The sequence below is a fragment of the Leucopleurus acutus genome, assembly GCF_964270905.1.
Source record: "Leucopleurus acutus genome assembly, chromosome: 5".
Classification (NCBI taxonomy): Eukaryota; Metazoa; Chordata; class Mammalia; order Artiodactyla; family Delphinidae; genus Leucopleurus; species Leucopleurus acutus.
In genome coordinates, this window is record NC_139147.1 from 92,481,987 (window position 1) to 93,538,564 (window position 1,056,578).

Here is a 1,056,578-nt window from a genome sequence, read left to right on the forward strand (position 1 = left end):
GTTACTGCTTCACAGTTGAGTTTAAAAAAAAAAAAGGAAAAGAAAATTTTAGTCTATCAATATATATATAGCATTTTGGAACAAATGGTATCATTTGTTTTCCCATTTCTCATATTACTGTTCTTTCTCAAGCATTCCTAAGTGGGCAGGTTCAGATTTTGCATAGTTTATGTAGAAGTAAGACTATGTACAACTGTTGATAAATTTCCCAGATTGATATGGAAAAGAAAAAGGCTGCTTATCATAACTATTTGGGAATCCAGTATTCCATGACGGTTAAAACAGTTAAATTTCAGCATTTCTCATGTAGATTATTTTTTTCTACTTCCTTGCATCATATTTATCTCTCCTACTTTTATTGTTGGAAGGATCCACCATGTATCTTGCAGAGTATCATATGCACAGGACATCAACAATCATAGTCTCAAATAACTATAATGGCCAGCAAGACAACATAAATGAGTAGGAAATAAGGTGATCTGAAAAGTGTCTACTCTTGAAATGGGCAGCTGCTATGCTACTCCAGCCAACTGAGGGAAGGCAGATGAGTGTTATTAAATCAGGTGGTTCCTTATATTAAAAAATTCCAGAAAGTCAGGGTTATACATGAAACCCCTTGATTTTTATTTGTGAGCCACCAACTGAAGTATTTTTCAAATGCTTTACAGACCAAACAGAGCAAATCTGCAGGTGAAACCTGACCTGCCAGTGTAATCTTCTGTAGATATGTTCAACAAGTACTCATTGAATGAATGCTTATGTACAAAACTAACGAGTTGAAAATCAAATCATGGTTTTCTATTAATTACATTCCAATAGTAGAGACTACTTTCTCCAGAAGAAAATGTTGGCCTCAGTCCACTAAAACACTGCTTAAAATTTTAACATTTACATGAGAATCATTCTTCTTTTATTAATGGGAAGCATAGGCAAATCTAATTTTAAAAATGACCCCTGAAGACGTTAGTCAAATGGATAATCAATTCACTCTTATAGATGCCTTCTCATATGGTATTAAAAGGATCACACAGCCAGCATTTATTGGCATTCTTGTTTATTTCTTGTTACTTAAATAACAAGAAGTTTAAATGTTTAAACTGCTCAACTTCATCCTTTTCAAGAAGGCATTTATAACTGCTATCAGCCAAACTGATACCTCTTTCTTTGAATTTCTATAGCCCTTATTTGTTGTATGTCATTTAATCATATTTCCAGGCTTCAAGGGGTTTCTTGACTAATAGAAGTGAAATATCTATACAGTGAAGCAATGGAAAGAACAACAAACTTGTTATTAGAAGATCCAGTCAGATTCAAATTCATTAATTGTGAATTAATTGTGAATATCAGAAAATTGGATTTCAGAGCAAAGAATAATACGAAGGATAAGGGGTTTTATAATGATAAAGAGGTTAACCCCTAATCAAGAAAACATAATAATCCTAAAGATTTATACATCTAATAAGGGAATATCAACATATGCCAGACAAAAATTAATAGAACTTTAGGAGAAATAAATAAATCCATAATTACAGTCAGAGATTAATCACAGAGCAGAAAAAATCAAAATAGAAATATAAAACAATAATGAAAATCAATTATTCTCTGAGAAAAATCAGAACAATTGATAAACATCTAAAATGATGACAAAAAAAGGAGACTCAATACAAATTAACAGTATCATTAGATAAGATGGAAAACCTAACAAGAAGACAGCAACTACCAGAGTTCATTCAAGAAAAATAGAAAACCCTGTACAGACCTATAGCTATTAAAGATATTGAATTTGTAGTTACAAACTTCTCTCACAAAGAAAATAAGATCAAAGAAGATCTAAATAAATGGAGAGAAAAATCCATGTTTATGTACAGGACAACTCAATATTGTCAAGAGGTCATTCTTTCCCTACTTGATCTACAGACTCAATCCCAATCAAAATCAACAAACTGATTCTAAAGTTTATATGGAGAGGAAAAAGACCCAGAATAGCCAACACAATATTTAAGGAGAGGAACAAAGTTGGAGGACTGACACTACCCAACTTCAAAACTTAACTATAAAGCTAGAATAATAGAGACAGTGTGGTACTGGTAAAAGAACAGACAAGTAGATCAATGGAACAAAACAGAGAGCCCATAAATAGACCCAGATAAATACCGTCAACTGATTTTTGAAATAGGTGAAAGGCAATATATAGTGGAGAAAAGATAGTCTTTTCAACAAAGAGTGCTGGAACAGCTGAACGTCCACAGGCAAAAAAAAAAAAAAAAAAAAAAATTAATCTAGAAACAGAACTTACACACTTCACAAAAACTAACACAAAATGGATCACAGACCTAAATGTAAAACACAAAACTATAAAAACCGTAGAAGATAACATAGGAGAAAACCAAAGAAACTAAGAAAACTCCACACCCAGATACCTTAACTTATGAATTCTGTCACACATTTAAGGATGAAATAATATCAATTCTACACAAATCCATCTAGAAATTGAAGAGAAGGGAATACCTTCCAAGTGATTCTATTAGGCCAACATTACACTGATACCAAAACCAGGCAAAGACTTAAAATAAAACTACAGAACAATAGCCCTTATGAACACAGGTAAAAGGATCCTAAAAAAAAAATTAGCACATCTAATCCAACATTGCACAAGAAGGCGAATACATCATTACAAAGTGGGGATTATCCTAAGAATGCTAGGTTAATTAAACATGCAAAAATCAATGTATTTCATCATATTAACAAAAAGAAAAAAGTATATAAACCATTTTAATAGTCAAAGAAAAAGCATCTGTCAAAATCCAACATCGTTTTCTAATAAAAATTCTCAGAAAACTAATAATAGAAGTCAACTTCCTCAACCTGATAAAGGGAATCTGAAAAATCTACATCTATCATCATATACGTCTGTGTGAAAATCTGAATGATCACCAACAAAACAAGAATGTCCACTCTCACCACCTCTATTCAACATGGTACTGCAACTTCTAGCCAATAAAATAAGAAAAATAAGTAAAAGGCATTTAAAATTAGATAACACAATAACAATATCTTTGTTTATAGATAACATGATCATCTATGTTGAAAAACTGCTGGAATCTATAAAAAAGCCATTAGCACCAAAAAATGAGTTTAGGAAGTTGCAGGATACACTTTAATATAATATTGGAAAAATTAATTTTATTTGTATATGCTAGAAATAAACAACAGAAACTGAAATAAAAACAATACCATTTACAATCATATTAAAAATATGAAGTACTTAGGGGAAAATCTGGCAAAATCGGGCAAGACCTGTACATTGAAAACTTTATTTATAAAAGATGACCTAAACAAACAAAGGGATAAACTTTGTTCGTGGGTCAGAAGACTCAGTAGTGTTAAGATATCAATTCTCCCCCAAATTAATCTATAGATTCAACATAATTCCAACCAAAATTCCATCAGGCTGTCTTAAAAAAATTGAAAAACTAATTCTAAAATTCATGTGTGAACTCAAAGGACTTAGAATAGCCAAAGCAACTCTGAAAAATTAGAAAGTCAATCCTACCTGATTTCAAATCTTATTATAAAGCTACAGTAATCAAGACAGTATACTATTGGTACAAAAATAAGTGAATCAATGGAATAGGATAGAGATTCCAAAAACAGATCCAAATTACATGAACAAAATATTCTGGAAAAGGTAATTAATTCAGTAGAGAAAAGATTTTAAGCAAATGGTGCTGAAAAATTATAAATTTACTTGCAAAAAAAGGATTCTAATCCATACTTTACACCATATATAAAAATTAAATCAAGGTGGATCACAGCCTTAGCATAAAATCTGGGACTAAAAATTAAAGAAAAAAAATAAAGAGAAAGTGACCTTAGATGAGGTTAGATATGACACCAAAAGCATGATTCATAAAAGAATAAAATGATAAACTAGATATCATCAAAAAATAACTTCTATTATTCAAAAGACACTGTTTAGGAGAACAAAAAGACAAGTCACAAAAGAGAAGAAAATAGCTGGAAATCATATAACTGATGAAGGACTTGTATATAGAACATACAGAGTACTTTGAAAACTCAACAATAGGAAAACATACAATCCAATATAAATTTTAGCAAAAGATTTAAGCAGAAACATCACCAAAGAAGATATGTGGATGGCAAATAAGCAAACGAAAAGATGCTAAAATCATTAATCATTAGGGAAAAACACATTAAAATGGCAAGATATTACCACTACAAACCTATCAGAATGATTGAAGTTTAAAAGACTAACCATACCAAGTGTTGGCAAGAATGTGGAAGGACTGGAACTTACATACATTGCTGATTGGAATGTGAAATGGTCAATTTGACAGGTTCTTGAAAAGTTAAACATATATCTGCCATAACATACAGCCATTTAACTCACAGGTATTTACCCAAAATAAAAGCAAGCATATAACCATACAAAGATTTGTACACAAATGTTCATAGGGCTTTACTCAGGATAGCAAAAAAACTAGAAACAGAAAGACCTGCATGTGAATGGAATTGTAACTATTGTCACAAATAACACAGATGAATCTCAAAATTACATTGGATGAAAGAATAAGAGTTCATACCATAAAATTCCATTTATATAAAACTGTCAAAAATGCAAACGAATACAGAGTGATAGAAGGCAGAGCAGCTGTTACTTGGTGATGCAAAGAAAGAGATCAAGAGAAGTGGGAGGGAGGGATTACAAAGAGGCATGGGGAAATGTCTGGGGATGATGCATATGTCCACTATCCTGATGGCTATGAGGCTTGGCAATGTATAAACAAATCCAATCTTATCAAATTATATATTTTAAGTAGGCATTGCACATTGTGTGTCAATTATATCTCAAACTGTTAAAAGAGAGAGAGAGATGCATCCCTTACCAATCTAAGAACACGTGATAGAAGAATTTTGTAAGAGCTTTTTCTCTTGATTACCATAATCAAAAGCAAATGTTAAGTCTAAAACGAAGTAACAGACCACAATTTTCTCCAAGTCATCCATCCTCTATCAAAATTCCTAGCACAAACAGTAGTAAAACAACATTTAGAATGTTAAAATAAGGCTAAAGGTCCTCTGACTCATGATAATGGACAGACTTTCTCATGGAATCCCTCCAATATCGAATGACATGAATAAAAACCAGTTCTCCATCTGGATCAATGATACAACAGTTTCTGAAACATTCTTACTTTAAGTCTTTGATCATGTTGTCTCCCCAACATGGAATTCTTGCCCCTGACTTCTTTTGCTCCATCCAAATGCCTATGATTCCTTCAAAACACATCCCAAATGCCATCTTTTCTATTAAAGTGCTCCTTGATGAATATAATCCTTCATTCCAGGAGTGGGAAAACTACAGCCTGGCCTGCTGCCTGTTTTTGTAGAAGTTTTACTGGAACACAGCCATACCCATGAATTTAGGTATTATCTATCTATGGCCTCTTTCATCATACAATGGCAGAGTTGTGTACTTATAACAGAGACTGTATGGCCCACAAAACCACATATTTACTATCTGGCCTTTTATAGGCAAAGTTTTCTGATCCCAGTTTTATTCCTTTAAATTCTCACATACCTCTCTTAAGCAGCATTCATTATATTATTCATCTTCTTAACTTATGTTTAAGATCTTTAAGGGCAGGGAGTCAATTGTACAAGCACCATGCTGTGCTTTGCGGCAGTTCTCAATAAACATCTGTTAAATCAGACAATTTATGAATGAAAAGAGTTAAATCAACCGCAGATACTCACTAGGAATAGCTTTTAATTGTGGAATAATAAGAGTGCACTGCTTTCATCAGGTTAGGCTATGATACTGCAATAACCTTTGCCTTTAGCTCAAAGAATTTCAGAGTTGGAATAGGCTTTAAAGCTCATCAGATCCAATCTGCTCTTTTTTTACCTGAAAAAACTGAGGTCCAGAGAGTTTAAGCGATTAGCCAAGGATAAATTAAATATTGTTAGAACAAAGACTAAAACTCATGTATGCTAGAGATAATGGAACAGACAGGTCCATGGTCAGGCTTCAAGAGATAGGCTAACTCCCTAAAAATGTATAGCTGCAAAATTTTGTGTATGTGTATGTAAACATCTTCTTGGAAAGGATTTTTTATATATTCTCATCAGAGTCAAAAAAAGTTCATAATTGCAAAATGGTTAAGAAAAAACAAAACTAAGGAAAAGATATTCTTTGGAGAATTACTGATTGTTATCATCTAGTTAAGTAACAAAGCCATGACTGGCCCACAGGTCTAATCATCCCTATATTCTTTATTACATCCAAGGCAGAAGCCAATACACATTCTACCAGTTTAAACAGCCACTGTGAGTAGCAATTCAAGCAATCCAGGTATCCCTCTTTATTTTCCCCTAAGGATACTTCAGTGTATAAGTACTTCTGCAGTACTTATCAAAACAATCAAATCAAGATTGTGTGTGTGTATGTACAGCAGGGGGGTGAGGGTAGGAGTTAATGTGAAAGTAAAAAGGTGTATATTTCCTATTTTAAGTAATATTCCAAGGAGGTTATTTGGTATGCATGAAGAAAAATAATTTAATGAGAGATGTCAAATAATTTATTATCATTATCATTCTATTTTCAGAAAATCTCTGTCAAAAAAATCTTCCAATAAAATGAATCAATGAGACTGATAATACAAGTACAAACTCAGCATGACATAAAGTTTCTGTAGATAATGATACTTTCAAGAGTGATACTTGTATCAAAGAGTGATACTTTCATGTAAACTAAATACTAATGTGCACTGCCTCTAAATAGTAGCATTACTATTGCCAAACTTATCAGACCACACTTAAAATTGAGCTTAAAAACCTGTTTGTTACACTACTTAAAACAAAACAAAATAAAACAAAACACTTACTTGAAAGTTCTACTGAAAGGAAATTAGCAGTAAGAGAATTGGTTAAGGAGATGAAAAACAATATAAACATACAAAAATTTCACTCATATTACTCAAAAAAGTATAAAATACTTAGAACTATTGTTGACAAGAATGGTCACAGAACCTTTATGAACAAAAAACTAAAATCTTATTAGAGGATAATGGAAAGATATTTAATGTTTTTGAATAAGAATTCTAAATATTATTTTTAAAGTAAGTCTCTCAATGTTACTATGTATATTTAATGAATTCCCTATTAGAATCCCAATTTTTGTCCTTTATCAAATAAAATTATCTTAAATTTATATGGAGGAATAGATGCCCAAAATTTGAGGAAAAAAAAGTTTTGGAAGTCCTAGCCACAGGAATCAGAGAAGAAAAGGAAATAAAAGGAATACAGATTGGAAAAGAAGTAAAACTGTCACTGTTTGCAGATGACATGATACTATACATACAGAATCCTAAAAATGCCACCAGAAAACTACTAGAGCTAATCAATGAATCTGGTAAAGTTTCAGGATACAAAATTAATGCACAGAAATCTCTTGCATTCCTATACACTAATGATGAAAAATCTGAAAGATAAATAATGGAAACACACTCATTTACCATTGCAACAAAAAGAATAAAATACCTAGGAATAAACCTACCTAGGGAAACAAAAGACCTGTATGCAGAAAACTATAAGACACTGATGAAAGAAATTAAAGATGAAACAAACAGATGGAGAGATATACCATGTTCTTGGATTGGAAGAATCAATATTGTGAAAATGACTCTACTACCCAAAGCAATCTACAGATTCAATGCAATTGCTATCAAATTACCAATGGCATTTTTTACGGAACTAGAACAAATCATCTTAAAATTTGTATGGAGACACAAAAGACCCCGAATAGCCAAAGCAGTCTTGAGGGAAAAAAACGGAGCTGGAGGAATCAGACTCCCTGACGTCAGACTATACAAAACTACAGTAATCAAGACAATATGTTACTGGCACAAAAACAGAAACATAGATCAATGGAACAGGATAGAAAGCCCAGAGATAAACCCATGCACATATGGTCAACTAATCTATGACAAAGGAGGCAAAGATATACCATGGAGAAAAGACTGTCTCTTCAATAAGTGGTGCTGGGAAAACTGGACAGCTACATGTAAAAGAATGAAATTAGAACACTCCCAAACACCATACACAAAAATAAACTAAAAATGGATTAAAGACCTAAATGTAAGACTGGGCACTATAAAACTCTTAGAGGAAAACATAAGAAGAACACTCTTTGACATAAATCACAGCAATATCTTTTTTGATCCACCTCCTAGAATAATGGAAATAAAACCAAAAATAAACAAATGGGACCTAATGAAGTTTCAAAGCTTTTGCACAGCAAAGGAAACCATAAACAAGACGAAATGACAACCCTCAGAATGGGAGGAAATATTTGCAAATGAAGCAACTGACAAAGGATTAATCTCCAAAATTTACAAGCAGCTCATGCAACTCAATATCAAAAAACAAACAACCCAATCCAAAAATGGGCAGAAGCCCTAAATAGACATTTCTCCAAAGAAGACATACACATGGCCAAGAAGCACATGAAAAGCTGCTCACCATCACTAATTATTAGAGAAATGCAAATCAAAACTACAATGAGGTATCACCTCACACCAGTTAGAATGGGCATCATCAGAAAATCTACAAACAACAAATGCTGGAGAGGGTGTGGAGAAAAGGGAACCCTCTTGCACTGTTGGTGGGAATGTAAATTGATACAGCCACTATGGAGAACAGTAAGGAGGTTCCTTAAAAAACTAAAAGTAGAATTACCATATGATCCAGCAATCCCACTACTGGGCATGTACCCAGAGAAAACCATAATTCAAAAAGACACATGCACCCCAATGTTCATTGCAGCACTATTCACAATAGCCAGGACATGGAAGTAACCTAAATGCCCATCGACCAACGAATGGATAAAGAAGTTGTGGTACATATATACAATGGAATATTACTCAGTCACAAAAAGGAACGAAATTGAGTCATTTGTTAAGATGTGGATGGATCTAGAGACTGTCATACAGAGTGAAGTAAGTCAGAAAGAGAAAAACAAATATCATATATTAATACAAGTATGTGGAACCTAGAAAAATGTTACAGGTGAACCGGTTTGCAGGGCAGAAGTTGAGACACAGATGTAGAGAACAAATGTATGGACACCAAGCGGGGAAAACCACTCTGGGGTGGGGATGGTGGGGTGCTGAATTGGGCGATTGGGATTGACATGTAAACACTGATATGTATAAAACTGATGACTGATAAGAAAATGCAGTACAAGAAAACAAACAAACAAACCAGAAAAACCCAACAACATCAAAAAAAAAATGTTGCTGGAAGCCTCTATTATCAAATCATGGACTTAACAACAAAGTGCATCAGATAATATGATTATTATCAGATAGATAATCTCCCCAGTAATGAGACCAAGGATTTGAGAAAGGGGTCAATGGCTTAAGAAATGGTACTGGCAAAACTAAATATATGTCTTGAGGAAAATCAAATTAGATTACAATTTTACGTCATATCTTTAAAAATTTAGGATTAAAGACTTGAATATAAAAGGAGAAAACAATAAAAATCCCATAAGAAAATACAGCACATTCTATGTATAATAAAGAGTTTTGAAAGACTTTCATGATCAAGAATGAATTTATTATAAAATTATCAAAGTAAACATATTTATTCAAAGCTTTGAAACTTTTGTATGGCAAAAGATATTATGAACAAACTCAATCAACAAACTATAAATTTAGGGAAAATATTAAATAAAGAGAGTAAACTCTATGCTATAAAGAATTCTTAAAACTTGGTAAGGCAGATATGAACACCCAGTAGAAAAATTAGCAATTAAGGGGCTATTTACATAAAAGAAAATTCAAATTTCATGGGGAAAAAACATTAAACAGAAGCTCAAACGCAGAGATTTGTAAATTAAAATAACAATGAACTGTCATTTCACACCTATCAGATTGGCAAACACTTAAAAGACAGATTACAACCATTATTAGTGTAGATGAGCCAAAAAGTGTAGTCTCATACATAGCTATGATAAATGTTAAAAAAAAAAAAAGACATTTAAAACAAAATCTGGCATTTCTTTAAAATATATGTTAAATGTTAAAAATATATTTATTTTTAATTACCCATGAATACTATCATTGAATATCTTTTCAACTGATATCTAATACACATTTATTAATATATTTTAATGAGGTTATTTATGAGCAATATATTTTTATAGAATTAGAGGGAAAGAATATATCGCAAATTATATCTGATTTCTAAAACTGACATATTTTTTATCATGGTTTGAACAAGTAATAATACAAACATTTTTTCTATATCTATTGGGAATAGTTTAAATGTCAATCTTAATAGACTCTAGGTATTTGTGTAACCACAGTACGTAAGAGAGTACTGCTTTTCTGATGCTTAAATTCTCGGAAACACTGTTAGAGACTGTCACCAGGGGGAAGTCTTGTTTTCCAGAGGCTAAATTTAAATTAACATAAATCTTACAATTGTACATTTCTATGAATAAATATATCTCAGAAGACACAATTCAAAACACAAGACAAAATTCCACCTTCTAATTCAGTCATAAGTTTCTGAAAACACAACCAATCAACATTTGTAAAATATAATGTTAAAGATAATTTTGTTTTATATCATAAGTAGATCACAGTTTTCACATATAAAATGGAAAATAATAAGCCATATTTTACTTTAAATAGCCAATAATTAGGGTATTTTTCTCTTTAGCTAAATATAGAAACCACTCAATTCCTCATTAAACTCCTCCTGCATAGATAATCAATGACCTTACTCCATTAAATCTATGAAACCTCTTTACTTTTTTACCACCTTCATACTACAGTTGTTCCTTAACAGTTTCCATTGAAATACTCATGGATAACAGTGAAAGAACTTGTATAGTTCCTTAGGAAAATTATTCACCTATTCTATGATGTTTCTGAACCAAGAATATTAAGTCTCTTTAGCTCACTGACTTTTCCAGTTTTAATCCTTCCCCAGAGGAAATCTATCTGTGGGTAATTTTTGCTCTAGGGCACTTGCAGATTTGTTCCAGATAATAGGAAATGAACAGCTAAGTTACAGCATGCAAATTTCTGCTCTGGTAGCATGTTTCTTAATGCCATAGCTCTTATTATTTCAAAAACAAATTAAACAAGGGAATTCTGTAGAAAGCCAATTAACCAATTTAAGCAGCAACTTAATACAAATCACTGCCCCTTACTTTCACCCAACATGATGTTTTGTGATTCTAAGATGTCAATGTTTAAGTGCACATCTGTAGCAAGTGACTGTTTAAAAGTGACTCGAGGTGCCTACACAAGCATTCTACTGGGATGCATATGGTAAATGTAAATTTTGATTTATTTTCACTTCCTACCTCTGTCATGTGGTTTCATTCTTTTAGTGTCGTATTATAAACAAAATTGGAAAAAAATGTGTAGAAAGAGCACAGAGCTAAAAATCATCAGAATGAGATTATAATCCCAGGTTTATATCAAGGAAACTGTATTTGGTCCAAACACCAGTTACACGATGGCCATAAGGAAGGCTACTTCATAATTTCAAGACTTTATGCACATTTTGAAACAAAGTTAATGTATATGGATAATTTTGCTGTTTGTTTTTCTCTTTAATTATCACAGAACTTTAGTCCTGATTATGAGCCATTGGGGTCAATTTCAACAGGAAATATTTAGTGAGACCCAGCTCAAAAGACATCTGATCTTTTGCTACACCTTCCCTAGACAGAGTTTCTTCGGCACCTCCTCCTCAGTAATTCCCATTTAAAACACTTAGATTTGTTGAACCATGTTCAACCAATCTGGGTATAATTCATGAAACCACTTCAGTCAATAAATAAACATGTAACCAGGTGTCAGCAGAAAAAAATAAACACAACATAATAACTATTGACAATGACAAGTAAATAATGGTTTATAAGAACTAATTCATTTCTAAACATTTATTTACTACTATTTAAAATTAACCTTAGCATTTCTATAACATGCAACATGTATAGTTTATTTCAAAGTTTATATAGTACAGAAACGTTTTAAGAATTGTACTCATTTATGATCATTTATATTCCTAGAAAAAAATTTTAAGTGTAAAGTGAACGGACAACTTGAATAAACTTTTAGAAAATTAAGACATTATAATGAAATATTAGAGAGATTAAATTATCTACAAAACAGATATAAGGGCTTCCCTGGTGGCGCAGTGGTTGAGAATCTGCCTGCTAATGCAGGGGACACGGGTTCGAGCCCTGGTCTGGGAAGATCCCACATGCCGCGGAGCAACTAGGCCCGTGCTCCACAGCTACTGAGCCTGCGCGTCTGGAGCCTGTGCTCTGCAACAAGAGAGGCCGCGATAGTGAGAGGCCTGCGCACCGCGATGAAGAGTGGCCCCCGCTTGCCACAACTAAAGAAAACCCTCGCACAGAAACGAAGACCTAACACAGCCAAAAAATTTTTTTAATTAATTAATTTAAAAAAACAGATATAAAACTAAAGAACAGAGAGGAAGACTGAAAATGAAAAGAGCAAAGTACCACAGGACAAATAAAAGCATTAAATGAAAATAGCCAAACACAGGAAAAATATAACTGATCTCTATAAAGCTCTTAGATATTATGTACCTCTCCTGCTGTTCCCACTTCATTCTATCAGTAATAACTGTGGTTTTTATGTCAAAAGAAGACTGTTCTATTTTTAGCCTTTGAATAACCATTAAAAAATCACAAGGACAGATATTTGGCAAAACCTGCTTACACTTTAATAAACTTGCATGGGGTCCTTGACAAGTAATGATGTTATTCTCATAAGGATTTGATTATTTCATTTACTAAGTATTATATTTGAAAAGAATGATAACACTTTTGTGTTAAGAATGTACAACTGAATAAGATGTGTTAATACTGTTGGTGTTGATTTGTAAGATCTGCCAACACAGTATATGTTTTCCCCTCACAGAGCTAGAGATATGTATTCTCTGGAATGGCATCTCTGGTATCTCTTAACCAGTTTCCTCAGCCCATCTCCCTGACTAAACCCCCTCATAACAGAGTTTCACTTTTTATCTTAATACCCCTGCACTTAGATAAGGCGCTATATATTCTAGGGGACTCATTAAGTCTGTTTTTTGGATGAACAGATGAGTGAATGGACTGATGGACTAGGCTTACAAAGGGAAGAGGAGGAGGAAAGGGGGGAAGAAATGCTTCATCCCCAGTCTGTGAATTCCTTGAAAAGAGCTCATTCTTATTCATATTTATCATTTTAGCAGTTAACTGTGACATCTGGCATATATTAAATCTTCAAATAATGTTTGCAAAATGAATGAGTGCATGACTTATGTTAGAATTTCACTGAGAATGTGATTCTTACAAGTGTAAGTTTGTATCATTAATTAGAAACTTAGTTGATGCTTTCATAGAATATTATTCTCTTCTGTTCTAACTTTAGCCCCTATAACTACTTTTTTATGAGACTAAAAGAAACATTTCATAAACTATACAAAATATTACTCATTATTTTTACGATCATCCCTTATATACCTTACTCATTCACTAATTTAATATTTTCTCTAAACTGTATTTTATATATGCTGTAACATATTGTCTACTTTGTTTTCTGCAAATAGTTCACTTTCTTTCCCTTTTAAATACTTTATGTTAAGAAATCTTACTTTAATTAAATCCGTTTATCTTTTCCCTAATGATGTGTTTCTTTGCTTTTAGAATTTGAAATTCCTTTCCCTTCCAGATGTTTGATATTCAATTTTACTTTTTCTAATGCAACAGTGGCTTGATTTCTTTCTCACTCTGCTATTAACCAGTTGGAATTTATTTTGCTATGAACTATGAGGTGAGGATCTAAATATTTTCCTAATCCCCATGAAATAGTCCAAACGCCATTTATTAAATATTATTTTGCGGGACTTCCCTGGTGACACAGTGGTTAAGAATCAGCCTGCCAATGCAGGGGAAACGAGTTCGAGCCCTGGTCCAGGAGGATCCCACATGCCGCGAAGCAACTAAGCCCGTGTGCCACAACTACTGAGCCTGTTCTCTAGAGCCCACAAGCCACAACTATGGAAGCCCGTGTGTCACAACTACTGAGCCCACATGCTGCAACTATTGAAGCTCGTGCACCTAGAGTCCATGCTCCACAACAAGAGAAGCCACCACAATGAGAAGCCCATGCACCACAACGAAGAGTAGCCCCCGCTCGCCGCAACTAGAAAAAGCCCATGTGCAGCAACGGAGACCCAACACAGCCATAAATAAATAAATAAATAAATTTAAATAAATAAATAAAAATAATTATTTAATAAGATGATTTGTGAGCTCTTATAAATGGACGCACTGATCACCAAGAGCTGTCATGAGTTCTTTAAGAGGTCACACCAGATTTTAATTTTCTTTTATTTTTTAATTAGAATTACTAACCTGGAAAATTATAGACACATCAAAGTTGCTAACAGTAATATCAACACTCATTGAACACTTACTTTATGCCAAGAATTGAGTATTATCTCATTTAATCCTCACAATAATCCTATGAGGGAAAATATTGCCATTTTAAAGATAAAGAAATTGAAAAAAAAAAGATGAGGAAATTGAGTCAAATAGACAGTAAAGCAACCTGCCAAAGGTCATGGAGTTAGTCAATTATGGGTGTAGTATTCAAACCCAGAACACTGCAGAGGTTTTGTTCTTTTTTTTTTTTTTTTTTTTTCTGTACGTGGGCCTCTCACTGTTGTGGCCTCTCCCACTGCGGAGCACAGGCTCCGGACGCGCAGGCTCAGCGGCCATGGCTCATGAGCCCAGACGCTCCGTGGCATGTGGGATCTTCCCGGACCAGGGCACGAACCCGTGTCCCCTGCATCGGCAGGCGGACTCTCAACCACCGTGCCACTAGGGAAGCCCGAGGTTTTGTTCTTATAACCACTATGCATATGGCCTCATATAAGTGGAAAAAATTTGATTAAGGCTCTCATGAAATTATTATAGAAAAGATGGAAAATATTAGGCTGGATGACCTTTCCGTTAGGTAGTTTCAAAGTTGGCTAAACATTTGCCCAAGACTCTGACTGATCAGTAGATCTTTATCAATGTAGAATGTTTCTAGTATAGTGCCTTGTGGTTCTATATTTGGACCCAAACTATTAACAATATTGTTATCAGTGAACTGGGTGAAAACACAATAGGCTTATAAAATATTTTCAGATAGCATACATCTTGGAGTTATAACTCATCTTTTAGAAGGCAGAAAGAGTAACTTAAAAGGACCCAAAGTGTTTTAAGGAACAGCTTATATTTACATGTTGAAATATAAAAGAAACAAATACAAGGTTTCACCTTTAAGTTACAAAAATCATTTTGAACAGATAGAATGTAAAACAATAACCTGCCATCTTAAACTATCAAATTGATAGGCACCACAAATAAGAGCACTGTTGGAAGGCACTTGGGAACTTTTTATAAGATTTGAAAATATGCCTGTCCTTTGAACCACCAATCCTATTTCTAGGGATTGTTCATAAGAAAAAAATGCTGGAGAAGGTGTGGAGAAAAGGGAAGCCTTCTACACTGTTGGTGGGAATGTAAATTGGTGCAGCCACTATGGAGAACAGTATAGAGATTCCTTTAAAAACTAAAAACAGTTACCGTATGATCCAGCTATCTCACTGCTGGGCATATATCCAGAGAAAACTCTAATTAGAAAATATACATGCATCCCAATGTCCACAGCAACACTATTTACAATAGCCAAGACATGAAGCAACCTAAATGTCCATTGACAGATGAAAGGATAAAGATGTGGTGTGTGTATATATATATATATATATATATATATATATATATATATATATATATATATACACACACATACATACATACACACAATGGAATACTACTCAGCCATAAAAAAGAAAGAAAGAAGGCCATTTGTAGCAACATGGATGGATCTGGAGATTATCATACTAAGTAAGGCAGACAGAGAAAGATAAATATCACATGATATCACTTATATGTGGAATCTAAAATATGATACAAATGGACATATTTACAAAACAGAAATAGACTCACAGACAGGGGAAACAAATTTATGTTTCCAAAGGGGAAAGGGGGTAGAGGGATAAATTAGGAGTTTGGGATTAGGAGATACAAATTACTATATATAATATAGATAAACAACAAGGATCTACTGTTTAACACAGAGAACTATACTCAATATCTTGAGTATACTCAAGATACTCAATAACCTACAATAAAAAAGACTATATATATGTACATAAATTATGTAATTTAACATATATACACATAATTGTGTATGTGTATAAATTGTATATGTGTATAAAATTGAATCACTTTGCTGTACACCAGAATCTAACACAACAGTTAAAACAAATTACAGAATCAGTGAATGATGGGGCCATCTATACAATGGAATATTCTTCAGTCATTTAAAACGCCTCTGGAGACAAATGCTTGACACAGAAAGTTGTTTACAACATAGTTCAATGAAGTAATCATTATAAACAGCATGCAAAATGGATTTCATTTTTGGAGGAAAAATAAGAAAGAGAAAGGAAAGGAGGGAGAAAGTAAAAGGAGGGAGGACGACAGTGAAACAGAAAGAAATGGAAAGAAAAGAGGGAAAGTGAATCTACTAATAAACTTTTTTTTCATTGTGTTCCATTCTAATAAATGCATTGTATATCTTCTTCCACATATAGAAGTGCTTAATTAAAACACAGATACAAGTACTTAATCGAAACATTTTCATGGAACAATACTCACTTTTTCTGTGTATAAGGCTGTAAAATATTTTCTAATTTATACTATTCTATTTCTTTTTTTAAATGCTAGTTGTAATTAACTAAGTTAACTTCACAGCTGACTTAACAGGTAGCATCCTACAGTTTGGAGAAACACAGATCTAGAGAATGCCTGCAAGGATACACAATGATGTATTAATAGAGGCTATAATAAGTACAATTTGGAATTTCTTTTTTGCTTTTCTATTTTTTTAACTTCTATGATAAACAAATGAGAAATACAAGAATATTTTATGTAAGAAATAAAAAGTACTGTAGAGATAGTAATTGTAGAGACAGTAATTAATAGCAGTTCATGTGAAAAATATCTAGTTACTCTAATGGACCTCTAGCTTAAAAATAAGACAACAATGTGCATTAGCTGCCAGTAGAACTCGTATATTCTTAGCATTAAAACATACATACATACATGCATGCGTGCACACACACACACACACCCCATGTAAAACAAGGCAGGTTTATTTACACAAGGCTCTACTGGTCTTTGTATATTGAGATCCTTGTGTTCACTTCTGCATACCATGCTTCCACTGAAGAACCTCTACAGGAGAAACAGTATGATAGAGTCTGTAAATTATATAACATGAAGAACATCAAAGGAACAAAGGATCTGTAGCCTGATGTCTTTTCAAATATCTGAAAGGCTTTTATTTGAATAAAAATCACAGAATAGAAATAAAATTTAATGTATGGAAGTCATGGAAGAGGTAAATCTGGGTGGATTTTAGCTTTATATAAAGAGGAATTCTAGCACTTATTTAAGAATGGTATGCACTGCCTCAAGTAGGAACTATGCTCTTTACAATGTTCCTCAACAATCTGACCCTTTATTTCAGAAAATTGATCTAAAATTTTTAGTACCTGTAGGCTAGTAACATATCCAGTTCCCAGATCTCTGTCCCACCCTAGACAGATCTTTTTTGGGCTTTCTCACTGTACCTAAATGAACAGAACTAGCTCCCTTGGGAAGGTAATCAAGTGCCTATCAATGGCAGTGTTCAGACACACAAACGATAACCAGTAAGTGGGGATACTGTAGAACAGAACTTCTACATCAGAGAGAACTGAACTAGCCAATCAGTACATTTTCTAAAATAAACAGATTTATATTTTAATGGAGAAAAATCTCCTTTGCTCATTAAAATTGACATAATTTCATAAGGATAAAATTAGGATTCCTAAGAGGGAGTTTATAGTGTAATTCCTAAATAAAAATATTTTGGCTCTATCAAATGCATTTGTAATTCTGTGGGAGGTATTTTATGTGCTTACAAGCATATATGAATATATATTATTTCATTCCCTTCTTTATACACAGGAGTCTTAACACACACAGTGTTCTGTACTTTTTTTTCCACATAGTGATGAATTTTAGAGAATTTTTCATTTCAGTATTTAAATAGCTTCAACATTTTATATAGCTACATAGTACTCCATTTTATAGCAGTACCATTGTTCATTTGACCACTCCATGATTGATAGTTATTCAGGATGTTTCTGTTCTTTGCTATTACAAACCATGTTGTAACAAATAACCTTATAAACACATCATGCCTCATGTGTAAGTATACCTGCAGGGAGATATATTAAATATATATAATAAATACTATATTAAAGGGAATATGTATTGGTAATTTTCATAAACATTAATAAATTGCTCTCCAAATGACTGACATTTTAGAATCCCACCCACAATATGGGAGGGTCTGATTTCCCTCAGCTTCAACAACACAGCAATTCCACAGTGTTTTAATGTGAAAAGCCTTACATTTCAAGATAGAATATATAAACCATAAAGAAAAAATGTTCTAGAATCCAACAACACATTAAAAGGATCATACACCATGATCAAGTGGGATTTATCCCAGGGATGCAAGGATTCTTCAATATATGCAAATCAATCAATGTGATACACCATATTAACAAATTGAAAAAGAAAAACCACATGGCCATCTCAATAGATGCAAAAAAAGCTTTCTGTCCTACACAGTAGACAAAATTCAACACCCATTTATGATAAAAGCTCTCCAGAAAATGGGCAAAGAGGGAATCTACCTCAACATAATAAAGGTCATATATGACAAACCCACAGCAAACATCATTCTCAATGGTGAAAAACTGAAAGCATTTCCTCTAAGATCAGGAACAAGATAAGGATACCCACTTTCACCACTATTATTCAACATAGTTTTGGAAGTCCTAGCCATGGCAATCAGAGAAGAAAAAGAAATAAAAGGAATACAACTTGGAAAAGAAGAAGTAAAATTGTCACTGTTTGCAGATGACATGATACTATACATACAGAATCCTAAAAATGCCACCAGAAAACTACTAGAGCTAATCAATGAATCTGGTAAAGTTGCAGTATACAAAATTAATGCACAGAAATCTCTGGCATTCCTAAACACTAATGATAAAAAATCTGAAAGAGAAATTAAGGAAACACTCCCATTTATCACTGTAACAAAAAGAATAACATACCTAGGAACAAACTTACCTAGGGAGACAAAAAACCTGTATGCAGAAAACTATAAGACACTGATGAAAGAAATTAAAGATGAAACAAACAGATGGAGAGATATACCATGTTCTTGGATTGGAGGAATTGATATTGTGAAAATGACTATATTACCCAAAGCAATCTACAGATTCAATGCAATCCCTATCAAATTACCAATGGCATTTTTTACAGAAGTAGAACAAAGAATCTTAAAATGTGTATGGAGACACAAAAGACCCTGAATAGCCAAAACAGTCTTGAGGGAAAAAAACAGAGCTGGAGGAATCAGGCTCCCAGACTTCAGACTATACTACAAAGCTACAGTAATCAAGACAATATGTTACTGGCACAAAAACAGAAATATAGATCAATGGAACAGGATAGAAAGCCCAGAGATAAGCCCATGCACCTACGGTCAACTAATCTATGACAAAGGAGGCAAGGATAAAAATGGAGAAAAGACAGTCTCTTCAATAAGTGGTGCTGGGAGAACTGGACAGCTACCTGTAAAAGAATGAAATTAGAAAACTCCCTAACAGCTATACACAAAAATAAACACAAAATGGATTAGAGACCTAAATGTAAGACTGGACACTATCAAACTCTTAGAGGAAAACATAGGAAGAACACTCTGACATAAATCACAGCAAGATCTTTTTTGATCCACCTCCTAGAGTAATGGAAATAAAAACAAAAATAAACAAATGGGACCTAATGAAACTTAAAACCTTTTGCACAGCAAAGGAAACTACAAACAAGACGAAAAGACAACCCTCAGAATGGGAGAAAACATTTGCAAATGAATCAACGGACAAAGGATTAATCTCCAAAATATATAAACAGCTCATACAGCTCAATATTAAAAAAACAAACAACCCAATCCAAAAATGAGCGGAAGACCTAAATAGACATTTCTCCAAAGAAGACATACAGATGGCCAAGAAGCACATGAAAAGCTGCTCACAATCACTAATTATTAGAGAAATGCAAATCAAAACTACAATGAGGTATATCATCTCATACTGTTTAGAATGGGCATCATCAGAAAATCTACAAACAACAAATGTTGGAGAGGGTGTGGAGAAAAGGGAACCCTCTTGCATTGTTGGTGGGAATGTAAACTGATACAGCAACTGTGGAGAACGGTATGGAGGGCCCTTAAAAAACTAAAAGTAGAATTACCATATGATCCAGCAATCCCACTACTGGGCATATACCCAGAGAAAACCATAATTCAAAAAGACACATGCACCCCAATGTTCATTGCAGCACTATTTACAATAGCCAGGACATGGAAGTAACCTAAATGCCCATCGACAGATGAATGGATAAAGAAGTGGTACATATATGCAATGGAATATTACTCAGCCATAAAAAGGAACAAAATAGGGTCATTTGTAGAGATGTGGATGGATCTAGAGACTGTCATACAGAGTGAAGTAAGTCAGAAAGAGAAAAACAAATATTGTATATTAATGCATATATGTGGAACCTAGAAAAATGGTACAGATGAACCAGTTTGCAGGGCAGAAATTGAGACACAAATGTAGAGAACAAACATATGGACATCAAGGGGGGAAAGTGGCGGGGGTGGTGGTGGTGTGATGAATTGGGAGATTGGGATTGACATATATACACTAATATGTATAAAATGGATTACTAATAAGAACCTGCTGTATAAAAAAAGTGAATAAAATAAAATTCAAAAAAAATGTTCTAATATGTCCAACATTTATTAAGCTAAGAGAGTGCAGTGAACGATATACTAAAAGCAGCACTGGGAATTAAGACTTCACCAAAGTGCTGTGAAGAAATGAAGCAAATTATCACAAAAACACTAACCTAAAGAAGTATATTTCACAATGGACACCCAGATATCCTGTGTGTGAAACCCAATCTCCCTTAATAAAACCCTTCAAACCCAAATTCTGTTAAGGTTGGTCCTGAAGGGACAGTCCTTACGTGGGGTCATATGGCTTTAAAACAACTACTGCTTCCTAGGATTTTCTCATTGGGAGTCCTACTAATTTTGCTTGACACACCATGCTGCTAGGTCACAGTAGACATATTCCAGAAAAATAGGAATAGTGTATCCTTCCCTTGATCCTTTCCTTAATAGCACAAATGAAACACAATTACCAGCCAGCAGGATACAAGTTAAATGCAATGGGCAACTAGTAGTGGTCACCTAAATTCATTTTCCCTTGCTTCATAGTAACAGAGTTTTAGCTCAGTGGCCAAGCATACAGAGACTATACTTCCCAGCCTTCCTTGCAGCCATGTGTAGCCATGTGGCAAAGTTCCAACCAATGGAATGTGAAATTTTTCAGGCACTTTCTTAAAAGGAAATTGTTTGCCTTCTACTTATGCTTTCTCCTATTTCTCAAACTAGAATGCAGAAATGGTAGTGACCCAGATCTAACTTTGCAGACAAGGACAACTTCCTCCTAGACTACAAAGTAAAAAAATGTAACAAACTTGGGACTGGTAACCTTGTGAAACTAACCACTTTGACAACCTTGACTACCCTACCCTACTATTGCTATGTCAAGGAGAAATAAGGTTCTATCTTTTTTAACCCAATGGGTATCTTTGTTACAGTAACTTTGTCTCTCAAATACACACACAAACAGATATACACAAACATATGCACATACACAAAGATTGGCCAAGGGAGGTATTAAGAAAAGGTAAAAATTTTTTAAGTACAAATAAAAGAAAAAAGGTGTGTGTAGGTTTAGGCATCAGGATATAAGACTACAACTAAGAAATAAAAATGAGTAAAAATTAATAAACAGAAAGAAAATAAAAAACTGACAGAAACAGAAGAATGACATCAGAAACAGATATTTTTTGTGCTCAGAAAATTGATGTTATTGCAAAAGCATTAGAAAGAAAAATACACTGTAGTTCAGACATCTTGTTTTATATTCAAATAATTACTTCTCACAAGCAGAAAAGCACAGTAACTCAAATATAATTAACTGTATTTGGAAATATTTAAATACACTTAAACTTACAGTGAATTATAAAACAAATATGTTATCTTAGCTTGATTAAATAATGACAAATAAGAATTTAGCAGAAAAGATACTGAAACTCACCCAGTAAACATTATTGAATATGTACTAGACAGACACTTGTGCTGGATTTGGGGATACAAAGGTGAATAAAACACAGTTCTTGTTTGGGAAAAGATCACTAGCAAATGTCACTAATTGTGTTGATATATAAAGGTAAACATTCTTCAGTTCTTGTGTCAAAATTACTTTATTATCAATTTTTTGAACAGTTATTTTTTAAAAGCACACAGAGAATTATACATACACACTCAATCTCTTTAATACAATGATCCTTCAAGAAAAAGTTTTCACTGTGTTTAAAAATGAGTTTCAAGACAAAAAAAATTTATTTTGAAATGTAATGAAAATTCACATTACATATACTTTAAAATTATTAATCCCTTTTTTTTTTTTTTTTTTTGCAGTATGCGGGCCTCTCACTGTTGTGGCCTCTCCCGTTGTGGAGCACAGGCTCCGGACGCGCAGGCTCAGCAGCCATGGCTCACGGGCCTAGCCGCTCCGCGGCATGTGGGATCTTCCCGGACTGGGGCATGAACCCGTGTCCCCTGCATCGGCAGGCGGACTCTCAACCACTGCGCCACCAGGGAAGCCCTATTAATGCCCTTTAATTATTAAAGCATTGTTCCAGAAGTAAGATATTGAAGTTTGTTAGGCCTTTATATATAAACTATCTGCTCAATAAAGACTGTAAAATACTTAAAAATAACAGCATGTACTAAATTATTCCTTTCTATTCTACATGAATTTATTCTAATTATTACAGGAAGGAAAATACTGGCAAACACCTTGCTATTTCATTTACATTTTCACCTGAAAAGTGAATCATAGAATAGGATATCTTAAAGTGTTATCTACCTAAAAATGACAAATATTTAATCTAATGAAAAATAATCTATAATTAATCTAACAACATTCACTTGGAATTTGCCAAAATCAAACATTTTATTTGTTTTAACTCACTTTAATGCATTAAAATTCTGGAGTAACTAGCTGTTATATTAGATAAATTCTGTCAAGTGAAAACATAATTGTAACAATTTTATTCATTTTAAAAAACTGTTTGAAGCTTATAAACTATCCTACCATTGTTATGTGAAGGAGAAATAAGCTTAGATCTTATTTAAGACAATGCAAATGGCTCACTGATGACAACACCCCCCCAAAAAGTGCCAGAAATTACAATAATATAAGAAACTAAGGCAAAATTATACAAAAAAAGAAATGAAACTAACAACCAACTTTAAAATGATCATTTTAGAGTTTAACATATGAAGTTTTGTACTATGAAACCTGTTATTATGTAACTTTAAACTAAAAATTGTTACAGATATAGGTTAGAATAAGATATTACAATCTCATAAGTATTACTTCTTTAAATATAAAACACTTTTTAAAACCTTGAACATTAGTTTGTGGAATAAGCCTACAAACTAAAAACAATAAGATCTAAATCAAGAAAATAATAAAGGTTAAAATCAAGAAATATTATAGCTCAGAAATATGAGGTTTTCTGGAATTCCTTATTTTTTTCCACCAATACATATATCAGCATCCTAATTTCCAAATATACCTTCTAACCTCTAGTGATTACTTTTAAATTTATTTCTTTCTCAACTTTGCATTCTTCAGCAACTTTTACTTCTTTTTAAAAAGGCACCTGAGAGAGTAAATTTCAAAATCTGACTACAAAAAGAAAAAAATTGGAAGATAATTAATCATTAGTGTATAGCATTAAATTTAGTTTTTAGGATTCTCACAAAAAGAACTTCAGATATACCTTCATATCAGGTATTCTTCACTCAACCTATTGGCTTTCTCCCCTTTGAATATGATAGCTATTTTTCAAAATAAAAGAGTGTATGTAAAATCATATCAGCTTATCTAATCACCCTTCAACTTGACTCCCAGGCTTCCTGTCAAGCTTGCCTATAAAAGTCCTTCTCAGATAGCTGAAATTTTTCATTATTCTTTTATCCTTTTCTCTCAATGTTCCAACACTGTTACTGTTTCCAGCAAATGGAAGGCTTTTTACATAGTAGGACAAAAGCATACAGAGCAGAGATAGTTGAGACCTCTAAGCAGCCCTTCAGGTTCTTCCCCACAGGAGATAATGTGCTATAATGCAGATTTCACTGACTCTCTGCAGGATCTCACAAAATCTGCAAATCCCTCCTTGCAGACCCAGCAACAAAACCATATTTTCCTAATTGTCTCTTCTGTACAGTTGTTTGTTTTATGTAGCATTCTTCTAAAGAAGGTGATTCACTGTGCACAAGTTATCAGAGGCTGAGCAATTACTTTTACTTTTAAACTCTGCATATTTCCAGGGCTAATTAAAGCCCAGAAATTTATAGACTGTTCACAGTAGCTTTGTAATATAACAGAACACTGACAATGAAGCAAATGGGATAACAGAATTACCATGTTTATAAACCAGAATCTACTAGCACCTCTACATTATCAATCAATTAAAAAGAAAACAAATAAACCTCAATTTTGTGGGACCCTTCCCTATTCTAACTCTGCAATATGAATTGACTTGTTTTAACTAACTTTGTTGTGTGTTAATACTTGTTCTAAATGGTCCCTTCACCTTTCCTTACTTTCACTTCAAGAGCATAGTGAGAACTATTGTCTCCTAATTCAAAGATGCACATACACTGACACTCACCTCTCTACCAACAACTGACTTAATTCCCTAAACTATCTCAGTCTTGTCAATTTTGAATCCAGATTTATCTCTATTTTTCAGAGCACCAGCCATTTTAAAGAGATTTCCACATTACTGAAGATTTTTCCATTTCATCTTAGCAATTTTTCATTGGTTTTCATAGTACCTCCATATTTTTATTCCTAAAAAATATTTTTTAAAAGTCCTTGGTATCCTCAATAAATATTTGTTAAATATTTTAAGAACTGCTCCATTATTAAAATAGCCCAAAAAATCATACAGAGAGGAAATTTTCCTTCTGATTTCAGTAGATGTGTGAAAATAAAATGATTATATATTCTGATTTGATTTCCATTTGGAAATATAGTGCTGTCTTTGTGTTGAGTTCTGAAGAATTTTCCACAAGTCAAGGATACATGCTCTAATAATCATTCCTTTATGGAAGTAAGGAACAACATTTAAGAAGAAATATTTAAAGAAAAAATATTTAAAAACAAAAATCAAGGTTTTTCTATGGGCAAACTAATATTTTTCTCATGCCTTCCATGTAAAACAATGGTATTAAATGAATAGAATATTAAACATTAAAGCTGCTTTAACAATAAAACCCTGAGAAACAATAAATCATGCCTTGTTTCATGATGAATTCCTAAAATAGTCTAAATGGAATACAACCATAGAACACACAATTCATTATATCCATTTCAAATTATTCTTTTAATGAGATGTAAAATTCATAGACTATAATGCCAGATAAGCTATTTATTCTTTAAAGTAATTTTAACATATAGCTATTAGAAACACAATAACTCACACACACAGTTATTGTCTTAGAAGTTCCCTCCCCCACCCCCCCACCAGGGATCGAACCCATGCGCCCTGAAATGGAAGTGTGGAGTCCTAACCACTGGACTGCCAGGGAAGTCCCTCTTAGAAGTTCTTCAAAGTACATGAGGGAATTGTGGTATAGAAAGTCTAACGCTATCAAAAAGCATCTTGTTAAATAAAAATGTAAACTAGTTTATTATCATATATTATGACTATTTCCAGAAATAATCTTAACATTTAATTAATTTATTTTCAAAATAAGCCTGTGTAATAAAATTTATCATAAGGTTAGGAAAAGGAATGTTGAAGAAAGTTTCCCGAAGAAATATATATTATTTTGAATAGCAATCTACTTTTGCACAAAGTAGTACTTTTTCCAACATGAATAAAAAGATCTTAAAGCAGGGAAAAATCCACATAACCTTATCAAGGGATCTAAGGACCAAGCATTTTGCTCAATAATCTTGTCCACAACACTATCCATCTTTTCCTACAAAATGAAAAATATTATTGAAAAGAATAATAAACTCAGATAGGTCCCATATAACCAATAGAATGTTTATAATATAATACTGACAAACTGTTGCTGTACTCTTGAAACCAATAAAAAATACATTATGAGTAAAAAAATCAATACTTAATTCATGCAACCATCAGTATTAATACTGGCGTAAAACACTTCATTTTGCATACAACTGAAGTAAAAAACTTAACTAGTGAAAAAACTATAGTGAACGCGTAGTATTTCATTCCTTACATTCTATTTCGCATCTTTGCATATATTTTCTAAAGTATATTTATGGCTCTCAAGTTGCATAAGGACCTCCTGTTAAGGTTCAGGGTAACCTAACAAAAGGAGCCATATGTACTTACCTTTTACAGTCACAATACATCCATCACAACTAAGCTGAAGCTGCCAGACCAGTCATAGAGAACAAGGAGTTTTTCAGATTACAAAGAACAGGTAGGGGAAAATTCCAGGAATTAGCCAGCATGTAATTGAGGGGATGGGAGAAGAAAAGGAAAATCTAATCCTAAAAAGAATCTCTTCAATAAGCTAACTCAATTGAACAGAAAAGCCTCAAGAAAACAAACTTCCATTAATTTAAAGATTGAATATTTATGCAAACAACTTGAATGTCCAGCAACAGAGAAATAGTTAGATTTACTATGGCCAAGTCAGATGATATACAATGCAGTCATCAATAATTACACTTATAAAGTTAAAATAATATTTTAAAAATACTCTATACATGTTATGTTGAAAAAGCAGAATGTTAAAATATCTGGTATGATCTCAAAAATATAAGGATAAAATAAAATAGAAAAAAAATCAGAAGTAAAAAATACCGAGATTTTAACAGGACATCGCTGGGTAGTGAATTATAGGTGACATTTTTTTCTGTTTCTTTATATATTTCTAGGCTTTCTAAATGTTCTGCAATGACTATATTATTTTGATCACTAGAAAAAAGTTTATAAACATAAAATTTTTCAAAGAAAATATTCTCTGAAAGTCAATTTGAAACTAATGTAACAAATCAGAGTAATACTCTATTTTTAAATAGTTGTACAGTTGACACTACACTTGAACAACATGGGTTTGAACTACGTGGGTCCACTTATACCTGGATTATTTTCACTAAATACATACCACAGTACTACACAATACGCAGTTGGTTGAATCCACGGATACAGTACCATGGACATGGAAGGCCAACTGTAAAGTTAAAAGTGGAATTTCAATTGGTGGGGGGCAGAGGCGGGGTCAAGAGGAGGGATACGTGCCCCTGACCCTCAAGTTGTGCAAGGCTCACCTGTACTGTGCTCTCAGAAAATAACACAAGTAAACAAGTCTTATATACATGATCTATATCACCTGGATCTTTCTAACCAAACTTTTTCAAATAGAAGTAAATGCTAAATGCTTCCATTTTTCACACACTGCTTTTATATATGAACAAAAAAGCCAGCCAAACACAAAACTGATCTTTGAGTTATTTCTCTTCCTTATGCAAGAGGAAAACACATTTAGGGCTTATATGATATGGAGAAGAAAAATCAAAAATAGTTCTTAGTATGCTTTATTCTGTATGCTTGATTCCAGATGCTATGACTCAATGCACTCTAGCATATCCACTTATTATGGGTGATTATTTATGGATGTTATTTGTGGAGGGAGAGGGGGAATTGCTTTTGGTTTTGTCTTGTTTCTTCATTTTGCTTTAGCAGCATGTGTTTATGTTCCTATAAAGTCAGATTATCTAGAAAGCGGGTTTCATTTTTTTAATCCTGGTATATGTTGCCATTATCCCACTAACATGTTGACCCAACTTTCCAAAAAATTAAATAATTTTTTCACATCACTTCATAATTACAGACCATGTACAATATAACATGCAGGTGGTTTTGAAAACATGAAAAAAAGGCAAGATTGCTGTCATTAGGTGCTGCACTATCACTTTGTAAAGCTTCAGTGGAATCCCATTTCAAAGACTGTATCCAAGTGAAGACACTATCTTTGAAGCTTAGAGTGGTATACTTGAAGATCACGAAGCATTTTAAAAATCAGCATTTTAAATTCCTGTTTTGAGGGTAAAACACTCAGTGATTCCATAACTGGGGTAAGAGTACCAAATGAATCCTGTGCAGACAGCAAGAATTCCAAATAAGCATTCTTCCAAGTCACTGTCTACTGCACGTTCTTCACATGTAAACCTTATTTAACACCAGTCCTGAGAAAACCAACTAAATAAACAGTCTTCACTTTCATTTTCCCCATTTCCCCACTATCCTCAAATCTGACATCTCCTCCACTTTAAAACACACTTGTCTCTTAACACCTCTTTCATTCCAGGCATCTAGCCCCAAATGTCACCCAGTGGTTTTATTATAAGAGGCCTCCTCTGGGCTTTTCTCCCTGAACAGCACTATAGATTCTGGATGAGCATCTCCTACACCTTTTGGACTTCACGGACCCATAAAGCTAAAAACAAAGCAGAACAAAACAAAACAAAAAATGTATATATATGAGAGTATTGATATAGGGTTATCAACTTTTTCTCAATAATGTTACTAGAAAGAGTAGGACAGATTTGATTATAGAATAAAAGAGAGTGGAAAAACTCACTGCATAATCCTTATTTCCTCATTTTGTTAAAGACCAGTGGAAATTTCCTAAAAACCTTGCGAACCACTCTTCTGGACCATCCCTCTTCCTTAGAACCCTTCTCCCCTCACTCTCTTGCCCATTCCCTCAGGTTTTCCTCTGCCCTGGAAGAATAATGGCTCGCTAGTCTACCTTCATAGCCCCCTAAGAGATAAGAGAGGCTTGAAGAAAATATTAACTAAATTAGGAAGCAATCCTGAGTCGCTTAGTAGCTCCACTAGAATAATGTGAAATAAAGAATAAAAGTGCACTGAAAGTGCTTCTGCACATTTTAATAAAACACTGGGAAGGCCATTACTTGTAACAAAGTTGGTGTTTTTATTTTTAAACACCAATATGTGGATTTGGATAGTGGAAAGGGCCTGGATTGTAAGCCAGAACACCAACTTCTAGTCCCAGCTTGGTCTCATTTGAGTCAGACCTATGTGAGTCTGAGAAGGTCATTTAATACTTCTTTATAAATGAAAAGGGGTAAACTAGACAACCTCTTAAAGTAACTACACCTCTAAGAATAGGAATAATGTTCTCTAGAGAATACAATTAATTAAATGTAAAACAGTGTCAATTTTTGTATCCCAACACTTGTGCTTACTTATTAGTTTTACTTTAATTAGTTATATATTTCCAAAAAGGATGTGATGTGGCTTCTAATGAAGGACACATAAGACTGTTATAGCAAAAAAAAGTGACATTCTAAAATTATTACACTTCTTTTTTCAAGTTTACCAACCTCATTTTTCACACTCAACATTTTCAATATCAGTAGAAGAAGAAATAGAGTGAGCTGAAAATGGAGTAGGCAAAATAAACTTTTGAAAAAGCAAATCCTAAATATATGTTATAAGCTACTGCTATCTAATAATATTAGCATCAAACCATCATCTCTCGTCTATGTAATAAAATATAAATCAGAGTCTCAGATAAAAACAGTTTTGTAAATTAAAAAGAAAAAAAAATAGGGGCTTCCCTGGTGGCGCAGTGGTTGAGAGTCCACCTGCCGATGCAGGGCACACAGGTTCGTGCCCCGGTCCGGGAAGATCCCACATGCCGCAAAGCGGCTGGGCCCGTGAGCCATGGCCGCTGAGCCTGCGCGTCTGGAGCCTGTGCTCCGCAACGGGAGAGGCCACAACAGTGAGAGGCCCGCGTACCGCCAAAAAAAAAATTAAAATAAGACAAAACAATATCTTACCATTTAGTGGCTTTTATTTTCTCATTCCTCCAAGTACAATAAAAGTTCTGTGAAAGGCAAATCAGGGTATTCGTTTTTTCTCTCAGCAAAGAATAGCTCTCAGTGTTTACTGAATTTAACTGAAGTGACCTGAATTCTAGGCCCAAATTGTCTACAGTTATCTGTTATCACTATAAAAATAAAAAATCCTGATTTCCTATATCCGTCCCCAAACCCTGTTTCAGGCCATATATCCCTATATTTATTTTGCGAAAAAACACAGCCAAGCTGATTTAATCTTTCTATTTCTCTACTTTTCCCCATGCCATCCCTACCGTGCAGTGTAACTCGTTGCCTTTAAGTGTCCCCAGAAGTGAACATGGCCCCAGCAGATGACATTCCTGAGATCTACATGTGACCCATTTATAATTAAGTTCAGCTCCAGTTCTGTTATTGACCTTCCCTCATTCCTGTTTAGCTCTTCCTGCTTAATACAACTCTTGAACATCTTTTATACTCTCAGGCTTCCTGCTTCTTTACTCACAAAGTTCTCCTTATCTACTTATATCAAGTGTCTTTGGGGACTACCTCAAAACAGACCTCCCTTGTATGACCCTAGGAGTCATGGTCCTCCTCATTCCTGCCCCACTTACCCACCCACCCATTCATACCCTCCCAAGCACACCTACCCACCCCCTCCACCCATCCCCACACACAAACACACACAATGCGTGCGATATCTCAAAAAGGGGCCAAACTTGGCCCTATTGGCTATTCTCAAACAGTTTCAGGTAAGGAAATCCTCACTTCCTATCTATTAGTCTATCTTCTCCTTTCAGTGCACCAGCTTTGCTTAAGCAGCAAAAGGCAGTGAAGTTGTAAGATGAAGTTGTATCTTCAACCCCCAATCACACCTGATGTGAGCTTAGGCAACCTTTGTGTGCCTGGCAAAGCTAAGTACAGGGATACTTATGAGTTTATAATCTATTTGGGGAAGTACATCTTCACAAGGGATGTGGGGGAGGAATTCGGGAACAGCTTTGGTTTGGGCTGTTATGTTACAGCACATTATAGGTACTTAGCTTTTGTCATGAAGACAAATTTATTTAAAAAGTTTAATAAGGGGACTTCCATGGTGGCGCAGTGCTTAAAAATCCGCCTGCCAATGCAGGGCACACGGGTTCGAGCCCTGGTCCGGGAAGATCCCACGTGCTGCGGAGCAAACAAGCCCGTGCGCCACAACTACTGAGCCTTTGCTCCAGAATCCGCGAGCTGCAACTACTGAGCCCACGTGCTGCAACTACTGAAGCGCTCACGCCTAGAGCCCGTGCTTAACAAGAGAAGCCACCGCAATGAGAAGCCCGCACACCGCAACGAAGAATAGCCCCCGCTCGCCACAACTAGAGAAAGCCTGCTCACAGCAACGAAGACCAACACAGCCAAAAAAAATAAATTAAAAAAAAAAAATTTAATAAGCACACTCTGGGCAATATAATGATAGACAAGGAGGCAAAGAATAAAAGACGTTGTGTCTGACCATGTGGCAAATAAAACATGGCAGGGGTGGGGGATGAAGATACATTGAAAATGGTGCTAATAAAGGCAGCCATATATACAAGGAATATAGGACCACAGTAGAGGGAGTGTGACTGGCTCTGGGGAAAAGGGGTGGGGACATTTACAAAAAGAGATATGGCTGGATATACGAGCATCTCTCATTTAGGGAAGGGAGAAAGGCATTCCAGGCAGAGTGTCCACATGTGTGTAAAGATGGGAGCGTAGAAGGAGGATTACTTATATCACAAAGTGTGTTTAGGATAAAGGACAGGACATGAGGATGGAGTCTTTAATGGAGGCCAGATTATAACTGGCTTTGTTCAGTGGGCTAAGAAGTTTAGCTTCATCCCAAAGGCAGTGAGGAGCCACCAAAGACGTTTCAGCAGAGGAGTGATAGTATTAGATGATCAGATATCAAACAACTGTTGGTGGATGGTGACTTGGAAAATCTTCCCGGTCTTTCACCCACAAAGAAAGCCCCTCACTAACTTTCCTTTGGGAACGAAAAGCCCCTTACAGCTTGACAAAGAACACAGAACAAAATGATTTCATCCTAACCCATATCTGATCTTTTCCAGGTCCCCTTCCCCATGTCTGGGGAGAATGAGAAAATGGGGAAAAGAAAAGGGAAATAGCATTTACTAAGTATTAGGTGCCAGGAAATGTACTAAGTGCTTCACATACATTACAGTATTATCAATTTAACTCCAAAACAACCTTCTGAGGTAGGTAAAATCATTTCCATTTTAGAGAGGAGAAAGCAGAGGCCAAGAAGTTGTCAAAAATCACAGAGTAATAGAACCAAGGTAAAAAACTGGGATTTAAACCCAGACTTGACTAACTTCAAATATACTCATGAATGTAGTTTCCTCACATGCCATCTTAATTTATTCTTACAATAATCCTTACATAGTCGAGTGTTACTACTATCACTTTATAAATAAAGAAATTAAAATTCTGAAAGGTGGTCATACATATAAGTGGGCCAAGGAGATGAGGTGCAAGAGAAAGACAAGGCAGATGTCGTAAAGACATTTTTAACTGCTTAAAAGTGAGCTACTGAAACAGATACCAAACTTGACAAGATTCTTCCTTAATCCCTCCACTATCCTTAACACTGCATTAATGAACATTGTTTTATTGGTTATGTTATTTTTGTCTATATTAAAGTGAAGGAATAACTATGTAGAAACAAAAATGTACATGTTATGAAAATAGGTAAAGATTGTTTTTCACCACCCCCCCAAAAACATGTAAACCAAAAAGAAGACATGAGAAATAGAGCAATTCTAATCAGAGATAGAAACTAGTAATAATGGCAAGTCCATTTTTATCAAACATTAATTTAAAAGTTTTGTAACTGGGCTTCCCTGGTGGCGCAGTGGTTGAGAGTCCACCTGCCGATGCAGGGGACACGGGTTCATGCCCCGGTCCGGGAAGATCCCACATGCCACGGAGCGGCTGGGCCCGTGAGCCATGGCCGCTGAGCCTGTGCGTCCGGAGCCTGTGCTCCGCAACGGGAGAGGCCACAAGAGTAAGAGGCCCATGTACCGCAAAAATAAATAAATAAATAAAAGTAAAAAAAATTAAAAAAAAAAAAAAAAGTTTTGTAACTACTTTGTCCTAAATACACTCTGATGGGTTTTTTGTTTTTGTTTTTGTCATAAAAATGCTTAGAAGAATTCAAACTGGATACGTACTAAGAAGAGTTTAGATTATAATACAAACACACCAAGCTTCTATTATGTAGTCTTCTGCTTGCTTTAAAATTGAATTCTTAATAACAATGATATGAAAAATCACACAATTAGATTTTTACATTCGATACTGAGCAAGTAAGAGAACAGTTGCTTTTTTATAGATATACACCAGGCAGCAATGAAGTCAAGAGCAACTTTCTCCACTCAAGGGAAGAACTGGTGATGATGAGTCACTTGAGTCTCACTAATGTCACTGTCTCTAATACTGGCAATAAATAAAACCCTCAGTACCAGCAGAATCCATACCAACATTCCCAAATTGAGGATGATACAGAAGTTAGAGACACATGGCAGCATACCATGCTAATCTTGGTAAAAGTAAAAACCAAGCCACCCTTTCTTTCTATACTTACACAATGTCAGTTTTTTTATTAACTTTAAAAGTGTTTGACATTTAATAATCATTAAAATAGATTTTTTTCATTCTAAGTGAAATTAGGATTTGGGGGGGGAATTACATCATTTTCAACTGCTGTAATAGAATAAAATATATTTGACAAAATGAGCATGCTCACTCTCTGCCTTGCCCTTCCTGTGCACCCAACTCAAATTTAGTAAAGCAAATGAAAACAATATCTATAGTTATACATATATAATGCTGTTTTCACCTTGGAAAATTGATATGGAACATAATGAAGATGACAATAATCTGGACCTAATGTTTAACTATCACTACAATAATAATATTATGAAGATTATTCAGATAGCAAAGCAAAAACTGAGAAGAGAAACAGGAATTCTTTGCTTTATTCAGATAACCTAAAAAGATTGGGGAAGGACTAATGGACAAGCAGCTATTACTAATTACAGTACAAATTTTCAATAGTATCTCCAAAACTCCAAAAATACTTTATTGCTTGTATAGCTGAAAACCGTACAGAAGATAGCTATTTTTTACATTCAAAGTCACAAAGTTTCAAATAAATGAAGTTAAAATATCTTGTAGGGGCTGCCCTGGTGGCGCAGTGGTTGAGAGTCCGCCTGCCGATGCAGGGGACGCGGGTTCGTGCCCCGGTACGGGAGGATCCCACATGCCGCGGAGCGGCTGGGCACGTAAGCCATGGCCACTGAGCCTGCGCGTCCAGAGGCTGTGCTCCGCAACGGGAGAGGCCACAACAGTGAGAGGCCCACGTACCGCAAAAAAAAAAAAAAATATATATATATATATATACACATATATATTATCTTGTAAATTGCTAAAACTAAGATCTATGCAAACTGTAATTTAACAATACATTTACACTGTACATATGACAATGAGAATAAAATCCCAGATCATGATTGCTGAAAATACTTCTGAGAAAAACTATCAGGAAGGATTTCTGAGGCCCTAGTAATAGAATAATTATTCTCACATAATCTGATTAAACAAAATAAGAAAGTGAGTGATTCTGACATAGCTGTAGACATGAACATTTAATAGCACTTTTGATAATACTGAAATATTATTTTTCTCCAACTCTGGGTTCCCCAGGAAGAGACAAGTCTGCTTGACTACTTAGGACCTTAAACAAGATCCCTCTTTCTATTTGCTCCCCCATTTTCTCTTTTTTGTCCAGGCAATTACAGCACACATATAAGGATTAGTCACAAAGATGGATGGGACCACATGGTCCCTACCTTCAGGTATACGAATGTCTAACCTTCCAAAACAAAGGGTTTTTTTGTTTGTTTTGTTTTTTGTTTTAATTTATTTATTTTTGGTTGCATTGGGTCTTTGTTGCTGCACGCAGGCTTTCTCTAGTTGCAAAGAGTGGGGGCTACTCTTCGTTGCGGTGCGTGGGCTTCTCATTGTGGTGGCTTCACTTGTTGCAGAGCCCAGGCTTCAGGTGCACGGGCTTCAGTAGTTGTGGCACGTGGGCTCAGTAGATGTGGCTCTTGGGCTCTAGAGCACAGGCTCAGTAGTTGTGGCGCATGGGCTTAGTTGCTCCGCGGCATGTGGGATCTTCCTGGACGAGGGCTCGAACCCGTGTCCCCTGCATTGGCAGGCAGTTTCTTAACCACTGCACCACTAGGGAAGTCCCAAAACAAAGGTTTTTGAAGACAACTTGAGATTACGCCTTCAAAAACTTCTTTCACAGATGACTTGATCTGTTATAACTATTTTTTTTAATTTATTTTATTTTTGGCTGCATGGGGTCTTCATTGCTGCACGCGGGCTTTCCCTAGTTGCGGTGAGCGGGGGCTACTCTTCGTTGCGGTGCACGGGCTTCTCATGGGGTGGCTTCTCTTGCTGCGGAGCACAGGCTCTAGGTGCACAGGCTTCAGAAGTTGTGGCTCGCGAGTTCTAGAGTGCAGGCTCAGTAGTTGTGGCGCATGGGCTTAGTTGCTCCGCAGCATGTGGGATCTTCCCGGACCAGGGCTCGAACCCGTGTCCCCTGCATTGGCAGGCAGATTCTTAACTACTGCGCCACTAGGGAAGCCCCGTTATAACTATTTTGATTATTTAAGCTCTCCTGCAGTGTAATGATAATATTTCACCTTTCTCTTACATGGCCCAAAATACAAAACAATGTAGCATTTGTGTAAAAAATCTCAAAAACTAGAAATAAGAAAGTGAATAATTCCTTTACTAGATTAAATTCCTATGATTTTTCTTAGTATCTCTTTTGCAGGGTACTGTAAGAGGGATCTCTGTGGTGATGAAATAGTTCTATATCTTGATTGTGGTGGTAACTGCATGAATCCACACATGAGAGAAAATGACAGAACTATATACACAAACTGTACCAATGTCCACTTCTAGGTTTTGATATCATACTATAGTTGTATAAGATATAACCAATGGGTGAAACTGGGTAAAGAGAACACAGGACCTATCTGGTACTATCTTTGCAAAAAAAAAGCGGGGGCAGCTTCTCACAGAAATCATAATATCTCAATGCCAAAAGTATAGGAAAAACATAGAAAGAGTAAAGAGGAAAATCATTCCCGCAAATTTAAAAGATCAGTGTGGGTAAACATCAGAACAGCAAGTAAACCAAAGCAGGTGGACAATGGTTATAACCTGAAGATTTGATGGGACTGATTATAAGCTTCTGAATATAAGCTTAATGGGACTAAACATGTTGGGAATATGACAACCAAACTACTATCTGTATGTCAACCCATATCCTTTCCTGGGGTCTGAAAATATATTCTATAAAGACCTACTATATGCAAGAAATTATTTTGAAGTCTTAAACTTTATTTTAAAAACTACATATTTTGCATTGGATGTCATAGTCACAATCTTTTTATGATCTTAAACATTTAATTTACCATATAAGTGACTTAACTACTTCCTTCAAAAAAAATTGTTTAGTGTATTTGACATTCCAAGAAGATAGTCATGTTTACCTGTGGCTTGGAGCCTTCCAATATAGCTCAGAGTACCCCAGTTGGAGAATCATCGTCTTATTTTACAGCTCCAAAGTGGTGATTTACAAATCATTTAGGCTGGCCTACTCGGAGGTAGACACTAGACCCCTGGTGATTAGGCTATCTTGGGGAAAATTCTTAGAAGAGGGATAACTGCTAGCACTCTATAATTTCAGCTGTGATTTACTGGAAAAGGGCTTATCCTAAGAACCAAGTACCTCCTGTAAACAGAGCCTCCCTGGGAAATATAACTCAAATCCTATCTCATCTCAACAAGAAGCAATAAAGCAAGCATTTTCACAAACATACACACACAAGAGTAGGCTTCCTGCATAATTGGCAGCTGTTGTGCTTGAAAACACCTGGTTTTTAAAGTTTTCTGGGAATTTAGGAAAATTAAAGGAAAGGGTCCAAGACTACAAGCCTTCTTAAGTCATTCCCAAACAGATTCACATCTCTTGAGAAGGTCAGATAAAGGATGCTTTTATCACCTAAATGTAATTAAAAATTCAAACTGACTTCTACAACCAGCATTTCAGAAAAGCGTTACAGTGCACCAGAAGGTGTTTACTTTGGTTTGAGCACTCTCTGAGAGTTCTGAAGCCTAGCGGGGAATATGTTTCAGGTTTGGTTCAGAAAAGCTGAACGTTCCCCTCTGGAAGCTGACTAGGCTGTGAGTGCTTCTTAGAAGCAGGAGATGCTCCAAGAGGTTGTCAAATCATTGACTGGTGTGTTAAATTGAAAATAAATAAATTTTTAAATCATTACTATATACAGAGAGAGTATAATTTGTTTAAAAGTGTTTCTGCTTTGTGTTTTATGTTTTTCCTCCAGTAAGTGTAAAAAGATAAGGAGACCCAAAGTATATTTAGGAATACATTATTTGAGGTTATTTTTTCACCAATGATAACTGGACTCAATGCACAGGAGTAAGAGAGCACAGCCTAGGTAGAGTTATAAATTTACCAACAGAGGCTGGACCAATATAATAAAGCCCTAAAACTGAAGAAGTTCATGAATAATTTTCTATGCGAAGGTTGTAAAAAAGCAAAAAGCTATCTGTAATACAGAAAACATTCATATGTGATATTGTATGGAAATGGAAAAGTCAAAGGGTATAGAATTTTCATTATCTGTTTTTAAAGGATTCATAACTCTTCTAAAGTTTTTCATGACTGAACATCTAAAACATAAAGTATCTGTAATATACTCCTAACCAAACTCGTAATTAATACTGAGAGCAAATTCCCATTATGAGTAAAACCCAACATTTTAAAAACTGAAACCACATTTATAAGCAAGTAGTTGGGGAAAAATTATGCTGAGCTCAAAATACAAGGTTTCTATGAAAGATAAATCACCTTTCTTATCTGAATTGCTCAGATCAAAATATCAAAACAATTAAATCACAATTTTGTCTGACATCAATATCCCATGCAACAGTGCAAAACAGACAACCCTGATTTCGGGCATACTGTTTGCTTTTAACTGGCAAACAAATTGAACAATGAATCAAATTTTGCTAGAGAAAACATGAGGCACACTGCCAGATCACAGAGGTCAAGGAATTCATCAAGACTCGCTTTCTATACAACTGTATGTTTTTGGCTAAGGAAGAAAAGAAATCACCCATTCTCTCATATAAATACAAAAATACACTAACATAAGGACAGATATTTAACTGCTTCTACATCAAATGTGACTAGAAATCACATATAAAATGAATCACACTGATTTTATAGTTATACGTGCATGAATTTTTATGTATACATATCTTATATGTGTTCGTATGTGTAGACAGGATAAAGGGGGAGATTAAAGTTTTGTGTTTACAAGCCTAGTTCTTCCATGTTGCTATCTCATCTATTTCTTTGAATGTGCCATGTAAAAAGTTACAGCATCATACTTTTGAGCTGTAGGAAGCCCTAAAATGATCTTGGGCTACCTGCTCATTTTTCAGTTAAAAAAACCAAAGGCCAGAGAAGACAAAGGACACAAAAGTGAGCTAGGGACAGAACTGGGACTAGAACTCTGGGCCCCTGACTCCTAATCTTTCGCACCAAACAATCATGTCATATCCTAATGACATGGACTCCTGAAAACTCGTAAATATTGTCAAAAGAAACAATAATAGACTCCTATTGGTATATCATTTTATGTTTATTTTCTTTTTAAGTACAGCGTTCTACTTTCAAACATCCACTAAGGCTTCATGAGAAAATTATGATGTACTAGAATTTTCTACCCAGGCATATTTGGATTTCACACACTATTCACCTCTAATGTACATTCAGGATTAGTCAGCATCCTAAAGCCTTTACATCTATAATCACAATATAGAACTTTACTTAAGTGCAAATCATTGATTTATGAATTTTCATTCTCTAATTGACTAAATTTTTTTCATATATATATTTTTCTATGTATCTAAAGGAAATGCAACATTACAATTAAGGATATAGATGCTGTAACAGGATTGCCTGTCTCCACTACTTAGTACTATGTAACCTTGGGCAAGTTAATATATGCCTTAGTTTCATTTGTAGAAATAATAGAACCCACCTAATAGGGTTTTGGTGATGATTAAATGAGTTAGTACATACAAACCAAAACAACAGTGCTGGCTCTTAGTAAATGCTCAAAAATTACTAACTTTTAGTCAGCTAATAGAGTAACATATTGGAGCTAAAGGAATATCAGAGACCATATAGAACAGGACTTGGCAAGCATTTTGTAAAGGGCGAGAGAGTAAATATTTTAGGCTTCTCAGCCACACCATCTCTGCCTCAACTACGAAAATATAATCTATGACAAATGCAGACACAGACAATAAACTGATGGATGTAGTTGTGTTCTAATAAGACTTCACTGTTCATGAAAACAGGTAGCAGGCTGGATTTGGCCTGAGGGCCAATGTTTGCAGCCTCCTGATGTAGAATAACAGCCACACTCTACTGAGAAAGTAAAGAACAGAGAGGTCAGTTGAGTAACAGAAAGTCAGCCAGCAAAGCACTGGCAGGTACAGAACTAGAAGCAAGAATTCTACAATTGGCTCAGTTCAATGTTCTTTCTACATCTCCACATAGGAGAGGTTTCATGAAATCTCCCTATCCCGATCTACAAACAGAAACAATTACTCCCTTCCCTACTCTCACACAACATACAAGTTTGGCAGAAAACTGATAGGTTTTGAAGAGTGATAAGCACACTGGAGTTCATTATGCTATTCTTTCTACTCTTGAGTGTCTGATAATTTCCACAATAAATTAAGAAAAGAAAATCAAAGCATTCAGTTCTCTTCATATGGCATTTACCAATTCTTCAGAATATTTGTGTATGTTCTTTTCTTCTCTACTAGAGACGGTAATTTGAAGGCAAGGATCATGTCACTTGCATCTTGGTATCACCATTTCTTGCCAAGACCTCACACAAAACCCTATTTTATAATTATGATTTAATAAACAAATGGTCCCTAAATAACTGAAGGAAAGTCATGTCAAACAAGGTACTATTTCCAACTGCAAAATTCTCTCCACCTTGTCCAGTGGCTTAGTATCCATGAGCGGTGTTGTCAAAATGCTCTTTCCTTACACCCAATTTGTTGCCAATACAGTTTTCATTACATCATTTTCAAAATCCAACTGAAATCTATTCCTAGCTAACATCTCTTTCCAGGTCTAATACCGCCCCTCCATAAGTAGATTCACCACCAGCAATAACACGGTTCTCTATTAGATCACACTTGGTACTTAAAAAGTAAGCTATCTCTTTGATATGATAATAATATTTTTAGAACATTACTGTAGTTAGCCAGCAGCAATGGAGGTAAGATTCAATGTTTTTACTGTCCTCACCATAGCCTTTCTCAGACTTCATGATATAATCTTGCTTACCTTACTTCCCCCTTCACCTCTAGCTACCTTCTATTTTATAATCTCAACTTTCTTTCTAAGTCTTCTCTCAAGCAGAAATTCGAGAAATTCTGAGAATCTCAAAGTATTTTCTCATCAAATACATCCGTGACCAAATGGGAAAAAGATACCATTTCCTACAAATTTCTTATGCACTGTGTGCCACTCATCACAATGAGAAGGAATCCAAAGAGAACATGCACACACCCCCACCTGCGCCTGTGTCCACACAGTTTTTCTTCTCTCTTATTAGTATAGATAAATAGCCCATAAGCCTAGAAACAGATAGCCTCTCCTGTTCCATCCTTAGAATACTGCTCCCCTCTCTCTCTCCTGCATCATTTTTCCATCTCTACTGACTCTTTCTCAGAAGCATAACATACTTTTTTTTTCTTTGCGCATCTTTAAAACTCTTTATATCACATGGCCCTCCAACTAATGATCCAGTTCTCTCCTTTCCTTTTCAATAAAAATCTTCAAGGGATGTACACCATTACCCTCTAACTCCTCTGCTTCTGCTGCTTTGCCAAACATTCCAAACAAGGCTTCACCACCCACCACTCCAAGGAAACTGATATCATCAAGGTCATCAATGATTTCCTTTGCTAAATCAACTCTCAATCCTCAACTTTGACAATCTCCCTACTTTTTCAAACATTTCCTTCATTTGGCTTCTGTGATTCCACACTCCTGCCCTTCTCCTTACCTAGCATACAGCTAGCTCTTTTTCAGGATCTTTTGCTGGTAGCTCTTCATCTCTTAATGTTGAAGGCCCCCAAGGCTCAGTTGTTGGTCCTCTTCAGTTTTCTAACCCCACATATTTTCGATGAATCTACCCTATCTCTTTGCTTTTAAAACCAGTTGTAGGTTGAAGAATCCTAAATGCATATCGTTAGCCTGGCCTTCAGACCATCTGCTTGACATCCCCACTTGGATATTTAAAATGCATCTAACCCTTAATATGTCCAAATCCAAATTATTAATCTTCACCACCATGTCTTTCTCCTGCTATCTTCCCCATCTCAGTAAATGTAAATTCTATCTTTTCAATTGCTTAGGTGATTGAGTTCTCCCTAATTTCTTTGCTGTCACACTCCATATCTAATCTGTCAGCAAATCCTGTGGAACATACTATCAAAGCACATCCAGCATATGAACTTTTCACCACCTCCACAGTTACCATCCTGGTCTAAGCCACCATCTCTGTCACATGGATTATCATAATTGCCCAACTGGCACCCCTACTTCTGCCCTGGCCTTCCTTCAATCTGTTCTCAACACAGTAGCAAGAGTAATGTAATTCAACAGTTCTGTTGGACTGTTCTGATCAAAACACTCCAAAGGCTTCCATATCACTTCAAGTAAATGCCAGAGTCATTACAACAGCTTACTAGACCATGCAGTACTATCTAACCTCTATTTCATTTAAGACCACATAACCTACTTTCCTCCTTCCTCTACACCACTCCACTACACTGGCTTCTTTGAACACACCAAAATGCAGGGCCTCTGCATTTTTATCTTCTCTGAGACTGAAAAACTCATGCCCCAAATATCACCTGGCTCACTGCCTCATCTGCTTCAAGTCTACTGAAATGTCACCTACTCTGGGGGCCTTCCCTTATAATCATATTTGAAACTGCTAAACACATGCACACACACCTTTTCTTGCTTTATGTTTCTTCATAGCACTTAGTACAGGTATACCTCATTTTACTGTGCTTCTCTTATTACTTCACAGATAATGCATTTTTTTTTTTTTTTTTTTTACAAATTGAAGGTTTGTGGCAACCCTGCATTATCAGATGATGGTTAGCATTTTTTTTTAGCAATAAAGCATTTTTTTTAAGATATAATGCTATTGCACCCTTAATAGACTGCAGTATAGCATAACATAACTTTTTATATGCACTGGGAAACCAAAAAATTCCTGTGACTTCCTTCATTGCGATATTCCCTTCATTGTGACGGTCTGGAACCAAGCCCGCAGTATCTCCAAGGTATTCCTGTACAGTATCACCTTATATTTTTCTATGTATTATATATAATGTTTCTCTCCACTAGAATGTAAATTCCAAAAAGGCAGTACTTTATTCCAGTGCCAAAAACAATGCTTGGCACACAGTAAACATGATAAATATTTGTTGACTAAATTAATAAATGAGTATTGAGCTCTCTATGTGAATCTGATAATGCTTTTTGTAAACAATAATTGTACCATTTCACTCTTGTTGGTCCTATAATAGTCTGTAATACTCTTTGTATGGTACCAGGAATCATAAGATCATTCTTGTGAAGAGGAATTTCTCTTACATTCCCTGTAAGTCCTGAGATCAGAGATTACTGCCAGTTGCAAAGATGAAAAACCTGAGTAGTTTGAGGTGAAAGTTTTTTTTTTTTTTAGAAGATGTTGGGGGTAGGAGTTTATTAATTTATTTATTTTTGCTGTTTTGCGTCTTCGTTTCTGTGCGAGGGCTTTCTCTAGTTCTGGCAAGCGGGGGCCACTCTTCACCACAGTGCACGGGGCTCTCACTATCGTGGCCTCTCTTGTTGCGGAACACAGGCTCCAGACACGCAGGCTCAGTAGTTGTGGCTCACGGGCCTAGTTGCTCGGCGGCATGTGGGATCCTCCCAGACCAGGGCTCGAACCCGTGTCCCCTGCATTAGCAGGCAGATTCTCAACCACTGCGCCACCAGGGAAGCCCTGAGGTGAAAGTATTTTTGAAAGATCTCTTCTTTCTATTAAGAATTCTTAAAGGGGAAAATAAAGAAAATGAGGAAAATTCTACTCAAATATCAAAGCCCAGTTTCAAACCTAACCTTTTCTTTAATCCTTTCCTCCCCCATTCACCCAGAGCACTTGGTACCTCTATCCCAGTGCTCACCATGGTCCCTTCTAGGTATGCACTCTCTGGACGACAGGAACTGGATCTCTTTTCTATCTTAGTCCTTCACCAGCTCTCCATGATTGACATTCAAAGAAATGTTAGTGGATTGAACTGAATGGAATGAATACTACAAGAACCTATGATGTAACTGCTTGTTCGTCAAGATGTAGTCCATCAACAGAAGCAACACCATGCTCTAAGTTCCTAAGGTTGGTTTCAAACAAACCCTTGTCCTCTGTACAGCATGGCCAACTGAGGCAACAGGACACACAGTCCAATAACTTAATCACACATACAGGTCCAGGATCCAATACGCTGCTCCTCAAGATGCACAAGCCACGGTAAGCAGTCTTGCTAAGGACGACAGAACAGGAAAGGATACTGTCTGTGTACTTGTTATTCTAACAGTGCGGGGCAAAAGAAGACAAGACACCAAAGGATGAGATACCCAATAAAGAGGAAAAATAAAAATAATACTAGTAAGTGTGGATAAAGAAAGGGGGAGGGAGGACTAAAGGATGAAGAGGATGGGAGAGTGAGACCGTGGGGGAGATGTGGTAGTAAGAGCCAGACACTAGGGTAGAAAGCAGCGCAGGCGCTAATCACAGGCTGCTCCTTCAACATTCTCTCCTAAACTTCCTAGAGCAAGCGACGGTGCGCGTCCTCAAGAGAGGCGTTCCACACGCGAGGGCGCCCCTCGGGCGAGCCATCCCTAAAGCAGGGTCAGCAGCGCCGCTGTCTACCCCGGCGGGCGTGCGTGCGTGCGTGTGTGAACGGGTCAGAAACGGGCGCTCTGGAGCTGCGGGTCTCTGCACTTAGACGACCGGCTTCGGGAGATGAGCGGGGGCCGCGAGGCGGGGCTGCGGGCTGCTCCGGCCGGCGCGTGCCTGGGAGCGGCCGGAGCCCGGTGCCCCGCGCGCCGCCCCTCCAGGTCGCTCCCGCCCCGCCGCCGCCGCCGCCCGAGCGCCCCTCCGCCCGGGGACCTGACACCCGATCGGCGCGCCGGGACCCACGCAGGGGTGCGGCCCGCGCCTCAGCCTCGCCGGTCCGGTCGTGGGGACGGGAGGGAGAGCCGGACGGCTGGGCCGAGGCCGCGCCGCCTCCGAGCGTCGAGCTGGTTGGGGCAAAACTTTGGAAACAGAAGGACTCGAATTACCTGAGCGGCGCGGGCGCGGGCTCGTCTGCGGTACGGCTGCCGGGCGCGGGCCGGGTTTTCAGCAGCCGTAAAGCGGGAGGAGCGCGCGAGCTCTCGCCGCCGAGCTGCTGCCCCGGCGCCTCCGCCGCGAGCGTCAGCCGCTTGGCAAGGAGCGGGCTGGGCTGAGTCATAATAGAAGACACGTTTGCCGAGCGAAGCGGGAAGGGGGCTTGAGGAGCCTTGTTAAATGGCAACAGGCTCAAGAATAGGGAAGGTTTTCTTTTTTTAAATGGGCAAAACTGGAAAACTTGCCCCATGGTAGGAGAGAGATGAGCTTCTTTTATAATTTGAATATATTTTACAAGTACTTTTCTATATCTAATAAGACTTCTTAAAGATTACTTTTTTAAGTGCATTGCCTCCGGACAGGTAGCTAGCTGGGTATAGTGCTGAGCCTCGTCCCTTCCAGCTTCAGGACCTTATTCTGCAAGTTACTTGAGTTCGTACCTTTGTTTCTTTCATCCCTTGAACGGGGTAATAAAGGCATGTCCCTCGGGCGGGAGAATATTGAGAGGGTACTTGGCATTGTGCTTGCAGTTTGCACTTACTAAAGCTTAATTATGAGTGAAAAATAAAAGGGGGGATAAGTGAACAGCTTTAAAAGGAAGAAGACAGAAAAATAAGGCAAGGATTTTTTTTTCACGAGGGATAAATGAGACAAATGTCTCAATGGAAGAAAAGAAACTGGAACCTTCAAGAAGCAAATGAGGCCGAGAGATGTAGCTGAGATGGGAGAGGGAAAAAGGGGGGGGGGGGGAGGAGAAAAACCAATAAAACTAGGCCCAGTGGCCAGAAAGCTGAAGCTTCATGGGGGGAAGGGAGGGGGAGTGTTTATTCGCTATTTAGAAAAGCATGACAAACTCCCTCTACTGAGGGAGATTTTTTTAAATATTTAAACAAACAACTGTTTGAAAATGAGCCCCACATGAGGAGCCTTTGCTCCAATGAATGAGATTTGGCAGTTCTGCAAAATGAGGAAATTCTTCCCGTGCTGCCTCCTAGGGGGGTTGAGTCATCAAACCATAGCAAAAATTAGTGGGCTGGATTCCTGAAAGGCATGCCAGATGGATGCATTCTGCTTAGTTTTAATAACTGTATTATGCTCCCTCTGTATTGTCAATTTTGGAAGAAAGGAATCTGAATAAAGATTTGAGGAGTGAACTTGAAAATAAAAGCCAAACTAGTTACTTAATGTATGCGTATCCACCCACAATGAGCATGCAGTTAACGATTCCAAGTAACAATTTCTCCCACTTTCATTCTCCCTCCCCTTTGCTTCTGCTTTCACTGTATTTCTACTTCTGTTATATTATTTTTGTACAATGGAACTGCCTAGGGGAAAGGTGATTTTAATTAATACTAAGGAATGGAAGGAATTTTAGCTAGGCCTCTGTAAGTAGGGTCAAACTTTTTGAAAGGAAGAGTTTTCAGTTGAAGTGTTAATGAGAGTAAGGGTAAATTGACAGATGTGAGATCAGAAGTTGTTTTAGACAAACAAGAAAACAGTAATAGAACTGTTGTGCAAGAATCAAAAAGAAATCAGAAACAGTTCTAGTCCGTAAATAACTGTAAGCACCAAAGGCTAGAGGAAATTTTTTCTATCAGATAAAGAAAGATGGGTGCCTTGCTCTACCACCCAGCCTTTCAAATAGAAATAAAAGAAAGAAAAAAAGAGAGGAGAAAGAAGAAAAAACAACATAGAAAAACCAAACAAAGAAAAACCTCTATCAGATTCTTGTAGAAGAATTTCTACAGATTTGCATTTTCCTAGGAGATCTCCTACAGGGTAAAATACTTGTAGGTGCCTCTTTCGGTGTAGAAGCACAAGCAAAATATTTGAGGAGATTAAATTTTGTAGAATTGGGGAAAACCCTAAGTAAGATAAGAATCCCACTCTGTTTCTGTTTTGCTAAACCTTGGGGCTGAGGCAAACAGACTATCATTAAACCTGTATTAAAGTGAAACAAAGAGATAAAATCTCAAATGGTGTGAAGCCCTTAAACTAAAAGGAGCAAGAAAACAAAACCCAAGCCCCAAAATAGAGAAAGATTAGGAAGATTTTCTAAGGGAACCTTTGAACTTTCTGCAATGTGAATACTTACGACTTGCTTTAGACAAATAGACAATATAAACTAAAGCTGAGAACCAAGAAGATCTGGTCAGTTCAGATAAAAAAGCCTTCCTTGCCTGAAATGTTTTGGTCTGAGGTAATTCCATTCATTTTAGGTAGAGGCAAAAATTCCTCACATGATTTTGTGTGCCCATAAACACCTCAATCACCTGAATCCACTTGAATGCACTTTTTAGTTTGACTTCTCGCATTCTGTAAACTAAACCTTGACTCAAGGCCTTTTGAGCATTTTGTGAATTTATCCAAAAGTAGATTTAGACTAGTAAGCGTTTGCTTTTAAAACTTTTAAATCCATCATTAACTAGTGTTAATAATGTAAAGCATAGAGTGATCTGCTTTTCAAGGCGTTTTATAGATAGAACAGTTATAATTAAATTATATCCATTTGATAACATTACAAGTCCCTTTTACACAACTGACTTTAACCTTAGTGTGTTAATATGATTTTTATTTAAGATTTCATATAAGATTATATTGGAAAGGATTGATTGTTTTGACTGCAAAAGACTATTGTTCTTTCTAACTTAAATCTTCAGGGTAGTAAGGATTTCATGTCACATTCTGAACAGTGTTACAACATCATCTGTTGCTAAATTACCATGTAACAGAAGCACTAGTTAAACAGGTAGAAAGCTTTAACAAATTCATAGTTTTCTAAACTAATTTCATATACTAAAGACTGTATCAGAGCCGAAGTGAGATTCCCCAGCCAAATTTGAACTTTAGCTGAGAACACTGTGTTCCAAGATTGCTAGTTAATCCAGCTCAGTAGGGGAGGACAATCTTAAAGATACAGATCCTTGTTCTGCCCTGTCAACAGCACATATGTACTTATGGAATCCATTGTACGTATTTTAGAATAGGTCTACATGAAACTATTCAAACCTGAAAAACAGCACTCTGGTCACTTTAGACAATTGCGGTAGGTTGAAGAATGGTCACTTTATGGGTTTGGTTTTTGGGCACTGTCACAACTAGAAATTCTCAGGTAATTAAAATTTTCATTGGAAAAACAAACAACTTTAGGAAATAGGCATTCTCATACATTTCTGACTGGAGTATAAAATATTTTACCCCCCTACAGAGAACTCTTTAGTAACAATCAAAATTACAAACACCAGGATTATATTCCCCTGGAACCACCAAATTGCTTTTGGGAGTTGATGCTATAGAACTAATGCATGTACAGTATTATTCATTGTAATAACAAAAGTTTGGAAATAACCTAAAAGTCCATCTATAGGAGACTGGTAAAATTAATTATAATACATTCATTCAGTAGAATGTACTATATGCAGTTGTTGGCGGAAAAATAAAGAAACAGAATGAGGAACTTTTCTGTAAACAGGTTTGAGAAATAGAACAAGATATATAAAGTGAAAGAAAAACAAGGTACGGAACAGTGTGTAAAATATAGTACCTTTTGTATAAAGAGGAGATATGGTTATATTTACTTGCACATGCATAAAGAAATTCTGGAAGGAAACATAAGAAACTAGCAATAGTTACTCATATAAAGGGGAGCTCAAATGTGCTGACTGGACTGAGAATGGGGTGCAAAGAGACTTTCACTACATACCTTTTTGTTTTCTTTTGGGGGGCTGTGTAAATACATTATCTGTTTGAAAAATCAGGTTTAAAAAAAGAAAACAAATGCTAAATAGTATGCATAATGTGTAAAAAGATAAAGTTGGAAAAGTTATTTTGAAATTGAATAATCTCCCTGTCATAATCCCAAAGCACTGAAATTTACTATTAAGAATTCCTGACTAAACTATAAATTCTATTTACATCTGTTTTGACTATAAAGGTCTGTACTAGTTGAAAATATCAGGTAAACCTTCACACACAAATAAAATTCATATTCATTTCTCTCTAATGATTTTAAAGTTCCCAGTAATAGAGAAATTAATGCATAAAGTACAGTGTATTTTATGGTAATAGACTGTCCATTTTCTTTTGCTGCAAATACTGGATAGTAAGTAGCAAGTACTAATATTTTAATTCTGTAATGACTAAAAGAAAATACTTCTTACATTAAAGTACCTTTGGTCTGCAGACTCTCTGTAATTGTTAACTATATAAAGTCCCTGCTATTTCCAATGCTTTTCAAGAAATTAATGGCCTCAGTGTGAGGAACTCAATGAAAAATAAGTAAATAAATTCAAATCACTCGGCTTACAGAGTGTTTTGAGTTTTTGCAGAAATTTTTTGTGTAAAGAAAGTTACTTAGCTGAGAAAGTGACATCCAGGAGGTGTTGACAATGTGTGTATGACTTCTTGAATATTAAGCAGGGTGGCAGAAGCTGTTCGTTTCATTGATGTTGGTGTGCCCCATACATTTCTCAGCCTCCCATGCAGTTATATTAGTCATGTGACTGAGTTCTGACCAATGCAGTGTGGATGACAGTATGCCATGCTGTCTTTATTTGTTGAGCCGGATGGTTGGAGAAACTTCAGCAGAGGATTCTAAGTACTGTATCTCTCCATATCAAGTCAGCAAAAATAACCACACTCTTTAAAGAGAGGCAATTTCATATCAAGGCAATGATTACACAGAGTGTAATCTGTGAAGCTGAAGAAGTAGAAAGGGAACACTCAGGTAATTCAGAGATAATTGCAGGCGACAGCTACCACCTCCTGGTATTCATGCTTGTACAATAACCTCCCTTTGAATATGGGCTGGATCTAGTGATACTTCTATTGAACAGAATAAAGCAGAAGTAATGAGATGTCACTTCCAAGATTAAGGTATGAAAAGACTATAGCTTCTCTCTAAGCATGCTTTCTTTCACTCTCTCCTGGGTTACTCATCTGGGGAGAGCCAGCTGACAAGCCATGAGGCAGTCCTGTGGGGAGAAAGTCTCCTGTGTCAGGGAAGTGAGGCCTGCCAAAAACCATATGAGAGAGATTGGAAGCTGATTTTTCCTCCCAGTCAAGCCTGCAGATGTGACTGCTGTGCCTGCCAACAGTTTGAACGCAACCTCATGAGAAACTTTGATCCAGGGGCACCAAGTTAATGTCTCCCCATTCCTGACCTGTAGAAGCTGGGAAACAATAAATGCTTTAAGGCACTAGTTTTGGGTACTTTGTTATGCAGCAGTAATAAATGCACTAGGAAAACAAAAGGGAAAAGATGGATTACCAAAACCTGGGAACTCAGAGAGTGACCATGTGTGATTGGGTTCTCAGTCCTCTGAGGAGGAACTACATTTTATGGTTACCTCATAAAGGTGGAATGGACTCCCTCCCAATTATGGGTGGGATGTAGAAGCTGATAACACTACACACACCACGAGAATTTGAGAAAAAGTTGATGACACATACAAGGGAGCCCTGGGGAAAGAAGAGTAGGCTCACGTAGGTTCATGCTGACTTGGGGGGAGACAGAGGGAGTGATTGGGCCTCTAGAATGCCTCATAGGCTCTCTAGGGGTGTGGGTCTGGGGAAAAAGTTCCTGTGCATGGGCTGGAGATTTGCAAGGTGTTAAATTGCCCACCGGAGTGAAAGGAGGAGGCACCCTAGGCTTTCTTATCAGCCTGTTCACAGATGGGGCCAAATAGGAAAGGGAGGGTGAGGCTTAAAGTCAGAAATCAAAGATCAAAAAGTGAAGTCAGAGCTCTTTGTTACAGGGTGTCTCCCAGCTATTGCTCGTACCTTAGGAGCTCAGAACAGGGTCCCCAGAAGAATGGTACTCTGACCTCTTAACAAGGGGCATGTTTGGCTGCAGCTGATACCTCTGAGAGAGCAACGCAAGACCAGTTTGGTGAGCAGCAAGAGACAACTGAGACCTTATCTGCTGCTGCTCAAACCATGCTGACAGGGAAGAATAAAGTCCCTTCTCTCCTCTTTTACTTTCCAAAATCCCTTTCGTGCTGCCTGTGAGTAGAAATTCATCAGTGTCTCAGAAATGCAACCTATCCTAGCCCCAGCATCATGGAAGACACTGTGGAAGGGTGGATTTGGAGCAGAGTCCATGGGCAAACACCCAGCACATTCCTCACCTTTGTCATCTCAGCATCTGTGCACATCTCTCCTCACATTTTTTTCACTTCTATAGCAATAACTTCATGCTTCTGCATTTATTCAAACAGCAATACTCTCACCTTCTCCCTCAAAAAAGGAGACACAGACAAGAGCAGCAACATCACCCTTCTGATTTATTAGTTAGGTTAGTTCCTCTATTGGTTCAATCATAAACCCACCTTGAATACTCTATAACTGAACATGAAAGTAAAAGTAATAACAATCATCACCAAACTTTATTTAAAATAATAAGGACATAAGGAGGAAAGAGGGAAAATACTATATACAAAATGCTGGAGTCCTTGTTTCTGTAACCAGTCAGGAGAAAGTTGATAATTGTAACTTCCATTATCCATTGTACCTCAGCTGGTATCTCTGCTGGTTATGGTTATTAAGCTGGTAGAATGACTCAGATCTTTATTCCCAAAGAATTTAATGCCTCAGTAATTCTGTCTTTTTTGTGTTTCTATAGTTTTCCATTAATTTTTACTATTAAATATGTACATGGTAAGTGGTAACCCAGAGAAACTGCTGGGTTCCAGATATAGTCCTCTCTGGACATCGTATAGCAGCAGCCTAATTTCTCCTTGATAATCAAGATCAATCGCTTCAGCTAATTAAGTATGCCCCTCATTGACCGTTAATTCAGTGATATGGAAACCTCAAAATGGCCAGCAAGAAGTCTCAACTTCCAATTCAATGGAATAGTAGTCATGTCCCTTGGTAGTACCATTCCTTAGTTCCTTGGAAATTGAGATCACTAAATCAGAAGCATCCGAAGTTTCAGGGATGGGAAGCAAACTTTTGTAAGCAGATAACTAGGTGTAGTCATGAGAGAAGCCACTCATATTTCTCCCTCTAGATTCCTGGAGCCATACACTCCAACTTTGGGAGAAACAGCATCATGTGTGCTCAAAACATATACTGTATGCTGCATCCCAGTCAGTGACATACATGGAAGAACCAGTGAATATCATTCTGCCTCACTTATTTTGCTGTGAAACAATGTTGTGTGGGATTTCAAGATGGTGAATGTAGGTGTTCTGTAAGTCCATGAATGGTGCTGCTGGCCAAGCATTGCTGGCAGGTAAAGCAAATCCATACCCAGAATAAATGTGCCTTCTTGTGATGTCCAATCCCTGTACCCTCCATAGAGGAGCCATGAGATGAAAGGAGCCTGGGACCTTGACCTTCTGCTTAGAGGAGGGCTACCAGAGAGCCACTGAATCTAGAACATCCGCTTTGGACCTTGTGTGTGAGAAATAAACTTTTATTGCATTAAGACACTGACATTTTGGTGTTGTTTGTAATAGCTTTTGGCCTATTTTGACTAATTCAAGCAACAAATTTCCCTTCAATGAGAAATAAAAGAATTTTAAAGATCCATGAAGGAACTAAGGACTTGGTTATTATACACAAAAACTTTATTCTTTTCTTTAACATATAATATTAAGAAACATTTTTCTATGTTTGATCTATGAATTAAGTTTTCTATCTTCATTCAGAAATGATTTTCTATGTCTGAAATAATGAGGATTTCTAAAAAAATTTTATTACTACTACTGTTTATTATTACTATTACTATTATTATTACTATTACTATTGATTGATTTTTTTTTCAAAATATCAATATCCAAGTAGTTCAAAGGATTTCTTTCTATCTGTCTAAAGGATATGTTTCATTAAAGAATCCGAGAAGGACTATTCATGAAATCAAAATTTTAATTACTCAAAAACATTAAACTGAAGTTTTCTCTATTCCTCTTTTCCTCTAATGCACAGTATAATTTGCTTCTTTCCTTTTTTTACTTTTGGTATTCCAGAATGATTTACTAACTAAAAGAATAACTGTATAATTGCCAGTTTTCTTTTTCATCACATTATAAAGCCTTTAAAATATGTTCACATCTTGAAAATCCAATTTTTACAAAAATTATTGATACATGGCTAGACTGTATGGTGGAAAAGAAACTTGAGAATTTCTCTTTTCCTGCTCTGTCAATATACCAAATGATCCAGAAGAAAATATTAAATGGTATGTACAACCCAAGCTCTGTTTATTGGATGGATGGCTTAGCATGAATACCTGTGAGACTTTTCCATACTAGAACGTGTCTTAAATAGCTATAAGCAAAACACTCTTAATATAATTTAGAGTCTTCTTTGAAATAGAATAAAATGATCATCTAATGATTAAGAAAAAAGAAGTCTACTAGAATACAGAATGGTTTGAATAACTTAATAAACCTTGCAAAAGGTAAGGACAAGAATGGTTTGAATAACTTAATAAACCTTGCAAAAGGTAAGGACAAGATATTACATAACACTTGCCCTCCAACTTTCTTAATATAGTATATATATTTGAGGTTTCATCACTTTCATGATTTTTCCATTAAGTATACGATATAACTATTGATGTAACTTTCATATCTTCCATACTAGCATTCCAGTTTATGCAATGGACATAACTTCTTTTTCCCCTGCCATATGTCCTTGCCTTTGGGAAAATGGTTTTCTCCACCCCAGATGAATTTGATAGAACTATCTGGAAAAGAGCCCTGACTCCACGACCAGAGGCAAATTCTTTTTTTTTTTTTTAAGTTATATTTAGCATTCAGGATTTCGTTTTTAAATTTTATTTATTTATTTATTTAATTTTGGCTGTGTTGGGTCTTCCTTTCTGTGCAAGGGCTTTCTCTAGTTGCGGCGAGCAGGGGCCACTCTTCATCGCGGTGCGTGGGCCTCTCACTGTTGTGGCCTCTTTTGTTGGGGAGCACAAGCTCCAGACGCGCAGGCTCAGTAGTAGTAGTAGTAGGCTCACGGGCCTAGTTGCTCCGCGGCATGTGGGATCTTCCCAGACCAGGGCTCGAACCCGTGTCCCCTGCATTGGCAGGCAGATTCTCAACCACTGCACCACCAGGGAAGCCCAGAGGCAAATTCTTGATCCATGAACACCAATTATAATTCTTAAGTGACAAAGAGTTGAAAATCTCTAGAGGAAAGCAGAGTTGAGACAGATATATCGGCCCTAGCCTCTGTGCACACCCTTAAGCCTCCCAAGCACATGAGCCATGAAACCCTATTTTCCTTAAAAAGGTTTCAGTTGGATTTCTGGCATTTGCAACCAAGAGTCCAGAAATCAAAGCTTTCACTTACCACCCTTTTACTGGTTATTTCATCATGCCTTCTAACTTATATTTTATTTATTTATTTATTTTCTTGAATTTTATTTAATTTACTTTTTAGAAAGCAGGTTCTTATTAGTCATCATTTTATACACATCAGTGTATACATGTCAATCCCAATCTCCCAATTCATCCCACCATCCCCACGCCCCTGTGGCTTTCCCCACTTGGTGTCCATACGTTTGTTCTCTATATCTGTGTCTCAATTTCTGCCCTGCAAACTGGTTCACCTGTACCATTTTTCTAGGTTCCACATAGATGCATTAATATACGATATTTGTTTTCCTCTTTCTGACTTAATTCAATCTGTATGACAGTCTCTAGATCCACCCATGTCTAAACAAATGACCCAATTTTGTTCCTTTTTATGGCTGAGTAATATTCCATTGTATATATGTACCACTTCTTTATCCATTCATCTGTCGATGGGCATTTAGGTTGATCCCATGACCTGGCTATTGTAAATAGTGCTGCAATAAATATTGGGGTGCATGTGTCTTTTTGAATTATGGTTTTCTCTGGGTATATGCCCAGTAGTGGGATTGCTGGATCATATGATAATTCTATTTTTAGTTTTTTAAGGAACCTCCATGCTCTTCTCCATAGTGGCTGTATCAATTTACATTCCCACCAACAGTGCAAGAGGGTTGCATTTTCTCCACACCCTCTCCAGCATTTGTTGTTTGTAGATTTTCTGATGATGCCCATTTTAACTGGTGTGAGGTGATACCTCATTGTAGTTTTGATTTGCATTTCTCTAATAATTAGTGATGTTGAGCAGCTTTTCATGTGCTTCTTGGCCATCTGTATGCCTTCTTTGGAGAAATGCCTATTTAGGGCTTCTGCACATTTTTGGATTGGGTTGTTTTTTTTTTTTTCTTTAATATTGAGCTGCATGAGCTGTTTATATATTTTGGAGATTAATTCTTTGTCTGTTGATTCGTTTGCAAATATTTTCTCCCATTCTGAGGGTTGTCTTTTTGTCTTATTTATGGTTTCCTTTGCTGTACAAAAGCTTTGAAGTTTCATTAGGTCCCATTTCTTTATTTTTGTTTTAATTCCCATTACTCTCAGAGGTGGATCAAAAAAGATCTTGCTGTGATTTATGTCAAAGAGTGTTCTTCCTATGTTTTCCTCTAAGAGTTTTATAGTGTCCGGTCTTACATTTAGGTCTCAAATCCATTTTGAGTTTATTTTTGTGTATGGTGTTAGGGAGTGTTCTAATTTCATTCTTTTACATGTAGCTGTCCAGTTTTCCCAGCACCACTTACTGAAGAGACTGTCTTTTCTCCATTGTATATTCTTGCCTCCTTTGTCATAGATTAGTTGACCATAGGTGCGTGGGTTTATCTCTGGGCTTTCTATCTTGTTTCATTGATCAATATTTCTGCTTTTGTGCCAGTACCATATTGTCTTGATTACTGTAGCTTTGTAGTATAGTGTGAAATCAGGGAGTTTGATTCCTCCAGCTCCGCTTTTTTCCCTCATGACTGCTTTGGCTATTTGGAGTCTTTTGTGTCTCCATACAAATTTAAGATTCTTTGTTCTAGCTCTGTAAAAAAATGCCATTGGTAATTTGATAGGGATTGCATTGAATCTGTAGATTGCTTTCAGTAGTATAGTCATTTTCACAATATTGAGTCTTCCAATCCAAGAACATGGTATATCTCTCCACCTGTTGGTATCATCTTTAATTTCTTTCATCAGTGTCTTATAGTTTTCTGCATACAGGTCTTTTGTCTGCCTACGCAGGTTTATTCCTAGGTATTTTATTCTTTTTGTTGCAGTGGTAAATGGGATTGTTTCCTTAATCTCACTTCAAGAATTTTCATCATTAGTATATAGGAATACAAGAGATTTCTGTGCATTAACTTTGAATCCTGCAACTTTACCAAATTCAGTGATTAGCTCTAGTAGTTTTCTGGTGGCATCTTTAGGATTCTCTATGTATAGTATCATATCATCTGCAAACTGTGACAGTTTTACTTCTTCTTTTCCAATTTGTATTCCTTTTATTTCTTTTTCTTCTCTGATTGCCGTGGCTAGGGCTTCCAAAACTATGTTGAATAATTGTGGCAATAGTGGAAATACTTGTCTTTTTCCTGATCTTATAGGAAATACTCTCTGTTTTTCACCACTGAGAATGATGTTTGCTATGGGTTTGTCATGTAGGACCTTTATTATGTTGAGGTAGATTCCCTCTATGCCCACTTTCTGGAGAGTTTTTATCATAAATGGGTGTTGAATTTGGTCAAAAGCTTTTTCTGCAGCTATTGAGATAATCATATGTTTTTTCTTCTTCAATTTGTTAATATGGTGTATCACATTGATTGATTTGGGTATATTGAAGAATCCTTGCATCCGTGGGATAAATCCCACCTGATCATGGTATATGATCCTTTTAATGTGCTGTTGGATTCTGTCTGCTAGTATTTTGTTGAGGATTTTTGCATCTACATTCATGAGTGATATTGGTCTGTAATTTTCTTTTTTTGTAGTGTCTTTGTCTGGTTTTGGTATCAGGGTGATGGTGGCCTCATAGAATGAGTTTGGGAGTGTTCCTTCCTCTGCAATTTTTTGGAAGAGTTTGAGAAGGGTGGGTGTTAGCTCTTCTCTGAATGTTTGATAGAATTCACCTGTGAAGCCATCTGGTCCTGGACTTTTGTTTGTTGGAAGATTTTTGATCACAGTTTCAATTTCTTTTCTTTTCTTTTTTTTTTTTTTGCGGTACGCGGACCTCTCACTGTTGTGGCCTCTCTTATTATGGAGCACAGGTTCCGGACGCGCAGGCTCAGCCTCCATGGCTCATGGGCCCAGCAACTCCACGGCATGTGGGATCTTCCCAGACTGGGGCACGAACCCGTGTCCCCTGCATCAGCAGGCGGACTCTCAACCACTGCACCACCAGGGAAGCCCCACAGTTTCAATTTCATTACTTGTGATTGTTCTGTTCATATTCTCTATTTCTTCCTGGTTCAGTCTTGGAAGGTTATAGCTTTCTACAAATTTGTCCATTTCTTCCAGGTTATCCATTTTATTGGCATAGAGTTGCTTGTAGTAGTCTCTTAGGATGCTTTGTATTTCTGTGGTGTCTGTTGTAACTTCTCCGTTTTCATTTCTAAATTTATTGATTTGAGTCCTCTCCCCCTTTTTCTTCATGAGTCTGGCTAATGGTTTATCAATTTTGTTTATCTTCTCAAAGAACCAGCTTTTAGTTTTATTGATCTTTGCTATTGTTTTCTTTGTTTCTATTTCGTTTAGTTCTGCTCTGATCTTTATGATTTCTTTCCTTCTGCTAACTTTAGGTTTTGTTTGTTCTTCTTTCTCTAGTTCCTTTAGGTGTATAGTTAGATTGTTTATTTGACATTTTTCTTGTTTCTCGAGGTAGGCTTGTATAGCTATAAATTTCCCTCTTAGAACTGCTTTTGCTGCATCCCATAGGTTTTGGGTCATCGTGTTTTCATTGTGATTTGTCTCTAGGTATTTTGTGATTTCCTCTTTGATTTATTCAGTGATCTTTTGATTATTTAGTATCATATTGTTTAGCCTCCATGTGTTTGTGTTTTTTATGTTTTTTTCCCTGTAATTCATTTCTAATCTCATAGCATTGTGGTCAGAAAAGATGCTTGATATGATTTCAATTTTCTTAAATTTACAAAACTCTGTCATGTGGTTACCCTTAACTACAAGATATCTGGAAACTATAATCTTTAGTTGGGCAAATATGTGGCCACTTAAAACTTTATTATAATACATGGAAATAAGATAATGAAAATAAGAGACAACAATGAATCTACTGCAGATCTCAACAGAGCCAGAAGCTTCAACAACATTCATTTGCTTATTTGTATTAATTACTTTAGACTTAGAGTATGAGAAAAGAAGGGGAGGAAAATGGAAGTTAAGTCATGATGTTCCTTATGTTGTCTTTTTATCCCTTTTTGTAAGTATTAGATGAAACAATACATAAAATGTATCCTGAAGATTTCTATAGTGGGAATGCTATCTATTATAACATTTTTAATGTTAGTATTAGTAGTATAGATAGATGTGATAGATTGAGTTATTATATTTAGGTATTCATTTCCTCATCTTTGTAGGAAAATTTTACATCCCTACAATTGCTGCAATTACTATCTCAATCCCAATTTTTAGTCCTTAGCTAGTTCTTAGACCCACAACTCATTGGCTGAAAAAGAGGCATCTCAAGAAGAAGAACTCAACAATATCACAGCAAGTGTATACAGCCATGATTCCTCCATCATTATTTAAAGGTATCTATGGCTATTTACTTAGATAAACATACTCTGGGGAAAGAGAAATGCACGTATTGAAGAATTTTGGCTAAAGGGTCTGTATTTATGCTGGACCCAGAGTCCCATCTTGGTTCCCTCAATTAGAATAGGAGACCTGGTTAATAATCACAGCATATTGACAGGTCCTATGAGGGGAAACCTCACTGTCATCAGTTCAGGTGTGGGTGTAACCAGAAGACTTTGTATATGGAGGGTCATTGTGATGCAAAAATATTTGCTTTTGACTTGTTCTAAAATATCCATCCAGTAGATGATGAAATGCAAAGAGAAACTCACTATTAAGACATTTCTAACACTAATGTCTAAGTTAAAGTTTCAGGCAGGATTCCCCAGCATTCTGCAGAATGAAATTTTAACTGCAGACCTATTTGCTGGATGAATCCTGAACTCATACAATCACCCCAGAGTGTGGTCCATGGGGAAATAATTCCCCTGGTTAGGGTAAATTTTCAGCAATTGTTTTATATCCTTAGTATTGAGGTCTCCAGAAATATTTGCCTGAACTGCCCTGCAAATAGGAATTATAAGGGGCCAAAAGTTGGAAGATCTGGTGGAGAGAGTGTGGGTACTGGAGCTACAAATATCTGCATTAGAATCCTCATTCACTTCTCACTAGTTGTAGGACCTATAGTTGATAATTTTTTTGTGTTACACTTTTCCTATTCAAATTACGCTGTCATTTCTCTCTTTCAATAGGACTAAGATGGATATACCATCTGTAAGAGAAAGCTATCCAGAATTCAAAAACAGCTCCTGGCATACTACTACTGAACTCAGATAGAAACTGAGCTTCTGACCTGAGAGCATCAAATACCCAAGTAGTAAAAATTATCAATCTTGACCCATCAAGTCATAAAATTGGGCGAGCCCTGTAGCAATCTGTTGTAAGATGGAAGTGGTCTATCAATGTTCAGGCTCACATATGTCCAGAGAATATAAGTAACCTATAAGAACAAATGGCCCAGACTCCCATGTCAGCTGCAACTGCTGTATTAACAGCTCTCCTTCAGCTTCTTGGGAGGGGTTCTCCATTACCAGCTGATAGAGGAGGGAAGTTTGGACTTGATTCATGAATGGATTTTCTTGGCATATGGTTGCAAGCTGAAAATAAACTTTTTTTTTTAACCTACATCTCCTACTCCAGAATGGTCCTGAAGGAGGTAAGGGGAAATCCTCTCAAAGGGCAGAGCTTCAGCCAGGGCATCTGGTCATTTACTTTGTGTAGAGAGAGAAGTGGTCCAAAGTGAGGGTATAACTGGACGCTTAGGCAGTGCTGAATGGGTTAGCCGTTTGGTCAGAAGTCTGAAAGGAGCACAGTTGGAAGACTGGGGACTGTGTTTAGAGCTATGACAGCGGGCATACAGTGTGAGCATCTTTGTTTAGCATGCTAACGACCCTCCCACCCCCCGCTTCCATCCTTTTATGCCATTTCTCATTAAAGCACCAGATCATTTGTACTGCAGAATTTCTCACATTTTCCACTGGACTGGTTATATCAGTGTGGTATTAATTAACATGTTCCTTCACACTCACGTCTTTACAGTAAGCTGACAGCAGATACAGACTTGATTAGCTCAGCTTTGTTTTCTCTCTCTCTCTTTCTCTTTTGGATAAGAAACCACAGAAAGATGATATTATGTGTACTACCTATTTCATCTTATCAAGAACATAATATGATTGTCCTACTTTTGAAACTGTGCACCTCAGATTGGGACTTGAACCCTCGTGTCCGGACTTGAACCCAGCCAAAACCCAGATTGGGACTTGAATCCACATGGCTGGGACTCGAACCCGGCCAAAACCCACAGTCTTCCAACTGAGATCACACACTTGGTTTCAGGACTTAATGAAGCTCAGGTTCTTGACGTCTCATTGCAGAAAGAATTCAGTGAGAGACAAAGTGATAGGTAAGAAGTGGATTTATTTAGAGAGAAACACACTCCACAGACAGAGTGTGGGCCATCTCAGAATGTGAGAAAGGCACCACCGTATGGGGTTGTTAGTTTTTATGGGAGTGGGTAATTTCATGGGCTAATGAGTGGGAGGAGTATTCCAGCTATTTTAGGAAGGGCTGGGGATTTCCAGGAATTGGGCCACTGCCCACTTTTTGATCCTTATGGTAGGTCTTGGGACTGTCATGGCACCTGTGGGTGTGTCATTTAGCTTGCTGATGTGAGCTTGCTGATACTGAGGCTCAAGGTCTAGTAGAAAAAGTCGACTAGTCCACCATCTTGGATCCATTTGGGTCTAATAAGTTTGTCCTCTGGCTATGTCATTCTTTCAAAAGTTGTGCCCTGCCTCCTTCCTTCCTTATATAAACCATATATATGATTTATATATGTATAAATCACATATATATGAGAGACATATTTTGATATCATTTTGATAATGATTGCAGACATTGTCTTTTCATTGCAGTTTCTTGCACCTTTTGCAAACCGTGCTAGAAAACAAATATTTTTTTAGAAATAAATAAATAAAGCATAAGTTTGTTATTTGTTTTACTTATCTATTTGATTTTATATTTGTATCTCTTCTGTTACTTTGAAAAACCTTGTTTCTTAATGATATAAATATAATTATTCATTTGCTTTATCAATGTGCATATATAATACATATATTAGTTTCAAACTAATAATACCATTATATGAAATACCAGAATAATGATATCAACATTACCATTCACAAGAACATTGAATACAATTTCAGTGTGCTTTTGGTATTGTTTCTTTGTTTCCCTTAGGATATGTCCACTAGGGATGTAGAGTCAAAATACTGTGTTTTAAACTTATTTGGAATAATTCTTGTCCATTCAGTTATGGTACCAACCAGATATACACTTAGGTTGACAATTTGTCACTTAGGTTGTTTCAATTTTTTTTCAAATTTGGGGCATGGTTTGTTCTGTCATCCTGATTTATTATTTTTTCAAAAAATATGTATGACATTTATATAATTCTGTATTCAAAACTAGCTTTCATCCTGAGCTGTCTCTCCTGTTCTCTCTTTTCTCGTACAGGTAAACCACTTTTATTCATTTTTGACCTACCAAGATTTTGGATTTGAACCCAGATAGTCTGGTTCCTTAGTCCATGTTCTTAAAATGCTGGATTGAAACTGCCCCATCAGAAATTACCAAATCTTTTTTAATTGGGGGGAGTTGGGGAGGCATGTGCAGTTGAAAATTGCATGTATTTGTACCCAGTTCTTAAGATGTAAACTTGGAAAATATCATTCCTGGGCTCTCCATAAGTTTCACCCCCTACCTGTACCTCCCAAATTCAAAACCACCAGGCAACAGCTAAAAGCCTCTTTTATGGCTTTTTGTATTGTTCCAAAAGCTTACAGTCTTAACCCAGATACCTACTTTATAGATTCAAAGCATGCAAGCTTTGCAGATATTCTTTTGAAGTTTGCATTTATAAGCCTTTGTGTACCAGCCTCTGTAAATTTCCATGTGACCTGTCTGAACTGCTTGAAGACAGAGTATGAACAAACATTACAAGCTTTTTGTGAAAGAGAATGTAGGTTCCATATAAAAGATTTTCCTTAAATCCAGTTATATCTCCTTTAACCATCCCTGTTCATTCTGACAAAGTTTTACTACCCTAGGTTACTATCACATTTCTCTCCTCTCCTACTTCCTGACTGTTAAACTGAAATTCTGTAAAGAAAAATATCAGTAAGCAAAAACAGAAACCAAATTTGATAGCTCCAGTTATATTTTATCTCCCTATTTCATGCAACAATAGACTCAACCACATCATCCTACATTAATTTACTGTTTGTGTTAGAGCTCTATATATTGGGGTTTTTTTGTGTTTTTGTTTGTTTTGTTTTTTTTAATTGTTGACTCTCATGTTAAGATTGAATTTCCCTAGACTAAGTAGGATATTGGTAATTCATATTTCCAATGTTCTTCATTAAAAAAAATTATCCGTGTCATCATGTGCAAGTTACTTAATTTCTCTGTGCCTAAATTACCTTAACTGTAAAAGGGAGATTATAATATGTATTTCCCTCATAGCAGGGATAAAATGAGGGAATACATCAAAGCTTTTAGATCTGTGCCTGGTACAGATAATTATTTTTGCACTCCCTCCAACACCAAGAGAGCTATTTATTTTATTTATTTATCCACCAGAACACTTTATCCCTTTTCCTAATAGTTGGATAGTTTAAATGCCTGATTTAAACTGAGTTTAGCCTCTACCCATAAAAGAGAATGGTGGTTAATGATAGTCAAGAGATGGGGCAGGAGATCAAAATTATTGGAGTTATTGCAAATACCTACTTAGGACATACCTCAGGTACTGGACAGACTGAGGTAACTGGGGTACTGAATAGACAATCAAATTTAAAATGAGAATCTTTTATGAGTAAGTAAGTCCCTCTTCTGCCCTCTGGCCATCATCATGAATTATTTGTGAAACTAGAAGAAGGTCATGGTCAGCCGGGGAGCATCACTTGACTGTCACTAAGTAGAGAGTGGCTGATCTAGAAATTATACCAATGACTGTCAACCTATTATATCCAATGGCTCCCCTTTTAACAAATATTTTGAATATTCTCCTTATTGTGTTAAAGTTAAATTCATAGTTAATATAGCTTATCTACACAATAACAAAATTAATGAATCAATATAAGGGATATAAGGGAGAAAAAAATGCAATTTACAATAAAATAGTATGTACTTCAATATGTGAATGTTCCATCTCCTTAGTTACTAGACTATATAACAAAGTGGACAATTGTTTGTACCATATGTACAATAATTGTGAATGCTATAACCACAAATCTGGACTGATGAGACATGTTTTAATGACAAATCAAGTATATAAGTAGCATTGTCACTGTGAATTTCAGCAATGGTGAACACTCTTAGTTAAATCTTCCCTCAGTTTACACAGTATTAGCTTTATTGGAAAATTCAATATATGTTAAACTTGCAAGAAATATAGTTTTTTTTAATATATACAATGAAGTTAGGTTTCAGAGTCCTACTGTTATAAAAAGGTTTTTAATCTATGGGAAGATTTGGTGGTACATTTTAAGGTCTTATGGGATGTGGGGCAGTGCTTATTGTGCAGAACGTCTAACAGCCCTTCTTCCACCCAAATGAATACCAGTATCATCTACTAATCTTTGCGACAAACAACATTACTTTCCCCTTCACTCCAGTATTTCCAAAACCTCCCCTAGAGGGTAATACTAAGAGGAGAGAAAAGTGCCAAAACAGCATAAGTACATTACATGGATTAAAGAATCTCCATTTTTTTTCTCATTGCTAGAAAGATATGATAAGCAACACGTTACTCTATACCTAACTGTCATCTTGGAGAGATTTCTGGGATAGCAACAGATATCTGAGAAGTTAGGGATTTTTACCTGAAGAAAATAGGATCTAATGATGTTGCTTAAATTATTACATAGAACTAAATTTTTCCCCCATTATACATTAGGTGAGGAATTATGGTTTTTCAGACAGCTTAGCTGTACCCAAGAAATAGTTGTCAATAGTGTATTTTAATACCTCAGGGAATAAGCTAATTGCAAAAGCTAACTGCAATATGGAGGCTACTTGTGACCTAAGGGAGAACAATCTTCATGGACTTCTGTGTTGCCATGGGAGATATCCTTGGGAGACAAGGATATGGAGACAAAGAAGCCTGGCTGTGAAAAAAAAGAAAAATGTCTTTTCTCTTACTAATCTGCCTTTTGTCAGTGTAATTTGCAGGCCCCCAAACACTGAACATAAGAGGGTAGTAAAAAAGTATTGTTCTACCCTGACAATGGCATACTAACTAGCAGGAGATGAGAAGCAGAGAAGATTTTTTTGTTTTTGAAGATGGGAGAAACATAAACAGGTTTATTTGCTATGGAGAAAGTGTCAGTAGAGAGGAAATGGTTGAGATAATGAAGAGTGGAGCTGATCAATTAAGGGTGCATGCCGCAGGATGAACTGGTAAGCCACAGTGAAGGGATTTCTCTTTCCCAGGGAGCAACTGTGGAAGTCAAAGCAAAATATTTGGGGATTTGGAATCAACTGAAGGGAAAAGCTCAGGAATTCTTGCATTTCATTCAACATATTTAATCATTAAATTTGGATTATATTTTGAGTAAATCTTCAGAGGGTTTATTAACCTAGTTTCAATTAATTCTTCATACTTGTTTTTTTACTGAACTTTTAAAGTATAACATATATAAATAAAATTGCCTAAATCATAAAATTATAGCTCAATGAAAGGAATAAACCCCTATAACCACCAGCCAGGTCAAAAGACAAAATATTACTAGCACCCTCAGAAGTCCCCTCTTGGCCTCTTCAAGTGACAGTCTCCCCTCAAGGTTGACCATTAATCTGACTTCTAAATCATAGGTTAGTTTTGCATGCTTTTGAACTTTATAAAATATATGGAATTATACAATATACTCTTTTTTGTCTGACTTCTTCCACTCAACATGTTTTTGAGATTTGTTGTGCGTGGTTGCAGACTTTTTATTCTCATTGCTGTATAGTATTCCATTGTGTGTATACACCCCCAGGGTATATATCCATTCTACTCTTGATTGTCATTTGGGTAATTTGTAGTTTTAAATATTATGCATAGTACCACTATGAACATTTTTGGTTTTGCCTTGGTTTACACACTTACATATTTCTGTTGGATATAGACTTAAGAATAGAAATAAAGGGTAAGTTGGTTATTTTAACTGCCAAAATTTGTTGACCTGTTTTACTAGCATGGAGAAACAGTGACATCTGGTGCATAAAACAATGAATTTCAGGTTTCGGTATATATTTGAAATTTTTTAGAGAATCTATTCTTAAAGGTGATATGATGTCACAAGAATCCATATGTACAGTGAGCTTATAGTTCTTGTATCCGATATTAAAATTAATCTACAATGTATTCACTTTGAACACAAAGAATTTAAGAATAAAATTCTTAAACTCATAAATAATTGATAGGTCAAGTAATTAGGTAAGATTAACAGATTTATGGAAGAAATGCTATTTTGATGTGTACTAATGACAATATTTTAAAATGCAAATCACTATCCTTAATGTTACCACAAAGTGAAAGGCTTTAAGGTTTGTGAAATACGCAATTTTCTTTCTAACCTAAACTAAAAAAGCTTGAACAAAACAAAATACAAGTATACAGGGATACTATGCTTATAAGGTAATTAAAATGTAAAACTAATTTATATGTTGGAATTTTTTAGAATAATTAAGGAAGTTCTCTGTCCCTTTATAAACATTTCTAGGTCTGCTGAAAAAGCTAAGCTTTAAAAAGAAATACGTTATATGATTAGAAAACATACAAGTGCATACTACTTTACTTTTATGTTTGCATGTAATCTTTGTTACAAAATAGATGGATGGGTCACGTACATTCTTTAGGGCATTACTTGGTTATGTCTACAGTTCTAGAAGGATGGTAGAGTTTTTTTCCATGACACCATGAAGCTCATGTATCAAGGTTTATCACACTGAAACTTAATGCTCTTTAACATTTATTCCACAAATATTTATTATAACCTTTTATCTGCAAGCATATTAGCTAGTGGAGTCCTAGATGAAGTTCCCACTTTCTCCCCCCTGCCCTCCTGAACTCCCTCCTATCCTTTTCTTCCTTTCTTCTATCTCTCTTTAATGTGAGAGAAACATGAGTAAATTTAAATGCTGACAAAAAAAATTGATTACTGGAGATATTGAAGACACATGAGAGAGCTGGAGTGATGGATGGAGCAGAGAAGGCAGAAGAGCAACAATGGAGGAGTAAAAGATAAAAGTAGAGCGACAGGAAGCTGAGGAAGATTTGGTTACTGTTTTCTATAAGTAATGATTGAGTTCATATTCTGAAAGTGACATTGGAAGAGGTATCTTGGTAGTTTGAGAAAATGAAGAAAATTTGTGGTAGTAATTGTTGACAACTGGGGAAAGTAGGAGCAACTAGAGGAAGTATAAAGGATTCCTGAAAAGCACTGAAAGCCCAGTTGAGGCAAAAGATCTTGAATTGTAATGGCGCTAATTATCAGCAGTGCTTATCAAGCAAAGTTTGGTCAGAGAGGAGGAGGATAGGTGAGATGGGTTGGGTTGAATTTTTTAAGAATATATATAACAAAAGATAAATGGGCCAGAGAGATAAGGGTCTAAAGGATAATTATGAAAATATTTCATGGAGTCGATGTGGGATCTGAAGATAAGGGGTGTTTCGCAGATAGATTACAGATAGATTTGATGGAGCAAGAGAAGTTTCATGATTCTTCAGTACTTGGAAATTAGATGAAGACAAAGTATTATGGTAATAATGAAATAGGAGAGGTGGAAGGACGAGTGAGGTTAAGGTGAGAGGAAAATTGTGAATTGATGACTTTATGAAGCATTTGCAGTGGTGAGTGCAACAAGAGAGTATGGCAAATGTGAAGTGGAAATGGAAGTCATTGGAAGTGAGGAAGTCATTAAATGAGAGGCAAAGATATTAGATGGACGTTGGTAGATAATCAGAATAGCTGCGGAACTTAAGCAAGTCTGAGTGATTTAACAAAGCCCTTAATAAATGAGGGACAGTGATCGGGATATTAGTAGATGAAAGTATATTGGTGAGGACCAAAAGTAAATAAATGAAAAAATTAATAATTTTCAATAGAAGAAAATTAACTGATTAATACGCCTATAAAACAATGTCTGAACTTACAAGTAATAAAATGACTGTAAATAGAAAAAATGAGAAACCTTATATTTTATCTATGAAATTATCAGAATTCTAAAAAATCACTGTCAAGGGTGTAATGAAATAGACACTTTAATAAATGTGAATGTAAACTATTGGAACATTTTGGAAAGTAATTTAACAATATTTATTAAATATGTATCAGTAAACTTTGACCAGGTAATTCCACTTCTGGGAAACTATTATAAAGGGATTGTACAAAATAATTTCAGTGTTACTTAAAATAATCAAAACTGAAAAGAATCCAAGTACTTAACAAGAGAGGAAATTCTTCTTGTGTAATGTTAAGTAGAAATGTATCTTGCAATATTAAATATACAATATGATCAAATTTTTAAAAACCAAAACCTATGCATTAAAAAAAAAAAGAAAAAAGATTGGAACAAAATGTCCTAAGAAGAAAGAAAAATAATACTTTTTCCTCATTTAAAAATATTTTCTTTTGTGATTTTCAAAGTTTCTCTATTTAGTGCTTTATTAATTTTTACTGGAAATGTAAAACCAAGTTTATTAACAGTAGAGCCAACCACCAACAGCACTACCACCAACAAAAATTCTAATGGGTTAAAAATATAAAATAAAATCAAAAGAAATGTGAACCAAATAAACAAATAAAATAAGAGAATGATAATCTAAATTAAGATTCTAATGATATTTAAAAGTGGAATTTCATAGGTTGATTTGAAAGTTATTCTTGAGGAGTAAATGAAAAGGGAAACATACATTGTCAAGTTTAATTTGGTAGAGCCTATTTATAAGTATCTCTAAAATTTTTAAGTGTTTAGACCCTTTGACACAGCAATTCCACTTTTGGGATACAAACTTTAAAAATTGTTAGAACAAGTGCAAAAGATATATTTGTAAGGCTATTTAACATAACATTATTTCTAATAGTAAAATCCTGTAAGTAACTTAAGTGCCTTTCACTGAAGAATGGTTAAATATATCATGCTGCTTCTGTTATGGAATGCTATGCTGGCTCTGAAAAGAATGAGATGTGATATGTGACATTGATGCAAAAGATCTCTAAGACATAGGTGAAACTCATAGCAGTCCTGGCTTCTATCAACAGGTGAAAAAAAATCATAGGAGTTCTGGAGTATCAGACTCATCCTCCTGCTGATAACAATGATAAAATTCTGGGGAAAACATTAGAAACAAGACTGTTTAAAGGCAACCAAAATCAGAAACTGGAGGGAGTTTGAACCTTGGAAGAAGGAGACCCCATACAGATTGACAAAACTCATTCTCTGTGTATCTCCTTATTCTGATTTCTGAAAATTCTAGCTGCACTTGTCTCTAAGCTCTCTCCTCAATTCAGTGAGACTGTTGGACCCTTTTTGCATTTGCCTTCCTTATGCCAAAATCTGGGAATAATTTCCAGTCAGAGGTCAGGGCCATGATAGGACTCACCTCATTTGATTTCCTTTCTTAAGGATCACAGATCTGTCTTCCTATTGCCCACTATCTGAAAATAGTTGTTTTCTATAATTTTTCCACTTTCTAGTTGACAGCAAGAGGTAATTCTAGACCATATTACATCCCCATGCCTGTAAGTAGAAGTCTCACCTAGAATTTTAGATCCAGCAAAAATATCTTTTGAAAATGAAAGAAAAATAATACATTTTCAGTTAAATGGAGGCTGAGAGAACTTGTTGCCAGAAGAATTTGCCACAGTACAAGATAATGCTAAAGGAATGTCTTCAGACTGAGGAAATTGATACCAGATGGGAATTCAGGTATATAGGAAGGAGTGGAAAATAATGGAAATATTATATGCACAGGTAAACACAAAATATTAACTTAATTACTTTCTTAAATTCTTCAAGTCATCAAATACTTAAAAGAAAAATAAAAGCAGTATATTTTGAGGTTTATAACACTTTCAGAGATAAATATGTGACACAGTATCACAAAGGAGAGGGACAGTGCAAACTGAATTTTACCACTATTTCTTACACAATATGTGAAGTGACATAATATTAATTCAAGAAGACTGTGATTGATTAAGGATGCATACTATAACCCCTAGAGGAAACATGTTAAAACTCAAAAAGCTAAGCAAAGCAAAACTCCACAAAGCTGTATTAGCTAAACAGCCCATAGAACAGACAGTACGAGATATTAAAAATTTTATTAAATCAAAAAAAGACATAAAGGGAAGAACAAATAAACAAATAGCAAATAGAAAGCAAATAGCATGATAGTAGATTTCATCTCAATTACATCAATAATGTGAATTCAGAGTTTATAAAATGCATAAAAAAGCAAATCCTGGTCTTCCCTGGTGGCGCAGTGGTTGAGAGTCCGCCTGCCGATGCAGGGGACACGGGTTCGTGCCCCGGTCTGGGAAGATCCCACATGCTGTGGAGCGGCTAGGCCCGTGAGCCATGGCCGCTGAGCCTGTGCGTCCGGAGCCTGTTGCTCCGCAACGGGAGAGGCCACAACAGTGAGAGGCCCGCGTACCGCAAAAAAAAAAAAAAAAAAAAAAAAGCAAATCCTAACTATTTGCTGCCTACAAGAGATCCACTGAATAATAATAAAGACAGAGTGAACATAAAAAGATGGAAATACACCAAACAGTAAACGTATGAAAGCTGGTATGCTATAGCAATGTCAGACAATACAGACTTCAAGACAAGAAGCATCGTCAGACTTAAAGAGAGTCCTTTTATAATCAGGAAAAGATCAGTTCATCAAGACATAAAAATCCTAAAGTGAATACATTTAATATTTCAAGGACTCCCCTGGTGGCACGGTGGTTAAGAATCTGCCTGCCAATGTAGAGGACACGGGTTTGAGCCCTGGTCCAGGATGATCCCACATGCCACAGAGCAACTAAGCCCGTGTGCCACAACTACTGAGCCCGTGGGTCACAACTACTGAAGTCTGCGCGCCTAGAGCCCATGCTCCACAAGAGAAACTACCGCAATGAGAAGGCCACGCAACACAATGAAGAGTAGCCCCCGCCTGCTGCAACTAGAGAAAGCCCACATACAGCAATCAAAACCCAAAGCAGCCAAAAATAAAAATAAAAAAATTAATTAATTAAAAAAATAATGATAATATTTCAAAATACGTGAAACAAAAATGGCCAGAATTAAAGGGAGCAATAGATAAATCCCCAAAGTTAAAGATTTTAATACTTCTTTCAGTAATTGGTAGAATAAGTAGACAAAATATCAGCGCAGATCATCATATAAGATTTGAACAACACTATAAATCAACATGATCCAAGTGACATTTACAAAACACTATATCCAACAACTGCTAAATATATATTTCTTTCAAGAGTGCATGGAACATGCACGAAGATAAATCATATGCTGAACCATAAAACAAATATTAATAAATTTCAAAGTTTTGAAATCATGTTCCCTGTCCACAACCAAATTAAATTAGAAAAAAGTAGCTGAACAATATGTGCAGTATGATCTTATTTATGCTAAACAATATTTTTTAACATCTTTATTGGAGTATAATTGCTTTACAGTGGTGTGCTAGTTTCTGTTTTATAACAACGTGAATCAGTTATCCATATACATATGTCCCCATATCTCTTCCCTCTTGCATCTGCCTCTCTTCCACCCTCCCTACCCCACCCCTCTAGGTGGTCACAAAGCACCGAGCTGATCTCCCTGTGCTATGCGGCTGCTTCCCACTAGCTATCTATTTTACTTTTGGTAGTGTATGTATGTCCTTGCCAATCTCTCACTTCCTCTCAGCTTACCCTTCCCCATCCCAGTGTCCTCAAGTCCATTCTCTAGTAGGTCTGTGTCTTTATTCCCGTCTAGCCCCTAGGTTCTTCATGACCTTCTCTTTTTGTTCTTCTTCTTCTTAGATTCCATATATATGTGTTAGCATACGGTATTTGTTTTTCTTTTTCTGATTTATTTCACTCTGTATGACAGACTCTAGGTCCATCCACCTCACTACAAATAACTAAATTTCATTTCTTTTTATGGCTGAAAAATATTCCATTGTATATATGTGCCACATCTTCTTTATCCATTCATCTCTTGATGGACACTTAGGTTGCTTCCAAGTCTTGGCTATTGTAAATAGAGCTGCAATGAGCATTTTGGTACATGACTCTTTTTGATTTCTGGTCTTCTCAGGGTATATGCCCACTGGTGGGATTCTTGGGTCATATGGTAGTTCTAATTTTTGTTTTTAAAGGAACTTCCACACTGTTCTCCACAGTGGCTGTATCAATTTACATTCCCACCAACAGTGCAAGAGTGTTCCCTTTTCTCCTCACCCTCTCCAGCATTTATAGTTTCTAGATTTTTTGATGATGACCATTCTGACTGGTGTGAGATGATATCTCATTGTAGTTTTGATTTGCATTTCTCTAATGATTAATGATGTTCGGCATTCTTTCATGTGTTTGTTGGCAGTCTGTATATCTTCTTGGGAGGATGTCTATTTAGGTCTTCTGCCCATTTTTGGATTGGGTTGTTTGTTTTTTTGTTATTGAGCTGCATGAGCTGCTTGTAAATTTTGGAGATTAATCCTTTGTCAGTTGTTTCATTTGCAAATATTTTCTCCCATTCTGAGGGTTGTCTTTTGGTCTTGTTTATGGTTTCCTTTGCTGTGCAAAAGATTTAACGTTTCATTAGGTCCCATTTGTTTATTTTTGATTTTATTTCCATTTCTCTAGGAGGTGGGTCAAAAAGGATCTTGCTGTGATTTATGTCATAGAGTGTTCTGCTTATGTTTTCCTCTAAGAGTTTGATGGTGTCTGGCCTTACATTTAGGTCTTTAATCCAGTTTCAGTTTATTTTTGTGTATGGTGTTAGGGAGTGTTCTAATTTCATACATTTATATGTACCTGTCCAGTTTTCCCAGCACCACTTACTGAAGAGGCTGTCTTTACTCCACTGTATACTCTTGCCTCCTTTATCAAAGATAAGGTGACCATATGTGCGTGGGTTTATCTCTAGGCTTTCTATCTTGTTCCATTGATTTAAGTTTCTGTTTTTGTGCTAGTACCATATTGTCTTCGTTAATATAGCTTTGTCGTATAGTCTGAAGTCAGGGGGGCTGATTCCTCCAGCTCTGTTTTTCGTTCGCAAGATTGCTTTGACTATTCAGGGTCTTTTGTGTTTCCATACAAATTTGAAATTCTTTGTTCTAGTTCTATGAAAAATGCCAGTGGGGGGCTTCCCTGGTGGCGCAGTGGTTGAGAATCCGCCTGCCGATGCAGGGGACATGGGTTCGTGCCCCCATCCGGGAGGATCCCACATGCCATGGAGTGGCTGGGACCGTGAGCCATGGCTGCTGAGCCTGGGCGTCCGGAGCCTGTGCTCCGCAGTGGGAGAGGCCACAACAGTGAGAGGCTCATGTACCACAAAAAAAAAAAAAAAAGAAAGAAAGAAAAATGGCAGTGGTAGTTTGATAGGGATTGCATTAAATCTGCTTTGGGTAGTAGAGTCATTTTCACAATGTTGATTCTTCCAATCCAAGAACATGGTATATCTCTCCATCTATTTGTATCATCTTTAATTTCTTTCATCAGTGTCTTATAATTTTCTGCATACAGGTCTTTTGTCTCCTTAGGTAGGTTTATTCCTAGATATTTTATTCTTTTTGTGGCAGTGGTAAATGGGAGTGTTTTCTTGATTTCACTTTCAGATTTTTCATCATTAGTGTATAGGAATGCCAGAGATTTCTGTGCATTAATTTTGTATCCTGCTACTTTACCAAATTCATTGATTAGCTCTAGTAGTTTTCTGGTAGCATCTTTAGGATTCTCTATGTATAGTATCATGTCATCTGCAAACAGTGACAGCTTTACTTCTTTTCCAATTTGTATTCCTTTTATTTCTTTATCTTCCCTGATTGCTGTGGCTAAAACTTCCAAAACTATGTTGAATAAGAGTGGTGAGAGTGGGCAACCTTGTTTTGTTCTTGATCTTAGTGGAAATGCTTTCAGTTTTTCACCATTGATGATGATGTTGGCTGTGGGTTTGTCATATATGGCTATTATGTTGAGGAAAGTTCCCTCTATGCCTACTTTCTGCAGGGTTTTTATCATAAATGGGTGTTGAATTTTGTCAAAAGTTTCTCTGCATCTATTGAGATGATCATATGGTTTTTTTCCTTCAATTTGACGATATGGTGTATCACATTGATTGATTTGCATATATTGAAGAATCCTTGCATTCCTGGAATAAACCTCACTTGATCATGGTGTATGATCCTTTTAATGTGCTGTTGGATTCTGTTGGCTAGTATTTTGTTGAGGATTTTTGCATCTATGTTCATCAGTGATATTGGTCTGTAGTTTTCTTTCTTTGGGACATCTTTGTCTGGTTTTGGTATCAGGGTGGTGGTGGCCTTGTAGAATGAGTTTGGGAGTGTTCCTCCCTCTGCTATATTTTGGAAGAGTTTGAGAAGGATAGGTGTTAGCTCTTCTCTAAATGTTTGATAGAATTCACCTGTGAAGCCATCTGGTCCTGGGCTTTTGTTTGTTGGAAGATTTTTAATCACAGTTTCAATTTCAGTGCTTATGATTGGTCTGTTCATATTTTCTATTTCTTCCTGGTTCAGTCTCGGCACATTGTGCCTTTCTAAGAATTTGTCCATTTCTTCCAGGTTGTCCATTTTTTTTGCATAGAGCTGCTTATAGTAATCTCTCATGATCCTTTGTATGTCTGCAATGTCACTTGCTACTTCTCCTTTTTCATTTCTAATTCTATTAATTTGAGTCTTCTCCCTTTTTTGCTTGATGAGTCTGGCTAAAGGTTTATCAATTTTGTTTATCTTCTCAAAGAACCGGCTTTTAGTTTTATTGATTTTTGCTATCGTTTCCTTTATCATTTATTTCTGATCTGATATTTATGATTTGTTTCCTTCTGCTAACTTTGGGTTTTTTTTGTTCTTCTTTCTCTAATTGCTTTAGGTGCAAGGTTAGGTTGTTTATTGGAGATGTTTCCTGTATCTTAAGGTAGGATTGTATAGCTAAAAACTTCCCTCTTAGAACTGCTTTTGCTGCATCCCATAGGTTTTGGGTCGTCGTGTCTCCATTGTCATTAGTTTCTAGGTATTGTATGATTTCCTCTTTGATTTCTTCAGTGATCACTTCGTTATTAAGTAGTGTATTGTTTAGCCTCCATGTGTTTGTATATTTTACAGATGTTTTCCTAAATTGATATCTAGTCTCATAGGGCTGTGGTTGAGAAGATACTTGATACAATTTCAATTTTCTTAAATTTACCACGGCTTGATTTGTGACCCAAGATATGATCTATCCTGGCGAATGTTCCATGAGCACTTGAGAAGAATGTGTATTCTGTTGTTTTTGGATGGAATGTCCTATAAATATCAATTAAGCCCATCTTGTTTAATGTATCATTTAAAGCTTGTGTTTCCTTATTTATTTTCATTTTGGATGATCTGTCCATTGGTGAAAGTGGGGTGTTAAAGTCCCCTACTATGATTGTGTTACTGTCGATTTCCCCTTTTATGGCTGTTAGTATTTGCCTTATGTATTGAGGTGCTCCTATGTTGGGTGCATAAGTATTTACAATTGTTATATCTTCTTCTTGGATTGATCCCTTGATCATTATGTAGTGTCCTTCTTTGTATCTTCTAATAGTCTTTATTTTAAAGTCTATTTTGTCTGATATGTGAATTGCTACTTCAGCTTTATTTTGGTTTCCATTTGCATGGAATATCTTTTTCCATCCCCTTACTTTCAGTTTGTATGTCTCTCTAGGTCTGAAGTGGGTCTCTTGTAGACAGCAAATATATGGGTCTTGTTTTTGTATCCATTCAGCCATCCTGTGTCTTTTGGTGGGAGCATTTAGTCCATTTACATTTAAGGTAATTATCGATATGTATGTTCCTATTCTCATTTTCTTAATTGTTTTAGGTTCGTTATTGTAGGTCTTTTCCTTCTCTTGTGTTTCTTGTCTAGAGAAGTTCCTTTAGCAGTTGTTGTAAAGTTGGTTTGGTGGTGCTGGACTCTCTCAGCTTTTGCTTGTCTGTAAAGGTTTTAATTTCTCCATCAAATCTGAATGAGATCCTTGCTGGGTAGAGTAATCTTGGTTGCAGGTTTTCTCCTTCATCACTTTAAATATGTCCTGCCAGTCCCTTCTGTCTTGCAGAGTTTCTGCTGAAAGATCAGCTGTTAACCTTATGGGGATTCCCTTGTGTGTTATTTGTTGTTTTTCCCTTGCTGCTTTTAATATGTTTTCTTTGTATTTAATTTTTGACAATTTGATTAATATGTGTCTTGGCGTATTTCTCCTTGGATTTATCATGTATGGGACTCTCTGTGCTTCCTGGACTTGATTAACTATTTCCTTTCCCATATTAGGGAAGTTTTCAACTATAATCTCTTCAAATATTTTCTCAGTCCCTTTCTTTTTCTCTTCTTCTTCTGGAATGCCTATAATTCGAATGTTGGTGCATTTAATGTTGTCCCAGAGGTCTCTGAGACTGTCCTCAGTTCTTTTCATCTTTTTTCTTTATTCTGCTCTGCAGTAGTTATTTCCACTATTTTATCTTCCAGGTCACTGATCCGTTCTTCAGCCTCAGTTATTCTGCTATTGATCCCATCTAGAGTATTTTTAATTTCATTTATTGTGTTGTTCATCGTTGCTTGTTTCATCTTTAGTTCTTCTAGGTCCTTGTTAAATGTTTCTTGTATTTTGTCTATTCTATTTCCAAGATTTTGGATCATCTTTACTATCATTATTCTGAATTCTTTTTCAGGTAGACTGCCTATTTCCTCTTCATTTGTTAGGTCTGGTGGGTTTTTATCTTGCTCCTTCATCTGCTGTGTGTTTTTCTGTCTTCTCATTTTGCTTATCTTACTGTGTTTGGGGTCTCCTTTTTGCAGGCTGCAGGTTTGTAGTTCGCGTTGTTTTTGGTGTCTGTCCCCAGTGGCTAAGGTTGGTTCAGTGGGTTGTGTAGGCTTCCTGGTGGAGGGGACTAGTGCCTGTGTTGTGGTGGATGAGGCTGGATCTTTCTGGTGGGCTGGTCCACGTCTGGTAGTGTGTTTTGGGGGTGTCTGTGGACTTATTATGATTTTAGGCAGCCTCTCTGCTAATGGGTGGGGTTGTGTTCCTGTTTTGCTAGTTGTTTGGCATAGGATGTCCAGCACTGTAGCTTGCTGGTCCTTGAGTAAAGCTTGGTGCTGGTGTTGAGATGGAAAGCTCTGGGAGATTTTTGCCTTTTGATATTATGTGAGAGCTGGGAGGTCTCTTGTGGACCAGTGTCCTGAAGTTGGCTCTCCCATCTCAGAGGGACAGCACTGACTCCTGGCTGCAGCACCAAGAGCCTTTCATCCACACGGTTCAGAATAAAAGGAAGAAAAAGTAGAAAGAAAGAATTAGTAGAAGTAGAAAGAAAGAAAGAAAGGAGGGAGTGAGGGAGGGAGGAAGGAAGGAGGGAAGGAAGGAAAAAAGAAAGAAAGAATATAAAGTAAAATAAAATAAAGATAACATATAATAAAGTTATTAAAATAAAAAATAATTATTAAAAGAAAAAAATTAAAATAAAACAAAAAAAACCCGGATAGAACCCTAGGAGAAATGGTGGAAGCAAAGCTATACAGACAAGATCTCACACAGAAGCATACACATACACATTCACAAAAAGAGGAAAAGGGTCAAAAATCATAAATCTTGCTCTCAAAGTCCACCTCCTTAATTTGGGATGATTTGCTGTCTATTCAGGTATTCCACAGATGCAGGGTACATCAAGTTGATTGTGGAGCTTTAATCCGCTGCTTCTGAGGCTGCTGGGAGAGATTTCCCTTCCTCTTCTTTGTTCTCACAGCTCCCAGGGGCTCAGCTTTGGATTTGGCCCCGCCTCTGCGTGCAGGTCGCCGGAGGGCGTCTGTTCTTCGTTCGACAGGACTTGGTTAAAGAGGCCGCTGATTCGGAGTCTCTGGCTCACTCAGGCCAGGGGGAGAGAGAGGCACGGAGTACGTACGGGGCAAGCCTGTGGCGGCAGAGGCCGGCGCGGCGTTGCAACAGCATGAGGCGCGCCATGCGTTCTCCCAGGAAAGTTATCCGTGGATCACGGGACGCTGGCAGTGGCGGGCTGCACAGGCTACCCGGAAAGGGGTGTGGAGAGTGACCTGTACTCGCACACAGGCTTCTTGGTGGCGGCAGCAGCAGCCTCAGCGTCTCATGCCCGTCTCTGGGGTCCGCGCTTTTAGCCGCGGCTCGCGCCCGTCTCTGGAGCTCCTTTAAGCAGCGCTCTTAATCCCTCTCCTCGCGCACCAGGAAACAAAGAGGGAAGAAAAAGTCTCTTGCCTCTTCGGCAGCTCCAGACTTTTCCGCGGACTCCCTCCCGGCTAGCCGTGGCGCACTAACTCCCTGCAGGCTGTGTTCACATCGCCAACCCCAGTCCTCTCCCGGCGCTCCGAAGCCTCAACTCCCAGCCCTGCCGCCCCGGCGGGTGAGCAGACAAGCCTCTCGGATTGGTGAGTGCCGGTCGGCCCTGATCCTCTGTGCGGGAATCTCTCCGCTTTGCCCCCCGCACCCCTGTTGCTGTGCTCTCCTCCGCGGCTCCGAAGCTTTCCCCCTCCGCCACCCGCAGTCTCTGCCCGCGAAGGGGCTTCCTAGTGTGTGGGAACCTTTCCTCCTTCACAGCTCCCTCCCACTGGTGCAGGCCCCGTCCCTATTCTGTGTCTGTTTTTTCTTTTTTCTTTTGCCCTACCCAGTTACGTGGGGAGTTTTTTGCCTTTTGGGAGGTCTGAAGTCTTCTGCCAGAGTTCAGTTGGAGTTCTGTAGGAGCTGTTCCACATGTAGATGTATTTCTCATGTACCTGTGGGGAGGAAGGTGATATCCGCGTCTTAACTCTTCCGCTATCTTGAAGCTCATCCTCTCTTGTTTTTATATTTTGGAAGTGATATATGTTTTATTATGAGTGTCTTTAAAAATATGGCAATGGTTGGTAAAGAAATATAGAAAATGAAATAAAACTCTAAATTAGGAGGGAACAAGTAAAGAAAGAACAGTAACTTAAAAATCAGAAAAAAATAAGTAGAAGGACAGGGAAAGGGAGAAAATATTAAAGTAAGTAGGAAACAAAGTAAGATGAAAGGAATAAAAGCAATTATATCAGGTACCTAAATATGAATGAAACTAATTTTCTCATTTAAAAACAGAAATGACACTAAAAAACAGAAATTACAATTAAAAAATAACTAGGTATATGTTGTTTATAAGAAACAATGTAGGGGCTTCCCTGGTGGCACAGTGTTTAAGAATCTTCCTGTTAACACAGGGGACACAGGTTCGAACCCTAGTCCAGGAAGATCTCACTTGACGCGGAGCAACTAAGCCCGTGCGGCACAACTACTGAGCCTGCACTGTAGAGCCCGCGAGCCACAACTACTGAAGCCCGCATGCCTAGAGTCTGTGCTCCACAACAAGAGAAGCCAATGCAATGAGAAACCCGTGCACCACAATGAAGAGTAGCCGCCAGCTCGCCACAACTAGAGAAAGCCCATGCACAGCAACAAAGATCAAATGCAGCCAAAAATAAATAAATAAAATAAATAAATTTATTTAAAAAAAGAAACAATGTAATAAAGAAGGTGTAAGGTGATAAAGAAAGAGGTTGTTGAAGAGATACCAGGCAAATAAAACCTGAAAACAAGCAAAGGTACAAGATAGACATATTTAGCTATATGAACATATTAAGGGAAATAAGACATATTGCCTGGAAAAACATACCATAAACAAAGTTGACAGTCTGATTATAGATAATAAAGCATATTTCAAACAAACATATGATAGATAAAAATTTAATGTCTATTACACAAAGAACGCATATAAATTGATAACAAGAAAACAAATATCCCAATAGAAAAAATATCAGAATATTAAGATTCAGTTCATGAAGGAGCCCATCTAAATGACTGCTAAACACTAATAGTGTGTTAAACTTCCCTAGTAGTAAGGAGAATGCAAATTTAAAAAAAAATGAGCTACATACATTTTACAGTCATCAGACTGGTAAACTTTAAAAGTAGTAACCCCAAATGTTAGTAAGCATGAGAGGGTAAAGCTATATACAGCTGATGGAAATGTAAAAGCTTACAATCTTTTTGGAAAGCAATGTGATGATAGATTTTAAATTTATATATATATATATGTATGTGTATATATATACACACACCCCCCTTCGGTCTAGCAATTTTACTCTTGGAAATCTATTCTGTAGAACTAAAGGGAAACATGAATATATTATTACAGCATCTTTCCTAATGTTAAAAAAACCAGACGCAAGTAAATGCCTCTTGATATGGGTATGTTTGAATACAGTTTTAAAGAGAAGACTTTTTATTATGGAAAATTTAAACATACATAAAAGTGAACGACATAACACAATGAATCCCTATAAATTCCAAATCACATGGAAAATTATGACCATTTTTTCTGGTTTTATCTTATGTGTCTACCCTCCAATTTTTTTTTTCCTGGATTATCAAAAGATATCATTTCACCCATAAATACTTCAAATAAGAATTCTTAAAAAAACCACAATATCACTATACCTAGGAAAATTAATAGTAATTCATTAATATCTAACATCACTTGTTGTTCAAATTTCCTCTTTGATTCAAAAATGCTTTTTACAGTTGATTTGTTTGAATCAGAATCCAAACAAGACCAACACATTTTATCTTGTTGGTTTATTTCTCAAGTCTCTTTTCATCTGTAAGAGTTCCCTGCCTCCTGTTTTATGCAATTTATTTGTTGAGAAAACTTGGTTATTTGTTTTGTAGCATTTTCTACATTCTAGATTTAGCTGTTTGTTTCCTTGTGGTCTTATTTAACATACTACTTGATTCCTCATTTATTTTTTCTTGTAAACTAGTCAGCCATTAGATCCTGAGGGTCTACTAGATTTTAGTTAAATTATTTAGATAGAAATATTTCATAGGTGGTGCTAAATACTGCCTGTTACAACACATTTGTAGGCATATAATGTCTAATTGTCCCACTTTTCAGTGTTAACATTGATTACTGGGTTCACATGTTATTGGTATGATCACCAATCTAGTCTTCACCTAAAGGGTTTAGCATCCATTGATCATTATTTTCTAGATCCATTATTTCATCAGGTTTTCTGGTTTAATACATTTCGGAACATGTATACCATGAAATAGTATTTTGCAACTATTACAAATAATAATAGCTAATGTTTTTATGGAGATTACTTTGAGTAATGTTCTGTTCTAATCACTCTTTATCGATAAGCAGATTCAACTCAAGGGTGTTGTTCTTCAGGATTTTGTCAATTGGAAGGCATCTTCTTCCAATCCTACCTAGAAAAAAAACCAAAACATTTCAAAGACCTTGTAATTTTTCACCCCATTCCAAGGATACTGGCTTACACCAATAGCCATAGTTTCCCATTATTTTATCTTTCTTTACCTAACAGTTGCTATACCTGGTTTCTAGAACTTATGTACTGAAGACCTATCCTAAGCAGAACTCAAGGTTGTACAACAGAGCATACAGCATAGTTGATGGTTCGCAAGTTTATATCTCCAGTTCTGAACTCTTACCTCAAATCCCAAGCTCAAATATCCAACTACCAACTGTTTATTAAGCCTCTTAAACTTCACAGGTTCAGAAATTGCAAACAAAATTGTAAGCATCACCTCTCTACCTCTAGCTCTTTTTGTACCATTCTCTTCCTGATTTATTGCACTTTGCCACACTGGCCTTCTATTTACTTGAAAACACCAATCTTGTACCAAACCCAGGGGCTTTCCACTGTCTGTTCTCTCTGTCCCAGAAACTCTTCCTCTGATTTATACATTGCTAACTTCTTCACCTCATTCAGGTCTCAGTTCTAATGTCATGTCCTCAGTGGACCCTTCCCTGACTAAACTAACTCAAGCAGTCCCCTTCTCCATTTTTTAATATCCCACTATGTTTCATTTTATTTATGACACTTTCACTATCGGAATTTTTATCTTATTTATTTGTTATTGTCTGTCCCTCTCCACTATTCACATACTCTATTAGAGTAAGAACATTATCTGTCTTCTTTACCATGTATCTTTAGGCAACAAGAAATTACTGTGTGGTACACAGTAACTGCAGAGTATCAATTTTGTTTTCAATAAATTATTGAATGATATTATTTTTCAATGAGTCCAACACAACCAGTGTTTTAAAACTGTAGAACATATCACCATTTCTTGTGTTGAGCATTAAAGAAAGTAGTTGGTTTGTTTAAAGGCCATGTTGTACAAATAGTATGCATCTTTAATCCCTAGATTCAAATTAAGAGTGGTATATTGTGGCATAACGGATTTGAAACCTACAAACGAGAAATCAGATTCATATCTTCTGTTTCACTCTCACCCTGTGTTTTTTTCCAATTATAACTTTAGCCTCACTTTAGTTTGCCCTCCCCATAGATAAGATTTATTAAGATACCCAATTACAAAATTATCCTTGTTTTCTGACAGCACTCAATTCACAGCAAAACCCTACTTCCTTGGACTCTCTCCAAAATCACTCAACCAAAATCCAAATCCTTTAATAAGTTCTTTTTGATACTCTCTTACTGAGACACCCCAGGATTCCCCATGATGTGTGTTCTCTCTTCAGGCAACTGGTAATAAACTCAACTTGTTCAATTACCTGTGTTCTTGGGTCTTTGGCTGGAGGACACTGTTGCACCTGACAGCTTGTTACACCTGGTGGCAAGTGGTAAAATCTCATCTATACCCAGGTAACCCCATATAAGGGAAATTCAAGGACTCCTCCTGGGTTACTTGACATAGCAGTGATACACTATACACCTAAGCAGAGAGCTGCAGCTGCTAAGATCTGCTGTTAGAAATATTATGTCTTCTTCCTCCAAAAGACCACAGCCCGGTATCTGAGGGCAGTGACACTGAAACTATAATGTGCGTATGAATCACCTGGAGATCTTGTTTAAAAAATATACAGGTCCTTTCAGTAGGTTTGGATGGGATCTGACATTTTACATTTTTAACAAGTTCCGGAGTGATACTAAACTTTGAGTGGTAAGTTTTTAAAGGACCTAGAGACCCCTACTCCCCTTTTCCCCTTAATGAGGATGCTCAGATGACTCCCAGATAGGTAAGATGTAAGTTATGTCCTGAAATGATACAATTCTCCTGCCCTTTCTTCCTGTTTTGGGCCAAAGGGTAGAAAAAGGTGGAAGCCTTTGTATTTAAATTAGAAGTGTATATATGCTTGTGTTCCTATGCTTTAGGCACAACCAAAACCAAAAAAATATTTGAGATTGATTTGTAACAAGGTGTGTTACCTGAGTGTTTTTGTTTGGATTCCCCCAGAAACAAATGCTGAGGCAAAGATTGAGAGTCAGTGGGGAGGTGATTCCAGGAAACACCAGTAGGGAAATAGGGAAGTAGGCAAGAAAAAGAAGGAAGGCAATAGAGAGTAAATTATCAAGCAAGTTACCACTGTGGGCAACAGGAAGGTAATCCCATTAAAGAACTCTGGAGGTCTGTGCTGACCATACTTTAGAATTACCTCAAGAGAGGGGTGAGTATTCTTCATTGGTTGAGGCTTGCTTCTAGGGCCATTAACTCCTATCACTTTTGCCTAGTGTTGAGGGGTGAGTATTTTTCATTGGTTGAGGCATGCTTCTAGGGCCATTAACTCCTATCACTTATGCCTAGCGTTGAGGGGTGAGTATTCTTCATTGGTTGAGGCTTTCTTCTAGGGCCATTAACTCCTATCACTTTTGCCTAGCGTTGATGGCAAGTCTATTGGGCTACCAGGCTGGGGTGGGGTGGCAGACCTCCATTAAGGAGTGACACTTATTCACAATAAGCAGCCTTCAGCTTAGAGGTGAGCACTGAGAAGCTGTGGGTGGGACTGGACAGCACTGCTTCCTGAGCAGCAGAGGCCCTTCACTAGTACACAGGTGAGAGGTACTTCATCTATTACCATCAAGAAACAGATGTTTCTGATCAAGGGAAGAAACTGCCTGAAGCTAGCTTCCGTCACCAACAACCTTCTCCATTGAGAGTTGACAGTAGGGCCTCCTGAGAGACCCTGAGGCATCATTTCAAATGGCTGAGACCTTGCTTTTCAGATAAAAGCTCTGTTTTCTTTATCCTCAGCCACCTATCTATCTAGTAATACCCATTCTGCAAATCTAACCAGGTGAACTCTCCACATTCTTTACAAGCAGTCTATTCATGACTCTTGGTTCAGCAATGAACTGTATGATAATTCACACTCTCTCCATTTCTTTCCAGTCTCCTTTCTCACTACCACAATTGGAGAGGCATATGGGCTATGATGCAGTAATGATCCTATTAACCAACAGTTCTTTAAAATGATCCCTCAGGTCATTAATCTCCTACAAAGCAATCCTCCTAGATTGTTCCCGAAATGCCCTTGAATCGTCTAACGTGATGCTGGGCTGCTCCCCTTGGGCACATCCCACGAGCCAGGCCTGTAGGGACTGACTTCAGTTTTCACCTCAAACTCTCCTTCTGCTCAGATGTTGGGGATACCTCAGAGCGCAAGAAAACTGGGCTCAGGCCACGGGTGTTTCTAAGACAAGACCAAGGAGGAGGGAATAAGGGGTTGTGGGGTTTTTTTTTTTTTTTTGAAGAATATCTGGCCTCTCATGCTTACAGAAGCCTCCATGCCACAGACTTAATCTCGAGACATAGATCTATATCTGCAGCAACGTCCACCGCCAAGGCCTAGGTTAGGCCACAGCTACTAGCGTTACACTTGGTCCCAGAAGCTTCTAAAATTGTTGCTTTTTCCTTCTCCTCTGGGATAAAATTCAGTATTAGTGAGAAATCAAGGAAAGGGGTCGATGAACTACTGTTCAAGTGTCTCACATACAATTAAATTTCCAAAACTTCCACAGCTCATATTAGTTAGAAAGCTCCTGCTTTTGCTGCTCTAAATGAGAATGGTTTGCTAATTTTAACTCAGAAGAGTGGTTAGGACTCTGCGGTTTCACTGCTGAGGGCCTGGGTTCAATCCCTGGTCGGGGAACTAAGATCCCTCAAGCAACACGGTGTGGCTGGGGGGAAAAAAAAACCTTAACAACTCCAACACAAATGTTGAAGATCTTTTTCCTCACTCTTGATGTTGCCATGAATTAAACTTTCAGATTCCTGTCACCCTTATAATTTTCACTCACTTGGTTGATCTAGAGATTTCCATAAGCTGGTCCGAGCTGCACATAACATATCCAGCCTGGAGACTGAATCCTGAGAATTCCCTTTGCCTTTTCCTAGTAGCCCTGTGCCATGGGAGCAAGGATGCTTCGTTCTGGCTTTGGCACTATTGCAGCTTCTCGGTACTCAGGACTGACCTTCCAGGATGTCACTTCCCTCACTGGATAGCCTTTCCCACATCCATACTTTCCCTCTCCCCATGCAGTTGTCTATGCAGAAAAGGGGATGACCCAAAGAATTTTTTTTTGCCCACCAAATGCTAATCATTGATATTTCTGTCTGCTTTCAGCCTCATGCCTCCTTCCAGTTTTCTGAGCAGATTCTGTTTCCAGATATTTACCCCACAAATGTAGGTATTGTTATCATTATGTTTTCTTACATATGTGGCTGGTTTATGCTATTCCCTTTGCTTACAGAGTATGCCTAACTCAGCTGCATCAATTAAGATCCATTCTTGTGTCTTTGAGAACATCCATATTTCTACCTTTTTCATCAAAGTTTCCTTTATCCTTTGAAAAGTACTCTGATTCATGTTTTTTCCCAACTTAAAATATTGAAACTTAGGATAGTACTGGTAGGAAAAAGCATTAACAAACACTTAATACTGCCAATCCTTCCATAGATGGGGATATTAAGGCCCAGAAAAGTTGTGACTAAGCAAATGCCGAAAGCTAGTTAGTGGCAGCGCTCAGACCTGAATCCGATATATCATAGTTGTATCAAGTGCAGTTTCCTCAAAGAGAGAAGCCCTGTGGGTTGTAAGCACCGGAATTTTTATCAACATAGGACACATCACATTCTGTCATTTATTTATCAATACATGTTTTGTTGTCTTATGTCCTCTCTGAGATTGGAAGCTCTTCACAGGCAGAGGTTGAGTCTCCCTCATTTCTGTATTTCCTTTATTATTAGGCACAGTACCCTGCCCTGAGAAACAGCTGGTGCTCACTAAATGTTTAACCAGTAAACAATGCATGAACAAATGAGTGAATGCTCTTTTGCTAACAGTTATAAGGCAATACAGTTTAACTGGAAGAAGTAATGGATGGTTTGGTATGCCAGTTGTTCTGTACCACATTACCTAAACAGATGGTTAATTTAAGTAATGTGAGTCAAACCAATGTTTTGTCATCACATCGACAAAAATTGGCTCATTAACTGGATTGTTCACTTCCTAGTTTGTGGCTTTGAGATCAAATAGATAGAAACTCATAGTGTTTTGCATTTTTCCCAAATAAAGCAATGTTTAATTGGGTGATCTTGACCATGTAAATTAAAGTCCCCTTGGGTCTTCTGCTTTTCATCTACTAAACGGTGTAGTCAATTCTACCCTCTCATTGCCTCACAAGGAAATTACCATGCCAACATTTTTAATTAATTAATTAATGGCTGCTTTGGGTCTTCGTTGCTGTGCGCAGCCTTTCTCTAGTTGCAGTGAGAGGTGGCTACTCTTCATTGCAGTGCGTGGGCTTATCACTGCGGTGTCTTCTCTTGTTGCGGAGCATGGGCTCTAGGCGCGTGGGCTTCAGTAGTTGCAGCATGCAGGCTCAGTAGTTGTGGCTCGTGGGCTCTAGACTGCAAACTCAGTAGTTGTGGTACACGGGCTTAGTTGCTCTATGGCATGTGGGATCTTCCCAAACCAGGGCTTGAACCCATGTCCCCTGCATTGGCAAGCGGATTCTTAACCACTGCACCACCAGGGAAGTCCAGCCATGGCAACATTTTTATAAAAGAGGATTTTATGGAGCGAAATAAAGGGACAAGTGGCCCAGTTCCTATCTCTTTCCAAGGAAGCTTGTGTAAACGAATGGTTTTATTCTAATCTATCAACCCAGCTTTGTGTTAGACTTTGGCAATTTGTGAGGCATGAACTCCTCAGCATCATCCTTATTGTCACATCCTGACTCTTTGGTTGATTTACTAAATAATGTGATTACAAATAAAGACATTTGATGGATATTCTGGGGTTCCTTGGGCTATAAGACACATACACACACACACACACACACACACACACACACAAAGAGAAAGAGAGAGACAGAGGTATTTGCTTTTGAATATCTTCAGACTCCTTGGAAATTGGATTTCTGGGTTTTGCCAAAAAAAAATTATTGACTTAAACTGGCATATAATCTATTCTTGTGAGTTGTCAAAGGGAAGGTTCTCAGTTTGAGTTCTAAAGGGGATTATATGTTCTAAAAACCTGACCGACTCATACTTGATGAATGTTGCTTCTTTCTCTTCATGCCTTATACCAAATCTGTTGAGTCTTAGTCTTCTCAAGCTTTATCTGCCTCTATTTTCTCCCTCCCCTAAATCATCGTGTACATTACTATTAAATCTATCTTCAAAAAACACATCTTTGATAAAATCCCTCTCAAATACCTTCAATCATTTATTATTGGCTATATCAGGGTTGGTAAACTATGGTGTGATGACCAAATTCAACCTACTATTTTCATAAATGAAATGTATTAGAACACAGACATGCTTATTTATTTTCTTATTGCCTATGGCTGCTTTGGTATTATAGCAGCTGAGTTGAGCGGTTGCCACAGAGACGGTATCCCCCACGAAACCTAAAATTTCCACTGTCTTACCCTTTACAGAATTAAAGAAAAAAGTTAGCTGACCTCTGAACTACAGGACAAAATAAAAACTCTACAGCCTGGCATTTATGGCCTTCTGTAAATGGTAGTTAGTGCATAGTGGGTGATCAATAAAAGTATAATATATGTAAAATTTTATGCTGGAAATAAATCCTGCTCTATTAATTCCTAGCTCAGTCTCTTAGCTTCAGCAGTCTCCTGTCCTATGGGGAGACAGCATACAGTGAATTGTCAGGGCATGTACATAGCCTGTGCAGTCCAACATGCCTGGGTTCAAGTTCAAACTTTGGCATTTAGTAGCTGTGTGACTTTGACTAAGTTAGTTTTCTTTTCTGAATCCTGGTTTCCTTATTTATAAAATGACTTCAAGGGGTTCTAAGAATAAAATGAAGTAACATATTTAAAGTACCTAGTACAGGGGACTTTCCTGGTAGCGCAGTGGTTGAGAGTCTGCCTTCCAGTGCAGGGATCCCTGGTTGCGGAACTAGATCTCACATGCATGCCGCAACTAAGAGTTCACGTGCCACAACTAAGGTGGCTGCCTGCTGCAACTAAGACCCAGCGCAACCAAAATAAAAAATATTAAAATACCTAGTACAGTGCCTGAAACATAATAGTTCACACTCAAGAAAGCCTGTTGCATAGTTTCTTGATTAGTCCAGGAGCTAGGATTGACTGGAAAACATGGTATATTTGTCAGCTTGCGCTGACATAACAAAATACCACAGACTGGGTGGCTACACAACAGAAATTTATTTTCTCACAGTTCTGGAGGTTGAGATACCCATCAGGATGCTAACCAGTCTGGTTTCTGGTGAAGTCTCTCTTCCTGGCTTGCAAATGGCCACTTTCTGGCCATGTCCTCACATGGTGGAATAAGAGAGAGAGAGGGAGAGAGAGAGAGAGGGAGAGAGAGGGGGGGGGAAGAAGGAGAGAGGGGGAGAAGGAGAGAGTGCTCTGTTGTCTCTTCTTATAAGGACACTCATCATATTGGGTCAGGGTCCACCCTTATGATCTTATTTAACCTTAAGTATCTCCTTATAGGTTTTATCTTCAAATACAGTCACATTGGGGATCAGGATTTCAATGTGTGAATTTTGGGGGCACATAATTCCGTCCATAGCACATGGCATACAGAGAGTGGTGATTCAGGTTGTATTTGGTGGATTGGCCATTGTGTCTCCCACAGAGTAGATTTAACCTTTAAATGAGGTGTGCATTTGGTTTTCAAATTTCAAAACCATGACATCTTAGCATAATATAACATTTATGTATATTGTTAAGCCGCAAAACATATTGTAGGACTATGTATATGTGGTAGGATTACATTTTTGATAAAAACATACAGAAAAAAAGACTGGCAGGATATATATGCACAAATTAAATGAAATTATTACTAAGAAGTAGGATAATGGGCAATTAGGTTTTTTTCTTTCCTGCTTTTTATATAATAAATATGAATTGTGTATTTAAAAGTAAAGACGTGAATAGGAACATGATTAAAAAACTTAAAATAAGTACAAAAAACACACATTCTGACAGTGTTCAAACTTTTTAGTTATTTAGGTTTTGAAGGTGAAATTCCCATAACATAAAGTATGCAAGTCAGTGGTATTCTGTACATTCAAATGTTGTGCAACTATCACTTCTGTCGATAACTTTTAAAAACATCTTTTTTGAGGTATAACTTGCATGTTATAAAATTCCTCTATCTAAAACGCACAAGTCAGTGAGTTTTATAAATGTAGAGCTATACAACCAAAACTGAAATCCAGTTTTAGAACATTTCCATCACCACAATAAGATTCTTGTGTACATTTAGACTTTACTTACATTTTCACTTCTAGCTCCATGCAAACACTAATCAACTTTCTGTCTTCTTAGATTTGCCTTTCTTAGACATTTCACATATATGGAATTACACCAAATGTAATCTTTTGTTTTGGCCTCTTTCACTTTATGTAATATTTTTGAGGTTTATCCCTGTCGTAGTAAGTATCAGTCGTATCAAGTATCAGTGTTTCATTCCTTTTTTTTTCTTTCCTCAATAGTATTTCATTGTATGGATAAATCATATTTTGTTTCACTCATGAACACTTGAGTTATTTCTATATTTTGCCTATTATGAATAATTCTGCTATAAACATTCACATGCAGGTATTTGTGTAAACAAATAATTTCATTTTCCTTGGGTAGGATCTTAATAGTGGAATTACTGGGTTGTATGGTAAACTTATGTTTACTTTTTCATGAAACTGTCACATTGTTTTCTTTATAACTTGGTTTTTAATTTATACAAGCATGGGACAAAAACAACTACATCATTGCTTTCATAAGTTGTGTAGCCTACGGTGAGTTCCTATGGCTTCTACATCTGTTTCCTCATCTATAAAATAGGGACACACATGGAACTTATACCACGGAACTGCTATAAGAATTAAAGGTATAATGTGTTAAACGCTTAGAAAGTGATTTATATGGTTACATGTAGAAATATTTATAGCTATGTGTTCACAGACGTGTTAGTGTACATGCATATATTTCCTTGTTCTTTCAGGTAAGAGGAACTAGAAACAATGGCACACTTAGAGCTCAGATCTTGGTTTCTAACCCCATTCTCCAATAAATGTATCCAGGGCTGCTTGGAGAAATGGTTGATTCTAGGAATAGAGAGGAAACACACAAGATGATCCTAGAGAATCTACTAGTGCCAGAAAGTAAGGAAGTGTTTAAAAAGAACAATAAAAAACTAATAATAGGGGTATGTCCATGGGACAAAAGAACCAACTGAAATAGCTCTCGATGGCTAAAACTAAAAAAAATTTGAGCACCGAAATACACAAAGTAGTATTGGATTATAACCCAAAGTATAAAATAAATATCCATAAGACCTCACAGATACACATTTTCAAAAAGTAAGTTGATGAAGAATTTGACATGGAAGAGTAACTAAGATAAAGCCCAGGGTAGGGTTAGTACAAAAATTCCATCTTATTCTCTATGCTTCTATAGATGGACTGCATATTTCTTCTGAGTTTCTAAGCAGTCAAAACAGAGAATAAAGTAAGTTACAGGACTCCTAGAAAATAGAAGCATATGTAAAAAATCAAGTTACTTGTTCAGGGGCTTCTCTGATGGTGCAGTGGTTAAGAATCTGCCTGCCAATGCAGGGGACGTGGGTTCAAGCCCTGGCCCAGGAAGATCCCACATGCCGCGGAACAACTAAGCCCGTGTGCCAAAACTACGGAACCTGCACTCTAGAGCCCGTGAGCCACAACTACTGAGCCCACGGGCCACAACTACTGAAGCTGGCGCGCCTAGAGCCCATGCTCCGCAGCAAGAGAAGCCACCACATGAGAAGCCCTTGCACCACAATGAGGAGTAGCCCCTGCTTGCTGCAACTAGAGAGAAAGCCAGCATGCAGCAATGGAGACCCAACGCAGCCAAAAATAAAATAAATAAATAAATTTATTAAAAAAACAAACAAAGAAACAAAACCAAATTACTTGTTCAGGAGAAGGCCAGTTTCTCTTGAAAGTGAGATTCAGGAGACATTTCTTTCTTTGGTTCTTACAACATCCTTGCAATAAATATAATAAGGAGTTTTAATAAGATCTTTTACCATAGACTAATTAATAATAAATTTGTTTAATTTCTTTTGGCATATGTACAAGATAGTGTTTATAGGGACTACATAATCTGTACTAACCTAAAATCTAAAACCATTACTTTCTGAAAGAGGAGGTTTTGATTTAGTTGAAGTCTTGAAATCATAGGTGGCAGAAACTGGCAAAGAGTAAAATATTTAAACATTACTTGAAATTTTATTTAGTTTTACAATCCTGACTTTCTCCTAATTATTAAGAAATTGACTTGTTAGAAACACATATTTCCAATTTCAATCCTGGGTTTCATATACATGCATTTAAGAAATGGTTAAGACCCCAGCTACTGACATTAATCCCTCCTTTTAATACTATTGCATCCTCTTCTGGCTATAAACCTCTGCCTATCTTCAGCTGCTTGCACGACTTTATCTATAAGCCAAATTGTTCCAGCATTACTTAGAATAGGTTGCTTACACATTGAAAGGCAGGGGTTTTCATCAACTGCCAGCATTATTCTGAACTTTCTAAGTAAGATGGGCTTGTCTTTCCTAATCTACTGGAGTTGTACAGCAAGGCTGTGAGATCACACTGGAAATGGGCAATGGGTGTCCCACAGGGCTCACTTCCAGAGGAAGAGCTAGGAGCTCTGGTGGGGTGGCTCACACAGCATTAGGTCTAAGGAGAAAACCAATCTATGTTCACCCCCATTGAGGATTGATACTGGGAGGGCTCATTTGTTCCAAGAGGGGAAGAAGCACTACAGACTCCCTGCTCTAGGCTGTGTGGGTTCTTATCATTTAACTCATCATGGGGCGTCCCACAGACGCTGACCTGGAATTATTCTGGAGTGAGACTACAGATGCTTGTGACGGAACTCTGCGTAACTGCTTCCATCAGACATCACATTTTATTTTTTAAACATCTTTATTGGAGTATAATTGCTTTACAATGGTGTGTAGTTTCTGCTTTATAACAAAGTGAATCAGCTGTACATATACATATATCCCCATATCTCCTCCCTCTCGTGTCTCCCTCCCACCCTCCCTATTCCACCCCTTAGGTGGTCACAAAGCACCGAGCTGATCTCCCTGTGCTATGCGGCTGCTTCCCACTAGCTATCTATTTTATGTTTGGTAGTGTATATATGTCCATGCCACTCTCTCACTTTGTCACATCAGATATCACATTTAAATTACATTATGTTTTAGTCACTCAAATACATTTCTGTAAACAGAGCTCCTGCTTGACTTGCAACACTTCCATTACTTGTAACATTTTATCCAAAATGGGAGGCTCTATCTAAGGAAGTGATTGGCAAATTGACTGAGGCTCCCTTTCCTTGTGTTAAAAGACCAAGACCTATACGCTCTTCACTGTGTAATTTAGTAGTCTATGATTTTAATGATTGTCTTAGATCCAGTCATTTTGTCAGGTATCAAATAAACTCCAGTTGAAATGAACATTACCCTCTTGGTGTTTGTCAGTAGGGTATTATTTAATTTAAGATAGATTTAGCAATTCCCCTTTCAAAGCTTGAGCAGATACTTTAACTGAGAAATGAATTTTTCAAAGTATGTCCTTCCCTACATCAAACCTCTGTTATGCTGTGTTTTATTTCCACAGGGAAAACATTTCTTCTAATGTAATTGTGCTTTTTAAAGTGCAGTATCACTTGGGGACATTTTTTCTTATTTTTTTACCTAGGAACATGAAGAGAACAAGATAAAAATAACAATCAGCAGAGTACTTTCGTAAAACCTAAATATTTCTATTTAAAGCAAGCTCTTTTAAGGTTTTTATTGATGGATAAGAGTAAACATTAAGATACACTAGAATGGTAAGGTACAAATTAAGTAGACCAGAACTTCAAATATAAAAGTAGTCAATGAGTTCCTAGAGTGGAAGGAAAACAATTGTTATATAACTTTGAAAAGTTAATTAGGAAAAGTAAATAATTTTTTAAAATAATTTTAAAAATCATCAGGAAAAAATAGAGTCTCCTCTACTAAGGAGATTCACTTTTACTTAAATTGTTATCAGAATCCATATTCCATTCTCTCTTGCCACTTTTAGCAAGTTTGCCTGCCTTATCTTCTTTTTAATATCTTCTATCTCTTCCTCTCTGCTAGCTACTTCTATAAACATTCTAAAATAATCTCAGGTCAGAAAACAACTTCCTTTGATCCTGTTCCCTTCTGTGTATTGCATTATAACTTCTTTCATTGACCTATAAACATGGTGAAACTTATTTACCAGTCATGTTTCAATCCTTTGCAAACTGTCATTTTCAACTGTATTTGATTCATTATTAATTATCTTCATATTGTCAGATCTCTTTAAGTTATTGTTTGACATGAACTGTGTTCCCTGTATGCACCCCATCCCTACTTCCCACATGAAATGTCTTCTCTCTCTTGGCTTCCTGGATAACATTGTATATATTTTTCCTTCCTTTTTTTTTTTTTTTTTTTTAACTGTAATGCTTTTAAAATCTCTTTCTTTGAAGTCTCCTCTATTGCCTGGTCCTAAAGTATTGGTTTGCTCTCCCCAGCCTTCTCCATCTGTGCTAATGCTGAGTGATCTCATCTATTACCAGGGCTGCAGCTCCCATTACTGTGGTGATGAATACAGAATCTAAATGGATCAGACAAAGGAAAGTGGGACTACTTTAAGAAGGAAAAGTGGACATTCTGGGTAATAAAAGTGGAAGGATAATTGTAGACATTATAAGAGAACACTCAATACAGTTAATTACAAAGTAAATTTATAGGCCCTAGTTATTTAAAAAAAGAAAATTAACCCAAGGCATTGAATTCAAAGCATGTAGAAAATAATAGAATTACTTAAATTAAGATAAAAGAGTCATCATAGTATTTTTGAGCTCAGAGATGCTCCCTCCCCCTCTCTGGATAGAGCAGGAATCTCTTGGCCTGTATTCCAGGTGGTGTGTACTAAACGATAGAAAAATGTCATGATATGGATTTTTTTTTTGCTATGATTACAAGTTATGAAGCTTGTGGGATAGGGAGAAGAACCTAGAAAATAACAAACATCAGTATTTCTAAATCACCCATAATATATGCTCTTTCTACATCTCGAAGTGGTAAAATAAGATGAGTAGGCAGATCAGTTAAGACATTAAGACAAAGGGTCCAGGACTTCATTGCTGATTTATTGAGAAGTGTATGCTTCAATGTTGAAAGCAAAGCCTGAAAAAATTGCCTGAGTCAGAAATGGGTTTTGTGAGCCAGCAGTAGCACGGCGGACAGGCAGTGCTGCTTCAGATGATAGCCAGGCTTACAGGATGGGGGCATAGAGAGTACAGTGTACTATTCATACTTAAAAGGTAAAGGGAAAAAAGAACTCTGATTAAATAAAGTCATACAAGTGTTTACTAACAGACAGTATTAGAATCCAGACTTCTGTCTAGTGGGCCATCATACCAGGCAGCTTCTAAAAAATGAGGAGGAATTAGAGCACCTTAAGGAAGTTCTTTCTGTTTCAAAACCACTTTAACAATGGTTTGCCCCAACCAAGTAGACATCAACATTTATTAAACAACATGCCTTAATTCACAGGGCAAATGCTAAGTTATCAAGCGTGGCTGACAAATGTCTTATTGCTCCTTCTACTGTTCTGCTCCCTGGAGCCTCTTCAGCATTGTTGGCTGCAGGAACAATTCACTCCTTTTAAAATTCTCTAAATTTACAGCTGAGATGCTCAGAAAATCATTCATCACATGTAAATGAACAGACTGATTGTCCATTCCAAAACACTGAAAATCTTGGGAAAAACAGGAACACAAACTTTCCTTGAAGAATGTAGTGTCTTTGCTTTGTGGGCCTCTCCATTTTAAGAGGCTCTTCATTCTAGATAACTCAGAGTCCATTCTCATTTGACAAATCATGTAGTTTTTTTTCTTTTTTCAGTGAGATTATTCTTTTGCAGACTTTCCTTTCTCATTTAGCTTGATTATTAGTAACTTAGAAACACTTACAAATGTCGTAAATGATCCAACTTAATTAAAAATGCAATATAGATGAGAGGTGTATATTGAATGAGATTTTGTAATAAAAGAAGTCAATCTTTGAAGGAGAAAAGCCCACTTCATACACAGCCCTTGCATAAATTGACTGCTCTTGGGAATTCCCTGGCCTTCCAGTGGTTAGGACTCCGAGCTTTCACTGCCAAGGTCCCTGGTTCAATCCCTGGTCGGGGAACTAAAATCCCACAAGCTGTGCTGTGTGGCCAAAAAACAAACAACAACAAAAAATTGACTGCTCTCTCTGTAGCTCCATCCTCCCAGCACAGGAAATCACTTCATGGGTGCTGTACAAAGACTTGGAGCTTTAAAGGATAGGCTATGTTGATTGAGTTTAGGTATTGTTTTTTATTTCATTTTTGTTATGCTACCTGAAATTCTTAGAATATTTGGGCTCAAAAATGAACACTGATAAAATTGCAAACATTTATGTGAACGGTAAATGGGTTTTAGGTATTTACATGTTAGTATGAACTCATTTAATCAGGTTGCTTGCCTCCTAAAGTCAGCTGGCCCTTGGCAATATTTGTTTTTGTTTGTAGAAAGGAAAGCAAATAATTTGAAAACATGAAACACTTTGGTTGCTGTGGACCAGGCCTGTGTGGGCAATATTGTGCTACAGGAAGAATATTGAAAATAATTTTAATGAATTACAAGAAAAGAGATTTCTCAAAAAGTATCCTCTGTTTTCTGTGCGGGAGCTTGTATGCACATACACACACGCATGCACACACATACACACAGAGGCTATATTCAAGATCTCTGCTCTGTCAGGAAACAGAACTCAGGGAATAACAGTAGCACCATAAAAATAAGCTATATTGTGGCTTAAACAGCTTTTATGGACTGGCCTTTTAACACCTTTCTGAATTTCAAAGTACAGACGAAAAAAAAAAAAAGAACATTTTCAATATAATTGGATTATACATTTTAGAATCTCTAGACACCATAAATAAAAGGAGAGTCTCCTGGATGTTTTATATAATAAGATTATCTTTAGGGTTTAAGCATCCCAAAAGAGTGGCTCTCTCTTGAAGAACTGGAAAGTTTTCTTTTAATCAGATAATTTTTGTTCCAGTCTCTAATAAATTCAAATTGGAGCCCTAATCATATTAATAAACCTGGTTCTTAATATGTTATTGGCTTATATGTCACTCATTTCTTTTTATTATTTTGATTTTCAACTTCTAATTACGCAACCTAAGTATAAGCTGCCTTAACTCTTTTTTTAAAAAAATATGGCAACCAAGAAAAGAAGGCAGAAGAAACAGGATATTATTGTAAATTATGTGCTACGTGTTACACACGCATTACCTCAGTTATTTCTCCCGTCAGCCTGTGACATAGGTCTTATCACCCCATTTTTATAAATGAAGCTGGGTTCAAACAAATCTGACATGACAATATTGATACTCAGACTTCTCTGTATGTAACTACTTTATTGCACGAGTGAAATTCTGATAGGTTATAACCAGGACACAGCTTTTTTTCATCCATGTTTGCATTCTTAAAAGGTCCTTTGCATCTCCCCCTCACCTGATCAGGAGATGGCACAACTTTCAAGTCACTTTCAGTTTAAGAATACTTTTGATAATCAGGTGTTAACAAGTCTGATCCTTCTTAAAACAAATCTTCAAACGTCCATCTGATTCAAAGCTCTTCCCCTGCCCTAGCTAAGGTCAGAGCTGGGCATCAGAGATCGGAAGTGAGAAAGCTGCTGTAGGCTTTTTACCCCTCTCCATTTACTCGGCACTTGGTTACTTCAATGTATTCAGTGTGTGTGGGGGGGCGGCCCCAGTGGGGGCTGGAGGGGGTTGAGGTAGGAGGACAAAGCAATGTCTCTCTTGCAGTAGCTCTATAGTTCATCTCTCGGTGTCCTCTCTGACGGCACACTTCCAAATGCTGGCTGACACAGGGGATTCATGCTCTGGCCGACTCCTTGAAACTTCCCTTCTCTTACAGCGAGGAACATTTCCAGCTTCTTCCTGAGGGATACCCTTTTGGCTGGGGTCCATCGATATGTTTTGAACCCTACCTTCCAAGGAATCCATTTGGCATGAGGGAACTCAAACCTCCTTGCTTCACAAAACAATAGAAGTGCCGTCTGCTTCCCACTACTGCCCTCTCTACTTGCCTTGCAAATCAAATCAGTTCCACCATCCTCCCACCTTTAACATTCTCCAGGTGAGAGGCAGCAACCAGTTTCCATGTTTGTATAGGTCCGGGGAATATATGTCAGGTTCCCCAAACAGCCAACCGGGGAGTGAGATCCCCAGTGTGCCCCTTTTAGACACTCCTAATATTTATGTAATTCTCTTATTCTACTTATCTTGGTGTGGAGGGGGGAATACTTCAATAAGGCTGATGCCTCTTTACCTTGGTTACCTCTCTGATGAACTAGTGTTCTTTTATATAGCTAGGAAGTAGGGGTTCATTGCTGCACTGCTTTTGCTGCCTTAAGTTAGTCTCACATGGATGTGTCTAACACTTTTCTTTAGAATGTAGGAAGTACCTATCATCCATTTTTCTCAGACTTGGGGCTTCAGCTGAAATTTAGAGGCAATAGGACAAGCCCTAGCTAACACCCTGTTATATTGTTTTTAGAGTTAATATTCTTTTCACTATAACATGCTGTTTCCCAAAATTTGAGAGGCACTACACATGGCTGGCTCCAGGAAAGCTGTAGGAGCAGGTGAAGCTGTCTTTCCTTCTGGGCTGTCTCCATCTGTCCCTAACCCTTGTATGCCCCATCTTACCCCTACCAGAAAGTAAAACAACAACAATGACAAAAACCGAAAACAAACCAAAAACAAAAACAAAACGCAGGATGTTTTCATTGTCCATTGCTTTGCATTTTAATAAACAATTTTTAGTGTGAAAAAAAGAAAAAAGTCAGATCTACTCCTATTTTTCAAATGCCCTGTAATCTATGAGTTCAATATGAAAATAAATGCATATATAACGTATAAAATGAGCAGACCTTACATTGTGAAGCTCTTTTCTACCTCTTTTGTCTTTTATGAACATGAGATACATACTTTCTGCTACAAATATAATAATTGAATTACAACTATAGATCGTCAAAATGTCAGGATTTGCCAAACCCAGCAATATTTCTATGGAAATAGTTGCAATCGAGCATTAAGGACTTTACCACTTTATTCTAGTTTCTTTCCAACATGGCCACTAGTTGGCCAGTAAATAGTGTTCTGCAAAGAACCACTTATTGAAAAAAGGTGTAGGTCTTATTTTTGGCCTTAGAACTACATAGCTGTGTGAGCTTGGCAAATATGTTAACCTCTCTTCCACTCAGGGTTCTTATCATTAAAGACTCTAAGTAATCTTTATAGCCACAAAATGTTAACCATGCACAGAGTGCTCAGATGAACCATTTCAGTGAAGCACTGAAATCCTTCTAAATAAAACCAGAGCCATTGAAGCTGCTAACTAGAAAATAACCCCTGAATGATAATAAGCCTGGACAAGCCATTATCCAGGATGGGTTGCTTTGAGTTCAGTAAAGTGAAGTGTTAATCTAAGCAGTTAGTTCTTCAGAGTTTCCAGAGACTAAAGAGATGTATACCAACAGATAAGCACACTTACAAAACATGTTATTTCTTAAACTGAAAATGCAGTGTGTGTGTTCACTAGTATTCACAGAATATTATTAATAATATTCTGAAACATTTTCACAAGTACTGGACTAATCTTTCTAGATAGATGTGTTTCAAAATATGGATGAATGACCACTAGTTCCAGGATAAAACTCCATGGCATGAATTACTCTGACCTCCATAACTTGACCTCTGCTAACCCCTTTCAGTCTTGTCTCTCGCCTTGCCCTGACTCAGACTCTGTCCTTTGGCCATGCTCAGCTACTTGTTCTTGCTTGAAACACCAGGATGTTTTAAGCCTCCACAATTTTTCACAGGCTGCTCCCTTTGGCTACCATTCTAGTTATCTACTGCTGTGTGATAAATCATGCCAACACTAGCAGTGGTCAGGAGAGTTGGTGGTGCTTAGTTAGGTGGTTCTTGCCCAGTGAGGTCTATGCTGTGGATACAAAAAGATGGTGTCTGGAACTGGAATTGTCTGAGACTTGTTAATTCACATGCCTTGTTCCTGGGCTCAGAGGACTCAAGCAGCTGGTATCTGGAACAGTTGGCTCCTTGGGCATCTCTCTATGTGGTCTTTTGAATTGGTCTCTCCAGAATGGCAGCTTCAGGAGGGTCAGACTTTTTACATGGTGTCTTGGGCCTTCAAACATACATGTCTCAAGTGAGCAAGAGAGGTGGAAGCTATATCATCTTTTAGGACTAGCCTTACAGTAGTCATACAGTGTAATTTCTGTTGCATTCCATGCATTAGAAGTGAGTCACTAAGGACAAACAATGTTCAAGAGAAGGGTTATTAGATTCCACCTCTTGGTAGAAAGAGTGTCGAAGAATGTGGGGATATGCTTTCAGACCACTGTATATAGCAAATACCTGTTATCTTTCAAGACAGTCACCTCCACTATGAAGCCTTTGGACCATGTTCATGTCCTACCTTATTCCTTTCCCTTTTTCAAATTGATCATTTGTTCCATTGTACCTCTACTCCTTATACCTGCTGTTATTACTACATGTATGATTACATGTATTGAATAAGACATATGAGAGTATATGTGAAGCTTATGAATACTAGAAAATTTATTTATTACAAGCCAGATTTGCTTTCCAAAATGATATTAAAGAATTTTCCAAAGCTGAGAACATTAGGCTTTGGGCATTTTGAAAAATTACAAGTTGCTTACTACTGTGTCTGTATTGAGAAACAGGTGACTAGAAACCCTAAACTTATTTTCTCTTTGCTAGAATTATGGTCATTGTAAGTAAAGTGTCTTAGCCTACATTAATACTCTTAGTTTTGAGGCAGTAAAAAAAAAAATTAGAGAATAATGTGGAATACATTCATTTTCTTTCTCTCAAAACTTTAGTCCATGTTAATCTTGTAGATCTTCCAGTGCTGATTACTGTGAAAGCCATCAAAGGTCCATAAAAGCCCAATCCAGTAATGGAGGAAGGAACTTTTCCAAGATGAATTTGAGATGTGATGGATTTGCAAAATATAATGGCTAACTTCCGGGCAGCTGTGTAATGAATGATAAGCAGAAGTTAAGCAATGCACTTCTATTTGCTTTAGATTTATATGTTTGCCTTTTGGATACATGCTGGCCATTGAAATTGACAGCATTAATCTTTGGCATCTTCATTTCATCTGCTATATAAAAGTTAGTTAAAAAGCATGTTGCAACTCTCACCCAAATTAGTAGAAGCAAGGTTATTTATATATATATATTTTTAACATCTTTATTGGAGTATAATTGCTCTACAATTGTGTGTTAGTTTCTGCTTTTTTTTTTAACAGGGGTTATTTACATTTAATTTTCCCAAGAGCTAGACTTTTTACTTCCTATGCATTCCTTTATCAATATTAGCACCTTGTATGTTGAGAACTTTTCAAAAGTTGAGTAGTTTACTGGCATATTTGGCAACTCAAGGTCTCTGGCACACGCAGTTGCAATTGCATGGGGAATGGGTAATTATTCTTTAATAGGAGAAGAATAGTAGGGGTCACATTTGGCTCAGAGTCATGGGTAGCATTTTCATTAAATATCACCTTGTAATCAGTACTCACTGCACACTTTAGCAAGACAGCTGATGAGGAAGGATGACAGAACAGGGACATTGCCATCAACAGGCAGAGCACGCACAGGCTCAAGAGTGTAATTTGGTTTGACTAGTACTTGGAGACACTTACTGTCACATTATGCCACCCTACAACTAAAAAAGAGTTTAGGGGATAAAAACTATTGTTTAGGGGAAATGTGTGGTTTGCTGATGACACACACTTCAAATTCTGTTCAAATAAAAGCTAAGACAAGTGAGAGATCCCATCCATTCTATTGTGCCTTCAGGGAAATTTAGGACACAATCCCACAATTTCATAATGTTTCCTCAGGTAATGCATGTAATAGCATCCTTCACTCAAGTCAAGTGATACGAAATGAGAGATACTACCTAATCATTGAACATAGAGGGAGGTAGAGGCAGGGCTCTTTTACTAATCTTTCTATGCCTTTACAAATAGCATGAAGAAAACTTTTACACTGATTCCCACCATACTTGTTTTGTATATTTTTAATTTTTTCGGTTCAGAAATTGTAAAAAAGATGACCACTCATTTATATTCAGATATTTTCATTCTAAATATGTTTCTTTGTTATTTCTGGTGTGTTCATAAAATGAAAAACAAAACCCAAATCCCAACAACCCAGGTATGCATGGTGTTTAGTGTCGGCGCACATGGACGGCTTGAGAAGATTTATCCCGTTCACAATCTTCATCAGCCACGCTCTTCTCCTTAAGCTTTCCCCAAACAAACATATGTGCCAATAAAACAGAGAGCGTGCACGGCCGACACTTCTCTCCACTAAGTCTCTCAGCCTCTGATTCCAGCCAAATTACTGTCTACAAGTCCTTTCTATATAGAAATTTTCAAGTTGCCACTGTTTACATAATTTTCATTAGAACACTTGGCTCCCATTAAAAACTTCCCACTTCTTCAAATAGATATTTGCGGCATATGAGAAAAATAATATCTGGATATTTATTATTTATACTAATTTATGATTTAAATTATGACAGAAGAGGTCTGGGATAAAAACTATTGAAAGAGCATAAAAGGATGGGTAAGGTCATTAATGTGTGATATATAATACTTGCTTGAAGTAATTTTGGAGGTTTTTATAAACTTATTTTGAGGGGAAATTCTCTCTTTACTTCACGCTTCATGCTTTTACTAGTTTCTTATCTGTATATTGAGTTAGAGTGATCAGTTGTTTGTGTATGATTTCAGCCAATGGCGGCTTTCACTTGCTCATTAGATGGGAAAAAAGAATAGGAAATAGGCAAAAGATTCACTTCAAACAAGGAGTCACAGTTTGGAAAGTGATAGATAGCAAACACAGACTCCTTTCCTTATCAAGGATGGTCTGTCATAATTTCCCTTTTCCTACCTATTGTTTGTTTCTAATTTGACTTCTGCCTTTCACATGACCTTAGTGGCTCTGTGTAACCTCTTTTATTTTCCCTTTATTTTCTTAAACTGTGAGATATATTATACAATGCATAGAACATAATGTAGTTTAAAAAATAATTATACATACCCTGTATCCACCATCTACACCCAGTGCTGAATCACTTCTAGCCCCATTCCTCAAGTTTAAAATTTTAGTGGGAAAAAGAAGAAAGTAAGTGACCGAGAATAAAGAAATGATATAGATATTTTAACAGATACATGCCTATAAAGAGAGGACACCAAAAATAGGGCATGGTCAATTGCATTCTTTGGAAAGAGGAAGGAAGAACAGGGATGACTTCATAGATTAAATCAGAGGTGAGTCTTAATAGACCAATAGGCTATTGCTGAGTGAACAATGCGTTGGTATAGGATTCTAGGCAGAGAAAGTGCAAACTCCTGACGTGTGAAAAATCTTGGTATATTTCACAAGTGGGATTGTGAGATGTAGGGCAGGGAGAGGGCCTTAGTACCTTACATTTTCTCCAGAATCTCAATTCTGAAATTTGAGTGGGACAAACCTGGAGGCAGAGTGACCTGATAGAAGGTTGTTTGGGTAATCCAGAAAAAGATTACGGTATGGATTAGGGAACATGGCAACACTATGCCAATTCAAGGACTTTTAAAGAGGTACAATTTTAAAGAAGTACAATTTTCAAGAATTGTTGATTAATTGGATCTAGAGAGTAATGAAATGAGGGTACAAGAATCAGCCCCAAGTTTTTATTCTAAGTGATGTCGCTTAGGTTGATGGTGATACCACTAAGTAAGATAGAGAGAAATTTCAGTAAAATTGCTTTATAACATGAATTTGGATATAATGGGATTTATGATTGGTTCCAATCCTCCTCCCAGCCCCAGGGAAAGAGGAACATGAGGAAAAAAAACAGGGGGCAGGAATATGGAACAAAGCATAGTTGGGAAGTGAGTGCCTTTTGATCATTTGAGCCTTTTTCAGTCAGTGTATGGCCATCTGTACTCAATATATGTTTCACTATCTTTACTTTTGTGCCTATTACAATTTTATAGCATGACTTTTTAATTAACCTTACAATAATGTGACCTTGAATTTTAGCCAAAGCAATTTTTTTGACTCCACATATAGCATTTTGGTGGGGTTCTGCAGTATGTATAAGTAGGGGATAGGATCAAAGATGTTGAATTGAGTTTTTGTGGTGCTTATCACGCATGAACATGGAATTCATTAAATAGGTATATGAACACCTATATCTGAATATCAAAACTGTTTGAGATGGAAATACAGATTTGGTGGCCATCAGTGTATATTGGTACTTGAAATCATGATTACATTTTTTGTGGGAAACTGACATTTTAAGAGTAGATGGAAGAAGAACCCACACAGAAAACAGGAATAAAACATTTCAGGGGATCAAATGAATACAGAGTCATGGGAACTGAGAGAACAGGAAAAGGTTTTGAGATGAAAAAAGCAAGATGGTAACATAAGACTCGAAATTTCCCCTGTGTTTGATTATTAGGAAGCAGTTTGTGGTCTTGGTTAGAGCCATTTTAGTAATATTCTGGGGGTGGAGGGTAGATTGTAGCGAGCTGAGAAATGAATGAAGTTAACAAAGTGAGACTGAGTGTATTCTTTCAAAATGTTTGAATGAGAAGGGGAGGGTAGGATTTGCAGGTAGTTATTCAAGTAGGTAGGCTCAGGAGGCTTCAAGATGGAGGAAACTTAAGCCTGTTTGTGGTGCCAGGAGCTGGAGAGAGGTCTAAGCCTCAGGAGAGAGAGAGAGAGGCTAGACTATTGAACAAATCTCTTGGATATTGACAAGAATTAGATCAAGTGCCAGGATGGTAGATTTAGCCCTGAGAAAGAGAAGGAACATCTCTTTCTCTAAGGTTAACCGAGAGGAAAGTAGGATAAATTTGTAGATCAGAAGTAATCAGAAATAGATCAAGAGGAATCAGAAGGAAAAAGTGACCTTGGCTGATGGCCTCTATTCTTTCAGAGAAATGGGGGGAATGTTGATGACAGACCATCAAAAGAGCTCTTGAATGCAAACTAACAAAGATTCAAGGCTGTTTGGTATGTGTTAGTGAGAAAACTACTGAAATGTACCAAAGTGCCTTATGTTTTCTTAAGTATTGTTAAAAAAACACCCTGTTGTCTTGATTACTAAAAAGAAGTTATGAGAAAAAACTTGCTGTAAAAAAAGTAGCACTAGACTGAAGGTCTGGAGACCGGCTTCTGACTATAGTCTGGCCGTAGTTCTAGCTCCATTATATTAGAGGAGCCAATTTAAGAGGTTTCTCATCTAAAAGGGGAGAATTGAACTAAATAACCTCTAAATGTCCTTCCTCATACAAACCTAACTTTATCTGTTTTGATTTTGATTAAGGCAACTAAAAAGGGTGGAGAAATGTTTAAACCACACTATTTAATTTATATGCCCATGTCGTTCTGCGGTCACCTGATAGCAGGAGACAAACTATAGTTTTAAGTTTGGGGTAGAATTTTTTATTTATTTCAAAAATATTTATGACATACCTACTTTGAGTCAAACACTGTGTTAGGTGTTGTGTGAATAAAAAGATGTATTAGATGGGTTTAGGTCCTCAAGGGAGCTTACAAACTAGTTAAAGAGTGGAATATCCATCTTTCAGATGCTGAAACTATAAAACCAAGACAGGAAGAGACTATGAACATTCCAGGACTGAACATAACAGGGTAGATAGTCTTTGTTCCCAGGCTGTTTGTTAATTGCCACAAACATTTGCTGTTAATTGGCCAGGACATTTTCCAGTTCAGTTCATGTGATGTGCTGCTAGTTCCCTCTTGTCTACTAAATCTGTTGTCACCATAGCCTGGAGAGATTCTGAAAGTACCACAGAAGACTACAGAAATGTTACCTCCCTGCAGAGGGAATTGATTTGGGCATGAACCCATGAGCAGTTTAATGTCATTCAGCTTATGCCTTGTGTTATCCTTGCGCTAACCAGACTCTGCCATCAGAAGCAGGGTTGCTGCTTGGGGCTAAGGGTTGGAGGTTTCAAGGGATAGTATTCTATTAAACTTGACACTAACTCATCCTCTGCTTCTCTGCAAACCAAATGAATCTTCAACCCTCCCACCCTCCCTCTCTCTTTTCTTCCCTGTCTTCTTTCCTGCCATTCTCTGTCTCTCTCTTCCTGCTTTATTTGCTCATGTACTCTATAAATTTTCATCCCAATGTTATTGGTCCTGTGCTAGGTGATAAAGGTGTAGAGATAAAAAGTATGGTCTTTTTCTCATAAAGCTCATAGAGGAAGAATAAACAAATAAACAGTAGGAATACACCTCTGTAACTGTTCAGGCAGTATTGTGCAATAAAGAGAAAGAGGAGTGATCCGCATAAAGAGGAAAGAGGGCAGGGATAATGGTGAGGGAAGACGTTCTGAATGGAGTCTTGAAACGTAGCTGTGTGTGAATATGTGCATATGCTTATGCTTTCTGGGGAGACGTTACTGCATCTTCAGAAATTCTGAGGCAAAAAGGGCCACATGTGGTAGAATTTGATAGAGGTCTGAACATTTTGTTTCTGCTCCAAATGGTGGGAGAAAGTTGAACTTCAGTCCTACTTCGGCCACTCACCTGCCAAACTAGAGTATATCCATTCTTCTCTCCTATTCTCTCAAATCCCTCTCCTCTTCAATTGACATTTCAGCAAGGAACACCTCCTACACACACACTCACAGGTCTCAGGACCTTGTCTTAATCTATTTGCACTGCTCAACAGCAACAAAAAAAAAGTAACTTTCTTGTTGTTATAGAGTATATGTGCTCATTTTTACTAGTCAGGCTGCTGATGAGAACAGGACAGGGTCATTAGGGGAAGTTCCAGTGGTTTGGAAGGGCTATAGGGTACAAAGAAAAGAGTGCATAGTATGAGGTTGGAAAGGTAGATAGAGGTCAGATGACGAGGTGCTTAGTATGCCATTCTAAAGAGAATGGATCTTACTCTGAAGGTGATGAGAGCCACTGATGCTATTCAAGGAGGGAAAGACACAATCAGACCTATATTTTATAATGGCCATGATTTATTCTGAATCGTGAATCATACTTCATAGTATGTAGTCAAGAATTTGGCATTGCCCAAAGAGAAGTCTGGCTTTTGTTTTCAGCTTCTTGGAGGTAATCCGTGTCATACCTGATAGAATTATCTTTGTTCAGAGTGGGGGTGGCCATACCAGATTTTAGGGTGGGGTCAATCACATCTGATAATCTTAGGGTCGAGACTGGTTATAACAGAGAGACCAACCTTGTGATTTTGGGTGGGGTCATGTGGTATCAGTCAGACTGGAGGCTGAGATCAATGACATGGGTAATCAGTCAATCCTATGTAGGGACTTCTCTGGCGGTCCAGTGGTTAGGACTGTGTGCTTCCACTGTAGGGGGCACAGGTTCGATCCCTCGTCAGGGAACTGAGATCGCGCATTCAGCATGGTGTGGCCAAGAAAAAAAGAAAGAAAAGAAAATCACACCTGTGTAATGGAACTCCAATAAAAATGATGAATTCTGATGTTTGGGTGAGCCTCTCTGGTGGCAGTGCTCCATGACTATTGCCACATGTTGATTCTGGGAGAGTAATGCATCCTGACTCCATGGGGAGCAGACCAAGGAAGCTCACATTCAGAACTCTCCTAGACAGTAAGTTTTATGAGTCTTTTTTATGAATTATTAAAACTGATGATGGCTTTGGGACACCGCTCTTCCCCTACCCAGCCCCCCTCCCCACCACACACACACTGCCAAACTCGCAGCTGGTGTAAAAATTGAGGTCAGTCTTGGGAACTGTGCCATCTGACTTTGAGGTTGGCTGAAACTTCTTACACATAGGAGTTAAAAGTAGAAGCTTTGGAGTCACACTTGAATATAAATCCGCGTTTGATTACTTTTCAATCTGTGTTACCTCTCAAACCTTTACTTTCTTCATCAGAAGCAGATGCCTTTGGTGCTCTGTGTCACCTCCCCTTAGCTTACCTTGGGTTTAGCTGCAGCTGTGCTTAATAGTTCCACGTGAGCTCAGGCTCACTTTGCCCTGGTAGTAGTCCAACTCAAGTGTATGGTGTGTATCTTTTCTCTTTTTGTCCCTGAGCTGTAGGAGCCTCTCAATCAACGCAAAAATGGCCCAGGGCCAGTCCTCTAACAAAGGGGGATGGCAGATGTGGTAAATGGCTCAAACTCTTGTCTTTTGGATGGCCATTTCTTGGAGGCCTTCTGTTCATTTCTCAGATATTCCAGCTCCTGTTGCCTATAGAAGCAATCATAGCAATACACCTTAAATTGGCTCTTCTTCCCTCCCTCACTTCTGCTTTTCTCACCTAAGACCTTTCTCATGCTCTATTTTAGAACCTAAACTACAACATTATCACACTGTTGCTATGAAGATTAAGTGAGATACATATTTATTTAAAAGAGGTTTAGTGCTTAGTAGATAAAAGCTGCTATTAGAACAGGACACAAAACGAGCTAGTGTTTATGTGGTTGGAGAGAAGGAGATTCGTTTGAGAGATTTGGGGTATTCATCTGAGAGACTTAAAAGATACAGCATGGGTAAAATATATGGTTAAATATGCTAAGGGATAGCGGGAAAGCTGAGACGACTTTGACAGTCTTTGAGGAAGTGACTGTGAGAGAGAGAGGCAGGTTTCGTGGCGGCAAACGCCAAATTTAATATCTGACGTATGAAGCTTGATATTCTTGCGAGTAGACAAGTGTGACTGTCTATTATGATGTTCTTTCTACATCTCTACAACTAGAAAGATGGGTAGTCTAAAAACCAAGTTACCACTGATCCTAAGTGACCCTCAACATCATCAGAGAGATGTATATAGAACAGAGGTGGCTTCCCTGGTGGTGCAGTGGTTGAGAGTCCGCCTGCCGATGCAGGGTACACGGGTTCATGCCCTGGTCCGGGAGGATCCCATGTGCCGCGGAGCGGCTGGGCCCGTGAGCCATGGCCGCTGGGCCTGTGCGTCCGGAGCCTGTGCTCTGCGGCGGGAGAGGCCACAGCAGTGAGGGGCCCGCGTACCGCAAAAAAAAAAAAAAAAAAAAAAAAATAGAACAGAGGTTACCAACTGGACCTGTGGGCCATTCACATAAATGGCTTTTGTTTGGTCTGCATAGTGTTTCCCCACATATTGGTATTTTTATTTTTTGTTGTTTGTTTTATTTATTTTTGAATCATTTTCTAAGTGATTTTATATAAAAATCAAGATTTCCAGTTTTTCTTAAAAACAAAATCAGCTTAACGTCACTAAGCTTGCATTTCTGAATGCCAACAGTCAGATGGGCCTGAACAGCTTGTCACCTTTAGAATAGGACACGCTTTCTTCAGTTGACCACAGGCCATTCCACCTGCCTTTAGACCGAGGGTCGATTGTTATTTACAAGGCAGGCGTTTTCTAGTTTTCTTTATAAAAGAACCGTATCACTCATTTTTGTCATATGTTTGCTTCCTTGTAGGCATTTGTGTTTGAAACTTCTGCAAAATAAGAGCGTGGGGAATGAAGAAAACCCTGGGCAAGGTTATATTTTAAAGGATGGGTGCTTTGAAATAAGGTCCAAGAAAGGAGCCTGTGCTGAGTTGAATAGTTTCCTGTCAAAATTCATGCTCACTGGGAACCCATGAATGTGACCATATATGGAAATAAGCTCTTTGTAGATGTAATCAAGTTAAGATGAGGTAATATTGAGTTAGAGTGGACCCTAGATTCAGTATGACTAAAATCCATATAAGAGGACACATACACAAATACGCATGCACGCACACACATGCACAGACAAAACACTGTGTGATGACAGAGGCAGGGATCGGAGAGATGCATCTACAAGGAGCACCAAGGATTTCCAGCAGCCACTAGAAGTTAGGCAGAGGCAAGGAAGGATCCTCCTTAGAGACTTTGGAAAGGGTATGGCCCTGCTGACACCTTGATTTTGGACTTGCAGACTCCAGAACTGTGGGAGAAGAAATTTCTTTTGTTTTAAGCCACCTATTTTGTGGTACTTTGTGATAGCAGCCCTAGGAAACGAATAAGGGTAAGATGAAGAAAAGAGGAGATCAACAGAAAAGCCAGTTCAAGGCAAAGTGTGTCATTATTATGATCAAATGCTGAAAAGTGGTCAAATAAAATAGACTGAGATTGGTAGAAGTGACAAGTAGGAGTTTAGTGATGATGCTGGGAGGATCCCTTTCAAGTGAGTGATGGGAGTGAGTGGAAGCCAGAGGGAAGTGGGCAGAGGAATGAATTCAAAAGATGGTGACAGTAAGTAGATTCAAGAAGCTTCTCTTGCAAGGAGATGAGAGCGACAGAATAATTGAGGCACGTAGAACTTAAGGAGCAAACATAACTTCTTAAAAAAGAGAAATACTTTGCATATCTGTAGTGACCAATTGCCGAATGTGCCTACGGATCCACTCAGCACCCTTCTCCGACTGCTCTATCAGGAAGTCGACCTGTATGAATCGCATCATGAGCGCTCGTGCACTCTGACTGTTGGTGAGTTTTGGTCAATGGGAGGCACCAGCAGAGGTGGAAGCATTGTGCAAAAGTGAGATCAAGGTATTTATTGCCCAGCCTTCCTCCCTGCTGGTGTCATGGGTTAGCAGTGGCTAGGTGCTCCACAGCTTTTGTCTGGTGATACTCTCCCACAGCAATGGTTCTCTCCCCACCTTCTGGTAACTGCTCCTTCCTCTTCCCCCTTCAGGCCTGTGGGTGGGAACCAGAGAACATCACTTTCTTTTGTTGGTTTCCCTTTACCCTTCCCCTATTCTCATATGCAATCCCTTTCTTACGTGTTTCAGTTACTCCATCTGAATGTTCACCTATTGGAAAGAAGCCCATGAAAAAGGCAGTACATAAGGATTGAGACAATAATTGATAATAATATATGTAGGTAATATATGTAGGAAAATCCAGAGAAGTTGAGAAAACATGACTTTTGGAATCTCTTTCTACTTACAGTTGATCCTTCACATAGGTACCAGAGTGATCCCTTTAATAACATTGATTCTCTACCCTGAGCTTACAGGGACTTCCCATGTTAGAGTGAAGCTGCAGCTTTCCCCATGACATCCAAGGCTTATATGATCTGGTCCCCAACTAACTCCCTGACCTCGTTTGTTTTTACACTCCATCTTGGTCACTCTACAGTAGGCTTCTACTCTCCCTCTTATTTTCTCAACTAGCTTCCTTGTTCTTCCTCGAGCAAGACATGCATATTCCCTCCTCATAACCTCTGCATTTACTGATCCCTCTGCCTAGAATGTTCTCCTGCAGACATTAAAGTGGATTACTTCCTCACTTGATTCAAGCCATTGCTTGATGTTACCTATCAGAGACAATTGTAACGCCTGCACTCTCTAAAATGGCAATATATATCTGCAAGCATCACATCTGCAGAGTCCAGATGAAGATTCACAATATTAAAAAAATCCCCAGATTCTCTTATCCTCCAAATGAGTATTGTCCCATTTTTATCCTTCAAAACATACAAGGTGTGGTGGCCACAAAAATGCCTCTCTAGGATCTCTAACTGGGGAGAATATAATTCCTGTATGGCCCTAGCTGCTGTGCTCTGAAATTCAACAACACATTCATGACAACACAGCACTTTCTGGGGGCTGCTCCCAGCCGGTGACTGAGTGCAGCAGGAATACTAAGGCAGGCCCAGTCTTGTGGGATGTGGGACTTGTCTGATGGACAACTTTGCTTTGAGGACTCCCATTGACATTGCTGGATTATTTTAGAAGTGCACCCTAGTCTAAGATTCTTCTATCCGAACTTCATTCCTTCTCTGTCTTTTGTAAGAACCAGGCTTACATTTAGTCTTGTGGCTCCTCCAAGCTTCCCTAGCTTCCTCCTCACTTTCCCTCATAGGCACTCATCCTTGTCAATCTTTTCCACATTTAACTCCATCTCCCTGTCTGCTGCTTGCAGAAACTGGAATAACACATAAAGGAACTTTCTCCCCAGGGCTCAAGGCACACAGCATTGCCTCTTGCTCAGGTCTTTGCTTTCCTAGAAAGCATTTTGATGACAAATCCCAAGGTATTTACAAATTCACTCCGCAATCAATAACTTCCAAAGAGGAGTTTCTCCCATATTTTTCATTAGTGTCATTATTCTAGTTTCTGACCCTTCACACTTGTCATATTTCCCTCCTTTCCATTCTAGTTCTCTCCACTGCCAGAGAAAGCAAAGACCTCCACCAGTTTTAAGTCATGAAACTTGGCCTGCAGGCCTCCTTTTTTTGAAGGGACTACAACACATCACCAGCAGATGATGGTGAACTATGTACATAGGAAGCAGGCTTATTGTTTAGAGTATATACGCGTGTGCATGCATGCAAGCACATGCGTGTAAATGAGATTTGTGGGCATCCTAGAAATGGCAACGATGAAGAGAAATTTGGTTGGATGTGGCTGAGGTGCCAGGTTCCTTCAAGTCCATGCTCTGCTAGCAAACAGCACATGACCCCTGATAATTCCCAGTTTGCAGTTTTCTTTCCTTTCTCCTGCTTCTGGGGTCCTTTCCTGTGTCCTTCTCAGGGGTCTCACTTTAAAATTTTTCTTCCTTCCTTCTCACATCCTGCATCTGTTACCTCTCAAATGGGTTCTTCTGTGAAGCACATAAGCATGCTTAATTATCTCCCAATGAAACAAACAAACATGTAAACAAACACATAAACAAAACTATTTTCTATCAAAAATGTAATCCTACCACATAAACAAACAAAAACTCAAAAGACCATACCTTCTCTACCTACTTCACAGGAATGTTATGGGGGGACATGGGTGTAAACTCCATGCAAGTGGGGATTAGGTCTGCTTAATCTGTGCAGCATCTCCAGCCCCTTGCCTGCTACCTGGAACATGACAGGAAATACATAAGCAAACAGACAAATGAACAGTTATGAAATGGATGAATAAAATGAGATAATACATGGGCTTTGAAAGTGGTGTTCAATATAAATAGAAAGGCATATATCATAATTAATTTTTATCTTCTTTTTTGAGTAAACTTTTGCTGAGCTATAAAGTACATGCAGAAACATGCACAAACCACAGCATAGCTCAACGACTTTTCAGAAAGTATTCATGCTTGTGGAACCAAGACCAAGATCGAGGAACAGAATATTAGTGACACCCAGAACCCCAGCCTTCCCCACCTTGTTCCCTTCCAGAACCTCCTCATACCAAGCTCTCTTGTATCCAGCTTCACTGATGAGATTTTTTGCTTGGGAATTTCATGCATATTATTCTGTGAAGTTATCTATTCTCATGGCTATGCAATATTTCATTGTATGAATAGGTGACAGGAAAGGAGGGGGGCAGGGCTCAACCCTTAAAGAATGACACAGCTGTTGAGAAAAACTGGATACGACAAAAACTGGTTAGAACTGATGAGGCCCAAGATGGCAGAAGATTTGATTCCCAGTAGACCTTGAGCCTCCTTATGAGCTCACTGTAACACATTAGCATATGCTAAGTGACACACCCACAGGCACCATGACAGTTCTGAAGCTGACCATAAAAGGCCAAAGAATGGGCAGTGGCCTTCTTCCTGGAAATCCCCACCCGTTCCCCAAAATAGTTGGAATAATCCTCCCACTACTTAGCCTATGAAATTACCCAGCCCATAAAAACTAACCACCTCCACAGCCCCGGGCCACTGTCACGTTCTGAGATGGACTCCATTCTGCCTATGGAATGTGTACCTCTCTCAATAAACCTGCTTTCACTTTACTATGGCTCGCTCTTGAATTCTTTCCTGCACGGAGCCAACAAATCTTACTTGGTGGCCTGTCCCAGGAACTCACCCGAGACCTGGGACATGATCATTCTCTCTTGTCCCATTTTCCTGAAACAAATATTCTAAAATTTAGGAATCAGTTCTACTTTTGATAGACATTAGCTTTATCTCCAGGTTTGGCTACTGTGAATAGTGCTTCTCTGAACATTTTTGTATGTGTCTTATGTTGGATTATATCCAGGAGTAGAATTGCTGGGTTATATAGCTGTTTTTTTAAGGCTATGTATTAAAATGCCTCCTGTAAACACTCCTAAAACATCTAATGAGTAATAGAAACTCAAATCCACTAAAGTAAAAAGGATTTTATTGCAAGCTACACAAATTCCACAGAATTCAAAAAAATAGAAAATTACTAAGAGCAGACATATAAATTCATAAAGCACAGCATTTGTGTTTAAACCACACTACATATTTTAATAGATCCAGAGCACTTAAAATTTTATAACCCAGAAGGATGCTTATGAGGAGGCCACTCAGTCATCAAGAGCAGATTAAATTGTCAGGGTCATGTAATATATTTTAGGAAATTTTCTATTAAAAAATTAAAATATAATCTGAATCTTAATAAGGAAAATATTTAGCAATGTGGGAATATCTTCTACCCCAATCTTACTTTACTCAGGAGTCGAAATAGCTGCTAGTGTTTTGAGAGGAAAAAAGCACACTTTTTGTATGGTGAGGAAAAATATAATGGGGAACACTTAAATTTACTTTCAGCATATTTCAAATAAAGTATATTTTCATATACTTTAAATATACATTTTATAAGAACATACATACAGTAACCATTTAATAAACATATTATTGTATTTATAAATTATGTAATTATCTTACATATAATATACATATAATGAAGTACAAGTAGAAGGACTTTCATTAAAATGTGTTGAATATCTACACAGTGCATATAATATACATCATGTAAATTTTATATTCATCTACCTACACTATTAAAAATTCTATTGGCCACACAGTTCCTCACAGGTGATTAATTTGTGCTGGAATCTTTATGCTGATTTCCACAGTGATATCCTACCTACATCATAAGGGAAGTAATTACTGTTTTCTGTAGGTGCTTATATAGGTGACCTTGTGCTTTGTTATTCAGCCTTCACTGAAATATGTCATGAAGTGCAAGAGAGAACGGGACTATTATATTATTAGATAAGCATACCTGTCCCCTGGCTAGTTCAAAAGGACATTGTAAGAATTAATGAGATTATATCATTGAAGTACCTTTAAATACTGGAAAAATTCAAACGATGTAATGGTTATGACTGTAAAATAATCACCAAAGGTATATTTTGGGAGTTTGATTGTATTCCATTCAAAAATTATTAAGTCAATAAATTAGCTTTATAATGTCATTTTTACTAAATTCAAAGGGTAGAGTCTTGGATTAATTTAACTTTTGTGAGAGACACCTTTTCTATGCAGCAAGATTCTTTCAGTGGCAAGTCTGAAAACACAGCCCAAAAGGGCTTAACTATTATAGGGAATTGATTGGCTCAAGTAATTGAAAAGGCTGCGGGTGGTATAACTTCAGGTCTGGCTGGGTGCCAGAGGATGGAGCAATGAAATGGCCACACTCGTCTGTCTGTTCTCAGTCCTGCTTCCTCCTAGGTTATTGCCATTTTCAGGCAAGTTCTCCTATGTAAGAGCAAACTGGGTCAATAGTAGCTTCAGAGGTTTTTTAACCCATGTGGAAACCCCAGAGGAAACAACAGCTTATCTCTCCCAACAGTTTTATGAAAATCCCCAGACTGCTTTGGCCCACAGTGGTGATGCATTCCCCACTGTGGTCAGTGTAATGTGACTCTGTTAGCCAGGGCTGGGCCGCCAGTGGATCCAGGAGTCGATAGTTTCAGCATTGTCTGATCCATAGAGTGAATGGGAAAGGGCTCTCTGCCCAAAGGAAGAGCAGGTGCTGCTACCAGAGGATGAGACTAAAGGAAAACTCAGCAAAGGACCAAGTTTTCTGTCATCAGTGTGAAACGTATAAATCAGAAAGTCCAAAAAAAAATTCTTCCACCAAACCCAGCTTTTTTAAAAAAATTTATTTAATTTATTCGGTTTCACCAGGTCTTAGTTGCAGCAGGCAGGCTCCTTAGTTGTGACACGTGGGCTCCTTTGTTGTGGCATGTGAACTGTTAGTTGCAGCATGCATTTGGGATCTAGTTCCCTGACCGGGGATTGAACCCAGGCCCCCTGCATTGGGAGCGCGGAGTCTTATCCACTGTGCCACCAGGGAAGTCCCCAAAGCCAGTTTTGTTTTTAACATTTCTTGAATATTGATGAAACATTTAATAGTCTGTGCCTAAATGTTCTGCCACTCTAAATTGCCTCCTGTATTTAGCAAAACTACTTGTCAAAATCTCATTGACTTTGTATTTCCGATTCACTGCCATGTTCTTCCCCAGCAAGATCACAACTGTACATGTGTTAATCAGGATATTTGGGACCCATAATCGAACACAATGAATACATAAGACAAATCGGATGACCCTGTCATGTTCAAACACCTATTAATTAGGAAGCTGTGAGGTTTCAGAGAGCAAGTGACTTGTTAAAATTCCGTTAGAGGAAAACTAGAAGACTAATCAACTTGATTTTATCTGTAGAAGAGATTCTCCACAAATAAATAATTAAAAAGGAATTTAGAGCTTCAAGGGGAAAATTCAAAATCTTATAGAATAGTAGAAAAAAGTAACAAGGGCAAAGAAAGTCAAATTACAACAGATGTACTTGTTGGTGGGTCATTTGAATTTTGCTGGCAGGATAACCCCAGCAGGAGAGGTATTTTCACATTGTTTAGCAGAGGCCACAGCAGGGATAAGGAGTTTTAATCACTTTATTAGAATTGCAAAGTCATCAAAGGAGGCATGGGCATGTGAGAGCTATTTGTAGAAATATTCAGTGAAATGCTTTTGTGACCACAGAAATAATGGAAAGTAGATGTTCGTGGACACATTAAGAGAAAAAAATTGATTTATCTTGGCTGAATAGATGAACTCACGAGATTCTCTTTGGTGAAGGAAAATAATTGTTCTGAAAATGAGGTCTTATGCTGGCAGCTTTAGTGCACAATCTTGGACCATCTACTCCAATTAAGTTCTTATGCCTCTTTGGTAATGGCGATTAAAATATTAATCTACCTTATAATGTTGATTGTAACATATAATCTTGAACATAGTTTTGAACTACTGTATTTGGGATTCTGCTTTTCCTACCAATAATTTCTCTTTCTTTTTTTTTTTTTTTTTTGCGGTACGCAGGCCTCTCACTGTTGTGGCCACTCCCGTTGCGGAGCACAGGCTCCGGACGCGCAGGCCCAGCGGCCACGGCTCATGAGCCCAGCCGCTCCGCGGCATGTGGGATCTTCCCAGACCGGGACACGAACCTGTGTCCCCTGCTTCGGCAGGCGGACTCTCAACCACTGCGCCACCAGGGAAGCCCCCTACCAATAATTTCTTAATGAATTTTTTTTAACCTAGACACAAGAGATCTTGGTGATTTTATAAACCTATCTTTGATATGTAAAATCTGCTGGTTCATTACACCAATCTCATTTATAGCTGAGGTTCAAGAAAGTCAAAGTGTGCATAGCAGTGGCTAGGTTCAGTTCGGCACCTATCACCACAGGCCAGGTCACTTTTGTGCAGCTGGGTATGGATTAGTTTTCAATTGCTGTGAAACAAATAATCATACATGTGACAGCTTAACATCCATTTGTTACCCCACAGTATTTTAGGTCAGAAGTTCAGATGTGGAATGACTGAGTTCTCTGTTCAGTGTCTTGCAAAGTTGAAACTGATGTGTTGGCCAGCTGTTTCTTCACTTGGAGACTCTGGGAGAAAATTTGTTTCCATGTTCATTAAGCTTGTTGGCTGAATTCAGCTCCTTGTGGTTGTAAGATTGCAGTCCCTGTTTCTTTGCTGGCTGTCATGTGGGGCCTTCTCTTTGCTCCTAGAGACTGCCAGCATACCTTGCCACATGGCTCCTTTTAACTGCAAATCCAGCAATGGGGAATCTTGTCAAGCCTTTCTTATACAGTGAATCACAAACATCAGGAAGAGCCCAGTCTCTTTCAAGAGCTCACCTGATTAGGTCAGGCTCACCCAGGATAATCTCTCTTTCTTAAAATCAACTGTCCCATCTAATATAACCTAGGGCTTCCCTGGTGGCACAGTGGTTGAGAGTCTGCCTGCCGATGCAGGGACACGGGTTTGTGCCCCAGTCCAGGAAGATCCCACATGCTGCGGAGCGGCTAGGCCCGTGAGCCATGGCCGCTGAGCCTGTGCATCCAGAGCCTGTGCTCTGCAACAGGAGAGGCCACAACAGTGAGAGGCCCGTGTACTGCAAAAAAAATAATAATAAATAATAATAGTAATAATATAACCTAATAATGGGAGTAAAATCCATCATATTCACAGTGTCAGGGATTATACAGGCTATGTACCCCAGGGAGGGGGCATCTTGGGAATCATCTTGGAATTCTGCCTACCAGAATATATCTTTCTTTCACCCAAACGTAGGTGGCTAACTCGATAATGGTCTATATTTCAAGCAAAGTATTTTCACTCCAGTTTTCAACCTGTTTCTACTTATCTATCACTGCCCTCCCTCCCCACAGCTGTGAAAATTGCCAGGCTATGACACAATATTAGGTAGTGGTTTCCAAATTTAAGTATGCATGAATCTCCAGGAAAATATTAAATTTGCCGATTGTTGGCTACCAATCCTAAGAAATTCTGGCTCAGTAGGTCTCAGAGACAGCCCAGGAATACATATTTTAATAGTGATTCTGATGTGTCCATTCAGCAGAACAGAATTCATGAAACACTATGGCTTCAGCATCTGTGCTGTGATCTTGGCAGTCTGGCCACACATGCTCCTCATAGCCTGGCATACATAGCATTGTTCAAACTTGAAAACTGGAATTTCTGAAAATATTTGAGGGCTAAATTTGAGATCCTCTCTATCTAGTCCTGAAAATGACAAATTACTTTAATGTAAAGCAACTTTGGATGAGAAACATAAAACAAAAACTATACATACATATATATATATATATATGTAACAGAAGAATTACTTTTTAAAGAATTTTAATGTTGTTTCTCTAAGTGTCATTATTAAAAATGTTATCTTTAAAAAAACAATGACAGCAAGATTCTTTTTGACCCACCTCCTAGAGAAATGGAAATAAAAACAAAAATAAACAAATGGGACCTAATGAAACTTAAAAGCTTTTGCACAGGAAAGGAAACCATAAGCAAGACCAAAAGACAACCCTCAGAATGGGAGAAAATATTTGCAAATGAATCAACAGACAAAGAATTAATCTCCAAAATTTATAAGCAGCTCATGCAGCTCAATAATAAAAAAACAAACAACCCAATCCAAAAATGGGCAGAAGACCTAAACAGACATTTCTCCAAAGAAGATATACAGACTGCCAACAAACACATGAAAGAATGCTCAACATCACTAATCATTAGAGAAATGCAAATCAAAACTACAATGAGATATCATCTCACACCAGTCCAATGGCCATCATCAAAAAATCTAGAAACAATAAATGCTGGAGAGGGTGTGGAGAAAAGGGAACCCTCTTGCACTGTTGGTGGGAATGTAAATTGATACAGCCACTGTGGAGAACAGTATGGAGGTTCCTTAAAAAACTACAAATAGAACTACCATATGACCCAGCAATCCCACTACTGGGCATATACCCTGAGAAAACCATAATTCAAAGAGTCATGTACCAAAATGTTCATTGCAGCTCTATTTATAATAGCCAGGACATGGAAACAACCTAAGTGTCCATCATTAGATGAATGGATAAAGAAGATTTGGCACATATATACAATGGAATATTACTCAGCCATAAAAGGAAATGAAATCGAGCTATTTGTAATGAGGTGGATGGACCTAGAGTCTGTCATAAAAAGTGAAGTAAGTCAGAAAGAGAAAGACAAATACCGTATGCTAACACATATATATGGAATTTAAGAAAAAAAAAAAGTCATGAAGAACCTAGGGGTAAGACAGGAATAAAGACACAGACCTACTAGAGAATGGACTTGAAGATATGGGGAGGGGGAAGGGTAAGCTGTGACAAAGTGAGAGAGTAGCATGGACATATATACACTACCAAACGTAAAATAGATAGCTAGTGGGAAGCAGCCGCATAGCACAGGGAGATCAGCTCGGTGCTTTGTGACCACCTAGAGGGGTGGGGTAGGGAGGGTGGAAGAGAGGCAGATGCAAGAGGGAAGAGATATGGGGACATATGTATATGGATAACTGATTCACGTTGTTATAAAGCAGAAACTAACACACCATTGTAAAGCAATTATACTCCAATAAAGATGTAAAAAATATATATAAAAAAACAAAAAAATGTTATCTTTTTTATCTGTGCTATGTCATGTTAGATTTACATTAGACAATGTAAGGCATTCTTCATTGTGATTAATTGTCATGAATATTGACTGCATTTTGCTTTTATTCATACATAATGATGAACATGGAACAAAACAAGAAAAAAATGTTGTAGACTCTGCACTCATGCTGAAATAGACATTGTATTTTGGGATCATCAGTTAAAGCCTAAATACAGAGGCAAAGTCTTGATATATGGATAGAAATGAGAAATGAAAAATAAAAAATAGCACCATATGAAGAAACACATTCAAAAAGAATGCTTTTTTTGGACAGTTTTTTAGAGTTACACTATAGGATTGTTTCATCTTTTCTAACTCTAGTGACTTAAGTTTTATTCATATTTTATTTTCAAGACCTTTCACCCCATCATTAAATTAAACCTTGTTTGTCTCTGGAAAGTATTAAACTCTTTAAACAAGAAATGTGTGCATTTCACCTAAGACATTTGCAATCAGGCATGCAGTAACTCCCTCTTGATTATGCCACTTTTTGAAAAACAAGGTAGTAGATACAAATTCAGATACTCTCTTTAAGAATTGCAATCCATATAAAATACTTACTTTGTTTCACCTGATAAAATGCAAATAAAATTTTTCAATTGCCATTAGTACCAATGATTGTGGTAATAAATAAATATGAATATCCAGCTTCACTTTTACTTACCCATTCATAGAAACCAGTATAAGATTAATTTATCAAATTTCATGCCTGCTAATTCTACTATTAGATAAAAATCTTGGCTTTTTAATAGCAGAGTTCCATTTGATATCTAAACATTGTATATGATATTGTTATTGAAATTTATTAATTTCAAAATATATGTGATAATATATGATGATTACCAAAGTGAATTCTAGAACATATTAATTTGGCTAGTATGATTGAAAATGTAGCATATATCAGGGTGTTTTTTTTTACCATTGCATTTCCATATGAAGTTTCTCCCAGGAAAAAAATTTTTCCCTTTTTTTCTTTCTTTTTTTAATTTACATTTTCCCAAGTCATCCCTCAATGAATTGAAAGGCAGATTTTTTTCCTCCAGTTCAGATCTTTCTTCAATATCTCCCTTAGGCACATGTCCCTTTCTTTTCTATACACTTCCCTCTTTTTCTTCTTGGTTTAAGTTCCTACGGTCTTGAATTTTCACTAAGTTGCTGGAACGTAAAAGTGGTAATTTAAAAAATTTCCATAATCTTCATTACCTTTCTCATCATCCTTATCACCTGAAGACAAGGCATATGAACTTCCTCCTCCTTTATTGAGTAAAACCTAAGCTCTCATACATAGACTCCCTCTGATTTCTTCTTCTCTGCAACTCAAATTATATTCATATAGCATGTCCTGCTTGCTTGACAGAAGAAATGCCTTGTCATATTAATGCTAATCCCTTTGACTATGGTCCAGATTCTAAATGATCATGTCTCTTCTGAGAACTGTTCAATCTCTTGCTTTTGGATCTTCAATTTGACCACTAACTTTTTCTCTTTAGTTGTGTAAGGGAGGAAAAATAATTTTCCCTCTACCCTATTAGGTTCTTGGCTGAGACCCCCATGTAATAAAAAACAGATTAACAGGAGAAAAAAACAAACAAACAATTTTAACTCCTGGTACGGCCCCCTTTCTAATGTAAATTTCCCTTACAAAAGGGAAACTTCTACTGTTTTCAGAACTTCTTTTGTGTCTGCACTTTTTCAAAATAATCAGCTCAAAATAATCCTTATGGGCTTCCCTGGTGGCGCAGTGGTTGAGAGTCCGCCTGTCAATGCAGGGGACACAGGTTCGGGCCCCGGTCCGGGAAGATCCCACATGCTGCGGAGCGGCCCACATGCCGCGGAGCGGCTGGGCCCGTGAGCCAAGGCCGCTGAGCCTGCGCGTCTGGAGCCTATGCTCCGCAACGGGAGAGGCCACAACAGTGAGAGTCCCGCGTACCGCAAAAAAAAAAAAAATAATAATAATCTTATGCCAAAGGGCATATTTTGGAGTGGCACCTTCTGCTACCCCTCAGCTTATAAACATACTCAAATCTCTATTAATCAATTTTCCCACAAAGAGCCAAAATTACCTCTGTAGACCACCAAGTTTTCTTAAAAGCATAGTCTACATGAACTCTCTCCATTTCTGATCTTTAACCAACAATCTCTTGCAGTCTGGCTTTTCCTCTCATGAATTCCCACTTTCCTTCTGAAACATTTATCTTCTGGTCTTTTCTCTTTCTATTCAGTCTCTGCTCATTTTGATATTGATGATTCCATCCTTTTGGAAACATTCATATAGATTAATATCACTTGGATGATATTCCAGCATCTTTCTTTTTCTATTATTTTATATCCATCTCTATTGCTATTCTAACTTAGTCTTCTTTGTTTCCTCTTACAATGTATAACTATAAATATCAGGGTTCTAGTTTTTGTCTCTGGCTGTTGCCTTTTATTCTATTCTCTTTCTCTTGGTGATTTCATATATGATGATAACCAGAAAAATCACTTCCTAATCAGATTTCTCTTAGCCTAACCTCTCTCTTGAATTTCAAAATCACCTTTTCAATTGTTTTGTTGAATATTTCACAAGGATGTCCTGCCTGAATCAGAATTTCAAGTTGTCCAGAACTGCCACTCTCATCACAGTAGTCACATTTCCAGAATGGTGCTCCTTCCTCTTCATCTTTATGTCCCTAGTACTTGGGAAGGCTTCAACATATGCTGAATAAGTTGCTCCCTCTCTATCAATGGTCTTTCTATTTTACTTGTGACTTAGGTTAAGGCCATAGAATTTTCTGCAAATTCTTCCTTTTCTTGACCATCAATATCAAGAGGGTCCTGTCAACTCAGTCTTTCCAATATCTCTTGCTGTCATAGTCTTTCTTTCTATTGCTTTTGCCCTCAGTTGCTAAAATGTGAGTCACTAGAGGGTAGGAATGTTAGACTGTTTTGTTCACAATTTTAACCTAACCACCTAGAAGAGTACTTGGTATATAGTCATTGTTCAATAAATATTTGTTGAGTTGGATTGAATCAAAGGTTCATTGTTTTTGTTGTTGTTGCTGTTTTTTATCTGCTTTGTTTTTTGTTTTTGTTTTTGTTTTGCAGGGACTATTACAATAGACTTCCATCTGAACTCTCTGTACCCAGTTATTTCCCTAATCCATCATGCATGTCACGGTCACTTACAAACTCCTCCTCCTCTGTCTTGGTATACAAATTCTTATTCTCTGAAGTATATGCCACTCTTTATTCTGACTCATAGTGATCATTTACCAAACTTCTGGTTATTCCCAAACATCTGTCCAAGATAGAGATGCAAAAAACTCATTTTTCTTTTCCATTTCAAATTTTTCCATCACTGAGAGTACATCAGTATTTATGTATATGACCCTCTACATCAAATATCACAATTTCTAGCTCACTGTATCAACCTTCCAGAAACTCTTGATTACCTTTTAGCTTGTTGAAAGTATACAGGACTTTGCTGAGGTATCTCTGTATCTTTTAGTTTGTCCAATGTATTTTAAGAAGGTTTCACCTAATATCAAAAAATAGCTTTCATAGCCTATCTGAGCTTTCATAATCCTTTGGTTCCATGAAAACAAACTGAATACCCACAGAACTGTGTCTCTTTCTTTCTGATAAAGAATGGGATGGGGTCAGGAAGCTCATTTTTAACCAAATTACAAGTTATTAGCTTAATATATGGAGAAGATTATATTCCATAAATGATACTGCCAGACATTGTAGAGGACTGTGTTCTTATGAATAGCTCTCTTGGGAAAAATAAATTATTTCCTGCATTTGAGTTGCCAATCCATTTATGTTAAACTTTAATCAGGTTAGCAAGACTTTATTTCTCATTTTACTCTTTGCATTATATTACTATAAAGTGATTGGCTTTGTAACTATATGATGCATTTTGATCTTGCTTTATGCTCTAGATCTGTGTTTTGAAAGAAAAAATGTTATAAAATGAACATCGTGATTTAGAGCCATGTTTCTGTTTACATCTGTTACATTTCATTCTCATAGGATTCCTTTGTCAATAAGCAGAATATGTTCCTTGAACTCTCCTCCATATTTTGATTATAATTTGCATGACTTTTGATGTCCCACGTGTTACAAAGCAACCCAGAGGTAATTCCCTTTTTACATTATGTGAAATTATGAGTTATTATCACTAAATATCATTTAATAGTTTAAGGTATCACCTTGCTATTATCTGCAGTCTTGTGCAGAAGGTTTGGATTAGAAATGTTATGAATAGATAATGTTGCAAATCGAGTTCATGAACATTAACGGGCATTTCCTGTATTACCACAGATGCAACAGTTTACATGTTTTAATTCTGACTTGATTTAGAAACTACTAAGGTGAGTTATTTAACAACTGACATTTAAAAAATCACCAAAATTAAAATTAAGAAAGATAATAAAAAGAGTATAAAACTTTTAATACAGTGGAAAACCTTAATGAGAAGGATAATTTTCTGGAAAAGTATAAATTGCCAAATTTGAATCAGGAATAATTTAAAAAATATAATTAGAAAAATACAGGGAACTTGATAATATAATAAAATAATTATTCTAGCATATATTTGGAGTAAGATGGCTTGTTGGCCAATTATTTAAAACTTAAAAAGACATATAATGCTTATACTACATAATATATTACATGGTATAGCAAAAAGGAGAAAACTATCCAAATTTATTTTTGAAACTGGAAAACCTTGATATTAAACTTGACAAAATAAACCCAAAACAAACTCTAGGTCAGTATCATTTAGAAATATATATGTATAGATTATAAGCAAAATATTAGCATGTTGAATTCAACTCTGCATTAAAAATTATCATCTATCATGACCAAGTAGAGTTTATTCCAGGAAATATAGATGATTCAAGCTTAGGAAATCTATTAATATAATTTATCACTTCAAACTGTCAAGGGAGAACTGTCTTTTTTTTTAAATTTATTTAATTAATTAATTTATTTTTGGCTGTGTTTGGTCTTCGTTTCTGTGTGCAGGCTTTCTCTAGTTGCTGTGAGCGGGGGCTGCTCTTCCTTGTGGTGCGTAGGCTTCTCATTGCCGTGGCTTCTCTTGTTGCAGAGCACAGGTTCTAGGCGCACGGGTTTCAGTAGTTGTGGCACATGGCCTTCAGTAGTTGTGGCATGCGGGCTCTAGAGTTCAGGCTCAGTAGTTGTGGCACACGGGCTTAATTGTTCTGCGGCATGTGGGATCTTCTCGGACTAGGGCTCGAACTCGTGTCCCCTGCATTGACAGGGGGATTCCTAACCACTGCGCCACCAGGGAAGCCCTGGAGAACAGTCTTATCATCCTTCACATTGAGTCCAAAAAAAGTTATTTCCTGAGAATATTTGTAAGGAAATTCAGAAAGAAACATGCTTACTTAAAAATCATAATATCTACTTTGATCAATAGCTCATGTCATGCTTAATGGTGAAACACTTAGAAAATTGCCTTTAAAAGTCATGAACAAGATAAGGATGGCTTCTGGTTGTCAGTTCTAAAGGAAATATAGCCAGGATCCCTAAGTCTTCTAATCTCTTCCAGTCATCAGTTGCTGATATAGTTGCTGCTGCCTACCCTTAGTTTTGACACATGAAATGTGATAGCCAAACTGATACCTTTTCTTGTATGTTATGGCTTCAACCATGCTATCATGGAGGATGAATGAATGTGAAGGATCAAACTTTAGCCTGTTATATGGTGTACCTACTAGTGAGAAAGGAGTCAGGCAAGCAGGAAGTCCCACGGGTCTTAATATTATTAAACCATCCACATTAGATAAAAAAGAGAAGAGAGATACACAGAGGGCAGAGAAAAAAAAACTCTAAGTGAGTGATCCTTCCTAATCCATTTCTACTTATTTAACCTATCTGTTAGTATAGTCTAGGTTTTGCTGTTGTGACAAATTAACTCTGAAATCTTAGATACTCAAGTAATAAAAATTTGTTTCTTGTTTATGCTGCATTTTCAGTGAGGATTGATATGGATATTGCTTCACTTAGTTACTCAGGGACCTAGGCTGATGATGGCTTCACCATCTTGTACCTGCATCATCTGGCACATGTGGTCTCCTTGGATGGTTTGGCCAAAGAAGATAAAGAATGGACGTTGCTCACGGGCTTTTTATTGCCTCAGTCTAGAAGTGATTAGTGTCGTTTCAATCACACTTCATTGCATAGAAAGTAGGACCCTTTAGAAGAACAAGTGGGATATTTGTTGACCATTGCTGTCTACCACAAAGATTAAAACTAATCCTCTTTGGAACCTCCCTGGTGGTCCAGTGGTTAAGACTCTGCACTTCCACTGCAGGGGGCTCGGGTTCGATCCCTGGTCAGGGAACTAAGATCCTGCATGCCCCACAGTGTGGCTGAAAAACAAACAAACAAACAAAAAAACTAGCCCTCCTTGGTGGCCCTCTGGCTCTAATCAGTATACAAATGAGATTGCACTGGCTGGGATGGAATAAAGGTTCAAAAAAAGTGGAGTATTTATTAGTTCAATTATTCCTTACTGTAAGTAACTGTGACCTCCCAGGTTTTACTAATAAATTGATTTGAAATGTAAATACCAAATATATTCTGTAATTGTTAGCTTGACCAGCACACTCTGCTTATGAACAAGCCATAGGAGATGCCAACATTATTAGAAAGTTGAGGTGAGCCTAGATTCAGAAACAGGAATATAGTTATATGATTTTACTTATAGTAATAGTAACAGTATCACAACAACAGATACTACTTGTATTAATCTTCTATAGTTGCATAACAAATTGACACAAACTGAGTGGCTCAAAACAATACACATCTATTCTTACTATTTCCACGAGTCAGGAGTCTGATTATGGTTTAACTGGGTCAACTGGTCAGGATCTCATTATGATGAAATTAAGATATCAGCCAGGGCTATAGTCTCACCTGAGGTCTGAGGTCCTCTTCCAATCTCACTGACTATTGGCAGAATTTATTTCCGTGTAGGTCTGTTAGGTCCCCATTTTCTTGCTGGTTTTCAGCCGAGGACCACTCTCAGCAACTAGAGCTTGCCCTCAGGTTCTTGCCTATGGCCATCTCCTCTCATAAAATGGCAGTTTGCTTAGTCTGTGAAACCCGCAGGAGAATCCTCCTAATTTTAAAGGACTCACCTGATTGTGCCTGGCCTATTGAGAATAATCTCCATTTTGGTTAACTTATAGTCGACTGATTAGGAATCTTAATCATGGAAGTGATTACTTCATCATATTCACTGGTTCCTGCCACACTCAAGGGGAGGTGATTATACAGGGTGTACATGAGAGAAGGGAATCTTTGGGTCCATCTTCTTATTCAGTCTACTATACTCATAATATTTATTGAGTATATACTTGTGCCAGGCATCATGATAAGCATTTTACATGCCTTATCTCATAATTTCATCTCACAAAACCCTATGAAGTAGGTATTATTAGTCTTATTTTATAAAAAATTGGAACATCCCAGAATAACCTGCTCAAAGTATCACAAGCAGCAACTGCTGGGACAGAATTTGAACCTAGGTTTGAAGGACGCAAAGTCAGTCTGCTTCACCTCTATACTACATGTGTTTCCTTTTACTGCCACCTACTTAATAGAACAACTGTTGGGTGTGCCGAGCACTACTGCCCTGGACATCGCTTGTGTTGGTGTTGGGTGCTTTGTCTTTTCTCTATGCACCCTTTATGATCACAACCTCTTCTGATGGACATATTCTTTAAGGGTTTAGACTCAAGTGCTACTGACCCTTGAACCATTCTGTTTCCTTGGGAGGGCTTTGGTTATCTTTGACTTGATCCATCCATTTAAAAAATTAAAAAAAATTTTCTCTCTCTCTTTTTTATTGAGGTATAATTGATTAACAATATTATATAAATTTCAGGTGTGCAACATAGTGATTCACAATTTTTAAAGAGAATCCGTTTATAGTTATTATAAAACATTGGCTATATTTCCTGTGCTGTACAATGTATCCTCATAGCTTATTTATTTTATACATAGTAGTTTGTACCTCCTAATCCCCTATCCCTATCATGCCTCTCCCCCCTTCCCTTTCCTTACTGGTAACCACTAGTTTGTTTTCTACATCTGTGAATCTGTTTCTTTTTTGTTATGTTCACTAGGTTGCTTTATTTTTTAGATTCCACATATAAGTGATAAAATACAATATTTGCATTTCTCTATCTGGCTTATTTTACTAAGCGTAATACCCTCCAAGTCCATCCATGTTGTTGCCAGTAGCAAAATTTCATTCTTTTCTGTGGCCGAGTAATATTCCATTGCATGTATATACTACATCTCTTTTATCCATTCATCTGTTGATGGACACTTAGGTTGCTTCCCTATCTTGTCTATTGTAGCTAATGCTGCTATGAACATTGGAGTGCATGAATCTTTTCAAATTAATGTTTTCATTTTCTTCAGATATATACCCAGGACTGGAAGTTATATCCATCTTTAATGTAACTTCCTGAAAGTCTGTTTATTTTATCATGCTCCAGGTATTCTCTACATATACAGAGTTGTGGAAGGAGACGTGAAGAAAAGGCTGAAGACTAGAGTCCATTTCAGAAAATTTCCAATTTTTCTTACAGTAAGAAATCTTATAGGTACTGATCTCTGAGAAAGAAGGATGTCTTCTTAAGTAGAGTTGTTGTTTTTAATCCAAGTATATGGAAATCTTAGTTTCACAGTTTATCTCTTTTGAGGATGTATCTTCTAAGTGTTATGAAGTTTACTTGTGGTAGTTTCTAAAGAACTGCACAAGATGCCTGGCACAAGGTGAAACTCAGAACTTGAAACTCAGAGCTCTCATCCATCTCTGTAGCGATCTGTGTGCTCCTCTGATTCACTTAATCACTAATTCTCTGATTTAGTATTCCGATGATGATTCTCAGTTTGAAAATGAGTACACATTTCAACTAGGACACATTTTTAAATAATTCTTTTTCTTTTTCCCCCTACCTTTTCTATGGGGTTACACATCCTAAGAAAGATTTTTGCTTACCTCTTACTCATCTCCATTCCCTCAAATCATTGTAATGAACCACCTTACTGGTAGAAGTAGATACTATCTTTTGGGTGTGCTGTTGATGAAAAATTGTTTGAGAATTATTGTCCTAGAAATTAAAATTATAATGGAATCTGTTACTCAATTTTTGAATGGGAAATATAGTTGCAAAGAAAACAATGCATAGATTAATAGCTGTTAAATTTTTTACTATTTTTTCTAAGGCTGATTGTGTTCTCAAAAATCTGGGGGTATGGGGCTAGCATTGTTTTGTTTGTTTGTTTGTTTGTTTGTTTTGTCATGCCCATTAGTTCTAAGATCAGAGATCTTAGTTCTCTGATCAAGGATTGAACTTGTGCCCCCTGCTGTGGAACCACAGAGTCTTGACCACTGGACCACCAGGAAAGTCCCAGAGTTAGCATATTCGTATGTCACTAACTTCAGAAAACAGAAGGTTTATAAGAAAATCTTGGAGCTGAAGTCACAGAATTTTGGAGGTTGCGGCAGAGTATCCCAGCTGTGGCCTCTGAATGAGAAACCCAGACTCCAACCAGTGACCCTCTGAGAAGAATATGAAGAAAATCAGGAGGGGAGTTATTTATGTATAGTCAGCTAATTAAAAAAACATACAATAGGTGGTTTAGCAGACTTGAACATTAGGGTTTGAAGCTTTACATTTTATGAAATGGAGTAAGTATTAGATAATTATATATTATTTGGATTAAGATGATATTACTTTGGGGCAAAGATGGGGTAGAGGGACGTACTCTCTCTTTGGGGCCAGACTTTATGGATTCTAATCCCCTCTGGGTGAATTAACTGGAGCTAGTTACTTAACCTCTGTGTTTTCTAATCTATAAAATGAGAATAGTAGTAGCATCTACTAAATAGGGTTATGTGAGGATCAAATTGATTAATGTCTGTCAAAGTACTCAGCATACTGCCTGACACATAGTAATTAATTGATGTTAACATGGTGCCATTAATGTAGTAGGACAACAGAGTCAGTTTTGAGAATTAGGAATAGTCTAGGGGTGACTGCTACATTTAGTGTATAAGGTGGGCTAAGGTCACTTGAAACATTTCAATGGCTTCTAAGCAATATCAAACAGCATTTTTAAATGACTTTGAGGCTGGAAATAATTCTCATGAAGGTGCAGGAAGTGTTCAGGAATAATCCTAACAGGGAAAAACAACAGCCAGAAAAGACTATAAACTTATAAATACACTGGGTTAACTCCAGGAAGAATACATGACTGGTAGTGTGGGTCACAAGATTTAACCTCTAAGGGGAGTTGAAGTGTTCCCACTCCTTCTGCCACATTAGTCTTCGGGAAGAAGGATTTAGATATAAGAGAAATATAAAGTGCAACCCTCAATCACATAAAAATTTAAGACAATGGCTTCGGGCTTAATTTGGTTGTGGGAGAGATAAACATTACAAGTAAAATTGAATCCATCATGAACACTTTCAGAAGCAAGTTGAGTAAGAAACAAACGTATCAAATCTAGAAACAAATTAAATTGATTCATTTAATCTTTCTCTTACACCCCTCTGTAGGCTCTCTCCTTAATCTTTCTTGCACTGTGCTCTTTGATTCCTTTCACTAGCATTTGTAACATATGATAGGCCTGGGAGAACATGAGAAGTCATGCAAGAATCTGGGTGTGTTCAGAGGAAAGAGTAGTGAGGGCCACACTTGCCTGTCTTTAAGCCTTGTATGTAAAGTATGGATGCTTACATCTGGTCCAGTTCTCTTGATCAGAGGAGACCTGATTGAAATACCAATCCAAAGCACCAGTTGGAAGTAAAGAGCATGAAGGAGCTTTGGGGTCTAATATATATACTACAAATGTGGGGTTAGTTAATGATGTGTGCTTTGAAGTGTTTGGGGTCCTGTTATTTTCCTTTTACATTACATTTACATTACAAATACTCATATTCACATTGTCCTCAAATTTCTTTTCGATAAGTAGAGATAATATAAGTTGATTCCTGAAAAACCCACATCTAATATCTCTCTGGTACAGAGGCTGCAAAGCTGAACACCTACCACAGGAGTAACCATGTAACCCAGTGACAGGTAAGCATAAGTCCCCAGGAGGGCTTTCTTTCATAATGAAAAGCAAAATCTCACCAAGAGAAAGCCCTTCACCCCTTCACTTTTCAGTCCTTTCCCTGCTGGGAACACAGAAGTAATGCCTCGGGCTTCCCTGGTGGCGCAGTGGTTGAGAGTCCGCCTGCCGATGCAGGGGACACGGGTTCGTGCCCCGGTCCGGGAAGATCCCACATGCCGCGGAGCGGCTGGGCATGTGAGCCATGGCCGCTGAGCCTGCGCGTCCGGAGCCTGTGCTCCGCAACGGGAGAGGCCACAACAGTGAGAGGCCCGCATACTGCAAAAAAAAAAAAAAAAAGAAGTAATGCCTCAAGGGGGAGCAGCCATCTAGAAATGGTGATGGTGATGCAATAAAGACAAAAAACCCAAGCACAAAAAAGCAGAGACAGAAAAAGCAGCTGCTAGGCAGATGTGTCATCTTCCCAACTTCTTTAGATAAACTTTTAGTTGACATATAACAGATATAGGAAGGTACAGAAGTCATAAGAACACAGCACACATCTGTGTAACCACTACTAGAATCAAGATAGTATTAGCACCAGTATTAGCACCTCTCATACCCTCTACCTGTTATTATCCCCTTCCACAAAGGTCATCACTATTGTCTATCATCATTAAATAATCATTAAATAATTTTTAAATAATTATTATTTTAAAATAATTATTTGTTTTAAATAATGAGTATAAATAATTATTTATTCATCATTAAATATTTTTTCCTGTTTTGGAGCTTCATATAAATGGAATCACAAGATATATGTACTTTTTTTGAAAATTTAATAACCATGTGGCCAGTTATTACAGTACTGGGAATACAGTACTCAGGAGCTCATGGAGCTTATGTTTTAGTGGAAATAAACAGAAAATAAAATAAGTAAAATAAATGTTAGATGATGATAAAGCATTGCAGGGAGATGGAGTACGTTGCCGGGGGGCCCGGGAAGATTACAATTTTAAATCAAGTGGTCAGAAAAGGCTGCAGTGAGAAGGAGACATTTTAGCAAAGGCCTAGGGCATGGGCAGGCAGACCGAGATTAGGAGTCTGGATGTTTGCCAGAGTACTCTATTAGCAATAACATGTTCATGACACATAATAGTACGAGCTTTTCTGTAGGGTAAGGGAACACGCAACAGTGTTTCCTTCTTGTCTTCCTGAAAGCTTTTTCACCAGTCTTTCAGACTCTCATTTTTCAAGACCAAGTGATGGAACTCCATTTAGCAAAAAATGGGGAGGAAGCAATCCTGACAAGATCGAAATTTACAACATGAAAAGGAAGGTGGCAGAATTGGATTACTGACAAATGGGACAGGGGGCATGTGGCATTGAGCCCTTTGCCTTCCTTGCCTACTTATGGGGACTGCGGTCTATGGATTGGTGAGTGTTTCTTTTCAACCATAAAAGGACACTATGCAAACTGATGATGCTTTGCTCTCACTGTCTATTCTAGCAGCCCCAGCTTCACCTCCAGTCCAGGTCCATTTCAGTCCTCCTTTACACTGCTGTCAGAGGGTCCTTTCTAATATCTAAATGTGATCCAGTCCTTCTCTCCTGAAGCTCCTTTAGGTAGAAAACTCTCATTAGGATTTACAAGACCTGTCAAGGTTAATCTGTGCCTAAATTTCAAGTCTCCTCTGTCATATTTCTGCCACATGACATCGAATTCTAGCCAGAGGCTGCACCCTTTTGCCTTTCTGCATGCTGTTATATTTTCTTAGATGTCCTCTCTTCTTTCTCTTTCTCAGTAATGTAGGGGAATATCTCTGCCATGGCTCCCTGGCAACCTTGCACATATCCACATAGATCATGCAGGCAAAAGCTTGAGCCACAGCTAATCTGAGTCTTGGCAGAATGCCTTTTGTTCTTTCCAGGACTTGAAAGGATGAGAGGCTTGTGAGAAGAAGCTATGAGGTCATCTCTCACTTTCTTCCCTATTTCCCTGGGAGGCTGTTGGGAGACAGTTTCTCATCACCTCTGATGAAGTATGAGGCTTTCTGTCCTATCTCCTTCAGAGAACAGCTGTATAACACCACTTAGCTACAGTCTAGAATTGAGTCTTCAGCAGTAGGTTATCCCACAATTCATATAGCAGTCAACCAGCACCTTTTTGTTTTCCTGTCACCCTTTTTGGTGTGTAGGACAAAGACCCAGGGAATTGATATTTTTAGTTATTCTTTCTTTCACTGTCAGTGTAAGTAATAAGCTTCCTGGATCTAACTGTGGCTTATTATATCTTTACTGACTGAGTCACTCAGGGCTTACCCTTGACCCTTGCCTTGGCTCTGCCTGGTGTTTTGTGCTTAATAGATAATTCCTGACTCCTTCAATTCCCAACTCAGCCCTCTCCTCACTCTGAAGCCTTTCTTGTCCCACAGAGGTTGCCTTAAATACCCCTCCCCCCACTTTTATTATATCCGTAAACACCTCTATCCTAACAATTAAGACATAATTAATCTACACCTGCACTGTCCACTGTGGTAGCTATTAGCCAGATGTGACTATTAATTTGACTTTATTAGACTTGAAATTTGTCTAATGGATTACAAATTTTTTTTTTTATAAATTTATTTATTTATTTAGGCTGTGTTGGGTCTTCATTTCTGTGTGAGGGCTTTCTCTAGTTGCGGCGAGCGGGGGCCACTCTTCATCACGGTGCGTGGGCCTCTCATTGTCGTGGTCTCTCGTGTTGCGGAACACAAGCTCCAGACGCGCAGACTCACTAGCTGTGGTTCACGGGCCCAGTTGCTCCGCGGCATGTGGGATCTTCCCAGACCAGGGCTTGAACCCGTGTCCCCTACATTGGTAGGCAGATTCTCAACCATTGCGCCACCAGGGAAGCCCGATTACAAATATTTAGTGTGAACAAAAGTATAAAATTTTCTTGATACTTAAAAAATATTGATTACATGTCGAAATAATACTTTGGAACTGTAAAATTGAGTATATTATTAAAATTAATTTTACCCATTTTCTTTCTTTTTTTTAAATAGACTTTATTTTTTAGTAATTTCAGGTTTACAGAAAAATTCCCCAGAAAGTACAGACAGTTTTTCATGCCTCCTCTACTCCCAGTTTCCCCTATTATGAATATCTTGCATTAGTGTGGTACATTTGTAACATCGATGAACAAATATTGATGCATTATTATTAACTAAAGCCCACGGTTTACATTAGGGTTTACTCTTTGTGTTGTACAGTCTATGGTTTTGACGAATGCATAATGTCATGTGTCCATCATTACAGTATCACACAGAATAGTTTCTCTGCCATAAAAATCCCCTGTGATGCATCTATTTATCCCTTGCTTCCCATCAACCCTTGGAAACCACTGATCTTTTTTACTGTCTCCTTAGTTTTGCCTTTTTCAGAATTTCATACAGTCGGAATCATACAGTATGTAGCCTTTTCAGACTGGCTTCTTTCACTTAACAATATGCATTAAAATTTCCTCCATGTCGTTTTATGGCTTGATAGACAACTTCCTTTTACTTAGTAAGTCTAATTAAAGATTTGTCAATTTTGCTTACCTTTTCAAAAAATCAACTCAGTTTTATTGATTTTTTCTTTTCTCTATTTCATTTATTTCTGCCCTAGTTTTTATTGTTTCCGTCCTTCTGCTAACATGGGACTTAGTTTATTCTTCTTTTTCTAGTTCCTTGAGGTGTAAAGTTAGGTTTTTTATTTGAGATCTTTCTTCTTTTTAATGTAGATGTTTATTGCTATAAACTTCACTTTTAATACTACTGTTGCTGCATCGCATAAGTTTTGGTATGTTGTGTTTTCATTTTTATTTGTCTCAAGATATTTTCTAATTCCTCTTTTGATTTCTTTTTTTAATCCATTGATTATTCAAGGGTATGTTGTTTAATTTCCACCTATTCGTGATAGACTTTTAAATGAATATTTTAGTATATGGCTTTCATGATAATTGCTTTTTAAATTTGTATGCCTATGGGACATTTAGCAACTCCTCTCTTCTCTGTAGCATCCCATGCCCATCTCTATAATATACATATCACATTCCATTCTAATAGTTGCTTATACAACTGCACACAGCAGCCTGGATTGAGAGTACATTGAAGGCACATTCTCATCTAGTCTTCACAGTGCCTAGCTCAGTGTTTTGGTGGCTTATGGTTTGCTGAATGTTTGCTGAATCTGTGAATAAGTTAATGGATTTAAATATTAGTGGTGTCACGTGTGTTCTAACATCACCAATCAATAAACATATGTGCCAGGAATAATTGTATGCCATAAATGTTGAATTCAGAAAGCCAGCACAATTTTAAGAAGCATGAGGGTTTGAAAGGAGAGAGTGACATCCATGTCTTAACCCTAGGAAGCACAACAAGTAATCCGTGTTTGAAGGCATGAATAACACTTCATTACAAAAGTCAATTTCCAGGACTTCGCTGGTGACGCAGTGGTTAAGAATCTGCCTGCCAATGCAGGGTTTGAGCCCTGGTCCGGGAAGATCCCACATGCCGCGGAGCAACCACAACTACTGAGCCTTTGTGCCCCAATTACTGAAGCCCGAATGCCTAGAGCCCATGCTACGCAACAAGAGAAGCCACCGCAATGAGAAGCCCACGCACTGCAACGAAGAGTAGCCCCGGCTCACCGCAACTAGAGAAAGCCCGTGCGTAGCAACAAAGACCCAACGCAACCTAAAAAAAAAAAAAGTCAATCTCCTATCATATCCCTGGAGCAGCTAACACAGGAATTGTCAGTTTTCAACCTATTTGCAATTGTTTTATTTTATTTTCCTCTTCAAGGGCAATATGGATTTTAGTAATTTTAGTGCTCTAGAGAAGCAGCACATTTGAGCATAAGCCTCTGTTCAAATAAAGCAGGTAGCTGACCCTTTAATTCTCTGAATGTTATATTATTTTTTTGTTGTTGTTTCTCTCAGTGAAATAAAAGACGGGAAAATTTTTAGAAAAAGTTTAGGGGCAGACAGTGCTCCAGAGGAAAAGATAAAAGGAAGAAGTCTGGAGAATTCATATAAATCAATCGCTCACTGCATATCACTCAGCCTACAGCAACCAAAGCAGTTTTACACTTGTAAAACCAATATGTGATATTATATTTCAATTTGCTTTGGACAGATTTTAAAGATAATTTGCTTTAATTTAATTTTTAAGGTTTTACATATTTCATCTAATATCTATATACTCATACAATCATAAATTTATTTACATGAAAGGGTTTTTCTGTCACCAGAAAAGACTTTTGTCTATACCTATATATTCTTTGCCTTACGTTTAATTTTTACTTGTCTAGATTTGGCAAGCCTTTATTCCTACTAATCACAAATAGAGATTCCCAGCTGTATTTAAGGAATTGAAATTTTTTTGACTCAGATGTAATTGACACATGCTGCTTGGTGATAAATCATGCCAATAATTCTCTCTTGAACCTGACCAGAATAATAGCATACTTAATAATGTAACAGAAGTTCATGGGGGAAAACAATGGTTCCATAGAGTACCAAAACAAGAGCGCCAAGTGTCCTAAGTAATTTGACTGGGAAACCTTATGGAAGAAAATGTGAGGTCATATTATGAAAGAATATTTTTTTTTGGTCCTTTATAAAATTTCGCCCTTACAGTTTGCAAAATGCTTTCACATGTCTTTTTTTTTTCAACTCCATATTATTATCCTCATGAGTCAGAAGTTCAGAGAAGTTAAGCAATGTCTGCAACATTTCTCATCTCGAAGATGTGGCAAATATGGCAGTTGAACTCATGTCATTCAAGGGCATATTTTACAGACAAACTGTTAGGAACATATCTGTTCAGTGTGTGTTTTATGAAACATGTCATTCAGCCTTGAGAAGAAAAGCAGAAGTACCCTATTTCCTAAAACAAACCAACAAATCCCTAACAACAACAAAGTACATCCATTCATAAACAAATTTCATTGCCAGCACTAAAGTAATTGGTACATCAGTTTCTTCCAAATCTCTTAGGGCCTGTAACAGAGTAGTATTATAATGCTTCAGTTGATGTTGTATGGAATCTCCTTGCACTAGCATTCTGTAATGGCATAAGATCAAAAATTTATTTTTGGAATCCTTGTTAATCGCTTTCAAAGTATCAGCTACTCACCACAATGTCACTTCTGAAAGGTAGTTGTTAATATTTATAGAGTTCTCGTATATGTTAGATTCTGAGCAGTATACAAATGGCCTAAATCTCTGTTCCCTGGAGCAGTAGTTCCCAACATTACACCACCAAGAGCCCTTATTGTAATTTGTCTTTCCACTGACGGTTCAGACAAATATTTTGTCTTCCAAGTAAACTGTTTACAATAATTTACTGTGGTCTTATATTGGGAAAATAGAATTTTTCTCTAAGGATTTTTCAAATATTTAAGTTAGGATTACCGTGGCTATTTCATGGATGTCTGGGTTCCAAGAATTCTAGATCTCTTGTGCCAAGGTTTGGTTCAGCTCACACAGTCAAGTGCACAGAGCAGGCAGCACCTTCCTAAAGGGTCTGGAGTTGTAACATTTACTCCTTTGCCTGGGCACAGTCCATACCCTAAAATTCCCTCATTTTCCTTTGGTAAATTGAACCTAGACTCCAGAAGGGTCTTCTGTTTTATTCCAGAAGTAGCTCTGAATGAAAGCTAGCGTACACTGCATTTCTCTAATGATTAGTGATGTTGAGCATCCTTTCATGTGTTTGTTGGCTATCTGTGTATCTTTGGAGAAATGTCTGTTTAGGTCTTCTGCCCATTTTTGGATCGAGTTGTTTGTTTTTTTGATATTGAGCTGCATGAGCGGCTTGTATATTTTGGAGATTAATCCTTTGTCAGTTGCTTCATTTGCAAATATTTTCTCCCATTCTGAGAGTTGTCTTTTGGTCTTGTTTTTGGTTTCCTTTGCTGTGCAAAAGCTTTGACGTTTCATTAGGTCCCATTTGTTTAGTTTTGTTTTTATTTCCATTTTTTTAGGAGGTGGGTCAAAAAGGATCTTGCTGTGATTTATGTCATAGAGTGTTCTGCCTATGTTTTCCTCTAAGAGTTTGATAGTGTCTGGCCTTACATTTAGGTCTTTAATCCATTTTGAGCTTATTTTTGTGTATGGTATTAGGGAGTGATCTAATCTCATACTTTTACATGTACCTGTCTAGTTTTCCCAGCACCACTTATTGAAGAGGCTCTCCTTTCTACACTGTACATTCCTGCCTCCTTTATCAAAGATAAGATGACCATATATGCGTAGGTTTATCTCTGGGCTTTCTATCCTGTTCCATTGATCTATCTTTCTGTTTTTGTGCCAGTACCATACTGTCTTGATTACTGTAGCTTTGTAGTATAGTCTGAAGTCAGGGAGCCTGATTCTTCCAGCTCCAGTTTTCATTCTCAAGATTGCTTTGGCTATTCGGGGTCTTTTGTGTTTCCATACAAATTGTGAAATTTTTTGTTCTAGTTCTGTGAAAAATACCAGTGGTAGTTTGATAGGGATTGCATTAAATCTGTAGATTGCTTTGGGTAGTAGAGTCATTTTCACAATGCTGATTCTTCCAATCCAAGAACATGGTATATCTCTCCATCTATTTCTATCATCTTTCATTTCTTTCATCAGTGTCTTATAATTTTCTGCATACAGGTCTTTTGTCTCCTTAGGTAGGTTTATTCCTAGATATTTTATTCTTTTTGTTGCAGTGGTAAATGGGAGTGTTTTCTTGATTTCACTTTCAGATTTTTCATCATTAGTGTATAGGAATGCCAGAGATTTCTGTGTATTAATTTTGTATCCTGCTACTTTACAAATTCATTGATTAGCTCTAGTAGTTTTCTGGTAGCATCTTTAGGATTCTCTATGTATAGTATCATCTCATTTGCATACAGTGACAGCTTTACTTCTTCTTTTCCAATTTGGATTCCTTTTATTTCCCTTTCTTCTCTGATTGCTGTGACTAAAACTTCCAAAACTATGTTGAATAAGAGTGGTGAGAGTGGGCAACCTTGTCTTGTTCCTGATCTTGGTGGAAATGCTTTCAGTATTTCACCATTGAGGATGATGTTGGCTGTGGGTTTATCATATATGGCCTTTATTATGTTGAGGAACGTTCCCTCTATGCCTATTTTCTGCAGGGTTTTTATCATAAATGGGTGTTGAATTTTGTTGAAAGCTTTCTCTGCATCTATTGAGATGCTCATATGGTTTTTCTCCTTCAATTTCTTAATATGGTGTATCACGTTGATTGATTTGCGTATATTGCAGAATCCTTACATTCCTGAAATAACCCCCACTTGATCATGGTGTATGATCCATTTAATGTGCTGTTGGATTCTGTTTGCTAGTATTTTGTTGAGGATTTTTGCATCTATATTCATCAGGAATATTGGCCTGTAGTTTTCTTTCTTTGTGACATCCTTGTCTGGTTTTGGTATCAGGGTGATGGTGGCCTTGTAGAATGAGTTTGGGAGTGTTCCCCCCTCTGCTATATTTTGGAAGAGTTTGAGAAGGATAGGTGTTAGCTCTTCTCTAAATGTTTGATAGAATTTGCCTGTGAAGCCATCTGGTCCTGGGCTTTTGTTTGTTGGAAGATTTTTAATCACAGTTTCAATTTCAGTGCTTGTGATTGGTCTGTTCATATTTTCTATTTCTTCCTGATTCAGTCTTGGCAGGTTGTGCATTTCTAAGTATTTGTCCATTTCTTCCAGGTTGTCCATTTTATTGGCATAGAGTTGCTTGTAGTAATCTCTCATGATTTTTTGTATTTCTGCAGTCAGTTGTTACTTCTCCTTTTTCATTTCTAATTCTATTGATTTGAGTCTTCTCTCTTTTTTTCTTGATGAGTCTGGCTAATGGTTTATCAATTTTGTTTATCTTCTCAAAGAACCAGCTTTTAGTTTTATTGATTTTTGCTATCGTTTCCTTCATTTCTTTTTCATTTATTTCTGATCTGATTTTTATGAGTTCTTTCCTTCTGCTAACTTTGGGGTTTTTTTGTTCTTCTTTCTCTAATTGCTTTAGGTGCAAGTTTAGGTTGTTTATTCGAGATATTTCCTGTTTCTTAAGGTAGGATTGTATTGCTATAAACTTCCCTCTTAGAAGTGCTTTTGCTGCATCCCATAGGTTTTGGGTCATCGTGTCTCCATTGTCATTTGGTTCTAGGTATTTTTTGATTTCCTCTTTGATTTCTTCAGTGATCACTTTGTTATTAAGTAGGGTATTGTTTAGCCTCCATGTGTTTGTATTTTTTACAGATCTTTTCTTGTAATTGGTATCTAGTCTCATAGCATTGTGGTCGGAAAAGATACTTGATAGAATTTCAATTTTCTTAAATTTACCAAGGCTTGATTTGTGACCCAAGATATGATCTATCCTGGAGAATGTTACATGAGCACTTGAGAAGAATGTGTATTCTGTTGTTTTTGGATGGAATGTCCTATAAATATCAATTAAGTCCATCTTGTTTAATGTATCATTTAAAGCTTGTGTTTATTTATTATCATTTTGAATGATCTGTCCATTGGTGAAAGTGGGGTGTTAAAGTCCCCTACTATGATAGTGTTAATGTCGATTTCCCCATTTATGGTAGTTAGTATTTGCGTTATGTATTGAGGTGCTCCTATGTTGGGTGCATAAATATTTACAATTGTTATATCTTCTTCTTGGATCGATCCCTTGATCATTATGTAGTGTCCTTCTTTGTCTCTTTTAATAGTTTTTATTTTAAAGTCTATTTTGTCTGATATGAGAATTGCTACTCCAGCTTTCTTTTGGTTTCCATTTGCATGAAATATCTTTTTTCATCCCCTTACTTTCAGTTTGTATGTCTCTCTAGGTCTGAAGTGGGTCTCTTGTAGACAGCAAATATATGGGTCTTGTTTTTATATCCATTCAGCCAATCTGTGTCTTTTGGTGGGAGCATTTAGTCCATTTCCATGTAAGGTAATTATCGATATGTATGTTCCTTTTCCCATTTTCTAAATTGTTTTGGGTTCGTTATTATAGGTCTTTTCCTTCTCTTGTGTTTCTTGTCTAGAGAAGTTCCTTTAGCATTTTTTGTAAAGCTGGTTTGGTGGTGCTGAACTCTCTCAGCTTTTGCTTGTCTGTAAAGGTTTTAATTTCTCCATCAAATCTGAATGAGATCCTTGCTGGGTAGAGTAATCTTGGTTGCAGGTTTTCTCCTTCATCACTTTCAGTATGTCCTGCCATTCCCTTCTGGCTTGCAGGGTTTCTGCTGAAAGATCAGCTGTTAACCTTATGGGGATTCCCTTGTGTGTTATTTGTTGTTTTTCCCTTGCTGCTTTTAATATGCTTTCTTTGTATTTAATTTTTGACAGTTTGATTAATATGTGTCTTGGCGTATTTCTCCTTGGATTTATCATGTATGGGACTCTGTGCTTCCTGGACTTGATTAACTATTTCCTTTCCCATATTACGGAAGTTTTCAACTATAATCTCTTCAAATATTTTCTCAGTCCCTTTCTTTTTCTCTTCTTCTTCTGGAACCCCTGTAATTCAAACGTTGGTGCATTTAATGTTGTCCCAGAGGTCTCTGAGACTGTCCTCAGTTCTTTTCATTCTTTTTTCTTTATTCTGCTCTCCAGTAGCTATTTCCACTATTTTATCTTCCAGGTCACTTATCCGTTCTTCTGCCTCAGTTATTCTGCTATTGATCCCATCTAGAGTATTTTTAATTTCATTTATTGTGTTGTTCATCGTTGCTTGTTTCATCTTTATTTCTTCTACGTCCTTGTTAAATGTTTCTTGCATTTTGTCCATTCTATTTCCAAGATTTTGGATCATCCTTACTATCATTATTCTGAATTCTTTTTTAGGCAGACTGCCTATTTCCTCTTCATTTGTTAGGTCTGGTGCATTTTTATCTTGCTCCTTCATCTGCTGTGTGTTTTTCTGTCTTCTAATTTTGCTTATGTTACTGTGTTTGGTGTCTCTTTTTTGCAGGCTGCAGGTTCGTAGTTCCTCTTGTTTTTGATGTCTGTCTCCAGTGGCTAAGGTTGGTTCAGTGGGTTGTATAGGCTTCCTGGTGGAGGGGACTAGTGCCTGTGTTGTGGTGGATGAGGCTGGATCTTATCTTTCTGGTGGGCTGGTCCACGTCTGGTGGTGTGTTTTGGGGGTGTCTGTGGACTTATTATGATTTTAGGCAGCCTCTCTGCTAATGGTTGGCGTTGTGTTCCTGTCTTGCTAGTTGTTTGGCATAGGATGTCCAGCACTGCAGCTTGCTGGTCGTTGAGTGAAGCTGGGTGCTGGTGTTGAGATGGAAAGCTCTGGGAGATTTTTGCCATTTGATATTATGTGGAGCTGGGAGGTCTCTTGTGGACCAGTGTCCTGAAGTTGGCTCTCCCATCTCAGAGGCACAGCACTGACTCCTGGCTGCAGCACCAAGAGCCTTTCATCCACACGGTTCAGAATAAAAGGGAGAAAAAGTAGAAAGAAAGAATTAGTAGAAGTAGAAAGAAAGAAAGAAAGAAAGAAAGGAGGGAGCGAGGGAGGGAGGGAGGGAGGGAGGAAGGAGGGAAGGAAGGAAAAAAGAAAGAAAGAAGATAAAGTAAAATAAAATAAGGTAATATATAATAAAGTTATTAAAATAAAAAATAATTATTAAAAGAAAAGAAAATAAAAAACAAAACAAACAAAAAAACGGACGGATAGAACCCTAGGACAAATGGTGGAAGCAAAGCTATACAGACAAAATCTCACACAGAAGCATACACATACACACTCACAAAAAGAGGAAAAGGGGAAAAAAATCATAAATCTTGCTCTCAAAGTCCACCTCCTTAATTTGGTATGTTTCGTTTCCTATTCATGTATTTCACAGATGCAGGGTACATCAAGTTGATTGTGGAGCTTTAATCCGCTGCTTCTGAGGCTGCTGGGAGAGATTTCCCTTTCTCTTCTTTGTTCTCACAGCTCCCAGGGGCTCAGCTTTGGGTTTGGCCCCGCCTCTGCGTGCAGGTCGCCGGAGGATGTGTGTTCTTCGCTCCGACAGGAGGGGGTTAAAGGAGCCGCTGATTCGGGAGCTCTGGCTCACTCAGGCCGGGGGGGGGGGGGGGGGGGGCGGAGGGAGGGGCACGGAGTGCGGGGCGGGCCTGCGGCGGCAGAGGCCGGCGTGACGTTGCGATAGCGTGAGGCGTGCCGTGCGTTCTCCTGCAGGAGTTGTCCCTGGATCCCGGGACGCTGGCAGTGGCGGGCTGCACAGGCTCTTCGGAAGGGGGTGTGGATAGTGACCTGTGCTCGCACACAGGCTTCTTGGTGGTGGCAGCAGCAGCCTTAGCGTCTCATAGCCGTCTCTGGGGTCCGCGCTTTTAGCCGCGGCTCACATCCGTCTCTGGAGCTCCTTTAAGCAGTGCTCTTAATCCCCTCCCCTCGTGCACCAGGAAACAAAGAGGGAAGAAAAAGTCTCTTGCCTCTTCGGCAGCTCCGGACTTTTCCCCGGATTCCCTCCCGGCTAGCCGTGGCGCTGTAATCCCCTGCAGGCTGTGTTCACGCCACCACCCCCAGTCCTCTCCCGGCGCTCCGAAGCCTCAACTCCCAGCCCTGCCGCCCCGGTGGGTGAACAGACAAGCCTCTCGGACTGGTGAGTGCCGGTCGGCCCTGATCCTCCTCTGTGCGGGAATCTCTCCGCTTTGGCCACCGCACCCCTGTTACTGTGCTCTCCTCCGCGGCTCTGAAGCTTTCCCCCTCCGCCACCCGCAGTCTCTGCCCGCGAAGGGGCTTCCTAGTGTGTGGGAACCTTTCCTCCTTTACAGCTCCCTCCTACTGGTGCAGGTCCCGTCCCTATCCTTTTGTCTCTGTTTATTCTTTTTAATTTTGCCCTACCCAGGTACGTGGGCGGGTTTCTTGCCTTTTGGGAGGTCTGAGGTCTTCTGCCAGCATTCAGTAGGTGTTCTGTAGGAGTTGTTCCACGTGTAGATGTATTTCTGGTGTATTTGTGGGGAGGAAGGTGATCTCCACGCCTTAGTCTTCCACCATCTTCCCGGAAACCCTTTCGGCAGGCATATTCTTAATCACTGCACCACCAGGGAATTCGCTACATAATATTCTTAAACAGTGGAATTTCCTCTTGAAAATTCTGGTTGGTTCCTGTTCCAGATTGGTCAGAACCATTGTTAGTAAAGCAGATGTATATATCACACTAGCTTAGGTAGTTGTTCTATTTACACATTTAAGAAAAATTGTAAAATACAAAATACATTTTAAAAGGCATAAAACATAAATATATAGGTAGTTGAATTATTGTATACACCAACATCTGTGTAGCGACCTCTCAGTTCAAGTAAGAGAATGTTGTCCGCACCCCTGAACCCCTGTGACAACTCTCTGTCTCCCCCTTAGAAGTAACCACAGTTCCAGCTTCTGTGGTGATCAGTTCTTTGTTTTATTTGATAATTTTCACACCAAAGATTGAACTCTTAAACAATAGAATTTAGTTTTGCTTGTTTATGAAGAGAGCATATTTTTGGCTAGAAATGATTTAGCATTTGCAGAAGCCCAGGTCATCACCATTCAGTACTGATTAAGCACAGCCAACATGCTCCACTGACAACATGAGAGGCAGTGTCTTCCCCCCAAACAGCTTAGCTGTGTCTTCGTTAACAAGAAGTTAATTGATTTTCAAGCAATATTTTCTACCATTTAAACTCTTTTCCTCTTGATTCCTTCTTTTTAATCTCCCTTCTTCTTTAAAAATGTCACTGGGTCTTCCCTGGTGGCACAGTGGTTGAGAGTCCGCCTGCCGATGCAGGGGACACGGGTTCGTGCCCTGGTCTGGGAGGATCCCACTTGCTGCGGAGTGGCTAGGCCCGTGAGCCATGGCCACTGAGCCTGCACGTCCGGAGCCTGTGCTCTGCAACGGGAGAGGCCGCAACAGTGAGAGGCCCGCGTACCGCCAAAAAAAAAAAAATGTCACTGGATGTAAAGGTTAAACATAGTTCCATAATAATGCTTTTTTTTTTTTTAAAGTCATGAGCTAGTTCTATATTCATGGCTGTAGACTGTTCCAACCTTGACTTTGATTAAGCTAATCAATTGCTGTTTCCCTACACAGCAGTGCGACTGGCAGAAGCTGGGAGGTATTGATTAGTTCAGTCTTGCTGATGTCTGTAGACTGTTGAGCTGTTTGAAAGAAAGTTGTGGCTTGGACAACTCTCAGTACCATTCTGCCATCTCCTGTGTAGGCTAGTCTATTGATCTCGTAAAACTTATAGATGTACTTCAAATTGTTTTACTTGTACAAACCAATCTAAGAAGAGTTTAGTCCTTTAAAAAGCAGCTGCTGGGCATAGAGAGGCTAAGAGTTCAATACCTCAGAGTATTTGGGGCTAGTAGATAAAAATAAAGTTAGTTTTCTTCAGATCAAAAAAGACTAAAGGGACAAAGAGTCCAGCACATTAATAAATGAGACATGGCCGTTTCCCCTGATCCCAGATATTAAAGTTGCTTTTCCAAAGTAAGAGTTTTATTCTTCAAGAGAGACAAGGTCATGTGGGAAAGAAAAAGATCAGAAAATGAAAGGTGATGTTACATCAGAGTAGTAATAATTAATAAGTCTTGCTGGAAACACTATGAGAAATGTTGAGAAAGTAAAAAACATAATTTTAAATGACTATTATAATCTAGAATGTTGTTTTAAAAAGAAAAAATACTTTCAAAGACAAATTTGCATGTGTTCAATCAGATATAGCTCAGTTGAAATTAGATTAAATACCAGATGTACACTAACTGATTTCAGGGCATGTGGGATTAATCTTTTTTAGTTCATCATGTGAAAAAAGATAGGTCACCCTACGGCCAATGTCTGTTCCTTATTTTGGGAACATTATATAACAACATGTTAAAAGACTTTGTGGTATGGGAAATTTAAAATATATATAAAACTAAGATAATAATGACTCCGTGTTTCCATCACCCAGCTTCAATAATGATCAACTCAGGATTAATTGTTTTCAACCTGGACACCACATAATTTCTTTAGTAAATAATATTTTAACACTCATCTCCAAAGACATGGATGTTTATTGCCATTTTCATAGTTACCATTGATGTTTTATGTTCGTAAAATCCTTTCTCTCAAATAATTACTCTACTTTCTCTTCTCTCTCATAATAGTTCTCAAACATTAGTGTGGGTGAGAATCATCAGGAAAGCATCTAGGATAGAGATCAAGAATGTGTAGTTTAAACACACATTCTGGAAATTTTGATACTGTTGATCTGTGGGACACACTTCGAGAAACATGACTTTGGAAATTCATAGTAGAGTTTCAAAGTAATTCAGTGAGGTTAAAAGTAAAGTATTTCATGTGAAGTCCACTTTTAAAGTTGTTTTCTCTGTGTTCATCGTAAATATTAATATTTAGAACTCATCAATGTTCTATTTGCCATTTCCCCTTGTGATAATTTTACATTTGTTCTCTGTTTAAATGACTTTCAAGTTTCATGTAAATGAGATGTATATGCTATACTCCTAAATAAATTGAGGATTTATCCCTTCGTTTAGGAGGTATTAGTTTTAGAAAGCAGTCGTTTCTGATCCTGTCTACAATATTTGCTATGGGGATTATTAAATATTTAACTTTATACATTGCATAGCTGAAGCTTTATAAATTGCATAGCTGAAGCACTCTTCAGGAAAGATGAAATAAATTTGGGTTTCTATTAGAAAAAAATAAATACTAGTTCAATACAAAAAGGCATTCCTCTTATTGGTTAAAGCAAAATTAGAAAATCATTCTTCTGGTAGAGGAATGCTTGGGATGATCTACTTTGTCTTTCTGTCTCGGCCCATGAAGAGAGAGGCAGACAAATAAAAGATAAATGGGGAGACTTAAAAGCCAAGCTAAAAACCTTTGGCCAAAGTTCTGGGAGTAGAAGGATCATTGTGAAGAAAAGCTAATGGTTGCTCTTTTATAAGTTGTAAGTAAGCAGGGGTTCTCACTAGAAAGAGAAACAAAAGCTTTCCCTGTTCAAGAAAGTTAAATAGACTTTGAAAAACATTCTCAGCAAGCATCATTATAAAGGATTTGGATCTCTATTGGCCAAAAAGAGAAGTCTGACAAGGAGAGATATGTGGTCACCAAAAATTACAAAAGGAAAATGAAAATCATCCTGCTTTTAAGATGAAGGTAAGTGTAGAATTTGCAAGAAGATGCAAAGACCATCTCACACCAGAGCCTGTGGCTGCTTAATGTCATTCTTATACAGTTACAAGTATGTTTGAGGTCCTCCTTGGTCCGCAGTTGTACAAGTCAGCTGGAAATTATTAGTGGATGTAAAAAGCAGATGTGGCACTGAAGTTTGAAGGAAAGCAGTGCAAATGGAACTTATAATTTCCATGGAAGAGAATATTGTAGGTAGAGGAATGCAGGGAACTATATTCAAATTCTATGGTGTCAAGTAGATGTACCAGGTATGTGCTAGTAGGCAGTATAGGATTAAAAATTCTCTAATGATCAATGGATATGTTCCACTAGGTCATCAGTTTGATTTCTGAGTTGTGGATGTGTTAATGGAGCCTGAGAGCTTCTTAAATAGTACTGTCAAAAGCTGGGAGACATTTGGAGCAAACATACCCTTTTTTTAGAATATATCTGCTTAAGTATTTGGTTGTAAAGTGTCATAATATGTGCAACATACAGCCAACTACTTAAGTCAAAAGAGAGAGGCATAAACAACTGTTGCAAAATGTTAACGACTGGTGAATCTCAGTGAAAGGTACCATTTTTTAAATGCTTCTGGGGCTTTGAAAATTTTGAAAATGAAAGTTGGAGAGTAAAAGAAATAATACAAGCATGTTTATAAATATAAAGGTAAATACCACATAAAACTAGTCAAAAGAGTTGAAATTGATTGTCTCTGGAGAGAAAAACCTGATAATAGTGGCTGTCTGCTGTTTTTCATTATATGACTCAATACTATTTGAGTCTTTAAACACTATGAGTGCAACACTTTGACTAAAAACCAAACACTGGCTTTAAATGAAAAAAAGTCAAATAGGCACACTAAGAGATCAGATTGCCAGATGCTTCATGGAATCAGAAAACCCATTGATAAATATGCTGGAGCAGTTTTATCTACGTGTATAAGGAGAAAAAAGTATACCATCTCAATTCATTGAGAATCACTCCAGAAGAGGGTGATAGCCATATGCGGGACAAGTCAAAGATGAAATACAGGGAGTCTGCGTGTCAGGAGAGAGGACAGCATTCCCCATGGCCACTCAGTTCAGTCTTTCTTAAGAGATAATACAAGATAATTTATTCATGAAGGATTACCCGAGCTAAGCTATTTCCCAAATCAAATGAAATCATTACATGCTTTTACTGACATAGGTGACATAGGTCATCGTCTATACCTCAGCTTCATGGGCACATTGTAGGTGCCCTAGAAAATTAATTTGCTAACTACTGGTTCTTGCTCAAGAGGTCAGAGATCATTTGTGGGTAGAGGAACGCAGAGAGCTACCTCACGTTTTATGATTGTAACGGAGAAAGAGCTCACCATTCTGGTTGTTTATGTTTTCATTTTGTTGTTACCTCTTGAACAAAAACACCAGGTGCCCTAAGAAGAGGGGGAATCCTGATGATATACTTATCTGTGTTCCAAAAGTTGTATCAATGTGCTTTGAAATGGCCTCAGCCTTGATCTCTAAAAGGAAGTATCAGTCATAGGTGATGGCCAGGGTGGACACTGCACCATTGAGCAGCTTGGCTGGTGTGTGAGTGATAGGACTAAGTAGTTGATATGCTCCCGACATACGAATCAATGGAGACAATCGTCAATTTCGACAAGCGATTTAGGCTGACATGACCAAGGTTTGGACCCTGATGCTGCTGGATAGTTCTGAATCTTGGTGCCAGTGAATCTGGGCTGCCAGTCCCCTGTCTCTGCTCTGTTACTCCATTCTTGTTCCTGGCTGAGGTGCCAGAACTGCAGAGCTTTGTGGACTTCGGATCTTGCCTCCTGTCAAAGCTGGTAAATGACCTTAGTGGCTGTCTCCTTAGAGATTGTCAGAAGCTGCAGCTCAGTGCTGAGCTGCCTTGGAGGCCGTGCAATCCTAACAACTTGGCTTAAAGATGGAGGAGAGATCCTGACCCACATCAGTCTTTGTGCAAATAAGAAATAAACCTTTACTATGTTAGATCATAACTAAAGATTCGGTATCTTTATTGTGACAGCTAAAGATGATTATCCCCATTAGATGCAATATGACTTGGAGAAAGAAGTGGAAGATCTCCAGTTCCACAGTGAATCACTACAAGGCATCAAAGACTTCAGAGTTACTGCGGAGATAAGGATGCTGAGTTCTACAGTGAGAGAGTAGATTCCACATCTGTGATTAGGTCGTGGTTCCTGGCTGGCAGAATTGGGTAGGAGACTTCAGCAACTGCCACAAGTCAGGCTCTGCAGCACATCTCAGTTGCTGCTTGGGGAGAGAAAAATCAGTCACTTAAAGAGAGAGAGAGGCTCATGAAAGATACTACTCCAGGGTATTCTGGTTGTGTGGGTCCCAGACATCTTCCTGGAGACGGGATATCAAATACCTGCCTGATCTCCAGTCCTGGATGAGGAGGGGACTATGGCAGTCATTGGGCGTTTGGTCTCAGATCCATTGCCAGACTTCTCCTGATCTGTATCACAAGGGATTAACCCTGCTGGTTTTCATTTGGTTTGGCCAATGGAGGGAATTGGCAGAAAATTGAAAAGCAAAATCAAGAAGCCAGAGTTCTGTTCTCCCTCTTGTACTCTGACTTGGGAGATGTTTAACGTAACGGTTGTGCCTTTTCTTGTGGCACCAGCTTACCGTTCAGTTTACCCCCTGGTGGTATTTGTTCGTATCAGGCATCCCTGAGTCCAGGGTTCTAGTAATTTCATATTCTTTTTTAAATCCCTGCAGCCTGAGGGGTGATAGTAGCTTTCTGCTGTTGCTAATGTTAAGGGTTCTCTCATCACCCATTTTGGTTGTGCATCTTTTCCAGCACATTTGTAAGTAGTTCCCTGTGTTTAAGGTCCCTTTGAACTACATGTCAGGAGCTCTGTTTTGCTAATTGGGCCAGGCTGACTCGGACTGTAGACCTTGCTGAGGTCCCAGGACCCAGAGTTGGATAAGGCACCAGAATGGAACTCTAGATATAGGGGGAAAGACAGAGGGTGATGCCATTGGATGTGTGGGGAGATTTGGAAAAGTGTCCTGGAAGAATGGGACACTGAAGGAGAAAGATGTCTTTTATGGGATACCCACATTTGAGCTGTTAGGTAAGGAGTGTGCATTTTCTGTACCCTGTTAGCCGTGTACTTGGGAAATCCTCAGAGTACCTAACTTTTCTCTTACTCACTCATTAAAAGGATCTGAATCTGAGTTTCTCTCCTAGTGAACAATCAGACTCCTGGTGTCCAGGGCAAAAACTAGACCTCAGTAATATAGAAAGTTGTCTCTGGAACATCTAAGTTGGTTTTCTTAGGTCGACTGTCTCTTCCATCCAGTTGGTTTGCCTTTTGCAGATGGTAAGGCCCTTATGCAGACTCTGACCCTCTTCCTAGGAAAGGGATAGAACTATGCCAATGCTCGAAAAACTTGGACTTAGGTTCACAAATGTAATTATTGAAGTGAAAAATAGAGACTTTAAGTAAGTGCCTGTGTGTGTTTGTAAAGAACGAATGATGTCATAATATCCTTTAAAAACCTCAAATATAGGTTCCCAGATTTTCTACTTATACGTTCACCATTCACACTGAAATGTGAGAGCAAAGAAAAGAAAGAGATGAACTTAAATGCCATGAACTTAAATTTGTTCTAAGCTTTTGGAGAGAAGATACAAATTGCTAAGGAGGAACTTTAAAGACAAACTGAAAAACACTCTATTTCATTGTAGCATGCTTCATTTCATGGGTTTTTAAACTTAACCACAGCGATATGTACTCGTGGTGGCAGAGACGTTCCACAATTGTTTGCACAATTCCACTCAGGCAAACTGGGTCAGGCAAGGAGGCATGACTGAAATGACAAATCATCCGAGTTCTCTTTCAATTCTTCCTCCTCTCTAGCTAGTCATCTCTAACCTATTATTTAAGGCCACCTCAAACCCTGCTTCTTTTGTACAAATTTTCTTCTTTGGGAACGCTCTGCTTTTTTCTAACCTGTTTGGTTTTACTGTTGGCACCTGTAGTTAGCACATTACGCAGTAGAAAATTTTATTCCAACTTTTTTCCATTGTACCTTGTAACACATTTTTTTCCTTCAGATATGACATCACTTAAATTGAAAAGAAAAACCATGGGCGCAGGCATGTTGAAAAGAACTCAAATAATACTAAATAGTTATAGTTAAAGTGGTAAGTCTTTCTATTTTTTCCTCTCCAGGACCATTTCCTTCCCAGATGTAACTACGTGAACTCAACTTTTTCACATGTGTGCCTTCATGCTTCTGTGCCTTTGGAGTCGTTTTTTTCTCTACCTGGAATGTGTTCTCACATTCTCTGCCCATCTTTCAAGACCCTGAAAAGCGACATGCTCTGTAGACTCTTCCTTGGTGTGCTCAGTCAGTGTTTTTTTCTCTGTACTCATTTCATTCTGCCCTGTTTTGCAACAAGCTCTTTACATATCACCTTTACTATAGTATGATATTCTTTCCTTGAGGGAAGGAGCCTATTTTATTCATCTTTGTATCTCTTACAAAATCAAACCCAGCCACTCTTACTACATACTTAGGTCAATGAACTAAATGTATATGATATAGTATATCCATTATCTGTTTTATGAGGCTTTGTCACAGCCAGACGGGCAGCATCTTTGGGACAAGGCTTGAGACTTTTTGCTTTCCTACTAAAATAAAAATGAAGTTAGTTAAAGTATTACAATCACATCTTTCTGTATGTTTTGCTTTTTTAAAGAGTTCTTTAATTTACAAAAATTCATTTGAATATCACAGCATCCTATATCAGTAGGCTGCATTGGTGTAAAGTAAAAAAAATAAATGATCTTTTACATGGTCTTAGAGTCAGTCAGACCTGAGTTTGACTTCCTTCTCAGCTATCTGTAAGCTATGGGATCTTGGGATAATTCTTTAATCTCTCTAAGCCTCAGTTTTCTCATATTAAGGCTAAAAATTAGTCTTACAGAATTGTTGGGAGGAAAGAGTGACATGTGAGTATAAAGACATGTGATACATATTTGACACTGCACATAAGTGAAGATACCTCTCCCCATCACACTGCCTAGGAAGTAGAGCCTTAGATGGGCTAAAAGATTGTCCAGGGCCACATGGCTGGCAAAGGATTGCAAACAGTAACAAAAGCAGGAGTGGAATCAACGCGTATGCACATACCTGTTTCCTTGTGCTTTAACTCTGGGCTGAGACTGCACATTCCTGGAGGAAGCTGGAAATTCCTCACCTTTGCTATCATCCTGCTACCATGCAAACTCCATAACCTAAGATACCACTGCAGCCTGCTGCTTCCTGGTGTGATGATGAATCTGAGGTTCTCAGAGGTTAAGAGACTCGTCCAAGGTCAAACAGCTATTTAGGAGCCATGTCTACCTTATTGCCCTAGCTCTTGCCTCGTGTGCCTGAGACACTGTGGTTGAATCTGGATGGACCCTGGGTGGAGGAGAGAGCTGCAGCTGCGGGAACAGCAGCACTAGGCCTAGCTCCAGAGCATCACACAGAAAGACAGCAACTTGGTATCTCTTGGCAAGCCAGCCTCAGAACACTATGATAAGAAGGAGGAGGAGGGTAATTAAGATGAGGAGAGTGAAGACTCAGAGGGCAATGAGGTCATCCAGGATATGGACGAGATGAATGATTACAGTGAGTAGCCTGATGATGGAGAGTCACTGAGGTGGACCTGGAAGACAACAGACAGGATCAGGACCAGTGGATAATCGAGGTAGACAGGGCAGGGTATCCCCAGGGAGATTCCATGCCAGCCAACGTGCTCCACACCCCATGCAGAACCAGCTGCTGGTTGTTTAGGAAAAACAAAAATGAAACACAGCAAGAAAGACTTCTGCTCACCTGTTCTACTCAGGAGGAAATGTCACACTCAAGCCATCTCCGATTAAGAAAATACAGATAATAAAGTTGTAGGTAATTTATTAAATTACAGAGATTTATCTGTTTCTCATGAGTGAATATCTAGTTAACATAAATTGGTTAAAATCATACATCCAGTAATTGAAATTGTTACCCATGAAGTGGAACTAGGGAGAAATAGATATTAACCTGTAATGCATTCCACTTCATCCCAACACATTCTTTCTGCCAACTGCACTCTCTCTTCTTCCCATACTAAGATTTGTACAACTTAAGTTGGAAAAAAGTAAGAAGTGTGTTTAGTGAAAAAAAATAAACCCTTATATGCATTCAACCACTATGCTCCAGTATAAGGAGCCTGGAAACCCTTTGGATGATTGGCTATTTATGATCTCATGGAAAGTGATCAGAAGTAAAAGAAATAAGAAATGTATATGGGCTTGGAGCTCCTGTGATGTCATAGAAATGTTTGCTGGAAGGATTTTAGGAGACAAAATTCAGAGCAGTTTCTGAAATTTCTATGCTTTAGATCAGAGCTTCTCAAATTTGTGAGGTGGATATGAATTACCTGGGGATCTTGTGAAAATGCAGAATCTGCTTCAGTAAGTCCTGGGAAGTCACTAGTTTTCCCTTCTCTTACAGGCTCCCATGTGTGCTGATGTTGCTGGTCCTCAGACAGTACTTTGAGCAATAGGGCTCTAGACCATGTTGACCATTTCTGGGTTGCTGAAACACTGAGATCCCCTAAAATAATTGCTAATATTTGCATTTTGAAAATAGTGGTTTTATCTGGATTAATGATGGTGTAGAACCAAAACATGAGTCAAAAGTAAACTCCAGGATGAGCTTCAGTCATAGTGAAATCAGCTTTAGAACTTGTCTTAATCCATGTGACGATAAGCCTACATTCTTTCTTATGTCTGTAAGTGCTGAATTATTCATACGAATGCTTCAGAGCAGCCTTCTATAAATCAAATGGCGAGAATTGAATTGGGAATTGTAATGGTGAGAAATTTTGAGCTCCTAACCTGATTTACCTGGGCACTCTCTCAGTTATCTTTCTTTTGTTCTGACCTAATCATTCCTGGTGATTTAGCAGCACCTAAATATAGCCCCAGAGACTCTTTCATTGCAGTATGTGATTTTTAAGCTCTTTGATTTTAAAGCCTGGTCAGATGGATGTTAGAGTCAAAATTGAAATCTCAAGGTGTCATGTCAGAGACTTTATAGAGAAGGTTTGCAGTTGGTTCATCCAAATGCTTTTACTTGGTTCACAAGGTTGGGCTAATATGACTCTCTCATAACAAGTTATTTGTGATAAAACACCTGATCCGACTCGTTTGACAGCAATATTTTATTATTCCTTTTAATGAAAATACAATATTCTCCCCACTTCCCCTCAGGACAACTTGGTTTATGTAAGGATTGAAGTATTTTATATGGATGATAATCATTCACTTCTGTTGATTTTCTATTGATAAATAGATCCTGAATATTAGAGACTAAGAATTTGACCAAGAACCCTGATACACTGATTAGAGTAGTAAGAAACTGAGCACATTGCAAGTTACAAGCAAAGCTTTAAAAGTAAGTTGAAATAATTGTCAATATAATACAGGTGTTTTTTGATGATATAACAAAAAGGTTGGCCTTTGATAATGCGTTGTCTTAACTGTCTCACAAGGTTGCTGTGAGGATCACATAGGAAAGTGTCTTTGAAAGTGATCTATAAAGTCTAAATAGTATTTCTGCCTTAATTCTCCCCTTCTACCAATCTATTTTACATAAGACCACCACAGGAATCTTCTTAAATCATCAGTTTGATGTCATCATTTCCCAGTCCAAATACCTCCAGATGCCCATTCCAACCTCCTTCTGATGAATTGGGTTTGGCTTCCCTTGGCATTTAAGAAACCTCATGCTACCTTTCTAGTCTTATCACCAGTTATTTTACTGTTCTAATCTCATATTCCAAGGCTGTTGGGTTATATCTGATCTCCTCTGAGTTCCTGGACCAAATTTTCCACTGTCTCCTGGATATCTCCATCTGGTTGTTGCATAGTGATCCTAATTCCAAAGTGTCCAAAACTAAGATCATAACCTTTCCTTATATATTTCCTATTATCTATTTAGTTGCTTAAGCCATAAAATGGGGAGTTTGGGGGGGTTGTTTTGTTTTTGCTTTGTTTTTTTACCTACACCTCTCTCACAAGCTCACTGTCAATGAGCGATGGGAAGTTTTCCTTTACCTGCCCTTCTCTCATAGGCACACCCTCTGTGTTACCCATATCCATTAACTCTATCATATCCATTAACTCTATCAGACATTTTTTTCAGGCCTAATATCCTGTGGTTCTTTTAGTGAACAAATATTTATGAATCACCCGCCATGTGTTGGCTACTGTATACATTTAACTACAAATTTGGTGGCTTAAAACAACACATTATTTTACACTTCCAGAAGTTAGAAGTCCAACATGGATCTTACCAGGTTAAAATCAAGGTGTAGGCAGAACTGTGTTCCTTCAGGAGGCTCTAGGGAGGACTCCACTTCCTTATCTTTTTCAGCTTCTAGAGGCTGCCTGCATTCCTTGGCTTGTGTCACTTCCATCTTCAAAGCTACTGATGGTGTTGGTCCAACCTGTGCTTCTGTTGACACGTCTTCTCTGACTCTGACTCTCCTGCCTCTGGCTTTCACTTATAAGGACATTTGTGATTACATTGAGGTCACACCTGGATAATCTCTCCATTTCAAAATCTGTAGCTTAGTCACGTCTGCAAAGTAACTTTCGCCGTATTAGGTAACACGTGAACAGGTTCTGGGGATTAGGACATGGATGTCTTTGGTGGGGGCAGAGGTGGGTAGGTGAACATGATTCCATCCACCACAGCTATCTTCCTAAGCAGTGTGAACAAAAAAGTCAACATCACGATGTAGTTCCTGCCCTCAAGGAGATAAAAGACAAAGCAGTTAGATGAGTGGGCAGCTACAGTATTCTGTAATTACTGCTGTGGAATTATAATAAAAACTCTGGAATTTCTTTGGGAATCAGGGAAGACTTTGGAATGAAGTGATATCTAAGACATGACTAAAATTCGATTTGAGGTTTTTGTTACATCTTAGGAGGGAGAATAATGGCACCAAAATAAGTTTGGTATAGCAATTTAGACTCTAATAACATCAATCTGATTCTCTCACTTTTACAGTGGTCATCAGACTGGCTTAACATAGATATTAGTTCTGCTGCAAAGATACAAATATGGGTACTGTATGTACATACTATGTTTATACACATAATCTTCATGTATGTGCAACATGCCATTTAACAGCTAGTATAAGCTATAGAACCAATACATAAATGCAAGGCAATTTTCTATGGGCAAAGGGGAATAGCAAATCAGGCACAAATTCTGCTGTCCGGGAACTCACAATTCAGAAGGGATACAAGACATGGGCATACATCTTTACAAAAATATGAGGGAGAAAGAGATGACTGTCATAAGAGAGATACAGATATAATATTGTGTGTATACAGGGCTGGAAGGGAGTACTTTCAAGTTAGAGGAAGCAGGGAAGACTTTGCAAATAATGTCTGATTTGAGCTGGAGTATTGAAGGATGGGTGCTTGGGCTTTGGTTACATTGGCGATGAGAGAAAACGTTAAAAAGTCATGTGCTCCACATTGCTCTTAAGTAGAGGAGAGGAACGTTCCTGCCAGATATCTTTGAGTCTTTGAAACATCAGTTGAACAGATGTGAATTCTAATTACAATTTCACCTGTACCAAACAGAATTATTCACACATTTCTATTGCTCCCACCAAATCTTCAGAAGGATTTCTGCTGCAGTCTGGTAAGGAAAATGTATAGAAATAACTCACATACTTCCTTGTTAGAAAAGGAAAGATTAAGAAATTCCCAAGGGGGAAAAGTACTGTTACTGAACATTTTCTAGAGGAAACACAGAAAAATTCGGAAAATTATTTTACAGTAAATCATTTAGTACATATTAAGCACTGGCACTCTGCAAAACACTGTGATAGATGATATGGGGAATACAAATATTTTAAGACATAGTCTCTATTTTTAATCCATCTATTTTGGGAGAAAAAACAAGAGATTGAGTACATGATAAAGCGATGTATGGTTCACGTTACATGGCTAGGAGATAAATCGGATCAATTCTAGTGGGTCTGATTTGGGAATGCTCATGAGAGAGAGAACACCTGAGTCTGACCTGGAAGAATAAGCAGGGTTACAATAGACGAAGGCATGGTCAGAGGGCTGGAGGGAGGGTAAATTTGTAGGGATGAAATTCAGGCAAATAGAGCTGCAGGTGAAAAATCACAGAGGTAGAATAGTCAAGTCATTGTCAGGGACTTCCATGTCATTTTCTTTCCCCAAATCTGAACTGAGCAGTAATCATGGGGAGTGAAACTGCAAAGAAGATGGTCCCTGACTGATGAATTTATAGCCTTGAGGAAGGTACAGAGAAAGACAATCAAGTAAAGTGTGATTTATATTGTGGCAGAGACAAAACAGAGAGCCCAGTTTTTGCCTAGTTTAGAAGTCACCAAGACCAGAGAGAGCTACCCAGAGGATGTGGTCCATCTGAGCTGAGTCCTGAGGGATGACTTTGAGTTGGCCAAGCAAAGAGAAGGAAGATGGAGATGTCTGTGCAAAGACCCAGAGCAGAGAGACCAGGAGCACAATGCATTTGAAGAACTTCAGAAAATTTCTTTGTGGTTGAAGTCTAGGCTTTTGGGAGAAGAAGATGAAGAAGCTTATTGATGGTAAGCAGCAGCTGGATCATACAGGATTTTAGAGACGATGTAGAAGGCTGTTTTAACTTCCAGATTAGAATGATTGAGAGTCAAAACTATAAAATGTCACTGGGGATTAATAAAGATGTTACAGATGAGATAGATATGAGATACATGAAAGGAGATTCCTTAGAAACCTGTCTAACTGGGAGGGCACTAAAAGTGGGCTCTACGAATGCATTGCTATAGAGAACAATAAGGAAAACCTACTCAGGAGTAAAGTCGAGGTGAGAAAGACTAAGTAGTGCATCTGAGGAGAAAGGGCAAAATAAGTTACAAATAGGAAAAGAAAGGTTGGGGGCCATGGAGGGCAGGAGAAATGAGGGAGAAACTCAGGATTTGCAATGAGATGTTCATTTACATAGAGGTGAGTATAGACAAAACTATGTAGAAGGAAAAAAAAAACCCACCAAAATAAAAAGGTAGGTAGAAGGTAGCCTTTGCAATGGAGCCACCTTAGCTGGGTAAATGCAACTTGACGGATCTTTTTATCTAATGTACAGAAGAGTGGTTTGACAATTTGACCAAGATATTTAAGGCTGAATCCTCACAAGAAAAAAGCAACCTCATGAGTCTTAATTCACCTCTCCACTTTACTGTTTTTTTGGTCCACATAGCAAAGAAAGGACAAAATATTTTCTGATAGATTAGCATAGTTACCTCCATGTCAAATGTATATAGAGCTATAGTATTATGTTTCTTGGTTTTTGGTAAAAAGAACTTTCTGATTTAGGACAGGGAAAGAAAATGTAATTTCACATAGAATTTGAACTGTGGAAAATTCAAGGGGAAATTGATGAGATTGAATCCTATCAAAGAATACTGTCTTGATGACTACTTCCTTCCTCTTAAGAATGATGGTTTGTCAGCTTCAGCTCTAATTTTGGGGGGGCCTCAATCTTTTCCCATAGTTTTAGAGCCCTTGGAACAGACATATGTGCTTACTCTTCAAAGAACCTTTTGGTTGCCAGGGGGGATAAATACTTAAACTTTTCTCTCTTTAACACATCTTTTCACATCTGCTGGGCATCCCAGTTCCTTCCCCTTTCCCTTCCTCACCTAACTCTCCAAAAATGTTTATTATAAACTGTGCACACGTTGCTAAGCTCTTTTATTTTGTCTCCCAAAACACTGTGTAGACTTTGTGTAGAACAGCAACCTGATGTAGACATAAGATATATGAATATTAAGTGTACTTAAATCATCAACTAAAGGGTTCCTTCTATATACAGTCTTGCTCACACTGTACCCAGTTAACCTTTTATCACTTTTTAAAACATACACAGCTTCATGGCATGAGCTCATTCATCTTTGCTAAAAGGCTTCATGGAAATCTGAACAAAAGTAGTTTCCATTAGATATTCTCCAACTCTAATGTGGATCCTTTCTTTTATCACTTCCTTTTAGTTTTTACTTTTTTTAAATAGCTAATAGCTGTTCTTAAGCTCTTTGGGACTTAGAGTAAAAAAGCATAGTTATAAGTCATATAGCATTAGCAAAGTGTGGTCCCCAAGAATCAACCTCAAAAAAGATGGCCAGAAAATTAGAGTTGCAACAGACATCTTGGGCAATGGATAAAGAAATTAAGCAAGCAATTAAATAAGATCTTTCTCAGTAGCAGGGGAAAAAGTGATTCGAGGACTGTCTTTTGCTGTACAATTTGGGAAGAAACTCAAGACCATCATGTAAGGTATCTTAAAGATGTCAAGACAACCACTCTTGTCTTTAAGATACCCTACTTGGGAGACATCCCATGCAATCTTGTGGCAACATTTATTAAGCATTTGGTTTAGGTCTGTAAATCCAGGTGCAGGTGAAGATACACTTTTGTTGTTGCTCTTTCCTGACTCCAACCTAGATCAAACTACTAACACACCACAATACTTTTCTTACTACTGATTTTCTTCTGATTATAGGGCCAGCAAATTTGTTATTTTTAAGCTAGTTTGATAGTGAGTAGCAGTTAGAAAATATGGTCTGTAGATGTAAATATACTTAATAACCCAAAGCCCTATGATGGCACCCATGTGCAGACTGGGATCATAAGCCAGAGGACCTTCCCTTCACTGGCTAGAGAGTTTTAAACTCCTTGGGAATTTCCCATCTGGTTGTAAGATGTCACATACTAAGGAAACAGGTAGGTTTCGGTCATAGGCATGGAAGGAGACAGAGGTAGTAACGACCTACATGTGGTTTAGCTAACATCTTGCTCTTCTATAGTCTTGTAGATTTCAGTAGCTAAAACTAAAAAGTTCTCAGTTTCACAATACAATAACATTCATTTTACTCAGGTCTGAAATGAATTAAAATCTTGACTTAGCTGGGGAAAAAAACCCCCCAAAACCTAAATTCCTCCTTACCTGTCACATCAATATAAATTTCAGATGGATCAAAAAATTGAACTATAAAGAATGAGACTGTCAATACAGAAGATAATATGAGCAAATTAAAAAAAAATATTGGAATGCGAAATGTATTTCTAAGCAAGACACAAAATCCAGAAAACATAAAGGAAACACAATACACTTAAATAACAAAACACAAACATTTCTGCCCAGCACAAAATAACATAAAATTCAAAGGAAAATTGAGCAAAATTATTTACAACACACATGACAAAAAGTACTGATTTTATTTATCTATAGAGAGCTCTCATAATTCCATATGAAGAAATTAATAAAGAAATAGAAAAAATATACAAAGTAAAGACTTTTAATATAAAAAGAAATACAATGGCTTATAAGCATAAGAAAAGATGCTTTACCTCAATTTAAAAATGCAAATTAATACAATAATGACATTCCACTTATAGTAAAATGGAAAAGATAAAAAAGTGATAATTACATTTTTGGCCATAGTGGAGGGAAATGGGTACTTTAATACACTGTTGGTGGGAGTGTAAATTTGTATAACATCTTTGAAAATCAGTCAGGAAATAGTCAAAAAAGAGAAAATATCCTTTGATCCAACCTTTCTACTTGTAAAAATTATCCCTTAAGTGTACTTCCATTCATGTGCACAAATATATGTTCAAGGATTACATTCCATTTCTTCTAGCACTTTTTGTTTTCCTCTGTATCAACAATGATCATTTTATTTGTTGCTTAGTTTTCTACATCCTTCTCAAATTCAGCAAAAAATTATACAATCCATACAAATGACATTCTTTTTACATGATGAAACATATCAGATACTCCATCAGTTTCAATTTTATTCTACAGACCTCTCTATTGGGGTCCCCAGCATCACACTCTGAGCGGGACTGGTTGTTCTCTGGCCTCCTGAGCAGTCGTCCTGGCTGTTCCCTCCCTCTGTCTCCTGGATCCATGTCTTCTTGGACTGATACATTGGACTAATATTTTGTTTATATATAAAATTCTAAGTAGATCATCATTTCCCCTAAAAAATTTGAAGGCATTTGTTTCCAGAGCTGACGTTGAGAACCACTTCTCTTTCTCTCTGGAAGCTGTAGAAACTTCTCTTCTGATGCCCTGACATTTCATGACTGTGTGCCTTGATGGGGTGCTCTTTCCATCCATTATACTAGACAGTTGGTAGGCCCTTTCATTTAATAAACTCATGTCCTTTAAGGCTGAAACATTTTCATGTATTACCTCTTTTATTACAATTCTTTTTATGTTATTGTAAATTATGATACAGGTACAGAAAAACCTCATGAAATAAATGTTTATTTAATAATACATCATTGTATGAAAAATACTCTGGAAAAAACCACCCAGATTAAGAAATAAAACTTTGCAGACCACCTCAGAGGTCCTCCACATGCCCTGTCCTGATCACAACTTCTTTCCTCTCCTTTAAATTAACACCATCTTGGATGCTTGTTACCCATCTTGCTTTTCTTTATAATTTTATCACCCAGGGATACTTCCCCAAGCAGTTTTTTTGTTTGTTTGTTTTTGTAACTTTCTTTTAATCTACAGAATATCTCACCATATTTTTTTCTTGAAATTTGTTCATTGAAGAAGCCAGGAAATTTAATTGATAAAATATCCTATAGTATGAATTTTGTTGTTTTTATCCCCATGGTGCATTTTAAGCTGCTTCTTTGTCCTATGTATTTCTTAGTAGTTGGACATAGAGACTTCATCAGATATAGGTTCACTTTTGGGTACAAGACCTCTTCAGAATTGGTGCTATGAATTTCCATCCAGAGGCACATCATGACTGGTTGTTTCTATTTTTATAATGATACCAATGCTCAATAGTTAGCTCTATTAATTTATTGGAAGTGAGAAAATCTGAAATTCTAATACAATGATCCTTCTTTTATTAGCTGAAATAATTCTATAACGAGTAAATTTCTTTCATCTATGATTTGGCTACCTAATTACATAGTTTATAGAAGAATGATAGGACAAATTCTTTAATGCTTCCTTTTATTTATCGTTTTCAGAACAATGAGTTGAATTCCAGTTATCCTCCATAAGTGACAGGAGAGTTTTTTTTTTTTCAGCTGTTATTGACTTATGGATTTCAATTTGATTTGTTTCAATCAATTGAAATGATCCTTATTGATACTCAAATCGTCCCATCTTTAGATAGTGAGATCTTCAAGGAGGCTCCTGAGTCCTTCTGATATATTTATAGAAGTCTTTGACAAGATGTTCCAGATTCATCTCGGACAGTTTGTTCCCCAGGTGTCTCTCTCTGTTTCTCCCTCTCTCCTTCTTTGTCTCTCTCCCTGTGATTTGCTTTTAAAGTAGTGACTGTTATTTCAAGACCACAATGTGAGCTCTGGAGATTCTCATTGCTACTGGCTTGGTCATTATTTGCTTAACTTTTTTTTAGTTTTTATTCTGACACTTCTACTTTAAAATCCAAACCACAGGGCTTTTACTTAACCTATTCTATCTTGCATCAGAATATCCTTTCTTCTACATTAAGATTGCTGGTTCTTTACAGATGAACCTGTTTGCAGGGCAAAATTGAGACACAGATGTAGAGAACAAAAGTATGGACACCAAGGGGGGGAAAGCGGCCGGGGGTGGTGGTGGTGTGATGAATTGGGTGATTGGGATTGACACGTATACACTAATATGTATAAAATGGATAACTAATAAGAACCTGCTGTATAAAAAAATAAAATAAAATTCAAAAATTCCATAAAAAACTATTGCTGGTTCTCAAAACAGTGGGGATGATAGAATTAGCATATCACAATATTCCTCACTTGCTGTATCCCTCATAACAGGTAACAGTTTCAGTGTAGCAGTAGCACTATTACCAACACCAATATGATTACTGAAAGTAATGAAAATTTTTGCATATGATTTTCCTATTCTCACATTTTTTATAAATGTATTATGTCTACATTGTCAAAGTATATAGCCATTGTCTAATGTACTCTCTACCTTATAACCCTCATTTAGTCATAGTTCTTTGAATGAATATATATTTAGTGTTCATCATAAGTCCTTACATCAGTGTCATCTTTCTGTTTGTCTGAGGTCACTTTCTGCTAAATTTCTCAAGAAGTGTTCATGGAAACAATATTCCCTAAGCTCTTGAATGTCATTAATGATTTGTCTATGGCCTTCATACTTGTATCTTAAGTAAAGTTAGTTTATGGCTCAATATAAAAATCATTGGCTCGCATTCTCTTTCCTTGAGCGTCTTGCATATGCTACTCGATTTTCTTCTGGCATAAAGCGTTGCTTTTGAAAACTCTGATGATAACTTAATTATATTATGAGACTATCCATCATAAGAGACTTGATCTTTTTACCTGGCTGTGAATGCCCAAAGAATTTTTTTCTTTGATATTTAATAATCTTAATAGAATATGTCTTAATGTTAGTCATTTTTTATCAGTTTTCTCAGATACTCAGTACATCCTTTCAAAATGTAATTTCAAATCTTTTTCTATTACATTGAGAAAATTTTCTGTAATTATACTTTTATTGTATTTATTTTGTTCTCTGTTCTGGTTTTCTTTTTGGAAGATTCCATATACACATATGTTGAGTCTTGTTTGCCTCCTTATTTGTCATTTATACTTGAATCCTTTTTCTTCTTTCTTTTCTTTTTTATTTTTGGACCTTTTCTCCTTTTTACCTCTATTTGTCTTGAGGCATTTTTTAAGTTTCTTAAAGCATTCTTTGCTCTTGTGTTTCTTTCAATTTAATCTTCACGTTTGAAATCATTGTTTCTTTTATTTACAATTATTTCTTGAGTTCTATTAAGGCACTTTTTAACCTCTCTAATTCTGATTTATGTTATTATTTATAGTTTGTATTATTTCCTTAATATCATTTAATTTATCTAATTTTTATCATCCAGAAGCTTTATAGAAATCCCAATCTGTAATCTCTTCTTCTTTTCTTCTTGTTCTGATGGATTTATGTATTTTTCATCTCTCATATTTTTGTGAGGATTAGGGAGAGGGAAGAAACAAAGACATGTTTTCAATCCACAATATTTCATCAGCGCCATTTTTCTTGTGGGTTATTTTCCTATTATTTACAGGAGATTTCTATTCAACTCATTAATTAATCTTTCATTGCTTACATATGTTGTAAATATTTACTTTCAGTGTGTGCTTGTCATCATTAAAAAAATCTTATCTGAGGTATTGAGATTTTAATTTCAATTCTTAACCTTCCATTTATAGTTTATACTATTTTATTTCTTGTTTAATAAATTCTTCCCTACTTCAAGATATGACAATATTTTCGTATGTGTTCTTCTAAAACATTTAAAGTTTGCTTTTCATATTTTTATCTTTAATTTATGTGGGATTAATTTTTGTGTGTAGTAAGACATAGAGATAATTTTCTGTCATGTAGGTAGTTACTGTTAGCTGAAGAATTTTTCCTTTCCCCTTGATTTGTAATGTTACTCTGGCATACACCAAATTCCTCCTTTTTCATTGATCTATTTATGAGTTCACTGTTTTTCTCCATCTATCTCTCTTAATTGATACTACACTGTTTTAATTACCACAGCTTATTAGTAACTCTTGAAATATGGTAGGTGAAGTTGTCGCTCCTTATTCTTTTGCTTCAAAATGATCTTGGTCATTCTTGATATTTACCCCTCTAAGGTCTGGAAAGAAACAAATATACTCTGCTGCAATTTTGATTAGAGTAGTTTGGATTCATGGATAAATTGGAAACTTATTTTTATTTACTTCAGTTATCTCATAAAGCAGACCTACTGTGCTCCCATGGAGCATTTCCAGATAAGTTAAAAAAGAATATATACATATTCTCCACGTCCAGACATAGGCAATGCACATTTGCACCTGTTCATATATGAATGGAATATTCATAGAAATATATATAAAAACTAGTAACTGTCATGGGGAAGGAATTGAGATCTGAAGTGAGACAGATGTTTACTTTTCACTGTAAAATATGTTATACTATTTCAATTTTTCTACTTTGTTCATGAAGTAGTTTTTCTATTAAATGATCCCATTTGAAGAGTACAGTTGTCTTGCCTAAGCCAGCATCTTAATTATGACAGATGATTAGTGTAATAATTGGGGAAAATATTGAAGTGGCAAAACCACATTCTTTTTTTGTGATATCTTCTACCATTTACCACAAAGCTCTAGCCACTCAGAAATCTTTAAATAGAAGTTCTAGGGTAATTACCCCAATTTTCTTACTAAAGATGACTATGATGTCATTCAAATATTTTTTTATCTGATAATGTCTCAGGCTATGTGTGTAAACAAGATGAAGAATTAATCATTTGGTTGCTAGTAATGGGTGAAAAAGGCTATAGTTTATTCACTTTTCTATCACAAATAGCTCAGTGACTTGTATGTAAATGATCTTTAATAAGTATCTTTTTAAAGAATGAATTAATGAATAAGTGCATAGAAAATGATTGATAGGTACTGTGAGGGTGATGTGTGGTGGTTTGTTGTGGGGTGTAAATACAGAACCTAGAATATAGCAAGTGCTCAGCAAATATATCTATTGCTGTTCTCAGTACTATACATACTACTATTCCTATTACTCCAGAGCTTTGTCCTCAACTTAACTCTGGACAGTATTTTTTGTTAATGATCTGGGTAAAGATAGAAGGATGTTCATCATTTTAATGGATTTCACTCCTCTTGAATGGAAAGAACTTCATAGGCTAGAACAATGTGCTGAATCTAATGAAGTGTCATTTAATAGTGTTCAGTATCCTAAAGATGAGGTAAAACTCAAATTATCAAGGACAGGGTGAAGGTAGAATTTCCTTAATGGCTGTATGTGTAAGATTTTAAAGAGTCTTAGTAAGGAGTATGTCTCAGCCTGAATTACTAGTGTGCTGTGGCCACTAAAGAAGATGATACTATCATAGATTTTATTTTAAAAAATATTTTCTACAATGAGGACACTTATAGTGGTGTTCTGTGAAGTAAAGATCAACCTATACTTGAAACATTTGTTTTGTTCAACTCTTGACATCATACTTCCTGAGAAACTTAGTTTGGTAGGATATTCAAAAAAGTGTTCAGAATGGTGTATTGAAAATAGAAATTCTTCCTTTGAGAAGAGAATGACTCATGGAAGATATAATAGCTGTCTTAAAATATTTAAAAGGAAGTCAGATGATGGAGACTTTATGACTTTTAGGGAAAAAAAAAGAACAATAGATCAGTATAAGGAAGAAAGTCCAAATGGTCCCAAACGTAGCCAGTTGCTTTAGAATTCCTGATTCATGGTATTGTGCAATGATAGGGTTCACAACCACATGTTAGGATTGTAGTAGAGGATTAAGGAATTAGTTACGTGGTTGGATCAGGTAAGCTTTAAGCTGAGTATTTCGTATTCCATGATCTATTTTGGCCTAATATAGGGTGACTTCAGATATGGCCATATTTATTATTAGGAAGCATTATTATACACCTGCCTCTGTTGATGGACTTGCTCAATAGAATTCATATAATATTGTGGGAACTGAACAAATGTTGTTTTATCTTTACTATTTTTAGACCTATCAAATAGATAAAACAAGATGTTGCATAATGATGTGATATAGTTGGTAGCACAAAAGGTGATCTGAGCAGTTTAAGTGTTTAAAACTATTCCTAGTGTGGCAATAATTGTTATTGGGTAAATCACAGAGTTGGTTCATGTGTCTAACACTCAGTACATTGTCTGGCACACGTTGGGCACCACTTGTTGAGTGAATGGATGGCTAATTCCTCTCATTGCTTGATTGGTGATCACTAGCTTCCAACCTGCCCGAAGCACCATTTATTTAATTCACCTTAAGACTTTCCCCACAAATTCTACATCCTTGAAGAAGGAGGCATACATAATAATGGAAGAAGGCATGGGAATGGAAGCTGCAGGAACTGGTGGGGAGATCTCTGGCAGTGCAGAGGAAGTCAGCTCTGAGAGTGAGGCTGAGGGTTCTCAGGAGAGAAATAGAAATGTTTAAGGGGAGATTCAAGGCAACTCTCCAGGATGGGGGCAGTAGAGAAAGTACTTCAAATTATGGCACTCCACTAGAAAAGATTGCTTTCATATGAACATTTATAGAATATATTTGGGACATCTCTTTTGAGCTCAAAAATAACATTCTGTAACCTGTAAGGAAATGTAAAAATGTAATGAAAAAGTGTAATCATATAAAACAACATGAAATCCTACTAAACATCAAAATCCTTTTGTGGAAAGTGAAACTCTTAGAATGTGTTTTTGAACTGTTTGTTTATTTGGTACTGATGGCTATATGTGGTCACAGAGACCAGCAAGGCCATGACAGTTCTATTTAGCAGTTTGAAAATATTGGTCTTTAGACCATGCATGGGGAAATTCTATGATGTCCTAATTGTTTACTGTACTCTTATCTTGGATGATAGTCAGATGAGAGATGTCCACACTTCACGTAGTCTTCCCTACAGAGATCATTATTGATTAGATTGTACAAGACGAGAAATACATATCTCTAGATTTTATTTTTGTTTCTAGTGACACAATTTGACAAAGACTTGTATCAACGATTAAATTTTGTGCCTCTTCCTAAACATTATGAATCTTGTTCTCTAAGGACAATAGATTATGGTTTAAAGGGATTTATTTAAATCCCTTTGTGCTCTTTTTAAGTAACTGTCATATATCTCTGCTTAAAAAAAAAAAGCTATTTGGAGGCAAGAAGTCATTAATTAAAAATTGAGAAGTTTTTCTTCCTTTCTTTCTCCCTCTTTCCTCACTCCTTCCCTTTTTCATTTTCTCTTTCTCCTCCCACTTTCCTCTCTCTTTTCTGACAAGCTGTGTAACAACTGTATCCAAGTTCCCAAACTTTTTACCCTCCAAATTCTTTCCCTGCCTTCACCAAGAGGTGAACAGACCATAAAATACTGTTTCCATGAAATCAGAACTGTCAGCACATGTGTGGGCAAGAGAAAGGAGTTGCAAGGGAACATTTATCTTGGAAATGTTTTTGTGTGTGTCAAACAGAGATGAAATTATTTCTGAGTTTAAAAATGGTCAACACAACTTGGAAAACATGGCAATATTTATTCATGATAATAAACCTGTTTTTAATGAAATCCATGGATGTCCAAACACAAACTGAATCATGACAACCCAATGGCCTTTTGTTACAAAAAAATGACATATGTCCCATTAATTTGCTAAATGATACGAGTGCAGAGAAGGATGAATCAAAAACACTAAAATCCTTTTAAACACACCATCTAATATAGATATCAATTCTGGAAACGGCATTCAAAAATAGTTCCTCTGCTTTAATTTCATCTGCTGATTTTTTGTTACTGTACTTTTACAAATTTCTTTAAAGCTCTAATTGTCATCATTCATTTCAACACAAAACTGCTAGCACTTTGGCTTGACTTTTCATAGAGGACTAAATTCTATCACACTAATACATATGTAGGGAGGTATACAATGTCATTTGGAAATATATGAGTCTGAAAGGGCCATCATAAATATCCTACAAACTATATAGTTCATAGGCTATATATACCACATGGTATATATGATGGTTGACTAGATAAAATTATATACCTGTCTGATTTGATTGTCCCTAACAACTTCAGACTTCTTTTACATTAAAATTACTTATTTGGCAGAAAAAGTTTAAGTTTGCTAGAGATTTAAGTTTCCACACGTACAATTAAATCAAATTCCTAAATAACTGTTGCTTTTCAAAAATTCACCTTGCTCTTTTCCAGAAGTCATTTGGACCCATTTGATAACATACAAAAATCAAAGTAAATGCAAGAAAAGACCTTTCTAAATAAAATTTTCTTATTGTTAACTTATAACATGGTCACCCTATTATAACTTTTAAATTGAATTATTAGGATCTGCAGATTTAAAAAAGACAATAATGTTCATAAATAAAATTCTAGAAAGAAAGGCACTTATGCCCTGCACATGGTTATTCCAGTCTGTAGATGCTACAACCCTTTTCAAATGAAACTGGTTTCTGGCCTGCATACAAATACAGCAAAGTGCCAGAATAAAATAATATCAGAATGCTTATGAAAAATAATCAAGTTTGTTACCAAATGTTTCACATCAGTAGGAAATTTCTTTAGAGACTTCTGATGGAAATTTGAAGTGTATGCTGTTATATCAAGTGCAGGAGAGGTATAAGGCTGTTGGAGAAATTTCCTTAGTTTGTTGACTCAAAAGCCAAAACAATTGTTGTAACAAAAAGCTTGACAAGATAATGAATGATAACAAAATCTCGTCAGGGAAGTGCCCATTAATTGAATTTATTTGGGAGCATGTTTCACATGTATAACCAAATTATCTAATTTTCACTCATATTAAAAAGTGATAGTCTATAACAACTAATTACTAGAAATGAAGGGAAAGGCCAGTACTTTGAGCCAATAACACAGAGTAAAACAAATATCAAAGGACTGCCACCATATTCGACAGCTTCCTAAGAATTCCATTCATCATTTTGCCCTATGAAAATATTTCTGTGAAACTCGCCAAAGAAAAGAATCCCAGTAATTTCTATGTAGTAGTGTCTTTAAAGCTGGAACACAAAACCACATTCTCTGAATCCTTTCATTACATTAACATGTGTCAGTATAAGTGTGCCAACAGGTGAAATAACTGAGAATAATATGTTATAGATAAAACAATTGAGTTCTGGTATTTCTTTTCTGTAAGAAGATTAGTGCCATCCTTGTTTTCTTCTTTAGTATTACGTATGGTTGATTGTTTTTTAAAAAAATTTGTTGCTGTTTTTATGTTATACAGATAAAAAAATTGAATTAAAGAATTATTATGGTCAACTTTTAAATTTGAAATGAAGAATGAAATAATCTATACTTTACTCAGATTTTCTACTTTGAGCTATTAGCATGATCTCTCCAGATTCAAATTGGGTATTTTTAATGCTTTAGCAAATGACTTTCCAATTTCCTAAAGTTAATAATGAAACTCATGATATGTCTGTAGCAGTCAACTAGATTTTGTTCACAGTCAACATATTCAATAAAAATTTAAAACTATGAGATCTGTCATTCTTATATTGCTAATGCCATCCTCTAAAACAACATTAATCTGTTGGAAAACATTTGGCAAGAATTTTGTATACTAGCAAGACAGTGAAATGAAGTCAATTTTGGCTTAATGTTTGTATAAATTGTAAGCAGCCTTGACTATTTGCAGTTTCATCAGAGGCAGGAAAATCTGAAGTAATAAGTGATGACAGGAATATTCTTTCAATTTTGCAACTTTTTTTCTAAAGAAAATTATCATCTAAATAAATATACTTTAAACATATTGGGTAAAATTTCATAACAATATTCAAAATATTTCTTGCATTTAAAATTTATGTTTCAGCTTTAAAAACAGTTCTTAATGTTCTGTTTATTGTGGGACATCATTTTACATTCAGAAAACTAGCTGTTGTAATTATAGATCTAGCAACTAACACTCATTCACAATGACTTCATCACGACCTGAAACAGTAATAAAACCTAGAGCTGCTTTATCTTCCACAGAGTTGATGCTACATTAATTTTAAAAAAAAGAATAGGGCTATGCTTTGTTTTCCTAAATCATTTCCCTAAATTAGTATAAAATAGATGTCTGTTATGGTATAGCTATGTAGATCAAGTAACAGATAAGTTTAGAACAACAGATAGGTAGATAGATATAAATATGGCCATCATTAGAATATAATAGAATGGTTTTGCTAAGTGAAGTAATGCATGTGAAAGATTTCATTTATATCTTATTTTGTTGTCATTTCTATTTCTGTTTTTATCTTTTGTTTAATCAATACAGTAAAAGACAGTTTTCTGATTAAACAATATTTCAGATGTTAAAACAATTCTTATTTGTTTACACTGGCAGTTCACAGTCTAAAAGCATAACCAATCAGGCAAAAACTGCACGTAGACTGCTCTGGATTTTGAAGACTTTTTGCTTCTAACAGATTTTTATTTGAAGTTACGGAGCGATATCTACATTTTACTGATAGTTAATAATTGGGAGGGGGAATTATAAGTAAACAAATTCCTTGAAAGAGAAGATTTTTTTATCTTTAGTGTTAGCTTAATGTCTTGCTCAGCACTTTAAAATTTTCTTAGAAGGATAACTTTCTAACCACTACTTTATGATAATTTAATCACCCTTATATTGTGAACCTAGCTATCCTATTTCATGAATATTGCACATTTATTTCCAATAGACCTGTTCCTTGATGATCAGAATTGGAACCTGTGTTTCTAACTGAAAACAATTGGCACATTTTATTTCCACACCACTTTCACATAAGAGGTATTTAAAAATACAAAGCTAGTATTTTTTTCATGAGTTCCTGGGCTTAAAAATTCAAAATATTAAAGTTTCATCAGTTTCATCTTAGATGAGACTTGCTTTAAATACACGGTGTGTTTTCTGTAGAAGTTACCTATATGTCTTCAAAAACCTGACTTGTCTAGAAAAATGACTCTCTGAGACAGTCATGTTTCTTTTTCTGTTGTTGTTCTTGTTTTTTAAAAAAAGACAAAACAGCAATAAACATTTTAGCTCTTTAATGAGCAAAGATCATGTCTCTTAGCATTGGACTAATAGTCATTATTATCTTTATTTCACGCAATGACCAGTGACATGGCCAAGATGTACAAAGTTGTTTCCATCAAGTAGTATACAATTTTTTTTTGTATAATAAGCTTTCATTCTTGAAAAAGAGTAACTGAAAAGAAAGGTTTCTGTTACTGCAGTTAGTTTGTCAGAGAAAGTTCTTTGCATTATCTTACAAACTATCAAAATTGCTAGTCATCTGAAAAAATGTAAAAAAAAATCACATAACTTTAGTCTAATAGAAATATAGTACAGGTAAGAGAGAAAGTATTTATCAGGATGTGCTCTTTAAGTCCATCTCAATTTTTTTTAATACAAATGTACATCTGATTACATATACAAACATTTGGAAAGGTCTGTGATATACTGTTACTGGTAAACAACAGGGGGATGAAGAGTTTCCTGTGGTCTTAGAATATTCATTTAAAATCACACGCATGTGTAAGACTAAAATCCTCCAGGTGTTGACTCTCCTTTTAGGTTTTGCATCTACGTTGCACTCTACTGAGATTGCGTGAATAAACCTCAGCGAGAAAGATAAGTGACGTGAGAAGGGACATAACTTTATATTGAGTTATTATTAGTAAACATTTTGTCATGCAACATGAGTAAATCAATGAACTGAGAACTGTAATCAGAGTGGTAATTTGGGGCATCCTTATATCATAAAAGACTAGTAAGTAACTCTTTGGACACACTTCACCTTACCAAAAGGAACAAAATACAGTAACAAAAACCACAGCAAAGTATAGATCCTGCAACACATGTCCAATTAGGGTTATATTTCCATGAAGTACTTAGATGGGAATGAAAAGAATATTAAAAATATAGGAATTTTTTTTTCTGGGATTCATATCAGCGAGTATTCACCACTATACCTATAGTTTCTTCAAATACCTTTCATAACTAATTCCGTCTATTATCAAAACTACTGTGAATTATTTTATTGTAATTACTTTTGCCCCTTAAAATCTTCTTTAGGTTCTGCCAATTGATGGAGGAAGCTTCTATTAAAAACTCCAATGGGATGAGAAGAATTTTAATTACAGCTTAATCAGCAGCACAGCCACCAAGCATATAAATTATCATGCACATCGTGCTAAAAATATCCAGTTTCCTTTATCCCCACAACTTTATACTGACAGCACTTATGTGATAATGTTGTACCTGCCAGTCTTTAAACTTCGTTGTTTTACTGGCAAATTTCAGCATGAGCCTCCGCTAAGGCCATTAACAGCATTGGTGCTTTGTGTACTTATCCAAATATGTAAATATGGTCTACACAATAAAACAGCTCCAAATAAAAACTGGTGAAAATTATCTGACATTCCATTGGTGTGTCCCTTGTGCATATTCATGGTTGTTTTTTTAATTTTTTCTATTTTATATTTCAGACATAGTTCTTTCCTGTTTGGTGTTCCACATGCCTAATTCCATCATGTAACATAAATCTTCAAAAAATTAATTCTTGAATGTGAATGAAAAAGTATCATTCAGAACAATTGCTTCAAGCAATTGAAATTCATTTTTAAAGTTGATTTGTGTATATATGTACAATTCATGTTTTTTTCAAAGCCCCCAAAGTTCTTGATATGTATATTCACATAGTATTCCTCCTTATTTAAATAGTAAGCGTCTTGTAGGTTGAAAGCCAAGGAATCTTCAGCAATCTTTTACTGCAATCCATCAAAAAAATAGAGTTTGCTTCTCTTATCTGGCTATACCCTGGTTGTTGAATGTGAGTGGGGGTGGGGATGAGGATGGGGCAGAGTATTGTTCTGTCCTCCGGTAAATGTATTGAATGTGTGTAAGGGTTGAATCCCTGGTATAGTGTTGGGAATCATTGTAATGGTGTTGGGTGTCATTAAGGGAACATCATCAGGTGACCTCCTCATAGCTAGTGTGTAATCTGGGGGGCAGGCGGTCCGAAGAACCACCTCATGTGGATGGATGGACTCACATTCATGATCCAAATCGGTGTGCTTCATTTGGAGGGACATGATCTCCTCTTCTTGTGCGTGGGTCAGATCATTCGTAGTCGTGCGCTGAGGGCTGCATCTCCTGTGAACGTCATGTCTCCTCTTATCCTTTTTGTAGTACAGGGCTGCAAAGGCCAAGATGTTCAGAAACAGCAGTGATGCTCCAACTGCAATAGTGACGCTCAGCTCTGTTGAGTAGTCCCTTTGATCCACTGAAAATGGACTCGGTTGTTGTTTGGGATCATCCTGCTTGGCAGTGGGAAAGGCTGATGTGACAGATACAGAATTTTTTCTCGTAGGTCTGAAAGTGATGTCAGTTGATGGCACTTTAGTTGTTGTCGAGGTATACTGAGAAATGTCATTGAGATTATGCAGATGAGGTACCAGCTCCAACCAGAGGTTTACTTTATTGGCTCTGTAATGTTCTTTAACTCTTGGTTTTAATCCGATATGGAGATAAAGTTGGTCTTTCTGGGAATATCTGGTCCATGCTACTTCTTCAAAGCGGTTGGGTTTGGTATGGATGAATTTTGTGTCTTGAGGGACTGGTTGATTTGGGTCGCTAGAAAAGAGAAATTATGAGAAAAAAATTGTTTTATTCTTTTAAAAATCAAAACAATACTGGTTTAACATCTAATTGAAGAGGGTGAACTCAGCCAGGCTTTAGACTATGTTTTAACATAACTTGGGTCAATTTAGAAATATCAATCCCAGCTCAGGCAGGTTGTTGGATGATAATGTAGTATAAGTAAATCTCACATTCTTGTTCTCTCTACCCACGGGCTGCTGTATACCCAAAGATTTAAAAATTCATGTACATATGAGTTGTCTCATAGGCAAGCTAGCAGAGACAGCATTGGAAAAAACTTGGCATTTGGAATTGGCAGGTGAGGATTTGAGTCCTGATGCTGCTGTACACTAAACATATGAATATCCAGGTAAAGCTCTCGTAGCCTATCGTCCCTTTTCTGTAAAATGGGATTATAGTATCTGAGCTGCTCACCTCACAAAGTAGTTGGGAGGATCAAAAGGCATACAGTACTGTAAATTGAAAAGTCTTTATAAAATATTTGTCACTATTGAATAACAATAATAAGAAGTCCTGTGTAATTAAAAAAACAAGATAAATTTAATTATTGAGTAATGCAATAAAGGTATGACTGTCTTAAACTTTACAAAGGAAGAATAAAGCAGTGATTTTTTTGAAACACCACAAATATAAATTTTGAATAAAGGAACTTAATGTATTGTTGGTATTAATCTATTAAATTAAATCATTTGGACACAAAATATGTATTTTTTAAGTGCTTAAGAGGATATTTTAATTAAATTATAGCAAACTTCATTCCTTAGGTACATACCCAGTTTTAGCAAAATTTGTCCAGTATGTCATTACGACTGCACTCAGCATCACATCATTTTTGGAGAAATTGCAAGGAAATAACTCTGTAGGTCCAATCATGGGGATTCCTAGTACGTAGGGAACCTCATCACCATGAGCTGCATCAGCCCAAGCTGGAACCTGATCCGTTTGGCAATGATGGTAAAAGGCATAGAAATATGTGGGTGAACCAAAGTTTGAGTGAAGATCTGCTGTAGCTACAGCTGGTGCCACCCACTGATGGTCCGTAAACAAAGCTAGTAATGTCTTCCTTCTGGTTTCAGGGTTATGACGGTCAGCCCAGTCAGTATACATGAATTTAATGGTTTCTCTCAAAACATCTTTGCCTTCAGGGTATCCATATAAGTTATCAACAAAATTAGAAACAGCAAAGTCAAAATCACTAGCGGAGATACCATCATCGCTATCTACTATATTTTCAACAAATTTTAACCCTTCCCCTTGGTTAACTCCTAACATTATATCATAGTTGAGAAACTCTCCTTGCTCCATCAGTATCTGAGGATCATCTGGTATTACATCACCATCAATCACAGGTCCAAAGGCTATGTGGTATCGTGCTGGTTGAATATCTTGGTCAACAAGTTCTTTGTAAGGCTTCTTCTGTAAGCATTCCACTAACTCTACTGTATCTGAAACATTGCAACCAACTTTTGTGGCCAACATTCTAGCATATTTTGCAGGTTGGAAACTAACAGCCCAGCTGGAAAGGGCAGTTCCACTTTGAGCTATTGCTCGTTGAAAAAGTCCTATAGGAAAAAACAACAAAGAGTTTCAGATGACCTTTGAATAATGCTGTGGTAAAACAATAAAATCTGATATTTGAGACATGTCCCAGATATGACTCAAGAAACAGGGAGATAGAGACAGTTTTGCTTAAGAGAAGGTACATAAAGTCATCCCCAGGGTATAATGAATTCGAGAGGTGGACATTAGTCCTCTGCTTTGAGTAGCAACTACTTTGGGATCAAGACATCTAAATTGTGCAATGTCTCAAAAAAGCAGTAAGCAAGGAGAGAAGGAGAGTGTGGAAATACTTGGCCCAAGTATTTATTTGCTCAGCATGTAAACACCTACGCTGTTACCATAGCCAACCAGATGCGGCTAACTCTCTCCCCTTTAATTCATCATCAGACTTTGCATTGTCTTTTGAGTATATTTCCTGCAATTTGGCTGCAAGCATTTCTTCAAAATGGCTCTGTGTGTTTGTTTTAATCAGATTTTATCTGAAACAAAATTGTTCAGACCTCACATAACTACTGGGGCTGGGTATTTGCTAATACCCTGGGGATGGCCCTAAAGGCACACGAAACAGAATATTACTTTAGACATACTCTTTCCAGTTCTTTATGTCAGACATAGTATGCTGAATATTCATCTTTCAGAATAAGTTATAACATTTGAAGTATTTTCACTAGGTTAAAGAAAAAGCCATCAGCAGAAGGATTTAGTGGGGGGGGGGGTGATTTAACTTTCTCCACTGTTGAATGTGCACTGCTTTATTTTATCGTAAAAGATGAAAAGTACATGGTCCACTGCTTTTCACTTAATTACATTTAAGAATTATAAATCATGGTCCCATATGCAGCTTGATAAGAGCTGCATACCATTCAAATTTATAAATGAACTTTACTTATTAAGGTATTCTCTAATAAAATTCTTGTTTTAAAAATATAATTTATCTATTTTATTTAAGAAATTACATTTATTGTCAATTTCCAAATACAGCTTTGTAGTTCAGTTATTCAAACACATGTTCAATCATTCATATGTGTTAATGTGTAAGAACTCTTTCACAGAGGTGTTAAAGTAATGACTGAATTAGAAGCAAAGTTTTCATTTTTTCTCCAAACACATATATGTATTCAAAATGTCTGTAATATGTTTCTAGATAATTATAAAAATATTCAAAAAGTCAAACAATACTAATTTAAATTTGTTTTGGTTTCTGACATCTTTATGAACATATTTTCAGTTTGCTAGAGCAAAGTTTGCCAGAGCAAATAATATAAATACAAATAATTAAAAAAAATTATATAGGCTATGTGTTTGTCAACATTTGCTCAGAGAAATATTGTACTGCTTAAAAACTTTATAGCTAAAATAAGACTTCTATAAGATTCTTTCCCATTTTAGGGACTTAATGACATTAATTAAATATACCAAAAAAGGTTTTAAGGACAATACACATCACATTTGATATAGTCTGAAATATGCCATCTAGATGATACCTGGAAAAACCACATATTCTGTTGTCAGCGAGAGTGCTTGTTATGTGTGGTTGACTCCTGATAGATACAGGCTTGAGCATTGTTGCAGCTCTGGGAAGTTCCCAGACCTTAAAGTCTATGTCTGCAATGGAGATAAAATTAGCCTGATGATTTCAAGACCTCTTCTGGGCATCTCCTGGTCAATTCAGGCAGCTTTGCTAATAGAGATAAACTTATGACTAGATCAAACGTAAGTCCATTTATCTAGCCAGGCATGGACAGATTTCCTTGAAGAGTGTGATGGAATGCTATATTTTCAATTGTTTGCATAGCCATTTGCCACTGTTTACCACATTATGAGTTGATGAATAGCAATGCTAGCTGATGAACTAACTGATTCATCTCTTTATGCAATGCTAGTGTTATACTGGCTGAAAATGGCTTTGGTGCCCATGTTCACTTTTACATTTAGAAAAAGTTTTAGAAAAAATCAGCACAAAGAGCATTTGAGACCAAATGATCCTAAGAAGTCTGAACAGATTGTCCATTGTTATCCTAGATAAGTATTGGCGTTAGTATAGTCCTCAGGCTAGAACAGTCTAATCTGTTCAATTAAGAAAAACAACAGCAACGAAGTTTGTTATTTCAAAATAAGTCATTTCACTACAGACCAAAATCTCTATACAATTGAAAGAGTTCTCACACATGTGTCATTTTGTCATCTCGGTTCAGAACTCTACTAATACAAATGAGATGTTACATAAACTATGTCTATAAATTAAGTCAATAATAATATATGATCCTCCAAATATACAAACTCATTTAATGACTGTTATTTTGAAATTCCACATTAATGTGTCTTTAATACCAAAACCAAATATTCTATGTCTGTTGCTCATATCATAAAACTCAGTCTTACAAATTAAGAAGCTTCATGAATTACAATTGACAGTGTATACTTTTGTGGATATTTCAAGTTAATAATGCTTTAAGAATGGGTGACTAAACTCATGGTAAAATGGGATTCCATCAAGACCAGCACGATAAGCCTTGGGCAGGCATTTTGGAAAACGGATGTCAAGGCCAGAAAATGGAGACAAGAACAATATTTCATGGATTTAAGCACCCTCAGTGCTCCATGCTGCTTTGCCAGCCTTCAGGGGAAAAAAAATGAACACTTTTGGAGTTGAAAATAGAAAAAGCACAAATTCAAACATATTTTTCTTTTTAATCAAAAGCTCTACTAGTGACCTTGATGCTTTGACAATTTTGGATCACGCATGCAAAATAATCAAACTCCATTCGCTACTCAGACAAGTGAAAATCACGTTTCCAGACAAACTAGCTTACAACTGCCTCCGTATTATCTTCATACTAGTAAAGGGTTTAAAACATCTACTATCTAGAAAATAGATTATATACAAGCCTTGCATTAAAAAAAATAATTAAAAAAAACCCTTGTCTTTGATTTTGATTACTGAATAAACAGAGATAACAGAACTGTGAACATCTTTGATTTTCCCCAAAATCACCCTTTGGAGGAGAGGAAAGTAGTGTAATGTTAATTATTCTGAAGTGTGTTTGAAAGGGCATCCATACCAAGCTCCACAGGAGACAAAGAAAAGAGTTTGACAAAAATTTAAACATGCATAGAGAAGCTGAAGAAACAAAGTTGTAAACAGTTATTGAGTTCAACCTAACAGTTTAAACAGAGAAATATATACAGAGCATCACATACTACTGATGGTCGTGGCATGCAGACACCAAATTTGTCAAAATTTGCAACCTGCATAATACCTTTGGTTGAATTGCTCCAACGGTTACCTTCAGAATAATGGGATAAAGTCAGCAGATTGACACATGAACCCCCAGCACCAGATCCAAAAACAGTGATTCTTAAGGGGTCACCACCAAAGAATCCAATATTCTCACTAGTCCATCTTAAAGCCTGTATGAGATCAAGGAGTCCATAGTTTCCTTTTGCAGCCTGATCCCCTGTGCTCAAGAAACCTGGAAAACAGAAATAAAAAGACATCAAAGAACACCCTTTTGAGTTGACATGAATCAGATAGACATCAAATTTAAATAAAATTGAAGCCTGTGTTCATCAAGATGAGTACAATCCAAGTTCTTTAGTAAAAGTTTATTTCCCACCAGAATAGCATAATTTACTTTAGGAAGAATAGCAGAGACTAAAATCTGAAAAATGACATTTATCTTCCCCAGATGTTCCCAAGTTATCCAGGTAACAGGTAACAGGGGGCAGATAAAGAGAATGAAAACATTCTGAAAGACCTCAAGGGAGATATTCTAGGGGCCAAGTTACCTGGTGGAGATATTTGGGATAGTATCATGGGGTGTATGAGAATGTGTTTTTGCATAAATACTGTCAGTCCTCAAGTTGCTCGTGGTCTAATATGGTTGGAATTTAAGGTATGTGTGGCAGAGTGGCAGGATATGACAGTATAGAGCAGGGGTATTTTTCCAAGACTCGTGCATAAAATTGTACGCAACTCCTTGCATATATAGATGTATGCACATTTTTACTGATGATGCCCCATGGTTAAGAATCACTGTACCTGACGTAATTTGAGGTTACATTTTAGAACGCCCTGAATGCTAAACTGAGGAGATCTGCTCAACTAGAAAACAGTGTAGAATATTTGAAGATTTTTGAAAAGTTGAGATTCATATTTCTCCAGTACTCAAAGCTCCATTTTATAGTGAATTTAATAATGAAAAGAAATATATGTTGAATAATAGAAAGAATGGAGGTGGTGAGACATTATAAAGATCTAAACTGATAGAGTGGAAAAGGCAATTGAAGAAAAAAGAAGAACAGTCTAAAATTAATGAAAAGAAACCTCAATTAAAATAGAATTGGGAGGTCAGAAAGGAAAGCGCTCATGCCCTATGACAATAGCAGAGCTCAGCAGGAAGAACAAAAACTTTCCTTGCCTGGCAAGAACTCAGCCAATGAGAGACTCTCACAGCTCAGCCAGTGAAAAGCCACTCTACTTCAAACTCTCAATTCCTCCAATGGACTCTTTGTTTACTACAGCCCTCCCAGCTTCCTTTTTCCCCTTTTAAAAAAGTTCTCTCCTTGCTGTGAGGGGACTTGCATGTGGCTTGCCATGGTTGTAGACCCAAACAGCAATTCTCTCTTGATCCCAAACAAACCCATTTTTACTGCAGAAATAGCTGGCAGTCTACTTGTTTTAGGTCAACCTTTTGATAGCCTGCATGGGGATCAAGAGAAGACCCTTGATGACTTCCAGGTTGGTGGCAAACTAGTGTGATACCCTCATTGAGCCTGTTGTTACTCACTGCTTTACTCGCCTGCCCTGGAATTGAAGAGTAAGTTTTTCTCCACTAAAGTGTCTGCTCTATTTGCATTTTGAAGTCCTCCAGGTTTTACTGGGGATCTGTTTTTTTTTCTTTAATTTAATTTTTTTATACAGTAGTTTTTATTAGTCATCCATTTTATACACATCAGTATATACATGTCAATCCCAATCTCCCAATTCATCACAACCCCCCCCCCCCCGCTGCTTTCCCTCCTTGGTGTCCATACGTTTGTTCTCTACATCTGTGTCTCAATTTCTGCCCTGCAAACCGGTTCATCTGTGCCATTTTTCTAGATTCCACATATATGCGTTAATATTCAATATTTGTTTTTCTCTTTCTGACTTACTTCACTCTATATGACAGTCTCTAGATCCATCCACATCTCTACAAATGACCCAATTTCGTTCCTTTTTGTGGCAGAGTAATATTCCATTCTATATATGTATCACAACTTCTTTATCCATTCGTCTGTCGATGGGCATTTAGGTTGCTTCCATGACCTGGCTATTGTAAATAGTGCTGCAATGAACACTGGGGTGCATGTGTCTTTTTGAATTATGGTTTTCTCTGGGTATATGCCAAGTAGTGGGATTGCTGGGTCATATGATAATTCTATTTGTAGTTTTTTAAGGAACCTCCATACTCTTCTCCATAGTGGCTGTGTCGATTTACATTCCCACCAACAGTGCAAGAGGGTTTCCTTTTCTCCACACCCTCACCAGCATTTGTTGTTCATAGATTTTCTGATGATGCCCATTCTAACTGGCGTGAGGTGATACATCATTGTACTTTTGATTTGCATTTCTCTAATAATTAGTGATGTTGAACAGCTTTTCATGTGCTACTTGGCCATCTGTATGTCCTCTTTGGAGAAATGTCTATTTAGGTATTCTGCCCATTTTTGGATTGGATTGTTTGTTTTCTTAACATTGAGCTGCATGAGCTGTTTATATATTTTGGAGATTAATTCTTTGCCCGTAGATTCATTTGCAAATATATTCTCTCATTCTGAGGGTTGTCTGTTCGTCTTGCTTTTGGTTTCCTTTGCTGTGCAAAAGCTTTGAAGTTTCATTAGGTCCCATTTATTTTTGTTTCTATTTCCATTACTCTAGGAGGTGGATCTAAAAAGATCTTGCTGTGATTTATGTCAAAGACTGTTCTTCCTATGTTTTCCTCTAAGAGTTTTATAGTGTCTGGTCTTACCTTTAGGTCTCAAATCCATTTTGAGTTTATTTTTGTGTATGGTGTTAGGGAGTGTTCTAATTTCATTCTTTTACATGTAGCTGTCCAGTTTTCCCAGCACCACTTATTGAAGAGACTGTCTTTTCTCCATTGTATATCCTTGCCTCCTTTGTCATAGATTAATTGACCATAGGTACACGGGTTTATCTCTGGGCTTTCTGTCCTATTCCATTGATCTATATTTCTGTTTTTGTGCCAGTACCATATTGTCTTGATTACCGTAGCTTTGTAGTATAGTCTGAAGTCAGGGAGTCTGATTTCTCCAGCTCCGCTTTTTTTCCTCAAGACTGCTTTGGCTATTCGGGGACTTTTGTGTCTTCATAAAAATTTTAAGATTTTTTGTTCTAGTTTTGTAAAAAATGCCATTGGTAATTTGATAGGGATTGCATTGAATCTGTAGATTGCTTTGCGTATTATAGTCATTTTCACAACATTGATTCTTCCAATCCAACAACATGGTATATCTCTCCATCTGTTGGTATCATCTTTAATTTCTTTCAACATTGTCTTATAGTTTTCTGCATACAGGTCTTTTGTCTCCCTAGGTAGGTTTATTCCTAGGTATTTTATTCTTTTTGTTGCAGTGGTAAATGGGAGTGTTTCCTTAATTTCTCTTTCAGATATTTCATCATTAGTGTATAGGAATGCAAGAGATTTCTGTGCATTAATTTTGTATCCTGCAACTTTACCAAACGCATTGATTAGCTCTAGTAGTTTTCTGGTGGCATCTTTAGGATTCTCTATGTATAGTATCATGTCATCTGCAAACAGTGACAGTTTTTCTTCTTCTTTTCCAATTTGGATTTCTTTTCTTTCTTTTTCTTCTATGATTGTTGTGGCTAGGACTTCTAAAACTATGTTGAATAATAATGGCGAGAGTGGACCTCCTTGTCTTGTTCCTGATCTTAGAGGAAATGCTTTTAGTTTTTCACCATTGGGAATGATGTTTGTTGTGGGTTTGTCATATATGGCCTTTATTATGTTGAGGTAGGTTCCCCCAATGCCCATTTTCTGGAGAGGTTTTTTTTTTTTTCCATCATAAATGGGTGTTGAATTTTGTCAAAGCTTTTTCTGCATCTATTGAGAGGATCATATGGTTTTTATTCTTCAATTTGTTAATATGGTGTATCACATTGATTGATTTGTGTATTTTGAAGAATCCTTGTATCCCTGGGATAAATCTCACTTAATCATGGTGTGTGATCCTTTTAATGTGTTGTTGGATTCTGTTTGCTAGTATTTAGTTGAGGATTTTTGCATCTATATTCTTCTGTGGTATTGGTCTCTAATTTTCTTTTTTTGTAGTATCTTTGTCTGGTTTTGGTATCAGGGTGATGGTGGCCTCATAGAATGAATGTGGGAGTGTTCCTTCCTCTGAAAATTTTTGGAAGAGTTTGAGAAGGATGGGTGTTAATTCTTCTCTAAATGTTTGATATAATTCACCTGAGAAGCCATCTGGACTTTTGTTTGTTGGAACATTTTTAATCACAGTTTCAATTTCATTACTTGTGATTGGTCTGTTCATATTTTCTATTTCTTCCTGGTTCAGTCTTGGAAGGTTATACCCCTCTAAGACTTTGTCCATTTCTTCCAGGTTGTCCATTTTATTGGCATAGAGTTGCTTGTAGTAGTCTCTTAGGATGCTTTGTATTTCTGTGGTGTCTGTTGTAACTTCTCCTTTTTCATTTCTAATTTTATTGATTTGAGTCCTCTCCCTCTTTTTCTTGATGAGTCTGGCTAATGGTTTATCACTTTTGTTTATCTTCTCAAAGAACCAGGTTTTAGTTTTATTGATCTTTGCTATTTTCTTTGTTTCTATTTTATTTATTTCTGCTCTGATCTTTATGATTTCTTTCCTTCTGCTAGTTTTGGGTTTTGTTTGTTCTTCTTTCTCTAGTTCCTTTAGGTGTAAGGTTAGACTGTTTATTTGAGATTTTTCTTGTTTCTTGAGGTAGACTTGTATTGCTATAAACTTCCCTCTTAGAGCTGCTTTTGCTGCATCCCATAGGTTTTGGATCATTGTGTTTTCATTGTCATTTGTCTCTAGGTATTTTCTGATTTCCTCTTTGATTTCTTCAGTGATATCTTCGTTATTTAGTAATGTATTGTTTAGCCTCCATGTGTTTGTGTTTTTTATGTTTTTTTCCCTGTAATTCATTTCAAATCTCATAGCATTGTTGTCAGAAAAGATGCTTGGTATGATTTCAATTTTCCTAAATTTACTGAGGCTTGAATTGTGACCCAAGATGTGATCTATCGTGGAGAATGTTTTGTGCGCACTTGAGAAGAAAGTGTAATCTGCTGTTTTTGGATGGAATGTCCTACAAATATCAGTTAAACCTATCTGGTCTATTGTGTCATTTAAAGCTTCTGTTTCCTTATTAATTTTCTGTTTGGATGATCTGTCCATTGGTGTGAGTGAGGTGTTAAAGTCCCCCACTATTATTGTGTTACTGGCGATTTCCTCTTTTATAGCTGTTAGCAGTTGCCTTATGTTTGAGGTGCTCCTATGTTGGGTGCATATATATTTATAATTGTTATATCTTCTTCTTGGATTGATCCCTTGATCATTATGTTGTGTCCTTCCTTGTCTCTTGTAACATTCTTTAAAGTCTATTTTATCTGATATGAGTATAGCTACTCCAGCTTTCTTTTGATTTCCATTTGCATGGAATATCTTTTTCCATCCCTTTACTTTCAGTCTGAATGTGTCCCTGTGTCTGAATTGGGTCTCTTGTAAACGGCATATATATGGGTCTCGTTTTTGTATCCATTCAGCAAGCCTGTGTCTTTTGGTTGGAGCATTTAATCCATTAATGTTTAAGGTAATTATTGATATGTATGTTCCTATGGCCATTTTCTTAATTGTTTTGGGTTTGTTTTTGTAGGTCCTTTTCTTCTCTTGTGTTTCCCACTTAGAGAAGTTCCTTTAGCGTTTGTTGTAGAGCCAGTTTGGTGGTGCTTAATTCTCTTAGCATTTGCTTGTCTGTAAAGCTTTTGCTTTCTCCATCAAATCTGAATGAGATCCTCGCTGGGTAGAGTAATCTTGGTTGTAGTTTCTTCCCTTTCATCACTTTAAGTATATCATGCCACTCCCTTCTGGCTTATAGATTTTCTGGTGAGAAATCAGCTGTTAACCTTATGGGAGTTCCCTTGTATGTTATTTGTCGTTTTTCCATTGCTGCTTTCAATAATTTTTCTTTGTCTTTAATTTTTGCCAATTTGATTACTATGTGTCTCTGCATGTTTCTTCTTGGGTTTATCCTGTATGGGACACTCTGCACTTCCTGGACTTAGGTGGCTATTCCTTTCCCATGTTAGGGAAGTTTTTGACTATAATCTTTTCAAATATTTTCTCGGGTCCTTTCTCTCTCTCTTCTCCTTCTGGGACCCCTATAACGTGAATGTTGTTGCATTTAATGTTGTCCAGAGGTCTCCTATGTCAGCCTATGTCTTCATTTCTTTTCATCCTTTTTTCTTTATTCTGTTCTGCAGCAGTGGATTCCACCATTCTGTTTTCCAGGTTCACTTATCTGTTCTTCTGCCTCAGTTATTCTGCTTCATTCCTTCTAGTGTATTTTTCATTTCAGTTATTGTGTTGTTCATCTCCGTTTGTTTGTTCTTTAATTCTTCTACATCTTTGTTAAACATTTCCTGCATCTTCTCGATCTGCCTCCATTCTTTTTCCGAGGTCCTGGATCATCTTTACTATCATTATTCTGAATTCTTTTTCTGGAAAATTTCCTATCTCCACTTCATTTAGTTGTTTTTCTGGGGTTTCATCTTGTTCCTTCATCTAGTACATAGCCCTCTGCCTTTTCATCTTTCCTATCTTTCTGTGAATGTGGTTTTTGTTCCACAGGCAGGATTGTAATTCTTCTTGCTCCTGCTGTCTGCCCTCTGGTGGATGAGTCTATCTTATTGGGGATCTATTTTAAGGCTTTCTTCTCTGGCTACGACTTTGTTCTGTATGCAAGTACTTGTTTGGCACTTATGCCTGATTTTTGAAATTGGGCTTTTTGAATTGGAACTGTGCTCACCTTTGGCAGGATTCCTTTTGGAACGGGGCTGGCTGTTTATCCTGGGATCGCCTAGCTTTTTGCCCATCCTTCAGGAACAGGGGCTGTTTCTTTAGAACTGTGCCAGTTCAGCTTTTGACCCAATTCCTTTTATAATAGGGGTGTTCCATTGGCACTGCACTATTAAGCCTTCAGCCTGACTCCCTTCAAATTGGGCTGCTCCATTAAAGCTGTACTTAGCATACTTTGGCTTGGCTCCCTCTGGACTAGACTGTTCCTTTTCAACTGGCTGGTATTAGGCCTGCAGGCTGTTTGAGCTCTTTGAGTTGCTTGAGCTGTTTAGGCTGTTTGAAAATGATTCTTTTACTCTAGGTTGAAACCTCTGAGGAATGGGATCCCAGTTAACTAAACATTTTGAGCATGCCCCACTTACAGGGACCTTTTGACCAGTTTTATGTTTAAAAACTATGGTCCTGGGGTTCCCTGGTGGCGCAGTGGTTGAGAGTCCGCCTGCTGATGCAGGCGACACGGGTTCATGCCCCGGTCCGGGAAGATCCCACATGCCGCGGAGTGGCTGGGCCCGTGAGCCATGGCTGCTGAGCCTGTGCGTCCGGAGCCTGTGCTCTGCAACAGGAGAGGCCACAACAGTGAGAGGCCCCGTACCGCAAAAAAAAAAAATAAAAAACAAACAAAAAGAAACAAACTATGGTCCTTTTATTCAAACAGAAAGTCACAAAAATTATAATCATCCTCATCAGTTCACTTAGTCCCATGTAATTAATTTTCTTTTTTCATCTTGATCTTTTGTTAGCACTTTTATGAATTCATCAGTTTTACATTAGAGTTCTGAAAATGCTTATTCATTCAGTTCAGCAGTATAGTCAGTTACCAGAAACCTGTACTTGTCAGAGTCTTTTCCATGAATTCCTTGAAGGTGAAACCCTTTTATAGGAAAATATTTGCAAAAGCATCAGAGTACACCCAGAACTGTCTGTAAATGACAAAAGACTTAAAAATGACCACAATTAAAGATTTGATGAAAGTTCATAATAATGCAATTGACAACAGAGGCAAAAAATATACAAATCAATTTTCACTGCAAAGTAAAGGAGCTGTTACAGTGGAGGATTACTGGACTGAATGTCAATATTATGACATAGTATGAGTGTTTCGTGTTTGGTAATTGCAATCATTTTTGCTTTTGTTGTGGTCATCCATTTACAATGCTTGGTGTCAGTTTATCTCTTGTAAAAATAAAATACAGGGTCTCTGTGTGTGGAAAAAAAAATGAAAATAATAAATATTAAATAAATAAAAAATAAAAGAAACCCCAAAAAATATGGTCCTTCCTCACATACCTTTCTAACTAATGGACCAACCTAACTAACGGTGATTTAGAATATCAATGGCCATTATGGGAAGCTTTTGAAATCCCCAAACTTAGACTTTTCTTGAAACTGAATTGGGCAACCATAGCTCTAAAATTTCCAAAAACTGAATGTAATACGTACTTCAATTGGTATTTTGAAGCTTCCAAATGTTATCAGGAGCCTAAAATTGCCTCTTAGCAAAATAAGAATTTTAAGATTAACTGAGGCAGGGCTTCCCTGGTGGCGCAGTGGTTGAGAGTCCGTCTGCCGATGCACGGGACACGGATTCGTGCCCCGGTCTGGGAAGATCCCACATGCCGCGGAGCGACTAGGCCCGTGAGCCATGGCCGCTGAGCCTGCGCATCCGGAGCCTGTGCTCCGCAACAGGAGAGGCCACAACAGTGAGAGGCCCGCGTACCGCAAAAAAAGAAAAAAAAAAAAAAAAAAAAAAGGTAACCATGCGCTTTATTAAGGCCAGCCAACTAATAAAATCGTATCTCTTTAGACTTGTTAAAGTGATATTATATGCTTGTATGAATTGTTTGATTTTTGGTGCTATATCCAAACAAAACTTTGTGGCTCAGCTAAGGGCACAAAATGAAGAAAGTTAAATAAATTGCTACCTTGAAAGAGCCACAGTTTGCTAATTGTCCAACTTATGTGCATTGGCAGTATTCTTTATACCTTGCTATTGAATGAAGTATTCATTTAAAGTTCTTTTTAATATCGACTCAGCTGTCATGTCCTTAACAGCAGAATCGTTTCAGATCACTCTAGCTGTAACTTTACATTTGTATTCAACTCTTTAACTTACTTGACTCACGACTACAAGACCATGAAAAAATTATTACTTTTAAATTTAAGGCAAACTTACAAAATTCAAAATTACAGTTTTGTCAAGGATGATGTCACTGGCTCATGTATCCACTACATTTGCCATTCAACTATGTGTTCAAATATAATTTACTTAATGTCATTCCTCCCACCTAAAACTTCATTCTATTTTTTAAAAATCTCCAAATATTGTTGTACCTACCTACATGGAACTACTACTGATCTGATTAATTTGCTGAGCAGATTTGGCTTCAATTTGATGATTACCTGATTTAGCAACTAGGATTACTTTCTAGGTATTACTGAGAAACCACGTAATTGATCATAAGTCCACAGGCCCTTGGAGTAGAAAAATCAGTTTATGCCTAAAATAAATTGGGAAAGGGGAAAAAAAGTAAGGAATTACTGTGACCAAGGTATTGGCTTGGGTTACCGATGCACAGTGAACTCAGATAGCTCTCTGATAGGCAGACCCTAAGGAGTGTGGGAAGAACTAAGTTAAATTGTCTGGCAGCAGCCTTGCAACTTAGTGGTTGACCCAATCTGCAATTCAAATCTCTTACAATACAACCATACAGGCAACATCTTTAGAATGTAAAACGAAAGGAAAGAATTGTGTTTCTTAGTAGGAAAAAATATCTAAACATATTCAAGGAGAAACCTGGGATTAGGAAAAATGCAGAATGTTTACATTTGAGATGACATCTAGAATGTTAGAAGTTTAAGATATCAGGGATTCTATACTTTCTTTTCTTCGGGAGGGGGGAGATTTGAATGTCTATGTTTATTGTGTTTAATTTCTAAATGTGTTAAATAGAATATATATACATTTTAGATTCTACAGTATGTAATTCATGATATACAGAGTAGAAAAGAAATCTTTTGTGCTTATCAATGCTGTTGTCTGGATACAGATGATTGTGGTTGACTCCTTGAGTCAAATTGATAAAGCACTTCAAGAGACCATAATGACTAGTAAAAAGCCAGCCTTGCAGACATGAGACTTTGAATAGTAGTGAGGCATCCTTCTAGGGACTTGGAAATATGGATCAGCAAATTAGCTCATTAAGAATTTTGCACCTTTAACATAACTGAATTTAAAACTGTGGGAATAGTAGCTCAACTTCTCTGGCTAAAAATACACTTGGAAATCCCACGTGCTAACTCTCCCTATCTTCTTAGTTACCAAGTCAAGTCAGTTCTTCCTCTGCATTATGTTTCTGTCTTCTGTCTTCTACTCATGTTACTGACTTAGTCTGGATCCTCCTCTTTTCTTCTTAGACCCATAAAATCCTTCTAACTAGTCACTCACCCTTCAATCTTCCAGCAAACAAGATTCCTTTTTTTCTGTCCGCAAACTCACTTTTGAAAAATACTCTGTTCTGATGGGGGACACTGTTATACCTAAATAAAACTCTCACTGGGAATTCCCTGGCAGTCCAGTGGTTAGGATTCCATGCTTTCACTGCTGAGGGCCTGGGTTTGATCCCTAGTGGGGGAACTAAGATCCCTCATTCAGCATGGCACGGCCAAAAAAAAGATATGGGAAAACCCTCATATTAATACATAATTGGATAGTTTCCCTTTATATTTTTGAGTCAAGATTGTTTAAAATATGATGGCTTAAAATTCCTCAAATTGGATTGGGGTCTGTGTAGGGAAAAAGAACACACAGCACCATTTAATTACCCATCATCCCTACCTAGCTTCCTTGCTGGTGTGTTCTCTTGAGAGCTACTGTCCAAATTCTTCTTGGAAAGTGACAAAAGATAAAGTCAAAATAATTTCCTTTTTGTATGTATACTCTGGAAAAAAACTGCTGTAAAATGAGGCTGATATCTTAATATCATATAACTTTTTCTAAACTTTTTTATTTCTAAACTTTTATTTCTAAATAAAAACTTTTTTATTTCTAAACTTTTATATTTTGGTGCATTTTTTTATTTGTGTCTTGTGAGATAGTTTGCTTTTTAATGACCCATCTTTGGGAAGAGCAAATTGAGTTACTGGCCAAGGCTTTTATTCCTGGTAGCTGAACATGAAGGAATACAATAGGAAAGAAGGTGACTGCTAACAGATGCCTGGAAAGAAAACACCTATAGATATTTCTAAGTCCCCAAAATTCTCAGTATTTTCAATATTTTCAAGGTCAGTAGGTGAGATTGATCCTTCTATATTATAATTTAATTTTAACATTTTGTGATTCCTTCCCCCAAACAGGACTAAAATATTTATTTTAACCAATTTCTTCTGAATATAGAGAGTAATAGAGAGGAAAAGGCCATGATTTGCTTAGCCCTGAGTTATGCATGATATTTCCATTACAAGAAGGGCTCAAGATGCTGGGGAAAAAGTCATCCCCAGCCCCAGCTCCAACACCTTCTCCTCTATTCTCCACCCCAACCTAAGGTTGTTAATGTTCACACTTCTTGGTCTGCATGTCAAGAAAAGCTTATCCAACATCCACTGAATTAGGCTATTGTGTACTTCTTGTCTATTTGAATCTGGACAACAAACCTGTACCAAAATTGAAAAAATTTCTGTGCTTTCCGAATAACCTTTTCTCACAAAGAAGTGAAAAAAGAGAAGTTTCACTTTTAAAAGGCCTACTGAGAGAAAAGAAATCACATTGTTCATTTCTAATTGTTTTGATTATGCAGGAATGCGTCTAGCAATTTAAATGCATACTTTACTTTACAATGCGGGACCCATAGTGGTTGCCATATAAAGAAAAATTTTCACGAACTATGTAATTTAGACCTATGCTATATTGCCTTAGGAACAATAAGGACTATAAAAATTTTTGTAAATATCTAACCATCTAACATATATTTTGGTCTTTCTCATGCACTCCATTGCAATGTGTGTGTGTATGTGTGTGTACTTTGTAAATTATAATTTGTATTCATAATTTGCCCATCTTTATTTTTTCTGGATTGGGTGTTCCACTATATCTGCCCCAAATGGCCATGCTATACCTGTTTGCTGAACAGGCATTAATATATTACAATTCTGTTACCACATGGAGACAAACAACTAAACTTTCCAAATGAAAAAGGTCTGTGTGTATTTCTTTGATGGCAGCAGCAGAGTGAAATTTAGGAGCAAACCCTCTCAAGCAGCCAATCTCTGGGGAAAATACTCTTAGACATAAAGTGGGTAGCAGTAATTTTAAAGGGAGAAAAATAGGACAGTACTGGGTAAGGCCTACATGAAAGAAGAGAACACATGGACCAGCAGGCTGGCCCAGAATATTGGCCCAGATTATTGCCCAGGGACACAGAATTTGAAAGGCATTTGAGCTTTTCTCAGTAGTTGGTGTTGTGAAAAGAGCACCCGGACGTAGTAGGACAACTTGGGTGTATAAGAAAGTTACAGTGTGAGCACTTTTGTTAGCTCCTCTGAGACTATTTCCTAGTAGACAGTGTTAACAATCACAGTTCTACCCTGCACAGTTATCATTATTAAAGGAGATAATGTTTTTGGTGCACAGGAGGGCTTAGTGTATGTTGGGTAAAAATGCTTTGGCTTTAATCAACTAAATTTGACATTTTCTTTATCACTTATTAAAAAAATAAACCATTATTCCATTTTTATTGAAAATCAATACAAATTTCAAAAAAATTAAATGTTTGAAAATTATAAAATAGTTGAATATATATATATATAGACAACAAGGTTAAATTTACCACAGAGGTTTAATTGTTCTACAGACTGCAGTTGGTGAGGCAATAGAAAATACCTATGTTGCCCTCTAAGTCTTATTCAGGTAGTAAGGGTATTTGCTATGATATAAGCCCATTTAAGGAATCCCACTAAGGGTAAAGGACATGTTTGTATTCACTGCAGGTAGTGCCTTAGAATTTCAAGTCAAACATCTAATTGGGTTTATTGTAACGAGAACAGTTTTGTGAACCAAAATACTATGATGTTGATTAAATAGAAGACATTGTGAAACCCAGGGTCTTCCCTGGTACAAATCCTTTCCCTGTCACCTGTTTCCTGTTCGTAGGAAACAGGCTTCATTCAGCCTCTGAGACCTTCCCTGAGTTCCAAAGGGCAGATTCAAACAGTTGCTAATCAGGGAAGTGAGGGAATGCAGAAGCAAAGGACGAGCAGTCAAGAAACAGTAGTGCAGCGATTAAAGCGGTATCCTGATTCTTGCTTAAAGAATATATATAACACTTTGAGTTCTTCTGCTGGAACTAAGGCCCACACTCAGGTGGAAGATGGTAACTTCAGGCTGAGCCCAAGATTCCTGGAGCACCGCCCTGTTACCTCATCACCAACCAATCAGAAGAAAGTCACACACCCTGCCACCCTCACCCTAAATTTTCCCTGTAAAAACTTTTCAGGGAATTTGAGTTTTTTGAGCATGAGCCACATGTTCTCCTTGCTTGGCCCTGCAATAAAGCTTTCTCTGCTCCAAACTTCAGCGTTTCCATTTGTTTGGCCTCACTGTGCACTGGGCATAGGAACTTGGTTCAGTAAAGGCTCTGTCTTGACTTGCTGATGGCTCATTATTTTAGAATGGTTAGCAAAATTGTTAACAATCTTAAACTGTAGGAGGAAATAGAGAAAAAAAAGAAGACAAGTGATATTTGAGTAATTTTGACAATTATAAAACAAGCAGCAGTAGTCAACTGCACAGAGCTGGGACCTGAGTGGGAAGGAGACAGGTGGTGTTCCTCAATCCAACACTAGCTGACCCCTGAGAAGGACACAGATAATAAAAAGGGAAGAACAGGACATAAAGTCTGGGCAACGAAAAAAGCTGACAAAACAACTTACTTAATTTCATACTAATATTGACCAAACCAGATTCTTTTTTTTTTTTCCTGAGATAATTTTGTTTTTAATTGAAGTATAGTTGATTTACAATGTTGTGTTAGTTTCTGGTGTACAGCAAAGTGATCCAGTTATACATATATATACATATTCTTTCTCATATTCTCTTCCATTATGGTTTATTACAGTCTATTGAATATAGTTCTCTGTGCTCTACAGTAGGACCTTGTTGTTTACCTATTTTATTTTATTATTTTTTTTTAACATCTTTATTGGAGTATAATTGCTTTACAGTGATGTGGTAGTTTCTGCTTTATAACAAAGTGAATCAGCTATACATATACATATATCCCCATATCTCTTTCCTCTTGTGTCTCCCTCCCTCCCACCCTATCCCACCCCTCTAGGTGGTCACAAAGCACGGAGCTGATCTCCTTGTGCTATGCGGCTGCTTCCCACTAGCTATCGGTTTTACATTTGGTAGTGTCTATATGTCCATGCCACTCTCTCACTTTGTCCCAGCTTACCCTTCCCCCTCCCCGTGTCCTCAAGTCCATTCTCTAGTAGGTCTGCATCTTTATTCCCATCCTGCCCCTAGGTTCTTCGTGACCATGTTTTTTCTTTTTTTTTAGATTCCATATATATGTGTTAGCATACTGTATTTGTTTTTCTCTTTCTGACTTACTTCAATGTGTATGACAGACTCTAGGTCCATCCAGCTCACTACAAATAACTCAATTTTGTTTCTTTTTGTGGCTAATATTCCATTGTATATATGTGTCACATCTTCTTTATCCATTCATCTTTTGATGGACACTTAGGTTGCTTCCATGTCCTGGCTATTGTAAATAGTTCTGCAGTGAACATTTTGGTACATGACTCTTTTTGAATTACGGTTTTCTCAGGGTATATGCCCAGTAGTGGGATTGCTGGGTCATATGGTAGTTCTATTTTTAGTTTTTTAAGCAACCTCCATACTGTTCTCCATAGTGGCTGTATCAATTTACATTCCCACCAACAGTGCAAGAGGGTTCCCTTTTCTCCACACCCTCTCCAGCATTTATTGTTTGTAGATTTTCTGATGATGGCCATTCTGACTGGTGTGAGATGATATCTCATTGTAGTTTTGATTTGCATCTCTCTAATGATTAATGATGTTGAGCGTTCTTTCATGTGTTTGTTGGCAATCCAAAGCAGATGCTTTTATTTTATTTCTACCATCATAGGATTTTTTGAGAAGATAAACATCAGTATAAGGTATGACTAGTAAAATCTGCTCTTTATTAAAAAACCAGCTGTTTTTATTATAGTCTTCTCTATTAAAAGCTAATCTGACTGATTTAATGATTTTAATACTCTTTAGTTTTGAAAACTTTCAGTGTTACAGGAACATTTCAAAAAATAGAATAAAAAATGACCATGTATCCCTTCACCCAGATTTCTCACATCCTAACACCTTCCTTTTCCCCTCCCTTCCTTCCTCCCTTCCTTTTCTTCCTCCATCTTTCCTTCCCTCCTTCCTATCAAATCTGGAATCACATGTTGAATTTAGTTTTCCATTTAATCTCCTTAACTTCAAACAGTTCTTTGGTCTGTCTTTGTTTTTCTTGACTTCGAAATTGTTTTGAGAAATACAGGTCAGTTATTGTGTAGAATGTCCCTCAATTAGGGTTTATCTGCTGTTTGCTCATGATTATATTTCCTCAGCTTATGAATTTTTGCAGAAAAATCATAGAAGTAATGTTGTTTTTATCTCAGTGCATCATAACAGGGGGCACTTGGTTGATTTGTCCCGTGACTGTTTGCCAGGTTTTTCTACTACTAACTTATTTTCCCTTTCCAGTTAGTAAGTATAAAGTAGAGAGATTATGTTGAGACTATGTGAAATCCTGTTTTTCATCACACTTTCATCCACTAATTTTAGTATCTGTTCATGATTCTTATCTGAAACAAATATTAATTTTACCACATTTTATTATTAGTTGGAATTGGCTGTAAGAAAAAGGTTTTCTTTCTCCCCAATTTGCATTCATTCATTCATTCCTATCATTATAGCCTCATGGGTTCTTATTTTATCCTGGGGGTTATAATCTTTTACTATTATTATTTATTTTGATGCTTAAATTGTCCCATATTTGGCCAGTGGGAGTCTCTCCATACTGGTTCCTATGTCATTTTGACACGTATCCATCATCTTTGAGCACATTTTTACTTCTCTTTGATGCAGTAAAATAGCATTTTTTGCAAGAAACCTTTAATATTTGGGGTCTTTAACTTCCTTTTGGTTAAAATTTTTGAATAGTGTTTTCATATATAAAGCAATAAAAAATATTTAGTAATTACAAAATTAAGTAAACTTACAAAGTAATTTAGTCAAGTGTATTAATTAAGATTACAAAAATTGATTACAAAAAATTTTAGTACTTTCAAAAAATAGAAACTGAAGCATCCTGAATTTTGGAGTATAGGATATCTCATTTGCGAAAAAGTGGCATATAATGAGGTTAAAACTGCTAATCTGGAGCAACACTAATCTCACCAATACCACATATAGAAGTACCAACACACCATTACACATACACACACACACACACACACGCACACATCAAACAAAACAGGTAGCGATAATAAATCTATAACTCTCCCTAGCAAAAAATAATTTTAATGACTTAAAGTTTGAGGATTATGGAAATAGCATGGTAGTTTGAATAACCTAGATGATGCCAACAGAATAAAATAAAGGCAATAAGGAGAACAGGGGAACAACTCCTTCCTTGAACACTTCAAATGTACTTTGAAAACTGTAAAAGACAGGAAAGATAAGATATATACAATATACAATATATATGTATATCTTATCCATATATAAGATATATGGTTTAGCACCCAATCTCTGGGTTATCTCTACCTGAGCTCTTGCCAAAGTGTATTATCACTGGTGTATAGGTCTATCTCCCTGAGTAAACAGAAGCCATCTTTGTGTTCCTGACACTTAATTACCATTGAATAAATATTCCATGAAACAATCCATAAATAACAAATGAATGAATTTCCTAGTAGAACTTTTATCACTATGCTCTCTTGCCTGATGGAGCACGTAGCTAAATTTGTATAGTGCCTTCAGTTGATTGTCAAAATACCCTAGGAATGCGATAATATTAATATACACTATATTTAATACATTTAGAACCCCCTTTGTCCGTTTTGAATAAAAACTTTCTTTTAAGAAAAAGCCTAAGCACTATAATAAACTGGAATATTCCCTTTAAATCTCAAAAGTCACCAAAATACTACAGTCATTGCAGTTAGCGAGAACCTGGCTTTGATTGCATCACTTCATCACTCTCATCCACTGATTTTTCTCTGCAGAGGACCACTGTTTTTTGGCTTGCTTAAGTGGTCAACTTCTACTCAGTCTCCAGGGCTCAGCTCAAATATTATTGTTGGGAGAACTTCAAACACAGCTAGTCCACTTTCCTCTAAATGCCCAGTTTACTCTGGACATTCTTTTGTAAGTATATACGAACACTGGATTGTAATTATTTGTTTGTCCCTATCCCCAGATGGGGCACAGTACCATACAAATAGTAGGTGTACAGTAAATGTTTGTGAAGTTAAAGATGGCTCTTTCTAAGTACCTTTGATTCTAGGAAAAAATAGTTAAAAATACATATGGCAAGAGAGAATTAGTTAATGATTTTTTTATGCAAGCCTAAATATGCATATAATTGGACTATCCTGGTTTACAAATACCAGAAAAATCTAGCACCATTCCTGATGTTATATAAACACAATCACTAAGTAAAAACTGAACATTCACAAGATAAACCTAGTGAAGGTAATATGTTTACTTTCCTCTAATACAATTATCCATGATTATAGGCATAATAGTTAGATTCAAAGGCGAAAACCAAGAATGCTGTAAGTATTCTACAATAAATGATCTAGAAACATATGTCAAAAGAGAAGTCTCAGGTTAAAAGTAGTGAAATCTGCAATATAAAGAAAATTACACTAACTTACTTCCCAATAATCAGATCTCTGATTAAACTTGAATGAAAATCCAAATGTCTCACTCCTGCAAATTTTAAATTATAACGATTTTTTTAAAACCTAACGTTTCCTAGGAAGTTTCAATTAGGGGTTCTTAAAAGACAAGCTTGTGAACCCTAGATTAGGGCCATATGGCATGCATTTTGGAGCAGCTGCTAAGTGTATACATAAAGGCACTAGAACAGAGACCCAAAATATCCTGAGGCAAATCACTAATTCCAGAGTCCAAGGTAGCAGCACCAACAGCCAGCCTAGGGTAATCTTATTTACTGATGCCAAAGGGATATACGATAGGTCTTGATTAGATGTTAACAGTAAATCCACCTAATATTGAAAACTGGCATAAATCTTTGCTTTTGGATTCTACTGAAGCCTAAGTAGCTTGGTGATATTGGCCCCTGCAATGCATCAGAAATATTGCCTGAAGCCCCAAATCTATTGCTGCGTTAACCAGTGAAGGCTCATCATAGAGGAAATTATTCGTGTAACTTGGCTTTCAGCTGAGAAATTCTTCAAAAGTTTTCCTAGCCCAGCAATTTTTACAGTAGCTAATATGGATCTTCAGCTTAGAGGGTCACGGAATACTGTTTAATAGCGAAGGAAATATTGAAACAAGTAGAAGGTCAATTGAGAAGAAGCAGTGATCTGAATCTCCCCCAGGGTGCCCTCACATTAAGCTTGGATTTGTAATTGAAAATAAATCTTTCATGTCTGGGTGACAAGTCCGAGGTCCTGTCCCGGGTGCAGTTTTCACGAAGCATTATATTTTCCAGCTTGAAGTCACTGTCCTTTTCAGCTGCTTTTGACCTGCAATGTTACAGTAGGCTGTTGGCTGCCAAGTGATTAGCTGTTCAAGAAAAAAGTGAAACTAATCACCGTATTAATGTACATGAGGTGAAATGAGAAAGAATCTGAGGCTTGGAGGCACAGAGACTGATGTTACAAGCTGTGCAGCGAGGCATACTCCCCCGGATCCGGTGGCAGAATCAAACCCCAGCGAGGAAGGGTGACATTTGGCAGAGATGCTGCAAGAGACAGTTGCTGTGGGTTGAAGTGACAGCTTGACTTTCTTGCACTTAAATGTAAAGAGTTAGTCCTCTTTTCAGAGTAAAAAGAGCATCCTGTTATTATGCCACTTAGCAAAAGGCATACAAGGGCAGAATTCAAGTTTTTTTTTTTTTTTTTTTACTTTGAGGTTTGTAAGGGAGCCACATTGAAGAGAAAGTATGATTAAAAAAAATGCTAACTTACAAAGTACTTCTGCATCAATTTGTAGTTTCTGAGAAACCGATATATAGCCTATCTTCCCTCTGTTAGAAATACCCCTTCTTTCTCTTAGAGAATCAGATAATTGTGGAGATCAATTAATATCACAAATATGAATCTTTTAATGAAAATTAGTTCACTGAATCAACATTCATTGGGTACCTACTTTTTCCCAAGCACTCTGCTTGTTACTCAGTGTACAAAGTCTAATAAGACATGTCCTCTGTTATTCAGAAAGTTAGGTTTTATTCAGATGTCTCTTGAATATATTTCTTGGCCTTCCTGCAGTCTCAACATTGAGAAAGTATGTGAAAACGATTCTTCGGAATCTATGTCTGGGAAATCAGAATGTCTGGGGAAGGAGCCCAGAATCTCCATGTACACTAAAATTTGAGAATTCTGATGTCTTAGAGGTAAAGAGTGTAAGGAATTCCTACCAAAAATATTAGGGCTGGAAGGAATGTTAATAACTAGTGTAACCACACAGTTGTACAGATGAGAAGCTGAGGATCAGAGAGTGAATATAAATTGCATGATGTCACACAGCTGTTTAGAACTCCAGGTTTCCTATCTTCTAAGCCCCATGCTTGCAAAGGGTAAGAAATAGGTTGTGGATTTCTTTACTCAAACTTATTCACTACATTGTCTGTTTCCTCTTCTTTTTGCTTTACTAATCAACTATTTCCATGTAATAGTGTTTTGTGTTATCGGACTATGATGGCAAAAGTTTGCTATATGAAGCTATGTGCTCTGTTGACCTGTTCTCCAGACTACCTTTCATCTGCCCTTTATTCTAGACAAGAAGGGGTATTTATTCATGCAAAAATCAGGTCTCCCACAACAAAAAATGAATGTGTGAAGCCTATTCTATGTACCTTTATTAATTTTTCTTGCAGTTAAGAATGCCGATTATTATCTACAAATTATCCTTACATTTCCAAAGGAAAGGAAAAACTGGATTTTAAAATGTGGGGCAATAAAATCCTTAATATTACTTTTAAAGTTCTAGCTACCTTGGGAAGAAAAGTTCTCTTATCAACTAATTTTATTATTCTCTTTGCTAGGAAATTCTTTTCAGAGTTGAAATATCTATGTAGTTCAAGCCAGTTTCCTTTTGTTCTGCACTCTGAGATGCTAAACATCTGGTGGGTTCTTCTGGCAGGATATTCAAGGAAAATCTTTACTCTTCAGGCAAAACAATCCAAATTCTTTTTGGTCTACATTGTATGAAGATATTCCCCGGCTCTTATACAAATGGATAAATACATAATATAGATGAATATTTGTTGATCAGAGCCAAGTTATAATAGTTTAATTTGCAATTTATTTGAATAAAGTTAATTATAACAAAAGCAATGTTATAAATTCTACAGAAAATAATTTGCTTTTTAGGTTTTTCACCTCTATCCATGCCAAGAGAAAAATCATCATGCAGCATGATAAGGATTTTTTTCAGCTTATCTAAGAGGAGAGGCCGCTGGCATACTGCATTTGACCAGCTCTGCCCTGGTACCATAGGGTTGCACATAAACAGGGCCACCTGTGTGAGGAAATTGTCGCAGCACAAGGGATTTGGTCTGCAGGGGGCGCCTTTTTCTAATTTGCACATAAGTGCATTATGAGTTAGTGGTAGCTGGTCCAAGAGGTCCACAACACGCTTCCTCCAATTGTTTAGGATTATATTCGTGTGTAAACAGGCTTAGACTCTTTCCCTATCCCACGATTCTTAGAAAGAAAAAAAAATTATACTCTGCAAACTGTTCCAGTATTAAATGCACATTATTTGTAAAGTTTTCATTTCTTAGTAATCATTTCTGTGAATATTTTAGAGTTATAAAAATAGCAGTTTTCTATTTTATACATAGTTTCCTTGTGTTTCTTAAAATTAGAGTTGGTTAATATTACTAGCATCAAAGATAAAAAATGCCACCAAAGCACACATGGTGGGCTGACTCATAAAAAATAGCCCCCGTTACAGGTGCAAGTTTGGCAATAGAGCAAACCTTGATTTCCTCCTCAGCTGAGCTGGTCTAGTTATACAGTGTAAAACAAAAAAGCCCTTTCCTTATTAAAAACAGCATGTCAGATCCTGCCCAGAGAAACTTCACTCAGAGGAACAAGTACGGCTTCGAGGGTAAGAAGGGGTGATCAATGTTTGATTATATATATCCCAGGTCACAGCTGCTCCTTTCCTGAGCTGGGCCACAGCTCCTCTTAAATTATTTGTGATCAGAAGTAAAGAATGTTAATTTCTCAAACTTCCAGACCCAGCACCAAGTCTGTTCCACTAGTATGACCTCCTTCTCCTTCTCTTTTTTTCAGCCTCTTTGATTAAGCCAGGTCAGACTTCTATTCCTTTTTTTTCTCCAGAGTCTTCCTCCAGGCTTTCAGTTAAGTCGATGTCCTTCTACTTGTGTTTCCTCTACCATCTGAAAGTTTCTCTGCATTAGATTCTCACTCCTCAAGCCGCCATTTTTTCTTTTAACAAAACCCTTTCCCCTGCACACAAATAAACCCCTTAATTTAAACCAAATAAATAAAATTTAAAATATTTTAATATATATTATAATAAATTATGTTTTTATTTTAATACATATATAATTATAATTATATATATATATGGTCTTTCCAGAATATGGACTAATTACATGATTTTTAGTAATACCAATTCTAATATTATGTAGAAATTAATAATAATTCTTGTCCTATGTAATATAACTAGAATTTATTGAGAACCTTACACTATCCTAGGCTCTTGGCTAAGTACTTTGCATACCATGTTTCATTTAATCTAGATAATGACCCTGAATAGTAGATAAGAGTTTGAGGTCACCTAGTGAGTTATTGACAGAGTAAGATAAAGGTTTTGTCCTAAAAAAAAAAATGCACTTAATATTTTGATAAAGAAGTTTGCCTTTACGTATGATCTTTTTTTAAGCCAAATATTCATCTGCTGTAGCAACCTAAAGGATGACTTTTCCTGGGCTTCTAAGCATTTCTCTTCTGAACACTTAACTTTTTTCTCCCTTAACAAATCATCCAACCTACATAACCTCCTTTTCTTCCTTGATAATATAATCTTCTCCTTTCTATAGGTCACACATTGGAACAAATGCATGATCCATTTGTGAACAATGAAACACAGCAGCCTCCTTCTTACGATACAAAAGGCACAATCAGAGAAGAGAAAAATAACGAAGCAAAAAAGGAAAAGTGAAGGAAACTCCTCTGGTTTTAAACATAACTCAAGAGAAAATTTGTCTTTCATCAAAAGTATTTCCGGGCTAATGACTTGTGGTTTCTTCAGCCTTCATGTAAGTAGAATAGGACTCACTTTTCATAAAGTAGGTAAGTGGATAAAGTACTTATTCATTTCTACATTAATTTTAAAGGGAATGTGAAATAGCTTCACTTGAAATCAGCACTCATCTCAGAGAAAGCCAGCTGTCAGTCAGAGCTCCTGGGGACAGAACTGTCTAGTCTTATTTCAAGGAGGGGCTATCTATGTTCCCTGGTCATGTAACTTAAAGAGACTGGCATTGGATCTTTGCCTGAGTGCTCCATTCTTCATATCTTCTATATAGGACCATACGGTTCTGGCGGGAGGGGGCTCTCTTAATTATAGTCATAACATACCTTATAGTTCAGCTCAAGGGAGAATGCACTGGAGCACGTGCAGGCACAACACTGGGCACCGAGTTTAGAGAGGCATGGGAAATAAGCAACACATACATTGGAACAATCACATTATAATAAAAATGAAGGACGAAACGCAGTTCTCAGCTTATTGCTGTTCTTAAATGAAGCAGTGACAAAATATTAAAGGTGGGGGAAGGGCACTATCCATAACAGGTATGTTTTTAACATCTAGAAACTAGGACTTCAGGTGTACAACATTTTATTCAGAGTCTAAGGCTGTACCATTAAGAGACAAATATATGCGCACTAATACAACTGTTACATTCCCTTGAGGGCTCCTTACACTGTCATCTGAAACTTTCCATTGTACGGAGAGCCCTCACAAATCTTTTGGACATGGAAAAGCCACAGAGTAGAGGGCAGAGAAGCAAGGGTGGGGAAAATGACATTATGGAAGTAATATAAAGAACTCTAATATCAAGGCTGTATATGGGATTATAGTGTCCATTTTTGGTTCTAACCTCCCACGCTATAATCTGAAATACAATCTTTATATTAGAATTCTTTATTTTGCAGTACGTCCCCAGTACACTTCCTAACAAACCATAAGTACTCAATAAGTGTGTGCTGAATTGGTGACTGTACATATTTATTGTGGATAATCTTTATAAATACATGACTCTTCCATATTAGACTATAAACATTTGAATGAGATGGAGGGGAGAGAAAAAAATTTCAGCTTTGTATCCCCTGCCAGCCTTTAGCACACAGTAGGCCATGATTTGTAAAATGATACAACGTATAAATGAATTTGAGTATCATTTCTCCTAGCCAGTTTGGGGTCTTGACTTTGCTGTTCCCTCTGTGCATCCCCTCACTTGCTAATGATCTGGCTGAGCTCCACTTGCAAAGCTGAAGGTGGAGCTGGAAGCCTGGCCCCTACCAGATCCGAAACTGAACTGACTGTGCAGTGATCCACGTTGCTTGCTAACACAGCCAATGTGAATGATTGAGGCATTCCCGGTCTGTTTATTTCTTGTGTACAGACACAGGCTAAAAACATGTCCTGTGGATGATTATGTTTTCAAGAATCTGTAATTTACATACATCACACATTGGCAAATTTTCAGGCAAATTTATAGACACTCTGAGTCCTTATTCAGATGAGGTCAGACATTGGAGCAAAACAGAGCAGTAGCCATCGCTGTGGAGCCTGAAACAGCTAGTCTTTCACAGGCGGGAGGTTTCCGGCTGAGATGGCTGTTAGTGACTTCCTGCCATAGCTGTGATGGACTGTTGGCGTAAGCTTGCTATCTCATCTTCTTTATTGGTGAATGATGAATGCAAGTTGGTCTAGCTGACAGCTGTCTACTACGCAGGGATTATAGATAACTGTGAGTCAAGTTAAAAGATCGGAGAGACTTCCCTGCTGAACTGATAAAATCATTTAGATAAGAAGTCTGAATAAGAGGTAGAGATGTGAGAGAGAGCTGGGACGAGAGAGACCCGTCACAAGGCCCTTCGTACAGGTTTTCAGAAATAGACTCTTAAGAGAGAAATGGAGGTGGGCTTTTCTTTCAAAGACATTGAATATACCTTCTGCCAGATAAGGATGAAGAACCCATGTTAAGAAGAAACTCAATGATTGGTGAGCCTGTTGAAGTGAAGGATTATTTGTACAATTTCCAGGAATTGTGTATTCCTAGGGCTTACCATAAAATAGGCTCTCAATAAAAGTCCATGGACTTGAACTGAAAATGGACACAGTACTGTCAAGACTAGAGAATCATATTTGATGCTGGTCTCTAAGTAATGCCTAAAAACATGGACGATTCATAAATTTTAGTGGCATTATAAAGAAGCATAGATAATCTTCCCTAATGCATGACTGATTTACAGTAATTTAGAGAATGCTTAAGATGTATCAATCTTCAGACTTGGAAATGCTCCAATTAAATAGGCTTTTGAGCTATTGGTTCTTGAGGATTATTCTGGCCCATCTGCCTACCTGGCCCATAACATAATACTGTTAAGGATCGATGGGCATTTAAGTTGAATTAGCTCAATTTACTTGTCACTTTCCTAAGGTAGACTAACCATGCTCTCTTTGGTTCCGACTGATTCCATCCAACAGTGTGGCCCTGCTGATTATCAAGAGCCATTTTTCTTCACTGCGAGAAACCTAACCACCCATTCATTCATGAGTGTAATTCCTCTAGAATCAAGAAAATGTCTTATTAAAACTGAAACTAGGGCCATCCCAGTGAGCATAGCCTTGCCTATTCTTCCCACAAAATTTCGTCTGTGTGTGGAAAGCTGGATTTGCAATTATAACCAGTTGGATTAAGAGATAAAATCATATATAGAGCAACCAATACAACTGAAAGATGAATGACTTCATTTTCATTAAATTTGACTAGGCAAAATAGATAAGTAAGCGTGTGGTGGGCATCTTGCCATTTCCGCATTTCTTTTAGAGCTTTTTGCTTTCTTTTAATCTCAGCAGGCCTTAACCAGGGTCAGCACTACCACTCTCATTTCTGAAATACTTGTTTTGGGACTAGCTAAATAATCTGGTGAATGACTATTGAATGCCTAGGAGACACTTGGTGTATATCCCTAGGGCTTATCACATAATAGGTACTCAAATATACCTTGAATTGAATAAAAAATGGGCACAATTTTGTCAAGGCTAGAAAATCACCTTTGACGTTAATCTCCAAGTAATGCCAATTAGGTTCCATATTAGATAACATATTAGGCTACCATACCAGGTAACATTTTCATGTAATAGGAGACTTTTGGATATAACATTCAGAGCTGGTTATGAGTCTTAAGAATGTGAAAAGAAATTGGGCAGAATATTTGACTCAAAACATAAATTGATCAATTTGTCCATATAGAGAACTTATGAAACTTACTTTTAGAAAACACCTAGAGGTATAATCCTTGATATAAATAATATTTACTAGTAATATGGAGAATTAGGGAATAATTTCATCATTACTTTACAGCCTTTGTAGAGCTTGTATCTATATCTGTTCAGTTACTGTGTGTTTAGAGACCAGATTTATTTTCCTCATGGTTTTTAATTCCAGGTAAAAACTATTCAAACAAGAATATTTTCCCAAGTGACACTGGCTAGAAAAAACAGAAGACCATAGTTTTAAATCAGTTGCCTATTAATATTCATCAGTTATTGGAAGTATATTCTTCCAAGTTTTTAGAATTGATAGAATGGAATGCCTAATATAGAGTTCACTCTTGTTGCCCTTCCCCACAATCTCAACAGAAAGCTTAAGTCATGTTTCATATATTAAACAACAGCAGCTATGTAGAATTAGTTTAAAAAAATAGGGTGGTTGTCTTTTGAATTAAATATCACGGGGACTCTAAATGCCACTTTGAAAAAAAATGAGTGCTATGAATCTACGCTTTCCAAATGGAATCTGGGGAGATTAAGCTACTGCTGGCTGCACATCTGTTACACAAAACAGCTGCATCAGAGGGTATGGATTAAAATAGCAATAGACTGTGCAGATGCTCTTTTGGCTGTAGAACATCCTTATAAAACACCTAGTCACACACAGTCTCCCTCTAATTTTCTATCAACAATTTAAATAAATACAAGATGTCAGACAATAGTCCCAGTTCAGGGAAAAAAGGGCTTCAATTCCACCCAAGTTAATTGAGGCTAGAATCATTCCTGTGATATCTATGGCAATTTCACATTTGTGCATTTCAATTAAAGAATAATAAGAGTGCAAAGTAATTTAAACTCATAGATTAGATGTCTGTGAAAAATTACCGATTAACTGAAAGGTGGCCTCTGGAGTGCTCACCAAACATTTTAATGGGGGTCTCTCTGTCACCTCTTGTCCTAATATCTGGTCAGAAACTAGGAATACTCTAAATCTGCCTTTTAAAAGATTCAGTATACCTGTTTTGCACATCTATGACTTCGCCTTTTAAAAATTCTCCAAAACACACTGTTTTGCAGTAATAATTTTAATCTCCTCTTATATTTCTATTGTTTTCCCTACACTTTTTTTAAATTTCAATTCTTCAAGTTTTACTTAGCGTTTTCTTCAATAAGGTGACAATAAAAAGACATTTGGGGGGGAATAATGTCGTTATTCAAATGTTCTGTATTGTATTTCCACCTCAATGAGCATACATAACTAACTCTCAATGAGGAAATGTGGTGTTCGTAGTAGAGACCAGATTCTTAATTACTGCTTTCTCCAAACTAGAATTTTAAGTCTTAGTTGATGATGATTATCATGTAGAAAGTTTTGTGCATAATATTTGACCATTTTAAACTCTCCACAAATTAAGCAGGAGGATTATCCCTTGATTATCAGCTCTCAAATCAGTACTATCTTCTTTAAGTGTCTAAAGACATGGTTAAGAAACATTAAATGAAGAGAAAAAAAAGACTAAAAATAGCTTTATTGAAATCGTTACTCCCTTTCCCTTCTTCAGTGATTGTCTGAAGAAAAACAAACTAAAACATAAAGAAAACCTGCACTTATTTTATTAGGAAAGAAAATGGTCTACTTTCAGTTGTTAGTAATTTCTTCTAAGAGATGAAAGACCACAATTAAACACAAGTGAACCAAGTTGACTTTCCCCCTTTCTCTGTGATGATGGAAGTGTCAGAGAGCCTGGACCTAACAAGTCAGAAAATCTGGGTACTAAGGTGAGTTCTCCCACTTATCAGAGCTGTGAATTTCAGTGAATATATTGCCTCTTGCGAAACAGTGTTCTCTGAAGACTGGGACAACACCTCACTAGGTTGTTGTGTTGACTAAATGCATTAACATGTGTTGACCCCCCTGTGCTAAGGGCAGTTGTCATTTTTATAGGGTACTTTTCAAGTAGGATCCCAGAAAAACTTTTAAATGTTTATTTCTATCTGTAACAAGTATTTTGTGGTTCTTTTTTTAAGAATAAGGAATTATATATACTGTAATTAGTGAGAGCCTGAAATATCACCAACCTAACATGACTTCCAGAGAACATATTAGGCAAGTTTAAAAAGAAGCTGGGACAGAAAACATTATACAGAGGGGGATTTGAAAGAGATTTCGAGAAAGAAAAGACCCAGGGGTAGGGACCCGGCTAATCTAATGTTAGGTAAAAATTTCTGAGCTTACAGTCATGGTTCTGAGTTATGGTTCTGAGTTTGATTTGGAAGTCTTGCTTTGTGGCAGCAGCTTATTTATATTGCTGACACTGTTTATTTAAACCTGTCATTGCCATAGTGACTGTGGTCTCCAGCCTGCCCACCCACAAGCCTGAAAAGCCAGTTAAGTCATTCTGTGGGCCCTGGACCCTGGAACACAGACATGTTTAAAAGGAGGAATTTAAGTATGATCTTTGTCTTCCTTGAAGCAAAGGGTTATCAAAGCAGTAGGCAAAGGGCATACTTGTTTTAGAAATCAGAAATGTTTGTAAGCGAACATTTAAATACCCCAGTGCCTTGGGCCTGTTTAGATATTCTATTCAGCTTTGCAAGATTTGTGATTAAAAATGGTGTGTGATTAAAACAGGCCCAACACACCCTCTCTCAACTTTCCCTCAAATAATGAAAAAGACATAGAGAAATAAAACACTTTAAATGACAATAAAAATCAAGTCTGAAAGTTAGACTATGACAAACATCTTGGAGAACTTTGAACTGATCATAAAGTTGATCAAACTGGATTTTATATATTTAACACCTATACATCATTTACAATATAGCTAGCAGTCTAAGCAACTTACAAATGTTGACTCATTCAATCCTGATTAATCTTATTAGGTCAGTATTATTAACTGATAATTATTATTATCAGCTCAAACTCACACAGTTGATAAGTAGTAGAGCCTGGATTTGAACTCAGATGCTCTGACTCCAAAGTCCATGTTCAAAACCAACATACTCTGCTACTGTGAAAACCAGATAAAAGACTACTTTTTGGAGCAGAGTTGCAGTGCTGCACACACAGCCAAACTGGCAAGGATGTGTGTGTGGGTAGGTTTATTGGTTTAGAACCTGTCTCCCCAAAAGACTGTAAGATGCTTGAGGACAAGAGCTATACTGATTTTGTTCTCTTATGTAAGTTAAGTACCAGGAAGGTGTTCAAAAATAATTTTTTTTGTATTGGCAAATAAGTGTATGCCTGAATGTTGGTTGCTTAGAAAACTGTTTCCAAGGACTCCTGTCTCAGAAGTCCAAGGTCAACATCTGGTGGTGAATTCATCTCTCTACTGCATGAGAACTACTTTAAAAATTTTTTAATTGTCTCTGTTTTTTTTTTAATGAAAAAAGCAGTGCATTAAAGAAAACTTGAAATCTGTAAAAGAAAACAATAAAAACATAAAATGGAGAAAAAAAACCACTCAGTTATTACTAGAAAGACAGAAAAACTGTCTTAGGTTTGAAATAAGAATTTTCAAAAGATACAGAGAGCTGCAATTACATTTTCTAGTAATTAAAATGATTATAACAGGACTTTATTCACCTCTGCTTTTCTAGGTGGAAAATAAAGGAGAAAAAAAGATGTGGTGTTCAAAGCATTGTGTAACTCTCAACACTAAGTTCTGTAATTGTTAGCAACTGTTAGGCTAGGATAGCACCTGTTATTTTAAGTAGACACCAGATAAGTCATGCGAGGCCATCTTAGTTGTAAAGTGGAAGGTGTGGCACAAAGCGCACATCTTGGAAATTGGTGAAGTGTGGAAGCAGAAGACAAAGAGCTGAGGAAAAATGTAGAACCTAGTATCTCCCCTAGGTTGCAGAATTCCCTGACAAGACAGTTTCCACCTGGACTCCTGAGTTGGGACTGAAGTAGGGAAAGAACCATAAACTCTCTTACATATATCATGTACTTGAGTTCTTACTTTGTTTCAAGATGAATGCAGGTGTGGTACTAATTCCGAGCCCTTGAATATCTGAGAACAGGAATTTTGTTGTGTGTAATGTCCTTGGGTCACAATGTTTTTGCCTAAAACTCTGTGTGTGCTGCTCTGTTGTCTTCTGGAATGAAGTTGGATATAGGGCTTGGTTTTTTTTTGTTCCTTTCTAGGTATCCTATTGTGTGTTGGTTTTCTTTATATACTTTATTTGGGCGGGGGGTGAGAGTATGCATTTTTTCAGTCTTTGTAATTAAAAAAAAGTTTTAGGACTTGTCTAAATGTGGGTATCTCTTTTTAGCCTTTGCTTGTAATAAGAAAAGCTCTCTCAATTTGGTTACTCATTTTTTTCAACTCAAGAAAATTCTTCCATAATACATTTCTTTATGCTTCTGTTCCAATTTTTATATCTTTCTTAGAAAACTCTACTATTCTAAAGTTAGTTTTCTATGTTTTGAACATCATACCTATCATTTTCTCCCTCCTCATTGCAACTCTAGTCTCTTTTTTTCCCTAGATTATAAGTGGGCTTTTAAAGTATAACCTCCACATCAATGAATCAGTTTTCTACTGTATTGATTCTACTCTTTGTTAACATCAATCATTGTTGACTTAAAATCTGCCACTTTAATTCTCTTGATATCCTTCCTTATCTCACCACCCATTTTAAAATATCAGACTGATGTCTTTTATTTCAATTTATTTTTTCCAAGTTGATTTATACCTCTGTTGCAGAGGTAATATATTATACATTCTAGGAAGAATGTCAAATTTCTAAAATTATATTCTGGTTTCTGTATCATTTTCAAAGGTCTGCTTTTCTTTCAGTATGGCGATACCTTTCTTTTGCTTGATAATGTTTTTAAATAGGAAAATATTTTTTCAGTTTTGATGTTTTCTCCTTTTTTTCCCCTTGAGCATGGGATCCAGACCTGGAATCTGTCAAATTATGAGTTTTGACTTGTTCTTAGTCCTACTCAGTCAACTGGCAAAATTCCCTTCTTAGATCTAAGACTGAATAGCTGGTTAATGAACGTGCTCCTTGACCTGGTTTTCAGCAGTTACAATTTTACAGACTGCCTCAGTCTCTATCATGCTAAAACACATAAAGAAATAATAACTATTGTATTAGCTAAGATTCTTTTAATTTATAAGAAGGGAAAATGTTTAAAGGAATCAAGCAAAAAAAGCAACAATAATAAAAGGAATTTATTGGGTCATATAATAAAATAACTAAAAAGTAACTGACATCGTGCATGGGTTAATCCAAAGGTTTAATCTCCTCTACCATCAGGACCCTCTCTTGCATAAATTCTAGATACAAGCAGCCAAGAGGATATCAGTATAGTACAAATATGCTAGATGCCAAGATACAAATTCTCGGATTTGGGCAACACATTCTGCCTTTTAGCTATAGGTATGAAATGGGTATGTAACTAGCTGGTAGGTTATCAAAAATCAGAGCCAGGACATTTCACCCACCCTATTGAGTAGTAAATATTCAGTCAGTGTAGATGACGTTCCATTTGAGAATAAGAAAAGAAAATTAGAGACACTGAGAGAAAGAGACAGAGAGAGAAAATATCTGCATGACTGAGAGCCAGTGCTTATCTCTAAAAATTTTTACTAGGGGGATTGGAAAACAAATATGGACAACACTACTTTGCATTCTTTGTGTGGTACAAAAATATATAGTATATGAAGTTGGATTAGGAAGTTATAAAGATAAAATAAGTCTGAACTGAAAATGCAATCTGCAAGGAGGAAGAAAAACTTAAGAAGCTCCCCTATAATAAAGCATAAAGGGCAACAATACAAAAACGAAGAAAGGAAAGAAATTAGAGTTTCAGAAAATGGCTATGTAACCCGAGAGTTATAGATATACATTTATTTTAGAGGAAAACATCATCAGGGCAATTGCAAAGAAGGCGATTAGCAAGTGCAAATTAGCAGGGCAAAAATTTAAGTACAATGATATTTCCCTGAGTTTAAACATCAGTATCATAATGGCCTAGAATAAAAAGATACAAATATATAAACACCTACTAGAACAAAATGTTTGAATCACAAGTATAATTAATACATCCTACTGTCAACTATACAGGTAAAAAGGTTTCCCAGAAAGGAATGAAAGTCTGACTAGCAACTGACTACTTTGAGACATGAACTATCTGGAGACAACTAAAAAGGTGCTACAGAGTTTCGAGGGCAGGATATCAACCGATGGCTAAAAATTTTTATCCTAATTAAATATTTATTCACACATGAAAGCAAAAGAATGAGAATTTCAGATATGCTTGGCTCAGAAATTATGTCCATTTTGCAGCTCTTCCTTAAAGATGCATTCCAGCTAACTGAATGACGAATTAAAACTCAGAATTTAAAAACTGGAAAAATGTATCATTAAAGGACTGGTGTGATGTAAAATTATAAAACATAGTTAATACTCTAAGTAACTGTGGCTTTGGATAGACAAATGAATAAAACATAAAACATTACTGGAATAGAAGCTGTTTAAGCTGTAAATAAAAATTAATGTAAAATTTTAGGTCTAAACAAGTAGATAATATTAATAAGGCCTTTGAATGGAGGGCAGCAAATAAAGGTGAAGATAACGTATTTGAAATTCTTCACATTAAATTAGGAAAGCAAAAAAGACTTTAATTTTTGACTTTACCCATGAATTAACTATAATATGACTATTGTTTCTAATTTCTTAAACGCAACTCACTATTTAGATCTTCTGCCCATTTTTGGATTGGGTTTTTTTTTTTTTTGATATTGAGCTGCATGAGCTGCTTGTATATTTTGGAGATTAATCCTTTGTCAGTTGCTTCATTTGCAAATATTTTCTCCCATTCTGAGGGTTGTCTTTTTGTCTTGTTTATGGTTTCCTTTCCTTTGCAAAAGCTTTTAAGTTTCGTTAGGTCCCATTTGTTCATTTTTGTTTTTATTTCCATTTCTCTAGGAGGTGGGTCAAAGAGGATATTGCTATGATTTATGTTAAAGAGTGTTCTGCATATGTTTTCATCTAAGAGTTTTATAGTGTCTGGACTTACATTTAGTTCTTTGATCTATTTTGAGTTTATTTTTGTGTATGGTGTTAGGGAGTGTTCTAATTTCTCTCTTTTACATGTAGCTGTCCAGTTTTCCCAGCACCACTTATTGAAGAGGCTGTATTTTCTCCATTGTATATTCTTGCCTCCTTTATCAAAGATAAGGTAACCATAGGTGCGTGGGTTTAACTCTGGTCTTTCCATACCATTCCACAGTATGGAGGTTCCTTAAAAAACTAAAAATAGAACTACCATATGACCCAGCAATCCCACTACTAGGCATATACTTTGAGAAAACCATAATTCAAAAAGAGTCATGTACCAAAATGTTCATTGCAGCACTATTTCCAATAGCCAGGACATGGAAGCAACCTAAGTGTCCATCGACAGATGAATGGATAAAGAAGATGTGGCACATATATACACTGGAATATTACTCAGCCATAAAAAGAAATGAAACTGAGTTATTTGTAGTGAGGTGGATGGACCTAGAGTCTGTCACACAGAGTGAAGTAAGTCAGAAAGTGAAAAACAAATACCGAATGCTAACACATATATATGGAATCTAAAAAGAAAAAGAAAAAATGGTTCTGATAAACCTAGGGGCAGGACAGGAATAAAGACACAGACGTAGAGAATGGTCTTGAGGACAAGGGGAGGGGAAAGGGTAAGCTGGGAGGAAGTGAGAGAGTGGCACTGACATATATACACTACCAAATGTAAAATAGATAGCTAGTGGGAAGCAGCTGCATTGCACAGGGAGATCAGCTCCGTGCTTTGTGACCACCTAGAGGGGTGCGATAGGGAGTGTAGGAGGGAGACGCAAGAGGGTGGGGATATGGGGATATATGTATACATATAGCTGATTCACTTTGTTATACAGCAGAAACTAACACAACATTGTAAAGCAACTATATTCCAATAAAGATGTTAAAAAAAAAGCAACTCACTAGGATTCAAGGTACATGTTTTTTTGTGTTTTGATAACTGATGTACCTCAACTGCCTAGAACATTTCCTAGCATATAGTAGGTGCTCAATTAATATTAGTTGAATGAATTAATGAACTTACTTTTAGAGTTAGAAGCACAGTGTGTATGTGCATTTACTTCTGTAGATTTGGAAACACCTGTACTCACTGGAAAACTAAAAGTAAACCGAATCCATACAATAAAAACTACTAAAATAAAGATAACTATCAGGAATTATAACCGAGATAAAGAATAGAAAACACTAAAGCTAAAATACATACAGCCAGGAGAGAGGCGATGATAATACATATAAATAGGATAAATTCTACTTTTAAAAGATGAAGAATTTCTGACTGGTTAAGAAACAAAATCCAGATACATGCTGATTATAAGTAGCATGTAAAAAATATAAAAAATGGATTGAGAAACATTACAAGGTTAAGAAACTAAAAGCAAGCATTGAGGGCAGTATTAAATTTAGATAAAGTAAAAGTCAAGAAAGAAAATATTAAATAAATAAAGAAAAATCCACATTCTGGATCAGAGTTATAACCTACATTGAAAATAGTTGTCATGAATATTTACATGACAAAGAGAATAACATTAAAACATATAAAAATAAGCCTCCTAGAAATATAACAATTTTACAAATTAATAAGGGAAACACTGGTAGAAGAACAATTATTTTAGAAGAATTTTATGTAACTCTTTGAGCATTTGACAGACTATGCAGTAAATATAAATGGGCACAGAGAATTTGAATTACATGATTTGAATTTTGTGATGTTTGGATTACAGGTTGAATTACTTTGCCTGTATTATACCATAAGCACCCTACAGAGAACACAAGTTCAACGACCTATGTCATATTTACCAAAATTGATCACATGCTAGGCCCCAAACCTTTGTAGATTTCAAAAAGCATATCAATAATATTCATTCCATCATTTATTTATTACTATTCATTGAGGGTCTACTATGTACCAGCAATCTTCCAAGCATTGGAGATACAGCCATGAACAACACAGACCAACTCCTGCCTTCTTGCATTTTAATTTTAGGTGAGGGAGACAGCAATAAACTAATAAGCCAGTAAATATATTGAATATCAGAAGGTGAAAAGTTCTACAGAGATAAATAAAAGGAGGGTAAAGGGGAACAGGGGGTGATGATTTTGGAAGAGTTCAGTTTATTCCTTGTCTGTTTGGGTCATTTTTCTCAAATCTATTCTTAGTTCTGCTCTTTGGAATGAAGCCTTTTATAATTTTATATAAGCTATCTGACCATCATACAGAGGATAAGTTAACAAATCCACACTTTTAATATTCAAGTAGCAACCATAAATCCTATTTTTAATCACAAAGGACATAAATCAATAAAATAGCAAGCCTATTAAGGAGGATTTTCCATTTTTAATTAAAACACATCCCCTATTTTACTTTCTCTGGGTCTTAGGAATCTGAAGTTATGATGTATCGGACCAGGATATTATAAGAGATAATAGGGTAACATGTACTAAAAAAGGTTTGTTAAACCACTGAGCTGGGGGTCACATTATCTCACACAGATACAGAGAAGTGCTGGAGTGTGAAGAAGTAACTGAATTAAGAAGTATGTGCTCTCCACTGTTCCTTTTTCCTCACACCAGTTTCACTGAAGTTAATTATTATCACTGCCTAGAACTGAGGTCTCAGCCAAGAAGAAAAGTTCAGGGGAAGGAGCTGGAATGAGTGGGAGTTACAGATTTTGAATATACCAAGGAGGGGTAAGGAGGTGGACAATTCTTGTTTAGTTCCCAGTTTCATTGGGTTAAATGTTCTCAAGAGTAGATTTCTAAATGAATTTAGGGGAGACATCCTTAAACTTCAGAACATATGAATTATGAATTCTCAGCCCAAGTCAGTGACAAGGTTGATAAAATTCAGATCTAATGCTCTTCACGTTGGCTTGATGATGTGTTAATGCTACAAACAAACAACAAACTAGCCATCATTAGAACGATGAGAGTTAACGATTGCCTTTTTTTTTTTTTACACAGTCCAGCAGGACGGGATATAAAACATGCATCAGAGGAAGAAATGTGAAGGGAAATTGTTTAAAAATTCAAGATACAAGATAATTTTAGGAAGAGAAGGTTTTCTTATATATTTAAAAATTGCAGTTATAAACTGCACAATTTTATTTTACATTAATTTGGTGCTAAAAGCATAACTGAGTGATTTAGTGGGGCAGGACTAAGTTTCATATTCTTTTATTCACATGAAGCTTAAAGTAGATTACTGAAAAGAAATACAGAAAATTAACGTTTAAATGCCCACATAAAGAATAAAAGGAAAGAGAAACTATATGTCAACTTGTCATAGGCACAACCAAAAATAAGCTAGAAATTAGCATATAATACAGATTGTAATAAATACTGAATTTGCATTATTACCAAAGAAGTAAAAGGCTGGGGTGGTAATGGTGACCACTCTTCAGAGATTTGTATTCACTAAATGCCATCTTCAGTGCCGGACTCTCTTGCGGCTGAAATTCCCATACTTGCAAATCATTCCTTTGGCTCAAGAGAATACTCATCTAAAGGTTCAGCTATCATTATGCATAAAGCCAAGGAATGTGCAACTCCATAATTTTATAGAAGATCAACCCAGTCTTAGAAAGGCAAACCCATTTCTCTACGTAACTGCCAGGAAGAGGAACCTTGGGGATGGATCGAGATAAGGAAAGAGGCAAGTGTGGAGCACGCCAGCACTGGCGAGGCCAGCTTGACTTAGAAGCGATATCCCAGTTTGGGGTTCTGGGGTGACAGAAAGGTATGAGAGCCCTGGATATCAGGAATCATGAGTGTGGAGACCCCAAATTAGGGAAGAGTGATACTTTGCAGAGAAGATGGAAAATACCAAAGGCAAAATCCTCTCCTTCAATGCCACTCGTCAATGCCATCTTGTTGGCAGCCTGCAGTCTTGAACATTGAAGGCAGATTGCTTTGGGAAACTGTGGAAGAGTCTGTTATCCAGACTACTTATCTCCCCTCACTTCTACCATAAGTATTTCTTTTTTGTTGTAAGTTAGTCACCCATATTTAGACTCCTAAGGCCCTAATTTTCTCCATTCCCCTGTGTAAAGCCACCATTAACAAGCTGACTCATTGGAAAGACTGATAAACATCAATCAAAAATTTAATTTCATTTACTAAATATTCATTTTTGAGCACCAATTCCTAGGTACTCTGGGAAACAGAGACATATACGATCCAGTCTTTGCAGATCAATAAGGAACACAGACCTACAGTAAAATATAGTATGAAGAGTGTAACAATAAAAGGTGTAGAAAACAGTGAGGTAGCACAAAAGAACTAGGGAAAGATTCCTTAAGGACCTGATATAGCTGGTTTGGGCAGGATAATAAAAACAAAAGCTAGCATTCGTTGAGTATTTTCTATGCTGTTGGTAGAAGCCATATTATGAAGGATCATATGTGCCATCTTAAAAAGCTTATCTTTTAACCTTACACCATGAGGAGTTGCAGAAGGGCTTTAATAAGCAGGGGAAATAGGAGGTTACATGGATCTTCTGTCAATTTGGCATCCACATGGAAGGTATATTGGAGAAATGTAAGGCTAGAGAGAGGGAATTTATTTCAAAGGCTATTGGATTACTTCTAGTGTGGTATGATGTCACCTAAAACTAAAGCCATAATAATGAGAAGGGAAAATAGTAGACGGTTTGTTGCAAATAAACAGCAGTTTAATCTGCTACTCTTCAAGGTATATTTGCATAATTTCAGGGGTTACACCTTCACTAAACTAGGGCATTTTGAGAATGAAAGGGGACACTATTAACAATTGTATCTAGACAGGAGGTATAAAGCAAGAAGGACTATTCTAGGTAACCTGTTTAAATTAGTTTTAAGAAACTAGTGGTAAACTGACAGAGGTCACTTAGGGGTGGAAAGGAAAGAAACACCTCAGAATACCTAAGATACAAGCGGTCAGCTCTGAAGGACTGCCCTGCTGAAACCTAACTCAATGTGTTTTTTGGAAAGCAGAAGGTAGATGTGCATACTTCTTCATCTATGACTATCAGATATAAAGCTACCCAACATTTAGAAGCTTCCAGACTTACTGTAACCACTAACTTTTCACTGGGGCGATTTCTCAATACCACACACTTCCCCCTGGCTCTAGTATACTCTTCCTTGGGACATCCCCTAGTTCTCTCTGAGCTCCTCAGAGGGACAAAGCTGAAGGGGCAGAATATTCCATTAACCCAGCTGGACTGTAACTGATACAGCAGAAGCTTTCAAAAAACTCTCCTTAGAGTTTGAGCAGCATGAAATTTAGCAACAAGTCAGATGTGCTTTTGAGCTGCTGCTGGACAGCAAGTTGACACTGAGATGAGAGGAGAAAATACCAGAAAACACTCTGTGCCAATGGAATTTCTTCCCCTTTGAATTCATTAGAAAACTTCCTGCCATGTGGATTAGGGATTAAATTAATTTCCATAAGCCAATCATATGTTAATATTTTTGAATACTTTGCTGTGTTTCATAATGTCATTTGTAATCACATTTCCATAGTTTTAAAAGGCATTTAAGTGACAGTAATAGCAGTACATGCCATTGTTGGAGAATTAGGAAAAAGAAAACTATGAAAATGAAAATAATTATCCATCATTTCTTCATCCGAGTACCTACTGTTAAATGATAAGAGAATTTCTTACATTTATATACACAATATGTACAACTTTCATTTGGCTTTTTCATTTAAAATTGTATCAGAAATAATTTCTTATACCATTAAAGTCACTTAAAAGTATAATACGTAATAACAGGATAATACTTTGTCTTATAAGTGTACTATAATCTATTAGCTATATCTTTATACTTAAACGTTTAGATTAATGACAATATTTCACTAAAACAAATAATGCTGAAGTAAACAGCTTTGTTCATAAATCATTTTTTTCTATATTCTGATCATCTTTAGATTTTTAGTAGTGAAAACACTGGGAAGAACCCTATTCATATTTTAAGGTAGATATATATTATGAAATTTCTTTCAAGAAAGTTTATATCACTTTACACACCAATACTTGTGAATGTTAGCTCCATATCACTGTATTAATCTTAGCACTGGATATTATAATTTTTGTAATCATCTCTGATAACTTCATGGGGGGAAATGGCATCTCATTTTCTTTTAATTCATATTTCTTTGATTTTTTAGTGAGGCTGCAAATTTTCTCATGTTGTTCATGAAAACGTTTAAATTTTCTTGATTGAAATTTTCCAGGAAAATATTCATCTCAATTCTCAGTCAGCTTTTGAGATTGAATGCAGTGTTTTTTCAAGTTTACACTTCTCCAATGATGGGGGCTCAGGAGGCACAGAGGAAGTTGCTGTGCACACAGTGGGTGTTCAAGATATATCAGGGTGAGAGCCTTATTTGAACCTTGCTACACTTTCACCTAGGAACATGGGAGCCCTTCACGTGAAAGAAAATCTTCTGGAAAAAGTGTATTGGAAGACTATAATGAAATGGGGGAAATTTTTTTTTTTTTTTTTTGCGGTACGCGGGCCTCTCACTGTTGCGGCCTCTCCCATTGCGGAGCACAGGCTCCGGACGCGCAGACCCAGCGGCCATGGCTCACGAGCCCAGCCGCTCCGCGGCATGTGGGATCTTCCCGGACCGGGGCACGAACCCGTGTCCCCTGCATCGGCAGGCGGACTCTCAACCACTGCGCCACCAGGGAAGCCCGGGGAAAAATTTTTTAATGAGAAGGAATTTAAGCAGTTTTCTGAACTTCTTTTAATTCATCAATTTAGGATGAGTGTGTTTCCTGTCAAATTAATATCACACAAGAACTGGAGGCTCAAGTATATTCTGCTCAGACAGGAGTGGAGAGATAGGTTCCCATATGCAGGCAATATAAACGACAATAACAGGCTTAGGGAAACCAGGCCTAAGAATCAGTAGTCACCTTCCTACTGAAAGAAATCCTTCTAAAAGTGGTATCACAACATCACAATTACAAAAACATGAAAATTTATTATATCCTTTTGTTCTTATTGAAAACTTCCTTGAATTAATTAGCAAATCCTACAGATACAATATATATATCTGCTAGTTGTTTTCTTTTTAAGCATTCATTGGTGGGAGAACTTTGCCTAAGACAAAGATCTGAAAGAAAGTGTATTATACCTCAAATCAAGCAACTAAAACAAGCATCATTCCAATTTTATTGATTTGGGAATTATATAGTTTGATTTTGTTACAAATTTGTAAACTGAGAATTTGAGAAGAAGGGGAAAGGGATTGGGTGGGTGTATATCATGAGCCAGGCTTGATGGAGATCTCAGTCCCATTTTAGTCCCATTTGAAACACAAATTTTAAGAAACTTGCCCAAGATTACACAGTTAAAACATGGCAGACTCATAATTAAAATCTACTTCTGTCTGGCAACAAAGCACATTTTCTTTCTGTCTCTCAGGTCTCCTATAAGTCCTTTAGAAATAGTAGCTCATTTAATTTTCTTAATAATTCTATATGGTGGGAACTATAATTACCCTTAGTTTACTGTGGCGAAGTTAAAACACAGAGAGGTAAAGAATTTACCCAAGGCCACACAGCTAGTAAGTAGCAGAGCTAAAAATTAAAATCCAAACAGTCTGAGGCTATAGTCTGTGCAATGAACCATAATGTGCTATGGAAACAAATGGAATCGCTGATCTTCAGTGGGAAGAGGACACTACAGACTAATTTCTATGTGGTAACACCCTCCAGGAAATTAATTATCAATGTGTGCTTTATAATCTATATAATACAATGGTCTACCTACATGATATATGTGCTATTTCTTGGTTCCCACAGAAACCTCACAGACTAGAAAAACCATGTTACTATTTCATCACTACATTTGTATAAACATACTTATTGGGAGCAGGCATACTCTGAAGAAGAGCTGTGGAAAGGATGGGCATATTTCATGCTGTAGTTTGAAATGATTTTTTTTTTTTTTTTTTTTTTTTTTACAGTACGCGGGCCCCTCACCGCCGCGGCCTCTCCCGTCGCGGAGCACAGGCTCCGAACGCACAGGCTCAGCGGTCATGGCTCACGGGCGCAGCCGCTCGACGGCATGTGGGATCCTCCCGGGCCGGGGCACGAACCCGCGTCCCCTGCATCGGCAGGCGTACTCTCAACCACTGCGCCACCAGGGAAGCCCTGAAATGATTTTTTTTTCCACCTGATGTAGATAAAGGGCAAATGGAATTTTATTTGCAGGAGCATATCATTGTGGAATTAAAATAGCAACTATGTAGTTATCACATGCTGAATAGCATCTGTGTCACACTTACTTTCTTCAATAAGTGGTGCTGGGAAAACTGGACAGCTACATGTAAAAGAGTGAAATTAGAACACTCTCTAACACCATACAAAAAAACTAACTCAAAATGGATTAAAGACCTAAATGTAAGTCCAGACACTAAAAACTCTTGGAAGAAAACATAGGCAGAACATTCTATGACATAAATCACAGCAAGATCCTTTTTGACCCACCTCCTAGAAATAAAAACAAAAATAAACAAATGGGACCTAATGAAACTTCAAAGCTTTTGCACAGCAAAGGAAACCATAAACAAGATGAAAAGACAACCCTCAGAATGGGAGAAAATATTTGCTAATGAAGCAACTGACAAAGGATTAATCTCCAAAATTTACAAGCAGCTCATGCAGCTCAATATCAAAAAAACAAACAACCCAATCCAAAAATGGGCAGAAGACCTAAATAGACATTTCTCCCGAGAAGATATACAGATTGCCACCAAACACATGAAAGGATGCTCAACATCACTAATCATTAGAGAAATGCCAATCAAACTACAGTGAGGTATCACTTCACACCAGTCAGAATGGCCATCATCAAAAAATCTACAAACAATAAATGCTGGAGAGGGTTTGGAGAAAAAGGAACTCTCTTGCACTGTTGGTGGGAATGTAAATTGATACAGCCACTATGGAGAACAGTATGGAGGTTCCTTAAAAAACTAAAAATAGAACTACCATATAACCCAGCAATCCCACTACTGGGCATATACCCTGAGAAAACCATAATTCAAAAAGAGTCATGTACCACAATGTTCATTGCAGCTCTATTTACAATAGCCAGGACATGGAAGCAACCTAACTGCCCATTGACAGATGAATGCATAAAGAAGATGTGGCACATATATACAATGGAATATTACTCAGCCATAAAAAGAAATGAAACTGAGTTATCTGTAGTGAGGTGGATGGACCTAGAGTCTGTCATGCAGAGTGAAGTAAGTCAGAAAGAGAAAAACAAATACTGTATGCTAACACATATATGGAATCTAAAAAATATAATTTTTTTTTTTTTGCAGTACGCAGGCTTCTCACTGTTGCGGTCTCTCCCGTTGCGGAGCACAGGCTCCGGACGTGCAGGCTCAGCGCCCATGGCTCACGGGCCTAGCCGCTCCGTGGCATGTGGAATCTTTCCGGACCGGGGCACGAACCCGTGTCCTCTGCATCGGCAGGCGGACTCTCAACCACTGCGCCACGAGGGAAGCCCTAAATATGGTTTTGAAGAACCTAGTGGCAGGACAGGAATAAAGACGCAGACATAGAGAATGTACTTGAGGACATGGGGAGGGGGTAGGGTAAGCTGGGACGAAGTGAGAGAGTGGCATGGACATATATACACTACCAAATGTAAACTAGATAGCTAGTGGGAAGCAGCCACATAGCACAGGGAGATCAGCTCGGTGCTTTGTGACCACCTAGAGGGGTGTGATAAGGAGGGAGATGCAAGAGGGAGGAGATATGGGGATATATGTATACATATAGCTGATTCACTTCGTTATAAAGCAGAAACTAACACACCATTGTAAAGCAATTATACTCCAATAAAGATGTTAAAAAATAAAAGATATTTTACATCCTCTTATATACATGGTAAAGAAAATACATTGATGTCTTTAGTTTTGTTTCCTTAGTCCCTACTATGTAGTAGGTATCCTACAATTATGTGCCTTTGGGGATGAAGGTAAATGATCTACGCTAACAGAACAATGATTAGACTCATAATTGCGCCAAATCTCTGTTATGTGGAACTGCATGACATTTGATTTGCAAAAGTTGTTCCATCTGACTTTACAGGAAGATACACTGATGATGTATCATTTTAATTTCTCTCCTGAGCACTCACTGGAAAACAGTAGCAAATGACAAGGTTGTTTATTTGTTACAGTAGTGCTCCTCCAAAATCAAATGAACAAAGGTAATCTTAATTTCATGAATCAATTTTCTTAATAAATACCTACATAATTAACTGAGGAATTCCCTTTGGAAAAGCCAACTGAGAAATGATTTCAATATAAGGAAATAGAAAGAGAAAAAACACAATTCTGAACTAATATCCAACTTTCTCACTACTATCAAATATGATGTAAGAACTTTCATAAGCATACATACAAATATATATTAAAAATCATTTAAGGGCTTCCCTGGTGGCGCAGTGGTTGGGAGACCGCCTGCCGATGCAGGGGACGTGGGTTCGTGCCCCGGTCCGGGAGGATCCCACATGCCGCGGAGCGGCTGGGCCCGTGAGCCATGGCCGCTGGGCCTGCACGTCCGGAGCCTGTGCTCCGCAACGGGAGAGGCTGCAACAGTGAGAGGCCCGCGTACCGCAAAAAAAAAAAAAAAAAAAAAAAAAAAAAAATCATTTAAGTATATATAATGTGCAAATAATGTCAGATTTGATTCTGTTATTTGTGCTCATACTCTGGCCAAATTTAATGGCAACAAACAAAATTATATTTTTAATACACTTGGTATATTTGTATGACAAATAAATATTAGATTATGATAGCATTAATTTCTTTTTCCATCTCTGTACTTTAAATATAATTCCACTTGAATTAATTAAATAACACTATTTAATAAATATTTTTAAAAGACTTGGAAATCTAGGTTCCAACACTTGAAATATTTACCACCAGACATCTATTAGTCTTTAAGAAATTTTCTTTGCCTTTTTTGGTCACAGTTTTCTCATCTGTAAAATAAACAGGTTGAACTAGATGAGTTCTGAAACTCTGTTTCTGTTATAAAAATTATACTCTTAAAAAATATGACTACACTGATAAATTATGAAATAATTGGAAGTAAAAATAAAATAATTATATTAAGTGTTATGACTACTGTGTGCTGTAGATAAATCAAGAGGAGATTAAGGAACTGAAAACATTCAAATGAGTTTTGTGAACTTCCATTGACTTTTCTAATCTTTAGATTCCTCCTTACTAAAATGGAGATGATAGTAAAAATCTTAATTTTTTTTTCCCCAGTAAGTAGCAAGAGTGGGTATTCCCTTGGGTGGCTATGTTTTAGTCACAATTTCAAGGAATTTGGTTGACGTAATGAATTCATTGTGTTTAAAATTACCTAAGTGTTCAATTAGCTAATTGTACAGGTAATAAACATTGCCTTATGTTTTTCATATACTGTCTATGTGAACCTGGCAGGTAAGCGTAACAATTGCTCGTTCCCATTTACAAATTTAAGTAAAGCCTATGAAATTAATCCTTATTATCCTTAACTTGCCTATTATAAACCTTACTAGACCTAGCCTGGAATTATTTTCAATATTTGAGTCACTTAAAGTCAAGGATCCTATCTCTATTTGCTTTTAATTTTTGTATACCAGTAATAAATAACCGGGTCTTTTAAGATGTAACTTCATTAAAACACATGCACTCCTTTGCAGCTGGGACAAATGGAAAAAGTCATCACCTCCAGAAGTGAATAATTCCCTGAACTGCCAATTTGGATAGAAAGGCCATAATCAGGCAGCCCAAGAAATGGGGGGAATATTCACAAAGGAACATTTCAGCAAGTCACTTCTTCATTTTAGTGTTGTTTTAAATTTTAGTGGATGGTATATAGCCCTTTTTAATTGAGTAACAGACATACAGCACCTGGTCCTTATGTTGTAAGATACTTAAAAAGTAGGGGAAGTAACAATAAAATTCAATGCATCATGAGTTTAGTAAAAGCTGAGCTCAACAAAAACTAGCCTAAAAGCATCTTATATATTGTCTTTAATAGTATCCCAATGTTACAGCAACATTGAAAGTCACATTCAAACTAGAACTTAAAATTACCACTTCTGTGTCATGCTAACTGAACCCGGAAAACAAAACAAAAACAAAAGAAACAAAACACAACTCTGGAGAAAATCCCTCTCACAGTATGGCCTGCTTAGCTCTTCATACTGAGCTTGGTCAAGGTCTTGCATTATATGAGAAATGGATGGTCACAAATACACCTCGATAATGAGGGGGGAGCAGCTAACAGTCCATCTCTTCCCTCTAGATAGTATATGCCTTTAATTAGAAACCATGTACTTTCTTAGCATCCACGATCATTTCCTAGCTGTGCTTATAAAGAACTTCCACGCTCTCTTCATAACAGAGACAATTCCAGCCATCTGTCTCTTTGAACAGATTTTGATGATCCAGGGGGTAATTAAGTCTTGGCGGCCATTAGTGAGTTTCAATTTTATTTCATATAGGAAACATGACATTCAGTATAAAGGAGAAAACTATATGGAATTTTGTGATGATGTCTACACAACTTCTAATAAAATAAGGTCTTTATGCTTTTTTGCTATATTTCATACTGGTATTTCTGCTCTAGAAATCTTTTCCTTGATGTGCGTAATATATCTTGCTTTTCTAGAGTTTAATTATAGTGACACACACAAAAAAAAAACACAAAAAGGACTCAAAATACCCCCCAAAATGAAGATACTCATGGTCCTAACTATAAATCTTGTTTTTCTGCACCCTTATATTTCGTTTTTCTTTTAAATACCCATTCTTTTTTAAAAAAATTAATTAATTAGGGCTTCCCTGGTGGCGCAGTGGTTGAGAGTCCGCCTGCCGATGCAGGGGACGCGGGTTCGTGCCCCGGTCCGGGAAGATCCCACGTGCTGCGAAGCGGCTAGGCCCGTGAGCCATGGCCGCTGAGCCTGCGCATCCGGAGCCTGTGCTCCGCAACGGGAGAGGCCACAACAGTGAGGGGCCTGCGTACCGCCAAAAAAAAAAAAAAAAAAATTAATTAATCAATTTGTTGGCCGTGCTGTGTCCTCATTGCTGTGCGCAGACTTTCTCTAGTTGCGGCGAGCGGGGGTTACTCTTCGTGGCGGTGAGCAGGCTTCTCATTGCGGAGGCTTCTCTTGTTGTGGAGTACGGGCTCTAGGCACGCAGGCTTCAGGAGTTGTGGCTCGCGGGCTCTAGAGCGCAGGCTCAGTAGTTGTGGCGCACGGGTTTAGCTGCTGCACAGCATGTGGAATCTTCCCAGACCAGGGATCGTACTTGTGTCCCCTGCATTGGCAGGCAGATTCTTAACCACTGCGCCACCAGGGAAGTCTCCTCCCTTATCTTTCTGACTTGCAAAAATAATCTAATAATAATAATACAAGGATAGACCAACAGTACAAGGCATATTGCATCACTTTGGTTGTTTATGTTGCAAGTTGGTTGGACCAAATGCTGGTTGTTGAATTTCTTCTCCCCTTGCCCATTACACAAATTGAAAGTCCATGGGATCTCTGGAAGGGTTTAGTGGCATCTGAAAACCCTTAAAATTCTGGGCATACTTTTGTTTGTCTGGAGAAAAAGGCTATATTTTTCATTAAAATTTCAAACAAGATTCAAAACTCCTGTCTTGGGATTTTTTTTTCAGAGTATTATATTGTAACTAACATCTCAGACTGCACAGACAGCCCTTCCCAACTCAGGTATTGAATTAATGAGATACTTAGGACTGTTGTCATTTTCTGTTCTGGGAGAGGGGAAAAGGGCAGCAGAGATGAGGAAAGAACCTGCATCAAACCTAAAATAAAAACAAGGGCTACTACTTGGAAGGTTTGGGTTTTCCTTTTGATTCAACCTCTGAGAAGCTCTCTGAATTTGGACACATCAACTGTCTCCTCTTGGCCTCAGGTCCCTTACCTCTAAACAGAGTGTGCTGGGCTATATCAGCGATGTTCAAAGCATGTTCTGTGAAAAATCCTGGGGGTTCTGGAAAAGTATTTGAGTGACTCTCCAACGATGAAAGACTAGTGCAAAAAAAGTTCAGTTAGCTTCACACATCTCCTAAAGGGAAAGGTAGAGATGGTAGATACCAGACGAGTGTATGTATATACACTTGCTTTCTGAAGACAACAGCTTTAAGTTAATGCCTTTGGATTTCCATGTCATCCCTTTCTTGAGATGTTGAAACTGTTCAAACTTCTAAAATATTTTATATTTAATATTTATAATTTTATTAATATTTTATATTTAGATCTATATTTTATATCTTATATTTATTAGTTTACAATTCTGTTTCCTCTGCTGGATTGGAAGTAACTCAGGAGAGGCATTATTTCTTGCTCATATCTAGAACCTAGAAAGTGGTTGATATATGGAAGGAGAAAGATAAGCAAACATCATTAAATAATGTATGCAACAGGATGGAAGCTGGGTTAAACGTCATGAGACAGATGAGAGACAAGCAGCACTATCGGAATTATCATGCAATAATAGTCCATGCGGTGCGATAGACAGTTGGGGTTAAATTCGAGAGATATTTAAGAAGTTGAATACTAATGACTTGGTGGCCAACTTGGTAAGAGATGTAGGAGAGTCCAAAATAACTTTTTGATTTCTGTATTAGGGTCTCATAAACCAGGAGAGAAAATACAGAAGGAAGAGCAATTTGGAAAGTAGTGATGATTTGTTACATTATGGTCATGTTACTGGGAGCGCCAAGTCACGCAGCCCTTTTGTGTCTCTGGGTATACTTTGTGATTTGAAATGCAAAATGCATTTATTTCTGTGGAAAGAAGTCAACAAAGTTTGAAAAACATTTCTTGGAAAAGTACACATGAGATATTCTGTTGTCAACAAAGTACTTGTTCTGGATCTAGGACACACATTTAGAAGTCAGCAAAAGACATCTGGCTGCACACACTGATTTGAGAGTTACCAGCGGGCAGGTTGGTTGAAAGCAGGTGAGTGGGTGAGATTAGGAAAAGGCAAAGTGAGAAGGAAGAAACCCTGTAGAATAACAATATTAAGGGACTGACAGGGGAAAAGGAGACAGGGAAAGAAAGTGAAAGTGAAGGAAGAAGACCAAGCTTGTTAGGAACTTAATCGCGTGTGATACTTTGGTTTAGTGCCAAAAAATTACACAGATTTGAACCTTCCCTTTATCATCAAGGACCAAAAAAGGCATTCACCAGATTAACAATAAATATAAAAAGCAGAAGCGCACACTGATTTGGCACAAAGGGAGAATAAAGCGCATATTTAGTTAGGAAGGCAAGGGTAGATGTGGGAGGTTCTGGGGGTGGGAACAATGTGAAGTTGTCAGCTCTCCTCTGATCCATGTGAGAACCCTGTGAGGAGAAGGTAAACTATTCTCAGTAATATATGGAAGAAATATAAAACCTCCGAGGGAGTCGAGATTGGCTACTCCCCTCTCTGGTGGCACAAACCATGTAAGAATCCCAGCAAATAAGTTCCATGAAACATGAGAATTGATTTTGAAAATGTGAAAAAATTATTAGTGGTACATTTTAAAAAGTAAAGTATGACCTTAGAATAGTAAAAGGCTAAGGGGAAAAGTGATATTTTCAAATAAACACTTCCATTTGTATCAATTCAACAACTCTGTATGGTACAATAGATACAAACAGCAACTGGGATTGTCTAATCAACACCTGGGAAGAAATGGAAGAAAGAAGTGGATCAGTGGTGTGCATAAGGGAGATTACATTTACATGTGTCTTGTGAACATGAAAAATGGAAGAGAATTGCAAACTCAGAGAAAAGCAAACTTTGCTTGTCCAAACAGGAATCTTATTTGGCCATATATATTGACTGCGCTGAATCTAATGAGTTCTTGTGCCAATGCAAAGTGGACCCCAAACCTAACCTAGGAACCTTTTATGCAAAAATATGATTAAGTGAGACAGCACCATGTTGATTGTGAAATAATAAGTTATTTACTTTGCAAGCCACATACTACGTCGGTTTACTATATGAAATAATGTGTGCATAGATTTGGGGCAGGGAGAAGGCTCTGATTTATCAGTTTTCTAAACTTTGAATCAGATTAGCGTTTGCCTACCAAGTTTCTATACAGAGCAGAAGAATGTACTCTTAAGCCTAGAAGTCTTTTGTTAGTTGAAGTGCTTGCAAAGTAAAATACAAGAAGGAATTCACAATCTGCATGAGTTTTTCAGAAAAGAAAATGTTTATGTATGTCTGTGTTAAGTACTGCTGCTCCAGGAAACTGGTTTTAAATAAACTTCAAGGACTGTTCATGACACCAAGAAGTTGAGTGACTTGTCCAAGGTCATTTGGTAAATCTATGTCATTGTTATAATTGGAACACAAGACCACCACCCATTTGGAGTCTTTGCTGTAGTCACTGTCTCTTGATGCCTCTGACTTTATGAGGATAATGCTATAGAAAAATGACTCCTGTAAATTCTGTTGTCAGTCAGTAGGAGCTGGCAAAGCGCCCGTGCTGATGGCTTTCTTGATCAGAATGCAGTGTAAACAGGCCCACACTCTGGCTTATAAAACAAGCTAAAGTGTCGCCTGCTTCCTTACCTCATCATTTCTAGAATGGTACTTATCTTTCAAGCCACAAAACAGTACTGATGCCAAGGCCATAAAAAGTATTATATGGTTCTGCCTGCCATCTTTTCAAGGTGGGCTGGCAAAGCAGAGGACCACAGACAGAAAAATGGAGTAATAAAGTTTAAATAGTAGGCAATAATATTAATCTGCTGTGCTGCAGATTAAGAGATTGAACCAAATCCCTGCAGTTCTAATTGGATTTTCCTGTGTTTCCTACAACCCTTAGGGCTTTACCCTGATAAGTCCTATTTTTGCTTGCCATTTATTCCCCATGAATGACTCGCTGTAATGGATTTATGTGTAAAAACACACAAGTGCTTGTACTGCCATAGAATTATTTTGTGGTTTTCTTTGCAGATTGCTGGCAAGTTACTTTCTAAAAATCAAGTAATTAATACACTGAATTGCTGGACTGATTGCTGCCTAAATATTTCATATGCATAATAAGATATAAGACTATAACTCAGGTACTGGGAAAGCACAATCATGTGTAAAGTGATGCCCTAGAAAACCATATTATGATAAGACTAGGAAAATAGATCCATACATCATATGGACAATGTCTGAGGTAATCAACTGTAAAATGAAAGAGGAATAAAGCTTTAGGTACACATATGTCAGGTATATTTCTCAAATCCGTGAGATCATTCTCACATGGTCAATTCGCTATTATTTTTGGAATAATGCTATCTTCCTCTAAATTTGTCTTCAAGTGTGTGTGTGTAGGCAAAGAGTACTTTTGTCAGGATATTCTGCACTTAAGGATCAAATCACTGCTTGGTTATGATTCCACTAACAACCATGTTTGCTCCAGTTATAAAACATTAATTATATATATTCCTAGGTCTAGATCAGAGGTGGAGAGTGTGTGAAATAGGGTCCCAACAGGTGCATCTCTGCAGGAGATCGCCATACAAATTTACAACCAAATTTTTGATTAACTGGGCCTGCTCAATTTGTCTGATATTATCATACAACTAATGATGCTTCTAGTTTTCTTCAGTATGTTTTTAATTTTGATTTAGTCTGGTACCACCCCTGAAACTGCCAACCTCTGGTGATTTGCCCACCAGATCTCCCCGAAAATTCCCACACTCAGCTGGGTGCCCAAATTTTCTGCTTCACACTCTCAGGGCAAAGTCTCTGCTCTTCATCTTGTGGTGTCTTGTCCTTCAGATTTTGTGGACACCTTAATCCTGATTGCCAATGAGTTCTGCATCATCTCTCTGCCTGGTTCCTTCCTGCTACAGTATCCATGATATTTCTAACTTCTTCCTTCCACTGTCTTCCTGATGGTTTCTACCTGATACCTGGTGGCTGCTTTCCCCCACGAATGCTGACATCTGGAAAACTGAACTGCAGTGAGCAATCCCGCTTATTTTCTGATGGGATGTCTTGTTTTTATGCTGTTGCACTTGAACCAAACATTCTCTGACTCTCCTGGTCTTTGCTTCCAACTGTGACTAGTGATTTCTAACCATCTACATCAACAGACATTTACAGAGCATCTGTCATGTGCCAGGGTATTGGACTAATGGTGATGCAAGGGTGAACAGACAGCAGCCCTGTTTTCCAGGAGCTGATGATTTGTCCAGGATAGATCTGTTTTGTTGTACTCCTACTATGTACCACGTGGTTTACACTTAAATCTCACAGCTGTGGTTTTCTAGGCTTGGCAGGCTTGGTAAGATCTGAGATGTTTGCTAAAATGTCAGAGATCTGGGCTGCATTCCAAATTTATTGAATCAGAAGCTTCAGGGGTGGGGTCTAGGAATCTGCCTAAGAAAGCAACCACTATGATTATGTGATTATGGAGCAGATGATCTGAGGACCCTATCTTGAGAAGTACTTTCAGAACAAGTCTGTGGAGTAGGTTTATTAATCCCCTGTTTACAGATAGAGATACCAAGAAGTGGAAAGTTATGTAACTTTCCCAACTGAAGCGTGGAAGAGGCAGGGTCAAAACCTAGTCTATCTGGTTTTAAAATCCTTGGCATTTCCACTCTACTCCTTCACAAAGCCTCTTACCTGTCTCTTCCATGGGTCCTGGTTTCCATTTCAGAGTGGTCTCCCGAACAATCTGTGTGATTAGGGCACTAGCTGGCACTATTAACAGCTGCAATCGTTTATTTTATGTGTCCGTTTCACTGGGTCATGGGGTGCCCAGACATTTGGCCAAACATTATTCTATATGTGTTGTTTAACAATACTTTCTGGATGAGATTAACATTCGAATCAGTAGACTGAGTAAAGCACATTCCCCTCCCTAATGTGGGTGGACCTTGTCCAGTCAACTGAAGACTTGAATGGAACAAAAGAACTGAGAAAGAAGGCCCGACTGTTGAGCTGGGATGTTGGTCTTTTCTGGTCTTTGGACTTTGGACTGAAACACTGGTTCTTTTGGGTCTTGTGCCTGATGGCTTTTGGACTGCAACTACTGTCAGCTTTCCTGGGTCTCCAGCATACAGATTGCAAATCTTGGGACTTCTCAGCCTCCATGATTGCATGAACCAATACTATATATATACTGTGTGTATGTGTGTGTGTGTGTGTGTGTGTGTGTGTGTGTGTGTGTGTGTGTGTGTGTGTGTGTGTGTGTGTGTGTATTCTTTTATTGGTTCTGTTCCTCTGTGGAACTCTGACTAATACAAAAGCATTAGAAAATAGGGAACCACCTTTTGGGTATCTTGACAAGTTACCTGAAATAAAGTTGGGTATCTCGTACTTATTTGAAAGAGGGAAGACTGAGTATGAACAAATATGGCAGAAAATCATCTAGGTCAGAATGAGTCACCAGCTGAACATAAACCAGAATTGTTCTGTCAGAACTAGAGCACCATCTCAACCTCGATAAATGGCAACAACAGCCAGAGGCAATCCTCCCACTTTAGGGAACTGATGAAATGCTTCCAAACAACAGAAGAAGGGCTACTGTCATCTGGATCCCTGCACAGAGTGGGAAACTTAGAGGATGTCAAGAACCAAGAAACTACAATTACAGTGAATTCTATGGGGGAAAATAAAGCTTGGGAAATGTTGGTTACCTATCTGATCAAAGGCTTAATGATGAATGCCTCAATTACACTGTTCTGATACACTTCTCTTCAGAGTGGTCTTATTTTTGAAGGGACACATTGGCCTCCATCCAAGAGTTTTCCAAAGATGAGAATGCCTTTTTTGAAGGAGGTCTACAACATGGACCTTGGCTGCAATACTACATGAGGTGAAGTTCTCAAGGACATAAGTGCTGTTTATTGAAAAAGCAACTCTCTGTGTCGAGGGGCAAAGAAAAAGAGTATTTGTGCTAGGAAATATTTTGGTTAAACTAAGAAAAATTTATAAGACTCAGTGAAGTAAAGCAGCATCGTACTTAAACCATTTCTGAAAACCTCCTTACTATTCCTTAATCTCCCTCAATGAAAAATGATGCAGCAATTATGGAAAAAAGCACAAAAAACAAAAAACCCGTATTGGGAGCATTTTTATTATCTGTCTTAAATCCTCCCTACTGCAACTTTACCTTATTACTCTCAGGAAGGTAAGGGGTGGTCAGAGAATGGTATTAGTCATAGTTTACTTGGTAAGAGATATTCCCCTGGTGGCAGGTTCTATTACCATGAATATTCTCATTTTAGCCTTGCTTGATTATTTAAAGGGAACTTAAGTGGTATGGATTCAACTTGTCTAAAGCATTAATTTTTCCCATGAAAAATATAGTATAAGCCATAAAAGTATTGTGAGAGGGCCAAAGACAATTTTCTGAGGAAATTATTCATTAACTTAATTGACTTTAAATTGCAAAACTCTGCTTCTAAAGTTCATTTATCTTCTGGCGCAGGCAAACTTATGAAGTAGGTAAAGTCTTCCTCACCACCCTCACTCTTTTCGCCGGCATAGTCTTTGGGTGGCCCCCCCTGCCCCCTCTGATGCCTGATATGTTTCTGTGGTCTTCTGGTTGACCAAGGATTTTTCATCATTGCATCTTACTTGGGGTTGCCATAGTGGCTTCATTCCATTCTCCTTCATATTTCCTCCCTGCCCTCTCACCCTCCCCCTTCACTTCATACAAACTTTTCAGCCCTCTTTACCATTCTTCCAGGGTTCTTGCTTCCTGCTGGGGTAAGGTCTAACTAATCTGATAAACAACTTTGTGTGTTAATGGAAACTGCTATGGATTGAATTGTGTCCCCCCAAAAGATATGTTGAAGTTCTAACCCTCATTACTTCAGAATATGACCTTATTTAGAAACAGGTATAATTAGTTACAGGTGTAATTAGTTAACATGAGGTCTTCCCTTGCCTTTTCCAACGTCTGGTAGCCTTAGGTATTCCTCAGCTTGTGGCAGCATACTCCAGTCTCTGCCTCTGACGTCTCATGGTGTTTTCTTTTCATGCATCTGCTTCTTATAGGACCCCAGTCATATTGAACTTATGGCCCACCCTAATAGAGTGTGACCTCCTATTAACTAATTACACCTTGTTAATACCTGATTTCAGAGTCCTAACCTCCAGAACTGTGAGAGAATAAATTTCTGTTACTTTAAACAACCACAGTGGAATACTACTCAGACATGAAAAAGAATTAAATTTTGCCATTCGCAGCAACATGGATGGACCTGGTGGGCATTATGCTAAGTGAAATAAGACAGAGAAAGATGAATACTGTGTGATATCACATATGTGGAATCTAAGAAATACAACAAACTATAGTGAATATAACAGAAAAGAAGCAGACTCACAGATATAGAGAAGAACCTAGTGCTTACCAGTGTGGGGAAGGCACAAACTATTGGGTGTAAGACAGGCTCAAGGATGTATTGTACAACACAAGGAATATAGCCAATATTTTGTAATAACTGTAAATGGAAAGTAACCTTTAAATATTGTACAGAAAATTTAAAAATTAAAAACAAATAAAGCACTTAAAACAGTAAATAAACAACCAAGTTTGTGGTACTTTGTTGTGGCAGGCCTAGAACACCAATACAGAGCCTAATTTGTTAAAATGTTATTTCTGAATAACTTGCATATGTCTATTACAATAAGGCCTTCAGTAGACATAGCAGAAGCAATCCTACTAATGATGTGACTCAGGTACCTGACAGGTCAAGGGGAAAGGTATTTTGAGATGGAAAGGGATGTGTGGCATCTATCAACCATACATGACAGATCCTGGTGTCAGGGTTCTCTGAGCTTACCCAATCTCACAATCTGACATCTAAACTATCCTAAGTATTGCTCTTCCTAAATACTGCAAATACAGAGGGGAACATGGCCAGGGATGTAGTTATCATTGGTTGAGAGCCTAAAGTATCAGGCGCTCTTGTAGATCCTTGGTCTTCTCCTGCAATTTTGCTCCTCAGACAGCCTTCTCCATTTTAGGAAGGGGCACTTCCCTCTACCCATTTGTTCAAGGCCAACATAACTGACAGATGGAGGAAGAGAAATATTTGTTCCCCTTGAATTCTCAGCACCTTGCATAGTGCATGGTACAGAGCATGTGTTCAAAACCTGTTTGAAAGAATGAATGAGATAATGATCAGTCTGGAAAACTTGAACTGACTTATCCTCCTGATAGGGGTCACCTGTCACCTGTACTGGGGGAGCCCTATGTCTCTCTGTTTAACTCTCTCACTGGTTCCATGAAGCCTTTTTAAAAATCTTAGAATGCAAACCCATTTGCTGATGACAGGATGTATAGAGGGAGGTATAAGGAGTCAATGGGAGGAGTCCAGATACTGGCCTCAGCTCAGCTACTAACCAGATCCCCAAACCTGGACAGGGCACAATTTAACAGGAATTATTAATGAACACCACACTGCAATTGCAAGTGAATTGGAAATCCAGTAAAATTGGATTTCTAATCTCTGTACCGCCAAAACTTCACCCGTGGGGTTTTCATGAATCTCCTCTGGGTCACAGTTTTCTCTTCTGAATATTAAGGAGATGTGAATATTTAAGAGGAAAGCATAAAACCATTTGGTTCTGTGGGGTAAAGGGGTCTGCAAGAGTGAAAGGAAGGGAGGGAGGAAGGTTGTCATGCTGGGAAGCTGGAGTAGAAAAGATAAAAACACCATTTTATTTGGAGCCAGTGATGAGTGTAGAAATAGTTTTCTTTTACTGTCCTCAAGTATATTCACTGGCAACACACTGCCCTTCTGTTAGATTTCCATGGTTTTCTGCGACCTACATTTGCTATAATGTTTTACTGACTCCTTCATTTGAATTAGCTGCTTTTTGTACATGCCTCCAAATGCCATTATGAAGCACTGAAGCTCGAGACCATCTATCACAGTTACAAGGCATATAAAAGATGACAATCGTCAGTCACATATCTTCACTCTTCCTGAAACAAAATTTTCTCAGTACAAAATAAATACTTTCCCTCCTGCTAGCTTAGCTAAAACGTATACTCCTAAAATGCAAATAGTTCTCAGATTTTTATATGAAGGAAAGTATTCAGTGTGTTGGTTCAATCATAGGCAGGAGATATAATTTTAAATAGTGTTTTTATTTTGAGGCTTATGCACAGGCTTCTGGAAGTATCACATTTCTATTAGTGGGACAGCAAGTGGCACTCATATGCTTAAAAATTTCTCCAAAATGTTTTTAGTTTCTGTCTTGAGCATTCCAGAAGCCTATATAATAATAGTTAAATCCAACCATAATTTGTTTCTTAGGCCAAGAAAGAAATATTATAAAAATAGGAAAATATAAATTTTATAATTTGTATTTTATTATAAATAAATGTTATAAAATCACTGGATTTTTGAACTGGAAGAAACCCAAGATATGTTCACTGTTAAGTCAGATGACGATTTGAGGTTCAAAGTTTAGGTCATTAACCAGGGAAAACTCCTAATTAATAATAGCTCGACCTGAAATTCTGAAGTCTTGACTTTGATTAGAGCTCCCTGTCAATTCCATCAGATTCTAACAGTTTAAATAATTAATTAAACATGGCAAAAACTACTCATTGCCACCGAATATTAATTTTTCCCTTCTTTTTCTGATTTTATTCGGGGCATCCATGCATCCAATCAAAACACTGCATTTCCCAGTACATTTCAGACAGTAACATTTAAGTGTAAGGATTTGGTGCAATTTCTAAGAAGCTGCCATCTTGGATTGTAAAATGACCTTTAAGAAGGAACTCAGGCTAGGACTATAGAATCCTGGGTTGCTGATAACCATAGATCTACCCTACTGATCATCTGTGAACTTCTTCTACTTGAGAAACAAATGATCACCTTTTTATGAGGCACTATATTTTGGGTTTTCTATAATATTACATATAGTCAAGACTAATCTAACTGCTCACTAGCTTATTCTGTACTTAAAAAATAAAAATAAAAAAAACCAAAACAAAACAACTGAAAGCTTTCTAAAAACTCTCAGTAACTGAATGTTTAGGAATCTGCCATCTTGGATAACCAAAAGGGGTACCAAAGGGTCTTGTGAGTATGGCTCCATTCTTAAAGATATAAGCATTATCTCAAAAGATAACACTACAATATATGCCCATAAATGTGTTAAGTACTTATTAACACTTTTAATAGGGACCATTGTTGTTGCATGGCAAAAAAGACTAAGTTCACTAATAATTGTCTGTTTCTATAAGCTAGTTTCACAGAAATTTACTAAGCATTTCAGAATAGCTAATATAAATACAGGTGAATAATTGCATAATTTAGAAACTCAATATAACATGTGTTTATCTTAAACATATATGAGAGTCCTATTTTTAACTTTTGAAAAATTATACTTTAACACAAAAATTAACTACGTCTGTGGGCAACTATTTCATCAGAATTTTATTAACATTAAAAATTGTCTACAACTCAAATGGTGCATACTCAGAAAGGTAAACCATAGGGATTTTGAAAGAGGGAGAGTTATCAATTTTTTTTTTCACATTGCTTCTTGGAGGATGACTAATGCACCCCCCCACTCCCCAATTTTCATAGTCTATTCCGCACAATGTGCGAACCTGCTACACAGTGGGAGGTTGCAGATGGAATTAAGATGGCTAAATTGCTAGCCTTAAAATTAGGACATTATCTTAGATTAGGCAGGGTGGTCCGGTGTAATCACAAGGGTCCTTAAATGTGGAAGAGTGAGGCAGAAGAGAAGGTCAGAGTGATGAGATGTGAGAAGGACTTGACCAGCTGTTGCTGCCTTGAAGTTGGAGGAAGGGAACATGGTTGGCTTCTACAAACCAAAAAAGGCAAGGAGATGGATTCCTCAACTAGATTCTCCAGAAGGGAATGCCGTCCTGCTGACACTTTAATTTTAGCCCGGGGAGACTTGTGTCAGACTTCTGATGTACACAATTGTCAGATAATAACTTTGTGCTGTTTTAATCCACTATATTTGAGGTAATTTGTTATAGCAGGTATGGAAAACAAACTTCTCTGCATTTAAAAATGCCATTTGTAATAAAGCTAATAGGGGAATACAGTTTAGAGCCTCAAGTTCTTAAGCTGGGGGTTGGTAAGGAGAGGGAAAGCAGTACAAAGACTTTGAACTTAGCCTCAGTTTTGCCAATTATCAGCCAAGAGACTAAGAATCTCATTTCCTTTGAGCCTTAAGCTCTTTCCAGCTTCTAAATTCTATGACATTTCAGGGTCTCAGAAAATTTAGTCATCGGGGAAAATCATCTCCGACCTTTGCTAACATCAGTCACCTCACTAATCCTGCCTACAGTTCTCTTTGAAGGGCACAGTATTTTTCCAGAAATATTTGTTGTACACCTACTGTGTACCAGGCACTCCTCAAGGTGTTGGAGATACAACAGTGGGCAAGATAGACAAGGCCCTTAGTCTCATAGATCTTTTATTACAGTGGAGAAGAGAGAAATACACAGGGAACAAATATGAAAATCAATGTAAGTTCAGATAGTGATAAGTAAAATGAAGAATATCAAACAAGGGGATGTGACAGATAAAAATTGGTGTTAATGTGTAAGAAAGAGGTCAGGGAATATAGGCGATGTGACTTTTATGGAAATAACATATGAGCTCAGAAGGAAATGTTAAGGGGAAGCCTGCCTGTCATGTGACAATCTGAGGGAAGAGCATTCCAGGAAGCGGCAACAGGAAGTCCCTAAGATAGGGATGACCTCAGTGGGTCTAGAAAGAGAGATAATGCCAGGGTGCCCAAGGCATAGCGATCTGGGTGAGCAGAGGAGGAGATGAAGGGTGGAAAGGTAGACAGGGTAGCCAGTGGGGACATACCAGTGCGGTGAACATCATCCTTCTCCAGAGTGACAACATGCCTTCTCAAATCAACACGTATCCCATCTGATCCAACCACTTCATTAAACATTTACCTGCAGGAATGTGTCTACCCCTGTGTGATGGAGAGATCCACTAGAAAATACAGGGTAAATACTATATTCATGGGGACAAGAACTAAGTAACAACAAACTTTGTGATGTTCTTCCATACTCTGATTTGAAGAATGTATAATGCAAAGGGCTAAAGATTGCAATACGAAAGAAACAGAGTAATGGTACGGTCAAAGGGAAGGATGAAGGAAGAATTTAACAAATCATCAAAACAAAAGTAGCAGCACCTCAGTTAAAAACATAGAATTACTACCTACCTATATCACTAGGGTAAGACACACATTGCTCCCTGCCGCAAATGTACTAAAGACCTTCACAAACACAGACGAAGAAAGAAAAATGAGTATTCAGTACTTTTGCGGCTGTTGGTGATTTCCTTTGGGTCTTTGCTGATTGAATTGAGGTTCTAGGCACTGTGCTTATTTTCTTAACTCTTGAGATTGATGAATTATCATTCTTTTTTTACTCTGTAATGGCATTATCTAGTAATAATGGTACACTTTTGATGGCAAAATATAGACAGCCGGTCAGATTTATAAATGCAAGTTACCTAAGGCCAGCTAATGTGCCAGCAATACTACAGAGGATTGGGGAACTTTCAGTGAGCACTTAGACTATATCTGATCCCAGTCTTAGCTCTTTGAAGTAGATCTGATCAGATTTAAATTAGGTGTTTGAAATGGGGGTCATGTCAGCTACAGTAATGGTGAATCATCTGCCTTGGCCTACCATTTATTTCCTCCTCTTGTCTGAATAAACTCACTGTTAAGCTGTGGTAGCAAACTGGATCACGCTCACCCTGCTCTTTGCTTCGTAGATTTAGTACAAATTTGCTAAGACAAAGTTTGACTTGATTGAATTCAACTGAGTCTTCCCACCTCTCACAGACTACCCTCTGTTTGAAATGAGGATAAAAAGTCAGACTGCTGCTTCCCTTTGGGTGGTCAGGCAGGAAGCACAGAATTGGAAATGAATGATATTTTCATGATCTGGAAATAATGGTGAGCGGATGCCTTTTTTATATCATTCATTCATATTCCCCAAAGGCATTCTTAAGAAGTCTCTGTTAAAATAAATTGATTTGCCTTTTGCGAAAGCTTTGTTTTATAATGTGTCAAGGGGTTTGAAAAATATAGGCAGTATTCAAAGAAAGCAAAGCAAACACATGTGGTGCTTGCATTATTTACCAATTAGAATTTGGCAAGCACTTCTAGTTTGCATATATTTGTATTAAGAGAAATTCATTTATACATCGTTAACAAGAGTATTAATCAACTTTTACTGAAGGTCTAGAATATGTAAATTTCTATGCTTGGCACCATGAGGGGTTCAGAGAGGAAAAAGAGATTATAGTTTGGCCAGGCAGCAAGACACACAAAGAATTAATAGTTATAAAAAGTACAAGCAAATGTCTGTGGGGACAGTTATTTCTGTCTTACTTGGAAAATAGGATAAGAAAATAATCCTGGAGTACAAAATGTCCTTATAGTAAAAATGTCTCATAATCTGTGGCACCTATGTACAGGAGCCATATACATTTGGATTATAAATAAAGTCCATTCAGTTCACACACTTAGCTTGGCAAGACAATATGAATCAATTTCTTTGTAATAAAAAAATACTAATTTCATTTCTAATGGAGCTAAGAACATTACTGCATGCATTCTGTCTGTATCCTTGTACTGGTGCATTTGTTGGACAGATAAGCACTGAGTGCCTACTACAGGCCAGGTCCTGTGCCTGAGGCTAAGAATCTTTTGGGGTCTCATCCTATGTAGGATCTGGGCATTGCCATTATATTGAATAGAATAAAAGGTTACATTGGCCAAGTATGTTGTCTTTGTTCATAATGACCATGTTTTTTTTGGTAAATTTTGCCCTCTTCATCACAGATGAGCTGTACAAAACACTGTAGAGTCCTCATGGAACCCCTACAAGTCTAAATGCCAACCTACTAGGCCTGAGCACCCAGGTCGTTTTTATTTACTGTTCTTTTCACTCTTTTCAGACCTACTTAGTTCTCCAGAGGTATAAATCCTCAAAACATAAGCACCATTCATTTTTCAAATCTCATCGGGCTGGAAGAAGAGGAAAGAGAAAAAAGAAGTTTTAATATCCTTTCACTTTTCCCACAGAAGGCTAAATCGGCAGCTCTTGGGGCTGGGCAGGGTTATTTTACCCATTGTGAGTCTTTGATGTGTGTAACTCTGAAAGCAGTCCAGAGTCTAGGGAAAGGGAGGATAAGGCAAATATGCAGGAAATCATACTTCACACTCCCAACAAGAAATATGGAATAATCTAGGAGGCTCATGCCAATCGAGTATCAAGTTTTTTCCAGTCCTGTACTAGGTCTTGCTGGGTAAATAAAGGCACATCTCTGCCTTCTAAAGCCTATTAGTTTCACAAGAATAGGAACATCTGGTGCTGCCTGGGTTCTAATGCTCTTTTCCCTTTTCCACACAGGTCTTCAGAATGCTACTTAAGAAGGGAAGCCCAGCAAGTAGTTCTCAGTAGAGATCTTAGCCTGCATTATCTCACCAGGAGATGAGAAGAAGGTCTGGGAAACTCCAGGAGGCAAGTTCTCTAGAGCACTGACAGGTGTCCAAAGCAGTTCAGAATGAACAGCAGTGAGAGGATGAGTCTAGAACATAAGGCACTCCTTCCTTGTCTGGGAGTAGGGGACCTCAGTAGAGAGCAGTGATGAGAGGTATTGAGGAAATAAGGGGTTTGAGCGGAAGCCAAGGGAAGTGAGTCAAGGGAAGTGGTGTGAGGTAAAAGAAGGGCTCTCTCCGGAAAGATGGAAGGGTGTTGTAGCTAAAATGCAATTCATAATTTTGTCAAGGATCTGCTTCCGTGGTGCCTGATATTGCCTCCTCGATCTGGACCTGCCTCCTTGACCTTGGTGGCTGACAGCTGATGTGAGCCTGGAGAACACCATCTGAGTTCACTCCCCGCACCGCAGACACAGAGGAGACCAAAGGAGGAAAGGAACACGATGCCTCCTCAAGGCCTTTGGAGCATCTGCTCAGGAGATGACCTGGGATTATTCTGAGAATGCATGCTGCATTTTCTTGATTTGAAATCAAATCATGTGTTCTTACTTTTGGTTTGAAACAAATATGGTCAACATAGCTAAAGGGTTCTGGTAGACTCATTTGGACTTTAACAGTTGAGGTGTTTGCCCAGTTGCTCCATTTGTTATTCTAGGTTCTAGACTAATCAAATTAACCATATGACTTCCATATTTACTTCACTATGTTGATTAAAATATTTAATAAAAATAATCACAGCCACTGGCTATTGAGCACTGGATATCAGGCATTATATTGAAGCACTTTACATGTAGTTATCTCAGTAACCTTCACAAGAGCCTTGTAAGGTTGAACTTATTGAATAAAAGCCCTGACAAATAGTCTTTAAAACAGAGTCCTTCTCTACAATATATTGTGGAAGCATATTAAAATTAAAAGAGCACACATTTACTAATCAGAATTTAAGTGCTACCGTATTTCTTATTTAAAAATATATACAATGTGTAGTCATCTGTCTCAATATTTTCTTTTTAAATGCAAAATCATAGAAATTAGAAAGAGGGATATACTTTCAGGTGGTTTAATTATTTTACTGTTGTAAAACTTAACTTCCAAATGCCTATGTTAATACAACTTAAAAAGAAATACAAAAGAACTGCACATATATAGGTACTATGACTGCAAAAACATATAAAACTCCTGAAGAGTTGAAAACTTTAAAAATGGCTGCTATAATAGAAAAGAATGAAATAAAATAATGCCATTTGCAGCTACATGGATGGACCTAGAGATGATCATATTAAGCGTAGTAAGTCAGACAGAGAAAGGCAAATACCATAGGATATCACCTATATGTGGAATCTAAAATATGACACAACTGAACTTATCTACAAAACAGAAACAGACTCACAGACATAGAGAACAGACTTGTGGTTGCCAAGGTCGGTGGGGGGAAAGATGGACTGGGAGTTTGGGATTAGCAGATGCAAACTATTATATATAGAATAGATAAGCAAGGTCCTACTATATAGCACAGGGAACTATATTCAATATCCTGTGATAAACCATAAGGGAAGAGAAAAAAATGGCAGCTATAATATAAGCATTAAAATATTTTCAGTAACAAAAATATAGTTACTTTGATGTTTCAATGTTAACTAAAGTTAAAATGTTCATTTATTATTATGTTTGGAGAGTTGTACAGACTAATTATAAAAGAAGTGTTGAAGTAATTGTGAACAACGGAATTCTAAACATCTCCATTTTCTTTTTGAAAATTGTAATGATATAATATTTAGCTTTAACCTCAGGCTAATTGTATTCTGAAAAGGGAATATGACAGAATCAATGTTAAGATTTTCAAGGGCTTTGATTTCAATATCTTAGTTTTCTTAAGAGGGAAATTCAGTGGATTCCTAAGGGTAAACTTACCACAAATATATTTTCATGTCACTTGAGATATCTGTTGAACATATAAAAATGGTTTTTTATTTTGAATCATATTGAAATTAATAAAAGTGCCACAATAATTTGCTAACTATTTGTGTTAAGCATAATTAAATAATTTCTGGATCAAGAGGCTTTGAGGCCATATGATCACGTGACTACTTTTCTAAGTTCCATTTCTGCCAACTCATTGCCGGTAATCACATTTAAATCCTTCTTTAATAAACCCCTGCAGACTAAGATATGCTATCTGGAGGTGGGTAATCCAGAAGGATTTACAGGTGGCATCTAAAAAAAAAAACCTGTTTGAAGTTTAGTTAATATGCATTTTAATATTTTGCCTGCCTAGAAATTCAAAAGTTGGAAAGTTGTGGTAGATGATATACTAAACTGTCTTTTGGACATAAAAGAGTATCCGTGTTAACAACAAAGTCTTCATCTGTGAAGCTTTTCTAGGGTGTTAGTCATAGAAACACCATAATCTTCTATAATTTACCATGCACAGATACAAATCCAACTAATCAGATTACATTTTTTGCTTCCTTATGAGCTTATACTGTCTCAGAACTTTCACCCCAAGGTTTATTGTTTAGGAAAGAAAAAACCCTATATTTAGTGGAGAAAATACCAACAGAATCTGACACACTCCACTGAAACCACAAGGACTTCAGTTACCACTCATGAATGAGTTTATCTTATGAACTAATCCAGTGACTGATCAGCTGAAATGTCCAATAAAGACTTCTTTACATCAGTGGAAACACAATTAATCCATGCTTTTGCTTAATTAAATTTTAAGTTAAAAATTTTTTTTAACATGCAGAGACTACTTCGCCCTCCGGAAACACATATAGGGTGTTGTAGAATCTTGAAATATATTCTGATTCATTGTCCTTAAAGAACAACAAAACTACTCTGGCATTAGAAGTTATTAAAGACTTGAGCTAATGATATGCTAATTTTATGAAGTTTTTAAAAAACAAAACAAAACCCCCCACTACTGTAAAAAAAATTAGAGATTTGGAGAAATAAACCATATTTAATTAATGATTATCATCTGATTTAATTTTACTTATGGAGATATAAGTCTGTTTTCTCTCACGTTTAATAGAAAAGTAAAAAACCTGTTTTGGGCATGAGTTCCTTTCCTTAAAAATCTTAATATTATTGCTTCAAGAAAAATATCTGTACAGTCATTATAATTTTAAAATAGAAGTTCTGTATTATCTGAAGCAAATTATGATATCTACCCAGAAAATCTGTTTTGTGTCTATGTTGCTATGGAAATGTTTTTTTTTAAATAAAGAATGATTTGATTAAGTCTCTGATAATAACAGAATAGCCACGGCTTTATCACTCGAATCTAGAAATTCTGTAGAAGTAGACCTAATAAAAAAACCTGCCTCTTTCAAGACCTTGCTTCATGAGAAATTCCACAACTCCTAGTCTATATTCATGTCAGACAGCATCCTATGTTGATGATGCTGGAGGAGAGGGGATGGAAGGGTGTTCTCTGGTCTTTCATCCAGTTTCTTCATATATCTGGGTACCCTGGATGAATCGGAGCTATATCTGCCTTCTGAAGCTGAAACAGCACGGTTGATGATGGGATAACAGTGCCCTGGGCAAGGGAAGAAAGTTCTAAGACAAAACACCACAGGAAACATCCACCTTGAGCTGTCCCAGAACAAATGTGCCACCAACTAATCTGCCAGGTGAATGCTTACATCCTCCCGTCACTCTCTGCCCACCCCAGGACCCTCCAACAAGAATTCTAAACATCTCTCAATGAAGGAAATCCTCAGTAGCAATTGGAATAGTAACCTTTGCCAGACTGCACAGGGGCAGAATACTACTTCTCTTGTCTAGGTCACTGCAGCATCAGGGAATTTCTGCTAGGGGGGGATGTGAGATGGTGGGTACCCATGCCAAGAACTCTAATAATCATAGGAGAAGAGATCTTAAGTGTGTGTTTCAGTAAGCAAGCCCTTCATACAGACATATCTGTTCAGTGACACATTCAAATCTGTCTGCAAAAAATTGTAAAGGAAGTGTTTTCTCTTTTATAAGAAAAAAAAATCCAGAAGTTTAACAAAAAAATAAGGGCAATTTACCTGACTGATATGTATCAATACTCACTGAGGGCTAAAATCCTGCCCTCCGCCACTCCTGTGCAACTCACTGACTTTCGTGAGGGCCGGCCAGATATTTAGTCTCAAATAACAGCTTTTTTAGATGAGTCACACTCAGGTTCTCCTCTACTTCTTCCCCACAGTAACATCAGAATATTTCATCTGCATCTCTGTTGCCATGGAAAAAGGAACATTCTGAAAAGCAGGCAGGATTATGAGTTGAAGGCAAAGCCTAATAAGTAGGGGACAGAAAGAACTCAGGTTGAAAACATATACGTACCACAGCTAATATTACAGAAAAATGGCAACTTGAATAACAAGGAAAATAGAACAGAATTCCATTGAATCTTTGACCTTTTAGATAAAATACTTTGAGTTTCAAAACTAGTTTTCAGTTTTTTTTTTTTTTTTTTTTGTCTTTTGGGTTTTTTTTTTTAATAGTAGAAAAGCATCCTCATGCTCAGGAATAAAGTAGGCTCACTATTTTCACCACCTGGCGCATGGCTGGCAGACACAAGGCCATTGTGCAGCAAACAGCAGATAATTGGATTCCATCTACACAGTGAACCTGCTAGATCATCAGCAGTCTTTTCAGTTGGAAATAGACGTGACTAAGAGATGCCGGGAACCAGCCTCTGTATTTAGCTTAGCGGAGCAAGAAGGTTTGTGTGGGACCCAGGTCATTTTATCCCAAATTCCTCAGGTACCATGGGTATTGTGCATACAAGACACGTGTCAAGGGAGAGAGATAAGAAAAAAGAGAGACATCAAGAGATAGGATGTGTCAAGATAGTAAGACGAGAAAAAAGAAGTGGATTGAGAGTGTAAGAAGCAAAAGGAAGAAACAGAAATGGGAAAAGAAAGATGCATAAGAGAAAAAGAAGGTATGATCAAAGAATAATGAGCAGAGAGAGGAAATGAATGGGAAGAAATATGAATGAAAAAGAGAACACAAAGGGGAAGAAAATCTGCCTTCAACAAGAAACTTCACCTAAAAGGTCTGGGAAAATTAGGTAAAGGAGAACCACGGAAAGAAGTAAGTTCAGTGCATGTTAACATTGTCATAGACTCATTATCTTGTCCATTTAATGAGGTTTCTATTCCTCACACCCTAAGCATGTAACCCAGCAAGACACTATGGCATCTTCCTGGGACCGACCCCTGCCCCCATGTCCTCTGCCTGCCTCTTGTTTGTAGAAAAACTATAGTGTCCCAGGCCTCTCCTGAGTCAAAAAAGCCTGGCTCAGAATGAATGACTGAAAGGATGTGAATATGTAGTGACACAAGGAACAGTCAGGCCAGCAGAACTTGTAACAATATCTGATGCACATTTCCTGAGTTGTTTTACAGATACCAAAACCCCTACACAATGGAAGACATTAACTACTTGATGATCATGAACTCATAGCCCTCAGACCTACTGGAGCCTGAGGATCGATAATGTTAACCGCTGTGACACCACCCTGTTACCGCACCTTCAACCTATCAGAGAATTTTTCACAAGCTGATCACAAACCCAGTGACTCCCCTCCCTACCTGGCCTTTAAAAGTGCTTTCCTGAAACCTATCAGGGAGTTTGGGTTTTTGAGCATTAGCTGTCCTGGACTCCTTGTCTGGTGTCTTACAATGAATGCTGCACTTTCCTTCACCACAACCCGGTGTCAGTAGATCGGCCTTACTGCAAGCAGGTGAGTGGAACCAAGTTTGGTTCAGTAACAGGCACAAACTTTAGTTGAGAGTGGATGGCAATCCTGGTGGGAGATATTTATGTGTGACAAATCTCTTTCAAGGTTGCCCTCACCTTTTACATTTAAGCTCTGAGAAGAACTTGAGGATTTTCTGACATCTTGATCCCTACTTCTTGTTAGACCTCATTCATCCAAACTTACAATCCCTGGATCTCCAGGCTGCAATTTAACCCAACTGTCCACAGGGTGAGAAAGCTGTCAGTGACCCACCATTGCTGAGGGGAGGTGATGCCATGCAGTAAGGAGAAGAGTAAAGAGGTGAGAGACCTGGAATCAGTCTCAGCAGAGCCACTAAGGAAAAGAGACCTTAGCAGGGGTGAGAACAAACAAACCAGTTTCTACCTTCGGGATCTAAGCATTTACACATTCTGAGGATACTACTTCTCTAGATGAGCTAAAAAGGTTATCAGCACTTTGGACCCCCACGCTATTGAAATATTTCTTCTGATAGCTAAGGAGAATAACTAGTTAGAGGAGGGCTAACTGGTCTTTTTAAGGTCGACTAAGATAAAGTTGCCCACTTTAATGGCTGAGAGGGAGGCTGGAGTGAGATTTTAGTCCCAGATAAAAGCCCATAGAAGAGGAAAGGGTTGTTAATATTATTACCTTGTGACCTTTATTAGTTGAAATTAATCTTTCCTCAACATTCATAGCACTGTCTCTGAAATCTTATTCTACTGAAGTATTTACCACTTTCCGCTATGTGTACCAATTCGCACCTCATCGCGTCCGATAGACTGTAGGGACGTTCAATGCTGAATCTGTGTCTGATTAACCTTAATGCCTTCCACAGCACCTAGATAGAGCCTGTGCACAGTAAGCACTCACCTTACATTTGGTGTATAAATGACAGAAGCAGTAGAGGAGGTCTGTTTCTGGGCCAGGATATGAAGACTTAAGCTCTGTGCTGATTTTGAGACAATTGAATTGAGAACACAGAATTCAAGCCTTAGAAGTTGAGTGGCCAGTGTCTGAGTTATTATTAATAATAACTATAAATTACTATCATGTGCTAGGAGCTTTCAAAGTTACATTTCCTCCCAGCATTGACACTGAAAGGTAGCTGTTATTATTTCCACCTTACAGATGAGGAAACAGGGAGTTAAGTACTTTGTCCAAGGGGCCATAATGAGTAAAGGGCAGAGGCCAGAGGCAGAATTCAAAGCCAGGGCTGTTGGTGCCTTAGTACTGGAACCCACGCCCTCTGCTGGCCAGACCAGGAACTCCCAAACCTTCCCTGTCAAATCTGGTCTCCAGAGAGAGGTCTTCATGCCTAGATGTCCAGAAAAATGGTCACTGGCAGGGGAAAAAAATGGCAGACGAACTTGACTATAATGTGGGCTTTGGACAGATGTGTATATGTGTGTGTGCATAACTGTCTGTAGGAAGAAAAAAGGGAAAACGTTAGTATGTCAATGCTAGAGAGCTCTTGGGATTATAGGTGACCTTTGTGTATTTTCCAAATTTTCTACAGTGGATATGCGTTACTTTTATAATCAGAAAAATATACTAAAATATAATTTAAAGCAGTTTTCACAACAGATTGCTTTAATAAACATACAAACACACTCACACATGAGATAATGGTAATTATTTTGAAGGTTGCAACCATGGATTTTGTGGGATTTTGACTGACCATATCTATTTCCATTTCCTAATAGTAGGCTCAATTGTCTTTAGGAAACATATGTTGTCCTCACTGAACATAGCCTAGCAGGATTGTATTCCAGTTTCCTCCCTCTCCTAGCATTTTTTCAAAGTCAAGCTAATCGGTTCCTCCTTTATTAGAATTTGAATCTAGAATTTCAGTAGAGCAGCAAACAGGTTGTAAATATTTGGAATTCACTCATCTTGGTATGGCTCCCCTGACCACACTGTACCTGATATAAACTGTACCTATAGTTCTGTCTTACTTCTCCAGCAACATGACTTGGTTCTTGCATTTCCAAGCTTGGTCCTCCAACCTCCCTGTGATTCTGTGGCCTCCCACTGTATTTCAGTACATTTCCTTTTGCTTAGGGTAGTCAGAGTTGTCTTCTGTTTCTTGCAACCAGAGATCACTTCACTTGTATTTAATCTATAGGTTTGAAGAAATGGCTAAAGAAAAGCTCATTAGCTTATTAGTGTTGGCTTCAAGATGTACAAGAATTTTGGCTCATTATTAGAACACAACACATGCACTACATTGCTGAAATGTAGCCTTGTTTTTTCAGTCCTATGCTCTATTTGTTAAAACTGTTTACATAAAACTTTCTCACTTTCTGTGGGTATGGCCTACTCAACATTTCAGCAAAGGTGATAGCTGAAAAGGATAGTGATTTTTTTGCCATTCATGGATCCGCAATAACAAGACACGCTACAAAATACTTTGTTCCAAATAGATCAAATGAAATATTCATTAAGAGCATGGACTCAGGGGCTTGACCACCTGAGTGGTGTAATTAATTCCTACTTCTCCACTTGCAAGCTAAATGACCTTGGGAAAGCTACTTAACCTTCAGTTTTCTTCACCTGTAAAATTGAGATAGTAACAGTTCCTATTCATAGAGTTGTTGTAAAGATTAATAAAGTCAACATATTTAAAGCACTTAAGATAGAGCCTGGCATATACAAAGTTCTACGTGTGTTAAGTTAATTTTTTCTACACACTGTTGATCTTGACAATGTTGATTATTGGCCGCTATTTAAAATGTAACTGATTTATTTTTCACATTATAACTTAAGTGCCATATGAGTATCTGTTATAGAAAATAAACCCCAAAATATTTCAGGGTGCTTTTTGATCTATGATCAATGAAAATGCTGCAGAAAAGAGTCCAGTCTATAAAAACACACCAAAACTCTAAAGAAATAGCAACTTCTGTGCATGAAAAGTTAGGATCAGTAGTCATGGTAGATGGTTATAATAATTTTTTAAACATATATGTATTTTAACTTATAGTCTTGCATACAAGATGTATCCAAGATGATAAAACTCAAATTGAGAACTTTTGAAAATAAATTTCAGTTTTACTTTAGTTTATAAGTGAATATTAATGAAAATCTAAGTAAGTATAATTTTGGATGACTATTGGGGGATTTTCAGATTACCTATAATGTGAATAAAATAAGAGAAAAGTTGATACACAGAATTATCCTCTGAATTATCAATAGCTATAAAGTTATGTTAGGTTCTGGAGATAAAAACTGAGTATGACAAAATCCTAGATTATAGAAAGTTTAAAAACTACCACCAGGTACACAATAGGCATTTGTGAACGAAATGATGCTACTTAACTGAATGCATTACATTAATGAAAATCTTTTTAGGAACCAAATTTTTAAGTTTATTATTGTCAGTCTATGCCTTCTAGAATAGTCTACCTATATACACTGCTAAAGATTCAACTTACAAATTTAGAGCTGCATCTTTTCTAGTTAATCCTCATCAGATTAGGAGTTCAATGACCTTCAATATTTGGGGTCTAGGAGTTAGGTTTACTCTCCAGGCCTGGCAATTGGTGAACCTGAAATGAGCTCGCTGAACTGCAGCCTACCGCCAATCTGTATGAATGTTTAGCCATTCTCCACTAGTAGATTTCCACTTTAACCTCTGATTATACTTCATCTCCCCTAAAACAGGCAACTTTTTCTAAACTGTAGCCTGCATCACTGGTGGTTTCCAAGAGTTGGGCCATGTGTTCTGTACCTGCTGTTCTTTAGTGACATCTCTTCTAACCTAGATGAAACATGTGGAATCAAGATGATGTGGCACATCAGGAGAGGGCTATTGCTTGTACACAGACACTTGGCCTGTCTTGTACAGTCAATGGGTTTGACCCTAGAGAGTTCCCTAAGTCCCCACGAAGTCCAAGTCCAAATTCAGACTTGATATTTGGCTGGATGTACAATCTCATAGATTAATTGGCCCCCTAATATCTGTAGTGTCTTTTCCTGGTTTATTAATCTGTTTCTTCAGATTGTCACTTTGAGTGTTAATATAATAAACGCTTAATTATTCATACATCTACTTACTGCAGCTTTTTAACTTGTGTTATAATGATACAATGATAATTGCTGTTAAGAATTATGCCTCTGAAATATCATCAATGATATCTTTAAAAGCTCCATTTTCCAGACACAGAATCCTGGGAAAACTGGCAGAAGTGAGCAAGGGGTGAGAATTCTTACCAAAGTCAGCTCTTTAGATCTCTATCTGTGGTGCCTGGTCAAGAGAGGAAGAATTATGCTCACTATTCAAACAAAATAAAAAGGGATTGTGTGAGCTGTGATGAACAAAAATGCATAGTTGGAGACCGCCCTGCTGTGTTATCCTTTATCTCATAAATACCCCAGCCCCTTGTCTTCTGGGAGCCAGATTTGAGATTTGTTCTCCTGTCTTCTCCTTGGCTGCCTTGTGAATAAGCCCTGTCTTCACTGCAAACCTTGTATATCTCAGCATTTTGTCTTGCTGTGTTTCTGACAAAGGGAACCTGGCTTGGATAAACTGCCCAGAAAAGAAAAATCCAAGACACCAGTCAGATTTTTGCCACAGTTGTCTATGCTGTGTGACTGACAGGGTCTTGGTGCTCCAGCCAGGAGTCAGACCCGAGCCGAGAGCCGAGTTCAGGACTTTGGACCACCAGAGACCTCCTGGCCCCATGTAATATCAATCGGCAAGAGCTCTCCCAGTGATCTCTGTCTCAATGCTAAGACCCAGCTCCACTAAATGACGAGCAAGCTACAGTGCTGGACACCCCATGCCAAACAACTAACAAGACGGGAACACAACCATACCCAAGAGCAGAGAGGCTGCCTAAAATCATACTAAGTTCACAGACACCCCAAAACACACCACTGGACGCAGTCCTGCCCACCAGAAAGACAATATCCAGCCTCATTCACAAGAACACAGGCACCAGTCCCTTCCACAAGCAAGCCTACACAACCGACTGAACCAACCTTACCCACACCAGAAACAACAGGAACTACGAACCTGCAGCCAGCAAAAAGGACACCCTAAATACAGTAAGTTAAGCAAAATGGAAAGACAGAGAAATATGCAGCAAGGTATAAAAACAGCAGACTAAACACATGAAGAGGAAATAGGGAGACTACCTGAAAAAGAATTCAGAGTAATGCTAGTAAAGATGATAGAAAATCTTGGAAATAGAATGGAGAAGATACAAGAAATGTTTAACAAGGCTCTAGAAGAACTAAAGAGCAAACAAACAATGAAGAACAACACAATAAATGAAATTAAAAATTCTCTAGAAGGGATCAATAGCAGAATAATTGAGGCAGAAGAACGATTAAGTGACCTGAAAGACAAAATATTGGAAATAACTGCTGCAGAGCAGAATAAAGAAAAAAGAATGAAAAGAATTAAGGACAGTCTCAGAGACCTCTGGGACAACATTAAACACACCAACATTCGAATTATAGGGGTCCCGGAAGAAGAAGAGAAAAAGAAAGGGACTGAGAAAATATTTGAAGAGATTATAGTTGAAAACTTCCCTAATATGGGAAAGGAAATAGTCAATCAAGTCCAGGAAGTGCAGAGAGTCCCACACAGGACAAATCCAAGGAGAAACACGTCAAGACACATGTTAATTAAACTATCAAAAATTAAATACAAAGAAAAAGTATTAAAAGCAGCAAGGGACGAAATTGAGCTATTTGTAATGAGGTGGATAGACCTAGAGTCTGTCATACAGAGTGAAGTAAGTCAGAAAGAGAGAGACAAATACCGTATGCTAACACATATATATGGAATTTAAGAAAAAAATGTCATGAAGAACCTAGGGGTAAGACAGGAATAAACACACAGACCTACCAGAGAACAGACTTGAGGATATGGGGAGGGGGAAGGGTGAGCTGTGACAAAGTGAGAGAGAGGCATGGACATATATACACTACCAAACGTAAGGTAGATAGCTAGTGGGAAGCAGCTGCATAGCACAGAGAGATCAGCTCGGTGCTTTGTGACCGCCTGGAGGAGTGGGATAGGGAGGGTGGGAGGGAGGGAGACGCAAGAGGAAAGAGATATGGGAACATATGTATATGTATAACTGATTCACTTTGTTATAAAGCAGAAACTAACACACCATTGTAAAGCAATTATACCCCAATAAAGAAGTTAAAAAATAATAAAATAAAATAAAATAAAATAAAATAAAATATAAGCAGTAAGGGGAAAGCAACAAATAACATACAAGGGAATCCCCATAAGGTTAACAGCTGATCTTTCAGCAGAAACTCTGCAAGCCAGAATGCAGTGGCAGGACATTTTTTTTTTTTTTTGCAGTAAGTTGGCCTCTCACTGTTGTGGCCCTTCCCATTGCGGAGCACAAGCTCTGGACACGCAGGCCCAGCGCCCATGGCCCATGGGCCCAGCCGCTCCGCGGCATGTGGGATCCTCCCGGACCAGGGCACGAACCCGTGTCCCCCGCATCGGCAGGCGGACTCCCAACCACTGTGCCACCAGGGAAGCCCAAGCAGGACATTTTTAAAGTGCTGAAAGGGAAAACTCTACAACCAAGATTACTCTACCCAGCAAGAATCTCATTCAGATTTGACAGAGAAATTAAAACCTTCACAGACAAGCAAACGTTAAGAGAATTCAGCACCAACAAACCAGATTTACAACAAATGTTAAAGGAACTTCTAAATGCAGGAAACATAAGGGAAGGAAAAGACCTACAATAACAAACCCAAAACAATTAAGAAAATGGTAATAGGAACATACACATCAATAATTACCTTAAATGTTAATGGATTAAATGATCCAACCAAAAGACATAAACTGGCTGAATGGATAGAGAAACAAGACCCGTATATATGCTGTCTACAAGAGACCTACTTTAGACCTAGGGACACATAAAGACTGAAAGTGATGCGATGGAAAAAGATATTGCATGAAAATGGAAATCAAAAGAAAGCTGGAGTAGCAATTCTCATATCAGACAAAATAGACTTTAAAATAAAGACTATTACAAGAGACAGAGAAGGACACTACATAATGATCAAGGGATCAATCCAAGAAGATATAACAATTGTAAATATTTATGCATCCAACATAGGAGCACCTCAATACATAAGGCAAATGCAAATGCTAACAGCCATAAAAGGGGAAATCGACAGTAAGACAATAATAGTAGGGGACTTTAACACCCCACTTTCACCAATGAACAGATCATGCAAAATGAAAATAAATAAGGAAACACAAGCTTTCAATGATACATTAAACAAGATGGACTTAACTGATATTTATAGGACACTCCATCCAAAAAACAGCAGATTACACTTTCTTCTCAGGTGTTCATGGAACATTCTCTAGGATAGATCATATCTTGGGTCACAAATCAAGCCTTGGTAAATTTAAGAAAACTGAAATCATAACATGTATCTTTCCCGACAACAACACTATGAGACTAGATATCAATTAAAGGAAAAAAATGTAAAAACTACAAACACATGGAGTCTAAACATTACACTACTAAATAACCAAGAGATCACTGAAGAAATCAAAGAGGAAATCAAAAAAAAAAAAACTAGAAACAAATGATGATGAAAACCTGATGATCCAAAACTTATGGGATCCAGGAAAAGCAGTTCTAAGAGGGACGTTTATAGCAATACAATCCTACCTCAAGAAACAAGAAACATCTCAAATAAACAACCTAAGCTTACACCTAAAGCAATCAGAGAAAGAAGAACAAAAGAACCCCAAAGTTAGCAGAAGGAAAGAAATCGTAAAGATCAGATCAGAAATAAACGAAAAAGATATGAAGGAAACGTCAGCAAAGATCAATAAAACTAAAATATGGTTCTTTGAGAAGATAAAAAAAATTGATAAACCTTCAGCCAGACTCACCATGAAAAAAAGGGAGAAGACTGAAATCAACAGAATTAGAAATGAAAAAGGAGAAGGTAACAACTGACACTGCAGAAATACAAAGGATCATGAGATATAACTACAAGCACCCTATGCCAATAAAATGGACAACCTGGAAGAAATGGACAAAATCTTAGAAAAGCACAAGCTCCTGAGACTGAACCAGAAAGAAACAGAAAACATAAACAGACCAACCACAAGCACTGAAATTGAGACTGTGATCAAAAGTCTTCCAACAAACAAAACCCAGGACCAGATGGATTCACAGGTGAATTATACCAACCATTTAGAGAAGAGCTAACACCTATCCTTCTCAAACTCTTCCAAAATATAGCAGAGGGAGGAACACTCCCAAACTCATTCTATGAGGCCACCATCACCCTGATACCAAAACCAGACAGTGATGTTACAAAGAAAGAAAACTTCAGGCCAATATCACTGGTGAACATAGATGCAAAAATCCTCAGCAAAATACTAGCAAACAGAATCCAACGGCACATTAAAAGGATCATACACTATGATCAAGTGGGTTTATCACAGGAATGCAAGGATTCTCCAATATATGCAAATCAATCAATATGATACACCATATTAACAAATTGAAGGATAGAAACCATATGATCGTCTCAACAGATGCAGAAAAAGCTTTGGACAAAATTCAACACCCATTTATGATAAAAACTCTCCAGAAAGTAGGCATAGAGGGAACATACCTCAACATAATAAAGGCCATATATGGCAAACCCACAGCCAACATCATTGTCAATGGTGAAAAACTGAAACCATTTCCTCTAAGATCAGGAACAAGACAAGGTTGCCCATTCTCACCACTTTTATTCAACATAGTTTTGGAAGTTTTAGCCACAGCAATCAAAGAGGTAAAAGAAATAAAAGGAATCCAAATCAGAAAAGAAGAAGTAAAATTGTCACTGTAGATGACATGATGCTATTAATAGAGAATCCTAAAGATGCTACCAGAAAAGTACTAGAGCTAATCAATGAATTTGGTAAAGTAGCAGGATATAAAATCAATGCACAGAAATCTCTTGCATTCCTATACAGTAATGACAAAAAATCTGAGAGAGAAATTAAGGAAACACCGCCATTTACCACTGCAACAAAAAGAATAAAATACCTAGAGATAAACCTACCTAAGGAGACAAAATACCTGTATGCAGAAAACTATGAGACACTGATGAAAGAAATCAAAGATGATACAAACAGATGGAGAGATATACCATGCACTTGGAGTGGAAGAATCAACATTGTGAGAACGACTATACTACCCAATGCAATCTACAGATTCAAAGCAATCCCTATCAAACTACCAGTGGCATTCTTCACAGAGCTAGAACAAAAAATTTCACACTTTGTATGGAAACACAAAAGACCATGAATAGTCAAAGCAATCTTGAGAAAGAAAAAAGGAGCTATAGGAATCAGGCACCCTGACTTCAGACTATACTACAAAGCTACAGTAAACAATACAATATGGTACTGCCACAAAAACAGAAATATAGATCAGTGGAACAGGATAGGAAGCCCAGAGATAAACCCACACACATATGGTCACCTTATCTTTGACAAAGGAGGTAAGTATATACAATGGAGAAAAGACAGCCTCTTCAATAAGTGGTGCTGGGAAAACTGGACAGCTACATGCAAAAGAATGAAATTAGAACACTCTCTAGCACCACATACAAAAATTAACTCAAAATGGATTAAGGACCTAAATGTAAGGCCAGACACTATAAAACTCTTAGAGGAAAACATAGGTAGAACACTCTATGACATAAATCACTGTAAGATCCTTTTTGACCTAACTCCTAGAGAATAGAAATAAAAATAAACTAATGGGACCTAATGAAACATAAAACCTTTTGCACAGCAAAGGAAACCATAAACGAGATGAAAAGACAATGCTCAGATTGGGAGAAAATATTTGCAAACGAAGCAACTGACAAAGGATTAATCTCCAAAATATACAAGCAGCTCATGAAGCTGAATATCAAGAAAATAAACAACCTGATCCAAAAATGGGCAGAAGGTCTAGATAGACATTTCTCCAAAGAAGATATACAGATTGCCAACAAACACATGAAAGGATGCTCAACATCACAAATCATTAGAGAAATTCAAATCAAAACTCCAATGATGTAGCACCTCACACTGGTCAGAGTGGCCATCATCAAAAAATCTACAAACAATAAATGCTAGAGGGGGTGTGGAGAAAAGGGAACCTTCTTGCCCTGTTGGTGGGAATGTAAATTGATACAGCCACTATGGAGAACAGTATGGAGGTTCCTTAAAAAACTAAAAATAGAACTACCATATAACCCAGCAATCCCACTAGTGGGCATATACCCTGAGAAAACCATAATTCAAAAAGAGTCATGTACCACAATGTTCATTGTAGCACTATTTACAATAGCCTGGACACAGAAGCAACCTAAGTGTCCATCGACAGATGAATGGATAAAGAAGATGTGGCACATATATACAATGGAATATTACTCAGCCATATAAGGAAACAAAATTGAGTTATTTGTAGTGAGGTGGATGGACCTAGAGTCTGTCACACAGAGTGAAGTAAGTCAGAAAGAGAAAAACATATACCATATGCTAACACATACATAAGGAATCTAAAAATAATAATAAAAAAAGGGTTCTGAAGAACCTAGGAGCAGAACAGGAATAAAGACGCAGACGTAGAGAATGGACTTCAGGACACGGGGACGGGGAAGGGTAAGCTGGGACGAAGTGAGAGAGTGGCATGGACATATATACACTACCAAATGTAAAACAGATAGCTAGTGGGAAGCAGCTGCACAGCACAGGGAGATCAGCTCGGTGCTTTGTGTTCACCTAGAGGGGTGAGATAGGGAGGGTGGGAGGGAGACACAAGAGGGAGGGGATATGGGGATATATGTATACATATAGCTGATTCACTTTGTTATACAGCAGCAACTAACACAACAATGTAAAGCAATTATACCTCAATAAAGAAGTTAAAAAAAAACCCTCCATTTTCCAAACAAGTGGGATCATAAACTTGCTTGTTTACTCTATTTTGAACATAAAATTCCAATAATTATTACCTATTATGGAAAGAAAGCAGTCTAAGTGTTAAGACTTCTGTGTTTGCATCCAGGTCTGCGTGGAATAAAAAATATGACCCTGAGTAGGTCACTGAATCTTTCTGGGCCTTTTTTTCCCTTTATTTTTTGAGTGAAGAGGTTGTACTTTATTATCAACAAGATTCTTCTTAGTTATAAAAGGTAGTGCTAAATCTATTTATGTTTATATCTATATCTATGTCTATATCATCTATACCTATCAATCTAATTTCTTTTCAAAGAATTTAATTCTTTCTCTACAAATAGTGTTTTTACATCACAGTTAGCTTTAGTTCTGGATATAACCTAAATAATTTGATTTAGTTGAAAGCATTGAAAATGGATAGGTGGAAAATGTATAAAAGAGAATAATAGAGATTACTTCTCAAATTTAGAGTAAGATTTTGCACTTTTGGTATTGGGGGAAAGTTTTAGAAAGTGAATCTGAAATCCAATTAAGAAATATGGTGTTCCTTTAGTATAAATAAATAGAGGAGCATCATGATACAGTGAATAGAAGCACCATTTAACAATGGTGTGGTGTGGAATTCCATGGGTAAATATAAATGAAGAAAAATAATAAAAAAACCTAAATTTATTCTAAGCTCTGGGTGACTCTTGGCTTTTAAATTAATTTTAAAAATAAACAACAAATGGAAAACCTTATAATACCAGAAAATAATTTTTTAATGTATATTATCTGAAGCAACACTTAAAAATAGTAATGTTATACCAGATAGCACAGTAGTGCTTTTAGAAATGAGAGATGGATCATCTTTTTGGCTTTCTCTTCATAAAAGCACTTATTCATTCACTCTTCCCATATGCCCATTTACACTATTTTTCCATGGCAGGATGGAATAATCTTAATCATAACTCATTTCCCATATAATAACAATATGTCCATCTCTCACGAAAACCCATCAGGAGACATAGGACTGATACTGGTGGAGTGGGAAGAAGTTTTTGGGTTGTGTAGGCCTCTGAGAAAACTGTTCCTACCTTTATTTCTGCTGCCTCCTGAGACCTCACAATTCAAAATCTACTTCTTTGGCTTAAGCTCATTTATCTCTCACTGAAATATAAATACCCCTGGAAAGAGTATCATCATTAAACCAATGATCCCTTTCCAAACTGTGGTGTGGAAGACTTTAAGGTGAGAGGCTTTTGAAGCAGAGGATATGTGGGGAAGGTACGCTAGGGAATCCGAAGAGCAGAGAAGTCTAAAGGAAAGGGAGAAAGTTGGAAGCAACCACAAGACAGAATTATCCCATTTAATAGTTTAGCCAATACTGGCAATGATTATTCTTGGACAAAGTCTGAAATATCCCCAACTCCATTTTTCTATAATATGGTCATCTTCTTTGTTCCACTGTACCAACTGTTCTGTGTCATCTTATAGATGTTCATATGTGGCTGGGTATTTGATATGGTAATTTTGATGAGGCTATACCAAAATGTAAAACTGCCAATTTGCCAATAGATATCTTTTATGGTCATCCTATCCCTCACTCTCACTTTCTCACTAACCTCTAACCTATCACTGGTTCTCACCCTATATTTGAACCTTATTCTACTTCTCATCGTATCTGGCACGAGGCATGTGGACCAGGGTTCATATGTGGTCTGTTTATAGACTACTAGGTAAATTTAAAAGGCTGATATTTATTTATTTTTTAGATTGTTTCAAAATAACCCTGGCAGCAAAACAGCATGTGTCCCACAGTTGCTGGCAAATAATAAAAGCTTAGAATATGTTTTTCAAAAATATGGAGGAGGGCTTCCCTGGTGGCGCAATGGCTGAAGAGTCCGCCTGCCGATGCAGGGGACACGGGTCCGTGCCCTGGTCCAGGAGGATCCCACGTGCTGCGGAGCGGCTGGGCCCGTGAGCCATGGCCACTAAGCCTGCGCGTCCGGAGCCTGTGCTCTGCAACGGGACAGGCCACAACAGTGAGAGGCCCGCGTACCGAGAAAAAAAAAAAAAAAAATGGAGGAGTAACTATGTGTGTCTCACTGATTAGATTGAATTCAGCTAACACTTTTTGAATACCTCTCCTGGGCATTAGGCATTCTCCTGGGCATTGTGAATGCAGAGACAACAACAACAAAATGATACCAAACTTCTAGTAGCTTAGTGAGGGGGGCAGACAATTAATTACATACCAATGAGGTAAGTATTTTAATAGTGGCAAGTTTCGAAGGAGGAGTTAAGTTTAAGGACAAAGGGGCATAGGGCTTTTTTTCAGTTTTTTAGCAGGAGATGAGCAATAACAAAGTCCTTGAGATGTGGAAACACAAGTCATTCTGGGGAATAGTGAGTAGTCTGTGTGGTCAGAGTTCCTTGGGGGAAAGAGAGTGGCAGGAAATGAATGTGAAGGGAGGAAGCTCATAAAACATGCTCTTTATTGGTCAAAAAAAAAAAGTTTACTAATCTATCAATAGTTCTTTGTGGAAAGCACTTTGGAGAACACATACGACTATACAGCTTTCCCCAAGAGCTTGCAGGCCAGTGAGGAAGACAAGACAAAAACACAGAAAAACTAAGCAACAGTAATCATGGCAGGAACTACATTGTCTGTATTATATGTTTCTCTGGGAGCCCAGTTCAATGCTAAGCCCAGAGCAGCCACTTAATAAATATTGAATGCATACTTAAATAAATATATTTCCTCTGTTAACTTGTTGAGAAAAAAATTCATGAGTTACAACATCTGCACAGTATCACTGATTTCTATAAGAATTTAATCTTCTCTTAAACTGCATCTTAGCTAGGACACCTAAGCACCTAGTTGAAAAGGTAATGTTCCCCGAAGAAATTACTAGTCATCAAGTAGGCAAAAAACCCTGGTCACTTGAGTGAATTCAATCATTTTTCAAAAATTAAATTGAGAGTAAATAAGGTTTCTGTTTAAGACTGAATTTTTCAAGTCAAAATTTCTCTAATGTGTTTCAAAAATCCTATTACAGTGTATCTTCTATGATCTCTTCAAATGAAACATTGTTTTTTTTTTACAATCTGACACTGTCAAAAATAAAACATATATCTGCTCTGGATATCCTGCTACATGGCCAACACACAGTGAAATTTCAGGGGTTTAGGCACAGTAGAAAAATTGAAGTGTAAGTATTATAAGCCACAATCATGTTTGTTTGTTTGTTTTAATAAACCTCTATTAAACTGTATGGACAAGTAGTTCTAATAGATGTCATTTGCAGGACTGAATAAGGAACCCACCTGAAGTAAATCTGAGAGACAGGTACCATGCTCAAACAGTCAGGTTATTTTATTTGAAGACAGACCTTTGAAACTGAAAAAAAACAAAAACCCGAAATCTGAAAGTCTAGGTTCAAGCCCCAATGCCTGGAATACAGCTTCTAAGTATTCTCAATGATTCCACTTGATGCGTTATTGCAGTTGTAATTTTGCTAAGCAGACAGTGGCTGTCAGAACTTTCTTCATAGTTTCAGCGAGGCTGTCTGTTCAAACAAGTACATGAACACTATCAAACAACGTGTGATTTGTAATTTCATTTTTGGCAGGGAACACGTTTTTACATAATGACAGGCCATAGAGTTGCAAGCCAGCCCCCTTTTTGATCTCTGTCAAGAGAAAAACTGGGAGGCAAAAATAACTTTGCTCATTTGTCTTTTGCTTATTAGCTGCATAATTTGACTAACAGCTTAAAAGGAAGCATAGCTGTACCACTCACTATGTACTAATAAATAACTACATACCGTATTGATTACTTCTTCTCATGTGCATAGCAAAGCAGTAATTGTGACACCAAATGCTCCTTTCTAATAGCAGGTGGAACTCCGATAGGGCAGAAATATGTTAGGGAGATCACTGTATAGGTCTGGTTATTTGCATAAGAAAATCTCCCCACAATAAATTTCTGGAGAACAGAAAGTGGATTTCTAAGGAAGACTTGATCTATGAAGGGCCAAACAAGTCTGGCAACTTTGGCTTCCTTTCACAATGCATGCCATTCTTACCACATGCAAAAGCTTCTGTTAACTGAAAAAACAAGTGTAATATATTGGGTTTATGTAGGAAAATAAGTTTTATAAATACATCTGTTATTTAAACATAAATACATATTGATATAAAATATGCAAATATATTTATATAAAATCTGTGTAAGTTTTATATATAAGTCTGTATTACATATTATATATAATACATGATATACATAAATAACATATAAGTATATACAGTTTTATAAATATAGAGTTATATACACATATGATTTATTAGTTGGCTGTATATAACTGATACCTAAATAAGTTAATATATATATAGCTTATATAATATATTACTGTCAACAGAAAGAGGAGAGAATAGAATAAAATCATAGCAAGTATCAGGTATCTCTGCTCCCAATCAAACCCTTAATATTTGCCTTTGGAAAGACAGATTTCTAGAAAATCAGTTCCTTTGGCTATGTGAAGAGTCAAATGTGACATTCCCTGATAACTGTATGTAGATCAGAACCTGTTTGGGCACAAGGGAAAGGATTTTGGAAATGTACAGATACCACTAAAGTGATGTGAGCCTAAGGTATTTAGGTAAAAACTATACACAGCCAACGAATAAATCATGTGCAAACCAGTAACTGTATGTAAACATAATGAACTTTCTTCCTTAAATGTGTACACATGCACAAATGAATATACTAATGATTAGAATAAAATAATCTTGGTGAACATAACGTACATTAAAAATATCTGATGTTTTTATAATCTTTTATAATCATATATAATTATATATACATATTATATAATATATATAATTATATATAATTATAATCTTTTATTGTTAATTTAAAACTAATTGTACTTCTCCAAGTGCCTTAAAAAGTTGCATGTTTTCATTTTTTTTCTAAAAGTGGTTACCTTTTATAATACTTTCACAATAGGATGAGGGTTTTGGTTTTTATTTTTGGCTTTTTTAACAGTCCAAAATTCTGGTAGGTGCTATTTTTTTTACTTGATATTTTCTTTCTTTTTAAAAATATGGAGCAAAAATTGCATTTGAAATCATAAACAAAAAAGTCTAAAACTCTTATTCACTGTGCTACTTAAATACGACTCAACAAAGTAGAAAACATACTTTCTAAATCACATAATAATTCACTTTTAGAAACTGAATTGTAGTATAGCGCTCAAGTGTTGTACCTTTTCTACTCTTAAATCCCAAGTGGTATCATGTTCTCATTTATTGAATGCCCCTGATATTCAAGTCACCTAGCTGTAAACTGGCTTCCCTCCCAGCCTAATAACTTGGAGACTTTTTGTAAAACAATTGTAATATTAAAAGTCAGACAAGTGACCCAAAAATGGTCCTAGAGGGCAGGCCTGCAATTTCCTGATTCACAATTTCCTTATTCCTTCATTTGTTAAGTTTCGCACCATCAATTTTTATACTGTTGCTGTTTTATCCTGGCCAAATGGTTGTTGAATTTTAATGAACTGTCTCCCTTTGACAAATGAGTTGTTGTTTGATATATTACATTAGGGATATAGAGAATAAACTACTTATGGATACTAGATATTTGGATAAAATACATTTACATAATACTAGACTATTAGTGTAATGAGTTTTATTAGTTGTAAAAAAGATAATACACAGCAGATTTTGAAACCTGCTGAAGAATGATGGACATATATATAATTTAAATCCCACTACCTCAAATGCAATGGCAAGTTCTTTCACATAACTTGAATTTTTTTCCTTTCTTATGGTGCTAGGAAAATTTCACTTTCATGAAATAGAGTCGAAGGATGGGGAAAGTTTTCCTGATTATTAACAATTACTTAAATAGGGTGGTAGTTGAATGCACTATTAATGGAATGAGTTAGATGTTAAAGAGTAATTTAAAAAATTGAGGACACTGGAGCTATGCTACCCTTCTCCCATAATGCTTCCATTCCACTAGGGAAGGGTGATATTTTTTCTCTCATGTGAGGGTGTACGGCTTGGATTAAAAGTACTCTGTGCTCTGTGCCTTCCATTCATACTTGATTTCAAAACAAATTTACTCAAACACAGTTGCAGTAAAGGAAAATGTTTCAAGCAAACTCCCACATCCTCAGAAGCTAAATGGCCCAAAGGTTCAAATACCAGCACTTTAAAAATATTATTATATGCTAATTATGGGCATGATGACGAGGCACTTCAAGATTCTGAAGTGCCTTTCTAATCATTGTAGAAAGAGGAAATTACACTTGGTATGACTTTAAGTGTAGGTATGTTATTTTATTCTAGCTATAGTAAAAATTCATATACTCTAAATATAATAATTTCCTCCTAACCAGAACACTTAATTTCCATTAACATCAGGTGGTGATTAAGGACCCTGCTGGCTCTTTGAAGTGAACTTAAGTCCGTTCTCTACTCTACCACTGACTAGCTTTGTAAACACGGGCAAGGAGCCAAGATTCTTTAAGCCTCGGTTCTCTCATCTGGAATACAGGATAATCAAACCTACAACTTCCTATTGTTTTGAGGATAAATAATACAATGAAGATCCAATACATGGAGCACATGATGGGTTTATAAATAGTATTAGTTGTTCTTGTTGTTATTTAGCACTGGGGAGGCAGCTTAGCGGGGTGGTTAAGAGCAAGGACTCTGGGGGCAGATAGACTTGGGTTCCAATCCTGGTCTTGCTATATCCCTGCTGTATGATCTTTGACATTCTAAGATTTCTAACTCTGAGTTTCCTCCATGGTGGCAGGGAGCTTGCAATAGTTCCTATTTCATAGGATTGCTGTGAGGATTAAATAAGATGGCACATGAAAGGTACTTATTACACTAGCTGGAACATAGCAACTACTCAGTGAATGGTAGCTCATGTTTTTGACCTTATTGCTGTTATTATTTTTACTATAATTGGCTATTATTTTATGCCTTTTCATTTCTCGAAACTTTCTGGGTGAAAAGATACTTATTTTAAACAAATTCAGATGACCATATTTCATAAAAATACAAAATATAAAGCTAAAAACCAAAAGAACTTTAGAAAAGCATAAAGTGCAATACAAACATGCGATATTATCATAAATACTATTTTTATTATTAAAATCATTCGGCAGCTGTTAGTTCTGCCTTCAAAACTTTGTTCTCTTTGATAAACATCATTTAAGTATTTACATTCTGGAACTCAAATAGCTATTTTTAAAAACTGTTTTACAAGTTTTTTAACTTTACTATTGAATAAAACTAGAATATATTCATTCAGTAATATGTGGTTTGATTCATTCATTCCATAAATATGTAACAAGTGTCTATTGTGTTCTAAGAGCTGAGCTTAGAGGATACAAAGGTAACTGAAGCATTGTCCTTGGCATCTAGGACATCCTGGCAAACACATAACATTAACTTTTACCAATGAGAAAATCATGAGTAGAGGTTAGTGATTAGGAAATGTTTCTCCCAGGAGCCCATCAAGTCAAGGTGGAGCTAGAAATAGTTAATGTCATCATTCATGACTTCTAAGAAGCTCTCCAGTTAGAGGCCTCATCCTAAGATCTGCAGGTTTTTTTGGGACCCTGTCGGATTTGGTTGACTCCCTATCATGGTTGCCAAATTTCCTAGGCAGCTCTCTGCTTACAAATCCCCAACCTTCTGATCTGAGTTAGTAAGCATGTCACTTTTTTTTTGGCTGTGTTGGGTCTTTGTTGCTGTGTACAGGCTTTCTCTAGTTGAGGTGAGCGGGGACTACTCTTCATTGCGGTGTGCGGGTTTCTCATTGCAGTGTCTTCTCGTTGCGGAGCACAGGCTCTAGGCCCGTGGGCTTCAGTAGTTGTGGCACACAGCTCAATAGTTGTGGCTCGCAGGCTCTAGAGAGCAGGCTCAGTAGTTGTGGCGCACAGGCTTAGTTGCTCCGCGGCATGTGGGATCTTCCCGGACCAGGGCTCAAACCCGTGTCCCCTGCATTGGCAGGCGGATTCTTAACCACTGCGCCACCAGAGAAGTCCCACTAGGATGGGATTTGAAGTTGTTCTTCTCTCTGGCCCCTGATCTAGCTACTAGATGAGGATAAAATAACCAACCATTATTTCCACAGGTCTGGAACCATGTTTAAGACAGGATACATCATGAAGGAATTGACCTGATTTGAGATATAAAGAATGGCTACTTTCACACTTACCCCTCACTGAGTCCTGGTCCTGTGGCCCCTTTCTTTTTTATCGCTCACCATGATGTTTGTACATATTTTCCTCTACTAGTTAATTATTCCTGTGAGAGCAGAGACCATTTATATTTGTGCCATCCCTCCCCACGGCACCTAGCATGGTACTTCATACACTGTAGACGTTTAATATTTAGATAAATACAACTATTAAGAAAATTAATAACCTACACCAAATCTCCCGGCCTTTGGAATTATTGTGTATAATGTTAACACGCTTCTTCTTACACCTTGCCTTTGCGTTTTCTATATCTAAATCTTATCGGTCTTTCTGTCTCAGATAAAATTCAGGTAATCCATACAGCAGAAACATCATTTCTCTAAACTTAGAAAGCACTTTGCTTTGTGCCAGGTACTGGCTAAGTGTTTCATACGTGTGCCAGGAACAGAACAATGTTAAGGTAGCACATGCTTGTCTCTTTCATACTCCACCAGAGGGTTTGGCTTTATTCAAATTATAGCTCAAGAATCCAGAAACAGAAATCAGTATTCTTCATTTCACAGATGAGGAAAATAAAGCTCAGAGAGGTTAATGTATCTTGTCTGATGTCACACAGCTCCTAACATGGGAGGCAAGATACAAATCCAAGGCTGCTTTCCCAGGTCTGTGCTCTAAACCATTGTACTAAATTTATTCATTCCTGCTTTGTAACTAATATATACATATCTGAAGTTCCAGAAGAGACCATGTTCTTTGAATTCAGGTTCATGCACGATTTACCTCTACATCCCTCAAAGCACTTAGCACGTGGTCTTGCGTAGTAAGTGCTCAATAAATATCTTTGGAATTACTATGTTTCATTTAAGCACTGACAATCAAAGACCTGCTTTCATATTGATTCCTGAGCCCCTTGGAGGACGGAAAAAAGTAAAGAAGGTAACCAAACTTGGAGAAGTAAAAATAATCCCTTCTGACGTGACAGGGTGGAAAACTATGCTTTGAGAACCATCACTGGCTGGAAAATATAAACTAGACTCTAGTCTATCAGAAATGATAAATTGGATATGCTAGTCGATGTGTTAGGTCTGATGCACAAGCATTAGGCAAAACTCCTGCAATCTGTTCTGATTAGTCTACGGTGATGTTTTTCTCCTTGCATAATGTAAACTACCTACTATGAGAAAGTGAAAGAAACTCCATTCCAATTCCTTAAGGTCACAAAAATACTAAAAGAAAATAGTGAAAGAGCTGAAAAGGCTGACACCAAATGTAAAACTAAAAGCAATGGGACTCTATAGAACAACGGGTGGGGGACAGGGAGAAAAAGATAATTGAGATTTTGTTTTAGGAAAAGTTACTTGAAATAACACAACTTTCTCAAGCACAAGGTGTAAATGTACACATAAAGTACATGCTTCAGGATGCTTTATTGCTGAGAGTCACTTAGGGCCTTTGAAATAGCTATCTTTCCTTTCTGAACATTGACTCTGCTAGTTTTATTAATATAGTTTATTTCCTGTTTTATCATTTGTTTCATTTACCCAATAAACATTTATTGAGTGCCTACTATGTTCTAGGCTTTATGTTAGGATCTGGAAATACAGTGAGATTAAAAGTCCCTGTTCTCAAGGAGGTCACAGCTTAGCATGTGAAGACTTAAATATAATGAAGAAAGTACAATGTAAGGGGATAAATGTAGTTTAAACCTTTGTATATAAACTGTATGGAGCATCAGTATTTCAGCAGATTTTTTTTTTGTTAATTTCTATCCTAGGCCACCATTGCCAGTAATTATTTAAAAGTATGCCTACATGCCTCATTACTTTCCATTCTCATCTTTTTTTTTTTTTTTTTGTGGTACGCAGGCCTCTCACTGTTGTGGCCTCTCCTGTTGCGGAGCACAGGCTCCGGACACGCAGGCTCAGCGGCCATGGCTCACGGGCCCAGCCGCTCCGCGGCACGTGGGATCTTCCTGGACCGGGGCACGAACCCGTGTCCCCTGCATCGGCAGGCATACTCTCAACCACTGCGCCACCAGGGAAGCCCCATTCTCATCTTTTAATACTTATTTTAAGTGCCATTAAGATTTGTAACTTTTTCATGTATCTAATATTTACATTCATTACTTTGTCATACACACTGAGATCCACTCAGATTTGAGCATTCACTCATTTATTCATTCAACAAAACTTGCTTGATTACTTTGTTGAATACGCACCGTGATTGAACATGCTGAGGTATATGGATGATAGTACACAATTCTTTCCCTCAGGAAGCTCATAGTCTAAAACTGCACTGTCTGATACAGTAGCCACCAGCCACATGCGGCTGGTTAAATTTTAATTTTAATCTATCAAAATTCAGTAACATAAATTCATTTCTGCTGTAACAGCCACGTTTCAAGTGCTCAGTAGCCAATGTGGCTAGAGGCTCTTGTATTGAAAAATACAGAAATAGTTTCATCATCACAGAAAGTTCTACTGAGCAGTGCTGGTTTAGAATATGTGGGGAGGTTAGTAGAGGAGTTGATAGGTTGATTATATAGAATCATGGCCTATGGAGAGAATTGTTAATAGATGTACAGAGTTGGATGCAAAGTTGAGGATCTGGAAAGGTTTCACAGAGGCAGAAATGTTTGGGTCTCAAAGGACAGAATCAACTAAGTTCAAGGAGGCTTAAAACAGCACAATGTGTTCAGGGAGCTGTACAGCAGGGCCTCTGAATACAGCTGGGCAGGTTGTGCGTGTAGCAATTCTAAAGGGTCCCACTTAAATCTTAGTTGTGCTACAGGCACCTGGCTGTGTATTATACTCATTCCTGTCTCTAGATCTATAATCACACCTTTCCTTGACTCCAAAGAGCTTTACATCTCCTCATGTCTCTTCACTCTGGACTTCACTTCATACCTAGCTCCTCCTGTAAGTCTTTTTCATCTTTCCATCCCCAACCCATAAAACCAAGGCTGAATTGTAGAACTTCGCAACACTGAATCCCAACAGCACTTTCATTCTGAGCTACAGGATAGAGCGTATGTACTAGCTTCCACAGTTCCTCACTGTTTGTATTGTCTTTTGTCTACATTTTAATGCCCAGGAAGGTAGGCAGTGCCTATGTGTCTGTTTCTTCTATTTCCTTCAGTGTAGTGCTCAGCATATAGGCAGATGCTCTGATTGACTGATCTGGTAACTAATCATAAATCATTTTTGTTCGACTTCAATAAGTATTGCATTTATAACCTGGTAAAACACTCTAAAGTATTGGGGGTAAAAAAGATTAAAATGAAGGATGATATAGAAAAGTAATATTACAATTTTGGGGGGAAATAAATTACATATATTTAATTGTTATAGAAGAATTATCTGAAGTAAACTTGAGGTTAATACTTACATAATGTGACACTATTCTTTACACGATAACTGCCCATTGATGTTTCTATTTACATTAATTTTGATTTAGTGCTTTTTGTTTGGAGTGAGATGTACAGAATACTTTTAAGTCATTTTACTTATTGTCAAGTTCCTTTCATATTAATGATGTAAGATTTCTGAGTAACAATCTGATAATATAATTTATTCAGTGTAAATGGCAAGTAATCTTTTCATCTGTTTGCTTATCACTATATCTAATATTTTTGACTTTTATATTTTTTCTATTGAGAGGTGGTCTAGAAAAGATGCTAAAGATATTTTCTCTTTTACCAACGTGGTCATTTATGTGGCTTTCTTAGGCGTTGCTATGAGGCATGATTTATTTTTATTCAGGATCATCTTTGAATTGCTCCCTGACATTCAAGGTTGAGCTTCGCTTTCAACTGAAAAATAATAATTCATATATGTTGTCTATAAGCCCAGCCATGCCTTCTGTAAATAGGGGGAACGTTGACTGTTCTCACCATGAGACCCTCATTTCAGTTCAATCCAATATCTGAGACACGACTTCCAGGACTTAGGCAAATAATAAGTGACCTGAAAATAAGGAGTATTTACACACTTTCCTGCCTTTTCTACTGATTTCTGGAGGTGAGCTCAGATTTGGTAGGATTTTTTAGGGCAGCTTAAATTACGAATGTCCTGTGCATCTGTGCATGTGTGCATGTGTGTGTGCATGTGCAGGAGAGCAGAGACAAGTGTAAGTGACAAATATCTGTCCTCCCTCTCCTGTTGCAGGGTGTCCTAGAATTTCCCTCCTCTACTTTCTTTCTCCTCCCCTTTCACCCCAACATTTGCTTCCTCCGTATATTGAAAAGTCATCCCAGTATGTATTGGTTTTGTTTATTAGTGCTGTTATAAATTGTTTTTTATAAGTGAAGATATTTAAGTAAGTAACTAGTTGGGATTTATTCATTCATTCATTCATTCATTCTCTTAGCCAATGGTTATTGAAGCACCTTCGATATTTTGAACAAAGTCTTATAGGTAGAAAATGCAAAGAAAGATGAGATTCAGATCCTTCCAAATAGAGGCTCATATGGGAGCAATGGCATCAGTGGAAATAAATAGAAGAATGCAATCAAGTGTTTTGTGCTATGGAACTAAAAGGGGCACTGAGACACCTAATTCTGCCTTGCATGACAGACAGGATAGACAATGGGGCAGGGTTTCCAGACAAAGGCAGCAGCCTGTGAAAAGCAGAGGTAAGAAAGCATGAGGTAAAGGCTGGCAAACACAGGTTACGTGTGGTGGAAGTGGTGGAAAGTGAGGCTAGAGAGCTGGGCACTGCTCCTGGGGGACAGATCTTCAAGTCTGGAATTTATATGGCAGGTGATGGGAAGACACTACAGGGCTTTAAGCCTACGAGTGGCAACATCAGATTTGGATTTTATACAGATCTTTCTGAGTGTACTTTAGAGGACAGATAAGAATGGAGTTGGGAAGAAGAGAAGCAGTGCTGCGGAGATTCACAGGCTTTAACGAGCTGAGAAGTGAGCCAAGTCCAAAACTGACTGGAATAGGGCACAGACTTGCATCTTCTCAGCTTACATTCTTTTCTCAACCTGAAGACTTTCTCATTCTATCTCCTGCTGCCTCGGAACTCTGCCTGCCCTTAGAATCTTCACTGTAAGGCCACTCTAAGTCACTTAATGGGTTTTACTGTCTTTCTACTGAAAGGATGGTGCACAGGTCAGCGACACAAGCATCACCTGGCAACTTATTGGAAATGCAAAATCTCAGGCATCACCCAAGACCTACTGAGTCTGTATTTCAGTAAGACCCCCAAGTGATTTGCATGCATGACACACTTTAAGAAGCACTTTCTAACGGTTCTCCATGCCCATATGACAGTGTTTTGGGAGTAGAGTGGCACTTTCTATGCTCTGCTTCTTCTGACTCCCCCAAAGCACATAACAGTGCATATTGTTGGCGGGTAGCAGGTATTTGTTGGTTGATTTATTTTCAAAATAAGAGGGTTACTTTAAACAATTCAGCCATTTCAATTTAATAGGCATTTACTGCAACTGGGAGACCAGTTAAGAGGTTATTGCAATATTGTCCAGGTGAAAAATGAGGTACTACATTAGGGCAATGTTAGTAGAGATAAAAAAAGAAGGGGCAAGGGAAAAGAAATATTTTGAAGGAAACATTGGTAGGTTCTGCTAATTACAGATATGAAACGTGAAGGTGAGAGGAAGTACAAGACCTATGGTGAGGTGAATATAATCACTTACTGATTTTACTGGCCAACTGAAGCCTGGATGAGATCCCAAGTTTATTCAGAACCATTCTTTCTACATTTTTCTATCTGTATTTTTCCCAGTCAACAAATATTTATTGAGTCGGTGCCTTCCAGAAAGCAGGCTCTTTTCTAGGTGTTGTAGATAAAAAGGCTTATCCTAATATTATTTGGTCTTTGCCCTCAAGGAATTTACAGTCCAGCGGAAGAGACAGAAAAACAAACTGACAACTGAAATAGAATGAAGTAAGTGCTATGATAAAGGTAACAGCAATGGGCTGGTGGCCCTGAGAAGGAATATTTAATCTAGATTTGGGATGCATGATTTCAGAAAATGCTTCTCAGAAGAGGGGACTTCCCCAATGAGCCATCAAGACCTAATAAATAGCCAGGTATATGTGCATATGTTCAGTGGATAAGATGGGAGGGTGGTGTGGACTCCCAGAACACAAAGGAAACCACGCAGAGAAGGCCTGCGAGAGGGTTTGTTCAGTAAATTTATGTTGTTCCATGTGGCAGTAGTATGCTGTGTCAAGAGGAGGTTTGCTATATTGAAAACTACAGGTAAATAATGTTATGAAGTGTCACTCGTCTGGTTATTGCAGATCAAGGTACACAGTAATTTCTTGCAAACCATGTCTCTCATGTGAAAAACACAGCAACTTAGTGATATCCTTGCTCCTCGTTTGCAAAGAAATAAATCAAATATAAATCTGTTTTCTCTGCAAGCCAATCTCTTGTTAGACTCTTGTTGATCTTTCAAAACCCATTTAAATACCTCTTTTTTCTTTTTAAAGAAGCTAAACCATATTCTTTCTCCCTTTTCCATAGTTCCCAAGTTTTCTGTACCTCAAAATTCATAGGCTGCCTTTTCTCTTTCTTATAGTCTGAGTCTTCTAATTGCTTATGATATCCAGGAAGTAAGGAATATTATCTTATTTATTTTTATAAACATCGCAGTCATTGACATCATGCTTGGTACAGAGTAGGCGCTCAGAGAACAGATGTATTATCTCAGACAAATTAACTGGATTCTTAATTATTGAATGAGGCAGATAACTGATGAAGGTGAGATTTACCATCTTTACAGGAATAAAATTAAAAGTGAGCTTTTCCCACATTTGCTTTATATGTATAAATCATCAGTAACTTAACACTAGGCTTTAAGGGGCAAAGGATTAACACCTTTGCCCCTTCATTAAAGCCATTTGTACCCTGTAAAATATTTCTGACCACCACATCTGCTTTTGCTATAATGGCATGACATTTCTCTACAAACAGTTCAAAAACAGACTTGCACTTGTTAATTTTCTTTGTTAGCTAAATGCAACCATTCAGCTAGGTCAAATTCGCACGAAAATTGGACAACACATTGTAGTCTACAGGAAAGAGAAAGAAAGAGTGATAAAGCTGCAAACTTTCCTTCAGTTACTGGTGGTTTCTTTTTGTGAGGGAACGATTGCCCGCGATACTAGTGTCCTTGATATTTTACTCTCATCTCCCTAATGTATGCTAAAAGGCACTCTCATTTTTGCATTGTATTTAATTTTTCTTTCATCTCTAACTCTTCTTTGACTTTTTTGCCTCCTTACTAAATTGAAAGAAGGTGGCTGCGTTCTTTTCATATAGAAATGGCGGCGTGGGGCATAAATGGTTCTTGACAGCTCTTTTATTTTATTTTATTAAAGGAAAATAGATGGTCTCACTGAATCAACTTGGGATGATATTGCTATAATTCTGTCACTGTTTTGGAAAGAATGTCCCTCCCAATCCAGGGCATCATAAATGATTAACTATGAGTGCAGATCAAAACTTCACTAGGTGGCTTCTACAGGAGGAGGTCACACATTAAAAGAAGGTGTTGTAGGGTGGCCTTGTGGATGTTGCCCCTTAGAAATGGATTTCAAATTAAAATTCTCTTCTTAAACTGTTAAGGATCTTGTGAGAAAGCTGAGATCACATTTGGATAGCAGTCTTAGGGTAATAACCCCCAGAAATGTTCCATTTCGCTAGAGCTGAAACATACTCATTTGTCTAAAGCAGTGTAACTACTCTGGGTTTGTCACAGACTCTGCATTGCCCTCCTTCCTCTCAAGGGTTGACACGGTATTCTTTAAAAATCAACAGAATAAATGTATTAAGTTTAAAATACATTTATACCATACTAACCTTTCTTCTTGCCAACATCTAACAAATAATCTTAAGGTGGCATGATCTCAGTCGGGGAGACTAAAACAATCTACTTGATGCTTGACCCTGACTATATATACAGCAGAAACTGTCTGAATACTGATGTTTTTCATTATTCTATTGCAACACTCCAATATATTTTCTCTCCCACTGCAGCCATCACTTTCTCAAATACACATATTCAATTTTACCTACCCAAGTCTTTTCTGCAACTTATGTTTCTAAATAATCTTGTAGGTACACACAGACCTTGGAATCTCATTTATTCTTCATAATGAAGACAACAAGGTAACTGATATATAGCCAAAAACTCAATATCATCCTATCTAAGCTTTAATAGTTTAAAATACTATTCTCTTATGAGGCAAGCCATTTATTTTAAAATAAATACGGCATTTCTTATATCACAATCTTGGCCCTGCATTTGTTGAATATTTGAGGAATCTAATGACAACCTTTAGTTTATCACTATGGTTATCATAATTTCACTACGAATAATAACCTACTGACTTTAAAAAATAATCTGAAAAACAATGATATGGTAGTTGAAATGAGTTTGAATTGCATACACTTTATACTCTCCCCAGATCTATCACAGAATGGTTTTATAACCTTGGGAAAGTCACTGAACCTCTCAATATTTCTATTCTCATCTCTCTAAAATAAAGATAATAACTTCACCTTATCATCTACTTCAGTGATGAAGGTGTGAAGACTCATAACCACAAAAAGCACATCAGGCTTTATGAAAGCCAGACTCAGGATAAATATAAAGTATTTTTGAGAAAGAGCACATGAAGAGTTTGTAAGTACAAAGACCAAGTTTTTATAAAGTCTCTTGGAAAAAGAAAATACATAGAGCAAATAAATCATACCTCGATATTCATTTTCTGAGGTATTTCTGTGTCCACCATATCCCCTGCATTATCAGTTCAGTTGAAGGACCTGAGGAAATTTTTACATGGCTGCATTTAGCATTCAGCTATGGCTTCCCATTGCTAGGCAGTGAAATACTCATCTTCTACTTTATGCACCGGATTTATTGCTTCTAATGGAAGATTTGCATTTGTTCTAAGATTACAAATAACGATTAAGCCAAAGTAATTACTCTTAACCTCAATTTGTAGCTCTTGCTTGCAGCAGGGCACTTTTATCTGTTCTATTTCATTTCTTTTCTTCTTTTAGGATTAAAAAGAATAAATTTTATTTCATTTTTTTTTACATCTTTATTGGAGTATAATTGTTTTACAATGTTGTGATATGTTCCATTTATTTTCATTCTCATTTTGGTCTGGTGGTATTTCTAAATAAATCAATTACAGTAGATGTTGGAACAGTTCTATTGAATAACACCTAGGCTGACTACATACATTGTGTGGAGAATGGAGAAAATTATAGCTATAATTCAATTAAAAATGAAAGCATACTTCAGGGGTCAGTTATCTGAATAAACCAAGGGAAAAATCTTTTTGCCCTAGATTAGTTAGTTTCTTCTTCTTTCCGCTTATTCTTGTGAGTACAGAGATAGCACTTTAAGTGGCAAATATAAAACAAATAATGCACTGCCTGCTTTATAAATAATTTGTGAATACTCCACATAGTATGTAGAGCTTCCTTTATCAACAACCATAATTGGTAGAAATCACTAATGACTATAATAATTGTTAATCTTCATCAAGAACTTCCTACCACGTCAGGCACTATTAAGCCCATTACCTTTTTTTATACCTATTTTACAGATGAGAAAACTGAGGCAAAGGGAGATTTAAAGAACTTGCCCAAATTCATGAAACTAGTGTGTGGCAGAGCTTAGAATTCATCTTGGGCCTGACTCTGGAGCCTGTGTTCTCCTCACTTCACTCTTCTACTTTCCCAGGATGAGCCAAATGCCTCACCGAGCAGTATTGTTGTCTGAAATGTCATTACGTCATGGTTAAAGACTGACTGCAGCATGAAGAATAAAGCGTAAGTTAATTAATTGTGACTATGCTTTTACTTCTACTCTCTAGACTAATATTTCTCAGGAATATAACACAATGAAAGGTCATGAGTGATATTGTGACCGTATGGAAGTATATTAAATTAAAAACCTTGCATTTTTAAAATATTGAGACTTGTTAATAAAAGAACCATCTCTTACTTGATATCCAAATGATTATTCCTTAACTATAAAACTGAAAAGAATTGTGTTCCATAAATTTCAGTAATGTTCTCCCTTGCTGAAGACAGTGCCTTGTACTTAGTTATTTCTTCATATTTATCACATACAGTACATATATATAATCAATAATGGAGCTTATGAATAAAGGGGTCAAACAGAATTTATCACCAGTCAATATGGCCACTCCTTCTAATCATAATACAAATGAATGTTTCTCAGTAGATATTAAAATTTTATACTCATTTATTTTTAAAGTAGCTTTTTAAAACCCAAAGCTATAAAATATGTACTGTAGGAAACTGGGGAGAAATGAAATGTAAAAAGTAGGAAAAAATCACCCACAGTACCCTCAGTTGGAGAAAAATGATACATTTCCTTCCAAATCTTTTCCATGAATATTTTTGTTATTGAAGTAGAGTGTCTATATAGCCAAAAATTCTGAAATAATTTCCAAATTTTCAGTATAGTGCACAGTTAAATTACAAGAGTATATTTTTCTAAACTATTTCTATGTTGTACAATAGCATCATTTCAAATTAAATATTTATAACTTGTCAGGTTGTAAAAATCTCCTTCTCTAGGGTTGACTAGATAACTCTTTATCTGATGTGTTCCATAAAATTTAGCACTGAGCAGTTAAAAGTTTGCGTGGATTAATTTTGAGTCATCAAAACTAAGGCAACTTTCAGTTGAGGCAAGACATACACATTATTAGGAACTCTCCTTTCTGTACACATTATTAGGAACTCTCCTTTCTGTCTGTATGTTATGCATATAAATTATGGCTAAATGATATTAACTGTGAGTGTGCATGAGTGTCTGAATGATTGCATGTGCACACTTGCATTTAAAGATGTATGCTTGGGCTTCCCTGGTGGCGCAGTGGTTGGAAGTCCGCCTGCCGATGCAGGGGACACGGGTTCGTGCCCCGGTCCGGGAAGATCCCACATGCCGGGGAGCGGCTGGGCCCGTGAGCCATGGCTGCTGAGCCTGCGCGTCCAGAGCCTGTGCTCCGCAACGGGAGAGGCCACAACAGTGAGAGGCCCGCGTACCGCAAAAAAAAAAAAAAAAAAAAAAAGATGTATGCTTTTGATTTTTCGGTCCAATTAAAATGATGTTACTGGTCACTGTTCTTTTCCCTTTGGATAGCCAATCTATATCACAAAGTCATTATTCACTGTTCCTTCACTATTTTGCACTTGAACAGGCAAAACAATTTACAATCTTTCTAAAAAAAAAAAAAAATTCAGAATACTAAGCTGTTATGGCTTCCTCCTTCCCAAGGAGGCAGTCTGTTCAGTAGAGAAAGGGATCTTACAGCTGATGGCCTGCAGAAAAGCTGTTTACTATAAACACAAAGTCCTGTTTTTCCATACATCATGGTTGGAACTTTTAAAATGCCTCTAGTGATTTATCTTATTTATATCTGTGTACAACTAGAGTTAACTTAAGACAGTTTTAAACATCGTTTGAAAATTTTTACTGTAAAAATTCTGAATGTTCATGTAGGTAACAGAATTAGGAAAATTCTTATTTGACTGCTTCCTATATTTACTTGATATAAATATATTTAATGAGGCTTTACTAGGGTACTGTAAGGTAAAAGGTGAAGGGTATTTTGCACTTAAAAATATACAATTGCATTTTCCTATTTCCCGACATGACTTGTAAACTACATCGTAAAATACAATATTCAACAAAACTGATTTCAGAGCCAGAAATTTGACCCCAAAACAGAGCTCATGGATGTGTGTTAAGTACAAAACCCTCCTAATAATGTACTCCTTGACCTGTTTGTGGATGTGGTTTTAATACAGAAAACACATGCTGAGTGTGGTGAATGGGAAAGACAAATCTAATATTTTCACCACAGGTGGGAAAAGAGAAATATTACAAAGATTTTTCATTGGCAATCACACCAGTAATAAGCATGGCAGAGTTGTTCAGAATGCCTTATAATATCTCTAGCATGGATCCACCCATGATTGGCTCTTTATTGTACTAGGATTGCATTACTTTGGGCAAGTCTTTTAACCTCCTCTGAGTCTCCTTTTCCTCACTCTGAAAATGGTGAAGAAGATTTGTGGTCCCTCACAAATAATTTACAATAATTAAGTATCGAAGCACTTTATAAATGCTAATACCTTCTGCACATGTGAGGTAGAGGGGTTAGTAGATAGCACAGGGCTCTGGGAGTGGAATTTTAATGATAATCTTCCATGCAATATCCATGTCACTAAAGTAGTGAGCGGATATTTTAAAGACCAGAAGAGCTTCGAAAAGAGATATTTGGCATAATAGAGAAAGCCTTGGGAAAACTCTTGGCAGCCAAAGATCCAAATATCCAAGTTTAAACCCTATCTAAGGATTACATTAGAATTTGGAGTCTAGCAAGTAAATTAGGAAGATGTTATTATATTGACCAGAATGATGAATAATTTGGCATAGAAATAAAAGTTTGGGAGAAGAATGACAGAATTGACTTACTGTCACCCAAGCTGGTGACCCTGACATGTGGAATGTGAGCTTCTCAAGGCCACAAAACTTGGAGTGAGAGGTGAGAAAATTGGTGACAAGGAGAGTCCTGGGACTATGAAAGAAGAAGTCAATTGATGTAACTAAATGTTTCAAGTTTGGGAGTAATGTCATACCTGAAACTTCAAAATCGTGAAGTAAAATATGATTTGAGGTGCTGGTATTATGAGAGCTCTGAAAAATGCTTATGAATTCACTTTACCCAATTTTATTAGTGGCCTTAGAAGAAAATTAAAGACTTTAATATTAAATTTTCAGCATAAAAGATCTCTTTAAAACACTAAATGAGTTATTAGAAAAGGGTCAAAACTAGTTTACAAGCTTATATTCCAAATCAGTGTTCTCTTTCCCATAGCATAGTGTGCCACTATTTATTTTTAATGAGCAAATCCTACAGTTGGAAAATGGTGCAGAGGGGGGCATATTCAGGGTAAGAGATATAACAGACTTTGTCCTAAAACTCATTTTGTTCATGATGCTATTTAATTTAGGAACAAAATAGAGCAGCATAGGCAAATTAAAATACACATTAACTCTTGCAAAGTTCATGTTTTTCATACAACTCTCTAATGACAATCAATAAGAGACAACTGATTTTAAATTATTTTTCATAGAGTTGTATATTTATTGAATTTGCTTGCAAAAACATTTGACTTTATTATTCTCAAAAACATGATGTTACTATATTTTTCAAACTGATTTCTTTAGAAAAAGAAAGAAATTAACTTAGAGATTTAATCATATAATTGTCTACCTATTCTTCCAACAAACTTATTAAAATCCTATTAAATGTCAAGTGTCGAGTAAATGGATAACAGGACTCATGACTGCTTTTCCTTAATAAGAATGCAAATTTTTCTTTCACGTTTTTCATGTATAAATATGTAAACAGATATATTTAAGTTTAGTGACAAATCTGTTACCCAATAAGGATACAATATGCAGAAAGTAGTTAATTAAACATTTGGGTTAACAGAGCCATAGCATACATATGTAATACGTTACTGAAGAACCAAAGTTCACGTATTATAAAACCTATTCTGATATTACTTAAATCTTTTCTTTAATTCAGATGATCCAAAGTCTCTTCAAGACGTTGTTGAATACGGTGGTCACTGTTAACGCACGTTAGCTGGTATCATCATTTTAAAACAAAAAGAAAATTCCATCTTGCGAACTAGAAAACTTTGGTGGCTACTCTCACGTGTATATAATTCAAACTAGAGCTGGAAGGTATAGTGAGTTTTCCTACTCATCTATACCCTTTCAAACCATTATTTCTTTCATTAGGACTAAAACAATTTATGAAAGAGGCCTGTTTGAAGCACTTTCTTTCCTGTCAGCCTCTGGGCTGATGATGTAATACAAGAATCCATCATGGAGCCAGGGAGCCCTGTTGATGGATTACAGCAGTGGTTCATCCACCTGCCGCTCTGCTCTGTAATACACCATTACTGGGGCACAAAAGCAAAGTAGCTTTTAAAGAAGTAAAGATTCCAGGAAAAGCACTGTTTGGATTTTATTTTTCAATCTCAAAAGATATTATTAAAGGTTGTAGCAGGTGAGAAATGTTGATGGACAAATTGAACAAAACTTAAAAGTTATCACAGAACAGAAAACAAAGTTTTCTAGGTTCTGATTCATATGGAAATTTACTTTATATATTAAAGAAACAACGTAAGTTTGATTAGAGAGCTTAGAAATAACTATGGGTAGTGAATGATGATCTCGTGAAAGGAGGAAAAAGAAAAAAATTAACTTCCTAACCTTCGGAAGAAGGTTGGTATTATCCCCAGTCCTATCTAGAAAATATTCTAGTCTAGTAGATAGTGGTGTCCTGTAGTTAGTAATAATCTTAATACAAATAGCACTTAATGAGAATTCTCTTTGTAAGGTTTAATCTCATTTGTTCTCCACTATAAAATGTAGATTCAAGGAACTTGCTTAAAACACATGGCTAGCAAATGGTAGGGAAAAGATATAAACCTAAGCCTCCGGACTTTAAAACCAGTGTGGTAGAGTACAAAGAGAACAGATCTGTATATATCTTCCTCTTAGGATTGGGTGTCAATAAAGAGTGATAATTCATATACCTAATCCTGTGCCTGACAGAGAACAAGCCGAAGAATTAAAGTGATTTTTTTTCTTTCCTTTCCCTCATCCTCATGTAATCAGATGCCTCTGCCTTGAATTACAGGCTATTATAACATCCTCGATGTTAACCCATGGAGAGTTTACATATTCACAAGATGGTAGAAGAGCCATTAGAATGCTTTAAACTCATCATGTTTCTTAGTGCAAATCCCTAATCCGGATCCACAGCCATTTTATCACTGAGGACAATCCAATCGTTTCTTTGGAAAATAATGAAGTAAAATTTAGAAGAATGAATACAAAATCTTGAGTAAATTCAATAAACAAATCACGCGATACAGAACTGGACATAATTCAGTTGATAGCAGTTGATATTAAAAAGCAGAACTAAAATATTTGTCTTATAGATTACTTTCTTAATGAATGAAAAACTATGAAGCAGCTGCTCTGGAAGTTAACGAAATGGGAAGAGCTTTTGATTAGAGTTTATAGTCCTGTCAAACTCAATCCATACCTGGATTACTTGGTGCGGATCTGGATGTTTCATTTTGACAAACTAAAGAATGATGTCAGAGTCCGGAAGCCATCTCATGTTAGTAAGGCACAGAAAAATGGACTACATAGAGCCAGGAGAAGGGGGGAAAAAAAGCCCTAAAAAGAACATGAGAGTTCTAATTTCTATTTGTGGGTGAGGGGTACAGGGTAATCATGTTTATATTTCTCAGAAGTCATAGCTAGGACACATTGTATGAGATACTGGGGGGCCAGATTGTTCCTCACTTTAGATACTAAATTGTCCTGAAATAGGTTCTGCTGCTTTTTTATGTGACTACCGAGGAAATTGTTGAACTACATGCTGGAAGATTCCTGTACTGGATGTAGATTTGGATCAGTCCTCTAAGCCCTTCCAACCCTGGAATTCCTGATTTTGTGGAAGCAGATGGAAGCTGAGGCTCACGATGATGAAAATCTTGAGTCATACTGAAACAGCCTTTTATTTTACAAAATATTTTTGGTGTTTTGTCAAAATCGGCGATGTTTGTGGGAGTGTTTTCCACGGTTTATATTGTGGCAGAAAAAAATTGAGAACTTCTGGTCTAATCTGTAGGCCTTGTTTATTAGGCTTAAGGAAAATTAAAGAAGACAATTAGAACTCCAGTGCTTTTTAAAAATTGGTATAGTGTAGCATTACTTTCTTTTATTTGAAACTGTAACACAAAAGAGACAGCCCATAGAAATGAAAATATCTCAGGCTTGTATTTGTGCTAATATTAATCAACAGGCTCAAGAAATTTTATGGAGAAGAGAAATGAAGAAAATTTGGAAACTTCCTGTATTAAGCGCTCAAAGTCTCCCTAAACACATAGTGAATCTTGGTCAGTGGCTGTTAAACATCCTGAACTTCTCAACAGTAGAAGGAATACTTGACATCCTGTGCATATAGTCAGAGGGGAAGCGATAAATCAGTCATTCCTTAATTTCCCTTAAGAGTACTAATAGGTAGGGTAAGATATCATTGTTTTTCATTATAGCTTAATAAGAATTCACCATTTTTTAATACCTCTGGTGTTTCTTCATTTATTTTTAAATACTAGTAATATGCTTTCATTTTTTATTGTGGAAGACTTTAAATAATAATTAAAGTCCACTTGTGTATCCACTATAACTCATATAACTCAACTGAAATGACAACAGTATAAACAGTTATGGCCAAGTAATCACATCACAGTCAATGACAATCACATCAAAATTGCTGTCTGGCTCATAGTGATTGTAAGATGCCATCAGCTCTTAGAATTGAGTCAAAACATAGGGGAAAAATTGTCTCTGTATTGATGAAATGTGATATATGCAGGGAAATTGAGCCTGGCATATTCCTCATGTGCCTCAAACTATTTTATGTAAAGGTACAAATATTCAATGGCAATCAACTCTTCTTAATAGATTGCTATTTTAATGCCATGCACTTGATCAATGCAAAGAAAAATATACTATAATAAAAATAAAAACAATTAAAATTTAAAAGCTTATTTTTAAAAATTCAAAATGGAAATCTCTTTCTCCGGTTTAGAAATCTGTTCATCAGAAAATTAGGCCCATTTACTTAAGATCTTACTACCATCAAGATAGTTGAAATTTCTAAGCAATATGCACAGTGCTGAAATTAATATTATATTTCTTTATTATTTAGCTCTTTAGTTTTTTGCACAAAGTTCCTAAGTAGAAAAAAGTAACTTCAGTAGATACTATGCTCTTTTTCCACAAGTTTTCTGGATTCTAAATAATGTCAATTCAATAACAAAAACTAACCTTATAATACTTTACTTTAAAAATTATATTAAAACTTAATTATGTACAGAGAGGAGTAGTAGCTAAGTATTTACCAATTAAATGGTGACTATAATAAAAATTGGCTAATACTTGTTAGAAGTTAATATTACTTCTTAATCAACCTGTAACTAATATATTGATTATATTCACTGCAGAAATTTGTCAATGAAGTGAAACATTTAATTGAACCCTATTTTTGGTATTGTTCTCTCATATTTTTCCACCAAAGAACTTTGGGGTAAAACTAAGTTTAGTGCTTTTTTTTCAGTTGATTTAAACTAACAAACAAACAAATAAGGAACAGTTCACTCATTTCTTCTACTTCCCACCCCTTACCACTGGCAACAAGCAATCCTTTCTCTGTATCTATGATCTTGTTTTTGTTTTTTACATTTAATCGTAGGAGAGATCATATGGTATGTGGTATTTGTTTTTCTGTCTCCTGACTTACTTCACTTAGCATAATGCTTTTGAGGGCCAACCATTTTGTTGCAAATGACAAGATTTCATTCCTTTTTATGGCTGAATAATATATGTATATATATATATATCACAATTTCTTTATTCATTCATTTATTGATGGATACTTAGGTTGTTTCTGTATCTTGGTTGCTGCAATGAACATGGAGGTGCATTGGTGCATATATCTTTTCAAGTTAATGTTTCTGTTTTCTTCAGATAAATACCCAGAAGTTGAATTGCTGGATCATATGGTAGTTCTATTTTTAATTTTTTGAGGAACCCCTATAGTATTTTCTATAGTGGCTGCACCAATTTACATTCCCACTAATAGTGCACAGGGGTATCCTTTTCTCCACATACTCACCAACACTTGTTATTTCTTGTCTTTTTGATAATAGCCATTCTAACAGGTGTGAGGTGATATCTCATCACGGTTTTGACTTGCATTTCCCTAATGATTAATGGTGCTGAGCATCTTTCTGTCTACCTGTTAGCCATCTGTATATCTTGTTTGGAAAAATGTCTATTCAGATCTTCTGTCAACTTTTTAATTGGATTGTCTTTTTTGCTTTTTTTTTTTGCTATTGAGTTGTATGAGTTCTTTATATATTTTGGATATTTAAATCAGCCATTTGGATATCTGTTGATATATATTTTGCAAATACTTCTCCCATTCAGTAGGTTGCTTTTTCTTTCTGTTGATTGTTTCCTTTGTTGTGCAGAAGCTTTTTAGTTTGCATTAGCCCCAGTTGGTTAACAGTTTTGCTTTTATTGCTTCTGCTTTTGGTGTCCTATTAAAAAAATTGTCACCAAGACCTATGTCAAGGAGATTACCACTTATGTTTTTTTCTAGGAGTTTTGTGGTTTCAATTTTCTGTACAAGTTTTTAATCCATTTTGAGTTAATTTTTGTGTATGGTGTAAGACTATGGTCAAGTTTCATTCTTTTGCATGTGGTTTTCCAGTTTTTCCAACACCATTTATTTGAGACTGTCCTTTCCCTGTTGTATATTCTTGGCTCCTCTGTCATACATTAATTGAGCATATATGTGTGGGTTTATTTCTGGGGTCCCTATTCTGTTTCATTGATCTATGTGTCTGTTTTTACACTAATACCATACTGCTTTGATTACTATAGTTTTGTAATATAGCTTGAAATCAGGGAGGGTAATGCTTTCAGCTTTATTTTTCTTTCTCAAGATTGCTTTGGCTATTTGAGGTCTTTAGGGGTTCCATACAAATTTTAGGATTATTTGTTCTATTGCTATGAAAAATGCGATTGAAATTCTGATAGGGATTAAACTGAATCTGTAGATTGCTTTGGGTAGTATGGACATTTTAACAATATTAAATTTTCTAACCCATGAACATGGAATATTTTTTTCATTTATTTTTGTCTTCTTCAATTTCTTACATCAATGTCTTATAGCTTTCAATATATAGGTCTTTCACATCCTTGGTTAAATTTATTCCAAGATACTTTATTATTTTTGAAGCAATTGTAAATGGAACTATTTTCTTAATTTCTCTTTCTGATATTTCATTTTATTTCAGTGTATAAAAACACAACAGATTTTTTGGTTTTGCTTTTGTATCCTGTAACATTATGAATGCCTTTATTACTTCTAAGAGTTTTTCCTCTCTACATGCTTTTCATTGTAGAGCATGCTGTCATGTGGTGGGCTGGTTATAAATGGCTTTTCTTATGTTGAGGTATGTTCCCTCTATACCTGCTTTATTGAGAGTTTTTATTATAAATAGATGTTTTTGTCAAATTCTTTTTCTGCATATATTGAGATGATCATATGTGTTTTTATCCTTCATTTTGTTAATATGGTATATCACATTGATTAATTTGTGGATGTTGAATCATTCTTGCATCCCTGAAATAAATCTTAGTTGATCATGATGTATGAGCCTTTTAAAGTATTGTTGAATTCAGCTTGTTGATATTTTGTCAAGGATTTTTGCATCTATGCTCATCAGGGATAGTGGCCTATAATTTTCTTTTCCTGTCATAGACTTGTCTGGTTTTGGTATCAGGGTAATACTGGCCTCATAAAATGAACTTCCCTCTTCTTCTACTTTTTGGAAGACCTTGAGAAGGATTTGTATTAATTCTTCTTTGAATGTTTGTTAGAAATCACCAGTGAAGTCATATGGTCCTGGACTTTTGTTTGTTGGGAGGTTTTTGATTACTGATTCAATCTCCTTACTAGTAATTTGTTCAGATTTTCTATTTCATCATGATTCAATCTGGTAGCTTGTATGTTTCTAGGAATTTATCCACTTCTTATAGATTGTCCAATTTGTTGGCATATAATTGTTCATAGTAGTCTATTATGATCCTTTGCATTTCTGTGGTAACAGTTGTAACACCTCTTCTTTCTGAAATGACTTTTATACAAGCACATATAAGCACACATTTATTGAGCACATAGTAGATACTCAATAAATATTTCCCTTTCTTGATTTCCTCCAGAAGCTTCTGGTAGACACTGCCTAAAACTATGTGGAAGCCAAAAAATAATATTTTCCTTCCTAAGTAAATATTTTACTTCTGACATATGAAAATCTGCCAGTGAGAAACAGTTTTCAGGTGAATTGTTTTGGTTGTTATTGCATTTCTAAGCTATGATCCACGAGCATGAATATTATTCATACAGTTTTCCATCACAGATTTGGAATTGCTTTCACAATCCTTTACTCAACTGAATAGGAAAAGGGAAAGATAAAGAAAACACAAAAATCTACATTATCAGGTTGTTTAAAAATTGGTCACTATTTGTTCCATAAAAATGGAAGTGACAAAATATGTATGTAAAGGAAGTACTACAATTGACATTTAGTTATGTTAACCCTTTAAAGGCACACTAATCTTCAGTTTTCTCGTGTTGCCACATTGATTCAAGAATGGAACTATAGATAACACTAAATAGAATTTTCTCCTAACAACTGATTAAATCCAGAGATATTTCAGTTAAAATGTAGCATAACAATAAAATTCCACATAGGACTTTATATTCTGCAAAGTACTTTCACAAATATTCTCAATTAATGGCTAGATAAAAAGAGAAATACATTGCAGTGAGCAGGAGTATTTGGTGTGAAGAGGCTGAGGTAGGATGTTGTGTTTCCAAGACTTTGGAAGAAGATCACCTGGGGAAGGTAATCTGATAATGTTGTATAGAAAGACTGGATGGGAGGAAGAGTTGGAACTGGGGTACTAATGTTACAGCAGACATATGATGTGGTGAGGTCTGGCCCAGACTGGTGGCAGTAACGTCAGGAACAAATGCAATTACAAAAGTAGAAATAATCAGATGTGTTTGCCTAGAGGTAGAAGTAGGAATGAAGTGACAGGAGAACAAGAGAGAAAGTTGACGATCACTCTAAGAAATTGAACCTATGTGGCTAAGAATATGACATAACCATGGAGAGTAGTAGGAAAATAACGGGAAGGGAAAATGGTTTTGAAGAATTACCTGATATTAAAAAGTAATAACAGCAGCCCTCATACAAAACTTACTACCTGCCAAACATTTTTCTTAAGTGCTTTACATTTATTAGCAAACTTAATCCTCAAAAACTTTATGTACAGACAGCCAAGTTGGCATGATTTCAGTGAAGTTAGAAGTGCAAAAATTGTTGTTCTGGAATTTGATACTGACTGCCCAAAATAAACCATTTTCAGTTCTTCAGTTGCCATTGTTAAAGGTGTATATTATATTGATCTGTTTGGAAGTGAGATAGCATCACACTACTTGTAGGGTCAAGCACGAAGTTTAGGAAGGAGATGGGGATAAATATTTATAGAAAAAAGCAAAAAATGTTCACTTAAGGCATTATGCTTTGCAGTCATCTCCTCCAAAATACTTCACAAAAGTATAAGAATGAATATGGAGAAATGAGATATCAGCAAATCAAGTAAACCTCTTGTGGAAAAACAAATGTTATATTATAAAGATGTTCTTTAACCTCGATTTTATTATATATAAGGTATACAGTGGTGGAGGAGGCCAAACAATCTTACCAGTAGAAACAATATTTAAATAACTGATTACTATAATTAAATGTAAAAAAAAAATCTTTTTCCTTCTTTCTTTCCTTTTTTTTGGAGGGATGGAAATACTGAAGTACTTGGGAGAAAGAGACCATCAGGATCTACAGGTCTACAATGTTCTCACAAATGGCTCAGATAAAAAATGAGAGAGAGAATGCCAATGTGATAAAATATTAACATTTGAAAAATCTTGATGAAGTTTTTTGTATAATTCTTATAACACTTCTGTAAGTTTGAAATTATTTATGAAGAGAAGTTGAAAAAGAAAAACAAGTAATGGATTCTGTTCGTAGAGTCTGTGCTTGTGTGTGCATGTATCTATTTGGGGGTTCTGGAGCTAGGTGAAAGGAAAAGAATCCATGCTAACAATCAGGGAATAAATCCCACAAGAAACTGATTTCATCTGTTCCATTCTAAGTACTTATGAAATGATATTGCTATGGTTGTAACACTGCATCTAAGAGAACGAAATCAATCCCCTGTGGAGGCTGTCATGGCATCTTGTTAAATGCCTTCTTAAGGTTAAGCATAATAAGAATAGTTGAAGAGCAATGTCTAGTGGATAACGGCTGAAAAGCTCATTGGAATTTCAAAGGAGAGGGATAACAGGTGATCACTTCCTTTGATGGTTATAGTACAAATAAACTGGAGTCAGACTGGAAGCCTAACTTGATTAACACAGCAACCTCACAGCCTAGAGAACTTGTCTCTTGCTGCCTCTCTAAAGTTTTTCTCTTCTGTGTGATCTTCTCTTTGTAAATATTTCTTCCCTCTCCACCTCTTTTAGAAAATCTCTTTCCCTACTGAGCTTTCTTTCTCTTTTCCTCTCCCAGATGTTCATTAGATCCTGTTTCTCTTTCTTATCTTTCCTGTCTGTATAATCAGAATAAATTGGCCTTTATAAAATTGAGTTGGTGTATTTAGTGAATACAATGTAAGCCTTATCATATTTAGAACTGAGTTTTTAAAAATGTTTCTCTCAATTAAAAACTACCCTCAAATTGCTATTTCCTTGGATTTGGCCCTTTGTTGATTTGTTTGTTGGTTGGTTGGTGGTTGAGTGACACTTATCAGTTCTAAAAATGGATCAAAATTTAACTGTAGTCAGGTAGGTACAGACACCAAAGATGAAAATCTCTCAAGTATCTTATTTCATACTGGTTTTCAGAGTGCCATAAATTCAGAGAACTGTGGATAAAGAATAGGAAGTCTTACTTTTGTTGTTGTGGCCGTTCCCTAGGGAGCTAGTCAAGATATTTTACTACAGATAAAATGGTGTCCAGTGCATACTGGATGAATATCAACCTGGCTATTCCTGAGTTGACCCAGTGGTTACTCAGGAGGGAATTCTTCTCTACCCCTCAGAAAGGAAATTTTTATATCTTCCATATACGTTGTGAAGACTTCAGAAACAAGATTTTAGAAAGGAAGACTAAAAAAAGATAAGGGCATCCAGGAGTTGTGAGCAGCTGTTATGGTCTAGATTAACATAGAAGGTGACAGGAAAGACCTGAAGAATGACGAAAATTGATTTATAAGGTGGAATTCAGGAGCTCAGACATGATGAGCCTGACGTGTGTATTAAGTAAGCCTTGATAGTTTGATTAATGGCTTTTTCAAACTGTAGTACATATATCCTGCCCTGGCTCCCCTCACCCCCTTCCCACCTCCCCAGCCCCTGACCTTATGAGATACATATACACCCATACAAAAAACACTGTTCCCCATAAGTGTTTCTCAACATCAATTTGTTTTAAATTTTGGCATTAATTGTAAATTTTGCGCAAAACTCAGACTTTGTTAGTATTATTAATTTCATATTTTTAAATCTGCACATTACGGATTATATTTACCTCTTAAAAACGAGGACCTCCTTAAGTGAGATACCCCCTTATGTTTTATGTTAGATATCTTAACATCATTCTTAAAACGATTACCTTTAATGTATATAATTTTAACATATACATTATATGTTAACATAACATAATTTTATAGGAAAAAACTCACTCTTCCTATTGAAAGATGAGTAATTATATGAAGCCACTGAATGAAAAGGATTTCTAAATATTCCATTCAAATTTGATCATCTCATTTTTATTCAGAAAACTAGGGGCATTAAAAAAAACAAAACAAGGGCTTCCTTGGTGGCGCAGTGGTTGGGAGTCCACCTGCCGATGCAGGGGACACGGGTTCGTGCCCCGGTCCGGGAAGATCCCACATGCCGTGGAGCGGCTGGGCCCGTGAGCCATGGCCGCTGAGCCTGCGCGTCCGGAGCCTGTGCTCCACAAGGGGAGAGGCCACAACACTGAGAGGCCCGCGTACCCAAAAAACAAAACAAAACAAAACAAAACAAAATAGGTCAAAAAGAAAACCAGGTGCTATGGACTAAGTTGTGTTGTTCCTTCTCCCAAATCATGTGTTGAAGCCATAGCCCAAAGGTGATGGTCTTTGGAGATGGGAGCCTTTGGGAGATAATTAGGTTAAGATGAGGTTGTGAAGGTGGGACCCTCATGATGGAAGTAGTGTCTTTTAAGGAAGAGATACAAAATACCTCCTCTCTCTCTCTCCCTCTCAGTCTCTCTCTCTCTCTCTGCCTTCTGTCCCTTCTGTCTCTTTCTTCTCCCTCTCAGTCTCTCTCTCCGCCTTCTGTCTCTTCTCTCTCTTTTCTCTCTCTCTCCCTCACACTTTGCCCACCCCAACCCCACAATGTGACCCAGTGAGAAGGTGGCTGACAAGGGGCCCTCATCAGGGAACCAAATCAGCTGGCAACTTGATCTTGAACTTCCCAGCCTCCAGAACTATGAGAAATAAACGTCTGCTGTTTAATCCACCCAGTCCATGGTATTTGCTTATGGCAGTCTGAGCTGACTAAGATACCACACAAGACGGTGAACATATTTCTGGAAGCCCAGCTGACCCTAATTGAAATATCTCCTGGACAGATTTCCCAGAGAAATGAACTATTCTGGAAATAGCTGTTAGTTTAAAAGGCTTACTGTAGTATTACGGCAGCTGACTGGCTTAAATGGTATTCCTAAAGCCACCATCCAGCACACAGCATGTTTCAGCTGCCTTTACCCCATATAGGCCTTCGAGGAGAAGAGAAGCGGAGCATGATGTTATTTATTAAAGAAACACAACTTTTTTTTTTTTTTTTTTTTTACCAAAGCCGCTACCATTGCTCTTTATGCCTTGTCTGGTTAACGCTGATGAATTTTCTTCTCACAGCCTGTGTACCATGCTACTTAAAATAATCAATATGTGCCTTGAATTTGGCCTCCTGCCAGTTTATGTTACCACGGAAAGGCTAGATTACAAATGAAGACGGAAACAATTGTAAGGAAAAAAATTAAAGGAATAACATTCTTTCTGTAAGCGCATAAAATGGATTTCACTAAGATCTACTTTGCTCTCTGAGAACCACGCAGTGTTTCCTTTACATTACAAAAAAATGTGAACACACACACACACTCCAGCTCTTGCCACCCTTACTTTTTTTATTCATTTTGATACTTCATTATTCACTTTGCATGTTCTTGCTTATTTTCATTGCAATTTGTGCTATATACTACTTCTGTAACATAAAACAACTCTAGCCAAGGAGACATTCCTTTTGTCTGAAAATGAGAACTAAATGGTAAAAAAAATCCATTACACCCTTAGTAGCTATGCTATTTGACATCTCATTGAAACCTGAAAAACATACCCGTAAGATTTTCCCATATTGTCTAGTGAAAACTTTGCAAGCATTTTTTCACAGTATATTGTTCACAAATGCTTCATTGTCCCCTGACAAATGGTCTGTAGCGAATCTCTAAAATCTTTTCTCACAGTACTACGGCCTAAAAGATTCATACCATCAAACACTGCACCTCAAAGGCTAATGTCTACTGTCCAAATTTCAAATACCATAGTCTAATAAAAATTTTAAAAGTCCGAGCGCCTCTCCAGGGAGCAGCTGTCAAGCATCTCTTGAAAGAAAGAAACGTAAACAGCCTCCACCTAGAGCACCAATGTCTTGTCTTTGAAAAAAGACCTAGTAAGGGCAAGGTTTTTTTAAATAAAAAAAGAAATTCAAGTTATTCTAGTTGATGTTAAAATGATGGGCTTTTGATCTCTCAATAACCGAGGAACAAAAGTGTTTCAAATATATCAGATGTATTCAGGAAGGAAAATGAAAATCTTTTATATACACACACAAGCACATATACACAAACATATACACACATATAGATTCTATTTTGGGAACATTGTGGTTTCTTTTTAAGTGCTTTCATTGCCAATTTTCTGTGCAAAGTCTGATTTATTCTGCTCATAGCTGCATTTCATTAAGTCAGGGCTGCCCTGGAGACAAAACAAAGTTCATTTTAGTTCAGCAGCATTTCACATTTTGCCCTCCTCTCAACACATTTCATAAGTGATCCTTCATTTACACTTTCTGGTTCAGTAAAATTCCTTGTAGTTAATATTTCTTCATAAAATATCTGAAAATTCCTGTGTAGAAAGGACCAAACCGCTTTCTTTATGTCATCTACAGAACAATTTACTTGAGGACAGAGAGCCCTAAATTAAATTGGAAAAGTCACCACTTATTCCACAGAAATGCAACCTCATTTTTCCTTTGTAGAATCTTAAAGTATATTATACTATCGCTCTAATAGAGAAATTTATTTAAAATCAGTTTAATATTGAAGTTCTTTATAAAATGAAGTGTAAACTATCTCTCTTGAGATTCATTTTCTGTCCAGGATCCTTCTGCTAACTTCTGCTTTGAGAAGAAAAATATGCCATCTTAAAGAATAATGATAGTTTTAGACTCCTTCTTAATTCTCTAATAACCTAATATAATTCAGTGAAGACCTTCAAGATTTTGCCATGAGCCATTAACCAAGTATGGAAATGAATCACAGTTACATTTATTTTGGCTACGTTGTGACTCTTCTGTAAATGCCAAAGATATCCAGGGTTTTCTCTATTTGAGAAAACCCTGGATAGCCATTTTGAATTGGCTAGTGGTTGGAAAAATGGTGAGGCTTTAAAGGGACAAAATTCAGATGAATTCACTTACATTGTCTGCATTTATAAATGAAGTGATTAAATTCATATTCATCCATTATTTCTTAGCCAAATTATATTGATAATTTGATTGGACCCAAATATTGTAAGCTATTATAATCTAGTACTGTTTAAGAAAAAAAAACTTAAAAAATAACCATTTGGCAATTGAAATTTGGTAATTGAAAATGCTACTCCATAAAAAATATATAAACATATAAACATAAAAATATAAACAGCACTCACTTAAAAATTTTAAATCCTTATGGTTCAAAGTGCAGCTGATTTAAAAATATATATATATCCTACAACATATTGTAGTTTTGTTCTGTGATAATGTGCCAACTTCAATTCAATTTAAATTTAATAAAATCATAAGCATTTCAAAGATGTTTGCTATTTTAAAATCATGAAAAATTAAGTATAAATATGAATGTAATTATTAAGTTGTACAGTTGACATTGTAGATAAAGATGGGAATTCCCTGGCTGGTCAGAGGTTAGGACTCCACATTTCCGCTGTAGGGGGCCTGGGTTCAATCCCTGGTCGGGGAACTAAGATAAAAGATAAGACTAGCCAGACTATATGCTGTTTTAGTATAATTTGCTCTGTAAGCAAAATGCTACATATATCTATACCTATGGGTAATTTAAATACGTTTGGGAAAGTGAATATCACCACGTCTATCTATACATTTTTTTCAAACCTGAGGGAAATTGAGTTGAAAATTGTCCTTGAAATGTTACCTTGCTTATATTAAGTACACACATTACATTGACCATTGGCCTATAAAATACAACTGTCATAATTTGTCAAAATTATAAATTGCGGTAAGTTCTAGGACATGCTGGGGAAGACGTAAGAGAGTAACGTTTTAGAGATAAACCTCTTCAAGGGAGGACCACTTAAACTAAGACTTGAAGATAGAGAAGTCACCAACAGAAGAACCTAGCTGCCCACGTGGAAGACAAACACGTGAGCTGGTGTTTTCAGGCTGCCTGGAGTGTAGTGAGACAGAGAGAGGAAAGAATGAGGTCAAGTTGGAAAGGTAGGCAAGGGCTAGATCATACAGAAACTAGTAGAGACTGGCAAGGAATTTGCATTTTATTCTAAATGCATGAAAAGCTATTGTAGACTTATAAGCAGATGAGTAAAATGATTTTATAAACTTTTTAAAATGATCATACTGGCTAATGCCAGCAAAAATAGACAGTGGTCACAGCAGGTGGTACATAGGAATAGATGGTTTAGGATCATCATGTTACATTAATTATCTGGATTTCGTAGTTGAATATAGAATTGTTTAAATTTTCCCATAATATGATAGAACTCTCTGGATCCTCAATGAATACTACATATGAAGGCCTAAATGATATGTCCTTTAAAACTAATATATTTGGTAAGCAAAATACTATTCATCTTTAAATTATTTTATTGTTTCATTGAAATTGAGAACATCTGGTTCTTTCCTTCTGGTGAAGAATCCTAAGTATGCTAAATATGGTTCAGATGATACATTTATATATATATAAATATAGATAAGTAGGTAGGTAGGTAGATAGATATTATAAGTACGCTATCTGAATAGTATATGGTACTTTTGGGGCAGGCCTAGATGAAAAGTTTAGTTCTACTTTTCTTTAAGCAGTTTAGCATTTTAGTTAATAATTTTTATTTCCCACCATTGTATTTTGCAATTCAGAAGAATAAAAAATTCAGACCTGGGACTTCCCTGGTGGTGCAGTGGTTAAGAATCCTCCTGCCAATGCAGGGGACATGGGTTTGAGCCCTGGGCCGGGAAGATCCCACATGCCATGGAGCAACTAAGCCCGTGCGCCACAACTACTGAGCCTGTGCTCTGGAGCCCACGAGCCACAACTGCTGAGCCCATGTGCCACAACTACTGAAGCCCACGCGCCTACTCTCACCGTAACTATAGAAAGCCCGCGTGCAGCAACGAAGACCCAATGCAGCCAAAAATAAATAAATAAAATAAAATAAATTTATTTAAAAAAAATCAGACCTATTTTGGTTGGCTGCTTTTGCACATGGTTTGTGGTTGAAGCCTTTTCTTAAAGTTTTGATATGAAAACTGATATACAGAGGTGTTTTTGTATATGTATTCTTTCCTTCATAGCCATTTTTTTTCTATTTACATTATGAGGTCAAAAAAATGCTAATAAATGTTCATGAGATATTCTTTTTCTCAGCTAACTTTTAACTAGGAAATGGGTTTTTGAAATAAATCTTTTGTGCACTTGCAGTGTGGGAATCAGCTAAAGAGAAGAAGAGGAACTCTGTTCAAAGACTTTACGAATATCTGGATCCCTGTTTAATACACAATGGTTCAGGCAGCATATTTCACCTAAATCAGTCACTCAGTCCTTGATGCAAAAAACTTTTTAGCACTAGATCTCACAAAGAAATCCGTCAACAGAACACAATGATCTGAATAAGTCTGTACCAAGCTGTGCTTGTTTTCTGGAGGCTATGTAAAGGTTTACAAAGACCAAATATTCTAGAGATTCCTGGGAACTTAATCTGTCTGTGATCAGTTCTTATGAGAAATTTATTTGGGAACATAAATATGTTCTACCTTAGAGGCCTGAGGACAATTCAACATTCCAGAGAAATGCAAACACACACATACTATGGCTGAGATGTCAGAAGAATGTTTGAAAGATTGTGCACACGATCAGCATGTTCAACATGAGAAACTATTTCAAACACCTGTGGAGGTTGTCAGGCAGTAATGAAGGTAGAAAGTAAAATTTTTAAATATTAGCATGTAGAGATCGATTGATAATCGATAGATAGACAGCAAAACGTTATATATATATATATAAAATACAAAACAGCTTTTTCTAAACTTGTATAAGTAAAAGTGAGGAATTAACTTCTTTTATGTAACTCACTGTTTCAAAATGAAGATTGCTTTTGTTGATTTCTATGTGTAAAGGCCACCACTTGCCAATATATGATATCACAGCCCTGCTCTGTTAGACGTACACTTAGAAAAGAAAGAGGGAATTATGTGAGCAGTAGAAATGTTTCCAGACTTGGGGAAAACATGTCTACGGCCCAGGGTATTCAAAGGCAGAGGAGAGTACCTGCAATGTGGAAAATGCTGTTAAAGACAAATGACCTGTTATCTATCATATGTTGTTCTGGTTTTGACATATAAATCACTTCAAATATTTTTAGAATTACTTGGGTTAAAATTTTTGAATTTTATTCAGTTTATCAAATATTTGTTCAGCACCTATATCATTTAAAGAAAGTAATGAAAGGTTTGAAAGCCATAAAAAATAAAAACCTGTCTTTACATTAAAGGATGTTTATTTGAAATGCAATTGAAGATATACAGGCTAATAACTATTAAACAAAGCAGAGAAATTAGAGAAGAAGATAGGGACAGACTAAATGTTCAAAATACAGAAGTTCTTCTCTTTGGGAAGGAGAGGTGTATGCAAACCTCAGGATAAGTTTCACTTGGCTACTGAAATGGAGGTTTTTAACAGGTGAAGATGTCAGAAGAAGAAGATATTTCAGAGGAGTCCTATGAGGGAAGATGAAGATTTAAGAGAGGATGTTAAATTTGGGTTACAATAAGTGTTTGTGGCAGATGCTACTGGTGATTGCTCAATACTTCTGGCTAGGGCATCACTGGGATCCAATTCTGGCCAATTGAACCCTGGTGGAAATTAGGGAGGGGCTTAATGTTATCTGAAAAGTTTTCCTTCTTATTAAACATAAAAATATGAGAGCTAGATGAGGTCATGACTGCTGGATGAAATCACACCTTAAGAATGTCGTTATTCACCAGGTCCTTGCAAATACAAGTATTCTATTAGTGTACATACAAGAAGAGTAGGGAAAAATGTCAGAAAGAGCTTATGTACTGTTGCAACAGGTTTCAGATGGTATACTATGGCAACCTGTACTTCATTTGGTAGGTCTATAATAGCAGAATAGTATAATTGTGGAAATGTGTAGTATAAGTAATAAAAGCTTTACTGCTGTATTGTTCACACGTATACTTCGGTCAGGCATATAGCAGGTGCTAAGTAAATATTTGATGAATAAATGAAGGGTTGAAACCACACAAATAGTTATTATAGAGTCTTCAATAATTCTTAATAGCTTAACATCTTTGACCCCTATTTAATAATCCTACTTGGATTTATAACATGTAAAATTTCTTAGAATACATGTATACGTGTAGTTGGTATCTGAATTATCAAGATCTATATACTTAAGTGGGAGGACACAATTAACTGCTAGTAAATTCAGTTATGCTGCTGAGTATTAATTATATGTTACTGAAAATGAATTTAAAGGAATATATGCAAGAGAGTGGGAAGCAGAGAAAAAAACGTAAGTGTAGCTATTGGATCATGGTAATTTGTCATATATTTCCAAATTAGCTAGGGGACAATTTCATAAGTTTATATATTTATGCATATGTAAGTAATGGGGAAATACCTTCCATCTAGGAATCATTACTTTTACTCTACAACTTCTATAGATAATGTATGGCTTCCGCAAGATTGTCCAGGACATATTATGTCACTTTTGAAATCTAAATAAGTGAAACTGAATAGAAAAACAGTATATTCATAAGTGACACATTTTCCTAAGGCCTTTTTTGTTAATTAGAAAAGGGGTGCAAAAGTGGGAAAACACCCATACCCCTTAATCAAATTGGAGAATAGCTGATGTTCGTCACTGACAAAATTAAAAATTCATTGTTCAGTTCAGTAGCTTGAAACCCTGTTATGTCACATTCTTCACTGAATGACACACATTCTTTTGTAGAAGTGTTCTTCTGCTAAATGCACACCAGAATGTTGGTAATTGGGGCATGCAAATTTGTTCTGCAGCTAAGAACAAGAGGAGGACTTAGAAGCTATTTTAACGTGGTAGTACATTTATGTTTAAAGTACAATAATATTCATGTCATTATCATGTATTATTCATATGCAGTGTTTGAAGTGGAGGTCTTTCCAAATATATTAAGAAACTCTTATTCACAATAATCTAATTAATTCCCACACCCTCCCTTCCTCTGGTTTCAGCAAGTATAAATCTTCAGGATGAATTATATCACAGCCTCTAAACTGGCACCTCATGGGCCAGATCCAGCTAGCAGTGTGTTTTGTTTTGCCCACACGGTGTGTAATATTTTAAAGATTATTTGCCAGAATCTAGAAATAGGAAGCTATTACACAAAAATCTAGATTTTCAGTCCCTTTTGTAAAAAAAATCAGAAGAGCTGGCAACAGGGAGCCTACACTTCTCATGCCAACGACTTGCTGTAGCTCGGTAGGCCTGTAGGGGACACCCTTGCGCTCTGATTCCATGCATGCCCCACTGCACGTGACTTGTCTTCCTTAGGTCTAAAGAGGACTTCTCCAGGCTCTGGGAACACTTAGAGCAACTCATGACATCCTTACACGCAGCCCAGTTCAACTTAATAGTCTATGGTGTTAGTTGTAGTTTGGCGTGAATAAAAAATACTGGCTACATTTGGAATGCTGTTTCTGTAACTGGGGATGAATGATAAAGCCAATCTCAACTATTAGGGGGGTTCACTGGGTATCTATATCCATAAAAAGTCTTGAAGAAACAAAGTTTTCAATTCTGCTTAAATAGGTGTTTTTCACCCTTGTTAAAGCACAGTGTCCATGAACCGATTTTCTTTCTCTCATAAACCTGTTCTATGTAAACCCTACTAAGGGAAAGAGTATACCATAGATTTCGGATTACTGTTTTAAAGGCCCACTTTTTGTAATTCAGATTCATGTCAGCTATTGTATAACAACAAATTTTATTTGAATTATCTTCAAATATTTGAAAGTATTTGGTTTGATTTAAAATTCAAACTACTAACACTTTTATTGATACCTAACATTTATTGAGCAATTACTACTGGTTATAAAATAGTGCTGATATCTTTATATGCATTATTTCATTTAATCTCACAAAATCCATATGAAGTATACCCAAATTTTACAGCTACAGATTAAATAACTTCCCTAAGGTCTGAAAGTGGTAAAGTCGTCTTGAGGCCACTTTTGTTAGATTTCAGAGTCATGTTTCTTAACCACTACAACAGTGTGAAAGAAAGACAAGAAAGAAAAAAAAAAAAAAGAAAGACTGCAAAGGATAAAAGAAGGAAAGAAGGAAAAAAAGAATAGAGGAGAGTAGAATAGAATAGAATCGATTAATAGAAGAGGTTATATTTTGGCACCTGTATATATTAGTGGTAAATTTTGACTCTGAAACTTTTGATGCAGTTATAAGATTTGTGTGTGTGTGTATATACATGTGTAAACATGTGTGTGTACATGCTAGGAATAATGTAAAATATTCTCTTACTGGAAATTTGGTCAAAAAGTTTACAGCCACTGCACTAGAGCATATTGTCTCCACCTGTTAGAGCTGATCATATTTAATGAAATTGTGTTACTAGTTTAGGTAGATACGGAGTTTAGATTTAAACATCTTTTTAAATACATTATGTTCCTTTAGCTTTATAGTGCAAAAAAATTACTAAAATGTATTATAATTTTACAAACTAAGAATAATGGTAGTATCTTAGATTTCAGGGAATTTTTTGGTACTTTAAAACAGAATGTTATTAGAATAAAATCAATGTGCTGCAAAATGCAAGCAGCAATGTCAGAGATTTAAGACTGATGCCTCATTTAAAAAAAAGTGCAATATGTTTCTTCAATGTCTTTTTGTATAACTATTTTGTCTACTTTATCTTATATGCCTTCTATCTTCTATGAATACAAGGTAGACACATTAATTAATCAAGCAACATTGATTTATTCAGCTCTGTAGATGTTGTTTAATCAGTAATTAATTTCTGCTGTGAAGAGTTTGTTAACAAATCCTAAATTCGTGTCTGATGGAGAAAAATAAACACACTGGAGCTTTAAATAACTGTTGAAGGAGGTAATTGAGAGGACGTGACTGCCTTGTCCTGAGAACTGGACCTGGGCAATTAGAGGCTCCTCAACCCCTCCCTGTCCTTGGAATGTACATCCTGCCCACTGTTCCCACAGCGGGAGCCATTTTCAAGGGCGCAGCCTCGAGACAGCGATGTGTCGCTAAGACCATCTGGACAGTATTTGTGACTGAACCCAGGTAAGGCCTCTATATACACTTTTAAGATGCTGGTAGGAGGGGTGTAAAGATCTACTCTTCTTGTGGCCGCCCAAGAGGAGCCTTGTAAGGAAGTTCCCTTGCTAATTAAATCTGCCGTCTACCAATCTGAAGTGGTCTGCCTTTTTCTTCAGTTTCTCCCTACCCTCCGTGTAAGGGGGCCTGTTTGGGAACTAATAACTGACCATAAATTCATACTTGAACTCCTTCTCTGTGGTTGTGCCGACAGGTGTGTTGTGGAGAGAGGCTTTCCACCTCGATCATCTCCATCAGCACCTCACAAAGTTCACCCTGAATAAAGAAAGCTAGATTTTAATCTAATACAAGTCTCTGCTTGCTACTTCTTAGCCAGGCTACACAACCACCGAGGCCACTTGGAGCAGAGAGATAATTAGAGGTGACATCTTGTGGAAAAGCAATTGCATCTTATGATGCAATAATAATTGTAAAGTTATGGCCAAACATCAATCATAGCACCTTAGCTTCTGTGGTTCTCTTCACTTTGGTTTCAGAGCTTGGAGTTTTCATAAAACACAAACTTCCCAGTGGCTAACTGTGGCTTCAATTGTCTCCCTGTTCTACGTAGTCTGTAGCAGTCTATAAAAAATATATATATAATTTTATTATCTTATAAATTATTTTATATCTCTATTCTACATGATAACATGTATTATACATTTTGTAATACATAACTGTGTATTATAATGCATTACTATTTATTATCAACATATATTATTGATAGAAATTAATGTATATATATTTGAAGATTACTGACAATTAAGAGTAGTACATACAATCATGTTCTTATCCTGATCGCTATTTCAAAGGTCCTAAAGGCTCTATCTGATCTAGCTGTTTCCCAACTTTTAGACCTCTTGCTATGTTTTAGCTTTTTGGCCTTTCTTTCTTTTCTTAGAACAACCGAGCTCATCCCACCTTATGGCCTTTGCTTGTATTCTCTTTGGGTGGAACATTCTGTGTTCAAACAGTCACATTTCTAGTGTGCATAGGTACTACTTGAAAGAACAGAAAATGTATCTAGAAAATGTGAACACAAACTCACCCTGTGACACAGAAATTCCATATCCAGGTACATACCCATAGAGAAACACATATGCATCAGATAAAAAGCATGATTTAAAAGAAGTGATCAGAGCTATGTTAGCTGTAATAGCAAACAAGAAGAGAACAAACAACTTGAAAAAAATCCAAATGTCAATAGAGAGCAGGATGGATAAATACACTGTGACGAATTCACACACTGGAATATTATAACATAGCACTGAATATGCATAAATATGCATCAGCATGGATGAATATCAGAAACAAAATGTAGACCTAAAAAAGCTAGTTGCAGACAAACAGAAAAAGCTATGATTTATAACATTTTAAGCATGGAAAACTAGACAATCGTATACATGTGTGTGGTAAAATCATTAGGAAAACTAAGCAAATGACAAACAAAATTAAAAATGGTGGCAAATTCTGGAGGTGGTGGTAATGGAGAAGTTGAGATCAGCAGGTATATGAAGGCTTCAAATGTTTTATTTCTTAAGCTAGATTTTACACATTTGTGTATTTTATTTCTATATATGTGGTATAGACATGGAATAAATAATATAAATAATAATATTTTTATGTATTAAATTGGCCATCCGTCCCTCTGTATTCATCATGTTTTATTTTCTCATACTTATCACTAACTGAAATTACTATATTCATTTACTGATGATCTGTTTATTGTTTGTCTCTCTACTTTTCCCCACCAGACTGCAGGATAAAACTGGTACCTGGTCTCTCTGGGCTCAAAATAAGAGAGTATCTTGCACTTAGTAAGCACTGAATATACTAATCTGTTGATTTAATGAATCACTAGTGGATATGTATTACAGATATATTAACTACAGAGTACTGTGAGGGAGACATTTTTTAGGTATTTATATATTGATCCTGTAGGGGCCTTAGATTTTAATTGGATTTATTTATATCTTCAGCGAATCAAACCATTTTCTCATCAAACTGAGTTTCCTGTTTCTGCACCCATTGCTCTTCCTTGAATAGCTGACCATCGAAACGTGTGATTTTATTTTCTTCATGGGAGGCATTTTGAATTTTGACATCTAATGAATCCTAATGTGACAAGATGAAAGATTAGGAAACACTTTAGCAACCCTCCTCTCATCTATTCTATCACTGGATAGGAAAATTACTCGTAAATTTCCTGAAGGATGTAATCCTATTCCTGTTAACTGCCTGAAAAATAATTTGCTTGTATTAAAGGAATGACTTTTTCTTGTTAATTTCTTAATGAAAAACAGTGTGAAAACTATTACTTAAATGGCATGGAAAAGCCAGAAGTACTTAATTACTAAAGGAAGACCAGAAACATGTTAAGTGAAGTGTAACAACAATTATAAAATGGGCCAAGAAGCCATTAAAGAACATTTAGCATATGTATTTTAAAATTTTGCTTTTGCTCAAATTGGACTCTTTGGCTGTTTAATTATTTCAGAAATAATAAATGATAATACTTTAATGTAGAGATTAAAAATAAATTCCTAACATCATTCCCAAGAACTGAGTCATTAGCTAATTTTTTTTTCCAATCACAGTTATAAAAAAATCCATTCAACTTTTGGCTTTACAATTTATGAAGTAACCTAATCTTCCTTCTCAGCTTTTTCCTCAAAATTTAATCACTGTAAAAAATTGCTGATTAAAAAAATAATAATAATCCACAAGACAGAAAACTGAAGGAGATACTACCAACCAATAGCAATCACAGATTTAATGCTGCAGAGAGGAGAAACACGACCTACCATAATGGGATGTAATAGCTCAGCCCCAGGTTTCTGGACTATAGTGCTGGAGTCTGAATACTACTTTTGCTGCCCAGGCACTAACCTTCAGAAAGTTACTTTTCTTTGTCTTGTTTCCTCATCCATAATATGAGGATAATAATAGCAGTCCTTGTCTCATAGAGTTTTGAAGGTTGAATGAAATAATACATATAAAATACTTGGAATACCCCCAGCATATAGTATATGTTTTACCATTGGTTATCTGAAATACAAAACTTTAAATGTCAAGATTAATGTATTTGACTCTTAAGTTCTGAGTGAAAGAAATGATGGGTGTCTTACAAAATATCTCTTGAAGCCTAACAAGACAATGAACATGTCTAAAAAAAGCTGAGAAAATATATTAGAAATAGTCAAGTTAGCATATAAATTTATCTGGCAAGAAACCATGGATCAACTCTATGCTTAAATTCTTATAAATGTTTTTTGCTTGTCTAAAATACAGGATGTCTTTAAAGTAGGATAAAATAAATAATATATCACAAGTCACCTGAAAGGTATAGCTAATATTTCTACAGAAGAAAAGTATCTGGTCAACAGAAGGAGGAGACAAGCCACAGACTAAGAGAAATTATTTGCAAAAGACACAAATGATAAAGGACTGTTATCAAAAACATAAAAAAGAACTCTTAAAACACTACAATAAGAAAAGAAACAACACAATTAAAAATAGGCAAAAGTCCTGAACAGCCTCCTAATTAAGGAAGATATATAGATGACAAGTAAATTTATGAAAAGATTAGGGAATTGCAAATTAAAACAACACTGAGATAGCATTACACACCTATTAGAATGGCCAAAATCTAAAACGCTGACAATACCAAATGCTGACAGTGACTTAAAGCAATAGGAACTCTGAGTCATTGCTGATGCAAAATGGTACCCACTTTGGAACACAGTTTGACAGTTTCTTATAAAACTAAAATATTCTTATCATACAATTGAATAATTTTGCTTCTTGATATTTAGCAAAATAAACTGAAAACTTATGTCCACACAAAAATCTGCACACAAATGTTTAGAGCAGCTTTATTCTTAATTGCCAAAACTTGGAGGCAACCAAGATGTCCTTCAGGAGGTAAATAGATAAGTAAACTCTGGTACATCCAGACAATGAAATATTATTCAGCGTTAAAAATAAATGAGCTATCGAGACATGAAACAACATGGAAGAAACTTAAATGCATATTACTAAGTGAAAGAAGCCAATCTGAAAAAGCTACATACTGTATGATTCTACCTATGTGATAGTCTGAAAAAGACAAAATTATAGACACGGTAAAAAGATTAGTAGTTGCGAGGGCTTAGGGGGACAGACCACAGTATTTTGGGGGCAGTGAACCTATTCTGTGTGATACTACAATGGTGGATACATGTCATATATTTGTCCTAATTTTGTCCTAATTTGCTTGAATCCCATGGAATGTATATCACCAAGAGTGAACCCTAATGTAAGCTATGGACTTTGGGAGATAATGATGTGTCAATGTAGGTTCATCATTTGTAACAAATGTACCACTCTGGTAGGGGATGTCCATAGTGGGGGAGGTAGTATATATGTGGTAACAGAAGTTAATGGGAACTCTTTGTACTTTCCCTTTAATTTTGTTGTGAGCCTAAAACTGTTCTGAAAAAATAAAGTCTATTCATTAAAAAAAAGTATCTGGCTTGTAGATATCGACTAAGCAATAATACAGTAATGTTAGCAGAATATAGAATCTAATTTTTCTGCATAAGAATTTGAAACTAGGTATTGAAAGTATGTTTTGCTTATATATGCTTTAGCAATGATTATAAAACAACTAGAAAATTAAGTTCAGATAGACAAACAAAAAAGTTGCAAGTTTACTGCCCAAAATTAATCAACTAGGTGATTTAATTTTTTTACCTTAAATACCTGGCCCTTCTTTTTTATATTTTTGTGAACACCCAAAATTGAGGAAATAAAGATTGAAAATTGAAGTGATATACTCATAAAAACATTTACAATTATACAGTTATTCAGAACAAACTAAATATTAAGCCAAGAGTTGTATAAATTAGTAATAGTAGTGAATGTAGAATAAATTATAATTTAAGAATAATGATATCAATAACCTATAATGGAATATAATCTGAAAAAAAAATGAATCACTATGCTGTACATTTGCAACTAACACAATTTGTAAACCAACTATACTTCAATTAAAAAAATAATTATATCATTCTGAATTGCAACTTTGAGTTAAGCCTTGAAGAGGTAAAAAATAACCTTATTAAAAATAATTTGCATAAATTTTGGCAACCAACATTTCTTTCTAGTAGCTTGAATTAACAAGAGACCCTATTCCTTGGAGACTAAATTTTTATGCCAAATTTCAAGTAATTTCCATATATATATATATGGCAGTTATATATGTATATGTATACTTACATATATATTCATATATATATATATATATATATATATATATGAAAACAGGCAAATTCTACTGAGACCAAACTTGCTATCTGTTACGCTATTTTATTTACCCCAGTGTCAAGTTATTTGTATTTTATATTAAGCATTATGTTAGATTTTAGGGGACCTGAAATTTCCTAGTGTTCTGAATGATGCCTATAGATTAACGGATAGAATGGTTGGAAAACTGTCAATTCTAACTTTGAGTCAAATGGATTAGCAGTCCAACTGGAATGATCAATTTCTTCTATGCTAATGGTGTTAACAAGCAGAATGACACTTGACCAAATATTACCAGATAAATGGTTTCCAGAATAGTTTGAGCACCATATGTAAATAAAGCCTGTTTTTGTTTCTTTCTAGAAATCAGGAGCTGGAATAGATGTTATTGCCCTGTTCTGCCCAATAAAACCAGAGAAAATGACTTCAGTTTTCAGTATTTAAGTTCCCCCACATGTAAAATAGCTGAAATAATACAGACTATTCTTTTTTTTACCCAAAGAAAAGTCAAAATTAATATGTCTGTACTGATTCATTACACATATTTACACATATTTGTTATACCAGGACATTCAATGACAGATAGTATTTCTGGTGGTACATCATAATAATCCTTCCATGCAAGATTTTTGAAAGTTGTTTCATATCTATGACCTTGTCTGAGATTTTTCAATGTTCCAGCAAGGTTGTCAAAATAGATATTAGTATTCGCATAGAACAGATGAAAACAACTGAGGTTCAGAGAGTTGACATTGCTTTCCCACGATCATTTCGCTAGTAAGTTAGGTGGAGTCTACATGAAAACCTAGGTTAGTGACTCCTAAACAAATCCTCTTAGCTGCAAAATGATGTTGTTTACATTCTTAATGTTAGAGTGCAATATTTAAACAGTGTTAAGAAACTGCGTAATTCATATTTGTTTGTGATTTTTTTGTGTTGTGGTTATTGGTGTATTTCATTTTCTTTTAGGTCATGTAGAAACATATTCCAGGAGATATTATTCAAGGCAATAAAATTTACAGCAGTGTTTCCCAAACTGTTCAGTGGGACACATGTTCTGTGAGACTGAAGTTAATGAGTATTCCAGAAAAAAACCAGATTCTACAGTCAAATTAGTTTGGGAAATCTAGCATATTAGTACCTTTTGAACAGTCAGTGTACTAAGTCCTGCAGTAAAGCTGCCTGTTTAACTTTGTTACGTATCCCTCGTGCACCGATGATATAACTTAAATTGATTTTCTTATGGACTGAATTAGAGTATAATTGACCTTAGAACAGTTTGTGAAATACTTCTTTAGAGAAAATGTCATGAAAAATAAATTATTTGTAGTCTACTTTTTCTAGTAAAAACGCCTTGACTTGTCACTAGTTATAATGATTAAATTATCATCATTTTAAGCACTTAGAGGGCAGATACTAGATGTTGCTCATCCTCTTCTTTCCTACTAACTAAAAATTGCTGGGCACACAATGGTAAGTTTGTTTTTTTTTTCATGCACCTTTATTGGAGTATAATTGCTTTACAATGCTGTGTTAGTTTCTGTTGTACAACAAAGTAAATCAGCTATATTCATACATATATCCCCATATCCCCTCCCTCTTGAGCCTCCCTCCCACCCTGCCTATCCCACTCCTCTAGGTGGTCACAAAGCACCGAGCTGATCTCCCTGTGCTATGCGGCTTCTTCCCACTAGCTATTTTACATAGTATATATATATGTCAATGCTACTCTCACTTTGCTCCAGCTTCCCCCTCCCCTCCCCGTGTCCTCAAGTCCATTCTCTATGTCTGCGTCTTTATTCCTGCCCTGCCACTATGTTCATCAGTACCATTTTTTTTTTTTAGATTCCATATATGAATACAATGATCAGACATTTATGGAGTTACTATGAGGAACATGCTACTGCATTAAAAGTTAAAAACAAATTATAACCAATTTGTAATAATTTTCCTTGAATTGAATAAATAAGTGACAAGGAAAAAAGATGAGAGCTCTAACCTTGAGATCTTTCTCCTCTTTTCAGATGAGAATACAAATGCATCCTACTCTGCAAGAGACCGAAAGAAGAGGCAGAAATCACATTTCTCCTGCAAAATCCCCACTTGAACAGGGGAAAATTGGTTCCACTATTGACAAGATAAACTAGAATTATACACAATCACACACACATTTCTTTAAGTAAGATAAATGCAATATAGCACCGTGGGGAGGGGCAGTGCATTGACTGAACACTTACTTTCATGAAAGAAAGTGTGCGTATCTTCAAACATTGAGTGTAACACTTTAACATCTTTAGCAGAATGTTATGGCTAAACTCTAACTCTCATGAAGGCAGAGACTGTATTTCCTTCATCACACAGTACGTGGAACTTGGCTGACATATGGTAGACACATGTTGTATGAATGGATGAATGAATGCGTGTACCATCAATCCTTCCCTTTTCAGTATCATTTGATTAGTTTTCTCACTGGGCCAGAGAGTTAAGAGTATCTTCAGTTGAAAACTCCTACTATTTTCTTCTCAGAGTTTTTTCTCACTAAATAATTTTTCAGGAAAACACTCTTTAACCAAGAGGTGAAAAGCAGTGACATATAATACACAGTATTGTGTATCTGGTTAAATCCTCAGGCATGGAGTTGCACAGCAAGATAATTGCAGGGTTAGATCACTGCAAGCTATGCTAGTAAGTCTGTGCCAGGACCAAAATGGCCTTTAGGTCCTATTACAATTCTGAGTGATGGCTCCTCTTTCGTCGTATCTGACCCTAGAGATATTTAAGGAACCTAGAGAGTTTTGCGTAACACAGGAATCCAACTCCCTGTCCCAAAGTCTCATGCAAAGCTGACCTGCCTACAGCAGACATATTTTCAAATGGAAGAGAGCTAGTTTATTCACGGTAAACTGAGTTGTTTCACTTGAACCTAATGAAAAATGTCAAGAAAAGAGTATTTCTCCCTTGCTTCTAGTAGAATCCCTTCCCCCAACTTCCTCTTAATAATCAGGTGGTCTGTACTAGGTATGCTTTTCCTAAAAAAAAATTATAGTTAGATAATTTTCACTGTCAGAAAAATGTTGCTCTGTCTACCCCGTAAGTATAAAGTTTTCCTTATATTTTACCTGCCTCTGTAGCCTCGGAATTCAGTGACCTAAGTCAAAATTTGATAATAGTGAGACACATATGTTTAGCGTTAGGGTTCATGAAAAGTCTTGAGTATTCATTTGACTTGGTTCCTTCCTATAGCATCTTAAAAGTGGAGGTAACAAACGCCAATAATATAAGTATTGCGATGTGGCTTTTATTTTCCTGTTCTGAACATTAATGTGAACCCACCAATACATCAGACACATTTTCACAGCTTATAGACATCTGCCATATCCTGTGAGTTGCAAAGTATTCAGTAATCGAGGACTGTTTCAATCTTATGATTTTGGAATTATTTGCAGATTAAGCAAAGATCAAAGCCCCCTATGTATGTGCATAGCTTTAAACACATTAGAACAGAAACTAAGCCATGTTGGTTGAGAAAAAAAAAAGGAAGGTAGAATTTTAAAATTTAAAAACAATAGTCTGCAAATAATAGTCATTTTTCTCTTTATTGAATTTTAATTTCCAATGATACCCTAATATCTATTTCTTTACTTCACCAGATTTGATCTAGGTCTGAATCTTAAAAATGGCTTTTCCAGAAGCTACTAGTTTAAAATAATAATTACTTAGTCAAGATAGTTCTGTACATTTTATGCTACATACTTAGTAATAGATAAACTTCAATTTTTATTTTAAATTAAGCTAAAGCATCAGATGATCTCAGTGATCATTTCAGCACTGGACCCTGTAGCCCCTAGTATTTAACAGGCCATATTTTGAACCCTACAGGTGGGTACATTTTGTTCTGTGAAAGATCTGGAGATGACAGAATATATTTTTAAACGTCAAAACTGTTAGAACTTTAAACCCACTTACCCAGAACTAGAGTAAACAGTAAAGCTGGCTATTTCAAAAATATATGTGGATTATTAATAGGAATCATTAAAACCTTCAGAGGATTAGAAAAATATTTGCTTTCAACTATGTATTTTATAGGAAACTACCCCCCTCTCCAAGCATATTTAACACTGTTAACCTTCAAACACATGTTACACCTTCCCATCTTCTGCTTGTCATTAGGATGTGACAGAAAACAAACCTACTATATGTTCTAGCTAACTACTCACAATCTTATTTGCAAAAAAATACAAATAAAAGTTGTACCCTATCCACTTACTCAGTATTTTTAGACATTTACCTAACACATGATTTAAAATAAAGGCTCTGAGTAATATAATCTTCATGAAATTGCCTCAAAAGTGGTTAACTTAGGAAACCAAATGTCTGATTAAGATGCATTAGAAATCTTAAGAAACAATAATGTTAGAAGTGGGATGATCAGAATGATAGCTATTATAATAAAGATATTAGGAAAATGGTTTGAATAATCTCAGAACTTTGGCAGAACGTTAAATTGCCTTTTTCTATATCAGAAGTAGCTACAATTGTTTCTGAAAGGAAAGAATAAATAGCAGGTTCTTGCAGGGAGAGCGCCAGCCCCTCCAGGAAGACAAGAGGGCACAGCCCTGGATCTCTCTTGCATACCCTTTGGAGAATTTGCTTGATATCTGGGAAGACGGGATTAGACCCTGGCCTCTGCTTGCACCTGGGCACCCAGCTGTACTGCCACTGCTCAGGTAGCATTTCACTGTGTCTGATAAATTGATCAAGTCTTCACTCCCATGGTAGCATAAGAGAGTTTCTTCAAAATTGCCGGGGCCCACACTATCCAGCTTCAATTCATTTACTCAGAAGCTGCAGGCTCCTCTGGGCTGTCCAGAAATATGAGGATAAGTCAGGTTTCTCTTAGTACTTCACATACCTCAGTCTCTTTATGTAGTGTCATATTGGGTACCCACCATGGGGTCGGTTACTTAGCCTCTTAGTACAAAGTCAGGAAGGGGACAGGACATCTCATTCAGGTTCACAAAGAAATATAGCTTTTCTATTCCAAAGTCTTAAATGCTGATATAATTTAAATTATAAAGATTCCCAAAACGATTTAATTAATTTTTTTGGCTAAGTAAATGGCTTCATGTACATGAAAGTACTGAGCTGATAACCAAAGAAGATGGGCCATGTTGCTTTCTCATTTCTCTCTTTTTCTCTCATAGACTGTGTAAAAAGTGTTCATTTTTACCTCACCAATTCCTCATAATCTTTTCATTCCTTAATGTTTTGCAAACCGGCTTTCCCATTCATCACCTTCTAAAATGGTCCTTTTGATTCTCTCCTTAGTCTGTTGACTACTTTTCAGGTTACTCTCCTATTTCTGTTCTTGAACCACAGCCATTCCTTCTTGGTCTTAGAGCTACAATAAAATAATTTGCCCTCTTCCTTCACCTTCAAGATCAAAACAGAGGATGAGGAATGCCTTGCCTAAGAAATTATTAACAGTTTAAGACCTTATTGGTTGTAGCTGCAAAGTATTTTCTGGGTATTGGAATAACCAAAAGAGTTACCCAGGTCTATTTCCAATGCTTAAAAAGGCTCAAATAAAAAATGTGTGTGGGTGTGTATGTGGGGGGTATGTATGGGCTTGTGGTGTGAGGTTGTGTGTGCTAATAGTATTGGGGGGGTATTGTATGGGGCGGATGGTAGGGGAAAGATTTTAAAAATCACTATTTTTTATGATAAGAAATATTCATTCCATTGTGAGAAAGATGGCCTTGCTAATTAAGAAGGCAGGTAGGAAAAAGTTTTCTTTCGTAAGATTGACAATCTGCTTCCAAAAAGTTATTGTTTATCTTTGCGAAGTGTGTGAATTTGCTCCTACAGTCAGAGGAGTAATTAAGGTCTTCACTAGAGGGCAGACCTACAAGGGGACTAGGCTGGGAGGTCTTGTCCACCATAGACTATTTCGCCTGACTGGGAGTGCCAAAGCCTCTTCCCCCATCCTCCATCTCATTGGTACCCAACCTTCCACCCACCTCCTAACAAAAGTCAGAACTGTGCTCGATTCAAAGGGCAATATCCCTCCAAGAACTAACTGGCAGGTCACCCAGGGATTAATTCACACTGAATGTTTTAGACGTGAGACTTGTACTGTTGGGAGAAAGAGAGATGGATCCTGAAGGAGAGATTAAATAGATGGGATTGCCTAAAAAGTAGTTGGAAATTTAGATGGCAAAGGATAGAAAGACATTTTTCCAGTGAGGCTCAACCTAAAGATAAGGAAACAGGATAGGCTCTGGAATCTTTTATGATCTGTGAAGGTTTTAATTCCTTGGCTGCTTTCTCTTTGGTTTTACATTTCTCCCCTTCCAACATACAATTAATGTTACTGACCACATGACCTCTCAAAATTCCAATAAATCATAAAATCCTTATTTTAAAATCAAGAAGTGGGGCTGAGCTGACATGGATGGAATGAGAATGGATTCATTGGCAGAAGCTGAGTAGAGTCTGAGGTGACCATGAGACTTTGTGGTACCCAGGAATTCACAGCAAGTTTGGGGAGGGTGCTGGACTTTCCACAAATCATGGACTAGAGCTTGAGCCTAGCTTATCTGTGGCCAAAGGACAGAGTGACCCTAGCAGATTCTTGGATTCCATGCTTGGTGAACATTCCCTATGGTTCTCTCATCTACTCCCTTGGCACAGAGCACTGAGTCTTATACCTAGAACATAATCATTTGCCAGATTGAATTTCCTTATTGAGATCACTTAAAATAATCTATTACTAGATAAAGAACAGAATCATTTTCCTGACACCTGAGGCAGTGACAGAGTCTACTCTGAACACTGTTAAGCCCACATTGACTAGCAGAGTGCCCTGAACTCCGGGAAGTGCTTAGTAAATGTTTATTGATGATTAATCCAAAAGGTTCCAGAAGATTTACAGGAGGTTACAAACAGACTGAAAAAAAAAAAAAAATCCATAAATCCCTCAAGACAGGGTCAGTCTTACAATCTTATTTTCTCTGAAGCAGTTTTAAAAGAAAAGTTTTCTTTAAAAGAAAAAGAAATTTTCCTTTCCATGAAAGGAAAATTTTAAATATCCTATGTTTATGATACAGGTTTGCAAATACAATCAGAATGCCAAGTATTACTATAAAGGGCTTGATTTTTTTGGTTTAACCTTCCCTTTTCCCCCTTTTTGTTATGAAGAATTTCAACAACAGGAAGTTGAAAGAGTAATAAAATGAGTGCTCATATACCCACCGTCTAAAATCAACAATTAATATTTTACCATGTTTGCTTGCCCTCTCTCTTGCTCTCTTTCTTTCTTTCTCATTCTGGGAGGGACTATTTGAAAGTAAATTTCATACATAAGTCTTTCTCTCAAATAATTCAGTTTTCATCTTCTAAGAATAAGCATATTTTCTTATGTAGCTAGAATATCACTATCACACTTAAAAATACAATTCTGTAATATCATTCAATATCCAATTCATATTCAAATATTCCCAATTGTCATTAAAATGTCTTTTATAGCTATTTTTTAAAACCAGTATCCAATAAAGGTTCCCATATTGCATTTGTCTGTTATGTCTAGAGCAGTACCCCACCAGTTTTTTCTCCCATTACATTGACTTTTAGAAAAGACCAGGCCAACTGCCTTGTAGAAGGGCTTACAATCTGGATTTCTATGTTTCCTCCTGGTTTTAGTTAACCTGTGCCTCTGTCCTCTGTACTTCCTGTGAACTGGAAGTTATATCTAAAGGTTTGGTTAGATTTAAGTTAAATAGTCTTGGCAAGAATACCCTATAAGCAATACTTTGTTCTTCATATTACTTCAAATCAGAAGGCACATAATGTCAGCTTATCCCTCTATTAATGAAGTTAAATTTGATCTCTTGGTTAAGGTGGTTCCCACCGATTTCTCCATAGTAAAATGAAGTTTTCCCATTTGCAATTAATAAGTAATCTACAGAGTAATACCTTGAAACCTTGCAATTATTCTGTTACCACCACTCCCACCCCAAACTTTCACATAATGGCTTTAGCATCCATTGGTGATCTATCAATTGTTTCACTGGGGATTACTCAGCATTTTTTATTACTACTATAGACACAAGTGACATCCTAGAGGAAGTGTAAAGAGGAAGCCAAACCATTAATAAAAATGTTTTGTCTTGAACTCATTTGGAAGCCTCCATATCAGCACAGGACAGATAAACAGCAAGGTCCTACTATACAGAACAGGGAACTATATCCAGTCTCCTGGGATAAACCATGATGGAAAAGAATATTTTAAAAAAATGTCTATATGTGTATAACTGAGTCACTTAGCTGTACAGCAGAGATTGGCACAGCACTGTAAATCAACTATACGTCAATTAAAAAGAATACCAAAAACACACACACACACAAACAGATAGCAGATGGGATATGTCAACCACATAGTGGAACATATTTGCTTCTATGGAACAGATATTTGAAAAATAGTTCAAAGATTTAGGGAAGTTTGAAGAGGATAATCTTTACAGTTTGTCATTATGACCACTTTGGTGGTCTTCATCAATTGTTGGTTACTTAGTCTATGAGAATCTGCAACAGTTTGATAGCAAGCATATTAGAATCACCTCCCATGAAAGAATAAACATAGGAGGGGAAAATCACATAAACAGCAAATACCTTTGAAGTATGAACAATAAGATCATAAAAGTAATTTAAACTAGAAAGACAAAAGGATATCTTCAAGAATGGAAAGAATTCCTTAATTTCTCTAGTTCAGACCGTTTTAACACTACCAAAATCAAGGATTGAATGAGTACAAAGCGATGGGAGTCTTTGACATGTGAAGAAGCACAGCTCATCTGCAAACCTGAGTTTGTGAGTTAGAGTTACCCAACTGGTTTAGTCAGCCTGTCATTTTGCAAGCTTATCTTCTGGTTTTATGATTTAAGATAGAAATATGAGGTTTTCCTTTATTGTTTTTTCTGAATATAAAAATTGGATATGCCATTAACAGAAATTATAAAAAGAAAAACAAGGATCACTCCTAATTATGCCTTCCAGACATAATCTTTTCTAATATTTTGGTATATATCATTCAAGATGTTTTTCTATACATACATTTTTTTTTTTTTGCGGTACGCGGGCCTCTCACTGTTGTGGCCTCTCCCGTTGCGGAGCACAGGCTCTGGACGCGCAGGCTCAGCAGCCATGGCTCACGGGCCCAGCCGCTCCGCGGCATGTTGGATCTTCCCAGACCGGGGCACAAACCCGTGTCCCCTGCATTGGCAGGTGGACTCTCAACCACTGCGCCACCAGGGAAGCCCCCATCCACTTTTATATGATACTCATCTGCTTGTATTAAGTCTTTCATCTCCAGATTTGACAACAGGCTTAACCACACGTATTTGGACATGTCTGCATTGAGGATTGTTTCCTATAATGTCTAGGTAATAGCCTCAAACAGATGCAGTTGTTCTTTTGCTCTTCACAGGACAAGGACACACTCTGAAAATAAATTTGGCTCTAATTTCCTTTGTTTCCTGTTTCTATTTTGATTTCCTAAGCCTGCTGTATTTGGCAGGCAGACACATTTTCCAGATGAGGCAGTGAGGAAGGCAAGAATCAGGACATGTTTTATGATGTTCTTTTCAGGTTGCTTTACGCAGCACCATATCTAAAGAACCCAGCCTTCCTGAATGTCCACACATGTGGCTCCTTTATGAAGCCACTGAAATAGCTCGCCCCAAAATGGACAAGTGACAAGCTCCCAACTGAGCAGGTAAAGCACTGCACTCGGGGTTCTCTAAGGTCCTTCAGTTTGACTAAATGTACAAAGACAAGAACTACACTGACTCTGGGGCTGCTTTTAAAATGGGTCAATAAACAATCACCATTCAATCAGAACAGCAGTGAAGAGACTGGATGTATTCAAAGGCAATTAAATGGAGGTGAGAGTAACCTTCTTTCCATTTAACTGAGCTGTTGTAAGGATCAAGTGAGAATCCAAATGAAAATGTTTCAGAAAATGTTAAGTGTAATTCCTATCTATCCAACACATTCTCTAAGTATTTAACTAGTTTTCATGATTCCAGCCAGAGAGAAGCTAGAAATATTACCCAAATTATTACCCTTCACAAAATTGTTAGAATTCCCTCTTAAAAATCAAATGTAGGATGGGTAGCAAACTGCTGGCTCTCAGGTCAAGCTTGATCAGTAGATGTATTTGGTCAGAGCATACTTTTCATTTCAATGGACTAGTCATCAAATTTAAAAATTCAGAATGTTTCCCCCCAAAAAATTTGAACTTCTCTTCTTTATTGAGAAAGTGGGAGATTTGGGAGCCTGATTTCTCATTTAGCATTCATTCATTCATTCAGTCACTCATTCAACAAATATTTACTGAGGTTCTACTATGTGCCAGGCACATTTCTAGGCATTAAGAACATGACAGAACAAAGTAGGACAAAAATCAGCTAAAAGTAGCAGGAGCTGCTACTACATACAAGAATATGCTCTTTAGTTTTATCAGAGCCATACCATCAGAGCCATACCATTACATTCTGACCATCAAGCTCACTATATTCATTTATTTTAACTATCTGGTCCCCGTAAACATTTGTGTTGGAGGTGCCTGCAGTACACCTGCAGTTTGCACATATTCATTCAAGTTGTAGAAAGAGACATTTAATGGACCCAAATTATTCATTCTTAATAGTACATGAGGGATTAAGTTAGGAAGAAAATTGCTGTCTGTTATTAAATTCAACTCAAGCCTCTATTGAGTCTCTGCTACATATACATTCCTGGAGAGGGTAGTCTGGGAATTGAACCTTGGAAGGAGGGGAATTTCCACAGTAGGATGCATGGGAGGTATATGCCATTTCAGGAGAAGGTAGTAGAACCGGCACATTTGAAAATGTTGAAGAGACCAGTTTGGCAGGAGCATGGGATGAGGGAGAGAACAGCACTATTTCATGGCCCTACACATGCTCCAAAAGGTACTATTGTCACTCTGTCCAAAAAATTAGCAATCACAGGTAAACAAATCCTCCAGAAAAAAACAGGATAACAAAGAATCAAGTGGTTTTAAAATATTACGTTCTTATAATACCTATATAATAGAAAATGAGCAGTATACTATACCTGTAAAGCTTTGAAAGGGAGAAAAACAGACAACTGAGCAGTTTTTAAACATCTACATTTGGTCCCAAATAAATTCCCTCATACTTGGGCATGACTGAACCATGCAGATAAGAGTTCTCACACAGCATTCCAGTATATTAAGTTTGATGAGTCATGATAGTAAAGTACTTATTAAGTCTTGGCTTCAGTCTAAGAAACATTTTTAGCTTGTTCGTGTGTCAAAAATAACCTCTGAAATCATATTTTTCCATGACATTTTTGGAAAGGATGATAAGATATACCCTATTGTGTATGCCTATAAACTGTATTACAAACAGAAGTGAGTGTGGTAGTTAGGAAGTTAGAATGCCATGCTAGCACCTGACATTTTGTAGTTCAGAAAAGAAAACTTCTGATGTCTTCAGGGGCCAAGAAATCTCTTCTTCATCAACGTGCAACTTGTTTATTTTATTTTAGTAAGGACTGTGTAAATACCATGCACCTAGGGCTAGATTAGGTACAATGGAAATGGTAGCTTGAAGAAATCAAAGAACTTGTTGTCAATGAGCTCGTGATTTTCAGGGGTCTAGTTTTCCAATGTGGCATTTGCACAAGTTTAAGGAAAGGCAGAGTATCTCATTATCTATTCTCTTCTCAGTCCCAGGGTAAGGCAAGTTTTCATTATTGGGAGTGGATTGACTCCTAAACTATATTAGCAATTATGATGGGTACAATTAACTGATAAAGAATTTATTATCACTTACAGTACCCTAAGAATTAAATTTGATATTTATTTAACCTTACTCTGTACAGCACACTGGGCTGAAAGGGATACAAAGAAATAATGAAAGTCGCATTCAACACTTGGCTCATCTGTACCTGTCACTCCGCTAGACACTTCATGAACATTATAATTTTTAAACTATGACCGAGGTCTGTCGGGTTGCAAAGTCTATTTTCTTTCCCTACACTATGCTCTGGTGCTTGCCCTTAGTGAACTCATAAATCCAGTGGGAGAGACAAGGCTACTACATACATATAAAGCAGTAAGAGAATAAACAGAATCTAGTTCTGTGGCCTTGATTTTAATACCAAAACAAACAAACAAGTAGCAACAACAACAAAACCAAAACCAGTTTAGGGAAGGGCTTAAGTGGCAGAATAGAAGTATAGGGCTCTATGTCTCCAACATCATAGACTTCGGTTGAAGCCCAGATTTGCCCTTACCCTTTCCAACTCTGTGACCTTGAACTCTGATGCTCAGTTTCTTCATCTGTCCCACGACAATAATATGTAATGCACTGTAAGAATTAAAGCTAGATGTAAAACACCTTGCATAATGTCTGCCCCAAAGCAGAACCTCTGTGTCATGCAATTCAATGGGCATTTTCTGCCTCACGTTAAATGACCTACATAATTTTTGACAAAGTGACTGGTGACACCTCTCTAGAAACATCTTCATTCCTCATGACCTGAGATTTCAGTCTTAAAGCTTTCCTCCTACCTCTCTGGATACTTCTTGATTTTTTTCAGGGCTCAGTGCTGGATCTTAGTCTGCTTCTTTTATCACCGTACTCTCTTTCTATAGAATCTCACATACAACCATGACATATACATGTATATTCTGATAACTCCAAAGGTATTTCAGAATTCAACCTTGCTTTTGAGTCCCAAAGTGGATTATACAATTGCCTATTCAATACCTCCACTGACTGTCTACTTGACCAGTTCCCAAGGGGACTATGTCCACACCTGAACTCTGTGTATCACACCAACTCCCCCAACCAGTTGAAAATCCACTCACACCATACCTTTACTTTAAGCACTTCATTGGTTTTCCATTGCTCTTAGAGTATAAAAATTTTGCCTTTGCCTACATTGCCACACTGTAATTTGCCATGTAAGTATTTCTCCAGCTTCATCTCATGCCATTCACCATCACATTCAATAATCTTCAGCTAGACTATTCTTTTTTAAGTTCTTCAAATACCCCAAGTTCCTTCCTGAGTCACACGTTTTGCACCTATTGTCCTTCCTACCTCTTTGCTTAGTAAATTCTTTGTCAAATTTCAAGTTTTAGCTTAAACTTTTCAGAGAGACCTCCAGGAACCTCCAAATTAAGCAGACTAAGCTTGGTTCTTTTGTTACGTGCTTTCATAGAACTCTGTATTTCTCCTTCCTAATACTTAGAGCATTCATTTATATATATATATATACATATATATATTTATATATATCTTCCATCTCCCCCTGAAGAGTTGCTTCATAGGGCAGCAACTGTTCACCAGTTCCAGTCTATCTCCCCTACCCACTACAGAGCCTTATACAAAATAGGGGTTCAAGAAACATTTTTAGTGGATCAATGTTCAATGTCCAGTGGATTAATGTTCAATGTCCAGCGGATTCAAGAAATGGTGGCTATTAATAGAGCAACAATGATACTAGTTACAATGTATATTAATCTATTAAGACTGCTATAACAAATACCACAAACTGGTTGCCTTGAACAACAGGAATTTATTTTTTTATGGTTCTGGAAGCTAGGAAGTTCAAGATCAAGGTACTGGTCAATTGGGTTTCTGGCTTGAAGATGGCCACCTTTTTGCTTTGTCCCCACATGTCAGAGAGAGAGAGAGAGAGAGAGAGAGATCTCTTCCTCTTCTTACAGGGCTCCAATCCTATTGGATGAGGATGCATTCTTATGACCTGATTTAATCTTTTTTTTTAAATTTTTATTGAAGTTTAGTTGATTTACGATGTTTTGTTAGTTTCAGGTGTATGGCAAAGTGAATCATTTATACATATACACATATCCACTTTTTAGATTCTTTTCCCATACAGGCCATTTAATCTTGATTACCTTTTAAAGACCCTATCTCCATATATAATCACACTGAGGGTTAGGATTTCAACATACGAATTTTAGGTGAATACAATTCAGTCCATAGCATAATGTTTCATAAAACAGGTAAGACTTAAGATGGGCCAAAGTATATGGGAGGAGAAGAAAATTAAAGTACATAGTATATATTACAGATTTTAAAAGCCAAGACGAAGTGTTGATTAGTGCAGGAGGCATTAGGAAATAACAGCAGGTATAGGCAGGATGGATCAGATGGGTTCTGGCTATGATATTCAACCATGCATAAGGCATGGAAGCAAGAGCTTCAGTAATGACAATGGGAATAGATGGAAGAGAGTCATTCTAGGAAAATTTTTCACAGAAAGAGAAAATAAACTTATAACAGCTTGGAAGAAAAAATATATATATTTATGACTCTATGAGGCAAGAAGGTGAAAAAAGCACTATAAGAATGAGGAGGCTGTGAAGGAAAAAATTTTAAACTAGAGTAGAGATCTCAAGGTAGACCAGCAAACAAAACAACACAGCCACTTGACAACAAAACTCAGCACTGATTGCCCATGGGCAGAAATCTGACCACCACACCAGGTACAGGAGCTCTCTGCTCTCTATCTCCTGTAGTTCATCAGCAACGAATCCCAATGTTCAGCTGACCATAATTTTTCTGCCTTTGCCACTGATTTTCATCTTCAAAACCTACCTGCAAATGGCTTTCTCTTTGCCTTGGGGTTCCCAGTTATGAATCCTGGTGAGCTGGTGTGGTATATTAAGAAATATATTTGGTCTTTGTTTCTGATTCCTAGGACAAGAGCTTCTGAAACCTTTGGAATTTCCTTAGTGATGGGAGTGTCTTTTGTTATTCATAAGGAGCCCTTTGAGCACAGCTGAATTTATGCTAATGAGGTGACAGGGTAGGGTCCCTAGATAGCCTCAGGATGGGGCTGGTCATGGGAAAGACCAAGCGACTGGAGGGGTTCTCAGCCCCACCCACCGCCTCCAGGAAGGGAGGAGGGCAGAGAAGGCTGGAGATTGAGCTCTAGAAAAACTCTTGAACAAGCAGATTTGATGAGCTTCTGGGTTAGTGAATATGTGGAAGTGCTGGGAGGGTGTGCACCCAGACATAGCAAGGAAGCTCCACGCCTTCTCTCCCATGCCTTGCCATATGCACATCTCCCATCTGGCTGTTTCTAGGTAGTTTCCTTTCATAATAAATCAGTTAATTAAAGTACATGTTTCTCTGAGTTCTGTGAGCCATTCTAGTACATTATCAAACCTGTGGAGGTGGACTGTGGGAACTCAGAATTACAGCTGATTGGTCAGAAGTATCCACGACACCTGAATTTGAGATTGACATCCACAGTGGGGGCAGTCTTATGGGACTGAGCCCTTAATCTGAGGGATTTGATGCTATCTGCCGGTAGACAGTATCAGAATTAACTTTGTAGGACACCCAGTTGTTGTCTGCTGAGAAATAAAGAATTGCTTGATGTAGAAAAATCCCCACACATCTGGTGTCATGAGAAAAAAGAAGAAAAATCTAGTTTTCCCTTACAGTTAGAGTCAACACCAAAGCGCCTCAGGTTAGGTGAATTTATCTCAGATTGAACATCTATGGTTATACTTACCAACTACCTAAATGCGTAACTGGTAGCATTTGGCATCCCCATTCTTGGTGGCTCCAAATTATGCTCAAATATCAGTGAATATCTGAATATATGCTTACCATCTTAAAAAGGTTCCTCCTTATTTATTTGAAGGATGGGATATGTATTCATTGATTTGTGTATCTTTTATTTTTGTCTTTGTTTTTAAGTAACATGCTGCTGCAACAAAATTTTTTGGTACATCTGTGACTACAGAATCTACCAACATGTAAGCATGCCATGTATAAGCATGGCAGATCCAGCTATAAAAAAAGAGAAGAGAAATCTCTCTTCTCTCTGTTATTTAAAAACCATAAACTAAGCAAGGCTAGGCATGATTTTCCGTGTGACAGAGAAGCCAGAGCAAGCAATCTTCGCTTTAGGAGACCTAGCTCTAGGTTTTGGCTTAAAAACAATGTCATTGCTGAATTGAAGGGCAAATTTGCCACACGATAATCATGGGGATGTCATAAATTGCATTCTTTCCTTCTCCCTGAAGAGGTTATTATAGAACAAGGATTATTTTGAAAATGTCATCAGAGAGGTGGAAAAAAATAATCTCCCCCTCTAGGTAGAAGATAATAAAAGACTAAGGGATCCTGGTGGATTTTCAGCTAACAGAGGGCACAACCTTCTTTCAGTTAAAGCAAGAAAGAATGCGGCAAGGTTACATCTCTTTTGTACAACCCTGCTATTTTTATTTTATGGTTATCAAGCCTTTCCTTCATGCTCAAGCTCTTATAGAACATGCAGAAAGACAGTTTTCAAAATGGGTTAAAGTTTTAGGTGAAAAAATTTTTTCTCTCAAGAAGGTTACCTCCGGAAAGAGAAAAAACAATTAGATGCAGGCAGCATTACACAGATTGCTATGTTTTTATGGATACTGAAAATAGACAGTATGACTGGGCTTGGGAAAAATGTTTACCCATTTTTCTTTTCATCTAGTTCCTTTATTCCACAGGACACTTCAAGGCAGCACGATTAAGAGCCAGTCCACAGGTAAAGGGATTTCGAAGAGGAAAAAGAGAAGTCTTTACTTGTGAAAGATGGGAAAATTTTCCACATATATGAAATAGGGTAAAAGAATAGATGGAGGAGAGTGTGGGTGTAAATTAGAAGCAGTAAAGTCTGCTTGATTTAAAAAAGAAACTGACAAGTGTAAGAATAGTGAGTTCAGTTTCTCATATTTATATGCTCATGTAAGTTCAGTTCTACAAAGAAAAGAAATTAGAAACATGCCCTAGTAGTACATCCTAAGCTTTGATTTTGTCCCCATAAAATTCCATGTACCTGAAATGATGGGTGCTTTAACAGATGGGTGTATAGATCCTGAAGGTGTTGAAGTTCAAAAGTGAAAACTAGTTGTTTATATTTGATGGAAAATTCCATGGTAATATTGGAGACTTGAACATCCAGAAATGAATCTATTAGACTAAATTTTATTAACATAGCTATGAAGCAAAGCTTAAAAAATTTTTTTAAAACACTTTCCTGTGCTGAAAGCCTACTTTATTTTTTTTTAAATTTTATTTTGTTTTTTGAAATACAACAGGTTCTTATTAGTTATCTATTTTATACATATTAGTGTATATATGTCAATCACAATTTCCCAATTCATCCCACCACCACTACCACCAATTCCGCTTTCCCCGCTTGGTGTCCATGCATTTGTTCTCTAAAACTTTGTCTCTATTTCTGCCTTGCAAACTGGTTCATCTGTACCATTTTTCTAAATTCCACATATATGCGTTAATATATGATATTTGTTTTTCTCTTTTTGACTTACTTCATTCGGTATGACAGTCTCTAGGTCCATCCACGTCTCTACAAATGACTCAATTTTGTTCCTTTTTATGGCTGAGTAATATTCCATTGTATATATGTACCACATCTATTTTATCCATTCATCTGTTGGTGGGCATTTAGGTGGCTTCCATGACCTGGCTATTTTAAATAGTGCTGCAATGAACACTGGGGTGCATGTGTCTTTTTGAGTTATGGTTTTCTCTGGGTATATGCCCAGTAGTGGGATTGCTGGGTCATATGGTAGTTCTATTTTTAGTTTTTTAAGGAACCTCCATACTGTTCTCCATAGTGGCTGTATCAATTTACATTCCCACCAACAGTGCAAGAGGGTTCCCTTTTCTCCACACCCTCTCCAGCATTTGTTGTTTCTAGATTTTCTGATGATGACCATTCTAACTGGTAGGAGGTGATACCTCACTGTAGTTTTGATTTGCATTTCTCTAATAATTAGTGATGTTGAGCAGCTTTTCATGTGCTTCTTGGCCATCTGTATGTCTTCTTTGGAGAAATGTCTATTTAGGTCTTCTGCCCATTTTTGGATTGGGTTGTTTGTTTTATTGATATTGAGCTGCATGAGCTGTTAATAAATTTTAGAGATTAATACTTTGTCCATTGATTTGTTCCAAATATTTTCTCCCATTCTGAGGGCTGTCTTTTCATCTTGTTTATAGTTTCCTTTGCTGTGCAAAATCTTTTACGTTTCATTAGGTCCCATTTGTTTATTTTTGTTTTTATTTCCATTATTGTAGGAGGTGGGTCAAAAAAGATCTTCCTGTGATTCATGTCAAAGAGTGTTCTTCCTATGTTTTTTCCTCTAAGAGTTTTATAGTGTCTGGGCTTACATTTAGGTCTTTAATTCATTTTGAGTTTATTTTTGTGTATGGTATTAGGGAGTATTCTAATTTCATTCTTTTTACATATAGCTGTCCAGTTTTCCCAGCACCACTTACTGAAGAGGTTGCATTTTCTCCATTGTATATTCTTGCCTCCTTTGTCAAAGATAAGGTGACCACAGGTGCCTGGGTTATCTCTGGGCTTTCTATCCTGTTTCATTGATCTATATTTCCGTATTTGTGCCAGTACCATATTGTCTTGATTACTGTAGCTCTGTAGTACAGTCTGAAGTCAGGGAGTCTGATTCTTCCAACTCCATTTTTTTCCCTCAAGACTGCTTTAGCTCTTCAGGGTCTTTTGTGTCTCCATACAGATTTTAGGATTTTTGGTTCTAGTTCTGTAAGAAATGTCATTGGTAGTTTCATAGGGATTGCATTGAATCTGTAGATTGCTTTGGGTAGTATAGTCATTTTCACACTATTGATTCTTCCAAGGACAGGGTATATCTCTCTATGTGTTTATGTCATCTTTGATTGCTTTCATCAGTGTCTTATAGTTTTCTGAGTACAGGTCTTTTACCTCCTTAGGTAGGTTGATTCCTAGGTATTTTATTCTTTTTGTTGCAATGGTGAATGGGATTGTTTCCTTAAATTCTCTTTCGGATCTTTCATTGTTAGTGTATAGGAATGCAAGAGATTACTGTGCATTAGTTTTGTATCCTGCAAATTTACCAAATTCATTGATTAGCTCTAGTAGTTTTCTGGCATAGGATTCTCTATGTCTAGTAACACGTCATCTGCAAACAGTGACACTTTTAGTTCTTCTTTTCCAATTTGGGTTCCTTTTATTTCTTTTTCTTCTCTGATTGCCTGTGGCTAGGACTTCCAGAACTATGTTGAATAACAGTGGTGAGAGTGGATATCCCTGTCTTATTCCTGATCTTAGAGGAAATGCTTTCAGTTTTTCACCACTGAGAATGATGTTGGCTGTGGGTTTGTCATATATGACCTTTATTATATTGAGGTAGATTACCTCTATGCCCACTTTCTGGAGAGTTTTTATTATAAATGGGTTTTGTCAAAAGTTTTTGTCAAAGAATTTTGTCAAAGATTTTGTCAAAGAATTTTGTCAAAAGTTTTTCTGCATCTATTGAGATGATCATATGGTTTTTATACTTCAATTTGTTAATATGGTGTATCACATTTATTGATCTGCATATATTGACGAATCCTTGCATCCCTGGGATAAATCCCACTTGATCATGGTGTATGATCTTTTTAATGTGTTGTTGGATTCTGTTTGCTAGTATTTTGTTGAGGATTTCTGCATCTATATTCATCAGTGATATTGGTCTGTAATTTTCCTTTTTGGCAGTATCTTTGTCTGGTTCTGGTATCAGGGTGATGATGGCCTCGTAAAATGAGTTTGGGAGTGTTCTGTCCTCTACAATTTTCTGGAAGAGTTTGAGAAGGATGGGTGTTAGCTCTTCTCTAAATGTTTGATAGAATTCATCTGTGAAGCCATCTGGTCCTGGACTTTTGTTGCAAAATTTTTTTTTTTTGCGGTACGCGGGCCTCCCACTGTTGTGGCCTCTCCCGTTGTGGAGCACAGGCTCTGGACGTGCAGGCTCAGCGGCCATGGCTCACGGGCCCAGCCGCTCCGCAGCATGTGGGATCTTCCCGGACCAGGGCACGAACCCATGTCCCCTGCATCGGCAAGCGGACTCTCAACCACTGTGCCACCAGGGAAGCCCCAAAATTTTTAATCACAGTCTCAATTTCAGTGCTTGTGATTGGTCTGTTTATATTTTCTATTTCTTCCTGGTTCAGTCTCAGAAGATTGTGCTTTTCTAAGAATCTGTCCATTTCTTCCAGGTTGTCCATTTTATTGGCATACAGCTGCTTGTAGTATACTCTCCTGATCCTTTGTATTTCTACAGTGTCAGTTGTTACTTCTCCTTTTTCATTTCTAATTTTATTGATTTGAGTCCCCGCCCTCTTTTCCTTGATGAGTCTGGTTAATGGTTTATCAATTTTCTTTATCTTCTCAAAGAACCAGCTTTTAGTGTTATTCATCTTTGCTATTGTTTCCTTCATTTCTTTTTTTGTTTTGTTTTGTTTTTGGCGGTACACGGGCCTCTCACTGTTGTGGCCTCTCCCATTGCGGAGCACAGGCTCCAGAAGCGCAGGCTCAGCGGCCATGGCTCACGGGCCTAGCTGCTCTGCGGCATGTGGGATCTTCCTGGACCAGGGCACACAAACCCGTGTCCCCTGCATTGGCAGGCGGATTCTCAACCACTGCGCCACCAGGGAAGCACTCTTTCATTTCTTTTTCATTTATTTCTGATCTGATCTTTATGATTTCTTTCCTTCTGCTAACTTTGGGGTTTTTTTGTTCTTCTTTCTCTAATTGCTTTAGGTGTAAGATTAGGTTTACTTGAGATGTTTCTTGTTTCTTGAGGTAGGATTGTATTGCTATAAATGTCTCTCTTAGAACTGCTTTTCCTGCATCCCATAGATTTTGGGGCATTGTGTTTTCTTTTTCATTTGTTTCTAGGTATTTTCTGATTTCCTCTTTGATTTCTTCAGTGATCTCTTGGTCATTTAGTAGTGTATTGTTTAGTTTCCATAGGTTTGTATTTTTTACAGATTTTTTTCCTGTAATTGATATCTAGTCTCATAGCCTTGTGGTCAGAAAAGATACTTGATACAATTTCCATTTTCTTAAATTTACCAAGGCTTGATTTGTGACCCAAGATATGATCCTTCCTGGAGAATGTTCCATAAGCACTTGAGAAGAAAGTGTATTCTGCTGTTTTTGGATGGAATGTCCTATAAATATCAATTAAGTCCATCTTGTTTAATGTATCATTTAAAGCTGTGTTTCCTTATTTATTTTCATTTTGCATGATCTGTCCACTGGTGAAAGTGGGGTGTTAAAGTCTCCTACAATGAAGGTGTTATTGTCAATTTCTCCTTTTATGGCTGTTAGCATTTGCCTTATTTATTGAGTTAGCCCTATGTTGGGTGCATAAATATTTACAATTGTTATATCTTCTTCTTGGATTGATCCCTTGATCATTATGTAGTGTCCCTGTTTGTCTCTTGTAATAGTCTTTATTTTAAAGTCTATTTTGTCTGATATGAGTATTGCTACTCCGGCTTTCTTTTGATTTCCATTTTCTGGAATATCTTTTTCCAACCCCTCACTTTCAGTCTGTATGTGTCCCTAGGTCTGAAGTGGGTCTCTTGTAGGCAGCATATATATGGGTCTTGTTTTTGTATCCATTCAGCCAGTCTATGTCTTTTGGTTGGAGCATCTAATCCATTTACATTTAAGGTAGTTATTGTTATGTATGTTCCTATTACCATTTTCTTAATTGTTTTGGGTTTGTTACTGTAGTTCTTTTCCTTCTCTTGTGTTTTCTGCCTAGAGAAGTTCCTTTAGCACTTGTTGTAAAGCTGGTTTGGTGGTGCTCTATTCTCTTTTGTTTGTCTGTAAAGGTTTTAATTTCTCCATCGAATCTGAATGAGATCCTTGCTGGGTAGAGTAATCTTGGTTGTAGGTTTTTCCCTTTCATCACTTTAAAAATGTCCTGCCACTCCATTCTGGCTTGCAGAGTTTCTGCTGAAAGATCAGCTGTTTACCTTATGGGGATTCCCTTGTGTGTTATTTGTTGCTTTTCCCTTGCTGTTTTTAATACTTTTTCTTTGTATTTAACTTTTGATAGTTTAATTAATATGTATCTTGGCATGTTTCTCCTTGGAATTATCCTGTATGGGACTCTTGGCACTTCCTGGACATGATTATTTCCTTTCCCATATTAAGGTTGTTTTCAACTATAATCTCTTCAAATATTTTCTCAGTCCCTTTCTTTTTCTCTTCTTCTTCTGCGACCCGTATATTCGAATGTTGGTGTGTTTAATGTTGTCCCAGAGGTCTCTGAGACTGTCCTCAATTCTTTTCCTTCTTTGTTCCTTATTCTGCTCTGCGGTGGTTATTTCCACTATTTTATCTTCCAGGTCATTATCCGTTCTTCTGCCTCAGTTATTCTGTTATTGATTCCTCTAGAGCATTTTAAATTTCATTTATTGTGTTGTTTATCATTGTTTGTTTGCTCTTTAGTTCTTCTAGGTACTTGTTAAACGTTGCTTGTAATTTCTCCATTCTATTTCCAAGATTTTGGATTGTCTTTACTATTACTACTCTGAATTATTTTTCAGGTAGACTGCCTATTTCCTCTTCATTTGTTTGGTCTGCTTGGTTTTTACCTTGCTCCTTTATCTGCTGCATATTTCTCTGTCTTCTCATTTTGCTTAACTTACTGTGTTTGGGGTCCTCTTTTTACAGGCTGCAAGTTTGTAGTTTCCGTTGTTTTTGGTGTCTGCCCCCAGTGGCTAAGGTTGGTTCAGTGGGCTGTGTAGGGTTGCTGGTGGATGGGACTGTTGCCTGTGTTCTGGTGGATGAGGCTGGATCTTGTCTTTCTGGTGGGCAGGACCGCATCTGATGGTGTGTTTTCTGGAATCTGTGACCTTATGATGATTTTAGGCAGCCTCTGTGCTAATGGATGGGGCTGTGTTTTTGTCTTGCTAGTTGTTTGGCATAGGGTGTCCAGCACTGTATGTTGCTGGTCATTGAATGGAGTTGGGTCTTAGTGTTGAGTTGGAGATCTCTGGGTGAGCTTTTGCTGTTTGATATTATGTGGAGCCAGGAGGTCTCTGGTGGACCAATGTCCTGAACTCGGCTCTCCCACTTCAGAGGCACAGGCCTGACACCCGGCCGGAGCACCAAGACCCTGTCAGCCACATGGCTTAAGGCTCCACTGGGGGGAGGATCTGCTTGCAAGCTGCTATATGGTTGCAGGCAGGATTCAGTTCTTTGAGGGCTGTTGGACTGACAGTGTCAGTTCCTCAAGGACTGTGAATGGGCAGCTCCCTTCAGTTCTTTGCCATAGGGACCTCTCCATAGGGCAGCTCACATACGGCATCTCAAGTGTGTCAGGGGACTCAGCTCGGGTCCAGGTATGATGGGCTGGTAAGCCCTGAGTGTCTGGAGCAGCTTTGAGAATGGCTGAATCGGGCCTGAAGCATCGCTGCTGCAACTGCTCTTCCAAGAGGAAGCATAGGTGTTTGTTCCTTAATTCTTCTAGGTCTCTGTTAAACATTTTTTGCATGTTCTCGATCTTTGCTTCCATTCTTTTTCTGAGTTCCTGGATCATCTTCACTATCATTATTCTGAATTCTTTTTCTGGAAGGTTGCCTATCTCCATTTCATTTAGTTGTTTTTCTGGGGTTTATCTTGTTCCTTCATCTGTTACAGAGACCTCTTCCTTTTCATTTTGTCTATCTTTCTGTGAGTGTGATTTTCGTTCCACAGGCTGCAGGGTTATAGGTCTTCTTGCTTCTGCTGTCTGCCCTCTGGTGGATGAGGCTATCTAAGAGGCTTGTGCAAGCTTCCTGATGGGAGGGACTAGTGGTGGGTAGAGTTGTGTGTTGCTCTGGTGTGCAGAGCTCAGTAAATCTTTAATCTGCTTGTCTGCTGATGGGTGGGGCTGAGTTCCCTCCCTGTTGGTTGTTTGGCCTGAGGCGACCCAGCACTGGAGGCTACAGGCTTTTGGTGGGGCTAATGGTGGACTCTGGGAGGGCTCATGCCAAGGAGTACTTCCCAGAACTTCTGCTGCCAGTGTGCTTGTCCCTATGGTGAGACACAGCCACCCGCCGCCTCTGCAGGAGACCCTCCAACACTAGCAGGTAGGTCTGGTTCAGTCTCCTATGGGGTCACTGCTCCTTCCCCCGGGGTCCTGATGCTCATACTACTTTGTGTGTGCCCTCCAAGAGTGGAGTCTCTCTTTCCCCCAGTCCTGTTGAAGTCCTGTAATGAAATCCCTCTAGCCTTCAAAGTCTGATTCTCTGGGGATTCCCCCTCTCATTGCTGGACCCCCCCAGGTTGGGAAGCCTGATGTGGGGCTCAGAGCCTTCACTCCAGTGAGTAGACTTCTGTGGTATAATTGTTCTCCAGTTTGTGAGTCACCCACCCAGTAATTATGGGATTTGATTTTATTGTGATTGCGTCCCTCCTACCATCTCACTGTGGCTTCTCCTTTGTCTTTGGATGTGGGGTATTTTTTTGGTGAGTTCCAGCGTCTTCCTGTCAATGATTGTTCAGCAGTTGGTTGTGATTCCAGTGCTCTTGCAAGAGGGAGTGAGCGCATGTCCTTCTACTCCGCCATCTTCTCAGCAGACTTCTGAAAGCCTACTTTAGAACTAGTTTACATGGTGACTTGAAGCTTAAGACCCAATCGCTGATTGAATTAGCTAATTTCATACACTTGCCAACTTGTCCAGAATACATATGTGGACCAATGTGGCAATGTTGCCCTGTGCTCTACAGACAATCTTTTCACATAAAGCACAGGTCATCCTATTGGATGGAAATGTGTATGGTCAGTAATCTCAAAATAACATGCTGCCACAGACAATAGCACTCTCAGGAACACTCATTCCACTTTGGAACTGTGGGCAGAGTGGAGGTCAAGTAGAGTTGAAAAGGTCAAGTGGCTCTCAGACAGAACTCACTGCTTTTGTTCTTTCAAATGCTGTTGCTAGTCACTGCTCCAGAGCAGCAGAAATAATGGGCATATGTACTTGGCCTGAACCCTCCATGTTTTACCAACTATAGTTCACACTCAAGGCTACGCAGTTGACTCTAAAGGTATCATTCAAGTTGAACTTGAATTTCTATGGCTCTAAGGTACTTCCTAGTGTATAAGTTACAGAGACTTGAAAACTGCAAGCTATTAAGTCACTGAAGTGAATCGCTAACAACAAAGCCTATTGCCCTAAAGATTCAGATATACTGCGGGTCAAATAATGACTGCTGGGCCTTATTTTACTGATAGCTGGGAACACAGCCAGCAGAGTAGTGTTGAGTGAAGCCTGGATTTGGACTGAAGTAGATCTGAGTTCTAGTCTTTGCTCTAGCACTTATAAGTTGTGATAACTTGCCCAAGACACTTTATATTTTTGAGGATTAAAACTTTACCTTTTGGGGGTTTAACTCTCCTCTGTCAATGTAACCTCCACAGTGCAGAGAGAGAGATTTTTCTAAAACTCAAACATGACCGTGTCATATCCTGCTTTAAAATCTCTAATTGTTACTCAGTGCCACAGGGTAAAATTTGAATTCCTTAGGAAGGCAAAGTGGATCTCTGGTAAATATTTTCTAGAGAGTTAAATTAATAAATGAACCAATGGGATGACCAGATAGAGGGAACTAATAATGACAAGACTTAGCATGTTTTGAACGCTTGCTATGTGCTTGATGCCCTGATGTTTCATATTATCATCTCATTTAATCCTCACAACAGCCTAACACCTATTTCTAAAGATATTTCTAGCTCTATTATTTTATGATATTTTGTATTTAATTTGTTAATATTTGTTATTTTTAATGTTAAGGGACATTTTGTGAAGTATCTAGGCATCTGGACCAGTGGTTCTCAAGCTGTGCATACCAGTATTTCATGAGATACAGCTATTACTTTAAAAAGCGTTCTGCATTCATATTAAGAAATCCTAAATTAAGCAAATATAAGTGTTTTTTTTTACTATAGGAACTTCCTTACCTTTAATAGAAGTTGGTGCATTGTGAATATCATGGGAAACTATTGTAATACTGTATTATATGACAAAGCAATTCCTTTTGGTTGAATGCCTATTGGAGATACACTTGTATTCTATAGAACACAGTTCGGGAAGTTCTGATCTAGATAAAGTAATCTTAGAGTGATGAGTCCTTGGCAAATATTCCTGGAACACTTTCTTAGTCAAAAAAAGCCTGCTACCACCTGAGGGCTTGGAGTCTAAGTAAGTCATATAGTAATCCTGCAGTCATTCCAGGAAGAAACAATTGTGTTGAAGCAATTTTAGAGCCCCTAGCAAGAGCATGTGGTATGGAACAAGAGGGTCCTGATATAAGTCCACAGAATAATTGGGTATATGGCAAAGCTTTCATAGATCTATGTGAAATACAACATTGTCTAGTTTAATGAGTTTGCAAGAAATTTTAAGATGGGGGGACTTAAAAAATACTACAGTAAATCCAAGCTATGGAGTACTTCGGAGTGATTAAAAAGAATGAAGGAAACTTATATGTATTGTAGGGAAAGTTGTCTATGGCATATTACTAAATGAAAAAGAAACAAAATGAAGAAAGCACATTATATAATGATTACACTTATAATGTTAAGAAACATGCACATTTAGAAAAGAATAGAAATGGGTCTGGAAATACACATACAAAACACTCAATGGTGGCTTATTTCTGTGGGATGATGAGTTGTGGATGAAGAAAGATATTCAGCTTTTACTCTAAAAGCCTTAGTATTATTTGACATTTCATAACAGACATGTATTACTTTTGTATGAATTTTATTTTAATTGAATCACACATATTCTAACCATGAACAAATAAGATATTCCAGTGATTTTTCCCCTAGTTCCTCTGCCTTAGCTAGAGTTGGAATATCAATTATTATCACCTTTAAAAAGATTACAGAGAAGAATATTGAGAGTACACAGGGTTATTTACTATAGATTATGGACAACATTAGGTAGAGCTCACATCCAACTATGCAACCTATATAAGCTAGGGGTGTTAACAGGAAAAGGCACACTATTGCCTTTAGTATGGAACACAAACCCACCGGTACCTTACTTTACACTCCACTTGTACATAACTTCTTTCCAGATCCTGCCAAATGCTTAGATTTTTTTGTGTCTCTTTTTGATCCCATTGGTAGGCAAATGCTAGAGAGAGCCTTCTTTCTACTCCCATATCACCTCCATGGTCTCACTGAACATCTAAGAATCCATCAAGGATAACTTTAGGATTTTACTCTTTCATGAAATGTTTCCTGACTTAGCTCCTTGTCCACTACAAGTGAATAAAGGATGCTTTTAAAAATGTAAACCTTAGCACTTATTATAATGTATTGAATGAAACTGCTGTATAACTTTAGCTTTTATCACTAAATTATGTACCCCCTAAATACATCTTCATTTATTTATTTTTAATTCCTAGTGTCTGCATACAATAGGGTTCATAGTAGGTGCCCAATTAAGTGTACAGAAAATGGATGGCTTTTGTTGTGGTGTTAGGATGCTACGTGCAATATATTACAGTAAGCTCTCTGACGGCTCTGAAACTGAAGCAGGCATGTATGCTCCCTCTAGGAAAACAAGTTAAATGCCTACAAATAAGTATAATACTAAGAAAGTGATTAGGGTCATGAGAGAAATTTGGAGAAAATATATGCTATTCCCTTCCCCCCTGTAAAAACAACCCTCAGCAGTGCTAAATGGTAGTCGCTCAAACAATTTATGAATTTTAAAAATAATTAAAAAAAAGAAAAATTAGCGATTTTAAAGGTAGATGAAAAATCAACAAAAAATAAGTATTCATGACATGACGCTAATTAGCAAAAAAAAAATTAACCTCCTTGTTACGCAAATTTATCCCCTACCTATAACATTTCTTTGTTCTCTTTGAAAACAGATTAGATTCAGATCCTGAAACAGAATATTGGACTTGAATGTCTGTTACGATTATATGTTTTTAAAAATTAATTAATTTATTTATTTATTCTTGGCTGCGTTGGGTCTTTGTTGCTGCACGCGGGCTTTCTCTAGTTGCAGCGAGCAGGGGCTACTCTTAGTTGTGGTGCGCGGGCTTCTCATTGCAGTGGCTTCTCTTGTTGCGGAGCACAGGCTCTAGGCGTGCAGGCTTCAGTAGTTTCAGCACGCGGGCTCAGTAGTTGTGGCTTGCAGGCTCTAGAGCACAGGCTCAGTAGTTATGGAGCACGGGCTTAGTTGCTCCACGGCATGTGGGATTTTCCCTGACCAGGGCTCGAACCCGTGTCCCCTGTATTGGCAGGTGGATTCTTAACCACTGTGCCACCGGGGAAGTCCCAAGATTATATGTTTAATAAAGGATTTGTAATGGGCAACAGAAAAAATGACTTAGGAAAATGAAAGTAACACAGTTTCCTTCTATTCTTTGGATAAATCAATCATATATTTTTATGGGTTTCAGAGCTTCCCAGCTGGGGGGCAGTCTCACAATGGGGTGTTGCAGAGGTTTCAGGTGTATTAGGTATTGCCTCTAGCAACCCTCATGGCCCATTCCTCACCAGCCATAAGCAGGCTGGCTCAGTTATCCCAGTCATTTTCTTTGTGTGCTATGACAAAACAACTTGAGAAACATTGATCTGTTATGTGCAATCTTCATTCTTTCACATAAACCAGCTTCTTGGATAAATATCTAACACAAATGGTAATATAATTGAAGGGAATGGAAGCAAAACAAAATAAAGTTAAACAATAATGATCATTAAAATTCAAAATGGTTTCCACCCTTGAAGAAGTGACTTCACCTTTCATTCTTACTTTGTTCATAAAATGGATGAAATAATATCTTCTAATCTTACTATTATATGATTGTTACAAATACCAAATAAAATAGTGGATGTAAAAGTGCTTTGGAGACTGTGTATTATTAAATTATAAGGCTGGCTGTCAACGCCAGCTTATACTTTCTCCCTCTGTGGAATAGAACTCTCTTTACATGCATCATTCTGTTACTTCTAAGAAGTGAGAAAATATTATAAGTGAAAGTCATTCAGGACTGAAATGAAATTTAACTGGAACATGGCTCCTATGTGTTCTATTTCAATTGCCATTATCTAAGAATATTTGAATTCTAAACATGCACCAAGTTAATACTGAAGTCCAAAATCAACATTCAGCTTTCTGAAATGTGAGCATACAGTTTCCAAATGCTATTTTAGCCTGTGAGGAACCAAAATTGTTCATGTCACAATCCATTTTGCAGTATATAGAACTGGTGTTCATAAATGTAAGGTAGTAATGTTGATGCTGTTGACAATGATGGTGGTAGTGATGATGATGATAATGATAAAAATCTCTTCCATGTGACTAAACCTCTGTATTTTCTAAAGCTCGTATATTATCTAGTGCAACATTTATAAAAGTCATAATACAAGTTCCGTGGAGGCTACTAAGCTTGTAAATTGAGGGGTTGATTGTTTTCCTTCTATGCTGATTTCCTAGATGTTTAATATTCCAAGAAATTTTTCTTTTATGAACTTTTAGGAGGTAGATGGCATATACAGAAGTCCCTATGGGAACATTTCATTCTCTCACCCTAAAACATCAGTAGAATATTGAAAATATTAAGTATTTAGTGGAATATATTTTATGATGCTGTCACCTAATGTATAGACACATAGAACCTTAGTGCTGGAGGTGACCACAGTCACATGTCATCCAGTTCCACATCTTAATTAAGCAGATAGGGTTTTGAAGATCAGAGCAGGTAAATGACAGTTTTAAGGCTCCATAGCAAATTAGTGGTAGAGGAGAAATTACAGACCAAGCTTTTAAACCCTAGGGCTTTGTCTTTTTTATTATATCTTCTAAGATGGAAGAATAGCCCCAGGCTTCCTTTATCTCTGCCCAGTGTCTAAGTTAATCCTGCCACCTTTCCCTTCTCACCTATTCTTAGACATTTTTATACCTTTAATTTCTTGGATCAGGAATTCAAAAGTTATCTCCATAACCTCCAGGCTCTCTGCTCAAAGGACTCTCCATGACTCATTTATCTTTATATGGATTCTGTAATATGGCTTTATATCTGTTTAACAGATGAGGAAAACAATATCCAGACAGTAAGATTTGTTCAAGGTCACACAGCAGTTAGTGATACCTAGCCAGGGCTAGGTATTGTCTGATATCTAATCCTCTTTTCCCACATTTTAATTTTTACAAAATAATGGCTATTATTTATTGAGTTTAAGTGACAAGCACTTTCTTAACTAAGCACTTTAGTTATCTCATTTAATCTTCTCATTGGCAAAGAAGTAAACCCAGGATGATTGTATCACTTTCCAAGGTCATAGTGTTAGCAAGCAGCCATACAGGATTTGAACCAAATCTAACTTCAATGTACTATTCCGTCGACCATACTCTGCTAACTTTAATTTTTAATTTGCAAATAGGAGAAACCACAAATCGTAATAAATTTTGACAGAGACAGTCTACAATCATGGAACAACTTTATATGTTAGTGTAGTCAATAGTCATTTGCTAACCAGGCAGCACTGATGTCTCTATCAATGTTTGGAAAACCTAGGTTCTTGTCCAACTTTTACTCTTTATTGGCTTTATAATCTTGAGCAAATCACTCTGAACTGCAGTTTCCTTGCCTTTAACAGATGAATAATTATGCCTACTAGTAGTTTGTAGTAGAGGTCTGAGATCAAGATCTGGAGAGTGAGAGATGACTGTAAATTGGAAGGCCGTAGTCGCTGAGAGAGAAGACCTAGAAGCATTGTTGGAACCTTTGAGCCAAGGTAAAAATGAGTATTTGACAGAAAGATGTGTTTGCTGGGTACATCTGTGAGGTAGACAATGATAACAGCACCTTACAAATAACGTAGAAATGCATGTAAACTATGCAGCATAATGTAAATGTGACAAACATAACCAGAAAGTATGTGAATAAAATCATGTTTACCAAATTTGTAATTTAAGAGGAAACAGATTTTGAAGGAAAGAAAGCACGTTTATATTTTTGGGGTTGTTTTTGACATAGTAATTATTTTTGTGACTTGATCTAGTTGAAACTGAAAGGCTCATTGAGTGAGGCATCAGATAAACTGGTGTGAAGCATCCACTTTATAATATTTAGAGCACTCCTGGGAGTTTTGAAACTCTTTATATGCCATTTAAAAATAGAGGATTATGCAAAATGAGAGAAGAGATCATTTTTACAACTTCAGTCATATTACTGGGGGCTTCAAGTTGATATTCATAGATTGGTATTTTAATGAGCTACATAAAGTCTCCCTCTTAATGTTTATGACATATGTTTGTTCCTGCAAGCTGTGTTTCTAAGAACTTAAATGCCTAAATACTTCTAATACTCTAATAGCCACAAAGGTGAAAACAGCAAGGAAATACAAGCAGGCTGGATCAGCTGGCATAAAAACCAAAGCTTGTTCATGTACAACACTGAAAAAACTGGTACCTTAGCCTAAATAAATATGATGCAGAAATATATTTCTGTTACACAAGAGTAGTTCCATTTAACATGTTGAAAATTTCTAGCTAATCTTTGTACCACTCAATCTAAAAATAGAGAAGGAGGGGGAGATAAAGGTAGAGAAGAGAGCTTCTGGCAAAGTGAAAAATTACCTTTATTAGAGTGGCACCTACCTCTGCTGTGCTGTAGTTAAGTTCTGTCTGAGCTGGTGTTACAAATCCTGTTTTCCGAAGATTTATAGTGTGATTATAAAAAAGGGCTGATATAGAGTCTTCAAATTTTCAGGCCTTAAGATTTAAGTTCATTCATCCATGTACAATTACTGATATATAAAAATTTAACAGTAGGCTTATCAAATATCAGAAGTATTTTAAAGTATTAATATATTTCTAAATATTAGGCACCTAAGACCTATACAAGAATCATTTTACTAAATCTATATGACAGCTCTATGACACTAGTGCTATTTGTATCCATATTTTAAATAATTAAAATGAGTCTCAGAGTAGTTAAGTGATTATTCCAAGGCCACACAGCTAACAAATGGCAAAGCCAGGATGCAAACGTAGAGAGGTTGAGTTTAGCTCCAATTATTTAATTGTGTAGAAGTTAAGCTCACTAGTTCCTATTACCAGATCTAAAACAACACAGAGCATCTCCAGTTGTTTTTATGGCAATAATTGTTGCAAAGTTCTCAAGACAAAAGGGGATTTAAATTCATTTAGCTAAGAGATGCAAGAATGAAAAGAAAGTCATAGTTTTAAATCAAAGTCTTAAATCACTTTTTACTGACACTTTCCCCTAATTAACACTAGAATAGAATATATTTAAATAGTAAAGAATATGTGTCAGAAAACTTTGTCTTACTTTGGAAATAAAACACATCCTTTATGCATTGCTTTCACTTTACCATTTTTCCTCAGAAACATTAGGAGCTCAAAATCTCTGTATGTTACTGTTTGATTCTTTGAAGATCAATTCTTTGAACGTATATGAAATTAATACCCTAATCTACTTGCATGTGAAAATGTGTCTTTTGGAGCTTATAGAGTGTTGATAAGCAGATGCTCTTAGGAGTGATGCCTTCAAATGAAGAAAAATGTCAAAGCATTCACTCATGGTATAGAACATTAAAAAAACAAAACATTAAATATCTGGTATGAGTAGTGGGATTATTTCCATTTTGACTATCCTTACTATGTATCCTTACTATCCTTACTAATGTATCTGTTCTATGATAATGCTAATATTCCTTGAAAATGAAAAAGCAAAAATTATAGAGGATACCATGTGCATGTAGGCATATATGCTTATATACATTTTCTACAGGAATAACATACATGCTTATGTTTAGCCATAAAGGTTTGTGGTTTGTATCATTGTTCTGAGGATCAATTAAAAAAGAAAAAAAGGCAAACCATTTAATTTATTTGTTCACTGACTACTGAATATCTACTTAAATGCTAATCACTGTGCCTGTTATTGTTACTAATTAATAATGAGACCAAAATAAAGAATAAATTATATTTGGATTTAGTATAACATATCTTAAAAATGTGATAGTATTGGCTTATAAATAAAGACTTTTAAATCAATTTACTTTGGTCTCCTAGTGTTTGAATTCATCTTTTTAATAGAGAAGCAGGAGTAATGAGTGGCATTTTAAAATGACTTTTCAATACAGCTGGAGATACACAGTACATTCTGCATCCAACCTGGGCAGTTAATCTGTGTCCTGGATCTATTGAACAATGAGCAGAACAGAGTGGTATTAGCAAAACATCACTGAAATAGCACTGAGTCAAAAAAAAAAAGAGAGAAAAATAGGAATTTCAGTGATTAGTTCAGTATAATAACAATAATAACACTGATTTCTCCTACATTTACTTTAATGACTGTATCCATGAACTTCAAACTCTATTTTGGGAATTAGTTCTTATATTCATAACAGCCTTCTGAAGTATAGGGAGTTTTTTTGTTTTTTTAAATTTATACATATGGCAATGGAGTAAGAGAAAGTTTAAATTAATATCTATCTATGTATCTATTTCAATATCTAGGTGACTTTATTTTTCAACTGGATAGTCTGACCTTGTGAAGTTCCTACATTTAAACCACCTATACATCAAGACTTGGTTCTTATACCTCATACATACATCTTCCTAAGCAATTAGAGATTTCCCTAATTCATGATCTAGTGTCAACTGCCTATATATTAATTTGGCAATTATTCAGATATTACTTTGTGACCTTTCTTTAGTCATTCTATTAAACTGTTGTTGATCTTACATATCAACTTCTCACCTACATAATAATCTTGCTAGCTGGGTTTTTCTCTTAGGTTGAAAATCGGTGGTTCCAGGACTAGGTTCACTGGTAGATCTAATAGCACATGTATTTAGCTTGGTCTAATACATTTTTTAATTAGACTTAATATGCACAGAATTTGACCCTTGTCTTATGACATACTTTCCTTTTAAGTTCATGACTAAGTTCATGTGTTCATTTATTTAGTTCGTATTTTATTTTTAATAATGTAATGGTATCCAGTAACCCTCCATTCAATCCATAAGACAGGACCTTAATGATAACATGTATCTAATAATTCATTCCTTTTCTTCCTCCAGCAAATATAATTACCATTCTGTATCACTTGTGTTCATCATTTCATTGCTTTCCTTTTTCTAGAGTTTTACTGCACATGCATATATTCATTAAAAGTAGATTTTATAACTTTAACTTTACAAAAAGTTAAAAAAGCTATATGAAATATTTTGGGATTCTATTTTTTATTTAATATATTGTTAAGCTTCATCTGTATTTTGCATCTTCCTGTAGCTCATTTGTTTTAATCACAGTCGGTTAAAAAACACAGGAAATATTTGTCTACATTTATGGATTGGGAGAGGAGAGTTCACATAAAAATTCAAAGTTCCAGCTTCTCTGAAACAATTGTATGATCTGGAGCTATTTGGTCTGCAGTCTTAAACATGACCTATCAGAGCTTAGAAGCAGCTACTGCTTTCCCTGGGGAGTGTTCATGCTTTACAGTCCGACCCCTGCCAACTTCACTACCTCACCTGGCCATATTGTGGAATAGGAGTTGGTACCTCCATTCTTAGACTGGCCGATTAGTAATTAATAAAAGTAATAGCTAATAGTTATGAAAATCTCAGAACCTCAACCCTTTAAAATGCTTTTTTAAAAAAAATTAAAATGATAATTTAAAAATGATGTACTCCGGATGATTCATGAGGACAAATTTACTGCTGCTCAGTCAGGTGGTACCCAAGCGTGTGTAAGAAGGACTGACAATAAATATTTCTCAACACTTGCCTTGGGTCTTTCTGAGTGTGACCTTTAAAAAGCAGCAGTAACTATTTACCAAAAGCCAGAAAAGGTCTGGAATAATACATTTCTTGTTTAGTGCTTTAAATTTGTTTAACCTATCTACATTTTACCCTGGGTCATTTATTAAAAGAAAATGTTCTAAGGTTCTGTGTTTATATAGTCAAAATATATTGACAAATTGAAGCATTCATCCAGATAACTTAAGCAAAGAGCCATGATGTTAGGAAAATAATACCCTTGACTAGGGTCCTTGGTCAAAATGACATTTTTTGGCAGTCTACTTCAAGCAAACATTCTTTATCTCTTATTCATTTGTTCATACACTGGAATATTTTTTGAGTATTTACTATGTGCTAGGCATTGTCCTTGAGGTTTATGTCATAATAGCTCTCTTTTGATAATATTCATTCATTGCCACAATGTACTTAAACCCAAAGAAAAAATACTTGAAAAGCCAATTAGTAAAAAAATAAAATATTTGTTTTCTATTGATTTCAGGTTTTTATGCTTTTCTTCTGGATGTTAGATCCAAACAGCAAGAAGAATAATATCTAACCTTACCTGAAAAAAGTATCAAGAAATAAACATCCCTTTAAAATAGCTAGATAGAAATAAAACCCAGACACAGCCAAACTGAATGCTGTGATTAGTTCATTTGGGATGTAGAGATATGGAAAAGAAAGTACAAATCTACAAGGAAATGCAGCATAGGACCCGATGGAATAGGGAATTAAATAACTACAAATCAGGGAAATGTTCGCTGAGGAAGAGCCACCCAAGTGAACATCTGTAGTTTCAAGCTTTAACAAGTCTGGGGAAGTATGTACTGGTAGAATGTTCACTTCTAAAAATGACACATCAAGTGTATACCACCCTGAAAACCAAAAAATGTGGAACACTTCATAGAATTCAGCGAAGGCAGTGTTTTAGATTTTTGCAGTTCTTTAACATGCTCTAATTCACAAAAAGGCCTTTGCATTGTCTCCCTTTTCAGTTGGCCAAGTGAGAAATGGTTTAGGAACTTATGGACAGCTTCTGATTTTACTTCAGACATGAATGCTACAGCATCAGCAGACACGAATCCACATTTAAATTTCAAAGGATTTGTTCCTGGAGAGTAACATCAAATGTAACCCTGAAAGGAATCTTTAGATGCTTAAAATATCTTCACATTTTTGCTTATCATAAATATTCCAACAAGGTACAACATATTAATGGCTAATGCTTTTTTCCACCCTGGATAAAAATTCAACTGAGCCAAAAGAAAAAGGATAAAAAAAATTTTTAATATGTTAGTTTCTTTATGAAGACATAAGTTCAGCAATAAAGAAAAATACTATCGAAGAAAAAGAAAGAGAACCTTTTTGACAGTGTAGGTCAAATAAAATGTTTATGAAAATTAAGTGGCTTAATAAAATGTGCATGATCAAACAAGAGGAAGGAGTCCTTGTAAGTTAGGCATAGAGAATAAAAATTGAGAAGCAGCTCCAAAAAGCTGTAATGGCCATTCAGTAGCACCTAACAATGACTTCAAAGCTAGTTAAATCCAAACTAGAAAGCGATGAACAAGCAATAATGCCCACTCAATAGGGGGCTGCAAATAGACATAGGGGAAAAGTACTTTTGAAACTTTAGATAAGGGAGGTTATTATTTTTACAGGTTTCCCCAGGAGAAATCACCCATAAAGTACAATAATGTTACCTTAAAATTATTAGAAGACACTTGTTTCAGATTATATTATACCATTAATTGTTCTCCATTTCTTTTTCCAAGTAAGCCAATTAATTCTAAAAGCTTAGCAACAAAACCAAACAATAAGACAATTCAGCATAAAAGTTATTTAAAATACTCAGTATGCAACTCTACACACAGTTCTATTAAAATTTACAGAGCATTTTTTCCTATAAACATATCAAACACTCACATTTATAAAATACATAGATTCACTCAATATTAAAGACATTGCTTATATTTTAGTATGCAAAAATATAGATATAAATATATATGATATCACCTGGATGAATCTCCAGAGACTTAGGCCTAGTGAAAAATACCAATCCCCAATCTTACTCAGATGATTACATTTACACAGTGTTCTTGAAATGATAAAATTATAGAAATGAAGTGGCTGCCAAGGATTAAGGATGGGGTGAAGCTGGAGGAAAGTGGGTGTGGCTATAAAAGGAAGCATGAGAGATCCTTGTGGTGATGGAGTTATTATTTATCTTGCCGTGTCAATATCAATATCCTGGTTGTGATACTGTACTATAGTTTTGCAAAATATTACCATTGTGGGAAACTGGGTAAAGGCAACATGGGACCTCTCTGTATTATTTCTTACAACTGTATGTATATCTACAATTATCTCAAATAAAATGTTCAATTAAAAATTATGGTGTTACAGAAATGCATGGCTATTAATCACTTTGAATAAATGAAATGAAGTAAAATAATTCTAAAAACCATTATAAAAGACAAGAAGAGAATATTTTGTTGAGGAAGCCTGAGCATGGATGTCTGAGAGAATTTTATAATTTGCTTCTATATCCAGGAATATTGAGCGAAAAATCAGATAGAAAAAATCTAGCTTCAGTTTATAATGGAAAAATGTAACCATTCTTGAATTTTTGAGAAAGTATTATATACAAAGGATAACCCTAAGTTCTTGGAGAAAAAAGCGTATATGAAAGAGCTCCTTAATCTCAAAAAGTTAACAATGTCTTATAAACTTTAAACTAGGACTAGATTCTAACATCAGTTAAAATCTTTCCTCGGTGACTCTGGTAGTGAGACTTTGGTCACATGATTTAATCTTTTTGAAATTCATTTTACTCATCTGTAAAAGACTAATGGTTCCTACCAAAGACTGAATGAGATATTTTGTGTAAAGGTCTTATCTCTGGGTCAGGTACAGTACAGATATCCAATCAATGGTAGTAATTACACTGTTTTCAGGGGTTCAAGCATTTGAGGCAAAGATCGAGCCTCCACCTTCTTGAGCAGTTTACCCATGTGCCCAGCACACACTTCATGGCCGTAGGATATTGTAACCATTCATACAATGGTTCCCAAACCAGCATCACTGGTAACATACATTTCCAAGGGTCCCTAAGCGTCCTCTGTACTATTATTTTCTAATGGAGAAGTGGCAGGAATTCACTAGCTAAAATTTAAAAAGGTGGAAATACCTGAAGAGTCAGAAAGAGTTGTATATACCCAAGAAAGAAAACAATCCTTTCAATATGGTGAAGACATTTTCCCAGAATGAAAATAATCTGGGTTCACTGAGTTAAGTCAACAACAAAACGCTTTGATTCAGTCAAGCTAGAAACTCAATCAGTTTCAATTCCTCCCCCTCTGGCACCTTCCACATCCAGCGAGAACTTAAGTTCCATGAATTAAACTTTCTAACCTACCTCTTGGTTGCTCTTCAGCCTTAGCTCTACCCTACTTGCCAAGACACAAGTGTATATTATTTTTCACCTATATCTATGCAATAGCCTCCTCACTGAACTCTGAATGCTCATTCTTTTCTTGCTGCTAGTTACAATCTGAGAACACACAGTTACGCTGCGCGTTCTTTCCAATGATTACCACTAGCCATATCCTGAAAACTCATAATGTCATGTAATTTCCTGGTCAGAAGAAATCTTTGGTAGATTTCCATTGGCTCCAGCATAACGTCTGAACTCCTCAGCATGGCACTTAATATCCTCTGTGATCTGACCCCGATTTCATGCCACCCATCTCAACACAATCTATGATCCTGCCAAAAGAAACTAACTCTAATCCTGCTGACTTGCACATCTTCATGAATATGGGAATCTCTCCACTTCTCCATCACTTACAAAAATCCTACTCATCTGCAAGAATGAACTCAAATCCTACTTCCTCCCTGAAACCCCTTTTAATTCCTAAGAACAACGAAAGTAAACAGAAAAAACTCAACTTTTATGTAGCACTACAACTCATCAAATATGTTTATTGTATTATTTCTTTGATTTTTATTTAGATTATATTTAATTTTAATATATCTAACTTGGATTGTACGTTGAATTAAAAAATAATGTTATAAATACTCAAAGGCCGAATCTATGCCTAGTAAGACTATCTTTGAATCCACAGTATGGATGCTATGCTCCTTGGTATTCGCCACACGCAGTACACTGAGTTCTAAACATTCAACAGATATTTTTTGAGTAAATGAAGGAATGACTGCACACATCTGTATCCCTGGACGAATATACCACAGTGCAATATATCTAGTAAATACTCAGTAAAAGCTATCTGAGTAAAATAGCTCTAGTGAAATATTATTATATTTCTAGAACTCACACAGTCAATTTGAGTGAAGCATCGCTATAATATTTTTGAAGCTTAAATAGCCAAGCCATAGAACGTGGATAGGACAAATAAGCAACTGCGGAAGAAATAAGGAAATAACAAAAGCTTAAAGAAAGGATAGTTTGTAATGCTGAAAGATGAAATGAGAAGCCATTGTGAAAGAGTGGGAAATGGAAAACTGTATTAAATATGTAAGAGTAAACAAAAGATAACTTGAAATATCATGACTCTATGAGATGAGAGGAAACAGCCAGTTGTTTTTATTTTTCTGCCTTTACACAGAAGCTAAGCTAGGAAATGTTACTAAAAACCAATATATAGCAAAAGGAAAATGATAAATATCAGTTGTGTGAAGTACACAGTGTTAGGTATCAGGGATACATGAAAGAAAAAAAAAAAGGAAAGATGTTGTTATGCCCTAGCCATTTCCCCTCAAATTCTTACAACATGTGTATAGAAACTTAATAGGTAAATGCACGGCTATGCCACACAGTACAAATTATATTCAAGAATATTGGTGATGAGGGATTTTGGTGGGATTCTAATAGGTAATAATATTTTTATGTTATGTACAGCAGTTCACCATAACACTAATACACTGCAACACAGCAAAAGGCCTCTGATTCAAAGACATACATTTTTGTAAAATGCTGATGGGTTTATATATATATTTTTTATATTTAATATATTTGATATGTGTCCATTCTCCAGAACATTTACCTGCCAATAAAAACCCATTCTCCCATCATTGTGTTTAAAATAAAATCTACTCCAGTTCCAAAAATTTAGATGAGAAGGTTCTCTGGCTATTTGTGACGGTCTTTCTCAACAGAGAATTTTTAACTGGAGGAAAAGGTGATATTTGGATAAGCAAAAATGAGCCTTTATCTATAAAATTAACTACTCTGAAATATTTTTGAAAGGATTTTTGATACGCTAACAGCAATTATTACTCTTTAGAATATTCCCTTTCCAGTCCAAAAATTTTTGAGGAAATTGCTTTTTATCTATAATCAGTTTTATGCTTAATCAAAACCTGTCCTGAAACATTTCAACAAATGTGACACACCAGGAAATTCTATGTAGCAAAATGAAATGTTACTCACTATGACTAACTTCTAATGCAAATAAACCCAAATGTCAAAACAATGTGGAAGTTATAAGAACAACTGCAAGCTGAGAAAAAGATTTACAGTTCCTCCCAGTCCCCCATTTATTTTATAGCAGCCATATGAGATTTTATTTCTGGATGAAAGCTGCATTGATAAAGAGGTTTAATTGTCTGTCAGTGTGCCTTATGGTGAAGTTGCTTCATTTACTTCAAGCCTGAATCTCATTACCAGTTCATTTCTCCAGGCTCCTCTCCATCTTAAGGCAGTGCTTAATTAGTGTGGCCATGGTGATGAGGGCAAATACAGCTTGCTTTCCCTTCCCCATCTTCTCCTGAGGAATCTAATACACTATTGATTTTCCACCCTCAGATAGATCAGGCACCATTCAGTCATGTTATTAGCTGTCCATTAACTTGAATTCCCCACTTTCATGGGCTGTCAACACCATCAAGGCCATCCAATGAACCAATCAACAACTAGGTAGCACCTGCAGTTGGGAATCTCTTTGAAAGCCATGCCTAAAATACTGTTCTTTGTTATTTTTTCTCCAGAGGAGTTTATATTCCTATCCTCATTTTTCTTATTTAGCATTTGAATAAGGTTTTCATTTCCTAACAACTATACTTGGAAAGAGGTGTTTGCTTTTGAAAGGTTGATTGTGTTATCTGCCGACAAGCCATAATTTTACTCAAAACTAATTCTACCCCTTTTCCACATCTGTAATATTTTGAAAATAATCTGACACTATAAACAGTTAGAACTTGTCAAAGCAAATAGATCCTTCTAATTTTAGAAAAAAGATCTTTATTAATTTTAACTCTAGTTTTAAGAGACGATTACATTAAAAAGCAAAGGGGGAAAAATGAACACCTCACTCCACCACCACACATACACATGAATGTTCAACCGTTAAACCAAGAGGAAAAAGAAAACCTGACTGTGATTTTTTAAAAGTGTGTATCAACACAGGAGGATTCACATTCAGCAATACCTGTGTCCTTGAAAAAATGGCAACCACAAAGGTCTCTTCAGAGGGTGGAAAGTCTGAACTTTTGCATTCAGTTTTAGAAATACTCTTGATTTTTTTAAAGTTATATAACGTATTATTTACAAAGATATTCATTGTACAATGAAAATATGGTGATCATGCCCTTTGTCTGACATGTCATTTCTTCTCTACATATTGAAGCTCTATTCAAGTACCCTTTTCTCTGTGAGTACTCCCTGATCTCCCCTATGAAAACAACTGCAATTTCTTCACTGTTCCCATTGTCTTTGATTTATTAGGGCACTTCTGACATAGCATGGCTTATAGTAAAAGCACTTTTCTTCCCTTGAGGACAGGTAGTAAGTCTTCATTCATTCATTCACCCAGTCAGTTGGTCAATCATTCTTCTAGTCATTTATCCATTTGATAAACATTTATTACAAATCTATAATGTGGTAGCTACTGTGCTAGGAGTCAAGGAAAATTAGATAAAAGATAAACAGAAGTCTGTCTTTAGGAAGCTCACGGTCCAGTGAAAGAGGTACTATATAATTAAAACACACTGTCATTACTAAGTTAAAAATCAACTGTAATTTACTGAGAGCTTACAATGTAGCAGGCGCTAAACTCTGTGCTTTGCGTGCATAACCGGATTTAAATCACAAACTACCAAAAGTTAGTTATCATTGTCCCAATTTTATGGAGGAAATTGAGGCCAAAAAGAGTCAGTTAACTGCCTATGTTCACATCACACAGTTGATAGAGGTAGAAGCCTTTGAAATCAGACCTGGCCAACTTCACAACAGTCATGTTCTTGGCATCTTTCTTGCTGCACAAGGGAATGTGGCGGCCCTAGAAGCAGGATGGCCACATAACATATCACCCAACCCAGGACAATATAAATACTATATCGAGAGGGAAAGGGGGTACTAACCAAACAGAATGCTGAAAATAGACACATAAATTGGGATTGTCCCTAGAAAACCTAGAAAAATGTACACTCTACCCAGAGAGGTACCTTCCTTACCCTTTACAAGGATTTTAGAAAGCTTCTGGCGGGGATGACTTGTAAACTGAACTTGAGGAATTTGGGAGAAAGAACACAAAGTAACTTTTTAGATATAAACCACAGCCTGTGTAAAAGCCTGGTGGCTTGAGACAGTGGTTCCTCCAATGGGCCATTGGGGAAACCACCCTTAGAAGTTAATATGACTGGAAGCCAGGATGTGAGAATGAAGAAATTGGATTGTAAATCAGGGCAGGCACGGTCAGATGACAAGGAACCTTGTTTGCTGCCCTAAAGAGGTTTGACTTTATTCAAAAGCTTTGGGAAGCAGAGTCACTTCAGGACTTCAAACCGAGAGACAAGATTAGCCATGAACTTTTAAAAGATGATTTCAACAGTGAGGCAGAGCTTTAATATAAGCATGTTAAATTCATAAAAATAATTTACTTCATGGTGGACATTAAAAAACAACTGTGGGTAGGTAAACACTTTTAACATAAGGATGTGCTGAGTCATGCAAAATTTAACCCATGTTGAAAGATTCCTATGTTGTCTAGAGTCTGGCTTAGCAAAATGTGAGCGGCAATGAGAGCATATGATTGCATTGTGGGTTTTCATTTTAAGTAAAATATTGGAAAACTCAAGGAAGATTTTTCTTCCCATTTTTTTGCTCTACAAGAAACACAAACTCCATACTCCATTAATGCAAAACCTGAATAAACTAAACTAATCATGCCTTCTGTGATCCACAGAAAGCTCTAAGAGTCGCCATGGGTCATAGCAAAGTTTTAGGGGACATCTTTAAAGAGGACGCATCAACCTTGACAGCTGCCATGAGGAATCCCTGACTCAGCAAATCACATCAGCACTGCATCCCACCCAGCCAGAGCATCGAGAAACACTGCAACTTTTGGAAAAAAATTCATTGCCTGACAGAATTAACTCCACAGATTTTTTTCACAGTTTATCTCTCTTTGAGTCTCTGCATTGACTAACAGTAAGTTTTCTTTTCACAGAGGCACCTATTTCATGCTAGCAAATTCTTCTGAACTTTTTATTTCTGAGATTAATTAAATTAAGACTTCCTTCTCAATTTCCTTACCATGTTTAACTAAATGGTTAAAATGATGGCATATATACTGCCAGTTAACATAATCACTGATACCTACCACTAATAAGTTTTAATCACTTTCTGTAACTGTTTATCCAGATACGGAACTGTATTCTCTCCTTTAATCTCAGAACTCTAGGGACAGCCTTCAATGAGAATGAATAATGTTACCATACGTTTAAATGGAATCTATGCCAAGAGAATCTCTAGCATATTTTCAGATGAAACCGGGCCTTTTTGAAAGTGTACTACCAAATAAAATTGAACGCTCTCTCCCTCACATATGTTAAAACCTGGAGATCACAAACAAAATCAAACACTGTAAATTAGCACATATACCAGCATGGCCTATATCATGGCCTGGTATCTACAGCAGAAAATAATATTTGCAATTTTAAAAAGGTTTTAGGTATAAGTTATAAATTATTTCAAAATGCATACATGTGGATTTTCATATTCAGATCTCACAACACATTTATGAGATTTGGATCAGATGTTTATCATCCTCAATTTATAGAAAAAGAAAGCTGGTTCCACGCAGAACCTGGACTAAAATGTCTGCTTCATACCTCCTACTGTTTTCCCTTGAACATTTGCCTTTTGATTTATACAGTTGATTCAAGGACTGCTTTTGGTTTTAATAGAAATGTCCAGTTTTAATAAAGCAATTTATCTTTAATATGAGTAACTATCAGAATTTCACATCAGGGAGCCCAACTTAGTTGATACCTTCATTTTGTGGCATTTTCATTCAATTAATGAGATCTTATTTAAATAAACAAAGCTAAGATTCCTGATAAATGCATAACCAGGCTTTTATGTAATGGATTTTCTAATGGCTTATGTATTTTTAAGACATTGTTCACTTTTTGATTTTTGGTTATAACACTCATTTGCTTTATGTTCTGTTCTTTAAACTGGAAGTGATTCTACCTATTAGTAGTTTAATAGACAATCCTTTTACTACTCAAAGTGCTACTGATTTATGGAGGAGCCGCCTTTATGGGATTTGGTTAGAAATGCAGAGATTCAGGGCTCACACTGAACTAATCAAAATCTGAATTTTAACAAGATGCCTAAGTGACTCAGATGCATATGAAAGTCTGAAAAGTATTATTTTATACTCTATTTAGTGTATCACTTCTGAATAGGACTGCAGAAAACTGTGACTACCAGACACCCAACTTTCAACATATTTTCTTATTGTCTTCCACACTTGAAACAACCTTTGAAGCAGCAAATTCCCTGCTATTGATAAAAATGTTCTCCTCCTTTTACCTTTACCAAATAATTTTCTAAGTGGGTATATATAGGCAGATGGACAAAGACATATATATATTACACAAAGAACAATTTTATCATTCACATCTGAATTTTCTACTTTTACGATAAAACAAATTTTCAAAGACTGAATTACAAGATGTGAAATATAGATAATCAAATATACTAAGTATATAGCCATAAACAGAGGAAAAATTTTTGTTCAGGGAGGTTAATGAAACTCTCAGTGGAAACAGGTCCAATCCTGTAAAATCTCATTAAGAGCTTTATTGCAAGTTGTAACAAATTAGCAGCATTATGCATGAGATTTGTATTTAAATTTCCTTTTCCTGTGAATTGCGTTTGCTTTGGTCCAACATTTATGGGGAAATGCTTTGATTTTATCAGATGAATGTTAATACCACCTCAGTGATATGCTGCAGAGAAAGTACTTGGAGAAGAAAGACAGATAAAACAGCTAATCCAGACATAAGTTTGGAGCTACATTAATTAAACTGTGGGCAGTTACGCTTGTAAGTACATACCACTCACTCACTGACAATGAATCACTGCATTATTAGGGGGAGCTGGTGTGGAGTGATAATGAGCGGGTATCTTTGTCATTAATTAGAGGCTGTGCCACACCTCTGACTACTTCTGTCAGGACTTGATCTCTCTATGAAACTCCAGGAGCTATTTCAGTTACTCTTTATAACTGCTTTCTTTGTAAACCTAGAGCAGAGATGTTCCATTATACACTGTGTTTTTATTCACAGCTGGATACACCGACTCCAAAACACTACATAATTGTACCCTATATTCATATCAATTGAAATAATTTTGGATTTAATGATTGACTACTCAAAAGGCTGAGTGAGTGACTAGAGGAATTATCTGTTTTTAACACAGGCTTGATAGAATGGACTCACATACATTATATTAATACATAAAAACAATTCTTTGCAGATCTAAATCCAAACAATTTCAAAGGCTCCCTTTGGGGCCATGAATATTCCATTTGACAATCTACACTGATCAAATAAATTGAACAGCTGCCAAGTTTTCACTTTGCTGTTTGGTGTGTAGACCGTCCAAAGTTATTCACATTCATTCACTAATTTTTGCTCTGAAGAATAAATATGAATGGTTTCTAAAAGTGATTTGAGTTCTAAGCAGAGCTCTACTTGAAACTTTGAATAGTTACAAAAATGAAATGATTAAGCCTTTGAAATTCCTTGCCATGAACGGAAATTTCCCATCTGCTTATTAAGAAAACATTCAGAAAATTGGATAATTATAATCATTTATATGTAGCTAGCATCTTTCTACAGTGGTACTCATAGACCCATTGTCTCATTAACCCTCAAATCATTGCCAGAGTGGAAAAATGGAAGCCCTTTGAATATTCAGTGGTGGTGAAAGCCACAAGTTATTAGTTAAAAAAGTACACACACACAAACACATATGCACATAAACACACACACATTTGTTTGTGTGTTTGTTTACTTAATTACTTCATTTACTCCAGAATGTTATTCCCAGAAAGATATTGCTTTACCTTTTAAGGTCACCTATGAAAGTCTCAGAGAGTTTCTAAATACCACTAACATGGGTTCTACAAAGTCAATCACATTTTAAAAAAATTAACAAATATTCTTAATTAATAAGAGCAGTGTTGAGAGTTCCCACTAAAATAACATAATTCAGTAGGTTTTCTCAAAAATTATTACTCCTAACAAAAACCTAAATAATATAAAAGAAACCAGTGGTTTTCCATTGTTATAAGTTCTGTTATTCAAAAAAATCACAAAATATCAGTAGAAATCCCATCTCAGTCAAACATCATAATTTACATATTTTGGGGGGGTTTCCACATTTAAATTTTATCCATTTTCAAACTGAACTCCTTTCTACTTTTGTAATCTAGCAGTAGAGATATAGTCATAACCTCTTGCCATTGTATCCCTAACACTCCAGTTAGGATTATTCCCTCTGATTAAGCCTGATAGGTCATTTTAAATGCATGTATTCTCTGCAAGAGTAAAGGAGACCTAGGTATTAAGCTATTCTGTTAATAACACATATTTATTAATCATAATACCACATATTTATTAATCATAAATTAATTGTGAATTCGTTTACCAGATGAGCTGACTCTCATATGGAAATCCAGATTGTAAAAGAAAAAAATGAATCTGTATAAATGAGTGTGATGGTAGGAGGTATCAATGATAGAACTGGCTTTCTTATCAGTGGTTCTCAGGGACAGAACTGGGGAGCTGTGTCATCTGTTCCTGCTCTCCTATCAGTATTTTAGGGTGTTACCTAATTAAAAGCAGAAGCATAAAGGAGTCATGCTATCTCGCTCCAAAAAGAATTTATCTACATTCTTATTTATCAAGAGTGCTATTTGTTGGCATGATTTGAGTTTATCCATTCATAAAATTAATGTTCCTATATTAATGTAAAATTGAGAGTCTCCAAAGGACCAGGGGCTGTGATAGATACTGTGGCTACAGTGACAACATTACATGGTCTCTGTCTTCACAGAATCTGTGGTTCATTTACCACCCACAAAAATACTCATGTACCTCCTGGACCATGTGAAAAGCATTATGATGGAGTCTTAGGGGATAAAGGAATAGAAAAAAGAGGTAGCTGGCCCAGCCTGGGGGAATTAGAGAGTTAAATTCAGTTGAAAAAGGGAGTCAGAGGAAGGGCACCTTGTATTAGTGTGTTCAGATGAGATTTCAATACTTAACTACAATTGCTTTGCCATTTCTCAGCAAAGCATGAGAAAGAATATGAAACCAAGAGTTCCTAAATCTCAGATGGTTCTTTAATGTCCTATGTCAGATGTCCTAATTTTTACTTAATTCTCATCCACACAGAAAAAGAAAGAAGGCAGCACTGACACTGATTGACTGATGACAAGCTTCTGTGAACAGGTTACAAGAAGAATTTCAGTCAACTTAATGAAGTTGCAACCAGCCACTCACTGGAACCATGCCAGAAGAAGAGGTTAATAATATGTCAAGAGAAAATACAGCAAATGCTTATCAATTTGAGGAGAGGTTTATTTTCATTTTTTAAAAAAAATTACTTCAATTGTGTTTCCCAAAATGAACAGTTTCCACATAATAGAAACTCACAGCAAGTGCTATGAAGCAAAAAGAATCATCAATGTTCAGTTTCTGAACTCATTCTACAAGGTTAGCATCACCCTGATAACAACACCAGACAGAGATATCACACACAAAAAAAGGAAATTACAGGCCAATATCACTAATGAACATAGGTGCAAAAATCCTCAACAAAATATTAGCAAACTGAATCCAGCAATACATTAAAAGAATCATACACCATGATCAAGTGGGATTTATCCCAGGGATGCAAGGATGGTTTAATATCCAAAAATCAATCAATGTGATACACTACATTAACAAACTGAGGAATAAAAATCATATCATCATCTCAATAAAGGAAGAAAAAGCTTTTGACAAAATTCAGCATCCATTTATGTTAAAAACTCTCCACAGAGTATGTATAGAGGGAACATATCTCAACATAATAAATGCCATATATAGTAAGCCCACAGCTAACATCATACTCAACAGTGAAAACCTAAAAACATTTCCTCTAAGATCATGAACAAGAGAAATTAAGGAAACAATCCCATCAAACACAATAAAATACCTAGGAATAAATCTCACAAAGGAGGTAAAAGCTCTGTACTCGGAAAACTATAAGGCACTGATGAAAGAAATTGAAGACAACACAAAACAGATGGAAAGGTATACTGTATTTGTAGATTGGAAGAATTAATACTGTAAAATGACCATACTACACAAGGCAATCTAAGAGATTCAATACAATCCCTATCAAAATACCCATGATATTTTTCACAGAACTAGAATAATCCTAAAATTTGTATAGAACCACAAAGATCCCTGAATTGCCAAAGCAATCTTGAGAAAAAAGAACAAAGCTGAAGGTATCACTCTCCTTGACTTCAGGCTATACTACAAAGCTATAGTAATCAAAAGAGCATGGTACTGGCACACACACACACACACACACAAACACACACACAAAACAGACACATAGATCAGTGAAACAGAATAGAGATCCCAGAAATAAACCCACATATCTGTGGTCAATTATTCTATGATAAAGGAGACAAGAATATACAATGGACAAAAGACAGTGTCTTCAATAAGTGGTGCTGGGAGCACTGGACAATAACAACATGTAAAAGAATGAGATTAGAAAATTTCCTTGCACCATATACAGAAATAAACTCAAAAATGGATTAAAAAACTAAACGTAAAACGTGAACTCATACAACTCCTAGAAAAAAACATAGGCAGAACACAGAACATTTATATGACATAGATCACAGCAATATTTTTTTGGGGTTCGCTGCCTAAGGCAAAGGAAACAAAAGCAAACGAAAACAAAAGGGACCTCATTAAACTTAAAAACACTTGCACAACAAAGAGAACTATTCACAAAACAAAAATACAACCTACCGAATGGGAGAAAATATTTACAAATGATATGACCGATAAGGGGTTAATATCCAAAATATATAAACAACTCATACAACTCAATATCAGAGAAACAGATAACCCACTTAAAAAATGGGCAGAAGAACTGAATAGAAATTTTTCCAAAGAAGGCATACAGACGGCTAACAGGTACGTGGAAAGATGCTCAGTATCATTAATCATCAGAGAAATGAAAAACAAAATCACAATGAGATATCACCACACACCTATGAAAATGGCTGTCATCAAAAAGAGCACAAGCAACAGTGTTGGTGAGAATGTAGAGAAAACAGAACCCTCATAAACTGTTGGTGGGAATGTAAATTGGTGCAGTCACTGTGGAAAACAGTATGGAGGTTCCTCAAAAAGTCAAAAATAGAGCTACCATATGATCCAGCAATTCCACTCCTGGGTATAAATCCAAAGGGAAAAAACCCCACTAATTTGAAAAGATAACATGCACCTCAATGTTCATAGAAGCGTTATTTACAATAGCCAAGAGAGGGAAGCAATCTAAATGCCTACAGTAGAATATTATCCAAGTTCTACAGTAGAATATTATTCAGGTTTAAAAAAGAATGAAATTTTGCCATTTGCAACAACGTGGATGGACCTAGAGAGTTTTATGCTTAGTGAAATAAATCAGATAGAGAAAGACAATTACTCTACATTATCACTTATATGTGGAATCTAAAAGATAAAACAAACCAATGTATATAACAAAACAGAAACAGACTCACAGATATAGAGAACAAACTAGTGGTTACCAGTGAAGAAAGGAAAAGGGAAGGGATGAGATAGGGGTATGGGTTTAAGAAACACAAACTATTATGTATAAAATAAATAAGTAACAGGGATATATTGTACAGCACAGGGAAATATAGCCATTATTTTGTAATAACTTTAAATGGAGTACAATCTATAAAAATATTGCATCACTGTGTTGTACACCTGAAACTAATAGGGCAAATCAACTCTACCTCAATAAACAATAGTCATCAATGTTCATGTCCTTTTCAATACTGATTTTGAAAACTCACATTTGTAATTTTTATTAAGGATTATGATGATAATTAATATTATAATTACTCTGGCACATTCTTATTTTTGGATTTACTTCTTATTTTCATGATGTCTACAAAAATGTTCATGGATTTCATACAGCAGTTGTCATTATTGGGAACCTGAAAGAGCATACTGATAGTAGTGATTGAGAAAAGAAATGAGGAGCAAACCTTAAACAAATCACTTACTTCTCCCAGGTTTCTGGGGCCAGAAGCTAGTCCACTTACACCCAGCATGCATCTCTCATAGATTAGCAATGAATCTACACTTGGAAGTCTCTACCTATTGCCTACTTCATTTCTAAATATGAATATAATCTTCTATCATGACTTTGTGCCAAAACAAAGTAAGTGTGATCCTGGGAATCTTTAAGCAGAAAGCTAGTCTGGACTGGAGATCGACTTGAGTAGTCCACCTTTTGACTCCTTTCCCCTAGTACCACATTGATTTCTGAGGCCACGAATTCTTCTATGCCTGGGGCATGACGAATAGAAGAAATCCATTTCACTCTTTCTCTCTGGGAGTGGAGGTGATGAGAATGATTTCTGACCTCCCTCTAGAGTCCAAAGTATATGACCAGCTTTGCCATTCAGACATTTGAATATTAATAGAAGTCTACTTTGTTAAAATTTTCAAAGAACTGTATACTTGGATATTTGCAAATTCCTTCAACACAGTTAAATATATTGAGCAGCTTGAGAAAAAGAGCATTGTCTTACTGTATGATCTGGTCTTCTTTGATCTTCTAATTTCAGACTACTCTGATCTGAGGTCGTTGTGAATGTACTGATCTCTGCCATTACATCTGATATTCTTCACGACCCTTATGATGACTAACACATGGATGAATAGGTTTGCTATGCAAGTTCCAGGAAATGGAATTCTAATGTCAAATGCAGAGAAATCATTTGCTCTTTACTGCCCATGCCCTCCTAGGAAACGTTATGAGAATAAAACCACTATGAGCCTCATTTTCTTCAAAATCATTTGTCAAATTTCCCTCAAAGCCTTTCTGAATTCAGTAACATTTGTGAAATATTTATTTACTTTCTGATTTGTTGCTACAAAATAAGGTAAGACATATAACTTACACAGGTAACTAATGCTCTATGAAATAAGGTTTCCATGATTATATTAAGTGCATTTTAGAAAGTTTTACACTATTAAAGTATATAGATTGTATTGGTACCTGATTAAATCAGCACAAGTTGTGTAGAAGACCTTTAGGGGTCACCATGGGAGACAGGTGGGAAGGCCAAGTACGTGGGGTTTCCGATTCTTCCCCATAATTGTTTTAACCACAGTAGTTCCATTTTAATCTATTTTATACACTCAGTGTCCATTAAAAATGTCATACGAAAAACTATTCTACTGCTAAACATGTTTGAAAATTCACTCCTTGAATGTGATATTTATAGTAGTGTCTGTAAAATGTTACACATATAATATGTATGTATATATGGGCTCTTACACAAGACAGTGACTCCCCTATCATGTTTTTTAGCAATCTAATTTAGCACACATCATTGCTATTGCTAGTGACTTTCCAGGTAACCTGCAAGATGTGTGACAACTGCCCTTAATTTAATTTTCATTAAATTGATTTCATTAATTTTCAGGCTACCTGTTTGTTACTAAAATTAGATTTTTCTTCTTGAACTAAATCCAGCTCCATACCTGTGTTACTTTTTTTTCCATAAAGCACCTTTATAACTTTAACTTTTGAAACTTCTTCAGCGGGTTCAAGGTCTGTTTATCTATTTTTCAGACCCTGTCAAGTTACCCTCGTACATTTAACTCAGTCATGTTGACCATGAAGAAACAACATGACAAGGGTGCTGAGGCAGAAAAAGGCTTGTCCAGTCATAAATCCACAAATGCCCCCAAGAAAGTGTCCACAACATTTGATACGAGGGCTGCATGCCTGATGAACTCTCATTGCCCCTTGCTGGGGCAGAGAGAAATGGTTAGATGCTACAGACAAGCCTCCTCTGATCAACCTGATCCCTCTGCCTCTTTCCACTCTGATTAGGCTATTACTTTTCAAAAGGTGGGACCGCTGCTGTCCAAGTCCCACAGCTGCTGAGATGAAAAAAGTTAGTCTTTGTGACTGGGTCACCAGGTTTCCCTTTTCTACCTGAAAATATATGCTTAACTCTTTTTTGTGTGTAGGGCCAAGGAATGCTGAGCAGAAAAGCAATTTATTTTCCCTAGAAACACACAGGGAGAATATTTATCAAGGTTTAATAGGGTATAACATGGAAATCCTAAAAAGTAAATAATAGATACTATTATTTATACCCTCAGGGCAGACTGCCTGAAAGAGACAGAAGAATCAGCAATATAGGTTTTAAATGATGTTTGAATGGTTACCAAATTAAAGCTAAATTATGAGACAAAGGATTTGAAGATGTGTTGTAAACAACTTTACAAATATAACTCATCGTTATTACATATTATAGCTTGGCTCTACAAAGACTTATAGGAACTACTAAACCTTAGGCTAAGTAAATAAGCACTAAGCAGGAACTGACCATGTGTATGTCACTATGTTATGAACTGTGATAACTAAGAGAATCCCTGCCCTTAAGATTTTTATAATTTAATAGGAGATAGCAGCATACAAATAAGGATGGAGGAACTGGAGACATGGACTAGTCAGGAGTTATGCAGATTTTCAGATAAGAGATACATGAATGTAAGATAAGAATGAAGAAGAAACTTTCAGAGAAGGAAATCTATTTGGATGTATAGAGTGAAGAAGATGAAGGGCCTAAGTACGATCCCCAAGTTTACTTTTAGACGAGGAGGTGGATGGAGCCATTTTAAGAGCTGGGCAGTGCATAAGGATGAGCAGGTGAGTACAGCAAGTAGAGAAATAATAATGAATTAAGTTTAAGGCATACTAAGCTAAAATGTTGGCAAAAGATGCACAAGGAGATGTTCACCCAACAATTACAACGACCTAATCCAGCCTTCCGAGATGGTGCCTCTGGACAAATTCTAATTCCACAAGACACTAAAAATTATATTTTCTCTGTTCCTTTTATTAATTTACTCATTTAGTCAATAAGCATTTATTGAATGCCTTCTATGTATCAGGTATTTTGTTAGATACATGGAGAGGAACAAAACAGACATGGTAACCCTCTCGTATGGAGTTCACAGTAAACTGGAGGAGGCAAACAACAAGTAAGTAGATAAACAGATACATAATTACACAGTGAGATCAATGCTATGAAGGAAAAGGAAAGGGTAGTATAGGTGGAATGTGTTGTGGATTTGGAAGCCAGAGACATCCTCTCAGATGAGGTGACATCAAACCTAAGACTCAAAAGATGAGATTATTTTAGGCAAAAAGGACAACGTGCATATAGATCCTGAGGCCCATAAGATCTTGCCAATTTTAGGAATTCAAGAACATTGTACTGTGCTATGAAATGGGTGGGCAAGTTAAGTTTGCAATGATGGAGACCTCTAAATGGAGATGTAAAGTATGTGTCAGATAAGAAGCCAGTTTTGCTGGTGACCAGAAAGAGGAAGGATGTTTACTAAGAACAAAGGACTCCTTTGAAAAGATACAAATTTTTCTGATTTCCATTTAACTGACATCACTCCTTCCCCCATTCTGAAGCATCTCACTGAAATGAAGCAGAGCAGGAATTCAATGGAGAAAATGCAGGAGTGATGTTTCATCATTGTGGGTCTGTGCTATGAGACAGGGAAGGTGAAATCCATGTGAACTATTGTTATGGTTGAGAAGAAGAAAGCCATGTGTTTATAAATACCATCTAACATGGAATGTACATTTTTAAAATCTGTTATTTCAAATGTGAATGCAAAATTTTGTTTGCTTTTCAAAACACACAAAAAAACCTGGCAATGGCAATTTTGAGAGTGATATTACTGATTGATATCAATATATATGTAGTCCAACTTCACAATTTATAAAAAGATTTTTACACATCCATTTATCGAATATTTCTTACAATAATCTAGTGAGACAAATGTTGTTATTATTATTATTAAGGAAGAAACTGAAGCTCAGAGAGAAGAAAATTGCCTAGGGCAATTATACTTGCAGATAGTTAAAGCCCAGACATTCCTAAAATCCCACGTTTATTCCATGAGATAATTATGCTTCACAATGAAAGTTTCAAGTAGAATTTTTCACAGAGATTTAGCGTAGATTAATAGAAATTGTAACCTTCAAATATGAGTCCAACCAAAATAAAATCCAAAGGATACTTATTAAATCTTAATAGCATATGGTGTGATAATAAGTCCCATTTCACATATGGGGACACTGAGGCAAAGTGACATGAAAGGACTTGAGCTTCAAGCCATACAAACTTCAGTCAAGCTGCAAGATGGTGACTTCACCTTGTAGCTACCAGTTCCTGTAAGAGATATTGAGTCCTTAAAATATAAATGTTTAAAACATATTCGATGTAAAACAAAAGGTAGAAACCACCTTTTCATTTTTGTTTCTACACTATGCTATTTTGAGGATGTAAAATCCATAAATTGCTTTTTAGACTATTAGTAAAAGATAAAGTTATTAAAAAATTTAAGAAAATATGTAAATATTCTGTAATAACCTATATGGTATGAGAATCTGAAAGAGAATAGATATATGCATATGCATAACTGAATTACTTTGCTGTACACCTGAAACTAACACAACACTGTAAATCAACTATATTCCAATATAAAATAAACATTAAAAAACAAAATAAAACAAAAAAGAAAATATGTAAAATCGCCTTGCTACCCTAGATTTGGATTAGGGTCACTGTACTACAATTGTATAGTCTATACTATATAGAACACTAGGATATAGATTTTTACTTTCTTGGATAATGTTCAGATTTGTACATCCATGTAATAAAGACAAATTTCCTCAACTTAATGTCCACGGAAAATAGAATTTCCTTATATAATTTCCTTTTCTTATATTCAAAAACCATAATATTAAATTTTATTATATTTTCCCCTTTAGATATATAAGAATACAGAGAAGACCATTAGAGAGGGAGAAAAAAAAGGAGATTTATGAAACACTTTAGAATGAGTATGTGTTGGGATGCGAAGAAGCAGGAAAGAGGCTCAATCTTTGTATTTTAATAAATATGTATAGTAATAAATAGATATTAACTAAATTATTGTGACATTGGCTAAAAGGATTGTCCAAATATTAAAGGTATACCAGCTAGCAGAAAAAATTATATTCAAGGTTTGAACAATTTATTTATAAGGTCAAACTTAGGAAAGAGGCAATCAAATTCACACCTTTATTAAATGTTTTCCGGGGTTTCATTTATATCAAGTAGGCTAAAGTGCTGCATTAATCTGTTGCTAGGTATTAGCATTATTGATGAGTTTGTGTGTAACTATTAATCAGTTCGCTTCAGAGAGACAAGCTACTGTTTTAATTTGTTTTCTTAACTACACTGTAATCTGCCTTTCTTTCCTTCCTCTAACCAATATCTCACAGACAGCGGGGGTATGTATTACAGTGGCTTAGCTGGAAGCTGTGCCTCTAAAATGCCCTCATCTTCTAACAGGCTATGTGGGATCTTATTAAAGAAAGCACTATTCAGAAAACATGTATCTTAATTGCTTGCACTTATTTAGCCATAACTGGATCCTTGTATCTGGTTAAATTTACTTCAGATAGGTATCTCAATTCTTCCTTTTCCTTCTCTCCTGCAAAATTGTGTTTGCAGAAAATAAGGTTCCGTCTTGTCACAATGCCTTTCTAGTTAATGCAAATAAATGGAAGATTGTATTCCTTTAGATCCTGATGTGCCAGGCAAGGCTAAAGCTTCATTCTTATAAGAAAACTAAGCTTTTTAAAGCCATCCCACATGTGGACACAGAGGGGGAACTGGAGGGTGGGATGAATTGGGAGATTAGGTTTGACATAAATATGCTACCATGTGTAAAACAGATAGCTAGTGGGAACCTGCTGTACAGCATAGGGAGCTCAGCTCGGTGCTCTGTGACCACCTAGATGGTTGGGATGGGGAGAGGTGGGAGGGAGACGCAAGAGGGAGGGGATATAGGTATACATATAGCTGATTCACTTCATTGTACAGCAGAAACTAACACAACATTGTAAAGCAATTTTTCTCCAATAAAAAAAATAATAAAGCCATCCTAGAGTTTGATTTATTTTTTTGTATTCACTGTTTTAGGTATGGCCCTTAGAACTGACTAGCTCAGGGCAATAACAATGAGCTACGGGGCTGCTCCCTTCCAGAATCCTGGTACAGATTCAGTTCATTTTGATAATGGCCTAGAAAATGTAAAGACTCGATGGATTAAAGATAGGGGGAAGGGAGATAGAGGACCACTCTGAAGTTAGAATCCATGGGCCACATGTGAAATGGCAATTGTCCATTAACTTTTGAATAACCATAAAGCTGAATGTTCATGTTTTCTTTAGGAATATTATGATTGGACTAACTATATCTTCATGAGATGACCAGAACTGTCATGTACCAACATGTACCAAAGTGCTCCAGAGACCCACTTTCCCCTCTGAAGTGAAAGACAGAGAGAGAAGAGAGAGAGAGAGAGAGAGAGAGAGAGAGAGAGAGAGAGAGAGAGAGAGAGAAATGTTATGAATAATATCACTTTTTGGTTTGTCTCAAAAATGTGAAACACAGGATCCTGTCGTTGGTATCACTTTCATTTATTTTTTCTAAATGGCAACTTATTTTGATAACAGTTTTTAATAAGACATAAACACAGCTCAGTGTACCTCTGGATAAATGAAACCTTCTGATATACCAAAACTCTCATGTTACCTTCCACAAAATTTTCTCTTATAATTGCTAAGAAAACAACAAATCTTATCTGTCATACCAATGGTAACTGCTGTCCATTTTTTAAAATGAGATTATTCTTTTTTCTATTATACTTGTATATTATCCTCTGCATACCCTCTTTCCTCTGGTTTTTCTTATGTGTCTTTTCCAGCTCATAGTTGCCTCCTTGCATTTGCCGGTCCACTACTGTCTTAAAAGTTCTAAAGAGTCACCTGTTTTTGGTACCTTCTCAGAATAACTCCTTCACTTTATAGCCACAGTCATGTGGCTATGAGGTACTTGAGGGATGCTTTTCACAAAACGTATTTTTTCTCTTTCTTCATACTTTTTAAAATTCAATCTATTTTTATTTTGTAATTATAATTTAGATACATTTGTCTATTCTTTCATATATACAGGAGATCCAAAAGCTCAGAGGTAGTCAGAGATTTATTTTTCAAGTCATTTATTCTAGGATTTCTTTAGCACAGTATTTGTAGAGTAGATTCAGCTACTTCATTTGCTCTTCACTTTGGGACTTGGCCATATTTGAGGAGACTTATAATAGTAGTGATAAATCAAAGTTTAGATGACAGAAAGAGGGGAACCATTGGTTAGTAATTAATGAATTATAAATTGCCTTTTAAACATATTTATAAATTTAACTGGAATTAGGTAGACTTTATAAGGTTTTATAATGTATCTTAAATGCAAAAGAAAATTCCCCAAAACAAATGTTATTACTTTTAGAAAACCAAAGTTTAACACTTGGTTTTACAAATATGTTTTCCAGTATCTAAAGAAAGGAGAAATAAATAATTTATCAAACTATTTTAAAGAATGATATTTCTGGATTAAAAATGATAGTAAACACAGCATGATCTCTTTGTTAGTTTTAAAGAAGAAAACACTGTGAAAGATCAAACAATAGTTCTGGATCTAGTATGGCCCCTGGCTAGATACTATACTATACTAGCTAAAGAAAATATTTCTGCAACAGGCAAAGGTTAAAGGCAAGCTTATTATTAATTCGGATTTTCCCTGTAAGTAATTGGAAAATATTTCCTATCATTAGGTCTAATTCATAAATCACCTTAAGAAATTAAAAAAAAAATTCCCAGAATGGAAATACATTCTTTACTTGTTGAATAAATAGAGAAACTGCATGAAGCACTGGCAATCAAAATAGAAACTATGAAAACAAATAGCTGTTCTAAAAAGTTTAACTAGAGATGAGCAGCATTGAAGCCCTCAAATAATCCATTTGCCAGACTGATTAGAGATAACTACAATTTTCACCTTGGTTTCACAACACCAGGTTAATTTCCTTCAGGCACCAGGTCATCTAAGATCAATCATTGCTCTGGGTAGGTCAGAGCTGTCTGGAAAAGAGAAATTCTGCCTCATTGCTTCAGCACTGTTTCCTCAGGCTACACAGATTATGGTCTATCAATGCATCAAGGTTGCAATGTGATTTACAATTGTGAAAATCTGGAGGAGGCAGCAAATATCTTTGAAAGTGAGACATTACTACTCTAAAGTGAGTAAAACTCACCTAGGTGGGTCAGACTAGGGCCAGAGATCAACATTTCTAACCAGCTCCCCGATGATGTCTATGCTGCTGGTCTGAGGACCACACTTTTTTTTTTTTTTTGCGGTACGCGAACCTCTCACTGTTGTGGCCTCTCCCATGGCGGAGCACAGGCTCCGGACGCGCAGCCTCAGCGGACATGGCTCACGGGCCTAGCCGCTCTGTGGCATGTGGGATCCTCCCGGACCGGGGCACGAACCCGTGTCCCCTGCATCGGCAGGCGGACTCTCAACTACTGCACCACCAGGGAAGCCCTGAGGACCACACTTTAAACAGAAAGCAACTAGAAATCCCTGGGTTTTCTGGAAAATTGTTACGGTTTCCTGCAAAAAAATTTTTGTTTTCTTAAATTTCAGTATGGATCATGTACAAATATTGCCAGTCCTCGGGTTTTTGATCCGTATGTGCCTTTGTATTCAACCTGAGTTCTACTGGTTTGGTTATAGAGAGTTCCTTTTAGTTTGGTTCTCAAATAGCCAACTCACCCTGTATGAATTGATCCAAGTGTTCTTTCCCTTTGAAATATCTTTGTGAAGGCTTCTAGAGCAATAAACCATTCCTTCTTAAGGCACTATCTATTTTGTTTCTTTTTTCTATTTAAAATTCCAATGCAAAGTAATTTGCATTATATATAGAACATTTTGTTGATTCTTACACAGAAACCAAATGGTTACACATAGGGATGCATGTTCTTCTTTACAACAGGCAGGTTGATTTCTCTCTACTTGTACAGCTCTGGTCTGTCTTACATTCATGGAAAGTTTTTTCTTTATTCCTCAATTTAGAAATTAATGCATTGAGTGGATGCCTATGTTATGAGACAAATGGTGGCAGATCCTTAATGAAAAGCAAATCTCTATTGAACTGCTTTTTGGCTGATAAAGAGTTAATGGGTTAAAGAAAAATGATAAATCTAGATATAGTAAACGTACCACCACAAAAACCTGGGTCTACCACGTTACCTTGAAAGAAAAAATGGTCTGTTTATACAGTGTCTAAGGCAAATATTGTGTAGTATATTTTGCTTTCTGGATACATTTGTGAATTGGCCATAGAAATTTTGGATGCCTATCAGTGAAGGAATTACTTCTTGAACATAAATGGATGAAATGGATCTGTTGCACACTCCACATGAATACTGCAGAGCTCTCCTGGATGATTTATTGGTAGCCTAACCCTTTACAGTAAGAATAAAAGTGCTGCTGAAATGTTTTAGATTAGTATTTATTAATTACTTTAAAATTTTTTAAGTAGAGGTCCCTTTTACCCCAAGGACTTATAAACACAAAGGGTAAGAAATACTTCCAGGTCCTTGGGAAAAACTATGTGCTTGTAAATTGTGCATTTCTTTAAGCTTGCGAAACTCTGAATGTAAATATTTTAGTATCTTCTTTTGGAACAAGGCTTCTGTTTTTGTGGACTCTGGACTACATGTACACAAGCCTGAGGCAAAAGCCACAATTTCATAATATTCTGCTCAAGTTCTAGTTGAAAGAAGGAAAGCAGTAATAAAGAGCAGGTTAGAAGAAGAAACACATACTGAGAATGGCTAGATAAGTTTCTAGGGAAAATATTTTAAGCAAAATGGTACCCAAGGCAGGTTATATGTTTATTTATGGGACAAACTTCCCATCTTCTATTATGCTCTGCAGTGAAAGAGTGCTGATCATTCTCCAGTCCCTGGAACTATATGCATTTAAATTAAAAATATAGAAAGTACAGTATACACTGTGGTGGGATCTACTGACTGAGTCAGTAACAGCAGTGTTTTCATTTTTCCTTTTGTATTAGAAGTCATCGTGTGTGTTCAGGATGGATTCTTGGTCTTTACTAATCTCAGCCATGAAAGTGTTTGGGATTTTAAAAGCTAATGACTTTTTAAAAAGAGACCGTAGCTCTATTCTCTGGTATCCTCAACTTCTATTTGAAATCTGTCATAAAATGGGTCCTTACTGCAGACGGTCCAGCACTTGGTAATGCATTTTAGGCACCTTCCTTACACTGTCTTGAAAAATTTGGATACTTGTTTAATTTTAAAGAATAAAAAATCATTTTCTTTTGGTTGATGATTTTTCTTTTCTCCCCTCTTTCGACAATTTAATAAACAAGGCCTCAACTGTGACAACAGAGGTTGCAAAATGGGCACTTTTCATGTGGTTTTTATTTTTATATTCTCTCAAGGCTCCTAAGTAATCTATTTTCTTTTCTGGTCACTTTTGAAATTTTCACTTGCCTCTGAATCTTACTGCCTTCTCTCCTGAAGGAAGGTATCTGAATTTTGTTGGCCCCTAGAATGAATTGTTTACACTTCTACAAATTAACCTTTAACTTAGGCTATTAAAGTCAATGAAAAGTAAATCTTGAAACAAAATGAATTTTTTCCCATCACTCTATGATATTACCTTATTTTACATCATGACATCGTAGGGAAAAACACAAAATGTAATGAATGCTAAATAAGTATCATGTAGTAAAACCTATTAAAATTTTGTTTGCATTTATAATGATTTAAAAGTCTCTGCCTTGAGCAGCAAATGGTGCCACACTGCAGGAATACAAAGCGAAAGATGACAATAAAAAATCCTTCCTGAGGGTTTCCCTGGTGGCGCAGTGGTTGAGAGTCCGCCTGCCGATGCAGGGGACATGGGTTCGTGCCCCGGTCTGGGAAGATCCCACATGCCGCGGAGCGGCTGGGCCCGTGAGCCATGGCTGCTGAGCCTGCGCGTCCGGAGCCTGTGCTCCGCAATGGGAGAGGCCACAACAGTGAGAGGCCCGTGTACCGCAAAAAACAAAACAAAACAAAACAAAACTCCTTCCTCAGATTGAGAACTCATTTGCTTTCTTTCTCTGTTATGTAGTTCGGGATTAAGAGAATTCCATACATCACCACAGTTCTCACTCATAACTATCCAAATGAGAAAAGCATGGGGCAATGGATCCTTATGGTCAATTATGAAGAGTATCATAAGAACATGGGCAAACATAAACATGCTAAAAGTAATTTTGTAGTGTCCACAGGTATAGCTGTGTCATACAACTTTACACCACGTTTAAAGGCCAGGATACAGAGTCATGAAAAATCCCAGAGAATGAGTCTATGCAAAGATCTAAACCTCATATTTGGATCTAGATTTGAGAGAGAGAGAGTAGGGCATACTTGTTAGTTAAATCACTTAAAACTTGGCAACAGTATACATTTTTTTTCTTTCATATTATCTTTGTGGCTCAAGATAATAAAGGCATTTTATACCTTTAGCAATTTATGTATGCATTGGTAAGCTTTGTAATTTTACACTTAACTATTATAGAAAGGTTGATCAGCTTGTTCTTACTGTGACAAATATAAAACAAAATGGCTCTAAGGAGATGAGTGCTTGAAACAAACGCCTACCTGCTTGTTTACAAAAAAAAAGTAATGGGTTGTCTATGAAAAACTGATAGTATCCTTCAGAAAAGATTTTACATTATGTCCCCAGATTAATTGCATTCTGGATGCTAAAAAAGATTCTGAATTTGTCTTTGGAGATGTACAACTAGAAAAAATTTAAAACAATACAAACTTAACTTTATAGAGATTCTGCTATAATCTTTTGATTTATAATAAGAAAAAATAGATTCCTGTATTATATATTATCTAAGACTGCATTTCTCAAATATTTATTTCAAATAAAGTAATACTTTGAAGGTTTTGAGATTGTTTTAGGAAATAGGAGGAAAAGTTTTCATGGATTTTACCACAGAGACACAAAGGCTATTAAAATTTTAGAGTTTTCCGTCCCAATCATTTTAAGCAAGTATATGATTTATATAGTTGCTTACATTAAGTTATAAAATTTGTACTGTTTTCTGAACTTAACATTATGCTGTATTCACTTCTCTATATTTCTTTTTTAAAAACATATTTATTTATTTATTTAGGCTGCTCTGGGTCTTAGTTGTGGTATGCGAACTCTTAGTTGCGGCATGCATGTGGGATCTTGTTCCCTGACCAGAGATCGAACCCAGACGTCCTGCATTGGGAGCATGGAGTCTTACCCCCTGGACCACCAGGGAAGTCCTACTTCTCTGTATTTCTACCGAAGCCTTTTATCCTATAGTTTCAAAGGCTGTAATGACCATTTTTACATATATGACTTTTTTCCTCTAAGAGTACATATTAAAGTTATTAATAATTGAATTAATGTCTCAAGATCAGGAAAAAGTTAAAAATGACTTGTTTAACAGTCACATTAAATCCAAAATTGTATATATACACATAAAAATATATATACATATATATACATGCTTCATCAAATATTTATGAAAGGACAAATTGATTGTGGTTGACATAAGAAGTTGGTGAGATACTTGGTACATTCGGTCAGAGAAGAATAACTTTACACTATATATATTTTTTGTACTATTTGACTTTTTAAAAATCACAGATGGGGCTTCCCTGGTGGCGCAGTGGTTGGGAGTCTGCCTGCCGATGCAGGGGACATGGGTTCGTGCCCCGGTCCGGGAGGATCCCACATGCCGCGGAGCGGCTGGGCCCGTGGGCCATGGCTGCTGGGGTTGCGCGTCGGAGTCTGTGCTCCACAGCGGGAAAGGCTACAACAGTGAGAGGCCCGCATACCGCAAAAAAAAAAAAAAAGAAAAAAGAAAAAATCACAGATGAATATTAATGATTTGATCCAAAAATGCATTCATTTACTTGAAAATCAATTGACAATCTTTTTTGCAATGGAAATTAGAAGACTTTTATTCAAAGACTTTTCTTGACCATGGTAAGAGCTAAAATACTATTTGTTAAAAACTATAGAATAAATTCATTTAAAAAATCTGAACTTAGATTCCAATATTTTAAAAAATCTGTTTGCTGACAATAAACTGGGTATACTAGCTATTTCACTTTCAATAAGCTATTTAACAATAGATAAAAATTAGAATTTTACCAATTAGATTTTTAATTTGAAGAATTAAAAAATGCCTTCCTTCCTCTCTTCCTCAGGGTCTCCTTTCCCACTCTGTAATCCTCTGCTGTGAAGGAAAAAATACAAAGGATCTTCCCTCAAAATGTTAAGAATCAGACACAGTGACTACAATGCAATTAGAAGGTGGGAGGTAGCTTAAGAGGAAGAGCTATGTGTTATGAAAATTCTTCAGCATGAAGTTTTGAGTAATGGAAGAAGGAAATTTGAACAAGACCCACTGGATAAGAGTGAAATCACTTACAGGAACTATATTGCCAAGGAAATGACTTGACTCATACTTGATTTATGAGAGTACAGCTTCATGAAAGCATATTCATAAGTGAGTGATAATAGAAAGATACTTCAGTGAAGCAACTGAAGGCCTAATAAATGCTATTTTCCTAATTTCAATCAGGAGGTTTTAATTGTCCCATTCTAAGAAGTATATTTTCCCAAACATTTTATTTGGAAAAATTTCAAATATACAGCAAGGTCAAAAGAATACAGTAAGCATTCATATAACAACTATACCTAACATTTTATCACATTTGCTTTATCACATATGTACCATCTATCCATTCCTAAGGTGCAAATTTTAAGAAATCATTTTTATATTTTTATAATTGTAGCTTTTATGAAATTGGATTGCATTTCACAACCAACTATCAACATATGTTTTAAATATGATAGTGCTGTTTTTCTTTCAAGGATTGTTTCTAACTTGGTGATAATTCTTTTTTTTTTTTTTTTTTTTTTTTTTTTTGCGGTACGCGGGCTTCTCACTGTTGTGGTCTCTCCCATTGCAGAGCACAAGCTCCGGACGTGCAGGCTCAGCGGCCATGGCTCACGGGCCCAGCCGCTCCGCGGCATGTGGGATCCCCCCGGACCAGGGCACGAACCCATGTCCCCTGCATTGGCAGGCGGACTCTCAATGACTGCGCCACCAGGGAAGCCCAGTGATAATTCTTACAATCAAAGATATTTTATAATTGAGGAAATATAGTCTTAGTTTTGATAAAAAAGATGAACTACAATTGTCTTCCTATTAGGTTTTTTAAAAAGAGTTAGTTTGCACAGTTTAAATATTTGAAGTCAACTTTAGTAAGCTATCAAGACTGAAGCTCATCATTCTAGTGTAAAAACATGAATCATGATTGAATTACGGAAGAATCGGCTTTTGTGGCATATAAGAGTGAAACAAAGATTACAGGAAGAATTTGGAGCATTAAATGTTAGGAACAGTATTTTCTCAGAGAAGTTATTAACAGGTTGACATAACTCTATTTAGACCAGATAATCCTTTCTAATCACTCTTTACTTTTGAATATTGACAAACCCAACCATAATCTCACCCTTATTTCAGTTATCTGGGTTCTCCTGAACAAAGAATATAAGAATATAATTTACATGTTCTTCAAGAACAAAGAATATAAGAATATGATTTACATGTTCAGTTTCTTTTGACTCTCCCTCCCGCATCCCCATTTTTCACTCCATACCATCTTTTCGAAGAGTGGAAAAGAGTATGTTGTTTTTGTTTTTGTTTCAAGTAAAACCTAGAAAGAAAGGGCTATGAGAAGATACATGGATTTTTATTGTAATCTACTCATTAATAAATCTTCAGGAATGTATGTTAGTTAAATAAATTGACTGTAGCTGTAATTTAAGTGCCTGTACAATCTTAGAAAAATATATGAGAAACTCAAAAGGAGAGAACTTTAAAAACTGTAATTTGGAATTTCTGTATTAGTACTCAGTTATCTGAAATTAGGTGATCAGCCTTTTCATGTAATTATTTCTTCCCATATCCCTTCCCACACAAAAGTACTAAATTAAAAAAAAAAAACCTTCTAAAATGTGTGAAAAAATGTTTCTGCTTTATGAGATAGTGAATTCGAATTGTAACTTACTAACAATTTAGCAGAAGCATAATCTTTTTGTATTCATTGTACTGCAAAATACAAAATTATATATATATATATATTTTTTTTTTTTTTTGGTGGTATGCGGGCCTCTCACTGTCGTGGCCTCTCCCGTTGCAGAGCACAGGCTCCGGACGCGCAGGCTCAGCGGCCATGGCTCACGGGCCCAGCCGCTCCGCGGCATGTGGGATCCTCCCGGACCGGGGCACGAACCCGCGCCCCCTGCATCGGCAGGCGGACTCCCAACCACTGCGCCACCAGGGAAGCCCCAAAATTATATTTTTTCTCCCAGAAACTGTCCTCCACAGAATGAATAATTCTTGGGCATTTTGTTGTTGTTGTTATTTTTCATAATACACGGCTATAATGTCCCTGTCCTAACAATCTGGCTACTAGCTAACTCTCCGTATTCTTGTCAGAAACCCTGTTACTATGGCCAGCATTTTTCATCTGCCTTACTTGCTGTGGTTACAAGGGAAAAAATTGAGATCAGGGTATTAGCACTGGTTGCAAAATAAGAACAATTACTCTGAAGGTTTGAGAGTTTTTAAAGAATGAATTACACAAGCACTATATATGAACTTTCTTACATCTATCTTTTAAATATTCAAAGACTTAAATATCCATTTTTAACTATGTTCCAAATAGCTAATTATGTTACAAATTTTAAGTAAGTGACCTCAAAATATGGGATGCTACTGAATATTATAAATCCAATTCTAGATATAACTGTGTTTTCAAAGAACACTGAATGTTAGGTTGTTCTCAATTTGCAACGTTCTTTAAATTATAAATTTAACCATCATAGTTAATACATATGGACTACCTCCAATGTGCCAGGCACTATTTTAATTGCTTTATATACATTAACATGATTACTCACAACAGAGAGATGAGTGAAAACTCTTTAAGTATCCACATTCCATAGATGAAGAAATGGAGGTAGAGAAAGTTGAGACAACTTGCTGAAGAGGAATCACCTCTCAAGCTCAGTCAGTCTGGATCCAGAATCTACATGCTTAACCACTTTGCTATACTATGCAACATCATATTAATATATATTCATCAAACATATATGTTATTTTCCTTTAAGAATGAAATCTGTGTTCATTAAAGAAAACTACAGAGGAGAAGCAAGAAGAATTAAATCCTGCAGCCTGTGGAACAAAAACCACATTCACAGAAAGACACACAGATGAAAAGGCAGAGGGCTATGTACCAGATGAAGGAACAAGATAAAACCCCAGAAAAAAAAAACTAAATGAAGTGGAGATAGGCAACCTTCTAGAGAAGAATTCAGAATAATGATAGTGAAGATGATCCAGGACTTCGGAAAAAGAATGGAGGCAAAGATCAAGAAGATGCAAGAAATGTTTAACAAAGACCTGGAAGAATTAAAGAACAAACAAACAAAGATGGACAATACAATAACTGAAATGAAAAATACACTAGAAGGAATCAATAGCAGGATAAATGAGGCAGAAGAATGGATAAATGACATGGAAGACAGAATGGTGGAATTCAATGCTGTGGAATAGATAAAGAAAAAAGAATGAAAAGAAATGAAGACAGCCTAAGAGACCCCTGGGACAACATTAAACACAAAAACATTTGCATTACAGGGGTCCCAGAAGGAGAAGAGAGAGAGGAAGGACCCGAGAAAATATTTGAAGAGATTATAATCGAACATTTCCCTAACATCGGAAAGGAAATAGCCACCCAAGTCCAGGAAGTGCAGAGAGTCCCATACAGGATAAACCAAAGGAGAAACACACTGAGACACGTAGTAATCAAATTGGCAAAAATTAAAGACAAGGAAAAATTATTAAAAGCAGCAACGGAAAACGACAAATAACATACAAGGGAACTCCCATAAGGTTAACAGCTGATTTCTCAGCAGAAACTCTACAAACCAGAAGGGAGTGGCATGACATATTTAAAGTGATGAAAGGGAAGAACCTACAACCCAGATGACTCTACCCGGCAAGGATCTCATTCAGATTCGATGGAGAAATCAAAAGCTTTACAGACAAGCAAAAGCTAAGAGAATTCAGCACACCAAACCAGCTCTACACCAAATGCTGAAGGAACTTCTCTAAGTGGGAAACACAAGAGAAGAAAAGGGGCTTCCCTGGTGGCGCAGTGGTTGAGAGTCCACCTGCCGATGCAGGGGACACAGGTTCATGCCCCAGTTTGAGAAGATCCCACATGCCGTGGAGCGGCTAAGCCCATGAGCCATGGCCGCTGAGCCTGTGCGTCCAGAGCCTGTGCTCCACAACGGGAGAGGCCACAACAGTGAGAGGCCCGCGTACCGCAAAAAAAAAAAAAAAAAAAAAAAAACAAAGAGAAGAAAAGGACATACAGAAACAAACCCAAAACAATTAGGAAAATGGTAATAGGAACATACTGATCGATGATTACCTTAACCATGAATGGATTAAATGCTCCAACCAAAAGACACAGGCTTGTTAAATGGATACAAAAATAAGATCCATATATATGCTGTCTAAAAGAGACCCACTTCAGACCTAGGGATACATACAGACTGAAAGTGAGGGGATAGAAAAAGATATTCCATGCAAATGGATATCAAAAGAAAGCTGGAATAGCAATACTCATATCAGATAAAATAGCCTTTAAAATAAAGAATGTTACAAGAGACTAGGAAGGACACTACATAATGATCAAGGGATCAATCCAAGGAGAAAATATAACAATTATAAATATATATGCACCCAGCAGAGGAGCACCACAATACATAAGGCAACAGCTAACAGCTATAAAAGAGGAAATCAACAGTAACACAATAATACTGGGGGACTTTAACACCTAACTTACACCAATGGACAGATCATCCAAACAGAAAATTAATAAGGAAACAAAAGCTTTAAATGACACAACAGACCAGATAGATATAAGTGATATTTATAGGACATTCCATCCAAAAACAGCAGATTACACTTTCTTCTCAAGTGCGCATGAAACATTCTCCAGGATAGATCACATCTTGTTTCACAAATCAAGCCTCAGTAAATTTAAGAAAATCGAAATCATATCAAGCATCTTTTCTGACCACAATGCTATGAGATTAGAATCAATTACAGAGAAAAAGGTAAAAAAACACAAACACATGGAGACTAAACAATACATTACTAAATAACCAAGAGATCACTGAATAAATCAAAGAGGAAATCAAAAAATACCTAGAGACAAATGACATAGAAAACACAACGATCCAAAACCTATGGGATGCAGCAAAAACAGTTCCAAGAGGGAGGTTTATAGCAATACAATCCTACCTCAAGAAACAAGAAAAATCTCAAATAAACAACCTAAGGTTACACCTAAAGGAACTAGAGAAAGAAGAACAAACAAAACCCAACATTAGCAGAAAGAAAGAGGAGATAAATATCAGAGCAGAAATAAATGAAATAAAAACAAAGAAAACAATAGCAAAGATCAATAAAACTAAAAACTGATCCTTTGAGAAGATAAACAAAATTAATAAACCATTAGCCAGACTCATCAAGAAAAAGAGGGAGAGGACACAAATCAATAAAATTAGAAATGAAAAAGGAGAACACCGCAGAAATACAAAGCATCCTAAGAGACTACTATAAGCAACTCTATGCCAATAAAAAAGACAACCTTGAAGAAATGGACAAATTCTTAGAAAGGTATAACCTTCCAAGACTGAACCAGGAAGAAATAGAAAATATGAACAGAACAATCACAAGTAATGGAATTGAAACTGTGATTAAAAATTTTCCAACAAACAAAAGTCCAGGACCACATGGCTTCAGAGGTGAATTCCATCAAACACGTAGAGAAGAACAAACACCCATCCTTCTCAAACTCTTCGAAAAAACTGCAGAAGAAGGAACACCCCCAACTCATTCTATGAGGCTACCATCACCCTGATACCAAAACCAGACAAAGGTACTACAAAAAAAGAAAATTACAGACCAATATCATTGATGAATATAGATGCAAAAATCCTCAACAAAATGCTAGAAAACAGAGTCCAACAACATATTAAAAGGATCATACGCCATGATCAAGTGGGATTTATTCCAGGGATGCAAGGACTCTTCAATATATGCAAATCAATCAATGTGATACCATATTAACAAATTGAAGAAGAAAAACCACATGATCATCTCAATAGATGCAGAAAAAGCTTTTGACAAAATTCAACACACATTTATGATAAAAACTCTCCAGAAAGCAGGCACAGAGGGAACCTACCTCAAATAATAAAGGCCATATATGACAAACCCACAGCAAACATTATACTCAATGGTGAAAAACTGAAAGCATTTCCACTAAGATCAGGAACAAGACAAGGATGTCCACTCTCATCACTATTATTCAACATAGTTTTGGAAGTCCTAGCCATGGCAATCAGAGAAGAAAAAGAAATAAAAGGAATCCAAACTGGAAAAGAAGAAGTAAAACTGTCACTGTTTGCAGATGACATGATACTATACATAGAGAATACTAAAGATGCCACCAGAAAACTACTAGAGCTAATCAATGAATTTGGTAAAGTTGCAGGATACAGAATTAATGCACAGAAATCTCCTGCATTCCTATATACTACTGATGAAAATTCTGAAAGAGAAATTAAGGAAACACTCCCATTTACCATTGCAGCAAAAAGAATAAAATACCTAGTAATCCACCTACCTAAGGAGACAAAAGACCTGTATGTAGAAAACTTTAAGACACTGATGAAACAAATTAAAGATGATACCAACAGATAGAAAGATATACCATGTTCTTGAATTGGAAGAATCAACATTGTGAAAATGACTATACTACCCAAAGCAAGCTACAGATTCAGTGCAATCCATATCAAATTACCAATGGCATTTTTTACAGAACTAGAACGAAAAAGCTTAAAATTCGTTTGGAGACACAAAAGACCCTGAATAGCCAAAGTAGTCTTGAGGGAAAAAAACGGAGCTGGAGGAATCAGACTCCCTGACTTCAGACTATACTACAATGCTACAGTAATCAAGACAATATGGTACTGTCCCCAAAACAGAAATATAGATCAATGGAACAGGTTAGAAAGCCCAGAAATAAACCCACACACCTATGGTCAACTAATTTATGACAAATGAGGCAAGAATATACAATGGAGAAAAGACAGTCTCTCCAATAAGTAGTTCTGGGAAAACTGAACAGCTACATGTAAAAGAATGAAATTAGAACACTCCCTAACACCATACACAAAAATAAACTCAAAATAGATTAAAGACCTAAATGTAAGACCAGACACTATAAAACTCTTAAGAGGAAAACCTAGGAAGAACACTCTGACGTGAATCACAGCAAGATGTTTTTTGATCCACCTCCTAGAGTAATGGAAATAAAAACAAAAATAAACAAATGGGACCTAATGAATCTTAAAAGCTTTTGCAAAGCAAACTACAAACAAGATGAAAAAACAACCGTCAGAACGGGAGAAAATATTTGCAAATGAATCAATGGACAAAGGATTAATCTTGAAAATATATAAAAAGCTCATGCAACTCAATATTAAAAAAACAAACAACCCAATCCAAAAATGGGAAGAAGACCTAAATAGCCATTTCTCCAAAGAAGACATACAGATGGGCAAGAAGCTCAACATCACTAATTATTAGAGAAATGCAAATCAAAAGTACAATGAGATATCACCTCACACTGGTCAAAATGGCCATCATCAAAAACTCTACAAACAACACATGCTGGAGAGCGTGTGGAGAAAGGAGAACCCTCTTATACTGTTGGTGAGAATGTAAATTGATACAGCCACTGTGGAGAACAGTATGGAGGTTCCTCAGAACACTAAAAATAGAATTACCATATTATCCAGCAATCCTACGACTGGGCATATATCCAGAGAAAACCATAATTCAAAAAGACACATGCACCCCAATGTTCATTGCAGCACTATTTACAATAGCCAGGTCATGGAAGCAACCTAAATGCCCATCGACAGATGAATGGATAAAGAAGAAGTGGTACATATATACAATGGAATATTACTCAGCCATAAAAAGTAAAGCAATTGGGTTTTTTGTAGAGACGTGGATGAATCTAGAGACTGTCATACAGAGTGAAGTAAGTCAGAAAGAGAAAAACAAATATTGTATGCTAACGCATATACGTGGAACCTAGAAAAATGGTACAGATGAACCAGTTTGCAGGGTAGATAATGAGACACAGATTTAGAGAAGAAATGTATGGACACCAAAGGGGGAAAGTGGCTGGGGGGTGCTGCTGGTGGGATGAACTGGGTGACTGGGATTGACATATATACACTAATATGTATAAAACGGATAACTAATAAGAACGTGCTGTATAAAAAATAAAATAAAATAAAATTCAAAAAAAAAAGAAAAGAATACTGTAAATAGGAAAAAAAAGTAGAAAGAAAAAAAAGGATCAGAATTTTACCACACAAAGGAAAGGAAACTTACTATTTTGGTATATTTTCCTATTTTTAAAATGTTTCACATTTTTTATAAACAAAGCTCCATTCATGTTTGAGATATATTATATATCCTTTTATTCAATTTACTATTATATCTTAAAATCTCCAATCTATTATGCAGTTCTTCTTATTATTATTTTTCAGTGACTGAATAAAATGCCACCAACTGCTTACATACTGGTCTTGTTTTAAACCAAAAGTCATAGAAAAATGATTGCTAAAGCTAGTATGAATAAGCCTGACAGAATATCTACCATCTACCTCTTTAAATTGCTACTTTCTTTTTTTAATGAACTTCTCCTTGGCCCAATGATCTAAATAAAGTCTCAGATTAAAGTATATTAAGATACATATAAAAAGGGAAGAATGGGCAGTCATATCAAGAAAGTACTGAGAATATATGTATCCATCTCACATAACTGTGTGTTTTGCCTCATTGGAAAATCCCCAAATTGAAGGTTCTTTTAAAATTGCTTGATGTTTTCACTTAAACAGAGAGGCAAGTACAAAGTATAATTTGAATAATGAAATCCATTTCTTAGACTCTCATTTTAAAACATATCACAAGTCAAATAATAATAATAATACTGTAGCCATTGTACACTTTTCAGTATCAGTCTTACAGCCTAAATACCTCATATAAGAACCCCTCTTTTGCTCTCTGATATGAACAAACTGGGTAGTAGAAATGTCCTTAAATTTGATTAAATAATTCAAGGTAAACTTCTATAATTTAAGTGACATTCTTTTTCCAAGTTATAAATAAATACAATGCATGCCTTTCTCCCTCTGACGTAAGTAACATGGAGCAATGCAGACTTTTTCTTGTGCAGTTTACAACTCACAGTTAAGTCCATGGCAGAGATGTGCAGCCCACCCACTGATGAATATGATCTTCAAACTCAGTCACCCACACAATACAGCAACCAGATTTCTGATATTTAATCTCTACCAGAATGATAGAAAAGGGTTAATTTATTCTGTCTCTTATGATTTAGCATCTCTGTCCCATTGGCTATACGTTCTGGATGTAGGCATTGTTGGTGCAATGCTTTTTTGGACAAAAATTATGACAGCAGAGTGAAAAGAATCAGATGTAATACTTGGAGATCATGCACAGTCTTTAGCCAAATGCATTAACACTGCAATCTAACAGAAAAGAAGGAGGAGAAAAATATACTTATATTTACACTCACACACATGCACACACGTAATTATATCATGGTATTTTGTTTCACTAAAGTAATAAAGAAAAGTAATCTGAATTTACAGAAATACAGCTAATATAAAAGTAGATTTGTAGATGGGGAAGGATTATGCAGGATACTCCCAGAGTAGGAAGTTGCAAAGCATGACTGAAATAAAATTTCTCTTAAAATGACAAATCCAATATTGCTTCTAATGTAAAACAGCCATAAATAAATTGCCAGTCCATTTTTTTTTCAGAGACTTTAATGCAGAACTGGGAAAGTAATTTCTATCTTTAATATCACCTTATGAAAAAGGAACCAGGTCTCAAAGATTGGATGATAACCCTAATGTTACCTATGTAGGAAGTGGCAGTCAGGATTTAAGTTTTGATCTTTCTTCTGATCCTAAAGAGTAATAAGCTCTTTCCATTAGGCCATTACCATTTTTTGTTTGTTTGCTTTTTGTTTTTGAAATGTCCATATGCTTTCTTGTGAGGAAGAATCCTATATATACATGAATAGGAGAACAAAATTGAGACAACATAGAATTTTAGTGTTGTAAGAGCCTTCAGAAATGATACGGTCTGAATTTCTGCCCAGAACCCTTCAGATGGACAATTGATTACTGTTAATACTTGTAATAAATGCTACTGAACACCTCTGATTTCCTCAGTGAACAGACTGGGCTGATTCCAGAACATAACACAATCGAGTGTTTGCAAACTTTTCTCCAAAAGGGATGAATCTAACACATATGCTGGTCATCCTTTTGCAACACGACATGTCATAAATTGATTAGCAAAATGAACTTACATTTGCTGCTCTCCTTAAAAACCTCACTAAATATTAATTCTTTTTCTAATAATACAATAAATCCATCATATAAATTAGATGTTAAAAATATTCTACTTAAGTTTTAGCAGTACTATTTTCCCTCTGTAGGCAAAAGGCTACATAGCATATGTAGACATTTAACTGTTTGAATTTGTTCCTCCATCACTGACATCCCCATGGACTGACTTTAGGAAACAGCTTTGTAATTCATCAGAGAGTAACTGCACATCAGTGAGATGTTTCTGGCTTTTGTTCCCTCTAGAGACCAAATTTTTGATATTTTGAGCTCTATAAAAATGTGCCTTCCTTGCCTGATTGCTGTTAACCAAAAACTTGAGCAATGAAGATAAAGGTCTAAATATGCCAACTTTCTTCATGTTATCTGACTATTTTCTAAGCATTCGTTATTATCTATATAATTAGTCTTACATTACCTACTCTAACAACTTTAGAGAGTAAACTGCTTCGCTTAAATAAGACAAGTTTCACTTAAAAACCGAATTTGTGAAGCTATTTCACAGATTTCCATGATGTAGTAGTGCATTAAATTCCTGTAAAATTAGTCAGGGTATCTACGTTGATGCATTCTGATCTTAATGGAGCAACACTTTAAAAGTAATGCAATACTTCATTTTCTCCCACAATACAGTCTCCATAATCTCATTTTAAAAATGAGATTTCAAGGGGGATCTTCAAGATGGCGGAGGAGTAAGATGTGGAGATCACCTTCCTCCCCATAAATACAACTGAAATATATCTACATGTGGAACAACTCCTACAGAACACCTACTGAACGCTGGCAGAAGACCTAAGATTTCCGAAAAGGCAAGAAACCCCCCACATACCTGGATAGGGCAAAAGAGAAAAGAAAAAAGAGACAAAAGAATAGGGATGGGACCTGCACCTCTGGGAGGGAGCTGTGAAGGAGGACATTTCCACACACTAGGAAGCCCCTTCACTGGCAGAGACGGGAGGTGACAGGGGGGAAGCTTCAGAGCCATAGAGGAGAGCACAGCAACAGGGGTGCAGAGGGCAAAGCGGAGAGATTCCCACACAGAGGATGGGTGCCGACCGGCATTCACCAGCCCGAGAGGCTTGTCTGCTCACCTGCTGGGGTGGGCGGGGGCTGGGAGCTGAGGCACTGGCTTTGGAGGTCAGATCCCAGGGGGAGGACTGGGTTTGGCGGCGTGAACACAGCCTGAACGGGGCTACTGCACCACAGCTAGCTGGGAGGGAGTCCAGAAAAAAATGTGGACCTGCCCTACAGGCAAGGGACCATTGTTTTGGGGTGCACAAGGAGAGGGAATTCAGAGCACCACCTAAAAGAGCTGCAGAGAAGGGCGTGAGCTGCGGCTATCAGCGTGGACACCAGAGACGCGCATGAAATGTTAAGGCTGCTCCTGCAGACACCAAGAAGCCTGTGTGTAAGCACAGGTCACTAACCATACCTCCCCTTCCAGGAGCCTGTGCAGCCCGCCACTGCCAGGGTCCCGTGATCCACAGACAACTTCCCTGGGAGAACACACAGTGCGCCTCAGGCTGTTGCAAAGTCACACCGGCCTCTGCCGCCGCAGGCTCGCCCGGCACTCTGTACCCCTCCCTCCCCCAGCCTGAGTGAGCCAGAGCCCCCTAATCAGCCACTCATTTAACCCCGTCCTGTCTGGGGGGGGTAACAGTTGCCCACAGGCAACCTACAAGCAGAGGAAGGGCCAAATCCAAAGCTGAACCCCAGGAGCTGTGCAGACAAAGAAGAGAAAGGGAAATCTCTCCCAGCAACCTCAGGAGCAGTGGATTAAACCTCCACAATCAACTTGATGTACGCTGCATCTGTGGAACACCTGAATAGACAACATATCATCCCAAAATTGAGGCGGTGGACTTTGGGAGCAACTGTAGACTTGGGGTTTCTGCATCGAATTTGTTTCTGGTTTTATGTTTATCTTAGTTTTGTATTTAGAGCCTACTATCATTGGTAGATTTGTATATTGATTTGGTTGCTCTCTTCCTTTTTTTAAATATATATATATTTATTTATTATTTTTCTTTTTTCTCTTTTTGTTTGTATGTGTATGCTTCTTTGTGTGATTTTGTCTGTATAGCTTTGCTTTTACAATGTGTCCTAGGGTTCTATCTGTCCTTTTAATTTTTATAGTATACTTTTTAGCACTTTTATCATATGGTGGATTTGTTTTTTTGGTTTGGTTGCTCTCTTCTTTTTTATTACCTTTTTATTTTAAAAACGTTTTATTTTTCTTTCTTTTTTCCTTTACTTTTCTCCCTTTTCTTCTGAGCTGTGTGGCTGACAGAGTCTTGGTGCTCCGGCCGGGTGTCAGGCCTGAGCCTCTGAAGTGGGAGAGCTGAGTTCAGGACATTGGTCCACCAGAGACCTCCTGGCTCCACATAATATCACACAGCAAAAGCTCAGAGATCTCCATCTCAATGCTAAGACCCAGCTCCACTCAACGACCAGCAAGCTACAGGGCTGGACACGCTATGCTAAACAACCAGCAAGACAGGACCACACCCCACCCATTAGCAGCGAGGCTGCCTAAAATCATAATAAGGTCACAGACATCCCAAAGCACACCACCAGATGCAGTCCTACCCACCAGAAAGAAAAGATCCAGCCTCATCCACCAGAACACAGAAACCAGTCCCTTCCACCAGCAACCCTACACAACCTACTGAACCAACCTTAGGCACTGGGGGGAAACACAAAAAACAAAGGGAACTACAAACCTGCAGCCTGCGAAAAAGAGACCCCAAACACAGAAAGTTAAGCAAAATGAGAAGACAGAGAAATACACAGCAGATGAAGGAGCAAGGCAAAAACCCACCAGACCAAACAAATGAAGAGGAAATAGGCATTCTACCTGAAAAAGAATTCAGAGTAATGATAGTAAAGATGATCCAAAATCTTGGAAATAGAATAGAGTAAATATAAGAAACTTTTAATAAGGACCTAGAAGAAATAAATAGCAAACAAACAATGATGAACAATACAATAAATGAAATTAAAAATTCTCTAGAAGGGATCAATAGCAGAATAACTGAGGCAGAAGAACGGATAAGTGACCTGAAAGATAAAATAGTGGAAATAACTACCACAGAGCAGAATAAAGAAAAAAGAATGAGAAGAATTGAGGACAGTCCCAGAAACCTCTGGGACAACATTAAATGCACCAACATTTGGATTATACAGGTCCCAGAAGAAGAAGAGAAAAATAAAAGACTGAAAAAATATTTGGAGGGATTATAATTGAAGACTTCTCTAATATGGGAAAGAAAATAGTCAATCAAGTCCAGGAAGTGCAGAGAGTCCCATACAGGATAAATCCAAGGAGAAACATGCCAAGACACATATTAATCAAACTATCAAAAATTAAATACAAAGAAAAAATATTAAAAGCAGCAAGGGAAAAGCAACAAATAACATACAAGGGAATCCCCATAAGATTAACAGCTGATCTTTCAGCAGAAACTCTGCAAGCCACAATGCAGTGGCAGGACATATTTAAAATGATGAAAGGGAAAAACGTATAGCCAAGATTACTCTACCACTCAAGGATGTCATTTAGATCAGTCAGAGAAATTAAAACCTTTACCGACAAGCAAAAGCTAAGAGAATTCAGCACCACAATACCTGCTTTACAACAAATGCTAAAGGAACTTCTCTAGGTAGTAACCACGAGCAAAGGAAAGGACGTGCAATAACAAACCCAAAACAATTAAGAAAATGGTAATAGGAACACACATATCGATAACTACCTTAAATGTAAATGGATTAAATGCTCCAACAAAAGACACAGACTGTCTGAATGGATACAAAAACAAGACCCATATATATGCTGTCTACAAGAAACCCACTTCAGACCAAGGGACACATACAGACGGAAAGTGAGGGGTTGGAAAAAGATATTCCATGAAAATGGTAATCAAAAGAAAGCTGAAGTAGGAATTCTCATATCAGAAAATATTGACTTTAAAATAAAGACTATTACAAGAGGCAAAGAAGGACACTACATAATGAAACAGGGATCTATCCAAGAAGAAGATATAACAATTGTAAATATGCACCCAGCATAGGAGCACCTCAATACATAAGGCAAATGCTAACAGCCATAAAAGGGAAAATTGACAGTAACACAATAATAGTAGGGGACTTTAACACCCAACTTTCGCCAATGGACAGATCATCCAAAATGAAAATAAATAAGGAAACACAAGCTTTCAATGATACATTAAACAAGATGGACTTAATTGATATTTATAGGACATGCCAACCAAAAACAACAGAATACATTTTCTTCTCAGGTGCTCATGGAACATTCTCCAGGACAGATAATATCTTGGGTCACAAATCAAGCCTGGGTAAATTTAAGAAAATTGAAACCGTATCAAGTATCTTTTCCAAACACAAGGCTATGAGACTAGATATCAATTACAGGAAATAATCTGTAAAAATTAAAAACACATGGAGGCTAAACAACACTACTAAATAAGCAAGAGATCACTTAATAAATCAAAGAGGACATCAAAAAATACCCAGAAACAAATGACAATGAAAACACGATGATCCAAAACCTATGGGATGCAGCAAAAGCAGTTCTAAGAGGGAAGTTTATAGCAATGTAATCCTACCTCAAAAAACAAGAAACATCACAAATAAACAAGTTTACACCTAAAGCAATTAGAGAAAGAAGAACAAAAAAACCCCAAAGGTAGCAGAAGTAAAGAAATCATAAAGATCAGATCAGAAATAAACGAAAAAGAAATGAAGGAAATTATAGCAAAGATCAATAAAACTAAAAGCTGGTTCTTTGAGAAGATAAACAAAACTGATAAACCATTAGCCAAACTCATGAAGAAAAAAAGGGAGAAGACTCAAATCAGTAGAATTGGAAATGAAAATGGAGAAGTAAGAACTGACAATCCAGAAATACAAAGGATCATGAGAGATTACTATAAGCAAGTATATGCCAATAAAATGGACAACTTGGAATAAATGGACAAATTCTTAGAAAAGCACAACCTTCTGAGACTGAACCAGGAAGAAACAGAAAATATAAACAGACCAAACAGAAGCACTGAAATTGAGACTGTGATTAAAAATCTTCCAAGAACCAAAAGCCCAAGACCAAATAGCTTCACACACGAATTCTATCATACATTTAGAAAAGAGCTAACACCTATCCTTCTCAAACTCTTCCAAAATATAGCAGAGGGAGGAACTCTCCCAAACTCATTCTACAAGGCCACCATCACCCTGATACCAAAACCAGACAAAGATATCACAAAAAAAGAAAATTACAGGCCAATATCACCGATGAACACGGATGCAGAAATCCTCAACAAAATACTAGCAAACAGAATCCAACAGCACATTAAAAGGATCGTTCACCACGATTAAGTGAGGTTTATCCCAGGAATCAAGGATTCTTCAATATACGCAAATCAATCAATGTGATACACCATATTAACATACTGAAGGAGAAAAACCATATGATCATCTCAATAGATACAGAAAAAGCTTTTGACAAAATTCAACACCGATTTATGATAAAAACTCTCCTGAAAGTATGCATAGAGGTAACTTACATCAACATAATAAAGTCCATATATGACAAACCCTCAGCCAACATCATTCTCAATGGTGAAGAACTGATACCATTTCCACTAAGATCAGGAACAAGACAAGGTTGCACACTCTCACCACTATTATTCAGCATAATTTTGGAAGTTTTAGCCACAGCAATCAGAGAAGAAAAAGAAATAAAATGAATCTAAATCAGAACAGAAGAAGTAAAACTGTCCCTGCTTGCAGATGACATGATACTATACACATAGAATCCTAAAGATGCTACCAGAAAACTACTAGAGCTAATCAATGAATTTGGTAAAGTAGCAGGATAGAATATTAATGCACAGAAATCTCTTGCATTCCTATACACAAATGATGAAATATCTGAAAGAGAAATTAATGAAACACCCCCACATACCATTGTAACAAAAAGAATACAATACCTAGGAAGCAACGTACCTAAGGAGATAAAAGACCTGCATGCAGAAAACTATACATTTTCATCAGTGATGAAAGAAATTAAAGATGATACAAACAGATGGAGAGATATACCATGTTCTTGGATTGGAAGAATCAACATTGTGAAAATGACTATATTACCCAAAGCAATCTACAGATTCAAAAGAATCCCTATCAAACTACCAATGTCATTTTTCACAGAACTAGAAAAAAATTTTCACAATTTGTATGGAAACACAAAAGATCCTCAATAGCCAAGGCAATCTTGAGAAAGAAAACTGGAGCTGAAGGTATCAGGCTCCTGGACCTCAGACTATACTACAAAGTTACAGTAATCAAGACAGTATGGTACTGGCACAAAAACAGAAATATAGATCAATGGAACAGGACAGAAAGCCCAGAGATAAACCCATGCACATATGGTGACCTTATCTTTGATAAAGGAGGCAAGAATATACAATGGAGAAAAGACAGCCTCTTCAATAAGTGGTGCTGGGAAAACTGGACAGCTACATGCACACCAGTCAGAATGGCCATCATCAAGAAATCTACAAACAATAAATGCTGGAGAGGGTGTGGAGAAAAGGGAACCTTCTTGCAGTGTTGGTGGGAATGTAAATTGATTCAGCCACTATGGAGCACAGTATGAAGGTTCCTTTAAAAACTAAAAATAGAACTACCATATGACCCAGCAGTCCCTGTAGTGGGCATATACCCTGAGAAAACCATAATTCAAAAAGAGTCATGTACCACAATGTTCACTGCAGCACTATTTACAATAGCCAGGACCTGGAAACAACCTAAGTGTCCATCGACTGATGAATGGATAAAGAAGATGTGGCACATATATACAATGGAATATTACTGAGTCATAAAAAGAAATGAAACTGAGTAATTTGTAGTGAGGTGGATGGACCTAGAGACTGTCATACAGAGTGAAGTAAATTAGAAAGAGAAAAACAAATACCATATGCCATCACATATATATATGGAATCTAAAAAAAAAATAAAAATCGTTCTGAAGAACCTAGGGGCAGGACAGGAATAAAGACGCAGATGTAGAGAATGGAATTGAGGACACGGGGAGGGGGAAGGGTAAGCTGGGATGAAGTAAGAGAGTGGCATGGACATATATACACTACCCAATGTAAAACAGGTAGCTAGTAGGAAGCAGCCGCATAGCACAGGGAGATCAGCTCGGGGCTTTGTGTTCACCTAGAGGGGTGGGATAGGGAGTGTGGGAGGGAGATGCAAGAGGGAGGAGATATGGGGATATATATATATATGTATAGCTGATTCACTTTGTTATAAAGCAGAAACTAACACACCATTGTAAAGAATTATACTCCAATAAAGATGTTTAAAAAAATGAGATTTCACAGTAATTTGTCACTTGATGTGTCCATCAGAGTGCTGATTTAGCAGCAAAATATGCATATAAGATACATAAAGTAAACACTCTTTTGGGAATGTGTTTAATATCCAGTTGTTTGAACAATTCAGCTTCTATTAACAGCTGCAGAAAATTCTGTAGGTTAATCGTTCACATGCTGGCCTACCCAGAGCTGCTTTGGACAGAAGAAATTTGAGCTATCTAGTTACCATTTTCAGTGACTTCCAAGATTTCCAAATGATCTCAGCTCCTTCACCAAGTGATTGGTGCTCTTTAAAATCAACAGAAGGCATACAGATAGAATATATTAGCCTTTTCCTGTATCCAAAATGTATAGTCATCCAGAAAGAGTAAATATTATTAAAGAAGAAATCTTCTCGACTTGCATGTTTGATTGTTTTGGTTTAAAATATTCTGTGTCCTCTGCCAGCCTTCTCCCTGGTATTTTCTTAGTGGGTAAGGTAAATACCCTGAGTTAAGAAAGGCCATGTCCTTCTCATAAAAATGGAACTCAGAGGTCTTTCCTTGTTGGGGAAGATCAGAAGCTACCCAGTATTAAAGAGAGCTGTTAAAGGTAATATTAGCACCAAATTAAAACTCTTTCATGGCTACACTTGGAATTAAGAAAGAGATATGTGCAGAAGCCACTCCCCCAAACATTTTTTACTAAGAGGGTAAATAATCCTAAGGGCAATTACATCAGTTTTTGATTACCTGTGATCTATGAAAGATTTTAAATATGTCACCTCTACTCATCTCTAAACTCTGCCAGGTAGATACTATTGTCTTTATTCCACACATGTAGAAATAAGGGATCAGAAATTTTAAATTGATTAGTTATGATTATATCAGTGAATAAAGGCTAGGTGTAGGATTTGAACCTCGAATTTTGATTTCGCTGACTTCAGTGTGTTTGTTTCTTCTTTTTTTGTTGTTTCTTCTTTCTCTACTGCAACGTCTTTATTTTTGGGTCTCCAGAAACTTGCCTTGCAAAAATTACATGCGAACAGAAAATAAGGGGAAAAAAGCAAAGAATTTTATGGTTCTAGTATGGGACCTTAGCAAGACTCTATTGAATGCAGTGATGAGTGCAAAAAAAATGCTAAGCTTACTCACTAGTTCAGTGACTTGCTCTCTTACATCTACTTTGCAGTTTCAAAAGAAGATGATTTAGGTTTTGTGTTGCCCGACGCTTATGCAATCAGTGGTAACTTCTTCAAAAAAAAAAGAAATCCTAAAACTAATTTAGGCACAAAGTAAATATTTATTTAGAATAAGAAAGTAAAACACAGCTAATATTGAAATCTTGGGGATTCAAATGCCTTTCTTTTGAGATCTCTTCACCAGAAATACAAGCAAATGGTTCATTATATACCTTCAGGTAATTGCCAGTACTCACAGGAGCCTATGCAAATAAGAAGTCCTGAATATTAAGCTTCGTTAGCGTCATGTAAATTACAGTGAGTGTGAATGATTCAAATGCATTTCAGTAATATTACAAGTTAATCCTGATAATTAATCTTTGGGCTACCCACCTTAAATCCACCCGCAGTACTTTTAAACACACACACACACACACACACACACACACACACACACACGCACGCACTCTAATTTTATGGTCCCCGAGGAGGGAGGAACTAACCCTTAAGTCTCCCTGGTAGATTCAAGAAAGGTTTCATAGGAGATATGACAATTTAATTGTATTGAGAAAGATGTGTAGGAGTCTGTTAGGGAAAGAGAACGTAGAGAAGCATTTCTAGTTGCGATGAAAGCTTTGGTTGAACACAGTGGAACACTGTCTGGGTCTTCTCTGACCCATCCTGAATCGCTGTAATCTGGTGTGGATCCAGACCCACTGTGAGTGTTCAGGAAACCTCACTGAAGTTCGAATAGAGTGATGGAAAGAAGGCTAAGGCTCTCTCTCTGTATGCCAACAAAGCAGCTAAACCAATAAAGGAAAATTGGGTCTAATGGTTAAAGACCAGAACTTAAAATTTAAAATTATGACATGCCTGTATCACTTCTAAGAAGAACAAAATTCATTTGAAAAAATATTTATTTTTAAAATTACAAAATATCTTGGTGATTTATGGGTCCAATTTTGGACATGAGATATATATATTGAACAAATAACATATAATATGTTATATGGTATAAGTAATATAATATAAATTATAATTTAATTGGGTTAGCAATTACAAGCTAATTGAATGATAGAGCGTGGGCAGAGATGTGTAAAATAAAGTGCTGTTGCTTAGTTTAATTACTATCTCAGATGTTGTTACACCCACAGTGATTCTTCATAGAACAGTGTAGTGTATATTCTTAGTATTAAATTAGCTATTTCCATGCATGATTTGATACTGATAAAGTTAATTAAAGCAATGAAATTAAGATATTAATAGCTTATTTTTGGTTGCATGGAGACATATCTAAATACTGATATACATAAGGATCAATAATCCACATGTGAATTACTTCTATGTACTCTTTATTTTTCTTTTTAGATCTAACAGTAAAAAATAAATATCTTGAAGTATATTTTATTTTATTTTTCCTCTAAGATATTCTTTAATACACAAATGCTTATGAGGTTTAGTGGTTAAAAACTGAAGGAAAAGTCATATTAATTTGCAGAAATGTCTACTCCTATGTGGCTCCATTCTGCCCTCAGCTAGGATGTGTGATTTCTGGGCAGGTTATACTGCCAACATGAGTATCAGAAATAAATTTTGATTCATTTTGTGACATTTTAAATCATGTCTGTCATTTATTTTAAAGATCCACTTAATCAAAATTGTTTCTAATCTAGGGGCTCTGATTATCATTTAAATTGATTTGCTATTTATTTATTGATTAAGGAACACAACCAATATTATGTGGTTTAAAATCATTATCTTCATGAAATAACTTAACTTGATACTCTGCTTCTTTAAAATAAATTATTGATTATATCCTAAATTTCTCCAGATCTGAGGACATGGAAATATACATTTTTCAAATATTGCTGGAATTGTTTTTTTTTTAGATGCGTTAAAAATTAAGCTAGACTATTGTAAGAACACCCTTTAAGTGCCACTCAAATTTGGGATGAAAATTTATGGTAGATCCTGTAGTCCTCTGTCAAAACAGCTCCTACAGCTCATCCATGGATCTGTTAGCATCACTCCAAGAGATATCTAGGTAACTAAACCTTGCTCTGGTTCCACAGCACTAAATTCAGGAATGTGCTTGGTTCAAGTGAGGTAATCTTAGGAAGGGCAAGAGTGATGGAGGAGAAGTTTGTTCAGAATTAAACAAACAAGGTTTCTAGTATACACTAGCTATCATATTGTGCATTGTAGAACCCTAAGATTGATCAGAAACTCCTGGCTCAGGTGTGGTGGTCATCAGCATATATCTGGACAAGGCTGTGTCCCAGCCAGCTTAACCTTCGTGTTTTTTAAGGCTGGGCTGAAGGGAGCAGTTGAGCTTTTAGAAGATCTGATGTGACCCTTAAGCACTAAGATCATGCACAATTGTTTCTACTAGTGAGGCCTCTTTGGGGAAGCCCAGAAACTTACACCATGTTTGCTATGGGATAATGTGGCTGATTTCTCTGCTGTCAACTTTGACTGTGCTAACTATACTTTCTGTTCTTTAGAAAAGTAAACCCTGTGTAATTTGCTAAAGCTAAATTCATGTCTAATCCTGAATATTATGACTTCCATTTTGTTCCAGATTTTCAAAATGTTTTCAACAAGAAAATAATACCTCAGAAATTAAACTCACTCTTTTCATATTTTAATTGGTTATAACTATGAAAAATAGCTTTGACTGAAATATTTCCTTTTTCATGTCTATGTTTCTACTAAAATAAACATAATTTAAATTAGTGGGAAATAATCACAAGCAACACCTAAATCACAGAAGCTTAACAATAAATATTAGCACATCATCATCTTTGCCAAAAGAAAATGGGCAATAATTGTGATTTATAAAGTCTGTTTGATTCTCTTTATTTTCCTAGGACTTAAACAGAGCTTGTCTGAGGCAGTTATCACTTACCTCAATCCTCCATTTGGAATCAAGTCTTTTATTTTGAGATGATCTTTCTACACTGAACTCCAAATAAGCTTATGTTACAAACATTCCCAGAAGAGTCTTGTTCCTGACCTTTTCACTGCTTTCAATTTGATTGACATCTTTTCTGCATATTGTATTGGCTTTTGCTTTCTGCTAGTGTATCTGATAACCCAGTCTTTGCTTCTGTATGAGGTGGGAGCCAACAGTTTATTGTGTCATTCCAGGCAATATTTACATTTTAAGTCAGGATATTATGATTACTTTAAAAATAGTGGTTCTTGTTTTTTTTTAAACCACAGAGGATCACTTTATTTTTTCCCCCCGTTGATCTCATGTTTTCCAAGATTTTGGCTATCACTTTGTATTTTTGTGGAAATAAGTGATCGAAATGGGCACTGTGATGACCAGTAAGCGAGTCTTCTACATCCATCACATCCCAAAAGTTTCAGTGATGACACTAACAGTTAGTCTGAGCTTCTGATTAGCATGAAATTAGGATTGCTATATGTTCAACCAAATGTGAAGAAGTAAATTAAGGTTTTTATGAGGATTTCCAAAATATTGAAAATAATCTTTTAGGCTTCACTGCTACCTATGTGGACTTCTAGAAGGAAGAGAACTGAGGCAGAGAATCAGTGTCTTAATCCAAAGGAGTGATTTCAAGGTTTAGAATTTTCTACCAGTGGAGAAAATGATTTTAGGTAAACCTTGTCAGCTCTATGCTCAAAAGATACACTCTTAAACATTTCATCCTGACGCTACTCAGATATTCTAAAGCGGCCTCCCCCAGCAAAAACTCTGAAATCTATCCCTTAAAGTTATTGAAATATACACAGCATAAACTCTTAGTTAATCTTAATGAAATAAAATACTGAAATATGTAAAAGTTGCAAATAAACTTCATGATTGATTAGAATATTGTTATTCTAATGGTATTAAAGCAATGGCCTCTGTACCCCTAGTATAACTTTACATGGTTTCTTCATTCAAGAACAAAAAAACCCCAAAAGGTTGGATTAAATATTTTCTAGGTCTTTCTTTGACAATCCATGCTTCTTGAACACATTAAACCTAAAATTTTATTTTTTATTGATTTGTTTTATCTTGAGAATCTGAGAAAATAAAATAGTTGAGCTATATGTTGTACATAGTAATACCATACAAAGAAAACTTAAGGAATTGTTTAGGTAATGGAACTATTTGATGCAGATGAAATTCCACATAAAAAGGCATGTTTTATTCAGAGTCATTCACTTTATTAAGAAGGGAATATTATACGCTTTACGTTGGGAGCAGCAATATATCTTAATGTCTTTAATTTGAGTCTTTTATGTTTCAAATACACTGCACAGGTATGAACACTTTCTAGTGGTAATGATTCACTCTTCTATTCCCCAGTCACTTGTATACCATTAGCTTCTTCATAGGTGCTCCGGTCATGAACTTCTGTGGGGTTCCCCAAACAATCCTCAGTAACCTATTACCTTATGCTACAGCAGCCACACCAATACCTTTGCCTCTGACACCCACAGTGTCTGCTTTGTCTGTTCCTGCCCTGGACTGAAAACATTGTGGGAAGCAATTAGACAGCTTTACGGATCCAGCTGGCCTCATATTCATGTTGCCCAGTTTCAACTCAGACCTCACCGTTGAAACACAACCCTTTATTTTGTTGTCAGTACCTTTGATGTGCCCACCACTTTCATAGTTTTATTATTATAAGTTGTCAACTTTTAACTCCTGAGCCTACATTTTCCAGTCTTGATTTGGATGTCCTGCTGGTATCTGTTACATGGCAATCTCAGAACAAACTCTTCATGATCATGCCAAAGTTAGTTTTCTGCTGGCTTTCTCTGGTCCCTGTATAACAACACCATCTTTCAGCTCACCCAAGATCAAAACCTCCTCCTCCTTTGTCCCTTTCCCCAAAGACATAAAGTCTCTCCTTGGAATTGGGAGTCCTCATATCACACTTTCTGGTTAAATGACGTTAGACAAACCAATGAATTCTCTGATTCTCAAATTTCTCATTTGTAGAATAGAAAAAGCAAGCAACTACCACTTAGTGCAACTGTTGAGTATTAAATATAATAATGCAAAAGTATTTGCCTACCCCAGACTTACTTTCCAAAGATTCTCTACTATATTTGCCCTTTTCTGTAGCCAAGTAGCACAACTGTTTTTATTGCTACGTTAGCAACCATACACCTCTTCTACTCATTTATTCATTCAGATCTCTTCCATATGGAACGCCTTCTAATCTCTGCTTGTCTAAATGTTTCTTGAAGGCATTGGCTGTCCTGATCCTGCAACCAGATCTAACCTGTATATAAACTACTTAAAAGCAGAAAATTATCTCTATGTCCTTGGAAATTCTTACCATGGTTTCTCACAGTAAACATGTGCTTAATAAATAACGGAATGACCTGAGACTATTTCTTACCTGCTTGCCAGCTTCATATTTTCAAATGTGCAGCTGACATCTTCTTAGGTAGTATAGCCAACTCTTTTTGTCTCACATTCCACACAACACAATTAAGCATTCATCACCTCCTTTTTAATTAAATTTATTTCCTTACAAACCTCTGTCCTTCAATATTCTACCAACATTTCTCTGGCTTTCAGGATCACATCATCAGTCATCTTTTTTTAAAATAAAGGCTTATCAGATGATAGAGTAACAGAAAACTAAAAGCTGCCTCAAATCCCTGTTCTTCTTTCATGTGGGCACCAAGAAATAGAAAAGTTTTCCTATTTAGACTTTCATTTTTTAAAAAATGTCATATGTTAGCCATGCTCCTTACTCTTAATTAGTAGACCAACTTCATAGTAATTTATCAGTTTATATAGTTAGCCATTCCAGACATTTTAATAAGATAAATATTCTGATATTCAGCATACAAACTTTTATACTAAAATGTCAGGGACTGTGAGGTGCATGTTATAAATTATCTGGCAAATAATAACCAACTATAATGCATAGTTACAAGACTTTTATTTTCAATTTAATAAAAAAATCTTAGGCAGAAATCTTCTATCTAAGTTCTCTTTAATTCAGCCTTTTACAGCCTTAGTTTCCCCTTAGAGTTGCAGAAAAGATCCAACTTCAACATTGCCTCTAACCATCTCCCAAATCATCATTCTAAGTTCATTTGTCCATGTTACAACAGCACCGTAATAACAACAGCAACTAATATTTATGTACTGATCAATTACTGAATGCCACCCTTAGTACTGTACATTAGCTGTCTCATTTAATCCTCATAATCACCCTATAGGGAGGCTCTATTGTTTCCATTTTGCAAATGAGGATACTGAGACTTAGTGATGTTTCCAACCCAGCCCAGGTTGCACAAGTAGTAAGGTTTAGAGTTGGAACCAAAACCTGTTTTTTCTGCCTCTGGATCCTGTGTGAAGGGGAGCAAAATATGCCACCCCAAATATGCCACTTTGGCATATTGATTATTTTGATTTAAATTTACTTAAGAAACTACAGGTGCCAGAAGGACACTCTGATCCTCCTTTTTTCTCCTGAAAGCAAGAAATAAATCTCCCATGTGAAGGGGAACCTCCCTGTACCAGGAGATAAAAAGACATCCTATCACCAGAGACAGGGAATTCAGGGCCAAAGTCTGTATAAAGAAATCTTGTTACCTCTTCACTAATTTGTTACCCCAAGCCCCAAACCCTTTGTTTTGTCAATTCAACACAAAGTTATTGTTTCTTTTCCTAAAAGGTATAAAAGCTACCTGTTTTGGTCACTTCTTTGACTCTCATATCTTTGGGGCTACCATACATAAAAAATTAAATTTTTCTCCTGTTAATATGTCTTATGTCAATTCAATTATTAGATCAGCCAAAGCACCTCAAAAGGAAGAAGGGAAAAGTTCTCCTCCCCTACATGTGTTAATAACCACTCGAGAATACAGTTTTCTCAGAAATAACAAGACTGAGGTTCAAACTACTTTCCTGACACTTACGTGACACACCGAGATGGTTTCTTTATCATCTCTTGACTTCCGGGCCAAAAGCTATCTAGACAGTTGCGTAAGCAATGAACTCCCTACACTGTCCCCTGTGTGGTCCAGTTTCACACCTTCATGCACTACTATCAACTCACTTGGTTGTATTTCTCCTTCATCCAACCTTAAAATATTCACTTGCTGCAGAAAATATATGTTTAGATAACACAGATTTTATTTTTACCATATATAGGAAGAAATTGTATGATACACATGCAGTTGGGTATCTTAGGGGTCTCATAGCCTCCTTCATGTGCTATATTTATAGAAACAGAAAGTCTCATTAATTACTTCTTCAAAATATCTCCCAGGGTATTCCCTTCCTCTTCATTCCCACTATCGTCATTTGTCTGGTCACTGCAACAGCCTCCTGGCTTCTTTCCCTCATCTGGTCTCTTCCTCTCTAATCTGGCCTGTGCCCGGCTATCATTTACATTTCCAAAACACCATGTTGACCATATTACACGCAGGCTCACAAACTGCAGGGCACACCTGCATCAAAGGCAATGAAGTTCTTCCTAAGTATTTAAGCTTACTACCCTGTGAGGTTCTGCTACAGGTAACACATGACTTATTCTGACTTCTATATCATGCAGCTTCTTCTGGCTTTTCCGGAAAGATTAAACCCCATTCTTTATCCCTCTCCAAAGCCTGTGCACGTCTCTTGTCTGCTAATGATTCCCTCCTGTGAAACCTTGACTCTACCCCACAGTTCAACACAGAATCACACAGATATATATACACATATGTACAACGATAACGCTTTTCTCCCCACCAACTCATTTCTCTCCATACCTGGCATGTTACAGGTGTAAATAAATGTCTGGTATCACTCCATCCCCACCCACCTTAATGTGGTGTATACTTGCTGTTCAACAAAATGCTTTCAGTTTGATATTTTACATTAAAAATTAAAAATGTATTTTTACTCCATCTATTATTTTAGGTAAACATCATGTTAAGAGTTTAAAATGAAGCAGAAATAAGGTTGATTAAAGGGAACATGTGGCTAGGATCATTTCTATAACAAATATAACTCCTTCAGGTACACCAACATTTTCTAAATTAATATTTTAAAACAAACTTTAAAAGCCTGCAAATAAAGTCAGTCTAAGGTGAACATTTCTGATAAGCAACTAATGTTATGTAATTCTAAGTGCAAAATGTACCTATCAGGTTCAAATTAAGTACACACGTGGTTTTGAAAGGGGGGACGTAGAGGTCAGAATACCTAGCAGACTGGGCTCATGGTGGTGGGCTGGGACAGACTTGAAGCTTTCCAATAGACGTTTCTGTATTTCATATAATGTTTGCATTTCATACAACATTTTCACTGTACTCACTGACTTATCCTCAAGATAGGGCCCTGGGGTGCTTAGACAGAGCAGGCAGCCGCTGTATAGTGAACTTGGAAAAGCTCTGAAAGGTCACCATACTCAGAAACACTTTTCTCTCAGTTATTTTCACAGCACCTGAAATGTCAATTTCCAATAGTTAAAGCAAGGAAACCCAGTTAAAATGCAAATGCACATATAGTGCTAGAAGGAATGACACAAGGGGGAAAAAAGTACTCCAACCTTACCTACTTCCCAGTTCTGCCTCAGGCCAGCCTGCTGAGAGGAAATCCTATATAGCTTCAAAGTAAAGAACTAGGGTGTGCTTTTCGGGACTTTTGTGTCCTGATTCTCAAGATAATTCTCTCTGCTTGAACATTCTACACTTACTTTCTTTAATATTTATGTCCTTTTGAATATTCTCCCAAATGTCCCAAAGTATTTTCTTCAAAGAGATGAATTTGATTATTCCATTTCTTCAAGGGTGTCTAAGTTTAGACATCTGGGGACCCTGGCACAGGGTGTAACAGATGACTTAAACTAGGCAACAGAGCTGGTCTGCACAGATTCATAACAAATTTGCCAAATGAAATTCCTCTGGTAGAACACTGTATGCCCATCAGAGCAAGGGAGACCTGAGAATAATTATTTTCATAGAAATCTACTCAGATCTGCCTACTTTAACCCAATTAAGACTTCATCAAACTCTGTAATGTCACTGAGAAGAAAAGTAAACACTTTCCATGTGGACTTTTAAGCCACATTTTCTAAACAAACACCATTATAAATCTCTTCTCTAATTTAAAACAGAAGAAAATCAATTCCAGATATTGAATTTGCAATTACTGATCTACTATTTCTGAATATTCAGTAGAAGTAAAAGTTACTACTGTTCAGACTACCTCTATAGTCAGTAAAAATATAACCCCCAAATATATTCTAGTTTTACTGAATTCCCATTTGTACTATGATTAATTTAATGGGGCTTGGCAGGTAGAAAGGTAAATTTATCAAATTTATTTCAGTCTCTCAGCAACAGAAGGAAAAAGATCAAGATTTGCCAACTCTGATGACTTTAAACATAGTATCATTATTTACCTATTTTCCTTCGTGATTATGTTTTTGAATTTTTTCCCTTATCTGGAGTTACCAAAGGCAACTTCTTTCAGTGCAACAGAGAAATAGTTATAATGTTTATCAAGCAAAGAACTCAGGAATAGAGGGAAGGAAAAGGATTTTAGATTGTGTCAAATAAATTTCTTTGTGTTATTATTTTTATCACCAAGAGCATCACAATCTGAGAAAAACACATTAACTTCAGTGAGAATATTTGAAGAACTTACTAGCTATCAACTCTCTCTTCTATCAAACACAAGGCCAGTCACTTGAAAGATTGTTGGTTCTGATTTTTTGTATACAGGTCATAATTTCCAACACACACAAGTCATTCACATTTGAAGTCCTGCCAAAACACACTTTGCCCACAACAAGAACCAATTTAAGGTTAGCGCTGAAAGAAAAAGGGTGTCACAGAGACATGGTTTTACCTCGAGATCCTGTAAGACATGCTTGTTGACAAGATACTAGTTACTTCACCACAGTAGAATTGACCATAACCTAAAATCAACTAAGTCTACAAGATACACATACTGATACACACACAAAGATTCGCTCCATAATCCATCTAAAAGCTATACTGAGATAGAATTGACATCTTGGTCAACAGTGAAAACTAAATAAGAAAAGAAACTTTTTAAAAGCATACTCAACCTTGGAATATGTTGACAGGTTACTTATATACAGATTTGAAATAAATTGACTGGATGTCAAATACCTATCTTGATATAACTTCACTTTTTTCTTTGAGCCAGAGAATTCTGAAATCTTTTCATTTTAAAAAGTCCATTATTTTCAAGAGGGTTTAGTTACTAGATCATCTGTTCTAAATGAGGGGAACAGAAGGAAAAACAAAAAAAAGAATAAACTGCCTCTGCAAATTTGTATTAGTGAGACCATGAATAATTAGTCTAAGAATCATTTGTATAGTGGTGAAGTTGGTATTAAGTCTATTGTAACAGCCCTTTTAAGATCTCAAAAAATGTCATTAAGCTATTCAGCTATTCAAATTTGTTTTAAAAATACACTTTTACAAAGCCAAGTGTATTAGTTATTTTGCGATATGCAACAAATTAACCTGAAACTTCATGGCTTAAAACAATGACATTTATTATCTCACATTTTCTATGGGTCTCAAATTTTGGTGCTGCTTCGCTGGGTCCTTTGGCTCAGTCTCTAACAAGACTGTGGTCAAGGTATGGACCAAGGCTGCAGTCATCTTAAGGCTCAACTAGGGGGTGGATCTGCTTCCAAGCTCATTTATGTAGTTGTTGGCAGGATTCAGTTCCTAGAAGGTTGAACTGAGGACTTCATTTCTCTCTGGCCATTGGTCAAAGGCTGCCCTAGCTCCTCGCCTCATGGGTCTCTCTGTAGGGCCGCTCACAATACAGCAGCTGGCTTCCTCAGACCAAGTAAAGTGAGGAGAGCTGGTGGAGGGGGGAGGAAATTAAGGACAAGACAAAAGTCACTTTCTTTTATAACCTCCTCACATATTAGACATATTCTCTTCACTAGAAGAGAGTCAGTAGGGACTGTGCTCACACACAAGGGGAGGGGATTACACAAGAGTGTGATTATGAAGACGTGGGATCATTGCAGGCCAGTGTAGAAGAAGACTGTCACATCATGCAGATGGATTTAAAGTAATGTCTTAAAATGTTTAGATCATGCCTGAGTTATTCCTCTGCACCAAGAGAATCTCTCTTTCAAAAGTCAAGGTTTGGTTATGTCTTTTGAATATTTTCCACATATATTTCAGAAGATATGATTAAATAACTGACAAATAATGAATGAAGAATTTGTCATAAAAATTTTATTCTGGGGCTATATATTATATTTATTAATAAAATAATTAGATACCTCATTAAATATACAGCTTTCTTTGAAAATATTTTAAAAATTTTAATATAACAAAAGCTAAAACTTCTATAGTACTTACCATGTGCTTACCACTCCTTTAAGTACTTTATATATTAAGATGCATATATGTGTGTATGTGTATATATATATGTGTATATGATGTGTACATGTACATATGTATGTATATCCCTATATCAACTATACAGACAGTATTGTAATTAAACTTGTTCAAAAGTAAGACATAGAGAAGTTAAGTAATTTGTCCAATATTACATAGGTAGTAAGTAATGGAGTCAAGATTCAGACTCAAACTATGAATCTGGCTCCACAGTTCATGTTCTTAATTACTATACTATATGTTTGTTAAATTAAGATGGTGGATAAATACTCAGAATTATTTTCCTTTTCTTCTTTCTAATCTCCCATCTCTCAAGTTCCTATTCATTAACTAACTTACCCAAAATATTTTACACCTACTAAATTCTAGCATTATATTAAGAATAAAGTATTGTCTTTATGCAGCTTCCAATATCTTTTTCTTAGACTCTTTCCTTGTTTGTTTCTTTTTCATCCTTAAAATTTATCCAGTTAGGTACTTCAGAATCTGCTATTTCCTTTATTCCCTTTTTATTATTAAAGTTTTCAAACTATAAGAAGTTGAAAGACTAATAAATACCTATAAGCCCTTTTTTAAATTCACCAACTATTAACATTTTTACCACATCCTCTGTTTTAATCTCTCTCCCTCTCCCTCTCATACACACACAAGCCTGTGCACACACACACATATTATTCTTTTGCTAAGCCATTTGATAATAAATTTTAATACTTCTTTTAAAATATGAGAACCTCACAAGAATATAATTTCATTTATTCTCCCATCCTTTGTTATTGTTGTCATATACTTTAAGGCTACATGTGGAATAAATCCCACAGTACATTATTATTTTAAACAGACAGAAATTTTTAAAGAAATTTTTTAAAAGGTGATTATCTCTTATTTACCCCCTCCCAGTTTATCATTTCCAGTGACCTTCATTCTTTCCTGTAGATCAAAATTTCCACTGGTGTCATTTCCCTTAGCATAAAGAACTTTTTTTTTTAGCATTTCTTATAGTACAAGTCTGTCAATGATGATTTCTGTTTGTTGTCATTTATCTAAAAATGTATTTATTTAATCCTTAATTTTGGAAGATGTTTTCACTGGAAATAAAATCCTGGGTTCAATTTTTCCTTCCTTTCAACACGTTTGAGATGCCATTCCATCCTTATCTGTATTCTGCTATGGCTCGTATCACTTTTCCCATGTACATAATGATATTTTATCTCCTCTGGCTGGTTTGAGGGTTTTCTCTTTAACATTGGATTTTAGCAGTTTGACTGAGATCTATCTGAATCAGGTTCTCTTTCTATTTATCCTGTCTAGTATTGACTGAAATTCTTGAACTTGATATTTTAAAACAAATTTGGTAAGCATTCAACTATGATTTCTTCAAAAAATTCTCTGCTCCATTTTTTCTCTCTTCTCTTTTTGGGACTCATATTACATGTAACTTAGATCACTTTGACATTGTCTCTCAAGTTATTGAGACTCCACTTTTTTTCAAGCTTTCCCTGTTTTCTTTGGATAAAGTACTCTCTATTGGTCTGTTTTCAAGTTCACTAACTTTTCTGCATTCTCCAATTTTATTTTAAGCCCTTCCTTGATTTTTAAAATGTCAGATATTGTCATTTTTAGCTCTAAAATTTTCATCTGGCTCATTTGTATAGTTTCTACTTCTCTGCTGAGATTTCTCCATAGATTTATTTATTGTGAACACCCTCTCCTTTAAATCACTGAATATACTTAAAATAGAGGCTTTAAAGTCCTTTTCTAATAGTTCCAAAATAAGAATCACTCAAGTTCTATTTCTATTAACTGCCATTTTGTTGATTATGAGGCATACTTCCTTGATTCCTCATGTCTAACATACTCTAAAATTTTTCTAGTAATCATTAAGGATGATATTATTGCTGAGAGTCTAAATTATATTTGTCAACATAAATATTATGAATTTTGCTTTCTTCAATTCACAATATATCATAGAGACTATTCTATATTTTTAATCAGATATTTCTCATTATTTTTCACAGTTTCATAGTGCTCCATTGTGTGAATGTATTATGGTCTATGTGCACTGTTTCCTAGAAAATTATCTGTGTTATCTCAGTTTTCTAATCCATTTTCAGAGAGTTAGGAAAGAGTCTCATAATTTTTAGTTGTTTTTGGTTTCAATATACAGTAAGATATATTATCTAATCTGTTTTCAGAGAGTTAGGCAAAGAGTGTCATAATTTTTAGTTTTTTCTGTTTCAGTCTATAGTAAGATATATATCTTATTTCCATTTATTTTTTATTCTCCCCTTTTTTCTTGATCTAGGTAGATAGTGGATTGTTTAATTTATTAATGTGTCAAAATGCCAATATGTAATGTGTCTATTATTTCTTTTCTTTTTCTCATTTCTATAATACTTAATTAACTTCACTCTCTTTCCTCATTATTTACTTTTTTCTGGTGGTTTTTTTTTTTTAAAGCTTTACTTGTTATGTTTCTGGGTTGAGAAATTAATTCATTTATATCATTCTTTCATATTTATATAAATATTTAAGATTATGAATTTTTCTCTTATCATTGCTTTATTTGTATCACTTAGATTTGAATACGTGGAGTTTTAGTATTAATTTTTGGAAATTCTGAAATCAGTGTTTGTATTTTCCTTTTTCCTCAGAAGTTGTTTAGTAGAGAATTCTGATATTTCCAGGTTGAAAAGTCTTTTTAAATTAATATTTAGTTTTGTTGTATGTTGATAAGAACATGTCAGTATTATTGAAACTTTATAACGTACTAAGATTTTCTTTATAGCTTAATAAATGGTCAACTTTTATGAATGTTCCAAGTGCATCTGAGAAGACTGTATATGCTCTATTATCATGATGTACATTTCAATATATATTTATAGTATCTACCTTCTTGATTATGTTATTTAGTTCTTCTACATCTATTTCATTTTGTCCTATCTTAGAGTGAAATTGATGTACAGTTGACCCTTGAACAATAGGAGGGTTAGGGGTGCCAACCCTCTGCACAGTTGAAAGTTTGTGTGAGGCTTATAGTCAACCCTCCATACCCCTGGTTCCTCAGTACCTGAGGTTCCTCCATACTTCTGGTTCCTCTGCATCCACAGATTCAACCAAGCATGGATTGTGTAGCACTCTAGCGTTTACTACTGAAAAAAGTCTAGCATATAAGTGGACCCATGCTGTTCGAGTCAACTGTATTAAAATCTTCTTTTACTTTGCTGTGCCATTTTAAGACTGCAACGTTATAAATTAAAATGAAAGATCTATGCTTTTCAGAAAAACTTGCATGCTCATATGTTAAGAAATTTCATGGTGTGATCAACCTTACCCCTTAAGTCTTTATGAGACATTTCCCTGAAATTTATACTCTAATATTCAACTCCCTTGCCATGCTTTTTTAGACCATCTTACTGTTCTATTTTTTATTCCTGCCCCTTGGATCAACTTTCGTTGTCCAGCAAATTCCAATTCATCTATCTAAGCTGCTTCTTCTTCCTCCACTTTTTCTCTTCAGTGAAGTCTTCCCAATCCACTCAGGAAGCTAATAAGTCCTTCCCCTGCAGGTTGCTAAAAGCATGATTTAAGCATTTATCATTATGGAATGATGTAATGATTTTATTTCCCCTATTCTTCTATTGTCTCCTTTACTTGGCAGTAAGCTCTTTGAGGGCAAGGAGATTGTCCTTTTTACTTTTATATCTAAACAGTCTCGTACAGTGTGTGGCACATAGAAGATCCTCAATACATATTTGGTAGATGGTGATCCAATTAACTCTAATAGCTGTGAATACCTTCTGAATGCCATACCCTTATCTCACTTACTTCTCACAACCACCCTGATTTCTTATATATAGCAAAGTACCCTTTCGACAATGATTCTACTTGCTGTACGTACCCTTGTACGCTTCTACTATATACATTATCATGTTGGATTGCCATTATTTTCCTATATATCTGGTTCTCTACTAGATAATAGGCTCTTTTCTGAGGGGAAAGTTACAACAGGCTGGTATAGAGCAATTGCTAAGAAATTGTTTGTTGGATGCGTGAATAAATGAGTAAATAAATGAGATTGGTACCATTGCCAAGAAAACACTCTGGTTGCTATTATTAGTATTTAATATAATATTATATTTAGGGGTGAACATAATGAATGTAATATTTATTATACATAATTATCATACTTAAATCATTGTTAAATTAGTAACCAGAGTGTTTTGGGTACATATATTTTAATAGAAAAGGCAGTTCTAAAGTAATAAAGACATAACATATTAATAAATGACTATGTTTCTTGATCACAAAGCCAATGATTTCACCAACACATACTTTGCAGGAAAAAAATCTAGACAGAAAAATAGCTATCTCTTCTGAACAATGAGACTATATTACTGAATGGTATATATGACACACATAAGTCCTTCTAGTTCTAAAGGACTGTGATGTAACATTCCAGTTCATACAATCATTGTTTTCCTTTCAAGGAATACTTTCAAGCCATTGAATTACACTGTCTTCTTAGTTGATGTATAATCAGTTAGAATTTTTGGACAAATTTTTTTTTTAAATGTTGGGATTATTATATGTGAACAATAGCAAGAGATACTCCACTTGGCCCAAGGAGGTCATTTATAAAGTGTTGATAAAGAAAATGAATCAATTTCTATACAAAATAGAGTGCCACCTATTGAAAATAGAGCTATAGGTAGGTTTTCTACCTTAAATTATAGGCTCTGAAACCTTAACATTTGATAATTACAAAACAAGCTTTTCAATAAAATTATCTGTGATTTCCCATTGCCCTTTACTCCCAAACTTTCTAAAAAGTCATTTTCATTTTTCTAAAGCTTTTAAATCACTCAACTTAGATCAATGGAGCTGAATCAAGTTGAGACGCCTAATAACAGTCTTAATTTTATGACATATCTTACTGACTCTTTATCCTTCTGGAGGAAAAGGTTTCTTATCCCTTCCCCCTCATACACACACAGAGAAAAGCCCATGAATAAATTAAAGAAACACACTGAGCCACATATTCTTACGGATTATCTAGACTTCTAATTATTTCCAAGTAAAATTCAGAGAGCTGACTTAAGTCAACAGATGGTTTAGGGCTTGTTTAAAGAAGAAATTATTTCACTCCATATGTAAGCTTGTGAGACATGCAATCAACTGCTGCACTTTTGCACATAATTTCTAGAATTCCATTTTAAGAAAATGCATCCAGAGGATATTCAATAGAGAACCAGTAGCTTTAGAGTTTCTTCCCCTTTTAGAGTAGCCAAGCCCCCATTAGCTTATCTTGCTGGTCCTTAATAAACTGGTTTGAAGCGGCTGCTATTTTGATGTTATTTTCATCTCAAATCCATTTAATTAATTCTGTTGATGATGATTTTAAGCATTTTAATTAGCTATACTTGCACTTCTGGACTACTGAAGCTAAAAACAATACTGTATATCCTTCTAAGAATTAAAGTAATCATTTATGCAAAGTTCTTCTGAGACAATTATTTCATATGGGTTGATAATACTTCTTAGAGTGGCAACCAGGAAGCCTGATGTGCTTTGTTCCTCTAGTTCTACTCTTCTTTCTGGCCGACCCATCTACAGTGAATTCACCAATTCCACTGGCTTTCCTCTGAGTGTAATGACTTTCCTTGTACTGTGTTAAAAATATATCCCCACAAATCAATAAGAAGCAGATTCAGACTAAGTGGCTGAGAAGATTTACATTCTATTGCTAACCCAGTTATTACTCTGCTGAAAACCCCATAGCATCAATATAATGAATCCCTCAACTTCTGCAGCAAGCACAATTTTTACTCCCAACCTCACTGGCTCCCAACTTTCTGCTTGACCTTTTACAATCTGTGTGTGGCAGAACTTCATTACAACATTTTAATGATGCACAAATGGCACACAACACCAAGGTCACAGAAGATCCCAAGTGAAAACTTTTCAAACACAACTAGAATAGATATTGAGACCTCATTTAAGAGGCAGAATAACCTTATGGAGAAATCATACCTTAGGATTCAGTGTGTTCCCCCAAGGGCTGGTAATGCAAAATATTGACAAGGTGGTAAGTTGAATAACTATCCTCAACAAATGTTTTTTAAGAGGAAAAGAATCTGATTTCACAAGCTATAAATGGCTAAGAGATCCTAAATGGCTCTTCCAGTGTCCCAGCTCAGTGCTAGAAGGATAATAGCTTTAGAATTCCAAGCCAGACAGGTTTCATTATATAATTCACAACGTTGATGTAAGCTCAAGAAGCCAACACTCTTATATATTTTTTCTTATCAGCATGAGCCGGCAAAAGGCACCTCAAACTCCCATTGTAAAGTAAGTTAAGAATGTGAAAAGCACAAAATTACAGCATGGCTCTTCTCATCGTTTATTGACTGAAAGTGGGGGAATCTTGAATGCGTAGGAATAAGCAAGTTGAATTGTAGGGCAGGATGGGATATGGTAAGAAAGAGGAAGGGAGAGTTTGATTCTGATCAGCAATCTCCTTCAAGAAAAACGAATATTTGCCTGGGAAGGGAGAGAGTAAAGATAAGGAGCCTCAAGGAAATGTTTGGTTCCACTTGCTTTAAACCTTACTGCGCAAGGAGAGTAAAGGAGAACACATGTTCTCGTTCTTTGTGCAGTTTTAAATCAGTTCCAGGGTCGTTCCCATTTTCTCTTTTCCTGCCCTTCCTCTCTTTCCTCTTTCTCTATTTTCACATCAACTCAAAAAGTCCAAGTTATGCATGGCTGAAGTTGTGTGATCTGCTAACATATGAGATGGGGTGGCCTGTTCAGGTTTAGCTGGAAAAGGGAAAACATTCCAATTCACTGCTTCCCCTACCATATTCATCCCCCAACTCAACTTTTTTTATTATAGAGTACATACTGAATGCCATGTGAAAACACAAATGAAAAATAAAAATGATCCTGAATTGAGGCTTCTAGTCCAACATTGGTGGTACCATGATGATTACTCTCAATGCCCTTAGGAAAGCTAAGTAACTTCTTTGGGTGCCTCTCCTCCAACCCACACACTCACCAGCAGTTTTAAAGGGGACAAAGATGAGAATTCAGAAGCCACATAAATTATTTCTAAATCCATGAGGGCCTTGAGCCCTTAGATGCAGTGTATACAAGAATGTGAGTTATATATCATACAGCCAGCTTCAAATCTCCAGCTTAGACACATGATAGCCATGCAAATTCGGCACAATTACTTAACTTCTCCGTGCCTCAGTTTCTTCCCGTCAGTTAGTGATAACATCTAACTTGAGTGGTTATTAAAATAATTAGAAATAAGAATCCATATAGAGTGGCATATGACTTGATTCAAATATTGCCAGAAGTCATAGATGTTCATTTTCACCAGCCAGAGTCTCAAGATTTAAAAATGGCTATTACCTTAAAGAACATGTATTGCTTTCCCAAGGTTTTTGCAGAAAAGGCCATCTGATTTGGTTTAGCACACTATTTAATAGGAGGTAAAACTGGGAGTAGAGGCTGATGCATATTATATCCTATTCACAAATTTGATTACTAACGTTCCCCCACACTCCCCTAAAACCCCTTCATTTATAGTATCTTTGTCCTTAAGCCATCTTATCCCATTGGCACTGAAAATACTGTTATATGGAATTCCAACATAGTATCTTTTCCATGCAAATTTGCCTTGGAGGACATGCTAACCCATGGCTTTATTTCATAGTCTAAGTCAATGCTGGGCACAAAGTGATCCCTTTACTAGATTAACTGCCTAGGCTTGCCCAGGAAGAAATACTAGATTGCACCATTTACCCTGTCAGGCTCTCTGCCATAGGCTTCAGGGCCCAAGCAGTCTGATGGCTGGCAGCTTTGGTAGTGAGCACAGATGGAGAATAATTGAGGTGCCCTAGTTAGCACCAGGCACATTGTGGAAGCTCAGAAAAGTATTAAACAGCAATGGGAAACTGTTCATATTCTCTTTACATATAGCTGTTATACACATTTGTGAATATATCTGTAGATCAGATTACTCACATTTCATCCTCAATCCTGCAGGGTTGAATGTGAAAGACCTGGCATTTGCTTAAGAGTTCTCAATATCTTGCCCAAGGATATGCTGAACTTTTGGCAACAGAAATTATCTATAGGCAAGGAGGTATCGACAAATTCAGTGCTTTAGATATTTCTGCATAGAAATGTGCTGCTTTAAAATCTTAGAAAAATGGTATGGATGACTATTTTAGAAAATCTTAGAAAAATGGTATGGATTACTATTTTAGAAAATCTTAGAAAAATGGTATGGATTATTATTTTTTCACAATAACCGTACAATGTATATATCTACTTCCAAACTATCCTTACACTTTCTGGCAGAGATAGGTCAGAAAAAATTAATAATAGGAGATTAATTAATATTTTTATTAATATTTAAAATATATATGCAAGTTGATTTATAATGCAAATTCCTCAAGTAGTTTTTGATTGGTATTCATTTATTTATTTATGAATTCTTCAACAAATATATATGAGTATTTACCTATTGTGTTTCAGGCAATTTCATGGGCCCTGGGAAATGGCAAGAAAGAAGCAAGATGAAATACATAAATCTCTTTATTAGTGCTACAACATGGCACTCCTAATGCTCTTTTCCAAAATCTGTAAAAGTGAGATTCATCTGCAGTGGAATGGGAAGTGTGTCCAATTCATGTGCTTTTTATCTAGTTTAACTGAAACAGGTACTCTCCAGTATAAATGCTTTACTTTGCCATAAAATTTCATTACAGAATGTGTCAAAATGATGTACAAGCAAAGGGAGTTAAAGAAGTTAAATTTTCATAATTCTAAAAGTCAACTGTGAAAATAAAAACTGCCTCTCTGCCTAATTCCCCATGCACAGACTGCGTTTACATGAATAATGATATAAAAGGCTCTGAGCTCATTCACTTGACAAAGGAGGCATAAAAAATTCTGGTAAATATATTCTTACCTGCCTTGTTACCATTTGCCATGTGTATTGTTACTGCATTCTACAGTCACTTCACTGCAAATGCAAAGAAATCATCTTAACTACAACTCTCTCTTCCCTCAAAATCACAATCAATGCCATGGGATAATACCAATCCAAATATTTTACCCTGTCTCTGACTACACAAGGACTTCTCTTCAGCATCTATCTCCTTCCTATTGTAAAAGAGGTAGGAGGTCTTAGCAAATTACAGGAAATGATTTAACCCCACCCCCCAGCAGAGCTAATTTTGTAATTATACCCAGGGAATTCAACAATTCTCTTGACTGAAGATGATTCTCCTCTATATTGGAAGGTCATCCTTTTTGACTGAGCTTTGCAATGGATACAGATGGACAGTTGAAGGGGAAAAAAAAAGGGACCCCCACTTAGCAAGTTAGACGACCAGAATCAACTCTGGAGGATCAATGGATGACAGATGTGGCAGCCAGACTGCCGCCCTGTGGACATCCACACCACGACCACTGCAGGATCAAGGTTACTTTCAGCCAGAGCTGGCTACTGGTGGCAAGGATGACATATAAGGAGGATGAGAAAACTTTATGGAAGGGCATTCCTCAAACCCAGTTGCCGAGCAACTCATTTTTATGTCCTGTGTCTTGGTGGGAGGTTTCATATACATGTCAAATTATCCTTTCACCTTTCTGCCTGGCCACCTACAGACCTGGGGCTAGACTGTTAGAATGAGACATCCAGGAGTCCCTGCTGGCAAATTAAGGTTCATCAGCATCTCCACCGGGGCTGGCTTCTTTTTCTGCTAAGCATCATTAACACATGTCTAATTACCAGGAAGTTTCCTCTCCCCCCACAAAAACAGTGCCCTGACACATCAACGCCTCTAAATTTTGTTGTGATAAAAAACACCTAAGTTATGACTTACTTCTCTCCTCCTCTAATTACAGGTTAAGGCCAATTTAAAGCCAATTAAGTTCTTGGTTTTTTTTCCCCCAGTCTGCCATTAATAGGCCCTAAATTACAAGAATATAAGAAGCTGTGGAACATCAATCTACAGTCACAATACTTTCAGTAGAGTTGTCATGAAATTATAGAAGGATAAGGAAATGATTAGATGTAATTAAGCGGGAGGAAAATAGGACCCAACTCAAACTGTCAATCAGCAAGTAATTAATCTTAATGTAGAAAAATGAAAAAAAAATATAAGTGGCTTAAAAGTCATATTATAAAAACTGTATTTCCCAAGGGAATGAAAGCATCCAAAGATGAATTAGAAGTCCTTTACTATTAATTTGATCAAGTTCGTATTTACCATAATAAATGACAAGGCTTCTCAATTTATTAAAATGCCTGAAAGGAGAATGGTTTTCTTAAATCTGAAATATAGCACTTGAGCTTATTAGCAAATGACATAGAGAAATTTAATGTTTTATTAAATGGTTCATTACAGGAAAACAGAAACAGAAATGGCCATTTATCTTCAACGAGTAACTATAAAAATCCCATTATATACACTGGTCTTACAGAACTTCTATGGTGAGAACTTTGAATTCTCCTTTGTACTGAAAGTAAAACCTGCTCCAATGAAAGATTTAAGGTTTACTCACCTTTCAAGAAAATTATAACACTGAGTTAGTAAGAAAAAGCTCAAGTAGACTGTTTAAATGACATCTGAATGAAAATAATTCTGTATTACATATAATTCAATAAAGAGAAAAAAATTATTCTCAGAAGGGAAAGATTACAAAAGATCTTCCAGTCCATCTTTCTTCCCATCCACATGAATTGCTTTCAGAACCTCCAAAACCTGACTCTAAAAAAGAGAGAAAGAGAAACTATTCTACTCTTAGTAAGAAAACGCATTTGAAAGAGAATGAAGCATGAAGTAAGGGGGAAAAGCAGACATAAGGAATTACCCAATACACTTATTATATAACTGCAAATTATCTAAAAGTATTTCTGGAAAAATAGACTATAAGATATCATGGTTAAGAGCTTGATTTCTGGGGACAGTTCTTTGCTCAAATTCCCTAGTGCAAATTCCTTAACCCCTTTAAGTTCCTCATCTTTAAAAAGGGGATAATAATAGTATCTTCCTCATTGAGTTGTGAGGATTAAACAGTAGAAGTAACACATGCAAAGCCCTGAGCACAAAATTTGCTCTGCATACTGGAATACTGAATACTGGAAAAAAACAACGTAGACTTAGATTCTGCTGGAATAGATAAAATTGGCTGTAACATACTTCTGAGAGGCAAACAGAACTAATTCAATGTCCAGTTGAATTGGATAGACATACCTGACATTAAGAATGTTGTAAATTCATTTATAATAACATCAAGGAAGAAGAAGTCAGGCATGTATTGGGGTAACATTTAGGGAGTGCTTACACTGTTTGCAATGATATGCAAACAATGCTTATGATAGCATTGTTTTATCTGTTTACAGGTCAAATCATTTAATTCTCACCCAAAATTTTGAGATAGGTTCCACTGCTGCCTGTCTGGTATTCCATTAGCTATTTGAGAATGGGGTTTATGTTTTAAGAGGAGGACCAAACATAGTACATGACATTCAGTTACTTAGGAGCTATGGACTGAAACCATGAATGAATCTTTCCAAAATGCCCAAAATCTTTAATGATTTCACACATCCCACATAAGTCCAAGTCCAAGGTAAGTCTCTCTCTCCAGATTTCTCTCCAGCTTTATCTGAAAAAGGCCCAGCATTCTAGCCCTATAAAACAAGTCACGATTTCTTGATAAGTTCACGAATTCATGATCAATACTTTTTTTTTTTTTTTTTTGCCCTGGCCTTTCTGCAGCCTAAAATATGTTGCCCCTTCCTATGCCTGCCAACTTCCTGTTCTTTCCAGGGCTAGTTCAAATACAGTTTCTTCAGTGAAATCTTCTCCAGTTCCTTCAAGCAGAATTAACATCTCCCTATTCTGTGTTGCCGGTGCCACTTAATGTGCTTTGGTTCATTTGGTGATTCATTCATTCAGTAATTAAATATTAAATGTCAGTGTTGAGCACCAGGCACTTTTAGGCACTGGAGAGAAAAGACAGACCTTTCCTTTAAGGTATTCATACTCAGAAAAGTAAACCCTTATGCTTGAATGCAGGTAATGAGTACTGTGATATATGCAGAGGGTAAGCACAGTAATGGGCCTTTGAGTCACAGTCTTGGAAGGCTTTCTGTAGGAGGTGACTTGAGGTGCTGAATTTTGACAGGCAAGTCAGGGGTTAGTTGGGAGAAGAAGTCAGGGTCATTCCAGGAAGGAGAAACCATAAGTGGAATGGCAGAGGGTGCCACTTGCAAACTGCAAGTAATTTAAAAGAGTGTTATTTAAAACTGTGATCCCCCAACTCGATGGCAGACTGTCCAAAAGAGTTAAGTTCAGAATTTGGGAGTAAGTGTGCAGAAACTTTCATGGAAGTTTGATCCTGCTGTGACATCAAGCATCAATGGACTCATCATTGCCTTGAATATGGTATAAAACAATTCTCATTGTTGAACAAATGATTCACATGTGGCATAAGCAGCGTCCTAGTCACATGCAGTAGGACCATGTATGCGTCCAATGTGAATTAGAAATAAACAAACAAAAGTAATCGGTCCTTCAACCCAGTTTGAGAAGCACCGATTTGGGACACCTGAAGCACTGTCAGAGGAGATGGCAAGAAACTAAGAAAGAGAAGAAGTGAAGGGTCAGATCATGAAGGGTTATGGACTAATATAACAAGTTTTATTATAGAACTCATTTAATTCGTCCTCTCAAGGTTATAAACTCTTTGTCAATGATTTTATTTTAGACATCTTTGTATTCCTCACGGCTGCTCAGTTCTGCACTGTCAAATAATTTTTGAGTACAATTATTTGTTTGTGTGTGTGGTTTTCTCCATAGAAAGAGTCTAGTTGGTCTCCATGTAGTAATTGAGCTTTCTTGATGTGTTAGTGCAACCTCGTTGCTGTTTGAAAGCACTGACTTAGGTTTACCAATCTGTCAATTTTCCATTTTGTTTAGTTACTCAGAGCTCCAAGTGAGGCGCTGGGAATAGAGCCATGAATTAGACCCAGTCCCAGCTGTCTAGTTGCTCATAACTCAGTGGAAACACTTGAAAGAGTCATATCTGTTGTTCACAATGGAACAATATTTTGAACAAATTATGCATATTTCCTATTCTGAAGATTTTTAATAATAGTGAAGGAAGGCAACAATTTTGAAGTAATCAATTTTAGGTAACGTTGTGAATTTTCTTCTCTAATAATTAGACACCCCAGGAGAAGGTAGCAAAATGAAATGAAGGAGGAATTGAAGAGAAGCAATTGGGAAAGAAGGACAAGGATTAGGGAATTAGAAAATGAGAGAGGATGGCTCTGGGGAAAAAGAAAGAAGGGTAAGGAAGGGCCAAAGCCTAAAGGGAAACAACTGTTAACTGTTAGTACCTGGAGCCAACGAGCATTTAGCCTCAGCCACTCCCTACGGTTCCTTTTCCAGACACTAATCCATCAAAACGACAACTTCAAGAGTATACAAAACAGAGGTTTACTTGGAATGATTTCAAACGAATAGAAGTTCAGTCAAACCAACTGGAAAAAGTACAGTAAATTAAATATGATGTCAAAACTGTATATAGATCTGTGCGGGAAGATGGCGGAAGAGTAAGACGCAGAGATCACCTTTCTCCCCACAGATACACCAGAAATACATCTACACGTGGAACAACTCCTACAGAACACCTACTGAACGCTAGCAAAAGACCTCAGACCTCCCAAAAGGCAAGAAACATCCCATGTACCTGGGGAGGGCAAAAGAAAAGATAAACAGAGACAAAAGGATAGGGACGGGACCTGCACCAGTGGGAGGGAGCTGTGAAGGAGGAAAGGGTCCCACACACTAGAAGCCCCTTCGCGGGCGGAGACTGCGGGTGGCGGAGGGGGAAAGCTTCGGAGCCGCGGAGGAGAGCACAGCAACAGGTGCGCGGGGGGCAAAGCGAAGAGATTCCCGCACAGAGGATCGGTGCCGACCGGCACTCACCAGCCCGAGAGGCTTGTCTGCTCCTCCACCGGGGCGGGCGGGGCTGGGAGCTGAGGCTTGGGCTTCGGGCGGAGCGCAGGGAGAGGACTGGGGTTGGCGGCGTGAACACAGCCTGCAGGGGGTTAGGGCGCCATGGCTGGCCAGGAGGGAGTCCGGGGAAAAGTCTGGAGCTGCCGAAGAGGCAAGAGACTTTTTCTTACCTCTTTGTTTCCTGGTGCGCGAGGAGAAGGGATTAAGAGTGCTGCTTAAAGGAGCTCCAGAGACGGGCGCGGGCCACGGCTAACAGCGCGGACCCCAGAGACGGGCATGAGATGCTAAGGCTGCTGCTGCCGCCACCAAGAAGCCTGTGTGTGAGCACAGAGCACTATCCACAACCCCCTTCCGGGGAGCCTATGCAGCCCGCCACCGCCAGCGTCCCGTGATCCAGGGATAACTTTCCTGGGAGAACGCACAGCGCGCCTCACGTTGTTGCAACGTCATGCCGGCCTCTGCCGCTGCAGACCCGCCCCGCACTCCGTGCCCCTCCCTCCCCCCGCCTGAGTGAGCCAGAGCCCTCGAATCAGCTGCTGCTTTAACCCTGTCCTGTCTGAGCGAAGAACAGACGCCCTCTGGCGACCTACACGCAGAGGCGGGGCCAAATCCAAAGCTGAGCCCCTGGGAGCTGTGAGAACAAAGAAGAGAAAGGGAAATCTCTCCCAGCAGCCTCAGGTGCAGCGGATTAAAGCTCCACAATCAACTTGTTGTACCCTGCATCTGTGGAATCCATGAATAGACAGAGAATGATCCTAAATTGAGGAGGTGGACTTTGCGAGCAAGATTTATGATTTTTTCCCCTTTTCCTCTTTTTGTGAGTGTGTATGTGGATGCTTCTGTGTGAGATGTTGTCTGTATAGCTTTGCTTCCACCATTTGTCCTAGGGTTCTATCCGTCCGTTTATTTTATTTTATCTCTTAATAATTATTTTTTATTTTAATAACTTTATTATATTTTATCTTTATTTTATTTTACTTTATCTTCTTTCTTTTTTTCCTTCCTTCCCTCCTCCCTCCCTCCCTCCTTTCTTTCTTTCTTTCTTTCTTTCTTTCTTTCTTTTCTTTCTTTCTTCTACTAATTCTTTCTTTCTACTTTTTCTCCCTTTTATTCTGAACCATGTGGATAAAAGGCTCTTGGTGTTGCAGCCAGCAGTCACTGCTGTGCCTCTGAGGTGAGAGAGCCAACTTCAGGACACTATTCCACAAGAGACCTCCCAGCTCCACATAATATCAAACGGTGAAAATCTCCCAGAGATCTCCGTCTCAACACCAGCACCCAGCTTCACTCAACGACCAGAAAGCTACAGTGCTGAACATACTATGCCAAACAACTAGCAAGACAGGAACACAACTCCACCCATTAGCAGAGAGGCTGCCTAAAATCATAAGGCCACAGACACCCCAAAACACACCACCAGACGTGGACCTGCCCACCAGAAAGACAAGATCCAGCCTCATCCACCAGAACACAGGCACTAGTCCCCTCCACCAGGAAGCCTACACAACCCACTGAACCAACCTTAGCCACTGGGGACAGACACCAAAAACAATGGGAACTACAAACCTGCAGCCTGCAAAAAGGAGACCCCAAACACAGTAAGATAAGCAAAATGAGAAGACAGAAAAACACACAGCAGATGAAGGAGCAAGATGAAAACCCACCAGACCTAACAAATCAAGAGGAAATAGGCAGTCTACCTAAAAAGAATTCAGAATAATGATAGTAAAGATGATCCAAAATCTTGGAAATAGAATAGACAAAATGCAAGAAACATTTAACAAGGACCTAGAAGAACTAAAGATGAAACAAACAATGATGAACAACATAATAAATGAAATTAAAAATACTCTAGATGGGATCAATAGCAGAATAACTGAGGCAGAAGAACGGATAAGTGACCTGAAATATAAAATAGTGGAAATAACTACTGCAGAGCAGAATAAAAAAAAAAGAATGAAAAGAACTGAGGACAGTCTCAGAGACCTCTGGGACAACATTAAACGCACCAACATTCGAATTATAGGGGTTCCAGAAGAAGAAGAAGAGAAAAAGAAAGGGACTGAGAAAATATTTGGAGAGATTATAGTTGAAAACTTCCCTAATATGGGAAAGGAAATAGTTAATCAAGTCCAGGAAGCACAGAGAGTCCCATACAGGATAAATCCAAGGATAAATATGCCAAGACACATATTAATCAAACTGTCAAAAATTAAATACAAAGAAAACATATTAAAAGCAGCAAGGGAAAAACAACAAATAACACACAAGAGAAACCCCATAAGGCTAACAGCTGATCTTTCAGCAGAAACTCTGCAAGCCAGAAGGGAGTGGCAGGACATATTTAAAGTGATGAAGGAGAAAAACCTGCAACCAAGATCACTCTACCCAGCAAGGATCTCATTCAGATTTGATGGAGAAATTAAAACCTTTAAGGACAAGAAAAAGCTGAGAGAGTTCAGCACCACCAAACCAGCTCTACAACAACTGCTAAAGGAACTTCTCTAGGCAAGAAACACAAGAGAAGGAAAAGACCTACAATAACGAGCCCAAAACAATTAAGAAAATGGGAATAGGAACATACATATCGATAATTACCTTAAATGTAAATGGACTAAATACTCCCACCAAAAGACACAGATTGGCTGAATGGATGCAAAAACAAGACCCATATATTTGCTGTCTACAAGAGACCCACTTCAAACCTTGAGACACATACAGACTGAAAGTAAGGGGATGGAAAAAGATATTTCATGCAAATGGAAACCAAAAGAATCGATCCAAGAAGAAGATATAACAATTGTAAATATTTATGCAACCAACACAGGAGCAACTCAATACATAAGGCAAATACTAACAGCCATAAAAGGGGAAATCGACAGTAACACATTCATAATAGGGGACTTTAACACCCCACTTTCACCAATGGACAGATCATCCAAAATGAAAATAAATAAAGAAACACAAGCTCTAAATGATACATTAAACAAGATGGACTTAATTGATATTTATAGGACATTCCATCCAAAAACAACAGAATAAACATTTTTCTCAAGTGCTCATGGAACATTCTCCAGGATAGATCATATCTTGGGTCACAAATCAAGCCTTGGTAAATTTAAGAAAATTGAAATTCTATCAAGTATCTTTTCCGACCACAACGCCATGAGACTAGATATCAATTACAGGAAAAGATCTGTAAAATATACAAACACATGGAGGCTAAACAATACACTACTTAATAACGAAGTGATCACTGAAGAAATCAAAGAGGAAATTAAAAAATTACCTAGAAACTAATGACAATGGAGACACGACGACCCAAAATCTATGGGATGAAGCAAAAGCAGTTCTAAGAGGGAAGTTTATAGCAATACAATCCTACCTTAAGAAACAGGAAACATCTCGAATAAACAACCTAACTTTGCACCTAAAGCAATTAGAGAAAGAAGAACAAAAAACCCCCAAAGTTAGCAGAAGGAAAGAAATCATAAAAATCAGATCAGAAATAAATGAAAAAGAAATGAAGGAAACAATAGCAAAGATCAATAAAACTAAAAGCTGTTTCTTTGAGAAGATAAAGAAAATAGATAAACCATTAGCCAGACTCATCAAGAATAAAAAGAGAGAACACGCAAAGGAAAAAAAGGAGAACACTCAAATCAACAGAATTAGAAATGAAAAAGGAGAAGTAACAACTGACACTGCAGAAATACAAAAGACATGAGAGATTACTACAAGCAACTCTATGCCAATAAAATGGACAACCTGGAAGAAATGGACAAATTCTTAGAAAGGCACAACCTTCCAAGACTGAATCAGGAAGAAATAGAAAATATGAACAGACCAATCACAAGCACTGAAATTGAAACTGTGATTAAAAATCTTCCAACAAACAAAAGCCCAGGACCAGATGGCTTCACAGGCGAATTCTATCAAACATTTAGAGAAGAGCTAACACCTATCCTTCTCAAACTCTTCCAAAATATAGCAGAGGGAGGAACACTCCCAAACTCATTCTATGAGGCCACCGTCACCCTGATACCAAAACCAGACAAGGATGTCACAAAGAAAGAAAACTACAGGCCAATATCACTGATGAACATAGATGCAAAAATCCTCAACAAAATACTAGCAAACAGAATCCAGCAGCACATTAAACGGATCATACACCATGATCAAGTGGGGTTTATTCCAGGAATGCAAGGATTCTTCAATATATGCAAATCAATCAATGTGATATACCATATTAACAAATTGAAGGAGAAAAACCATATGATCATCTCAATAGATGCAGAGAAAGCTTTCGACAAAATTCAACACCCATTTATGATAAAAACCCTGCAGAAAGTTGGCATAGAGGGAACTTTCCTCAACATAATAAAGACCATATATGACAAACCCACAGCCAACATCGTCCTCAATGATGAAAAACTGAAAGCATTTCTACTAAGATCAGGAACAAGACAAGGTTGCCCACTCTCACCACTCTTCTTCAACATAGTTTTGGAAGTTTTAGGCACAGCAATCAAAGAAGAAAAGGAAATAAAAGGAATCCAAATTGGAAAAGAAGAAGTAAAGCTGTCACTCTTTGCAGATGACATGATACTATACATAGAGAATCCTAAAGATGCTACCAGAAAACTACTAGAGCTAATCAATGAATTTGGTAAAGTAGCAGGATACAAAATTAATGCACAGAAATCTGGCATTCCTATATACTAATAATGAAAAATCTGAAAGTGAAATCAAGAAAACACTCCCATTTACCATTGCACCAAAAAGAATAAAGTATCTAGGAATAAACCTACCTAAGGAGACAAAAGACCTGTATGCAGAAAATTATAAGACACTGATGAAAGAAATTAAAGATGATACAAATAGATGGAGAGAGATACCATGTTCTTGGATTGGAAGAATCAACATTGTGAAAATGACTTTACTACACAAAGCAATCTACAGATTCAATGCAATCCCTATCAAACTACCACTGGTATGTTTCACAGAACTAGAACAAAAAATCTCACAATTTGTATGGAAACACAAAAGACCCCGAATAGCCAAAGCAATCTTGAGAATGAATAACAGAGTTGGAGGAATCAGGCTCCCTGACTTCAGACTACACTACAAAGCTACAGTAATCAAGACAGTATGGTACTGGCACAAAAACAGAAAGATAGATCAATGGAACAGGATAGAAAGCCCAGAGATAAACCCACGCACATATGGTCACCTTATCTTTGATAAAGGAGGCAGGAATGTACAGTGGAGAAAGGACAGCCTCTCCAGTAAGTGGTGCTGGGAAAACTGGAGGTACATGTAAAAGTATGAGATTAGATCACTCTCTAACACCATACACAAAAATAAGCTCAAAATGGATTAAAGACCTAAATGTAAGGCCAGAAACTATCAAACTGTTAGAGGAAAACATAGGCAGGACACTCTATGACATAAATCACAGCAAGATTCTTTTTGACCCACCTCCTAGAGAAATGGAAAATAAAAACAAAAATAAACAAATGGGACCTAATGAAACTTCAAAGCTTTTGCACAGCAAAGGAAGCCATAAACAAGACCAAAAGACAACCTTCAGAATGGGAGAAAATATTTGCACATGAAGCAACTGACAAAGGATTAATCTCCAATATTTATAAGCAGCTCATGCAGCTTAATAACAAAAAATCAAACAACCCAATCCAAAAATGGGCAGAAGACCTAAATAGACATTTCTCCAAAGAAGATATACAGACTGCCAACAAACACATGAAAGAATGCTCAACATCACTAATCATTAGAGAAATGCAAATCAAAACTACAATGAGATATCATCTCACACCAGTCAGAATGGCCATCATCAAAAAATCTAGAAACAATAAATGCTGGAGAGGGTGTGGAGAAAAGGCAACCCTCTTGCACTGTTGGTGGGAATGTAAATTGATACAGCCACTGTGGAGAATAGTACGGAGGTTCCTTAAAAAACTAAAAATAGAACTACCATATGACCCAGCAATCCCACTACTGGGCATATACCCTTGGAAAACCATAATTCAAAAAGAGTCATGTACCAAAATGTTCATTGCAGCTCTATTTACAATAGCCCGGAGATGGAAACAACCTAAGTGTCCATCATCGGATGAATGGATAAAGAAGATGTGGCACCTATATACAATGGAATATTACTCAGCCATAAAAAGAAACGAAATTGAGCTATTTGTAATGAGGTGGATAGACTCAGAGTCTGTCATATAGAGTGAAGTAAGTCAGAAAGAGAAAGACAAATACCGTATGCTAACACATATATATGGAATTTAAGGAAAAAATGTCATGAAGAACCTAGGGTTAAGCAATAAAGACACAGACCTACTAAAGAATGGACTTGCGGATATGGGGAGGGGGAAGAGTAAGCTGTGACAAAGCGAGAGAGAGGCATGGACATATATACACCACCAAACGTAGGGTAGATAGCTAGTGGGAAGCAGCCGCATAGCACAGAGAGATCAGCTCGGTGCTTTGTGATCACCTGGAGGGGTGGGATAGGGAGGGTGGGAGGGAGGGAGACGCAAGAGGAAAGAGATATGGGAACACATGTATATATATAACTGATTCATTTTGTTGTAAAGCAGAAACTAACACACCATTGTAAAGCAATTATAGTCCAATAAAGATGTAAAAAAAAAAAAGAATCATCTGTGAAGGGGTGTTCTTTTTACAAACTCACATGCTGTGTCATATATATGTCTTTCCTTTCTTTCTTTTTCTTTCTCTAGAACTTTTCTACATTGCAAACTGAAGCTTTGTATCTGTTAAACAACTAACTAACCATTTCCTCCTTCCCTCAGTCCCTGGAAACCACAATTCTAGTTGTTTCTTTAAGTGTGACTACTTTAGATAGAAATTTGTTTTGTTTTGTTTAATGTATACATGAATTGCTAGCTTCAAAGCTATTGAACACTTTCTTAACAGCTTTGTTGGAATGCTATTATACTATTAATTATTTGATACTTTTTTTTCCTATGGTAAATAGCTAAGCACATTGTGCAATATTAATGGCAAAGCATTATAGACATACAACATCAGGTTATGACAATTTGATCTCTATTAAAAACATTTATAGCATAAAAAAAACCAAAAAACTGTATATAAATATAGAATTCATTTCAAATGGTGCATTTATAGTTAGTAAAACTGTGTTTGTAAGACTACTAGATGCATAGATTTTAAAAATATAACAATGGGGGCTTCCCTGGTGGCGCAGTGGTTGATAGTCCGCCTGCCGATGCAGGGGACACGGGTTCGTGCCCTGGTCCGGGAAGATCCCACGTGCCGCGGATCGGCTGGGCCCATGAGCCATGGCTGCTGAGCCTGCGCGTCCGGAGCCTGTGCTCCGCAGAGGGAGAGGCCGCAACGGTGAGAGGCCCGCGTACCGCAAAAAAAAAAAAAATATATATATACACACACACACACACACACACACACACACACACACACACACACACACACATATATATATATAAAACAATGATCATTTGCTTCTTGCCTCAGAGTCTGCAAAATAATTTCAACCTCATCATCATATTTAATTTCATAATGGCACTGAGACCTGAGTGGAACAAGGAATTCTACTAAGTTTTTGATGAGCAGACTGAGACTCAGGGATAGTGAGGCATTGGCCCCTAATTGCATGATATTAAGTCTTGAAGGCAGGAGACTCACCCAAATTGTTTTTTTCTTTTAAGGTCGACTTCAAGGCACTTTCTTCCACACTCCAGTATCCCGCTAAAAGATAATATCGCTCTGACAGAATGCAATAACTCTAAAAAGTCCTACACATGTGCTTTGGAACTAGTACAAGGATAGGCATGGAGTACAAATAATCTCATTCTATAATGTTCCTCCCTGGATAAGGTAGTGATTAGTTAGTTATAAAACATTATTGCCACATCTATTTTGTTAGAAGCATTTTTGATAGAGTTTTGCTGCTACTTTCACAAAGCAGTTGGCACTGTAATGTAATAATCTCGACAGATTAAGCCAAATTGGGAATTCTCTAGAATTTTCTGGTTCCAAGTTTCGTTGTCAGATTTGCAGTACTGAAAATCTCACAGATCTCCGCCATTAGTGGCAGTGACACGGATGCTTAAACTGTACACCCTCTACAAGAAGCAACCAATTACCTCACCTTTCTCTTATTAATGACTAGTAAGATGAGAATTTAACTAAATGGTATAGTAAAATATTAGCCTCCAGGCTCACCATCATAAAAATTTGGTTTGTTCCATTTGATTTTTATTGCCATATTGACATATACCTGTATATCACCCGATTTAATGCATTAAAATATATGCAATAATAAGAAATATGGCTATTCACCAAATGTATTCAAGTTAAAAAATAAGCAGGTCCCAATGAAATTTGCTTCATGGGTTTCAAGTGTTGATGCTTATTTATTACAAATTATGCATTCTCAAGTATATTCCTTGCTTAATTAAAAAAAAACTCATCAATTCTCTTGTTAACTCTTCAATGAAGTCTCCAGAGAAAATAATTAACATACTTATGAAGAAAAAGGAAAAATAAACACGCTATCGAAAGAGGCCAGAATTGTGTCCGAGTCTGTCTAACACATACATTACAGACTGATGCACTGAGTAATTTTTCTCCTACCCAATACATGCCTTCTCTTTGCCCCAGTTGAAATGAACCTCATTTTACATTTCCTACCCGACACATTCATAAAGTTCATAGGGGAAAGAATCCAGTGACATCTCAATATCAGTGTGAGGCTGCAAGTAAAAAAGAAATGAACATCTTACTGAAGAATTGCTTGGAGTTTGTGAGCCTTGAGTTCAGTGTTAAAACAGTTTATGCTACGTGAATAACTAAATTTCTCCACAGAGGGGAAGGGGGTCTTTATTGGCCCTGGAAAGGCAGAGAATCCACGTCTAGAGCTATTACTGTCAAGCATATAAATCTACATCTCGTTTCAATACTATTGCATTGCACTTTTATTCAGACAAACAGAAAATTAGATAGAGCGAAAGCATATGAAGCTCGTCTGTCTGCCAGGGATATACTTTTGACTTCTGGATGGGTGGGGAAAAGATTTTAATGACACAAAGCGTCATTTGACATTGTTTCTGAGGCTCTCACACAGGCTAATGCCACTTACTTTCAAGCAGTAGCTCCTTTTATTAGTTTGATCCAATTAGTTCTCCCCATAGTACTGAGTACTATAATTACCTTCTCCCCTCAGTTTTTGTGATGTGCCCTGGTTTATAAGGTATTCTGTCTCATTCTCGTCCTTCAGTCCCTGAAGCATCCTCCAGGCATCCATGTAGAGTTGATTGCCATACATAAGGGTAAGAGAAAGTCAGAGCCATTCCAAATTGATTGTAAGAAATCTGCCTTGCAGACAGTTAGTTCTGCTACAGCAAAAGCCAATGCACATAAAGAAAAAGGGAGCTCTCCTTGGTGTATGTGGAGGCTGACCAGCTCACAAAGGTGAGAATGGAATGGTCTCATCAGTGAAACCCCAGCCTTGGCAGCCCTTCAGAGGGACATGCCAAATCTTCCTTCACTCTGTCTCTTAGACTCGGGCTATGGAATTCAGCCCACTTGGGTCTCTTCACAAATCAGCCTAATAACATTAAGTGGCACTGTGAAACGGGAGACCAGTGGGAACTTAGGTGAGTCACTTTATTCCTCGGATCCCAGTTACTTGATCTTAGGAGTGGACTCTTATTTCCTCGCATAATAATACTTGGAACATGGTAAACACATCAAGTAAAACATGTAAAAACAGAGTTGGTGCAGCAGAACCAGAAGTAGGGAACCAGAGGCCTCCCTGCTTGGTCCCTTACCTCCTGCATTTGGCCATGAGGGAAATCTAAGGAACATTAGAATCTCATAGAACTCTGTTTGGAAACTGTGGGATCAGTGATTTCACACACCCATCTAACTCCCTGTGAAATGCCCCTGCAGTTTCTGGTAATTATACTAACAACATCCTTAGAAGTGCTGGTAAGGGCATCCCTCTACAATGCTCTGACTATAGGATGCCAGAGTTAGCCAAGCCTTTTCCCAATATCTGACCTCTCAGCCCAGAACTCTCTTCTTCCTGTGATGAGACTCATTATGCTCAACTGGTCGGACAAATAGAAAGAAGTGACACCTCTCACCCTCAGAGCAATAACTCTAGTCCCCATTTTACCATTATAGCTTTCCTCTTGTGATTCTAGAATGTTCTTCAGCATTCATGAGTACATTTTAAAGGAAAAATGGATATAAATGAACTTATCTACAAAACAGAAATACAGTTAACAGTTGTAGAAAACAAATTTATGGTTACTAGGGGGTATGGGGGGAGGGATAAATTGGGAGATTGGGATTGACATAAACACACTACTATACAGAAAATAGATAACCAACAAGGAACTACTGTCTAGCACAGGGAACTCTGCTCAATACTCTGTAATAACCTATACGGGAAAAGAATCTAAAAAAGAGTGGATGTATGTGTATGTATAACTGATTCACTTTGCTGTACACCTAAAACTAACACAACACTGTAAACCAACTATACTCCAATAAATTTTTTTTTAGAAAAGACATTATCAGCTGAGAGAAGAAAAAGCTTTAAAGAAACTCTTGATGAAAAAGAGGCCAAGCGGCTGGGATGGTAACATTTCAAGAGAAGGAAGGGCCAAAAGCCAGACATAATTAACTTTACCTTTTAATCCAAAATAGAGCCTCCTCTCTGCACACAGCCACGACATTAGGTGTCCATCTGTGACATTGCTTATTTGATGCTAAATGATGCAATATTTTCTACCAGTTGATTACAGACTTTTAATCTGTGATAAATACTAGGTCAATGTGATCCATAATCATACTAGGAAAATGCAAAAAAAATAGAAGTTTCAAACTCTCAGTTTCACTGACTTGGATTCCTTTCTTTTCATGGTTATTGATATAGGTATCAGCTAAAATCCTGATCCTAACATGATTTTTCTGAGCACTTTACATCTACCCCCCAAGGTCAGTACCGGTACCCTGTAACTGTGCCCATTCTTTTGAACTCTAGTCGCCTGACTCTAGTCACTAGAACTCTAGAACTGTAGTGACTTGTCTTTGAATTAAAGTGCTATTCTATAATGTGGCTGTACATAGAAGTGTTGACCACGTTTGGTGTAAAATTTAGAATGTACACCTATATGCATAACTGCTCTAATCCATTTTCACCTCTTTTCATAAATGTTACCAATGATCTAAAATAAAGTGACTTTTATTTTAAGCTTTTTTCTTTTTACTTAATATTTACTAGGGAACCTAAAATACTTACTCTTTCTTTAGAAATTATTTAACGTAACATAACCCTCTTTCATCAGTCCTAACTCCCAAATGTGTTATCCTCCTCTATTTCCCTTTCACTCAGTATCCTTCTATCAATGTCTTCAGCCTCCACATTAAACAACTTATTGATTATCCAGCTTCTTTCTCTCTCAGTAATCTTAAACAGTTCTCTTGTGTAGGCTCGGCACATCCATCATCCTGTGTTCCTCTTTTATACATAATGAATAATCGTATTTACATAGTATCCAGTTCCAAGGAATTAAAGCACTTTAGATTACTTTGGGGAAATATGTGTAATCAATTCTGACAGCCTTTCTGAGACAGGTAGAAGCAAAACACTGTAATCCATTTTTACTAAGTAAGAAAGATGGCAATGGAGATAGGGAATTAGCCTAGGTCACGCTGTCATTTTCCAGTAGTTACAAATTGACATTCAACCCCTGGCCAAGTGTGCCAGCCCTCTCAATCCCTTTCTTTCCATTCCCACTGCAACTTCCCTAGTTCAGGCCATCTACATATACTTTGCCATAACTGGACTTCCTCTGAGACCTCCCATCCCACACTTCCTGTGCCAATCCTGTTCTGCTTCGTCCTATTACTGACAAATGTGTCTTCCTGAACTTCTCTGATCATGTCACTTACTAGCTCAAAACACTTCAATAACTTCCTATCGCCCAACAAATTAAATATAACTTTTCCCACACCAGCATCTGAGCGACTCAACCTAACTTTTCAAACACATCAATAAGTACTGCCTTGTATATACTTGAATACTCTATGTGACCAACGTAGTTACTAGCTGTTCCCTGAAAGTCTCAAACTTTTTCACTTCCAAGTCTTTGCCCATGTTGTTTCTGATGCTCAGAACACATGTCTCCCCCTCTATGCTCTAATCCTGTAGCTTTTGTTCTTTGAGGATCATTTTCAATTTTTCTACTTCCATTAAGCTCACCCTGGATCCGCTAGCCAGACGTAACCTATATTTTTCATAGGTGCAGAAAATTTTGCTTGTCTTTTGGCATTTATGATAGTCTAACTTATTCTCTTTTTTTTTTTTACTTATTTCATCACTTTTTATACAATATAAAATATTTTTATAGCAATAACTGTTTTACTAGTATTTTTAAAAGCTTTCTTTGTTAAGTAGCATCTATAATTACTGATCTAATGAAAGTTTTTTATGTATTTAATTTGAATTCATTAATTGTATTGCATCAGGGACTTCCATGGCAGTCCAGTGGTTAAGACTTTACCTTCCAATGCAGGGGGTGTGGGTTTGATTCCCGGTCGGGGAGCTAAGATCCCATATGCGTCTCGGCCAAAAAACCAAAACATAACACAGAAGCAACATTGTAACAAATTCAATAAAGACTTTTAAAATGGTCCATATCAAAAGAATCTTTTAAAAAATTAATTTTATTGCATCATACTTATTAATGTATCTTATCCTCAAGTATTATTTTTCATTGCAATTCATAAAATCATCATTTATCATTATATCCTTTTAAAATTCTTGAACTCTGTTTTTCTCTATCGCTTTTGTTGGCTCCTCTTTCATCTCTTAATTCTGGTATTCCTTATGGATTGATTGTCACATCCTTCTTTACGGATTGGTCCTTGTCTCTTACCTATATACTCCCTCCAGGAGAAGTTCTTTTTCTCATAGCTCTAATTTATGATACATGACGTTACCTACAACTTTTGTTTTCACTCCTGATCATTCTCTGTTGCCCTGCTTCCAACTATCTCCTTAATGTTTCTGTGAGGATATCAACTTATATGTGACCAAACTCACACTTCTTCCTCTAAGCCTCCTTTGCCATCATTGACACTAATGACTTCACCTCTCTTTGGCGCATTAAGCTGAAATTTATTCTCTAAATCATCTAATCAATCTAATTCTCTCACTGTTCACATGAAGAAATTAAAGCTTAGAAAGGGCAAGTGACTAGTCCAAAACTACAGAACACAACTGATCTTCAGACCAAATTAATAGTAAACCAGCAGCTGATCTGAAGGGATGTCTTAGAAACAATCTCATGAAATCTGTTGTGTTTATAGCAATGATGTGTTGCAGATGTTGACTCTCTCCCACAACATTCTCTTCTTGAGGATAGATGGAACACACTTCTCTTCTTGCTGAGTTCTGAGAATAGATGAGTTTCTTCCCATGCAACTGCTTTCCTTAGACCTTTTAAATGACAAACTTTATCAGATCTCCTTTTTATTGCCTTCTAGAAAGCTCATACTCCAATTTTTGCCCACCCATAGCAAATGTTTAAGACCTCAGAGCTCCCAGCTAGAACCCTAGGGTCCCTCTTGGTTTCAAATTACTTTTCCTTCTAAAATATTTCCTTCACATAAATTTCATCAACTATCTTTGTCTGAAAGAAATAACTTGTAAATTATATCTATTTTTTGGACCATCTTGAATAATTTTGGGGAATAAAACAGAAAAAAAATATCTAATTGTAAAAATAAAACAGTGATAGAGATAGAACTTGGTACAAGGTCTCTAGACTACCAGTAGCACACTCTATCTTGTCTGGCTGTTCTCTATATTTACTTGATACATATTGCTATGTGTACTTATGTGTGTGTGTGTTTGTGTGTAGGTATATGTGTGTGTTTAAGATTTATTCACTTCTTATCCCTCCTATCAGATCATAAAATCCCCAACGACAGGAACTGTCTAGAAATTTTTCTTTGCAATTTTCTCAAGCAAACATAATAGCACGTGCATATGGTAGCAGCTCAACAGATGGATCTGGATGATCCTCAATCTATTGCTAAATCCTAACTCATACCTCAATTGTCAGTCACCATCTCACTTATATATAGAACTGTCTACCTGACCTTGGCTAAAACTGTAATCCTTCACTTGATAGAAGAGATATGTAATCTAAGGGTTTACTGTAAAATTAATTTCTGTAAATGGAATCTTGTCTTCTCACTAACTTAAAGGAAATGGAAAAATTTGCACTTCATAAAAATATACAAGCATACCTCACAGATATTGTGGGTTCAGTTCCAGACTGCTGCAGTAAAGTGAGTATCAAAATAAAGCAAGCTACATGAATTTTTTTGTTTCCCAGTGCATAAAAAAGTTATGTTTACACTTCATTGTAGTTTATTAAGGATGCAATAGCATTATGTCTAAAAAATATATATACCTTAATTAAAACATACTTTATTGCTAAAAAATGCTAGCCATCATCTGAGCCTTCAGCAAGTTGTAATACTTTTGCTTGTGGAAGGTCTTACCTGGATGTTGATGGCTGCTGACTGATCAGGTGGTGGTTGCTGAAGGCTGGGTGGCTATGGCAATTTCTTAACATAAGATAACAATGAAGTTTGCTGCATTGATTGACCCTTCCTTTCACCAATGATTTCTCTATAGCATGCAGTGCTGTTTGATAGCATTTTACCCACAGTGGAACTTCTTTCAAAATTGAACTCAATCATCTCAAACCCTGTCATTGCTTTATCAACTAAGTTTATGTAATAATATTCTAAATCCTTAGTTGTCATTTCAACAATCTTCACAACTTCTTCATTAGAAGTAGAGTCCATCTCAAGGAACCACTTTCTTTACTGATTCATAAGTAACTCCTCATCCGTTCAAGTTTTATCATGAGATTGGAGCAACTCAGTCACATCTTCAGGCTCCTCTTCTAATTCTAGTTTTCTTCCTATTTCCACCACATTTGCAGTTGCTTCCTCCACTGAAGACTTGAACCCCTCAAAGTCATTCATGAGAGTTGGAATCAGCTTCTTACAAACTCCTGTTAATGTTGTCATTTTGACCTTTTCCCATGAATCATGAATGATCTTAACAGCATCTAGAATGATGAATACTTTCTGGAAGGTTTTCTATTTATTTTGCCCAGATCCATCAGTGGAATCACTGTCTACAGCAACAGTAGCCTTATGAAATGTATTTCTCAAGTAATAAGACTTGAAGGTTGAAAGTACTCCTTGATCCATGGGCTTCAGGATGGACGCTGTGTTAGCAGGCATGAAAACAACACTAATCTCGTTGTACATCACCATCAGAGCTCATGGGTGACCAAGTGCATTGTCAATGAGCAGTGATATTTTGAAAGAAATCTTTTTTTTCTGAGTAGCAGGTCTCAACAGTGGGCTTAAAATATTCAGAAAACCATGTTGTAAACAGACGTGCTGTCGTCCAGGCTCTGTTCTTCCATTTATAGAGCACAGACAGAGTTGATTTAGCATAATTCTTAAGGGCCCTAGGTTTAGCCAGTGAAAATGAGCATTGGCTTCAACCTCAAGTCATCAGCTGCATTAGCCCCTAACTAGACAGTCAGCCTGCCCTTTGAAGCTTTGAAGCCAGGCATTGACTTTTCCTCTCTAGTTATGAAAATCCTAGATGGCATCTTCTTTCAATATAAGACTATTTCATCTACATTGAAAGTCTTCGTCAATTATCTTAGCTTTTCTGGATAAACTTGCTGCAGCTTCTACATCAGCACTTGCTGCTTCACCTTGCACTTTTATGTCCTGTAGACAGCATCTTTCCTTAAACCTCATGAACCAACCTCTGATAGCTTCAAACGTTTCTTCTGCAGCTTCCTCGTCTCTCTCAGCCTTCATAGCACTGAAGAGAGTTAGGGCCTTGCTCTGGATTAGGCTTTGGCTTAAGGGACTGTTGTGGCTATTTTGATCTTCTATCCAGACCCCTAAAACTTTCTCCATATGAGCAATAATGCTGTATCTCTTTCTTACCATTCTTGTGCTCACTGGAGTAGCACATTTAATTTCCTTCAAGAACTTTTCCTTAGAATTCACAACTTGGCTAACTCTTTGGTTCAAGAGGCCTCGCTTTCCTCCTACCTCAGCTTTCAACATACCTTCCTCACTAAGCGTAATCATTTCTAGCTTTTGATTTAAAGTGAGAGATGTGTGATTCTTCCTTTCACTTGAACACTTAAAGGCCATTTTAGGGTTATGAATCAGCCTAATTTCAGTATTGCTGTGTCTCAGGGATTAGGGATGCCTAAGGGGAGGGAGAGAGACAGTGGGACGGCTGGTCGGTGGAGCAGTCAGACCACATACAACATTTATCGATTGGCTGCTGTCTTATATAGGCATGGTTTGCAACGTCCCAAACTAATTGCAGTAGTAACATCAAACAAAGAGCACTGGTCACAGATCACCATATCCAATATAATAATAATTAAAAAGTTTGAAATATTACCAAGTGTTACCAAATTACCAACATATGACACAGGGATACAAGCAAATGCTGTTGGAAAAACAGCACCAATAAACTTGCTCAACACAGAGTTGCACAAACCTTCAATTTGTAAAAAATGCAATGTCTGAGAAGCACGATAAAGTGAAGTATACCTGTATTTAAATGCAGCCAGTATTCAAAATTCGGGCAACTTGATGACATTCAAATGCACTTAGAATGTTCAGAATCTAGTAATCTTGGTTTGCGCTTATGATAAGTTAAATATAAGAAACATAGTAAGTAAAGGCAGAGAAAAATACAAGAATTTCTGACCTAATGACACATTTCTATTATATTTAATATTTCTTTCAATGTGAAGATAGAAATATTTAGAACTCTAGAAATCCCATCGATTCATCATTGGTAGCTTCCCCTAACAATTTTAATTTTACACTCAAGGTGGATTTGTTTTTAACTCTTTAAAATCTTTCAAAAACTATTTTAAGTATACTATACAATTTTCACAGATATTCACTATTAGCTCTTGTAAACACTGTTGGATGGTTGATACAACACTAAATAAAATTAAGGAATGAGAAAGCAATTTTTTGCTTAGCAGTGGAACCCACCCTCTGATACTTCATAAATATACAATTATTTAGCAATTTTGTTTAATCCTCACCTCAATTTTAAAATGTAGGCAGCATGGGTGTAGGGAGGCCCCTTATGAATTAGAGGTATAAATCTGTATTTCCTAAGATATAGTCCTTAGGAAAGAGATACTTAGAAGGTTGCACTTAGATTGTTTTCTTTATTCCATGTAAGCATAGAAAAGTATGTGTTTGTTGGACCCAAAATGTGGGCTCAAACACAGAAACAAGAGGTAACTAGAGTCCAACAAGTGTTACAATGGGGAGATTGTGACTGCAAGATCATTAGCAGAGCTCAGACATTCTGCACAGCCCCATTTCCCATGCACTAATGTAGAGCTCCAGGAAGCATTAAACAGTCACACAAACAAACAAAGGAAAAGAATTTTTAAAAAAGTCTGTTTGTTTCTATTAGAGGCATTGGTGCCTGCTCTTAATGAAACAGGGGTAAATATATTATTCTGCAATGTTCAATTTTCCATTATTATTTAAAGAACAAAACTCTTGTTCCATCTGAGGAAATACTATTGTTATCTTTTTATATATAAAAGCAATTTCAAGTCACTGCTAAACTATATTTAAGAAAATATAGTATGGAGCCTCAATTTTTCACATGCTTTTGCAAAATAGAAGGTACAGTTCTTAGTAATATGCTTGCAATAAATCTCACACATACTGAGATAACACCTTTTTCTTTAGGTCATTGTTGAAACACTAAGACTATAATGACCAAATAGTCTCCAAACAAACAGTTTTTACCCTAGTAGTACTCTAAATCATAGCGCCTTTTTTTCAGACTTCCTGAAACTAAGAAAATCTGATTTGAGATCAGACCTCTTGTTATATTCAATAGAAATTATTTCAGAGGATTGAACAGCCTGCTTTGTTTCAACAAAGAAAAAGGAATTTTAAAAGCTCAACATTCTATCCTTAATCTCTGTTACACTATTTTCAAATCATATTTGCAAGTAGATTTATTTAAACACTATAAGCCAAATATAAAAATGAAAACATAAGTCATTAAAGACATCACGATACCACTTTTTAAAATGCTGGTTTGAAATTCCAGTTTTCTCCAGGTATTTCTCCAGGTATAGGTTCAAATTTGCCTGTTTTCTAGATAGTAGAAGCAGTCTTAGCTAATGTCGTCACTTCTCACCAGGTGAAATGTATGATTGGCATATTGATCTTCATTATGGGGTGATACAGCACACTGCTTAGGAATGCAGTTTACACATTCAAATAGACCTGGGTCAAGTTTTGGTTTTGTCACTTAGGAGTTGTGTGACTTTAACAAATTTTCCTACCACTATCAGTTTGTTTCCTTATCTCTTAGCTGGCATTATAAAAATGTTTATTTAATAGAGTGGATTTGAAAATTAAATGAAACAATCTATGCTAAGAAACAGCACAGTGACTATTAATTCTTGGCTATTTTTATTAGCACTGTTTTTTATTAGCCATATACATTTTGGGAAAGGACGTAAATAGCTTTTTTCAGTCAAATGTGATTTTTGACTTTTGTTCCTTGGCCTACTACCTGTGAAATCTTGGGTAATTTATTTAAAAGTCTCTGAGAAGAACCAAAGCAATACAATAGAGAAAGAAAAGTCTTTTCAGCAGAGGGTACTAGAAAGTTAGATATCCACATGGAAAAAAATAAAACTCAACAACTACCTCATATCATATACAAAAATTAATTTGTAACATCCAAAACATTAATGCTCTTAAAGAAAATACTGGGGAATATCTGTATGACTTGGAGCTAGACAAGCTAGCTTAGATGATAGAAAACAGTAAGTATTAAAAAACGGATAGATTAAAATACATCAAAATTTAAAACTTCTGCTCATCAAAAGATACCAGTAAGAAGATAAATAGGGAAGTCACAGAGTGGGAGAAAATATCTATGAAATGTGTATCTGATAAAGAACAAGTATCCAGGACATATATAATTCTATATTTTAATAATAAAAAGTCCAACAACCCAATTTTTAAGTGGGCAAAATATCTGAACAAACCTTTCATAAAAATAGATAAATAATGGCCAATAAGTACATTAAAAGTGCTGAAGGTCATTAGTCTCCAGGAAATAAATTAAAACTACTACAAACCCTACCAAACTGAATAATATTATAGTCTGAGCACACCAGTGTTGGTTAAGGATGTGAAGCAGTTGTAACTGACATATATTGTTTATATACAAAATGGTACAGTCACTTGGAGAAATATCTCACAGAAATTCCATTCCTAGGTATTTACACAAGAAAGATAAGGATAGATATTCATACAAAGATTTGTATAATAATATTCATGGAAGCTTTATCCATAATAGCCTCAAACTGCAAAGCCTAGGTGTCCATTGATAGAAAAATAAATAAATGGACTATGGTATAATAATAATAGGATGAAATACTATTCAACAATAAAAAGGGAAAATGTACTAATATACAAATGACATGAACAGTTCTCAAAATAATTATGCTGAGTAGAAGAAGCCTTACAGGAAAAAGTGTATACTCTTTGACTCCATCTGTAAGAACTTCTAAACAGGCAAAATTAAACTATTCTGGAAAAAATATCAGAAGAGTGGTTGCCTTTTGGATTGGGGAATGACTGGGATAAAGCATTGCTGACGATGCCAGTGTTCTGTACCTTGATCACAGTTTTGTTATACAGGTCTGTTTGCATTTGTCAAAACTTTGTTAAAAAACACTTAAGATTTGTGCATTTGTATGTGTGTTTTCTATCAAAAGAAAAAAAATTATGAGCAAAATATTGAATTCTAGTTATACATGTGCCAAAGTATTTGGGGAGAAATGTACTGATGTCTGAAATTTACTTTGAATTACATCAAAAATTAAGATGGATTGATGGATAGATAGAGGGATAAATAGATGGATAAATATGTAGTAAAATAGGTATAAAACATTTTAATGACAAAATTTAATGGTAGATATATGAATGCTTACTATAAAATTCTTTCAACTTTGTTGATGTTTGAAATTTTTCATAAAAATTATTGAAAAAATTAGAACTTTCTGATGTTTTTCATCTTCTGGAAAAGAGGAGATTTTAATTTCTTCCTAAAGGATTTTCCTGAGATAAAATGAGACCATGACATCTCAGGCATATGTTTTGCAACTACTCTTTCCCACACTGTGGATTACCTATCCATTTTCTCAGTGGTGTCCTTCAACAAACAGAGGTTTTAAATTTTGATGTAGTTTAACAATTTTTCCTTTTATAATGAATGAATGTGTTGCCCAGCACAAAGTTGACCTACAATGTGTATTGTTTCTTTTATACTTTACTTCACCTATATTCCCCTTCAGGTTCACAGGAAGCTCCTTTCTGAGAAGGCTAGAATCTACTCAGATTTCCCCACCTAACTTTCACTCCACATCCCTCCTGTACAGAGTTGGCAGTCACTTGCTCAGTTTCTTTTGAAGGGTGTCCTTGACCTGCCCTAGGAATAGGCTTTCCTCTCCCTCTCTCCCCTCACAACACACAGAGCTAATCAGAAGTAGATCCATGGTGGACATTCAGCCTTTTGTAGCCTCCTGCACCTTTTCTCTGAAAAGAAAAGAGTAGGCAAAAAGAAAGAGGACAGAAGAATGTAGCAGGCTGGGTGTCAAATTAGAGACTATCATGAATAGTGGGGAGCCAGAGTCAACTGCTACGGAAAGTCAAGGAGAATTAGGACAGAGAAAAATGCCTTTGACTTGTGAGAACTGTGAATATTGACCTCAGAAACATCATTTTCAGGAAAATGGTTGGAACATGCGAGGATTGGCCTTATTTCTATTCTGGGCTTATCAGTAGCTCAACTTCAACAAACTTTCCAGCTACCGTTGCCCCAACCTGAAGGTCCTACCTATTTTACTTGAGTTTCTCACATTCTTACGCAGAAAACTGTTACCTCTCGACGTTCCTTATCTTCCTAAGCACAGGCAGTCACAGGCCCACAAAGGCACCGTGAACACAGACAATTCCAAACACACTGCACCCTCACTGCCAGAAACCCCAACTGCACTGGTTGGTCTGGAAGTCACCCTATTGCTGTTTTCATTTTTCGGGTATGCATATTTTGTCCTTTGCAAGGAGTGAGCTCCAACAGCTTCACTAACTTACTGAGTCTTATCTTTCTTCCCTGATGTCCTTGAATGCTTCATTCTCGAGGGAAAATAAATCCCTTGGAGCCAGTGAAAAGGCTTTTGGAAATACAGAAATTAACTGAGGGATCTTGGACTGTGCTTCCCATAAGATAACCTCTTTTGAGGTAAAAAAAAATTATGTTCTGGATCTGAAGGTAAAATTATGAGGCAACTGGCACTGGAGACTGGGTACTTCCTTCCTAAATGACTGGCTTTTAAGGGAGCCTCTCTTGTTTTCTTATGCCTGAGGAGTCTCGTACTATGTGAAATGAATTCAATTGAAACTAGAGCTCGCTAAGTGAATTATGTTTACATTCAATGAGCAATTTGCGATGCTCAAGACTATGATGGGTTGTGTGGAGCACATAAAAGGAAAATGTCACATGGTCTTTGCCTCAAGAGTTATATACATCAAATAACTAAAGAATTTAGGGGCTTCCTGGGGCTTCCCTGGTGGCGCAGTGGTTGAGAGTCCGCCTGCCGATGCAGGGGACGCGGGTTCGTGCCCTGGTCCGGGAAGATCCCACATGCCACGGAGCGGCTGGGCCCGTGAACCATGGCCGCTGAGCCTGCGTGTCCGCAGCCTGTGCTCCGTGACAGGAGAGGCCACAACAGTGAGAGGCCCGCGTACCGCAAAAACAACAAAAAACAAAAAACCAATTTAAAACAAAATAATCAAGCATCACTGGCTACTGCAGGTCTAGAAGGAAAGGGATTAAGGGAGCTGGAGTATGTTTCTTCAGTTCTTCTTCAAGATTCCTAGACAAGGAGGAAGAAGACCACTTTAAGAATGTGTAGGGATTATGAAAGGTCACCTGAACACTCAGGAAATGAAACATAAGAGATTTAGGACATCTCTAGACCCAGCACGTAATTTTTTTCCAAAGCAAAAGACTTTAACTCTTTGTAGTAGCTGTTCTTGAAAGAAAGGAGTTTCTTTAAATAAATCAGTGATGGACTCAGTGGGTAACCTTAGGATATTTCATAAGCTACAGCACATGCGGGAGCATTCCGAACAGACTTGTACAAGAAAGATGACAGAAGTTGGCATTGAACTTCATTTTTAGTATGTGCTTACATGATGAAAAGACTATCCTAGAATAAGTTGTAGAAGTGGCTTACTCCTGAGAATCTTCTTATGGAAAGGTGTTTCAGGTAGAGTACATGTCTCACAAGAAGAGCAAAGGATATAGTTACATTCATTGTCAATACGGTGAATGAGTTGAGAATGAAATGAGGCTATAATGGCTGACCCTCAGTGAATCTCCTTGGTACAATGAGTAAGATGTGCCCACTGGCCACAGAACACCTAGACAACAGATTTTTTAAAAAATTAGTTTTGACCAAAACCTAACAATTCATTGGGGCAGTAAAGCTCCATAACTTGCAAACAGAAATCAAATGAGAGTTAAAACCCAATGAGAATCATATTCTTCAGATTCACACTGACTGCTACATTCTCTCTTTATTACCTTATTTTAGTTATTATTCTTCAGGAGACTTCACACCTCATGACATTCTTTGAATAAGAAACATAATTTTCCATATTTGCAAATGTATTTTTGTCATAAAATTCATTCGATATATTTTTTTATTACTGGAGGCATTAACATCAGGCATCATCTCTGCCCTATTTTTTTTTTTTTTTTTTTTTTTTGCAGTACGCGGGCCTCTCACTGTTGTGGCCTCTCCCTTTGCGGAGCACAGGCTCCAGACGCGCAGGCTCAGCGGCCATGGCTCTCGGGCCCAGCCGCTCCGCGGCATGTGGGATCCTCCCGGACCGGGGCACGAACCCGTGTCCCCTGCATCGGCAGGCGGACTCCCAACCACTGCGCCACCAGGGAAGCCCTGCCCTTACTTTTTTGTACCAACATTTTCTCTTTCAACCTATTAAAATCCCAGTCCTCAGAGCACCATTCTTCAATAATGTTTCATCACATTGTCAATTGTACTTTTTCATTGTTGAAATTACCACTCAATTAATATGCTCAAAACCACTGTCTTAGCCTTCCTCTATGGCTGTTTAATTACTCTTTTCATGTGTTTACTTCAGAGGAAACAAAAGGTGCTAAAACATGCAAAATAGCATGAGTGACACAGTGGCCTTTAAAAAATTAATTATACTAAATTAACACACTACAAAATGAAGTTCATCCTTAACTATCAACCTTAGCTGATATCTAAGTAGTTTTTCTTCCTATTTCCCCACCTGTGCGTATTTGTAAATAGTATTTTGTGTGGTGGCACCATCTAGATGCATGGTTGACCTTTGAACAACGCCAACCCTCAAAACTTCACACGTAATTTATAGTGGGCCCTCCCCGTGGGCCCTCCCCATCCACAATTCCTCAGTATCCGTGAATTCAGCTAACCATGAATGGTGAAGGATGATAGTATTTACTATGGAAAAAAATGCAGGTATAAGTGGACCTGCACAGTTTAAAACCATGTTGTTCAAGGGTCAACTGGGCTTGTTCACGGAGCTGTTATTAAGCCTTTTGCACGGAAGGACATTACATTGGTAGTTCTTTACTCAACGCTGTGATCTCTAACGTCAAGAGTTAGTTTTCTCAAGCTCAGTCATGCTAGTGGAGATCAGCCCACTCAACAGAAAGGTGGCGCATTTGTTTCTGAATTGAGTTTATGGAGAAAATATCACTAACAATACTCAGTTCTGAAACATAAACAGAGGTGAATGTAAGTATGCCTGTATATTTTGAGCTATAGATAAAAACCTCTTTCCATAAATACTAGGAGTCACCAGGTAGAATTTATTTGGGTTTAGCTACCTAATTTTTCTTCCTAGGAATTCTCAGCCTTCCGACTTGTTGAAGGAGCCAGCTGAAAAGTGAGGGATACGGTTCATATGAAAGGGAGTATTTGGGAGCTTCGCTTTTCACTCTATGTCAGTGGTTTAGCTTGCATGCAAATCACTTGGAGAACTGGTTAAATCACATATTTCTGGATCCCATCCCCAGGGTTTCTGATTCAGTAGGTCCGGTGTAGGTCCTGAAAAATTGCATTTCTTATTTATTTATGGCTGCGTTGGGTCTTCACTGCTGTGTGCGGGCTTCCTCTAGTTGCGGTGAGAGGGGGTTACTCTTCGATGTGGAGCATGGGCTCTAGGTGCGCAGGCTTCAGTAGTTGCAGCACGCAGGCTCTAGAACACAGGCTCAGTAGTTGTGGCACACGGGCTTAGTTGCTCCATGGCATGTGGTATCTCCCCGGACCAGGGCTCGAACCCGTGTCCCCTGCATTGGCAGGCAGATTCTCAACCACTGTGCCACCAGGAAGTCCAAAATTGTGCTTCTAACAAGTTTCCAGGTGATGCTGAGGCTGCTCAGACCACACCCCGAGGACAGTTGATTATCTCATCTTTTCCAATGAATAACCTGCCACCTTCCTAACTCATGGACCATTCCTCCATTATCCTCCCCTACCAAGCACTTTATGCTCTCACCTGTACTCCCACAGGCTATGTATCTTCAGGCCCTATTCATTTCCCTGTTGGTCCACGCAGTTCACTCATTCTCAAGAACGTTTGAAACATTATCTTCTCTGTGAAGCTTTCTCTGTGTTACTTTTCTCTGTGAGCCTCTAATAATTTTGACCTATCTCTACCTCAGCAGACTTAAACATCTATCTTTCCCACTAGACTGAGTTTTTTTAAAAATTTTATTTATTTTTGGCTGTGTTGGGTCTTTGTTGTTGCAGGTGGGCTTTCTCTAGTTGTGGCGAGTGGGGGCTACTCTTTGTTGCAGTGTGCAGGCTTCTCATTGCAGTGGCTTCTCTTCGTTGCGGAGCAGGGGCTCTAGGCACACGGGTTTCAGTAGTTGTGGCACATGGGTTCAGTAGTTGTGGCTCTCGGGCTCAGTAGTTGTGGCTCGCGGGCTCTAGAGCACAGGCTCAATAGTTGTGGCGCTCGGGCTTAGTTGCTCCACGGCATGTGAGGTCTTCCCAGACCAGGGCTCGAACCCGTGTCCCCTGCATTGGCAGGCAGATTCTTAACCACTGTGCCACCAGGGAAGGCCCTAGACTGAACTTTCTGAAGACAGAAGCCTAGTCTCTCACTTTGTATTCTCAGAACATAGCCTTGAACCTAGTTACACAGCCTAGTACCTAGTATGTAGGTACTTATAATTTCGTTGGCTACCAGGATGAATAAATACATTTAAGTAAGATCTGCTTTGTCCAGTTAGATGTTGTCAGATAATACCAAAAAAAAATTTAAAAAGTACAAAACATGTCTGCCCCGAAGGAAAAGAAAGTGAGGAGCTATGCACCTACCCTTCAAAGATGTCCTGAGAGGAAAGGGGGAAGCTGGGTTGGAGACTTGCTTTGTCTGAAACAAACTGGAATTACATTCTGACGCCCAAAATAACTGAAATATTCCAGGAGATGAGAGTGACTAGAACTTCTAGTTGGGATCCCCAACCTGTCATCTTTTGCCCACACCAGGCTGCCTCACTCATTTGACACTGTTGTTGTTGTTTTCCATTTATCCAAGGGGTCGCAGTCAGTGTGGAGGTAGACAATATAATTCTCATCAGATTGTTCCTCTTAACCCTGTAAATCTCATTTGGTTTTTGTTAGCAATTCACTAAACTTCACTGCTCTACTTAATTGTTAGTTTGGGGTTAAAACTGCTTTACATCACATCTAGTTTCTCTGCAATCAGTAAACATCTAGGGAGTCCTTACATGTATCGTGAAAGAGAATAATAAACTACGCTTCCATAGAATGAAGAGTCTGGCTTGAAGTAATACTGAAATTTAGCCCTGGGAATACACTCTCGTTGGGTGAGATAATAAAACACAGATGTGGTTATAATCTGAGATTATGCAGCAGCTCTGCCTAGGTGGACTCTCAGCCCTGCCACTTTCTATGTGACTTACAGCATGTTACTTAAGCTTCTTGTGTCTCAGTTTCTTAATCAATAAAGTGGGGATAATAATAGAACCTATTTCATACAGTTGTTATGAGCATTAAATGATGTCATATTTGTAAAGTACCTAAAAGACTATCTGGCATATAATGATCACTACATAAGAGTGTGTTAAATACAACTTGTATGTATAAAATAAACCCCCAAAGCCAGGAAGTGTGGAGGAGGCCTGGGGCATGAATATCCAGGTTAAACTATTTGCTTGCTTGTTTTATTTTGTTTTTAAGTCCAATCTGGGCTTTACTTATTATGGTCCTGTAGTTGATTGACAATTTTTTTAAAGAATAATATTTATAACACTAAAATGTTAATTTCTTGCTTAAAGTTAATGAATTGCCACATACCCTTAATAATGAATGACACCAACTACCTCTTTACTGTAAAGATATAAAAAACCAGGCCATTTTCCACATCAGACCAAATAATATATTGTCTACTTTTTAAATGGAGAGTGTATAAAGTTGGTAATCCAAAGGATCATGTATCCATGAATAAGGTCAGTGGCCTGAAATACTGAAGTACATGGCAGTGGTAATGAGATGTAGCTTTGCCAGCACGTGGATTTCTCAGGCAGTTTCACGAGCCACACTATCAGCTCTTTCTATTGTTAAATGGAGTTTCAGATCACTGGCAACAAGACCCTGGATTCCAGCCAGCCCAGCAAGACTGAAGCCACACTTCCTCCAGCTCTGCTCTGCAGGGTGAGATGTTTGTGGATGATAGATGGTAGCAGGATACTGAGGCAGGAGTTGCATTAAGTGGAGCAAACGCAAACTTGGCAGGCAGACGAAATTTGCTAAGCACATACCAAACACAACATCAAGCCATGTGGCAAAACTGTGAGACACTGGGAAGCAGTCGAAATTGCCACCAAGATTGCATGTGACAGAGACTGCAGGGCATCAGGAGCATACGAGACGAGACAAGATAACCACAGACCACACAAGGCAACAGGCTGAAGTGAAAGGTTCTGCTAGCCACACGTCTTCCTGGGTCTCTTGTCTACCTGGGAGCAGCAACAGTGTCAGCAGTTTTGGATAGGCTTATATGACAATATCAGTGTAATACAAGATGAGCAAACATGATGTCGCTTTGAGTTCCTGTCTGTAGTTTTCAAGTGACAGTTTTCTGTTTGCTGTTTTAATGAAATGAATTTAATAAAATGAAACAAATGCACTGCCATTTTTTGCATCTTATTAATTTCCTTATATTCAAAGAGTAAATGCCTCCTAACAATTGTATTTCCGTGAGGAATAAATGAGGTAATGTAAGTGAAAAAAGGTGTCATGATATTAGACACACAGCGGGTGCTTCATCTGTGATACCCTTCTTAATTCCTGATAATCTCTCTTGTTCTGAAATCATTTACCTCTGAAGTTAACGCTGCTCCTCCAGCATTCTTTTTTTCCCATTTCCCCTTTGGTAACCATAAGTTTGTTTCCTATGTCTGTTAGTCTGTTTCTGTTTTGTAAATAAGTTCACTTGTATCATATTTTGGTTTCCACATATAAGTAATATCATATGGTATTTGTCTTTGTCTGGCTTACTTCATTTAGCATGATAATCTCTTGGTCCATCAATGTTGTTGCAAATGACATTATTTCATTCGTTTTTATGGATAAGTAATATTCCATTGTATATATGTACCACATCTTCATCCATTCCTCTGTCAATGGACATTTAGGTTGCTTCATGTCTTGGCTATTGTAAACAGTGCTGCTATGAACAATGGGGTACATGCATTTTTTTGAATTAGAGTTTTCTCTGGATATACGCCCAGGAGTGACATTACTTGATCATATGGCAACTCTGTATTTAGATATTTAAAGAACCTTCATACTGTTTTCCATAGTGGCTGCACCAATTTATGTTCCCACCGACAGTGCAAGAGGGTTCCCTTTTCTCTACACGCTCTCCAGCATTTGTTATTTGTAGACTTTTTAATGATGGCCATTCTGACCAGTGTGAGGTGGTACCTCATTGTAGTTTTGATTTGCATTTCTCTAACAATTAGCGATGTGGAGCATCTCTTCATGTGCCTGTTGGCCATCTGTATGCCTTCTTTGGAGAAATGTCTATTTAGGTCTTCTACGCATTCTTTGGATTAGGGTTAGCATGGCACACCTTTCTCCATCCCTTAACTTTTTTTTTTTTTTTTTGCGGTACGCGGGCCTCTCACTGTTGTGGTCTCTCCCGTTGCGGAGCACAGGCTCCGGACGCGCAGGCTCAGCGGCCATGGCTCATGGGCCTAGCCGCTCCGCGGCATGTGGGATCCTCCCGGACCGGGCCACGAACCGTGTCGCCTGCATCGGCAGGCGGACTCTCAACCACTGCACCACCAAGGAAGCCCCATCCCTTAACTTTTGACCTGTCTTTATATTTAAAGTAGGTTTCTTATAGATACATATATTAGAGTCTTGTTTTCTTATCCACCCTCAGAATCTGCCTTTTAATTGGTCTGTTTAGACTATTCATAACTGAAGCAACTGTTGATATTGTTGGACTAATATCTAGTTTGTAACTCTTTTCTATTTGTTACACTTGTTCTTTGCATCTATCTGCCCACCCTCCCTTTTTATGCCTTCCCTGGTTCCAAACAGCATTTTATATGATTCTATTTTATTTCCCTTTTCAGTGTATCAATTTTACTTATTTTTTTTAAACTTTATTGGCTGCATTAGAGTTTACAGTACACTTTTTAAACTAATCTAAGTCTACCTTCAAATAATATCATGCCACTTCTCATGTAGTACACTGATTTATAACAGAGAATCCTCCATTCCTTCTTCTCACCTCTTGTGATATTGTTATCAGGCATTTTACTTATCTATACACTATAATCACCCAATACATTGTTACTATTATTGCTTTAAACAGTTACATTTTAATTCAATTAAGAATAGGAAAAATGAAAAATTTTACTTTGCCTTCATTTATTTCTTCTCTGATGCTTTTTTTCTTCATGGAGATCCAAATATCTGGTGTACAGTATTTTCCTTCTGCCCAAAGAACTTCTTTTAACATTTTTAATAAAGTAAGTCTGTTGAAAATAAACTTCTTCAGTTTTTGTTTGTCTACGAAAGTCTTTAGTTCTCTTTCACTTTTGAAAAATAATTCTGCTGAATATATACTTGTAGGTTGGTGGGGATTTTCCTTTTTTTTCAACACTTGAAATATTTCATTCCACCCTCTTCCTGCCTGCATGGCTTCTGATGACAAGCCCCATGTAATTTTGTCCTTATTCCTCTATAGGTAAGTTGTTTTTATCTGGCGTTTTTAAGATTTTCCCTTTGTCTTTGATTTTCTGCAGTTTGAATATGATATGCCTAACTGTAGGGGTATTTTGTTTTTTTTTGTTTTTGTTCATTTGTTTTTTATTTTTTGGTATTTATCCTGCATGATGTTCTCTAAATTTCCAGGATGTGTAGTTTGGTGTTTGTCACTAATTTTATAAGGTTCCTGAACATTATTACTTCTTCTGCTCCATTCTCTCTTTCTTTCCCTTCTGGTATTCCAATTACATATATGTTACACCTTTAGAAATCTCCCCTCAGTTCTTGGAAATTCCAATCTGCCTTATTAATTCTTTTCTTCAAGAGAATTTGCATTTTAGTTTGGGAACTTTCAGTTTACTTGTCTTCAAGCTCATTGATTATTTCCTCAGCTGTGTCAAGTCTAGTAATGAGGCCATCAAGGGCAGTCTTCACTTCTACAATATCTTTGATTTCTAGCATTTCCTTTTTATTTTTTCTTAGAAGTTTCATTTTTCTGCTTCTAAAGAGTTTTAACCAATATTCCCTTTTTTAAAATTCCAATTTTATCCTCACTTCTAGAGATATCTAATTTGGTCATTTCCTGAGCCTTTGTGGATTCTGTAATTTAAATTGGGTTGATTTTGGTTTAGGATTTAGTTTCCTTGGTAGTATTTAATCATTTATAATTTGTTCATCTGCTTTCCAAATTCCAAAATTTTATTATTTTCCCTCTACCACCCTTTCTCTCCTCCACACCCCTACCCCATCATGGATATAGCATTTTAAAATATCCTTTACTGTTATTTTATTATGCTTTCAGGAGGAAGAATAGGTAAATGTATGTTTATTCTGTCATCTCTGACCAGAGGTCGATTCTTCTTGAGGTCAGCAGTCACAGTATAGTGTATGATTAAGAGCACATGCCTCGAAATGAGACATACCTTACATGGAGATTCAACTTGGCCACAAACTACCCACATGCTTCTGGACACAGTACTGAGCCCCACTCTCCTTCTCTATACAATGAGGGTAATAAGAATATCTAATTTAAAGAGTGGTTATAAGGATTAAGTAAAACAGTGAATGTATTATCCAGTGCCACAAAAGTGTATACTATTATTAATAATAATCATAGCCAACACCCATTATATATTTATCATGACCTATACAATGGTCTATGAATTTATGTATATTAACTCGTGATTATGATTTTTGAAATTGATGTACAGAACCACATTCCCTTATCCTCAATTTCATAATTCAAAGGTATAAAAATCAAACTTTTAAAAACTCATTTGACAGCAAAACTTGACCTGATCTGAATTTATTTCAGGGTAAAACTTGACCTGAACTTATGTTAAGTCTCAGTTCCATATAGTGTGAATATTCATATGTTTTGTTGCAGAAAAAATAATACAACTGTGATAAATAGTGCAGCAGAGTCTCCTTAATAGTGTTTCTTATGCACTGTATTACTTCCAAAAATCTGAAAAAAAATGGAATTCTGAAATACATCTGTCTCCAAAAGGACTGTCACCCTATGTAAGTGTTTTATAATCTTCCTCCCTGAACCTTGCGTGCTAGCCTCTTTTTGCGTATTAGGGTAATAAGTAGAGCTGTGGAGCTCAAGATGAGAACAGAAGTAGCTACATTAGGAAGAAGAAAAACTAAACAAAGTTTGAAAAGAAGGTGTGAGAGAGAAGGGTTGGAATTGTTGAAAGAGTCCAAGAAGATACATTTTGGAGGGAGTAGTTGCCAGGATGAACAGGACTTTGGGTAGACAGCTGAGTAAATGGCATTTTTCAGAATTCCTGCTGGGTGCTATACTGTGAAACAATTTCAGTATAGGCTTATATTGCTTCAAAGGCTTGGTGAAGTTCAGTTTCTGTTTTAGTTTTTCTCTTTTTTTTAATGGAATTGGACCTAACTTATCCAAGTTTTATTTATAAGTTTTATAAAACTTATTTATAAGTTTTATTTGGCTTACCCTTTTGGCTACACAGTATTCTTTTTGAACACCTAAGACAATCTCTCACACACAACTGCTACTTAATAAACGTCTTTGAATTGAATTATAATGATCCTTATAGCATGAATACATTGTGGAAATATTTAGTTTAAAAGCAGTACACAATATAGAAAGAGGGTAAGATTAGGAACAGAGGTTTTGTGAGTTTGCTCCAAGCTCTGCCTTTGTTGTTAATAAACTGTATAATAGAGGGGGTTTTGTTTGCTTATTGGATCTCAAGGGCAGAGAATTGGGTAAACCATTCCTAACATTTCATGGCACATGGTCATGAGAAGTATCCTAAAGCTATTTATTTCCCCTTTTATTACTGACCACTTCTTTTATCTAATCTTCCCCCACCTCATACTCTATTATGCTTGTTATGTGTCTTCAGTTATGCTTGTAAAATAGGTAGTAGTATTTTATGTTTATCTATTCCTTATTTATATGAGTAGTGTTTGTGATATAGTCTACATTTTAGTTGTGTTTTTTCTTTTTTTTTCCCCCCACTTATCATTTTTAAAATTCGCCATATGGCTGTATGTACATGTTGGGTTATTAGGATTTTAAAAACTCATCTACATTAATTTTTCTTTTCATGTAAAACTATTTATTAGTATCAAACATGTTCAAGGCACAATAATGGGCATAGTGTTTGGCCTCTGGGAATAAAGGATTAAATAAATGACTATATGTGAAAATTTTTTCATTTTTTTTACTAATTTAAATGTCTAGTAAAAGGCTTAAAACTGATAAAATGGCCTCCTTTCCCTCTTATAAGGAGATATTTCCCACAAAATACAAGTTGCTGTCTCTTTGTGACTTTTTAACTATATGAGTTTTGCATAGCTAAGTTCTGCTGTGTAGCCAGTGTCACAGAGCAGTCTTATAAATGCTTCTCTGCAGCAATAACTTTTTCTCCAGAAGAACTTATCCAGTTTATACTCCTATCAACAGAGCACAAGTGTTCCCAGCTTCCCACATCCTCAGCAATCCTGATAGTTATTCCTTTCTAGTTTTTGTCAATTGAATTGATATAAAGTGTCATCCCGTTGTTTTAATTTGCATTTTCCCCTCCTTACTAATGAGTTTAAACATCGTATTATATGCTTATTATCCATTTGGGCTTCCCTTTCTGCATCTTTCCTTTCCTAAATACTTAGCTTATTTTCTCTTGGAGTCTCTGGAATTGTTCTTGATTTGAAGGCGTTCCTAATATGTTCTAAATAACAATCCCCTTTATCAATTTTAGATGCTGAATATATCTTCTGTTAAGCTGTGATCTTCCTTTCAGTTTTGTGTATAATATTGTTCACTGAAAAGAGTATCTTAATTTTCTTGTTTATGCTTTGTACTTTTGGTTTGTGCTTCTTGAGTCATGTTTAAGTCATATTTTGTAACCCTAAGTCAGAAAGAATACAGGCTAGTTACTTAACAATTCTCGGCAATGGGTGCCCTCATTTGGAAAATCTAAGTTTGGTCTATGTGCTTGTTAATCAGTTGTTCAAAACTGGATTTCTAGAAAAATCTACATAATATTATGATTAGGCAGAACCGGGAATGTAGTTAAATAAAATAATGTGTGTAAAGTATCTCTAATTCTTGGCCTACAGGAGGCATATACTAAACAGCAGTTATTATTATTACTATTAGAGGAGATTATTAGCCAGAAAGAGTTAAAGAAAGAGCCATCTGGGCTCATGAAAAATGACGGGTGTGATTTAGAGGTAGGCATTCAGTCTTTATTTGTTTATCTTGTGCAACTAAATGCTGATAAAATGGAATGTGTTTATTTTCTCTTTTAAAGATTTCTATGTGAAAGATGCCACAAACTCCAAATGGCATCACTACAGAGCCAACTATTTAACTACAGCTAGACTGACAGTACGGTAGTGATTTTATATTGTCAATAAGCAGATGAAAGGATTCAAGGAGTCTTTGGTGTTTATGAAAGACTTAATTCATGGTGCCCTTTGGTGGGGAATCTGACTTTTACCAGCCTTTTCAATGCTTCTGATAGAAGACTTCAGAATCTTTCATGACTCTGAATGATGACTATTTTTTAAAATATTACTTTATTTTATTTTTTGCCAGAAATGCCCTGGGGAACTCTATGGAGGACCACATACAAATGACTGTCTTGTGTACATGGAGAAAAATTTTCTCAGTGGGATACAGAAAGTGTAACTCTGCAATGTCATATATGAGTCGTAAACCTAAAGTATTCCCAATCCTAGCCTCTTTCCCATTCCTTAAAATATAATTGATTCTACCCAGAAGATAACCTGTTTTCCTGAAGAAAGACATGGTAGCCCTGTGGTCCTCATTGCATGTATTACTCATTTAGCAGGCTAACGTTTACTGACAGGAACCATGGGACTTCTCTTCTAGTCCCCTAAATAACTAACACTCCAAGCCTTATACCCAGCAGATACTCCAAAAAAATTTTCTGATTTATGGATAATCTATGTGTTACTATGGAAGTTTAACTATGGTCAAGCCCATGTTATTATTATAGGGCTACTAGGAACACCAGGGAGCTATGAACTTCTGGACGTAGTAGAAAAAGCCCTGGTGCCCTGCTTGGATTTTTGCAATGAACACTAGTTTTATCTTCTGTCTACACTAGTATCTGTATATACTCTTCCGCAACTTGCGATGTTACAAGTGTGTTTTATTTCCTAAGTGTCTACATGTGATGAGTGGTATACAAGGAGTCAGGGGATGCACTGAACAAAACCCCCTGAAATGCTAATTGGCAGTCGACCCTTCCCATTTTCCAGATCAGTCTGCCCTTCACATAAAATCTGCAGCTGCTGACTGCAGGGCCTGTCACTGTTACCAATTCTGCCTCTTCATCACACAGCATGACTTTTTTGCTCAAACTTACCCAGATTCGAATTGTTCTATTGAAGTGGTCTGGCTGCTGCTGCTATTTCCCAGCTATTAACACAGACATTACAGCGCTCCAGCCACTTGAAGGCTGCAGTCATCCTGGACGGCAGCCACTTGAGGGAGATCTCAGACAGATGGCTGTTTGCAGAGAATTTAACAGCAGTGCCTCTCCACACTGCAATGATGGATTTCCACCTCAAAGGAAGTAATGGGTATTAATTCCCTTGATACTCATTCTATGCCTTTCTACCCATATCACATTCCTCACCCTTACAAACAGCAGGCAGATGCCAGCATTTCGGATGCCTGTGAAGAGGGAGCACCTGTGATTATCAAAAAGCCTTGTACATAACCTGGGAGAAGGAGCCCGTCTCCAAAGAGAACCCCAGCTCCTGCAGATACCAGGTTTGGGACCCTAGAATCATATATCTTTGCAGTTTTTTCATAGGTAAAATGGAGATGATGCCTCTCTTACTTCTCATTTTATTTTATTTTTTTTTTGCCTTTTCCTTTTTATCTCTCAATGACTCCCCCTTCCAGTAATTTATGGTAGTAAATGTTCCAGTCGTATTTAAAATATCCTTTTAGATTTTTTCATTTTTAAGTAAACCATATGCAGAGAAAAGTGCTCAAATCTTAAGTTTAGAGCTTAATGAACATTCACAAGGTGAACAAATCTGTGTAACTGACACCCAGATCTAAAAGAGACCATTACCGTCACTTCCAGAAGACCCCTTTTGTCCCCTTCAAGGTCCTGTAAGGTTTTTGTTTGTTTGTTTTTTAAGGTCCTGTAAGGTTTTGAAGAGCAAGCCAGATGTACCCAGAAGATTTAAAGGATCTTGAGAAACTTTGTATCGGGGACAAATGATACATTGTACATCAAATGAATGGTCTTTAGGAGAAGAAATCTAGAACCATGATTTCCCCAACTTCCCTCTAACTCTGCCTCAGTACTCAGGGACAGCCATGTTTCAACAATTTACCCCAGGGCTTTCACTCCAGAGATTTCTTTCCTGACTTTCTGGAATAAATATTCAGTAAACTAGATTCTTTAAAATCTAGTTTAAAAAGTTACTCTCTCTCTTGCATCTTCCTACAAGCTAGTCCATAAATGGTGTCTTCGCAATGGGGAATTCATGCTTCAAGAGGCAAGATAACCCACCACCAGCCATAACTGTTGGCCTAATGGTATTTATTAGACATGGATTCTGTGGTGACACTGTTAGATAACTCAGAAAAAATTTTAAAAATCTCTAACCATTAGGATTTATTTATGAAGACAACCCTAAGATTTTTATGTTATGTAAACTTGTATTGGTACAACCCTAATTATTCAGTTCAACATGGGGTATAGTCAATGAGAGTGACTGAAAATTTTAAATTTTAATTATTACTATACTGCATACATAATTACCAGTTTGTTGTCAAGTGAAGGTACTTCAGAAGATAAGTTTAAATGTTCTAAAATTAGCATAGCAATTGTTTACAGGTATATGCAGATTTAAGGTGCTTCAAAAATTAGTTATTAACTTAATAACCATGCTTATATTATTAATTTTCTCTGTAAAAAACATTGTCCTCTTTATGAAGATAAAGATACATAACTTTACAATAAATTTCCTATCTGACTTATCATAAATTATATATTGCTTGAGTCTGACTTAAGGAAGATTTATTATTTAATGGCCTTAAGATAATAGAAATATGAAAACTATATGTCATCAGAAGAGAAAGAAGGCAAAAAATTGGAAATAAATACTAGACATATTTTAATAAAGAGTTCCCAAGATATGAACTCATACAAGTATATGAAAATAATGTGTTGAAAATCATACAAGCCCCCAATCTCTTTGTTTGTGTACTCACAGCTTTTGAAAATTAAATGCTCATGTATTCCTTTTCACCTTGTAATTCTAGGATTTTCTAGATTGTTTTATGTCATGGTAACAAACCTATGTTAAATTTCAACTCAGCCTCAGAGCAGAAGGCTATGTAAAGCAAATGCAATAAACAAAGAGAGCTGCTTTACCGGGTTTGAAGAGAGATCCCAGGGCTGCCCATCTGACTGCCAGGGAGTGCTAGACATTAAAAGGAGGTTTATTCTAAGTAGAAATCAAGCAGGCATGCACCAAGAAATCTAGAGACATCAGAAGTTTGCCAAAGGTGGCAGAGATCTCCACCACCTACTGGCCATCTGTTAGAACACCAAGCAACAGAGCCTAGAGAGGGAAAGGCAGCATCACGGAACCCTCCCCTTGGACTTGCGCCCACCCCCGTAACCCAGGTCAAGGTTCTCACTCCCATGTCCGCCTGTGGGCATTGCTCTGGAAAGATAATGTTCAAGGGCCCCTGTAAAGAAACTGGAGATTGCCTTTTCCAGAAACTCCTTCACCTGGACACTGTTGTTTGCAAGTGACTGAAACCCAACTCAAACTATCTCATGCAAAAAAAGGAATGTATTATTTCATGTAACTAAAATCAAGAGAAGAGCTGGACTTAGAGATAACAAACCAGAAATGTGATGACCTCTGGGTCTCTCTCTCTCTCTCTTTCTTTCTCTCCCCCGTCTCTCTCTCATCACTTTTCTCTGACTCTATGCATAAAGATCTATTCTCTCAAATCTATTTTCTCCACACACTTAGAATCATGGCATCTGGCAGTTCCCAGGTGTGCATCTTTACCTGAATGCTGAGAGGAACTGCCTTACTTCTTACTTCTGTTAGTTTCTATTACCTGGCTTCCGATATGACTGTGTTTCATAGAATAGTAAAATTAAAATAAAAAAAATATATATATATATCTGGGAAACCAAAACAGAATTTCCATCTAATTGTTTTCCCCAGAAGAGATATAAAAAACAAAACAAAACAAACTTTCTTCTACTAACACTATCATTTCATTAAACAAAGGAGTATTTTTAACTCAAAGAAGAGAGTTTTATAATCTCAAAATAAAGGGCAGTTCTTTAAATTGAATATATTTACCTTTAGGAAAGTTTTTTTAGGAAAAACTTTATTTTTTCCATTTCACCCATGAATGTCTCATCACTGACAAGCATCAGTCCTTGTAAATCATCGTTCAGTGATACTAAGAGATATGAGAAAAATATTATGGGGATGTGCAAGCAGTATGAATATATTTCTCTCTCCATACAATCTTGTTTTAAGTTTCTCTTCACACTGACCACCCCTCTCAATCCATTAGTTTACCAGATACCAGAGCCAAGACGGCCTTGCCGAAAGGAAGAAATCAAGGGGAAAAAGCAAGCAAGAAAAAACAGTTAGGTAAAGAGATAAACTCAGTGGTAAAAATCATTTGTGGGAAATGTGTGAAGCTTGAAGGGAATTAGGATATGACACCTGGAAGTAAGCCACTTTGACATTAGATTTATTTGAGCTGATGGCATTTGAGTTCCTAAAATCACCTTCTGCCTAAAAGCACAGCCTCCCAAAGAACTCAGTTGTCATAAATTCCCTCCCCTGAAGCAGGTCATAGAAACAGCAGGTGCTGGGAGGCCTCTCTGACCTCCCTTGTCTCCCATGAAGCAGGTCAGAAGCCCCTCCCAGGACAGGTGCCCTCCCTGTACCGTCAGGAAAGGAGCATCCTATCTGCAAAGACAGAGGCACACCCGAGGCGTCCGAACAAACAGGCCTTTTTGCTCTTCCCCCAATTTACCTTCCTTAGAGCACACCCTTTGTCCTATCACAGTTTTCCATGATTCTCCACTCTTCATCAACCTAGAATAAAAATGCTCAGGCTTAACTCTTTCTCTGGGTCTTCGTTTTCTTAAGAGGGCTCCCATGTCTCATAAAACTTATGGTAAGTGAATGTGCATGCTTTTCTCCTGTTAATCTGTGTTTGTCAGTTTAATTTTCAGGCCCAGTCAGAGACCCTAAGAGGAAAAGGTTTTCCTCCTCTTACAAGTATCTCATCACTTTCTGGACTATGTACTTTTAATTCCTTTCCTCTCTTTGAATCTGCTACACAATATAAAAACACAACCCACACCCCTAAATCTTTACTTTTAGCACCAACTAAAGGACACAAAATTAATTCTGAATTCCAAATAGTCATGTAAGAACATGCATGCTAATTTGCTGGTATTGTTTTCTAATTGCGTTTTACCCATCCCTCCCATGTATTCATAAGCATAATGAGGTCTTTAAACTGAAAGTTCTTCTCCAGTGCTAAAGAGCATAACCCAAACTGCTACACTGAAATACATTCAGTCACTCAACTACAAGCCAAGCTTTCAGATTAGTGGATGACTCAGATATAATATAAAATGAATCCTCTACAAATTTATACAGGCTTCCTCAAACTGTTAGTGTAATGGATTTCCTTATGAAAGCACATTTAATTACACCTTTTAGGGAGAGTAGTACATCAAGACCTAGACATCAGTGTTTAAAAGATTAGGTAAAATTGCATTCTAATGAGAAAAAAAAATTAAAAAGTAAAAACTAAAACAATACCAAAATTATCGACATAATTTTCAGTCTTCAAAAAGAGCTGATACAAATCCCATCAATCTCTTCGTGTCATTTTTGGCAGGAAAAACAAATCTGTCCTTCCAAGGCAATGCAGCTTTTGCTCAAAGCTCAAGTGAAAATTTTTCTCTTTGACAAAAAAAAAAAAAAAAAAAAAAAAAATCGCATCATATTCATTTCACTTCCTCAAGCATTTATTACAGAGAGAATCAATTAACAGTAAAGTTAATTACTAACTATAAAATTGCTAATTGAGACAAATTACACATGATGGCTTTGCAATTTGGGTAAATGACAGGTTCAGATGGATGTGAGACCTACAACTTATGTTATCCAAGATATTTGTCTTTTTAACAAAAATTTCAAAAAGACACATGCGTTAAAATATAAAAGCAACAGAAGCTACCATAAGGCAATGTATTAGAGCACAAAATTCAGTAACAGGATGTCTCCAACCTGGAGGCTTTATTACTTCAAGTTTTAGAAGCAGGTTACTGAACGTTGTTAAACTCATCATGCAATCTTGTGACACAGACCTTGAGGGCTGAGTAACAGTAAGAGTCAAGGAATACTGTTCGAATGGTTTCTATCATGCTTGCTATTTACATATTATTATTCTAATAATAGGCAACCACTTGTTCTAGTGCATACCTATGCAAACATTTTAAAGTGTTTAAACCTAATGCTAAAAGAAAATAAAGCTCTTTGGATTTTTTTTTTTCCTTTGTGAAAACTAACTTCTCCCTTTCTCCTAGTATGAAGTGATACGTATCCAGAGCAGAAAACCTAAATGAGTAAGAAGAAAAGCAAAAATCACTGATAAGTCTATCATCCAGAGATACTCATATGAAGATGTTGGTGCCCTTCTATGTACCTATCTCTAGGTATATTTTCATGCTTGTAAGTGTTTACTTGCAACAAAATAGCATCCTACTGTACATATAATATTATAATCTACTTGTATAATATATAGATATATTTGGGAACACATTTCCTTGCCTAAATTCAACTATGTATATACATATATATGTGTATATATATATATATACACACATATATATATATACACACACACATATATTTTTTACTACTGGTAGTATTTGGTGTTATTAAAGAAGTGGTTTAACTATTACTCCATTTTTGTGACATTTGGAAGTTTCCATTTTTGATACAAAGACACTGCTGTGGTGATCATCCTTTTAGTTAATATTTGTTTAGGGCTTTTTTCAGGTTTTCTTTCTTATATTTTAAAATAAATATATATGCATTGTTATTGGTTTGGTCCTATTTTTAAAAAATACGGTATTAAAGTTACACACACACACAAATAAACACACACACAATCCACATTGTATGGGATCTAATTTATACACAGGAGTATTTGGCTACTTTAATCAAAGGTAATACTCAGTCTTGTACTTTCTAACGTACAAATGAGGTTGCAGAGGCAAAGGAAAAGTAGGGAAACCAGTCAACATACTTGACTGTTTCACAGGCTTGAAAGGAGAACCTTGTGTATAATGTCCTCTAAAGGCAGTTTAAATTTTGTCTTAAGTATGTGCCTAAATGTATCTGTGGAATCTCACTGCTTGAGAAGTCAGGTAGAACCTTCTCAATAAATCCATTCTAAAATGACCACAAACTCTACCAATCTCTATGATTCCTCTAAAGAGACGAAATCACGTGAATGGATCTCAACTAAGAATACTTGGCCAGGTTGCCGAAGAAATGATTTATTATATACAACCCAGAGATTAAGGCATACAGATCTGCATCATAAACCTGACTTCGATTAAAATGTTGGTGAAGCAACCATACACTTCTGTACAATGAGAGACTTTAGATAAATGAAAACTAAGTCCCTTTAAAATCGAGAGTTATATTGAGTCTATGGTTAAATATTAAAATATTTTTATATATAGCATATAATTTGATAATAGATTCTGTAAGAATATAATGTGCTGTTTCTTAACTGATGGCCATAAAATTAAAATAATGACTTAACATAAAACTATAGCAATAAATAGAGCAAAAATATAGTTTATAAAGATAAAAACACCACTTTGAGTCACAGAGTAAAGAAGACTATGCTTTTGTTCATATGAAAATCACTTAGATATGTGAGTTGCTGGAGATTTGCTCCAGCTACTCAGTTTGTTCACCAGCCCTGCGCCTACTGACCATTTCCACTTTCACTGCCACTCAGACTTGGAAATGATCTCCTTTCTACTACTCTTCTCTCAAGAATAGTGATCACCATTTATTAAGTCTCTGCTCAGGGTTAGGTACTGTACCAAGTGCTTTACGTGGTATCTCACTTGATTCCCAGAACAAGCTTGAGAGGTAGGTTACTACCCTTATTTTATAGATGAGCAAACAGAGGGTTGTAGAGATTGAATGATTTGCTCTGGGACATAATACTTGTGAACTAAGATTCAAAATCCTACCTTGTTTGTCTAGCTCTAAAGCCTCTATCTTCTATGACATGCTATCAGAGCCTAAAGGGAAGGATAAAGTACGATCTCTTTCCTCTGGATACAATTTAATGGTGAAACACAGGTAAAGGATGAAATGCAATCACATGAGGAGATAGTAATAACGTTTAAGTATGCACCAAGTGTAACAGGTGAGGGGGAGGTGATTATTTCTTCCTAAAGTGATAACATTTAAATAGTGCCGTGAAGAATAAGTGGAATGTCGACAGATGGCAAAAAGAGAGCGAACAATACAGATGCACAAGCACTTGACAGAAGTGGCTTAAACTTAAGCAAAATATGGGTAAATCTGAAAACATAGGTTGTGTTGTTACAGCAAAATGTTTAAGACGATATGTTAAGAAGTTTGATGTTTCTTATATAGGACAAATAAAAGGATAAATTGGACACTTACTCATTTATATAGACCTATGTGGTTTACATATCCTAAGATATTTAGAAGCTATTTGGCAATTAAAAAAAAATTTTTTTTTACATTTTCCATGGAACTTGGTTTGTTTTCAATTTTGAGAACCTCTTAACTATCTTGTTAACTTTGCAACACTTGTAAGATCTTTGACAAAGTTTCAGTTTACTAAAAACATGTAGCAGTATCAACCATAATCTTTAGAAAACACTACTTCTAGATGAGAATAGAAAAATGGAGATTTCTCTGATGTTTTCTCTGGCATAAAGAAGGTATCTGAGGCATCACATATGCTTAGGTTCTGTCTTTCAGTCTGAAATTTTAAGGTCTATTCGATCGCCAATAATTTTAAATAACTGCTAGATGACCTTGTAGTTAATTAGAAACTGACACCATTGTATTGAATTTGATCTTCCTGAAGATAAACTATCACTCAACGACATAACTGCCTCTGGGTTAGTAAGATACTATTATTTTAGCATTTAAAAAAATGATTTCATCTAACTGTGTGCATATTGGTCTTAAACTCAATTGTATTGTTATTTTGAAAGCAAAAACAGTTATTTGCAAATCATACAGCACTAAAGCCTTCCAAATTCTTTATAGTAAAATATTAACAGTGTGAGGACTGCTAGGAATAAAGAACTTATTCAAGAACTCTCAAAATCCCAAGTGTCTGTTATCATTCTAAGAAAATACCCTTAACCAAGAATTGGACTCAAGATGCACTGTTTTGTGCAAAATCTGGAGGAGTTATTTGAAAGACTTCACCTGTCATGCACATCACAGTTTAAAGTTATTCTCATTTCTGAATTTACTGTCCCCTCACATTTTTGCAGAAGCTCTCTTTATATTTAAAGATGAGAATTTTGATTCTTCTACTGCAATCTGTAAATATCAATAAAGCACCTGTGTTTCCTCCTTACTACCTGATTCACTTTTATTGCTCTAAACTTTGTGCTCTGCCTTAGTAACTTAATGTTGAAGTGTAGCAGATTGTGATACACCAAAAGGTGCCACTTTGGCATACAGATTATTTTGAGTTGAAAGCAGTTGAGAAGAAATAGATACAAAGAAAGTTCTCTGCTCTCCCCTATTTGCCTAAAAGCAGGACATAAATTTACAATGGTGTCTCTCTTCCTTGCTCTACCAAAAAGGACAAAGTTTAATCCCCAGAGACAATTTTAGACCTTATCAGTCTGGAGAAGGCATGAAAAGAATCTATATAACATATTGTACTAACTAGCCTTTACCCTTAGAAGCCTGAAACTGCTTTTCTTTATCATTTCTTCAAAAATTTATCGTTCTCTGTTGACGATACTATCTAAACTGAAATTCTAAGCCACCTCAGGGAGTTACTCACTTTTCCCTGGCTTCTCCCTTGTGTACATATATACTTGTTAATCAACTTCTTTGTTTTTCTCTTGTTAATACATCTTTTATTATAGCAGCCTCAGCTAAGAACTCAGAAGGGTAAAGGGGCAATTATTTTCCTCTCCTACAGCATCATATCAAAAATCCTCAAAAGAATGAAGTGCTCTTGGTTGTTATATTCAAATCTAGCATCTCTACTACATCCCTTGAAAGTGGTACGTACAATCTCAACCATATTACACAAAACATGACAAAGAGAATGTAGTCTTATTTTCCTGGAGTTAGATCTGTAGAAGGGAGTAGACCATCTGCTGCTATCATCTTAGGGCTGAGCTATGACCAAAATTTGACCCTGGTTTCTTTGACACTGATGGTGAGAAAAGAATTGCAAATCTTCAAGTAGCTGGCTTCAAAACTAAGAAGCTTTCTCAAGGACAGCAGGAGGAACTGTAGAACTCCTCCACTGGAGGAGAAATGGTAAAGACAACATGGACTGGACAATAGCTACCCCATAGTGTTAGTCAAGGCTGATTGCTCTGTTCTGTCAGAAACTGAGGGTAAGGACACATGCCGTTTGAGTGGGAAATGGTATTTCCATTGAAACCAATGAGATTTCCCGGTCATTCATACTGAAAAAAAAAAAAAAAAAGGGTCAAATTAAGGGTTAGAAAATACTGATAACAGCTAGAGAAATGGGCCTCATCAAGAAAGGAGTTGGGGGCTTCCCTGGTGGTGCAGTGGTTGAGAGTCCGCCTGCCGATCAGGGGACACGGGTTCGTGCGCCGGTCCGGGAGGATCCCACATGCCGCGGAGCGGCTGGGCCCATGAGCCATGGCCGCTGAGCCTGCACGTCCGGAGCCTGTGCTCCGCAACGGGAGAGGCCACAACAGTGAGAGGCCCGCGTACCGCAAAAAAAAAAAAAAAAAAAAAAAAAGGAGTTGGGATAAATTCTTGTTTCGCCTACCGGGCAGTAGGGCAATGTGGACTCAGCATTCCCTGAGGCTCGAGTGCAGGTAATGAAGGAAGGTGGACAGGGCCACGCTGGGGGCACTGGGCTGTGCAACCCACAAGGTCAGAAGCACAGACTGACTGTCATGGTGGGCTGAGGAGGGAGAGAAGGGAGAGAACTTGAGCAAGTTCTCTGAGCTACACTAGAAGGCTCCTTGGGGGCTCTGAGAAGCACTGAATGATGCTTTGAAGAGAAGTTCTGGCCCTACATCTATCAATTTGGCATTTAAAAGGAATGTCATCTCATAGTTATAGGCTGGAAAGGTCTGGAAATAGTGAACACCTACTCTATACCATAAAATTGCCATTTGTTTTTCTCATATGACAAAACAAAAGTTCCAAGGGAGAAGTGATTGTTCTAGGTTTTGTTTACTCCTGTAAGTTTTGCTTAGCCCAGTGTCTGGTACAAGATGAGCCTCAGTGAATATTGTTGAATATTTGTTATTTAGTCTCATCCTTACAATAACTCTGAAAGCAGCTAGTAGTATCCCCATTTTACAGGTGAGAAAATAAAACTTGAAGAAATTAACAGAACTGCCAGGGCCCCATGGCTTCAGAAGAGAGAGAAGAATAGCCTAGACTTGAACCTGGGTCCCCTCATTACAATTACACAGCTACAACCATTGTGGCATAGTTATGGATCCAAGAAGCATGAACTAAACCTTTGACAATAAATAGAAGCTTTAAACCCCCAAGCTAGTTTGCATTTTGTGTTTATAGCCACTGTTCTGAGTTGAAACTCTTAATATATACTTTTTTTTCTCTTAGGGGTACACCAAGGAAATTAAAAGAAACGGGCCACATTCACTAATGTGAAATTGGAACCATTTTCCCTCCAGCCAGTTAAAAAAATGAAGGCACATTACACAATACAGCAAAGCAAGGATGGCCGAAAGGAGGGAAAAAGCCAACAAACACTAAAGCCAACTTATTACTCCAATAAATGTCAGGTCAGTAATTGTCTGGGACACAGATTAATACTGAAAAGAATGGATTTGTATCGTTCTTAAAATATAAATATGAATGCTTTTGACAGAGTTAATAAAAGTACGTTGTCCACAGTGACTGGTAATTGATGCGAAACAGCTACCTCTGCTTTATCCTGTAAATGGCAGGAGCAAAGCTTCTACTGAGGGTGCTATTCACACATAAATTTTGTTTAATGGTTTCTCGTTAACGTGTTCTATTTTTATAATGAAAGTCTAGCCAAATTATAGGAGAGATGCTCTTAACTCCTTTACTGCTATCAAATTGAGCAGTAATTGAATCACGCAAGAAATCCCTTTTTGACCTTGAAGGCTGATTGTACCTTCTCATCCCATCATCAGATTTGAGAGAGATATGGTATTAATTTTTCTAGCCTTTTATATTTTATACAGTAACCCAATGGTACTAAATAAAATGCTTCCAAATGGAAAATGCAATAAATCATCAACAAACTCATTCATTTTCATACAGAAACAAGTAATTTTGATGAAGCCCAACTTTAATTCACCAATTCAAGTTTTTCATTCAATATTTTACCTGCTATAAAACATTAACTAATAAGCAATTTGGCTGTTATGTATAATCTGTCAGAAGAATTGTGACTGTTTGTAGAAAAATCAAATCAGGAAGAAATGTAGTATATGGAATAGACAATACTACATATAGATGCCTTAACAGAATTATTCCTGAAACATTTAAATAATATTTAATTCAACTGAAAAGAGTTTTATCCCTTTATATTATGATGCTGTAAATTTAAAAAATCAAATAATGTTTGAAAAATGTCAGCATTTGGGTTTAACATGTTGAAAGGACTGTCCCTTTATATAACTTCAGTGATTTTCAGAAGAACATGATTTACATGCAATTGCCAAATTACGAGCTACATGAGACAGATCCATCCTCATCTTGAGGGAGAAAATGGCTAATTATATTCATGCTCATTTGAACTTCAGAGACTAAATTGGCCTTAAATATCACAAAGTTTGTCTTCAGAGGTATATTTTGATTAAAGATAATTTTTAAGTCCTTTTTGTAACCCATCTTTCAAGTTGTCATTCCATGTTCCCTAGAATACCCATAAAAAGTTGATAATGATTTAGAGGGGAAGCACCTCCCTACTGACTTCCATAAAAATGTCCAAATTCCACTACTATAGTTGCTAAGGTTCTTTGTGATCCCAACCTTCTCTAATCTCATACGTATCCTATTCATGCATCACCCAGATCTGTGCCCTGTCTTCTCCACATGGTCACATCTCTCTGATCTTCCTCAAGCCATAAATGCCCTCTGCATATGGAATTCTTACCCATCCTTTATGCTCAGCTGAGTCATTGACTTCGTGATGAAGGATTCCCATGTCCCCTTTCTGCTGTCTGTCAGACTTAATCACTCTTACTTTTCTCTCTTCTCCTACGAAACACAGCTTACAAATACCATATTTTGCTTTCTACTTTTAATTTAACCTAGATATTTAGAAATCACTACTTCCACTCATTATGAGCTATATAATAAAGTTCCTGAAGAAGCAAACTATGTACACTTAGTGGTTGAGAGTGCCGACTCAGAAGTCAAAGAAACCATGATTGATTCATGCCCCAACTCCACCAATTTCTAGCGAGCAAATGTGGCAAAGTTATGTAACCTCTCTAAGCTTTTTTTCTTCTACTATACAATTATACTATCTATCTCTTACGGTTCTGTAAAGATTTAAAGAAATAATGCACCTTGAATAATGCATTTATCATGGTGTCTGACATATACTAAACACTCCATAGCTATTAGATATTTTATAGTTATTTAGTATCTTTCATAGTGGAACACAGAATGTAACACAGGATAGATGTTCAATACTGTTAGATTAATGACTGAGTAAATGAATGAAATTAAGTCAATAAAAAAAGAAGAAAAGGCTATAATTTGAAAGGGCGTTTTCAATCCTTCCCAAGAAACCCTGTCTATATATCCAAGACCATGAAAGGACCAAGTTTCATAAAGAAATTTGCTTTCTTATTGGGTAGGTGATTATATATGAAGCTATGGCCCTGGTTCCATTGTCTTACATTAATCTGTGTTTCTCCCTAACTCTACAGAGCTCTATTTGTACAGTAGAGTGAGGATCAGTATTTTGAATACACTCAGGACATGTTCTCCTCCTCTAGTGAAGGGCATACCTGTACAAGCAAACCTGAGTGTCTGCCTGAAGAGCCAAGAGTGAATCACTTTCTTAGGAGGTTAGGGCAAGGGTACAGGTGAGGAGAAAACAGAAAAGAATTTTGGGAGAAAAATGTTGGGGTGAGAAGCAAGGGGAATTTAGGATTTTTCTGTACCTGCCTTAATTTTCACATATTTTCTTCAAAAGCAGGCACTAATATAACCCTATTCATAAAGGGCCCCTCTCTGTGGGGGGAGGATATAATTCCCATCCCACTGACATCAGGCTTGGCCATGTGACACGCTTTGGCCAATGAAATGTGAGCAGTAGAGACATATGCTACATCGGAGCAGCTTTAGGAGATATTCTGCGGTCCTTTCATTAACCTTTTCCCCTCTACTGACATGTGCCTGGCAGAAATGAAGAGGGAATGAAACAGAGACAGAGCTAAACCAAAATCTGTATTGTTGCAAGATGGAGACTGGGGAATTATTACCACAACATAACCCAGCAAAAGCAGACTAATACAGAACCCTTTGGGGGTTTATTCTTAGGGCAACTAAATCTTCCTACAAACGCCTGCAGTGGCTTCCCCCACACTCCCAACACACACACACACACACACACACACACACACACACACACAACCCCCAAGATTAGTCTGGGCCAGCAAAATCACTGTAGTCACTCTACTCATTCTGGAGAACTCAGTTAACAACTGCACACCTAAACAGCATCATTTTGTTTGTGCATGTTCACATGTTAACAAATGTGTGTGTGTGTACCTATATAGAGATCTATCTATCTATCTATATCTAAATCTAACTGCATCTCCAGATATATGTACAGTGAGAAGATCTGACTCCTGCTTTCTAGGGCTTGCAATACTGATGGGATTCCACATATGAAAACTTGGGGACATGAAAAAGTAGTTCTCGTTTCATTACATTCAGCACTGCTTTGTCCCATTTAGTGTGCTAAGTACAGAGGATGATGCAAACACATCTTACTAGATGTGGTTTCTCTTATCAAGGAGATGACTTCCTAGCTGAGGATATAAATATGCACATGGTCAGCTATAACCTATCCTAAGATATAAAGTAATATGTGCCATAAGGGAAGGTGAAACAAAGTGCTCTGGGAGGTCACAGTCAGGAAGGATTCAGAGGATGTTTCGCAAAGAAGTGTTTTTTTGTGTTGATTGATGGGAGGAGAATTGCAACATTTGAAAATAAGAGAATGGCATGATCAAAAGCACAGAACAGGAAATAAAAACTCGTTTGATTAAAGTATGAGACTGTGAAGGACATAAGAGGTGTGTATTAGTTTGCTACAGCTGCCAAAACAAAATACAACAGAAGGGGTGGTTTAAACAACAGAAACGTATTTTCTCACAGTCTGGGGGCTGGAAGTGCAAGATCAAGGTGTCAGCAGGTTTGGTTTCTCCTGAGGCCTTTTCCCTGGACTTGCCATGGCCACCTTCTCACTGTGGCCTCACGTGGTCTTTCTTCTGTGCAAAGGCATCCATGGTGTCTCTCTGTGTGTCCTAATCTCCTTTTCTTATAAAGCCTCTGGTTCTATTAGATATGGGCCCACCCTAATGACTTCATTTTAACTTAATTACCTCTTTTAAAGTCCTATATCCAAATACAGTCACATTCTGAGATGCTGAGGGTGATGGCCTCAACATATGAATTTGGGGGAGACACAATTCAGTCCACAACAAGGTGAACAGACAAAATAAGGTAGAGGCTGGTTGGAAACCGGAAAGAATTAAAAATGTGTAATAAAGAGCGGGACAAACAATCAGAACTGTGCTTTAGATAGATCATGCTTGTGCATGAGGTAAATAAGATAAGGAGAGAGACTGGACAGATCTTTCCAAATACAGGCAACTGATGACCTGATTAAAGAGAATGCCAGTGGAGCTGGAGGGAAGGGGACACGTGTGAGAGAAAATGTGAGACAGAATGAATAATGAATATGAAAATATAACTGATTTTATATTTGTGACTGGATGACTATATACTGATGGCCACAAAGTCAAAACTCTTGATGAGAAGAGAAATAGAAGTCTTGAAACTAGAAATACAGCCTAGAGAGACAGAAAGAGATCCCGGAATGAGCTATGAAATTAGAGGAGGGAGCATTTACAAAGTCACTGGCATCTTTAAAACTGTTTATGCGGAAAACAAGAACAAATTCCAAGAAAGGTCATTAGATTTGTCAACCAGGGAAGTATTGATAATCTTATCAAATGGTCCAGGAGAGACAGGGGTAGGTTATGGAGGAGATGAAGGTGGAGGCTGGGGAAGGAAGCTTGATTGCACTGCACAGGGGAGTATGTAAACAAGGTCTTAAATATAGCTGAAAATATGATAAAGTCAACTTTGCTAACTATTTGGTGATTTAATTTTTACAACATCCTATGAGCTAGATGCTATCACAATCCTCTTATACAGATGGGGAAAATGAGACACAGGTGAAGTATCGTATTTAATGTTACATAGCTGGTTAATCAAAGAGCTAGATTTGACCTCAGGCATCTCGCTCCAGTACACACATATATAACTGTCATTCTTTTGTTTCTCTATATAAATTTAGTTTGATGGTAAAAAAAAATCATTTAAGGTGGCAAGAAAAGCATGAATAATTTCATATGGACAAGAATGAGTAAGGCATATCTTTGTGTGGGTGAGGGTTTGGGGGCTGTGTATACTGAGATCAGGCAAATGCAGCAGTGGGCTTATGTTGTATACACATAACAGATAAAACAAGAGCAAGCTGATGGAATGAGTAAAGTTTATGTATTTGGACTTTGCAGTTGGAGTGATTTTCTAAGTGAAAGAGTCATACATGTGATACTTTGTTAGTACCGTCATTCAATATTTATTGAACATCTACTACATCCTGGCACTTACGCTAGAATCTAAAGATATGATGAAGAAAAATCCAGAACTTATGGATTTTCCAGCTAGTGACACTTAAAGGGATCATCAGCAATTTTCTTTTTTTCTTTTTTTTTTTTTTTGCGGTATGCAGGCCTCTCACCGCTGTGGCCTCTCCCGTTGTGGAGCACAGGCTCCGGACGCGCAGGCTCAGCGGCCATGGCTCACGGGCCCAGCTGCTCCGCGGCATGTGGGATCTTCCCGGACCAGGGCACGAACCAGTGTCCCCTGCATCGGCAGGCAGACTCTCAACCACTGTGCCACCAGGGAAGCCCGGATCATCAGCAATTTGATGAAGAATGGAGCTACTATTTTATACCAGAGGTCATAGATTATCATAAAACTGCCTTTATCATTAATGGGACATACAATTCAAGGAAAGTCATTACACCTCTGATATCCCAGTTTGTCCACCAATGAAACAGAGATCAAATTGTAACAGACGATTACATCCTTGAATAAAAGGTACATTGGAGAGGTGAAGTCATGTTAATAACTGAAGATAGCATGTAATACTATTTAATAAGAAGAAATCTTTATTTTATTTTCATTAGGGAAATATTAATTATTGGATTTGACCCAGATAGACTTGTTATTTTAAATACATTGAATAATCTTTAGAGGTTGTTATCATTTTCTCCACCAGTAATTAAGCTATAATTTGTAAAATCAGAAGTTAATAAAAAAAAAACCTTACAGTAAAATGATGTTATGATCGAGATTTAACACGAACATAATTTAAGCCACTGTTAGGACTCCCACAGTAGGCATATCTGGCCATACTTCATCCTCTCTATGTAGTCTTTTACTCTGTTTAAACAACAGATGCTAATATTTGGACTGATCAAATACAGGAAAGTATTTCTGCATTTTGAAATCTTGATGACTATCACTCCATTTTAAAGGTAAAGTAGAAATATTTTTCCTATTGCTTACAAATTAGCATCCTTTTGTTCAGAAAGTACCAAACAGAAGGAGCCAACATAGAATCACATAGGACCTTCTTCCAAACTAATTTAATTTGTAATCAAGAATATCTTGATTTTAACAGCGTACTTCCTTAGGCTTGAACATTTTGGTCAATTACTTAAATAAGGATATAAAAAGGTATTAAAATTGGCAGATGGCATGAAACATGGAGGGAGAGCTGATATGAGAAGTGACAGGGTCAAGATTCAGATTTATCTTGACAAATACTAACAAGCCAGTCCTACACCTAAACAACTGTCAATGCAGCAGTTATATTTTATTTTCAAAAAATTCTATTGCACAAGCCTAGACTGGTAGACAACACTGTCAAGAATTCATGGGAAAGAGTTCTGATAGTTTTGGTTAAGCATAATTTTAAACAAATGCTCTAAATAATGTTAATAAAAACTAGAGTAATAACAAAGATAAAAGGAATCTTCAAGCTACACAAATTGAAATATAGATTCCAGTTCATAAAAAGTGATCATTGCTTGTGGATCTGGTGCTTGGTTCAATTCTGAGAAACATATTTTAAGTGATACAGATAATCAAAACCTCATACACAGACACAGAGGAAGGAACTGCAGAACTGAATGTGAATTATTTTAGGTCATTTATAAGGTCCATTCTAGCATTAAAATTCTATGATTCTATGGAAAGTATAAACTACTGCAGAGCATGCTTATATCAAACAAATCCCATAAATGCTGTACATATAATCTTTGATTATGCACTACAAGTACTTCTTAAATATGAGTTTCCATCAAAATTATTATCTTGATAAGTTCAATTGTGAAACAATACCAGATCATATCCTATTAACTCAGAGGAAAGCCTAATCATATAGGCTTTACAGGTAAGATAGACAAATATATTTGTTCTTCAAAAATCTTGTTTTCCATCCATTTTTAAACAAACCCTATTTTTACACTGAAATTTACTTAAAGAGATATGCTAGAATTTAAAAATATCCTTTTTTGTATTCCTGCAGGAAAAGTATCTATTAGATAAAAATCTTTTAAAATTGTTTTTAGGCTCAGCAGGATTTAGAATATGAAGGGTTTCTCAAAAATCATTTTATTTTAATATACATATGCTCAACTTTATTATTTAGAGCAGTGCTTCTCAAATTTTAATGTGCATACAATACACCTGCAGATCTGGAGTGGAACCTCAAATTATGCATTTCTAGCAAGCTCCCCGGTGACACTGATGCTGCCAGTCCATATTGACCACTCACTGACTAACAAGGATTTAAAGAACTCTGCTTCACTAGTGCCATCAGTTATTCTAAAACAATTCCCACTCAATATATAATGTAAAATAAAAGAAATTACTTTCTAAAGAGGAAAAGAACCTTTGCAATTTTCTCTTCCTTAGAAGTCCTTAGCATTTCTGATGCTATTCATCTGATTAATGCCCCTATTTTTCTTTTGAAACATTAAGTCCTTCTTCCCACCTCCCTTACCTCAAAAGGGCTCACAGACTTGTCCCTTGCCACCCCAGGCTCACTTCTCAATTCCCTGCTACTTCCTTTTGGTGGTGTGCTGCACTCCTTTTCACAGGCTTTTGAGGTTGTTACGGACTGAATGTTTGTGCCCTCTCCAAATTCATACGTTGAAACTTTATCCCTCAATGTGAAGGCATTAGAAAGTGGGGCCACGGGGAAGTGATAAGGGTGGAGCCATCATGAATGGGATTGGTACCCTTAGAAGAGTCACGAGAGAGTTTGCTTCCTCTGTTCTGCTCTCCACTGTATGAACCTGCAACACTGAAGAGGGCCTCCACCAGAACCTCACATTGCTGTTCCCTGATCATCCAAGATCAGCTTCCAAAAAACAGATTTCTGCTGTTACATGCCACCCAATTTATGATATTTTGTTATGGCAGCCTGAGCCAAGACAGAGGTCTTCTATGCACTTCTCTAATTTCCTTTTACTGAAGTATTGACATTTTATGGATAAATGAATCACTTAAAAGGCTTTATCCCAACTTACCTTAAAATACTAACTGATAAAGAAAATTTCTACTCGCTGTGAATAGTCATGATACTGACTCAAACAGAGCCATGAATGAGAAAATGTCGGGCAGCACCAACATACTTCCACTCCACATACCTCCACTGCTCTTCCAAATTTCTTTCCAAAAAGTGGTGTAGAATGACTTCCTCACTGGGCAGAAAATTTCACTAGAAATGCACTGTGGCCTTTAACATTTGTCTGCTTCTGGGAAACAAAATTCAGGGTCTAGTTTCATACATTCTTCTACCTATTCGTGATTTTATCTAGGCCAGCATTGTCTAGATGCCATTGGAATCACTTGGGAAGTCTTAAAAAATACTGGTCCCTGGACCCAGAGTCCTATTCCATTGGGTGGGGCCTGAGCATTGTTACTTCAAAAAAAAAAATTCTTTGGTGATTCTATTAACGTATCCCACTTTCATTTCAAACTCCCTCATTTTTACGTCTATGGCATCTTTTTACTCATGTTAAAGCATTTCTTCTATATCAGGGTTTCTAACCCCAGCAGTGTGGACATTTGGGACTGGGTAATTATTTGTTGTGGAGCTATCCTGTACGTTGCAAGATGTTTAACAACATTCCTGGTCTCTATGAGTAGATGCCCATGGCACTCGCCCAATTTTGACATAAAAAATGTCTCCAGACATTGCCAAATGTCCCCTGGTGGGAACAATCATGTTAAGAACCTACTTTTACATCATCACCGTCATTATATTTCTACCACCATCACATTAACTATTATTCTCCAGATGTCAAGACACAGCTAACAGCTGTACACAGATTATCTAATCTCATTTACTCCTCAAAATATGGTTATAAAGTAAATACACACTTTACTTATGAGCAAAGTGAAGCTCAAGTGATGCAAAGATGCTACAAAAATTGCCAGAGGTCCCAGCCTGGAAACTGATGGGTGCAGAATTCAAACTTACATCTGTCTGATTATGACTCTAGGGTCTAAGCTCTTTACCCTTACAGTATATTTTTATTTTACATCATAGACTCTTTAGTTGCAGATCTCCTCATAAGACTATAAGCCCTCTGGAAGCTTATCACATGATTTATCCTCAATTTCTAGCACATGGTAGGTATTGAATTAATATTTATCAAATTGAATAATATCTAACAATGAGTTTTTGTTTTTCATCCAAAGCCTACCTGCACTCCCAATTTTCTGAATTTTTCAAAGGTATCTCCATCTGTTTCTCACTCTAGTACTAAGTTCTCCTGTTGACTCTCTCAGTATTTTATCTTGGAAGTCCATCATTTTCCTAGGTACCTCAGTCCTGGGCCTTTCCAACGGACTTTTTAAAAAATTAATAAACTTTATTTTTTGGAGCAGTTTTAGGTTCATAACAAAACCGAGTGGGAAGTACAGAGAATTCTGATACACACCCTGTGCCCACACATGCACAACCTCCCCCCATCGGCATTCTCCACCACACGTTGTTACACATGGACCTACAAAGGACACCTCCATAATCATACAAAGTCCATAATTTACATTCGGGTTCACTCTTAGTGTTGTACATTTTAAGGGTTTGGACAAATGTACAATGATAAATATCCACCATTATGGCATCACACAGAATAATTTCACTGCCCTAAAAATCCTTTGTGCTCTGTCTATTCATCCTTCCCTCAACCCCAAACCCTGACAACAACTGATATTTTTACTGTCTCCATAGTTTTGCCTTATCCAGCATGTCATATAGTTGGAATCATATAGTATGTAGCCTTCTCAGACTGGCTTCTTTCACTTAGTAAAGTTCATTTAAGTTTCTTCCATGCCTTTTCATAGCTTGATAGGTCATTTCTTTATAGTGTTGAGTAATATTCCATTGTCTGAATGTATCACAGTTTACTTACCCAGTCACCTTTGAATAACATTTTGGTTGCTTCCAAGTTTCGACAATTATGAATAAAGCTGCCATAAATGTCTGTGTGTAGGTTTTTGGTGTGGACAAAAGTTTTCAATTCATTTGGGCAAATACCAAGGAGCATGATTGCTGGATAGCCTGGTAAGAGCATGTTTAGTTTTGTAAAAGACAACCAAACTGTATTCCAACGTGACTAATATTTTGCATTCCCACTTGTAATAAATGAGAGTTCTTGTTGCTCCACATCCTTGCCAGCATTTGGTGTTGTCAGTGTTTTAGACTTTGGTCATTCTAAAAGGTGTATAGTGGTATATCTCCTTGTTATATTTGCAATTCCCTAATGACATATGACATTGAATATCTTGTTATATGCTAACTTGCCATCTATGTATCTTCTTTGAAGATCTTTGTAGGAAAACTTCTAAGTTTTCACCATTAAGTATTATGTTAGCTGTAGCTTTGTTGTAGATGTTTTTTGTCAAGTTGAAGAAGTCCTCCTCTCTTCCTAGTTTGATGAAAGTTTTTATCATGAATGGGTGTTAGATTTTGTCAAATGCTTTTTCTGCATTAACTGATATAATCTTGTGATTTTTCTTTCTTAGCCAACACATCTTATTGATGTGTTGGATTACATTATTTTCAAATGTTGAACCACCCTTGCATACCTAGAATAAATTTCACTCCGTTATGGTGTATAAGTCTTTTTATACAATATTAGTTTCACTTTGCTAACATTCTGTTAAGTATTTTCACACTGTGTTCTTGAGAGACATTGGTCTGTAGTTTCCTTTTCTTGTAATGTCTTTGTCTGGTTTTGGTATTAGGGTAATGCTGGCCTCACAGAATGAGTTAGGAAGTATTCCTTCAGCTTATGCCTTCTGAAAGAAACTGTAGATAATTGGAATAATTTATTTTTTAGATATTTGATAGAATTCACCAATAAGCCCATCCACATCTAGTGCTTTCTGTTTTGGAAGATTATTATTGACTCAATTATTTAATAGCTATAGGCCTTTTCAGATTGTCTCTTTCAACAGCCTTTTTAAAAAATTAATTAATTAATTATTTTATTTTTGGCTGCATTGGGTCTTTGTTGCTGTGTGGGCTTTCTTTGCGGCGAGCGGGGGGCTACTGTTCGTTGCGGTGAGCAGGCTTCTCATTGTTGCAGAGCACACACTCTAGGCACACGGGCTTCAGTAGTTGTGGCATGCGGCTCAGTAGTTATGGCTCACAGACTCAGTGGTTGTGCTCGCAGGCTCTAGAGCACAGGCTCAGTAGTTGGGGCACATGGGCCCAGTTGCTCTGCAGCATGTGGGATCTTCCCAGGGTTCCCAGGGTTCAAACCCATGTCCCCTGCATTGGCAGGCAAATTCCCTATTACTGCGCCACCAGGGTAGTCCTCAATAGCCTTTTAAAAGTCCTTTCTCATTCCTATATTTTCCCCTTTAAACATAGACTCTATTTTGAACAAAGATAAATATTTTTGCAAAAGCAATAAAAACAAAAATTGAAAAGTGGGACTACATCAAACTAAAAAGCTTCTGCACACAAAGGAAACCATTAACAGAAAGAACAAGCGACCTACTGAATGAGAGAAAATATACGCAAATCATATATCTGATAAGGGGTTAATATCCAAAATATATAGAGAACTCATACAACTCAATAGCAAAAACAATCCCATTAAAAATGAGCAGAAGATCTGAATAGACATTTTTCCAAATACAGATGGCTAACGGGTACATGAAAAGATGCTCTGCAGCATTAATCATCAGGGAAATGCAAATCAAAACCACAATAGAGATATCTCACAGCTGTTAGAATGATTATTATCAAAAAGACTAGAAATGACAAGTGTTAGCAAGGCTGTGGAGAAAGAACCTTTGTGAACTGGCAGAGGGAATGTAAATTGGTGCAGAAAGTATGAAAAACAGTACGGAGGTTCCTCAAAAAATTAAAAATAGAACTACCATATGATCCAGCAATTCCACTTCTAGGTATTTATCTGAAGAAAACAAAAACACTAATTTGAAAAGATATATGTACACGCATGTTCACTGTAGCATTATTTACAGTAGCCAAGATATGGAAACAACATGTGTCCATCAATAGACAAATGGATATAGAAGATGTGCCCTATGTATATACATGTATATATACAATGAAATATCACTCAATCATAAAAAGGAATGAATTCTCCTCACTTGCAACAACATGGATGGACTTGGAGGGCATTATGCTAAGTGAAATAAGTCAGACAGAGAAAGACTGATACTGTATCATCTCTCTTACATGTGGAACCTTATGAGATATATATATGTATATAATACACACACACACACACACACACACGTATTAAACCAAGCTAATAGATACAGAGAACAGATTGGTGGTTGCCAGAGGGGAAGGTTTAGGGGTGGGAGAAATGGGTGAATTGTTCTGCTGGGGATTTTTTTGTTTGTTTAAATAAATGGAATTTTTAAAAACAACAACAACAAAAAAGTAAAATGTAGAAGTGTTCCAAAATCTAGTAGAGCATCTGTACGTGCTAATGGTGCCAGTGTAAACTGGTACAACTTTAAAAAAAAAACTTTTTAAAACCTGGATTTTTAAACTCATTAAATAACCAATTCAAATCATTCTCTCATAAACTTGAAGGATAAAATTGAAAATTTTAGGTCAGTTTGAAAGCCCATTTTAATTTTGTCCTTATCTGCTTTGTCAACTTTATCTTCCACGGAAAATGTTAGATTAGCATGCTTTACAAAGGTCCTTTGCTGATGAATCCTCAGCACAATTAAATCTTGCATTTAAGCCTGATGAAGTAGATCTGAACTATGGGGGTGGGGGTGGGGCTGGGGTGGGAGATAGTTTGCATTAGGCTGAAGTACTACACAACAAACACTACAGAAGGCAGGCCCTGGTTGGGCTCCTTAGATCTCCTGGGATTTAGAAGAGCCCAAAGGAAGACCAGTGAACACCCCATTTCCCCCAGTCAAGCAATTTAATCCTGACTACCACTGAACACACCTGACACATGCTGTACTTGCCATATTGCCCCTGTCAGGTCAATTTTACCCTTCCCTCCTTTATCTCAGGTTTTTAAGTTTACCTATCATCTAAGTTCCACTAACATCATGAATTCTTCTCTATCCGTCTCTACCCAATGAGTTCTTTGCATTCTTGCCCTCATTATGTGACTCTCACACTAGGTGTTTAACATATTTAACATACCTTAAACAAGACATACAGATAATTTCTCAATGTACTAGAATTTTCTTATATAACCTCGATTTAAACAATTCTGTGGATTCATCAATCTCTCTGACCTTTGTAAAATCTACTGACGGCTTTCCAACACCTACAGAATCTGGGAGGTGGTAAGATTTTTCTCTGATTCCTCCACTCACTTTTGCTTCCACAAGTAGAGTTGTCTGCTTGGCAAAATTGTTCCAACACTGTTTATGCTAGTTAAATTTGTTTATGTATATAAATTAATTATTTACTTTAACAATGAAAATGAACGTGAATAGAGTCATTGCTATGAAAACTAACAAATACTTTGGAATAATTCAAGTTGCTGTAAATTAGGTGTGGAATTATAATAATTAAAAATAGGAAACATTTAGAAGTATTTTTTTCTCATATTGATGAGCAATTTTTTTAAAGTTTTTACTCCACTTCAAAGAAATGAAAGCAGGAAATCTGTAGTCAGGGTATTATAGATGAGAAAGAATGTGAGGAATTCCCATTAATGGACTAGGACACAAAGGAAAGTTGCTGGTCTTACATCAAAAGATTGGCACAGTAATGTGCACTTATATGTTTAGGGATAATAAAATGTTTAAGGTATTCACGCAACTCTTTATTATGAGTCCCTACGTTAATTGACTTTTAAAGATCTAGTCATATTAGAAAAGAAAACGTCTGTTATTTCTTCAAATTAATAACTTTAGAAAGACATGGAATTACCACATTGTTTAAAATAAATTTTTACTCTTCTCTTGAAGATGCCACTCTACTTTGAAATGCTTTGCCCTGTGTACTTGTTAGTGATATGCTTTCATTATTCAAGGGTGGATTCTGTTCTCTGGAATTAGTTAAATGTCAATTGAAGATACTTTTGTGAATAAAATAGTGATCACACTGGTTAATACGAGCTATGGGCAAAAATTAGGTGTAACTAGAAAGGAAATTAATCTCTTTGTCTTATGAATTGGCTGTGAAGGAAAATTAAGAGGTAAGTTCCCAAAACATTATTAGGATTTTAAAATACAAAGTGGCAGCAGGAGAATAAAGGTACCCTTTAGCTATAACTCTTGAAAAAAATTTATATTGATTCTTTTAAACCGTGATTTTTAACAATTTTTCCACATATATTCTACAAGGTGTTCATTATTTGTATCATCTTACTGTTAGTAATTTTTTCCATTATTATAAAATGTACAGCTGAAATTATATTTCTGGCTATTTACAACATAGATTCAGAGACAGCAAAGGTAAAATCATCTCCTAGAACTTCTCTAATGTCATTCATCTAGGACCAAGTACTTCAAATTAAATTCAGTCCTAAAATGTTTAAAACCTTGCTGGGTAGAATATGGGAAAAAATGTCATCTAAAAGCTTTCTTCAAAATTCCTTGAAATCCGTTTTGAGGAAGATTGTTCTTGTGTTCTGGGAAAAATACCAACCAGACTTTCTATTATGAGAATATCAAGGAACCACCCTCTTCTGAAATGGATATGACTAATCAATTGTATCTCTAAGGAGTTCAACTGTTCCATCAAGTAACAAAGACTATTTTACAGGGCATCCAGAGTTCACCACATCTCTGGAGATATTGGCTCCCATAGAGACAGTTATCTAAGTAGGAGAAAGCATGCTCTATGTCTGAAGACTGTTGCTGGCCATCACAGAAGTAAGCATGCCTCCTTTGTTGGTATGTACAACTTCTGACAGGAGATTAGGAGCTGAAGACCAGCAGTACAAAGAACTATTTGCAAGGGATCTTTTGTAGACTGTGTTATGGGTAATAATGCTTTCAGACCCAGGTGATAATGTCTGGTGTGGAGTTGGAGGGTGCAATAAGTGAATGATGCTCCTTTCACCTTTGTCCAGAGCCTAGCATCATACCAGCGTCTCAGGGGTTGGCCGCTTTGAGAGAACTGAAATCAGCAGGACCATTGGTTTTCTCTATGGGAGCAGTGGTAGGACAGGCAGTGACACCTGATGAGAATAAAACAGTGTAAACAGATTTAACCTGGAACACGTGTCAATGTTCTGGGGACTCTGTGCAATAACTGGGGTATAGGTGGCTAATCCCTAGTGGGTAGGGAAGGGATGAAATTGCCATAGTTTGGGCTTTAATAAAAGTGATGTTTTTTATTTGATACACATAATCAAGTGAAGATTGACTCTGAGATTACACTTTATCATTTCTTCTTAATATATTTTAGTCACTTGCTAAAAAGAGTCATAACATTATTATCTTCTCCACATAGACACTCAAGGCACACGGACATTTTCTTCTAAAGATGTAACAGTGTGCCTTAAGCTTGGATAAATTACATATGAATAGGAAAGCTGCCTCTGAAGTAAGCATATTCCAAATTCAGAAGTAATGTGACAATAGGGTACCTGGCAAGTGAAATATCAATGAATGAGGTGAAAGAAATGAATGTTTTGGAGGCTGGTTGTCCAAAGTGTAAAGCTCACCTATGCCCTTTACTAAAACATAACATAGGAAAAACTATGTATCCTTGTTGGACTTCACTTTCCTCCTCTGTAAAATGAGTATAAAAAGAGTACCTACCAGGAGGTTTTGCAGATCATGAAAGCTAGCCATGGTCATCCCTTCACCTAATCTCAAGTGTGGCTCAATCCATAGAGAAATTTGCACTGATGGTATTATGTTGCCCACGGGATATTAGTTGTCAAAGTGTACGGACGATGGGCAAGACCTTGGATGACTCCTTATTTAATGGGAAAAGCACTAAACAAACTGTGAACCTCAATTCTAGCCCTAGGTCTCCTGAAACTGTGAAGCTTGGTTCTAGTGTTTTACTTCATTGAGCTTTGAAAACCTCCTTCTTAAATTATGTGGTTAGATTAGATCAGGATTTTTTAAAAATGGATTTGTTTGTTTTTAACTCTGCTGTAGTGGTGCTCTGAGAGGTACAGCTGTAGTGTGATGGCTAATAACACAATCTGAAAACCTGGACAATCTACTTAAATGCACTATACTGTAGTTCCCTAATTAAAAATGGAGATGATGATAATACTACTGGTCTCACAGGATAATTACGAAGACGTACGGTGCTTAGAATAGTGCTAGGAACATAGCAATAATTCAAGAAACATTATTAACCCTAGAATCCATTTGATAAAGAGCTTTAATTGAAGTAGGATTAGGGATCAAAAGCCCCACTCACATTGGCCTCCATTTCACAATTCTTAGCAAACTTAATATACTCTTAGGATTCTGATCTGACTGAAGCTCTATTCCTCTTGAGCATTTGATACATATTTGTTGACATTTTGGAACTAATTAGAGTCACTGTTACGATTATAAACAAAACACACAATAGTCTACCATTAATCAGGGGTATTTTGGAGTGTCTTGATCAATTCACAATAATTTTTCCTTAATTCTCACTTCACATGGCAGAAAGTCCTCTGCAGCATTTTGTACAACAGGATGCCATCTGTGCACATTTGATTGGACCAGGATGAGCACCTGACCTATTCCAGCTCAGAGTCTCCCTTTTAGGAATTTGAGATTGAGATTCATTCATTCATTTTCCTTTAAGCAAACTAGATTTGAAACATAAATTCAGGAGCTGAGCAGTGGCCAAGTTTCCCTCCATGTGCCTTTGAAAGAGAAAATGCAGGTCTACAGAAAGAATGAGGTAGGCGCCCACAGAGAAGCACCAGGTTCCACCAGGCTCCAAGTCCCTTGCTGTAGTCCCTTCTTTGGGAACAATGGCATTCTGGCCTTTGGGTTTCATGACACCTGAATAATCTTCTAATAAAATCTCCTTATAGCTTAAGCCATCTGAGTTAGTTTCTCTCACAAGCAACCAAATGTTGCAAACCTTAGGCTGGTAGCTAGATAATTTTTAAGAAACTAGGAGTAGGAAAAATGAATTCTTTGGTCCAAGAAAATCCACAGAAGTGAGCATGTAAAAAAAGAAAAATGAAAGAAAAACACAAACATTAGACATTTTCACTTAAATTCAATATTTTTTTATATCTAATAGTTTCTGAAGGTTTGGTGCCCAATTCTGTTAGCTTCCATCCTTCTCCTTCTGTTTCTTCTTTGTAAGGTTAAAGCTTCAGACATTTCCTCTGTAAAGCTGTTGATGTTGGTCTAGCCTTCTGCTTTGTATTATTATAATTATTTGACATTTGTAAAGTGCTCATGGTGTTCCAAAAATTGTTCAGGGATTTTCAAGACAAAAAATATCCATCTCCTTCAGGCAAAGCACGTGTCCCTAATTCTAACCTAAAGCCAAGGAATTAGATGCTGGTAGAGAGAAGTAAAGGGTTAATGCTGTCACCTAATTTTGCTGGGGTCCTTTGATAAACAAAATGTTTCGCTCTAAAAGAGGAATAAATCTCACATGAGCTTCAAATTTTGCCATCAGATGTAAGATAGAAAGCTAAATTCTGATGGGTTTTAAAATAGAGTTAATGCATTACAAATTAAAGCTTTTTTTGCTTCTTATCAAAGTTAAATATGGAAATATTCACACAAAAGAAAATCTTACTAAGCTAGTATCTACCAATATATCATCTATGTGCTTCACAGTTTTTAAAGTAAAGTATGAAACATATGTAAGTTTTCTAATTTATTTTACTTTTTCCATGAGCTAAACATGCACAATCCTTTATGGTAATCCACTTATACTGACTGATGTGAAATATTTACCTATAATATCATGAAAAAAATGTATTTACTTTAAATTGATTTGTGTGCATATATATATATGTGTGTGTATATGCATACACAAACACACACACATTTTACAATTAAATTACTGAATGGAAAATCTGAGCTACTTCTAGCTACCATTAACTATACATCTCTATATATACTGTCATGAATAAAGCCAAAGTATAAAAAAAATAAATAAACATTTCTGGGACCTGCAACTCCATCTACTGATCGCAAGTTACCATAACATTTGTAGGGATACACAAAAATACAGACACACACACACACACACATATCCTTTCTTAACTCTTGACCTAGCCACTAGTAACTCTATTCATTTCATGCTGTAATCACTTGTGTTACTCTGCAACAAGGAGAGTGAATCATATGTCCAAATTCCATCTGACATGATGCTACAAATATATTTAGCACAGAATGGACCATTCAGTGCACGCATGGTATATCTTTTACAAACCACAAGTAGCAACATGAATAACTAAATGGGTGAATTTTCTTGGCCACATACAAGTGAACTCATGAGGAATTGATCTGTAAAATGGTTGACATATTCCCACAGCACATTTAAGACATCTCTATAAAAATGTTATATCACTGAATATGGGATCCAACTGTGTAGAGACCACTCATTATGAGAGTATTAAACTGTGTCCCAGTGACATCAAAATAATGAAAATGCCTGTAAGGTGTCCCTTTTCTATTTATTTACATATTTTAACAAGAAACAGGAGGAATAGTAAATGATAATGAAGAACCATTTATCCCCCAGGGATTGAATAGCCTCTTGTCCTATTATACCAGACAATCATTAATTTTAATTGCTTCAGATTTATAACTCACAAGATAAAATTAAGAGCCATCCCAACATGAGAAAAAACAGACTAAGATTGCTGTAAACAGAAATATCTCCCAGGATTTTTTTTAACAACTAAGCACAAACATTCCCGCATTATTTGTCTTAAGGATCTATGATAAATATTTAGGTTTTTAAAATGAACAGAACTTCACACTATATGTATGCTATTAATATATTCTTGCCTTTTCTGGATCTATAAAAATGAAAAAAAAATACATTGAGAGTATTGTATTTAACACAATGAGAGTATATTAAAACTACTCGTTTAGTATTCAGCATAAAAAGTTACCACTATATCTATTTTTGGACCAATTCATCATCATATTTAAAAAAAGGTAAGCCTATTTTACTTACGAAAATAATTCTTACATGAGACATTTATGTTTGATTTTTATGGCAGCTAGACCATAAATATGTGGTTTACTCTTGAATCACTTAAAAGTAAAAAGAGAAAGAGCCACTGGTGCATTTGTTGAATCAGAAATTTCTTAGCCATGCGATGGTGCCCATGGCTTAACGCAGGGTGGAACAAAAAAGCTTTCTCCATTTGCTGCCTCTGAGTCTCTGCCCTGAGGTACTACGTGCAGCTTCAGGGCCTGAATCATGACTCTACCACAATTTTTTTTTTTTTTTCACTTGAGTCCTGACACACTGTTGAGTCATAAATCATTTTAATGGGTCATCACCAGATTCTTAAAAACTGAAAGCAGAATATAATTTAAAAGATCAGAGTTCATTGCATTAATAAAGGTAAATATGGTTTTGTGAAATTTATGTCTTTTTGGTGTGATACATATACATTATATATATATGTAGTATACAAACATACATACATACATTCATGTGTGTGTATGTGTGTTCTGGAGAACGATAAACTTATTGCTTACTATGAGTTGTGGGCAAAAAGGCAGCAATGTTTGAAAGGCACTCTACAAGGGAGAGCAGCCACTGGTGCTGGTTCCTGTGGACAGGCAGGGGAGAGGATATAGGCAGACCTTAGAACAGTGCTCTTCAAAGTGTAGTTCTCAGAACAATTGTATCAGAATCACCTGATCTTAGACCCCATTCAAAACCTACTGACCAAGCAACTCTGATGTTGAGGGGCTTCAAGTAAAACTGGTTCTTCAGGTAATTCTTCTGTGTCCTGATATGTGGGATTCATTGTACTGGAGACTCCACACTCTGAGAGGGGGGTGTCTAGAACCTTCAATAACGTATGATAGAAATATTCTCCCTTATAATTTACATTTCCTTCTAGATCTGTGATATCCAACACAGCAACCAGTAGTCACAGGTGGCTATTTAAATTCAAATTTAATGAAAATTTAATAAACTTGAGAAATCAATTCCACAGTAACATTAACTATACATCAAATGTTCAATAGACATATGAGCTAGTAACTATGGTGTTGGACAGTACAGATACAGAGCATTTCTATCATCACAGAAGTTTATTCAGACAGCCCTGCTCTAGAGGTTTTCAATGAATTATAGAATTCGGCACACTGTGTTCTGACATTGAATATATTCATATACATTTAGGATATTGAATCACATACAATTTCTAAAATGCATATAAGTCATAGACACAATATATTTTTTATTGATTTTCAAAGTATTTTCTATTAGATTATATCAGTTATTAAGGTATTTTTAACATTTCAAAAATCAATGCTTAGGAAGGAGGGAGGGATGAACAGGTAGAGCGTAGAGGATTTTTTTTTTTTTTTTTTTTTTTTTTTTTTTTGCGGTACGCGGGCCTCTCACTGTTGTGGCCTCTCCCGTTGCGGAGCACAGGCTCCGGACGCGCAGGCTCAGCGGCCATGGCTCAAGGGCCCAGCCGCTTCGCGGCACGTGGGATCCTCCCGGACCGGGGCACGAAGCTGTGTCCCCTGCATCGGCAGGCGGACTCTCAAGCACTGCACCACCAGGGAAGCCCAAGCATAGAGGATTTTTAGGGCAGTAAAAGTACTCTGTGTGGTACTAAAATGGTAGTTTTATATCGTTATACATTTGTCCAAACCCACAGAACATACACCACCAAGAATGAACCATAATGTAAACTATGGACTTTGAGTGATAATGATGTGTAAATATAGGTTCATCAGCTGTCACAAATCTATCACTCCGGTGGAGCATGTAGATAATGGGGGAGGCTATATATGTGTGGGGTCCGGGAGATTATGCAAAATCTGTGTACTTTCTCCTCAATTTTGCTGTGAACCTAAAACTGCTCTAAAAAGTAAAGCCTATTAAAAATCAGTATATGCTTAGAAAAAACATTTTCAATAAGAAAATAAAACAGACTCAGGAAGCACATTTTATATTCTAATATCCTTTGCTATCTTTCTTAAGAAAAAATAAAGCTAATATATTTTATTAGGATACAATATTTATGAATATTTATAACTATACACACGCATTTCATACCAAATAGCTGTGAGTTGTTTACTAATGTTCCCTTTAAATTATAATGACATTATCTCAAGAAGACACATACTGCTTGAACTGCCATTATAATCAAGTTGCCAATAGAGCAAACGATTTTCATGATAGTGGCTGCATCAAACAACATTCAAAATGGATTAAGACCCTCTGAAAAATAAAACTTTAAGGCAATGGAACATTCTTAACCGGAATTGTTATGCAAGTCATATAAAAATCTGCATGCTTATTTGCAAAACTTTTCAAGCCAGTTGCAATCTTCAGTGTGTTCGTAAAAAAAAAATGTATCTCTCTATAAAGGTACTGTTGACTCTCTTTTTTAAATGTCTTCACCCAAGACAGGGAGAGTAAAGAAAACAGTTAACAGCTGAGTTTGGATGAGAAAGGTGAAGTAAGCAGTACCTGGAGAAAATTGTGATGTTGCCTAGCACCCAAAGACTTAAAAATATAGGAACTCACATTTTCCTAAGAGTATAACTATATAATCACTCAGTGGGGTGGGGTGTGGCAGTCATTCATTCTAGCCTATTTTCTACTTCTTGCTGGTTGAGAGAATCCATCCCCCATTCCCTTCCTGGGTGATTTTATGCCCAGCTGCCAACCATGGATCATGATTATTCTAAACCAGTTATGCCAATCCTATTCTTCTATGCCAGTAATTTGTCTAGAGCTGAGCTGGTGATCCAGGTCTGCCCAAAGAGCAGTAAAGTGGGAGGGAGAGCTTGGATGAGGTGGGGTGCAGGAAGGGTTCTGATGAGAGAGAGCTGAGAGATGAGAGAGCCTTCTGGCCCTGTCCCTCCCTTCTTGACTTGTTCTATGACGACTTGAAGCTGTGAGAACCATGAGATGCAAAACCAAAACCCTGAGCATGGGGGAAAGGAAGGTTGGGAGAAGGTCTTCCATGACATAATCGAGCTGCTTGCTATACTTGGCCTGACACTGCAAACTCTCAGACTTCTTTTTAAATGTCTTTATAGTTTTCGCCACCATGAATGGGATCTTTTGTTACCTTTGGCTGGGCACATTCTAACCATTATGGTGGGTAAGACTGAAGATACACAAAGTCTTCTTAAAGCTATGGAGGAAGAGGGCTTCCCTGGTGGCGCAGTGGTTGAGAGTCCGCCTGCCGATGCACGGGACACGGGTTCGTGCCCCGGTCCGGGAGGATCCCACATGCCGCGGAGCGGCTGGGCCCGTGAGTCATGGCCGCTGAGGCTGCGCTTCCGGAGCCTGTGCTCCGCGATGGGAGAGGCCACAACAGTGAGAAGCCCCGTGTACCGCAAAAAAAAAAAAAAAAAAAAAAAAAAAAGCTATGGAGGAAGACTCTCCTAGGTCAGATTATGACTTGACTCAATGTGTCATCATAACTTAAAAAGAATTGTCAATCTTCAAGGAGCCTGCTCAGACATGGAAGTATGGAAAAAACAAAACATCGGAGAAAAATATAATCCTTGAATGTCCATTCAAGCCTGCCCATGGGAGAGGGGATTTTGGCAACACACTTGAAGCATTATGACGCTGTTGTCAAAGTTATCTTTAGAGTGGACAAGAGTTCTTCAAGCTCTCTTAGGTAAAGATCATTTCTGAAGAAAAACTGACTCAGGTTGTTTTGAGTACAGCATGTGATTTCCCGTGCAGATTTGCCTAAAGGTAAGGAATGTGTAAGTCATGCTGATGCTGTTATAGCAGCTGATGTGAGTGTGGGTGTTCTCATTTTATGATAACAGCTGCATTATATCTCAGGCTCTGTGGGCTTAGTTAACGAGTGACAAACTGTGAGAGAGAGACGGAATGCAGATAGCTGAGCCAAAGCCTGATGCATTCACCAAATTAAGTGCCACTTCATGAAGATTCTTGTCAATCAGCTGGCTGGTCTCTCCTGCCTTATCTTTCCTTCCACATTCTAAGTGGGAAAAACAAAAGTGGATTGTGCAATAGAGATGGACAGAGAGACAGCAAAGTTGAGAGGTGATTAAATAAGATGACAGGAATAAGTAGAAATGGCAGGGAAAGTAGGAAGATGCTGAGGAGACAGCAGTGGTATGAAGGAAAAGAAAAAAAGAGGTCTGCACTTAATACAAAAATTAAAGTAGAATCGATCAGTTCAATTGAAGAAAGCACTAGATAAAAAAAAAATATTTAGGGATAAATAAATTTTAACAACCGAACTAGCAGTATATGCAATTTAGGAAAGTTGAGCAGGGAACAAAGAAAGCACAGGAGTAAAGGTTAACTTCTGCCTGGACAGTTGTGCTTCCAGGAAGCATTATTAATAATTATTGGAAGAAATATTAGTATTCCTTGGAAGTCATGATAGGTAGACTTGTGCGAAGAAGGTAAAGCCCTCTCACCTTGGTTCTTCCAGTTAAAGTCAGAGCAACCTGCTCTTTTTCTTCATTTATCCTAGAACTGGCTAAAAATAGTGGCTATGGGAAGCTCTAAGAATACACAGCAGATTATTACAAAGGATTGACAGAAACATGGTAGAAGAGAGAATAAAAAACTCTGCATCTTCACCTTTTTGTTTTTTTTTGAGAATGAGCTTTTCCCTAACTCACACAGAGCCTTTATTCCATACAAATAAAGAACATTTAAGCTAGGATCTGCCGTTTGTTGTAACCCTTTTCCCACAGAGAGAAGCAAACTGTGATGACTTCTGGTTCTAGCCCCCTGACTACAGTAATCAGACTAGACAGATTATATTTTATAGACTTGTTCCTGTTTACTCCAATGTTTGTTTCCCCAAATCTTTTATGCATTTGGAAACAAAATAAGAAATGAGCACATGAAGCTACATTTCAAAAGTGAGTATATTCAGTAATTGGGTATCTAATTTTTCTTTAGGTGGTAGAGAAATGGTGCACTTTCCCAAAATGTAGCTGTGCATCTCTATTGTGGCTTTAGTCACATTACCCGAGTAGAAACTACCAGCTTTAATAAAATGAAAATATACTTTAAAATGTTGGTATTGATAAGAAAAGGCATTTAGAATATTTGACAGTAAAGGCATGACTAATAGACAATCTCATTAATTCTCAAAGCAAGTGAGAATTCAGAAGTAAGACCTCCTTTGCTGATAAAACCGAAAAGAATTATTAAGTCATTTTCTAAGTCCCACTGAATCACAGTATGGCATATACTCAATACAGTGATATAATTATAAATAACCACAGGGCAGAGTTGGGTCTGCACATTACTCTTTGCACAGGTTCAGGGGGATGAGGCACTGAATGACTGTTTAATTGATGAAAATGAAGTTAATGGTGACGATGATGATGTTGCTGATGATGAAACTACTCTACGAAGGAAAACTGGGTTAACGGATATAGAAAGGAACTACAAACAGAGAAACAAATATAGAAAATGTCATGGAAATGTTTAGAAGCTTTAGATTCAAGCCTTGATCTTTTTCATATTATTTCCATATTTTTTTCAACCCTCTTATTAGTGCTCTACAGAATTTAAACATGGGCACTAATTCCTTTTCTAACTGCAAAACATCAAAAAGAAAATGGAGCTCTAATTTAATTTTCTGAACTGGTAGCATTCCCACAGTTCATTCCCTCAGATTTGGATTTCTTGATTCAATAACAGGACCAAAGTCAATTTGAAGTAACATCTGAACTAATTAGTGACAAGAGCAATTTAACTCTTCCCTTTGTTACAAGTGCCATTTAAAGCTCTGACCCCTCTGTGTTAGGCTGAAGAGGTAGGAATTGCATTAGGCCAGTCCTCAAAGAACACTGGCAAGGGTGGCAGTAATTTCAGGGAAGATTTCGTTTCGATTTTCTATGTTACCTGCTTCTAACAACCACTTTAAAAATCTAGGCAGTTTTGCCCAAAATGTTGTTTGGTCAACCTTATGAGGCTGTACAAAGTGTGTTTCAAAGTAATTTCATTGCCTCTTATCTTTCCAAATGTTTGTAATTTCTTCCAATCTTTGCTTATTTCAGCTGAAGCAAAATACTCTAGAAGAGTAAAGTTAAGTTCAGCAAAATGTCATTAAGGGATCTACTCTGAGACGTGAGCTATTCTAGGGCACAAGAACCCAAGAAAGTGGTCTGGAGAGGATCACTCACTGACTTGCTCTGTCACATCTTAGGACCACTCAGACATTTGGTATTCTGGAGGAAGGAACTCATCTGGCAACTGGATAAGCGTATATATAGGACCAAGAGATCTGATTACAACATTTAGACCCTATGTATTAGTGGGCTAGGTCTGCTGAAACAAATCGGGTGGCCTAAAGAACAGAAATTTATTGTCTCATGTTTGTGGAGGCCAGAAGTCTGAAATCAAAATGTTGGCAAGGTCGGTTCCTTCCGAGGGCTGTGAGGGAAGGATCTATACCACGACTCTCTCCTTGGATTGTAGATGGCATCTTATCCCTGTATCCCTTCACATCACCTTCCCTCTGTGCATGTTGGTCTTGATGTCCAAATTCCTCCTTTTTATAAGGACGCCACTCATATCGGACTAGAAGTCCTCTCTACTCCTGTATGACCTCATCTTAATGTTATTAACTTTAAACTAATTACACCTGTGATGACTTTGTTTCCAAATAAGATCACATTTTGAGGTACTAGAGGTTAGGAATTCAACGTATGAATTTGGGGGGATACAATTCAACCCATAATGCAATAGTTTCTTTAAAAAATCACTTTATTACCAAATGCATGACTTCAGGGATACATGCATTCTCTTGAGCAGATGAGTCACCTGAAGTATGGCAACATTGTGTCAGTAACAGTCAAAGGGAAACTTTTAAAACTCCCTGTTTTAATTTTTCAATGCATATTTTCTACAGAAATAGACAAAATGTTCTCGTTAATCCATCATCTGGCACAAGAATGAGTTTCTGCTACCTGGGTAAAGGTTCTCTTGGCCTGAACCCTTTAATTTTGCACAGCTTCTGAGATTCAGGATTTGTTGGGATGGAGTGGGAAGGCTGCCTGCACATGCTCTCATAGAAGGGGGCTGAACTTATCCAGGATGACTCCAAACCTTGTGGATGTTGATGAGTGATTTCAGCACAGAAAGCAGAAAGTTTCGAATCACCATAGTTCTTTTTTTACTGCAGATGTGCAGCCAGTCCCAGGGGGATTACAGAATTTCTAGAGTGGGTGGCAAGCATGCTTGTAATGTGGAACCAGACAATTTTGGACCACACGAACCAGAAGTCAGCTTTAGGATCATCTAATCCAGTATTTCTCATACTGAATTTTGTGGAATATTAGTTCAGGGTTGTAGCAGGATAAGCAAAGGTGCTGTGATCAGATACGTTTGATGAATTCTGGGTTAAATAAATATAAAGAGATTTATTTCCAGAGGGTTTTTATTATTTTAAAACTACAAATGTGTATTGAGAATCTCTAAGAGAGAGCTTAGTGGTCAGAATTTCCTACATTTTTGTACCATACAAGCTTTTGCAATTTCTTGCATTATTTTTAGCGAGCCAATATTTAGGTTTTAATGAATTAGCATTTTGTAGAACCTTGTAAGGATTACTAATCTGGTCTCATTCTCTTGTTTTATATATGCAGAAATTTAGACTCTGAGAGATAAAGCATCACCATGAAGTCCCTGAAGTCTACAATCTTTGGTTATTTGGCTAAATGAAAGGTACGTAATAAACAGCAGAGCCAGGACCCAAAGCTAGGATTCTTTGGTCCCAGCCAGTAAACTTTTGCGCTGTCACAGGGTTCTTGGATGTACTTGAGCACTCCTGGAGGGTTCAATTAGGTTTGATTTGCCTCTGAGAAGATCTACTTATGCTGAAGAACTGGAATCACCTCAGCCACCACATTGCTTGGTTTTAATTGAGAAACATATGCTAGTCCTGAGACATTCTCTAGCCCCAAGGTGTCAATTCTGAGAATGTGTGACATTAACCTGAGGAGCTTGTTAAAAAATTCAGTCATTTCTTCTACCAGTACTTGTTGGAGCACCTCCTGCAAATACAGCTGTGAACAAAGCACAGAAAAGTTCCTGTGCTAGTAGAGTTTCAACTTTATCATAAAGAGACAGACGCTAAATGTTAAAAATAAAGAAATAAACAAGATCTGACATTGCTAACTACTTTGATATGCATAAAACATATTAATGAGATAGAAACTCTTGGGTGAGAGTGGGGGGTTACTTTGGGGAGTCAGTGAACTCTGCTTTCTAGAGGTGACAGTTGAACTGAGACTTGAATGAGGAGAAGGAATCCTTCATGAGAAAGTTGGGAAATGAGAGATCCAGAAAGAGGAAAAGCTGTGCATGGCCTCTAGTGTAGACATACTTGGCATGAGTCAGAGACCAAAAGAGGCTGGAGCACAGGAGCCAAGAGGTAGGTAGAGAGATGGGCATTGAGATCAGATTCCTGGAATCCAGCCCCAAGGATTTTGATTGAATAGGTCTGGGACAGATTTGCCTTTCAAACAAACGTCCAGGTATTTCTGATTCAGGAGGTTCATGAAAAACACATAAGAAAATTCTGCACTAATCCTTTGGGCATGCACTGAACTCAAACACTGTAAAGCAATTATACTCCAATAAAGATGTTAAAAATAAATAAATGAATAAAATATATGTAATGTAAAAAAAAAATGTAATAACCATTCTCAGTTCACAGGCAGTACAAAAAGAGGCCAAATGCTGGATGTGGTCCAAGAGTTGTAGCCTGCTAACCCCTATGTTACTGTATACCTGTTACAATTCTAAGGATCTATAAATATTAAATCATTCTAGCGACCTAAAAAAAAATTAAAAAAAAAAATCCAGAAGCATTTCCTGAGCAGAGTGGGACCAGTGCTCTCCATTCACAGCTCATATATTCAGGGAAAATGGGGAAGAAGTCAACAACTGATCTGGGGAAATTTAAGGCAAGGGTGTCCTATAGTCACGCTTTAAATAAAGTAACTTACTAGTTGCTTCTTTAGTACATGCCAATTGACAAACGTCCTGACAAATCCATGTAAGACCAAGTAATGTGTTGCCCTTCAAACATGAAGGTGAAATAAAAGAAGACTGACAATGTTTATGAGAAATATGCTAAGGAGTTTATCCAAAATAATAAAGGAAAAGAACAGAAGAAATCAATAACTGTAGTTTTAAATTTAATTATTCTGTATTTGGTTCCTTGTTTTCCTTCAGAGAGAAAAAAATAAAGGTAATAGGAAACAAAAATGTTTTTATGAGGAAAATTGTAGAATTCCAATAGCATTTCTATTATTCTAACTCTGTCCACTGTCTTTAGACAACTATCCACATACTACTCACCTACCTAGCAACTAATACCTCTTCAAGGTGGGTTCCAGATATGGAGTTGCATCATGTTGCCAGGCAACAAAGAAATGTTTGGTGGTGACAAAGGAATGTAATGCATGAGCTAGAATTTGGAATGTATTTTTCAAAGTAAACTGCAATCAAAACTTAACTTCAAAAAGGGAATATCATATTTATAAGGTACTTAAATGTTCCAGGTACATATCAGCATTGCCATCACTGAAACTCACAGTAGCAATAGAGATGAAATCAATTTTATTACCAATTGGGATCACCCTTACCAATATGACAGGAAGCAGGTTTGACTGAGAAATTGATACAGGGTATGTCTGACTATGACCATTAATCAATCATTTACTACTTTTCATTCCTAAATTTTCTTATTCTCTAGAATGATCAATCATTCTTCACCTTATAGAGTTAACTGCCCTTACTCTAAATTTACTATCCATGACATCCTCTGGCTCCCTATCTGTGGGCTCTTTATTAATTCTATGCACCAAGCATTCAGAGATATGTGGTAGAGTTAGAATGACAGCAAGGCTGTTGGAGTTCTATTTTTTTTTTCTTCTAAAAGCATTTTCTTTTTCCTCCCATTAGTCTTATTCTTTCTTAAGAAAAAAATTGCATGGAATAATTAAATATTAAAATATAAATTATGCAGTTTCTATTTTTTTATTATAGATAAAGCTTCTTAGCATGTTTCTCGGCAAAATTGTCTATTTTCTTTTCATCCTTAGGAACCAGAGTGCCTCATTCTTGGCATTTACATTTATACCAAACTAAAGAATGGCACACATGAGTGGTTTGAATAGAGTTAATGGTTAGAGACCTGGATCCTAGACCTATTTGTTTCAACTTTTTATACATATGACCATGCAATATGTTATTTAATGTCTTGGAGTCTTAACTTTCTCATGTGTAAATTAAGGACACTAATACATGTTCTCTACTCCTGACATGTTTGAGGTGAATATCAAAAGAGATTTAAATAAAAATTTGAGAGTGAGGGTGCTTTGAAAGTCATAAGTATGGTACAATAGTGTCAGTCATTAAAATCATTTTACTTGAAACAAAAAGAAAGCAACATGGCAGGTTATTTCTGTATTTATGACATTCCTATGTGTATGACTTAATGAATGCTTGTAAAATGCTTCAAAAATTACAAAGTGCTATATAAGTATGTGTATTATCGCTAGAATATGACTATCTGTAAGAAAATATGCTTGGTACCATGGTATACAATGCAAAGAGTAGACACTATAACATAGATATAAGTTAATTCTATATCTTAAAAAAGGACACATCTAACAACATTAAAATAAACAGCACATCAAAATATGCCCCTACAATAGCAATATAAGAAACAGAAGACATATCTAGCCAATGTCACTGAACAACAGATGTAATACACTGAATAAAATGAGATCCCTGCTTTAATATAACATAGAAATAGTTGGGATTATACAGTGTATCAGTGATACCTGTGAGCAATGACCTAAACTCTCCAGCACTTTGAGCTAAAACAACTTCATATGGAAATGTATTTGGTCAATAGTCCCACTAAAGAGTTCAACATTCTATGTTTTTATTTCTGGTATAAAACCATCCAAATACTATCAGCTCACATTGTTGGTGAATCTACAAGAGGATGATAAAAATAAAATGCACTAAAATAAAATCAGTTATCCTGACTTGCTCGGCTGATAAATTAAATCAGTGAATAGCTGGACTTTGTTGAACACAATGCTTCAGTACTTTATATTGAATCCTCCCACAACTGCTATACTGTAGTTATTAGTATCTCCAGATGAGGAAACCGGAGGTTAAAGTTACCAGTAGGACAACTAGATTCAGAGCTGGGCTCCAAATCAAGTTTCATGTGACTACAATGTCCAGAGCCTCAGACACTAATATACTCTTAAATATAGGCTGCAAGTAAAGGTTGGATAGAATTTATTTAATAAAATAAATTGTAGAATTGTGTATAATAGACATAACTGAACTTTAATGATTGGGAAGGTCTGAACTGGGAAGAATATATGGATCAAATTATAAAGAATTGGTTTCTCCAAAAAAGAACTCAAATAAGCTGATAATAAATAATTGATATTCCTCAAAATATAAATGGGCAATTACAGTACTCAAATATTGGAGGAATATTTACACTAATATGAAATGACATCCACCCCCACCCAAGCAAATCAAGCAGAGGAGCCATTTTATATATATTAAACTAACAAGAACGTTTATACCTGATGAGATGAGTCTGGAACAGTATGGCATTATACAACCTTTTTTTGAAAGCATATCAACTATCACATGAATGTCTTTATCTTTTGATCTGGCAATATATACCCATACGTATATATCCTAAGGAAACAATCCAACAAGAAAGAACGACTATATTCCCAAAGATGTTCATTAAAGTATTATAATGAGGAAAAAAATAGAAGTAACTAAATGTCAAACAAAATAGGAATAGCTGAGTAAATTATAATGTATCAACCCAGTGGCATTTTTTGCTGTCACCAAAAATGATAAATATAAAGACTATACAGCAACATGGAATACTTTTATGATATAATGAAAAGTGAAATAAAAATAATATTGTATGATACTATGATTAAATAATATAAAGTATGAATGAAAGGTGAAAATAACATGAAGGAAAATTAAAAAGAACATACATTTTAGGATAATGTAATTTTTAGTCAATGTAGTCCTTTATGTATTACTTCTTACTTAATAGTTAATGTTTTAAATGGGAGGTTTATATGTTAATGTTATAAAATCATTTTTCATTTTTCAAATTCACTTTCCAGCGATTTAAATTTGGCAAGAGGCACAACTGGCTGGTTCAACCCACTGTATTTGTATTGAGTAGGTGGGTTTGGACCAGGAGCAACAACACACTAATTCTAGACCTTTATATCCTTAAGACACAATTCCTCAATCCAGAAAATGAGATGGAAGTAAATTTTTGCCATTGCTACTACCTGGGAACTCAACATTAACCTCAAAAGTACAAATACAGTCATCACTAAAATGGCTAATGAGGGCTTCCCTGGTGGCACAGTGGTTGAGAGTCCGCCTGCCGACGCAGGGGACACGGGTTCGTGCCCTGGTCCAGGAAGAGCCCACATGCTGCGGAGCATTTGGGCCTGAGAGCCATGGACACTGAGCCTGCGCATCCGGAGCCTGTGCTCCGCAACGGGAGGGGCCACAGCAGTGAGAGGCCCGCGTACCGCAAAAAAAAAAAAAAAAAAAAAAAAATGGCTAATGAGAAATCTCAGCTCAATCCATTGAACACATTTATTGAGTATTTTTATATTAAAAAAACCTTGGTGTGCTTAAAGCAAGGAAAAAAAAGTATTCTAGGGGCTCATAATCTAGACTTGCCGGGCAGATACATAAGCAATCAAAAAAAGGATATGATGAAAAGACTAGAATAGGAACACAAAAAAAGTCCCATGGTTGTATAGGAAGATAATGTCCCTCCAGTAACCTTGGGAAGACTTCCAGTCTCATGACTATCTTGAAAAATTTTGCACTGTGTACCAGGCTTAGCACAGACTATGTTATAACAGAACGTTCTTTAGGTATTGCTGCTCAATTAACTAAACGGAGCCTTCCTTTGTCTCACTGGAGTCTTTAAATAATTGGTACTTTTTTACTTCTTACCCATTAACCCTGTCTTATCTTCATGCATGTCCTATTCAACCTAGATTCTATGAGCCATTATTTTAATAAGCTATCATGTTTAATAATCCTGTGACCTTGCACCTGACTTGTAAAAGCTGTATTTCATACGCTGAATCTCATCCCCTCCCATCTGTTGATTTCTCTTTTATTTTATGTATTTCTAATTTCTTCCTCTCTCTTAGATTATTCCTATTTTTAACATTCCCAAGTGTCTCTCACCAAACAAATAAAATCACCTCTCTGATCCCACTTTCACTCCTTAATTCACTCCAATCTGACTTAATTCTCCCCTCCCCACCGGCCTTTGCCACCAGTTTATTAGTGAAACAATTCCTGATGTCACCAGTGTCCTTCCTTGCTAATTAAAATGAATATTTTTTGTCCTCATTTTACTCATTTTTATTTCACTTGATTCTCAGGGTAATTTGACAAAGGTGATCACTCCCTTTTTCTTGAAAGTCCTTATTCCCTTGGCTTCAGTGATACCACATACTTTTGATTTTCCTTCTTCCTGACTGCTACTTTTTGTTCTTATTCATTGGCTGTACATCTGTTCCTAATCCTTAAACGCTGGAGTATCTCAATGCTAGGTGCTAGGCTCTCTTCAGTTTCTTTATATCTTTATAAGTAATTCCATACACTTGCATAACTTTACATACCACTTTCTTTTAATTTTAACTGCCTATTCAACATCTGCACTTGGATGCCTCACATATCTCTTAAACTCAACTAAATTAAAAATTTCCCTCCAAAACTGTTTTTCCACTGTTTTATTAATCTCAGTGAATAATGCCAATATACCAGGTACACAAGCCAGAACCTGGGATCCATCTTTATAAGTATTGTACACTGATCAACTGTGCAACTGGAGCTCCCAGGATCTGTCTTTAATATTCCCTTCTCACTCATCCTTCCATCCAATCACCCATGGATGAAGATGGGGCCAATGCCACAGAAGGCAGGAGGAGATATATGATTCTTGGTGGCATTGTGTCTGACTGAGACTTGCATGAAGCCAGACCAATGCTGGATATTATAACTGCCAGAGTCAATAAATACCATTTATTTGTTACCTGTAAAAATGAGAGTCATGACCTTTCATCTTTTCCTTAGTCTCTCGTGGACAATGACGTTGTTAATACTTTCTCTTCCCTTGGCTTCAAAACAATTGTCTCCTGGTTTTCTTCCTATTTTTTTGCCTCTCCTCTCTACTTTGTTGGCATGCGATCCTCATTCAAGCTACAAGATGTTGACAATCTTCTAAAACTGCTCCTTAACTCTCTCTCCTTTTCTAACTTGATATTTTCTCCCTATGTGATCTCATCCATGCTCACAGATTCAATTATCATTTAGTCACAACCGATTCATACAATTATATCTCTAGGCCATAACACTCTTCTGAGTTCCAAATTTGTATAACCAACTGCCTACTTTACATCTCCTCCTGGGTATTTCAAACTCAACATGGCCAAAATTGAATGCATGAATTTCCTTCCCTCATGCTCCTAGAACCTGGACTCTGTCCATTGTTCCCAATCTCAGTAAATCGCACCATTAGATTTCTAGGAACACAAACCTGATCATTAAAGCCATCTTTGTCAGCCTTAACTTCTCATATGAAAAGTTTAAATCCCTGCTTAAAAAACTTTAGTGGTTGCCCATTCTTTTAGGGTTAAGAAACTCCTTAATATGCTGTTGATGACCTTACATGCTTCAATCTCTACCCACCTTATCAAATCAGATAAAGCTCTCCTTCACCCTTTACACTCAGGTTACACTATTACATTACTATTATGCCTATCCTTTGCCATAATCCCTCCCATCACTGAATCACAGGCAACTCCCCGCATCTGCATCTCCATCTGAAACATGCTTTATTCCATTTGTCTAATTACCAACTGGTCATGCTTCAGATTTCAGTTGAAATGTTATTTTCTCAGAGAAGCCTTCCCTTATCCACTTGGAGATGTCAAATAGCCTTGTTAATGGTTCACATAGCGTGGATATCTTTCCATTCTAGCATTTGGCACAGTTGTAGTCATACATATATCCGTGTGTGTATGTGTGTGTGTTTGGAAACTATAAAGGAAGGACCTTGACTATATTTGCTCACATTATACCTATAGTACCTAGCACATGGTAAATATTCAATACATATTTGTTAAATGAAAGAATATATGAAGGAATGAATGAGCGAGTGAATTTCTTTGCTGTAGTACTCAGAGATTGAGTATAGAACCTGGATACAAATCACTAAAGTGACAATATATACACTTAATAAATTGGCAAGTGGTCAAAAATCAAATTATTAAGAAGTTAAAAAAGTATTTATGAGGAAAGATGAAAAGAACTGCCAGTGTTTACTTGAGAAAATGACAGTTAAATATGAAAGGTCATAGATTCCTTAAGGGCACATGTCATGGAAAGAAGCACTGGCTTGTAGAATCGTGCTCTTCGGTGTAGCTTGGAAATACTAACTGAAAATAAGAAAACTAGAGAGGCTAGCTTGTAGTAAGTCATACTTATCCATGATAGAGAATCAGTAAAAGAATAACTAGTGTTCATAGCCTTTTACAGCAGAGGAAGTACTGACTGAGAGCCAGAAAATCTGTGTTCCAGTTCTAACTTTGCTATTACCTCTCAGCTTGACTGGTTCAATCACTTAACTATGCTGACCATCAGTATGTTGTCTTTAATGGTTCTAAAATTCTGATTTTGTTATTTCAGAAGAGTTATACATGAAATGAGACTATAAACTACCCAAAAGAAGGGACTGCATCTTATTCATTGCTGCACTCCCTGGAGCCTAGCATGGACCACTGCACCTAGTAGACTCTGTTAACACTGTTGAATTGTGTATCCTATAGCAAATCCTTCAGAATATCTTGGGTCAATAAATCTCTCATAAAGTATATACAAAATATTATGTGTAGGTTGGATGTGAATTTTTCTATGTGGGTAAAAGAACAATTGCTTTTATAATATAGCCAAATAAGAGAATAAAACCCCCAAACGTGGGGTTTGGAATATTTATGTTATCTGCGTAACTCCTGTTGCACTCAATGTATCAATATATCACTCAGTTGCAATTACCCTGATTTATCAACACCTAACCCGCTTTTTTATAGTAAATAGTCAGTTAATAAATATTTCTTGTGGATTTACCAATAGTGTGCTGGGTGCTGGGGATACAGCAGTGATAACCAGTTGTAGAAACAGTGGTGAACAGGATATATTATTGTTCTCAGGAGACTTAGTCTCTAGTGGAATAAACACACAAACATGAGAAAATCAATCAAAATGACATGAACACAAAAATGCCACGCAAAAAAAGATGAAGGGTAATATGATAGATGATGATCAGAGTGGAAGGGAGCTGCTGGGATGGTTAGGGAAGGCCTCGACATTTAGGTTCCAAGAGAAAAGGGCACTGGAAGAGGAATCATAAGATACTATCTCCAGAAAAGAGCTCACTAGTTGTGCAACCTTGGGTAAGTCAGGCACCCTGCCTGAATCTCCATTTTCTCATCTTTTCAAAGACACCCTGCCTGCACACATTTTTCATACTTCAAAGAAATATTACACTTGTAAGTATTAGTATTAAGGCATTTCCCCTCCTTGAAGATCAATTACATTTTTGCTCTGGAACCAATATTATCCCCTGGTTTACACAGCACCCAATTGTCACCTTCTTCTCATACCATAATTCTTGCCTTGTCATTCTCGCTCTCTTTCATTTATTTAAATGTAAAACACACACTCCCTATTACATATCTTATAAGAAGGCACTATGCCCTCCATCCATCACAGCAGGGTGGGCGTCGGCATCGGGGAGAAGAGTTGAAAGCCCAAGTGTGAGGAGTCCAGGGCACAGGTGCCATGACCTGAATTAGCACAGCTCAGCTCAAGGGACATAATGGTTGTAAATTATCTGGGCAGCGTGCACAGTAGGGCTCACTAGACCTCACGGGTCCCTAAGCGCTGGAGTGGGTGGCCCCCAAGGACATTCCAGAGCTGGAAGAGGCAGCAGCGGGCCCTGGGGGGTTCCCGGGGGGAGCAGGGGCAGTGGGGTTAGGGCTGAGGGTCTGCGCTGGGGGGAGGGGGCAGAGGGCGGAGTTCTGGGCTGCAGGACGTTTTGGAGAGCCCAAACGCTGAACCTGGACGTCCATTCTGACGGAAGGACTTGGCAGCCTCTTTCCCAGCCAACTACTCCTCACTGATTGGAAAGGAAAGTGGTGGATGGTAGTGGAGGGGAACCAAGGGAGGGATTTGGGGGAGATCCCCAGTGTTGAGCCCCATCCATCAAATATCCATGTGAACTCTCTCTCTCCTTTCCCTGAATCCCCAAATTGATGAGACAAAAACTAGATTATTTTTAGGCCAAGGTATCTAGCAAAAAACAATGGATGTATCTGAAGACAGCTGAAGGTATAAATACACTCATCTTCAGAAGTAGATAAAATCCATTTCTATGTGATGCTGACACCACCTCAAATCCCAGCCTTGGAAATATATAAATCCCATTAGCCAGTGTTCTTTCTTTATCTAGAGAGGTATGACCATGGGTCACCACTATATTTGAGCTCATTGAACCTAATAATAAATATTCAGGGTAGCAAGTGAAAAGAGTGTCACTGGATCTTGTATCAAAATAAGAGTGGAAAGCCTAATATTTATGACTTATGACCCATGGCTTTACTTCTAGTTTCACTCATCTAGGAAATAAGACAGTGAGACTACAAAATCAAATATATACTTTCAATCATAAAAAAATACACGTGGAAGGATAAAACATAAAATAGGGCCCACCCTAGGGAGTACTGTAAAACAAAACATTCCTACTTTTACCAGTATGTGTCACAGAGTCTTCAAACTTTTAAGAATTAGGAAGCAATCCTAATGCTTTCTCTGAAGTCCCCACAAAAGTATTCACTTCTTTTTTTATCTTTGCTAGTATTTTACCTATACCTTTGCTAAAGGATTTTCTACTTTCCTCCACCTTGAATCATAGATTTTAAAATTTTAATTCTCCACCAAAATCTAATTTCAAAGGTCAGGATTTGTGGCTGTTTTACCTCTTCTCAACAGTGTTTAATTTACAGCCTCGTATATAGTAAGTGCTTAATAATTATTTGTCAGATGAATGAATGAGTCAAAGTTTGAGGACTCTAATAAAAGTACAAGTGTTTTATAAAAAATACCAATGCAGTATGAAAAGTCTTAAATGTTTCATAAACAATGTTATAAAAACATAAATGATAATTCCATCTTTCAAAAATTCAATGATTACTCTAGAATACCGAAACATTTTTTTAGGAATGAAGTAAATCTTTCATCAAATACCCTCTTAAAACTTTACAGTTTTATCTTTCAGCCTCTCTTAATCCTAATTGCACAATAAGACTTTTATTAACTCTAATTGCTCTTTGATCAGACTTTTGATTATTTACCCTGAGGCTACATTGCAGATTCCAAGTTGTTCTGCACAGTTGTAATTACCATATGTTTTCATTAATCTAATTCTGTTAGCCGGCTGTTTACTGAGTGGTCTTAGTGTCAATCAATTATCCTGCTAGCCCATGCATCAAAACAATTAGAATGGGATTTAGTTCTCAAGGTGTAGTCATTAGGGTATTTTATTACACATTTCCAGCCTATTAGAGTAAAACCAGAAAAAGACAAATAGGAGATTTGTAAATGTAGCTTTATCACTGATACTAAGTACAGAACTACTCGGGAGGCATCTATGTGGCTAACATTATGATCAAAGGATGTGGGTCTTGGAAAGCATTATTAAACACTCAAAGAATGAAGCCATGTAGATCTAAGTAAATGGAAAAATAATCAATGCAAATTGACATTTTCTTTCAAATACACTGGAAACCAGGCTTCTCTAGTTAACGCAGAAATTGTCCTTCACTGGACCACTACATTTGATATGGTCTCCTAGCAATATTTCTTCAAAGAAATACTTCAAATGTTTTTAAAAATATTCAAAACTATAATCTTATTCTTCAAAAATGAGTTATCACATTTCTGTTCAGAACTCTTATGCATATGCATTGCTCTGCACACATCATTTCACTCCTTCCTCCATTTCTTCCATCAAACAGTCCCTGAGCACAGGCCTCATGCTGCTAAAGACATTGCAAAAAAAGGAAAAGATGACACAGCTCCTGGGCTCACAGTCTTGTGGCAAGGGATTAAACCAATGAGTCCACGCCACTAAGGGGGCAAATATCACAAAGCATAGCCCATTAGACTAATCAGAGCTACCAAGTCTTACAGGGATAATTAGCATTTTATTTTATTTTCCACAATAATAATAATAATTTTCAATAGACCAGAGACTGTTCTAAACACTTAAGATGCATTGAGTCATATAGACCTTACAAGAATACTGTGAGCTGGTTGCTATTAGATATCTTCATTTTACAGATGAAGAAACTGAGGCACACAGTGGTTGAATAATTTGCAAAAGGCACTGATTTAATAAGTGACTGTGCTATGCTGTAAACACAGAACCTGCGCTTTTAAACCACTCTGCTGTACCAGGGTGGTTCTCAGATTCTACAGTGTGTGTGAGATTTAGTCAGATTTAGTGTGTGTGAGAATCACCAGCTGCTTTTGTTAGAACACAGATTGTTGGCTTCCACCCATAGAGGTGTGGCTGGGGCCTGATAATTTGCATTTTTTTAACAAGTTGCCAGGAGATGCTATGCTCCTGGTCCAGAGAGCACACTTTGAGAACCAGTGCTGTCCTATATCCCAAACCTCTATCATTCTCCTCAATCTTTCAATCTACCTACCACTTCATTACTAACTCTCAGCAGGGAAGCTCATCACTTCCCAAAGAAACTAGGACATTTCTCTCAACTTATTTCTGTTCTCTCACCCCGTCCTTCAACTACATCTTACTGTTGTTGTCCCTCATTATCTCCTTCTTTCCACATTTGTGAAAGTTTGTTGCTCAGGGTCAATTTTCCCAAATGTGGGCTTCATTACTCTCACCTCCTTGGGACCTTATTTAACAACACGTACCAGTAAGCTGAATAGCATGACTTGTGTGTGCACTTAAACTGCAACTTTATTTTTGTCTCCTGTCTCTACATTTATTCACTGGAAAAGTACTTCTCCTCTACCACTACAAAAATCCAAACAATCCATGACTTTTCTGGTCTTTTTCAGGTAGTAGAAAACTAATCACTTTAAATCACAAATACTGTATCTACTAAATACTAATCCAGTCCTAAAAAGTAATCAAAACTCTGAACTCTTATCCAAGCTGAACCTACTTCTATTGCAGGCAGGCAGGTCTCCTGACATCAAGGAAAGGAACGTAGTAGCCTGTGTTTCTTACTCTTTCCTCTCCTACTAGGAAAGGGAAGGTGGAACATTCTTACTTGATTAATGCTACTGTAAGATGCTTTATGTTTTCTAGTCCTGTTATATGCTTAAAGACTCTCTTTATGGGGATGTTGTGTGCTCTTCAGAAGCTCCTCAGCTGGGCACTTCCCACTGTAGCTGTCATAAGTGGCCAATGAATTGCTCCTTTTTTGGCTCCCGGTTTCCTGGAAGTCCACTCTCCAGAGACCCCTCCATCTCATTTGCATTCCAGGCAGTCCGCTTGGGCAAGAGTCAACGTCTACATGCCAGTTCTCAGTTGTGAACTATATTGGTTCAGAGGTAATCCTCACACATCCTTAGCCCGGGCAAATTCTGGGAGGGCACTTTCTTTCTAGATGTGCACAGGGAGGTCTTAACTTCTTGGTGTGTGTTGGGTACCTGTTCTCTGTGCCCTGTGACTGCAGGGAACCCATATGATGGCCTCAGAGAAGCCCAAGAAACCTAAGCTGACATCTCTAAGAGGGGTCTGGTACCTGACTTTGGAATTTCACATCTACTGTTTCTCTGTGTTCCAGGGGAACTTTCCAAATAAAATTTCTATTACAAAATTATTCACCACTTTTCTTGTGTACTTATCCTCATTAATCAGCTACTTCCCTGGGGTGTGGTAATATGCTCAAATTAAAACAAGATAAAACACATCCTTAACCTCCCCTCTCAGAGTCAAGTCTCTCTCTCTCTCTCCATTTTTAGCCAAATCTCTATACTCTTTCTCCATTTCTTCATGTTTCAATCACTTCCCATCCCACTGCAATTTGATTTTAGCCCTTTTCACTCCCTGAAAGTTGCCAGTGACTCCCTAGTTGCTCTTTTCTGTGGATATTTTTCAGCTCTTATCACAGCTGACTTCTCACTGGCATCCATAGTATAAACAATTCCCTCCCTTGGAATCTTTCTTTGACTGTTGACACCACTTTTCCCTAGTTCCCTTTATGGTTCCCTCTCCCTAATTCAGAGGCTTTGATTTTTGTTTGTTTGTTTGTTTTTTTCCAGACTAGTCCTCAAATAGTAGAGAGTGCACCCCGGTTTTCACCATTGACATCTTGCTGTCTATATCCTCTTTCTAGGCAGTAGAATGAGTGGTGAATCACCAACACACAGCTTTACCACTCATCACACCATTACCAATAACTCACAAACTGATTTCCACAAGACCTCTACTGTCCATCTCAGATTTAACATGTCTGAAACACCAAACTCCAAACCTACTGTTCTTCCTTTATTTCCAGCCAGTTCTCCAGTAGCACTCAATACCTCCATTACCTCTAGAATTCCATCTTCAGTTTCATTTTTTAAGAAGCAGAAGTAGCAGCTAGCATCATCAGCAACAGCTACCACTTATTGCACAGTAACTATACACTAGGCAAGTATTCTGTAGATAAGGACACTTATGTTTGCAGGTTAAATAACTTGCTCAAGTCACAGAACTCTTAGCTTCCAAGGCCAGGATTTAAATCCAGATCTAGACAGGTCCTCCATGCTGTGCTCTTCTAGTAGCTCCGGAATCTACCCCTCCTATAAATGCCCGAGCTTTAATGCTTGCCTTATAACTTTGGATAAAATCCAACTTTCTTTCCAGTGTAAGCAAAGCCCACATTATCTGGCTTCTACATCCATCCTCCTTAATCTCTTCCTACCTATCTATAAAACATCTGGACTACAGCCACAGTGAACTTCTTGGATTTGCATTCAACTCGGTGAAATGCTGTTCCTTCCAGCTAGAATGACTAACAATGAAATGGCCTTCAGGGCTGAGGCTGGTAAGGTGACTTGCCTCTGTTTTCACAAAGCACCCTGGATATCTTCTCTCATAATACTTACCATAGACTATCACAAGTCTTTTCTAACATTTACTTGAATCACCCATGACTAAACACATGTACTCTGTTGGTCTTTAGGACTGGGCTTACCTTCCTCTAGGGGCTTAAGAGACTAGAGTACATTTTTAACTTGATATGTATTCAGAAAATACCAATCTAAAATACTCCTATTATTTTAGGTATCAAAACATATGAAAAGAGTTAAAAAGAGAAACCCTTGTCATCAATGCAGTACATGATATTCATCTATTGAGTGCATTAAAATAATTGCATATAGCTCATTTAAAAATATTATAGTGATGTAATAAAAATAGGCCGTTTAAAGGTTTTATTTTATGGTTAGATTTTTTAAGCACAAATATCGTCTCCGTGCTTCACAAAGCAGAACTCTGAGCTTTTCAATAAATTATTGGGCAATTACTTAGGATGAGTCAGAACTCTTTTTTGGTAACAATTTTGATTCTACTTGTAGGCACCACTCTGTGCAAAAGCGGTGAGAAGGCAAATCACGTTCCCAGATTTCCTAACAAATGTTAGTTCTAACACAGACTTATATCATGTTTAAAGAATATGGATTGCTATTGAATCAACAGCATAAAATACTGACACTTCAGAGACATCATAGAATCTAGCCCTGAAATGACTACAGCTTGATCTTAAAACAAGCTCGTTTCAATCTAGAATATTTGAGACAGACTGTTTAAGGGACAGGCTAACTCTTGCTTTAGTTTTCTATATGCTGTCCATGTGTTAATTTAGAATATAAATTATCAAAGTTTTAGATAATCCCTAAAGTATTTACTAATGGTGTTTAATTCTTGGCTTTTTATAAGTGGAGGATATAAAAATATTTGAAGAAACTTTGCCTTTCTTCTGCAAAAAATACATTGCAACTATATTACTTTAAAACCCTTTGTAAGGATTCATATGATAAAGTCATATAAAATTCAATACTAGGAAATAATTTGTCTCTCCAGATGAACTGGTTTGCACTACTTTAGCAAATAATTAAAATCATGGCACATGGCATATTGTCCTTGTTACTTTGACTACAGGAAAACTGAAACTCCTTATAATTTTTTTTTTGCGGTACGCGGGCCTCTCACTGTTGTGGCCTCTCCCGTTGCGCAGCACAAGCTCCGGACGCGCAGGCTCAGCGGCCATGGCTCACGGGCCCAGCCTTTCCGCGGCATGTGGGATCTTCCCGGACCGGGGCACGAACCCGTGTCCCCTGCATCGCCAGGCGGACTCTCAACCACTGCGCCACCAGGGAAGCCCAAACTCCTTATAATTTAAGTTTTGTTCCCTTTGGTCACATTTTGATGCTGAAATCATCCTCAAGTCATTTTCATTTAGACAATAAGAAATAAAAATAAATAAAATGAAAAATACATATATACCTATTAAACACATTGACAGTGACAAGCAAATTTTCTTTTAAATCTCCTTGCATATTCCTGTCTTATCCAATTTGGTCGTGTTAAAGAAGATTTCTCAATAACTGTAGAGTGTGAGAGAAAATGTTTGAATTCATCAAAGTTCGCTCTGTGATAACCTTCCAGAAAGCCTAGGATTCAATGAAGCATTCATTGTGTATCTTCTGGCTATAAAATATATTTTTCTGGTTAACACACTTTATTAAAAGCCTCAGGCAATATTGTGTCAAAGAAGTAAAAATTGTCATTAACCCATTTTTCAGAGCTAGTGAAATTGTATAGGGCTGTAATTGTTTGAGAGACCTATATGGGTACAGAAAAAATATATATATATGCACACACTCACATATATATGTATGTATGCGTGTAGATAAAGATATATCTCATAATCCATTGTTAAAAGACATTAGATTTAATTATATTTGAAAAGCAAAAGTCCAGTAAGCATATAGCTTGTGTGGCAGGTAAAATGGCAATTCAAAATCCAGTCATTATTTTAAAACTTCATTTTGCACAGGAGGAAGAGATACTCTTAAGAGTAACTAAACTAGATTAGATATCGTAGACTTGAGAAATGCATGCTATAAGTTACATGCCTTATTTTACAACTGAAATACCAAGATGTTTTCAAGGGTTGTATAATTTCTTACTGTAATTTTATATTTATTACTATAAATTATGGAAAAACAAACACAAATGTGAACCACTCAACTTTTAAGGGATGAAGGTAATGTTGAAAACTCCAGCAAGTTTGATATCATGACATTTGAGTTATATATATACATTACGGGACGCGTGCCACCTACCATCAGAGCTTACAAAGCCTGAGCCTAGGCTCCTTAAGGCTAGAAACTTGAATCAATCAACTTTGTTAGTTTGAGAAGACTTCATGCTGGGCCTTAGACTTTATGTCTTCTTTATGTTTTTGTCTAAGGAAGAAAAATGAGTGTTTAAAGAAATAGCAGCAAGGATGAAATAAGATGATGCATATTTACTTTTTTTTTTTCCTTAGCTCTGTGAAAGTAAGGACTCATAGGACAGACAAGTTCAAAGACAGGGTAAGGCAGAGGGAAATGGGCTGAAATGCTTTCCGGAAGGATTATGAATAATAGTAGACCTTGAAAGCGAGAAGTAAGGATCACACAGAGCATGCTGAAGGGGGCAGAAAGTAAATAAATATTTCTGAGAAGCTGAATTGTGTAGTAATATAAAAACTTAACCAGAGGTTATAGGGAACTTTGGGGTGGCTTAGGAGTGAAAAAAGGCCCCTGTGAAGATGCCAAAGGACAGATTTTGACAAGGACTCTTTTTTAAAGGAAATATTAGTTGTGTTCAAATCAATACAATAAAGACCTATCTGTATTTAAAGTATTTCTAAGAGAAAACATATTATTATACATCCCTACAGAGCGACCTTATTACAGTTCAGGCAAGAGTCCTAGAGCTTGCCCAGCACGGTCACTGGAAGTGAGGCTCGCAGGTTCTGACTGCTGTGCACCAGCACGGTCTGTTTGCTGCAATCACTGTCTGGCAGTCAGGAGTTCTGCCACATTGCTTAAAGGCCTTTGAGTATTCCTTTGGCCTACTGTGCTTACAGTCACTCCATTTCAGCTATTCTATCAGCTGCTTCACCACCCTGCTGTTATTCATCTTCCATACATGTCCAGCCCAGTAAATCTGAATTTCAGTGAGCTTGACTTCCATGCTGATGTCCCAGGATCCTGCTGTTGTTGACCTTGTCTTGCTATTAGATGTTAAGTACGACTTGTAGGCAAAGTTGATAAAACTGTTCTAGAAACTGTATGATTTTTTCTTCTGATATTCATTTCCAATTCATCTACTGAAGAAATTTTGGCCTTGTCATTATTTAATCCTAGACTTTTCTCTTTGAATGAATGTAAAGGCTTGGTTCAGGTCATAGTTCTGTATACTGTACTTACCTTGCAAAATGTATTCTAGTTCATGAAACCACTCTCAATTTGGGGGTTTACCAAGGTCAATGCTAGACATTGACACTATTTTAAGGGAATATTTCCTTTATTTTCATATAGTGTTCTGTTCAACTTTTGTCTTTTTAAATCTATCAGATTATCATGGTTGATTCTGCTGAGCAAGAATCACAACACAAAGTCTGCTTATTACTGAGTCTGGTGATACATGGCAGATAGTCAGTGTACGGAATGCATCAGCAATCAGCCGGGGCATCTGAACATTCTTAACTTGATATCTATAAGTTTCCATATTCTTTTATGTAATATAACAAATGGGTGGTACAAATAATTCACATACTTTCTTAGTTTATTATTTAATTATCTTTATATTATTTGTTGGGTAACATAGTAATATTTGTTTCTGATGACAGCTTTTTAAAGATCGACCTTTTACTTCCTATTAGTATTTCATATCAGAACAAACAAAATTATATCTATCTTGGCATCTTCAGATTAACTCATGTGATACACTTTTGGGATTCAGGAAAACATGCTATCCCCTAGAAAGGGAATGCATGAAAGTGTGCTTTGAAAGGCAGAGCTGTAGACTTCTGACTGGATCAGAAAGATATTAACCATAAGAAGAAGAGATTTTCTGGCTCCATTGTTAACAGAAAGGGACAAGAAACCAAAGTGCGATGGAAATAACATTTATCTCAAATATTAGTTCATGCTATTCAAAGTTAAAATCTTAACTGTCAAAAAGAATACAAGGTAAATACTACTAAATTGTACAAAATCGAAGCACCCTTAAGATATGAATAAGCCTGGCTAAAGACAGATAGCTGCATTGCTAGTTCCCTCCCCCCAAAATCTACACACAAACATACACGTGCATAATATAAAAATATGTATACTTATATATTTTTAAAGTTATTTTTTACTGTATTAGTATCAGTAGCATTTGCATTACTATAGCAAAGTGTGTCATGTTTTCTTTTCAGCTATTTAGCTTAGCAGTTCCTTTAGAGCAGCATGTGAACCTTTACTTCAGGAGAAGATAGGCATTTGTGTTCAAAGATGTTTTAAAAATTTGCCTACTTAATGAAAGGTCCTGAAGGAAGAAAGAAAACAACCTAAGAAAAATTTCTCCCAACTGTGGAATACTTCTATATACGTTTTCACATAGCGGTAGGGAGAGGCAATAGTAAAAGTAGAGCATCATTTGATCACAGACTTATTTATTGAGATAATACCTGTAAATAAGTCAAGAAACACAATTTGGAAAACAATGGCTGAAAATATAAACCAAGACACTGGCACGCCACTCTTCAGTGTTGTCCTGCAGAGCTCCTTATGATTGTGTATTTTCTTACTCAGAACGGCCATGCAGATCTCATATCTAAACAGCTACCACAAAATCCAAGATCTTCTCTAAATTTAATCCATGTGATTGCCAATCCTATCCTCACATACTACTTCAAAATGTTAAATGTAACTCAAACAATGTTCTTATTTTTAAAAAATATTGGCATAATATTTCAAAAAATGTTATTTGGGTTCAAGGACATAAATATATAAGACTATCATGGAAAATGAAACTGCCATATTTCAACCATGCCCATTTTTATCCATTTAGGAAGAACCATTATTAAAAATTAAAAGGAAAAAAAGTCAGAATTAGAGCTGATTCCTCCAGCTTTCATGAGCAGGGCAAGTTTAGAAAGCAAGAGGACTGCGTTTCAAGCTTCCACCTCATATCAGGTGAATTCAACATTCAGGACGCTGCTGCGAAGAAGTGCTTTAACATCTGCCACCAAAAGCAAAAGTTTAAGTCTTTGTTTCCAGGCATAGTGGAAGAAACACTGAATGGGGAATCAGAAGCCGTCTTGGCTCTGCCGCTGACTAGCTACATGATCCCAGGCAAGTCCTGCACCCTCCTGAATGTGCTCAAATGTAACATGTCCAGGTTGCAGTAGACAACCTTGAGGTACTTTCTAATGACAACATTCTGTCATTTCAGTACGGTAACGGGATGAACTACAGGACTTTGTTCTGTCACTCAGTATTCAGAAGTACATAAAAGAAGTACATATGTATATGTATAACTGAATCACTTTGCTGTACACCTGAAACTAACACAACATTGTAAATCAACTATACTCCAATATAAATAAAAATTTTAAAAAACAATAAAATAAAATTTAGTGTGGAAGATGTATGAAAATACACAGATTTACTTATTCTTCTCAAGGGGTAATGAACCCCAACCAAACGCTACAATCATTACAAATAAAGATTCTGCTTTGCTATGTACTTAAAAAATAAAAAAGCAAATACATTTTGGCTAACTACAAAAGTATACAGTAGGTCTATCTGATGTTGCTTGTCATTTGTTTCTTCATCTAGCTATCCAAAGATGTTCAAAATGTATGCTACATTCCTGTTTCAATAAGATATTTGACAGTAACTGTTAAAATTGTGTTTGAAGTTTGAAAGATTTTCTATAACATGACATGGAGAATTGGAGGAAAAAAACCCCAAACACTGTCATACTTATGCTAAATTTTGGGCTGCTACTAGCAAATACTTTTGCAAATTAGAAAAAAGCCACCTCTTCTGGGAGGATGAATTGTAAAAGGTGTCCTTTCTGCGAAGACTAAATAGAAAAAAAGTCCCATTTGGTGGGACTATTAACAAAAAAACACCATCTTCTCCAGCTGACATGACTGGGCAAGAAAGGCTCAGGCTGGATTTCAGCATCCAGTCTCCCCTACCCCAGTGCCTTACATCACCATCTGGGGCAGCCTTCTTGGGACATCCTGTTGAGATCTACATGCAGGAATTCCTTCAAGATCTCCTTTTGGTATCATCTATCTCTCTTATATCTTGATATTCTCTCTCTCCACAAATACATGTGTTTCAGTCCCTCTAATAAAATTCTTCTCTGGATTTCTAGCTATTGACCTCGTAATCTACTTCTCTGCACACTCTGGCTTCTATAAAGTTTCACTCACTTCCCCACTAGCCACCTAACACATGCTCCTGAAAAGAGCACTGATCTTTCAAGCCTGCCCACATCCTCTTGTTCCCTTGTTAACCAATTGGCAAACCCACTAGATACTTTCAAGTCTTATCTTACTTAATACCAGAGTTGAACATTCTTGACTATTTCTATATCATAAAATCTCTCTTCTATCAGCTTTGGTGATAACTCCCTGTTTGAATGAATAATGCTCCTAACATCCCTAATTTTTATTGCTTTTTAAATACCAATGTTTCCCCATACCCTATCCTTTGTCCTCTTTTCTACTCAGTCCACACAGTTCTTTTAAATTACCTTCTCCATACCTCAAAGTTCAACTTCTACTATATACTGATGACTTTCAAAGCTATAACTCAGACCCCTTTCCTGAACTCCTGATTCCTACAACCAAATAATTGGCAGTCCCTCCTGAAACCTCCCAAAGCATGTTACGTGCAACACGTGTGAAATGGAATTGGCCATTTTTATTTTCTTCTGTATTTTCCTTTATCTTTCCACATTATCTAAGGCACAAATACATTACAAAAGTAACTTATAAACCTACAAAAATGTTACTTTTAGGATTTTTAAAGTTCTTTAACAAACCCCTTTTCTAACTGCTCCCTTTACCCCCCACTCAACTCCATGGCTTCCATCCGTGTCTTATTTAAAACCATCCTCTTCTCTCACCTCAGCTGCTTTAACCATAGAATTGGAATAACTCTCACATAGTCGTGGCATGAGTCAGATGAAATAATACATTTAAAAGGCCTGGAACACAGCAGGAGTGCAATAAAGGGTAGATTATTGTTACTGTTGGAATTATTATTTTTTATTAAGTAGAATTATGGGGTTCCATAAATTGCAGCTCGACCATAACTACCACTAACTTTATTTGCTATAGTAATAATAGTTTAGGGTTGAACTTGGTCTGATTTATTAAATTAGCATTTTTTCAACTGCTACACAGCAGTGAAAGACTATAGACTAACTCAACATAAGAGATCCCAGCTTAATTTAGAAATGCAGAGAGATATGGTATACTGAGTATCAGCTTTCAAATCTTTAATTAGAAAGCACCCTTAGGCTATTCTGTATCAGAAGGATAACTTTGTAGTTACTAAGTCACATCCAAGAATGTATTTGTTAGTTAATGGAACTAACACAGGCCTTTGTATTAACAGAATTTCCTAGTTTATTGCATAGTAAATTCTTTATCCTTACAGAACTTTAATCTTTGGGACTAGATTTCCCATTTGAAAAAGAAATGATTTTTTAGGAAATATTTGAGCCTTTCTAGCATCTGTTTTAGAATTGAAGGCTACTTTCAAGTATGTTCAAATAAAAGGGAGAAATAAAACATCCATGTTGAAAGTTTTAACTAAAATGTGACAGTTCACGGTAAAACTTTCACCAAGAATAGATTTGGGTGAGTAAGCTCAGACTGAAAAGGATGTTTGACCTAACAACATTGTATTATAAAAGAGAGGATGAAACACTTTCTTCATTGGGCCTCCAATTTAAGATAGCACTTGACTAAGAAGCTTCAAATTTGACTCCTCCTTTCAGTGACTTCCAAAATGAACACAGAAAATAAAACTATATATATATATATATATATATATATATATGTGTATATTCTGTATTCTGAACTTAACCTTGTTGCAAACCCAGTGTCTTGCATTTGATTTTCAAAGTCCAACTTCATTTCTAAAAATCATCTTCCCAGTAGAAACTGTTCATGAACTGAGTACAAAGACTCAAGGCTTTAAAAAACAGCTTACTACGTTTCTGTCTCCCTGTCACTTTTTACTCAGACCAGCAGAAAGTTAAGAAGCAGGAGACAGAGAGATGCTTTAAGGAAGAAGAACTTCATGAGTGACAGAGCAGCTGTAAGTCACTTTGGGGCTCAAGATAGCTAAGTAGATAGTAGGGACTGCCCTCATTAAGGTTTAAGGTCAAGTGACAGATGAAGCTTCTCTGACGTGGAGGAGTTTATGTGAAGTTATTTTCTCAGTTTTCTTCTCAACAGAGAGGAGGAATTTTCAGAAGCCTGAATCCAGACCCTCCATGTAGCATGGAGTCCATCCTTCCTCATCTGCAGAGAAGGCACCATCCCTATCTCTGCTGTACTGAGTCCTTTGTCTTGCCATATGGTTTTTCTTCAGGTTTACAAAAAATTACATCCACCTTATATTCAACACCTATATTTAATGCCCTTCTCTGTCTTCATCTTAAGCAGTATACAAAAGAGAACTACACGTGCATATATTTCAGCTACTACAAATGACTTGTCTACTTTATAACGTTTTCAAAAATAGTCCATATGGGGCTTCCCTGGTGGTGCAGTGGTTGGGAGTCCGCCTGCCGATGCAGGGGATACGGGTTCGTGCCCCAGTCCGGGAGGGTCCCGCATGCTGCGGAGCAGCTGGGACCGTGGGCCGTGGCCGCTGGGCCTACGCATCCGGAGCCTGTGCTCTGCGGCGGGAGAGGCCACGGCGGTGAGAGGCCCGCGTACCGCAAAAAAAAAATAGTCCATATGTATAAACAATATTTTCATAGAACTCCTAAAATGGCCCTGGGATGGAAGAGAAATCAAATTATAACAATTGTGATTAGTTAAGTTGGGAGTAGACTAAAGGTGTCCCCAAACCCAAGAACTGCTACACATCTTGGGTATACGTTCGAGGTACTAATTTTTTGAGCTTCCCTTCAATTATTTCCACCATAGTAAAGAAAGAAGCAGGAGATGAGCCTGAAAAAAAAGTATGAAGAGATAGACAGGTAAATAGATAGACAGATATAATTTATATTCTAGTTCATATAGCTAAAGGGTGTAAAGTATACATAGAATCACAAAGAATCACAAAAATTGAAAGTACGTTATCAAATTGGCTTACAATACCAAATCCAAATGTGACCCATGACACCACATCTAAAGAATGCGCTATAGGACAATTAAAAATAACAAGACAGATAAGGAAATAACATCTAAATTTGATGTGAAGACAGGAATCACAATAGTATAAATCTAAGTGGTATTTCAGACACTGATGGTGCAACACTGATAATCTGTACAATATATTGACCAGATATAAACATTCACAAAAGGAATAATATATTTAAACATATAAAGAAAAAAAACTTTTATAATTTCAAGATAAAATGGGCAGAAACTTTAGAATAAAGGAAAAAAATAACTTGCCTCTCTGTTTTTACTTAAATATGTAACAGATAAGGATACCAAGGATCTAAAAAATAAAATTAATACATATAAGTAATATATTTCTCTTTATATAGTTTATAATTAAAGTCTATATGCTATATCTTTGTTTTAAAACTCCATGAAAATATTTTAAAATTATTGTATATAAATACCAAAAACCTGAATAAATTCCAATAGTAGATAGCCCTTAGGCCATATTCTCTGATCCCAATACAGTCAGCCCTCTATACTCTCAGGTTTTGCAGCCATGGATTTAGCCAACCATGAATTTAACCAACTGCAGATGGAAAATATTCAGAAAAAAAAGTCCAGAAAGTTCCAACAAGCAAAAGTTAAATTTGTCGAGCATTAGCAACTACTTACACAGCATTTTACATTATATTTACAACTATTTACACACCGTTTGCATTGCATTAGGTATTATAACTAATCTAGAGATAATTTAAAGTATATAGGAGGATGTGTATAGGTTATGTGCAAATACCACAGCATTTTATATAAGGAACTTGAGCATCTGCAGATTTTGGTATCTGCAGTGGGAGGAGGGGTCCTGGAACCAATCCCCTACGGATACAGAAGGATAACTGTACTATAAAAAATAAGGTTAGAAATAAAATTGCAAATCTTCCAAAATTCCCTGAAATTTAAACAAAAAGGACTCCACAAAGTAACTTTTGGGGCCAAAGAGAGGGAAAAATTCCATTCAGATATTAGTAGAAAAATGACAGTGAGAGTACTACATATCAAAAATTGGAGGGCATGGTCAAAGGTTTAATCAGAAGTTAAAATTTTATCTGCAAATGCTTTTATTATTAATTAATAAAAACTAAAAATAAATTAATAAATCAATTAAATTTTGCAGTGAATAATTTAATGAATTATAAAGCAGAAAAAAATCAGTGAAAGTTATTTGACAAAGGCAATCAAATAGACAAATTTATGCCTTATGTAATACTGAGAAAAAGAGGAAAAAACCCAAGAAGCATCATTTAAGAATGAAAGAATATCCAAAATCTGAGAAAAAGTTTGAGAATGTGATATACAAATCTGTAAAATCTGGTATACAAATCTCAGCATAAGGATGATTTTCTAGATATATGTGGTTAACCAAATTGACCCTCCCCATCCCCTAAAAAAAAAGAAAACCTTAAAATATCAGTAATTATGGAAGAAACTGGAAAAGCTGGCAAAAATGTTTGGGACCAAAGTGGTTCAAAAGCAACTAGCAGGAATCTGATATCATAACATTAAAAAAAGAAAAATTTCCAGACTAATAGAACTTTTTATATTAACATAAATAGCCTAAATAAAATAGTAGCAAACTGAATTTATTGCAAACTTGACCAAGTAGAGCTTATTTCAAGAATGCAAGATGTTCATTCATTGAATATTAAAATTCAATATTCATGTAATTCCTCGTAACATTAAAGAAAAAACAATGAATCATCTTGATAAATAACAAAACTTTACCAGTTAGGTTATAAAAAGTATGTATCTTTCTCATGCCTCAGTGTAAGAATCATCAATTGAGGGCTCATATGCTGGCTCCAAGCATGGAGGATTCAGGCACCTAGGTCTTCTTATCATTCTGCCATCCTTAGGTATTTCCTCCTTCCAACTGGATAAAGAGGGCTCACTACTACATCTTTATTCAGGACAACAGGAGGGGGATGGAAAGAAACTTCTGTTCATGTCCTAGTAGACAGAAATTATGCACATGCCCCATTTCAATGATTGTTTTGTTGTCTAAATAATACAGCCATTATTCTGGGCTAAAAATCAGGGGTTAAGGGCTTCCCTGGTGGCACAGTGGTTAAGAATCCGCCTGCCAATGCAGGGGACACAGGGTTCGAGCCCTGGTCTGGGAAGATCCCACATGCCGCAGTGCAAGTAAGCCCGTGCGCCACAGCTACTGAGCCCACATGTCACAACTACTGAAGCTTGCGCGGCTAGAGCCTGTGCTCCACAACAAGAGAAGCCACCGCAATGAGAAATCCGTGCATCGCAACAGAGTAGCCCCCGTTCGCCGCAACTAGAGAAAGCCCGTGCGCAGCAATGAAGACCCAATGCAGCCCCCAAAAATTAATTAATTAAAATAAATAAATTTAAAAAAATCAGGGGTCATCCAAGAAGAATGGATATTGGGGAAAACCAGTAGTATCTGCTTCAGATCAATGTTTCTTTTATATGTCAGTATTTTATTCTAACCCATAAAAGAAAACAGACAAAGTAAAATAATATTTCAGAAGTTCCCAATAGACTATAACTATCTAAAATATAATGAACTTTGGTATTTATATATGCATTATGATCTGCAAGGTTTGAGCATCTGTTTGGAGGAGAAAATTTTCATAATATTGCCCTTTTTGACTTCATGTAGGCAGTGATTAATTAAGGTTGGTTTAATCCAAACAACTTATCTACACAGATAAATATCATATTTTCCTCAGAAAGACATGCACATTTAATGCTAAGATATTTAAAATTCATCTTATATAGTACCCTTCAAATAGTTATTTTTTTCTGTAATTTTATAGCATGAATCATAGTCCTGTAGCTATCTCTCTTATATTCTTTGTTTTGATAGCCTTTCACATAGATGCCTGAAATCACCATTTCATGATGCTCACCATATTATCAACTCATTAAAAAAATATCCAGCTCGGTAGGAATCAGTGAGTTCTCTAAAGAGAGAAAATCCTTCATATGCTTAATTTAGTGGGGAAAATAAATTTTCCCATCTCCATAGACATCTGTGAGCTATTTAATATGCAGGATTTTGCTAATCTTTCTTAGGATTCATGGATGAGAAGATTACATTTAATGTTATTTATCAATAAGTTTCAATCATGAACAGTATCATCATGCTTTCTTCTAAATAAAACAAATACAACTGAATACAACTCTTTAAGTGTATTTAGTGTGTTGGAAATGTTAAGAAATATTCAAATATACAATCAGGACCACCATGGAGGAATTAATGTTTCATAAAATACAATTTAATTGAGAATACATTTTTAGGATAGCAATACCTACAAATAATATTCAATTACATCTAAATTGAATTAATTTAGTTTCTTTTAAATTACAACACTAAGCTTACAACTAACTTATTAAAGAAGAAGAAGGAGGAGAATGGGGGGAGTGAGTAGAAGAGGAGGAGGCAGAAGAAGATGATCATGGCAATGAAAAATCTTGTGGCCAATTTAAAATATTGTCATTTTCTTTTCTCAGTTCACAAGCTGGCTTTCACTTGCTTCCTTTGATTGTAGAATATTGTAAGAGACAAAAAACTGGATTCTTATCTTGATTTACCACTAATTTGCCGTATAACCTTAAATAAGTCTCTACATCTCTGCTTAATTTCCTTGTCTAAAATGAAAAACTTGGATAGACCACATGGTGCAATTAAGTATTTAAACTCTGACTCACCAAGTGACTGTGTTCCAATAAATCTTTGTTTACTAAAACAGGCAGCGGGCAGGATTTGGCCTACTATATAAATATAACACATAGTTTATGGGCTCCTGTTCTAGATCTTCAGTTAAGTGACTGGTTGACAGATGATCATTTTATTATTATGCTTCATAATTTTCAACCCTGCTTCCATATGAAATATTAGATAATATATTTTAAAAATAAATTTTAAAATATATATCTTGAGACAGTTGAAAACATCTGAATAAAATCTGTAGATTAGATAACAGTATTATAATAATGTTAAAAAAACCCTCTAAACACAACACCGTAAAGCAATTATACTCCAATAAAGACGTTAAAAAACAAAATAAAACTCTGCTTCATCAAATTTGGATGTTTTTATTTTAATGTCATTATGTCATTAAAGATCTCTATAACACCTAGAAAAGGTTTTTCTATGTAGTTTTATGTTAAAAAAGAATTTACTTCACTAGTTAAAAACATAAAAAATTAATTATATATTTTGCTAATAATTAGCATTAGATTATAATTTACTCTTTCATATGATAAGCTGTATTTATTCTTTTTTTCTTCTTTTTTTAACATCTTTATTGGGGTATAATTGCTTTACAATGGTGTGTTAGTTTCTGCTTTATAACAAAGTGAATCAGTTATACATATACATATATTCCCATATCTCTTCCCTCTTGCGTCTCCCTCCCTCCCACCCTGTATTTATTCTTGAGTGTGCGGAATGGTCTATAATTCTATTAATGATACTGATCTATATAATGGAAATGTATTCAAAATGAAGTATTTGACTAACCAATAATTTAAATATCAAACACTTTCAAGGTTCTTTCATCATTAGATCATGTCTTAGTTATAGAAGCGACAATTTTAGGATAATTCCTAATACATTCATATGTTAGTAATATTGTTCCTCTTCAACTATTTTTACCTAAAGTTTAAGTCAAGCAATTATTCTCTAGTTTCCTGTTTATATTCCATATTCCAACCTATCAGTCAAACTATGATTATGCCTAGACATGATGTCATACCTATCTATAGCATTATTTGATTGGCAAGGAAGCTGGTTATACATGAAACTGAAATCATATCTCCACATAATAAAGCATTCTTTTGACAGTGTATTTGTCATGGACTCTTTATGTAAAAACCAGTTAGAAGCTGTTGTTATAAAATTTTCCCAGTGCTATAATATTCTGAATTTTCTAAGGGAAGAAAAGATACAGCTCCTCTTTTTCAACACATTATATGTACCTTGAAGCACACTGGGGAAGGTTGGTTGAATACCACACACAATTCTTTATTATTTTTTCTTCCTGATAGGGCACAGTGTTAATGCTCTCTGACAGGGGTCTGCAAACTATGGCTCACAGGCTAATTGTAGTCCCTTGTCTGTTTTTCTATGGCCTATGAGTTAAGAATGGCTTTTGTATTTTAAATGGTTAAATAATTCAGAAGAAGAGTTTTATTTCATGACTTGTGACAATTATATGAAAGTCAAATTTCAGTGTCCATGAATAAAGTTTTATTGGAATATAGCCACACATTACTGTTAATGTTTTATCTATGGCTGTCTGTCTGCTACAACGGCAGAATGAAATAGTTGCAGCCAATGTCATATGGTCCATAAAACCTACAACATTTACTATCTGCCCCTTTACTAAAAAAGTCTGCCAATCTTTCCCTATGGTCTGTTGATACCTAAAGGGGTTTTCATGGATCCTGCAAATACACAGTATTATTTCCAGATTCAATGGATAATAATCATATTTGTGAGCCAGCCCACTATTCCTATATTTGTGTGTATATGTGTATGTGGCAGTATAAGGTAATCTAAATAAAATGATGGAAATATATTTAAAAAGAAAGTCCAGGAAAAGCAGCTTTGGTTTTAGTTTGTCCACTGTGTCTGAACCTAGTTTATTGTGGTTTAATATGAATAATAAATTATAAGTAAGTTCTAAATAATTAGCTTTTGTTTCTTTTAATGCTTCAGAAGTAGATTGTGTTTTTACTCAAAGAATATACATGAAGAAAGCAGGACACAAGAGAAGTAACAAATCAAGAAGTGACAATTGGAATAGGTGGCAGATGTAGTAAAATGATGATTTCACTTTAACCTAACCGTTTATCCAGGAAGTAAAAAATGAAATTCATCTTGCAAAGCAAATTTTCTGTAAATTTTAAATGCAGGTTTCCCAATGAAAATGGTTATACTTCTATGCACTTCAATGATAATGCTAATAACAATAATAACATTTTACGTTTATTTCAAGATTTACAGTTTAGAAAGAGCTTCTTAGTGGTGACTACTGATGTAGATGATTAGTAAAGAATGCTTCATTTAGCACAGAGTTTTGTTATAGAATGCACTGATGTCGATGAACCAGGTACTATCTGTGAGTCATATTTGATTATTATTTTTCAGGAACAGTTTGTTGAAGGTAAGTGAGTATAGCAAAATTCATCAATAAGCCTCTATATTTCTTCCATTCTTTTCTTCCATAAATTACAGTAGTATAATAATGATAATATTTTAGATTTTATAAATTGTTTCCATATGTACCATCTGTAGTTATGTCTCTCAAATACATCATTTATTGGCCTTTTTCTTTTACCATTTGGCTATGGAGTATCTTTGGTGGCTGTATCTGGGGTGACCATATAATTTTTCTCCAAACTGAGATACTTACGATGGTAAAATGAGGGACCATTAATAATTACATCAGGAAAACAGATGTCAACTGAAACAGGCCCGGGCAATCCAGGACTGTCTACCATTAACTAGGTTATCACCCTAGTTTTGCACCCATTTGGAGTGCAGTTAACAGAACTTACTTCAAAAAGTGACAGTTGGGTTTCCCTGGTGGCGCAGTGGTTGAGAGTCCGCCTGCCGATGCAGGGGACACGGGTTCGTGCCCCGGTCCGGGAAGATCCCACATGCCGCGGAGCGGCTGGGCCCGTGAGCCATGGCCGCTGAGCCTGCGCGTTCGGAGCCTGTGCTCCGTAATGGGAGAGGCCACAACAATGTGAGGCCCGTGTACGGCAAAAAAAAAAAAAGAAAAAAGTGACAGTCTTTTTTTTTTTTTTCAATGAAGCTCTTTCTGCAAGACAATTAATATGTTTTTTGGGGGTTTAAACAAAGTTTGTCTTGTGGTAAAACAATTTAGGTAATGATAGTAAGATTTGGGTATTAGGCAAGAGAACCTAGTACAATAACCTCATTTATAAATGTGAATTTTTTCTTTCATAGTCAATTATATGGTTAAATACAATTGGTTGCCTTTATTAATTTTTTAAATTTTAAGCTATGATGAATTTTCATAAATAGCAGAGTAGGTAATTAATCACTTAAAGATATAGAGGTTAAAAAGAAACTAGGTACCTTTAAAAACTAGTGTTAAGAAAAAACATAAAATGAAGGAAAGCACTAAATACTTATGGTTTATTCTGATATAAAAAACATATGTGCTCTCTGTTACCAAGTCCATATAATCATAAAAATAGAATTTGATTTATGAAAGAGAGATCATGGAACATCTATTCTAATCTTTTGTTTTATAGATGAAATAACCACAGTACAGATTACTGTGTCTGTCAGACATCTTTCAGTTGCAAGTAATATAAGTCCAACTTAAACAAGCTTAAGCAAAACTAAGGTCATTTATTAATTAAAAAATCCAGGGTAGTATTAGTTTAAAATGGGACAGGATCCCAGAATCAAAGAGTCACAAGGATTCTTCCTTGCAGGATATCTCCTCTTATGGGCAATATGGCTGCCAGAAGCTCTAGGCTTTCATTTCCCATCTCCGTGGCTCAGTAGAAAGAGTCGGACCAAAGTCTGGGACTTGAGACTCACTGATCTGACTGGGGCACGTACCCACCCTTAAACCTGTCTCTTTAGGGTGGAATGGATTGACTGGCTAGTCCCGGGTCACATGCCCATCTATGGGCCTGTAGGAAGGAAGTTCTCACGCCTAAAGTGTATGGACTGACGAGGTGCGAAAGAGGTGTTTTTCCCAGAGAATACTCACCCCTCATCCTCTACCCCCTGCCACAATAGTGTTTTTACAAAAAAGAAGAGGAAATCACACCAGGTACATCATCAAGTGTGGTATTATGTGTCCACCACAGTATGGCCTTTATCACAGGTACATGTACTTTCTACTGCACTGTGCGTGAATTATCCTGTAGAAGAATTACATAAAATGATGTAACATTAAACCATGGTGAAATTACGTGAATATATAAAGACATACAATAAAATTCACAAAAATTCTATAAGATATAGAATACGAAGATCAGAATGATACTTGCTCTTAAAGAGGTTATATCTAATAGGAAGAAACAAGATCACCTGTGCTGTGGCTTCAGTATTATTAATATGCTAATCAATACTGTTAAAAATGCCAAGCAAAAGTCTTCGACATTGTCTGATTTTATCAGATAGTATATAAATGTATTCGACTAATTTTAATAAACTGAAAAGCTACCACAAATTTTCCAAAGAAAATTTTCTTAATATTTATTTTTCAAGTAGGATGGAGACATAGTTCCTTTTAAAATCTAGTGATATAAACATCTTTTGTTTTTATTACTTAGGACCTCTTATGAATAAGTGTGAATATGAATATATTTATTTAAACTCTCTTTTGCATATAAACATATATTTAATATGATTAAATTTACAGCACACACTTAAACATTCCAATTCCAGATTCTTTTGTAGGTATGAAAAGATATTTTATATTTTCCAGTAACTATATTTTTTATGTCAGCAAATGCTTAACTAATATTTATAAATGAGACTAAAACTTGTCTAAATGAAAGTCTTAATATTCACAGAGACAAATTTGAAAGTTTTACCAATTTGTTCCATTTCGTTAATATAATTTAAAAGTTTAACGTAAGTTACTCCATGAAATATTCTTTGGAGCATTTTAAGAAATGAAGAAAAACAATAATTCATTAAATACCCTTCATTTTCTTAGTTACAAAATACGGTTCCAACGTTTGTTTAAGCCACTGTAACCACACAAAACCTGTTTGTATCTTTCAATTGCTAACACTTAGTAAGTACTCTGTTGAAGCATTTTCCAGGTCTATAAATGGAAATCTTTCCAGAAGCAGATGGTTAAACATCCATCAAAATCAGAAGACAAAATTTATTAGAAGCTGCAAAGGTAACTGATCCAGCAATGCAAGACATAATGATTTCCTCCTGACACATTAAAGTCTAGCAACACTCTGGAAAATCTACGGTAATAAATTCATATAAATTCTAGTTTTATTTAATTTTCATTTATTATTGCAATGCCGTACTTCACTTTCTGACACACTTTTATACAGATATTCTGTAGTATTTTTTAAGCTGAATGTTTATTAGATGCCTTCATTTTTTAGGACTTGGTTCTACCAATGGAAGACTATTTAACTATTCATCATATTTAGTCTCCAGGTAGTAAAGACAGGGTTTCAAAAGCACAATTCAGATGCCTCTTTCACCTCAGAGTCTATAAATTGACATTTATAGTACTGGCTGTTAGAGGAGTTTTTCTGAAAATATAAATAAGCAGAAGTAGAACTTGTAAAATGCCCCAAGTCACATAGGAAGATAAATCTTTCTAATTATGTTTTGTTTACAGTTTTGCTCTTTTCCATCATGTAGATTAAGAAGTCTTATATTTCTTAAATGTATCATTTCTGCTAGGAATGAAAAATGACTAAAGGCTGCATCATACATAAAGCTCCCCTTTTGGTAGCCAATTATTGAAATAATTAAGAATAGATGCAGAAAGCATATTTATACCTTGAGGATTTGCAACCGTAATAAAAGGCATCTAAAAACATGCTCTCCTTACATAAAGGGAACTGTAAGTCTAGATAGAATGTGCGAGGAGTTTTTCTCCAGATGTTAATTTATACTGACTATCTAATTGTTTAACTGTTTCTCTTTTTTTTTTTTTTTTTGCGGTACGCGGGCCTTGCACTGCTGTGGCCTCTCCCGTTGCGGAGCACAGGCTCCGGACGCGCAAGCTCAGCGGCCATGGCTCACGGGCCCAGCCGCTTCTTGGCATGTGGGATCTTCCCGGACCGGGGCACGAACCTGTGTTCCCTGCATTGGCAGGCGGGCTCTCAACCACTGCGCCACCAGGGAAGCCCTGTTAAGTACCATTTTTTACATGGGTTGACAGTAGTTAAAAAACAGAGTGAAGAAAGATGTCCTCCCATTGGGCAAAACTTTTCTAGGCTACAAAATCATGATTCCTAAAAGTTTAACTGTGCCTTCCATTTTTAAAAATGTCTTTTAGAATGCATTATTTATCAATTTCCACAAATTCCTTTATTTTAGCTAGGGTTTTTTTCTGGATTGCCAGTAAATTAGAGTTTATTGTAATCAATTAAAACTTCCAGACATGGAATACTTTAAAATAAAACTTTAGTAAGAATCAAGATAAAAAGCATTACTTTTTAAGATTCATAAGCACAAGTACTGGAGTTTTAGAACAGTTTAAGACAAATACATAAATATTCATGAATCTGTCCACACATTTTTGCCTTCCCTCCTGTTGCTATGGCATAGACTTCCCTCTTCCTATCTCTAAAAAATGTTCTCTTCCTGTGTCCTAGGCCCAACTCCTGCCTACTTTTTCAGGTACCATCTTTCTCCTGAAACTTTTATCTCTGTCCATTTATTTACTTGCCCATATACTAATTGACAAACAAATCCATTTCTCAAGCTCAGATCTTTCTTTTGAATTTAAGGCAACCACACCTACTTATCTTCTGGTCATGTTCACATTTATCTTCTGCAGATGCCTCAGTATCAAATCTTGACACATCAACAGAACACATGTTGGATAATTCAGCATTGTCCATATGGTAATAATTATAAAATCAACAACTAACATTTAGTTTAGTAATGTGCCTTGTGTTCCAGGCCCTGTGTTATACGTTTGGCATTCCTTATCTTATTTAATTCTCACATTAACTTCTGAGGTAAATATCCTCATTTTGTAAGTAAAGAAATCAGAACCTGGAGAATTTAAGTAACATTCCCAGTGCCAGCCAGCTCGAAGTGGCAGACCTGTGGTTTGAAGATAGGTTTTTCTGACACCAAAATGTGTGTGCTCAGGGCTTCCTTGGTGGCGCAGTGGTTGAGAGTCCGCCTGCCGATGCAGGGGACACGGGTTCGTGTCCCAGTCCGGGAAGATCTCACATGCCGCAGAGTGGCTGGGCCCGTGAGCCATGGCCACTGAACCTGCGTGTCCGGAGCCTGTGCTCCGCAACGGGAGAGACCACAACAGTGAGAGGCCCGCGTACCACAAAAAAAAGAAAATGTGTGTGCTCATAGCCATATCTCTGTGCCTCGTCCTGCATTGCCTCACAGAGTCTTAAATGTTGATACTAACTTTAAAACACACTCACTCATGGAAGCAACCTGAATGTCCACTGACAGAGGAATAGGTAAAGATGTGGTACATATACACCATGGAATACTACTCAGCCATAAAAAGAACAAAATAATGCCATTTGCAGCAACATGGATGGACCTAGAGATTGTCATACTGAGTGAAGTAAATCAGACAGAGAAATAAAAATATATGATATTGTTTATATGTGGGATCTAAAATAATGGTACAAATGAACTTATTTACAAAACAGAAATGGAGTCACAGATGTAGAATACAAACCTATGGTTACCAAGGGGGAAGGGGGAGAGGGATAAATTGGGAGATTTGGACTGACATATACACACTACTATACATAAAACAGATAACTAATAAGGACCTACTGTATGGCTCAGGAAACTCTACTCGATACTCTGTAATGACCTATATGGGAAAAGAATCTAAAAAAGAGTAGATATATGTATATGTATAACTGAATCACTTTGCTGTACAGCTGAAAATAACACAACCTTGTAAATCAACTATACTCCAATATAAAATAAAAAATTAAATTTAAAACAAAACAAAACAAAAAGAATATCAACCGATGATTTTAAAGGTTATGTGTTTTTGAAATGGAAGTGAAGGCAAGCAGTGTTGATTGCTCCTTCAGAAGAAGATAACATAAGCAAACAGTATTTTTAAATTAAAAAGAAAAAATCTCAGAGTCTAGCATGATGTCTTGCATTGGATATTTGTTAAATAAAGATTATCTGGAAAACAAATGTAAAAAAATAAAACACTCACTCATCTCCACTGGAAGCCAAATATCAGGACTTTGAGGGGCAAATGAACAAATAGTTAACTGTTTGATCTTTCAGTTTCTTGACCTCTGATAGCAGCAGATAGTACAATTCAGTAAAATGGAGAAATCATTGTTTTTTTTTTTCTTTTTTGACTACCAAATAAATTGCCTCCGCTGTTCCAATTCACTGAATATCTACTTGATTCTACTCCATGTAATCTGTGTGTTCCAATTCCAGCAATGAGTAAGAACACTGAACACTGGCACTAGGTATGTCAATAATAGTGATATTACTTAGTAATCAATTTTTTTCAAACATCCATCCTTCTCATAATTTTGTCTTACATTAAGCAAAAAAACAAAATTTAAATTGTTGCTCACAATAGTTAACTTCTGTATTGGATATTTTAAAGCAATTTTATGTGGATGATTTGCAAATGTTTTAGTAAAATTACTTTTCATCCATAACATTAGTCCCTGTGCTGCACATGCCATGAGAAAAACATATTCACAAAAATAACAGTTAATGTTTATTGAGGGTACCAAGCATTGTGCTAAATGCTTTATCTATAACTTCATAATATAGTAAAAGAGTTAACATATATAAAGCACTAAGGACAGTGCCTGGCATGTAGTGAGTACCATAGAGATGTTTATAATATTATTATTTTCCCTCTTATTATTATATGTGGGAATATATTAATCCTAACAACTAATCAGTGAAGTATTTGCCACTATTGTCTACATTATACAGATAAGTTAAGACAATTGTCTCAGGCCACATGACATGGGTGAAACATTGTGGAGGACCAGGCCATGTGATTCGAGAAACCTCTCTTTCAAAAATGACACTAAGCTACTACTTACGTTCGTTTTTCCTTCTAAATGAAATGACTATTAAACATATGATAACCATTTGACCTCACCAATGTGAATTAAAAAAAAATGTGTATTTCACTTGTCATATTAATGATTAAAGACAATGAATGTCCCATTGAGCAGAGGCCAGTGCAGAGAAAGTCATTCTCTAATAGTAGAAGTATGAGAAGAGTTCATCTTTCTGTAGGGCAATTTGCAATAGATACAGAAAGATTCAACATGGACATAGCCTTTGATTCAATAATTCCATGTCTAGGAATCTGTCCTAAAAATATGATCCTGGAAATGCAAAGAGATAATTTGTGCAAGAAATGAGCTAAATATCCATTAATGGGGGAGTAGGTTAAGTAAATTATCATATTGCCACATGACAGTGTACTAAAAATCATACTGTAATAGTTACTGACGTGGGAAATGTTCATAAACTATTGCTAAATAAAAAGGCATGCTACAAAAATAATATAAAATGTGATATACCTTTCCTGTGAACAAAACAATAAACATCTGTATGTAGATACACAATCGAACAGAAACTTTTACATGAACCCCCCCCCCCAAAAAAATGCACCAGAATATTAAATTGATTATCTGTGTGGTGGCTTAACAGGTTATTTTGGTTTATTCAGTATAATTTTTTGAGTTGCTTACATTTCTTCAGACTGAAGGCGTATTACTTCTCCTATTTAAAAACTAGGTGTTATTTTTAAATATCTAATGTAACAAAAGAAAAAACATTGAATGGGCTTTTTCCGGTTATATGAAAGTTAGTCTCTGTAGAAGAAGTTGATGACATATCTAAGGAAAGAGACAGATGACACAGACACATAAATACACATGCTGCACTCAGCATTGGTTTATGGCACCAGGAAAAGTCATACTGTATTTTTTTTAATTTTCTATTTATTTTTTATTTATTTTGCGGTGCGCGGGCCTCTCACTGTCGTGGCCTCTCCCGGTGCGGAGCACAGGCTCCGGACGCGCAGGCTCAGCGGCCATGGCTCACGGGCCCAGCCGCTCCGCGGCATGTGGGATCCTCCCGGACCGGGACACGAACCCGTGTCCCCTGCATCGGCAGGTGGACTCTCAACCACTGCGCCACCAGGGAAGCCCCTCATACTGTATTTGACTCAAAGTTGTGGCACTAAGACCCACCCTGACAGCCTGGAGCTGCCCTCCCTTAAGAAATGCAGTCTACTTTCACAGGGAGACTGCAGCTCACCCCTGTCCTCTCCCTAGGAATGCAACACATAGAGTGGAAGGTTGACAGCTTGTTAAAAGCTAATTAGGAAGAGCAGAAAAGAAGCAAGCCTTGTACAACCAAGTGGGTACATTTTCCTCCCTCAGTTATGCTGAAGACCAAACCACTTGTAAATGCAAGTGGGAAAATAGTACATTTTTGTATACTGAATGTATCACGTTAATATGTTTTGAGTCAAAATCGTGGATTCAGAAAAATAATATATGTGTAAAATAAACAACTTTCCATTGGCATTGAAAATATGTGCATATTTCTTACAGGGGAAATGGCATTCTAGCTCATTAAATTATGTCAAGAATCATAGCTAAAAGTCAACACAGGCTGTCACCAAGCATCATACAAATAATATGGCATGGGTTTGAAGCTGAATACTACAGACTGTGCAAATAATGACAAGGAAAGCCTTATTCCCAAACCACTTAGTGCAGATTCCAGCCAGCTCTGCACACTCCAGAGGCACTAACATTATGCACAGGGAAATTAGGTTTACACACACATCCAAAAATGTATTTGTTAGGATACAGGTGTAGGAGGAAATGCTGGTAGCTGCACGGATGCAACCAACATCACCAGAGAGATTTCTGGTTCCTGGTCCCACCACCCTCTCTGAAGGAAGTCAAGATGTGATGAAAAATACCATCTATTTCAGAATTTCCAAAAAACTCCTGATATCAAGCAGATGAGGCATATATTAGAGTCCTGCTATCATATAATGTTATTGACTTTCAAATCAGGTCAAATGAAGCTCAGATTGGATGAAAGCAATCCAATCAAATTTCTATTTAAGGCCAGGTAAAGGGGACTTAAGGATCTAAATTATTCAGAAAGTGGCCTCCATCTCATTTTCTCTTCACCGTCAAAGTCTGTCAATATAAAGTTTCCCATAGAATTCTCAGACAGAACAAATATAAAGCTTTGGTTAAAACTCTTCTCTTTATTATATATTAATTTATACAAATAATGATTACTGAATACCAACTCTGGACAACCAATGTGAATTTGGATGGTCATTTCCTTCAAGGAGCTAACAGTCCAGGAGGCAAATAAAAATACAAAATGGATAATTAAAATACGGTGCATCAAATCATCAGGCTAGAAAACACTGGAAAGGAGCAAAGGGGTAGTCAAATAGCAGATAACCTGGGGATGATGGAGAAGGTGAAAGACAGCCTTCCTTACAAGTGAGTCTCACAATTTTCCAGCTACACCAAAATCGATAATAGGAAAAATCAATGAGACTAGATTGGGAGAATTCCCTTTTCTGCTGGGACCACATCTTGCTTCCCTCCTAGCTAGGCTTGCTAGTCAAACTCCACCCTGACAGTGAACACCCTGGGTTTAGGAGAGGGATGGCTGACTGATAACAGTTCGTCCCGACCAACCTTTCCAGGACCAGAGGCTGCCCCTCCCAGTTTCTCCCTGCAGTCCAGCATAGAGCGACGGGGAGATGCTGCAGGAAGGTTTCCACTGACTTCACATTGCTTGTGTAAACAAAGCTTCAGACAGAAGTTCACTTTTTGTCCTTTTTAAATACGGTATTTTTTTCCATATGATCATTCATGATTCATTTTAATTGAGCTCAATTTGGAATTATCATAAAATACAATATGAAAATACATTTTCTTGTAAGAACTGATTGTCCTTAAGAAAGGGGTGCAATGTTTTCTTCCTGGGATGTTTATTTTAATTCTCCTTTCACAGGAAAATGTCTGGTAATATTAACTGGACATTTAAAATGAGGTCTCATTACAAGAAATGATAAAATGTTTCAGTTTCTTATTTCATATTTTGCTTTGTCTCATATTGGCTGGCACACTTATTTGTCTGTCAAATAGTTGCTCATTATCTGCGCTTCTTGTCACTTCTCTTGGAAAATACAAGAAAACATATTTATTACTAATGATGTTATGAAGAGATTGATTTTCCTCTGTTTTACTACTTACTGAATAATTCTTTAGCAGCTGCAAAACATTAAATGTTAAGTAGAAATACAACACTGCTTCCTGAAGTGGTTCTGGAATAACAAAATGTCATAGCGTCACACTTGGGAAGCTTTGCTGGGCTCCCTAAATGCTGTTCTTACTTTTACAGGCAATAATAGTAGGAGATGTGAAAAATCAGATGGCCGGAAAGGGAATTTGCCTGTAAAATACAACAAAAGCACAAACCCTCCAAATCTAAGAAGTTGAATTCCTCCAAAAGCTTCAATCATTTGGTTCATTTTCAATTCTTAGCATTCCCTGATAAAGCAGATAACACAAAATGTTACCCAACTCAAGTAGGAGCAGACACTCCAAGTACCTAAGGAAGAAAAAAGCTCAAATGTAATTGATTGTGAATGGCCTTTCACTGGAGTTAACTTCTAGTCTTTCCTGATCGGGCTTCTTTTCCTGGTGGGAGTAATCGGTGCCGCACTGAAACCTGAAGAACTGATTCTGAAATGCAAAGAAAGGATGGGTGGCTCAGCAAGGATCTCGCTGGAGTTACAAGGCATAGAGAGATACATAAGGCCCCTTTAAAAAAGTAATTGGGGCTTCCTTGGTGGCGCAGTGGTTGGGAGTCCGTCTGCCGATGCAGGGGACGCGGGTTCGCGCCCCGGTCCGGGAGGATCCCACGTGCCGCGGAGCGGCTGCGCCCGCGAGCCATGGCCGCTGGGCCTGCGCGTCCGGGGCCTGTGCTCCGCAACGGGAGGGGCCACGACAGTGAGAGGCCCGCGTACCACAAAAAAAAAAAAAAAAAAAAAAGTAATTAATATGGGAGTGCTTCCAAAGAAAACATGTTTAAGACTATGTTATGTCCTTTATTACTTTCAGGGCTACTAATATGCTAAACTGTCAGTCCAAAAAGAGAATTAAAAGTAAATAAACTGCACTTTTAATTAAATTAACATGAAAATTTAGTTTTAACACTAACACCCAGATCTGTACCTTTCATCCTTGTCATGACTCTCACTATTTTAATGGAAGACTATCAGTCATGCAAGGAAATATTTGAAGCTGTAATAAACTATGAAAAAAAGGGAAACAAATACAGGTTTATTCCCATAAGCACAAGAGTTTCACTTCTCTTTTGATTGCATTTTGCTCTTAAGGGATGGAAACTTTGTTTCCCCTCCAAATTGAAAGAAAAAGTCTTTAAACCTCGAACTCTAAAGCTCATGCCGCACGTTCAGTAAATGTTGGTGCTGTTCCGAGATTGGAATATGCTGGAAATACAGTAAAATCTGAACCACATCATAACCATCTGAATCAACCTGAGGTGTCTCACCCTCATCCTAAAATGGCTACTAGGCTAGTCTCCATTGAATAACAGAGGTCAGGTTTACATTTTGATCCTGTTTCAAACCAACACCATTAGAGTCAGTTTTTCTTTCTGGTGTTACTTTTATGAGTTAATTAAGTAGATGTAAGTCTAAACTTGCCCGACCATATAGCTCTTAGCTCTAAAACAGTATAGCAATCATTATAAGCTGGCAAAAATACAGGCAGTGCTTCACTAAATATATATATATATATATATATATATATATATATATATATGTGTGTGTGTGTGTGTGTGTTTTATATAAATATAAATACAAATATATATTTTCCTCAATATTCCTGATCATGATATTTCCCTGGAAAAAATACTCCAAAGCTAAGAACACAATAGTGGGTAAAGAAGGATCATCAAAGTTCCACAAATGTGGAGCAGTGGGCAGCCTCCTCCATCAGTGTTGACATCTGCTTAAGAACAAAGAGCCAGTGTCCTGTAGCATTGTGGATGTTGTTCATAAGTAGAATGCTTTTAAGGTAGATAATGCCCGTGTGTTCATGGTATAGTGTCAATTAGAAGCTGATAATGGTGTCTAATGAATAGCAAAATGGCCAAAATGGGAGAGACAAAGTCTAAATAATTCATCAAATGCATAGTTGGCTTCTGAATCATCCAAAGATGATGGCAGAAGGGCAGTTAATTCTAACTTCATCTTGTTTTCCCTTGAAAGAAATTAAAGAAAAACTGTTTGAGAGTCAAGGACACATAAGCCAATATAAAAAAATTTTTTTATCTATCTATCATCTATCTATCCCTCTCTCTCTCTCTCTCTCTCTCTCTATCCATCCATCTATCTAAACAAGCCCTAAAAAGCCTTTGGCTTTTGTTGATTGGAACATCCAGCTTAATAATACATTCTGATGTGTTTAATGTAGTGCATGAAGTGAAAGTCATATCCAGTCAACCTTTTAAGCCAATTGTTTTGTTTTAGGCTTCAAACCATGGGGAGGTGCAATAGGATGATCCAAGCTGTCACTCGAAAACATTTAGAGATGCCTGATTCTAATTAAGCACATCAACTCTGATGCCTGACTTCAGTGAGACAAAGGGTGCCATCAATTTGATAAGACTTCACTAAGCAGGGTTTAAAATTAATTCACAATTTCTTTTATGTTTGTCATGTGTAGTGAAAATGAACTGCCATTCCATTTTTCATAAGCCATGCACGAGCAGAAGATTTAATTCCAGGCAGTGTTCTGGAAGGCCTGGGTAGTTTGGGGAGCAAATTATGATTCCATACTGTGATCTTCATATAATTGGAGCAGCAAGCAAAACTATCCGGCATGTGGATATTGACATTCACTCTCAAAGTCTATACACATTTATACAGCTAGACAACTTCCACTGTTTTCTCCCCATAATTAACCCGTGAAAGCTCCTCTAAAGCCCTTTTACCAAACTGTACCAAGTGTAACATTTAAAACTTTTAAATCAAATGTTCTATAATTATGGAAAATGGGGTAAGAATTGTGAAGTTTCAGAAGCAGTGAAAATAAATGGTGGTAAATGATGATCATTAAAGCCATTTATAGTGAGCATTCATATAATACAGTATGTCAATATTTATTACTATAAATGTAAAATAATAAGCAGCTGGCTGGTTTCAAGAGCACCTGGTTGACAAATGCACACAGAGATTCAATAATCTTAAACTGTTTATGAGAATTATGTCTCTATCAAATATCATCTGGGGAGAAATTATAAGGTTACTTTATGAAATCAGGAAATAGTAGAATATGATTATGGGAAGATCTCAAGGAATTTTAGATGAGATGTTGTCTCCCTACGTTCAAGTGTTCTCAGATGGGTCAGTCTCCTTCATTTTGTTATTGGGAGTTGGAGTAAAAGACTCATTTTGAAATTTAATTTGTTCACATTGGCTTTTCAGAATGGAGAATATCAAATCTATAGTTTTATATAAATGTTTCAGGACAAAACTCAGGAAAGATAAACTCATGTTGATCAAGTTAATAGGTTCCATTATTTCCTCTGATGAGAATGAGGTATAATGTATACTGTAGACCAGAATCTACAAGATACAAGAAATTTTTAAAGGTGAGCTTTAATTTAATCATGACTTTATTTTCTGTTCGTAGATCAGTGCTTGAAGCGTAAGTCTCAATATATTTAAGTTTATTATACACAATGTGCTTTTTAAGACCAAATAATCATTTTTGACTTGAAGATGCACTGAACCACTTTTTAAGAACACTAAGATAAATATCATCCAGCTTGTTAGATGATAAAAGTGGACTTGAGCGGATGCTTTATGCAAAAGCAAGGCAAAAAACAAAACCAAAAGCAAAAATAACCCAGTAATACTCTAAAGGTGACAAAAGGCATGTTTCTATTTGGGCAAAAAGACAAAGCAAGACTTTAACTGTCTATTAAAATAAATTATAAAATGATTTTTTTTCACTTGTAATATCATTATAGTGAGTCAAGGAAAGTGGATACGAAAGCCAAATGTTAAAAAAACATGTTTCTGTCAGCTGGAAACCCTTATGTCTGTTTTGACAATCCTATCGCACATATACAGACTGCCACAAAGGGAAAATCTTTCAGTTTCCTCTCAGGAAGATCATTATGAGACTTTTTTATTGATTGCCTGCTGCGGTATGTATAATCCTCTTTGTGGTTTTGTGCTATCCATGGAACCTGTTGTGTGTAAACAACCACAGGTGATTAGCGATCAATGAGTGATTTTAACCTACAAGATAAATGTAACAGGACAAGGACCTTCACGTTAAGGGCTGTTTAGTTTTCATTCCCTACAGATTTAACTTGATTCTTTTCAGCTGAAGGGAGAGGAACATGGAAAATCAATGTTGCTGGTTGAGTCCAACACAGTTGAGTGCTTCTACTCACAAGAACAGTTAGATGAACGTTTCCAGTTGAAATTTAAGCTACATCATGGACTGTAGTTTTTCTAGTATGTGCATATTTGGCATTTTGAGGTGGGCTTCTATAAAATATTCTGCTAATGACTCATCTCTATAAGCCCATTTTGCATAACCCATACAGCGCTTCTCTAACTTTAAAGAAATGTGAAGAAAGACCCAAAGAAGATCTAAGGTCAAAGTTATTTAATTGTCAAGACTAAACAGATGATGGTTTTATGAAGAACCAATGATACTGTCACAATTTTATCATTTATATGGACATATCTCAGAATCTAAAACTCTTGGAGCTAAAAGGAATATTATAGATTACCTACTGCAAAATTTTTCAATATGACTGACTATTGGAATTACCTGATCAGCTTTTTAAATATAAATATTTCTGGAGTTTTTCTTCTAGATACAGTCAAGCAGAGCCTGTGGAGGCCTAGTAATTTGAATTTTTAAAAGGTCCTCAGATGGAGATATATTGAGAAGAAAAAGCCACATGTATAATGGTATCATAAATAAATCTATTTTAGCAAAATAAAAGATTAAAAGTGTTTACTGTATACATATATTTTTTTCCATGTGCTACACAAATACATACATACATTGAAAATTTCTGGAAGCATACAAAAACTGTTTACACTAATCCCTTCTTGAAATAAGATTTACAGTCTAGGTAAGGGAAGAGATATATGTTCACTGTCTTATAACCTTTTGGTCTGGCTTGTGTTTTCCTTGTGTTCAACTTTAATTGCTTAAAAAAAAATTCAATTTTTAAAATAGGTTCATCAGGCCATTGTGTTGATCAGCTAAATTTAGGAAACACTGATTTACTCATTTCACCCCCAAATATCATCCTGATTCAGCTGAGAGATAGAAAGTTGTGTGGGGCACAGATCACCATCCCTAAACTCCACTCTTACCATCAAGGACATCTGCCATCAATCACTGATGCCGAGAGCTCCTGAGGTGAGACTTTTTCTCAGTACCTCTCTCCGTAGGAGTTGATCAAACGGGATGCAGAGTAGAGAACAAGGGGTAGGAGCCTCCCCCCGTCTGGAAGGTGTTCTGGTCCTCCTGTCAAGCTATAACACTGCAGAAACCAAGCTAATGATTAATTACTCATTTGATCTTATCTGTCATAGCCTGGAATAGTATGTAGTTCCTAATTTGTGCCTCTTTGACATTTTACACACAACTAGCAGTACCAGTCAAGAGAGGCTAAGATGGACAGCCAAGATGGACTGCAATCTCAAAGAACTCCAAAGTCTCAGTGGTTTAATACAACAAACAAGTATTTCCTAGTCATTGTGCACATCCAACGCAGATCACTGAAAGGCCTGCTCATTCTAGTAACTCAGCCACTGAGGCTGAGGTTCTATAGGAAACACATGCTTCAGTGCTCAATGTGCCATGGGGAGGGATAGGATTGTGGTGAATCATAGTTTAGCTCTTAAATTTTCTGCTATAGAGTGATACTTTTGCTTCATTTAATCTGTTAAAACTTATCCAAGTGGCCACACCTAACTTCGAGGAACTGGGGAGTGGGATTCTACTCTGAGCTTGGAAAGAGAACTGAATTTCTTGTGAACAGCACCAGAGACTACTCAACTACCTTCAAAATACAATGCGATTTTTCTCTGCTTTCCATGCTAGAAAATAAGCTTCTTGAGGATAAGCACCTTCACTTAATCATCATTGCATTCCCAGTGTTTGACAATAGACACTCAATAAATATTTGAAAACACAATGACCAATTTAAGTTTAGGTGTGATATTTACCTAATATTAACCCCAGAAGCATGATTTCAACATCAGGACAACTATATTATTGAGTCACAACTACAAATTTTGAAATGTTAACAGAACATCTAGTATTAACTTTGTAAGCTGCAAACACTAATATATATCTTCTTACAAAATTGAACAGAGCAACTACTTTACAATTTTTAATGGAACACATTTGCCTCTACTATCCTATCATAGGCTAATCACATTTGGACAATGCCCAACACGTTAGAGAGATATAAATAAAGAGTTATAGATGATACAGAATCACCTGTCAAGTGTAGTAGCTATTAGTGGTTCATGTCTAACAACTGCTTACTAAGTGATATGGTATAGGTAGGAGAAGTCACAGATTATATGCTCTCTTCTGCATGCTAGTCTGGTCTCTTTCTTTGCATTCTAATTGATGAAAAAACAAACTTTGTATATTTAATTCTCAGTAGTAATAAATCACTTGTAATATAAAGAGCTGATCAAGGTATACCTACTGCTTGTAATATCATCGTGAGAACTGAGCTCATTTGAGTCCAGTCTCCCCATTTGAGCCACTACTAAGGTTCGTAAAATCTATTGATTTTGTCCTCTGAGGCAGAATCTTTGCTTCATTTGTACGTACCCCAACACCTCTCGTTGATAGGCACGTTATTTCATAAACTTAGTAAATGAGACTCAATTTATCATTAAGAAAGAAAAAAGGCACCTGAGAAGCTAATATATTCACAAAAGGCGTTAGCTGAAGATTCTGTACTCATAACTAAGAGCTCATGCCCTTACTTCGAACCAAAGTATCTTAAATCTGGCCATTTTTCTAACAGTCTTGATGATCTTTTTGCTCATTAAATGGTCTGGGAGCTGCCGTATGGAATCAGAGGAGGCAGACGGGAAAGAAATAAAATTATTAGTTCCATAATTTGAAAATTTGTGTTACAAGTTAATTCAGAAAACTTGCCTTATATGTCTACGTATGTATATGTCTCTGTGTTCACATGAGTTTTCTTTTACATGGTTTTACATGCTCCTCTAGGTGAAAAACCTATATTTTTGTTACATTTCTAAACAATGAAAATAAATGTATTAATTCAAGACAGAAACAGTACAACTAGAATCACTTAAAAATCCTCCAATTTGTTAATATACTCACTGCCTCACATATGATAGTGAATGCTAAAGCAAAAGTACCAATGCTAGAGTAAAAACTGAGGCAATAAAGTCTTCCTTTCCAGGCGATAATGTTACAACCACAGTGGTACATCAAAACAAGGCATACACCTTGAAGACCTAAAAGAATGATAGAATCAATATGCTGATTCATGAAAGGCTGTACAAGTTGTTTCCTTTTAAAGGTACTTTCTTCAATATTGTAGCACCCTTTCAGCTGAGGATTTTAATTTAAAACTTGTGAAAATACAACAGTAAACTGCAATAATAATGTCCTTGGGTTGCCATCTGCCATTGTAATTCTGGTCATCCAAACAGATACACAATGGTGTCACACTACTTAGATGTAATTACCTTTATAATGCTAGAATAAATGAGAGAAATAATTTTTATAATGCTTATTAACCTGAAGTGTCTAAACTCACAGTGTAGGAACCTGAAATAATGCAAATTAAACACACTGTAATAAACATGAAATGCATGGTACTTATGGGGAAGTGTAGGTAGACACCTATATGGCCATGCTTAGGGTGAAACATGGTGCCCTTAAGGAGAAAGCACATGCAGAGACTGGATTTATAAACTAAAAATCAGAATAAGTCTTTGAAACATTAAAAAAAAATACAAAATCCGACCACTCACTCCTAGCCTATTTTGTTAGAGCTGTTACATAGGATTCTAGATCTAGTTTTTGCCTTAAGACAACAGAGAGCCCAGCTAGCATTCGACTAGACACAGAGAAAGATTAAAATACATTGAGAAGCTATTACAAATTAGAATAGTACCCTCAAAACTTGACTCGTTTATAAAACTTATTACATTTACACTTCACAACAAACTTATGAAGTTGATGTAATTACCCCCATTCACTGTATGAGACAGATCGAATATCCTACCCAGGAATTTGAGTCAACATTCACACTCTTTCAATTATAACATAGAGTCTGAAGAAGAACAAGTTTTTTTCTTTTAAAAATGAGATTTCCAGAGCCATCCTTTCAACACAGGCCTCTGTTTAGAAAATATTCTCTCAAGAAAATATTTCTTGTAATTAAGTTTTTAATCATCTTAATGGCTGACATTACCAATTTTACTGATACAATCAATAGGCTAGGCCTTGAGAGAGACTTGATAAAAGTAAATCAAAGGAGGTTCACATTTTGGAAAAAAAGGAAACATGTCTTCCACGTTAAAAGTAATTTTAGAAGACTTCAAAGCTATTGCCTTAGATCAGGATTTAGCAAATTTTTACTGCAAAGGTCCAGATATTAAATGCTTCAGTTTTGCGGGTTACAGGGTCTCTGTTTCCACTAATCAATGCTGCCACTGTAGCATGAAAGCAGCCATAAGCAACAATTAGATGAATGAACAGGTCTGTGTTCCAATAAAAGTTTGTTTATGGACACTGAAATTTGCATTTCATAGTTTTTACATGTTGAACTATTTTTCATTTGATTTTCTTTCAACTATATAAAAATGTAAAAAGCATTCTTAGCTTGAGGGCCGTACAAAAATAAGTAGCATGCTGGATTTGACCTATGGGCTGCAGTTTGCTGACACTTATCTTAGATAACCCTGATCTTAGAAATTATTGTGTGAAAATAATAAATGTTTGGGAAAAAATAAAAATAACATGAAAGAGGAAACTATTCCTTTTAAAGGGTTAATATTAATGTAGAGATCCAAAAATCTTTATGAAGTAAATGATAATTTTGCACAACAGAATCCATGTTTGTGAGAAGTTTTGGCAACTAGTTCAATATTTTCCATGAGACATTACCCTTGAAAATATGTTTAAGAATTTTTAACTAGCTCAGAATAGCATTGCTGAAGTCTTTCCACTGTCCATGGGGATTGATATATGTCTTTCGGGTCTAAATATCTGTATCAGTTACCACCTTCCCTCATGGTATAATTCAATATTTCATTTGAGTTTACAAATTCTAATAATTTTTGTGCCCTGGTTACTAAAAAAAAATTGCTTTTAACACTAACAATTGGTTACAAAGACTCAAAACTACATACACAAAAATAAGACAAAATCTCAAACAAACTCATTAGTCTAGACAATCAAAAATCTAGTTTCTGGTTTTAATGGATTTTTTTTTCCTTCATCACTTTAATAGAAAGTGTGTGTGTGTGTGTGTGTGTGTGTGCATGTGCATGTGCGTGTGCTACATAGACTCCATATTCTCATAACACATGGAACCAGCCACTTTGAACTTCAAGAGGCTGGAACTTGGCTGACTTTGTGGAGGAGTGGCTTTATTGGATTTTTCGTTTCTCCTGGGTTCCAATAAAACTAGCAGCTATTGGGCTTCCCTGGTGGCGCAGTGGTTGAGAGTCCGCCTGCGATGCAGGGGACACAGGTTCGTGCCCCGGTCCGGGAAGGTCCCACATGCCGCGGAGCGGCTGGGCCAGTGAGCCATGGCCGCTGAGCCTGCGCGTCCAGAGCCTGTGCTCCGCAACGGGAGAGGCCACAACAGCGAGAGGCCCGTGTACCACAAAAAAAAAAAAAAAAACAACTAGCATCTATTGACTTTCGGTGAAGGTAGAAAATCCATATATTTATGCTGGACTGCATAAAAAAGTTTTAGGTTAGACTTTTATTATTGATTCTGGTCGCAAGATTTAAACTAAGAATTGTATCTCTTATTCCTAAGTTGCAGCTAAATTCCATCTCTGATATGTTTTTGAGCTGTATGACCGTAGGCAAGACTCTTAACTTATAAGCCTCAGATGATTTAACTATAAATGAGCTGACATGAGCAAGATCATGAAGGGCTTTATGTGCTAAAGAACTAGTTTGGATTTGAGCGAAATGATGAAGCCCTGAACTAAGGCAGTCAAATTAAAAACGAAAAGACTCCAAATTTCTGAGAAGGAGGGAACTTAGCATAGAAGTTAAGAACAATGGCTGGGCTGAAAAGCTACCTCTGTTTGTGAGTAATGGAAAACACTAGTAGAGCCCACATAACCACTAACTTTCACTTTATTCATTTGTATAATGGAGATAACAGTACTTACCTCACAAGGCTGCTATGAGCACTTAATGAACTCCTGAAAATAAAATACCTACAACAGGTACTGGTATGTCTTCATAAAATGCTGGCTCTTTTATTGGAGAGTTGGCCAGAGGCATGCAGGATCTCTTATCTCTCGAAATAGAAATTTATGAGTTTTTAAAAATCAACCTCATTGGATATTTAAATAATGATATGTTGGTGGCAAAGCTATGGACTCAACCTGCTCCGTGATTTGATCTTTTCTAATCAAGACTGATCTATCACCAGAGGGCAGATAGCAGAAGAAAGAACTACAATCCTACAGCCAGTGGAACAAAAGCCACATTCACAGAAAGACAGACAAGATGAAAAGGCACAGAGCTATGTACCAGATGAAGGAACAAGATAAAACCACAGAAAGACAACTAAATGAAGTGGAGATATGCAACCTTCCAGAAAAAGAATTCAGAATAATGATAGTGAAGATGATACAGGACCTCAGAAAAAGAATGGAGGCAAAGACAGAGAAGATGCAAGAAATGTTTAACAAAGACCTAGAAGAATTAAAGAACAAACAAACAGACATGAACAATACTATAACTGAAATGAAAACTACACTAGAAGGAATCAATAGCAGAATAACTGAGGCAGAAGAATGGATAAGTGACCTGGAAGACAGAATGGTGGAATTCACTACTGCAGAATAGAATAAAGAAAAATGAATGAAAAGAAATGAAGACAGCCTAAGAGACGTCTGGGACAACATTAAACACAACAACATTCACAATGTAGGGGTCCCAGAAGGAGAAGAGAGAGAGAAAGGACCAGAGAAAATATTTGAAGAGATTACAGTCGAAAACTTCCCTAACATGGGAAAGGAAATAGCCACCCAAGTCCAGGAAACACAGAGAGTCCCATACAGGATAAACCCAAGGAGAAACATGCCGAGACACATAGTAATCAAATGGGCAAAAAATAAAGACAAAGAAAAATTATTGAAAGCAGCAAGGGGAAAACGACAAATAACATACAAGGGAACTCCCATAAGGTTAACAGCTGATTTCTCAGCAGAAACTCTACAAGCCAGAAGGAAGTGTCATGATATACTTAAAGTGCTGAAAGGGAAGAACCTACAACCAAGATTACTCTATCCAGCAAGGATCTCATTCAGATTCGATGGAGAAATCAAAAGCTTTACAGACAAGCAAAAGCTAAGAGAATTCGGCACCACCAAACCAGCACTACAGCAAATGCTAAAGGAACTTCTCTAAGTGGGAAACACAAGAGAAGAAAAGGTGCATAAAATATATATGCACCCAACATAGGAGTACCTCAATACATAAGGCAACCGGTAACAGCTATAAAAGAGGAAATCGACAGGAACACAATAATAGTGGGGGACTTTAACACCTCACCTACACCAATGGACAGATCATCCAAAATGAAAATTAATAAGGAAACACAAGCTTTAAATGACACAATAGACCAGATAGATTCAATTGATATTTATAGGACATTCCACCCAAAAAAAAGAAGATTACACTTTCTTCTCAAGTGTGCACAGAACATTCTCTAGGATAGATCACATCTTGTGTCACAAATCAAGCCTCACTATATTTAAGAAAACTGAAATCATATAAACCATCTTTTCTGACCACAATGCTATGAGATTAGAAATCAATTACAGGGAAAAAAACATAAAAAACACAAACAAATGGATACTAAACAATACATTACTAAATAACCAAGAGATCACTGAAAAAATCAAAGAGGAAATCAAAAAATACCTAGAGACAAATGACAATGAAAACATGACGATCCAAAACCTATGGGATGCAGCAAAAGAAGTTCTAAGAGGGAATTTTACAGCAATACAAGCCTACCTCAAGAAACAAGAAAAATCTCAAATAAACAATCTAACCTTACACCTGAAGGAACTAGAGAAAGAAGAACAAACAAAACCCAAAGTTAGCAGAAGGAAAGAAATCATAAAGACCAGAGCAGAAATAAATGAAATAGAAACAAAGAAAACAATAGCAAAGAGCAATAAAACTAAAAGCTGGTTCTTTGAGAAGATAAACAAAATTGATAAACCATTAGCCAGACTCGTCAAGAAAAAGAGGGAGAGGACTCAAATCAATAAAATTAGAAATGAAAAAGAAGTTACAACAGACACCGCAGAAATACAAAGCATCCTAAGAGACTACTACAAGCAACTCTATGCCAATAAAATGGACAACCTGGAATAAATGGACAAATTCTTTTTGTGTGTCTGTGTTACGTGGGTCTCTCACTGTTGTGGACTCTCCTGTTGCAGAGCACAGGCTCTGGACGCGCAGGCTCAGTGGCCATGACTCATGGGCCTATCCGCTCTGTGGCATGTGGGATCTTCCTGGACCGGGACACGAACCCATGTCCCCTGCATCAGCACGTGGACTCTCAACCACTGTGCCACCAGGGAAGCCCTGGACAAATTCTTAGAAAGGTATAACTTCCAAGACTGAACCAGGAAGAAACAGAAAAAATGAACAGACCAATCACAAGTAATGAAATTGAAACTGTGATTAAAAATGTTCCAACAAACAAAAGTCCAGGACCAGATGGCTTCACAGGTGAATTCTATCAAACATTTAGAGAAGAATTAACACCCATCCTTCTCAAACTCTTCCAAAAAATCGCAGAGCAAGGAACACTCCCAAACTCATTCTATGAGGCCACCATCACCCTGATATCGAAATCAGAGAAAGATACTACAAAAAAAGAAAATTATAGACCAATATCACCGATGAATATAGATGCAAAAATCCTCAACAAAATACTAGCAAACAGAATCCAACAACACATTAAAAGGGTCATACACTATGATCAGGTGGGATTTATCCCAGGGATGCAAGGATTCTTCAATATACCCAAATCAATGAATGTGATACACCATATTAACAAATTGAAGAAGAAAAACAATATGATCATCTCAATAGATGCAGAAAAAGCTTTTGACAAAATTCAACACCCATTTATGATAAAAACTCTTCAGGAAGTGGGCATGGGGGAACCTACCTCAACATAATAAAGGACATATACGACAAACCACAGCAAACATCATTCTCAATGGTGAAAAACTGAAAGCATCTCCTCTAAGATCAGGAACAAGACAAGGATGTCCACTCTCACCACTATTATTCAACATAGTTTTGGAGGTCCTAGCCATGGCAATCAGAGAAGAAAAAGAAATAAAAGGAATACAAATTGGAAAAGAAGAAGTAAAACTGTCACTGTTTGCAGAAGACATGATCCTATACATACAGAATCCTAAAAATGCCACCAGAAAACTACTAGAGCTAATCAATGAATTTGGTAAAGTTGCAGGATACAAAATTAATGCACAGAAATCTCTTGCATTCCTATACACTAATGATGAAAAGTCTGTTAGATAAATTAAGGAAACACTCCGAATTTACCATTGCAACAAAAAGAATAAAATACCTAGGAATACACCTACTTGGGGAGACAAAAGACCTGTGTGCAGGAAACTATAAGACACTGATGAAAGAAATCAACGATGACACAAACAGATGGAGAGATATACCATGTTCTTGGATTGGAAGAATCAATATTGTGAAAATGACTATACTACCCAAAGCAATCTACAGATTCAATGCAATCCCTATCATATTACCAGTGGCATTTTTTACGGAACTAGAACATAAAATCTTAAAATCTGTATGGAGACACAAAAGACCCCAAATAGCCAAAGCAGTCTTGAGCGGAAAAAAATGGAGCTGGAGGAGTCAGACTCCCTGACTTCAGACTATACTACAAAGTTACAGTCATCAAGACAATATGGTACTGGCATAAAAACAGAAACATAGATTAATGGAACAAGACAGAAAGCCCAGAGATAAACCCACGCACCTATGGTCGACTAATCTATGACAAAGGAGGCAAGGATATACAATGGAGAAAAGACAGTCTCTTCAATAAGTGGTGCTGGGAAAACTGGACAGCTACATGGAAAAGAATGAAATTAGAACACTCCCTAACACCATACACAAAAATAAACTCAAAATGGATTCGAGACCTAAATGTAAGACCAGATACTGTAAAACTCTTAGAGGAAAACATAGGAAGAACACTTTCTGACATAAATCACAGCAAGATCTTTTTTGATCCACCTCCTAGAGTAATGGAAATAAAAATAAACAAATGGGACCTAATGAAACTTCAAAGCTTTTGCACAGCAAAGGAAACCATAAACAAGACGAAAAGACAACCGTCTGAATGGGAGAAAATATTTGCAAATGAATCAACAAAGGATTAATCTCCAAAATATATGAACAGTTCATGCAGCTCAACATTAAAGAAACAAACAACCCAATCCAAAAATGGGCAGAAGACGTAAATAGACATTTCTCCAAAGAAGACATACTGATGGCCAAGAGGCACATGAAAAGCTGCTCAACATCACTAATTATTAGAGAAATGAAAATCAAAACTACAATGAGGTATCACCTCACTCCAGTTAGAATGGGCATCATCAGAAAATCTACAAACAACAAATGTTGGAGAGGGTGTGCAGAAAACGGAACCCTTTTGCACTCTTGGTGGGAATGTAAATTGATACAGTCACTATGGAGAACAGTATGGAGGTTCCTTAAAAAACTAAAAGTACAATTACCATATGACCCAGCAATCCCACTACTGGGCATATACCCAGAGAAAACCAGAATTCAAAAAGACACATGCACCCCAGTGTTCACTGCAGCACTATTTACAATAGCCAGGTCATGGAAGCAACCTAAATGCCCACCGACAGATGAATGGATAAAGAAGATGTGGTACCTATATACAATGGAATATTACTCAGCCATAAAAAGGAACAAAATTGAGTCATTTGTTGAGATGTGGATGGATCTAGAGACTGTCATGCAGAGTGAAGTAAGTCAGAAAAAGAAAAGCAAATATCATATATTAACGCATGTATGCGGAACCGAGAAAAATGGTACAGATGAACCGGTTTGCAGGGCAGAAGTTGAGACACAGATGTAGAGAACAAACGTATGGACACCAAGGGGGGGAAAGCCGTGAGGGGTTGGGGATGGTGGTGTGATGAATTGGGCAATTGGGATTGACATGTATACACTGATATGTATAAAATTGATGACTAATAAGAACCTGCTGTATAAAAAAAAAATTAAATTAAAAATATTTTAAAAATTAAAAAAATTAAAAATAAATAAAAAGAAGAAGCAGACTCACAGATAAAAAGAACAAACTAGTGGTTACCACTTGTGGGGGTGGGCATATGGTGGGGGAAAGGGTTATCATGGGTTTATATGAAGTCACGTGTGTGAAACTTTTGGAAATTGTAAAGCACTACAAAGATTTTTAAATCTTTCATTCAATACAAAATTATATATATATAAATAACTGATCCATCAAGAGGTTTTCTAAGAAAGCAGTTTGAGAATACAAAAACAAAGAAAAACAAGAAAATTGTAACTTATTTATAGAATGTGGTTTTCCAGGATATATAAGGGGAAAATCTTAATTGCTAGGAATAAAGACAACGTGTACAATGTGATCTCTGTTGCAGAAAAGGGCCAGAAAGCTAAGCAGCCCAATGAGAAGTGGATAGTTACTCAAAATAATTCTTATCCTTCATTTATTTGAGTTGTATCACAATATCTGCCTATAATTCAAATGCAAATCTTTACTATTCACTTTTTCTTGCAACTTCTTCATAAAACAACAAAGTAGAATGAGCAACTAAGATAATTTTTAATTTATCTGCCACAGAATGTAAACCATCTCCGATTTCTCTGTGTGTGTGTGTGATTCTGGTAAATTGTTAGATGCATTTAAAACAGTTCATTTACATATAGTTGTTTTACTTGTGCATATGATTTTTCTCTAATGATATTATAGTCTTGGAAAACAATCAAATGTCTTTTGCAGCTCCCCTAACACTGAGAGTAGCACTGCGCATTGTTCAGGTGTTAACATTTCTCCTCCAATGAGTGAAGCATTTGTTTATCACATTGTTATTTAGTAAAGCATCCTTACTCAATTACAATATACATTTATAGAAAGCACTGTGATCTGACAAATATCTTAAGAAAAAGAAAATCTATCAAAGCCAATCTGAGCCTTTGAGATTTGGCAAAGTAGCTGAGATTAACATCTCTGGAGTGCTCTAAGAGTCTGCTTGATGTTATTCAGAACACAGAAACAACCTAGTCATTGCCTAATGGGATTTGTGTCTACATTAAGAGAAAGTAAATAAAATATCACAAGAAACCTCCGCTGATTTATCTGATAGTCATTATCATCTCATCATACATTTCTGAAAGAGGAAACAGAAAAGGCCAGAAGGAGTAATAACTAATTACATCAGATCTGACTTCTCCTAAAGTGCTTGGGGTCCTCCCAAGCACGAGTGGGTCTGAGTCACTTGTAATTCTGTGATAAACTAAATACACTGTCTCAAATGCCTGCTATTTTTATTCAACCCCCAAGACAGCCATTTTCCTACCCCTAACATGTGGTCTTAACTGAACTGTGGTTTACTGTGAAATGTTCTGCTAATGGAGGCTCAATTTTTATCTACTTGCTAGTCCAGTGGTGGGAGGCATGTCCTTTCTCTGCACCATGAGGCTTTCAAAACACTACCTTTCTACTTTCCTTTCTCCTGCCATTCACTGAACTTCTAGTGTCTCACTTGTGGTACCATCAGTCACTAGAGACTTTGACATCTGATTTATGGTCCTTTCTAATCCAAGTTCTAAAATTGCCCTGGATGTCTCCAGTACCCCTCTGAATGTTTAATTTGTTTGCTTTCTCATCTCTTAGACCATTGATTCCTTCTTTTCCCACTTGATCGTTCCATGACTCCCAAGATACCAATTTTTGCTCATCACTGGTACCTCTCCTACTTGTTCCTGAGAATCCTAAGATTCCCTAGGCTTCCTTGTTGTCTGTCCTTTTCAAGGTCTGGTTGTTTAGGACTTCCTGTGATTCTCTGAGCATACTTCCAATAAAGGCAACCCTCACCCATCACACCAGCCACCTTTATGCTTATGTTAATCTCCTTCGATTTCAGGTGGCTTATACCAAAAGAGACTTAGCAGATATCCCACACTTACACATGAGCTAAGCTGTAACACAGCAGCTACCTGAGGCAGTAGTGTCAGCGACTCATCCTGCACACACATTGGTCATTCCCTGGTCTTCAGTCAGTCATCTACCAGGTGGTTCTCAAGAGTGCTAACTCATTCATTCTCTTTAGCCCATAAGACATGTGATGAAACCATCACTCTAATCAAGATTAACAAATAAAAACCAGTTTAATAATTCCATCAGTTTAGTCCTCTCTACCCCCTGCCACCACAACCCTAAAGAATCTGTTCACACACCCAAAATTCAGTAACCATGGCTGATGCTACTATCCTAACAGTTTTCCTGAACAATAATATTGGAGCTACTTTCTTTCTATTTTTCTCCCAGATTTAACATGTAGAAATATTCTATCAATTTTTTTTAAAAAAAATAATATGAACCTTCCTTTTCTCTCACAGATTTCCTAGCTGAGGATGGGTTTATTTTCTGATGGAACACAATTCATTGCTCTCAGCATACTGGGATTAATCATAACATACCAGTGTATTTTTCTCTATACATCTATAGTTTAGTAATAAATAACAGAAATGACATAGAAAAAGGAGTCATAGCCTAATTTATTCCTTATGAATCCATCTTTAAAAAAACAAAACTAAGGACTAACCTATTGCCACAATAACATAAATCAATTTGAAATAGTACCACTTTTTGCTTGATAGTTGCAGGAAAACTCATACAACTAAGTGGTTAAAAAATAAACAAGTAACTCATCTAATATTAATCTTAAGTACCAACGAGCTCACTCAGACACAAGCACACTAAAAAACAAAACAAAACAAAACAAAGCAAAACAAAATCTGCCCTCAGTTAACAGGAACCAAATCCTTTCATTTGCTCAGGTGAAAATCCTTGGCATCATCCTGCCTCTGTTTTTCCTATCCCATCTCTCCTCCAAACTATGAACAGATGATGTTGGCAATACCTCCAAAGACATCTAGAATCTTAACACTTCTCACCCCTCTCTGTGCTACTACCCTTCCCCAATCTACTGTCTTGTCTCACTTGGATTATCACAGTGGTCTCTTACGTGGTCACCTAACACCTCCACGCAGAAGTCAGAATGATCCTATTAATATATAGGTCAGATCTGTCATGTGTCTCCTCAAAACTTTCTAGTGCTTTCCTTTCTTCTATGCATGCACAGTAAAAGGTCAAATTCTTCAATGACCTTAAACACCCTATGATATCTGGCCTCCTATCTCTGACCCTATTTCTACCTATTTTTTCTCACCCTCACTTCTTTTCCATTTCCTCAAGAGTTATTGATCTTCCTTGATCACCAGGGGCATACTTCTGCCTCAGGACCTTTGCACTTGCTGTTTCTTCTACCTGAAATGCTCTTTCTTAGATATCCATAGAACTTGCTTCCTCGTGTACTTCAAAGTCTGTCTTTAAATATTTGCATATTGAAGGCTTCCATGACCAATCTATTTTGAAAATACTGTACCCAGCTCTCCTACATCCCCTGCTACTCTCTATACTCCTTATTCCACCTCCATGCTTTATTTTCCTCCAAAGCACTTCTCATCTATAACAAACTTAATTTGTTATGTAGTTATTATGTTAGATTCTTGTTGACATTCCTTAAATAAAACATAGGGTTCACACAGGTAGGATATATTGTTTATGTTTATTGATTTACCTGACCCCTAGAATGAGGCTTGCAGTTTAATAGGTTCTCACTTAATATTTATTGATCGAGTGTCTGAATTCATTTAATTCATCTATTGCAAGAAAAGAGAATAGAGTCGATGAATGTAAAAGTGTCAGTATAACTAAGCAATCATTGAGGTTGGAACTAGGCTACACAAGTATACTGAAATAAATACTAGGAAATTATAACAGTAAATAGTTTCATAGTTCTTTACCATTTATAAAACACTTCTGCATACACAAACTCTCTCTCTCCTTAACAAGACCGTGTGAGTGAGGAGGTAGTGTTATTCATTTTACAGGTAAGTAACAGCCTCAGAGATCTTAGCAACTTACTAGAGGCCACACAGATTTGAAGAAGCAGGCCACTGTGAGTACTTGAACAGTGCTATCTCCAGAAGACTACATTTCACTACCTCTTCCAAGGGAACTCTCTAGGCCTTCAAACCACCTCCCCAATTCAGATTATTTTGGATAGGATGTTTAAAAAATGCTCTGTTCCCTTTTATTGTGAAAATTGGGCATCAGAAGCACCAGGATAAGTATGACAATTGAATTAACTCTCCATCTTCTTACTTCAGAGTTTGGGATACAAAAGGCATGCTTTAAACTCTGTCCTCCTTTCTTAGATTATCTCATTCTATCCTGTTTCCTTAGCTGAAGTGGAATAGCTTTTCACCTACTGGTGTTGCATTACCTTCAGTACTTAAATTTCATTTTCATTGAAAATGAAACCCTGTTTAATGAATATTTATGAGTATGTCCCTGCAGTGTTCATTCAATGTGTAGACTTCCCTTCACAGCAGGCTGCAGTTTTACATTTTGCTTTTTATTGCTAAAATGTTAGCCATACAAATCGATATTGCTTAGGAAATATGAAAATAACAGTTCCTCTTCTAACTGGAACATTTCCACCAGAGTCACTTGGTGCAACACTGATGGTGATAAAAAAATAATAAATAATAAATAATAATAATTAGAATAATCGGCCCCAACCCCAGGGTAATATGCAATTTACATTTTTGATAGATGATATTAAAGTATAAGTCTCCCAGTAGGTGCAGAGTTTCCTAGCTAAAACATTCATCATTTCTAAAAGCACCAGGTGCAGATGCTGGGATACATATTCTCTTCTTGCCATGAATAACATCTACTAGTTCTTTCACTATCAGGTGTCATCAGGAGGAGTTCTAGGGAGGAATTAATTTGAAAGAGCTTATTGGATAGACATACACTTTAATAAAGAGATTTGTTCCTCCCAGAAAAGATTTGGGAAAATTTAAGTTGCTCTTTTTTTCTTCTTTTTTTGTAAATGACAGTGATTACCTATAAAATATTCCATTATAACTACAGAATCAAAAGTCACATAATTCCCATCCATTCAGCAAAAAGCTAACTTAAATTAAAAGTGGGTGGTCTGACATCTGATACTGTGTGGGCAAATCTGACAACCTGCCATATATTTTAAATTCCTTTAAGGTGAATGTACAACTTAGCTGGTAATTTGCAAGAAAGAAAGAATATGCAAGAATGCAAAATAAATGACGCCAACCATATGGTGCTCAGATTGTAAACCCTTGATGACAAGAACATAGCTGATCACGGTGCAACTGTTACAAGTTTTTCCTCCATCTGAAGCCATTGTGAGGCATTGAATTATGCAAGTAGCACTTTGCTCCTCTCAAATCAAGGGAAAGTAAGAACTTCATGTAACTTTTGTCCATGAAACATGGATTAAATGGAACGTATCTCATTTGCCAAGTTGATATAAAACCTCTGGATTAGGTATGTCTACAGAAACTGACTTTCACAAGAAAATTCAGATGTTCTATTAATAGAGAATTCTATAAGAATGGTATTTACAACTATAATTGACCTTTCTTTTAAAATTTTATTCCTTTCAGAAGTTAACTATACATTGTCTATGTGAGAGTACTTCTAAATGTCATGACATTGTTGATAGAGGAAGAGAAAAACAAATCTCAAATTGAAAATTAAGGCAAAAGTCATCTTATTACCTGTGAAACAATTCAATTCAAACAATATTAAGTGCCTTCTATGTGTCATACACTATGTGACATAGTCCCTGCCCTCAGGTATTGTAGATTTTAATTATTCCAATCAGTCCCTGAGGTAGATATTATTAAGATTATTTTATTTTAACATAAGATCGTTGAAATTCAATATTTTGTCCATGATCACAGAAGGTAATGTACCACTCAGTCGGGGTACACAGCACTCCTCACAAGGCAAACTGGAAAGTTATCAAAGTTTAACTGGCTTCCTAAAGAACAGAGGATCAAAAGGCTCTGTCACAAGTATGTGGTTGTGGGGAAAATAACTAAACTTTCTAAGTCTCAGTTTCCACATGTAAGAGAATACAAATACTAACCACTCCCTATGATTAACAATATGTAACTCAGCACTCAGGATGTAAAATCTGAAGTTTTATATTAAAAGTTGTTTAGAACAACTCCTTGGTCATGGCAATAAAAACAAACTATAGAAATCTATCTACACTTGTATTCCAGGAAATCTGTGTGTGACCCTGAATGTTGGGGAATTTCAAGGACTCAGAAGAGGGTTCTACAGTTCCTACATACAAGGCCTTGGGCTGGACATGACCAGGTCTTCAGAGAAGTATGAGACTCTCAGAGCCCCTCTTCCTACCACTGCAATGGCAGGGTACAGGGACACAAGGGGTAGGACCCCTCACCAGCTGCCCCCTGGCTCAGAATGAAGAAAGGCTTTGATGTTCTTTTTGGCACACATAATGGCTGGATGAGAATGAAAGACCAAGGTCCCCTCAATGGTCCCCACTGTCTCCATCAATCCAAAAATGAGGCCACTCTTGAAAAATGTACAGACACTCATAGTTTCAAGAAAGCTCTTTCTAACTTCAAGCTCTCTCTTATTCTTCCTCTCTTCCTCTTCTTCCTCTCTTCCTCTCTTCCTCTCTTTCTCAAAGCCCGGGGAAAGCCAGAGAGGTACAATAGCTAGAAAGAGTAGGAGAAAAGACTAATTGTGTCCCCATTCCTGCCCATAACTTCCTGAGCCTGGGTCAGGCCTGAGTTAGGAGAGGGGAGAATTCAAATTTGATGAGATACTTCAGCTTTGACAGTAGACTTTAAATATTAAAAATTTAAAAAAAATTAATTCACAAAATGTCCAGGAAAGGTATAAGAATATTTTCAATTACGGGAAGAAAAAAATGATTTGCCAAAGCTTATTAAAAGGGGAAGTGATAATAAAGACTCAGTTGGCTTTTTGCATATACTCTACCAAAATCAAGAGGTAGTAAAACTATAATACAGCTATGATGATATTTTGAAAGAGGTACTGGATTACTGGATTGTCTTAGGTTTGGTAACACTGGGTTAAGGCTTATATTGAAACAGGAGGGAAGGGGGCAGGGCACAAACTTTAAAAGAATGACATAGCCATAGTACTTGAGAAAAACTAGTGAGAACCAACTAGGTCCACGATGGCGGAAGATTCTACTTCCAGTAGACCTTGAGCCTCATTGTATGCTCATTGTAATACACTAGCATAAGCTAAATGACACACCAACCAGTGCCATGACAGTTCTGAGGCTAACCATAAAAGGCCAGAAAGTGGGAGGTGGCCCAATTCCTGGAAATCCCCATCCCTTCCCCAAAATAGTTGGAATAATCCACCCACTCATTAGCTTATGAAATTACCGAGCTTATAAAAATTAACCACGCCATATTTCAAGGCCTCTTGCCTCTTGCCTTCCGAGATGGCCCACACTCTGTCTGTGGAGTGTGTTTCTCTCTAAATAAATCTGATTCTTACCTATCACTTCGTCTCTGAATTCTTTCACAACGAAGAAAGAACCTCAAAATTCACCGGCAACAATATCAAAGTCAGAACTTATAATGCATCTGACACTGCCTCCACCCATGCCCCCCCAAACTCAGTGTCTTAAAATTCTTAACATAGATGTGTTCCCTGCCCTCGTGGAGCATGTAGCCACATATACATGTAAAAGAACTTTACAAGACACATATACGATAGGTACTAGAGATAGAATCAGTAATAAAAACCTCATGAGATCAAAGAGATGAAATTCACTGTGTACTAGTCCAGAAAGGGAACTAAGTTTTAATGTGGATAGAATCTGGATGGGTGGTAGAGGATGAGGATATGTGAATATATACGACAAGTGGGTTTGTTTGAAGCAGATTGTTCTCAGAATTTAGTGGGAAATAAGGTTGGAATTGGACAATAGGAATCCCTACAAAGCAGACTCGGGTGAACTTTAAATTCTATGGGAAGCTAGAGGTTGATCTTTGAGTTTTATGGTTGGAAAGGGAAAATGAAATAAAAGAGTATTATCTAGGGAAACTAGAGTTGGGGACATAGACTTTTGTGAGGTTTCATGGTATAATTCAATTACAATTAGGAAAACTAAATGACCTTTTCCAGAACACAAGAGATAACTTTGGTAGCTAGAAAGGTAGTCTTTTATGATCTGTTTATTCATAGATAACATGAAAACAGAAAAAAACACAGCATTTAAAGAATGAAATTATACTTTAACAAATTATCTTTAGGCCTACAGATTTAGAAGTATTTCACTGCACGGTCACTATAAACTATTTTTAAATAGAACTAGATTATAGTAAGATCTTAGAGTTTTTAGCACACCACGATTCTAATGAAAAGGACAGCACTAAAATAAAAATGAATGACAGCTAGAGAAGTTTTGAATGACATTTATAATTTTTAAAAATCTTTGCATCCTAATTGGAGTGGGAGAAATCAGAATAATGACATAGATGTTACTTTAAAGAAATAAATTTTTTTTAAAGGTATTGTTCTAGTTCTTAATCTGGGTGCTGATTTAGTATTATGTAAACTATGAATATATATTTTTCAAACTTTTAAATCTATGGTATATTTTAAAATAAAAATTATAAGTTAGAAATGTTTCAAATTAGTCTTTTTAGAATAAATTTACAAATATATATTTGTCAACAGATCCATTCTTCATGGGAAAAAAACCCATAATTATCTTCCCCTGTTCTACAGATGGGCTTTGCTCTGGGAGCAGGCTCTCCCTTTCTTTTGTTCTATATCCGGAAATGGGACTGTAATTCCTTCAGCTCCCAGGTTAGCGGGAAGAAGCATGGTGGTTCTGTGAGGTGGGCAGCTAAAGAAAACATCCGGACAATAATAGCTGTTACTAGTCTACATTTTGTCCAGGTAGATTTTCTTTTTGTTTTTTTTTGTTTGTTTTTGTTTTAACATCTTTATTGGAGTATAACTGCTTTGTAGTGAGATGGATGGACCTAGAGTCTGTCATACAGAGTGAAGTTAGTCAGAAAGAGAAAAACAAATATCATATGCTAACACATATATATGGAATCTAAAAAAAAAAAAAAAAAGGTTCTGAAGAACCTAAGGGCAGGATGGGAATAAAGACACAGATGTAGAGAACGGACTTGAGGACACGCGGAGGGGGAAGGGTAAGATGGGACAAAGTGAGAGAGTGGCATGGACATCTACACACTATCAAATGTAAAATAGATAGCTAGTGGGAAGCAGTCACATAGCACAAGTAGATGTTTTTTAATTGTTCTGAATTGGTAAAATAAAAAGCATCTGCCCCAGAAGTTTCTCTCCTTATTCTTGAATGCACTGGGCTGGTTTGTCAGTCAGAGTTACTACTCTTTGAATTTTTTAAATGAACTATTTTTTTTCTTCAAAATGTTGTTAATCCAAAACTCACATCAAAATACCAACATCCCCAAAAGAACCTCAGTGGCTTAATTTCATTATCCACAGACAGCTTTCTAAAATGTCACTTTTTAATTAAGTACTTAAAATGGATTATATTATTAACATCTACATAAAGGATTTTTCTATTACAATAAATAGTGCTTTAGTGAATATTCCTGGCTTCTCCCTTCCCTCCTACTCTTCCCCCCCAAACGACCCCAAAGGTCTGGCCCATCATGTATTTCTACGTGTGTGTTCTTAATCCTTTTTTAATTTTCAGGAAGACTATCAAGTTGTCAAAGAGAATTTCCACACCAAAAAAAAAAAAAAAAAACCATAAAAAATTGAAAATAGGTTTTTGAAGATCATAACACTAAATATTTCTAAAGCAATTCTTGATAAGATTTCAAAAAAAATTTTATTAAATGCACATAAATATTACTTCATTTTCAAAATAATCATATAATCTCAGGACCAGATGATTCCTTAAAAGGTTTCACCAGTCTGTGGTTTTTAGGTATTTTTTTGTTCATATACCTTCTAAAGGAATATTTTTAAAACTATGAACTTTTATACATTTCACATCTAAAATGTTTCCTCATAAATTTAAGACTTGAAAATATGTAATTCCCAATACACCATAAATACTGGCAGGTTAAAATAATGTTTGTAACTCTTTTATTTGTATCTAATTGTCACATCAACTTAATAACCACCATCATATATTACAAAATAAATGAAATCAATAAACTTTGCTGAAACAGTTAAAATACTTTGCATTTTCTTTTTATTATTTATTTTTGGTATAACAAAAATATACCCCGTGGCTTGAGGGATCTTAATTCCTCCACCAGGGATCAAACCTGCGCCCTCAGCAGTGAATGTGCTAACCACTCCTGGACTGCCAGGGAATTCCTATGAATTGTTTCTTTCTACCCTTGAACTTTAGTTGATTTCACCTCTCCCTCAACATTGTATTTTAATAGAATAAATGTTTTACATATGAAAGACCTCTGTTGATCATCCTCTTACAATTTTTCTGCCACAAAAATATGTATATTAAAAAACTTAAGTAAAAATTTCCTGTGATCGTGAGAATCTGTGTTAACATTTTTATTCCAGTTTTAACTTTTAGTATAACTATTTTTAGTATATACTTGATCAAGACAAATAAACATAAGTTTTGATAATTACTAACCAAAATTAAAATGTTGAAAATTTGTTTCTTCATGAGATGGATGGCCCTTGATTCTACAACCAGTTCTTGTATTCATGGCTGAATATTTTTATTGCTCTAAAAAGATGGTATTCAAAATAAATTTTATTGTTAGTTTTTATATGTCAGTCCTGAGAAAACTAATTCACATAAATAAGAAAGTGAGAATAGAAGGAGTTTTGTTATAGAAGTGTCATCTGATTCTTTAAATTCCTTCCAAATTATGTGCCAGAAATCACACAGTAATCTGTAATAAAAAATTACCATTAATGATCTCTTAGCTGACAACTCAATTAACATCACCTTTAACTTTGTTGGAAAGAAAGAACTAGAAATTAACTGACTTGTAAAAGGATTTTTTACTCAGCCATTCTCTTTCTCAATAAAATCACCAATATTCTAAATTTTCTTGAAGACTCTGAAGATTTTTTAATTCATTTATCAGCTATATACTGAAGATTCCATGAGCTAGAAGACGGAGATTATATTATATATCACTTAGAAAATTTTAAAAGTATTTCCTCAAGATTGCTTCATCTTGGAAGATGTTTAACCCATCCCTGAGAATTTTAAACCACAGGGATCAGTAAACTTTGGAAAGCAAGAGATGGATGTTGTTCTCTGTGAAGTGCACTTATAAAAGGAGAAGAAAAGGAGCACGTGTAATACCTCCAAAGCAGTCACCTTCTCAGACCGATCCATCTTAGAGTGGAGTGTGTATCACCATTCAGGATGGATATTGATTCCTTTAGAAATACTGATTCTGAAATCTTTGGAATATCTTGAACTTCCAGGATTTGCTGGTTTAGTTTGAGGATCACAGTTATCAACAGGACCCTCTACTAAAAAGTCCAATCTCTCCTGCTTGTCCTCTGCCCTCTCTCACAGACCCTAGTGACCATGGTTATGATTTGTTTTAAATTGCGTATGATCTTTTCAATTATTACAGAAGCAGTTCACGTCCATTACAGAAAAATAGGAAATACAGACAAGTAAGAGGGAGAAAATATAAAATGTGTGTAATCTCATCAACCACAAATAATCACTTTTATAATGTTATCTGTCCATACCTTTTCCTGTGCAAATAGTTTTTGTATAAATGGGTAATTTTTACATAACTTTTTTGTAGCTTAATATATCAATTAATATCATTTGCATATTGTTTCAATACTGTCAGAAGTTGTATCTTATAAAATGTACTGTAGGACTAAATTCCACCATTTCTTCTAAGATTTTATTTTATTTTTTCACTTACTTTTTAAACATTTTTTTATTGAAGGATAGTTGATTTACAATGTTGTGTTAGTTTCAGGTGCACAACAAAGTTATTCAATATTTTGTAGTAACCTATAAGGGAAAAGAACCTGAAAAAAAAAAAAAATATATATATATATACTTTGCTGTATACCTGAAACCATGGATGTGATTTGACTTTTTCCCTCTCAGCCTTTCTATTCGTCTACAATTCTAAGACCAATATAATTAAAAAGATTTGAAAATATTGGACAAGAACATCTATCTCATCCTTTAGCTTTTTAGGTAAGACTCTGCTAAGAAAAAAAAAAATATATATATATGTATATATATATGAAACCACAAAAATGACAATGATGATGAGAGCAAACAATTACGTAACACTTATTTTGCCAATCACTATAACAAAAGCTTTTCATACATTAACTTATTTAAATCTCAGAACAGCCTTATGAGATGGGCACTACTGCTCTTCCCATTTCACAGATAAGGAAACTGAGGAATGAAGAGGTTAAGTGACTTGCTCATAATATTTAACCCCCAAGCAGTATGCCTGCTGTGACTGCACACCTACCAGTATCCCAGAAAAAAGTCATACTATTAGTCAATAAAACTGCTTTCCAGAGAAGATACATAGCATTAGAACAAAAAGGCAATGTGATAAGTTGTTTCCAATAAAGAACTTCCAACTTCTTTTTTCCAGTTACCTTTACCCCAAATCTGCCATCTTCCCTATTCTGAGAAGAAACTCTGCAGTTCTTGAAGATGGACGCAAAATTAATAAAAAATAAACTAGGTTAAAAAAATTCAGCCAATGCCCACTTGGGATAAATTTTAAATAATTGTGTGAAAGTATAATAGCTTTTATAAAACATAATATTAAAGTATTTATCTATTTCCTATGAATAACTTCTCAATTTCAAAAAGTGTACAAATGTGTTTGGATGCATGAAGAGAAATGGTTCTTTCTAAATTTGAGCTATATTTCCTAACAAAGTTAACATTATACATGAAAATTTGTTGAGAAATAATTAGCCACAAAATTGAGTTGATTGGTTTTAAAGTGAAAGATGTGGTATCTGAAAGACATTCAATTTTCTTATCAATTTTCATTGGATTATATTTTCACATTTAATATTCATGCAGGAATTATAATTAGTTGAAAGTTACAAAAGGAAAGCATTGTGATACCTTAGTTTTTTAATGGTCAAAAATGCAGCTCCTTAGCATTTATATAGTATTTTTACTTTAAAAGTACTATTAAGTATATAAAAATATATAGTGAATACTCTTGCTCACATAATTATGATATGGAATCTTTGTAAATCATTGTTAGCACTAGTAAAGATTATTTAACATAGTAATATTTGCTTTCATATACCCAAGTTCTGGTTTCCTTCAATAAGCCACATCAAATATCTCTGAAAATCTGTAGAATATGGTTTGTAAGATAACTATTGGTCAGAACTTTTTTTCTTGCTCATTTGTTTCTTTTACTATGTTGTTATATGTTAATAGCTATAAACAAGATCAGTCATGATTAAAATAACTAGATAAAAATCTATGCCACCATGACAAAATATATTTTGTGAAATTAAGTATGAATGGGCCCTTGCTAGATAATACAAGGCTTTGTTATTTATTCATGTTTTGTCCAAGTAAATCATATTGTATTTTTACTAAATTGAATCCATAGTTTATCTTAAAAGGAAAACAATGAGAAATCAAAGAAGGAAATAATAAATGCACAAAATCAAATTTGAAAATATATAAAAAGTTAGACTAGCACACATAATTTTATACAATAGTTATAAAACAGGTATATTTATATCATTTAAAAAAAAACAGCACTTTAGGCTAATAGCACAAGTCTCAAACCCAAATGCCTGTAGTGGCCAGGAAGGTAACATAAATATGAAGGGGGCTAGGTAGAGAGTGTGGGAAAGGGAAGTTTCACTCTCTGTCTAAAAGAGGTAGCCATTAGTCAGTTACAGAAAATGGTTGCCAGAGTTCAGTGGAAGACAGAAATACTGATTTTTTTTAATGTAAAATATTCCAGTTTTTCAATATCAGCCATTGGCTCCATTTCTTTTTAAACTACTATGTTAGTTTACTTTCAAGATGGCCACTATCAATTCTTTAAGCTCTATATGCACATGACATTCCCCAACAGGGAGCTGGCACAAGTGACACTGTGTCAGCAGCAGACATACTTTTTAATAAAGTCAAGGCCAGCTTCACACAGGACCCCACCTTCACGTGGGGCCCTGCATTTTTACCTTGCTCTGGGCTTCACAAATTACATACAATCTGTGAAGCCCTGAATAGGACTTGCCATCTCTGCTTCCTGGCTCTTGTTGAGAAGTCCGTGCTGCTCTGCTACAAAGAGTGGCCGCACAGAGGAATACAGAGGCATCTGATGTGTGAGTGAGGAAGCTGTTTTGGATGTTAAGCCCATTCAAATCTTCAGATGACTAGAAGCAAAGAGATCATCTGACTGAAAACCCATGAGACCTAAATGAGAAGCACCCAGATGAGCCCAGCAAACTACAATATCATGAGACAACTCAAAAATAAATTGTTGTTTAGGCCACTGCATTTTGGGTTGGTTTATGTGGCAATGGATAACCAGAACAGGCACCCTGTGGGCCATACAAACATGTGCCTGCGGGCCTCTATGACCTTTGTCTGCTAGCCTGTGGCATATATTAGCCCACTGACCACCAGGGTTGACGGCTATGAAGAAATATTCATCAAAATATTATTTTATGTTGGTATTTTAACATCTTGATTACACTGAAGAGTTCAGACAATAGATTTTCTTTTCTTTTTCTCATATTGAGCTGTTTTATCATTTGACCTGATATTAGACAAAAAAATTAAAATATGATTTAAATTATTTGAAATGGTTCCTATAATTTGCTGCTCAGTTGACATACATTTGATTAGCGTATGTTGCCAATTCAATGTTTTTGATTTTGTTTTCATCTGAAGACAACAATTTGATTTGAAATAATTGCCTTATTACTAAGTCATTCCAGATACCTTTCACAAACACGTGTCTAACAAGCCATCAAATCCTCTCCCAACTGCCCAATTCCCACTCCCCTCACCCCAAAATCTAAAACTATTTCTTTCTTCCAGAAGACAATTCCTCCAAACCTTTAGGCCATGTACCTTAAATTATTCATTTAAGGTGCTATGAAAACAAATGATTAAATAATTCTCTTTGATTTTATTTTAGTAAACATGAATATAGAGACAAATTGCCTGAACTATATTTATATTTTCTTTCTTCTATCATGCTTGGCAAATAACCTATGTTTGCCTGATTCTCTCCATTTGAAGTCCAAGGAGAGTTTATTAATGAAAATTGATCAAAAATATTAAAACATAAATATTTAGTTTTGTATACAACTTGGTTTTTATTCCAAGTCAGAAAGAAAATCTATTTCTATATTCTTCCTTAAAGATTTCTAGTTGTATTGCCTGGATCACTGAGGCTGTTTCCTTAAAACATTATTTTGTAAGTGTTATATTTAGCAAATAATCAAGGAACACCAAGACATTACACAAGACTTAGGAACTGTCTGGCAGCACCCTGGTTGCTAAGGCCTTGAACTTGGCCTTGCTATATATCTTTTGCTGTAATGCATTCAGAATGGCACAGAGGAAAATGTTCTGCTCAGGATAGAAAGTGAGTGACAAGTAAGAATAGTCATGTCCTAGGGGTCTGTTTCAGTCAATCAAGCGATTCAAATAATCGCAAGTACTACAATTAGCAAAGATCAACAGCACTAAATTCTTCATGGTGTCAATTTCTGATGTTTGTGCTGCCCAAGTTTTTACATATAGAAGAAGAAACATCATGGTGAGAACACATACTAGTTGGTAAGAGTCTAGTTTCCTTTCTCATTTTGACAATCATTTACTGTATAATTTGGGACAAGTCATAGAATTCATACACACTTTAATTGCTTCCTTCAATGAGGATAATACAATCCTGTTGGAAAAATGCCTTGATAATCTCTTAAGTGAAGTGAAAATTCATATTTATATGTTCAATTAAATTTGAGTTGTTGAGAAAGGATTATTTTCTTAGGGTAAAATAGATGAGATTTGATCACAATCAATATAAAAGAAACCAAGCCTTTAGATGAATGAAAGAAAGCTATTTTGAATGTCTCCAGATGCATTCCTAGTATCAACTGAACTTGAACACAGAAAAAATAAATCACTACGACCAAAACAATAGATTACTAAAGTCAACTTCATTGTTTCTACTGTATACACAATAAGCATCGAAGTGTTGTAAAAACAGCTGATGTACTCCATGTAAGTTCCAAGTTGTTTTGGAGGGTTTTTTAGGTTTAACTCATTTTGAGTCTCAAAACTTGAAGTTAACATGTTAGTTGAAAAATAAGTCAACAGATCCTGAAATTGAAACACATACGCTGAATTTTAATTTACTTTTATATTATGTTCCTTGAATTTATAATTCCATGTTTGAAATTACAAACTGTTAATTTTAAATATGTTAATGCATTTGTCAACCAGGTATGAAGTGCTAGAACAGTGATTTTCAAACACTTCTCCCTCCTTCCATCTCTCTCTCTCTCAGTCAAAACAAAGTAAGAACTGAAAAGCTCTGGTTGACATAGGTTGGGAGACCTGGAGCACTTAGTTTTCCTTTTCTCAAGAATCCTTCCTTATTCATTTTGGTGGCTCCTAAATGAATTTGTGAAACTGTTTAAAACCTGTAGGTTGGGCTAGAGATTAGCTAGGTTACTACAAAGGTGGAGTAGAATACCTGATAACTATAAGTAATAATCTTACTTCCATTTCACTTTAGTGCCTTTAAGTAATTGTACTTAGTCTTATCAGATTGGAAGATCAATATTGGAACTGCTGAATTCATAAGATATAAGGTTTTCTCCTCTTTTCTCAATGTCTCATTGAGAAATATCTCAACTATTCAGGGCAGTTTGCAGTCTAGGGCCCCTCTACTACAACTTAAAAAAGAAATAGCATCTCAGCATGCTCATTTGATTAAGTAAAGTCAACACTCTTCAGCAACCATATTAACATTTTTAATATTATTTATCTTCTAAAATGTATGTAAACCTTTAAAAAAGTATTAATTATCTTTTATGAAAGAAAAAGGAGATTACCCTGAATTATTAGGGTGGATCCAGCAAAATCATAGGAGTCCTTGCAGGGGACAGAAGGAGGCAGGACACTGAGAATCAGAGAAGATGTGATGATGAAAGCAAAGGTCAGAGAGAGAAAATGAAATTTGAAGATGCTGGGCCGCTGGTTTTGAAGACAGAAGAAGGGGCTACAAGCCAAGGAATGCAGGCAGCTCTAGAAGATAGATAAGGCAAGGAAATATATGCCTCACTAGAGCTTCCAAAAGAAATGCAATCCTGCCAACACCTTGATGTTTGGATTTCTGATTTCTAGAACAGTAAGATAATAAACTTAGGTTGTTTTAAGCTTCTAAGTTTGTGGTTATTTGTTACAGCAGCAATAGGAAATTTACACAATTAGTGAAGATAAGAAATGACTTAGAAAAGGCTGCCACTCTACGCATTTTAACATTTTGTTGTCTAGTACCCTTTGGAGAACACAGCATGTAGCATTGAAAAAGTAGAGTAAAGATCCCATAAAAATATATACCAAAAGGATTACAAACATCAAACTTTGAAGATATTAATAAGTAATATTTAATGTATTGTTTATATTAATAAATAATAAAAATTACTACATTTGACTGAATATTTACTATGCATCAATGAGATAAGCATTTTATAAACACTATCTCATTTAAATCTGAAAATAGAGATAAGTGTTCATACTTCAGTATTACAGATGAGAAACTAAATCTATGTTTAACTTGAAAAGGACAAACAAAAAGAAAGTGAAAGGATTTTAACCAGAGTCCGTTGACTTAAAATTCCATGTTATTCACCAAAAATAAATTGAGATAAGGAACCAAAAATGAAAAGTTGAAGTATAAGAGGTTGCTCTGTGGGAAAAATTTGTGAGTACCTCCTTCGTGACTTCAGATGATAGTATTTAAACTTGTCATAGATATGAGGCCTCTCAAACAAGGTGGAAGGCATCAGGCATCCCAGAATTTCTGCCTTACTTTTAGTTTGAATATTTTCCCTAATAGGGAGTAACTGGTCTAATCATCACTACAGAACTCAGGAGTGGCCATTTTAGGTCATGGCTTAGAAAAATCTAGAGGGAAAAAAAAGGTATGTTTACATACTTTGTTTCATAGAAGATCTGCTTTTGTATTCAAATGATGTTCTAATGCTTGCCATTTTCATGAATATTGACTTTTACCTGGTCTTATACCAGTCACCATAACATATTATATTTTATACATATTAGTGTACCCATTTTTACAAAAGAGGTACCTAAGCCTCACAAAGTTTGTCTAAAATTACACAGTCAATTTAATTCCAGGCGTGACTGACTCCAATAGTTATGATAAAAGTATCAATCCAGAGAAATACAAAATAATCCAAAAGATCATTATCTCCTTTAATCTTCCTTTATGATAAAATCCAAGAACTTCCTCCTCATCCAGTGAAGCTATATCAGATTCTGCACATCAGGTCTTTCATCTCTAAATTTAGCCCTATTTTCTGTTATGTAAATTCTCAAATTCCCTTTGGAGTGAACTTACTCAGATTTTCTTGCTAGAACTAGTTTTTAAGCAATGTGTACCTTCTTCCTTTTCTAAGTTATTCTCACTTAATTAAGTAGTATGCTGGAAGTCGCTTATTCTGCAACTGTAGTCTGAAGTTGGGAGAAAAAAAACCACCCGAATTGACATAAAACAAGGTCTGCTTTCTTGCTCTCTGCTTTCCTTGACAGTTTGGTCCAATCACCAGAAACCATCCAGAACATTTCATTTGCTCTCATCTTCCAACATTACTCTAATTAAAGCCTTTAGATTTGTTCTCAGTATTCTCCAGGAGCCAGTGAACCCTCAGCCTCATAATACTAGGATATCCTTTATGGATAAACTGGAACATTCATTCTATATTACAGTCAGGTCAAATTCAAGCACTTTTATGAAAAGGTAGCCTCATCTCTGTTTCCCATACATTTTATGTAATCTTCACTAAGCTATGTATCTTTTTAGGCTTTACAATAATTAAAAACTGCATTAAAGGATACATTCTACTCAAACTGCTACCTTGAAGGTCACCAGTGATTAACTGGTCACCATTTTTAGTGGTTTTCATGCAATCCTTTATTGTCACTATTATGACAACATTTACAACATTTACAAACATTTACACTATTATGACAACATTTACAATGTATCCAATTATTTGATACTAAATATTATAATTAGACTGTATGGTAATTATGTGCCTCCCTTATATATTTCCTTAAGCTGGAGTTTAATATTTCTTTGTTCCGAAAATCCCTCAACTTATAGTGATCAATAAATGAATGAATCAATGAACGAACAAAATATTTCTAGCATGCCACAGGTGTGTTTGACCAACTGTGTTTGTGGCTTCATAATACAATAGATAAAATATCTTCAGTACAATATTAATAACTTCCAAAGTGTGGGATTTGTAATTTTTTAATACATTTTATATAGGATGTTAACTGTAGTTACTGAGTGTTTCATGATGTGTTGCAACATGAAAGGACCTAGTTATCAGATATCATAGTTCCCTACAACTAGCTCATTAACCTCAGCAATAGTGGGGTAGCTGAAAGGGAACTGGACTCAGACCCCTCAGTGTCTGATGATCATAATAAGTAATCATCAAAACACTAACTTTTACTATGTATTGATACTACTGTATATGCTTACACTGTGCCAGTTTAAATAATGTGCTTATCTGATCTCATCCTCCCAAGAAGCCTAAGATAGAGTGAATCATTACCTAAATTTTACAGATTTGAAAACAGGATTAGATAACTTAAAATCATGCTCATGACATCCATGTTCAAACTATGTTGCCTCTTTCACACAATCTTAATTCAGCCTAAAATGATACTTTAATCAAAACAAACAAAAAAAAGAAATGAGAAAAGAATAAGAAAGATTAGGATAGGTAAGATAGGCATTAAACATGAGCATGAATTGGAAAAAGAAGCTGCATGGACATTGGAAACAAAAGGAGACAAACACATAAGCATTACGGTTCTCGAAAAAAAATTTAAAAGACTAGTCAAGGCCTGAATAGGGGAGCAGCAGATGACAAGTTACATGACTTGAGCTTATAAAGTAGCAGTTCACCATCACTATTTCTGACACATTTACTACAGTATCTGCCTGGCTTAACAAATGAAATGGGTCTTTATTAAGTAGTTTGTATATTACCAACGCTGAAAATAACTCTAGAAGTTACTTGATTAGTTGTAAGGTAAAGAATCATAGGCAGGAGAGTATGTACATATTTTTTTTCCTTTTTGAACGCTCTTAGAAAATGTTGAAAAACTTAATTGTATATTATTCAAAAGCAATAAATTTCCTGCCTGCAGATATAGACTTCGGTCTACCTGTCAAGAGTAAACAATGTTTTTAATGTGAATTTGTTTTATCTTGATATCCATGTAGACATTTGAAAATAAATGAATCAATTATGTCTTTCATATGCAAAACGCTGGTTACTCATAAGATGTAGGTCATAAAATTTGAGTCTTTTTCCAATAGGAAATCGATTCCCATTGATTTGGTCACATTCTCTTATAAAACACCCCTTGAGACCAGAAGAGTCATTTAAAACTGGCAGGTTGGGGTTAGAAGTCTAATCTATAACCATGGAATGGAGTCAGGTTAGCCAGGTCTGAAGAAATTCATTCCTGAAATCTCAGCCTTGTTAATATGCTGCCCAAACAAGCTAATCTAAAGGGCCAAAGTCAAACTTAAGGTGGAAATGATTTTAAAAAGTCACAATTAATGCTATTAGTAATTTTATTAAAAATCATAATCAAAGATCATATGTCATTCAAAATAAAATCTCATGCCTCATTCAAATACAGGCACATCATCTAATGAACATCCCACCACACAAAGTATGGCACTCTTTTAAGTTAAAACAAAGTCAAAACAAATAAACTTGAACCAGTTATTGATTTATGAAACAGTGATCGCTGGAGCTGACCTAGCATTAGTTTGAAGGGCCTATATCAGGGAACTCAAATCGTTACTCCACTCAACCTGGTGATCTTGTCGTTATTGATTCATGTTTGCTTTAGCCTTTCCCTGTCTCTAGGCCTCAACGCTTTCACTTTCACATAGCAACAAAAACCACACACACACACACACCACATACACACACATGACTTTATTGTGTGTTTTGTCCTGGACTGTGAAGGTATGCATCTCAGTAGATAATACTGTTTTTCCTCTCTCTGTATGTTCTCCTTTACCCTTTTCCCTATTTTAGTAGCCTCTATGCTTCATTGCCTCTGGCAATATATAAGGCTGATCACAAATCAGGCAGAGCCTGTAAGCCTTGCCGGCTTTTTTTTTTCTTTTTTTACATCTTTATTGGAGTATAATTGCTTTACAACGTTGTGTTAGTTCCTGCTGTATAACAAAGTGAATCAGCTATACATATACATATATCCCCATATCCCCTTCCTCTTGCATCTCCCTCCCACCCTCCCCATCCCACCCCTCTAGGTGGTCACAAAGCACCCAGCTGATCTCCCCGTGCGATGCAGCTGTTTCTCACTAGCTATCTATTTTACATTTGGTAGTGTATATATGTCCATGCCACTCTCTCACTTCATCCCAGCTTCCCCTTGCCCCTCCCCGTGTCCTCAAGTCCATTCTCTACATCTGCGTCTTTATCCCTGTCCTGCCCCTAGGGTGGCACACATATATAATGGAATATTACTCAGCCATAAAAAGAAACGAAATTGAGTTATTTGTAATGAGGTGGATGGACCCAGAGTTTGTCATACAGAGTTAAGTAAGTCAGAAAGAGGAAAAGCAAATGCCTTGCTGGCTTTTGCTTTACAAAAGCCTAAACCTTTTGAACGCAGGCTGAAGTGGAGCAGAGGTTCCCTCTGATTCAAAAGTGATCTGCCCAGGAATTTGGGCGAGGGGAGAAGCCGGTGGCTAACAGAGCAATGGGAACTTAGTCACATCCTAGAGAGAGATGAGATCGCAAAGAGAGATGGATGAACGAGGGAAAGATGGGTGAACTAGGGAGGGAGAACCATGGTCCAAAACTATGACCCATGCATCATAAGGAAGCACAGGGCCACCAAATTTCAAGAGGCCACTTGGGCTTGTCGGTGAGAATGCCAATGACACAGTACTTGACTTAAGTGTAATTTCCTTGTTTTGAGTATACCATATAAGTCCACTGGAGTGTGGTGTGACTTTGGCCTACAGAGGGGACCCTAACAATGAATGAGACATAATTTACCAAGACCAACAGGATAGAGTTTCAGTCTGTATTTTTAATCTTTTTCAATATATATCCTTCTGCTTTAAAACAGCAACATAAAACTCAACAGAGACTCTTCAGGTACATTAAGAATCACCTCATGGTTGGAAGCAGAGCAGTCTTGGTAAGAATACTGTAAAAAGGCATCAAGCACTTTTCTTTGGCTATTACTGAGTTCTTCTGCTTGACATACTTTTTGCATGAAGTGAAATGTGGCCTGTCCTTGGCAGAGTAGATAAGCGTACCTGGACACTAGCCAGTTTAACTAGGATATTGAGAGAGGAAAGCATGTCAGCATTCACTGTGAGACTCATCCAGCTGCCTCGTTCAATGCCTTCTTATCTGTCTTCCTCACTCCTTCCTGGGCTGTCAGCACCGAACCTGGCACTCAATGAACCGCTCAACTGCTACTTTAAAAACTCAGCTAGGGCTTCCCTGGTGGCGCAGTGGTTGAGAGTCCGCCTGCCGATGCAGGGGACGCGGGTTCGTGACCCGGTCTGGGAAGATCCCACATGCCGCGGAGCGGCTGGGCCCGTGAGCCAGGGCCGCTGAGCCTGCGCGTCCGGAGCCTGTGCTCCGCAACAGGAGAGGCCACAACAGTGAGAGACCCGCGTACCGCAAAAACAAACTAACAAACAAACAAACTCAGCTAGAAAATCATGGCTCTTAGTTCCTATGATCATTAGTTTGAGGTTATAATGAATTTTTAGTGCTACGGAAAAAACTAGAAGGTGGACTTACAGCTGTTCCTTCCATATGCTAGGATATCTAAGGTCTAAGTCCTAAACTTGAAAGAAAATTGCGTTCCAAATGCAAACCACACCTTTTAATCAACCTTGCAAATTGCTTTCACTTCCACTCACTATCTCCTTGGTGCATAAATTGCAATTCTTTCACACATGGATTCTTTCTTGAAAAGTCTTTTCTGTTTCTCACATGAAGCAGCACTGCTCTGGGGACATCAACAGTGTTAGCAGAGCCACATTTTAGTTCCTGTCTTGGAGTTTGGGTGAATGGTTTTCTCTTAAGTGAAAGAGAAAGAGGGACGTAGGGGGCATTCCAGTTGCTGCAGGCCACTGAGGGTGCTGACCTTGCCACTCCAACCTCTACATTTTTTCTTTCATTATATATTTTTAATTGAAAAGATAGTAAAGTACCATAAAGGAGGTGCTCTACATTAATACAGTAATCACTTATAGCCATACTACCTATACTATTTTCGTTTGGAAAACTACCTTCTTCCTAAACGTATATTTCACATGATAGTGTAATATAAAGCCCATTATTCTACTTCTGCTATTTGTAATGCTGCTGTTTTTATATTAAGTTATAAAAGTTCCCCCATAAGTCCTATTTTTTAAGGTCAAAATATTAAATGATTACATCATATTTAATTCTGTTGATATACCTAATTTACTAGTATAGAATTTACTAACTCACATTTCTAATTCAGGGCATGTGCATTGTTTCCAGGGTTTTGCTTTACAGACGATGCTGCACTGAGAAGGGCTGCATACTGAGAGCTCTGATAGATACACGAGGCATAGACCAGACACCTAACACATATGGTTTATAAGGCTCCCAATCACTGTTCAGGATAGATACTCTCCAGTCTGTTTTACAAATGAGGAAACTTGAGGCTCACAGAGGTAAAATACTTCCCCAAGGGCACTCAGTGAGCAAGTGGCAGAACCAGGATTTGAAATTCATCTCTCTCTGACTCCGAATCTCATTCTTTCTCCCCTATGTCACAGAACTCTTTCTTTAGTGGAATTTCCTCAAGACAAAAATCCCAAGAGTGAAATTGTGGAATCAAGGAGTGTGACTATCTCAATGGCCCTCGTTACTTACACATCAATGAAAATTAACAGTGAAAAGGAGACAAGAAAATTTATGTGCAAGCCTATTGTCTACCTTCCCTAAAGATCTCATGCTCTTTCTGATCAGAGGAGAACACTATCAGGCTCTATATTTTTTTATATTTGAGAAAATGATATGCAGGGAAATTTAATTATTAGCTCATATTTCATGCAACCAGATTTCTTGTGATTTTATGAAAAATATTAGAAAAATGATGCTCAAAATCTAGCACACTGTAAGTAAAATACTATTATTATCATAAACGATTTAAATACTTGTTGTTTGTAACTCTATTGGCGTAGATGGAATTCTTAGTAAACAGAGAAACACATATTTTATCTGTGAATAAATAAGGGGGCTTTGTGTAACAAAAATTAGAGGGGTCCCTTTAGCCAGAATAAAAATAAATGTCAAGGAGACAAAGGGACGCTTTCATGGTTTGAGATACACTATTATTATTATGCCTTTTCAACAAGTATCAATGCTCTCTCTTCCTTTTCACTGGAAACAGTGGAACCTTTGCTGAACTGACAGTCAATTAGAGCCAGTCAACAGAAACTGCTTTGGGTCACATGGCACCAAGAACTGTTGTTGCCATCGCAACTGCACTATGATAAATTAGCCTGTCTCCAGTAAGTATCTGGTTTGCCTACATGCCCTAGAAGGTGCCGTTTTGATATTCTCCTTGACAGTTTTGAGCTAATCTCTGATTCAACCTTTTCAGCAGGCAAGCTAACATTTACATATATTGGGGGAGAGTAAAAGAAAATTAATATTTTTGACTCATTAGATATATGTGTCAGTGTTTCTGAATGATTATCATATTTAAGGAGTAGTTTTGCATTCTCATGAAGTTTGATCATTGTTTTAGAAGCCATTTTATGCAAGGTTAATATGAATTTATTTCACCTCTTAGATACTTGCATATTAGTGTCACATAATAATTGAGATAAACTATTAGATTTCGCAAAGCTAGAGGAAAAAATGTTAGCTATAAAACCACTGGAGCTTGTAATAGCTTAAATAATTATTTCTCAAAAATTAGCACATTTTTATTTTTTAGGGGATTACTTTCTTAATAAATTCTGTGTGTATATTATAACAGTTTGTTTCTTTCTAGAGGTACAGTGAGTTTAAGGAGTTCTGCTTTTGTTTTTTAATTTACTATCTCTCTTTTACTTAAATTTAATAAGGTTCGTTGATACTGGCATGTGAAATGCAATAAAACATATTGTGATTTCAGACAAGGTATACGAAAACAATGAATCATCAATATTTAGCAACGATACAAAATGCTTTCAGTTACAAGGTGTTTCACGTAAATTTCCTCTTTTAATTATCATAGTAATTTTACAGATGATGAACAATTTAAGAAGATAAGAAAATTGCCAGTTAAAATGAAATTAAAACAGCCCAAACAAAATCAAGTATCTGACTCCAAACATAGATTCTTTATGCTGCATCACTACCAAGGTGATTGTTTTCCTCAAGCAAGCACATAATTATTTACATAATATACACATTGGCTGAGAGCCTTATATATTATTTATAAAACTTTAGTAATCTTAAAATCTTAAATACAGTAGAATATATATGCTGAAGTTGCATGTAAATCTGTATACCATATATAGAACTTAAAACAAAAAGGATACCAAAGAAATATGAGCTATATTAAGGAATTTTCTACATAATTTTTCCCATTTTTTTCCTGAGTGGGAAATGAAAAGAAGAAAGAAAAAAGAGAGTCACAATAGAGCAGAATAAAATAGTAGCAAATTTCAAATTTTTGACTTCGAATGATCACATGAATTACTAGAAGGGAAAATGAAGGCTGGTATTCCGTTTGTTGAAGGAAAAGATTGCATTCTCTCCTCCTCTGTCCTTCATGGTTTGGCTCATTCCTAAGCCAATGCTTCTCCAAGTGCAGCCCATGGATAAGCAACACAACCTGCATCACCTGAGGGCATTGGTACTGCAGAATCTGAGGCACCATACCAGTTCCACTGAACCAGAATCTGCCATTTAGCAAAGCCCCGGATGATCTATGTGGCCTTTAATATTTGAGAAGCACTGTATCCACTGGAACTTTTACCAACAATCAGGAAAAAGAAGAAAGATATTGAATATCAACCCCAGTGGTTTCAAGTGCATGGATTAAGACTACAGTGACTTTAGGGTTTAAAACTAGGAGACCTCTGGGTTAATAAATTTCTCACCCATTGACCTGACAGATGAGAAACCACATAATTCATCAGCAACAATGAGCATCTTCAGGTGAACTGATTGCTCAATAGCAGAGACTGAACAAGTTGAGTCTTAAAATGAGATTGTAAGGCGTAGGATGCCAGGGACTGTACCTGGCACAGTGCGCGCGCGCACACACGCACACACACACACACACACACACACACACACACACACACACAATCCCTTTTGAATAAAACTTTGTTATGGGAAAGGCCCAAAGCCGGCAATCCTTTGGTTTGGGAAAGTCCTATGATAAAGGATGATCCACAACATAGGCCCCTGGGAACAATTTATCCACAGAAGTATCCAGAAGGAAACAGAAGATCAACAGCTTGCTAGCCTTGATAATGAGTCAATCCCAGGGTTAAAATGAAGTTTGCATTGCTTTTCTTTTCGAGATACCAAATGCCAGTGTCTGGGCTTTTTCTATATCTTAACTGAGCCTCCCCGACCCCCCTCAATCAAATCCTTCTTGCCTTGAATCATTCCATAAGGACTTCCTGACTTAGTAACTAGCTAACATAATAAAATGCATATGCTAGTCATTTCCTAAAAATGAATAACATTAATTTTGGGAGACAATGTCCTAATCCAAATGTGTGCCAGTAATGGAGGAATGATCCATTTTCCTGTCCCACTGGTAGAAAGAGGTACTTTGTGATAGTTGAGACAAATGGTGACTCTTAAGGCACTGGGTTTAAGCTGCTTGAGTCTGGCCAGTTGATGTTATTACATTTTAATCTTTAGATAAATTAATAAAGCTAAAAAATATCTTTAGCCTGCCAATAGTTCCCATTAAAAAGGTTTGTACAGACATTAAAATTATGTTAACAGAATTCAAAATGAAAGAAAAATAATTATTGTGCAGTCCCTCTATTTCAACAAGCCAAATCATTTTCATTTTTCTCAAATGAAAGAAAAATAATTATTGTGCAGGCCCACTATTTCAACAAGCCAAATCATTTTCATTTTTCTCTATTTCCTTCTGGTCTTTTACAAGCAGTGTCTTTTTTTAAAGTCTAATTTCAGAAATGACATCAGTACTAATTGTCCCTGGCTTTGCCAACCCCACTAGAGTCACAGATATCTGCCACCAGTAGGCTTCATTCTGCCTGGTTCCAGAGCCAACTCTGTACTAGACAGGCTTCAAGCCCAACACAGGCAGGTGGTGCTATATTGGTGGGTGTGGGGTGATGGGGATAGAAATTATTATTGTCCATTAAATATTTAAACTCTTTAAATTTTTATGTATAATAAATAATTCTGAACTCTTCTCATGTAGCTCTTCGCTTAGTTTGAATTATTTCTTTAGGATAATTTACTACCAGTGAGATGATGGGGTTTAGAAATGCAAACATCTTTGTTGCTCTTTAAATATTATGAAAATCTCTTTCAGAAAGCACTTTTTGCTCCATCCCTAAGGGTTTGGGGTGGGGATGGAGGCTGGCATTGGAAAGTTGGAAGAACTCCCCAGGGTGTTCTGATGCACAGCCCTGAGTTGAAACTACCAGATGAGTGTGATGTTTTCATGGCAATCAAACTAGCTTTGGTATTAACATTTAAATACTTTTTTTTTAATTTAGTAACTATAAGTATTCCCTTAATCCCTTATTTTTATAGCTTTAACTGACATACATTTATTTCTACAGAATGTGCTGTTTTCTCCTTTTAGCTCTACAGTATGTTGAAAAGTGAAAAATAATTGAAGCAACTGTAAGTTACACCTTCTCCAGGATGCTTCTTTCATAGTCAGTCTCAACTCTTCATATGGGATAAGAAGAGAGAAAATGACTTAGCTTGAGGACAGAAATGTAGGGACATGGGCAAGGAGAGTGTTTGTCCTTGACTCCAAAGAAACCCTCTGTGGAATCCTGGACTCTGGAAATACCATGAATGCACTGCTCTCCACCAACTGAAAGGGGCAATGCACATTTTAAATTGTGTCTCAAAGTCAGAGGGTATCACCTGACATAATACTTCAATCTGAATAACAAGGACTTGCTGGGGAAAAACTCTTACACTTAAATATCCTTTCAGAAAGTGAAGTGAGAAATGCTGGTGGTGGCATTTCTTTATAATGAAGCGGAGCTGTAGGCTTTCTGGGTTTCGAATCTTTCCTGCCTGCTGAGCCTGGCCAGGGGCAATAATAAGTAGATATTTCATGCCACCATTTTTTCCTCTTTAGGTTTTAGTGATGACTAGGCCCAGACAATGGGAAAGCCCTTCAACTGTTCCTAGAGGGGAAAAATGCCAAAAACTATAGGAGAAAATAGTTTATAATTTGCTTAGGATTTGAGGCTTTCAAAGACCTTTTCAAGCAGTTATTAATTAATCAAAAAGAGCCTGAGTAAGGTAGACATTCTTAACATTTCATTAAAAGAAGGGGAAAAAAAGGAAAGAAATCTAGTGTTACAGAAGAAGTGGATTTGAAATAGCCCAAAGAAGCAGCCACTGTTTTGGCTCTGTGTTGGGAATGATGGAAAATGTAGTTGTAACTTTATCACAAATTTGTTTACAAATAGTAATAGGTTGTCTAGATAGATGGCAGTGCATTAATGCTCTGGAATTTTTCAGGGCAGGGTGATATCTCTTTTACATTCTTAGAAACTATCACAAAGTAGGTACACAATAAGTGTCATAAGACATTGTCTTAACACAAGTCATGTATTAGTTTATCAGGTGCTTACTAAGTCAAAAGTAGCAGAGATCTATAGAGTGGGTGAATTGGATAAAGAAGAGAATAGATGGGAAGAATGATAATAAGATAGAGAGCGATATAATCTTGTGCAAAGAGCACAGGCACTTAGGGGCCAGATAAAGTTGGGTTCAAGTTCTAACTATGCTACTAACCTAGTTGTATAATCATAAACATATTACTTAAACTCTCTGCTTTCAAGTCTCCTAATCTATAATAGTTGTTAGTAGCTAGTGAATAAATACTAGTTTTCTTTCCCCCTGAAATCAAAGAGAACTAGTTGGTTAGGGTGCTTCAGTTTCCTTGACTAGAAAGCCATAGTACTGGAATCAATGACCCTCGTGTTCCTTCTCACTCCAAGAGGTCTTTAATTCTACAATTTATTCACGTAGCAGAGCTCAGTTTCCTTAGTATATCACAGGGATATGTTCCTTGTGATTAAATTTCAAGGACTGCCCACAAACTGATGGAAGAAATTTTTATTTCTGTTAGGGCAAGAGTTCCCAGAACCCCACAAGTCCTACCATGTCAGTGACATCCGTTTTGCTTCAAGGAAAGACTATGTGCTGAGAGTTCCCTGCAATTATAGAGGCAAATCTGCTAGAGAAATTGCTTCTGGATCCGTGTCTTCTGTTATTTTTACCAAACATCTCTGTGCTTGCTTGAAATGCCCCAAGTGATGTATTTCTTATCACATCCATCGTCACTGGTAGATCTGGTAATCTAACTCACAGACGGCATCCGACAGGCCAGTGTATGCCACAAGGGCGGGCCACACGAGAGGTCTGTCTTCTGCTCTCTTAAAGATTTAGGATAGTGATAGGCCAGGAATGGGAAATGTCAGGAACACATGCCATTGCTGCCTTTCCCTGCCAATGGAATATATCCCTGATAGACCAGGGCTCTCTCTCACTGAACTAGCATGAAGCCTTGGCATCCTCCTTAACGTGTTGCTCTAAGCAGGCAGTACAAATTGGGGTTGGAAGTTAATATGAAATCTTTGGCTTTCCTTGCTCTAGAGTCATTTTAACAACTGGGCTCAAGTTGCAAATTCAAACTGTGCAAAATAAGAATAAAGAAATAACTAAGACATTCGCAGTGCCATTCATCTGTAGAAAATTAATATAATCTGGAACTTGTAGGAATAGACCTCAGCAGGCCTGAGGCCTCATCCTGCTATGGAGATGGTCCATTTGGGAAATAGAGCTTAGGCAAGCACAGAGGTTCTGGAATTGTTACCAATTACTTGCCTCAGGTAAGTAACCAGAGCTTGCCTGAACTTATTGTCAGGAGGTGCCAAGGGTGTTCAAAACCCCATGAGACTAGAAAGGAGAGCTTTTCCAAAGTTCTTATAGGATCCTCACCTCAAGAATATGGTGGAAGCAGTGGTATCAGGGTCTTTCTGGGTCCCAGAAATCCAGGGCACCTTGGTCTTCTCACCGGGAACACTGAAGTGTCTCCAACTTTGTGTAGTTTGTATTGGGAAGCTTATCCTGCATCTCCCTTAGTGGAGCTCACTCTAGTCTACGTCCGTTGGCATTCTTCTGTCAAATCTTATCACCATCACTTTGCTGGCTACCAAGCAGGCGCACAAACACAAACATATCTTTATATGGTCAGATCTGGCCCCAAGCATTCCCTCCCAGAAGTAGAAGTGACCCAGAAGAAGAAATGAAAAGCTAAACCATCCATATCTTCCTCCAGCCGCCGTGCTGAGGATGGAAACTTTCCGTGGGCCTATATGTCACGTATTTGTGCTTGCCTACTTGAACGCTGAATGGAAAAAAAAATGCTATCTACTCACATACGTACAAAAGTGTAGTCCACTTAGGGAAAAAAAGGCAGAACAAATAAGGCAAGATATATTTTTAAAAGAGGTGAAAGTTAAAAAGAGAAAAACAGGAGAGAAAGGGATTCTAAACACTTGACAGTAGGGATAGCCTCTTATTCTTTTGGAGTTTCCAGGGCTCCTACAAAGCCTCAAATGTATTAGCCCAAGAATAAATATTTGTTGGGCCAAAACTGAATAGAGGAAAGGGAGAGCTAAGGAGACAGAAAAAATGAGAAAGGAAGATTTTTACACCATACCTCTTTTTTTTAAAAAAGTCCACACAATAATGAAATAACGTGTGGTGCCTAAAGGAACCCACAAGAATTTCTATGCGGACTAAGAACCTCAGAGTTTAACTTTTCAAAAAATAAAATAAAATTGGCAGCCTGAAGTCACATAAAATGAATATATTACAAAGTTCTTAAAGTTCAAATTGTACCATCATGTAGAAGACCTTCAAAATTTCTTGGAAAAGTAAATCTCTACTTCAACAGTAAACTTTGTAGCTACTTGAAAATGGAAAAAGAAAAAAAAAAAGAGAGCGCCTTCTGAGTCTGTGCTGGGGAAGAAAAGACTGTAAGTATTTTAAAGCCAACTTCTAGAGGGCACATCAGGATTAGAAAGGATATAATAAAAGATCCCCTTACAGCTCCCTGAAATATATGACGGTATTTCAAGGAATCTGGCTGAGACTGACACTGACTCTCATTTGAGACCTTAAAATAGAAGACAAACTGTCCCAGCTTTCAGCAACCGCTTCATTGTTTCAGAAGGTATATACCCACAGGTATAGTTTCCTACCTTCTCTCCTATTTCCTGTACCTCAAATGCAACTGCCTTGATGAGGTAGCCCTGGCCTCACCAATAGATAATTCTCACTTTTTAATCACCTCTTCCCAGTCTGAAGCTGCCATCTGTCCCTTCTAGAAAGGAAATATGAAACTGCAGTAGTAGAGAGCTTTATTTGTTAAAGAATTTAAAGGAGGGCTTCCCTGGTGGCGCAGTGGTTGAGAGTCCGCCTGCCGATGCAGGGGACACGGGTTCGTGACCCGGTCCGGGAGGATCCCACATGCCACGGAGCAGCTGGGCCCGTGAGCCATGGCTGCTGAGCCTGCCCGTCCGGAGCCTGTGTTCCGCAACGGGAGAGGCCACAACGGTGAGAGGCCCGCGTACCGCAAAAAAAAAGAATTTAAAGGAACATTTTTATATTTTACATAAATATTTTATACATATTTTTAAATGGTCAAAGCACAAAATTAGATCATCATTATCATACAAAAGCTTTTTAACATTAGCACATACGTGTCCTAAGGTAAAAGTTTCATCATCTGTCCAGGTCATGATTACTCCTGATTACTCTATTTCCTTCACTCATTCAGTCAGTAGCCAAGTCAGGTCTGGTCTGTTGTTTCTCCAAACCATCCCTTCTCTTCTTAGGAATCCCTCTTCCTTAGATCTAATCAACACTCTCCCAGACTGTTACAAATCCGATCTGATAAGGCCATAGCCCTCCTAAAAGTCCATCAGTGTGGTGTCCTTTTGTCCCCAGGGTAAACTTCTTAATCAAAGAGGCAATGCCCTTCCTGACCTGGCCATTGTTAACTTCACAAGTCTCTTCTCCACGCTAAACTTTTCTAGACTTTTACATGTGCTGTTTGCCCTGTGTAGGATGTCCTGATCCACTAAAGCTAAGTTAGGTGGCAAACCCAAGGGCTCTTATAGTATTTTCATCATGGCAGTAATAGCACAGTACTTTGTGTTTATTTGTCTTATCCTATGGAGGCTCTTTAATACAAGTAGTGAGTCTCACTTTTGTTTCTAACACCAGAACACTGTCTGGCAGATAGTAGTTAGGAAATACATATTTGTTAAATAGATGCTCCTGATATCTTTAGACTGGACGCTGTGAGTTCACAGAATAGTTATAGTCTAATACAATTACACTCGTGTTCTCAGCTGGCCCAGAAGCAAGCCAAAATGCACTATTCCATGTCTACTCCAAGCTTTCTCAATGACAAAGAAAAAAAAAAGAGTAAGGCTATTTAGCCTGTTGAAAGAACCAATGATCAAATAGTAAAATATAGTTGCCAGCTGAAAAACTGAGTTGAGTAGCCCTGGTTACTCAAAGATCATGTGGAAGAATAAATACAATCTTAAATTATTCCATTTTGTGAAAAGCAAGTTTATGTAACCATTAGAAAATGTTGCTATATGAAATCAAGTTGACCCATAAATTTGAGATATCACATTTTTCTTTATCCTTACACAAACTCTCTTAAAAATCTCATTTTTAGTGCCAAGAATCAGCTTTTTTTTTTTTTTTGGCCACACTGCACGGTCTGTGGGATCTTAGTTCCCCGATCAGGGATCAAACCCTTGTCCCCTGTAGTGGAAGTGTGGAGTCTTAACCATTGGACCACTAGGGAAGTCCCAAGAATCAGCTGTTTCTAGTCCTGAAATCCTCACCAGACAAGGAGGAATGTGAAGACACAGGCCAGTCATGTATCCATCCCTGTGGGAAGGCCAACACAAAGGACAGAAGCTGAGACCCCTATGTGGACTGTTTCATGGGTCCTATCCAAGAGGAATAGGAAAACTGTGGGATTTGGAAAAAGTTAAAGTATCCAAGCTAAAAGAAGTTGGGATACAGAGAAATGGCAGAATGAGGGAAACTGGAGGGTTTCTTGAAAAAGTATGAGCACTGATTAGGATAATTAAATAACATTTATTCAAGGGCTATCTGTGTAAGCAACCAGATTTTCTACACCAGAAGAAAATCTACAAAATCTACAAAAAGAAAATCTACACCAAAAGATCTGATCATTAGTTTTTATACTAGCTTGTCATTAAAATGACTTAAATATAAAAGTTGTATTTTAGACAAGCAAAATCTATCTGAAGTTTCAATATATACTGTGTAATTTTGTGAGACAAATGGCTCTGTCTCTGATATAGCAACTGCAATATGTCCTTTCAATTCAGTTCAGAGTTCTTGAAGGGTGGTGCAGTGATTTTCAAAGTAAATCAATAAAATTCCACACCATTTTAGGGCCTATTCTTGAAAAAGAAGTTAAATCCCCTGCGTAAATTCAGATCATTTCCCAACATAGTTTCCAAAATGAACTGAGCAAAATCAAAATGTCCCAAGTACCATGAAGAGAGTTACCACTATTTTATACTTCAGTTTTGAAAAACAGAACCCTTTATCACTTTGTAGGGAATCTTAGAAATGAGGATCTCGCTTACCTAAGTTTTATACACAAAATATGCAAATCTTGAAAAAGCAAAATAGGAAATATTCTTTAGGGGGCAGCTAACAAATGGAACAAACTCCAAAATGAGATTGCAAACAGATTTAACCATAATTTTATTATTCAACTCTAACACGCAATAGAGAAAAATGCTAAGCTGCTAAAAGAAAACACATTCTTTAAAAAAAAAAATCACACAAACAACAACAAAAAAATCACACTAGCTTCCAAATATTCTGTTTCTATTTCTATTTTTTAGTTATTGGTTTCAGAAGTGAGTCTATGTATTAATTGTGCTTCTTCCTTCCTCCCTCCCCACACCATGGTGGGCCACACACTGTACACGAACATCTTAAAGAGAGCAATGCATGTGAATTCCTAATGTATGCTCGGTCACAATGCCATGTTCAAAACTGGAAAAGCGTTCTTCTGGAAGGTGAGGGAAAATATATCTATATTCTAGTTTCTGCTAGGCTAAATGACAGCAACTGAATATTTTTAAATTAGATGGTCAAAAAGTCCTAAGAGAGAATTTCTATGTGCTTTTCTTGAACGCTATGCTGCTTTCCTTGAAGAGCAGTTGCAAAAGATAGGAGTTTGGAGACAGAAGACTTGGCTTTAAAACAGGACTATGTTAATTATCGCTTTTACGACCTTAAAATAGTCACTTCATAACTACCTAGTTTTCTCTGCAGCAGTATTGGCAACATATCACACATCCCCTATCAGTATAAAATGCTAAGCAAATAATTAAGCCTGAATTGTTTCACTGAGTTTCTAGGATTACTTTCTTGGTCAAAATAAATGTTGCCCCGTCTCAGTGTCAATTCTGTCTCTGAACCTTTGTACTTTGCATACCTGCCTTCCTCTGAAACTCTGAAGACCTCAAGATGGTTTGGGATTTGGATAGGTAATCCTAAGTAAACCCTGCCTCTTAAAAATGAGAAGTTACAATAGATTCCCTCTTCTACTCCCCCCACTGCCGTCCCCCCATAGTTATGAAAACCTACACGGGATAGAGATGGAGATATAGTTATTCAAAACCACATTTAATTATAAGGAAAGTAATTAAAAGGGAACCATGGGGAGAAATCCATGATATTTTAAAATCCATTTTTTTCTTCATTTGGGCAGCCTTAATCCAGCAATAATTACTTTTTTCTTTTTTTTTTTTTGCGGTACGCGGGCCTCTCACTGTTGTGGCCTCTCCCGTTGCGGAGCACAGGCTCCGGACGCGCATGCTCAGCGGCCATGGCTCACGGGCCCAGCCGCTCCGCGGCATGTGGGATCCTCCCGGACCAGGACACGAACCCGTGTCCCCTGCATCGGCAGGCGGACTCTCAACCGCTACGCCACCAGGGAAGCCCAATAATTACTTCTTTTCCTCTGGTTGGCTACCTGCATTTGCATATAAGCAGGACAAATGACATTAGGGTATAGTCACATCTACAATGTAACAGATGCACCCAAAGCTATGGTCAGACTCTGAGAAGGTCCAGATTATTCCAGTCAAAAACTTGGGCACATATTCAAGTTTATGTTTGAGAAATCAATGTTTTTAGCATTCAGTAAAAAAGAATACAATATCATTATGAGCTTTCTTCTTTATTTTCTGTCTTGAGCATTATCTTTACTGATCTCTTTTCAATATTTCCAAAAGGCTTTGCCCTTTTATCCTCTGTGTTTTGGTGAGGAGAGACCATGAGGAGTAGAAGATCCAGCAGCTGCTCAAGAGCCACTGGCTGGAGACAACTGAGGGGAAAGGGAAAATCTGAACACATAATCTGCAATGAACTCAGCTGATTGATATGCATTGTTTTATTTCCATGTTTAGATGTTTCATAATTAACTTATGTAGCTCTTTGATGCCCTTAAGAAAACTGTTGATTTTGCTAATTTGATTCAAGTAAAGGAATGGAATAAAACCATCAAAAAAATAAGTATAATTTAGTCCCTGCCTAAGCAAATTTCTTCTGTAAAGGGACATACAGTAAATATTTTAGGCTTTACAGGCCATATAATCTCTGTTACAACTAGTCAACTCTGCCATTATGGCCTGAAAGTGACCATAAGGGCGTGTAAAAGAATGGGCATGGCTGTGTTCCAATACAACTTTACTTATGGAAATTTATATTTCATATAATTTTTACATCACAAAATACTTTTCTTTTGATTTTTCTCAATCATTTAAAAATGTAAAACTCATACTGAGCTCAGCAACTGTATAAATCTGGTGGTAGGCTACATGTGGCCTACCAGCCAGAGTTTGTCAAGCCTGGTTTAATCTCGCTGGTCTAGTTTAAGTAGGAGCTGTAAAGCAGTGACCAAGGGTCACTCATGTTCCCAACTGAAGAGTTTCATAGAGGTAACATCTTTCAGGCTTGTTTTTTGAGAGAAAGTTAAACAATGTAGTCTACTAATGCAAGTCACTCTAAATTATTTTTTTACCAGTTAGTTTGAAAAAAATTTCAGTGCATTAATTTTAATCACAAAAATCAATAATGCAGACTCTGTTTCAAGTTCAGCAAAATTTTGTTTTCTGAGATCATCCTTTAAGTTTTGAAGCTTATGTACCCCAACACCTCAAAGCTTTTCACCTCTGCTAAAGTAATCAAAGCCTACAGTTTCATGGAGATTGAAATGGGGGTGAGGAAGGAAAAGTAGAAGGAATGGAATTGGCTTCCTGTCTACCTTATTTTGCTAAAAGATTCCGAGATGTATATGTCTATCATTCTCTCTCTAAACTGAATTATTTTAACACAATATTATCAAATAATTCTATTATCTTTGGGAAAAACTAATTTCTTAACCCACTGATCAAACTTGATTTTTTATTGCTACTATCATTTTCAATGTTCCTTTAAGCTCTATCTGAATCATCCACAGGACAATTTCATCTTTCCTTTAAATTTCAATTTGCTTAAAGTCCTTGGATCTCTTTGAAAGTGTGTTGACTCTGTGGCTGATAGTCTTTTTATTACAGTCACTATGGTTGGTGCCTTGTCAAGGAGTGCACAACCTCACTATTAAAAAAGGATTCACAGTTCATACTGGCAGTTTTACCACAGAAATGGATAAGTCCCTAGTCAACTGCTAAAAAAAAAACCCAAAAAAAACTCCACACAAACAACAACCACCACACAGATGACAACAAAAACAAAACAAAGCCAATTAACCAGTTCCTTTGGCTCCCCAGATCTAGCAGCTAAGTATATTAGGGAAATGTATATACCCTAATATCAGTGGTATGCTGGTTAATACTTTAAAAACCAGCTGTCTGGGGAGAAGAGTCCTGATCTGTAGCTTTTGCTGATTTCTATGGTGTGAATATGCCCACCATGCCCAATTTTAAGCTACGAATGTGACATATTTGAATGCAGAATTGGGGAAAGATGGATGCAATTGGCTTTTACAAACCAGTATGAGCTAGCTCCAGCACATCACTGCCTGCTACTGTATTAAGAAACTATAGTAATTTTTCTCCCTATATCTAAAAGAGAAACTGAAAAGCAAAACTCCTTCGTATATTTACTTAAGCAAAATGTAAAATAAAAATGCATGGTGAAATATAATTGTATAAATGTACAGTTATAAAAATAAAATCCTCCAAATGATTAAAAGATGGAAAAATATTGGACTTTAAATACATCTTCAGGATAACTTACAAATAAAGAGCTTGACACTTTATAGTTTTTAGTAAGTTCAAAATTGTTACATATAACGAGGGGACATCTAGTAGAAAGATGATCATTTACGTAAGTAGAAGCTAATTGTTAAGACATAACCTTTCATTAGATATATTTTCTCTTTCAAATCTTGACAATTCAACTATAATCTCAAAATGCATTTCTTTCATGTGTGGCTTTTAAATTCTTTTTTTCCTCAATATTAACTTTTTACAGTACACCGTGGCTTTTATGAATAAATTTGATTGATTGAAATGACTCATGTAGTCTAAAAGGGGCAAGAACACCCTGCTATTTTATTAATACTGATTTGTAACATGAGTCGTAGATGTTTATGGCAAGGAGAGAAGAAATCTATAGCTTCCTTGTAGAACTGAGTCCCTAAAGTTTATCCAGCTCAGTGAAAGATTTGCCTCTTGTTAAGGTATTTATTGTTTATCTTGCCTTTCACTAGTTAGAACAAAAACACTTTACTTGTTCTACATTCAAGTGAGGGTATCAGTATGACAGTATACCTAACCTAGATATAATAAGATCAAAATGTAAATTCTTACTGGATTTAGGGTACACACTTTAAAAGTAAAAATCTCTTTATTAGGATGAACCGTGCCTGTTGGTGACTGAGACTATATTTAGACTATAGTTAGTAGCTTAACAACTTATCCAATCTTAGATATTCATATTTACAACCTAATTTCTAGGTTCTACAGATCCACAGTGGGCATCAGCCAGTGTGTTTATTTAATAATATATTTATAGGAATTGAAAAGCGTAGCAATGATATGGAAAAGTACCCTTTGAGGGAAAGTACCAAATCTCACTCTCTCAATTTAACATGGTAGTTATTGAGGGAAATAGTAGGTGCTTGAAGATTTTATTACAAAGACATCTAGGTGCTACAAAGGTGATGATCTCTACTAGGATTTCCAGAAGGGAAAGCAGTGAGGCTGAATCTTGGGCGATCTTATTATGAGGCAAAAAAAGTCCAGAAAGATGGTAAGAGTTTTAAAATATGTAAAAAAAAAAGAGTAAAAAATCATAGATTCAATGGAATTGAGTTTCAAAAAGGAAGTAGTTAAATGCAAAAGAGAAGTAAGGTACTTGCTTGTGAGTGACAGAACACTGGTCTGACAAAGAAGATCTTTGGGGACCCTGGAAACAGCATTTGGTAAGGCATAAGGATAATTATTGTGAAAATTTGATGGGATATATTTACTAGTAGGTTTGGGAATCAAGGCAGGTTGGGAATACCAACTGACAATCCAGTTCAAGGAAGGGGAAAAGGGAGTGTGACAAGGAAGGAAGTATCTATTTGAGTGAAATGAGAATTGAAGTCAAGGTCCCTTGCTGAGGAAGAATATGATTAGGTGAGAAAAGGGAGTGGGAGTGATGCTATATAAGAAGGCTGGATTGAAAGAAATGGAGATTTCAGGGCTGAGAGGCACCTTATATGATGTATGCCAATGTCCACCGGGTGAATGGGAACTACAGTCCAAGGTTAGAATGGAAAAGAGAATGAAAAGCAGAGGTAATGTCAGAGAATTCCTAATAGAGCATATACCAACTTTGCTCCACATGCCTATATTTTGTAAACCAAACAAACACATGCCAACTGAGGTCCTAAATACTAGGGAAGTAAAATGCCTTTCCAGGGCATGGGGAATTCACATAAGCAATCCCCAAGCCTTGCTACACTGGAGATGGAAGCCTATCTAGTTCTTTCAGATACTTCACAGCAGGCTATTTGGAAGACTCAACTTAAAGGAGACGTCCTATTTCCCAGAACCAAAGAGACTTTTATTCTACATACTATAAACCTCCTAGTTCTCAGACGGACCAGCCTGACAGTAATTATTGGGTTCTGTGTACACTAGGCAGAACAATGCCCCCCAAAGATGACTATGCCCTAATCCTGAGAACCTGTGAATATGCTGCCTTCCATGGCAACAGGAACTTTGCAGCTGTGCTATCCAGATAGACCTAATCTAGTCACATTAGTTCTTAATGAATCCCAGCCCCACCACTGCAAGAAACTGAATTCTGTCGACAACCTGAAAAAACAAGGAAATAGGTTTTACCGTAGAGCCTGCAATAACTAATGCATTCCTGCTGACACTTGATTTTAGACCAGTGAGACCTGTGAAAGACTTTCTAATTCCTTGACTATAAGATAATAAATATGTGTTATCTTAAGCCACTAAGTGTGTGGCAATTTGTATGGCAGCAATAAAAAAACTCATATACTGTATGACTGAAGTATCTATTAGAGTGTATCTTTACACTCAAATAAGAACATCAAAGAAGATCTTCCAGGACAGTGAACGACTTGGAGACTCCTTCCCCCACCCCAAGTGGTTGGAAAACTTATCAGCTACCAAGGACTACTCCATTCTTATAAACTTGAGTCTCTGAGATGAACTGTGCCTGGCAATGAGCTTGTATGTCTTCCTTTTACCTCTTGGTAAGCCACTATGCTCCACTGGTTCCCCAGGCTTCTGCTCAGGTCCCTGTTAGGTGTTGTGCTAGATGTCGGCATCCAGTGGGACCAGAGTAGCTATATAATGGTAATAATAATTATCATACTGTTGCATTATTATTATTGCAATACTCCGTGATAGTGTTACAATGGAACTCAATACCAAATCCAGTATGTCATAAGAGAGAAAGCAACCAGTTTGAGAAGGGCAGGAAAGAGGACACGGAGGTGCTTCATGGGATTTTAAATAGCGAATAGGAGTTTGAAAGTTGGATAAATTGGCAGGATGTTTCAGGCAGGAGTAGGGGCACAAGTAAAGGCACGAAGAGGGGGAATGACTTTGGTTCCTTCTCATTCACATCCTGCATGAAAAAGAATAAAGGGTATAAGTGGCAGGAGGCCAAAGATGTTGTTAGATAAATATTCAGAGTTCATATCACGCAAAACTTTTTATGACGTGAAAAGGAGTTTGGGATTTATAAACAATAGGCAAGCTACTATAGAATTTTAAGCAGAGGAAAACAAAATTGTATTTATGCTTCTGGGGCAGCATAAAGGACAGATGGAGGTGGGTTAAGCAAGAAGTAAAGAAACAGGTTAGGAGCCCATACAATAATGATTATACAAAAAAAGATCAAGGATTAAGGCAAAGTGACAGACATAAGGTGAAGATCTGAAAGTACTTAGAATGTGTAGGATTTGGTAACCTGTGGTGAGGATGAGTGAGGAAAGAGTCAAGGACCATCATTAATCATCATGGTCATCACCATAATTAATTTTTGCTGGGTCTTAATATATGCTTGTCACTATGTTAAGTATTTAACTTGGATTATATCATGTGACCTGCACAATAATACTAAGAGAAAGGTATGATTCTTATATCCATTTTAAAGATGGAAAAACTGAGATTTAAAGAGGTAAACTAACCTTTTCAAAGTCACACTGTTAGTATGAGAGCCGGATTCCAAATCATGGCAATTGACCTCAAAACCCACTTACTACAAAAGCTGTGCTCTTAACCACTATGTCATTGCCCACAAGGCTTACCCCCATGTTAATGGCTTGGATGACTAGGTGGACGGGGGTATCTCTAATTAGAAAAGTCAGAAAAGAGAGATAAATAGCTTGAGGCTGGAAATATATTCAATTTAGGATGTGGGTTTGAGGTGTTAGGAGACATCCAGGTGGAGAGCCAAAGGGCCCTTAGATATTGGGATCTGATTTCTCAGAGAGTTATGGAAGGGAGATATTTGTTTCCTGTCTGAAGCTCAGGCTGGGTCAAAAATTAATGTAACTAGCAGGTATACAAGAGGCAGGGGCCCAGGAGATTCATAGCTGTAGTATAGATTCACTTCAGATATTAAAAAAAAAAAAAAAAAAAAAAAAAAAAATTCCCCAAATTTCCAAGGTAGTACAATATCGCCACCTACTGCAATGACTGTCAAGGACAATATATCTTCTGAGTCAGCTTAAAACCTCACTGCTGGTTATGGCAGTAACCCTTTGGCACTCTTCACTTCCCCTTCCCCTCTACTTGCTGCAGTCACGGTTGTCTGTTACCTCACATTTGCCTGTCCCGTGGTTCCTGAACCATAATTGGGATATAGAGCTGGGTAGGAACCCCACAAGAGTAGAGAGATATGGAAGTCATAGTAAGCGTTCAAATTTATAGATGTTATGATATAATGTCTTATGTCTCTCATTTCTTAACTGTCATTTTCTTTTTTTGTTGTTTTGTCTTTTCCTGGTTCTGAATAGTGTGCTGATACATTAGCCTGCGGGAAGTTATACACTTTTTGAAACTCAAGTTTTCTCCTCTGTAAACTGGGGCTACTGTTAGTTACCTAACAGTGCTATTCTGAAGTTTAAAAGAAAATGATGCATACCAAACATGTATAGGAAAATCCTAATAATGTTTTGTTCCTCTCACCCTTCTTCTGGCCAACCCACATTTAGAAAGAATGCATCACATCTGAAAAAAGAAGTTGCCTAAAATGGAAACAGAGAACAGAGATGGCAAGAGCTACTGGAGGCCATGATATAGAAACTTACAAAGCAGTCTGTGTTCACAGGCCCAAACAGAAAAAGGGAACTAAAAACGAAAATACATAAAAAATGAAAATGCATAAAATAAGGCAATTGCAAAAAACTATTTAAATATGTGTAACAAACTCTGATATAAAATATATTTAAAATAAGTAAATACTAATAAAGTAAAAATAGATGATTTCTCTCAATTATCAAGTTTCCACGATAAACAAAACCATTTCATTTATGTGCTTCAGCAGAACAGTGATGCAGGCGACTGTTACTTCCCCGTGAAGTCTGCTTCCAAAACGTAATTGCTCTGACCTTGGCTGTAGAATATGCATTCTGCTGTTTAGTGCGCTTGCCTGCATATTCATTCATCAAGTATTTATTACTTACTGCTAGGTGTGAGGCGATGTGCTAGAAGCAATTTTGTCTTTTCTGCGCGATGGGCATTATTATGACTTGATTAGGACAGAGCTGGAGGGTTTATTTAGGGATAGCATAATTAGATTTCATTTGATCACTGGGTATTAGAAAGGACCAACCTTTCTGAATTTGAATATGTTGGACTTGAGAAGAGTCCCCAGGAAACCTCAGTGGGGGCCACTCACACCCACTATCCTGGTAAGCTTTGGGATTGTGCTGCGGAGGTTGGCAAATGGCCCTGAACATTGGCCAGGAGTAAATCATCCCCGCTGTTCAACGTTTGTGGATGTTTCAGCTAGAAAAAATTGGATTCAGGAATTTTAGAGGAAAAGGTAAAGGTCAAGCTAGGCATACAGGTGAAGAGGGATGTACTGGCATAATGTACATTATGTACATAAAAAAGAAATTATTTTAGGGTTGTGCTTTGACCAAATGCAATACACTGCAGGGATTTGAAACCCTTTTTCTCTATAAATATTTTAAATGATTTTCAGATTATTCAGATAACTTGAAAATCCAACAACATACCACATCAAGTTACAGAGAATCTAGGGAGATATTGTTAGCCTACAATGCTCCCAGCTGGAAACCAAGAGATCAATGTACGTATTCGCTACTTTTGGTTATTTAGTAACCATTGCATCTGATCAATAGTCCAAAAAATGAACAGTGTGCAGTATTACTGTTGTGTCCAGAAAGTTCACAGTGCTTTACTGACATTACCTGTCAACCTTTCCAACATCTCTGTGTTGCGTGGAACAAGTGGTCTTGTTTCACCCTGTTTCTCACAGAACTAGACATGCAGGCAAGGCTTTGGTTGGAGAACAGGTCCTTAGCAGGAAAGAATAAACAGAAAAGGGGCCATGTCTGCTCATCTCCACTCTTCTCCAGTCTATACATTGTTCCCTTCAAGATAAACACTCAGTGATGAAGGATTCAATATTTATTTCCTTCTAGTTTTTTTTTTTTTGTGTGTGTGTGTGGTACGCGGGCCTCTCACTGTTGTGGCCTCTCCCGTTGCGGAGCACAGGCTCCGGACGCGCAGGCTCAGCGGCCATGGCTCACGGGCCCAGCCGCTCCGCGGCATGTGGGATCTTCCCAGACCGGGGCACGAAGCCCCGTGTCCCCTGCATCGGCAGGCGGACTCTCAACCACTGCGCCACCAGGCAAGCCCTCCTTCTAGTTTTTTTTCCCCAAAGTTACTTAATTGAATTCTCATTACAGGTGCAACCAATTCTTTTTCTATTTGTAGCTGAAAATTGCCACAGCACACAGATCCCGACCATATTTTAATGAAGACTTTTATTAGCACAGTGGCTCCTACTGCCACGTGTGAAGGAGCTCTCAGATTTTCCATTAGAGGCCACACTTTGGATGGGTTTATAACTTGGAAATAAACCTTTTCATCAGGTTGAAGTAAGGCAAAAATGTTTTAGCCTTAAGAGTGCTTTGTTATTTCATGATAATAAATCAATTTTCCTTCAAGGTCAGAGTGCAATAACAATTTGCCTCCAACGCTATCTCCTTGTATTTCTTCAGGTTTATATAAATGACCACCTTTCACACGTTTATATCTCCAGAAAGCATTTGTTTGGGGTCAGGGAAAAGAGTTCAAGAGTAAGGCAGCTGAACATTTTGTGCATGATGCTAATGCAATATCCAATAAGGGCGGTTAGATTTTACACTGTGGAGCATCTCTGTACCAAAGGCACAGGCTGCATCTCTGATCCAAGCAGCCTTTTCACAAATGCATTCTGTCAATCACCCAGGAAATAGACAAGCATGTGTGGGTGGTTCTGAATAAACCTCTCACCGCTCTCTGAAAAACAACTGAAGGGACAGGTCCCAGGAATGAGGGTCAGTATTTTGGTCTGAACACATGAAAGACAGTTCCCTGTGTGAAATGGGAATTTAAAAGGGAATTTCCTCTCATAGTCCAGGTTAATACAGAATGTTAATGGGGACAGCTTTTGGTTGCAGATTCCTATGCTATACTCTTTATAGGTAAGTGGAGTGACTGAAAATGATTACTGGGTAACCAGAAAATGATACCAAGTCCAAATAAACTCATATAATTTTACCTAATCATACACACACAGACACATGCTCACACACACACACACACACAAACAGTGAACACTTTATTTTTGGCAAAATCTCTCCTGATTCCCACAATTCGACACACTCTTTTTTATGTCTATGAGATTGAGGAATTTAAATGTTTTTTCGAGTCATTCAGAATTGGAGTTGGTGATGGTGCTTTTTAGAGTATACATTTATATACTGTATATCTTTTGAAGGATGTGTATTTTGTTGGATGCATCTGAATTAAACAACTTTCTCAACCAGAACAACTAGTCCTTATTATTGGTACTGGCAGCCAAACAACTATCATGGTTGTTGCCAGATCTTATGTTTGCTGTGTTCTTTTATTCCTTTTCATGTTTCGCTGTCTTTCAGACACAACCATCCTAGCTACCTTCTTTAACATAAATTGGACAGGATTTTAAAACATCATTTAACAACAATGAAAAACCTTTTACTTCTTGACAACCCAGAGTAATGGATCCTTCTAAGGAGGAACAGGTTGCTTAAAAAACCGGCATGTCACATCTAAATGGTCATGCCACCGAGCTTTATGATAAAAGGTATTAACCCTTTGGGATTCCTACACTGACCTCTATTTTGCTCTCTTTGTCACAGTCTCCAGTATAGCAGTAGCAGGTAGGTGGCTAGAGACTACAGTTATGCAGAAAGAGGACAGAGAAGCAAGATGGCTGCAAAGATGGGTAATCCACCTGTCAGCAATTCACAAACCTCCTCCCCTCAATAACCATCTTGTCATGCTGCCTATAGTCAAAGCTCCTTTTGCTTATATGCAGCTCTGAAAATTATGCTTATTATTGCCATGATCTCAAAAAGGCAAATTATTATTATTATTCATTCCCATGTCCTACTTTCACCCTGAACAATTATGACTTCAGATGAGAAAAAACAGTTTCACATCAAAATGCTCAGACATTTATGGAAATACATAGCTGTCATTCTGCATAAAATTAGAAGCTTTCAACTTTGGTTTCAAAATCATTCTACATGCAAATAGTGAATACAAACAAAATATTTCTATAGCTGCTGTGGAATGTAGTATTCTACCCTAACAATAGGAAGCTTCCAGCCAAAGAAGTTAATTAACAACTAAATAACCCTGTCATGATAACCCTGTCTTTGTGCATGTCTTGTAAATGATGAGCTGTCAATAGTCCATATTCAAATGACAAAGAAGGTAAAAAAATGAGGACCTCTGAGTTTTGGTTTTAACTGGGACACTGCAGAGCTGAAATACTTCCCAAAATCACAATGCCCTCTTCAACACCTGAAAAAAAAATCATGTAGGTACATAATGTAGAGAAAGACACACTTCACAATAACTTTCTGCTATCTATTATTTTAGGTAGAAGTTCTGGGGAATCAAATATTCATATTAATACATTTTCATACTATAATATACATTCATTCAAAAGATTAGCCTATATTGAAATGAGCATAACACAGAAATATGTTCAACACTCTTAAGTTTATCTGTGATGTCAAGAAGCACTTCAGTATCTTATTTTGCTTTAGTATAGCTGTTAATACATCAATTATTATTGGACTGGGAAGTTCAGATATGCTGATAATTGAGAGTCCTGGGAATAGAATAAAGAGGGTATTGTGATTCACAAAGATTCTATTCCCTGCCTCACATATGCATATCACATACACCAGCATGTTCCACTGTCACTGGCAATAAACATTTCCTATTGATGCTACATATATGCATTATTTTAAGGAATGAGATACAGTTAGAATATCAGTTAAAAGTCACTTAGAAAGTTCTAATTAAAGTTCATAAATTATTTCCTTGAAAAGAGCTCATATTTTGGCGATGATGGTAGTGGCTGAAGTGTTTTTTTTTTTTAATGTTGTTTTGAATTTTCAGAGTGAAATTTTTATAAATACAGATTGATAATTTTAAAAAACAGTTATTAAAATATGATAAAACTTGGAAAGATCTCTTTCAGAGCTGGCTATTTTTAGAAAGCCAAAAAATATGTTTCCCTAGTATATTTAGGAAATGGCTGTGCTTTAAGACTAACCATGGAAAATTAGAATTAAAATTATCCTCAATAGCAACATAATATATTGGATAGAGCACTGAACAGGAGTTGAGAGACTTGAGTTTCCTGTGATAACTCTGTCTCTAATTAGCTGTTGCCCTTCACTTAAAGTTTTCAAAATTTTTGTGAGGTGGAGACTGGGAATTGGATGACAGTTTTTACGACTTGTTCCAGCTCTAAATATAACATATTTATTTGATATTTTAGACAAAATTTACCAAATACTTTTTTATCAAGATCACTAGAAAAGTTAAGTCCACATTTTGACTGGATTTTGACTTTAAAAGTCCAGCATTTAGCTATGATGGTGAAAGAAGTCAAGGAAACAAAATTGAGAAAAGATGTATGAGATCTGAATTATGAACTATTTAGGCTTTTACTGATAAAATGCATTATTAAAATTATTTTTGCTTCTAAAATATTTTGCCTTATGTACAGTTTAAGGGCTTAGTTTATAATTTAAGTGCTATGGAAATCCTGAGAACCAGAGGGATACTTGCACTTGCCTCCTGTTTAATACTCTCTGTCTTCATAAGGAAAGAAAAATAATAGTTGGTAAAATTGACGAAAGTGTTAAAAACGTTGACTACGTATTAGAGTATTTCTGGTATTCAACATGCAAATTTAAAAATTTTTATACCTAACATTTATTTATTTATTTATTTATTTATTTGCAGTATGCGGGCCTCTCTCACTGTTGTGGCCTCTCCTGTTGCGGAGCACAGGCTCCGGACGCGCAGGCTCAGCGGCCATGGCTCACGGGCCCAGCCGCTCCGCGGCACATGGGATCTTCCCGGACCGGGGCACGAACCCACGTCCCCTGCATCGGCAGGCGGACTCTCAACCACTGCGCCACCAGGGAAGCCCCAATGTACATTTCTTTAAATAAAGAGGGGTTAACTCTTTCTTATAGATTTATTAATTACTTTTCTTGGCAGTGATTACTTCATGTCTTTGTCCATTTATCTTCTGAGTTTTAATATATTTCAGTATTTAATGCTTTAGTAATAAAGATTTGTATTTTTTAATATTTGCTGAAAACGATGTCTCAGACAACTAATTTTTTTTTCTTTCCTGCAGCTTATTTCTTCTCTGTGTTTTCTCTGTTTCCTGAGTTTTGATTTTCAGCATTTAAAAAATATTCAAGTGTTTAACTGAATATTTAGTGAATTGATAATGTTGACATACATTTTATTTCCTGTAGATACTTATCCCTTAATCACTTACTGAATGACCTTCCTTTTTATTAATGATCTAAAATTCTTATTTATCATGTATTTAATATAGTACATATATCAAATTCTTATATGTAACAGAATCTATTTCTAGGCTAACGTTATATAGCATTTACTATCTTAAGTATTTCAGTTTTGTCTTAAAGTGTTTCCTTGCTTTCAAACTCTAATATGGCAATGACAATAAACAACTTAGCCATTCCTTCACTTCTCAATCAATCTACTGTACCTAGCACAAGTACTTTGAGTTTCCTTTAAATAAAGTGCTTCAGATGAGCTGGACGGATATAATGTATTTATGAAAAAAATAACAGAATACAGGATATGAATATTGTTCTAAATTGCGTGGGGAGTTGATTACAAAAACCACTTTAAAGAATAAAGTTGAGGTCAGGGAAAAATGTGCAACATAATTTCACAGTAAAACATTAATATTTGCTAGATTCCTCAGGAATGATCTTCAGAGGATTGCAAACAGTTGCGACAGTTTAGCTGAATCTTACTGTATTGGTAGATTATATATGTGTTCATCTGATTTTAATTTATATGAGATAAAAATACGTGTACAGAGTCTAGGGTTTTATGCATATACATACGTAGGAGACTTCCTTTCAGTTTCCTCTGTGTGTTATGGGTATATGTGGGTGTAAAAATTCCAGCTCACTCCAAAGTATATAGGTCTTTATTAAGTAACCTAAATCAGAACTTCCCATCACTCACTGTTAACAATATGTTAGCCAATAGTACAGAAAGTGCTATATTTATATTTTTTACTTGAAGATCACTCTGAACAGGGCAGGCCATAAATCTGAAACCACCTATATTCTAATGTGCCTCATTACAAATAGCACATAAGGGTAAAACTTTAAGACTAGGACAGGTAGTTTTAGCATGCCCAGAAATAGAAATTAGATTCTAGGAAACAAAGTCATAAATTGAAGTTGATCCCTTCTGTCCGATTTTTCTGGCTTATTTTTAATATTTAAAAATATCTATTTATAATTCTATCTCCTCCAGAGAATTCTTGTCAATTACAGAGAATTCTGTGTAAAGGCAATGTAAATTTATTATTTTTTTAATGCTGATCTAATTTCACAAGAAAGAAAATCTCTGAATTATCAAACACGTCAATAGGTTTAAAACTTAGAAAGAAAAAAGCATATCTACTTATAGACTACAGGTACAAAGTAATGAAACTTAAACAAAGTCTAGAGAATTTATCTATCCAGTGATGGTCTATATGCAAAATGCTATTCTGATGCTCAAAGCACTTTTTTTTTTTTAACATCTTTATTGGGGTATAATTGCTTTACAATGGTGTGTTAGTTTTTGGTTTATAACAAAGTGAATCAGCTATACATATACATATATCCCCATATCTCCTCCCTCTTGCGTCTCCCTCCCATCCTCCCTATCCCACCCCTCTAGGTGGTCACAAAGCACCCAGCTGATCTCCCTGTGCTATGCGGCTGCTTCCCACTAGCTATCTATTTTACATTTGGTAGTGTATATATGTCCATGCCACTCTTTCACTTCGTCCCAACTTACTCTTCCCCTCCCTGTGTCTTCAAGTCCATTCTCTACATCTGTGTCTTTATTTCTGTCCTGCCCCTAGGTTCCCCAGAACCATTTTTTTTTTTTTTTTAGATTCCATATATATGTGTTAGCATATAGTATTTCTTTTTCTCTTTCTGACTTACTTCACTCTGTATAACAGTCTATAGGTCCATCCACCTCACTACAAATAACTCAATTTCATTTCCTTTTATGGCAGAGTAATATTCCATTGTATATATATATATATATATGCCACATCTTCTTTAACCATTCATCTGTCGATGGACACTTAGGTTGCTTCCATGTCCTGGCTATCGTAAATAGTGCTGCAATAAACATTGTGGTACATGACTCTTTTTGAATTATGGTTTTCTGAGGGTATATGCCCAGTAGTGGGATTGCTGGGTCATATGGTAGTCCTATTTTTAGTTTTTTAAGGAACCTCCATACTGTTATCCATAGTGGCTATATCAATTTACATTCCCACCAAGAGTGCAAGAGGGTTCCCTTTTCTCCACACCCTTTTCAGCATTTATTGTTTGTAGATTTTTTGATGATGGCCATTCTGACTGGTGTGAGGTGATACCTCATTGTAGTTTTGATTTGCATTTCTCTAATGATTAGTGATGTTGAACATCCTTTCATGTGTTCGTTGGCAATCTGTATATCTTCTTTGGAGAAATGTCTATTTAGGTCTTCTGCCCATTTTTGGATTGGGTTGTTTGTTTTTTTGATATTGAGCTGCAAGAACTGCTTGTAAATTTTGGAGATTAATCCTTTGTCAGTTGCTTCATTTGCAAATATTTTCTCCCATTCTGAGGGTTGTTTTTTCATCTTGCTTACACTTTCCTTTGTTGTGCAAAAGCTTTGAAGTTTCATTAGGTCCCATTTCTTTATTTTTGTTCTTACTTCCATTTCTCTAGGAAGTGGGTCAAAAAGGATCTTGCTATGATTTAGGTCATAGAGTGTTCTGCCTATGTTTTCCTCTAAGAGTTTTATAGTGTCTGGCCTTACATTTAGGTCTTTAATCCATTTTGAGTTTATTTTTGTGTATGGTGTTAGGGAGTGTTCTAATTTCATTCTTTTACATGTATGTGTCCAGCTTTCCCAGCACCACATATTGAAGAGGCTGTCTTTTCTCCTTTGTATATTCTTGCCTCCTTTATCAAAGATAAGGTGACCATATGTGCGTGGGTTTATCTCTGGGCTTTCTATCCTGTTCCGTTGATCTATATTTCTGTTTTTGTGCCACTACCATACTGTCTTGATCACTGCAGCTTTGTAGTATAGTCTGAAGTCCCGGAGCCTTATTCCTCCAACTCCATTTTTCTTTCTCAAGATTGCTTTGGCTATTTTGTGTTTCCATACAAATTGTGAAAGCTTTTATTCTAATTCTGTGAAAAATGCCATTGGTAGTTTGATAAGGTTTGCATTGAATCTGTAGATTGCTTTGCATAGTACAGTCATTTTCACAATGTTGATTCTTCCAATCCAAGAACATGGTATATCTCTCCATCTGTTTGTATCATCTTTAATTTCTTTCATCAATGTCTCATAGTTTTCTGTATACAGGTCTTTTGTCTCCTTAGGTAGGTTGATTCCTAGGTATTTTATTCTTTTTGTTGCAATGGTAAATGGGAGTATTTCCTGAATTTCTCTTTCAGATTTTTCATCATTAGTGTATAGGAATGCAAGAGAATCCTGTGAATTAATTTTGTATCCTGCTACTTTACCAAATTCATTGATTAGCTCTAGTAGTTTTCTGGTAGCATCTTTAGGATTATCTATGTATAGTATCATGTCATCTGCAAACAGTGACTGCTTTACTTCTTCTTTTCCAATTTGGATTTCTTTTATCCCTTTTTCTTCTCTGAATCCTGTGGCTAAAACTTACAAAACTATGTTGAATAATAGTGGTGAGAGTGGACAACCTTGTCTTGTTCCTGATCTTAGAGCAAATGGTTTTAAGATATTCTTGAGAAATGCTTTCAAGAATCATTTTACATGGAATTACGTTTCTGGTCATGGCCAAGTGGCTTCTGTTGGAACAACTATCCCTAAGATGACAACTATAAGTTCTGACAATTATAAATCACACAAAACTATCTGAAGACACTGGACAACAACTGCAAAGATACGCATATCTTTGGAAGAACATAACAGAACCTAGAGTCTCTACAATATATCATTCATAATATCCATTGATATATTCGAAATTACATTAATAGGAAAACATGATACACACTCAATAGTGAGGCAACTAACGAAGACTGATTCTAAAGTACCCCAGGGTCTGAATGAATAGACAAGGATTTTAAACAGCTGTTATAACTATACTCAAGGATGTAAAGACACTACACTCAACATTAATGCAATAATAAATTATGCCAGGTGAGAAATAGAAGCTGTCAAAAAAAATGAACCTTTAGAGCTGAAAAATATATTATCTGAAATAAAATTTCACTAGACAGAGTTAACATTAAGGGAGACAATAGAAAATTCAGTGAATTTGAAGATCGAACAACAGAAATTATTCAATCTAAAGAACAGAGAAGAAAACATTGCAGAATCAGTTTACCAGGACTTTCTAAAACATTTCTGATGGGTTTTTAAATTGTCATAACTTCTTTAGACAATAATGTTGCAAATAGGTCAAAATATATAAATATCCATATAACTGTTGACTCAGCAATTCTACTTCTAGGAATTTATCCTAAAGACTATGAGATCCTTGGACTTCCCTGGTAGCACAGTGGTTAAGAATCTGCCTGCCAATGCAGGGGACACAGGTTCAAGCCCTGGTCCAGGAAGATCCCACATGCCGTGGAACAACTAAGCCCATATGTCACAACTACTGAGCCTGCGCTCTAGAGCCCGCCAGCCACAACTACTGAGCCCGCATGCCACAACTACTGAAGTCCTCACGCCTAGAGCCCATGCTTGGCAACAAGAGAAGCCACCTCAATGAAAGCCCTCACACCGCAACAAAGAGTAGCCAGCCCCCACTCGCTGCAACTAGAGAAAGCCTGCACGCAGCAACGAAGACCCAACATAGCTGAAAATAAATAAATAAAAATAATTAAATTTATTTTTAAAAAAAGGAATATGAGATCCTTAAGGGCAGAGGATAACTTCTTTTTTTGTCTGCTATACTTCTGGCACCTAGAACAGTGCCTGGCACTAGTAGGTAAAAATAAATATATTTGAAAGAATGAATGAGAAAAAGTATGGATGAATGCCTAAATGTATAGATGGAAAATGATACAAGAATGTACAGCTGACCCTTGAACAACACGAGTTTGAACTGCAAAGTCCCGCTTATAAGTGGATTTGTTTCAATTTCTACCATCCAAGATTGGTCGAATCCACAGATGTGGAACCTCGGGTCCAGAGGGCTGACTATGTTATACGTAGATTTTTTACTGCATGGAGGGTCAGTGGCCCTAATCTTCTCATCGTTCAAGGGTCAATTGTATATACAAGGATCTTTATAGCAGCATTGTTTCTTAAAACAATACCAAATATCCAAACTTGATTACATGAAGTCTAATATATTCATTGATTTAAATGCTTTTCATATTATAAGTGATGAAGAAGAGTATTTATCTCTAATATATTCATGATACAATGTTTAGTGAAAAAGCAGGTTGCAGAACAGTATATACATGCCAAGTATTTTAATAGAGAAATGTGATTAAAATCTTTTCATTAAAATTTAAAAATAAAACCCATAATAAAACAAAAAACCGCTGAGGTCATTACTAAATAACCACATCTTACTTTTTATTTAAAACTACCTAGCTCACGTGGCCCTATATGATTTTTAAAGACCAAAGACATTCTCAAAGGACAAACATTAGCTAGCATACAGGTTATTTTATAAAAAGTGCCACAAACTGTGAAATAAATTCCCAAGGTGTTTAAAACAAAGGTAAAACCACTATGGTAACTGTATTCCTTATAGGTAAGTCACTTATCCTGGAGGCCATTAGACAGTGGTTTAAGAGTACATATTCTAGAGTTACAAGCCTGAGTTGAAGTCCCAGCTCCACAATTATCAAGAAGGATGACTTTGGAAGAAAAAGGTATCCTCTCTTTGCCTCAGTTTTCCTATCTTTAAAATGGTGATGCTAATAGCAGTTATATGATAATACTGTAAACACTATCTAGTTAGTATATATAAAGCATTTAAAACAGTACCTGGCACACTTTGCTGTATAAATGTTAGTCATTACCTTATACTTGTATATGTCAGTTTTATTATAATAGCTTTAAAAAAACCTTCTTATATTGAGATAATTTTAGACTTGATATAAGAGTAGCAGTTCCCATATATCCTTCACCCAGGTTGTCTTTATGTTGACATCTTATATAAACAGAGACCATTTATCAAAAGTTAGAAATTAACCTGGTTGCTCTACTATCAACCAAAGTACAGAATTTATCCAAGTTTTTCCAGTCTGTTTCACTAACATATTGTTTCTGTTCCAGGATCCAGTCCAGAACCCTACACTGCATTTAATTGTCATGTCTCTTTAGTCACCTCCATTCTCTGACAGTTTCTCAGTCTTTCCTTATCTTTTATGACCTTGACACTTTTGAAGAGTAATGGTCAATTATTTCATAGACTGGCTCATGATTTGGGTCTATCTAATGTTCTCTCATGATTAGATTCAGTTTATGTATTATTAGAAAAGATACCAGAGCAGCATTGTGCCTTTCTCAGTGTGTGGAATGGAGGTATATCAATCATATCATTATGTATTGCTGGTGATGTTAACCTTGATCACTTGGTTAACATAATGCAGTATCTGTCAGGATTTCTCTATTGTAATGTTATTATTTTTTCCTTTGTAATTTCACATTTGGGGAGGAGGATACTTTGAGACTATACAAATATCCAGTTTCTGTTTAAACTTTTTTTTTTTTTTTTTTTTTTTGCGGTACGCGGGCCTCTCACTGTTGTGGCCTCTCCCGTTGCACAGCACAGGCTCCGGACACGCAGGCTCAGCGGCCATGGCTCACGGGCCCAGCCGCTCTGCGGCATGTGGGATCTTCCAGGACTGGGGCACGAACCTGTGTCCCCTGCATCGAAAGGCGGACCCTCAACCACTGCACCACCAGGGAAGCCCTCTGTTTAAACTTTTACTCACCAATTTTAGCATTCATCAGTGGATCTTGACTAAAGCAATTATTACTTTGGGGTTTAATGGTGATTTTTCTTATTTTCTTCATTCTTTCTACATTTATTCATTGGAATTCTTCTCTAGAAAAAGTTGTTACTTCAACCCCATTCATGTATTTATCTACTTACGTATTTGTGTCAGTATGGATTCACAGATATTTATTTAAGATTTGGGATATAATCTAAAAATTATTCATTTATTTAATGTATTTATTATGCTATTTATTTTGTTGGTTAAGTTGTTCTACCTTTGGCCATTGGGAGCTATGTCAGGTTAGCTTCTGTGCCTTTTGAATATGCCCCAATTTTTTTAGCACTTTTTACTTTCTGGCAACACAAGATGCCCCAGGCTTATCTTATGTTTTCTTGCTCCAGCTCTGGAATCATATAATAACTTTTTAAATCACACTATTTTTAGCAATGCTCCATATTTCTTTCACAGAAATGTAAATTAACAATATCGGTCTAAAATTTTCCAATTATTGTTTAATTTGTTTAATTAATATTGTCCCTTCATTAATTGTTCTAAACTGAAAGGTGTTGTTTCAATTTTATGCATGTAAAAAAACAGTTGACCATTATTTTAATTAATCAAAATTAATCAATTCTTGCTAAATTTTTTAAATAAAATGAAGCTCCCCAAATGTTTTAAACTGAGATATAAATATTCGATGACCGAGTTACAAAGAAGAAAAAGTATTTTGTAAAAGTGATTTAACTTGTTCTGACGCACAACCACTGCAAATGTGCTATCAAAATTACCCACTTCCACAGGTGTCATAACCTACTGTTCAAAACGTAAACATCTTGTTTCCTCTAAGAACTCCTACCAACTTGACATTTCTTAGTATGTGCCTGCCTTCCAGGGAAATCAATTTGATTTTTCAGCTCTTTAGCACTGTTACTATACTTAGAATGTTATCACATTGATCAATCACTATCTTCAGTTTTAAAATTTTCTCAGGGTTTTTTGTTTGTTTGTTTGTTTGTTTGTTTGCCGTATGCGGGCCTGTCACTGCTGTGGCCTCTTCCATTGCAGAGCACAGGCTCCAGACGCGCAGGCCCAGAGGGCCATGGCCCACGGGCCCAGCCGCTCCGCGGCATGTGGGATCTTCCCAGACCGGGGCACGAACCCGTGTCCCCTGCCCTGGCAGGCGGACTCCCAACCACTGTGCCACCAGGGAAGCCCCCTCAGGGATTTTTTGAGAGGCTTTTCAGGCACGTGGTAAGCTTTAAAACTTCCTACCTACCCCAGCCTGACCTGCACTAAATTCTTTGTAAGCATCTCTTAATTTCTTATTGGGTAGTTATATTTCATTTACAAAGTACATCTGAGGCTCTGCGTGCTTATCTAATGAAAATAAGTCTGTCATTTGATTAGACAAAAGGTTCAATTGAAATGCTGAACTCTTGTTAGAATTTTAGAAAGACAGAAGTTTCCTAACATCTATCCTGTTTAATATCATAAAACCAATTGAAAACGTAACTCTGTAAAAATGTAGGACATTATTAGGAATACTTCTGGACTAAAGATTTAAAATCAAAGTGCTTTCTCATTAAAAAAAATTGTGCCGCCATTTTTTATTTAAAATTGTTTTGAATAAATAAAAAGTCTTGCTACATTAATTTCCATTTATGAGTACAATGTTCAGTATGCTTATTTTTACTATCATGTTATTATCCGTATGTGCATTGTGTTTCACAACTTACAATAAATGGTTTTTGCATGTATTACTACATCTGATGCTTTAAACAAATCTTTTCAGAAGACAGAACAGATTTTATAAATGAGTAGTCCAAGGGTGAAGGAAATTCAGCATACAGTGCAGAGTCAGGACTTAAGTACAGATCTTATGAACTGAGGTTCCAGACACAGAGTTTGCCTGGAAAGTAAAGTTTGGATGAAAGGAAGAGGGAGCTGAAAGTCACTGCCACATGTACAACTAATAATTGCTGTGGATTCATGAATTTCTGTACTGAGTGTCTTAGCTCTTTAGGGCTGCTGTAACAAAATACCACAGATTGCCTAGCTTATAAAATGACAGAAATTTATTTCCCACAGTTCTGGAGGCCATAAGTCAGAGATCAATAGACTAGCACGGTCTGGTGAAGGCCCTCTTCCAGGTCTCAGGCTTCTCCTTGCATCCTCACATGGTAAAAGGGGCTGAGGAGCTCTGTGGGGTTTCTTTTCTAATAACACTAATCCCATTCATGAGGGCTCTCTGCCTCACCTAATCACTTCCCTAAGGCCGCACCTACTAACACCACCACCTTTGGGAGTTAAGATTCCAACATGAGTTTTGGGGGGGGACACACACATACAGACTAGAACACCACCCCACCAAAGCACACATTCTAGCAGTAGCCAAACATCTTTTGTGCTTTTCTTGTGGTGCTCAGGTGGTGCTGGCAGTCTGACAGGGAGTGAGGAAGCTTGTGAAAACTCTTTGCTCTGTTACAGGAAAACCTGAGAAGACAGGGTTTATACCCCAATACTCTTCTGCCTTTGAAAACCAAAGCCTGCTAAAATTACTAACCATGACTAGTTGCATTGCCTTTAGAGCATGTACTCCCTAAACACTTCAAAATCCATTAATTAAAAAGGGCACTGTCTTAGGGCTCGGGTTAGGTTCTCTCCATCTGTAATCAGATTGCTCCCTCCTTTCATCACCTTTCAAAAACACTCTACTAGTCACAAAAGGGAATAATTAAGAGATGGAATAGATCTGTGCAAATTTATTTCTCAAAATGTACCTCCTATTAGGTAGTCTCAAATCTTTACCTTTTTATACAGTGGAGATCATGCTGTTATTACTGCTCTATGACAGGGGTTCATGACTTCAGTCTGTGAACTTGGATGAGGAAAAATATTACATGTCTATCATCACTAACCTCTAACTGAAATTTTGCATTGTGTTCCATTTTGAATGTAGGCAATAAACCACAGTAGTATTAACAGTACCATAACTATGTCATCATTATAAAGCATAGGTATTTTCATATCACATTATAATTGATACAGATACGCCAAAATATTATTTATGCTCATCACTACTTTGAAATGATGTTTGTTATTAGACCCACTTGCTAGATATTGTTATTCAATGTGTTAATAAGAACGTCCATATAATCTTAAACTTTACATTTAAAAATATTTTGATATTTTATATTTCCATATAATTGGTTTCCTTTATAATTTTACATATTTTATTTTACGCATTTAAAACATTATTCTGAGAAGCGATCCACAAGATTCATCAGATTGCCAAAGGGGTCTGTAGCCCAAAAAGCGTTAAGGATCTCTTCTAAAAGTGAAAAGCTGACAGTCTACACACGTGTATACCTCCAGGGGTAAGGGTAGGAAGCCTTTTGACTGTCCAATATCATAAGATAGTTACTGTCCAAAGTCTACAGTCCAAGAGACAGGATGTGTAGCTGAAGGAAGAAAATATTATATCTGGAACCAGGTCATGACAATTTAGAAATACTAAGCTTTCATAGTTGACCAGGATATTCTAACTTGCATAAAAGACTACTTCAAAAACATTTACAATATTTGTAAGTATCTTTTACTAAGAAAGAAAATTCCACAGTGAAACGAAACAAGAACTTTAAAGAATTTCTTGTTCTATATAAATATGGAGCACAAACATCTAGAATTACAAATGGATCCATCTTTTAAATAATTTACAGTTAAAACTTTGAATAGAGTTATAAGTTAATTTTCATTATATTGATAAAAAATTTTAAAGCATCTCCTTAGCTTACAATATTTTAAAATCTGTAATACATGGATTTTTGCAGTTAGCAAGTAATAATTGAGTTCCTTCATGTGCCAGGCTCTGTTGACCTCAGGGTTTGGGTCACTTCATCATAATACGATGTGAGTGACATCATGTCATCAGACTCTAAGGTCTGGCTCACATCCTCTTTCACCTACTTTTCCTATATCCTGTCTCCCTGTCTAATAAAGAACAAAAGACAAAGCTGCCAAAGGACGAAGGGAAGTTCCAGACGTTATCCAAGAGAAAGCCCTTTGTGCATGGAAATAAACTAGATACTTAGTGAGATTATAAGCTTTAAAACCCACTTCAAAACTTTACTTTTAGAGAAGCCAAATAGAAACCAAACAGAAAATCCTTAAAGCAAGCTGCAGGGCCTCAGTGGAAAAGAAAAGGAGTCATTCTTCTAGCCCTGAAGGCACTTAGGCTCACCCCAAACACTGAAGAATCCTATGCAGTGGGCCCTCTGGTTAGCCTCAGGGAACTAAGGAGGTTCAGAAAGCTAACACACACACACACACACACACACACACACACACACACACACAGTGGAAAGACTTTTCTACAGCAAAAGTAGCAGAAAAACAAATCCCCTTAATAAACAAACAACCAACAAAATTTTATTTAGTCAAGCCATCGTTGGACAAATCTAGTGATTATTTAGGCATTTTGCCAGAGATCCTGCCTGCCCACAGAGATAACGAGAACATGGCAGAGATAGTACAGAAGTCATTTGTAATTCTAGATTTTTTTGCTTCGTTTTAGTTCAGATTACACTGCAGTCTAAATCACAGCCGCTCAGTCATTAGCACAGGCCCACCCTGGAGACACATTAAAGACCCTTCTATTGCCCACACGTTCAATTTAGACTAAAGAGCTAGCCAGTTAGTCTGTCAAATCAAATTGTCCTCCTGACTGTGTAGTGTTGGCCAGGGGACTCCCTCGGTCCATGAGAGGGAGGCAACTTCAATGTCCTTGCCCACATGATCACACTCCCCTGTCTCATTACCCAGCTACCCTGGCTGCAGCTAGCACTGCCTCACCTGGTGGATCACCCAGCCAGTCTTCATTTGTTTAAATTATAAGCCAAAGGTGCTGTTCAGCAATTTATTTCTCATGAATTCCAGTAAACTGCCATGACTGTTTGACAACAAAAAGTTTTATGGATAATAAATATTTCATATTTTATTTTAATGTCACGCAAGTTTAAAAGAAATCTTTTTTTCAAGTTTTAAAATTTTATATCCTAAGTAATGTCCCAAAAGTTCCCAGCCGAATCACGACAACGATTAGGTATTTCACACATTACCTGAAGCAGCAAGCATACCTGAATGCGTGCTCTTGTGGCCTCTATCAAGACCATTCTAGTCCATATCTGCACCATGCTAGACCATGCTCCTGTGGCCTCTATCTAGACCAAGCAGCAAGCGTACCTGAATGCGTGCTCTTGTGGCCTCTATCTGGACCATTCTTCTTCCAGAAGAAAGGTATCAACAGCAGCAACATGCAGGTCTGACCCAGTTGGGAGCTTGTCCTGATACATTATCAAGATTGTAGTCCAGACATGGCTCTATTGTACCAAGTTGTCTGGGTTTCAGGTATCGTACACATGTTTAGCTACTAGTAGGGCTATACTATCTTTTGGAGAACAAAAACCAGTGATCTATCTCCAACTTGCTTTTTAACTGAGATTGAGATATTTCAATTCAAACAACATTTACTGAGATCCTCTTTTATGCCAGGCATTTTGTTAACTCCTAGGGAAACAACAGTCAAGAAGATCTTTCTGCCTCTGGTGGCTCCTCAGTGTAAAATCCTCACTGAGTAAACATTTAATTTCACACTCTCCCATTTCACTGAGGGCTAATGTAAGAAACATGAAGATTGTTTCTGTCCCTTTTGAAAAACTATAAAGCTTCAACTATCTTCCAGCTTGATATATTTTTAAATTCAGAACCAGGTAAATCTCTCATCCTGGGCACTCCTTTTACTGGACCATTACAGCAAAACTAAAACAGTTCCCCTTTTTGCTCGAACTATCAGAAACCTCTGAGCTAAGACAGAGAAAGACAAACATCTATGATCTCACTTATATTTGGAATCTAAAAACTAACAAGCATGGACTTCCCTGATGGTTCAGTAGTTAAGACTCCGCACTCCCAGTGCAGGGGGCCCTGGTTCGACCCCTGGTCAGGGAACTAGATCCCGCATGTTGCAAACAAAGGAGCCCGCATGCCGCAACTAAAGATCCTGCATGCCCCAACAAAGATCCCACATGCTGCAACTGAGACCCAGCACAGCCAAATAAATAAAATGAAACAAAACAAAACAAAAAAACTAACAAGCAAACATAAAACCCCAAGCTCATTGGCGGGGGGTCGGGGCGGGGGAGGCAAATGGGTGAAGGGGGTGAAAAGGTACAAATTCCCAATTATAAAATAAATAAGTCATGGGGATGTAAGGTACAGCATAGTGACTATAATTAACAATACTTGCATATTTTATTGCATATTTTAAAGTTGCTAAGAGAGTACATCTTACAAGTCCCTGTCACAATAAAAAAAAAAATCTGTAACTATGTAGGGATGTTAACTAGACATATTGTTGTATACGTTTTGCAAAATATACAAATATTGAATCATATGATGTATACCTGAAACTAATAAAATGTTGTATATCAATTATACGTCAATAAAATATAAAAAAACCTTAAAAAGAAGAAAACACTGAGCTACATTAGCACAAAATTTTACCTAAAACCAACCTCTAGGGCTCATGTTTTTCGAGTTATTTTTAATTTCCCAAGCTGCTTCTAACTAAGCAAGTATTTATTATTTCAACAAATAGTCAACAACTAGGTGAGATGTACTTTATTAGGTTTTTGTGATGATGTGGTCCTTAATTTCATGAAATTTATAGTTTTTGGTTTTGAAATCAGGAGCAGATATACATAAATAAATTTATTTAAAAGCTTGAATTTCAAATAAGATAAAAATAATGACAAAAATATATTTAGGCAACTTAATAACAGGCCTGAAGAGACACATGGTAACGTGTATGGTAAACACTACAGTTTTTTGATGCAAAAGTAAAGATCTCTGCTAAAACCTAGGAGGATGTGTTCTGAACAGACTTTCTGATAATCCAGCATGCTTCATACACTGAAATGTATTTGTACTGGTCAGCACTTCCTCTCTCTCAGCCTCTGGATCTATTGCTGAACATCACAGCTAGCAATGAAGTCAGCCGTGTCTAGAATAAAAGATTTTCTTTCAAATATGTGCTTAATTTATCTGAATCAGATGCCTCTGCCTGCTGGAATTCTCGATACAGACTGAAACTAATTTGTCCTCTGTCGGTCATCTGATGCAAGCAGCAACAAAAACACTAGTCAAAGAGACAATGAATTAGAGCCTCATTTGCCATATATATATATACACATACACACACACATATATATAATACATATATATGTATCATTCCATAGAGGCCAGTACAAAAATTGGAAAGTAGAAGTGGAAAGATGGGCTTTCTCTCATGCTGATTTGAGGGCCTCTTCCCACACCAAGGAGCCTGTGTTTCCATTGATGTGGTCAGGTTAGGTTACTGACCACCCGCAAATGCGGCTTCCTAAAGACAGACTTTTTCATTCATTTCCTATTCAAAAAATAAAAAGTGTCCTCTTAAGGTAGGTTCTGGGTATGGATTTTAAGAGAAACTTCATTTTTCCTTACAATAAAAGATTATAGATTTCTGGTGTCCAGGGAATAAAACCAAACAACATTTTCCATAGGCCATTAGTTAGCATACATATACAATCCTAGATAAGATCATCTCGCAAAGTTCAAGATTATTTATCATTTTCATCAAATTTATGGGCACTCTTTAGTAGGATTTTTATATGTAGAACTGGTTTTAAAGGCATATATTCATTTCTATGTTGAGAAAACAGCTCATTTTTATCAAATATAAGCAATTAGTAATTGCTTTTATTTCTTCCTGAATCTGATAGCAATTTCAATAGTGGTGCATGACTCTGCCATTTAAACTACAAAGTTCAGATTTAATGCTACTCACCATTTATCTGCACTTAAAAAAAAAATGATGTAGCCAAATGATATCCTTTGCAGTTGGAATTAACTTTTTTCTGACCTATTGCTATGTTCCTTAAAAGTGTGAAATATCACTCAGTAAAAATATACTCAAAAATATGAAAAATAACATCTAAGTCGAGAATAGACTATCTTATGCTCTTTCAGAATCTATCGATAACTTTTGCCTTTTAGTCCAACTGAGGGTGTTTCCAAGGCTTTTCTCCTCTTTCTGTTTTCTTTACTCTCTCTTTCTCCCTTTCTCTCTCCCTCCTTTGCTGCCTCCCTCCTTCTTTGCTTCTTCCCATTTTCCAAATGCCTCATGCAAATATTATGGGTTTAGGCCCAACTGGCGACTAGAGTACCTCAAGATATGGAATGTGGTCAGAGGAAATATGCCTTAGAGTATCTGAAGTGTGTGTAAAATGCAAGGGTCTTGTTCCACCAGAACTAATGAATCAGTATCCTTGGCCACAGGACCCTGTTAAGTTCACATTTTTACGGAAGTTTGATATGCCTGGTGAAGCTTGAGAGTCACTGCTCTAGACTTTCTTTATGTAAAACTTCAAGCAGTCAGACCCTGCCTGATTTCTGGTTGAATCCTTCTTTTGGCCATAACTAGAACCATTTTACTCTTGCTTAAAGATGTGGAAACCACAACCAAGAGGGACACAGATGTACGAGTGCCTTTTTATTCACTAATAAGTGAATAGTGGTCAATGTAACTTTACTTCGTGATTTACTGTATCCTAATTATTTGAAAACAACAACCCAAGTAAACTCTACATGATGCCATATAAACCAGAATTTCTGGGTAGCGAAAACATGGTATTTTTCAGCTGCTGAATGATATCAATATAGACAAAGGTGTTGACTGAACATATGCAGATAAATCATTTGAAATATTACTGCCTTCAGCATCTTGCCTTAACTTCTTGGTTATCCAATCTCCTTATATTCTCACATTCACCTTCTCCATACTCACCCACATCAACTACTTCTCCCCCCACTCAGTAATTGGACCCATAGGATTCTGTAACTGCTGAAAAAAAGCTCAGGACTCTCCAATTGTTGCACTTTTACCAACCATTTACCAATCATTGATGTGAAGAGAAAGCCACAGATATGAATTGGATGGCATTTACGAATGTAACCGGGAAATATTAGAAAGCTACAGTTTTAAAATCCACATTAAAATTCGAAGACATGTAGAAAATCTGGACTATTGTCCTTGCAGGGATTAAGGTTTTGGATAGCGAGTTACTTTAAAAAAAAAAAAATGGGTCTTCCCTGGTGGCGCAGTGGTTGAGAGTCCGCCTCCGATGCATGGGAAGCGGGTTCATGCCCCGGTCCGGGAGGATCCCGCATGCCGTGGAGTGGCTGGGCCCGTGAGCCATGGCCGCTGAGCCTGTGCGTCCGGAGCCTGTGCTCCTCAACGGGAGAGGCCGCAGCAGTGAGAGGCCCGCGTACCGCAAAAAAAAAAAAAAAAAAAAAAAAAAAAAAGGCAATAAAGCCACATAAGAACACTCTCCAGGGCTATAATTGGAAAAGCTAAAGCAAATCTAACTCTCAGTTCGAACAAGTGAATCCTGGTCCACCTCACTTTGAAAAAATATATATACATCCAAGTATTCTTAGTAACTGAATTGGAAACTTCTCAGCCTATCCCATGTCCCCCTTACCCTGCCTCTTCAGGTGATTATTTTCTAGGAGTGAAATGTGCCTACATTATTACAATAGAAAGAGTAATTGACATATCCTCCCAACCACCATCACCTAATAATAATAAACCACCTTTGTTCACAATGTTAATTAGCAGCTGCCTGATAATTAATACTAACCAATATGTTAGTTTACTAACAAGCCATGAGGCAAGAGAATATATGTAGATTGTATGTTCCTTTAAAAACTAGTATAGTTGGTTTAACTTCTGGAAAGTGGATTTGTAATATTTATATTTGACATAGAATTATTCATAAATATCCATAAAAATCAGTTTATCTATCAAAGATAGATAAAAATCAAAACCATAATATAAGTGACACACATTGGTAGTTTCAGTAACCTTGTGCAAAAACTTCTAAATTAGCAAATACAGAAAAATATATATTTCTTTTCATCTAAGACAGCCCGTTTACTAGATGTATGAACTCAAGCTATTGGCCACAATTGCCTCTACTTTCTGGTCAATACAGCAAACACAGTTTTGCTAGGTTGAAACTAAATTTAGGAGACACAGCTGACTGATTGTTGTGCTGGGATCTGGTATCATTTCTGTAGACTTGGTAAAGACAGGGTTACATTTTAAATTTTACTTGACGGTTTCTATACAAATCAGTTTTAAGAGTGCTAATTAATCACAAAATTGACCCTTAATGTGCTGCTCAGATCTTCCTAGTAGTAGAGATAGGCTGTACTGTTGGAAGATAGTATTGTGCCTAAGACAGCCATAAACATTCAAATACAGTTGGAAACTTGCAGTTCTGAATGATGTAATTTTCTAAGTTTTAACTCTTCTCCATTTTTACTCCTCTTTCCCCATAAAGACATTAGAAATGTTGCATATCTTCTGGAATAAATTACACCCTATTATATCTAAGTACAGGATAATGACTATCCCCAAAAGGGTGCTAGGTAACTAACATCATCACTGTATAAATCTCCACTACCAACCTAATACATATATCCTTAAATAAGAAAACATGGCTTTATTGAAAAAGTGGTCTCTTCGGTGACTATGTGTTAACACAGGCACAACATCTTCCATGAGATAGATTCCTTTTTGTTTAAAACCTGAAAATCAATTGGATGCTGCTGAGGTTTCAAATTTGATATTGACTAAAACTTAGTTGAGAATATAAAATCAACTCTATGTAAGTCAATTGTCAATTTCTAAAATAGTTTTACTCATAATAGGTGATACCAAACACATGACTGCTTTCTCAAAAAAACAGCATTATTCTCTCAACCTCTCTCACTATCTAGTCTTTCATATAAAGAAACAAACCTTAGCTCCTATTAACTATATAATGTAGAGAAAGAATTACTGTCTATTTAATTACTGTCATTACTGTTTTCAAATGCCGGCCCCCCACCATTAGAAATTCTCAAAGTCATGAGCTGCCTTATTATTTGCTTGCAGAGCACTTCACAAAAATATTCTTGCAACCAGATCTCCTAAACCACAAAATTACCCTCATGAAAGAACAGATGTCAGGCTCATGGGAAAGAAGCAGATGTGTTCATAGGTGTCCTTTTTTTAGGGGGTTCTCTCAACTGTGCAGGCCTGGTGCTGTTAAACTAGTCACCTGAAGAGGGAGCCTACCACCCCTTACTTCTCAGACTCCAGAACACATGGCTAACAGCATAATACAGTTCTCACACATTTTTCTAATCAAAATTGTCAAGCAAGGGTCTTGTGTTTCTAAGATTCTAGCATCTCAGCTCTTTGTCATATTTCATTCCCAAAGAGCCATCCCTCTTCCAATGTCAAATTTATACTCATCCAAGTTTTCCTCCATTCATTCATTTTGAAGCATAAATAATGTCTACTAGCCACACTAAAGAGCATCCTTCCAAGAGGCATCTGTATTTCCTAATATCAAAACTCCATGTTTAAGATTTAGGGCAAAGTCTGAAATCAAGCCACCTGAATTTAAACTTCAAGACTTTTAGTTCCCAGCAAGGTTACCTTGATCAAGTTTCTTCATTTTTGTGTCTCAGGTTTTCATCTGTAAGCTTGCAAATATAACAGTACCTCTCTCATAGGGATGCAGTCAGGAATAAACTACTTAGTGTATGTAAAGCACTTAGAGTGGTTCTTGACACATTATATGTTCAATAAATGTTGGCTATAATTATGCATGCATGAGAACTAAGCACAGTCATTGACGTTGGAGCATTTTGGAGGCAAGGAAGTATTAATATCTTTCCTAAAGGCACTGAAACAATAGTATATACGTGATAGTATAATACATCGTGATGTTAAGACCTTAGGGGCTGAAAGGGCTGAAAGTGAGTTTCAAAACTGAGATTTAAAAAAAAAAATGGATGAACTGAAAATAAATACAAAGAGTAAAAGTGAAGAATAAATACAACTGGGGTTATATTTACTTCATACCAAGTCTTTAAAATAAAGCTAAAGATGTCACTTAGTATGGCGTAGCATTTACTTTTGACAAATATCATACTGCACTCACAGTCTTACTCTGGAATTAGTACTAGCTAACTATACCATCAAATTGATAGTCCAATCTGAAATAATTTAAACAAAGTTTCGTTAGTTAAACGTCATCTACATACACTTTCTGTTATACTCCCAACAAAAGCTGATGGATTGGCACACGTGATTTTTTTCCCCTCAAAATGTAGTTCAGACTCTTTTACTCTATTTTTTTCCATCTCTCTTCTCCACAACCCATGTGCCCAGAGTTCCTCTACAAATAACCCCTTTTTACCAGTAGAACTGTTTACTTAGGCCTTTACAGGTGAAAGGGATGCATGTGTCAGAGTTAAAACTGTAGAAGTGGCTTCTGCCTTCAGAGCTGACCAGAAGTGTGTGATTATACCTTGCACTTAAGTTTCAGTTGCATACATAAACACTGCCTTAGTCTACTCAAATTTTTCATGGCATGGTTATGAAATTAATGGCAAAATAACTACATATTGAAGGTAAAGGAAAATTTCAGCATTTTGGAGAAGGCAAATATCACAAATATTTTTACTAAAAATAAAATAGTTTTCATTATTTTTTTCAAGATGCCAAGTAGTCTGAAAATTCAAAAATTAAATGATTCTTATTATGGCTTCCTCCTTTATGTAACTGTTTTGGTAAAATTGCCTCATGATAAATAAAGATTTTGCTTAAGGGAAAGAAATTTGTCATCCATGACGTAAATAGATTAAAGACAATGGAAGATCACATTCTAATTTAAAAAGTGACAGTAAATGATAATCTACTAAGTGAATTGCCAATATGTACATCAATTAACTGTCACATCCATGAACTAGGACAAATTTATAATATGTTACTTATATCTCATTTCTAAAATGGAGACAAGTGGTTATTTTTCCTGTCATATTATGCTAGTTAAATAAAGAGTATAATATCGTATTTCTTGAATACTATACTAAGTTCTTGCATTTAAACAAGCCATTCAACAGCTATTATTGGACTGACAGCTTTATACCAAAGCAAAATGGTTAAATTTTTCCTTTCTGATCATAATTTTTCTGTTTGAGACAGATCATTACTCTTTCAATTTTCCTCTCACCACCATCATCAGAATATCAGAAACAGCTATGTCAGGTTGTACTTTGAGTTTGAAGAGAAAATTAACTATGTCTTTTGCAAGAGACTGATCAATTTCCCTTTATTAATATAAGATGCAGACTCCATGACAACTGACCAAGTTCTCTGCCTGAAAACTTCCAGACCTCATCTTCTAGGTTACTGTATTATGGTTACCATCCTACTGTGGAGTGCCCGTCCTGTCAGTAACACAACTGACTTACTTAAAGCTAAATCAGAGCAGCAAAGTACCTCTGGCATCTTGCATTTTAAATACTTTTGCTTTCAGCTTTAGTCGGAAGCCTGAAGGGAAATGGAAACTCATTGGAAGCCATAACCATCAAATTAGTCCATGTGCAATTCTCCCTTTTCCTCACTCTGTTCATGACTGAGGCTTATTGTCTATTAAAGACATTCAGAATAACTTCATTGACACAAGTTCTAGCACATTCACAATGAAATTAACTGAGCAAGTAAATGCCATTACATACTCTTGTACTCAACAGGATTTTATTGTAGGTAGAACTTACGAGAAAGAAGCATCCCTCTGCTTATCAGAATTCTAAAACCTAAAAGTAAGCAAAGATTTGCTGGTATGAAGGATGATAATGAAGAAGCTTTAGGAATTGTATTATCCATTTTGGAGAAATCTGGATTAAACATAAACTGCGAAGAAAGGCAGGTATATGCCACTGACAGAAATAAAAAGGCACAAGTGAGAATGTTCTGTTTGTAATCTTGAGCCAAAACAATCTGGAGGTAACTTTTTAATAGCTTTTTTATTTTAAAAATGAAATGTGTGTACAAATAGATCATCTAAAAACTACAGAGAGGAAAATAATAGAAAAAATAAAGTTTTCCACCAGCCATCACTCACATTGTTATCTGAATGATTTTTAATTTTAATTACTGAAAGCTGTTCATTCTTACTAGTTCATATAGGTTATTTAACAAAACAAAAGCTTTCATCTATTGCATACCTTCTATTGATACATGTCACATATTATATTAAGAAATTTGCTTAAATTTATGAATTCATTCCAGAAATATTTAAAGAGTTGCTGTTGTGGTTTTGTGACTGACCTGGTCTGGCTGCTGAGCCGTGACCAAGGCACAGAGAGTTCCTATACGTACAGAGTTGAAAACCTGAACACTGGAAGCACAAAGTAAACTAGGTTAAGTTAGATATCCTGCCAACTAACTTACCTAGAATCTCTTTTATGCTTAAAATTGTACTATATAATCAATGCATTATTGTAGTGAAACATTTATTTAAATAATACAACGGAATACAAGATAAAGCACTGTCCAAATAGTCACTGTTATTAGTTTGGTGTGTTTCTTTCCTGATACTTTCCATGAATTGATTAATAGAAACATATATGTATCTTTATCATTCTTAAACAATCAGAATATGTAATACACACCATTATATGTATTATGTTTTTATTTACTTATAAATATATTGTAGTCCTCTTTCTATATCAGTAAATACAGATGTAGTGAAACATTTATCTGAACAGTATTCTTTGCCTGAATATAGGATGATAAATAAATTATTATGTCAGACTCATAATTAAATATTTTCAACCACACAGAGAGGTATAAAACTAAAAGTTCAGAAACACACACACACACACACACACACACACACACATATATATAAACTTCAGTCCATCTGCACTACCCAGTCCATCTGCACTACCCAGTCCATCTGCACTACCCAAACAATTTTATTTTTAATTGTTTTGTTGGCAATCATTTTAACTTTTACTGTTATTTGTTAAATATTATAGTTGTGTATTTACAATTACATAAACACATACATGCCAATTACTGGAATTACCAACTCATAACAATATCTATTAACTCACCAATACAAAAAATAAGAAATTTAGGAGACAAAACACTATCCCTCTCTTCCTCTCCATCTCCCAACTCTGGATTTTGTTATTTCTTTTATTTTATCACTATTTTCAAAAAATTTCTAGTGGTTGCCATAAGGACTTTAAGATTTATAGACCTTTACTTTTTTCTCTTGATTTGCCAAAATCATGCATCATCTATAGACTTCACAGTATAAAGATAAGAGGAAGTAGTCACTGTTCTTTCAAAACCGTACCTTTACCACCATCTAATATGTGTTATTTTATAATTATTATTTTTATGTTTTCAAGGTTTAAAACATGTACTTTAAATTTTGAGATATAATGAAGTCTTCCCTGACTTTACATTAGGCTAATTAAGAAAACCTAAAAACAGATAAATGGCATTAAGAGTATAAATCATTATATTGAACTATAGAAGGATATACAAACCTATATTGTAACTCAAAGAAGATGTCTAATACTCTTTGGATGTCCATTTATGTTTATGCTGACTAGTATAGGCAACTGGCATGCATTTCTGTGACAGTCTTATAAGCCTCTATCCCATAGGCCTGTCCTTGAATGTGCCCTCTTACAGACAGACACTGTGGAAGATTCTTCTTTAAGAACAATGTTATGAAGAATTAAGTCAAAGAGTAGCATTGACATATATACACTACCAAATGTAAAACAGATAACTAGTGGGAAGCTGCAGCATAGCACAGGGAGATCAGCTTGGTGCTTTGTGACCACCTAGAGGGGTGGGATAGGGAGGGTGGGAGGGAGGGAGACGCAAGAGGGAAGAGATATGGGGATATATGTATATGTATAACTGATTCACTTTGTTATAAAGCAGAAACTAACACACCATTGTAAAACAATTATACTCCAATAAAGATATTAAAAAAAGAATTAAAATCATTTACATTTCATCTCTTTAGACAGTATTTCTCTTTATAAGAAAACAGAAGTTTGGATATAAATGTCCTTGCCTTTTGGAATCTTTAAGGAATCAACCCGATCACATTGTTCACAAGGGTAGGTTATTTACTCTTTTAAATGTATTTTAACTAATCTGTTGATGACACTCATCCTTCCTCCTGCTATTATATATATATATATATATATATATACACACACACATATATATACCTTGATTTATTAATTTTAGAAAAAGTGTTTGAATCTCTGGAATGAAATAGATAATATTTTTATAACAACAATGGGCCACAGAGGAACATCTGAACTGACATAAAATAACTGATAGGCTACAAACTGCAGTCAGAAAAATCAATATAATTAGAAATTTAAAAGTAGCCAACAATTCTCAGAAATTCAAAAACAAAAAAAATGCATATAAATAATGCATTGGGTCAAAGAAGATACCATAGTGGAAATTTCTAAATACGTAGAACAGAACAGTCAAATATTACCTATAAAGTATCTGAGATACATCTAAATGTTAATGTCAAATAATTAATAAAATATTTACTAATGTTAAATAAAAAGTAAACTAGGGTTAATAAACTAAGCATTCTAATAAAAACTATAAACTATAACAAAGTAAAACCCAAACAATAAAAAGGAAGATAAAATAAACAAAATAAATTACTACTAATACGGAAAATAAAGAAACAAAACAGTGAGGGTTAATAATACCAAAAATTGGCTCTTTGAAAGATGTATAAAATAAACAAAACTCTGGTAGGATTGATTAAGAAAGTAAGAAAGGAGCACAAACTTTAAAAAATTAAGACTAAAAAGGAGTAGGAGTGATATAACTACTGATACCCTTGAGATTTAGAAATACCATGAGAATAGTGTGAGCAACTTGATGCCAAAAAATTTTAAATTTGGATGAAATGGACAATGTTTAGTGTACATGCCCTGTATAACATCTAAGAATTTCAAATATGTAAAATAAGAGAACCCATCTATACATTATTTAGTTCAAGCCCCTAAAGAGACAGATAAGAAACTGAAGCCTAGAGAAGAAAATTCAGCTTTTCAATGGGGGGAAAGTATTTTAATTAACTGATTTTATTTACTGTATCAATGGAGTCGAAAAATATTATCAAATGTCTCTTTAACTGTTATCTCTCTCATTCATATCACATGAGAGTACTGTCTCCTAAGGACTAAAATAACAGCCCTTAAAAATATTTTCCAAGACTCCTACCTGCATGGTGGTCTCTCTGAATATACTGGATGTGGCCTGTTATTGGTACAAAGCAACAGACTAAAAAACAAGCCAAAATAATTTTGCTAGGTCACAGTTACATATGCCTGAGAGGCAGAAAAAAAAAGAGGCCCAAAGACATACATTTTTAGAGTGCAAGAGTACTAACAGGAAGACAGTGTTGTGGTGTTGTTGTTTTTTTTAAGTATAAGAATACGGTAAGCTCTTTGAGAGTGTGATATCGTTTTCATAGTATTAGTTATTAGAAAGGTGCTCAAAGTACTTTTATTTACTGTCAAACTAGATAAAATACCAAATCCCTTGAATTGGGAAGATTTCATTTCTTTTCTTTCTTTCTTTTTATTTTTTATTTCCCTGAAGTATTTCAGGCTTCATTGCTGTGCAAAGTGAGACAACAACAACAAAGTGAAATTAAGTCATACAGAAACAGAATATTAAATATACATATTTTTATTAAGTAGAGAAACAATTTGAAATTATACTATGATTTTCTCCAATCCAAAACCTTAGAAGTTTTTACTGTATACAAAAGCTAGAGAGGCATTTTCAAACTAAGACATGATCCATGATTTCAATTAACTACTGACATTACTAGTGTGGCTTCTATGGTTGTGAAGACATGTATAAGTGATCTGAGAATCATTTTCAGACCTAGAATGAGTATTTTGCAGGGACATTGTAGTAATGAAAAATCCAAAGCTACCTGTATGAACTATACATGCAATTTATTCCTAATGATGAATAAGGAGTTTCATATAAAAATTTCATTTGGGCTCAGTACTTACAGGTTTAAAACTGACATTCCAAATGAAATGAAATCAAATAATGTATGAGTTAGGAATTATCATGGGAACCATCTATGCTGACTCCTTTCGATATTAAAGTTGTATGTTTACAATGAGATAACTAATGATAGAAATCATGACCCATTTTAATCAACAACTGGGATAAATAAGAGAGTTCAGAAATTGGAAACCTATCCAAATGGCAGTGCTCTCTGAAATATATCAAATCTTAACATTTTACCCAGGCCACACATGGGTTTAATTACTAGATTATAACTTTAAAACAGAAGCTAACTGTTTTTCCAGTTGAAAAAGGTGGCTGAAATTAAACATCCCAGAACAGGAAATGACAAATCATTCTATCCTTCTATTTTGCCTGGTGTATGGATATAGGGAAAATATATGACTCAGTCTAAAGCAGAGAAATCTGATGGACCTCATTTTTCTTCACTCATGCTTCTTTTAAATCCAGCACAATGTTGCCCTCTGAGATTTCAAAATGGAAAAGAAAAGGCTGGAAATCTCTTTCCAGGCTCACTATGCAAGTGGAGATGATAACAAAGAGGTAACTGCAAAATGAAGTCATTGAAATAGTAAGATATATATGTATGTGTGTGTGTATATATATATACACACACACGTGTGTGTATGTGTGTATTCAATGAAGTCATCGAAATAGTAAGATATATATGTGTGTATATATATACACACATACATGTGTGTGTGTGTGTGTATATATATATATATATATATATATAAAATACAAAAAGAAATGTTTTTGTACCGAGGGCAATACTGAGATTTAAACAGTTTTTTAAAAACTATTGTTTCTGTTATTAGCACTTGGTCATTACTGATTTAATTTTTAAAAAATATGCTTGAGAGAGGGAATAAGGGGATCCTGGAATTCTTGGGCAGTAAAATAAAAAAAAGTAATATCCTGAAGATACCCAATAGAGCCCAATAAATGGAATCTATTTCAGAGGCCGCAGTCTTTAAGAATTTTATCCCTCTTTTCTCCTTCCAAGGTGGTAACATGATTTTTCGCAATTTTTTTTTTTGGTACTTGTAGGTCAATTTTCAAAGCTTGTTCGATATTGACAATTCGCAAAGTACTTATTTCGTGTCCACTTCGTAGGACTGGGAGGTGAGAGAGGAGGAAAATCATTCAGGTTAGTTAAGAAAATTGGAAGTTAACTTGGGTTTTGAAAAATAAATGATAAAATCTCCAAGACTGATATGGGAGGGAGTCTTAGGTTGAGAAGACTGTGTGTTTCAAATCATGATACTGGGGATGTTTAGAGTATACAGGAGACATCAAGTAGTTTTTTAGGATTTTGATCACGAGTGTGCCGGGCATCAGCAGCCAGTGGGTTCAAGTTGGATCAACAGAAAAATTTGGATCAACCCAAATTACCGTGGCTCTCGGCTTCAGTCTGCTTGACTTACGGCATTTCCACTCAAGGTCCATCCACTTCAAAGCCTTTGGCAGTTATTCTTACATGTTTCTAGAATGTTAGCCAGTAATTCTTACATGAACTTCTTCTTGTGCTCAAGAGTGAATCTTAAATAAAAACATGAGCCACATGAAAGATCTTGTTTCTTCAGTTTTTTCTGTTTTGTTTTGTTTTTTAATTAATGCCCTGGGAAAATGCCAAAAGAACGTTTTCTATATTTCCAAGTTCTCAGTGTCCCCAAAGCCAGAGTAATGTTGGGTTCTGTGTGGTAGAATGGTGACTCTGTGCAATTTGTACTTCCCTGTGAATATGAGCTCTAAAGTTCATTCTATACTGAGTCTCACAAAACCTGTTATGAAATTGCATCCGTCAACCTCTGGCTTTCCAGTGATATTTTGGACCTCTTGCCATTTGCCCAACACTCTAGTCTTCTACTACTCCCTGGTCTTCCATTTACAAACCAACTCTCATTTTCTTCCGATTCCCTGTGGAACAGTCTCCATGCATACGCATTCATGCAAATAGATTCCAGGAAGGATCATCAGCCTCTCTGTTTTCGCAGAGCTTGTTTTGAATCTAATTTGGACCGAACTGTCACACCTACGGTGTATAATATCGCTGCCACTTTTGCTGGACAATAGCTCCTGGCTACAAGGGAAGTTTTCTGTGACCGAAATATACATGCTACTTTCTTTTTTCAACCTCTGGCGAATACAATTACTAAATATCAAGTTTTGTATCTGTATTCAGACAGTTTTCACCTGAGAGAGATCTGCCTTATATTCCCATTTCAACTATGTGACTTAGACAAAGTTTTTAAACACTCTTTAAAATTCAGTTATGCTCAGTTGGAAAACAGGATTAACACCTCCAAAATACAGGTGGTTTTAAGGAGTAAATGAGATAGCATGAGCAAGCAGATAATGTGTAGTGAAAGAGCTACAAAAATGCTACTCATGTTTGGCAATGTTACTATTACTACTATGGCAACAGCATAAACGTGTTGCAACTACACTCCTTAGAAGTGAAGTCTCTGCAACATTAGGAAAGCCTCTTTTTTATTCTATCCAAACCAGAATAAGAGGCTGTACACTTGACAAAATACCCCGAGAGGAATGCCTTAAGATCCTGATATTGGACAAAGCTGAATAACAGAAAAGAACTAGTATCTTTCCTTCTCTTTGCTGTTGGTGAGAAAAATAAGACCTGGCAATGAAAATTCAGGGAGAGAGAAGATTCTGAACAGCATTACTATTTCATCACAAAGTAACCGATATGATGAGGAAATGTGAAATTAAATGTTTTTTTTAAAGGATGATAGTGCTGTGGCAGTGTATGGTCCCCAACCTTCAGTGTGGCCACCATAATAATATAAATTATAAAAGATTTGGCATATTTATTTATAGAGTTGAATTGTAATGTTGCCTTGTCTCTACTAGGGATGATGGGCAATACTCAGAATTATCTAGAATTTCATGTTAAAATTAGTTACAGTATTTCTTGACATTCAAGCCATGTATGTTGAGTAATAGAAGTTTGTTAGAAAGTGTTAGTATTGGCAACTCTCTTTGAACAGTCATGGTCATCCTTTACTTTACATATGGCAGGCCTCTTGGTGTGTGACTCTTAGGAAAGATTACAGAGTGTGGCACATCTTGGAAGACTACAAGAATGCATTATGTTGCCATAGACACATCTAAAATTAATGTTTCAAATATGTAGGCTTAGTGCAGAAAACTCCTTTGCCAAGTACATCTCAACTTAAAAAAATCAAGACTATTTTGTTATTAGTAGCTTCTAGTTAACCTACCAAAATAGACATTTATTAAACAATGTTTAAAGTACAGTTACTTCTAAAAATTTTAAATATTTTCATGAATTTTTTTTTTTTTTTTTTTTTTTTGCGGTACGCGGGCCTCTCACTGTTGTGGCCTCTCCTGTTGCGGAGCACAGGCTCCAGACGCGCAGGCTCAGCGGCCATGGCTCACGGGCCCAGCCGCTCCACTGCATGTGGGATCCTCCCGGACCGGGGCACGAACCCGTGTCCCCTGCATCGGCAGGCGGACTCTCAACCACTGCGCCAACAGGGAAGCCCTTTCATGAATATTTTAAGTGACAATTTTATTTAGACATACACACTTGAATGACAACATGCAAACATCCAGAGGAAACAACTTGAGCAAAGAAAATGTTTTCATATTAATTGTATTATAATTATTCTTCCAAAGAGTCCACTTTAGTCAGTAACTTGGTGCACAAACAGGACTAATTTTAAAATACAAGTTTTTTATATCCACTTTTATGAACACTATCATCAATTGTTAATGTAACGATCCTAAAAAAATTCATCCACATTTTGGCAAATACTGTTTGTTAAAGCATCTAAAGTGACAGACTATGTCACATTTCCTTTTTACTCCTTCCAATAGTGAAAAATGTGATATAGTGCATTAATATTTATAAGACAGGATTGATACACTTTGCTCTACCAAAAAATAATTCTTCATGATTTTGAACAAAATGTTTAGTCTCTTCTGATTTTTGATCTTGTAGTATGCTCAAACAAGCAAACCAGCCTGGCAAAGATCTGAGCTTTTTTGGTTCGACTTTTCTAGCAACTAGGTATAAGTAGGAAGGTAACAATCTTGCCAAACCTCATCTTGGCAAAACAGTAGTGACACCTTTCTACATGTCTCCCTCTGTTTCAGGGCTATATGTCTTTCCAGCCCCAGTTATCAATTCCTCCACAATGTTTTTCCCAATGAATATCAATTTTAATGGCAATCCATCCGCTGTACTTCCATATTTTTTTATCAGTCAATAATTTTGAATTTATCATGCAACTTTCTTCTTGGGCTGTCATTACTATAATAAAAGAATGAATAAATATTGATTTGAAAAGAGCTAAAGGAGTTATTCGTTATCCTGTAGATAAAAAGTTAGTCCTGGTTATGATATGAGTGAACATTATATACACACAGAAAGTTAGCACAATTTCATACTCACATAACCTACACTTCTTTCTTTATAATAATTATTATTTCCATATATGCTTCAAAGGAAAGGGTCTTCCTGGGCAAACCCAAAAAGAAGTGAAGCTTTCAGTTGGCATTCTTGCACTGTTTCCCTTTTTGTATATTGAAATTGAAGAGTGGTTATGGGGGGATTTCCCTGGTGGCACAGTGTTTAAGAATCCGCCTGCCAATGCAGGGGACGTGGGTTCGACCCCTGGCCCAGGAAGATCCCACATGCTGTGGAACAACTAAGCCCGTGCACCACAACGACTGAGCCTGCGTTCTAGAGCCCGCGAGCCACAACTACTGAGCCCGCGTGCCGCAACTACTGAAGCCCAGGCATCTAGAACCTGTGCTCCACAGCAAGAGAAGCCACCACAATGAGAAGCCCATGCACCGCAACAAAGAGCAGCCCTGTTTGCTGCAACTAGAGAAAGCCAGTGTGCAGCAACGAAGACCCAATGCAGCCAAAAATAAATAAATTTATAAAGGAAAAAAAATGAGTGGTTATGGGACATTTAATTTAGGTACAAATATAATTTGATTACTTTAATTAAAATGATTTCCCAAGTAGCTAACATTTAAAAAAAATCTATACTGGTGTACTTTGCAAAGGAAAATGGATATTTAAATTATTTGAAAAAAAAAGGTTTTTTTCCCTATATTAAAGGTGCATTTTGCTTAAAAATTGAAAAAAACTAACAAAATTCTACAGCATAAAAGTGATAAAATGAGAACCTGGACATTTGGTAAATGGTAAAAAGTTACCTACTTTGTTTTTTCACATTTCTGAAGTGTTTGATCAGTGTTTACAAATAGCATTTATAAATACATTAAAGATATAGTATTTTTACATATAATGAATAAAAATATTTGGGGTGTAATATATCAATTATATAAAACAAGGTACATCACCATCAAAAGTATATTCATTTTGGAAACTAACTTGTAAAATGATTATCACAATAATTTTAATTAAAACTCAGAAAAGATACTATCATCATTATTGCTGACCCTGAGTTCCTAACACACTATTGGGTTGATTTATTTTGATGTTTAAAATCGTGAAATTTCTTAAGGCACAGGAAAAATCTGCAGAAAACATGAAGCTTAAACACAATCTGTCTTTGTTAAGTAATGCAAGTTTTAAAGATTGTATCAGTTTATCAAAAGAGGGGGTGTGGGTTCGATCCCTGGCCGGGGAGCTAAGATCCCACATGCCTCGGGGCCAAAAAACAAAAACATAAAACAGAAGCAATATTGTAACAGATTCAATAAAGACTTTAAAATGGTCCAAATAAAAAAAAAATTTTTTTTGAAGACATGTATTCAGTACAAAGACTCAGTCAAAATGCACTTAGTAGACACATACAAGAAATAGTTGATGTGTTAGTGTATAATTCAATCCATTTGTGAAATTCAGCCACCGAGCATGCTGCAGTGTAAATATGCAATTTTCTCGGTGTTAGACTTTTGGGACGCTCTGTAGTGTATTTGTTATACTTATTTTAGATTGGATTTAATGTTGGATCTACCGCTTTACTTACAAAAGTACTTCCTCTGTAAAAGGGACTGAGTTTAGAAGAAAAAGTTATTAAGGATATTATTTAAAAATGTAACCAACGTTGTATAAAATTCAGTTCATACTGTTTCCTGACTTTTCAGATGTGCTGAAACTATTTTATTAGTTCATACTTAAACTTAATTCTTTAAGCCCCAAAAGCATCAGCAATAGGAACATTAAGAGAGAGAAGTATTTCTCCATCTCACAAATAATTGACTACCTGCCAACCTTAGTAAGGAAAGGTATCATTTGTTGCTATTCTTTCTGTGGCAGCACCACCATGCTGACAACCTACAGTTAATATCTGGGAAGACATCTAAGGAGTTGGCTAATGAAGCAGGTTACATGTGATTGTGGCTGTGTCTTAAAGATAGAACAGTATGCAAGGTGAACAAGATATGGGTATAAAGGTGTGGAAGATTCAGTGTATTTCTCCTAAATTTCTGATCAGCAATTATATTAAAATAGCAATAATATAGGAAGATTGGAAGATCACAAATAAACTCACTTGAGACTAACTGGAAACATCTTTGCATTTATGTTCTATCAGTATCAGCTTGATGAGAATAAAAACAACTCATCAAGTTGTTATTGATAATTTCAAGAATATAAAAGACTTATAATTTAAACAAGAGCATTAAGCTCCACTGGAATATAAAATCTACAGAGAAAGGAAAGGATGTTTCTCTTTTGTTTTTACAAAATAAACGTCACTGATTCACAATTTTACATGAATCTTAATGCAAAAATACCCCTACAAATATATTAATAACAAATAGAAGTAAACAAGATATTTAATGAATTATGTCATGACCAAATAGGGTTCACCTCAGAAACACAAGGTTAGTTAAATATTAGAAATTCTCTATAATTCACAACAACATGAATTTGATAAAGCTTTAGATTCAGTACCTTTTATTCCAAGGGAACTCTTCCATGGCAGCTTTTCTTTTTCCATCCTAAACAATTATTCACTTGCAGACTCAACTAGGCATTCATAATTCTGTATTCCTTTCTTAAAGAGAGTCCTTTAACTTGTATACGTTTTAGGCCCCGTATAAACTGGAAACACTCTAATTTACCATATTGATAGATGAAAGGAAAAAGTGCCAAATGATATCAAACGGCATTTGATAAAAATTTTAAGTCTATTTTAATAAGACTTAGCGTATAAGAAATGGATGAGTAGTTCTTTAACATTTTAACATGAGTATGTTGTGACTCTGATCAAAAGACCAAGTCTGGTTTAATGGTAGAATTCTTGAAGCATTCTTGAAATTAGGCAAAATGAAGGTTGCTCCTTCTCTTATTTAAATCCTAAGCTAGAACCACGAGATAAAAATCTTTAACACACTCACAGTTATTTATTGAGCCTCTTCCAGGTGCCTGGCATTGTTAATGAAGGGGATAATATTGTTAGCAACCAAACCTGGATCTAGTCCTCATTCAGTTAATGTGTATGGAAAGCTGGGGATAACATTATTAATATTTTCAAATATCTTGGTTGTTGGAAAATTTAAGTTATTAGAAAAGTTATTAGAAAGTATAAAAATCATTCTTTAATCTGGATGTTTAGGAATCACTTCAGAACAGTAACCATTTGTAAAATATAGTTTAAAAAACTTGTCTCAAATGTACCTTTACAAAACCCTGAAAAATCAAGGAATACATATAATCACAAACTTATATGGCCTAGATATATGTGTCTATTGAAATAAACATCAGAGACCTGAAAATAGAAGATAACTTATTCTTGAAAATGAATGACTTGACATTGTAAAAAGCGTTTATCTTCATTAAATTAATTTATATATTCACTACAGAATAATTACAACCCTATAATGAATTTCAGGAAGTTAGATTTGATGAAATGTTCTAAAATTTGTCAGAAAATAAATTTGTGAACATAGGAAAATAATGAACAAAAAAGTAATGAATGTGTGAAGTGATCTTGACCCATCAAATATTAAACCATATTATAAAGCTAAGTAAAAATGCCATGATATAAGCAACATAAAAGATTAAAAGACAAATAGAAGAGTAAAGAGAGTCTAGAAATAGACCCAAGTAAATATAAAATTCTTAATGTGTACTTCACAAAATTATTTAAAGTTAGTAAGGAAAATATTTGTTTCAACCAAAAGAGTAGAGAAATGGCCATCAAACAGGGATGTGTGTCTTTAACTCATTCTTTATACTAAATTCCAGAGTCAAGAATTAAATATATTTTTTAAATTCCCACAAAGGAAGTACTAGAAGAAAGTAAGAATAAACATGTTTCTAATCATTTGGTGAGGAAAATCTAAGCATAACCCAGAAATTATAACACGGTGATTCTTAAGATGAGAACTTGCCCCCCGGGGACCTAAGAGGATCACCTTGTGTAATTATTATATGTTATTGCATGTCATCATTAACAAGTATGGTCATTATCATTGAGAGATGTCTGGCTATATTGCTAAATGGAAATATATATAAATATACACATATACATAAACAGATTTATATGTATAAAATGCAGTTTATATAAAATTTTACATTACCTTAGTATGTAAGGATTAATGCATTAATGCAAGCATTAATGTTTGGAAAGTTGTTCACAAAACTATTTTTACTGGCTGTCTATGAGCAGTAAGACTTTAGGGCTTTTTACACCCTTCATTATATTTTTTTCTGTATTACTTGAGTTTTCTGCAGGAAGTATTACACTTATATGAAGAAATGTGTGTGTGTGTGTGTGTGTGTGTGTGTGTGTGTGTGTGTAATTAAAACAAATACATTAATATAGAGAAAACATTATGCTTAGGTAAATATATTTCATTTTAGTATATATGACTCTTACATTTGAGCTCAAATGTACTTGGTTATATCAATGAACGATGAACACATCTATTTATTGAATGGAAAACTTTCCATAGTCATGGGATGTGAGAATTGCATCACAGTAGAGGAACATAGAAATCATCTGGTTTAATCATCTGTCATAATACTATATATGAAGAGGGAGCCTCAGGTAGTTGAGATGAGTTACCAAAATCCACATTAGAGGCTAACGCCAAAGCAGGGACAATTTCCTAATCAGTACCCTTTTTACTGTATCACACTGTTTGCTTCCCATGTTCCCAACACTGCCCTAAAGTGCTTGACTAAGGACAAGTAATTAGCATTGGCTTAAAGCAGTATTTTAAGACAGCATGGAATTCATACCTAATTCATGCTGAATTACGAATCCTAAGAAGTACTTAACATTTTGCACACCACAGGTTTTGTATTAATAAAATAGTATGAATTTTCTTTTTTTAAAAATTTGTTTGCTTATTTATTTATTTTATTTTTGGCTGCGTTGGGTCTTCGTTGTTGCATGCAGGCTTTCTCTAGTTGTGGCGAGTGGGGGCTACTCTTTGTTGTGGTGCGCGGGCTTCACATTGCGGTGGCTTCTCCTGTTGAGGAGCACGGGCTCTAGGCGTGAGGGTTTCAGTAGCTATGGCACGCGGGCTCAGTAGTTGTGGCTGGCGGGCTCTAGAGCGCAGGCTCAACCGTTGTGGCGCACAGGCTTAGCTGCTCCGCAGCATGCAGGACCCTCCTGGACCAGGGCTCGAACCCGTGTCCCTTGCATTGGCAGGCGGATTCTTAACCACTGTGCCACCAGTGAAGTCCAAAACAGTATGAATTTTCAAACAAGCTTCTAGTAACGTGAACCCTTCTAATGTTTGTAGGTTGTCAGACATATTCAGATGAAGGAGGCACTGCACTCTGCAGTCTCTTGCTTTGCCTAATTGGTCTTATGGCTTTTTAGATGGCTGAGTGACAACGCATGGAGTCAACTAGAGATCGAATTTGTCCTTTTTTCCCTTAATGTCTATAAAGCTCAGTAGAGACTTAGAAAAGTGACTAATCAATGTGAACTAAAATTAAGCGCATATTTATCTGGAACCACATATAGAGTAATTCAAACAAAACAATATCAAGTTGAAGGAAAAAAATATAACCCTTCCCCCCATGGAAAAAAATGATCTTTTAATTATACGTTACTTACTGTAAAGCTTATATAGTATTTCAAAAAATCATCTGTAGTCCAGGAAGAGTTGCTGATAAGCTGTACATAAAATGATTAGAAATATCCTATGTCCCTCCTGCATTTTTAGGAGGTTGTGAACCCTTCAACTGGTTTCTCATCTCATGTGCAACTAGCCACTCACCCACCCTTCCCCAACACACTTTCTTTATGTGTAGAAAACAGCTTTTCTGTTCTTTATGGGTGGTTTAAAAATACATCTATTGCAGGTAATTATAGCTAATTTTTAATGTCAATAGATACTATTTAATTCTATAACAGCTGGAAAATAAAATACTTCACATCTCATTAAAACCCAATAGGAGGTAAAACAATTCACATAAAAATTAAATGAAATATCTATTAAAAATAGAAGAAAAATTAGCTGAGAAAATCAACAAAGTATTCCAGATTGGAAGGTGACTGTGTATACTTCAATAAATGCAGGCCAATATTCTAGAAGAGCTATTGCTTATTTCACATCTTCCTTTTCTTAGCAGTTCAGAGGAAAATGGCATTTTATATATATATTTATATAAAATATATACATATATTTATACATACAAATATATGTAGAAATGTATACATTTCTATATTTTAATGCTAAAAGCAGTGAAAGAGTATTTTAGCATTCACAAAGATGACATTTGCAATAGAAATAAAATATATAGCTTTATACTGTTACTACCCTGTGAGATACATGACTTAAAGGTTTCTAATCGTTAAAATTAATTTGAAAACCATTGTGAAGACCAGTGGAATTGGGAGTCTGGTGAGCTGACACGGGACTAACTCATAGCTCTGTCCTCTCTAGGGTACAACTTTGGAAAGACTTGATGTCTCTAAGGTTCTCTGTCTGTCAGAGATTACAACACCTACCTCATAAATGTGGAATGAGGATTCAAGTTACTAATAGCTAATATTGATTTCATGCTTATTGTGTGCCAAGCACTCTTCCAGGATTTTTACCCTTATCAGTTTATTAAACTATCATAACAACATCAGGTATTACAATTATCACTATTTTACAGAAAAGGAAAAAGGGGTTAAGTAACATGCTCAAGGTCTCACAGCTAGTAATCAGCGAATTTTTATCTGAGTCCAGGTAATAGGGCTTGAAAAATCATGCCCTGCCATTAAGAAGATGGCTGGCATAGAGTAAATGTTCAGTAGAGGGAAATATAATATACTTGTTTGTTACTTACTCCTTTCATTAGACGGTAAGCTTCTTGAGAACAGAAAGTTTTTGTTTACTGAATAACTTTTATTCATCTCTTTGACACTATAATCACCTAACCTGTTTCAAATCTTCAATAAATGTTTCTTGACTTATACAAGTACACAGCAGTGAATGTAAGCTTTTCTCCTATTATATTATTGGTTGAATGAAAATAATTATCCTTAAGGGGAATAATTAGTATGGTTCACTTTATTATTATTTATAAAAATGTTCCCATGCAGCCAAGGCTGTATTTTAGAGAAATACAGGTAGGAAAAGGTGAGAGTGAATGAATTTCATAATATAAAGAAGTTTTATCTTTTTCTCTACATACTTAGAAAATAATTTTATAATGAATACACTTTTTAGGAGTGCCTAAAGTAATACAATAATATAGCTTTTTAAAAACTTCTCTTCAGAATAAACCACTGTCTTTAAAGCTAACGTTTCTAATATAGCTGGTAACAGTCATTGTTAGAAACATTTATTTGAAGAACTGAGGACTTGATCAAAATGTCTGTTTTCCCTTTGTGTTTGATTTGCATTTTGTAAGTAATATAAAAACCACACCATCTTTGAGATGTGAGAAAAATGCATTGAGAGATCTAAGTAATGTATAAAAAGCTTTCTGGCAAAAAAAGAGCAAAACAAAGCTATTCATCAGTTGTCATCTCAGAATGCAATCCCAAGATACGTTTTAAACAATCTTCTCATTGCAGTGTTTTTTTTTTTTTTAAACAAGAACATATTTAACTGTCTTTTGCAAGTTCATCATTTCAAACAGTTGTTCTTTAAACATTTAATCAGGTAAAGGAAGACATGTAAGAGAGTCACCTTTAATATACTTTTTAAGACAACTACTTTGGAATATTATTAAGCATCAGAGGCAGTTTAACATTTTCCTTTCTTGTGCACTCATGGAGCAGTAGGAAAGAAAAAAATGTTAACTACAAAGGAAGGTTCTAAAATATTTTTAGGCTATTAATGCTTCTGGGAGATATGTATTAGAGTGGTTCTTGATTCATTTAGACATAAGGGCAATGTCTGTCCACCATTCACATGGTTATTAAAAGAAAAGCTTCCATTTAATTTAGTAACTCAGACTCACAGATGGCATAGCTCATGACCATCAAGAAAATTACCATCCTTAAGGTGAGTGATATCGGTTTGAGTTCAGTGATACTAAGACATGGAAGGGGAGTATCAGTTAGGTGTAATACTGTGAGCACACGTAATTCATCTTACCCTTGAGCAAATGAGTTAATCTTCCCATGTCTTAATTTCCTCCTCAGTAAAATATCATCATTCTCTCCCCAGCAGGATTCTCTCTGGTTCAATTCATTTGTGGAAATGGGAGGGGATGGCACACAGTGAAATCAGATTCCCCATCTTTCCAGGTCAAGAGTCATGGTTGTAGCATCCAGAGGATTAAGAAACTTGCAATTTTGGTGGGATCTGAATGAGGATTTCCCCAGCTTGGGTCCATCCTATCCTCCTCCCATCTTCTCTCATCCCAGACACTCCAGGTAATCTCCAGATCTGTTTCTAACTTCCATTCTAAATTGCTTAGAAATGTCCCTGAAATACCAGGGCCAGTTTACCTTATATGAAAGCACTGAGCCCTGGGTCTCCTGTTAGCTGCTGAGAGTGTACCCTAGTAAGCCAGAGGATGTAACAGAGTGTGGGCAGGTTTTTCTGTTCAATGAGGCTTCATTCAGTAACACTGGATGGAGTCCTGAGTGGAGGATTTATAAATATGCATCTTAGATAAGATGGCTCATTCATTCATTCCTACTAATATTTTCAAACTAATATTTTTAAATATCTATTATGTTCTAGGAGCTGTACTTGTACCTGGGACACAAACTAGCAAAGCATAGCTCTTGCCTATCAAGAAAATTACCATCCCAGTGGTGAGTGATAAATAGATGACTAAACAAATGGTTATAGGACAAAGTGTTGAATACTATGATATCAAAACATTTTAAATTAAAATTTAAAATGAGAGTAAAGAGAACTAGATTCAGCCCTATTTTTTCTTCTAATACCTCACCTCAATTTTTAACCTATAAAGAAAGAGTTGGACTAGATACTATTTAAATCCCTTTCACTTTTAACATTTTTTTTTCCCTATTAAGTTGCTCCTGGATTAATTCCTATATCCCTATCTATCTATCTATCATGAATATTACTGAATCCTAAAGAAATATTTGAAAAGAGTAGATTTTTAACAATATAAATTTCTCATTATAATTCCAGGGTGTGTGTGTGTCTGTGTGTGTGTGTGTGTGTGTGTCTGTGTGTGTGTATGTGTTCTGGTTTATTTTGTTTCTTTGCTTTTCTTTATAGAAGATCATTAGCCTAGATGTTCTACAGTAGAAAGTGGACAGGATTTGGCCTTACAACTCACAGCACACCAGCCATATAGTGAAGGCCCAATAAAGCACGCCCTATTATGTATTGATACTGTAATAAAATTGCAGGGTTTGCCCATTAAGGCACAGACTCATTTTACACGACTACTTCAAAATTATATTTGTTCTACCATAAATAATGATATGTCTGTTAATATATTAGAATTTGTTCAACTAACATCAGCAGGATGGTGGGAGTATGGAATTTACAAAATGAAGAGTGAGCTACCTTTATGGAAACACTATCTTTTAAGATCACCGAGAAACTCCTTTTCACATAATCCAGTGGCTTTTTCCCCAAACCCTTTTCCTCCCTAGAGATACCATCTTAAATGCATGGTATTTTGCCAGTTCAAAGAATTTCCACAGATCATAAGATAATGTCTTTATTCTTATGTCATAATCTTCTTTGCTTTATAACGGTTGGTCATTTTAAACTACTGAACTGTGAACTCCTTGAACTTGGCAGCAACTCTGTGTTGTTTTTGTCTTTTCTGGTATAGTGTGTAAACCGAACTAGACACTCAATAAAAGTTGTCAAATGAGTGCAAATGTTGAATAACCATGCCAAATAAGTTTAGAACTATGCTTACTCTCTTAATGTCTATAATGAAACAATGAAAAACATTATTATTCACTGTTCCTTCCTTCCAATATATACAGCCTAACTCAAGAAATTTAAATGTAGAAGCAGATGAAACAAATTGAAAACTTTTCTTACTCTGCTGTTAAATTTACAGAAAAGGTAATACCTCAGCCCCTCCCCTCGTGTTTCAAGAACTTATTGCATCAAATTTGCATCCCATTAACAAAGTATTATTCTCCACAGCTTTTGTTTTCACATTTAATTTTCCTTAGGACCACCCTTCCAAACATACCTACCCACATGCAACCAAACCCACACACTCCATCAATATATGAAAACAAAATAAATACAGCACTTCCCTCCACTCTACTTTCCCCTCATAACACTCCCTCTGTCTTACTTTCCTTCATTACCAGAGTTCTTGATAGAGCAATCTAAAAGGGCTACCTCCCTGCCACCTCAACTCCAGCTAAACATAGGTTCCTTAACCATTTGCCATTTGAATTCTGGCCCTATTATTCTACAAAAACAATGTTCCCCAATGTCACGCATGACCACCAAAGTCACCAGCATTTCTCCATTGCCTTCTTGGAGAACTAACCATTCCTTTTCATCATACTTCATCCTTTGGATCTCCTTTCACTTCTGTGTTTTTTCTTACTTATGCTGATCCATCTTCTTCGTTGTGATTTCTTCTATGTAGAAATTACCCAAGGTTTCTACCTTCAACACATTTTGCCATCCAATATTTCTCCTTTAGTCATTTCATTTGCACCCAAGACTTCACCTATGCCCTCTATGGATACCATCCAAACGTCCATCTCCAACAACAGGTCCCTCCAGACCTACTGATCAGTGTTTGCTATTGCTCATTGGGCATCTCCACCTTGCTATCTCACTACAAACTTAAATCAGCAAACATGTAAAAGACTGAACTCATCCTCCATCCCCCGAACAACTTTCTCTTATCCCATGTAGTTTGTGAATGCCAAGACAATTCTCCAATTTCATCTACTTTAGGTGCTAGATTCAAAATTTTTCTAAAGCTGCCTTAATGGATAAATATACTCTCATTTAAGAGGGGTGGGATGAAGTCATACCAGATGATCTATATTTGGGAAAACATATACACTGGAAATAATGATCCATTTACAATAACACAACAAACAATTTTACCACATTTGACTGGTATTTGATTTGGGATATATACATGTGGAACAAATATGAAGACAGTTAATTTGGTAGAGTGTTTAAATTTTTCCAAAAACTTTAGATTTGCTTAGACATTGAGAAAAAAAGTAGGAATAATTATTATAAAGCTAGTAGCTTCTATGCTCACAGTGCAAAATGATCTGTGTGTTGTAATTCTTAGAGTGGGGTGACAGCTATAATATTCACAGAGATGCTGGAAGAAATGAAGTTGTACAGGTAAGTTGAAGTCAGGTTGTGAGAGTATTAAAAACTGGGTAGGGAATATCAAAAACATAGTTTCACCTTTTTTTTTTTTTTGCGGTACGCGGGCCTCTCACTGCTGTGGCCTCTCCCGTTGCGGAGCACAGGCTCCGGACGCGCAGGCTCAGCGGCCATGGCTCACGGGCCCAGCCGCTCCGCGGCACGTGGGATCCTCCCGGACCAGGCACGAACCCGCGTCCCCTGCATCGGCAGGCGAACTCTCAACCACTGCGCCACCCAGGGAAGCCCCATAGTTTCACCTTTGACTCCTCCTTCCTGCATCCATTCATGAGCTGTCCTACAATGTCTCTCACAAACAACAACAACAACAAATCCTCTTTCTTTTCATGCTCACATTTATAGTGCAACCCTCCTTGCTGTGTAGGTATGTGATATCCTCTTTATAGTCTCCCACCATTATATACATACTTATTATCTCTATTATTTTCTTAATCACAGTCCAAGCATATCTTTTTACCTCAAAAACCATCACTAAATTTCTAATCTTAATTTGTCAAATTAAGTATAAAATATACCCTTACCCAGGTTTTCATTTGTAAAACAGCACAGTAGTTAGGCTGGAATCTCTGCCTCAGGTTGTCTCTGGGTTCCAGTGTCCACAGAAACCACTTACTAGCAGTGTAACTATTTCAAGTTGTATTTTTCTGTGCCTCATTTGCTTTATCAGTTAAGAGGGAACAACAATAACAGGGCTATTAGGTACATCCGTAATAACACATTTCCTCTCTGACTGCCACACTTGTTTGGATGATTTAAGCATTATCCGCATAGCCTGAAACATTTGTTAAGAGGGTAGATCTCATGTTAAATCATCTTACCACAATAAAAAAAAAAAAAGCACACATTAGTTTTTAGAGCCCCTTAGAGGGTCTTCAGGGTCTCATCATAATGATGACTTGACCTGGCTCAACACTGGGTAAAAACTCACTGTTTAAAAATACGACAATTTCGGGCTTCCCTGGTGGCGCAGTGGTTGAGAGTCCGCCTGCCGATGCAGGGGACACGGGTTCGTGCCCCGATCCGGGAAGATCCCACGTGCCGCGGAGCGGCTGGGCTCGTGAGCCATGGCCCCTGAGCCTGAGCGTCCGGAGCCTGTGCTCCGCAACGGGAGAGGCCACAACAGTGAGAGGCCCCCACACAGCAAAAAAAAAAAAAAAAAAAAAAAAAAAACCACGACAATTTTATATAATAGGTAAACACTCTAAATTCAAGTTTCACCTGAAACTAAAAAAAAAAAATGACAGGGCAATAGCTATTGTGTTACATGGTTTAAGTTCAATGATTTAAGAAAAGGTTGGTGGATTGTTTTCTTTTACTCACATTAACCAAAGGTGAAATAAATTACTGGCTTGTATCCTAATCTCTAAAGAAAAAGTAGTTATCTAATTCAAGGAGTTAAAGAAACAGTAGTGTGAGGGTCTAATTTTCTCTTCAAACTTTCGTTCTTGATAATATTAAATTAAACCAAGAAAACCTATTTCCTGAATAAAAATAATTCATACACTCTAACATCTTGAACTGGATGAATATATGCAGAAGAAAACTATAGCTCAATGTCAGTAAGACTTTTCATGTGAAGCATCAGTCAACCTCGACTGCTTGCACATCATATTTTTATTCGCACTCTCAGGATTCCAAACATAGAGACAATTTCACTCTATGAGTATAGAATCCATTGCCTCAGCAATCGTAAGTCCCAATTTTTTTATTCTCTCTCTAAGCAATTCAGAAGTTCTTGGAAATATTCTGAAACTCCACCAACATCATTATCTACTTTTTTTTAAAACAAGTTCTATAGAAAAGCAGCAATGAATCATTCATTCATTCAACAAAGATTTCTTGAAAGGCTCTTTGTGACAGGCAGGGATTTAGGGCTGGGAATCCAGCATTGAATCAGGCAGACAAATCCCCAGTTCATATTAAACATACATTCTAGTGGAATGACTTTAAGACTAGGGTTGGCAAAAGTTATTTACCATACTAAAGAAGAACTTAACTTCTCAAGGTATACAAAATTACTAAGAAAATTTTCACTTGATAAGTGTGATAACCTGAATCAGTAATTGAACAAACCATAATGTAAAGGCTAAAAGTTAACTTTCAAAATAAAATGTCATAAATGTGCAGTTGGTTGAACAAAATCTGATAAACTTAAAGTATCCCAAATATGCTAAATGTAAATTATCCAGAATTAGGGGGTCATACTTATTTTACAAGGCTACATATTTGGCCAAATCTGATGTTAAAACTGATACAAATAAAACGTTCTTATATAGCCAGTTATCAATTTTTCCTTGTCAAAATAGCAAGTTGACCAGGTGGTATGCAATTTCAAATGTTCACACTAAACAAAATTCTCAGGTTAACCAGGCACAATGTAAAAGAACAAGCCTTGACTTGGGGATCAAAAAATCTGGTTCTAGACTCAGTTCTTCCATTACTTCCTGTCACTTACCTGCACAGCACTATTTCCTATTCTGTCCAATCAAAGTAAGACTAGTTTTTTTTTCAACTGTAGGTGTGCCATTTGTAAAATTTCAAAAACACAAGTTTTCAGTGAAGCACTATTCATAACAGCCAAGTTATGGAAGCCACCTAAATGTCCATCAACAGGTAAGTGGATAAAGAAAATGTGGTATACGGGCTTCCCTGGTGGCGCAGTGGTTGAGAGTCCGCCTGCCGATGCAGGGGCCACGGCTTCGTGCCCCGGTCCAGGAGGATCCCACGTGCCGCGGAGCGGCTGGGCCCGTGAGCCATGGCCGCTGAGCCTGCGCGTCCGGCGCCTGTGCTCCTCAACAGGAGAGGCCAACACAGTGAGAGGCCCGTGTACCGCAAAAAAAAAAAAAAACAAGAAAATGTGGTATATACATTTAATGGAATATTATTCAGCCTTAAAAAAGAAAATAAATCCTATCATTTATGACAATACTGATGAACCTGGAGGACATTATGTCAAGTGAAATAAATCAATCACAGAAGAACAACTACTATATGATTCCATTTATATGAAATGCCTAAAAGAGACAAACTCAGAAACAGAGAACAGAATAGTATCACCAGGGACTGGGGGAAGAGGAGGATGGGGAGTTGTTTCAATTGGTATAAAGTTTCACTTATGCAAGATGAATTAGTTTTAGATATCTGTGGTACAGTGTAGTGTCTATAGTCAACAGTAGTATATTATGCAATTAAAAAATTTTTAAGAGGAGAGTCTTATATTAAGAGTTCTTACCACAAACAATAACAATAAGGAGAGACAAGGAAACTTTTGAAGGTGATGGCTTGATACCTTGACTGATACCTTGGTTGTGGTGATGGTTTTGTGGGTACATGCATATGTACAAACTCAATGAGTTATCTACATTAAATATGCCCAGTTTTTAGTATATCAATTACACCTCAATAAAGCTCCTTCAAAAATACAAGTTGATTATTTAATGACTTGAAATTATATAAAAATTTCAGGATTACCCATTGTCTAGAGTTGCATAATCTCCACCCCTTCCCACCGACCTCCTCTGCACAGAACCTAATAGCCACACACATACATTTTGGCTAGTTATTGTTTTATTTATTTACTTATTTTTGATTTACCACAGTTAAAAAGAAAAATAACTTAAATGTATACTACTAAATATGCTAAATACTCTGCAGTAGAAAGAGATAATTAGCACTTTAATATACAGATACAAATGAGAACATACAGTGCATTTGAATTTGAATGTTCAGTGTGTCACTGAGTTTGCACTTCCATGCTAAGACTCACATACCCAGCGTCTACCTCAGGTGACAGCTATTCCTTTTGCTCAACATATTGTACATTAATGAATATCATTATGGAACAAAAGCCTTTTCAGAGTCTTCAGATACGTTTACAACAGACGTTCTTTTAAAATTCAGGTTGTCTCATAAAGAAGGGGGACTTGTCTATGTTTACTGTCCTAAAGCAGATTTTCCTTTATTCTAGTTTCTAGGACGAGCACATTTAAATATAGATAAACACATTCAAATGTTAATAGAAATGTTACCCTAAAGTATATGTATGGTTTTATTTAATTTTATATGCATTAAGAACTTAAAAAAAACCTCATTTTTGTCTTGAAGGCAAGGAGGAGAATTAAGAACGAAAATGGAGTACGCTTAATTTCCTATTTCTTGTCATTTTCATGCATAGTTTGGGGAAAAAGAACAAAACTGTTTCCTCAACATACAATTTTAGAATTATTTAGTCCATTGTGTTAACATGTAAAAGGGATGCAAAAGTTCCAAAGGAGATATTAACATCTATTATGTAAGTATATTTCAGATGATTTTCGTAACACATATTACAGTGATTTTCAAAAATGACTACCGTGTTACCTAGTAGATCAATATAGGGGCCTTGAGATCAATTTAGCAAGTAATTATATATTCTAGATCCACTTCCCCATGTGAGCATTATCATTTTGTTGACAGCCTTAGAAAAAAATCCCAACCAGAAATGCTCATTTTAACTTGGAGTTATAGAAAATGCTATATTGTTCTAACTTTTGATGCCACTAATGGATTGTACCACACTGTCTGAATAGAAAAATTATGATACAGGCATAGTAATAGGGGTCTGAAAACTTTTCTTTTTCAGTAATAGAGTCTCAAAAGTCTAGAAAGTTCTTTCATGAATCATAATACCACATTAAAATATGAAATTAACAAAGTCAGTTAAATTTAAATTGCCTGGAAGAAGTTGCTAAAGAAAATTCCATGAAACCACAATTATTTCCCCAAGTTTATATTGTTCCATCGGTGAGAATATGTTGTCAGGACTTTATACTTTTTTCTTTAAAAAATAAATTTATAAAATCCTCCAACTTGTATATACAGTAAGGTCTATAAATGAATAAACTATCATTAGTATTGTTTTTACTGGTATTATGATTATTACTATTATAGTATTAGTTGTAGTAATAATAGAAACAGCAGTTGTAGTAATGTGGTGGTAACCTCGAAGAATAGTTAACTTCATAGTATGAATAACACTTCAAAATTCCAATATATGTCTTACTTACAATAACATTATAGGACTCACGTCATTATAGAATTGTCATAATGGTTGAGACGATATATTGGGCATTATAAAGTTAGGACTGTACTTCAAAACATTCTAGTGTCTTTAATATCCCCTATAGTCATGATGCTGTAGATTTATATTACAGATTTATCTTAACCATTTTGAATTTACGTTTTATCCTGAGTGAGGATACCTGGTTGCAAGTTCCAGCTCTGGCATGCAAACCTATCAGTAGTGCCATCCTTACTCACATCACTGAGCCTCACACGTCCCACATACAAACTGGAATTATTAATATGTGCCTTGCCAACTTTACAGAGATCTTATGAGGATCAAATGAGAAAAGAATTGTGAAAACAATTCATAAATGTCAGTGATATATAAATCTATTATTTTTCTAACGTCCTTTAGTCTATGGAGCTATATTCATTCTCCAATTCTAAGTTTCTCATTTTCAAGGTGAGAAAGACAGATGACCACTTCTTTTTTCTTCCCGGAAGGAAACATCTAGTATTCTTGGATTGTGACTCATGACTGTAATTCAATATTAAAAATTTTTTATGTATCTGTGGTAGCCAAATGCTGTTTAAAATCATTTTGGAGATAGAGAAGACATAGATAAAAGAATGTGTGTGTGTACATGCAATATTGACTATATTATTATCTATATTAATTGCATATAATAATAACATGTATATTGTTCAATATATACTACATCTCTGTTAAAATGAATAACCCACTGACTTAGATTATTGACAATGAAATGTGTTCCCAACGAAAACATTTGGGCCTAAGTTTTACTGTTGCAAATTTAAATGATCATTCCAGAAAGAAAATTTTATTGACTATCAGTTGCAAACTAAACAGATCTTTTATTGAGAAGCCTCTCCCCTTTTGGTAAACAATACATGCCTAACACTAGCACAGCCTGCTTTGTGTTCTAGAAAATTATATTTTATTTTTTCTTAAATTTTAAAAAAGCTAAATATCACAACGTATTTTTAAAAATAGTTGGGTTCCATTCGTTACATGATTGAATTTCTTCGATATTTCCTAGCTCTATGGTGTCATCATATTTTTTTAAAAAATAATAAAGCAACCATGTGTTCTAAATAGATGGATAATGCCACACTATATTGTTGGAAGGAACATAGAAATGAGATTCATATTATAAGAGCTATATATTTTCAAGAGGCTCACTTCATAAATAACTTGCCTGTTGTGCCTTACAGTTGACGCTGTTGGCATATCAAGCACTAACTTATTGTTTATTACAGATAGACCCATTTTGTCATTTTGATGGTACAGATTCAAGTATGGCAATCTTCTTTCCTCTCTCTGCTTCACTGGCTACATGACTTCCCTTGGCTAAAACCATACCGAAACATATACTTGAATGTCACAAGTTATGACAGCCTGGGAGCTGAATGGGAATCCTATTAACTGACCTATGAAATTAGAGAATTATAAATCTTGATGGGACAGGTTGGGCTGTATGCATAGCTTACTATATTAAATAGGTATCTCTTTAACATGCTCAGATAAGTCCAAGTAAAAATAAAAACATAGGCTAAACACATGGAAACATATTGATAAACTGATTGAATATATATATTCATATACATACATACATATTATATATATGTACACATTCACATATATAATACATATATGTACAAACCCCAACTCCAGTTATTCTATAACCTGATAAAACTCATCTTGAAAATAATATTATGGCCACTCAGCAGGGCATCTTGGGATCAATTACCTATTTGCTGTAGATAAGAAGAAAACATCACAGATGATGTTTAAGACCGTTAGATATATGACTATGCTTGAGGCCAAGTATTAAATAAGATGGGCTGCATGTTAACTGTTGGAAAACAAGAGGGCAGAAGAAAAACATAAAAATCTGAATGAAACAGATTTGAGGAAACAAATCAGGTAAACCCTACAAAAGAATCCAAACCCCGAAAGTCATGATTATTTGGATTATGAAAAACCACTAATTTTCCCAGTTTTTCTTTCTCGCTGGACCTCTCCCCTAAACTCCAGACTTGCATATCCAATTACCAAGTAGAAACCTCCACTTTAATACCTAATAGGCATTTCCAATTTGATATCCAGACCTGAGCTCCTGCCTCACCACTGCAAAGTTGTTCCTCCCGCCATCCTCTTCTCAGGATATGGAAGCTCCCTCTTGCAGTGGCTAAGGACAAAAACTTTAGAACCATTCTTGACTTTGTAAGTCCATCCTTCAAATCCTATCAGCTCTATCTTCAAAACACTCAGAATCCAGCCACTTCTACCACCTCTACACTTACCACTTTGGTCTGAGCTACCATCATATTTTGCCTGGCTAATCATTGTAGCCTCCCACCTAATCGCCCTTCATACACTCTTGCTCGCCTCCAACCTATTCTCAACACAGAAGCCAAAAGATCACAGTTAAAAAGTAATTCAGGTCATGGTATTACTGCTCAAAACCATTCAAAGCCTTTCCATATTACTCAGGGAAAGAAAAAAAAGAAGCCACATTCCCTCCAAAGGCAACTCTGCATCATCTGCAGAGTCCCCAGGGCCTATCTGACTTATCTGTAGGCTGAGTTGCTGTTTCTTGAATACACATAGTCCCTCTCTCAGCTCAGTTCCTTTGCTTTTTGCTTTTCCCTCTGCTTAAAACCCTCTTCTCCAGATATCTATTGGTACAGACTCTCAGTCAGGTCTTTATTCAAAGCCTTCTCTGGCCACCCTATTAAAATTCACTACTCCTTTTGCAAATTTACCATCTACCTTCTATGATGTGTTTTTCTCCTCAGCACCTATCACTATCATAACATACTCTGTATTTTACTTATTTATTTTGTTTATTGCTTTTCTCTTCTCATTTGAATATGAGGCACAAGGAAGAGAATTTTTTCTCTTGTTTGCTGTTGTGTCCCCAGTACCTAAAACAGCATCTAGCGTGGTAGAGTAGACTGTGAATATTAGTTGGATGAATGTTGAAGGACTCTTACTACCTGGAATCACCTGTCTTTATCACATAGAAAGAGATCCCTATTTCTGGACATATACCCTCAGCCTAGGTTTTTAAATCTCCTAAGCTTTTGAAGGGCCTTTAAAACAGTTTAAGTCCTGAAAAACATGACAGAATTCACACTACAGAAAGAAACCTGCAATGTCAAAATTAACGTGTTTAAATAAGTGTCTACATAACATGACAGCAACACAAATCATGCCATTATATATACATATAATGAAGAAGCTTCAATCATAGGAATGATTTTAGCGAACTCACGATTATGAAAACTATAAAACGTCCTTTAATTTTGTTTTCTTTAGATAAGCAAAATGTTAATGTGAGAAATGGTACAATTTTTTCTGATATTTTTTGTGGGGCCCACAAAAATAAAATGGCTTAAGGTGCTTTCCCTTTGCTGTCCATGCCTGCAAATTCTCGGCACAGTCAGATATATATTTACAATTCCCTTCCTCTCATTTTCAGCTCTAATAATAATGTACAGCTTAACATTCCCTGCATGTGCTGACCCTCAACTGTTCTGGGCCAGCTGATTCATATTCATTCTTTAAAATCCAGCTCAGGCACCCTTTCTCCCCAAGCAGTTTTTCTCATTGATCCCTGCCCTGCTGTAAGATAATAGGTCCAATTTGGTGCCCCTAAATAGCATAAGCTTATTTACATTGCTTCACTAGAATGCTCATCTCATTATACAGACCCTATGTAATCTACATTTTGCCTCCCTCTCCAGATTCAATCCCTATCACACTACTCCTGATATGTTGTGCTGTAGCGCCACTGGTCTGTTTTCTCTAGTCTAACTAATCACAATTTAAGAAACTTGGTTCTTCCTGGTCTTTCCCCATAATGCTGTGTCCCTCCATCTTGGAATGGATGGCTCCTCAGGTCTCAGCAGGAAGGGCCCCACCTTGGGCAGTCTTTTCTGATCACCTAATCTAAAGTAGATTTTTTAGCTTCATCGCTGAGCATCATAATGTTTTACTTTTCCTTGCAGTACTTACTACTCTCTGATATAACTTTTTTGTTTTTATTAGATTTCTTATATACTCTCTTTACCCTCATGTAGAATATAATCACTATGAACCAGAAACTTTGTCCTGATTCCTATTATAGGACCTGGCACCTAACTGGTGATAAATAAATACTTGTTGAATAAGTGAGAGAACTCAAAATGTATATGTTTAAGTATCTTTTTCACAAATCAGTAAGCTTCTTAAGAGCAGAAAGATTATGTTTCACTCCTCTTTGTATCCTCAATATCTAGCTTAGGATAAATTAACCGTTTAATTATTGTTTTTCAAATGAATTAATCATTATCAATATCTTCACCAGAAGCCCTTATTTTCAAAACACTGCAAACTGACTTTTTAAGGAAAAGTATTCAGACAGAACCTTAGAATGAATCTCTGAGAAATCAGACATACAATGTTTAAGTGTTGCCTTAAATGACTAAAGCATCATGGCTGAAATAGTAATAACATGTTCTATTGCTTCCCTATATGTACAGGCCCTCTTGCAGTTAGTTGGAGGCATATCACTTGTTGTGGCCAACGCCATCAGTTACTTTGAACTGAGGCAATGAAAGGCTATGTGAAATTCTGTGATCTTCCTCTGCCTCAGGAAACAAAGAGGCCACGTATTGCGATGGCAGAGACACAGGTCAAGATCAAGACAATCTGAGTTATAGAAATGTCACACAGAGGACAGACGATGAACAGAGTTGCCTGTATCTCCAAAAGAATTTGAGTGAGCAAGAAAAAAATAGTTTGTCATATTAAGCCACGGATATTTTGTTTTTATTGCTGCAGCAAAACTTAGCCTATTCTGACTAATAGAGAAACATCCTCCTATTTAAACACACACACACACAGTCAATAGTCAATGCACTCTTTGTTATAAAAAGCACTCTGGAATTAAATTGCATAAATTTGTCAGCTTCTTGAATAAGTATGTCTCATGGGTGCAACTACATAAGAAAAGTAGGAGATGAGGGTTCATTTTCAGTGAGGTGGCTTAACCTTGCCTATTTCCATCAGAGCCTTGACTCAAAATGCACTGTAATTTGCTCGACAATATGAACCAAAATCACAATTTAGGATTAGGCTCCTTCTTAGCTATCTGAGAGAAAATATCTTAGAGCAGAAGATGAGTAATATTTCACCTGGGAAACCTCAAGTATTTTAGAATCTGAAATAATAGGACCAATCAAATAATTTGATAATTTGAATCATCAAAAGGAAGCATATGGTGATTTCAATTTTATCATTCCTTTGATCTAATCCTCTTAGATCTACTTCTCCCTAGTGGAAAAGAGCATATCAAGCACCATGTAGGCAAAGATCATGTTACATGGAGATGAGCATCCAACAAGTTTGGCCAGAAAGTTCTTGAGTTTGGAGAGCAGGGTATAAACACCAATTATTTTTTGACTAATAAAAGGCCTTATATTTGGGGGAAATAGGAAAGAAAGGAAAATATTAAATAATAGAATACATTTTACTGATATTAGCCACTACAAATATAGCAAGCCAAGCAAAGGATATACAAAACACAATCAAGTTGAAAGTTTTGAAAAATGATATATGCTTATGTTTTTTCCCACCATGAAATAGGAAAAAGGATCTTTGTAAGTGCTCATTATCATAATGGCATTTGCAAATAAGTGAAAAATAAATGAAAATCATACTTCTAACACTTTAAAACATCCTTTAAAAAAGTTTTTTTTTTTTGCTAAAAAGCTTTCTCAATCCCTTTTAGCAGAGTATCATAATCTGAAATGTAATAAAGCCTAATTTGAATTCTTATGAAGTGAATGATATGAGGAATATTTTAAAAATAGAGATCTTAATTCCTCCACTCTTGCATTTGTTCATTGGCTGGCACAGTTTTCTGTGCTCTTCTCCTGGGAACAGTTTGAGGAGGATTAAGTGGATTTTTGGGCCCACTTTAGGCTGTGAGATGTTGGATGGAGTTTTTTCAACTTTCACAAAGTTGAAAGAGCCCATATAAAATTTCTAGCCTGCTTTAATAATATCATGGTGTTCAATGTTAGACAATGAAAGATATTTCTAGTTACTTGTATTTGATATATTGAAACTACTACCAATGATCAATGAGAAAAATCCTCAAATCATAATATCTGTACATAATGTCACTGAATCATACTCCTTATGATAAGGGACATTTAAACTTAGATCAGTAGTCTTCATAATGGTAAGTGCTTTCCCAAGGGAGTCATGATGTGATTCAAAGGAGTGGAAGAAGAAAATAGCAAAACATATATTTATATTTATCTACCATAAAGAAAAAAAGAAATCTAACTTTTCTAATATATAAAATGACACTGAAGCCTTCCTTGGGTATGTAAATCAAACACACCATTTATGTGCACATGTCACATACACATGTCATATACAGTGCATGACAACTCCTGAGGGCAGGGAGGACATTGCCTAGCAGCCTTTTATGTCCTTGTTAATTTCATTGCTCTAAGGCATACTGCACATTACATGAGCCCAGTTAGGTAGATTTATTGTTTATGTTATCTAATTTTAACAAAACTAGCACTCAAGGGGGGGGCAAGTGGCTTCAAAGGATTCCTGCAATAAACCCACAGATTGAAGGTGTTACAAGTACCAATAAGACACAAAATGACACTTTTATTTTTCTGTTAAGAGTGAGCTTGTAGCCAACTACATTCCAAGGCAGAAACCATGACAGTCTAATCCTATCTAACAAGAATTCAGCCTTCAGAACTATCAAGACATTATATGGATTTAAATATACTATGATTAGTAATGAACTGCTCCTTAAATGTACTTTGGTGTCTTTGTGAATCATCTTTTTCAACCCTAACTGCCATTAAAACTAAACATTAGACTGATCTTAGAAACAGTCTTCTGAATATCTGGATGACAAAACATGAAACTAATATCTTAAACACAGCAATGCTTTTAAAGCACATGGCTTTAAATGTGCTTAAAAATGAGTAAGATAGTTCTATTTTTAGTTTTTTAAGGAACCTCCATACTGTTCTCCATAGTGACTGTATCAATTTACATTCCCACCAACAGGGCAAGAGGGTTCCCTTCTCTCCACACCCTCTCCAGCATTTATTGTTTGTATATTTTTTGATGGCCATTCTGACTGGTGTGAGGTGAGGGTAAGCTGGGATGAAGTGAGAGAGTGGCATGGACATATATACAGTACCAAATGTAAAATAGATAGCTAGTGGGAAGCAGCCACATTGCACAGGGAGATCAGCTCAGTGCTTTGTGACCACCTAGAGGGGTGGAATAGGGAGGGAGATGCAAGAGGGAGGAGATATGGGGATATATGTATAGCTGATTCAATTTGTTATAAAGCAGAAACTAATGCCATTGTAAAGCAATTATAATCCAATAAAGATGTTTAAAAAAAATGAGTAAGATAAAATAACCATTGTTTTAAAATGATATTTCATCTTTAAAACTTCTGTTTTCTATGTATTTTTATAATATAGATAATATATTAGTACCATAATATATGTATATAATTTACAAATATATTCATGAACTAAGGGTTCTTACTTCAAAAGTGTATCCCAACAGGTGAGTATAATCAAAAAAGTTAAGAAACAACAGTCTAGAGCAGCGGTCCCCAACATTTTTGGCACGAGGGGCCAGTTTTGTGGGGATGGGGGATGGTTCAGGCAGTAATGTGAGCGATGGGGAGTGATGGGCAGCGGCAGATGAAGCTTCCCTCAACCCGCTGCTCACCTCCTGCTCTGCCGCCTGGTTCCTAACAGGCTGAGGACCACTACTGGTCTGCGACCCGGGTTTGGGGAACCCAGGTCTAGAATAAATGGTGCCCAGTATGGTAGCCACTATCCACATGCAACTATTGAGCACTTAAAATGTGCTTTGTGTTACAGAACTACATTTAAAATTTTTGTTTAATTTTAAAAACAAAGCAGCGTCAAATACTGTTTTCTGTTAAACTCAACTGTATTATTTTGGTAGAACTACATTTTACTTTATCTGTTGGAAATAAGCATATGAATTGAGACATTCTGTAAGTTTAAAATATACACCTTATTGCAAAACAGAAAAAATACATAATGTCCATTAAGAATTTCATGTTGATTCAATCTAGAAATGATTATATTTTGGTTGAATAAAATATTAAGTTGAATGAAATAAAAATTTTTTAATTAATTTTGTTTCTTTCCTTTAGTGTGGCTACTCTAAAATTTAAAATTACATATATCAATTTCATTATAATTCTTTTGGGCAGCTGGGCTAGAAGCAGTAAGTGCTAGATAGGGAGTTTTACAAAAGGAACATTTAGGAGAATAGCTCCATAACCTTTGCAAGATTCAAAACTAGACTAACAGATCATTTTTTTAACCTGAAAAAGTACATGTATATATACAACTTCAAAATAATGTGAAGATATTTTTAATTAGGGTTTACTCAGTTTAATACAATCAAGAATTTCCATTGACATCTACTGAGTCATATAGAAATCATGTACAGTTAACTGACATGACATTAAATTGTAGTTACCCAATTTTAATTCTACTTCAGAAAAAGAGCAGATTTTTTACTTCTATGTAAAGACTGGAGCAACGAGGACTGAAAAAAGAAAAAACGATAATATAGCAAGTTGATCTTTTTAAGAGAATAACAGACAGAAACAAATTTGGGTTCTTGATCATATGATACCATTTAAAAAAAAAAACACAAAAAACTAAGTGTATTATCCTTTCCTCTTAAGAATAGCAGATGAACTGGGCCAGCCACAGAGAGGCTTTTGTCTTTTTTTTAATCCAAACTCTCTGATTCCGTTTGCCTATAAAAATAATGGGTCAGCAAAATAAGATAACTAGTAGTTTTCTCATACAAAACAAATATCCAATTAGAAAACTTACTTACAGAATGTGTACATAGCTTAAAAATCCGTCCCTCTACATGCTTTATTTTCAACATCTCCTGCCCCCACCTGCTCTTTATCTGAAAGATTCATTTTGCTGGACTCTAGCGACAGGTGGAGAATAGGTACCCTATGGGGTAGATGATAGTAGGTAAACAGAGCACATCAAAATATGGTGTATAGGGGCTTCCCTGGTGGCCCAGTTGTTGAGAGTCCGCCTGCCGACGCAGGGGACATGGCTTCGTGCCCCGGTCCAGGAAGATCCCACATGCCACGGAGCAGCTGGGCCCGTGAGCCATGGCCGCTGAGCCTGCGCGTCCGGAGACTGTGCTCCGTAACGGGAGAGGCCACAACAGTGAGAGGCCCGCGTACGGAAAAAAAAAAAAAAAAAAGGTGCATAATTAAGCTTAAATTACAGGGTTTTGGCTGTTTATTTCTAAGCATTTTCATCATAGAATTCTATTTGTATAATTGTCCTTTGAACATGAAATAACACATGAGGAGCTTTTTTTGAAAAACTCAATGCCTGGAATATCTTTGATTTCTCTGAAGAATTGTCATGTTTCACAGTTAAACATAAATGAAACTTGGTAGAGTCCCAGCTCAGAGCCCAAATCTTCAACTCTGAAAATCTCTTGAGACTATGTTTTTTCCCCTTTTCCATGTCTTCTATTTTCTATAAACCCGATTCATTATTTATATATAACCATAATTTTATTGTATATACTCTGATAAGCTGCCACAAATACTTTCTAGAAAATGGAAGGGTAAAAATAGGTGTTTATTTAAGATGTAGTTAATAACCTTTCTAAATATCAAGATTATATAACTTATGCTGAAGTATTCCTAAGGAAGCATGTAGATACTACTCATTTCAAAGCAGAGTTGCTTCTAATTAGGGAACAGTTATATAGGTTTGCTGTGGTTCCTCTAAACATGTTCTTCTAGAAAATTAACCTAAATATAAACTGTAGACTAAAAAAAATCTGCTTTGGTAAATATTACGCATTGGCTCTAAAACAGAAGGGTCGAACATACACTCTGAAAAACAAATTTCTTATGAGTTTAAACAGATAACGTTATGATATGTTTCAAGGGAAAACACTATGTAGTGGAGCACTGTTTTTATTTATGTTAAAAAGGAATAATGAATATTTGTTAAAGCTGATTTTCATACAAAATGAAAAAAACAACTCTAGCACAATTAAATAACATTAAGAATAGTTACCTATTTTCTGTCAGAAAAACTATTCCTAATTATGATACTAACACAAAAATCCTTTTTAAAACTTATTTCTATTTGAGTATGTTGTATATTCTCTATGAGAACTGACTTTTCTAGAAAAGGTGCTGTTTTTCAAAGGTCAAATACAGGAAGCTAGCACATACCAGAACAGAAATTAATATTTCTCTTGGATCTGTCTCATCTCAGGGATATGTCTCAGCTCTTTAGAAAGGTTTCTAAATGGTGACTTTACTGATATATGAATCAGTTATGAAATATAACTTGTCTCATATATGGAAAAAATTTCGAAGAATAATATTTAAACCTATGGTCCTAACTGCACTATCAGAAAAAAATGGGTTGGAATATGGGTAATCAACAGTCCGTTTAAGATCTCCCACCCCAACCGCTGTCTGTTCATGGCAATAGTTGAGCACCTGTAATGCTATTCAAGATAGGTAAAGTATCAAAAGACAAAGTTAAAGAAATTACAAAAAATTTTTCCTTTTGTTTCCCTTTGTCTTTACAAAGGAGCAAACCTAAGCTGAATTCAAAAAATTTATAGATTTCATAGCCCATTACACATATAAAGTCAATAGTTATCCTTTCTGCCATACTGTATATATTTTAACTCAAAGAGTGGTGTTTTAACAGTTTTGTTTTTGTTTTTGTTTTGCGGTACGCGGGCCTCTCACTGTTGTGGCCTCTCCCGTTGCGGAGCACAGGCTCCAGACGCGCAGGCTCAGCGGCCACGGCTCACGGGCCCAGCTGCTCCGCAGCATGTGGGATCTTCCCGGACCGGGGCACGAACCCGTGTCCCCTGCATCGGCAGGCGGACTCTCAACCACTGCGCCACCAGGGAATCCCTTAACACTGTTTTTAAGTTTGCTATTGCTCAGGAGCACCAATCTTTTCACTTACCCCGTGCTAAGCAGGAAACAGAATACTGTAAATATTAAATATATGGTAAATGCAGAAATCACTAGTCAGTTTAAAATAAATTACAGCTTTCATGTGTTACCGTTCCAGTACACAGGGTGTTTCTCCAGAGGATCCAGGGGCTTTTCTTGCCACTGCTACTGGGGGCAAAGTATTGCTACCATTAACAAGATCTAACCTCATTTACGTGGGACTAGGCATGAGACCTGTGTATGGACATGGTTAGTACTCTTTACTATCCACATCCTCCAGCAGCAACCACTATTTCCACCTGCTCTCTATCCTAAGACATGTATATCCTGAGAAGAGGACACAGTGAATATTAATAGCTTTTGAATTATATACGCAGAGTACTCTACTCGTCTTAAGGAAACTGGAAAACCAGATAACATACAGTGTTTTTTTCTAGTTTGGGTTGCAAGGCAGCTACCATATTAAGCAGTTAATAGATGCATTCTGCATGCCAAAGTGAAGGTTATGGAAGCAGAAAGAAGAGATAGATCAATCTGGCCTGGGTTAGTTTTGCAGAAGGTAGGGTGATAGCTGATTCTTGGAGACTGGGCAAAATGTGGCAAGTAAGTGGTTGGAAATGATCCAGGTAGGCTGTGAAGAAGTCGTTCTGGATTGGGTGGAAGGGACTTTCCAGAAATGAATAGAAGATACAGCTTGCTAAGATGAAGAGCAACATACTTTAGCAGATCTGGAATGGCAGGAAAAATCTGGAATGGATCCCAGAGTTGATGAAAAACATTTAGAGATGTAGACCAGAGGAAAACAAAACAAAGCAAAACAGAACAAACAACAACAACGAAAACAACCAAACTGATACTCTTTTGTATTTTTAAGGTATTTTGCCTGCTTGTGGTGTGGACTGAAATGACACACACATTTGAGTCTAGAGGCTGGAAGGTCAGCTAGAAGGCCTGTTAACCCAAGATGAACAGTTAGTAGCAATAGAAATAGAAGGAAGGAAGCAAATATAAGCAATTAAAAAATTTTTTAACTCTGCCAATTAAAAACAGGAAGACAAAGGAAAAGGAGCAAAATTTGAATGTTTATGAAGTAGTTCAAGGAAAGACTTTAGAAAGAAAAAGAGAAAGACCTCATGACATGTCCTGGCAGATGAAATTGCAGTACGTGTTTAAGGCAAAGTAGTGAAAGTGAGTGGGATATCAAGGACTACGGCACTAGGTCATGGGAAGTTGGGGGAGTCCTGCCTTGGTCTGATATTGAGGACTCATCAGAGGGAGTAAAGGATCATTTGAAAGCAAACCAAACTTAAAAGCAAATTCCAAGCCCTCATTGTTTGTTTGGAACAAAGAGGAAAACCTGACGCTGGATGAAGAAGGGACCCATATCTCCGTTTAATAATAATAATAAAAAAGTCAGTAATGGGACTAACTTACTACTTTGCATAGATCATTTCAGGGATATAAGGCAGGTGAGGGAGGACATCTTCAATTGTCTCTGAAAAGTACTACTGTTTAGCTCTCAATTTATAGATCCAATAGCTAAGAGCTAGTCCTTCTCTGGGGTTCTTTCCCTGTGTATTTGTATTTCACAAGCCAATTTTGCTCACTTAATTCTGATAGAGACCTTTGCCTGGTTGATTGTGGGTGGTCTGCTTGTTTGTCTGGATTTTTGCATTTTTACCCCAGCTGCTTGTTTAAATGACTTTTTTTCCTTCTAATTATCTTACATCTTTTAAAATTATTTCAAAATATTTATCTATCTTTTAATATTTAACTGTGTAAATGCATGGAGAAAAACAAAAACTAAAAACTATAACTGTGCTGGCATGAAAGGGACATAGAGGCCTTTCCTAAAGGCCTACATTTCACCACAAATATTCTTTTTCTTAACAGTGTATTCTTTCTGGAAATACAACTTATCAATATTTGTGCTAATAGTTTTGTTTATTTGTTTAATGGAAATCTTTTTACTCACTGTGAGGCTCAGAAAGGAAGGATTGGGTCTGATCTTTTCTCAACATTGTGAACACAGACCCCCAACTACCAGGAACCAATCGTGGGCATATAGTAAATGTTTGTGGAATTAATGAGTGAATAAGTGAATGACTGAGTTAAGATGATGGCCTCTGCTCTGAAAGGGACACAAAATATATTTTTGTTCATGTATTGGTGAGTTGCAGTCCTTCTGAGTGCCTGAAAGTTGTTCAATTCTGGCCCCAGAAGAACACCTTGACTAGAAATGAGGGAAATGTTTCTTCTATGTTCTAGGCCTTATTCAAAATCACTGATCTTAATGAAATCTTAAACCACAGACGTCCAACTTTGTCTTAGAATTGAAAAAAAAGTCTCTTTTTTAGGACAACCCAGAGCTTAAATGAGGTCATATTAATAACACAGAAACTCAAATAAGAAAACATCATAATACAGTAATTTATTACAGTTTTTTTTTATTGGCCAGTCTCTGGAATAATAGTGATCATATTGATTCATACTCCTCAAAGCAGGAGTTCAGTAGACCTCTCCACAATGATGGTTTGATTCTTTCCATTATCCAAAAAAGGAGGGAAAAGCAGCAAAACCCCTGTGTTGCTCTTTGTATAAAGGACAGATTCCCATACTCACCTGAGTCAGGCAGTGCCCAGCTTATCCCTTGATCCTCTATGAGTGAAATATCTGTCTCATTCACTGACTTTACCAAGCATCTCACCCTAATGAGGCACAAGCCATGTTTTTTTTTGTATCCATAGCAGAATGTCAACTTTGATCAAGGTCTAGGCCTACTCAACACACTTTTTAAAATGCAAATCTAATCATTTCACTTATCTGCTCAATGCCCTATCATTGTTTCTCATTGTTCTTAGAATTCCTAAATCTTTAATGAGATACTGTGGGGCCTGCTGCCTGTTTTCAGCCTTACTTGACACTGCTCACCCCTTACTCAAAGCATTCCAGCTGGCTTTGCTCATCTCTTTCAACATGCCAAGCCTCTCTCTTCCCCTGGCTTTCACCCAGACTTTTTCTCTGCCTCAAACCTGGCCTCCTTCACTCCATGACCACATCAAATCAACACCTAGTGACTCTTCAGATCCACTTTATATTTATTTAACAAATATTTTCTGAGCGAATACCATGTGCCAGGGACTACTTTAGGCTTTAGAGAGCTAGACAATAATAAAACAAAAAAAAACATCCAAATATAAATAGGAAGTAATTGGGTATGATCAATGTAATAGAGAGAATTTTAAAAGGTAGATGACTTGTAACATGGCGGCTCTTTTTAGATTGGATGAACATGGACAGTCTCTCTGAGAAGAAGACATTTAAACCAAATCAGGAGAATAAGGAACTGGCCCCACAAAGATCTGGGGCAGAGGGAAGAGCAAGTATGATATCCCTAAAATGGGAATGAGTTTGGTGTGTATGAAGAACAAAAGATGGCTTGCATAGAGAGGAAGAGCATTTTGAGACAAACTAAGAGATACAGGTACAAGAGGTACAGGTACTGAGAGATACAGATACCTATTCATGCAGGGTTTTGTGAGACAAAGGGCAGGGAAGGACTTTGGATTTTATTCTCAGTGAACAGTCAGGAAGCCAGTGGAGGGTATAAGCAGAAAAGTGAGCTGGTATAATTTATGGTTTAAAAAGGTAATTTGATTTTGCTGTGTGGAGAATGAATTACAGGTAGGGAGCAAAAGTGAAAGAGATAAATAATGTAAGAGGTTCAAGGAGAACTGGCTTAGTTTGGCAGAGGGGGAAATGGAAAGGAGACAGACCCAGGGTGTACGCTGGAACAATTCAGTAAGAGAAGCTGATGAATTGTATGTTCAGCCTAAAGGAAAGACAAATTGGAAAAAAATTTTAGAGGTTTTGTTTGATCGTCCAGATGGATGGCAGTGCCAATGCCATCAGTGCAGTGCTGTGCCCAAGAGAACACTGTCTGGGTTAGAATTCTGGCTCCACCACTTAACACTGACCATATGACTGTGAATAAGTTACTTAACCTCTCTACTCATTTGTTTCTGTGTTAATAAAATCGGGAAAATAACAACTCTACCTCATAAGCTTACTGTGGGAATTTAATAATGTAATCCTTGGACTCCCCAATGGGGAGCCAAAAAAAATGTCACCTATACAAACTGCCCAAACAGCTTTTGGAATATAAGTTCTCAAAGAATGTGCCTGTGATTGTTATTACTATTGTTGCAAGTATTATTATAACCTAGATGTGGAAGACAATGAAATATGCAGACCTGAGAAAATCAACATATTTTAGCCATTAAGCTTGAGATATTCATTAGTCATTAGAGATGTTGGTAGGCAGAAGTACACAAGTCTGATGCTCCGAGGAATAGTCAGTCCTGAAGATACAGTTTGGAAGTCACTTATCTACAGATGGCATTTAGAGCCATGCATAAATTCCCCTAGGGAGATATGGTAGGGAGAGAAGAAAGGGAGCCAAAATTTCTGCTTAGTGGCACTTCGACATGTAGATTTCAGGGTAAGAGAGGAGCTAGCAAAGGAGGCTGAGAAGGAGCAGACCGTGAGGCAGGAGGAAACCCTGGTGTGATGCCAAGGAACAAGCATGACCGAAAGGGACTGCTTAACTGTGTCCTGTGCTATGGAGAGATGAAATAAGATGAGAACGGAGAAGTGACCAATGGAATCGGCAATCTCGAAGCCCCGGGGAGTCTCAACAAGGCCTTTTTCAGTAAAGTATAAGAAAGGGAAACCTGAATGTCACCTCCTCTGGGAAAGCTTTTCTGAGTGCGTAGAATAGATTAGCTGCCTTCTCACTGCGCTTACTAGGTAATGATAAAGAAAGTTAACTTTGCACTAAATCATTATCTATGTAAAGGACATCATTTTTGTAATGATTCATTTATTTTCTATATCCCCCAATAGCTAGTAATCTACTGGACAGCAGAGATCACATCCATCTTGTTTTTCCACAATATGCTCAATAAGTATGCCTGATACTTAATATTGCTCAATTTATATAGAATTAATGAATGGCTGAATTAATCAATTAATGAATGATACTACATGACTGTACCTAAAACACATTTTTGTTGTTTTTGAAACTAACTTCTTTTAACTAACACTCACACTGACCGACATGCTTACTTTCAGGTTTTCTATGTTTTTGGCATAACTAAATACTTGCTTTTATTGCAACCTACCATTTTGGAGGGAAAAAGTAGAATAAAAATAATGAACAGTCTACTTTGCACTGTATCATTATCTATCTAAAGTTTCTATTTTTCCAAAGGACAGACAATATCTCTACTCCAGGAGATCATTTTAGCACTCAGTCTAAAATTGATTACCATCCAGCCCTTATTAAAACTCAGTTGACACAACTGGTATTTGAGAGAAGAAATCTATGGACTCAGTTAACTGTCATTGCTCTAAATTGGTTTTTAGCTCTACCTTATTATAAGTGAATTCTTACTTGAATTGTATTTGGTTACCTCTTTGCTGAAATGACACTATAGAAGTTGTGGTCATTTATTATTATGTCTTTGGCTTTTACAGAGGGTTAATACATAATCATATGCTTGAGAATATTTCTGCATCTTCTAATGACATAAAGACTATCACGCGATTCCTATAGTTTTCTTGGTGTTCCAACTAAAAACAACTCATGATAAATTTCTCTGTACTACAGTGTGGAAAAAAAACTTTGTGTATTTTTTATAAAATATAGATATATATGTTTCCTTTATCTGATAATAACAATTATGAAATTCAATCCATTATCCTTTTTTACCTTGCTTCTAGGAAATTGGGATATACATTTATGTTCAATTCCAGTATACATTCGTAGTCTAAGTTTCTCCTCTTTCTTTATAGTATGGGTATTCATATTCAATATGATTTTAGCGACCTATTTATATGTGTGTGTTTGCCACAAATTACATCCAATTTTTTGAAGTAGAAAGAGTATGAATAAATAAAAATAAAAAAGGATTTCCTTCTCTCTCCTCTTTAGTTAATCCCAGAGACAGTCCATCCTTCATGGTTTTACTCAAATACTACCAAGTTCATGAAGACATTTTTGACTCTTCAAGTACAGACTGATTCCGTCTCCCACCTCCTAAGAACACATTTGGATGATAGTGGGTTATTATCATCTTATAAAATTTAATAATTGATTATATATTACTCTCAAATATAAGGTCACATTTAGCATTGTTTCTTTGCTTTAGGATTTAGAGCCAAACAAATAAAAACAATGCAAAAAAAAGAAAAATAATGACAAAACACTGTGCCACTTGAGAAATGAATATGCTTTTCTTTTTAAATCATAACTACCTAGAGTTTACCAAATCTCCTTTCTGCTAGACTGCTCAGATTCAAATAAGAATTTTGATCACTGCATTCATATTGACCCATCTGATATTCTATGCTTCCTTTCTCTCTTCGTTGTTCTGATTTTTTTTATATATCAAGTGACCATGTACATACAAATCAATTAATAAATATATATCATTATGAAGTACAAAATCAATTATTATTCTCTATTGACTGCTTGTTTTCCCCCTCAATTAGATTGAAAACTCTTTAAAGATAAGGACTGTATTGTTCTTACTTTTTATCCTGCATAGAAGATGTACAGTTCTGCAAACAAGTGTTATATATTTGATGACTGACCACACCAAAGTTATATTTATTTCTGTCATTTGTCTCATAATACTTGAAGCATTATTATTGCATAGACATTATAGTTTATAAGAATTAACAGGTCTCACAACCATTTCTAATAGAATAAATATAAATTTAGTTGTTCATTAAAATTGATACACAGTAACGTTAATGAAAGCTTGTTTTAAGTGGTTTAGCCTCACATGGCATTATGAAGTTAGCTAAATGTAATTCTTCAAATGTAACTAGTAAATAAACTAGCACTCTATTATTTTTTCCATAGATGGGTAGTAGAGACATAAGATTACTAAGTAAAATATTTAATTAGACCCTTTACTAAAAATTTGCCAAATATCCAGAGATATCAGTAGTTCTGAAATCTCTGAGAATTTTTTTCTAATATAAATCACATGTGCTTGAATTATGAATGCATAATTGTCGCTAAAATATCCATAGCAAAATAAAAGTATCTTATTAAATTTCCATCAGATAAAAATCTTATGTTCGCCTAAGTTAGATCTCCACAAAGATAATTTTTTTAAATTTTTCTCTAATAAATAACATAATTTTATTCTAAATTTAGAGAGGGGGCTGAAACACATTTTTAACACTAAATTAATGTATTTTTTCATTTTTAATATTTGAAAATATATGTAGATAGTTTCTATTTTCAAATACGTTTACTGTATAATACCTCATCTTAATAGTGAAGAATTTATTTCATATTCTCTTTCAATGCTTGTCCATAAGTACATATGTTTACCCTATTTACAGTAAAAATATTTAATATTATTTTCCTCTCTTAAGACCACCTAATCAAAGCATTTCTCACTGTTTCCAACACGATAATTTTTATTTTTATTTTAACTATATACCAGAATATTAAAAAATAACTCAATAATTATTTTAAATACATTTTAAAGGACATTTATATAACATGTATTAGATAACCAAGGACAAAGAGTTAAAACTGGCTGAGGACAAAGAATGTATATAACCAAAAGTGAAAGAAAGTCTAAATGTTTACTAAAAGAAGTGTGAGACTGAATGAGATATGATTATGGAGAACTCTAAGATGAAACTGGGGAAGAGAGGTTAGCAGGCAGAATCCACTATCCCCTAGGCTTTTTTTTTTTCCAAACTTATTGCAGTTTTTCTTACCACCAGTAGCATTTTCAATGCAATGATATTGATAGTCTGTGTTACCACTTCAAAGGAAACCACAAAAGGGTCTTGGTTGAGAAACTAACTCCAACCTGTTGATAGCTTCTTCAAAACAATGCTATCATAGGAGGTATTTTTTTCTTCTATGCTAATTCTTCTTTGTAATGAACAAAGTATGTTTTTAACATTAAATACTTTAAACTGGAAATTTGGCTGCTAGATAGCTGTATGAAATTTTTTACTGAAACATTATTACCTTTTTAGTTATTGCTAAAACAAATAAACTTGTAATATATTTTTCCTCTGGGATGGCAAATTCAATTCAAAATGAATTATATTATCTGTTTCAGACATCCTGATATTTCCTGGCAATCAGCTGACAGTAAGTCTCTTAATTAGCCAATTTGTACATTGGACCCCAAAATTCATTTCCTTAACACCAAAACATCCAAATTAAAACACAGCTCAGGATTTCCTCTGACATGGGATCAAACCTTATTTTCTACTTAATGTCCAAAACTCTTCCAAGTGCCAACTAAACAGCAATACTTTTGGATCCTACACCCAAGACACCTTGGCTTACCGTGTTACTGTTAGACAAAGTATTAACAACAACAACTAAAACCCTACAGTCTTTATTGTTGCAGTTCTCCTGGCAGATCAGCTGTTGAGCTGGTTGTGGTATACCACACAGGCAAAGTGTGCTGAAACAAATGTTATGATAACTTATTCTTCATGAATTAATTCATTTAAATACATTTTCACAAGGCCCAACACATATTTTAGAAGTGACCAGAATACATATGTTCTAGAACTAATGTCCCAAAACTCACCTAAGAATGTTTCACTAACAAAGTTTTTTACTTTATCATATTGAGAGGAGGTCTATAAAGGACAGCTGATTCTTAGTGGTGATTATTAGTTTACAACGTCTTTAAGAGGAACAAAGGAGCCAACTAAAGGTTAAATCCTAAACTGCAGTAGAGCCAGAACAAATATTTACCATTGGAAAAATCATCCATCATCAACACCAACACTGCCTGCCATTATACAGACAAAGTTCTTCATTTTTTAACTGGTTAATCTTTTGTCCTGAAATCCAATTATTCAGAGTATGGAATTTAAAGATAGGATATGAACATGAATATAGGATTCAAATTGGATCAAAGTGAGGTCCTCATCAGTTCTGAATACATTTTTTAAAATGGGCAAAGCTTATACCAACATAACACAGTTTATCTTATGGGACCTTACTGTATGTGAGTACAACCAGTAACAGAGTGAGGCAACATAAGGGGTGGCCAAAAGACTTTTTAAAAATAAAATCAGTGTATATGACTTTGTGGATGTTCAAGTCCTTAAAAATACTGTTACCACAATTTGGCATCTAATTTGAAACTTTCAATTGGAAAACTAGTCACTGCATCAGGATTTTCAATTTAAGAAATTCACAAAAATATGAGAATAATAATCGCTAAAAACAACTAAGCTATAAACAATGCCATGATTAAAGTTAAATGCATTAAAGATAGTGCAGATCCTCACATTCAAATCTTGCCTAAGAAACAGATGACAACACTATGATATTTAAGATTAATTTAAGAAGATTATTATTAACATCTCTTTATATATATTCTAATATAGAGAGTTTTCATTGGTGGGAAGTCATTCATCCCTATGCAGTGAAATTATAAGAATAACTGAAGCAATGCATGATTAGACATGATGGGGAAACTAATGTGTACTTGAACAATGGTACAGAAATACTTTATATCTACATTGACAGAGTGTATCTATTATATCTTCCACCATACTCCAAATTCAAAATAGAAAACTAGAAAAAGATCAAGCTCTCACTTTGCTTTGCTAACATATCTCCTTCCCCAAGACACACAAACGTGATTGACAAAAATCATTCCTTTTTATATTTTGAGATTGGCATAAACACAGATTATGATTACATAGAAGGGATTAGAATAATAATAATTAACACTGAAGAGAAAAATAAACTGATTTTCAATGGCTAAAATAAATTATATTAACAATTATTATAAAGGAGAATATAATTCAAATAATTTTTTCAAAATATTTCAGAGTAAAGAATGAGTGAGGTATCTTTTTGTGCCCAAATAACACAAATGATAACTTTTAAGTGCATAATAAGGGAAAAGACTTTGATCAATTAAGATTAAAAAGAAAAACTTTTGTAATGAATTGTACTCTTAGCAAATACCTTTAATTAAAATACCACAGATAAAGGTGTCTTATTAAATGATACAGTTATTTTACTCACCAAATTGTGACAATACTATAAAAAATAAACTTATACAAGTAGAATAGTAAGTTTATGCCTATTTCAGAGTACTTAAAAATTTATTTTAAATAATATTGTTCTATACTTTTCTTCAAAACGAAAGATAACTAGTTTGATTTTGTTTTACATGTATATACATTATTGAGTTGAACTCTTTGACACTTTATGAAATCAATGCATGTTTTGCAAATCAAATAATTCAATCAAAATATATTTAAACAAAATATTTCTAATTATATTTGATAAATTTAAGAAACAAACAAACCTACACAGAAATGGCAATCATTCCCCAAAGCTAGTCCATACACATATTCTTGAAGAGAATAAAAACTTATTTCTACATTCATGGCAAACCTCAGGCAATTTTATAGCACTGTAAAAAAGAAAAGTAGAAGAGAGAAAAATCTGCCCAGGGACTAATTCTTCTTAAGAAAGGCCCTGCCATTGTTGCCTTTCACATTTCTATAAAGCCAAGCTAAGAAGAGCACTCCATAACAATGTGAATAATTTCATTACCTTTTATATTAAATATTAAAACCAACCCTAGCTGTCTTTTGTCAAGTAATTTATGAATATTTATAGAATTTACTGAAAATATCAAAAATTTTGCTTCAGAATCAGCAAGCATAGAACAATGAGTGAAACAAAGCAAAGCAAAACAAAACAATTCAAAACAAAACTATCACATATTTCATGGATTAATGGGGGGGAAAAAAGAAATTTCTTACCGAGTACCCCAAGTCGATAGTTGACTGTGATGACGATCACATTGCCATAACTTGCCAAGACACTCCCATCATATAAATTTCCAGTCCCTTCCATATATGAGCCACCATGGATATACACCATCACTGGTTTGGGACCCCCACTGTCCCGAATATCTGAAAAACAAATGGTTGGCAATTGTTCTTATCCTCAACACGCATAATGAAGCAGAGAATACATTTTCCATTTTAGGGACAAGAGGGAATGATTTTAACATAGTTCTTTAAATTACTGTCTTTGTTAAAGTGTTTCTTAAGCAACTTATGTTAAGATCTATTGCAGAAAAGAGCAATAGATATCCATTGTTTTCTACCTAAAATTTTGTTAAATATTATAAACTGAATTACAAAACTTGGACAAATTGGAAGTAGGTGTGAATTTGAGTGCTTTTTTTTTATTGATTCCTGATGTGACAGTAGAATTAAAAGAAATAACAGAATGATAATGATTCTTAAAACTTCATTTTACAAATGTTATAAACTTCATATGGAATTTATGAACCATAAACTAAGTACAATGGTATCACTGCTACTATGAATAAAACACTGTTTTTCCATTTCTTAATTACTGTAAAGATATGTACTGAATGCATCATAATTACATGGAATAATTTATGCTCCAATTTGAGAACATAATTACAACACTGTGCTATAGAAGTTGCAAGAAGTTTCATTTAACTATTCAAGTACTGTCAGATGAATGTTTAGGCAATAGAGTCCAAACATCTATATTTCTGTCTTTGTTGCATTTAAGGGACTTTCATTTAAATGATATTTTTCAGTTCAGTCCAGGTCTTCTGCTCACTCCAATTACCCTTACCCTTTGGAAGAAGAAAACAGACTAACTTATTTTTTACCCTCTTTTCGTAAATATTCTACTCTTCTTAGCCCCACTTTGGCTCTAAGATTTTGTCATACAGATATGAGACAGAATACAGCTATATCCAAGTGCAAAATGCTAAAGTTTAGGGTGATGTTAAAGTGATTTCTGCAGCTCTAAATTTTAATCAAATGTATGTGCTTTTCTAAGATACTTTACCCTGATTATGCAGTTTCAACAAGGGTCTAGAAATAATACATAAGGGAAACATAAGATAATTATAATTGGTATAAAAAGATACTAATTTCTAGAGATAAAAATGCTAAACAGTATATTGGTGAACATGGTTTTAACTATTATGTAGATTGAAGTATTATATGTGTACATATATCTATATGATTATGAATATAAACATACCTAAAACATTACCATTAGATAATGGTCGATGATCTCTTCTGCCCACAATTGAAACAAAATTACATCGTGTATTATCTTTCTTTTATGACAATATTAAAAGTGTCATTTAAAAGTATGGCTTTGTTCCTTTGCTTTTGACATTTTTTATCAGACAAATCTCCTACATCATAACAACTGAGGTTTCAACGTTCAGAATGGACTAACATGATATAAACTCATTGAAAAAACTGGTGATAATTTAGAGGCTGCTTTACATTTCTTGTAAAAAAGATGACTAGTATAAATGCTTCAATTTTTCTACTATAATAATAAAGTGATTTCCTTCAATGAAAATCATTTTAAGATCAGGAATTGTAGCTCAACTTGTTTGTCCAGATTTTCAAGTTGGGGAAATAGCTAATTGCAGAATTTAGGACTTAAAAAAAAAAGACTACTTTATGTTTGACTTAATATTTAATATCAGTGTATAAATTTATCAAAATCTCCCCCTCTCCCTGTGAGGGTGTACTTGAGAAGAGTGTCTTATTTTTTAACTGGTGAGATGAGGATACTTTGACATTCACCAGACTCAGCTACATTTAGTGAAAGAAAACCTAAATTTATTTTCTCCTTAAATCGTTGGGAGGGAAAATGATATTCACTCATTTGTAAGATCTGGGGGCTTGTGGAGATGTTAGGCTTACAGAGAGAAAACAATTCTTCTGAAATTGTCAAACTCTCCTCCTTAAAAGCCTGTTCGCTGCACACAGTTTTAGCCTGTTTTTCTAGTATGTCTGGCACTGAAAAAGCAATAATAAATTATTAAACTGAAGCCATTAACTGACTGTTCACAGCAGACTCTGTGCTCTTCTAATTGTATGCTTGGGAGGTAGCACAGAGGGAGGCTGTTTCAGAATTCTTCTTTAATTAAAATTACATAGAATTACAAAGCACCAACTGTGAACAGTAATGAAATCTTGGTAGAATCGTTCTGTTCACCTGGAAAACAATGCAGGCACACATTGGGAAGACCTGCCATATTTTATACCTAATAACAGAATGAAGTGGACTTTGTCAGGAAACACTGAGAATACACTAATAGATGCTAGGAGCAATTTTGAGTGGTATATCTCTATTTTCTTTGAAAATTAGATTTGAAAAGATTACTGATTGTTTGGGCTGATTCTAATTTCCAATTTGTCTTCCCAAACTTCTCAATGATTTCAACTTTGCCTAAGAACTTAGTGTGTCCAGCAGTTCTTTTCCAGAATGTTTTATAAAATTCTAATGCTGTGTACTGAACAGTATTTCTTTTTGCTTGAAGTAACCATGAAGTTAATGCTGTATGGTGTATTAATTGCCAAAATAGGTACAATTTTTGTACATAACAACTCAATATTGCTAATAAAGCTTGGAAAATGCCATATTTATATTACAGAGCAATTAGAATTATTTGATAATGTTTTATCAGAGTGGTCAACCTTAGACTTTACTTTTGATAGTGTTTTATCATAAGTTCTATCTTAGACTTTACTTTTTTTCATAGTCTACAGCTCATTTTTTTTTTTTTTTTTTCCGGTACGCGGGCCTTTCACTGTTGTGGCCTCTCCCGTTGCGGAGCACAGGCTCCGGACGCACAGGCTCAGCGGACATGGCTCACGGGCCCAGCCGCTCTGCGGCATGTGGGATCCTCCCAGACCGGGGCACGAACCCGTGTCCCCTGCATCGGCAGGCAAACTCTCAACCACTGCGCCACCAGGGAAGCCCTACAGCTCATTTCTGATGTCAATATAATAGTAAATTGTTTAAATATGATAAATACAATAACATAATAATATAACAATAAATGTAAATAGTTTAAATTATATCTCTATTTACTTTGATTTTAAAAAGAACCAGACCTCTATAAGTGAAATTGATATATCATATAGCCTACCATTGAATGCTATCTGCTAATGCCATCATTTTAATAATAAAATTTCGGGTGGCCACTATGTCTTAGTTCAAATATATTAGATGTAGTGGCTTATAATGAATTTATTAGAGCCATGTTGTCCCTCTAAACCTTGTCTCATATTTTCCCTTAGAAATAAAGTAGATTTTACCTAAGATATCTGAGTTTGCCTAAACTAGCTGCTACTGACCTTACTAAAATCAAAAGAATACCCAAAGACTAAAACACTAGTTCAGGTTTAGTAAACTACAAATATTCCTAAAGCATGTTTATATTTTCTGTTATTTGCAATGTTTTAAAGCTTTGCTAAGCATCTAGGTCTCTGAAAAAAGTGGGAAGATAAAAGAGAAATACTACACTGATGATTATTTTTCTTCTAAAATTTTTATGGTAAGAAAGTATTTAAGATTTTCAAGTTAAAAAATAATAAACTGGAATCTGAGTAGACATCTTGATTTTTAATGTTAGTAACTTTTTATCTTTCTGATAAACCAAAAATTTAAGCCAATGTAGCAAGTGCCAACAGCTCTAGAGCAGTTAATGTGGATTTATTTTTGCCTGACAACCTATGTTTGAAGTCATAATTCCCTTTAATAGTCCTAGTGAATTCATGTGCCCCAATGTTCATTGCAGCACTGTTTACAGTGGCCAGGTCACGGGGGCAACCTAGATGCCCATCGACAGATGAATGGATGGGAGGAATGTGGTACATATATACAATGGAATATTACTTGGCCATGGAAAGGAATGAGATTGGGTCATTTGTAGAGACGTGGTGGATCTGGAGACTGTCATGCAGGGTGGGGTGGGTCAGAGAGAGAAAAAGGAATATCATGTATTGACGCATATATGTGGAACCTAGAAAAATGGTACAGATGAACCGGTTTTCAGGGCAGAAATGGAGACACAGATGTAGAGAACAAACGTATGGACACCAAGTGGGGAAAGTGGCGGGGCGGGGTTGGTGGTGGTGGGATGAATTGGGAGATGGGGATTGACATGTATACACTACTATGTATAAAATGGATAACTAACAAGAACGTGCTGTATTAAAAAAAATAAAATAAAATTTTAAAAAAATAGTCATAGTGAATAATTATTAGTCACATAACTCCTTAAACATGTTTACTGGTTTCTCTTTCATTAAAGGACTCATGAAGTTTTTAATTGCCCATAATTTTGAGTTTTGGAGCATTTAGCAGTTTTTAAATTGTGGGGTATTGCCTCAGTTAAATCTTTCCCTGATACATTTACAGATATTTCAAGATTTTTTTTGCCCCCTACTCAATTGATGAACCTCAGCTATTATTCAGGACCAGCAAAAGAATATAGAAGTGTTGGATAAATCTGCGTTTGTTAAATTTTTAGTTAAAAAATATACAAAAATCTACAAGAGTAACTTTTAAAAAGCTCTATATAGGATAGAAAATTGCATTTGAATATTGAAAAATTAAGGTATTCCCAGCACAGTTTAAAAAATTAAATATCTCTTAAATTCCCAAAATAAATTGGTAGAAACCTAGGATTTTGCTTTGACCCATTCTTAATCAGTTCAGATTAGTCTTTCTGAAACTAGGGAAAAAGCCAATAAAATATGCAGCTCTTATGATTATTATTAAAATTTGATGCAATTGTGTTTGGCCTAAAAGTGGCAAAAAAATAATGGCAAAAACACAAATGAGAATTAGAAGTAAAGAACAGTGCTCCACTGAGAAGCTTTGGATGAGTTTAAGTGAACGAGAGGCACGCCCCAGTCAATGTCTCAGGTAGCCTCTGAATACAGTGTTGAGACAGAAAGCTAGAAATCAAGTAAAAGAGTTGGGCTATCAGGAAACAATGGACAATCCCATATAAATGACCAGATAACTAGACTTCTGACTGAAGTAAAAGGAGTAGTTTATCAAGTAGTTTAAATCTGTTGCTTTATCTAATAATGCTGATTCAAGATTTGAAACAAATTAAATGTGAAAATCGGCCTCGGTTTTCATTCACCCTCACATCAACAGAAAAATTTTCACACAAATTCAACAGAAGATGCTCAGACTTTTCTATGAAGGTTTTTATCTGGAGGGTATTTGAATTTATCCTTCTTGTCTTCTAAACAATTACCCAAATAACACAGAGGAATTGAAAGACTTGAATTGAACTGCTTTGACTCTACACTTTTGAGCATTTAAATATATTTATTGATTTGATAACTCTTACGACGACTGGCTTAGTACGTAACCTAAATACTACCTGCCAATTTAAGTAGGGGTTTAGGATATTTTTAATGGCTATTTAAAAATGTTACACGTGCTTCAAAATAGGTCTCTGAGATATATTCATGTTTACAGGGCTTAGCTCACTGTGGTTGCTCAGAGGTATCATCTGTAAACATGTAAATATCTCACTTAATGCTGTTTTACCAAAAAAAAAAGCATATTAAATCAGCAATCAAAATATTTTTAAAACAGGAAAATGATGTATACTAACCTTGTGAGTACACACTAAGAATTTAGGAAGTCTTAGGTATTATTTAGATAACAAATGTCTAAGAGTTAAGGATTTTCAGAGGGTTCAACAAATCTCAAAGCCCCCAAGTGGCAGCACTCTTCATAGGGAGAGCACTAGGAACAATAACCCATGTCCTCAAAGTGAATAAATGTCTTTGATGTTTTAATACTTCAGATTTCCAACAACGTTAAAAACAATCACAATTTGCATTTTGATATTATGTCTATTTTTAGCTATTTCGCATTCAAAATGACAATCTTGTGCAGCTATAATGATTTATTTCAAATATTAATGACTGCATTGTATTTAATCTTTAATCCACTGGTGGTGTTCATGATAAATGAATTTTTAATCAAATGTCATAAATTTCATTTAATCAGAAGAATTCTTAAATGTTATAAATATATTAACACTCAATATAATTTTTAAGCTTTTAATACTTTACTTCTATAATTTAATTTTCTACTATGAAGTAGTTTATTAAATATATATATCTTAATGAAAACAGTTAAGGATGCATTCATTCATAGTTGTACCTCATGGAACTAGCATGTCTACTGACTTGCTTGTGGATTATTTTATTTTGGAAAATCTTTCTTACCATATTATTAATATCCTTATGAGATTTAATTGCTAGGGTTCTGGGAATTATTTTTAAGCCTGAGATTACATTAATTATCTCTATAAGAATCATAAATAGGATGGTATTAAAAAAAAAACACTAATTGGAGCCAAAATGAACTGAAAGAATCAATGGCCCTCTCTAGACACTCCATTTAATACCAGGTAAAGGTACACAATGGAATGAGAAATGTCAAATCAATCTAGTGAGTACTTACATTTACAGAGTATGTCAGAATTGTATGTCATAAGAAAGTTGGAAAGAGAAAAGAATTTTGTTATTAGTACAGTAGGAAAAAATTATTACTTATAGTTGGCAACAATTTGAAATTCAGAATATTTTCATTTGCCAATCTCAAAATTATGTGCCTTTGAAATTAAGGGATATCCATCTAATCTTCTCAGGGTACTTAAGTGGTTGCATAATGTTTACTACAGTTATCTAAATAGGTGTAATATCCTTCATATCTATACGATTTCATTTATTTATGTGATATTTAAGCACATCAACAGAAAACAGTATTTTTTTAATCTAAATTATACTGCTCAAGAAACACTTTATTTCAGCCTTTAGCTTGTCCTTCATTTTATTGGGTGTGGGTTTTTTTAAACAAATATCAAATGTAAAAATGAAACATTTTGATATTGGGTAAAATATTTACATAGATTAGAAAACATGCAAAATGGGTACAGAGAGACTACAGGGGAGAGATTGTTAGTTCAGAGAATATGGACAAGTTTCAGTCAAAATGTGGGATGAAACATATCAAAAGTCAGTTCAAGAAAACAAAAAAATGCCCCCTTTTTAAAAGGTTGTAATGGTTGGCATCAAAAGCAAAACTTAACACTCATTTTTTAAAAAATTAAAAATGCATATTTATATGTAACAACAAGCAAGAAGACAAAACACATCAAAAACGGGAATTAAAAACAACTCTTCAAAAAAAGACAAGAAGTAAAAAAATAGAAAGGGGTGGAAAAAGTGATTGAGGCCCTTGTCATGCAAATAGATTTGGTGTAAAAAAATACCTTCATCTTCAGCACCGTCATTATCACCTAAATCATCTGTCTGTTTCTTTGTAAGGGGACCTAGGATTGAGAACGGAGAAATGGAGGGAAAAAAAAAAAAGACAATTCAAGAATAAACAAGACTGAGGGGAAAAAATAAATGTAAATACCAAAATTCTCAAGGATATTTCCAAAAAAGAGTGGGAAAGTGGTTACATCAAAGTTGATTACCTATTTTGTTTAAGAAAAAATATCCTTTCCCTAAAATATCTCATAGAAGATTTGGTTTGTGAATATATCCAGCATAAAAAAATACGTTATGGTTTGAAACTCAAGTCATAAGCAAAGGAAATGATTTTTTTTTAAATACCCACTGCATACAAAAAAAGTAAACAGTTTTATTAGATGAAAGAACTTAATTTATTCAGTGTCTTTTCTAATCTGAATTGGAGACAACAATAAAGAAAGTAGGCCAAACTCATTCTTTAATTTGGGACAGTATAATAGCATTAGGGAAAACAGAGATACGAAAAATTTTAGGCTTCTTTTTTCTTCTGTTTTTTTTGTAAAAGCATTAACACTTCAGTTTTATACATTTTTATATCATACATTTTTCAAAACTGTGACTTTTTAAAATTACTTGTCATTATGCAAATATTTCCCCATGTGTTTTGATTAAATATTAACTGTGGATTTAAGAAATTTCAACTTGCACAAATGTATGAATAAATAATCTCATCACTTGGTAGAGCAAAGGTACCACTGTAGAAGTTGGTGTTTAGCAATTAAAGTAGTTACAGAGTCAGGGCTTATATTTCATAATCAATTTAGAAATATAATGGAATTATGCCCTAGTGCAATTCCATGCCCAGTATAGTTATTTATAATGGGATCATATTTTAGGATAATAATTGTATTAAAATAGTGTGGATGTTTAATAAATGTTTTATTATTCTTAATCACACTAATTTGCTAAGAATAAAGGCACACACCAAAGGGGAAGTCACAGGCCATATGAAAGTAATTTTAAGTGTCACATGATTGACATATTCAGTGTACAAAAAAGCAGGTGAAGCCCTGCATTTCACAACCATTTAATTTGTATGGCATTTCATAATCCTCATGCAAAAAGCAATCATTACAAACACATAACACTCAAGTTAAAAGACAGACAACCACATAACGGTAAGCAAGAGAATTTTGTCATGCATAAAATAATAGTTATAGAAAAAGGTAGAAAAAAAAGAGGGCTGAAAGTCATATGTTGGTTTCAATAATATAAATAGTAAAGAAGCAGGCATTAACTCTAAGCACACTTCATAGGGAAGGATTGTTAAACATTTTGAGAAAGATTTCGAACTCTTCTCAGCGATTACTATGCATTATGTTTATAATTCGAAACTACACCTAATATCACAGTCTTCAAAGAATTAAAGAACACCATCCCAGAAAACAGAAGGAAAATATGAGATATAGATGAGTTTCGTCAGCTCAGAGAGACAGCCTTGAAAAACAGTAATAACTGGCAAAGATCTAAAGATTGGAAATGGAGAAATTGATGATGTAACTGAAGGGACCCATTGACTACTTGATTGTAAGGTCATAGTTTCAAGGCCATTCCAAATACAGACAGAGGAGCTGTACACCGTAAGTTAAATGATATATTTCACAGTTCTGCAAGCAATCATTCCATTAAGAAAAAACCTAGATGAAAGCAATAGTTTATAATTAGCACTCAGTTGCAAGTTCACAGAAATCTACATGTCTTGAATATGACCCTGTTTAAATGCAGAAAGTATCCTCAGTATTATTTAATGTTCATGCAACAATGTTGCTGCATTTCTGAAAAATAAAAAAAAATTTAAATTTAAAAATTGCTGTATCAGAACTATATTTGAAATATTTCCAATTTTAAAATATCATGTAAAATATTAGACTTAGAAAAATTTTAATTTTTCTGTAATTACCTAAAGGAGTAAATGGACAAACCTCAACAAAAATATTTTCTTCCATTTTTATTTTCAAGGATACTATATAAAAATTATGGTTTTATTTACTAGTTAACGATACACATTAAGTGGTAGTTATTTATTGCTGCCAAAACCACACCTGTTTTCCAATTTTAGTTAAATTACTTAATTTGCTTGACTTTTGGCTATATTAGGAAACTGTTAATGTGAGCTCAAGTTTTTCTTTGCTGAATTGTTAGTTCAATAATTTTTGGAGACAAATGTAAACCTATCACAATTAAATTAAGTGTGGGGCTTTATAAGGTGTCTCTTGGATGATTATCTTTATTTCTCCTCCTAGGGTAGCCAAGGCAATTTACATGACTCCCTTCTTTGGGAAATCATTCAGGTTCTACAGACAAGAGCCAATAGTTTTACATACTTTGCACACATACAGAATTGTTAGCTCTTGGTCTTCATGAGATGGGACAGTAACAGAATCTTTATTACCATATGATCTCCCAGTTGTTTGCATGGGGAACATAGATCTCAGTTGCTATTTGACTCTGGGTCTGCATTAGTAGATAAACCATGGAAATGATACTGTATATACGAGCACTTTTCTGTGAAGGGTATGGTTGAACCAGCCTTTTGCTACATTATTTATTATCACCTTCCCTATTCAGAAAGCTGCATGCCTCTAACTGATGTGGGATAATGATTACATACATACACTATATAGAACATCCTTTACTGTAGCAAATCAGAAGGGTTAGAAACAGATTACAGATATTGCTTCAGCATCATGAGTAGATGAGGGCATCATTACCCTAGGGAAGGATAAAGTCACTCTCCCAGCTAAAGAATTTCATTTATTGAATACTATAGGTTTTATTTAAAACCTTATTATTGGATGATATTAAATTGTTCCCACATTATGGGTTCCAGCAGTATTTTAGTGAGTCAAGCACAGCTGGGTTTTCTTAACATCAAGAATTTTTTACACATCTGATTTTTTGAAGGTTACCTGGGAAAAAGAGGACTGATAACAGTTTTCCCACCAAAAAAAAAAAAAAAAAAAAAAAAAAAAAAGCAGATTTCCTTTATCTCGTGTGCCTAAAGAAACTGAGAATACATATCTGAGAGGTTTTGGGTTGCAAATTGAGAAACTAATTCAACATTGTTTTCCCTGAGGAAGCCTCAGTAGAGTAAACATATGTTTGTGGATTACAGAAACATCCCTATATGATCTCAAGATTCATTATTCCCAGGCTGGAAAGAAAACCATTGTCTTGATCCCCCTTCTTTCAAGGATATTAGCAACTCTGGCTCATTTTTCTTTTCTTTTAATCTATTACTGTTGATATAATTACTGATGTTAAAAAATTTTAAGCAGAAATATAATATCGTAAGAGGTAATTGTTATTAATTTTCTTATGAAAATTAGGCAACCACTATTTAGATTATGTATTCCTGCAAGTTGATCAACACGATTTCCCTAAAGGGTAAAACATTTATCCGTCATAATAAATAACAATCATTATCAACATTCCAACCACAGCTTATGATTCTTTTAAACTACAGATAGTGCATCTTCAATACCAGCAGTTTAAAGGGGTATCTTAAATCACCAAAATATAAAGCAAATGAGTCCTCTAAAACCTGAGTGTAGAAGTGATTTATCCTATCTTGAAACACTATAGGGTCTGTCCTCCTTGAGGAACTCACACATAACTCTTATTAGAGTTAATAAGAAAGTGGACCTCATGTCTTTTTGAAAGGGAGTGAGAGTAAATACTATATTTTATATCTCCTAAGGGCAATAAATAGATTCAGTGGTGAAACAATAGTACTACGAAAGGTAAAGGGACTCCTAACCATGAACTTTGAACTCACTTAAATCTAAAATAGTTCCTTTGCTATTAACATAAGTATAATTCAAAGTTATTAGCCTTTACAAAAGATGTATGATGCATTCTTACATTTCAGAATCTGACCATAGTGCCTTTTACTTTTTCAAAAAGGAATAAAAATACCAGCATTTCTCTGTAGTTAACTGGAGAATAATTACGAGCTTCGAAATAATTACTATCCACCCATATTAATGCTGCTTCTTATCATTCCCTTTGATGAAAGTCTAATATACTTTAGGTCTCAACTACATTAGAACTGATTATAAATTCCTTCATTACAGGTTCAATTCAGCAGAAATTTTCCGTACTTTGTGTCACACATATCTACCAAAAAAGGCAAGTAGGTTGAGGGTATCATTAGCTCCTGACTTAGAAAGCTGTCCATGAGAATATGTGTCCTTCTTAAGAGAATATGTCTTTGAAATTTTTAGGATTACTGAGAGCTCCAGGCTCCAGTGAGTCCCATTGGGATAAATGGCGAGCCCTGGCTAATGACACTGCTATACTCTTTCCCCACCCTCTTTACCCAACAGCCTTTGAGGTAAACTGACTCTAAAGGATTCCTAAGGCAGTTTCCACAGAATGGGAAATTTTAAGGATGTTACCATTGTGGTTCTGGAACAACTGGAAGCAGGCTAAATCTTTTCTTTACCCAACAGTCTTTGAGGTAAACTGACTCTGAAGGATTCCTAAGGCAGTTTCCACAGAATGGGAAAATTTAAGGATGCTACCATTGTTGTTCTGGAACAACTGGAAGCAGGCTAAATCTTTTCAGGGATGTTCTTAGGACAAATTTATTTATAAAACTAAGGTCAAGGATGTAAAACTCTAACTATGTCTGAAGAACATATGGAGGGCAATACCAGAATTTGATCCATTTTAGATAAAAATAGCAGTATATTACTGTATCTGATTGTTTTCCAAACTGATAAACATTAAAATACAATGACTTTAAGAAATCAAATATCACAACAATTGGTGTCATTGCAAAGGTATTAAATTTTACCCATTGAAATTTAGTCGATTTTATATAACTGCAATACACACCTCTTAAGAATGGAGAAATGTGTGAAAGAAACTGATTTGGAATAATAATTAATTTGATACTACTGTATTACTTAAAGTTATCACCCTTCTTAAACTATCAATTATACGAACATATATCAAAAAATCATGGCTGGAAAATAACTTTCTTTCCTGAAAAATTTTCAATTTAAAAGACAACATCTTTGAATAATGTCATAAATCTACATTATGATAAAATTAAAATGTAATGCAAACAGCTGTGCTGAGATACAGGAAGCAAACTTTGGAACAATTGATAGTTTTCAAAGAATCCATACCTGTGTGAATTTTGGTGGCACTAGCATGTCATTCATGACTTTTGAGTATCTTTTAGGTGAGCTGACTATTTAGGCTAGTGGTTCATATGTACACATGCTATGGAAATTGGCATCCAAGGGTATGAAAGCAGCAGGCATGCTTTATGTTTATCTTTGTGTTGGAAGAAAATGCCAGTATGAACACAAAACATATTCCCTTGGACAGTTCTTTAGAGGAAGAACACAGTAGAAAACATGACTCTTGGGAAAAACAGAATCTGATGTTAAAATCTAGAGAGAGGGGAAGAAAAATCTTTTTGGTCCAGTATACTAAGAAGACTTTATTTATATTTATATGAAAAACAAGTTTTATCTTCATAAAATTACCCTGATTACAACACTTTGAAGTCAAAAGCAATCCTGTCTAAAATAAAAATTACAGGATCTGGGGAAAATTTTTTTAACTAGATAAAAAGTAACTAAAATAGGTTAATCCCTAATCTGAGCATCACCAAATTTGCACATGCTCATTATTTTTTATATTTGTTTGATTTTTTTAAAACATGCAGATGCAGTATTTTTATAGCTTGAAGAATGTCAGAATAATGTTCCCTTCCCATCTGGAGCAGCATGGCTGTATGCTACATAAACCCTTCAGTACTTTGTGAAGATACACTCTCCACTGCCCTGGCTTTCCACATATTATCCAGAGATGTACCTGGAGTATGGTGAGGACACAAGTGCCACCAGATGCTCAGCACTATCTCAACAAGGCTGGAAGATTGAGATAGCATCAATAGTCCAACCTCCCTGTAACGGCTGCCAGTATTCAGTCATCTAGTCATTCAACAAATGCATATTATGCTAAGTCCTTAGGATACAGTGGGAAAAAAAAGCAAGACACTTGCCTGCATGAAAATTAATTTTGTTGGAGAAAGAAACACTAAACAAATAATCACACACATAAACACATACAAATTGTGTTAAGGATATTAAGTCTTGATGTTACCAGAGGTTATACAAAGGGACCTGGTTGAGCCCAGGCAGTCTTCATTGAATGAGTGCAATGTAGCCTCAAGAGTGAAGGATAAGTGAGTACTAAGCAAAAAAGGAGGCTGCAGATGGGTAGGCAGGGTGTGAAGAAGATGCCAGACAGAAAACAATGACGTGTGCAAAGGCTTAAAATGAGAGGGAGCCTGAAGGTCACTGTGGCTGCCATATGGGGAGTAGAAGAGAGAGTAGTGCGTGGTGAGAATGAAGAGATAGACAGGCATCATTCAGAGCATGCAGCTCCTCTAGCCTGGGGATTTTTGTCTTAATCCTAAAAGCAATAGGAAGCCATTTAAAAGGTTTAAGCACAGACTGATAAACTCTGCCCTATCTGAATCTTAAACAGAAAATTAGAAAGAGGCAAAGTCATTCGAAGAAATATGGCGGAGGATATTTTATACAGAGGTTTTGCATTATATTTTTATCAGATGAGAATAGCTTTATTAGAAGAAATTAGATCAGGAAAAAGAGCCTACAATGTCTTATTCTATTTTTGTTTGCAAATAAAATGAATGTCACCAAAATGTAAAATCTAAGACTCCAGCATATCTGAGATTTTATAAATATTTTAAAGTTTTCTATTAAACACATATTTAGATCTATTTTGCCTGAGAATTAACATATCCTAACTATTCTTATATTCATAGAAAAATATAGTCCACAAGCTATTTCTGCTTGGATATCTCACTCCTATCTCAGTATAACAGGGATGCCCAGCATGTCCACCTCAAAACCAGTTTTACCTCCCAACACAGGTTTTGCTTTCATAGGTATAACACTTCCCTCTGTTTCTAAACTATACATGTGGAAATAATCTTGAACCATTCCTTCTTCCTCCCTTTTGCCTTAGCCAGATTTCATAAATTTTCCAAGAGAAATTTTGTTCTTGTCACCCTCTCCCCAAACTGTCTATTTTTAACCTGGTCTGTGGCCACAGTTACCATATGCCTGAATTATTACAGTAGTCTTGTAGTTGCTCCCACGATCATCCAGACTCTAGACTGTCTCTCAAGCCATTTTGTATTCTATAAGTTTTTGAAGTAGTAGATTATAATAGTGGTGAACCCAAAGAGAAAAGGATTTAATAATCATCATCAGCTAAAATGTACACACATTCAACTCCTTCTAAGACTAAAACTGAAAGCACTCCAAGGGAATGGGAATGCAAAAGTATATACAACAATCTTGTACTGTGAGATTTAAAATAGCTATAAAGACAGATGAAAACTAAATATAGTTTAGCACTCATTTTGATGCTTTAGAAATTCATGAGCAAAAATAAGATTTTTAAAAATTCAAAATAGAAACAAATCATGTAAAATATTTTTTAAAATGCAGTTCAGATTAGTGTTCATTAAACACCACTTTCATTGTTTCACTACTCTATTTAAAAACCTTTACTATCTCCTTATTCTGTATTATCTTAGACTAAATGCCCCAGACTGAACCATAAGACCCTCTCTACTGTTTCCAGATTTTATCTTTTCATTCCACTGAAAAGATACAAAATACATTGTATCTGAATTCTAACAAACATTTAAAGAAGAGCTAATACCAATTCTTTGTAAACTCTTCCAAAAACTAGAAGATGAGGGAGTGCTTCAAGATTCATATTACGAGGCCAGCATTACTCTGATATGAAAGCCAGACAAACACACTACAAGAAAAGAAAATTACAGGCAATATCCCTGATGAACACAGAAGCAAAAATCCTGAAGAAAATGTTAGCAAACCAAATTCATTACAAATACATTATCATTCAAATACATTAATGGAATCATATGCCATGATTGAATGGGATTTATTCCAGGGATGCAAGGATGGTTCAACACTTGCAAATCAATGTGAAAACACCACATTAATAAAATGAAGGATAAAAATCAAGGGTCATTGATTAGGAAAAGCATTTGGAAAAATTCAACATCTTTTCATAAAACAAAACAAAAAAAAACGCTTTCAACAACCTCTGTATAGAGGGAAGGTATCTCAACTTAATAAGGGTCATATATGACAGACGAATGTAAAGCTGAAATCATATTCAATGGTGAAATGCTGAAAGCTTTTCCTCTAAGATCAGAAACCAGAAAAGGAAGCTCACTTTCACTTTTCCTCAACATAGTACTGGAAGTCCTATCCAAAAGAATTAGGCAAGAAGAAGAAATGAAATGTATCCATCAGACAGGAAGAAGCAAAATTGTCTCTGTTTGCAGATGATCTGATATTATATATAGAAATTTTTAAAGATTCCACCAAAAAAAAAACCTGTTAAAACTAATAAACTATTTCAGTAAAGTTGCAGGATACAAAATCAATATACAAAAATCAGCTGTGTTTGTATAACAATGAAATATCAGAAAGAGAATTTATGAAAACAATCCCACAAGTAATGCCATCAAAAAGATTAAAATTCTTAGGAATAGATTTAACCAAGGAGGCAAAACATTTGTACACTGAAAATTATGAGACATTGATGAAAGAAACTGAAGAGGACACAAATAAATGGAAAGATATTCCATGTTCACAGGTTGAAAGAATTAATATTGTTAAAATGCCCATACTACCCAAAGGGATCTACAGATTGAGTGCAATCCTTATCAAAATTCTGGTGACATTCTTCACAGAAATAGAACAAGTAATCCTAAAATTTGTATGGAACCCACAAGGTTCCAAATAGCCCAAGCAATTTTGAGAAAGAAGAACAAAGCTAGAGGCATCACACATCCTGATTACAAACTATATTACAGAGCTATAGAAATCAAAACAGTATGGTCAATAAACCCATGCATATATGGTCAATTAATTTTCAAAAAAGAAGCCAAGAATATACAATGGGGAAATGAGAGCTTCTTTAATAAATGGTGTTGGGAAAACTGGACAGCCACATGCAAAAGACTGAAACAGAACCCCATCTTACATCATACACAAAACAACTCATAATGCATTAAAGACTTGAATATAAAACATTAAAACTCCTAGAAGAAAGCCTAGAGGGTGAGCTCCTTAACATTGGTCTTAACAATGATGTTCTGAATTTACCAAAAGCAACACGACAAAAGCAAAAATAAACAAGTGGGACCACATCAAACTGAAAAGCTCTTCACAGAAAAGGAAACCATCAACAAAATCAAAAGGCAACCTATGGAACAGGAGAAAACATTTGCAAACAACATATCCAATAGGGGGTTAATACCTTAAAATGCATAAGCAACATGTTCGACTCTGTAGGAAAAAACACAATTTAAAAATTCAGGACCTGAATATATATTTTTCCAAAGAAGACCTCCAAATGATAAACAGGTACATGAAAAGGTGTTTAGCATCACTAATCATCAGGTAAATGTAAGTCAAAACCACAATTAGATATCACCCCACATCTCTTAGGATGTCTCTTATTAAAAGGACAAGAGATTGGGCTTCCCTGGTGGCACAGTGGTTGAGAGTCCGCCTGCCGATGAGGGGACACGGGTTCGTGCCCCGATCCGGAAAGATCCCACATGCCGCGGAGCGGCTGGGCCCGTGAGCCATGGCCGCTGAGCCTGCGCGTCCGGAGCCTGTGCTTCGCAACGGGAGAGGCCACAACAGTGAGAGGTCCGCGCGTACCGCAAAAAACAAACAAACAAACAAACAAGACAAGAGATAACAAATGATGGAGAGGATGTGGAGAAAAGGGAACACCTGTACACTGTCGGTGGCAATGTAAACTGGTACAGCCAATATAGAAACAGTATGGAGGTTTCTCAAAAAGTTAAAGATTGAAGTACCATATGATTTAGCAATCCCACTTCTAAGTATATACCCGAAGGAAATGAAACTATTATCTCAAAGAGATATCTGTACTTCCATATTTATAGCAGCATTATCCACAATAGCCAAAGTGTGGAAGCAACCTAAGTGTCCATCAACAGATGAATGGATAAAGAAAATGTAGCATATACATACACAATAAAATATTATTCAGCCTTAGAAAAGAAGGAAATCCCCTCATTTGCAGTAACATGGATGAACCTGGAGGGCATTATGCTAAGTGAAGCAAAACAGACAAAGAAAGACAAATAGACAAATATTGCATGGTATCAATTGATATGTGGAACTCATAGAAACAGTAGAAAAATAAGTGGTAGGGTCTGGGGAGTGGGGAAAATAGAGAGTGGTTGGTAAAAGGGTAAAAACTTTCAGTTATAAGATGGATAAGGTCTGAGGATCTAAGGCATAACATGGTGACTATAGCTATTGTTGATAACACTGTACTGTATAATTGAAATTTGCTAAGAGAGCAGAGCTTAAATGTTCTTACCAAAAATCATATGTGAGGAAAAAACACAAACAATAAAAACAGAATACTTCTTTTTCCAGTGTGAGTCTTATCACTGTTGCACAGAAAAGAGCTCTCACACTCACACCTTGTGTGTTTTATACCATAGAGTTAATTCATTAAAGTTCTAATTATAATCAACTCAGAGAGGAGGAAAAGAGATGGATAATCATGGGTATCTCCTCTAGAGTAATGTGTAAAAATTTTTACACCGAAAAAAAGGAGTACTACTGTGTGTTTCAGCCTCAACTGCTGTCTTCAGGATATGAACTAGAGGTAGTTCTATACTCCTCAGCAAGACCTGATTGTGAAAATACCTTAATTCCTCGACCGTACTACATTCTATCTCCAGAAGTGAGATAAATAAATTGAACAAGTAATTATGAAGTTCCAGTTATTAAGTTCCTATTATCCAAGTGGGTCTCATTGAGAAATAAGCCAGTGAAGACAAGCCCTCGAATGCTAAAGTCCTGAGGAAGCCAGGCTAGTGATGAGTGTGTGTTCCTGAGATGACTTCTTGAGTTTCCAGTCTCACACATGCCCGTCCTTGTTAAACATCTGTGATCCTCAGTGAACCAGTTTTATCCTCTTTCTACTCCATGCACTCCTTTCCACACGGGTTGTCTCTCTCTTACCATGCAAGTGGAAATCTGCTGGGGACACAATTCTGTGCTCCTTCTCGCCTGACACAGTAAGTGTAAAGCTTACACTAGATACTACAGAAACACTTTTGAATCCAGTGATCATACATGCCCAGATTCATAGGGCAGACACTAGAGCTGGAAGGGACCCTGCTGAGTGACTATCAAACCCTCTCACTTCACAGGTCCTGAAGAAAATAAGAGTGTGAAATTACTTTGCCTAGCCCCAGAGCTAGTCAAAAGTAGAGCCAGGTCTAGATCTCAAATTTCTTATCTAGTTTGCTCCTTTACAATAAGTCACATGGCAATAAAAGACAAGCAGAGAAATGGAAAAATTGGGTGTGGAAGTATCTGATGTAGTATAGATCTCTTTTAAATAAACCACAAACCAACAGACCTACCATAATTATATAACAACTATAAAGCCATTAGTATTCCCCTAATCAGCATTTTATTTAGAAGTCATAGAAATGCCTTTAAATAGAAAACCAGAAAAATATCAAAAACAAGCCAACAGATTAGGAAGGACAAAGAGCATAGGGTTTAAACCATATAAGTAATACAAGTCAAGAGGAACAGTTTCCCAGTATGCATATTGTTAAACTGAATTGTTTATGGAATAATTTAAGTGTGCACAAATTAAAGTCAACTTGACTTAAAAGAAGAACAAGAATAGCTAGGGTTAAGGTATGGCCATATAGGCCAATGAAATAGTGAAATTCTTGCACAGATTAGCAAATTACTTTTGCCCAGAACCCTGTACTCTAGGACCTAAGATGCTTTGGCTTTAGTCCCTTCCCCAGATGTCCTCACTGCAGCAGGTTTAAGAAACTAAAGGGTTCATGCCTGGCATAGCAGGGGGCTCCTAGCACCTAGCCACATTGCTAGGCTGATATTGTTTCTAACTAGACAATTTATATTTTTAATATTACCTCTGGATTAATCTCAAAGACATTTCCAAACCCAGAAGTCTATGACTCTAAAATGTATTCCCTAAAATATATATTAATACTTCTTGATACTGCCACTACGTTGTAATGGGTTTGGAGATATATATATATCTCCAAACCTATATATATATGTTCGGATCCTGACTCATTCATGTTTGGACATGTTTTTTTAACTTCATAGATTCTTAGTAGCACAATGCTAACCCCCCTAAAAATATTGTTGTAATAATTATAAATGGCTAGGAAAGGGCTTAACATAGAGAAGTTTGGTTAAATTTTTGTCTGTCTTTCACTTCTCTCCTATCCATTGCCTCAAACCAAATTCTTAATATGCACATACACACACATACACACACACACACACACACACACTCACACATATACCTCCTATCATATCATGTACTAAAGAAAAAAGACTTAGAATTAGGTCATCCCTACTCAGCCATCTACTAGTTATGTGACTTTTGTAATGTTCTTACCCTCTGTATTACTGTTTCTTCAAATGTAAATTTGGACAGTGCCCACGGAACAGAACTGAACAGAATCCAGAAAGATTATGTTAAAGTACTTCTTCACCCAAGAACAATTTCCCTATTAGCTACACATAGCTCCATATTTTGACAATGACCATCTGGCAGAAATAGTTTTCTGGATGAGCCATCAACTGAGTGTTTATCTTGTGTCTAACACATAATGGAATTTCATATAATTTTAATAGGCTAAGCCAAGCAATACAGCATAGTGATTAAAAGTAGAGGTTCTAGAATTATGCTACCTGGGTTCAAATCCTGCCTCTGCTACTTAAAAGCTCTGTGATCTTAATTTATCTATTTCTCCATTTCTTGGTTTGTAAAATAAGGATATTAATAATGTTACTATCTATGGAGTTGTAATAAGAACTAAATTAGTCAATATATCAAATTGCTTACTTGATGCAATGTAATGGTCAATCAAAATCTTAGCTATTGTAATGACGTAGGTGGTATTAACTTCATTTAATAGTTTGGGAAATAGAGATGAATAAACCTGTTTAAGAAAGCGTGCTATACTAACTACTCCACAGGGATTATCTCACTGACTCCTCACAACTATTCCAAATCCCAGAATTATTATTATTCCATTTACAGGTGAGTTGGAAGGGGAGTCCAGGGCTTAGAAAAATGACAAATTTGTCCAGTATCTTTTTTCTTATAAGTAGGGAGCCAGGATGTGGAGCCAGATCTATATTGTTCTGGAATTCATACCATCAGGATTATTCTGTGCCCCTGCGGAATATCACAAAAATGTCATTAAATTGCTTTCAGGGAGATCAATAGAATAGCAGTCAAAATCCAGGAGTGTCTCATTGGGAGACATATATATATATATACACACACACACACATATATGAGATTCCCAACCCACTCAGAGTAAACTCTGCTAATTTATTATATGGCATTAGGTGCATTAAAATGACGAAGAAAACAGTAAATGAATCATTTACAAATGTGGGAAAGTGGAAGATAAGATGTGCTGAGTAACTCTTCTATGGTATGAGGAAAGAGAAACAAGGTTGTATACCCAGGATTAAAACAATGAAGACATACGTGAGTACTGTGGTCTGCAGAAGGAATGGGTCTCATGGGGCTTGTCCCTAACAGAGATGCTAAGTAAGCAGGAAATTAGCTTCATGCAAGCAAGGCAGCCTGGAAGAAGGCAGGAAGCATGATCTATTTAAATGGAGAACATCACATTTGAACCTGAGTCTGTTACTTCGTCCCAGCGGTATGGATCCCACAGGCACACTAGGGCCCAGATGGTGAAGCTGTAAGGCAACTGCGCTCACAGTAAGTACCCAGAGGAATTAGCGGCATGAGATGGCTCATCTCAAAATGACAGCTGTCAGATTCTGTAGTGAAAGAGCGCAAATTAGTAACAAAAGGCCTGGGTTCTAGGTTGAACTCTGCCACTTAACTAGGTGATAATCTGTGTGACATTGTTCAAGTTACTACACATCTCTAAGCCTCCCTTTCTTTAGCTGTAAAAAGGAAAAGACACTGCCTTCTAGCCATCTCAGGAGATTATTGTAGAATCAAATAAGATGATGGTTCTGAACATATTGTGAAAGACTTTTCACATGTAACGTGGGAGCTTTGTATTATTGGAATTAAGTGAAGTGGAAATAGTGGGGACTACCAGTTACAAAGGTCATGGCTATGACACAAAGAACTGACTGCATCACATGTTCAAAAGAAGAGTATTTGTATTATCTTAAAGAAGAAAGTCCATATATACTTAAAACAATTTTTTAAAAATTAAAATCCCCTTGCTTCCTATTACATGCCTATTAATAATACAAGTTCTGGAATCAGATTTCCTGTTGTTGCACCCTGGCTGCACTATCCTACCTGTTATCAGACTTTAGGCAAGTTACTTGATAACTCTGGCCCTTGACTTAACCATCTGTTAATTGGGAATAGAAATAACACCAAGCTCATTCATTAAATGTAGTAATAGACCAGTCCCTGGAACATTTTAAGGACACACTAAATATTAAGAATTATTAATAAAACACAGTAAATGAAACATTAAAAAACTAGATTGATACTAGAACTGCACGAGAAAAAAATAGGTATTTTATGGTGTCTTTATAAAAGGTTCCAAATGTATTTAATATAACCATTACCCATTTAATTTTTAGTCATTATAGATTAGAAAATGATTACCAGCAAATGAGGATTAAAAAGTACTTTTTCATTTTTGGCAAAATGTCAGGTCTGAGTTTGTAGCATGAGGAAAAAAAAAAAGAAAATTTAAAAGCAAAATGTCACAGCAATTCTTTATTTCCATTGTAATAATACTCATCAAGAAGTGAGTTCAGGTTTGGGACAAGCTGGCATTCTCATACTTTATCCAGTTAAGATGCCAAAAATTTTTGCAGAAAGGTTAACAATGATCTTCTGGATGACATTATGCTTTTAAATTATTTGAATATTAAAATATTATTGTTAATTCTATTACCAACTTGGATGTTCTAGCTTTATTTTTATAATGTGTAGCATTGCTTAAAAGGTGAAATCGCATTGTAAGAAGCGACTGCTTGAGGGTAACCCCACTCACAATGTGCCTTTAAGACACTCAGCTTAAGAGTATCTGTAATAGATGCAGAGAACAAACGTATGGACACCAAGGGGAGAAAATGGCAGGGGGGTGGGGGGTTGATGAGTTGGGTGATTGGGATTGACATGCATACACTGATGTGTATAAAATTGATGACTAATAAGAACCTGCTGTATAAAAAAATAAATAAAATTAAATTAAAAAAAAAGAATATCTGTAATAGGAAGCACGACCACTGAAAGCTTGCATTCTATCCTGTGCATGAACTGTATTTTGGGAAACCCATGAGCAAAATTAGCGTATTTGATCTTCAAAATATAAACATGCCATTTTAAAAGAGGCTTATCTCTCAAGTATTTAATGGTTACTGGATTATAAGAATCAATATAGGATAGGAGGTCCCATGCTTTATTGATTTCTCCTTCCTCTGATTTTCATTCTTCCCTTTAAGCCATTAAAATGCCTCGAATCAAGCTACTTTCTGTAAGACAGTTCAGAATAATATTTATCAAAAATAACATATTTAATAACTTATATTTTGCTACTGGCAGTCAAGATTTCCTTTGAAGAAAAAAAAATATCTTACCCATATAAATATAAACACTTTTATATTTAGTCTCCAGTTTTTTACAATGAAAACAAAAAGCACATTTTTCAAATATATGGAAATCACATTTGATTTTGTGAAATATTTCACATTTAGTTAAACAGCCATGTCACAAATATCACAGAATTTTTATTTTAATACAGAAAGCTCAAAACAGCTGTACTAAAATTTAAAGCAATAAAAAATATGCAGTTGACTTCAAGCAAGAGATGTGTTTCAAAAATTTGCACATGAATCAATGTTTGTAAATTTCAAAGACACTAAGAGATGCTGCATTGTTGAACACCCTGTGGTGAATTATTTGGATAAATAAATCCCTTTTATAAGAGAAAATCACTCCAATGTGAGTTTTCTAAGTTACCATTCCTAGGTATTTTTCCTTTGAATAGGATTACATCTGTATTTATTTAGTATTAAAGCTCACCTTTTCTGGAACACATTAAGAAACAGTATCTAATGTTTTAACTGCATAGGATCAGCGTTCATTTACCCTTTGTGATTCACCTGAAAATAACTTTTCCTTGAGAATGAATGAGTTTCAACACTATTTTGTTGGAATGGTGTAGAACTCTGTAGGCAATTTAATTGTTCTAGATATTCCTTATTAAGCAGAAGGGCAGTGAAGAAACTCACAAGAGAACAGGAGCATAAAAAGACTAATATGGTTCATCATTTTAAAAAAGGAAGAAAGAAAACTTAATAGATAGGGATATTCAGGACAATTTCATTGCACAAGATTCACAGCTGGAATATTTTCCCACATTGTCCTTCATCTGTATCTGAACATATCTTTCAGAATTAATCCCTGTAAGAAAATCAATATAATTTAGTTCTCCAGATAGTGCTTCTCCAACATGTGTGGATAAAAAATACCTAAGGAGCTTATTAAAAATGACAATTCTTACTTCCCCTTCCCCCTGAGATTGGTCAGGGTTCAGTCTAGAATTCAACAATTTAATGATAAATGAAGTCCCTGGGCCATACTTTGAGGAAAACTTGGGTTCTAGACCCTTTTCCTATTTGGGGAATCTTGACTCTTTTTCTGTTTTAACTCTCAACGTGGAGTAAAATGAAAAGCTGTACATAAATATATGAAACTGACCAAGTTGTGTACATGTCTGGCTATGACACATATCAGCTGGAAATGTCTGTGTGACTGCAAGCTGAAGGCCAATGGTGCTTTCTGTTTGAGAAGACAATGCCCAGAAGAAACAGGGTTGCCCATTCCCAAAAAATGCTGTATTTCGTGGGAATATTTAAATAGGTAGATAAGTAAATAGATATATATATACAGATAGATTGTGTGTGTGTGAGTGTGTGTGTGTGTATATATATATATACACACACATATATAGAGATCTCCATGTAAACATGTATGTGCCATTAAAAGTACTAAGTAGCGCCATTCCTTTGCTTTCATATTTATGTCTAGTCAAAAAATAATCTTTACCTCAAAATGTTTTATACCATATTGGTGTGAATAAATAAAATGTATTTAATACGGATAATATTTTTGATTCTTTGGGGTTCACCTATTAGTAAGAATATTCACTTTACTATTATACATAATATAGGAAAAAATGCTATGTAGGAAATCCTAAATAGGAAAATGTCATTTTTAGACAAAACAATGACCCCAACCCGAAGCAGTTCAGAACTTTCCTTTAGGATAATTAAGGAGTGTAATGTAAGGAAGATGTGAAAATTGTCAAGAAATATCCAAGGGGGATAAACATCAAAGAGTGAAAGAAATTTGTTCCCTAGAACATAATGAAATGAACAGAAATACAAAAATGTAATAAGAACAGAGCACAGTAATCCAAGGGTGGTGGCGCCATCTGTGGCCTGGGAAACGAGGAATTCCTGGCCCTCTGCCTGAAGCAGGAGCCAGGGAAGCAGGCAAACTTTGGAACAATTATTATATTAAGAACTAAAGTCTTATTCTCTTTGTCTCCAGGCTATGGGTATCTATGTCTCCCCCCTGTTTATGTGTGTGCCTATCTTCGTGTACATGAATGTTACATCTGTCTCTCTTGTGTTTTATTTCTCTGTATGTGAAGGTGTGTGAATTTTTCTGTCTAGTTAAGTGCATGTTTCATTCTTGTGGAGTTACATGTCACCACTTTTCTTGTATGTCTAAATGGCTCTGAATGTATGAGACTCTGCCCAATTATGTCTTGCTGCTTATTTGCATGCTTCGCTCTGCCATGTGTATCTCTCTGACCAGGCGCGTACTTTTTTCTGTTGTATATATTTCCCTGTGTCTCCATTTATGTCTCTCTTTTGCTGCTTCCGAATGTCTTTGACACTCTGTGTCCCATTCTATCTGTATTTTTGTGTATTTCTCCGTGAGCCTCCCGGATCCATCTCACTGTATCTCTGCAGTGGTTGTCGCTGAGATTGTGTTTCTGAGGGCATGTATCTCTGTTTCTGCATTTTTCCCTGTATGTATCTCCCTTTCTCTCTCTTTCTTTCTGTGCCTGTGGGTATAGTTTGTGGGTCTTGCTTGTTTGCTCCCATTTACATGGGCATCACTGAGTGGGTGTCTCAGTGTGTCCGCTTTTCTCTATATGTCTCTCTGTTGAGCATGCCTGTGGGACAGTAGACAGACAAGAGAAGCTCCCATGATACATACCCCCTCTCAGACCCAGTCTGTCAGTGAAAAGACTTAAAGAAATTATCTAGCCCTTTATTGCCTCTAGACAGGGCTACAGCTAACATATTCTATGGAGGGATGTTAATATTCATCTTCCTTGCCTTTTCAAATACATTCTGTTGACACTCAAGTTTTACACTTAGAATATCTATTCCATGATCTAAATATCTCTAAGCCCTATTTCCTCAAGAGGAAATATACGGGTAAAAGCAACTTTTTGTAGGGTTGGTGTGAAAATTACAGATGTAAACTTCCTAGTACACTACCTGGGACATAGGTGATACTCCATAAATTCTATCACTATCATCAGGGCATATTTCTAGGCTAAAATTTTGTTGACAAGTTAAATTCCTCTAAGGGAAACTGCTATATAATCAAATATTTTACAGATAGATTATTTCACGCAATGTCCCTACCTTTAAAAAGTACAGCTAGAAGAACATTATAAAAGGGATCTCTTCAAAGAAATATTATGACAACTTTTTGGATGGAAAATATATTAGAAGATATGTTTCCATTATTTCAGTGGCCTACGGCACTAATCCGGTAGCTCTAGATTATGCACAGTCTTAGATCAATTAAAATACAACCCAAATGACATCTAGGGCATGAGATAGTCTACTGCAGCCTCTTCATCTGAAGCAGGTGAGGACATTGAGGCCAGGGAGACTGAGAGTCTCAGAAACTTGTCCTAAGTTACAGGCTACAGTGACACATGTGCTACAAAAACCCATTCCCTTCAGGTTTATAATCCGTGCTGTTTGCAATGCATTTTGCTACAACCACTATGAATTTCAAAAATTTTTTTCATTTAGTGTATCTTTTAAATAGATAATTCATTCACAAAGTTGAAAAATCAAATCAATAAATATCAAAGTACATTGAAAAGTCATAGTCCCATTTCATCCACCCCTAACTCCCCTATTCCTGCCTTTTATTCCCAATCCTGTAAGTAACTACTCTTCAGTTTTGTGTGTGTCTTCTCTGTATCCTTCATGCAAATTCAAGGAAATTACTTATACAGACACAAGCAATTATTAACTATATGTATTTTTATTTTTACTCTTTTTTACATAAAGGATGATATTCTAAATTCACTGTTTTGCTCCTTGCCTTTTTTTACTTAATGATATATCCAGGAGATCTTTCTATACCAATAAATGTAAAACTTCCTCATCTTTTTTTTACAGTTCCATAGTGATTTTAGACTTTTGAAAAGAAATCTAATTAGTTGTGAATACTTAAACCAAAGAAGGGGGGAATGAAGTGTGGTAACTAGATATAAGTCTACAGTTTGAGAAATTCCTATAACAATTTTAATTCATGGGTGCTAAGGAACAATGCAAAGAAAAGGGAGTAGGCAAGCTTTAAGAACACAATAAAAGCTGCCTGGCCACACCACACCTGTTCCCTTTCCTGTTCTCCCAGGGGCTGCCTGAGGCATAGAATGAGTAGATAAAATACCTGCAGTTGTTTTACTATTTACTCCCAGGAGCAAAAGTCCATAAAATACAAACGTTCATAAAATAGGAGCTGTTAGAAGGTACTGGACTTTTTGAAATATGCAGTGCTCAGAACTGCCATAGTAAGTTACCAGTTTACCAAACCACACACACACACAGTTTTTTCACAGTTTTGTACAATACATTTTTTATGGTTTTATAGTAAAATGAAATATCTTGCCGAGATTTTTCTTTATTACAATTCCACTACCTATTGCCTTTACTGCATCAGCGGTCCTCCAACCTTTTCTGCACCAGGGACCGGTTTCGTGGAAGACTATTTTTCCACAGAGGGCGGGGGAGGGTTCAGGTGGTAATGCGAGCAATGGGGAGCGGGGAGCAGCAGATGAGGCTTCGCTCTCTCACCCACCGCTCGCCTCCTGCTGTGCGGTCCGGTTCTGGTCTGTGGCCCGGGGATTGGCGACCCCTGTACTACATTACGATTAACTTGGTTATCTATGTAATAGGAGGGAACTTTGCTAGGTGTTGCATGTACTTTATCCTAGCCTAGTTAGCACTTTCAAAGTCCTATCTTCCCCAATTGCCACAGGGCCACAAATTAGATTCCACAACTGATTTGTCTTACTCCTCTCTATCTACAATTTACAGATAGACAAAGATAACTAAAAACTTCAGAAGACTCTCCGACAGTAGGATTGCTTTTGTTGGGCTCACAGGACCAGTTGTAATAACAGTAACTAAAGGCACAAGGAGAGGCAGATTCATCCAGTGTGTCTTGTGTGTTGCCCAGTGAGACCTTGAACTTCCCTTAAGTCTCAGATTAAGTAAAGTCTAATAAAATAAAATTACCAGAAGTTCTTTTTCCATGACTGAGGCATGTAACATTGTTCAGATTTGAGCTAACAGTTTACAACTCTATAAGAGCATGGGACGCTAAATCTACATTTAAAAGAGACTTCATCTTTTTCAAAACACTAAACACACATTGTTTCACTGTGTTCTCCTAACCACCTTGTAAGTCAAGGGTTGATGTCCCTGTTTTAAAATATATCCATCTGGGACTTCCCTGGAGGCCCAGTGATTAAGACTCCGTGCTTCCACTTTAGGGGGTGCGGGTTCCATCCCTGGTCAGGGAACTAGGATCCCACATGCCACGGGAGGCAGCCAAAAATAAATAAGTAAAATAAAAAAGAGTCAAAGGAAAGCTCTAAAAGAACAATAAAAATAAAACATATCCATCTTATAAATGTAATCACAGAAACATTGGAAGTTAACTCCACTGGTCCAAAATCCCATCACTAACTAGTGGTGGCAACTCTGTTACCCATGTTTGATCCAATACTTTTCATGGAGACCAACTTAAACCATCTTCAGCTTCAGAAATAACCAACTGCCCATGATAACACACGGTAATTAAGTCAATCCAAAAATGGGAAGGATAAAAAAGCAAAATGGAAACTAAAATATCTATTAAAGTTCATCTACTCACTAGCAGTGAACCAATTCACTCTTAGGCATTTGTTAAAATGAATTAGATCCATATGTTCTGATATTAAAGTTATGTAACACATGATTAAGAAGAGAAGGCAAATTTCAGAACAATATGGAAAGCATCATCTCATCTGTATAGAAAAAGAATTAAAGACACACATGTTTAAATGTACACAGATATTCCCTGGAAGGATATCCAGAAACTGTTATAAATTGTTTTCTCTAGGGAGTTAGCATGGTATGTGTTATAGGGAAATAGTGTGAACGTTTACTTTTTCACCTGCACTCTTCTCAGTGTTTCCATTTTTTTATCACTAAAAATATCATATGGTCATAATTTTTAACTTCTGTTAAACCTGGGACAAATCAAATAAATATTCAAGGCATACCTTTAAATGTCTGCTTTTCTTAGATTACTTCTTGCTCTATGATGCTTTGACTTTATTTGTGCCAAAATCTCTATTGACTTCTGAATAAATATTTAATTTCTGCAATTAATTATAATGCTAGTGGGGAGTTTAAACTACACAGGGATAAATGTGTTGAATTTTTAACTCATCAATAAAATGGCCACTCAGAATGACATTCCGGTTGGATTAGCAAGACACACGCTATTATCTTGATTACCAGTGTACATGACATTGAAGATGCAGATGGGCAACTCAAAAGTGTACATGTTTCATGAAACATTCTCTGAACCTTTTAAGTCTTCCAGCTATTTGAACTTAACACAGCAATTATTTCAGCTGATAAACTACAGAGTATGATTTGAGACTCACATTTAGGACATAAATATAACCTGTGAATCCATTTATGATCCCAATAAGCACATACATACACATGTATGCATGTATTTCTGTATCATACAGAGAGAAACATGTAAGAGTCATTGTTACTATACTGTTAAATATATGAACCAAGTGACAGCTGTTAAATATATGAACCAAGTGACAGCACTAGCAACTATACATTAATACATTCCTTAACTCACATTATTATGTAGGGAAGTTAGAAGCATTGCAGCATGAATTAAGGACAAAGTGTCAACCTTAAGTTTAAATAAGGACTTTTCAAAGAACAAATGACATATTCCATGGACAGCTGTCTAGAAAACGTGTAGCTTTTTACATTTTTGCAGAGCAAGTTTGAAAGTTTATTCATGCATTTTAATTCCCTGACTCACAAACCTTGCAGATTAATGGATAGCACTTTTTTGCCAAAAATAAATAAATAACTGACAGAAAATTTTAAAAAATGGTTAGTTGTAAACTGAAGCATCAATTTGTGAACATTTCATATAATCTTGTAAAAATAGTAGTTGAGGGAAAACTAGTAAAACATTTTTTGTTATTTGACTCCGTATTCAGCTACTCATCCTTAAGGTCTGTTACCCCGAGCCTGGGACCCATACAGTTAGATTTGTAGCTGACAACTCTTCTCAAAATCTACTTAACTGAAATACAATCAGCTTAATTTTAACATTTCTGTAATATACAGATTTAACTTATGCTCCACAATAATTAATCCAAACTACATTAATCCCTGCCATACTGCTTTCAGTTGGTTTGATGTTTCTCTGGTTTCTCCAATATATTTTGAGCATCTGAAGGAGAGAGGCCATGTCAAACTCATCTTTGCACCTGAAGTCACTGCCCAAAGCTTGACACATTTTAGAACTCAGTAAAGGTTTGTTAAATAAATAAGGGGGAGTAACAAAAATTAAGGGAAATGACTTGAATCAAAGTAGCACTCCACCTAAACTGGATGTCTTCTAAAGAGTCAAACAAATCTCTTCTACCTATACAGCTACAGGTACCACATGCAATAAGTTTCATTGATAGCATTCACAATGTTTATTCTGAGGCTTTTCAGACACCTTATACATGAAGAAAAATAAAAATTAAAAATGCAGTCTGTGTTCAACAAAGTACACTCAACTAAGAAAAATCAAGCAATATTTTCCAGAAAAAAAATGAAGTATTAAAATAAAATGAATATTTGAACTAATGTCTAATGAATGAGAATATTCAAATTTCCTAGCTTATCAGATCCTACTATTTCTACAATCCTACTATTTATCTCCACAGAGTATTGATGTAAAATACATCAAGTATAACTATTTCTTATTTAATGAATATTCTTATTATTAAAATATTTGATATTTTATGAATAAAACATTAAATGTGATACTAGCCCACTTACCTTAAATTATTTGTTATACCAGGGATATATTAGATATTCAAATTAAATAGGATAATTCTGCATTTATTTTTACTCCATAAGAATAATTTTTACCATTATAAGTATTATTGGTTAAACAGTAATATATCAAAATCTTCAATCACATTGATTATTATTTTTGTTTGTATAATCCTTAATCCTAAATTCTATTTTTTGTAATGTATAATCCTAAATTCTACCTTTGTTCCTCTATTTAAAGAACATGAAGTGATTTAAGTTGCTTATTGAAAACACATCACCTGACAGTTAAAATTGATTTCTGCCATCCATGTTTGGAACACTAACTTCATTGTTAAGAAAGAGACGACTAAGACACAAAATACACTCAACAGTAATATAATATTTTTTGACAAGAAATATGGAGGTTAAATATTGTCTTTCTACAGCAACCTTAAGGCAGATAAAGAAGAGGAAACATATTATTAGAGAATGATGGCAAAAAAATATTTTTAAGAGGTATATGTTATATTATTCATATCTTCTTAGGAAAAAGATGGCAAGTTTATTGGCTTCCCTCTGCCCTTATCCTCTGCCAGCAAGAGCCATCTGTAATAAGATGGAAACACTGGCACACAAAAAAATTCACTTCTGTTTTCTAAAACCACTGCTTAATAAAGTCTGCTGAATATTTTGCAGGGCTCTAGTCTTTTCCATTTTTCTTACTTTTCAACAATGATAGGGATACTGAGGTACTTGTTTTGGACAATTTATAGTCTAATTTCAAAATAAATAAGAGATTCATAAAGCTAGAAAAAAATAAAGTGGACCCACATGAATAAGACACTCATATTGTAAATATAAATGTATGATCACAGGCTATGAAAAACGTGATTAAAAAAAGAACACTAAAGAAACTGTATGCTATTTTAAAATACACTTTTACAATCCCAGCTTCTATAATCAGGAATGGCCTTTCAGGGACCAAGCATCAACTTTAACACCTTAATTGAAAAATGAATTTGATTAATGTTCATAGGATTATACTCCTTAGGAATGCACTATAAGCACTGGAGCATCGGTTGTTTAATAAAATGTTTATTCTCATTATTAGTCACAAAGGTGCTAGATTTTTCATGCATGAAATAGATACTTAAGGAAAGTTGCATGAACCCTTTCAGACCAGCATGGAATTTGGAAAAGAGTGGTAAATGCTCTTTAACATAAGTCATTTGAGTGTTCAGGGATAGATTCTACCACTTATTTATGAAGATTCACTCACAGAATCTATAACACACTACTTTGGATATTCAAAGTACTATCTTATGGTTGTAATAAAATCTAATAAAGCTAGCTTTTATTATCTATTATACCCTGGGCACTGGCAAAACAACCTTGCATGAATTACCTTATTAATTCTACCCAATAACTCTGTGAGGTAGATACTGTTATTATCCCCATTTCATAAGTGAGTAAACTGGTATTTCTAGAAAGATTAAGTAACTCGTCCAAATCAATGAGTGGAGAACCTGAATTTAAAGCAGTGTCACAGAGCCTGCAAGTTTAATCATTATTATTGCTTACCCAGTTATATAGATACTCTATTTTGATTAAGTTTTATTTTTAAAAATTTTAATTCATCAACACCTCTCTATGGTCTACACAGTCTACACTGTTGGCTTGGATATAAAGATACTGGCAATAATGAAGTCAGACTCACAGGTTTGATTTGTGTTCAGTTGATGTTGTCTTATGAAAGTCTATTCCATTGTTATCAAAAACCCATCTATCAAACCTCCCTACAAGAGTTCCTTTTCAATGAATCATAAAAAAAGACTGGAGAGGTATCTGCATCTAGTTTGGCAAAAAAAACCAGTCACTCTCATTGGAGAATCACTGTAGGGTCACACATATTATTTCTGTGTATAGAGGAAAATAAACATATTAACAGCCAAGTCATTCACATGGCTTCCATAGGAATTAGATTTGCCATCAGAGAGTGATCAATTATGAGGAAATCCCCTTTAATCATCTAATTGATTTCCTTCTCTTACACTTAAAGTAGCAAAGATTGATCCAGATGGTGGAGTAGGAAGACTTGGTACTCACCTCCCCCCACAAACACATCAAAAATACATCAACATGGGGAAAAAATCTTACTGAAAGCTAGCAGAAAGACTCCTGTACAACCAAGGCTGTAAGAGAGATCCACATGGAATTGGGTAGGAAGGGAAGGAAAATGATCAAGTCAGAACCTGTGCCCCTAGGAGGGGACTCAGAGGGAAAGGGAGATTACATGGGCAGAGATCTAGCCTGGGGAGTGAGCAGTTCGAGCCATAAATTGGGTGCCTCAGTCCTGGAGTCTGACATGGAAGATGAGCCCCCTTGGCTGGTTGGAGGGCCATTGGAACAAGAGGGCTGTGGGAAGTGTGTACTCCACTTGGGAGGAGTGTGCAAGTGCTGACATACTCACAAGGTAGGGTGGGAGGGTGGATTGAGGACTGCTCCAGTGGCTGCCCGGTTTCCCATGACCACCCCGGCATGGGCCTCAGCTTGAGCCAAGTGAATGCTCCATCCCTACATACTTCACCTCGCAATTCCACACTGGAGTGAGGGCTGCCATAAATGGTGAGAGAGCTCAGCCCTCAGCCATGGGACACAAAGGCGACTTGGACCCTGGGCAGTGTCTGATCATAGTGGGGGTGGCCATTGTTGGCACTTACACAGGTTGCACATCACAGGTGGTCCTGATCTCTTGAGAGTGGCTGGACTGCGACAGTCTGCACCCTGATACACACTAAGAGCCAATGCAGGCCTGCCTGCTCCACAAAAGGGTGGGGGCAGCAGAGGCTAGGGGGAGCAATCAGCTGTAAAGGACAATGGAGACTCTGAGACAGTGGAGGCTGCCAGTGCCAGCATCTGCACAGGCAGCGCATCAGAAGCACTGCCTCTGTCTGCGGCCAGCCTACTCCAGCTCACACCATGTCATGAGCCAAGAGCCTGCATGGGCCCCTCTTGCTCCAATACTTTTACCCTTTGGGGCAAGGATGCTGGTGCTGGGAGAGAGAACTGGGAATAGAGCCAGTTTGGCCCTGACACTCATAGTTTCTGCTCCATCACCTTGGTATCTGACCCCACCCCCAATATGGAGACGACAGTCACTGAACAGAGGGGGAGCCCCACCTCACACCTAGCTCCAGCTCTAGCTCTTCCATCTCCAGCCCCACTTCTTACCAAGGTGACAGCTGCACCCTGAAGAAAGACATGACTTCTGTTCACATCAAATCCAGCTCTCCCACCAAAGGCATGGGCACATGCAGACTATACAGAAATACTCCTACATAAGAACACCTCTTCAAAACCTCAATAGGTAACTGTTTCGCCTAAATTCATAGAGGAAGAGAAAGTTAAGCAAAATATAATGACAGAGGAACTGGTCTCAACTGAAAAAGAAAATCCCTCAAAAAATAAATAAAACAGAAATAAACAATTTACCACATAAAGAATTTAAAGCATTAGTAATAAGAATGCTAACTGAATTAGAAAAAAGAATAGATGAACAAAATGGGAATTTTAACAAGGAACTAGAAAATTATAAAATAACCTATCAGAGTGAAGAATACAATAACTGAAATGAAAAACCCTAGAAAGAATGAATGGCAGACTAAGTGAAACAGAAGAATGCATAAGTGATCTAGAAGACAAAATCATGGAAATCACCCAATTAGAAGAGCAAAAAGAGAAACAAATTTTAAAAATGAGAACAGTTTAAGAGATCCCTGGATAACATCAAGTGTACCAACACTTGCATTATGGGGTCATAGAAGAAGAAAATAGAGAGGGGGGTTAAAAATAAATTTGATGAAATTATGGCTGAAAACTCTCCAAACCTGCAGAAGAAAACAGATATCCAGGTATAGGAAGCACAGAGCATCCAAAATAAGGTGAACCCAAACAGACTCACACCAAGACATATTATAATTAAGATGGCAAAAGTTAAAGTTGAAGAGAGAATTCTAGAGCCAGCAAGAGAAAAACAAAGAGTAATATACAAGGGAACCCCTGTAAGGCTATCAGCTGATTTTTCTGCAGAAAATTTGCAGGTCATAACGAGTGGCATGATATATTCAAAGTGCTGAAAGGGAAAAACCTGCAACTTGGACTACTCAGCAAGATCATTTAGAATTGAAAAAGATATAAAGACCTTATCAGGCAAAAATTAAGAGTTCATCAATACTAAACCTACACTAAAAGAAACTGTAAAGTGTCTTCTCTAAGTGGAAAAGAAAAGGTTATAACAAGAAGAAAGAAACTATAGGAAAGGAAAAATTCCACAGGGAAAGACAGGTAGTAAGAACAGAGGATCAACCAATTAAATGAGCTAGTACAAAGATTAAAAGACAAAAAAATTGTAAAAGCAGCTATAACTACAATAAGCAGTAGAGAGATAAACATGAAGATGTAAAGTAAGACAACAAAAACACAAAATGTAGGGGAGGGGAGTAAAAAAGGCAGATCTTTTAGAATGTGTCTGAATTGAAATGTCTACAAATTTAAAACACATAGATATAGTTATAGGTCAACATATAGGAACCCCTTGGCAACCACAGATCAAAAACCTACAATAGATACACCGAAACAAGAAAGAAAGGAACACTATTAAAGAAAATCATCAAAACACAAGGGAAAAACAAAGAAACAGAGAAAACTACAAAAACAACTGTTTAGAAAACAAATAATAAAATAGCAATTAGTGCATACTTATCAATAGTTACTCTAAATTTCAGTGGACCAAATGCTCCAATCAAAATACATAGGGTGGCTAACTGGATTTTAAAAAAGGATCCATCTATATGCTTGAAGTGCTAAAGACTGAAAGTGAGGGGATGGAAAAATATATTTCATGCAAATGGAGATGACAAGAATGCACGGGTAGCAATGCTCTATCGTACAAAATAGACTTTAAAACAAAGTCTATAATAAAAGTCAAAGAAGGGCTTTATATAATAATGAAGGGATTAATACAAGAAGGGGGTATTATACTCCTTAACATATATGCACCCAATACAGGAGTGCCTAAATATCTAAAGCAATACTAACAGACATAAAGTGAGAAACTGACTATAATACAATAATAGTAGGGAACATTAACACTCCCTTGACACCAACGGACAGATCATGCTGACAGAAAATCAATAAGGTAACAGTGATCTTAAATGATCACTTATTGATCACACAACTGATAAATTAGATTTTACAGATACCTACAGGACATTCCATCGAAAAACAGCAGAATACACATTCTTTTCAAGTGCACATGGGACATTCTCCAAGATAGATCACATACTAGGCCACAAAATAATTCTCAACAATTATAAGAGGATAGAAATTACATCAAGCAATTTTTCCAACTGCAATGGTATGAAACTAGAAATTAATTACAGAAAGAAAAATGAGAAAAGAACAAACACATCGACACTAAACAACATGCTAATTAACAAAAATAGGTCAATGAAGAAATCAAAGAGGAAATCAGAAAATACCTTGAAACAAAGAAAAATAGAAACACAACTTTCCAAAATCTATGGGATGCAGCAAAAGCAGTTCTAAGAAAGAAGTTTATAGCAATACAGGTCTTCTTCGAGAAACAAAAAAATCTCAAATAAACAACCTAACCCACCATCTAAAGGAATTAGAAAAAGAAAATTAGGGCTTCCCTGGTGGCGCAGTGGTTGAGAGTCCGCCTGCCGATGCAGGGGACACGGGTTCGTGCCCTGGTCCGGGAAGATCCCACATGCCACGGAGCGGCTGGGCCCGTGAGCCATGGCCGCTGAGCCTGCGCGTCCGGAGCCTGTGCTCTGCAACGGGAGAGGCCACAACACTGAGAGGCCCGCGTATTGCAAAAAAAAAATTAAAAAAATTAAAGCCCAAAGTCAGCAGAAGGAAGAAAATAATAAAGATAGAAAAGAAATAAAAGAGTGCTTTTCCTTATTGTTACAATATTTAAACTCATTCAAAACTTTTAGTTGCACTTTTAATGTAATATCTACTAGTTTTGAAAATTTTTCAGATTTGATACATTAGAGTTGTATTCCTCAGGTATTGAAAATGTTGTTTAAATTTTTTATCAATGCATTAAATTAATGCAGACAGTCTCCACCAAAAAACTACTAGAACTAACAAATGAATTCAGTAAAGTTGCAGGATAGAAGATTAATATACATATATCTGTTGCTTTTCTATAAACAAATAATTAACTATAACAAAAAGAAAGCAAGAAAACAACCCAATTTAAAATTGAACCAAAAAGAAAAAAATGCCTAGGAATAAACTTAACCAAGGGGGTGAAGACCTGTCCTCTGAAAACTATAAAAGATTGATGAAGGAGATTGAAGATGATACAAAGAAATGGAAAGATACCTTGTGTTCAAGGATTGGAAGAACTAATATTGTTAAAATGCCCATACAATTCAAAGCAATCTACAGTTTTAATGCAATCCCAATCAAAATACTCATGATGTTTTTCAGAACTAGAACAAATAACCCTAAAACTTATAGAGAACCACAAATGACCCCAAATTGCCAAAGCAATCTTGAGAAAAAAGAACAAAGCTGGAAGGATCATGCTCCCTGATTCAGACTACATTATAAAGCTAAAGTAATAAAAACAGCATGATACTGGCACAAAAACAGCCACACAGATTAATGAAACAGAACAGTGAGCTCAGAAATAAACCCACAGGTCTATGGTCAATTAATCTACAATACTGGAGGGAAGAATATATGATGGAGAAAAGACAGTCTCTTCAATAAGTGGTGCTGGGAAAATTGTACAGTTCCAAGGAAAGAATCACACTCCATGTACAAACATAAACTCAAACTGGATTAAAGACATAAATGTAAGACTTGAAACCATAAAACTAGAAAATAAAGAACATGAGCAGAATACTCTTTGACATAAATCACAGAAATATTTTTTTGGATCTATATCCTAATGCAAAAAAAAATAAAACCAAAAGTAAACAAATGGGACCTAATCAAACTTAAAAGATTTTGTGCACAACAAAGGAAACCACTGAAAATGAAAAGACAATCTACTGGATAGGAGAAAATATTTGCAAAGATATGACCAAAACGGGTTAATACCATATGTATATATATATATATACCTCATACAACTCAATATAAAAAAAAAAATCAGGAAATGGCCAAAAGGCCTGAATAGACATTTTTCTGAAGAAGATATATAGACAGCCATCAGGCACATGAAAAAATGCTCAACATCACTAATCAGGTGAGAAATGCAAATGAGAACCACACTGAGATATAACCTCAAACCTGTCAAAATGGCTATCATCAAAAAGTCTAGAAATAACAAATGTTGGTGAGGATGTGGAGAAAATGGAACCTTAGTAGACTGTCAGTGGGATTGTAATTGGTGCAGCCGCTATGGAAAACAGTATGCAGGTTCTTCAAAAAACTAAAAATAGAACTACCAAGTGATCCAGCAATTCCATTTCTAGGTATATATCTAAAGAAAATAAAAATACTAATTCAAAAAGATACATGCACCCCAATGTTCACAGCAGCATTATTTATAGTAGCAGAGATATGGAAGCAACCTAAGTGCATATCAACAGCTGAATGAATAAAAAAAGATGTGGGATATATATATTATATATATATATACACAATAATGCAGATGGACCTACAGATTATTACACTCAGTGAAAGAAATATACTCTATATTATTACTTACTTGTGGAATTTATAAAATAAAACAAATGAATGTATATAACAAAACAGAAACAGACTCACAGATATAGAGAACAAACTAGTGATTACAAGTGGGGAGAGGGAAGTGGGGAGCGGTGATGGGGTACAGGATTAAGAGACACAAACTACTATGTATAAATAAATAAGCAACGAGGATATATTGTACAGCACAGGGAAATATAGCTATTATTTTGTAATAACTTTAAATGGAGTACCATCTATAAAAATATTGAATCACTTTTTGTAAACCTAAAACTAATATATTATTATAAATCAACTATACTTCAATTACAAAAATACATGCACTAAGGTTGACACAAAAAAGAAAGAAAGAAAGACAAAGAAAGAACTGAAAATGTGGTACTCGATGGCAGTTGCTGAAGGTCCATCAACTAAATCAATTTCTCCCCACACATTACTGGAGTAATCCCAGTTGTATCAGATTGGCAACACTACAGTAGATTAGACCTTATCATTGATGTCAGTTGATTATATCAATCTACAGTAAGAAAACCAAATATCTTCAAATAACTCATATCATCAAATATTAAAATAAGAAAGGATAAAAGATGCAATTATACTTTTAAAAAGCCATTATTCCTTTATTATATCTCACCAAATTCTTCATATAATCCATAATAAATAAATTCCATTTATGAGCATATTATTTATATTTAGCTTAGGGGCTCCCTAAAACCTGCTGATGAAGTTTACAAATGACAGGTGTAGTAAAACATGATAATTTCTAAGGAAATATTCTTGTTTGGTACCCAAATATTTGTAAGAAATTGCAATTATTTAGAATTGCACATTTGGGACTAATGGTTAAGGCAGAAATTTAGTTAAAGAAAAATATGAATGGGGCCTCTTTACCTGGATGTTTTGTGATGAAGCAAAGGGGAGAGAACCTGTAGGAAAAATACAAGTTGATCGGACAAGCTAATGTTGCTGGTAGAAACTGGCTATAATGCACGGTAAAGAGCTCCAGCAGAAAGTCTGAAGTAGATAGACAAGAGTTGATGTTTCCATATCTGATTGTCTATTATGTCTGTCCACATTTAATCTCAGTGCTGTGTAGTCCTACTACATGATTACTGTCTTTATCTTTCCTTCTATTCTGTAATTATGTAATAGTGATGTATTTTCTGATGTCCTAAGTTAAGAAAAGTGTCACTTTAATTCTGTTTTGCAACCTTTGCATTTATCAAATACTTTATTGTTTTTAAAGTACTTCAGAATCTACACTCATATTTAATTAACCCCTAAATTCTATGCTCTCAGAATTATTAAATTGCTTATGTGAGATTATATCAACACAACCAATAAGTGGTGATGCCAAAATTGAAATCGAACGTGGAATCAGGAAGAAGAACGATAGCAATGAATGTTTATTAAAAATCTGGCATTATGAAAAAGCCTTAAATACATTACATCACCAAATTTCCACTACCTCCTGCAGTAGACATGATCCCAATTTTATTATGGGAAAAAGAAGTAACAGATATTAGTATTTTACTCAAGGTTACAGAGTGCACAGCTAGGAATCAAATTCAGGTCTGGTCGACTCCAAAGACCAAAGTCTTAAGGGAGAGCAGCACATTCCCATTAAAAGATTAAAGAGTAGACAGAAGACACATATGTATTTTAAAACTCATAAAAGTAACGAAGGATGTAAAGCCATGAAATAATCTAAATTATATAATCTGAATATATAATAATGAGTTATATTTGAAAGATTTAAGTTCTTGTAACTTTAATTTTTAATTATTGCAAATTCAATGCTGATTTAGTAAACCTAGTATTTCTTATAAATACTCAGAAAAGACAAGCATATTCGATTATGGTAATAAGCATCTAGATGAAAAAAAGACAGGAAATTCGGGAAATATAAAATTATTTTATTGACTTAAGATTGTCTGCATTAATTTAATGCGATGATGAAATGTTTAGACAACATTTTCAATACCTGAGGAAGACAACTGTAATGTATCAAACCTGATTTTTCAAAACTAGTAGATATTACATTAGAAGTGCAACTAAAAGATTTGAATGAGTTTAAATATTGTAGCAATAAGGAAAAGCACTCTATGTTAAAATGATATGTAATATCCTGTGTGTGTGTGTGTGTGTGTGTGTGTGTGTGTGTGTGTGTGTTGCAGGGCTGTATTAGAGACGTTCAAGATCAAGACAGTTGATTAAACAAAAGCTAGAATCTCTCTCACTCCCCACATATCTTGAAATTCCAAGAAAAAGATATGAATAAGACTACCAATGTACTCAGAAATATCACGGAATGCCAGAAATACAGAAAACAAATGAAATTGGATTGAACACAGAAAACACCATCAAAACACTCACTGAAAACTACCACACAAGGTGGCTTCAATACCAAGAGAGACCAGAAGTAGAAAGGACTCCAAAGAACCCATAATGTAGCTATTTGGGATATGATAGTAGAAGCAGTTGTGGAACCTTATAATGTCCTCCTACCCCTGTCTTGGGCCAGGCCAGAAACAGGAGTCACTGTTTGTTGAAAGGATTTTTAAATATAGAATTTGTGTCGGAAACATAGGCTGACCAGGTAGCCAAAAACTCAGAGGAAGATTAGGGAGTGCCCAGAGGCAAAGACTGGCTATTTGAAGCACCTTATGTTGCAGGATGTCCTTTTCTTCCCCCATGCACACTTCCTATGAGTTCTCCCCATCTCCACTAATAGCTTTATCTGAGCCACTAACATTTCTTGCTTTGGCTATCTCAGGAGTCTTATAATTAGGGTGATCACACATCAATGTCTGCTTGTGACAACTTCAGTTTACACCTTAATTCACTCTCCTGGCTGAAAACCTTCTAATTTCTTCCGGTTGCTTTTAAACTAAAATTTAGAGGCTTCCGGGAAGATGGCGGAAGAGTAAGACGCGGAGATCACCTTCCTCCCCACAGATTCACCAGAAATACATCTACACGTGGAACAACTCCTACAGAACACCTACTGAACGCTGGCAGAAGACCTCAGACCTACCAAGAGGCAAGAAACCCCACACATACCTGGGTAGAACCTGCACCAGTGGGAGGAAGCTGTGAAGGAGAAAAGGTTTACACACACTAGGAGCCCCTTCGCGGGCTGAGACTGCGGTGGCGGAGGGGGAAAGCTTCGGAGCCGCTGAGGAGAGCGCAGCAACAGGGGTGCCGAGGGCAAAGCAGAGAGATTCCCGCATAGAGGATCAGGGCCGACCGGCACTCACCAGTCCGAGAAGCTTGTCTGCTCACCTGCCGGGTCGCGCGGAGCTGGGAGTTGAGGTATGGGCTTCTGTCGGAGCGCTGGGAGAGGACTGGGGCTGGCGGCGTGAACACAGCCTGCAGGGGGTTAGGGCGCCACGGGTAGCCGGGAGGGAGTCCGGGGAAAAGTCTGGAGCTGCCGAAGAGGCAAGAGACTTTTTCTTCCCTCTTTGTTTCCTGGTGCACGAGGAGAGGGGATTAAGAGCGCTGCTTAAAGGAGCTCCAGAGACGGGCGCGAGCTGCGGCTAAAAGCGCGGAGCACAGAGACGGGCATGAGACGCTAAGGCTGCTGCTGCCGCCACCAAGAAGCCTGTGTGTGAGCACAGGTTACTATCCACACTCCCCTTCCGGGGAGGCTGTGCAGCCGGCCACTGCCAGGGGTCCCGGGATCCAGGGACAACTACCCCGGGAGAACATACAGCGCACCACAGGCTGGTGCAACGTCACGGCGGCTAGCCGCCGCAAGCTCGCCCCGTACGTACTGCGTGCCCCTCCCTTCCGGCCCCGGGCCTAAGAGAGCCAGAGCCCTCGAATCAGCGTCTCCTTTAACCCTGTCCTGTCTGAGCGAAGAACAGATGCCCTCCAGCGACCTACACGCAGAGGCGGGGCCAAATCCAAAGCTGAGCCCCTGAGCCCCGGGGAGCTGTGAGAACAAAGAAGAGGAAGGGAAATCTCTCCCAGCAGCCTCAGAAGCAGCAGATTAAAGCTCCACAATCAACTTGATGTACCCTGCATCTGTGGAATACCTGAATAGACAACCATCATCCCAAATTAAGGAGGTGGACTTTGAGAGCAAGATTTACGATTTTTTCCCCTTTTCCTCTTTTTGTGAGTGTGTATGTGTATGCTTCTGTGTGAGATTTTGTCTGTATAGCTTTGCTTCCACCATTTGTCCTAGGGTCCTATCCGTCCGTTTTTTTAAAATTTTTTTTCTTAATAATTATTTTTTTATTTTAAAAACTTTATTATATTTTATCTTACTTTATTTTATTTTCCTTTATCTTCTTTCTTTTTTCCTTCCTTCCCTCCTTCCTTCCTTCCTCCCTCCCTCCTTTCTTTCTTTCTTTCTTTCTTTCTACTTCTACTAATTCTTTCTTTCTACTTTTTCTCCCTTTTATTATGAGCCGTGTGGATGAAAGGCTCTTGGTGCTGCAGCCAGGAGTCACTGCTGTGCCTCTGAGGTGGGAGAGCCAACTTCAGGACACTGGTCCACAAGAGACCTCCCAGCTCCACATAATATCAAATGGCAAAAATCTCCCAGAGCTTTCCATCTCAACACCAGCACCCAGCTTCACTCAACGACCAGAAAGCTACAGTGCTGGACATCCTATGCCAAACAACTAGCAAGACAGGAACACAACCCCACCCATTAGCAGAGAGGCTGCCTAAAATCATAATAAGTCCACAGACACCCCAAAACACACCACCAGATGTGGACCTGCCCACCAGAAAGACAAGATCCAGCCTCATCCACCAGAACACAGGCACTAGTCCCCTCCACCAGGAAGCCTACACAACCCACTGAACCAACCTTAGCCACTGGGGACAGACACCAAAAACAACGGGAACTACGAACCTACAGCCTGCAAAAAGGAGACCCCAAACACAGTAAGATAAGCAAAATGAGAAGACAGAAAAACACACAGCAGATGAAGGAGCAAGATAAAAACCAACCAGACCTAACAAATGATGAGGAAGTAGGCAGTCTACCTGAAAAAGGATTCAGAATAATGATAGTAAAGATGATCCAAAATCTTGGAAATAGAATAGACAAAATGCAAGAAACATTTAACAAGGACCTAGAAGAACTAAGGATGAAACAAGAAATTATGAACAACACAATAACTGAAATTAAAAATACTCTAGATGGGATCAATAGCAGAATAACTGAAGCACAGGAACGGATAAGTGACCTGGAAGATAAAATAGTGGAAATAACTACTGCAGAGCAGAATAAAGAAAAAAGAATGAAAACAACTGAGGACAGTCTCAGAGACCTCTGGGACGACATTAAATGCACCAACATTCGAATTATAGGGGTTCCAGAAGAAGAAGAGACAAAGAAAGGGACTGAGAAAATATTTGAAGAGATTATAGTTGAAAACTTCCCTAATATGGGAAAGGACATAGTTAATCAAGTCCAGGAAGCACAGAGAGTCCCATACAGGATAAATCCAAGGAGAAATAAGCCAAGACACATATTAATCAAACTGTCAAAAATTAAATACAAAGAAAACATATTAAAAGCAGCAAGGGAAAAACAACAAATAACACACAAGGGAATCCCCATAAGGTTAACAGCTGATCTTTCAGCAGAAACTCTGCAAGCCAGAAGGGAGTGGCAGGACATATTTAAAGTGATGAAGGAGAAAAACCTGCAACCAAGATTACTCTACCCAGCAGGATCTCATTCAGATTTGATGGAGAAATTAAAACCTTTACAGACAAGCAAAAGCTGAGAGAGTTCAGCACCACCAAACCAGCTTTACAACAAATGCTAAAGGAACTTCTCTAGGCAAGAAACACAAGAGAAGGAAAAGACCTACAATAACGAACCTAAAACAATTAAGAAAATCGGAGTAGTAACATACATGTCGATAATTACCTTAAATGTAAATAGACTAAATGCTCCCACCAAAAGACACAGATTGCCTGAATGGATACAAAAACAAGACCCATATATTTGCTGTCTACAAGAAACCCACTTCAGACCTAGAGACACATACAGACTGAAAGTGAGGGGATGGAAAAAGATATTTCATGCAAATGCAAACCAAAAGAAAGCTGGAGTAGCAATTCTCATATCAGACAAAATAGACTTTAAAATAAAGACTATCACAAGAGACAAAGAAGGACACTACATAATGATCAAGGGATCGATCCAAGAAGAAGATATAACAATTGTAAATATTTATGCACCCAACATAGGAGCACCTCAATACATAAGGCAAATACTAACAGCTATAAAAGGGGAAATCGACAGTAACACATTCATAGTAGGGGACTTTAACACCCCACTTTCACCAATGGACAGATCACCCAAAATGAAAATAAATAAGGAAACACAAGCTCTAAATGATACATTAAACAAGATGAACTTAATTGATATTTATAGGACATTCCATCCAAAAACAACAGAATACACATTTTTCTCAAGTGCTCATGGAACATTCTCCAGGATAGATCATATCTTGGGTCACAAATCAAGCCTTGGTAAATTTAAGAAAATTGAAATTGTATCAAGTATCTTTTCTGACCACAATGCTATGAGACTAGATATCAGTTACAGGAAAAGATCTGTAAAAAATACAAACACATGGAGGCTAAACAATACACTACTTAATAACGAAGTGATCACTGAAGAAATCAAACAGGAAATTTAAAAATACCTAGAAACAAAGGACAATGGAGACACGACAACCCAAAATCTATGGGATGCAGCAAAAGCAGTTTTAAGAGGGAAGTTTATAGCAATACAATCCTACCTTAAGAAACAGGAAACATCTCGAATAAACAACCTAACTTTGCACCTAAAGCAATTAGAGAAAGAAGAACAAAAAACCCCCAAAGTTAGCAGAAGGAAAGATATCATAAAAATCAGATCAGAAATAAATGAAAAAGAAAAGAAGGAAACGATAGCAAAGATCAATAAAACTAAAAGCTGGTTCTTTGAAAAGATAAACAAAATTGATAAACCATTAGCCAGACTCATCAAGAAAAAAAGGGAGAAGACTCAAACAGAATTAGAAATGAAAAAGGAGAAGTAACAACTCACACTGCAGAAATACAAAAGATCATGAGAGATTACTACAAGCAGCTCTATGCTAATAAAATGGACAACCTGGAAGAAATGGACAAATTCTTAGCAATGGACAACCTGCCAAGACTGAATCAGGAAGAAATAGAAAATATGAACAGACCAATCACAAGCACTGAAATTGAAACTGTGATTAAAAATCTTCCAACAAAAAAAAGCCCAGGACCAGATGGCTTCACAGGCAAATTCTATCAATCATTTAGAGAAGAGCTAACACCCATCCTTCTCAAACTCTTCCAAAATATAGCAGAGGGAGGAACACTCCCAAACTCATTCTACGAGGCCACCATCACCCTGATACCAAAACCAGACAAGGATGTCACAAAGAAAGAAAACTACAGGCCAATATCACTGATAAACAAAGAAGCAAAAATCCTCAACAAAATACTAGCAAACAGAATCCAACAGCACATTAAACTGATCATACAACATGACCAAGTGTGGTTTATTCCTGGAATGCAAGGATTCTTCAATATACACAAATCAATCAACGTTATACACCATATTAACAAATTGAAGGAGAAAAACCATATGATCATCTCAATAGATGCAGAGAAAGCTTTCGACAAAATTCAACACCCATTTATGATAAAAACCTGCAGAAAGTAGGCATAGAGGGAACGTTCCTCAACATAATAAACGCCATATATGACAAACCCACAGCCAACATCTTCCTCAATGGTGAAAAACTGAAAGCATTTCCACTAAGATCAGGAACAAGACAAGGTTGCCCACTCTCACCACTCTTATTCAACATAGTTTTGGAAGTTTTAGGCACAGCAATCAAAGAAGAAAAGGAAATAAAGAAATCCAAATCAGAGAAGAAGAAGTAAAGCTGTCATTGTTTGAAGATGACATGATACTATACATAGAGAATCCTAAAGATGCTACCAGGAAACTACTAGAGCTAATCAATGAATTTGGTAAAGTAGCAGGATACAAAATTAATGCACAGAAATCTCTGGCATTCCTAAACACTAATGATGAAAAATCTGAAACTGAAATCAAGAAAACACTCCCATTTACCACTGCAACAAAAAGAATCAAATATCTAGGAATCAACCTACCTAAGGAGACAGAAGACCTGTATGCAGAAAATTATAAGACACTGATGAAAGAAATTAAAGATGATACAAATAGATGGAGAGAGATACCATGTTCTTGGATTGGAAGAATCAACATTGTGAAAATGACTCTACTACCCAAAGCAATCTACAGATTCAATGCAATCCCTATCAAACTACCACTGGTATGTTTCACAGAACTAGAACAAAAAATTTCACAATTTGTATGGAAACACAAAAGACCCTGAATAGCCAAAGCAATCTTGAGAATGAAAAACGGAGCTGGAGGAATCAGGCTGCCTGAGTTCAGACTATACTACAAAGCTACAGTAATCAAGACAGTACGCTACTGGCACAAAAACAGAAAGATAGATCAATGGAACAGGATGGAAAGCCCAGAGATAAACACATGCACATATGGTCACCTTATTTTTTTTTCTTTGTTTGTTGTTGTTGTTTTTTGCGGTACGTGGGCCTCCCACTTTTGTGGCCTTTCCCGTTGCAGAGCAATAGGCTCCAGACGCGCAGGCTCAGTGGCCATGGCTCACAGACCCAGCCACTCCGCGGCATGTGGGATCTTCCTGGACCGGGGCACGAACCCGTGTCCCCTGCATTGGCAGGCAGACTCTCAACCACTGTGCCACCAGGTAAACCCGGTCACCTTATCTTTGATAAAGGAGGCAGGAATGTACAGTGGAGAAAGGACAGCCTCTTCAATAAGTGGTGCTGGGAAAACTGGACAGGTACATGTAGAAGTATGAGATTAGATCACTCCCTAAAACCATACACAAAAATAAGCTCAAAATGGATTAAAGACCTAAATGTAAGGCCAGAAACTATCAAACTCTTAGAGGAAAACATAGGCAGAACACTTTATGACATAAATCACAGCAAGATCCTTTTTGACCCACCTCCTAGAGAAATGGAAATAAAAACAAAAATAAACAAATGGAACCTAATGAAACTTCAAAGCTTTTGCACAGCAAAGGAAACCATAAACAAGACCAAAAGACAACCCTCAAAATGGGGGAAAATATTTGCAAATGAAGCAACTGACAAAGGATTAATTTCCAAAATTTATAAGTAGCTCATGCAGCTTAATAACAAAAAAACAAACAACCCAGTCCAAAAATGGGCAGAAGACCTAAATAGACATTTCTGCAAAGAAGATATGCAGACTGCCAACAAACACATGAAAGAATTCTCAACATCATTAATCATTAGAGAAATGCAAATCAAAACTACAATGAGATATCATCTCACACTAGTCAGAATGGCCATCATCAAAAAATCTAGAAACAATAAATGCTGGAGAGGGTGTGGAGAAAATGGAACCCTCTTACACTGTTGGTGGGAATGTAAATTGATCCAGCCACTGTGGAGAACAGTATGGAGTTTCCTTAAAAAAATACAAATAGAACTACCATATGACCCAGCAATCCCACTACTGGGCATATACCCTGATAAAACCATAATTCAAAAAGAGTCATGTACCGAAATGTTCATTGCAGCTCTATTTACAATAGCCCGGAGATGGAAACAACCTAAGTTCCATCATCGGATGAATGGATAAAGAAGATGTGGCACATATATACAATGGAATATTACTCAGCCTTAAAAAGAAATGAAATTGAGCTATTTGTAATGAGGTGAATAGACCTAGAGTCTGTCATACAGAGTGAAGTAAGTCAGAAAGAGAAAGACAAATACTGTATGCTAACACATATATATGGAATTTAAGGGAAAAAAATGTCATGAAGAACCTAGGGGTAAGACAGGAATAAAGACACAGACCTACTAGAGAATGGACTTGAGGATACAGGGAGGGGGAAGAGTAAGCTGTGACAAAGGGAGAGAGAGGCATGGACATATATACACTACCAAACGTAAGTTAGATAGCTAGTGGGAAGCAGCCGCATAGCACAGGGAGATCAGCTCGGTGCTTTGTGACCGCCTGGAGGGGTGGGATAGAGAGGGTGGCAGGGAGGGAGACGCAAGAGGGAAGAGATATGGGAACATATGTATATGTATAACTGATTCACTTTGTTATAAAGCAGAAACTAACACACAATTGTAAAGCAATTATACTCCAATAAAGATGTAAAAAAAAAATTAAAATTTAGACTCTTTACCATGGTCCACATGCTCTGCTATTTGAATGAATCTACTCTCTGCCTTCCTCACTGTTCTATAGCTATACAGTCCTTCTTTCTGTTTCTTAGATATGTAATTATATCCTAATCTTATGACTTCACAGATGCTACTTTCCCTGACTAGGAGGTTCTCTATTCCTTACACGATTAGTTCCACTTGATAATCCACCTTAAATGCCATCTCTATAAAGAAACCTTTTCTCCCCCAATTCATCTGCTTTCATACCCAAGTCACTCTGTCACATAACTATGTTTTGTTTACTTTATAGCACTTATCAACTTCTAAAATATTGGATATATATATATATGTAATTATCTGTGTGTATTATACATTTATGACTCCTCCTCCAACTACAATGTAAGACAGAGTACTTTTCCTCCTACTGTTATATCTCCAGGATCAAAAACAGTGCATGGCACAAATAGGTATTTAATTTAATTATTAATTCAACAAATTTTAATAAAGTAATGAAAGTTATCTACTTGAAATTTATAACAAAACCCACATTTACTGGTAACAGATCAGCTGAAATCAAGAATGGCCAGGATTTTTTTTTTTTTTTTTTTTTTTGCGGTACCCAGGCCTCTCACTGTTGTGGCCTCTCCCGTTTCGGAGCACAGGCTCCGGACGCGCAGGCTCAGCGGCCATGGCTCACGGGCCCAGCCGCTCCGCGGCATGCGGTACCCTCCCAGACCGGGGCACGAACCCGTGTCCCCTGCATCGGCAGGCGGACTCTCAACCACTGCACCACCAGGGAAGCCCCAGGATTTTTTTAAAAACAAGATATTTAGGGGGACTTCCCTGGCGGTCCAGTGGTTAAGAGTTCACCTTCCAATGCCAGGGGTGCATGTTCGATCCCTGGTGGCGCAGCTAGGATCCCACATGCCCCAGGGCCAAAAAACCAAAACATATACATATAAAAAAAACCCAGAAACAATACTGTAACAAATTCAATAAAGACTTTAAAAATGGTCCACATCAAAACATCTTTTTTAAAAAAGATGTTTATATGAATTTATATAAATGTTTTCTTTCTTAGACAAGGTCAAGAACAAAATTACTCCTAAGTGAGCTTCTAGATTGTCTATGTAAAACTAGCAAAGGAGGTGACCAAAAAGCTGGCTTGTGACTCCTACCCCAATACTGATTACACGGAAATAAATGATTTATACGTGGACACATTTTCCTTCCCCTCCCCATGGAGGAGGGAAGATGAATGCTTTGCCTCACTTCCCATTCAGTATGAGCAGCTTCAAAGAGTGGATTGGAGAGCTTGGTATGCATGCCTTGGAGCTCAGTGGGAAAAAGTACAGGCAAAAATTGACTGAAATGGGGCTTCCCTGGTGGCGTAGTGGTTGAGAGTCCGCCTGCCTATGTAGGGGACGCAGGTTCGTGCCCCGGTCTGGGAAGATCCCACATGCCGCGGAGCAGCTGGGCCCGTGAGCCATGGCCACTGAGCCTGCGCGTCCGGAGCCTGTGCTCCGCAACGGGAAAGGCCACAACAGTGAGAGGCCCACGTAACGAAAAAAAAAAATTGACTGAAATGAGTCATGGCAGAGGGGCAGAATGTTGTATTGGGGCAGTAACTGCCCTTGCACTGATTGAAGACCAAAGGTGAATACTTCCAGGAGAGTGAATATGGAATTCATGGTAGAGATGTTGACCACGGGTTATTTGAAAAGAAAGTTTACCCAAGCAGGCTTTAGCCACAGTAAAACAGCTTTTTCAAAAGATGTCCAAGTGGTGCCCTTGGATGCAAAATTGAGAGGAATTAGAACCTGCTGGCAGAGGGAGAGGAAGCTGCAGTTGAAGGAGTCAGGCAACCCACAAAAGAAAAAAAGAACACACTCAATGAGTGGGAAGGAGGATCAGAGTCACTAAGGAGCAGGAATGGGAAGAGAAAAAGGCCACCACACCCCATTCTCTGGTGCAGGCTTCTGATCTGAAACAGTAGCAAGTAGCAGTAGCAAGTTGAGGGAGAAGAGAAGTTTAACTTTGAATAAAATGTGAGTTTTTCACAATTATAGTGGTCTAAGGGACCACTGTAATTTCCTCCAAGGGACAGCAAATTGTCCACCAAGTGGATAAAAAGGCACAATAGGAAAAAAAGAAGTTGCTTTATGATTGTGATATAATGAGTCATTAATTCCATCATTGATTCTACTCAATAGAGAAGAATTTTATGCCAAAAAATAGAAACCCCCCCAAAAAGATGTATTTATAGGAAAAGAAGAAACAATATTTTCAAAATCTGTAAGAAATATTAGCATTTACATAGATGACTTAAGAATCTAGGTCAAACTATAGGAATGAGTTCAACAGGTTTAACACATAAAAATCAAAAGCTTTCAAATATAATAATTATATTTGAGCAATCAGAAAATATTATAAAGAAAAGTGTCCATTCATAATAGTAACCAAAAATATGAGCTAAACTTGAAAAATTTTAAATGCATTAGAGATAAAGCCATTAACTTACTAGAACGTACAAAAGACCAAAAAAAGGCAAAGAAAAAGGGTGCAGAATGATGTGTATGTTTTAAAATACACATAAAATGTTCTTGCAAACTCAATGAGTAGGCCTGTAAATATATAGGAAATGATGGCAGATATACTGATTACAGTAGTTATTTCTGGGAATGGAAGAGAGTTTGGATAAGGGTAAAGGGAGATTTTAACTTTATCTTTAGAGTGTGAGTGTTTACAAACACAATATAATCACTTTTTTTTTGTAATTATAACTTTGCAAAGGTAAAGTAAAATAAAGGAAAGAGATTATACAGTTCTGAATACATTGACTTGTTAGGAAATAAGTGAATTTAAACATATATGAAAATTTGATTTTGTGTAAATTTGAGAAGCACAATCATTATAATTTTGCTTTATTCATTTTTTCATATTCTTTTTTAAACAGAGTATCTTATAAAATTTCATTATTCAGTATGAGAAAATGTGAAAAAATTTGATTTTTACTTCATTATAATAAAAAGTGTTCTTTCAAATTAAAAAAAAATTCTTTCCACTGTACACTATTTAAGATGAGAATAAGTTAGTCAAAACTTTAACCTCGGGACTTCCCTGGTGGCACAGTGTTTAAGAATCCGTCTGCCAATGCAGGGGACACGTGTTCGAGCCCTGGTCCAGGAAGATACCACATGCCACAGAGAAACTAAGCCCTTACGCCACAACTACTGAGCCTGCACTTTATAGCCCGCATGCCACAACTACTGAGCCCGCATGCCACAACTACTGAAGCCCGTGTGCCTAGAGCCTGTGCTCTGCAACAAAGAGAAACCACCACAATGAGAAGCCCACGCACCACAACGAAGAGTAGCCCCCACTCGCTGCAAGTAGAGAAAGCCCACACACAGCAACGAAGACCTAACACAGCCAAAAATAAATTAATTAATTGATTAAAAAAATCCCAAAACTTTAACATCTACATAAGGGAAAATGGAAATGAGTCAATAATCTTTTAAATCTCTTCTCCCTTTAAATAACTGAAACACATATTTATATGACTAATAAAAATGTACCAAGGATTTTGTTCCCTCTGATCAATACTAATGAATGGTCAATACTAATGATTAATGATCAATACTAATGATCAATAATGATCAATACTAATGATTCTATAGTTCTCTTTTATCAGTGTACTGAGCATTACTATCACTCATCAAAGAGAACTATAGAATTTTTAAAAATAAGATTACACTTTACTGTTTTTTTGTTAAATTCAAGATTGAAAAGACTTCAAGTTAATTATAACATGTTAAAATTTGAATGCACAGCTATTTGAAGATGTATATATATATACATATGTATGTATATATATATATATTTAGAATTAGAATATTTTAATTTTTTCCCCATCTTCTTCCTCAAAGGATTCCCATTCTTACAATACAGCATGTACAAAATAATTTGTTTAAATAAATATCAAAACTTATTTTTAAAATCTAAATCAGGTGTAAACATTCTAATTATCAAGTCTAATATTACCATATTTTAACAATATTGAAATCTTGGAGGGTAAGGTAATAATATTTTAAATTCTAGAGCCCTATTGAAGGCTCAATAAATATTTGAAAGAAATGAATGGATAAATGAATGAAACTCAAATTACCCATTTACTAGCTTTTATTTTTAAAATACAGTGTCACATTCAAACCTTGTACAACTCAAGTTCTCATTTTATCCCTTGAGTACTTACTCATTCAAGGAGTAGTTCTTTAGCCCATCAATTAAAAATGAAGGCATTCAAAATGACCATGTAGGAAGACCCTGAACTCATCTCCTCCCAAGGATACAACAAATTTATACCTACATATGAAATAATTTTCCTTGAAAAGGACCTGAGCAGTAAATGAACAGTACCTCCATAGTAAAAAAACAAAAGAGATGTATCAGGAAGGGTAGGAGAGTCAGAAACACAGCCTTCCTCAGACCCGCCCCGCCCCCCCCCCCCCAGTTGTGGTGTCCTCATAATCAGAAGAGATCCCAAAATTACAGAACTCTCCCTCTAGGAGTGAAGGAATTATGCCCCACATCAGCCACACCAATCCTGGGGGCTGGGACTGGAAAGATGAGCCTCCAAAAGGTCTGGTTTGAAAATCAAAAGGGATTACGATAAAGAGAGTCATAGGCTGGTAGGGAAGAGAGATCCTGCAGTTAAAGGGCTTGTGGACAAACCCACTGGCCCTGAGATCCAGTGCAAAAGCAACAGATTGAGAAGCAGCTATACCATAAGTGAGGGAGACCCACCTACTAATTTTAAACCATCTGTCAGAGAGTTAGGGACCAACAGGAACTTTATATGAGGATGGAAGCACTGGTGGATGCCATTTTTATAATCTCATTCTAACTTGCTTGTTATGGAGCCTACAGCTGTCACTTTTGGTGCACTATCTATATCCTGCTAGTACCAGAGGAAGGGCTCTGACCATCCCATGCCACACCAGGAAGGATGAGAGTCCTGAGCTACATCCTCCCAGAAGCTGAGCTGCAACTGGGCCAGGCAAATGCCCCAAGCCCTGCCTATCTCATACGAAGATGAAGCTGTAACCAGGACAATTAAGTGACTCAAATCTGATCCTCCCCATGCGATGACTGAGCCATCATCTGGTCGGGGGGAGTGCACTGAGCCCCTCCCTCCCTGCACAGCAGTCGTGGCCCTATCACAGCCAGTGGATGCATGCAGCCCACATGAGGGACATACATAGAGTGCCTGGCTCTGGTGGCCAGGGCAGATTGTGGTTCTGGGCTACATGGATCTGCTCCTATATAGATCACTCCTTCAAGATTGAGAGAGGTAGCCATTTCAGCTAATACATATAGACAAACACAAAGAGATATGCAAAATGAGACAGACAATTATATTTCAAAACAGAGAACAAGGCAAATCCCCAGAAAAAGATTTTATGAAATGGAGATAAGCAACCAACCTGATAAAGAGTTCAAAGTAATGGTTATAAAAATGCTCACCATTCTTGAAAGAAAAATAGATGGACACAGTGAGAATTTCAACAAAGAGATAGAAAAATATAAGAAAGCACCGAACAGACATTATAACTTAAGTGAAAAATACAGTAGAGGGGTTCAACAGCAGAATAGATGAAGTAAAGCACAAATCAGAGACCTGGAAAAGAAAGCATTGGAAAACACCCAGACAGAGCTGCAAAACTGAAAACGAATGAAAAGAAGTGGGGATAACTTAAGGGACTTCTGAGTCAATTTCAAGTGGAATAACATTCACATGATATGGTTCCAGAAGAAGAGAGAGAGAAATAGTCAGAAAATTTATTTGAAAAAAATAATGGCTGAAAATATCCCTCATCTGGAGAAGGAGACAGAAATCCAGGTCCAGGAAGCCCAGGAAGTTCCAGATAAGATAACCTACAGAAAAATACACCAAGAAACACTATAATTAAAATGTTAAAAGTTAAAGATAAAGAGAGAATCTTAAAAACAGCAAAAGAAAACCAACTTATTATGTACAAGGGAAACCCCATAAGGCTCTCAGAAGATTTCTCAGCAGAAACTTTACATGTCAGAAGACAGTGACATGACATACCCAAAGCTCTGAAAGGAAAAAAAACTGCCAGCCAAAAATTTTGTACCTGGCAAGGTTATTATTCAGAAGTGAAGAGGAGATTAAGAGTTTCCCAGATACGCAAAAGCTAAAGCAGTTCATCACCACTAAACCAGCCTTACAAGCAAAGTTAAAGGGACTTCTCTAAACTAAAAGACACTAATAATTTAAAAGGCATACAAAAGAAAAATTTCAGAGAAAAATATAAATACTTGATAAAGGTAGTGAATCAATCACTTCTAAAGCAAGTATAAAAGGTAAAAGACAAAAGTAGTAAAATTAATTGACATAAAATAATTACTTGAGGAATACATAAAAGATAATACATAATACATAAAATGTGTTATCAAACATATAAAATGTGCCAGGGGGAGTAAAAATATAAAGCTTTGGAAAGTGTTCAAAATTAAATTACTATCAAACTAAAAAAGGCTGTTATATATATAGGATATTATATGTGAACCTCATGGTAACCACAAAGAAAAAAATCAAAAGGAAATGAGGAAGGAATCTAAACATAACACTAAAGAAAACAATCAAACTAGAAGGGGAGAGAGAAAGAGAAGAAGAAACAGAGAGGAACTGCAAAAACATCCAAAAACAATTTACAAAATGGCATTAAGTACTTACCTATCAATAATTACATGTAAATGGACTAAACTCTTCAAACAAAAGACATAAGATGGCTGAATGGACTAAAAAAAAAATAAGACATTTCTCTATGCTGCCTACAAAACTCACTTCAAATCCAAAGGCATTCAGACTGAAAGTGAAGGGATGGAAAATGGTATACCATGCCAATGGAAAAAAAAAAAGCTGGTGTAACAATACTTATATCAGATGAAATAGACTTTTAAACAAAGACTGTAACAAAAGGTGAAGAGGGTATTATATAATAATAAAGAGGTATTACATAATGATAAATATAAACATTTTTACATCCAACATAAGAGCACCTGAATATTTAAAGTAAATATTAACAGAAATAAAGGGAGAAATTGACAGTAATACAGTAATAGTAGGGGTCTTTAACACCCACTTACATCATTGGTAGATCATCCAGACAGAAAATCAATTAAAAAAAATTGGCCTTAAACAACACATTAGATCAGATTCACTTAATAAACATATATAGACTATTCCATCCAGAACAGCAGAATACAAATACTATTCAAATGCTCGTGGGATATTTTCTAGGATAGATCACATTTAGACCACAAAACAAGTCTCAATAAATTTAAGAAGATTCAAATCATATCAAGTATCTTTTCTAACCACAATGGTATTAAATTAGAAATCAATTATAACAAGAAAACTTAAAAAAGTACAAACACATGGAGACAAAACAGCATGCCATTAAGCAACCAATAGGTCAATGAAGAAATCAAAGAGGAAATCAGAAAACACCTTGAGACAAATGAAAATGAAAACACAATGTTCCAAAATCTTTGGGATGCAGCAAAAGCAATTCTAAGAAGGAAGTTCATAGCAATGCCTGCTTACCTGAAGAAACAAGAAAATTCTTAAATAATCTAATTTACATTTAAAGGAACTAGGAAAAGAAAAACACACAAAGCCCCAAGTTAGTAGAAGGAAGAAAATATTACAAACATTAGAGTGGAAATAAATGAACTAAAACTAAAAGAAAAGAAGGAAAGAAAACATCAATAAAACTAAGAGCTGGTTCATTGCAAAGATAAACAAAATTGACACATCTTTAGTCAGACTCATCAAGAAAAAAAGAGTTCAAATAATTACAGTTAGAAATTAAAGAGGAGAAAGTATAACCAATACCACAGAAATACAAAGGATCATAAAAGAAAACTATGTACAAAGATAATACAACAAATTAGACAACCTAGAAGAAATGGATAAATTCCTAGAAACATATAATCTTCAAGACTAAATTATGAAGAAAAAGAAAATCTGAATAGGCCAATTACTAGTAATGAAATTGACTCAGTAATCAAAAAATAACTCCCAACAAACAAAAGTTCAGGTCCAGATGGCTTCACGTGTAAACCTACCAAATATTTTAAAAAGAGTTAATGCCTATCTTTCTCAAATTATTCCAAAAAATTGAAAAGAAAGGAACACTTCCAAACTCATTTTACAATGTCACCATTAGCCTGCTACCAAAGCCAGATAGACACTGAAAAACAATTATAGGTCAGTACCCCTGATAAACATAGATGCAAACATCTCAATAAAATATTAGCAAGCCAAAGTCAACAATACATTAAAAGGATCATATATCATAATCAAGTGTGATTCTTTCCAGGATGCAAGGATGGTATAACATCTACAGTCAATTAACATGATACACTACATGAACAAAATGAAGGATAAAAATCATATGATCATCTCAGTAGATGCAGAAAAAGCATCTAACAAAATTCAACATCCATTTATGATAAAATGTCAATAAAATAGGTATACAGAAAACATATCTCAACATAATAAAAACCATATATGACAAATCCACAGCTAACATTATACTCAGTGATGAAAAGCTGAAAGTTTTTTCTCTAAGATTAGAAATAAGACAAGGATGCTCACTCTTGCCACTTTGATTCAACATAGTATCAGTAGCTGTAGCCACAGCAATTACACATACAAAAAAGAAAGTAATAAAAGACATCCAAATTGGAAAGGAAAAAGTATAACTGTCACTGTTTGCAGATGATATAATATTATATATAACAATCCTAAAGGCCACACCAAAAAAGGTATTATGTGAATTCAGTAAAATTTCAGGATACAAAATTAATATACAGAAATATGTTGCACTTCTATACACTAGTAAACTATCAGAATGAGAAATGAAGTAAACAATCCCATTTACAACTACATCAGGAAGAATAAAATACCTAGGAATAAATTTAACCAAGGAGGTGAAAGGCATGTACTCCGAAAACTATGGGACACTGATGAAAGAAACTGAAGATGACACAAATAAGTGGAAAGATATTCCATGCTCATGGATTGAAAAAATTAACATTGTTAAAATGTCCATACTATCCCAAATGATCTACAGCTTCAATGATATCCCTATCAAAATTCTAATGGTACTTTTCAAAGAAATAGAACAAATAATCCTACAATTTTTACGGAACCACAAAAGACCTTAAATAGCAAAAGCAATTTTGAGAAAGTAGAACAAAGCAGGAGGTATCATGCTTCCTGATTTCAAACTATACTACAAAGTCATAGCAATCAAAACAGTATGGTACTTGTACAAAAACAGACATATAGATAAACGGAACAGAATAGAGAGCCTGGAAATAAACCCAGGCACAAATGGTCAATTAATCTACAACAAAGGAGACAAGAATATTCAGTGGGGAAAAGACAGTTTCTTCAATAAATGGTGTTGGGAAAACTGGACAGCTACATGCAAAAGAATGAAGCTGGACCACTTTCTTGTACCATAAAAAAATAAGCTCAAAATGGATTAAGTACTTAAATGTAAGACCTGAAACCATAAAACTCCTAAAGAAAACATAGGCAGCATGCTCTTTAACATTGAACTTAGCAATAATTTTTGGATATGTCTCTTCAGGCCAGGGCAACAAAAGAAAAAATAAACAAATAGGAATACATGATACAGCCAAGGAAATCATCAACAAAGTGAAAAGGCAACCATTAATGGGAAAAGATATTTGCAAATCATATGTCAATAAGAGGTTGATATCCAAAATGTACAAAGAACATATATGACTCAATATAAAAAAGCATGCACTCTATCAAAAAATGGGCAAAGGACCTAAATATACATTTTTCCAAAGAAAACATGCAGATGGCCAACAGGTATATGAAAAAGTGCTCAGCATCACTAACCAGGGAAATTCAAATCAAAACCACAATTAGATACCACCTCACACCTGTTAGAATGGTTATTACCAAAATGACAAGAAATAACAGGGGTTGGTGAGGTCATGGAAAAGGGGACCTCTGGTGCACTATTGGTGGGAATGTAACTTGGTACATCCACTATGGAAAACAGTATGGATGCTTCTCAAAAAATTAAAAATAGAACCACCATTTGATCCAGCAATTCCACTTCTGGGTATTTATCCAAAGAAAAAGAAAATACTAAATCAAAAAGATATATGCACCCCTATACTCATGGTAGCATTATTTACAATAGCCAGGATATGTATTCAACCTAAGTGTCCATCGATAGATGAATGGATAAAGAAGATGTGATACACACACACACACACACACACACACACACACACACACACAATGGAATAATACTCAGTCACAAAAAGGAATGAAATTTTGCCATTTGTGATAACATGGATGGACCTAGAGGATATTATGCTAAGTGAAATAAGTCAGACAGAGAAAGAAATACTGTATGATTTCACTTGTATGTTGAATCCAAAAAGCAAAACAAATGAACAAATAAAACAAAACAGGAATGGACTCATAGATACAGAGAACAAACTGGTGGTTGCCAGAAGGGAGAGGGGTCAGGGGACAGACTAAATAGGGTAAGGGGATTAAAAGTTATAAAATTCCTGTGATAAAATAAATGTCACAATAATGTCATGTACAGCATAGAGAATATAGTCAATAATATTGTAATAACATCGTATGGTGCTGACAGATGGTAACTATACTTATGGTGATCACTTTTAATGTGTAAAAATATCAAATCACCTGAAACTAACAGGATATTGTATGTCAATTATAGTTCAATAAAAACTAAAATAAAAAATAAAAAATGAGTGAATTTACCACTGCTCTCCAGTCAAGAAAATTACTTCCTCTACAGTTTTCTAGAATTATGATATTCCTCAATGTGCTCAAATACCCTAATCATCACATCTGCATTTACGTTTATAAATTTGTTTCTAAATGATGGCATATGATTGCAAAATTAAGATGAGTCACAAGGATAATGAAGTTCCTCATTTTCTTTTCAGTTTAGAAGAACCTACTATGCACAAAATTGTGCTAACCATTCCCCATATGCTTACAGATCTCATCATACTATGGGAAGATAGACTTGCAGACAATTTTAAAATCAGGATGTTTGAAATCAGTGATAACAGCAAACTACTATGGGAAGGGAAAAAAGGGGGGATTCAATTTTTCTGTGCAGTCTTAGTGCATTTGAGGTGAAACTTAAAGCATCATAGGGATTTTTTTTTTATTTTTTTATTTTTTCATCATAGGGATTTTGAGAGGTGAAAGACAAGAGCAAGACTACTGCAAGTTGAGGAATCAGCTTGAACAAAGGAGTGAGCAAATGATTTTTACTTTGTAAACTGAGTGAACTCCAAGTTCAGTTCTGAAGTGCTATGTTATTGGTAGTATGTTTTCTGATTCACAGACTGTACTATAAAGACTGTATATAAGTGGCAAAATGACAAAAATAGCAAACTTTTTTCCATTTTATTGAGTGCTTACTATGTATGTTGCATGCAGTGTCTTATTAAATCCCCTAAAAGCCATATGTGGGAGGAACACTTCCATTCTTATTTCACAGATGAGGAAACTAAGAGAGAAAGGTCAATTAATTTGTCTGAGGTTGTATTTTTTGTTAAGTGGTGGACTACAGCTGTGATTCACGTGGCTCTCACTCAAAAGGCTGTTGTCTTTATCATTATACCATACCTTCTCTCAAAGGAATTAGGAGTCTATGAGGGACAGCACTGACCTGAATTTTAGATATACTGCAGTAAATACTCATTTAATATTCTACCAGTAGAAAAGCAAAACATCAAAGGGTAACAACAAAGTAATTAAAATATTCACATATCACTCTATAGTTTACAAAACTTTTAAAAACAATTTTAGAAAGAGCAAAGGACAGAAGTTAACACATTTGTACCCTACACTTTAGATCAACCACCAATTTTCTGTGCATGAGGCTTTGGGCAAATCAACTCACCTCTCTGGGTCCAAATTCTGTAAATGTTTTATCTGTGTAATTACCTTATTAAATGGCATTATTTCTAACTAGACGGTGAACTCCCCGAATAAGAGCATGCTTACTCTTTTTTGTCATGGCACCAGGCACTTTCCTGACATTTTCAACTATGAAATGGATGATGGATAAATAAGCAAATGTTTCCTCACCTGTAAAATAAGGAGTTGCTCTAGATCTCTTAAGATTCCTACCAGCTTGAGAATTCTATTAGGGTGTGACATTTTCCAGAAGTCCAGGAAAAGAACGTAACTTCCAAACTTTGCTGCATCTTTGGAACACAGTAGAAACTAGGGACCTCCATTAACTCCCTTGAGCTTTGAAAAGTATAGATTTTGCATGAAGAAAATATAAACAACAAAAATACTGGATATTTTTCTGTTGTCCTGTAGGAGAAATGCCACCTTTTTCCAATGGGGTGGGTGATGTAATGGAAGAGTGTATCAGAAGCCAACTGACTCTGAACTCTTCTTTTGTGTATTTCAAATCATAACAAGATGCTCCTGTTCATTTATTCACTGGCATATGACTAAAGGAAGTTAAATAGATGAACTCAACTTTATACTCTTCTATCTTTCCATTCAGTGTCTCTCTCACCAGCTTAAAGCCTGTCTCCAATCCTGCCATTGTGTGTGCCAAGCACTGAGTACGTGATTCTTGAGACATAGACCCACCTCTCAAAGAGCTAAGCACCTAGAAAGGCAGACAGCTGCATGCATAGCATGTTTTACTCCAGACACACACATGAGTTGCCAAGGGAGCACATGCTGAAAAGTTCAAAAGAGTTTTCTGAGTGGAAAGTTGGGTTTTTCTGAGCTGAGAAGGAGTATGACTGGCAGAGAACACAAGATACTAGTATATATGCTTGGGGAGATTGTTGGGAAGTGAAGTACAGATTGAGAAGGCAAATGGTTTAGTCACTTGAACATGTACTGTAACTCAAGCATTGGTGGAAGATGAGGAATGGGGCAGGTTATGGCTGCTCTTGTAAACCATGCTAATTAGCTTGTTTTTTCTCCTGGAAGAAGCAGTTAATCACTGAAAGATTTTGGCAGAGGAGTTTCATGGTAAATATGATATTCTGACAGTTGTGAAGAAGATGGATTAAAGGGGAAAAAATCAGTTAATACTAAAAAAATCACTATGAATCACAATAATCAAAACTATGCTTCCTGGGCTTCCCTGGTGGTGCAGTGGTTGAGAGTCCACCTGCCGATGCAGGGGACACAGGTTCGTGCCCCGGTCCGGGAGGGTCCCACAGGCCACGGAGCGGCTAGGCCCGTGAGCCATGGCCACTGAGCCAGCGCGTCTGGAGCCTGTGCTCCGCAAGGGGAGAGGCCACAACAGTGAGAGGCCCATGTACCGCAAACAAAAAAAAACCCAGAAAACAAAACTATGCTTCCTGATTCAGACTTTTTGAGCCATGAAGAGTCTCAAATAAAGTAATGGAGATATACCTACGTCAATTAAAATTTAAGGTTTGTTGTTTTGCTTTTGACTGAAAAAATAATTTAGTACTTGTGATTGGATATCATATGTATTTGATAGGTAAAAGGAAGAAAATTAATTAAAACATAAATGTAGTTTGATGGAAACAATTTTCTTTTAAAAATACACGGTCCTAGGGAGAGGTAAATAAAAGGTGACGTTGAGGAAATACTTAGCATATGTAATATGTAAAGTGTAAGCTGATGAACGGTGACCATTCCAAGAGTTTGAGCATCTTTGAAAGAGGTACATTTGAGATGAAAATCTTCTCAAGATGCTAAGAAGCAAATCTGCACAGGATTGTTTACTAGAATTGGAGGAGGGGGCTATTCATTCATTAATAAACTGCTTAGTGCATGCATTGTCTCAGCAATTTTTCTCTCACTTCCTGTTGAATCATCTTGAGTAACTGACAACTGATGAGTAAACTTATTCTTTATCAGATAAGAGCTTCACAAAGAACATCTCAGCTCTCACATAGCAGAAATTGGATATTTTCTAAAAAATCAGTGAAGTACTGTTCTCTGAAAAATAACTAATCTCTCTCTCTCTCTTTTTTTTTTTGACCAAACTCAGGTATTGGAAAGTCAAATTGTTTTTGGTTACCTAATTTCCAGTTTCTAACGTGGATAAATTTTCTAAGTATTTCATGAATACATATGAATTTGAGACAGAACTTCAGATAGAAAAAAAAAATAGAAGGCAATATCAGGAACTTTTTTTTTTTTTTCTTGGCGGTACGCGGACCTCTCACCATTGTGGCCTCTTCCGTTTCGGAGCGCAGGCTCCGGACGCGCAGGCTCAGCGGCCATGGCTCACGGGCCCAGCCGCTCCGCAGCACGTGGGATCTTCCTAGACCGGGGCACGAACCCGTGTCCCCTGCATCAGCAGGTGGACTCTCAACCCCTGCGCCACCAGGGAAGCCCTCAGGAACTTATTTCTGAATAACTGTGCTTAGGTAATACTGAGATGAACAGAGAAATTTAAATAAAATTAATCTTTAAACGTTCAAAGGAACCTTAAAAATTACAATTTAAATTACAAAAAATTATTGTTCAAAAGCAGAAAGTGAAATGATTAGGGATGCAATTGTATCAAATATGAAGATTCCTTTAATCGCTGAACTTTGCCAAATGACCTGATTTGTCCAGACTAGTTTCTAGATTTTGAAATTATCATTTAATTTCAAAAAAATTTGAAACTTTAAAACATATACAATTAGAATATCAATTAATGTGTGCCTTACTCCTCCAGATTGAATGGGTTACCATTGTTTACTCTGAGTCCACTCTTTTTATTTACTAAACAATGTATTCATATGTTGAATGATTTAATGAATTAGCTGGATAATTTAAAACAAATAATAAATTTCTGGTGGAGAGGTCTTGAAAAGTCAGTATCTGAGACTGTCTGAATAATTCTCTAGTATTATTATTTTTAATATCTTTTAGGTGAAAATGCCTGTTCCCTTGTAAATACCTTTGGACCCTCCAAGATTTTGGCCATCATTCCTTACATATTAGAAAATATCATTTATGCTAAGTATAAGCCAACTTCGGTCTATGTTGTCCATCCCTCATTTATTCCAACATATGCTGAATATCAATTATGTACCAAATATAATTTGGTCATCAAGTGTAAGAAATCCCTTTAGGCTTACATTATTGTTTTAAGTACCAATTTCATATTACTGATTCAGTGTCTATTGGAAGACAAATGTTCAATATGAAAGGAACACATGCCAACCCCTTCTTTTGTTTTTCCAGGTTATTAATTTATTTCCACATTATAATTACACATTAAACATTTACAGCCACTTATAGTTGAAGTTTTAAAGTACCCTCTCAAGATAAACTGTAATTACTATTTATCATTACTGATCTAGAGAATGGAGCATCAATGAAGGAGATATTTTAGGGAGATAGGCAGCAGAAACTTTTAACCAAAATTTCGAAATTATTATTTATCTAGATAAAACTTTGGTAAGAATCATTTTCAATTAACACAGGAGTTTTTAAATGGCACTATAATAAGATGACAGCCAGAAATAACTCATGTCCACACCGTGCTTTCATTTATAAACTTGTCCCGAAATTATACAAATGGAAATATTTATCATTACTTGCATATGTAAAACAAGTTTCCCTTTGCTTCTTTCAACATCCATTGAGACCAGTCCTCTTAACTTTACGAATTGTGAAATTTTAGTTTCAGCACTACCTGACTTTTAGAATAATTCAATGCAGGGATCCTGCTCTACTAACTCTGTGAATTAACATTTTTCCCCCCTCTGTTTCTACCCCTATAAAGTGGGGAAATACTAACATTTTTAGTGCTACACATAATATGTAGGCTGACAAGCACACACCAAACATATGGTCATTGTTCAATAAGTAGAAGACATTACTGTTGCTATTGCTACTAGTAATAAAAGTAGGAGGAAGAGGAGGAAGGAGAATAAGGTGAATAAGAAAAAGTATGAGGAAAAGAGGAAGAAAAGACAAAACATAATAAAGAAATTATGTTTGTGCGTGTATATATATATATATATGCATCTATATAATAACATGAATACAGTGACTTAGAAAATAGATTTTCTCCTCCACCAAGTTTTACTATGTCACCAAAACCCTGAGTATGACCTACCTCCAAAGGACATAATGGATGTAACACAAAGGTGATGGAAGGATCTTGACCAAATAATTATATGTTGGAATAAAATGTGCTGAGGAGAAATGGAAATCAATTTTTTCTTTTCTCATTGAAGCAGATAGTAAAAGTGTGTAAAGCAACTTTTCTTGGAGTCCTAACCTCATAATATAAGAGTAGGACTCTCCATGGCATCAGTGCTCATTCCAAAACCCAATAATTAAAGGAAACTGGACAGAGTTATAGATTTAGACTGGACCAATGGAATGTATGGTTTGAAAAGAGCATGTAAAATTCTCTAAAACAGGATACCATTCCAATTAGATGCTCGCTTACTCTTTTGGTTTCTAGAGAAAGGAGGAGGCTATAGGAGAAAGATTTCAATTTCAAAATAAGAAACAAGAAATTCCAGATCCTTTTTCACCTTCTGCTCATACTGGTAAATTTTCTCTTTGTTTCTTTGCATATCATTTTATCTCTCCAGGGACATTATCACTGATTTCTCTCAATCTGCTTAGTCTACAATGTAGAAACAGCTCTTGCCTATCTGGTCAATTACCTATTATTATTAAACCAATGGAACTTTCCCCTCACACTGTTTTAGATTCTGAAAACTCATTTTCCTGTATATCTTTCTCCACGAAATTAAAGTTTTCTCTGCTACGCCAGATTTCGTGTCTCTTTTTCTTTCTTTCTTTCTAATATTCACAAACCAGAAGTAATTCTGTGAGCCAGAAGTAATTCTATTCCTAAATAGACAACCTCCTCCATACAAATGTTTGTGTACATACGCATCTACATGTGTAATTTCTGGCACATGTCTTCACTTATCCGTCTTGAAGCCCTAATGATGGACATAAGGATATTTTTTCTAATGAATAAGATAGAAATTATCATATAGTATCATGCAGTGTTATAAAAACCAATATAAATGACTGGTTCATTGACATAAGGTAATAAAAATTATTTAGTGAGGAAAACTATACTAAGATATTTATTAATACATATATCTTTTGATAGACTAGAGAACTCTATATTTCTATTTTCTATTAATATTCAGAAAGTTATGTTTTAGAGTAGAAGGAGACATAGAAATCGTTTCATTTAGCTATCCACCTGATGACCGAATCTTTCAACAATATTCTTACCGGGTAGGTATCCAGATTATGCTAATTGTGGCTAATAGGAATTTGGCATAGCCCAATCTATTACTGACATCTGTGAGGACGAGAATACCCTTTAAAATGTGAACTGGAATATACTTCTTACTCCTAATGCTGTGAGGCCATAAGAACAAACATACCTGTTCCACATGGTGGCCCTTCAGATAAGTAAAGACAGCCATGCTGTACCCCTAGTTCTGCTCTCATCTTGCTTACTCAACAGTCCAAGCCCACAGGAGGCAGTTTACTCATTCTCCTGGTCATACTCTCTAAACAGAGCATAGGAGTATAGTCTGTCTGCAGTCCTCCGTGATGAATGTAAAACCTAAGGCAGGTCTAATCCGATACAGTATAATTATCACCTCCTTTTTGCACATTATACTTCTATTATGTCACTTAAGATCATATTGGTTTTCCTGATGACCACATTATACTTTAACACATTTTTAAGACCCCACTCTACTGCAATCCCAAGGTGTGTTTTGTCATGAGCTCCTGTTAAACTTTTCTCCATCCTGAACTGTAGAGGGTTTGTTGTTGTTGTTTGTTTGCTTGTTTTGTGTTGTTTGTTTGGAACTCATCTGTGAGAATACAAAAACTTCACAGACAACTTCAAAAACTGAACATGCCCAATGAAAAGAAGGTTTAAAAACAATAGATGAATAGTGTTTTGTAATTTTTTAAATGCAATCTCTCAGACATTTGTTAGATTATTGGACACAGTGAGGATCTGCTTGTAAATGTTTGGATAATAAATGATTATTTACCTCTTAGGAAACAGTGAGGGGCTGTGCTTGATGTGTGAAACAATAAATAAGTATGAGTTTGCTTCTGTCTTTAACATTACTGATTGTTTCCCCACTTCTGAATTTCCTTGTCTTTCTGTTACATACTATCCCTTTATCCTTTCCATCTTATTTCTTTCCATTTTTTGTGTTCCCTCTTCAGTTTTTTTCTTCCTCATATCTCTCCTTTTTCTTATATCTCTGGCATATAATAAAGGAGAGTCCACCAGGAAGAAGCTCAGAAAGAACAAAGTTGAAGGCATGGGACAGTTCTATTACCTGTTAACTAATATTAAGTTCTGTTAGCTGTACCATGTATGCAAATTAAATGAGAGACTTCATGGTATCAAAAAATGTTTTACAGGTCTAGGAAAAATTCACAATGAATGAGATATAAAGAAAGGTAAACTAAAAAAATCACAAATGTCCTATCAAACCAAAATTATACTTGTAATATAAAAACAAACCAAAACCATGAGTTTCTCTTAAGTGTTTTCCAATTTTATTCAAAAGAACATGGATATATATATCTTATTTTTTCCCTACTCCTTGCATACTACCTGGCACATAGTAGATATGTGAATAAATGTTTGCTGAATAAAGAAATAAATTCAATCAGACAAGGGAATATGTATTTATACTTTCTAGTAGAGATTGGAACAAAAAATGGAGGGGAGCTTCCCTTACATCATGTGTTGGGATAACATTAATGAAATAATCAACAGTTAATTATCTCTGTCCTTAGCAGTACAGGAAGTATAGAAAAATTTTCTGACCAAATACGTTTAACAGACTGGAGGAAGAGAAAGAGGGAAGTAAGTTCTCCAAACCCTGTACATTTCTCTAATCATATCCTTATCAGCAGTGATATCAGGGGAAAGGCTACAGACATGCCTCGTGCCTGTTAAGGACCTATGTGAGGGGGCGGTTAGAAGGGCATGTCAGAGCCATACTCTTTGATCATTTGGAGAATTCTGTGACAGTTATTGAAATGGATACCCTAGAGTATCATAAAATCAGCATTGAGAATTTCTGTTTCAATGAATTGAATTTTTCCCCTCTTCTTCCTTTTATGTTTTATGACATGCTCTGACCCCACTCCTAACTTTATCCTAATCTTGGCAGAATCAGAGTCAATGAACAAGCAGACACTTTTCAATGTCTAAGTTACCCTGTTGTAGTGAGCTAAGCACTTAAAGAGATACATTAACTTCCAGGACTCTTGGGTGCTATTCAGAGTAATGGTTTATAACAGTTAATAATGTATAACATAACTAGAGAATGCCTTAGGCAGACTCATTGTGTAGTAAACATAATAAAACAGTTTCTTTTTAGTATCAATTGGAAGTACATTATTTCCTCGACCATTAAGACATAGTAAATGAAGAAAAAGATCAGATCATTTGCATATTTTATGTAACCGTGGTATATTTAATCTCATTTAGATTTTAATCACTCAACTGTTTTGTTGTTCACTTCTTTTTATGTATTATATTTTTAAATGGGTCAAATATCTGTTTACATCATCACTTTTATGATGGATCTCACGTTTAGCAACCCACTGTTATAGTAAACTGCTTTTCATTTTATGACAAAACAAAAAGTGCTTCATTACCAGGGAAGGCAAGTTAGACCCAGCATGCTTGCTTGTCAGAGAACATCATTCTCTGGTGTCTACTTTAACACTGTTCTTTTGTTATTTCCCTTCTTTCCAAGGGAGTCACTTCTCTGCATTTCCTCTAAACTCAGCACCACCCAAACCACCCTTGGCTTATTTCCTGTACTGGAGAAATAAATAAAATAATCAGGATTAAATCAGAAGAATGTCTCAATATTACTGACTAGCACTAAAATTACTAGCAAGCCATATGATTCTTGTCCCTCTGACTTTCTCTAACCCTTCAACTGCTTTCTGGGATTATTTCTTTGCTTTGAACTCTGAGAACTAGATGTGTCTACTGGCCCATTCCAAGGATTTAATCAAAGACTTTGATATTAAGCTGATGGCTCCTGGCTTATTGTTATTAGGTTGGCCTTCTGACATTGATTTGTTCCTGGTAAAAAGTCTATGTTATCTCAAATGAGAAGCTTAAATCAGAGAAAAAAAAGTAACAAGGACAAAAAAAGCATCCACTCAATTCATACAACAATGACCAAGGCCTTGTTTGCTCATTTTGCTAATTTTGGAGTTACCAGGCTAGAAGAAATATTTCTGTAGGAAATGAAGGTCATTAAGGAAGATGAAGTCTATTAAAACATTAATGGAGGGCTCCTGATCACAGAAATATGATGATTTAGTTAATAAAAAATCTCAGAAAGAGCTGTCCAAAATGAGCTGAATAACCATATTTAAAAGTGGCAATGTTCCATAAATCCTGCCTATCAGTCTGCCTCATTAGGACCCCTTAGCTTTTGCCCCAGTGCAACTGCACTTTTGATTCACACTTTGAGCACCCTACCAGAACAAGCAAATTAGGGTGTCTTTTAACACAAGGACTGCATCTCAGTCTGATCGTTACATGCTCATTTGAGTATTAAAATTTTTTGCACACTGCCTTATATATATGTGCTGAATATAAAGAAAGAAAACATTATGTCAAAAAGGGCAAAATTGAGTCAGGTTTTCTCAGTGTGTTTCACAGAATGGCTGGAAATGAAGCAGAATTTCCTATCTTATTTTACCCAGAGGCTACCACAAACAGTTCCTCTGCAAATTGTTATAGGCCCAGAGCTAAAGCTGCAAGATTTTAGGTAGCTCCAGGTGAACATTTGTTAATCCCTCTTTTTTGCTGACTTGGATATGAAGATTTATGTAATGCGAACATATCAATGAATTAGAAATTTTAGTTGCTCTGATTGTTGTTTGTTATTGTATTACAGCAAAATTGGCATTTCAAAAGCCGTGATTAAGAAAAATATGTGAATAAACCACCTTTAATAATAAATGCTTTTCTCTGGTTTGGTTTAATATTATCAAAGTTTTCTGGATCTTGTAGATGTATGAACTCATTTATGTCATTCATGACTGTATAAGTGGGAAAAGGTACTAAGTATAAAACTAAATTAAACTGAACCACTTACTAAATGTTCATATAGTAGAATGAACTATGCAAGAAGAGTTTATACACCAATGAGTAAAACATTAAGAGATTACATAAATAAAATTTCTTGGTTCAAATCCATTCACTGTAGCAAGAACTTCTGAGGTAAAACAGGAACAAATCCTGCATCATCTTGATTAGAATCACCATATTTGGGGTTTCTAAAACTGTATGAAACTCTTATGGTTTTCATAATTTGTGTTTAATCATTAGTGTGTTCATTCAATAACTATGTCCAAAGTTTCTAAATTGCTCAAGAAACTGTGGAACGTGCAAAGATAAATTAGATGAGCATTTTTCCCTTAAAGGATTTTATAGCAAAATAGAGACGTGTATAAGCAATGATAATTTGAGGTAGGAAGTGGTAATTGCCTTAAGAGAAGTAAAAATAAAGTAATATGGGACCCCAAAGCAAGAAGACAGAACTTCCAACTAGTAAGAGAGAAGATTTTATATGAATGTAAAATTTTAAAGCCACTGGCAGAGAGGCACACATGGCTCAGAAATAGATCACAGTATATTGTGGAATATAATGAATCACTAAGGAGGTTTTTCAATTTATTTGAAAAGGATGGTCTAATTTAGTAAGTGGATATTATAACTGACTATCCATTAGAAGAAAATACATTGGATCCCTGTCTCACCCAATTCCTGTTGATTAAAGATGTAATTATAAAACAGTAAAAATCTTAGAAGACAATTTAGAGATTCTATAATACAACTTAGATGTTTGAGAGTTTGTTATAAACAAGACAAAAGACTTAGAAGGTATGAAACAAAAGATAAACATATTTACTACATGAACATTCAAAATTCATCTATGAACAAAGTAAATTTTTTTTTTTTTTTTTTTTTTTTGCGGTACGTGGGCCTCTCACTGTTGTGGCCTCTCCCGTTGTGGAGCACAGGCTCCGGACGCGCAGGATCAGTGATCATGGCTCACGGGCTCAGCCGCTCCGCGGCATGTGGGATCTTCCTGGACCGGGGCACGAGCCCGCGCCCCCTGCATTGGCAGGCAGACTCCCAACCACTGCGCCACCAGGGAAGCCCCCAAAGTAAATTTTAAGCAGTTAATAAATGATAGATTAGAGAAAACATGATATGTTAGATTAGAGAAAAAATGATAGATTAGAGAAAAATTATCTACTTGTAATGTAGATAATTTAAAAGGGTTATTATGCTTAATATTCTAAGTTATTTAAAAACAGATAACAAAAAGACTTATATCTCAGAAAAATGGGCCAAAGATAAGAATAGATAATTTACAGAGCAAATCAAAATGGGCAAAGATAGATGGAAGTATGATGAACCACCATGGAGAGTGTGAGAAATGCAAATGAAAGTAATCCTGAGATACGACTATTTTCCCCAGTGGATGGCATATGACCAAAAGTGTAATAATGCCTAACATGCCCCCATGTACTAGGGGACTCTTATACATTGCTTAAGGAAATGTTAACTCTCACAAACTTTTCAGAAAGCAATTTGAAAGCATGTGTTCAAATTAAAATCCACATATTAGTGATTCCACTCCCACAAGGTGTTAATGGCAAAACTAGAAGAGGACAAGTGAATGCTTATCAATAGGGAAATGGTTGAGTAAACTGTGGTTTATCTCTGCTGAGAATATTATGAAGTTGTTTTGAAGAATGAGTCAAATCTTCATCATCTGATGAGGTGGGATTTCTGGATTGAGCTGTTAAGTGAGAAAGAGCAAGATGCAGAGAAGTATAGATGAAATATTCCCATTTTGTAAACCAAAGACTGAAACTTTTGTATGTGTGTGTGTGTATATAATTACATGAATTAAAAGAATATGGAAGTAGCAAGTTAAAATCAACATCCTGGGGGGTGGGGGTTATGTAAAAAGAAGGTGATAGGAAAGAAAATGTGTAAGGTAAAAGAAAAGCAACACAATAATATGGGCTGAACATCCTGCAAGTATATAAGTGCAAAACTAAGAACTCATCAATAAAGGTATTGAAACTAGGAAACATGCCTGCACCAATGAGGCTCCCAGAGTGAGAGTCATAAGAGAGGATGTACAGTTCTATCTGAAGTAATTTCACAGCCACACTGATTGAAGGTTATTACCAGTTCCCTAGGAAGGAAAAATCAAGGGGTGCTGTCGGAAGCTATGCAGCCTTCATTTATTTGGTTGCATATAATTGGATATAGTAACTGTTTAGTTATCTTTTTTATTTTAATGTAAAATTGAGCTGAACTTGAAGAATCATTACAAATATAAATGGAGAGAGGGCATTTTTGGTAATGTAAAGTTAGTTTCTTTTGTTAAAGTATAAAGATGTGTTACAGAGAGCAGAGGGAGACATTTCTGGAAATATTTACTTAGAGCTTAATTATGGGAAAGACTGGCTGGCTAAGCAGTTTGGATTGTCTCCTGTAGGCTGCAGGCTGCTAGTGACATATTAGCAGGAAACCTACAAGATCAAATGGATTGAGGTTAGGGGACAGAGTAGTAAAATGAGAATTCTATTTTTAAATAACATTTTATTTCTACTGACATAGGTCAGAAACTGTCAGCAGAAGAATTTTTTGTTTTCTAAATACATAAAATTAGAAAGCCTAATATAATCAATTCCCCCCATCCATTGTCTTAGTCTGCTTGGGATGACAAGACAAAATTCCATAGATGGGGTGGCTTAAACAACAAAAATTGATTTATCACAGCTCTGGAAGCTGGGAGCTCTAAGATCAAGGTGTCAGTTAATTCAGTTTTAAGTGAGAAATCTCTTCCTGGCTTGCAGAAGGCTACCTTCTTGCTGTGGCCTCACATGACTGCCCCTCGGTATGTGACTGCATTGGGAGAAAAACAGAGCCCTCACTCTTCCTCTCCTTATAAGGCTACCAGTACTATTAGATTAGAATCCCACCCTCATAACCTCATTTGATCTAAATTATCTCCTGTAAGTCCTATCTCCAAAGTCACATTGGGTTTAGAGCTTCAATAGGTGAATTTGAGACAAACATAATTCAGTCCACAGTACCCATCATCCAAGATTGATGAAGATTTTTAAATTATACGTCCTACTTCTTCTTTTGTTACAAAGTATCTCAAAGCAATTTTCAGAAATCATATCATTTCAAACCTATAAACTTCAGCATGGGGAGACTTTCAAAATGGTGGAGGAATAAGACATGGAGATAAACTTCCTCCCCACAAATACATCAGAAATACATCTACATGTGGAACAACTCCTACAGAACACCTACTGAATGCTGGCAGAGACCTCAGACTTCCCAATAGCCGTGTGGCTGACAGGGTCTTGGTGCTCTGGTCGAGTGCCAGGCCTGTGCCTGTGAGGTAGGAGAGCCGAGTTCAGGACATTGGTCCACCAGAGACCTCCCAGCTGCACGTAATATCAAATGGCGAAAGCTCTCCCAGATATCTCCAACTCAACACTAAGACCCAGCTCCACTCAACGACCAGCAAGCTACAGCGCTGGACACCCTATGCCAAACAACCAGCAAGACAGGAACACAATCCTACCCATTAGCAGAGAGGCTGCCTAAAATCATAATAAGATCACAGACACCCCAAAACACACCATCAGACGCAGTCCTGCCCACCAGAAAGACAAGACTCAGCCTCACCCACCAGAACACAGGCACGAGTTCCCTGCACCAGGGAGCCTACACAACTCAATGAACCAACCTTAGCCACTGGGGGCAGACACCAAAAACAACGGGAACTACAAACAGGCAGCCTGTGAAAAAGAGACCCCAAACACAGTAAGTTAAGCAAAATGAGAAGACAGAGAAACACAGCAGTTGAAGGAGCAAGGTAAAAACCCACCAGACCAAACAAATGAAGACAAAATAGGCAGTTTACCTGAAAAGGAATTCAGAGGAATGACAGTAAAGATGATCCAAAATCTTGGAAATAGAATGGAGAAAATACAAGAAACGTTTAACAAGGACCTAGAGGAACTAAAGAGCAAACAACAATGATGAACAACACAATAAATGAAATTAAAAATCCTCTAGAAGGAATCAATAGCAGAAAAACTGAGGGAGAATAAGGGATAAGTGAACTGGAAGATAAAATGGAAATAACTACTGCAGAACAGAATAAAGAAAAAAGAATGAAAAGAATTGAGGACAGTCTCAGAGACCTCTGGGAGAAAAATAAACGCACCAACATTTGAATTTTAGGGGTCCCAGAAGAAGAAGAGAAAAAGAAAGAGACTGAGAAAATGTTTGATGAAATTATAGTTGAAAACTTCCCTAATATGGGAAAGGAAATAGTCAATCAAGTCCAGGAAGCACAGAGAGTCCCACACAGGATAAATACAAAGAGAAACACGCCAAGACACATAGTAATCAAATTATCAAAAATTAAATACAAAGAAAAAATATTAAGAGTAGCAAGGGAAAAACATCAAATAACATGCAAGGAAATCCCCATAAGGTTAACAGCTGATCATTCAGCAGAAACTCTGTAAGCCAGAAGGGAGTGGCAGGACATATTTAAAGTGATGAAAGGGAAAAACCTGCAACCAAGATTACTCTACCCAGCAAGGATCTTATTCAGATTCGACAGAGAAATTATAATCTTTACAGACAGGCAAAAGCTAAAAGAATTTAGCACCACCAAACCAGCTTTACAACAAAAATTAAAGGAACTACTCTAGGCAGGAAACACAAGAGAAGGCGAAGACCTATAATAACAAACCCAAAACAATTAAGAAAATGGTAATACGAACATACATATTGATAATTACCTTAAATGTAAATGGATCAAATGCTCCAACCAAAAGACATAGACTGGCTGAAGGTATACAAAAACAAGACCCATATATATGCTGTCTACAAGAGACCCACTACAGACCTAGGGACACATACAGCCTTAAAGTGAGGGGATGGAAAAAGATACTCCATGCAAATGGAAATCAAAAAACAGCTGTGTAGCAATTCTCATATCAGACAAAATAGACTTTAAAATAAAGACTATCACAAGAGACAAAGAAGGACACTACATAATGATCCAGGGATCAATCCAAGGAGATATAACAATCGTAAATATTTATGCACCCAACATAGGAGCACCTCAATACATAAAGCAAATGCTAAGCCATAAAAGGGGAAATCTGCAGTAACACAATCATAGTAGGGGACTTTAACAGCCCACTTTCATCAATGGCCAGATCACCCAACATGAAAATAAATAAGGAAACACAAGCTTTAAATGATACATTAAACAAGAAGTACTTAATTGATATTTACAGGACATTCTATCCAAAAACAACAGAATACACTTTCTTCTCAAATGCTCATGGAACATTCTCCAGGATAGATCATATCTTGGGTCACAAATCAAGTCTTATTAAATTTAAGAATATTGAAATCATATCAAGTATCTTTTCTGACCACACGCTATGAGACTAGATATCAATTACAGGGAAAAAAATCTGTAAAAAATACAAACACATGGAGGCTAAACAATACACTACTAAATAACCAAGAGATCACTGAAGAAATCAAAGAGGAAATAAAAAAATACCTAGACACAAATGACAAGGAAAACATGACGACTGAAAACCTATGGGATGCAGCAAAAGCAGTTCTAAGAGGGAAGTTTATAGCAATACAATCCTACCTCAAGAAACAAGAAACATCTCAAATAAACAACCTAACCTTACACCTAAAGCAATTAGAGAAAGAAGAGCAAAACCCCCCCAAAGTTAGCAGAAGGAAAGAAATCATAAAGATCAGATCAGAAATAAATGAGAAAGAAATGAAGGAAATTATAGCAAAGGTCAGTAAAACTAAAAGCTGGTTCTCTGAGAAGATAAACAAAATTGATAAACCATTAGCTAGACTCATCAAGAAAAAAAGGAAGAAGACTCAAATCAATAGAATTAGAAATGAAAAAGGGGAAGTAGCAACTGACATTGCAGAAATACAAAGGATCATAAGCGATTACTACAAGCAATTATGCCAATAAAATGGACAACCTGGAAGAAATGGACAAATTCTTACAAATGCACAATGTGCCAAGACTGAATCAGGCAGAAATAGAAAATATGAACAGACCAATCACAAGCACTGAAGTTGAAACTGTGATTAAAAATCTTCCAACAAACAAAAGCCCAGGACCAGATGGCTTCACAGACAAATTGTATCAAACACTTAGAGAAGAGCTAACACCCATCCTTCTCAAACTCTTCTAAAATATAGCAGAGGGAGGAACACTCCCAAACTCATTCTACGAGGCCACCATCACCCTGATACCAAAATCAGACAAAGATGTCAAAAAAAAAAGAAAACTACAGGCCAATATCACTGATGAACATAGATGCAAAAATCCTCAACAAAATACTGGCAAACAGAATCCATCAGCACATTAAAAGGATCATACACCGTGATCAAGTGGGGTTTATCCCAGGAATGCAAGGATTCTTCTATATATGCAAATCAATCAATGTGATACACCATATTAACAAATTGAAGGAGAAAAACCATATGATCATCTCACTAGATGCAGAAAAAGTTTTCAACAAAATCAACACCCATTTATGATAAAAATCCTCCAGAAAGTAGGCATAGAGGGAACTTACCTTAACATAATAAAAGCCATATATGACAAACCCACAGCCAACATCGTTCTCAATGGTGAAAAACTTAAACCGTTTCCTCTAAGATAAGGAACAAGACATGGTTGTCCACTCTCACCAATATTATTCAACATAGTTTTGGAAGTTTTAGCCACAGCAATCAGAGAAGAAAAAGAAGTAAAAGGAATCCAAACTTGAAAACAAGAAGTAAAGCTGTCACTGTTTGCAGGTGACATGATACTATACACAGAGAATCCTAAAGATGCTACCAGGAAACTACTAGAGCTAATCAATGAATTTGGTAAAGTAGCAGGATACAAAATTAATGCACAGAAATCTCTTGCATTCCTATACACTAATGATGAAAAATCTGAAAGAGAAATTAAGGAAATACTCCCATTTACCATTGCAACAAAAAGAATAAAATACCTAGGAATCAACCTACCTAAGGAGACAAAAGACCTGTATGCAGAAAATTATAAGACACTGACATATGGTCACCTTATCTTTGATAAAGGAGGCAAGAATATACAATGGAGAAGAGACAGTCTCTTCACTAAGTGGTGCTGGGAAAACTGGACAGCTACATGTAAAAGAATGAATTTAGAACATTCCCTAACACCATACACAAAAATAAACTCAAAATGGATTAAAGACCTAAATTTAAGGCCAGACACTATAAAACTCTTAGAGGAAAACATAGGCAGAACACTCTATGACATATATCACAGCACGATCCTTTTTGACCCACCTCCTAGAAAAATGGAAATAAAAACAAAAATAAACAAATGGGACCTAATTAAACTTAACAGTTTCTGCACAGCAAAGGAAAACATAAACAAGAGGAAAAGACAACCCTCAGAATGGGAGAAAATATTTGCAAGTGAAACAACTGACAAAGGAAAAATCTTCAAAATTTACAAGTAGCACATGCAGCTCAATAGCAGAAAAAAACACAACCCAATCCAAAAATGGGCAGAAGACCTAAACAGACATTTCCCCAAAGAAGACATACAGACATATGAAACAAACACATGAAAGTATGCTCAAAATCACTAATCATTAGAGAAATGCAAACCAAAAACTACAATGAGGTATCACCTCACACCAGTCAGAATGGCCATCATCAAAAAATCTACAAACAATAAATGCTGGAGAGGGTGTGGAGAAAAGGGAACCCTCTTGCACTGCTGGTGGGAATGTAAATTGATACAGCCACTATGGAGAACAGTATGGTTGTTCCTTTAAAAACTAAAAGTAGAACTACCATATGACCCAGCAATCCCACTACTGGGCATATATCCTGAGAAAACAATAACTCAGAAAGAGCTATTCAGGAGAGGTCAACGACAGAAGGAAGGAAAATAAACAAGGAAACTATAATATAATTACTGGGTAGCCTGAGAACCACTTGAAGTTGGCAGTATATTTAGAGTGGCCAGCCACTCAATGTGGTTGTGGCCTTTCCTATCATATTTAGAAGAATGAGTGAAGAAGCAGACAATCAGGGTCTAGGAAGAGAGGGGTAGGGAATTAAATATAGTTGTAGGTAAGAGATAACAAAGATGGACTGTGAGCTTCTTAAACCTGGGGAAGAAGATATCAATGGGATGAGAAACAAGGAAGAGTTGGTTGAATCAACAGATGCATTACTGAGTAGGACTGAAGAATTTTAAGATTTTGGGGCATCAAGGGTAAGCTTGGAAAAGAGTAGTTGGTGATTGGAGAGAGGAATACTTGAAAGCAAGCTCATGGAGGAATTTCTGCTTCTGACGGAAGATACAGGGTGTGTCTGTGGGAGTGAGTGGTTGACATAGGGCTGAGGGCAACAAGGAAAGAAAAGAGTTCAAGAGGTCAACAGTCTTCACAGCAAAAACTGTGTACGTTTTCCAAGTTAAAAAAAGTCAGGTCAAGAATGCAAATCTGCATTTTTCAGAAACCAGAAAATATATGTTATTTGCTACTCAGAAGTCTGTTAGGAGGGATATTTGTTATCACCATAATCCTGGAAATAACTCACATTCATGAATGAAATTTTGAAGACCAGAAAAATACAAATGCAGTGCACAGGGTCCGTAAGATCTTCACCTGCCTGGTAAAGCGACTGTGTTTCAGCCACTTTTCCCAGAATTCTTTTCTCCAGCTGTGACAAACCACTCAGTCTAAGACTCAGAGTTTTAAAATCACAGGAAATGGAGTCAGAACCAGATTCAAGTCACAGCTCCATGATTTACTAGATTTGACAATTTGCTCAAGTTATTTAACCCTCAGCTTCTTATCTGTAAAATTGGGAAAGTAAACTTAACTTGAAGGATGGTTATGGGACTCATAATAGATAACACTAATATTATAATATTAGAGAATAAAATAGATTATTATATTATAACATTAGATAATAAAGTTCCTAGCATAGTACCTAGAACAGGGCTTACTAACAATTATTATGTTTTATTCCCAAATTCTCTTAAGCTTTCACACTTCCATGACTTTATTTCTGTTGTTCTCTTTCAAGGATATTCTTTTCCTTCCTGTATACGACAAAATCGTTGACTTATCTAGACTCTTGATGCCTTGGCGGAAGACTGTCTTATCAGTGTCTGATTCTTAGCACAGCAGACTCTCACTCACAGAGGTAACTTAGTTAAGGCCTGTTTGAATGAATTGGATAAATGGATGCAACACGTCTGCATTTAGGAAGATGTGATAGTTGTGCTTACATGTGTTTCCTTTTACAAAACCATACAGCAAATAAAATGGACGGAATTAAAACTACTTCGTTAAGAACTAGAAAACTGATAAATAAGTGTTAGATTAAATCCACAAGTTATCGGAACAGGAGGGAAGGGGGCAGGGCAAAACCTTTAAAAGAATAACATAGCCCTTGAGGTGAGGATATGACATAAACTGGTTAGAACCAACTAGGTGCAAGATGGCAGAAGGTTTGACTTCCAGCGGACCTTGAGCCTCATTATATGCTCATTGTAATACATCAGCATATGCTAAATGACACACCCACCAGCACCATGACAGTTCCGAGGCTGACCATAAAAGGTCAAAAAGTGGGCAGTGGCCCAATTCCTGGAAATCCCCACCCATTCCCTGAAATAGTTGGAATAATCCTCCCACTCATTAGCTTATGAAATTACCCAGCCCATAAAAACTACCCACTCCATATTTTGGGGCCTCTTGCCTTCTGAGATGGCCCACACTCTGTCTGTGATGTGTGTTTCTTCCAGGGCCATTCTTGCCTTTTGAGACAGACAACATTCTGTCTGTGGAATGTGTATCTTTCTAAATAAATCCACTTCTTACCTATCACTTTGTCTCTCACTAAATTCTTTCTGAGATAAGACATCAAGAACCTGAGCTTCACCAAGTCCTGAGACCATGTGTGTGATCTCAATTAAAAGACAGTGGGTTCAAGTCCCAATCTGAGTTGTGTGGTTTCCTTATGACCATGATGTCTTTATTATATATATTAAATAATTGACAAACATATTATATGCTTCTATGATCCTCCGTGGCAAGCAATGAATGGAAATGCAGAATATTTAAGTCTTTTGAAATTGGATCATGTCAGTTTTGTTGTTGTTGTTTTCCAAAAAAGCAAATGGTCTGTCTTTGCACAAAACATAATTATAACTAGTATAGTCCAATTATAGATATTCCCCTACTTTGGTTATACTCAAATCATATTTTAAAATTCAAAGCTATACTTCTATAGTTTGTAACCAGAATTCAGTTTCAAGGGACATATCTGTCACATGGTTGAACACTTGGCCTTCCAACTGTTTTTTGAAACACGTTCTCTGGAGCTATTACACTTAATGTGATTTTTGCACCATCCACCATAGTTAAAGTCCTTCCTCTACAGCACTGTTCTTTCTTCAGGCAGTTGAGTTGTGCTGAAATGTTCTGATGATCCCAGGGTCAAGTACATTACAAAGAACTTTTTTGCCTTTGAGTTTTCTTCCACACAACTCTGTTGGAGTTTAGATCTCAATGTAAACTGCAGGACACCTGCATTTGCGTAAAGGGATTATGTACCATCTAAAGAATTAAACTACTGGGAACTTGATTTATCTGCCTTTCTATCAAAAGAAACTTCTACTAACTGCTATTTCTGAAGTGTACAATAGTAATTAGTGTGCATAATGATTCCTCTGAGGCACAGAAGTGCATTCTGAATTCTCAACAGATATAAAATTATTTTGGTACAGATCCACAACTACTTGTACTGTACCGCGTTCTAATTCTTAGAAAACTGGCAAATCCCATTCAGTCTGTAAGCTAATATTTTGTTAGGTTTTGTTAAGTACAAAATATAATACCCTGACTATGCCAAGGAAATGAGTTTTCTATCTTAGTTCAGTAACCTCCAATTTGCAGAGGTGATGCAATTCACGGACACACTGTTACCAGAAACTTCATTACCGAAGTTTAAAACAAATACAGGAAGCATAAGGTTATGGTATAAGACATGAGAAAAGTGTTGTTGTGATAATAAAATTTCATTAAATATGGAGCAAAATAAAGTCCCAAAGCCTGGACAACATGAAATAGGCTTCAGCAGAAAGTCCAAAATAATGAGCAGGGTTACAAGGGGTGGAAAGAGAAGAAGGGCAGGGCGTAAGAAAGATTGCTTTGGTATAGCGTAAATCAGGGCAGGGCAGTATCCACATTCTGGAAGAAGCCTCTGATGGGATGACAGAATCAACTCAGTCTAGGTCTCCACAGTTCCAGTTGGACAAATTTCTGACCAGAGCAGAGGAAAAGCACAGGGCAGAAGCCTGGAGACAAACTTCATTAAGTTTACCTACTTCGGGCACTGTTATCTTCAACTGAGCACGAATAAACAAAAAGTATACAAAATTTACCAGTGGAACATTCCCACTGTCCAGATAACTTAATGTAGTTTATGAAGATTTTATTGTAATATAAAAATTTTACCCTGTTACACAGGGAGTTATTCTCAGAAAACCAGGTTATAGAGAAACACTTCATTCTGTTCTTAGTTAGTATGTATTGGTCATCACAGCCCAGTGACAGCAATGTTTAATGGGTTATAATCACCTTTTGCCGGAAGAGAAACGTTTTGAATAAACACATTACCTTCACAGTTAATTTTCACAGTAGAAGTACTAGTTAGGAAATGATGTCTTACATGTGGAATAAGGATCACTGGTGTTGTTTCAAACTAGAAAGTTGAGCGTTTATTTTGGATGAAAGGTCTTTCTGGTTAATGCAATCATTAGTTATGCTTTGGTTTACTGACATCAAATTATTTGTCTACATTAATTGAGTTTGTCACTAACATGCCAAATTCTCAAGTCATGTAACCCAATGTAAAATGTATAATATTACAATTAGAAGGGATCCTTAGAGACCATTCAGCTAGGACAATCTCATTTTACAGAAGAGGAAACTGAGGGCTAGGAAAGACAAATTGATCCATTCAGGGCCTGTTCAATAGCCTTTTGACTAAACTACGTGCTCATACAAAAAAATGACTTTGTAAATCTCACAGGCCATAAATCATCGTCTTATATTTTCCTGTGACTTTATTCCAAGTTTGCTTTCTAAATTATAGCAAAAATATGCTTAAAAAAGAAAAAGGACAAGTGAAACATTTTTTGAAGACAAGCTGTGTATTTAATTCAATCATAGGGTTCTCCACCTTATATTTTCACCTTCACTTTTCAGTCTTTGATTAACTAGAGTAAATTAGGCATAAAATAAAATATAGTCTACCTAAGGTTTTTCTTTCTCTGTCATAGCATTTCTGGTTTCCTAGAAAAAGAAGTCAAACAGAAAGAATGTAGATGAATAAAAGAAAGGGTAAAAAAAAGTAAAGAAACTGTGCCTAAGAGTATGACCGGGAAAAGATGACCACAGATCCAATTAGGTGTCAAAATAGGGGATGCAGCCAGAGGGGTTTAATCCATGTACCAGAACCTCTGAGTACACCTGAGTGATACCCAGGTATATCTGTTCACCTCTATATGATGGCATCAAGCACACAGAAGATGCCACATATATGCAAACAGAACATAAGCATGCATTTGAACTCAATTTCACAACAACTTAATCATACTATATGCATATCATGACTCCACATGTTTGCAATCACAGGGCCACAAACAGCCTGGATTCTCTATACCCAGAGGCAGCACCAAGGAGTAGCCATTTTATTACATCAATTAGCCTCTCTTAGCAGCAATCAAAACTTCTCCAAATAAATTAGCAGTCTTAAACTGCAGGCTTGATCTACAAATGTAGCTTTCAGAGGATACTTAGACACAAATCTCCCATTCTTCCAACTGTATTGCTACCAAAATCCTCTCCTTTTAGGAACTTTAAAATTTCTTCTGATCCTTTCTTTATGAGAATTGTATAGGTAGGTTGGATCACACTCATAGAGTAATATTTAAGAGAGAGGATCTAGTCCTTAGGCTAATTTGTAATAGACTTTAATTTGGAGTCCATGTGAGAATTCAGGTCCAATAAACCAATGAGCAAAGCATTTATCATAAGAAGATGCAATCTATTTTAAAGAATAGAATTATTGCCTATGTGTAGTAAAGAATTTGGCCTCACCTACAGAGAGGTCTGGGTTTTGCCCGGGCTCCTTTTTAAACTCTTGGAATTTCCTGAGTGATAAGAGTGTCTGTACCTATCGTGTCCCTCCTCTCTTACCTGATCATTTTTCCTAACCGGCTGACTCATGGAGGGCCCCATGGACCACACCTGATAGTTTATGTTAACAAGGTGATTTGGGATTGGGGGTTGACAAATCTTAAAAAAAAAAACAAAAATCAACCACATGGTTTTGAGCCACATATCTCTACATATGTCCAAGGAGGAGAAGGGGGCTGATTGATTTTAACTCTCCTGGCAATAATTAAATCAATAATGCCCAGGTGATGAAGCCTCAACAAAATGCTGGACACAAAAGGCTCAGGTGAGTTTCCTGGTTGGCAATACTCTTTGAGTATTGTCATATATTGATGTCAGGAGGGTAACTCATCTGTGAAAATGATGGAAGTTTCTCATTTGGAACTCTCCCAGCCTTTACCCGATGTGTCTCTTCCTTTGGTTGGCATGTGAGATACAGTGTAATATAATGAGATACTGCTGTGACCACTGTGGTGGCCTTGCCCACATACCCCTTATCAGGCAAGTGAACTCTCCTCAGTGGCCGCTAACAGTCACAGTTTCCCCTTTCTTTGGAGAGTTGTCTTTGGGCAAACAGGAGCCACCTTGCCCAGGAGATTACACATCGCAGCCCTGGCATGCCTTCCCCCATCATGCACACGTTGGACAAAAGGCCACACCCCCATACAGCAAGATGGGACCAGCTCTGTGGGGTAATTAATGCTCCAGGGCTCCTGGAGCCATCAGGCTAAAGCTCAGTTCCCACTAAGACCACCTTACTTATAAGCTTTATCTCCCACCCTATCCTGCTTCTCTCATGCCATTTCTTGCATGAGCACTCCCTCAATAACCACCTGTACAAGAATTTTCCACCTCAGGCTCTACTTCTAGGTAACTTGAGATATGATGGATAAATTAGCCCGTATATGAGGAATTGAATTATAAATATTTTTTATATCTTTTAATTGTATAGTTCACATCTTATATTGAGAAGAGATTCTTCTATTTGATACTGTTATAAGAATGCTAGTTTGTTCCTTGACTTTAAACAGAACACAAGAGAATGTACTTTCCTATGTTTTAAGTACTGGATATGGGTCCACACTGTGCTGGTCACCACCACGCCATGTGTGTGCTCCTGTGCATATGCACATAATCATCTCAGCTCCTCCATTTCTCCAGGAGATCAATCATTCTTCCTATCTTACAGAAGGGGTAAAATCTCCTAAGTTTACACATGATGACTGAGGAGATGGGGGTCAGAGACAGGTTTGAGTCCAAAGTGCATCATTTCTCAGGGGCCATGTCATTTTCTCAGAGGCTGATGGAAATGTACTATGAGCTATAACCCCTGCAAAAAAATATGAAAATATGTAAATAGGCTGAAATTCTGACAGTTTTCCAATGCCACTTCTACTCTGCATGCATCTGTATTTATTTATCTATCTATTTATTTACTTATTTAGTCTCCACTTTGTTCCACAGAGGCCTTTTTAGATAGTTATAGTGAAAGTGCCACATTTCTGGTCATCTATGGGGAAGGAGAACGTCTCAGCTAACTCTCCATTCCTAAACACCCGCATAAAATAACCTAGAAATAGGTAATCCATATATACCCAAGTAAAATTAATTTTAAGAGTAGTGATTTCAACTTACTAAATTAAAAAATGAGCATTAAATGCTACTAAAATTATTTCAAATTAAATTTTAGAGGCAAAACAAAATTTATCAGCTAGATAGAAAATCACTGGAGTATCTTTTTACCTGTAACTTTAAAAGTATTGATATTTCCAAAAGACTGACAGATACTAATGCTAATTATATCTGCTGACAGATATAATGCTATATATATATATAAAGAATTACAGCAAATTAAATTGTGTACACAAACTAAATATTTCCAAGCTGTGTTTCCAAACTATTTCCAAGTAACACTTTATTACCAGTATAGTATTTTCAATGAGATAGATATTGTTGTTAACAAGGGGCAATGTTAGCAATAGAAGAACCTGAATGCACAATATGTTAAGAGTTTATACACTAAGTTTCTGAAACTATTTTTTATCTGGCTGTATATTTAATGGACATGATTTAAATTGATTATGCTCAGAGAATAAGACTTGGCATCTGAAAATCTGGATTTGACTCCTTTCTTTAACGTTTTTGTCACCTCAATCAAGATAAGATTCTGATGATATTTTTACATCCTTCAGAGAATCATTGTGAAGATTCAATGAGAAAACATATACAAAAACACTAGGTAAACTTTCAAAGGTAATTCAAATGTTGGACAATATTGTAATTAGTAAATAATAGCAGTCTATCTAGCCATGATAGATTCATACAGAAAAAGTTGTTGACACCTGCATCGAGAAGAATTTGGAGCCACCATCAGAATTACTTCTCAGACCTTATGTCAATATTCCAATGCTGTGTTGCAGTTGTTTTAAATACACTTTTTAGGGTTATGATATAATGTCCACATTTATAGACAGGTAGATGTCTACACATTTTAGACAGGTAGATGTCTACACTTTTCATTCTCCAGATGAAAGGTAAAAACATAAGGCCATGCTCAGGCAGTTTTTAGTAGTTAATGGTTGATCATATGGAGAAAGATGATTTTTTAAAAAAAATTATATCTGGATGTTGTGATAATATGTAGATACAGCCAGTCACTGTGAGGCTAATTCCTCACATCCATCCTTTTCTTATTCTCTCTCCCTCATCTAGATATGGGAAGGCAAACAGTCAATGTTTATACAGAGATGAAAACTCTTCTGCTCACATACATTGGTGGATAACTCTGGGAGAACCATCCCACCATTACATTTTCTTCCCAGAAGCTGTCACCAGGTGTCAAAAATTGTTCCACACATACTAGGTAGATATTGATACCATTTCCTCCATTATATTCAATAACTTCCACTTTCCTTATGTGATATATTGAACAAAAAGACATGATCTGTGTTTCGTGGGGATTACTTATCTTCCGGTGATAAAGAAGATAAGTAATTTACATATCTTGAGTAAATAATTGCATACATAACTATATTATGATATCTGTTACTATAAAGCTATCATCTGCCCCCACTTCCCTTTTTTCTTCATTTAAACTGTAGTAAGGACATTAGTCACAAGCAAGCCATTTCTGAACTCAGAAAACATGGTAAGAGTTGAATTATCAAGTCATTAATTCTACAGACATTTCACAATAGATGAAGAATACAAGTGCCATTGTGCATGTTTGCCACGGCCTGCCCATACACAGGGCTCATCTACCAGGGTCAGGAATGGACCATTAGGAATGCCCACCACTGACCCAACTGGACTTCCCAGTTTCAGTTTAGTGCTAGGAAAGACAGGTAGCCTGTTAACAATGCTAGGAACATCTGGAGTTGGTGATGTGGACAAAGAGTGAGTGATGGACTCTGCTGAAGAAGAGAGAGGATTTTAATTGTTGGAAGGTATGTACAGTAGATCTATCAGCCTCACCCCAACAAAGCAATAAAGAAAACAAAAGATTAATAACAGCCTCTTCAGTACCACTGCTGATCAGCAGCCTCCAAAAGTGACCAAAGGCAGGGATGTGCATACAGAAAGGCAGAAGGAAAGACAACGATGTGATACACAGCACAATTTAATGAATTGCAAAATTTGGAATGGAGTTTCCTTCTCTGGAAAAACATTAAAAGAGGCTCGTGTTTTATAATGGTGATGGTAGGGATAATGATGATGATGATGATGGTGGTGGTGATGATGATAATGATGATGATGATGATGGGTTTTCACCCCCTACTATGCCTGGTTAACTCCTAATTCTCTTTTAGACCTTAGATCAACTGTCACTGCCTTACAAAAGTCTTCCCAGACCTTCATGGCAGACTCAAATTCTTCTGAAATATGCTCTCATCTGTCCCTCCTTTCTGTAGTACCTGTTCCAATGACAGTGTACCTCTATTTGTATGATTGTTTTTTTGTTGTAGTTCTCTCCATTCAGTTATATACCCCCTGTGAGCAGATAGTACATCTGCTTTTGCTTATCACTGTCTCCTTAGACCAAAGCATAGTGTCTGAGGGCTCAATAAATGTCTGTTTAAAGGAAGAGGAAGAAACGGAAGGAAGAAATTAAAGAAACTTTTGTATACATATTGTGTGGTATCTATTATCCTGATATGATATATATTTCTCATGTCAACCTTTCAAGGTGAGTCCTATTATTTGCATTTCATTGAATCTCAGAGAATGAAGTCAATGGTCTTAGGTTCCATAACTAAAATATGTGGAGCACAGACATAAACCTTGATCAGTGTAGCCCCAAATCCATGCATTTTCCACTACTCCTTACTATATCATGCTGCCTCTTTATGTTACAGAAATTTGTCTGAATTCCTAACTGGCTTATTTTAAATCTTTTAAAAAATGGTGATGCTCCAGTGTTCAGAAATCTTACACAGTTGACAACTGCCTCCTCTGACAGGTTTTACAATATTAAACATTAAACATATGACAAATGAAATATGAGTGTCTATCTCTGAACATCGGATTCTGCAGGTAGTCAAAGAAACTGCAGAGGCTGGAGTTAACCTTGAAGGAGAGACAGAGAACTTGCCTAGTGAATCAGAGTTCATTCTTGAACACTTCCCACCCCCTCCACATCAAACTGCCCAATGAGAGGCCAGCAGCTTGCTGCTTCTGTTATTTCATCCCTGTAGCCCCACAAAGGATGAAACACTTTTCCCTAAGACACAGAAAACAGAATGTTGGCAATACTGTTTCAAAGCTGAAAAAAGTGAAGAGGAAATTCTAAAGAAAAAAACTGATTCTCTTCTCAAATTCTATGTGAAGGAAGCAAAGAAATGGATATTTGCTATGATATATTTGATAGTACAAAGCCCTGACATGAAGTAATAAGAATACTAAGTAGCAGCTGTTCAAAGAAGGAAATATAACACAGTAGAGTAAATGGTGTATCTGTCCCTTGAGCTGATGAGTACTTAGTCACTACGAAATCATTATCACAGAGAACATAATTTAGACTACACTCCAGGACAAGCTACTCAAGATGCTATACATGTCACCACTCCTTGTTAGATATTTGTGTGATTTTAAATATTAAAGCTGCTATCAAATATTAATGATAAATTAAATTTAGACTGCAGAACTCAACTGTTGCCATATATTGCTGAAGTGTGAGTTTATTATGAGTCTTTAAGTGTCAACAGCAGAAAACTTCCATCTACAGAAAGGTCTCAATAATAATACAAGTTTTGGTAGACAAAGCATATTGAGGGAAACAAGCTACGCCCCGTAATGATCTTCTGTAGCAAAGTTGCTGCTATTAAGACATAGGTCTAGCCAGGCAATCGCTACAAGTTTTGGGGGAAATATACTAAATTCAAACATGTACAAATAATTTTACAGGTAATATACAAACAATCCACCCCCAAATCTAGAAAAATAATTTATCCAGAATAGCATTAAATATGCTTTCTGCTTTTCCTACGTTAGGGATGACCCATAGGAACAGGTTCCTAAAACCTCAACTAAAATAAGGAAACCAGAAGCCACTTTCATGAGAACAAAATCACAACTTGCCCTCTTGCAAAGGTATCTAGCATAAATCAAAAGTGAAGGAGAAATATATGCCTGAACTCAGGTAGAATTTGTTGCATCAATATGTCATATAAAAATTAAATCTTTATTTTCATATATGGGCAATAATGTTTTATGAAAGAAAGTATAAGAGTCTAGAGCTATTTCTATAATATACCTAGTTATGAGTCCTTAACGAAAGCTCAATCTTTCTGACACTGTTTCTTCATCTGTAAAATGGGAATACAGTAGCTACCTTTTTAAAAGATCATTGTAAAGATTAAATAAGATAGTGTATATCAAATGTATGCATAATGTAGTAGTCATGTATAGCATGTAGTAGGAGCTTGAAAATATTTCACTCACTTTCTTTTATTAAGGAAAACAAAGTATTTTGGAAATGGCATTAACTACATTTAATCAATTGAGACAAATAGAAAAATTCTATATATACTACCTGGTACAGTAACAATTGGTCATAATTTTAAAGAATCTCAGCTCTTTTATCTCCTCCCTCTTCTTCTTCAATGTCCCTGTTGATGACTACTTGAGTCTTCAGTTTCACTAAAAGTGTCAGCCCCCTTTAAAGGGAAAATAGACATACTATTCATCCCTAAGAGAGGTAATATATTTATCCTTGGAGAAAGGGAAGTGGAATGGGGTTCTGGAAAGAAGAGAGATGGTTGAAATCATATTACAGAAAGGATGGACAGCATTGCAGGATAAATTAAGACATCTCTGTGACTTGGTTGATGTAAGAACTGAAGTGAGACCAGTTCTGCTTGCTCACCAGAGGGCTTAGAGGGAGCAAGAATGCCAGCTTCCATGAAGGGAGCATGAAATAGAGGGATGCGGTAGGTGTATGGATACATACTCAACTTTCTCAGGGATAGAAGCTTTCTTACTTTTCCCAGTCTTTGTATCTTAGATTTTCTTAGCTGTAACATAACTATGTTTTCATGAGTTCGAGAGCTGTTATAAAAGACCACAGTAAATAGAATAAATGTCAATGAGCCCATTTATGCCATTTCAAAGTTTATCAACCCCTCAGAACATGTGTGTCCTGTGTCCCTTTTATCTGGCACATAATGGGCATGTAAGAAATATTGGGTGAAGGCCAATAATATCATCTGCTCTGTGAAGGCACTGGATAAGACGTATTTATATACTAACTCAAGAAATAGTTATTGATTGCCTGCTATGTACCAGATATTTGCTAGGCACGTGAATACAGTTGGTGCCACTTAATGAAAATCAAGCAGCAAGTTAATGGATTATTACTGCATTGATTCTTATGATATTTAAGATATAATACTTATGTAGTAATAACTATATTAATTAGTTTATAAAACTCTATTAGTTTATAAAATATTGACTAAGTCAAATTTCTTTGTATTTAGTCATTCTGATAACTAATTCCATATCTATTTGCTAAGAGTTTTCCTAAATCTACTAGCTGGTTTTTGGATGTTAATAATACAGTGTGTGTTGTATAAGGTCAAAACTTTTTCTATAGGCCTTGAAAGTGTCACAGAAGATAATTTGACTCCTTCTCGATTTCACATCTCATCTACTTTCATTTGGTTCTTCTTTGTCAGTGCTGGTCCTTAGCCCTTACCTCTTCCACCTATGTACAGCTATTTTAGTTTTTGAGAACAATTTATTCTTTCAGTTTCTCCTTCAATTCCAAAATCTGTCATTATCCAAGAATGCTTCCTTGCCTATGACCTGTGGTATGAGAAAAAGCAAGCATATTTTCACTTTAGATGTTGTTGCCTGTCGTCATTAGTTTTGTTTTCTGTATTCTCTATTTCCTAAACTTCACCGTATTTTGTTTAACTTCTATTCCTGAGATTTTTCTTTCTTTTTTGTCTTAACTCATTTTCTTCTCTTTCCAGTCAGCATTTCTTGGGAAAAGGGGGTTGGGTGAGGGATTAGGGAGAAACTATGGCCAGGACACTGCTTTTATATTGGTTTTATATCTGACTTTATCTAAAGAGTCATATTCATTCTGTACCTTGTGCAAAAGATGGTCCATTCTTTCACTGTTAAACTCACCTAAGAAGGCCATGAAAGTGGGAATCCACTTTTTTAAAGATCAGAATTTTTCAATTACCCTTACTGTAGGATTAAACCAGTATTTTCCAAAATCACTGATGTCGTTCCAACTACCTAGTTCAGTTGATGCCCAGCAATTTTAATTGTTTGGCTTCTATGGCAGCCCCCAGGGGTAGGACTGTGTATAAATTTACCTACATTCATATTTTATGTGTTTATCACAGTGAGTTGGATCCATGTGGAGGAATGAACTGGTTTTGAATCACAATACTCTCTTATCAGACTATACAACCAAAAGCTAAAGTAGGTTTATTTGTTTCTTTTTTTTTCCTTTTTTAAATAAACAAACTAAATTAGGGAAAGTGAGGAAAGCAAGTACAACTATTTCATCCCTAACATATTTTAAACTATCTATTAGGAAACAAATTACTGTTGTATCATTCTGTTCAATTTTCTTGTGAACATCAATCCAGAATGAAAGAAATCCCGTTTAGAATCCAGGAATTTCTATCAACATTATCAAGACAAGCAATGCTGAAGTGTATTCACTATCTTTGTTTTGTTTACAAATAGTTTATTCACCAAAGCTGCTTGATTGGAAGTCCAGAGCCACTAGATAGAGAGCCAGCCTTTTTTACATGGTATAAAAATATTTTGACCCGACATTCGTATTTTATCATTTTCCAAGTCATTTTTTATCTCTGCCCTTGCCATGATGTGACGTTTAATTATGGATTCCCCAGAAACCATTCCCTGAGGTCTTTTACATCACAAGTACCTTTTCTGGAGGACTCCAATGGCGTTTATCATCATGATAGCAGCTCCCCATGGCTCAGCTTGCTATTAAATCCTGAATTAATATATGCAAACCCCTTCCATTGACAAGATAAACAATGGTTCCCTTTGTTTTCCAGAAGATCTACTAGGTTGGTTGTCAGAGCGTGGATCTTTAGTAGGTAGCCTTTTGTGCAGGTTAAAACCTTTACAGATACGTGTGCTTTTCATCTAACCAGATTTTGCACGTCTATTATAGCACATCCTTAATCAAAAGATGGCAGTGTTTTTCCATTGCTTACCAAGTAAAGGCTAAACCCATAGAAAGTGACATTCCTCAGCAAATGTATTTTAATTTTTGTGAGAAGAAGATTAGGTAGATAGATATAGATAAATAGATAAGATAGGTAGATGATATATAGATCTACATCTACAACTTTTTCCTCCTTACCTCAAAATGGAGGCAGGGACATTTTCTTTCTGGGACACCTAGATTCAGATTCAAAATGTTTTTCCTGGTTATAAACTGGAGGTTAGGATTGGCATGATTTTGGTATTTTATGTATTTCTTTAGCTATGTCACTAATGCACACGTATATTTAAGATACCAAATACTTTAAATTTGTATCTCCTCATTTTTGCTGCTGATGACAAACATGTTGAATGAAAACAGGGCAAGGGTGGATGCATAGTCTGTTTGTATCTGTCTTTCAGCCTGCTTTTACAAGTGCTTTGCATTGTAGAAGTGAGTATGCTCCTAAACAAACTACTAGCAAATTATATCCAGGAACATATAAAAAGATCATCTGCCATGACCAAGTAGGATTTATCCCAAGAATCTGAGTTTGGTTTTACATTTAATTAATGTAATACACCATAACAACAGAATAGAGGACAAAAAACACACTATTACTTCAACATATACAGAAAAAGCATTTGAAAAAAATCTACAGCTCTTCATGAGAAAAACACTCAATAAACTAAGAATAGAAAGGAACGACTTCAGTCTGACATAGGACATGCTCAAAACACCCAGAGCTAATTTTACCATTTTAATGGTGAAATACTGAATGCTTTCCCATAAAATCAGAAACAAGACAAGCATGTCTTTTCTTGATACTTCTATTTAACATTGGACTGGATGTTTTTGATTTTGAAATAAAAGGCACCATTTTAGAAAAGAAGTAAAAAATCTATTTGCAGACGATGTATCTTGTTATATAAAATCCTAAGGAATCCACTCAAAAACTATTAAAACTTATGAGTTCAGCAATTTTGCGTTGTGCAAGATCAATATAAAAAATAAATTCTAATTTTATATAGTAGCAATGAATAATCAGAAAATGAATTTAGAAAGCAATTTCTTTATTAAAGCATAAAAATAATTATAAAAGAGTTAGGAATAAATTTAACAAAAAGTGTAAAACATACTCTGAAAACTATAAAACATTATTGAAAGAAATTTTTAAAAACATAAATAAAAGGAAGACATCTCATGTTCATCTATCAAAATACTTATTGTTTGTTAAGATGGCAGTAATTTCCAAGTTTATCTATAGATTCAACACAATTCCTATCAAAATTTCAGCTGACTGTTTCGCAGAAATTGGCAAGCTGTTTCTAAAATTTAAATGGAAGTTTGAGGGACCCCAAAAAGCCAAAATAATCTTAAAAAATAACGAAGTTAGAAGAGTCACAATTTCCAGTTTGAAAACTTACTACCAAGGAAGATTGTGTGGTACTAGCATTAAGGATAGAAATATAGATCAATGGAATAGAATTAAGAGTCTAGAAATAAACCCTCAGGTTTGCAGTAACTAATTTTTGACAAGGATTCCAAGTCTATTCAATGGGGAAAGAATAGTTTTTTCAACACATGGTACTAGGTCAACTGGATATCCATATGTAAAAGAATGAAGTTGGACCTTCCCTCACACCACACACAAAATTAACCCAAATGGACCATAGACCTAAAGAGCAAAGCCAATAAAACTCTTAGAAAAAAATACAGGAGTGAATCTTTGTGACCTTGCATTAGGTGAAGCCTTTTTAAATATGACACCAAAAGCACAAATGGCAAAAGACGAAATTTATAGACTGGATTTCACCCAAATTAAAAACTTGTGCTGCAAAGAATACTATAAAGAAACTGAAAAGACCACCCACAGAACAGGAAAAAGGAACTTGTATAGGTACATGGATTTTCAAGTGAAAACTCATTTTGGTCACTCTAATGACTCCTCTCTCACACTGCAATCCTCCCCAAGCTCCCAAGCCTGCCTCCTACATAGGAGAAAGCTCCATGAGAAGTGACAAAGGAAACATTTTTGTTCAGAAATAGAAACAAAAGGGAGAAGGCTTAATCACATCTCATAACTATGTTCTGATCCCTTTCTCTGTTTGCATTTCTTCTCCATTCCTTTGATACTGGTTCTGCATTCCTGTCTATAAATTATGTTCCTTGGACATTAAGCTTGCCAAGACATTACATACAAAATGTACATAATGAACCTACATGCTTTTTCTAAGCTCAGTGATCACATTTGCAGGGCTTTGCAGGGAAGGAGGGTGGGGCACAGGATAAATTTCCTCCTTCTTCAACCACAGAAATCAATGAGCAATTTCACTTCCATAGTTGAGAAGGCTGGGGGGAAGAAGGAAGGCCAAAAACAAAGGTAGGTAGAAAGAGTTCTCATTTTCATATATTGTACAAAGTCGTAAATATAAAGCCTAAAAATGAATCAAGCTGAGTTCATTTTTACCCCATTCCCACAATCCTAAATCCTGGGAATTATCTCTGACCTAGGGCATCTACTTCCTTCGGTCTTTGCCTATCTTCCAATCATGGAGTCTTGCAACTTTTCTGTGCTCCCATCTGTTTGGTGTCTGCCTGAGAAAGAAGTTTCTAAGAGCTCCTCCAAAGACCAAAATCACCCTAAGGGAGAGTATGGGCATACAAAGATAAAATATGTATTTTTATAATGTGTTTGAATGACCCACAACACAGGAAAGTATTTTGAAATGCCACCTGTAATTGGAAAAATAATATTTATATATAAAACGTATTTTTTAAAAGTCATGTGGATATCATAATTCCCCTGTACGAGTCAACTTTAGACCTGAAGGTGACAAGCCTAACTGAATTGTCAATCTTTAATGTTATTTCAAGACCCCAGAGCAGAAAATTATTATACAGTGTCCTGTGAAAAGGGAATAACAAAACTAGCAAAACCAAATTTCATCCCCAAGGGTCTCTGCTCCTCTCAAAACTTATCTCTAGGCAGATTTGAGACAGAAGAGTTGGCCTGGTGTGTAAAGAATCAGCCAGCTGACAACAAGCTTTATATGCAGAAAAAGAATGAAAAGTTAAATATAATTTGTGAACTGGTAAGAAATTTTAGTCCTTCTCATAAATTCGTAAGAGGGGTCTTTTTCCTAACCCTTTGAGTTTGATTTGCGGCACTCTGGGATTGTGAGCTGACATTGTTTCACTAGTATTTTACATTCCTTTTCTCTAGCTCTACAGTAAATTCAAGTAGCCAAGGATGAACTGGGAAAGAAGAAATTTGTTTCACTGGTTCTATGTGCAAGATCTGAAGGGAGAAAGGATATGAAAATAAGCTCCCATGAATAAAAAACAAAATATTCACTCCCTGGACCCAAGATCATTAGGACTTTGTATTTTGGTTATTATGTTTTTCAATAGCAGTTGGAGTTTGAATGAACCGTATATACATTTTGCATCTATGTCCACTCCTAATAATAAAAACCTGGAAAATGGAACATTAATGTAACGTACAAACCAATGGAGCTTACACAGGCAAAATGAATTTCATTCCCTTCATCAGAGACCTAGCAGACCCCCATTTTCATAGCCTGATTTATAACTGACAAATAGTGTATTAAGTTTAATTCTAAGAGGGAAAAGAAAAATTTTTGAAGAAAAGGATGTGTGATGCCATGTTAATCATACAGAAGGAAGGCCCATTATTTTATTTGCTTTACTCTGCCATTGCTGATACCAACTGGTCTGACCACTTTAAATCAGAGTTAGAAAGGAACCATTACAATAATTGGTTGAAGAATTAACTCTGGGAGGGAAAATTCCTACAGAAAAAAAAAAAAAAAGGAGAAAGGGGACGTTTTATGAAAGGAAAAATGTGATCTATTCAGATTGCTTATATTAAAATGAATCAGCTATCCACATAGTCTAATTATTATCTAATATAATTCATAATAAATGGAGAAACAGCACACCTATTACTTTAGGAATATAACTTAGTTAACACCCAAACTAAAGCATCAGAAACCTGATGGTCCAAATAAACTCTAGGGCCTTAAAATTATCCTTACTACAAAACAAAATATTACTTAATAAAAACAACCAATAAAGGGATTCTCTAAAGTTAATGCAATTATAAATTGCTCTCTGATTATTTCTGTAGCAACAGTGGACTATTTGGCACTTTTTTTAGATTTAATAATCAAAATGTAAGAGTAAAATATACTGGATATGCTCATGGAAAGAAAAAACACTAGGTATGCAGCAGTATAATGTCCATTGTTATTTAGGTACTATGGTCATTCACTAGTGTTAGTACATCTAACTTAAAAGTGCACTATATATATATGAGAAACGGAATCATTTTGCTGTATACTTGAAACTAACATATATATGTTAGTTTATATATATGTGTATATATATATATATATATATATATGAAACTGAATCACTTTGCTGTATACTTGAAACTAACACAACATTGTAAATTAACTATATTTCATAAAAAATGCACAATCTACCGAAAAGCAATGATTTTTTATGTCCGGTTGAATTTGGCCAAATGGTAAACTCTTTTCTGGAGAATTTAGTACATAAACACCATCCTTCCTACTTGTAACAAATGCGAAAAGACATAATTTTGTTACCTTTCAGACCATATGTGTTTTGAGGATTTAAGAAAGTGAAGTCACAATAAAGAATGCTGCATGCTAATAACCACAGGCAAAAAGAGAGAGCAGGCACAGAACAGTGAACCTGGAAAGTGGAGCCATAAACATATACTAAGATTTCAAGATGAAGGTAGGAACCTCCTTGAATCCCTCCCAGATAAGAAAGTGATGCACTTGCAGACTACCTGCTGGAATCTCTCCCTGTGCACCTGACTGTAGAAACAATATATTACCACTCCTACCACCCAGGTGCTCTGCTTTGGAGAAAAGATTTCACCCTTCCTACCTGACAGTACAGCTGCTGAAAGCCACTGTGGAGCAGGAAATAATGATTAGAGAAAAGAGGGAGGGAGGGAGGGAAAGAAAGAAAGGAAAAGAGTTAAGCCTCTCAATTCCAGAGATACTTCAGAATCCCTAAATAATATTTTCCCCTCTAAAATGTAATGACTCCTACAGAATAAACAAAAACAAGAGCAACCATCCCTGAAGACTGTGCAAGATTTAAAAACAAACAAACAAACAAAAAAAACTCTATTCTAAATGCACTTATAACTCAAGCACCACCTGCTGGCTCAGTGCTGGATTTTCCCACTCAATAGCAATTCCAATTTGATTTGCATTCAAGTCGGCCACGAAAACAATTCAATTTTTCATAGGAATAAGGCAAGACCACTACTGATTTTTAAAATCAGATAACCCAAAATTTTGCTAAGATTTAAAACTAGCTTTGTATTTCCATCTTACATTTAATCGCAAACCAACTTTTGGTGAAACATTAAAAATGTACTATTACAGGAATTGAAAGGTAACTTGTTAATCTGAAAGATATAGTAACCTATACACCAACTGTTGAAATTTATGTACATTTCTGTGGTTCAGCATCTCATTAGTTACTTGGTTACAAATACTGTCTTGCTAATGTTTATTTTTATTGTAATAAAACTTTTATGATAATATATGAACGTTGCAATATCTTAAAAAAATAAACTGTGGTATGTCACACATACTAAATAAAAATGTAACAATAAAAGAAACTATCAAATGAAGAAGCTTATAGAGATGATTCCATCTGATTAGCTAGTTACCTTTTTCAGTACTTCAGTAACAAAGAAAATTATAATCTTGGAGAATGGCCTGAGAATTAGGTCACTGAATCAATTTTGCATTTGTTTTATAAACAGTCACTTTTAGCCTGTCTCACAGAAAATTACACTAAACTAAAATAAAAATAACTATTAGCAATGTAACTACTCAAAAAATACAGTTGGTTATTTCATTAATCAAAATGCACCTCCCCCAAAGTGTCTCTGTTAAATTTCTCTAATTTATTAAAAAGCAGCTATATGCAGCACTTCCAGGCATGGCTTCAAAGCCTAACTGGTAGCAGCATCTTAGGGCTACATTAACTGTGTATCCTAGGCAACCAAGTAATGGCTAAAGCACCACAGTGTTTGTTTAAAACGTGATGTGGAAAGCAATCAGAGGAGCTTCAATTCCGGGGAAATTCCTTTTCAATGTAAGCCTCACACTGTATTAGAGTGGTGCTATTTGCACCATTATAATTAAGATTGTGTCACCATATTCATTATTTTCAAGGGTTTGTAACTGAGCTGTAAAAATTAGTCATAGTAATTAAAAGACGGAAAACATCTAGTTATGCTAAGACATCCTACTGGGGCATGTAGGGTTCTAGTGAAGCAGGTTTAAAGCAATTTAAATGACATACAATATTTTATCTTAACTAGCTTAAAATACTGTCCTAACCACTGATAAATTGGAGGTGTGCATTAGAATAAATGTAGAAAATAATTTAGTCTGTATTTCTCTTGAAAAAATATACATCAGTTATTCTAAACTATAATTCTTTTATGATTTTTATTGAGTTAATTCTTCAGTGATTTTGTCTTTTGATTAACCTGTTGGCAAAGAGCAGTATTTTCATTTTTGATTTTTTATTTTTTGACTGCTTCAACTAATTAGTCATGATCGAAGAACCTAAATGCATGTTACTTTGCACTTTTTGTTTAAATATTTATATGCCTACATAAATTATAGGAGCAGGATTTTGTTCTTGATGCATTATTTTTTAAAACCAAGTTTTTTTTAAAATTTTATCAGTTTCCTTAAGAAGAAAAAAAAATGTTTCATCTGCTGTTGTTCAGATTGAGGATAGAACTTGTTTTTTTTGTTTGTTTGTTTGTTTTAACAGAAAAATAAGCCGTGATTATGGTAAGGAAGAAGGAGTAGTTAACCTTTACTAATAGTCACACAATGCTGTGATACTCTTACAACGCTGTATGTCATATTTATCTCATCTAATCCTCTCAACAGACCTGCAGTGAAGGTAGTATTGTTCCCATTTCACAATGAGGAAACTCATAATCCTGGTGGGACCCAAGATTCAAAGTCCATACAGTTTTCATACCATTTGTGCACCTCTGAAGTAAAAATTTAAAATTAAACATAGTCTATCCTATAATTAAATGATTTTACAAAGTGTTAGAAACAGAATTATAAAGTAACTCCATTTCTCTTTTCATTCTCCAGATTTCAGTGCTAGCTTTCATTGTCATATTAAATTAACAAATGTATAAAACTCATCAAAACTATAAACTCATCAAGAATAAAATGAACCTAAGAATTGCAAAAAACCTATTTTTCGTTAAAGCTAGAGTAATAACACAATCTAAATTATGCATAAAATAGTACTGAATTCTGCCAGAGAAAAAGAAAAAATCATCATCTGAGACTCAACGTGATAGATATTGGAAAGAAAACAGTAACAGGTTATATTATAAAATTCCTCTGCAGAGCTGCTTGAAGAGAAAGAAAAATCCCTTGGTGCTGGCCAAAGATCTCTCAAGGCTCATATCATGGCTTCTTTTGAAGTCTTTTCCAAATTTCTTTAAATTTCTAAACTTAGAAAATATCATTTGCTCAGTTATTTTCAAAAAGCATATATCAGGGATTTTATTATCTGCTTCTGATATCCAAATCTGATACTTTTATAAGCAAGCTATGAACATTTTAGCTTTATATTTTTTAAATGTCCTTTTAATAAATCCTATACTTTGTGTTTTTATTGGAATACTGGAGAAAATAATTGAGTATAAATCCTCGCTTTTCTCCCCCATCTTTTCCATTTGTAGAATGTTGAACTAGAGAAAAAAAAAAGATCGGATGTCCCTATTTTAAATGGAAAAGGTAAGGAAAAAATCAAGGCATTAGATAGGCACTGTGTCATATAGTAACCACTAGCCACGTGTGGCTTTGAGCACCTGAAATATGGTTAGTCCAAACTGAGATATATTGTATGTGTGAAATACCCATTGAATTTCAATGCTTGGTACAAAAAATGTATGATCTCAATAATTTTTACACTGATTACTTGTTAAAATGATAATGCTTGGAAATATTGGGTTAAATAAAATATATAGTTACCATATATTTTAATACATTTATTTAATATATTAAATATATTCCATCTATTTTTCTTTACATTTTTTAAGCATGGTTGCTCAAAAATTTAAAATTACATATGGTGAAATTTGTAGCTCACATTTTATTTCTTTGGGACTGCACTGTGTTAGAAAATCAAACCCTGAGGCAGTTTGAGTCAGAAGTCATTGATATTCTGTACGTGATATTTCGTAAAACAATTTTCTTTTACTATTTCTTTTATATCCTAGTATTTCCCAGAGAATTGATCAAATTAATCTCTTATGTATGCATACACATAAGCATATAACCATATTTTACACTCTCCTGTTCGTTATTATATTTTCAATATCTAGAATAGTGTCTGGCCAATAGTATGCACTCAATAAGTAAATGTTGATTGTATTACGAACCAATGCGTTTTTCTAGCAGTAAACACAATTCAGAGCAGAGGGCAAGCAGAGGAGAATTTGCCTCCTAGACCCACTCAGAAATTATAAATCCGATAAATGAAATATTTGAAACAAAGAGACATGTAAATGAAAACTGAGATTTCTGAAGCATTTACAATAATATGGAAATTGGCAATAAATAAAAATTTATATGATATTATTGAATCACCCATTTATGAATCCAACAATGTATACATTTACAATGTGGGAAACCTGGAGATTTAAAAATTGAATTTACCTTCAATATATACAAGCATGGCTATGAAAGACATTTTTATTTATTTATTCATTTATTTTTATTTATTTATTTTTTTGTGGTACGCAGGCCTCTCACTGTTGTGGCCTCTCCCATTATGGAGCACAGGCTCCGGACGCTCAGGCTCAGCGGCCATGGCTCACGGGCCTAGCCGCTCCGCGGCACGTGGGATCCTCCCGGACCGGGGCACGAACCTGTGTCCCCTGCATCGGCAGGCGGACTCTCAACCACTGCGCCACCAGGGAAGCCCGAAAAACATTTTCAAAGCGTTCTATTCAATATTGGTGATATTTCTCCTTCAAAAGGAAAAAAGTTCACTTGCCAGTGTACATCTTCTATAAACAGCAGAAACTCCAAAGTGCAGATTTGCATTCCATCAAAGGCATTATGATAAATTAAGAAGAAATCATTAAAAAAAGCTTAAATATTTTGCATATTGCTTCACTGAGACTCCAAGTTTATGGAAGTGTGTGTATTTTAAACCACCCACACAACTTATGTCCCTGTGTAAAAAACTTTAGAGATTATAAAAATCTTTAGTTACCAAAGACTGGAGAATTGGGAAGGATGGAAACAAAATGAAGTTTTTGTAATCCCCAAAGACTCAGAGGCCCACAGAAAGCCCAAGAAGTCTAAGCATAGGAATAAGATGTCTTATCTGGGGCAGAAACACTTGACCCATTCCTGATTCTAATTACTCCAACGAAAAATGTTTTTCAGAGACCCTTAAACCTTGAAATACATTTCCTAGGAGTTGTTCTTTAGCTGAAGGAATGGAGGAGAGGTCATTTGCTTGGTGGATCTTGAGTCCAACTGTAATTTTAAGAATCCCAGCTCCACCAGATACTACCACTGTGTTCTTAGGTCCAAAGTCCTTCAAAGCCTTGGTTTCCTCATTTAAAATGTATGTAATAATAAGCCCTCCAACACAGATTTCTGTGAACTCATCTGAACAAAGCACTAAGTACAGTGTTTATAACAAATTACCACAGACTTGGTGGCTTGAAATGAGAGAATTTTATTCTGCTAAAATTCTAGAGGCTTGAAATCTGAAATCAAGCTGTCACCAGGGCCATTCTCCCTCTAAAGTCTAGGGAAGCATCCTCCCTTGCCTCTTCCTAGCTTCTGGTGGCTCTCAACAATATGTGGTGTTCCTTGACTTGTAGCTGCCTCATGCCAAAGTCTACTCTGTCTTCACATGGCATTCTCCCCTATATGTGTATCCCTGTGTATTCTCTCCTTGTCCTGTAAGGACACAGGTCTTTGGATATAAAGCCCACCCTCATCCAGCATGACTCAACTAGTTACATCCGCAAAGACCCTATTTTCAAATAAGGTCATATTTTGAGCTTCTGGGTGGACATGAATTTTGGAGGGGCACTATTCAAACCACTATAGATACTTAACTAATTCTAAGCCTCACATGGCTTGAAGCAAGATAAGAGAAAGGTCAAAAAACAAAATAATCACCTCTGTTATACACTGTTTTCTCATACATACCTGCAATGTTCACCTAGATCTGTAGTGTAAAAATATTATTTTTCCATTTTCCAAAACTTGCCTTTAAGAGAGCTTCTATGAAAGTTTTTCTGTTTTTGTTTTTCTTAGGACTTACAGTCTAGCCACATCTTAACCATTTGTCACTCAAATCTATCACTAACTCTAGTCATTTTTCTCTACTACACATCCAGTTGTCTTTCTCACTTCTAATTCTACCCAACCTCAGCACCTCACACCAGCATGAGTATAACCACCTTCAAAGCAACACCGGCCTCAAGGTGTATGATTGAATCATAGGACAAACCACTAAAGATTACTTCCTTACTTTTTTTCACATTTCCTCATAATCCCTAAACTCTCAGTGGCTCCCTATTTCTTTGGGGTAGAATCTAAACTCCTTAGACCAGGTACAAAGATTTTTATGTTTTGACCTGACTCACCTACTCAAATATACTTTCTTTTACGACTAGATGGGAAACATCACTTCCAGTAAGCCCGAGTGTATTGTGTCTTTTGCCCTCCTTCACTTCTTGCTTGCAAGAGGCAGTAATTACAAAAATTCTTTCTCAGCAATATCAAAAAATGTACAGAATACATTATATCAGAATAATTCTGCCTTCATCTCAAAAGGCACTATAAACCAATGTTCCAGGGTAGAAAAGATTGGTAAATGTACCAGAATGTCTTCCCTGAATGAAGGATAAAGAGTTCAGATACATTTTTGTGGACTGAGGGCCCATAGCACATGCCAGGTGTAGATGTTCTTGTCCTTATACAGATAAAGAAGGAAAAGTGGCTGGGCAAGAACCAGGTTGAAAGGTTAGAAACTTGCTTTTGCTGAAGTGAATTTCAGTTGAAAGAAGAAGATTTATTTGGAAATACCCAGCAGATGGTGAAAGGCGACCCTGGACATGTTAATATTATTTCTAGGAGATCGATTGAGATGCTAAAAGAGCATAAAACTCCAGCACTAGAAAGACAGTGACAGGCATAAATGCAAGATACTGACAAGATGCAATTATTTTAAATGATGAGCACTGGAAGATGTGTTTAATGAAATAAAAAAAATTAAAACAAATACAAAATAGATATTGTTCTACAAAGAAAATATGTTTCTTTCCCAGGGATTCAGCTCTGTATATCACATAAGTTTTCTGGGAATGGTCATTTAAGCTTGCCACTTTGACCAACTGACATGGTCCCATGAAATAATTATGGTACCCAGATTGCTCTGTTCCCCCCCAATGTTTCATTGTTTTCTCCTCCCAAATATGAATATGGTTCTTCTGGGAGTTGAGGAACCATCCAAATCAAGCAAATCCCCAATTTTGTTCTCAATTGAAAGATGCTAAGTAGCAAATTTAAGCTTCAAGTTTAAAAGTTTCTTATTTCTTTCTCTATCTCCTTTTTAAATACTCCCCTGATAAACCACCAGAAGGTTTTGTCATCTTTTTTTTTAATAAGAAATGGAAAGTCAGTTGCTTCTGAAGCAAGTATCATAACCTTTATTATCTCTATTCCCTGTTACTGACTGTTATTAATTTTAAATTTTTGTTGCATTTTTAAGGTAATAAAAAAAGCAATAAAGTAGTCCTTTAGTACAAACTGTGCAACACTTGTGGTTTCTCCTAAAAACCAAACATACTTTATAAAAGAAGGTAAAACTATCTATGGCTCCCAAGATAAACAAAACTAGTTATAAACCAAATGGAGAAAAACACGTCTTACTTGTCCAATAAATATTTGAGAGCTTGCTATGGACAAGGTTTAGAGCAAAGTGAAAAGCCATAAGCCATTTATAATATTGCTGTATCCTCCCAGATGGCCAATGAAAGTTTAGAGAATTAGAGTATAATCATCATATAGAATATTGTCACCTTATAGTTTTTGTATTGTCACTACTTCATAGCTCAAAATTCAATTTTACATAAATTATTTCATATCATACTCATGAGAGTCCTGTGAGAAAAGATTCTAGAAAGACACTGCCACCACCATTTTAAAGATGGGAAAACTGAGGTTCTGACAGTTAATTACATTGTCATATTCACCTGATAACAGTGAAAGTACTCATAGTAGAGGTCATGTCTTTTTAACCCCTAGTTTGTGCTCTCCTATTTCATAATCAAGATGAAGAACAGAAATTTAACTCTTTTCTACAAGTTCCAGGTTGTGAGGAATACCTGAATAAAAAGGAGAAAGGCAGGAGGACACACCTTAAGGTGACCTCCAATAAGCCAGGTCCTCTTATAGTCCTTTCCCCTTATGGGCATAACAAATGACTTGCTTCTGACCAATAGAGTATGACAAAAGTGATTTCACTCCCTTGATTATATTATAGTGTATGGCAAAGGTTGTGTTGTCATTCTCATGATTATGTTACATTATATGAGTCCATCTTAGCAGACTAGAGTTTGAGAAATTCACCTGCTGTGCTTGAAGAAGTAAGATATATGCTCTGAACTGTCTATGGAGAGGGTCAAGGAATAGAAAAAGGAGGTGGCATCTAGGAGCTGAGAGTGACCCCTAGGAGACAGCCAGCAACTAAATACTTCAGTCCTACAACTCTAAGGAGATGAATGCTGCCCACAGCCTGAGAAGCTTTGAATTGGATATTTCCCCAGTTGAGCTTCTGATGAGACTACAGCCCTAGCTAACACCTAGAATGTAACCTAGTGGGTTCCTGAAAGAGAAAACTCATCTAAACTGTACTCAGACTTCTAAGTCATCAAAACTGACATAATATATGTATGCTGTTTCACGTTACTAAATTTGTGATTATTACTTATACACCATAGAAAACTAACATAGTACCTATTTCTTTTTCTGTAAACTACAGCCTGAGCCCTCTAACTGTAAGACTGATAACAATAAATCAAGGAATATTTGGGGGAGGGAGTGCATTTTAATAATAAAAATGAACATTTTTTTGAAAACTTAACTTTTCGAGTTAGGCATTGTTGAAGATATTTGCATATACTACATCAATTAGATTTCTAAATGTTGGAGAACTCCAAGGTTCAGTCTTTGGAACTCATCTGTTCTCCATCCTCATTGTCATTCTAGGCTATTGTTTTTCAAGGTGAGAAACATGCAGTAACTTGTGGTTTTTGAACAAAAGGAGAAAAGGAGACAGGAAAAACAAATGTATCACCCATAGTAAGATAAAGTTACATGGAACGATACCTCTTTCTCCAGTGTGTAGGTTGTGTACCTTTGTGATGTAAAATGTTATTTTAAGTGTGGATAGTGCCAAAAATATTGAGAAACACTGCCCTAGGTGATGCCATCCTGCTTCATGGTATTAAACAGCATCTATCCTAGGATGGAGTCATTTTATGTCAATTTTGATTCTCTAGACTATACTTCTCCGAAATCCAGGCCCATTTTCTAACTGCCTACTCAACATTTCTATTTGAATGAGTAATAAGTTTCAAATGTATCATGCCTAAAATCAGACTCCTAACCTTCTCTGTGGACCTTAAACCAACTGCCCACAGTCTTCCCCATCACCTGGGAGTCATTCTGATTTCTCTCTTTCTCTCATTCCCCATAACCAATTATCAACAACCTTGTCAGCTCTACCTTCAAAATATATAAGAACCTAACCATGTCATACCATTTCTGAACTACCACTGGAGTCAAACCACTACCATCTAACTGAATTATTGCAATTAAAATAAACCTCCTGCCCACTCTCTGCCTCCACCTTTGCTCATTTCAGTCAGTCTATTCCCTTTATGGGGACAAGAATGATTCTTGAAGTAAATCATTACCCCTTTTCTCAATACCCTCTCTTCTGAATTTCTATCCCATTTAGGCCTATATTTAACTGATAATAATACACATTTACTTTTTATATATGAAATCAAAAGGTGTATGTTATTTGCTGTCAGCCAGGTGGCAGTTTTGATATAGTGGTCACTGCTTATGCATGAGCAAACTTGGTCATAGGTGCTCACAGCACCATCACTTCAGCTGAATTATAGGTACTGTTGGGACTACATATCTTGAGTTAACATCTTCAATAAGTTTCTACTATGATTCAACATTGAAATTAGAAGTTATTGTGTTTGCAACAAGACACAGTGGCAGGCCAGAATGAATGGCATAAAGAAGAATCTTTGCCTAAATAAAGCTAAATGAGCTCTTTAAATAAAAACAAAATAAAAAAAATTAATTGGAAAACACTGTACCACTGTTTGCATGGAAGGTTTGTTTTTTTCTTAGTCATATATGGAATAATGGTGAAACTAAAACTGTCTTAAATGTGATGATATATGGTAAAAGCCAGTACTTATAATGTTCTACAAGGCCCTTATATGCTCTTACCATCCTGATATCTTTCTGAACTTATCTCTGCAAAATTCTCCCCTAACCACAATGGCCTCTTTGCAGTTCTATGACTATGTCATGAACACTCATGTCATGGCCTCTGCCTCTGCTAATCCTTCTACCAATATGTTCCCACTCCCTCCACACCTGTAAGACTTATTCACTCATTTCTTTCAGTTCTCTGCTCAAATGCCATTTTATTAGCAATATCTTCCCTACACATGCTATTTAAAACAGTCCTCCTCCTCTCAAATTAACTTTTCTCCATACTCTATTATTTTTTTCTTTTATTTAATGTCTTTCTTTCCTCCACTGAAAAGTACCATAGTACCTAGCACATAGTAGGTGCTCTTAAAAATGTGTTGAATGAATAAATGAATGAATGAATGGGTCTTTACAAAAATCTTATGATAGGTATTAAGCTTATCAATGATAGTGAGAGTATCATCAGTCTTATTGTACTGATAAAGAAAGGGAGGTACAGAGAGGTTAAGTAGGTTTATGAAGGTCACATGATAGTATAGTTGTCAGACCATGGATTTGGTGTGGCTACAGTGCCTGCACAATGAAACTTTTCTTAGTATTGTCTCCTGTGGCTTAATATATGAGTACAGTCTAAGACCGCTTATGAGGATAAAAAAAAGCAAAGTCTGTACAGGGTAATGGCTTTTACAAAGCTATCACAGAGTTTATTACTGAGACAGCAAAGGATACCAACCCAGTCTGTAGATACTAACTTTGGAGCAATTTTTCAATCAATTCTGTTATTTTACTAATCTCTCAGAGGTGCCCTTGCTTAAGGTATTTCTTCATTCTAAGAAATTTACAGTTTTACAACAGACTCCTGAAAAATACAAAAGACTCTAAAACTCTAATAATTAAATATCTAACTCAGGTCCATGGGGGCCCTTTTTTTGCCCAGCATATATTCATGATGTCCACCAAGTCATAGCAGCTTCCTACTCAGGACCAATGCCTGCCTGGTACCTTATCCTGGCCAAATGGGAGCCACTTTTCCATTCCATTAAAATGATTAAATGGGTATGCAGAGAGAAGAGCAAGCCGTAGTTTTGTGACTACTATACTGCAGAGATGATACAAAATTATTTTATAATTGTTCTAGCAGTAATAAACATATTTTCTTACTTTTAAAATTCTCTACTATCTCAAGGCCTTCTCTAATAATCTCTATAAATAATTACATAAAATTTATATAGTGTGTTTTGCCTTTGAAAAACTCATTGGGTTGTTGTAAAGATGAAATAAGATAATTCATAAATATACTAAGAGCAGTAGTTAGCACACAACAAGCACCCTGAACATAGTATTATTATTATAAATTATTACGCATTTGTATTTTACCTTAGAGTTTGGTGACCAAACTGACAAATTTGGAAGTAGAAAGTAAAGAATTGATTATGTACAACTAAAACGATAGAGTTTACTTAGAAAATACGTGCTGTGCTGCATATGAACACTCAAAAAAAACCAAAACAAAACATCTTTTACAAATGAAGGGATAGGCTCTTCACTGATGCTGTCTCTGCCTGAAATGCTTTACCTGACCCTTTGCCTGGTCATCTACCTCTTGTTCATTCTTCAGGACTGTGATGAAATATTATTCCTCAAGGCAGCCTTTCTTGACCCCTAAGGCTGAATCAGGTGCCCTGGCCTCCCACTCACATACTTCTCATTGCAACCGTACTTCGGTATCATTAAAAATTAACTTCACAAATAATTATCTCCTTAGAATTATCAAAAGCTCCATGAGAACAAGTATGAAGTCTTTGTTTCTTCCTCCATCTCCAGATCTTAGCACTATGCCTTCTATCTGGTAGGCATTTAATAATATTCATTTAAAGAATAAATTTAACTCTGTTACCCTTGCTAGTAGAGAAACTCAGATGGAAAATCTAAAGGTCTCAAATATTCAGAATATATTTGCATAGAAATACGAGTAAAACATTTAGTTTTGTTGTGTTTTTTCCTTAGTGGATTTAACTTCCAAATAATGTGTAGTATGATGAAAGTTTTGGGTTTTTTTCCCCTGGAGCTGAAACAGGATTAAAAGATCATCTACCTCTATCGTCTCAAACATTTTTGGTCATTCCTAAGTAAATAATCTGTGATAAATGAACACTAGCTCTGCCTATTAAGGAGGTAGACTTTTGATAAGTCTTGATAAGTAGTCTAGAATTCACTGTACATTCCTACTAAACTGTGCTTTCATGTCACATGGTCCCAAAGCCCATTTATAATGCAAGAGGAAAAATAAGCGATGTTTGGATCATTTGAATAGGGGGACATTGAAACTTATCTTCAAACAAGTTATCACAGATACTTTGCAACATGCAAAAAAAATATTTAAACTGTGGGTCTTCAGTTTAATGCATGTGTACCACTTGAGACAGTTTATTTTAAAATAAAGATTTCTGGTTACTATATTCAGAAATTCTGATTTAATAGGTCTGATTTATGACTCAGAGATTGACACTTTTTAGAAGCACCCCAAAATCCACAACCACAGTTTGAGAAAACTCTCCTATAGGGAGGGTGGGAGGGAGACACAAGAGGGAGGAGATATGGGGATATATGTATATGTATAGCTGATTCACTTTGTTATACACCAGAAACTAATATACCATTGTAAAGCAATTATATTCCAATAAAGATGTTAAATAGATAGATAGATAAATAAAGAAATAAAAGAAAACTCTCCTAGACCACAGAAAGGTCTATGTCCCCAGCATAGTGTATTTTGAGGAAAGTTCAAAATCAACCATATGAGGTTATTTGTGAGACAGTGACAAAATATGCTCCTTTAACTTTCCCATATCTTTCTGACAGTGCTAATAACACCATCCAATAGGATGCCTTCTCCCAGAAAAGAGATGTAAATTCTTCTGAAAGCAGTTATACTATAAGCAATTAGTGAGATTTCTTCATTCCTTTACATGAATTAATTAGTGTGTAATTAAATGGCCTGAAGAACCAAATAATGGGCATTAGTGTGTAACTAATGATCTGAGGAACCAGATAATAGGCTGGTCAGTTTTGTGAGGAAAATGTAAAAAGAAGATGGTCAGGAGCTAAGTCAGGCAAGAAGGTACTCAGAAGGAAGTGGTTTAGGTGAAACAAGAGATCAGAATGGGTACATTTACTAAGGGAATTAAGTCCAGGAAGGACTAAAAGAAAGTAAAACCAGATATAATAAGACAGTTTTGTTATTTCTGGGTTGTCTAGTACAAGTCTTAATAAAACAAACTTACTTATCCATCCATTCATCCATTCATTTACATTCATAGACTCTATAAATACCCAGTGAGTGCCATGGAACTGGGCCTAGAATAGTGTCTTGCTTTAGGAAAAAAATGGTCAATGGGTCTTAAAGACACAATGGCCCTGTCCCCATGAAATTTCCATGCCAGCCTGGTCTATCCTGGGGACAGAGAAAATGATAGTGGTGTGAAAAGTGGATCTCATTACATAAATTACCTTCAACTGTGGCTCAGCAATTAGGAAATTATTTTATATTAGTGGTTCAAAAAAAGTTTTTCACATTCAGTTCACCAATTGTAATACTCACATATTGTACAATAACTGTAAAATTTCAGGTATTTTTATAAGCATTTTTTGGTGATTATTAAAAAAATGTTCTTTAAAAAATCTTACATTTTACCACTTATTTTAGAAACAATTTGCATCAGAGAGGCACATACTGAATGGGATCACACAGGCAGGTGATGCATCTATTGGCCTAGTCAGGATATTCATTGATTTGAACCTACCACGTGAGGATCATATCTACATGCATTTTCTAGTCAGAGTCATAGATTTTTACAGTTGGGAGGAACTTTTAGAAATAGATTGCATGCCTCCCTCTATTCTGAGTCGTGTAATTTGTGGTCTAAAGCAGTGTTTTACAAACTGAGACCCATTCATGGATGGAAATCAATTTAGTGATTTGTGACCAACATCTCTTCTTAATGAAATAGAATAGAAAATAGAGTCCATTGTCTGTTACAAAAGGTATTATTCTGTGAAACTTTTTTTTTTTCAATTTTTAACATACTGTGTATACTGTATGGAAAATGTGCTGCTTACTAAGGATCATACCCTAAACACTTCGGGAGCCACTGGTTAGGAGCTGTTACATAGCAAGCTGGGATCAAGACCTCTAGTTTCCTGCTTCTTATGCACTCCCAATTTTATCTGGCGGGATAAACCTTTTTTTGTGAAAATGGAAATGAGCAATATCAAGTGAATGCACTTCCCTTAAGAGATTTTAACAGCTTAAAAATGAAAACGACTTGACTTGATTCTTTTCCACAAATTTCTCAACCATAAAGTCTGGCTGGAGAGAAAATAAACAGAACCATTTCAGACCAGATCACATCAAATTCTATTAAAACCAAAGTTCACTCGCAATGTCCACTAAACCTCAGGATTGCCACGGCATCATCATATCGAATGGCTAGCTGAAGTTTCTTTTATTAGATGTTTCTTAAATGAACTTCTCATGACAATGCAGTGCAAGGATGGGCTTAGCAGTTGTTAAAAGTCATCTGCTAAGGCGGAGTCACTTAATAAAAAGTAGCTTGTAATGGTTGCTGGAGGCGCAATCAAATACTAGAAATGAATTCAGGTCCTGGGATCAAAGGCACAGTTTCACTGATTTATGTGTCAGGATAGACGTTCTGAGGCAGTTCCCTCCCCTCAGTGCCTTCAATGTGTTTCAGTTGCTGTGATATCTTCATAAAGGATACATGGTAATTATTCACCTTGGAACAGTAGGCAATAAATGAGTACAGAAGAAGGGAAAAATTAAAAGGCCAACTTATCAAATAATAATCTAAGCTACGTTATACTTCACCCTGATTGCAGTGTTCTCTCTTGGACTTAAGGATACATTTGGCTCCCAGCAACAGTAAAGCTCATTATAATCATCATTAAAATAACACTGTTCTTAAGCCAGCAGGAGTTGGGTGTCTTACTGAAGCTGTGCGTTCAGCCCCCAGGAAGAAGGAGAATCAGGCAGTGCATCAAGTGACCCCTCGGGATAAATCTGAATGGGCTCTGATGAGCTCCAAAGGTGTGAGATCTGAGGTTCTCTGGAGGTAAAGACCGCGCTGCCTCTTGCTTCCTATATATTAGTAGTGCTTAGGCTGCTGTAAGAGAGACTAGAGTTTAAATGAGTCACTTACTTATAGATTATATAAATGATACTTTACCTGAAATGCAAACATTATGTACATATGGTATATATTATAGATAAATAAAAAATTATCCTACTGACAAGCACTCATGTTTAAGTAAAATGAATATATGTAAAAAATTTGTGACCCATCTTTCCAGTAAATGAGATATTTTAGTTAAATTCAGAAATTTAAAATGTCTGTAAAGATTAATTCCTTTAAATCCCTTTTCTAAAACTTCAAATTCATTTTCTCAACCAGATCTTGTATATAGTCAATTTTGACAGGAAACCAATAAGGTTGTAGACTCAATTTTGTTTTGTAAAATAACTCAAAGCGGGGCTTCCCTAGCGGCGCAGTGGTTGAGAGTCCGCTTGCCAGTGCAAGGGACACAGGTTCGTGCCCCGGTCCGGAATGCGTGTCCAGAGCCTGTGCTCTGCAACGGGAGAGGCCACAACAGTGAGAGGCCCGCGTATTGCAAAAAAAAAACCTCAAAGCTTTTTATATTAATGGTAGAATTGTTTTATGAATATCTCTAGCTATTAGTAAACATGTTTATTAGGGACTTTAAACATAGTAAACATGTTTATTAGGGATTTTTAAAATCCTCCAAATTATTTAAAATACAACTCTCTGCTGTCTTATGTAATTTTATTTGTTCAGCAAGAGTTGAAAAAATTCATTAACTCTAAATAAAGAAAAATAATAAGTCTGAAACCCTGTTTTCTAATTGTTATAACATAAAAGACAGTGTGAACAGAACAAGGATTTTATTTTTTCATTTAACTATCAACCAATGCACTGTGTGGAATAGTTTATACATTTTTGACCAATAAACTTTCTAACTATAAAAACAATGGATGCTACTTATCTAAGTAACTTAATTTTTCTCATCAATGCAGTATCAGAAAGCATAATAAGACTTCTATATACTGGCCAATGGATAGAAAATGAGGAGAAAACTGAAGTCAAGTTTGTTTGTAATAAAAAGGATGCAAAACCTTTCTCCTCTCACAGAGGGTATTGGAACCACAGACCTAATAAATTTCAAGCAGAAATGGTCTATATGATAGTTGTGGAATTGGGCAAGAACAATGCTTATACTGAGGCCATCAAACATGAATATTATAAGTTCTTATTGGGCAAAACAAATTACAAGGTCCAGATTTATACTTAGGAAATAAAGTGAAAATGGGTATGGAATAATCATTTGAGGGAAGGTCTGTATTCATATTTAAAGAAGTGAGGAAACATCAAGTTCCCTTGATTCCACCTGAGTAAAATCCATCCACTTATCCCTCTCCCCACTGTTGGGCCCTTTTGGGGGCTACTCTGACCTCGTGACTGGAGTTTAGGAAGTGCCTCCAAAGGGGTTGCCTTGCCAGAAACCTCCTTCCTTCCATCTTCTATGTTGTACCAAAGGGAAGCAAAGAGTAGTCTTCTACAGCTTCATTCTCAACATGTGATTATTCTGAGGAATCCCTGGTGGTCTAACCTCCTTGACACCTATAACAAAACCCTTCTGATCTTACCCCTGCTCACTTTTCTTCTTCTATCAACTGTTCCGCTCTCCTCAGCCTACTCGCACACTTTTCTCCAGCAATACTAGACAACTTGAATTTTCCCAAAGTATCCTGGGCACATGCAGTGCCCTCAACTTTTGATACCCTTCCCACTCTCTTCTCAGGTTAAATCTCATTTTCTTAGAATCCAGTTCACAGATCACATTCTCCAGAAAGGCATCCTTCATTCCCTAAAATGACTGGGTTCTCATTACTCATTATGAGCAGCGACCTATACATACTTCTGTCTGCTGCAGAATAATTACCATACCATATTACAGAAGCCTATTTACTCTTCAGTGTCTTCCAATTGACTTGCAATCTGCTTGAGACCAAGAACAAGGGGTGGGGGGAGGCAAAAATTGGGAGACTGGGATTGACATATACACACACTACTATACATAAAATAGATAAATATTAAGGACAGACTGTATAGCACAGAGAACTCTACTCAATACTCTGCAATGGCTTGTATGGGAAAAGAGACTAAAAAAGAGTGGATATATGTACATGTATAACTGATTCACTATGCTGTACACCTGAAAATAACACAACATTGTAAATCAACTAGACTCCAATAAAAAGAAAAAAGAACAGCAACTTTCTGATCACTGTCCCTCCTAACCCAAGGATTAATATAATAAGTTACAATTAGGGAATGCAAATGTGGCATCAAGCACAGTTCTAAGCCCTTTATGTGCATTAGTCCAATAAATCTCACAACAACCTCTGTGATAGACATATCGTTTGCCCTTTTTTTCAGATGAGGAAATCAAGAATTGGAGAGGTCAGCCAGGGTTGTAGCTATGAGTGATGGAAATGAACTTTGAACACTATGTCATTTGCCCCCAGAACCCATTTTCTTTTTTTTTTTTTTTTCCATTTTCAGGGTCCTACTTTATTCAGTATATGATTAAAAAGAAAAGATTTTTCTTCTTTTTTTTCAACAAAATGAATCAGTTATACATATACATATGTTCCCATATCTCTTCCCTCTTGCGTCTCCCTCCCTGCCACCCTCCCCATCCCACCCCTCCAGGCGGTCACAAAGCACTGAGCTGATATCCCTGTGCTATGCGGCTTCTTCCCAGTAGCTATCTACCTTACGTATGGTAGTGTATATATGTCCATGCCTCTCTCTCGCTTTGTCACAGCTTACCCCTCCCCCTCCCCGTATCCTCAAGTCCATTCTCTAGTAGGTCTATGTCTTTATTCCTGTCTTACCCCTAGGTTTTTCATGACTTTTTTTTTCTTAAATTCCATATATATATGTGTTAGCATATGGTATTTGTCTCTCTCTTTCTGACTTACTTCACTCTGTATGACAGACTCTAGGTCTATCCACCTCATTACAAATAGTTCAATTTTGTTTCTTTTTATGGCTGAGTAATATTCCATTGTATATATGTGCCACGTCTTCTTTATCCATTCATCCGATGATGGACATTTAGGTTGTTTCCATCTCTGGGCTATTGTAAATAGAGCTGCAATGAACATTTTGGTACATGACTCTTTTTGAATTATGGTTTTATCAGGGTATATGCCCAGTAGTGAGATTGCTGGGTCATATGGTAGTTCTATTTGTAGTTTTTTAAGGAACCTCCATACTGTTCTCCACAGTGGCTGGATCAATTTACATTCCCACCAACAGTGCAAGAGGGTTCCCTTTTCTCCACACCCTCTCCAGCATTTATTGTTTCTAGATTTTTTGATGATGGCCATTCTGACTGGTGTGAGATGATATCTCATTGTAGTTTTGATTTGCATTTCTCTAATGATTAGTGATGTTGAGCATTCTTTCATGTGTTTGTTGGCAGTCCATATATCTTCTTTAGAGAAATGTCTATTTAGGTCTTCTGCCCATTTTTGGACTGGGTTGTTTGGTTTTTTGTTGTTTTGCATGAGCTGCTTATAAACTTTGGAGATTAATCCTTTGTCAGTTGCTTCATTTGCAAATATTTTCTCCCATTCTGAGGGTTGTCTTTTGGTCTTGTTTATGGTTTCCTTTGCTGTGCAAAAGCTTTGAAGTTTCATTAGGTCCCATTTGTTTATTTTTGTTTTTATTTCCATTTCTCTAGGAGGTGGGTTAAAAAGGATCTTGCTGTGATTTATGTCATAGAATGTCCTGCCTATGTTTTCCTCTAAGAGTTTGATAGTGTCTGGCCTTACATTTAGGTCTTTAATCCATTTTGAGCTTATTTTTGTGTATGGTGTTAGGGAGTGATCTAATCTCATACTTTTACATGTACCTGTCCAGTTTTCCCAGTACCACTTATTGAACAGGCTGTCCTTTCTCCACTGTACATTCCTGCCTCCTTTATCAAAGACAAGGTGACCATATGTGCGTGGGTTTATCTCTGGGCTTTCTATCCTGTTCCACTGATCTATCTTTCTGTTTTTGTGCCAGTACCATACTGTCTTGATTACTGTAGCTTTGTAGTATAGTCTGAAGTCAGGGAGCCTGATTCCTCCAGCTCCGTTTTTTGTTCTCAAGATTGCTTTGGCTATTTGGGGTCTTTTGTGTTTCCATACAAATTGTGAAATTTTTTGTTCTAGTCCCCAGAACCCATTTTCTTAAATGCCATTTTTTTAAAGTATTTAACAAAGACTCTATAAATGGATGAGTGAAAGTTTATGTTCTTAGAGTTATCAACACTTGCATTTCCACTTTCAAGACATTCTCAGCTGAGCTGATGATATAACACAAAAAATTGAATGTTTTCAAAACATTGTTATAACCAATTATTACAACTAATGTAACATTGTAATTTGAATCTTAACAAGTTAATATCCTTAAAAGATATTATTTTCTAATAACACAGAGTTACAAATACATTCCCATTATTCTTTGCCTTCAAACATTCATCCCTCTTTTCCTTAGTTTATTTGTCTCTTCATATTTCTCTTTTATCTTTGTATCCTGGGCCATCTCTAACTTGGTTGGAGGGAGCAAAACATAAAAAGCATTAACTCTTTAGGAATAAAGCCATAAAATATCACTGAAACATTTTTATAACATCTAATGAGTGCATATGTAGCCTGGTTAATGGAAAGTAAGCTAAAGAACATAATCACATACATAATATCTACTGCTAATAATAAACATCTATTGAGTACAAATAGGTGTAAGGCAGCATTCTAAACACTTTGCATATTTATCCTACTTAATTCCCACAAGAACCCTCTACTATCATTAATCCCATCTTAAAGACAAAGAGTACAGAAAGGTCAAATAATTATCCAAAGTCAGTCATATAGTAAGTGGTGAAGTTGGGATTCAAAGCCAGGCAATCTGGCCATATATTATAGGATTACTATTATTTTGAAAACGGAAATAATTTACAGTTTTTCCCAAAAAAGAGGGCAATTTTCAGTGTCCTAAGCATCATATCTGAAAATATAAAGCTAACATTTGTGCCATCCTTTTCCTGTCTTTCACTGTTCTACTCTTACACTGTACTAACTCATTATCACTTTGCTCCTCACAGATAAAGAAAAAATAAAGTTGATTTTTAAACAAATGAGAACTAATTTATGAAGCCATGTGTCTCTGTAATTTGTAAACCCCAAGATGGTAATATTTTATTGAGTAAAGAGAACACTAATAAAGTATCCATTTTCTTATGTTTTGCTTATTTGGGACCTAGCCTCTGTTCTTTATTCTGATTCCACATTATCACAGAGTTCTCAGTGATACTGTGACAGCTATTTTTTTGGAAAGCCCCATTTAAGCCTCCATCTGAATCAATACAAAGAGAGGATATTTTGATGTCTGCCTAGAATTATGAAAATGCAATCCTGTTTAAAGTAATAGTTCATTTGAAATCACAAGCTAATTGTACTGCTTGATGAACAGTCTCTTAGAATGTACATTTGCCTCTTTGTCTTTGGGCTTATCATTGACTCTATCCTGGCTGCTGCTGTATAGGTCTCTCACTGTATCTTTGTCCATGTCTGTCTGTCTCTCTCCTTCTCATGTTTTCTTGCTGTTTTGCATTTCTCTCCACCCTTGTCAGTCTGTTTTGAAGTGCTGAAATTAATCTGTTACTTAACATATAGCACATTGCTCATCATAACTTTAAAAATTTGAATTTTAATACCTCAAGTTAAAAAAAAAGTCATTCATTTATTTATAAGGCTTTGTTTAGTCCTTACTTGTAGGGTTGGTGGTATTTGATAATTAGTAATAGTAATGATAATGATAGCAATAATAGCTGCTATTTATGGAGAACTCACTATGCGCTAGGCAGGATTTAGTCTAAGCATTTCCCATGTATTAATTCGTTTAATATTAATGAGACCCCTAGGAACTGAATTCTATTATCCTCATTTTATAGTAGGAAACTTGAGCTTCAACAAAGTAAAGTAACTTGCTTGAGGTCACACAAGTAGCAGGTGGTGGAGCCAGGTTCTTAACCCAGACAGCCTTGTATAGAGTCCAAATCTTAGCCGTTATGCTAAAATGACTAGACAAGCTTAGTGATTCAGAATCTTAAGTGTAGCTAGCTTAATCATAGCTAATAAAGAGTGGCTAGCTTAGGCTTGAAATTCAACAAACATGGGTGTGAATCCCCCTTCTTACTAGCTATGTGTTCCTGGGCAAGCAACTCACCCTCTCTAAATTTCAGTGTCCTCAGATGGAAATCCACTAAAAACAAAAAAATCACTATCATATACTACATGCCTTATAAATTATTATTAGGCACAGCCATAGAAGAATGTACAGTACTTCCTGATCTACATTCTGTTCACTTTTTAAAGCTGCTTAAAAGCAGGAACCAAATAATACACGTGGCTCTTGACAAATGTCAGATTCAAAAGTAAAATGACCTGTATTGCTCTGTGCCCTCACAGTTTTCTATTGCTTACTCTCTGACCCACTTAGTGAGCCGTGATCTCTGTGCCACTCCAAACCTGGAACAAGCATTGTCCCTGCTCTGGGAAATGTAAAGGGCTGTTGATCAATATGTCAGGTGGCATCCAGACAGCCTCACTGCCAGTCAGGTTCTAGGCCCTAAGGTAGCTGGGCTCCCATTTCATGGGGACTTGGCAACACCTTGGTGAACCAATTCCCGTAACAAGCATAAGCAGCCACCATACTTACTGGGTACCCCTAAGAGCAGGTAAAAGATAAGAATGATGGAGACACATCCCCTGGCAAAAGGACAAGTCCCTTCAGCCTCCATTTTCTTTTTAACCCTTTGATTGACCTGAACCTAGTAATATGAAAATTATGAGCCTTGCTGCTTTCATATGTTAGCAAAGAAAACAGACGTGCAGTAAGTGGTAGCTTTAACAGTTTCTGTTTCATTGGGGGACTTCTTTTCTTTATGCTCCATGTTTTGACTTAAGAGATTGCCTTTTACCTCCCTGACTTGAAAAGCAAGTTACACACTGATGTTTCTCCCTCGTCACCAGAAACAAGCTAATAAGCCCACTGTTGGTTCTAAGCCAGAAAACATCTAAATTGGGACATCTGTGAAATAGTACCCTGAATCACTTAAATCTCAACAGATAGCCCAAATGAGCTCAATAATACCAAATATCCATCATAAAATCAATACTATTATTCCATCCACAAATGTCTGCATCTCTTGATTTTGTGTTTTTCCTGCTTCCTCAATTTAGAATATGGCAATCTATGGACCTTCTTATCTGCATTGGTAAATACAGAATATTAAATATGTATAATAAGTGAGAATCTGAGTTCTAGAGTCTCAAACTCAGAGCCCATAAGAGTGTTTTGTTTCACTGGCACAACACTTTAAAAGAGCTCTAACGGATGCCTTTAGGAGATGTATGCACTCCCAGGTCACCGCACGAACCATGAGTTCCTCTTTTCTTATAAACTACCCGATCTACTCTCTCATAGTACTTGACTGGTTTGGGGTTTTTTTTAATTAATTTATTTTTATTTTTTATTATTTGAATTTTTATTAGACTATAGTTGATTTACAACGTTGTGTTAGTTTCAGGTGTACAGCAAGTAAATCAGTTATACATGCTTTGGAGTTTGCTAAGCCTGAATTAGATGCCTCTAAAAGTATGTAGTACCTCTAAACTGTCTCAGGTATGAAGGGACTTCACTGTGAAAAGATCCTCAGTTAACAAAAAATTTATGGCTACAATTAAAAATGCAATTATTAAGCTTTCATTAATTTAACAAAAGCCCCGCTATCAGAGACACTGCACTCATGCACTGTGAGGCATTCAATGGTCATTGCAGACATAGACTTAGTATTCTACGTAAACCAAGCTTTAGAAAATTAAATCATCTTTAAGCAATATGACTTGTTTTTAGTTGCTTTCAGTAGGTAATAACTGGAAATAATTCCGAAACTTAGCATTTAAAACTAGGTTTGGGTACTTAAATGCTGAAAAATTAGACTGTGCTAGACAGTCAAGTAAGAAAGAAAAGCATGAATCCTGGGAAATCAATGCAGAGATTTTTTTTGTTGTGAGTGTGAGTAGGAATACAGCAAATAGAGTATTATTAAATGAAATGTTAAACATGACAGTAGTGAGATTCCAGAACCTATAGGATTCCAAAGAAGTCAACAAGGGTACCTTCTTGTTCCTTTTCTATTTTATGTAAGGCTAATATTTTCTACTGTATCTTTTCCTATGTTCATTAAAATTTTCTTACAGTGTCAGATTAAATATATATTCATTCATTAAATGTTTGAAAATCCAGAATTAGTTGTGTCTACTGAATGTCAAATTTAATGAAAGATATGTCCATCACCAGTTTGGCATGGCATAAAAGAAAAAGTAATGTTAGGTAGACAAATATTGAAATTTCAACATATAAGTACTGCATTAGGTATTTATACCTTTAAAGTCTATCAATGGCTTTAGTTTTAAAAATATTACAAAGGTACTGAAAGCACAAAACATTAGAAACATAGACTCCACCCCCAAGGAAACCATTGTTAACAATTTGATGCATATGCTTCTAATGTTTCTTATGCTTTTCTAGATATATACTTCTATACAGTGTACAGGATAGTCATTAGTCCTGCTGGACAAATACCTAGACTCTCCAGACTTGTGCATATACCTATAGCTGTAGCATTGTCTATGTGAACTATTTGGTACACTTTGTGACTTTGACATATACGCCTTTGACATATAGATTTCTTAATAACTGCATGCCCTACAAAAATGTTAAAAAAGAAATCATACCACAACTCAACAGAAATCACAGAAATTTTGTTTCAAACAGAAACCTTGTTTTTAAAACAAAATTAATATGCCAAATAATGCATTGGTTTAAATATAAAGCCTTCTTTATTACATAAAGTGTATATAATTTAAAATCAGTATATGAGACATTATTATCTTTGAGATATTTGTGGCATTATCTATTGATAACTCTGAGATATATTCAAGTCCTTCATGTGCAATCATTACCACCCCTAGACCCAGGTGAGGTGGGCCCCTGGACCCCGTACTTTGTAAGGCCTATCTATGACTCCCTGTGATTCTGCACTCCTCAAGTGATAAAGAATATGCAGGGCCAAATGGATGTGCCCACCTGCAGGTTATGGTACCTTTTCTAGACCATTCTCCAGGATATGTAAAACTCTGACATTTCCTGCCCTAATCTTCCTAAAGTTAATCCAGGAACTTGTAGGACTCTTTCCTAGTCCATCTTCCTAAAGGTAGAATATGTGTATCACTAGACCAGAAGGTTGGCCAAGACAGAGCTTTGGGGGCTGGGAAGTAGCATCAAGGGACTTAGAAATAGGATTCATTAGAATCGGAGCATGAGATCCCTTGTGGTGTAGCGTTGAGCTGGGGACAGAAAAGTGATGCCTCAGTCAACAGATGAGAGACCTGCTCTTCAGCCAAGGTCTGACATAGAAACCCAAGGGTTAGAGAATTCTAAATTCAAACCTGGGCTTCTAGGTCATTAGGAAAATGTATTTATCAAGAAGAACATATTTAACATATTTAAGAATTTTACAATTCTTTAATATTTGCTCATGCCTCACAAACTGTTAGGGGTAAGACTATATATGATTAGTACTCTTAACCTCAAAGTAAAACTGTGATAATTAAAATAGAATTTCTTATATAATTGCTAATATAAATTCAATCTGACTGTAAGGACTTTTACCTGTCACTGTTAATTAAAACTGTGCTTTGTCATCTGTGATGATCCACTTATTACAGTAAAAGTCGTTAATTTTTGAACCAATGATAAATTACAAAATGTAATTGCAAGGGCTGTTTTATTTCTAAGGACAGGTAGCAAAATTGCCTTAATATTCAACAATGTGAGGTAATTTCAAGTGCTACCATACCCCTATCTCACAGTCCATTGGGTTTTGTATTGGCAGCAGGCAATGCTGTAATTTTTCAGTTTCTTAATTAGATTTAGCCATTAATTTAACTATTCTATCATACAGGAAAGAGAGTATAACCATATTTGTGAGTTGATTTTTCTTTCGGTTTTTACTAAACAGTTTCTGATGGATGCATATGGTCATAACATTTACAACTGGAATCTTGTTATCTATTTACCTACTTAAGATTCACAACATTGGAAACACATTGGGAGATGGGGACTCAGCCTTCTTATTTACTTTCTACTGACACAAAAATTCACATCTTAACCCTAATATTTATGATTATAGAAAAATGTACAAAGCACTTATCAAACTATTATTTATTCTTCATTACTACTTTGTGAAGTATATTGTTATTATCTTAATTTCACAGATTAATTAAACTGAAGTGCACAGAAGACGAGGAACATCCCCAAATCACACAGCATGTAAGTGGCAAATTCTCTGACTCCACATCCTATGTTTTTTTTCCAAAACACCATATTTCTCAAACATCACACCTTTTGTGGCAGACAACGATGGGAACTCATAAGTACACAACACTGACTTATTATCTTCCCTAAATCAATAAATATTGCCAAATCATAAGGTAGCTGTGGAGGATAAAAGATGGGTAAGACATAGTTCCTGCAATCAGGGAGTGTACCTACTAATACTGAAGTTGAGAAATGCCTATGTCAAATTAAAGAGATAGGAAAAGTCTAAGTGTCCCAGAGGAGTGCAAGGCACCACAGACGTCCTAAGGAGGGAGATACAATTTCTGACTCTTGCAATCAAAAGAGTTATGACTCAGTAGGGATAGAAGAACATGAGCTCAGCTTCCCAGGTTGAATCAAGGTATATAGGGAGAAATCCAAGTTTCTAGATAGATGAAACAGCGTAAGCAGAAGCTAGCGACGGGGAAAAGAAATGTGTGTGTTTGTGTGTGTGTGTGTGTGTGTGTGTGTGTGTGTGTGTATCTTTGTCTATGTCTATAGTCTATATCTATGTCTACATCTGTGTTTACAACTATATCTGTAACTATATCTATAACTATGTCTATATCTATATGATCTATAATCATAGATATCTATAGGGAGATATCCATGTCTACAGGTTTGGTAATGCCTGCTAGATCTGATGGCTGAAAAAAACAATAGTCTACTAATAACAGACAGCAGCAGATTCAAAAACCAACTGAATATATTTTCACTTATCATAGCAACACAGAACAAAAAAAGATAGTTAAGAACAATGTAAATGAGGGATGTGGAAACCCAAAATTTCATATATCGCTGGTGGGGATGTAAAATAGGATTAACGGCCTGAACACCTTGGAGCCAGCAAATCCAATTCCAGAAACCGATACCCAAGATGTACCTGAACAAGTACTCAAAGACATATGCATACGCACATTTATTATAGTAGAACAGTATGGTAGTATTATTATTTATAATGGAGAAAATTTGAACAGTCCGAATCTTAATCATATGGAATTTAAAAAATAAATTACAGAACATCTTTTTCTAAAAACTGGTAAATCTACATGTATTAACAAATCATCATTATATTGTTAAGTGAAGAGAGCAACTGATGGACAGTAAATACAGTATGCCTGCATTTAAGTAGATAAAATATATGTACATATGTATGACAAGTATGGAAAAGTCTATACCAAATCATAAACAATATTTATCTCTGAAAGTAGAACTACAAGGAACTTTCAAGTTCTACTTAACACTAGCACTGTTTGAATACTTGCAAGGAGTAGGTTTAATTATTTTAAGTTTAAATATTATAAGTTGTCATAACACATTAGTCTCCCCAACCTTACTGCCTTTGAGGGGTAAATTACTCAAAAACTCTCAACCTCTTTTAGAATTTTTTTCTTAATTACGTTTGATCAGAAGACCACAAAACAGCACTACAACAACTAATTTTCATAAATACAAACAAGGTTTTTTTGTGGCCAAAATGTCCAAAGAAGAAAAAGGACAGATAGGTTAGGTTTTCCACTTGATGACAGAATAATTATTCCATGTTTTTATAACCAAAGAAGTCAGATTATTTCAAATAAAACTTCCTACCTGCTAAAGTTATTCTTGGATTTTCTATTTTCTTCATATCTTTTCCATAAAAAGAAATACTCCCTCAATCTCTAATCAATATTTTAATTAGACAAGTACTTATACAACTGTAAACCCCTCTTAGGATTTCAAAGATCTCAGGTATGCTTCAAAGCAACAATATGCATTTTTACCTGTCTGAAATCCATTACCCAAAATGGAATCTACCAGGTAATGTAAAGGTGTTTTTCTATTTTTTCCTTTACCTTGGGGGGAAGACAAAGAAAGAAAGAGAGAGAGAGAGAGAGAAGAAAGAAAGAAAAAGAAAGAAAGGAAGGAAGGAAGGAAGGAAGGAAGGAAGGAAGGAAGGGGGAGGAAGGGAGGAAGAAACATCTTAGTACCACTGGTTGCTATGACAACATTTTCACAATGACCTATTTCTTTATATCAAAAATGACAGGTCATCCCACTCCCCACCGGTATATTTCACTGTGGCTCCTGAAACTTCACATGACATTCTTCAAAGTTAGCTTCAGGTTTGCCACTAGATTTAGGTCACAAATTTATCTAGTTTTTATTATTTCAGTAAAAAAAAAAAAAAATGTTTCCAAAGGATATTAGTTGAAAAATAATATTGATTTGTACATGCATATATCTAAAGCTGTCAGTACCTTTTGGGGGTTGATAATGCCTGACACTGTAGATTTGAGTGAAGATGGCTTGTCAGTCGGGATGGTAAAAAGCCTATGCAAAGTAATTTTCCACTAAAGAAAGTTGTCAAGATTGAGAGTACCCTGACTGTTATTGATTATATGGTAGCAGAAGTAGAGTTGCCTGAGCAACCGGTAACTGGCTAACAAATTGAAGATACAGAGAAGGAAAAGCACTGTTAAGTTCAAGGCACATGCAACAGTACACACATAGAGCTTACTGTCATTTGATGAAAGCTTTTTGGAAAGTGAATACCAACTCTTCATCACTATTTGACAACTCTAAGTAATATGCAGTTTATACAGGCATTTTAATATAGAAACAACAGTGACTTTCATCATCATTAAATTATTAACAGTAATCTCATTGAGTCCTTCTGTGTCATGGAGAAGCTCAGTAGGCCAAGTGGCCAAAATGTTTCAGCAAAATTTTCTACCGTAACATGAATTTCTCTCAAAATACTATCAAACTTTGCAACATTTTTGACAATGCCTCTATCGGATCTCACCAGGGGAGTCTCTGACTCATCATATAAATTGAACTCTCAGAAATAAAATGTTGATTGTGACCACTGTTATGAGCACGTTTGAAAAGTGTCCCCATTATTTACCTCACTGAACAACAAATAATTCCCAACTGACTATGGGAAGCAAATAAATTATTTTGGTTGAACAAATCCATACGTCCGAAAAGACTGCAGTCTGACCAACTCTGACCATCATTTTAAACAATGAAACCACCCTGCCATTTTAGAGAATGGTTAAAGACTTGTTCTATGATTGAGAACATAAGCATTGTGGGGACAATGTTGGACATCAGGACACATTCTGCCATGTGCCAGACTTATGTAACATGTTCCTCTTCCTAGCTTATGCCTCCCAATCCAAGCTTTTGCACTGGCTAACAATTACTCTGTGTCCTCTCAAGTAACTGAAGCTTTTGTATCTGCTACTGCAGGTAAAAAAAAAATTAAAAAAAGGCAATAAAGGGCTTCCCTGGTGGCGCAGTGGTTGGGAGTTCGCCTGCCGATGCAGGGGACGCGGGTTCGTGCCCCGGTCCGGGAGGGTCCCGCGTGCTGCGGAGCGGCTGGGCCCGTGAGCCATGGCCGCTGGGTTTGCGTGTCCGGAGCCTGTGCTCCGCAACGGGAGAGGCCGCAACAGTGGGAGGCCCGCGTACCACAAAAAAAAAAAAAAGGCAATAAAAAATATGTGTGTGATTAAAGGAACAGTTCTGCCATAGCCTCTAATTGCTCTCAGGATCTGAATTGGCAAAACCATAAGACATTCAACAAAAGGTTCTATGTAGGTAGGCCTATAAAACCTAATAATTTCTCACAAAGCAGACCATTCCATTTAAAATAAAAGAAAGCTATGAGCAATAAAGACCATGCTATTAACAATTAGTCTTCTGCACACATGATTAGACTTAGAGAGATAAAGAAGCCTCTAAATTTAATGGTGAATCCCATATTTCTGGCAGGGTTCACTATTCTGTGCTAATTATGTTGAAAGACCTTGTGCTACTTAAAAGTACTTAAACTGCAAAGTATGACACCATCTCCATGGATTCACTGTTAACACTTAACATTTAACTTTGATATTAAAGTGCATTTGAATGTGTGAATTCAGGAGTAATTTTTTAAAAATATCTTACAACCATTTTTAGGAAAGGTTTTAAGCCTTCACCAACTCTAATATTTACTGATATGTAATTCAGCATTTCATAGAACTTAAAAAAAAAAAAAAACAGTAGGCAGAGAATCCTATTTTAAGGAGGAATTAAAATGAATCAAAAGATCTACCCAGTAAGTAAAGCCAGTGTAAAAAGGGAGTTTGGAGCAGGAAATCCTATCTGTTGTTTACCAAATACATTTTAAAAAACTTATTTTAAATGATGCAAAAGAAAACAGAATGGATCCACCAGAATCCAGGAAACAAACGCTAATGTGAATTTCTTTGTTCAATAGAATCACATGCCTCTTCTAAGTAGAAAAGACTTGTTCTTTCATATAGCTTTATACTAATTTGGTTGTATAAAGGGTACTGTCCTATTAGCATACAAATGTAACTTCAGTTAATGTAAATGGAAGTTATCTACACACCACAGTTGTACAAAAGATCAAAGGTAAAGTTATTGGTAATGTTTAATGTATAAGTTATTAAAAAGGAACTTAAGAAATATAATGCCAAAAACTTCTAGATTTATAAAGCAAACAGAGGAAACACTGTCTTTGCCATTAGAATGGAATGGTCAGAGAAGATCTCATTTTCTGTTGGGCTGTATTTAATTTGTAAATGTTTACAGTCTTGGGGAAATAAAAGAGAATCCTATTGGCATTCAGATAACATTATTTGAAAAGAAAACCATTTTAATTTTATTTCTGAATATGCAGAATAGGAAAACAAGTAAAAACAGTTTTAAAGCCACAGGGAAGCAGAGGAGTCTTTTTTTTCCCCCCCCTTAACTGCACAATAGTTAGTGTCTCCATAGAAACTGATGGTAACGCAGTAAAGTGTCATGAGCAAACCTGGGCTTCTAAAATATACACAAGTATGTTTCCAAAGATATTGAAAAACACATATATCCATCCTTCCCCAAAGTAACAGGTGATTATGAAATCTCTACAGGGCAAGAACAACAGCTCAAAATTATGGTGGTCTCTTGGTGAAACTAAATTCTTTTTTGGTTATCATCTTATTCAAAGACCATATAGATTATGGGAAAAATTCCTTGCATATTGTGATTGAAGTCTTCTTTGCAGAATCTTCCTCCTTGCAAGTTATTTATTAACTATAATTGTTTATGTCTGCCTTCCTAACTAACAGAAACCAAGAGGGCAGGGGCCATGGCTAATCAGTTCATGACTGTCTGCCTAGTCTTGAATTCAGTAGGACATGTATAAATTCTTGTTCTGAAGTGACCCCTCCCCAGCCCTATGCCCTCACCGTCACACTCACTTTTACCCCTGTTCCTTATCACAACATATGAAAACACTTCTTAAGCACTGACCTTTTGTAAGCAAATGTTTTCATATCATGAAACGGAGGCAGCTGAAGAGAAATTACATATCAGTAGTCTAAGAGTCTTATGTAGCCCCAAAGTTACTCTGCACTGTAACTAGCTGTGTTACCTTGAGCAGATCATTTATCTCCTCTGGCTTTAAGTACTCAAGTGCAATAGGCTTATATCACTAAGATATATTCTAGCTCTGTTATTTGAAAAGAACTAAGAGCATGGCTCAGGGTCGTGTCTGAATCACTCTATTCTAATTTAAACCTCAATCTATATTCTAAAGTTGAAAAGTCAGATTAACAACTGTCTATTAGTTTCTTGTTAACAAATTTCCACAAATTTTACTGATTTTAAAATGCCAGAAATTTATTATCTGACAGTTCCAGAGGTCAGAAGTCCAAAATCAGATTCACTAGGCTAAGTTAAGGTGTCAGCAGGGCTGCATTATTTCTGGAGGTTCTAGGGGAATTGCTTCCTTGCCCTCTCCAGCTTCTAGCGGCTACCCTCTTTCCTGGCTCAAGTCTGCATCACTCTGCTTTCAATTTACTTCCTCACATCTCCTCTAACCTTAACTCTCCTGCCTCCCTCTTATAAGGGCACTTGTGATTACATTGGGTCCACGCAGATAATCCAGCATAATTGCCCCACCTCAAGGTATTTAACTTAATTATATCTGCATGTAAGCTTTTATATATAGAATGAATAAACAACAAGGTCCCACTGTATACAGCACAGAGAACTATATTCAATATCTTATAATAAACCAAAATGGAAAAGAATATAAAAAAGGAATGTATAGATGTATAACTGAATCACTTTGCTGTACAGCAGTAATTAACACAACACTGTAAATCAACTATACTTCAATAAAAAATAAATAAGTTACATCTGCAAAGTTCCTTTTGCCATATAACGTAACATATTCATAGACTCAGATCAGAACATGGACATCCTTCGGTGGGGAGGGTGGCATTTTTCTGACTATATGCTTCAGAAAATCTTTAGATAAACTTTAATGGGATTTTCTGGCACCTTTGTGAAGTCTAGGTTTTAAGATTTCTATTAGCCACTCCCAAATACACACATTAGCACTCTATTCTGGCTTCTTGATAATTGGCTTGCCCTGCCATATATCAGTCATAGCTTCCATAGAAAAATCTTTTGCATGCAAAAGATAAATGTGGCAGAAATCTTTGGAGACTGGGTTATATTCAGGTAATAGCTAAACACCAAAAACACAAACACAAGTTTCTGCCTAAAAATGATGCATCAGAGAGGAAAAACAGGCATTTTGTTACGTACAGATGCTATGAAAACTCGATGAAAATATGATAGAAATTCTCCATTCAACACCAGAAACTCACTGTGAAAACATAAACCACTACTGCCCAGCTTCCTTCATAGAGTCTTAATGATGGTGGAATTTATTTGTTTCTACTTGTAGAGTACAAAGTACATTATAGTAATATGGAGGTTTGGGTATATCTTTTCTCACCTTGAGAAAGTCACTAACTAGGATTCACATCTATAACAAGGCAGTTTTCCATAAGATTTAATTAAAATGAACTAATCTGGTTCTTTTGATTAATTTTTAAATTATCTTGTATTTTTCTGAGAAACAGAACATTATAAGACATAAGGAAATAGAGTGCTTCTGCAGTAGTGATTAACATGAGTGCATTTACAAGAATTTTTGTAGATATACAACTAACAATAATATTTTAGTATATTTCCCAGGAGCCTGTGGTTTTCAGCATTTCGGAATACATTTCATTTTGCTGATTTACTCCATTGCTCATATCTTACCAAGTTATTTCCCAAAAGATGAATAACTAGCTATGCAGGGTCTCATCTTTTGGATGGGAATAATGTAAATTTGCTCAGTTTGGCAGGTGAATTAGCTCTTTTTAGCCACAAAGGTCCACTTAATAAATTGCACTCCAGTGCACTAAATGGTACCTCTGTGACCAGCAAAATTCTTTTTTCTTTTTCTTTTCTTATCATCCTCTAACCTTCCAATAGTAGGTAATTTTCTCCCCACTGGTAGGAGAAGAGAGCTCATTATTTGTGAGGCAATTTACAATGTCTCTATTATCCAGTCCCCCCCAAATTACCTGCTGCTACTCCTATACCTTTCTACATTATTCTTTCCTCCAAACCTTAGGACATAAAATGCTCTCGATCATATTATAATTCCCATTTTCAAGACTGAAAAACAAGTCAAGGTCACAGAGGCTATGATGACAGTATTGGAGACGAGGACTCAGGCCTGTGACTTTAAACCGCGCATTCTGTTGCTTAGCTCACTGACACAGGAAGCTTACATTTATATTCACTGCAAGAGCAACTTATTTCAAATAATCCATGAGAAAGCAGAACAGTTTTTGCTTCTGGCCTGGAAAAATCAGGCCATCTGGCTGCCCTCATGACACATATGAATCAGAATACCAGGCTGGAAATTTAGGTCAAAGCAAACAAAGAAGAAAAGAGCTTCACAAGAGTAGACTAACATATTTAATATCAGGCTGATTTTGGATTTTTCCTAAAATTTATAGATGTATGTTTTTAACTGTATTGGTGACATTTAGTTTGGATTCCTTTATCTTATATTCATGCTTGGTAAATCATGAAATTTGGGCTCTGAAATGGAAAAATAGATAAAGTGGATAGAACACAGAATAAAATTAAGATGAAGGTGGTACTTACATTTTAAATCTCTCCTTCAAGTAAAAAAAAAAATGCTTATTCATATTCAAGGAAATAAAAACCAAATAAAAATAGGATACATTACAAAAATCAACAATCAAGTTGCTGAAAATATCTATGTATGCACAGCTATATAATGCACAAATTGTCATTAAGTTTTAAATCAGAGTCATACAAACATTTGTCTTTGAGGTAAGGCTTTGTAAGGTGTTTTTTAAATGAGGCATCCCATAATTTTAAGGCCATGTCCTGTTTTTGAAAGGGAAATGTAATTTAGTATCCATATTATTATCAATTTTGATTACAACTATGAATGCAAGGAGAAAGGCCAGAAGGGTGCATATAACAACTAAAATAAAAACAGTTATCTTACAGGTTACAGGAGTGAGGTCATATGTGCTTCACAAATTATGTAATGATATTAATTCAAACAGAAGAAAATTTAGATTACTTTTAGATTAACCCCCTTCAATTAATTATAAGAAACACTGTGACAAGTGATATAGTAACTCATACTATTATTAAAACAAATGAGGTAATTCTACAATATCAGTCAAAGCATATATTTGTCAGCCTTACTGTATAATTAGTTCATCTAAAATTGTTATTTAGAACTGGCATTTGCCTTACTTTTTTTACACAATACACAATGTGGAAAATTGGGAGAAGTAGGGACAATAAATATATGTCCCTAAGATTGGCTATTGCAAGGATTTAACCATGGTTTATGAGCATGACCAAACAGATTAGTAATCTAAGAAATGGTTTTGCCATGATTAAGAGGTAAATGGTCCTAGTTTTTGTTGTTAAGAATTTCAGATATTTTTTCATAATGTAGAAAATTTATCTAGCAAAATATTGCTTTTTGAGGACATATTTCTTTAGTATGTCCCACAGGGCATGGTAAAGAACAAGGTGTAGACTAAGAGCACAGGCTCCGGATGCGCAGGCTCAGCGGCCATGGCTCACGGGCCCAGCCGCTCCACGGCATGTGGGATCTTCCCGGACCAGGGCACGAACCCGTGTCCCCTGCATCGGCAGGCGGACTCTCAACCACTGCGCCACCAGGGAAGCCCCCAGTTTAAGGCATTTTGCCATCAGTGGGTGAAGTCTTAACATATCAAAAGGGAGTATTTTGTTGCTCTCCCATTAGAAAGTTCATGGAATAAGTTAGGTTACCAGAATCTATTTAATGGAATAGTTTGAAAGGTTTTTTACTTCTCATCAGTGGAAGAATCAGTATTGAAAAGAACACCTGAACACTGATTTTATTTTCACTTGTATATAGAAAAAAAAATCTTCAGTTTGATAATTCATTATTGCAATGTGATGCTTTTCTTTTCTGAATTTCCATTTCTTGAGGGGAAAAGAAAATACCACCATTATCTTCAAGTAGCATTTATTGAGTGTCTAATAGTTGCAAAACAATACAAAGCACCACAAATCAACAACCTCCTGCAATAAAGCAATGATTCTCCAAAAAATTTATGGACTGATACACTAAAACATGGAAAAGCAGATAGTGTTTAAGTTAGCTAGAGATAAGGCATATTTTTTTCTCACTTCTTAATGCTCTTAGGCCACTGGTTACCATTCAATGCACTGCAACACACATTTACAAAATGGCCACAGTAATCTGAAAAATATTAATGTAACAATAAAAGGTGAGTAATTTACTCTCTAATTACAGAGAGGGTCCAGCCTATACGAGAGAATAGGCATGAAAATTAGATTGAAAATCTTTTTCCCTCTCCCTAACAAACAGTATAAACATTTGCATATTGCTCTCAATCTTATTTAAAAATTCCATAAAATCAGACAAGAGATAAAAATGGTCACTAATTCATTTATAATCACCTCTATTATCACTAACCTATATGAAAGCACTGTGTGCAAGATATTTTGCATGCATCATTTATATTTCTCAAAAAAGATCTTATGAGGTAAGCACTATTTATATCTGCATTTTCTTTGTTTACCAGATGTAGAAACTGAGGCTTAGAACTTGCTTGAGGTCACGTAGACCTGGAAATCCAGACCCCCAAAATATCCACAAAAAAACAAAGAAAAAATCACTGGTCCGCTCCCAGACCTGTGCTTCGCACACAGTGCCACGTTGACTCTCATCAGAGTTCTCTATGGATAGCTATGAAATCTCACTGTAATTAAAATATGTATTTATACATTAGTTAATAAAAGATAGCACAAAAACTGATAATTTAACTTTCCCCATGATCAAAACCAATATGATAATATTACTTCTGATCATAGTTTTAAAGTTATATGAGAAGAGTAGCATTGGTAAGTACAGCCAGGGATACTCGGGCCTCCTCTATGGCTATAGTAGACTGTCCACTTTTGGAAGAGTCATATCTTCCGATCGTTTTCTTTACAACAAACATGTTCTTATTTGGCAAAACACTCCTATGAAACATATTACTCTGTTAGGTATTTACCCCATAATGTCTGTAGAACTCCTTGCAGGTGAATAATGATCATAATATAATCATGGAAGTATGATTAGACTGCAGAAATTGAGAATTTTTTGTGTATGTGGGGCAACATGTCTATGTGGCTCAAGGAAATAAGTCTAACTGGTGTTAGAAACAAGGAAACAAGTCTAACTGGTGTTCCTTCAATTGTCAATTGGCCATATTTTTAGGTAAAGGAAAGAGAAGAAACGTGAAGGAGAGGAAAGAACTAAGAAGCATAACAAACAGGGTTGTTTGCCCAGCATTTGTCTTCCGTTTTCTAGAAACTTCAGTCTACACCCTCCTCATAGACAGTTGCCAGATGAATGTTCACTTTAGCTCAGGATGACTCCATTTGGGGCCACAGATGATTGGTTTAGCAGTGAGTAGACCACTTAACTAACATGGTCAACTCAAAGTTCTTTCCCTAGATTTAAAGAACTAGAGATGAAAAAGAAGGTCTTAGGAGATTACATAGCCATTCTCCTACTATGTCATCAGAGAAGTTAGAGTGTTCAGGGAGGCCCTGAAGTCAAGATACCAAGACAAACAGAAATAAAAGCTAGGGAGAGAATGCTGTCAGCAGTTAAAGCTTTGATTGTAGTTATTTCTGAGGGCCAGTTGCTCCTGTCGCATGCCACTATTTTATTGTTCACTCTTTCCTTGAAATATATAATCTAATAGATTTCCAGTTTTTGATCAAGTTAGTAGGAACTTAATTTCTTCAGAGGCACCATAAAGTGTCACACATAAATGGCTACCACATATTGAGTGTCTCAACATATGCTAGGCACTGTGACAGACCTTTCACAAACTCTCTCTCTAATGTTCACAGACATCCTATGATAAAGGAATTACTCTCTGCATTTTACAGGTAGAGAGAGAAACTGAGTGAGAGTCAGAGAGTAAATTGCCCAAGATTTTACTGCAAGAGTGAGGAAGACAAAACTGACTTGCAGGTATGCCTCCTATATCCAAACCAGAAAGTCTATGGACTACTCACCGATATCCAATTAAAAGAAACAAACAAAAACAAAAATTTTAGAGGTAGCATACCAGTGTAAATAGCATTGGAAAATAATAGGATCAAAAGATTCAACGCAACGGGAGAGGCCACAACAGTGAGAGGTCCGCATACTGCAAAAAAAAAAAAAAGATTCATATATGAGGCCAAGTTTTGCCACTAAAACTTTACCAGTAACTCAGAACAATAAATGGGTGGTAATAAAAGCCCCAGTATGAATGTATCCCATGAGCGGCACTTATTGAGGAGGATTTTGTGAGTCAGTCTGGGAACCTAATCACCATTTCCTACATAAAAATATGTATGTATACTTTTTACTTCCAAGAAATTGACTAACAAGTGAATGTTAGGACACAACTCCTTTGAAACTTGGGGACTGACTGTATTAATACTGTTCAGTTTGATAGAATATTTAAAATTACAGTACTACATTTTCAAAGTACTTTAGGTTTTGAAGGTAAATATTCTTCCCTTTTTCTTCTGAAAAATTAGTGTATTTTGAAATGCATTATTTATTGGCAACTTTATTTGGCCATAAAATGTGTAATACTTTAAAAATTGACTAATTTTAAAAAATTGGAAGTCCGTGACTACATATAAGTCTCCATATACACAGTTAAAAGTCTCTGGAAAAGTGTCATATAACAAAGCTAAAGAGTCTCAATATCATTACAAAAAAGGAGGACAAATAAAGATATAGGTAGAAATTTATTAGTAGAATCTGATAAACCTGCAAATTTTCAACAGCTCAACTATCTGTCTACACTTCAGTGAAGGGCTGGCAGCAGAATATATTTCTATTTTCCACCTTTGGAATTCATTTCTTGTTAATACTCTTTGGAGCAGCTGGTTGTACGAATGCTGCAAGTGTGTTCTGTCACAGTCAATAAAAGGCAACACAAAATTGCACATGAGAGTAACCTTCCAATCAGGAGCATTGCATACATATGCTGAGGGTCCTAGCTTAATAATCTTACTTTTCAATTTACAATCAAGGCAGAAATCCAGCAGGCAAGTAATATTTTCAATGATGCCTATGCAACAATGGCAGGCTTTCAATCTGGATACCAGAAACTATGCACAAAAGCATGTCTTATTTATCCAACCATACACTCTGACAGACAAACAAGAGCTTGTGCAATGCTGCTTCTTTCTGTAGCACAAGACAATGTAATAACAAAATATGTGTTGTTGAATCAGTTCATATCTTGATATCGTTGAAGCCCTCGATCATGCACCCCTCAATGTGTCCCAATGCACCATACACACTGAGACACTAAATAGGACCTCGTCATTATTGTTCACAAGCTTTCAGCACACCACTTGCCCCTCAAGCGTCCAACTCATGTTCAGGTTGCTTAGCACCTCTACATTATGTTTAGCTTTATTTGGTGGTTCATCTTGCCCTATTTTGTCCTACCCTAACCACAATGAATCACTGACTTAAACATATAGAAAAATAGGTATAATTGATAATTGATCTTATTTAATTTAGAGCACAAAGAGAAAAACCCCTGAGTTTTACACTTTTAACCAGTAGCAACCAATATATGTCCCACAAAATTACTAATAGGGTTGGTCAATTTCACAGCACTCTCTGTTTATATATATAAGGATACAGTTTCCTCTGGACTTTCGCCATGCTTTTCAAGAACTGTTATTTTCCTATGTCTTCATATCGCTGTCAGTGTGTTGACCTTAAAGTGTGTGCTTCTTTTTTTTTTTTTTTTTTTGGTACGCGGGCCTCTCACTGTTGTGGCCTCTCCCGTTGCAGAGCACAGGCTCCGGACGCGCAGGCTCAGCGGCCATGGCTCATGGGCCCAGCCGCTCCGCGGCATGTGGGATCTTCCCGGACCGGGGCACAAACCCGCGTCCCCTGCATCAGCAGGCGGACTCTCAACCACTGCGCCACCAGGGAAGCCCCAAAGTGTGTGCTTTTATGCTTTCTTTATAAATTTCATTCTGCGGCATGGATTAAATTAAGATCTCTTATATTAAGTGTTTTCTAATCACTTTTTCTTTTTCTCCAATGCAGTATCTCCAATTCCCCCTGAAAATATTTGCTCTGGATATCTGGAGACCCAAAATAAAGCCCAAGAGAAAACCTTTTTTTGGTAAATTCACTTCTTTTTTCATCTTTCTAACCACAATTTCTTGTTTTCCTTTTGTTCATTATTTTCCATGTTTTCAACCCCAAGTTATCTGCGATTCTGTCCTACAGCCAGTATTAGAGAGAAAAAATCCTTTAATTCATGCTACTAAATTCAGGAGAATAAAGGCTAATATGAATTAAAGTTCTAATAAAACACAAGTATAACCAGGTTGTTAAAGCGATGCTTACAGAGATTCTCTTCAATAAATGGATCATTTAACTTATAAATACCATATCAATATTTAGGTAGCTTTTTATGTAGTGTTTGAAGTATTGGTAAAGTTTGGACTCATGGTTTAGAATCTCTACTAAATGTTATTTTCTAATTACAGTCTTAATATTTCTGGAAAACCCTTTGACATATATCAGAGAGCTCAATCTAAAATACTGCAACCTGAAATTGGGCCTGCAGATGTTTGTTTTTCTGGCCCAAATGCAAAAGTGTAAGTTGGATTTGAATACATGGTGGGTTATTTATTCTTCACTTTCCTACATGCTCCATTATTCTCCTTTGCTTTTACCTCTGATGCTACCACTCACCTATGCAGGAATTTGCAATAATGGCCCTTGTTTCCTGTAGTTGATAGGTAAATTTTATTTCAGTTGCTCCTTGAAATTTATAGTTAAAACATATTCCCAGTCCTTAATAAGACTGACCTTACAGATGGTTCACTGGTCACCCAAAATATTTCCCCCATATTGCAAGATCCTCAGTATTTCATCTCACTCTAAGATGTCAAAATTACTTGCTGTATTATTTTTCCATAAAATTATCTTAGAAAGATTCCTAATCCAGCTTCTCATAATTCTTACTCTCACTTAGTGTATTCTTGAGGAAATCATGTAACAAAACTCTCCAAGGCCACAAATTTGTACCATGTGAAACAGCAAAGATATTTGATTTGATTGACCTGTCCCACTAGTGGAGAAGACAGTTGTGTAATCAGCTCTTTCTGAAATCAGGCATGTACTTTTCACTCTATACAGTAACTGTTAATGGGGAAGTGACCCCTCCTTATTTCTATCAGTGTTCTTTCCGTTGCATTTAACCCTGTTCACAGAGACCATCTTCACAGATGTATTCTGAGTATTAGAGGTAATGCAGCTAAAGACTTCAGAGTATCTTGCAAAAAAAGTTAGCTTTTGAGTAAAAGGTATTACCATTTTAGTTCATATTAAATTCAAGTAGCTCATCTTTGCCTTCAGGGTTCTGAAGATTTCTGTGCACTTCCAAATCTCAGCTATCAAACACATTTCTAAAATAATATAAAAGTTAAACTAGTACGTTACCAAGGATTTTCAACACCCACTGCAGGTATTTGATAAGTCCAATCTTACCTCTATACTTCAGAGAAATGTGGTTGAAAAGAGTCACAGTTTGCATTTATATAGTATTCTATATTTTCAAAGATTGCTTGCTGTATTATACAGCAGTCACATGGCATTTAGGCCTCAGAGATATTTATCAGTTAATTCTTATGCCACATATGTAAATATATCATTGCTTTCTAAAAAATAATTGAGTAAAAATGCACTTCTGCCATGCACAGAGGAGTGATACCTGCCAAACAAGGTTTACAGCTTACTTATTTTATACTCGAAAAGACAGTGGCTACCTAAGTAAGTGATGCAATGACATCTACCAGGTTAATATCAGAACAATTCTTTCTTTAAACACTAGTGGGCTTTAACAAAATGTTGATTTCAAATAAGAATTTCTTATCTCTAGAAACTAAATACAAAGGAAATCATAATGATGCCAGTTTTTTCTAAAGATGCCAGATTTGACATAATAATCAGTACACTGAATTTATTTGTACATTGAATTTTACTTACTAATTATTGCTACCAGAAAAATAAATCTTCTACTAATTTCTGATATATTAAATCCACAATACGCAAGATATATGTATCTAAGAGCAATGAAATTAATCTTGTATTCAGTTATAAAAAGATGCATTGTGCTAGACCATCTTGGCTTTCACATGACTAAAGTCCTTCTGCAAATGGGAATTCAATTTGTCTATTAGTTACCACCTAGAGGCCAATAACTTTTCCAAAACCTTCAACAGTGAAAACATTTCACCTAGAGGAAATATTTGTTGCTGCTGCTTAATTTTATTTTCTTTTTGAGACAGATCAATATCATTCAGAACCAGGTATGGTGAACCTAGCATATGATCCATCTAAAACACCACCGAGGGTCAAAAGTGTGATACAAACCATTGGTACTGATTCCATATTTGATCCCAACACAAGCTCTGAAGAGGACTCTAGGTCCCTTCTAACCCTTAAACTTTATTTATTTCTGAGCTGATAACTGGGTCACAGGTTTTTCCAGTGTAACTTAAAGATATGTATTAATCATCCATGCACCTAGATCTATTCTAGAATATAATATACAATACCTTCCTGCAGAGACCTTATTTTCCATCGATGTACACAAGAAACTCTGGACTACTGAATATGACCATAAAATAAAACAAAAATTAAGGGGCTTCCCTGGTGGCGCAGTGGTTGAGAGTCCGCCTGCCGATGCAGGGGACACGGTTTCGTGCCCCGGTCCGGGAAGATCCCACATGCTGCGGAGCGGCTGGGCCCGTGAGCCATGGCCGCTGAGCCTGTGCGTCCGGAGCCTGTGCTCCACAACGGGAGAGGCCACAACAGTGAGAGGCCCGCGTACCACAAAAAAAAAAAAAAAAAAAAAAAAAAAATTAAGGAGTCAATTATGAATTAAGAAGAAAGAATTAAGAAGGGTGCTAATTTTGTAGTGAATGCAGGTGGGAGAGAGACATTGAGAGAGAGAGAGAGAAAGAGAAAGAGAGAGAAAGAAGGAGATTACGCACGTTGACTAGAATCATCAGAAAAGCTTCAGAGATGGAGGGCCTGAACAAATCTTTGAAGGAAAATGGGCTAAAGAGAGGTGGGAAGAAAGGAAAAGAAACCTTCCAGATGGGAAAACAGCATGAGCAAAGGACAGGAGTAGGAGTATTCCCTAAATGTTATTTCAAGTTCCCCTTCTCAGAAGCCAACAATGGCTCCCAATTATCCCTTGAATATAATTAAAACTCCTAATCACAGACTTCAAAGCTTCCACCTCCCCATCCCCTAGATTCTCCAGCTAATACTCCATTCAGGCATATCAACTTATACTCTACACAGAACTTGTCTTCACCCTTTATAACTTCTGCAATTTCTAAAGCTTCTCCTAAGCCACTTTTTCCAAGGCACCACAACTTTTTCAGCCTGTACTTCAAAAACGGTTTAAACTCAAGTTCTTTGTCTTCGGCTCCCTTCACTAAGCACACCTGGCTCTGATCTCCTCATATACAAAATTAGTCACGTATCTATATTTATGCTTCACTGTGCTTTTATTCTTGCATGCATTCAGTGTTGCTGTAAACAGAAGCAGAAACTATGTCCTTCATTAACTAGATTAGATAATGAGGCCCTTGAACCATTTATGTACCAGGAATTTCTATGGAATTTAGAATCATGGGTTTTTATTACATACTTCATGTATTTATTCACCAAATAATTACCAATAACTGTGAGCAAAGCGCTATATACATTTATAGTATATAGTATTTGGACCACAACATGATTTTAACTCAGTGGGAAACCAAACAGTAATTCAGGCAGTATGTGAAAAATGCCATATGAGGTAATTACAGGAGCTGAGAGCTTATTTCTAGATGTGGTATTCAGAATTAGATTCATGAATAAGGATGTGTCTAAGCTGGAAGAGAATTATGATGCCTAGAAGTGAGAGCATATAACGTTCCAGGAATGAAAAACAAAAAAGCACAAAGGTATGAAATATGTAAGCTATGACGGAGGTGGTGAGCACCCTAGTTTAACTGGAGCAGAGGATATTTTATAGCATAATATTTTATACAAACCAGTCAGACCGACACTCACGCCAGAATCATTATTATTATTATTTTTAAATGTCACCTGTAAAATGGGTTCACTCAGAAAGGATTCTGGAGTTCGGCCTCTACTCCTGACTCTCCCAGTAACTAAGTGATTAATATTTGAAAAGTTCTAAGTCTCAGTTTCTTTAAATATACACAAAAATCAGAACCACCCAATATCTTCAAGCCCACCAATATTCCCTGCTTTAACATTCTGTTTACTTTTTTGGTATACTCATTTCAATTTATTTTAATTATATTAATACTTACTTATCTTGTGTCCATTCTCCACAAATAGAATGTGGACTCCATGAGAATAGGGATAATGTCTACCTCTCTACCACCGTTATCTTAAATGCTTAGTTTACTGGGGATATATTTTGAAAATTATCAAAGTGCTTTTTTATCATGAGAAGAGGATTTTTATTGCAGTTCACCCAAAGCACCTAATTGAATGGGGCGAGGTAGAATGGGAAGATCAGGATTTGTTAAAGATGAAATGCAAAAAGGAAGAAAAAATGGAGATAAAAGTTAGCTTTTATTTCAGTCAAAATCTGATTTTTGTGCACATCTAAGCCTTGCAAACGAGGTTCCCGTTATCTTGAGAAATAATTGTCAGAATTAATTAGGCTCCTCCTTTAGGGTAATGAGGGTCAGACCTTGGCAGGGTCAACAGGAAAAGGGCATGGAGCCAAATCCCACTCTCCCCTTCCTGGCCCCAGAGAACACTGGAAAGAAGGAAAGGAAAGTAGAAGAGCCATTTCAGTAGATGCATGTCCTGACTTTCCTAGATTGTCCAAAACATAGGGAGGAGCATCAGGTAAGTGGGAGGAACCTTAAGAGCGGAATGGGTCTTGTACTAGTTGCAAGCTCCACCATGACTCTATCTAGTCTCTATGACTTGGGGAAGAAGCCAACTCATGTGCTATCCCACATGGTCTTGGAACACAACTAAATTTCATACCCTTAGAAGCATAAGTAGTCAGACAAAGAAAGGCTCTTGGGTAGGTTTTGCTATGTTGCAAGCACTATCTCACATGGTCAAGATATTGAGTTGAGAACCAGCAAACCTGCTGAGTAGTCCACCAGGATAATGTAGAAGAATCCAAAGAAGAGGCTGGAAGTGAATTAGGGCAGAAAACAGGGTCTGACTGTCTTGATGCCAAATGGGGCCAATGCAGCCAGTCAGAGCAGAGTAAGGTCTATCAGAGCAGGACATAAATTGCACTAGTTTCAGATGTCAGTAATTAGTACAAATAATTGGTACACCCACGTGGAATGTGCAGGGACTAAATTTGACAACAGGATGCTGAAATGGAGAAACTCAACTTTTGCCATCGTCTCATACATAACACCCTTCCAAACACTCCTTGACAGTTTTAGGGAGCGAAAAGGCAATAAGAAAAGTTTGTTTCAGAAATTGGCAATTTGTCCATGAGATTTTGAAGACCACTTTTGAATACTGACTGTACGGACTGTTTAAAACAGATGTAGAGGAAGGCAAGATTAGTTTTCCTACACATCCAGTTAGAGGGAGAGTTAGACCATGAGACTTGCCTACAATGTCTTTAATAACATAGTGCCTGGCATATGTTTAGTATTCGATAAACAGCCTTATTTTGAGGACTAAAACAATTAAAAGGCTCTCTGAGTGACTATGATTCTTTGATTCCAGTGGATTACTAAGATTAAAAAGAAAATGCAAATGACCTTTTAGTTGTTCTCTGCTTCCCAGCCATGCAGCACTCCGAGGAATACAAAGTCCTAAGAAAACAGTATTGTTTTGGGGGGCCAAAGTTCAAATCCTAATGAGTCATTAACTTTGTCTAAGCTTACTTAAACTTACTACCCCAGGAGAGCACACAAATTAATAGGATTCCATTGCCTTTTAGGAGCCATTAACAAGCCCTTATATCAGTATTTAAGGAAATTTCCATAATAGAATTGCTAGAATTCATATTTGACTTAACAGTTTACAAGGCATGTTCACATACACTATGTCATGTAGTGTCATTTAATATTTGAAGAAAAGGGCTTTGAAAAGTCAAGGCACACTCTCACTCAGCCTCGGTCTAGGTCCACAACCCAAACAAATACATACATTTCCATGTATGAACTGCAGAATGACCATAAGATCAGGCACTTTAGACACTAACATGTCTTATTATTGCATTCCTTACCATTCTATTTGATTTTAGACCTTTGTTAGAAAACTAATATTTCCTGAAATTTAATTCAGATTTAAAAACTAGTATAGAGCAACAGTTTCCACCTACAGTGGTTGGTGTCCTCTAGCCTGTTTTATGTTTGTTTGTTTTTAATTTGGGAGCCTCTCTCATTGATTGTTGGACACTACTTGCTAGATATTCTGTTTCTAAGAACAATCCTGTAGAGTGAAGAATTATCCTACATCTCATCTCACACACCTTTCAAACACCTTGCTGGACATATGTATAAAGTAAAAAGACTATATGTAGTTATCTGAGCCCATAATTTGACTTTTTGCTTATCAATATTTAAACATTTTATTTTTGTCACAGTCGAATAGAAATATGAATTCTCCCCAAATACAACTATTTATATAAATCTAGGGCAGTTTGTATTTTCTTTTCCAGAACATTATCAAGAGTCACTTACCATTTTGGAGAATAGGGTGACTGACAGCAGAACTGCTGATGGTGTCTGTGTCTCCAACACAGCTTACCTGTATCTGTCTGCATTTTAGCCATTTTAGCAATTCTATGCATAGGCATAGACATCTGACTACTTCATCTATCTTCTAGTGAAGCCATTCCCATGCATTTACATAATAAGTACATATTCATTTTAAAATTAGTTTTGAAAAAGGCATATGTAGGTAGAGAATATTCTCTATTAGCTTCATTTCAGTATAATTAAAGTACATTACAAAACATTTTATACAAACAAGTTATTGAGTCTGATCATTTTGCAAACCACTGTTTCAGAAGAGTCTATCATGGTTCTACAAACATATGGTTAAGTCCCAAATCCGAGGAAAACAACATGATTGTAGATTCCATTTGGAGTTTCTTCGCAACCACAGGAGAACCCAACATACATAGATTAACAATGTCCCAGTGCCACACACTTTCTCACACATGATAACTACTCTTCCTGGACACATGTCACTACACCAAACACATCACACACACCCCTCATGAGTTTCAGGTTCTGATCCTCTCAACCAAGTGAGAAGATTTTTTTTTAATTTTTTTAAATTGGAGTATAATTGCTTTACAATGTTGTGTTAGTTTCTGCTGTACAACGAAGTGAATCAGCTATACGTATACATACATCTCCATATCCCCTCCCTCTTGGACCCCCCCCCCGACATCCCACCCGTCTAGGTCATCACAGAGCACCAAGCTGAGCTCCCTGTGCTATACAGCAGGTTCCCACTGGCTATCTATTTTACACATGGTAGTGAATATATGTCAATCCTAATCTCTCAATTTGTCCCACCCTCCCTTTCCCCCTGTGTCCGCATGTCCATTCTCTACGTCTGCGTCTCTATTCCTGCCCTACAAATAGGTACATCTGTACCATTTTTTTAGATTCCATATATATATATGTGTTAATATACAATATTTTTCTCTTTCTGACTTACTTCAACTCTGTGGATGGACTCTAGGTCCATCCACATCTCTACAAATGACCCAATTTTGTTCCTTTTTATGGTGGAGTAATATTCCACTGTATATATGTACCACATTTTCTCTATCCATTCCTCTATTAATGGACATTTATGTTGCGTCCATGTCCTGGCTATTGTAAATAGTGCTGCAGTGAACACTGGGGTGCATGTGTCCTTTTGAATTATCATTTTCTCAGGGTATATGCCCAGTAGTGGGATGGCTGGGTCATATGGTAGTTCTATTTTTAGTTTTTTAAGGAACCTCCATAATGTTCTCCATAGTGGCTGTATCAATTTGCATTCCCACCAGCAGTGCTAGAGAGTTGGCTTTTCTCCACACCCTCTCCAGCATTTATTGTTTGTAGATTTTTTGTTTGTTTGTTTTTGTTTTGTGGTATGCGGGCCTCTCACTGTTGTGGCCTCTCCCATTGCGGAGCACAGGCTCAGGATGTGCAGGCTCAGCAGCCATGGCTCACGGGCCCAGCTGCTCCGCAGCATGTGGGATCTTCCTGGACCGGGGCATGAACCCGTTTCCCCTGCATCAACAGACGGACTCTCAACCACTGCACCATCAGGGAAGCCCTGTTTGTAGATTTTTTGATGATGGCCATTCTTACCTGTGTGAGATGATACCTCACTGTAGTTTTGATTTGCATTTCTCTAATAATTAGTGATGTTGAGCATCTTTTCATGTGCCTCTTGGCCATATGTGTGTCTTCTTTGGAGGACTGTCTATTTAGGTCATCCACCCATTTTTTGATTGGGTTGTTTGCTGTTTTGATATTGAGCTGCATGAGCTGTTTATATATTTTGGAGATTAATCCTTTGCCAGTTGCTTCATTTGCAAATATTTTCTTCTATTCTGAGGGTTGTCTTTTTGTCTTGTTTATGGTTTTCTTTGCTATGCAGAAGTTTTTGTCAAATTACCAATGGCATTTTTCACAGAACTAGAACAAAAAATTTTTAAATTTGTATGGAAACACAAAAGACCCTGAATAGCCAAAGCAATCTTGAGAAAGAAAAATGGAGCTGGAGGAATCAGGCTCCCTGACTTCAGACTATACTACAAAGCTACAGTAATCAAGACAGTATGGTACAGGCACAAAAACAGGAATATAGATCAATAATACAGGATAGAAAATGCAGAGGTAAACCCATGTACCTGTGGTCACCTAATCTATGACAACGGAGGCAAGAACATACAATGGAGAAAAGACAGTCTCTTCAATAAGTGGTGCTGGGAAAACTGGACAGCTACATGTAAAAGAATGAAATTAGAACACTACCTAACACCATACACAAAAATAAACTCAAAATGGATTAAAGACCTAAATGTAAGACCAGACACTATAAAACTCTTAGAGGAAAACATGAAAAACACTCTTTGATATAAATCACAGCAAGATTTGTTTTTGACCCACCTCCTCGAGTAATGAAAATAAAACAAAAATACTTAAATGGGAGAAGTTTATTGTTTTGATTTTAATTGTGTGATGACATCTGAGGTTTACAAAAAGTAATGATCTGTCCACACCCACTTTAAACCCTCTCTTAAGGCTTGCCTGTTTGATACAGTGTATATAGAAAATCCCAGTCCCTGCTTCAGAGTCACTCAGAATCACCCAACCTTGATTTAGGTTGATTTACTGAATTTCCTGGATTTGGGTTCTTACCTGACACATGCATCTCCCTTCCCTATCAACACAGAGCTCACCTTCTTGAATCACTGACTTTCAACCTATCTCTGATAATTAGATCCTAATATACTCCTTTCTTCATGCCTAGCAGCCCATGTTCTATGCAGCAGCTATGGAATGACAATGATACCTAATAACTTAAGGCCTCAAAAACCACACAGCAATATTGTGTGGGGAGGAATCTTGGGAACATTTTTACCATAGTGTTTAGAACACTTCAAATTATTGATGCATTCCAAAACATTAGCACTTAATTTTCTTAAGATATTAGTAACCTCAACCCACATAGCTCATAAAACCTAAGGATATGTCTTAACCATACATAAAAATGATTCAAATGTGTTCTCTTCTTGTCCACAGAGTTCTTAATGATTTTGTCTCATAATTAGTAATTACCAATATGTTTCATTTTGTGTCTATTGTAATACTGGGAGCAATTTATTTAAATTGATTTTCAACTGGGGCAACTACTGGGTATCCTGTAATTATCTTTTATGTAACACAAACCGTACATTATTAAATGAGTTTCCATTATGAAAGAGAAAGACCCTTAGATAGTCTAATAATGAAGGCTAACATCACGGTAGGACTCATCTGGCACCATACTGGGGCATAGAGGCTTAAAATGGTGACATAAATTAAGTTCTATCAGTATGAAGTAATATATTATCCTCAACATAAAGAACTTTATTAAAAACAGTAACTTCTGAATCATTAGATGTAGGACAAGGATTATTTACCTTTAAAGCTTCTGGAGTATCATTCCATTGTTCATTTGCTCAAGTTTTAGAATAGCTGAGTTATGGCCTTAGCTGCTATGGCCAGGAAAATACTAAATTGAGATGACTATATAGTCAATTAAACTACATACAACTTTCAGATTTTAAATATCTTCTCCAGGAAATATAAATTCCACATAAATTCTCCGTATATAATTTTAAAACTAACAAAGAAGCAAACAATAACCTGACTCAGTGACCAGCACTTCCAATATGCTCTAAATTGGGTATCACATGAGCTCACAGATCTAATGGGACCATTTCAGCACATTTTAAACATTGAGTTCTTTGGACATCACAAGCATATTTTTCTTTGGCCTAGGTCTTCAAAGTCCAGATGTGAGAAAAGCTGATGTCCTGTAAGTATATTAGAGCAATAAACATCGCTTATATCTTATTACTCAGGTACAATTCAGACTTAAACTATGCTGAACATGGCAAGTACACTATGCAGATTCTGATGTTTAACCTCCAAATTTATCCTTGTCAAATATGCTTCATCTACTTTCTGAGCTCAAAGTGAAAATGCACTGAAGGGACATGTCAATTTAGGCAAACCACGTTTCTGGAAATTTGAATATAAATGAAGTCTTTAAATATCAAATTGTATCTTAATTGCACTAGAAAAAAAAAGTTATATTTAAAAGACACTATTGTGTCATCAAAAGCATAGAATTCTTTTGAAAAGTTAATAATCACTCTGAATTATTTTCTGTTTTAGCAGGTTTGAATTTTAACTCACTGAACAAAATAAGGTACTCTTGTTATATATAATTAAGTAATAATAATAATATCTTACATTTGCATATTGTGATAAAAAACAAAAACCACTAGCTTTGGAATCAGCTGCATCTTGGTTAAAATCAAACCCTATAGACAATTACTAACATGTATCCTTAGAGTCTGTTTTTTCATCTGCCAAATGGTGATAATATGCACCTCTTAGGGTTGAAAGGATGATTAAATTTGAAAAAATTCACAAAAGCATAATACTTGACATACCCTTCTCAACTTCACAGTTTATCCTGTGCCTTCATCGTATACATTATCTTATTTGATCCTATCAACCAAGTGAAGGGAATTACTTGTGTCTTAATTGTATGGACCTGAGGTTAAGTATAAATGATTTGCTCACAGGAAGTGATTAACTTGTAATTAAGTCATTTTTTTTATTACCATGAAAATGGGGAGTGCGAGAAAGAGGATAAGAAAACTATATTTTGTGTTACTACCTCTAGGTTATCAAATCTAGTCTTTTCTCTAATTCTTTACCTTTTACATGTCTCAGCACTGGTCATCGTTCTGTCACTGGGAGATTCCCCCCATTTGGAGTCAATTTCACATCCTCAATTGTGACAGGCTGAGGAAAGCTTAGTGGGATCTGGGGAAATTTCAACGCTATTTTCCAGAAAGATAATGCCGGCACTCACTAAACACGGTGTTTTCAAACACACAGTGCATGAAGCAGCATTAAATTCATGAGGAGCAGAGGAGGGGGCTGGGAAGGAGAACCTGACATATGCAGGAATGATCATTTCTTCCACTGAGAACACAAGAGGATTAAAATGAAAGAAAAGTGAATCAAATGAAATCTCTGTATTTTAAAAGGAGCAAAAAATAGCTACTTATACATCAGTTATAAATACATGCCAGCTGCATATTAATACTAAATGAAAGAAAGCACATTTAAATTTATTTTTGTAAAACTAACCACAAAAACGCATGCTGTATACAGAATGCCGTATAATGAAAAGCACAGCTTTCATCTCTGTCAATAGTTGCAAGAGCAGCAACTTATACAGGACGACAATTTAATAACAATCTCTAAATATTCTCTCATGATGGAGAAAACTCCTTAAATTACAGTGGCTTTGGTGGATTTCTTCAACTAAAGAGATACCTAAGTTTAGGTATGACCCTCAGGTTTCAACATCCATGACATTCTAATATATAATTCATTGACACCTCAGGCAGCAATTTAAAAGATAAGGAATATCTTTTGGAAAATAATGGCATATATAGTAATAGCTATTGTTATTGTAGGTGGGCAGAGATAACTTCATAAAGGGAATCACTTAATGAAAAATTTCAGAGTAATATTAATAATAACAATAGTTATCATTTCTTGAATTCATTATGTCAGCCACTATGTGAAGTGGTATATACATACTTTCCCATCTAATTCTTTCAAAACCCTATAAGATGGATATTACTAGCATTATCACCATTTCAAAAATGAAAAACAGAGCAAAGAGAGTTTAAATGAATTGCCCACAGACAACACTAGTAAATGGCACAGTCAGGTTCAAATCAGGTCTAACAAACTTCATAGCCTGCTTTCCTACTTAATAGGGCTTACACCGTCTGTCAATTCTTAGTAAGTTCATTTTACAAATCTCAGAATCTGTTACAAATATTGTTAAAAAATAAGGAGGTTGAGTGGGGTAGTTAGATGAATTCCCAAACAAACATCATAGTAAGTACAGTACTGAGCATTCATTGAGCTCATATGAGCTCTTTACTGAGGGCATTCCACGCCTGCTCATTCAGCTTGACATTCCTGTGAGGTAGGTTGCTGTCAGCATTCCCATTCTCAGTGCAGGAATCTGGTGCAGAGAGCTTAAATAACTTGCCCTGATCATATATCGAATAGGTAGTTACCAGCAGGTTTGAGTCCAGAGCACAAGTGCTTAAGCAAGGCATTCAACTGCTTCTTACTCAGGGAGTTTGTCATAAAAACAGTTCGAAAAGACTGTGCAGGTCTCATCCTGAGAGGTAGGGAGTGCAGAGGCACACCTCAAGTACAGCAGCCAGGGAGAGCTGAAGAAGCCAAGGACAGATTCATCACACAGGCTCCAGAGGGCTGACTGTCACAAAAATACCCTCTTACAATAACTGATAACAGCTTGAGCCACAGAAATATATTATTTAGAATGACAGCAAGGAAGCATCAGTGCAAATTCATCCTTGCCTTTAGAAGAGTGAGAACAGCTAAGAGTCAATCATTATCCATCAAAACATCAATCTTCTATTCCTCTTTCATACCCAAACACTGACCATAAAGTCATTTTGTTACCTTGGCTTGGAGAAAACATTTCATGTTTATATTTCCTTACCGTATTAAAAAAGTAGTGCTCAGCATATAAAACAACCTCTGCTTATCTCATCTTACAGGACAGAAAATGCTACATGTATTTTGAAGAGAGAGTAGTCTGAAGGTATACCAAGTTAACAGTCAATCTTGTCATCATGTATTTGATAGACTAACAAGTTTCAAATAAAAAATGTAGCTGAAATCCCTACTGGTAAACATTATTTTCTTGAAAAATACTGCTTTAACATGAGACAAATGGGCAATCTTTAAGATGAATTGTTCTAGCTTTCTTTTTAATGTAGCCTGAAGCAGAAAGAAAGTCTGACCCAATTTCCCATGTCTCAAATTCCAATTCCTAGGCATCAGATTGCTTAATTTGGGTTAGAAAGGGTGCATGTGTTTCAGTTCTTGGTTCAGAACATTCTTTAACCTTATATTATGTATATGATATATATATATATAATGTATATATCATATACATAATATAAATATATCTAGTAGGTATATTTAATATGTACTATATATTATATATGTATTATATATATATTTTTAATATATATGTGTATGTATATGTGTATATATATATGTGTATGTGTGTGTATATGTGTGTGTGTATATATATATATATATATATAAATATATATAAATCAGATCAAAAATGTTCTGCACCAAGATCTGAAACAATTATATATACATATAATTCAATCCCCAAAGTTACTTCAGTTTCCTTACAAATCCCCTAGTGACAGATGCCTAAATGGATTGTCAACCAATTTCCTCTCCTTCAATTATTTGCCCTTAACACATTTCAAATTCACGCTGGAATATCATTATTGTCATAAAATGGTATTACTGAGAAAGCACAGGGACCATGCATGACCTTGATCCATCTTGCCGCCTGACATTCAGAGAATTAGAATTTAAAATGAATTTAGTTTAGAATTTTTAAAATTTACCACCTCCATAACATAGAGAACAGTGTTCTAAAAACTAATGATTATATTTTAAATTAATCAAAAGATTACATTATTGACCTTTCCACCTTTGCTTTTTATTACTTTTAGGCATTTCTAAAACTATGACAGTGGTGATTCATACTAAAAGTATATCTCTGATTACCCCTAAAATGGCATCTCCTTTTTCAAATAAATGCTAAGTTACTATTCGACAAATGACTTTATCAGTAAGCAATATACAAGTAAAATTTCTAAGAAACCTGCAGTATATTCACATAAATTAGCACAAAACTCATACCCCTGCTAAAGAAAATTACTTTAAAAGACAGGATAAAAGCTTTCCAACCTCATCTTCTTTTCACTGTAGCCTCAAAATATTTGCTATTCTGAAATATTTCCCTCCAACTTCTTCCTCTTTTCTCCTCCAGTGAAAATCCTATACACCTCCCAAGTATTAGTCCAATATTTTATCTTTTGTAGAACGTTCCCTGACTTCCCTCAATCATAATTAATTGTTCCTTCAGCAGGCACTTTCCAAAGAACTTTTATCATAGAACAGGCCATATTCTTTAGAACATGGAGCTGGTTTCCATGACTCAGTCATCCATGGTCAGCATCTGGTGATAGTACTCATGCAGTTGGTTTCTCATCAGACACAGGGGTTACCTCAGGCATTGTCCTGGCTTCTGGCTTCAATTTTAAGAATATTATTAATTCATTCTTGAAAAAGTCCTTTCTCCTTCAGGCCAAAATATTTTACTATACTATACTTCACTCCTCACTCTAATCATTTCTTTTACTGATCTTCAAATCATTCCCCTATATTCACAGAAAAAAATAACTTGGCTTACAATCTCCCTTTCCAGTCTAACTCATGTAATGATTTTGAGTGATTTCAGTACATGTATCCAATTTCCTAGCTTCTCAGTTTTTTGATCTCTTCTTTTATAATAAAATTCATCCCCAAATAATTTCAGCAACCCATTCATATAACCTTAATCTATAGAGTACCATATGACTCAGAATTCTTCTACCTGTAAAATCTTTAAAACTATTTTCAGCTCTTTCATTCCCTTATTCTTTCTGAAATCCTGGGACCTCTAAGTCCTTGATCTGTGTATTTTTTGCTGATCTACCAGTTTCTCCCCGTACTTATTCATTTTTACCAGCCCTAGTGAATCACATTTTTCTCTCACAAAAAACCTCAGTCAACTCATCCACTTGTCCTTCATCAGCCTTAGGTTGCTTCTAAAATCTAATTGTACATTTTTAACATCTAGACTGCATAACATTGCAGAATGGAATTCTTTGTACTGACAGGCTGGGTCAGTACTAATTGATGGTCTCCAGAGTATTCTCAAACTCAGCAACATACCTACACCAAATTTATTTAATTCTCAACAAAACCCTGCTCCACTAACTATATTCTCTATATCTGTTCATGGAACCACCCAGCTTTTACAGACTCTTCAACACCAACATGTTACAGAGCAACACATTCTTCTAAATGTCTCTAAAATCCAGCCCTCTTTTCAATTCCTGTTGAATTGACCCCTGTGTTTCTCACCTAGATTACATTCGTGGCCCCCTAACCAGTATTCTGCTTCCAGGGCTTTTCTTTTGTTTTAATCTTTTTTCCATGCGGTTGCCAAAGTGATCATTTCGAAATTTTTATCTGATCGTGTCACTCTCCTGATAAAAAACCAGCTCGTGAATGGTTTTCATTACCACCAACATGAAGACTAAACGCTTTGGCTACTGTACAAGTTCCTTTAAAATCTGGCCCCAGTGTACCTCTCTAAGCCTCTTCTTCAGCCACTCCTCAACTTTTTACTCTGTAGTTATTATAACAACAATGAACTATCACAGCACCCTTGAAACCTCAGAGCATGAATCTTTCTCTTTGGAATGACCCGAGATGTGTCTATCTGATAATTCCTACTACTCCTTCAATTCATAGTCAAGCATCATCTCTTTTGTGAAGCCTGCCCTAGTTTCCTCATGGCTTCATAATAAGTAGGCAACGATAAGCTCTCCTTTCTTTGTACGAGCAATATGGCCTTTTCTTTTACCTCTAATGCTAATTACTCTATGGAGTTCTTATTTCTTACATATCCCTTTCACCAATCTATAAGTTCCTTAAGAGCAGGAATCATGTCACATTCATCTTAGTGTTTCCAGTATGTAGAACAAGTACTGATAAATAGTAGACATTTACTATATGTTTGTTGTATGACTACATCAGATACACTGTGAGAATGAACTGCTCTTGTCACATTAAAGGCCTGTGGGCACTCAGGTTGACTAGATGTATTGCATTTCAATTCAGAAACTGTTTCAACAGCTTAAATCATAACTGCTTCCACATACATATAGCAAGATAAGGGACAAACTGAGGAAACTGCACATATCCCACTGACAGAATTGAACATAAATTTTAAACATTACAGCAGAAATTATAGATAACTGAAAATTAAATTATATTTTACTGGGCCTTTTTTTTTTTTTTTTTCCTGAAAATAGCCACTTGATGTCACAGAATAAACAGGGCTCTGGAGTCAGCCATCAAATTTAATCCCACCTCAAGTATTTTTGTATCTCTTTCAATCAATTACTTAATGTTTCCAAAGTTTAGTTTCTGTACCTACCAAATGTGTACATTAGTACACAATGAAGGGATGATTATTAGGAAGATTATATGAGTGGTTAGCACACAGTGTCTGGTTGATCGTGAGATGGTTCATTTATAGTAGTTTCTTTTTGTCCCATGGATGTAAGTATTTAGATATTTACATCTCTATTTCTATCTATGTTAAAATATTTTTAAGAATACACGTTCAGAATACAGAAGCTTCATATATTGGTTATACAGTTATCAAGTCTATATGGTGGTCTCTGAACAACAATATTTCTGTCTAACTGTAAAGAAACTGTTCTAGTTCAAAAAAATTGTTGCTAAGGAAGTCAAAATCAAATTCTCTCCAAGACAGTTTAAAGGCAACTTGAAGACCTTAAATGATAAATTTATTAATATGTTATGAGGAATGAAAATGAAGCAATAAAAGCAGACAAAAGAGATATGAAATGCATAGAATTACATGCAAGAAGAGCTTAAATTTCGTACACTTTCTGGACTAGACTGGATGTCAGAAATATATTCCAGCATCTAGCTCCAAGCAGATGTAAAATGGAACTATTTTTAGGTCTGGTAAAAGACAAAATTCTCTAATAATTGGCTGGCTTCCTATTTGTATCCTCAGGTGTGAATCTTGGTCTCCAGATCACCCTTCCGGCCCCGATTATCGGCATTTTTCATTCCATACCTGTTTGGACATCTGTATATCCTGCCCTGGTCCCTCAACAAAGCACTTGTCTGATGGCTTTAGAAATATTCTTTCTCTGCGTCTCAGGTCCTTCAGTTCCAATTCTGTAGCCTTCTCCTTCCCTGGAAATTTAATATGCTCTGGGCAGTTATACATGCTATTTTACCCTTTTTCTCCTCACCATTCACTTTTATATTATTTCAACACACATTAATTAAGATCACTATTTGCATGGTATTATGCCCACAGTAAAAGAAGAAGAGATTTAAAAAAAATGAAGAAATGGCCCACAATCCTAGGACTCAATGTCTAGACAGGGGAGAACATGAAAACAAATAATGAAAAGAAAGTATGAAAAATTGCTTTGTTTGGAGTATATTGAGATGTGCAGTGGAAACTTAGGCATTCTTAAGTCTAAGGATGGATATTTACTCAACATCTCCAGTATGTAGCAACTATATGTTCACAACAAAAATATCATTTGTATTAAATGTATTTTCTGACATATAAATGTTCATGAACAGTACACCAAAGGTATACACATAAAATCAATTATACATTTAACATAGTACCTTTATTAGGAAAAAACCCTAAAATTTCATTTTATCTAGAAAAGTTTGCCTGTGTATTCTCTCTTTTATCAGTTACTGGGGGCTAAATGGCCACTGTCAGGGCCCAAGGAGGGTGGACTGGCTAAAATTCTTTACATGGCATTTGCACTTATTTGAAATATAGCAGGGCTCTGGCCCTATTACCAGGCCTTGTTTTTTTTTCCAGTTTTCCATCTGGACCCTGTTAACATCCAGTCCTGTTGGTCTGCCCGTTAGCCTGCTCAGATTTTACAATCTGTCCAAGGCATCACTACCCCACCTCTCTGACCGTTCAGAAAGCAGGAAAGATTAGCAAGCCCCAAAGTTTGCTGAAGGTTTCCCTTTCTGCACTCCCTTTCCTACCTTTTTAAAATTAAACTTCTTATTTTAGACAATTGTAGATTCACATACAGTTGAAAGAAATATTGCAGAGAGATCCCCTGTACTCTTTGCCCAGTTTCCTTAATGGTAACATCTTACAAAACTTTAATACAATACCACAACCAGGATATCAACATTGATGCAATCCACTGACCTTACTCAGATTTCCACAGTTTACTTGTACTTCTGTGTGTATGTATGTGTATATGTATGTATGTGTATATGTATGTGTGTATATGTACATGTGTATATGTGGGTGGTGTCAGTGTGTGTGTGTAGTTCTGTGCGCTTTTATCACTTGTACAGTTTCATGTATCCACCACCAGAGTCAAGAAACAGAAAGATACATGCACCCCAATGTTCACTGCAGCACTATTCACAATAGCCAAGACATGTAAGCAATCTAAATGTTCATCGACAGATGAATGGATAAAGAAGATGCTGTACATATATACAATGGAATATTACTCAGCCATAAAGAAGAATGAAATAATGCCATTTGTGGCAACATGGATGGACCTAGAGATTACCATACTAAGTGAATTAAATCAGACAGAGAAAGACAAATATGTTATCACTCATATGTGGAATCCAATTTTTAAAAAATGATACAGATGAACTTATTTACAAAAAGGAACAGTCTAACAGATATTGAAAACACACTTATGGTTACCAAAAGGGAAATGTTGGGGGAAGGGTAAATCAGGAGCTTGGGATGAACATACACACACTACGATATAAAAGACAGATAACCAACAAGGACATACTGTATAGCACAGGGAACTCTACTCAATATTCTGTGATAACCTATAAGAGAAAAGAATCTAAAAAAGAATAAATATATGTATGTGTATAGCTGAATCACTTTGCTGTACACCTGAAACTACACAACACTGTAAACCAGCTGCAGGCCAATCAAATTAAACTTTAAATAAATAAATAATTGTGTAAAAAAAAAAAAAGAAACAGAACAATTTTATCACCACAAAGATCCCTAGTATTATTCTTTTGTAAAGACATCCACTTCCGTCTTGCCCCTTTCCACATACACTCCCTCCTAACCCCTAGCAACCATTAATCTGTTCCCCATTTCTACAATTTTGTCATTTCAAGAATGTTATATAAACAGAATCACATAGTACATAATCTTTTGGGATTGGCTTTTTGTTTTTTTCACTCAGCATTATTCTCTTGAGGTTCATCCAAGTTGTTTAGTGTATCAACAATTCATTATTTTTTTTATTGCTGAGTAGTATGCCATGGTACCATTGCTACATCTTTTATTACACTGCATTTAAAAATGGCATGATAGAAGAGATGGGCTTTTGCATCAAGCAAGCATGGGTTTAATCCCAAGCTATATAACCTTATACAAGTTACTTAACCTTATTTTTCATGTATAAACCAACCTCGAATGTTTTTTAGAACATGAAATTATATATTTACAAAACATCTAGCTTGGTTCCTGGCATCAATAAATGATAGTTAATAAAGTATTAGCAGACACCAAGAATAAAAGAATTGGTTAAAACTATTGGGTAGGGCTTCCCTGGTGGCGCAGTGGTTGAGAGTCCGCCTGCTCATGCAGGCGACACGGGCTCGTGCCCCGGTCCGGGAAGATCCCACATCCCGCGGTGCGGCTGGGCCCGTGAGCCATGGCCGCTGAGCCTGCGCGTCCGGAGCCTGTTGCTGCGCAACGGGAGAGGCCACAACAGTGAGAGGCCTGCGTACCGCAAAAACAAAAAACAAAAAAAAAACAAAACTATTGGGTAATGTGATACTTCCCCTACTTACAACCGCTTTTTTCTCATTTATCTGTAGTTTGATTTTCAGATTACTTCTGCTATGTAAAGACTTCTCAGTTGTTTTTGTTTTTGTTGTTGTTCTAATAAATTGCTCGGTTTACTTCTGCTACCTGAAGCTCCTAAACATATTAATATGATCAGGTCTGGATATAGAGCTGGCTGGTCAATTGAGAAATGTATGTTCAATGAAATGAGCCTGGGATACCGGCATTTTGAAAATCAACTACTTTGAAGACCAAACAGAACAAAAAAAGGATATTCTATTGACATTCATCCATATTTGTGTAAAAAGATTTCATTAAAAAAGATCCACATAGATTTCAGTATAATCATTTCCAAATATTTAATCAACAAAGATTTCTTTTTTATTGCTTCACTCCTTCTTTATACTAAATCCAAAGCTTCATATTTTTAAAGACAAATACCATTTATTAATAATCAATGCATTTTATAAATTAAAAGGATATAGCTGTCAATCAAAACTCATGGTCAGCTTGGGGAGAATAATGTTACCTTGCTGGTTGATGGATATGAGTAAAAAACAAAGAAATGTAGTGAACCTGAATAACCTCATCATGCAAAAAACATGAAAACAGTTAGATTTTTTGTAACAATAAAAATAGATCTCAGGGTCCTATTACTGCCATTACAGATACCTGGGGACAGAAAACTTTGCCTAATTTGGATCACTTCCTCCAAGTTTATGAACTTATGTCTTATGCCAACTAAGACTCTCTAAATTCTTTTACCATGTCTTATTTACATAATTTCAGAAAAAAACTAACTTCAGGAAAGGTCTTTGCAATGGAAATTTTTAAAGCTACCCTAATAATTACTGGGCTTCAACCCTTAATTTACTATTGTCCTAAAAACTCCCCAGTACTGGTTTCTTATACAGATACCATTTTTGAAAGGATAGTCTTTTATATCTTTAACAAATTTTCCTACAGCTTTGAATAATGTGTTCAAACTTTACCACATTTTTTCCCCTACAGGGCTTCCTCTTCAGCCCAAGAGAAAACAAAGCTATTAAGTGCACAGACTTTGAAGTCATCCAAACATTGGCTCAAATCTTAGCTTTTCCAGTTAAGGTCTGGTGACCTAGGTAAGTTATTTAAACTCTCTAAGCCTTGGTTTCCTCATCTGTAAAACTGAGATAATAATGTGAATGCTTAACGTTTGGTATGCAATAAGGGCTCAATAAATATGCTTGATAAAATGACGAATAATTCTTATATGAAATAAGTAAATTTCAGACAAGATCATTTTACTATTGATTGTTCTTATATTTTCTTTTATCTTTTACAGAAATCTGCCAAAAGAAATTTTTAATATTGTACACTTTTCATTCACTTCTTATTACTCCAGAAAATGAAACAAACCTTCATGACCTTAATATGGATCTCCAGACACTAATGATTATTGGGTGACTGCATGTAATTAAAACAATAAAAAAAAACTAACAAAAATGGATATTGTATTCAGAGATTGCACTGTAATGTCTAACTAGTTGTGTGACATTAACAAGATGCTAATCTTTTCCAAGCCCCAGTTTTTCTCATGTGTAAAATGAGGTAACACCACTGAGCTTACAAGGTTATTCTAAGAACTAAATACAATAATATAGGTAAGATACTGGTATCATGCTTGATACTCCCTTCTTTTTCTTAAAAATTGGCATTTTAACATCACTGCAAAAATCATGGTCAGAAGGTATGCTACCTTGACAGACCAGACCAGTATTTCAAAAGGCGGCCGTATTTTAAAGCTTTTCCTCTTAACGTATATCCTAAAGCTCTGATACTGCTTTCAGAGTAAATGCACAAGGATTCTGCTGTAGCAAACAGAAAGACGTTCTCTTCCTCTATGTGGATGGCATGACCACATCATCATACGTTAAAGATTTTATCAGGGATTAACTAGGACTGGAACCTAATTATTGCCAAACAAATGACATAACATGAATTATGCTCAAGTAAAATCACTGTATTTGGAGACACTCTTCACAGTTCGACTCACTATGTCTTTTGGCAATTTAGTTTGCTCAGTTACCCAGGGGTACATTTCATAGCATCAGAAAATGCTGTTTTGTCTCTTCCATATTATTCACGAGGAAATAAATTTATAATTTATTATAAATAAATACAAATACAAATCTTTGAATTATAAATAAAATTTCCTAAAATATCCATTTAGTCCTTTAAAAAAACAACTTTTATTTACCACAAACCAGCTCCCTTGTTATACCATAACAGTTCTTAAAAATAAAACTCTGTCATTCCAAATTCCCTTACTCTGAGAGATCAATTGCTTACTGAGAAGGCCTAAGCCAGCAAAACCTCCAATGAGTCCCTAAAGGTCTGCTTCCTTCTAAAATGTCCCCCAAATAATGAGCATAATCATTTATGCTGCTATAAAGTGACACTGACCTCTATTTTTCAGCAAGGAGAATAAAACAATTCAGTTGAAAGAGGCACACTATAATAAGTACTTAAACTTGAGGATAAAACTACAAAATACTATAAATATGATAACGAGGTAAATAGTAACTAGGCTTGATTGAAGTAAACTAGGCTGAAATCATAAAGAAGTGTCTTAGGTGATGGAGAGAAGAGAGAAAGGGAAGAAGCATGTTTTCTTGAAATGTGTCAGGCCTCTATTAGGAAATTTACATGCGCTCTCCCGTTTAATCCTTAGGTCAACTCTATCCAAGACGAATTACCAGCAGCCCATTGTACTGATGAAGCACAGAGGCTCTCAGAGGTTTAATAACTTGTCCAAAGCCATTGAGAATTCAGCCAGGATTTAATCTTTATCTCTCCAAGGGTTTCTAAATCATTAGGTGTCAGAATAGACTGTGCTGTAAACAGTGGCCTTATGCAGGTCCCTTAAGCATTTGGGCCAGTCTTTATCTACTCTAATAGTCACCATCTGCTATCTCACAGGTATAGTAGATTAATAGCATTTGAAATATTTATGTATTCTCTTTGAAGGAGGGGTAGCAGATAAATCCCAAGTGTTACTCTGCTCAAATCTTAAAGACCAGTATAGCTTCATGACTAAAAATAAGCTATTCCTTTCTTGCTTGAACTCTGATGAGCCCTAAATCTTTATTCTGCACTTAAAATATCATTTTATCCACAATACTTTGTAGTGGATCTCTGACCTCTAGAAGACCCAAATTCTCGTCCCAGGTCTAGCCTGTGTTTGCCTTTAGGTCAAATACTAGAAACACCAGAGGGTCACTTTTTTGACCTCGTTTGTCAAGTGGGATTTCCTACTGACTCCATCTGCATCCTGGGGAGGAGCAAATGAGCAAAGTGTATGTGAAAGTGTTGGGAAGTTGAGCAAAGAGCCAAATATAAAGTGTCAGGAGAAATATTGTTGCAGGTATAGTGAGCATAGAGTCATTTCCTATGCAGGTCTTCTCTGTTCCAAGTGGATAAACATGTTAAAGTAAAATGGTCTAATTCTATATCACTTCATTAAAGGTTTTAGGCTACTTCCACATGCTAAGAATTTCGTTGAGGAAGCAAAATTATATTTTCCCAAACACATTAATAGCCACATATGTATCTATGTGTATGTGTATCTAGGTGTATGTGTGAAGGGTATACTAACCATCCCTCAGCCCACCTATAGTAGTTAAAAGCCAAGGCAAATCATCTTATAGGAATAAAACTAAAGAACATGCCATTATATACTATAAAGGTGCTTGCTACCTATGTCGTTCTTAGCTATTGTAATTTATTTGAGTATTTTTAAAGTACTCAGATACTTATTTGAGTACATTTTTAGCATTCTGTTTTCTTTTTGTACATTGGGATATACACTACCATAGATGCTTAACTTTTAACCTTTATGTTTTATGTTAAGAACTTCTGACATTTTAAATCTCAACACTGATGATTAACAGTTTTGCTTTATGCCTGAAGCTAAAAACTGATAGGCCCCTGCCTACAGTGACACCTTTCAGTAGTCACACACTCGAGCAGTTACTAATTTTCCAACCCAGTACCTGAAGATGACATTTTGATAAATTTGCAAAGGACTTTCTGAACTATTTATTAGTTCAGTATATGACAAAGTACACCTTCGGTAATGATATTTTGTTCTCAAAATAACTTCACACACTTTGCCCATTTTTAAATTGAGCTACTTATAGAATTTCTAAAAATACCACCAATAACTCATAATTAACAAACGGCACACCTCTATTTCTCGTTTCATCTTACTCAAAAGCAGTGCCTTTTTAGGTGGCGTCCAAAATTATTTTTTCCTGAAAGAAAAAGCTACCATAATTCTTCTGTAAATGAATGAGATGATCAACACTTTTTCACCCTTACTCTAAGTTAAAATGAGACTGAGTTAAACATTATGTCTCTCAACATCAAGAAATGGGCCAACAGTTAAAACAAAAATGGAATAGATGCAGTTAAAACAATTCAGCACTCTACTCACTTTCCATGTCACATCTGAGCTGTGGTATTAATAATCACATCAAGGCACGAAGCATTTACTAAGCTTCTTCTATATGCTCAGAATAATGATGATAGGTTTCAAACTGCATGGAAATCAAGATCTAGAAGTCAAAGCAATCAGTTTTAACAAATCAGCTGATGTTTTGGATTTATCTGCTTTCTCTTTATTTATAGGAAAAATCAACTTAAAGACAATTTTGGAAAAATTCATAATCATAGCATCATAATAAAACTAACACTTCTTTTTAGTATGTTAAATTTTAGACATGCACATACATGAATATTCCTTATATAGCTTTAATTATATTATAAACAAAATTTTATACTTTGCTTTGTTAAAACCTGATATCACTTAATAATTTTAAACTGCCTGATCTGTGAATACATGCATAATTAAGAGAAGTTATAGGCACCATCCCATACTTGCCCAGTATTTGAATGGTGAGGTTTGTTTCTGATTAGCACTGATGAACAGAGGCAGTTGGTTCTATAATAAAACTGACCTTATAACTACAAAGTAGCTTTGAATTCTCACTCTGTAATCTTTACCACAATGCTCTTTCTGAAGTCAGAAAGAACAATGTTATATCTTGAATTGTGTCCTCCCAAATTCATATGTTCAAGTCCTCACCCCCAGGACCTTAGAATGTGACTTTAGTTGGAAATAGGACAGTTGCAGATGTATTTAGTTAAGAGGAGATCATACCAGAGTAGGATGCGCCCCAATCCAATATGACTGGTGTCTTTATGAAAAGGAAGCCATGTGAAGGACAGACATTCACACAGGGAGAATGATGTAAGAAGACTGGAGTGATGCTGTCACAAACCAAAGAACTACCAGAAGCTAGATTCCTTCTTAGCACCTTCAGAGGGGAGCACGGCATTTCTGACACTTTGGTTTCAGATTTCTGAACTCCAGAACCGTGAGAAAATAAATTTCTGTTGTTCCAAACCACCTAGTTTATGGTACTTTGTTACAACATCCCTAGGAAACTAATACAAACAATAAATTAAAAGATTGTCCCACATTACCCTCTACACACTCAATAAATGTAACACTTTCCTAAGAAGTCTGTTTCTTAAGTCCCTTCAAGTCATTCCCAAATTGCCACCACACTGCTCTTTCTTAAATTAAAAACACAATCATCTTGAGAATGCAAATTGGTGCAGCCACTATGGAAAACAGAAGGGATGTTTCTCAAAAAAAATAAAATAAAAATAGAACCACCATATGATCCAGCAATCACACTTTAGGGTATATATCCAAAAGAAATGAAAACAAGATATGAAAGAGATATCTGTATTCCAATGTTCATTGCAGCATTACTCACAGTAGCCAAGATATGGAAACAACCTAAGTGTCCATCAACAGATGAAAGGATAAAGAAGATGTAATATATATATATGACAGGATATTATTCAGCCACAAGAAAGAAGGAAATCTTGATATTTTTGACAACATGGATGGATTTTGAGGGCATTATACTAAGTGAAACAAGCCAGCCAGAGAAAGACAAATACTGCATGGTATCACTTATAAGTGAAATCTTAAAAAAAAAATTAAAAAGTCAAACTCCTAGAGGGTAGAAAAGTGGTTGCCTTGGGTTGGGGGTGGGGGAGTTAGGGAAAGGTTGATAAAAGGGTCCAAACTTTCAGCTATAAGATGAATAAGGTCTGAAGATCTAATGTATAATGTGGTGACTACAGTTGATAACACTGAATTGTACAATTGATATTTGTTAAGAGAATAGAACTGAAATGTTCTCACAAAAAAAAAAAGGAAAAAAAGAAAAAAGAAAAATACATGCGATAATAGATAGAAAAAAGAGAATGTGATCATTTTCCTCAACTAAACTAAAAATGAAAATAAAATTATCCCATCCCAATTTTTTAATAAAAGAATGTAATCATTTACTTTCCTGCTTAAAATGACAGTAATGACTTCTCAACGTCTATAGGAAAAAAAATAAACATAGCACAAAAATACAGCAATGATAGCTTTAATATTTATGATAAACTACTACAGGCTATGCATGGGGTTTAGCCACAACTAGTATATACTACTAGCATCCTTCTGAATTAAGCATTAGTATTCCCATATTAAAGATTAAAAAAATAATAAGACAGTGAGGAAGTGAATTGCCCATGGCAATACCACTAAAGAAGGGCCAAGCCAGGGTTTCACCCAGGATTGTCTTTCTTGAGAGCACAGATAGTTATGGACCATGTGAAAACTACAATAACTGAAAGGCCCATTCAGATATGGTTTCTACTTGTGTTGTAATTCAAGATTATTTCTTCATGTCACACCAACCTTCCCACTACCCTACCTACCATCTCATACACCCATTTTAAATTATGTGCCTTTTAATTTAGCTGGGTGTTTCCCTGTTCATTATTTCTGCTAACACCTTTCTTTTTCTTCAGATTTGAAATCTCAACCAAACTGACAACTGCCTTCTCATATTTGAGACCCGTCAACTACCATTTCCATGAAGTCTAGTTAGGTTCTCCTTAAGGAAAATTTGATGATCACTGCCTACTTTCTGAATTCATGATAACCTGGAAAAATTCCAATTATAGTATTTAGACATTTATATTACTATTCACAGGTCTATATCCTCCTTCTAGACTGTAAGCTTCTTAAGGAAAGCACATTGTATCCCTAGGGCCTACAACCTACAATAAACATATATTTATGGATTACATAAATAAATGAATGAGATATAACATTATTTTTCAGGTTTATTGAGGTAAACTGACAAAAAAATTGTAAGATATTTAAAGTGTACAATGTGATGATTTGATATACATCTGCATTGGGAAAGGACTCTACCATCAACTGAACACAACCATCACCTAATATTTTACAATTTTTTTCTTTTTGGTGAGAATATAACACAGTATTAAGTTTTCATGGTTCCAAGTTTTTGCTATTATAAATAATGTTGCAATATTCATACTAAAATGTAAATCCTCTTTCTCTTTAAGGAATCCACTCTAAAGCCAGAGAATAAAACATTCTCTGGCCCCATAGTAGCTGCTCAATAAATCTGATGAATAAATGTTGAATCTTAAAGATATTTCCTTGAACATGTGGAATATTATCCACCAGTTAAAATGGACGGACTAGATCTATATGTATTAACACTGATAAATCTAAAAGGCAAAATGTTAATGTTGACAGGTAAAAAGCAAGTAGAGAAAGTAAATTTGGTTTTATATGTATTATAGGGTTTAGATAAAAATTTGAAATGCATAATATTTTATAGTATTTATGGTCAAATATATAGGCATGTATATAATTTAAAATGCATGTGATTAATAAATGCCAACTTCCTAGAGAGGGAAGGAAAGTAAAAGGATAGGAGAATGGAATTTAGCTATATCTGTTATATTTTATTTCTAAAGAAATATCAAAACAAAAAATCATATGCAAAGGTAAGAGATCTAAAGTTAATGTGCCAAATGTTACCAATTTATTAAATCAGGTTGAGGAAGTGCATGGACATCTGTTTTATTGTTTTCTGAATATTTCATTTTTGAAATATTATATAATTAAAAACAAGTCATTTTAAAAGTGTAGCATCACTGAAGAGGGAAAGGAAATAGAAAAATCACCATTAGGCAAGTGCCACAGTAATGACTGTTGCAGGCAAGATTCACTCATGGATTCAAAAATTAGTGGGCAAAAGGTAAGGAGAAACAGAATACCTGCATAGTCTCAAAGTATCTCCTCCAAGATACTTACTCATTACCACGGGATACCAGCTTTACAGCGGAGGAACCCAGCAGACACCACCTTATCCATGTATTCAAAGTGGGTAATATCACCAGTGATAAAACACATGGACATCACAAAACCCTCAGGGCTCTGCATTGTGAAGGATGCAATTCTTGCCAAAAATGCCTAACCTCATTCAAATCATAGGAAAACATCAGACAAATCTAAATTGAGGAACATTCTACAGAACAACTAACTGGTATTCAAAAGTGTCAAGATCATGAAAGAAAAGAAAACTCTCTGAGGAACTGTCACTGAGACTAAAGAGAAAAAGCAACTAAATGCAATGTGAGAACCTATATAGGATCCTGGTATAGAAAAAAAAAAGACATTACAGAGAAAACTGGTGGCATTCAATTAAGGCCTACAGTTTAGATAATAGTATCATACTAATGTAATTTCCTGGTTTTGATAACTGCACTACAGTTACACTACATGTTATATTAAAAGAAGCTGGCTGAGGGGTGTTGGGGAAATCGTTGTATTACTTTTGCCAAGTTTCTGTAAGTCTAAAATTAGTTATTTTTTAAAATGTAAAAAAAAAAAAAAAAAAAGTGTTCATACCTATTAATCCCACAAATTTACCTTTAGGAATTTATCCCAAGGAAATAATCAGAAAAGCCCACAAACCTATATGTCTGCATGCATGCTTGTGTGTGTGTATGTATTCCATTATGGCATTGTTTAAAAAATTAAGATGGAAATAACCTAAATGCCCCCAAAATAATTATGTTTCATACACACAGCTATACGCAGCCATGAAAATTATGATATACCTTGAGATTTATTGGCATACAGAGATGTTTGCAATCTGTTGTCATGCAAAAAGGCAGAATAAAATACATATAAAACACAATCTAATTATTATTTTATCTGTATATTTTTAATTTTTGTATTTAAGTCCAAAAAGTTCCTATTTCAAAAGAATTGATCTTGAGCAATATACAATAAAATGTTAATATTTGCTTTTTAAGTAAGCCAAGATAATGGGTGTTCTGTTTATTAATATGCATTTTTAACATTTCTAATAGGGCAATTAAACACTATGTTGTTCCTGGATTTCAAGACATTTTGGTAATGGATACCATTTTAAAAAGTAATATTATAGAAGTGTACTGATGGCAAAAGATCAGCAGCAATACAGTCAGTTAGGCTCTGATAATATCCTAGCAGATCAGTTAGGCTCTGATAATACCTCACTGGGTTAATCTCTGCTTAACTAGTTTCTCCTGAGGGCAGACTTTGTTAAGAACAGAGAGCTCTTGTGTATTTCAAAATGGCACCTTTCCCCTGTCCTTGCTGGAAGCCTGAGGGGATTCTTCTCTGATATTTACTGAGAGCTCCTGTAGGAAAACTGACAAAATTGTGGGGGCCCTTATGCTTAGATCCCCCTGGAGTTTTTAAATCCCAGAATTGTCCAGACTCCAGCAAGTCACTGATTACAGCTCAAGTTTTCCTACACCAGCACTGGTTCTGGAGGTGGTTTCACTGCTACCTGTTTCTTTTAAAATCTTTTCTTGGAAGAAGAATCAATGATAACTCTGGGTGAGGATTGGTTCAAGATGGTGGAGTAGAAGGATGTGCTCTCACTCCCTCTTTCAAGAACACCAGAATCACAACTAACTGCTGAACAATCATCGACAGGAAGACACTGGAACTCACCAAAAAAGATACCCCACATGCAAAGACCAAGGAGAAGGTGCAATGAGATGGTGGAGGGGCACTATCACAATAAAATCAAATCCTATTACTGCTGGGTGGGTGACTCACAGACTGGAGAAGACTTATACCACAGAAGTCCACCCACTGGAGTGAAGGCTCTGAGCCCCACATCAGGCTTCCCAACCTGGGGGTCTGGCAATGGGAGGAGGAATTCCTAGAGAATCAGACTTTGAAGCCTAGTGGGAATTCACTGCAGGACTTCAACAGGACTGGGGGAAACACAGACTCCACCCTTATAGGGCACACACAAAGTACTGTGTGCATCGGGACCCAGGGGAAGGAGCAGTGACCCCACAGGGGACTGAACCAGACCTCCCTGCTAGTTTGCAGGGTCTCCTGCAGAGGTGGGGGGCAGCTGTGGCTCACCAAGGGACAAGGACACTGGCAGCAGAAGTTCTGGGAAGTACTCCTTGTGGTGAGCCCTCCCAGAGTCCACCATTAGCCCCACCAAAGAGCCCGGGTAGGCTCCAGTGTTGGGTCGCCTCAGGCCAAACAACCAACAGGGAGGGAACCCAGCAGCACCCATCACCGGAAGAGCAGATTAAATTTTACTGAGCTTGGGCCACCACAGCAACAGCCAGCTCTACCCACCACCAGTCCCTCCCATCAGGAAACTTACACAAGCCTCTTAGATAGCCTCATCCACCAGAGGGCAGACAGCAGAAGCAAGAAGAACTACAGTCCTGCAGTCTGTGGAACAAAAAACCACATTCACAGAAAGATAGACGAGATGAAAAGGCAGAGGGCTATGTACCAGATGAAGGAACAAGATAAAACCCCAGGAAAACAACTAAATGAAGTGGAGATAGGCAATCTTCTAGAAAAAGAATTCAGAATAATGATAGTGAAGATGATCCAGGACCTCAGAAAAAGAATGGAGGCAAAGATCCAGAAGATGTAAGAAATGTTTAACAAAGATCTAGAAGAATTAAAGAACAAACAAACAGAGATGAACAATACAATAACTGAAATGAAAAATACATTAGAAGGAGTCAATAGCAGAATAACTGAGGCAGAAGAACAGATAAGTGACCTGGAAGACAGAATGGTGGAATTCACTGCTGCAGAACAGAATAAAGAAAAAAGAATGAAAAGAAATGAAGACAGCCTAAGAGACCTCTGGGACAACATTAAACACAACAACATTCACATTATAGGGGTCACAGAAGGAAAAGAGAGAGAGAAAGGGCATAAGAAAATATTTGAAGATGTTATTGTCTAAAATTTCCCTAACATGGGAAAGGAAATAGCCACTCAAGTCCAGGAAGCGCAGAGAGTCCCATACAGGATAAACCCAAGGAGAAATATGCCGAGACACACAGTAATCAAATTGGCAAAAATTAAAGCCAAAGAAAAATTACTGGAAGCAGCAAGGGAAAAATTACAAATAACATACAAGGGAACTCCCATAAGCTTAACAGCTGAGTTCTCAGCAGAAACTCTACAAGCCAGAAGGGAGTGGCCTGATATACTTAAAGTGATGAAAGGGAAGAACCTACAACCAAGATTATTCAAGCCAGCAAGGATCTCATTCAGATTCGATGGAGAAATCAAAAGCTTTACAGACAAGCAAAAGCTAAGAGAATTCAGCACCACCAAACTGGCTCTACAACAAATGCTAAAGGAACTTCTCTAAGTGGGAAACACAAGAGAAGAAAGGCACCTACAAAAACAAACCCAAAACAATTAAGAAAATGGTCATAGGAACATACATATCGATAATTACCTTAAACGTGAATGGATTAAATTCTCCAACCAAAAGACAGGCTTGCTGAATGGATACAAAAACAAGACGCATATACATGCTGTCTACAAGAGACCCACTTCAGACCTCTGGACATATACACACGGAAAGTGAAGGGGTGGAAAAAGATATTCCATGCAAATGGGAATCAAAAGAAAGTTGGAGTAGCAATACTCATATGAGATAAAATAGACTTTATAATAAAGAATATTACAAGAGACAAAGAAGGACATTACATAATGAACAAGGGATCAATCCAAGAAGAAGATATAACAATTATAAATATACATGCACCCAACATAGCAGCACCTCAATACATAAGGCAACTGCTAACAGCTATAAATGAGGAAATGGACAGTAACACAATAATAGTGGGGGACGTTAACACCTCACTTACACCAAAGGACAGATCATCCAAAATGAAAATTAATAAGGAAACACAAGCTTTAAATGACACAACAGACCAGATAGATTTAATTGATATTTTTAGGACATTCCATCCAAAAACAGCAGATTACACTATCTTCTTAAGTGTGCATGGAATATTCTCCAGGATAGATCACGTCTTGGGTCACAAATCAAGCCTCAGTAAATTTAAGAAAATTGAAATCATATCAACCATCTTTTCTGACCACAACACTATGAGATCAGAAATCAATTACAGGGGAAAAAAACGTAAAAAACACTAACACGTGGAGGCTAAACAATACATTACTAAATAACAAAGAGATCACTGAAAAAATCAAAGAGGAAATCAAAAAATAGCTAGAGACAAATGACAATGAAAACACGACGATCCAAAACCTATGGGATGCAGCAAAAGCAGTTCTAAGATGGAAGTTTATAGCTACACAAACCTACCTCAAGAAACAAGAAAAATCTCAAATAAACAATCTAATGTTACACCTAAAGCAACTAGAGAAAAGAACAAACAAAACCCAAAGTTAGCAGAAGGAAAGAAATCATAAAGATCAGAGCAGAAATAAATGAAATAGAAACAAAGAAAACAAGAGCAAAGATCAATAAAACTAAAAACTGGTTCTTTGAGAAGATAAACAAAATTGATAAACCATTAGTCAGACTCATCAAGCAAAAGAGGGAGAGGACTCAAATCAATAAAACTAGAAATGAAAAAGGAGAACTCACAACAGACACCGCAGAAATACAAAGCATCCTAAGAGACTACTACAAGCACCTCTATGCGAATAAAATGGACAACCTGGAAGAAATGGACAAATTCTTAGAAAGGTATAATCTTCCAATACTGAACCAGGAAGAAACAGAAAAAATGAACAGACCAATCACAAGTAATGAAATAGAATCTTTGATTAAAAATCTTCCAACAAACAAAAGTCCAGGACCAGATGGCTTCACAGGTGAATTCTATCAAACATTTAGAGAAGAGCTAGCACTCATCTTTCTCAGACTCTTCCAAAAAATTGCAGAGGAAGGAACACTCCCAAACACATTCTATGAGGCCACCATCGCCCTGATACCAAAACCAGACAAAGATACTACAAAAAAAGAAAATTACAGACTAATATCACTGATGAATATAGATGCAAAAGTCTTCAACAAAATACTAGCAAACAGAATCCAACAACACATTAAAAGGATCATGTACCATGATCAAGTGGGATTTATCCCAGAGATGCAGGGATTCTTCAATATACACAAATCAATCAATGTGATACACCATATTAACAAACTGAAGGAGAAAAAACATATGATCATCTCAACAGATGCAGAAAAAGCTTCTGACAAAATTCAACACCGATTTATGGTAAAAACTCTCCAGAAAATGGGCATAGAGGGAACCTACCTCAACCTAATAAAGGCCATATACAACAAACCCACAGCAAACATCATTCTCAATGGTGAAAAACTGAAAGCATTTCCTCTGAGATCAGGAACAAGACAAGGATGTCCACTCTCACGACTATTATTCAACTAGTTTTGGAAGTCCTAGCCATGGCAATCAGAGAAGAAAAAGAAATAAAAGAATACAAATTGATAGAGAAGAAGTAAAACTGTCACTGTTTGCAGATGACATGATCCTATACATAGAGAATCCTAAAGATGCCACCAGAAAAGTACTAGAGCTAATCAATGAATTTGGTAAAGTTTCAGGATACAAAATTAATGCACAGAAATCTCTTGCAATCCTGTACACTAATGATGAACAATCTGAAAGAGAAATTAAGGAAACACTCCCATTTACCACTGCAACAAAAAGAATAGAATACCTAGAAACAAACCTACCTAGGGGGAGCAAAAGACCTGTATGCAGAAAACTATAAGACACTGATGAAATAAATTAAAGATGATACCAACAGATACAGAGATATACCATGTTCTTGGATGGGAAGAATCAATATTGTGAAAATGACTGTACTACCCAAAGTAATCTACAGATTCAATGCAATCCTTATCAAATTACCAATGGCATTTTTTACAGAACTAGAACAAAAAATCTTAAAATTTGTATTGTGAAACAAAAGACCCCGAATAGCCAAAGCTGTCTTGAGGGAAAAAAACGGAGCTGGAAGAATCAGACTCCCTGACTTCAGATTATACTACAAAGCTGCAGTAATCAAGACAATATGGTACTGGCACAAAACCAGAAATATAGATCAATGGAACAGGATAGAAACCTAGAGATAAACCCACACACCTATGGTCAACTAATCTATGACAAAGGAGGCAAGGATATACATGGAGAAAACACAGTCTCTTCAATTAGTGGTGCTGGGAAAATTGGACAGCTACATGTGAAAGAATGAAATTAGAACACTCCCTAACACCATACAGAAAAATAAACTCAAAATGATTAGAGACCTAAATGTGAGAACGGGCACTATAAAACTCTTAGAGGAAAAACATAGGAAGAACACTCTTTGACATAAATCACAGCAAGATGTTTTTTGATCCACCTCCTAGAGTAATGGAAATAAAAACAAAAATAAACAAATGGGACCTAATGAAACTTCAAAGCCACCAGAAAAGTACACAAAGCACAGCAAAGGAAGCCATAAACAAGACGAAAAGACAACTGTCAGAATGGGAGAAAATATTTGCAAATGAATCATCGGACAAAGGATTAACCTCCAAAATATATAAACAGCTCATGCAGCTCAATATTAAAAAAAACAAACAACTCAATCCAAAAATGGGCAGAAGAACTAATAGACATTTCTCCAAAGAAGACATACAGATGGCCAAGAGGCACAAGAAAAGCTGCTCAACATCACTAATTATTAGAGAAATGCAAACCAAAACCACAATGAGGTATCACCTCACACCAGTTAGAATGGGCATCATCAGAAAATCTACAAACAACAAATGCTGGAGAGGGTGTGGACAAAAGGGAACCCTCTTGTACTGTTGGTGGGAATGTAAACTAGTACAGCCACTATGGAGAACAGTATGGAGGTTCCTTAAAGAACTAAAAATAGAATTACCATAAGACCCAGCAATCCCACTAGTGGGTATATACCCAGAGAAAACCATAGAGTCATGTACCACAAGAACATGTACCACAATGTTCACTGCAGCACTGCTTACAATAGCCAGGACATGGAAACAACCTAAATGCCCATCGACAGACAAATGGATAAAGAAGATGTGGTGTGTATATATATATATATATATATACATATATATATATATATATATATATACACACACACACACACACACACACACACACACACTGGAATATTACTGAGCCATAAAAAGGAACAAAATTGGGCCATTTGTAGAGATGTAGATGCATCTAGAGACTGTCAGAGTGAAGTAAGTCAGAAAGAGAAAAACAAATATAGTATATTAACGCATATATGTGGAACCTAGAAAATGGTACAGATGAACCGGGTTGCAGAGCAGAAATAGAGACACAAGTGTAGAGAACAAACGTATGGACACCAAGGGGAGAATGTGGCACGGGGTGGGCATGGTGGTGTGATGAATTGGGAGATTGGGTTTGACATGTATATACTGATGTGTATAAATTGGATGACTAATAAGAAAAAATAAATAAATAAAAAGTAATATTATAAATAAAGCTGCTCATCTTTATTATCCATTTAGTTAGTATTCATGGAAATGTAGGCCTTTTTTTTTTTAATATGTGACTGGAACAGAGTTTTCACCCTCAGGATAGCAATGAAGCTATGATACATTCAGAAAGAACTGGGATCATTTTCAAAGAAAGACAACATCATCAGGAGACTCCCTGTTATGGAATGATTGATCTGTTAGTTATATCTCTGTACAGGAGAAAAGGTCCTTAAATTCTGACATCTTCTGATTAAGACAGATCTAACTGAACACAAATTTCCTTCAAAAACAATAAATTGTTTTAACATGAACACATCAGGCATGCTTTCAACTCCCTGCAGAGTATAACTTTTAACTCTCACTGAATATAGTTCACTCAAAATGATACACATCTTGGTCAGAGCGTATGGTTTGGTCCAGAATTGCATCAGTGTATTCTATTAATAGAGAAGAGGATCCTTAGGCTTGTGTGTATCTATGTCAATAGAATATGATTGGCAGAGGGGGAAAAGGCTTCATATAACTTCTGCAATGCTATGATTTTACTTATCAGGAACTCAAAGTCAAGAGACATTTAAGAGAATATGTGGAGTTAGAGTTTCCAGTCCAGGCATGATGCTTTTTCCAGTTATATCACAGTTTGCATCCTCAATCACATACAACAGTACTGTAAACTACGAATTCACCCATTAACCACCAGCAGGGATACAAAGATGAATAGCCAGTCCCTGCCCACCAGGAGTTCACGAGAAGAGGTCAGACATAAACAAAATGCTTGGGCAGCGCTCCATTATAATATCAGTTGGGGCTAGAAACTAATACCAATTACGAATGCAAAAAAATGTGAACAAGTATAACAAAGTTCCTATTATAGAAACAATTTACCAAAAGGATTTGGTCACCACTACTTTATATCTTCTAATTACAGGTGATTTGTTCCCTTTGCAATTGAGAAATACACAGACCACAAAGGTAAATGTAAATGTTTGCCTTTGAAATACATATCTTCTTATTTTTCCCATGTTGTTTTAGACAAACATTATTTTTGAACACATACCTAAAGAATTGGGTTTTCTTCGTAAGGTGATTCAAGTAGACAGAAGTTAAGCAGTCTTTACACATGTTGAAGTCTTCAGTGTCAATTACGTAAACTCTGTCACTTCAGCAGAACTATAACCACACGTTTATTTAACATTGACCTTCAGAATATATAAATGCTTTGACAGGTATGCCATTCTACAACCTTTGCTTGACAAATGGAGGATGATGCACTTTGTGAATGTTTTCAATCTTGGCATCTATCTAACAAATATTTGTAAGGACCAACCATATGCCAGTCAGTAATACTGAGTATTTGATGAGCACTAACATGTGTAAACCCTGGCTTCTGACTCTGAAGAACTAACTCATCTAGCAGTGGAGATTTAAGGTGGTTGAGGAAGTTTTTTTAATAGAAATACATATAAGAGAACAGCAAAGAATGTAAGCAGTGTGATTAGAGGAAAGGGTATCAAACTTTAGAGACCTCACATTTGGACTCAAACTCTGTCTACTCACTAGTTGAATGAGCTTATTTAACCTCTCTGCACCTCAGTAGTCTCATCTATGAAATATACACAATACAGTGCCACTCACCCTGCATGGTGCCTCAAAGGATTCCATGAGAACATATGTGAAAGAATCAGAAGAGTGCTTTACCCACTGCAGGTGCTCAGTGACTGGAACTTCCTTATCCTTTGCCTTAGGATCACAGAGGAGAGAATTGCTAGCTCTGTCTAGTGCTCACTTTTTACTTTTAATTTTTCTCTTATCTAAGCTGCCCATTACTTTCTCATAAAGGGGATGATTTGGCCATACTTTTTCTAGAACTTTTTCCCTGCACAATGAAGTGATTCTGTATTTCTAAAATTTAGACACTGCTTCTACTTAAGTGTTCATTTCTGGAAGGAAGCAGCTCAGTAAAAAGGCAAGAGATAGTAGATGTAACGTGTTGTAAAATAAAGATGTGGTGAGCTTTCAGGGCATCATTAAAATTTTTCAAAAGTTCATTTTAGGTCCAACTAGAAGAGTAGCCCTTAAAAATGTACTGATAAAGATTTTAAGTGTTTTGTTTTTGCAAAAGGATGTGGTTTTTATTATTCAGAAAATACCATCCTCTTAGCTAAGATATGTGCATAATTTCATAGGGATCCAGTCCAATTGTTTCATATTGTGAAGAAGTACATTTTTTAACAATTTATATTGTTTTGGCACAAAAATAAATTACAGTGCTGAAAAAGCCCTAGAATAAATATAATGACAGTATACCTCACGCTGAATACTCCTCCAGCTACCCAACGGTTTGCTAAAGGGGAAAAACACCTAAGAAGTACTCCTGCAGTTCTTTCCAACAATGCACTCCTACTCATCAGCCAGGATTCCTTTGGGAAAAAGACTGCTCATAATGGGAAAGAATAGCACTGATTTATAGATTTTAAACTAATCATTTTCAAGAAGCTCGGCTTTCAATTATCTGAATTCACTGCTCTACACTTGACCATTTTCTGGTCATGGTTACTGACCCTTACAAGTCATATTAGTACAGAAAAGATGGAATATTTAGAAAAGGAGCATGTTGAAGATGGTTCCCAGCTCAATTACCAGTACATTTCTAGTCATCTTTCAACTGTAGCTTTTTTCTGATTCATTTGTGGGTGGTTTTAATATCTTTAGGAGCTTCTCTTGTTCAGCACAGTTCTTTACAGTATCTTTCCAATGCTATTTATTATTTTGGCACCAGTTTCTATATATGCAAGTACTTTCTTTCTTACAGCATATAAAATTATTTTTTTCCATACATTATTTAAAAATGGGAAAAAACTTTTTTGAAAGTTGTTTTTGTCCTATTTTCTTTTCTAATTTCAATAAGAAACAGAAGCATCGCTCAGTATTCCTTTTCTGCTGTAAAACCTTAATAAGTCAAACAACTGGTACAAAGAAATTTTTGATTCATAGAATTTTTTTAGGAAATCAATTAACAGAAGTATACTATTCATTGAAATCATTGTTAACATAATCATTGCCATGTGTCAGTTTTAAACAGCTTTTAGTTATAAGCACTTAATGCTCTCTTTTAATATGGGCTATGAAGTTATATCTGCCCACTCCAGAATCTCTCTTACTATCTATCCTACTGCCTTTCAAATATTCCTCTGTAGAAACTGAAAAACATTATTTACAACTCAATGTTGCTTGATGGATTTAAAATAGGTAATGAATTGATTTATATATTTTCCCTGTAATATGTTACATAATATGGTACAAAGTAAGACTCCCAGACTAGTTCCTATTTACTCTAAAGTGCATATTTAGTTTAGGATTTCTCAACCTTGGCACTGTTGACACTTTATTCTTTATTGGGGGTAGGGGTCTGTACTGTGCATTATAGGATATAAAGCAGCATCCTTGGTCTCTACCAATAGGTACCAGTATTATTCCCCGATCTGTGACAATCAAAAATGTCTCCAGACATTGCCAAATTCTTCCAGTTGGGAATTACTGGTTAAGTTAAAGGAAATTAATAAAATTGTATGCCAATGAATAAAAAAAATCCAATTTTCCAGAGAACCAAACATCTAATATTTATAAGGAATAAAAAAGGAAAGACTGTAGCTATCTTGAAAGAAATAGATACCACAAATGGATTTCTGAATCAACCTTAAACTGCACAGATTATTCTAACAATTTTAATATAGTTTATGAAATTAAACATAGTTAGATGACCAGGTTTTAGGATATTATAGATGAGAGACACCCTAAATTGTACAACCTCCTTATTTCATATGTGAGGAAACTGAGATAAAGTGACTTTGTCAAGGTTGAATTTTTTTTTTTTTTGTAAGTAGCAGAACTATGTCTAGAAGCAAATTATCTGAGTCTAAGTTTATCATCCCTTCTTTATGTATTAAGTTTAGGACCTGCAAGGGCCTATCTGACAATGGAATTGAACAGCCTTAATATTTTTCTTCTTAAGCTCCCATAATGTCCTTTGTCATGAGTGCACATGGGCTGAAAGGAGACTTCAGTAACCAGTGAAAGATAGCTTGTTTATCTTTCACTGGAAGGGTAACAGAATTATAAGCTATAAAAAGAAGAGTGAAATGATTAAAGAATTTACCTGTGCAAACACTGGCATGAGTCTTGTCATTTGAATTCTGACAGACCAATGCCTTTAGCAATCATCCCACAGCAACTTAATTAGTAAAAAGCTGCGGTTGTCTGATTAATGGGGATCCCAAATGTTGTTGCACACACTACTTCTTGTTCTGATTTGCATTACTATGCACATAGCGTAAGTAGATCACTGTTTACATTAACTATATTGGTAAATATTCCTTTTTAATCAATAAAATGGTTATTCTAATGACCTTCACTAAATGGCCCAAAATTCTGGATTACAATCTTTACCTAATGATTCTGGATAATTTATAGTCATGAACGGCAGCTGTATTTAAGAGACAGCTGAAGACAAGGAATAGTATACCTTTCTCTAATGAGAACAAAGACTTATGTCTGGTGATACATAGCTCTAGGAATACACATGCCAAATATCTAATCAAAGAAGAAATTCTTCTTTCAAATGGTGGAAGGAAACTCAGAATCCTAAGGGGAATTATTAGTGCTTTGTACATACCATCACTACCACTATGTAATGTAGTATCAATATTAACCATATACTGTTACCATATAGTTTGGTTTGTACCTAATTCTGGGAGCTTAGACTTTGAATTCAGACAGAGGTAGAGTCAAATCCAGATGCTTCCACTTCCCAGCCACGTAATGCTAAGGAAGGCACATGCCTTCTCTGATTTCAATTTCCCCATCTGAAAAAGGTGGATAATATCATTCACCTTTACTAAGACACATAGCAGTAAGCCATTAATAAACATTAAGTATTATAATTATCATAGTCATCAACCAAATATTTTCTCTTGGAGTCCTAGAGAAACTCTACAAAATTTTTCAACTCACTACTCTACCTTTAATTCTCTTGATCTTCTTCATCTAAACATTTCCTTAATTAGTTCATTTCTCTTCAATTCTGCCGCTACTACATTTACGAAAGGCACAATCAATCATTCTCAAGTGGACTATTATAATAGATCTTTAACTGGACACTACTCATTCCTGCTTGCTCTCCAGTCTCTTCAAAGAATGTTTTAAAAGCACTCTCACACTCTCCTGGTTTACAGCTGAAGAAACTCAAGCCCAGAGAAGTTCATTAACTTGAGGTCATACAGAGTAAATAGCTGAGTCTGAAATTGAGCCAAACTTTTTTCCAGGGCATAATGATACCTCAAAGTGTAATATGAAGAGAGGCAGACTGGGGAGACTCAGATAATATATGAACCAGTATTTTTGTTACCAGTCAAAAGGACTTTATCATGCAGAACCTCATGTTTCTTTGATACTGATTCCTCATTTTAAACTAGTAGTAGTACATTTTAGCATTTTAATAGTGTCTTAGATAAGATAAAGTATATTAAAGCAGTTTTTGTTGCACAAAATTGTTTTGTTTTTACTTCCAAGTTGTAAAGCTGAATTAATATATAAAGCATCATGTTCCAAAGATCTTCACTCAAATAGTATTCTCATATTAATTGACTAGAATGGTTTTGATCCTCAATCATTCAGGCAATTTAAGAGGTTTGACAACTTTCTAGAAGTTAAAATAATGCACATATGTTCAGAAACCTATAACAAACACAACACTTGAAAGTTGGGGGACATAAATTTCAATGCACATATACAGAAAATGTCTTTAATGTACCCCCAAATATGTTTTTCACTTGAAAAGAATATAAAAGTACAATTAGTCCAATGTAGTGTTCTGTCTTTCTTTGATAACCAGCTTTTGCCCCAATGGCTGTGATACCTGAAACAAGTGTTCCATGGATGTCAACTGACTTTAATGAGTGATTCATTGTACAATGGAAACTACTTTGCATTCTCTCTAGATGCTTTCATTGTGTGGAAAAGATAAAGCCCCATTTAGCTTGGGGCTGACATAGAGGAACATAATTCACCTGCCTCTGCTGTCTCTATGTCATGGAGGTTTCTACAGAATGGCAAGAATAACCACTCATTTTACTACAACATGTATCACATCTTCTCTTGCTATATACTTAGGATAGGAGACCTACATAAACCAACAGAGTACAGAAGAAGAAAACTTATTTGTCTATCAATTAAATACAAGAAGTTAAGTAAATTCAGAACAAAACACATGACTTTCAGGAATCACACTTAGCCTACAAGATATTGAGGTGGGAGACCATTATGATAGGGGATTTTGACAAAACAGAACCACACACATATAACTCCTAGCTAAAGACAAACACAAGCATGCAAATGATGAAAGCAGTGAAGAAAATACACTCAAAGGCACACGAAGAAGCTCAGAGAGTCACAAATAAGCAGCAACAATACACACATCAAGATTTGAAGCTAGCAATGCTCTAAAATGTGTGAATCAGGGATCAAGGCATCACAGTGTCCCTCTTATATAATAAACCCAGGATGTTAGCTGTCAAAGAAGACCCTGTGGCCCAAGCCTATTTTTTAAACTGCTCCTCTGGAAGGTTCTAAGTGCTAAATGATTCTGGTCATACTTACTTGCTTTTTAAATGACTCCCACATGGTTAATATTTCTAACATACCCTTGTATATGCCAGGTACATGGTTATATCATGCAGTGATTGTCATTTTAGCTGTGTCACAAAGAGTTGACACACAGCAAAAAGAGAAGTCAGCAAATAGAATAGACTTAGAAATCACCACTTGTTTATTTGAAAAAAATTACAATACAAATGCCTTTTCTTTAATCCACTTTGTTTTTAACAGCTAATACATCACAATTAAATATAATATGAGAAAATGTATATATTAACTTGGCACCCTTCTGAACTCTAGAATTCTGTATTTTATTTTCACTGGATATTTTATTATTACTTGCACTGGCTATTGCTCACAGTGACACAAATGGTACGCCAAGATTCTCTGGTTAAAATATAAAAATAGAGGCAATAGAAGTTAAGGGACTCATCTGCCTAATGAGACAACACTAGGTTTTACATTCCTCGTGTTACATTTCTCCCTTGGAGAAGAGAGGGCTGTGATAATTATGTGCCTGTCTTCACAGAAGTGCCAAATAAGGCTATCTGGGATATTTATTCTCTTTGAATAACTTTTTTACTTTATAGGATGGTTTTACAAATGTTTTAAGGATGGACCTCCATTCTACGCATGTGTATAAATCATACAGACACAGTCCTGTAAGAATAGATTGCAATGTACATTATAAACCATACAGAGATATTAGGCCCAGTGGATCATTTGGGGCCCCCACTTAAAGACCATGGCTAGCACTGGAATCAACACCCCACCTTCGTACCCTTGAAACAGGGCCCTGGGGAGAGACTAGCAAGATTAACCCAAAGAGAGTCTTGGGTTAGCAGCACCTTTAGCTTTGAACCAAAACAAAGTAGCAAGAAGGCTTTGATACCTTTTCACCCTGACTAATTTTTGCCAGCTCCGCAAAAGCATGCACACCTGAGAGCAGACATATCAGAAGTCACCTGATGGAACAGGAAGGTTCTATGTTATTTCCAGATTACGGTTAGAGTAGCCAAAATGTTTCAGTATAGAAATCAGAAGTAGCATTATCCTAGCATGTACAAAATTCAGATTATCATTCTTGTAGGTCACTATCCTGAATTCCAAGATCCTGCTGAATGCTAATAGTTGTAGGATGTGGTATCTTGGACTTGTGTTATAAATATGTACAGCCACAGCTTCTACTAATATATACACTGTCACCTCGTCTGTTAAGTTACTTCAACTTAGATATACAAGTTATATTGTTTTCCTCTCCTTAATTATCTATGTTTTATTGGTAGAGTTGCTATAGCCTAATTTCTTTCAATCCCTTTTACTGAATTTTGGTGAAAGTGTCTATGCACTTTCAAACTTAGGTTTATCACTCCCACAGTAGATCCGGGCATACATCTGCTGTCACATTTATCAGCTTTTATGAGAAAAATAACATGAAGTAATAAGAAACTTTTGGGAAGAACATTTCCAACAAGGATCATCATCCAGTACTTCTCAAAATTATCCATTATTCATGGCTCTGTCTCTCAGGAAGCCCTGGTGTTTGTTTATTTAGTTAGTTAGTTATCTAGTGTTACTGAGGATGAAGTGAGTGAATCTGGGACTTTGGAGTGGGTGGGATAATTCTAATTTTTTTTTTTAGCTGAAGGCAGAATATATGCACCATATTTTAAAACATTCTAAAACAAGAGTGTGTTATCAGGTTTCTAACTAATGATTTTAAGGAGGAAGTATTTATACTTCGAAAAAAATGAATTCAAAGCAAAAACCTTGTGTTAGCAGTCCTCACTACTCCCCAGTTCCCCTTAAAATGACAGTTCAGATCCTTTGAAAGAGGCAAAATATCAAAATAACAAAAGAAGAGAAAGCAGACAATCGTACCATTTTGGAAGCTAGAACACTGAAAAACAAGAAATGAAGTACTTAGCTAAAACAGTTGATTTCTAAGCTGCAGTAGGAAGGTCATAAACCAACCCAATTTCACTGCAGAACTCCAAATGTTCCAAGAATTGGCAAATTAGTAGTTGAAAGGGTGGTGAATCAAGCCTAAAAACTTCAGGATTGTTTGAAAATCTATTTAACAAGCAGAAGGATCCATAGATTCCCTCATCCCCAGAATTTAAGGCTCCTACCTGAGATACCATAGTGAGTGGAATTCAAGAGGCAAACACACTATGGGATCCCAAAGCCATACAACTTCCTTAATACTGCTAGAAGGGCTATTAAACCAGAAGGGCTATTAAACTCCACGTCTTCATGTATGAGTAACCAAGAATTTGTAGCCATCTTCAATCAACCATATCAACACATAAATTCATTATGATGTCTACAAAAATGCTAACTTTTCATTTTTTGAGCTAAAAGAGTTAATTCTAAAGTCTACGTAAGAAAATAAACATGCAAGAATAGCTAGGAAATCCCTAGATATGAATAATTGAGTACCAGTCCTGCCACATATGAAAACATATTCTTCAGCCTTTACAATCTTAAAACTATATGACGCAGCTCTAATAGAACAAAATAGAAGACCGAAAGTATACCCAAGGATATGTGAAAATTTAGTGTATTATAAAAGCAGTATTCTAGGGCTTCCCTGGTGGCGCAGTGGTTGAGAATCTGCCTGCTAATGCAGGGGACACGGGTTCGATCCCTGGTCCAGAAAGATCCCACATGCCGCGGAGCAACTAGGCCTGTGAGCCACAACTACTGAGCCTGCGCGTCTGGAGCCTGTGCTCCGCAACAAGAGAGGCCGCAATAGTGAGAGGCCCGTGCACCACGATGAAGAGTGGCTCCCGCTTGCCACAACTAGAGAAAGCCCTCACACAGAAACGAAGACCCAACACAGCCAAAAATAAATAAATTAGTTAAAAAAAAGTAGTATTCTAAATCAATAAGAAAAAGATGGAGTGTATAAATTATGTTGAGACAAGTGGATAGTCGTTTTTAAAACAATCAACCTGGCTCTGCATCTAACATTACTCAATAGAATACATTCCAAATGAAATACATTTAAGTGAAAAAAAAGTAAACCATGTTGATACTAAAAGGACATATAAGTGGATGAATCACTTTATAAACTGAGTGTGGTTTCTAAATTATAACTAAAGCTTTCTTAATTATAACCAAATATCCAGAAACAATGAAAGTTTGATAACTTCAATTACAATTAAAACAAAAAAAACTACCATGTTCTAAAAGATACCATAAGCAGAGACAAAAGACAAATTACTAACTGCAATAAAATATTTGCAGTTTATCTCACAGAAAAACCACCCTAATATAGAAAAAGATTCTAAAAATCAAAAACAGAGAGAGACAGAGACAGGACAGAGACCTAGAGAGACTGACAGAGATGAAAGTACAGATAAAAAGATACCAATTGTCTTTGAACATATATTAAAGGGTACTCAACCTCATTCTAACCCAAATAGTAAAATAATACCAAATTTAACCTAAAAGGTGAGACCATTCCTAATCTGTCAAATCAGTAAGACTTCAAAAGTTTGGCAACACACACAAAGGAGAGGCTGTGGAGGAAATGAGTAGACTATAGATTGCTGGTGGCAGTGTAAATGTACAACCGCATGGAGTGGAAGTTGGCAATTTCTTCCACAATAAAAGCAAATCCACTTCTAGGAATTCATCCAGAAGATAATCCTCCAAAAGTAAAAAACAGTACATGCAAAAGATTATTCACTGTGTCATTATTTGCCATGGCAAAATAGTGGACACCATCTAAATGCTATCTATAGGAAACTGATTTGAGTAAAGAATGATGAAAGAGAAATGTAGGCAAAAAGACAGTCTGCCTTCTTCCATTTAGAATAATTATTCTGAGATTCACTCATGTTGTTGCTTGTATCAGTAGTTTATTCTCTTTTTATTACTGAGTGGTATTCCATTTTATGAATATTCTACAATTTATCTACTCAGCTGTTGATGGATATTTAGGTAGCTTAGGGTTTTCGGCTAATACAAATAAGGGTTTTAAGAACATCACATATAAATCTTTCCATGGACACATGCTGTCTTTTCTCTGGGTTAATTACTTAGCAATCAGATGATAGGATCATATAGTAGTGTCTGTTAAGATTCTTAAGGATCTGTTAAACTGTTATCCAAAGTAGTTGTACCATTTTACATTCCCACCAGCAATGTACAAAAGTGTTCATTTCCCCACATCCTCCACTGACTTGGCATGGTCAGTCTTATCTATTGTAATACATATGTAGTGGTATACTGCTGTTGTGAGTAATTATGAATAATTATGTTGAGCATCTTCTCATGTGCTTGATTCCTATCCCTAAATTTTCTTTGGTGAAATATTTGTTCAAATATTTTGACCAGTTTTTATTTTGTGTTTTGGTTTCTCATTATTGCTTCTTGAGGTTTTGTTATATATAATCTGGATATAAGTCCTTTATAGAGATATGATTTGCAAATACTTTCTCCCAGTGTGTGGCATCTCTGTTCATTCTCTTAACAGTATCCTTTGATGAGCCAGAGTTTTAAATTTTGGTGATGTTCAATTTATTAATATTTTTCTTGAAATCAGGTAGTACTAATTCTCCTAATTTTTTCTTATTTTTCAAAGTTGTTTTAGATAGTCCAGATTTTTTGCATTTCTCTATGAGCTTGAGAATCAGGTATCAATCTTTGTTTTAAGAAAAAAGCCTGTTGATATATTTATTGGCATTACACTGAATCCATAGATCATTAGGGAGAGAACTGACACATTAACAAATACACATTCTTTTGACTCTTTTGACCAATGATCAAGGTATATCTCCATTTATTTCAGTCTTCTTTACTTTCTCTCAACAATATTTTTCAGGTCTTGAATATCTTTTGGCAGATTTATCCCTAAGTACTTCACGTGTTTTTATATTAAACTTGAGTAAAATTTCCTCCTATTTTTCTAGATTCATAAAGTGGAGACTGGTGCCATGGATTTGAGACCATTCTTTTATAATATAGGAGTTTATTGTTATAACTGTCCCCCTATATTCTGCTTTAGGGGCAGCTCATATATTTAGATATATTGTATTTTTGTTTTCACTCAGTTTAAAATACTTTCTAATATTCATTTTGATTTGTTTTGACCCATGTGTTATTTAACAGTATATTATTTAGGTTCTAAATATTTGGGAATTTTCTAGAGAATTTCTCTTTCTGATTTCTAGTTTAATTCCATTAAGGTAAAAAAAAAAAACATACTTTGCATGACTTTAATCTTTTTAAATTCATTGAGAATATTGTGGCCCAGAATATGGTTTATCTTGGTAAATGTTCTGTGTGCACTTGGAAAAGAATGTGTATTCTGCTCTAGGTTGAGTGGAATGTTATATATATGTCAATTAGTTCAAATTGGTTGTAAAACTGTTCACCTTTTCTACGTTCTTGTTGATTTTCAGCCTATTGATTCTATCAATTATTTAGAGAAGATTATTCTAATTTATCTATTTCTCTTTGAAGTTTGATCAAGTTTTGATTTATGTATTTTGAAGAACTGCTATTAGGGCATAAACATTTAGGCTGGCTATGTTCTCTTAACCTCTTTGTCATTTTGCCATGTTGTTTGCTGTCAGACCAAGTTCTACACCCTTCACTCTACTTCTGGACTCAAATTAGTCACCTGCCTGGCTGAAATTTCAGGACTGTAAGACCCCAAATAACTATGAACTTTCAGGACTGTAAGACCCCAAATAACTATCTCACTCCATTGGGTAGGTACGAGAGAGATTGCTAATCAGCAGCATTTTCCCTAGGATGTAGCCCTGAGTCAGAAAGAGCATGCTGGCCAGGAAAACTGTTTATTGATTAGATATTTTATTCTTAATGGTCTGTCCCATTCACATTTATAGTCAGAAAACAAATCTAGTGGAATCAAATTCTAACTGGGTGAAGTACCTTGTATCAAAGATTCAAGTTCAACAATACTGCTACTTTCCCTACCCCTGCAGGTCTCACAAGGCCTTCAGCATTCCTGTTTAGCACATGAAACAGGCTAAAAGTAATACAAGGCGTGACAATCACTCACTTTAAAGTTTCAATTCTTTTTTTTTCTATTTTTATTAAAAATAGAATCCCTTAATTCATATTTTACATGAATGATTAACCTTTGGTAACAGCAAATATGAATACGTTATAATTTGTAAGTATGGGTGGTATCAAACCTGGAGCTAAGTTCGAACTTTTTCTTAAATTCCCACTTCTTTGACTTTTAAACATTGTGACTATACTTCTTCAATTTATGCAACACTTCCTTTAATGTGTGGCAATACCTTCCTGTACTGTGTGCCTATATTCTATCAGCTGGGAAAGCAATTAATGCCTTTAATTAGAACATGAAAATTAATAAAGCAAAAGAATTCCTCTCTCCAAAGCTACTTTGGGTGCTTCTTATAATGGTCTTATACGAAAAATTATCATAGAACCATGAGATTATAGATCATATTTAAAAAATTGATATTCCCATAAAAAGCACTTCATGGAGATTTCATCTCTGACAAAATAACCCATTACATGCAAAGGGTGATAGAGTTACAACTTTCACATTTTTTCATCTAACGGCTCATTAATCCTTGTATAGTAGGTATCACCTTCATTTTACAAATGAGAAACAAAATATCAAAGGAATTAGAGACCTAACCTCACATACTTAGGAGGTAACTGTTAAAAAAATGAAACAAAAATATTTATAAGACTATGACCAAAAACTTTATTTTAAACTTCTCCATATACAGTTCTTTTAACAATGTTCACAAAGCTGCAACTTACTGTACTTTTTTTTTAACTTTTTGAATTTTATTTTACTTTTTTATACAGTAGGTTCTTATTAGTCATCAATTTTATACACATCAGTGTATACATGTCAATCCCAATCGCCCAATTCATCCCACCCCCACCCCAACCCCCCACCGCTTTCCTCCCTTGATGTCCATACATTTGTTCTCTGCATCGGTGTCTCAGCTTCTGCCCTGCAAAACGGTTCATCTGTACCATTTTTTCTAGGCTCCACATACACGCATTAATATATGATATTTGTTTTTCTCTTTCTGAGTTACTTCACTCTGTATGACAGTCTCTAGATCCATCCACGTCTCTACAAATGACCCAATTTCATTCCTTTTTATGGCTGAGTAATATTCCATTCTATATATGTACCAAATCTTCTTTATCCATTTGTCTGTTGATGGGCATTTAGGTTGCTTCCATGTCCTGGCTATTGTAAATAGCGCTGCAGTGAATATTGGGGTGTATGTGTCTTTTTGAATTACGGTTTTCTCTGGGCATATGCCCAGTACTGGGATGGCTGGGTCTTATGGTAATTCTATTTTTAGTTCTTTAAGGAACCTCCATACTGTTCTCCATCATGGCTGTATCAATTTACATTCCCACCAACAGTGCAATAGGGTTCCCTTTTCTGCACACCCTCTCCAGCATTTGTTGTTTGTAGATTTTCTGATGATGCCCATTCTAACTGGTGTGAGGTGATACCACATTGTAATTTTGATTCGCATTTCTGTAATAATTAGTGATGTTGAGCAGCTTTTCATGTGCTTCTTGACCATCTGTATGTCTTCTATGGAGAAATGTCTACTTAGGTCTTCTGCCCATTTTTGGATTAGGTTGTTTGTTTCTTTAATATTGAGCTTCATGAGCTGTTTATATATTTTGCAGATTAACCCTTTTTCCATTGATTCGTTTGCAAATATTTTCTCCCATTCTGAGGGTTGTCTTTTCTTCTTGTTTATGGTTTCCTTTGCTGTACATAAAACTTTCATGTTTCATTACATCCCATTTGTTTATTTTTGTTTTTATTTCCATCACTCTAGGAGGTGGATCAAAAAGATCTTGCTGTGATTTATGTCAAAGAGTGTTCTTTCTATGTTTTCCTCTAAGAGTTTTTTAGGCCTCTAATCCATTTTGAGTTTATTTTTGTGTTTGGCATTAGGGAGTGTTCTAATTTCACTCTTTTACATGTAGCTGTCCAGTTTTCCCAGCAACAATTATTGAAGAGACTGTCTTTTCTCCATTGTATATCCTTGTCTCCTTTGTCATAGATTAGTTGACCATAGGTGCATGGGTTTATCTCTGGGCTTTCTATCTTGTTCCATTGATCTAAGTTTGTTTTTGTGCCAGTACCATATTGTCTTGATTACTGTAGCTTTGTAGTATACTCTGAAGTCAGGAAGTCTGATTCCTCCAGCTCCATTTTTTTCCCTCAAGACTGCTTTGACTTTTTGGGGCCTTTTGTGTCTCCATACAAATTTTAAGATTTTTTGTTCTAGTTCTGGAAAACATGCCATTGGTAATTTGATAGGGATTGCACTGAATCTGTAGATTGCTTTGGGTAGTAAGTCATTTTCACAATATTGATTCTTCCAATCCAAGAACATGGTATATCTCTCTATCTGTTGGTATCATCTTTATTTTCTTTCATCAGTGTCTTATAGTTTTCTGCACACAGGTCTTCTGTCTCCCTAGGTAGGTTTACTCCTAGGTATTTTATTCTTTTTGTTGCAATGGTAAATGGGAGTGTTTCCTTAATTTCTCTTTCAGATAGCTGCTCCGCGGCATGTGGGATCTTCCCGGACCGATGCACAAACCCGTGTCCCCTACATCAGCAGGCGGACTCTCAACCACTGCGCCACCAGGGAAGCCACTCTGTGCATTAATTTTCTATCCTGCAACTTTACCAAATTCATGGATTAGCTCTAGTAGTTTTCTGGTGGCATTTTTAGGATGCTCTATGTATAGTATCATGCCATTTGCAAACAGTGACAGTTTTACTTCTTAGTTTACAATGTGTATTCCTTTTATTTCTTTTTCTTCTCTGATTGCTGTGGCCACGACTTCCAAAACTATGCTGAGGGCTTCCCTGGTGGCGCAGTGGTTGAGAGTCCGCCTGCTGATGCAGGGGACACGGGTTCGTGCCCCGATCTGGGAAGATCCCACATGCCACGGAGCAGCTGGGCCCATGAGCCATGGTCGCTGACCCTGCGCATCTGGAGCCTATGCTCTGCAACAGGAGAGGCCACAACAGTGAGAGGCCCGCATACCGCAAAAAAAAAAAAAAAGAAAAAAAAACCAACTATGCTGAATAATAGTGGTGAGAGTGGACATCCTAGTCTTGTTCCTGATCTTAGAGGAAATACTTTCAGTTTTTCACCATTGAGAATGATGTTTGCTGTGGTTTGTCGTATATGGCCTTTATTATGTTGAGGTAGTTTCCCTCTATGCCCACTTTCTGGAGAGTTTTTATCATAAATGGGTGTTGAATTTTGTCAAAAGCTTTTTCTACATCTATTGAGATGATCATACGGTTTTTATTCTTCAATTTGTTAATATGGCGTATCACATTGATTGATTTGCATATATTGAAGAATCCTTGCATCCCTGGGATAAAACCCACTTGATCATGGTGTATGATACTTTTAATGTGTTGTTGGATTCTGTTTGTTAATATTCTGTTGAGGATTTTTGCATCTATATTCATCAGTGATATTGGTCTCTAATTTTCTTTTTTTGTAGTATCTTTGTCTGGTTTTGGTGTCAGTGTGATGGTGGCCTCATGGAATGAGTTTGGTAGTATTCTTTCCTCTGCAATTTTTTGGAAGAGTTTGAGAAAGATGAGTGCTAGCTCTTCTCTAAATGTTTGATAGAATTCACCTGTGAAGCCATCTGGTCCTGGACTTTTGTTTGTTGGAAGATTTTTAATCAGTTTCAATTTCATTACTTGTGATTGGTCATTCTTATTTTCTATTTCTTCCTGGTTTAGTTTTGGAAAGTTACACCTTTCTAAGAATTTGTCCATTTCTTCCAGGTTGTCCATTTTATTGACATAGAGTTGCTTTTAGTAGTCTCTTAGGATGCTTTGTATATCTGTCGTGTCTGTTGTAAGTTCTCCTTTTTCATTTCTAATTTTATTGATTTGAGTCCTCTCCCTCTTTTTCTTGATGAGTCTAGCTAATGGTTTGTCAATTTTGTTTACCTTCTCAAAGAACCAGCTTTTAGTTTTATTGATCTTTGCTATTGTTTTCTTTGTTTCTATTTCATTTATTTCTGCTCTAATCTTTATGATTTCTTTCCTTCTGCTAACTTTGGGTTTTGTTTCTTCTTCTTTCTCTAGTTCCTTTAGGTGTAAGATTCGATGTTTATTTGAGATTTTTCTTGTTTCTTGAGTAGGCTTGTATAGCTATAAACTTCCCTCTTAGATTTGTTTTTGCTGCATCCCATAGGTTTTGGATCATTGTGTTTTCATTGTCATTTGTCTCTAGCTATTTTTTGATTTCCCCTTTGATTTTTTCAGTGATCTCTTGGTTATTTAGTAACGTATTGTTTAGCCTACATGTGTTTGTCTTTTTTATGTGTTTTTCCCTGTGATTCATTTCTAATCTCATAGTGTTGTGGTCAGAAAAGATGCTTGATATGAATTCAATTTTTTAAAATTTACTGAGGCTTGATTTGTGACCCAAGACGTGATCTAACCTGGAGAATGTTCCATGAGCACTTGAGAAGGAAGTGTAATCTGCTGTTTTTGGATGGAATGTCCTAAAAATATCAATTAAATCTATCTGGTCTATTGTGTCATTTAAAGCTTGTGTTTCCTTATTAATTTTCATTTTGGATGATCTGTCCTTTGGTGTAAGTGAGGTGTTAACGTCCCCCACTATTATTGTGTTACTGTCCATTTCCTCTTTTATAGCTGTTAGCAGTTGCCTTATGTATTGAGGTGCTGCTATGTTGGGTGCCTATATATTTATAATTGTTATATCTTCTTCTTGGATTGATCCCTTTATCATTATGTAGTGTCCTTCATTGTCTCTTGTAACATTCTTTATTTTAAAGTCTATATATGCTCTTTTAGACAGCATATATATGCTCTTGTAGACAGCATGTATATGCGTCTTGTTTTTGTATCCATTCAGCAAGCCTGTGTCTTTTGGTTAGAGCATTTAATCCATTCACGTTTAAGGTAATTATCGATATGTATGTTCCTATGACCATTTCCTTAATTGTTTTGGGTTTGTGTTTGTAGGTTCTTTTCTTCTCTTGTGTTTCCCACTTAGAGAAGTTCCTTTAGCATTTGTGGTAGAGCTGGTTTGGTGGTGTTGAATTCTCTTAGCTTTTGCTTGTCTGTAAAGCTTTTGATTTCTCCTTCGAATCTGAACGAGATCCTTGCCAGGTAGAGTAGTCTTGGTTGTAGGTTCTTCCCTTTCATCACTTTAAGTATATCATGCCACTCCCTTCTGGCTTGTAGAGTTTCTGCTAAGAACTCAGCTGTTAAGCTTATGGGAGTTCCCTTGTATGCTATTTGTCATTTTTCCCTTGCTGCTTTCAATAATTTTTCTTTGTCTTTAATTTTTGCCAATTTGATTACTATGTGCCTCAGTGTGTTTATCCTTGGGTTTATCCGGTATGGGACTCTCTGCACTTCCTGGACTTGAGTAGCTATTTCCTTTCCCAAGTTAGGGAAGTTTTCGACTATAATCTCTTCAAATATTTTCTCTGGTCCTTTCTCTCTCTCTTCTCCTTCTGGGACCCCATAATGCAAATGATGTTGCGTTTAATGTTGTCCCAGAGGTCTCTTAGGCTGTCTTCATTTCTTTTCATTCTTTTTTCTTTATTCTGTTCCACAGCAGTGAATTCTACCATTCTGTCTTCCAGGTCACTTATCTGTTCTTCTGCCTCAGTTATTCTGCTATTGATTACTTCTAGTGTAGTTTTCATTTTAGTTATTGTATTGTTCATCTCTGTTTGTTTGTTCTTTAATTGTTCTAGGTCTTTGTTAAACATTTCATGCATCTTCTCGATCTTTGCCTCCATTCTTTTACTGAGGTCCTGGATCATCTTCACTATCATTATTCTGAATTCTTTTTCTAGAAGACTGCCTATCTCCACTTCATTTAGTTGTTTTTCTGGGGTTTTATCTTGTTCCTTCATCTGGTACATAGCCCTCTGCCTTTTCATCTTTTCTTTCTGTGAATGTGGTTTTTGTTCCACAGACTGCAGGATTGTAGTTTTTCTTGCTTCTACTGTCTGCCCTCTGGTGGATGAGGCTAAGAGGCTTGTGGAAGTTTCCTGATGGGAGGGACTGGTGGTGGGTAGAGCTGACTGCTGCTCGGGTAAGCACAGCTCAGTAAAACTTTAATTCACTTGACTCCTGATGGGTGGGGCTGGGTTTCCTTCCTGTTGGTTGTTTGGCATTAGGCAACCCAACAGTGGAGACTACCTGGGCTCTTTGCTGCGGCCAATGACAGACTCCGGGAGGGCTCACGCCAAGGAGCACCTCCCAGAACCTCCACCTCCAGTGTCCTTGTCCCCATGTTGAGCCACAGTCACCCCCTGCCTCCACAGGAGACCCTCCAACACTAGCAGGTAGGTCTGGCTCAGTTCCCCTGGGGTCACTGCTCCTTCCCCTGGGTCCCAATGTGCACACTACTTTGTGTGTGCCCTCCTGGAGTGGAGTCTCTGTTTCCCCCAGTCCTGTCAAAGGCCTGCAATCAAATCCCACTAGGCTTCAAAGTCTGATTCTCTAGGAATTCCTCCTCCCGTTGCCAGAGCCCCAGGTTGGGAAGCCTGATGTGGGGCTCAGAACCTTCACTCCAGTGGGTGGACTTCTGTGGTATAAGTCTTCTCCAGTCTGTGAGTCACCCACCTAGCAGTAATAGGATTTGATTTTATTGTGATAGTGCCCCTCCACCATCTCATTGTGCCTTCTCCTTTGTCTTTGCATGTGGGGTATCTTTTTTGGTGAGTTCCAGTGTCTTCCTGTCGATGATTTTTCAGCAGTTAGTTGTGATTCTGGTGTTCTTGAAAGAGGGAGTGAGAGCACATCCTTCTACTCCACCATCTTGGTTCCTTCCTCAACTTATTGTACTTTTAATTTTATAACAATTTTTGCATTATCTATTCCTATTAGAGGATAAAATAAACATATGCCTACTGAAGTTGATGGAACCATCAAACTCATTTCACACCCACCTCACTTCACAGCTATAGTGACACTTCTTCAGCCTGGAACATCAAAATAGAGGCACATCCATGGTTTTTCACCTTTACTGTATATAAAAGAAATATTCTAGCAAATGCATTCTCCTATATATTCACTGGTTTTAAAAAAAAGAACAGGAACTGTATTGATAAACATGAAGTGGCATAAAACCAGAATTTTATCCTAGCTGAAAAAAAAAGTCTTATCTCAAGTTTTAGATCTCTGGAGGATGTAGGGAAAGAAAACACCTCTACTAAAATCTATCAATATACCTAACAGCATACACCTTCAACTGCAGTGAGTGGTTTACCATCAGTTTCACAACTTTCCACTTCCAAATGCTGAAAGGTAAGGAATGAAACAGTGTCTCTAGTGATTTTTATCTGGGTCCAGAGGGCCAAATCCAATACATAGATACAGAGAAGCACAAGCACCCATCAAAGTTTATATCCTATGTGCATATTATAGTGACCTAGGCACAAAAGAAACCATCTTTATGTCCTTGCATAATAGTATAGCTAGTGATGTAATTTCCCCATGGCCTTCTCACCCATAACTCAGTTCTATACGTTAAGGCATCACAGAAGCTTCCCTAAGCTCAGCTTCCAGAGAACAAACATCTGTGCTATGTAGACACGCCTCATAACATCACAGTATCCCAATATCTCAACTATAAAATAATGCCTGTAAAAGCAATAAGGGTCATAAAAATCAAATTCTGATTATATTAGTAGCCTTAAATAGGTATACGGTACTGTTTTTTAACTCGTTTTTTAAATGTTACTTTCACCATTTTCTAGTGACTGAAACAAAGTCATGTAAAAGACTTACCTATAAAGGAATAGGTATAAAAAAATTATTTTCTATCTGACTCATACCAAGTGTGGGTCATTCAATTTGAATGTTATTCAGAAACCAACTATGGACCATTGTGATCACTGTTTCTTTTATGTATTATAATAGCAGAGCAAATGAAAAAGCAGGAGGAAACTAAAATTATTCTCAATATTTTAAACTGCATATTTCCAAAGCTATTTTATAATAAAATGTCTCCTAGATACAGCTACCTATTCACTCCATGTATAATATGCTAAGACATCTCACAGGCCTCTTGATTTTCCTTGACCTTCAGATTTTACAGATAGGTGAGCCAAGTCCTTTTCTTGAGAATAAAGGACCCAGTATGTGTCTTCAGCCAAGGTAACACTTTTCTTATGAATGTATCAGAGTAACCTACATTACCTTATTCACTGTGAGACTAATACGAGACAAAAAATTTTCCCAGAGCTTATCTTACTTCTATTCTACTTTGAATCAAAGTTAACAATGGAGAATTTACTTTTTACACTGGTTTAAGCACAGCACTGTCATGAGACACCCAAATGTCCTCTTTTGACCTCTTTACATGGGAAGTCATTTTCATCCTAATTCTTTTAGATTTCTAATTTTGTTTGTTATTGTAATCTTTTCCATTATATTTATTAATGACCCCAACAGTGTATGAATCCAATAGAAATATGAGAGTCACTGTGTTATCTGGAAGATTAATATCCTTTTGTCAAGTTAACAGTAAGTATCCATAGAACAATTTTCCAGCTAGTCCCAAAAATGAACAAAAAGTTTACTATAATCGTGTTCTGAAATTCCATACCATGAACTCAATTCTCTTTTGCTTAGAAATTTTTAGTTATACCAAAAATATCCCAGGCTGAAGAATTTAAAAAAAGGACACACTAAAGATGAGGAATGGGGGGTTTTCTAGTTAATAAAATAAAATAAAAGGAAGAAAGGCAGAAGAAGAGACAGAAATGTCATGGACAAATTATGACCTTAGGGAAGATACTCAACTTCTGAATCTCAGTTTTGTAATCTATACTAGGTTATAATTTCCTTTCAGGGTTTACCCTCCCCCTCCAACTCTGGCACTGTGAGTCTTACTTTTCTCTGGGGCTCTATATTACCTCTAAGTGTAATAGGACCACTTCACTGCTCTATTAATTAATTATACAGGAAACAAGTGGTTGACAGAAAGCATTTTTTTCCTCTTTCTTTTCTTTTCTCTTTTGGCACTGGTGGAAGTACCAAAAGGGAAGGACCAAATGTGAAGTTCTGGAAATCAACAGGGGTGAGTTCTCCTGGAACTCAAGAAATGAGGGGTGAGGTAGGGGGAATCACAGATACAATTTATACCGAGCAATTTTTCCATATACTGACTAATTACATCCTACTAAACAATCAATTGATAAACACCATTGTTAAGGTCCCTTCTTACTTTTTAGTAGGCATACAGAAACTAGGGTAGGCAATTTGGCAAATACCAAATTAAAATAATTTAGAAGTTGGGAATAAAACACTCCCTCCTTGATGTCTTTGCATGGCCAATAAATAAACTATAGTTCTCCTCTGCTTGGAATTGCACATCAGGAGGCTAATGTTCTTGATCACTATCTTCTTCCATACCTATTTATTAACAGACTCAGTAGTAAAATAATTCCACAGAATTGTGGGTCTCATTTTACTAAACATAAAACTCAGTCCTTTCAAAAATGTTTTATATAATGAGCTCCCCATAGACAGAGTCTCTAATAATTTGAGGAACGAATGAATGATATTTTAAGCTTTTCATTGATATAAAATGTCTTCCAATCAGTAACAGTAATGAAAAAATTAAGATAATAAAGAAAAATTATTTCTGAGTATAGAAACCCAAACAAAGGGAGAGAATTCAAATTGTAGTCAGTTCCTTGAATGGTCTGAGCATACATTCCAGAAAAGTGTGTTCTGAAATCATTTTCTTCAGAAAAATCTTGTATACTCCTATTAGAAATATAGTCAAGACACCATAGATCTCTGTGATTGTTTTTCTCTTCTAACAAACAGAAAAAATAAACCCAAACTTTCAATTCAAAATAGAAAAGTGGAACGATAGTACCTGTATTTCAAAACTAGACAGAGGACTCTACTTCTATTGCCATCATGCCTTATTTCATGTTTATTAGAGAACTAATGAGAATTAATATAGGAAACAGGAGCTCCCTTGCCCTTATCTGCAGAAGCAGCATAGCTCCAAAGATAATAACTCTTTATAAACTTAAATTACTTAATATCTCTGAGCCACACAGATAAAATAAAATAGGGATGACAATGCCTGCCTCACAGGAGGATTGTGGAAAGTGGATGGTATGTGTATAAGAAGCAAATGGCAAGTGGAAACATACAATGGCCTGTAGATATTTTCTGTTATTATTTATGGTATTATATAACTATCAGTGGATTTTAGGCAAAATTAATGTTCATGGACTCTGTTGATGACTTTATTTTTTTAAGTGTGTTTTATTTTAGAAGAGATCCAAAATTTCAATCTATCTATGTGTCACAGTGGCAACGTTCCTACACTGTGTGACAAAGCCCTCTCATCTTCTTCATGTCCACTCAGATGTTCTACTGTCATCCCATGGGCCCCTTCCCTGACTGTGCTTCCTCCAGCTCTCAGCTTCAGCCCTTCCTCTGCACCATCCCAGTCTATCTCTCTCCATCTCAGATCGGGATGATCACAGGGAGAAAAAATATCTTATTGCTCTTCTCGTGCACCTTCTTTCCCAATTTCAATTTCTCCTGAACACTGATGACAGAGCAATCTTCCTAAAGCACAGTTTTCATTAACAACAGTAAATAAGCTAAAGTATAAATGCACTAAATAAAATAATATTTAGTATGCATCTTAAAATATATTTTCAAGACAGGAATGGTTAAATGAACCATGGTAAAACCTCCTATTACATGTTTTAAAAATTAGTAAAAAAGAAAAAAAAGGGAATGTGGGAAGATGTCTATAATTTATTGCTAAGTGAAAAAAAGCAAATTGCTGAATAACATCTATTATGTTATCCCGTTTTGTAAAAGAGTTAATTATATACTTAGTCATATGATAGATATTTGTAATATGTATGTAAGAATATATTACATGAGGCACAGCAATATATGTAAATATAGAGGATTATGAATTTGTTCATAGTAATCATATTTGTGGGATGGGATTGGGGAGCATGAGGGAGGAGATTTTATTTAATTATTCATTTCTTTTATGGGGCATATAATGGGCATTTTGTTTAATTTGAGTTTTATAACCATATTTTTCATATTTTCTGTCAGTAAATTATCTAGTAAGATGCAAGAGGTCAATGGAGATTTTCACTTACTGTTTTATCTAGTATTATATTGTTTGTTTTTTTAAAAAACAAGGAATATGTATTTCCAAGTAATTTGAAAAATTTAAGGGCCTATAATGTTTTAAATTAAAAATATGGATTTAGGCAAGGTTACCTTTATTGGAATATAAAGCCTTGAGTAGATTGTCTTTATTATAGTAGGGAACTATTTAGACAAGTTGTCATTCATCACACCATCTCAGAATTCTACTAAAATAGGCAACAGAACAATGCCCTGCAGTGTCGTTTTTAGTATAAGCTAAGAGAAGCAGATTATGCGTAAGAAGTTTAACAAGCTGTGGGAGATCAGTAAGGGTTAAGAGTAAAAATAAATCCAGACCAATATATTCTGTTTTTCTATAAATACTGTACTGTTAAATGAGAGCTAGAAGGAGAATCAGGAAGTTTCTTTCTGTTGTGGCCCTAGAAGTCTAATTTTCTTTACCTGATACACTTCACCAGGAATTCTTTTCTCAGAGAAGTTGTTTCTAATAGCTCAAAGGACTGGGCTTTCTTCACAGGTGGCAATTCCTTTGCCTGTCGCTGGAGGTGTCCACATAGAACCCAAGTCGCCATTTTGGAATGCTAGGAAATTGTTTGAACCAGATATCTCCAAAGCTTCTTCCAAGGGTGAACTCCTGGGCTACAAAATACGTCTTTTTAGGAACTTACAAAATCTCCCACTTCCTATCAGATCAGTTGTAAACACCCATCTTGTCACTTAATGATATACATATATATGGCTAAGAGCATACAACAGGAGAAACTGTCCTAGTGAAAGTACATTAGAAATGTTAAAGGAAGGACAAAGTGAAGGCAGTCCAGATAGCAAGGGTGAGTGTGGAACCAGATAAATCTAGAAAAAGTTGGCAGAGGCCAAACCACGAAAGATATTATATGAAGAGCAAATGAACACCACAGAAGGTTTTTAACTAGAGTATGAAAGGATGGTAAAATAATCTGTCATGTTTTGAAGATATCAATTCTGGATATACTATTATTAAGATTGAAAGGAGCTAAAAAAAAAAGTCAGCTCATGATGATTCTTGACTCAAGATCCTTCAAAGACTCCTCATTTCAAACAGAGTAAAAGCTAAAGTCTATAATGTAGCCTACAAGGCTTTCTATGATCTGCTCCGTACCCCTCCCCCACCATTTATCAGATTTTAGCTCCCACGAACCTCTTTTATATAACAAATATTTCATGGTATCAAAAGTTGAGAATATTTTAAGAACTACAAACTTTTCACTACTGAAAAAACTTTCCAGAAGCACTTAGACTCATAGTTCTCTGAGACTAGATACTGAAGTAATCTCATCCCAATCCTTCTTTGGAAGACAACTACGAAAACCATTCTTCAAGGTGAACCCTCTGTAGTTATCAAAAATCCTGTCTGTGTACCTAGTGAGCCCACAGTACTAGAGGAACACAAATATCTGGGAGCTAGTTTCCCTGTCTCTTAATTTCAAGAAAGAATGGACAGGGGCAGCAGAGTGACCTGTAAGCAATCCTGCCTCCTTGAGCTTTGCTAGACAGGCAGAGATTCACTGTGCTGCACACCTGGAGCTAACACAACACTGTAAAGCAATTATACCCCAATAAAAATTTTAAGAAATAGTCAAGCACCCAGCTGGTATTCAACTATCTAATGATTGATTGACTGAATTCTCTGGCCTTCACCTGGACATAAAGCACAAAATGACAAGGCGAAAAGTAAACCAAGGTCGTTTTTTTCTGCTGCAGTTTATGGCCATTTTTTCTGAGTGTTTATAATATACAGACCATCAACAGAAGCATCCCTTCAGATAAAATAATCTCACAGTAACTTCAGGCATTTTCCACAAGACTAGGATGCACCAACATTTTTGAAAGGAAAGTAAGATGAAATTTTTTACTCTATTCCTAGAAACTTCATAGCTACGGTTTCCAGACACTCTGGGGAAAAAATAATGCAGAACAAATGTTTGCAAAACCACCATTTGGGAAGCCCCATGTTATAACCAAAATATATAGCAAAATTCAAGAAGCACTAAGTGAAATGTACAGCATACTAAACCCATTTCCACTGATGCTGCCCTCAGCAAAATGAATTTTTTTTCTCTAAGAGGAAGATACTTTATTTCCTACAATCTGGACTGCTCAAGATAGACATTGCAGATGCATCTGAAAACAAACTTCTATGTTGTCAGCAAATCATGAAGATTGAAGGTTGCCTCCTTTCACTGCTAGATTTAAAGTTATGGCAGCATTTCTATTATAAAAAACATTTTCCAAAAGTTTATACCCCAGCTGTAAAATAATCTGCTCCTGGATCAAGTTTTGTAGGCTTAAGACAGGAGAAAAATATTAAAGTTCATTATGAAATAAGGAACATTTTTAAACTGCATCTTTAAATTATAAATTACCAAAAAAAATTTTCAAGGCTTTTGTGCCACAACTTAATTTTAATGTACAACGCAAGAAAAATAATGACCAGAAATTTGTGAGATGGAAACCTGTTTTCACTTATTCTGAAGGCATGCTGGAACATAATTTCCCAAGTAAATAACTGTTATTCCAGAGTAGATTTTACTTGTAGTTGGACTGGATTTACTCTTGTAACTATGGTTATAGGTAACTACAAATATCTACACTTACTGAGTTGTCAAATGATATTATACTTCAAAAATAACTCTCAGACAAAAACCAACATTTCTGAAGTACAAAGATAGAAGTGAAACCCTTGCTCCTAGTAGCAGCACTTTCTTTCATATATACATATTTCATAGAAATATTTACTACCCGCCAAACACACACATACACATACACACACAGAAACACAGAAACATATGAGCCAAGCACAAAGTCTTTTGTTGTTTTTGGCTGTTCAGGAGTAAAAGGAAAGTTAAGTCCCAAAATAAATAAGAAAAAAAGGAAAGTAAAGTTAACCCTAAAGATTTTTTTTAAATCTACACTTAGGATGAACAAATAGCATCATAAACAATCTTTTTCAAAACAAAGAATCTGTATTCTCTACATGTAAGAATCCCCTGCCTGCTTACTTAACAGAATACTCCTTATTCAGTGATCAGTTAATAGATACTTGCTAATAATAATGATTTGAACCACACATTTGATATAAAGTAACCACTTTCAGAATGGACTTGTCTCTCTCCAATCATTGAAATCTAAAACTATCTATGAAGTTACCAACCAGAAAGATCACTGAGAAGGCCAAATTGTCATACCACATTTTAAGTGCTGAGAAGGCAACTTACCTACTGGCTCTTATCTTGGAATTTTATCTGAGGCTCCCCATCTGGACCAACTTCAACCAAATCATACCTCTTCCTTACTATATCCCTCAAGTCTCATCTCTCTCAAGAGGCTTCCTCCTCAACCTTCAACAACTCTAATATTTGTATGCAGTGTTAATTGGGGTAAGAAAGTCAAGGAGGTGCAGAACACTGCCATCCACACATATTTTAATAAAATTTTCTTTTCTTTCCTTTCTCTCTCTCTCTCTCTCTCTCTTTTTTTTTTTTTTTGGTTCTATCTCCTTAAACATAGCAGACTTACTCCAAAATTAAAGAAAAACAGGTAAGATTATGAATAATTATAGTACACTTAGAGGTTCTAGAACTTCATATTCATTACTTTAAAAAACATTACTGTTCTCTATTCATGATGCCAACAGGGGAAAACATTAGCTCTGTGCCTTGAAAATTTTCCTCATCCTTTGGAGAGAATGTCAGCCATTTAAGCGCTTCCCTGGAAATACTTTTCTCCTTGTCTGTGTAGACTTGGTAATTCCTTCCAAAATAGCTTAGCTTCCCAATTACACTTGACTGGCTCTGCCTTTGTTCGTTTTCCCAGGCATGTCTCATAAGTAACCAAGAAACATAGTTTATTCTAAAGACATGCATTTTTCTCTCGTTTCCTTTGCTAGAGAAAAGAAATCCTCCTCAAACAACTCCTACCTTTTTTTAACCTTCAGCATTTTTCAAGTTCTCTTGAATTTTTGGTATACAGTATTAAAAAACTTTTCTATAAAGGTTAGAAAAAGAATTTATTGAATTTTGAAGGCTTTTTCAACTATAATTATACAAGTCTGATAAAGTCTGAAATGGAGATCGATTTCTTCAATGTCTTAACAGAGTCAAGCCTTCTTTTCTTTTTTTAAAGCAATGAAGGTACAGATGTTTAAACCAGCAATATTAAACAAGACGCGAAGGGGTTGGAGATAAAGGGATTAGTTATGCATACATGACTCAAAGGGAGTTGTCTAATAGAAACTTGCTAAAAGCCCTTTATTTAAGGATTCCCAAGTTTCAAATAACCTTTCATTGGATATTTTACAACCTATTGTTACATGGCTCTTCCTTTAAACCTAAATTATTTTTTTCTATTTTAATGATAACTAAAGCTAAGTCTCTGAATAAAGAATATTTCTTTTTAATTTGAGAAGTACTTGTTAATTAAAAAGGTAATTGTCTATTGATCATTTTGCTATTCTTGAAGTCTAATTTTTAAGAACTTAGAGATGGTGTTTGCCAACCTAATTAACATTGGATCAACTCTAGTCTGAGGATTTGGTCCATGTGCAAGGAAATAATTAGATCCTCCTGGTTAGAGGACTGGAAAAAAAAAAAGGCAACAAGATATTCTACAAGTCAGATATGCCCCTTACCACTGTAATTAAAATAAACAATAAAGAAAAAGATTATAGGAATCCTAAAACTGCTTATAAAGTAATAATAATTACTTATATAAAGCTCCACAAAGTGCCTTGACTTCATTAAGTAATGAAAATATTACATTTAGCTTCTTAAGACAAAATTTTAAAGTTATGTCAGGTCCCAAACAAATTACTTTCCTAAAAAATAATGTGGCTTAAAGTATCTCTAAGATTCTCCTCAATTTTATTAGACAGTAACTATACAATGTTTTACATATTGAGTGAATATATGTTTAAAACTCTCATTTGGCATACCCTCTAACTCCTTTCTTTATGTGCATATTTACATGGATTCCTTCATATGTAACCAATCACAAGGCCAATATGTTGCTCTGCACAGCTTGGATGCTCGATGACTATTGTTAAAAGGCAAAACCTAAAATTCGTGAAATGTGTGGAAATTCATATGAATTGCAGGCAGAAAAACTCAGTAATAATGAAAGAATAAGAAAGAGGTTTTGTGGGTTTTTTTCCCTCCAGATGAGTGAGCTCACCCTAAGGTTAATGTCAAATGACATCCTCACATCTATAAACAAGAACAGAAAACAGTCTTCACTAAGAAGAGCATGTTACAGAGCAAGATTATCTCACAGGTGAGGAATCCAAGCTGGTTCAGATGACCCTGGGGCTTCAGGAAGGTTGCTTATTCAGGCAGGACAGGCTCAAGTCAATAAGAACTATTTTTCACTGCTTAAACTCCCAGCTATGCAAACGATAGAAGATGAGAGCAGTATCTGACAAGAAGAAAAGCAAGCATTCACGTAAAAGAGAAAGATACGGAGATATAAAAGAGAGAAGTTCAAAGGACAAATACTGGATTCAGATACAACATCAACAAAAGCCTCATGGGAAGACAGCCGAAGAATTCAGACAATGAATACAGATTTTCAGGAACGATTCTTTTGCTGAACAGGCAGCAGATAAAAAGTCTCACCTGGATGATAAGCACAGCCAGCTTCTTGAAAGCTTAAAGCATGAGTCCTTGTGACAAAAAAAGTATGCAAAATAAGTGACATGTAATCTTCTTAAAAATTAGAAAAAACTCAAGCTGCTATTAAGAAAATCATGAGTAAAAGAATAATAGCCTTAAAAGCAAGAGGTTTTGTACCAAGGGCTGCAATGAACTCATTTGCTACAAACAAACAACAACATCAAAAGCCACGCTAGGTGAGATGATGCAATACTGCAAATAATGAGACTTTGGCTCTCAAGTTAATATACTAGAAAATCACAAATTGCAAACGTTTCCATATAATGCATTCAGCTTAAAACCATAGCAATCAGAGTAAAGAAAGAAAGGCAAGAAAGAAGACATCACTTTTGATGATGTTGGCTTACTCATGAACCAATCTTTTTTTAAATAAATTTATTTATTTATTTATTATTTATTTATTTATTTATTGGCTGAGTTGGTTCTTTGTTGCTGCACGCGGGCTTTCTCTAGTTGTGGCGAGTGGGGGCTACTCTTCGTTGCAGTGCACGGGCTTCTCATTGCGGTGGCTTCTCTTGTTGCGGAGGACGGGCTCTAGGTGTGTGGGCTTCAGTAGCTGTGGCACACGGGCTCAATAGTTGTGGCTCGCGGGCTCTAGAGCGCAGGCTCAGTAGTTGCGGCGCACGGGCTTAGCTGCTCCGCAGCATGTGGGATCTTCCCGGACCAGGGCTCAAACCCGTGTCCCCTGCATTGGCGGGTGGATTCTTAACCACTGCGCACCAGGGAAGCCCTCATGAACCAATCTCATGAAAATGTTTTTGTTCCCCAGACAGTGAGTTTCAAAAGATCCCGAGGAAAATCTACTTTTGTCTCCCACTGGGATAGCTTTGCCATTTTTGGCAACAGCTAGTTTTTGAAAATGAAGGACAGATTATGATTCATCAGCACAGTCTTAGAAAACGATTTGAAAATCAACAGTTATAATGGTCACTTTAAAATCTCTAAAAACAAACCATATGACAAGTTTGTAAGCTGAGAGTCATAAAAACAACTAATAAAAATAATTCCAAATGATTAAGTCACTATTCAGAGACCAATTCTAGAATAGCTAGGGGAATGTGGCCCACAATGGTATATATGTCCTTGAGAGAAAATTTGGTAAACATTAGTTTCAATAACAAAAAGAAGCTCTTAAGTATCTAGCTCTCTGAAAAAAATATTATCAAGAGTACCCTGTATAAAATAATAACCTCTGATGCAACAGATTGTTCTGAATATCTTTTGTTTCAATTTTTCATTGATGATAAAATTTCAAGGAAAAAATTTTGCAAAGAGCTGGTTAAAATAAATTTTATAGTGTCCTATTCTAAAAATGCCTGAAATTAAAAATAATCATACTTGACATATTCCATTTGAATAAGTTCCTTTTTTGTAACAGTTAATAGCTATTATCTTCTAAATTCAAACTCATGAAAATAAAGACACTAAGTTTTTACTCATATATGAAAATCCTAGATAACCCTTATCTTTCTTCTGGTGATACTAGTATTCATCCTCTAGCTTCACTGTCCAAAATGGTAGCAATTAATCATAGATGGCTGTTTAAATTTTAATTTGTATTAATAAAAATTAAGTAAAATTAAATAGTTTCTCAGTCACATTAGCTATATCTTGAGTTCTTAATTGCCTCATGTAGCTAGTAGCTGGCATATCAGTCAGAGCAGATATAGAACATTTCTATGACTACAGAAAGTTCTATTAGACAACATTGATCTACAGGCTATAAACAGAGAAGAGACTTCATAATTTGAATGTATTGTGATACAGATGCTAATATAAATTCAATTGCCAAAGCTACATATCTAGCTACAAGAAGAAGTAATCACACTAAATTTCAAAGATGTTTCTATCACCCTTTATATTAATCAAAGTCCATACTCCTAACACTAAGTTTTTTCAATTTGGTACTGAGCTTTTCAAACTGATAACTCTGTTAAAAGTCAATTGATTTGTATCTGTAGACTCCTTAAATACTTATTTTATTACGTTAAACATTCCAAGATTTTTGAGGCAGATTTAGGTGACTAGGTCAGGCAAGTTGAATGAATACTTCTTAATTACCTTATTATTTTACTAGTTAACAGCTGATCTTAATTTTGGATCAATAACTAAAATATTGATGTGTTAGTTAATTCATAAATAATACATAACAGATTATTTAGTAAATGGTTCATGATTTGTAGCTTGAAACAAACATGTCTTTTGTATCTTCTCAAAGAGGAAAGGGAAAGACCAAGACCCATTTGGAAATGCTACCTGGGAGACGATGTAGAAGCATGAGTAAATGTACACATATCCCCGCTTAATCAAATATACTAAAACCGATAAATAAATCCAAATTTGTTTATTCAACTGCAATATGAGCAAAAGTACCAGGGTGGTAGCAATGGTGGTATGTGTGTCTGAGGGAGGGTTAGGGTGGGAAAGAGGCAAAATTTTTCCATTTTCTACAACGTCAAAATACTTGTCCACGTCTCAGAAAACAGTTCACATTAGCTTATCTCTAAAACTCATATGAAGGATACTGTTCCTAATGTATTAATGTCATTCTTTTACCCTAATTCTTTACCACCGTAGTTCACCTGTCCATTTTTCTGTAAAATTAAAGAAAAGGGGAGTGGTACTTCTAACAGTAGTATCCCCAGTCCCCCAGTGACTCAAACTCTGTTTGCTGAATACTGTTTAAACATAATACAGTATATCCAGAAACAGTTGATGATTCTCTAAATAGAATCAGGAAACTGGCAAGGGAGTAGAGTTAAGAATATTTGACCTATCTGTCTGACCAAACTGACATGGATGAAATTACATACAACTCAAGAAGATTCTCCCTGAAATACATATTAATAATGTTATCCTCACAAGCCTTTTATAAGACTATCTGGAAGCCTCCAGAAAAAAATATATAAATAAAGAAGGAAAGAAAAAAATATAAGAATTATAAACCATATCACCTCCCCAGTTAAGAAAAATAAGGCAACCTGTGAGCTATAAATTAGTCTTGGAAATACTACCATTGGTTGCCTAATGCTAGCTATGTTCTGTTATAATTTAATTAATTAGTAGAAATAGCCTCTGTTTGTTCTTATTGCATGCGGCAGCTGTCTTGCATTCACGTCTTTAAAGTATTACACTTCATAGCTAGCTGATTTAAATTATTCCCTTGCAGATAAAACTAAGATATACCAATATTACACCACAGCTAATTTATTTAAATTGGTATTCTAAGTCTTTTTAAATATAAAGAAGAAACTGTATCTTTAAGGTATCCTTAATTCATTGTAAGATGGGAACAGACATCTGCAACAGTTTAGTTTCCTGGAAACAGGGAAAAACAGCAACAGTAGCATGACAAGAAAACATTAAAGATGGCATTTAAACTGTTGCAAGAAATGAAACAAGCTCATGCTACATTAAATCCACGCACGAAGTGAAGTGTTCAACTCATCCTCCTCTCTAGAATTCTTGGTGAGTCAGTGAAATAGGCGGAAGAAAATGTAGACAGACATTAATCCTTTATCCATTGCAATTCCCTTTGTTCCTATTAAAAAAAGAAAAAAAAAACTGAAAGAGTGAAATATGAAAATGACTCTAGAGGTCATGGAGCCCAAACCTCATTTCATAAATGAGGTAAAAACTGAGGCCCAAAGAGGTGACACGACTTGTTCAAAGTCACACAGCGATGCAATGACAGAAGGAGAACAGGAAGCCATGAATCCAGCCCGAGCTCTTTCCACAGCTAATGTGCTGACAGGAGGCTGGAGGGCCCAGCCCCTTTCCCAGAAAACAACCTTTCAACTTCATGTACTGGTTCTCCTAGCACAACTTTCTTTCTTTGAAAAAAAGAAAGAAAGAAAGAAAGAAAGAAAGAAAGAAAGAAAGAAAGAAAGAAAGAAAGAAAGAAAAAGCTAATAATGTTCTTTATACTCTTTTGGAGTCTTTTAAACAGATATCAGTGGGACTACAGGAAATTTTAAATATTTATAAGATTTTTTAAATTACTGATCAGATGACACAATTGTAAAAGCCTATTAACCAATTTTTTCCAAGTCCCAGCCTCTTGCAACATCAATCTAACCAAAGACAACTACCAAATTAATCTTCGTAAAACAGTTTTAGTCATGTCACTCTCTTATGCACAAACATCTGGTGGCTCTCCTTTGCCTACCAAATTAAATGTAATATCCTCACACTGGCATTCAAAGTCCTTCACAAAGTCCCAATCAGTCTTTCTTTCCTGGTACTCCTTACCTGTTTCCCAGCCCAACTCCAGCCAGGAGACAATAACAATCCTTGTTCTTTCCTACCTCCTTGCCTCTTCTCATTCATGCTCTTCTGTCCTCTTGGCACACCTGCTCTCCTTCCATATCTGCTTGTCAAAAGTCCAGGTCACCTTAAATACTGTCATTTTCTGATTGCCCACTCTCTAACCTGATCTAAAACACATTCACAATTAGATATCATCCCTCCTATCTTTTAAGACTCCACTTTTTTCTTCTTTCATGAAGATTATCACACTCCCTTATACTTACATTATATACGTACCTGTCCTAACTTCCTTTCCCATCCACTGAGCCCTTTTAAAACCCTGTCATAGGCTCCCCTGCTGTCAACATGCAATCAGTATCACTGACTTCCATGCCAAAGGATTTTCAGGACAAAACACATAAGAATGATGTAACATTCACTAAGTTTAACCTTCACTGAGGTTTATGTGGAAGCCCATATTAGAGGCAGGCCACCAACATGGACATGGCAAACAAGATGGACAGAGAGGAATAAACATGCATTGCTGTGACGGGACAGGATGGTGATGGGACAGGATGCTGGATGCTGGCATGTGGGGTTTCAGGAATAGTCATAGTTTGGTTCTTCCCACAGCTGAGCTTCCCTGAGACCCAAAATTTCCTTGGGTGTAGAACATATTTAGATGCTTTTTTAACTCTTTCAGCATAATTAGTGCACTGCAGAAGTCATTTGTTCAATGATCTGGAAGGCGGCGTGCAGCTCCCCTAAGGCCTGCATCTGTTATTGGGCAGGAAATATGGCAACTTGCTGTGTTTACTAATTGGGTTGGCTAGTTACTTTGTTCTCTTTTTATTTTTCAGAAATCCCCCCAAATAAGTAATTTTCCTATTTGATACTTATTATTAAAAGTGATCATTGTGATCACTTTAGAAATGTAAACTTTCATTTTCCTAAAATCTCAAAATGAGTTTGATTTTCTTTCCCCCTTTTTCCTGGGACAATTTTTCTTCTTCTTCTAGCAGGTCAGCATCAGAAAGCAATTTGGGCATTCTATCATGCTCTGATCTTGCCAGATGTTCCTGCCACTGCTTTAGATAATTTTCCACCTCATGTCCCACATTCTGTATTCTCAGTCTTTCTCTGAGGTTTATGTGGTTTTAATGATCTAGGAGTATGAGTCTCAGGGAAAAGCCTCACCAGCCCCTGCATGTACTTCTCACAGCAAGACATGCGGCTATGCTGCTTTCAGGTTCTTTGGGTCCATTCCACTTCCATGCAAGTAAACACAGCCCTTGATGTGAACAGTTAAATAGCTGGAAAAACAGGCTGAGTCTGTGTAATTGGCCTTGTATACATTTCTCAATCTTGGCTTGTCAATGAGAATTATACTCACACAGGCTATGGCAGTATATGGGTGGCTTTTTTCTGAGCAAAGTATTATGCACCCTATTCATTTCTCTTTTGGAAATCTAGAGCTATACTCAGCTCTGAAATGACAGTCATAGAGGAATTTTAGTGCAGAAGATGCATCATCTTTTTTTCCCCTCTTTGATAAAAAAATGAATGTAGGGTTTTTTTCAGGGGCTTTCCTTGCCTTGATGAGGTTAATATTTTATTTGAACACACTACAAAGGCATAAATAGCTTTTCTTGTACTTTCATTTTGATAAGAATAAAGGAAAGGAGGGCATATTCATTCCCGTGATCAGTTTTGCTGAAAACTTCACAAGCTCATCTATTCCTGGAGTAGATCTGGAAATATGACTTGTTAACAGCATCAATTTCCTCAGGATCATACAGTCTCCTATCTTCTGTCAACTTTGACAATGGCTCCTTGTTCACTGTCCACCCCCATATTTTTGCAATCAATTTCCAATTCTGCTAATTCTGCTTTGAAATCTCTCTCAAATTCATCATCTTTTTGTTTCCACTGCAAGCCACTTTTCATTTGAACTATAGGACCATTATTTCCTATCTAGTCCCCTTTCCTGTAATCTAGTCAATTCTCCAACCTTCCTGTTCCTTGCCCACTTTCTTCTGAAACCACACTTATCATAATCCCTTGCCCCTAAAATCATTAATGCATAATCGTTGATAGTAAAATCACTCATCTTAGCCTTCTAATATTTCACTAAAATTAGTATTGATCTTTTACTATAATTCAATATTTTCTGTGATATAAATAACTGAATACTATTGTCCCCAGTCTTTGTTAACTGCTATGCCTTTCCTTTTGCTGGATACAAGTCCTACATCTTTGCCTGCTGAGAGTCTACCCATCCTTCAAGGCTGATTCAAAATATTACCTCTTTTAAGGAACTTTTCTGATTCACATCCAACTTGACGAGTTCTTGCATTCTTAAAAGGATCTATAGCATGTCTTTCTTTAATGACCTCTCTAGTCTTTTAGTACACATACTTGATTATCTATAATTTACCTTCATACTAGATTTTTTTTTTTTTTTTTTTGCGGTACACGGGCCTCTCACTGTTGGGGCTCTCCCATTGCAGAGCACAGGCTCCGGATGCGCAGGCTCAGCAGCCATGGCTCAGGGGCCCAGCCGCTCCGCGGCATGTGGGATCTTCCCGGACCGGGGCACGAACCCATGTCCCCTGCATCGGCAGGCGGCCTCTCAACCACTGCGCCACCAGGGAAGCCCCATACTAGATTTTAAGTACCTGAGTGCAGCATGTATAATGTGTACGTCTGTATGTGTTATTAATTTGTACAGACTGGAGTTTATATTCCAATAGCTAGCATGAGGCATGCCACACAGTAAATGCTCCAAAAATACATGTTGAATTCAATCAACATGTATTTTCTGAGTTATTAGTGTTCTGAAAATTTATGTTTGTTTGTCTAGTCATTAATACAAATCTACATAAATTATGCACCTGTATGTTCTTTTTAACAATTTACATGTAACTAAATAATTTTACTCTCTTTCTAGTTGACAGTTTGTGATTTGCTGTCTATGCATTTCTTTCTTATCACTTTCAAGCTTGCACTAACCAAGGGTAGGTTACAGAGTTAGGACTCTTTCTAAGCGTCTAAGTCTTTCTCGTGCTGACATACTTCTCTCTCCCTCTAAGTTCTACTGTTAAAAGATGACTCAGTTATATATATATATATATATATATATATATATATATATATATATATATATATATATATATATATATATGGCATTATTTTCAGAAGTTTAACTTACATTTGGCATATGGGAGATTAAAAACTTGTTCAGTATACTATCCTGTCCTTTTGTTTGTTTTGTTTTCTGGAAGCTTTTTTCCTTTTCTCTTTCTCCTCTGCTACTGACATTTTCCCTTTTCTCAAACTTCATTTCTTAATTTTTTTTGTTTTTTTGGGCCCTGCCATGTGGCTTGTGGGATCTTAGTTCCCTGACCAGGGATTGATCCCGGGCCCTTGCCAGTGAGAGCATGGAGTCCTAACCACTGGATTGCCAGGAAATTCCCTCAAACTTCATTTCTTTATTGTAACTCACTCTCTATCCTGCCCTTCCCTCTTGAGTCCTGGTGAAAAAGCACGTTAGAGAAGGCTGGTTAGGGGAAGCAAGGTCAATGGGTCAGAATGGAAGGCACTGGGCACCGAGACATCCCAGAGACATCCTGTGCTCCATTCCTTCCTCGGCCGTCCCAACACTAGTCAACCCCCCAATCCTATCAGGCTGCCAATAAACATCTCTATCCTTCATTTCCTCCTTTCTACCCTCCAGCCATTGCCTTTGGTAAGGCCGGCATAGTCACTAACACACCATTACAATAGCCCTCTACTCATCTCTACTGTGGTTTTTCATTCGTGGATTGTACCATTTACACTGTTGTCAGAGAGAATATTCTGAAGTGCTCATCCGATCATGTCAAGTCTTTGCTTAAAATGTTTAATGACTTGCCATCACCTAGATAAAACCTCCAAGGTCCTTAGACACAAAGATCTGGGAGCTGCCTTATCAAGGCTTCAGTGTACTCTCTGACCACATGCTGCTCTCTACCTAGTCAAGCCCCCTCCCTCGTCATCCCAGGAGATCCTCTTCCTCAGTGGATGGGCCACCTCCTCATGCTTCACAGTCCATTTCAAGCAAGATGATTACAATAAGCCCTTTTCTCTCCAGCTCCCATCCAAGATGGAACGAGCCATTCCCTCCTCAGGACAGCACCCTACCACACATAACCGTTACTTACTTCCCTCATAGCACCCCTAACATCTGTTACACTTAATGACTGAGGGCACTGTCAAAGGAGTTAAGCTGCTTGGTTCTGAATCCTGGCTCCACCGCTCTCTAGCTGTGGAATTTCATACAGTTTATGGAACCTATCTGTGCCTTACATTTCTCATCAGTAAAGTGGGGACACAAACAGTAACAAGTTCAAAGAGCTTCTACGAGAATTAAGTTAATATATAAAATGCTTAAATCGATGGCTAGTCCACGATAGGCATTGCACAAATGGTAGCTATTATAATAATTATTTTTTAAAAATTATTCCTTGCTTGATTGCCCCTTATGGGCAAATACCATATCTAGTATATCTAGTTGTTTTTATTCTCAGCTTCTAGCATAGTCCTTAGGACATATTAGACACAGTAACTGCTTCATGAAATGAACAAATGCATAAAAATAGCAATAAGAGAAAAACAGACCTTTTATTTCCCCAAATTACAACATGTCCCTTTTTCATTGTTCCCCTTAGACGTGAAGGGAACTTTAAGGGTACAAACACAAATGTTCATAGCGTTTCAGTTGAGAGTTTTAATCAGACTTTCCGACATGCACAGAGGGTTTCTGTTCTACTGTCTCTCAGAATTACAAGAGCATCTATGGGTATGCAGAATGGGGAAAATGCCAGCAAAGCCAGGAAGCAGGACTGGCTGCATAATTTGTGAGGCCCAATGCCAAATGAAAATGCAGAATCCCTTGTTCAAAAATTCTTATGAATTTCAAGATGGCAACAGTAGAGCATTTAACTAAGTGTGAAGACATTCTGCATACAGGGATCAGTTTGACTGCACAGACTACCCTCCTATGAAGCCAGCCGTATCAGGAATCTAATATCCTCTACTCATCAGCTCTGCAATGTGTTCTGAAACACAGATTTAGTCTACGTTACTGCCAGATTTGTCTCTCTCAACTAGATTAAGAGATTCTAGGTCTACCATGCTCTTACTATGCCTCTCCACCCTGAATTGTACAAGATCCAGCCTCCACCATCCACTAGAAAAGCCACTGGCCTCTCCATTTATCTCAGTAATATAAGCTGCCCATTATTCGTCAGGCTCAAAATACTCCTTCATTTATCAGTCATTTGGGGGCACAAACCATGTTCCAAAACTCTGCCTATGGTGCTGTACATATAGGAAGGTCTCAATCTCTGGTTTGCCTCATTTTAAAAAGAAATTTCTGGTTTTTCATAGGAAAGCCAGTAGTTGATAATACCTAATAAAAGAAGAAAAGGGCAAAATAACCCTCTGGATACACGCACATGCTAATGGTGATATGAACGAACTGAAGGCTAAATCATAAGGAAGGAGCTCCCCAGCACAGGCCACTGGAGGAGTTATTTCATACTATCTAGAAAATCCCTTAAGCAAATTCAGTTAGACCTCCTCTTAGCTCATCTAGCACTCAGGCGCTGCTTCTTGAGCAACCTCAAATGAAATGCCTTAGTAGAAACAGTGGCGAGGAGTCCTATCACAGAGGTAGATGGTAGAACAAGGACAAAAGAATGTAAAATAATTACAAAAGAAGGTAAAATAATGACAAAAGAAGATATATTTGTCACAGGAGGGAACTTGGGGTTGGGTAAGAGGGAAAGAAAATTAAATTAGAAGGTGGGAAGGGAAAATGAAGCATCTGGCCTGGAAAAGGAAAATCATTCTCCGTGCTCCTATTACACAAATGCGTTGCTGGCGTCCTATATTAAAATATAAATTCAGCGCAGAGGCAATAAGGCTGGCAGAAACGTGCAAAGGCAGAGGGCCAAGAGCCTCGGCTCGGCTGTTGGCAGCCACTCGGGCCCCTGCAACAGAGTCCAGGTTATATCTGTCAGACACTGAGCCACTGAACACTGTTATTTCTTAGTTAAGGACTCTGGTGTTGGCTTTGAAATTTTCTTTATTTTGGGAGACATAAACAAATAGTGATTGCATAGCAGAGAGGAGCAGAATATATTATTATTTGCTCTGTCTGGTGAGGAATGATAGCAGGTGCAGTATTACTCAAATAAATGTAGATGGTGGGAGATGAAGGCTTTCTCCAACAAAGTGCATTGTTTCTTAAGGTTGTTTATGTTTTGGATGAATATTTATTGAATCCCTTGTGAGTACTGAGGATAGAGCAGTGAAGAAGAGAAATGTTCTTCTGGGGCAAAGTATATATGTAAGCACATAAATGAACAAGATAATTTCATATAGAGATAAAAATATAATGAAGGAAATAACCAAGGGGATGTAAAAGAAGAAGTGGAAGAAAATGGTGAGGTGAGGTTACCTTAACAGAGTGTTCAGCAAAGCCTCCCTTGATAAGGTGGCATTTTGCCAAGACTTGATTTACAAGACTTAGGAAAAGAGGTAGACATTGTACATTTGAGGCAGAAGGAACAGCAAGTGCAAAGGTCCTGAGGTAGGATAGAAACTGGCTATTCCAGTTATCAAAAGAGGATCAGCAAGGCTAGAATTTAGAGAGCAAGGGGGAAATATATGGAAGCAGGCTGCAGAGGTGGGCAGGAATCATCATGTAGGATCTCGTAGACCATGGTTGGTAGTACTACATTTATTCTAAAAGCAATAGGAAACCCCTGAAGGGATTTGAAAGGGGTGATAGCATCTGATTTCAGACTTTAAAGATCACATTGGCCACTATGTGAAGAATGTACTGCAGGAGCAGGAATGGAAATAGAAAGACCTGTTATAAGGCTATTGTAGTGGTTCAGGCAAGAAATGATGGAGGTTCTAGATTAAGATAAGGGACGTGGAGAAGGAAGGAGGGAAGGGGTGCACTGAGGTGGAGGGATAATGCCTGCAGTATCCTGAGTATCAGGAGTAAGTGATGCCTGCACACATCCCTGAGGGTCACCTCATGAGGACGAGGTTGGCTCCTATAGCTTCACAATTAGTAAACACCTCACTTATCTGGAGGCTACGACCTTCAAAAGCCTCAGTTATTTAGAACATAAAATTTAAAAAAAGTCTTTGAAGAAAGACCATGTATTTAAGTTGCTATGGATTACTCATAGTGGAGACAGTCATTTCAAGCCTATTTATTTTTTACTTCACAAACAAGTTTTTTTTTGTTTGTTTCTTTTTAATTGTGATTGCTCAGTTTCCCAACCCATGACAGATCAGATTCATTACCTCAGAAGTGGGCAGGCAGTGTTTCTAAAGCCTGGCAAAGTAAGAGCAGTAACAGAAGACAACTGATATCTGGGCAAAGAAGGTGGAGACACACAGATATACATACTTACACATCCCTACCCACAAATAAACAAGCAAACATTTGAAATAAACACTCAGAAATATTTTAATCTGGAGTTACTTGGTAAAATGGTCCCACAGACCATGCTAGCCTTTGAAGGCATGAAGGGACTACAATATTTATTCCTGGGTGCTCACACAGGGGACAACTTTCTACCACGAGACATCTCTAAACCACAGACACCTCTCCTATGTGTTCCCATAATGGTCCTTGCTTCCCTTCCTCAGGGCTCTTACTACCTTGTTGTTTTCTCTTTCCGTATCTGCTACCCACACAAGACAGGGAATGCTTTGAGGACAGCTCTTTAATGCCCTTTTTATCTCTGTATCTCCAGGGCCCACCACAGGGCCCTGCATAGAGTAGATGCTCAACAAAAGTGTGGAAAGAACCACAGAGCAGCAGCTGACAACCCACCTCTAGAGGAGACAGCCTGCAGCCCAGTAACCTGGCAGCTGTTGTATCAGTAGCCAAAGCATTCCCAAGGTTTACAGAGATTTGCAGAGGTACAGCATAGGCTGTTTTTTTTTTTTTTAAAAAACAGATGGATAGAAAGTTTTAAACCATTGCTTCTTGGCAGAGCAACAAAGGTGGGCTCAGGCAACAGGACTGATATAATTATAGTTTTGGTTATGCCTGATGTGCATATTTTGTTCTCCAAACACATTTAAAGATTTAATTAAATGTTTTATTATAGGGAACACAGTGCCAAATATCAGCCTCATTACCCTTTTTTTTCTCACAGAAACAGCCATTCCCTCATTTTGTTTTGAGATTTCAATACAGATCAGGCTTACATTTGCTTGGTCATATTGACATGGTCACTAACAAAAATGTCCTGTTGGCTGTCACTGCAGGTTAAGCTCCCTGAGAGCAAAGAATATGTCCTGCCCAACTGAGCCTCCAGAAGTTCTGGACATGAGTGCTTTGTCCACAGTGGGCTCAGGCAGAGGGAAGAAACAGTCATGTAGGAAATCTGAAGCACCGCTTTCTGGATGCAGAACACAGAACAGAGCAAAGCAACATCAACACCAAAAGAATAATACATAAATATATAGATATACAGATAGATAGATACATAGATAGATGGATACATAGATAGATACATAGATAGATGATAGATAGATATAGATAGGGAAAAGCACGGCTTGGATAGTCAAAGAGTCCACTAATGGCGATATGAGGCCCCAGTAAATATTCTACATTTTACGTGTGTGTGTGTGTGTGTGTGTGTGTGTGTGTGTGGTGTGTGTGTTCGTGTATGTGTGTTTCCCTCAAAAAGCCCTTTGCTAAACTGCACAGCTGACCAAAGATCTTCATAAAATAAAAACAGGAAAAAAATCTCATCCCTGGTCTTTCAGAGTAAATTGAAATACAAAATATTTTAAATAGTCATTACAGAAAATATTCCTCTTCCGAATCCAAATTTATAGATATTTCAGTTCTCATTGAAATAAAGTTAATCCCCTAAATAAATGACTTCCAATTTTTTTTAAACAACAGAATCCAGCCCCTCCTTTTTTCTTTTTTTTTAAGAAATCTTGACACAGTAGGTAGTCTCTCCCTGTATTTGTAAGGAATGAAAGCCAAGTTGTGCTGGTGGTGTGGATGTGTGAGGGCATGGCACTGGGTGATGGTGGGGACTTGGGTGTGGGTCAGGAGAGGCGCTGGCACTCAGAATCCTCAGGAACTGCCTGGCTTGTAAATTACTGTGCCAAAGGGACATATCAATTCTTTCTGGCCAAAGCTTAGAGCTGCAAACTGAGGCCTGACCTCTCACTACCTGGAACGATGGTGAGCTTGAAGACGATGGTGAATGAGAACTTAGCAGGAATGGAGAGTGATCACTAGCCAGAGGCATTCCCCTTTCCACAGACCCGCTTCATGGGGACATATCTGTTCCTGAGAGGCCTAGGAATCCAAATCAGAAGGAGCATAAATGTTCTTAATAATTCTACCCAGGCCTCCCTCTTCCTTTCCTGGCAGCAGCAATATTTACAAATGCTTCATATCTACTTGGAAGTGTTACATTTGTCCTTGTGTCATCCCTGTGCTGAGCACACTTATCCCTCTATCCTCTCTCTTCCTCCTTCCACTTGGAGAACTTGGAAAAGAAGGTTCTAGAAGAGGAGCCCTGAACCGTTTTTGGAAGAACAGAATGTGAGCCAAAAAGAAGAGAGGGAAGGTATTTTTGTATCATCCTCCTAACTAGGAGACAATATGTCATTTCCTTTTTGACGTAACAGTGGCAAAAGTCTTTGCCTCAAAGGAAAGGGATGAAGGGGAGAATGAAAACTTCTTCCTTCAGTCCTGAAACAAGGAACAGAATATTAAGACTATTATTGATTAATCAGTTTTTCTACTTTTGAAAATTATAATAATGGTTGCAAAGACCCCAGCCTTTTATTAAGATTTCTTTTTGTCATTGTTGAAAACTAATTTCTGCAACATTTCACATACTTTAAGGAAAATTACGGGCTATAATTAAATTGCTCTAATGCTATCATTACATAGATACCAGATGAATAGGATTAAAGTGAACAAAGAAGTAGCTCTTCAATTAAAAATTATTTTAAAAAGAACTTGGTCCAATTTCCTAAATATGACAAATGAAACAGTATTGAAAATCAATGCTACTACAGCTTTAAATTGGTAAGATCTTAATCTTAACTAAAACAGTGTTTGCATGTAAGCAACCATCTGGATAAAATGTTTAAAATTCAGGGAAAATTTTTTAAAAGTCTGAATCATTTTGTCTACACAAAGTCAAACACTTAGATATTTAAAAGTATCTAGATTAATGCATAGTACACTATCTTGATAGAAAAATGCTTAAAAACAAATTAAAGGAACTTCTCAGTAGAGGAGAGAGAATCTGTGTCTATTAGAAGGACTGGATATCAAGTGAAATTTGAGTTTTGATTTGAAAAGAGCCCCAGCATTCCTAACTAGCAGCCATGTGACCTTGGGTAAGTTATTTAACCCCAACAAGCAATAATTCTTCAACTATAGAATGGGTATAATTATAACACCGTTTTGAGATCTTTCCGGGGATTCAGTTTGAATGAAAAACATGGAAGAGTGCTTGGTATCCCTCAAGAACTCATATCCAACTAGAACCTCAGAATGTGACTTTACAGGTTAAATTGTGTTACCCCAAAATTCATATAGTGAAGTCCTAACCCTGAGTATCTCAGAATGTGACCTTATTTAGAAATAGGGTCTTACAGATATAATTAGTTAAGAGGAGGTCATTAGGGTGGGCCCTAACTCAATATGACTGGTGTCCTTATAAAAAGTGGTAATTTAACAATTCAAGAGCAAAAAACCACAAAAATCCAATTAAAAAACAGGCCGAGGATCTGATAGACATTTTTCCAAAGAAGACATGCAAATGGCCAATGAGTATGTAAGAAGATTCTCAACATCATTAATCATCAGGAAAATACAAATCAAAACTACAATAAGATACCACCTATAAGAATGGTAATTATCAAAAAGACAACTAATAATAATCGTTGGCAAGGATGTTGGGAAAAGGGAACTGTTGTGCATTGCTGGTGGGAATGTAAACTGGCACAGTCACTATGCAAAATAATGTGGAGGTTCCTCAAAAAATTAAAAATAGAACTACCATATGATTTAGCAATTCCACTTCTGGGTATTTATCTGAAGAAAATAAAAACACTAATTTGAAAAGATGTACCCGCATGTTCATTGCACATCACTTACAATAGTCAAGATATGGAAACAACCTAAGTGTCCACTGATAGATAAATGGATAAAGAACACATAATAGAATACTATTAAGCCATAAAAAAATGAAACCTTGCCATTTGAGACAACATGGATGGGCTTTGAGGGCATTATGCTAAGGGAAATAAGTCAGTGAAAGACAAATACTGTATGATCTCACTTATAAATGTGGAATTTAAAAATCAAACAAACAAACAAACAGAAAGGCAAGCTCATAGATAGAACAGAGGCTGGGGGTGAGGGGTGGTTAAAATGGGTGAAGGGGGGGGGGTCAAAGGTACAAACTTCCAGCTATAAAATAAATAAGTCATGGGGATGTAAGGTACGGCATGGTGACTATAGCTAATAATACTGTACTGCATATTTGAAAGTTACTAAATCTTAAAAATTCTCATCATAAGAAAAAAATGTATAGGGATGGCTGTTAACGAGACTTATTGTGGTGATTGTTTTATAATATATACAAATATCGAATCATAAGGTTGTGCACCTGAAACTAATATAATGTTACATGTCAATCATGCCTCAATAGAAAAAGGGAGAATGCCCTGTGAAGAGATACAGGGAGAAGATAGCCATCTACAAGCCAGAGAGACCTACAACAGAATCTTCTACACAGCCCTCAGAAAGAACCAACCATGCCAGTGTCTTGATCTCAGACTTCCAGCCTTTAAAACTGTGAGGCCAAAATTTTCTGCTGTGTAAGTCACGCAGTTTGTGATACTTTGTACAGCAACCCTAGCAAAGAAATGACCTTATTTGGAAATAGGGCCTTAGCAAAGGTAATTAAGATGAAGTCATACTGGATTGGGAAGGGTCATAAATCTTATGACTGGTATTCTTATCAGAAGGCCATGTGAAGACACAGAGACACTGGGAGACGCCCAGGGAAGAAAGCCACACGACAACAGAAGTAGAGACTGGAGCAATACAACTACAAGCCAAAGAATGCCAATGACTTTTGGCAACCAGCAGAAGCTACAAAAAGAGGCAGGAAGATTCTCCTTTAGCGCCTCCAGAAGTAACCAAAACTGCCAACTCCTTGATTTTGGGCTTCTCCGCTCCAGAACTGTGAGAGAATAAATCTCTGGTGTTTAAAGCAACACAGTTTGTGGCAATTCGTTACAGCAGCCCTAGGAATCTAATATAGGGAGTATTACATAGAGTATTCTGTCCACTTACAAAGGACTATGTGAAGAAATTATGCTTCCACATCTAGTCCAGAGCTTAAGATGATCAAATCCAGGATGAGATCATGTGATTGTTACTAGCAAATATATGTACTGGTGTGATTTTTGAAGTTGGTCATTTCCTAAACTACTTCAGCATGTACCTCCATGGGAGGAAGAAGAAGAGGGGGAGAAATATGAGAGGACAAAACATTATCAACAAAATCTGTAAAAGAAAGTAATGTAGAAGTTAATTAAAGCAAAGATTACATCATAATTATGAAGCTAGTAGTATATTCTATATGTGAAAACAACACTTTAAAACACGTATCATTACACTGGATAGTAGAAAGGAAAGCATCTTCTACAGAGGATTTATTCTGTGACATAGCTCTTTTTGCTGGTGGCATGTCATATGTTTTCAACTTCAACCCCAATTTCTACAAGAAAAAAAGTATTTATTCTCTGGAAAAAATAATTTGGACACCTATAACAGTCTTTTAATCATCAGCTTCAGGAGACTCTCTGCCTATCAGTAGACAATGGAACAACTGATGTTGTTCTTTTAAAACTTTACAACCCTTTTAGATCTGCTTCATTTCAGAGTTCCAACTTAAACTGTTTAGCTTTTAAAAGACTTAACCACATCTGTCCAAGGATACTAATTCAAATATGAAGCCAAATCTCTGGTTTAATCTGATTTCCCATTTATCTTCAGACCCCAAATAAACCAGACGTTTTAATTATTTCAGTATGTAGTGATTTTTCTACTAGCAAATTGGCCACCAAATTTTCTATTTGATCTGGGATCCCACATAAACAGAATTGTTACTGTTGCTGTTGTATTGTTTTGCTTTATTCCCTCTGTTCTAAAATCATCTCCTTAAAGAAAATACAGTTGGCCACTAACAAATTATGTATATTTGGGCAGGATACTTAACCTCTTTGGTCCTCCATTTATTTCTGCATTTGTAAAGTGGGAATAAAAATCTCATAGGATTGTTGTGATATTAAATAAATGAATAAGGCTAAATGTCTAGAACATATTAAGAGCTCACCAATGCTAATTGTATCTCCACTTCCCTTAATGTTACACACTGAACAATTAAAATAGGAACAATCAGATGAGAATAGAATCATATTACTACTTCTACCCATGTACTCATACTCATGTACTCTGCCTAGCTACATGTTAATTTAAATTATCTACTAATGCTCTTTTTAATCTGAAACCTCCAATTGTATACTAGATCCCAACTTTCTCTAAAGATATTATTCTAGAAGTCTATCATCTTTCCTCTATATTTTTAATTGTTCCCTTCCTACTATATACAAACATTTCTCTCTTTTTTAAATTTTCTTTTATTATAATAAAATTGCTTTACAATGTTGTGTTACTTTCTGCTGTACAATGAAGTGAATCAGCTATATGTATACATATATCCCCATATCCCTTCCCTCTTGCGTCTCCCTCCCACCCTCCCTATCCCACCCCTCTAGGTGGTCACAAAGCACCAAGCTGATCTCAGTGTGCTATGCGGCTGCTTCCCACTAGCTATCTATTTTACACATGGTAGTGTATTTATGTCAAACTTAATCATACAAACATTTCTCTATTTCTTCCATCTTAACTTATAGCAACAAAACAACCTCCATTGTCCTTACACTTCCATTTTTTCTGCTCCTTCTTACAGCAAAACTCCTTAAAATAATCATTTATGCTTAGTGATTCCAAATCTTCCGCCATTCTCTCTTCAACCCACTCCAGTGTGTCAGACCCACACCACCCCACAAGAGTTCATTTGGTAGAGTTGATCACTCTTGTCTATTTTGATGCATTTTCTTTACTTAGCTTCTAGGACAACAAAAATATATTGGTTTACCTCCCATCTCACATGTGACACTTTCTCAGTCTCCATAGTCTTTCCTTCTCTTCTTCCAGACCTCTTAATGTTGGAATGTCCCTGGATTAATCTTTGGTGTCATCTCTTTACTCTATTTTCATTCAATTCCTTTTATTCTCACTCAGCCTCATGACTTTAAAACTCTACCTTCTATATCACAATGACTCCCAGATATATATCTCCATTTATACCTCTCTCCTGAATGCCAAACTGGTTCCTTGATGTCTACACTTGGATGTCTAAGAGTCACCTCAGATTTAACATGTCCAAGCTAAACATCAGTCTTCTACTGTGCCTCCTCCTACACTATTCTACATTCCTTTTTTCTGTCTTAATTGATGGCAAATCTATTTTCCTAGACATTCAGAGCAAAATCTAGGAATCTTCTCTGACTGCTCATTTTCTTTTACAACCCATAACCAAATGAGCAAGAAATGTGATGTTTGTAACATATCAAGACTATGACTTCCATTGTTACTCCTCTGGTCTGAGCCTGGACCAGGCTGACATCTTGTCCAAGCTACAACAACCTCTTCTTTGCTCTCCCAGTTCCTCCATACCCTCCTACAATCTACTCTCAATAAGTCAGTCAGAATGATCTCTTTAACATAAAGTCAGATCATTCTGAATCTCACTGCCTCGCTCTCTCTACTCTTTCCAGATTTACCATACCCCTAGTTGTTCCTTAAATACACAAGGCAGAATCTCATCTTAATGCCTTTGGGCTTGCTCTTTGTCATGTTCTTTCCTCAGATACTCATTTCGTTTCCTTCAGGGCTTTGTCCAAAAGAAGACAATACTGGCTAACTTATTTAAAATTACCTTTACCCTCCACACCAGCACACCCAAGCCTCCATACTCTGTTTATTTCTCATCTTTTTATACCCTCTAAATTTAGTTGTTTATTGTGTTTATTGTCTACAATGTGTCTCCACACACTAGCATATAAGCTCCAGAAGGGCAAGGATTTTTTAATTGTTTTTTTTTTTCACTGATGTATCTCAGGGGCCTAGAGCAGTAATCTAATCAGTACGGAGTAAGGACTCAATAAACATTTGTTAAGTGAATAATAAATTAGATAGAAATGTATAAGCATGAAGGAAGAGCATTCTGGAATATAATCCCCTTTTAAAATCCTAAACACACTGACAGTGATAGCAGTCATTTTTATACATATCTAATTAGGAAAAAATCAGTCTCTATGTTCAACAAATGACCAAATAAACCCTAAATTTATGGAAAAGGCTCTTGAATGAATTCAATATTATCTCAGGTAGACTACTAAGCAGAGTGTGTAAATGTTAAATACTTATGAAAATCAGGAATAAAATTCTCAAGGAGTCAAGAACTGTAGCACAGCCATCTACAGAGATTGTAATTTTCTATACAATAAAATTGGGGTAAGTGAAAAAAGTGAGTTAACTTATGCAGAAACGAAAATTGATTCTGTATTCGTCTCACACGAGCTATGCAAATTATAGTCAAAGTACTGGAGAAATACAAAGCTAAACAACTCTAGGGTATCCGTAAGCCAATCAATTTGCTGTGGATTCTCCGGGTCTCTTGTTCCTCTTCTCATGTTTACTGCCTAATATTTGACCACTTTACGGTTTGTTGGCAATTCTCATAAGAGAGTTAACTAGAGAAGCAAAATGAAACATAAGCAAATTAAAGCTACTCCTGATAGCAGCCAGGAGGAATACGCTGGGATCTTTGTCTGGACAGTGAGAAAACGTGTACTATTTAAAAGTATTCACTAAAATGTGTACTAAGCATGTTTTCTGGAAATCAGTTGCTAACATTGGCTTGACCCAATTCAATAAGGTGAGCATTAAACCCATCTAAAATAGAGTCAACTGATAGAATAAAAAGAATTCACGATATATTTGAATGTGCAAAAGCAAGCAGGAAGAAAAGGAGGGTAAAGGGGTAGAGACATACAAGCCTCTGCTGTAGAAATCATCTACAGGATGTAATTTAACATAATGGAAATGCATCTAATATAAGCAAGAACTAGGGCCAAACCTGACTCCACCCACTTACTAGCAGTAGAAACTGGGTCAGAATGCTTAACTCTGAGAACCTTCTTTCAAATTTGTAAAATAAGGACAGTCATATACTTTCTTCATAAAGTTTGGTGATAAATTATGTCAGTCTCTACATCCAAATTCCAGTTTCTATCACATGTTGCCTGCCTATTTGGCCAAGTGCTGACAGTTATCTCATTTTAAGCACTCATCCTTTCTTTCAGTTTCTCAAGGATAAAGCCCTGAAGAAATATCTACAAGAGTAGTTAACATATGGCTAAAACTATCATGGGAAATTTAAAAAGATGGATTAAAAAGTGCAACTGGGACCTTTTGTAAATGAGAGGCAGCCTATTGGTAAAAATATGTTTTTTTCTTCAATTGTATAGGAAAAATAGTATAAAACTCTTTAAAAATTACAGCAAAGCATCTTTTGGAGGAGGGAGAAGATGTTCTTCCTTTCATACAGATTAAAGTGCAGAAAATGCTTTGTTCTTTGTAAACTTACTTGAACATAAGTTCTATGGGAAGAGAGATCTTTGTTTCATTCATTACTGATAGTGCCTATAATAGGCAATTAAGAAACAGATTTGAATGAATACAGCATACACAGATTGGCACAAGGGTGGTGGTCCATCTGCCTCTGCAGATGACCATACACAATTAAAAAAAAAGAGATAAATAATAAGCCAGAATTTTATTAGCACCTAGATAAAATGCAACACAACTATTTCTATACTTCCTAAACTTCCACAATTCTGTTGAAGAACTCAAAGTCCATATGCAGTATATATATTAGCATATGCATAAATATGAAATAACTAATATTTTTTGAACCAGGAAAATATGATTTCCTGAAGTGAATAGACCCTTCACGATAGAGAAGGAAAAAAAAGCTGAAAGTTTGGGGGAAAAAGTTCTATTCCTCTGCTTAAAAGTCAAGCTCTAAACTTTGATTTTGTTTATTTTTTAAAAAAACTATTTATATAGAAAATTACATTTAAATTATTTATTATTTAGATGTTAGGATAATATACAAAGAGCTAATAAACAGCATAACTTAGTTATAATAATATATTAAATACCAAAGTGAACAAATGTTTTAGAATTCTTAATATGAAAGCACAGTAGATTTGGACTATAAACCACAGACTGATGTAGGTATCTATAGATCTTGTCCTCAGGCTAATTATAAAGTAGTTCAAAGTTTGCCAAAGTAAATAGCACAGCCTACATACTTCTTTGCCAACTCTCTCATAAAGCAGATGGAACCAACCATCGAAAGAACCATGAAAAAAGAATTTTTTAATGAATCCATTTCTTTCTGAAGTTGTATGAGAAGAAGGTCACTTTCTCACTTACTAGCTTACCTTTTGATGTCCTTATCAATTTTTAATTGTACATATTTATATGTATTATGCTATATTTATGCATTCTTCAATGGCATCTTTATTTATGACTTTGTGAATCAACATCTTTGTGATAGGAGGCAAAAGTCACTTAGCTAATTACACATGCTTGATAAGCTGCATAATAATAACCACTGCAGTACTGTACATTAGTTGAAAGCATATAAAGTACTGCAGTTATTCTCATTTGGGAAAAAACAAGAGACTTTTTTAGTTATCTAAAACATCTTTGTTGCCTCCATATCCACCTTCTTAAGTATACTATTCTTTTAACCCAAATCATGACATTAATAATAAAATAAAGGTTAAATTCCATTCTATCAGTCTGACCAAAGAAATAAGAACAAAAAGAAAACAAAATTCAATTTAATGCAAATACTTCTGATCTGCAATTGAGGATTTGGTGATATGAAGCTTCTTCCACATAATGCAATCCCAGTGAAAAAAAGCAGTTTAGACGTTCCCCACCCCACAAGAATGTTGTAATGAAATCTGACTTGGTCCAGCCAGGAGATTAGAAATGCACAGAGAGAGAGATAATGTACAGAACTGGAATATTAATATGACTTCTGTATGAAGATTGAAAATTCTACAAAGTTATAATAAGGTCAAAATAACACAGATAATTTACTGCCAGAGAAAATCATACTCTCCTATGAGTGATTTACTAGATGTTCTATAAAAATGGAGTGTGGACAAGCTACATTCAGATGCAAGCCTGCAGCTGTCAGTGTCTACATTTGCTCAATCTGGCTAGAGGATGCTTTGAAGGTTGATTTAATTGTAGCTTCTGAATCATGTTCTTCCCTATGCTTTAAATTGTTTAACATAAATATAAAAATGTTAAAGCAATTTTAAGACTGTAAATATTTAGTATAAAAAGCTGCAAAATCTCATTTTTTTCTGGAAGAGTGACTGAAAACAGAAAGACTGTCTGGGAAAAAATACCATTACTTAATAATGGTAATTGCCCAACAGTTATGGAAAATTTACCCTTACATGAGAAAGTTCATAGGGTGTTCAGAAGGAACTAAGGATAAACAAACAAAACACCAGGTTTGTGACTGAACTGATCAATTTTAAGAGAAACAGGAATCTATTATCTGTAGAAAAGGGTTCAGAGATCAAAGCTGAACAGCTGGGAAGGCAGCATCTTTGGGTTCCCTGCAGGCAATGTAACAACCTAAGTATCTTTTTCTCTATACACAAACTCAAAGCAGAGATTCAACTCCTGTCCATGCCACCAGCGCCAGCACACAGGGCACCACCAATGAGCTTTGTCAATGTCATCTACTCAGCTAGAGCTCTCCTCAACCATCTTTCTATTCTTTGACAGCCTTCAATAAATTCCAAATATCGCCTAACCATTCACTTCCCAGCGTCAGCAAATCATCCTTAGGGAGAATATCTTGTTCTTCCTCTGCAAGCTGTTTCCCCCATTTTTTATTTTCACTTTTATACATACCTCCTTTTCTACATATTTTCTTGCCGGGTTTTCTGGCACATTCCTTGGATATTCTTTTTACTGAAAAATGAATAGAAGACTAGAAAATAACATGGCGCTCCATCACAGACCGCCGGAACATGCAACACCACTATCTAACTTAATACGCTCCTGCATTTACTGAGTGCGAAAGATCCCCAATTCGGTGAGCCTGCACATGCAATGGAGAAATGTTGATGCATCTTCTCAGAAGTCATTCGGTAGGAAATGGAAATTAGGAACCCATTTCTACCTAAATATACGTGCTGCAGAGGAAAGAAAATGAGTAGGCACAGGAAAAAAATAAGAACGCCAACACACATAAACAAAAAGAGCTGCATGCACACATGTAAAATATGTCTACATGCCGACAGGAAAAGCCATGCATGCTACCAGTACACATGAATTAATATTGTTAGAATAGAAAAATATAAATATATCTCCCTGTTTTTCCTGTAGTAAACTCACCATCCTCAGTTGGGACGTATATATTTAAATACAGGCAATCTTCACTCTGGTCTTGTACGTATGATGAAACCACATCCAAGTTATTAGTAAACCACACAGGAAGCATGACTTCTGGCAATCTGCCATCAATGATATTCTGGGGACACACAGGAGCAAACTGAGTAGCATTCCTGATATCTGACCAAGGAGATGGTGGTTCTGGAGGCTGAAAACGATGTTCTCCTGTTGGCGGGGCTGCATATGGAATGCCAAGAAACTGAATAACTGGACCCAAAATTTCATTATTGAGTTCTTTCTTAATCCCTCTTATCTTGCCGAAGTTGGTAGTCACCAGTGGGTCTCCATCATCCAATTTTTGTGAGAGCACGTGAGCAGCCTGAAGCAAACAGCCCAACACACAAAGAGTCAATGAGGCACCCAATCCCCTGTGTACCAAGCATGCCATTACTGCTCTCCAAACATAAGCTGGCCACATGCATCTGGGCAGTGCCATGGTCCCACATCAGTTGTGTAGTTGTCTGGTTGCAGTGAGGCAAAGGTGTTTGTATCCACTTGAGAAAAACCGTATAACGGTAGAATACACCTCAGATTTCTCAAAGGTGAGCTTGTCAAGAAAAGCTCAGAAAGCTCTTCATGCAGCCAGTATCTCCCATTGATTTCACATGTATTGAAGTAGCATCTTCAATCATCGCTATTTATCAGACCATATCCTATTGACCATTCTGTTTTCCATAGTAGCAACATAGTGAGAGTGGCCATTGACTGTACATTTCCCTCTTATAAATCAAATCCAGTTAGCTGCAGGTCTATATCCTAGAGAAAATGAAAATAAATCATTAGTACAAACAAGCTAAAATAGACAGAGTGATAACTAGATGTTTTACAAGCTACAGAAATACTTTTATAGTGGCTGGACTCCGGTGAGTTAAATAATACCATAGGAAAATTATGGTTTGATGTGAGATGACAGATGAAATCACCGATAATTAGAATATTGAGAAACTTGCCTCCTGGCTTTATACACACTTAATAGAAAGCAGGCCTTGTTAAAATATACAGTTTCAGGAGCATTTCACAATATAGTTTTCTTAAAATACTGAAGGTTATGTGTGAAGTTTTCCCTTTATTGAAAGTCTTCAATCACTTTAAGGGACCACAGTATTAATCACCAAACATACTAAAAATTAGAATTCAGTAGCAGAAAAACTTTTTAAAAATATTGGTAGGGGGCTTCCCTGGTGGCGCAGTGGTTGAGAGTCCGCCTGCCAATGCAGGGGACACGGGTTCGTGCCCCGGTACGGAAGGATTCCACATGCCGCGGAGCGGCTGGGCCCACGTGAGCCATGGCCGCTGAGCCTGCGCGTCCGGAGCCTCTGCTCCGCAACGGGAGAGGCCACAACAGTGAGAGGCCCGCATCCCGCAAAAAAAAAAAAAAATATATATATATATATATATATATAGGTAGGGAATTAGTGGAATATAAACAAACTTTTTAAGAATGACTATATATATTAAACAAACAAACAAATAAAAGGATGGTTCCCCAATCCTGTGCTATATAGAAAAAACAAAGATTATGCTAGAACAAGAAAACCAATATTAGCTCAACTATGATCATTTAAGTGCAACTACCTTATAAGGTCATTCACCTTAAATTAAGATTCAAGAATTTAAAAGACAAAATGCCTTTAGACACAACTTGAAAAAGAGACAGAAGTTGGCATCATTTTTTGCAGACTTTTTCTTTTTACCATCTAGCTAGCTATATATTTTAGATATCAGTAAATCTGCAACAGGAAAATTAACTTCTGAGTCAGTCAATATATTTTAAATTACAAATGTTCTCACTACCTGTTAAAGGTCAAAGGAACAATACAAAAAGAAGAGTGCGGCAGTTTCAAAGAGCAACCATACCTAATCATAGCGTTGCATACTAACATTAATCAAACATCTAACACTCTTTACCCAGTCCAACTTAGGATGCATCAGAATAAAATGTAACATTCAGTGCAATGCAATTCACAGTGTAATCTTGCGTTAACTGCAAAATAGCACACAACTGGACAAATCTGTCTTTTCTTGTTCAAGCAATGTTTTAAAGTGCATAGTTTGAAAATAACAGTGTTGATTTGTATTATAGATGGTTCTATCCTGTCATGTTATGGGGAAGATTCCTGAAGAAGTGCTGGTCTGGCAGTGAGGCTGTCCTGACTTTATATTATTGAAAAGGAGATTGCAAAAACTATATAGGGCAGCAGGAGATTTGGTTCAAGCCTGGTGTTCCTTTAGCTCTGAACAATTCATCACAGATGGCAATAAGAAGATAAATGCCTTTCTTCAAGAATACTTGTCTGTGTTAATGCTCATACCTTTGTTGTGAAAGCACATTAACATACAAAAGACAGGCTTAGACCCATCCCATTTCTGTGCCAGAACTCTAGCATGTATTGAAGATTTAGCTACACAAACCCACTTCTGTTAAGAGTACATAATGCTCATTCTTGCACAGAATCGTGGTGGGCCACAGCATGACTCAGTCTTTCTTACTCACCTTTTGGTGTTAAAGAGCAGCATTTTGACACCTAAAATAGAGAACCTGTGGTGAGGACTTAAAAATTTCCATCACCATATTTTATTCAGCTTAATTTTCAAATACAGTGATTTCTAAAAATTCTTCTTTACATACTTGGTATCTCATCCAGAATAAAAAGTACTTGATTGGCATATAGACACCAAGGGGGGAAAGTGGGGTGGGGTGGTGGTGGTGGGATGAATTGGGAGATTGGGATTGACATATATACACTAACATGTATAAAACAGATGACTAATAAGAATGTGCTGTATAAAAAATAAATAAAATAAAAATTTAAAAAAAGTACTTGTTTGGTTACTAACAAAATAACGCTCATTTTTGTACTCACAAATCCTTAACTGTGTTAAAAATAAAAGGGCTGCTGTTTCCCACTTTAATGTGCTACTTTAACACAAACTGTGGAGGATAAGAATTCTGCATTCCATGGTAAATTTTCAAATTCTAATGGTTAGCTTTTAAGGTTACATAAATATCCCATTATACATGGGCTTACCTGTATAATTACATTATTGACCCCAAATATTTTTCAGAGGTCACTGTTATGATAATAACAGTTGCCCAAGTTTAATGTAAAAATATGGCTTGTTTAAATAACTGAAAATTTACATATATACGTGTATATATGCCTAAATATAAAGACTCTCAAATTTGTTGGCAGGGTTTTTTTTTTTCCTATTTATTGGTGCTTTATTAGTACAGTATATGCCAAACCCTTAGTTTTTAGGCATTTACATCTCATTTACAACAACTCTAAAAACTAGCTTCAACAGTTATCTCCTTTTTACTTACAAGGAACTGAGACTTAGAGGTTAAGTGTCTTGGCCCAGGTCTCTCAGCTAAACAACAGCAGATCCAGGAGCCCACTGGCATCTAATTTAAAGGCCATCCCCTTGATCATTACACATGATACAGTCTCTCACTTCACAATGAACACTTTTTAAAAAACTGATCCTAGTGCATTTAAAATTGAATTGTAAAAGTGTTTTATGTTCCTTCAGAAGACAGAATGGAGGTAAATACTCTGACAATTTCATAGAAACAGAAATTTAAATGGTCTACCTTGTTCTTACGGGCACTTTAGATTTTGTTACCTTTTTTACCTTTTTTTACTTTACATTGAATGCAGTGATTGGGTATCTATATGTGTTTACACAAGATCATGTTAAAATAATGAGTAACCCCAAAAAGCCCAACTTCATAATAGGATAAATGTCCATTAACAGATATTGATAAATGAATTAGGATATATTCACAAATTAGAATTCTATACTTCAGAGCAAATAAAGAACCTAGACCTAAATATATCAGCAAGAATAAATCTCAATATTTTTGAAAAAGATTAGATATAGTAAAATGCTATTTAAATAAAGCTTAAAATATGAAAAACAAAACTATACATTATTCACAGATGCATAAATATGTAATAACAGAATATTTGCTATCCATGGGTAGGGAGAAAAGGGTATGAAATTAGTTCTAGCAATTAATGTTATTAATTGATTAATCGGAACTCTGAATGATAATCTGGGATGAGGCCTTAAAAGACCAGAATTAACTACAGCAAGTTTTACAGATCTAAGATTTGATGGTGTTGGGTGACACACGCAAACACACACAAGCACACACATCTTTGTTATGGAATTCTCTGTATTTTTCTGTATGTTTGAAATATTTTATAATAAATACATTAAAATAATGAGGTCAGAAAAGCCTTATTCAGTAGTCCAGGCAAGTAGATGAGCTTATCAATCCACACAGGACTAGCTTTCTCTGACTTTGCGGTAGGTGGAGATACTAGTTCACAAATTCTTCCATTATTCTTCCCTTTGGGTTAAAGCATGTGCAATCCCACTGAGATAAATAAAACAAAAATAAATAACATTTAAAAAAACATAATAAATGGGAATATATTACCTCCTTGCATTAATTTATCATAACACCTGGTCCATCAATTAGTTTGTTCCTGAGTGACCCAGATCAAAGAGATGATGCTGGAGAGAGTAGAGAGAAATTTCTAGGACATTAAATAATCACAGTGGGTGGCCACATGCATCCAATTTTTCCTTCACTCAACAAACGTTTATTGGATATCTATAACGTATAAGCTATTGTGCTAAATCCTATGAGAATTTAAAGATAAGTACAATCTAGTCATTATTCCCAAGCAGCTACAATATTGTAAAGATCTGAATTGACTACACGCTTATCACCAGAGCTGCATGGAGCCTGGCCAATGCTACACAACTGATGGTTGTTATTTACCATAGTTATGTTCTATAAAGTCACTGCAAACACTGAATTAGGGAATATGAATCCATTGCTCCGAGGGAAATGCATGTGTATACATACATGCATGTGTGCATGTGTATGTGCATATACACACAAACATATATTATATATACATATTTCACATAGTTACAAATTATCATCTTAAACCCTTAAAACAATTCATCCTAGTAGAGTCTATTTTCTTTATTCTACAAAAGAGAAAACAAAGTTCAGAAGTGTTTAGTGACTTGTCTGAGGCCACCTCACTGATAGATGCCAGAATTGGGATTCAAATCCCCTCCACCGGGCCCCAGAGCTGGAGCTTCTTTCACTATACTGCATTCTCTACCATCTCCATCCTCTGTTCATCTCTGCGTGAGAGCTGAAACCAGAAGTCACATCATCACCTTGCTCAACCTCAGCAGGAAGCACGCTCATGGGGTGACTCACATTTTTTGTTGCTTTGCTCATGTCTGTGAATGACTGCAAAAGCACCATGAGTATTGACTTTGGGGCTATGAATAAATTTTAGTGAACATGCAAATTTGCAATCCAGATCCAGAAATAAATGACTGACTGTATTAACTAAAGATAAATAATGTTTCATACCTATGAATCTATAAGTTGTTTTGAAGTCAGAACATAGCCTGGCAACAGCACTTAGTAATAATAATGGGATTTAACAGTTGGATTTAGTAATAATAATTTAATAATAATTGCATTTAGTAATAACTGGATTCAGTGGAGTGTGGCAGTTTACAATGGCCAATGCTGGCCATGTAACTGAAATGTGCTCATGGGAACGGCTCACTGTAAGAGAACCTGACCACCAGCAGATTGTGGGCTTCCTATACCAAGATGTTTCACATGCACACTGTTGGTGTTTCAAGACCTGGAGACAAGGGGTATCCCGTGGGACCCAGGAACGGGAGAACAAAGAAGCCTGAGTCTGAGATTTACAGACCCTATTCAGTGCATACCCTTCTCCTGCTGTTGCTCTATTATATTATTTGCCTGTAATAAAGCTGTCCAGTGAGTATAACCTATCTGAGTCCTGTGGGTCAGTTCAGTAACTGACCACTTAAAGTAAATAATGTGTAATTAATTCACATAGTAATTAAAAATGAGACGAATAAACAAATGAATGCAATCAGAAAAAAAAATGTTCTTAGGCTTTAAAAGGAGAGACAGGTCTACCTTGAATTAGTGGATAAGGAAAGAGTTCATGAATCAAGGGGAATATGAGCTGGGCCTTAAAGAATTGGACAAACACTGATGGTTACAGAAGGGGTTCCAGGTAGAGGGCATATTCTAGAAACAGTGGAAAAGATATGTAGTGGTAGTGTGGTGCTCAACCCCCCTGGGAGCAGCTCACACTCCAAGTAGAAAGTCCACACCAGTGTAGAAAGGTCTGGTCTTCTTGCTTCAATGCAGACCCACTCTGAGGGGCCATCCCAGACCCAAAGCTCCCTGTGGAAAGGGGCCGAGGGAGGAGTTGGTTGTGATTCCCTGACTGCCCTCCCAGGTGTTTTTCCCAATGGTATGTCCAAATAAACTTTTAGCGGGCAAACCTCCATCTCAGAGTCTTTTTATTTTTTTTTCCCTGGGAAACCTGACCTACGACAGAAAGGAAAGCAGCAGCCACATTTGAGGAGGGCACAGTTTAGTTTGGGCAGAACACAGAGTAAATGAGGTTGAGCACTGGATGAGCCTGGAAAGGTAGGTTACAGCCAAATCAAGCAAGCCCTTAATTAAAAGGCTAAAGAGTTTGGATTTTATTCACTGGATGATGAAAAGCCATTAAATGTTCTTAGCAGGGGAAGAGTATTATCAAATCTATTCACAAGAAAATTAAACTGGCAGTACTGTGGAGCAGAGATACCCAAAGCAGTGTGTTCATACCCCACCACAAGAGTACCAGATGAGAGAAGGGAAGTAAATCATTGAACTTCTACGTATTGTAATTTTTTTATAAAGCAAAAAGAGGAAGAAGTTAAGCTTTGCTAATAGGAATATATGGTTTCATGCCAGTGTCTTCACGTGGTTGTGTGATGCACATAACACTTGAGATGTTCTTTGGAAGGTGATGGTTCTACACTGCGGTGGGTTTGCCAGTAGGTGGCATTTTGTTGTTGTTACCGCTCCTTTTCAACATTTGGTGATGTATTAGAGTTAATATCACTGGATAAGCAGATGTATACCTTCTTCATCATGTTTTAGTTCATGTAACACTCAAAAAATTGGCTACTACATTAAGATTTTCCCACAAGATATAGATTAAAGGAAATACTAGCAATAGAATAAGGACAGGGCTTCCCTGGTGGTGCAGTGGTTGAGAGTCCACCTGCCGATGCAGGGGACACGGGTTTGTGCCCTGGTCGGGAAGATCCCACATGCCGCGGAGCGGCTGGGCCTGTGAGCCATGGCCGCTGAGCCTGCGCGTCCAGAGCCTGTGCTCTGCAACGGGAGAGGCCACAACAGTGAGAGGCCTGCATACCGCAAAAAAAAAAAAAAAAATATATATATATATATATATATATATAGACAAAAACAGAGCAGAAATGAAACTTCTCTTAGTTCTAGCATAAGTTCTTTTTCAGCTACGTTGCAAGACTGAAAATAATGGCTATCTAATCATATATAATAACAAGCAGACAAAAATATTTGCAAACATCAGAAAGATAATTTTGAAATGCAAATTTATATCCATTTTAGTAGCTGTGAACTGTGCCCTAAGAATCTCTACATCTTGAGCGATTAATGAATCATGGGAAGAAGGCATCAAGTTTATGTTAAAAAAAAAAAAAAACTGACATCTTTCTCATCACTTAGTGTCTATTTTTGTGTATGTTTTGCAACCTGATGGTAGAGATATTTATGTAGGAGTATAAGTATATATTTTATACTTTTTTATGATTTGGTTATCAAAAACAGAGGATTATGTGACCACAAAGGTGTGGAAACCATTACTTTAGTGAATGAATTGGTGGGAAAGAAACTGGAAACAGTTTTATTTTCATGTACAGTTTGAAGTACAGCTAAATACATCCACATTTATGTGAAAATGACATCAAGGAAAGCTAACATTATAGATCATCAAATATTTGCCAAGCTCTGTCCAAAGCACTTTATATTCAGTCCTCACAACAAAATTATAAGCCAAGTATTATTATCTGAGATGAGGAAAGTGAGGCTTTATGTGGTTAGATAACTTTCTTAAGGCCACAAAGCTAAAATAAATAAATAAAAAGGCAGACTCCCTAACTCTAAAGAATATGTCCTGAACCTTTATGATACATGACATTTTGCTTTGCTCCTGAATGAGACAAACTCAATAAAGTCATACGCTCAGTTTGGAGGTATTCAGGAGAGTGAAATACACAGGACACCAACAGGAGGGAAATAGGAAGGTGGCTGATTAGCTTGCTGAGGTTAATTAATAGGCATCATTTGGAGCGGCTCCAAATGGTGTGGTATTGAAAGTTTTTCCAGCAACATTCCATAACCTGGGTCAGAGAGTAAATGACAGCAGTTAGGAATAGGGATAAGCAAGGCAAGAATGGTAGAATTTCAAGGAGCAAAGGTTTTAAGAAATGGTAATTCTAGTGTTGAATAGATTAACTAAATCTGGGTAGGAAGGCAGGCAGAACCAGAAGGGTACAAGGAGAAAACGTAAGAAAGAATTAGAACCAAAAATCACAAAGATGGGAATATCAAAGTTCAAGACCTTAATCATGTAGAAGTTCAAGGTCTATCACAGCCCATGTTGTGGCCATACCAACCCGTAGCTATGGACAACATGGTGACAAGTATATACTGGCATGATCATCGTTAATTAATTAATAACTTGATTAATGCTAGCACCAACAAGTATGGACTGGGGCCAGTGAGCTAACTATATCATCTCATTTAGCTGTGTCTAAATACCATGAGTTAGAGACAATTATCATCTCTATGTAACAGATAATTAAACTAAAGATCAGAAACACAAAGCCACTGAAACACTTTTCAACAAAAAAAGAAAACATTTTTATGAACGTAGGGAGTTCCAACAAATAGAAAGAGATAAGGCAGAAGAATTTAGAGACTCTAAAGATAAACCCTGCCTCTTCCTCAATTCTATCCAGAGCCTCCTTCTAGGAGGAAGGGTAAGCAGGCCTCAGTGGGTTCCCAGGTTACATCCCGTTCTCCCTTCCTTCACAGAACATGTAAGCAGGGTTCTACTTGTTCTCTCTCTCCTTGGGCTATTTCTACTCTGAATGAACTTCTCCAATGATGTAAGTAAATAACAGAGAAAATAGAATGTTACAGAGAAAAGGCAAACTAAAATTTGACAGAAATAGGAGAAAAAAATTTTACCAACAAAATATTTTAACAGGAAAAAATCACAAGTATATCACAGAGGTTATACCTGGTAGCAAACTATCTTTGTGAAAAAACAATATTAACTAAAACAAACAAACAAAACACAGCACTGGGAGCCATGGTCAGTGAATTGGACCTAACTTGTTTACCAAGATCTTCCTTCCTGGAAAATACTCTCCCCATCAGATTTTGCCTGGAGGGACTCCAGCTAGGATCCCTCAAGGTCTGGCTCAAATGTCAGTACTTCCTTCTCAGACCCTCCCAGTCACAAAAACACTCCCTCCCCGCAACTCTCAAAGCATTTGTTGCCTTTCTTGTAACTGAACCTGTAGTACTTTTTACTGTAGTAATTTGTAAACTTGGATTCCCTATTCATTCTTATATTATTACATCATTTATTGTCAGGCACGGCGAAGGCCAACATGAAGGAGAGAGGCATGGTGATGATTCCCAAAGAGACTAAAGTTCAATGGGGAAGACAAACTTTATGTAAATCAATCACACAGGTAACTATTTAGTCATAAATGCTTTGCCAAGAAGGATAATGCTCTGAGGGGAGAGTTAATGAGTCTGGAGTGGAAAGGATGATCTTCCTGAAGAAGTGATCTGTAAACTGGGTTCCGAAAGATGAGTAGAAGTTGTCAGGGGGCAAACTGTGTCAGACAGAGGCAAGGGGAGACCCAAATGCTGTGAAGCCTGGGGCTCCCTATTAACAAAGAGATCAGTGTAACTTGAGAGAAGGGTGGGGCATCAGGCTGGAGAAGAAGTGACATTTCAAGAAATTCTAGGCCAAAAAATTAGGGATGTGAGATCTTACTCCAAGTATGATGAGAATAATTATAATCACAAAAATAACATAATCAGATTAGCCTTAATCTTTGAGAACAGAGGCTATGGCTTTTGAATTGCTGATTTGTAACTACCATCCCCCAAACAATTTATTACATTGTAGGTCACTGGAGAATATTTCTTGAATGAATAACCCATTCATTCATTATATTGTTTTTCACTAATTAACCCTATCCTCAGATTTTATTTATTCATCTGTGATACGTGACCTCTGTGAAGGCATTATCTTAATTACAGTTGCAGCAAGAGAAGATAAAACAGAGAAGAGGCGATGACAAGTTGAAGTACCATGAAAATTCCTCATCATGCAGAGGTGTGCATGGACGGTCATATAGACTGGTGACTAATTCCATTACTGTTTGGCAAAAATTGGGATTTTAAGATGCCATAACAGCTTTCTGACAACACAAAGAAAAAGAGATCTAAGTGGTAGTGTTTCCTTCTGCGTTCTGCAACTGAATATTTCTACTAAGACCATCATTACACAAATGGCTAAACATTGGGTGGTTCTTGTTTGTTTTGTTTTGGGTATGCAAGTAAAACAATCCATTTAACATCTAACTGTATAAAACAAGTTTTACTTTCTGTTTACTCTGAACCTATTCTCAGATAGAATATCTAAATATTAATTGTTAAATTTAAAATCTACTGAGGAGCAAGAAGGTTAAGGGGGCAAGAAGGGCAAGAACTGTAAAACAGGTTGTTAAAAAAAAAAGCACGGGCAACAGTTTTAATGTATATGTAAAATACCACAGGACACATTTTTAAAACCATTTGGTGGCCCTGTGATTCTCCCAAAAGAAATGAATAATCACTCAACAGCTCAGGAGAGACAGCTAGGTAGAGCTGATTACTTCCCTTGATATTAACGAGGCTTTTGTCTGACAAGAACCCCTTTTGGGTTGCAAGTCATCGTGTCCAGAAGCAACTTAATTATGCCTGCCAGTATCTTTATAGAGAAGACAGTACAACCTAAGAGCAGTGCTACCTTCTCAATTCAGTATTTAAGCCTATTTTTCTTTCTGGTGAGTTGCTGTGCCTGGGAAGAGTGGAGAATTGCCATTCCTGGTGCCCTGTTTAATTAAATTCCTCTTTAAAAAATCCCGTGCTGCCAGAGAATAGCTACAACTTTGGCAGAGGAAGGGCTAAGTTTCTCAGTATGGCCCTGTGCCAGGGTGAGTCAATCTTGACCCCTTGGAGGATGATTAGCAGAGAGGGGGGAGTTAAACCTTTGTGCCCATTCAGTCCTAGGCTTCTGCTGGAATTGGCAAATACTATAGTTACTATTGTTTAAGCAGTAACTGTCTGCTAGGAACTGGACTGAGACCACCAACTCCTTTCGTGTAAGGCACCAAACAACAATAAGGGTTCTGTCACTCCTGACCTGCCTTAGAGCTCAACCAGTGCCCCAAAGGGGAAAGGCTATTACACTTGCAATCTTCTTCAGATATCCACATCTTTTATTTTCTCTTCATATTACAGATCCATTATACACTGATGCATTACAGTATTATTAGTACTAATAATAACAAAATTCAAAACAATGCTCTATTCATGGGCCATTTGTGTAACAAAACATCAATGAATATATATTCACAAGAATTTAATATACACATGGAGTAAGTTTAAATTATTTCACCATTTAAATAAAACTGAACAATAGGAAATTTGTAATTATAAATGGCTTTAAAAATTGAAAAAAGAATTAATGGCCAAAATGCCAAACATCATTATATTTTAGATCTTACTGCCCGTATTCTAAGTGTTTGAAATAATTTTTAGTGCTTCCAAAGTTCCTTGAGATATCACATTTTCTACATGGCAGAAAATAATTCTAATGTACATTTTAGTAAAGTATAACCACAAACAATCCTATTATACTTACGAGTCTTGATAAAATAATTTAACAAAATAAAATAAACTGTATAAAAATTTCACTAAAAAGTTTTAATTATTATTTATCTTTGATTAAAATGCAATCTTTTAAATATATTCCTTTCTACTTTTGGAATTTTGCACATAGCTTTAAATATCTATCAATTCAAACAGCGATTTATGTTAAGAAAAAATTAAAAGCAAAAATGAAGAGATCAGGTATTAAGCAAGAGGTTACCAATTTAGTTGTTAACATCCAAGGCTAGAACCAGGTCTCTATATTTATTTAGCAATATTTATTGGTCACTACTGATATACCAGGCACTGTTCTAGGAGTTGGGGACAAACACACATAGCTTTGAAAAGCCAGACAAAAATCCCTGCCATTATGGCTGTTATACAGACTACTACTACTGTATTATTGCAGCATGTAAAATGTTTTACTCTTATATATTAAATAATTCTCAGATTTATTACTAAAGACCACAGCTCTAAATAATAGAAACTTTTGGCATCAATCTTAGAGCAACCTATGCAGTAGAATACTTGGCACAGTTAAAGAGGTAAAGAAACTAGTAACTTTTTTTTTTTAACCCATAATAGAAAGGATAGATAACAATGTCACTTGCACGTAAAGTTTTGGATAGCTAAGTAATATAGATTTAAATTAAAAATGACAGATGCACTGACTTGAAACATAATGGTTACAGAAGTGAAATTTTACTCCTTTTAGCATGATGGTTAACGAATTGATGGCTCAAGTATTATTTTCAGGTGTGAATACTGTGATAACTGTTGGTCAATGTGATATGTAGTAATCACTGTTTTCCTGGTCAGTTCTATCATAAGCGGAATGGTTGTCCTATGGGAAAAACTTACGCCAGTGATAATCCTAAGTTAGTTTTTTATCAAATCAGTATTTATTGATTTAATGTGTGACCATGTTAAAGTTCCAATATGGAGTATTCCATACGACAGTATGAAAGTATTCACCATAACTATCTAAAAAAAAGGCAAGATTTTCAATTCATTTTGAAATGTTACAACTAACCTCTTTTCTTCTGAAGACTCAATATTCATTGGGTGTTTCAAGGAAGAAAAAACTACTGTTACACACAAGTGATGCCAAAGGTCTGTATGAATAATAAATTAGCCTATCAATTGGATGTTTCCAAAAAGGCAGTTGTTGAGGAGCATACATAAGACCTTCATATTATTGCCTGACTGCTTCACTCTTCCCAGAATGTACCTACATTATTTAAATACAGACAAAATATGAGAAAACCACATTCTAAGGAAATATTTGCCCAATATTCTCTTTCTCCTTCAATTTCTGCCCCAATATACAATGCCACTACCAAATAAATAAATAAGCAAGCAAACAGATAAATAAATCCACTTATTTTCTAAATTATGCCAAAAATTAAACTATAGGTGCAGGTAAATTGATATATGAGCAGACCTCCTACAGAAGCACCACTTACAGCACACCCAAAGGGATGGCATGGGTTTTGGCAGGTAGCCCTACCTGCAGGCATATGTGGTATTAGAAAAGTAGACCATAGAAAAATGAAAGGCTACTGTGTGGCCTGTCTCAAGGGGACTAATACAGAACATGCCTGGATACAGAGTTAATGTACTAAACCAAAATTGCTATAGAAGAGTGAAAACTGTGAAAAAGTGTATATTCTTCGATTTCATAAGTCAGACCCAAGCTCATCAACTTAAAGGCAGGTCCTAAGATGTCAACTGCATTTAGTAGGTCTAGTCTCAGGCTGGAACTTTATTTCCTGTGATGTATCCCTGTGATTTTTGATTTTACATCTGTAGAAATAACTTAACTTGCATTTGTTCCAAAATGAATTTCATGCTCAACTTGTTTTTCTTAATTAAACTTCCTTTAGCAACCCTAATACGTGTATTATTAAAGCTCATTAGTCCCATTCATGCTTGCCTGTCATTTTTTTGGGTACACATTCATATACTGAAGTGCTCTGTTGCTATATATAGGAAGAAAATTAAATAATAAATATGGGGAATTGAATGTTTTATGAGTGTCAGGATGAGAAAGTGCCTGTAAGGCCCATAAGGTTTCACACAAAAGAGGCATTACTGCTAAAGCTAACATGCTGACACATCTCTCATCTATAAAGTCTGCAGTAATGGCAGCAGTAAAGCATTTTGCCATTGACTAGAATTTCTCTTACATGCAACGGAAATAGACACAGAAGAGATTATATCGACTGTTATAAAAAGACTTCATATAAAATCCCCCAAAAGTTTAATGTCTAATAATTTCAAATGTCTGGAGTGATTTACTAGTTTTCCCTGACTTCAGTTAAGCTTAGAGTTGGCAGTCTTTCTCTTTCAAACATGTTTGCTACCAAATAGGTGGGTTTTCTTTGGGGGCGGGAGATATTGAAGGCAGAAATAGATCATATCCTTTTATAGCAACATAGCAAAATTTGACATTGTCAATGTGATGCCATTAATAACAAAGCATAAATAATCAAACCTGTTACTATTAAGGAATTATTCTTAGGAACAGTTGAGAATGTAGCTATCCCACAAGATTAAGAGGTTAGCTACCTCAAAATGTTTTAAATTACCTTTTAAAAGGCATTTAAAAGGACACCTTAAATTCACCGTGAGTGTTCTATATGTTAATTTTTTTAATGTTTCTGTGCTTTGCAAAATTAAATATTGAAACTTTTTAAGTTTTAAGGGTTTTATTTTTTTGCATTTCTTGATAAAGCAGAAGAGATGGAAGATTTGCACTTTGAGAAGCCATGTGTTAAATTTCAACAAATCATTAAAAAAGGATTGCCCTTTTCATTTTGCTTTCAATTAAGAGTGTGTAGCAATTTTCTTTAAAAAAAAATCAGTTAATGTAGAATAATATTTAACTGTATTTAAATGTCTCAAAATCATGGAACGAATCTGCAGCAAATGTATTCAGCACCCCCTGAATGTCAGGCCAGCTAGAACACATGGAAGGCTTTCGAGAGACAGGTGCGGCAAAGCTCCAGTGAATCAACATCAGTTTTTCCATGGTGATAAGCTTGGGGGAATCCAACGCTATTTCTTGTCACATACATTAGGAACTGTGCTTGCAACTTTCAGGGCTAATTGAGAGTTTCTATTTCTTTACCCCAAACTACCACATTTTGTGTTATTCAATAGCAAAATTGAAACAGCTGATCAAGGCTACCATGTTCTTTTTAATAATCATGACCCAAAAAACATGTATTTGGATAAAGTAGAGCAAATGTAATTAATTTTCTAAATGAACTCTTCAGGTTTTTCAATAGTTCTTAGAGTCATCCACTCTATTAATAGAGAACTTTTATGTAACTGGGTAACTTGCTCTTCATTTACTGGCTACAGCTTTAAAATTTTTTTGTGGTGTATCATTTTGTTTATTTTTATTTCTATCATTATTAACCTTCCAAAGTGGATCTACCACCTACAAAGTTTACCAGAGTTTTATGTAGGAACCGCTTGTAGAAACCATAGAGTGGGCCGAAGTTTCCCCCTTTTCATTTTTACTGCCAAAAGAAAATGGAACGAGGGACTACTAAGTATTGATTATTCTTAACAAACGAAAATATTGTTCAGCCATTACAAAGGCCCTTTAAGCTGACTCTTCTGGCTTTAGCACTATGGCACATGCCATGACCACTGCGTCAGTGGTCATGAAATATGCAAATTAAATTTTAAAATGACTTCCTTTTTCATATTGCATATTCTCCATCTACTTTTATAGTATCAACATTATATTCTCTACTAGTCTAAAAAGAGGAATCCCAGCTCATCTCCCATTCACCTTCATTATTGATTTACTATTATCATTTAATGTGTTACTTGCTAGCTGTCTTTTTTAACTTAAACTTTGAAAAAGATGTTAATATTAGTGGACTCTGTGGCCAGCATCAGTGGCTAGAATGTAACAAAATGCAGAATATCCATTCTTCTAGTTCTTGCTGCACATAAACCACGTGATTTAGAGCTGCGTTTTTTTTTTTAAAAAAGGCAAACCCAACCTCTCAGATATCTTCTTAAAACTAACAGTTAGGCTTGTAGAAACTATTTCTTACTGTTTTTATCATCTCTAGAAAAACTTACGCAAAGCCTGCAGAAATAAGTAACTTTTCCACTGTAGAATCCTTGGGAGACAAGAGTTTCATATTTTACTATTTAATCTTAAAAAAGGAATGGCATTGTTCTTGTTTCAGTGTTTCGAGTTACGAAACACATATACACACACAAATCCAGGAAGAAAGTTTGGTGAGGCTCCTCTTTTAATACCTGAATGTCTGATGTATCTGGAATTCCTGAAATAAGTATTGGGATGATGAGTGCTTTAGATGATATTGAAGAGTTGCCTTTCAATGAGTTCACACTTAATGAAGAGGTTTCAATGTTAAAACCATAAAGGTCACATTTCATAATCTATAAACAGAAACCCCTGAAAAAATATTTGATGCTTTTCTTTAAAAGATTAAAATGTAGAAAATACATTATTTTATAGTTTAACTATTATATATCTCCATTTTATTCTAATACAGCTGAAAGTCTGAGGTTTAAAATTTAACAAATTGGCCTTAAATAGGAAAAGCCAACTAAAACTATGATGCTGAGGTATTAGAAGCTTATAAAGGGAGGGGAGTGCATTAACTTACTTAACATATCTATCTACATATTTTAAACGAACCACTTCTTTATATATAATTGTTCTGAACCTATGTGGACTCCAAAATTGGTTCAGAATAATATGCTTTTCTGATTCCAAAGCAACTTACAGTTTCCTAAGTCAATTAATATTCACTCATTTGAGTGATTAATTTTAATTATATCTGCTGAAATTGATTTTCCTACTGTAAATAACGACGAGCTTTTACTGAGAGCAATGAAATAACATTTTAAAAGAAAAAGAAAAAAAAATCCCTGAATTCAGTTGCAAGAAAATGTCTGGGAACGCGCGCACCGCTCAGTTGGAAAGAAAAGCCAGTAACTGGCGAGGGAGCCAGGGTAGGGATCCATCAGAAATGCAGCCGGCTGCCTGGCGCACTTGCCAGCCTGGGCCCTCGGCAGAAAGGCTGCAACGCCTTCCTGGACTCGTCCAACTCGAAGAAAGTTACCTCGGACTGTATTATGCAAAGTCGAGCAAGTGAATTACAAAACAACATGTGTGGCCAGTCACCCACTTCTACTGTCTCTATCCGATGCAGTGACCCTGTAACCCTTTGGTGTTTCGGAGAGGAGGGAGAGGCGGGAAGGGGAAGGAAGAAAGAGCGAGGGAGAAAGAGACAATATGAAACGGCCAATTCCCCCTGGAAGCCAAGACAGCCACCAAAACCGCGGCCAAGGCAGCAGCGATTTCTACTTGGGTTTCCCCCCGCTTCCACATGCAGGTTTTCCAAGGCATCGCTGCTGCCTCTCCTTAAAGTATCACTAGGAGAAAGCACTAGATCCAAGAGGGATCTCCCAACTGAGAGATTTTCAATGCAAACTTGAGAGCTTGGAGGGTTGCTTGGCTTCCCCACCGACGCCACAAAATAAGGTTTTTAAGCTCGATCTAGGTAGCTCCCTAGCGATCCACCGGAGATGCGCGAGGTGGTCTACATCCCCCACTTCTCTTTCCATTTCACAGGCACCGTGTCCGCAGCACCTTCCGCGCGGCGGCACACAGACCCAGGCAGCCCCCTCCCAATAAAAGACCCCACACTTACCCTCAGTAAGATAAATCCACAGAAGGAGCCCCCTCATCTTCCCCCAGTCCCCTTCCAATAATTCAAGGAGACAGTTTCTGTAACACTTCGCCGTCAAATTCAAGCTGAATTGCTCTAAGTATTTACCAGTTCCTAGACGCTTATTTTGGAATCTCGAGCAGCCGGTTAATTCTTGTTTCAGAATTCAAGATGCCTCCTTTATTTTATTTATTTTTTTCTTCTCTAAGCAGCCGCAACCCCAGTTTTGCGCCCCCCCTTCCTTTTTTTTTCTTTTTTTTATTCACCCACGGACACTTCCAAAACGTGTCGATTGATCCTTTTTTCTCTCCAGATGCAACCACGATCCAGAATCCTTGAGACTCAAAGCCACCTCCATGTAAATCCGACCATCAGGCGAAAAATACAAATGATCAAACAACGTTACTTCTTTCAGCTGCAATCAGATAATCCTACTAATCCAATAGATTTATCTCGATTGGAAATTGACCTCAAAAATGAATCCCTGGTGCTGATGTCCAGTAGAGCGATTTCGTAGCCCTGTTCAGATGACCAAAAGAACTGTGGATTCTTTCCTTCTTTCTTTTTAAAGTCTTTTTTGGATTCTGGGTGCACTGCTCGCAAAACATGCCGAGGACCCTGATTTTCCCCTAATATAGGTTTCTACTCCAAATCAGTGCAGGATGAAAAATGGTACAAAGATACCCCTAGTGGCTTGACGTGATATTGCAGGGATCTCACTTTTTTTTTTTTTTTTTTTAATCCCCTCTCCTCACCGTTTTTTTTTCCCTCCCCTCTCCCCCCTGTAGATAACTGGCTGCTATAGTAGTGAAACAAGAAGAAGGCTGAACAGAGATTAACATGAATAGTATGTGACTACTTGAAAAAATCGTCTGATCTTTCTTCTTTGTTTTACTTTAAAGACTGAATCTTCTGTGCTTCTGTCTCTGCAGTATTCCATCTTTTTTCTACAGAATTTTCCCCAATGGCTTATAGTAGCTAAAAGGCCAATTTGGGGCAGCTAGTGATTTCAAAGCAAATGTATTTGTTTCCTGAATAACTACAGATATCAAAAGAAGCCTCAGTATTCCTGAGATATGCTGTTTTTAGAAAAACCCTTAACATTTTGTTTCCTTTAAAGGAATATTCATATGTGTGTGTGTACGTGTGTGTGTGTGTATATATATATATATATATATATATATATATGCATTTTTGGCAGGTTTTAGTGAAAAACAACCAATGCAATGAATTTCAGGATTGTTTGGTAAGCAATATTTCATAAACTTTAATGTGCCTACCAATAACCCAGGGATCTTTTAAAAATGAGGATTCTGATTCAGTAGGACCAGGGAAGGGATGAAATTCTGCATTTCTAGCAAGCCCTCTGACTACACTCTGATTTATCAAGGGCCTAGTAAACTCGGGAAGTTGAATTCACTTTCCTGCTGGTGGGTGCAGTAGCTGCAAGGACTCCAAGGTCTTCTTTCTTAACTGACTAAATAATTAAATGTTTTTAGTGTACGAGCTACTAAGGAGTCAAGAGATCTTCCTTCTACCACTGGTTTTGTTATTAATTGGCTATGTGACTTTGAGCAGTCACTTCTGACCCAGGGTTAATTTATCTATTAAAATTAAAGAGTAAACTCAAATAAACTAACAAGTATACTTGCTCCTGGATGGAAGACTCAATTGTAAATTAATCTATAAAACTGAAGTAATTATTATTGAAAGCCCACTGTAGTTTTTCATAGAACTTGAAAAGTTAATTCTAAAGTGTTTATACAAGAGGAAAGGGTCAAAACTTGTCAACACAATTTTGAAGAACAAGGTATGGGGAATTTCTATATTGACTATTAAGGCTTAATATATAATGACAGTAATTGAGGCAATGGAGCTTTGGTTCATAGCTAGAAGTTGGTCCAGGGGAACAAAATAGAGGGCTTAGAAATATATCCCCACATTTATGGAAACTTGATAAATACCAGGTGGCATTAGAGGGCAGTAAGGAAAGATGAATTATTCAGACAATAGATTAGGCATATGAAAAAAATGTATGTACATACAAAAAGTCAAAGCATAGACTGAGAGAATATATTTGCTATGCGATATCTCTGGTTATATAACCAAAGAAGGATTGGTATCCAAGTACATACAGATTTCTTATAAATCGATAAAGACAAAAATATTATAGAAAAGAAATGAGCCAACAAGATGAACAGTCAGTTGCCAGAAGAGGATTCTCAATGTCCAATAAACATCTGAAAAAGGTATTCAATTTCCCTAGTTAGTAGAGAAATGCAAGTTAAAATGATGAAATATCATTTCACAACTATGAAATTGGCAAAATTTTATAAGTCCAGCAATATGAAATATTTATGAGGATGTGGAGAAACCGTGAAGAACAGGTAATAGTACAACCTTCGAGAGAAGTTGAGCGATAAAGATTCTTTCATCCCAAAATCCAGTCTCTCCACTCGTGCATTCTTCTCTAGGTCTCTATGCATGTATGGAAAATACCCATTGCAAAATTACTTGAAAGAGAAAAAATAAAAACATCTTTGGATATATTAGTGAACAAGGAATTTATAGAATATTCACATACTGCAATATTGGATGCAGTAAAAAGAAAAGTGAATGCACTATAGCTACTTGAGTTAGCATGACTGCACTTCAAAAGTGCAATGTGGAGCTGCAACAACAAAAGCAGAGTTGCAGAAAGGTACTTGTGGGATGATATATTTATATATCAAGTTTTAAAACATTATTATATCTAATTATATCTATTGTTTTTGAGCATATGTGTATGTAGCAAAATTATATAAACATGCATGATAATGATAAGCATGAAATTCAGGGCATAGGTTATCTCTGGGATGAACCAAAGTTAATGAAATTGGAAAGACATTGTGAGGAGCCTCAACCCAATGTTCAGCGCTTTCTTTCTCATACTCAATGTTGACCACACAGTATTTATAATATCACATTGTAAAGTATTTGTAGGTCTGAACCATTTTCTTAAAATGAAATATTTAAATTAGATGATTTCTACGAACGCTTGTAGTTTTAGAAAAATTTCTGTTTAGAATAAGTATATGTAGAAGTGAAAAAAATAATATGAGAGTTCAGAATTTCATAATGTACTGTCTGCATAGAAGTCTATATAGATTTTTTAAATCTATACAGATTTTTTAAAATTTGTAGTTCTTTATATTTCTAAGAACTGGAAATGCATAGATGCTTATTTATTTCTATAAGGGGTATAGAAATTTCCAGCTAGCAAGCAAAAATCACCACCTAAATGAGAAAAATATGGTTGAAATAGGGGGAAAAAGTAATGCTTAACTAGCTTTTTTGGGGGGCGGTATTTTCCTTTGTTCTTACATATAGCAACTGGGCCTCTGAAATTGTGAAACAGGCAATTAATTGACCATGTTCAGTTCTGACCAGTTAACTGGAAACCACCAAATTCAGAGTAGCCCCAAGCCAAACTACAACACAAAAGAAGATTCTTCCAGAACATTTAAAACACACATGTGAATTCAAATAAGGCGAGTTTGTTGATGTGAAACATGAGAACTGGAAATCTCATTTCAAAGTCATTAGATATTATTTTTCATAATTAATGCAAAATAGGAGAAGGACCAAATATTCGGGAAGAATTTTTTAGAGCCCAATCTTAGAAGTAAAATGAGCTATATTAGCAGTTAATATTCTCAACTCACAGTGAACTCAGGAAAGATGTCTGGACAAATCGTCAAACAATAGATTGTCAACCATTCAGAACAGTGTTCCTGAGCAATAAGCAAAGAAGCTTTGTTATAAAGAAAGAGTAAGAGAACAATTTAATTTCCTTTGAGAATAGAGCAGACAAGGGGTCTACAAGAAGCAGATACAATATTTCTGAAATTTGGAGAGGTTGACATATTCTTTCAGTAACCACTTATTGAATACCTCTTGCATACTGGGCACGGTACAAAGCATATCACAGAAGACTTGACTTTAAAACAAACAACAACCACAAACCCTGAATTTGCTATTGATGATTGATTTGTTGATTGTAAATGGTTACCAGTTATTCTGAATTAATACTTCACCATGCATACTGAAGAGATATAGATATTAATATAAAAATGAAGGTTCATTTTTAGTGTGTTTAAGTGCAAACTTGTTTGACAGGTTGAAAGAGTCACTGAAGGTGGAAAAGTAAAAGAAGAAGTAGGAGGATGAGAATAAAATATGAATAAAATTCACTTCTTTCCCTGATGGTTTACTTTACAGAGATGATAGAAACTTACTTAATCTTTATATTCCTCATAGTGCAAATGATTAGTGAATGAATGACTCAACAGATCAAAGAGTGAAACTAGTCAGTACATGAAGGAAACAAATTTATTCTCTATGCTGGATGGGCTCACTAGTCTCTCTTCAGAGAATGAATTAGAGGAGGGAAGTAAAAAATTACTATGACTAACAACAATGGGAAATGAAGGGCCAAGAAGGGCAAACTTGAGTGCCAATTGGAATATGGGATTCTAATTTGATTGTGTCACTAAAATTTCAGCTGAAAAAACCCACAGTAGGTAGGATTACACATCCTATTTCAATTTCTTTACTGTAAACAAATTAAAAAAATGATTAATACCAAATGGATCATATAAAGAAATTGCATGGTTCTATGAAAAACTAGATGAGAAAGTATTTAACTGTTGCTTTTAATACAAGAGTCATTATGAAAAGAGAACTGTAATTTTTTTTTGGATAATTGATATAAAAGCGCACTTTTATGACCAGGTCAAATCAATCAAGTTCTGCCTGGTAGTAAACATGTTAGGATGTTATGAAAGATTGGTCTATGTCTGAAAAAAAAATAGCTTATAAAATATTGTAAAACATATTTCAAAAGCAAGTCTTTGGAAAAAATACTCCTCTACCATCTTCAGAACTCCCCTGATGTAACCTCATTTTAAGTGCTCAAGTCTTAAATCTAAATGAATGGCAATTGGGGATTATGAAAGGCATAAAAATAAAAAGTGTTGCAACATTACAAGGTCTAACTACTGCAAGGGTGGCTGTTTACTAAGAGGTTCTTTCTACAGGGAAGAATCTGCTCACATAAGCCTGCTTAATTAGAAAAGACTACTTAAAACACTTGACTGATACTGAATATTTCAGGTATGTATTGGGAGAACACACCTGCTTGAATGCTAAATTTACCAGATGCATCTTTATATTTCTTGGTTTGAAGACCTGTAATGGAAACCAAAGAAGGAATGATCAAGACTAGATATTTTAGGATGGAACTATTACATAGAGAAATGGGGCTTCTTCATCAAGGGTTGTATGAGATAATGAAACATATTTTCAAAGCTCAGGGACTTAGTCAGAAATACATCCAAAATTTCAAAACAAGCTTAAATCATTTTGATCTATTAAAAACTTCCAAATATTTGTGCTATTATGCTAATAATATGCTAATAATTAAGAATCTGTTTCATTTCTTTTTGAAGGAGCTCTTTTTTAAAATACCTATTATTGATACTTATCTTTAATTGGTACAATTATTCTTTACTTAAAAATATATACATTTTCAAAGGTCATGAAGAACCTAGGGGTAAGACGGGAATAAAGACACAGACCTACTAGAGAATGGACTTGAGGATATGGGGAGGGGGAAGGGTAAGCTGTGACAAAGTGAGAGAGTGGCATGGACATATATACACTACCAAACGTAAAATAGATAGCTAGTGGGAAGCAGCCGCATAGCACAGGGAGATCAGCTCGGTGCTTTGTGACCACCTAGAGGGGTGGGATAGGGAGGGTGGGAGGGAGGGAGATGCAAGAGGGAAGAGATATGGGAACATATGTGTATGTATAACTGATTCACTTTGTTATAAAGCAGAAACTAACACACCATTGCAAAGCAATTATACTCCAATAAAGATGTTTAAAAAAATATATATATATATATATACATTTTCAACTTCAAAGATTTTAGTTAATAGCTTAATACATTATCATTTTGTGGAAAATCTGATTTATTTTAAATTGTAGATCTTTATATATTTGTAAGATTGAATAGTATTTATGCTGACCCTCTCATAACTGTCACAGCAGATTCTCTTGATATTTTAGCTGCTTTTGACTCCATCATACCATGATTAATTTTAATACATTGTAGTGCAGTCTAAAATGTATTTTATAATAAGTATTAAAAGTATTCCTTAAGTGTTCCTTTAGTACCAAATAAATACAACCAGGAAACCAGGAAACCATCCTATTGTACATCATCCATTAAAGTTTATTGTATATTAGCTTATTTGAGTCTTATTTCCAGTATTAATAAAATTTATTGTAAAATTTGACCTAACTATGGAAAAGTCACATGAAAATTAATGTTCTGTAGTTCAAGCTGGAAAAAAAATTTTTAGTTCTATTCCAATGGCATTGCCATCTCATTGACTTCACACACATCGGTTGGTTACTCTTTCTTCTCTGAATAGGATTTTATGCCAATTACACAATTAAAAGTAAACACTAGCCTGGATTTTCATTATTGTTCAATTAGTGATTTAATGAGCACCATCTACCTGTCCCAAAATATTTAGTTCCATAATTTCCTAAAACATTAAATAAAGGAGACCTTTAAATTACATCTTAAAAAGGAATGGATATTCCCTCTCTCTCTCTCTCTCTCTCTCTCTCTCTCTCTCTGTTTCTGTATGTTTCTGTGTATGTCTCCATCTCTTACTTTCTCTCCCTCTCTCTCTCTGTCTGTGTCTGTCTCTCCCTCTCAGGATCTCTGAATACATAAATCTGCCTCTTTAGTTAATGTTTGATTATTTACATTGAACTAGGAATTATGTAACAAATGTTTCAAAAGGATGTTTTTCTAAAATCACATGTATTTGGATTTAGAGCTTGTTTTTTGATTGTATGTGAATAAAATCATTTCTGATACCTGGAAACAAACAGTAGAATGATGCAATCAAACAGAATGATAAAACCACATTACACTCAATGCATAAGAAGTTGTTCAACCTTCCAACCATCCATTCTAAAAATCATGACCTTCAGCTTAAGCATTTTGGTTTTTTCTCTAAAAACTTCCCAAACTTCCCTAGAGATAAGCAAGCTAATAAATGATGTTTTGTTATTTTAAAAATGAAATCTTGACCACTTATATCTAAGTTTACTAGAAGGGAGGGAGAGAAGGAAAGAGACAAAATAGTAATTTTTAAAAAGTAGTTGCTTAAGTACATTATGCAGAGAAGATAATGTCAAAAAAGTTCAAAGCAAGATTTGTTATAAGTCACGAAGTTAACAGACTATAAGGTAGTTTAGAAAAATGGAGTTTACCTATTATACAATGAAGCAAGTATAATTCTTAGCTATCTGCAATACATTAAACCAATTAATAATTCATATTCTCATTCACAAATCTGATAAAAGATACAGGAAAAATAGCTGAAATTAGTTTTACCAGGATTCAAACTAATCATTAAACAAAGTAGAGTATATTTGAACTGTGACCCAAAGAATTACAGTTTTATAGTCCTTGCATAGACACCCCAAATCTCCTTTTGCTAAATAGAAAAAGCCCAAGAAGGCAAATGACTGATGTAACTAAGGTCACACTGTGGTCCATGGCATTGATAGATGAGAAACCATTGCACCATGCCACTTCAGACTTGTTTCTGTTTGGTTGCTTGTATTAAAGTGTCATTGTTCTTAAACTAAATTTAAAAAATTGTAATTAACAAACAAACCAAGGATGCATAACATTAAATGTACTTAATATAGTAAACAGAACAATGGCCCTCCAAAAATATCCACATCCTAATCTCTGCAATCTGTGAACGTGTTACCTTATATGACACAAGAGAATTTGTAGATGTGATTAAGGATCTTGAGATGGGCCTGATGTAATCATAAGGGTCCTTAATAAGAAGGAGGCAGAAGAGTCAGAGTCAGACTAAGAAATGTGATAACAGAAGCAGAGATCACAGGGAGATAAATAGAGAGAGATCTGAAGGTGCTACACAGCTGGCTTAGAAAATGGAGGAAAGGACCATAAGCCAAGGAATACAGGTAGCCGCTAGAAGCTAGAAAAGGCAAAGAAATGGATTCCTCCCTTGAGCCTCCGAAGAAGAAAGCCTTTGCCAACCCACTTTAGACTTCTGACTTCCTGAACTACAAATTAATAAATTTTTGTTGTTTAAGTCACCAAATTTATGGTAATTTGTTACAGCAGCAATAGGAAGATAATACAATTAATTAAAAATATTAGAAGTACTCTGAGAATAATCAGTGCTACCCAACAGAAACAAGTGTGTGTGACATATGCAATTTTACATTTTCTAACATGTTTTTTAAAAAGAAGTAGAATCAGGTGAAAGTAAATTCAATATTTTATTTAGCTCAATATATTTTTAAAAGTATCATTTCAACATGCAACACTATTAAAAATTATTGAGATATTTTATAATTTTTTCATACAAAGTATAAAATCTAATCTTTATATTGGACATCTTGGTATCCAATTCCATTTCAAGAGCTCAAAAGCCATATATAAGTGACTACCACATTGAACAGTGCAGCATCAAACAGTAAGAAACAAATTAAAAAGAAAAATTCATATATTATTCTACAGTTGATTCTAATATTCTCTTATCTATAACAATCTAGATTAAGAATCATAAAGGAATCTAAAGAAATCAGGATGATTATATGGCCGATTTTCTTGTAACTTTGCACTTAAGAAGTATGTTTAAAAAGAAAAACTGGGAAAGGAAGAACAACATAACATGAAAGAAGAATATGAATACCTAACAATACTGAGTTGTCTGATGTTTGTGAAAAATGCTAAGGATATAAGAAAAGAAATTTCTCTGATATTTTCAGAGCAAAAAGATAACCAAGGATAGGATAAGAATGACATTGCTTGGGGCCAGCTAGGTAATATGAACAAATGACCAATAGAAAAGCAAACCATTAAACCCTAGCTTCCAATTTCTCCACAGAGAAGAATGATGTTCGAACTAGAAAAGAATATGATGGTGAGGAGATGGTAAGAAAGCCTAAGGTGATTTAAATTAGTTTTAAGATTCCAAGTCTAAATCAATTACCTAATAGGATACTAAAAATACATGAAGATGTATTCTGGGAACTAATATCTATTATCTTTGAGTCACCATGGAAAAATGCCATGAAAATTGTTAACTGTCCTGTTTTTCAAACAGAATTCCAGAAACTGAAGTGTACTATTCTGGACATTAACTGAAATTCTAGAACCCACATTCACATGTGTTCACTAAGTGTATGACAAATCAGAATAAAATCTTTTTATTAGAATTACTGGGGTGGCAGATCAAAAATGTGGCTCGATTTGTTTATCCTGACTCCATCCAAGGCCTTTTATAAAAACCACTCATAATTTTCTTCTGAAGCTGAATGATGGAGTAGTTGAGTAGATCCTTTGAAAGTTGAATAATCATTCTCTGTGGTATCCAATGAATGTTCTTTGATGACCTGTTCTCTTTTCCCTTTCTTTGAGGATTAAAGTTTCCAAAGGAATTTGTTTTGTAATCAAGACTGTCCATTAAGCAAATTAGTCTAATGATGGGTATAAATGAGAAACTTTGGTAGGAGCCTGCCTTGGATCATACACTTTTAAAAACAGAATACCTAAAATGATCAAGTGTTTTTGGAAATATGCTTTCCAATAATGTTTTTTCAAACTACTTATTTATAGGAAGCCTGATATAAATTATTTAAATATTAAATTTCAAATTGAATTTTAATTTTATTTAATCAAATTTTAACATCTAGTATCTTGCTCTATCTTCTAGTGCAGTAAGGTCTCCTTATTTCTGGTTTACTCATCAATATTATGTGAATATTTCTATTTAATTAATCAACCATATTTTTATCAAAAGGTATTTCTTTTTTTTAACAGATCTTTATTGAAGTATAATTGCTTCACAATACTGTGTTAGTTTCTTTTGTACAATAAAGTGAACAAATGGCATTCTTCACAGAATTAGAACAAAAAAAATTTACAATTCGTATGGAAACACAAAAGACTCCAAATAGCCAAACAATCTTGAGAAAGAAAAATGGAGTTGGAAGAATCAGTGCCCCTGACTTTGAACTATACCACAAAGCTACAGTTATCAAGACAGTATGGTACTGGCACAAAAACAGAAATATAGATCAATGGTACAAGATGGAATGCCCAGAGATAAACCCATGCACATATGGGACCTAATTTATGACAAAGGAGGCAAGAACATACAATGGAGAAAAGACAGCCTCTTCAATAAGTGGTGCTGGGAAAACTGGACAGCTACATGTAAAAGAATGAAATTAGAACACTACCTTACACCATACTCAAACGGTATTTCTTATTGATAGCATTGAATTGAGTTACAAAGAACTTTGGGTTATAAATCGAGTGCTTTTAATAAAAGCTTCAAAATTAATCCAAATCTAAAACAAACTAGTCAAACTACAACTCAATATCAATCTTAATTTTGGCTACATACATTTGAAATGAAATTTTATGATATAATGCTAATGTTTTTTCATCTTTTTTGACTCCTAATATTGGTGAAATTAAAAAATCTTTCTTTATCCTCTTGTTCCCTGAATACCTCAAGAAGTAGACCAGGAACCAATGTAAAAGACAAAATAATAACAACAATAATAGCAATAATAACAGAAAACAGAATACAGTCTCAATATAGCTTGCCTCCCTCCTTTTCTCATTCTCTCTTTCTCCCCTTCTACCTCTCTTTTAACATACATACAATACAATATATAATGTATAAGTGTATATAATATTAAATATATTTAACTGAATTAAACTGGACCTTCTAGCACAGAGTGATGTGCACAGGATTTGCTTGCTATCATATGGATCTGGATTCAATTCTTAAGTGTTCCACTCGCTAGTGACACTTTATTTCCTCTGAGTTTCTCTTTCCTCATGTGCAATATTGAAATGGCCACATTATTTGTGGAAAAGCAGAATTATCTATTTTCCTCAATTTTTTCACCTATTCATCTTGGATAGAGAAAGGTCTCTTAACCTAACACATGTCTAAGTTCTGTTATTGGGAATGATCAGCATTAATAAGAGAAAGGTTTGTTGCTTTTGTAAATGCTCTACTAAAACACTGCCAACAATCAAGAAAACCAAACATCTAAACCTACTCTCCAGAGCTTTGTAAGGAATGTACTATGAACAACAGATACATTTTATTTCATACATAGTATCTCTATATACTTGGGAGAGGGAATGTATAACTCAAGGAAACATCCTGAAGGGAATTCCCTGTCAGTCCAGTGGTTAGGACTCAGTGCTTTCACTGCGGTGATCTGGGTTCAATCCCTGGTCAGAGAACTGAGATCTCGCAAGCTGTGCAGCACAGCCAAAAGAGGAAAAAAAAGGAAAAAGGAAAAATCCTGGGATACAGGGTTACCATCACTGGTCAATGAACTATATAATGCTTATTAATATTAAATTTTATTAAAATAAAACTTTAAAATAAATAAAACTCATTCTGATATATCTTGAAAGTTGTGGAGAAAGTTGTCCACTACAGAGATTTTTATCTCAATTCTAGGTAAAGGAATTTGAGCCAAGAAATGTGTGACATAAGTGTGATACTTCCCTTAAATAACCAAATCCTTCATGCCAAGAGCATCTTTGATATAAGAGATTCTTGCACATAGAAAGACCTTTCAGTATAGGTGATATTTTCCTTAAGAATATCAATCATGGTTGTACTTTGAGTATTAAGTACTTTAGCATAATCTAATTTTATTTGACTTGTAAAAAAAACCTTTGAGACAAGAGAGCAGATAATATTTGTTCCTTTTTATTACTGAAGAAATTGACTAAGAGGAAAATTGAGTTCCTTATGGTCACGCAGGGGTTTGTCAAGTGTAGAAATCAGACCTTGGACTCCCAGTCTGACGTTGTTTTCTAACAGTACACATTGTTATTTTTCCTAAATTGGCAGAAAGACCTAAATAGTTTAGTCTTTTAGTTCCCAAAATATTTTTGGCGGTGATAAGTTTTTCAAAAAAATTACGTGAAATTATAAGTCAAATATTTCAGATGAAAACAGAACTGATGTAGTAGAAGGGAAGGAGGCAGGGGACCAAGAGGTCTGCCCACCATGCTCCTCCAGCCCCTAGGAGGGCAATTTGGAGCACCACTGGAAAACCACTTGCTCCTTTTACAGATAAGAAAACAAAGTAATCAAGTGATTCGTCCAATAAGCTCATCCAGTTAGTGACGTCATGTCTCTTGATTCCTCCTGTCCAGCCATTGCACACACTACTTTCTCTAAGCATGCTGAGCTACTTGTGATTTTTCAAATCCACCGTGGCCTTTCTTAAGCATTTGACTTCTTCACATGACTTTCCTTTTGTCTCGAAAGTTCTCTTTGAAAGCCCTCTTTCTCAACCAATTCACCGTTCTTACCTGTACAGATCCATCAAATCTTACTATAGTCAGCACTGACTCTAGAGCTCATGACACCACTCACTCCACCCAACCCCACCTCTTACCAGCCTCTGGTCTCACTCCCAACCTGGGTTAGGGAGGAATTTTAGTCAACCTTTACTTTTCCTTTTCTTTTATCACACTTGCACTTTTTTTTTTTTTTTTTTTTTTTTTTTGCGGTTCACGGGTCTCTCACTGTTGTGGCCTCTCCTGTTGCGGAGCACAGGCTCCGGACGCGCAGGCTCAGCGGCCATGGCTCACGGGCCCAGCCGCTCCATGGCATGTGGGATCTTCCCGGACCGGGGCACGAACCCGTGTCCCCTGCATCGGCAGGCGGACTCTCAACCACTGCACCACCAGGGAAGCCCCACACTTGCACTTTTACTAATTGCTCTTTGAGGGAGAGAGTCACCTTTATTCACAAGCACTTTGAACTTATTCAGTGTCACAACAAAAAATTTTGTTGAAAGAAAAAACGCAAGAATGAATGAATGCTATTTTCTAAGTAATTTTTTACAAAAAGCACGAATGTGGGACAATGTGGTATACATTCCAGAGAAGTGGGCCTCACTTGAACTTGCTGCATATACTGTATCACAATGCAAGAAAATAGGGCAACCATGATCCTCAGCGGCTCCTAATTCACAGCTCTAAAACTTTCCATTACCATGAGAGGAAAACCTTGCCAGATACCTATGTTAAACAATCTAATCTTTTATTCATAAATTCGAACAGAAAACCAGCAAGCATTTAAGGAAAACCCATAGCATTAAAAAGAAAGAACAAATAAATAGGAAAAAAAAAAGAGAAAGAAAGAAAACCAAGGTGGGGAAATATATATTTAAGAAAACAGAGGAAATTTTTTTTCATTTAACCTGTTACTCTTTTTTTTTTTTTTTTTTTTTTTTTTTGGCGGTATGCGGCCCTCTCACTGTTGTGGCCTCTCCCGTTGCGGAGCACAGGCTCCAGACGCGCAGGCTCAGCAGCCATGGCTCACGGGCCCAACTGCTCCGCAGCATGTGGGATCTTCCCGGACCGGGGCACGAACCGGTGTCCCCTGTATCGGCAGACGGACTCTCAACCACTGTGCCACCAGGGAAGCCCTAACCTGTTACTCTTAATGAGACTCAAGGGACTACTGTTTTAAGACAACAAAAATAGGCTTCTCTGAAACATACCTATAAAAGAGTGATGAGTTCTTATAGAATTTAAATACTGAAATGAAAAATTTAATAGAAGCCCTCAGTAACCAAACGAACATGGCTACAGATTAAGTCATAAACTGAAGATGAAGTAAAAATCTCCGTTTTAAAATCTAATACATAATAGATTGTGAAGAAACATTTGTATGAAGGCTCACAATCCTGGGCTTTCCCTTGGTTTCTTTTATTTCTTTTGCTTTTAAGGTAAACAATACAATAATTTTATTAAAATTAAGTCTAATAAAACATATTTTCCATAGTACAAAACACTCTCACAAAACTGATAGGATAAACTAGTACATTATTGGTGTTAAATACTTTTGGAGAGTAATTTTACTGAACTTTTTAAGAACCACAGTATTTCCATTGTAATTTTGCATTTTTCACCTCAGGCAAAAGTAGTGACAAAACAAACACATAGTGCTGAAGAAATAAGTCCCGGAATCTTTTTTTGTTTTCTGAAGCTACCTTTATTTCCCCAATTTCTTTTTCTGGTTTTGTTTGTTAAGTAATGGTTTTGAATATTCATGACATATCTCAAATTCTTATTTGTCATTCATTTAATTTAGCTTCAGGATTTTGATGCTCAACAGAAGAATTCTTTATTAAGAAGGAAAATATTTCCCCTTTCTTATATAGATGTTTACTGGAGGTAAACTTAGCTGAGTGGTTTAATTTATCCCTACTCTAGAAATTTAATCCAAAGAAATAATCCCAAAGAAGGAAAACCTATTTACAGAAACATGTTCCTTCCAATATAATTTATAATAGCAAAATTAGCAACAATCAAAATATCCAGAATTAGTGAAATATTTAAGTAAAATATGGTAATATGCTTGATAAATATTATTAGGAAATTCTATAGCAACTTGGAAAAACATTCAAGATACAATGCAAGTAAAGGAAACAGTATTCAAAATTAAATTTCTGCTCTGATTTCAATTATATAAAAATGTAAACATTTGGATTTGAAGAATTTTGAAGGATAACAAAAACATAAAATATTTGATTTATTTGAATCAATGTATACCTCCCTTATTTCTATTTAATAAAACTAGTACACTGGATTTTTAAAAAGGAAAAATAAAACAGAATTTTCCATCCTTCCCATTAATATCTCAAACTTAGTGAGATTACGAGTCCCCCAAAAGAGGGCTTCCCTGGTGGCGCAGTGGTTGAGAGTCCGCCTGCCGATGCAGGGGACACGGGTTCGTGCCCTGGTCCGCGAAGATCCCACATGCCGCGGAGCGGCTGGGCCCGTGAGCCAGGGCCGCTGAGCCTGCGCGTCCGGAGCCTGTGCTCCGCAACGGGAGAGGCCACAACAGTGAGAGGCCCGCATACCGCAAAAACAAACAAACAAAAAAAAGAGTACCCCAAAAGAAAAAAAAATGATTCAGTGTAGAATTAATAGTAAAATATATGTATGGTTCATACATTCAACCCTAATATTAAATAGGGGTTCTTGAAATTGATTAATGCCTTTTCTAATTTATCTTATTTTATAGAAGGTGACCACTTTTAATGGAGCAGTGGAAACTTACATGTTTTAACATATCATGGTTTTCAGAATTTACACATACACATACACACACGATTATGCAATTCTCAATTATCTTCAAAGCAAAGATTAAAGTAGATAATAGGAGTAGGTATTATAGGTATTATCATCCTTTTTTAACAGGTAAAGGGGTTAAAAATTTTTCCTAAGGTCCTATGGGGTCATAGAATGAAACTCATTGCAAACCTTTCTTCTACATTAGTGTCATCTTATGACACCATTTGATATTAGAATAATTCATTATATATTTGACTTATGGGTGATAAATCTTTTTTTTTTTTTTAGTTTTCAAACTGCAGGAAAATTCTTCTTTATGTTTCATTTGTTCATTCCTTTTTTAACCAAAAAAATTTGAAGACACACTATGTACCAGGCCGTCTACCAAGCCCTAGAGATAAAGAGATGTCTAAGTTACAGTTTATCCTTAAAGGATTTGCAGTCTAGGAATGGTGGCACAGTGGTTAAGAATCCAACTGTCAATGCAGGGGACACAGCTTCGAGCTCTGGTCTGGGAAGGTCCCACATGCCGCGGAGCAACTAAGCCTGTGCACCACAGCTACTGAGCCTACACTCTAGAGCCCGCAAGCCACAAGTACTGAGCCCATGTACCACAACTACTGAAGCCCGTGCACCTAAAGCCCGTGCTCTGCGAAAAGAGAAGCCACCGCAATGAGAAGCCCGCACACCGCAATGAAGACTAGCCCCCGCTTGCTGCAACTAGAGAAAGCCCGCACACAGCAACGAAGACCCAATGCAGCCATAAATAAATAAATATTTATTTTAAAAAAATAAAGAGGTATGAGCCAAAGAGATAACTGCTGAAGTAGAGCTATCGACAGCACATAGACAAGAAAATGTTTAATCATTTGTGTGATGGGGATATAGAGGATGTTGGGAAAAATACTTGAGAAAGGCTAAGTATGGAAGATGAGCATCAGTTAGTATTGAGATATAAAGTAGGGCAGAGAGTGATACTATTTTAGAATGCAGATTCTTTTTCGGAATTTAAGGATTTCACAGAACTTTGTTAATGAGTGTCACTAAAGAATCTAATTTTACAAGCATTATTTAATTCCCAAATAATTTAGTCTTGATTTGCATATGGTTTGTTCAATTATACATGTTTTGGTGACCTACTAACCCATATAATTAACTAATTTGTCTGAATGCTGTTGAAGTTGAGGTGAGGGAAGGTCAAGAACAACGCCTAACAATTAAAAGCCTAGGGGAAAAGCTAGACTCTGTAGCTTCAATCTCCATCCTAAAGCTATTTCCTATTGAAATCATGACGCATGAAATTTGTGGATGGTTAACCCATTAACAAACAAGATACGGTGATGCATGCTTTCAAGCCCTCTTCAGACTAATTTGAAAGAATAAAGTACTATTTTGTAATAACTGCCTGACATCAGCTGCTCTCAGTGCCATTAATTATAGGCTTACATCTCTCCATTATACCTCACCCCTTATAGCCCATTCTTTACCTAATCCCACTTCTCTCAGGCCCTCTTCTTTATGAATAATTCTGTTTGCTTTGAGTTTGAAGAGGATGAACATAGTGATGGATTAAATCTCTATTCACAATTAATGAAAAAATCAGTTTAATTCACTGAATTCTAATATGCCTAAAACAGCTTTAATTGGCATTGTTTTCTTTCATTCAAAGGAAATGCTCTTCAATACATATATCTATAGTCTTAATAAAATTCTCATTGTAACATCTGCTCCATCTTCACTCCAATTAATTCTGAATTTGAAACTGTCAAGTCTGTCAGAGCATTTCTTTCTGTCAAAGCACCTTGGTGGTAGTATGAGTTTATCTTTATGTGATATTACATATAACTAGGAATCTGAAGAGCCATGTCTCAAAATCATGTTTCTGGAACTTTTCCTCCTTTCTCTGTGGTGACAGATATCTTACAACTTCTCTCTTTTTCCCTATGCAATGGGAAAAATAAAGCTATCTCTCTGAAGAACTGCCCATGTTACTTCTTTTAGTACCATCTTTTAGTACCTAGCCTTTCCTAGGCCCATCATAATTGTTAGAAGAAGGCTCCAGCTTTCTAAATGCACTCTGGTTCTCTTCCTGGCTTCAGGGAAGTAGAACAAGTAAGAATTCAGCAGCCCAGATCCTGGGATTTACTAGAGTTTGCAAAATATAATTTTGCTGCTCAGCTACCAAATCCCAGTCACTTTCGGGTAATCTCCCTTTTCCCACTCCCATGCTGCACCACTGCAAAATACTTGCTCTCACCTTGGCATCCGCTTTATCCTCCATCTGTAAGGCAGCCTGCAGCCTATCTTACTCTATTCAGTCTACACGGGGGACTTCTTGGGATGCTGCCCTCTCTTCATGAGCTCAGAGTTCACAAAGGAGACGAAAGCATGGATAATTGCACACTGGCTCTTAGATGTACAAACAGCATACCTTTAACATCTTCCCATATGACCAAAGTAAGTTATATGGTGACTACTCTCTTGAATTCCTCACCTGGCTGCCTGCTCTCTTCCACATCCTCACAGTACTCGCTTTCCCCATTTCCCAGGACTGAGTTCTAATGGTCCTCTGCTGACCTCCCCAACTTAAAATGGTTGTAATCTAGCTCCACATCCCATCCAACTTTGCCCTGTGCTCCTCATCCTCATCACCTTGGGCTGGGTTTCCCTTTTGGCAGGACATTTGCTTCATAGTTCCCTCTACCCAACACTTGATTCCAACTTCTCCTAGACTATAAGCTCTAAGAAGACAGGAAATTTTACTTATCACTATATTCCCAGTATCCAGAAAATAGGCGTGGTTAACACATATTAACTGAATGGAAGATTTTCCTCATTCATTCCTGTTAGCTTTCTGAACTCTTAATTGTAACCTTGGTAAACATGATAAGTGAATTAAAACAATAGTATGTTATTCAGAAAAGATTAGGCTGGGCTATAATAATAACTTTAAAATCCCTGTTATTTATAACAATAAAGATTGATTTCTTGTGCATGGCATGTACAACATGACTCAGTAGAGATTCTGGTCCTTATAGACACTGAAGAGTTCAGGGAATGAGGATTGAACCATCTTGTGATGCTTCCATCTCTTCAGGAGCTCAGAGTTGATGGGATGATATCCTTAAGCATCCCTTTCTCAGTAGGATCAGCATAGTTCTACTTAATGTCTTCCTACTTGAACAAGTAGGATAAATAGAAACCTGCACTCTTCATTATTAATCCTATATCCCTATATTGTTCCCTTCACTAAGGTTTATAAAGGGCATAGAGAAAAAGCAGAGGTATTTAACAGAAACCTGTGCCTACAACAGGTGGAAGGTGCTCAAAGAAGCAAACTTCTTTTGGGGAGAAAAACATTCTATGCAGATGGAAGAGCAAGTAAGTACCTGGTGTGCCTGGTATCTTTGTTCATGGAGCAGCAACAAGGCCAGTGTGGCTAGAGCAGAGAGAAAGGGGAAAGAGACTGAAGATGAGGTCAGACAGGTAATAAGGTCCAGATCACATAGGATCTTACTTGCCATTATAGGGATTTTGACTATTATGAGAAATGGGAACCCCTAGCAGGATGTTGAACATGAGAATGGAAAATAAGTTTTATTTTGTAAAAACTCCTGCTGTGTTGAAGATGGATGTAGAGGGGCAAGTGTGGAAACAGGATCACCAGTGAGAAGCCAGTTGCAGAAATCCTAATGGCAGATGCTGATGGCTCTCACTGGGGTGACAGGAATGGAGGTAGTGAGAAAGGTGTGGGATTCCCGTATCTTTTGAAGGTAGACACAAGAAGATTTCCTGAATACAGGAGGGAGTGAGAAAAAGAAATGACTCAAGGATGACTCTAAGGTCTGTGCCCTTGTTGCATAACGTTATCACATTTTCAAAGATCTCAGTAAAATATAAATCTGTTTGAGAGCAAACATATACAAGCAGATTGGAGAGAATCTAGAGTCCTGGTAATGCTAGAGGCTCTTAATTAGATAAAGTTGTTGTTGTTTTTCTTATCTTTTTAGTAATATAATTTTACTACTTGATGTAAATAAATGTCTCTTGATAGTCAATAAACTTAAATCATTCCTGGCTTTTGGAGCCCATTTACCTATATTTAACTTCCTTTAGCTTTTCCTACAGATATACTTGTTTATTCTGAATTTCTCATGCAATACCTTTTCAGGTGAGTTTGGAGCATCTCTAAAAGGCCCCGTTGATGTTTTTCAACTAGCAAATGCATGTATATTATCAATAATTCCAAGTTGTTTTCGAATTTTTATCGAATAGCAATTCACTCTGAGCACACTGTGTCCTCATTACACAATGTTTGATGACTGCAAAGCTGCAGGCTTGTGCTGTGGCCAGCTCATGTCTTCAGATGACCCATACTGCAAGCACGTTTCTCTACTATTGCAACATATACTACAAGCTGAGTGACTGGAATGGTGGAATCAATATTATCTCAGGTGGCAAGGCTGCAGGTGGACTAGGCTTTTTTTTTTTTTCGGAGGATGTGAAGAGATAAGGATTGCAACTTTGGATATGTTAGGCAAAGTTTATGAGACATCTTGGTGGAGTGTCCAGTAGGCAGTACTGACTTGTGCCTTTATATAAAAATTTGGAATTCAAAAGAACTTCCTGGAATAGAGATGCAGCTTTGAAAAACTACAGCGTATAGATGCTACTTTCAGCCATGAGACCGAATGAAATAACAAAGGTAGTGAATGTAAACACATAGGATGAGAACCAAGAACTGAACCTCAGAGCACTCCAATGTTAAAATGTCTAGAGGAAGTGGAGTAACCAACAAAGGAGACTGAGTGACGACAATTGCTGGACAGATTAAATAAGATGATATATATAAATGTAGATTGCTATATATATTTTAGTTACTGCAGTCTTTAGTGGTTGAATTAACGATGTAAGGCCCCTTACATCATTACCCACTTCCAAGACACACATTCACACACACACATACACATCTGATCCTGGTCTACTTCTCTAGGATTACCTCCAGCTATACCATCTCCACATTCCCTAGCATTTGCTCAAATTGCACTGTTTTTCATTCCTTGAGCATATGCTTCTCAGTGGCTCCCCTTTATTCTTGGCTCACATTCTTTTTGCTGTCTGAAATATCTTCACCCTTCTGCCTCTCTACAAATACATGAAAAGATGCTCAACACCACTAATTATTAGAGAAATGCAAATCAAAACTACAATGAGGTATCACCTCACACCAGTCAGAATGGCCATCATCAAAAAATCTACAAACAATAAAATGCTGGAGAGGGAGTGGAGAAAAGGGAACTCTCTTGTACTGTTGGTGGGAATGTAAATTGATACAGTCACTATGGAGAACAGTACGGAGGATCCTTAGAAAACTAAAAATAGAATTACCACATGACCCAGCCTTCCCACTACTGGGCATATACCCGGAGAAAATCATAATTCAAAAAGAGACATGCACCCCAATGTTCACTGCAGCACTATTTACAATAGCCAGGACATGGAAGCAACCTAAATGTCCATCAACAGAGGAGTGGATAAAGAAGATGTGGTACATACATACAATGGAATATTACTCAGCCATGAAAAGGAATGAAACTGGGTCATCTGTAGAGACGTGGATGGACCTAGAGACTGTCATACAAAGTGAAGTAAGTCAGAAAGAGAAAAACAAATATCATATATTAGTGGAATCTAGAAAAACAGTGCAGATGATCTTATTTGCAAAGCAGAAATAGAGACACAGACGTAGAGAACAAACGTATGGATACCAAGGGGGAAAGGGGGGATGGGATGAATTGGGAGATTGGGATTGACATATATACACTATTGATACTATGTATAAAATAGATAACTAATAAGAACCTATTGTATAGCACAGGGAACTATATTCAGTGCTCCGTGGTGACCTAAATAGGAAGGAAATCCAAAAAAGAGGGGATATATGTATATGTATAGCTGATTCACTTTGCTGTACAGTAGAAACTAACACAACCGTAAAACAACTATACTCCAATAAAAATTAATTAAAAAACTAAAATAAAATAAATAAAAAGTCCAACTGTGCTGATCTTCCATGACCCAACTTCTTCAATCCTTCTGCCACAACACTTCAAAGAAATTGGACCATTAAACCATTTTCCCAGAATGTTGTATAGCCTTCAGCAGATTATACCTCTCACTATACTTTTTAATGTACATATTTCATCTCTCCTACTGGATGGCTAAATTCTTTACAGGCAGTGATAATGTCTCAAGTAATCTCTATACTTTTCACAGCATCTAATTTAATGCTTAATATGTCATATTGGCTCAATGAATTAACTAGTAATCCAATGAATCAGTTAATGAATAAAGTAATACATATGTTTGTTTTAAGCAATGTCTTACTTCTTTTGCAGCAAAAAGTCTTCAACTAATATTTTTCTTATGATATAGTACTTTTTAATTAATTTTATATTATTGCCAAACATATGTAATGCCTGCTATTGTGTTTTTAAGTTGAAGGTGGAAGTCCCTGTGCTGTTTGTGGCCCTCAGGGGATCTTGATGTGAGAGGTATATCTACAACCATAGTGACCTACACCCCTGTTTCTGCCAGAAGATAATAAAGCTTTTGGATGGGGTTTTGAGCTAAGACCTAGGGAGACATGAGATCTGAAAACAAAGACTAGGAAAAATGTGGAAGGGAGTACACAGATCTTAGAAGTCAACATCACAACCATATAAGCAACCAATGTGTTCAGGGCAGAGACAAGAGGCTGAAAGTGAAGGTGATGCTTCCTCAGATAGAAATTCTCTGATGGTTTGCCTGCTAGAGCAGGACCCAATGATAACCTTCCTAGAGAGCAGCCATCACTAAGCTGAGGCCACCTAAAACTTCTGTCAAGTAATGACAAACTTTTTTGCAGTGGCTGAAATCTAAGCCCAGAAGGAAGTACTTATTGATTCTCAAGTGTATTGTAGACGATTCTTGACAGGAACAATCTAGGCTTCTCTTTGATATAAGACTAAGGAAACAAACAGAAAACAAAATAAAATAAACCTTATTGTATAGATGATAATTGATAAACTGTTATATATTTTAACATCTTGATTTTTCAGCTAAATAGCTTATAGCAGTGTATGATCTTGTGTTCTTCAACATATTTAATCCTTATCACTGATGCAAATGATGAGAAGGTATGGCTATATTACCTTGTGAAAGCCCAAGAATATCCAGGCCTGAACAGTCTTACAGTCTTGAAGAGAAGAATTTTCCAGAGACAAATATTTATAAAGATAGATAGATAGATAGGTAGGTAGGTAGATATAGATATGCATACATGTAAGTTATTTTGGCATTTTAGTTAATCTTGAGTAATTTCACCATTTCTAATGTTTGCCTTTTTATCTTGGGGTAAATGCAACTAACTAAAATTTTCTGTAAGTTTTATAAACCTCTGCAATTTTAACATGTTAGAATATATCTAAGAATCTAGTCCAAAATGTAAAGGCCTGCAGAAAAACGAGCACTGACCTAAAACTGGTGAGTATTTGAACAAGGAAAAAAAATCACTCTGTTGACTGCTTTAAATTTACAGCAGTAAATAACCAGGCAGTGATAATGTCTCAAGTAATCTCTATACTTTTCACAGCATCTCCCTTTTCCTTCCCTCCCCTTTTTCTTCCTGTTCTTTCTCTCTCTCTCTCTCTTCATTACAATTCTACATCTCTAGGACTATAAGGAAAGTCGTAATGCTCAGATTTACTGCAAAGCTGACCTAGATAAAGTAATTTTATCACTGAAGTCAATTGATAATATACTTTACTGCCTTTTATTAATGATCAGATGTATTCTCTTCATGGGAGAGAATATTTCATATACTATTTTAAAGTCTACTAATATATAACTCTCATTTAACTAGCCATATAAAATATATATAAAAAGCTTTCTAGCATTCACAGAGCATAAAACATACATTAAGCTAAAACATTTCTTTAAATCTATTGTATATCTGTCTCTATCTCTCTATATATCTCTATCTCTAGTTATATCTGCAGAGAAAGAGAGTATTGATTTAAAGTATGTACTTGCTGGTGAGTCTTCTACTTCCAAATAGGATGTAGAGGAGTGCAAAACACCTTCACTACCTTTGTAATAATAAGGAAAAACTAGACAAATAAAAAATCATAACATTCTGTGTGGTGAATGAAGCATGGTAGATGCTAGGAAGCCTTGATGAACCAAATTCCAGACAAGAACAGGCACTTAATAGGTGAGCCATGAGTGTAGCAGCTTCTACACACTGAGTTAAGTGCTTGATCTGGGCAGAGAGAGACTAGGTCTGTCATAGACAGAGAGACTTTTCAAGGACAAGGGCAAATCAGTCATGCCTTAGATAACAGTGTAGGGCATGTAGGTTGTGTGTGTATCTAAAAGATACCCAAATGCTAGAACAAATTGTTTGGACCATCAATTCTTCCCTCCTGAATCTTTCCAAGAAAGCATCAGTGGAGGAGGGGCTGAAAGTTGAGAGACTGCACAGTATTCCCAGCACCTCAGATTTGGGGGCTCTGCTAGGGATCAATCCAAAATAAACCCAAATATCTGAAAGTACAAGCTCTTTCCTCTCTCTGGTAGTTAATACGAGCTATTGCTCTTTCAGCATCCTTGCAGGCTGAGTTGATCTGGCAATGGCACTCATATTTAATTAGATTAAATTCATCTACAATTAGGTGTACCAACTACCATCAGTGATGCCTCTGCCTTTTTGAACTTACAATATTGGAAGTAGGAGGGTGTTGCATTGCAGTTTATTTCTCAATTTGTTTAAAAACAAAGCAAAATGATAACAAAGTGTCAGGGGTTAGTAATATAGAAATAAGTGTAGCAATAGGACAAAATATAAGGGAGGGGGCTCTGTGAAGTGGTAAGTAATAAATACTTAATTTAAGGTAGACTTTGATGAGTTAATAATCCATATTATAAATTCTAAAGCAATCACCAAAACAAAGAGGTTTTGCTAAAATTTTAACAGAAGATATAAAATGGAATGTTCAAATACACTCAATTAATTCAAAGAATATAAAAAAGCAGGAACAAAATAAGAGGATTAGATAGGGTAAACAGAAAATAATAAAAGAAGATAGGAGACTTCAACACAATCTTATAATAATTATATTAAAAGTAAGTGGATTAAATAATTCAAAGACCAGACTAAAATTAGGTTAAAAGGTGAGATGAATTATATGCTGTGTACAAGAGCACACTTCAAATATAAAGACACAAATAGGTTAAAAATAAAAAATATAGAAACACCTGTGCCATGCAAACCCTAATTATAAGAGCCCTGGTGTGGCTATCATAATACCATAAAAATAGGCTTTAAGATAAAGAGTTTTATGAGAGATTAAAATTTTATCATTATTTCATAATGATAAAAAGTCAATTCATTAGGAAGACACAAAAATTGAATATGTATATACCTAATAAATGAGCTTCAAAACTTAGTTGAAGAAGAAGTAAATGCATTCACAATTATGGTTATGGAATTTATCACTACTTTCTCAATAACTAATAAACAAGCATATTAAAAAGTCAGTTAAGTCTAGGGAAATTTGGATTAAGGTATCAACTATCTTGAACTAATAGATATTTATTTATTTACATATTTATTATGTATTTATTCATCCAAACAAAAACTACAAATGTACATGGGACATTTACCAATATGTAATATATGCTAAGGCACAAAATAAGTTTTAAAACCTTTAAATATTAAAATCATGAAGAGTATTTTCTCTGACCACAATTAATTCTTAGAATTCAACAGCAAAAAAAAAAAAAAAATCTTAAAAAAGAACACTTCATACATTTGGAAATTAAAAACACCCTCCTGAAAACACATTGATCAAAGAACAAATCACAAGGTAATTCAGAAAACATTTTAAGTAGATGATAATACAATTATAAAATATCAAAATTTGTGAGGTGCAGCTAAAATGGTGTTTAGATAGAAATTAATAGCCATAAATTAATGTTAGAAGAAAGAGAATAAATAACACCCCCAAATATGTACATATATACAAAGAAACAATTTAAAACACCAACAAAACCAAAAGCTGTTTTTATGAAAAGATCAATAGCATTGAAAAACACCTAGAAGACTGGTCAAGCAAAATAAGGGGACATAAATTACTGGTATCATGAATGAAAGAGGTAAGATCAAGTAAAAACAAAACTTTCAGATAATAGAAGGAAATCATAGGAATACTATGAACTCTATGCCAATAAATTTGACAACTTAAATAAAATAAATAGATTGCTTGAAATGCACAACCTATCAAAAGTAGTGGAGAAAAGAGAAAATCTGAATAGCCCCATATCTATGTTAAAAACTGAATAATTAAAAATCTTTCTTAAAAAAAAGTAACAACAACAAAAAAGCTATAGGCCTAGAGGCTTCCCTGTTGCATTTTATCAAATATTTAAGGAATAAATAATGTCAATCTTTCAATCTTTAAAAAACTCTTTACGTAAAAAACTCTTTACGTTAGAAAAGTATGGGATACTTCCCAATTCATTTTATGAACTCTACATAATCCTGATAGCAAAATGTGACAAGGAGATCAAACACAAAACTACATATGTTCCTTCTGAACATAGGAGTAACAGTCCTTAGCAAAATATTAGTAAAATGAATACAGCAATATATACAAAAGCTTCAATTTGTAGCTTCCCATTAATTCAAGGCAGGCTTAACATTCAAAAATAATTCAATGTAATTCATCAATTAAATGTTAAAAATTATATAAACATCTCAATTGATGAAAAATAACTATAGAATTTTATACCCATTTGTGATTTTAAAATATTTATAAGCAAACCAACAATAACAGGATTTTTTCTTGATCTGATAAAGGACTTATATATAAAATACACTAAGCAATCAACAATATATAGATAAACAGCACAATAAAAAACAGCCAAAGTTTGAACAAACCACTCACTAAAGAAGACACATAAATGGTCCATTAGGGCACAAAAAGGTGTTCAACATCATTAGAGGAAAATAAGTTAAAAGAACAATGAAATACATTTTCATAATCACCACCCCCCCCAGCCGAGAAGGGCTTAAAATTTAAAATACTAAAAATACCAAGTGTTGACAAGGATGTGGAGCAACTGGAACTCTCAGACATTGCTAGTGGGAATGTAGAAAGGTTTGAGTATTATGAAAAACAGTTTGTTAGTTTTTTTATATTCACACAGTTACCTTAGGAGAAAAAATTCTACTACCTATTTACACAAGAGAAATAAAAAAATTCATAGTAACTTAATTTATAGGAGCCAAAAACTTTAAACAAGCTAAATGTCCACCATCAAGAGAACTAATAAATTGTGGAATACTATTCATAAATAAAAGGAACAAACTACTGATAAAGTCAAAAACCTGAATGAATCTTTCAGACTCAAAAAAGCCAAACGTAAATCATATACACTGAAATTCAAGAATGGGCAATGCTAAGCTATGCTGATTAAAGTGTGATTCAATTCAGAAAAGTAGGTGTTAGAGATTGACTGGAAAAAAAGCACAATAGGAACTTTGGGGGATAATGGAAACATTCCACATTAGGGTATTTTCCCCCCATGTGTTGGATTCTCCCTCAATAGCACCACTGCATCCTGAAAATGATAGTGAATTAACCATCACTGTTGATTCAGTCTTAAACAAACCTAGTTTTAAACATATTGAAGCAGGGGTAGACCTTTATACAGTTTTGTTTCTCTTCTAAAGTAATTTTGAATTATCTTTCACTCTTAATTTAGGAAACTGCCAATTATTAATTATACTTTTTAAAGCTTTATATAATTATAAATTTCAGCATAATTTTTGAAAATAGATTTGGTTTTAATATTTAAAAATTGATGTTATCTACTGGTGTCACCACATGGCACCAACTGAATCAACTGCTATAACAAAGATAATCAAAAATAAATTTCCAAGAGTCAAACAAGTTGCAACTCTCACGAGCCATCTTAGTCAACTGATCCCTGCTCTTTCTCTGTACCTCTCTTTATGTGCAAACACCAGCTAACATTATACCCAGAGGGGAAGTTTTGTCTCCTCTCCTACCCCAAAATCAGTGCTGCCCTGCATATCAGCCAGCAGAGGGCTCAGTGAGAGAATTTCCACGTCTTCACAAAATAGTTTGAAGCACCTCTGTTAGTCAGCTTTGTTAAACATGTAATTTGCCTCTTAAATCTACACAGGCAGCGTAGCTGATTATTCTTATTAGCTGTTAAACCTAACCACTACTTATGTTCATTCAAACAGTTCTCTTTTCACTTGTCACATATATCCAACTATTCACAGGCATTTTTAGTACCTGAGTAGACAAATCCTAGAATTTTAAAGTTGAAAGTCACCTCGGAGGTCATTCTTCTGAGGTGTTTCAGTTTAAACCTCCTACCCAAGAAGCTCTTTCAACAGTGTTCCTGACAGATAACTGGGTAACCTATGCTTGGGGAAGGGAGATAAACATATTACTTGTGAAGGAATGTAATGCACATATGCACAGTTCAATTACCTGTCACCAAAATCTCTTTTCCTCTATATTCTATTCATTGATGCCAGTAATTCTCTCTGCATATACAATACATGGAGTAATTTCAATTTCTCTTCTGGTGAACAGCCCTCCATATATTTAGAGACTCTTGTCATTGCTTTGGATTTGGTATCAGCCTTGGTAAACAATGTAATTTCCTTTTCATACATATCTATGTGCACTTAGATTTTTTTTGTTTGTTTAATTAGGGTTTCTTTCTTAATGAACCACTTAACTATGGTAATTCCCATCACTTTGGAAATTTGGATCTGCAGGACTAATTTGCAAGTATTTATAATTTGGAAATATAAAGACCTCCGAAGTCAGGAATAACTTTGGGATCTAACCCAAGGCCTCTCAAACTTTAATGTGCACTGAATTACCTGGAATTTTATTAAAACACAATACCTGATTCAATAGTTCTGAGGCAGAATCTGAGAGTGTGCATTTTAAATAAGCTTCCTTGTTGCTAGTCCACAGATCATATTTTGAATATCTAAATAGTTTCTTATATAGAAATCATTAAGTTTCAAAAATATAGTGTGCTTTTCTACACTACTGTATTATATAAACATATAAATAAGGCAAAACATTAACAATAGTACATATATATAAATAAGTGATGCTATTTAATACAAAAATCTCAAATGTGTAGGAAAAATTAGAGACTATCACATTAATTCTCCACTGCCAACAATTATTATCTGAAGTATGGATGATTCGAGCTAAGAAAAAAATATTCTTTCAAATTATCTTGGATTATTTAGAGGCCAATAATTGCTCAAAAGTCATGCTGTATTTAAAACCACTGTAACTTTTCTGACCCTGTACCTGTTAAGAATCTGATTTCTATAGGCTGACTTCCTTTCTTCCCAGGTGGCCAGCTCTCACTTTTGCCATCAAAAAGACTTTTCCATGTTTTCACAAAGGTGAAAACGAACTTATTATACAGTGGATTAGTCACACATTCTACAGAAAATTTCCCATGTTTCACAGCATGAATTTTACACAGTGCATCTATTTCAATATGGAATAAATAATTTTCTCTTCTCTAAGGAAAGGATCATCCATTGTTTAACAGTCATCATCTTATGGCTGGCTTACAAAGAGTATTCTCTATCATTTTGGATATATTTGTTTTATCTAGTTTTCTACTAATTTGCTGATAGGAATCACTGTAATTTATAACTATATAAATTGTAATTACTGCTAACTTACTATAGTGCCTAGGAACTTTATACAGAGCTTTTGTTAATAACAACAATAATAAAACAGCTACTACTACCATTTTTAAGTGCCTTTTTCTTGCAAAGTACTGTCATTGGTCATGCTTACAGAATTCTGAATAAGTAAGTACAATTGGTACCATTATATAGATGAAGAAACAGAAGTTTATAGATATGAAAGAGCTTGGTTTGGGTCACCTGAGTAGTAAATAGTTAAGTTGGGGTTTGGAGCCGGATGGCTTTGATTCCATGATCACAGTGCAACTCTGCCTGCCTCTAGAAGGGATTTCATATTGATGCATAAAAGATTTTCTGTTAGACTCACAGACTTAGAGAATGAACCACACTGGGGTGGGGAAGCATGGGGGGAAGGGATAGTCAGGGAGTTTGGGATCAACATGTACACACTGCTATATTTAAAATGGATAACCCACTAGGACCTACTGTATAGCACAGGGAACTCTGTTCAAAGTTATGTGGCAGCCTGGATGGGAGAGGAGTTTGGGGGAGAATGGATACATGTATATCTATGGCTGAGTCCCTTTGCTGTGCACCTGAACTATCACAATATTGTTAATCACAATATTGTTATCACAATATTGTTAATCAGCTATGCTCTAATATAAAATAAAAAGCTTGTTAATTGTTAATTATTAATTGTTAATTAATAAGCTTGTTAATTGTTAATTGTTGTTAATTGTTAATTGTTAATTGTTAATTAACAATTGTTAATTGTTAATTGTTAACAATTGTTAACAATTGCTAATTGTTAATCAGCTATGCTCTAATATAAAATAAAAAGCTAAAAAAAATAATAAAATAAAATTTTTTTAAAAAGAGATTTTCTGTTGAAGAAAGTAATTATAATTATCTTTAAAATTGAGAGATTACATCAAAGTAGATCCAAAGTTTATGTCAAAGACAAAAGGATCTTTTAAAGGGTGGATCCTCAGGGCATAAATATAACCCTTCTTAGGAGCAGAGATCATTAAAAAAAAATTTATGTCAAACACAATACTTTGAAAAACACAAAACAATTACTCCAGACGTTAAGCCGTTTAAATCTTGCATATTAACTAAGTGACGAAGAGTATCCAACCAATTTAATCAATCCATAATATAGACGGTAGCAGAACTAACATCTCCAATGTTTAGTTCAAGCTAGCACTGAGCTGGCTTAGCTCTGTGTTCTTTTCCCAAGATGTGATGATCCTTCACTTCAATTCCATTTTTTACGTATTTTTTTTTCTGTAAAAACTCAGGTAAGAATCTGACAATTACACTGCTCATCACTGATATTCCTTTACTTTCTGTAGTCATCACCTCACCACCTGTCTGCAACTCCAGCCCAACTCAATCTGTGACTCCTCTGCTGCAAAAGTTACACATGAGGGTTAAGACAGAAGTGGAGGTGATTAGAAGAAAGAACCAGAATGAAGTTTTTCAATTAAAGTGATAGTGCAGTGAAGAAATCTGATTATAGAAATGTTTGCGATGAAAAAAGACCATATGTGTAGGGAAAAAAACTGGAAGAATGTCAGGGAATTTAAATTAAAAATATTCTTATAGGATATAGCTATAAGTGACTAAATTGTAGTGCATATTTTAATGAGTCAGAACTTCTCAATGTCTAAGATGTTTCATGATAAAATCTTGGTTTACATTCTATTGTTCTAGTCGCTAGTCTACGAGAAAAGTTTATGTTAGTAAAATTAATTTCACTAAATATTAGCATAATAGTCTCACAAAGACTTCGCAGGTTACAAATGCGACTTGTGAACTTTAAGAATTTAGCAAATACTTTCAACATTTTTTCAGTAGTTTTAGGAAATATACTAAATACCCAGTAGCCATATGATGACTATGATGACTCCCAGGTCATTCGAAAATTCTATGTGATGAATGTGTTGAAGGGAAATAATAAGGTAAATATCTAACATTATTCTTATTGATTAACTCATTTAGACTCTTTACTTTTTTCTTTTTTTTTTTGCGGTAGGTGGGCCTCTCACTGTTGTGGCCTCTCCCGTTGCGGAGCACAGGCTCAGCGGACGCGCAGGCTCAGCGGACGCGCAGGCTCAGCGGACGTGGCTCACACGCCCAAGCCGTTCCGCCGCATGTGGGATCTTCCCAGACCGGGGCACGAATCCGTGTCCCCTGCATCGGCAGGCGGGCTCTCAACCACCGCGCCACCAGGGAAGCCCTCTTTTCTTTACTTTTACTCTCCCTGCTCTCCCTAAACTTCAGTCGTTTGTGAAGACTGATGAAGGACATAAAAGCATTAGATCCTTCCTTGACACCAGGCACATGTGCCTAAACGCACTATTTAACAAAACGTGACATATATTGGATCCGATACCCAATTACACTGATATTTGCTCTAAACCTCTGCATGTATTTATTAAAAGCAAAATTTTCTCCATCTTAATTGCCTAAATGTACTTCTCATTCACATTCCACTTGTAAAAAATCTTCAAGATTGCTAAAAAAAATTATAACAAACTGCAATACTCTGCAGGAAAAGCGAAAAGGGTAAGTTCAATTGAGATATTAAAAGTCAAACCTTGACTGAGCCAACAATAGAATTCATGACTCCTTTCAGGCTTTCAGAGTCTAACTCAAGTGACACATATCCTCATAATCTCCTCATCACTTTCTGCATTTTGAAAACCATCAACTGCCAGTGACCTGTGGAATTAATCACTGAGGTAGAAGATAAGGTTATGTCACCAATCATGGCCCACTGGGAAGGGTTAGCTTTTAGGAGAGACTATGTGACTGACTTCTGTAATAGAGTGAAAAATGTTGGATGACTTGCAGGCAAAGGAAATATGAACATAACTTACAAAGGACTGCTTTGTCCTCCAAATTTTAAGGGTTAACATTGTCAGCAGGCTAAATTTGGTTCAGAAATATGCACAGTCATCTTCTCCAAGAATGTAAGCATCATAAAGAACCGGTTCAAACAATTTTTATAACAAGCATTGCATGATTTAGCATCCCTCCTGTAAATAATTTAATCTAATAAAAAAAGAGGAAGCATTGTTTTCATTCAGGGAGAAAGTAAATTTTAGTATAAAATGATAGGCAACTTTTTTGTTGACACAGGAGCATAGATCAGTAAACAGGAAAGAAAAACATGTATGGCTCACTGAAACTATATTAAAATAGATATACAGAGGGAAAGATATTATATAATCACTTTGATCAACCAAAATTTGAAATATTTACTTTTGTCTTTTGCTAAAGAATATTTAGAGCTTGTAAGTATGCTGGAATATTAGTCTAGGAAGCAGGCTTTCATTTATTCAGGGAACAGATAAGCACAAGTGAAAAGAAAAATCTTGATACTCCTTTTATTTTTTAATTATTATTTTTTACATCTTTATTGGAGTATAATTGCTTTACAATGGTGTGTTAGTTTCTGCTTTATAACAAAGTGAATCAGTTATACATATACACATGTTCCCATATCTCTTCCCTCTTGCATCTCCCTCCCTCCCACCCTCCCTATCCCACCCCTCTAGGTGGTCACAAAGCACCGAGCTGATCTCCCTGTGCTATGCGGCTGCTTCCCACTAGCTATCTATTTTACGTTTGGTAGTGTATATATGTCCATGCCACTCTCTCGCTTGATACTCCTTTTAAACACATAACTTACCTGGATTTACTATCTAGTTGTGTGAAAGAGGGATAGTTATGGACTATTTTGATCCACAATGATAGTGACCATACTTGTGGTCTTCCCTTAGAACATGTGGTACCTTTAATCTAACATAAATTCAGAGTTAGTGGTTTAAAAAAATCCCTAACACATAAATATATCTTATGACAAATCTTTTTCTTAAATGAAAGCAATTGTGGTAGGAAGAACATAATATAGAAATATATATTCACAATTCTCAAGGAATCACAATAGAGCAGTGTTTTTCAAACTGTAGTGTGTAACCCATTAATCGGGCATGAAATAAATCTAATGGGATATGATTAGTTATTTTTTAATGGTACACAGTAGAATAGAAGAGAATAGAATATATCAGAGAGCATTGCACATTGTAAAGTAAGAATCGTTTAATAAAATCTCTGCTCCATATCATATACATGCACATACAAATCTAAACGTATTTATATATATATATTTACACATACACACACGTGTCAGTGGGTTTGTGTATACTTGATCCTAATATAAAATAATACATGTTTTGCGGGCCACAGTAAAAAATAATGGAAAAATTCTTCAATAAATAATATCAAAGTCCACTCTTTATTATCAAACAAAAATCATATACTGTACTTTCCTTCAGAAAATTGTCTTAAAACATACTGACCACTATTAGCTCTCCAGACAGATCACATTATTTCTGTAACCACTTCAGAAGCATCACATGTCTAGAAAGGAAAGTTTAGGCGCATTGAAACATTCTAGATTTCAAGCACAGTTTCCAGTTTGATTTCCTCAATGCTTTCTCTTTCACCTTTTTATTATATTAAGGTATGCAAAACTTTAAAGTCTGGCTTATATCATAGAAGCATTTAAGAATCATCTTATATATATTTTTGTATCCTAGTTTGACTTGGTTAAATGTACATAAAGCTTCTTTGATATATTGACCAACCATTAATTTTAGAGACGCAGGATAGATTTACAGCCATCATTTGACAGCATGATAAACTATGAGATCCAGAGAAACATCAGTAATAAGGTAGCTGCAGGTGTTAAGTGAAGGACCAAAAATGTTTGGTTTTGGCAGGTTTTGGTTTGGAACAAGGAAAACAGAAACAATCTCAAAGAACATTTTGAGCTTTTACCGTTGGAGAAAGCAGTAAATGGGTAAGTTAATAAATTTATAAATTACTACAGTATGAGCAAATTGCTGGGAAGAGAGAATGAAACATTTTATGGCTACTCCACGGATATAACTTTTGGGAAAAAAATTCAAACATGTTCAGGTTTTGTTTTAACAGGCTATTCAAAGAAGACATCTGGTCTCTTTACCAAGACTTCTGTTCCTGCCTTAGAATTGTACTCTGACCACCTTCACTTTATATAGACCCCAAGAGAGTAATAACAACTTTTGATTACTGATAGCATGGGAAGAATTCAAACCACTAATCCATTGTCTGTAAATACTTTATTCTCATACCAATGCCATAAACAACCTAATTCTGTAAATGCTGACACATGATAACTAGCATGAAGAGAAGAACTTATGTTTAGTAGCAACCTGAGAAAAAATAAGTACATAAAATTAACAAGGAAGTATCAGTGTGGTTCACTGGAGATCTGGGATTGCATATCCGGATATAATATTGGATAAATTGAGAAAATTAGAGCCGTCATGGATCAAAAGTTATAACACAGCATTTCTGTGCATCACAGAGACCCTTTAAGGAAACCCCAGCTCAGCAATGAGTTCATTTATCAAAGGGATAATGACCCAAAAACATTCTTCTGGAGACAGTGTGGAAACTATTTCCTTTTGAAAAGAAAGGCACCTGTGGAACTAATTAGAATGAAGTACCCCTTTCAAAGTATGGGCTATAATCCTGTTGAGTGAATAAAATATTTACAAGACTGTAGTTCAGAATGAGAGAGAACTCAAATGACAGCTGATGGTGGCCTCTGGTATGAAAATAAGATTTGGAAAGATTCAGACTGGTATGCACTGAGATAGTCACAAGAGAAAATAGTAATTGTACCCAAGAACAATTTAAATAATGCAAGTCACTCTAGTCCCAAATTCAGTTAACAAGTGCCCCAAAGTGGATAAGCCTCCCCTAAAATGCATATCTTACTTATAGACTCAGGGAAAAGTTCTCCAGGGAGTAAACCGGGGGCTTAACGTAAGATGTTATATTTTTATTTCATACATTTTGAGTTGAGCAGTATTTGCTTTTTAAAAACATTTTTTTAAAAATTTATTTATTTTTGGCTGTGTTGGATCTTCGTTGCTGCGCATGGGCTTTCTCTAGTTGCAGCGAGAAAGGGCTACTCTTTGCTGAGGTGTGCGGGCTTCTCACTGCGGTGGCTTCTCTTGTTGAGAAGCATGGGTTCTAGGCATGCAGGCTTCAGTAGTTGTGGCGTGCAGGTTCAATAGTTGTGGCTCGCGGGCTCTAGAGCGCAGTCTCAGTAGTTGAGGCGCACGGGCTTAGTTGCTCCGCGGCACGTGGGATCTTCCCGGGCCAGGGCCCGAACTCAGGTCCCCTGCATTGGCAGGCAGATTCTTAACCACTGCGCCACCAGGAAAGCCCAGTATTTTCTTTTTAAAAAAGCATGTGCATGTATTAATTTGCAACAGTATTTCAAAAGGCATTGCTCTTTTTGTTAAGGAATTTAGTAAGATACTGAATTATTTTCTTCTTCATTCAAGATGCAGAATACTTTTCTGTTTGCAGATTTGTGAGTATTGCTCAACTTATGTGTATAAGTACAAGTATATATAAAGAGATGATATTGAACATTTGTTATCATTTCATTGTCAGTTGAACAATAATGCAGAGATTTCACAGCACAACCCACTGCCCAGGCTTATCATACCAATACGTACCAGACAGAGGATCTAGTGAAATCTAATTCATATGCATTTTTCTTTTATTACTCTTGTGAGAAAGTCTCAAATTTTACTTAAAATTAATCTATCTACCTAGCTTAATCTCTATTCTTGCAGGACAGGGCTTCAAAGAAAGCTAATTCTCACATACTTTCTCAGAGTTACAAGTCTTCTGGGATGTATATTTGTTTCTATCTCTGCCTTTACACTACCTCTTAGGCGTCAGTTCATCTTTGACAATAAAATTTTTGCAGAGTCGTCAATGACTGTCTTGCCGCTAAATCTAACAGATAACTTACACTCTTTATCATGTGTTGACTTGTCAGTATCAATTCACTTTCTTGATTACTTTCTCCCTCCACGTCACAGCACTTTCTTTCCCTGATGCTGTTGTAATACCCCTTCCCAGTTTTTTTCTCCTAAGTCTAGGGCCTTCTTGGTCTCCCATCCCTTCAATGTTGAGGTTCCTCAGTTTTCCATTATGGACCCTTTCCCTTTTCATTCTGCAGTCTTTTTCTGGATTGTGTCATGAACTCTATGGCTTAGTTTGCCACCAATATATGGAAAATTTCCAAATCTATGTCAAATATTTTTTAAACCGATTTTTCTAACTATCTACAACATACCTCTTTGTGGCTGTTCCACCAAGTACTTGAAACTCAATATATCTCAAACTTATCTCAAGGATTTCTCCAAACCCAATTCTTTCCATGTACTCCTTTTTTTTTTTTTCAGGGAATGGTACTGATAACCACTTAGTTGCCCAAGCTAGAAATATGGTGCTTCCTGAGTCCTTTTTCCTCATTCATTATAGCCAATAAATTACTAGAATGTACAAATTCTATGACATCTACTTTTCTCTGTTTTCATTGCCATGTCCTTATCTCTTACACAGTTGAAGGCATAGCCCTTTGTCTTTCTACCGTCCTATGCTGCTTCTCTCTAGACCATTCTCCAACAGAAGCCAGAGTAATAAACACACACACACAGACACAAGTAATCACGGCACTTTCTTACTTAAAATCAAATAAGTGCTTTCTATTACTTTTAAGATAATAAAGTCTTTATTATGACTTAGCACACTTATTTTTTTTTTAATTGGAGTATAATTGCTTTACAGTGGTGTGTAGTTTCTGCTTTATAACAAAGTGAATCAGTTATACATATACATATGTTCCCATATCCCTTCCCTCTCGCGTCTCCCTCCCACCCTCCCTATCCCACCCCTCTAGGTGGTCACAAACCACCGAGCTGATCTCCCTGTGCTATGCGGCTGCTTCCCACTAGCTATCTATTTTACGTTTTGTAGTGTGTATATGTCAGTGCCACTCTCTCACTTTGTCACAGCTTACCCTTCCCCCTCCCCATATCCTCAAGTCCATTCTCTAGTAGGTCTGTGTCTTTATTCCCGTCTTACCCCTAGGTTCTTCATGACCTTTTTTTTCCCCCTTAGATTCCATATATATGTGTTAGCATACGGTATTTGTTTTTCTCTTTCTGACTTACTTCACTCTGTATGACAGACTCTAGGTCCATCCACCTCACTACAAATAACTCAATTTCGTTTCTTTTTATGGCTGAGTAATATTCCATTGTATATATGTGCTACATCTTCTTTATCCATTCATCTGTTGATGGACACTTAGGTTGCTTCCATGTCCTGGCTATTGCAAATAGAGCTGCAATGAACATTTTGGTACATGACTCTTTTTGAATTATGGTTTTCTCAGGGTATATGCCCAGTAGTGGGATTGCTGGGTCACATGGTAGTTCTATTTTTAGTTTTTTAAGGAACCTCCATACTGTTCTCCATAGTGGCTGTATCAATTTACATTCCCACCAACAGTGCAAGAGGTATTCCTTTTCTCCACACCCTCTCCAGCATTTATTGTTTCTAGATTTTTTGATGATGGCCATTCTGACCGGTGTGAGATGATATCTCATTGTAGCTTTTTTTTTTTTTTTTTGTGGTACGCGAGCCTCCCACCGCTGTGGCCTCTCCCGCTGCTGAGCACAGGCTCTGGACGCGCAGGCCCAGCGGCCACGGCTCACGGGCCCAGCCGCTCCGCGGCATGTGGGATCTTCCCGGACCGGGGCACAAACCCGTGTCCCCTGCATCGGCAGGCGTACTCTCAACCACTCCACCACCAGGGAAGCCCTCATTGTAGTTGTGATTTGCATTTATCTAATGATTAGTGATGCTGAGCATTCTTTCATGTGTTTGCTGTCAATCTGTATATCTTCTTTGGAGACATGTCTATTTAGGTCTTCTGCCCATTTTTGGATTGGGTTGGGTTTTTTTTTGTTATTGAGCTGCTTGTATATTTTGGATATTAATCCTTTGTCAGTTGCTTCATTTGCAAATATTTTCTCCCATTCTGAGGGTTGTCTTTTGGTCTTGTTTATGGTTTCCTTTGCTGTTAGCACACTATTATGACTTACCACCTTATTCCACTCTCACACATGACTCAACACAATACTTCAGTCACTCTAAACATTATTTTGGTACTCAATTATACCCATGCTTCAGAATTTTCCATGTCCTTTTTCTCTAAAACACACTCCTGACCTCTTATATACCTGGTTAACTTCCATACATCATTTAGATTTCAGCTAAGACATTATTCTCACTGAGAAAACTTCCCTGACCTCCATCCCTCCACCCAAGTCTTTGTTTACTGTCACTCATCTGTGTTCCCATGACAAACAATATTTTATTACACTATCACATTGTATTACAATTCTCTCTTTACTTATCTCTAAGCTTTATGAGGGAAAGAACTGCATCTATTTTCTCTACCATTTTATTTCTAGCTTTCAGTGTAGTGACTAGCACAGATTTTTAGTTCAATAAACATTTAATTGCATATATAAATGAATGAATCACCATCAATCTTATTGATGTCTTAGTCTCAGAAATCCAAGATTCTTTGGCTACTCTTATAAGAAGTTAACTTATGATATCTGACTTTATTTAATCTCTTTTAGTCATGTTTCAGAATATAAGATAATATTAGAATATGCTTGCTATCTTCTGATAAACTTTCAACTCACTGGACACTGTCAAAATTATCAGAAAACTTCAAGACTATTCAAGAACTGGTTTTATCCTAATGAGTATATCACATGTATATACATCAGGAGTTTAGGTACTGCTTTGAAAAGGCAGACTAGTGCTAAAATTAATCATTATCTTTGAAGAAGCTCTGAGTTCTTTACTAAGTTGTGCCAGGGAAGCCCCACATCCAAGTGACAGATTTCATTAGTAGCACATCCGTTTTTGCTATCTTTGTAGAACATTGTTAAGTGCTATGATAATAGTCAAAAGTAGAAAATCTGAACATATGTTGTGAAATTAGCTGGAAGCTATATAAGCAATGATTTTTCTTTTCTGGATGAAAAGTTCTGTTTCAATGACATAGTTTCTGACATTTTAGTGCAAAAAAACAAAAACAAAAAATAACCCCCCAAGAAACCCAAAATAAAACCAATAATGGATGTTTCAAACAGAATTAAGAAATTGGACAAAATTAAGCTAGGTAATATGCTCACCTGAGTTGTCTAAAGCCAGGGTAGCAAGAGAACTAGATAAAATGATGCAAGTAAATACTGAGTTTTCTTCAATACATTCAATACAATAGACCACCTACTGCAAACGAAAAGCTGAAGACAGGTCATGTGAGTATGATGAGGTAGAAAAGTTAAAGGAAATATCCAGAACTCTGGAGAAAAATCACACCAGCTACAGCTATTTGAACAAAAATATGTATTTTATAGTTATTGGAATAGAAGGGATAACAGACATGTAGCATGGCTTTTTAATCACTCTTAGAATAATAGTTGACACCTGCAGCAACAACATCTTTAAATATAAAGGACAACTCTATATAAATAACACTAAAATTGAGGGATGAGACTGAAAAAAGGGAGATTAAACGGAAGTCTAAATAAAATTCCTGATCCCGCAAAATACCCAGTAGTCCATCACTTATCCCAGGTCAAAAACAAACAAACAAACAAACAATAAACAGAGAGTTCTTTTCTAATGAAAATATAAGAAAACTCAGTATCTGACATTTACAGAACCCCAGTATAAGGCTGGCCTCTTTCCTATTCACCATAAAGAGAAAACTAATGATCAATTCTGTCCACATCTATAGAGCTTCTAGGAAACGTTTACATACTTCATTTCTAACCATAAAAGGTAGCCAATCATTAAGGAAAAAAAAGCAATGTGGAAAAAAAATGGCCTAACTATGCAAATGGAAAAATCAACTCCAAAAGAGACAGAAAAAATGTAGAGAACAGAATAAGACTTTAAAAGAGGCTTTCATTAGTATCTGGGAAGAAGATATAGGAATACATTGAATGCATAAAATAAGAAATGGATTCAACAAAAATGGAACAATAAAAGAACAAGAGCTCTTGGAAAAGGCAAATAAAATTTCCAAAATAAATGTTCAGTAGAAGAAATGAAAGTCACATTAAAGGAAATATTCTAGAAAGAGTAAAAATATATTAAAAAGATGAAATAAATAAGAGAAAATATGTAATGCAGGAGGTCAAACAAGGAAGTCCATTATCTGATTAACCAGAATTCAAGAATGAGAGAATAGGAAAAAAATGTAGGGGAAAAATTATCAGAGAAATAGTAGAAGAGAATTTCCCAGGGCTGGAGGATATGACTTCTCAATTGAAAGAGCTCATCAAGTACCTAGTAAAAAGAATGAAAAAAGAAATCCACGTATAGATACATCTTTGTAAAAATTAACCACATCAAGTTCAAAGATGGGATCACAAATTCTTTTAAGGAGAAAAAAAAATAGGTCAGCAACGCAGGAACATGAATCAGATTGGATTCTAGTAATACTGGAAGTATGAAAACAAATTAGAGCAAAACCTTCAAAGTAATGGACTATAAATGAAAAAAAAAGATTCTATGTAAAATGAAATTATCAATTGAATATGAAGGTAGAATAAAGGCATTTTTAGGTATGCAAAGTATCAGAAAGTTTACCACTCTTGCTTCCTTTCTCAGGAAGTTAATCTTCCAATCCACATATAATTAAATCACTATCCTCAGTCCCCTCATTGATACCTTTGAAATTTCAAACCTCCACTTCAAATGTCAGGAATCACAGACAATACGCACTGACTCCCCATTTTGCAGAATGAGAAAGGACATTAATGCTCCCACCCATTCCTCACCCTCTTTTTTGCTCTACCTAAGCTTTGACAGCCTTAAATTTACTTTTATATTTATATAGTTAGATTAGTTCCAAACTCTCAAACCTAGTAATTGTTATTACTGTGATGCTGCTGCTGCAAGTATAGTCAGTTGCAACCTGAGTCATATACTAGGATTTTATTTCATCTAAGTCCAATAGCCCCTATATTTCTATAAGGAAAATACTTTTTTGTGTCATTTAGAATGAATTCTCATTTTTTAATCCTCCACCAAATGCCTTTACCATATTCGTAATTTTGTGCAAGTTGTTAAATCATTCTTTGTATCTTACAGACTCCTATTTTCCAGTCTTCTACCCAAAACCAGTTGTTCTACTCTTCTCTAAGTCAGCAGTATAGCTATCATAGTAGGACAGCATGTGACTGTGCTTCTAAGTTAAGCCCACTCTTTCCTCGACATGTATTCATCTTCCTTGGTATAACCTCTTCTTACTATAGTACATCTTCAATTCACTTCCAAAGAAGGCAAGATAGTTGGGGACAGGTCAGGGGCAGGGAACAGAGGGGTTGATGGGGTGAATGAACTAAACTCTTCTTTCATAGCAGGAAATCAATATACTATGTGTAAGTACATTTTTTAAAAAAGAGATATAAACATATCATTTAAAAATACACATCAGAAAAGGTAAGCACAGAAACAGAAGTGGTTGTCGCTTGGGGACAGAGCCTGGGAGGAGGGAGGAGTTAAAAAATAAACTTGCTTTTCAGTAAACTTGTAATCATTAGTGCTGTTCACCAAATATTCCCAGTCTCTGCCCTGTGAGAATATGGCAGGACTGAACTTCCTGACAATGGAGCTGAGTGAAAGCGACATGTGGAAGCTTTAAGAATCAGTGCATAATTCACCACCCTCTCCCTTTTTCTTTGTAACATTAGTCAGAAACTGGTGGCTAATCATCAGCCCGAGTTTCTGAATGAGAATACATGTTTCAAAGCTAGCCGCCAGACAACTTGGGATAGATATGCAGTATGAGCTAGAAATAAGCCTTTGCTATTGTGAGCCAATGCAATTTTGGAGTTGCTTTTCACTGCAGCAGAAGTTAGGGGAAGAACGCAACTTGATTTTTTTTCAACATATGCATGATATACTTTGATAATAAGACATTTTGAAACATCAAAAGACATTGCCAATTTCTAATTTGGCCTAAGTAACATAAATATCATGTCTTTGTTAATGGATGAGAATGCCAAGTTTATAAACTCAATAAAATGATTTTAATTCTCCTTCTCAATAAGGTTGCCCCTCTGAACCTCAGAACATGGAAAATTGAATGATTATTTTTTTCCACTCTCTGGTAGTTGCTACATAACTAGTATCATTCTAGAGGCAAAATAGAAAAGCTCATTACATATAACAGATGCCTTAAGTCATTAGGGTTTAATTCCTTGTGGGACACCAGTTGAGAACCATAGTCCCCACAGGAGTTAGTATGGTAACTCATGGAAAGATAGCTAGCATTATTATACCTTTAAATAATTAAAACAATGAAGAGTAAGTAAAAATTACTTTTTTGCTATGCTAGTTTACATAAGGTACTGTTTTTCAAACTTCAATGAGTCTGGAGTGGGGATTTTTTGGCTGCAACGGGTCTTAGTTGCGGCACGTGGGACCTTGGCACTGGGGCTCCTCTCTAGTCTTGGCATGCAGGTTTTCTCTCTCTCATTGTGGCGTGCAGGCTCCACGGTGTGTGGGCTCTGTAGCTTACAACACGTGGGCTCTGTAGCTTGTGACACGCGGGCTCTCTAGTTGAGGCACGTGGGCTTAGTTGCCCCACAGCATGTGGGATCTTAGTTCCCCAACCAAGGATCGAACCTGCATTCCCTGCATTGGAAAGTGGATTCTTTACCACTGGACCACCAGGGAAGTCCCCACATGAAGAGATTCTGATATGGGTAGCCCTTAGACACACTTTGAGAATACTGCCTTAATGTTTTACTATTTACACATTAAAGTTCAAAAGATTGTTTACTTTCTGCTTCAAATGTTGATGAATGATTAACTCTCAGTGAAAAAAGTAATGGAAATGGAAAATGGGAGGAAGTAAAAATCACAATTAAAACATTATTAAATCCTCATTATCAGGGAAGATTAACCATCTAAAGAACTGGCTGTGATTAAGACAGAGTGGAAACCAGAGAGTCATGCTTGGTCACCTCTCAGAAGAGCTCAGTGATTGGTAAGATATCAACTGGATCAATGGCCATCTTCCCATCTCTACAGACACATCCAGGAGAGGCAGAGGAGGGTCAAAGAGAAAGGGATTCACCAAGCCAGTCAAATTCCTGGAGACCCCAACGCCACTCAAAAAGATCACTCCAAAAGGCAACTTGGTTTATATTTTCCAACTCACTTCTGCTGCCTAGTCACAGTGCTTCGTTTTTGCCACATGACTCTGTAAATCAGTTAATCAGTTTCAGATCATGACAGCTGACCTGATGACTGTGAACGTATTCTTAGTTTTGTCAAAACTCATCTGTGCATGTCCTTGGCTATACTCAAATCTCATGCCCTATTTTGGAATAAAAAATGCCATATCCCTTTGACCTTCTCTTTTTTTTTTTTTTTTTTTTTGTGGTATGCGGGCCTCTCACTGCTGTGGCCTCTCCCGCTGCGGAGCACAGGCTCTGGACGCGCAAGCTCAGCGGCCATGGCTCACGGGCCCAGCCGCTCTGCGGCATGTGGGATCTTCCCGGACCGGGGCACGAACCCGTGTCCCCTGCATCGGCAGGCGGACTCTCAACCACTGCGCCACCAGGGAAGCCCTGACCTTCTCTTTTTCCCACTTATTTTGACAGCAGAAAACCAAAAGCTAGCAATGGGTGCTAAAGAAACAACAGTGAAATGTGAGCAAGTATTAAATATACGTGAAATCATTACTGAAAATAGGTCTTGTTCATCATCATCAAAAGTAAGTGAGTCAACATCTGTGGTCATTGTTTAGTCTGGTGGGACCATCTCACTCCAGTTTTGGAGTCTGTTCATTTTGGTAGCCTAAACACAATCCTACTTACATTTTTTTTTGGTAGCCTAAATACAATCCTACCTACATTTTCCCCTTCATTTTATATGTGTATTTTAAGACTCATAGTTCCCTCCTCAGTCCTGCCACTGCCACCTGCAGCCTGATATCTAAATGTAGTAGGGAATAAGATGGGCATCTGGTGGAAAGACAGAATACACACCATTTAATAAGCGAGTTCTGTTGCACTGCTGTGACACAAAGCAAAACTTATCAAGTAGCCATGGAAAATGTAATGTATTTAATAAAGGATATTTTTCACTACACCAAAACATGCCTGCATATGTTAAATTTCCCTTGAGGAAGCAGTCTTTTCCATATTAGGAACACTAAACCTCACATTTGTTTACATTTCTACTTTACTTAGGTGTAAAGAAGACCAGCAACAAATTTCCAGTCTTTTCCCCCTAGCTGTCTAGGGTCTTATGATATATCCTTGTGAACAAACCATACTCCTGGCATCTAGCTTTTCTATTCTTATTTTCCTTTATTCCATGTTTTATTTTTTCCATCTTTTCATTGTAATTCTATTAAATTGTATCTTTATAAACTATCTCAAAACACAGGCTAAAAAAGTAGAAGTAATAAGTAGGTAATAAATGGAGATAGAAGAGGAAATGTTATCAAGAGTGTAGAGGAACCATGCACCATGAAGGAAGCTCAAAACTGTGGCCCTATGCTTAGAAGTTAGCTCCTGCCCAGTTGAAACAGGCCCTCTCAGCATGTTCTGTGACTGGTCTTCTTTATCTAAAATAATGGAAGAGAGAGGTATTACTTTCTGTAGTTCTTAAGTTATTGATGCTTTTGATCCCTTCGGTTTTCATGAATAACATGAGTTGACTACTAATAAAAGTAATGATGTTTAAGAAAAGTTAAATTTATTTATTAATCAAGTGAAAGCATGAATCAAGACAGTATGTTGAGTGTTACAGGGAGTGGAGAGGTCCACAGGAGTCGAGCAGAGGTGGGGCAGGAAATGTGGGCAGTGGTTTAGAACCTGAGTTTTAAATAGAGGCCAGCTTGGCTTTGAATCCTATCAGTATTACTTTGGGTACTTATTGTCTTAGCCTCAGTTTCCCTTGTCTATAAAACAGAAATAACACAGCATCTGTCTTTTTGTGTCCCTTAGAGCTTTAAATTGAGATAAAGGCATTGGAAAGCTTAGTACAGAATGTGTTTTCCATTTACTTTTAATTGATTCATACTGTGAAAGTTCCCTCCCTAAAAGCCTAAGATTTATAGAGCAATAACTCTTATACATAAGACTATAGTAGAAGGGCATATGTAATAAATGCTATGAAAGTGGCATAAGCATAGTGGGGAAAGGTGCAGAAAGAAATGATCAAAGTCAGAGACCCAGCTGTGAGGCCAACTTGAAGGAAAGCCTCTAGTGATTTAAATGAAGGGCTACCTAAGGTGTTTGAGAACACATAGTAAAGGTACAACAAGACTCAGGGTTGAAGGACAAATTGAAACAGACTGTATAATTTCAAAATAAAATGAAAAAGCTATCGAGAAGAAACTAATAATGAGAACACTTCTTCTGCAAAAGGAATCCATCTGTGAAAAGTAATATGCTCTTTGTTGCCACCAATTAGGATATGAGGCTACATTATAGCTCTTCTCATAACAACTAGCATTTACTGAAAAATTAATACATGCCAGAAGTCAGTTAGACACATATCAGTCCTACACAGTAAGAACTACCCCCATTTTCCAGAGCAGATGAAGCTTAATAAGCTTAAATACTTTAATTAAGGTCAGTTCGCAAATGGTAACATGGAGATGCTTCCTGGCTAAAAAGTCTGTGTTCCAAAACCTGTGATATTTTCATTATCACCCTTCACCTCTCTGCATAACTGCATCTTATGGGATCTTTGTGGTGATTGTGTCAATAATGTAGTTTGGTCATTTTCGTGGAGAGTGAGCATCTCATATAGGATTTTACATCAACTCTCTGAAAAAAGCATAAGGTGAATTTGAATAAGTAAAATTACAGGCTTTATTTTCCAGAAGAACCAGGTAACACCAACTCCAGCAGTGTCTCATAGAAAGAATGGCTGCCCCCATGATCATAGGGTAACAAATAACTCAATATTTTCTGTTCTTCTAGTGATTACAGCTCGTGACAGTGTGTTAATTGCTATGAAGTCTCTGCTAAACTGGAAACACATCTCTGTAGCATTATGAAAAATATAAAAGTCCTTTAATTTGGGAAAAAATCATGAGGAAATAATCTATAAACAAAGAGGATAAGTGAAAACTGCCAATATTTACTTTTCTAAATTTTCTAATACATATTTAGTTTGAACTATAACAATTGTATGAGACATCCAATAATGACTAAGTTCTAATCAGTAACTGAAAATAATTCAAGATACCTCTGAAGATTAAATAACTACTTCCATTATTCTATAAAAAATGTAATGGTATGATTGCGAAAATAGCATTTCCAAATAGGCGACTAAAGGAAAACAGACAACTGAGGCCATTTTGCATTAAAGACACTAAAATCAATGGAGAAAAACAATCAGAAAGAACTTTCCAAAAGACTGTATAGTAGATTAATGCTATTTGTTATATGGTTTTGGCTTTCTACCTTCTGGACATAGTAGTGCTGTAGTTCCTGATCTTACAGCTGTGTTGGACCATGCAACCTTTGCTGATAAATGAATCAAAACTAGAGGTGTAAAGTGAGTCACTTCCAGGCTAAAGCATTTCATTATTTGTTCAAGACCCCTGGAGTTCCCTTTCCCTCTATCCCACTGACTGAAAGACTTTGAGATAGTGGCTGTTCCATCAACTTGGATTCTAAAGTGAGGGGATTTAGAGCATAAGTTGCAGTCAAGCTGCAACAGACATGAAGCATGAGTGAGAATTAAACTTTTGTAGTTGTGAGTCACTAAGATTTGGGAGTTGTAACTGTAGCATAACCTAACCCAGAACTGCCCAATAAAATAAAATGTAAGCCACATATGTAATTTTAAGTTTTCTAGTAGCCACATTTAAAAATGCAAAAAGAAACAGGTGAAACTTTTACTAATATTTATCCCTATAGATAGAAAATATATCATTTGCGTTTAAAAATAAAAAAGAAACAAGTGAAGTTAATCACTAGCCACATTTCAAGTACTCAACACCCAAACATGGCTAGCAACTACTGTATTAGAGCAGATTTTACTTATTATGATGACACAGACAATATATAGTATCTAATTAATCACTGAGATTCCTTCAAGAAACACATATACATGTACACAGTAAGACAAATGGCTTAGAAATAGAAAAGAGTTGGTAAATTCTGGTTTGCTTTAAGATGGCAATGGGTTATTCCAGTGGATATGTCCTCTGGACAGTGTGAAAACTGAAGAAAAAACGCATTAGGAATGTAAATGTAGTTCCAATTATCCTTCATTTTGCCAGTTCCTGAAAATGGAAGAGTTATACCTTGGAATGTCCACAGTTGGTCCTCAAGAGACCAAATAATATAAATGACTTTTAAAAGTTTGAAAGACATATCTGAAAGAGATGACATCAAACATCTACAACTCATAGGGTCTTAGAGCTGAGAAAAAAATATAAGAAATAAAGAGAGTTTTAAATGTGTCTAAAGTAATCAAGAGTGAAAGAAATGCAAGAGCAGAGAGAAAGCTTTGGATTTTTAACAAGAAATGATTATTAGTGACATTTGGAAATATAGCTTTGGTGAATTCATGAGTTAAGGGACCAAATTAAAGGAAATTCAAAAGAAATCTAGTGAGGAGGAAATTGAAATAATGACTAAAAGGATATAGTAATAGTAAGAGTAGAAATGCATTTCTATAAAATAGAGCCCCATTTTAGCTGAAGAGCCCAAGGAAACTTAATAAGAGAAAACAGCCATTTGCAGATCTGCATGAAGCTAATAATGAAATGCAGGATTTTATAAGGAGATGAGTGGCATCACGGCAAAAAATAGCAGAGGACTTAGACCAAGGATCAAATATCCTATTTCCTTACAGGAAAGTGTAAGGTAGAGCTTTAGACTGTCTGCCAACCAAAGGTAAAATCTTTGATCTATTGAGAATTACATGTTTAAATAATTGGTTACTTTGCCTTTGAATGAAAGGAGGCATGGGATTTATAGGTAGTTGGAAGTTTAGCTGCAATAAAGAAGATAAGAACCTGACTGTCTAATAACATGATTTCTATAGAAATGTGTATGTATTTTTCCATACAGGTAAAAATTAATAAAATTTTTAGGAAAAATAAAAAGGAATCAAGTCTATCACATAAGCTAGAAATAGCCTAAGAATGAAGAAAAATTTAAAGACAATAATTGAATTTTTTCACAAAATTGAATACCATAAAGACTTGTAATTTTAAATGTCCTACAGAATTAGCAATAGTAGGAAATTCCAGAAAAGTTTTTGCAATACCTATTGCCATGTTATTTTGCCTATATACTCTTCTTCTGTTTATACCAAGGTTCACAATTCTTGAAAAATCAAGGTCTTCAAGCACTATACTTCTATATTTTCTCCCCTATTTTCTAACATATATCCTGACATCAAGGTGTTTGGAAAAATAATAGCAATAAAAAAATGATAAAGGCAAAATCCAAAAGTTCTCTGGATTTACATGCTTGAACACAAAATTTATGGAATATATGTTATTTTCAAGAAAAATAAGTGTCACAATAGATTAATATATAATTTTTGAATAGGGTAACAGTATATGTTAAAAGTGAAGAGCTGTATAGGTCACAGAATACCAAAACAATAGCAGGAATTTGGGAAGTAAAAAAAAAATTTGGAAAGTTTCAAAAAAGCTGGAGAACTGGAAGGTTATGTCAATTAAAGCAAAGCCCAAGACAATCAAAAATACTTCAAGAAGGCTAATTTTTAAAAAAGAGCATCGACTAAAACCAAATATTTTAAATACAATTATACACTAAGCAACTGACAAAAGAAAAGTGATGAAGTGTAAAGAAATAGTCTATGAAGTAATTATTTAGACTCTATCTTCAGAAATAAAGCAAAGGAGCAGGCATTTACTTAGCATCAAATCAGATTTATGAGTAGAAAGATGAGAAATTAAAGAACCAGCAGTTTAACACCTTAAGTGACAATTAACTCAGTAATGTTTTCTCTGCTGGTAAAAGACCAACACCAGTAGCTCTCAGTCAAAAGTGCTAAATTAAGTACAGATGATGGAAATTCTTCATTCAAATATCTGAAAGTAATCCAACTAAGCTCACTTCTGGAAATCACCCTCACAAATACCTTTTGTGTATGACGATAATATCTACTACTGTCCGGAAGAGAACATTTCTTCCTTAAGTGAGTTTAGCTTCTGTTCCATGCATTCCCCCCACCATCTCTCTTTATTATCCAGTATGACAGCACATTGAAGCCATCAGCGTCCTTTATTCATTCCCCACTCTTAGGACCCAACATGGATGAGTAGAGCTAGTTCAGAATGACGGGTAGGCTCCAGGCATGGACGGACTGAGATAGCTTGGGCTTTGGAGTCAAACAGGCCTGTGCTTCAAGTATCCCGGATTCCCACCTACTAGCAAGTTGTTTAACCACTATGATGCTTACTTTCCTCATTTATCAAATGGGGATAATAATATCCACCTCACAGAGTTATTGTGAGAATTAGAGCTAACAGTGCAAATAAAGCACCTACTGCATCTCGGCACATAGAAAATGTTTAATAAATTAGTTTCACTGTTAAGGTCTGAGCCAAATCATGCTCTGCCATTAGAAGCTCTGTGGCTTAATTCTTGCTGATACAGCTCCTACCTCAGCATTGCTGGGAGGACTAAATAAGTTAAAATATGTAAAGCACTTAGAACAGTGTCAGGCAAATGATAAATGCTATATAAGCACTATCACTATTATTATTATTACTAGACTCAGAATAAGTGAGCTGGTAGTTCTGGAAACAACAAAGTCCTAATGTATAGGACTTTGTATGTAAAGTATAGAGGTCAAACTTTCTATGAGAGCAGATACAATTAGGAGGGTCAGAAAAGGGGTCAAGAATTCTTGACCTTAAAAATTAGTGAAGAACAAGAGACCAGACCATAAGCACAATGTTGAATCTAGGCTTTACCACCCTTTTTTAGAGTCACTGCCACATTTGGGTGTTCAATACTTGTAGGCACATAGTGGCCACAAGGAGAACTGGGATCTCAATGTAGGCAGTTTGTAGAGATAGAAGGCTGGTCCCCCAGGGAACTCTTACATACTTCTCCATAATTGATCTCTAGCTTCACATAAGCTGCACACTGGCGTGAACATACACAGGACTTGTGTGACCTCTCAAGGCATCCCTTCAGGTTTGTGATGTTGTGTCTCTCACTATACTCCAAAACCAGGCAGACATGGGTTCTAATCCTGACTCAGTCACTTACCAGCTTTGTGACTTAAGCACACTACATAGTGTATCTTACCCTTCACTTATGAAATACCTATCTCTCGGGGTTGCTTTGAGGTTTGGGGATAGTACATATACAGTGTCTGGCATGCATTCAGCTGGAAGTTGTTAAATATTAGCTACACAGTCTCATCTGATTTCTTTCTTTTTTTTTTTAATTGGAGTATAATTGCTTTACAATGTTGTGTTAGTTTCTGCTGTTCAATGAAGTGAATCAGGGGTATGTATACCTATATGCCCTCCCTCCTGGGCCTCCCTCCCCCTCCCCATTTTACAATTTTTATGGAAATACAAAAGACCCTGAATAGCCAAAGCAATCTTGAGAAAGAAAAACAGAGCTGGATGAATCAGGTTTCCTGACTTCACACTATACTACAAAGCTACAGTAATCAAGACAGTATGGTACTGGCACAAAAACAGAAATATAGATCAATGGTACAGAACAGAAAGCCCAGAGATAAACCAACGCAACCTATGGTCACCTAACCTAAGACAAAGGAGGCAAGAATATACAATGGAGAAAAGATGCCCCCTTCAATAAGTGGTGCTGATTTCTTTCTTTGACACCATCAGAATGTGTTTATTCTCAATGCCTCTCTCTTTACATAGTGCAATCATTCTTACCTCTCTTTGGAAGAAATGCTCATTATGCCCAGAACCTCACTAGGCTCTTGCACACATTGACTTCTACCCCCTGGTTACACCTGGGTGATTTTAGTACCATCTCTCAGGCTAGAGAAAGGTGCTGTCAACCAAGGTAGCCATATAAATGAAATAAGTCCTAAGTTTCTTTTCAGCCTTTATATAATAATTCTAGTTGTAAACTTAGCTCTATAAATCATATGTTTTAAATTCAAGTTGGCACTTCCTTCTGTGTACAGGCTACCAGAAACCATCTCCGCTTTGTTTCCTAACAAATTACACCCTGTTGCTGCTCCAGGTACACCTCAGATCAAACTTCAGTCTCCAGCACATCATCATGAATTGAGGATGTCCCACCTGCCACCCTCTGCATTTCTTTCTTTCCATTTCCCAAGTTTAGGGCAAAACCTAAACTTGCCCTTCCAAACCAGATGATGTGTCACCACCTGTGGTGCCCTCCCCAACACCACCATAACATCCAGGTTGTCCCAGCCTCTGAATTTCCATGGCCGCTATCATCATAAAAGCACTGACCACAGCGCATTATGATTTGTTGAATGTTTTTCTGACTGATCTTTGAAGATACGAATAATGTCCTACTCATCTTTTTAACCCCAGTGTTAAGCACAATCCTCGCTTCTAGGATGGGCATTTAAAATGTTTAGTAATTAAAGAGATTATCATTCCTCTTACTTCAGTGAAATGACCAAGGTTATTAATAATAAGCACATAGCGCATACATTTGCTCGTTCCTATCTCAACATAATTTTCCATCTATTCCCATCATATTAGTCTAAGTACAAACAGATTTCAGCAGCATATTAAAATACCAAGTATTTTTTCCCAGAAATGTGCAGAAACCAAATATTAAGAAATGCATTAGTGTAATTCACCATAATAACAAATCTAAAGTGAAAAAAATCATACAATTATTATTATTATGTACAGATATTACATTTTATACTATACTAGATTTTATGTAAATCAAAACCCATTCTTGATAATGATTACAATTGTTAATGAGAAGAGAGGGATAAAGAATTATTTTACTAATATGATAAAACATAAATATATTTACCTGAAATCATAAACTCACAACATGAGTTTAATAAGTTTACAGTAGAAATACCCCCATTAATGTCAGAAACAAGATAGAGATGGTTTCTCTTACAAACATTTTTCATCATAAGTAAGGAGGTACTATCCAACACATTTAGATAGGGAAAAGAAATACAAATTGGAAGAGAGTTGAAAAATATATTATTTGATATTGATATATTAAACAAATATCAATTGATTTAATTATATTAATTAATATTATATTAATTCAATTAATATAATTATTAAATTATTTTATCTGGAAATTCAAAGATATCAATGAGTAAGTGAAAAATTAATATGCAGAAATCTATAGCTTTCATACATGCATACAAAAACCAATCGTGCTGAATAATGAAAGAAAATATTCCATTTAAATAGCATCAAATGTCAAAGATCGAGGAATAAATTAATAAGAAATGTGCAAATTCTATATAAGAAAAATTTTTTAATCCTCTGAGGAACATAAAAGGACTAAAACAAATAAAAAACATGTTCTTGCAGAAGATACAAAATTATTATTAAGTTGTTAGTATCTGTAAGTTAATCTATTTTAATATGCGTTAATGATAATATTCAACAGATTTTGTAAAAACTAGGCAAACTAGTCTAAAGAACACATAGAACAATAAACAATCAAGGCTAGGTAGTAAAAAAATAAAGATTAATGAGAAAGACTATTTATTAGATATCAAAATATATTAGATAAGGCTTTAATAATTAAAAAATGGATCTGGTGGAGAAGTAGAAAGAGAGAAGAATCAAACAAAAACCCTATAAATAAATCACATATGAAAACTGAGCAAATCATCATTGACATATATAAAAAGAATAACATTTCCAAAAAGTGAAGAAAATATGTATCATACATTGAATAACACTGTGACAATCTGGGAAACTATCTGAAAAAAAAAAGTTGGATATGACCTCATATTTTATAATGAAATAAAATTCTGTTGAATTAAAGATTTAGATGTAAAATTAAATTAATTACTCAAAGAAAACAGCAGAGAATTTTTAAAACATAACTTAAAATGAGGAATGACTTCCCAAATTACACAAAACTCAGAAGCAGTAAAAGAAAAACTGATAAGTCTGACTACGCAGTGCTAAAAGATTCTCCAAAGGGGTAACAACTTCATGAACAAAGTCAGAAGATAAAAGATAAATGGGGGAAATATTTTCTATTCGTATCACATACTCATGCACACACACACACACACACACACATATATCTTTGTGATATGTAACTATAGCTATATATATATATACGCATACATATATAATAATTACAGTTACCATTATAAATATTTAAATATAATTATAGGTTACATAAATATTTATAATGATATAGAACTTTGAAATAAATCATCACAATACTCATAGGCCACTAAGAAAATAATGAGCAACGCATATGGACTGTTTACCAAAAAGAAAAAAAATCAACAACATATGGCTTTTAAACATAGAAAAGGACACTGTATTCTCAGCTATATTAGCAGAAATTTAAATTAAAACTAAAATGAGATGTATTTTAACCCATTAGTTTGGCAAAAATAAACTTGCCTGGCAACATATTGCATTGGTGACAGTGCCTGTAAAGGCAGCTGAAGATGCAGCTGGTGGGAGTGTAACTAATGCAGCTTCCAATGAAGGCACCTTAGTAAAGTCCTTCAAAATAAAAAATATTTCTATCTTTTTATCTGACATTTCTAATGTTAAGTATTTATATTTCATGTAAGCAAAATGATGCTGGTATAGGGTATACATTGTGATGCTCTTTGTCACTGCAGAAGATAGAGCACAGTCTAATTGTCCATAGTGTGGAGCAGATTAAAGAAAATATGACACATCCATATTATGGAATTCTATGAAAGTTTAAAAAGAATAAGGTTATGCTGATGAGCACATGATAAATAAACAGATAGATAGATGGATAGATACTTTAGATAGACAGATAGATGATAGATAATAGCAGAAACAAAGCACAGAATAGAAAAGTGTATATTATGCTGCTGACTCTATAAAATATATTTTAAAAAACATACATATAAACATATATAGATGTTTAGGAATACATAGACTGTACATAGAAGGAAAAGAAGAAAACTAATCACAGTGATTGTCCCCAGGGTGAGTAAAAGGATGGCTGGGTGACAGGAAACATGGGAAATTAACTTTTCACTATACACCCTGTTGTACTTTTGAATTGTGTAAAACAGGTATAAATTAGTTCATGAAGATAAACAAAATCTATTTTAAATATTTAAAGTAAGAGATATCCCTTCTCTCCAATACTTTTCCCACCTCTTTCCTAAGAAGCATCTTCCAGCTGCTCCCCTTCCTTCCTTTCCTTCCAAGCATTTTCAAATGTAGCCTCCCCTTTCTCTCTGTGTAAATATCAGAAATCTTTATGGGTAAGAACTTCAAAAGTGCAAACAAACAAACAAAAATCCCTGCTATTATTTATATTGTTTTCTCTCGTCTGCCTTAGTTTTTATTCCTCCATTAAGAAAATAATTTTAACTACCTGTTTTCTCTCTTCTGCCTTAGTTTTTATTCCTCCATTAAGAAAATAATTTTAACTACCTATTCCATGTCAAACACTGTGTTAGATTCCAGAGGCATAATAGTGAAAAAGGCCAAGGAGTGTCAAGGAGCTTGCAGGCCAAGGGAGGAGACAACTAATCAGGCAGTAAAGAAACAGTGCAGTAAGTCTTACACTACAGAGTATACAGGACCATATGGGAACTTGTAGACCATATGGGACACACACTTTGGATGTCCATAAAGTGATTTCAAGAGAAAGCAACATTTAACCTACACAAGAAAGAGAAGTAGAAGGGAATTGGTCATGAGAATGACTTCCATTCAAGGAAAACAACCTGAGTGCACACTTAGACAGGAGAGCAAACCCATTACCCTTTTTGAAAGAAGTTTCAAGTGTTTGAAACTTCAACAACTCTGGACAGGGTGTGGAGAAAAGGGAACACTCTTGCACTGTTGGTGGGAATGTAAATTAAATTGATACAGCCACTAGGGAGAACAGTATGGAGGTTCCTTAAAAAACTAAAAATAGAACTACCATGTGACCCAGCAATCCCACTACTGGGCATATACCCTGAGAAAACCATAATTCAAAAAGAGTCATGTACCAAAATGTTCATTGCAGCTCTATTTACAATAGCCAGGTCATGGAAGCAACCTAAGTGTCCATCATAGGATGAATGGATAAAGAAGATGTGGCACATATATACAATGGAATATTATTCAGCCATAAAAAGAAACTAAATTGAGATATTTGTAGTGAGGTGGATGGACCTAGAGTCTGTCATACAGAGTGAAGTAAGTCAGAAAGAGAAAAACAAATACCGTATGCTAACACATATATATGGAATCTAAGAAAAAAAAAAAAAGGTCATGAAGAACCTAGGGGTAAGACGGGAATAAAGACACTGACCTACTAGAGAATGGACTTGAGGATATGGGGAGGGGGAAGGGTAAGCTGTGACAAAGTGAGAGAGTGGCATGGACATATATACACTACCAAACGTGAAATAGATAGCTAGTGGGAAGCAGCCGAATAGTACAGGGAGATCAGCTCGGTGCTTTGTGACCACCTAGAGGGGTGGGATAGGGAGGGTGGGAGGGAGGGAGACGCAAGAGGAAAGAGATATGGGAACATACGTATATGTATAACTGATTCACTTTGTTATAAAGCAGAAACTAACACACCATTGTAAAGCAATTATACTCCAATAAAGATGTTAAAAAAAAAAGAGTTTGATAAAGAACAGATAAGTAGAAAGACTGGAGAGAGGAAGACCAATTAGGGGCTAATGGTGGCCATTCCATTCTACTATGATAATAACAAAAATTTGAAAAGATAGGGGAAATTGAATAGATTCAAGAGATTTTACGGAGTTCAAATACACAAGATTTGATGATTGATTGTATACTGGAGATGAGAAAGAGGAGCTAAGAATTATCCCAAATTTCTCTGCTAGAGCAACATGGTATGGTGGACTGATATCATTCACTAGGTTAAGGAACACAGAAAAAGGACTAGAGTTATGGAGAAAATCTTTGAATTCAGTATTCTATACATTGAGTTCAGGGTGTCTGAAAGATTTCCCAGTGGAGTTGTCCAGTAAGCACTTGAATATGCTGGTCTGTAGCTTATGGAGATTGACCTAAGCTGGATGTATAGACGTGGGAGTCATAACTATAACAGTTGAAACTTAAGCCATAGAAGTGGACACATCTGTTCCAGGAAAGTACTCAAAGGGAGAAGAGGCTTTAAAGTAATGTCATAAAGTGAACCACAGTTTGCAGGGTAAGAGAGAATGAAATATCTGAAACAGAGAAGAGTAGAAAGAAAAGTTAGAGAATAAGGAGATTGCAGTATCACAGAAAGCAAAGGAAGAGAATATTTCAAAAGAAGAGAGTAGTCTAGTAGTCTGTGTGTGTCAAATACAGTTGAGGGAACAAATAAGGACTAAATATTAGTTAATTGGACTTGGAACAGGTAATTTCATAAATGAGTTATGTGTGCAGAATTCATAATTGCATTTGGTTGAGGAATAAGTGAGATTGGTGAAAAGAGTTTGTGCCTTCTTCCTCCAACTAAAACCTCCATAATGCTCTCGTTCTAACTCCTGTATTCCCTCCTCATTACTTCATTTAAGCCCACAAGCTCACAGTGGAAGAGCAAGAAAAACAATAAGGAATAAAGAGGGGTCATGCAAAATGACAAAAGTGTCAATGCTTCAAAATGACATACAATTCTTAATGAGTATGTGCCTAACAACAGAACATCAAAATTAGTGAGGCAAAAACTGATAGAACTACAAGGAGAAATAAAGACAGTATTATAGTTGGAAACTGTAACACCCCTCTATTAGTAATGGACAGATCCAGAAGGTAGATAATCAGTAAGGATACAGTTGTACTCAACAGTATCATCACTTCATTAGATAAATGGGCATATATAGACCAGTTCACCTAGCAACAGCAGATTACACATTTTTTTTTCAAGATCACATGGCACGATCACCAAGGCAGATGATATTCTGTGCCATAAACACACCTTCACACATTGGAAAAATAGATATACAAGGTCTGCTCTCAGCCCACAATGAAGATAAAATAGAAACCAAAAACAGAAAGATAGCTGAAAAATCCAAAATATTCGGGGATTAAACAATACATTTATAGATAACACATGGGTCAAAGAAGGAAATCTTAAGAGAAATTTTAAAATATTCTGAACTAAATGGAAATGAAAATACAATTTATCAGAATTTGTGGGATGCAGTAAAAGCAGTGCTTAAAGGGAAATTTATAGCATTGAACACATATATTTAAAAAGAAGAAAGATCTAAAAATCAATAATCTAAACTCCCCCCAAGACCTAGAAAAAAAGAGCAAATTAAGTCCAAGTAAGCAGAAGAAAAGAAATAATAAAAATCATAGCCACAATCAAAGAAATTGTAAAAAGAAAATCAACAAATCCAAAAGCTGATTATTTTTAAAGATTAAAAAATTGATAAGCTTCTAGACAGGCTAACTAGAAAACACCAACAACACCAAATGCCGGTGGGGATGTGGAGCCACAGAAACCCTCATTCACTGCTGGTAGGAATGCAATATGGTACAGCCACTTTGCAAGACAGTTGGCAGTTTCTTATAAAACAAAACATACTCTTACCATGTGATCCACAGTTGTGCTCCTTCGTATTTACCCCTCAAAACTAAAACCTTATGTCCACACAAAAAGCTGTATATGGATGTTTATAGCAGCTTTATTCATACCTGCCAAAACTTGGAAGCAACCAAGATGTCCTTCAGTAGGTGAATAGAAAAATAAACTGTGATACACCCAGACAAGGAGCAATGAGCTATCAAGCCTTAAAAAGAGAGTCCTCCATAGGAAACTTAAGTGCATCTTACTAAGTGAAAAACTTCCAATCTGAAAAGGCTACTTATTGTATGTTTTCAATAATATGGAAAAGACAAAACTCTGAAGAAAGGAAAAAGATTAATGGTTGCCATTGGTTGGGGGTGGGGATGAAGGGATGAATAGGTAGAGCACAGAGAGCTTAGTTTATTCTGTATGATACCATAATGGTGGATACATGTTCATTATACATTTGTTCAAACCCAAAGTATGCACAACACCAAGAGTGAACCCTAATGTAAACTATGGACTTTGAGTGATAATGGTGTATTAGTGTAGGTTCACCGATAATAGCAAATGTACCATGTGGTGTGGGATATTGATAGTGGGTGAATCTATCACCCACTATCAATGTGGGGACAGGGGTTACATGAGAACTCTGCACTTTGTGTTCAATTTTACTGTGAACCTAAAACGACTCTAAAAACTAAAGTTTATTCACTAATTAAAAAAGAAAAAACAGCAAAGCAATGAATCCAGTTGCAGGTTTTGACCCATTCTATTTAGTGGAAACATAATGATTATAAGGAATAACTTAGCTTTTTCTCTTCAATACACAATGATATGCTCTGATATCAAATGTTTCCATAAATCTGTCATAAAAGAGTATAATAACATAAAATTATTGGTATTATCTTAGCTTCATTAGAATTTTAAATTTTAATTTTAAATCTCCCTTGACTTCCAAAGCACACGCAAAAGTACATTTGTCTATGCTACAACAGATTTCTAGTTTGAAATAATTTAGGATGGGTAAAAGCAGATGTTTAATCCTATAAATTTGTAATGATCTATCATATATCAACTATTACTAACAATGAAAGTTTTATGTTTTGTCCTGAGTTCTTTTCACTTTCATTTCCAGACAGGACTCACAGCATACATCCTACATATGATTTGTGAAAGGAAAAATCCTCTGTGCTCTCTCTAGGGCCTTCTCATCTCCTGCCAGGCCAGTGAACAAGATGAGTTTCTTTTTATAACGACAAGGCACAGAGATAATTCATCAACTGGAGAGCACAAACAATCCTTTATTCAGCAGATGACAAAAGGTTATTTAGCTTCTGGCACCTACTATAGTTCTTGCAAGAACGAGGCCCAAGAGCCAATATGATAATTAATAAATTTCCAACATCTGGGCAGTAAAACAATTTTTTATGAATGCTAAACAACGCTAGTGCCAAATTAAAACCTCCCCTTCTCGTATTTATCTATCTGAACCCTTCACTGTAGAGCCAAATTTGCCTGTGTTCTGGCTATAAAGTGGGGATAGTGATGACATAGTAGGAAGATATTACACAACTTGGAAAATCCATATTACTAAGTGTCATTTAATCATATGGACAGTGAGCCTAATGGAGAATAAACCTTGCTCACCCACTGAGCCTAATGGAGAATAAACCTTGCAAGAGTAGAGTATCAAATTACATGACAGGTGGGTGATGTTGATCCTCACACTGAATAAAGGAGCCAGATTTAAAGGACGAATTAGAGCCTCAGTTTCTCTAACTGTCCTCCAGCATCCTTTTTTTATTTTCTTTTTTTTAAAAAATAGAAAAATAATTTTGGTTATGTGGTTATTGCTTGTATAGATCGAGAAAGGTGACATTCAAGTCCTAAAAGCCTTCTCATAAACTCAGAAGCATCAAATCTTAGAACCAAACTTAGCAGATCATCCACTTCAAGCCTCTGTCCCTTCCTTAGATTTCCCAACAAAAACAGCATATGGTAATGACTGCAGTTGTTTGAATTAGACAATACATGCCATTAGAATTTTTAAAGAGAAATAAATGTAGGCTGAAGTATTAAAGACATTTTATGAGGCAGTATAAATGGTATAAATCATAACTCCTAGGTAGAATACATTGCAATTTATGAAAGATTGAATAGATACAAATTGAAAACAACATGACCTTGAACAAAAAGCGGCCATATTTAATTGAATTAAAATAGAATCCTAAAAGGGGGAATCTGCTAGGATGCATGAGGGCTCCCTTTGTTGTTTAATTAATGTGTCTGTATATGAGAAATATCTCTTCTCCCACTTTGATTGGAATCCATCATTAAATTTTTACACAGAAGTTATATTTTTAGATGAAATTATTCAGAAATTATTAACTTTGAAGATCAGTTATAACATACTTGTAGTTCTCTGCAAGAACCAGAGAGCTCAACTACGAATGGTGTTTACAAAATGAGGCATGCATACACCAGGGAACTGATAGATGGTGCACAGAATTGCAAGAATACCTTAGTATTGCAATAAAACGTAAGTATATAGATTATAATAAGAATACATGTTTGGATGTGTCACCTCAAACATGTTTTATTAATGAGGGTGTGTCATCAAAGGAGCTTGGAGAGCAATGTTCTAGAGTGACAAAGCTCAGTAAGGTGCATTATCCAGTGAAAGCTCTATGTTATGTGATAAAAATCCATAGACTATGAGTTGGAAGAATAATTCATGCACTAATTTCCTCATTCACTCAACAAATTTAGATTGAACCATTTGATATCACTAGTGTTTGAGTATTTCTGACTCTATACAAAGAGCAATTTATGTGGTTCAGTCTAATAGTTACCAAGTGTCTTTTATAGGCAAGGACCAGGCTACCTGTTGCAAGGAACAAAGACAGCTCTGACTCTAAAAAAGCATGTCGATTTATAAAATTTGTACAGAAATAAATATGCTAAAACCGTGCAGTATTGAGGAAAGGAAGAGAGAATGTTGAGGAATGGCTCTAGTCATATTTTTTGTTGCTTTCTTTTCTGGATTTAGCCACGTAATTTACCATTTTGTGCATATTTTTTTAGTATGGAGACAATTAATACATTTCTCAGGCCTAACAATTAGAAGAGGGGTATAGGGGCACATATTAAAGTTCCACCATCACAAAATGGTACCAGCTTTGGTAGCTGAGCTAATGGTTATGTGGAAGTTTTAGACAAATACTGTGAAACATGGTTTTGTTAAAACCTTTTCTCTGTTTGATTTCTAAATATGCCCCTGATAAGGCCATAAAACTTGCTGAATTTCTTACAGGAAAGTAAGCGCTCTAATAAAAATAAGTATCTTTTCCTAAGCCATTTAAAATCCATTTGACTTATTCTCAAAATAAATAAATAAAAACAAAAAAAACAAAAAAAAAAACTTTTGGATTTAGTTAATCAGTTTTGTTCAAAACTGCAAACACAGCGGCAAGAAAGGGCAATTGTGGAATGCTTAACTGTGTCTAGCAATGTGAAACTTCATGTTTCTGTTGACTAGATGGCCTAAGATTTAAACACAGTCATTGGGGTGAAAACTATATTTAAACTACATTTATCTGAAGTAATTATCTACTTTGAACCCAAATGTTAGTGATTCCTAAAAGAACCCTTCAGATAAAGCCAATTCCCTGTTCTCTGACTTGACTTAATATTGCTCCCCAAAGAAAAGGAAATGTGACATGGATGCTTGCATGCATTTTCACTTGTCACAATTTTTAGGTTTTAAAATTTTTTATTACTTTTTTCACCTAACGTGCTTGAACACAAAAATAAATAAATAAATCTCTAATAACAATCCATATTATTCGTAAGCTATTAATTGAATGCTAGGTCCAGCAACCATAAATCCCACCTCTTTTTCAAGAATTCGCTCATGAAATAGACATATTCCTCTCCACATCCACTTTAACGCTGTCCCTCTGCATACATGCCACAGCTCTCATTTCCTTCCACTCTGTGTGAATTAGTTGTCTGTATGTCTCTTTACGCTAGTGGATTAGAAGATAGTGCAAATTCATACCTTATTCATTTCTGTTTCTCCACAGAACCTAACACAGTTTTTTCCAGACTTTGCTGTGGAAAAAGCCAAATGGAATAAATGTTTGTTGAATGAAATTGTGAAACATTAATGAAGAAATAAACAGCTTACAACAAATAACGGTGAAAAAACCCACAAAAAGCAAACAAACAGAAGCTCCCTTTCACATTGAGGCACAAAATAAACCCTAGGAGTGAATGATGAAACAACAGCATAATCATAATGCAGCAAACCTAGAAGCTCTGTAAGTCTGCCTTACATTTTGATCCCTTAAGTGAAGAATTTACCTCGCTACATTGCTCCTCATGTAAATTCCTGTTACAGCCGAATGTGATTCCTATCAAATTTATTCCTATGACTAAACTCTGTTCTGTGCACTGAAGCACCTTCCATGTGCTTATCTCCTTCACATTATGGGTCATTTGAACATTGAAGTTAGATTTACCACAGTCCTTTTAAAGAAAATCCACTCTCCTAAGATTAACTTGTTGATGAAAAACACATCAATACAATCAATTCATGAATTCAAAGAAAAAGAATTATACCATAATATTTTTTAAATTCAAAAAAGTACCACATGAACCTTATATTTTCATGTGAAGTACAATTTCTAATATTCACAAATTTACCTAAAATTTTTAGAACTATTACACAGCTAAGATATCCTGACTTTTTGCTTGCTAGTGAAAAGAAAAATCCATGAATATAGAAATACTATTTATAATTTAAGTACATTTTTGATGGCAAAAAAGTTGACTTAAAAATGTAAATCCATAAGAACAGAGTAAGAGGAAAAATGTACGGCGAAAGCTTCACACAGGATGAAAATGAGTTTTAAGATCTTTCTTCAAAATATCTAAATGTTGAAAACATCAAAATCTGTCAGAATTACTTTTGTAACAGCATATTTTAACTCAGCCAGAGGTGAAGGTTTTATTAGAATTTTACTTTGTGTTTGTTTGGGATGGAGGGGAGAAAGAGAAGGAAACCTTCTATTAGTGAGTGTTTGATGAACTTCCTGTCCCAAAATATTCTTAAATATGGGCCCCGCAGGAAATACATTTGAACCTATTCCAGAAGTAGCATCTTTCTGATGGACTTGGGATGACGGAATTATGACTTTGGAATGACAGGAAGACAGCGAGACTCTCAAGGAAAATTGTGAGACAATGAGTAAGAGACATCTAATGGAGATGGGTGTCAGAATGTGCAGTCAATCCAAGCATAGAGTTTAGGTTGAACTCAACCCCACCAGGACCCAACATGCCTCCAACCTCACCCTGTGGCTGCTCTCTGCCTTGGAGAGGACAGTTTCATATGATTGGAGAACTATATTCCTGGGGGAGCAAACTGAAGTGTTGTGGGCTTCTCTCTTAATGAGCAGGAAAAGAAGAGTAGGTTGCACAACTCAGGAGACTGACAAATGTCCCAAATCTCTAGCATACACAGGAACAGAGGGACAGCAGGAGTAGTGACATCCCCCAGATGTATGACTTGCAGAGCCTAGGGGACACCACACAGGAAAGCAACCTCAGATCACATTTGTTTATTCATGGTAGTTCCCATAATCTCAAAAGAGACCAAACAGAAAAGAAAAAGAAAAGCCTCTAAACAACATAAAATTTCCCAAAAGACAATAGGATATGTGAGGAAAAAATTATCGCATGCTTCGAAGCATAATTCATTAGTTCATTGATCAAATGGAAAAAGCATGTGCAATGGCTAACCCTGCCTATGAAATGCAAGAATTGGTAATCATAACACTAAAAGTTATGAACCAAAATTACAAAGAGAGGAAGAAAAAAACAAGGCAAAAATAAGGAAGGAGCTAGAAAGTACAATTACTCTTTCAGCAGTGATATGCTAGCCACTAAAAGTAGACAAAAGAACACTAGAACAGATCTTTCATACAGGAAAAAGCACAAAGTATTCAGTTGTCCTGAAGATAGAATTTTACAACACACTAATTCTGTCACTACCATTTATTAGGTACCAGATATGTACCTCTCAATGTACATCTACTATTTCATTCAATTAATGAGGCAGTATTAACACCCTCTTTTTACAGTTGAGTAAGCTGAGCTGTGGCTAAATAAATTGCCCGTGGTCACAAAACTGCTTGTTGAACAGAAGAGACAGAAATCAAGCCCAAATGTCTTGCTTCAAAGCCAATGTCCTTCGGGATACCAACATTTGCTCTCATTATAGGTAATCTGAAAATGTCAGGAAAAGTGAACCATAATTAACAGAATGCAATACTATGGTCACAATTAAATCATTTTTAGAATGCAGGCAAGAAATATGTGTGTGTGTGGCTGTGTATATATCTGTATATACATCCACAAACACACTTTAGGAAAGCAAGAAGATAGGTAATGCATTTATAAATAATCTGATCAATAAAATAATATGGATCAAAGTTTCTACATTTACAAAAACAATTCAACAATTACCTAGAAAGTTCACTAAAACAGACAGTTCATTGCTAGTTCGTTTAAAGCCATTATAGCATGGTGGAAATACTGAGTCTGACTATATTTTCATTAGCAATCACTGACCAACTCCTCCACCCTCAGTGTGACAAAATAATAAGAATGCTTCTTGCAACCTCCTTCCATTCGGAACCATAGGCTTATGCGGCCCAGAATAGAGTGAGCCTGAGGTTAATTCTTTCTCATCGTCAGCAAACATGTATTTATTCCCTACAGGGAAAGAGAAAAATTTAGTCCCAAAGAATTACTTCCATGCAGAGAGGTGTGAAGTGGCAAGTGTTTAGGGACCCAGCTCTACTTCAAAACCTCAGTTTCAGCCTGAAATGAGTAGAATTTGGGTTCAAACAGGATAGGGATGGAAAAGAACATACTACATGCTAAAGCAAGAAATTTACAAAACAGTTTGAAAAACCAAGATTTTAACAACTGAATTTGAATGTAGGACCTGTGGCATTCTTTTTCATTTTGACCCTTCTTTTGAAGACTGGAGTCTCCCCGCTAAAGAACTGTTTTCTGAATGAACACTAAACACAATGAATGACACAACTAAAAAAATAGTATAATGCAGGAGTTCTTTACATTTTGTGATATGGAATCCTTGGCAATCTGGTAAAACCTAAAGTCCTCGTTCCAGAGTAATGTTTTAAAATTCATTTTAAAAACACATAGAATTTCAAAGGAACCAATATACAGTCATCAATATTTTAAATGATTAAGTTCGTAATATAGCATTTTATGTCTCTATTAGAACATTAAGTAACAAAATGTAACTACCCATAATTTCAAAGTAGAGATTACTTAAAATGATATTTGAGATGTCTGCAGCAACTCTAACATATGAAAAGCTTTTAATTTCTATAGGTAATGGAGTCACAATTAGAGCTAGTACTAGTGTGTGTATTGCCTAAATTCATAATTAAAGAAAATACTACAATTCAGCGGAGGTTACTGAGTTTGTCAGTGAAGTCTTGTGAGTTTAAAACATCTAGAATAATATAATGACAAAATCAGTTAAACCTAAGAGTTGCAGAAAATTTTATTCCACCCCATTTTTAAAAAATCTGAAATACGTAGACTCTGACAGGAAAAAACTTCCTATATATAACATGGTAACTATCAGCTTTAGTATGATGGCATTCAAGCATTCCACGTTCTCTTCTCTGAATTGTATGCTTTTAAGAGAATAGAAAACTCCCTCTGCCAAAGCAAAAAATAACAAACATCATTTTGATAATAAAAGGTATAGTTAATAATCTGGCCAGGTTTCAATATTTACCAGGAGCATTCTTTATTTAAGCAAAAAATGGTATCTTTTAAACATTCATTGATTGATTTATAAACATTTATTAAGTGCCTACTATGTGCCAGTGTTTTAGAAATTCCTAATATCAGTTATCATTTAAATTGTTACTTGTTCGTTTGATCATTCATTAAATACACATAAATGAAACTGCTTTCATGGCAAGGTACTATTTGGGCGTTGTGCAGCAACAAGCAATATAAATACAGTTCTTGATCCCATGGAGCATATATTACAGCAGGTGAGAAAAACTTCAAACAAGTAGTTAACTAAGCCATTATTTAATATTTTTGTTAGATTCAACAACAGAAAAGGACAGCCAAGGAGACTTTATAACAAGAGGATTCTGAATGGTCAGGAAGGCTTCTGAGGAACCAACATTTTCACTGAGCTTTAAAGAATATGTAGTTATTTACTGGGTGAAGGGAGATGAGATAGGGTTCAATGGGTGCAGAAAGCTTTCTAAATGGAGGGAATGGACTATGCCAAAGTCCTGAGACAGAAAGGAACCTGGCACAATGAAAGGCACTTAGGAGAAGAATGGCACAGAATGAAGCTGGAGAGGTAGCAGGGATTATATTCTGTAGGGCATCTTGGGATGTATTAAACACTTGATCATTATCCTAAGAATTATAGTATATAATTAAATTGTGTTACATTAAAACAACACAGAGTTTTAAGTAAGGCAGGGACATGATAGATCTATGTTTTCAAAAGTTCACTTTGGCTGCAATGCAGTGGCTAGATTAATGCAGGGAGTTCAGTGAGGATTGGCCATTGCAGATCCTAACCCAGGCAAGAGAAGAAAGTAACCTGAACTTGGGTTATGACAGTGGGAACTGGAAATAGGCAAAATCAAGGAGGATTTGGAAATTTAAATTTATAACTAGATAAAGAAGATGAAAAAGAGATAGATGTCCAGCATAATTTCCTGTTTTCTGATGCAGTGGTTGAAGGGGGATACCATTTACTGAGACACAGAACACAAGAGGAAGGCTGGCTATGAAGGAGTGAGTGGTGTGTGGTTGTGTGTTTGTGGGGTGGGGTGGGGTGTGTGTGTGATGTGTGAGATGTGTGTGTGTGGTGTGTGTGTGAGGGGAAAAGAAAGGTATACTTTATTTATTATAGTTTATTTAGTTATAGATGTGTTAAACTTGAGACATCTATGAGATACCCAACTGGAGATATCAGGCAGGCTCTTGAATCTCTGAGCCTGCTACTTAGAATCGGGGCCTCGCCCGTTTACAGCCAGGAGTTACTGGTCTTGAGAAACTGACATTTAACAGTCATATTTAAGAACACAAGCCTTCAGGGAATTCTGAAAGAAGAAATGAGATAGATAGGAAGAAAAGATAAGGAAAAGAGAAAGTAGCCAATGAGGTCAAATGCTGCTGAGAGATCAACAATAAAGAGGACCGAAAGATGTTATTTGATCAAATCTATTTTGGTGCAGAGTTGATGTATAGCCAAACTGGAGTGGTCTGAAGAGTGAATGAGAAAAGGGGACATGGAAACTTGGATGTAAACAGTTCTTTTTTTAACCTTGGACTGTGAATGGTAGCAGACTAGTGTGGAAAATAAATGTGAGGTCAAGAGATTTCACGGGTCCTCATACTATGAGAACATTTGAACCACAAGATATGCATTTTGCAAACTACTTTTTTTCTCTTTTTAGGCTAAATTTTGAGTTATTGAAGCTGATGGAAAAAATAAGCTTGAAATAAATTTGATGTAAAGGAAATCAAAACATTGACTATTTCTGGAAATGCTGAAGCACACTTATGAACCATCAGGTTATAAGTCTTGGAATATATTCCACATGTTTCTTCATGAATTCACCAATTGCTTTATACATGTGTTCTGTATTACATACAAATAAGCAAATACACGGATTATACTCAATAACTAGAAACAACATTCCCTTGTAACCTCCAGATGAGAATTCTGAAGTGAAGTAAAAAGGTTTGCCCATAGTGGTCCAATGAAACAAAAGCCAAGTTAGACACTGCACTGACCATTGACGGTGGTCAAGATCTTCTGGAAGAGGAATATTGGTAAATGAGGTTGACTACAGTTCTTATAATCAAGGTTAATTGGCAGTTTACGACACATATGCGCCATTACAGGCCTCTTAATTGTCACATTTCTGATGTTGCTATTTTCCTATTTTGCTGCCAATAACTCTCGTGTGTTATTTCTTCTCTTCACTGAGCAAGGGAAACAAATTGTCTTCAGTGGAGAATATTAAGTGAAGGAGAAAGAACCCTAGCCATGGCTCCCTTCTAGATATGCATTTAGAATTTCCCATGGAAAGATATCACAAAGTGAAAATTACCAAGTATCAGACTTACAGTGCTGTTCTCTGTAGCACCTTTGGAAATGGCATTAAGTATTTCAGGATAATTAGAGACTGGTAAACCAACAAATTAATAAACTATCCCCAGGTGGCCTCAAAAAGATAATATGGTTCCTGCAAAGTGACAAGCCTTCCCAGGGAGAACAGCAGGCACTAGAAATATCTGCTTCTGTAACGACTAAGTAGGCCACATTGATCAACAATCTTAAAATATAAGTGAAAACAAGTGGTTTAACTCAAAAAGTAAAATCTTACACATGATTTTATATAAAGCATATTTATAGAGATCTTTCTCATGGACAATTTTGCTTTTATAAATTATCAGATGACAAGAATAAGTTTTTGCACATTATCTCATGCTGTTCAGTATTTGGCTTGAAGCCCAGGAGAGGGTCATGCCTTTATAATGATGGAAAATGCAACTATAAAACAGCCAAGGAGTTTAGAAAGTGCCACTAAGCAGTGAGAAAATGAGGTTCCTACACTGCTTTGCACACAGTAGGCACTCAGCAAATATTTGCCAATAGATTTGTTCTATTTGTTGCCATATTGCTTAATTCTTATATATTTACTGAAGTAGGCTTTAACCAAGATTTTAAGTATCCAAGTTGTTGTGTATAGGCCTTAATAGCTATGAGGCTTCAGGTTAGTCATTGGATGTCTTTAAGTGTCAGTTCTCTCATTTGTAAATGGGGTTAATTTTATAAATATAATATGTGCATATAATTATGTTATATATATATATAAAATGTATATACACAAACATCCATATCTTCTTGCACATTATTGTGGAAAAAAGGAGATACTATACACATACACAATAAGGCTTCAATAAGTTGTAAAAGGTCTATAAAATTATATATAATTAATAAATATAATGTAATTCACATATAATTCAGCTTTAGTTTATAAAACTACAACAAACAGCAACTCAAATATAAGTAGCCTCCAAGACTTAGAAGTGCATTTTTAGCTTCTGCTGCTAACCTGATCACTGCTTCCTCTAAATGTTTTAACATGAAACCCCTCTGTGAAGGTCATATAGGAACTTATAAGTACTGCCAGGGTAGAGGATGTCAATTAAAATTCAGTGATGTGTGGCATTTGCTGTATCTCTTTCCCAGTTGTTCTACACTTAGTATTTATACTCTGCACCAAATTATTAATACCTCTCCTGCAGGTGACTGATGTCATAGAAAAAAACAAAACCCCCATATATTTTTCAGTATGAAGAATAAAAAATATTTAGCAACACACACACACACACACACACAAATGAACTTGAAACATATGTGGGCACAGGAAGAAAACATTAGCTAGAAAAGCATACAGTCCTGTTGTGAAAAACTGAGAATTGTGGCAACATCAGAGCAGTAGTCATATTCTCTGGAAGCATTTATTAAATACATGACTTGACATGGCGCAAACCTCAAATCAACTTAATTTGTGTCATCTAAGGGTTCACACATGAATAAAGGTATCACATTTCATTGAAATTACCCCTTTAGACCTGGAGATTTATTTATATACTTTAGAGATTTTGACGCATAAGATCCTATCTTCCTAAGTCTCCAGGAAAATTGCCAAGAACTAGAGTTTAATGTTTATGGCCAAAAAAATTAATAATCACTTCTGAACACTGAAAAACAGAAATCCATTCTTGATAATAGAGTTTGATTGTTGTCGAAATGAACTACTTACCACTTGAAATGTTTAAACTTGCAAAAATATTTTGTAGAAAAATTATTACAGTATGAGTTAAAATATAAACTCATTAAGTGTCTAGCAACTTCAAAGTGTAGGTCATGACAGGTATTATTAAATCAAGAGTGAGTGAAAGGATACAATTTTGGGATCAGCCATGGACTTGCAAACTGTGGGTACTCAAACACACTGTCTTATTATTATAGGGCTATGACTATACTAAGGCATGTGGGTGTCCTGGGTAGGCTAACCATTTGGAACACTTCCAATCAACAGCCTTTAAGTGATTGTGCAGCATTTAATTAATAAGCCAGGAAGAAGCCAACTTTCTTCTGATAAAAATTTTATAACCTATATCTATTCTTTACACTAATGATAATATTTTACATGCACTAAACAGAAAAGAAATTAATATATTTACAATTATCTTCCATTCACATTTTTCCCTTCTCTCAAAACTGAACAAAATCTATAACTGAAAATCATTAATTAAGTGGTAACAGAAATGGTACATAGAAAACAATTATTGTTGTATGCTAAAGGAAAACTTCTAAGTGAGAAAAGTATGTCGGGAAAGTCCTCTCCAATTTTGGGTTTTGTTTTTGCTTATTTTTAATATTGCCTAGGTTCTTACAAAATAATTAGTACTAGACTTCTGAGAGCCAGGCCTTCAGAGGTCATCTTATTTCCTGTTCATAACTCTGAAATATCTTATTGGAAGAGTTAAATAAATCTGGAGGATGTCAGCTTGTACATACACATAGTCATTAGATAACCACTGAAATGCAGCAGATATTTTCTCTAGTGTCCACCATGTATCAAGCTTTGTGTTTGGTGTTGGGGTAAACAAGAAGAACCTGACACAGACCTTCAAGAAACTCACAGTAGAGCAAGGAATACACACAATTGGTCAAGTGATACTACTAAGTGTGCTAAGTGTTGTGATTAGGTAAATATAAGCCTAGGATGTCATGGGAGCTAGTAGCAAGGGGAGTAAACCAACACTGGGGAGTTAGAAAAGGCCTCTCTGTGCAAATGAAGCTATTTAAAGGAATAATCCTGCTCAGTTTTGGGATAGGGTTTAAGAAAACTGGAATTCACCACCCTGCAGGTGGGAATGTTTTGTTTTACTTAACTGTACATTAAAAAGTATGATATGAAATAGGTATATATGTATATCTGAATAATTTTAATCTCAAGATTTTCATAAAAAGAAGTATCTAAATTATCTTGTGAGCTGATTCTGCTGGTTTACTGGATATCTGTAGAAGTTTAGGAGAGGACATGAATAAAAGGCTTTCTAAAGAAACAATGACAAAGTCAGAAAACAAAAATTCTTTGTCTAGAGAAAATGTATTCACAGTGATTCATGGAGAACAGTGCTCTTACACCGCTGCATAACTGTCTTATTCCGTCATTTTGGAAGTAATTGGTACGCTTTACTAAAAAAGATGAAAAAACAGAATAAGAAAAGCTGAAAAAAGCTGCTGGTAGAGTAACAGAAGCCCCAGGGCTTCAAAATCTCAGAGTTGGATTAAGAAGGGATTTAGTAATTAATAAAGATTAAAAGACATCTAGTTAAAACAAGAAGTCGTATTTCTTTAAATCTTACTCTAAGTATGTGCTCTGTTTAAACATATGAGTAACATTAATAGCTACACCAATCTTTTTTTATGTATTCTCCCCAAGAAAAATCTTTTCTTCTTTCCTCTATCAGCGATATTTATGTTCATATTCCAAACTCACAACCAAAGGATCTCTGTTAATTGTGATGAGATAGCAACAGAAAGGCTAAATATTAATGTGCCCCTGATGGAAAAATCTACATAGCTAGTCTCTCCACTGCTCATGATTTCAATGTATCTCAGATTTTCCCATGTTTGGTTAAAAGTATTTGTTTATTTAATATCTATCACCTAATTGGTTCCAATTTTCAGCAAAATAAAAAAAAATAAAATTTACTGAATGTTTATATATCTTCAATTTAGTCCTGCTCACCTGTGGTATATGCTGCCTCTTGATGAATATAAATTTCAGTATTTTGTATGTTTACATAAAACTACATTTCTTATTTTTATTAGACGGGAAAATATTTATTGATCTAACCTTTACCTGTCCCCAATATCCCAGAATACTCTAGAAGTTTGCTATTCAAATTGTGATCCTTGAACCAGCAGTACAGGTATTACTTAATAGCCCATTATAAAGAAACCCAGGCCCACCAAGGCTTTCTGAACCAGAATCTTCTTTTGACAGGATCTTTGGATAATTCATACTTACATTAAAATTTATGAAACACTGTTCTAAGAACTTTCTGAGTATCACTAGAGATGAGCAATTACCAGGATATTTTACAACTGTCTCAATCACCAGGTTAAGATAACTATTGATGGACTGCAAGTAGTGACGATTATGGGCTAAATAAGAAAAAAATTTTAATAAAATATTACAATTTCAATAGAAGTTGGAAGTTTAGTCTAGAGCTCAAAGTTTGCATAAGTGAAAATTAACTATAACTTTAAAAAGAATATGCAGTATGACAAAATTTTTTAAGTGAGGGTGCATCTAATTATAGACTATTTAAATAATTGGTGGCTATTCAGTTCAGTAATACGCTCTTTATTACAAAGTGTTAAGTTAGGGACTGATGAGAGTGGTAAAGATGAGGGATGAAAGAGTGTGCATTCTACACAAGCAAAGACAGGAACTATATCTTTGCAACCTAGATTCTCAGAACAATACAGACACAACACAAGCACTCAGTTAAGGACTGATTGATGAATACAGAATGATGAAGACATGATCTCTATTCTCAGAGCTGGGTGACAAAAAGAAAATAGAATCCTGTTAGGAAGAACCATAAGAAAAGGCATGAAGATATAAAAATCCAAGTGTAACTGGTAGCACAAAATCCATGGAAGTTGAGGGGAGATGAGAACAAAAGCATAGAGAGATTTGTCTAGTAAAAAAAAAAAAAAGGGTCTAGAATTGTGAACTTTGAAAGGGAGAAGGAAGTAATTAATTTTGCAGCCAGAATCTGTAATATGGACAAATAACAAAATGGCAGAAAGATAATAAGTAATGAAACAAAACTTTATTTGAATTAATTGGAAATTAGGAGGGAAGATATAATGAAGAGAAAAAAGAAAAGGGTAAAAGAGAAAGAGAAAAAAACAAGTAGGGCTGAACCAACACCAAACTGTGACAAGGAAAGACATTTAGAAGATGGGGTACATGTACAGCTGTCATAAATAATACAGACGGTACAAAAAGAATGGATAAAATATTTGTTAATTGCTATCCAGAGACAAGGAAGAGCTTGACCTTAGGATCCAGGAAAACTTAATTACATAGTTAAGTTAAATAGCAGGCAAAATATATACTCCATAACTAAGAAAATGTGTTGGGTTTTTTTGTACCAAGTACAGAAAAAAAGGAGTTGTATGTAAGAGTAACTAAAATCTCAATTATTGCTTTATGCCAGAGATAGCTTTTCTAACAATAATAGAGTGAAATTAGATTCAATATAGAACTCTGCTTATCCAGAATATCATGTAATACCTTTGTATATAAATTATATTCTGATGGTATAGACATAAAACATCTAGGTAGACATAAAAACAACTCAACACACTGATCTATCAGCACAGTCTCAGTAGCAAGGTACAATTTTAGATTCTATACATACCAGATATAAAGAATATAAAGAAAGTAGAGCCTATGGCAGGGTCTCAGTACTTAACTCTGGTCATTTCTGGCTAGATAACTATAAAAGAAACTAAAACTGAATTTCACTGGTGATAAATATATCCAGACAATGATTCTCCTCCTTGTTCAGTTGTCAGTTGGTAACCTGAGAAAATACTGTTTACTCAATTTCAAAAGGAAAACCTTCAATAAAATCCATAGTGGTCACTTCCCTTAATTCACATAATAGTCACACATTAAACATTTACTGTTGTTGTTGTTGCTGTTATTATTATTATTATCATATCTGAAGACTGGAGAAGGTTTGGGGTCTCTGTTTACAGTTTTAGAGTTCATATTTGCAAGAATGATAAGGGGATGGCAGGGTGTGGGTGGTTTACATAGTATGCATTTATTAAGGAGAAAGCCAAATAAAAGAAATGTATACCAATCCTCCTTGATGAGTGAGAGGGAAGTCTACTGCTAAATCCATGGTGACTGGCTTGATTTAATAAATATGATTTATTAAAGCATAAAGAAAAAATATGTTAAACAACAAAAGCTAAAAGTTTAAAATAGTTTATTAGCAAAACTCCAAAGGGTAAAAAAAGAGATTTAATAACTATTACAGAAAAAATAAAGAGTTAACCAAGAATTAAAAATAAGAAAGAATTAACATATAAAATCAATAACATGAAAAACCAATAACACACAAAAAAACAGCACATCCAAGAAGAAAAAAAAAAACAAACCTGAAATTTAAGCTGGCACCCAAAACAGTTTGTAGTTTGAATCCAACCAAGTTAGTTGATAAAATCAAAAATAATAGCACTTGACAGGATGAAAATAAAGCTCAAAGACTCTACAACATAACATTCACAATGTCCAGGATAAATCCAAAAGTGCTCAGCATATGAAAGACCAAGAAACACAAACTATTCTCAAGAAAATAATGAAGGATAATGCTCAGATGATCGATGATCTTGAGGCTGAAATTAGCAGAATTTAATGAAGTCCTTATAACCATACACAACAAGTTAAAATACCCTCAAATAAAAATTAAAGAACTCTCAGAAAAAAAGAAACTATTGATAATAACAAAATATGGAATTGAAAATAAAATATTTGAAATAAAATACTTTATTGCATATCACAATGGAGACAACAGAGAAAAGAACAGATAACTTTAAAGATAGAATAACAGAATTTATACAATCTGAAGAACAGAGAGAAAAAATATTTTTAAAGAGTTAACAGAGCCTTAAGGACCTCAGGGACAATATCTAAAGGTCTAATATACATGCAATAGGAGTCTTGGAAGGATAGAAGGAAGAAAAAGGGACACAAATTATACTAGAATTAATGGCTAACTATTGCACAATTTGGTAAAAGACATAAATTTACCTATTCAAGAAGCTTAATAAACTAAATACACATAGGGTATATCCAAAAAAAAAGAAAGAAAGTAAAGTACACCTAGGCACATAAATAATAAAATTATAACAACACACCTACAAAGATAAACAAAAAGTCTTGAAAGCAGATAGAGAAAAAGGATATATTATGTGTGGGACAAAATGATTCAAATGACCACCGAATTCTCATCAGAAATTATAGAGGCAGGAAAACATCTTTAAAGTTATTTTTAAAAGACTGTCAATCCAGGATTCTATATCACTTGAAAATATCCTTCAAGGATAAAGATGAATTAAGGAGAATTCACTGTTAGCCAATCTATAGTGAAGTAAATATTAAATAAAATTCTTTAGGTTAGGGTAATTTTTACCAACAGAAAATTTGGATCTTCAGGGAAGAATGAAAGCATTGGAACTGAAAGTATCTAGGTAACTATAAAAGACATTTTTTTCTTATAATCTCTTCAAAATTCATATGACTATTTAAAAATTACATTATTATATTATGGGCTTTATAATATATGTAGGTATAATATATATGACAACTATAAATAAAGGATGGTGGGGATAAGGGTAGATGGACCTTTATGGATTCAAGATTGCTGTATTTTTTTCTGTGAAGTGATAAAATATTAACTATAAGCATACTGCAATATGTTAAGGAGGTATATACTGGAACCTCTACAGCAACTGCAATAAAAGCAAAGAGGTATAGTAAAAAATTAATAAGGAAATTAAGTTAAAATTCTAAAAATATTTTAAATAATCTAGAAGACCAGAAAAAGGGAAAAGAGGATCAAATAAAGAGAAGAGACAAACAGAAAAATAATAAAAATAGTATGCACAGATTCAAGTATTAATAATAATAATTACATAAAATGATAAGGGACTAATATACACTCTAATTAAAAGGCAGACTTTCTCAAAATGCATTAAAAAAGAGACTTAAACTTATGGTAGCCACAAAAGGTACACTTTAAATATAAAGATATACTTCAAAGTAAAAAGATATAAAAAGATAGATCATGCAAAAGAATAAGCATAATGGGGATTATCTATATTAATATCAGATAAATAGACTTCAAGCAAAGAATATTGCCATGGATGCACTTACTGATGATAAATGAATTAATTCATCAGGAATACAAAACATTCATAAAGATATTTGGGTCTAATAAGAAATCTTCAAAATACATGAAACAAAAATGAAAAGAATTAGAGGAGAACAAAGACATTTACATAATAACAATTGAAGATTTTGATACCCATTTTTAAGAATATGTAGGTATATTCTTTAAAAACTAGACCAAAATTAAGTCTGAACAAGACTTTAATCCTCTAGATTTGATATTTATAGAACAGAGCATGCAACAATTGCAGAAAGCACACTCTTGGTACATTCACCAAGAACATGGTACATTCACCAAGGTAGACAATGTGACTGGCCATTAAAAACAAAACCTCAATAATTTAAAAAGTATTGAAATCATAGAGATAATCTACAGGTCAAAGACAAAATCACATGGGATAGTAGAAAATTAACTAAATGATAAGAAAGTTACAACATACAAAATGTATAGGAAAAAAACCATACAGCCATGCTTTAAGGAAATCTATAGTTTCAAATGTCTTTATTAGAATAAAGATTCATAACCAAGTATCTAAACATCCATCTTAAGAAAAATAGAAAAAATAAAAAGAACAAATTGAATTGAAAGTAAGTAGAAAGAAATAAAATCATAAAGTTAGCAGAAATCTGTGAAATAGGAGATGATAAAGCAATAGAGAAAATCAGTGAAAAAAAGAAGCTGGTTCTTTGAAAAGTTCAAAACAATCAGTAAACACATAATCAGTATGATCAGGAGATATGGAAAGGAAACACAAATTAACAATAACAAGAAACGCCAGAAGAAATACCACTCAGTTGTCACAGACATTAGGGTAATAAGGGAATAATATGAACAGCTTTATGCTAATACAGTTGACAGCTTAGATAAAACAGACAGACTCCTTGAAAGACACAATCTATAAAGGCCACGCAACAATAGTTAAACTGAAATTGAATAAATTGAGAAATATTCCAATAAATAAAAGCCCCGTCCCAGATGGTTGTCACTTATGAATTCTTCTAAACAATTACAGAAGAAATAATACCTATCCCACGAAAGCACTTTCAAAAGATAGAAGGAAAAACTTTACAACTTATGAAGGTAACTTTAATGGGATAGCAAAATTAAAAAAAAAAAGACATTCTAAGAAATGAAATCTACAGACGAGTAACCCTTATAAACCTGGATGCAAAAAAATCCTGAGCAAAATATTAGCTAATTGAAATCAGCAATATACAAAAATAATGATACATCTTGGCTAAGTGGGGCTTTTCTGGGGAATGCAAGGTTGGTTTAATGATTGAAATTCAGTGTGTAACCAGTCATACTAACTATTGTGACTAAAAAAGAAGCCAATATGACTTTTTCAATAGATATTTTTTTAAACAATTTCAGAAAATTCAATACCCCTTATGGTTTAAAAAAAAGTCTCGGCAAATTAGTAAGGGAGATTAGAAGGGAATTTCCTAAAACTGATAAAGGGCATCTATTTTTTTTTAAAGTCTACAGTTCAAAACAAGATAAAAAGTGAATGGGTACTGATATCCTTTTGTGACATCTCTTAGATTTCTGAGAAATAAGTATAAAAATGAATGTATATTTCTGATAGCTCTGGCACAGTCAACTAGCCAAACAAGTGCAATTAGAGACATACCTCCAGATAGTCTTATGTTAAAAAAACAATAAACTCATATTTGATAAAGTCTCTTTAAAAAACCAACAACTGTGGCTAATAACCTACTTAATTGTGAAAGATTGAACACTTTTCCTTAAGATTGGAAACAAATCAAGAATATCTGTTTTTACCACTCAGCAGACTGGAAGTTTTGCTGGAAGTTTTAGTCAGTGAATCAAGGCAAGAAAAAATAATACAACCAGACATATGGGAAGGGAAGAAGTAAAAACACTATTGTGAACAACATGATCATATGTATAGAAACCCATAAAGAATCTATCAAAAAGCTGCTAGACTAGAAAGTGATTTTTTAACACTAGCAGGATATGTGGTCAATATTAAAAATTATATTTATATAGACCAATACCTAACTGAATATTAAAATTAAAAGTAATTCCATTTATGACAGCATCACTATACAAAATACTAAGAGATAAATTTAACAAAAGATGTGGAAGATCTATGCAAGACAGTTAAAACCACAAAACATTGCTGACATAAATTAAAGAAGTTGTAAATAAATGGAGCAATATTTCATGTTCATGAATTGAAAGATATCTATTCTCCCAAATTAATCCATAGATTCAATACTATCATTAATAAAATCCCTACAGCTTTTTTATAGAAATTGACAAGCAGATTATAAAATTTATATGTATATACCACGGAATTTGCACGGCCAAAACAATTGTCAAGCTGCTTATAAAACTTACGTGGAAATGTCTAGAACATTCAAAGCAATTTATTAAGGAACAGCAACATTAGAGGATTCATACTATCTGACTTCAAGAGTTTGTATAATTCTACCGTAATCAAGGCTAAATAATACTGGCATAAAACCTAATAGATCAATGAAACAGAATAATGAGCTCAGAAACAAATTCCCACTTATTTGACAAATATGTAAAAGCAATTAAATGATAGTGGAAAAGTCTTTTCAGCAAATGATGCTGGAATAACTGGATATCCATATCGGGAAAAAAGAAGACTCTCAGCCCTACCTCATACCACATAAAAATAATTCAGCTTATACATTTAAACATAAAATGCAAAATAAAAAGCTGTTGGAGAAAGGTACTGAATGTCTGCATAATTTGAGGATAGTCAAAATTTCTTAGGTAGGCCACAGAAAACAGACCAAAAGAGAGAGAGAGAGAGAGAAAAAAAAAAAAAATATATATATATATATATATATATTAAACTTCATCAAATCAAAAAGTTCTACTCAATAAAGAAAAAAGATCATTAAGAAAATGAATAGGAAAGCAACAAACTCAGAAAAATATATGTAATACATAAATCTGGCATAGGATTAGTATCGAGGATATATTACAGAACACTTACAATTCAATAATAAAAAGACAACCAATAAAACAAATGAGTGAAATACCTGAAAGAAACACTCCATTAAAGAAGACTTACAAATGGCCAATTAGCACATGAAAAACTGCTCAACATCTTCAGTCAGGAGACAAATTTAAATTAAAAACACAATAAGATACCACAATAACTACAGAACAATCATTCTGATATGGTGAAATGCAGTAATTGTTGAATATGGGGCAGTGACTATATGGAAGTTTTTTGTAATTTTCTTTCAACTTAGAAGCTTTTAAAAAAAGTTTAAAAATCAGAGTATAAACCCCAAGGAAATATTATTTACATATATATATATATATATATATATATATATATATATATATATATGGCAAATCATTCACTGTGCATGTGTTAGATCTTTTCCTACGTGTAGTATTTGTTTTACAGAGTAGCGGTCAAGTATATAAATTCTTGTGTTCCACTGGCTGAGTTTTAATTTCAGGTTTCTACTTACCGTTTGAGTGGATGTGGATGAAACAATTAACGTCACTGTGCCTCAATTTCCTCATTTGTAAAATATGAGTAATAAGAGTACCATTTTTGTACGGTTGTTGTAAGCATTCAAAGAGCTTATGCATGCAAAGCACTTCTAATTTGACCTAGCACAAGGTAAATACTTAAAAATGTTAGCTATTATAATATTATGACATACACAAATTAACTCAAGTACATCATCCACTCCACATGTATTTGCAACAGACAAGAGTACACACTGAAATTGCTGAATAACTGATCCCCGTTTTTATTAGCAGTTTCATCTGATAAACACAAATTGACGTCTGTTATTAGATGCTGAAACAAAGCCATTTTATGTTCTTTAGACCAGGGAGCATGTAAAAACGAATTCCTTCACTACGCAGGCAAAATATGGCACATATCCAGAAGGCAGAGACTGTGATTCATACTTCATAAACATGCCTGGATTAAATTCTCAGACAAGTGACTTAACAGCTGTGTGACCTGGGGCGTGATATTTAATGTTGCTGAACTTCGATTTCTTCATTTGTAAAATGAGGTTGATAATACCTCACAGGCATATACTGAGGAATAAATGAAATTTACTATATGTAAAACTTTAGTACAGAGTATGGCATATAATATAAACTCAATAAGTGGAGTTCTCATTTTTTACTACTTGAGAAATATTTATTGATATATATATAATAATATGTCTCAGGGACTGCTGACAATGACCTGCAGCTGGATGATAGGCTCAAAGATCCAGAAAGTTCCTTCTTCCAGGACTCTTAGGATGATACTCATAATCGCCATGTTAGAATATCAGTGTCCCAAATTTTAAGCCCAAGGTAAGAGGGTTGCAATAGCAAAATTAAATTTCTAGATATGGAGACTATTATTTGTATTTTTACTACGTTATTTTTATAATGTAAACCAAAAGACTGTGTAAGTGCCAGAGAGAAATATGACTGAAAAAATTCCTGAGAAATATGGATTATGCATAGTACTCTATAGTTTACATTCACATTGTTTGAATATTTTATTACTTTGAGTTGATATCACCTTCTCAGGTAATTTATTTGCCTCTCTGGATTTTAAAAATGAGAGGTGTAAGTATATTTTTTTTAAAAAGTCTGCATTTTACTACCAACCACAAATTCGAAGAGACACCATTCTTGTTGCCTAGTTGCTCAATGCCTTAAAACCAATTTATTCACCTATCATGCTCTTTAATAATTCAGTGCAAATAAATCAAAGGTTACTGTTTCCTTTATCCTTTGATATTCTTCTACCTATTCTACCTTTCTATTGGCCCACTGATTCAGTGAATTACAATCATCCCTTGATATCCACATAGAATTTGTTCCAGGACCATCCCTCCTACCCCCCACCAATACCAAAATCCAAGGATGCTCAAATCCCTTATATAAAATGGCATAGTATTTGCACATGACTCACACACGTCTTCTGATATACTTGAAATCATCTCTAGATTACTTATGATGCCTAATACAATACAAATGCTATGTAAATAGTTGTAAATGCAATTCAAATGTTATATAAATAGTTGCCAGCATATAGCAAATTCAAGTAAGTCTTGCTTTTTGGAACTTTCTGGAATTATTTTTCCATGTACTTTTGATCCAAGTTTGGTTGAATCCAAGAATGCAGAATCCATGGATATGAAGGGCCAACTGTATTGTATGTGAAATGGATTCTGATCCAATATGTTTAAGACTATCTTCCCTTGCTAACTTTATTTCTTATTATGTAATTATGACTAATTCATTACTATATTCTAATATATTTATAATTTTAATAGAAATATGAACCACATATACGCACACCAATTTTAACCTTCGCTAGAAAACATCCAAATCTACAGGAAATCCTAAGGTAACAAAATGCTACCATTTATAACTTTCAATCCTTTCTGCATTTACATATTGCTGTATTGACTCATAAGAAGTACACATGTATCAAAAGAAGTTGAAATCCAAAAAAAGGTAAAACAATACACAAAATGATGAGGTAGTAGTGATTAAAGGTATATAGTATTCTAAGATTTTATATTGTTAGAAAGGAAGGTACAGGTATTGTTTAATGTTAGGCACTGTTTTGGCACGAAAAGTCTTTTTTTTAAAATTTAAGTATAATACTGAAAAATAGAATATAAAACATACAAAATAGAACAAAAAATGTCAACAAACATAAGGCAGGAAAAAAGAATGAAAAAGCAAAATACCTCCCCACAAAAAAAATAAAACAAAAACTAGTAATTATGAAACATATAAGATAAAAAAGAAGAAATTAAAATGGATCAGTATCCACAATGAATATACATTAAATACTCATAAGTTTAGATGAAACGGAAACTCTTAGAATGCATTAAAAATGACAGTGTATACTGTTTACAAAAATAACTAAAACATAACAGAGAAAGTATAAAAGTAATGAAAAACAAGAAATTAAGCAAATAGAAAGGAAAACTGGTGTAATTATATTGATTTCAGAGAAAACACATTTTGTGACAAAAAGAAATATTAGAGGTAAAATGAGTAATTAATTACACAGTGATAAAAAAAGAACAGTTCACTAGGAAGACATAATAATATTTCTCCTATATCTTCCCAGGAAAACCACTGAGTGAATTACAAGAAGAAATGAACAAAAACAAACATTTAATTTGGCAGTTTTAACCTAGATTTCTTAATATCTGACAGACAAAGCAAACAAAAAAGCTAGATACAGAGCATTTGGAAAAGACAAATAATGGTATCTAATGGACAAATACAAGACTCTAGCGAGAACAATTAGTGAATTAACATTATTTCAAATGCACATAGAAGATCTACAAATATTGATCACACAAAAAAGCTTAACAAAGACGAAAGGAATGATATACAAACCACATTGCAACAAAATAACAAATATTTAACCCCTCCATATCATGGTTTGAAACTTTATAAATATACTTTTAAATAACTCATGGGTCAAAGAAGATACCACAAAAGTAGCTAGTATATATATAGATCTGAAATGGTAATAAGAACACTACATGTTTTCTGGGATACACCTACAGCAGTACTTAGAGGAATATTCATAATCTTAAAGGCATATATTGGAAAAGAAGAAAGATTAAAAAAGAACAAGGTAGAAGTCTAACTTAAGACATTAGAAATTTTTTTTTAAATTTGAAATCATTAAAAGGAAATTCTATTTGAACAAAAATTAATGAAATATACAGATTAGTTAGAATAAATCAGGCAGAAGTTGATTGTGTGAAAAGAAACTGAGAAAACAGAAACTCCAAAACTGAAGAGGACTGTTTTGCTCAGGTATGCATCTTGAGCAGGAGACAGCCATCCACGAGTGTGGGAGGATAAAATAGTAAAGAACAACTAGCATTATACTCTTGCTTCCTTCCTGCCATTGCCTTGAGCCAAATAATGCCTGTTCTAAGAGCTGCAGTGACTCAGAGCTCTTCTTCAGTATCTAAGAAGTATATCAGTGTGGTACAGAGCCACGTGTATGTGGAGGGATAAAAAATAGGAGTACTAAAGAGCCTTAGGAAGTCTTTTCTCCACAACTTTTGCTCCAAATCCCTGGACATGTAATTACAGTCTAAGGTTCTTAGCTTTTGTGTGCCATGAGCCCCTTTGACAGTCTGTTGAAACCTATAAACTTCATCTCAAAATATCCATAAATACAGCATTACAAAGAAATTAAAATTCAACCACCAAAATATTTTTTTAAATTTATGACATAGCACTGTGTGCGCTTTTTCTTAAAAAATAAAGCATTAACTATGATAGCTACAAGACTAGTTCTTATTGTAATTTCAAAATAATAATAAGCAGAAATAATACTTGATATATCTCTAACTATAAGGGGCATGAAAACATCTGTGATATGTACTGTGATAACGTCTACACTGCTGTATGTTTATTTCTTGTTGTTATTGTTGTTACCCAGTAACTTGAATATTGTTTAATGTGTTGTAAGACATTGTAGAGTTTATCTCAAGCTGTTAAAAATGGTAATGTACAAATGTAAACAGACACATCTATAATATGGGTAAGTTTTGTTTCACCTATAATAGATGTTTATAAAAACAAGTGATGGGGCAATTGGTCTTTTTGCTTCTTTTTTTTTTCATTCCTTTTTTTTGCTTGCACAGGTTGCACTATTGAAAAACTAAGATTGTATATACCTGGTCAAAAGCTTCAATATACCACAATCTTGTAGGTGTCAAATAAAAAGTTATCATACTAACCAAAAAAAAAAAAAAAAAAAGAAAATGCTAAAATTCAGTTAGATAATAGTAACTGTCTTTCAAAGAGCCTTAAATAAAAATGTGATTTTGTTTTATATATTCATGGGCCCCCTGATCCGATGTTTTCCCCTAATGCTGCTTCTCCTGAGGGTCAAAGAGGGAGGCCTTGACCTGAGGATTTGTTTTGTGGCACAAGATAGACTTTTTATGATTTTACACTGTTTGGGCATCACTCCACTCCCTATGGTTCACCCACTCCCCCTCACTCCCTGGCTCACTGGGGCTAACAGGGGCTATCATCTAAGCCTTCCCCATAAGGATCATCTGACAGAGTAGGCAACACTCCCAAGGGAAAAGAAATGGGGGAAATGGGAAGGGGGAGAAGAAAAGAGTGACCTCCCTGACCACTCTACCTATAATAGCTCCAAGAGAAACATTAAAAATCAATAGAGCTCATCCAAAGTACCAAGGGATTTACAAATTTTTTAATTGAAATTCCTATGTGATATTTTGAGGAAATAGAAAAATGTTCCTATAATTCACGTAGAAAGGAAAACCTACATCCAGGAAATTTTTGATAGTGTATTGGAGGTATGGAGATGGAGGGGATAGTGGTTAGGAATATAAATGATTACCAAAACCAAAAGACAAAGGTAGATCCATACTGGGAAAAATAATCAATTATATTAAAACATTTGTATTGCATAATAAATTAGTAATTTCGGGGAGTTCCGGGAAGATGGCGGAAGAGTAAGACGCGGAGATCACCTTCCTCTCCACAGATACACCAGAACTACATCTACGCGTGGAACAACTCCTACGGAGCACCTACTGAACGCTGGCAGAAGACCTCAGACCTCCCAAAAGGCAAGGAACCCCCCACGTACCTGGTTAGGGCAAAAGAAAAAACTAAACAGAGACAAAAGAATAGGGACGGGTCCTGCACCAGCGGGAGAGAGCTGTGAAGGAAGAAAAGTGTCCACACACTAGGAGCCCCTTCGCGGGTGGAGACTTCGGGAGGCGGAGTGGGGGAGCTTGGGAGCCGCGGAGGAGAGCACAGCAACAGGGGTGCGGAGGGCAAAGCGGACAGATTCCAGCGCAGAGGATCGGGCCGACCGGCACTCACCAGCCGAGAGACTTGTCTGCTCGCCCGCCGGGGCGGGCGGGACTGGGAGCTGAGGCTCCGGCTTTTGTCGGAGCGCCGGGAGAGGACTGAGGTTGGCGGCGTGAACACAGCCTGCAGGGCGTTGGTGCGCCGCGGCTGGCCGGGAGAGAGTCTGGGGAGGGGTCTGGACCTGCGGAAGAGGCAAGAGACTTTTACGTCCCTCTTTGTTTCCTGGTGCACGAGGAGGGGGGATTGGGAACGCTGCTTGGGAGAGCTCCGGAGACGGGCGCGAGCCGCGGCTAAGAGTGCGGAGCCCAGAGACGGACATGGGACGCTAAGGCCGCTGCTGCCGCCGCCAGGAGACCTGTGTGCGAGCGCAGGTCACTAGCCACACGCCCTTCCGGGGAGCCTGTGCAGCCCGCCGCTGCCGGGGTCCCGGGATCCGGGGACGGCTCCCCCGGGAGAGCGCACGGCGCGCCTCAGGCTGCAGCGTCACGCCGGCCTCTGCCGCTGCAGGCCCGCCCTGCACTCCGTGACCCTCCCTACCCCCCGGCCTGGGTGAGCCAGAGCCTCCGAATCAGCGGCTCCTTTAACCCCGTCCTGTCTGAGCAAAGAACAGACGCCCTCCGGCGACCTACACGCACAGGCGGGGCCAAATCCAAAGCTGAGCCCCTGGGAGCTGTGAGAACAAAGAAGAGAAAGGGAAATCTCTTCCAGCAGCCTCAGAAGCAGCGGATTAAAGCTCCACAATCAACTTGATATACCCTGCATCTGTGGAATACCTGAATAGACAACGAATCATCCCAAATTAAGGAGCCCTGTGGATGAAAGGCTCTTGGTGCTGCAGCCAGGACTCAGTGCTGTGCCTCTGAGGTGGGAGAGCCAACTTCAGGACACTGGTCCACAAGAGGCCTCCCAGCTGCACATAATATCAAACAGCAAAAATCTCCGAGAGATCTCCATCTCAACGCCAGCACCCAGCTTCACTCAACGACCAGCAAGCTACAGTGCTGGACATCCTATGCCAAACAACTAGCAAGACAGGAACACAACCCCACCCATTAGCAGAGAGGCTGCCCAAAATCATAATAAGTCTACAGACACCCCAAAACACACCACCAGACGTGGACCTGCCCACCAGAAAGACAAGATCCAGCCTCATACACCAGAACACAGGCACTAGTACCCTCCACCAGGAAGCCTACACAACCCACTGAACCAACCTTAGCCACTGGGGACAGACTCAAAAAACAACAGGAACTACGAACCTTCAGCCTGCAAAAAAAAAAAAAAGGAGACCCCAAACACAGTAAGATAAGCAAAATGAAAAGACAGAAAAACACACAGCAGATGAAGGAGCAAGATAAAAACCCACCAGACCTAACAAATGAAGAGGAAATAGGCAGTCTACCTAAAAAAGAATTCAGAATAATGATAGTAAGGTTGATCCGAAATCTTGGAGATAGAATGGACAATAGAATGGACAAATTGCAAGAATCAGTTAACAAGGACCTAGAAGAACTAAAGATGAAACAAGCAACGATGAACAACACAATAAATGAAATTAAAAGTACTCTAGATGGGATCAATAGCAGAATAACTGAGGCAGAAGAACGGATAAGTGACCTGGAAGATAAAATAGTGGAAATAACTACTGCAGAGCAGAATAAAGAAAAAAGAATGAAAAGAACTGAGGACAGTCTCAGAGACCTCTGGGACAACATTAAACGCACCAACATTCGAATTATAGGGGTTCCAGAAGAAGAAGAGAAAAAGAAAGGGACTGAGAAAATATTTGAAGAGATTATAGTTGAAAACTTCCCTAATATGGGAAAGGAAATAGTTAATCAAGTCCAGGAAGCACAGAGAGTCCCATACAGGATAAATCCAAGGAGAAATACGCCAAGACACATATTAATCAAACTGTCAAAAATTAAATACAAAGAAAACATATTAAAAGCAGCAAGGGAAAAACAACAAATAACACACAAGGGAATCCCCATAAGGTTAACAGCTGATCTTTCAGCAGAAACTCTGCAAGCCAGAAGGGAGTGGCAGGACATATTGAAAGTGTTGAAGGAGAAAAACCTGCAACCAAGATTACTCTACCCAGCAAGGATCTCATTCAGATTTGATGGAGAAATTAAAACCTTTACAGACAAGCAAGAGCTGAGAGAGTTCAGCACCACCAAACCAGCTCTACAACAACTGCTAAAGGAACTTCTCTAGGCAAGAAACACAAAAGAAGGAAAGGACCTACAATAACAAACCCAAAACAATGAAGAAAATGGGAATAGGAACACACATATCGATAATTACCTTAAATGTAAATGGACTAAATGCTCCCACCAAAAGACACAGATTGGCTGAATGGATACAAAAACAAGACCCATATATTTGCTGTCTACAAGAGACCCACTTCAGACCTAGAGACACATACAGACTGAAAGTAAGGGGATGGAAAAAGGTATTTCATGCAAGTGGAAACCAAAAGAAAGCTGGAGTAGCAATTCTCATATCAGACAAAATAGACTTTAAAACAAAGACTATTAGAAGAGACAAAGAAGGACACTACATAATGATCAAGGGATCAATCCAAGAGGAAGATATAACAATTGTAAATATTTATGCACCCAACATAGGTGCACCTCAATACATAAGGCAAATACTGACAACCATAAAAGGGGAAATCGACAGTAACACATTCATAGTAGGGGACTTAAACACCCCACTTTCACCCATGGACAGATCATCCAAAATGAAAATAAATAAGGAAACACAAGCTTTAAATGATACATTAAACGAGATGGAGTTAATTGATATTTATAGGACATTCCATCCAAAAACAACAGAATACACATTTTTCTCAAGTGCTCATGGAACATTCTCCAGGATAGATCATATCTTGGGTCACAAATCAAGCCTTGGTAAATTTAAGAAAATTGAAATTGTATCAAGTATCTTTTCTGACCACAACGCCATGAGACTAGATATCAATTACAGGAAAAGATCTGTAAAAAATACAAACACATGGAGGCTAAACAATACACTACTTAATAATGAAGATATCACTGAAGAAATCAAAGAGGAAATCAAAAAATACCTAGAAACAAATGACAATGGAGACACAATGACCCAAAACCTGTGGGATGCAGCAAAAGCAGTTCTAAGGGGGAAGTTTATAGCAATACAAGCCCACCTTAAGAAGCAGGAAGCATCTCGAATAAACAACCTAACCTTGCACCTCAAGCAATTAGAGAAAGAAGAACAAAAAAACCCCAAAGCTAGCAGAAGGAAAGAAATCATAAAAATCAGATCAGAAATAAATGAAAAAGAAATGAAGGAAACAATAGCAAAGATCAATAAAACTAAAAGCTGGTTCTTTGAGAAGATAAACAAAATAGATAAACCACTAGCCAGACTCATCAAGAAAAAAAGGGAGAAGACCCAAATCAATAGAATTAGAAATGTAAAAGGAGAGGTAACAACTGACACTGCAGAAATAAAAGAGATCATGAGAGATTACTACAAGCAACTCTATGCCAATAAAATGGACAATCTGGAAGAAATGGACAAATTCTTAGAGAGGCACAACCTGCCAAGACTGAATCAGGAAGAAATAGAAAATATGAACAGACCAATCACAAGCACTGAAATTGAAACTGTGATTAAAAATCTTCCAACAAAGAAAAGCCCAGGACCAGATGGCTTCACAGGCGAATTCTATCAAACATTTGGAGAAGAGCTAACACCTATCCTTCTCAAACTCTTCCAAAATATAGCAGAGGGAGGAACACTCCCAAACTCCTTCTACGAGGCCACCATCACCTTGATACCAAAACCAGACAAGGATGTCACAAAGAAAGAAAACTACAGGCCAATATCACTGATGAACATAGATGCAAAAATCCTCAACAAAATACTAGCAAACAGAATCCAACAGCACATTAAAAAGATCATACACCATGATCAAGTGGGGTTTATTCCAGGAATGCAAGGATTCTTCAATATACGCAAATCTATCAATGTGATAAACCATATTAACAAACTGAAGGAGAAAAACCATATGATCATCTCAATAGATGCAGAGAAAGCTTTTGACAAAATTCAACACCCATTTATGATAAAAACCCTGCAGAAAGTAGGCATAGAGGGAACTTTCCTCAACATAATAAAGGCCATATATGACAAGCCCACAGCAAACATCATCCTCAATGGTGAAAAACTGAAAGCATTTCCACTAAGATCAGGAACAAGACAAGGTTGCCCACTCTCACCACTCTTATTCAACATAGTTTTGGAAGTTTTAGCCACAGCAATCAGAGAAGAAAAGGAAATAAAAGGAATCCAAATCGGAAAAGAAGAAGTAAAGCTGTCACTGTTTGCAGATGACATGATCCTATACATAGAGAACCCTAAAGATGCTACCAGAAAACTACTAGAGCTAATCAATGAATTTGGTAAAGTGGCAGGATACAAAATTAATGCACAGAAATCTCTGGCATTCCTATATACTAATGATGAAAAATCTGAAAGTGAAATCAAGAAAACACTCCCATTTACCATTGCAACAAAAAGAATAAAATATCTAGGAATAAACCTACCTAAGGAGACAAAAGATCTGTATGCAGAAAATTATAAGACACTGATGAAAGAAATTAAAGATGATACAAATAGATGGAGAGATATACCATGTTCTTGGATTGGAAGAATCAACATTGTGAAAATGACTCTACTACCGAAAGCAATCTATAGATTCAATGCAATCCCTATCAAACTACCACTGGCATTTTTCACAGAACTAGAACAAAAAATTTTGCAATTTGTATGGAAACACAAAAGACCCCGAATAGCCAAAGCAATCTTGAGAACGAAAGAAGGAACTGGAGGAATCAGGCTCCCAGACTTCAGACTATACTACAAAGCTACAGTTATCAAGACGGTATGGTACTGGCACAAAAACAGAAAGATAGATCAATGGAACAGGATAGAAAGCCCAGAGATAAACCCACGCACATATGGTCACCTTATCTTTGACAAAGGAGGCAGAAATGTACAGTGGAGAAAGGACAGCCTATTCAATAAGTGGTGCTGGGAAAACTGGACAGCTACATGTAAAAGTATGAAATTAGATCACTCCCTAACACCGTACACAAAAATAAGCTCAAAATGGATTAAAGACCTAAATGTAAGGCCAGAAACTATCAAACTCTTAGAGGAAAACATAGGCAGAACACTCTATGACATAAAGCACAGCAAGGTCCTTTTTGACCCACCTCCTAGAGAAATGGAAATAAAAAGAAGAGTAAACAAATGGGACCTAATGAAACTTAAAAGCTTTTGCACAGCAAAGGAAACCATAAAGAAGACCAAAAGACAACCCTCAGAATGGGAGAAAATATTTGCAAATGAAGCAACTGACAAAGGATTGATCTCCAAAATTTATAAGCAGCTCATGCAGCTTAATAACAAAACACAAACAACCCAATCCAAAAATGGGCAGAAGACCTAAATAGACATTTCTCCAAAGAAGATATACAGAGTGCCAACAAAAACATGAAAGAATGCTCAACATCACTAATCATGAGAGAAATGCAAATCAAAACTACAATGAGATATCATCTCACACCAGTCAGAATGGCCATCATCAAAAAATCTAGAAACAATAAATGCTGGAGAGGGTGTGGAGAAAAGGGAACCCTCTTACACTGTTGGTGGGAATGTAAATTGATACAGCCACTGTGGAGAACAGTATGGAGGTTCCTTAAAAAGCTACAAATAGAACTACCATATGACCCAGCAATCCCACTACTGGGCATATACCCTGAGAAAACCATAATTCAAAAAGAGTCATGTACCAAAATGTTCATTGCAGCTCTATTTACAATAGCCCAGAGATGGAAACAACCTAAGTGTCCATCATCGGATGAATGGATAAAGAAGATGTGGCACATATATACAATGGAATATTACTCAGCCATAAAAAGAGACGAAATTGAGCTATTTGTAATGAGGTGGATAGACCTAGAGTCTGTCATACAGAGTGAAGTAAGTCAGAAAGAGAGAGACAAATACCGTATGCTAACACATATATATGGAATTTAAAAAAAAAAAAATGTCATGAAAAACCTAGGGGTGAAACAGGAATAAAGACACAGACTTACTAGAGAATGGACTTGAGGCTATGGGGAGGGGGAAGGGTAAACGGTGACAAAGCGATAAAGAGACATGGACATATATACACTACCAAACGTAAGGTAGATAGCTAGTGGGAAGCAGCCGCATAGCACAGGGAGATCAGCTCGGTGCTTTGTGACCGCCTGGAGGGGTGGGATAGGGAGGGTGGGAGGGAGGGAGACGCAAGCGGGAAGAGATATGGGAATATATGTATATATATAACTGATTCATTTTGTTGTGAAGCTGAAACTAACATACCATTGTAAAGCAATTATACTCCAATAAAGATGTTAAAAAAAAAAATTAGTAATTCCATAAGTACTTTAGTAAGAAATGTGAGCTCCTCCTCACACCTTATGTAAAAGAGAAATTGAGGAATATTAAAGTTTAATTGTAGAAAATGAAAATATAAAAACACTAGAAATATACATAGATTAGCATAACATAAGAGTGAAGAAGATGTTTCCATATGTGCCATCAGAATTGAAGATAACACATAAAGGGCCACTTTATTTGATTACATACAAGGGAAATATCAAATACTACTACAAACAAAATTGGAAGACCAATGACAATTTAGGGAGAGTGGAGAGGGTCTGGAAAACAAAGTCTCTATATGTAAATTAATAAGAAAGAGATAAATAATAAAAGATATCAGCTGTTCATAAAAGACATAAAAATGACTAACAAAAGTGTTTCATCTTATTAATATCATAGAAATGAAAATTAAAGTACAAATGAAATGTAATTTTGTCACTTATCAAAGTGCCAAAGATTTTTTTAAGTGAAAATATTCATGCTAATTAGGGTGTGATGAGATGGGTATTTTCACACTCTGCTGGTGAGAATGTAAACTGGCATAATAATATTCCTGGAGAGCAAGTTGGGAGTGTCTTTCAAGGAGCCTTAAAAACCACGTATTTTAACTAAGCAATTCAACATCTAAGTAAGTACCTTTACAAATTTTTCAAAATGCATAACAATGATCATCACATTATTTAAGTAAATAAAATACTGGATCCACAAAGTATCCAACAATAGAAGACATTTAATATATCACGATACACCCATATGAAAATGTCATATCCAAAAACATACTTAATTTAAAGAATATGTATAAATTTAGGAAAATATATGGTCCCCATCAAATGTTGAATGAAAAAGGCAAAATACAGAAATTTATTTAAAATTTGATCCAAATTTTATAAAACAAAAAAATTAATATCTTACTAAGAAGGCCAGAATAGACCAAATTGGTTAACAGTTAATAGCTCTGCATGACAGTTTATGTGTAATATTTAGTTTTTATTGTTTTTTCCATGATGATTCATATTACTTTATAGTCAGAAAAATAATGTTATTTTAAAATAGTAGGTAGTTACTACAAATATTTCTGTAGTTGTTATGAATCATTACTGGAAAATAATAACTCTGGAAAAAAATTAAATTCTGTACATAAAACCTCTCTAAAATAGCAAATATTTAAAGCATAATCACTGTATCATTGGGAACATGGACTCCGGACCCAGACAGCCTTGGTTTGAACACCAGCGTTTTCTGTCTTAATTTCCTCATCTAAGAATTCAGAATACTACCACTAGACTAATAATAATAACATGAATATCTACCTCCAGGCATGTTTGTGAAGATTTCAATGAGTTAATATATGTGAAGTATTTATAACAGTGCCTGCCACAAAAAGTACAGTATAAGGGTTTGTGTACATACACACACACACACACACACACACACACACACACACACACACACACGCTCACTGTGCTCATGAAACACTAATTACCTGATACGCAATTGATCTTATTTTACTTCTCTTATGATGAACAAATGAACTAAACAGTTTGGAGTTTTGCTGTAGTCTAGGTAGTTTCAAAGATTCTGTAGTTACTAAATTCAAGTAACATTTGAATGAGCTTAGAGAAAGAGCTTAGAGACCAAGATAAGTGATTGACTAAGCTGAATAATTAAAAAGCAAGAACTATCACCTAGCCAAATTATCCAGAGATTTCCTATTGACAAATTAGAAAATTTACTACCAATTTAATCAGACTAAATCCTGTTGATGTCCTTGATTGGGTAATTATGTAATGAGATATGGAAAGTAACTGCTATAAATCTTAGTATCTGTCCAGACCCCGTGAGCAACATCTTGGACCTATTCTTCTTATATTCTCCATCGGTTTATTCAAATCTGAGTGCACACGTGCAGAGCATCACCAATATAACAGGTTCAGTTTTTAAATATGTCAAGACCAGAGAAAGAAAAGTGAACTTTGGTTTCTTTTTTACATTTTCTGTTCAGTGAAAGTTAAATATTCATTTCAAGTGGAAACCCATTATTCATTTCTTTTCCAAGAAGCAAGTCATGCATTGTCTCCTATCACTTTAATGTCATTCATCTGATTTTGAGTCTACAAATCCATAATGTAATATCCAGTTTGTGGCCAGCCCTGAGATCCACATGCTTTGCACATTTCATTTGTAAAAAATGAAAAAAAGAAAATAATAGAGGGTCAGAGGAGTTGCCTAAACTCACACAAACAACATGTGACAGCACTAGAATATACTCCAATCCCTCTGAACCAAATCTAGTAACTTTTCAACTGTCTTATATAAGAAACATCCTACAACTTGTCCATCGCTTTACATATTCAGGTCAGATTCCTTTCTAGGTCTCTTCAATGACAGTTGCAAACGTCCATCACTGTCTGCAAGTCTCCTACTTGACGTCAATACTTCTCACTTTTATAACATCTTTCTACATTACACGCACACACACACACACACACACAAAAGATAAAAATGATTGTGTGTTTACTCCCTCAATCTTAAGCCCTTTCTCAAATCATATCAAATTTTCTTCTTTATTGAATACTGCTGATTTTTCTTCCCTGTCCCACACAATTTTGATGGTTCCTCCCACATCCCATTCCCATCTCCTATGGTCTTGGCTAGGCTGTCAACAATGTTCCCCACCCCCACCTTTGTCTGTAATCTGGGGCAGGCACATGGCCAGGAAAAGTCAAGCAGAGAACTCCTCTGGATTGATATATCAACACTGAGAGTAGAAGAATCTTTTCCCCAGAGGCTGCTAAAATGGGAGGAGTGGAATCTGGACCTCTCAGAGACCACCAAACTAATGACACAAAGAAAGCCTGTGTACAGAATTAAACCATAAAGGACCATGATTGTCACAGCTGCAATGACTTTGATCCTTTGGATCTAGCTTTATGGAAGCCAGTTCCAGCCCTGAGTTACACAAAAAATGACAACCAATAAATTCCCTTTTTTGTTTGTGATATTTTGGTTTGATATTTTAAAATATGTATCAGTTCCATTTCCTCCCTCTTCCCCTCCCTCTCTGCCTCCCTCCTTTATTTTCTTACTTCCTTCATCCTCACTCTTACCCAAGGATTCCTTCCATCATTTCAGGAACTTTGCTTCACCAACTCATTCCATCACAGCCTTCATTTTCTGTCTTCAGATCATGGCTTTCTATTAAGTATTTTTTCCATTGCATGTAAAGTCTTTTTTCATATAACAAACAAACACAGACAGCTTCCTTGGCATATCCTGCTTTATTTACCTCCTTCTCATTCTACTTTCTTTCACAATTAAGCTTCTTGAAAGAAAAGTCTATACTTGTTTCATCCACTTCCTCAACAGGTTTTAACCCTATTTACTCCGTTGAAATGCAATATGCAACAGTTAAAATTGATATAACTGTTTTCCAAATCCAAGTTTCACTTTTCTGTCCTTGTTTTACTTGGCCTATCTCCAACACATGATGTTGTTGATTACTAACTCCTTGAAACTTACTCTTCCTTTGGCTTCCATGCTTACATTCTCTTTGCTTTTCCTCTCTCATTATTCAATCTCAGGTCCCTATAGAGGCTCCATTTCCATGACTATCCCTTAAAATTTATTATTTTTTAGAGTTTATTTCTTGGCTTCATCTCACTTTCCATGGCTTCACCTACCACCTATATGTAAATGGCAGCCATGTCCACATTTCTAGTCCAGATCTCCCTTCTGAATTCTGAGCAATATATACAACTGGCTGCCAATGCTCATTCCATTTAGATATTACAGATACCTCAACCTCAACATATCAAAATATGAACTTGTCTCTCCCCTGTTCTTCCTCCTCCCTTCCTTATGTTGGTCAATGTCACCACCAACCATTCAATTGCTCCCACAATGACCCTGGTTCAAGTTAACACCTTAGATTCCTCCCTCTTTCTCCAACTCATAAGCAATCCATAATCCATACTTATGGATGCTACCTTTTACATGCAGATAAACAAATTTTCTACCTCTTCTAGCATACTGAAATATTCTATTACTGGTCTCTGTATCTCTGGTACAACCCCATCTACTCACACTCCATAGAGATGTCAGAATGGCCCTTCAAAATACAACTTTAATGTTTCACTCCACTTTAATGATGAATAAGGCACAGATTCTTTATGTTAGCACAGAAGGACCTTCCATCTTCAGGTCCTTCTTATTTCTGCATTCCATCTCAACCACCTATGACATCTACTTATTATACAGTTCCCTAAATGCTCCATATTCTCTTATGCCTCTAGGGCTCTGCCCATCCTGTTTATTCTTCCTGGAACACCCACTCCATTGTGAAGCAGGCTCACATACACCAAAAAAAACACCAATTTTTACAGCAATCTTCAAAGACTTGATAAATAGATTTAAATTATGTATGCGGTTATCTTGCCTAATGGTTTAACTCCTAAAAGCTACAATATTAAGATTATCCAAATCTTTCTTCCACATACAGGTTAAGAGAAGAAAAATCATTTTTATATAGCTTACTATAAAATTTTGACTTTTTGCTAATACCTGTCTGGAAACCTATCTTCAACTTACAGCATTACTACTGTCTCTAGAGGACGAAGTCCCTGCTCAGGCTACGCTCTGCTGGTCAAAGGGAGACATCAGCTTGCTTCTGGGTTAAATTATGTCTTCCTGCCAATGGGGTTTTTGTTCTCTTCTTGGCCTTCTCCTTAGGTAATTCTCCAGCTTATCTCACTCTACTCTCAAGTAATCAATATTTATGAGACACTGGAGGCAGAGAACTACAGTCATAAAATATCATAACACCATGCCGACTTCTCTAATTTCTCAGAGTAGAAAAGGACTCCCTTCCTTCCTTTCACCCCATTAGCTGTACTGGATGCCAATTCTTTGAAAGCACAATGCTTCTTTAGTTAATAAATGAATCCAATTAACTGATTTCCAACAACATTTAGCAGATGGACTCTTTTAGAAACTCTTCCAGATGCAAAGATTAGAGTATTTACATCGCCTTCAAATTTTATAAATCTTGCTAAGAGTAATGTGTTTACTCAGAAAAGATGAAACATACACTTGAAGAATGATTAGTAATAATTATTCACTAAGCAAATCAATCATTCATTCACTGATGCATGCTACAAATATTTATTAGATCGCCACTACATATCGATCACCATGTAAGGATTTGGGAATTCAATGGTGGACAAGATATAGTGCTTGCTCCCCAAAAGATTGTATTAATATTTAGCCAGACTTGTAAGCAAAAAATAGCATATCATATGAGATGTTTTGCTTTTGATCAGCTGACTGCAATTCATATATTTTGTTGGAAATTTGGAAAAAAATAATAAACAACTCTACATATTTAAAGGTCAGGTAAGAGAGCCGAGTTATCAAACACTAAGCAGTAAATACACATGTATGGAGGGATGCATGCAAGCATGTATATACACAAATGCATACACACAGAGATTACAGTTATTTCATAAGGCTTTTTCTTAATTAATCAGAAAACAACAGAATGATTTGTTTAAGAAAAAGTTTAAACCATTATAAACATGTAACTTTTTACATATAGAAATAGCATTAACTACACTAACAAGTTATCGCAGTAACATTACTTTTGCAACTATATTCTATTTTTCACAAATATTAGTAATTATAGAGGTGTAACTTGAAAGTCTAAGTTAATTACTAAAAAATAAAGTATCATTATTATTTGTTCATTTTTGGAAAACTTACTAGGGTGTAACTTTATTTCAGTAAATTTCATTCTGGGAGACCTTCAAGATGGCAGAGGAGTAAGACGTGGAGATCACCATCCTCCCCACAAATACATCAGAAATACATCTACATGTGGAACAACTCCTACAGAACACCTGCTGAACGCTGGAAGAAGACCTCAGACCTCTCAAAAGGCAAGAAACTCCCCACGTACCTGGGTAGGGCAAAAGAAAAAAGAAAAAACAGAGACAAAAGAATACGGATGGGACCTGCACCAGTGGGAGGGAGCTGTGAAGGAGGAAAGGTTCCCACACACTAGGAAGCCCCTTCGCAGGCGGAGACTGCAGGTGGCGGAGGGGGGAAGCTTCTGAGCTGCGGAGGAGAGCGCAGCAACAGGGGTGCAGAGGGCAAAGCGGAGAGATTCCCGCACTGAGGATCGGTGCCGACCGGCACTCACCAGCCCGAGAGACTTGTCTGCTCACCCACCGGGGCGGGCGGGGGTTGGGAGCTGAGGCTCCAGCTTTGGAGGTCAGATCCCAGGGAGAGGACTGGGGTTGGCTGCGTCAACACAACCTGAAGGAGTTAGTGCACCACGGCTAGCTGGGAGGGAGTCCAGGAAAAAGTCTGGAGCTGCTAAAGAGACAAGAGACATTTTCTTCCATCTTTGTTTCCTGGTGCACGAGGAGAGGGGATTAAGAGTGCCGCTTAAAGGAGCTCCAGAGACGGGCGCGAGCCACAGTTATCAGCGCGGACCCCAGAGACGGGCATGAGAAGCTAAGGCTGCTGCTGCTGCCACCAAGAAGCCTATGTGCAAGCACAGGTCACTATCCACAACCCCCTTCCGGGGAGCCTGTGCAGCCCGCCACTGCCAGGGTCCAGTGATCCAGGGACAACTTCCCCTGGAGAACACACGGTGCACTTCAGGCTGCTGCAACATCACGCCAGCCTCTGCCGCCGCAGGCTCGCCCCGCATCCGAATCCCTCCCTTCCCCCGGCCTGAGTGAGCCACAGACCCTGAATCAGCTGCTCCTTTAACCCGGTCCTGTATGAGCGAAGAACAGATGCCCTCAGGCGACCTACACGCAGGGGCGGAGCCAAACCCAAAGCTGAACCCCGGGAGCTGTGCGAAGAAAGGAGAGAAAGGGAAATTTCTCCCAGCAGCCTCAGGAGCAGCGAATTAAATCTCCACAATCAACGTGATGTACCTTGCATCTGTGGAATACCTGAAAAGACAACAAATCATCCCAAAATTGAGACAGTGGACTTTGGGAGCAACCGTAGACTTGGGGTTTGCTGTATGCAACTGGCTGGTTTCTGGTCTTATGTTTATCTTAGTTTAGTATTTAGGGTTTATTATCATTGGTAGATGTGCTTATTGATTTGGCTGCTCTCTTTTTTTTATATATATAGATTTTTTTTCCTTTTTCTCTTTTTGTGAGTGTGTATGTGTATGCTTCTTTGCGTGATTTTGTCTGTATAGCTTTGCTTTTAACATTTGTCCTGGAGTTCAGCCTGTCCGTTTTTTTTTTTCTTGTTTTTTTTTTTTTAATACTTTTTAGAGCTTGTTATCCTTGGTGGATTTGTGTTTTGGTTTGGTTGCTTTCTTCTTTCTTTATTTCTACTTTTTTTTTTAAATCACATTTTTCTATATTTAATATATTTTATTTAAATAACTTTATATCTTTTTCTTTTCTTTCTTTCATTCTCTCTTTTTTCCTCCCTTTTTTTCTGAGCCATGTGGCTGACAGGGTCTTGGTGCTCTGGTTGGGTGTCAGGCCTGTGCCTCTGACATGGGAGAGCCAAGTTCAGGACATTGGTCCACCAGAGACCTCCCCGCTCCACATAATATCAAATGGCGAAAGCTCACCCAGATATCTCCATCTCAACGGTAAGACCCAGATCCATTCAACAACCAGCAAGCTACAGTGCTGGACACCCTATGCCAAACAACTAGCAAGACAGAAATATAACCCCACCCATTAGCAGAGAGTCTGCCTAAAATCACAATAAGTCCACAGACACCCCAAAACTCACCACTGAACGTGGTCCTGCCCACCAGAAAGGCAAAATCCAGCCTCATCCACCAGGACACAGGCACCAGTCCCTGCCACCAGGAAGCCTACACAACCCATTGAACAAACTTCAGCCACTGGGGGCACACACGAAAAACAACGGGAACTATGAACCTGCAGCCTGCGAAAAGGAGATGCCAAACACAGTATGTTAAGCAAAATGAGAAGACAGAAAAACACACAGCAGATGAAGGAGCAAGGTAAAAACCCACCAGACTAAACACATGAAGAGGAAATAGGCAGTCTACCTGAAAAAGAATTCAGACTAATGCTAGCAAAGATGATCCAAAATCTTGGAAATAGAATAGAGAAAATACAAGAAACTTTTAACAAGAAACTAGAAGAACTAAAGAGCAAACGAACAATGATAAACAACATAATAAATAAAATTAAAAATTCTCTAGAAGGAATCAATAGCAGAATAACTGAGGCAGAAGAACGGATCAGTGACCTGGAAGATAAAATAGTGGAAATAACTACCACAGAGCAGATTAAAGAAAAAACAATGAAAAGAATTGGGGACAGTCTCAGAGACCTCTAGGACAACACTGAATGCACCAACATTCAAATTATAGTGGTTCCAGAAGAAGAAGAGAAAAAGAAAGAGACTGACAAAATATTTAAAGAGATTACAGTTGGAAACTTCCCTAACATGGGAAAGGAAATAGTCAATCAAGTCCAGGAAGCACAGAAAGTCCCATACAGGATAAATCCAAGGAATACACGCCAAGACACATATTAATCAAACTATCAAAAATTAAATACAAAGAAAAAATATTAAAAGCAGCAAGGGAAAAACAACAAATAACATACAAGGGAATCCCCGCAAGATTGACAGCTGATCTTTCGGCAGAAACTCTGCAAGCCAGAAGGGAGTGGCAGGACATGTTTAAAGTGATGAAAGGGAAAAACCTACAACCAAGATTACTCTACCCAGCAAGGATCTCATTCAGATTCAATGGAGAAATTAAAACCTTTACAGACAAGCAAAAGTTAAGAGAATTCAGCACCACCAAACCAGATTTACAAAAAGTGGTAAAGAAACTTCTCTAGGCAGGAAACACAAGAGAAGGAAAACACCTACAAAAACAAACACAAAACAGTTAAGAAAATGGTCATAGGAACATGCATATCGATAATTACCTTAAATGTAAATGGATTAAATGCTTCAGCCTAAAGACACAGACTGTCTGAATGGATACAAAAAGAAGACAGGTATATATGCTGTCTACAAGAGATCCACTTCAGACCTAGAGACACATACAGACTGAAAGTAAGGGGATGGAAAAAGATAATCCATGCACATGGAAATCAAAAGAAAGCTGGAGTAGCAATACTCATATCAGACAAAACAGACTTTAAAATAAAGACAAGAGACAAAAAAGGACACTACATAATGATCAAAGGGATCAATCCAAGAAGAAGATATAACAATTGTAAATATTTATGCCCGCAACATAGGAGCACCTCAATACATAATGCAAATGCTAACAGACATAAAAGAGGAAATCAACACTAACACAATCATACTAGGGGACTTTAATACCCCACTTTCACCAATGAACAGATCATCCAAAATGAAAATAAATAAGGAATCAAAACCTTTAAATGACACATTTAACAAGATGGACTTAATTGATATTTATAGGACATTCCATCCAAAAACAACAGAATTCACTTTCTTCTCAAGCACTCATGGAACATTCTCCAGGATAGATCATATCTTGGGTCACAAATCAAGTCTTGGTAAATTTAAGAATATTGAAATTGTATCAGGTATCTTCTCCAACCACAACACTATGAGACTAGATATCAATTACAGGAAAATATCTGTAAAAAATACAAACACATGGAGGCTAAACAATACACTACTGAATAACCAAGAGATAACTGAAGAAATCAAAGAGGAAATCAAAAAATACCTAGAAAAATATGAAAAGGAAAACACAATGACCCAAAACCTATGGGATGCAGCAAAAGCAGTTCTAAGGGGGAAGTTTATAACAATACAATCCTACCTCAAAAAACAAGAAACATCTCAAATAAACAACCTAAACTTACACCTGAAGGAATTAGAGAAAGAAGAACAAAAAAACTCCAAAATTAGCAGAAGGAAAGAAATCATAAAGATCAGATCAGAAAAAAATGAAAAAGAAATGAAGGAAACAATAGCAAAGATCAATAAAACTAGAAGCTGGTTCTTTGAGAAGATAAACAAAATTGATAAACCATAAGCCACACTCATCAAGACAAAAAGGGAGAAGACTCAAATCAATAGAATTAGAAATGAAAAAGAAGAAGTTATAACTGACACTGGAGAAATACAAGGGGATCATGAGAGACTACTACAAGCAACTATATGCCAATAAAATGAACAACCTGAAGAAATGGACAAATTCTTAGTAAAGCACAACCTTCCGGGACTTAACCAGGAAGAAATAGAAAATATAAACAGACCAATCACAAGCACTGAACTTGAGACTGTGATTAAAAATCTTCCAACAAACAAAAGCTCAGGACCAGATAGCTTCACAGGCAAATTCTATCAAACATTTAGAGAAGAGCTAACACCTTTCCTTCTCAAACTCTTCCAAAATGTAGCAGAGGGAGGAACACTCCCTAACTCATTCTGCGAGGCCACCATCACCCTGATACCAAAACCAGACAAAGATGTGACAAAGAAAGAAAACTACAGGCCAATAACACTGATGAACATAGATGCAAAACTCCTCAACAAAATACTAGCAAACAGAATCCAACAACACATTAAAAGGATTATACACCATGATCAAATGGGGTTTCTCCAGGAAGAGAAGGATTCTTCAATATACACAAATCAATCAATATGATACACCATATTAACAAATTGAAGGAGAAAAACCATATGATCAGCTCAATAGGTTCAGAAAAAGCTTTCAACAAAATTCAACACCGATTTATGATAAAAACCCTCTAGAAAGTAGGCATAGAGGGAACTTACCTCAACGTAATAAAGGCCACATAGGAGAAACCCACAGCCAACATCATTCTCAATGGTGAAAAACTGAAACCATTTCCTCTAAGATCAGGAACAAGACAAGGTTGTCCAGTCTCACCACTATTATACACCACAGTTTTGGAAGTTTTAGCCACAGCAATCAGAGAAGAAAAAGAAATAAAAGGAATACAACTCAGAAAAGAAGTAAAGTTGTTACTGTTTGAAGATGACATGATACTCTACATAGAGAATCCTAAAGATGCTACCTGAAAACTACTAGAGCTAATCAATGAATTTGGTAAAGTAGCAGGATACAGAATTAATGCACACAAATCTTTGCATTCCTACACACTAATGATGAAAATTCTGAATGGGAAATTAAAGAAACACTCCCATTTACCACTGCAACAAAAAGAATAAAATACCTAGGAATCAACCTACCTAAGGAGACAAAGACCTGTATGCAGAAAACTATAAGACACTGATGAAAAACATAAAACATAAAAACAGATGGAGAGATATACCATGTTCTTGGATTGGAAGAATCAGCATTGTGAAAATTACTATACTACCCAAAACAATCTACAGATTCAGTGCAATCCCTATCAAACTAACAAGGGCATTTTTCCCAGAACTAGAACAAAAAATTTCACAATTTGTATGGAAGCACAAAAGCCCCCGAATAGCCAAATAAATCCTGAGAAAGAAAAATGGAGCTGGAGGAATCAGGCTCCCTGACTTCAGACTATACTGCAAAGCTACAGTAATCAAGACAGTATGGTACTGGCACAAAAACAGAAATATAGATCAATGGAACAGGATAGAAAGCCCAGAGATAAACCCACGCACATATGGTCACCTTATTTTTGATAAAGGAGGCAAGAACATACAATGGAGAAAAGACAGCCTCTTCAATAAGTGTTGGTGGGAAAACTGGACAGCTACATGTAAAATAATGAAATTAGAACACTCCCTAACACCGTACACAAAAATAAACTCCAAATGGATTAAAGACCTAAATGTAATGCCAGACACTATAAAACTCTTAGAGGAAAACACAGGCAGAACACTCTGTGACATACATCACAGCAAGATCCTTTTTGACCCACCTCCTAAAGAAATGAAAATAAAAACAAAAATAAACAAATGGGATTTAATGAAACTTAAAAGCTTTGGCACAGCAAAGGAAACCATAAACGAGATGAAAATACAACCCTCAGAATGGGAGAAAATATTTGCAAACGAAGCAACTGACAAAGGATTAATCTCCAAAATTTACAAGCAGCTCATGTAGCTCAACATCAAAAAAACAAACAACCCAATCCAAAAATGGGCAGAAGACCTAAATAGACATTTCTCCAAAGAAGATATACAGATTGCCAATAAACACATGAAAGGATGCTCAACATCACTAATCATTAGAGGAATGTAAATCAAAGTACAATGAGGTATCACCTCACACCAGTCAGAATGGCCATCATCAAAAAATCTACAAACAATAAATGCTGGAGAGGGTGTGGAGAAAAGGAAACCCTCTTGCACTGTTGGTGGGAAAGCACATTGATACAGCCACTATGGAGAACTGTACGGAAGTTCCTTAGAAAACCAAAAATAGAACGACCATACAACCCAGCAATACCACTACTGGGCATATACCCTGAGAAAACCAGAATTCAAAGAGTTACATACCACAATGTTCATTGCAGCTCTATCTACAATAGCCAGGACGTGGAAGCAACCTAAGTGTCCATCGACAGATGAATGGATAAAGAAGATGTGGCACATATATACAATGGAATACTACTCAGCCATAAAAAGAAACGAAATTGAGTTGTTTGTAGTGAGGTGGATGGATCCAGAGACTGTCATACAAAGTGAAGTAAGTCAGAAAGAGAAAAACAAATATCGTATGCTAACACATATATATGGAATCTAAAAAAAGAAAAACAAATTGTTCTGAAGAACCTAGGGGCAGGACAGGAATAAAAATGCAGACGTCGAGAATGGACTTGAGGACACAAGGTGGGGGAAGGGTAAGCTGGGACGAAGTGAGAGAGTGGCATGTACTTCTATATATTACCAAATGTGAAATAGGTAGCTAGTGGGAAGTAGCCGCATAGCACAGAGAGATCAGCTCCGTGCTTTGTGATCACCTAGAGAGGTGGGATAGGGAGGGTGGGAGGGAGGGAGATGCAAGAGGGAGGAGATATGGGGTTATATGTATATGTATAGCTGATTCACTTTGTTATAAAGCAGAAACTAGCACTCCATTGTAAAGCAATTATACTCCAATAAAGATCTTAAAAAAGAAAAAGAGAAAAAAAATTTCATTCTGCACTTGATGTGAAAACTTTTTAAGTTTACATATAATATCAAAATATCAGAGACCATATTAACTTGCTATGTATAACTTCCACCATTTCATTAGGACATATAATAAAAAATATGTATATTTTATGTTTAAAGTAAGCACGGAAAATTGTGGCTATCAGTATATGTATGTGTGTGTGTGTGTGTGTGTGTGTGTGTGTGTGTGTGTGTGTATATATATATATCAAACTACATCAGAATAACTTTTAAAATATTAGCAAAATGCTCTCATTTTTTTCTGTTCTTATGAGTAACTTTGAACATTTCAGTTAAATGCTGCATATATATATGTGCAGATACTTTATATATACATATATGTATGTATCTAAATCTGTATCATCTATGTCTGTACCTATATGAACATATCTATATCTATAGATATATAGATAGTTTTAAGAAATTATTTGGAATTAATTTTTTAGGATGATGTAACATTCCACAGAATATACAGCATATTTCCCATGCAACAATCCCAGAACTGTTTGTTCAATCAGCTACTGATTCAGGTTTATTCTGTGTTCAAGTAAAAGAAAGATAATTCTTTTATCAAGTACTAAAGATCCTATCTCATACTAGCTGAGGGTGGTTTTAAGACTGCCAAAGATGACAAACCAAACTTGAAGGAAGATGATGAAGGGGGAGGAGGAGGAAAAGTGAGAGAGGAGGGGAAGAAAAACATATACACGGGACTGTAAACTTCACTAGAGACCTGGCCTAGGTTAACCATATATTTTACTTCCTTTCCTTTGTTCTGGGTTTGAGGCTGACAGTGGCACTCTTTCTGCTGCTACTGGAAGAAATTTTATAAGGGAAAGGCAACCCTATGCCAAAGTACAGTAGAGACCAACATTCATAATTTTCAGAGGCAGGAGATCCGCCACCTCGTTAAAGGGAGCCCTGTGTTATCAGCCTGCTGGCATCCTGGCAGCTGTAGAGCACACAGCAGGCTTGTCCTCCTGACCATTAAGAAGATGCTGAGAAGCTGACTTAAGAATACTTCTTTGGGGACTGAAAAGGGAATGCACACATGAAAGTAGACTAGGAATTACTGCCCGATGGATAAAGAAAGTCATTATTTTATTATATAATACTCCTATTTAAAAACAGACCATTGGCAGTGGGAAAATCAGAGGGGAGGGGTGAGAGAGAGCGTTTTCTAGAAGAGACCATGTTGTGTCACTATCTGAGAGGAGCAGTACTCAAGGTTCAGATTCCTCAAGTGGCAATTATTTCACTAAAGTTTCATGTCTATAATTTTTTTTCTTTCTGGAATTCAAGGTCTATATTTGAAGGTCAAAGCAGAGAAAACTGAATTCATTCTAAACATCTTTTCTGCAAATCAGCATTTATAGAACTTCGAAGCTCATTTTCCACAGTGGGGAATTCATCTCTACTTTTAACCCGATGGCCAACATTCAAAGTGAACAGTAAAAACAACGTCTTCCTTGAAGTTTTGTTTCATTCTTCTAGGAAGGCCTGGTACTCTTGCTGGGAAAATACAGACTCTCAATTTGCAGTAATTATCAATACAGCTTCTCAATATTTCTTTTACTTTGTATAGCTTAAATTCACAAACTTAGAGACAGTATTTAAATATTTCATAGATCTTAATACTAGGAAGGATAATGGACCATTCATGGATTTCTACTGTGTGCTTATTGACTCTTTGGCTATCAAGGGTTTTGACTTCTCATTCCACGAAAAATTTCTCATGCTACACACTTGAAAGTAAGCTTTATATAGAACTGACAGATTTGTTTCCTCAATATAGCTGTCTTTTGTGAAATAAATACTAATCTCTGAGATACTGCATTCTCGATGGAATTTACAATCCAACACTGTTCAATTATTCATGATGAGAGATCCATCAACCCAAAAGATTCTTGAGAAGACAGATAAAAACAAATTGCTATCTTATTTGGGTTAAAAACTCAGCGTTGAATAAAAGTACCTAACACAGTATAAATAACAGATTTTTTAAAGTTGATAATCGAAAAATACTAAGAACAAGACACTGCTGGCACAGTAATTAAATTCTCTGAGAACTTGTGTCCCTGTGACATTTTTTATGTGTTTACATTCCAGGTAGGACTATTTCTTTATTAGTAATAATAAAAGAGCAAAATATTAATTTTTAGTAAAAAATATTGAATAGAGGAAAATTTGAAGAAGTCCAAGGGGGTTGGCAATATTAATAAATTCCTTCTATCCAAGGCACCATGCTACATACTGGCAGTTCCTCAAGGTTAACTCAAATACAATTTGCTAACTGAAGTTATTCTCTATTTGAAATATTTGATATAATTCCTAACTACAAATTTTATTCTTGAAATATTCTTTCTGGGTAAGGAACATAATTCCCTGTAGGGCTCACATATACATTTTCTATATAGGTCAAGATTTAAGGAGATAAAACAATGAAATCATTCATAAACACATTACAAAAAGGATAAAATAATAGAGAAGATAGGGGCGATGGTTTTCCTTGTTGGAGAAAAGGGAAAAAAGAAAGAAGAAAGAGATAGTTTTAAAGTTTACGGTCATATTTAAGAGATACCACCACTGGGCACACTAAGAAGCTAAGCATTTTCAAATTTATCTTACACTGTAATATAACCAGCATCCTGTCTCTGTGCTTAGTGACTGAGAATACAGTATTCTTTATTTTGGACATAATTATCTTAGTAGAAGGACTGCATGTTTCCCAAGTCCCTAAATTCTATGACATCTCCACAGTTCTCCTAAATATTTTACTTCTGGTGAGTTTCATATTAACCCCAAACACTTCTGCATGAATAATAAGATTTGAATTTCTGAAAGCTGGAATTCATTACCTTTTTTCTTGGGATGTCAATACTGCTAAAATTTGCAAACCTGCCTGCTTCAGCAAAGTTCAGGTTCATGATCTCTAAGCAATCATAAATCTATCTATTTGGATAGGAAATTGCTCTAGTACACAGGAATATCAAGTATCACAGACACAAGTTGAGAAATATTAAATGGGTTTGGTCTCAGCACCTAAGTTCCAAAAAGCAGCATCTAAAACAATGCTATTCCAAGCCCAATAGAAGAACAAAATAACATGCATTGAAATTCTGCCTTTAATAAATTTTAAACACATTCTCTAAAATCTTTTGCTATAGGTTGATGATGTCCCTCCAAAATTTATATGTTGAAGTCCTAACCCCCAATATCTCAGAATGTGACCTATAGCAAAAGAAATAGGGTCCTTTCAGATGTAATTAAGATGAAGTCATACTACAGTAGGTTGGGCTCCTAATCCAATATAACCTGCGTCCTTATAAATAAGGGAATTTTAAACACAGACACTCACACAGGGAGAATGCCAAGTGAACACAAAGGCAGAGATCGGGGTGATACATCTATAAACCAAGGAACACCAAAGATTCCCATCAAAACACCAGAAGCTCAATGAGAGGCATGATTCTTCCTCACAGCCCTCAGAAGGAATCAACCCTGCTGACACCTTGATCTCAGACGTCAAAGGACTATGAAACAATAAATTTCTGTTGTTTAAGCCACCTAGTTTGTGGTACCTGGTTATGGCACCCCTAACTAATACATCTATGATAAATTTTGACCTTAGTAACTGACTCAGAGATACTGTTGGCTTACTGTGAACTTTTATTCTAATGGATGTGTTTCTTTGTAGTCTATCTCCTTCATATTTCTGCCACCTGCACCGCATGGGAGTCATTTCCTAGAAACTGCCTTTATTTCCTCGAGAATGACATGCACCAACAGAAGTATCCCAAAGTGTAATGTCTTCCTTCAGTAAATTGCTGAAATGACAAGGGTTTCTACTGTATTTTTTTTCTGAAGATCAGCATATTCTTTCACTTGATTTTTTCCTAGAAAAACATTAGAATTCTTATTTGCTTATTACAGATTACAAAAGCAGTTATGAACTAAAGACTCCTCAATGCAGTGTGTCACTTCAAGATGCCTCTTGTAATCTACTCTGCTCTGCATTACCTGTAGAATTAGCAGTATTTATTATCCAAGAGTAAACTCTACTGAAGGCTGGGCCAGAGGTATGAAGATGAATAAACACAGGCTTTAACTGTTAAGAAGTTCATAATCTTCCATGGGAGACTGATATATAAACAACTAATTAAAATACACTGAGTTGTGCTCTGCAAAAAACTGTAATTAACATGTTATTGACTGCTTACTATTTTCCATACTGCTTTAGGCACTTAGAATCCTTATGTCATTTAATCCTGTAACAGCTTCAGGAGGTGGGTACTGCTATTATTATCACCTTACAGGTGAGCGGCAGAAGAAAAGAAAGGGAATGTAGCAAAATCACATGCCTAAAAAGTGACAGAGTCAGGATTCAACCAAACAAATCTATGATTTTAGTGTCTCTGCTACAAACGCTATGTGTTTTAGGGGTGGGGGAAGAAGTCAGGGAAGCCGTAACAAAAATATGCATTTAAGCTGAGCCACAGATGAATCTGACAAGGAGATAAAGAGATGTATATATCTGGAAGAAGAAATCTCCAGAAAAATAATGCAAGACACAGGTAATCAGAAGCAGTTCAGTATGGATGGAGCTGATGACAGATAAGGAAATAGTGGCAGCAGAAGAAGTGGGAGAGAAATTGAAGACAGAGTGTGAAGCACACTGAATGCCCTACAAAGCAGTTTGCAGATTACTCTGTAAGATAAAAGGAGTTTTCATTGGGTTTTGAGCATATGAGAGACACAGCCTTGTCTGTGCTTCAGATGCAGCCCTGGTGGCTTGTGGAAGAAGACAAGCCAGTTCTAAAGTCGAATCTGTCCAAACCACACGGGTCTCCAAGGGTCACCCCAAAATGGTTCAGAATATAATTATATCTATATACATAGGTATAATTATATATAAGAAAATATATCTATAATTTATATATATATAATTATAATAATTATATATATAAGGGAGAGGCAAAAGGGGTAAAATGTTAATGGTAGGTGAATCTGGATAAAGTGCATATAGGTGTCCTTTGTACTATTTTTATTTTGCAACATTTCATAAATTTGAAATTATTTCTAAATAAAAAGTTTTTAAAAGCACACAATTCAGAATGGTGGTTGCTGCCACCATTCACTCTCGTGAATCTCTGAAGGTTAACAGGTACAAGTGCTACAAGCCAAGGAGCATTTTGAAATGACAGATACTAATCACCCAACTAAACATACAGCAGCCTATGTAATGGGACTGCTTTGCCAGGAACAATTAGAGAAAAGGAGGCAACCACCACTATAAGTGGGAGTAGGAGAACTAATTAACAACATGGGAGGGTACTGCTATCTTTCAGTGGCCTACTGGTGGTCAGATACCTAGTTGGAAATCTACAAAGTTGCTCTCTTTGAAGAGATGTTTCAGTAACTATTTTAAAGGTGCATTATCTATCGTAATGTCAAGGATAAATTATTGTAATTTTGTGTAAAATATATCCAAACTAGCAATAGATAGAGAAAAAAGAGATGATTAAAACTTTACAAAAAGTATAAATAGTATATTATTTAATATAGTAGTATTACTTTAAGCTTTGATATCATTTTTATTTCTTCTGAATACTTGATCTCACCCAAGCCTAACAACCTTATGATGGAGAGAGAACAGGTATTATAAAACATCTTTTAGATGAAGATCACACATCTAGTAGCTGTGGAATCACAAGTAGCTCTTTCACATACCCTAGTCATACACCAATTCAGATCAGTTTCTCAATTCCAGAATACTTAAATGAATTTCCCTATTATACACTAACTTTTAATTCAATTGCAGTGGATAACATTTAGAACAAGTTTTATTTGCAGTTTCTTCAACCATAATATGAAACTGATTGAACTCACTTATTATAGGTGTACTATACAGCACAGTAACCATAGTTAACAATACTGTATTGTATTCTTGAAAGTTGCGAAGAGTAAATTTTAAATTTTCTCACCACACACATGTAATTAAGTGAGGAGAAGAAGGTGTTAACTAAGCTTATTACGGTAATCACTGTGCAACATATATGTGTATCAAATCATCACATTGTACACCTTAAACTTACACAACCTTATATGTCAATTATATCCCAATAAAGCTGGGAAAAAAAAAAAGAAATAAAAAGAAGGATTCTGAGGCCCCAAGTGATGGTGGAGCCAAAAGATGGAAGAAGCCTGGATGTCTGAATGCCTGCATGGAGCAGACTCCTCATTGACCCATACTGAAATGTGAATGAGAAATAAATCTTTATTGCGTGAACTCACAACTCAGACCTATGAAGCTATTTACTAAATAATAACTATGTGCCAGGGAGTATAGTAAGTTTTCTCCCTTACATGATCTCATTTATCCCACTTATATGAACGATTGTGACTCTGAATCGTTATGACATACAGCACAAAGTTTGAAAACAATGGCAAACATGGCAATACTTGCTGATGGCAAGAACACAAAGAGATGGGTACTCTCATACACTTCTTGTGGAAGTATTAATTATCATAATCTTTCTCAAGTCAAGGTTTGACCAATCTGTACTAAAATTTGACCAATTTCACTAAGAGTCTAAAACAATAACCTTATCTTTTGACCCACTAATTCCACTTCCAGGAACTTATTATCAGAAATGTCAAAGATGGGGCTTCCCTGGTGGCGCAGTGGTTTAGAGTCTGCCTGCCGATGCAGGGGACACGGGTTTGTGCCCCGGTCTGGGAAGATCCCACATGCCGCGGAGCGGCTGGGCCCGTGAGCCATGGCTGCTGAGCCTGCGCGTCCGGAGCCTGTGCTCCGCAACGGGAGAGGCCACAACAGTGAGAGGCCCACGTACCGCAAAAAAAAAAAAAAAAAATAGAAATGTCAAAGATGTACACAGAGATAAATAAAATTGTCCATTTGGCACATAATTATAAAAAAACTGAAGCCACCTAAATAACTAACATTATGTATATATTTTAAATAATTCTAATATATCCATTTGATGAAATATTATGCACCCATTAAAAATCACGTATTCCAAGAATGGTTAATAATGTATGAAAATGCTTACAAATAAATTTATGTGACATATGCTAGATACAAAATATTTCAACTTGTTACAAATATGAATGCAAATAAGAAGATGAAAATGAAATAAACCAACATGTTAATATTAATTGTCTCTAGATGGTGGGATTAGAAAGACCTTTATTTTATCTTCTGTCTCTATTTTAAAATGTTATATAATGATCATATATTATTTTTGAATTCACAACATATGTTATAAAAATAAAGGAGGCAAGGAATTTTCTAATCCATTTTTGAAGTTTCCACATAAATTTGTTTAAAATTAAAAAGTGCTAGTGCTTAAATCTGCAAGTTCTAATAGGAAAATTCACTTATGTGAAGCAGCTCATTTCCTGATGATGTTAGATAAGTGAAGTGCTATTACAGTATTTCTAAAAGTTGTCTACCATCTGTGAGTTTATTTTTTAATTGTCTGTTGCTTTTCACATCTAAATTTAAAATTATTTTCACATATAAAGATCTATGACTTATGGTAAATTTTTTGATAGCTTGCATTCCTCCTGTTTTTGATTCCACCAAAACTATTCAACAATAAACTCCCTCTCCATAATAATTGCAAAATATTTTCTCCATTGTACAGATGAATGAACTAAAGGCAGAGAGGTATGTTAATATAGCTAGAACAGAGACCTCTTCTCAGTGTTATGTGGCAGCCTGGATGAGAGGGGAGTTTGGGGGAGAAGGGTTACATGTATACTTATGGCTGAGTTGCTTTTCTGTGCACCTGAAACTATCACAACATTGTTAATCAGCTATACTCCAATATAAAATAAAACGTTTGAAAAAATATATATATATATATACCTAGAACACAAAACAAGACATGCCAGGACCATGCTGGAGCCAGCTGTACTGGCTTCTGGGAGGTCATTCTGCACATCTTCCCCAACTCATGTCAGTGGTATCATGTTGTAGCTAGGAACTGGCCATCGTGTAATATTTATACCTAGGAAGTCCTCAAATACTACAACAGGGCTTTTTATTTTTTATCTTTTTTTTTTTTTTTTTTTTTTTTGCAGTGAGCTAGTTTACTAGCACACCACAGCATATACACAACAGTATGATTCTTCTAATTTTGCTTAATTAACTCAGGGCCAGGAGATTGTTAAGTAGTCAAAAAAGACATCAGGCTTCACAGTGTAGAGCTTTGGAGTTAAAATGCTCACTGGTATTACAAGCATCTAGAAGAGTGCCTGTATACCATAGGTGCTCAGTGAATATATGTTTCATGTGTTTACCAGATACCTGCAGATAAACTTTTCTCTCAAGTCAACCATGCATCACCCTAACTTCATCTACCAGTCTTCTTTAAAACCTTGTCTATTTTCATTTCTTTGTTTATAATTGTTGTCTTTCCATTAGTTCCTTAAGCTATCGTCTCATTTCTATTCTCATGTTTCCAGGATCTACCCTTCACACCAACAATTCACAGGTCACCAGTGACTTCCTGATTAATAAGCACAATATTCTTTTCCTCTCTTAATTCCACATCCTCTGGAACATTTTATACTGTTGATATTCTTTCCTGAAACTTCTTTCTCACTAGAACTTGAAGGCACTTGTGTATTATAATTGCATGTTCTACCATATTTTATTTTGGCCATTTTTATCTTGTTCTTTTCTTCATCTTTCAGTCTAACATAGGATTTGTACAATGTTTAGCAGTCATCCCTTTAAGCTTATTTCTTTGTGATTTCCATTCAAAAAAAATATGGCTTCATCTCTCACCTCTAATCCAAAACATTCACTTCTGTAAATTCCATCCAGTTCTTTCCTGGATTTCTAACTGCCTGCTCTGACATTTCCATTTGAAAGTCTAGCCTTTACATCAAATTTGACTAAAACTAAATGTATTTTTTTTTTTTACCAATTCCTTTCCTCAGGTAACTACTGTGTTTCTGTATGCTAAGCTGGGGTGTTTCTCTTTTCCCTGTTGCCCTGGTAGGTCTCATCCACTAGGATCTTTCCCAGCACAAAGTTTATATAAGGCTCCTACAAGATAAGTCAGTTGTCCTGCAGTACTACTTCCTCCAAGAAGTTCTCAGAAACAAATAAAATCAATTATTCATTTTTTTCCCCTAAGCATTATGTCTTCAATGTTGGCTCAGTCTACAAAAGCCAGTATCCTCTGTGATGCTGTTTTAGTTCTCTGAGTTGCAGGACACAGCACCCTGCAAGCATGGTAGGAAACTAGTTAATTGAACAAAGCTTAATTGTGCACTGGTAACTTTGAAAATCTTAATTCCTCTGTTGAGAAATGACTAAGCATATTATTGAGAAATGGAATTATGAAATGTTTCCAGATCAAATTAAGCATCTACAGGTGAATTAATATAGAATTGGGCTTCAAAAGCTTACCTTAGGAAAAGCTGAATGAATTGTGCTCATTCTTTGAAATGTATTGATTTGTAAAACCAATATCCACTGTCTACAGAAGGCAATCCAGAACTGAAAATATTTTGGAAAAAAAATACTTCTAAAGATAAACAGGTCATTTTAAGATTAACCTTCACCATTAAGGGCTTCTGAAGAATGTCCATATCTATTCAATAATCATTTTGTTCATTAACTCCTTGTGCATAGAATTTTAACTCATGCCACAGGAGGTGGTTTCAGAATAATACGCATTTATGAAAGACAGTGTAAAATAATAAGAAGCACTAAGGATTTGGAGTCAAGCAGTAGTCTGACTCTACCACTTAATTTCTGGGAGAACTTGGAGGATTCCTTGATTTCTCTAAACCCCAGTTTACGATCTGTAAAATTAGAATAAGAAAGCTAATTTACAGGGTTATTATGTGGATTAGAGATAAAGTACATAACATGCCTCTCTATAGTAGACTCTCAGTAAATGATATTTATTATTACTTATAAAGCTAGAGAGTATGAGCAGATAAATAGTAACAAAATGTCCCTTACATCTTTTTTTTTTTTTTTTTTTTTTTTTTGCGGTACGCGGGCCTCTCACTGTTGTGGCCTCTCCCATTGCAGAGCACAGGCTCCGGATGTGCAGGCTCAGCGGCCATGGCTCACGGGCCCAGCCGCTCCGCGGCATGTGCGGTCTTCCCGGACCGGGGCACCAACCCGAGTCCCCTGCATCGGCAGGCGGACTCTCAACCACTGCGCCAGCAGGGAAGCCCTGCCCCTTACATCTTAATGCCTAAAACAACAGTTCTCAAATTTTTGGTCTTTGGATTTTTTTAGACTCTTAAAAATTATGGAGTACTCCAAAGACTTTTTCTCATTTTGTATACACCTACAGATTACCATAATAGAAATTAATTTTTTTAATTAAAATATTTATTTACTGCTTTATTTTTAAACAGTAATGAATCCATTACATATCAATATTAACAACATATATTTATAAATATAAAAATATTTTCAAAATCAAAACTATTCAGTGAGAAGTGAATAGTGGCACTGGTTTACACTTTTGTAAGTGTCTTTAATGCTGGACTTATTATAAGACAGCTGGGTTGTCATATCTACTTCTACATTCAATCTGTTGGGATATGTTGTTTTGCTTGATATATTACAAGAAAATCTGTCCACACACAGATATGGAGTTGAAAGGATATCAGGAACTTTGAGGGATTCTCAGATCACACTTTGAAAACAGCTTGCCTGAAGTTAGTCAAGATAGTTTCTTGGAGGAAGTGAGTCATTAAGTCAATTCAACCATGATGAAGATGACAACGATAATAGTAACAATAACAACAATAATAAATGAACACTAATTGGCAGAAAAGTTACAAAGAAACATTCTAGGCAATGGTAACATCTATGGTGAAAGTTGAAATGTGGAATAGAACGTACCCAATGTAAAATATCATGAGGGAACCAGGTCAGGAGGGGTAATAGATCTGTACTGAAGAGAACTAAGAAAAAAAAGGAGATAAATTGCAGGGCTCAGGGGTGGAGGAAATGTGGGATGTGAAAACTTCTGAATGAAATTGGGAGTAAGCATATTTGTATTTATATTTTGTATTGACTTGTATTTTGTTTTCAAATTGTTTTAGATGAATAATCTTCTGCTGATGTTTTTGAGCAAAATGATTCATACTAGTGAAAGTAGAGTTTTGATTATTCAGAATAGTTAATAATACTGATGCTTAGGGTACATATAGAGTCACCGATCACTTGCAGAAATTTTAGCACTCCCCCAGGATCTTCAGCCCATAGTTTGAGAACAAAAGATTTCTTCACAGAGCTAGATCTGGACAAAGAAAATGTCCCAGAGGGATTAGAACAAAGTGAAGATTGTGCCTCTCTTACATAAAACAATCCACCATGACCACAGTTATAAACAATCTTCACAGAAGATGTGAGGGATGAACAGTGGATGGATAAATGAAAGAAGCTAAGAAGAGATGGATTGTGAATTTTTAATAGAAGAGCTAGGTAGAAGACATTGTTGGAGTTAAAATAAACCTCAAGAGAAAATGAACATCTCCTCTTGAATTTGCTTGGAAATACTAAGTTATCAACTCCTAACAGAAATTTGAAAAGGAAAAATTAATAAATGGCAATCATTTGAAGTAGAGGGAGGTATTAAGATGGTGAATAATAACCACTGCATACGAGATAATTTGAAACAGAAAGAAAATGATAGTAGAGACTGCAGTAGGGGGTTGTTGCCTTAATCTGGGAGTGCAATAACAAAGCTGAAGGTTAAAGTCACCCTGAAGGCAGAATTATCTGAATTAGAGACTTGCTATGGAAAGACACAAAACCCAGGGAGGAAGTGGTAGAGGCAGGGAGGAGAGACTTGGTGATACAGATTTAGAAGTGACCTTCTAATGAAATGAACGACCCAAGGAAATGCATGGAAAAAGAGAGGGCCTCGAGTCCAAGGGTTAAATTTTAAGGAAGATCAAAATAAGTTAACAAGAGCAATAAAGGTGCAGAGGAAGACAGAAAGTGGTTAAAAATCTAAGGGAGAAAATCTAGAAAGAAACAAGTAGTTTGGAGGACAGGGAGGGTTAAAAGGGCAAGAAATGACTCCTAGTGTCATTGGTATCTTGCTTATTTTCAGTGGAAATGCAAATTCTTACCGAGCATTTACTATGTGCAGGGTAGTCTTTTAGGGGCTTTATATCAGTGTTAACTCAAAACAGGGCCAGAGGACTACCACCATTCAGGGATCTATTCCCTATCAGTCTGCCATGAGACAGGCACAGAAATGAGAGTAACCTTTGCAAAATTTTATAGCAATTTGGCACAGTAACATCATCTGCTGAATCTAACCATAAAAATTTCTTTTGATTTTTCATTTGATTTTTCCTTAAGGAAAACAGTCCTTCCAAAAATGGTCCTTCACCAGAGATAGTCTGAAAAGCACAATTTCACAAGCTTTATCTAATTTATTTCTCTAAGCTATGCCAGGAAGCATTATTCTCATGCCCACTGTACAGGTGAAGAATTTAGGCACTGAGCAAACTCATACAACAATTAAGTGGTAAGAAATTTAACCTACATAGAAGGTTTAAAATAATGCATGAGGAGAAGGAAGGAGCAGCAAGGGAAGGACAGATTTTTCATAGAATATTACAGTACACTTTCAAAGTATAAAGAAAATATCACATGGGGAGAGAATCTTTCTAGTTTCCTTTGTGAGTACACAGCACATGGTTGAATATCTGTGGCCTAAATCACGAATGTTTATAGAACAATGATAAAACCAACCTGAAAATTAAAAGAATGGTATTAATGTTGACTTGTGAGTTATTATTCTATTTCTCAAATATGTATTGAAGGCCTCCTACATGTATGACATGCGGCTATGCTGAAAGGTGGGCCCTGGGGGAAGGAGATATTCTAATTGGGTGAAGTTAAGTAAGTTGATAACTTTTCTAAGCCTCAGTTTCCATATCTACATAATGGTAGTGATAATAGAATCTTCCCCATTTGAGAGCTAAATGATGTGGTCCGTGTAAAACTCAGTGCAATGCCTGACTAATGCAAAGGCTCAAAAAATAAAAATAGAAATGAATGAGGTGGGAGGAACGAGTGTACTCAGGAGCCTATATTTTCCCAAGAGGACTGGATAACCATATGGTTAGCTAGACTGTAAAATTCCCCAAGTGCTACTAAAAGCTCTAACTGAATTTGGTACTTTACCACCCTTTTAATTCAGAATCAAGGATTTCAGCCATGCATAGACAGTTCAATCTGTTTGATTGATTCTTTTACATCAAAGCTCATATAGGTGTTAATTGCTTGAAGTTGATCGGGAGATGTATCTGACTTGCTTGTAATGGACCTCTCTGGCACTCAATAATTTCTAGAGTAAATTCCTGTCTCTTCATACTCCTTTCTCTCTGATTCATCCCCATGTTTAATGCTGTCTACATGTCCCTGGGGAAACAGCCTAAGTCCCTTTCAAACCCAACTCTGTAAGATGGTTACAGAATGGTCAGAACTGTGCTTTAGGTCTGGAAAGAGAATTCCTAGACAGATCTTTACACTGTGGGAACATGAGAGTCACCTGGGACCAATGCCTATCCCCAAAGATGATTTATCTCTGAAAACCTCTCTTTTATTGTCATGTAGACACCAAAAAACTGATTATAACCAAGTTAAACTTTCTTTATCCTTTGTAGATCCAACTCTTGTCTGGGCCAGGGAAATAGGAATTCTGCAATATAGACCACATCTAATTTTTGGCAAACAGTACAAATGCAAGGATCCAATCAATTGCTGAACTCTACTGATTGGTACTTCTACCCTTACTGGTTCCTAAGAAAGATCAATAAAACATGCCTTGAGTTCTTGAGCTCTAGGTAATATGTGGGTCACAACATCCAACATTTTTGTTTTGTTTTGTTTTTTTGTGGTACGCGGGCCTCTCACTGTTGTGGCCTCTCCCGTTGCGGAGCACAGGCTCTGGACACGCAGGCTCAGCGCCCATGGCTCACGGGCCCAGCCACTCCGCAGCATGGGGGATCTTCCCGGACCGGGGCACGAACCCGTGTCCCCTGCATTGGCAGGCGGACTCTCAACCACTGCGCCACCAGGGAAGCCCAACATCCAACATTTTAATAGTTCAATCTTAGCTGGTTGAACTATTACAGGAGGAAGACATGCCAGTGGTTGAACAATAAAATACTCAAGGTTTAGAATTTTCCAGAAGCCATGCTGTTGTCTTAGTTATGAACATTTTGGCTTTTTAAATTTATTACTGTTTCTTTCTTTCTTTTGGCCTGTTTTCAGCTAGCTTAGAAGTACTTCACAAGTAACTAAGATACCTATATTACACTAAGTCCAAAGGGTAATTACAGCACATCAAAATTCCTACATGATTTATAAAAATACATATTGCAACTCTGAAATTTGCAATCAACTCATTACCACAGTGCCTAGCCTACATTAGTAGCTCTCTAAATATGTGTTAATTAATGTTAATTAATAAATATTGATTTTTTAAATTACTATTTAGGGTATGTATCTAAGAATTCTCATAGCAAAATATAATTTTGCATAGCCAATTTTCATCCACACATGCTAAAAAATAATTGCATCTCATATAATACTTTTATTTTAAATAAAAGCTTAAAAATTCTTAATAACCCACGATAACAGATTTATAAATAAGGTCCCTGATTATAATTTTTTTAAATAAAATAAAAATATGTATGTGACACTCTTACAAAAAAGTGCTGTTACAGTGTTTAACTCCAAATTATTTAAGACTAGCCTTTCACTCAAACCTGTTATAAAGATTCTTGAAATGGGTCTGTTTATGTCTTATCATTACCATAAAATTATCATGAATACAGTTATGGTAATAGTTTTACTTTTCTTCTTTAAGTGCAATCAGACATTAATTTCTTCAGATTATTTCAGTTATTAGGACAAAATGTGAATACAGGAAAGTTTGCCATACTTTCTCAGAATCTTATTTTCAACAAGAAATTAAATAACCTCATTGGTCTAGATGCCACCTGTTTGTCAATCTCTGCTGACCTTAACAAACTCAAGAAGCAGAAAATTAGCATGTAAGGCGTCTGAGTAACTAAATAAATGTCACAGAGTTTGTGCATTGTTATGCGAGAGTTGTCAGTCATTCTTGCCAAGCCTATTTGCTATGATATTCACATACCAACAGGCATGTGCGTGAACACGCACACCCACACACACACCTGAAAGGACTTGGGGATTTGGCTAATCTCCAGCAAAGTGGAAATAGAAAATTAGAATTTTGAGTGTAGTTAATTGAAAAGACACACTGAAATTCATTCATTCACCCATTAAACAACGGTATTTTAACTGAGTTAAGCAATGAGCTGAGCATTAAGAATAAAATGGTGGGGTTTCCCTGGTGGTGCAGTGGTTGAGAGTCCTCCTGCCGATGCAGGGGACACAGGTTCGTGCCCCGGTCCAGGAAGATCCCACATGCCGCAGAGCGGCGGGGGCCGTGAGCCACAGCCGCTGAGCCTGCGCGTCCGGAGCCTGTGCTCCGCAACGGGAGAGGCCACAGCAGTGAGAGGCCCGCGTACCGCAAAAAAAAAAAACAAAAAAAAAAAACAAGAATAAAATGGTGAACAAAACAGATACTGCTGTAAGATCAAGTAGTTTAGTCTAGTAGGCATTCATTGGTAATCTAATACATATACAAACTGATGAACGCAACAATGCAAAAGTACAGAAAACTGTAAGACTGAAAAAGACGGGCAGCATGGGGCAGGTCAGGTGGAGGGAATTAGGAAATACTTCCCTTATGAAGTGACTTTTGAACTGAAATTGGAAGATAGACAGGCATGAACTAGATAAAGGCATTGCAGGAACTCCAGGGAAAAAGGCTAAACAGCATGTAGGAAAGTCCTAAGGCATGGGAGTGTGGTTCAAGTGTCTGAAAGCAGATCCATGTAACTGAAGGGCAGAGATCATGAGGTAATGTGCTCTTTGGCAGAGCTGAAATGGCAGGGAATCTAGTGATGAAACTTACTTGGGCTAGTAGGGTAGGACAGGCATTTGGGGTTATCCTAAGAACAATGGGAAGCCACTGAGAAGTAGACATATGAGGAAGAAATCCAGAAGAGCATGGTGACGCTGAATTCAAAGGAAAAAGTTTTTCCAAAAAGGAGGGAGATCAAGTGAAATCAAAACTAAAAATCACGATGGAGCTACTATCACTAATCGACGTAAAAGCTCTCTTAGTGGAGGGATCTGGTGAGAGCAATACTGGAGTGGTGTGGAAGAGAGCATTCTGTTGCCTACCTAATGGCCGTTGCCCTCTTTTTTCTCGTTGACAGAGCCTGTCTCCCACCACTGAAGCTAAAGATGCCTCCCTTGTAGCTAGAGAATGTATCCTAGTATTGGCCAGTGAAACCTAAGTGACGACTGCTGGTGGCTTCTTGAAAGGTTTTTCTTCCTTAATGAAATGTGAAACACTGAGAGATAAAAACATGTCTTACGTGAGGACATATTCTTAGAACCACTGCAGTTGCCTTGTAACCATGAGGGGAAAGCCAAGATCACAGAGTATAACACCCTTGAATTGTTGACTTAAACGTGCATAAAAATGCATAGAAATCATCTGACATAGAAAATAAACCCTCATTTTAAAGTCACTTTTAGCTGGGCATTTAGTAACTTGCCACCAAAAGAATCACATCTCTGTTAAGGGGATTAAGAACTGTCTGGGTAATAAAGAACTGGAAACAGAGTTTAGATTGCTCTTGGAAATGACTGAAATACTGAGGGGTGGGGAAGTTGCGGGAACAGGAGTTTGGGGAGAGATTTGGATTTTTTAATTCTTTTTGGTTTTCTTTTGTTTGGTTAGTTTTTGTTTTTAAGAGAGAAAAGATTTGAATATACTTAAGTGATGATTGGAAGGATACAATACTTAGGAGAAGATAAATGATACAGAGGAAAAAAAGAATCAACTTTAGCATAAGCTTACTGAAACTGAAAGGAAATGATATGTACAGCTCCACAGGACACAGGATATCTCTTCTTCCTTAAAACACTTACTTTCTTTCTTTTTTTGACATTCATGTCACAAACACTCCTGGTTTCCCCTACTTCACTGTCAGCTTATTCTCACTCTCCTATGTTGTCTATACCTTTGTGGGATCTCTCAGTGTTGGGGTAGACCCGGAGGGCTCAATCCTTAATCCTCTTCTTTAACTATACTTTCCATAATTTTAATTACCATCAATATGCTGATGACATTTAAATGTATATTTCAGGTCTTAATTAACCCCCGATTGCTGCATTATCTCCTCAATATGCCTACTTCTTTGCCTCACAGACATTGGTCCTGATTCTGCAATTACCACATATCACTCCCTCCAGTCCTGCCCTCCCCCAAACCCCACACACATGCAAACTACAGATATTTCTTCTATTTCCAGGCCTTCACTCTTGGTAAATGCCAATCTAATCTACCTAGGTGTTTAAACCAAAGGTCTGGAATCATCCTTGATTCCTCTTTTTTCATCATCCTCAACTCTTTTCATATTCAACCAATCAGAAAGCCTTACTGGCTTTACTTCCCACATACCCAGATTCAGTCCACTTCTCTCTCCATTTCCTCCACTCTAGTCCGAGCCACCATAGTCTCGCACAAGAGTACTGTGACAACTTTCCTGCTTCTCTGTTTGCCTGTCCAAATTTCAATCTCCAGGTAGCACCCAAAGTTGTTTTTTATCAGCATAGACCAAATCAAGCCACTTCCTCATTTAAAACCTCAAGGGCCTTCCTATTACATTTAAAATAAATCAAATTCCTTAGCATGACTATAAGAACCTACATGACCTGGCCCTGCCTATCTCTTCAGTTGCACCTCTCCCTCAATTTCCCTTATTTATTTTATTCAAACCACACTCATCTCTCTGCTTTGGGAACATAGCCTCTGTGAATACCAGCCCCTACAAAATCTGCACAACCAATGCAGCAAGTCTGCTTCAGAGCACTGACACTTACTTACTTTTCTCTCTTTCTGGTACTTTCACCCTGATCTCTGAATGGCCTGACTTCTCAGCTCCAAATATACTTAATAATGATGACAATGATTTCCCAATATATATGCATATCAAATCATAAAAAATAAAATAATAAGATAAAATATGACAATTCTGAAATGGAAGAAATGTACCTGGGTGAAGGATATTGGAACTTTGTGTACTATTGGGTTGGCCGAAAAGTTCATTCGGTTAATGAATAAATAAAGTTCTTGGTGAGAAAATGAAAAACGTGTCTTTTATTTGTACTTAAAACTGAACGAACTTTTTGACCAACCCAATATTTTTGCAGCTTTTCTAACTTAAAAAGTTGAATATTAAAATCTGAATTCTTTAAAAAATAAAATTTGAAAATTTGGAAAATAATGATGGTGATGATGATGATGATGATGATAACAGCTGATTGCCTACTGTCTTCCCCAAATTATTTCTCTACTCTTCTCTTCCTTGTTCTGTGCCTTGGAGGGAGGACCTCCAATGATGGCCCCACCTAAATTCTCTTATCCCTGAATTCTGGTTGGGTGTCCTGATAGTAAACACTGTCAGGAGATTGAAGGGTGGGAAGAAAGAGGTCAAGGTGTTTGCCCACACTCCCATCCCCAGTTTCTCTTCTTTCAAGCCATTCTTCAAACAGTGGCTGAGTTTCCCCATCACCTCAGCTCTTGTTGGGGGATCCTCAACCATAGTTACTTTTCTGTCCCACAGGCTCTGGTAAATAACATCATTCCTTCTTTTTGTCCCTTTAGGCTTAAAGGTAGTAATGGCTTCCCATTATTACTATTACTATTATGGGAGATTTGTCATGTCCTGCCAGTTCCCTTAACTAAGTCCACACCTCTGTAAATACCCCCTTCATTAAACTTTCTTCAGTTGAACCTTTTGAGTGTGGTAATTGACCTTTGACAGATACGATGGCTATGATCACTGAACAGTTTCTACAATCCAGGCACTATTCTAAACACATTGCATGTATTTAATCTTCACATTAACCTTATTATAAAGGTCTTGTCAAGGCTTCAACTTTACAAATGAGGAAACTCAGGAACAGAGCTTAAGTTTAACTTGCTCAAGGTTTCCCAGCCAATAAGTGATAGAATTCGGATCTCAATCTATATTCTTAATCACCACGCTATATTGCTTCCCAAGAAGCATCTTTCCTTGCCACCCTATTAAATGCTGCCTTCTCCCAAACACTCTTTATTCTTTTCCTAGAACTTCTCACTTTTAAAAATTATCATTTATATTTATACAGGAGTTTGCTCTCTGTCTCTACTATAGAATGATAACTCCATGAGGCCAGGAAACTAGTTTGGCTTATTAATATCTATACACACAGTGCACAGAATAAAGTTTATATATCGTAAGTTTTCAACAAAATATGAGTTTCATTTTAATGCAGCAGTAAGAAAGTTTGAATGTGAATGCTGGCCAGAAAGTTGACAGAATTTATATCTGATAGCATTTATTTTCTCTATGAAGCAGAAAGAGGGGTCATCTGTTCAAAGTAATAGGAGGATGGATAGAGCAAATGTCTGCTAAAGGTGAAGAAGCTTTGAAATCCTCATTGCGCAGAGCAGGAGACTAGAGAAAAGCACTAGAATTGCTTAGGCTGTGCTGAGAGCTCAGCTGAGGTTGGTCAATATGAATTTAAAGTATTCCCAAACTTCTCTGTTTTCAGATTTCCTCCAGCAGTGCTCAGGTGCCCTGGTGCAAACACAAAGAAAACAGTCCCTAGTGGAATCAACCAAGAAGGGGGAAGAAGGCTGATGATATATATAAAGCACAATGTTCCAAAGGCTTAGCTACCTGAAACTATTTAGTGCTGAAGAACACTGTCCAACATACCTCAGCAGGATCTAAAACCATCAGTGTATTACTGCAGAGGGTAACAACTGAGATCACTGTATGTGGAGGGCAACAAGCTCAGAATTGGAGTCAGCTCAGCCATTAACTAGCTGTGTGATCATTGGCAAAATACCTAATCTCTCCAAGTCTCAGGTTTTGCTTCTGTAATCTGAAACATGTATGCCTTCTTTGAAGAGTTGTTTTGAGCCTGGGAATTAAGCTTTAATTAACCTGGCAATGTCATACATATGAAACAGATCATTCTACTATTATATCCAATAAAAGAAAAGGCACTGATTGACAGAAAACCATGATGATTCTCCACACGAGTAAGTTTTTTATGTATTTCCTTACAGCTTTCATTTCTGAAGCAGCAGAACAAAACACCAAAAAAAACTTTAAAAAAATAATTTAAATAAGCTATAAAATATAATATATGCATGTATATATGAATTAATTATCTCAGTATGCTCCTGCAGCCTATAGTGGTGAACATCTAGCTTTTGAAGGTAGGGAGTATAATAAATAAACTAATATGATAAAGGCACTTTTAAATGTTAACCTTTTTGATCATTACCCATTTTCTTCAGGGCAGCCAAATTGAAGAAAGTAAAATAAGGAAGATATATTTTGGGCTTTTGATTTTATTTTTACAAAATGACAAGAGTCAGGAGCAGGAAGCTTTTAAAGACCAAAATCTACACATTTGTATTTAAAGTAACAGTTGTAATACCTAGATCACAAATCAACTATATAAAAGTTACCTTGTCGAGATTGGAAGAAGAGAATGGCAGAAGTAAAGGTGAAATAAATGTATCCTGGAGTAGCATGAAATTACATCAGTGGCTCATTTAACTCAAGCAGAAGCCTAAGGTTTATCTTCCATTTTATGGATATTAGAGTCTACCCATTTTGATGAGCAGCATTACCTGCTCTCCTTCTGCTATATAAACAGTCACAGAAATCTATCAATCGTATTATCTAGGCATACAACATGGTATCAAATATGAAATAGATTTCACAATAACCTTTAAAAAGCAGATACTGAACTTTTTGAAAAGGTGTTTTAAGTCAGAGTTTTATGAAGAGGACTGTTAATTTGATTTTCAATAATCTTTGCATTGTTTTCCAGTAATATCGCCAAGATTTGTTAAAAGGTGACCAGTATGTGCTATAGTTTTCAAACTACATTTTTTGAAGATTTTTTCAAGTTAAAATTACACATAGATATCACCAAAAATAAAATAGAACATAAATTATGAAATAAATACCAAAGTGTCAATACAATCATTTATAGCTTATTAGCCAAGAAAGTATGTTCACTGGTCAGTTAAGTAAGTTGTTATTTACAGAGGACATGCTGCCAGTGAATAACTATGAGTAGGTATAAATGATCTATATCAAAAGTGAATTACGTTGCAAGAAGTTGATCCCTTCTAGTTTTTTACAGCATTCCAATTTTCAGTACTTAATGGTAACGGGTTTAATTGGCAGAATAGTCTTCCTACTGAGAAAATACAATGCAATTGTTCTCTAGAAAAAATTTCCAGCTTAACAGTAATGTTTACACTTTTTTCCTCCTTAAGCAATGGAAATTCATAAATTGGCAGAAAAATATATGTTGCTGAAAGTTGAGAATTAAATATCCAAAGTTCAAGTCTGAAAATAAATTTAAAAGATCTGCTATGGGCCAGCATGTACATAGCGGTTCCACATAATCAATGATGTGATCTATAGAGACTTGAGGCCAAATCTGTCAATACTGCAAATACACATATATGTCTCGTTTACTCCTTCCTCCCTTCTCATCAACTGCTTTCAGAATTAGGAAACAATTTTTAGAAATATCTCAAGGCAACAGAAATCATAATTGATACAATTGTGTAAAACAGTATTGGAAGTAAAGTACATTTTCAAAAACAAAAGTCACAAAATACCTCAATCTATTCTTTTAAGAATACATGTTATCAAAGAGAAAAAATTAAAATGTGGTACTCAATTTTAAATCTTGTGTTTCCACTTTAAAATATACAGCTAGGGCTTCCTGGTGGCGCAGTGGTTGAGAGTCCGCCTGCCGATGCAGGGGACACGGGTTCGTGCCCCGGTCCGGGAAGATCCCACATGCCGCAGAGCGGCTGGGCCGGTGAGCCATGGCCGCTGGGCCTGCGTGTCCGGAGCCTGTGCTCCGCAACGGGAGAGGCCACAACAGTGAGAGGCGCGCGCACAGCAAAAAAAAAAATAAAAAAAATAAAAAATAAAATAAAATATACAGCTAGTTGCATCCCCTGGAAAGATTAATGATGCAAATGCTTTATTACACCGACTAGCTTCAAACCACTCTGTCATTCCTCTAAACTGGTTATACAGAGTTATATTATATTTTGTGAATTCTGAAGGTTGCTGGCTTAATTAAATATATATATAATATATATATATATACACACACACACACACACACACACACATATATGTATGTAATGTGTGTATCCTAGTTTTTCGACCAAGTCATACTATAATTAATTAGGCAGAGTAAAAATTTTTAAAGATTTATAACTACTAATAAAAAGAGACAGGTTATTAATAGTCTTATATTTAAGACCCCTAGGTTTCATTGTCTCCCCTACTGCTTATCATATCTTGTAAAACTTTAATAGAATAAATCAAGCACCTTTCAAAAAGAATGTAATTTTTTAAAGTTTTAACATAATCATGAAAATATATATTATAGTTGTTTCAAGTCCAATGTTAAGACTCATTAATTACTGAAAATATACAAGAAAACTGAAGTGAAAGTTAAACCCTTTAACACAGACATCTATATACAGTCACATGGTAACAAAGTAAAGTTACAAAAATTAGTCTGTAGGAGTCTCTCCTTCCTTGGAGAACACTGAATACTTTACATTTTGCATGTTATACATTATTTTTTGATGGATAAAAGGAAAATGTGATCTATTTTATTAAATGGAGGGACTAAACCAAGTTAACCCTATAATGAAAATGAGAACAAATTAGAGGGAAAATATAATTAGCATTTCAAGGGGGAAAAAATAACCATTCAACACATGTTAAATACAACTATAATAACTCAATATTCTTCATACACTGAAAATCCTTTCTAGTTCTTTATAGCATTACAGTTTTCAGTATTGAATAATTTTAAAATCAAGAGTAAATTGACAATGTACTCAACATAAATCATTGCAAGAATACTGGATGATAGAATTAAGCTCCAGAATGTTGCTGGCATTTTTCCAACCTACAAAGACACTTTCGTTCCTCCAAATTTAAGTTAATTGCTGTTTGTACATACTTTTTACATAATTTGAATGCAAGTGTCATGATTTTTAAGTTAAAAGGGTGAATATGCACCTCTACTTTCTATAATAAAATTTTCTATAATAAAAATAGGTTTATTTCAAAATTCTAAAATTAGATTAATGCAAAAAGCATCCAGACATTTACATCAGGGCCTGGTGGCTTAATATATTTAACATACACTTCATATAGGTTATTTTGCAGGTGCATGGAGAGCACTTTTAATAGTATGAAATAAACCTCAGCTTCTCCAAATATGTGGAACCAGCACATTTTTCCTTGTATTCTCCATCCTGGTACACATATTTCATAGGAATAGAAGTATAAAGCATTTACCCAACCTCCAGGTACTTCCTTTGTATAGTTTCCTACATATTTCTTATGTAACTCCCATTCATCTCTTGGATTAAATTCCACAAGTTCATAACCATTTCTTAATGTAATCTTAAAAGTCAACAGTGAGCCTCAACAGGTTTGGAAATTCATTCTCCAGGCTTTAAACCAGTGCTTCCTAGACAGGTATTAAAGAGAAATCTAAAGAATATGATGTGTGCTACAGGCGGATAAAAAATTTTCCCTTCTGGAAATAAACACTGTCGCCTAAGCATTAAACAGACCTCAGCAAGCTCCTGTCTTTCCGGGACTTCTCAGAGCCTGCAATACGCTGATGTGTACTGTTCACATCCAAGGAGAGGATGGGGTATGCAAGAGGATGGGGTGCAGAGCATCTCTGACCAAGGAAATCTTAGAAAAATTAGTCTTGCTGAAAAACCACGTCTCTACTGAATGTAATTTGGGAAATGCTGGAAAAATTTTCCAGATAAGTCTATTTTTGAAGAACTTCAGAAAAGAGAATGCTAAAAATGTCCACACAGAAACTGTTTTTTACTTTTCTTACTAACATATATCACTGTTCCCTCTCCTTACATTTAAGGAAGAAAAAGGAACATTCAGTCCCTATTAATCCCCTGAAGGCAACTGGACCTTCATCTTTCTCTCTACTGAATAATTCTAATTCCTTTAAGCTTTCTTCAGAGCTCCCACTTTAAAACTCTTGAGTCATTTTTAATGCTTCCTAAATCTTCTACAGTTTGTCTATGACTTTCTTAAAAATGGTAACCATAAACTTTGAAAATAAAACTATAAAAATAAGTAAAAGCTTTTCTTAGTGATTATGTTCATTTTTTAAAAATAAGAGTGTGACATTATACACTGCTTAGGAAAGGCTGCATACTATGTCTGTAATCCCAGCACTAGTGGTATAGCCCAGAATCTAGAGAAATTTTTCTGAAGAAGGTTGGCGGGTCTCCTCGTTCAGTTATCTCTTTCATTTCTGTCATTTTTTTCTTTACATTGTTTTAATAGGAAAGATAATATGTATATTATTCAGTTTTTCATCATCTTATTTAAACTCGACTCCTGTGTTAACCAGGAAATTGGATTTCTATTATAGAAACTTTTTTGCACAAAACATTTATGCACCTGCTGTATAAAAAAATAAATAAAATTAAATTTAAAAATTAAAAAAAATTTATGCATCCAGGATATAAGATTTTCTCCATTGTCAAATGAACAAGGTTTGGGTTTGGAAACAGAGTCCAAAGGAAGAAAAAAGAAACACTATAAAAATGAAATTTATCTCAAAATAACAAAGTGATCAAAGGCATATTCCTACTTCCTCAAGAGAAAAATATATTCATGTGCATCTGCTATAAACCACAAACTAATGAATCCTTGAGAACTAACCTCTCTTTATATTTTCTGCAGTGTTAAAAACAAAATTTAAAATACCAAACTCCACAATCTGTGGGGACTAGATATTTGGGAGCTGAGTTTAAGGGCTGAAATGCAGAAGGAAACAGACTGTTAAATTGGCAGCTGGTGCAAAATACAGAGCTGGTGGCGGAGATGATCATGGCAGTGCTTGAAGGGTGATTAACGGCAGGGAAGGCAGAGTCAAGGAAGGCAATGATGGCAGACCAAGGAACAGCAGGATGGCACGTGTGGTGGGTTGTAGAGGGGCGTGTGAAGGGTAGGGGATGGCAGTGGTGAAAGTAAAGGCACTAGCAGAGGCTAAGCCAAGAGTGATGGTGGCAGGAACAGCAATAGAGGAGACAAAGATGGTAGTGTCTACGTGATACTTGGCATATTATAGTCTTGGAGTAGGACTTAAAAGAACATCAAAAATGCACAGACAAATGAGAGGAGAGTAAGTCCAGTAAGCCAAACAAAGAGTCAGGTCAGAGTAGGGATCAGGATCCCAAGTATCAGGATCACAACTGGGATTAGAAGAAAAGTCAGTTCCATCAAGATTCAATAGCAAGAGGTGCGGTGGCTGCCCACAGGAGTGCTAGATAAATCCCAATGCATGTTTTATTGCAGCCTCAACTATCTTCTACTAATGCTCCTGAAATAGCCTTGCCTTCTTTCACCCCACCTTAAAAGATTTCTGATCACTGTGGGCAATAGGGTCCTGGCAATGGGAATGGTAGGTAATGCCAGTAGCTGAGAAGCTGGTTGCAGTCATCGAGAAAGCAGGAGCTGAGAAGCAGTAGGGAGCAATAGTCAAGCTGTATGAAATGTAAGGACCTTCTAGGTAGATCAGGCCTTAAGACTTTTCTTTAGGTTTCCCACCTTATTTCTATATCCAAAAATGGAATTTTTGTCCATCAAATGTGTCATGTAGTGCATCTTATTGCTGTTTCATGCTGTGTCAGTCATGCAGGAATCAGAACCCAACTCAGAAGATTTTAAGAGGACATCTTATAGAGGTGAGGGCAGGGTAAAGGGAACCAAAAAGGAATGCTGCAGCACCTAAAGAAGAGCAACTGAAGGAAGGCATTTCCTGGCCCAGAGCAAGAGGAATAACAGTGTTACTGGAGTACAGTTAGAGCTGGAGGGTGGAAAGAAAGAAACTTGTTGAAGTTGTAGTCATGGAAGGATGCCAGAAACCATGGCCCAAAGAGGAAAAGAAAGGGGAAAAAATAACCCAAAACTCTCTCTTCTACGACCCTCCATTCTCCTGCCATTGACTGGCACCTGCTAGATTTAAACAGGAAGCCAGCTGTCCAGGGAGCCTGGGTAAATGCAGCTCAAAGAGGTCAAGGCCAGCCTCCCAGGGCATAGAATAAGACAGAAGGGCAGAACAGGGACCTGGGTGAGGTGGGGTCATGAACAGATAATAACCAGTACATGTTTATAGCATTAACAGGATGCATAGTTAAACCATGCCAAGAAATCAACTCTCTTGAGCACAGAGTCTTCCCCATTTGACTTCCCTATAGCATGGGGTCCCCAAATTATCAGATGGGTCATGAGTGGTAGGGAATTCAGAGTTATTAAAATACGTTCCAGAACTCCTATGTGTGCCATGCATTATTTGCCAAAGAATGGGACCATAAGCCAGAGCAAACAGAAAATGTATGATAAGTAGCAGCTTTTTGCTTGTTTCTGAAAACACTGAAATAATTTGAATATTGGGAAATATAGTCTAGATTTTTCTTTATTAATATATTTGAATGGTGATGAAAAACTATTTTGCTTTTAATGTCGGTCGTTTAAAGGTGATGCTTAATTTCTTAGCAAAGGCTACATAATAATCATTTCTGCCTTTTTGTTCAAGTGCCTAGTATTTGATAAGTTGATTTTAAAAGGAAGTTTTAGACATATGCTCAAAAGTAAAAACATTACTGCTAGTAATAGAGATCATGTGCGTTTGATTTTGCCCTTGTCCTTGTAGATTAGTCAGTTTCTGAATAGAGTTACAAAAAGCCAAGCAGTTTGGTTTGGTACTGGTGTTTCTGTCTGACTCAAAAGTCATTATTTCCCCTTCGTAATATCCCTCCTTCATTAAAAATGTTAGTCTTCTTTCTTGACTGAATGCATAGACTATACTACATTTTTCCCTAAAAATGACTTTCTTTTACTTGGACTGATGCTAAAATATCACAAAATAATGTTTCAGTGAACATGAGGTTTTTATTCATATCTATACTATTAAAAGAGGATCTAACTTTATAACATAAAAACACCATATATTTAAAGTGAAAATAACAGCTTAAAAGGGTAAAGAAATCTTTAAAAATAAAATCAACTTTTCTATGGCAGATGATGGGGATAGACGGAAGAAGAATGTGAGAAACAGTGGCTACATTCACAGCACAGTTAAAGGATTACGCCAGTTTGTGAAAACCATACCATATATTATATGGAGAGAAGTATTAAAATTATTCAACAACAACAAAAATCAATGGAACAAAAGAGGTAAGTCATCACCATGGCGGTCAGTCAGGAAACAGAATTGCTGTTTTCCATGGGAGCTTTTGCTACTTTTCTAACACTTCAGTGGTTGAAAGGAAATCAAACTGTGAGAACTTACTGCCACTCCAGTGAGCCCTGGGGGATTTGTCACAAATTTGGAACCTGAGTGGCCTCAAGCTTCACTGTTCTGGCCCTTAGAAGTGACAGATAGCAAAGAGACCAACAGAGAAAGTTAGTTACACAGAACTGAACACCAACATATTTTAAGTTGTGGGGCGAACTTCGGGCCACTTTTCAGTTTTACATTAGACTAAATGACCAAATAATTTCCTCCAAAACATATGCTATACTTAGGAAATTCCAAGCAACAGCAGATATTTTGTAGCTACTCACAGATAATTCTAAACTTACTCTTGCCTAGAAGAAAGCTTCTGAAAGACTGAAAATTGGATAAATAACTAGAGTAGATTTGCAACTCCTTTTAGACTATTTTATATTGTGTCATTTTCCTAAAAACCTAAAAAAAAATGATAGGAACATTCAAAGAACTTAGGTCTTGGTCCCAGACAGATGATGAACATCAACAGTCTATTTTAGAAGTAGATTTTATAGAGTGAAGTTGACTCCAACTACATAATACCTTCTATTCTATGAATTCTGATATCCTCATTGGGAAACTGCTTGTTACACTTGGAACAAAAGTGTATTGTGTGTTCGTTGAAATATTTATTCAAACATTGTCTCACTCTAAATCAATGTTTCTTAGATGAGGCTCACAAACCTGCTGTCACCTGGAATGTTTGATGAAAATGTGAATTCCCAGCCCCCATACACAGGTAATTCATATGCCTGTTAAAGTCTGAAAACCACTGCTACAAAGAGCTCATGCATTATTTCAGAAGAATATGAAAATTAGAATCTATTTTGCTATGCTTCTGATACTTTTAGAAGATTCTAGGAAATGATGGAAGAATATTTTGAGTAACTTAAGTAGTTCAAAAATTGTCTAATATGAATCAATCATAATACATAGTTTTAATTTCATAAATTTCCCATCCCACCTGACCCCCATCTTCTGGTTAAGGATTTTGGATTCAGTAGATTCTAGAATTCTGTGTAATCATGGATTTTCTACTTCTATAGTCTGGAAGGAAAAAAAATCTAAACTTAATGATCAATCAGTATGTTAGCTGATTCTTAAGTATATTTAAAAGGCCCTCATTCTTTTAAATTTAATAATTTTATATACATTAATACAATATATTAATCAGAATATAAACCAGAAATAAATCTTAATACTAAGCAATAAATTTTACAGAAATGTTTATTTAAGTAACTTTTTTCCTATAAATACAAATTATACAACTTAAGCTAAGAGGTTCCCAAATGCAAAGGACTTCTATCTATTTAAGGAAACTTCCATTATGCATAAAATAAGAAACTCATGTTCTAGGAAAAGTTCTATTAAATACATATGAGTAAGAAGCAAAAAGATCACTATTTGAAGATGAAATTATGATTCCTAAATTGAAAATGATTAAATCTATATAGAAGAGCTTAAGAAGTTGGCTGGCTATAAATTAAACACTCAACATATAAATAAAACTTTCTTATATACCAAACATAACATGAAAATAGAAAAAAAGCATTCACAATACAAACAAAAATATAAAATGGCTAGAAATCTAACAAAGAAAATAACACCAAAGTATAAATTTCACTAAAGGACATAAAAAATCTGTCTCTCTTCTCTCCCCCTTATTTTTCATCACTAAACAATCAAGTCAAAATAACTGGGTAAAGCAGGGTAAGGTAGGGCATGGATCCATGATGGCCCAGAGCAAGGTGTCAGACCCTGGCAGGTTGAGGAAGGGTTTCACAGAGGAAAGCAACCCAGTGTGGGGAATCAGAGCATTAGAAGGGCAACGAGAGTATACATAGAGGGGCAAGCCCAGACACAGGCTGTTGGAGCCCAAATGAGATGGGGAGGGTGTTCACGCGAGGAGCAGCCCAATGAGGACTGTCAGAGTACAAGTTGGGTGAAGAGGGCATCTATGCAGAGGAAGGAGCAGTGGCAGCAATGGGAAATTTTTCATACAGGGCAACTGATCAAATGAATAAATATCTTAAGAATACTGGAAGATGTACTCCTCACTTACAGATAAGCAATTTGCAAATATGGAAAGGAACAAGATCAGAATGAATTCTGTGGTATTTGATTAGATTTGAAGTATTAATGATAACTCATTGTTTTAAATAGGTAGAAAGACATAGTAATATTGATGTAAGTGTCTGTGAATATATATTCCCAGATCTGTCTACTGAGAGAGCCTGGAGGGAGTGACACTCCAATAGCAGTACCTAGCACCCAGATTTTGGCTTTTATATATTATTTTCCTCTAAAAGGAAATAGTCACTGCTAGAAGATAACAAAAGAGAATATCTCGATGACTTTGGGTATAGCAATGATTTTTAGAGACATCAAATGTGTGATCCATGCAAGAAATAACTGATAAGCTGGACTTCATTAAAATTAAAAACATCTGCTCTTTGAAAGACTTTGTGAAAGAGAATGAGAAGACAAGCTACAGACTGAGGGAAAATATTTACAAAATACATATCTGATAAAGGACTGTTATCCAAAATATACAAAGAACCCTTAAAATTCAACAATAAGAAAACAAACTTGATTTTAAAATGAGCCAAAGACTTTAAAAGACACCTCATTCACCAAAGAAAATACATACATCGGAGATAAACTCATGAAAACATGTCCCACATCATATGTCATCAGGGAAATACAAATTAAAACACTATAAAACTATAGTGCTTTAATACACTATAAAACATTATCACTATACACCTATTAGAAGGGCCAAAATCAGGACAGAGACAACACTCAATGCTGTTGAGGATTCAGAGCAACAGGAACTCTCATTCATTGCTGGTGGGAATGCAAAATGGTACAGCCACTCTGGAAGATAGTTTGGCAGTTTCTTACAAAAGGAAACATACTCTTACCATTCTATCCAGCAACCACGCTTCTTGGTATTGATCCAAAGAAGTTGAAAACTTATGTTCACACAAAAGCCTGCACACAGATGTTTATAGCAGCTTTATTCATACTTGCCAAAACTTGGAAGCAACCAAGATGCCCCTCAGTAGGAGAATAGATAAATAAACTGTGCCACACTTAGGTAATAGAATGTTATTCAACACGAAAAAGAAATGAGCTATCAAAACATGAAAAGACATAAAAGAAACTTAAATGCGTATTACTAAATGGAAAAAGCCTATCTGAAAATGCTACATACTGCATGATTTCAACTATATGACATTCCAGAAAAGTCAAAACTATGGAGACAGTTAAGAGATCAGTGACTGTCAGAGGTTAGCGGGGACAGAGGAATGAATAGGCAGAGCACAGTGGATTTTTAGGGCAGTAAAACTATTTCTATATGATACTACAATGGTAAACATATGTCATTATACATTTGTCAAAACCCATAGAATGTATAGCCCCCAGAATTAATCCTAATGTAAACTATGGGCTTTGGGGGACAACAATTTGTCAGTGTAGGTTCATTAATTCTAACAAATGTACCACTCTGGTTGGGTGGCATTAATGAGGGAGGCTATATGTATGTGGAGGCAAGGGGTGTATGGGAAATCTCTGTACCTTCCATTCAATTTTGCATTGACTCTAAAACTGCTCTAAAAATTAGTCTATTTTATTTCCAAAATCATACAAAGGAAATTAATTACCAAAATGAAAATATGCTTACAGATATTGGTTTAATAAAAAATGTCACTAAATATGCCATGCAAATAAAAACATTAATATATATGAGATAAAGATTTTATATATTATATATTACATATATTTGCTAGATTTGATAAGAAAAGTAGACTGACTGAAAACAGATATTGACTTCCTATTTGCCCCAAACTACTCTTTCCCTAGAAAAACTAAATGAAGCGTTAAGTGACAAAAAAAAAAAAAAGGAAATAGTGCACCTTGGAGAAATTCCTGGTTTCGGGGCTGGAGAAGAGAAAGTACAAGATGAGCCTGGAACATCTTACTGAGCCAGAAAGCAAGGTATTATTTCTCCAAGCATGATAGAGGCATGTCAAAAGGTCACAAGTTCTGCCCCAAAGCACTCCACTGGTCAAATATGGGAAAATTTGAGCAGAAAAAAGAAAGAAGAGACTAACTTGTTGTACCCCCATTAAATAAAGTTGAATATCATGAGTACATCCTGATAAAAAGCAGTTAAATAACTAATTAAAAGTTAGCTGGGAATGAGATATTTATGTAACTTTAAGGCATCGCTTTCAAAGTAATTATTCATTACAAAGGGCAAAAGAGTAACTTTACAGAGAGGAAAACCAGCAGACATCACCTTAATCCAATGCTACCAGAGAGGATTCAGTGAAGAAGAGCGTAACATCCCGTCTATGATATTCTTCCCAAAGATTCATGCTCATAAAGCTAATCATGAGGAAACATGAAACAAACTGACTGACTACCAAAATACTGTCCTATATCCTTAAAACTGTCAAGGTTATGAAGTCAAAAAGATTGAAAACCTGTATCAGATTGAAAAAAGCTAAAGAGACATGGCAACGAAATACAAAACATGATTCTAAACTGGATCCTTTTGTTATAAAGGACATTAACGGAACACTTGACAAAAACTAACAGAGTCTGAGAATTAGATGGAGTAATATATGTTAATTTCCTCATTTTGATGGCTATATTGTGATTAGGAAGCAGAATGTCCTTATTCTTAGGAAAATGCTCACTAACGTATTTGAAGGGGAGATGGGCAACTTACTTTCAAATGGCTTAGAAGAAAGACAGGCATTTGTTTTCTCCTTGCACCTTTTCTATAAGTTTGTTTGTTTCAAAATAAAAAGTGTATAATAATTTGAAAAAAGTGATAGGTAGACTGGGTTCCTGATTCTGAAAATTTAACAGCATAAAGATTATTTAAAATTCATTTGGTTAAGTTAATAAAATTCTAAGAATGTTATTTTAACTTAACAAATATACTACAATCCATCTGCAAGAAAGCCTGGATAAGACAGAAATAAAGTACTTTAAAAAGTGTAATACACAGGATTTGTATTACTTGACATTATAAACATATCAGAAATAAACAATAAATCATAACAATGTAGCATTTTTCAAAAATAAACAGATCAACAAAACTGAAGAAAAAGTCCAGAAGATGCATGTACATGTTAAGTATTTTGGACATAATAAAGAACACATTTCAAATTAGGATGGAAAGATGCACTCTTCAATACTGCTATTTAGAGCTTTATCTCTACTTCACAACAGTGAAGTAAAAGTTTAATTGTAAAAAACTCAAAACATAAAGGTATCTAAAGAAAATATAGGTTAATATGTATATAATTTGGTGTCACAGAAGCTAAGCTTGAAGTCAAAGAAGGAAACTGTAAAGGAGACCTATATTCCCATAAAGAGAATAAAGGGACAATAGATTAGAAAAATCTCAAAGATGGAATTCATTTGGCTAATAAAGTGTTTAAATCATTAGTAGTCAAAGTTTTTCCAATTAGGCAATGAGAAAGAAGATCACACCTATTGAAATGGCATATATTAAAAAGAATGTAGGGACTTGTGGCATAGTGGTTAGGAATCCACCTGCCAATGCATAGTGGTTAGGAATCCACCTGCATAGTGGTTAGTGGTATAGTGGTTAGGCATAGTGGCATAGTGGTTAGGAATCCACCTGCCAATGCAGGGGACATTGGTTCGAGCCCTGGTCCGGGAAGATCCCACATGTCGCGGAGCAACTAAGCCCGTGTGCCACAACTACTGAGCCCTCATGCCTAGAGCCTGTGTTCCACAGCAAGAGAAGCCCGCACACCACAATGAAGAGTAGCCCCTGCTTGCCTCAACTAGAGAAAGCCTGCGTACAGCAACGAAGACCCAACGCAGCCAAAAATAAATAAAATATTTTTTAAAAGGAATGTAATGTACGGTACTGAAGAGCGCACAATGAACCTTTGCCAGAGGGATTATATATGGCCACCACCGTTAGGGAGAGCACATTGGGAATATACATTAAAAAGACTGGAAATGTACAGATTCCTCACCAAAAAAATTCCCCATTAAAAATTTACCCTACGGAAATAATCAAACAACTGTATAATGTGTATGCAATGTTTGTTGTTGATAACGGGAAAAACAAACCATAAATCTAGAAACAATTAAAAAAGTCAAGTAAGTGTTAAATTATGTCATTAAAACAAGCTAATAATTATGTCATCTAAAATTTCACATATAAACATGAGAGATAAATTTATGACAGAGCTTAAGAGGTCATTTTTGTATTAAAAAGTGTGTGTGACACTTCTCAGAAGGAGAGAATTAAAGAGTAAAAGAAAGGCAGAGAAAGAAATTGAAAGGATAAATGGAGTTATCTCAGGATGATAGGATTCTAGGGTTTTTCTTTCTATCTGCACTATTTCTTTTCTAATGATTATAAAGTGAGCATGTGTTTCTTACTTAATAAAAATAATAAAAGCTTTAAAAAGTTGTGAGGAAAACAATCTGAGAATAAGGAGGCAGAAAATTTACAAAATTTTTAGTTAATGAAGAAACAAAACATCTAAAGAATGTAGTTAATTTTTCATATTGTGCATTCTCTTCATATTTTGTATAACATTATCTGCTATGCAATTTAAAATATCTGCTATTAAGTTACAGAAGAATTGTATAACTGATAGGGATCCAACATTATATTTATAAAACTGCAAGTCATTGTTGCAAGAAATGTTATAAATTTGTACGTTTCTGTGTCATGTATGACATAAAACTAAGCAACCCAAAAGATTTAGCAATGGTATTTGAATCATACTTTCTAAGAGATAATTTAAATCCACATGACGATAAAATATGAATTACTAATTTTATGAAGAGAATGACTGTTTCCATGAAATTAGAAATGCTTATATTTGATTTAAATAATTAAGCAAAATATGAAAACATATATTTTAAATGTAAACAGATTATTTGAAGAATTGAGTTGAAGCATCATATCAAGAACTATTTTTAAGTCATTTCAATTAGTAAACTTTTAAATGACTGTCCAATTCTATAGTCTTAAAATGGGAAAGATACCATTTTTCTAAAAAATATCAGAAAAATTATTTTATTTTCTACACTACAAACTTTCTTGGACTAAAAATTTGAAATAGGACTCTAAAATTCAATGACATAAATGACATACAAAAGTAATTTGTGCAGCCACAGGGAATACCTCATGACATGGAAGAATATGTCCAAATACAATACTTAATACAAAAAGGTAGATCATTTTCTATAAACAAACAAATAACGCAAAGTACTAATTCCAAATAACCGATTCCCTATGTCACCAGACTGTACTCACAAAAAGTTTTAATTTTACAATTATAAGAGCATATATTGATATTACTGGACATAGGCTTTGAATTAAAACATACAGGTGAAATGCTACAGTTCAATCCATGGTAACAAAAGGATTTATTCTATAAAAAATTATAAAAACATATTTGTAGACTTCAAAATAAACACTTGGGTTTTCTTATATCTCTACCAAGTATATTAGACTCACTTCAGCTATATATTTTAAAGGGATGTAATCTTTGTGCTTGAACCATGCCAGCATAAATTTGATCATACTGAGTTCTAAAGAATACAATTATCATTTGCAAGCATATATCTCTGTATCCCTCCTTTCCAATCTTGATTCCTCCATATTTTGGAATGGTATCCAAGTAAGGAATAAAGACATTACTTGACATGTAAATTTTTACGTGGCTTTACTGGGCAGTCTCAGGATTATACTTGACAGGCGTCTACTTTGTGATCAAAGACAATATTTTCGGAACTGAAGCAGTCATTTAGAAACTGGGAAAGCAAAAGATATGTGAGTTAAGGGAAAAAAAATTCATGCTCCTCCTTGATGCCCTGTTTTTCATTTGACCCTTCAATGCCATTTTTGAAGGTTGGGTTATCATTGAAAGAACAGAATAAAATCAATCCATGAGGTACCATGTATTCTATATACTCTATCTCATTTAATCCTCTTATGCTAAGAGGAAAATACTGCTATTTCCACTTTACAGATGAAAAATGAGACTCAGAGGGATAAGGGGCTTGCCTAAGGTTATACAGCTCATAAATTTGCAGAATGGAATGCATATTTGGGACATTGATCTTGCTTACTCCTTTGGTGATCTAATTCAGTCTCATGGTTTAAATGCCATCTGTATGTCAACAACTGCCAAATACATATCGATATATTATAGATGATATAGATACACAGAGATAGAGACAGAGATATAGCAAGCCTAGATCTCTTGCTGGACTCTGGATTCTTGTGTACAACAGCCCAAAAGACATCTCTACTTGAATCCCTAAAAGACTACTAAGTTCAATGTGTCCAAAATTGAACTCCTGAATTCACCTCTCAAAACCTGCTCCACCCTAAGCCATCTCTATCACAGTTGATGGCAAATTCATCCTTCCATTTTCTCATGCCCAAAACCTTATTAGAGTTATCCTGTACTCAACTCTTCTCCTAGAAACTAGTTTTAATCCACAAACAAATCCTGTAGGCTCTATTGTCAAAGTATTTCCAGAATCCAAGCATTTTTTTAAAACCACTTCCATATCACCATCCTGGTAAAAGACACTGTTTACCTATATTATTGCAATAGTGTTGTAACTGGTCTCCCCACTTAAAAACTTGGTTTCCCTATACTCTGTTACTGACCCAAAAAACAGAATTGTCCTTTTAAATTGTCAGATTACATCAGTCTTCTGGTCACACCCTTCAATGGACTCATCTTAAGCAGACTAAAAGCCAAAGTCCTTACAAGGGCCTATAAGGTCCTACATGATCTGCACCACTCCCCTGACTTCTGTGACCTCATCTCCTACTTCTCTCTTCCTCCCCCTTATAGCAACTCCTGCCTTAGTTGCTTCCTTGATGATCACACCAGGCGGAATTTTGCACTGACTGTTCTCTTCACCTAAAGAGCTCTTCTTTCAAGTCTTTTCCAGCTTCTTAGTGAGACTTACTCTGACCATCTGATTTTGAATTGAAATGATACCTTTTCTCCTCAATATTCCCCACACATTTTCTCTCTGTGGTGCTTATCATCTTTGAACACGCTATACAATTATTTATTCATTTTGTTTATAGTCTGTCTCCCCAAAAGTAGGATGTGAGCTCCATGAGCTCAGGGATTTCCTTTTGTATAGTTCACTGTTGTAGTCCAAGATCCTAGAACTGAGCCTAGCATTATAAATACCTTTGACAAAGTGAATGAATCAACCTAACTTTGGATATTAGTCAATTTTCACTATTAATTCTACCTAGCCACACTTCTTTGTTTGTCTCTCACTAAGGAGAATTTTACTTGTAGTTTATGGTAATTGGGATTGATTACCATAAATGTCATAAACATCTGATTGTTCAGCTGCAATGGAATCTTCACAAAAACATGCCATGTTTTAACCAGTCTGACTCATACATGAAAATGTCTATCCTCCACTTAATTTTCATCAGCCATTTTTTGCAGAGATTCCCATCTTAATGTCTTAATTCTTTATCTTCTATTACTCTCAGTAAAAAAGAATATATGGCCAGAGGAACAAAATCAGGAAAATGGTCAAGTATGAAAGAATCTGGTGAAAGAATAGAGTGAAAGATAAATGCAAGGACAAATCAGAAAAATTATTTACAAAAGGTCATCAAGAAAGATTAATTTCCATGACATGGAAATTAATGTTTCAAGATCTGAATCATGAAAAAAATCTCTACAAAAGCTTAAGGAATGAGAATAAAAGATAAAGGGTAGAAGTCACCTGAAATATTTAGCCTATCAAGCTACTGGTGAACAGTATCACACACTTTCTGAGAAAGCAAGTGAATATCTGTCCAGAAAAAGCTGAGTTAAGAATGAAAGGAAATGAACCTTTATTGAGCTCATCCTCCATCACATATCGGGCACTTAGCAACAAACTGATGCTCAAAGAGGTTAGTTAACTTAATGAGATCATGAAATGGCCAGAAACAGTGGATTAGAAACCATTTCTATCTGATTCTAAAGCTCACTCATACAATTCAGAAAGCAAAACCTTCTAGAATTTTGCTATAAGTCAAAGCAAAAGTTTTTGGAGCCAAATGGCAAAGATAACTGGAATTTTTTAAAAAATAGGATTCTCATACCATACTATCCACAGGTACAAAAAAACACCATGGCTTTGTTTGAATATCCTACTTCAAGACTTCAATAACTGGCAAACTCCCACTCTCCTTTAGAGGCTGAATTCATGCGCCCTTCTCCGTCACAGCATCACCAATCACCAACAAATAACATTTACTACTCTATCTATGCAAACCTACCAGCAGAGGTTGGGAGGAAGTCTTCCAGTAGTATGGCAACAAACCACTGGGGGAGGCATCAGAGTGGTCCATCACTCTTAAAAACTTATACTGAGAACCCAGTAGACTAAGCTCTCAATATCCTTTATATTAGGAATACTGAGCTAAACACCACTATCCTCCTGTCTTAGTCATTCAGGCTGCTATAAAAAAAAAAAACCACAGAGTGGGTGGTTTATTAACAGAAATTTCTCACAGTCTGGAGGCTGGAAGTCTGAGAACAGAGTGCCAGATTGGCTCAGTGACCTCTTCTAGGTCACAGATTTTTCTTCGTATCCTCACAAGGCAAAAGGGTCAAGGGAGCTCTCTGGAGCTTCTTTTATAAGGGCACTAATCCCATTCATGAGGTCTTCACCTTCATGGCAATCACCTGCCAAATATCCCACTTCCTAATACCATCACATTGGGCATTGGGATTTCAACATAATGAATTTTGGGAAGACACAAACATTCTGACCATAGCACCACCCTTTCATGGAGTTCAGACAGAGTGAGGGAGATAGATGGTAATGGGCTACAAAAGCATAGAGTACAGCCTTGGGCATGGATCAGGGCAGGAAGGGAACCAGGAGCAATAAAATATCCAGTGTTAGGGCAGGCATGGTGCTAGGGAAATTTAGAAGCATGTACCATAACACAGATGATGAGTTGGCTTCAGGGTGTGCAGAGAGCAGGTAGCAGGACCTCAGTCTCTCAGGTAAGGCTCCGGGGCCCATTCCCTCTCAAAGTATCTCTTTATGAGGCAGGTATCCATTTACCAACTGATGAACAACAAAATAGGAATGGGATGGGCAGAAGTCAAATTACCACTAACATATAGCACCCCCAAATTCCAGAGCCTCTCTTTTTTTTTTTTTTTTTGCGGTACGCGGGCCTCTCACTGCTGTGGCCTCTCCCGTTGCGGAGCACAGGCTCCGGACGCGCAGGCTCAGCAGCCACGGCTCATGGGCCTAGCCATTCGGCGGCATGTGGGATCTTCCCGGACCGGAGCACAAACCCGTGTCCCCTACATCAGCAGGCAGACTCTCAACCACTGCTCCACCAGGGAAGCCCCCAGAGCCTTTCAACAAGTTTATGTCATTATGCTCTCAAGCAGTAAGGTGGTAACTTACTACAGCTATAGCTATAGCTATTGCTCCATTTACATTAGCTTTGGGAAAGAACTGCAGAGGATAAGAATTAGGAGGGGCCAACAAAGATAAAGGTAAAAATAATTTTTGCATTCATTATACTTCTAAGCATTTGTTTGCAGACCTGCCAAGTCATAAGCTACTGTAAGAAAAACACTATTTGGCAAAACATTATAAAATATTTGAAATATATAAATACTATTCTAATGGTTCTTGAAAGAAAATCATCTATGCTAATGATAAAGAAAAAAGGAGAAATGAAGGAAACAGTAGCACAGATCAATAAAACTAAAAGCTGGTTCTTTAAGAAGATAAACAAAATTGATAAACCATAAGCCACACTCATCAAGAAGAAAGGTAGAAGGCTCAAATCAATAGAATTAGAAATGAAAAAGGAGAAGTTATAACTGACATTGCAGAAATACAAAGGATCATGAGAGATTACTATAAACAACTACATGCCAATAAAATGTACAACCTGGAAGAAATGGACAAATTCTTAGAAAAGCACAACCTTCCGAGACTGAACCAGGAAGAAATAGAAAATATAAACAGACCAATCACAAGCACTGAACTTGAGACTGTGATTAAAAATCTTCCAACAAACAAAAAAAGCCCAGGACCAGAAGGCTTCACAGGCGAATTCTATCAAACATTTACAGAAGAGCTAACACCTATCCTTCTCAAACTCTTCCAAAATATAGCAGAGGGAGGAACACTCCCAAACTCATTCTATGAGGCCACCATCACACTGATAGCAATACCAGACAAAGATGTCACAAAAAAAGAAAACTACAGGCCAATATCCCTGATGAACATAGATGCAAAAATCCTCAACAAAATACTAGCAAAACGGAATCCAACAGCACATTAAAAGGATCATACACCATGATCAAGTGGGGTTTATTCCAGGAATGCAAGGATTCTTCAATATAAGCAAATCAATCAATATGATACACCACATTAACAAATTGAAGAATAAAAACCACATGATCATCTCAATAGATGCAGAAAAAGCTTTCAACAAAATTCAACACCGATTTATCATAAAAACCCTCCAGAAAGTAGGCATAGAGGGAACTTATCTCAACATAATAAAGGCCACATAGGAGAAACCCACAGCCAACATCGTTCTCAATGGTGAAAAACGGAAACCATTTCCACTAAGAACAGGAACAAGACAAGGTTGTCCACTCTCACCATTATTATTCAACATAGTTTTGGAAGTTTTAGCCACAGCAATCAGAGAAGAAAAAGAAATAAAAGGAATCCAAATCGGAAAAGAAGAAGTAAAGCTGTCACTGTTTGCAGATGACATGATACTATACATAGAGAATACTAAAGATGCTACCAGAAAACTACTAGAGCTAATCAATGAATTTGGTAAAGTAGCAGGATACAAAATTAATGCACAGAAATCTCTTGCATTCCTACACACTAATGATGAAAAATCTGAAAGAGAAATTAAGGAAGCACTTTCATTTACCTCTGCAACAAAAATAATAAAATACCTAGGAATCAACCTACCTAAGGAGACAAAAGACCTGTATGCAGAAAACTATAAGTCACTGATGAAAGAAATTAAAGATGATACCAGCAGATGGAGAGATATACCATGTTCTTGGATTGGAAGAATCAACATTGTGAAAATTACTATACTACCCAAAGCAATCTACAGATTCAGTGCAATCCCTATCAAACTACCAATGGCATTTTCACAGAGCTAGAACAAATAATTTCCCAATTTATATGGAAACACAAGAGACCCGCGAATAGCCATAGCAATCGTGAGAAAGAAAAATGGAGCTGGAGGAATCAGGCTCCCTGACTTCAGACTATACTACAAAGCTACAGTAATCAAGACAGTATGGTACTGGCACAAAAACAGGAATATAGATCAATGGAACAGGATAGAAAGCCCAGAGATAAACCCACGCACATATGGTCACCTTATTTTTGATAAGGGAGGCAAAATATACAATGGAGAAAAGACAGCCTCTTCAATAAGTGGTGCTGGAAAAACTGGACACTACATGTAAAAGAATGAAATTAGAACACTCCCTAACACCATACACAAAAATAAACTCAAAATGGATTAAAGACCTAGATGTAAAGCCAGACACTATAAAACTCTTAGAGGCAGAACACTCTATGACATAAATCACAGCAAGATCCTTTTTGACCCACCTCCTAGAGAAATGGAAATAAAAACAAAAATAAACAAATGGGGCTTAATGAAACTTAAAAGCTTTTACACAGCAAAGGAAACCATAAACAAGACAAAAAAAAAACCCTCAGAATGGGAGAAAATATTTGCAAATGAAGAAGCTAACAAAGAATTAATCTTCAAAATTTACAAGCAGCTCATGAAGCTCAATATCAAAAAAAAAAAAAAAAAACCCAATCCAAAAATGGGCAGAAGACCTAAATAGACATTTCTCCAAAGAAGATATACAGATTGCCAACAAACACATGAAAGAAGGCTCAACATCATTATTAGAGAAATGCAAATCAAAACTACAGTGAGGTATCACCTCACACCAGTCAGAATGGCCATCATCAAAAAATCTACAAACAATAAATGCTGGAGAGGGTGTGCAGAAAAGGGAACCCTCTTGCACTGTTGGTGGGAATGTAAATTGATACAGCCACTATGGAGAACAGTATGGAGGTTCCTTAAAAAACTAAAAATAGAACTACCATACGACCCAGCAATCCCACTACTGGGCATATACCCTGAGAAAACCATAATTCAAAAAGAGTCATATACCACAATGTTCATTGCAGCTCTATTTACAATAGCCAGGACAATGGAAGCAACCTAAGTGTCCATTGACAGATGAATGGATAAAGAAGATGTGGCACATATATACAATGGAGTATTATTCAGCCATAAAAAGAAACAAAATTGATGGACCTAGAGTCTGTCATACAGAGTGAAGTAAGTTAGAAAGCTAAAAACAAATACTGTATGCTAACACATATATATATGGAATCTTAAAAAATAGGTTATGAAGAACCTAGGGGCAGGACAGGAATAAAGACGCAGACCTACTAAAGAATGGGCTTGAGGACACGGGGAGGGGGAAGGGTAAGCTGGGACGAAGTTAGAGAGTGGCATGGACATATATACACTACCAAATGTAAAATAGATAGCTAGTGGGAAGCAGCCGAATAGCACAGGGAGATCAACTCGGTGCTTTGTGACCACCTAGAGGGGTGGGATAGAGAGGGTGAGAGGGAGACACAAGAGGGAGGGGATATGGGGATATATGTATATGTATAGCTGATTCACCTTGTTATAAAGCAGAAACTAACACACCATTGTAAAGCAATTATACTCCAATAAAGATGTTAAAAAAAAAAAGAAAAGAAAAAAATGAGAGAAGATGGGAAGAATGTGGATGGGCCATGTTTAGGGTAGAAAAGAAAAGGAGGAAAAAAATAAAAGGAAGGTAATAGCAGAAAATAGAGAGACAAGGAGTTGAAAGAAACACCTCTGCACTTCCCTTTTCTAAATCATCTGTGGTTTCTAAAACATCTGTGCACCACTGGATACTGTATTTTTCTGCCTCACAGTAAACATGGTTGTGGCCATAGAATGGGGAAGGGGAGTTCTCAGGATTCCTTCATTGTGACCAAACAGGTCTGCCCCTTCAGCATGATGTTCATTCACCCTCCTGATGTTGATGTGACACAAGAGATGATGGCTGAAGGATGCAGCAGCCCATAAAACTAGACAGATATAGAGAGATGATAGACAGATGGATAGATAGATAGATAGATAAATAGATAGATAGATCCCAATAATACAATGCTAAATTCTGGGTCACCAAATTCCCCAAGTGAAAAAAAAAATTGACGTACTTCTTGTACACTGTTAGCTGTAAAATATATAGATTTCAGTCCTTCACTCTTCCAAACTACATATCCAGATAAACTGATGTGAGTATTATATAGAAATATAGTGCTTGGGTTTCGAGATCCCTTTTGTGAAGTTCAAAGGTTTATTATTTCCAAGTTAAATAAACTCAGCAGAGTCAACCATAATAATCACACCTAGTAATAGCTAATATTTATTTGATTCACTTATCCTTATGTGTTACGCTCTGTGCCAAGCATTTTATCTACATTCTCCCTAGACTTCCAAATGCTTCAAAGGTAGAGCTATCCTTATCTTTCTTTATAAATAAGGGAACTGAGGCATAGAGAGGACAAATGACAGATGGTTAAGCTGGAATTCACAGTTAGGCCCTCTGACTGTAAGCCTATACTCTGAATCACTCCACTTCCTGACTCCACTAGAGGATTCTACCTTCAGCTCTGCTGTATTCAACAGTACCCTATATTCACATGGAGCTTAACAGTGTATAAAATGCCCTTTCAGACTTTGACTCACTTGATCCTCACAACTACTTTGTGAAATAGGCAAGGATATGTCGTCTTTCCCATTTCATGGGTAAAAACTGAGCTAGGTTAAGCAGCTTCCACCAATCATTAATATATGGCAAAGTTAGGACAGGACCTATATGTACATCATCCAACTCTAAATGCAGTGCACTATCCACTGCATCAAGCTCTTCTTCATCTGACTTCTTCTAGGAACAACCAACATTTGTCTTCACACTGTTAAATTACTTGTCGAGGACTAAAAAAATTAAGGATCAGAGAAAGAGATATAATGCCTGTCAATTGCCTTAAATTATCGCCCCCCCATCCCCTGCAATCTCCTTAGATTTAAACAGCAATCCCTGTATAATAGGGAGCTGTAAATTTGCCTATTTTGCACTTGACAAAAGAGGTTTTTGCTGAAACCATTACTTGAAGGTACAGAATTTAACTATATACCATTGAGTTACTATAATTATTTGAAGGAATGTTAAATCAAAGCATTTGAAATCACCCTTTAATCACAATTAGTTCAAAAAACAAATATGGTTTTCAAGATACTCCAGGTGTTCTGACTTTGCTTTGATAAACATTGAACCAAAGACCAAGGAAGAGTTTTGTTCACTTTGCAGTTTCCTCCTTCAGTGCCCCTTGTCTCCTTCTGCATCTTATTGTGAGTTCTTATTTCAATTTATTTGTTTAGGAGTTCCAGGTGAATTTCTTTGATGGAGGTTTTCATATGTGGATGTCTTAGGGCCTCTCCACTGTTAATTCCCAAGATTCTTTCCCATGTCAGACTTCCTATTTCCTACTGTTTATCTTTTTAGGTCCTACACCTTCAGCCTTAATACCACTCACTCCACCCCTTGTGGTCCAGCTCCAATAAATCTGACTTCAAAGTGAGACGTTGCCCCCCAAATCCTCCTTCCTTGCTCTCCCCAAAGACATAAACGTGCAGGTCCTTTTCCTTTCAAGGGTTTTACTGCTAATCACAGAGGGAAACTAAGAGTAGTACAGCACACAATGTCATTCTAATTACTTATCTAAAGCTCCTGATCTCCCTCTGAGGTAGCAAACTGAAGCCTCCATGTGCCCTCTGCTAAACAAAGTATAGCAGTAATTCTGGGAAGATTAAAAGAAAAAAACACTGATCCCTTAAGTCCATTGCTATCCTAGCTGCCTGAAGATTGCTCTTTTGCCAGCCCAACACAAATATCACCATCTAATCATTCCTGAGCAGAGACTGGGCCTTCTACTTGCCCTGCCCTCTGCCCTTGCCCAGCTTTTTGCATACCACCAATAATAGTACTGTTACAGACTGAATGTTTGTGTCCCTCCCAAATTCGTATATTGAAACCTAATCACCCATGTGATGATATTTTGAGGTGGAAACTTTGAGAGGTGATATGGTCATGAGGGTGGAGTCATCACAAATGAGATTAGTGCCCTTATAAGAGAGACCCCAGGAGACAGTTGTCTGGGAACCAGGAACTAAACCCTCACCAAACACTGAATCTGTAGGTGCCTTGATCTTGGGCTCCCCAGCCTCCAGAAGTACGAGGAAAAAAATTCTGTTGTTTAAGCTACCCAGTCTATGGTATTTTTGTTATAGCAGCCAGAACAGAATAAGACAAGTACTACATAATAAGTACCTCCTTTCTCACATTCAAATCAATGTTCAGGAATTCCTCTCTCTCTTAAGCCAGTGGTACAGCTACCACGTTGCTGCAAGACATAGCTCAGGGTCAACAAGGTGTGAGGATAACCATTTCAGATCCTACATGCCCCCTTCTCTGGGATTCCTGTTCTGATATGTCACACATCCCAGTGAAACCTAAGAATGGAGATACCACTGAGGCACTCTGGGGCACCCTCTCTCTGCAAAGCTCACACCAACCCCTCTGCCATTGATGGCTGCCTTCCACATTATCGCCACTGATGATTTCTCCCTCATCCTCTTCCAAGCAAGAAAAGGTCTCTTCCTCCCTTCTTGCCCATGGAGTGGGCAGATCACCTGATATCTTTAGATCCAGGCCTCCCCACATGACCCATGGCCTAGGCCCAGAACTTCTCTAGACATCTGCGAGCCAAGGCTCCCTGAGGAAGTGCTAATGGATGTCAGCTAGACTCCTGGCAGCTGGCAAAATTCCTTTGGATTCTTTCCCCAGTAATGGTTCATCTCTCTAGATTTGGAAGTACTATTTTTAAAATGAAATATAAAATAGACAGAGATGCATTGGTGGGTAGATAGATAGGTAGATAGATAGAAAAACCAACCAAAAAATAAGCGGTACATGCTTCTTTGACTCAGAGGCAAATCTGTATGACTGAAGTCCCACAGGCAGAAGGACATTAGATCAGATCACATTAAATACCCCCAACTACCCTCCCTCAACCACTTCCCTCATAAACTGATTAAGTATGAGCAATTTATCAGGGGAGCAGTTTGGCTGGGGCGGCAGTACAGGAAGACAATGAAAGACTGTTATAAACAAAGAAGGATAAGTACTGCCAGAGAGTCAAGTGCAACTAATCTTCTCTCTCATTTTCTCCTTTCCATCTGTAGCACAAACCACAAATAATCAAGTACTGTCTTGAAGAGAATGACTGTTACCTGGAAAGGAACCTGAAAAAGCATTCATTGTCAGCATTATGCACTGCAGGCTTTACCGTAATCAGGTCAAGAAAGTGCCATTACATGAGCATGGAGATCATTTTACTTGATAGAATCATTCTTTCTTGTGACTGTGTGTAATGAAATTTACCTGATGCTGTCAAGGCTGGGGGGTGCTCAGTAGTATTAAGAATAAAGCCCTTTTGTTCAAAGAACAAAGGCAATTCTCCCTTTCCAATGTTTTTATGATTGGGGTTAGAATTGGCAAAGGTAAAACAACAGAGGACCTAGAAATCTCCCCTCCAAGAACAGACAGTTGGAATCAATACATTTTCCTGAAATATCTTGTCAAGCGTAGTATTAAAGAGACTATCTTCAGGACTGTATGCACTTGACTAACTCTTCATAAAAAATGTCAGTATGCTAATAATGTTATGTGCCTCCTATTTTCCTTTCAGTGTACAGATTTTCTCTTCCCCACTACGGGACTCAAAGACAAGCTTACCTGATGTCTTTAAAGCAATCCTGGTTCCACTGTTTTACAACAAAATCTCTAGTGCAAATATGTGTGTGCATGTGTTTGTATGTGTCTGTTTGCATGTGTATGGGTGTGTGTGAGAGAGAGACAGGGAGTGAGACAGAGAGAGAGAGAGGATGTGTTTGAGCACTGGAACGTGCATCTAGAATTTTATCCTTCATCTTTGTTTTTCATAGCATCATTTACATTACAAAAACAGTAAACTGGCATAAGTTTCAAACATACAAACTTGCTGATAGTTTTCTGCAAAGGGACAATGGCAGGATCAGAGAGATACCTCTTGCTCCAAATACAATTTAACATTTTGAAATATGATTTACTTTCTGGACTACAGCCAGGCAATTACCATTGGCAAATATTTCAAGTGGGAGAAATGAAGTGGTTGCTACTAGTCCCATAATTTGGGATTGCTGCTAACAGATTTTACATATCATCAACTTTTCTGCTATTCTTTTTTAGAAAATACAATAAAATCTTAATATTTCTGCATTTCAAGCCTTAGTGTCAGCTTTGCTGATGCTTGAGACAAAACTGTGTAAGTGGCTCCCTCTGGTGCTGCCACTAGTATTAGTTTTGGGATTTTTTGTTTTGTTTTATTTTTTTGTTTGTTTGTTTTTAATATTCACAGCCATAGATGTAAACCAGATTAGCTGCTGGGAAAGGTAAGTAGAAGCCCTGAGGGCCTGCATCACTAGAATTGTCTCTTGGAATACAATTCCACTTGGAATAAAATTAGATGAAGGGTGACATCCTTTATGATATGGGAATAGACACAATTTCTTCCTTGGCCTTTTTCCTTCACTTCATATACACCAAAGAGAACTGCAAAAGGTAAAAGAAAAGTCATGTTCACTAAACCCTGGCCAGATACCTCCATCCTTGTTCCTGAAATTCTAATGCCCCAAGAAACTTCTTAAGTACTTCTAACAGACCTCCATGCGGCCATCAGTTCTCCAGCCCTGGATTCCACTTTGGCTTGTGGACTACATAGTAGTGATTGGAGCAAACATGGTGTCATAAATAGTCTGTTGCAAAAGGCAACTGAGGGCTCCAAAACAGCATCACTTAATGGCAGTGGGAAAGAAGCTAGCAAAATCTCCTTTCATGGCTGCGATCCATAGTTGTCTCCAATGACTGCTCTTTCAATACAAGTCCTACCCACAGACAGCCAATGGTTGAAGTCTAGGCTCCTAGGTCAGTCTCCACATTGTAAGGCAATGGTGATTAGTCAAAGGCAATCTGCAATCTTCAGGCTCTCCCATGTTGATCTTGTCCTCCTTTCTCTCCAAGAGGCAGTACATCCTCCCTGATACATTCCTCTAAAGCACAGCATAGCTTCCACCATCAGCCAGAATGTTAATGCATTATATCCCTCTGTACACTGAGAAAACAAGTGACCATATGTAGCCTATGCCAGCAGAGCTCTAACTGTGAAGAACAATGGCTCTGAGTCAACAACAGAATTAAACTACTCCGTCTTGTGAAGCTCTTCTGAATATTTTAAGTGTTGCCTTGAAAGTGTGGGATTATGTGCAAGCATAAACATTAGCTTAATGCAATTTTTTGGTACAGAATATGCCAGAGTTTAAAAATCAGAATTGAAATGCAGAAAATAACTTTGGGATAAATTTAATTTTTTTTCATGTGTGATTAAAACATGATTGAAGAGGCATACTTTATGTATAATTAAAGTTGCTTTGTAATTAATAGATTTAAGCATGTATAGAAAATGATACAGCTTAGTTTGAAGATTTTGCGAAGGCGCCTATTAAACACTCACTCCCTAGCAAGCCTGACTCAAATGTTTTCACATTCTAATGCTGATAGAGTCCTTGAATTTTTCTGAAGCTGCCAATTTCACCATTTCTAAATGCTTTACCCTTCCTTCCATGAGCTTGTAAAATAAAAACAGCCCTATCTTCTTCGCATTAGCCAAAACAATGATGTAGAACACCCTATAGCCTAATTTCAAAGCCTCCAGAGGCAAAAAGAAAGATTCCCTGAATGTCTCAGACCGGGTCTGACTTAGCTTTGCCTTCTCTACTATGCCTAGCTCTATGTCTAACCTGCTGCATAAAAAAATATGTATCAAGTGCCTATTACTGAGTAAGCAGAGAGTGTGTTTGTATATATTTGTGGAGGGTTATCATGGTAATAAGAACACATTTGGACATTTTTTTATGTGCCAGACAAAGGTGCTATAATACATTATTTCATCTAATCCCACAACAGCCCTATGAAGTTGACAACATCAACCCTTTTGGACAGATACATAAACTAAATCAAAGAAAGTGTGAAGACTACAAAGCATAACGCATTTTGTACTATCTTGGCAACAGGATCACCTTTGGGGCTAAAGAGTGAGGCAGAATAAGTTCATTTTCCTCAGTCTTGTTCATTTTTTGCCCCTTTCCCATGGCCCAGTTCCTCAATCCCCCACCATCTCCAGGGATTGCCTCTTGGACTCTCTCTAGAACCCTAAAGCATTCTTCTGGTAAGCACCTGGCATGAACAGAGGCTTCATCTCACTGGAAATGGTCCTAGTTTAAACTGATCTTCCAGGCCTTCCTCATCAATACCTGTCTATTTTTTATTTCATCCATTTTAGCCAAGTATCACATGGGGGAGGGAAAAATTCAGACACACATATTTGTACTAGAGTGTTAGTTGCTGACATTCATAGTTAGGAGGCTTTTGCAATAGCCCCATGGTACAATGGAACATTTTTAATTTGAGTTTTGGTTTTAGATACAGAAAGGGAACCACAGAATATACTGCAGGGATCAGGAGTCATGAGTACAGGGGTGGGAGGCAGGAGAGAAATAAGGTTCATGAGGATAAGAAAAACATATACAGACTGATAGATGGATGCTGGGTTAATCTTCCCAGCAGCCAGGAACACATTTCCTAGTGTCTCTCCCCTTTCTCATCTAAAGAGTATATGGAATATTAATAACCTTTCCAAGAAAAGTACTTGTTTCTTCTCATACTTTCTGATATCAGGCAGTCATCTACAATTTTCAATTAAATCAGATAGATAGATACATAGGCAGACAGGAAGATAGATAATAGATACACACACACACACATATATAAAACTGTTTTGCAAGCTTAAGTATAGCAGATTTAAAGCATATTGCAAACATAAATATGCTCTTTATATTCTATCTCCCTGATAGAGGTTTCCATTCCAGTGATTATGCCCTCTTTCTGCCCTATACCTATACCAGCATCACCTCACTCTCTTGTTCTTTATGGGTTTGCATGGTACAGACAGGGCCCCAGGAGGAGAGGTGGTTCTGTGAAGCCTCATGCTTCTTTAGAGTTTTAGAGAAGACTGGTGAGGGAATGACATTCTAAATTGAATACCAAGACTATTCCCAGCGTATTTCTGACTAGCAGAGTCGTAATGCACCGATTTGTGAGAAATCATGACCATGTTTACGGAGTTCTGTAGAAAACATGTTCATGCTCTTCTAACTGATTCCTTCCTTGTTCCCTGGCTGCTGGTTATTCTACTCACTGATTCCCAAAATGAGCTGCTGTTTTTACAGAGAGTGGATTCAAGGAAAGTCAGGAGGGACATGTTGATTTCATGTGCAATTTAGTAGAAACTGAGGAATGTATCTCACTTGAAACTGCACCTCCAAGACCTTAGAAATGTTACAATTGTTTAAGTGATGATGAGGATGATTGCTGGGTATTAAAAGGCAGATTAGCACCAACTAGAGCCTCTCTCCCTTAAGCAAATGGGACATTTCAATAAGTGTCCTATAATCAGCAGATCTGGAAGGATTCAGTCAAGCATTATATTGAAAGGGAGGTTGGGAAAGAAGGTATGTTTGGAGAGGCAGAGTGTTTCTAGTACTTCCTGCGGAGAGGGTACCCAGGTTAGAAAACAGTATCTAGGCAGGCTATGATAAGAATCTCCTCTTTTGATGACAAACAATCAAATGATCTCAGATGGATTTGTTGTCAATCACATATGCATAAACACATACTCAGAAAGTCATATTTTCCATTTTAAATAATTTAATTTGCTTTCCGGTAGAAATGAGTTTCTTCTTATGTGAGTAACATAAACCAGTTTTTCCAAGGACCTGTTTATCTCAGGATAAGTATATAATTTGTATCTCTGATCTGCATAGGTCCTAAGCCAAACTACTGAACACGGAATGAGATGAATTTTCTCAATGAGTACATTTCTTTCTTTTCTACAGTAACATTACTGTGGATTTGTATGTTTTTTGGTTTTGGTTTTGCTTTTTTCCTTTTGAAAAAGTCTAGAATGACCAGTTACCTCTGTAACATGTCCTATTCTTAATTTTTACTGCTTTTGGTCAAGCCGTGCTTTACTTCCTCTTCTTCTCCATTCATTCATTCATATCCCAATGTCCTTCAAGTAACACTTTCTTCACTAAACCTTCCTAAAAATAAAACTCTCTTCTTCCTACCTTCTGGCAATTATTGCCTATACTTCTAAACTAATAATTCTATAATCACAGATACAAATCATATATGATGCTGGTATATGTATTACTGTCCTGTATGTAAAACTGATGCATGAAAATATTACATGAAGATTGGGATGTTCCAGTCCAAGTTCTATCATTGTATGTACTGAGCAAGTCATTTCTTATCTCAGCCTCAGTTTTGCCACCTGCAATCTAAGAAGGTTGCCCTATAACTGTCTAAAAAAACCATTATGGCCCATTCAGTTTCTCAGCTGGAAATACCACTGAATATTTATTGAGAGCTTTAAAAATGAACTGTTCTCTTTTTAAAACATGTTTTACAGATCATCTGGGGTCAAAAATTGTGATTTTTCCCTTTTAGTCATAAAATAGTGATTGCAATGTAAATATAATCTCAACATTCTATTTTATGGTGTAAGACTCTACCATTAAATAATATTCTCCATGTTAAATACTACTATCTTGAATATTTTTCTTATGGACAAATGGACCTACATAGAGGATTAAAATAATTTAATTAATTATTCAATAAAAATCTACTTACTTGCAACAATATTATATCTCTATCTTACATATTCCACGCTTTAATTATTTTAAAAGAGAGCTTCCAGAATATGTAGTTTAAAAAAATAGGCAAAGGTTTCTTCATGCTGTATAAATCAACTCACTTTTATGGCAACATCATGTTTTCTTTGTGGTGACTACAGCTACAATGAAAGAAAAGAGAGTGGGGCACCTTTGGAGAGCTTGTTATTCATCAGAAAGTAAGTACCCAGCTTTCTGACCACTTAAGAGCAGTGGCAATTTTCAAATACAATACAGAGAAGAATCACTGTTGTCTGTGGAATTGCACAGTAAGAACTGTCAAGATATATCCACAAATAGTAGCATCTGACTGTTCCAAGCCAAGACTCCTCTTCCTTTTATTCATATTTTTTAAAATCAGTAGTATGGGGTTGAGTAATGATAAAACAAAAATTAAAAAAGAAACTTCATTTTTACCTGCTAATTTTCTCCTGCTTTTTACTGATGACTCTCTTTTTAAGCAGAACATTTATATATAGTGATAGTTCATTCCTTGTGGAAGTTTTCTTTGTTCTTGATGGAAAATGCATTATCTCCTTGCCTCTTCCCAGGTCGACATCCTTTATTTGGCTTTGATTTTTTCAATAATCTTTCCATTCCAGTATGTTTGAGAAGAAGGGTCCTCAGTTTTAACTGTGTTCTTTTGAATCTTCTGCATTGCTTACAGTTGTTTTAAATAGCAAATAAGATATACATGTGTAAACCTCCAAAAAAGCTGTATAATCTTAAAGATATACAATACATATTGTATACCTTAAGCTTACCAGTTTAGAGTGACACATCTCTATTACTATATATCTATATAATACCAGCTTAAATATATATATATATATATATTATTATTATAAACATTCTTTATTACTGATAATCTTTCCCCAAAACAGTTCTGAGACCCAAAAGACATATTTAATTTCAATTTGTCCAACTATATATTTTAAACACTGAAACCAAGGCCCAGAGAGATGAAGTGAATTATAGGAAGTGACACATATAGTTATCAGAAGAGTCTGCTCTATAAACTCAGGTCCATTGATTCCTAGTCTTGTGCTTTTTTCATCCTACCATTATCCATCTGGAAAACTCGCTACATTTTGTACATTGCAAACTGGGAGGGTAAATAGAGAATAAAAAGGGTTAGAATTAGATTCTAATCACACTCTCTAAGAATTACGTATTATTCTCTCTTATCCAAAAGCTTAGAGATTAATTAAATAGCTTGGTTAATTAATTATCATTATTCCACTAGCTTGTTTAAAAATGAGAACACATATATCATTAAAGTTGCCATATTTCATTGACTCTGACACACTATTTTTTAACCTTTAATATCTCTGAAATCAGGATGCATTTTATAATTCCTTATAGCCAAGCAGTAGTGGAGGCGTAGTTGCCATTGACTTTGTATGTGAAAATTGGTTGTATTTCTCTTGCCACGACCAGACAACCATCACTCCTGATATTTTAGGACAATTGAAGGAAGAAATATGAGATCTGGTTGTTGTCTGAAAATCTTCAACTGTCACATTCTAGTAAGATCAACAAAACACCACCATCAAAACTTTCAGAAGGTATCCGCTGCTTGGAATGAAATCCTAAAGACAACCATGAAGTACACTTAAGAAAGGGTCCATCACCAACACACAGACTACTGTCGGGAAAAACATGGATATGGATATGACTCTGAGTCAAAAAAAAATGATTCAAAAGAGTGAGAATCTAAATAGGACAAAAATTTTTGAATTCTTAAACCAATGTGTTTTTTAATATACTTTTTATACATGCATAAGATTAATATATTAGAAAAATCTACATCTATTTAAGTCTAAATTGCTCTTTGTTAAAGTATAAAATTCTAAGTGGTAGGAAAGCATTGTATTACGATTTAATTGGGATGCTGCTTCTTTCTAAAGCATTCGTAAAATAACGATGTGTCCTGTAGTCAGTGGTTCCTTAGTTTAAATGAAATATTTGTAAAGTATTCAATAAAATTAAACATTTTATTCCCTAAGAGAAGCCTCAGAAACTTGCAGTACCTTAGGGTCAATACTGTAAACCATACTATTTCACAGTGGATATGCTGAAGTATAAGACGCTGCTAAGTCCAGTGGAGAGAAGGTCAGACAGATGCCTAGAACACGCCCTCCCCTCGTGGTCTTTACTTGATACAAATGTGCC

At 36.3% G+C, this 1,056,578-nt stretch overlaps 1 protein-coding gene across 4 annotated transcripts; it reads right to left on the bottom strand.

Moving 5' to 3' along the window:
- Nucleotides 1-172,968: 172,968 nt before the first annotated feature.
- Nucleotides 172,969-881,103, bottom strand: NLGN1 (neuroligin 1; the record flags this gene model as incomplete). Of its 4 annotated transcripts, none has more annotated exons than XM_082840166.1 (6): nt 172,969-173,791; nt 174,591-175,380; nt 178,639-178,851; nt 655,011-655,163; nt 662,363-662,422; nt 880,611-881,103. In XM_082840166.1, the coding sequence occupies 6 exons, from the start codon at nt 881,101-881,103 to the stop codon at nt 172,969-172,971; spliced, it is 2,532 nt and encodes an 843-aa protein (XP_082696292.1). The 4 variants fall into 4 exon arrangements, with proteins under 4 accessions (XP_082696292.1, XP_082696293.1, XP_082696295.1 ...); XM_082840167.1 differs by lacking the exon at nt 662,363-662,422 and adding an exon at nt 880,125-880,184; XM_082840169.1 differs by lacking the exon at nt 662,363-662,422 and having other exon boundaries at nt 178,666-178,851.
- Nucleotides 881,104-1,056,578: the final 175,475 nt, after the last annotated feature.